At 47.3% G+C, this 1,039,993-nt stretch overlaps 55 protein-coding genes, 12 long non-coding RNA genes and 3 pseudogenes across 151 annotated transcripts; 31 read left to right on the top strand and 39 right to left on the bottom strand.

Annotated features, from left to right (window-relative positions):
* The first annotated feature begins 2,206 nt into the window (after window positions 1–2,206).
* PPP4C (protein phosphatase 4 catalytic subunit) lies at window positions 2,207–8,589 on the top strand. The gene is made up of 9 exons (XM_081168790.1): window positions 2,207–2,356; window positions 3,945–4,050; window positions 4,160–4,211; window positions 5,018–5,068; window positions 5,166–5,267; window positions 5,404–5,577; window positions 5,867–5,993; window positions 6,852–7,041; window positions 7,220–8,589. Exons 2-9 carry the CDS (start codon window positions 3,953–3,955, stop codon window positions 7,347–7,349), a joined length of 924 nt encoding a protein of 307 aa, XP_081024916.1. The 5' UTR covers window positions 2,207–2,356; window positions 3,945–3,952; the 3' UTR covers window positions 7,350–8,589.
* An 802-nt stretch (window positions 8,590–9,391) lies between these two features.
* Window positions 9,392–19,255, bottom strand: TBX6 (T-box transcription factor 6). The gene is made up of 8 exons (XM_081168426.1): window positions 18,747–19,255; window positions 17,508–17,736; window positions 16,320–16,587; window positions 15,398–15,541; window positions 12,962–13,032; window positions 12,481–12,548; window positions 11,630–11,822; window positions 9,392–9,804 (listed from the first exon to the last, which is right to left on the bottom strand). Exons 1-8 carry the CDS (start codon window positions 18,868–18,870, stop codon window positions 9,555–9,557), a joined length of 1,347 nt encoding a protein of 448 aa, XP_081024552.1. The 5' UTR covers window positions 18,871–19,255; the 3' UTR covers window positions 9,392–9,554.
* A 7,220-nt stretch (window positions 19,256–26,475) lies between these two features.
* YPEL3 (yippee like 3) lies at window positions 26,476–33,322 on the bottom strand. Its single transcript, XM_081168457.1, has 5 exons — window positions 33,108–33,322; window positions 28,722–28,947; window positions 27,406–27,449; window positions 26,662–26,770; window positions 26,476–26,567 (listed from the first exon to the last, which is right to left on the bottom strand). The coding sequence occupies exons 2-5, from the start codon at window positions 28,836–28,838 to the stop codon at window positions 26,478–26,480; spliced, it is 360 nt and encodes a 119-aa protein (XP_081024583.1). The 5' UTR covers window positions 28,839–28,947; window positions 33,108–33,322; the 3' UTR covers window positions 26,476–26,477.
* A 4,292-nt stretch (window positions 33,323–37,614) lies between these two features.
* Window positions 37,615–40,959, bottom strand: LOC308570697 (T-complex protein 1 subunit eta pseudogene; annotated as a pseudogene). Its single transcript has 2 exons — window positions 40,932–40,959; window positions 37,615–40,755 (listed from the first exon to the last, which is right to left on the bottom strand). The product of its transcript is annotated as a T-complex protein 1 subunit eta pseudogene (transcript).
* Window positions 40,960–41,362: 403 nt separating this feature from the next.
* Window positions 41,363–49,602, bottom strand: GDPD3 (glycerophosphodiester phosphodiesterase domain containing 3). The gene is made up of 10 exons (XM_081168433.1): window positions 49,023–49,602; window positions 48,664–48,706; window positions 48,428–48,563; window positions 47,165–47,210; window positions 46,923–47,041; window positions 46,117–46,206; window positions 45,416–45,549; window positions 43,554–43,613; window positions 43,137–43,188; window positions 41,363–41,624 (listed from the first exon to the last, which is right to left on the bottom strand). The coding sequence occupies exons 1-10, from the start codon at window positions 49,162–49,164 to the stop codon at window positions 41,490–41,492; spliced, it is 957 nt and encodes a 318-aa protein (XP_081024559.1). The 5' UTR covers window positions 49,165–49,602; the 3' UTR covers window positions 41,363–41,489.
* Window positions 49,603–61,473: 11,871 nt separating this feature from the next.
* MAPK3 (mitogen-activated protein kinase 3) lies at window positions 61,474–70,708 on the bottom strand. The gene is made up of 9 exons (XM_081168427.1): window positions 70,445–70,708; window positions 68,527–68,709; window positions 67,705–67,894; window positions 67,412–67,528; window positions 66,911–67,025; window positions 66,587–66,718; window positions 64,170–64,279; window positions 63,855–63,993; window positions 61,474–63,228 (listed from the first exon to the last, which is right to left on the bottom strand). Exons 1-8 carry the CDS (start codon window positions 70,606–70,608, stop codon window positions 63,874–63,876), a joined length of 1,131 nt encoding a protein of 376 aa, XP_081024553.1. The 5' UTR covers window positions 70,609–70,708; the 3' UTR covers window positions 61,474–63,228; window positions 63,855–63,873.
* A 6,082-nt stretch (window positions 70,709–76,790) lies between these two features.
* On the top strand, window positions 76,791–90,969 carry CORO1A (coronin 1A). 2 transcript variants are annotated; one of them, XM_081168424.1, is made up of 11 exons: window positions 76,791–76,943; window positions 78,124–78,326; window positions 82,846–82,968; window positions 84,712–84,841; window positions 84,966–85,150; window positions 86,417–86,536; window positions 88,088–88,192; window positions 88,510–88,655; window positions 89,206–89,263; window positions 89,791–90,006; window positions 90,167–90,969. In XM_081168424.1, the coding sequence occupies exons 2-11, from the start codon at window positions 78,129–78,131 to the stop codon at window positions 90,269–90,271; spliced, it is 1,386 nt and encodes a 461-aa protein (XP_081024550.1). In that variant the 5' UTR covers window positions 76,791–76,943; window positions 78,124–78,128; the 3' UTR covers window positions 90,272–90,969. The 2 variants fall into 2 exon arrangements, with proteins under 2 accessions (XP_081024550.1, XP_081024551.1); XM_081168425.1 differs by lacking the exons at window positions 76,791–76,943; window positions 78,124–78,326 and adding an exon at window positions 78,439–78,579.
* Window positions 90,970–92,135: 1,166 nt separating this feature from the next.
* BOLA2B (bolA family member 2B) lies at window positions 92,136–94,960 on the bottom strand. The gene is made up of 3 exons (XM_081168454.1): window positions 94,804–94,960; window positions 93,992–94,089; window positions 92,136–92,425 (listed from the first exon to the last, which is right to left on the bottom strand). The coding sequence occupies exons 1-3, from the start codon at window positions 94,876–94,878 to the stop codon at window positions 92,323–92,325; spliced, it is 276 nt and encodes a 91-aa protein (XP_081024580.1). The 5' UTR covers window positions 94,879–94,960; the 3' UTR covers window positions 92,136–92,322.
* A 739-nt stretch (window positions 94,961–95,699) lies between these two features.
* Window positions 95,700–100,876, top strand: SLX1A (SLX1 homolog A, structure-specific endonuclease subunit). The gene is made up of 7 exons (XM_081168444.1): window positions 95,700–96,150; window positions 96,227–96,435; window positions 96,892–96,943; window positions 97,070–97,390; window positions 98,507–98,640; window positions 98,784–98,871; window positions 100,573–100,876. Exons 2-7 carry the CDS (start codon window positions 96,263–96,265, stop codon window positions 100,600–100,602), a joined length of 798 nt encoding a protein of 265 aa, XP_081024570.1. The 5' UTR covers window positions 95,700–96,150; window positions 96,227–96,262; the 3' UTR covers window positions 100,603–100,876.
* A 657-nt stretch (window positions 100,877–101,533) lies between these two features.
* Window positions 101,534–110,618, bottom strand: LOC308572408 (zinc finger and SCAN domain-containing protein 12-like). Of its 3 annotated transcripts, none has more exons than XM_081168422.1 (5): window positions 110,492–110,618; window positions 107,963–108,875; window positions 106,132–106,249; window positions 105,429–105,906; window positions 101,534–103,529 (listed from the first exon to the last, which is right to left on the bottom strand). In XM_081168422.1, exons 2-5 carry the CDS (start codon window positions 108,752–108,754, stop codon window positions 103,514–103,516), a joined length of 1,404 nt encoding a protein of 467 aa, XP_081024548.1. In that variant the 5' UTR covers window positions 108,755–108,875; window positions 110,492–110,618; the 3' UTR covers window positions 101,534–103,513. The 3 variants fall into 3 exon arrangements, with proteins under 3 accessions (XP_081024548.1, XP_081024547.1, XP_081024549.1); XM_081168421.1 differs by having other exon boundaries at window positions 107,963–108,918; window positions 110,492–110,579; XM_081168423.1 differs by lacking the exon at window positions 110,492–110,618 and adding an exon at window positions 109,822–110,123 and having other exon boundaries at window positions 107,963–108,918.
* A 143-nt stretch (window positions 110,619–110,761) lies between these two features.
* Window positions 110,762–118,038, top strand: TACO1 (translational activator of cytochrome c oxidase I). Of its 3 annotated transcripts, none has more exons than XM_081168438.1 (6): window positions 110,762–110,894; window positions 113,493–113,750; window positions 114,495–114,601; window positions 114,966–115,096; window positions 116,688–116,865; window positions 116,963–118,038. In XM_081168438.1, exons 2-6 carry the CDS (start codon window positions 113,534–113,536, stop codon window positions 117,161–117,163), a joined length of 834 nt encoding a protein of 277 aa, XP_081024564.1. In that variant the 5' UTR covers window positions 110,762–110,894; window positions 113,493–113,533; the 3' UTR covers window positions 117,164–118,038. The 3 variants fall into 3 exon arrangements, with proteins under 3 accessions (XP_081024564.1, XP_081024563.1, XP_081024565.1); XM_081168437.1 differs by lacking the exon at window positions 110,762–110,894 and adding an exon at window positions 112,298–112,412; XM_081168439.1 differs by lacking the exon at window positions 110,762–110,894 and adding an exon at window positions 112,464–112,935.
* Window positions 118,039–119,275: 1,237 nt separating this feature from the next.
* On the bottom strand, window positions 119,276–125,471 carry TBRG1 (transforming growth factor beta regulator 1). 3 transcript variants are annotated; one of them, XM_081167301.1, is made up of 2 exons: window positions 124,635–125,471; window positions 119,276–121,000 (listed from the first exon to the last, which is right to left on the bottom strand). In XM_081167301.1, exon 2 carries the CDS (start codon window positions 120,948–120,950, stop codon window positions 119,928–119,930), a length of 1,023 nt encoding a protein of 340 aa, XP_081023427.1. In that variant the 5' UTR covers window positions 120,951–121,000; window positions 124,635–125,471; the 3' UTR covers window positions 119,276–119,927. The 3 variants fall into 3 exon arrangements, with proteins under 3 accessions (XP_081023427.1, XP_081023426.1, XP_081023425.1); XM_081167300.1 differs by lacking the exon at window positions 124,635–125,471 and adding an exon at window positions 122,675–122,861; XM_081167299.1 differs by lacking the exon at window positions 124,635–125,471 and adding an exon at window positions 122,495–122,622.
* On the top strand, window positions 123,770–131,093 carry LOC308571652 (uncharacterized protein). Of its 4 annotated transcripts, none has more exons than XM_081167298.1 (4): window positions 123,770–123,906; window positions 125,493–125,581; window positions 126,272–126,372; window positions 127,448–131,093. In XM_081167298.1, exons 2-4 carry the CDS (start codon window positions 125,493–125,495, stop codon window positions 129,883–129,885), a joined length of 2,628 nt encoding a protein of 875 aa, XP_081023424.1. In that variant the 5' UTR covers window positions 123,770–123,906; the 3' UTR covers window positions 129,886–131,093. The 4 variants fall into 4 exon arrangements, with proteins under 4 accessions (XP_081023424.1, XP_081023421.1, XP_081023423.1 ...); XM_081167295.1 differs by lacking the exon at window positions 123,770–123,906 and adding an exon at window positions 123,913–124,259; XM_081167297.1 differs by lacking the exon at window positions 123,770–123,906 and adding an exon at window positions 124,450–124,613.
* Window positions 131,094–141,988: 10,895 nt separating this feature from the next.
* On the bottom strand, window positions 141,989–143,041 carry LOC308571580 (urotensin-2 receptor pseudogene; annotated as a pseudogene). Its single transcript has one exon. The product of its transcript is annotated as a urotensin-2 receptor pseudogene (transcript).
* Window positions 143,042–160,400: 17,359 nt separating this feature from the next.
* Window positions 160,401–164,633, top strand: LOC308572422 (uncharacterized protein C19orf85). Its single transcript, XM_081168451.1, has 3 exons — window positions 160,401–160,588; window positions 161,951–162,244; window positions 163,750–164,633. Exons 2-3 carry the CDS (start codon window positions 162,045–162,047, stop codon window positions 164,261–164,263), a joined length of 714 nt encoding a protein of 237 aa, XP_081024577.1. The 5' UTR covers window positions 160,401–160,588; window positions 161,951–162,044; the 3' UTR covers window positions 164,264–164,633.
* Window positions 164,634–169,176: 4,543 nt separating this feature from the next.
* Window positions 169,177–170,114, top strand: LOC308571607 (histone H1.3 pseudogene; annotated as a pseudogene). Its single transcript has one exon. The product of its transcript is annotated as a histone H1.3 pseudogene (transcript).
* Window positions 170,115–188,355: 18,241 nt separating this feature from the next.
* Window positions 188,356–189,632, bottom strand: LOC308572426 (histone H3.2). The gene has a single exon (XM_081168456.1). The coding sequence runs from the start codon at window positions 188,903–188,905 to the stop codon at window positions 188,495–188,497; it is 411 nt and encodes a 136-aa protein (XP_081024582.1). The 5' UTR covers window positions 188,906–189,632; the 3' UTR covers window positions 188,356–188,494.
* Window positions 189,633–189,838: 206 nt separating this feature from the next.
* On the top strand, window positions 189,839–190,621 carry LOC308572425 (histone H4). The gene has a single exon (XM_081168455.1). It carries the CDS (start codon window positions 189,959–189,961, stop codon window positions 190,268–190,270), a length of 312 nt encoding a protein of 103 aa, XP_081024581.1. The 5' UTR covers window positions 189,839–189,958; the 3' UTR covers window positions 190,271–190,621.
* Window positions 190,622–196,485: 5,864 nt separating this feature from the next.
* LOC308571606 (histone H3.2) lies at window positions 196,486–197,818 on the top strand. Its single transcript, XM_081167246.1, has one exon. It carries the CDS (start codon window positions 197,318–197,320, stop codon window positions 197,726–197,728), a length of 411 nt encoding a protein of 136 aa, XP_081023372.1. The 5' UTR covers window positions 196,486–197,317; the 3' UTR covers window positions 197,729–197,818.
* A 686-nt stretch (window positions 197,819–198,504) lies between these two features.
* On the bottom strand, window positions 198,505–199,417 carry LOC308571602 (histone H1.2-like). Its single transcript, XM_081167244.1, has one exon. The coding sequence runs from the start codon at window positions 199,361–199,363 to the stop codon at window positions 198,665–198,667; it is 699 nt and encodes a 232-aa protein (XP_081023370.1). The 5' UTR covers window positions 199,364–199,417; the 3' UTR covers window positions 198,505–198,664.
* Window positions 199,418–204,357: 4,940 nt separating this feature from the next.
* LOC308570608 (histone H4) lies at window positions 204,358–204,853 on the bottom strand. The gene has a single exon (XM_081165526.1). The coding sequence runs from the start codon at window positions 204,763–204,765 to the stop codon at window positions 204,454–204,456; it is 312 nt and encodes a 103-aa protein (XP_081021652.1). The 5' UTR covers window positions 204,766–204,853; the 3' UTR covers window positions 204,358–204,453.
* Window positions 204,854–212,027: 7,174 nt separating this feature from the next.
* Window positions 212,028–218,745, bottom strand: FIZ1 (FLT3 interacting zinc finger 1). Its single transcript, XM_081168420.1, has 2 exons — window positions 218,537–218,745; window positions 212,028–215,763 (listed from the first exon to the last, which is right to left on the bottom strand). Exon 2 carries the CDS (start codon window positions 215,745–215,747, stop codon window positions 214,305–214,307), a length of 1,443 nt encoding a protein of 480 aa, XP_081024546.1. The 5' UTR covers window positions 215,748–215,763; window positions 218,537–218,745; the 3' UTR covers window positions 212,028–214,304.
* Window positions 218,746–218,779: 34 nt separating this feature from the next.
* On the top strand, window positions 218,780–252,209 carry LOC308572430. Of its 5 annotated transcripts, XR_014001757.1 has the most exons (8): window positions 218,890–219,334; window positions 219,432–219,499; window positions 222,446–222,656; window positions 235,258–235,352; window positions 240,723–240,845; window positions 243,842–244,266; window positions 250,487–250,556; window positions 251,712–252,209. It is a non-coding gene; the product is annotated as an uncharacterized lncRNA (long non-coding RNA). The 5 variants fall into 5 exon arrangements; XR_014001754.1 differs by lacking the exons at window positions 218,890–219,334; window positions 243,842–244,266 and adding an exon at window positions 218,780–218,876; XR_014001756.1 differs by lacking the exon at window positions 243,842–244,266.
* LOC308572398 (sacsin-like) lies at window positions 223,166–246,353 on the bottom strand. Of its 2 annotated transcripts, XM_081168384.1 has the most exons (8): window positions 245,293–246,353; window positions 241,736–241,766; window positions 239,416–239,503; window positions 238,766–238,877; window positions 237,667–237,813; window positions 235,818–237,252; window positions 235,236–235,324; window positions 223,166–234,226 (listed from the first exon to the last, which is right to left on the bottom strand). In XM_081168384.1, the coding sequence occupies exons 2-8, from the start codon at window positions 241,756–241,758 to the stop codon at window positions 223,425–223,427; spliced, it is 12,696 nt and encodes a 4,231-aa protein (XP_081024510.1). In that variant the 5' UTR covers window positions 241,759–241,766; window positions 245,293–246,353; the 3' UTR covers window positions 223,166–223,424. The 2 variants fall into 2 exon arrangements, with proteins under 2 accessions (XP_081024510.1, XP_081024509.1); XM_081168383.1 differs by lacking the exon at window positions 245,293–246,353 and having other exon boundaries at window positions 241,736–242,365.
* Window positions 252,210–252,350: 141 nt separating the features above from the next.
* On the top strand, window positions 252,351–262,841 carry LOC308572412 (uncharacterized protein). Of its 3 annotated transcripts, none has more exons than XM_081168428.1 (2): window positions 252,351–254,089; window positions 256,789–262,841. In XM_081168428.1, the coding sequence occupies exon 2, from the start codon at window positions 256,831–256,833 to the stop codon at window positions 257,953–257,955; it is 1,125 nt and encodes a 374-aa protein (XP_081024554.1). In that variant the 5' UTR covers window positions 252,351–254,089; window positions 256,789–256,830; the 3' UTR covers window positions 257,956–262,841. The 3 variants fall into 3 exon arrangements, with proteins under 3 accessions (XP_081024554.1, XP_081024555.1, XP_081024556.1); XM_081168429.1 differs by lacking the exon at window positions 252,351–254,089 and adding an exon at window positions 254,165–254,274; XM_081168430.1 differs by lacking the exon at window positions 252,351–254,089 and adding an exon at window positions 254,297–256,304.
* A 1,602-nt stretch (window positions 262,842–264,443) lies between these two features.
* Window positions 264,444–278,687, top strand: ZNF865 (zinc finger protein 865). Its single transcript, XM_081168390.1, has 2 exons — window positions 264,444–264,879; window positions 271,303–278,687. Exon 2 carries the CDS (start codon window positions 271,326–271,328, stop codon window positions 274,263–274,265), a length of 2,940 nt encoding a protein of 979 aa, XP_081024516.1. The 5' UTR covers window positions 264,444–264,879; window positions 271,303–271,325; the 3' UTR covers window positions 274,266–278,687.
* A 3,042-nt stretch (window positions 278,688–281,729) lies between these two features.
* On the bottom strand, window positions 281,730–284,250 carry ZNF784 (zinc finger protein 784). The gene has a single exon (XM_081168400.1). The coding sequence runs from the start codon at window positions 284,240–284,242 to the stop codon at window positions 282,260–282,262; it is 1,983 nt and encodes a 660-aa protein (XP_081024526.1). The 5' UTR covers window positions 284,243–284,250; the 3' UTR covers window positions 281,730–282,259.
* A 4,270-nt stretch (window positions 284,251–288,520) lies between these two features.
* On the bottom strand, window positions 288,521–290,465 carry LOC308572429. The gene is made up of 2 exons (XR_014001753.1): window positions 290,275–290,465; window positions 288,521–289,051 (listed from the first exon to the last, which is right to left on the bottom strand). It is a non-coding gene; the product is annotated as an uncharacterized lncRNA (long non-coding RNA).
* A 9-nt stretch (window positions 290,466–290,474) lies between these two features.
* On the bottom strand, window positions 290,475–295,590 carry LOC308572420 (uncharacterized protein). The gene is made up of 2 exons (XM_081168448.1): window positions 294,393–295,590; window positions 290,475–291,361 (listed from the first exon to the last, which is right to left on the bottom strand). Exon 2 carries the CDS (start codon window positions 291,316–291,318, stop codon window positions 290,560–290,562), a length of 759 nt encoding a protein of 252 aa, XP_081024574.1. The 5' UTR covers window positions 291,319–291,361; window positions 294,393–295,590; the 3' UTR covers window positions 290,475–290,559.
* A 7,627-nt stretch (window positions 295,591–303,217) lies between these two features.
* On the top strand, window positions 303,218–312,351 carry CCDC106 (coiled-coil domain containing 106). 2 transcript variants are annotated; one of them, XM_081168431.1, is made up of 7 exons: window positions 303,218–303,647; window positions 305,812–305,885; window positions 306,655–306,757; window positions 307,067–307,189; window positions 308,066–308,242; window positions 308,614–308,814; window positions 310,509–312,351. In XM_081168431.1, exons 3-7 carry the CDS (start codon window positions 306,691–306,693, stop codon window positions 310,919–310,921), a joined length of 981 nt encoding a protein of 326 aa, XP_081024557.1. In that variant the 5' UTR covers window positions 303,218–303,647; window positions 305,812–305,885; window positions 306,655–306,690; the 3' UTR covers window positions 310,922–312,351. The 2 variants fall into 2 exon arrangements, with proteins under 2 accessions (XP_081024557.1, XP_081024558.1); XM_081168432.1 differs by lacking the exon at window positions 303,218–303,647 and adding an exon at window positions 303,908–304,260.
* A 2,210-nt stretch (window positions 312,352–314,561) lies between these two features.
* On the top strand, window positions 314,562–334,055 carry U2AF2 (U2 small nuclear RNA auxiliary factor 2). The gene is made up of 12 exons (XM_081168824.1): window positions 314,562–315,082; window positions 320,506–320,641; window positions 322,300–322,329; window positions 323,745–323,848; window positions 324,781–324,932; window positions 326,291–326,407; window positions 326,910–327,048; window positions 327,218–327,297; window positions 327,493–327,615; window positions 331,153–331,239; window positions 332,183–332,431; window positions 333,507–334,055. Exons 1-12 carry the CDS (start codon window positions 315,034–315,036, stop codon window positions 333,639–333,641), a joined length of 1,401 nt encoding a protein of 466 aa, XP_081024950.1. The 5' UTR covers window positions 314,562–315,033; the 3' UTR covers window positions 333,642–334,055.
* Window positions 334,056–338,570: 4,515 nt separating this feature from the next.
* Window positions 338,571–370,885, top strand: EPN1 (epsin 1). Of its 9 annotated transcripts, none has more exons than XM_081168392.1 (13): window positions 338,571–339,339; window positions 350,101–350,565; window positions 351,401–351,650; window positions 358,222–358,349; window positions 358,780–358,887; window positions 361,572–361,673; window positions 362,621–362,692; window positions 363,965–364,051; window positions 364,734–364,992; window positions 365,819–365,986; window positions 366,221–366,322; window positions 366,804–367,046; window positions 368,088–370,885. In XM_081168392.1, the coding sequence occupies exons 2-13, from the start codon at window positions 350,338–350,340 to the stop codon at window positions 368,435–368,437; spliced, it is 2,097 nt and encodes a 698-aa protein (XP_081024518.1). In that variant the 5' UTR covers window positions 338,571–339,339; window positions 350,101–350,337; the 3' UTR covers window positions 368,438–370,885. The 9 variants fall into 9 exon arrangements, with proteins under 9 accessions (XP_081024518.1, XP_081024517.1, XP_081024519.1 ...); XM_081168391.1 differs by having other exon boundaries at window positions 358,222–358,361; XM_081168393.1 differs by lacking the exon at window positions 366,221–366,322 and having other exon boundaries at window positions 358,222–358,361.
* On the bottom strand, window positions 352,197–356,491 carry LOC308572433. The gene is made up of 2 exons (XR_014001762.1): window positions 354,576–356,491; window positions 352,197–352,766 (listed from the first exon to the last, which is right to left on the bottom strand). It is a non-coding gene; the product is annotated as an uncharacterized lncRNA (long non-coding RNA).
* Window positions 370,886–373,813: 2,928 nt separating the features above from the next.
* Window positions 373,814–381,750, bottom strand: TEX51 (testis expressed 51). 3 transcript variants are annotated; one of them, XM_081168447.1, is made up of 8 exons: window positions 381,644–381,750; window positions 380,142–380,225; window positions 377,226–377,300; window positions 376,889–376,978; window positions 376,676–376,693; window positions 375,591–375,680; window positions 374,752–374,818; window positions 373,814–374,078 (listed from the first exon to the last, which is right to left on the bottom strand). In XM_081168447.1, the coding sequence occupies exons 3-8, from the start codon at window positions 377,287–377,289 to the stop codon at window positions 373,838–373,840; spliced, it is 570 nt and encodes a 189-aa protein (XP_081024573.1). In that variant the 5' UTR covers window positions 377,290–377,300; window positions 380,142–380,225; window positions 381,644–381,750; the 3' UTR covers window positions 373,814–373,837. The 3 variants fall into 3 exon arrangements, with proteins under 3 accessions (XP_081024573.1, XP_081024571.1, XP_081024572.1); XM_081168445.1 differs by lacking the exons at window positions 380,142–380,225; window positions 381,644–381,750 and adding an exon at window positions 379,187–379,471; XM_081168446.1 differs by lacking the exons at window positions 377,226–377,300; window positions 380,142–380,225; window positions 381,644–381,750 and adding an exon at window positions 379,187–379,476.
* Window positions 379,505–388,684, top strand: IZUMO3 (IZUMO family member 3). 2 transcript variants are annotated; one of them, XM_081168450.1, is made up of 7 exons: window positions 379,505–379,863; window positions 379,958–380,035; window positions 381,668–381,757; window positions 386,446–386,463; window positions 386,594–386,674; window positions 386,922–387,012; window positions 388,418–388,545. In XM_081168450.1, exons 1-7 carry the CDS (start codon window positions 379,638–379,640, stop codon window positions 388,473–388,475), a joined length of 642 nt encoding a protein of 213 aa, XP_081024576.1. In that variant the 5' UTR covers window positions 379,505–379,637; the 3' UTR covers window positions 388,476–388,545. The 2 variants fall into 2 exon arrangements, with proteins under 2 accessions (XP_081024576.1, XP_081024575.1); XM_081168449.1 differs by lacking the exon at window positions 386,922–387,012 and having other exon boundaries at window positions 388,418–388,684.
* A 1,626-nt stretch (window positions 388,685–390,310) lies between these two features.
* IZUMO2 (IZUMO family member 2) lies at window positions 390,311–398,404 on the bottom strand. 5 transcript variants are annotated; one of them, XM_081168442.1, is made up of 7 exons: window positions 397,666–397,943; window positions 395,899–395,973; window positions 395,651–395,737; window positions 395,283–395,303; window positions 393,653–393,733; window positions 390,745–390,868; window positions 390,311–390,574 (listed from the first exon to the last, which is right to left on the bottom strand). In XM_081168442.1, the coding sequence occupies exons 1-7, from the start codon at window positions 397,901–397,903 to the stop codon at window positions 390,532–390,534; spliced, it is 669 nt and encodes a 222-aa protein (XP_081024568.1). In that variant the 5' UTR covers window positions 397,904–397,943; the 3' UTR covers window positions 390,311–390,531. The 5 variants fall into 5 exon arrangements, 4 of the variants coding, with proteins under 4 accessions (XP_081024568.1, XP_081024567.1, XP_081024569.1 ...); XM_081168441.1 differs by lacking the exon at window positions 393,653–393,733 and having other exon boundaries at window positions 395,283–395,418; window positions 397,666–397,974; XM_081168443.1 differs by lacking the exon at window positions 393,653–393,733 and having other exon boundaries at window positions 397,666–397,963.
* Window positions 398,405–398,848: 444 nt separating this feature from the next.
* LOC308572423 (mpv17-like protein) lies at window positions 398,849–407,628 on the bottom strand. Of its 2 annotated transcripts, XM_081168453.1 has the most exons (6): window positions 407,606–407,628; window positions 406,694–406,770; window positions 403,013–403,441; window positions 402,856–402,926; window positions 401,348–401,377; window positions 398,849–399,526 (listed from the first exon to the last, which is right to left on the bottom strand). In XM_081168453.1, exons 3-6 carry the CDS (start codon window positions 403,332–403,334, stop codon window positions 399,320–399,322), a joined length of 630 nt encoding a protein of 209 aa, XP_081024579.1. In that variant the 5' UTR covers window positions 403,335–403,441; window positions 406,694–406,770; window positions 407,606–407,628; the 3' UTR covers window positions 398,849–399,319. The 2 variants fall into 2 exon arrangements, with proteins under 2 accessions (XP_081024579.1, XP_081024578.1); XM_081168452.1 differs by lacking the exons at window positions 406,694–406,770; window positions 407,606–407,628 and adding an exon at window positions 405,557–405,663.
* Window positions 407,629–409,073: 1,445 nt separating this feature from the next.
* Window positions 409,074–412,978, bottom strand: LOC308570607. The gene is made up of 3 exons (XR_014001209.1): window positions 412,486–412,978; window positions 411,764–411,841; window positions 409,074–409,087 (listed from the first exon to the last, which is right to left on the bottom strand). It is a non-coding gene; the product is annotated as an uncharacterized lncRNA (long non-coding RNA).
* Window positions 412,979–413,204: 226 nt separating this feature from the next.
* LOC308571593 (uncharacterized protein) lies at window positions 413,205–477,165 on the top strand. 14 transcript variants are annotated; one of them, XM_081167225.1, is made up of 46 exons: window positions 413,221–413,276; window positions 413,826–413,939; window positions 426,498–426,856; window positions 431,948–432,104; window positions 432,622–432,649; window positions 433,527–433,629; window positions 436,169–436,198; window positions 436,744–436,764; window positions 437,121–437,213; window positions 439,426–439,489; window positions 439,909–440,007; window positions 440,342–440,485; window positions 441,309–441,404; window positions 442,102–442,220; window positions 442,368–442,520; window positions 443,624–443,797; window positions 445,455–445,628; window positions 446,769–446,883; window positions 447,579–447,647; window positions 449,099–449,292; window positions 450,174–450,295; window positions 450,506–450,575; window positions 450,714–450,874; window positions 451,997–452,105; window positions 452,299–452,430; window positions 453,028–453,234; window positions 454,179–454,316; window positions 455,390–455,513; window positions 456,494–456,665; window positions 457,600–457,812; window positions 458,221–458,365; window positions 459,115–459,321; window positions 460,105–460,209; window positions 461,522–461,674; window positions 462,376–462,624; window positions 463,136–463,348; window positions 463,900–464,112; window positions 464,610–464,771; window positions 465,791–465,919; window positions 467,121–467,209; window positions 468,059–468,182; window positions 468,308–468,516; window positions 470,160–470,268; window positions 470,801–470,973; window positions 472,451–472,474; window positions 474,169–477,165. In XM_081167225.1, the coding sequence occupies exons 3-46, from the start codon at window positions 426,500–426,502 to the stop codon at window positions 474,353–474,355; spliced, it is 6,129 nt and encodes a 2,042-aa protein (XP_081023351.1). In that variant the 5' UTR covers window positions 413,221–413,276; window positions 413,826–413,939; window positions 426,498–426,499; the 3' UTR covers window positions 474,356–477,165. The 14 variants fall into 14 exon arrangements, with proteins under 14 accessions (XP_081023345.1, XP_081023354.1, XP_081023352.1 ...); XM_081167219.1 differs by lacking the exon at window positions 413,826–413,939 and having other exon boundaries at window positions 413,205–413,276; XM_081167228.1 differs by lacking the exons at window positions 413,826–413,939; window positions 436,169–436,198 and having other exon boundaries at window positions 413,205–413,276.
* An 8,084-nt stretch (window positions 477,166–485,249) lies between these two features.
* On the top strand, window positions 485,250–494,631 carry ISOC2 (isochorismatase domain containing 2). 3 transcript variants are annotated; one of them, XM_081167235.1, is made up of 6 exons: window positions 485,250–485,383; window positions 489,424–489,562; window positions 490,377–490,589; window positions 491,607–491,677; window positions 491,776–491,893; window positions 494,347–494,631. In XM_081167235.1, exons 2-6 carry the CDS (start codon window positions 489,431–489,433, stop codon window positions 494,425–494,427), a joined length of 615 nt encoding a protein of 204 aa, XP_081023361.1. In that variant the 5' UTR covers window positions 485,250–485,383; window positions 489,424–489,430; the 3' UTR covers window positions 494,428–494,631. The 3 variants fall into 3 exon arrangements, with proteins under 3 accessions (XP_081023361.1, XP_081023360.1, XP_081023359.1); XM_081167234.1 differs by lacking the exon at window positions 485,250–485,383 and adding an exon at window positions 485,393–485,531; XM_081167233.1 differs by lacking the exon at window positions 485,250–485,383 and adding an exon at window positions 485,399–485,624.
* A 1,825-nt stretch (window positions 494,632–496,456) lies between these two features.
* On the top strand, window positions 496,457–515,279 carry DBP (D-box binding PAR bZIP transcription factor). The gene is made up of 4 exons (XM_081165750.1): window positions 496,457–497,651; window positions 504,010–504,348; window positions 510,006–510,226; window positions 513,486–515,279. The coding sequence occupies exons 1-4, from the start codon at window positions 497,489–497,491 to the stop codon at window positions 513,699–513,701; spliced, it is 939 nt and encodes a 312-aa protein (XP_081021876.1). The 5' UTR covers window positions 496,457–497,488; the 3' UTR covers window positions 513,702–515,279.
* A 9,952-nt stretch (window positions 515,280–525,231) lies between these two features.
* On the bottom strand, window positions 525,232–550,638 carry SPHK2 (sphingosine kinase 2). Of its 5 annotated transcripts, none has more exons than XM_081168786.1 (6): window positions 550,358–550,638; window positions 548,906–550,072; window positions 533,445–533,594; window positions 531,880–531,974; window positions 531,154–531,269; window positions 525,232–527,707 (listed from the first exon to the last, which is right to left on the bottom strand). In XM_081168786.1, the coding sequence occupies exons 2-6, from the start codon at window positions 549,327–549,329 to the stop codon at window positions 526,693–526,695; spliced, it is 1,800 nt and encodes a 599-aa protein (XP_081024912.1). In that variant the 5' UTR covers window positions 549,330–550,072; window positions 550,358–550,638; the 3' UTR covers window positions 525,232–526,692. The 5 variants fall into 5 exon arrangements, with proteins under 5 accessions (XP_081024912.1, XP_081024913.1, XP_081024910.1 ...); XM_081168787.1 differs by having other exon boundaries at window positions 548,906–550,055; XM_081168784.1 differs by having other exon boundaries at window positions 548,906–549,594.
* Window positions 543,216–546,304, bottom strand: LOC308572569. The gene is made up of 2 exons (XR_014001812.1): window positions 543,621–546,304; window positions 543,216–543,574 (listed from the first exon to the last, which is right to left on the bottom strand). It is a non-coding gene; the product is annotated as an uncharacterized lncRNA (long non-coding RNA).
* RPL18 (ribosomal protein L18) lies at window positions 550,309–559,517 on the top strand (the record flags this gene model as incomplete). The annotated part of the gene is made up of 8 exons (XM_081167433.1): window positions 550,309–550,422; window positions 552,930–552,954; window positions 556,114–556,220; window positions 556,555–556,662; window positions 557,771–557,869; window positions 558,304–558,427; window positions 558,542–558,611; window positions 559,370–559,517. The coding sequence occupies 8 exons, from the start codon at window positions 550,309–550,311 to the stop codon at window positions 559,443–559,445; spliced, it is 723 nt and encodes a 240-aa protein (XP_081023559.1). The 3' UTR covers window positions 559,446–559,517.
* A 525-nt stretch (window positions 559,518–560,042) lies between these two features.
* Window positions 560,043–566,655, bottom strand: LOC308572592 (uncharacterized protein). Of its 2 annotated transcripts, none has more exons than XM_081168788.1 (4): window positions 566,578–566,655; window positions 563,071–563,319; window positions 561,926–562,444; window positions 560,043–560,662 (listed from the first exon to the last, which is right to left on the bottom strand). In XM_081168788.1, exons 2-4 carry the CDS (start codon window positions 563,233–563,235, stop codon window positions 560,195–560,197), a joined length of 1,152 nt encoding a protein of 383 aa, XP_081024914.1. In that variant the 5' UTR covers window positions 563,236–563,319; window positions 566,578–566,655; the 3' UTR covers window positions 560,043–560,194. The 2 variants fall into 2 exon arrangements, with proteins under 2 accessions (XP_081024914.1, XP_081024915.1); XM_081168789.1 differs by having other exon boundaries at window positions 563,071–563,316; window positions 566,578–566,643.
* A 2,189-nt stretch (window positions 566,656–568,844) lies between these two features.
* SULT2B1 (sulfotransferase family 2B member 1) lies at window positions 568,845–599,075 on the top strand. 3 transcript variants are annotated; one of them, XM_081168435.1, is made up of 7 exons: window positions 568,845–569,090; window positions 589,649–589,899; window positions 591,180–591,388; window positions 591,477–591,603; window positions 591,753–591,847; window positions 593,966–594,146; window positions 598,549–599,075. In XM_081168435.1, exons 2-7 carry the CDS (start codon window positions 589,764–589,766, stop codon window positions 598,662–598,664), a joined length of 864 nt encoding a protein of 287 aa, XP_081024561.1. In that variant the 5' UTR covers window positions 568,845–569,090; window positions 589,649–589,763; the 3' UTR covers window positions 598,665–599,075. The 3 variants fall into 3 exon arrangements, with proteins under 3 accessions (XP_081024561.1, XP_081024562.1, XP_081024560.1); XM_081168436.1 differs by lacking the exon at window positions 568,845–569,090 and adding an exon at window positions 577,747–577,938; XM_081168434.1 differs by lacking the exon at window positions 568,845–569,090 and adding an exon at window positions 577,945–578,109.
* A 3,279-nt stretch (window positions 599,076–602,354) lies between these two features.
* CA11 (carbonic anhydrase 11) lies at window positions 602,355–616,665 on the bottom strand. The gene is made up of 9 exons (XM_081168823.1): window positions 615,490–616,665; window positions 614,415–614,489; window positions 607,517–607,659; window positions 606,245–606,430; window positions 605,273–605,368; window positions 605,058–605,130; window positions 604,437–604,591; window positions 604,094–604,259; window positions 602,355–603,394 (listed from the first exon to the last, which is right to left on the bottom strand). The coding sequence occupies exons 1-9, from the start codon at window positions 615,548–615,550 to the stop codon at window positions 603,360–603,362; spliced, it is 990 nt and encodes a 329-aa protein (XP_081024949.1). The 5' UTR covers window positions 615,551–616,665; the 3' UTR covers window positions 602,355–603,359.
* A 4,926-nt stretch (window positions 616,666–621,591) lies between these two features.
* LOC308572590 (sulfotransferase 2B1-like) lies at window positions 621,592–632,392 on the top strand. Of its 5 annotated transcripts, XM_081168781.1 has the most exons (9): window positions 621,594–621,671; window positions 624,204–624,307; window positions 626,007–626,097; window positions 627,592–627,739; window positions 628,195–628,403; window positions 629,864–629,990; window positions 631,072–631,166; window positions 631,308–631,488; window positions 631,637–632,392. In XM_081168781.1, exons 4-9 carry the CDS (start codon window positions 627,595–627,597, stop codon window positions 631,774–631,776), a joined length of 897 nt encoding a protein of 298 aa, XP_081024907.1. In that variant the 5' UTR covers window positions 621,594–621,671; window positions 624,204–624,307; window positions 626,007–626,097; window positions 627,592–627,594; the 3' UTR covers window positions 631,777–632,392. The 5 variants fall into 5 exon arrangements, with proteins under 5 accessions (XP_081024908.1, XP_081024907.1, XP_081024906.1 ...); XM_081168782.1 differs by lacking the exon at window positions 626,007–626,097 and having other exon boundaries at window positions 621,592–621,671; window positions 627,585–627,739; window positions 628,134–628,403; XM_081168780.1 differs by lacking the exon at window positions 626,007–626,097.
* A 2,513-nt stretch (window positions 632,393–634,905) lies between these two features.
* On the bottom strand, window positions 634,906–683,691 carry NTN5 (netrin 5). 3 transcript variants are annotated; one of them, XM_081168401.1, is made up of 9 exons: window positions 682,440–683,691; window positions 681,284–681,389; window positions 677,836–678,073; window positions 644,602–645,587; window positions 643,017–643,205; window positions 640,875–641,024; window positions 636,164–636,217; window positions 635,984–636,064; window positions 634,906–635,239 (listed from the first exon to the last, which is right to left on the bottom strand). In XM_081168401.1, exons 4-9 carry the CDS (start codon window positions 645,530–645,532, stop codon window positions 634,911–634,913), a joined length of 1,734 nt encoding a protein of 577 aa, XP_081024527.1. In that variant the 5' UTR covers window positions 645,533–645,587; window positions 677,836–678,073; window positions 681,284–681,389; window positions 682,440–683,691; the 3' UTR covers window positions 634,906–634,910. The 3 variants fall into 3 exon arrangements, with proteins under 3 accessions (XP_081024527.1, XP_081024528.1, XP_081024529.1); XM_081168402.1 differs by lacking the exons at window positions 677,836–678,073; window positions 682,440–683,691 and adding an exon at window positions 682,353–682,436; XM_081168403.1 differs by lacking the exons at window positions 677,836–678,073; window positions 681,284–681,389.
* Window positions 683,692–685,927: 2,236 nt separating this feature from the next.
* Window positions 685,928–707,190, top strand: IZUMO1 (izumo sperm-oocyte fusion 1). Of its 4 annotated transcripts, none has more exons than XM_081168776.1 (9): window positions 685,928–685,977; window positions 688,852–688,926; window positions 691,641–691,724; window positions 692,439–692,459; window positions 695,572–695,652; window positions 696,816–696,916; window positions 699,906–700,056; window positions 702,092–702,263; window positions 702,868–707,190. In XM_081168776.1, exons 1-9 carry the CDS (start codon window positions 685,935–685,937, stop codon window positions 702,965–702,967), a joined length of 828 nt encoding a protein of 275 aa, XP_081024902.1. In that variant the 5' UTR covers window positions 685,928–685,934; the 3' UTR covers window positions 702,968–707,190. The 4 variants fall into 4 exon arrangements, with proteins under 4 accessions (XP_081024902.1, XP_081024901.1, XP_081024900.1 ...); XM_081168774.1 differs by lacking the exon at window positions 685,928–685,977 and adding an exon at window positions 686,475–686,909; XM_081168777.1 differs by lacking the exon at window positions 685,928–685,977 and adding an exon at window positions 687,520–687,649.
* LOC308572588 (myocardin-like) lies at window positions 704,439–729,829 on the bottom strand. 2 transcript variants are annotated; one of them, XM_081168772.1, is made up of 14 exons: window positions 729,545–729,829; window positions 728,375–728,460; window positions 720,901–720,966; window positions 720,581–720,639; window positions 719,673–719,748; window positions 718,605–718,754; window positions 717,150–717,298; window positions 714,117–714,236; window positions 713,101–713,369; window positions 712,835–712,982; window positions 710,097–710,489; window positions 708,825–708,962; window positions 708,480–708,534; window positions 704,439–708,075 (listed from the first exon to the last, which is right to left on the bottom strand). In XM_081168772.1, the coding sequence occupies exons 2-14, from the start codon at window positions 728,427–728,429 to the stop codon at window positions 707,639–707,641; spliced, it is 2,115 nt and encodes a 704-aa protein (XP_081024898.1). In that variant the 5' UTR covers window positions 728,430–728,460; window positions 729,545–729,829; the 3' UTR covers window positions 704,439–707,638. The 2 variants fall into 2 exon arrangements, with proteins under 2 accessions (XP_081024898.1, XP_081024899.1); XM_081168773.1 differs by having other exon boundaries at window positions 712,835–712,979.
* Window positions 729,830–733,886: 4,057 nt separating this feature from the next.
* Window positions 733,887–751,554, bottom strand: RASIP1 (Ras interacting protein 1). Of its 3 annotated transcripts, none has more exons than XM_081168388.1 (12): window positions 751,467–751,554; window positions 746,898–747,050; window positions 744,043–744,623; window positions 742,657–743,024; window positions 741,206–741,853; window positions 740,665–740,702; window positions 739,121–739,272; window positions 738,233–738,348; window positions 737,886–738,129; window positions 736,772–736,947; window positions 735,208–735,355; window positions 733,887–734,365 (listed from the first exon to the last, which is right to left on the bottom strand). In XM_081168388.1, the coding sequence occupies exons 2-12, from the start codon at window positions 747,029–747,031 to the stop codon at window positions 734,166–734,168; spliced, it is 2,805 nt and encodes a 934-aa protein (XP_081024514.1). In that variant the 5' UTR covers window positions 747,032–747,050; window positions 751,467–751,554; the 3' UTR covers window positions 733,887–734,165. The 3 variants fall into 3 exon arrangements, with proteins under 3 accessions (XP_081024514.1, XP_081024513.1, XP_081024515.1); XM_081168387.1 differs by lacking the exon at window positions 751,467–751,554 and adding an exon at window positions 749,681–750,454; XM_081168389.1 differs by lacking the exon at window positions 751,467–751,554 and adding an exon at window positions 749,681–750,454 and having other exon boundaries at window positions 737,886–738,126.
* LOC308572431 lies at window positions 745,795–751,189 on the top strand. 3 transcript variants are annotated; one of them, XR_014001760.1, is made up of 4 exons: window positions 745,795–746,629; window positions 747,198–747,402; window positions 750,451–750,564; window positions 751,124–751,189. It is a non-coding gene; the product is annotated as an uncharacterized lncRNA (long non-coding RNA). The 3 variants fall into 3 exon arrangements; XR_014001761.1 differs by lacking the exon at window positions 750,451–750,564 and adding an exon at window positions 749,402–749,480 and having other exon boundaries at window positions 751,124–751,184; XR_014001759.1 differs by lacking the exon at window positions 750,451–750,564.
* A 133-nt stretch (window positions 751,555–751,687) lies between the features above and the next one.
* COX6B2 (cytochrome c oxidase subunit 6B2) lies at window positions 751,688–756,743 on the bottom strand. Of its 2 annotated transcripts, none has more exons than XM_081168458.1 (4): window positions 756,557–756,743; window positions 754,970–755,113; window positions 753,150–753,250; window positions 751,688–751,947 (listed from the first exon to the last, which is right to left on the bottom strand). In XM_081168458.1, the coding sequence occupies exons 2-4, from the start codon at window positions 755,109–755,111 to the stop codon at window positions 751,894–751,896; spliced, it is 297 nt and encodes a 98-aa protein (XP_081024584.1). In that variant the 5' UTR covers window positions 755,112–755,113; window positions 756,557–756,743; the 3' UTR covers window positions 751,688–751,893. The 2 variants fall into 2 exon arrangements, with proteins under 2 accessions (XP_081024584.1, XP_081024585.1); XM_081168459.1 differs by lacking the exon at window positions 756,557–756,743 and adding an exon at window positions 756,454–756,477.
* A 2,079-nt stretch (window positions 756,744–758,822) lies between these two features.
* Window positions 758,823–760,814, top strand: LOC308572434. Its single transcript, XR_014001763.1, has 2 exons — window positions 758,823–760,350; window positions 760,678–760,814. It is a non-coding gene; the product is annotated as an uncharacterized lncRNA (long non-coding RNA).
* On the bottom strand, window positions 760,433–771,714 carry LOC308572405 (uncharacterized protein). 4 transcript variants are annotated; one of them, XM_081168405.1, is made up of 11 exons: window positions 770,762–771,714; window positions 768,758–768,912; window positions 768,035–768,204; window positions 767,654–767,921; window positions 766,892–766,989; window positions 764,329–764,369; window positions 764,058–764,107; window positions 762,596–763,362; window positions 762,244–762,287; window positions 762,011–762,114; window positions 760,433–760,967 (listed from the first exon to the last, which is right to left on the bottom strand). In XM_081168405.1, exons 1-11 carry the CDS (start codon window positions 770,778–770,780, stop codon window positions 760,959–760,961), a joined length of 1,725 nt encoding a protein of 574 aa, XP_081024531.1. In that variant the 5' UTR covers window positions 770,781–771,714; the 3' UTR covers window positions 760,433–760,958. The 4 variants fall into 4 exon arrangements, with proteins under 4 accessions (XP_081024531.1, XP_081024532.1, XP_081024530.1 ...); XM_081168406.1 differs by having other exon boundaries at window positions 762,026–762,114; XM_081168404.1 differs by lacking the exon at window positions 760,433–760,967 and having other exon boundaries at window positions 761,426–762,114.
* A 136-nt stretch (window positions 771,715–771,850) lies between these two features.
* On the bottom strand, window positions 771,851–794,968 carry LOC308572399 (C-Jun-amino-terminal kinase-interacting protein 4-like). Of its 2 annotated transcripts, none has more exons than XM_081168385.1 (27): window positions 793,989–794,968; window positions 792,147–792,267; window positions 788,747–788,817; window positions 788,556–788,644; window positions 787,347–787,434; window positions 787,079–787,187; window positions 786,444–786,531; window positions 785,803–785,909; window positions 785,538–785,589; window positions 784,796–784,948; window positions 784,628–784,676; window positions 784,308–784,441; window positions 783,014–783,067; window positions 782,247–782,414; window positions 781,059–781,176; window positions 780,299–780,382; window positions 779,492–779,545; window positions 778,258–778,408; window positions 777,172–777,322; window positions 776,175–776,255; window positions 775,677–775,744; window positions 775,442–775,590; window positions 774,729–774,900; window positions 773,810–773,920; window positions 773,560–773,679; window positions 773,132–773,248; window positions 771,851–772,995 (listed from the first exon to the last, which is right to left on the bottom strand). In XM_081168385.1, exons 1-27 carry the CDS (start codon window positions 794,286–794,288, stop codon window positions 772,895–772,897), a joined length of 3,060 nt encoding a protein of 1,019 aa, XP_081024511.1. In that variant the 5' UTR covers window positions 794,289–794,968; the 3' UTR covers window positions 771,851–772,894. The 2 variants fall into 2 exon arrangements, with proteins under 2 accessions (XP_081024511.1, XP_081024512.1); XM_081168386.1 differs by having other exon boundaries at window positions 784,308–784,438.
* A 6,914-nt stretch (window positions 794,969–801,882) lies between these two features.
* TMEM238 (transmembrane protein 238) lies at window positions 801,883–807,727 on the top strand. The gene is made up of 2 exons (XM_081169143.1): window positions 801,883–802,867; window positions 807,502–807,727. The coding sequence occupies exon 1, from the start codon at window positions 802,503–802,505 to the stop codon at window positions 802,860–802,862; it is 360 nt and encodes a 119-aa protein (XP_081025269.1). The 5' UTR covers window positions 801,883–802,502; the 3' UTR covers window positions 802,863–802,867; window positions 807,502–807,727.
* A 300-nt stretch (window positions 807,728–808,027) lies between these two features.
* On the bottom strand, window positions 808,028–820,079 carry LOC308572753 (uncharacterized protein). 2 transcript variants are annotated; one of them, XM_081169125.1, is made up of 5 exons: window positions 819,925–820,079; window positions 819,664–819,696; window positions 818,123–818,248; window positions 811,938–812,022; window positions 808,028–808,641 (listed from the first exon to the last, which is right to left on the bottom strand). In XM_081169125.1, the coding sequence occupies exons 1-5, from the start codon at window positions 819,974–819,976 to the stop codon at window positions 808,083–808,085; spliced, it is 855 nt and encodes a 284-aa protein (XP_081025251.1). In that variant the 5' UTR covers window positions 819,977–820,079; the 3' UTR covers window positions 808,028–808,082. The 2 variants fall into 2 exon arrangements, with proteins under 2 accessions (XP_081025251.1, XP_081025252.1); XM_081169126.1 differs by having other exon boundaries at window positions 819,664–819,693.
* On the top strand, window positions 815,401–816,777 carry LOC308572763. Its single transcript, XR_014001859.1, has 2 exons — window positions 815,401–815,677; window positions 816,172–816,777. It is a non-coding gene; the product is annotated as an uncharacterized lncRNA (long non-coding RNA).
* Window positions 820,080–823,569: 3,490 nt separating the features above from the next.
* Window positions 823,570–897,615, top strand: IL11 (interleukin 11). 2 transcript variants are annotated; one of them, XM_081169138.1, is made up of 6 exons: window positions 823,570–824,073; window positions 850,598–850,722; window positions 893,136–893,299; window positions 893,830–893,916; window positions 895,023–895,184; window positions 895,588–897,615. In XM_081169138.1, the coding sequence occupies exons 3-6, from the start codon at window positions 893,252–893,254 to the stop codon at window positions 895,750–895,752; spliced, it is 462 nt and encodes a 153-aa protein (XP_081025264.1). In that variant the 5' UTR covers window positions 823,570–824,073; window positions 850,598–850,722; window positions 893,136–893,251; the 3' UTR covers window positions 895,753–897,615. The 2 variants fall into 2 exon arrangements, with proteins under 2 accessions (XP_081025264.1, XP_081025263.1); XM_081169137.1 differs by lacking the exons at window positions 823,570–824,073; window positions 850,598–850,722 and adding an exon at window positions 862,979–863,113.
* On the top strand, window positions 827,885–829,755 carry LOC308572603. Its single transcript, XR_014001827.1, has 2 exons — window positions 827,885–828,093; window positions 829,110–829,755. It is a non-coding gene; the product is annotated as an uncharacterized lncRNA (long non-coding RNA).
* Window positions 855,289–865,101, bottom strand: LOC308572764. The gene is made up of 3 exons (XR_014001860.1): window positions 864,875–865,101; window positions 863,728–863,947; window positions 855,289–855,385 (listed from the first exon to the last, which is right to left on the bottom strand). It is a non-coding gene; the product is annotated as an uncharacterized lncRNA (long non-coding RNA).
* A 2,240-nt stretch (window positions 897,616–899,855) lies between the features above and the next one.
* Window positions 899,856–912,905, bottom strand: LOC308570811 (germ cell-specific gene 1-like protein). 4 transcript variants are annotated; one of them, XM_081165742.1, is made up of 6 exons: window positions 912,627–912,905; window positions 908,257–911,378; window positions 907,571–907,618; window positions 905,569–905,721; window positions 903,415–903,526; window positions 899,856–902,076 (listed from the first exon to the last, which is right to left on the bottom strand). In XM_081165742.1, the coding sequence occupies exons 2-6, from the start codon at window positions 908,564–908,566 to the stop codon at window positions 901,728–901,730; spliced, it is 972 nt and encodes a 323-aa protein (XP_081021868.1). In that variant the 5' UTR covers window positions 908,567–911,378; window positions 912,627–912,905; the 3' UTR covers window positions 899,856–901,727. The 4 variants fall into 4 exon arrangements, with proteins under 4 accessions (XP_081021868.1, XP_081021869.1, XP_081021870.1 ...); XM_081165743.1 differs by having other exon boundaries at window positions 908,257–910,321; XM_081165744.1 differs by having other exon boundaries at window positions 908,257–910,321; window positions 912,757–912,897.
* Window positions 912,906–916,656: 3,751 nt separating this feature from the next.
* On the bottom strand, window positions 916,657–926,718 carry LOC308571967. The gene is made up of 2 exons (XR_014001622.1): window positions 925,750–926,718; window positions 916,657–917,072 (listed from the first exon to the last, which is right to left on the bottom strand). It is a non-coding gene; the product is annotated as an uncharacterized lncRNA (long non-coding RNA).
* Window positions 926,719–926,830: 112 nt separating this feature from the next.
* On the top strand, window positions 926,831–931,798 carry RPL28 (ribosomal protein L28). The gene is made up of 5 exons (XM_081167620.1): window positions 926,831–926,954; window positions 928,628–928,719; window positions 928,909–929,032; window positions 931,037–931,155; window positions 931,669–931,798. Exons 2-5 carry the CDS (start codon window positions 928,639–928,641, stop codon window positions 931,756–931,758), a joined length of 414 nt encoding a protein of 137 aa, XP_081023746.1. The 5' UTR covers window positions 926,831–926,954; window positions 928,628–928,638; the 3' UTR covers window positions 931,759–931,798.
* A 4,100-nt stretch (window positions 931,799–935,898) lies between these two features.
* LOC308572762 lies at window positions 935,899–941,500 on the bottom strand. Its single transcript, XR_014001858.1, has 2 exons — window positions 941,076–941,500; window positions 935,899–937,197 (listed from the first exon to the last, which is right to left on the bottom strand). It is a non-coding gene; the product is annotated as an uncharacterized lncRNA (long non-coding RNA).
* A 6,097-nt stretch (window positions 941,501–947,597) lies between these two features.
* Window positions 947,598–959,621, top strand: RCVRN (recoverin). Its single transcript, XM_081169136.1, has 3 exons — window positions 947,598–948,053; window positions 955,828–955,939; window positions 957,686–959,621. The coding sequence occupies exons 1-3, from the start codon at window positions 947,673–947,675 to the stop codon at window positions 957,772–957,774; spliced, it is 582 nt and encodes a 193-aa protein (XP_081025262.1). The 5' UTR covers window positions 947,598–947,672; the 3' UTR covers window positions 957,775–959,621.
* A 6,769-nt stretch (window positions 959,622–966,390) lies between these two features.
* On the bottom strand, window positions 966,391–979,002 carry UBE2S (ubiquitin conjugating enzyme E2 S). Its single transcript, XM_081169135.1, has 4 exons — window positions 978,575–979,002; window positions 972,591–972,738; window positions 969,067–969,257; window positions 966,391–966,912 (listed from the first exon to the last, which is right to left on the bottom strand). Exons 1-4 carry the CDS (start codon window positions 978,575–978,577, stop codon window positions 966,622–966,624), a joined length of 633 nt encoding a protein of 210 aa, XP_081025261.1. The 5' UTR covers window positions 978,578–979,002; the 3' UTR covers window positions 966,391–966,621.
* A 6,035-nt stretch (window positions 979,003–985,037) lies between these two features.
* On the bottom strand, window positions 985,038–1,023,593 carry SHISA7 (shisa family member 7). Of its 2 annotated transcripts, XM_081169122.1 has the most exons (6): window positions 1,023,268–1,023,593; window positions 1,007,623–1,008,264; window positions 1,005,687–1,005,841; window positions 1,002,507–1,002,572; window positions 996,337–996,489; window positions 985,038–995,885 (listed from the first exon to the last, which is right to left on the bottom strand). In XM_081169122.1, exons 2-6 carry the CDS (start codon window positions 1,008,168–1,008,170, stop codon window positions 995,269–995,271), a joined length of 1,539 nt encoding a protein of 512 aa, XP_081025248.1. In that variant the 5' UTR covers window positions 1,008,171–1,008,264; window positions 1,023,268–1,023,593; the 3' UTR covers window positions 985,038–995,268. The 2 variants fall into 2 exon arrangements, with proteins under 2 accessions (XP_081025248.1, XP_081025249.1); XM_081169123.1 differs by lacking the exon at window positions 1,023,268–1,023,593 and having other exon boundaries at window positions 985,038–995,882; window positions 1,007,623–1,009,092.
* Between the last annotated feature and the right edge of the window lie 16,400 nt (window positions 1,023,594–1,039,993).

The raw sequence follows: 1,039,993 nt of genomic DNA, 5'->3' as shown, positions 1-1,039,993 counted from the left end.
GAGCATTTTCTGCCTCCAACCATTGAGGCAGATTATAGTTCGTTAGTAGCCATTGATAGCCCTACCCTCCCTGACCACTGACCATGCTGGCCAGGGTTGATGAGAGTATTTGTCCAAAACGTCTGGAGAGCACCATGTTGAGTGGCAGATTGTGTCCCCCCCCCACCTTGCCCTTCTTTTTGAGAGTCTTAGAAGCCAGGGGCCTGAATCTCTTCTATATAGCTGTTCAGCTATGCTTCTTCCACTTAAATGACCTGGCTATCAAAGTGTGTGTCTCCATTTCCCCCAGAAAAGTGTTGAGCGAAATAGTGGTGAAGACTGTAGATCATGGGAAGTAGCATCAAGGACTTTGCTGGTTAGCTTTTCTTAGAAGAAGCCACATCAGTTTTTATTCACTGTACTGTACAGAAAATTGTTTCTGATCATGGATAGTTTGAGGAATTAATATGGGACGTAGAGGTGGAATTATCTGAATGCTATTTAGATTACTGCTAATAATTCCTGTAATCTTTGGGAAGTGTGGATTATAAGAAGATATTTTGCTTTGAGAAATACCAAGCATATTAACCTGGTAATTCCATTGCAGCAGATTGGCTAGAGGCCTATAGAATAGGAATATCACATGCAAAAGGAACTTGAAAATATGGGTATACAGTACTGCAATGCTTTTAGTTGTACTACATAGAACACAGCCCAATTTGCAATCAAATGGAGGGGGAAATGGTTAGGATAGTCTAAGTGAAACAGGATTGATAAGATGTCTTATCTTTTTTAGTGGCTTGACCATAAGCTCAGTTGGGTGTGCTAACAACCCCCAACCCTGTATCTCTAGGTTTTGAAAAGTGTTGGATATAGAACAAAGGGAGAGTCATCAGCTTGGACCATCCTCAGTAAATGCACAAATCAGGCTTTCGTGTGGTCTTGTAGTATATCACAGATCAAACATAGCACAATGAGGGAAGCTATCATTTCCCAAGTGTGGGAAATGGCTATTTTGGTATCATGGACTACATCCTTTGACAGGGTGGTGGTGTCTTATTTCCCATTCAGCTAGGAAAATGCTCAATTGTCTCAAATCACAAGTGCTAAGGGATGAAAGGTGCTGACAAATCTCTGGATTCAGCCAGAATAACAATTAACTTCTGCACAAGTGGATTTGATTTTCTCCAAATATATATGTTGGTCCAGTGTTTGGCTGGATTAGGACAGTACACGAGGGACACAGAAAATATAGAGCAGAAAAATAATTATGCGCATTTCGGGGGTTGTACATATATCAAAGCTCGAGGACTAAGCAGCCCCCTTAAAGCCATAGCTCCGCCCCTTCGGCTGAAACCCTCTTGATCCACGGAACGCAGCGCTGCCTGCCCTGTTTAGACTCTGCTAACTCACACCCCAGGGGCTTCAGACGGAGCTCTTTCCTGCAACATAACAGCATAGATGACCGGTAGGGTTGCAAATCATTCCGCTTTGGGGGTGGGGGCACTTTAAAATCACTTTCCCACCCGCCCCCGCATGGCTCATCACACCCTTCAACTGAGCTCCTCCAAGGCGCGCCCTCAGAAAATCAGGAGACGCATCCTCGCCTCCATTTCAGGAGGCACCCTCCCTTCCTCCCTCCAGCAGCTTCCGCCCGTGATTCTAGGCCACTTCCAGACCGACATCCTTCTGCCTCCAAGATACAGAGACACAGGGAGACCTTTTGGACTCCAACTCCCATCAGCCCCAGCCGGCAAGGCCGACGGCGACGAATGACGGGGGCTGTAGTCGAGCAGAACCTGAAGTCCCAAAAGGTGGCCTCCAGCCACGCTTTCGTTCTCGACCCCCTTAGCTACGTGCAAACACCTTGTGAAGTGCTGTCTAACTAATACAATGTTCATATTTAAAAGGGATGCGCGTCAATTAAATAGTAATTGGGGGTGTTATTGGGTTATTGTTCTTATTTTGATTTTATATATTGTGATTTTTTTTTGTGAACGCCCTGAGACCTCCGGGTATAGGGCGGTATATATTCATAAAATAAAATAAAAAGGTCCCCCCCCGATTTCCGTCACTTCCGGCGGGGTGTCAGCGGCGCCTTTTAAACCCCAGCATGGCCGGCATACTTTTTCCGCCCCGCCCCGCCCCTTTTCGTCACATCCGATGAGTCAAGGTCCCGCCCCTTCAAAGGGATAGCGGAAAGAAGCCCCGCCTCACCTGCGCCCGTTCTTGGTCCTAGAAGGAAGCGGAAGTGACGTCCAGCGCCCAGTAGTTGGTGGGAGAGCCGGAAAGAGAGAGGGGGAGGGGCCGGGCCCGGGAGCCGGAGGGAGCCGCGGAGCAGCCGCCACCGTCGCCGCCGCCGCTACCGGGACCCCAGGTAGGCGCCCGGGAGGTGGGGCGTCCGCGGGGGGACGGGGAGGCGTCCTTTCCTTTGGCTCCTGGCCGCGGGCGGGGGCGCCGGGGAAAGTTGGTTGCCATAGAGACAGCAGCCCGTGGGGTCGGGAGGGGGAAGAGGGGAGAGTTGTCACCTGGAGGGAGGCTCTGGGCGCTTTTCACAAGCGAGACGGCCAGAGCTTCCTGGGGGAGCGGGACTGGTGGGGCCCATGAGGAGGAGGAGGGAAAAAGGGGGGCTTCTCTCCCCTCAAGCACATGGAGGGGGCAGGCGTCGCCCTGTCTTGGGGGTGTCCAACTTCGTGGAGTGAGGTGTTTTATGTTTTTTCCCCGAAAGGAGGGCGTTTTGGAAAGGGATGGGCGTGGGGTGGAAGGTGGCCCTTCTGAGGGTGCGAGGGAATACAGCAAGTAGCAGCTGGCTGAGTAGGTTTTATTAACTTGCTTGATTTCTTTATATGCAAATTTCCCTTTGCCCTTTTAATGGCGAGTTCAGGGGATATGGGCTCATTTAGAAGCGTGAGGGGGGCAGAGAAGGAAAGATGGGTGCCATGATGGGAAGATCTTAGAGACCTATAGGGTGGCATTGTCATGGTAACAGGAGGTAGTTGGTCATCCTCTGCTCTCTCCTTTGATGTGACTCATCATTCCTTATCTTAAAAAGTTCTGGGTATCATTGGGCAAAGAGATCAGATAGTGAGGTGAGCTTTTTGAATGAGATGGTTGGGTGGAGGCACCTTCTCGTTACTGTTGGATAAGAAAGATGGAAAAGGTGGGAACTTTTTCCTAGGAGATAATCTGCTCACTCTGTTGGTGTTGAAAAGAAGTCCTGGGGACGCAACATAAAGATTTCACCACCCTCTCCCCTCAGATAACAGAAGTGTGTAGAACAATGATCATTGTTTTCATAACAATGCATTTTATTTTACTGCCTTCCAAATGTATACTGTATTGCCTTTTCAGTGTATGGGGCACGGTTTGCACAAATCTTTGGAGAAGCTTGAAAGAGAATGCCTCTGATACCAACAACTTCATATTATCAGAGGGTCTGAAGGCATAGTCCCTTCCAGCACTTTTTAGTAATACACATACAGTATATAAATATAATCCAGCTTGGGTTTAATTCACTTTCTTATTTGTTTTTGTTTTGTTACAGTGTGTGAAGTTTCTCCCAGTGTTTCTTTACAGGTGCTTCAGGATAGTATAAGGGGTTTACTATATAGATCAGCCTCCCCTAACCTAGTGTCCTCCAGATGTTTTGGTCTCCTATCAGCCCCAGCCAGCTTGACCAATAGAAATTATAGTCCAGCAAAATTTGGAGAGCACCAGCTTGGGGAAAGCTGATGTAGATTATAAGTCTCTCCCTTACTGATATTCCTTGTGATTCTTCCTATAATAGTAGGAAACAATATAGAGCTGAGGAGCTGTTATTTGACTTTTACTCTCATCCTTTTTGATGGAAATATTTTCTGGGTGTATGTGCTCGATTCTTTCCCCCCATTGTCATCAAAGGTGTATGCCTTGATGTTAAATGTTAATTTTTTTAAAAAAGTTGACTGCAATTCTATTCCTACAAGGGGGCAAGATGGCCGAAATCAGTGACCTTGATCGTCAGATTGAGCAGTTGCGGCGCTGTGAGCTCATCAAGGAGAGCGAGGTTAAAGCCCTCTGCGCCAAGGCCAGGTGAGTGTTGCCTGACATCTATAAGAATACCTGTTCTAAGACTGTAAAATGCAGCCAATTATGGTGTAGAGTGTCTGTGTGAGACACATTTCCTTTTCTTTCTCTGCAGAGAGATCTTGGTGGAAGAAAGCAACGTCCAGAGAGTAGATTCCCCAGTAACAGTGAGTCTTGTTTTTTAGCGAATGTTCATCAGTGTTTGGGGACTCAAATGCTGGCAGCAATAACACCTGAACTTTTTATTTTCTCCTTTAAAAAAAATTGCTGTCACAAGGCGTTTTACAAATAAGAAATTGAAGCATGCTGCTGATTTTTTTTTTTTTAAAAAAACATCCTTTGAAGCAGGTTGAGGGAGGCCAAAGGTGACTTTCCAGGACACTATCTGGCCTCAGAACTATTCCATATGACATGTTACTGTGTAATAGCCTCATGTGTTTTTGCCTCAATTGGAACATGTGCTTGAAATGTAATCATGTCTCTTTCCTGGATGGAAATTTGGTGTGTGTCTGCGTAGGTGTACAAACCTCTTGAGTTTTGCCTGACTGGAATGTAGTCTTGTATAAGAGGTACAAGTCACAGCTGTTTCTCCATCCATTTCTGCCTTTGGCCTCATTCCCTACTAGCAGGCAGAAACTGGACACAGGCCAACAGTGGAATGTGAACAAGGTTCTCCTCTCTTGCCTTAATGAATGAACAGTAACAGAAGAAAAAGAATATCAAAACACAGCACCTGGATTCTTCTGAAAGTTCCAAAGTTCTTTTGAATAAGAGGAATGACAGAGGGAACACATATTTCCCTGGGGGTGTAGTTTCAAGAATGTTTTGCTATCACCAAAATGCCATGCCCCTGCCTATCTAGCTCTTACTGGTGGGCAGAGAGAAGGGCCTTGGTCTTTCAGATACACTGGACTAGGTATGATAGTAGTAATAGCCACCTTGAGAACATTAAAGAGTTCCATATTCTTTCCAGGTTTGTGGGGATATCCATGGCCAGTTCTATGACCTTAAAGAGCTCTTCAGGGTGAGTACTGCTCAGCCATCCAATTCCAGTGCCCAGTTTCAGCTTTCAAGCTCTCCTGGGATAATATATTTACATGCCCTTTCTCTCTCTCCTGCAGGTGGGTGGTGATGTGCCTGAGACCAACTATCTCTTCATGGGTGACTTTGTCGACCGTGGCTTCTACAGTGTTGAAACATTCTTGCTACTGCTGGCGCTCAAGGTTAGGAACGACCCTTGCCCCTCATGACTCCAAGGATGCTTTCCTTGTTCTACCTGAACAGAGATGCTGGGAATTCTGGGTTATATAACATTTCCATGTCTGTGGTCTATGCCGGTTTGGTTGTTTTCTCTTACAGGTCCGGTACCCTGACAGGATCACCCTGATCCGTGGCAACCATGAGAGCAGACAGATCACCCAGGTATATGGCTTTTACGATGAGTGCCTGAGGAAATACGGCTCTGTCACCGTTTGGCGCTACTGCACTGAGATCTTTGACTACCTCAGCCTCTCTGCTATCATTGATGGCAAGGTAAGCATGCTGTGTGTGTTTATGATGGTAGGAGCATTTGAGAAAGAGTGTGTGCACCCCATCACTGTGTGCAGGGCTTTCCAGAGTACTAGAGGCCCTGTTCCTGTGGCAAGGGCCTTACAGCCTAAAAGAACATTTAGGTTTTCTGGTGTGAGAATAGAGTGCAACAGTTAGACTAAAGTGGGAAGACAACAGCATGAGTTTTAATGTGGTGGGCAGGGAGGTGCTGTTTGGCCCTAGAACTTCTACATGCAGCTTTCCAAATGCACACACTCCTTTTCTGTTGCAGATTTTCTGTGTCCATGGTGGTCTGTCCCCATCCATCCAGACACTGGACCAGATTCGAACGATAGATCGCAAACAGGAGGTTCCTCATGATGGTCCCATGTGTGATCTTCTTTGGTCTGACCCTGAAGGTATATTTGTGCATGGAGTGGGGTGGTTTTGTGTGTGTGTGTGTGTGTGTGTGTGTGCCATGCATGAAGGAGAAAGGAATCTTTGCGTGTTGCATCTGGTTAAGATGGTAATAGTATTTGTTCCAGGAAAAGTTTAATAGGTTAAACAGTATTAGGAGTAGAGCGTACCAGGAAGAGCCGTGTAGCCCAAGTAGAAGAGCGTTGAGCCTTTAATTCTGGCTTAAAATTGCACTGAAACCAAAAGAGGAGGAGTCTATTACCAAGAGGTCCCCAGCAACTTTGATCTGACCTTGTATTTCTGTACAAGCTGCTAAAGAGAGATCACAATTGATACGATGGAGTTCTGAGCACTCCGTGGAACTTATTTAATGAATCTGTCCTGTGTTTTTAGTTCTTTATGTTGTAAGGGAATGAATAGGGTCTCACTTATTGGAAGGCAGAGGATGCTATAGTCTCTGTGGGTTTAATGCCCGATAAACTGCACAGTGAGCTAAAGGAATATTTGTTTATTTGTTTTTGTTTTAAAGCTTCTATTTCTTTTACTGCTTAGTGCAGTATTCCAAAAATCTCTAAAACAAGAACCTTTGAGTCTTTGATCTAAAGAAGATCAGGTATTTTCTGCCCCCATTGTTTCATCTCACTCTGGTTCTTTTTAAAAGGGGTTGACTGGTAAAAATGGACGTGGAGCAGCCCAAGCTGGGTGGGGTGAGGGCTTTATATGAAATCCTACCTCTCGGCCAATTGCTGATCAGCTTTGTTCTATAAGTTCATCAAGAGCAGCTGCCCTTTCCCCTAGTCGATCATGCCTGGTACTTTGTTTCCTTTGTGTCCTAAGCCCAGCTTTTCTGTCCTTTGCAGATACCACAGGCTGGGGGGTGAGCCCACGAGGTGCCGGCTACTTATTCGGCAGCGATGTGGTGGCGCAATTCAATGCGGCGAATGACATTGACATGATCTGTCGAGCGCATCAGCTGGTCATGGAGGGGTACAAGTGGCACTTCAACGAAACAGTTCTTACTGTGTGGTCAGCTCCCAACTACTGCTACCGGTGAGGAGACAGAAGGGACGGGTGTGGAATAGCGGGCAGATATGGCAAGCCTAGCACTGTGTACCGTTTGAGCTGTGTGGCATATAGGAGGGATTGCAGGGTCAGTCTGTGTGGAAGGGTGGCATTGATGAAACTGGAGGCATCCCATTGTGACCCTTCTCCTCTGCTCTGCACACAGCTGTGGGAATGTGGCAGCCATCCTGGAACTGGATGAACACCTTCAGAAGGAATTTATTATCTTTGAAGCTGCCCCCCAAGAAACTCGAGGCATCCCGTCTAAGAAGCCTGTTGCGGACTACTTCCTGTGAATGCTTCTTCCATCTCCCCCCACCCTCCCCTCGTGCGGCTTCTGTTTTTCTTGTCCTGGCTGGGGTGGGCAGCCTCTTTGAAGTTTGGCAGGGTTCAGGTCTCTTCTCCCCCCCCCGCCCCACTCCATTCCCCTTCCCCAATAAATCCTCAGTTCTGGACCCCTTAGACTGAATTGGCCATCTTTTTCCACACTACTGAATTCCAGCCAGTCACTTTATAGTCTCTTCAGGGCTGCCCTAATTTTTATTCTCCGCCCGAAACACATTTTTGGGACCTCTGGTCATTGAAAAACCTAGAGCTCTGTTGATCTCGGATCACTCCAGGCGAAACGGGGGGAAAAGGTCAACCCAGAAATGGAGAGAAGCTGTAGATCTTCAGAGTTCTATGGTTTTCTAGGGGCGCAGCTGACAGCCTCCCAGCCTAGTTCTCTAGCTCATCTGCAGTGCGACTGGAAATTATTTATAGAGGATGTATCAGATGGAGAGAACTGGACTTGGAAATAAAGAGGAAACCAGTGACCAAAGAATATCTGCAACTGTTAGGAGGATGAGGTCTCTGGACTAGTTCTCTGCTTCTGCGTCACTTAGGTGCTTCCTAGTTTAACTCTTTTTTTAAACAAAAATATTTTTACTTTTTGGTCAGCTGATCTTTGAACTCCGGTTTTGGTGCCATTCCATAGCATTTAAGCAGAGAATAGGAAGTGCTTCAAACCTTGCTGTGTCTGGTTGCTGGAAGACCTAGAACGGTGGTTTCTTCGCACTTCGGTGTATAGTCTGCTTGAACTACATGGAATAGATGAACAGACTGGGAAGTGGTTCCTCTGTGTGCCGCCATATCTCATTCCCACTTTCCTCAAACATTTATTGGCCACTGGAAGGTTAAACTGTCCCCACCTTTTTGCCAGACTTTGCAAAAAATAATAATAATTAAAATAAAGTAGACTTTCTGGTCACTGGAGGATGCAAATGCTTTATGAAATCCATTTAATTTTTTTGTGGTGGATTTATTAAATGTATTATTGGCAAATCTATATCCTGTTTATCCCCCTCCCTGCCGCTCCTTCTCCTTGAGTGGGGAGACTGGGACCATATCACGCTAGTTAATTTGACCAATGGGGCGTGTTCTCTGTCTCTCTCCATCCCTCCATATCCTACCCCCTGTGGGGTTGGTGTATCCAAATCCCACCCACCACAGGGTCAAAATCTCCCACCCCCTCCCCTTTATTCCTGTGAAGGGATACTCACATTCAATCCAGATATCTACTTAGAGTTAGAAGGGGAAGGTGGAACTTCCTGCCACTTTTCTTACGTCTAGGAGTGCTTTCCCCTCCGATGATCTGTCTTTTGCTCTAATTTTATTTTGTTTTCATTTTGGGTTTTTTCCTATTTACAACTTTTAGATAAAAAAATTCTAATAAAACTAAAAAAAAAATATTGACATTTTGTACATTGCGTATTTCTGTGGCCACATGGTTTGTGAGCAGGGTGCATGTTGAATGCTGCCAGATCCTGGGCAGAAATATCTGTGTAGGTGTCCTCCTTGTCATTCCTTACCTCCCAAACCTGCTTTGCTCCTGCAAAGAGTGGAGGATGAGATGAGCTCCATACGTTCACTGTTGGGGAGTGTTTCCACTACCTTTATTGAGTTGAAGCTGACATAATATAGGGTCCAGCAATCTTCACGGCCTTCAATCATGCCACAGGGAGAATCTGTCTGCCATGGAGCTTGTTATCTAATATATGATACTACTACTTCCTACATTTTTTACAAACGAGTTTCTCACTTCATGGTGCTGCTTCTCGAGGCAGGTTGGTGCTACACACACCCATCAATACTTCCTGACCCAAAAGTGCTCTGCAACTGAGAACTGCCCCAATTTATTTAACCTGTTTTGGTGAGATGTCTTAAAAGGATCTGCTGATGCCTTCTGACGTATAACTTAAAACCAGTCAAGCTGTCTGGCAGAGCAGAAAGCTAGGCTGGAATTTCAGAATTCTAGCTTGCTTAAATATGTCATGGAAGAAAACAGATGTACACTATGTTATGACCTTAAAAATGTTTAATTATAAGACAGGCAGGATACAGACAAGTTTACCCTTCCCAACATGGACAGTAATAAAGAAACAGGGAAAGCCATGAAATCTAGCAGGGGAAACAGAATACCTAGAAGACAGGAATTCCAGGGTTTGTGGGAGGAGCAAGAGTTAGAGCATAGGTGGCTGAGAGCCAGGATAGCCAGAGGGGGGGCCATAGACGCGAGGTGGAGGCGGGTAGGGTGCGAAGCTGAATTTGAAAGGGGGAAAGGAGGAGGTATCGGGGGGTTCTGTTCCCCCAAGGAAAGGAATAATATCCAGCCCATTCCAACTCGCCGGGAGCATAGGTCTGAAATCAGATTGCTCGGGAGGTGACTTGGTAGTTGGGGATGATGGAGGAGCTGCCATTTCTTGACTTGGGCTGTGGGGGAAAGATGAGGGGTAAGTCAAACACTGATAAAAATGCAGGTGGCCCCCCTTTGAGTGGCTTGACATGACCAACCTTCCAACTGCGTGTATCTGCCCAACGACGTCTCCCCACAGACAGCTATAGTTTTTCTGTATTCTACTGGTTCTAGCTTCCCCATAGATAATGCTACAGCCCTGAATGTCTTTTCTGCATCCTCGCCTTGCATATTCTTCCTGTTAAATGTCATATTGTGCGGGACGTTGGCCACAGTAATCAGTACATGGTTAATTCTGGTTCTACCACAGAATAGCCTTGGTAAGGGCCAAACACCTTTCTCAGTTAGCGATTTCTGCACTGGGTTGGGTTCAGAGACTCCGCCATTGCATGCAGCTGGTGACAATTTGTGGCTGCTCTCTGTTACGGATCAAGCACTAGCATAAGAAGTAAAGTGGTGTTTCCTCACTAAAGGCTGCAGGTTATCTATTTGTGTAGGTTTTTAAGAGATTGCTCCAGTGGCTTTTTTCATCATGGGCATGACCCTTGCTTTGTAACTTGCTTTACAACTGTATCTTCCAGTAAGTTAAATGTTGGTTAGCAGCTACTCTGGTATGTCAGGCAGACTTCTACTTACTTTTAAAAGTTTTCAATTGGCACAAGTACATTTATTTGTTCAACACACCAAAAAAAGGGGGGGGGAATGGGGAACATCACAGCTGGTAGCCAACTGCTAACTAGAGAGGGCAACACCTATTTTCGGACTAAAAAGCAAAGTGAACTTACAAATATGCTAAAGACATTTCCCTCCCCCCAGAAGCCTCTTGGCACTTGTAATGCCCTGGAGCCAAGGTGGCCATGATAGTGCCCTGCTGATATTACTGAACTCCCATCTCCCATCAGCCCCAGTCAGCATGGCCAGTGGTCAGTGAGGAGGGAAGTTGTAGACCATAGCATATGGAGGGCACCATGTTGGCTAATGTTTAGAGTACAGTGGTACCTCAGGTTACAGACGCTTCAGGTTACAGACTCCGCTAACCCAGGAATAGTACCTTGGGTTAAGAACTTTGCTTCAGGATGAGAACAGAAATCACATGGTGGTGGCACGGCGGCAGCAGCGGGAGGCCCCATTAGCTAAAGTGGTACCTCAGGTTAAGAACAGTTTCAGGTTAAGAACGGACCTCCGGAATGAATTAAGTTCTTAACCTGAGGTACCACTGTACAGCGCAGTCTTTGCCAGGTGCAGTTGCAGCAATTCTCAAAGTAAAATTTGGACAATGGGCACATAGAATCATAGAAGTGTTGAGTTGGAAGGGACCTTGAGGGCGCTCTGCAATTCAGGAATCTTTTGTCCAACATGGGGCTCAAACCCACAACCCTGAGAATAAGAGTCTTGTTTTCAATGCCACGATGTAGCTGTACAGTAGATAATTCCAGTTACAGTGGTACCTTGGTTCTCGAACTTAATTTGTTCCAGAAGTCTGTTCATGCCATAAAAAGGAAAAAATGCCTATTGCCAAGTGGGTTTGTTTTTTGTTTTTGTTTTTGTTTTGTTCCCTCTGGCAAAGATTCTTCAACGTATTAAGCGTGGCAAGAAATCAGAGCACTTCAAATTATTGCCTGGGTATCTTAAATGCTGTGAGGGTGCTTTCAAATCAGCCCTACCCCTCTAAAAACATTTATACCTGTTTATACCCTAGGACAGGGTTTATTCAGCCACCAAAGGAAACCTGAACACCAGGGTTGATTCAGATCACCCAGGGATGCTCCACACTTATTTTACAAAGGCAGAAGTTTGGCAACACAGCTCTAGAACTCGAGGAACGTGACATGGCTGGCTCACCTGCCGTAGGGTGAGGGTGCCCCCCGCAAGCCATGGAAGGCGGCTGGGTGCTGCACATAAGCCTCTGCTCCGCTGGGATTGATCCCTGCAGTGGGGTAGAAGGAGCAAGAAGGGTGTGGAAGCGCAGGTGGTGGTTGTTGCTCCAGAGGTGTCTCCTCTGTCAAGGTGGAGTCGCAGGGGCCTTTCTTGCTCTCTAGGTGGAGGCGAAGTGCAGGTAGGGGAGGAAAAGCAGGCAGAAGGTTATATAATGGGAAAGGGGAATAATAAAACAGGATTCGTATGGATTTAGAAAGCACATAAATGTGGCATAGGAGGGAACCTCTAGGGACATATACAACTTTTTTAAAAAATATCCAAAATAACAGGTTCTCTGGAATGTTGTCTGAAATAAAGAGGCAATTCATTATAGTACCAGGGGTTGTGACCTTTTCAGGTAAGTTTGTGCTATCAGGGCAGAGCAGGGTGTGATTGTAATTGTGGGGAAAGACAATTAAGAGGAGGCAAAAATATGAAACAGCAGGTATAATTTAATGAGTTATAGGACTAGGGATGAGGGAAGTGATGGGATGTTGTGGCAGGGGTCGCAAAAGTCAAGCAGTGAAAGGAAGCAAAAGATGGCCATTGTATGTGGCATTGTAAGAAATGGATATACATAGGGCAGTGAGTAGCTACAGAGTTAAGGATGGTGAGGAGGGAGGCTCACAGAGTATCCACTTAAATGATCCTCACTTTGTTTAATGAAGTCTGGAGAGAAATGTTGTGTTTTGCTTTTAAAGTGGTGGAAGGAGACAGAGACCAGACAATGTCTTATGAAGCTAAGCAACAGAATAAGGTATGTTTGTTTCGCTTACCATTTTCCCCCATGTTGGCTTCACATTCATTTGCCTTCATTTTCCTCTTGATTCGGGCCTCACGTTCCCTAAATTTTGTAAGGGGGACCATAATAAGATGTGGAAAAGCAATGGTAGAAGCCAGGGGCAGACTGTAATAATATGGTGCCCTGAGCAAGGACAAAATCCCCCACCCCCTACTAATATTTATTATTTTCTCAATAATTCATATTGGTATGGTTGCTTTTTTAATGGATGGTCTCAGTAGGTACCTGTATAAATTTAGTAGCAGCAGTTGTTATGAGCCCATTCATCTTGGCACCCAGTGAACTACAGTATTTCTCCAGTGAGGACAAGCCCATCTCCTTATGGTCTACGCCCGCCCCCCCCCCCCCGTCAGTGGCAAACATTTTGGGAAGGGAATCACTGCTGCCAGCTAATATGAGGGCTGAAATAGCTCCTCTCTATGGCATTGACATCTTTCCTGATCGGGTCAGTTCACCTTTTGCTGTTCATCCCATTCTCCCGGAAGCCCTTTGCGAAAGGGTTGCTCTCTATCTTCATCTGAGTGATCTGGGAGGGGAGGAAACAGGAAAATGTTAGGTAGGCAATTGAAAGGGTATGATTAGATGTATACACACACATATTTTTATGTTTTCTGAGATTTGGTTTAGCGTGCGAGCACAGAATTATTATCAATCTTTCAACTTTTGTATTATGTTTACAAAAATGATAGAATACTGGCATATGCTGACAGCATATTCAAGTTTCAGAACCTAGAGCAAAACTTTTGCTTTTGTGTGGGCTTCTGTAATAGAAGAGACAGTCAACAAAGAGAGCTCTCCTAAACACCTCTCTACTCTTGCTGGTACTAGTTCTTACCTAGATGTGAGCTGATTGCCGTGTTATGGTTTTTTCCAGGTTTGGGGCTGTGTGTGTGTGTGTGTGTGTATATATATATATATATATATATAGTGCTTTTTTCTGGGGGTACGCATACTCATAAACATTTTGTGAATCTAAGTTTGGCCTCATTGAGGGGCAATATTTCAATATGAGTAGGAAAATGAGAGTACCCCTAAACATTTTTAAGATCTCTATCTCTATCTCTATCTCTATCATCTCTATCTCTATCTCTGTCTCTATCTCTATCTCTATCTCTATCTCTATCTCTATCTCTATCTCTATCTCTATCTCTATCTCTGTCTCTGTCTCTGTCTCTGTCTGAACTGTTCGAAGTGGGTATGCGTGCAAAATAGCTTTTAACCAATCTGGTGCTCTCCAGAAGTATTAGGCTACAACTCCCATCAGCCCAGGCCGGCACATAATGGGAGGAATGAGACAGAACTATTTTAAGGCCGGAGGAGGGATATCTAGTGCAATAGCTATTGTAGACCCTGTGTGAGAGTAGAGGAATTGCACTGAATAATAGTTTTTGTTAAGGGATATTAAGGTGCAAGGAAATGGTTAAATAACAGAGAAGCTGAATTTGTGTGTGTGGGGGGGGGGTATATTTTAGGGCAGAAACTTACAAAGGAATATCGCAAAACATGGAAAGACTCCCAATGAAAAGTAAAGGCGCTGACTGAGTAGAGGGAAGGATATTTTGGTTGAGAGGTATGAAGAGCTATTCAAAAGTGGAAAGAAACACAGGAATGGAGTAATAAATAAGGACACATAGGGGAGTTACAAAATGATGAGGGCTGCACGGGCCCAAGCGGCGGTGGAAGGGCACCATTCAGCATGAGGTGAAAGGTTGTGGAGTGAAGGGATATGGCCAGGAGGAGAAAGGAGCTGAGGTGATTTAGAGGTGGAAGAATCCTGAGGAGAAGCCATTGTGTTCTAGCTGTAATGGCATCAAGAGATGTGGGTGGGCAAGTGAAGAAGGGAGGCCTCAGGCCTGAGTTTTATGGAGGTGGACAAGTGGGGGAACAGAGCTTCATAGGAAGGCGGAGGGCGTCAACAATCCCAGATTTCATGGAGGTAAGTGAAATGTAAGGTTTGCCCCATGTCACAGAAATGCAAAAAAAAGTGTGGGGGGGGGGAATATATTTTTGCAGCACTATTTAAAAGGAAAAGTGTCACATGAGGGGGCGAAGGGATATGGCCAGAGAAAAGGAAAACAGGCCATTTTAGTGACGTAGAAATGCTCAGGGAAGGTCAGTGGAGTTCCAAAATGTGCAGTGTTGGAATGGTTTTTAGTTTGCTGTGATTTTTCCTGCTGTATTGATAGTGAGTCGCATGGGATTAAATTAAAAGCGAAGTCACTTAGGATCCCTTGCGCCTGCCCCTCTGGAGATGGGGTTCGGTTGCTACTTAGAAGTGAGGAGAAAATGCTGTGTGTGTGTGTGTGTGTGTGTGTGTGTGTGTGTGTGTAAAAACCCTTGTGAAAACAGAGGCATCTTCTTGCCACACTTCCACAAAATAGCGGTGGTGGTTCAGGAATATGTTGCTGATTTAATATTTGTGCCGATTCCAGAGTCAAGGAAATGAGCATTGGAAGGCTGCCGTTTATGGAGCTTGGTGAAAAGAACGGGCACAAAAAATAATATGGAGCGGGGCGTTGGTCGCACAGAAAGCCAAACTGACTTTCTGGGGAGGGTCTCCCGTGCTATTTCTCTAAAATGAAGCTCTGTCTCACATTTGTGCTTCTATTCTAAACACATTTCCTCTGAAGTCCTTTAGAATTTGACGGAGTTGATGTTCGCCTGAGAATTCTCAGGACTGCCGCCTTTTTTTAATGGCCAGTTTTTGATTTGATTATCATTTGCTGATGAAAAAAGTGCCTTTCCTTCAGGGATAAGCAATGGGGGGGCAGTGAGGGCGGGAAATGGATAAATCATTTGTCCAAGGTGACACATCCCTGCTTCCTGCCACCAATGGGGAAGGGCCTTTTAGATGCAAATATTAAATTTATAACAGCGGCCTTGTTTCTCACCTGTGGGTTCTGGTAGGCTGTGACAGTCAGAAACTGGGTCTCGGGAAAGGTGAAGGAAGCGCAGCCACTGCCTGCCCCACGGCGTCCTCCGGCTCCAACCACATGTATCCTCGGCTGGTAACGGTGCATGGAGTGAACAATCAGCTGAGAAGGGGGTGCAAGAGCCAGAGGTGAGTCATATTATCTGTTTACTTGTCCAAACAGTTTTTCCTACCATATTTCATTTTTAATGCAAACAGATATTTTAGCTCCTGTTGTAGTCAGGGCCAGTGTAAATTCTGTAAATCTGCCCGAAGCACAGGCTTTTAATGTTAAATTGCAGGATTCACTCGCTTGAGAATCTCTGTTTTATCGTACATTAAGAAGGAGAGCAAGATTCTAGTCCTTATGGCTACATAATGAGGCTTCAGTCCCTGGTGAAATCACATGGACTGAGTAGACTTCTAATGATTCAAATATGGGGCTTCAGGGAGCTGCACAGTTACTTGCCCTTTCTCATGAATGATGGGAGCAAAATAAATTATGCACAGAATCACAGATTTGTAGAGTTGGAAGGGACCCCGAGGGTCATCTAGTCCGACCCCTTCCATTCTGGAATCTCAACTACAGCATACATGAGAGAGAAAGCAACATATCTATTGTGTTTAGTTTATATAATTTGCAGACGATGTAGAATTTCAGAATGCTGGAGGAGATTTTATTTTAAGCACAAATTGTACAAAACCCTGGGTATGCCTCTTTGCTATATAACCCATAGCCATAATCCATTATTGTTAGCAATCTGAACCGCCAAATATCTGTTAGTGCCATTCTTTTAACCCATTTTTCCCTTGAGGTGCTCAGAGCATTCCCTACAGCTATATTCCTTTCCACTTAATATCCTATGCCTCATGCCCAAAGTGCCCTTTCCCCCTGGCCATACATGTCCGTGGGGATCCAGTGTGTTGTTGGTGAGCTTGACCCGGTGGAAGGATACAGGTTGGCGCATCCAGTGGGCGCCTGATGCAGGCGAGTCGGGGTGAATGTAGACCCTGTCTGGTGGGGGCAGTTCAGCCTTGCCACTGGCGTCCCACCGCTTGCCATGCCATTTGTACCGGGAGCTGCCCACTGGGACCACATCCACTAGCAGTAGGTACTTGGCTTCAGGATCCAGTCCTGTTACTGAAACTTTCAGCTGTGGAAACATCCGCCTGCAAAGTTGATTAAAAATGTGGGTTAGAATATTTTAACTGGGCAGGCAGCGGCGGGGGGGGGGTGGGTTTCATCAGTGAGACATAACAAAAGGCAGGGGGAAGAATAGGACCACCACTTACTCCTGCTGCCGCCACCAGCCTCAGCAGTAGTTGGCACAAATTATTATTATTTTTTTTCATTTTTGATGCTGACAAATTCAGAAAAATAAAAGAGCAGGGTGAGTGATCCTGTCATATTGGACATCTATGTACAGGGAAAAATGAAGAAGATTAACAGTTCCTGATGATATATATCCCATCTCAGTACTAAGTTCCATACAACACAGCAGAAACTCCCTAAAATTGTTCCAGTGTGCATATATATGCCTCTGACATGAAGGTTCCATTAGTTGCACATAGTTGTATTCAGTGTGTGTGTCTAAGTCTAAGTGTCTAATCTTTCCAAAGTCATCTCAGATCATCATCACATCATGTGGCATTGAATCCCATGGATTAATTCTGAGAAATGTGAATAAGTTATTTCGTTTTTTGTGTGCTTTGAATGTACTGTCAATCATTTCATTTTGATGACACTTCCCCCCAGGATCTAGTATGGAACTTACAGGAGGGATGAAGGAAATAGAGAGCTATGTTTATCAGCCTCTAATTAAACTCTAAACTCTAAAGGTAAAGGGTCAGGGGTCTCCTTACCTTTACCTTTAATCTTCCCTGATTCTGAGTTTCTTGAGCAGTGCTGTAATTTCTAAGGAGAAAGGGGATATGCACTGGCTCTGATTACTCAGTACTGGGGAAGATGCAGTCCACATTGGTTCAGAAGCGTTGGTTTTGCATGTGGCTGGGGAATCACTAGCACTGGGACAAGGTTATGGAGCTCAAGGTCCACTTTTTTCTCTTTTACCTCCTGCTTGGCATCTCACCTGCCTGCCTTGGTGATGATCATCTCTGTACCAATCCCACTGAAACGCTTCCAAAGTTCTCCATTCTCCAGGCTCATCCGTACTCCCGGGGGTAGGCGTGTAGTTGGTGGGGGGCCGGATGGGAGAGGCTGGCCTGACCCATAAGGGAGGCCAGGAGCAGAGGGCAGGAGGCGCCCTGGGGGTTCCAACCCAGGGAAGAAGCTATCCAGCTTAGGGGCAGCATCAAGGTCTGACGGCAGGGAAGAGAAGAGAAGGGAACAAGTCAGAAAAGAGGGCTGATGGAGCTGAAGGATATTGGTTGAGCTGGGGGGGGGGAGCGGGAAAGACAGGAGCTTGCAGGCAAGACTGAGGGGCTTCATCCCAGGAATTTGTCACCCTCCTGCTGGTTTCCGCCTGTTTGCTCCCCCCTCTCATCTCCCCCGACCAGTTGGTCTTGGGTGCTAAAAGTCCAGCTGATGTGGGGAGCAGGAAGCAAGCAATGGAATTTATGTGAATTTTGCATTTCTTCTGTCCCAGCCTGCCCTCCCACTGGCCTGTTAAACCCACAACTGCTTTCTTCTTTTCTGGGTACCGCTGAGTCCTACTCATGCCCCTCCTTTGGGTGCCTGCTGTCAGCCTTCCTCTTGTGTCCCCCTTCAGATTCTAAGTCCTACATTTCTCCCAGAGCATAAAGCAACTCTGGCCTCCAAATCCCTTTGCCCCATCCAACCATCTCTGAGAATTCAGCAGTCTTGGTTCCCACCCAGTCTCCATTCTGTTCTATCCCACTTCTCTCCTGCCAAGCACAGAAGTCCTGGATTGCAGGCTTCCCCCTCCCCTTTCTCTAAACCACTCTCCCTCCCAAAGAACCTAGAAGTCCTCCTTATTATAGTTCCATCTGCCCTAATCTCTTAACACACTGCAACTCCAGCCCACCCCCATTCTAAAGAATCCCACAAACTGTGGCTCTCATTTGTTTCTGTTCTTTTATCCCACCCTTCTTCCAAGGAGTCTAGGGAAGCACACATGGTCTTCTTCCTCAACAACCATGTAAGGGAGGTTATATTAGAATGAGAAATGGTGACTGGCCCAGCATCAGCCAGTGGCTGAAATGAGGATGCACTTCAGCTCAGTCAACATTTTTGGCATGTGATTGCTCCTCTACTCACCCTTGTTATCTAATTTTGGCTTTTCCTTTCCCTCCCCCTCCCCCTCTCCCACCACCACCACCTTCCCCACCACCATATCCCAATTTCTCACCTGGATATCTGAAGGCTTCATATTGAGGTGCCTGACCCTGGGGATACCCAGCCCCGGGAGGTGGGGGAGGTCGCAGAGGGTAGGAGCCCCCATACTGTGAGAACATCTCTGTGGGGTGATACATGGGGTGCTGCAGGAAGCCTTGGAGCCAGGACTTCTGGGTTCTCTGGGAAAGGAGTGAGGACCTCGTGGGTTAGAACAGGTGAGACTGGAAGCCAGGGCTCCTGCTTTCTCTGGGGAGGAAGGAAGGTCTAGAGGGTTAGAGGGATGGTGCAAGTCGTAAGGGGACCTCTGGGGGAGTGGGGTGCAGAGTAGGAGCCTGGAAGGACGGGAGGCTGTTCGGCTAGAGCAGGGCTGAGGGGCTGGGAGCCAGCTTTCCCCGGTTCTGTCTCTGGAGGCAAGTCTGGGATGCATCCACCCTGCAGATCCTCTCTTTCCCTGAGGAGCCCCTGGCTGGGGCTGTATTTATGATTCTGCTAAGACCCTTTGAAGTGAGACCCCAAATGGCACATTCACACCTCAAGAGGGGAGGGGTTTGGGGCTTAAGGCAGGGGAACAAGGGAGAGAAGTAGCAGGGACATATATATTCTCTGTCGCAGGGCGTCCCATCCTTACACACCTCCTAGCTATTTCTGTCAACATTGCTCTATTTTATCCCACTTCCTCTTTCCCTGCTATTTCATCTCTGGCCTGTGTGCTGTCATGCAAGATGTGTGCAGAATCCACTCCCCCCTCCCCATTCCTGTCCAATCCCCACTTCATCTCTTCTGTCCCAATTTAAGCCCCCCCCCCATGCCCAGTCCCACCTCAGACTTCATTAAGAACAGTCAGCTGAGTCCCTTTCTGAGCCCACCACTTGATTTCTCCTAATTGCCTAATTAACACCCTTGCTCCAAAGTTTCCTGATTGATCCTGACCTATGGGATCCTTGGTTTACAAGTGGGTGAGGGAGGAGGTGCCATGGTCATTTGTCATCCAGATGTTTTCACAGCTGGACAGGACAGCTGCAAAGGGACTGTCAGATCCTTGGGAGTGCAGCGTAGGTCCTTGAGTTTATATCCACAGTTGGAGAGCCAGGATACCTTGGTTCTCTGGAAGCTCATTGTGGTACAATATTTTCTAAACTGTTAATTTAATTGGTCGTGGAAACTAGTATGTGATTGCACACAATAATGGCGCAAGTGGAACAGACAGAGGAGTAATTAAGTATTGTGATGTCTCAGGATGTATTATGCCAGGCATGTCCAAAGTCCGTTTCGGGGGCCTAATCTGGCCCACCGGTCGATTTAATCCAGCCCCTGTGGCAGTTTATCTCCTGGGGTAAAATCCTAAAAAAACCTCAACAACTTTGGGGTAAAATCATAAAAAAGGTCAACAACTTTGGTCAGTCCTTTGGTTGGCCCTCACGGCCCTTCACTTCATCAAATCTGGCCCTCTTTGAAAAAAGTTTGGACACCACTGATTATGCTATTGATGGTAAGAGGTATGCACAGCCCTATTCAACAAAAGAGGAGTATCTGTAATCAACAAGAATGTTCTTTAACAAATCAAAGGTCAAAATTCTGTATCTGTTCGCTTTTATGTGTTTTTGTTCTGTCCTTCCACTAAGGAATTTAGGGCAGTGAATAGAGTTATTTCCCCATGTTTTCTTCAGAAGATCCCTGTGAGGTTGGTCAGACCGAGAGGTAATGACTGGCCAAAGGCCACCCAGTGAGCTTCATGACTGAGTTGGGGTTTGAACCTGCATCTACCCAGCTCTAATGTGACATTCTAGCCCCCACTGTGCCACACGACATCTCCAATTATGCTCCCAGAAAGGCTGAATTCTGCAATCTGACCAATTTGTGCCAGTTAAACAAATCTGCACACAGTTACTTATTTTGCAGAATTTATTCTCCTTTTCCTAGCCATGATAAAAGGGCAGGGAGCTAGCTAAGTCACAGAAATCCTTCTCCTGATCGCTGGAAGTTATTTGGCTTTGCTGCTGACTTTATAGACACTAGAAATTATCTCTGTGTCTATGTCTCTGTGGTTCTAAGGGCAGGACACTAGAATTCTTAAAATTTAAGGTGCTGAATTCTGCACCCATATATATTTTAATTTATACACCACCCTTTATTTAAAGATCCCAGGGCTGTATACATCTCTAAGAACATAATTTATGCAACATAATAATAAAAACATAATATACAGCGTGATAATAAAATAATCATAACAACAGTCGCCCCCACATTTAACAGGCCATAGGTTATTTAATGGTCGAAGGCCTGGGTAAAGAGGAATGCTTTTGCCTGGTGCCTAAAGACATGTAATGATGGCGCCAGGTGAGCCTTTCTGGAGAGAGCATTCCACAAATGGGGAGCCACCACCGAAAAGGCCCTTTCTCATGTTGCCACCCCCCAAACTTCTTGGGAAGGGAGGGTGTAAAGAAGGGGCTCAGGTGACAAGTGCAGGGTCTGGGTTGGTTTGTATGGGGAGAGGCCGCCCTAAAGGTATTGGGGTCCTGAGCTGTGCAAGGCTTTATAGGTCAGCACCAGCACTTTGTATTGGGCTTGGGAACCAATTGGCAGCCAGTGCAGTCGGGCCAGGATCAGCGTTAATGTGCTCAGATTGTCTTGTTTTTTAGAAAGGCTGACGGGGGGAAATCCGACCCCAGAGCAGCCAAGCTTTCCAGAGAGAGTGGAGTAAATTTATTCAGTATATAGACAGTTATTGTAAGCATGTAAAGACACTAGCAGGACTGAGATAAATCATGCAGTGTTTATTGGAAGAAATTTTCTATTTTGTGCATTAAGTTTAGGGTAAGTTAGGATAAATGTAGAATTGAGACGGTATGAATGTGTGAATTTAAGATATGCTTTATAAAAACCAGATGACAGAACGGAGGGAAGTCAAGTGGCTTGGTGGAGCTAAAAATGTATAAATGGAGATATGATGTTATAATATTGTTAAAAATGGATATATATATATATATATATATATATATATCAATCACAAACTGTCTTGTTCTGGTGAGCAACCTGGCTGTCACATTTTGCACCAGCTGAAGTTTCCAAGCCGTCTTCAGAGGCAGCCCCACGTATAATGCACTGCAGTAATCCAGTTTGGAGGTTACTGGAGCATAGGCCACAGAGGTTAGGCTATCCTTGTTCAGAAGGCATTCTGTGCCACCTCTGCACAGGGATGTGCCCTACATCTTCTGGACAAGACTTCCATTTTCTGAAGGAAGACCTCTTACTGCAATAGCTTCCTTGACTCTTCCCATGAACTGTTCTGGCGTCCTCTTGGCCCTTGTGGTACTTTTTGTGACCTGTGTGGTACACATTGTAGCCGAACTTCTCTTGTGGTTTTGAACAAACGTCAAGCGTTCTGGAGAGATTTAAACCCCTTAACTTCCTTCCTACCATTCCTCTAATTTCTGGAGAAGTTTCCTCTTTTGACATGAAACATGACTCCGTTGGACTTTCCTGGCAGTTCACTTAAATATAAGTCGCGTTTGATAGCATTATCCTTGCCGTTTCCAGTTACTTCATAAATAAATAGCTGGATAGCTCAGTTGGATAGAGCATGGTGCTGATAATGCCAAGGTTGCAGGTTCAAGCCCCGTAAGGCACAGCTGCATTTTCCTGCATTTGCAGGGGGTTGGATTCAGCGGTTCTCAACCTGTGGGTCCCCAGATGTTGTTGGACTACAACTCCCATCATCCCTGAGCTCTGGACTTGCTAGCTAGGGGTGATGGGAGTTGCAGTTCAACAACATCTGGGGACCCACAGGTTGAGAAAGGCTGGATTAGATGATCCTCAGGGTCGCTTCCAACTCTGCGATTCTGTAATCTTGCACTAGGACCTACACTTCATGGCCCACGTAAGATGAAGGCCAGGGTTGCTGCGTCTTTGGTCAATTCCATAACCAGCTGTTCTAGGGCATAGCCATTGTGTGCATTTGTTTTTACTGAAACACGTGTGCACTTGAAACCACATGAACGTATAAATAACACAGAGGGGCCCAAAGTGTTGTTGGTGTTGGTGTTGTTTTTAAAATTACCGTACTTTCTTAACAACCCTGCTTTAAGAATAATTTGCTTGGTCTGCCACTGTGTGAGCTTTCGAGTTCTGCCAAGAGATATTGGGGTAGATGCAAAGCACCATGCCCCAGCTTTTTCTAATGGGCAGCAACAGGGCAGTACTGTAATGATGCCAATACTGTGTGTGGGATTTGAGCGCCCTCTTCTGCTGCTTTAAGGAAATGCCCAATGAAAATAGAGAATTTGCATCCTCTACCTGCCTAAGCATAGGGGTGCGGGTGGCGCTGCGGGTTAAACCACTGAGCCTAGGACTTGCCAATCAGAAGGTCAGCGGTTCAAATCCCCACGACGGGGTGAGCTCCCGTTGCTCGGTCCCAGCTCCTGCCAACCTAGCAGTTCGAAAGCACGTCAAAGTGTAAACGGCGTTTCCGTGCGCTGCTCTGGTTCGCCAGAAGTGGCTTAGTCATGCTGGCCACATGACCCGGAAGCTGTACGCCGGCTCCCTCAGCCAATAAAACGAGATGAGCACCGCAACCCGAGTCGGTCACAACTGGACCTAATGGTCAGGGGTCCCTTTACCTTTACCTGCCTAAGCAACATTCCCTCTTGCTGAATCCCCTTGCCTTGTTGCCCGCTGCCTTTGGCATTCTTGGAGGGTGGGGGTTAAAGGCATGGAGGAATGAGATTGGCTGTGCCCCTTCTCGTGCCCCTTTATATTAAGCGAATGTGAACTAATATCAGTGTACTGGATGAAGCAAAGATCACCAGTGTTGAAGCAATGATTCTTCAACATCAACTTCGTTGGACTGGTCATGTTGTGCGGATGCCTGATGATCGTCTTCCAAAGCAATTACTCTATTCCGAACTTAAAAATGGAAAGCGTAATGCTGGTGGTCAACAAAAGAGGTTTAAAGACGGTCTCAAGGCAAATCTCAAAAAAGTAGTATAAACACTGACAACTGGGAAACACTGGCCTGCGAGCGCTCCAGTTGGAGAACATTGGAGAACAGCCTTTACCAAAGGTGTCATGGACTTTGAAGACACTCAAACTCAGAACACAAGGGAGAAACCTGCTAAGAGGAAGGCACGCTTGGCAAATCCACACCGTGATCAACTCCCGCCCGGGAACCAATGTCCCCATTGTGGAAAGACTTGTGGGTCCAGAACTGGCCTCCACAGTCACTTATGGACTCATTGTTAAAATCCATGTTTATGGAAGACAACCTTACTCGGCTACGAGTGATCGCCAAAGAAGAAGATATTAAGCGAAGGTAGAGTATGGAAGACTCTTGCTGTAGGTTGTTACTATGGGTGATGGCAACGTCAGCAGACAACCTCCCCACAATTCGTGCCAAGGCCCCTCCCTCCCTGTTAAGCATGGAGTAAGTGTTCAAGGGTTCATCTCTGCTGTCTCCGGATCAGTAAAACTCAGTTTATTTGTAGTAGCTCCTGATACTAATATGCTTTGAGGATTGCTATGAAGTGAAGCAGATTCCATTACAGCTTTCTGATTATTGGGGGTGGGGGAGGGGAAAATATATCCGTGCTTGAATCCCATCTATAATTCTATCTTTGCCTCCCAACCCTAAATGCCTGTCGTTCTAGCCATCTGTCTGGGCTGGGATAGCAATCACACCTGCCCTGTGCCAATGACAGTTGAATCCAGGAGGGTGATGACAGCAGCCTCTCTATAGATGCACAGTTGTTGGGTGTTGGGGGAAACTGGAAATCTTTTGCTCTCTAAAATGGAACTCCCAGACCTGTGGTGCCAGAAGCTAGCACCCAGGCACAACCGTGTGCATGATTCATGTATTGCAGCGGGTTGGACTAGATGACCCTTGGTGTCCCTTCCAACTCTGCAGTTCCGTGATTTTATTCAAAGGCTGTATATTGCTGATGAGAGGATGCTGGGAGCAAACCTGGTGCAGCATCATGATAGTTACTGTTGGGAGACAGGACACTGGGCTGAATAGTTTTTGTTCTGGGCCAGTGAGCTGGTTCTTAAGTTTTAAAAACACTTTCATAGATACTTAAATAAAATAGGAAAGCAATCGTTTTGTCCTCTGAGTTATTGTGGCAAGAGAAAGATATGATGTGGCAACTAATTCATATTAGGCGGTAAAAAGAACATGCCTCATAGTGTGGCGCAAGTATTTTAATCCAAATTTGCCGTTTGCAAGAACTGCTCCAATAAGAGTTGCATATTGCCAGAAACTGTATGTGGGTTAATGCAAAATTGGCGGTCTAATTCTGTCACTGGGCAGCAGAGGGAGCTATTGAGCAGTGCCGTTTAGGACAAAGGAATTGTGGTTGAAGTGGGTCAGGAGGCGTCTTTGAAGATGCAAGCGCTTATGCATATAATTTGTAGCTTGGGGGGCATGATGGGAAGGAGAAGTTGCTAAATCCTCTTGCTTCATAACCAGAGAAGAGAAGGGGAACTTCGCTAGCTGATCTCCCTCTCAGTTCCTTCCTGGTCTTCTTATTCTTCAGCTGTTGAATTGTCTGGGACTTGGAAAATCCACCTTCTTTGAAATTATGCTGTAGGTTTGGTTGTTGTCAAGAGACATGGTGCATACCATCCTAGTGCAGAAGGAAACCTGCAAAATGAATTGTCTGTGATAGGTGAGCTAGTCTCCCAGATAAAATGGGCAGGATGAGCAAACCATAGTTTGCACCCGAGTTTTCCAATTCTTCACCAAGGAGGAGACTCATTGCTCTTGGATCTTTGAAACGGATTTCTCTCTCTCTCTCTCTCTCTCTCTCTCTCTCTCTCTCTCTCTCTCTCTCTGTGTGTGTGTGTGTGGTTAGTGCAGGTACTACTGCTGTCTTAAAGGCTGTGTAAACTAAAATGAAGACTCCTCTCCCATCCCTGGGAAGGATACCTTGGAAAATATGGAAATCTGCCTCACAGTATGTTGGGTGCGTGACTGCCTGTTTTCTCAGAACCTCCCTTTGTTCAAAGCTCATTGTCTCTCTCACTGGGACCTTGTGAAGTGATGCAATTTACATGGAGGTGTGGCTAATGAAGTAGTCACTGACACTTACATGTTATGTATTTGTTGTTTTGCTGCTGCCCTTATTGGCTCTTGGCATACGGAACCTGCCAAGAATGCAGCCTTTAGAAAAAGGTGGGGTGGTTAGAAATGCCAGAAACAAATAAATAACGAGGGACAAACAAGGCCACGAACACTCAAGACTGGAGTCGTCAGTACATCCCTTTCTAGGCAGACAGTGCAGTCTACACCGCCCCCCACCATAGGGAAAAAACGGTATCACTTCAATGCTTTTATTTATATAATACATACTCGCACAAACTCACAAATACTGTACAACCCACCCCTTCCCTGCCCCACTGTACACCCCCACCCCCCGCCTGTGTGATTTAATGCAGACTCCCTCTGTACAACAAACCCCACCCCACCCCAAACCCCTTCTTGCACACTGCCCCTGGCCTAGGTGTCTCCCGGTGTGCTGCCACTTCTTGCCACACGATGGCGACATATCTGAGCCCCGGGTATGTCCTCCTGGCGGAAGCGCTGCTTCCTTCACAGCTTCCGTGCACCTGAAGGTGGTTTGGATGGCAGCCCATTGGTTAGGAAGGCAGAGGCAAGCCTTGTGGAAATTGTCATTTCTGGCGCTCCACCCCTTACATATGTAGCTGTCCAAAGGTGGCAGCGTTTGTTCCGTTCTGTTTCTGTTTGTTTCTTTCAATCCCAGCCGTTATCCTTGATCATGTGGTTGAGTTCAATGATGTACTTGCCCTCCTTGTACTTCTGGCTTGTCTCGAAGGCTTGCTCCTGCAGAACGAGAGAATGAAAGCGTGAGCTTCCTTTAAGGTAGCGTGTGAGTCTTTCGGGGAGAAGAGAGTGGGGGATGCCAAGGGAGACTCACATATTTCCATCCAAGCGTGGTCTTGCAGTTCTCGCAGTAGATGTCAGCCACGGCATGCAGACCAGTCAGCAGCACCCGCTCCTCTGCTGGGCCACATCCAACATTTACCCTGCAAGGGGGGAAAAGAGAGAGGGTGTTGGAGCCCCTGATGCTTTCCTAGTCTGAGTTTCACCTTGTCTTTAGATCAGTGACGGGCCTCAATCTAGGCAGGTATTGGCCAGGGCCCACAGTTCTGCTTGCCACGAACCACCCCCTCTGATGGTATAAACCCAGCCGCCTTCCTGACCTTAAGAGTTGGGGAAGTGAGTGTATTATCCCCACCTTGTGCCCTGTGCTTCTGATGCACTTCCAGTGATCAAGCCCACGCTATGTATGGTGAAATGAGAGAACAGTCATAAACCTGTCTCTGGGCTGCAGCTTTTCAAGCTATAAGTGGGAACTCACACAAGGAAATGCTCCCCAGACAAGGAAAATGGCACTCTTCCACTGAAAAGCATCACACCTGAGGGCACAAGCTTGTAGACCTAACATTTTAATGTAATAATAATAATAATAATAATAATAATAATAATAATAATAATAATTTATTATTTATACCCTGCCCATCTGGCTGGCTTTCCCCAGCCACTTTTAAGACCACATAAAGGTTTAGGGTTGGTTGTTGCTGGCTGCTTCAACCTTGTATGCAGCTGTCTTTTATAGTTTTATGCCTTATGTTTGCTGCTCCCCTCCTGTGATACTCACACAGAGTTGAATAAATATGCCCGACCTTGGCTTCCTTGAAAAGACTGTAATGACAAGAGACACAAAAAACAGGTTGAAAAAAGAGAACATATCCAGAGGGATAGACACGGTGTTAGTTACGGCAAACAAATGACAGCAAACACAAAAGGCGGCCCGTGGCACCTTAAAGATAAACAGACTTCTTGTGGTCTTGTGGTGTTAGCAGCCCTAACTAGCAGACTTCTGTTCCAGCTGCATACCTCTCCCCCCCCCCCCCACTGATGGTCCTTAGCCTCAGCCCTGGTTTCTCAGCTCCCTTCTGCATTTCCTTATTTGTTCTCTGGCTTGTTTTCAGGCACACCCCACCTCTCCACACTGGATTCTGTGTAATGATTAATCAGCCAGCAGCTCAAACTTGTTGACCTTGCAGTATCTCAAGCACAGGAGGGTGGAGATGGCAGCTGAATGTTAGGCTCAGGAAAGACAATACCCTCCCCACTCCCTGTAAGCTGCCCACCTAAATTCTCCCCGTTCTCTGCCTTCATTCTCCACTTCTGACCAGCGGCCCTCTCCTGAGCACTGGGGAAGTCTAAAATAGTCCCTGCTTGTGAACTGTAGCTCCCTAGGATATGATCTCGCAATTGGCAAGTGTTCTAATCCCTCCCCTTCCTTACGGAGCATTTATAAATTGCTCACCAAGGAAAAGCTTCTAGGCCTATAGCCTGGCCCACTTGGGAGGTGAGCCTTGGTGATTTCCCCAGAATAACCTGGCCCAATTCCAGGGCTCTAGGCAGTGGAAGGGATGGAGCATATAGTGCTGTGGGTTTCGACTGAGATTTCTCATGCGGGAGCTGCGGCAGTAGGTAGAATATTCACTCCAAGGGATCAGAGTTCAAATCCTGTGCCTGCCACAGTTTGCACGTGGCCTTGGGAAATCCACACTGCCCTGGACAACTGCAAAATGTGAATGCTTCCTTGTGCTAATGTGTTTTTACCCGGTTTCTTGATTTTGTTGTCAAGTGACCCCCCTCACAGTTGCTGTGAGGACAAGCAAAGATAAAAGATCGTAAAGGCACACTAAAAATGCTAGATACATGGTTGTCGTCTGATTATTGAGATGGGGCTAATATCAGCAAATCAGAGTAGGACTCCCTTTAGTTTCCTGACCCTTTCACCCCAACTTTTATGTTATCTCTTCTTCCTTCCTCCTCCTTTTGGCTAAGATCAAGTGTAGTAAACCAATTGACGGAGGAAAAACAACCCCTCTGGTGCTGAGAGCTGCCCCCCTCCCGCTATAGCAGTGTGCCAGGGACTGTCCCACCCCACCCCCTTTTCACCTTGGAGATGAGATCGTCGTGGTTGGCCAGGTGTGCCCGGCAATGCACGCAGCTGTAGCGTCGGTGGCAGTTGTCCAGATAGGCTTGGAAAGTTTTGGGTTTGGACAGCCTCACCATTGTGGTGGGGTCACGCAAGTGGGAGAAGCTTCAGGGGAGTTGTGAAGAACCAGAAGTCCCTAGAGGGGAAGCTGTGTGGGCGGTGGCGGGAGGAAGCCCCCCGAAAGCCCTAAAAGAGAGGGAGCAATGAGAAAAGGGTTACCAAGGTATGGACAGGCTCATGAGTGGAGGGGAGAAACAGCAGGGAAGTCAGGGTTCCTGGGACCTGCTTCTTCTTAGTCCTGGGAGCCAGCCAAGTTCTGCCTAACCGGTCTGGTGTCTAAACAAAAACAGTACCACGTGCTTCCCCTCCCTAGGCAGCTTCCTGGAGGCTCAGCCTGTAATTAACCCCAGGATGTAGGTCAACTCTGATCATCTCGTGATGAAGCAGCAGTACCAGGAATAGAACCCAGGTGTCCTAGCTCTTCCAAGCAGTGCCTCTCCAAAGAGCCTTCCGTTTGTGGCCTTTCTAAAATCTCTGGAACCATGGGTGCGACTGCCAGGACCCAGGAATTCCTGGCTTTCCATTCCCTTCATTCCTACCAGCCTTCACCAAGAGATCCGGGAGTTTCTGGCACATTGTCAAAGAATTTAAACAAATCGACCACCTCTCTATGTGTTCTGCTTTCCCTTTGGTCATGTGTACCTAAGTCCCTGTTTTAGAGATGTCGGGTGGCGCTGTGGGTTAAACCACAGAGCCTAGGGTTTGCCGATCAGAAGGTCGGCGGTTCGAATCCCCACGACGACGGAGTGAGCTCCCGTTTCTTGGTCCCTGCTCCTGCCAATCTAGCAGTTCAAAAGCACATCAAAGTGCAAGTAGATAAATAGGTACCGCTCCAGCGGGAAGGTAAACGGCGTTTCCGTGCGCTGCTCTGGTTCGCCAGAAGCGGCTTAGTCATGCTGGCCACATGACCCAGAAACTGTACGCCAGCTCCCTCGGCCAATAAAGCGAGATGAGCGCCACAACCCCCCGAGTCAGTCACGACTGGACCTAATGGGCAGGGGTCCCTTCACCTTTACCACCTACCGTGGTCGGTTGCTTTATGTCTCCCCAAGCAGACTGGACTTGAAATGATTAATTTTATGAAAATCTTGGGAGGTGGGTACGAAATAAGGGTAGAAGCACAAGGAGGCGAAAATGTACAAAAGGAATCCTTGTTGGGGGTGGGGTGGGGACCTGATCAAAGGATGCTAGAAAATGTGCAGATGTGAAAAGATGGTGGGAGTGAGAGGTGGGTATGATGCCCGCGGTGGATGAGTGCTTAAGGAACCTACAGGAATTGCTGTTAAGGAATGCAGACAGTGAGGAGGCAAGGCAGACGGGGCGGGGGAGAAGAGCTGCAAAAAAATGCAAACCGAAAGGATGGAAGCCACAGATAAGCATGCTTAAGTGCAGTATGGAGGGGATGGTGTAGAAGAGGCAGATGGGTGCAGAACCAGAGGGCAGAGAAAACAGAAAATTCCAGCTGGAATGTGGAAGAAGGAGATATAGAAACAAAGCAGCCTGCGGATAAGTGGGGTGGAAGGACCAGAGGGGGAGAGGGGAGGCCAGCAGAAATAACGTGCCTTAAATGAATGGTGCATTGGAGGAATGGAGTGGGGAGGAAGGCAAAGGAGGAGCCCTTTGCAAGGGAGGGAGGGATGCTTGCTTTGCAAAGGGAAGTGGGGGGGGGGGAGTGAGTCTGGAACATGGTATGGGGGAGGGAAAGAGAGGCGGTTCCTTGAAAGGAAACAAACCGGGCAAGGGAATGCTGAGCTGGGGAAAATGGAGGCTGTAGCTCCACATCTTTGCAAACAAATAATACTGGGAGTTGAATTGAGAAGGTTGGGAGGTTTTTTTGAAGGGAAGCAACATTTAGGGTCACTCTATGATGCAAAAGACACGGTGCCTCCAGATTTCCCATCCCCTCTTTGCTCTTATTGCAAATTACTGTATTGCTCTGGTCTCCACCTCCTGTATAAGTAGACATTCGGTGTTTTTCCTTGTTTAGGGGTGGGGTAAAAGAAGAGAAAAAAGTGCTACAATAGTGGCTCAGAGGAACAAGGTGTGTGCGCAGAGATCAAACAACTGGAAGAGGAAATGGTAAAGAGAGGAGAGGTGGTAGAGGCAAAACTGAAAGGAATGAAAAAAGGGAGGTAAAAGAAAGGGGTTTTATTTTACATCTGGGATACAACCTCTGTGGCCCCCTCCCCAATTCTCTGTGAAAATTTTCCCCAAACTGTAGAGAAATTCGAAACAAAAAGGTTTATCTCATTACTGGAGAGCATATGGTTGGTAAAGGGGCAGTCTGTGATTTAGTTCCTCTTCTGTGCAAAATACAGCATTGCCCCATGGGCAGTGAAAAATACTAGCTAACAGGTAGGCATTTTATTTAGCAGATAAATGTGTGGTTGACCATCTGCTAGATACAAATGATAATAAAGTAATCTAGGTTCCACTTTGATGATCAAAGGTGCTCAGGATATGAACAAGGGTTCAATTTCCATAATAATGCACTTTACACATTGACCTCATCAGACAATGGGGACTTTCTTTCACATGGCAGAAAACAATGGACCACTACATGCAAACGCAGTACAATGCGAAGGAGGAGTTTCTTAAGGTGCTTTAATATGGCAACCTTGTAAATAGGTATATTCGATCCCAGGGCCTGGCCTGTCTTGACCTTGGTCTCTTCCTTTTTAGGGCAAAGATGGCAGTTTCCACATTAAATTTGGGCTTGACCTTAAACCTTGCATTCATATTTTCTATAGTAATGAAAAGTAAGACATGAATGTGGGTAGGATACAATATTTAAGCTATCTGTTTCTTATGAAAATATGTTATACAGTGTGTGGTTCAAGAAGTAGGGAGGGAGGGGTTAACAGAATACTGGGGAGGAGCCTCTCGGGAAAGAGGGAGGGGCCATGACTGAGAGGGTAAACCAAGTTAGATATTACAATGCAGTTCTGTGCCTGTTTACTTGGAGGAAGCCCATTAAGTTCAGTGGGGCTTACTTCTGGGTAAGTGTGTATAGGGTTGCTGCCTAGGCCTCCCCACCCCCCAAAAAACTATTACAAAATATTACCAATGTACAAAATGTACATTTAATAATATCCTTATTCATTAAATACAAAACATGTAATGTGTATGCAAAAGGAGGGAAGGTGGAAAGAGTGGGGTGTCTGATAGCAGTTTATAAACATAAGGCTTGAATACTCATTAAGGGAAATTTCTAGTTGGATTCTCTGACAAATGAAAATAATGTGATTTTCATTCAGTAGGTTAGAAGTAGGCAACTGTTGCTAAGTTTGCCAGTTTTAGGTAAACTTCCCTATTAGACCCAATCAGCCAAAATGTTTTTCCATTACTTGTAATGATGGAAACATGAATACAGTATGATAAAATATGAATACAATATGATAAAATAAAAATGTGATAGGCAGAAGACTCTCTCTCTCTGTGTGTGTGTGTGAGAGAGTGTGTGTCATACCTTTATGCCCCTCAATATGAAAGATGTCAAATTTGATCTCAAGGCTAAGTAGTGATGATGAGGGATCTATTCAAATTGAAAACGTGTCAGATATCAAAATTTCAACCTGGAAAAAAGGAAATTTCCTTTATTTGGCTCTAGCTCATCATCCTGGCTCCTGGGAAATACAGAGAATTACATGTTCTCATAGACAGTTAGGATTCCATTTGGCACCATGCCTCTAATCAATATTGCGCTGGCAGTGTATTCTAGGGGCCAACAACAACACAGGATAAAAGGGTGCCATTTTATCCTGAATGAGAAGATCTTGAAAATTAAGAGCCTTTGTCTATACAGTATAGCGTTTCCTTCCCAATAGAGGCTTTTTTTTAAAAAAGTATGTAACAGCTCTTTTGAAATCCGGTACAAGCAGGGGGCATACTTTTACATTAGGAAAAATGCCCCCTTTTGTTTCTAACATATTCTAGATCATTTATGTAGTGGGTCAAAGTGCAGGCAGGCATTGCTAAAACAATGCGGGGAAACATATTACAGGTGCCTGCTGTAAGGAGGAGCAAAATAATTAATTACCCGCTGGAATGTCTTCCATCCCTTGTTATTCACCAAACCTATTTGTATCGGTCGGATTATTGCACCGCGATTAGGTGTTTACAATCTCCCACTGCAGTCACTCACCCTAAAGCCCGATTTCCCATTAGAGGTAAACACTCCCCGGCGCCCGCAAAACCGGGATTCTTGGCATTTTAAGGACTAGCAAATTTATTGTGGCATATCGCTTCCAGAGCCCACTTCGTCAGCCACCCTCCACCAATCTCACCTGGCAGAAGACAAATGCCGAAGAAGCCCGTCTTTGATGGAGCCCCTTGGCTTCCCCGAGGCCCGTCTAGGTCAGGGCGAGGGTGCTGGTGCGGATTTTGGGTGGGGGGAGACACCCCACAGAGAGACCTGTGGCCCCCCCAGAAAAAGCTCCAGCTGGAAGTCTAGACTTCCTCTTGTTTACAAACCAAAGCCGAGAAACAAAGGTGTCTCCTCCCCTTTTTTCCCTCTCCCTCCTCCTCTCTGCGGGCTTTCCCCCTATGCTCCTTCCTCTTTCTGCTCAGCCAATGAGGGGAGAGTATGCAAATGAACTGCAGAACTTTTAGAAGGGGCGGGGAAGGGAGTAGAGAAAGCACATAACCTGGCACGTATGCTGGGGGCGGGGCGGGGCTTGCGCTGCGTGGGGCTTTGGTAACAGTGAGTGCCCCTGAGCCTGTGCAGAGTGCTTTCCCCTCGTTGCGGGGAGCAGGAGCTTAGAAGGTTTCAGATCAGGAAGTGACTGTCAGGCAGCTGTGTGTTTTTGTTTTTCGGGAAGTTGCCTCTTGGCACAGATAAAACATCACAGCATATGGATATGGTATTTAATACTAGTAATAGAATTTTCGGGACGCGGGTGGTGCTGTGGGTAAAACCTCAGTGCCTAGGACTTGCTGATTGTAAGGTCGGCGGTTCGAATCCCCGCGGCAGGGTGAGCTCCCGTCTTTCGGTCCCAGCTCCTGCCCACCTAGCAGTTCGAAAGCACCCCTAAGTGCAAGTAGATAAATAGGGACCGCTTTATAGCGGGATGGTAAACGGCGTTTCCGTGTGCTGCGCTGGTGCTGGCTTGCCAGCTGCAGCTTCGTCACGCTGGCCACGTGACCCGGAAGTGTCTTCGGACGGCGCCGGCTCCCGGCCTCTTGAGCGAGATGTGCGCGCAACCCTAGAGTCGGACACGACTGGCCCGTACGGGCAGGGGTACCTTTACCTTTAATAGACTTTTCAGTGTGGATTTCTCAGGAGGAGGGGAATGGGAACTGGCCATTGTCCAGTCATAGACAGACAGCTTTGCTTCTGGAACATTCCAGGCTTAGTCCCTGGCATCTCCAGTTTAAAAAAAGGATCAGTCTGCAAGTGATGGGAAATATCTCTGCTTTCTGAGACCCCAAACAGTCATTGCCAGTCAGAGAAGACAATACCAGGCTGAATGGGTATTACACAAAGGAAGTAACCCTGTACACAAGAAGGTGAAATTAAACTGGAATAAAGTACAATTGCCCATTTGGTATAAGGTGCAGCTTTATACACTCATAACAACCCTGAACTAGTGGCTATGCTGACACAGTATAACCCAGCAGAATTTGTGGCTGAGTGGAACTTGAATCTGTTGTACTTCTAAAGTCCTCAACATGCTTTTGCAAATAGGCACAAATGTCTTCTGCCAGAGAGAGGTAGCCATGTTAAGTCTGTTGCAGCAAAAACAGCTTGTGCCTTCTCCCCTTAATAAGTTAGTAAACTTTCCTATTGTCCTTCTTCCAGTGCATACTGAGTACTTTTTCCATTGCAGCAAGCATTTTAAATGAAGTTTAACACAATGGTTTGAACTGATCTTTATTTTTTGTATTGTATCTTTGTAAACCGCTTAGAGACTATTGTAGTCAAGTTATAGATAAACTGCTTGAATACATAAATATATTTATTGTGGCATATGCTCTGATGAGGCACAGTCCTCTTTGTCAGGTGCATGAAGTAACTACTGGCATGGGAAAGTTTATATGCACCCCTGAGTGTGTGTAATTTAGGGGGGGTGGGGTGGGGGGGAGATTCCAACAAGAGGAACAATTAGTTTGTGCAATGAACTTCTCCTTCTCAGGATTTGCTGAGACCCAAATTCCGCAGTGTCAAAATTCTGATTACGTTGCTTTCCTGCTTCTCATTGATGTCGTAGTTTTGTTGTTAATCTGTGGCAGCAAAAAAGGCTTGAGACTCCTTGGGCACCTTGAAGCCTAGCTTGTTTCTTGGGGCAAAACCTTCTGTAGGCGAAGGAGAACCCACTTAGTCAGATAGTGGCAGTGGACAGAGAATGGTGGCTTTGTCATATTGCCGTCCAAGCATAAGTTTGAGCATATAGAGCTGTCCTGTACTGAGCGAGACCATTCATCTGTGCAACCCAGTTGTCTGCTCTGGTCTGGTTGTGGCTCTCCAGCGTCATTTCACGTTTTTATTTTGCCTTCTCTTGTACTGTTTAATTTGCATGGCTGAAGTTTCCTGCAGCAAGTATTTACTCTGAGGTGGTGACTAATGTTGGAGAGACCTATGTTCAAATCCTACTGAGCCATAAAGCACGCATGGGGCCCAAGCCCTATCTCTCAGCCTAATCCTACCTCACAGGGTTGTTGTGAGGTGGGAATCAAGCACCCTATCCTGAGCTCCTTGGAGGAAGGGCTAGATAAGAAACACAGCTTTACATGGGCTGTCTTATACTTTTCTTATTACTTCTTGTGGCATGTTCTAGTTAGGATTATGTGACTTGATCTATAATGGAACTGATGTGCTGAAGATACAGTGGTACCTCAGGTTAAGAACTTAATTCGCAGTGGCATAGCGTGGGGGGTGCAGGGGGGGCCGGCCGCATCGGGCGCAACATCTGGGGGTTAGGGTTAGGGGACGCAAATCCACGGGTTAGGGGATGCAAATCCACAGGTTAGGAGGCGCAAATTACTTGCCTTGCCCCGGGTGCTGACAACCCACGCTACGCCACTGTTAATTCGTTCCGGAGGTCCGTTCCTAACCTGAAACTGATCTTAACCTGAGGTACCACTTTAGCTAATGGGGCCTCCTGCTGCCGCCGTGCCACCAGAGCACGATTTCTGTTCTCATCCTGAAGCAAAGTTCTTGACCCGAGGTACTATTTCTGGGTTAGCGGAGTCTGTAACCTGAAGCATCTGTAACCTGAAGCGTCTGTAACCCAAGGTACCACTGTACTGTATCAGAGCCCAGGGATTGGAACAGATGACCATTGGATTTTCTTCAGCCCCAAGAGTCTCTCTACCATGACTCTGAAATTAGGCAACAATTCTGTGGCATCAGCACAGCCACAGAATCTTGTTTCCCACAACCATTCATAGCAGAGGGTGCCTATGTTGTTCTTTCTCTCTTTCTTGGACTGTTTATGTTTGTGTGCATTGGCCACTTCTTACTCATTAAATTCTCAGGGCAACAAAGCATCCTTGAAGAATTCAGGATGGCAAAGGAGGAGTATCTAAAGAACCAGCATTGTCCAGTGGATTAAGGGCAGGGATGTGTAAGGTAATAGCGGATAATGATAGTGCTAGATGTTGGGCAACCCAGCCTTTAGGACTGAGTTAGGGCTCAGCTAGAGAAACCTGTTTTTAAAAGGTTGGGGTTCAGCACTGGAACATGCAAGCCGGTAATGGATGCCTCTGAGCATGTGCAAACTGTATTGCCACTTTCTTGTGGTAGCTGAGCCCTGAACGTCTGGGACTAGGACTTGGGGCTTCCAGTTCAAATGGCCAAGTTGACTTCAGCCCTGGACCACTATAGAATCCGAGCACTGAGGTTGACTCAGCTCAGAGCAGGAGGCAGAAATGGTGGCTTTGGCTAGAGATGAAATTAAGGCAGTCGTATTCCTGTGTCATGTCTGGGAGAAGGCACTTCAGCATGGATTGAGTCTGCTCTGACCAGTCCTAACTCCACCTTTGCTAAGGTGATTTCAGTCCATTCTGTTTTAGCATTAGTAAGTGTTGTTAACACAGTCATTTAACTTTCCTTAATTATGAATCTTTGCGGGATTAAATGCTATATCACGCCTGTGGCGATTGGTTTTTAACATCTCTTTCTGACTTTAAAGATCATATAAGAGTGTTGGGGCATGAGAGAGCAAGGACGTGTGACATGTAGGATGGGTGGATGAACTTGCAGGAAGTAGAAGACCAGAGATGAGGTTGTAATTGGTTCCTGGTTCCAGCTGCTTATTGTTAGCAAGCTAGACACAGGTTTCTCATGCACACACTCTTAAGAGTCTTGTGAATCAGGCTCTTTGGACATTGGCAACAGAGTGTCTTGGCAGATTTATCACATGGACCTTAACCTGAGGGTGCTTATTGAAGATACATACAGTGAATCAAAATATACACCTTTAACATGGGGGATAACTCAGGAAATAATGCATATCTGTTATGGCAGATGGGGAACAAAATGTACACCTTTATTTGGTTGGAGAGAATTAGCTAATTAATTCTAACCATGATTGAACCAACACACATGGACATGGCATAGATGCAAGAAGAAGTAAGTCAATTAAAATAATTGACGGTGCCCAAAAATAACTTTGGAAGCAACAAGTGGGGACTCAGAGGACCAAGTGAAGAGAAAGCACAGCAAAATAACTGAGTCAGGCTTGGCAGTTCTGCTTGGCAGCAAGAGTGGTTTGCAGCAAGAGTGGTACCTAGCAAAAGAACAAAAAGTGGGCTGTGAAGCCCATCTTTTGTACACTTTTGGACTAAAAAGCTTCAAATCACATTTCATTGGTTACTGAAAATTTATATCTCAGATGTCAAAGGCCAGGGCAACGGTGTGTCTTCAGACGTACCTCTGTGGGGAGGGAACCCCACAACCTAGGAGCTGCCACAGATAATGGTCTCTCTCGAACCCCCACCCCTGAGCCCCTGAGTGTGGTGAAACTGCCAAGAGGGCTCCCTCTGCTGATCTTAACACCCAAGAGCATCTGTAGGAAAGGAGGCAGTTTTTCAGACATTTGGGGCCTAAGTCATTTAGGTATTTAAACCCACACTTCCATTTTCTCCTGTTGCTTTCCCAGGGAGCAAATGGCAGTCAGGTTTTCTGCGAATTGCTGTTTGTTCCAATTCATCGCTAAAGAGCAAGTTTTGCAGGGGAAGGAGGAAGGTCAAAGGCAAAACCACTTGGACCCGTGGTTTCTGAGCACAGGGCAAGAGGAAGTGTGGACAAGCCCTGATTTGATTGGGCTAGAAATAAACTTGGCAACCAATACAGCTGTTTAAAAACAGGGGTTGTATGTGATCTATATAGAACATCAGCCAGTAACCTTTTTGCTGTGGGCTGGCCCTGTTTGCCTGGTTCCAGGTAGCAATCAAGCCACTGTATTTTTGTACCAATTGCAGCTTCTGAACATTCTTCAAAGGCAGCCCCACACATCATGCATTCCCATAATTTGGGGTGTGAAAACCTCTCCAGTCATAGTGTGTAGGACTCCTCCTGATCATCTGTTTATAGGGCATTCATCTTTATTTGCTTGCAAGCATTTATACATCATCTTATAAGCCATTCATTCATGACACACTTGTCAGTGCATTTCCCTGTCACCTTAATAGCTACAGAAAGTGTTTATTTTAAAGTGGATTTGTTGCTTTACGGTGACAGAGCCCTTTAATCCACTTTAATTGCACACACCGAAATTCCCCGATATAGCAAAATACTGACTCTCTCGGCTCGCTGGTGTATTGGCACGAGGACATCATGCTTGTACACAAAAAGTAGTTTTAGCCTGGATAGCTGAATGCTCCCTGTGCTTCTGGTGGCAGATGTGTCAGTCGGGATGGTTTAAAAGCTCATTGCGTGAAACAAGGATGTGCGAACTTAAGTTCCTTACTCAAGCTGCTTATGTACATGTGTTGATTGGAAACCAACCTCAAACCTCCTTATTGTGTACATACCAGCAGTTCTGGGGAAGAGTTCAGTACCAGCAAATGCAAAGCAGAAGCCACAGCTAGAAACTTGTATTGTCACTTGCTGCTTGTTGGTAGTGCCAGGAATGTGCCCAGGGAGGGTGGGGACTGGTGGCAACAAGCAACACACCCACCTGGGAAAACATGTTGGCTTGCCTCTCAGCTACGCTCGGCCTCTGCTGACACCAAAAAGCACAGAGGAAAACGAAAGCTTGTCTTAAGAAAGAAAATAGCGTAAGCTCCCTGAGCTCTGCCAGACACATCTATTTATTGCCCAGAGCATCCAATTCCTGCCTTGTCTCTCACAACATCAGTAATAGGGGGAAATCTCATTCATTTCGCTAGCTTTTCCTAAATCTTTCTCCATACACAATATTGGAGAAGAGTTTGAAGTCCTGCATTAAAATAGTTACACATTCTTGCAGATGACTGAGTTCACTTGTGCTTCTTTGTGTGGCATATTATTCAGGGTTTTTGTGGAGTGGGTAGGTGGAATTCTAGTTTGTGTTTTGCCATGGGGAAGAAGTTTGGGAGAGTTGTTGAGAGTTTCCAGGAATGGTCCTGGAATAGTCTGGGAGGTACTTGGAGTTCTCCGTCTCTATAGCTCCAGCACCAGCAACAACAGAGTCATTATTGATTGCTCTCCTACCAATCATGATGGCATCATGGAGAGGATGCGCCGTCTCCTCCATGAACTGCTCCATCCTCCACGCAGGATTATCATGCAGGTCTTAGCCTTTGGGCAGTCTGTGAAGAAGTTGTACCTGTCTCCTCAAAGAGGTCACAATGCCTGAGGAAATAATCAGTCAGGGAATTTACACTGGTCTGGATAGATCCACCACAGGCCCTCATGGTCCTCTTGAGATCTTCTTCAGGCACTCGGCCAGCACAGAACATGTCCCGGTCAGCAAAGTACTGGGTAGCCACGCCACCAGTCGGAAGCTTGGAGAGGATGACTTTGGCCCCTGACTTGTGGAGCTTATCAAGCCCATCCTACAAGATGTTCCACTCGGCGTCCACGATGGCCTGGTAATCCTGCACAGTGTGGACTCTGACTTCAGCATTGTCCTTCTCCGCCTTGAGCTCCAGATTGATATTGGGGGACTCATACTTCTTGGGCTCATACTTCTCAAAGCCATCATAAGAGAAGGTCTTCTTGAAGGCAACTCCTGCCACCGGTTGGGAATCCACCAAGGGCTCCTCCCTGCACCTTCTTGATCCCAATCATTTTGATCTGCAGCAGCTCGTCCAGCATCATGATGGCATCCACCACCATCTTGGCAAAGAACTATTTCTGGTGGGAAATCGGCTTTGAGCTCAAGGCTGTGCTTGCACACTTCTTCAGCAGGCTCTGCAGCGCCTCTTGGTCGGTCTTCTTGATCTTAACGGCAATCTTCTTGATCTTATTCGCTGCCAGCTGGGTTGCAGTGTGGAAGGCAGCGATGATGATCTGGGGGTGCAGCCCTTCTTCCACATAGGGCTTGATTTGCTTTCGGAATTCAGCAGCTAGAAGTGCAACTGAAGTGGTGCCATCGCCAACCTCGGCATCCCATGATTTGGCAGTGTCCACAAGTGTCTGTGCAGCAGGGTGTACCACATCGAGAAACTTCAGGATAGTGGCCCCATCATTAGAAATGGTTTTAACCTTTAAAGCCCTATATGGCCTAGGACCCTCGTACCTAAGGGACCGCCTCTCCTGGCATGTCCCACGGAGGACCTTACGGTCTTCAAACAAAAACGTCTTGGAGGTCCCGGGCCACAGGGAGGTTAGGCTGGCCTCAACCAGAGCCAGGGTTTTTTTGGCTGCGGCTTCAATCTGGTGGAACGCTCTGTCACAAGAGACTAGGGCCCTGCGGGACTTGACATCTTTCCGCAGGGCCTGCAAGACAGAGCTGTTCCACCAGGCCTTTGACCAAGGCACAGCCTGACCCCCCTCCTTTGGCAATTCTCACAGAACTCTAGCCCAATGGTTGCCGTTAATCTGATTTGAACTGATTTTAGAATGAAATGATTTTAGAATGTTGTATTATTTTACTTTTGTTAGCCGCTCTGAGCCTGGCTTCAGCTGGGGAGGGCGGGATATAAATAAAATATTATTATTATTATTATCATCATCGCTTTGCCTCTGTCATCATCAATGAGCTTGTCCATGCCCCGAGGGCCGAGAGGTCTGGCTGGCCTCTGCAATGACTTGGCAGGCATTGATGTTACTCACAAGCTGAGGGATCCAATGAGAAGTTTCTGTGCCTTCCTTCAGCAGGATAACAGGCATAGGCATCATCTTTGCGGCAGCCAGGTTGCTAACGGCCCCTCCCCCATTTCTTCACACACACACACACACACACACACACACACACACACACACACACACATTTCTTCTTCTTTTGGGATCTTGTTGCTATAATCAAGAAAGACTAGAAGCGCAATATACAAATTAAGGTTTTCAGGCTTCTGCAACAGGGCTGTAGCAAATAGTGTGCTTTAGCACAACTGTGGCCAGATAAAATCCTAGACACTCTGCACATACCTTGCTCATTCAATGAAAACACCACACACTACTAGTAACAGGTTTATTTGTTTCTTATTTTACCCCCACCCCCAACAAAATGTCTTTTCTTCTCTTCTGACCTCACACACCTCTCCCCCTTTTCCATTTGGGAGCTATTCTCCCACACTGAGGATCATTCACTGCAAAGGGGCGGGTGAGCGTCTAGATACTTCCGGAGGAGGGTGGGATAATCGGTCATGACTCCGGAGACTCCATAGCTAAAGGCTTCCTCAAAATACTTATCCTCATTCAAGACCCAAAGAAGAACCTATACGGAAACAAAGAAAAAAGAGATGACGGGTTTGAGAGGGGAGCCCTTAGTTGTTCTAGCTGATCACTTATTTATGCAGCTATTAATTCAGTCAACATTTTCCCTGCAAGCAGGATGTTGGTGGTGGAGGAAAAGCCACAATAACTGCTTTGCAGTCAGCAAGATGCTCTTTCTGGAAAGAAGAAGAAAACTTCCTGGTTAGGAAAAATCATAAGGATGACTTTACTGATTGGAAAACACAAGATGGTTGCACTGATGCCACAGGCATCTGAGAACCAATATAGAGCGGGTTGTGTGAGCTCTGAGGGAGGAAATTCCTGCTTGAGATTTTGTCTCGGTTATGAACTTGTTAAAGCAGCATTCCGTCGCATGCCATAAGCACCACTAAGCTTTCAAGTACACATGACACAAATCTGGCAACATGTGTCTTAAATATGCTACTGTTTCTACATCTCGGCTCCCTACCGGAAATGTGGGAGTAATGAGCTACGGTACTTTCACAAGGCTGTAGTTGCAACTACAGAGGAGGAGGAGAGCTGAATTAATCTGTTGCAGTAAAGCACAACACACACACACACACACACACAGAGAGAGAGAGAGAGAGAGAGAGACTGCATATTTGCACCATGCATGCATTTAAAAGACATGACTTCCCTAAAAGAAGGAACTGTAGTTTATCCCCATAGAGCTATTAATGTCCTAACCAACTACAGTTCCCAGGATTCTTTGGGAGGGAGTAATGTGATTTAAATAGATGGCATGCAATGCAGCCAAAGTTCGGTCTTTAAGATACCATAGCTTGCTTAGGAGGAGGATATAATCCATTAAAAAAAACCTGATTTAGGCACCCCTTGCTGCCTAGGAAAGGGACACAACCATTTATAAGCACACTCTCAAATCCTAAAACAGTGAAAGCCATGATACAGTGGTACCTCGCAAGACGAATGCCTCGGAAGACGAAAAACTCGCAAGACGAAAGATTTTTTCGTTTTTTGAGTTGCTTCGCAAGACGAATTTCCCTATGGGCTTGCTTCGCAAGACGAAAATGTCTTGCAAGTTTGTTTCCTTTTTCTTAAAACCGCTTGAAGAGGTGCAGTTGCGACTTGACCGTGCTTCGCAAGACGAAAAATTCGCAAGATGAAAAAACTCGCAGAACGAATTAATTTCGTCTTGCGAGGCACCACTGTACTTGCGGAGGTAGGTGAAAGTGCTGGGCACACCTCTCTCAGCTATCTACCACCCAGGGTTGTTGCACATATAAACATGAACTATGCAGCTCTTTTTCCTGAACACACAAGAATACGCTATTAATATGACTCTGTGCCTCTTGGGTGAAGTGCCAGCACTATATGTAAATATAGCTAATAGTGACATTAAGAAGTCAAATATCCCTCTTCCCCTTGCCACCTATTGCAAAATACTTAAATACCGGGCTAAAGCCTTCTAGCTCAGCCTTCAGCAGTTTCTGCTAAGGAGGGACTATAATTCCTGATTCCTCCAAGTTAATACCTGTATTCCTCTGTCTTCCAGATGCTTGAAAAGCTTTCTCCGCATTGTCATCCTATAAAAGAAAGGAAAATATGATGGGGTATATCGGAGCAGCTCAAGTGGTAACGTTTGGGGGAGGGAGAGAGAACAGGAGAAACTGCCCCTTTACCTTTTGTGATGCCCCCCTTAACAAAACCATGACCCACTATGACCTAAAAAAAGAAAAAGAAAAAAGAACAGCAGCTAAAAGTGGAGAGGGGGGGAAATCAGGTGGGTAGGTCACGTGGACCTCTCTATCCTGATAGTTTTGAGCATCAGTCAGTTCTCTAGATTAGAGATACAGAAGAGGGAAGCAGCAGGTGATGAAGTGGCTCAGTTTTGGTGGTGAGCAGGCTTCTTAAGAACTGAGCAGGTAAAGTATTGCTTGCTTTCACTCACTTGTGGGCAAATTTAGCCACCAGTGCTCCAAACCAGCCCTTTTTTACTGGAAAATATGTCCTGCAATTAAAGGAAAACAAAAAGGCAGCAGAGTTAACAGATCACTGAGAAGTCCTCATTTCCTGCCATTCCTCTTCTAAGCTATCAGCTCCAACACAGTTTCGTAAAACCCAAGTCACTCACTCACTCACTCACACCCACACTTTTTCTCAATGAGCACGGCATTTAAATTAACTTAACTCACTTGTTATACTTCTTATAACACATAAATATGACATGGGGAAGGCCTAAGGGTACCAGGAAAAGCCTGTCATGTCCAGCTGAACTTGAGTCTCACTCTCAGTTGCTTGGTAAACCTGTGCCTGAACTATACAACCTCAGACTGCAAGCAGGGGCACAAATGACTGAATGCTCCTCCAGTCCAAAATAAAACTTGGAATACTAAGGAAATGGCTAGGCTATAAACATTTCCCCAATATATTAAGTTTCTTTCTATTTGTTAAAAAAAGGCTAGGTTTTTATCGATAGGTTATCCATTATATACAAAATTACAAGTAAATTATAGGATACAGAAAGCAGGAGGGATCTGGACGGCCCAGCTTGCAAACCATTGTGGAAGAATTATACATCACACGTAGTTTTCACTTCCCTTTCCTTTATCCTAATGAATATAACAGTATTAACTGTGCAACCAAAAAACAGTTATAGAGGAATAAAAAATGTTTTGATAAGAGGAGAAGTCTCATGTCTATTCTAGCTTGGGCATAGTATTATTACTCAGTGAAAGAGGCAAATAGCAGTTAGGTTTCAAGAAGTACCGGTAATATTCTCTCTTTTTTGTACCTCTGGCCACCAAAAGTCGTTTGCTTAATTTGTGCGTAATTGCAGGTTCTCAGGACATATTAAGGCCATATGAAACAGATGGGACTTTGGCAAACCTCCAGTGCAGAGCAAAATCTAGCTTGGCAGAGGCAGGAATACTTTGCCGGGGTCTTTTTAAGTTTAAGAAGGGGCATGCTAGGCTTTCGTTGTTGTTGTTGTTCAGATTCTATTGTTTTATGAAGAAGCATCCCATCATGCAAGCTCAGCTGCTTAATTAAGTGCTGAGTTTTTTTAGAATCATGTCACTTCATCACACATGCGGCTCCTAACAAGCTGTTGGTACAATGTTTTTAACTGGTCCTCAGTACCTCACCCCCCGTGTGAACTCACTTGGACCTGACTTTTCTTCCAGAGGTACCTCATTCCCTGTGTTTGGTTGGACCTTACTTCCCTTCCAGAGTCAGTAATAATCATTTCCTTTCCCACTCTTTCTGGTCCCAGATTTAGAGAGAGAAGTTATGAATGTGCATGACCACCAACATCCAAAAAACCAATGGATATCAGTGCCTGCATATCAGTTACTGAGAGTCCAGTGGATAATCCGGCTCTGTCAAATAGTCTAAATCACACCAGTTGAGTCCTAACTGGATCAGACCGAAGGTCCACCTAGTCCGGCATCTTGCTTCCCAAGAGGATCAGCAAAATTCCTCTGAGGATCCCACAAGCAGGACATGAAGGCAACAGTGAGTGGTATTCAGAGATATTCTGCCTTCCAGCGGGGGCATTCCATTTCGCCATCATTCCCTCTTTTCTTGATGTTAAGGTGTGAGTGCCGGTGCATATGCGGCCGACATAGCAACACACACACAAACACACGGAAGTATCAATGGGCTTGTGGAGCCCTGAGATTTGCAGATGGACAAAAAGTCTTGGAAAAAGACTTCCAGTTGCTGATCCTTACACCAGGAAAACTGTCCCTCTGAACCTTTACAATTCTTTTCACACAGACACACACATACACCTCTCCCAGCTTCTGTCACCTGTTCATAATGGAGGGCAATGGAAACTCAAGGAAGGTTTCTTTCAGCGGCACAAACGGCAGGATCCCTATGTAGTACAGGAGAAGCATCGTGATGCCACGTTTAATGGAGAAGATGTAGGGCATCTCTGTGTTCTGGGGGACGGGTAAAGAGGAGAAAATGAGGTGAGGGTTTTGTGGTTTCTAGGCTTGATAGCCAGGAAGAAATACGGAACATGTTGTCATCACCCCCACTGATTCCTTCAGCTCATCTGGGACATATCTGTGAGTATCATACATCTGCACTGCACACTTGAACTGGTTTGGACATTTATCTTCCCCCAAGCAAGCCTATGAGTTGTAGGGTTGTCAGAATTCCCTGTGGGAGCTCCTGATACCTTGCACAGATGTACATCCCCCAAGGTCATTGACAGAGGAACCTGGCAGCTTAACAAGTTGGAACAGTGTAGGCAAAGAAGCAAACAGAGAAAGCAGGAAGCTGTCTCCTAGCCATGCCCTGATTGATTTATTATGGCATGCCTCATTTTTATTTTTATTTTTTTGCTATATGAAAGAGTCTTGTATAGTCTGAAAACCTGCATACTGTTCTACAGTCAGAAACCTGGACCAATCAAAGGCATTGCCTCATTTAACGGTGCCAGCATATCAGTTACCGAGAGCCCAATAGCTGTGAAGGTGGATGAAAAACTGTCAATAACATACAGCTGCGCAGCATTTCTTCAGTACTTTCCCTTCAAAGGCGGCCCAGATGGTGATGTGGGAGCGATTGTATTCTCGGACAAGATCTGCTACCTGTGCGCAAGAGGAAGAAGGCAGAGCAACATGGATTCAGTTAACAGGTTTTTCTCAAAAGCACTGACTTTCTGTAGTTGCCTAAGTCCTGGAAACTGAATGGAAGATCGTTGTGGGAAGGCACAGATGGTCTCTCTAGTTACCAGTCATTGGTGTGAGCTAAGTATCTGGACCAGGGCAGTCTATTCCACACAGTCCAGCCCTTCAGAGGTTTGAATTAATTTCAACTTGGTAGTTGACTACAAAGATCAGCTTCCTTACAAATGTGGCTGAGTTATATGACTGGGAGGGAAATCCCAGGGAGGGTAGTATCCATGTTAGAGCAAAAACAAAAAATGAGCCTTGCGTAGCACCTTAATTGCTAGCAATTTATTGTAGTGTGAGTTTTTGTGGACTAGAGCCCACTTCATCCAAGGATGTGTCTGAAGAAGCTTAGTGCCTAGTCCCCAGAGGTTTGTGCTACAATAAATTTATATTTGTCCTTAAGGTGCAACGAGACTCCTTTTTATGAGTGGGAGAGTGAAAATGTGGAGATAGGAGAGCAGCACTGATGTTGCCTAGGTTAGGATAACCCACTATAAGGTGTGATGAGCTGTGTGTCTGAATATTGGGTGTGGTCTGAATATTGAAAGGGGAGATTAGCAAAAATCTGGATCGTGACCTAGAATGAAGATGTTGGAAAGTAAAGAAGCGATAGTAGCTTGTTGCCCCCATACCTTTCGTATGAGTTCGTCGCTATCCTCTTTGATTTCTAGATTGACCGGTACTCCAGGGAATTTCTGGAAAACCTCCTCCAAGCGTGGAATCCGGTGGTCTTTGCCATGGGAGTAGCGTCCTGTTGGAAAGGGTGGCTTATGCAGCAGGTGGAGCATACTTTGCTGGTGCACAACCCCACCACACATGAGCTCCCCAAACACAGCACTCCTCAAACCAAAGCAGCTCTGCTCCTCCTACTCACCTGGGGAAAAGGTCACCTCCAGAGAATCCTTATAGGGTGGCAGATCCTATGGGACACAATTAGGGTAAGGACTAAGGAGCCAGGAGGACACCCAGGTTTTCTTGGGGAGATGTGGGATTGGGGGGCTTAGAACATAGCTTGGGGCAAGGACCCCTGGGGTCTTTGGGATGGGGGCAGGTCCTAGGTTTAGAGCCATTGTCCTCCAGCAAATGGCCTCTAGGCACATGATTCAGTCACCTGCAGGGGACTTGTAAAAGGGTAAAAGAGTATTGGGAAATGACCCATAATGAATTGCGGGGGGATGTTTAAAAGTACTTTCCTCAAAAAACCGGAATCTTCTCTGTTGGGGGTAATTCAGACTAAAATTCCCAGGTGTCCCAAAAGGTTATTTATGTATGCCACTACTGCAGCCTGTGTTTTGTTAGCCAAAAAAAAGGGAAAGCGAGCGAGGTCCCAACCAAAGAAGAATGACAACTTAAGTTGACAGAATATGCTCAGCTTGCAAACTTAACTTATAGAGTAAGAGAACAAGAAGATTGGAAAACATTTATTGAATATATGGGAAATAACTGTGTACAGCTGAAAGCGCTGGCAGCATTAAGATAACTTCAATAAGTTTTAATGGATGTAATAATGAAATACTGAATGGTTTAGTTTTTGTAAAATATGGTTGATGATATGTAAAATGAACCATGGGAAGAGAAGAAGGGAAGTCACTGATATCTTAAGGATGTATGAAGGAAGACTTTAAATTTACAGAAAATTTAATTAAAAAATTAAATATATATATAAATTATTCAGCCACCTTGCCAGAGGGTCTGGTCAGTGGCTGGAGGGGAGACCACCTGGGAACTCCACATTCACTACCTCATCGTCCTTCCTTCCTTCGTTTAGAATTATGTACAAACTGCTTAATCAAAGAGCTCTCTGTGGGGCACATAATAAAATTGTAGATAAACCATAGCTAAAATCCACGATATTAATAAGCAAATACACATAAAATAATTATAAAAACACAGACACGATCAGATTTTTTAGAAAAATGAATATGGGTCAGGTGAAGTTCTCTGGATGGATAGGCTTGATGAAATAAAGTTTTCGGTGGGCATCCAAAACAATATAGTATGGGCCCCTTCTAGTTCTCAAGAGGCAGGGAGTTCCAAAGACAGGTGCTGCCTTGTGTTCTACTGCAGACAGAAAGAGGGACGCAACTCTAATAAATATCACAAATAGTAATGAATAGGGGCAGGGTACGTCGCAAACCTTATAGTCCGTCTCGCTGATCTTGATGTTATGCCCTGTCTGGCGTTCCAGGTTGTCATCATGGGACACAACCACAACCCCATCTCTTGTCATGTGGCAGTCAATCTCCAAGAGGTTTGTCCTCTGGGTCAGTGCGCTGGAAGGGCGGAGAGAAAGATCAGCATGGGAGGCTGGATGGCTGTAGCAGCAACATCAGTGCAAGGCAGGATGGGGTTTAAGGGGGGGGCAACACTCACTGGCTAAAGGCTCCTAAAGTGTTCTCAATCTCTTCTCCAGCACCTGGGAAGAAAACGGAGATGTTGACAGAAGGCAGGCACTCAGCTTCCTAAGGGCCGGCATGGCATTACCCCAGTCCCCTTCCAGGGACACCAAGGGCCTGTTCTTTTTGTGATCTAGGAATGCGGCATTGCAGGTCTAGAGAACTGGAGCAGAAACAAAGACATCTGCACCTGTCAGAACGGGGAGAGTGGGAGGGCTAGCTGCTAGGAATTACGGCTTCTCTCTCTCAGCCCTGGCTTGCTGCAGCACGCCACCCCTCCCCTCCCAGACCTCTGTCAATGCCTCCCCCCCAAGCGAACATCCTTGCAGAACTCACCGCCCCGGTGGGAGACGTGCCGGCATCGAACAGGAAATCTGTGTGGCTTGTGGAGCAGATGCGGCTTCTTTCTCAGGCAGTGGGATGTCAGGGCATAGATCCCAAGGGCAGGCAGCCCAAAGAGGAGTAGATGGAATCCCATGGCAGTGGTGGAAAGAAGCTAAAAGTCCTTGGCTTGGTGGGTGAAGGCGGGAGAGAGACGTCAGGCTCAGCCGGGGCCCGCTGAAGTCTCTGGAAAGGGAATGATGCTCATGGATTAGGAGCAGAGCGGAGGGAGGAGGGAGTCCTTCAGGTCCTCTGGAAATGGAGTGAAATCAGGTGGGTTGGGATCCCTGAACTCAAGAAGATCCCAGATCAAATGCAATGTGTGACAAGTGTTGAGAGCAGGACTATCCTGGCCGGGAGTGGCTGGATAAGCAGGTTGATGTGATTTTTTGAGGCACTGGAGGAGGAAGAAGAAAAAATGAGGTGTGGAAAAGACAGAAACTTACTCCTCCTCTTTGCCTGTCAGGACCTCACTAATCTTGCACCTGTTCACCCGCTTGAATGACTGTACATATGCATATATAGCGGCACGCACACACACACATCATGCTCCTGTCCCCTCCCCTCTTAATGCCAACCTGCACATTTTAAAGACTGCCACTCCCTTGGGGCAAAGAGCAATTTTCTTGGCAGCCGAAAGTCAGGAAGGTGCTCTGGTCCTTCCTGCTTTGAGCCACTTGACCTCATTCCTTTCTCCTTTACTTCAAGAAGAGATTGCTAGAGCCCTTCCCTCCCACCATGGCAGCAGATCTCATTCCTAAAATTAAATAAATAAGGGCCTTTCTTAGATGTGGAATGAAATGCTTTTTTTTTTTTTCTTTTTACAGGTTGGCAGTCAGTTAGGAATTCCTCTCAGTGCAAAAACTAACTCCCAAAAGGGGATTTCCCTCAGGATAGCAGCAAAGAGGATTAAGGGGTTAATTTCCTCCTTCGTGTCTACACTGATCTATCAGCGCTCTCCCTCTCTCCTTCCCCCAATGCAACTTACATTTAAAAAACAACCCTGCCCTTTAAATGCAAAGACACAGGCAACATTTTATATCGGCTGCAGTTTTTGGAAAGAGACGGATCTCCCTTCCGGTCTGTATCTTGTGCCACCTTTCTGGCAGGAGAAGCCTAATAAATATTTAACTATGGTTGAGATAAGATTAATTTCGCCGCCAGCTTATTTCATGGAGAAAAGGGAGAGTGTTCAAGTTGTGAGAGAACTGATGGGCCAGGCTTTCTGGGGGGCTCAGGAATAATCTATATTTCCTTGTCCCTTTTCGCTGCCCCCCCCCTTTCAGGGTTTCTACTTTCAAGTCGTTGAACTAGTTATATTGGGGTTCAGACCTTTCCACTTAAGCTTATGTCACCTCAGGCTGCTTGAAATTAATTTCATCTTCCTCCTCTAAACAGCAGCTCAGTGTCATTCTTGGAGAAAACATTTATTTCACTCTGTTGCTGTTGTCACTGACAGTTTGCTTTATCATTGTGTAGAATAAGAAACCAGCCTGGAAGGGGCCACATTGACTGTAAAGTCCTGCAGTGAGGAATCCCTTGACCTCTTGCTACTGGCTGCATTTCAGTTAACTTCACCTGAGGATGCCGTTAAAACTCTTGGTGAAGTCCGCCCCAAAATGTTCTCACTTGACTCTTCCTGACCCGGAACGGGTCGCCTAGGAGGACTGTCTGGTTTGGTCAGTCCAGTGACTGATGCATCACTGCCAGAGGAACATGTTCCTACTTCCTTAAAGGAAGTGGTGTTTTGACACCTCTGAAATAAATCACCATTACAACTTTCCTGCCTATATAGGCTGGTCTCTAATTTAGAATTGGGCCAGTTTGGGGTAAGTGTGTGTGTGTGAGAGGAAGATGCTTGAAGGGCTAGCAGCAGCAGGACAACTCTTGGGGTGAAACTAATTACGGTGGTACCTCTGGTTACAGACGCTTCAGGTTACAGACTCTGCTAACCCAGAAATAGTACCTCGGGTTAATAACTTTACCTCAGGATGAGAACAGAAATTGTGCAGCGGTGGCTGGGCAGCGGCAGCAGGAGGCCCTATTAGCTAAAGTGGTACCTCAGGTAGAATTCAGGGGACCAGAGGGCTGGGGCAATGCCTGTTTTCAGATGGGATTGCACGGTCCCTGAAGGAGCAGGTCTGCAGTCAGGAGGTACTCTCAGACACACAGCTTTGCTTCTGGAATCCCAAAGGCTCTAGAATGCCTTTTTAAAATCCTCATCTGATTATCCAGCTGTGCCCACTACTGAAATACAGACATTTATGCTGGGTATACACAGTGCCTTTAAAGCACACACACTGCCCCAAGGAATCCTGGGAACTGTAGTTTACACCCTTACAGAGCTACCATTCTCAGCACCCTTAACAAACTACAGTTCCCAGGATCCTTTGGGAGTGTGCTTCAAAGGTATGGCTTGTATGCAGTCTTAGCTTAGTTCGCCTTAGTTACTTCCAGGTTAGACTGTTACAATGTGCTCTGTGTTGAGCTACCCATTGAGACTGTTTAGCACAACAAAGTTGCTTAGGATCTTTTGTGAATGAAAGGTTAGCACCCACAAGAAGCTGGACCTTGTCAAGTTTCTGCCCCTATCCTCCTCCAAGATGTCTGTTTCTGCCCCGAACGCTTGCTTCTTTTCAGAGATATGTAAAAATATATTTTGTTCTATTGAAGCTTTGAAAATACGCCTCCCTCTTGAGGGGTAAGGGACGCAGGTGGCGCCGTGGGTTAAACCACAGAACCTAGGACTTGCCGATCAGAAGGTTGGCGGTTCAAATCCCCGTGATGGGGTGAGCTCTTGTTGCTCGCTCCCTGGTCCTGCCAACCTAGCAGTTCGAAAGCATATCAAAGTGCAAGTAGATAAATAGGTACCGCTCCGGCGGGAAGGTAAACGGCGTTTCCGTGTGCTGCTCTGGTTCGCCAGAAGCAGCTTAGTCATGCTGGCCACATGACCCAGAAGCTGTGTGCCGGCTCCCTCAGCCAATAAAGCGAGATGAGCGCCGCAACCCCAGAGTCGGCCACGACTGGACCTAATGGTCAGGGGTCCCTTTACATTTACCTTGAGGGGTAGGCATCACTCTGTTGGTTAGTGAATTGCTTTAGGTTTCATTGCTTATAACAAATGGTACTTCGTTTTTAATGCCTACTTTGTAAAGTAGATAACTGAAACATAGGAAGGAAAGAAACTCTTCCTCAAACTCATATTCCAGGCTGTGCCCAGCTAAGTGGTACCCCTTGTAATGAAAATCTCAGCTCTGCCTCCATGTGCAGGCTCGTCTGGTTTTTTGCTACCTCCTGATCTCCTTTGTACCGTCCCCCAAACATGTTCAACCTTTGCACCTGCATCACTATCTCTCACGCGGCTTCTTCCCAGCCCGACTGGCTGAATGAGCAAGCCTATGGGGGATGACGGCAAAGGCTTTGGTTGCCAGGGGAACCCAGCAGATGCAGTCCCCAATTGCAGTTGCCTAGCAACTGCGGGGCACCCTGTCCTCATCTCCCCAACCTGACAGAATAGCTGGCTGGGCCCAGAGTGCCAGCGGTGTTTGGTGCTGTTGGGGAAGACGTCAGCAACAGAGGCACGGAGAACAAATTGCCCATCTGCCCAATAAGACAGTCTAACGTGTGTTTGTGTTAGAGAGAGAGAGAGAGAGAGAGAGAGAGAGAGAGAGAGAGAGAGGTGCTGCTTCTTTGTTGCTTGTTTTGTCAAGCAACCTATAAGAGACTGAATAAATGAACTGTGAAGGTTAAGAGTCGCTGGATACCTTGTTGCTGTGATTTTCCCATGTGTTACTTGGCTACAGTCTTAAGAGAGGTTCTTGTCTCAGTTCTTGTCTTAAGAGAGAGCTTTTGTAACCTTGAAGTGTCAGTGTGGTTTCGTGTGTTTGATTCCGAAGACCCGTTTCAGATTCGTGAGATCGGAAAATAATATTTTGGAACTCATGAGCATTGCTTTGATCACACCAAAGGCCCTTTAAGTCCAGCGCCCTTGTTTCCCAACAGCCAGATGGCCCTGGGAAACTCCTTGCCACACCTGTGTTGTTTTGTTCTAGCCTCTAGTAATCGATGGTAGACTGCCTTTGAACGTGGATGCTACATTCTTACCTGGTGAAACGAGTTACCGTCACTAATAAGACTCCCTGTTCCTCTGTTAGTGGTGATCATCGCATCTTGTGATCACAACCACAAAATAATATTTTGAATATTTTGAAACTCAGCCTCCAAAGTGCTTTATATGCATTATGTTGTTGTAATTCTCACAAACAAGTTGTAAAGCAGATCAATTTTTTATCATCCCCATAATGTAGATGACTAGACTAGGCTGAGTAGGACTGAGAGAATATAACACCTTCTTGACTGTGCTGAGGCAAAGAGAAGATTTTGAGCTGAGAACTGCATGACTCACAAGTCAGTCTCTAAGACACTAACGCCAAATTTCCAGTGCAGCAATTAAGTTCCACAGGGAAGAGAGATGTAGGGACACAGTACCCCACACTTCTGTTTGTCCACATGCCTATAAAATTTTCTACTTGCCCTATGCTTCCTAGGCATGGGTCCAAGTGGTTTTCCATTTGCCCCACTGCTTTCCCTGGGAAAACCCACTCTTTACCTATGAATTGGAGCAAACACCAGTGTGCGGAAAACCTGACTGAAGCTTACTCCAATTCATCAGTAAAAATTGAGTTTTCCCATGGGAAAACAGCAGGACAGGCAGAAGTCTGGATGAGCCCTGAGTTGCGGTTGTCTGGTAGCGTTGGTCAGATTTTGCACTTAATATTAATTTCAACTGACAGCTGCCAATCAAACAACTACCCCCATTTTGCACCAATGGTATGTCTAGCTGACCACATCTAGCTGGGCTCGATGTAGCTTTGGTCTGACCCTGTTTATATTATTGGATATGGACACTTAAGAGACTTCCTCGTTCCATGTTGTGTTTTCGAAAGGTATTCAAGATAACTCGCCCCAAAATAGTTACCCCCTGCTATACTTCCAGGGCGGCAAAATGGTGGTTTATCTCTCCTCTCCCTCCTTTAATGCACTTCTGCAGATGCTGATTATATTATGAGCTTTGCTTATTGAGCTGGAGCATAGAAGTGGCGTCTCTTGCCTGTTCATCCTGTACACAGAGCATGGAGGCGGAGAGAGGCATTATTGGTGGGGGACCCACAGGCCTCCATCTGGCAGCTGCTCCAGCCAGCACAGCTGGCAATCAGGGATGATGGGTGTCCATCAGTAAATGGAAGGGACACAGCTTCCCCACTCCTTCTGGTCTAGAGGCACATAACTTGCCAAATCTCCAAGCCCATGTGAGTCTGGCTAGTGCCTGGAATAGGAGACCCACTGGGAACCCCTCTCTGTTCAATCCTTGTGAAGAGAGCAGGATATAAATATTGGTATATAACTCTTTAGAGCACCCCATACACATTGAGAATGAAGAATATTTTCTGGAAGGGCCAGAAGACACTTCAGGAAAGGTCCTTGCAGGTTCAGGCATCTCCAACTAGCCTGCCCCTCCATGGATTTGCCCAAGTCTGCCTGCCCTGGGCTGCCGCTCAGAAGAGACATTCCTGGATAAGAGGCTTTCAAAAACAGATCTATAAATGTAAACAATCAGTCAGAGGTGAAATAATTTAAAGGGGGGGGAGTTTCCTTTCTCAAAAAGTGTGGGTTTTGCTTTCAGTAAAATAAAATAAAATAAACACGCAGTGTGGGAGGTTTCCCCCCAAATTGCTTTTCCCTGCATCAATTTCAGCCTGCTTTGACAGACATTGTTGCCTAACCAAGACCTTTGCATGAGTCTAGATTAAAATCTCCAAACATAAAACATTTTATTGATGTGCATCCAGCTGCTTGTTAACTTTTTTAAAAAAACAACAACAACATACTTCCTCTCCACTCTGCTGCTTTCATGTGAGTCAGTCCCTGCTCACTTTTCCTTATTCACTGGTGACTTTTAGATATTTTGGATAATGTCAGCTGTACACATGCTAGAGGAAGACATCTGACGCACCCCATTCCCATTTCCTCTGAGGGAGATGCAAGTCTCTAAGCATGCTTTAGAATTGTCCTTAATTTGGTTATCATCACCTTGTTCACTGCTGCCGGAACAGTGTGCTTTAGGAGTGTTCAGAGCACTTTACATACCGTACATACATACATACAATTATCGATGCCATGATCCTGTAAGGTTGGTCATAGGAAAGCACCTTATTGGACCATTGGCTCATCTCAGTCAGGAGTGAGGGACCTTTGATATTCCAGATGTTCCTGAACTACAACTTCCAGCATCCATGGCCATTGCCCATGTTTGCTGGGGCTCATGAGAGTTGTAGTTCAGCAACACTTTCAAGAGGCTTGTCTTACAAAGTACCTTAAAGATTATGAGATTCCTTATGCTCTGCCTTGATTACTGAGATTCTCAGGGGGCACTTCTGGTGCTTTTCCCCAAACCCCTGAGGTTCAGGTGGCCTTTGCTTGGGTCTGAGGCTTTCGTATGACAGGCCTTGCCCTGTGGAACTCCTTGCCAGTAGGGGTTTGGGAGGAACCACCCTTCTTTCAGACGTCTACTAGAAATGTTTAGGCAGGCCTTTGCAAGATGCATTCCCTCTTTTTTAATCAATCAGTATTTATTTATTTTTAATGGATACTGTTATGGGAAAATTTAGGTGCGAGGCTGCTTAGTCACCCAGCTCATTGGGCAGAGCCTGCGGGTCCCTGCGGAGTAAAGGAAGGAGTCCACCCACCAACCGGAGCAAATAGCTGTAGACCAAAGTTTATTGCGCAACAGGTTCTAAGAGGAATTTTGAACCCCGAGGATGGGGTGACAAGGACTTTTTAAAGTTTCTATCTTATCCCAGCATACAGTTCATTAAGCATCATTACTACATCATTGCTACATCCGAAAAGGGGAGGGTTATACATGATAAACATAGGAGGAATGTGTTGGGGCAACAGGCAGATACAGGATATGTATTGGGAAGTACATTCTAAGCACCTACTACAAAGGGACGATAAAACTTTGATTTGCATAATCTGCCACCTGGGCAAGTCCAGAGGAGTACCTTTGCCCAGCGATTGACACCTATGAGTACCTTCCTGTGAGAATGTGACCTCCCACTTGAGGGATTATGGCAGGGACCAAGTGGTTTCCAAGTCCTTGGCCAATGAAGCAAATTGGCAGTGGAATGAAGGGAACTGGCAAAGGAGTCGATTTTATATGATTTTTAAAGCTAGGTAACTTCCCTGAGCTGTCAAGTCGAAAGAATACATTTATGCATAATATTTGTAACATTTAACAACTTTAAAGATGTGCCCCCCCCTGTAATTTCTGTAACAGATACCTTTTGCTGATATTTATTATTATAATTGTATACTTATAATTGTATTATTGTATTATTGTATTATAATTGTATTATTATAAATGCCTTGATACATTTTTTATGAAACTGCAGGTTATAAATGCTTAAATCCTGAGCTCAGCATTGACTACCCTTCCCTGGCACCTGCTCTTTAGGTAAAGGTAAAGGGCCCCCTGACCATTAGGTCCAGTCCTGGCTGACTCTGGGGTTGGCGCTCATCTCGCTTTATTGGCCGAGGGAGGGCCGGTGTACAGCTTCCGGGTCATGTGGCCAGCATGACAAAGCTGCTTCTGGTGAACCAGAGCAGCACACGGAAACGCCGTTTACCTTCCCGCCGGAGCGGTACCTATTTATCTACTTGCACTTTGACATGCTTTCGAACTGCTAGGTTGGCAGGAGTAGGGACCGAGCAACGGGAGCTCACCCTGTTGCAGGGATTTGAACCGCCGACCTTCTGATTGGCAAGTCCTAGGCTCTGTGGTTTAACCTACAGCACCACCTGCGTCTTTTTTTAGGAGGGGGTTTCAGAACTGGGCTTTGCCTAGCTCTGCCGGGAGCCACCAGAGCTCCTTTTGCATTCGAAATATCTGCTCTTCCACTGAGCTCTTCCAGCCCTTCTCCAGAGTTACCACCCTCATACTGGAACTGTAGGGGCTGAGAGAAGAGTGAGTCACTTGCCTAAGGCTACCGCACTGGTTCATAGCTGTGGGGTTTCTTGAAGCAGTTACATCCCAGCAGTCGCTATGCAGCACCCTCTACCAACCCTCAGCAACAGAAAGCAACAGAAAGCGGCAGCTCCCTAAATATTTCTCAAAAACCAAGAAAGCAGAGAGACCCTTGAGTAGGCTTGCTTCTAGCTGGAAGCCGCAAGAGGCACAATCACTCCTGCTGCCAAGCATGTGCAATATACAAACCTATACTGGTGAACGTGTGCAGAGACACAGGCACAGCCTTTTTCTTTTATTTCCTCCCCCCCCTTCCTAAAGTGAGTCATGCAACTTCAAGCTGCCATTTCAGATGCCTTAAAAAAAACTTCTGTCTTGATTTCCTCTGATTGTAATGCTTTCTTGCCATAATGGACCATGTGCATAATAGGATGCCTATTTATATTTCTAGCCCCCCCCCCCCCATCTTGAAGACTTGAGGCAAGTGCCAATAAAATATTTGTGCACATAAAACAAGCAATTAAAAATTAATAGTGGTAGGTGGGGGATTTTAACCTCAGTTGCTGAAAGCCAGGCCCAAATGGAAAGCTTCCCTAAGAGGCTCAGGCTTTGGTGAAGTTATGGAAGAAGGCCTGGCTCTATAACCACAGAAGTGGTCTTTTGGCCTGCTCTTCTAAATAATTTTATTCTAGTCACCAGACTCCCCAACCAAGACTTAGAAGTGCTCTCCAACTGAACACAGAGGACTGCTCTCAATACACAGCTGAATGAAGCATAAGAGGTGATAGAATATGCTACATTACTCCAGACTGCTGGTGGGGTAATGCCAAGCTCAGGTTTAGTAAACCTTTGGCCCTCCAGATGTTTGCTTATGTATTTATAACCTGCAGTTTCATAAAACACCCCCTGTCTGTAAAAACACCTTCCTGCAAGTAGAAAACAAGCTGATCAGGCTGAGCTACAACCTCTCTCCCCAATATGCTAGCTTTTTACTTGCAGTGACTCCTTTCTAAATAACAAGCAGATTTAAAATATGGTAACCCCTACCACCACCAGTCTAAATTGAACTACTGTATTTTGTTCTCCTACATGTGTACACAAAAGCCTCAGGGAAAAAACCCACCTCGCCTAGCAATAAGGAATTTGAATATATTTCAGTTACGTGCCACTTCCTGGTTCAAACTTTCAAACACTCGCTGTCAGTTTCAGTCACCAATTGCCCAATGCAGTCTCTTTTGCCTACCCCCAGGAGAACATCCCCCCCCACAGAGACCTCTGTGGTACAGTCACACTGAGAGAGGAGGTTTGTCAGCTCAGCTGGAAGCCCATGTCCCAATGGTTAGTTTTCCTGGTGTCAACACACTGGGTTAAGTAAGAAACAGGTGGAGAAATTTCTATTTTGGTTATGCAAGGACAAACTCCTGGAGTTTGGCAATGAATATGAGATAGGTATGACGGTGAGAGGTGGGTGGGAGAAAGAGTATGACTCAAATGCAGACGCCTGTATCGCTGATTAACTAACACCCCCCAAGGCTGAAGGGATTGATGGTGTATTTATATTACCCATTTTGTGATATACGTACTGGATACCTCTTGGAGGGTAATTGCACAATAGCAGGCAGACAGGTCAAGAGTGTTTCAGAAGGCATCTGAGGTGCGCTAATGATTAAATTGCAGGCAAAGCCCTGAAAGGGATCACCACAAAACATTTCCTGCATTCACAATCTGGTAAACAATCTTCCATAATCAAAATATCTTCCTTCGTGGGTGCTTTAGCGGCAGTGGAAGAACTCTGCCAAGTTGAGAGCTTGAGAGCAGTACATGTGAAAAGGATCTAGGAGTCTTGGTTGACCACAAACTTGACATGAGCCAACAGTGTGACGCGGCAGCTACAAAAGCCAATGCAATTCTGGGCTGCATCAATAGGAGTATAGCATCTAGATCAAGGGAAGTAATAGTGCCACTGTATTCTGCTCTGGTCAGACCTCACCTGGAGTACTGTGTCCAGTTCTGGGCACCACAGTTCAAGAAGGACACTGACAAACTGGAACGTGTCCAGAGGAGGGCAACCAAAATGGTCAAAGGCCTGGAAACGATGCCTTATGAGGAACGGCTAAGGGAGCTGGGCATGTTTAGCCTGGAGAAAAGGAGGTTAAGGGGTGATATGATAGCCATGTTCAAATATATAAAAGGATGTCACATAGAGGAGGGAGAAAGGTTGTTTTCTGCTGCTCCAGAGAAGCGGACACGGAGCAATGGATCCAAACTACAAGAAAGAAGATTCCACCTAAACATTAGGAAGAACTTCCTGACAGTAAGAGCTGTTCGACAGTGGAATTTGCTGCCAAGGAGTGTGGTGGAGTCTCCTTCTTTGGAGGTCTTTAAGCAGAGGCTTGACAACCATGTCAGGAGTGCTCTGATGGTGTTTCCTGCTTGGCAGGGGGTTGGACTCGATGGCCCTTGTGGTCTCTTCCAACTCTATGATTCTATGATTCTTAGTGCCAAGATGATGTGGTGTAAGCCTCTGCTTTTTCCAGCTCAAGCCTGTCATGCAGATTGCAAGGGAATGTATTTCCCTCACCAACTCACAGACAAAAAACTTTGCTTGGTTTTGGGGCCACTGGTATCTTGGGAGACCCAGCCATGCAAGGTTCAGTCGTGTATCAACAAGCACGCACGTTACAGATCTCACAAGGAGGCAGCCTCTTGTGTAGGACACCAACTCTCAGTCAACCCTCAGATTGAACAGGGCCTTCTGACATGGCACCCACACTATGGAACATCTTGCCTCAATAAATTTGGGTAGCCCATCATCTGCTTTTGGAAACCCATTCAAAACTTTGTTCAGGCCATAGCTTAGTAATGCTTTGCACTCAAGAGGGTCCTAGTTCAGACCCTGAAATTTCCAGGTGGGGTCTGAAACGCTATCAAATCACTTCCTATGCTCCACGAATGTGTGTTCCATTGGCCATGATAACCCCCTGCTGCTTTGAATAGTTACTGGGGTGACTTATTGCCACTATGCTTTAAAATGTGTATTTGTTAGTTAGTCTCCACCGAAGGGCCAACAAGGCAAGCTCTCTCGCCCCCCCCCAAGCCCTGAGAATAGTACTTCAGCTGTGTTTGAATAGCTTATTGCAAGGGCCTTGTACACATTAATATTTTATTCCATGGAAGAGGCCATGTGCTCAGTTTAACATTCTCAAGTTTTTAAATGATCCTATTTTTTAAAATACCTTAATGGAGGCTGCTACTATTCAACAAATATGAGGGACAGGAAATAAAATTTAGATTGAAAGAGCTGGCTGTCAAAAATGTAAATTTTGGCAATATTCAATAACTTCTGAATGGGACAGGGATCGTCTCATTCCTGAACTCCCCCCCTCCTGCCACAAGCCTGCTTGTCCATTACACCTCAGCTGACAGCAACTTTGGGGCAGACAAGATGGTGCCACTTGCCAACTCCAATATGTGCAAGCTTGATGTGCTGCCATCTCCACTTGGGACAACAGCAACCCATCACAGCGAACAGACAAAAGGCCCAGCTCCAGCTGCCTCCTTCCTACTTCCCCCTTGTGGCTTGGAACAATGCTAACTACCCATTATCCCATGACAAAAATCGAGTGAGTTGCAATCTAAGTCAGGTAAGGAGGATACCTCATGCCAGCATAGAATCATAGCACTGTAGACTTAGAAGGTACACCAAGAGTTGTCCTGCAATGCAGGCTGCAAGGCAGCGACTTCCAGGGCGGCACTTGGAATGGGAGGCTGTAAGCAGCTTCTTTTAGCTTTGAATTCTGACTATCAAATAATGGAATTGCTTTCCAGTGTGTTTTCGTAATCCTGGAAATACCTAGGGGTTTTTTTTTATGGTCACGTTTACGATGCCCCTTGGTCACCGTTGTAAAACTCAAGAAACAGAGATTTGTTTACGGCCTGCAAGATCCAAGACTGGAAGCAGCGAAGGCAAAGGTGAGGATTTTGCAGTCGTGCAGCCGTCCCCGCTGTCAGCATATCCTGTCCTAACACTCCTTTTGCACCCTCTCACCACAGGCCACTTCCTTCCTGTTACAGTCATGTCTATTAAGATACTGAACTCAAGGCAGCGCTGCTACCCCTTGTACAATGGAGATGCAAGCGCTCCTGTTGAATCTTCATTGCGCTTTTGTGCGGACTAAACTTTTAAGTGAAAAACTAGTCCTGCAGCCAAGTCTTCCTTCTGGGCCTGTCTTCATTCTTGATGTTTAGTAGGGGCAGATGTCTGCCCGAAGCTTCTCTTTTTTTCTCGACACCCCAAACCCTCCTGGGGAAAAAACAACTTAAGTTCTCAGACAGTTAAAAATACACGTTTCCCCCTCCAAAATAAGACAAAATGAGGCATTGAAGGAATAAAGGAATGATTTATTTCAGGGTCTTTTTATACAATTCAAAGCAGGAGGGGATGGGGAGGCATTATTTCCCTTCAATCCAAGTTCCCTCATAGTATTACACGCCCCAGGAGGAAGCCCATTTAGCATGCCATCGTGGATGGACAAACAGGCAACACTGTCCGAACAGAGACTTCCTCCTCACTCAACTAGATAAGCTAAGGAAACAAGACAGACAAAATCCACATTCCCGTTTTTCTGCTTGCAACATTTCTGTCTTTGGGAACCCGAAGGTTCTGGCAGTTCTTGCTCATCCAAACTGGTACCCCCCTCCCCAAAATGGCACACACAGAGATGGGAGGGCTTAAAATCCAGAAGTTAGTCCATCTAAGAAGTAGTGCTCCCTTCCCAAAAGCTTTGCCTTCAACCAAGGCTGCTTCATTCCCAATACTTTCAGCAGACAACAGTCTAGCCGCTTGTTCCTGGTTTAGTGCTCGCATATCCAAAATACCTCCTCCCCTCAAGAGTTTGGTTGTTACGGGGCAACTGGGTTGTCCCCTCAGGACACACAAGATGTGATCGTCCGTCATCTTCCCAGCCTTTCCCCTCCCTTGTAAAATTCATGTTTGCTGATAGCTGCAGGCCCCTGATCATTTTTGGACTTTGATCTGACCAAGGCAAATGGGGGGGGGGAGGGTAAAATTCTGCACACATTGTTTAAGAACATCATTGATGAAAGTGGAGGGAGGGGGAATTAAGAGGGCAGCCATGTTAGTTTGTAGCAGCAAGAAGACAAAAGTGCAGTGCCGTTGCAGAGGCCAATTGGTTTCTTGAGGGACGTCAAAGGGTTCACGTACCCCGACTGCCCAATTTATCAAGATGCGAAATGGAAAGGGGGAGGAGGGAGGGAGAGGCAGACAACAACAAACCTTGCCTTAAAAGAGGAAGCAAATGAAGTTGAAAGCCTTCCTTTTCATCTGCACAGCCACAGAAGCAGAAGGGGGAGACATTCCCCCCCTCTTCCGAACAGGCACACCTTTCTAGCTTTGTAAAGATCTTCATCTTGCGCTGCACAACAGCTGCTGCCCACAGTGACGAGTTAAGGTTAGAGATGTGCATGAAAGGTGTTTGAAAAATGGCACTAACCAGCAGACAAAAAACCAGCACATACATGCCCTCCATTTGCGCAGGGAGGAACCAGGACTCCTGTGAGTTCTCAAGGAGTGTAGTGGGGGGGGGGCGGGGGGAGAGAGTCAGAACCCTTGGGCTCTGTTCCCAGTTGTGGAACAGTCATGTGGTTCTGTGGATTACAAGAGCGAGAGTCCAGGAGCCAGGATTTAGGTTCAACTCCCTTTGTTAATAATGCCCAAGGGATCAGAAAATGGCCCTGCTAAAAAATCTGCATTAGTTTATTAACTCGTTAACAAAGACAATAAAATGCCAAAAAAAGGAGATGACACTCCGCTCCCTTCAATTTCTTTGAGGGAGGGGTTAAAGGACAGGGGAAACCGATTTCCTTTCCCTCCTGTAGGGGAGGGTACTCCCCTCCCCTTCCCCAACCTGGGCACCAGGGTCTCACCCTGACACATCACATTAAGGGGGTCCAGAGATGGGTTACCAGGGTTCACAGCCACGTAGCAAAGCGCAGTTGTACAGCAAGTCGACAGGGGCACCCCCAAATTGGTACCCCCTGAATCCTGTGCTCCCCTCTAAAATCCAGTAGGGGAGCTGGGTACAGTCCCAAATCATCTCCTGGTGAAGCAGAGACCTGGAACAAAAAGAAATCCTATGAGAATTACAGACGTAAATACTCAGGAGTCCTGTCTACAAATCACACGATGCAGCAACATTTAAATCGCTTAGCTGCTGGGGAAACCAAAAAAACCCAAAATCATCCACATAGCAAACACACACATTTCTGAAATTTGTAATAGCAAAAAGTGTCTACCTAACAAGTCTTGATAATGCCTCACAACTGGATGATGTATATGTGTGTATATGTGTAAGCATTTGCAGGCAATGATCAGGCAACATAAAACTTCTCTGGCTACATACACATGCAAAGTTCAGATAAAACTCTCTCTCCAGGTTCCTTCACATGTGTGTTTCATAACTTAAGCAGCTTGCAGCAATGATCTGCTCCACCCCGTTGGACATCCCCAGTCCATTCACGGAACTGTAGGTACCGGGAAGTGGAATCTCCACCAAGGGGATGTCCCAAGTTCATCGTCGCAAAGTAACTGGTAGTGGGAACAAGCCACTTCAGAATCACCGCGTTCAACACCGATCATGTGAGTAACTTGGGCCAACGTATTTCTGCCCCACAGCTGGCCTTCTGAAGGTCAGGCAGATTTACTAAAACAATCTCTTGACCCGCAGTGCTGTTTGACTTACCAGTGGTCCGAACAGCCCCTCAGGGCCCCTGGTAGCCAGGCTGGAATCGTGCAGTCTCCTCAAATATCAGCTCTTTCAGCTTCTCTTTGGGCAGGTCATCCAGCTCCATGTCAAAGGTGAAAGGCTCCTCAGCCACCGGCTAAGCGTGGAGCAAAGGGAGAGATGTAAATATCTAGGAAACCTGGTCCCCAAACTCCTTCGTTTCCCAAGTCCGCCCATCCTAGCCCACTGTACTCCCGCCTTCTCGTTCCTCGCCCTGCGCTCCCAAATCCCCTCGAACGGTAGTCAAACCCCAAGAACCAAAGCGTCCAGCACCTCATCTGAGGGGTCGTAGTACTGCTCTAGGTAAGGGTGGGCAAGGGACTCCTCCACCGTGATGCGCTTATTAGGGTTAAAGGTCAACATTTTGTCCAACAGGTCCAGAGCTGAAAAAGGGAAAGGAGGGTGGGGGAAATAGGATGCAGTATCAGCAGCCAGACAGCAGATGGCAACAGGAAGAAAACGCGCACACAAACACACACAAAATTGTGCCAGCAAATAGTTGCAGGGCTGGAATCTGGCCACAGGTGGCAGCGGAGAGCAATGAAGGGTGGCTGGCATCACTGACAGCATCCCATAGCAAGATTCCTCCTGGATCAGGACCAGGGTTCAGCTAGCCCAGCATCCCGTTTCCAATGACGGCCAGGTAGATGCTTCCATGCCCTGCTTGTGCAGCAACAGCTCTCTCCATTTTGTGCCTATTCACAGGTGTATTTGTTTTCGAAGTGGACGTTCCTTTTCTCCGTTGTGAATATGGGCGGCTGCCGACATCACAATCGCGCCATGCAAATGCGTCTACTCCCTTTGAATGCGATCTATGCTGGCGGCCACCAGCCCCACAGGCTTTGCTCTTTCCTCCTAGGGAAGATGCTTCACCGCACTTGACCACCTTGGCTGTTCACTTCTGTACCTTCTCCCGGTTTGCACTACCCTGCATGGCCTGGGCGTGGTCCAGAACGACATTCCTCTAGCTCAGGCATTGCTACAGGTTTAAGGAGAGGCACCAGAGTGTTATTCTCAACACCTTTCCAATTAATTCAACATTTGAGTGCCTGGGAAATCCGAGTGCCTTTTTTCGCAGCAATGATACACTGAGTTGGCTGACACAAATAAAGATTCATTCATTCATACACTGAGTTGATGTTTTCAGTGAGCTGCTCACCATAACCCCAGAATCTCTCTTATGCACTTAATAACTGGCTTTCATAATGCTTTTACCAATTGACCTGTAACAGTAAGACTTACAGGTGTGGCATTTGCAATTCACCCCCGAATCCTTTCTTTAAAATTGGCCTTACACTGACAAGTTGCACATACTTGTGAAGTTGCTGGGCTTTTAACATCTAAGGTCTTTAAGGACTCTAAGGTAAATGCAATCTGTCCCCAATTGCAATTTGAAACTTATCAATTAGCTCCTAGAAATCTTCACTGTGTATCATCTTGATTTAACGTAGCTCCTTAGTGCTCTGTATTCCAAACACTGTAATAGAGGAGAGCTCTCACACACCGTACATGTCCTCAACAAGGACAATTCATTTAGCTTCTCAGCCATCACCCGTCCTCCTTCCAATGGTCTTTTCACACTTTTGTATTCTAAGAACATCCAAATGCCACTCTGGCTGGTTTCTTGCTCTTTAGAAGAAATTGTTTGCTGCCTGTTTTAAGTCTCGAGTTATTTGCTTTTCAACTTAAAGGAAGTAAATCTCACTGAACTTAGTGGGAGTTGCTTCCAAGTGAAACATGCGCTGGATTGGGCTACAACAGTTTGACAGATCGTGGCAAGGGAACTTCTCTGAGTTGCAACATTTACCATCAGCCAGCCCCCAACTGCCAAAGAGCAGAAGGAACCACCATAAACAGCTCCAAATACCTTTAATGTTTTATCTTTTTGTGGATGAATTATAATTTGTTTGGGGAACTGTAAGCTGCACAGAGCATAACCATAGTGCAACAATCTCAGTTGTCTTGGCTTCAAGGGGTCTAACATTAGCATCAACACTATGTTTTGTCCACCTTTATTGGTAGCTGACAATTTGATTGGCATTACCTCTGAATGCTAATTAAGAACTTTTATCCTATCCTCAGTTTTGAGGGCACAGAATGTTATGAACATCCCCTATCAGGGAATGAGTTATTTCAAATCAGATGCTTCTCAGTTGGCCTGCTTTCCTCTAGAAATCTGCATAAAGCTCCTCTGTGGTGTTTTTTATTTGAAGTCCACAATCCACTTTCCTTTGGGATTCAAGTATAGCCTGTCCCATTGCTTTGTCTAGGGTGTGGCTGTGTGTTTATGTTATTAGTTAGAAACAAGACCACAGCTCTTATATTGTTAATAGCTGCATCAAGAGGAAATTTCAGGACATGCTAATTTTCATACCCCTTCATGGCAAGAGTGGTGAGAGACACAAAAGTCCTGGTCCCACTGGGTGGAAATGCAGGTGGCTGAGCAACATTTATATTTGAACAGTGAGGGGGAAACTGCAACCTGCACAGGCTAATAGGAACCTTCTCTTTCAGCAGTCACTGGTGAGCATGAAACAAAAGAGTTTAAAGACTTCTGGCTTAGGTTATATTGGGAAGTATAATTAGGCATATAGTTGGGAAAACACTGGAATGTGAGAATGGACAACAATGAGCAATGCATGCTGGGACACAGAAGTGGCTGAACACCCTTTGCCTTCTTCCTCCCTTACCTTTGAGATCAGCCTTAGGGAACAGTTTGGCCCAGGGAACCTTGGGCTTTTGGGGCAGCGACTGGAGATAGTTGCGAGCCTTCATGTTGATGATGCAGTTCAAGTCGTCTTGAGATGGGGAACCCAGAATACCTGTAGAGATGGCAGATAGAACTGTGTTGGGTATATTGGACAGGGAAAATAGTTTTCAAGTTCTGTAACAAGCAAGGCCTCGGGCACTGAAAAGAGACCAAGAAGGAGGCAGAGTTGGCCATTCAATGGCGAGTGCCAAAAACCTCTCCCCTCCAATACCAAATGCTTTACTCCCTGATATTTTCCCCTTACCCAGGATGTGGTTCAGCTGGTCCAGGTAGTGCTTGCCAGGAAAGATGGGTCGGTTTGACAGCATCTCAGCCAGGATACAGCCCACAGACCATATGTCAATAGACTTGGTGTAGCCCTGAGAAGGGGGTAAAAGACATGGAAAGAGAACCAGGTTCTGGGCTTCCCTGCCGTGCATAACCAGCCCACAGTTCATAAAGAGGCTGCTTTCTCCTTGCACAGTGACTATCTGGCAGGAGGAAAACTAAGGTTCCTTTATGAGGCATTGAAAGCCTGAAACTATGGCCCCAGCAAAAGTACAGGGTTCAGGAAGACATCTCTCTTTCCCCAGATTTTCTGAAAAAATAAAGACCCATATGGTGGGTGTGAGCGAAGTGTTATTAAATTAAGAAAATGTCTTCATGTTGCTTTCATGGCTATGTTAACCCCCCCCCCCCCCGAAGTCGAGACACCTCACTTCCAACTGAACTTTGCATCGCTAGTCTTCACTCCCGACTATCTTACCTTGGAATTAAGCATGATTTCAGGGGCTCGATACCAGCGAGTAGCGACGTACTCCGTCAAGAAACCTGTGTGGTCATGGTCTGGGTCTGCGATCCGAGCCAGGCCAAAGTCACAGATCTGTAAGGAGAGAGAGAGAGAGAGAGGGGAAAAACCCCAAAGGGGATGGGCATGAGTAGCAAACCCAGGGTGAGCAGAAATCTAAGGTTGCAAAATGCAGAGGGGGCGGGGGGGGGGGAAGCTGGTGTCAGCTGGAGAGGGAAGGAAAGAGTCTAGCAAAAGTTGCTGAATGCCACCTTCAGGTCACACGTGGTGTTGATGAGAAGGTTGCTGGGCTTCAGGTCCCGATGAAGCACATTGGCAGAATGGATGTATTTCAGCCCTCGGAGAATCTGGTAGAGAAAGTAGCAGATGTGGTCATTGCTGAGCTGCTGGGTCTTCAGCAGCTTATACAGATCGGTTTCCATCAAATCCTGAACTATATATCTGCAGAGGGAGAAATGGTGCCCCCTCCAGGAAAGAGGGAGCAAGAGCAACAGTCAAGAAAAACAACTTTAATAGTAGTACTGTACGTAAAGGAGCATCTAGGGAGGGGAAGGGGGAACCATAAAGTGCACACAAAGTGCTGAGCCACCCATGATGCCACCCACAATTTGTCCCTCAGGCTGAGTTAGATTTTCATAGGTGTAGTCCAGCCAGATACTGAGTGTTGCTAACACTTCCAATGACTGCCAAGCAGAATGTATCGCTGATAATGATGCAGCCAATAACACCGCCTCTTCACATGCTTGTGATGTAAACCTATTCAGAGGCATGGTACTAAAAGAACATTCTTGATCCAAGTGATCATTTTAGCCCTAACCCATTAAAAGCACAACGCCCAGAGCCATGCTCAGAAGACAACAGGAAGCCAATGCAGATGCTGGCGCAATCTTTTCCCAGCAATTCCACAGCACATCATTATGCTGCGTGCCAGCCAAAGCCTCAGAGCCACGCATTTGATTCAAGGACTCTATGCAGATCACAGTGTGACTCCCACAGCCTCTGGGCATCAAAACATATTTTCACGTAGGTGCCCTTCCAGGCTTGGAAGGGACAACAGTGGCCTTCAAGGATACACATCACGCATCTGGTCAATGGTAGGTGCACGCAGGATGTCATTGATGCCGATGACATTCTCATGCTTGAAGCGCAAAAGGATCTTGATCTCTCGCAGTGTGCGCTGGCAGTACGTCTGGTGCTCAAAGGGACTGATCTTCTTTATGGCAGCCCGGATCTTGTTGACATGATCGTAGGCAGAGCTGTGGGGGAAAGGAAGACAAAAGACACATGCAGATGGTAACCTCTGGGTCCGTGCACATACATAGACTGTCTCCTCAGTATAAAAGCTTGCATACATTCTTTCTCCAAATTGCCAAATGCCTTTTTCCCCCTCCTCTCCCCCATTGGAAGAAAACAGTCTGGTGATCCACAAGAGCAACTGACAAGGGGAACTGCTTCCATGCAAGGCAGTCAGAAAGCCCCAAATGTACACCAAGGTTTTGGATCTTAAGTCAATAGGATCAATACAAGGACAGAAAGATAAGGGAGAGAGGAGGAAATAGCAGGCACAGCAATACAAATTGCATGATACAATTATTTAGAAAACCCAACTGTTTGGCTCCATTATCACCACTTGGCAAAAGTCCTGGCAGCTGGCAAGAGCTGACAGAATGAGACCTAAAGAGTCAACACTAGGTGGCATGGTACAGGGAAGCTCTGGCCCTGCAGGTGTTGCTGAACTACAACTGCTACGATCCTGGCCACTGACTATGCTCGCTGGGGCTGATGGGAATTGTAGTTCAGCAACATCTGCAGCACCAAATGTTTCCTATACCTACTGTAAAGCTCTCAAGACATGGAGTGTAAGCACAGAAGCCTAGAAGATCAGATGCTTAGCGAGGAGGTAATAAATACTTCAGAATAAAAGGTGTTACACAGTTTGACTGCTACAGGTACTGGCAGCTTATGTACCAGACCCAAGCTGTTGGGTGTAATATGGTGGCTAGGTTTCATACAATAGGATATTGCAAATACCCTAGCCTGGGTTAACTTTTGAAGGCACAAATGAGGCATATACAGCAGTTTTGAAAGTTCAGTTATTGGAATAGCCTACCATTAATATAAAAACTATAGGCCTAGTGTCAATCCAAGTCTAGAAAAGAACACACACTATGTCTCAATATGGTATTTAACAAGGCTGGCAAAACTATGGAGCCTAAAGGAATAGTGGTGTAAAAAGTGCTAGCACTGAGTGGGGCTGACATCATATTAAGCATTCCCGCATTACTTAACTACATGGCAATGAGAGGTTTGGCAAGAAGGCAGGTTAGCCAGCCTCCGACTTGCAAGACGTGTCCCTGGTGCCAACAGCCGTGCAACAAGAAGTTTGTCAGATGCAACTTCTCCACCAAAGTGCTGCAGTGACAAGGGGGCACCAGGGCTGCGACCACCAAGCTGCTTGCCACCTTGGTATTAAAATGCACAGAAGCGCCCTTCGAAAGCAGCAGGAAGGCACCAGCCAGCCTCCGAACAATGGAGGCATGAGCAAGGAAGCTGGCAAATATTGGCACAAGGAGATAGCGGGCCGGCAAGGGGCAGTCCCTGGGAGGGGCTCGGAGCACAACAATGACTTGGCAGGGCTAGGGCGTGCTGCTTCTGCTCGTTCCTAGTTCACAGGGCAGTTTGGGAGAAGAGCATCTGCAGAAAAAGGCTGCAGCCGAGAGGAGAGCCCTGCGCGTGCAACGGGGAGCCTTGGAGCGGAGAAGCAACGGGAGCCGACGCGGAAAGGGTCGGGGCGGGGAGAGCAGCGTCGAGAGCGCGGCAGGCGCCTTCTGTCGGGGTTCAGTAACTAAGAAGCAACATGGCGGAAGCCTGTCGGAAAGGCTACGGCGGCCGGGACGGCCGCTTTCGGCGGGTCAGCCAGCCAAGCCTCGGGCTCCTTGCGCGGGTACGGCGCCCGGACAGGGCCATTCCGCGCGGTTCGCGCTCACTCACCAGACCATGCCGTAAGCCCCCTCGCCGATGTACTGCAGGTCCGTGTAGCGCGGCCCCACGTCGAACACTTGCCCTTTCACCGTCTCCACTCCCAGCTTCGGCGCTCCCGGTCCCGGCACAACCCCCGCCCCGCCTGGGGCTGCTGTCGCCGCTGCTGCCGCCATGGCCGACCTGATCGAGAATCTCCTGCAGCCGCTCCTATCGCTGCTTTACCCGGAACCGACACCGCCCGACAGCACCGCGCATGCGCTCGCCGAGGAAACGGAGAGACCGCCACTGCCCATGCGCTCGGCAGAAGCTGCGGCTTGAGGTTCCTCTCAGAGCGCATGCGCCAAGCCTGCCTCATAGCGTTTTGCGGGCCACAACGCGCCTGGCTCGGATTGGGACGTCAAGAACTCGACCCGGAAGCGCCGCACCCATAACATTCCACTCAAAGCGATGCTCCACCCTCTCGCGCGCGCAAGCTTCAGTCCCGTTGGGCCACGCCCTTTGGCTCTGATTGGGCCACGCCTCTTGGCTCAGCTCGCCTCCAATCCAGTTCCCGACGCCACGCGCTTGCTCTTGTTTCAAGGCCCGCCCTTTTCCGTGTAGTCGCGTGTTCGAATCCCCAGTGAGGCTATATACTGCATACACTTGCGGGCTTCTTTGTATTCATTTGGCGTTCGATTTATAGTCCACTCCATTCTGAATGGAGAGATGCAAAACTACACCGGTTGGATTTATGCAGCTGTGCAGTGGCAGGAGCTCTGCCTTCCTTCCTTTATTTCCTACCTATGGCGTAAGGGCTCCAAAGAAACTTTACAATCAAAACAAAGCAACTTGGGTTTAAGAATGACTCTAGATACCTATGGGCAAAAAGGGGTTCCCAAGCTATAGTCAGAGCAGGACTTTGTTATTGGAGGTTATAGAATCTGAGAATTATAGTTGGAAGGGACCATGAGGGTCATCTAGTCCAACCCCTTGCAGTGCAGGAATCTTATGCCCAACGTGGAGCTCAAACCAACGACCCTGAGATTTAGAGTCTCATGCTCTACCGACGGACCACTTGACCTCGCACAGGGCACCGTATTAACAAAAGATTATCAAAGGCTGCCCCTGATTTTTGTATTTTTGTTTTTCTTAAAAAAAACACCATGATTTTCAGCCAAAAGAGCAATCCCCAGAGTGAGTTGAAGCAATCGGTAGTAAATGTGTTCCGGCATGTAAACCTGAAAGACATGGTATAAATGGCAAAATATTTGGAAGGAAAAGGTAAAAAAGCAAACTCCTGGAGAATGCCTGGATAAGTCACTTGGTTAAAGGGTGGTGGCACTGATAACGCCAAGGTTGCAGGTTTGATCCCCTTATGGGACAGCTGCATATTCCTGCATTGCAGGGGGTCGGTCTAGATGATACTCAGGATCCCTTCCGATTCTATGATTCTATGGTCTCCAGATCTTTGGGGGAGCTTTGGTCTCTTGTGAGGAAGAAACATAAATGTGACATTTTGAAGCTCCTGGGAAATTCTGGCCATGGATAAAATGGCCACTTGATTGTCTTGCTTTATCTCCCTTATGACATTCTAAAGCTCTCTGTTGTGAACATGGCAGGGGTTTTTTATTGCTTCTAATTACTGCCTCCTGCGTTTTAGATCAGGAGATACTATGATGCTGGAAAATTTAGCCATCCTTTTCTTAATGTAAAGGTAAAGGGACCCCTGACCATTCGGTCCAGTCATGGCCGACTCTGGGGTTGTGGCGCTCATCTCGCTTTACTGGCTGAGGGAGCCGGCGTACAGCTTCCGGGTCATGTGGCCAGCATGACTAAGCCGCTTCTGGCGAACCAGAGCAGCGCATGGAAACACCGTTTACCTTCCCGCCGGAGCGGTACCTATTTATCTACTTGCACTTTGACGTGCTTTTGAACTGCTAGGTTGGCAGGAGCAGAGACTGAGCAACAGGAGTTCACCCCATCACGGGGATTCGAACCGCTGACCCTCTGATCGGCAAGTCCTAGGCTCTGTGGTTTAACCCACAGCGCCACCTGTTTAAGGACATGTTTGTTAAGAGAAAAAAGTTGACGCAAAAAGTATTGTCAGTCTAAAGTGGAGGCCTATCAATCTGGGCTTGGGATTCTCTCAGACATAGGAGCCAACTCCTAGGGGCGATGGGGGCTTCAGCCCCCACAATGAAATATTTGAAGGGGGTGGGCTCCCGCAAAGTTGATGAGCATTCCCATTCAGATGGTGTGTGTGCACTGCATCATGTGATCAGTGATGTGGGGCGGGGCTTTCCTGGGCCCCTGCAATATTTTATTCAAGTTGGCACCCCTGCCCTCAGATGCCATATCCCCTCCTCAGCCACACCCCTCACCAGCCCAACTACACTCCTCCGACATTTTTGTCTGGCTGCAATGCATCTTTGCACTTTGATCCTGCCGCTTGGTTTCCTGGGTGGAGAAAGGGGTGTGTAGAAACAAACCTGCCACACAGAAGTACATTTTGCATTCACTACTGTGACCACTTTTGCCTTCTCACCACTGCCATGTGGCCCTCAGTCTGGGAAAGATTCTCCATACCGGCTTGAAAGGCTAGGAGTTGTGTCCAGTGGTAGTCCTACTCAGAGCTAACCCATTGAAATGAATGGCCGTGGTTCATTAATTTCAGTAAGTCTGCTCCAAGTAAAATGTATGCAATCCTATGTGTCTACTCAGAAGTCAGTCCCGTTGAGTTCAGTGGCATTTACTAAGATTTCAGCTTTATTGTAGTAGTATACACTTTCCTAGACTAGGCGGGGTAGTGTTGAGAATGCTAGGCAGGGCGGGTTAAAGATCCTGCTAACCACAAAGTATATTGGGTGAATTTTAAAAAAGCACTGTAGGATCAAGTCAATGGCTCATCTAATCCAGTTTCTGGTTCTCACAGTGGCCCACTAGATGCCTGTGGGAGAATTTCAAACTCGATGTGAAACAAGGGCCTCCCTTCCTGTGATTTGCAGCAACTGGTACTCATAAACTTTAAGGCAGTCACACTCACACACCTGCTTGTTGCAGAAATCAGAGGGAAAGGCATCCATTCTTCCCTGAGCTTCTTGAAGGAACGGAATAAAAATATATATAATAAAGATGTGGCGTTATCCTGGCAGATTATTTACATACGAGAAATTATAGAAGGTTGGGTGAAAAGGCCATACGATGTGCAGAGCTACACGTGTCTACTCAGAAATAAGCCCCATTGAGTTCAGTGGGGCTTACTCCCATGTAAAGTGCATATAGGACTGCAGCCTAAGCGCTAGTTGTAGTCAGTGAGATTTCTACATAAAATTCAAATGTATGAAAAAGAATTAGCACACCATCTACCCACAACAGCATCTGTAGGGAACAACACTACTTTCCTGTGCTTTGATTTGCTAACTTACAGCAAAAACCTACAGCAGTAGAGAAATCTGTGCTCTCAGTTGATCACAAACAGAAATGCTTCTCCTTCTTAATTTATATAGTTTAATGACAAAACAGACGTTTCAGGATTTGTCTGAAACAAGCAGCTGGAATGGATGAGTAGAGAGAGCTTCACTAGATTTAAAAGGGCTGCTTAGTTTCTTTCTCTGTTCCCTGATCCACCATCACCCACACAATCCTCTAGCCGTCCCCTCCCCGCAAAACAAAACCCCAAACAAAAAGAGGCCTTGGCATCTTAAGCAAATGTATCCTAGCATCAGATGTCCAGTATGCAAGAGCCCTCTTTTGTCTGATGTCATCTGCTGAAGAGGACTCTACAGTACTCTTAGCTAGGATGCAAGATCACATCACAATAAATGCATTAGTCTCTGAGGTGCCACAGAGCTCCTGGCTTTCTTGAAGCAACAGACTTGACCTGGTGACTCATCGGGAATGAACGCCTAAAAAACATTTCTCTGCCTCTCAGTGAGGCCGTGCTTGAATAAATAAAACCTGGCCTCCAGGCAATTACAATTCTGTGCCAAAAAGAAAAGAAAAAAGTGAAATGGGTTGGATTTGCATGAGTTTAGTTTTATGCAGTAATTGTCAACATTTTGCATGCTTTATCCAATGTCTTGTAGTTAGAGTGGGCATGGAGCTATGTTGAGGATTGGAATACCTCTAACCATTGGGAATATTGTCCAGGAATTCCTCTGGCTTCCAAATTCTCAAGCTGCCCCCAGAGGTTGCCCACCCAAAATCAATGCTGTTGTTACACGGCACCCTCTTCCTCCAGCAGTGTTACCAAGCGGAGTTTCCTTTGAAGGAAAGAGCCCTGAAGAGGGAAGACTTGCAGTGTCTATGATAATTTGGTTCATATACAGTGGTACCTTGGGTTAAGAACTTAATTCGTTCTGGAGGTCCATTCTTAACCTGAAACTGTTCTTAACCTGAGGTACCACTTTAACTGGGATGCAGGTGGCGCCGTCGCAGGTTAAACCACAGAGCCTAGGACTTGCCGATCAGAAGGTTGGCGGTTCGAATCCCTGCGATGGGGTGAGCTCCCGTTGCTCTGTCCCAGCTCCTGCCAACCTAGCAGTTCGAAAGCACGTCAAAGTGCAAGTAGATAAATAGGTACCGCTCCGGCGGGAAGGTAAACGGCGTTTCCGTGCACTGCTCTGGTTCACCAGAAGCAGCTTAGTCATGCTGGCCACATGACCCGGAAGCTGTACACCGGCTCCCTCGGCCAATAAAGCGAGATGAGCGCCGCAACCCCAGAGTCGGTCACGACCGGACCTAATGGTCAGGGGTCCCTTTACCTTACCACTTTAGGTAATGGGGCCTCCCGCTGCTGCTGCTGCTGCTGCTGCACCGCCGCACAATTTCTGTTCTCATCCTGAAGCAAAGTTCTTAACCCGAGGTACTATTTCTAGGTTAGCAGAGTCTGTAACCTGAAGTGTCTGTAATCCGAGGTACCACTGTATATGTGGCTGATGGGTCCATACTACAACTCCCATCAGCCCCAGCCAGCAAAGCATTTTGGGAAAGTACCGTAGCTGTAGTAAGGCATCTGTGGAAGCAAACATCAGGCCGTTCTACAAGGCAGCAGATTCATCCAGGAAGCAACTCGGGTAGCCACCGCCCTGTGAGAAAACCATGCACCCCTAATTTTCCCTCTGTCTGCTCATTCCAGCTGCAAAAATGGATGTTTCTCTCTCAGGCTGTGTACACACTGCTGTTTACTCCATCTCCAGTGTGCTCCCGCCACGAGTGTTTGAAGCTGAGTACATGTGACGTTAGCTAGAACTCATGTGCATCCTGTAGTTTATTAAGAAAAACTCTGGTTTGGTGCGTTTTCTCTCAAACCAGCTGCCATCTGATTTGAAAACATAAGCCACATTCACTTCGCAGTTAAGCTGAGGTGTGTACATTTGAGGGAACTGTTGCACATGCACACAAGCTGACAGCCTTGTGAAGAGGATATGGGGTTGCACGCACGGGGGAAACCAAAGAGGTCATGTCTGTTGGGTTAAGATACCCCCTTCCCCTTTCTTGGAAGTGTGTAAGTATGTGTGTGTGGTCTCGCTGCATTTTAAGCCCCTGATGTGTACATAGCCTCACACACATAACAGGTAACAGCTAACATTTACTCAGAAATAAGCCCCACTGTGTAAAATAGCGCTTACCGCAGGTTAAGCGTGTGTAGGATTTGCAGCTACAGTCTTCCAAGAATTTAGGTGAATTGCCCATTCAGGGGACCACCCCCAGCCATAAAAGAACATTAGTATTTTATTTTTTTGCAAAACCGTGGGCTCTCAGCGGGTGACACTTGGGGACAATGTTGTAGTGATATAGATCTGTTTGCTGGAATTGGCCAACAAACTCACAGTACATACCTTCAGAGCCACAAGGCTTAGAAATTTGGGGATTTATTTCAAAATGAAAGCATTGTTTTTTAAGGAGCTGAATTCTGCTCCTGTACCACCTTCTACATTTTGGGCTACTGTGGAATCTAAGGCTTGGATGCAGCCTTGCTTATTACTAAAGGATGGGTGTGAGCAAGGAAGCAAAGTATACAAAGGCATGTGCACAAATTTTTAGAAAGATAAAGCAGGTAACAGCTAACATGCTATCCGATTATAATTTTACCAAAAAGCCGCTGGGCTGTGGCGAACTGTTCCTTCATGCAGGAGCGAAGAGACCTGTGCAGCCTGCAACCTTTCCAAATAGTTGGTTTAACGAGGCATCCCTTCCAAACCGTTTGCGTGTCTCTGTTTAGCACAAACGTATCAGCAATTCTCTGTAACGTTCAGGATGAAGAATATGTACGGAGAGGAAATGAGATGGGGGAGAAAGAGAGAGAGACCTGAAGATGGATGCTCTGTGTATGTGTGTCTGTTTGTGTGTAGGGCGAGATATGACAAGCAGAGCCTCTGAGCTCCCTGCTTGACGCACGCTGAGCGCTGGCCCTTTAAGAGACCAGCCCTCCTCGCTCTGACAGTTCCAGGGCGATGGCTCTGTTAAAAAGCTCAGAGCAGCTTCATCTCCAATTCATTGTGTGGTGCATCTGCAAAAGAGGCTGCAGGTGAGAGTTTGGGGCTGGGGGGCGAAAGGACCTTCCGGTTGGGAGGGGGAGATGGCAGTGAATTGGGGAGGGGGCTTTTGCTCGCAGAACACTGGGGGGGGGGCTCTTCTATTGATTATTTTATGCCTGAAGCACTTTTCAACGTGCAAAACGCTGCATGTTGCATGTTCCTCCTGTAATACCTAATTCACAGGACCCTGTGAGGCAGGTCACAAAATTTACTATTCCCATTTTAAAGCATGCGAAGCCAACCATTTTTTTTAAAAGAAAAATCTCTTGTGGCTTAATCTGTGCTCAGGATTTTGCTGTATTTAGAATTTTCTTTCCAGGTCACATTGGCTAGCAACCCTTGGCGTGTGATGTGTCTGTTGTCCCCTGCGCCCAGGCATGGTGTCATAGATGGAGTGTTTGGTTTTAGGTCAGATAGTCCTGGTTTCAAATGCTCCCACCCCCGGTGAAGTGAACTCGGTGACTGTGGGCACATTTTTATCCTCAGCCAAACCCACCTCGCAGGATTGTTGTGAGGATAAAATATAAGCCCATATATATCATCCTTGGAAGAAGAATGGCATGCAGATCTGACAAAGGCATTGGGTACAAAAAAATTTGCCTTCCCTTTCCCACATGCAACTTGGCTTTGTTGCTTGGGTAATCTAAAGAGTTTGGCACCGTTCAAACCAAATCGTGCTCATTGGGGGAGCAAATATGGACTTATCAGGAGCTTATTTCTTACAGGCATGGGATCGGGCTGCTTATACCTCTCATTTGAAACGTGCAGGCATCTCCCGAAAGGGCTGCCTGCACGGTGCTTGTGGAACTGCCTGCCACTCCTGATCTTTCCCAGAATCTGAATGCTGTTTTGGTTGAGGTGTTTGTGGGGCTTCAAGTGTGGTTTTGCTGGTTGGGGGAGCTTGCCAGGGCAAGGAGCTAGGATGCACAACCCTCAATTATCTTGCAGACTGTGTGACTTTGAAATGGTGGCATGATTGAGACCATTGGGGCCACAGCTAAGATCAGACTTCCTAGCTGCCAGGCTGCTATATGGTCTGAGATATAAATACTGGGTTGAGGCGTCTGGCGACACCAGTGCTTACGGGACTAGGAATTTGACCCTGGGACCATTGTGATTTGATGCCCCCCAACAATGTGCAAGTGAAACTCTTTGTTTTTGTTTTTGCAGGAACCATGAGCCGTAAAGTTGTGAGATCCAGTAAGTTCCGCCATGTCTATGGACAACCGGTCAAGGCTGACCAGTGTTACGATGACATCCGTGTGTCCCAGATGACCTGGGATGGGAATTTTTGCTCCGTCAACCCCAAATTCCTGGCCATAGTTGTGGAAGCTAGTGGCGGAGGAGCCTTCCTGGTCTTGCCATTGTCCAAGGTATGTGAGCCACTCTCTGGAAAGATGGCCTTTCTAGAATCTCCTGACCCCCACGGACCTCAGCCCTCAACTCCCACCAAAATTCAACCCCTTTCAGCCCAGCCACCGCCAGCCGACAGCTACATGCATGAATCTTAACTCTGAGGTCTCCCCCCCCCCCCCCGTCTTTCCGGGGTGGCGCTCTGAAGATCGCACAGAGGAGGAGGGACAGGGAACTTGTGAAACTGCCGAAACGACAGATCTCTTTCGACAGGTTTTTTGTTTTGCCTTAAATGGCCTGAAGTTTGAACCTGCTGCGGAAATGGGGCCTTGAGAAAGAGGAAGTGGGTTTGGGGCAGGCAGAGAGGGGAAGGAAATCGGGAGAGCGCTTGGTAACTAATGAAGCTCTCTCGGCCTGCTCCATCTCTGCCTGTGCTCCAGTTCCATGCGCCCCCTAACTCGCTCCCCTTTACTGCCACCCCAAAAACCCCTCTGCACCATTCCCCAGAAATGGAAGCCAACAAGTGATGGATTCAGCCTTTCTCTAGGCCTCACGTCCTTTCCAGTTCTTCCAGTGAAACCAATTGCCATTGTTAGATGTCTGGCTTTTGCCTGATCCCCAAACCTCATGTTTTACAAGTGACTCTCTTCCCCTCCTGTTTGGTTGGGGCATTTTCTATCTTTTTGTCACATTTGAGGTCTTGGTAGGTTAATGCTTCTGACAATGCCCCTGTACTTCTCAACGTGTGTGGGTTTGTGTGGTTCAGTCTAGTCACTACACACTCAAGGACCCCTCCCCCCCAAAAAAATGCTTCTTCATTTTTTATTTGGCCACTAAGTTGAGGCTCAAAGCTGAGGCTGGGCCTCCTTGCCCCTCCACATTTTCCTCTGAGACGATCTTGTGTTTGCCCCTAGGATACAAGTGTCTCATGACTCCAGCGTGATATGGGAACGAGGAGCGGATTCACACTCCTGAGAGCGACAAAATGGGGGAGAGGGGAGGAGGGGAAGTGCGAGAGGGAAGCCATGTGAGCGTTGCTGATCCCAGTGAGGCTGATCCCCTTTCCAGCAGGGCAAGTGGCCCTTGACGTTGGCCCATTGTTCCTTACTTGGTTGCTGGACTCCCACCCAGGTTGCGGTTCCAGCCCATTTATTGGGTGGACGGGACAAGCAAATCTCTTGGTGGTCACAAGCAGAAGAAACTCGGTCCCAGAAGAAGCAATAGGGAGGGAGACAGATTGCAGAGCTGGCATTTGCAATGTGCAGAAGGCTGGAGTGGCGATCTAGAACAGCCATTGGGATATGTGGCATGAGTCCAAGTGTGGGTGGCTAGCTTAAGCCCAATAAGGCTGATCATCCATTAGAGCGAATGGGGCTCACCAAATTCTCAGTTTGCCCTCAGCCAATCACCACTTGTCTGCCTTCTTATTGACAGCCAAGCTGGGGGCAGAACTGCATGCCATTGGCTCTGGCGCCACCTACTGTCAGCTCCCCTGCTGTCTGCCCTGCTAAGCCCAATGGGCACCAAGCAGCACTGCGGTCAAATCTGTGGGTCACATACCTTTGAAAGGGTAGCCCAGGGTTGCAAGATCCTTTTTAAAAAATAAATTTTATGAAGGTTTATAGAGAGAAATACAAAACTTAATACCCCCCTTTTAAAAACCAAACTAAAACTTTTATCTAAAAACATAAAGGGGGGGAGAGAAGAAATAGAGATAGAAATAATGAAAAAAGAGAGTAGAAAATAGGTTAAAAGAGAAAGATTGGGGGGAGGGGGACCACCTAAAGGCAGCCAGGCCTGTTGTTGTGCATTTCATAGCAGGCTGATGCCAGGAAGCGGAGGTTTTCACAGCATGGAGATAAACGTGATCACTTGCTGCTGTGATTCAGCTTGCTAAGAAGCGGTGCCTAAATGAATAGATAAAAATAGCCGACAGTGGCAGTGATATCTGCAGATCAACCTTTCACTCAAGGCACAGGAGCAGAGGCTGGTTGAAACGTTGACAACTCTGCAGTTCTTTCAGGCTGGAAGTGGAGCTGTGTGGTTTTGGGGGGAGGAGAATTGGTGGCAAATGCCTCTCTGTTTTTGCACAAAGGAGCTGAAGAAGGAAGGGAAGTATCAAAGCGGGGTGGGTGGCAAAGAAGTAGAAAGGAGAACTTGGCAAGGAGGGTTGCAAAAATCCAGCCACCCAGTTAGCCACTGGCACTTCGGACAGGGCCTGACAACTGGCACTTGGCCTGCTGCCTTCGCCTCTTCTCTTAGCTGGCTCCTGGGGCAAAAAGCTTATTTCTTCAGAAGATTTATAAAGTGCTTGATCAAAGAGCTCTCCAAGCAGTGTTCAGATGAAATTGTACATGAAATGCAGCTAAAACCCACAAACCATTTAAAAGCAAACATGCAGCAAACTATCACCATTAAAAAACAAACCCCGAAGATAAAAGCCTTAAAACTTTAAATGAAGATAGGTTTTAAGAGAAGCAGTCTTGTCAGCCCCTAAGCTTTTTGAAAAGGGATTGCACTCCTGCAAATAATATTTCAGGGTGGGGCCAGTGTCCGGGGTCGCCACTGCTGTGGACCCCCAGACCCCCCTGGTCCTCATCTGTCCCGCTCCAAGAGTGAGGAGATCCAACTGCATCTTCCACTTGCCTTGCCTGTTTGTTCCACAGCTGGGACTGATGGGAATTATGGTCCAAAATGTCTGGAAGGCGCCAGCTTGTGGAAGCCTGTTCTGAGGAACAGGTGTGCCTTTTGGCCTGCAAGGAGAGGGCAAGTGATTGGGCAGCGGCCAAATCTCACCCCTCAGAATTCGGGAGCAAGCACTGCATCATGGCAGGAAAGTAATATGCTTAATCTTCATAATGTAATACGCTTCATCTCTACAAGCAGGGGATGGGGAACCTAGGTCCTGCCCCAGGTGTTATTGAACTCCAACTCCCATCAGTCCTAGTCAGCATGGCAAGTTGCCAGGGATGATGGGAATTGTAGTCCAGAGTTGTCAAGAGGGCCACCGGGTTCCACATCTCGGCTCTAAAGTCTGAGAAACCCTGATCTGGACTGGAGAGCCACCACTGGAATGAGTTACATCAGAGTTGGGGCCTTACCTGGAATGCCTCCCCAACTCTGCTTGAAACTTGAACCTGTGCCATCTGCCAACACTGGAAAGCAGTTGAGAACAATTTCTGCCTGCTGTTAAGTCAGGGGAGGCAGCCAAGAACTGCCAGGAAGAAGGGGAAACTATGCTGGCAAATCAGCACTGGGGGAACTTGGGAGTCTAGGGCTCCTACTTCTTCCTTGCCGTTATAGATACTTGTGTTGGGGCGAGCTGCTTCTGGATTTCCAAACCTTTGCATGTTTTGTGGAATCTCCTACATGTCTATAACAGGGATGGAGTTGGGTGTGTGTGTGGAGAAGGCTGGTACCTGCCAGGTAGTTTGTGTAAGGTGGTTTATTGCAGGCCCATAACCAGAGGGGGAGACAGTGCTTTAGTTTCATTGAGAGGCACTGGAAATAAACACCGTTCATTTGTGGGATTTTAACTGTCTTGTGAATTAATTGGTTCTCCAACTTTTTTTCTCTGGGCCACACTGTCAGTGTCGCAACGAAATTTTTATTAGTGAGAAATACAACTCCTAGCTGTTCTTGGCACCTGTCTTTCTCGAGAAACAATGGAGTGTGCCTCTCAGGGTGAAGTCAAACGGCTGTATTAGCAGCACCAAAGTTGATACTGTTTCTGGTTGTATATTCCAAAAAAAATCATTTTGATGCTATAATCAGTGCCGGATTTACGTATAAGCTAAACAAGCTATAGCTTAGGAGCCCACTCTCTTGGGGCCCCCCAAAAAAATTAAAGGGGGGGGAAACTGGATGTACATTTCCAAAATATAAGATAAAAAAACCAAATAAAACAATACCTACATACAGCAAATGGCATTAGATACCTATTAGGTCCATAAATTACCATATAGCATATATTCAACACAAAAACAGCGACAATTTGTTGACAAAGGACAGCTGGACAGATAAAGGGCCCCATTACCTTCAGTAGCTGAGGGCCTCATCAAACCTAAATCTGGCCCTGGCTATACTATACTATATTACTGAATATACTATATCACCGAATTGTTTAAAAGTTTCTTTGATAGTCCTTGAATCTTCCTGCCACATTTGCCATCCTCTCCTGCCACACCCTTTGAGAACTACTGACCTGGGACACCCCCCCCCCCGAAAATCTGGATGTCTGCAAAAGTTCAGGGTTGTTTTTATTATTTCTGTAATCAGAAGAACAGGGCCCTTCCGTTGTAAATGAGTCTTTTATGTCTCAATCTCTTTGTCGGCCACTTTCTCTACTGGGGCCAGCTGCCAAACTCTATTAAGTCAATTAGATATGGGTGCCCCTTTCAAGTTTGCCCCCAAAGCCAGGCTTATCACAAGTCTAGCTGCTAGCAAATAAGTAAGAGATTTAAATGAAGTATTGGCTTTTTGACCCTGAAGTAGATCCAGTCAAACTCACTTGGCCCTCTCTCCCCTCCTCTTTTGCAGACTGGCCGCCTGGATAAGGCGGCCCCGGTGGTCTCGGGTCACACAGCCCCCGTGCTGGATGTAGAGTGGTGCCCCCACAACGACCACATCATCGCCAGCGGATCTGAGGATTGCAGCGTTATGGTGAGTGGGAGCAACTGGATGGGGAAAAGGGATGGGGGTGGGGGAAGGTAGGAGCAGGGCTCATTTGCCAAGAGCAGGGTGGACGGAGACAAGTGGGTGGGGCTTAGAGGGAGATGTTGGGGGAGGAGCTTAGGGTGCTTCCAGACGGGCGCTGGTGGGCAGTGTTTGACAGAATCTGTGCAGGTTGAGGGGTTTTTTTTACCCTCCCCTTTGTCACTCCAGGGAGGCAGGTGGCACTGTGGTCTAAACCACTGAGCCTTAGGCTTGCTGATCAAAAGGTCGGCGGTTTGAATCCCGCGACGGGGTGAGCTCCCGTTGCTCGGTCCCAGCTCCTGCCAACCTAGCAGTTCGAAAGCACGCCAGTGCAAGTAGATAAATAGGTACCGCTCCGGCGGGAAGGTAAATGGCATTTCCGTGCCCTGATCTGGTTTTGCCAGAAGTGGCTTAGTCATGCTGGCCACATGACCCGGAAAAAATGGCTGCAAAGCAGACAAACGCCGGCTCCTTCGGCCTGTAAAGCGAGATGAGCGCCGCAACCCCAGAGTCGTTCGCAACTGGACTTAACTGTCAGGGGTCCCATTACCCTTTATCTTTTGTCACTCCACGCCTTACCTCCTCTCAGGAAGCTGGGGAGAAAAGGCATGGGATGGGCAGGCAGATACAAAGGGAATAGGGTGGAGCACATAGAATGATAAAATCACAAAAGGGACCTTGAGGATCATATTGTCTGCCCCCTGAAACGCAGGAAGTTGTAGCTGTACCTTACAGGGATTTAGCCTGCAACCTTGGCATTACCAGCGCCACACTATAGCTGACTATATGGACACAGGTGCCGCTGTGGTCTAAACCAGTGAGCCTCTTGGGCTGGCCGATCAGAAGGCTGGCAGTTCAAATCCCCGCAACGGGGTGAGTTCCCGTTGCTCGGTCCCTGCTCCTGCCCACCTAGCAGTTCAAAAGCACACCAGTACAAGTAGATAAATAGGTACCGCTCCGGTGGGAAGGTAAACAGCGTTTCCGTCATGGTGTTCCATTGCACCAGAAGCAGTTTAGTCATGCTGTCCACATGACCTGGAAAACTGTCTGTGGACAAACACTCCCTCGGCCTGAAGTGAGATCAACGCCACAACCCCATAATCGTCTTTGACTGGATTTAACCATCCAGGGGTCCTTTACCTTATAGCCAACTATCCATGAAAGGGTTCCAAAAGTCAAGGGGGCGGATCTTCAAGGGGGAGATAAAAGGTTGTCTTCAGCTAACTTTTACTCATAGTAGACCCATTGAAATGAATGGATCTGTTAATGGCCATCACCAAGTTAGATCCATTGATTTCAGTGGCTGTTCCCCGAGTGAAAGTTGAAAACAGCCCAAACGTAACCCAAAGGTCACCTAGAAAAGAATTCATCTGGTAGGTGAGAAGGACTGTCCCCCTTATTAGGATTTATTCCCATCCCCCGCAAGCCCAAATAAATAGCGATCTGAGTAGCGCCCTGCAGAACCTCACAGGGAATGGCGCAGTGCAATAATTCAAGGAGTGCGCCTTAACAGCATCTCTGACACCCCAGGGGGCGTTTCTCACCCAGAACACACACACTGGCAAACATATAGCCCTCAATAGGCCATTTCCTGGTTTGCTTATGGGTCTGGCTGCCCCTGCAGGTATGGGCTAGGCATGGCTGGGAGCGAGGAAGGGGGTTGCCTCTTGCTCCCGATGTCCTCCATTCTCTTTGGTGCCTTGCTTTCAGGTCTGGGCAGTGCCTGAAGCCGGCCTCGTGAGGTCCTTGAGCGATCCTCTGGTGACCCTCGAAGGCCACTCCAAGCGGGTGGGGATTGTCACGTGGCACCCGACGGCGCAGAACCTCCTGCTGAGCGCAGGTAATGAGTGGCAGGTGCATGGAGGTCTCACGGAGGCGCCGCATTCGCAATCTGGCTGGCGCGCAATCCTCTCTCCCTTCCATTGCTGGTCCTTTGTTATCGATGGCCTTGCTCTCTTTTGCAGGCTGTGACAATGCAGTGACGGTCTGGGACGTGGGGGTCGGGCAGGCGGCCCTCTCCATGGACGAGATGCACCCAGATGCCATCTACAGCGCGGCCTGGAACCAGGACGGGTCGCTGTTGTGCACGGCCTGCCGGGACAAACGCGTTCGGGTGTTTGACCCACGAGCGGGAGGCGCCGTTGCCAATGTAAGTATGAACTGCAAACTGCGGAAGTCTGTGTCCTGTGGCAGCAGGAGGGGCAAATCTAGATCAGTATACAAGACCAAGTGAATAATTCCCTAAGCCAAGCTAAAGGGTCCCTCCATCCCAGAATTTGATCTGCCAACAGCAGAATCCCACAAGGCAGGGCCAGGTGAAGTTAGCTCCCCCCTGTTGCTTGATCTGGGAACCAGAGGTCCCACAGCTTATATCAGGCTTCCTCACACTTGGCCCTCCAGATGTTTTTGGCCTCCCATGATCCCTAGCTAGAAGGACCAGTGGTCAGGGATGATGGGAATTGTAGTCTCAAAACATCTGGAGGGACGAGTTTGAGGAAGCCTGGCTTATATGCAGGCTTCATTCTTAACTCCCACACAGAATACATTTTTTCTTGTTAACAGCTTTTTATTGAATTTTCCAAAAAGAAGTGATAACAAATACAGTCGATACAAGCTAAATAATAATACCATATTGCCCCAAATATAAGCCGCTCCCTTAAAATTCCGCAGGCACTCATACCCGTTCCGTTTTACCGTATGTCTGTTTCAGCAGCAATATCGTAAAAGGTCGTGAATTTAAGCTGCACTTTAACTTTTCATGGTTAGAATTTGGGGGGAAAGTGAGGCTTATATTCAGGCCAATACGGTAAATCAATACTAGTCTAGCCCCCTGCAATATCATATATAATACTTACAGTGATCTTGATTTTCCAATGCCACTCCAACAGCACCACCCATGCATAAGAGGGAGCTTGCAGTAGTGGGGGGGGGGGTGGATGTTTGCAGAAGTACAAAAAAAAAAACACCTTTACGGAAATACATCCGAAAGACTCCCCTGTCCCAGGTAGTGTAATTAGGACTGAGCATGCTCAGTGGGCATGGAATGCTCCACTTTGTCAAAGCTTATTGGCCACCTATAGAAACATCACCCACGACTCTGCCTCGTGCTTTAAGGGGGGGGGGGGGGAAACAACAATCTTGGATTGCAGCTGTTGCAACATCTTCCATGACCATAAATTGATTAAACTGGATGAGATGCTTCATTGGGTATCTGGTGCCAACCCATTTAACTGGAGAGTCCTAAATCTGTAAAGCTGTGAGCTAGGGACACCCATCAGGCATGGTGGGGAGGAAATGGAGCCTGTCTCCCTAGCGAGTGGCACTTTATAGGTGTGGGCGGAGCCTACCTGGAATAGCTGTGGCTAAAGTCTTGGCTGTCTCTGATGCTTCCTCCTGCCTCTTCTTCCCACCACAGGAGCTGCCCCGCCCCCACGAGGGCTCACGTCCTGTCCGGGCGATTACTGTGAACGATGGAAAGCTCTTCACAACGGGCTTCAGCCGCATGAGTGAGCGTCAAGTGGCGCTGTGGGACCTGGTGAGAAGAAAGGAGGGTTGTCCTCTCCGATTGTCAGGATATGTACCTTTCGTTGCCGTAATGGAGAAGGGGAAACCCACCCCTACTTCAAGGGAGGCTTGCTAATAAAAGGATATATATTGTTGGGGCACCTGTGCCCTCCTCCTCTACATAATTAAACAAAGAAAACCTTTTGAAAGACAAGTAGTACACATTTCAGATTCCAAAAGAGTAGTAGGCATGTTGGTTTGTTGCAGTGAAAACGACGAGGTGTCTTGTGGCACCTTAAGGCCACTAACAGTCTTTAAGCTTTCGTTGACGTCAGTCCCTACAGATGCAGTGACAAATTAGCACTCAGGTACACACATACACATACACACACACACGATTGGGGGAATTGCGTGTGTTATCACAGGTACTCTAGTTATTGCTCATTAACTTTCTTTTGAACAAGATTTTTGAATAACGTAGCATTTATTTTCCACTTTTGTTTGCTCATGAAGCATGTAGTTCCCCTTAATTTTGTCAGCGGTTCTGACAAAAATCTCTGTAAAACAGACCAGCTGTTATGCCCACATTACAGACTGAGTGTTGTTCCTGAGGCTGCTCACCTAAAACTGCCTTCCTCTGCTGGAGATGTGGTCTCCTAATTCAGAGTTCAGTCTCTTCAGTGCTATTTTTCTGGAAAAAGAGGTGCCGGAACTCACCATGAATGCTTATCCTCTTTTCTTTCTTTCTTTCAATTTTTTTATTGATTTTCCAAATTTATAACAAACATAAACAACAACAAAAGAAAAAAACATTACAATATAAAAAACATACAAACATTAATCCTAACTATTATAATCCCATTTTTGTTACCATTGTTAGATGACTTCCTCAAATCCCTCTAGCTGAGTTTCCACATGACTCATTGTAGCAGTTGTCCAATACTAATTTCCAATGAAATTAACTTAGTCAATTAACATCTTTCTTTCTTATCATATTCATTTCTATCCATAGTATTATGCAATTTAAAACATTTAACTCCTAAGCCAATTTGGTATTCACAAATAGTGCTACTTATATTATCTTAGAATATTTTACTCAATAATCCTTAAATTTCTTCCATTCTTCTTGGTACTCCTCCTCTTTCTGTTCGTGGATCCTTCCGGTCAGGTCCAAAAAGTCCATCATGAATGCTTATTCTCTTATAATGGCAATGGCACCCACCTGAGAGGTGCTGGAACTGAGTTCTGGCTGGGAAAAAGCCCGGAGTCTCTTGGCTACTGTGCTATGAGCCTGCAACCATCTCCAATCTAGTCCTCCTCAGTGTAGGCCTACCGAAGTCAATACAGGTGGCTAACCTATGTCCCTTAATCTCAGTGAGTAGAGCCTTGCTGGATAAAACCCCATGTTTTGTGGTTCAAGAACCCCTTCTTCCTGCGATGGGGATACCTACCACATGAAAATATATGCTTCTCCTGCATAAGCAGAATTGCCTTCAACTTGGGATTTCTAGTCTCTCTTCCTCATTGGACTCTCAGTCCCACCCACTTAAATTTAACTTGCTATATCACTTTTACTCTGCAGAGAAAACCTGAGGAGCCTTTAACCCTCCAGGAGCTAGACACAAGCAGCGGAGTCCTTCTGCCTTACTATGATCCAGACACCAACGTGGTTTACCTGACCGGCAAGGTGAGTCCTGGATGGATGGGGCTGACGGTTTTTAGAAGCAGAACTCCGGAGGAGCTGTTCACGATTTCTGTGATGCTAATCGAGGGGGTTGTGGTGATCTGAGGGAAGAGAGCAGGGGGGAGCTTGAAACTGACATTTCAAGAGAGGACGAGGGGAACAGAAACTTCTTCTGAAGAGAGAGCAGAATTTCGCATCCTTCACTGGAATTGTTAGAAGTGCGTCTCAGCTCACAGTGAGGAAAAGGGGTTTTTACACTTGGGAAAGCTCTGGAATGACGAGGATGAATCAAACCCTTGTATTTACCTGCATTGTTGCAGGGAGACAGCAGCATCCGTTACTTTGAGCTCACGGGAGAGGCGCCCTTTGTGCACTACTTATCCATGTTCACCTCCAAGGAGTCGCAGCGAGGAGGAGGCTGGATGCCCAAGCGAGGCTTGGATGTCAGCAAGTGTGAGATTGCCAGGTATTTTGTGAACGCTTTCATGTTTCTTCCCCTTCCCACCCTGCACCCAAAGGAGGGCATGCCCGGTCCCTTTCCTCCTGCCTCATTTTATCCTCCCAACACCCCTGCCAGGTAAACTTAGCTGCCCCGTTGGCTTCTATTTGTTGATGGACTGCCACTCCCATCACCCCTGCCCATCGGCCATGCTGGCTTGGGGCTGATGGGAGCTGGAGTCCAGTAACATCCACAGGGACACAGGTTATCCATTCCTGGACTAAGAAATAGTAACGGGCCCGGTGAGCTTCATAGTTGGGTGGCGATTTGAACCCCCATTTTGCTAGTCCTGGTCTGAAACACCAATCCGCCCGCCCTCCAGATGTTTAGGACTACAACTCCCATCAGCCCAGCCAGTACCATGTTGGGTCAATGCTTTTCTAACCACTGCACCGCCCTGCCTCCCTGATCAAGGCAAAAACAAAACATCTCGGATTCTTTGGCTTTAGTTTAGGGGCATTTGCCTCCCTCCCCTCCAAGGCTTATCCTTACTAGAAGTGTTTCTTGCCTCTCCCAGGTTTTACAAGCTCCACGAGAGGAAATGTGAACCCATTGCAATGACTGTGCCTCGGAAGGTAAGCTGAGATTCCCGGGTTCTGTAAATCGTGGAGGATGGGGAGATCCACAGTGTGTCTTTGCAGAAACTCAACTTCTGTTTAAAGGCAAAATTTGCATTTATTGCTCCACCCACTTTTGTCTCTGACCCCTCCCCCCTCTAACATGTGGCTCTTCAAAGGCTTCCCAGAAGGGAATGTGGCCCCTAAATAATTCTCTAGCCTTGTTCTATGTAATTGAGGCATCCATTTTACCCTCTTGCCATTTGAGTTTGGATTTGTTGTTCTCAACTTTTCATAAACCACTTTGGGGTTTTTTTTTCCTTTTCTTTCAAGCGGTATGTAAATGCCATGAAATAAATAAAAATAAATGAAGTTTGAAGGGACCTTTTCAGGAAATCCTTGACAGAAGGGTGGACCGAGGCCCAGGAGTCGTCCCCCTGAGGGAGAGGAACTGCTGCTCTTTCCCCATTAACAGAGTGGGAGGTCCCTTTTAGATCTATCGGCCCCTTCTGTTCAGCCTGTGTCTTTGTGTGCCTTCTCTGCAGTCAGACTTGTTCCAAGAGGACCTGTATCCTGACACGGCTGGCCCAGATGCTGCCCTGACCTCCCAAGAGTGGCTGTCGGGGAAGAACGCCAGCCCCATTCTCATCTCCCTCAAGGACGGCTACACGCCCCAGAAGACCAGAGAGTTCAAGGTCAACCAAACCCTCCTTCAAGGGCCCAAAAGAAGCCAACATTCCCACGAAGGGACAGCGCCAGGGGTAAGAAGGGGAGAGAGCCCAGGATCTAGATTATGGGCCGCCACCAGAACTGGGCCAGTGGGTCTGGGCCCGAGGGTCATCAGAATAAGGGGCAGAGTCAGAGCTGGAAGAACCGGTTGCTGTGGGTCAGAACTGAAGCTTGCCTTGTGTTTTCCCACAGAGTCCAGCTCTGGAGCAGCTCTCGGAGGACCTGAAGCGGCTTCAAGCCACTGTCTCAGAACAGGAACGGCGCATCTCAGAGCTGGAGCAGATTGTGAAGAAATAGCACCCGCCCTTCCACTGCCACCCAACCAATAGCTGTTCTCCATCGGTCATACTGGACTTTGTTTCATTGGTCTTTTTTAAACCCTTCAGTTTTTTAAATGGGTGGATCCTCAGGGCATTATTAAGCACCACCCACCCCCAAACTCAGGGCAGAAAGTCAGCCTGCCAGCTCCAAATGGGCTTTGCTTTTGACTAGCCAGGTTCCACCTGCTGCCTTGATTCTGCCTGGGCAGCACTAAGCTCACCCTCTTGCCAAGTTCTTGCACGCCAGTCGCCTCTGCCCCACGACCTGCTGGCGTCCTCCTCCACATTGCCTCCCAGCTCCCAGATTAGATGCATGGCACCGCCTCCATGTTGCTGCCTCCCCTGAGAAAACTTTACCCACCTTCAGGATTTTTGTAGAAGTGCTGTAGGACCATCTTCCTGCAGGGGTTTTGTCTCACGTTTTAACCAGGGCTGCAATGTTTCACTGACAATCAGTTGAACATTTTGGTTAACTAGGCCGGGGTACGTTTCTCTTGGCCAGCAACTTGCAGGGGACGGGGTGAGTAAGTACTTCTTTTTAAAAAGCAGGTAGCAAGGGCTCTCTTAGAAGACACATTCCCTCCTATGTGTGAGAAGGGAAATATCTTTTTAAGATGTATGCTGCAACAACCGCAAGTGTGCATTACCTAATAAAGTACGCTTGTTTCTTTAGAAGTATTGTCATATGCAAGTTTATATGAATATTAGTCAAAACTCACGACGATCAATCAAGTTTTCTTGTATTGTGCGGCAGTACTAGTGGGGTTTGCCTAGTACTTATCTTTAACCTCTTCTTAAACATCACAGAGACCTCCTCCAGAAAGGTAGGCTAGAAATTAATAATACCAAGCGGCCTGACCTCCCCGTCCCCTCAGTCCAGAATGCAATCAGATAATACAAGCTCATCTTTTAAGCACCCAGAGGACAGCAAACACAATCAAAACCCTACTATTCCCATTTTTTGTCATAGGAGTACATACAGTAGCCAGTCACACCAAGCCGTATTTCTACAGCTGTTTTGTTTAACCACTAGAGGGCAGCATAAGAGGGGTTCCCAAACTGCAGTCCCTAGCACAACACATTACAATTGCTACAACAGGTGGAGATTTCATTAAGTGGTCCGCCAAGAGCCTCAGCAATTTTCAAGTGGTTGGGAAAGTTTGGGAACCACTGTTTTACACCCAGCTGCCCTCCTCTCTCTGTCTCCCTAGCTCAGTCAGTAGAGCATGAGACTCTTCATCTCAGGGTTGTGAGGTTGAGCAAAAGATCCCTGCATTGCAGGGGGTTGGACTAGATGACCCTTGAGGTCCCTTCTATCTCCTGGGACTTTAAAATCTTCCTCTATATTTGCAAGAACAATCCCACCTCATTTACCGCTTCTTTAAGGGCCAAGACTTCTTTTAACAATCAATGGCAGGTGGGTGGGAGAGAAAGAGAAGAGATCAAGCAATGATCTCCTACCAACAAAAACAAAGTGTTAGTTTGCACACTTACTAAAAAAAATGTAGCTGGAACCTTTTCACCTATAGGTAAAGGGAAAAAATTACTTGGTGCCCCATTCCCTTTGCCCCCCCTTCTTCCCCCCTCCCAAAAATCTGAAACCCGCAGGATGGGAAGGTATTGTCAAAGCAGGAGTGGAAAACCTATGAGCCTCCATGTTGCTGAACTCCAACTCCCATCAGCTCCTGCCAGAATGTCCAATGGTCAGGGATGATGGGATTTGTAATCCAGCAACACCTGGAGGGTCACAGGTTCCCTATCCTTGTTTGGATAATTTGGCTTCAGCGATGCTCAGAGCAGAGTCCAACAGGTAGGAATGATTAATATAACACACAAGGAAACTGGTTTTACATTTTATTTTCTGCTACATGCTCTTCCAAGTCCTCCTAGTATTCCCACTGGGGAGAGCTGGGTGGGTCCCACGCCTGCATATGTTTGCTCCACAGCTGCCTCTCCCATTCCCTTGGGGGTTTGTTTTGGTCTCTGGGCTGCCGCCGCCTTCTTTCCCAGGGCAGAGGAGCTCCTCTCTCACTTAGCTTCTTGTTCTTTCGCCCACTGCTCTGGCGTTAGCGTTCTCTGCTCAAAGGCATGAATGTGCTTCAACTCCTCCACTAAGACTTCATTGACCAGCCTAGGGAAGGTGGGGAGAGGAGATGGAAATAGGCAAAAATCCAAGGGCATTCTTGCTTCTAGACTGCATCTTAGTAATGTAATTTTTTAAAATACCACTCTGGCCATTTTTAGCTACCAGCAACAACTTCCAACGCACACAATCAAACCGATTAATTCAAGAAGTCAATGGTGTGGTGCGGAAACTGTTTCTCCACTCTTCTCTGTGAAAATTTTTGACATTTCCAAAAATGAATGGCTGCAGATGTGATTAGTAATGTGGGGAATCCGTACAATACCAGTCAAATTGGTTGGCTTCAAAGTCGTAATTAACTTTTTCATACCACTATACAATGAAACATCTGTATCTAATATGCAGCACTTTGGGCTGTTAGTATGTTAGTTTTCAGTGCCTTCATTTCCCCCACCCCTAAAAATTAAACAATGTAAGGGAAGTCTATGCTATTGAATTGTTATGTCTGAACATTTACACGTACTCCAATAAATAAAATTTACACGTAAAGCTTTCAGTCTGTTTGAATAAAACATTCAAGCAACACTGGGGGGGGGGATCAATAATACACACAATCATTTAAGTGCTTTTGAAAGAGACAATTATACCACATGTAAGCCTAACATGACATGCATATTTAGTTTTGTTTATTAAATACAACTCAAATGGCTAACTCCGGATAAGAGCCCGCTCTACTTAAGGCATTTTATTGATTCCAAGTTTTCCAGAAAATAATCACTGACCATGTTTTTATGGACAAAGTTTGTAAAACATTTCCTGAGTCTTGCATATTTATAAAGTGCTATTTGGTTTAACATAATTAAACTATAGGCAGCATTGATTTAGACACTTTGATCACATTAATGAAAAATCAGAACATCAATTTAATAAATTCCAAGGATACAGAAAATGTCAGTGAGTGTGTTTTTGAGATATACATAATTAATTGTGAACGCAATGGAATTTTGTAAAAGTGCAGTGTGTTAAGTAATTTAGACAGGGGTCTAATGAGCCTGGTGTAAGAGCTAACAGTGTTGGACTAGTCCAGTGATGGCCAAACTTGGTCCTCCAGTTGTTTTGGAACTACAATTCCCATCATCCCTGACCACTAGTTCTGTTAGCTAGGGGTGATGGGAGTTGTAGTCCAAAAACAGCTGGAGGACCAAGTTTGGCCATCACTGGACTAGGAGAAGACCCAGATTCAAACATCTGCTGTGCCATGAAGCTCACGGAATGACCTTGGGCCAGTCACTCTCAGCCTAACCCTCCTTCACATGGCTGTTGTGAAGGTAAAATCAGGCAGGGGGCATGTGATCCACCTTGAGGTCCCTGTAGCAATGGTGGGATAGAAATGTAAGTAAATGCAAGAATGAAACAATCATGGAAGGGAGAAGTTGCTGGGTAAGGAACAGCACATGAAGCTGAAGCACTGACAAGAGCGGGTGAGAGATACAAAGAATACTTTATTTCGGAGTCTTTTGACTCAAGAATCTGAGTCTTTAAAGAGACACTGCCAACCAGTGAGAGGAGAAGAGAGTCCCCCTAGCTATTCTAATTCATTCTCTCTCTACTTACCGATGCCGCTGCAACAGGGCTTTTCCTCGGAATCGTGGGGAAACTACCAGGACTTTGAAGCTTGTGGCACAGCGTCCAGGGGTTGTGTCTTCCACCTCCTTGTGTAATGGGATGAGGAAAAGGTTGATTATACAGAGTTTAGAAGAGGAGTCAACGCAGGCCACCCCCCACCCCTCCGCAAATTCATTTCACGACCTGTGTGTCGTGAAAATACAAAGCAAGCCAAGCCAAGTACCAAGGTGTGTGCATAATGCGTACCAAGCCGCACAACAGAAACAGTGACGGTCGACTCCCTACTAAGAAGGGTACACCCACTTCTATTAATCTTACTACAGAACCACCCTGGTCAAGGGTGCAATCCTAGGTACAATTATAGAAAGTAAATCCCAGCAAGCTCAGTGGAAAACACTTAGGAATAGCAGACACGCTTATGACAATGCTAAAAGGCGTCCCACGGGTCCTAGAATATAGGTGATAGTCAAAATTTAATATCTATCAGATGCATTACTTATCTCTTTCCTTGCACTCCTCAGTTGAGCTCCCAATATTTTAATTGCCAAGATTTGCAGCTGACACCTAACTAGTGTGAGGCTATATTTCTGTGCACACTTTCCTCGGAGTAAGCTCACTAAACACAGCAGCCCTTCCTTCCGAGCAAACCCGGACCAGGCTGGCGCTGTGAGAGAATAAAGAGCGTCCAGGAGCCACGCAGGGAACGGAGACAGACTGGCTCTTCCAACAAAGGAAGCGGCGGCTTCTTTTTCAGAGAAAGAGGGGCGGGTCAAAGGTCCCTGGGGGGCTGCCCCGCTTACCACATGCTCGGCCTCGAGCCCCTGGAGCAGCCGCTCCCGCAAGGCCTCCACGCTGAGAGCGCCAGACGCCTCCATCCTGCCCAGGGAAGCGCCCGAGATGAAAGAGAACCCCCAAACGCCCCACTTCCGCCTATGGCACACGTCACATCCGCCCCTGGTCTCCTCTAACCAATCACATCGACCTAAAGTCGTGCGTGCCTGCATCACTTCCGCGTAATTTATTTTACCGTAGAGAAAGAATAAAGTAGAGCTGCCCCACCGCCGCAGTCTTTTGAGGGGGGGAATTGAATTAACTTTCTCTTCTAAATTTGAATGCAAAGTATATATCGATATTATTATCATTATCATTATTATTACTTTACCAAAGAGAAGAAATAAGGACTAGAGTGACATCACCTTGAGCCTATCGCAGGCTTAGGCTGCAATCCTATGCCTGTGACTAAGACGCATTGAACTAATCGGGGCTTACTTCTGTGTAGATGTGCAGAGGAATGAACTAGAGACATATAAAACCGCCTCCATGTTTGACACCGCTTCGTTAAAATATTCAGAAACGTTTATCTGAGTGTTTATTATTTTTTTTGTAATTGTTGCAAGCCATATTCTCAAATGTAAACAAAGATATATCTTAGTACAACCCTGTTAAACAGCTTAAAGATGAAAATGAAGAAAAAGCGCCTTTAGGTAGAATTATAGACTTTAAAAAAATGTTTTCGGCTACTCTTTGACACTAGTTCCGATTAGATCTCTTAAAGATTTTCTTAATAAGTCTATCTCCCTGCACACCCCGTGACGTCACCCGCTCCTCTCGCGGGAGGTTGCCCACGTGGGCGGGGCATGTCTTCGCCGCAGCCAATAGAATGCAAACGAGGCCGAAGTCAAAAGAAACGGTTAGCCGGAGCTAAGGTTGAAGGTTGACGGGTAGCAAGCGGACCGAGATGGGGACAGAAAAGTGGTGTGCGGGGCATGATGGGAAACTGCGGATAGGCTCAGGCGGAGCATGATGGGAAAGGGAGGGGCCTCTGTTTGAAAGGCGCAGGGCATGATGGGAAATGCGAAAGCAAGAGCTATATTCCGGTAGCGCTGCATGGCAGGCAGAGGTTCAATAGGTGCAGCTCTCCCCTCTATGGCAATAAAGAACCCTCGCCGGGCCGCTCTTCCTCCAAGAACTGTGTTGACAAGCAGCAGCCCAACATGTCCAAGTCTCCCCTCCATGGAGAGGCAGTGATGCTGGATTTCTGCCCTGCACGTATCTCTTGAAAAGGAGCCCTGCCAGGAGAAGAGGCGGCAGCCCTATGCTGAGCGGCGTGGAAAACGGGAAGGCGTCGGAGCAAAGGAAGGGCTGAGGTGAGAGAGGAACAACAGATACCGGAAGAAGAGAGCGGGACTCTTCGCCTAGTGCTTGCTTTCTCCTTCCTTGTAGGTCTCCTTGGACGTGCCTGAGCCCTCGGCGGCCGCCATGGTGGTGGAAGTGTGCAACTTCTTTGGGGTCTACCTTCTGTACTGCACCAACCCTCGTTACCATGGCCGAGTCTACGTCGGCTTCACTGTCAATCCCGAGCGACGCATCAATCAGCACAACGGCGGGAAGCGACGCGGTGGAGCTTGGAAGACGAGTGGCCGTGGTCCTTGGTAATGCATAGCAGCCGTGTTATTCCCATAGCTGTCAACTTTTCCCTTTTCTTGCGATGAATCCTATTCGGAATAAGGGAATGTCCCTTAAAAACAGGGAAAAGTTGACAGCTATGGTTATTCCAAGTCAGACCTTTGGCCTATTCAGCTCAGTAGTTGTCGACCACTGACTGGCCGCACCTCTCCAGGGTTTATACTTAGTGAATGGAGGGGGGCTTTCCCTGGCCAGCCTTAACTCGACATATCAGAAACTGAACTTGGGATTTTCTGCCTGTAAAGCACATATTCTACTACTGAGCTATGACTTTCAAATTTCCCTTTTCTGTCTATGTCTTCCATCTAAGTATGCCCAATTTCTAGGTCAACCATTCTGAGGAGACTTCAGTGCATACTGGGAACTAGACTTCTAGGCTGTGCATGCTGGGAAATCAAATTTTCCTTCCTTTCTCCTTGCAGGGACATGGTGCTGATCATCCACGGTTTCCCTTCTGATGTGGCTGCTCTGCGGGTAAGGCTCTTCTCAATTTATGCTCATCTTCCTTTTCCTTTTTAGCAGTGGGGTTCATTTCCCCACAACTGCTAGTCCCACACACACCTAAGCAATCTCCTTTGATTTCCTCTCTCCCCCACGCAGTTTGAGTGGGCTTGGCAGCATCCGCACTCCTCCCGCCGCCTCACTCACGTGACCCGCCGCACTTCGCGGGAGCGCCAGTTTGACTTCCACCTGCGTGTCTTAGCCCACATGCTCCAAACTGCTCCTTGGTGCCGTCTGCCCCTCACCATCCGCTGGCTCAAGCAGGAATATTGCAGGGACTTCCCTGCAGGCCTGGAACCTCCGCTACACATGCCGGTGGCTTTTGGGCAGGTCCGAGCTGTCAAGACCAAGGGGGTGAAGGCTCCAGAGGTGAATGTGGCTACTCCAAAACGCTGCAGCATCTGTCTGAAAAAATTCCAGGTAATGCTGGGTCTAGGGTATTTGGTATCCTACCCACCTGTCTTCATGGACTGGCTGGATGCAGAGGAGTGGCATTAGTTGGGGAAGGGAAGAAGGCTCAGAGCCCGGGGAGTGGTGGTGCGATGACTGTGAGTGGTCAGAGGGAGAAGAGGGAGCAGACTGGGAGATGTCGGAAGCTGAAGAGGGAACAAGGCTTGGTGAGCAGGAAGAGGCTGTGGCAGAGAGCAGTCCAGACACAGAAACAGAGGGGAGTGGGGGGAGGCTGCTGAAGAAGCCAGGGAGTCTCCCACTTTCTTCTGGTCTCCCAGAACATGGAGAGGAATGAAGAGGGTGGAGCAAAGAGAGACGACCAAGGAGCCTCAGGTTCCTGGGGAAGGCCCTGCGGTCAAAGCCTTAGAGAGTGGTGGGGAGGCAGGGACCTTCAGTCCTCGCAATTGCCTCCTTGAGGCAAGACCTACTGGGAAGAGTTGCTGTGATCACTAGGCCTGCATTGTTTGGGGTTTTTTTGAATAAAGAGTTAACTTCATTGACACCAGATGTTCTATTGCTGGCACGCCCCTGACTCCAGCTCCTGACACCTGTCAAAGTTGGGCCGCAGGGGTAGGGGGACAGAGAAAGATCAGGGCCGAAAAGGTTCCCCGCCTCTCCTTTAGCAGGAGAATGGATTGGAGTGAGTGGGGCAGGGAATGAGGGCTGGAAGCCGGCATTCCTGGATGGTTTGAGAGGTGAGATCTATGGAATGAGTGTCCCTTGCCAGATTTTTGAAATAATCTGGGGGAGATTTGAATTTGGGGCAATAGGAACTTGGAAGTCTGTCGGAGAATGCAAAAGCCCTACTAGATTAAGCCAAAGGTCCAGTCCTGTTCTCACAACCAGATGCCTCTGGGAAGCCGAAAAGCAGGGCCTGAGTGCAGCATCACTACTCTCCTCCCTGGTGATTCCCTGCAGGTGATACCCAGAGGACCCTGCCTCTGACAGTAGGGGGGAAAACAGCCATTGCTGTATGCCTTTATGGGACAGAAATTGGTGCTGTTTCCTCCTGTGTCTCTTATTGGAGTAGGGATTAAGCTAGAAGGAGTTGAAGACTGTGTTTTGGATTTCTTTTTCCCCCTGCAGGACGGTGACAATGACATCCCCTTGCACTGCTTCCACCCTGGCTGCACCATGGCTGCTCATATGACTTGTTTGTCTCGGGCTTTCCTAGCGAAAGAGCCACTTCACTTCCTGCCAATCGAAGGGCAGTGCCCGGGGTAAGCAACTCCTCTTGCGCACCGGCAGAATTAAAAAGAGGTTGGAGCAAGCTGACAGAATTTGAAATGCTGGCCCTGAGCCTGCCCTATCCTGCTCCAGCTACCACACTGAGAAAATCCTGCTTTCTCCCCCTTTCCCCCAGCTGCAAGAATCTTGTGCTCTGGGGGGACCTGGTTCGTCACCATAAAGGCTGTTACGGCAACCTAGAAGCTGATCCCACCTCCTCCCAGGTAAAGGCCTCTAGGTGCTATTTCTATATTTGACTAGTTTGTGCTGGAAACTATATTGTGTTCAAGCAGATAGATTAGGGTTGCCATATTTCAAACAGTTAAAAATCTGGACATTTTAAAGGGTCCGCTATTTTTAAGGAAAATCTCCAAGAACGACACTGCTGTGGGTCGCCATATGTCCAGATTTTACCAGGCATTTTAGCGATTCCCCCCCAGACACTGCTTCCGACTGCAGTATTCCAGTTATGTCCGGGAAATTCCGGCTATATGGAAACCCTAAGATAGATGTACAAGCCCATCCCTTTCCCGTATAAGCCTTTTTCCTCCAACCAGCTCCCTTTCCTTCCAATCAAGTTACCGTATTTTTCGCTCTATAACACGCACCAGACCATAACACGCATGTAGTTTTTAAAGGAGGAAAACAAGAAAAAAATATTCTAAACAAAACAGTGGATGTATGATTTTTGTGGTTCATGCTGTGGCCACAGACATGTGATCTGACGGTGAGTTTGGGGTAGCCCAATGCAAAAATCCTGAGGATCCATGTGGATCCATGCTAAAGTCGCCCTAAAGTCGCAGGGGCGCTGGGGGAGTGAACAGGAAGCAGGAGGAGGAGAACAATCCCTCTCACACACACAGACACACGGAGTATCAATCCTAAAGTCACAGGAGAGGCAGGGGCGCTGGGAGTGGGAAGCAAGAGAAGGAGAACGATCCCCCCCCTCTCTCTCACACACACACAAACACACAGTATCAATCCTATAGTCGCAGGAGAGCGTAGGGGCTGGGAGTGGGAAGCAAGAGAAGGAGAACGATCACACACACACACACACAGTATCAACCCTAAAGTCGCAGGAGAGCGCTGGGGCGCTGTGAGAGAGAACAGGAAGCAGGAGGAGGAGAACGATAGCTCAAGCACACACTCACACACACACAGCCCCTACAGTGGCTGATCCAAAATCGGACAGCAAAAAACTGCAGGCAGGGACAGAGAGCACGGGGTTGTTTTTAAGCAGCCAGCGCCGCTCTGCTTTTTTCCCTCCTCGGCTAGGCTGGCTGAAACGTTTTGCTGCTACGTAGTAGCTCAGTGAGGAGAGAGGGACAGAGAGCACGGGTTGTTTTAAAACAGCCAGCGTCGCTCTGCTTTTTTCCCTCCTCGGCTAGGCTGGCTGAAACGTTTTGCTGCTACGTAGCAGCTCAGTGAGGAGAGAGGGACAGAGAGCACGGGTTGTTTTAAAACAGCCAGCGTCGCTCTGCTTTTTTCCCTCCTCGGCTAGGCTGGCTGAAACGTTTTGCTGCTACTTAGCAGCTCAGTGGGGAGAGAGGGACAGAGAGCACGGGTTGTTTTAAAACAGCCAGCGCCGCTCTGCTTTTTTCCCTCCTCCCCGGCTCCGCTCGCTGACAGGAGCCGCTTACACCCGCTTTGCAGTTTCAAAGAGAGCCACGGACTGCTCACAACTGCAGCGGATTCCCCTGCCATCCGTAGGCATTCGCTCCATAACACGCACAGACATTTCCCCTTACTTTCTAGGAGGAAAAAACTGCGTGTTATAGAGCGAAAAATACGGTAATCTCCTGCCTATGCTACTTAAATTCTCCCTCCTTTATTTGGTCACATCACCTCTGGCATAAGCCCCACCTGTTCCACTCTGCCATGTTGTTCCTTGCACGTTAATCCATTTCCTTCCTTTTATGCCGCAGGAGCACTGGACTAATGAGCTGCAGCTGTGAAGGAGGAGGCCTGTGCTTTTGCAAAAGCTGTCCATGGCTGACCTTTCGTCCTTTAGGGCAGCGGAAGAGTGCCCAGGAATCCCGACACTTTGTGTGACCCTTCTGAAAATCCCAGCATGCCCTATTCCTCTGCCCCGAATCAGCTCCTGTGTTTGCTTCTTCCCCGGCTGGATCGGGGCTCTTTTAAGCTTCCAGCCCCAGAATCATGCAACTGACAAGTGAAATAATGAATTCTCCTAAGTGAAATGATTAAATAAAAGTACTGAAGGATTCAGCAGGATGTCTATGAAATAAGAAAAGAAGGGGTGGGAGAAATCAAGACTTGCAAGATGAATGGAAAGCTCCCATCCTCCAGGATTTTCTGGCTGGGAACCACGGAGAGTGGATGTTCCAGTGCTCTGGGACAATGGTGGGAATTCTGCCACTGGCATTCAAAACATTGAAAGGGCAGAGCAGAGCAGAGCAAATTGGGGCCAGAAGAGCAAGAAAAAAGCACCCGAAGAACCGTAGTGGAGCGGAACCTGTGGCCTTTCGCGTGTTGCTGGAATACAGCTCCCACCATCTCTGCTCTTTGGCCATGATGGCTGGGGCTGATGGCCAACGGAGCCCAACAACAGGCTCACAACTACTGCCCTGGAATGTGGTCAAAATTAGGACAATTTTATATCATGCCTATTGCACTGGCTGCTCATACAGAACAAGGAAATGGCATGTTTCTTGACCATTCATAAAATACAGTAGGTTCTTAAGGCAATAGTTGTACTTCATATTTGCATGAGTTTTTTCCTCTCTTTAAAGCACTTACAATTCCTCCCCTTAGGCTAGTATTATCCCTATACTGCAAAGGAGAGGACTCAGTGAATAGTGGCACGCCTAAAGCCACTAAGTGAATGAAATGAAAGTTCAGCCAGAGACTTCTCACTGTTAAAGTATGTCGAGGGTATATTTACTAATTCTTGAAAGCTGCTTTATAGAGGCCCAATTCACATGTTAAGGCTAAGCCAAACCAGGGCTTAGCCCCAGCAGTTGGCATGACCAGGGAGGAGAGCTGTGGCTTTGGTCTGGACATCTATGTCTTTGCATGTCTGCGCTAAGTCATGGGCTTTGTGTTTTCAGAACAAGTAGGTCTTCCATTAAAATGTGATCTTCTCCCAGCATAATCAGAGTTCTCGATCTTAAAGAGACTAAAATAAAGCCCATATGGGGAACCAAGAGCATATACAAATGAGCCCCCCAACAAACTTAAAAACCCTTAATTACCCATAATGACCATGTGAACAGATCTGCAAATGCTTAAGCCTGCATCTATTTTGTGCTTTTTTAAACAAAAGATCCAAGATTGCACTTAGGAAAGCTCAGTTTCTCCCCCGCCGTAAACAACATATTAAAAAATAATAATCTGTGTGCTTCTGCTCTGCTCTTTTAGGAATCGCAACCATTGATAGAACACGACTATGAGAGCCTTGAATAGCAAGAGGCATCCTGCTTAGGGAACAACAGCAACTGTTGCCAGGTTTTATTAGAACCGACGTCTTGGTCTTTTAATGTTTGAATTTTTTTTGTAAGTGGTTTTTGTACCACATTTTGGGAAACTGGGGAATAAATTATTAAATAAATAGAAGCGCTGGAAATGGAAAATCATTTCTAGAGAGTTAAAATATACCACCGACAGCCAAGTCAGTTACACCGTGCGTTACTCAACCTGTAGGGGCACAATCACTATCCTGCAATAAGTAGTAAGCTGTGCCAAGGAATCACAGCAGGGCCCTGTAAAGCGTTCAGCAACAAGAGCCATTGCCCAGAATGGGAGGCTGGGACGTTTCCTATTTCCCCACCCAGCCCTCCCTTTCCAACCTGGGCTGCCAAATTTTCAACCAGCTGCTGCACTTATAAGCCTTTAACAGCAGCATGATGTGTAGATATTCACAACTGGTAGTGTTATCCCCATGCTGAGAAACTGGTTGATTTTATGCACGTAGAGCCACTAATAAAGGCAGAAGAGCACATTTGGCTAGTGCTTTTCTTGGTCAGTTGGCAATCCTATTTCCAGCTCAAGGCCTGGAGTTCATACACGAGTTAGGCTGTACCCTATTCCCCCCCCCCCCGGGCTCCATTGCAGGCATCATTTTTGTGAGTCCAGCGTGCTCCTCTGCTCCTGGAGCATATTTTGCCTTTTAAATGCTTAAGAACAAAACAAGCGCCTACTAAATCAGGCCAACGGCCAATCTCTCATCCTGTTCTCACAGTGGCCACCCAGATGCACGTGGGAAACTTGCAAAAGCACTCTTCCCTTCTGTGCCTTCCAGCTTTGGGCTGTTGCCACGATGCAAACGGTCAGTTTCAGGCATGGGTACAGCAAAGTGCTGAAAGTGTACTTCTGACTTGGCAAAGCTTGCCTGCATACAAAAACGTTGAGTGAGACGCTCAAATTTTGCAGTCCTCCCAGTGGCACCTGCTGGCTTGCGCTCAGAATCCTGCCCGTGTCCTGATACATATTCTACCTCCAGCTCCAGCAAGTGATCCCATGATAACGTTAAATAAATAGATGAAACCTGACCCAGGGCTGCCTTTCTGGATCCGAATGACAATGGATAGTTTCCCTTTCTCTTAAGATGCTCCCCCAGTTTCACGACTTCGCCAAATGACAGAACAGATAGTACAGACCCTTCTCCCCCACCCCTCCCCACCCCCTGGAAGGTGCTTGCCCTCAGACATCCTTTGATCATCAGATTCGAGATGCACACAAGCAACAAAAGCTCTAGAAGCCACCCCTCTGCCAACAGCATAGCCTGCCTTCTGAGCCTCCCAGCGCAAACACCCGGCTGCAGCCTCTTTGCCTCGGGATACAGGAGTAAATTCCTTTGCTCTCTGCTCAAATCTGTCGCACCAACAGGAGACAGCAGGAACTTCGTCAAGACCTTCCTTGGCTGCAACAAAAGGAGAAGGTGAGATTGTAAGAAACCAGAAATTCAGCCCTTGTTTTCTTGTCAATTTGGTTCATAATGACAGCCAATGCAGTGTGGCGGTTGGTGTCAGACTAGGACCTGAGAGACCAGGATTCAAATCCCCACTCAGCCATGAAGCTCCCTGGGTGACCTTGGGCCAGTCACTTACTCAGCCCATATAACAACAACAACAATTTATTTATACCCCGCCCATCTGGCTGGGTCTCCCCAGCCACTTCCAACAAAGTATTAAAATACAGTGGTCTGTTAAACATTAAAAGCTTCCCTAAACAGGGCTGCCTTCAGATGTCTTCTAAAAGTCTAGTAGTTGTTCTTCTCTTTGACATCTGGGGGGGAGGGCGTTCCACAGGGCGGGTGCCACTACCGAGAAGGCCCTCTGCCTGGTTCCCTGTAACTTGGCTTCTTGCAGCGAGGGAACCACCAGATGGCCCTCGGCGCTGGACCTCAGTGTCCGGGCAGAACGATGTGGGTGGAGACGCTCCTTCAGGTATACTGGACCAAGGCCGTTTAGGGCCTAACCTACCTCGCAGGGTTGTTGTGAGGAAAAAATGGAGATGGGGAGGGCTATGTACTTCCCATTGAGCTCCTTGGAGGAAAGGTGGGATAAATACATAGAAGCATAGAATTGAAAGGGACCACAAGGGTCAAACCTGCAATGCAGGAATCTTTTGCCCAACGTGGGACCCGAACCCACAAACCTGAGATAAAGAGCCTCATGCTCTACCGACTGAGCTATCCCTAATTCAGGCTGAGTTTGAACGCAGAAAGTGTGGAACCAATGCTCCTGGGTTGCACCACTTCAGAATACAAAGGGAGGGGTGGCTTGCTTGAATGTTGGCCCACATGTAAACAAGCACATCCACACAGCTGAACATAGGCCCCATCTGCACTATCAATTGATAGCAGTATCATGCCAGTAAAGTAACATGGCTTGTCCAAATGAAACCTGGGAACTGTAGTTTTTAAAAGGGTTTTCTTAGAGTTGTTAGATGAGGCCTGCTCCTCTCACGGGACTACAATTCCCAACACTCCCTGGGAAGAGGAAGCAACTGTTATGCCACTCTGGGAATTGCAGCTCTGTGAGGGGAACAGGGGTCGCCTAACAACCAACAGTCAAAACAGGTTTCTCAGTCCACCCTCTTCATGCGGCTCAGGACCACAATGCCTCAAGGACTGCCTCTCTCCATATGATCCTCCCAGGACCCTGAAATCATCTTCTGAGGCCCTTTTTCATGTGTCTCCTCCATAAAAGTCTGGAGGGTGGCAACATGAGAACCGGTCTTTTCTGCAGTGGCCCCACATTTGTGCGATGCTCTCACCAGGGAGGTTCGGCTGGTGCCTTCATTATACAGTGGTACCTCGGGTTAAGAACTTAATTCGTTCTGGAGGTCCGTTCTTAACCTGAAACTGTTCTTAACCTGAAGCACCACTTTAGCTAATGGGGCCTCCCACTGCCGCCGCACCACCGCTGCACGATTTCTGTTCTCATCCTGAGGCAAAGTTCTTAACTTGAGGTACTATGTCTGGGTTAGCGGAGTCTGTAACGTGAAGCATCTGTAACCCGAGGTACCACTGGACACCTTTAGGTGCCAGGCAAAAACATTCCTCTTCCACCAGGTCTTTGGCTGATTGACATCCATGCCTTCGGCATTGTGGGTGGGGGGGTTATTGGGCTGCTGTATTTTGTGTTTTTTATATTGCACTTTTATGTTGTGAACTGCCCTGTGATCTACAGATAAAGGGTGGTATAAAAACAACAACAAATGCTTCCTTTCTACTGGCACACCCCCCACCCTCACAAGATGCAGCTAACGGGCAAGCCAGAGTCGGCAGAGGAGAGGAACAGAAGGCAGCTCCTACCATGAATGGCGCCTCTGGTGGTTCACGACGTGCGACCTCCGCGTGAATCTCTTCCCGCAGTAAGCGCACTGGTGGGGTTTCTCCCCCGAGTGGACGAGGAGGTGCTTCGTGAGGGTCGTGTTCCTGTTGAAGCTGTTCCCGCATTCCGGGCACTGGTAGGGCTTCTCGCCCGTGTGGATCCTCTCGTGCCGAATGAGGTCCCACCTCTTGCGGAACCTCTTCCCGCACTCCTTGCACAGGTGGCGCTTTGTTTCCGGGTCGGCGAGGATTCCTCTGAGCCCCCTGTCCTTGATGACCCGGACCGAGAGGCAGCCCCCCTTCTGCTGCAGCCCCACGCCGCGCTCGCTCCCGTGCGGCCTTCGAGGGTCTCCTCTGGGGAAAACAGCCTCCCCGAATCCTCCTGGAGCTCTCCTTCCCGGCTCCTCCACTGCAGGCTGGTGTAGCTCCTTGGCCACAGTTCTGCTTGCAAAGTAGCTTTCTGTTGGGAGAAAAGAGAGATGGGCGTTTGGGGTGGAGGCACCAACATGCCATGCTCTGCATGCCAGTGATCTTGGGCTCAGTCCTGGGCATCTCCGGTAACAAGAAAGGAGGGCAAGCAGAGCTCCTGGGAACTGCGGTTTGTTAAAGGGCGCTGTATCTCAGAAACCTAACCCTACGAAAATGGAAAAGCCATCCTTCCGAGGCACTACCCTGTTGCAATTACCTTGCAAGCTGTTATCCTCGTCAGCTGGTTTGGTTTCCCTGCGAAGATGTCTCTGTGTCGAGTCCGACAGGTCTACAATGGGGGAGTTTACAATAACCATCTCAATCGGCACCGTTATCTGAAAGGAACAGAACGGGAAACGGTTGAATTTAGGTTGCGCAGAACAAGAAGCCCCAACAATAACGGACTGGCATTACAAGCTACAAGAATTTGCTGAAATGCCACAGTTAACAAATACCCTAAGAGGCAATTCAAAACAGAAATTTATGGAAAAGTGGGATAGGTATAAAACATATGTTCAAAAATACAGTAAAGGTTCACTATCTATGCTGGCATTTGATTGACGTTGGAGTGAGACTGAGTTGAGAAATAAGACTAAGAGCACATATTGACATAGGAATGTATTAGATAATATGTAAAGAAATATATAATAATAAGAGTACATTCATTTGTAAAAAAGGAATATACAAAGGGAAAGACAGGAAGTCTAGTGTGTTGGTATGTATATGATTTTTGGAAAAAATTGTTTGTTTGTTTTTTGTTCTTTCTTTTTTTGTTTGTTTCATTTTCTTTTTAGGTATATAACATCTGTATATAATTTTTGTATACATGTTGGAAATTATATTATAGTAAGTCCTGTAATGTAATATGACAATGTTTACCGATGAAATATAAGAATGTTAATAAATAAATAAAATGGGGGGGGGGGTTAGATTGTGCAGAAACTGATGCCGTGTGGCACCCATAGAAGCTCAGTTTCTGTATTCAACAAGTCAGGTTTCTAGCCATTATGGGTGCACAAAGATAAGTTTCAATTGTGTGGGGGTTTGAAATGAAATGTTTTGCCAGAAGAAAAATGAAAGTGTGGTCAAGACTCCCCGTGGCCAAGTGACGAGATTCCCCATACAAATGTTGACAGTGACCGCAATGTACGGTCCTGGGAGAAAGGAAGGATATATAATAACAATAACAATAATATAATACCATCTGAAGGATGTGAATAGATAAGTGCTAGCAGCCAGGGTGCATACAGATTACACAGAGCTTTCTCAGTCAGAGCAGAAACACAGCCTTGTAGGGAATGAAACCAGAAAAGAACTGCCGTCTCTGTGCCTCAAGAGGCTGGCAGCGTGTGATGCAATCACCACAGCTAGTATATGAACAGTTTGTTGACAGGCTCCCCCCCCCCAATTCTGTGGTGAGGAATAACCTTCCCACTTTCAGACGAAACCACAGCCCACTTTGTGTTGGCCACATGGGGCTACAACGGATTTTTAATTGGTCTCCTGTGCATCCAACACACACAATCTACGCTGCTTTTAGAGGCAAAATTTTCAATATCTGCTGTTACTCGATAGTTTGTAGGTACTTTTCCCCCAGTACATATACAGTGGAACCTCAGTTGTTGAATGCTTTGGAAGTCTAATGTTTCAGCTTTCGAACGCCGACAACCCGAAAGTGAATGCTTTTGTTTTTGAATGCGCCTCAGAAGTCAAACGGCTTTCAAGGGGCGTTTTTCCATTTTTTCCAATGGATTTTGCTGACAGCCCATTGCGCCTCAGTTGTCGAACGCTTCGGAAGTCAAACAGTCTTCCAGAATGGATTATGGACAACTGAGGTTCCACTGTATTCAGGGAAAGATGGAATCTGCCAGGACAGTTCTCAAGATGACTTGCACCCTCGCGTCAATTTTTCACACTGTTCTTGCTGATTATACCCCTAGCGATATGTCCCCACCCTTTCTGCTAGACAGAATTCAATTTCCTGTTTGCAAACCCATGAAACCCTGTCAGCACCCCCAGAAAAGACCAGGGCCAATTATGTCCCATACCTGTTGGGCCCATCTCTCAGTCTCCTGTTGCTCCTGCAAAAACTCCTCAGCCAGAGCCACGGCCCGGTCGCAGGTCTCAGGCCCACGTTCCCTGATCCAGTCTTGCATTTCCTGCGGCAGGATGACAAGGAACTGCTCCAAGATCAGCAGGTCCAAGATCTGCTCCTTGGTCTGGCTCTCGGGCCTCAGCCAACGGTGGCAAAGCTCCTGGAGCTGCTGGCACGTTCCTCGTGGCCCCTCGGCGTCCTGGTAACAGAAGTGCCGAAAGCCTTGGCGATGGGCCTCTGTGGCCATGTAGCTGTCCAGCCTCAAAATGGCCACCTTCACCTTCCCATAGTCGCCTTTGTCTTTCGCATCCAAACCAAAATAGGCCTGCTGGGCTTGGCCACTGAGGACGGGCACAAGCCGAGTTACCCACTCCTCTCTAGGCCACTGAGAAGCATCGGCCACTCGCTCAAAGGTGGCCAGGTAGGCCTCGGTGTTGCCCCCCTGGGACAGAGGAGGCAACTGTGGGTTGTCCCGCACTGAGGCCGCCACTGGAGTGGGCACCACCTCCAACACCCGCTGCCATTGGCAATCCCAGCTCTGAGGCGGCTCCTCTGCCAGCTCCTTCTTCACCTTGGGCACAGACGCTCCTCTCGCTAGCTCCTCGGCAGCGCCACAAGGGCTTACGCTGGGGAATTTACCATTTCCTTCTAGTGAAGCGCTCGCTGCTTGGCTCTGAGCCTCCATTTTGACTCGAACCGGCAATGGGAGTCCCAGGTCTGCCATTTCTCCTTGGGGAGCCGCCATTTTGGGAGTGGGCGTTGAAGTCTGGCCTCTTTGCTTCTCAAGGGACTGATGCAGCCACCGCTTTCTCTCGGTTTCAGTTTCTCACGCTGAGGAGAAAGGCCTCTCAATCTCTTGACTTGGCCTGTGGTTAGAATAATCTGTGGTAAGGCAGTGAAGGCATTGTCCTGTCATGAAAAATGGAACACTCTTAGCCCAGGACTGCTCATCTGATAATAACACAAGATCCCTCAGAGAAAGTAAAATACAAGTTGATAACCCTGTTTGCCCTTCCAACAACACTTGCTAGTTAATATATATGGTGGTCAGCCATCTTGGCCTCTGGTGCAGACACAATCACTGTCCATGTACTGTCACTTGATAAGAGCATTTAAATGAGATGGAAGCCATATAGAAGAATGCTTTATGCTTTTATGTGCTTAGTCCAGTGTGGTGTAGTGGCTGGAGTGTCTGACTAGGACTTCGGAGGCCAGAGTTCAAATCCTCTCACTCAGTCATGAAGCTCACTGGGTGGGGGTGACATTGAGCCAGTCAGTGCCTCTCAGCCTAACCCGCCTCACAGGGGAGACTGAGGAAGGGAAGAACCATGTATGCCACCATGTACAGATCCTTGGAGAAAAGGGCAGGATATAAATACAATAAATAAAATAAATAATAGCTACTACCAAGTTGCACTTAGTCACAGACTCAAGACTGATGAAGTGGGCCTAACTATTTTATCTTTTGCTTTCAATGCAGCCAGGTGGAAGGGCTGTTTGTTGACTGATTGATTTTGATTATCTATAAACCGATAAACATGCAAAATTCTATAGTGGTAGGGAACAAGAAAATGAAAAAAGAAGTGAAAATGGACAAACACTTCTACAGAAAAGAAAGAAAAGTCAGATCCGACATAATGTATACAATGTTGGGACGCTGTTCTGAGAGGAGCTGGAATTGGATAAGAACACAAGAAGGGCCTTGCTGGATCAGGCCAATGTCCCATCTAGTTCTGCATGCTGCTCCCACAGTGGCCAACCTGGTGATAGGTCCACCTCCCACCCCCGTGGGTCATGGCACTGCTGCCTCACCTTTTTCTCTAAGGCAGTCAGGGCCTGACCCGCATATGCAGGAGGACTGTACCACTTCAATCTTTGGTACCGGAGTGGGGACTCACACGTTCCGCTGTCCCGTTATGTCAGAAACTTCCTACAGTAAAAAAAAACCTAGTACAACCGAGACAGAGTGAGCTAGGCTAAAAACAAACAAACGAAGATGCTTCGATTTCTTGATCTGCAGGGAGCAGGTGCCCTTGACTCAACGTGCAAGTTTAAAAAAAGGGCACGCTCCATCGACAGTCCTTCGTAGTACAGCGAAATCTCGACGGACCGTGCCAGGAAACGATCCCACCTCATTCTGCTGTGTGCGTGTGTGCGTGCATACTGTCTATATATATGTATATCTCTGTGTGTGTGTCCGCGCGCGCCTATGAGAATATATATCTATAGGTATACACTCCAAGCTGGATCTACGAAAAGGGAGTGTACAAACGCGTGTCGGGTCATCTTTCAAGACAGCAAGGAAGAGAGTGTATGCGTGCATTTGCAAGGGCAAGCAGGCAGCCCTAGTCCAGGTATGACCCCATCCCCCCAACCCCCACCGTCCGCTCCCCGCCCCCCACCCCGATCCAGGGAGCAGAAAACTCTGGAGCAGAAGGGGGACCACGTGGCCCTCGGAGAGAGGAAATGATTCTCTTCCTACCTTTTGCGTCCCTCCTGGCAGCTTCTCTCCACCCACATCTGGAGACTCGCACTGCGCAGCCTCTCTGGCTTTGCTACTGCTGCTGCTGCTACTCTGACAGGGGCGGGGGGCGGGGGCGGCGCGTGAGGGGGACCCAAAGCCACTTTCAGTTCCTTCCCCACTTCGGGCGGAACGGGAAAGTGCCGTAGCATTTGGCACCCCCTTCTTCGGGTGTCTCGGAGCCTCTCTAGGCTCAGGGCTTTTGTATTTGATTTTTTAACCCTTCGAGTATTTCCGCATACGGCTAATAAGCTTCTGTGCTGAAGTTGACTTGGCTAAGGATGGGCGAATCGTGTCCGTTTTGGGTACTCTCAGTTTCTCGCTTTCCGTCCTGAAGTTCAGCTCTCCACATTTCCACATGCAGGTTTGTTTGTTTAAAGTCTTTATGAAAATTCATCAGCATTCTTCGGGTGAAATCTTCCTAATAACGCAATCATTCCTATGTGCAATTTTGCCTCACCTGCACGTTTTGGTAAAGCAATATTCCCAAATGGAATCGTGGAGTTGGAAGGGACCCCGAGGGTCATCTAGTCCAACCCCCTGCAATGCAGGGATCTCAGCTAAAGCATCCATGACATGTGGCCATCCAACCTCTGCTTAAAAACCTCCAAGGAAGGAGAGTCCACCATCTCTCGTGGGAGTCTGTTCCACTGTCAAACAGCTCTTACTGTCAGAAAGCTTTTCTGAATGTCTTGTCCAGGCTTCCTCAACCTTGGCCCTCCAGAAGTTTTTGGCCTACAACTCCCATGATCCCTAGCTAGCAGGACCAGTGGTCAGGGATGCTGGGAATTGTAGTCTCAAAAACATCTGGAGGGTCGAGGTTGAGGAAGCCTGGTTTAGTTGGAATCTCCTTTCTTGCAACTGAAAGCCATTGGTCCAGAGGAGGAGAAAACAAGCATGCTCCCTCCTCCATGTGACAGCCCTTAGGATATCTGAAGATGACTATCATGTATGCTCTCAATCGCCTCTTTTCCAGGCTAAACATACCCAACTCTTTCAAGCGCTCCTCATAAGGCTTAGTTTCCAGACCCTTGACCATCTTGGTTGCCCTCCTCTGCACACGTTCCAGCTTGTCAATATCCTTCTTAAATTGTGGTGCCCAGAATTGGACACAGTATTCCAGATGCAGTCTGACCAAGTCAGAATAGAGTTGTACTACTACTTCGCTTGATCTGGACACCACACTTCTGTATAGTGTATACTCCTGGAATGCATTTTTGTACAGTACGTCATTTTCACAGTTAAATGCATTTTTACTCACAGTTTACCCTAGTTTTTGCATTTCCGTACAGACGCTTGGCTGGATAAATGCACTGCAGAGAAGTCCAAATTTTGAAGAATGGCTGTGTTTTGGTTCATGTATTATTTTTGAAAGTGCAAATTAGCTTGGTTCGTCTTTAAATGTCAACTGAATATCATTTCTCCCTCCTGGGCTTCTTGTCACCCAAACCCATAACAATGTGTACTGGTTGTCCCAAACAACTTTCACATTCCACCAGCCCATTTAAGAAATGATACTTGCCAGTAATGGGGACACACACACACACACACACACACACACACACACACACACACACTTCAGTTTTTTCCAGACTCCCAAGTGCCTTGAGGCCAAACTAGACATGAGATTATTATCCACACCTTTAGACTTTGCATGACTAATTTAAAAATAAATATCTGATAAAGGCACGCCTGAGGGAGGATAGAATCCTAGAGAATCGTAGAGTGTGAAGGCACCATGAGGGTCATCTAGTACAGGAATCCTTTACCCACCATGGGGCTTGGGAGGAAAGAGTTAATTTCAGGTACCGCCTCTCTGTGGGCGGAGCTATTGCAGGAAGAATGCCGGGGAGTTCCATGACGCTGCTGCAGCTATTCCTCTGTAAGTTGGGACCCTCGCGTGGAAGAGGAAATAGTGGGGGGCTTTCTTGGGTTAAATATACAGTACTGTAGTACATGATGGAAGCCAGAACTCCTGGGTTCACCAGCAGTAAATCGCAGATTAGTTCTTATGACACACTAGACTACTAGTCACAATCAAGCGTAGATCCCACTCCTCCTTCTGTCTTTCGGTGCAAATGCTTATGAATTGAATTAATTGCAATCCGCATTTTGTGCCTGCGAGTGTAGAACCAGAGATCGTCGATTATTCCCGATAAAAGATGGATGCGTGTGATTTTTGTTTCTGCCCTTTTCAAGAGGCTCGTAACCTTAACACGTTTAACCTTCGGCACTGGCCACTTTTCGCTGCGGAATTCTGTGAATGTTTACTCCAGTACCCTGTGCTGAGCAATCTGGAGGAAAATAAAGTGTGAATAGTGGGGAAAGGAAAGCTAAGAACACTCAATAGGAGAAAGTTATAAACCAGCACACTTTTGATGGCTTTCCCACATTTTGGACACAAGGTGTGTTTGCTGAGTTCTCGGGAGCCAGTGAACTCTGCATTCGTCTCCTTGTCGTGTAAAACCGCTTCTCCTTTTCCATATTACGGAGGTTCTTGCCCCCATCCATAAGGCTGATCTTTGTGTTTTTATTCTCCTTTGAGTAGCTTCTTGTCTCATTAAATCACAGGTGGGGAACCTTTTCCAGATTGAAGGCCACATTTCCTTGCGGGCAGTCTTCTCAGGACCAGAGACAAAAGTGTGTGGAGCAATGAAAATAAATGGTTCCTTTATACAACAGGCTTAACAACTTGGCACACACTCTCACACCCCTCTCTATCCTGGCCCTGCTCTAGATCCTTAGGGACCAGTTCCCATTTATTTCATGGTTTTCGAGTGGGTTCCAGAATTTACCGTAGCAATTCAGCAATGTTCCAGTAGATTATATTGATGGATTGTGGGGTTTTTTGGATAGGATTCTTATTTACCAGCCTCAAAATGAGCCATTTTCAAAACTGCAATTCCAGTGCTCTGCATTTCCATATCACAACAGTCATTCCCCCCTCCCATTTGTTTCCAAGATTGAACATCAAGAAGGAACCTCTTCCGTCCCATCCAAGCCATGTCTGTAGGCTGCAGTCTTGTGAGGATGAGTGTCCTCTTCCGGCCACGCCTTCTGATGTTACTGAACCACCCTCATCGCGCTGTCCACACCTCCTGTGCTGCCTTTGCCGGACACAACAAATGGTCCAAGGTCAAAAACATTAAGGGTCCGAAGGATGAAGCTCGGGCCCGTGTCTTCCAGAAGCTTAGCATGTTGATCCGATTGGCTATAAGAGGTACAGTGGCAGGATTTCTGTTGCTATTCTGTAATGGAAGCGGAGATTCCTAGCACACAGCTAGGCTCCCATGTTTCCACTTGCTGCGTGGCAAGTATGCCACTGGTCTCTGGCAAGCTTTGCCCACATACTTGGAGCAGCAAATCTGGTCAGTGGCCGTCCCCGCAGTTCCTGTTCCCCAGCTCCCAAGATTTATACAGAATGCACTAGACTACAGTCCCCTGCATTATGCTGCATTTTTTTATTTTCTTTTTTTGATAATTCTTTTTATTAATTTTCAGTTACAGTCCAATAATAGCCTCATTATAACAATACCAAATTATAATATCATTACTAATACCAATCATTCAAATACCGAATTATATAATTTAAGTGGCCACTAGATTTGATGGTTTGATGATTTTCTTCATTTCTGCATTCCAAAATATTATTTATTTCAATTACATTCCAGTCAAAATAATAATCCCTTATACAACAGCTGCAATATTAATAACTTCTATTCATGTTGGCACATTAAATGATTTATAGAACTACAAGCGAGGCACTCAAACTATATCCTTGTTCTTCCTGTGTGTGGCAATTATTCTGTCCCTGGTGTTTCTTCCTTACGCTGAATTTTCAATTGTAAACACTTTAGGGCAAAGACCCTCTTGCGTTCCCATCATTCTGCGAAGCGATACAACGCTTTATGATAAACCATTTGTTTAAGGGTAATCTTCTGTCTTCCTGAATTGTCTTTGCCAGAAGGCGGACCCAACCCGGAACTGAACACGAATCTTGCCAATATTATTGAGCAGTGCCGCAGCAAGAGCATGCCCAAGGCCTCCATCGAAGCAGCACTCACCCGCGGGGTACGTTTCTGAGCTGTTTGGAGCCAGGGCGCAGATGCGGATGCTGCCACCTCTTTTGTGTGAGAGGAGAAAGTTGTCTCTCTCTCTCTCTCTCTCTCTCTGTGTGTGTGTGTGTGTGTGTGTGTGTCTGGTGGGGTAACAAGGAAATGGTAGTGATTGGAAAGGGGTTGATTGGTCTGTGTCACTCACCGTCCTTTGTGTCCTCAAGCCACCCTTGCCCAAAACTTAAATTGGTAGTAGTAGTGGTAGTAGTGGAAAATCTTTTGATTCTCCACATGGCACTGAACTACTACTCCCATCATCTAGGTGTGTCTGTTCCTCAAGATACAACTTACTGTTCTTTTCAACTTTTCTCTTTTGGTAGGAAAAAATCAGATCGTCCTACCTTCTGTATGGGGTGCGAGGCCCTGGCGGCTGCACCCTACTAATTGAGATGCTGACGGACAATACGAAAAGGTCCTTCAATGAAATCCGGCATCTTCTGAACAAACACGGGTTAGTGTGGGGGTGAAGTGGTCGGCTGGGGGTGGGGACCACATCTGGCTTGCAGTGGTTGAGAGGGTCTTACTGGGTTGGAGGAGAGGGTTCTGGGTTATTTGCTTCCTGATGGTCACAGTGCGGCTTTTCTGGATTCCCTTTGGACTGGAGAAGTTCAAGCATTCCCCATCATACGGCGATGGCGGACAGCAGATGTTGGCTGGTCCTTCTCCTCCATGTTCCTCACCGTCCCAACCTCTCATTTGTTGGTGCTGAGCCTCCAACGACTCTTTGACTCAGGCAGATTCCCCATGCATTTCAGTGTTGCAGCTGCAAACATTCAACTCCAATGCTTAGAGGGCTGTGGGGCTGGGATATCAGGGGCAGGACAGAGGCGGTGGAGACAACACATCCTTGCTCTCCCCACCTCATCTCTACATGATGGGGAACATGTGAGGAAGATTCTGTGTCCAGGGCAGCTGTCTACCAGCTCCATCTGGTACGCAGGCTGAGACTCTACCTGCCTGCAGACTGTCTCGCCAAAGTGTTGCATGCTCTGGTTATCTCCCGCTTGGACTACTGCAATGCGTTCTATATGGGGCTACCTTTGAAGGTGACCCGGAAACTGCAACTAATTCAGAATGCGGCAGCTAGACTGGTGACTGGGAGTGGCCGTTGAACTACATTGGCTCCCAGTACATTTCCGAGCACAATTCATAGTGTTGGTGCTCACCTTTAAAGCCCTGAACAGCCTCAACCCAGAATACCTGAAGGAGCATCTCCACCCCCATCGTTCAGCCCGGACACTGAGGTCCAGCTTCGAGGGCCTTCTGGCAGTTCCCTCACTGCAAGATGTGAAGCTGCAGGGAACCAGGCAGAGGCCTTCTTGGTAGTGGCACCCACCCTGTGGAACACCCTCCCACCAGATGTCAAGAAAATAAACAACTACAGAAGACATCTGAAGGCAGCCCTGTTTAGGGAAATTTTTAATGTTTGATGTTTTATTGTGCTTTTAATATTCTGTTGGAAGCCGCCCAGAGTGGCTGGGGAAACCATGGGTCTCCTACTGTTGTTGGACCACAACTTCCATCTGTGACCTTTGGCTCTGCTGGCTGGGGCTTATAGGAGCTGGCATTCAGAGTGTGTCAAAATGCCAGCCTTGCCCAACCTGATGCCCTTGAGACATTTTGAACTCCAGTTACCATCTACTGCCAGCCAGCATGACTGCTTTGGCTGGGGCTTATGGGAGTTGTACTCCAAAGTACTTGGAAGCCTCTGGGTTGGGGAAGCCTGCAATAAGGGGTGTTTTGGTTGGGGTTTTTTAGTTTCTCTCTGGGAGGAGAGGAATGTACTCTAGTAAGTTGGAGGTGGGACCATAGGAACCTGATTTCTCTGGGAAGAACATGGTTAAATAATGTGTGTATGATACAGGACTAAGGCCTGCACGTCAGGCATGAGTTCTATATGCAGCCTCTGAGCAAACCGTATTCCCACACTGCTTCTAGTTTAGAACATCTTCTTATATTTTTAGATCTTGTGGTTCACTATCACTTAATGTCTGTGCTGGGGGGCGGGCGGATTGCTGCCCCCCACTTTGTGTTCCCTGCAGGGGACAACTTGTCGACGGGGCCCAGCATAACTTTGAGAAGAAGGGCGTTGTCACGGTGAGCAGCGAGAACCGGTCCGGCAGCGCCGTCACCTTGGACCAGGCCCTGGAGCTGGCTATCGAGGCTGGAGCAGAAGATGTCCAAGAGGAGGAAGATGAGAACGAGAAGATGCTTCTGAAGGTGAGAGGCAGGTTTCTCATGCAGCTGCACTACCGTGTTCGAGTCTGAGAAGCGTTTGCGACTGAATGCCTTTCTTCTTTTGCCCCCTTCTGCCCAGTTCGTTTGTGCTGTGCCAACATTGCGCCAGGTCCGTGAAAAGCTCGACTCGCTGGGCCTCTGTTCTGTCTCTGCCGGCCTTGAGTTCATCCCGACCGTCAGCACCCAGTTATCGGACGAGGAGATGGATCAGGCGTCGCGGCTGCTGGAGGCTCTGCGGGACAACCTGGATGTCGTCCGTGTGTACGACAACATCGCATAGATTGATGAGAGCCTCCCTGGAGAACCTCTCTCGGCATCAGTGGGAGCGGCAGAAGACTGCTATAAGCTGTGGCCTGATGTGCACCATGTCAGAAGCCTTGCTGCAAGGTCAAATTTGAGGTGCCTTTTCTGAGCAGTTAAGTTTGGCAGCCAGGAATGAGGGTTACTGTGCTGCTGAGGCTTCCACTTGTCTCCCCTGCTGGACTTTTCTCTCATAGTTAATGGTACCTTACCTGGAGGCAGGCCAACACTGTGAACAAAATCTAAGGGGCCCTCGAGCAGCTGTGGATGTCAAGTGAGCACTCTGGCAAGGCTGGATTCTGGCCCTGCTTTGCACACTTCTTCTGCTGGAAAATCCAAGGAGTGTTCACTACAAAGGCCTCCTCCTTGAAGCCGCAACGTTCTCTGGAGTTCCAGCACTGAAGCAAGGTCCATGGACTTTTAGTCTTATTGATGACCCAGGAACAGCCAATGAATTGAGGTTATTCATGAGCCAGCAATGGCATAGTTACTGATTGCCTCACTACCTCACCGCCTGACTCGATGCCCAAATGATCCAAATGGGATTTTTATGTTTTCTCTGGCATTGTTTGGAGGTGGGTGTGATTGCTCAATAACCCTGCAAGGGCAAAAACCTTTGATAACATTGCCCACTTTGTAAGAGTGTAAGGCTGCAAAGCAACATGAGTCCGAAAGCAGGTGTCATGATTTTAAGTGTGGTGGAAGCAGTCTGAAAGCGCACATGTATTTTGCCTTGGAAGACATTTGTTGTCAAGAGGCAGAAGATGGTGTGTTCAACAAGCCACAATTCATGTCTTTATCCTGAGTGTTGCCTGACGTTTGGAGAGAGCTAATTAAAGTTTTGTGTTTGCTGTAGCCTTCTGGTTCTGTTGCATAGAGCAGAAGTGGGAATAAGGAGTTTTGACTGAAAATGAGTAAGAGGATTGGCCATTACCCCCCTACTGGAGGCTCCCATAAATACTGGGTCATGCTTGTTTTTTTATTATGTGTCCAGAGGAAGGATCCTCATAAGAGATAAGGAGAACTAGCCAAGGGAAATTTCTGCCTTGTGCCTGAATGCACTATCTCTACACTTCCTTCAGTGAATGCTAGAGAGCGAGTGTTTGGGAGTATGTTGGCAGCTAGTACACGTCTTCAAAACTATTTGTGTATGTTGCCGACTGTTCCCTTATTAATGTGTGTAAATGTACTCTCTGCACTTGAGGCTGCCGCCCTTTTGGTATTTGTTTGGTGGCTGCGCATACGAATGTGTGATATTAACAGGTGGATACCTGCATGCCTGCATTTTAAGCATCTCCCTGTGCCTGCATTGGGTGCATGTGAGAGTGTGGATTTCACTGGACGTCTACCAGTGCCTCACTATGTGAAAATTAACTCCTTCGTCTCTTTCCAAGTACCTCTCCTTTCAGTCTCTCCGTGTTTATGTACTGTGGCTTTTACACGATAGCTCTATGCTATACACCGTCATTTCGTGAAGAACCTACAGAATTCCCAGTACACCTGCAAAACTACAAAAAAATAATCTACTACAAAGAGTGGGAACATATTTCTGCATCAATGTGCTCTGGTTCAGGATGGCAGTGTGTGTTTTTTGGCAGAAGCTGTGTCAGCCATTTTAGTCTGAAACTGGTTTTTGTTATACATTTTAGTCTGAAACTGGCTTTTGTTATACAGTGGCACCTTGGGTTAAGTACTTAATTCGTTCTGGAGGTCCGTTCTTAACCTGAAACTGTTCTTAACCTGAGGTACCACTTTAGCTAATGGGGCCACCCGCTGCCACCACGCGATTTCTGTTCTCATCCTGAGGTACTATTTCTGGGTTAGCGGAGTCTGTAACCTGAAGCGTATGTAACCCGAGGTACCACTGTGTGTATATATAGATAGATAGATAGATAGATAGATAGATAGATAGATAGTACCATTAAAACAAAGCCCACTGCTTCCTACCCTGAAAAGAGCCAGCCCTCCCAACTATTACCAAAATCTGACCAAAACTGGGAGATTGTGGAGGCCAAGAAGTCCACAAGAGAGAATCCTTTAACGGAACTGTGTTCTTACATACCTGATCTCAAAGAGTCCTGCAGGCAGGGGCAAAATTTCAAACAGCTTTATTACAAACAGATTTCACTGATGAGTCCTGTACACAAGCCTCTTATCATACAGGCCCAAGAAAGTAGAAGAACCTGTCACAATGCTTTGTTCTGTCGCCATCAGCTCCTCCTCCGATGTCTCTTTGTAGAGAGTTAAGCATGCCCACATGATCCTGCCAATACTGGCCTAATTCTGCTCCTGCTCAACCCAAGGAAAGCTTCAACCATTAGTGACAGTGATTTTCATTAAAGTAGAAACACCGAAAGAAGAAAATTGACAAGCAATCACTTGAAGTACTTATTTCAATAGTGTGTGTGAATGTAAATACATGGCTACTCCAGGGGAGAAATAGCCAACACAGTGCCCTCCAGGTGCTGTTAAGACTGCAGTTCCCATCATGCCTGATCATTGGCCATACTAGCTCAGACTGATGGGAGCTGTAGTCCAACTGCATCTGCAGGGCACCACATTGGCTACCCCTGTTAGGGTGTCTCCATGCAAACTGATGCCCATGAATAATAAAAAAGACAGCACCAGCTTCAAAGCAGACCCTTCAAAGCAGAACTAGCAGTTTATGACATCTGTGCAGTTGCAGCTACTAGAAAACTCAGGTGGAATAATGGACAGCTCCAGCCTGTGGCCTCCGGCCCAATTCAGTCAGTGTCACTCTCTGGGCTTTGGGGGAGGGGGGACCCTCCTGAGGGAGCGCAGGGCAGAAAAAGTTCTGCATATCCGTTGCCGCTCGGTGGGGAAGGGGTGGCGGTGGGGAAGTCCAGGCCCACAGGCCCAGCCAGGCCTTGGCTTTGGAAAGCATCATAGTCAGTCCCAGGGTTTCCTGAGGGCAACCCCTCAGGAGGGGGGCCATCCGCTTGGCGGCACACCTCAAAGCGCAGCCAGCGGTACCCGGTGCACTTGCGAGCTCCTGGGCAGCTCTGGATGAGGTGCTGAATGGCCGGGTGGGAGAGGCCAAAGAACTCGGCCCCTGCTGGCTCCAGCTGCGCTGCTCCCACAGCCTCAAGAAGCTGAGCATGGCAGGCGTCGGGAGTGGAGCCAGCGACCACGCAGCCCGGCTCGTCCTCAGGGGCAATCTCAAAGTGCGGCCCGCCACCGCCGTCCTTGATCTGGCAGGTGTAGAGGCAGCGGTGGACTGGTCTGCGGGTGCTGGCGAAGATCCTGGTGCTGCAGTAACCGACGGGATAGATGGCCGTCTCCGTGTGGAAGCCTGGGCGGTCGGGAACAATTTCCCCCAAGCTGTAGACGGTCAGTGGGCCCAACACAATGGGTAAAACCGGCCGGCCGGAAGGATCCAAGGGAAGCGGCGGAACCAGCCGTCGGACGCTGAGATCGGGGGCCGCCCTGCGCTTGGAGGCCCGGCCGTTCTCTTTGCCTTTGCGTTCTCGGCGGGGCTTGCGGGCAGCCGGCTCATCCGGCGAGGGCTGCGAAGCAGAAGCGACTGCCGGCAGAGGAGGCTCGTCTTCCGCCAGGGCTTGCGCTTGCAACAGGCGAGCGAGCAGGAACCGGCGCTCTTCCCGGACACGCAGGTATTTCGCCTCGAGCCTGGCAATCTCGTCGCACAGAGCTGCGTTCTCGTAAACCAGCACTTTGGCTGCACGGCGCAGGCGCCGGAATTTCAGGCGGTAACGCTCGCCTTGGTTTTTGCGTAGGGTTTTCTTCATGGCGAGGGGGGTGGGCAGGATGGAATGGGGCTCGCTTGAGCAGAGAAAAGCTGGGGAGGAGAAAAGATTCAAGAGGCAATTCAAACATTAACACACACACGCACAAAAAAATCATACAAACATTTCCAGCTCAATATTATCCCCAGGATCAGAGTGAATAATCATCTTTCATAATGCTGAAAAGGTTCAGATACACATTCAGATGAACAGTATACACCTTGGGTGTACTGCTATCCCTAAATCCAGGCACTAGAATGTTTTTGTACCTTCAGGGGTGCCTGAAATTATGCTCAAAAGTACATAGGATCTTTTTTTCTCTCTAACTGGATCTTCACTTGCACATGATGCTGAAGGCTCACTGTGGGTTCTTAGCAGCATCTGCTCAAAGAATCTCCTACAAGGAAATTGCATGAGTTTTCCATTCCGACATTTCCATCCCATTTTGCTACCATTTCCCTCCGGTAGCAGTAAAATATTATGGGATTTTAAGAGGCATGACTTCCTGGCCAGTTTCTTATTTTAGATATTAAAAGCATCAAACAAAGGGCAAGCAGTTCTGTAGCAGTGGGGTAACTGGAGTAATAGAAAATATTAAACACAACCTCCATAAAACTAGGAGTACTTAGCAAAGCTCCTCTCCTGAATGGAAACGGAATGAGGAAGCCGTAGCCAAAGAATTTAGAGAGCTTTGATAGCAATTTATAAAATTATGTATAGCAAGGATGGGGAACCTCCAGAGGCTGCTGAACTGTAACCATAATCTCTGGCCATTGATCACATTGGCTGAGGGCTGAAGGGAACTGGAGTGCAATATCCGGAGAGCCACAGGTTTCCCAATCCTGATATATAGTGTGGATATGTGTTTTCCCACATCCCTGTTCCATATTGGACCATACCGCCCTGTGATCCTCCGATGAAGGGTGGTAAAAACAAGAACTCAGGGTGACTCAGTGAAATGTACTGGCAGTAGGATCATGACAGATCAGGCGAATGGCCCATCTAGTCTAGCATCATGGAAGGTATTTGTCCTATACACACACGTCATACATGTAAAGCACATGCAACACACGTTTACAGCTCATGGCTCCCACCCCTAAGAATCCCCGGAGTTAAGGGTGCTGGGAACTGCAGCTTTGCAAGGGTAAAACTACAACTCCCGGGTTTGTTTTTTTGAGATGCCGCGTGCTTTAAACGTATGGTGTGGCTCTTTCGTCTAAGTTTTACTTAAGGCAGACCCAGTGAAATTAATGGGCATGACGAAGCTAGGGCGCGTTCATTTCAACAGGCCTACTCCTGAGCAAAACTTAGTTGCCTACCATCCCTGCTCTCACAGCGGCCAGCCAGATGCAAGCCTAAAGCACGACCCGAGTTGCAATTTATGCTTGCAACTTATGCTGAATTTGGGGGTCGGTGCGACACATGCAGCGCTTTTGCCAAGGAAGCGGCTTCAAATGATGCAACTGCCTGCAAACAATCGATGCTCAGCCACGGGATCCCCCCCATTCCCCTCTTTCATTTGCAGCCCCCCCCCCCCAGCTTCTCACCCAAACGTTTCTGCTGCTGCTGCTGCTCCCTATGCTCTCCCGGAAGCTCTGGCGGGGACCGGAAGCTTCCCTGCGCCGCGCGCCCGCGCCCCGCCTGCGTAACCCTTTCCTCCCTGGGACAAAAGGACAGCCTGTTTTCCAATCAGGAAGGGCGGGGGGGATCGAGGAGGGGTCGCCAACCTTTTGCTTCGGGCGGGGCATCAGCGGGGTAACAATGTTAGAATGTGGTCTGAAAGGTCCTGAGCGATGCTGGTCACAGTGCGAAAAGCCCTCCTCGTTGCGCCTGGCGCACCTCGTGCTCCCTCTGCGGAGTGGGAGCCAGCCCTGCACTGCTGCTGCACCGCTGTCTCTCTAGACCGGAGAAAAGTCATATCCCTACGCCTGTTGAATAGCACAGGAGCTCCATCAGGAGACAAAATCTGCAACTGGATTCTCGGAAGGGGTTCGGGAGGGAAGCCAGAATTCCGGCTGAGAAGGAAGTGGGGAGTCTTATTTACCAAGGGGGGTGGTACCAGGTTCAAGTCCTGGCATCTCAGGTACTCCTGAGAGAGCCCCCTGCCTGAAACCCTGGAGAGCTCCCCGCAATCCGTGTTGACAGTATTGAGCGAGACGGACCAATGGCCTGATTCACTTTTCCATTTTTTCCCTATGAGGTGTGCAACATGCTAACAAATACTGCCTTGTTTCATGTTAAATGTCACCAGAGCTAGGGAGAAATGGCCGTACAAATCCACCTCAAAATCCTCTCCTGCAAAATTTCGTGCCAAATATGTTACTATTTTTTTCCGACATCCTAACACTGACTTTCAGCGACATCTGAAATGGTATCTGATATTTGACATCCAATATTAGATAGGTAAAGTGGACCGTGAGACTTCTGAGTGCGTGTAAACCCTCCAGTTTATGCCCTCCAGATAACAAACTAAATATCGATGGATGTAATTTTTATTTCTTAATTATATTTAGTGGTAGTATGGCTGTATTGTTTTTTGTAACATAAAACCATTCAATAAAAATTATTAAAAAAAAAAAAGCTAATGCCCTCCGGAACATGGTGTGGCAGTAAATTCCGGAATAAAATTTTTAAAAGGTTGTTTAGGGTCTCTGCACGTGTTCAAAGACAATTTCGCCTTGACTTGACATGCTCTGGGGACACTATGTCCTTCCTGTCACTGAAAGCATATTTGGGGTGGCGCCTATTAAGCAATTGACACTCCTTTCCTAATACACAATGTCTTTGGGGTAATGTATTTTCTAACCCTTTCCCCACTGGGGAATGCCAAGTAGGTCTTCCCCCGTTGTCCTCTATTCTCGTGGGACAAATGAAACAATATTTCTGCCCTACAGACATAATCTGATCCAGCCAGGCTGGCTGGCTGACAACGCGTGGGTGAAGAAATGAATTACCCAAGGTCATTTTACTACAACGCGCGCCACGACTCATCCACGGAGCCCTTCGGCTTCTACCATGGGGTTTGGGACGGGGAGTGTGATTCCACCCCTGACAACCGCGCCCCCCCCATCAGCTCTCGTCCCTGCCTGGGGGGAGATGTGGGGGGAGGTCAGAAGGCGGCACGCGCACGAGATCTGCGGTCTCTACTGGCTGCTAGTGCTCCTGGCGCGCCGGAGAAGGGAAGGGGGGAGCGGAGCCAAGCGGGAGGGCCAGGCGGGCTGGAGGAGGCGGAGCTGGGCCTGGCGGTGGTGCATTGTCTGCCGGGCTTAACCCCTCGCGTGCTGCGAGCCGTGCAGGGGGGCTATGGAGACGGTAAGGGGTGGCAGCGCAGCGCGGGTGAGGGGTTGGGGAGGAAAGGGGGAGCCTTCGCCGGAAGGCACCCGGCTGCGCACAATACCAAGGGACCTTGGAGAAGGCCAGGCCGTACGCTGCCCCGGGGGCGGGAGAAGGGACAAAGATCCTGGCAAAGGAGGGGGGCTGGCAACGAGGCTCAGGTCTCCAGGCCCGGGGATCGGGAAAGGGGGCCCTCGAGGAAGGCGCGCCCCGAAGCTGCTGCGCTTGTGCGCTCTGGCCGGGGCTGCGTGATGTTGGGTTTATGGAGAGCGCGCTCCCTCTGCCCTGGCATGCGGAGATGAGGGAGCCCAGCTAAAAGCAAGAATTTGGGAGGTACAAGGAGGCTACGGAGACCTCGAGATTTCTGTAGGGAAGGACCTGCGGTTCCGAGATGCGAAGAGGAAGGTGTAAGGATATGGCCCCGATCCTTCCCAAGCGCGATCCTTTGCAGAGAGGGGGCCGCTCCCTTTAGGCCCCGAGCGGACCTGCGGGATGTGCGTGTCCCTGGGGCATGCGCGTGGCACCGTAAACCTAAGCGAGCTCAGTTTTCCTTCCCAGCTTCGGTTCCGCCACAAGATTCCCCCCGGGGTCACGCCATACATTCAGAACACGCCAATGCCACCTTAACAGTCCTGGAGAATCCTGGGAACTGTAGTTTGTCCAGGGTGCTGGGACATGTAGTTCTGCGAGGCCAGCAGCCTTGACAAACTACAGTTCCCATGATTCTTTTTTTTTGGGGGGGGGTGGGAGCCCAAAAAAGAGTGACACAAGAGTCGTTTAAAGGTATGGTCCAGGAGTGGCCTTGGTATGACAAAGAGTCTGACTTGGAGACTTGTTTTTTGTAGGTGTGATTTACATTGTTTTATCTTACCCTCTGCATACATGCATCATTCTCATAACAAGCCTGAAGGGCGAGCTCTGATTCGCCTTTATGCCAAGCTACAATTCCCAGGATTTTTTGTGGGAGAAGCCGTGACTCTTAACAGTTATGGTGTGGGTGTGAAATGCCTGCCTGCTGGCTTGCCCTTCCCTCTCTCATCCCTGTGTCTGTAGGGGTCAGAGAGGGATGCTGCTTCTGCAGCCTCAGACCTCTACAGGAGGACCCCTTTACTACCTTATCTGGCAAAATCTTTATCCAGGCCAGAGCTAGCAGTGTGGGATCCTCACCCCGCTTTGTCCCCATCTACTGACACTCTCTTCTCTCCCATGCAGATGGAATCGGTACCCTACCCAGACTTCCAAGGGGATGCTGAAAACAACGGACCCTTTCCTCTGGAGGAGGACGATCCCAGCGTCCCAAAGTACCATCCGCTTTCTTTCTCCTTTTCCTTTCCTTACCTTTATAAACCCAATGAGGGCTGCTCAATTCTTTGCCCATTTACCTGGGAGTGAGTGAACTCAGCTGGGTCTTTCTTCTGGGGAAACATGTGCAAGACCAGGCTGTGTGGCACTTAACAGTCCTGGGGTTGCATATGCTCTGATGTCCATGTGGTGCTTGAGACTTCGATGTGACCCTTTTGCAATAACTCTGGTCTTGGCAGGTGGTGGTGGTTGTAGAACTGCGTGCCCAAGGAAGATTGGCCTCTCCCAATTCCCTGGGCACCTCCCCTCATTCCACAAACATGGGGCCACCACCGAAAAGGCTCCGTCATGGGCCACCATCAACCAGGCAGGGCCCTGTGAAGACACCACCACTAAGGCCTCGCCTGCCCATTGCAGTGTTTGGGGTGGTTGATCTAGGCATCATTTGTGCAATACAGAAAGGAGAGTCACTTAGGAGAAAATGACCAGTGTTCTTCTGGTCAATGTAGGTATTTGATTCACAGGCTCAGGGAACCCATATTTCAGTGTGAACATCCAGTTTGTAAAAAAACCTAAAGGACTTTTGGGCCACCCCAACCCTTGGATTTTTATTTATTTTTAATGGGCATGTGAGATTTGTGTGAGGAAGGTTCTGTAAGGTTGCCCCGTCTAAATGGCTTGTCCTTTAGGTTCGCAGTCGTCAAACCACATTTCCCCTGGATGGAGCATGGGGAGGAGATGCAGCTGCCAGAGCCGGGAGAGAGGCAGGAGCTGACAGTGGTCAACGCAGGTAAGGAGCAATGGCTTGCTTGCACGGAGGGGACAATGCGGTCTAGCGGTTAGAACTTTGGACTTTGGGGAAACCAAGCTCTACATCCCCACATGGCTAGGACGCTCACAGGGGTGACTTTGGGCTGGTTGGTCTTAGGCCTGCGATGATTTTGTTATATGCTTGATTTTCTTAGCATCATAAAGCTGTAGAGTTGGAAGGAACCCTGAGGATTGCCTAGTTCAAAAACCCCTGCAGTGCAGGAATATGCAGCTGTCCGCTGGTCTCCCAGAACCAGACGAGGCATGAAAAGGGCGGAGGAGAGGTTGGCTGCATGCAGGCACAGTTTCTGATTGCTAGAAAAAAGACCTGGTGAGGAGGGGACCTAGGAAGCTACGGGGAGGCAGGGATCTTCAGTCTCAGCAACTGCTCCATGGAGACAAAACCCCACCCATAGGGTGGGAGATGAGTTGCTGTCCCCGGTGGCAAAGATTCATGCTCCAGCACCGGGGGGGGGGGGGCAGAGAGCAGGCGGGTGCAGGGCTGGCACACATTCTAGGGGCGTGGCATGCTGCCTGCGGGGGCGTGGCACCCAGCGTGGGCAGGGGGGCAGCTGCGATGGCACCCCACCGGGATTGCACTGCTGGGGGTGGTGCGCTCCCCCCCGCACTCCTCTTCCTCCGCCACTGGTTGTCCCCATTAGACCTGACACTCAGCCAAGTCTGTGAGGGTCGTGTTTTTGCTAATAAAGAATTAACTCCAACTTTGAACTGTGTAACAACAACAACAATTTATTTATACCCCGTCCATCTGACTGGGTTTCCCCAGCCACTCTGGGTGGCTCCCAACAGAGTATTAAAAACACAATAAAACAGCATACATTAAAAACTTCCCTAAACAGGGCTGCCTTCAGGTGTCTTCTAAAAATCAGATTTATTTCCTTGACACCTGAAGGGAGGGCGTTCCACAGGGAGGGCGCCACTACTGAGAAGCCCCCTTTGCCTGGTTCCCTGTATCCTCACTTGCCTACACACTCCTGTGACAATAGGCCTGATCCAGCACAGCACTTCTTCACGATCTTCCTTTCTCCCACCAGGCTCTGACACACCAAGTGAGGAAGAGGAGGAAATGGTGGAGGGTGCTGAGGAGCAAGGGGCCTCGACTTGCCAGGAGAGCTGGGACTGGGGCCAAGCAGCGTCAGGAGAGAAGGACGCGGAGGCCTCCATCTCCACAGACCCTCGGCCGTTCCGCTGCTCAGAGTGTGGCAAGGGCTTTGCCCAGAGCTCAAACCTGGTGAAGCACCAGAGGATCCACACCGGGGAGCGCCCGTTCCGGTGCCCCGAATGCGGCCGCGGCTTCAGCTGGAGCTCCTCGCTGGCGGAGCACCTCAAGGCGCACGGCGGGCGCCGCCCCCACGCCTGCGGCGAGTGCGGGAAGTGCTTTGCCCGGGGCTCTACGCTCGCGGAGCACCAGCGGGTACACACGGGGGAGAAGCCTTTCCGGTGCCACCAGTGCGGGGCCCGTTTCTCGCAGAGCTCCACCCTGGCGCACCACTTGCGTACGCACTCAGGCGAGCGCCCCCACGCCTGCCCCGACTGCGGGAAGCGGTTTGGGCGCAAGTCCACCCTCGTCACTCACCGGCGGACCCACACCGGCGAAAAGCCCTACCTGTGCAGGGAGTGCGGCCGCTGCTTCGGCGTCAGCTCAGACCTGGTCAAGCACATGCGCAACCATCGCGCCAACGGCAGTGGCTGGGGGAATGCCGCTGCGGAAGTGCCCTGCCCTACTCCGCTGCCAGCCGCAGATCGGGGCAGGCAGCAAAATGAATATGCTTCGCTTGAGGGCTCAGATGCAGGTGGGCAGCAAAATGACCGTGCAGAGGAGGAGGAGGAAGAGAAAACCTTTATGTGCTCTGAGTGTGGGGAAGGCTTCAGGCAGAGTTCTGAGCTGACTCAGCATCAAAAGATCCATCTGAGTGAAGTTGCGCACTGCTGCCATCAGTGTGGGGAAACCTTCCCTGACAAGTCAGAATTGGACGCCCACGAGGCAAGTCACACTGTGGAAGAGAAGCCACACAAATGCTCTGACTGTTACTCTTGCTTCTCTGAAAACTCTGCCCTCCAGATACATCAGAGACTACACCTTGGAGAGTTATCCCACTTCTGCCACCAAGGAGGAGAGAACTTCCCTGATAGCTCTGACTTGGAGGAGCCCCACAGCACCCGCAATGGGAAGCAGAATCCCTTTGAGTGTCCAGAGTGTGGGGCCCACTTTGCCGAGGCCACTGCTTTGGCCACACACCAGACAACCCACCTGGATGTGGAATCGTTTCCCTGCCCCCAGTGTGGGAAAACCTTCCTTGATCGTGATGAGTTGGCCCTTCACCAAGTAAGTCATGCTGGCAAAGGAGATGAGGAGGCAGAAGAGAAGCCTTATAAATGTACCATCTGCAGCACTTGCTTCCCGGACAGCAGTGATCTCCTGGTGCATAAAGTGAGCCATGGGGCGGATGGAAGATCCCACTCCTGCCACCAGTGTGGCGAAACGTTTCCTAGTGACTCGGAGCTTGCGATTCACCAGCTGAGCCACACGACAGAGGCCGCCTTAGACAAGCTGTACTCCTGCGCCGTGTGCGGCAAGTCCTTTGCGCTATTTGCCACGCTGGCGGCGCACGAGCGCACCCATATGTCAGACGACGATGCCTACCGCTGCCCGACGTGCGGTGAACGTTTTCCAGACAGCGGCAAGCTGGGGAGGCACCAGCGGCGCCACTTGGGCGAGGAGAGGCCATTCCGGTGCCCAGCGTGCGGCAAGGGCTTTGTGTTGCTTTCGGGGCTGCGGCAGCACCAACGCGACCCTCCGGCCCGGTGTCCTCAGTGCGGCGAGACCTTCGTGTGGCGCTGCCAACTCACTGAGCACTGCCGCAGCTGCCACCCGGCGGAGCGTCCCTACAAATGCCCCGATTGTGGCAAGGGCTTTGCCCAGAGCTCAAAGCTCCTGCGCCACCAGGTGACACACACCGGTGAGAAGCCGTTCAAGTGCCCCGACTGCGGCAAAATCTTTAGCCAAAGCTCCAACTTGGCGGAGCACCGTCGCACGCACGCCCCAGGCAAGGCGCACTGCTGCACGATCTGCGGCAAGGCTTTCGCCCTGGGCTCCTACCTAGCCAAGCACCAGGCCACGCACACGGGCGCCCGCCCTTTCCGGTGCACCGAGTGCGGCAAAGGCTTCCGGCAGAGCTCCAACCTCATCCAGCACCAGCGGACGCACACCGGCGAGAGGCCCTACGCCTGCGCCTCCTGCGGCAAATCCTTCACCCAAAACTCGCACCTGGTCAAGCACCGCCGAGTTCATACAGCTGAGAGGCCATACCGCTGCCCCGTCTGCAGCAAGAGCTTCCGGCAGCGCGGCAACCTGGCTGAGCACCAACACCAGCATGCCGGCACCCGCCCGTACGTCTGCGGCGCCTGCGGGAAGTCGTTCCGGTGGAGTTCCGCTTTCTCCAAACACCAGCGTACTCACCTTGCTCCCTGACCCTGTGAGGAAGGGGAGAGGGGGGGAAGCAGGAAGTCCTTCCCCCATATCTGGCCTTCTCCGAGCACCAACGGACCTTCCTTCCTTGGTCTCTGTTTCCTACATCTAAACAGGAGATCCCTTTCTAAGAATACAGACCAGTGGACTTGGGCTGACCTGATCCTGACCTTTCGTCTTAAACTTTGCCCCTTCAATCTGACCCTAAGTATAGCCTTCTGCATCCTGACTCTGAGGCCTGGCCTTCATGCAAACAGAAAACGGATTTTGAACCTCTAATGGTGCTGACAGAATCACCCTTTTCAAACTGATGGCCCCGCAGCTTCAATTTCCGTCCCCTTCTCTAAAATCTAAAATGGTCTTCATGCTGTTTCTGGGATTTTTCCCAAGGGAGCAAACCTCGTAGATTCTTGTCTCGTTCTCTGAGCATCACTAATCTTTGTCGTCATGCCCTGGTTAATTTTATAATTTCTAATTTCAGACTTCTGATTCTTATCTTTAAATTTCAGCGATCTGAATTCAGTCCCTGACTGAATTATGTAACACCTGAAACTTTATATTTAGCCTGTGTGAGACTCCCATTTCAAAGCCTGAGATTCTAACCAGCAAGTCCTCAACTTCATCCTTGAGCCAGTTTTGTTTCCCGGATGTTGAGGAGAACCCAACAGAGAAGTGACAGACATTGAAGCTGGCCGTTGTCCTCTGAACTTGAACTCAGGGCTTCAGGCCTTACTTTGTTCCCAGTAGGAGCCTGTCAAATGTACCATGGTCTTCTGTTCTTGGACAACATGAGCTTGTTGAGGGGGGCGGGGGCAGTGATAGTCAAAACTATCTTTTGTAAAATTGGGAAACGTTTGAGAAAGTTTGTTTATTTTTCTGTTACGTTTATTCTGCTGTCCCTCCAAGAAACTCAGGGCAGGTCTTTTGGGTGTTAGTTACTGCCCTTTTATCTTCCCTATTGTCCTATGAGATGGTTTGGGCTGTTTTCCCCCTCAGAGTTACTAAAAACAGCTTTGTGGCCCAGAACTCTGGGCGAGTGGGAGCATTTCTGCCCTCATTGAAGCTTTTTTGGAAGAGGACTGCCTGGCATTTCTGTCCTCGCATCATTGTCCTCTCTATTCTGAGGTCACATTCACACCATACATTTAAAATACTCTCATACCACTTTAAACAGTCATGGCTCCCCCCAAAGGATTCTGGGAGCTGCAGTTTGTGAAAAATTCCCTGTGAAGAGGGATCAGTCGTTAAATGACATCTGGCGGCCATTTTGTGTGAGCGGCCGGTCCAACTGAGGAAGCAAGATTCATGCCAGCAATGGGGAACCTGTGGCCTTCCAGATGTTGCTGGAGTCCAGCTCCCCACAGCCCCAGGGGAACATAGCTGTCAGGGGTGATGGCAGTTGTAGTCCAGCAACATACTGAGGGCCACAAGTTCCCCATTCCCGGTCTAAACCATTAAGGGCAACAAGTGAAAGGAAGGAAGGAAAGTGTAAATATAGCTAGTTTGCATGATGTTTAAACAAACAGGAAAAGCAAATCTCTTCCCACAAAGGGGCAAAACGTCACCTCCTCTTAGTTTCTTTACTTTCTGTTCCTCTCAGGCTGAATGGAACTATTGCATTCGGCTCACATGACGAAAATTCTGCAACGGCAAAAAGGTGGATTCTGCAACCTGAATAAAATTATGCAAATGTGCATGGTTTATCTTGGTTTTGCTTCATTTGTTTTGCTGGTGGTGCTTGGAACGGGGCAGGGCAAGGAGGAGCACTGAACTCCCCACTGTCCCTGGCTGCTATAAATCTTATGCAGCAACTGTTTGCGCTGCTGAGATTCACCACCCACAGGATTAAATGTATCTTTAAAAACACAAGAAACTTGGTTGTTTGGTGGGTGGGTAGAATGAAAAGGAAGGGAGCTGAATGCCATGGCCGATCTCATTCTGCACCTTTTTTCTGCTGTTGTGTAATTGCAACATATACACCACCTGATTATAAGGGTATGGTTTTTTTTAGTGAAAACAGATTGGGTTGTAAGCAGGTTTGAACCACAGACCTAACAACAGCTTGCCAGGGATGTAACAGTTAAGATTCTGCTCTACACTGTCAGACATCATCGGATTTCAGCTGGTGGGCCAGGAGGAAGAAGAGGCTATTTCCCCCTTTAGCTCCTCCCAAACTGGAGAAATGCAGTCCAGCCACAGGAGAGGTGGGCATCAATCAAATATGGAGTACTGCAGCAGAGCAAGCAGTAGTCATGTCTGGGATTGTTACGTCTTCAACAGGTACATGAATGCATATTCAGTAAAGTGAGCAAGCACTTGACTCAAAATTTGTTTGGTTTGTTTTTTTTAAAAAAACACACGTTTAAAATGCAACAAATAGTGTGGATATGGCGCTGTCCAATAATTAATGCAGCAGCTGTTCTGGGGGGCGCAAGCAGCAAAGGAAGGCCCCCTCTGTTGCTGCTATAACTCACCTTGCCCACCAGAGGGCAACTGTTCTCAATGTCAGAACTGATTCTCCATCTAATCACTGTTTCTCCAGCAGGGCATCTGTACCTGTTGGATTTATGGCTGCTTTAAAGGTGTTTAAGGCAGAGTACCTCTGTCTATGGGAAAATGATGGACAAGGATAGTGTTTTTTGGGGGAACTGCAGACTGGGGTATGTGGGAAGTGTACCTGAAGGTGGGCCCATGGATCCAGTCTTGTGTGACAGGCAGATGTTAGCGTGTGTGGGCCTGTTTAGTTGTCATGTGAAACTTTCATGTATGTACATATCATGATGATAAGCAATTCAGGTGATTGGGTTACTACAATGCACTCTGTGTGGGGCTTCCCTTGCACTCGATCCTGTTTTTAAGCAGAGTTTGGATGGCCATCTGTCACGGACCCTTTAGTCGAGATTCCAGCATTTCAGGGGGTTGGACTAGATGACCCTCGGAGGTCCCTTCCAATTCTATGATTCTAAGCTGCACTTAGTGGAGAATGCTGTAGCACCATCACCGGCAGGTAGTGAGATTGCACATGCCAGCATAGAACGCCTCTGCTCAGAGATCTGCACTGGTTGTATATAAAGCCCTTAACAGCTTGGGACCACTTTACTTGCAGGATCACCTAACCCCATATATGCCCATTCAATTGCTTCAACCTGCACAACTGGCATTGTTACACATGCTGCATAATGCTCGTTCCACTCTTTCCAGTGCCTGCTTAAATATTTCAAAAACCAGGACACCCCAAAAGTTGTTTACAAAAAATGTGACTTGCCTAAGATTCTGCCTTTCAGAATTTCCCCCCAGACATCCAATTCCTTCTTTGAAATCCTGTTAATGTCTGGGGAAATCCGGACGTATGGCAGCCCTAGCCTTAAAACATTTTGGTTTAGGCAAGCCTATTCAGACATGTAGAAGTTCCATGTTGCTTTTGATCAATACATGTTTTAAACTTCTTTTATCAATACTTTTTATGTTTTATTATATGTTTTTGGTAAACTACAGTTTTGATGAATACAAAGAAAGGAAGGTCATTTGACCTCCATCCCCCACAATCTATCTAAAATGAAATTGACTTTTAAATAGGGTTTGGGGAATGGGAAAATGGCCTGCAGTTTTAGGGCTCCACATTTCATTGACCCTTTAAAATTCAAACCCGAAAACCTGACTCTGAGTCATAATTCTCCTACTTGCTGTAACGTACATCTCTTTCCTGCAGCTGTTATAGATGGGTGGGTGGAAATTCCACAGCTTCAAAGGTTTTGGGGGGGAAACAACTTTGACTTGGAAATCATCCCATGGCAGGGAAATGTTGTGGTTTCTGCTAGGTAAAAGCAAACGAAGTCTCCAAGTATTTTATTTTATGCTGACGGGAAATGAAAGTCAAAACACCCATCTGTACTATGGAAAATGCCAAGATGTTGATGAAGATTATTTTAATGAGAGCTTGTTCCAAAAGGATTCCCAACCAACCCTAGGAGCAAAGAAGATGAAAGAGTCTGGTGGAACCTTATAGACTGACAGCTTTTGTTGCAACCCAGAAATTGTGTCCGCAGAAGATGAACGCCAGTCTGCAAAGTGGGGGGGAGTTCAAAACCAGGAAGCTGCAACATGAAATCATAGGAAGCGATCTGGCCGGCCATCTACAGACTGTCCAATTCTTCTCTAGCCCTGTTTTCTCTCTCCCCCCCCCCCCGCCACTTTTAGTATTGCATCAGTGTCAGCACCATTTTCTGTTTCACCTCCTTTTCCTTGTGGGAAAATGGCACCAAAACATTAACATCTGGCGTGGCGGAATGTGGATCTGTTGTGCAGGCAGGGAAAAGCAAAACAGTCACATAAGAGCAGCTTGTGAGCAAGACCTTAGGGATGCAGCAACATCCAGTGTGGTGTGTGTGTGTGTGTGAGAGAGAGAGAGAGAGAGAGAGACAGAGAGAGAGAGAGAGAGAGAGAGAGAGAGAGAGAGAGAGAGAGAGAGTATGTGGTGTTTTTTTATTTAAATGGACTGAAAATGTGACTGTTTCGGATGCTTTGTTAGTGATGAAGCAGAACGCAAGCTTTTCCCTGAATAACAGGTGGAATGAAGGGAGCTTAAATATGCCATGCCTTCTAGCAGTAAAATGAAGTGGCGCAGCAAATTTGTTGGAGGTCCACAAACGGAAACCAGAGATCCTGGGCCCTTGCCCATAACCCAGCAGGCCCTGCTGGTCCCCAAAATTATAGGGCAGCTTGCCCCCTCTTCTGCCCTCCTCCTTGCTGTATCCTGACTCCATAAAGCATGCCTAAAGATGTTAATGTACTGTGAATTTGCCATCTCCTCCATCTTACCACGGAACAACCCACAGGGACAGATTCCATCTCTTCTGCCCTCCTTCCTTCACTTCCTCTAGTTCACAGATGCTGTTTTCAAACATTTGTTCTTAGGGTCTTTTTTGTGGACTGTACTGTCAGCACAATTTATTTATTTTTATGAAGTTGCATGATTGTATGTTTAAATGTAAAAGCATCACAGCCTGGGATAGTTCAGTCAGTAAAGCACGAGACTGAATCTCAAGGTCATGGGTTCGAGCCCCATGTTGGGTAAAAGATCCCTGCATTGCAGGGGGTTGGACTAGATGACCCTCAGGGTCCCTTCCAACTCCACAATGATTCTGTGCTATTATTCCCCCTGTTCACAAGCAGACAAATGAGGCACTGTGAGGTGCAAGTCAGAGGAGGAATGAAACTGGACCCATTTTCAGAATACTGGAGCAGAGCACAGCTGCTAACTGCAAAGAATAACCAAGGAATATAGAGGGGCATATACAAATAAATGTACACATTGGATGATTCTGTGCATAAATATACAGGCAGGTTTTTTATAATAAAAAATCTGAAAACAAAATGGGAAAGAACAGCAAGAAACACTTATCTTCGTTCGTTATGTGATAGGAATTTTGAGGTCTTAGATATATGGTAATGTTCATAAGTGTACCAACCAAGCACGTACATAGATCAGCACAGGAAGACTGAGCTGAAGCCATTTTGATTCCCAAACTGACCAAATGTTTTCCCTGCAAGTAGGGGGCGGCGGGTCAGGGAGCCTTCCCATTGTCTCAGGAATTGAGTAATCAGCATTTTAATGGGTGACAGACTATCAGGAAAGGCAATTAGATAACCTGGCAAACAGGAAAAACATTCAAATTTCTGTTTTAGACCACCTTTTCTGTGATGTATGTATGATGTATCTGGGGGTGGTCTTGATCTACAGGGTGGCAATTCCAAAAGTCTTTATAAGGCCTTGCGCACCATTGTTCTGGGTTCCTCCTCCTTTCCTGCGTGTGAGGGGAGCACCCTGTTGCAACAGATCAATAAAGATCAAGCTTACTAGCTGCTTTGCTTCTCAATATTCTCTGATTGGCCTCTGTTATTTTCTCCTGCCAATAGGGAACGTACGTAAGGACTCTATATGGGCTCTTGGATACCCCATAAGGGAAAAGGGCAATTTTTGTTTGCAACAGTTATTCATTTGTTCTTTAGGGAAACATGCCTCTGATCATGTTAAAAGTTTGTCTCAGTGTGAATAGAGGCAGAAGACACAAATGTGCCTTTGCAACAGATAGGAAGAACTTGCGCAGCTGAGGCCTTGCAAGGGCAGGGAAATCACACTTCTCAAGAAACGTACACCTGTTGCTTTTCCACCTGCCGTACAGCAAACAGAGACCCAATGCATAAACAGCAACAACCCGGCAACCCTCGCTTGTGACTCTTGAGATGCAGCCCTGGGATTGTGAAGGGTTTTCCTATGTGCAGTTTCTCTTCCAAAGTCCACACTGTTTCTGCAATGGATTAACAGTCTGGAGACCTGTGGGCGAAAGAACAAGAAAGCAGAAGAAGGCCAGGAAGCCTTTGATGTCCCTGTAATCTTTAAGTCAGGGATGGAGAACCTGTGGTCCGGCTGGCTGAGCTGTAAACAGAAATGGAACTCCTGCTGCCTGTTTTTTTCCAGAGGGAGGGTGGACACTTAGCACATCTCCCCCCCCCCCAAAAAAAAAAACACCCCAGGCAATGCATCACACATACAAAGAGAGAGAAGAGGGCAATGATTTACATGAAATTTGCATATGCTAATAATCACTGTAATTGAAATTGAAATAGGCAACACCATAATGGAGAAGACTGCCTAGGTGACCTGTATGCCTGCCTGTCCAGCAGCTAACTGGGGGCTAGCCAAGAATCCATTCGCTTTGGACTACAACTACCATGATGCTCAGGTGTTGGGCCTGCTGGCTGGAGCTGATGGGAGTTGTAGTTCAAAACAGCTGCAAGGCACCACTTTCAAAGTCCCTTTAAATCAGGGGTAGGCAACCTAAGGCCTGGGGGCCGGATGTGGCCCTATCACCTTCTACATCCGGCCCACGGAAGTCTGGGAATCAGCGTTTCTTTACATGAGTAGAATGTGTGCTTTTATTTAAAATGCTTCTCTGGGTTATTTGTGGGGCATAGAAATTCGTTCACCCCCTCCCAAATATAGTCCAGCCCTCCACATGGTCTGAGGGACGGTGGACTGGCCCACGACTGAAAAAGGCTGCTGACCCCTGCTTTAAATAGAGGACTTCATCAAATAGAGGACTGCTTCCTATAAAAGCAGGTCATCTGGTCAACCTAGGTAGAACATGTGCTTTTGCATGCATAAGGTCCCTGGTTCAGTCCCCACATCTCAAATTAAATGAACTTAGGGATTTAGAGGTTTTGGGAAACAGGTACCAGTACATTATTTGAGAAGCTCACGCTTACAATAAATCTGCACGACTTCAGTTTTAACTTCAGAGCAAATGCTGGATGTGTTCCTCATTTTAAAGTCAGAGTGGAACATAGCTGAATTTGGAGTAGTGTGAAAACTCAATTCGGAGATTGCTTTTTTGCGGTTTCTGCAATAGGACATTTCTATAGACGAGTGGGAAGGAGCCCCAGGATCCTTTGCAAGGGAGGGTGGATTTAATCCATCAATATAAAGGCCCAGAAAGATTACTGGTAAATGTTTGCTCTCCTTGTATTCCTATTTATCTGGTTGAAAAAAGGACTGGTTTTTCAATAATTCCAGGGAAGTCTAAGACTGAAGCAACAGGAAAATAATTTAATTTCTTGAAGTCCTTTTCCTTCCCCGTAATTTTGTTGCACCCAAAGGGAAATGCATAGATATATATAATATAAACAGCATTAAAAACAGTTTAAAACAAATTAAATTCACTACTAAACTGTTTTTACTGGTGTATTTTATATTGCTATAATTTGCCTTGACAACGTCTGGCACAGGGCAGGTGGTAACAACAACAGCAGCAACAACTGCAACAACTGCAACTTCTTGGGACAACAAATGATATTAAGCTGACTCTGGAAGTGAGGTTATTTTATTCAGCACATGATTTGTGATAGAGAAGAAGACCGGCTGGGTTCTAAGAACTGTTCCAGTCCTGTCTGTTGCAATGACCAATACTTTTTAAAAAGTAAAAGTTGAAAAAGGGCAATTCACCTCCTCTATTCCAAGTCAGGGTGGGTAAATACTGTGTGTCAATTTCTCTCTCTCTCTCTCTCTCTCTCTCTCTCTCTCTCTCTCTCTCTCTCTGTTTCTCGTTTTTCCATATGAGAAGTTCAGTTCACGTTTCTACATCAGATTGCAAATTTCTTTTTTAATCCTCATGAAAGTTCTAGTGTGCATTTCTTTTAGTGTACACATTTTGGTGTGCAATTTGACCTAATATGCAAATTTTTGCAAAGCATATTTCACTTATATATGCATTTTATGCATACTTTAGTATATGCATTTTGGTACACATTACTTGGCTGGAGAACTGCATCGCATCATTCAGAGAATGCGAATTTTGAAGGATGGCTGTGTTTTGTTTTGCTTATTGTTTTGAAAAATGCAAATTAGCTAGATTCACCTTTAAATTTGAACTCTGCTCCCTAATTCTTTTTTTTCTTCTTTTTCTTTTTTTTTAGTTTTTCCTTTATTACTTTATTATTATTATTTATTTCCTTTATTACTTATATACTCAGAAGTATATCTTTACATCATAACTTTACATCTTACATATTCCTGTTTTCAGAGTATGTTTGTAATTATTATTATTATCATAGATCGACAAGTATTACTGTACACAAAAAAAGAAAAAAATGTAATCTTAAAACCATAATATTCCTCATAAATGAATGACTTCCCGTTTCTTCCATTTTGTACTAATAAACTTATTGCCTATATTTGTCCATTGTCTTTTTATTTATAATATTTTCTTATCAGTTTTCCTTTTAAATTTGTTATCCACAGAAACTACTTAAAGGCCGTTACCATTTTCAGATTGCAGCAATTATTCTTCAAGTATTCCTTAAAACAATTCCAGTTTGAGACAAACTCCTGTTTAGATTTATCTTTGATTCTTTCTGATAAGTAGTCTAACTCCGCATACTCTGTTAGTTTTTGTATCCAGTCAGATCTGGTGGGTACGTATCCTCTTTTCCAATGTGTAGCTGTTATAACCCTCACAGCTGAGGTGGCATACAGAAAGATTTTCCTTGTTTTTTGGGGGTGATATGCAAACCGGTAATACCTAATAAGAATGATTCAGGTTGATTTTTTTTTGAATATTCACTTTTGAAATTCTTTTTAGTTCCAGATAAATATCACTCCAAAATGGTTTACTCCCCCTGCATGTCCACCATGTATGTAATGTATTCCCTCCAGATTCTCCACATCTCCAACAGTTATTATTCATCTTAGCAAGTTTACAAGGTGTCAAGTGCCAAAGGTAGAAACTGCTGCCATGAGATGCAAACAGGAGCCTCCTGCGGATTAATGTAGAGTAAAATAGTGTGATGCTTAAAATACATTAAACTAAATATATGAAAATTATATCCCGGTCAACGGTTAATAATTATTTCCCTGGGAGTTATCTCCATTAAATACAGAAGGACTTAAAGAAAAATCGTAGGTTTTCACTGTTAATGTCCAAGGGTTACAATAGTAATATATCCATTTAATTAAAAAAAATACTAAAGAGCAAAAAGCTAGTGTCAGTTAAATTAGATTCTTTAAAAATAATAACCATATCAAACTGAACCAAAATACTGAAAAAATGTTTTAAGACATGGAATCCAATATATTTAAAATTCATATATAGCTGACCAAAATATAACCTCTTTCCAATGGTGTAAGTTCAGAAAAAACCTGTCTGTTAATATTGCCTAATTCTAAATATCTTTATACTTTTAAGTTCAAAGGAGATCTATCCCTTAAGCTTTCAGTCAAGCATATTCTGTGGAAAAAATATCACCCTCTCACCCATTCCTGTGCACTGCGTTTTAAAAACTGTAATAGAAGGTGTTTGAGGACTTCATATAATCGTTATGGATTTAGATTTTCATTCAGTAGATTTTGCTACTGAAGAAAGGTTAGCAATTTACAGAACTGTCCTGTCTGCATTTTCTTAGAAACAAGTCCCACTTCTATCAGTGGGATTTACTCCCAGGTAAACTGTACCAGTTTACAGGGAGAAGCTTTTGCCCCAAAAATCTTTTAAGGTTGTGTTTTGCTTTTTAATTAATAGCTGCCCCTCTTTTCTCTGCTGTCTTTTCTCATTAATCTGCCCAGAGGCCTGAGGATAAAGTAGAGCAGGATGGCTAAGCATCATGTGCTTATCAGTTGTTGCTCTGCTGTGAAACTTGCATGAGATGTAAAAGCCACCTTCGCCTGCAATTTGCCACCTCTTCCAGATTCGGGAGGAGGTGGGGGAAGAATCCTTGCTAGGTAATTCACATTTCTGCAAATTACTAAATGACTCAGTGAGTTGTCCAATGATGAGGGCTAGAAGCTTGGTTCATTTTAAACAGAACCTGCAGTTCTCAAGGTGCAGCTAAATGTGAAGGCAGCCCAACCTCTTCCAACCTCTTCACCTTGATGGCCAGCCAAACTTTGTGGACGACAAAGTTCCAGAGTGAGGAATGATGCCAACGGGGTCTTCTGAAATCACGCTGATCTGGATGCCCAGCACAAATGAACCCTCTACTGCTCATGGATCACGCTTTGTCTCCGTTGCCCTCAACTTCATATGCTCTGAAAGTAGCAAGAAGCCTCACAGCTTTACAAATACAGTGGTACCTCGGGTTACATACGCTTCAGGTTACAGACTCCGCTAACCCAGAAACAGTGCTTCAGGTTAAGAACTTTGCTTCAGGATGAGAACAGAAATTGTGCTCAGACGGCACGGCAGCAGCAGGAGGCCCCATTAGCTAAAGTGGTGCTTCAGGTTAAGAACAGTTTCAGGTTAAGTACAGACCTCCGGAACGAATTAAGTACGTAACCAGAGGTACCACTGTAGCTCCAAGGTTCGGGGAAACGTATGGCTGAACCCCCCATAACTGCAAAATTCCTTCTCTCCTGTCGTTTTTGCTTCTGGAAGAGGGGCAGGGGACTCTTCTGATGGCCACCAGGAGAAAAATGACTGAGGAGGTGATTTAGGGGGTGAGATGTGAGCAGAGCAAGAATTCGGTACACCCTCCCAACTGCCCACGTTGCAGTTAACATCAACCCCCCCATTCCATCCACTTAGTAAGGAAGTTGTTCTGTGAGTGACCCAACTCTTAACACATGCTGGGGATCAAAGTTTCTGTTGAAAAGAAAACAAGGCCCTATAATGACTCTCAATAAGCCGCGCGGCAGTCTGAGTTTCCAAAGCTTTGCACCCTGCAGCGTGGCTTCAGACATAAAGGCAATGCTCAACATTCATCTGGGCCTTCCTCGTAGCTGAGTGGTTGGGCATCTGCTTTGCATGCCAGAAGGTCCCCGGTTCAATTCCTGGCATCTCCAGGTAGGGCTGGGAATTCCTGCTGCCTAAAATCCAAAAGAGCTTCTCCCAGCCATTGTAGACAATAAGAGATATTGGTCTATGTCAGTTCTTCATTTTTCCCATTTGTAAATTTGGTTATTCACATTTCTTCGGCAATTTGTGTATATTTTCTTTAAAAAAAGAAATCATGAAAATTCTTCAGCATTTTAAAGTGAATTTCTCCTAATAATCACACTTTTATGCTGTTTTGACTAATGGATATGTTGTTGCTAGGAATTTATCCTAATACAATGAATCACTGCATGCTGTTTTGACTAATATATTAATTCTAATGCACACTTTCCCATAACATATGCTTTTTTGTTGTTGTTGCAAACATTAGTTGAGAAACCCCATTGCAAAATTCAGATAAGTGTGGCATTTGAAGGATGGCTGAGTTTCGGTTCTCATATTGTTTCGGAGAGTGCAAATTTAATTGAACCATATTTAAATGTCTTTTACTTTTCTTTGTTTATTGCATTTCTATCCCACTTTTTCTCTCCAAGGTTCAACCCCTCCCCATCTTATCTACACAACAACCCTGGGAGGTCGGCCGAGTGGGGATTTGAACCCTGGTCTGTCTCCCAGGTCCTAGTCCTACACTCCAACCACTGCACCACGCTGGTGCAAATGGAATAAAAATCCTCTCCCATCCCTAGGAGACAGCCCTGAGCTTGATGGACCAACATTCTGACTCAGCAATAAGGAAGCTCCCTGTGTTTTTCAGGTGCCTTTCATTCCTTACCTGCCTTGGCTCAGATGACCTCCTGGCCTTCTCCTTGAGGCCTCTCTCTGTTCTGGAAGCATCGCAGGGAAGTGCGTGATGACCCCCTTTGGCGGGCGCGCAGGTAATCACGGTAGTTGCGCGTCAGCAAGGTGTAGAGGAAGGGGTTGATGCAGCTGTTGCCGTAAGTCAAGCAAGTCACCAGGTGGTTGATGGAGATCTCTGTGCGGACGGGGAGGTGGGCAGCCTGCTGGCAGTAAAGAGGCAGGAGCTGCCAGACCCAGAAGGGCAAATAGCAAGCCCAAAAGGCCAGCACAATGACGAGGATGAGGAGGAAGACCCGGTTCTTTGGAGAGCGGCCCAACCCGCCGCGCGTCTGCGACACCCAATAAGTCCTGGCCAAGCGCCAGTAGAGGGACCCGATGATGATGCCGGGAGCCACGATGCTGGTGCTGAACAGAACGCTCAGGTAGACCCTGTACTGCTCCTCACTCCAGGTTGGGGAGCAGAGACGCCGGACGGGCACGCCGTCCCCCACCGCCCGCTCCTCCTGGTGGATCATCACCATCATGGGCAAGGCCAGGGCAAAGGACAGGAGCCAGATGGCCAGGGCCAGAGGTCGTCGGCAGCGCCGCGCACGCCTTGCGGCCTGGAAGGGGTGGGCCACGGCAGCGTAGCGCTCACAGCTCATCAGGGTGAGCAGGAAGATGCTGGCATGCATGGTGAGGAGGTCCAGGCTGAGGAGGACCCGGCAGCCGGCCTCGCCGAAAAGCCAGTCCTTCACCAGCCCGTTGTGGACAATGAAGGGGGCCGTCGACAGGTACAGCAGGTCGGCCAAGGCCAGGTTGACCAAGTGGACACGGAGCGAGGAAGCTGAGGGTGATGCCCGCACCACGGCCAAGGCGTAGAGGTTTCCCGCCACACCGGTGGCACACATGAGGCTCAGCACAGCTCCCAGGGCTGCGGCTGACTCACCTCCCTCCGACACAGTCCCGTTGCCCAGGGGCACCCACAACGAAAGGTTGGTTGTTGGTGGCTCCATGGAGAGATGGCCGAGGGTAGGGTGTCCAGGAGAACTTCTTAACGTCCCCCCGGGCCTTCAGAGAAAGCGAGACAGCAGAACCTTGCTCTTTTCTGACCTACCTACTTATTGTTTTAGCTGCACACCTATCTTTCTTCCAGGCTATCTCTGTGTCCATTTGTCTACCTATTTTTCTTCCACTTACTTCTGATCCTCCGAGAAAGAGAGAGAATTTGATCTGCGTGTGCAAAGGTTTTTCTGTGGGGGTTCAACTCCCCAAAGACCTTTCTTCTGTGTGGTGCACACGGTCTCTGCTCCACATCCAGACATGAAGGGCTTTTTGTTCCTCGCCTTGTTCCTCCGCTCAGTGTGTCCAAAGCTCAGCGGTGGCAAGAGGTCTCCAGAGTGCGCGAGGAGTATCTCTGAGTGTCTGTCTGGGGCTGCGAAGAATTCTCTTCTCCTGCATTCCTCGCACCCTGCTAGTGTCGGTATGTTGGGGTCGAACCTTGACCCGGCCCCACACGGGGAGCACAGCTCTCGGCTCCTGTCTGAACTGAAGAACCTGTTTATTTCATCCTTGGGGTGGAATTCTGACAGCGTGTCAGCAGAAGGGACTGCGGGGCGGGCGATGGGACAACGTACGGGGGTCCGATTGGTCCGGAGTTTGCAACAGTAAGAATCGCCACCTCCTTTTTCTCCCCCACACCAAACAGGCAGACACCCAGGGTCCAACTCCCTGCTGGCATAGTCATGCAGCTTTCCATGGAATGATGCCAACCAAGAGAGAGAGAGCGGAAAAAAATAACCAAGAGATAGAAAGACAGAAGGAGACTGTATGGATCAATGGACAAAAGAAACTCATAAATGCAAAAGCAGAGAGAGAGAGAGAGAGAGAGAGAGAGAGAGAGAGATGGGAAGAAAATGAGCAGGCAAGACAGGGACCACCAGACCCACCTCTTGTTCATCATCAGTTTATTTATATAGACCACTTTTCCAGAAAAATTGTGTTCACAACATACCAACTGAACAATAATAAATGCAATTAATATGTATCTACAAAAACATATGAATCATGGGTATTCATAGGACTATAAATACAGAAATCCATGCAACATGATATAAAACATTACATAAAACAATACAAAAAGGTGTAGCCTAACTTATCAGTTCAGGAGAAAGAATGTCCATCACAAAAATAAACTTGATTAGCACAGTGGATACCTCAGTTTTCGAACGTAATCCGTTCCGGAAGACCGCCCGAGTTCCAAAACGTTCGAAAATTGAAAACTCAGTACGGAAGCCATGTGGCATGTTCAACTTCCGAGGCAAGTTCAAAAACCAAAGCATTTACTTCTGGGTTTATGGCTTTCGAAAACCAAGGTATCACTGTATACAAAATGGAGGGTTGGGTGCAGATCACTCTCCCCAAAGGATATTAGATCTGTTCCTGCATCAAGGTAAGTGGTTGGGAACAGATGGCCTTTCTGTATTATTAACAATGGATTTTCATATCTACCTCTAATTCATAGTCCCACCCATAAAATAAATATTTGTGACCTTTTTTTTGCCTGCCTAGTTTAAGAGAATTTAGGGATTAGCGATTCAGCCAGGGTCTACTTTGTCATAGATGTCATACTTTCTTGTCCTTTCCTCCCCAAAACGCTTTGTTTTGATTTATGGAATAAGGATGTTTAGTTCACCATCATGAAATAGGGAGAACTTCAACAACAAGTCCTCAACATAGTAGAATGCCTTATTATTGATTTGCTACTTAAACATATTTCAGACTTCTCTTTCAGCTTATCAGGAGCCCCACTCTTCACCATGCAAAAAGTCTGTCAAAGTTAGAAGATGAGCTGTGGGTTTTAGATCCCTGAATATCCACCAAGTGAGCTTTCACCAACCTGGTGAAGGTCATGCAACCCCTACGAACAGGTAGTGGGGCCCATGGGGCTGCAGGAGAGAGGAGAGGAAGGAAAAGTCCTGTTGCATGAGATGCCTGTTCCATCGGTGGATAGACACTGTTGGATGTCACCTACAGTCTGAATTTTCTGGCTGCTAATGTAACTTATGATTTATGATAGTGTAAGTCACCTGGTATGTGTTATGCCCTAAAAGGAAGGCTGCAGTAAGTACTGCGGTTATTAAAATTGTGCATATGGAAGCAATAGGATGACTAAAACCCTATTCTTCTTGGAATAAAAATTGTCCAGACCAAAAATATGGTTCCAAAGCTTTACTAACAGAACTTGTTCCAAAACAGACTTACAACAATTAGGATACATCCAAATAGTTGCCTAAAATCATGTGTTTGTCCAAGCATAGGCAGAACATCATAAAAATATAAAATTACTTCAAACAGAACTGAAAGCAAAGTTCTTTCTCTCCACACAGACTCCATTACAATCTGACTGTATTCTCTCCAGAAGAAACACCATTAGCACATCCTTCGTCTTTGGTGGCTTGAGAACAAAGACTTGGCTCACACAAAATGGCGATTTGCAACTGAATACCCCTCTCATGTGATTTAAGTTAAACACCACAGTGAGAGAGTAGCAGAGATACATTCTCAGTTAATTATCCCTTTAAGAACTCAGAGAGTCTCACTTAGCTTCAGTGGAGTTTTCTATGGTCCCTTTAGCCATACACATACAGAGTTATTTCCCTTTTCAATGTACAATTAAACAGTTATACTTAATAAGTGTGTGTGTGTGTGTGTGTGTGTGTGTGTCACTGAACATTTATGCAATTTGACCTTTAATGAGGCTGCATATATTCTTTAACTGAAACAGGGACACGTGTCTATTAGCCCTATTCTTATGCCCAGAATCACTGCCTGATTCTGCTTCTCTTACTTTCACATTGTTGCAGATTGTTAAAGACTATACCACTTAATATAGGCATAGGGAACCTTTGACCCAATAGATGGTGTTGACTTACAACACTCAACCACACTGAGTGTTGGCCCAAGCGGCCAGGCTGGTTGGGGTTGATGGGAGGTGTAGTTTAGCAACATCTGATCTAACATATGCTATATCCATTTACTCTGCAATAAGCTGTGCTCAACTAAAAGGGTGTGGGTTCCCTTTGTTTAATGATATACTGGGGAAATGTTACTGGTCTGCAATATAGCTAATATGTCAATTTCTGTTTCTCTCCGTTTCTCATTTTTCCAATCGTAAATTTGATTTTCCACATTTCCACATCATTTTGTGGGGTTTTTTTTGTTTTTTTAAGTCCTCATGAAATTTCATAAGCAAATATGCATTTTTGCATTCAATCTTGCTTAATATGCACATTCCCCCCTCCCAAGCTATTTCCCTAATATAATAGACATACCTCAACAGTTGCAATATGTGAAAAGGTTTTCTGTATGTTGCATGATGCTTTAGTGCTCATGTGCAGGCATACACATGCTTTTGCATGACAGGCAAGACACACGCACAAGCACACGCCAAACAGATTCAGAGATTTAACTTCCAGAGATTCTGCAGAGGCAGCTGAACCCTGAAGAATGGCATCTGTATTGTCTCCAGTGTACAAAAGCCCTACACTGTGATATTCTTCTTGATTTATATTCTTCTTGATTTTATGGGAAATCATCTTAAAGGGTTTTACCTTAACCAAAAGGTGAACAATAACTGGTTTTTAACAACCGCATGTGACCTTTTTTGCCCAAAACCAATCTGATTAAAAATCCATTTGTGGGGACAACCAGTTGCAGTTATTTATCAACAAGGATGCAAGCAGAAGATTCGATTGAATGCTATAGCAAAGTCTTTAACTTTGGTTAAAATCACAGTTTGTACTATGTTTTCATCTTCAGGTACAAACAGTGCATGAATGTGTGGATTTACTACACTGGAGACAATACAGATAGTAATTTTGCCATGGAAGGCAATGACTAACAGCCTAGTACTAAACAGATTTTTCATGGAATTTTCAGTCTGTTTTGCTGCCCTTTCTCTGCATTTGGGCACCCCCACTGGCAGAGTCAGTAGTCAAGTCTTCTGTGTTTACTGGTGTTGGGGAGAGAAGAGAGGCTGAACTCGGATGTCTTCCAGGACTTCTGCTCTGGAAGAACGCTCTGAGTAATTTTTGGGAAAAATCCCACTGAGATGAAAGGAAAGGCAACAGCAAAAGAAAGTCCCAGCTCCCATGCACAAGCACATATTTGCTGATTCCCCACCTCCTGACTCATCCAGATTGCCCCCCATGCAATTGCCATCCACCGTCCAGAAAATGTCATGGTACAGAAGGCTTCACCTGTTGAATTTGCGCCTGCTACATCAAGAAGTCTCCATTAGAAAATAATAATAGGGGAGGAGTTATGCTTCTAATAACAAAGCACTTTGGACACACTCACGGTAATGCCCCTCAATGTTATTACACGCTATATATATGGTATATCACACACACACATATATATTCACATGTCCTAGGTGTGGGAATTATAAAATATAGCAGCAAAGGATTCTGGGAGTTTTGTTCAGTGTAGAGCTAAGAACCTCAAGGACCGCCTCTTTCCATATAAACCTACCCGGACCCTGAGATAATCTTCTGAAGCCTTTCTTCGTGTGCCTCCTCCTCGAGAGGTCCAAATGGTGGCAACATGAGAATGGGCCTTCTCTGCAGTGGCTCCCTCTGTGGAATGCCCTCCCCAGGGAAGTTCACCTGGTGCCTTCATTATACACCTTTAGTCTTTTTAACCAGGCCTTTGACTGATTCGATTGACATCTGATGCCCTTTTAAAGTGTGGTTCTTTTGGGGGGGTGTTATTAAGTTGTTTTTATTTTGATTATATATACTGTGGTTTTATATTTTGATTTTGTTCTGTGAACTGCCCTGAGACCTCCAGGTGTATAAATTCTAACAACAACAACTACTGGTGTGCCATGGCATTCTGGTCTAATCTGTCAAAAGACTTCATTTCTCCTGTGAAGACGCTGTGTATATTTAACAAGGCAATGTCCGTGAGCAATGCATATGTCTCTAGCTTGTGAACGTGCTATTATACACATGTGAAATGCTTGTGCAACCTGAGTGAATCCACAGGCGGTCTTTGCCGAGTTGCCTTTCTGAGCTGTATTTGGACACCATTCTGTCAGGCATTTGTGGCTGTGTGGCTTGAATGCGTGTGTGCTTTATCTGCCGAATCTACTGTTCAGAAATGTGTTGTTGCTGCTATTATTATTATTATTATTAGGGAACGAACATGACTCAATAGACTGCTATCATGTCATGTGCCCCTCTTTCATATAATATCTGTACCATTTATGAGGTGCCCTCTCCTCCATTCGTCCTGATGGCAGAGCCTCGCCCCATCCTTCTTCCCCTGCCCTCAGATGTCCCCCATCCACCTTGCTGTCAGTCTCTGCCTTCTCCTACCCTCAACCCCGTCTTAGGCTGGTCACCAGCTTGGCTTGAAAGGAGGTTATTCCTGGCTTGAGTTGTGTGGATTATACTGAGGGAGGGGGGAAGCATATGGAGGGGGATTCCTCGCCAGCAAGCCACAGCCTCAGCCAAAGCAAACTAGGTTGGCGCTGCTGGGTTTGTCTAACCTTGTGACCCTCCGGCGCGCAGTGTTCCCTGGGAGGGAAATGGGGAATCTAACAGATTCAAGCAAGAAGCCAGGCAGAACCTATCAAGAAAGGTAGTTTGGGCCCTGGGCAGGGCCTGAGTCACAGCTCAAAAACCTATCAAGCAGTAATAGAGAGCCTGAGCTTGTGCAGAGTGCATTTTGCCCATTCACCATCCGTCTGGTCTAGCAGGTGGTGCATCAGGACCAGTGGGCTGCAGCCCTATCCTGCCCTCCATCAAAGGTGGATCGCAAGAGGAGCCCTATCCTACCCTCAAAGTGTCCCGATTTCCCAGGGACAGACCCAGAATTACAGAAGTCATTCCCGTTTGGGGTTTGATCCTGGAATGTCCTGGTTTTCCCTTTTCCTCCCCTCCACATCTCAGAGAACAATTAAAAGTGGTGGGGAGATCTGCCCCTGCCCCACTCCTGTCCTTTTTGGAATAGGTGCCTCTGTGTGTGTGTGTAGGTGCCAAAACAGGGTCCTGTTTATACTGAAAATAAAATACCTGCACCACATGAAGGAAATTGTGACGCTGGCATACAAAGCCCTTCCTATAATTTTGAAGGAAAATGTAACCCATCTCCACTTTAAGTACTTTAATTACAGTGCCTCAGCAGTCAGCAATTTTTAAGGAAACCTGTGGAGTGTTTATTCCTGAGCCTTACACTGCAAGCCTTTACAGAAGTAAGTCCCACTGTGTTCAAATTTGCATCCATACATGTAAATTATCATATGCAAGGTTTACTGGTGGTCAGCTCCCAATTCTAGCTCCACCTCTGAGTCACTGAGTTTTAAAAACACAAGAAGGGTCTAGCTGGATCAGGCCTAAGGCCCATCTAGTCTAGAATTTTGTTCTTGTAGTGGCCAGTCAGATGCCCTTATGGGAGGGCCAAAAGCAGAACACGAGCTCTTCACCTCTGTGCCCCGAGGGATCCATATTCTTAAAATGAAAACGTGGCATGATGCTAAACCTGTTGGCCTGTTTAAGGGACCTGCTAGACGTTAAGTCTCTCAGGTTTCATTTTTTGAACCCCACACCCCATTTTGGAGTGTTTAAGCAGCTGGCTCCTGAAGACTGCTTGCATGATTCAACCTCCTCAGATGTTTTTCATGCTTACAGCTCTCTCTTTTTGGCCCTTCCAGGAGGAAACCATCAAAGGCTGCTCAATTCATAGCGCCAAGTAGACACCTCCCTAAGCATGGTCAGCTACACTTTGGAGCACAAGAAGAGCTCTGTTTGGCCAGGCAAAAGGTATTTCTTGTTCAGAAGTCACAGTGGCCAGCCAAATGCCTCCAGGATGCCCTCTCCAAACCCTGGTTGCTCCTCAGCAACGGGCATTCAGTGGCCCTGCACCTGAACATGGATGCACCATGTAGCTTCCAATAGCCACGGAAAGATCTATCCTCCATTAATTTGTATAATCCCTCCCCCCTAACAGTGAACCCAGCTGGCCAGTGCCAGCAGGACTATAGCCAGAGTGGACCCACTGAGAAACAAGAAGGTGCGTTTGGAGAAAACCCAAAATTTGCAAAACTACAAAAAAATAATAATCTGGGAGAAAAAAAACCCCAAGAGGCCACCCAAAAGAGCCATATAAGGAGCAAGCATGCTCAGTGGCCATAGAATATTGAATGTCTTCTTTGGACAAGTTATGGGAAGAGAGGAAGGCTTGAGCAATTTGCAATGGAACATTTTAGCTCCTTTTAGGCGTCACCTGAAGGAGCATCTCCACCCCCATCGTTCAACTGAGGTCTAGCTCCGAGGGCCTTCTGGTGGTTCCCTCACTGCGAGAAGCAAAGTTACAGGGAACCAGGCAGAGGCCTTCTCAGTAGTGGCACCCACCCTGTGGAACGCCCTCCCATCAGATGTCAAACAGATAAACAACTATTTAGAAGACATCTGAAGGCAGCCCTGTTTAGGGAAGTTTTTTATGACTGATGTTTTAATGTATTTTTAATACATTTTGTTGGAAGCTGCCCAGAGTGGCTGGGGAAACCCAGCCAGATGGGTGGGGTAGAAATAATAAATTATTATTATTATTATTATTATTATTATTATTATTATTATTATTATTATTATTATTACTACTACTACTACTACTACTACTACTACAGCTCCCATGTAACTCTACACAGGAGCTGGGAGTGGAGACACACCAAACAGCCCTTCCCCTGGCATCTGCACAAAGAGCATGGAAAATTGTGGGGGTGGAGCCTTTCCGTGTCCTGCATCTGCCTCTCTCTAGCCAACGGTAGGGCTGGCCCCAAGAGATCTGAGTATCACATAGCTCCCCTGGTCAGGACATCAACCTTGTCCAGAGTGCAGACAGACAATAAAAAAATTGGTCTTGAATTGAAATCACTGTGTGGCTCCCTAGTTTACCTACCTAGGATCCTGGGGTTGCACCTAACTTTGGCTGTGTACACACTATACCTTTAAAGCGTATTTGAAGCACGTTTATGCCCCTCAAAGAATTCTGGGAACTTTAGTTTAGGTAAAGGCCTCTGGGAATTACAGTGGTACCTCGAGTTAAGTACTTAATTCGTTCCGGAGGTCCGTTCTTAACCTGAAACTGTTCTTAACCTGAAGCACCACTTTAGCTAATGAGGCCTCCTGCTGCCGCCACGCTACCAGAGCATGATTTCTGTTCTCATCCTGAAGCAAAGTTCTTAACCCGAGGTACTATTTCTGGGTTAGCGGAGTGTGTAACCTGAAGCGTATGTAACCTGAAGCGTATGTAACCCGAGGTACCACTGTATAACTCTGTGAGGGTAAACTACAGGGCCCAGAATTCTTCGAGGGAAAGGAGGCACTTCAAAGGTGTAGTGTGCACACAGCCTTTCTACTCAGAGTAAACCCATTGAAATTAATGGACCCACATTAGTAATGCCCAGTAGTTGCAGTGGGCCTACTCTGGGGGTGACTAACACTGGACACGCAGCCTCCTGATTCCCAGTTATCCCCTTCCTTGTTCTTGTGAGTTATTTTCCAATATCAGGCCTGCGGTGCCTGGCACCTCGCAGAAGGTGTACTTGAGCTACAGGAAAGAAGGAGACATGAATAACTTTCCTGCTTTCTTCCCTTGCCCATTCTCTCTCCACCTGGAAGCCAGACACAGTTTTGGTTTTTGGTTTTTTTGAGGGGAGACAGGGGTAGTTGCAGACGGGGGTGGGGAGCAGAGAGAGGGATGCCTAGGGAACAGCTCATGTCATCCCTTGGCCGCCATTTCCCAAACCGGAGCCTGAGGACAGCGGGGGGCTCCCAGCCACCATGCCTGAATTCTGCACCAGCGCCAACAACTCACAGGAAAAATAAACCGAGAGGGAACAGCAGCACCGGCACCAGATGTGGGGCAAGAAGCCCCAAACCTCCGCTAACAAATACTCAGCTTTAGAAAGACCAGGAATTCTGGATTTCAAACTGGTCCAGCCTTGGGATGAGCAGGGGGCGGGTGGACGGGGGACGGGACGATGACGGTAGTAAGCCGCCTGCCTGGTATCATCGCGTTGTAATTTTTTTTATAACACCAACTCAGACCATTGGTCCAACTGGCCAAGTATTGCCGGCAGCTTGCTCCACAGAATTTCAGGCAGGGATTTTCTCCCAGCCCTCCATGAAAATGCTAGAGCAGGGGTAGGGAAACTAAGGCCCGGGGGCTGGATGAGTAGAATGTGTCCTTTTATTTAAAATGCATCTCTGGGTTATTTGTGGGGCATGGGAATTCATTCATTTCCCCCCACCCCAAAATATAGTCCAGCCCCCCACAAGGCCTGAGGGACGGTGGACTTCCCCATGGCTGAAAAATGTTGCTGACGCCTGTGCTAGAGGTTGCATGTACAGTGGTGCCTCGCAAGACCAAAAGAATCCGTTCTGTGAGTCTCTTCGTCTAGCGGTTTTTTCGTCTTGCGAAGCAAGCCCATTGATGGATTAGCGCATTAGTGCTATTAGCGCTATTAGCGGCTTATCTGCTGATCGGATCAGCTGATAAGCAGCTTAGCGGCTTAGAAAAAGGGGGGGGGAGGAAAAAAAAAACCAGCAGGAACTCGCAAGACATTTTCGTCTTGCTAAGCAAGCCCATAGGAAATTCGTTTTGCGAAGCACCTCCAAAACGGAAAACTCTTTCGTCTGGCGGGTTTTCCATCTTGCGAGGCATTCATCTTGCGGGGCACCACTGTATGTGGTCATGTAGTACAAGTATGGCCCATCTTTCCTCCAAGGGTAGTGGTAAAAGGTTCTCCACTCCCCCTTTTATCCTCACAACCAGTGGCGTCGCAAGGGGGGCAGGGGGGGCGGTCCGCCCCGGGTTCCATGTTTGGGAGGGTGACAAGAAGGCACCCCAAGGGGTGCTTTCACTGCCGCCCTGGCCCGGGCAAGCCGGCAGGAGCAATCATCGTGCCGCTGAAGCCACATGTGGAGGATCCTCCGTTTGTGGCTGCAGCCGCGAGCAGAGGATCCTGCCACTGTCCATATGGCGTTTGAGCGGCGCCGGCGGCAAACCGCTATGTACAACGCATGTGCGGTGTCGTGTGCATGTGTTGTATGTAGCGATGCTGCACATGCACTGTACATAGCGGTTTGACACCGCCGCCCGAGCGCCATACAGATCATGGTGGGATGCCTCCGTCGCCAGCAGGAACCGCTTATGGCGAGCTGGGGGCCCCCTCCCAGCCTCCCTCCCTCCCCGGCTCGCCGTAAGCGGCTCCCGCTTTGTTGCTTTACAGCAAGCTGGGAAGGGAGGGAGGGAGGGGGACGGATGGGAGCTGTGGCTCCTGAGGGGATGCAGCTTTGCCAGTGGCATAGCTCCCCACCTTGCCCGACAGCTCAGGGTACTTGGGAGTCATGGGGGTGGGGGCGTAGGAAGGGGGGCAGACATTCGGTACCCACCCGCGACTCCCAAGCCTACCACAAGCTCTCGATGGGGGGGGGGACAAAAAAAATTTGCATCAGGTACCACCTGGACTTGACACACCTCTGCTCACAACAACCCTGTGAGGTGGGTTAAGCCAAGGAATGTTGACCGGCCCAAGGTCACCTGGTGAGCTTCATGGGGATGTGTGGGGATTTGAACCCGGGTCTCTTAGGTGCTAATCCAAAACACTCTAATTGCTACACTACACCTGCACAGAGGAGACTTGCTGAACCTAAGTTAGCCATGTGGATTAACTTCAGCAGGTCTGCTCTGAGTAGGACTAGCATGGAATTTGGTGACTAATTCCACCCCAGTAATTGATCCTAAGACCTTTTCCATGCAACCACTGAGCACGATCCTGGATTTGTGGCCCTCTCACTCTCACCTTTACAGGATATTTAATATGCAAGGTGTTACACAACAGCCCTGTGCAGGGATGGATTGATTTAGGTATGATGAGGCCTTAAGCTACTGAAGGTAATGGGACCCTTTATATGTCCAGCTGTCCTTTGTCAACAACAAATTGTCGCTGTTTTTGTGTGTTGAATATATGCTATATGGTAATTTATGGACCTAATAGGCATCTAGAGCCATTTGCACATAACAAAATATGTATTTTATCAAAGTAACTTTTGAACTGAAATACAATTAAGAAGAAGTATATGGGGGGGTAGGAGAGTGGGGTCCTAAGCTATAGCTTGTTTAGCTTTTACGTACGTAAACCCGGCACTGGCCCTGTGCAGACCTGGATGACAAAGCAAGGACTTGACCAAGGTCTGTCTTGCAAATACAGGCATGGTTTTGAACTCAGGACTCTCAAATGTACAGCTGATCAGAGTCCACACTGTACCAGCTTGGCATTCAGACTGGCAGTGGACGAATTTAAATTTATATATGTCAATGAGGTATTTACATCAGCACATACAAATATTAAACTGCAAGCCCTGTCCCTCCAGAAGAGGCAAGCCCTTAAGAAACCCTTTACAGCAGCATGAATCAGACGCCTTGGCCAGACCCAGGCCAGCGAACCGGTTTTGGATTAAATGTGCTCTGGCTGGCCTCACCCGCTGTGAAAAGGCCTTGGCCTCTCTCGCCAGCCTGTGAACATGAGAGGGACCTTTGTTCATGGGCAGAGTTTGTTTTGCCACCTGTGTGTGACAAGCGCTTTGAGGTGAGGCAAGGGGAGTCTGGAAGGCGGCTTTGATTTCACCTTGGTGGGGGCAGAAGGGGAAGCAGTATTTGCTGACAGGCCGAGGTGGGATGGGGGGGGGGAGGCAGATGCTGGCACCCAGATGTGTATTCAGAGGAATGGTGTGAGTGTCTGTGAGGGGCTGGGGAGGGAGGCAGACAAACTGCTGAAGCTGCACTCCTTCTTGTGGGGCAAGTGGGGAGGGTTTTACTTCCTCGCAAGACAAACTGTAAGAGCTCCTTGTCAGCAATATTATATCATGTTGAAGAGTCATGGCTTTCTCCAAAGAATCAGTTTGTTAAGGGCGCTGATATTTGTTAAGAGACCCCCTGTTCCCCTCATAGAGCTACTATTTAGCTCTATGAGGTTTAACAGTTGATCCATCGTCCCAGGGAATTCTGGGAACTGTAGCTCTGTGAAGGGAGCAAGGGTTTCCTAACAATTCTCACATACCCTCTGTTACGGAAGGGGGGGGCATGTCTTCTTCACTACAATATATTTGCTCAATTTCTCTAGGACTCCATCACCCCTCCCCTGTCCTCCATAATCTCTCAAGTAATCCTGTCAAAATCACTCTGCCAAACCTTTCCTCTGGGCAATGCCAGGTGACAGACTATGTGTACATGGACCATTGTCTTCTCAGGATGTGCTTATCTGCGCATATCTCCAGCTCTGCATATCCCCCCTCCCTCCTCCATATCTCCAGCCCTCTGCATATCCCCCCTCCCTCCTCCATCCAGCTCTCTGCATATTCACCCCTCCCTCCTCCATATGTTAATCCTGTGTAACCCAGCCTCTTCTTAATGTATTCATGATGTAACTGGGATGTATTTTGCACTGTATTCTGGGATATGGAGGGAAATTTCAAAAGTTCATGTCACCCCTTTCTGGCTGTTCAATCTCGCCTTGAACCTGTTGCGCAATAAACTTGGATCTTCTGCAGTTTGCTCCTGCGTCCGGCTGAGCTCATTTTCTTCCGCAGGGACCCACGGACTTAGTCCGATGAGCTGGGTGGCAGAGTAACCCCGCACCCAGATTTTAGCCGTAACACCTCCAACATTTCTCCAATGAAAATAGGGACGTCCCATTCCATAATGATAATGTCACTATTTTATACCCCACACATATCTTACTGGTTTGCCCCAGCCACTTTGGGTGGCTTTCAACATATAAAAATAATAATAAAACATTAAACATTTAAAAAACTTCCCTACACAGTCATACCTCAGGTTACAGATGCTTCGGGTTGCATGATTTCGGGTTGCGCACCACGCCGAACCCGGAAGTACCGGAACGGGTTACTTCCGGGTTTCGGTGCTTGCACATGCACAAAAGCGCTAAATCGTGTTTTGTGTATGCGCAGAAGTGCCGAATCGTGACTCACACGTGTGCCGACGTGGCGCTGTGGGTTGTGAATGCTGCAGGTTGTGAACGTGCTTCCCGCACGGATCACATTCGCAACCCGAGCGTCCACTGTACAGGATTTCCTTCAGACAGCTCAGGGGTTGGAGAGGACAATTCTCAACTACAGTTCCCTGCATTCCTTGGGGAAAACCATGACTGCATCTGACCTTGAAGAGTTTGTGAGTAAATCATTTTTAACTTAGCAAATGTGTGGTCTTTTTCTATGCTAGGGGACATAGGAAACTGTGGAAATAAACTTTTTAAGGAACCTTTTGCAACTCACTTGAAAGGGCACTTTTTAAGATTCTACAGCTGTTGTAAACAAAAATTGCCCTTTTTCCCTTATGGGGTATCCAAGAGCCCGTATAGAGTCCTTACATAGGTTCCCTATTGGTAGGAGAAAATAACAGAGGCCAACCAGAGAATATTGAGAAGCAAAGCAGCTAGTACGCCTGATCTTTAATAAAGCTGTTGCAACAGGGTGCTCCCCTCACATGCAGGAGGATGTGCCTGCCCTTATATAAACATTTTAAATTCCCTGCCCTGGAGCTCAAGACCACCCCTCCATACATCATACATACATCACAGAAGGGGTGTAACCCAAGACCACCCCCCAGATACATCATACCCACATCACAGAAAAGGCAGTCTAAAACAGAAATTTGAATGTTGTTTTTCTTCTGTTGTTGTTTATCTCCTGTCTGGCAGGTTACTTGATTGGATTGCCTGGAGAGCCTGGCCAGTCTTTTGTAGTGATAAATACTTAGTTCCTGGGCCAGCTCACAGGCTCAAACCCTATTCATATCTTAAATGTGCCCTTAAGACAGGATTTGTGAGGAAAGAGACAATGGGGAGGTCTCCCACTTTGACCTTGCAGAGAAAACATTTGCTCAGTTTAGGAATCAAAATGGTTCCAGGTCGGTCTTCCTGTGCTGATCTATGTATGTGCTTGGTTGGTACACTTATGAACATTACCATATACCGTATTTTTTGCCCTATAGGGCGCACCGGCCCATAGGACGCACCTAGTTTTTTTGGGGGAAAATTTAAAAAAAAAATTTATTTCCTCCCCACCATCCGCAGGGCTGGGGTGGGGGAAGCCCAAGCTTCCCCCGACCCCAGCCCCCAGAACAGGCTGCTGCGCACAAGGCTTGCGGAGCTCTGCCCGAAGCACGGGGCGTGCTCTGGAGCGCGCCCCGTGCTTCGGGCTGCAGGCTGCTGCTCCCAAGGCTTGCTGATAACCCTCCTGAAGCCTGGAGAACGAGAGGGGTCAGTGCGCACCGACGCCTCTCGCTCTCCAAGCTTCAGCGAAAGCCTGCATTCGCCCCATAGGACGCACACACATTTCCCCTTCATTTTCGGAGGGGAAAAAGTGCGGCCTATAGGGCGAAAAATACGATACCTAAGACCTCAAAATTCCCATCACACTACCCACTTTCTTCATGCCATGCATAATTTTATAAACTTCTATCTTGTCACTTTTTGCTGACCTTTTCTCTAAACTAAAAACTCCCAAAGACTGCATCCTTTGCTCACATCCCCGCTATCTTATCCTCCCATTTTCATTTTTTTTGCAAGCCTCAGGCCTGCATTTTGCCATCATTATGAGTAATTGCTTTATAATTGCTTGTATTATCATGGCAACTCCAGCTCAGAGGGTTAAGATGAAGGGGAGGGAAAGCGGTTGCATTCTTCTGTGCCCGGAAACTCAAAACTCCCCGCCATGGATGGCATCTCCACGGTGCCTCAAGTGCCCAGAGACCATTGAAGCCTGTGACATCTGTAATTGGTGAAGACAGCAATAACAGCCACATCCCAGTAGCAAGTATTTGCTAATTGGAAGCCTGCTGCTGATGGACTCAAGAGTTGGATCTTACAAAGGAAGTGGGCAGAACAAACAGGACGAGGAGAAAAGGGAGGCAAAAAATCATGTGATGAGTGTGACAGAAAAGAATTGGATATAGATTTAATATATCTCAGAACAGAGGCTGTGCGAGGAGGATTTTACGTGGAAGAAAGCCAAAAAGATAGTTCAGATGAGTAGATAATTTTATGATGATGATGATGAGTTATTAAATTTATATACTGCCCTTCATCCAACAATCACAGGTCGGTTTACAGGAGAAGTAATTTAAGGTTGTTCATAACTTGAAAGCTTTAAAAGGTAGCATGTCTGGCTCTGTACAGATTAGGGTTGCCAACATTTCCCCCTAGTCTTTGGCCTGTGTCCTTAAGAACAGCCCAACATGAGGAAATTAGCAGGCCATATCCAGGGCATGATCTGGAGGCGCACGAGGCGGCAACATTACTGATGCTAAGCAGGTCTGGGTCTGGTCAGTCCAGGGGAACTGACCAGCTGTGAACCCCTAATACATGCTTTTGGAAATCGTAGAAAAGGGCAGCAACACACACACATGTAACAAATAAACACATGGGAAAGTTGTGGTAAAATGGTTGTTGGGATTGAGAAGGAGTGAGACTGGGATAGGAGAGAGGCAAAGCTGCAGGTAGTGAGTTACTTAAGTCAGCAGTCATGCCCCAGTGACATCAAGTAGGTGCCTTCACTGCTCTCTTTTCAATGCCTGCTATAAGCATTGTTGTTCAGGCAAGCCTATCCAGACCTGTTGACATGTAAATTAAACTGGTTTTTAGCTTATCACGAACTTAAATTATGTTTGGATAGTTGTTTTGTTTGGTTGGTCCCCCCCCCCTTTATTTATTTCGTTCTTCTTGTAAACCAGTTTCAAATACTTTCTTTTTTTAACAATCAAGCCGTATATAATTGTATTTTTTGCTCTATAAGACTCACTTTTTCCCTCCTAAAAAGTAAGGGGAAATGTGTGTGCGTCTTATGGAGCGAATGCAGGCTGCGCAGCTATCCCAGAAGCCAGAACAGCAAGAGGGATTGCTGCTTTCACTGCGCAGCTATCCCTCTTGCTGTTCTGGCTTCTGAGATTCAAAATATTTTTTTTCTTGTTTTCCTCCTCCAAAAACTAGGTGCGTCTTGTGGTCTGGTGCGTCTTATAGAGCGAAACATACGGTAATTAGCAAACAAATGGTAGCTTACCCCAAACAGAGCTGCAGTTCCCAGCACCCTTAACAAACTACAGTTCCAAGGATTCTTGGGGTGGGGGTGTAAGAATGCACTTTACGCATATGATTTGTACGCAGCCTCAGAAGAGATTTGGGGTCTTCAAGGTTGCAGACATCGCTCAGCCTTGAATCTGGAAGGATGTGTATATGCTGAGATGACGGTTTCCAACCTTCCCATTTCCTCTGACAGATTTCTTAACTACGTTCTTCAGCAGCCCTCATGATCTACCTTGAGTTGTGATGCCCTCAACAGCACAATGCCATGCATGTCAGTTGAGAGGTAAATCCCATTGTTTTTGATGGGGATTACTCCTTAGGTAAGTGTGTACAGTATAGGACTGCAGTCTCACTGTACAATTCTACAATGCATGTTAAAGGCATTGTAATGCAAGGTATAGGCAAATATAATCCAATACAGTGGTACCTTGGTTCTCAGATGCCTTGTACTCAAACGCCTTGGTTCCCAAACGCCGAAAACCTGGAAGTAAGTGTTCCAGTTTTCAAACGTTTTTTCGGAAGCCGAGCGTCCGATGCAGCTGTTGGCTATTGTTTCCTGGGCGCCTGCACCAATCAGAAGCTGTGTCTTGGTTTTTGATCTTTCGGAAGTCAAATGGACTTCCGGAACAGATTAGGCTTGGTGCTTTTGTTTTTGCTATTTATTTTGGAGGCTTTTGCAGTTAATTTGTTTTTGTGACTATCATCAGTGCAGGTAAAAAAAAAAATATTTTTATTTTTATCATCTACAATACTATCTTATTTATTTTATAGTACAGTACATTGATTATTGCTTTCATTTTATGGATCAACAGTCTCGTTAGATAGTAAAATTCACGTTAAATTGCTGTTTTAAGGGTTTTTTAAAGTCTGGAACGGATGAATCCGTTTTGCATTACTTTCTATGGAAAAGCACGCCTTGGTTTTAGATCTCCTTGGTTTTGGAACGGACTTCCGGAACGGATTAAGCTTGAGAACCAAGGTACCACTATATCTGAGTAAACCTTGTTCCCTGCAGTCTCGCCTGAGCTGGCATCCCCACCTCACCCCATCTAGAGAAAGAAAAACAAAATATGTATTTCTTTACTAACAACCAATAAATTCCTTACAGGGATTAATTTCAACCTGGTGCCTGGAAGTGACTATGATTTTCCTTAAGGTGGGGGGGGGGAGAGGGGGAGAGGGAAAGGGGTGGAGTTCTTAAGCATCTTTATCAGTCTCTGTTCTGGGTACCAATCTCAAAGCAGGCAGTCCTCGGACAAGAGGGAGAAGAAATAGATGCAGTTGGGAACAAAGGGAGTTTGTTGGGAGCAGTCTTGGGGTAGTGGATGGAAGGACAGATAAACAGACAGGCATTCAGGGAGTCAGAGAGAAGATTGCCAAGCGCTGATGTCTTTACGTGGAACTCAGCTTCTCAGTTCTCTTCATCTAAGGACAGGTATGTGGAATTAGGAGCAGATCTGGAAGGTACTTCATTTAAATTGGGGCAACTGCTACTTATTCCGTTCATATGTGTACATATGTTGTCGAAAACTGTTTGAAGACTCGATCTGCCAAGAAGGGGGGGGGTTGATGGGGGAGGGGGGAAAGAGGGTGCCAAATCTACCCCAAGCCCAAAAAAAAAAAAAAAAAAAAAAAAAAAAAAAACCACTACCCAGGACTTGAAGTCAGGACTGAAATCCCTTGAGGACTATTTTGTATCATTCCTTCTATTTCTAATATTCAGGATGTGAGGACGAATCCTTATGCAGCCCAAATGGCACAAGAGAGAGGTACCAACGGGCTTAGGGGGACCCAACATTTAAAAACATGCAATTGTTTTTCATGAAAAATGTCTATTGGGGTGAACCCACCCAAATTGCCCAGTGAGGACTGTGTGTGTTCAGAGGCAAGGAATGCTGGCAGGCTGTTAGGTGAGGCTCAGAGGGAAAGTGAACAAAGCAGTTGGCATCCTGAACGCTGCACTCCATCGCCACTTTTTGTTGCAGGTCCCATTTGTGTTTTGCTAATCTAGAAATTAACGGTCACTTTTAAGCCCTCAGCCAAAATAGGTTCCTAGTCCTTTCCTGGTTCCTTAAGGTGCCGATACAGCCTGAATAAGGACCTGGGGTCTGAACAGCTCTGAACCTGGGATAAATTCTGCACCATCTGAAATCACATGTCCAGCGGTACATTTGCAGACTACTTGCAAGTAAGGAAGCAATGCTATACACAAGAAGCTGATGTAAGTCAAGGCAGTGTCAGTTTAGCCAGGGTGGAGCCAAACCCTGTTCAATTGCATCTTTGTTTTGCCGTTCATGTGAGAAAGATAGAAGAGATGAATATACCTTTAAGGCTTTTCTTATAGCTTTGTTAACTATGAACCCCGAAATTTGGGACCTAACAATGTTGCATTTTTGAGCATTAACTATGAATCCCAGTTTGATGTATCTGTTTGGGACGTTCTGGAAAAAACAGGTCACAGCTTTGCAAAGCTTTGGCACAGGTTTGGAGGGGATCCCAAATTTTGGGGTTCGTAGTTCATGAAACTCTTCTAGCTTAGTGATTGGAAGGAAATGGGGAGAGAAAGGAGTGACATTTTAGGTGATCCTGTCTTGACTTAATGCTTCCAGAAGAGGTCTCTCTTGTTTCTATTTCAAATTTCACTAGGGATAAGGAAGGACAACAGAGATTTGCAGTGAAGGAGACAGCGATGGATGGGTTTAGCAAGAGGTGTTGCAACTCAGCTTACTTGGGGAGGGGGGGAAACATGCCATGACTATGCTCCTCTAATGGGGGCTCTCTTCTCCCACCTCTCCAGGCCCAATCAGAGCTTCCTTCGCAGGTGCAGGCTACCATAGCAAAAGCAGGACTTTGCAGGAGGTGCTTCGTATCAACTCCTAACAAAACTGAGAATGCCACATGGCAGCCACATCTCTCAGCCTTCCATGGCGCCTCCACGGCCCCTGACTTCATACGAGCGTGGGAGGGATCTGTGCACCTTTGTGTCAACAGCAGCATCCCACGTCATGCGCACCTTGCAGAGACCCTGCAGGAGCCGGCCCGGCAAGAGGAAAGTGAACCACCGGAGGTTCCTACAGAACCAGATTTGCAGGTAGGACATTTGAAGGACATAAGACGAGCCCTGATTGAGCAGGCCAGTGGTCCACGCTGTTGTCACCATGCATGGCCAACCAGAGGCCTGTGGGAAGCCTGTGAGCAGCACCGGAGCACAAAAACAATCTCCCCTCCCATAGTTTCCAGCCACAGATATTCAGAAGCATTGCTGCTTCTGAACTCAAAACAGCTACCATCCCTGTTCTCCCCATCCCCACCTCACCCCCATGCTTCTGACTCTAGAGTTTATTTGGGAGAAGGGAAGAGAAGTCTTGGGCAAGATGCCCTGAGTGGTCCATCTCCTCCTTGCTAATGTTCCTTCTGCCCGTTGACTTGCCCTCCCCCTCAGGGCTCAATACATATAACCACCCAGAGGGCAAGTGAAGGATTCCACTCTGTCGTCTCACTCTGTCACTTCCCGCATGCTCAGAGAGGGCAGGGGAACAGGCAGTGATAGCACAGCAAAGGAGGGAGGGAGGGAGGGAGAGGAGCAGAGCCTGGAGGTTTGGGGAAAGGAAGGGCAACAGCGATGGGGGCCTTGGCAAATGCCTGGCGTTGCCTATCTGTCTCTGACAATGGCTCTGCTCTCCCCCCACAAAATGCCAAACTGGGGCCTATAAGCAGATTCAGAGGGCTGTTGTGGGAAAATATCAGATCTTTTGGGTGATAAGCACTGGATTGCTCAGTTGGTTAAAGCATGGTGCTGATAACACCAAGGTTGCAGGCTTGATCCCCGTGAGGGACAGCTACATATTCCTGCATTGCAAAGGGTTGGTTTTTTTAGGAAGGAAAGCCCCTTCCAACTCCATGATCTAGGAATAGGTAATAATAATAATAATAATAATAATAATAATAATAATAATAATAATAAATGCACCCCTGAGATGGAGGCATGCTTACAAACTGCGCTGTAAGGCATGGTGAGAAACTCTGATGTATCCAGTGCTTTTTTTCCTGGGGGCGCACAGGGGTACGCATACCCCTAAACATAACCACTGTGCCTTGGGCTTGCCGATCAGAAGGTCGGTGGTTTGAATCCCCGTGACGGGGTGAGCTCCCATTGCTGTCCCAGCTCATCCCAACCTAGCAGTTCGAAAGCACGTCAAAGTGCAAGTAGATAAATACCGGTAGGTACCGCTCCGGCGGGAAGGTAAACGGCGTTTCCGTGCGCTGCTCTGGTTTCGCCAGAAGCAGATTAGTTATGTTGGCCACATGACCTGGAAAAACTGTCTGCGGACAAACGTCGGCTCCCTCGGCCAGTAAAGCTAGATGAGCGCCACAACCCCAGAGTCGTTTGCAACTGGACTTAACTGTCAAGGGTCCTTTACCTTTAAGTTTGGCCTCATTGAGGGGCAGTATTTCAATATGAGTGGGAAAATGAGAGTACCCCTAAACATTTTTTTAAAGAAAAAAAGGCGCTGGGTGTATCCCATAGTGCACTGCTTCAGGTAAACCCATTGCAGCCTGCAAGAAAACTCACAGCCTTTTCTTTTCTCCCCCCAGGAGTTTCTCAGACATTGAGGCTGCTACTCGCCGCTTGGCCTCCTCCATCCTTTCCCAGGAGGCTCAGACACCCCGTGCAGCATCTCAGCAAATGAATCCCCCCAAGCCCAACAACCCACCCCCCGCCCGGGCTCCTCCTGGCTCCTTTTTGGGCACAGCAGAAGCGTTTCTGGCTCCCGACCCAAGCCCCAGCTGGGCTCTCTCCCTTGATGCCCTGATGTCAGGACCAGATGAACTTTTCGAGCCCATCACCGAGGAGATGGAACCGGCAAGCAACACCTTGTCTCTGTGTGGTCCCGATCCCTTAGTGTCGTGCCTGCTGGGATGTAATAATGCGCCATCCGGCCTGCCGTCCAACAGAGAAGTTTCTGCAGCCTGTGGAGCTTGCCTAGTAGCTGCAGACCAGTGCTTTCCGGGGGCATCTGAATGCTCCATTCCTGCCTCCAACCCAGGGGCTCTGGTGGCTTCTGACTATGACAACTGCGTGCCCTTCTGGGAGCTGGAAACATGGTGACTTGACCTCCAGCTTTAACATCCATCTCAATGTCCTGTTTGGTCCAAGGTGGAGGGTTCATACACACGTTTGTGTTCATTTATCCTCATCTGTGCATTCGTTTTGCCTAATGGACACCTGTTTGCAAGCCAGTTCCCCCAGTGCCATGTATCCTTGTACATCATATTCCTTAATATTTGCATTTTTGTACGCACCTTTTCCAAAGAAGTCTTCAACATCTCTGTGCTGTGCTGTCCATTTAATGTTCCATAGAGTGAGTTGGGAAACTGGAAAAGTCTAGAGGAAACATTTCTTCCTTTCTCTTCTCTCAGCCATTCTTTCCCTTTTGAACCCTCTCCTTTCCTTCCTCTCAGGTAATCTACTGTACTCAATAGTTCTGAAAGAGGAATGAAACAACTTAATTAAATCATTTGTTGGCTTTATATATTCATCTCCAAGTATTTTCTTCTTATGCTCATGGTATGTAAATGTAAACTATGCTTGGCTGTTTAACTGATTCAACTGAAGAGCAGAAAGTTAATTATTGCTCTGCCTAAAATTGCTAATAATGTCCCTCTCTGAATTTTGTACACCTGATTCAATGATGTGACTATTAAATGTTTGTTTCTTACTGCCACCTAGTGGACTGTTCTATTATTATCCATATCTTGCGCATCATGTATTCCCCGCATTTAATCCCTTTAAGTGAGGACCGGGGCCATGTGGCATGTCATTGTGCCACGAGAGAGACAGCCACATCATGGCATCTGCTGCTGGGGCCTCCTAATGATGTTGGACTACAGCTCCCATCATCCCTGAGTGTTGACTGCTGGCTGTGGCTAATGGGAATTGTACTCCAACATCATCTGGTGAGCTACAGGTTCCCCACTGCTGTATTTCAAGTAACACCCCAGGCCCTAGGCTTTCATGGCTTCTAGAGCAAGTTAGTGGCTTTGCAAGGAAAGTTGTGTGTGAGCGTGTGGTGTGGTTTTGATAGAAATATAGATAGATAGATGAAAGATAGATAGATAGATAGATAGATAGATAGATAGATAGATAGATAGATAGATAGATGATAGATAGATAGATAGATAGATAGATAGATAGATAGATAGATAGATGGATGGATAGATAGATAGATAGATGATAGATAGATAGATAGATAGATAGATAGATAGATGGATGGATAGATAGATAGATAGATAGATAGATAGATAGATAGATAGATATTTAAAAAAGAGATAGCTTCGGTAAGATTTCTGTGTCCCTGCGTAGCACAGATGCTAAAAATGCAAAGCATTCATGTTTATCTACAACAACTCTGCAAAGGTACATGAGGCTGAGAGGGAGAAATTCCCTCACTGCCACCATTTCAAAAGAGTTGTTGTTGTTTAGTCGTTTAGTCGTGTCCGACTCTTCGTGACCCCATGGACCAGAGCACGCCAGGCACTTCTGTCTTCCACTGCCTCCCGCAGTTTCAAAAGAGTAGAACCCAGGAATTTCATAAATCACACCGTGGTTTCAGTATACCAGCTGCTGCTATGTTTATTATAAAAAGGTAAAGGAATCCCTGACCGTTAGGTCCAGTCGCGAACGACTCTGGGGTTGCTGCGCTCATCTCGCTTTATTGGCCAAGGGAGCCGGCATACAGCTTCCGGGTCATGTGGCCAGCATGACAATGCCGCTTCTGGCGAACCAGAGCAGCGCACGGAAATGCCGTTTTCCTTCCTGCCAGAGAGGTACCTGTTTATCTACTTGCACTGCCGTGCTTTCGAACTGCTAGGTTGGCAGGAGCTGGGACAGGGCTACAGGAGCTCACCCTGACCCCGTCACAGGGATTCAAACCACTGACCTTCTGATCAGCAAGCCCTAGGCTCTGTGGTTTAGACCACAGCACCACCCTATGTTTATTATACAAGTGGGCAATTTAAAAATCTGGGAGAATGGAAATAAAACTAAGCTGAACTCCCATTTCCTCAAAGCACACAAGTTTTCTCCCATAAATAAATTTTCTTGTGACTTAAGCTGTAACTCTCCAAGAAGACCCCTTGATGTGAGTTATGTACATTTGTTGCATGCACAGGTTAAACAAGGTGTGATCCTGTGTAGTTTTGTAACGCTATCTTTTGCTTGTTTTTTATGGTTGCTATGGCTTTTTAAAAAAGCATTCCTTCAGAGGAGGCAAAGGACTGCTTTTTTTAATTTAAAAAATCCATATTATTTGAAATGGAATGCAAATGCATTAATTTCACTCATTAGAAAAGTATATGAGGACCATGAAGGGGGATTAAGGTATTACCACAAGTAACAAAACATAGAAATGTCACTAGGCTGCATTGTATCCATCCTATGTCTATAGTCTAAACCAGTGTTTCCCAAACGTTTTTGGGCAACGGCACACCTGTTAGCCGGAAAAAAATCTCGCGGCACACCACCATTAAAGCCCCGCCCCGTGACGTCAGCGCGCAGCGTCACGCCGGGAGGGACGCACAAAAGTGAAAGTTTTTTCCCTCCCCCTTGCCGGGGTGGGAGGAGGCAGCAGAGCGAGGGCAGCTGAGGCGGCGGCGGCTGTTGTGGTGGTGGCGGCGATAGCGGGCGGAGGAGGGGGCGGCGGCGGGAGTTGCTGCTGCTGTTGTTGCTGCTGCTGCCCGGACATGCCGGCCTCCTCCTCCTCCGCTGTCTCGCGCTCCTCCCTTTTGCGCGCGCTGCCCCGCCGCTCGGCACCACCACCGCGGAGCCGCCCCCGGCTCGACGCGGATCCTCGCCGCCGCCGCCGCCTCTCACCGCCCGACTCGCCCGCCTTCCTCCCACGGCACACCAGCCGATGTCTCACGGCACACTAGTGTGCCGCGGAACACCGGTTGGGAAACACTGGTCTAAACAACATAGAGTCTTCCAATATGCTGCTGGACTACAACTCCCACCCTCCTTGGTTGGCCATTGACCATGCTGGCTGTGGCTGATGGCAACGGGAACCCAAAAACATCTGGCAAGAACTGTGCCCTAAAGTGTACTTTATGAGACTGTAAGGGCAAGAGATGTTCCGTATTTTTCGCCCTATAGGATGCACTTTTTCCCCTCCAAAAATGAAGGGGAAATGTGTGTGCGTCCTATGGGGTGAATGCAGGCTTTCGCTGAAGCCTGGAGAGTGAGGGGGGTCTGTGCGCACCGACCCCTCTCGCTCTCCAGGCTTCAGGAAGCTATCCGCTAGCCGTGGGAGACGCAGCTCTCCCACGGCTAGCGGAGAGCTTGCCAGCACCCAGAAGCTTGGGGCTCGCTGGGCTCAGCACGCCCCAAGCTTTGGGCTTCGCGCAGCCCTCCGCTAGCCGTGGGAGAGCTGCGCGAAGTCGCGCGGCTCTCCCACGGCTTGCGGATAGCAGCCTGTTCTGGGGGCTGGGGTCGGGGGAAGCTTGGGCTTCCCCCGCCCCAGCCCCGTGCCTGTGGGGGAAATAATTTTTCCCCCTTAATTCCCCCCCCCCAAAAAAACTAGGTGCGTCCTATGGGCCGGTGTGTCCTATGGGGCGAAAAATACGGTATTGCAAAGAGATGTATGGAGCATGCCAAAATTGCCAATTTGCAGAAGGATTTAATGATATTAGAGGCTAACTTAAAATTGGCTTAATAACAGAGGTTTCAGGTACAGTGGTATCTCAGGTTAAGTACTTAATTTGTTCCGGAGGTCCGTACTTAACCAGAAACTGTTCTTAACCTGAGGTACCACTTTAGCTAATGGGGCCTCCTGCTGCTGCTGCGCCGCTGGAGCACAATTTCTGTTCTCATCCTGAAGCAAAGTTCTTAACCTCAAACACTATTTCTGGGTTAGCAGAGTCTGTAACCTGAAGCGTAAGTAACCAGAGGTACCACTATATTGCTTATCTGTATTCTGATTTCTGGTTGTTGTTGTTTTTTGTTTTTTTTAATGCAGCATCATAATCCTGCAGTTCTGAATAAATATTCTGCTCTTCGTTCATTTACCATTCATCCATGGGCAGAGGCACTGGCCTCTATAGCCATTTAGTGCCCTCTGTGTTCCATATACTTCAGCATATTATATATGCTATCCCCTTTCAAGTATAAAATAAATAGCAAACAATGCGATGATGTGGGAAGGGGGGAAGTTGGAAGAGAAAATAACTTTTAATAAAAACATTTCTCATGTTCCAGTGCTAGACAATAGAAACCAATCAAATCAATAGTGTCTTATGGGGAACTAATGGGTCACCTTTAAAATGTTGTGGGTTCCTTAGGGGTCCAGGTCTTAAGTATCACAATAAAGAAAAGAAAAAGGGAAAGGACAATTATGTTTTAGAAATTTTCTATGTCCTAAAACTGAGGGCCTTTCTGTGCGAGGCAACTTCTCTCTGGGCCCAAAGTGAATGAATGAATGTGTTACTTGGCCCAACTCGAAGCGCTTTTGCGCAACAACGGCCGCTCCGGAGACGCCGGGTCCCCCACCAGCGGGGCGCAGACCCCCCCGAGATTGGCCCGGCGCGTTTCTCGGGCCCCCGATCGCCGCGAGAAGTTTTTAATTTAGCCGAAAAAGGCCCAGATTTCCCGGCGCCAGGCGCGCCGAGCGGGACTCGGCCGCGCTTCTGCCTGGTTTCCCCCGGCGCGCCGCCTCCCCGGCCCGCGAGGCGGCCGGGCTCGGAGAGAGAGGCTCCCGCGGGTCCCTTTCGCCCGGGGCCCGGCGCGCGGCGAGGCGGCGACGCGGCGATTTGGGCCGTTTTGTGGCACTCAAGAAACACAAAGTTGCAGCGGGGACAGGAGCCATGTCTGGCTGCGGAGGAGAGCGCGGGGTCTGCGAGCGCACCAATCAGCGCGCAGCTCCGCCCCTATAAATAGCAGGCAGCTCCGGGGCCGCACTTCAGACTTTACTTTTCGGTTCCGAGAGGTTCTAGCCCGCAGCCCGCAGCCTCCTCCTCCTCCATTCAGCATCAGCCCCAGCGGAAAGCCGTCGCGAGCAGAGGCGACCATGTCGGAGACTGCTCCCGAAGCGCCCGTGGCCGCGGCGCCGGCCGCCAAGGCGCCGGCCAAGAAAGCCAAGAAGCCGGCGGGAGCCGCCAAGGGGCCGCGCAAGGCGTCGGGTCCCAGCGTGACGGAGTTGCTGACCAAGGCGGTGGCCGCGTCCAAGGAGCGCAACGGGGTGTCCCTGGCGGCGCTCAAGAAGGCGCTGGCGGCCGCCGGCTACGACGTGGACAAGAACAACAGCCGCATCAAGCTGGGCCTCAAGAGCCTCGTCAGCAAAGGCACCTTGGTGCAGACCAAAGGCACGGGCGCCTCGGGCTCCTTCAAGCTCAACAAGAAGCAGCTGCACGACACGGCCAGGGACAAGGCGGCGGCGGCGGCGGCGGCGGCCGGGGCCAAGAAGAAGCCGACCGCCGGGCGCACCAAGAAGGCGACGCCCAAGAAGCCCGCCTCCGGCTCGGCCAAGAAGCCCAAGAAGCCGGTCGCCAAGAAGAGCCCCAAGAAGGCGGCGGCGGCGGCCAAGAAGCCGGCGGCGGGCGCCAAGAAAGCGGCGGCCAAGAGCCCCAAGAAGGCCAAGGCCGCCAAGCCCAAGAAGGCGGCGCCCAAGAGCCCCGCTAAGGCCAAGGCCGTCAAGGCGAAGGCCAAAGCCAAGCCCAAGACGCCCAAGGCCCGAGTGGCCAAGCCCAAGAAGGCGGCGCCCAAGAAGAAGTGAAGAGGCCACGCCACGCCCGCCCGCCAGCAGCCCTCGCCATCCCAAAGGCTCTTTTAAGAGCCACCCACTTTCTCACCCGGAAAGAGCTGACTTGCGCTGCACCAGTGGTTTTCCCTTCCTGCAAGTTTGGAAAGTCAAATCAGACCCCCACCCGCCCGCTTTTTAATAAAAATAAAGGGACGCACTTGCACCCTAGTTTGCGCCTGCACTTCGGAGTAGCTATGCACAGGGTTAGAGGTTCGTTTAGCCTCTTTAGCGGTATGGCTTGGGGTACTTGGTTTTACAGGGCTGTACCAGGCATCATAAGCATCACGAGAGGTTTCCCGTACTTGAGGGTTTGGAAAGTCACACCTCGCCCGCACGCCTGCTTTTTAATAATCAAAAATAAAAGGGACTCTGCAATCCCTGCCTGCACTTAACACAGCATAGTGGACGCTAGCAGCTCGCGCACGTTAAGCCATGGGGCTTCAGGGGTACCAACTTTCCCCGCGACCTTGGGTGCATGGCGTGCATGGCCCTAGCACCAAGATTGGTGGGTGCCCATTCATGGGGAATTGTGTGGGTGCTCGGGAACCCAGGGAGTTGCCACCTATGTCTGGCACCCTAACAAGGGGCGCCGACATGGGTTCCGGGACTGGCCTTTGGACAGTGCCCGCACCCCGCCCGCTGTTAATAGGAACGCAGTCACTGACACTACAATAGACAGCGCTGGCACTTCTGACAACTACGCACAGCTTCGTGGCTGTGGTTACTTGAGTGTGAAAGGCAGTGGCTTGTTTGCGCGGGATTACTGCAGCGACATCAACGAAGCATGCATTTTTTAAAAGTATTAGAATTATCGATTCTTAAGACGCGGAGAACCTGTCTTGTTCCGACCAAATATCCATTTAAGCCAGCATCTTCTTTTAAGCGTGGCCAAGAGTTCTTTCTGCGAGGGGGACATGAGTGCAACAAAGCTTGGTGTACGAGTTCCAGGGGTGTAGACACACAATTTCCCGCTCAGTGTGTTTCCACTCCTTTCAAAAAAACGATTGTGGAAGGGGGGGCGGGGCGGCGTGTGTCCGTGATAGATGTTGGGACCAACGTATGCAGTTGTGCGGGTCTGCATAAAAGGCGGATCTACACGGATCCTCATGGATCCTCCACTTTTTAAAAAATAATTCCAACAAATGCAGTGTCAAATCACACCTAGAAGGCACGCCTACAAACTGGACTATAAAAATCGTGGATCCAACACTTTGCCGCGCTGCAGTACCATAAAAACATGGATCCGAGGCACGGATCCTCATGAATTCATATGATTTTTATATTGAAACAAAATAAAAACACCATGCTACTGTAGACCACATATTAGTCTGTAGGAGGAACCAAAAAAATCACGCATCCACTGTTTCGTGGTGCCGCAATGGCGCAAAAACATGGTTAAAAAACACGGATCCTCATGAATCTTCATGATTTTTGCACTAGATCAGTCCAAATTCACTTTCAAATTACACATCATGTCCAGGGGCACAACATCCACCACAGAAATCACGGATCCATGGCTTCCTGGCCATACCATGGCCCAAAAAAGTGGTTTTCAAGAACAGATCCTCATGGATCCTCACACTTTCTGCATTGGACCAACCCAAACTCACTGTCAAATCACACATCATAGCCAGGGGAACAACCTACACCACAAAAAACTCAGATCCACGCCTGCCTGACCATGCCCTGGCCCAAAAACGTGGTTCCGAAGCATGGATCCTCATGAATCCTTATGATTTTTGCACTAGATCAACCCAAAGTCACCATCAGATCAAACATCATGGCCATGGGCACAGCATCCACCACAAAAATCACGGATCCACGGCTTCCTGGCGAAACCGTGGCCCAAAAACGTGGTTTTCAAGAACGGATCTTCATGGATCCTCATGCTTTTTGCATCGGGCCACCCCAAACTCACCATCAAATCACACATCATGTCCAGGGGCACAGCCTGCACCACAAGAAACTCGGATCCACGGCTTCCTGGCCACTCCATGCCCAAAAACGTGGTTCCGAAGCACGGATCCTCATGGATCCTCACTCGTTTTGCATTGGGCCAACCCAAACTCACTGTCAAATCACACATCATTCCCAGGGTCACAGCCTGCACCACAGAAAACTCGGATCCACGGCTCCCTGGTCACTCCATGGCCCCAAAACGTGGTTTTGAAGCACGGATCCTCATGGATCCTCACGCTTTTTGCATTGGGCCACCCCAAACTCACCGTCAAATCACACATCATTCCCAGGGGCACAGCCTACACCACAAAAAACTCGGATCCACGGCTTCCTGGCCACTCCATGGCCCAAAAACGTGGTTCCGAAGCACGGATCCTCATGGATCCTCACGCTTTTTGCATTGGGCCACCCCAAACTCACCGTCAAATCACACATCATTCCCAGGGGCACAGCTAACACCACAAAAAACTCGGATCCACGGCTTCCTGGCCACTCCATGGCCCAAAAACGTGGTTTTGAAGCACGGATCCTCATGGATCCTGGCTCCTTTTGCATTGGGCCAACCCAAACTCACTGTCAAATCACACATCATGTCCAGGGGCACTGCCTGCACCACAAAAAACTCGGATCCACGGCTTCCTGGCCACTCCATGGCCCAAAAACGTGGTTCCGAAGCACGGATCCTCATGGATCCTCACGCTTTTTGCATTGGGCCACCCCAAACTCACCGTCAAATCACACATCATGTCCAGGGGCACAGCCTGCACCACAAGAAACTCGGATCCACGGCTTCCTGGCCACTCCAAGGCCCAAAAACGTGGTTTTGAAGCACGGATCCTCATGGATCCTCACTCTTTTTGCATTGGGCCAACCCAAACTCACTGTCAAATCACACATCATGTCCAGGGGCAGCGCCTGCACCACAGAAAACTCGGATCCACGGCTTCCTGGCCACTCCATGGCCCAAAAATGTGGTTTTGAAGCACGGATCCTCATGCATCCTCACGCTTTTTGCATTGGGCCACCCCAAACTCACCGTCAAATCACACATCATTCCCAGGGGCACAGCTAACACCACAAAAAACTCGGATCCACGGCTTCCTGGCCACTCCATGGCCCAAAAACGTGGTTTTGAAGCACGGATCCTCATGGATCCTGGCTCCTTTTGCATTGGGCCAACCCAAACTCACCGTCAAATCACACATCATGTCCAGGGGCACTGCCTGCACCACAAAAAACTCGGATCCACGGCTTCCTGGCCACTCCATGGCCCAAAAACGTGGTTCCGAAGCACGGATCCTCATGGATCCTCACGCTTTTTGCATTGGGCCACCCCAAATTCACCGTCAAATCACACATCATTCCCAGGGGCACAGCCTACACCACAAAAAACTCGGATCCACGGCTTCCTGGCCACTCCATGGCCCAAAAACGTGGTTTCGAAGCACGGATCCTCATGGATCCTCACTCGTTTTGCATTGGGCCAACCCAAACTCACTGTCAAATCACACATCATTCCCAGGGTCACAGCCTGCACCACAGAAAACTCGGATCCACGGCTTCCTGGTCACTCCATGGCCCCAAAACGTGGTTTTGAAGCACGGATCCTCATGGATCCTCACGCTTTTTGCATTGGGCCACCCCAAACTCACCGTCAAATCACACATCATTCCCAGGGGCACAGCCTGCACCACAAAAAACTTGGATCCACTGCTTCCTGGCCACTCCATGGCCTAAAAATGTGGTTTTGAAGCACGGATCCTCATGGATCCTCACGCTTTTTGCATTGGGCCAACCCAAACTCACTGTCAAATCACACGTCATAGCCAGGAGCAGAGCCTGCACCATAAAAATTATGGCTCCACGGCTTCCTGGCAGCGCCATGGCCCAAAAAGGTAGTTTTGAAGCACGGATCCTCAAGGATCCTCACTCTTTTCGCATTGGGGCTCCCCAAACTCACCATCAAATCACACATCATAGCCACGGGCACAACTCACAAATCATGAGTTGCACTACAAAAATCACAAAAATCCCCTTACCTGCACTGTTAATGTCACCACTGCAATATTATTATTAGAGCCGATAGGAGAATATATGACTACCGTATTTTTCGCTCTATAGGACAACTTTTTACCCTCCAAAAATTAAGGGGAAATGTGTGTGCGTCCTATGGTGTGAATGCAGGCTCCTTGGCTTCAGCGATAGCAACACGAAGCCTCCGAAGCGCAGAGGGAGCGCTCCCTCCACGCTCCAGAGGCTACGCGTTGCTTTCGCTGAAGCCTGGAGAGCGAGAGGGGTCGTTGCGCACCGACCCTTCTCGCTGTCCAGGCTTCAGGGATAGCCGCCTGAAGCCTTTGGAGCACAGCGCAAGTTCCTGCTGATCTCCGAAGGCTTGTGGTAAGCCGCCTGAAGCCTGGAGAACGAGAGGGGTCGGTGCACACCGATCCCTCTTGCTCTCCAGGCTTTGCTTCTCTGGAGAGGCACTGCACAATGTTTCCTCTCTGCGCAGCGCCCCTTCAGTGAAGCTGGAGGAGAAATGGAAGGGGCTCCGTTTCTCATCCCGCTTCGCTGAAGGGGCGCTGAGCGGAGAGGGGGAGATTTTTTTTTTCCTTGTTCTCCCCCTCCTATGGTTCGGTGCGTCCTATAGAGTGAAAAATACGGTATATATTGTACCAAGATATGGTTCATCTTCAACAACAGATCAAATACATGCCAAAGTATTAAAGAGGAGAAAAAATATGAAACTGCTTACATACTGTCAACTAATATCCAGATTCAAGAAAGACTGTATGGCAAACATACAGTGAAAATCAGTGAAAAGATAGAATCTGAGTCCATCATAACAGAGTTCTACCTTCTGGGTAAAATTTATAAACTATTACTCAAATATGACACCAAGCCCGAACAAGCAAAACCTTATATGACAAAATGGATGCAAAAATTTTAAGAGCAGTTCACAGTAGAACAGTGAGAACAATTATGAATAAAGGAATAAAATTTACTGCAAATTAAGCCCTAAAACAAAATTGGTACAGTGGAACCTCGGGTTGCAGACATAACCCATGACTGAAGCACGTCCGCAACCCACAGCATTCGCATCCTGAAGCGCCACGTCTGCACAGGCACTGGTGCAATTTGGCGCTTCTGCGCATATGAAAGACCCAGTTCTCTGAGTGCATGTTCTGGAAGCTGGGCAATAGGGGCAGTACAGGATTCCTTTTGGTGTACTGACCTCCCCGCTGCACCAAGGATTCCCTGCCCGAGCTGCTTCAGGTCATCGCGGATGTTCTCCTGGAGATACCTAGTTTGGTTGTCCTAGGGGATTTTAACATCCATGCCAACATGACCTTACAAGGGGCTGCTTGGGACTTCGTGGAAAGCATGGCCTCCATGGGGCTGTCCCTGAATAAGTTTGGCCCAACTCATAGTCACGGACATGCCTTAGACCTAGTGTTCACCAATAGTGACATGGGTGATATGACACTAGGTAAAAGTGAAACAAAAGAAGTGCCATGGTCAGATCACTTCCTGGTGCAACTGGACTTCTCCGTGACCCTTCTCCTCTGCAGGGAGGTGGGACCAATGCGGATGGTCTGCCCCCGCCACTTAATGAATCCAAATGGTTTCCAGAGAGTGGTAGGGCATGCTTTATCCCATGTTGATGGCCTTTCAGCTGATTCCCTGATGGCCCGCTGGAATGTGGAGTTAACCAGGGCTATTGACTGTCTGGCTCCGAAGCGCCCTCTCCGATTGCATGGAGCCCGGACAGCCCCGTGGTTTTCTTTGGAGCTGCGGGTGAGGAAACAATCGCTGAGACGGCTCGAGTGCCAGTGGCAGAAAACTCATTCTGAATCAGACCGGACACAGGTTAGAGCTCAATGTCGAGCCTACCAAGTGGCGATAGCAATGGCGAAGAAGACTTTCTTCACCGCCTCTATAGCATCTACAGAAAATAGTAGCAGGAGACTCTTTCAGGTGGTTTGCAATTTAATGGAACCACCTTTACCACCGGGGCCTTGTAAAGACCCCAAGACCTCCTGCAACGATTTTTCAAATTTTTATGCAGATAAAGTTGCTCATATTCGGAAGGAGGTAGACACCACCATGGGAGCAGGGTCGGGGCGAGAGAGTGCTAGAGCCCTGTCTGGTCAAGTTGCATGGAATCAATTTCAATCCGTTACCCCCGAGAATGTGGACAGGCTGCTTGGATGCGTGAAACCAACCACCTGTCTCCTTGATCCTTGCCCATCCTGGCTAATAAAAGCAAGCCGGGAAGGGCTGGGCAATGGGCTCTGCGGGGTGGTGAATGCTTCCCTCTGTGAGGGGGCATTCCCAGACCAGCTGAAAGAGGCGGTCATTAAACCACTTCTTAAAAAAACATCTTCAGACCCGGCCAGTATGGCCAACTATCGCCCAGCCTCAAATCTTCCATTCTTGGGCAAGGTGGTGGGTGGGTGGTTGCTGAACAACTCCAGGCACGCCTGGAGGATGCAGACCATTTGGATCCCTTCCAGTCGGGATTCAGGTCTCCTCATGGGACTGAAACTGCCTTGGTCGCGACAATCGATCATAACATCCTTCTGGACCGTCTAGAGGAGCTGGGAGCTGAGGGCACTGTTATACAGTGGTTCTGCTCCTTCCTCCTGGGCTGTGTCCAGAAAGTTGTGGTGGGGGATGAGTGTTCAGACTTACTTGTGGGGTGCCTCGGGGTTCCGTCCTCCCCTCCATGCTTTTTAACATCTACAGGAAGCTGCTGGGAGAGATCATCAGGGGGTTTGGGCTTGGTGTCCATCAATATGCGGATGATACCCAACTCTACCTCTCTTTCAACTCAGAACCAGTGAAGGTGGTGAAGGTCCTGTGTGAGTGCTTGGAGGCGGTTGGAGGATGGATGGCAGCTAGTGGATTGAGGTTGAATCCTGACAATAATGAAGTTCTGTTCTTGGGGGACAGGGGGTGGGCTGGTGTGAAGGACTCCCTGGTCCAGAATGGGGTAACTGTGCCCCTGAAGGGCCAGGTGCACAGCCTGGGAGTCATTTGGGACTCACAGCTGTCCATGGACGCACAGGTCAATTCTGTATCCAGGGCAGCTGTCTACCAGCTCCATCTGGTACGCAGGCTGAGACCCTACCTGCCCGGAGACTGCCTCACTAGAGTGGTGCATGCTCTTGTTATCTTCCGCTTGGACTACTGCAATGTCCTCTACGTGGGGCTACCTTTGAAGGTGACCCAGAAACTACAACTAATCCAGAACGCAGCAGCTAGTCTGGTGACTGGGAGTGGCCACCAAGACCATATAACACATGTCCTGAAAGACTTACATTGGCTCCCAGTACATTTCTGAGCACAATTCAAAGTGTTGGTGCTGACCTTTAAAGCCCTAAACGGCCTTGATGCAGTATACCTGAAGGAGCATCTCCACGTCCATCATTCTGCCCAGACACTGATGTCCAGCACCAAGGGCCTTCTGGTGGTTCCCTCACTGTGAGAAGCAAAGTGACAAGGAACCAGGCAGAGGGCCTTCTTGGTTGTGGCGCCCACCCTGTGGAATGTCCTCCCATTAGATGTCAAAGAGATAAACAACTACCTGACATTTAGAAGACATCTGACGACAGCCCTGTTTAGGGACGTTTTTAATGTGTGACTTTTTAATGTATTTTTATTTCATTTTTTGGGAAGCCACCCAGAGTGGCTGGGGAAACCCAGCCAGATGGGCAGGGTACAAATATATTTGTAGTAGTAGTAGTAGTAGTATTAGTACTTTGTAGGATTTGATAATCTTTATAGGTCTTTTAAATTTCTAATCTATCTATCTATCTATCTATCTATCTATCTATCTATCCCCTCCCCCGTTTCCCTTTCTGTACTTCCTTATCCTTATAAAATTGAATATATATATATTTTTAAAATTTACGGCTCCACAGTTTTCTGGGTCGCCCCATATTCATTACCCAACCACCTATGCTGCTCATGGCCAGATCACTTTGGGGCACTGCCATGCTGTAAAAAGATTCTCATGAAGCACAGATCCCCATGGATCCTTAGGTTTTTTTATGTTTGGTCAGCCTGAAATACACTATCAAACCACACATGATGTATATGACCACAGAACGAACCACAAAAACCACAGAGCACAGCCAAGGAACAAACACTATATTAAATACTTTAATCCTCATGGATCGGCATGATTGTTAAATGGACTCCACCAAATTATATTGTAATGACCGAAATACAAACGCTATCTGAAATGGTTCTGCATTAGCAAGAACATTGAAATAAAATGACATTCATATTCATAGCTTCCACTGTGAAGAACTGCACCTGGAAATTTTTGACACTGCTAAACCTCAAGAATGTCCAAGGCAGAGATTGTGATGATCTTACCTGTGAATGTAAATTATCAAACCAACTAGATGGAGACCACCAAAGTAACCATGAAAAACAATCACCTGTCTTGCGTCAATTCAGCTACAAATGGTTTTGGGACAAAAGTTGGTTGCTTTGCAGGGGTAGTAATTATAAATGGAGGTTTAACTGCAAGTTTTTTTGAGAACAGATTTTGTCAGTGCAAACTTTGAAATAGGGGGTTTCCAACGTGGTGCCCATGGGAATCATGTTGCCTGCTGACAGCTTTCCTGGAGTCCACCACGTGTTTTTAGAAAAAGAACAGGATTAGTGGTGAATTGTGCCCAGCATGACTTCAGATTGTTCATAGTACATTTGATTGACTACAGGGGCATATGAAGGGGCAGCGGGGTGATGGTGCCCCAGGGTGCCATGCTGGGGGGAGAGTGACAGTAAGGTCGCTGTACTGGCTGCCGCTCTTGCGGCAACTGTACAGGCAGCCCCTCTCGCAGCGACCGTATGGGCCATACGGGCAGCTGCTCTCGCGGCGACTGTACAGGCTGCTGCTCGCGTAGCGTCCGTACAGGCAGCTCCTCTCACGGTGGCCGTACAGGCTGTATGGGCAGCCGCTCTCCTGGCGACCATACGGGCAGCCATGCATGCACAGTCCAAACAGGACATCATCCAGGACTTGTTACCATATTATAGCTGCCACAAAATCTATCGGCATGCCACCAGAACCAGGGAAGCCTTGCCAGTCGCAGCTCACACAGTTGAAGTGAAATAAAAGACAGAAGAGTAGATCGGGAAGAAAGTTCCCCAGACTGCAGGAAAAGATAACAGTAGCTCCAGCAGCTGATTCAGTGCAGGCTGCTGAGGGGTTTGACTCCTTAAGATCACCAACTGACTATGAGACACCTGGAAAGCACTCAGCCTCAGATGACCTCCACTCCAAAAGGTGGGAAAGAGGATTTGACAGTGACCGATATTGATTATTTTGATAGCAGCCCCATATTCTCAACACAAAGTGAGAAGTGTTTGTACAAATCACTGATTTGTACATCAGTTCCCCCATGGCACAACTGTACCTTCCCCACACTCAGTCTACAAACCATGGGACTTTGGTTCAGTTGGCAACATCTGTGTGTATGACTATGACATAAACACACTGAAAGGATCAAACTGGATAAATGATCGCATAATAGATGCCTTTCTTGCCTCCAGGGTGATCATGGCCAAAGAGCTAGGTCACAATGGAACAATTTTCCCACTTACCGTACTTGCCACTTCATGCAGATATGTCAAAGATTGCCAGTGCAAGCTCTGAAGAACTGTTTGAGATTTGGAGTGCTAAAGAAAGATGTTTTGATTATTCCAGTAAATGACAGAGAAGTCCACTGGAAACTGATAGTAATCATTTTTAAAAGGAAGACCATGCTCTATCTAGATTCCAAACATGGATTGAACCACTCTGTGACTGATGCAATAACATCCTTCTTAGCATGTCTGTATGAGATGGATTCAAAATATCCCTATAGTTTTGCGGCTGATCATTTTTTGCACCAACTGATATACCCAGGCAAGGTACCGTAATTCCAGTGACTACAGTCCTTTCACATGTACCATTGCCCATCTGATTGCTTCTGCTGCCCAATTACAGTTCATACAAAAGGATATGGCTGCCATTAGACCCTGGATTGCAAAAGAAATAATACAGTACTGTGGGAAAACCTATTTTGAAGGACAAGACAAATATTTCCAAGTGGAAATTGATGCTGTTCCTCCCAAGAAGAGACAAATCTTGAACGAGAGTTACATTACTGTGTCTCGATCATGCCCAGAGGGATGGAAGGATACACTAACCTATTGCTCAGATATCCTTGTTTGAAGGCTGCTGGTCACTATGTTTCTTGAAGGAAGGGTGCAGGAGGCCCAGTGGTGACCTAACTATGGCTTCCTGTGAAGGAAACTGCAAGGACTGGTACCACTGCTTTCGCATAGGCATTGATTCAAAAGATCTTCCAGAGGTTTTTGTGTGTCCAGACTGTCAATCCACTGTGGCCAAATAGATTTTGAAACTGCGAACTGTCATATTCCACAGGTTGGTATAATACAGCAAAATCCAAACATATAGTTTTCATCATCATGGCAGGGATGGTCCTTTTCCATAGAATTCTTATTTACGGAGTTAGTTTTTATATCCTGCTTTTCTCTACTTGAAGGAGTCTCAAAGTGGCTAAAAATCTCCTTTCCCTTCCACCCCCACAACAGACACCTTGTGAGGTAGGTGGGGCTGAGAGAGTTCAGAGAGAAGTGTGACTAGCCCAAGGTTACCCAGCGAACCCAGCTCACCAGATTAGAGTCCACCGCTCTTAACCACTACACCACAGAAACTTCTCTCTTAAAACTCTGGAGCAAGCTGTTCAGTTCAGCCTCATAGTGATACTGATTTGTGGAGGGAAGGTTGGTGATGAGCAAGATCTGTTCCCATTTCCCAACACAGAGACCATAGAGCAGTTTCTTTTGGGGGCTGAACCTGCAGAGTGTTTCTGTTCAGAATTTCCGTGGCAGAAATTGGCTAAGTGCCTTTATAAACATTCAGCTTCTCAAATTGGAGGTGGAGGGCAGAGAAGGTGCTAGTCCTTACCTCCCTCCTCCCAGCCTATCATTGCCCAATGGGCTGAATTTCAGGGCTTTTGCATGCAAAGGGCAAGCTTGTTCTTTACTTGTTTAGATCTTTAAACTTGGAAACAGATATTTGGCTCCATGACCACAATGACCAAAAGGGTCAGCTTCTAGAGGACTGGAAAGATCATGATTGTACTTCCCCTACCCTCAGCCCTAAACCCGTTGAGTATTTTTTGTTATGAGACTGAGTGTTTGGGGCTGATGCTGTAGCATTCTTGTCTGGGGGCTTGATGGAAAAACAGAAAAGTGACCCTCACCTAACTCTCCAATGCCCTTCAACAAGAATGCTGTAGGAAATATTGCTAAGCCCAAAGGGAGGCAAGAATTTGCTTCAGCTCACCTTGTTAATGGCAGAGCAAAAGCTATGCGTGTGTCATTCTCAACCAGTCTACTTTCAGGACTGATTTTAGAACCCTCTTATATCAGGCCACATGGTCACTGGAGGTGGCCCCATCATGCAAACATGACTATCCACACAGGGACCATCTATTTTTGTTTTTTTCCCTGATACTGGATTTTAAGTTACAGTTACCGGTACATCTTTTAAAACAGCTGTCAGTATATCACACTGTATTCCACTTGCCTTCCAAAGGAACACGTGGCTCTCCCCACATAGCGGGTTAGGTTGAGACTGCTGATCCAAAGTAATCAGTAATTTTTACGGTAATTACAATCCTGCTTTCCCTTGTACCAGCTTACCTTGACTTCAGTAAGGCCTTTGAAAAGGTCCCCCATGATATTATTGCAAAACAACTAGTAATATGTGGGCTAGACAAAGCTACTGTTAGGTGGATTTGTAATTGGTTGATGGGCTGAACCCAAAGAGTGCTCATCAGTGGCTCACCTTCATCCTGGAAAAAAATGACTACTGGGGTTCCACAAGGTTCTGTCCTGGGCCTGGTGCTATTCAATATTTTTATAAATGATTTGGATGATGGAATAGAGGGTGTGCTAATCAAATTTGCAAATGACTGCAAACTGGGAGGGGTTGCTAATACACCAGAGGACAGGGTCAGAATTCAAAATGACCTGAATAGCCTAGAGAGCTGGGCCAAAACCAACAATATGGAGTTCAATAGGGAGAAATGTAAGGTACTGCACCTGGATAGAAAAAATGAAATGCACAGGTGGGGGACACTTGGCTTGACAACAGTACCTGTGAAAGGGATCTGGGAGTCTTAGTCGACCACAAGCTGAATATGAGTCAACAGTGTGATGTGGCAGCTAAGAATGCCAATGCAATTCTGGGCTGCATCAATAGGAGTATAGTGTCTAGATCAAGTGAAGGAATGCTACCACACTATTCTGGTTGGTTGGTCAGACCACACCTGAAATACTGTGTCCAGTTGAAGAAGGATATTGTCAAGTTGGAGCATGTCCAGAGGAGGGTGACCAAAATGTAAAAGGTCTGGAATTCAAGCCCTATGAGGAGAGACTTAGGGAGCTGGATTTGTTTAATCTAGAGAAGAGAAGATTAAGGAGTGATATGATAGCCATGTTTAAATATTTGATGGGATGTCATGTTGAAGAGGGAGCAAGCTTGTTTTCTGCTGTTCTAGTGACTAGGATGCAGAATAATGGATTCAAACTATAGGAAAAGAGATTCCACCTGGGCGTGGTAATCCAGTCAGGGGAAAAGGGAGGCATACTATGTTTAGGGCACCGTTTCCAGCCCCTTCCCCTTTTCGGGGTGAGCATAGTGGATCCTAAAAAGGGCTGCTCAGTCATGGATACAGCTGCTGAGCTGCTCAACGGCCTCATTCCTTAAGTCAGAACGACTGACCGCCCATGTGTCGGTTTATGACTAGGGGCTTCACATTCCTACCACAGTAGACATTTAGTGATGGCCATGGGGGGAGGGTTTGGGGGGTTGGATTTGGTTTTTGGAAGACGCCTGTGCGTGAATTTGTTTTATGTGTGTAGATTAGTGCACGCTGACCAACACACAGTAGGGCTCTGTTCTGATGGCATGAGTAGTCACGACGAACTGGTGGATCCTATCTGCTGCAGCCTTCATCCGCCTTCAGAGCCGTTGTAACACACTGCTTGTTATCACCCGCCTGTTCTGCCGTTGAGGACTTCTTGGATCATTCTTTGTCTAACTCCTTCCCTGTTATGTACTAAGCTTGGATCCTAGAACAATAGGCAAGTAGGATCCTAGAATGCATAACTGATTGGCTTGCAGGAAAAGACCATTCAGGCTCCAGGAGGGAAGCAGAATCAGCTAGTCAGACGGGACTCATTGTGTAAATAATGTATATAAAAGCCTGAGGTTTTGGGGGGAATTCAATCACTGTTTTACAAGCTGCAATAAAGAGCATGAAATCACTACAGGACTCTGAGCATATTTAATTTTCTTTGACCTTACCACCTTGGGTGACCCTGCTGGGAGTACGAGATTCCCAATGGCTTCACTCACAAGGGTCATAGGAATGTGCAAGCCCACTCACCATGACAAGTGAGAGAACTGAGATAGATTGCACTGAGCCCTGGTTCTCATTAGACAAAGCGTTCCACCAAAAAGGCTCTGGCTCTGGTTGAGGACAGCTGGATATGTTTTGGGCCAGGGACCACCAGTAGGTTGCTGTTAGATGAGCGTCACACTCATGGGGGGTGTATTGGAAGATAATTCCCACAGATAAGAAAGGTCACAGACTGTTTAGGGCTTTAAAGATTAGCACCAAAACATTGAACCTGATTCGATACTCCACCTGGAGCCAATTCAGCTGATGAACAACCAACTGAATGTGGGCTCTCCACAAAGTCCAAGTAAGAACTCATGCATCTGCATTTTAGACCATTTGGAGTTTCTGGAGCAGTCTCAAGGGTAGCCCTGCATATCTATCTCTCTCACTCACTCTCTCTCTATCACATTTATACCCTGCACTCCCGGCTCAGGTGTACAGCAAGTTAAAGTAGTCTAGTCTGCAGGTGACTACTGCATGGATCACCATGGCTAGGTTGGAAAAGGACAGGTACGGTACCAATCTCCTAACCTGACATAGATTCAAAAATTCCAGTTTGGCTACATTTGTGACCAATGCCTCCATAGAGACAGAAGCATCCAGGATCACACCGGGACTCCTGATAGCGGCTACAGGTGACTATTCCGCCCCATTAAGAGCTGGGAGCTGGCAAACCAAACTGAAATTATTCTGGCCCAGCCATTGGACGCCCATCTTTAATGGACAGAGATTCAGCCGACTCCGTTTCCTCCATCCCTGCACACCCACCTAAAAATTGGCCAATATATCCAGGGTAGCATCTGGCAGTAGATCCATGATGTTTGTGGTCAGATCTGTGGTTATGTACAAGATATTTGAATAAAGGGTGAATTTGGGGTTCCCCAATGCAAAAAGTGTGATGATCCATGAGGATCCGTGCTTCAAAACCACGTTTTTGAGCCATGGAGTGGCCAGGAAGCTGTGGATCCGTGTTTTTTGTGGTGCAGGCTGTGCCCCTGGACATGATGTGTGATTTAACGGTGTGTTTGGGTTGGCCCAATGCGAAAAGCGTGAGGATCCATGAGGATCCGTGCTTCAAAACCACGTTTTTGGGCCTTGGAGTGGCCAGGAAGCTGTGGATCCGTGTTTTTTGTGGTGCAGGCTGTGCCCATGGCCATGATGTGTGATTTGACGGTGAGTTTGGGTTGGCCAATGGAAAATGCGTGAGGATCCATAAGGATCCATGCTTTGAAATCACGTTTTTGGGCCACGGTATGGCCAGGAACCCGCGGATCCGAGTTTTTTGTGGTGCAAGCTGTGTCCCATGGCATGAAGTGTGATTTGACAGTAATTTAGGGGTGGCCCAGTGCAAAAAGTGTGAGGATCCACGAGGATCCGTGCTTCAAAACTACATTTTTTGGCTACGGTGTCGCCAGGAAGCCATGGATCCGTGACTTTTGTGGTGCAGGTTGTGCCCCTGGCCATGATGTGTGATTTGATGGTGAGTTTGGGCTGATCTAGTGCAAAAAGCGTGAGAATCAATGAGGATCCGTGCTTCAAAACCATGTTTTTGGTCCACGGTGTTGCCAGGAAGCCGTGGATCCGAGTTTTTTGTTGTGCAGGCTGTGCCCCTTGGTATGATATGTGATTTGACAGTGAGTTTGGGTTGGCCCAATGCAAAAAGCATGAGGATCCATGAGGATCCGTGCTTCAAAACCACGTTTTTGGGCCATGGTGTTGCCAGGAAGCCGTGGATCTCGGTTTTTGTGGTGCAGGCTGTGCCCCTTGGTATGATATGTGATTTGACAGTGGGTTTGGTTTGGCCCAATGCAAAAAGCGTGAGGATCCATGAGGATCCGTGCTTCAAAACCACGTTTTTGGGCCACGGTATGGCCAGGAAGCCGTGGATCCTATTTTTTTGTGGTGCAAGTTGTATCCCTGGCCATGATGTGTGATTTGACGGTGAATTTGGGCTGATCTAGTGCAAAAAGCGTGAGGATCCATGAGGATCCGTGCTTCAAAACCACATTTTTGGGCCACAGTATGACCAGGAAGCCATGGATCCATGATTTTTGTGGTGCAGGCTGTGCCCCTGGACATGATGTGTGATTTAACGGTGTGTTTGGGTTGGCCCAATGCGAAAAGTGTGAGGATCCATGAGGATCCGTGCTTCAAAACCACGTTTTTGGGCAGTGGTATGAACAGGAAGCTGTAGATCCTAGATTTCTTTGGTGCAAGTTGTATCCCTGGACATGATGTGTGATTTGACAGTGAGTTTGGGCTGGCCCAATGCAAAAAGTGTGAGGATCCATGAGGATCCGTGGTTCGGAACCACGTTTTTGGGCATGGAGTGGCCAGGAAGCCGTGGATCCATGATTTTTGTGGTGGATGCTGTGCCCCTGGCCATGAAGTTTGATCTGATGATGACTTTGGGCTGATCTTGTGCAAAAATCATGAAGATCCATGGGAATCCATGCTTCAAAACCACGTTTTTGGGCCACGGTATGGCCAGGCAGGCATGCATCCGAGTTTTTTGTGGTGGATGTTGTGCCCCTGGCCATGATATGTGATTTGACAGGGAGTTTGGGTTGGCCCAATGCAAAAAGCATGAGGATCCATGAGGATCCGTGCTTCAAAACCACGTTTTTGGGCCACGGTATGGTCAGGAAGCCGTGGATCCGAGTTTTCTGTGGTGCAGGCTGTGCCCCTGGGAATGATGTGTGATTTGACGGTGAGTTTGGGGTGGCCCAATGCAAAAAGCGTGAGGATCCATGAGGATCCGTGCTTCGGAACCACGTTTTTGGGCCATGGAGTGGCCAGGAAGCCGTGGATCCGAGTTTTCTGTGGTGCAGGCGCTGCCCCTGGACATGATGTGTGATTTGACAGTGAGTTTGGGTTGGCCCAATGCAAAAAGCGTGAGGATCCATGAGGATCCGTGCTTCAAAACCACGTTTTTGGGCCACGGTATGGCCAGGAAGCCGTGGATCCGTGATTTTTGTGGTGCAGGCTGTGCCCCTGGACATGATGTGTGATTTGATGGTGAGTTTGGGGTGGCCCAATGCAAAAAGCGTGAGGATCCATGAGGATCCGTGCTTCGGAACCACGTTTTTGGGACTTGGAGTGGCCAGGAAGCCGTGGATCCGAGTTTTCTGTGGTGCAGGCTCTGCCCCAGGACATGATGTGTGATTTGACGTTGAGTTTGGGTTGGCCCAATGCAAAAAGCGTGAGGATCCATGAGGATCCGTGCTTCAAAACCACGTTTTTGGGCCACGGTATGGTCAGGAAGCCGTGGATCCTAGATTTCTTTGGTGCAAGTTGTATCCCTGGACATGATGTGTGATTTGACGGTGAGTTTGGGGTGGCCCGATGCAAAAAGCGTGAGGATCCATGAGGATCCGTGCTTCAAAACCACGTTTTTGGGCCTTGGAGTGGCCAGGAAGAGGTGGATCCGTGATTTTTGTGGTGCAGGCTGTGCCCCTGGACATGATGTGTGATTTGATGGTGAGTTTGGGGTGGCCCAATGCAAAAAGAGTGAGGATCCATGAGGATCCGTGCTTCAAAACCACGTTTTTGGGCCACGGTATGGTCAGGAAGCCGTGGATCCGTGACTTTTGTGGTGCAGGCTGTGCCCCTGGACATGATGTGTGATTTGATGGTGAGTTTCGGGTGGCCCAATGCAAAAAGCGTGCGGATCCATGAGGATCCGTGCTTCGGAACCACGTTTTTTGGCCTTGGAGTGGCCAGGAAGCCGTGGATCCGAGTTTTCTGTGGTGCAGGCTCTGCCCCAGGACATGATGTGTGATTTGATGTTGAGTTTGGGTTGGCCCAATGCAAAAAGCGTGAGGATCCATGAGGATCCGTGCTTCAAAACCACGTTTTTGGGCCACGGTATGGTCAGTAAGCCGTGGATCCATGATTTCTGTGGTGCAGGCTCTGCCCCTGGGAATGATGTGTGATTTGACGGTGAGTTTGGGGTGGCCCAATGCAAAAAGCGTGAGGATCCATGAGGATCCGTGCTTCGGAACCACGTTTTTGGGCCATGGAGTGGCCAGGAAGCCGTGGATCCGAGTTTTTTGTGGTGTAGGCTGTGCCCCTGGGAATGATGTGTGATTTGACGGTGAGTTTGGGGTGGCCCGATGCAAAAAGCATGAGGATCCATGAGGATCCGTGCTTCAAAACCACGTTTTTGGGCCACGGTATGGTCAGGAAGCCGTGGATCCGTGATTTTTGTGGTGCAGGCTGTGCCCCTGGACATGATGTGTGATTTGATGGTGAGTTTGGGGTGGCCCGATGCAAAAAGCGTGAGGATCCATGAAGATCCGTTCTTGAAAACCACGTTTTTGGGCCACGGTTTCGCCAGGAAGTCGTGGATCTGTGATTTTTGTGTTGCATGCTGTGCCCATGGCCATGATGTTTGATTTGATGGTGACTTTGGGCTGATCTAGTGCAAAAATCATGAGGATTCATGAGGATCCGTGCTTCGGAACCACGTTTTTGGGCCAGGGCGTGGCCAGGCAGGTGTGGATCCGAGTTTTTTGTGGTGTAGGCTGTGCCCCTTACTATGATATGTGATTTGACGGTGAGTTTGGGTTGGCCCGATGCAGAAAGCGTGTGGATCCATGAAGATCCGTTCTTGAAAACCACGTTTTTGGGCCACGGTTTCGCCAGGAAGCCGTGGATCTGTGATTTTTGTGGTGGATGCTGTGCCCATGGCCATGATCTTTGATCTGATGGTGACTTTGGGCTGATCTAGTGGAAAAATCATGAGGATCCATGAGGATCCGTGTTTTTTAACCATGTTTTTGCGCCCCTGCGCCCCCCCGAAACAGTGGATGCGTGATTTTTTTGATGCTTTCTACAGAGTAAGACATGGTCTACAATATCATGGTGGTTTTATTTAATTTGAATGAAAAAATCATATGAATTCATGAGGATCCGTGTAGATCCGCCTTTTACCTTTTTCCCAGTTGTGCTAAACATTAGCAACTTTACTTGGGTTCATAGAAACGGAAGCGAGTCCCAGCTCTTCCGGAGGAGAATGTGGTGGCTCTCAAAAGAGCCTTTGGGGTAATGAGGGGGTGCAAGGGTGGCTACGAGGTAGCAGGTGCTGCCTCACGCTCTTTCTCCACGGATGCGCCTGGCGAGCTGGATGTCTTTGGGCATGATGGTCACCCGCTTGGCGTGGATGGCGCACAGGTTCGTGTCTTCGAACAGACCCACCAGGTAAGCCTCGCTCGCCTCCTGCAGAGCCATCACCGCAGAGCTCTGGAAACGAAGGTCCGTCTTGAAGTCCTGCGCGATCTCGCGCACCAGACGCTGGAAGGGCAGCTTGCGGATCAGAAGCTCCGTAGACTTCTGGTAGCGACGGATCTCGCGCAGCGCCACCGTGCCCGGCCGGTAGCGGTGAGGCTTCTTCACGCCCCCCGTGGCCGGAGCGCTTTTACGCGCAGCCTTCGTGGCCAGCTGCTTGCGCGGCGCTTTGCCACCGGTGGATTTGCGGGCGGTCTGCTTGGTCCGAGCCATTCTCTCGCCAGCAGCAAATAAGGAGGACGAAGCAATACAGGTCTAAGACTGAAATGAATGAGCAAGCAGATCCGAATCCCGGATATTTATAGCAACCTCCTCTTGACCTGATTGGCTGAAACAGCCATGATACATATTTTTCAAGTTGCCGGGCTATACCATGATTGGACAAAAGCTGCTCCTCTTCCATTCGTCAGAGCTTTCTCGTCATTCCTTCTCATTGGAGCCAATGATACTTGGTTTCCATGATCTCGTTTCTGTAGCGAAAAAGCATCAGAAGATTGAGCGGCTCTGAGCTTTCTGTAACTTGTAACACTTAGGGAACAGGTCGTGAGATCCACATTATGTATCTTTTTAAGCGAGGCTTCCTCGGACTGCTGTGGTGGTGAATATTAATTAAAGAGGGGCTTTGTGGCTTCTCCTAGTTAGGAAAGAACGATTAAGGAACATTCGAGCATTTTGGCATCCGTGTGTCTGGATAGAGGAGCGCGCCTCCGGGGGTGTCGGCGTCGGATGTCACACTGAAGTGAGCGCTGGGAAAAGAAAGCAGTTAATACTAGAACGGCATTTTAATAAATCATTTCCTCGACTCGGCTAGTATTTAAAGCGGGCGATTAAAGTGGCACCAACCGATTTCTTGCCTCGCCACTTCAGCCTCGGTATTACTCCTGGGGCTGATACCCACTTACCGGGTGGTACGTAAAAAAATGCCCCTCTTAAAAGCAAAATGCAGAAGAACAATTTTCCTGTATGAATTGCATATAATTTCGCCTGCTAAGCATCTTTTACTGAGGCTCCAAGCATACCCAAATAACGTGAAGTAAGAAAAAAATCTGATTGGTCAGATTCAAACCCTCGCGGCTTGATTGGTGAAGAAGCCGAGCTACTATGACGAGAGCGCTGACGGAAGTGGGGCGTGGTGAAATCAGAACACGCCCCCTTTGTGCGGGTTTCACTCAGGTCGGGCTCAGTGCTATATATACCCGTGCCGTTGTTCCCGCAGCTTCATTCCTTTTTTCTTCGTCTGAGAGGCAGAGACTTTGCTCAGCAGAGATGTCTGGTCGCGGAAAGGGTGGCAAAGGCCTTGGAAAGGGCGGCGCCAAGCGGCACCGCAAAGTGCTTCGTGATAACATCCAGGGCATCACCAAGCCTGCTATCCGCCGCTTGGCTCGCCGCGGAGGCGTGAAGCGTATTTCTGGCTTGATCTACGAAGAGACCCGAGGCGTCCTCAAAGTCTTTCTGGAGAACGTGATTCGCGATGCTGTGACCTACACCGAGCACGCCAAGAGGAAGACCGTGACTGCCATGGACGTCGTCTACGCTCTGAAGCGCCAGGGTCGTACTTTGTACGGTTTTGGTGGCTAAGCTTTTCAAAACCCTTCATAGACTCAAGAACCCAAAAGGCCCTTATAAGGGCCACCCACGCTTTCATAAAAAGAGCTGCGCTCGCTTGTATCTTAAAAAAGCAACGTTGTGATAAAATGAATGTGTTGCGATTTTTCGGTAGCAATGTAGCCTTGTCCTTATAGAGTGAGGTTGCCAAAGGAAACATGATTACGGTTTAGGAACTTGGGCTGGTTTCCAGCTTTTGATATTTTCTTGTCACATTTGCGCTACTTTTGTAGCAACCGACTGAGGTTTCCTCTTTAAAACTAAATACGTAGTGGGAGTTTGTGAGCTTGCTATTTTCTGGGTTAATTAAATAAAATCCCCACCCCCCGGTTTCCCGCCTTGCTTTGTTTAATTTTAAGCCCCATGTAGAACGTTAATAAAGGAGTAATGCTGGTCGCCATTTCCTTTCTCAAGGCTTTTTTGTGGCAGATCTCGCAGCTTCAAATAGGTTTTCCGTTTTCATCTAAAAAAGCTCTGTATCCTGCCTCGTGTGTTTCTTAACATAACACCCCTTTTAACGCGTGATTTAATCGTCGGTCTAGCTATACTGCAAATTGGGGAGTGGGAGGCGCGTTTATCCATGAACAAAGAAACCAGAAATGGCATAGAAAAAACGCGGGATTTCTAGTAGCTATCCAATTGCAAAGTAACGCGGGGGTTTTAGATTGGTTCCACCCAAACGCGTCACAAATCACGAGACTTCATTCTTATCTCCTTTTGCCCCGCCTTCCGTGCTGACTACGCATGTGCAAAGCGTCGCTTTGTATGCTGAATGGAGCATATAAGAAAGTACGGTAATTGAGCTGGCCCCTTAACTCTGAAAAAAAAATTAAAAATGTTGGGGGGAAATGATGTACCGGTGGCTTGTTGGTGTCTTAGGACAGGCAAGCGGTTGCTGAGCAATACCTTTTCAGGAGTACCAGTTACTGAAACAGACAGACAAAGCTGTTGAGTTCATCAGAACTCTTATCAAGAACCAGCAGTTAACACAGTTTCGTCATGCACACACATAGAACCTATTAAAGTTAGAGAGCAAAAGTAAAGAGAAATACAAGTAAAGTGTATATTGATTTTAGCTGGTTACACCAGGTATATAAATATATTCCAGTTTGTGTAGTGCTAATTAGCGGTTAGGCTTGAGCAGCAATTAAAAATAGTATCAGAACCTTGCCTGTTTACTTTCACCTCAGATTCTTAGAGATAGGAGAAACAAAATGGACAAAGTACATATTAGGGCACTTTTTTGGTGATGCTAAAAATTGTCATGATTCCAAAATACATCTTGTTATGTACTGAGTTGAATAGGATCCAAAATGCAGCAGTCTGATTGGTCCTAGAACAATAGGATTCAGAATGCAGCAGTCTGATTGGTCCACAGGAGCCACCCAATACAGCTCCAGGTGGAAGTGAATCCGCAACCTGATTGGCCTACAGGAGACTCCCAGAATTAGCCAATCATGTGGGGCCCATTGTGGAAATAATGTATATAAAACAGACATTCTGGGGGCACTTCCATTCCTCCTCACCACTATGAGCTAAATAAAAAGCATGAAATCTACTCTTGACTCTGAGTATATTTCACTGGCAACAAGGATGGGATCCCACCGAGCTGACCGCCACACACAGCACTGCAGCCCCACCACCTGCTGCACTGCTGCCTCGCACCTTGTATCCAGGCTGTCACACCATTGCCTTGCACCATGTATCCAGGCTTCAGCTCCAGGCCCCAAGGAACTCAGAATGGCAATCGACAGCAGCTTCTCGCCATTCAACCCGGCATCAGGAGACTGGGAAGCATACACCTCCCGTTTCACCTTCCTCCTAGAAGCCAAAGGGGTCACCAACGAAGAAGACACCAAGAAGAGGGCGATATTCTTCAGTGTCTGTGGAGAGGAGACGTTTGAAATTGCCCGGGCTCTCCTTGCGCCTGAAGACGTCGCTACTGTTCCTTACAAAACAATAATGGAACGGCTGAAGGGGCACTTCTCACCGCAGCCCTCGGTAGTGGCTTGTCGAAATGCCTTCTACGCAAAGCGGCAAGCCCCTGGGGAAACCATAACTGAGTTTGTGACCTCCCTCCGCCAAGCTGCCCGGTTCTGCAACTTCTCAGAGTTGGAGAACATGCTTCGTGACCGCCTTGTCGGTGGCCTGAAGGATGAGAAGCTGCAACGACGCCTCTACGCCAAGAAGGACCTAACGTTCCAGGTTGCTCTGGAGGAGGCCCTGGCAACGGAAGCTGCCAAGAGGTCCATGCAAGAGGCACGGCTGAGCCTGCCGCCCCAACCGAGGGTCCACCACAAAAACCTCACCAATGACTCAGGATCTGTCAGGGAGGAGGTGCACCAAGTACAGTGGTACACTCAAGCAGCACACAGACCACAGCTGCCTTAAGGAGAATGCACTGATTCACCGCCCTGGGAAGGCGATGGGCCACGCGAACGCCCTCAGCAGGCTACCACTACCAGAAACAGGCCCCGACCCAGCGCTCGCGCAAGAGGTTATTAGCCTGGAGTTGCTTCCCAACCACCCCATTCAGGCACAAGAAGTTATATTGTTTAAAACCTTTAATAAATATTTTATGGGGGGGGGGAGTTGCGCACCATTCCAAGAAAGATAAGATCATCTCCTGGGTCCAGGACTGGGTGTGGAGGCAGCCCCAGGTCTGAATTCGTGGGCTACACAACCCATAAACATGAACTGTCAGCCCACAAGGGGTGCCTGTTATGGGAAGCAGGGTCGTTGTTCCCCATCCGCTCCGCAAAAGGGTCCTGACAGCCCTATATGGGACACACCCAGGGGTTGTGAGAATGAAGGCCCTCTTCCGGAGTTATGTGTGGTGGCCAGGGATTGACAGAGTGATAGAGGCCTGGGTCAAACACTGCCAGGCCTGCCAAGAATCCCACCCAGATCCCCCAAGGGCCCAAGTCCAGTCCTGGGAGTCCGCCCGAGCACCATGGTCATGCCTGCACGTGGACTTCACTGGCCCCTTTCAGAGGAAAACATTCTTCATAGTGGTGGACTCCTACTCCAAATGGCTGGAAGTCGCACTGGTACCGTCCACTTCGACGTTCACAGCCATCCGGGTACTACGCAGGCTGTTTGCAACCCACGGGCTCCCTGACACTCATCTCGGACAACGGAACTGCATTTACGTCAGGAGAATTCGAGACCTTCACAGCACTGAACGCCATCCGCTACATCCGCTTGGCGCCATTCCACCCTGCCACCAATGGCCAAGCAGAGCGCATGGTGCGGGCCACCAAGGACACCCTCCGCCGCATGACGTAAGGGGATTGGTAGTACCGCCTGGCCACATTCCTTCTAGCACAGCACAGGACCCCCACCTCAACAACAGGCCAGAGCCCCACTGAACTATTAATGGGCTAGCGCCTCACAACCAGACTGGACCGCCTTCACCCCGATAGAGCTCAGGATGAGGTAGTGGTGGGGGAAGGCAGGAACCCCCGGACCTTTGTGGCCCAGGACCCAGTGTACACAAAGAATTTTGGGGCAGGCCCAGCATGGGTACCCGCCACAGTTACCAGGGTCACTGGCCCTGTGTCTTCCGAGGTCCTAATGGAGGGGGGGGCAATGCTGGCACCGCCACTGCGACCAGATACGGTGACGATTCCAGGGAGAAAACCAGGAGGAGGACAGGTCAGAGGAGTCCCAAGGGAACAGTGGGGCAGTGAGGCCCGTAGAGCAGGAGGGGCCAACAGGGGAGGCAGAATCAGTAAATACAGAAAGGACCCATGAGGCCGAAAGGACACTGGAACCAGAGCCACGACTGAGCGAGCCGGTTGTGCCAGACCAAACAGCCCCATTGCAGCCAGCATCCTTGGAACACAGCCAAAACCCGAACCACTGACCAGGGAACACCCCAGGCCGCAACGCACACGTAGGTGGCTGGCATACCTTGAGGGCTATGAATGCAACTTCCCAGGCAGGACTGGAACTTAGAGGGGAGGGGTGTTATGTACTGAGTACTGAGTTGAATAGGATCCAAAAGGCAGCAGTCTGATTGGTCCTAGAACAATAGGATCCAGAATGCAGCAGTCTAATCGGTCCACAGGGACCACCCAATCCAGCTCCAGGTGGAAGTGAATCCGCAACCTGATTGGCCTACAGGAGAATCCTAGAATTAGCCAATCACATGGGGCCCATTGTGTAAATAATCTATATAAAGCAGACATTCTGGAGGAACTTACATTCCTCCTCCTCACCTCTATGAGGTGAATAAAGAACATGAAATCCACTCTTGACTCTGAGTATATTTCACATCTAATGGATGTTGGTGGGGGCAAATGGAAGTTGATTAGATGTGTTTGTTGTTATTACATCAACAAGCTCTGTTCATGCACCCACAATAATGTCAGTGAGCATCAAGTGTGTAGAGCAGTGTTTCCCAACCGGTGTTCCGCGGCACACGAGTGTGCCGTGAGACGTTGCCTCGTGTGCCGCGAGATGCCTGGAGGGAGGCGGGCGAGTCGGGCGGCGAGAGGCGGGGCGGCGGCGGCGAGGAGAGGCCGCGCCTCCTGCTGCTGCCTGGCGCTCCTCCTCGCAGCCGGCAGCGCTGCCTGGGCGCCTCCGCGCGACTCTGCCTCGCTGGGTTTGGTCTCCCAGCAGAGACGGGTCACACGCGCACCTCCCTCCCTCCCTCAGCCTGCGCGGAGGGAGAGCCAGAGAGAGGCATCGCTCCTGCGCGGCGGGAGAGGGAGCAGCCGGAGCGATGCCCCAAACGAACGCATGGGACCGGAGGGGAAATCCTCTCCGAGGCGGATTGAGCGCAGCTGAGAGAAGCCTTTCGAGGAGCTGCCGTGTCCCCTGGAAACCCCCTTCCCAGCTCTGCCTGCCTGCCTGCCGTGGGGCTCGTATCGCCCTTTAAAGGGCGCGGGAAACTAGAAATGTGGGGACTTGGGGTTTTCCTCAGGCTGAATTCCGAGCTGAATTCCGAGCGAGGGACTGAGGGGGGAGGGAAAAAACTTTCACTTTCGTGCGTCCCTCCCGGCGTGACGCTGCGCGCTGACGTCACGGGGCGGGGCTTTAATGGTGGTGTGCCGCGAGATTTTTTTTCAGTAAACAGGTGTGCCGTTGCCCAAAAAAGTTTGGGAAACACTGGTGTAGAGGAAGCTCCTGCTGCATCCCACCAGTAAGCGCCCCCCCTCCCGCTTCCTGAGGATAAAATGGGAGAGCAATCCATGCTTGCCACTTTCAGTTCCTGGTAGGAAAGGTGGGGTAGACAAGGGAATAAAAATAATCTGTGGTGACAGGGGCTGATGGAACACAACCATTTATTTCTGGTGGGGGTCGGGGGTGGGGAACGGGTTCCTCATCCCTGCCCTACACAGTTTATATGCCTGTGAAAATCTTATTGAATACATGAGGAGGGCAGTTCACAAAATATAAAAGGGCAATTCTGCCCCTCACACTGCAGCAATTGGAGAGCATGTCCCAGCTGTGGTTCCTAGCCCATCAGCCCCAGCTGATGAAGTGACTCAACTGCAGCGGCAAAATGTTGGCTTAAACAGCTAAGCGCACAGCAGAGTTGTAAATGACTTGTGCCACTGAGATGGTGAGGGAGGAGTGTGCATTTGGTTAATGTATTACTCATGCTCTAAAGCAGTGAGCAGCACATTTTGCTGTCAGAGGACCGCACTCATTTGTGCGCAGCCCACTGGGGGCCACATGCAAGGGATGGGGTGGGGCAGGATTAAAAAGTGGGTGGAGCAATAGGTGTGGCTGACCTTCTAGGCTACCTTCTAGCCATGCAAATGTGAGAAGTTCCTACACATGCACACACACTTACATGCCTCTCCCTCCATGCAAGCAAGTTGTATCCATTCCAAATTTGCAATCTATTCCATTTGCAAAAGCACAAAGGGGGGGGGGGCGACATGCCTAGTGACCAATGTGACCTGGGAGAGTCCCTAGGATTGGTTGGAAACCTGAAGGCTTGCATTTGACCCCATGCCAGAGTAGGGGATTACGTATTAACTACACATTTTAATGAAGAATTTCATGGATTTTAATACATTATGTATTGCCTTATCGAATAATAGAGTTGGAAGGAATGCATTAGTCCAACCCCCTGCAATGCAGGGATATGCAGCTGTCTCTTATGGGGATTGAATCTGCAACCTTGACATTATCAGCACCACACTCTCAGCATTGAGATGGTACTGACTGCACCCCCCACGTATGTTGGCTGTGCTGAAATACTAGGAACTTTAGACTCCTCTCCAAATTTTTCAATTCCTCCTCTTTACTACAAAATTTTGTTACTACAGTGCATGATCTTGTTCCCCCCTCTTCCATCTCCATCTTTGGTGTTCCTTCTCTTAAAACATGGGCCACTTTTTTCTGCTGAAAGGTGAGATAAAAATCCTTTTTGGGGGGGATATACTTTTGTCAGTTTGATATGAATTACTTCGACGATATAATAGGAATTAAATGTGACACTGACAACTCCTATAATTAGGGAGCAATCCTAGCTCCACTTAACAAGGGAGTAATTTCCATGGAGCTATTTCGGGGTCCCCACCCCCCTTCTGAGTGTGCTTAGGTTATGCAGCTCTAATAAAACGAATGTTAAGGTTATGCGTGTTGAATAACGAGGGAGAATCCGCACCGGAGGGAATTCCTCCTTGTGCTATGATTCTTCAAGCACAACACAGGAGCCGCGCGCATTCTTTCCGCGTGGGAATCTGTGAATCGTTGCGGGATGTGACTGGGCATGGCATGTTTACTGCTAGAAAGCAAGAGGCGGCCCGGAGGGTCCTCACTCCGGAGAACAAAGACTGGGCGTGCGAGAAGGAGGATCAACCAATCAGAAAGCCTTGCCATCACTGGTCCAACCAGGGCAGAGCCCGCGATATTCAAACTTTTTCAACGGCTGCGTTGCGGACCTCAGCCAATAGGACCACGAGGATTCGGCTATAAATATCCGCCAGCCCAGCCGCTGCCTTCATTGTTTCGAAGTACTGCAGAGAGGTTAACTTTGTTGCTGACTTTCTTGGAGAGATGGCCCGCACCAAGCAGACCGCCCGCAAATCCACCGGTGGCAAAGCGCCGCGCAAGCAGCTGGCCACGAAGGCTGCGCGTAAAAGCGCTCCGGCCACGGGGGGCGTGAAGAAGCCTCACCGCTACCGGCCGGGCACGGTGGCGCTGCGCGAGATCCGTCGCTACCAGAAGTCTACGGAGCTTCTGATCCGCAAGCTGCCCTTCCAGCGGCTGGTGCGCGAGATCGCGCAGGACTTCAAGACGGACCTTCGTTTCCAGAGCTCTGCGGTGATGGCTCTACAGGAGGCGAGCGAGGCTTACCTGGTGGGTCTGTTCGAAGACACGAACCTGTGCGCCATCCACGCCAAGCGGGTGACCATCATGCCCAAAGACATCCAGCTCGCCAGGCGCATCCGCGGGGAAAGGGCTTAAAAAACTACAGTATTACAATTCATTTCGGCAAACTCGTAACAACCCAAAGGCTCTTTTAAGAGCCACCCACTCCTTCACTTAAAGAGCTGGTTGCTGCTGCAGCGATCTGTCTGTTTATACTGTCCAAAATACGTAACGGGCTATCCCTGGTATGGCTTCAACTGCATTTGTATCTTGAAAAGTCTAAAGATTGGGGGGGGCGGGCAGTGGTGGGGGGGGTGCATGGCGGATAGGGTTTAGCAGAGTATAGGAGACCTCGCTACCCTATTATCGTGAGTTTATACGGAGTCAAGCACTGAATTATTGACAAGGGTGGCAGCAGCTCCTTCAGGCTGGAGATATGGGGGATTTTAAGGATCTGGGAAAATGATGACTAGTGATGACTGGCGCAAGCGCGTACTGGAATTTCAGCGTTCATTCTTGTGGGCGAAGTGGAGTAAGGGATATACCTAGCGGGAAATTGTGTGTCTACACCCCTGGAACTCGTATACGAAACTTTGTTGCACTCGAGACCCCCTCGCGAAACTGTTGCCCACTCTTAAGTCTGAACCAGCGAAGACTTACTAAAATGCCTTCAATTCACTCTTAGCTGACAACACAGGAGTAGGCACACGAGTAATTGCGCTCAAGCAAACTACGGTACACTACTGCCCCGTAAAACCAAGTACCCCAAACCACTGCTAAGGAGGCGAACCACTCAACACTGTGCGTAGCTGCACCGAAGTGCAGGCGCAGACTAGGGTGCAAGTGCGCACAGGGATTGCAGCGTCCCTTGATTTGTTAAGAAGCGGGCGAGAGGGGTGTGTGAGTTTCAAAGTACGGGGAGAACCTCTGGTGCAGCGCAAGTCAGCTCTTTCCGGGTGAGAAAGTGGGTGGCTCTTAAAAGAGCCTTTGGGATGGCGAGGGCTGCTGGCGGGCGGGCGTGGCGTGGCCTCTTCACTTCTTCTTGGGCGCCGCCTTCTTGGGCTTGGCCACTCGGGCCTTGGGCGTCTTGGGCTTGGCTTTGGCCTTCGCCTTGACGGCCTTGGCCTTAGCGGGGCTCTTGGGCGCCGCCTTCTTGGGCTTGGCGGCCTTGGCCTTCTTGGGGCTCTTGGCCGCCGCTTTCTTGGCGCCCGCCGCCGGCTTCTTGGCCGCCGCCGCCGCCTTCTTGGGGCTCTTCTTGGCGACCGGCTTCTTGGGCTTCTTGGCCGAGCCGGAGGCGGGCTTCTTGGGCGTCGCCTTCTTGGTGCGCCCGGCGGTCGGCTTCTTCTTGGCCCCGGCCGCCGCCGCCGCCGCCTTGTCCCTGGCCGTGTCGTGCAGCTGCTTCTTGTTGAGCTTGAAGGAGCCCGAGGCGCCCGTGCCTTTGGTCTGCACCAAGGTGCCTTTGCTGACGAGGCTCTTGAGGCCCAGCTTGATGCGGCTGTTGTTCTTGTCCACGTCGTAGCCGGCGGCCGCCAGCGCCTTCTTGAGCGCCGCCAGGGACACCCCGTTGCGCTCCTTGGACGCGGCCACCGCCTTGGTCAGCAGCTCCGTCACGCTGGGACCCGACGCCTTGCGCGGCCCCTTGGTGGCACCCGCCGGCTTCTTGGCTTTCTTGGCCGGCGCCTTGGCGGCCGGCGCCGCGGCCACGGGCGCTTCGGGAGCAGTTTCCGACATGGTCGCCTCTGCTCGCGACGGCTTTCCGCTGGGGCTGATGCTGAAGGAGGAGGAGGAGGCTGCGGGCTGCGGGCTAGAACCTCTCGGAACCGAAAAGTAAAGTCTGAAGTGCGGCCCCGGAGCTGCCTGCTATTTATAGGGGCGGAGCTGCGCGCTGATTGGTGCGCTCGCAGACCCCGCGCTCTCCTCCGCAGCCAGACATGGCTCCTGTCCCCGCTGCAACTTTGTGTTTCTTGAGTGCCACAAAACGGCCCAAATCGCCGCGTCGCCGCCTCGCAGCGCGCCGGGCCCCGGGCGAAAGGGACCTGCGGGAGCCTCTCTCTCCGAGCCCGGCCGCCTCGCGGGCCGGGGAGGCGGCGCGCCGGGGGAAACCAGGCAGAAGCGCGGCCGAGTCCCGCTCGGCGCGCCTGGCGCCGGGAAATCTGGGCCTTTTTCGGCTAAATTAAAAACTTCTCGCGGCGATCGGGGGCCCGAGAAACGCGCCGGGCCAATCTCGGGGGGGTCTGCGCCCCGCTGGTGGGGGACCCGGCGTCTCCGGAGCGGCCGTTGTTGCGCAAAAGCGCTTCGAGTTGGGCCAAGTAACACATTCATTCATTCACTTTGGGCCCAGAGAGAAGTTGCCTCGCACAGAAAGGCCCTCAGTTTTAGGGCGTATAAAAAATAATTCTTTATTTATTTTAAATTATCTCACTCCTTTTCATGGCCTGACAATATATATTGATCCTAACATATAGTTCTGAAAGCACCCATGGCATTTTATGGCGCTAGCATTCTCCTTGCCACACTAATGGGTGCTGGAGGTTTTTAAGTGTCTAATGACTGGCTCGCCGTCTGGAAAGTATCCTATGCCGCCTTTTCACTCCATTCTGCAGAGTTTTATTTGTGCAATGAGACAGCCTGATTTCTGACCCAGGTACCTAATTGGGAAATTGCAATAGCAATTTATTAAATGCAAATAGAGCATATCTTGATCAAAGGGACTGGAGGAGGAAGGGAGTGTGGATTTCGCAAAACTCGGTTGCTAGAGTACAAACAATCCTCTTAAAATCAGAGTATAACAATGGCAGAACAATCTGAAATGGCTGGAAGGAGTCAGTTTCAGTTCTCCCCTTATTGCTTTATGAATTTATAAAGTTGCCATCATATTTTAAGTAGCCCACTGGGCACGACCTGACTTGATGCTGAGTAAATGCATATAGGACTGCACTGGTGATCGATGCTCCTACATTTTCTCCATCTCAAAGTTCTCCTCTGTGGTACCAGCTTTCAAATTCATATAAAGCAAAGGGTGTGATGCCCCAGCAGACTACTGGTCAGTTTTCACTGGACCAATAGGTATCAGCTGCTGTTTGCTGTGATTTCTGCCAATGAGTGGACCAGGGCTTGGTTTTGCAAGGAGTGTCTACATATAAATCAGCCCAGGGACTTTTCATTGATATGACTCAAGACTGTTAGGTCACACTTTCTGTCTGGACGTGACACATTCTGATGCCAGATGCAAGTATCCTGAGCTGCTCAGTTTGTGGGGGTTTTTTAGGCTGCACACACACAGAACATTTAATGCACATGGCTCCCTGCAAAGAATCTGGGAAGTGTAGTTTGTTTAGGGTGTTTGGAGCTGTAGCCCTGTGAGGGTGAACCACAGTTCCCACAATTCTTTGGGTGAATCCATGAGTGCCAGATGAAGCGATTCCACCACATATGAAGTAGTGTTCCAGCAGAACCACAGCCTCTCCTTTTCTGATTTTAGACAGAGTGGAGTCCAATACCATCTCAATAGCCTTTTTAGAGTGGCTTCTTATATACTGTATTTGCAGATATGGTTTTTAATGGGGCTCTGGACAGCAACATTTCCCAAATCCTCTATCCAAATACCTCAGTTGCTCTCCCAAAGTAGTCTCAGTCCATGGGATGAGCCACATTCTACGTATATTGAGTAGAAATTTGTATATATTTGAAGCTTGGCCACTTCAACTGGAGACTGCATGTGAACAAAAGGTGTTTTTTTTAAAAAAAAGTCGAGGAACGGAGCCCTTCTCCTTTATGGAGTAGGACTTGGATAAATGAATATACTTGAGTCTGTTATAGGGAGACATGTTTTATTTTATCCTTAAGCAAATTTTCTGCAATGGGTCAACCTTTGGGCAAAATCTCTTTTCATTTTATGTATTCCTCTTTTTCTGCACAATAGGAACTGGTGATACTTATCATCAAAGCAAAGGCCAGCTAATCCAAAATAGGAGTAAAAGGGTGATGGCAAATGAGCTAAGTGCAAACTGCCATTCACACTGCATTCAGAAGTTCTGCTGTTACTTATTTTGCTAATGTGAGCCCATGATGTTTTCAGGAAAGATAGGGCATTAAAATTGGGTTGTGAGGATTCCAAGTTCCGTTTTGACTGATAGATTTAAAGCTGAGTTATTAATCACATGTGCCAACAATTTTAATTGCAAGACCTCATAATGCAGCTTAAGATTTGGGGCACCAAGAGCTCCCTCAGTTCTCAGTCGATACAGGGTTAGACCGTTCATCCTGCTCCTTTTGCCTCCTGAAGTAAAAATACTAATAATCAAATGTTGCCACCCATCCAGTTGAGGACAAGGGATATGTATGGGCAGTTTCAGAAAGAAAAATAGAAATTTAGGAAGCATTCACATCTTCAGTGCTGCAATTTGGTCTAACCAACTTAAAGTTAAATGCTTCCAAGAGCAGAGCTCTTCTGTGGTCTTTTTATGGAGATTCCCTAAATTTCTTTGGCAGAGTACCTTCCTTTGGTATAATGATACCAAGATACCTAATTATTCCATATAACAATTTGGAATGGTATCTTTGAGTCCCCTCCAAGCAGGCAGTTTTGTATTTGTGGGGTGGGATTCTGTGGCAGAAGGCATTCAGGCTAGTCCTTTAAAGCCTTTTAAGCACCCCTTTTTTACACATCTAAAGATTTAGTCAAGTACAGTGGTACCTTGGTTCTCAAACGCCTTGGTTCTCAAACGCCTTGGTTCTCAAACGCCTTGGTTCCCAAATGCTGAAAACCCAGAAGTGTTTCGGTTTTCGAAGATGCAGTTGTCAGCTATTGTTTCCGAGGTGCTTGCACCAATCAGAAGCTGTGCCTTGGTTTTTGAACATTTTGGAAGTCAAACGGACTTCCAGAATGGATCAGGTTTGACGCTTTTGTTTTTGCTATTTATTTTGAGTTTTTGTTTTTGAGGCTTTTTCCATTAATTTGTCTTTGTGACTGTGTGGAACCCATTTCAACTCCTGATTGATTGTGTGGCTGTGGAAATAGATAAAAGACCCAAACAATGGCTATCTTCAGTTCAGGTAAGATTTTTCTGTAAAATAATTATCATCTACAATACTGTCATTCATTTTATAGTACAGTGCATTGATTATTGCTTTCATTTTATGGATCAGTGGTCTCATTAGATAGTAAAATTCATGTTAAATTGCTGTTTTGGGAGTTGTTTTTAAAAGTCTGGAATGGATTGAGCTGTTTTGCATTACTTTCTATGGGAAAGTGCGGTTTGGTTTTGGAACACTTTGGTTTTGGAACGGACTGCTGGAACGGATTAAGTTTGAGAACCAACGTACCACTGTACAACTATGTTGCCATAGAAACAACTAGCAAGTGATACCTCCAGAAAGAGAGGATAGCAGGGCTTCCCCACCATGTCATTCTAGGGATAGGAGAGTCGGAGAGCAATAGGTCATGTTTAAAGTCTTTAAGATAATGCAAGGCTATCTTTGAAAAAACAACCAAAAAACCATTTTCTTGGCTGTGCACTGGAGCTTGTTTATCTCATTAGGCTCTTGTAAGGAAAGAGAAATTAATATGTAGCTGATGATTTATATCCACCTGGGCAAGTGGAAGCACTTCTTGGTCAAGCATGGCAGGGCACCCAATTTTTGTTGACTTCCTCCACCCCTCTGCGGTCCCTCTTTGCCATATCCCAAATTACTCTGGAATATTCTCCAACTCTCAGGATCAGCTCTTCTGGGTCAGCATGGCTCTACAGTGGACACCACACACACAACACAAATACATACCTGAAATGTTAAGAACCTTTATAACAAAGGTACCATGACATAAGACATTCAACGAACTACAGCTTTCAAAAGAACACACAATACCTAGTTTGTTTGTTTTTTAAAAAGGGGTGTTTCATGAAATTGGGATCACCAACACACAGCCCAGCAAGAATATATTGATGCTAGTTAGTTAATCAAAACACACATCAAGCAGTCTGTGTTCCAGTTTTAAGAACATAAGATCATAGCTGTCAACGTTTCCCTTTTTTAAAGGGAAATTCCCTTATTCCGAATAGGATTCCTCGCAAGATCAGACCAATGGGTTTCCTATTTCAGCAAGACCTGAGCACAACAGAACTCCCCTCTCCCTGCAGTTTCCAGCAACTGATGCGAGTTTTAACTCATGCGAGATTTTGAATTTCCCGCGCCGCCGAGTCGTTGTGGCGGGGAATTAAACCACGCCTCCATCTGCTTCTCTTTGTTCTCGGGTCAGCATGGCGGAAGCCAGTGCAGCATTCAGATCTCGTTTTTTATCGTTTAAGAGTTTTTATCGTTTTTAAGAGTAGGTTTAAGCACAGCTGAAGATGGAAGAGTGCGCTTAGGAAGAACCAGAAAAAACCACTTGAGAGGGGGAGGCTATATTCCCCAAGCGCAGAAGCACCAATTATTTTCCTGAAAGAAAATGGCGACCGCTTTCTCCCAGAAGGCGCTCGAGGGTGGAATTGCAAGTTAAATATCATAAATCACTCGCGGGTAGCAAACAAAGCGGTAGGGTTAAACCTAGGAACTTTTATAGAAGCGGTTTAGCGTTACTCTTAATAAAGGAAGCCAATCCTAGGTCGGCTGCAACACTCGACTCACTTTTACGAGAAATCCTTTTCATTTCCTGTGAAACGATAATGAAGGTAACAAAGTACCGTAACTCATAATTATTTCCGCATAAAATGTATCAGTATCATAGATTAGGTGGTTCAGCACTTTTTAAGAAAAAGTGGGTGGCCCTGAAAAGGGCCTTTGGGTTTTTTGTTTTAAGTAGTTTCAAGAACGAAGAAATCCCCTTAGCCACCAAAACCGTACAGAGTACGACCCTGGCGCTTCAGAGCGTAGACGACGTCCATGGCAGTCACGGTCTTCCTCTTGGCGTGCTCGGTGTAGGTCACAGCATCACGAATCACGTTCTCCAGAAAGACTTTGAGGACGCCTCGGGTCTCTTCGTAGATCAAGCCAGAAATACGCTTCACGCCTCCACGGCGAGCCAAGCGGCGGATAGCAGGCTTGGTGATGCCCTGGATGTTATCGCGAAGCACTTTGCGGTGCCGCTTGGCGCCTCCCTTTCCAAGGCCTTTTCCTCCCTTTCCACGTCCAGACATCTTCTCAGCAGAACAGAAACCAAACTGTACCGCGAAACAGAGGCTGCCACAACTTTTATAGTCTGAAGTCGGACCAGAGTGGAAACCTGCACGAGAAATATATAGGCTCCGCCTCCCACTTTTCCCCGCGTGTTGGAAACGCCCATGAATTCTCAGTAACCAATCAGCAGAACCATGGAAGCTGTCCAATCAGACCTCGTGGAGAAGTATCCAATCAGAGCTCGAGCCCGGGGAAAGACTTATTCGAGCTTGGTTATTGCGGGCTTAGATTCCAAAAGCGTCGCTCAGCTCAATGAATGAGGCGAATGCAGCCTCCAGTGTGCTTCTTAACAGCTCAGTTGCACGGCATGTGCTCAGTGGGGTTTACAGTCAGGTAAGGATTGCAACCTAGAGATAGAGGAGCCTGCCTTCTCGTCTTCGGCCTGGAAACTCCAAGAAACTACGTGGCTTAATTCTCCCACGCGTCTGACATACATACCTGCTAACGCGGCAACGAAGCGATCCTGAAGCAGCAGCTTTCCATTCGAAATGAGTCTCTTGCAGGAGTTCTAGCTTGGCCCGCGGCCGCAACGTGCATTGCCCTGGCCTTGAAATTTGTGTCTGGGCCCCTTCATGGGGAATTTTGTGGATGCTAGGACACACAGGGATCCGGCACCTATGGTCTACTGCGTGTTTCTAAAACTAGCGATTCGTTTTGCTTAAGGGGAGGAGTGAATAAAGTGGGGTTTTAAAAATAACCTTATCTCACAAAAGAAGCGACTGGGGAAAACACATACGGGAGAGTGTTAGCGGACGGTGGCTGGCTCACAGCAGTGCCTCCCATTTTACGTGAAGATTAATTGAATGTTAAACTCCCCGCGCTGTGATCATTCGGAGGAGAAGCCGAGAGATCCTGATGGCCAATCACATCAGGACGCGGGATTTTATTTTTTAAGGACCCGTTTCTTTGGCATGATTCATTTTGTCTGTGCCCTTCCTTCCAGGCGGACTAGTATAACCGCCCTCCCTCAACAAAGGGGAGCCGTTCTCCAGTCGCCATTTTAGCCTGCGTTTCATCAGCTGTTCCCAATCCTATTCGCTCACACCAGCCTCCGTTACTCGGTTTGGCGTGTTGTTGCACAATCCTGATTGCTGAAGATGGTTTAATATATTACTGGGTGCAAATTTGTTACCCTCTACATACATGCAAGTTATTTTTCTCACCCGTAGGGCTTTCACCGCTTTTTTTGGTCAGCCTAGTTTGCTATTCCAGATATTTTGGATCACAACTCCTGGCATTGCCTACCACTGGCCATGCTGGCTGCTTGGGACAGAACATTCTAGAGCAGCCTTCCTCCATCTGGTAGTGGCTAAGACGCTTCGGTACAAGAACTTGTGTTTGGAATAATTTTCAGAGAAGTATCTGTATTAGTCAGCTGCAGCAAAATGAGTTTTGTGGAACTTTAAAGACTAGTACAGTGGTACCTCGGGTTACATACGCTTCAGGTTACACACTCTGCTAACCCAGAAATAGTGCTTCAGGTTAAGACCTTTGCTTCAGGATAAGAACAGAAATCGTGCTCTGGCGGAGCGGCGGCAGCAAGAGGCCCCATTAGCTAAAGTGGTGCTTCAGGTTAAGAACAGACCTCCGGAACGAATTAAGTACTTAAGCCGAGGTACTGAGGCAAGGAAGAAGGGCTACCCCTATGCTAGCCATATAATTAGTTATCAGTAATCAATATATTCATATATGCTCACACATAATCAGGGCTTACAGTATTTTATAATCCATTTTGAATCAAAGGGAAGCTGTGCCTTAGCTAACTGCAAACTGCTTGAAACAGCAAAGTTAGGAGCCGACCTTTCCCCTACAAACATCCGTGTACCCTGGACAAGCGGAAGACGTGAATCAGAGATACTGGTACAAAATCCCCTCAGATACAGGCTAAATTAATCCACAGAACAGGAAGAGCAAAACCACAAAATCTCCAAACTCCCTGTCCTGTCATAACTAGGGGAGAGGTTAGACACTGCAAGCAACGGAAAGCAGAACTAGAACTCCGTGCCTGACCAGGAGCTGGTAGCGTGGCAAGAAGCTTGCTAATTGGCTAATTTTCGCTGACAATATCGTGAGTCCCTCATGGTTGTCTCATGATCTATGATTTGCTGTGATCTGCTCAGGTATAAAGACCTCTGGATTTCTGTCAATCAGGGTCCCAGTTCCTTTTGGAAGAGATTCCAAACTGGGTCCTTATTGCCTGGCAATAAACCTCACCTTCTTATTCTCCATTGCTGAGTCTGCCTGATCCTTATTTGGCACCAAGCGAGTACCTGCTTACGTTCACGTGCTTCAGTACCACTGTAAATGTATTGCCATAATAGTTGTGTTAGTCTTTAAGGTGCCACAAGACTGTGTGTGTGTGTGTGTGTGTGTGTGTTTGTGTGTTGCACAAATAAAAAAGCACTGCCATTGATACTTACTTTTCTTTTTTAATTACATTGCTGTGAATTTCTTCTTTACTTGTACAGACACAAATGTCTCTATCTGTGGCCAAATCATGCAGCCCTTTCTTCAATGTAGCCTTTCACATCCTGCTCCCTGGCATGTTTCAGATGTCTGTTCCAAAATGGCGCATTCTTTTTCCTCACCAGAGAGTTCTGAGCCTTGGTCCTAAATATACTGTATCAGAGAGTCCTTAATTCATGTCAGCACCCTCTAAAAAAGAAACATTGTGTGTTACATTCCTATTTCTGGATATCTGTAGCACAGTGGTTTTCAACCAGTGTGCCGTGGCATCCTGGGGTGCCTTGAATGATGGTCAGGGGTGCCCTAGGCAGTGCTGGCCTCTGTCCCTCTTTCCTCCCTTCCTCTGAAGCCCTCTTGCATCTCAGCCTCCCAAAGGCTTGCACAGCTATAGCAGCAGCCCTGGCTACAAGCTTCCCAGGCAAATGGTGCCTCTGGGGCTGGCCAGGAGGTGCATACTATGCCCTTGTGGGGCAGTGTGAGGAGGCACCTCCCTTTGGGGCAGGGGGGCAACTCAGAGACCAGGGGTGGCAATAGCAGCTGCCTGGAGGACTCATAAGGTGAGGGAGAGGAGAGGAAGCTGAGGGAACACACAACAAGGGAGTATGTTTGAAATGGGGTGAGGGGCTGCCGGCTCTGCAGGCAAAGGCTGACATAACTCGGCTCCTGGGGTGCTGCAGAAACAATGTACAGTTGTACCTTGGATCTCGAACGCCTTGGTACTTGGACGTTTTGGCTCCTAAACACCGCAAACCGGAAGTGAGTGTTCTGTTTTGCAAATGTTCTTTGGAACCCGAACAAGGGGCTTCTGATTGGCTGCAGGAGCTTCCTGCAACCACTCAGAAGCCGCACTTTGGTTTCTGAACGTTTTGGAAGTCGAACGGACTTCCAGAACGGATTCTATCAACTTCCAAGGTATGACTGTAGTTAGTCAAGGGAGATGTGAACTCAAAAAGGTTGAAAACCTATGTTGTAGCAACAGACCCCATAATTCACTCTGTGCTGCTTGCCAGAGAAAGAGTAGGTCCTGTTGTAGAACTGGCAATAAGGGGGGGAATCAAGAGAGGGAAAGAGGACCTTTTGCCATTGACCTGGTAGCAATGAGGTTCCTTTCTCAGCAGCATTCCTCAAAGCAGAATCCAATGTGATAAAGAAGGGCAGCCTTTGCTAACAAAGAGATAGGATCTCTCTTGGATGCCTGCAAGGCATGTTGTGGCTGGTTCTGCAAGGATTCCTCTTTCAGCTGTGCTTTCAACTGTCACACAACAGGGCAGGACAAAATGTCCTGAGCCATACAAAATCATAATACACAGATGAAAAATTACCAACAAAAAAATATGAAGCGTATCACAATATAAAATCCCAATATGGTTTGTAGAGTTACATTCATTAATTCTGCTCCATGTCTAAAGATGATGTGGTTTATCTCATCTGGGGGTAGATTGGGAATGTACACTGAAGTGTACATTACAACCTGACTTACTGAAGTGGGGTGGGTGTGTGGGTGTGTATATATATATATATATATATATATATATATATATATATATATATATTTCCATACTATGTAGGAGACTGAATCCGGGACCTTTTGCATGCAAAGCAGGTGCTGAACCACTGATCCCTTTGCTATGGGCCAGTTACTCCTCCCCATGGCTACATACCGTTACGGAGGTGGTTTGTTTGTTTGTTTAGCAAAAACCAAAGAGGACAGGGCTATTGCGCCCTCACTTCGTCTTTAATGTGCCACAAGAGTCTATGTTGCTTTTGCCACCTTACAGGGTTGTTGTAAGGGTAAGAAGTATCAGGATGTAAGTAAATAAAAGGGAGGGAAGGAGTTGGGTGCTACTACGAAGGGATTCGTTGTTAAGTACGGGGAATCGCAAGCTGAAGAGGTGTGAGGCAGAGCACGACACTTGGGGGCTCGGATAAAAGAGTAGAATCTAGAAGATTTGGAGAGGTGCTTCAGGATTCCTTGTCGCCCCCCCTTTCTTTTAACTCTCCTCCCGCCGCCCAAAGAGTGGGAAAACTGGAGAGGGCGAGGGAAAGGAGAGTTTAATTCCTGCTTTGCAAAGCTGAGCAATCAGATCATAAAGGCGGCTGGTGATTAGTGTACTAGTGTATCCGGATACGAGCGCTTGGGGGCGCATCTCCATCCGGAGTGAGTACTGCATGTGATCCCCTCTCCGCCCCTCCCCAATTATCCATCATGCTTTGTTTCCAGCACGTTTCCTCCTGTGGAGAGCAGGAGAGATCCCTTTCCCTTGATCTGTCTCCTCTCCTGCAATGGAAAAGCTCCAGCCGTTACCCTATCTCGCTTGCTGGCCGGGATCCCCCTTCCTTGCCTGTACCGCTGCTGCCCTGAGGGGAGGCGCCGGGGCTGCAGGCGGGAGCGGCGGGGAGTGGGTTGGGTTGACGCCTCCACGTAGCCCCCGCGGTGAAACTCTCCCACTTCCCTCCCTCTGCCGTCTTCCCAGGGGGCGGCGGGGGGGTGGGTGGGTCCTGCAAATAGTAGGAATGATCATCTTCGGATACACTTGCACTCCCCGCTTGTGCGCAAAAGCTTCCGCCACGCCCCCTCTTGAAGATCAACAGTGCCCACCCCTGCGTGTCCCTCCACGCGCCTTCAGCGTTTGCTGGCGTCCACACCGGAGAGCAGAACCGCGATGGTCGCTGACCAAGCACGCTTCCTCCCCCATGTAACAATGCGCACGCCGACATATACAGTGGTACCCAGTACTTAATTCGTTTCGGAGGTCCGTTCTTAACCTGAAACTGTTCTTAACCTGAAGCACCACTTTAGCTAATGGGGCCTCCTGCTGCTGCTGCACCGCTGGAGCACGATTTCTGTTCTCATCCTGAAGCAAAGTTCTTATCCTGAAGCACTATTTCTGGGTTAGCGGAGTCTGTAACGTGAAGCGTATGTAACCTGAGGTACCACTGTACATACAGCAGGTGTCTGCCTGCAACTCCGGTGCTGCAATCAAGTTGCAGGCCAGCAGTGCAAACGCACAAGCAAAGTTTTGGTTTTTCCCGACTATAAAAATATAGGATAGATCTATAGGGGAGCAATGGTGGGGTAGCGAGGCAGCTTCACGTGCTCAGAAGAGGAGAGTGAAGTTCAGCCAGGGGTTTGGAGCAAGGGGGGCTTCCTCTGAGGGAAGTCATAGAATTGTAAGGCTGGAAGGGATCCCAAGGGGAATCTAGTGCAACTCCTGGCTCCAACTAGGTGTAGGTTTTAGATCTGCTTTGCAGACCAATTCAATCCAAAAATTTGAACATGCCTAAAATTCAATCCCTCCTGCCAACCTAGTGAGGCAAGGAAGAAGGGCTACCCCTATGCTATCCATATAATCAGTTATCAGTACAGTAATCAATATATTCATATATGCTTACACATAATCAAGGCTTACAGTATTTTATAATCCATTTTGAATCAAAGGGAAGCTGTGCCTTAGCTATCTGCAAACTACTTGAAACAGCAAAGTTAGGAGCCGACCTTTCCCCTACAAACATCCGTGTACCCTGGACAAGCGGAAGACGTGAATCAGAGATACTGGTACAAAATCCCCTCAGATACAGGCTAAATTAATCCACAGAACAGGAAGAGCAAAACCACAAAATCTCCAAACTCCCTGTCCTGTCATAACTAGGGGAGAGGTTAGACTGAGCGTCACTGCAAGCATCGGAAAGCAGAACTAGAACTCCGTGCTTGACCAGTGCTTGACCAGGAGCTGCAAGCATGGCAAGAAGCTTGCTAATTGGCTAATTTTCGCTGACAATATCGTGAGTCCCTCATGGTTGTCTCATGATCTATGATTTGCTGTGATCTGCTCAGGTATAAAGACCTCTGGATTTCTGTAAATCGGGGTCCCAGTTCCTTTTCGAAGAGATTCCAAACTGGGTCCTTATTGCCTGGCAATAAACTTCACCTTCTTATTCTCCTTTGCTGAGTCTGCCTGATCCTTATTTAACACCAAGCGAGTACCTGCTTACGTTCACGTGCTTCACTAGCAGTTCGAAAGCACATCAAAGTGCAAGTAGATAAATAGGCGGGAAGGTAAACGGCGTTTCCGTGCGCTGCTCTGGTTCGCCAGAAGCGGCTTAGTCAGGCTGGCCACATGACCCGGAAGCTGTACGCCGGCTCCCTCAGCCAATAAAGCGAGATGAGTGCCGCAACCCCAGAGTCGGCCATGACCGGACCTAATGGTCAGGGGTCTCTTTACCTTTTAAAATTCAATCCAAAAATTTGAACATGCCTAAAAACGGCCAGATTCTTGCCACCTGTCCCTGGTGTTCAATCCAGGTTCTGGATGAAAGACCCTTGGGCAGAGCACCTTTGATGGGGTCCCCTCCTCTTTCCAAGGCATTGCTGCCCACTCACTTGCCTCTGGGCCCAATCCACCCAACTCTTTGATGGGGGTGGCAGGGAGAGAAGGTCAATGTTCCTAGAGAAAGCTGCTCCGTCTCCTTGCTCTTGTCACTGCTTGTGTGCTTGGAGAGGACAGGTGAACAGGTCAGGTGGCAATTGCAAGCAGGAAGAGCAAAAGGGCCAGGAGGCACATGGGTGACACTGGGCCTCCTGGGGCAGGTAGCCATTGGCAGGTGCCTGACTCTGCCTGCCCGACACCCATGAAGCTTATACCTTAGGATAACCTTGCTCTCCGTAACACACAGGCATGGAAAGATAGACAGACACGCACACCAAACAAATGCCCGGCTAGAAGGCTTACATTCCACAGAAGATAAGGAACTGGAATTTGGTCAGGAGCAGGCTTTTATTAGGTTATTTTCAAGGACCTACCAAGGGCTTGGAGAGAGAGAGAGAGAGAGAGAGAGAGAGAGAGAGAGAGAGAGAGAGAATAAGACTCAACTACTTGCCAGTAAATAATTCCACAGGGGAGAGGGCAGATACTGCTCTCGGTTCTGGAATCTGACTTAACAGGGCACATAGGAACTAATCTGTCCTGCCAGGAGGGCACTAGGATGGGCACAAGCAGGCAAAGAAGAATGGAGCGAGGGCAACAGGACTTTGGCTTAAAAAATAAAATAGGAAAACTGACAACCCTAGCTCTCATCATACTTTTTCGGCTTATGAAAGAGGGTTTTTCCTCTTCAGTGTGTTCTCCAGTAGCTTATTTGACTATGGGCAAAGTCTATGCGGGTTCTGGTCTATGCAGGATCTATCAAGTGGATCATTCTTGGAGACTACATTTAAACATAAAGACACACAAGCCTAGGCAACTCCTGAGCCTCCTCCCTCCAGTCCCTGGACAAGCCAAACATAAGGATACGTTTCTCCAGCTCCCCAATATATTTTTTATGAAATCCAAATCATGTTTGCTGAAATATTTCGTGAAATGTTGCCTTCTCCTGAAGATCAAACTCTTTCTGAGGGCTGAACCTTTCCATGAAAGCAGATGCATCCCTTTTAAGCCTTCAACCAATTTTCAGAAAAGAACATTTGCTAGAAATAAACCACACTTACGGCTGGCAAATTAAAACCAGGGGAAATGGTATAGCATCATGAGGGCAGAAGAAAGGGGAGGTCAAACAGTGAGCAGGTCTAAGAAGAAACCTGCTGGCTCCACTATAAGAAAGAATGCTTGGTTTGATGGTCTGAGCCTACAGATAAAATCATGCAGGCACGCAAGCCTTCAGTTCATCTCACAGGTGGCTACTGCTCTACAACCTGCAGGCAGAACCTTGCCTTCAAAGTAATTTTGCTCTAGCCAATGCTGAGCCAAACATGATAATATGGACATCTTTTTAAAAATTAAATTTATAGTCCTCATGATTGCAAAGAAAAATTCTGGAAATAAAAGTAGCAGTTTTTGAACCAAAGCTAAGAAAACACAAGGGCAAGTAGAAGAACCTCAGTTTTGTTGTGAATCTGCAATTTTTAAGTAGGGTATTTAAGGACATGATTCCTGTTTGGGTTGGGTTGTTTTTAGCAAATGCAGTCAGAAATAGGGATACTAATATTAATAATAAGCTCTCCTAAATTAACTAAAACCTTTCTGGGCATCCCTATAAAATACAACAGGTTCAGTTCTGCTTCAAGCGTAAATTGATTTTTAATGGTTTGATTATACTTTCCCCACACTTCCCTCCAAGGAAGACTTAGAAACCATAGTTTTATCAGGTTGCTGAGAACTCTCTGGTCTTAATCCACCATCACCTCTAGGCCATATAGAAATACAATGCCTAAAATTCTTTGGTGAGCTGCAGTTCTGGAACTCGAGCCCATTGGCTTTGGCAAGGACAACATGCCTTTCAAGTTGGAAGGGAAAGGCAGAAACGTCCCCTAACCGTGGCCACTCTTGTCGAGGGGCAGAGAGATCAGAGGGAAAGGGAACCAACCAAGTCACACAACCGGATGATGCAAGGTTCCTGCACACTAGTATTTCTATTGCCCAACAATGCTGTCTGCTTTTCCAAAAGGGAAGACGTCCTGCACTGCAGCAAGTCAATAAATCTGCATCCTGGTAGAATGTCTGAGCGCACCTCTCCCATGACAACTAGGCAGTCCCTCCTTTACATTCCTGGGAACCACAGAGCACTACAGCTATTGAGGCAACATCATCTCAGCTTGGTCAAGCTCACTTGGACATAAGTATCTCTAGGGGGGGGGGGCGAGCCTTGGCCCAAGAGTTGCATTTCCTGTCACGTCTTCATTATGCCTGGGAATATTAAGGGTCTGAATCCCAAAATGTTCAGTTACCTGTCTAGGCACAACCAGCCAGGTATCCTACCCCCAACCCACCGAAGACGTTATAACGGTCAAGCAAGTGCAATGTACTCTACCAACAGTAGTGGAACATTAGTAAAATAATAATAATAATAACAACAATAATACTTTTCTATCAGCTCACAATTGTAAATTCCTGCCCTACAAGGAGGGCGGGGAAATCAAAGTTCTAGCCGCATCGGGCAGAGTGACACCTCCGAAACCAGATCGCCTCTGGCAGGGTGGAGGTAGAGGAAAGCAGCGTTGGGAGGGGAGGGTGTTTATTCTGAGAAGGGGGCTCCCTGCCTAGTCAATTCCGCGGTGCAGCTTGAGATGGCGGGAGAGGTTGCTCAAGGTGATGAACCCTTTGTGGCAGACGGTGCACTTGAAAGGGCGCTCGCCACTGTGCAGCAGCCGGTGCCGTTTCAGGTAGCACTCGTGCCGGAAGAACTTGCCGCACTCGGTGCACTGGTAGGGCTTCTCGCCGGTGTGCACCAAGACGTGGCGGTCCAGGTCCCGCGGGCTGCGGAAGTACTTTTCGCACTCGCTGCATTTGTAGAGTTTCTTGCTGGGCCGGGCGGGGAACGCGCGGAGGTCCAGCTGCGGCAATAGGTGGCGTTCCAGCTCGCTGCCAGGGCCTGACATCGGGGAAGCAGCCACGGCGTGGCTCAACTGGTGCTCCTCCAGGGTCTGCAAGTTCACAAAGGGCTGGCCGCATATCCCGCAGCTGAAGGAGGGCTCGCCGCCGTGAGCAGTCAAGTGAGCCGCCAGGGTGTTGCCATTGGCGAAAAAGGTCCCGCATTCACACTGGTACAGCGTTTCGGGGGGCCGCATGTCCGGAGGGTGGCAGGTGGGGCAGCCCCTGCTGTGCTGCTGGGCCTCTGTCCCCCCATCTCGCGGCTCTTCTTCCAGGCCCCGCAATTCCAGCATCCCATCGCTTGGCGGAACCTTCCCAGAGCACACTGGGCAGGGCGGGGGCCTGTCCTTGGCATGCGTGAGCTTGTGGCGCTCCAGCAGCGCCGCAGCGTTGAAGTCCCGCTCACAGTCGGGGCACTTGAAGGGCTTGATGTCGGTGTGGGCAAGCCAATGGCGCCGCAGTTCGGATGCCAACTGGAAATGGCGCCCGCAGGCCCCGCAGCCAAAGGGCGCGGCCCGGCCTCGCCCGGCGCTGCAGAGGTGCCCCAGGGGACTTTGCTCTTTCCCGCAGGCCAGGCAGCGGGGGGCGGGCGTCTGAGGGGCTGCGGCAGCGGGGGAGGCGCGGTGCTGCCGCTTGAGGTGGCGCCCCAGGCTGCTGCGGGAGGAGAAGCGGAGCTCGCAGACGTGGCAGCAGTAGGGCTTCTCCCCCGTGTGCACCACCTGGTGGTGGAGGAGCCCCGTGGAGTCTCGGAAGCCTTTGGGGCACATGGTGCAGCGGTAGGGGCGCTCCCCGGTGTGGCTCCGGATGTGGTTCACCAGGTTGAAGGAATGCTTGAAGCTCTTGACGCAGTGAGGGCACTGGAAAGGCTTGAGCTCGGTGTGCCGGGCAAAATGGCGGCGCAGGTCCGAGCGGTAACGGAAGCTCTTGTCGCACTCGGAGCAGTGGAAAGGGGCCCGGGCACCCGGCCCATGGTCTGTTAGGAGCGACGGGTCGTCCTCCGCGTCCGAGTAGAGAACGGCACACTCTTCCACGGTTCCGGTGGCAGTCCGGACCCCACCTGGGGCCTGAAGGGAGTGCTGGCCCTCTGGCCACTCTTCATCGCAGTTCTCCATCTACCCAACAGTGCTTCTACGGGACAGAGAAAGGACAGTGAAATAATCAGAGTGAGACTCCATGGCCGCCGAGCCCTCCCAGTATAAAAGCATTCCCTCCCCCTGATTAAACCCCGCTATCCGGAACAGGGAGCCAGTGTGGAGTAGTGGTTAGAGTGTTGGACCAGGAACTGTGAGAGACCAGGGTTCAAATCCCCACTCAGCTATGAAACTCACTAGGTTACCTTGATCCACTTGCTGTTTCTCAGCTGAACCTACCTCAAAGGGTTGCTGTGTGGATAAAATGGGGAGTAAGTGAACCATGCATGCCGCCTTGAGCACATTGGAGGAGAGGTGGCATATACACGCAATCAATCAATCAATCAAGCCTAGCACAGAAGGTGCCTGCGGAGCACACACCTCTCCAAGGTGCCAAGGCAGGAATCTTAGGAATCTGCATGTATGTGAAAATGGCTCTTCGTGTAGTCAGTGGGCTTGGGTCAAATAAGGTTCAGTTTATAGCTTTTGCTTCCAAAAACAGGAAGTGAGTCAAAGGATTTGGGGAATTCTCAAAACTTTTCAATTGCACAAGATGACAGAGGGTGGCAGACAGTACAGTCAACCTTGGTTGTCAAACGTCTCGGCTGCTGAATGTTTCGGAAGCCAAACGCCGACAACCCGGAAGTAGCTGCTTCCATTTTTGAGCGTGTCTCCAAAGTTGAACAGCTTCCGAGGCGTTTGTCAATTTCCCCCATTGAACTTGCCCTTTGATCCTCGGTTTTGGAAGTCAAATGGACTTCCAGAACGGATTACTTTCGAAAACAGAAGTCCCACTGTACTAGGTTTGGATGTGGGAAATATTCCAGATCTGGATCTGTGCCCAGCTAGTGGTGACAATGGCTAGGCTGACCTGGGGGGGGGGGGCGGGATCACGGTCTGGACTCTCAACCTAATTGGTCTCACCGAGCTGATATGTGCATAAATGAGATGAGGATAAAGGGCACAACTGTAAAGATCACTCTGCAGATGGAAGTCCCATTAAGTCCAATAAATCTTACTCCCAGGAAAGCATGTATAGGATTGCAGCTAAAGATACTGGACAGGGATAATAAAAAGCCCACTCACTATTTTCTGCAGCAGAGAAATGTAGCACACTCAGAAACATGCATCCCTTGAATTTATTTGAATGAAATGGGGGGGGGGGTGTTCCTAGTTTTGGGCGGTAGTCAGGGAGACCTAGGATTGTGTTTAAAAGGTTAGAGACTAGAAGTGAAGCCATCCCTTTCCAAAGTACCTGGAAGTCCCCCAAATCTGTGTGAAGCCATTCTGTCCTAAACTCCTAGCTCCCCCCCCCCCGACCCCAACCCTAAAGTCCTGACTTTCAGCCACACTTGGCACAAAAGATGTTCATATGCATGGCCAGCAACCCAACAGCCGACTCCGGGTCTCTTCCACATTACAGTTCTATGATTCTATAAACATGTAACACAGAAATTTGTCCCAAAATTGTAGGTGGATTTAAATTTGCACTTAAAGTAATATTTAGGTGAAAGCTTAATTGCTACTGCGATGCTGCCAGTTGTGAAGTGATCTTGCTTGAGGTAGCAGAAAAGGCAGAAGGAAGTTAAGCCATGTATTCCCTCTTGGAAGCAAGAGTCCCCTGCCAGAAAACCCAAAAGACCAAGCATCACGGATTCCACTTTCCCACCTTGGCTGCATAACAAGACCACATGCTTATGCATTCTGTTAATTAATTCAGAATAACTACTACTGCTCAGGTTCCAGAAATCCAAGTTGTTAATGAGTGTACTCCCACATCAGTTGTACATTGTGGAAGACATTAACCCATTTATCCTGACTGACTATAACTAGAGGAAAAAAGATGCTAAGGATAACTTGTTTTATTTCCTTCTTATAATTATTTCTATAAATACATAATCCATATAAAAGACACTTGATAGGTAGAAAAACATAAACCATGACAGCCATGTATCACACTAATAATACACAGTTGTACATGAAAAAGTCTACACCTAAACATCCAGCTTTATCTTTTAAATATGTACTGCAATCAACACTAATGCTTGTTCATATCTTAAAACAAGCCCCCATACTACTTATTACTATTACTTTATCGTAACATTCTATATAGCACATACTGCTTCCTAATGTTCATAACTTCCTACTGATGTATCAGGTTACTGAATCCTATTTAATTAAATCCTTCCTTTTAATTTAAAATCACTGGCAATTTTATATTGTTGACTTGTTCTCTAATTGGGTTCAGTTTATGAGGTTTAATCATCCACCCTCCCTCCCCAGCTCGGGCACATAACATTCCAGTAGTTGACAGAAATGTAAAGAATTTGGGTCCGGATATGATGTTACAATGCTCTCCTTTGCATAGTTTAATGAACAATAAAAAAAGCTGATCCCCGGGGATTTGTACTTGAAATAAGGTGTTACGGAGAACTAACCTGCCTTAAGTGATCTTGAATAGGCACCCTTACAGAACCCATGAGTTCTGGCTCCCAGCATTTCCCAGCAATGACCCCCCACCCTAACTCTGTCTGCCCCCTCCCTAAAGAACCCAGGCGCCCCCCCCCCTCGTCTCTCCTTCTTGGCCTCTTTATCCCACCTGCATGACCCACTTGGCTCAGGCACAGAGGCGGCCAGTGCCAAGGTGTCAATCACGGGGTGGGTGAAGGGTGGGTCTGTTTCTCCCCTGTGTTTCCAACCCCCCCCCCCAAAGTCTAAGGGGAATCCCTCCCCCTCCCCTTCTGCTCCCCACCCACCTCCCCGGTACTCACAACTTCTTATAGGTGCCGACATTTTACGGGGCGGTGGGGGGCCACTTCTTCGGAGGAAGGGGACAGAGCCTCTCCCCCGCCCCCAACCTCCCATAGCAGCAAGCAGCCAGGCTGGTGGTGGGGTGTTGACCTCTTGCGATAGCCTGTCCTCTCCACCCTCAAATCCAACCCCTATGGAAGTTCACAGGACACCCCACCCCCCACTCCGCCCCCATCTTTTCTGTGGGCAAGGAGGGAGGAGTAACAACGGTCGCATCTTCGCCATCTTTACTGTGGGCACGCAATGAGGGACTGGAGGCTCGGTGAAGCGACATTTTTTGTGTGGGCAGCCGGCTCAAAGGTGTGATATTTACTGATATTCACAGCACCGTTCTGCACAATCTCAGAGCCATACTAACAAGAGTCTTGTATTTTTAGTGTAGGAAATAGGTTTATTATTATTGGTTAGAAGGGAGGGGGAGCGCGAAAACGATGGAAAGCACCCATCTTTCTTACTGGCAAAGGGAAGTGCAGCGAGGCCGCCATGTTTGCGCCGGGCAGTAAGCGAAGAGCTGAACGAAGGGACATGTCTTTGTTGTTACTACGGCAACTTCCCCTCACCATCCCATGGAGCCGCCATATTTGATGTGGGCAAAGAAGATTAAAGGTCATTTTTGACACTCAGGGAGGCGCCAAATTTTCGTTTTGAAATGCATAAACTAAAACAAAACCAAAACAGGTTTATCGTTCGCGTGGTCAGAGAAGCACCATTATTTATTGTGAGGGAAAAAGTAAGAACAGGAATCCATCAGTGATGAGGTAAGGAAGGAGGGGGGGCTGAGGGGATCCCATATTTTAGTCTCTTCTTGAAAAACTCAAATGGTAATTAATTGCAGTGTTTCTGCATCACTCACAGATTTATGAGGCTTCAACAGCGGAAAGAGCCGTAATTTGTCACCCCCTACGCTGACAGAAACTCCACAAGTGAGGCTCCTTGTGCCATTATAATTCTGTGAGGCAATTTCTGCCTGTCATAGTGGGGCAGGGAAATTAAGTTAATTCACCTTAGCTAGGCGAATATGGGAGAAGGAAATTATTGCAATAAGGGTCAGGCTTTCCCAGTCAGCATCCATTTATACATAATTTTCACTTTACTAATAAGGTTCTCAAATGGAGAGCCAGTGTGGTTAGTGTCAGCAACTAGGACCTGGGAGACCAGGGTTCAAATCCTCATTCAGCCATGAAGCTGCCCTTAGGCCAGTCACTGCCTCTCAGCCCAGTCTACCTAGCAAGGTTGTTGTGGGGATTGATTAAGGTGGAAGGGAGAACAGATTGCATGGCTACTGCCAGAAACATCAATCCTGGGTCTCCACCTTGAGCTCCTTGGAGAAAAAGGTGGAATATAAATACAATCAATCAATCAATGAATGCTCTGCTGAAGCAGCTTGTATGCCAGAACAATGCAAATATGTTTAAAACAGGGGGAAAGCTCTGTTCTAATCTATTCATATTTTAATTAAATTAAATTTACAGCACAATTTATCCTGACAACTTAGAATGGCTGACAGTGAAAAAGCCTCATTAAAAAAAAATCAATCACTGCCCAGTCAGTGTTGATTTTTAAATCGTATAATGTAATTTTTACATGTTTTCATTTTGTTATTAATATATACTTTTGTATTGATCTGTTTTGTATATCACTTTGTGTTTCTTTTGCATATAAAGCAATTAAGAAAATTCCTAAACACTGTTAAGTAAAATTTAGACAGTGGTACCTTGGTTCTCAAACTTCATCCATTCTGGGAGTCTGTTTTGACTCCAAAACCATTCAAAAACTAAGGTGCAGCTTCTGATTGGCTGCAGGAGCTCCCTGCACTCAAGAGGAAGCTGCGTTGGACGTTCAGCTTCTGAAAAACATTTGCAAACCGGAACACTTCCGGGTTTGCGGCGTTCTGGAGCCGATTTGTTTGGCAATTAAGCCGTTTGGGAACCAAGGTACCACTGTACTCCCTTGCTTGCTTTATTGTGTCTCCAACTCCCTCACAGCTTCTATTTATGTTGCTTTTTAAAACATACAAACATGCTTTGTCAGGTGAGTCTCGAAGGCAGTGCAGTTCCATGGATTCCATGGATGAGTGCACTCTCAGTTGATCTTAAGGTATCTTGGTGGGACAGGGTGCAAGAAGGGAAGGGCTATAGTAGCTCAGTGGTACTGTATTTTTCGCCCTATAGGACACACTTTTCCCCCTCCAAAAATGAAGGGGAAATGTGTGCGCGTCCTATGGGGCGAATGCAGGCTTTTGCTGAAGCCTGGAGAGCGAGAGGGGTCGGTGTGCACCGACCCCTCTCCCTCTCCAGGCTTCAGGAAGCTATCCACAAGCCGTGGGAGCCCGCAGGAGTTCCCCCCGGGCTCCCCCGGCTTGCGCAGAGCTGCCTGCATCCTGAAGCCCCGGCGTGCTGAGCGGTTGTGCCGGGGCTTCGAGTAGCTCTGCGCAAGCCGCGGGAGGGCTCCCAAGGCTTGCGGAGAGCAGCCTGTTCTGGGGGCTGGGGTCGGGGGAAGCTCGGGCCTCCCCCGCCCCAGCCTTGCGCCTTGGGAGGGGGAAATATTTTTTTTTCTTTATTTCCCCCCCAAAAAACTAGGTGCGCCTTATGGGGCGAAAAATACGGTAATTTGCATGCAGAAGGTCCCATTTCAGTCCTCATGCAGGGATGAAAATGTCCCATGTGAAACCTTGCATAGCTGCTGTTAATCAGTGTGGACAATGCATGGTAGTCTGACTCAGCATAAAACAGTTTCCTAAATCCTTAGGTGTTCTCTAAACTCTATTGGACCTAAGCTATTTAGCATCTTGAATTGTGGCTGGAGGCCTTTTGCAGAATTTGGAAATTGGTGCATTTTTTTTCTGGTAACTTCCTCCTTTTAGTTCAACAGTCTTCATGGTCAAGCCAACATGTGATTTGTAGCCACATCACAAAGAAATGAATGATAGCTGTTAGATCTGTACATCTTTGTGAGATAACCAGCCTCATACAACCAAGTCTAATTAATACACAAAAGGATTGAGATCATAAAGCAAGCTGTCCTTAACCTTGGGAGGGACTGCGTGATCAATCATATGGTTCAACCTCCAGTCTACCTGATGAACTCAGCATGTGAGGTCTGAGTTGGTTGCTGTAGCTCAGACCCTATTGCTCTTACAAGCTACTCTTGAGTTCCTATACTAATAATTTAGGATTTTCACCATTTTAAGTGAGTCAAGTTTTACTGACTGTGCAACTTTTTCTGAATGCTGTATGGAAAAGTACATTAATCTGACCTTTGGCGAGTTTGTAAGTAAACCATTTTTTTAAACTTATCAAACATGTGGTCTTTTTCTACGCTAGGAAAAGAGTGCAACTTTGGGGGGGAAAACATCTTGAGGAGACATTTTGGAACTCACTTTAAATTAAGGGCATGTTTTAAAGGTTTAACAACCTCTATTTCCACATTTTACTTTGCTGCATGTTTTGTGATTTCAAACCTCCTGATCATGGCATCCAGGAATTCTCCTTTTTATATACCTATATTTCCTTACCACCAACAACCATTTCATCAGGAGAAACAATAGTTTTGTGACTGAATCCAGGAGTAATCAGAGACTGAATGTCCTTTGAAGGTGAACTCTCATCATTTTGTTCTCTAACTACATTCTCAAAACCAGAGGCAATTGGCACTTTTGCTACACAAAACAACATGTATTTACTCCAGGTTAATTGAGCAAGGATAGCTAATGCCCTTTGATTCTATACTGCTGCTCAGTAGCATTAAAAAAACCTGTTTCTCCCAGGTGACATCCTCCCCTTTAAGCATTCCTTAATGTACTCCTACTCAGCATTTTATTGTGTGATCTGCCTGAAAACTTTATTTTTTAACTGCTGTTGGTTGTACAGTGGAACCTTGGGTTATGGCAGGGATCTGTTCCGGAGGCCCCGCAGCAACCTGAAAATGACACACACATTGAAGCGCTGCATCTGCACATGCACAGTGCAATTTAGAACTTCTGCGCGAGCCGCAAACCCAGAAGTAACCTGTTCCGGTACTTCCAGGCTTGCCGCGGACGTTCGCCAAAGCGGACGCAAGCGGAGGCAGACACAGAACGAGGTTTGACTGTATTGTTATTTTTACTTTTTAAGGTTGAATTTTCATTGTATTTTGTACTATGTTGGTTTTGAGTAGTGTAGCCTTGTGTACTTAGGGTTTTGTTTTTACAAAGTGGGGTAGGAATTCATTAATAAAAGTAAATAGTGGTTGTGTTAAGTGATGATTCCATATTGATATTTAAATTGAGCCCTGAAAAGGTACTGCATTTTACAAATGCAGTTTCTGACCCCTGCAGAACCTTGGCTCCTGCAGCTAATTGGAAGCTGCGGAAGTCGCATCAGACGTTCGGGTTCCAAATAATGTTTGCAAACCGGAACACTCACTACTGGGTTTGTGGCGTTCAGGAGCTGAAACGTTAGACTTGCAAGGTGTTTGGGATCCAAGGTATGACTGTCCTGAGCTGCACTGACCAACGGTCTGACTCTGTATACAGCAGCTTCCTACTGGGGGGGGTGTCATTGGTTCCCCATCTCTGCCACAGCTTGTACAATGTAAGCATATAACTTAGCTTCTTTATTTCTTAACAAAGCAACTTTATTTTTTCTGTATATCAGAAGACAGGTAACACTGTTCAAGAATGGTTATCTAGTCCTGTTTTCTCACATGATACAGTGTTAGTGAGTTAGGAATTGTTTGAAGAGACATCAATTTTCTAAGCAGGCCCCGCTCCCATTTTATAATATTTGATCCCCAAATGTTTCAGCTACAAGAATGCCCATGTTTATATATTGTCAGTCAAGACTTTAAACAATAAAATCCTCACAACTCTCATTCTAGGCCAATCCACTTCTTCACCACGCTTAGGATATCTCCAGCTAAAAGCAGCACCTCCTTCTCCTTGCATCTAAGGAAAGCTTCATTGGGAATGGTGGGTGAATTGTGGTAGCTGGGATACTGCGTTCTCTTGTCATCCACGCCATGCTGCCGGAGTTCCTCAATCTGATCAGGCAGCTTTTCCAACTCCTGTCCATAAGAAGCTACTTTACTAGCCAGCATTGGAAGAGTCAGATTCCTGTCAAAGCGACCTCCCTGGTAGTATTCAGCTGCTGTCAGGGCTTTCTCCACTGCCCGGTAAGTCTTGTAAAGCAGCCATTCAGTGCTACCCTGACCAGCACTACTGGCTGCCGCCTTCAGATCACACTTGGCTTGCCTTAGCCAGCGCCTGGCCTCCTCCAAGCAGTGAAGTTTTGATTGATCCTTTGAATACTTTGGCCGTCTCTGATGGAAGGACCAGAAGTTGTAGTTGCAGTGGCCTCCTCCTCCACCACCACCACCCCATCCTCCTCCACCCCCACCCCATCTTTGCCTGGTGAATTCTGTACGCCTCTCTTGATGCTGATGAGCTTGCTGGTCCCATTCACCCCAAAATTCAGAGCTCCTCTTGTAGGAACCTCTACTTTTGGGTCCCCCTCTGGAGCCACTGGGCGTTCTATTGTTCTCCATCTCCTTGATCTTGTCTTTAAGGTATTTGAAAATTTCATTGGCAGAATCCTCTTGACCTATGTTTTTATCTGGGTGGTAGCACAGATAGAGTCTTCTTAAAGCCTTCCTCCTCTCATCCTCTGACAAGCTCCAAATTTCAGCCAAGCAGGCATCCACTTCTTTCTTTATCTCACTCAGTGGCCTCTCGTACCAATTGCCGCTTGTAAGTGGTCTTGCAGTACTGCTAGCACCAGGGGAGCCTTCTGCCAAGACCACAGCTTTACTCAGGTCAGATGCAGAGTTATTCCTCCGGAAATGGTAAAGGTCATAGGCACTGACTTCTGCATGCTGCCCTCCTCCCAAGTCAACAAGGTATGTGTGTACTTGGCCAGTACCGCTCTGCCGTGGCCCAAGGGCTTCAAGGACCACAGCGTAGAGATAATGCTCTCTGGGCTTGGAAGAATCCAGGTAACCCACGTAATCTTCTGGCAGAAAGGTGTGGAGGATGCTCATGTCCAGGCTGTCATACCATTCCTCAGGGATGTCCTCTCCAGGAGGAGGCAGGATATAGGCATTTAGGTTTGCTGGCAGCTGCAAGGGCACTTTGTTTTTCTCTAGCACCTCAGCAATTCCCTTAGGCCTTTGGCAAATCAGAATCTGCCCAAGGACCATCAGGGCCCACGGGCTAAATCTTTGTCCTAAAAGCCTATTCAGTTCTGTGGCTAAATTGCCAGAGAACTCCACAGCCCACTGTGCACCTTTGCTCTCCTGGTGTGCAAGGTAAAGCTGCAGTTTGCCATCTGGCATTGTTGCAGCATACACTGTCTTGGCACACTGGGTTCCTTCCACACTCTGCGAATTGTGCACCATGGTTGTGTACACTTTTTCACAACAAACCACTTCTAGCCGCTCTGGTGAGAAGCATCCTTCAAACATGCATTCCACTTCCTCTACTTTTGTCCCACCCTGCCATTTAAGCAGTGCAACCAGAGCATGCTGGAACTCGCAAGACATGAGTAGTTCTTGTAGCCAGTTTTGGAACTCACAGTGTTCCCCATAGGTACAGAGTTTCAGAGAGGACTCTTCCAGCTGCTCTTCAGTGATATCTAACAAGTTCTTGGGGCGCAAGGCTTCAGGCAGCTGATGCAGAAGCCTCTGCTGCTTATACTTGTCGTAAGGTAGCTCACATATTGAGAGATCTATCAGAAAGCGAAATTTGCACTGCAAGCCCTGGGGTTCCTGGCCAGACTTGTAAAAACTAAAGATGAGGCTGTTTGATGGATATAGCTTCCCATCAGCACAAGGCAGATGCAGTTCTTTCAGCTCTGAGAAATCCATTTGATCCTTTGCTTCATCTAAGAGCTGGAAGAGGAACTGAGTGGCCCTGAGCACTGTTTTGGTGAGGTTGGCATGCAGTTTAGCCTGCCTTACAGTCTCTGCATGAATTCTGGCCAGAACACTGGCATAGTGATGGATGCTTGCCTCATCTTCCACTCCCAATTTCTCCAGGACATCCATATAGACAGCTAGCTTTGGTGGTAGCTTGTAAAGATACGGCCGGAAGTCCTTTGGGTATTTTAATGAGACCACCACATTCTGGGCCTCTGCTACCTCACCGTCATCCACTAGTATCACAGGGAATCCCTTTAAGCAGGCAGTCTCTAACTTTTGCTGTTGCGACAAATAGCCATAAGCTGACTTTAGGACATCCTCTCGAGTTTTCCTAGCTTTTGGAGTGTCACATGGTGCCTGGCATACGTTTCTTAGATTCTCCAAGACTAAATGGGCTGGCAAGGTGCGCAGCACTCCCAGTTGTTTTAGGATGGTTTCTTTATTTTCCCCAACATATTCAACAGAAGGCAGAATGACCGCTGAAGTCCACACCAGGTCTGCTTTCACAGTTAACAAGGAACCTTGGGGTGCCACAGGAGTATTACACGGCACGTATGGCGAGTGAAGGCAGCACAGATCTTCAGAGATCTTCTTTGGCAATAGGAAACGGATCTTGGACACTGTTTCCAGGAAGGCCTCTGAGAAGTTTTCACTGGAAAGTAAGTAGCTCCAGAGTGCTCTCCTTTTATCAAGATCATGGGCACCATCCTTCTGTTCTCCAGCCCTCAATGCTTCTTTTGCAATTTGGGTAGCCAACACTAGAAAGTATTCCTCAGAGATCTCTTGCTGCAAGCCCACATCAAGTAAGAACTCTTTCAACTCCCATATATTCTCTGGCCACACTGCGTCATAGAATTTGCGTGGCACGAACAGAGAATCCATTCTCAACTCCTTGAAACACATTTTCTCCTCATAAAAGTAGGACACAGGACGCATCACACCTTGCTTGTCCCGGATGAAGGCAAAAGACTGGAATGTTGTCACCACTGTCTTTTTCTCGGCCTGATATTCCTCAGGATAATGCCTCTTGATAAGGAGGAGTAATCTCACAGCCTCCAGTACACGAGCTTCAGGGAGATGGGGCAGCCGAGGCAAAAGCTGCTTTACAAACTGCTGCAAATCGTTCATTACACCAATATTCAAGCTCTTACTGAGATGTCGGTTCAGCAAGCTATCACTCAGCAGGACAGTCTTCTCATCTACCTCATAAAGCTCCTGGAATTTCTTGGTTTCCTTTGGAATCTTTGATTCCAAGATGTAGATATTCCCGTACAAAGCCAACGAAACGTGCTTCCCTTGGTGTGTTTTAAACACAGGCAAGGATTTCAACTTGCTTAGCAATCCATGGTCATTCTTCAGCGTCTCCAGTTGGCTGCTTAGGAACCGCAACAGTGCTTCAAAGTCCCACCCTTTGAGTGCATCCCAACACAGGTCATGATGAGCTGCCAGTTGTTCGAGCACTACTGTAGGATTCTCAATCTGCAACACACATGGCAGAATGCAATGTGCAGCGAGCTTTGGAGGCAAAAGAGAGGAGTCCAACTTGGAAAAGCCCAGTTTGCGGAGAATTTCAGTAACAGGGCCTGCTTGACCAGGCATTATCGTGTTGAGGGACTCAAGGGGAACCAAGAACTTAGTGCAGCCACAACACACAGGGAGCATGGCACAACCTTTGAAGAGGGAAACTAGCTCCGCAAACATCTTTTTCATCGTGTCTGAATTCGCAGTCATGCAGATCTGTTTCTCAAAGAAAGCCCACAATTCACGGAGCCATTCCTGGCCTTTATCAGTACTGACCCTGTTGTCCAAAGACAGCATCTCCTTAACGAAGGCCACAGAATCAGAGAGTGTAAAATCCTTTAGGAACCCCATCTTTACTAACAGCTGCCTGGCCTTTCTATCAATTTGGCAGGCAAAGAAACAGTCCTGATGGTGTGGGAAAAGATAGTGCACACTGCTATGGTATGGAGGACACTGCTGAGTGAAGCACCTCAGCATGTTATCTTGGGTCACCAGCAAAGGGAGACCTTCCAGGCAGCTTTTGTCATCAGGAAGAAGCTTACTGAGGCAGAACTCGAGGAGAGCAGAACAGTGACAGCTATTCTTCACAGGTGTCAGATGAAGTGGGCAGGGCAGGAGAAAGTTGGGCAGGTTCTTGAGGAAGCAGCAGAGGGAAGGAGAATCGAGGGTTAGGATATCAACTCCTGCCTTGACAAAATGGTTGCGTACCAATTGCAAATGTTGGAAGGCAGGGACAAAATTCATGCCCAGACTCTGAAGAGTAAGCTCAAGAACCTCACTTATCTCAGACAGCAGGAAATAGGGATCACTGGTTGGGTGGCCCAGTCTGGGTGCACTCCAGTGCACACTCACTTCTTCCATCTTAAATCCATACTTGAAATTAATCTCCTTCTGGTACACAGGGACCAAGGGAAGCTGCTCCATGTATGCCAGTTCATACACACGGGTCACAAGCTGTTGCCATGCTGGGGGGACATCCTTTGTCACAAATGGGAAATACTGCAAATAGTTTGATTCCAGCCACTTCTCACATGCAGTCAGGGAGTGGAACTGCAGTGGTGTATCATTCAGCGCCTGGCGCAGCTCATAAAGCAAGTGGCAGTACAATGGGGCAATGAGACACTGCAGCAGCAAGTTATTCCAGGACGTATTGGCACCACCTTCACCATCATCCTTCCGTAAGCCACGGCGAGCAGAGTCCACAGCAAAGTTCCCATTGATGTGGATGGGAAGGCCTGTTTCTTCCAGAAGCGGCAGTGTGCAGAAGGCCCTACCAGGTGGCCGTCCGTCAAAACAAGCTGCCACACCCCCACACGCCAAGTCCATGTTTTGCACGGTATTGTCACTCTCAAGCCCAATCTGCCTACCTACCAGCCAGTTGCTGGAAACTTTGGAGATACTACTCTTCACCTTCATTCTGTAGAAGACTCTCATTGGCTCGCCATCATCCATTCCACCTGCTGCAGCAGCCTGTTGGAGATGCTTCTGGTATTCCAGTCTTTCAGACTCACCACCTTCAGCCTCTACCCGCAGCACCTCCTTCGGTGTCCCTCCCCTCTCACTTATTATAGAGAAGACCACGCAGCGAACGTGGTTGAGGAACATCACAAGGCTGTCGGCTTCTTCAATAAGAGCCACCACAATTTTCTTCATGTCTTGCTCGGACACAGAGCTCTGGCAGATACGGGATGAGGCTGCACCATCAGGAGTACGTAAGGGTAACCGGAAAACTGTGCCTTGTTCCAAGTTAAACACATCAGGTAAAAAGGTATTATAAACATCACGGATGGTGTCTTTGACTTCTTTAGCAAGGTTGTACATTGCACCAGGTGAGATCTCATCAGAACCAGGGACATAGCGCAACAGGGGGTCAAAGACACACAGAGCACTGTCTCCCGTCACAAAGGCAGGGCAGTCAGTCAGGTGATAAACTGTATTGAAACCTAGTCCATATTTGCCAGTAGCATCTCTCCTCCCACCTTTGCCACCAGAGCCCAAGCGCTGGATCCCTTCTATGTCACACATCTGGAAGGTGCGGTCATTGTAGATGCAAAGTGCCGGGCCTTGAAGTTCATTCCACTCCTTGCTGAAGACGCGATCAGTCGGGTGCTGTCGCCGATCCCAGACAAAGTGGACAAGATTTGCACCAGCATCGTCTGCATTCTGCAACAGCTCCTTGAGCACATCCTTTGAAGAGGAGTAGTCACCGAGGATGTTGGCCAGCCGGGTGCAGATTTCTTCCTTGGCTCCAAAATCTGTGGCCCAGGAAGAGAGACCCTGAATCTGCTGGCGTGACAAGACACGTCCTTTTGTGGTCTGAATTCCACAGCGCATAGCAATTTCTCGTGGGATCATGGCATGGCAGAGCAGGGTCCCTTTCTCATGCGGAAGCCATGGCGTGTCATCAAAGAGGAGCTTGGGCAATGGATGAAGAACTTTGTGTTTGTCTGGGAAAAATACACTCTGGGCTTCATAAGGACTCAACTGTTGACCCTCTGGCAGGGCCTCGGCCAGCCCTACAGTGATCAACCTGACAACTAGGTCCAGATGCCCTTTGGAAAGAGACTGTCCAGCTCTCTTCTTGGCCAAAGTCTGCAACACAGTGGCATAGTCCTTCACTTTGAAAGTCTTGGGCAACCCAACACACTCCCACAGCATCTTTTGCTTCTGGTACTCCTGAGGCAGCTGGAAGAGGTATGGAGCAGCATCAAACAACAGGCAATGGGCCACACTGCACACTGACACAAAGCCAGTGTCCATGAAAACAAAGGGGAATGTCCTTGCCCTTTGGGACACCTCCACCTTGGACAGAGGGTTCATCTGCACTATTTCATTCAGGAAAGCATAGCAGATTTGTGCTATGCTTCCCAGCTCCATTCTGGACAGGGCATTGGAACTACGTGATGCTTCCTCCAGTTGCATCAGCACTGTAGATATTGGTGGCTGACGATCCAGTCCTAGGAATTCCTTTAGCTCCATGGAGAGCTTCAAGCCTTTACCAAGGGCTGTCTTGTCCAGGACAGGCTCAGTCAAGCCTACCAGGGGGCGCAGCTTATGGTAGTAAACCTCTTTGGGGCAGCAGAGTTTGCGTTGGTTAGCAGGTAGTACTGCTGGCAAGAAGGGAATGTCTCTGAAAGTAACCTGGGTAGTGTTGCTGTAGCTTTCCTGCAGGTGGTCCTCAAGGAGCTCTAGGATGCAGCGGGCACGCTGGCAGGCCTTGACTGGGTCATGACTCCACAAGGCTGCCACAGTTCTGGCTCGGGCTATCAGTTCCTCCATTTCTACACAATCTTTGGCCATGCCAAGATGCTCCAAGCGCAACAGCCTCTCTGGTTCCAGAAACCCTGTGCCCGTGGGGAAACGGCCATCTTCAGGAGCGTAGAGAGGTGCAGCGCAGCCCCTTGGGTGTACAAGTTCTTTAATGTTTCTCAGCAAACTATTGGGGACAGTTGGAATGCAAGGCCAGGATGTCAAGATCTTATTCACGCCAGCATCATTCATATCCAGAGCACGAAGAATGAGGACATCGCGATCAGGCACTGCCAGCTGAGCAAGATTGGGCAAAACAAGCTCACAGAGGAATCGCGCCCAATTGTAGGTGTTTGGCAACAGGACGTCCTCCTGGATGCAATCTCTGAAGTTCATCTTCACCCAATCTGGAACTGACACCGCCATCTTTGGCTCTGGCAAAAGTAAGGAGAAGACCCTGAAAGCTATAGGTTCCAGATGCTCCTGACAGGTACTGTCAGAATTGAGGATACAGGCATCCCGGGCTGGGCACCATCGCTGTCCATCAGAAAAGAGAACTGGCTGTTCCCCATCAACACCATTGACTAAGGCTTGGTAGAAGGCCTTGACTGTTTCACTGAATGGGTGCTTGGCACTGCGCACGTCAGGCCAGAAAGCATGGTACTCATAGTCCTCCAGCAATCCTTCCTCGTACATGTCCCGGAGCAGGGACAGTGCTCCAAGCCAGGCACCCAGCACGGAATCCCGTAAGAGCGCCTTGTTCCATTTCCCCTTCTCAGTAGCTTCCCAGAGTCCTTTGCGATTACTCTGCACAGCAAAGACTGCCGTGAGATGCAACGGGAGTCCAGTTTCAATAGGAAGAGGTAGAAAGCAGAAGGCACGGCCCTTAAAACCATCTACATCTGGAACCCATTTTCCAGCAGCAGTGGCGGGGCGGAGGGGCAAAGCAACGCTAGCAACAGGAGGCGAGAAATGGACGTCCTTCTCTTTTCCCTGTTCGAAGACCTGAAGGGCTTCTCCTTGAGCAGAGCAGGAGTGCAGCAGGTAATGGCTGGTGACCACACTCAACTTCCATGTTGCTGTCAACTGCACAATAGTGGACGTACCCATCCTGACAAGTGCTTTCCTGTTCACTGTGGCTAATGGCTGGGTGGTTTCTGGGGAACTGGAACCATGAGGAAGGTGGGTCAGTGACACCTCCTGCACTTTTCTCAGGAAGATCAGCAGGTACTTGTACATCTCCCGGAAACCAATTTGCAAGGATTTGATTCGACTGGGTCCAAACGGATCACAGCAGATCTGAGAGTCCTCTGCCTCCACCTCAGTGCGGAAGGGCAGGCGGAGGAGCGTGCCTTGGTAATCATCTCCAGGTTGACAGCCAAAGATTCCTCTGAACGGTCGAAATTGTTCAGGAAATCCAGCGGCGACTTTTCGGTTCAATGTGAGACGCATGCCTGGTTGGCCTGAATTACGGATATGCTTCCGAAGGTGGGTGATGTTTGGGTCAAAGATGAGCATGGTGTGGCCACTGAGAAGAGAGGGCACATCAGTGATGTGGTAGACAGTGCAGAAGCCCAGCCCAAAGCGACCAATCTTGTCATCCTGCCGTTCCTTGGTAGCTGCACCTAGACGGATGATGTTGGAGAAATCTGTCTCGGTGAAGAACGCATCATTCTGGGCCCAAAGTGCGGGGCCCTGGCAGGCAGCCATGCCCGGGTCCAGGAGTCCTTCAGTGGTACCGTTATGCTCACGGAGATCGACTAGGAAGTGGCAAGTTTGGGCGCCAGCATCCTCAGCATTTTGCAGCAGTTCCAGGAACACATCTGCATCCTGGCTGTATTCACGAAGGATGTTACGGATCCGGAGGGTGATTGGCTCCGAAGGACCCCACGCCTGAGCCTCCAACACTTCCAAGCCTGAAAACCGTGTGCTTAGCATTTCCACACCATGGAAGGTAGCAGTGGCAGAGGAAACAGATTCATGCACCAAAGTAGGTGGGTCGCCATCCAGCTCAGCAAGGTGCGCCCGATCCATGTCACAGTACAGCACAGAACTGGCCGGGGGTAGAACAAAACCGGACAGTCCTTGAATCCGCACAGGCACTGGCATTTCCCTTTCTCCATGGTAGCCACGAGCGCACAGCCAGTCCAGGACAGCTATCACGAGGAGCAGTTCAGCATGCATGCCGCCTTGTGGTCGGGCATTGATTTGATCTGCCAACTTCTGCATTGCTTGGCACACTTCCTCCTCTTTTGGTAACTTATGGACCCCCCATGCTGCAAACAGCTGGCTGTAACCTTGGAAGTCCAGAGGCACTCGTGACATCAGGGCTGTAAGGTCTAAGCCATCAGGGTAGGCCAGCACCACATCTGCAGCCAATGAGAAGCCAGTCCCATTCCACACCACAGGTCCCACAGGTGGCTTCTGGAAGTCCCTCAGGTGCTGTTGCATGTGCCGATAGATGCTGTGCAGCTTTGTAGTTAACACAAAGGCCTCCTCAGGGTGACATCCCTGTGCCAAGGCAGCTAGATTCTCCATCACTTTCTCTGGTGGAGGAGAGTTCTCCAGACCCAGTTCTTTTGCAGCTTCTGGCCGAAAAGCATTAGTCAGTCCCATGACCAGCCCGACAAGAGCAGCGTACCTCTCCGAGCAAAGCAATTCAGGTGCCAAGAAATCTCCAGCTGCCGCCAATGTGGAAGCGTTGGTGGCAGGCACCCAAGGCAGGGACCGCAGCCGCTTCAGCTCCTGTGAGGAGAAGCGTGAGAGTAGAGGAGTCTCATTGCAGACCCGGATGAGTGCCTGTGATTTGGCACTGGCATCTGCAGCCTCTTGCAGTTGACCAACTTCCTCTGCAGCCATCAGTGCATCTGCTGGACAGACAGCACTGAGATCAGATTTCAGGCCCAGAACACGAAGGGTTCGCAGTGCTGCTGGCTCTCGGAAGGGCCCTGTAGGGAAGTGGCAAGGTCTCAATAAATCCTGCAAAGTGCGATTCTCTGGATCATAGAGGTCACTGGGCCTGCCCAACCTTCCTGATCCGCAATCCAGGAATGGCAGCTCACGACACAAAGTTTGCAGCTCTCGGCTCTGGCTGAAGAGGGAGTCCCCATTGTGCAGCACCCACAGCATGAGCCGCTTGGCTTCCTGTGCCCAACTGGCATATGCCCCCTTCGTCATCGCCTTGATGCACAGCAGGCACAGATCCGGCGTCCCCAGGAGCTTCTGCCCGATTAGCAAGAGCAGGTGGCGTTCAGCTTCATTCTGACACAACAGCACAGGCTCTGGAGTTAGCAGATCCGAGGGCACTGGTGGAACCAGGTTCTTCTCTAAAGCCAGGTGGTGCTGGGCTGGCACCAAGCCAGACCTGGTGGGTGGAAGGAGGGAGGGCATTTTGAAGAAGAGCGGCAACTCAGTTAGGACTTCGGCTTCTTTGGGGGAAAGCGACGCAGCTGTGGAGAAAAAAGCACTCAGGCTCTTGATCTGGCAGGTGGGCAGAGATGCAACGCGACCAGCTACAGATACCACCCCTAAATGGGCAAAGACCTGCAAGACACTCCCAGGCGTGGGTTCTAGGACGTACTCTCTCAGCTGGCGGTGGCACCATTCTGGCTGCCAGCTCCGGACCACAGTGCATCCCAGTCTCTCCAGAATGCCAGCCACTTCGTCCGGCAGACAACACCCCTCATGGCTCTGGAACAGCAGAGTAGGCTGAGGCAGCAGCCGTGCCAATTGGATTCCACTGTGGGAGTTCTGTAGAGGAGTCAGTGGTATCAGGGGGCATCCCTTGAAGGGTGCCAGGGAGGGAGCATGGCGACTCAGGAAACTCCAGAAAGCAGAAAGCCACTCAAGCGGGGGCTGTTTTGGGTACTCCTTTGGGCACCAAGATACAGGAGCAGGGTTGCTGCTGACCCAGTCCTTAGGGAGAGATCCACGAAGGTTCTGCTCAATGACATTTTGATCCATGGAAACAAAGTTCCTGAATAACCCTGAATATGAGAGAGAGAGAGAGAGAGAGAGAGAGAGAGAGAGAGAAATCAGCAACCACCATTTGTGTGCACTTGCATTTCCTGTTGGGAGCAAAGTGGTTATGTATACACGACTTCTATGCCCAGCACTGAAAACTACTTTGGATGCAACTGAACTCCAATATGTATAGGTCTGTGAATGATTTGGTATCACAATGATGCTAGAGCACTGCTGAAGCAAAGTGAGCCTGAAACTGATCAGCGTACCAAAAACCAGCGTGTTGTAGTGATTACAGCAGGCAGATGCAAACTGTGGCCCATCAGATATTGCTGAACTACAACTCCCATCATCCCAGGCCATTGGCCATGATTAAGGGAGCTGGTGAAAGTTGTAGTTCGTCAACATCGAGAGGGCCAAATGTTGCCTGCCCCTGGATTAGAAAATAAGACTAAGGCAAAGGGGGACAACCTTCAGCCCTTGCTCTAATTTAATGCAGGTGGTGGAGGATGACGACCCAACAGAGAATGATGGAAGGGTGGCAGAATCCACTGCAAGCGATCAGATCAGACCTTTGACAAGAGTGATCCATCTCTACTGGTGGCTGGGGGGAAATGTTCCCCAACCCTGTGCTTAAGGGTTCAAATGCCCAAACTAGCTGTGAAGTTAGTTTACTTGGAGACAGCCACTCTACTGCTATTTGGTGTCACGCTCACTATCTTTCCACCTAATCTATTTTACAGTGTTGCTGGGAGGAGAAAATGGCGCCTGTGTGTAAAAAGCATGTGTTTGTACATGGTAGAACATTTACACTGGTGGCAGCCAGCCTGGTGCCCTGTGGATGCTGTGGATTACCATCCCCATAAACTCTGACCATTGGGCCATGCTGGCTGAGGCTGAAGGAAGTTGAAGTCAAGCATGGCCAGTGAAAATAGGAGTTGTAGTCTAACAGCATCTTAAGAACACCAGGGTGGGGAACCCATAAAACACCAGAAGCTGATCATGGTGCACCCAGGAAACTGAAAGTCTCACCCTTTTCTGCAATTGTTTGCAGATGCTTCAGCAGCTCAGGGTTTAGATCCTTGGGCAAGAACCGGTGAGCCAGGCCAGGCAACAGGATCCTGCAAAATTGGCAGAAAGAAACCACAGGTCAGTTAGGAAGGACAAAGGCAGGGTGACAAAGAAAAGGGATGTACTATGGAACAAGCACCCAGTTAATGCCACTGGTTTATTTATGGGGCTAACCATTTTAGGGAATCAAAGAAATGCAGCATGGGCCTCTTTCCTGTAGGGCAGTATTTCTCAGAGTGAAAACTGGGTCTCAAAGAAGTGCAGGCTGGCGCTAGGGGAGACACTGAGCCGAACTATGCATATGAAAAAAGTGCATAAAGGCCTCTGTCTCTTGGTTTGGTGCAATGTCTGAAATGAGCCATAGTGAAGACATTTGTGAACCGCCTTGCAAGGTGTGTATGTGTGCATGTGCACATGCGTGCATTAACCATTATGCAAGTCCATTAATTGGAACATCTAATAGGGAGAGGACATTTAACTGTGTTAGGGCGAAAAGGACAATGTCGGTTTACCCTGGGGATCATATGTGGTAAGACTGCTCACCTGGGGAAGTTGTGGTTCTCGAGGAAGACCGTCTCTCCAGAATCTCCAAAGCAGGTAAAGTTTCCATTGGCTGTCGGCAGCAGCGGCAGATTCTTCAGCTCCTGGTAACACCCATCTCCAACCAAGTACTCCAACAGCAACTGTTTCTCTGTCAAGGATATCCCATGCCACACACTGGTAGTCCGTCGCAGGGTCTCCCTGACAAACTTCGGTGTGGCCTCTTGCACCGCTGCCCTGCCTTTGGCACCCCACACCAAAGCTCGGCGCACATGGAGAGGAGCAGCAGCAAGTGGTGATCCTGTCAAAATGAGGGCCTTCTCCAGGGCCTTCTCTACTGGTTTACCACTCACTACCTCTGGCAAGATCACGGCTTTGCAGGGGTGGAGCAAACGAGGTTCCCCATCCCCGACTCGTACCAAGAGTTTCATGTCCATCAGTGTCTGGCATATCTGAACCACTAAAGGCTTGTATCGGAGTTGTTGGCTTTGGTCTGGGTCTGGCCACGCCCCATATGGGTTGTCCGGACAGGTAGATGCTAGCAGTACCATTTGGCAATAAGCAACAGGCAACATCTCCTCCATAAGCAAGTGGTTCCAACGACCATCGGCTCCCCTCGCCTGGGACCCCTCTTCAGACCACTGCACGTGTCTTCGGTCATCTGTCAGCTGGAAAGGGGCACTGATGTGCAGTGGCAATCCAGTGGTGTTTTCCTCTGTGGCCGGGAGTGGCAGGACGCAGCTGAGGCGTCCCATGCACTTGTCTTGCAAACAGTAAGCCAAGGACAACACAGGCTTAGAGCAGACCTTCACTGCGAGATCCCACAGTTCTGGGAAGGCATCCTTTTTCGCTTCAGCAGACAACACAAGCCAGTTGCACTTGCTGGCCTGTCCAGTCCCAGTGCCACATAGAGTAAGTGTTTTGATGTCGACACCCATGTCCAGTTTAGTGCCCATAGCATCATCAACAAGGTTTGCCTTTCCACTACTGCATTCTGCAACTTCCAGCACACCTTGGCTCATGCCCAACCCATTAAATGGGCGAGTGGTGGCCTCAGCTTTCAGCAGCTCAGAGATGGCACCATCGGACTCAATGAGACCCAACGTCAGTTTCTTGATGTTCCTGAGGAACAGCAAACTAATGGGGGCATCATTCACAAACGAGAGCAGCAGTTTCTGCACCCGTTCTGGACTGTAGAGATTTTCTGAGATCTTCGATGGACTCTGTCGTAGCGGGAAGCGAAACAGGGTGCCTGGAAAGCGGCCCTCCGCAGTTGGGCAAGGCTGGCCCAGAGACTTCAGTGCTGCCCAGAATGGTTGGAACTGGTCGGATGCCTCTTCCCATTCACTCACCTCCCAGAGCTGACCCCCGTCATGTAATGCCATCTGCTGTGGGTCCAGCACCCCCAAACATTCATCAGAAAGTATAGATGGGAAATCTAAACAGAGTGAAGGGAAGGAATTCAGCCATTAAAATGTGGTTGCCCCAGACTTGGTTCCTTTCCCCCCTTCATGCTATTTCAATTAATCTTTATCTCTCTCAATTTCCCCCATCTCAATGATGGCATTAGGCATATTTCGCTGGGGAGAGCATTCTACAAATGGGGAGCCACTGTTGAGAAAGCCCATTCTCCCATTCCCTCCCCCTCAGAAGAAGTACACAGACAAAGGTCTCTGAGGATGATTGCAGGTTCCAGGTATGGCGATGTGAGGAGAGAGAGGTGGTCCCTGAGGTCTTGGGGTCCTGAGCTGTCTTCTAGGCCTTTTCCCTATAATTCTTATGCCTTCCTCCCAAAGACATCTTGTTTTGAAGACTGACTATCTCCCAAATTGAGCCAGGCAGAACTTCTCACCTGTGATATGGTAAACTGAATTGAAGCCCAAGCCAAAGCGTCCAACTGTAGAAGGGTCATCCTCCTTGTGACTGATGCCTGGACTCTGGATCCCTTCCCAGTCAGCCTCAGAGAATAGACCGTTGTTATAGGCAAGAAGCGCAGGGCCTGAAAAAGAGAAATGTGGTCATGCAATTTTTACTTAAGTGCCTTGATGATGGTTTGATTCACAGTGTCACTCCCAAGCCAAATTTGACATGGCACAATGTCTGAATTGCAAACTAGGGTTTGTGATCGGCCAGCAAACAAAAACAGAAATCATGATTGAATGTTTTGTGGCACGAGATCCTGTCTAATGTAGCAAACCGTGGTAACAGCCACCTCCAGAGGCTGTGGCACCAGAGAAATGGGAGCAGGCTAATAAACCTGATTGCTATCAGAAGCAGACCAGGTCCTATAAACAAGGGCTGGAGAGCCCTGCCACCATCCCTGACCATTGGCTATAATCACTGGGACTGATGGGAGTTGGAGTTGACCTATAATTGGAGAGCCACAGCCCCCCCCCATCTCTTTTCTAGACTAAGATTTCTGCAAACCATGATGTGATACTGGAATAGAGCCAATATATTGAACATACTGGAGGCGAACTCTCAGGTACCCACATCATTTGTTTAAAGCACATTTATACGACTTTAACAGTCATTGTGAGAGCATATAAGGCCAGTGTTTTCCATCTATCCCAAAATGGATATTGTAGCACAGAAATGAGAATGTGGGGAACTACTGTACAGTGGCCAGCCATATTTCCCTCCCACAAGGCACCTGGAAGGACACTACATCATGGCAACTTTCCTTGGATGCATTGTGGGACGAAACGGCCCCAAAGTAGAGGAAGTTCACTGCTGCCTTCCCAGGCACAAAGAATCATTCTGGTCAAAATAAGAAGAACTTAGAGAAGCCTTGGCTACTGACTGCTAAGAAGGAAGCCTTTGACCCTTGAAAGCATCCCTGAAAAATTATTATGAATTTCATCCAGCCAACTTCCTCCCTATAGGAGACATTGTGATTTCTCTGCTGGGCCCCCCAGAGCACCCACCATTGGGAGGTGTCTAATCCATACCTTGGGTGCTTGCCAGCCCCTCTGAGAAAAGGCTCTGGGTTCCAAAACTCCGTGCATCATAGAGCAAGATCACCTCTTCAGCCCCCGCATCATCTGCATTTTGGATCAGCTCCTTCAAGAAGAAGAAGAGAATGAGAGTAGGAACAAAGGCCAGGGGTCAACAGAAACAGACTGTGGAAATTGCTACATGGATGCCAGTCCCACATTCCATAAACTGCTAGACATATACAGGGGTTGTCAATATCACCCCTTTCAAACTTTACCTATTTAGAAAAGTGAGGACAAGCCATCTCCTTGCTGCTGTGTCTGTCCCGCATCTGTAAAGGCTGGGAGACCTGGCAGGCTTCTTTGCTGCAAATCTGCACCTTCTTTAATATTGCACTAGAACTGGCCATTCTGATGTTTTTGGCATCCTTCTTTGGTACCCCTGCACCCAGCCACTCCCACAAGCTTTGGGCCTGCGCTTCAGAACAGCTTCCTGCTCTAAACTTGCAGTCTTCTCTTCCCAAAAAATCCGGGTGTTTGGCTGCCTCCTCTCTGTGAACACGCAAGTTGTTCGAGCCCTACTTAAAATGCAATCCATGTGAAATGCCTTTGCTCTCAAAAACGGCAACTGCGAAAAGCCCAGACCCAGTGCTTAAAAAACTTACTTTTAAGATCTGACCCCCATCTGGGTACTTGCGGAGGATACCCTGCAAGTATTTGAGGACAGGAGGTGATTTTTGTCGAAAGCCCTTCCTGAAAGAAAGGCAGACGGTTACAGTAGTTAGAGTCTATGAATAGAAACAGAGAGACTTCAGTCTAAACAGGACCAGGCTGTGGGGTGGGGTGGTGCACGTGGGCAACCTTGACCTCACTGCCGACCTGCCCAACCCTTGCACTGCCCAAGTAAACTGTAGCAATGGTGTAGCTACAGTAACCGGGGTGGAGGAAGGGGGGCCGGTGGGGGCGGTCCACCCCGGGTGTCATCACTGAGGGGGTTGATGTTCGGCACACTGCCCGCCCACGACTCCCAAGCATATCCCAAGCCATCAGGGGAAGGGGCAGAGCTGCGCCGCCTTGCCAGCGGCCTTCCCCCCTTCGTTTTGACAGCTCGAAGGAGGCTTGGGAGTTGCGGGTGAGCAGCTCGCTATTGCCCCCCCGCCTCCTTTGGGGGGGAGCCTCTCCTGAGCTGTCAAAAGGAAGAGCGAAGGGAGGAAGGCTGCTGGCAAAGCGGTGTGGCTCCCTCCCTGCCCCCACCCTGCCCAGGAAGCAACCTGCTATGGGTGGCTTGCTTTGCCCCCCTAGGTGTCTCGCCCCCTGGGACACTCGCCCTGCCCCCTGGGTGCACAACATGTGCGCAGCTCCTGGTGCCGCAGCAGCTAGCTCCACCTCTGTGAGAGCCACATTCCCAGTCGTGTGTGTAGCCACCAAATAATACTAGCATACACAGGTGCACATGCATATACAGAGAGAGACAGAGAGATGTATTAACATGCACAGCAACTGGGGTTGAAAAAAGCCTTCTAACTTTTAGCAAACCTAATTGCCAGGAGAGAGAGAGAGAGAGAGAGAGAGAGAGAGAGAGAGAGATATTCCTGGAAATCTCAGCTGAGAAGAGAGATGGGTTAACCCTTCCCTCTCCAACTGCACTCTTCCCGAAGACCATCCCTCTCATACAACCATTACGGCAAAAGAAGACTTCTTTGAAAATACATTGTGGAGGGTTTATAAGTGGGGAGAGAAAAGGATTAATCACGCTTCTGGACCCAGCTGCAAACCCACCACCCTAAAAACAACACAACCCAATTGAGCTTGGGGAAAAGCTTACTATTGGCTACAATAGAAGGCCTTTGCAACCTTAAGTTTAGCAGGGGTGAGAAACACTATAAACAGAATAAGGAGGCAACTGGTCCATGGTCCAAAGGTTCCTAACTCCTAGTTTAGATCCTCCCTCTGCTGTTGGGTCTGTGTGCAGGTTTCCCTCCTGAGTGACACTGCATTGTTGTGGCATCTGCCTGGACAATTTAGTATTCAAAGGACCCTGGGCTGCCACTACTGACCCAGCTTGGCTATTGGATCCTACTGGCCAGCAAAAACTGTAAGTGAACTTCTTGTTCCAGGTAAGCCTTGTTCAAGGCTTGTCTCCCTGACATCTCAAGTATTATTATTATTATTATACAGTGGTACCTCGGGTTAAGTACTTAATTCGTTCCAGAGGTCCATTCTTAACCTGAAACTGTTCTTAACCTGAAGCACCACTTTAGCTAATGGGGCCTCCTGCTGGTGCTGCGCTGCCAGAGCACAATTTCTGTTCTCATCCTGAAGCAAAGTTCTTAACCCGAGGTACTATTTCTGGGTTAGCAGAGTCTGTAACCTGAAGTGTATGTAACCTGAAGCATATGTAACCCGAGGTACCACTGTCAAAGTGTATGTAACCTGAAGCATATGTAACCCGAGGTACCCAGAGGTCTGTAGCCTTTTGTTCCTAACTTGCTTCTTCATCCTGCCTCATTTAACTTTTGGTTCTCACGACAAGCTCTCACCACAGTCTCCTGCCCACAGCCTAACCCTCAGAGCCACAGAGCTCACTGGGTGACCTTGGGCCAGTTCTTCACACACTCGGTCTAGCTCTGAGCTCCTTGGAGGAAGAGTCAGCAATGTTTTAAGCAAGGTGTTATCAGATCCCAGATAGTTTTGGTTCTAACTAAACATCAGAAAGAACTCTGGTGGTAAGAGCTGTTTGACATTGGAACAGTCTCCCTCGGGAGATGGTGGACTCTCCTTCCTTGGAGGTTTTTAATCAGAGTTGGATGGCCACCTGTCATGGATGCCTTAGCTGAGATCCCTGCATGGCAGGGGGTTGGACTAGATGACCCTTTAGGTCCCTTTCAACTCTACAGTTCTATGATCAGCACATCCAGCACAGTCTCACTAGCATTTTTTTGTCCATGAGAAATCCCATGGATACACACGCACTGCATTTCTCACCTCTTCTTCTGCCCCTGAGACATGGTGATACCTGCAAAAGTGAGGAGAAAAATGCAGAATGAGGAAAAAACTGAGTGTATAATCTCACCAATCCAATTTGCACATTGGTCCCCACTGAACAAAAAAAGAGCTCATAAACTATTGTTCCTTCTGTAAATGGACATTTTTTAACAAAACAGACAAGAGGAATCACTTACCATGATGTTACAAACACTCCCCCCCCCAACTCATCTCTCATCAAAGGGATTTTGGAACAATAGAAAACCCTGCCAGGCTGCAGTTTGTTATGTGTGCTGGAAACTGTAGCTTATGTGAGGAAGAAACTACAGTTCCCAGGATTCTTTGGGGAAAACCAGGTGCTTTAAATGTATGGTAAGGATGTGACTTCTGTTACCAAAGGCAAAAGCAAACAGTCCAAGCCTGCCACAAGCAGTGTGGCATCTTTCTCTGTCATCTGCTTCCAATCTAAAACACGTTTACTAAATTATTATTACTGTAACTTATAAAATTTGTAGGCCGCTCTGTACCTGCAGGTCTCAGGGCAGTTCACAGGATAAAATCACAATATAAAAACACAAAGTACATAATCAAAATCAAAACAAAACCCAATAACCCCTCACAACACAATTTAAAATTAAGTCCTTTTAAGCCATTGGGACCAACTCCCTTTAGAGTAAGCTTACTTAAGATTGACTGTGATCTGTAATGTGCTTTTGTTTTCAACAGACTGTGCAACAATTTCATGAGGTGGACAGGAAAGGTTGCTGATATTTATTTAAACCACTATTTTGCCAGATATACATTTAAGCCACTATTATACCATTTTAACAGTCGTGGCTTCCCCCAAAGATTCCTGGAAACTGTAGTTGGTTAAGGGTGCTGAGGGTTGTTAGGAACCTCTAATTCCCTTCACAGGAGGACAATTGCCAGAGTTCTCTGGGAAGAGGGGTTTATTGTTAAATTTGAGATTTGTAGCTCTGTGAAGGGAACAGGGGTCTCCTAACAACTCTCAGCACCTTATCAAGTTCCTTGAACTCTTGCCAACTCCCAGTTCTTGTCCTGTGTCAGTTCATCTTTTATTCATTTTCTTATGCAGGCATACAACCTTTTTACTATTTATTATAGTTATTGTTTATTAAATTAAAACCTTTGACACCAAAAGCATTCCAAAGATTACAAAATAAAATGAACCTACAAATAAACTAGACAGTGTATACAAAGAATCAAGCCTGCACTGTTCTTTTCCTGAGAGTATGTTGCCTTTGAACAAATAAAAGTTACATAATCCAGATATTTCTAAAGACCAGTGGCATAGGTTTCACACCACCTTTCTTGTGTACATAATAAAAGGCCACCAAAAATGTCTCTCTTTTTTACCCTAGGTTAAATGTACCCTTATCAATACGTCAATTAACATGATTTCCCATGCTCTGTTGTTGTACTATTTTGCTGTGTTTCAACTCTTGTAAGTCCCCCCCCCTCCAAATCTCGTCACTGAGATTCTTGGAGCCCCACCAAGAACTTGTTTATGTAAGCTTTTCTGATTTCCCCCTGTAATAACAGATCCAGTTCAGGTGCTTTGGGGATCCCTTCCCTGCCCCCCCCCCCGACAATTACTGCTGAGGTTTCATTAAAAATCTTTCCCCAAAATTTGGTAACATACTTACAATCCCACCACATATAAGATCCAACTCCCCAACATACCCTCCAACAAAACTTTCTAATTTTTTTTTAATTGTTACAACCTAAAAGGTGTTAAAAATCACTTCTGCATATTTTAAAGTGATGTTTCCCTAAATTATACTGAAGTATTATTGTATGGGAACTTTCCTCCCAAGGCTTTCCACTGTTCACCTCCTAATATTCCTGTCTTTTCTCATGTTTCTCAGTCCAGCTGCATTTTGCTTAACCTAGTAGCGTGGACCCTACTAATAATTTATCAAATATCCCTGCATCATTTCAAACTACAGACCCAACTGTAAACTTGTTCAGCACCTAATTTTAAGGGGAGCACTTTGGAAGAATGGATCACAAACACGTAAGGGGGAGAGACACATCCCCTGGTCATCACAGGCCACTGAGGTTATTTGGTTCACTCCTTTTCAGCCATCAAGACAGCCAAACACACAATAAACAACACATTTACAGAGCCAGAACACAATGGAAGCACATGATCCGTTACAACTATTGCAGAAGCATCATTTCCGGAGAAATTTTTGTGTTTCCTACCAAGGGTTGATAAGAGAGGATGTGCTCTGACTGAAACCTTTTTTTCAGCCCAAAGTCCACATTCTGGGCATCACATGCCTGTGGTGGGCATGGCAAGAAGCAAAAAGTGGACAGAGAAATGGGTGTGCCTCTTACCCTCATCAAGAAGGAAACATCCCAGCAAACTCAACGCTAGAGTTTTCTAGATGGACACAAACTTGTATATCTATGCAAACAAAAGGCATTATCAAAAATGTTCAAGGACACCTTCCAAGCCGTCCAAAAACAATGGAGGAGGATGGAGAGCCCAGATGGTGTCTGGGGTGAGTGTCAAGAAAGCAAAGGGGAGGGGTTTACATTTGTAGATTCCCAACTACAGTTTTATAGGAATTGCTTGGGTACCAGAACAGTGGTGCTGCTCACTTGCCACCTCACATTCTTCAGCCTTTCTTTTAATTGCTATATGCAGGGAAACAAAATTCATTCAAGTGACAAGGCCTTCCCTGATTATCACTGCATCCAGACAGTAGGGAAAGTTTCGCCTTTTGAATGCCTGCCAGCCAGGCCAACTAGACGCAGGAGTCAAAATAAAAAAATTCCTTCCAGTAGCACCTTAAAGACCAACTAAGTTAGTTCTTGGTATGAGCTTTCGTGTGCATGCACACTTCTTCAGGAGAACACGGCTACCTATCTGTAACTAGACACAGGAGGTTCCCCAGAATGCAAAACGGTGGTAATTTCACGCAGTACCATTTAGAATACAGCCATATTTGTATTTCTACTGCATAGTCACACTATAAGCCAAGTCTACACTAGGAGAATGAGGTCTAAGAGCCCAGCACTGCACCATTTTAGTCGACAAGGCTAAACGTCAAGGCAAGTCGACGTTTTAACTTTCCCTCCCAAGTTTTATAAAAAGAAAAGGCAAGTTCCCTGCAAGTAGAAATTAGAGCGATAGGAACAAGGCCGAGCTATATATTTTTCTCCCCCGCCTGAAGTATTAGCTTTTTGCTTCTGCGGGGAATTTGCTAGGTGAGGAAAACCTCAAAAGCGATGGCTCGCAGAGGCCAATCTCTCAGCCTAGCCTACTTCCCAGGGCTGCTGGGAGGATAAAATGCGAACGAGGCACTGAAATAAGTATTATGACAGGCACCTTGCGCTCTTTGGAGGAAAGGTGGGCTAGAAGTGTCTGTTATTAACTAAGCAAATATGTTTAGGATCAGAGCATTTCGCTGTTTCCAGAGACGCTCGTACTTCTTCTAAGCCTGTTTAAACCCCGTTACTCCTCCCAAGGAGCCCAGGAATCCTGTTGAATCGGTCCCCATCACCTGCGGTCTGTTATTACTCACCGCGTCTCTTGGAAGATGCAGGTGCGAAGATCCCCGCGCAGCTTCCCGGCCGACGATGACTAAAGAGCAAAATAGGTCCGCCGCCCTACCTCGCCTCAAGGCGGAGGGCGGGGGAAGCAGCGACTGCTGCGCTTTAAAGATACCAGTCGCTTTCGATTCCGGCGAAATGGAAACCGAAAGCGATTTCGCTCCGTTTGGGAAAGAGGCGCGGAATGTCTCGGAGCTGAGGAGTGGGGCGGGCACTTTTAGAGGGGGATGTGGGGCAAAGACGGTGGGCATTCAGTCCCAAAGGCGGAGAGGTGGAAGAGTCGGTATCTGATACACTATAGAAGGGAGTGGCCAAGATCGAGCCCATCCAGAGACAGCTGTAGTTGGCAGGATTCCTGTCTTGCAAGGGGGTTGGGCTAGATGACCCTTTGGGGTCCCTTCCGACTTTTCGATTCTAGGATCCAGTTACGGCTGGCTCCAGAGAGACAGATATGGAAATGCCTCCCCTGCTGCCTCAGCGAAAGTGCGTAGTAACTATAGCGGCAGCTCTCACAAGGAAGTCCCACTGAATTCAACAGAGCTTACTGCCAGACAAGCTGGTGTTAGGATTGTAGCCCGAGTCTTTGGGTTACTTTGGCACATATGGTGCATTGAAATCGTATGCCGCCTTCTACAAAGAATCCTGGGAACCATAGTTTGTAAGAGGTGCTGGAAATTGTAGCTCAGGAGGAGGAAAAATACAGTTCCCAGGATTAGGGGACGCAATAACTATTAAAAGTGGTGTAAAGCTGTCTGCAGTAGGGTGGATTTTGAGGTCCCTACCAACTCTTAATACTGATTCTCACGTACCCCTGTTCTCTTCCAAAGAAGCACAACCAACCCATTGGGTTTGATACTCGCTATCATAGCAGATAATATGAGGCGTACTGATGCCTTTTCTGTTTGGATCTGTATTTCACTTGTTTATTTCTGTTGTGCCATTTGAGTTGGTCGATAGATGTTTGGATGCATGTCTGAAAATCAATGGAGATGATTGGGTGTACATCTGAAAATCAATAAAGATGATTTGAAAATAGTACAACCAAAGATAATGTGAGGCATACCATTAACATTACTGAATATCTGGAGTGTAAAAACGAAATACCCGCGGCGCTAATTTTTATAGATGCCGAAAAGGCATTTGATAACGTTTCTTGGAAGTTCCTATTGAAGAGCATGGAGAAAGCAGGGCTAGAAGGCGAGTTCATGGATGGAATAAAAGCAATATATTCGAATCAATCTGCAAAATTGATTATAAATAATAACCTAACAAACTCCTTTAAAATTGAAAAAGGAACAAGACAGGGATGCCCTCTATCCCCGCTTTTATTTATTATGGCATTAGAGATAATCACAAATAAAATAAGAGTAACACCAGAGATCCGAGGGATCAAAATAGGAACAAAAGAATTCAAATTAAAAGCGTATGCGGATGACTTAATGTTATCTCTGGAAAACCCGCAAAAAAGTGTTGGTAAAGCTTTGGAGATGCTAGAAGAATTCGGCAAGCTATCTGGTTTCAAATTAAATAAATCAAAGACAAAAATGTTGACCAAGAATGTGGGAAAGGAGGAAAGCGAAAAACTGGAAATGCAGTATGGAATTAAGGTGGCAAAAAAATAAGATATTTGGGAATCTGGTTAACCACAAAAAACATAAATTTAATCCAGGATAACTACTTTACAACATGGAAGGAGATTAAGAAAGATCTAGAAACGTGGAATAGAGTGAAGCTCTCGTGGAGGGGAAGAATGGCGGCGATAAAAATGAATTTACTTCCAAGAATGTTATTTTTGTTTCAAAACATACCCGTGATTAGAGGTTCCAAAATATTTATGGATTGGCAAAGAACCCTTTCGAAATTTATATGGCAGGGTAAAAGACCAAGAATTAGCTTTAAAATTCTCACAGACAGGAAAGAGATAGGGGGTTTCTCGGTACCCAGTTTGAAACTATATTATGAGGCTGCTAGCCTCTGCTGGATCAAAGATTGGATTATTTTGGAAAATACCGATTTGTTGGACCTAGAGGGGTTCGACAATAGGTTCGGCTGGCATGCCTATTTATGGCAAAATAAAGAAAAGGTACATAAAGGATTTTCAAATCATATTATAAGAGGGCCCCTATATGAAGTGTGGGAGAGGAACAAAAAACTCTTAGAATGGAAAACACCTTGGTGGTTATCGCCACCAATTATCAATTGTAAAGCATCAATTATTCGGCGATCAGCCTTCTTTATGGTCCAGCTCTCACTTCCATACATCACTAGTGGAAAAACCATAGCTTTTACTATACGGACCTTTGTTGCCAAGGTGATGTCTTTGCTTTTTAAGATGCTGTCTAGGTTTGTCATTGCTTTTCTCCCAATAAGCAGGCGTCTTTTAATTTCGTGGCTGCTGTCACCATCTGCCGTGATCATGGAGCCCAAGAAAGTAAAATCTCTCACTGCCTCCATTTCTTTCCCTTCTATTTGCCAGGAGGTGATGACCAGTGGCCATGATCTTTGTTTTTTTGATGTTGAGCTTCAGACCATATTTTGCGCTCTCTTCTTTCACCCTCATTAAAAGGTTCTTTAATTCCTCCTCACTTTCTGCCAAGGTTGTGTCATCTGCACACCTGAGGTTGTTCGTATTTCTTCTGGCAATCTTAATTCCGGTTTGGGGTTTATCCAGTCCAGCCTTTTGCATGGTGAATTCTGCATATAAGTTAAATAAGCAGGGAGACAATATACAGCTTTGTTGTACTCCTCTCCCAATTTAGAACCAATCAATTATCCCATATCCAGTTACACCTTATGAACTACAATTCCCAGCACTCTTAACAAACCCCAAGGGTCATTGAGTCCAACCCCTGGCAATGCAGGAATCTCAGCTAAAGCATCCATGACAGAGGGCCACCCAACTTCTGCTTAAAAATCTCCAAGGAAGGAGAGTCCACAACCTCTCGAGGGAGACTGTTCCACTGTTGAACAGCTCTTACTGTCAGAAGGTTCTTTCTGGTGTTTAGCTGAAATCTCCTTTCTTGTAACTTGAAGCCATTGGTTCGAGTTCTGCCCTCCAGAGCAGGAGAAAACAAGCTTGCTCCACGTGACAGCCCTTAAGGTACCGGTAGTTCAAGACGGCTATCATATGAGAAGCAACTTTGATATTTCCTTTAGTCTCTGCCTTCTAATCTGTTGGTTCTGTTATGGCTATTAAGTATGGACAGGTGCAGATTGCTGTGCCTGCAACTTGGTGTTTTGTTTTGTTTTTAACGACGCCTCCCCACCAAGAAGTATGCAAAAGCACACAGTTTGACAATTGTGAATTCGCAGTTCCCTGGTTTTGAGCAAATCAGGAGAGATAAAAAGTGAGGGATATTCCTCCCTTCCCGAGCACATCAGAAATATTTAGAAGCACAGCCAAAACAGAAATGAAAGCTTTGAGGAGTGTGCAGGCATGGAAAAGAGAAAAGCAGAAAATGACAATTGGTTCACATACCCCGAGTGGAGTGTTTAGGAGCCTGATGTTCCCCCAAAATATCAGATTATCATCATATCAGGCATGGGCATAGGCGGGGGGGGGGCAGCTGTCCCCCCCAATGAATAAAAATAAATAAAAATACATAGGTAACTGAGATTCTGTCCCCACAACAAGAGACCTGCTTTCCCCCCCCCAACAAAAGGCCTTGCTACACCCATGATATCAGGTAATCCCAAATTTGGGGGGGGGGCATCAGGATTGGTGTTTTTTGAGGACTATGGATGTGGGCTATGCAAATTAAATGGGACAAGCCCAAGACCCTCACAGAACTTAGTTTCTCATCTTTCTAGTGTTAAAGGAAACTTCTGCATTTTTTTTCTGCAGAAGTGAAAGTTTCATTTCTCAGCTTGCAAGTCGAAGAACAGAAACCAATAGTGCTGCAGTCTTGCTTCATCGGTGGAAATAGGCTGGACATAAGACTGGAGGCGAACCAGCTGGGCTACTGGCCCAGGCAGGATGTGTAAGATAGGGCCCTTTGCCCTCCTTCTTAAACAGAGGGTCTTTCTTTCATCTCTAGCTGGAGAAGCCAGGGATTGAACTTGGGACCTTCTACAAGTACTTGTAAAGCAGTTGCCTTACCACTGAGCCATGTCTTTATGTTCCCACCTGAGTGTTGTAAAAAATGGGTTGACTCTGGTGCAGGCACTGTAATACAGGTTGGCATCTGGCTGTCTCAACAGACAATGGAGTGTGCCTCCGAGGGTGAAGTCAATCTGCGGTGTTAGCAGCACTGAAGTGCTGGGTTTCCTGCATCGGCAGGGGGGTTGACTAGAGACCTTTGAGGCCCTTTCCAATTTTATTATCTGTGTGCCGACACATAATAGAGAAGAAAATGACCTGTCCCTGACCCCAAGAAGTTTGCATCCTATGAAGCAGCATGGGGGGAAAGAAGGGAAGGACACTGAGACTAAGGATGTGGAGGAAGCTGTCAGGAAGTTGCTGCAACCTGGCCTGGATTTTAAGCAAGTACATGCCCTCCAACATTTCTCTGATGAAAATAGGGACGTCCCATTCCATAATGATAATTTGACTATTTATACCCCACACATCTTATTGGGTTGCCCCAGCACTCTGGGCAGCTTCCAACATATACTGTATAAAAACATAACAAAACATTAAACATTACAAAACTTCCCTATACTGGATTGCCTTCAGATAGCTTGGGAGTCAGATAACTCCACATCATCCAACATTTCTCCAATAAAAATAGGGACATCCTGAGGAAAAGCAGGACATTTCAGAATCAAATTAGAAACTGGGATGGCTTCTCAAAATTAGGAATGCCCCTGGAAAATAGGGGCACTTGGAGCGTCTGCAGGTGGGCAGGCAGGTGGGGGCTGCTTGAGGACAGAATCGGGTTGGTGGAGCTGTGCCCCATTTGCACTAATGAGCTAGGTTGCACTAGGCATCTTGGGGGAAAGGCCTGGAAACACTGCTTGTCCAATATGGTATTTTTATTGGAATAAAATGTCTGGAATGGGATGTGTGTGTTTTGCGCACACAACACCCACCCACAGCATGAGTCCATGACTCTGCTGTACTGCTACCACAAGAGAAGAGAGAGGAGGAGGAGGCGGCAAGTGGCAGGTGTTTGCAGGTGACTTAACATTCCCACCCCTATTTTTCCTCTTTCCCTTTTGTAACAGGCAGCAAAAAGGGCAACAGAGTGTTGAGGATCACAGCACAAGCCTCAAGGGGAGAGAAAGTGCTGAAGGGGTAAGCAGCTGCACTACTCCAGACATTTTTCGATTTGGCTGATTATCTAGATCATAATATTTTCTTTTTTTAAGAGGGCACATAGGGGGACTTGGCGACCACAAAAACATTTTCACATACTGGTAACAATTGTATCAAGGGGAATGCAGGAGTAGTCAGTTTTAAAATAGACATATAAAAATAAATTAAAAGCATTTTTTTAAATGGACAAATTAGGGGGTCTCAGAAAATGTTTGGCATCTCAGTGAAGCAGTAAGGTGGAAGAAACATTATTAAGTTTTTAAAATTAATAGACAAATGGGGGTGCTTGGTGCACCAGAAAAAATGTTTGGTGTCACAGTATCAAAGCAAGGAAGCAGGCAGCAATATATATTTTTGAAAATGTGGGGAGGGAACTAAAATAAAATATTTAGGTAGGTTGTGGGTTTGCTGCCCTGATCTAGATCCATTTTAATCCATGCTAAAAAAACACCTTGATCACCCTGCTGAATGACCAGCACTGGGAGAAAACATGCAGACAAGTGTGATCCAGTCAGTTTTCTTAAGCCTCTCTGCAGATTTCAGGATCACAACCACAGTAGCTTTCTCTAGCCTGGCTGTTCAGGATGGGAGCTGAAGCAACTTCGCTACAGTCGTTCTCATCCTACCTGCTGAAAGACTGTTTCCCAGAAGCTGGTGCTGGAGGAACCTTCTGCTGAGGCCCACAATGCATGTTTTGTGAGGTTCTGTAAGGCTGTGTCTTCTTCCTCACTTTGTTTCAGCATTGCATGAGTCCACTGAGTGAAGTCATAGAATTGTAGAATTGTTTAATTCCCTTTAATCCCACTGCTTATAACTCTTTCTCTCCCCACTCCCACTTGTGTGTGTGTGTGTGTGTGTGTGTGTGTGTGTGTGTGAAGTTTAAGTGAGGCTTACATGTCATACATCTGGTGAAGTTGGTCCTAGTCCATGAAAGCTTATGCCACAATAAATGTGTTGGTCTTCCAGGTACCACAAGACTCTGCTGTTTTGCAGCAACATATTCTGCTGCCCCACTGGGAAGTGTTGATATTTCAGTACTGAATAATTTGAATAGCTATTTTAATTCCTCCCACCAAATGTTTTCTGTAGCAAACAGCAGGCTAAGGTGCCACTTTTTTCTTTCTTTTTTAACAGAAGCATGTCTTTGTTCCTGTAACAACTGCCCAACAGACAGAATGAAGAAGAAGCCCTGCTGGATCAGACCAAATGGCCATTTAATACAGCCTCCTCACAGCAGCCAACCAGATGCCTATAGAACAAAAGCACAAAAGCCCTCTCCCCATTTCTGCTCCCTGGCAACTGATATTTCGAGAGACCATAAAGAGCCCTGCTTATGGATTGAGCCAAAGGGTCTTTGGGTTGCCATACTTTGAAGAGAAAAAAAGAGGACATATTTGCCAACATCTACTTTTAACTATTTGAGGGACGCGGGTGGTGCTGTGGGTTAAACCACAGAGCCTAGGACTTGCCGATCAGAAGGTTGGCGGTTCGAATCCCTGTGACGGGGTGAGCTCCTGTTGCTTGGTCCTTGCTCCTTGGTCCTTGCTCCTGCCCACCTAGCAGTTCGAAAGCACGTCAAAGTGCAAGTAGATAAGTAGGTACCGCTCTGGCGGGAAGGTAAACGGTGTTTCCATGCACAGAAGCAGCTTAGTCATGCTGGCCACATGACCCGGAAGCTGTATGCCAGCTCCCTTGGCGAATAAAGCGAGATGATTGCCGCAACCCTCAGTCACGACTGGACCTAATGGTCAGGGGTCCCTTTACCCTTTACTTTTAACTATGGATCTCTATGGCGACTCTCATAATGAAAAAGAGGACCTGTCCTGGGAAAAGAGTATATGGCAACGCAGCATCCTGTAATCACAGTGCCCAACCAGATGCCTGTGGGAAGCAGAGCCTGATTGTAGAACATTAGCCACTAATTGCATGCTCCTCCATGGATTTGTCCGACTCACTTTTAAATGTTGGCTTTTTGCAGTTTAGTAGCACTGCAGAGAGCTTGCTGGGGAGACCATGCATTAAAAAGGGACTCAAAAATAACTTAAACAAGGTTTTAATAACAAAAACAAAAACTCCTTATACACTAAATACATCAACAACAAACCAGACCCAACCACCAACCCATCCCCCAGGGTAATGGGAGAGCTAGGCGCTGCTCCTTATATACTACACCCAATTGCCGACACAGATTGATTAACACAACTCAGCAGCACCTGCTATGTTTCACAGCTGTAAGACTGGGTCTCGTTATTTGCCCTGGCCCTGGCCCTTAAAGACCTACACAACTTGTGAAGCAATAATGAACCTTCACATTTTCAAGTGACCATTCAACATTAAAGCCATCCAGTTTGGTGTTCTCCTGTGGGAGTGAATGCCAAAGTTTAACTATGGTATGCTTTGTTCAAGAAGTATAATAGAATCCTAGAGTTGCAAGGGACCGCGAGGGTCATCTCCTGTGATGCAGGAGTCTCTTCCCCAATGCGGGGCTGGAACCCACAACCCTGAGATTAAGAGCCTCAGGCTCTGCTGACTGAGCTAGCCTTTGGTTTGCCCCGAATCTTCCAACATCCAGCTTCACATGGACCTACTGTTATGAGATCGGGAGACAAACTTATCCTGTCCAGGTTCGCAAGATGCATATATTTATATATTTCTACCATGCTCTCCGCACCAAATGCCCTTTCCTCCTAAACTAAGAAGCTCAAAGCACTCAATTTTGTGTGTGTGTGTGGGGGGGGGGACTTTTCAAGCTCTACAGGATCTTGTCTGAGTTGTGGAGACCAGAACTCTACACAATGTTCCAAGCGAAGCTTTTCCCAGCATGGAAAAAGGGGGGGAGGGCTGCCCTTAACATCATCAGCGCAGGCGGCCAAGCGACGAGGAGAAACAGAAAGTCTTGGATTTCCACGACAAAGAGTCCTTTGGCACCAGAAAGACCAGCTGATTAAGTGTGGCGCTATCTGTCATGGAAGAAGACCACAGCTCCTCCGATGCGTGAATCCTCCTCCCAAAGAGGCGTCGAACTGGAATTGGCACACTCGCATCCCCTGTCCCTTTAAAAGAGTTGCATAGAAGGGAGCATTCTGTCAGACGCTGTTTCTCCCAGCACTGCAGCGCTGTGGTGGGAAAAGCCACGTCGAGGGGGGGGGGAAATCTCCGTTCTCTGCAACTCTTAAAGGAACAGGATGACGACGACGACTCAAGACCCCCCCTGCACTGAGCAGGCAACCCTGGTTTGGGCTCTCCCGAGTCTTTCCAACCTTCCCCGGGAGGTTCTAGGCACTGGCGGGTCGGCGCTGGGACCCAGGAGGCGCTTCCGACTAGCGCGCTCGCCTTCTCCGCCGGGTCCATCTGCTGGGTCCGTGCGCCTCCCGGATGCCCGGCTCCGACCAGCCCGGCTCTTTTGTTCTGCAGCGGCCGGGCGGCGAGAGGTTTCCCACCGGACGCTCATCTCCCCACCCACCGCCGGCCCATTGAAACCTTCAGTTGCCGCAGATCACAATGCAAAACAGGTAATAGCCGCTGCCTATGCCTCCTGGTTTGGGTGGGTAGCTCTCTCCCTCGCCCCCCGCTCCCCTTTCCTGCCCAGCCTAGATCACAAATGGGGCGGGCGGGGAAAGCTTTGCAGCTCCGGGCGCTTCTCTGCAGGCTGGGGGCGCAAGGAGGAAGGGAGGGAGCAGGACCCTCGATATGCGAGGTGGGCGAGAGATGGTTTGCATTGCAACGGGTCTGCTCCCTTTAAGCGAGACTTGTTTGCGTTTAAGGGATCGGGGTCGAGCCGGGGATTGTTGTGATGAAGATGATTTTAACGCAAATGGTTCTTGTAACGCATTCCTCCCCCTCTTACCGTTCCCTATCCAAGGGGAATCCAGCTCCCTTAGAAGCCCCTTCTGTTTATTTATTATTATTATTTTTTAAATAATCCCAAATGCCTTCGGGCTGGCTCGTGATGGGAGTGAGGGAAGGGCACTCAGCACATGCCCAGAGGTGCCCTCTTCCCTATACTCGAGGAAAATCAGCCCAAAAACAAAACACAAAAGAGGGGGGCACTCAGGATCGTTCTAGAATCTGTCGCTAGATTCTGGAAGATTCATTGGCCCAAGGCTGCCAAAGTCTCAGTTCAGATTAAGCAACGAAGCTGGTTCTTATGTTATGGCTGTGACAGGGACTTGGTCACAGGAATTTAGCTGAAAGGTTGTGCATGACTCCCTTTTATCCAGTGTTAACAATCTGTAGGATTGGTGGATTGTGGAAATGAAATGAATTGGATGTTGCTGATGGGGGAATCTCTTTTCCTAATTCAAATTGACAGCAACATGGTGAATTTATACTCTCCCTATTCATCTTTTCTTTTCCCCCTTAACATTTCCAGTAGTGGATGCTGTTGGACTTTAGCATTTGTTTGTTTGTTTAGAAAAGTGCAAAAGAGCTGGATTTGGCAACTTGATGCATAGCATGATAGCTTTAAAATGAATCAACCAGGGTTGTTTTTTAAAAGTATTTCTCAAAAGTTAAATTTTGAAAGTAGGGTTAGAAATTGGTCAGAATTCAAACGCAATCCACTGAAACATTGCCAAGCTTCAGATCTGTGCAAAATGTAATTGCCGTTCTAGTCGGTTCTATTTTGTATTTCAACATATTTCTGTAGAACTGGACGAGCAGCATCTGGAGAAAGTATTTGCAGAGAGGCTGGGAGACTGCTCTTTATCAGCAGATACCAGTTAAAAATGTATTAATATTCTGCTTAGGCTGTTTTCTAGGGCTGTTTGGAAATGGGTTCCAGAGCAGAACAGACTCAGCTCTGAGTCTTGCATTATAGCTGTGCCAAGAGATACCTGCTAGGTTTGTCTCCTGGTAATACAGATCTACATCTAAGTAATGGCAAGAGGTAATTCCCAGCAGATAAGCAAGTGAGTTTCTGCAGCTGACATCTGCTGTATCTTGGGGATAGATGGCAACCCCCAAGGAGCCCTGGGAATTACATAGTTTGTGCAAACTATGTTTAGGGTACATATTCTAATGTCCTAAGCGTTCCTCCTTAACGTCTGTAAACAAGTCTGCTCTACTTGCAAAAGTGTGATGCACATTGCAATAAGGGATATAAGGCAAGGGTCACACATAGAATTTCAATCTCCTTCTTTCTATCCTTGCCTCAGAGTCAAAGCCCCCACCTCCTATGCATGATCAAACTTGGTTTCTTCTCAGTTATCTGGAATAGCTACCCAATCTGCATCCTTGGAATGGCTAATTCAGTTTAGAATTCCCACTTCACTCATGAGTGCATATTGAAAGCTGGAGGAAAACTGCACGCTTGATCTGCCCTGGGTTCTGGGTATGGCAGGATGGTTAAAATTAGATTATTGGTGTTAACAGATCTTAAGTATGAGTAGTGCAGACCCTCTTGCTGATGCAGTGCATGTTCAAGTTAGGGTACACTCGCATGCAAATGTCATTAATGTACAGTGAATAACTATACACACAGTTATTCACAGATGTAAAATGCATGTCTTTGTGTATATGTTTTTGCTCACAGATACCTTGTAGACATATGCATGTTTGCATTCCCATCCACAAGAGAAGATATTATCTGCAAGACTGTCTTAAGACCAATTTAGACTGTGCACATGTGCAGACACTGTACACCATTATATCCATGCTCGAGTGCGTAGTCACACCCACAATTCAGTGTATATTTTAAAAGAACTGCACATACGGTTAGAGATTCAGGTAAGTGTGCACAGAGTGCACATATACAGTTAGGGTTTCTTTTAAATGTTTTAGATTTCAGCCCACTTTGGAGGAGGCATTAACTGGTGAGGAGGCTGGGGAATTGGAATCTCATTCATAGTTTATGTAACTTGAGGGTTAACCCTGCTGAGTTCAAAAGGAATCACTTCCGTAAATGTTGCACTCTTGATCTCTAAGGTGCCCCAGTGCTTTTTGCCTCTGTAATTTAAGGCGCCTAGGGTACTAGCCAACGAAGCCATACTCTGAGTAGACCCACAGAAATCAGTGGGCCTACGCTGAGGGTGGCTCAGGTGGCTATCGCCCCATGTCTTTTGGAATGAATACTTGGATGTATTCTTGGGGTCTGAAATGCAAAGATGGTAGTGGCGCTTATACTTTTGCAGAAGACCAAATGCATTGCTGGGGTGGCGGGGTCTTCCTGATGGGCTTCTCTGTGGTTCTCACTGTTCTCCCGTCTCCGCAGCGATGTCCCTGTAGCTGAACGCGCTCTTGTTCCTGGTGCCCAATGGAGCCATCTCACAGGTGGCATGTCGACAGGGGTGATGGGCATCCAGCGGAGCTGCAGGCAAAGGCTCGGGTGCTGGTGCCAGGCGGGAGTAGTTGGCCAAGAGCGGAAAACCATGGCAGCGTCGGGCTTGAAAACCAGGTGATAGAAACCTGCCCCCCAGTTCCTTGGGCTCACTATATGCAGACCCCACTCAGCAATGACAGCCCCCAGAACCACACGGCCTTAGAGGACAGGCCCTCTCATCCCGAGATCTACAGCATTGCCCTGTGGGGGCCCAAACTGCATTCGGCGCTGACCAGGCACAGAGGGGGGCGGTCCAGTGCACAGGCCTCCCCTCCGGTCTCCAAGCATCTGGATCCGCCAGGAGAGGGAGACGCCGCAGACGAAGGGTCCATGGTGTTGATTGATGCTGAAGGGGTCCCCCACACTGTGTCACGCCAAGAGGTCGAGCAGGCTGGGCAGATGCAATCCTCTGAGCCCGAGCTGTTGGCATCAGCCCCGCCGCCCCGGCAGCTGTACTTCTGCCCCATTTGCCTACGGACGTTCCTGTACCAGTCGGACCTGGAGCGCCACAGCATCACCCATTCGGAGAGCAAGCCCTACGTGTGCCGCGAGTGCGGCAAGGCTTTCAAGCGCTCCTCGCACCTTCAGAGGCACAAGCACATCCACACCGGCGAACGGCCCTTCAGTTGCCCGGTCTGCCGCAAGGGCTTCCGGGAATCTGGGGAGCTCCTGCGCCACCAGCGAGTCCACACCGGGGAGAAGCCGTACCAGTGCCAGATCTGCCGGTTGCGCTTCACGGAGCGCAACACCCTCCGCCGACACGCCAAGCGCAAGCACGCCCGTGAGACCTACTACCAGCGCTCCGTCGAGGAGGGAGGCGGCAGCTGGACGACGGCAGGAGACTGGGAATCGGAAGTGGTGGCGGGAAGCAGTGACTGGGGGCCGGAGGAACTTGGGAGTGGCTGGACCAATGAATCGGTGGAGGACTGGGTCGGGGATGGGAGCCACTGGGGAGAAGCTGCAGAAGGCGGGGCAGGAAGCACTCCAGTAGCTATGTCACAGATACCAGAGACAGAACACAGCAAGGACAAAGACAAGCCTGGGATCCAGCCCTCATAAATATGCAAAAACTAGGTTGGGCGGGGGGGCACCAGGGACTGGGACATGAACTCTGCCCTGCAACTGTCTAAAAGGACTTAAACATCTGTAACTGCATTGAGACTTTTCCTGCCCCCTCAAGTGAGGGCATGAGACTGAGGATAGGACCGTTTCCTAGAGCTGCTCTAGAATATTATGGCCTTTGAAGTATCAATCGGTGGGCATCACCAAAGACTGGAGAATGCTACTGGTGGACAGGGAAACATAACTGTCCCCTCCTTCCAACAATTATATCATGACATCCAGAGCTGTTGAGGGATTGGAGAAACAGTGTTATGTGTTAAACTCTGTAGCAGAGTATAGCAAATGAAACTGGGGAATTTGCTGTTTCTTGTGGTTTCCCAGAGGAATGGGCACTGGGTGATGTGTGCTCCTCTCCCGGTTTGTACCAAACAAAATGCCGATACACGTTGGTCCTCTGTAAGATTATTTGCCCCATTCTGAGTTGCTTTCTTGGCTCCTCCATGCAGTGGGGCATTTTCAAGTTTGCAAACTTTTCAATGAATTAACATATGCAAAAGAGCAGTTGTCTCCCTTTTCCTCCTTCCCCTTTCTTCCCCTGCCCCCACCTTTCCAAAAAGTGTGGCCTAAGGTTTGGAGATCTCTCCCTCAGCCCATAATGTGCGTGCTTGAGTCTAGAGTTTGAGGGAATTGAAATATCTGGGTACATGTGGAGTTCTATGTCTTTGTGTATATGTGTGTGTGCACTTCTCAATAGGTGTGAGGCAAAATCCTAATGTGTAGGCAGAGATCCAATTTGAATATGTGTCTGGAAGTGAAGGACTGAAAGGAAGGACAAGGGGACGGACAACAAGCCCCAATCCCTCCCTTCTGCACACTGCAGCTTTCTCTCCTGTTTCCCTCTCAACATCCAGAGATGATGTGCGCTTAATACCTCAGTCCTAAACACATACACTTACAAGTAAATTGCATTCAAATCAGCCAGAATTACTTTTAAATAAATGTGTTTAGGGCTGAGGTGTTAGGCCATCATCTGGTCTAGAGTGCCACATGAAGCAAGATCCTGACAAAGAATGAGCAGGGCAGATGTGCCGGTGCCACCACTGCACCACAAAGGATAACTCGTGCTTTCTCTGGATCAAGTCTTGAAACATCAATGTTTTGTGAAAAGTGCTGAAAATGCTGTGAGGAATCTCAAGCCCCTTCACAGAACTTACATTTCCCACTACTGTACTTGTAGACTATTCAATCCATAAACTTTTGGGCTTCTCATCTACAATTCCCCCCCTAGCAAATTAAAAGAAGTGGGAGGCAGCAAGTTTACATAAACTCACAGTGTTCTCTTTGGGAAAGAACATGGCTGCTTTCAGTGGAGGCCCCCATTAGGGCAAATAGGGCAATGCCCCACCAACCTTAGTCTGCTTCCAGCCAGCTGCCAGCCGCCTGCCTTCTTTCATACAAGCAGCCTGGGGTGGCTGTGCCTGTAGCAGCTTCCTCCTCCTTAGTCTCTGTGTTGCCCCTTGTAGAACTCACCAGGGGAAAGGAATAGGGACTAAACTAGAATTATTTGGCTCTGTATCTCGTTGGCTCTGGCTCCATCTACTTTTGGGCTCTCTGCTTTCTGCTGTACCAGTTCCAGTGTGTGACAGTCACCACTGGCTGTTTTAAATGGTCCCAAACAGAGCTAGCCCTACCATTAGGCAGAGTGGAGTAGCAGATTATGGGGAGATGGAGTGGCATCGAAGTGTTGGAGGTCACATCTGTGTGTGGCATACAACCTGCTCTGCACCTTCTAAACTAGTCTGCTGACCTCAAGCATGGTGGAGGCTGATGTCCCGTTAGTTGCCAGTCCTCTTAGTTTCTGCGCATTGAATGAGAGGAGGCGCCATCTTGTCCTTCACCTCTGGTAGCAAATTGCCTTGTGTTGGACAGTGTCCCAATCAGGATATATTTGGAGGGAAGCAAAGGGGGAATTTGAGCTTTGGCAATGTCTGTCTTACATTTTGAAGGCAACTTCCCATACCAAACACAAGGCATCTCTTACAGGGCAGAACACATGGGAGGAAGTGTGTGAGAGAGCATGCTGCAGATGGAGAGAAATCAGCATGGTGATTCTCCATTATTTCTGTTTAAAAAGTGTAGGCTTTTGATACAGGAAATGGTTAGAATCCCAAAAGGGGCAATGTCTGCAGAACTGAGACCACACTGTAATATTACCGTGACCCCAAGTTTTATAATTATTTTACATATATTTGGCATGTGATGTACATGAGGGTTGGATGTTTTCTCCTGTCTTTATGCTGTTGCACTTGATCTGAACTGAGATTTGCCCAGGTGCGTGATTGCACAAGCATTCAATGACCTGCTTACAAGGTCACATCCTTGTACTCTGTGTTACATCAGTATGAAAATAGCTAACATTCCCTTCCTTCCTTCCTCACAACCATAACTGCGGGTTGAGTCTCCCATTTCATTTATGGCTGCTTCCTTGCAATTCCTTTCCTAAACAAAGTTCTTATTACACAAGTAACAAGCAGTGTAGAAGCAGCTTGAGAAATTGTTGGCTGCTCAGTCACAACTTATGAATGCACAGTGGCTCCCCATATGGATCTGCCACTATCAAGTGGTTTTCTTCATGGCACTGCAAAACACTCCTACCAGTGGTTTACAACAGCTCAGAGAGAAAACAAGAGTGGAGGTCCAGTCTGCAAAGTGAGCCACTGCTCACTGTTAATGACATAGAGCAATTCCCTTACTGATTCAGTTTCAAGTGGTGTGTCTGACAAGGTGTCTGTCCAAGCTGATGCTATATGAGAACTTTATGAACATCCTTGTGGCAGTTGGAGAAAGCAGGGTTGGTTGTAGTCACTCCATGCTACTGAAAATGATGTGGACCCCCACCTTTCTAAACTGCAGATGATAAGAGGTGACATGGGTTGAACAATCTGCATAAGGAGATATGAGAGCACTCAAAAATTCATTTTTGTAGATACCACTGCTTGCACCTCCAGAATTTCTCTTGAAGCCTAATTTCCTGTATCAAAAGCCTAACAGGGAGCAGAGAAGACTTCATTACAAGTGTGCCATGTGTATGTGTGTGTCAGAGAGAGGGAGGACAGAAGCTGGGATAACTCAGTCAGTAGATAATCTCAGGGTCATGGGTTTGAGCTCCGTGTTGGGCAAAAGATTCTTGCATTGCAGGGGGTTGGACTAGATGGCCCTTGTGGTCCCTTCCAACTCTACAATTCTATGAAATGAGTGGACAAGAGGGTGCATGTATGTGTGTGAGTGCCTGTTTTCAGCAGAATGGCAAATTAAAACTAGCAATGTGGCGCGCGCACACACACACAGTCTCCCATCCCTACTCTATTAGTCACGCCTTTTTAAGCTTTAAAAAGGGAAGCCAATATTTAAAATCTTGCTCATGCTAGCTGTACTGTTATCAAGGTCATTTCTATTCTCCATAGACAACACTACAAGAGGCAGGGGAAGAATGTGTAAACACCCGCTCTGAAAATAATAATCATCTCGTCCTCCCTTCCACTGATGTTGCTGGCACTGGAAGGCCACTCAAAATTGCAGCTGGTGGATAAGCAAGCAAACTTTGTTTTCCATTTTGCCCTCTGAAACATGTGAGAGAACCTACCCACTTAAAGCCCTTTCCCCCGGCTAATTTCCTCCCCCTAGTGCCACCAGAGATGAAGACAGTGTGTTCCAGGTCTGAAACCTGACTAGCATTGTAAAATATGGCGCCCTGTTTCGTGGAGGCCTTGCTGCCCATCCAACAAGATTGCCTATCTTCCCATCAAAGGCTCTCCCTCTCTCTCTCTCTCTCCCTCCGCAAACTGCATGTGAGCTGGAGGACTGGAGCCAAGCTTTTGCCTTGAACTACCTCCAGGGCTGTCTTGTATGCCCAGGCCTCCAAGTTATCTTTGTTGCCATGGAGACCACCTTGAGCGCACAGTTGGGTTGTTACAAGCAGAATCTTTGTTAAGAAGGGCCTCAAGGCCTTGGCTGTCATGAAGGCTGCAGAAGGATTAAATGGAAACACACTATCGCATCACTGTTTTCCTTTTTAGCCACGGGGATATGAAGCTCTTAAAAAAGAGAAACAAAATTATGGAAGCTGGGGTTTGGGATTCTCTCAGTGTAATACGCCATGCCAGTATTGTTTATGCCAGCTGGGTTTTTCCTCCCCTATGGGAGGTAGCCCAAGACATCTGTTAAACCACTGTCCAGTCCACGCCACATGGTGGCTGCTGGTTTGGATTATTTGGGGGGGGGGTTGTTTTGGGAAGCTAATGCCACATTTAAAGACAGACAAATGGCCCTGTCGTGTTCCCTGTGATGATGGAACTGACACCACGAGGACCTTTATCCACACAATATTGTCACTCAAAATGGCAGGCTGGCGGGGCTGCTTGGGAGGAGATTTGCTCAAAAACACCCAGACCGACTATCTGTTATTTAATGGCACTGTGTTTGAGGAGAAGTGATATGGAAGTTCTGCCTGTGGTTGTTTGGCTCACTGATTCACACATGCAGAGTTGATGCTCCAGTCCTCAGATGATAAATAGGCATGTGTCAACCACACCTTAAAGAGACAAGAGTCTTAAGAGCTGGAGGTGAGGTTATCTGTACCTTTAGTACTCTCTTTCCCCCCCCCGCTTCCTCCAGCCACACGCACAACAAAATCCAAAGAGAACCATTCAAATTAGAGCTATTTAAAACCTAAAGGTTCTGGTCTGTCCCTTTAATATACATTTATTGTATTTATAATTGTATTTTTATTTAAGAAATTATGTAATCTGCCTTGAGGGCCCAGTTTGGGGACTGAACGGTGGGATAAAAAAACAACAACCCTTAAATAAACAGACTAAATAAAATTCCCCTCAGGTTTCCTGTGTTTCTGGATATGGAAGACTGAGTGTTGGTAATACACATATTTAATCTAAAAATAGCGGGGTCAGGGCTCCTTGCTAGATGCCATGCCTGCAGATGGTTTACAAGCAGTTGGAATTTCACTGGGCCAAAATTACATAACAGTAGGCTATATAACTATAATTTTTCTTCAGTGTTTTATCTCCCTGCTACTTTTTAGATAGTTATCTTTCAGAGAAGGGATGCTTCCCCTCACAAACATCAACACATTTTTTAAAAAGTACCTCCTTACAGTTTCTACATGCTCAAAGTGCTATCAGTAGTGCCAGTATTTTTGAGCAGAAAATTGGGCATCTCTCCTAACCTGAGATAATGGTCACAATTCAGGGAACAGTTCTGAGGATACAGTGACAGTGATTACCCAGCTTGAGGCTAACTGATAAGGTGGGCTATATCTATATCATACATAAATGTGAAGTGTAAGTTCCTGGAACTTACCAAACCTTTGTGGAGTCTCCAATGGAAATCTATTTAACAACTTTAAGGGCCAAAACTTCAAAATGTTTAGCATTGTGAGCCCTTCCATTCTAGCACACAGTGGCACCTCTTAAGGTGAGGAGAGTAAAGTAGACTGAAATTTGCTGTTCTGTGTGATTAAGTCTGCTTTTCTGAGGATGGGGAAATGGTCTTCTCCTCCTTGGTCCTGCTCTGTGCACATTTGCAGCCCACACTTGGCAGTACTCATCAAACTGAAGTGGAGTTGATGTTGCAGAATGAAAAGTCTGTTGGGTGAAGAATTTGACTCTCCAATTCACTTGCTTGAATGCTGATTGGTCATTGAGGGCATTAGATTTTTTTTTAAAAAAAGAAGTAACTGAAGATTACATTCTTGATATACCTGTATTAAGCAGGCAGGATGTATCACACTGGTTCATTGTGTGCCTGTTGAAATGTTATTTTGCGTCAACTGTTGTGGCAAAAGCTCTTAAGGTGCCACAGGTCCTTTTGCTGTTGTTTTCCGTGAAGTGCTCTTAGTAATTTGCAACACCATCCTAACCACGTGTTCTCAGAAGTCGGTCATATTGAATCCAATGGGGCTTACCGCCTGACAAGTTTGTTTAGAAAGTACGCAGACATTTACTTTAGAGCCAGTCATGCCCCACAATATTCATTTACTTAAAACATTTGTAGCTAAATCAAAAAATCCCAGGATAGTGTCCAGCAGTGTGAATAAAACCAATTCACAGGCAACATACAATTAAAAAAACTCCAAGAAATAAACATAATAATATAACTCAGCAAGACAACAACAATTTAAAACTGCAACCCCATTATCCATCCTTCCTATCGCTCACCCCAATTCCTGTGCCATTTGCCGGTTGCCTGGCAGGCAGATATATGGCAAATAACGCGGCTTCTCAGCGCTTCGCCTCCATGTCAGGAAAAGCTTTTTCCTGCTGATGTTTTCTGCCTGTCAAGCAACCTGCTAAAGGCGGCGAGGCTGTGCCAGAAAACACGCACACCAACACCGGGCAAGCTGGCAACCCCAACCGGGCTGAAAGCAGCCGCTGCGGGGTCGCGCCGCGCGCTGAGGAGCGCCCGACGAGGCACTATTTCTGCATGGCATTGAATTGCAGCAGCAAAGGGACACGGGGAGCGGGGAGGCGGCAGGATACGACGCTGCCCCAGCAGCAAGGAAGGAGGGAGCCGAAGCCAGCACGCGCGCTCGCTCGCGCGCAAAGGCCTGTGGGCCACGGAACGGAGGGAGGGGAGGTCAGAATGCGGAGAGGATTGTGGGTAGGAGGGGAGGGCAGGAAACAGTCTTCTTCCTTGGGGAGGGAGGTTTCCGGTTCCGGCCGGGCCTGTGTGAGTTGCAGCCTGGCAGTGCCCCCTCCACCCCCACCCCAGTGGGACCAGAAACGCCCCCCGCGTCCGCTGGGGGCAAGGCGAGGGCCAGGGGGCTTCCCCCCAGCACCAATCCTGCCGCACAAGGAGCAGCCCCTGCCGGGGGCGCGGAGGAGGCTGGGGCAGCGCCACACACCGGTGAGTGCGCCGTCCTGGAGCCAGCCCTGCTCGCCCCCCCCCCCGCTCGGCCGCATAGGTTGGGCCCCAGGGCCTCCCCGCCAGCCCGGCCCCGCTCCCTCGCTTGGGTTAACTTCCGTCCGGTCCTATGATTCGCCGCCCCCCGCCCGCTCGCCCGGCCACTGCGAACTCGGTTCGCCCCTTCCCGCCCGGTTCGCCTGCGCGACCCGCTCCCTCCGCCCCTCCCTCTTTTCCTTCTGCATCCAGTAGCCTCACAGCTGGCCCCCAACCAGAAACCTGCGTTATGTCACTTTTCTCCCTTCGCTCCCCTCCCCGCCAACTCATATGCACATCCAACCTCAAGCTGGAATTGTCATCCCATATATTGACTTTTATCTTTAACCTTATAACCTAGCACGGATGACTGTTTCCTTCAAGCCTCTCGTGTATCCGCTGCTTTCCCCGTAGATGTAGTCACATTCCCACCCCACCCTGCATTTTACCTTCGTGGTCAACTCCACATTACTAATTCTAGATCGACCCCAATATAGATGGGGGCTCTTCTACTTACTGCAGGCTTGCAACCCTGCTGCCTGTTGCAAGCACCTTCCCTCACACTGTTTTCTCGTCCTGGTTCTCCCCCCATGCTATTTTATTAATGTCTAGGAAACTGCCTGACACCATTTCAGACTCTTAGTCCATTTAGTAGTGGTTTGCAGCAACTGCCCAGGGATTCAGATGAATCTTTCCCAGACCTCCCTCAATATGGAATAGGTTGATCCTGGGACTTTTTCATAGAATTGTAGAGTTGGAAGGGACCTCAAGGGTCATCTTGTCCAACCCTTGCAATGCAAAGTATGTTTTCTGTGTCTGAGCCATAACCCTTCTCTTCGGATGCTTTTAAAAAAAATGGATGAAGAAAGTGTTACTCAAACCTGAGTGATAGCCACCTTCCCAAACAGATTTATTTCTGACTGCATCTACAGATTGCAGAGGTATAACCCTCACAGTGCTACTCTTGAACCTCAACACACTATTCTTACCCACCACTGACTGGTAAATGTGTTATATAATACTCCCGCCCCACTGCAGGCCCCAGGGGCATCTTATACCCTTCATCATCAGTGTGAGGAATGACTGGACTTATACAGTTTCAGTTAGAGCCCTCTCTGCTGCCTCCCACCCATTTCATGCCCAGGGTTATGCAGTACTTTGCTGCCCTAAATTGTAAACTGGCAGAAGCTCTTCAGGTTATGAAGAAAAGGTCATTCTCAGGTCTGCTTAACCAGATCCTTCTGTAATGGGAGATGATGTAATTTTGCACACACACACCCCCAAATTGCTGCACAAAGAGTTTTATCTTGTGCCCCATAGGGATTAAGCAAAATTCCTTATCTGTGCATCTTTTTATGACTTATTCTGTTCTGCTAGTGATGAAAAGGGATAAGGATCTATACAAAATATTGCAGGCTTGATGCTGAAATTTTTGTTGGTCCTCTATTTCTCTCTCTCTGGCTATGTCACTGGGTGTAGCCCAAACATCTTAACTACATCTGCCTCCTCCCTGATTTGTATGTTTTTCATACAGGGTGCAATTATCATCTGGGAATGTAGCCAATTGAAATATTCTTCATTCATTCTTTTCCCTGTGCCACCACTCGAAAAACTTTCAGGTGTCTTTGTCCCTGCAGCACAACTGCTTTGCCTCAGTTATTGTGTGTTTGAATTGACCCTTTGTGGAGAATTAACAGGCAATTCCTGACTTGGAAAGTGTTCAGGGGAGGGGGATAAAAATGGGGGGGGGGCTTTATTGGAGTTATGGTGTTTCTTAAAAATGCCTTCTACATGTGGGGTTTAATGGGAATCCCCCCTCAAAAGAGAGAGGTAGATCCATGACATTTCCAGATGTATAGGGTTAAACCAACAATGCAACTTGGCTGCCAAGTATCTTAGCAAGCTTAGTTACATAACCCAGGAGTTCTGCCTCCTAGTGCTACGGGTTTAAATTGATGCACAAGACTCCCATTTCCTCTCTCAAGGGCAGAGGAACCCTAGTTCGTAGCCTTCCACCCTCAATCTCCTTGGTTTCTTGTCCTGCTGCTATATTCCTCCATTGCTGTCATTCTTTCAGCCCAGTCCACACCCCTGAAATCCACTAAGGCCCTCGCAGCCTTCTCCTAGATGATCCTGGTCTCACTTTATCCATGCCTCCATTGCTACCTCCTTTTCTTTACCTCATTCTTGGTACAGTGGTACCTCGGGTGAAATACGCTTCAGGTTACAGACTCCACTAGCCCAGAAATAGTACCTCAGGTTAAGAACTTTACTTCAGAAATGGCACGGCAGCGCAGCAGCAGCACGAGGCCCCATTAGCTAAAGTGGTGCTTCCGGTTAAGAACAGTTTCAGGTTAAGAACAGACCTCCGGAACGAATTAAGTACGTAACCAGAGGTACCACTGTATTCCATTGTTCCCAGACCTCTGCTTCATTGCCCCATTTAAGGTAGATGCAAATAAGGCAGACACTGCACTGTTAATAAAATCTGTATTTTTTAATATAACTCCAGCGATAGGCATTGGGATATGTCTGTATTCAGTACAGCTCCCAGCCCTTGGCTTCCATTGTTTCCTGTTGCAGTGCATTCCACTCCTCATGTATGAGAAATGTGGAGAACTTAGGTTGGAGCCAAACAAGGTTAGCTGAACTTAAGTTCCATTGTTTTCAGAGGGAATTAAGCATGTCTGACTATCTTCTCCCATTGATTTCAGTGAGACCTAAGTAGGTTCAGCTAACATAGTCTGCCTCCAACCCCTGGCTTCTAAATCTTACATCTGCTGCATTATAACCCACCACATTGCCATTTGCTGAATTAGACCAGTTTTCTTTTAAATCTAAGGCAGTTTGTTAATGGAGGGGGTTGGGCTGGAAATGGGTGGTGATAGCAGTGCTGTGTACTACACAACTTCTTATCTTTGTCTTGCATGGAAAGAAGGGAGGTGGAGAAAGGGTGGGTATTTGGGATTCTTATCTAAGTATTTCCTGATACTTTAAAACTCTGAAAGTTTTCTCTCTGTGTGTAAGTATATATGCAGAAAGTTGGTAAATGCAAGAAGCATTGTAAGTAACTACAAAAATGAGCCAAATTTAAGAACCCACAAGAAGGTTTTTATTTTTTTACTTTCTGAAGTGGCTGACTCCCCACCCCTCCCCCTTTTTCTTGCAGGGGTCTCACATTTGACTATTCCTTTGTGGAAAGTGCATATTTGGAAGAGAGACTGTGAAGCTTGTGTGCATATAATCAGATGTGGTGATCTTGCATATCACATTAATTGTTGGTTGTACATACACTCAAAGGCCATAGCATTCCAGGGTGTGCACATGGAGATGAATATATGTGTGATCATTATACTGGAGGCTATGGTTTCCTGCTGTGTCTGTACGAAACAAAACACATGCGTATGTGATCATCATATGTGATGATTTACATCGGGTTTCCTGCTTCCTAAACAGAAGTGCCTTCCAGCCTAATGTGCAAGGCAGTCCTTGAGATGCCCTCCCCCCAAGAGTAAGTCAGCCAGTGCAGTGGGACCACTCTAAAGCCCTACGTGGCTTGGCCCCTACATCCTCCAGAGGCTACCTGCTTTTCTGTATCCCATTGTATCCCAACATTGGAAGTGGATGGTAACATCCATGCCAGACTTTTAAAGCACATGGCTTCCCCCAAAGAGTCCTGGGAACTGTAGTTTGGTAATTGTAGCTCTATGGTGTTGAACTACAGTTACCAGGATTCTTTGGAGGAAGCTATGTGCTTTAAATGTATGGTGTGGATGTGACCGATGGTGACAATGATTTACCAAATGGTAACCTACTGCAGTGGGCCTGGGTACATCTGTCGTGTCCACCTACATGGTGGTGAGACTCTTAGGACACATTTGAAATTGAAGGGAGGTGGTGAAAAGCTCTTCTGTTCATGGCTAGATGCTGCAGAAGACCATGTGTTCCCCCTCACTGTGGTAAGTTTCTGCTGGGTAAAATGGTGGCCCATGCTCCCCATCAGTGCCCTCTATTGATGATCATCAAATTGAACCTTTATGGAACTCCCTTCCTTTGTAAAGTCACCAGAGACCTAACTGGAGCAAATATTGACAACAGTGCAAGGCTTTTCTGTTTGGAGAGACACGTAATAGCCAGAGATAGACAAATAAGATGTTATATATGGATATTGAAATGGACCTTTTACAGTAGTACCTCGGTTTTTGAACGTAATCCACTCTGGAAGACCGTTCAAGTTCCAAAACGTTCCAAAACTGAAAACCCTGTATGGAAAACTCACTACAGAAGCCACGAAAACTGAGGTACCACTGTATTTAAATTTACTTACCTTCCCCTTGTCTTATCAGAAACAGATTGCCATTATGAAATATAAAATATTCACAACTGGATGAATTTCCATAAGTCATACAGGTTGCAGAATTCTGCATTTATGGGTGCAGAATACGGGAGGATCTTGAATGCAGAATAGTTTATATTTTATTATTAGGCACACACTGTTCTAGATAAGATGGGCAAGTAGAAAAGCATTCAGCCAGAAGGGATGAGAAGCCCACTTCCTTGAGGTAGAATCTTTGACGCATCAATCCTATACACATTTTAGTTTGTATCCCATCACGACCCCTCAGCCTACCTTATCTTACTGGGTTGCCATAAAACAGGTGGGGGAACCCTCTTCAGCTCAACAGTCATTCTCAAGGAGTGGGGCAGGTAAAAGTGCCATAGGTGTGCCTCATCTTCAAACAGTTGGCTATATACCAGCCATGCAAAAGCACATCCACCCATCTCTGCATCTAGGCAATTGAAACATTACCACAGTGGCAGAACACCTTTCAGCCAAGCAAAAAACCCTTGAGGAGGATGCAAATAAGGGCTGGTGAAAGGGGCGTGGCCCCAGGGAAAGGGGTGTGGCTTGGGTAGAATTCCAAGGGCTGGGTGGAGAGGGCAGTGCTTGGCCTCTGAGCCTGAGTTCCCCCCATGCCTGTTATAAAATGTGGCAGCCCCATGTATGTATTCATACCTAGAGGGGCATGTTTGGGACTATGCCATTCTATAACAATCCTGTGAGGTAGGTTAGGCAGAATAAGAGTGGCTGGTTTCAGGTGGCATGAGAAACCTTTTTAGCTGAGTGGGAAGATGGGAGTTTTCCATGTTCAAACTTTCCACACTGGCTTTCAGCCCTGGTAACCTACATTGGCAGAGCCCAGCATATTCGAGCAAGGAATGCCACTTTGCAGAGGAGTTTGTTTTAAATACGCAAACCCCAAACTACAGGGACAAGCACGGTCTTCTGAACTCCCCAACGCGAGCCTGGCCCTGGAATGCTTTGTACCTGTGACCTCCGAGAGTCTCGTTTTTTAACCTCTGCTTAATACCAGGACTCCATAAATATTCAAAGAACTAATGCTTTAGCTGCATTGGAGCCAACTAGTACTGAATGGGTATAAACCCTGCTTGCCACTCAAAAACTGGAGGATTGTGAAGCTCAGGCGAGTGAGTCACATGTGCTCTCATTGAGAGCAGGAACTAAAGCTTAGAGGCAGCACAGATGGTTTGAGACATATCCCGGTTTATTTTAAGAATGTTAGAACAGGTAAATGCCATCCATAAAAGGTTTGTGGGGCTAGAGAAACACCCCATGAAAAAAAGTTACAATATTTCGGCCTTTTTAAAAGCAATTAAGGACACAATTGAGGTGTATAAAATGATGCCAGCATAATACTATAACCCAGGATCTTCCAATGAAATAGAAGGGTAGGAGATTTAGGACAGACAAAAGGAAGTTCTCCTTTACCCCACGTGTTTTCTGGGGGATTTACTTGGTGATGAGCACCGATTTAGGTGACTTTAAAATTAGATTAAGACAAATTCACAGAGAATAAAGCTCTCCGTGGGTAGCTATCCTAATGACGATATACTATTATACAACTTCTGGGATCAGAGACAGCATGCCTCTGTATGCCAGTCCCTGATGGACAACAGCAGAGGAGACAGGTATTGCCTTCAGGTTCTGCTTGTGAGCTCTGCAGATGTTTCTGAGCAGCCACTACAGAGGCTATATGCTGGACTATTTGGCCTTTAATCTGATGCAGCGAGGTTCTTGTTCTTATACCTGAGACCCTGGAGAGACACAGCCAGTCAGAAGTAGACAATATTGGGTTTGTAGACAAGTCTGACTGAATATAAGGCAGCACCATGGTTCTTTGCAATTAATTTTAACAACTGGCAACTTTTTGTTTTTTTAAAATCGGAAAATTCTTGACCCATCCCATTGTAAATGGAACATATCAGATTTTTTTTTTTTTAATGGGGCCACAACAGCAAACAGTGCTGGTGTCTTGGATATGTCTGGTGTGTGTCTACATTGGTATCCCGTTTCTCTCCTTTGTCTAGGCAGTGCCCCCTCCCGGGCGGAGATGGAAGCCAATGCAGCAAGCGACGAGGGTGTGCATTTCCAGAGCTACCCCTTCGACTTCTTGGAGTTCCTGAACCACCAACGCTTTGAACCTATGGAGGCCTACAACCACGAGCACGCCAAAGCAGTTGCCGCCCTCCCCTGCCCACAGCCACAGTACGACTACACCCAGCCGCCCGCTGCCGCCCCACCTGCCCACTTTGACCGTGTCCCCACTGCCGTTGGCACCTCCAAGCCCAAAGCTGAAGGCCCATCCTCCTCCTCTTCCTCAGCAGCCGCTTCTGCCAACGTTCAAGTCAAGAAAGCCGAACCGGGGGCTCCTGCACCACCACAGCAGCAACAACAGCAGCAGCAACAACAACAACAGCAGCAACCACCCTATACTGGTCCAGCAGTGGTGCCAGCGACAGGCCAGCCTCTCTTCGATAGTACAGCTGCAGCTGCAGCCGCTGCTGCTGCCTACAACACTCCTCAGTGGGGCATTGTGGACCTTTCTGGCCACCAGCACCTCTTCAGCAGCCTGAAACGTGGGCAAGCCCCGCCCCCAGCTACAGCCACTGTTGCCACTGACAGCCAGGCGGGCAAAGACGACAAGAACTACTTCCGGCGCTTGAAATATTTCATCGACCGCCGTTTCCCGTGCGGCGTGTGCCAGAAATCCTTCAAGCAGTCGTCCCACCTTGTGCAACACATGTTGGTACATACAGGCGAGCGGCCCTACGAGTGCACCACCTGCGGCCGCACCTACAACCACATTTCCAGCCTCATCCGGCACCGCCGCTGCCACAAGGACACCGAGGATGCCACGGCGGCTGCCAATGCGGCCGCTGCTAACGCAGCCGCGGCAGCAGCTGCTGCTGCAGCAGCCGCCGCAGCTGTTGCCACCAACGCAACTGCTGCTTCTGGTGCCGAGGGAGCAGCTCAGCCTCCTACTCAGAGCGGCAACCCTCAGGTGGTTCCCGCATCCGCTGGGACGGCAGCCGCGTCCGCCCTCAGTGCTGCCATAGCTCAGGCGGAAGGCCCGTTCACCTGCTCTCTCTGCTGGAAGGTCTTCAAGAAGCCAAGCCACCTGCACCAGCACCAGATCATCCACACGGGCGAGAAGCCGTTCTCATGCTCTGTCTGCCAGAAGAGCTTCAACCGACGCGAGAGCCTGAAGCGGCACGTGCGGACCCACTCGGATCTCCTGCGAGTGCAGTGCGGGGTTTGCGGCAAGGAGTTCCGGGACGCTTCCTACCTTCTGAAGCACCAGGCTACCCACGCGCCACCCGGAACCTTGCCGCCACGCCCCGAGTACAAGTGCGACATCTGTGGCAAGGGCTACGTGGCTCCCCAGAACCTCCTGCGCCATCGGCAGCTGCAGCACGAGGGAGCCCAGCTGCCCAAGGACGGCACCAATGCCCTGTCCTACCTGCCGCCGGGAGCTTATCTCCTCCCACAAGACCCACAGGCTACCGGTTCTGACGGCGACACCAAGCCCACATCCTATGGGCTGTTAGGTCACCCGCTGCTGGTGGGGACGGCAGCGGGCAAGAACTTCTGCTGCGGGATCTGCGGCCGCGGCTTTGGGCGCCGGGAGACGCTGAAGCGCCACGAGAGGATCCACACCGGCGAGAAGCCTCACCAGTGTGCCGTGTGCGGGAAGCGCTTCCGCGAGTCGTTCCACCTCAGCAAACACCACGTGGTGCACACGCGGGAGAGGCCCTACAAGTGTGAGATCTGCGGGAAGGTGTTTGGCTACCCGCAGAGCTTGACCCGCCACAAGCAGATCCACCGGCTGCAGCTGCCTTGCTCTTTGCCACCCATGGGGCCCTCGCTGGCACCCATGGGTCCTTCGCTGCCGCCGCCTCCCGAAGGGCTGACCTATGGCTGCTCCGACTGTGGAGAGCGCTTCCCCGATCTCTTCCACGTCATGAGCCACAAGGAAGTTCACGTGGCCGAGAAGCCGTACCCGTGCGACGTCTGCGGCAAGTGCTTTGGCTTCATTGAGAATCTCATGTGGCACAAACTGGTCCACCAGGCTGCCCCTGAACGGCTCCTGCCACCGGACGAGACGGCCGCAGCGGTGGCGCCTCTGGAGAACGGGCTGGCCAGTGGCGACAACATGACGTCTTTTGAAGACCACCACCCCACCTTGCCCAGCGGGGAGCGCTTCTCCTGCTCCATCTGCGGCCAGACCTTCAAGCATTTCCTGGGCCTTGTGACCCACAAGTACGTTCACCTGGTGCGGCGCACGCTGGCCTGTTCAGTCTGCGGGCAGAGCTTCGCGGGGGCCTATGACCTGCTGCTGCACCGCCGCACCCACCTGCAGAAGCGGCACTTCTCCTGCCCGGTGTGCGGCAAGCGGTTCTGGGAGGCCGCCCTCCTGATGCGCCACCAGCGCTGCCACACCGAGGAGCGCCCTTACCGCTGCGCGGTCTGCGGGCGCGGCTTCCTGCGCTCGTGGTACCTGCGCCAGCACAAAGTGGTGCACACCGGCGAGCGGGCCTACAAGTGCGCCCTCTGCAACAAGCGCTTTGCCCAGTCGTCCAGCCTGGCCGAGCACCAGCGCCTCCATGTGGTGGCTCGGCCCCAGCGCTGCCCCACCTGCGGCAAGACCTTCCGCTACCGCAGCAACCTTCTGGAGCACCAGCGGGTGCACCTGGGTGAGAAAGTCTACCGCTGCGACCGCTGCTCCAAGAGCTTCTTCTACCTGTCCTCCATCCTGCGCCACCAGCGCTCCCACGATGCCAAGCGCGAGCTGCGATGCGGGGCCTGCCTCAAGCTCTTCAAAGACCCCAAGTACTTCAGCAAACACGTCCAGGCCCACCAGGGAGGGCGGCCGTTCAAGTGCAGCACCTGTGGAGAAGCCTTCTCCAACACCTATGGCCTCAAGAAACACCGCCACATCCACAAGATGGAGCGCTTTGCCGCCATGGGAGGCCACAAGGAGCAAGCCTAGCGCTGGGGGCAGGGGAAGAAAATGTGGGCGGTCCTTTATCCTGGTACTTGAGGGTGGGAAGAGGAGGCTAGTTCCTGTCTGTTGCAAGCCACAAGGGCAGGCGTTTCCCTGTAGTAAAATGGCAGTAAGATGCTATTTTTGGGGAAGGATATGGGAGAGTCCTCAAGTCACAATTGCATGGGGCAATCCATGGAGAACCAGGGATGCAACACAGGATTGGTTTATGTAGGTATCCTCCCTGGACCTTGGTTTTCCCCAAACAAATAGCTGTTGCCCTGTCCATCCTGGATTCCCTAGTCTAAACATGATAGGAGAGGATGGCTGTCATAGAAATTACCCTTTCTTACCAAGAATGGATGGACATTTATTACCTTTTCCAGGAAGTGGGAGCAGAGGAATGATGTTCTTGTGGAATAATAAGCCTAGATACTGAAAGAGAGAAGAAGCCATCTAGGTTCCCATTTGCAGGAAGAGGTGGATCTTCCTTTCCTCCATTTAAGTGTTAGAGCCAATTCATAAATTTCAGTAGAGGGCAGGACATGGTACAGTCCTTCAGGAGCGCTTGCCAAATTTTACTGTGAACCCAGCCACCTGATTTATGCCATGTAGGTCTTGATTCCTTCCTGGAGGAAAGACATTGATTTGGGTGCTTCCTTTACCTCTGACAATGGGCTGCTTGTTTCCCCCCCCCCCCCAATTTACCTGTGTAGGAAATTAGAGGAGCTTGCTTGAACTTTGCATATCTTACAATATGATCTAGATGCTGCCACACCATAAAATATCTACCTGTCTTCCCACCTCCAGGACAGTTACCACTTCATGATGCAGCTGGAGGATCATAAACCTGAATGCTCCCTCACTTTAAAAACAGAACACTCATAGGAAACAAGCGAGTCTGGAGGAAGGGTTCTAGCCTAGCCTTCTTCCTGATACCTAGCTTTCCACATGCAGGGAATACAGTATTGAATATGAAAGAGCATTCAGATAGGTCATTTCCCCCCTATGTATCTTGAAGTGGTGTAGGCCCAGATAGACTGTACCATGTGGTATTTTTCAGAATTTTCAAATTGACACAACAGTTAGCTAGTGTGTGTTGCCTTCTTCCTCCTGCCAGAACCTCATATGATTGTGGTTGCGTATGAAGCTGAGAGAGAGGAAAGCAAACGTACCTGGTGGCTCTGCATCCCAGGCCACAGTGAAATATGTTGCCTTGGTTTGCACAGCACATCCAGTGCTTCACCCACAGTTCTTCCACTTCCACAAGCCCACCCTGTTCTTGGCAATTCTTTTGGCGCCCTCACATCAGATAAATGGCAGACTTAACTAGTTTGTGGCTGGAGTACCCCACGGGGACTTTTTCATCCTCATTCTTAAATCATGGACCTTCTCCCCCCCACCCAAACAGGAATATTGGTCAGGTATGGTCAAAAAGGTTCTTCCAAACTCTCAAGCTCCCTGGCGTGGCTCCCCAGCTCCCTCTCTGGGCGCCACTCATCACCCTCTGGTTCTGAACAGGCAGAAGAGGAAGCTGACTTACTACATGCAACCAAAGAGTTCTAAGAGCACGCCCCCTTGTGGACGGTGGACACCAGGTGGTTCGCCTCTCCCTCTCCCTCGTGATCCAAGTTGACCTTCCGCATCTAATAAGACAGTTGTGATGGGGAAACGTTACTACTTTTCCATGCTGGAGCGTTCAGAGCGTGAAGACTTACTTTCAGGTGGCAATACCAAAGGTGCCTCCTTGCCATTTCTGGTCTACATCCCTGCATCTGCATCCATAGTTCCTACTTTGGTGAGATGGACAGTCCAAGGATAGGAGGACCCAAAGATGCTTTTTATTATTCCAGTGTGGTTGCCCAGTGCCTGGAAGAAGAGGGAAAGGGGGATGTTGCCAAAGTTGCAGAGTTGCCTGGGGATAGAGAATTGTGATAGAAATGGACTCGGCTGGGGGGTGCAGGCGTTCCTTAAAGGAAACCTCGCGGAATTTGGTGACCCAGTGTCCTATTTGACGAAGAGTGTGAAGAACAGAAAGGAGATGGGAAGAGGGTTCAGCCTGTTATTTTCCAGCCTCGGTTCCACATTTCCTATGTTGGGTCAACTCCAGGGGGAAACTCTTTGTCCATGTTGAGTCAGGCCCAGTTATCTTAACGTCTCTGACAGACTGAAATACTACTGACTAATGTCCTGCCTCCATAAGTGGCTGATACTGGATGTTCTCTTTCTTGTTTTATCTTTATACTAAAGTTTTAAGGCCTGAACTTGTAGCTGAAATTCAGTGGATTCTCCCTATGGTGGTGGATATAACTCTCCCTGCCTTACATGGAAACTTTCCATATAGAATTTTCCCTCCCTGACTTTGTAATTTGCCAATAGAGCTGAGTTTAATATTAGATTCTCCTCCCTCCTTATGAATACAAGTGTATCTTGTTTATACCATACCTGCTTCGTAGGAAGAGCTGCTTCTGCGTTGAGTTGAGCATGGTTTCCACGGAAACCCCACGGAAAGACGTGGTAACCCCAAAACTGATGACCTGTTCTCACACTAAAGGCTGTTGTTTATACCATCCATTTTATTACCCAGGAATAGCAAGTGAGTTCACAACAACTAATCTAGCAGATGATTTGTCTGTCAAATTGTTTTAAGTGTAGGTTCCCAAATGGACGATGGAACATGACAGGGAGAAACAAGTCTTACGCATTCCCAGGTGACCTAAGACAAAAATACTGTGTTTCGAAACCACAACATAACATTGTCTCACACATAACAGGATTTCCAATGGATTTCCCCCCCTCCAGAATAATTTACAGGCCTAAAATAAAGAAGACAAATATCCATACAACTATGGAATTCCTGTTTCAGTCACAAAATTTATGCTAATATATTCAGCCAGGCCTTGCCTATGAGAATGGTGTTCTGTTTCCTACAGTTGACAAAATGTAGTCTTGACTTTCAAGTTTTTAAAAATTTTCTTTTAAAAAAAAAAGGTTTTAACGTTTTCTGACCTTAGAAGAGCAATTACTCCATCTTAACACCCCTTAATCACCTCCTGTATTCACAATGGTTAGAAAGTAGCAAGAGAGAGTTGCCTCCCCACTCACCCATTTAATTTTTTTATTTACAGGTGAAAAGAGGGAGCTGAGGGCAAAATGGCTATCTTTGTTTCCAGCCAAAATTCTAATGCCAGAGAGCAGGCACTCTGCTCATCTGCCTGCTGTCACTTGTAAGATCAGGTTTGCTTAAGAAATGAAACTTGTGCCCATTCTTCATTGTAGGAGTGGTTTGAGTTTTCCAAGTATGTTTCCCTGTTCTCCGTTGTAGTTTGGTTTGGATAGTTGGTGCAATGTGAAATTGCCATGCCTCACTCTCATGTGAAAGATGCTATTTAAAAAAGAGCTGAACGGCACTTCTAATTTTCCTCTATAAGAGAAGTAGAGGGGTCATGGGATTAGAGAGTAAGAGGCCTGGGAGGTGGCATTCTTTGGCTTGAATTCTGTGGGAAAGTTCTGTAGGGACTAAGGTCAAAGACAGGTGTTCCAGGTTTTAATTCTGGTTGGGCAATGGGATACTTTTGAAGACCCAGTTGGAGTATGCGATCAAGACTTGCCAACTAACCTTCCTGCTTCACTGCTCTGCCTTTTATATAAATATACCTGGATGGAGTCTTAGCTCTGAAGTGTGTGCATCACTAGGATGCTGGCTGTCCTACAGATTCTCATCACCCCTGATGCCTTGCCTGCTGTGAACGGGAATTGTGAAGATCCTCCTGTCTTTTCCTAGCATCAGACCTGACGTTTTAAGATGCCGCAAGACACACAATCATCTGAACTTCCATCAGCCCTCCAGTTCATTGGGGAACATGGATTCTCTGGTTCTGACAGCGGGCGATGTTTTCCCATGCTCCCCACTCATCCCAAACTGGGAGATGGACATTTTTGAGACAGGACTCAAACATTCCCAGACCAGTGACTGTTGCGATCTCTGAAAGAGTCCTGCCGCAGATAGGATCCAACCCATTGCAATCATGTTAGCAAGATGACATTACTTTTTATATTAATACAGATCTATAAATACATACGTTTATATATAAATACTTCTTTTTCTAACTACCCCTTTCTCCCATTGGCCATAGGAAGTGCAGTACTTTTGGTGCCAAGATTCAAGTCCCTTATGATAACGTGTACTAAAATATAATATGTATAGGACCCCCTCATTGTCCATGCAGCTGATGGGCCTGGACCGATATAACCTGTCCCGTCCTCCTTGGTGGTGCCCCTTTGGGAACTGTACAGCGTGTGTTTTTCTCAGTTGGGGTTAGGGGAATGGGAGCGTGTGTTTGTGTTTTAAACCAAGCTATTGTTTTAAAAGTGTCTGATTCACGATGTACAGACTAAACAAACATTAAAAAAAATAAGAATTGGAAAGCGTATGTCCCATGCATTGAGAGGGCTCGAGATTTGCTTGTTTTGCTAACTGTGGGTGTGGAGGGAGCTTCACTCTAAGAATCCCAAGTAACTAGACCACTGGACAGGGCTTCCTGAAGTGTTGGGACCATGTGAAGGGCACAAGAACATGAGGGCCTGTAGATCCCCAAGAACAGCAGCAAAAAAGGAGATGGATACCCACAGTGGCTAGAATCAGGTTATCAGAGCTTGAAACTTTAATACGAGCTGGGCTGTGTGAAGAGCAGAATCCTATACCCAGCCACAGGAGAAAGATCAAGGTGGGTTTGCCAGAAATCTTGCACTGTCTTCTACTAGAAGGGGTTTTCTGCCATCCTGGGGTCCCACCTTCCTCCTTTAGCCAATCAGGTCAGTGGCTAGGGCTTTCTTATTCTAAGTGAGGTGCCTCTGCTACATGAGCCACAGCTCTCCAACAAGTTGATATGAAGAAGTGGGCAAGGTAGAGGAGGTTTGGTGGAATCTCACTGACATTTAAAAATGTTGAGGTCATCCCTAGAAATTGAACATTCGGAAGCAAACAGTTGAGTACCCGTACTTCCAACTCTCTTCTCTGCCAGTTTCATATAGGCTACTGGAGATGGAGAAGGCTCGGATGATCCTTGGAAGCAAACTTGCTGGCATTCAAAAAATGCAGGAAAATTTCAACATTGCAGTTTTACACACTTTCAAATGTTGCTGTTGAAATTGAAATTTTTGTTAAGTCCAAAGCATTAACAAGACAAGTATCTGCATACCAAGTAGGATGCTTTTCTTTCTCAATTTGGACTTCAGGAACAGAGCGTTCCAATGGTATCTAGAAGCTGGCTGAATTTAAACTTTGCAAGCAAATAAAGCTAGGAAGAATTGTTTTTGAGAAACCTTTCCTCCTTCTTAACTTTACAGGCTTAATGCCAGATCAAGGTGTTTGTTCATGTAGCCCAGGGCGGCCCAACTTTACAAACCAAGTAGGCCGCAAACGTACTTTGACAGGGAACCCATGGGCCACAAACTTTGAGAAGGCAACGCAAGACCTGGTGGGGAGGGGCATCATATGTTGCCGAGGGCCACCAAAAACGGTATTGAGGGTTGTGCATTGGACCACCCTGATGTAGCCTGTGTTGTCTCCTGCGTTTTCCAGAACCCTCAGGCGAAAAGACTTTCCTCACTTGCTATCCAATCCTTTCACATTAAGATGTCAGTAACTGAACCTGGGACTTCTGTGCAAAGTCTCTGCTCTACGACTTGAGCTAGGTTCAATTTTGGCTCATCCCTAAGAGGATGGGCAAGTTGGAGAAGCTGGAGAGCATCTGGCCCAGAAGACTGCGTTTGGCTCTTGCTTCCTTTTTTCTTTTGCTATTATGTATGTGGGAGGGGCCTGGATTAACACCAGGTAAATCTACATGATCATGTGTGACAAGGCATTTCTGTGATGCTCCATTTTCAAGGAGATACTAAATATTTTATCTGCTATCACAAATGGAGCACTATGAAAAACATTGACAATTTAAACTGTAATACTTACAACATGAAATTGTTTTCTCTTGTGAGATTGGTACAATGCACCCAGCTCAGACAATGAAGCAAAAGTGCTGCATATAGGAAATGGCTGTCAAAACCTGGGAGGAGACCACGTAAACTTCAAATGTTTACACTGCAAGATCTGCAATGAGAAACGCAGAACTAAGAATGCCTAGTCTCGGGGAAAAGCTAGAAAACTAAAGAGTTTTCATAAAGTGATGTGTGACTGAAAGGTCTAAACTGATAATATTTGGAGTGGATATTTAAGGTAACTGTTCAGTGGAACTATCTTTGGTAACAGTATGTAGCCTGAGAGGTTGGTTCAACAATTTTTTCTACCCAAATTTTTCCATTGGGGTTATATGCAAATTCAACTATGTTTAACAAAATATTTTTTAACTGGCTAGTGCTTGCAAAGCAAAATGTCAAGAATAATTTGGTTTTAAACGTGGCTACAACAACTTTTCAGAAGATTTTATTTCTACCTTTGGATTTCTGCTTACAACTTTTACAAGACTGGGAGACCTTTCTTCTAAAGACCTTTTCCCCAACTTCGTGTAACATGAACAAATCTTGATTTTCATCTTCTTTATTTACTTATAGCTCTTTTCAAATGCATTTTAAAAAATCATTTCAGATTTGCCCTCCTGAGGGTAAAAACACACATTAGAAATTGTGGGTTCGCTATGATCGCTATGAGCAGGACCATGCATCTGCTTTTTTAAAAAAGCAACAACAACCCAATACTGCATCAGTATACCTAGTGTTGGTATCTAATAGTACAATCCTATGTCTACTCAGAAGTAAGTCTAATGAGTTCATTGGGCTTTCTTCCAAGAAAACTGATATAGGATTACAGCCCAAACCATCTGCACTCTAGCAATTGTGTACAGTTACACAAATGAAGTAAATGATAACTTGCTTATTTCATATAATACCATTTTTCTTCTGCTAGGAGTGGGAAGGGGCAGACACCTGTACAAGGCACTGGTTTCTAGAAGTGCTCAGCTATTCCTTGCCCCAATTTCAGAAATGTTACCGACCGTTAGCCATGCACTTTAGGCCTCTCTCTTCATTAGTTTGGTTCAGATGTAATGCCCAAACCAAGAAAAGTACTACGATTTGGTTCACAGGTAATTGCAAACAAACAAACAAAAAGAGCTGCAAGATCCTAGCCCTCAAGCCTATGGCTACATTTAGATGGAATGCCAAACCACACTTTACATAATCAAGCCTTTAGACTTATTAATACATCATTGTTGTACCTCACTCTTCCAATAGGAGCACAGGGTGGCCTAAAGCTACAAATAAAACGAATATTGTTGGCGGCGGCAGCAGCAACAGCAGCATACTACCTAGAGAATTGCAAAACTCAAGTTTGACCCCAAAGCCTGGGTAAATAAAAGTGTTTTCAATTCATGTTAAAAGATTTCTCCTGTAGGGACCAAACAAATATCCCATGGGGGAGAGTTCCACATAGAGTGTTGCTGCATAAAATACCCTGACTGCTCTCTCCCTGCCCCCTTGCTCCAATTTCCTCCTGTACTTTGTTAACTTTGATTAAATCACCCATATTTTACTTGCAAGCCAGAATTAGAAACCATGGTTTGATTATAATCTCTAGGTCTAGTTTGCAGAAAATCTGCAAGAACCAGAAAGATCAAGAAGAGGGGGCAAGTAACTCACACCCAAGGCTTGCTCATGAAACATAACCATCGCTTGGCATTCTATCCAAAACACACCTGTGGGTCCAGAACAGGCTTCCTCAACCTCAGCCGTCCAGATGTTTTGAGACTACAATTCCCATCATCCCTGACCACTGGGCCTGCTAGCTAAGGATCATGGGAGTTGTAAGCCAAAAACATCTGAAGGGCTGAGGCTGAGGCTGAGGAAGCGTGGGCTAGAAGCTTGCTGTTTCCTACAAAGTTAAAAGATGCTGAAATCAGCATCTACTGTTGCAACGGTGCAGAAGTACGCGCAGCTCTGCCAACAGCTACAGTGTGCCATCTCCCCATGGAGAACTTCCTCCTCAAGAGTCACTGTGACTTGGCACTCCATTGGTCTTTCGCCACCCCTTTACCACCAGGCCCAGCACCCTCCTGCCCATGAAGCCGGCGATGCTTGGCAAAGTTGGAAGAGTTATTGAAGCGCCGGCAGCACACAGCACATTCAAAGGGCTTCTCCCCAGTGTGCAGTCTCCGGTGAGTGGCCAGGGCTGAGCTCTGCGTGAACCTCTTGCCACAGACAGCACACCCAAAGGGCCGTTCGCCCGTGTGCACCCGCAGGTGCTCCTTCAGATCTGTGGCACGACGGAACTGCTTGGGGCATGCAAAGCAGAGGAAAGGCTTGGAATCGAATGCTGACTGGGAGGGCTGATCGTAAGGCTCGGGATCTTGGAAAGGAAAGCAAGGTGCAGAGCCCCCCTCTTCCCAGTGCTGGGCGGTGCTTCTAAACTCCTCTTGTAAGGAGCCATGACCAGGAGATGTGGAAATATCGTAAGGCAGAGAACATGGCTCAGGGCTCTCCAGTTCCCAGGGAGATACACCAGCAGGCATGTCCAAGGGAGAGCATCCTTCAAATTCCCCCCTTTCGCTTCTTGTCTCCAAATTGGTCTCTTCCCAATCAGGACAGGACCAGACAGACACTTTTGCTGTGAGAGCATTAATCTTCCCCGGGGCACACGCTTGAAATGCCACCTCTTTCTGCTTGTTGCTGCTGCCATCTTGCCTCAGCAATCTGAAGTGGCCAGCACCATTTTGTCTGAGGTCATGGGCAGCGATTCCATGGTGGCCATTTTGTCTTGGCGCTGAGGTGCTGAGGCGCCTGCTTGGATTCAGTGCGCTGACAGGGCATTCCCCTCTGCCATTCTGCTTTATGTGGTCACCAATGCTCTCCCCACTACTATGCTTTGGGCCCTTGAGGTAGTCTTCATTTGTTCTCCTTACTAAACAGCCCACAACTCCACTCTCTTGACTCAGCTTGTGGCTACCAGCTTCCAAAAGGCCTTTCCCACAACTGCTGTCATCTAACAGTAGCTTGCCATTGTGGCTGCCGACATGATGCTTCTGTTCTCCCTGAGTGTGGCTTCCCTCTGCTCTATTTCGCCTCAGGCCTATAGTGGGATTTTCACCACCAACGTACTTTTGGCGTCTGAAACTGTGGCCATTTTGCATCGGTCCCTGGCCGGTGCCACCATTTCCCCCCAGTCCACCTTTGCTATCACTTGCCTGCCTTAGACCCTTAGAATGGCCACTTTGCCTCAGTTCACGGTTAGGGCCACAACTAGCATTATCTCCCCTTAGTCTAATTTGCCTGAAATGGTCCACATCATCGCCAGGTTGCCTCAGGCCACTATCCTGGCTAAAGCCGTTCACATAAGGGCTGTTGGGGTCATGGCCTCTCTTGTTCTCGCCTTCCCTCAGTTCTTTGACGACCTGGCAGCCATTTTGTCTGGGCAGCAGGCCAGGGCTTATACTGTAGCCACCTTGTCTTTCTGCCAGCTGGCTCAACTTCTTCTCAGGTAGGAAGGCGCAGTCCTTCCCGTCGCCTGCCTTGTTGCCGTAGCCAAACGGTTGCCCGTGGATGCGCTGGTGCTTGCGGAAGTTGGAGCCGTTGTTGAACGACTTAAAGCAGACGCCGCAGCGGAAGGGCCGCTCGCCAGTATGAATGCGCATGTGGCCAGAGAGCACTGAGCTCTGAGTAAAACGCTTGCCACAGATGCCACAGCCATACGGCCTTTCGCCTGTATGTACCCGCTCATGGTCGCGTCGGTCTGAGGCCCTCTTGAAGCGCTTGGGGCAGAAGGAGCAGCTGTAAGGCCTCTCGGCAAGGAAGGACAGGGCCTCTTGGTTGCCAGGCAACCATCCCCGGGGCTCGACCAAGAGGCTTTTGCAGCCCTGGCATTGTGGAGCCTGCCCTTTGGGCCCAGCAAGACTCGGCAGCTCCTCCTGGCACAGCGGGCAGACGGGGGGCAATCCTGGAGTTGCCTCTTCTTTCACTCTAACCAGCTGGATTTCCATCGGCGAGTCCACACCAGCAGAATGCCTGCTTCACAGCATCTTCCCCTGGAAATAGTAGGAAAGGCAGAGATGTAAACAGAGCGGGTACGGTGGGCAGATCAAATAGCCAGAGCTTGAATTACACAGGGAGCAGTAGAGGCCTGGTTTCCTTACCTATTGCTTTTAGAAGGCTGAAGAGGAAGGAGATGATTCGGCTAAATCCTGAAGGAATCAGGGAATGGGGGGCTATGAATGTAATTCACCTCCCTTCCCTAACCCAAGACACATGCTGGTTTCATTTAAGTAAGTTTGTACTCAATCTTTCTATCTAAGAATGCCCAACGAGGCTAAAAGCAAAATATAAAAGCAACATCAATGTAACCAAGTTAAGCTGGTCAGTTGAGAACAATATGAAAACAAGACAGCAGCAGTTAAAATATTGAAGGAAATAAAAATCCTCCAATTAAACAAATGTCAACTGGAATTGATCTGTCTTAAAGCAATGGCAAAAAATTATCAGAGGAAACACCAGAAGGGTCTCCTTGGGCAGACAATTCCCCAGACTCATGTGTGATCCCATTGAATCTTTCTTTCTTTCTCTTTCTTTATGCATTTTTACAACTTATATATACACCATAAAATATTCATCATTATTTCTTATCCTTGGACTTCCCAGTCTAACTCTCCATGGTGTTCTAGGTAGTCTTTTGTCGGCTGCATAATCTATTATTCCATCCATTTTTGTCACAAATCTTCCTTTATTTAATGTTATCTGCTGCTCTTATGTTCATTCCTACTTGTAGGTTAAACTATTATACCCTCTGAGATACTTTTCAAAACACTTCCACTCATCTCTTATCCATGACTCATCCTTATTTCTTAGTTTAGCGGTCATAGTTACTAATTCTGTGTATTCTATCAATTTATTCTGCCATATTTCTTTCGTGGGAATCTTTTTTTCTTTCCATTTCTTCACATATACCACTTTAGCTGCGGTGGTTGCTTTTAAAAAGAGATCGAGTGCCTTTTTCAGGATATCCTAATAGAAAGGCCTCAGGTCTTTTGGGAAATGTGATCTTAAGGATCTATTTTAATTCTGTATTAATCATCTCCCAGAATTTTCTAGCATAGTTCCCACTGAATTTCAGCTAAAAGCAGAACTTACTACGAAGCCTTTACAATGTGTTTTCATGTGCCTGAGTTGGGTACAAATACTTTGAATGAACAAACAAGCATGTCTGGTATCTCCAGCTTAAATCAGACCTCACCAGGTGTCAGCAACCTTTTTCAGCCCCTACGGTCCCTCAGACCATGTGGTGGGCTGGACTATATTTTTTGGGGGAAACCGAACGAATTCCTATGCTCCACAAATAACCCAGAGATGCATTTTTAATAAAAGGGCACATTCTACCCATGCAAAAACACGCTGATTCCCGGACCATCTGTGGGCCGGACTGAGAAGGCGATTGGGCCGCATCCAGCCCATGGCCCTTAGGTTGCCTGCCCCTGCTCTACACCCAAGGATGCAGAAGTTTCCCCCACAGCGAGTGTGTCCTGAACTTCCCAGATAACTTGTTCAGCTCTTAGCTCTAACCCAAATCTTTCCCTGGTTTAAATCCTCGCCCAAGGAACCCAGGCATCCTGACCACCAAGCTGACTGGCTGGACTTCACTGTTTTCAATGCTCATCCGAAGCATCCCAACTCCAAGTCTGCTGCTCCCTTCCCAGATCACTGCAGGGAAACTCCATGTGAAAAGGCTGTTTACCTCTGAATCAGAGGTGCGGGTGGGGGGTAAACAAGAAACGGGAGGACCACCATCATCTTTATCCAGCCCCTCCGGATGGATGAGCTTTCGGCCTGGCCCAGAAAATGCCATCCTTGACCCTAGCAGCCCCCCCCCCACCTGCCCCAAATCTTGCTTTCTTACCTCCTAGGCCCCTTTCGATGGAGCCTCTGAACCAATCAAAGAGTGGTCCCGGCTCCCGAGTTCTCCTCCGGGGCTCTTAACCCGCCCCACACCCTCCAAGCCTGGCAGCCAAGCCGCCTGCCCTCCAAATTTCACCGGCCCCCTCCCTCCCGGGCATCCTGGCTGCCAGCCAAAAGCGTCCCAACCCCGTTTAGATCTCTCTCTCCCTCCCCCCCCCCGCCCCCAAACAGATCCCGCTCGTCCTCCTCCCTGAACGAGTCCGGCTTCTTGGCGGAGAGAACAATGGCCCGGAGCTGGGCGAGCATGGCCAAAGGTGGAGGGCAGGGGACCCGCCGCTGGCCAGGCTGCCGGGGGCCGCGCCATCGACGGTGCTCGTGCTGCAAGCCCACCGCCCCGCGCCTCTGGGTTGACTTCGGGGTCCCTTTGTCCCTCCCTCTCCCCCCCCCGCCTGCCCCCCCATTGGCACGCGAGTCCCCTACTCATCCTCGGGCACTGCACCCGGCAGCCGCCCCTGGCCGCTGGCATCCCCTCCTCCTGCTCCACAAAGGAATCCCTCACCTGTACCTGCTCCATCCAGGCTGGTACCGGGGAGATTCTGCAGCGCCGCCGCCGTCCCTGTGCAACTTTCCGCCTCCTTCAGGGGGAAGAAACAGTTGGGAAAACTCCCCTCCCCCTTTTCCCTCCTGCCCATACCGAATGCGCACCTCCCCTTTAAGTGCAACCAAAAAGGAAATTAAAGGGAACTGGGAGATGGCCCTGGCTTTTTGTCTGCAGTCAGAAATACAAGCAATACATGACCACTCTTTCCCCCCCCCGCCCCACCTCCTTCCCCTCGTTTAAAGACACAGCCGCCCCGCTTGCAAAGTAGGGAGAATCAGAGGCTGGTTCTGTGATTTAGCTTAGTTCAAATACGCTTTATCCGCGGTGTAATAAACCAGGATGAATTAGAATAGGGTCTGTACTGCAAAGCACTTTTTGAGGTTCCAAATGCTCGCGTTTGCATCTTTATTCTACTCACGAGAGCATAAGACACCCCCCCAGTCCATATCCTGTTCTTTCAGTGGTGAACCAGATGCCAATGGGAAGACCACAAGCAAGGCATTAACGAAACAGCCCTCTCCCCTTTTGTGACTGGTATTCAGAGGCACACTGCCTCCAACACTGGGTTGTAGAACACAGCCATTGTGATTAGTAGCTATCTGTAGTTTCATCCTCCACGAATTTGTCTGTCTGGGTTGGTGGCTAGCACTTCATACTGTGGGAGCAGATCCCACAGTTTAACCAGGCACGTGCGCCTTTCTGGAATCTTCTAACGTTCTCAGGATGGCCCTGGGAGAGAGGTTTTTCCTCTCTGTCCACTTCCCCCACATCACAGACAATTTCATACAACGTCCTCATGAAAAAGCAGGTTTAAAAATCTATTTTTAACATATACTATCATACCAGCATCTCAGCTGTAACAACTTTTATCTTTTCTCTCTAGACTGGGGAGCAGGATGTCATCGAATCAGTATGTACACCCTAAAACATATTCTGAACTGATGTCAGTTTGCTTTGAACAATTCTGTATGCAGTTTTTCAAAGGAGAATTTACATTTCCAAGCATGCCTGCTTTCATTCCACATCCCTTCCCCTAAAGCAAGGTTCTGGACTGCTTGGCCAATGTATGGGTCAAGCTGGGAAAACAAGCATTTACTCTATGACCTCTGTGCTCATGTTCCTGTACCGCTTTATCCTGGTAGGCTAACATACCCAGCTTTTAAAACTAAAATAATAAGCATTCCAAATTCTCTGGAAATGCAAATGTTGGGTTCATAATAAAGCATGTAGCTGAGAAAGCTTATGCAAAACAAGTGATATACTTACATTTTATTGATTTACATATTTTGAGTACTCAGCTGGCAGATTCTTGACGCATATTTGGTTTTTGTAAAAAAAAAATCATAAAAGGATGCTACGTTCAGTGTGCATCCCACACTTCCTCCTTCAACAAAACCTCTTTAGAGAAAGCCGAGACAGACCACTGAGCCGTCTGTTTTGTCCGCTCCACAATGCCAGGCAGCGGCAATCCATGGTTTCAGAGTGGAGTTTCTCTAAGACCTACCTGGAGGTCAGGGATTGAACCTAGGACCATCTGCAATGGAGAGCAGCTGCTCTACCCACCCCCCTTTCTATGTTCAAGGAAATCAAGTGATTCTCCACATCTTGAGAAAAGACCTTTTGCAAATGTCTAGAAGTTACACAGCTGAAAGGCACTCTTCTCAAATCCAGCAAAGGGCTAAATTCTTGCCAACGGATCTACATCCTCTCAACGAAATGGAAGTAACACAGCAGAACTTTATTCGTTTAGCACACAAAGATGAACCAAAACCCCAGAGGATTGTTTTTAATTAAAAAAAAAATGGAAGACACACACAGTTTAAAAATTCCACACTAAATATGAAGCAGAGGAAACATGATCCAGGAATCTCCCTGGCAAGCTTTGGAGGTACCAGGCTAGCCGATACCTTGGAACACATGCCTGTATATCGATGTCTCCTGATTGTTTCTCCCTGTCGAGGAAACAGAGATTCTATGTTTGTTAATTATTGTAGGAAACCACAGCAGTCTTATCACATACATCCCACAGGCAGTAAGCCTGGGATGAAGACCAACATTTTCTGTTGCTGCATATCTGGGGTTGAAACCCACCCACCCCGTAAGTATATAGACCGTGGCCTGCAACTCTTTGGGAAGCTGGTTGAAATGGTTCTAATTAGGGAGCAGAAGAAAACAAGGCCTGACCAGAGTTGATGGGTCCACACATGGATCTGATCTGGAGGCTGGACTACCAGTAGCAGCAGCAGCAGCAGCAGCCGCTGGAAGGAATGTAGAATCACCAACTCTGTTTCCCTGGAAAAATCTGGAGGGTTTGGAAATAAGAGACTGTTAAGGCTGGTAAGTTGGGGAATATCCCATATTCCATCCTTCAACACCCATACTCCCCATCTAGATTTTTAAAATAATAGTAATAATGCAGAGCCAGAATTCATTAAAGCAGTGCTTTATAGATGGAAGGGCAGGTTAGGAGGAGCCTTAAGGAAATGCAAAAAAAAAAAAAACCCCAACCCCGGACTCCTTCTAATTTTAGCCAAATTGTGGTCCCCTGTAGCCTTCAAAAAGTAGTAGCCAAGGGAACTGCTGCAACAGGTAAAGGGTGCCAGGCCCTCTCTGGCTCCCCTGTAATTTGGGCACTGCCTTAAAGAAAAGTGACTTTCTTCCTGCACATGGAATTCAGCTGATGTTTCACCCAGCCTTCTCTAGCCTCTTGCTTATACTCCTTCAATAGGCTCTTTATTGTAAGGGAAGGAGGGGGAGAAATTTGGGCCCAGGCGTTCTTGAGGTGGAATGTCAGGATTCAAGGCCACAGCCTCCATCGTACACCAAGTAGCCATGCAGCTGTAGGAGACCCTTGCAGGGGACTCAAAATAAAGAACCAAAATTTGCCAGATTCGATTTGAACCTCTCGCTAAATTCAACTAGAAGCCCTGCATGGCTATTGTAGAGTAAGGAGAGTTCTCTTCATGGCTGCCCACCACCTGCTCTTAATCTGGAACCAAATTCTGCATGAAAGCAAAGCAGATCTTCCTAAAATAGGCATGCACTAGTTTTCCTGACAGGCTGAGGTCTCCGTACTGTGTCTGTGGGTCACAATGCATACATGAGAGGGCTAGCCCCTAGTAGATTCGAAAGCCAAGTCTGCAGATGAGGAGGTTTTTAACAGGCATGCATTGCCATTCTGCATGATAGCATACACTCCAGGCATACACAGAGGGGACAGTGTCTGCGCCATAATGCAGGTTCTAGGCAGGGTCTGCTGGATTCCTCCCTCCACATATCCCCAATATGCCGCAAGAACTTCTCCCTACGACACCGTGGCAGAAACAGATGCTAGAAGGCAATGCTCTGTGTTGCAGAGCTTGGCCCGTGAATCATGCTGGATGTGAGTGACCTACGGGGGTAGTGGAAACTCGGGTGGGGACAAAGCAGGAGGCAAAGAATCCCCCTGCCAGGTTGCGAGGAGCACAGACAGATGGGATAGACAAGGTTCTACAAAAGGCGGAAGGTAGGCCAGTGTGTCCATACCAAGTCCTTGCGGCCTGAGAAGGCAGGAGGGACCTAAGCTGGGATTTTGCAAGCTGGCTATCGCATGCCGGATAGTTTGTGGCATAGGTGGGCGAGGTTCTCCATTCCCATTTTCCCCATGCAACAGCTAGTCATTGGGCCAGCAAATGGAGAAGTATCAGGTCCATAAAGACATGGCATTTGCAGGCTAGGGTTGCGCCCAGGTGGTAGATGTCTAAGGCCTGGGTGGGCAGCGAGGTTCTCATGCCTCTCGTGGCACAACTTCAGTCTCGAAAAGGCTGGCCTTTACGGCGTCGGGAGGAGCTGCAGGCGGTGCTTCCGGCGGATGTGCCTCTGGAGGGTGTTGCGCTCCCCAAAGCGCATGTGGCAGGCCTCGCACTGGTAGGGCCGCTCCCCCGTGTGCACCCGCTGGTGGTGCGAGAGCTCCCCCGAGTCACGGAAGCTGCGCTGGCAGATGGGGCACTGGTGGGGCTTCCGGCCCGAGTGGGTGTACTTGTGGCGCTCCAAGTGGGACGTGCGCTTGAAGGCCTTGCCGCACGCCCGGCAGACGTGGGGCTTGCTCTCCGAGTGGGTGATACTGTGGCGCTGCAGGTAAGACAGGTACTCAAATGTCCGTGAGCACACGGGACAGCTGTACACCTTGCGCAAGGACCCTCCGCTCCCGCCCCCTTCTGGGTCCCCTGCCGCTCCCACCCCCTCTTCCACCAGCACTGTGTATGGCAGCCCCTGGCTGTCAATCAGCAAGTAGCGCCCCAGTCGAGAGGGTTCCCCTTGTTCTGTGCCTCCTGTCCCTCCAGGAACAAGTGCCCGCCTCCCTGCTCCTGGCAGCCCATTCAATCCCTGAAGGAGGGCGCTACCAGGAGAAGGCAATGGCGGGCGAGAGAGTTTAGGAGGCGATGTTTGGACACCCCCTCCCTCACCCCCCAGCTCCAGCTTGATGGGTTGTCCCACACGGCTTGCAGGCTCTTGTGGACTGAGGGGTTCCAAGGTTTCTGGTGGTCTTTGGGGGTCTCCTATAGACTTGGAATGTCTTTGCAGCTCCATAAGTATCTCCTTATGTGTATTCCCTTGGGTTGGAATGCCAAGTCTGCAATAAGAAAGAAAGCACATTAATTGGGAAAAGTGGGAGGGGGGAGTCATATGGGTCACACAACTTTTAGAGCTGCAATTATGTAGGGCTGCCAGTTGGGCTGGGCAATATCTAGTTTTCAACATTGTGATATATCACCAGCTAAACATAGCAAAACATATTGATATATCACAATGTCTGAAATAAGGATGGAGCTATGTAGAGGTATTAGCTGGCATCACAGTTTTTCCCACATCGTGATTTTTGCATAATGCTCACACACAGAGGATTTGTGATATACTGCCAGATCAAAAATTACGAAACGGTTATCATTATATGGACTTCAGCCCTAGCTGCCAGCCAATTAAAAGAGCTGTACTGCAACTGATTTGTCACCCACTTGTCTTTTTTAAAAAGAAACAATTCCATTAATAAATAGCCTATAACCAACCCTCAATATAGATGCTTTTTAGAGAGACTAATATAGCCCTTTAGAGAAACCAAATATAGCTAGCAGCGTAATAAAGAACAGCTACCACTCATTGTTTAGAATAGGAGGTATTTTGAATGTTTTCTTATTCACGCTTGGTACACCAATATCAGAACCACAATATCTACACATAATAAGTCATTGCGTCCTTACTGTACAACACTACCCAACAACTTTGGTGTCTACTGATTACTCAATCGACAGCCCAAAGTCACACATGCTTACATGGAAACAAGACTTTGTTTGATGGGACTTACTCCCGGGCAGGTCTAAGGCTGCAATCCTAAGCACACTTACTTGGCAGTAAATCTACTTGAATTTGGCAAACAAGCACAGGACTGGACTGCAAAATTTTAGCTGGTTCGTTTATGAAGCTTACAGCCCCAGCAAATAAAGCTACTAACCCTGCAATCCTATACACATTTAATTAAGTATTGTTCCTATTGGACATTGCGGGACTGACTTCACACTTGCCTGGGCTGCTCCTTCCCTAGATTTGGAGATTTCACACATGTTGAGTTCCAAGGAAGCTTCCTAGCAAAACCCTTAAAGACACATACTGTACAAAGTAGAATGTGAATGCAACCTTTGTTTTTTACCATCTGTGGAAAGAACCAGATCTTATTGAGCTGTAGGCTACAGGTGAGTGATCTAAAGCCCCCAACATTGTTTTATGGGGCTTCCAGCTTCCTCTGAACTCTGGACTCTCATACTTCCATCCCCCCCCCACCCTGAGTTCCTCCTTCCTGTTGGCTTCTTCCTTATTTTTTCCATCTTTTGCCTCTCCCTCTCTCTCTTCCTCCTCCCCTTAAAGGAGTGCCTGGCGTGCTCTGGTCCATGGGGTCAGGAAGAGTCAGACACAACTAAACGACTAAACAACAACAACAGAAGGGGAAAGATTTTGAATGATACATATAAACTGGTTTTAATTTTTTTCTGGCTGTATCATCATAATCATTATCACTTCCTGAATTTATATCCCACCCTTCCTCCCGAATGAGCCCAGGACGGCAAACAGATCTACAATTCAAAAATAAAAACAAAGTAGAAACAGATTAAAACATTCAAAAAATAATTGCAATTAAAAGCATACTTCTATCCAATGTTCTAGTATACCAGTATTCAGTGTTCAGTTTGAGGAAATGCATTCCAGAACATTAACTGTATTGGTTTGTTATACTGTACAGTACTTTAAAAAAAGTATTTGTACACTTATTTGAGAATAACCCTATCAAACCCAGTGATGCTTATTTCTGAGTAGACCTGTATAGAGGTGGTAGTTTAATTTGAAGTAAAAGTGGTGAAAATAGAAGAAGAGTGATGTTTATTCCAGATTAGTTAAGCCAGAACAAATATGTCTGTGGCTCTTCCCATCAATTCTGGCTCCATCTACTGCTAGCATTTGGCCACCCTGAAAGATGACCCCTGAAGGAATGTGGCCCTCAACAGAAAAAAACCCTGCCTAGCCCATCTATAGCAGGTATATATAATACCATCAACCATTACAGCAGAGTTAGATGGCAGGGGGTCTATCTAAATAAATGCTGTCTAAAAGGCCACAGTAGGAAGATGTGATAAGATTTCATCCTCTACTCAGGCAAGGAGGGAGGAGAGGTTACAACATGGAGAAGGAACCACTAAAAATGGAAAGAACTTAGAAAACATGGAAATGTAGTGCCAGAATCTAGGTCTATAGTATCTATATACCTCTTCACTAACACCTAGAAGTTTGTGAGAATCCCTGACCTGAGGCTGTTGGGGGGAAAGTCCTGATATTATTACACCTCAGCTATACCAAAGTATTGCAAGCAGTTTGTGTTGCAGTGTGAATGTGTGGTCAAAGGTGGGGTTGGGGTTCACACGTCTCCTCTGCCTGTCCTCCATTTCTGGTTTCGTCCAACATTCTGCCAAATGCTTCTGGGAAGCTTACAAAGCAGGGTGTTTAGAGGCATACTGATACAGTGGTACCTCGGGTTACATACGCTTCAGGTTACATACGCTTCAGGTTACAGACTCTGCTAACCCAGAAATAGTGTTTCAGGTTAAGAACTTTGCTTCAGGATGAGAACAGAAATCGGGCTCCAGCGTTGTGGCGGCAGCAGGAGGCCCCATTAGCTAAAGTGGTGCTTCAGGTTAAGAACAGTTTCAGGTTAAGAACGGACCTCCGGAACAAATTAAGTACTTACCCCAAGGTACCACTGGTCATTCATATGGTCAAAGCTGGGGTGGAATAAATGGGAATGGCTCTGGTGGGTGGAGCTGAGGGAAGATATGGTGGGAGAGCTTTGGTGGGGTGGGTGGGACTTGGAGCACTTCCACTTTCTGTAGGCATCAACTGCCTCCATCCGGGGGCTCTGGGGCTCTTCCATCAACATGCTAATATAGGCCACCTGTCATTAGGTTATGCAACAGCTTTCCTAAACTCCTAGTCTTGCAGACTTACACACAGCCTAAGGACTGGCATCAAAATTCCAAAAGATCTTTCTTGGCAGACACCCAGGTTACCTTCTCTCTCAGTTAGCCCCCTTCCTCCATATGAAGAACTGGATCCAAACTTACCCTGCTTGGGTGGCGTTCCAAAGTCTCAATCTCAACTCTCATTTCTGCACCAAAAGCTCATGCCAAGGTGAGGCAGGCACCAGAACATGCCCTTTGCTTCCATCCTGGCGTGAAGTAAGCTGTAATGTCCAGGTGGAGAACAGAGGGGTCTTCCAGTCTATGATCCAAGGCGGCAGTATTAGCTGGCAGTGGATGGCACGGATCCGAGCGAAACAGTTAGCGGCACCAATCCGGGGCGCATGTTGGATCGTAGCCGGCAACAGAACGTGGCCCAGGTCCAAAGTTACCATGAAGAAAGAGGAAGGGATTGAGCAATGCCACCTTGGCACCCGAGGCACGGCAGGCGGATCTAGAAGTAGCAACCCAAGAAGCAGCAAAGTTGCCCGGCAGCAATGATCCAGAGGAAGCGATATATGGCACCTATCCAGCAGGCACGCACGTTCTGGCAAAGGTAAAAGGATCCAAGCCTTTAGGTTTCGGGGAGTTGGCATCCGGCTCCAAACGTCAGTTTAGCAACAGCAGCAACAGCAGCCTCCACCCACCAACCCGCCGCCCCGCTTGATAGCAGAGAGGGATATTAGGATAAGAGGGAGGTAAGCCTCCCCAGGTGCCCCTCCGCTCCCCCCAGAAAGCAAAGCCGTGGGCATCCAGAGCCAGGTGCCCTCTTGCCCCGCTGCCTCCCCCTGCAGCTGCCCACCAGCAGCCCAGGCTCCTCAGGGGAGAGAAGGGGAAACTAAGGACGGGGGGGGGGAGACCCCAGGGTGCCCTGAGGAGGGGGGGAGGGTCTCTGTCAGGGTGGGGCTAAGCGAGGGGGGCTTCTACCTCGCTCTTCCTGGGGGGAAGGTTGGAGGTGGTGGGGAAGGAGGAGGAGGAGGAGGAGGTGGGTGTCGCAGCGAAAAGTGTCCTGACGGAAACGCGGCGGCTTCTCCCACCGGCTCACGCCGAAGAGGTTCCCAGATTAACGTTCGTCCTCTCGCGCACAGAGGGAGCGGGTCGCGGAGGTGGCTTCTAGCGCACCTTCTGTAGAGCCAAGGGGGATCCTGCCCCCCCCCCCGGGCGAGGGCGCTCGCCTCCGCGACCCACGGAGACCCTGCCTCGCCTCCCTTCCCTCCACCGCCTCCTCTCCAGAACTTGGCGCAGCCCCTGAATCTGCGCTCAGCATTTGGGAAGCATTGCAGGAAGCGATGCAATTAATGCATGCATATGTAAATACACGTATGATTTATGTATCTTGTATGCAGGACCCCCCCGGCTGCACACGAGCCTTTAGAGCAGCCTTTCTCAACCTGTGGGTCCCCAGATGTTGTTGGACTACAACTCCCATCATCCCTAAGCTCTGCGGGGCGCGAAGAGAGAAGATTGTGGCTCCCCTCTCCTCCCCGAGTACGTGAAACCCTTCGCGTACTTTTGCTGGGACGAAGTTACGTCCACGGACTTCAGCGAGGCTCAGCTTCCATGAAAACAGACGCGAGTAAAGAGCTGCAAGAAGTTAAGCCAGTCCTGTCCAGCGAACTCAGGACCAGGAACCCCGTTTGTTTTCCTGCGCTCCTCCAAGTCCTTCACCACCCGGGCTTAGCCCCAGCTCTGCCTTCTCCCACCACACAGTGCACCCAGGAGTGATGGGTTCAGCTTCTGCCCACTCGATCCCCTAAGCCTCTGCTACCTGTACACTTGCTTCGTGTTATCTAGGTCCTCTCCACAAACACACTCTCCACTTTCTCCAGTGGTGTTTTCTGCCCTGGTGAAATGTCAAGCCCAGTGGCTGAGGAACAGTGATTTTACATAGATGCAACAGGTGAAGCTTTTCGCAGAATGGTGAAGGTGTGATGGGGAATGATGACATTCCTCAGAGAAAGCCATTCCCATCACTGCCTCCTTATTCATGGTGCATATGAAGAAGGCCTCTTCATGTCGTAGCTGTCAACTTTTCCCATTTCTTGCAAGGAATCCTATTCGGAATAAGGGAATTTCCCTTTAAAAAAGGGAAACGTTGACAGCTATGCTTCATGTGTCCTTAAGAGGTACATCTTCACTGTCCTCTTAAATGAGTACTGTATAACATTAAGGCAAGATGTAGCTCAGTTGGTAGATCATTCCACAGTTTTGGAGTGGCCACTGAGAAAGGAACATGACACTGCCAATCTCATCCCCTTCAGGGACAGGGAGCAGATCACAATTGTGATGAAACTGCGAGATCCACAGCTGGGCAGTAAGTTTATTAAAGCTGACCAAAATGTCATGAAATACTAGCAAGCACTGTTCCTGAGTTCTTCATTAGGCAAACTATTTCATAAAGCAGAGGTGAGATTGGGGTGGTCTAGGAAAAGGAAAAGTACAGAAATTAAGTTGGATGTTGTAGAAATCAGATTACTGGTAGTTTGTAGACTAAATTTCAAGGTGGAGATTGCACACCAAACTCCAAAATCCACATTTAGCGATACTTGAAAGCTTGCTGCTTTTTGCTATATTTTGGTCAATAAAGATTGAGACTAACCAACTTGTCACAAAGTTCTCCAGAACTCTTCATCAGCTATGTAGAGTGTCGGACTAGGAGATCACAGTTCAAATCCCCACTCTGCCATGAAGCTCACTGGGTGACTTTAGGCCAATCACTACCTCTCAACCTAGCCTACCTCACAGGGCTGTTGTAGGGATTAACTGGGGGGGGGGGGAGGAGAGTATCATATATGCCACCCTGAGCTTCTTGAGCAAATAAAAGTGGGATATAGATGCAATAAGTAAATTTAAAAAACAACAACAACCCAAAGTACAAAATAAAAAAATTCCTTCCAGTAGCACCTTAAAGACCAACTAAGTTAGTTCTTGGTATGAGCTTTCGTGTGCATGCACACTTCTTCAGATACACTGAAACAGAAGTTGCCAGAACCTTCTATACAGTGAGAAGGTGGGGAGGGGTGTTACTCAGAAGGGTGGTGGGAATGGGGGATAGGCAGATAGCTGAGAGAGCCTGTTGACGACTCTTAACGACTGTAATAGGTCTTACAGGAAGAGGCAAGGGGTGAGAAGGTGAGAAATGGTTTAGTCATGTATAGTGAGATAAGAATCCAATGTCTTTGTTCAGCCCAGGTCTTTCCATGGTTTTAAGTTTGGTAATGAGTTGTAATTCAGCAGCTTCTCTTTCCAGTCTATTTCTGAAATTCCTTTGTAGTAAAACAGCTACTTTGAGATCTTGTATAGAATGTCCTGGGAGATTGAAGTGTTCTCCTACTGGTTTCTCTGTTTTGTGATTCTTGATGTCTTGCAGCAAGTTCTCTCTGGATGTGGAATCTCTGTATACCAACATCCCACACAACGATGGTTTACAAGCTATAAGGAACACCATTTCAGATAAAACTATAGCGGACCTTGCCACCAAACTCTGCCAATTTGTCCTTACCCACAACAACTTCAAATTCGGTGATGACCTGTTCCTTCAGATCAGCGGCACAGCAATGGGCACCCGCATGGCCCCACAGTATGCCAACATCTTCATGGCAGATTTAGAACAACGTTTCCTGAACTCCTACCCACTCAAACCTCTCTTGTACCTGCGATACATTGACGATATTTTTATCATCTGGACACATGGTCAACAGACCCTGGACACCTTTCACCAGAAATTTAATGATTTTCACCCCACAATCAACCTTACAATGAATCAATCTATGCAAGAAATACATTTTTTGGACACTACTATAAAAATACAGGATGGGCGCATAGACACCACCTTATACCGCAAACCAACTGACCGACAAACATATCTACATGCCTCTAGCTACCATCCCAAACATACCAAACAGGCCATTGTATATAGCCAGGCACTACGTTACAGCCGCATCTGTTCCAATTCTACAGACAGAGACTCTCACCCAAGAGATCTACAGCAAACCTTCTCAGAACTAAAATACCCAGCAGATGAAGTTAGACAACAGATCAACAGAGCCAGACTGATACCCAGAGAGAACTTGCTGCAAGACAGACCCAAAAAAGAAAATAACAGAACACCTCTAGTCATCACATACAGCTCCCAAGTTAAAACAGTACAACGCATCATCAGAGATCTACAACCTCTCCTGGACAATGACAGTTCTCTTTCTCAAGCTCTGGGAGGAAGACCTTTCATTGCCTACAGACAGCCACCCAATCTTAAACAACTCCTAACCCACAATAATACTACAACCAGACTTAACACAGACACTGGCACCAGAGCCTGCAATAAACCCAGATGCCAACTTTGCTGCCACATACACCCGGACAACACTATTACTGGCCCCAACAACATCACACATACCATCTCGGGACTATTTAATTGCTCATCGTCTAACATTGTGTATGCCATCAAATGCCAACAGTGTCCTTCAGCTCTCTATATTGGACAAACAGGCCAAACCTTACGCCAAAGAATAAATGGACATAAATCTGACATCAAGAATCACAAAACAGAGAAACCAGTAGGAGAACACTTCAATCTCCCAGGACATTCTATACAAGATCTCAAAGTAGCTGTTTTACTACAAAGGAATTTCAGAAATAGACTGGAAAGAGAAGCTGCTGAATTACAACTCATTACCAAACTTAAAACCATGGAAAGACCTGGGCTGAACAAAGACATTGGATTCTTATCTCACTATACATGACTAAACCATTTCTCACCTTCTCACCCCTTGCCTCTTCCTGTAAGACCTATTACAGTCGTTAAGAGTCGTCAACAGGCTCTCTCAGCTATCTGCCTATCCCCCATTCCCACCACCCTTCTGAGTAACACCCCTCCCCACCTTCTCACTATATAGAAGGTTCTGGCAACTTCTGTTTCAGTGTATCTGAAGAAGTGTGCATGCACACGAAAGCTCATACCAAGAACTAACTTAGTTGGTCTTTAAGGTGCTACTGGAAGGAATTTTTTTATTTTGACTATGGCAGACCAACATGGCTACCTATCTACTACTGGAACCAAAGTACAAAAATTTTCTGCTGACCTCATGGCTACATGATCAGCTTAACTTTTGTATTTTTGGGGTTTTTGTCTCATCTTACTCACCCCCTGCTTTGTATAACAACTTGTCTGTTTAAGAGTTCTAGAGAACTCAAAATCTTGCCACACTTTGTGACATGTTGGCTGATTCCATCCTTCTTATAGATGACCAACATTAAGAAAAAATATGGCAGCAAACAGCTTAGAATCAACAATAAAATTATATTCATAAAATAAGTGCATCACAAATTGGTAGATCAGGTTAGGACATCAACAGATCTGGATCACCACTCATGGGAAAGTTGGCTGGTACTAACTGTTCCACTGCAGAAATTTAATGTGAATTCTACACACAAACATCCCTTCTGATCACCCTGACAAAAATGCACAGATGCAGAGGGAAACACAATGGTGTGAAACAAATACACAGCTACTCTCCCCCAACACACTTCCACACAAAGACAAGACAGTAGGTGGATGATAAAGTGGTATGTTTAGGGTGAGGCTTCTCTCTGCCACATGACTTCTCCCACCCACTAGGATAATGACCAGGCATTGGGATCCTATTTTTAATCTTAATTACGGGTTTTAGTGTTAAAATCATGCCTGTTCCTGCACATTCTAGGCTCTGTTCTGGCATGTTGCAGCATTCTCCCCCACTCCAGACTCCCCAACATCCTTCCACAGCCATCTTTATGACATGTCTCCTCTTCCCCCGCTGACTTGCGGGATATCTCTGGGAGAAGAAAAGCCGAAGGAGTAAACCCTACACAAATCCGGAGTGGAGCCCCTAAGACAATTAGATGGCACCTTGTATGGCTCCTTCCAGCAACTCCTGCAGCCAAGCGTCTTGCCTTTGGACCACGTCAGCGAGGCTGAGATGATCTTGTCATCTGGGCAGCCCAGGAGCTCCATACACGCTGCCCAGCTTGTTCTCCAGGGAGCTCACTTTTGACCTCACCCCTTGATGTGCACTCCATTGTCTCTTGAGACAGACAGGTGCCAACCATCCAACCTCTTCATCCTCCCTCTCACAAATTTCTCTTTATTGGGCTGGGCCAGCTTAGAAGCCCCCTTTTATGGGGTAAATTACTCAACCCACCCAACTACCTAGATGTTGAGAGGTACAATTGTGGCTTGAATTGTTTCTTTTGTGGGGGAGAGTGGATGAATTATAGTTATGCTCAAAGTCTAACTGCTGGTCTTTATTTTGGTGACAATTAGCTTGTGACAGTGGAGACACTGGCCCACATTTCATGATCAGTTAAGAAATATGTTCTTCTATACAAATCCTTTTAACTGTGTTTGGGGTGTGTGTGTCATTTAAAAAAAAATGTTCTTGTTTTTATTGCGTATTCTATATTTTTATGCTATGAACCACCCCGAGACCTTTGGATGAAGGGCGGTATACAAATTTAATAAATAATAAATAAGTGATAGTTCCATCTGGGGGTGGCAACATGAAGCCCACAAAGCCTTTGTGCCTCCTTCTCACCGGCCCCTTTGTACTGGGGTGGTTTCCTTCCCTGCCCCCCCCCATTTTAAAAGCACATTGAGGTGAAGGAGGAAATTGGAAGAGGGATGCTGTTTCCTTGTTCCACCTCCATGTGTTTTTCAAGGACTCACATTGGCAGCTGAGCAGAAAAATGGAGCATCACAGAAGGCGGGAGAAGAGAGGGGGTGACAGCGGAAGGATAGAAAATGTGAATGGAAACTTAGTCACTTCATTTTCCTGGAGAGAGAGAGAGAGAGAGAGAGAGAGAGAGAGAGAGAGAGAGGAAAGATGGATCCAACAAAACAATTCCTACTGAAACTGCATTTCTTCCCTCACAGATCCCTGCCACCCTCCCACAACTCACCATCAAATCAAAGTTCATATCTCTCCTCGGTGACTGAACCATAACCACTATAGATTCATTGCCTTCCAGGACTGCTATGGACCTTCATCTTAATTTTTTTTACAAGGGATCCCCTCAAAAGCACAATCAAATCACAGGTCACCTCTGTATCCACATATGTGTTCTGTTATTTGTAGTCACGTGGAAAAATCATGAGGAATTGTGCCTTGGCTGAATGTTTTTGTGGTACTAGCAAGCACTGGATCTATATTTTATTGATGGATCAGAGGGAAGGAGGTGCTAGACACAGGTTATGGGTATTATTTAGTCCTTTTATATCTTGAAAGAACATAAGAAGGGCACTGATGGATCACGCCAATGGCCCATCTAGTCTAGCACCCTGTTCTCACAGTGGCCAGTCAGATGCCTGGGGGAAGCTCAGAGCAGGACCTGAACCCAAGAGCAGCTCTTTCCACCTGTGGTTTCTTTCCTCCAGCAGCTGGTATTCGGAGCAGGGGCGCCGACTTATAAAAAATATTGGGGGAGCCCGCGAAAGCTCATGAATAATAAATAAGCTCATGAATATGCAGATAAAGTGGCGCCGCCTCCTCGTGAGCGAATAGGGGAGAGCGTGCTGCGCCTATTAATCAGCTCCGAAGGAAACTGGGTGGAGCTTTTGCTCGGGAGGGAGGGCAGGAGGCATGCAGCCCGACCCTGTGCATTTTGGGCTGGGGGAGGGGCGGCGGCGGCGCTCTGCTGGAGGGGCGCCCGAGATTATTGGGGGGGCGGAGCCCCCCCAAACGAATTTTTGAGGGGGCTCGGGCCCCCTCAGGCCCCATGGAGTCGGCGCCTATGATTCGGAGGCATTAGTGCCCCTGACAGCAGACGTTTCTTCTATAGTGGACCTCAAGGTGGCCTCTGACCTCCTTCAATTCAGGAAGAGACAGGTGGCAAACAGGTCACTATAGAAGGACAGGGAAGGAGGGAATGCTCAAGGAAATCTGAATGGGTATCACCTACAGCAGAGATGGTGATCTCATGACCCAGAGCTCGCTGAAAAACTTTTAATTAAGTGCATAGTAAAACATGGGCCCATAATTCCACTCATAAAAAGAGTTGTAGTTGTAAAAATGTAGTCCACACACTTTAATGTTACATCACTCTAGCAATTTCATGGCTCACCATGTTCATCAGCTGGCTCTGCCCTGGCAGCCTTAGATGCCACCTTATGCCCCTCCCAAGTACCATTAGGTACTTTCCCACCAGCCCCCTGATTTGCCAGGCATCACTCCTTAGATCCCAGGCTCCTCTTGCTGTCACAGGACCTGAATTTTAGACCAAGCTGCAATAACCGTAAGTCACATCTTTCTTTCCTGAAAATCAGGCTCAATTTTTTTGGTTATTAATGTGAGATAAAACAGGGTAACAGCAAGGGCGCAGCTGGTGGGGGCAATTGCCCTCCTAAATCAAGTAAATAAATAAAAATCCTTAAGTAACTGAGGTTCTGCGCCCCCCCCCCCACATAAAACCTGTCCCGCTAACATAAATCCTGGCTACACCCATGTGTAACAGCGACTGTGGTGTGGGGAAGGCTCTTGGCACATGCTTAGAGGTCCTGTCATCCTTGGTACTTAACATGTTCCAAGGCTGGACCATGGCAGCATGGTAGACTGAGCAACCTCTAAGGCTTACACGTGGTAGAAAAAAATACTGGATTTGTAAGCAAGGCCAATTGTGATTTGCGTGTTTGATTGCTGGTTAGAGGGCCAGAAGAGTTGGGAGGGCCTTGTGGAGACAATTCCCTCTACAGTGGTACCTCAGGTTAAGTACTTAATTCGTTCTGGAGGTCCGTACTTAACCTGAAACTGTTCTTAACCTGAAGCACCACTTTAGCTAATGGGGCCTCCTGCTGCCGCCACGCCGCCGGAGCACGATTTCTGTTCTCATCCTGAAGCAAAATTCTTAACCTGAAGCACTATTTCTGGGTTAGCGGAGTCTTTAACCTGAAGCGTATGTAACCTGAAGTGTATGTAACCTGAGGTACCACTGTACTAAGCCTCAACATTTTCTCCCGGAGGCTGTTTCACAGGTGCACGTGCTTCACTTGGTTTCTGGCAAGCTAGGCAGCTCGAACAGGTTCCCGTGCAAAGCATTGCGCTTGTTAGGAGACATCGGCTGCGTGCATCTGTGCTGCTAGATCCGTGATGGCTCATTTAGACGTTCAAACCTGCCCTCCGGGAACGAAGGGATTGCTGTGAATTATTAGATTATTTTTTTGCCTCCAGCCGGCGACGTGCGCCCCCCTTCCCACTACAAAGCTCGCTCCTCCTACTCCCTTTTCCTCGCCACCTCCTCTTGCTGCACTTTACAGACGCTCCCCTGCTCAGCTGCAGCCCGGAGCTGTTGTTTGGGACGCTCCGGCGTGGATGCGGTTGCAAGAGTAAGGTAAGAACTGCGTGCCCTGGCAGGAGCGAGGGGTTATGAGAGATAGTCTCGGTCCCCTGCACACACCTTGACTTGATCCTTGCCCATCGCTAACCCCGCTGCTGGTTCTCGGGAGATCGGACCCCCAGGCATCCCGTGCGTAATGCTTTCCAAGTCTCGGGGCGCAGCGCCGAGGGCGCACGGGGGTCCTTTGGCGTCTCCAAAGTCTTGGCGCGGGCGTCGCCACCACCGTCATTTGGGGACGGGAAGGGAGGAATCCTTCATCACAGGGCAGCAGCCGGGGCCATTTTGGAGTGGTGGTGGTGGGCTCTGGTTTTTTTTGCCAAAGGCCCGATTTGATGGGGGATAGCGGGTGGGGCGGAGAGGGAGGGTTACAGACCCCCCCTCCATCCCAGGCAATTCCTTGACGTCGTCTCGAGCCGGCCTGCTGTAGGGAGTTTGCGTGGGAGAAGCTTGTATCTGGTTACTAGCGAGATTCTAGTAGGATGCAGGGAAACGGGAGGAGGAGGCGAGAGAGAGAGGCCTTGCTGTGGCCAGTTGGTTTGGAGTCGGAGAGAAGGCAGGCAAGTCTGGACATCATTGAAGGACCCAAGTAATGGCAATGAGGAAACGGGTAGGTGGGCAAAGGTCAATGACTGGCGGGGAAGGAAGGCAAATGACATGCTGATGTTAACTGTGGGGCCTAGATAGGCGGTGATAGTCACCTGTAGGACTCCAAGAGGTGGCTCAGACCAAGATATTTTGCGGCCGGAGACAACTGCACCTCAGGATCTCAAGAGGTGTGCCCCCAAATGCATTGCAATGTCCCAGAGGAGGCTAGGAGGGACACATCACCCTGGTTGCTTCCCTGGCACCCCTAAGAATATTGTGACTTCCCTTCTCTCCACTGGTTGAGTTACTTGTCAGTTGGCTTTTGCTTCAAATTTTGGTTTCCATTAGGTAAGCATGTTAGAGTCTGTGTGACAAGGAGGGAGTGGCCAAGCCAAGGAATAGAGAACTGGAGCCTGCAAGTAGCAACTAGGCTTTATCCACCTGGATTGATGACCTACTTTGGCAAACCCCCATGTGCATGTGCGTACACACACACACACACACACACAGAGGCTGGGAGCCTCAATGGAGCTCCTCTGGAGGCTTCACCCGGGGCAAAAAAAACCCCAGTTAGCCACCTCTCTGCCGCCCACTGCCCCTGTAGCTATGGATCTGAGCAATGCATTTATTTTATTTATTAAAACATATACTGTAACTCAGTTGGTAGAACATGAGACTTTAAATCTCAGGGTTGTGGGTCCAAGCCCCACTTTGGGCAAAAGGATTCCAGCATTGCAGGGGGTTGGACCAGATGACTCTTGCTGTCCCTGCCAAGTCTACAGTTCTATGATTCTATTCTATATTTATGCCACTTCTTTCCATGGAAATATGAAACTCAAGGCAGCTTGCAATGGATTCATCTTTCTATCTATTGATAACTGTTTGTATTGCCAGTTGCACATTTTAATCCATTTGGGAAAATGCTGTAGCAAATGCAATAATATATCAACATACAGAAAGGATTGTAACATCCAGTGTTTTTTTTAATTAGTAATTGGCTATTCTACTGCATTAAAAATAATAATTGTAAGCTGCATCAGTGCAGTACATAGAGAATGCATTCTGCAGTGTTGGGAGCCGGTTAAGAGTCTAGCTGCTGAAATATTGAGGGCTGGATCTGATAAGAGATTGGATCCCATCCCTATATAATGGTCTGTTATTAACAGATGTGCATTGTATTGTTGACTGAGGTTGCACAAGAGAGGTGTGCATTTGTGCAAGTTAGTGGCAGAATGGGAACTGAACTGAAAGGAAGCGGGGTTCTATCTCTCCCCCATCCCCCAAACTGCCACCCACATACAATCCCTTAACTCTGCAGGCATAGCTAAGCTACAGGAAAATGTGGTTTCCAGCCCTAAACAATTTCTGTACTTGTGTCCAAGTCTAATTTGTGTGTGGGTCCCTCTTAAAGACACATCCCCACCACCCCTTAAGGATTGTTGCACATAACACTTCCGGGGATCACCTCCTATTTCATAGTGGGCATCGCTCCACTGCAGTGCCCCTGCCTGCTTTTGTTGCTGTGGGATCTCCTGGCCTAACCTATTAATTTCCCTGTCTTGCCTCTGTCCAGGTGTTTGGAGCTATTTCCTAAGTGGGCAGGTAGCTGTGTGGAAGATCTTGGATCCCCAAGTCACCCTGGCTCAGGTAGCTATCCTCTTGGAAACAGTGCGAGATAGCGGGTACCTGGGAACTTTTTTGACCTGGTGAGTCAGATCTTTATATCCCTGCAGCCTATAGGCCAACTTTGAAAGGTGGGCAGGGCCACCCATCTGTCAGTCATCTGATGTCATTACCGTGCCAGGTAACCTATCAAAATGGATTGTTGGGGTGGGGTGGGACGGCTTCTGGAGGGATTTGGTAAGGCAGCACCCAGCAGGATGGGAACCTCCACCTGCCCATCATGACATGGACCCTAGTTTGTTGTCAGGTATTCTCAGTGCTTTTTTCTGGGGTAATGCAGGGGTACACATACCCCTAAACATTTTGTGAATCTTTGTACTTTTGTCCATTCACTGTATTTACAGTATTTCCCCCGATTTGAACTATAAAATGGTGATTTTCTTGAGTCATAATGAGAGTACCCCTAAACATTTTTTTTAAAGCACTGGGTATTCAAATATGCAATTCCCAGCTATTTTTAGGAAGAGCTACACCTTATCCCCGCCCCCCCATCCTGCTGCTAATGTGCATTATTGGTATTATACATTTATAGAATGGGAGGACATACCTGAAAGACTGTAATTCAATGTTCTCTGAAAAGAGCAAAAATTTTCAAAAAAGAGGGGCTCCTTGGCTGGGGATTCTTGTCAGGGTACAAGGGAAGGCTGCTTTGGAGTTCACTCATTAGGAAAATATAGGGGAGACAGAATATCAGGCAGATCTGCCCAGTTAGATCACCTCTCCTGCTCTCTAGGTTAGCAGCATCCGTCCCACCTGGGGAGGGAGGACAATGACCGAAAGTAACCACCATCACCAACGGGCAACTAGGGGACGTCGTGGATCGGGAGCAAAGCAAGGTCAGTGTATGTCTGATGGGAGAGGGGTGGGTTTCAAAGGCCCTGAGGGTGGCAGAGGGGTGAAACTGCTCCCCTCCTAGTAGTGGGCCAAATTGATTGGGTTTAGGTTGCAGACTGGATAGCTCAGTTGATGAGAACATGTGTGCCATTGATTTCAATGGGAATTTAGCTCAAAGTCACGTCCGGTAATATTTTTGTCTGCCTTGAGACTGTTGATCTTACAAAAGGGGGGAGGGGGTGAGTATTCTTAGGCTCTTACATTTGTTTCCCTTCCTCCCCCCGCAATTCCCCTACTCTTGATATTTACAGTGAAGGAAGACAATGAAGCTTATAAAATAGCCATACCTTTGGACGAGCCGCACCAAATGGAATCGCAGACTCAGACTCAGCAACAGTTGTATTATGGTCTGAGCCCTCCTCAGAATTTTGATGGTGAGAAACAATACCCCCGCTTCCTGTCAGTAATATATGAACGAATACCCTTTAACTATGTGCTAGATCTCATTGGGTGACTCGGCGCCTGAAGAAACCCGGTTTTTTGCCATTCCTCAAGTAAATATGCACCTGCTGTCACTTCCACAATTACGGCACTTCTAGAAAGTGGCGCCGCCATTTCAGAAATCACAGCAGAAAAAGTGGTGTTTGTGGAGTGTAGGTGTGTGCAGGTTCCACACTGCAACATTTTGTTGTAGGCACTGCTTGCTTGCTTTCCAGTTCCCATTGCAGAGCTCAGCAGCGGTTGTCTTCTACAATCAAACATTTAAAGTTTCTTAAAGAAGGTGAAACTCAAATGGGACTAGAGGAGAATGGTTGGGGGTGGGGAGAGAAATCAATTACTGTATGTGTTAATTTACTCCTGCTGAAAATCAAAGTACAGTGGTACCTCAGGTTAAGAACTTAATTCGTTCTGCAGATCCATTCTTAGCCTGAAACTGTTCTTAACCTGAAGCACCACTTTAGCTAATGGGGCCTGCTGCTGCTGCCGCGCCGCCACTGCACGATTTCTGTTCTCATCCTGAAGCAAAGTTCTTAACCCGAGGTACTATTTCTGGGTTAGCGGAGTCTGTAACCTGAAGCATCTGTAACCCAAGGTACCACTGTATTAGATGCAAAGAAGGCTATGGCTTCAATAAGGCAGGTGCAAATCTCCCTTGCCCCGTTTGCTTCTCACAGGAAGGGCGAGAAGGGTTTGGAAAGGTTTTTGGGCAGAGTTGGGTGCGGGACCTTTGGGTGTTTGAAGAGAAGTGGGGAAGCAAGTAATTGTGAGCAAGTCGAACTTCCGCCGTGACATAACTGTGCTGCCCTCAGAGACACCGGAGATGCCAGCTCCCTCGCTGACCCTGGTGACCAGCCTGAGGACTCAGCTGCACATGGCCCTGGAGAGGAACTCCTGGCTGCAGAAGCGAATCGAGGACCTGGAGGAAGAACGGGACTTCCTGCGCTGCCAGCTAGACAAGTTCATCTCCTGCGCCCGTCTGGATGCTGGTAACTCGAGAACTCTCGAGTTTTCCGGAGGCTGAGTGGGTGGGTGGGCAGTGCTTTGCTGGGAGGGGGCCTTTCGGATTCTCTTGGGAGGAAGGGCCGGGGGAAGGTCAGCCAAGGCACCTTGGTAGGACGCAGCGCTATTTTTCTAGAAAAAGAACTCACCATGAACCCCTCCCTGGTTCTTAGAATGGCAATGGCATCCACCTGAAAGGGGCCTGAACTGAGTTCCAGTTGGAGGTCCCTGTGTTAGAGAGTCAAGGGCTGTGTTTTTGGGGGGTTCTCTGATTTGAGGAGCTTGACTCTAGCTGTGCTATGGCGGGCCTCTGTCTCCCGCTTGTCTGATGCGTCCTGCCCTTTCCCCTCCGCCCTAGATGAGCACTGCCGCAGCAAGCAGCTCCCACGGCGGTCCGAGGTGTCTGACAGCCGGAACGGGGATGTGACCGACGACGACAGTATGGGCTCCTGGATGAGTGCCGGCCCTGAGGAAGGAGGCTCCGTGGAGCACAAGAAGCAAAAAGGAGGGGTCAACAGGCGGCGCTTTGCCAAGCCCAAAGTCCGCGAGAGGCAGAGAGGTGAGTGGCAATGGGGTGTGTGTATGTGTTCAAGTAAGGGACCACCGTTTCAGCCTACAGAGCTGAAGGCAGAGGGTCCCTGCCCCCTTCTGTGGCACACAACCTATTACACATTAAAATAATAGATCACCATACAGAAAAGAGATGTTCTTCCAGGTGACAGATATGAACAGATTTCCAGCATAAAATCACCATTCCTTCTCTATAAGAATTCATTACCATTTCCTCCACCAACACACAAAATTATGCCACTACTGTGTCCCCATTTAGCAGTCCCACTGGCTCAGAGACAGCGATGACCAGGCTATTGCTGGACCCTAGGCATCCCCTGTAGGCATGGATTCAGCCCCGCCCCCATGCTCAACAACTGGCTCAGAATGTGGTGCTCAAAAGGGGAGGAAGGAAAGCTCACAAAGTTCACAGCCCATCTGGGACGAAGGTTCAAGACCCACCTGAGGAGTGGAAGACACTTTTGCTGAGGAAAGGGGCCAGGACAGAAACAGTGGTAGCCATAGCCATATATTGGCGGTGGCCGTAACCTCCAGTGGTTCACTCCATAGTGACAGGGTTGGGAAGAAGATGATGGAGGCGGAAGCATCACCAGAGGGAAGTAGGGGAGGGAAATGCCCCTGGGATACCTCCCCTCCCTGCAAAGGAGTTACGTTAGGAACAAGAGAAAGGAAACTTCTGGGACTCCAGCCCACTGAGTCACAGCAGCAAGACAAATTATGGGGAATTTTGTTTCCTCAGCTCACAAATCTCGTCATAGACACCAGGGCTGCAGGAGGAGCCCTGGCCGGGTGCAGCATCTCAGGCAGCATCCCTTGAGATGGGGATTCTGTGTCAAATCGAGGAAACGGCACCGTGCATTAGCTCCCCACTCCCAGGCCCAGCTGATCCTCCTGGGAGCAGTTCTGCATGGACTAGTCGCCTGGCCGGGCCTGCCATGCCTTCTGACCCCTCCTTTCCCTCTGGCAGCCCAAGGGAGGTGAGGAGAGGAATCCTGACCCTTGGAGAAACAGGAATGCCTCTTGAAACGCTGGCCTGTGACTCACCCACCCCTCTAGGTTTTCCCTCACAAAAGCATCAAGTCTTGATAAATTGCTGCGATAATATGTTCTCTCCTTCTTTTTCTTCATTTCTTGTTCAATTCTCACATTTCTCCACCCTCCTCTCCCATTGTCCTAATCCTCCACCACTCTTTCCCCCCCTTCCTGTTGCAAATCAACCGGCTGGCCTGCCGCACACGATCACTTGCTTCCATTTTTCTCCTCCACCTCTTCTTTCTCTCACCTTCCATCCTTTCTCTCTGCATATCCTCCTTTTCTTATCTTTGGATGCTGCTCCTCAATGTTCAACACCTGCATTGCCTGCTTGTTTTACTTACTGGTTTTTTGTTGTTGTTTTTTTGCTTGGTCCCTGGGCTGTTCCCTTCCCTTCCCCCTTCCCTGGTGCTGGTATATTTGACTCTGCTTCCCAAATTTTGGCTTCCATCGGGTCACTGCCTCCTTCTGTCGGTCCTTCCCATTTCCTGTGATTTCTGCCTCTCGCAACTCTCGGGTGTTTTCACGAGTGGCCATGCTTCCCCATTTCTCCTCCTCAACCCTTTCTCTTGTTCTTTCCCCCCACGCTCCTGTCTATGGGTCGCTGCTGGGGCCCTCTCCTCTGAACCCAACCCCCCGCCCCCGCTGCAGTCAAGGATGTGGATGGGGTGCTGTGCCGCTACAAGAAGATCCTGTACACTTTCCAGAAGCTGCAAAGCATGAGCCGGGCCTTTGAGCACCACCGTGTGGACCGTAACACTGTGGCCTTGACCACGCCCATCGCTGAGCTCCTCATCGTAGCCCCTGAAAAGGTGGCGGAGGTGGGCGAATTTGACTCGTCCAAGGAGCGCCTGCTGGAGTATTCCCGCCGATGCTTCATGGCTCTGGACGATGAGACTCTCAAGAAGGTCCAGGCGCTGAAGAAAAGCAAACTCCTCCTGCCCATCACCTACCGCTTCAAGCGGAAAACGGACGCCCCCGGCCCGGTGGCCAGCAATTCCTTACCCTCGCCCACTACTCCAACCAAACCCCCTCCACCCATTGCTGACTGCTTTAAGCGATGATTCCCCCTCCTGGCTTTGCCTGAACCCACTTTGACAGCCCTCCAGTCTCTTATTTCTGTCTAGTTATTGAGGAAGCTCCTGCTGTGCTCCCCTGGGGCTCTTCCTTGTCAGCCCCTTTCACCCTTTCCCACAGTTTCTAGTGCTAAAGGCAAGCTCCGCCTTTGTAAGGCAAGTGGGATGCTTTTATCCTGGCACAATCATCTCTTTGGGAAGCATCATCTGACCAGGCGCTCCCGTTTATATGTCAGCTGGTTAAAGGCTACTGAGAGATGAACAGGATTAAATTCACTCCATTTGCTTCCATCTTAAGAACTGGCAAAATGACTGCCCAGTGGGAGTAGCGGGGGAGCAGGTTAGTGGGACAGAGTACATCCCATTCATAGGTAAAGTGCTGTGGTGGAGAGGTTGCTTCAGACTGGCTGTGCATGTACAGTAACACCTATAGGACCGCCAAGGCATTCGTCAGAGACGGTGTCTGCTGCCTTGCAAATAAGCTACGAGGTGACACACTTTTCTTACACAACACTCCCCTGCATACTGCTTATTTGTGGCATGTCAGCAGCCCCAAAGGGCTGAATAAACATTGGCAAAAATTTCCCTGCCTTGTTGCTCGGAGGCCAGTTGTGTTTGCCATAGGTAAGTGTGTGTGTTTGCGAGCTTGTTTTAACAGCTCCAGAACTTGGGGCAGGGATGCTCAAGATGGCTTGGCCTTCCCCTGAAGGCAATGCCTGTCTCCTTAAGAAGTTAGCGTAGACAATGGATTTACCCACCTCACATGCCATCTCACTGCTCCCCTCCCCTTTCCAGCCTGCTGTGAAGCAAGACTAGAACTGGAGGGCGATTGCTGAACAGGCTGCAGTGGTCTTGCCTCTTGGCCACTTCCTTTCTCCTTTCTTTTACATCCAATGCTACTGGCACCTTCTTAAGCTTTTCTCTTCCTGTTGCCTTTTTGCTATAACAGTCCTTAGCCTGGAGGAATGAACTGCAGCATTTGGCTGCCTCTAAATAATTCCCTATAGTCTCCCAAAGAAATTCCCACATCCCAAGGCTTCCTTGCATCTCTTTAACGCCATGGACACCACCTGCCCTCTTTCATGTTTTCCTGTTCCAGGTTCTGAAGCTGGGCTGTGTTTGGTGGCAATCCATTTGCACTTCCTTTTTGCTTCCTGAGACAGAGACTGTGTGTACACTCCAACACCTCTGTGGCTTCAAGCTGCCACCTTATGTGTGAGCAAGGGTTTTGTTTGTTCTCTGCTCCTTTGGGATGTCTCCCCTTTATTCAGTGTAATGAATGGACTGTTTCCACTGTGCCTGTAATTTATCACCCAGTTTTTTCCTCTGTGTTAAAAAAACAATAATTTAAAAGGAAAATGTAAAAAACCAACAATTTACTAAGAGGATTTAAATTAAAGCGTTTTGAATAAAACTCAGCAATGTGTGGTTTTAATTTTTCATGTTTGTGTAATTGCTGCAAAAATGTGTGAATTTGTGGCTAGTTAGGATATTCCTGGCTTGGAACTAGGGGATGAAGAGCTGGATGTTGGCAACCGATTCAAATCCTCAGCTGTATATTATCTGGGAGTCAGAGTTAAGTTGGGTGTTACTCAGTTTGTTACCGATTTGTAAAATTAATGGCATGCCCTCAGTTTTGGTGTGAGGATGAGAGATTTATTGTGAAATGTACACTAAATGGCACAGTAGAATTTGGCATAGAAACATCTGTCCCAGGGTGTGGCCTAAAAAATGCAGGAAGGCACTACTTTACTGAAGCTAAGCAGGTCTGGGTCTGGTCTGTGCCTGGATGGCTGACTGCCTGAGAACCACATATACTTTGCCTTGGGCTCCATGATGGAATAAATGTATGTCAGTGACGTGGAGAAGTTGTCCGATGAAATACCCTTGCCACAGCATTGGATAAAGTTATCTTGAAGCTGTGGTGCTACTCTCTGGAAAGTGGGAAAAAATGTGCAATAGAAAGCAAAGGAAGTGGGAGAGAAACACAGGTGCCTGATTCAGAAAAGGGATTTCCTTCATATTTGGTGAACTTAGCATTTTGTTAGTGTGGAGTTCTCCTATGAAAGCCCCACTGGAGGAACAGGAGGGAAAATGTGCTGTTAAAGAACCTCAGTGGGGTGTGTGGAGAGCTTCACAGTGGCTCCCAAATGGTGGTACGCAGACCCCTCAGGGGGTCCATCTAACCCACTCTGGGGTCCAGGGCATATACCCATCAACTGTCCGAAAATGCGTGAGTATGCAGCGCCCAAAGCCACGTGTTTTTGGGTGCTTTGACTCACGGAGAAGCGCAGCCCAGAATATGCACATCCTGGTTCTGGTAACCACTGATCTAGATCATGAAAGGCATGGGTGTACCTATACTTTGGCAAATGTTGCAGCCAACTTAAAAAAAAAAGTGGTTGTATTCCAGCCATTGTAGGGGGAAACCAGTCATATCTGTAGCCATGAGTGTTGCAGTCATTGAAATTGTGAAACGCATAAAGTAAAACAAAAAAACCTGAGAGCCTATCTCTCCTACAGGAATAAGAAAGCAGTATGAATGGAAGCGAATATTAACCTCTGCCTTGTGGGTGAATTATGACTCATGGCATAGAATTTGAAAACAATGTCCTGCCCCCTTTTACAGTGCATCCACTATGCAGCTGATGGCTACTCCCTTTGGGAGTCCACATTTAGGTGGGAGAATGTTGCTGCTGTTGCTGTGTTCGTGTCCTGTTTTTAAGAGTTCCCCGTAGGCATTATTAGAAGAACTTTAAGGTCTCATATATAGAATATTCATAAATGCACACATATCTAAATATATGAACTAAGTGTCGGAAATAGTATGGGAGAGCAATCCTGAAGCCATTTTGACTCTCCCAATGACCTCAAATATTCCTCTGCAGGAAGGGAGGCAAATGGGAAAAGACTTCCCATTGTCTTTTTGCTTGCAAATCCTGTCTTAAGGTCATATTTGTGTATGAATAGGGTGAGTCTGTGAGATGGATTCAAGAACTAAAGTATTAACTATCACAAAAGAATGTCCAGACTGCCCAGGGAATGCAATCAGTGACCATTACTGTATTAGGTATCCTGGCGGACAGGATTTCTGCTGCAGACCGCCTCCTCCTGTAATGTATGTATGATGTTTTGAGGGGTGGTCTTGGGCTAGAGTGGGCAATTTCAAAAGTCTATATACAGTAAAGGCTTGCACACCATTGTTCAGGGTTCTCCTCCCTCCTGCGTGTGGTAAGTGGGGACCCTGTTGCAACAGTTTACTAAAGATCAGGCTTACTAGCCTTTTTGCTTCTCAATATACTCTGGTTGGCCTCTGTTATTTTCTCCTACTGATAGGGAACCCACTTAAGGACTCTATACGGGTTCCGGAATACCCCATAAGGGAAAGGGAGCAGTTTTTTCTTATAACAGCGTTTTGTCGGCCCCTGAGAGGAGAGGATGCTGATCTATAGTTGGGCTTTTGTTCCGATCCCAGCAGGGCCCTTCTCACGCTGATCCTCATCAAAGGCTTTATTTCTTATAAAGAGCGGTCACCACGTGGTCAAAGTGCAAGAGCTGTGCCGGAAGCGACTGGCTAACGTCCGACGGAAATACTCGCCAGCCCCGGAAACAGTTGTGGAAGACTCGGGAGAAGCCGCGCTCTCTTTATTCTCCCCTCCCTCCTTTTAAGCGGGAGCCCGAACGGAAGAGCCAAACATGCGGCGCTAAGAAACAGACGCTAGCGGAAGTACCCGAGGCTCTCCGGAAAATTCCGAAGGCGCGGGGTTCTGCCTTCCCCGAGGCTCTCCGGAAAAACTCGAAGGCTCGGGAGGAGGGGGCGGCCTCTCCCGAGCGTTCCTGGGAAGGCTCTCTGAATAAAGAAAAGCGAGCGAGGCTTTGTCCTAGAGAGGTTAAGGAGGCCGCCGAGCGTATTTCGAAAGCGTCTTCCGGAGATAGCCGAGCGTTTCCGTTAACACCCGAAGCTGCCGCCGGAAGTTGCCGAACTCAAGGGAAGGAGCCCCTGCGGCCTAGTGCGTGAGGAGGAGCTGGAGAGCGAGAGCTACTAGAGCAGCTGCGAGGCCGCGTTCAGGCCGCCCTCCTCCGTCCCGTCTCCGTTAACCATGTCCGACTTCGACGAGTTCGAGCGGCAGCTCAACGAAAACAAACAAGGTGAGCGGACAAAGGGGCGGGCGGGCCGAGAGGGGGTGGGGGAGAGAGAGAAAGCGAGCGAGGGAGGCGGCCCTCTTCGACATTGATGGCTCTCTTGCGCCCGCCACACGCTCTTCACGACGGGCCCTGAGCTGCCCTGGAGCGGGTGGGGTGGGCGGCGGCTAAATGGCCCTCTCATCAACGGTGGAGACCCGAGTTAGGCCGAAGAGCGCGTGTGTTTGTGCGCGGCGACGGGGGGAGGGGCGGCCGGCCGGCTCTCGCGTGTCCGGCCACTTCCTTTTCCCTCTCGCTTTATTTGGCGGGAGTTTGATCGTGGGGGTAACGGCAGCTGGGGAAGCGGGGGAGGGAAGAGAGGCGAGGAGAACCGTTGGTGGCCCTGCGCGCGCGCCCTTAACGGAGTGGCGCGTGGCGGGGCTACGGAATGCGGGGAGGGCTCTTTCCCTCTCGGGCCACTTTCTGCCCCATGAGGCGGACTCTGAGAGGAAAGGGACCTGGAGTCCGTTTTGTTCACTCTCTTGGGGAAAGAGGGAGGCTGCCTAGTTGTTATTACACCGCCCCCCAAAACAACAACTTTCCTCGCTTAGTTGCCTCCTGCAAAGAAAGCACACGATGCAGCCTTTACGCCGCGGGGAGCAAAGGATGATGGAAGAAAGGAGGGCCAAGTAAATAAGTAACTGGTTCTCCCGCCCACTCCCAGTGCAGGATTTGCGTTAGGGAAGGTGGGTTGTAAACTTGAGAAATGGGAGGGGAATGTTTGTTCATCTCGGTAAGTATTCCTCCGTGCTGAGAGGCAGAGGTTGCACAGGAATTCGGAAAGGAGGCTTTCCCGACCCTACTTGGGACCTATTTGCATGTATAGCGTGCTATGTACCACTGAGCAACACCCTTCTTTCCTTCCTCTCAAAACTCTCACGTTTGTGGGTTTTCTTACTATTTTTATCTCATCCTTTAGGGAGATGAAAGTAACATATGGCGATACCCACACACCCCTTTTTCCCTCACAACAATCCAGGGATGGGTAGATGAGGCTGAGATGGTGACTGGCCCAAGATTATGCTGTGAGCTTCTTCACTGAGTGGGGATTTGAAGCCGGATCTCACCATTCTGATGTTAGCAACTATGCAACTTTGGCTCTCACATCTCTTGTCTCTCTTCCCACCTCCCACTTATTTATCCTGGCCTTCCATAAATCTCATGAACTTTCCTCACAACCATGAGGTAGTCTGTGCTTAGAGTGAATGACTTGCCCAAGGATCCAATCTCCAGTAGTCCACATCCAGAGCTGCCAACTACACCACAGGGGCTGAACCACATTTCTTCTTTTCCCTACATCATAGAATCATAGTTGGAAGGGACCCTGAGGATCATCTAGTCCAACCGCCTGGATATGAAGCTGTCCCTTATGGGGAATATGCAGCTGTCCCTTACTGGGATTAAACCTGCAACCATGATGTTACCAGCACCACACTCTAAGCCAGCTGGGCTATCCAGCCTTTCCTCAGTCCACTAAGTTTTGGGGGGAACGTCCAGATTTGCATACAACTCAACCAACACACATTAATTAGATTTCCCCCCATCAGTACTTATACTAAATTCACTTGGCCTGAGGCACTACTTTGCACGCACACACACATACACACACTTTCAACTGGTTGCCAGCATAATGGAAAACTACTGTGTCAGAGGAGCTTGCTGGTATTCTCTTTGGAGTGGATCTCTTTTAAAACAAGCTGCTTAGCATGGACACTGAGTAAAGTATTGTCTTTCCTTCTTGGGCTTGGTTTTCAACCACCTGCAAAATACATTACCCCATTTCTCTTCATTCGGCTCTTTTCTCCACCTTTTTACAAATCTTAGCTAATTAGAAAGGCCACATCACTCTCACTTACCTGAGGGTATGAGCACCTATGAATCAGTATCTTAGGCACAAGTCCACTACAGCGGTACCTCTGAAGCGAACGCAACCCGCGTGTGTGCAGGTTGCGATTCACCGCTTCTTCACATGTGCGTGACGTCATTTTGAGTGTCTGTGCATGCGCAAGCGGTGAAACCCAGAAGTAATGTGCTCTGTTACTTCTGGGTTGCTGCAGAGCGCAACCTGAAAAGGCTTAACCTCAAGCGACTTCAATCCGAGGTATGACTGTACTCCATATTGGATCCCCAATAGAGATACACGTTGGCTCCTTTCTCGATAGCATGACTTTACTCTTGCATATTTTTGGTGGTGCTTCCTGCGATGCACTGGGACAAATACAACACAAAATGATTCCCTTAGTGCAGGCATGGCCAAACTTGGCCCTCCAGAAGTTTTGGGACTACAACTCCCTGGTCAACTCCCTCCTCCCTGGTCAACTACAACATCCCTGGTCAGGGATGATGGGAATTGTAGTCCCAAATATCTGGAGGGCCGAGTTTGGCCATGCCTGCCTTAGGGCAAGGCACTCCCAGTGGTCCCAGACTGCTTAGCCCAGAGGTCAGGGAAGATGGGAGTAGCAGTCCAGCAACATCTGAAGGACCACAGGCTGCTCCTTGCTTTAGGCAGCAATCCCACAGTATTTATTTCATAGCCAAGTGTTCACATGAATACAGACAGAATGCAACCTTGAAATGCAACTGCAAAAATTGCCTGTCCGCATGGAAAAAGAAAATGCAAGCTACCAACATTTGTAAGGCATCTCTGCCTAATTAATTGAGGGCTGTTTTGTTTGCCCCAGGTGATCAGACTAGTTGCTATTTGCAGGCATGGCATAAGGTGGACCTTTTTAATAGGGCATGCCTTACTATCATACTAATCACAGAGTTTTTAGTAGAGACGTGTGCACTCTGGAAATTTCCTAGGATCTGATTTGTCCAGACTCTTCTAATGGGCTGTATGTGATAATGTCATTCTGATTCTGAAAAAGGGCAGGTAGCGCAAACTCACCCTGTCTAGTATAATAGGCAGTTGGATGTAAGTAGTAGCTGATCACTGCTATCTATGGCAAACTGTATAAGCAACTGTTGTATGTACAAATACCAGTTATGCATACCAGTTATGTCCACAAATTCTCTTGTGGCAAGTGTTCCGCCTGCCCTCTGACATACCCCAAGCAGCTGTAGAGTGGGGGTGGGGGTTTTCCTGACAGTTGCTCTTCTGCTGGGGCAATTCCTGCTCAGCCCCAAGGTGGGGCTGCACTTCTTTACTACTTCAAAATAACAAGCTCCAGTCATCTTTTCCAACTTCAGCCTTGAAACAGACAGTTGTCATTTACTTCACAAGGGTCAAAGACCAAGCTCTTGACCCTTGAGGGAGGGACAGGTTCCTAGTAACCACAAACTTTAGTTGCCTATCAATGTCAGTCAATATGGGCCTCTGATAGTGGTTCCCAGTGGTGAGATGGACCTCCCCTGGGTGCATAAATTTCCAGCAAAGGAATTGACCCCTGAGGTAGGTAGTTTCTACACTAGCTGGCAAGACCTGGGTAGGTTGAATGCCATCTGATAGCGTCCTTACTACCCAGTTATCTCAGTTGGATTTGTGAAGTAGGAATTCAGAATTGCTGCTCGTGTATGACTTCAGGAAGTGATCAGAGATTCTGTTCTATTCCTTTTCTAAGGCTAGTGCAGGGTTACCATTCAAATCTGCAGACACACACAATAATAGGCTATTTGCCTTTGACAATGTGAAAGGATCTTCACTGTTTCATTTAACAATATATTTTTGATGCTGGACTGGGACCCCAGAAGATTGCGTTCATTTAGCAGGCATGAGGGGAAGCATTCAAAAAGTTTTTAAAAAGTATGAAATGGTCTTGTATTTTGCCTTGGATCTAGAATCCCTAGCAAAGACTGTGTGGGGCAGAATGTAGGAGTGACAGGGCCTCAAAGGAATGTCATAAACGCCTTTTGAAGAAAGCCATTTAGCACTACATTTTGCACTAAAACTGCCCAAGGCAGGAATGGATTCCTTTGTAAAACAAAGATGAGTGATTTGGATTGATAGCCTGTGGTAATAGGAGAAAACAGGGTCTTCTCCTTGGAACTCCAAAAATAAGTGTTGGTACCACAGCACTGTTTTGTTTGTTTTGCTTCCTTGCACTGAAAATAAACCAAAAGCATTGCAGATTTCACCTATATGGACCTCTGCTTTGCTTTGGTTCTCCCAAGGCAGAAACCCAAACATTCCTGTTACCAGAGAGCCTTAACACGCCCAAGCCTTGCATGATACAGCAACAGATGTGCCATTACAAATACTGCTTTGTGCTGGTCATTGTACAACATTGCTCTGTATTGTTCCTTTCCAGCACAGCTGCATGAGTTGTCGCTAGTTTTGTTTTTCAGTTTTTAGCTAAATGATAGATGATAGCTGCAGCTTCTTTAGCTGCTGTTTTTAAAAAATGGAAAGCAGAGATAGTTGGAATATAAACAGCAAAAACAGCACCTTACAGCATTTTCTTCCTAGTGTATCCTTTTCAATCATCCAGTTCTTCCTTAGAAGAGTTTGCAGCCTCTGATTTCATGCATTTCCTTTAAGAGACCCATCAATAACTGTTTTAACTTCCCAAAGATTGAGCCATGTTAATTCCTTGGAGCATCAGGACTTTTCTTTCCTCAAAAAGAGCCCCAGCTTGCTAGATTTGGTAAAAGCTGATCTTGAGATAATCACACCTTGCTAAAATTTATCTCATGAATGTTAGCAATGAGAAACTAGAAAGAACCTCCTATCCTGCCTCTTTATAGCTTCTCGCTGACCCCTTTTTCCAAGGGCAGTTATTGCCCATTGTCTTCTACAAGTGTGGCCAATTTAATTATGGCCTTTTATAGAGAATGGTAGGTGCTGAACTTGATTTAGGGCAGACATGACCCTCTAGATGTTAAATTCCAACTCACATCTGCCCTAATCATCATGAGCAATGGCCAGAGATGATGGACTTGTAGTCTGGCAGCATCTGAAGGACCACAGCTTATCAACTCTTGATTGAGGAGATGTACGGGCACAAAATATCATATCCCAAATCCTTGTTAAGCATAGGCGCAACCTATCTACAAAAACACACAGCCTAACCAGCCTGTCAAGTTTATTCTTGGCACATGAGGGCTTTCTGACCCTTCTTCTCATTAGCAGCCGCCACTGTTGTACTGGATAAATACCTGTTCATGAGATGATCCGTTGCCATACAGCATTTGTGAGTTTGGTAATTTGCAACCAGACAAGACTCATAAGAAATGGGTCTATCAAGTTGCATCACTCTTGAAGCAGTGGCTGTTGAGAGTAACCTGGGGAAATGCACCCTTCGTTTCTACATACCACACATTTCCAATTTTATGAGTATATTTGAGTTGATTTTCCTAGGGGGAGTGGTAAGAGTTTGTGATAACCAGAAGTGTGACCTCCATTCCTATGTTGCAACCATTAGCATATCAAGCTCTTCTCTCATCTTTAGAACGCGACAAAGAGAATCGTCACCGGAAACGCAGCCACAGTCGCTCACGGAGTCGTGACAGGAAACGCCGCAGTCGCAGCCGTGACAGGCGCAACAGGGATCAGCGCAGTGTTTCACGGGATCGCAGGAGACGCAGGTATGGGTTGCAGAATGAAGAGCTTGGGTTTTCCTTGGGTTTCTACTTTTTTGGGTCCAGCAATATGCTCAAGCCCTGGACAAAACCTTAGATGCATAAGATTCATTGGGACAAACTTAGTCCTGCCTCATTCATTTTCTGTTATCCATGAAGAAGTTGTTCTTAACTGAGCAGACCTGTCTTAGGAGGCTCTCTCATCCTTACGCTGACTTTTTGCTGAAAGCTCTTTGCAAACATCAAGGAGCTTTTTAACCCTTGTATTCAAAGCTTCCAAGTACCATCTCTGTTTTTTTGAGATGCTAATTATTTATAAAGTGCCTGATTAGGATCTGTACATAAAAATAAACTTCCTCTGCATGGAGACCTACAATTTAATTTCTGTTGTATGCATGTCAAAATCATGATTTGAAACATGTTAGTAGAAGAACAAGATGGTGGGTATTCATATGGGAAAGAACGCTTAAGGGCTCTTTCTGGTATAGAACCACTTGGGATTGATTGATTTTTAGAAAGAAAGGCAGTGTGAATTAGCAAATGGCAGAAACTTAGATGATTATAATGTATGGCCAGCAAGGGTGAAATTGAAATTCAGTTCAAGGGAAATGGCAATTCTGCTCAAAGTAAATTGGTTGATTGTATGTACCATTTCCTAGGAAAGCCTTATGCTTAAGTGCCACTGAAATGAAAAGAAGCTGTGCCATAGCTACATAGGAGCACACAAGACTAGTAGAGGCAATGTACCCAATTAATCATTCTTAGTGTGCATTGTAGTTTTCACATCTGTTCTGCTTTGGGGGTTGGGGCAGGATTACAGAATTTGGCAAACTGTTGGGGAGCAAGAAAGAAGGGAAGGTTCCACTCTTGACTGCATATGAGAGTGGTAGTGAAGCACTTTGGGGCACAAAACCAGATTCATACTGTGTCAACTTCTGAAATAGTCTCTGTATGTGCGTGCACATGCACACAGAGTTCCTCTCTTAGTGACCGAGATTGGAAAGCACCATAACTGCTCTACAGATAAAATTACTGTCTTGGTTCTGTTGCTTATTTGATGCTGAAATTTGTTAATCAGGTTGAATACAACTTAAATACATATACTCTGATTTTTTAAAAAAGGGGGTTGTTGTAACTGTTTTAGGTTTTTTGTTATTGTTTGCCAGTAGCTTTGATTCTCCTTGGAGCAATGGACAGGATAGAAATCTTTAAATTAAATAATAATCTCATCTCCTGCTAGTCAGCACACTTCCATTTTCTTGGCTCAGATGTGTGTTGCAGCCCTATCACCACTGTCTGCCTTTGCTCTATGTGCATGTAATGCAACTATGACAGTCAGAGAACGGTTTGATTAACGTCTTTGAAAAGCTCACCATCTTGTTCACGGATGCTAATAAAGCACTGGTTTATTTCTGCTGTCTAACATCCTCTCTAGACAGATGCACTGTCTAGCGTAAGTTTGACTATTCTCTCTCCCTTTTAACGAAGTTACAAAATTATCTGTTGCTGCATTAATAGATCAGTGGTGGTCTCTACGCTATTGTTTCTTGGACCACAGTCTCTGTCAGGGCACATGGGGCCCTGCTGCTGTTACTGAGTTGGCTACCTGGGCCTGTTGTATCCACCAGGAATGGTTACAAACCCATTTTGTTTCTCAATTTCAGATCACCCCTAAGCCTAGCGGGTCCCCTGAGGTGAGTATTGCTACTTCTTCCTTGTGCTGACAGGGTTGTCACTTCCACAGTTAACAAAGGCAGCCATGCAATCAGATCTTGGGTGCAGATACAATTATCACATTCAGTGCTGGGATTCATCCTGGGGGTTACTATTAAAAGGGATCTGCCCTGGAGTCTTTATGTCAGGGTGGATTTGATTTAAATCACTAGTCAGTAAGACTTGATTTAAATCTCTCTTTTTTTTTAACAGAAAGACTTATTCTTCCTGGCATAATCTTAATATTTACAACCAGATCAAGGTTTCATTTTTATAATAATAAATTTTCAGAGTAGTTTTTACAGTTAAATCAAAAATTCCTGATTTGGTTATACTATTAGAAATACATAGGCAGATAATTATGAAATTATTGTGAGGTTTAATAAATTAACTGTTTATATTTGGACAACTTTTCTGCTGCACTTTATTGGAAGGAGAAAAATTGTCATTTCCTTAATAACAATTTAAACAATTTATTTAACTAAAGCAATAACATTATAGCATACATATCCATGTTTGTTAACTGATGTGGTTAAACTTTAAAAAAACAACAACTTAGACTGAGTTTTAGCACACGTGAAAAACTTAACAAATCCTTATTTCCTGATGAGTAGCCTCAAAGAAATCCATATATATATATATATATATATATATATATATATGCAGGTTTTGGTGTCTTCGGGTATCTTCCCGTGTAAGAGTTGGGGTGTCTAGGCGACGTTTCGACGAGGTCTCACTCGTCATCTTCAGGCTGGTGCTTTCGGCTTCTTGTTACTAGAACAGAGCTCTGTTCTAGTAACAAGAAGCCGAAAGCACCAGCCTGAAGATGACGAGTGAGACCTCGTCGAAACGTCGCCTAGACACCCCAACTCTTACACGGGAAGATACCCGAAGACACCAAAACCTGCATTCCTGTACCCGTGAAAATCTACGAAAGCATCTGTTCCAGTAACAAGAAGCCGAAAGCACCAGCCTGAAGATGACGAGTGAGACCTCGTCGAAACGTCGCCTAGACACCCCAACTCTTACACGGGAAGACACCCGAAGACACCAAAACCTGCATATATATATATATATATATATATATTCTCATTGATTTTTATCCACCCTGGTCTATGTAGATCAGGCTTCCTCAACCTCGGCCCTCCAGATGTTTTGGGACTACAATTCCCATCATCCCTGACCACTGGTCCTGCTAGCTAGGGATCATGGGAGCTGTAGGCCAAAAACATTTGGAGGGCTGAGGTTGAGGAAGCCTGATGTAGATGGTGTCCCAAACTGAAACAAGTGTAGAGTGGACATGACTGGTACATTAATCTTCATATTACATTCAACAGAAGCCCAAGTGCTCTTTCCATTTCCAGCTGACCTATTCCTCCCTGTCTTCCTTCCACAGCCGTTCTCCCAGGCATGAGAAGAAGAAGAAGGTTCGCAAGTACTGGGATGTCCCGCCCCCAGGCTTTGAACACATCACTCCCATGCAGTATAAAGCCATGCAAGGTGGGCCTGCTTCCGCTTCAGTCACCTTGCCTTAATGTATTGTAAAACAGTGTTATATGTTGCAACTACTTGAGCATGTTCCTCTACCATGCAAATTAATGCAAATACAAACTTGTGTTGACCTTTGGAGGTTCTTATTTTCCTTCTGAAATGTTCTCCCAATTTCAAGCATGCATCTCCATTCCTGAAGAAATCAAATTGAAGTCAGATGTTTTCCCTTGGTGGAGGAAGAACTCTGGATCAATTTTTCTCACTACACAGCTAGGCAAATAAGTGGGCTTCACTTGGTTCTCTTTTTGATTTTACATTTAAAATATGTCTGCTTTAACTGGGAAAAAGTCTCTTAACATTGCCATATGAATGTTAAAAACTGCCAACTCATTTATCTACTATCTGAATCTAGATCTCTTTTTCTCTCCTTGATTCTGGTACTTGAGGTTGGTGTTCTGCTATTACACTTAAACAGACATATTCCTACAACTGTGAGTGCTAAAATCCTTAAATTAGGATTATCGGCCAATTATAAGAAAAAATTCATTTGTGCTTGGAAGCTGCTTAAAGATTGGATATTGACTTACCTGTTTTTTTGAAAATGATATTTTGTCCTTCCAGAAATAGAGAAGTAACTTGTTAGACTTTTTGTGATTTAAGAAAATTGTTTACTTGCTAGGTCTCATCTCCACCCTCACCCTTCCTACCCCACTTAATGGCATGTCATTTGTTTATTATCATATAAACCAACTGGAAATCACTTGGAATAAAATGTGGTATATAAGCAATAATCATAATTTACTTGTGTCAGTTCCTTTAAAAAGTGAATGCTGTGTAGTTTTGTTATCAGTCTCTCCAAATGAGGAGTGATATGCCTTGTGATATTTCCAGATTAGAATCTTCAATTTTTAATAGCTAGTCTTGTTTTTCCCCTTACCTAGCTGCTGGGCAAATTCCAGCTACAGCCCTCCTGCCAACGATGACCCCTGATGGACTGGCAGTGACTCCCACTCCTGTGCCAGTAGTAGGCAGCCAGATGACACGGCAAGCCCGGCGTCTCTATGTGGGAAATATCCCCTTTGGAATCACTGAGGTACTTGCTTGTTTCCTCAGATGTGCCTCTCAACCCATTGGTGTATTTTCTCTCTTGGGTTAGGGGTGTTGAAAGGAAGATGCTTTGCTGAAAATTTGGGGGAATAAGTTCACAGTGAAAACACAAGCCAGGTGAGGCTGAATTCAGCATTCAGATCTCTTCATCCTGCTAACAGGACTCCAAAATAGTGTCAGGACAATGCAGCAGGTGCCAGAATTATGTTGGATTGTGACAGCCATGTGCTGCTGGCTTCATCTTTCTTTAATCACCTAGTTCTTAAATATTCCTTTCTGAGATATCATGTTTTAGACCAGGTCTTTTGATATGCAAGAGTTAACTGCAATGCTCTTCTCTTTTGGAATTGAGTAAATTACAAATTCTTCAGTCCTTAACAATGGGGGGGGGCGTGCCGTAGGAAAGAAGTTTCATGTTTTCTCTCATGTTCAAAATGGTAGGGAGTTGAGGTTGGTAATCTGGCTGCAGAGGCTTATAATTGCTGTTCTATTTTGGCCACTTTCTCTTCCCCCAAGTACATTAGTTTCTTCTTTCACGTTTCTTTCAGGGTTTACCAAGTGTTCAGGTGGGAACGAATTGTTCCAATATTAGAATGGCAAATTACTGTGGATTGGGATATTTGCTTTCTGTAGTACCAAGCAAGGTGACTCGCTTGAGCTTTTGCAGTGTTTTTACTAAGCTGGAACTTAAGAGTTAGAACTATGCAGTATTCCAGCATTGATTCCAGTCCTCCTTTTTCACTGTCCAAATCTGTCAAGGGACATTACTGTGTGACACAGATGAAGGGATTTTATTTCCAAAAGGGCTATACATAATCTGCCATACCTTTTGAGGTGAACCAACTGTAATCCCTTTCCAGAACTCTTAATTCATATCCTCCTTCTGCACACATGGTATGCCTCTGGCAGAGATGACCAAATATCTGGAACAGAGGTGGATTCAGAGTAAAGAAAAACAGCTATTTGGGTGGAAATTGGAAATAATAATATTTGGGCTGTAATCCTATACATACTTGGAATAAGTCCCACTGAATTTAGTGTTGCCTCTGTCTGGGTAGACTTGTATAGAAGTGCACTGTTAGTGCCTAAATGACCAGGGAATTAAATATGGGTGGTCATTATTTGAATATCTCTACCAAAAAAAAAAAGACCAAAGAGTTGTTTCCATTTCTTTTTAAAGTGAATAATGTGTGGGACTGCAATCCCCCCATAGCCCCAAAGTTTGCTACCATCGCAGCAGGCAAGTAGGCAGTTTTGCTTTGTAATCCATTTGTGATCCTGAAGGCCTTTCTAGTGTGTGACATAAAACCTCCCCTTTTCCATTCTCTCCGTGACCCCCAACAGGAGGCTATGATGGATTTCTTCAATGCTCAGATGCGCCTTGGTGGCCTTACCCAGGCTCCTGGGAACCCTGTCTTGGCAGTGCAGATAAACCAGGACAAGAACTTTGCATTTTTGGAGGTAAGTTGAGGCATGTACATGCATTGAGGCAAGTGTAAGAGGGCACTTCAGATGGGTGTGATTCCAACATGCAGAATATGACAAGTTTAGAATATCACATAATCTGTTGGTGGGAGAGGTCAGGAGAGAGTTTGGCTAGGCTTTTCTGGATGCAGGGGATTCTGAGCAATGCCTTGCTTATTTATATAGATAACATGATTTTTGTTGTGGAATTTGCTCTAGAATGTGGGACACACTTGGTGGAAATTCCATTCATTGTATACATGCAGAGTATATGACTTAGGTAACAACTTGATTCTATCACTTCCACAGTTTGTGTACTGACTGTTTAACCTCTTTCATCGCAAGGGTGGAATTCTTCCCTTAAGAACCCCTGAGCCAGCAATTTTCATTATCTGGCCCTTCAGTGCAGGCATCTAATCACCCCCCCCCCATAGGCCATACCACACATCCTTAACCTTTCACCTTCTCAGTTTCTGTTTGTTTGTTTTTGCTGCTGCAGTTTCGCTCTGTGGATGAAACTACCCAGGCTATGGCTTTTGATGGGATCATTTTCCAGGGACAGTCGCTGAAGATCAGACGCCCACATGATTACCAACCGCTCCCTGGCATGTCTGAAAACCCTTCAGTCTATGTGCCAGGTGAGTATACTAGATGCACCCTGTTAACTAAGGAAGACCAAAGCGGATGGGCAGAGTTTTATGTGATATACTGGATGAGACCCCACATAGTCTTCCCATATGCATTTGATCTGAAAATGTGACTGACACAAAACCCTTTCAACAGACCATGTTAACCCTTTCCCCACAGGAGTGGTGTCCACAGTGGTTCCAGACTCTGCTCATAAGCTGTTCATTGGGGGTCTGCCAAACTATCTTAACGATGATCAGGTGAGAAGCGGTTTCTTTCCTTCTTGCCCCCTTCCTCCTTTCTATTTAAGTGTCTTCATTTTATGGAGAGCCACTCTCCTTAGTTCAGCACAGTGCTTAAAACGCCTGTGTGGGTGGCATGCAAGCATGATTACGCACACCCAAATGAAGCCCTTGTAGCTCACCTTTGTTTTTCCCTTGTCCTCTGCCTCTCAGGTCAAGGAGTTGCTCACTTCTTTTGGACCCCTGAAGGCTTTCAATTTGGTGAAGGACAGTGCCACTGGCCTGTCGAAAGGTTATGCCTTCTGTGAATATGTGGACATCAACGTCACAGACCAGGTAGGGCCAGCCTCTCTTCATGGTGCTCTCTTTTTATTTTTGTTCCGCAGCAGCTCGCCGACCTGCCCGTGGGGGGGTTCTTTATCCTTTGAGCAGGTGGGGTGTTTTTTTCTCTCCTCCCCTCTAGGGGGTGCCAGCTTTTCTCTCCTTACAGCACAGCTGCTGACTTAGCGGCAGACACCATCGAGTTAGTGTTCTGATCACTTCTGCTTTTTGTTCCCCCCAAAAAAACAACAACTCTCCCCGAATGTTAGTCGGAGAAGGCTTCGGCCTTTTTGCGAAGACCCCGGCCGCCGTGCCCGACCGAGAGCCGGTAAGAAGCCCTCCCCTCACCAGCCAGGGAAGAGCCGGGTCCGTAGCACATTTCACCTGTCCCACCCCCCAACCCCAACCCCAAGTGAATTCTCCATCCTGCACTCTTAAGAATAACTTGAGTTTCCTTTCTCTCGCTGTGCTTAATGTTACAGCGGGAGGGGGTGGAACAGGCCCTTAACCTGCAGACATGCTCTGCTTGCTAACTCCAGCAGGAGTTGTTAAATGCAAGTTTTGGCATGTGCAATTATAAACCAAAGGAAAAGCACCCCGGTTTTCCCCTTGCCCCTGTTGGAGAGGGGGGGACCTGTGGTGGAGAGGAAACACCCCACAAATCCCTATAGGGTTCGGAGAGTGTCGGTGGTAACTTTGCATGCTGAGCGTAAGCTCTCATTTCTGGGTTGATCTCATAAGGGTTATGCATGTGGTTTTCTTTCATAATTGAGTGCCTCTGTTAGTGTGTATGGATATGTGTGTCTATATATACTTCCCACGCCTGCTTCCCGTCCCGTGCATTCTTTCTTCCCATATGTTACTTGGGAAATGTGTGTTTTCCCCATGCTCTTCTGGTCTCTCTGCATTCAGGAGAAAGCTGTGAGTTTTTAGCAAGAGCTAAAATCTTGGTTCAGACATTCAGAATTAGATGGTGCTCCTTTGAAAAAAAGAATTCTCAGATACTTAGAAAGGCATCAGAAGCAGAGGAGAATTTGCTGTGTTTGCTGAGAGTAGGGTGACTAGCAGCTTATTTAAACTGTAGGAAGGTAGATCTTTGTTAGATGCTATTGGGATAAATGTCTTGTGAATGAGACTCAGCAAGGAATCTGGGGTGATTGCTTTCAGGCTCCTTTTATGACTTTGGGATGTTGTCTGGGGTCTGGGTACACTAATTTAATCCCCCTTTCCTCTTACTGTACTCTCGGTGTCATCCCTTCCCCATTGTGTACTGTCTGTCAATGTGGTCTCTCCATGTGTGAGGCCCAGGGCAATTGCCTCATCAATTAATTAATTAAATTTCTATACTGCCCTACATCTGAGGATCACAGGCAGTTTATAGAGCCTGGCCTCAGGACAATGTGTTTGATTAAATGGTTTCCTCAAAGTACAATTCTGTTTTCGGGATTCTGTGTACTTGGACTCTCAAATACCAAATTCAGTTTTTAGCCTAGAACAAAGCATTCTAAATAAGCTTGGCTTTAAAAAAAAGCCAAGTTCTTTTGCAGTTATGAAGAGAAGCTTGAAATGGTTAGCAGGCGAGAGAGTAGCTGAGTATAGCCTGCTGTGGTCAAGAATGGAGATTTCAAGGTGGCTTAGAAAACACTTCTAAGTTTCTGTTCTTTTCTAAGGTTTCTATGAGATGTATGAATTAGCTTTAAGTGATGCTGACAGCACAGTCCAGTGATTGTTAACGTAGCTCTGTTGAAGAGAGTGAGATTTCTTACTCCCCAATCGTGCTTGAAGATTGCATCCTGAAAGTGCTGATCTAGGAGTAACTGCTACCATGCCATTCTCTGAGGCAAGGGAAAGTTAATACCCAATGCTCTTGGGAGTTAAAAGTACACCCATTCCCTGGCAAGAAGAAGTGATTCATGATGAATGGCAGTCAGCAGCAAGGTGACATGTTATCAGTCCATAATGTTGTATACAAAAGTGAGGGTTTGGCAAGAAATAGCATTACTGAAGACTATCCTGAAGTTAACTTTTAATTGGTTCACATAAAGGTTCCCTCCCCTCATTTATTAAAAATCAGTGTTTTGGGGTGCAAGAAGAAATATTACATAGAATCTGGCAAACAAAATATATAGAGTAACAGGATCTGGAGTGTGATAGAGAACCCATGAATCCAGTGCTACACTTAAGTATCTCCGTAATTCAAAAAGATCTCAGCTCTCTTACAGTGCTTAATGATTCAGTTCACAGTGCACTCAATATGACCTTGCTTTAGTTGCACAACTATTCTGAGAGGTGGTGGCCTACTCTCACTCCCCTGGGATGGGACTTGAACTCTGCTGTTCTGCATCCAAACTAAGAATGTCAGCTGTGTCAGTTTGTCTCTTGGTGCCATTTGCTCAGGCTTGTAATTTAGAAACGTTTTACAGATGGGATGCTGACAAAACTGGATGTTCTGAGCCCCAGCAGGTCCAAAATTTCCAACTTCACAGAAATTTAATGTATTTGTTGAGAGCTGTGAAAGTCAAGGTCTTGGGTGGCATACTGCATTGTCGGGGAAGGCAATTTAGGTTTAGGCCATCTGAGTGAGGAAGTTGAAGAACAGGGGTGGGTGGATGCCAGTAAGTTACTGTGCAGGACACTGGTGTCCTGCTATTTTTGGTACTGGATACTGTGTCTAGTTGCTGCTCTGGCTGCTCATAACTTCCCACACACTCTAGAAGAGAGTTAATTGTGCCCCTTTAAAACGAAACTTGAGATTCTGCAGATGTTTGACCCTTACGTATGTTTGAAAGTTGCACAGTGCTTAGTAATAAGTCTCTGATCATGACTTGCCAGGCAAACTCATGAGTCACAACAAAGATGGGATTTGATTTGAATCCTATTTACAAAGACAAGACCACTGCTTCATCCACTGGATTGTACCAAGCGGAAGCGTGTGGGAGTGTGCCTTAAAGCCTGGACTCCTCCATTAGCATGCCATGTTTTGCTGTATGCCTGAGGCAGATGGCTCTCTGTGGCCCCCATGAATGGAAAAGGGGTTGCTCAAGCTTGTACATTCGCATATGAGACTAGACTGGAAAGTAAACATTTCCTTGGTGTGAACCCTGGTAGTTAGGCCCCTGTTGGAGCTGGCTTAGTGAGGGGATGTGCAATTTAGAAGTATGTCAGCGACTACAGGGCAATGGAATTCACATTCTGGAAAAAGAACAGTTTGTCTATGCTAATGACATTTAGCTGAAGCTGAAACCTCACCTCTGCACTTTCTCCTTCATGCAGACAGTCCCTTAACCCCTTCCAACATTATGGTCTTTTTTTAAACCTTGGTTCTATGCCCATTTTGGGTCCCGGCAGGTAACTGAGCTAAATACGGTATTAATGCCATGGCAGTGCAGTTCAGGTAGGAGTCTGGTTGGGGGGCAAGGAAGAAGCCACCTTTGTGTGTGTGACTGTGTTGATGTTTTAGAGGTGGGGCCAGAGGGTGGATGGGTATGTGGCTGGTGGCCTTGGAGGCACAAGATTTGAAGTGTCTGGATTCACTTTTTTCTGCCCTCACAGGCCATCGCGGGCTTGAATGGCATGCAGCTGGGCGACAAGAAACTGTTGGTGCAGAGAGCCAGTGTCGGAGCCAAGAATGCTACTCTGGTGAGGAAGGAACGGAACTGCTGGGTGGTGGGAAGAGGGGGAGGATAGGACTGGTGCTGTGAAAGAGTAAGGTTTCTTGCACATATTTGTGTGGGGAGGGAGTTCAGGAAGGTGCCAAGTGGTTCAAGAAGAGTAGGTTTTATCAGTGGCTAGAGTATGAGAAGACTGTTGCCTTTTTGTTCTGCTTGTGAGCTTCCCAGAAGCATCTGATTGGCCACTGAGAAGCAGGATGCTCCTTTGGTCAGATGATCAAGGCTCTGTCTTTCTTTCACTGTCTTTTTTGTAAGGGTCAGTCTCTCTAGAACAGAGACATGATTTCTCAATTTGGAATGCAGGGAGCTTCCCTATGTCACTAAAACATATGTTCAGATCTCCCTCTGTGTATGTAACCAGGGCAAAATAATCTGTCAGGGCCCAATTCTGTCCTCATTGTGGTATTCAACAGATCTGGATCTGTGGTGTGTGGCAGCAGTACATGTGAAGCACCCCTGGTAAAATGTAAAAATGTCATTAAAAAAAGAGGGTTGGTGACTTTCTGCATTGATAATGACAAACAACCACCTGCATTAGTTTGATTAAGAGAATGTGGGATGGCACTCCTGTCAACTGATGTACTTGAGTTATATATCGGAGGAAGAGTTTGTTTGCCCTGAGAGGCAGGGCTTTTGAACCAGAGAGAAAGTTCCCAAGAACCACATGCCAAAATCTTCATATAGCTGATAATACAAAGGATGACTTCAGTTGCCACCCCTTCCTTTTATGCCAATCATTAGAAACTAAGCTGTCCCCTGTGCTCTAAGAGGCAGAATTTCTGGGTTTAGTGGAAGGGAAACAATGCCAGGGCTCCGAGGCTAGGTCTTTGTGTAGAATTGTTTCATGGGAGGATGGGGTTTTGGCAGCAGTGGCATGGTACTCATGTCTGTTTCTTTCCTCTTCCCCACAGAGCACAATAAACCAGACCCCAGTGACCCTGCAGGTACCGGGCCTGATGAGCTCACAGGTGCAGATGGGAGGTCACCCCACGGAGGTGCTGTGCCTGATGAATATGGTGCTGCCCGAGGAGCTGCTGGATGACGAGGAATATGAGGAGATCGTCGAGGATGTGCGCGATGAGTGTAGCAAGTATGGTGTTGTCAAGTCCATTGAGATTCCGCGGCCTGTTGATGGCGTTGAGGTGCCTGGCTGTGGCAAGGTACTTGGCAGTTGCTCATATTCATTCTCTCTCTCTCTCTCTCTCTCTCTCTCTCTCTCTCTCTCGGTGGGTGGGTGGGTGGGTGTGATGGGTTTAGAACAGCAAAGTGGATAGGAACAAAGGAAGCAGCAAGCAGAAGTCATGTCAGATCAAATGCTGCTGTTGCTAAACATTGACTTAGCACTAGGTAGAAAGGGGAGGGCAAAGTACTGGATGGATTGCTGAAGTAACATGATTTGCCACTAGAAAGCTCAAACTCTAGCAGAAAGACATACTTTTACAAAGGCATATCAGGATTGGATCACAGCAATGCCACTTGGCAGTTAACAAAAAAGGGGGTTTTGGGTACCAAGTACTGCAACCCTGACTCTGCCACTTATGATCCTTCTGGTATTCCCTCTCCAAAGCAGGATTTAAGAGGCGGTGGGTTGCAAAGTACTTTTGTTGGACTTAGGAGCCAGAACTCTTGGAGAGGTGGAAAAGCTTGAAATCTAGTTTGATGCCTTAAGTCCCTGTTAAAATCTTATTGCCACATCAGAGTTCTATGGTACTAGACTGATGTAAAACCAATCAGTGCAAATATCTTATTATGTTGAGAACTATAAAGCTATGGTCAATTTGTCAGAGAATGGGTTGAGTTGTTTCAGCATAATTAGTCAAGAAAATAGGCTAGTCACAGATGAGAAGCATTCCTTGAAGGTTAGGTGTGTTGTGACAGCAGAGCTGGTGGCTCAGATACCTTCTTCATGCATGCCCACTCTTGTGTATATTATTATTATTATTATTATTATTATTATTATTATTATTATTATTATTATTATTATTATTATTATATTGATTATTAATATAATAATAATAATAATAATAATAATAATAATAATAATAATTAATAATAATTAATAATTAATAAAATTTATTATTTATACCCCGCCCATCTGGCTGGATTTGCAGCAGGGCTCTGGATCCAGATCTTACTCCTCCAGTTGCCCATCCACACAGCTGCCTATGGATGCAGTTTTAAATGGGGTAGGCATACTATTAATTCTTCTCCCTTCCCCCCCAATCCTTCTTGTAGATCTTCGTGGAGTTCACATCTGTCTTCGACTGTCAGAAGGCCATGCAAGGCCTGACTGGGCGCAAGTTTGCGAATCGGGTCGTGGTGACCAAGTATTGCGACCCTGACTCCTATCATCGCCGAGACTTCTGGTAGCCCAACCATGAGCCAGGCATGGGGGTGTGGGGTGTTTTAAGGAGGCAGGGGCAGCTCGCTGGCCGGAGAGGCTCCTTTAGCAACATAGCCTGTTTATATTTTATGGCCAAAATCTCCTGTATTTTTTTTCTCTTCCAATTGTCCCAATCCCTTCCTTTTCTATCCCTGCCACCAGTTCCCTCGGCCCACCCCACCCCCCTCGGTTTCCCAGTGATGGTTACTCTGTAGTAGAAACGTTGTCTATTTTCCCCCATATCCCCATCCCTCTGTGATGTTTCTGATTTTTTCCTAAGAGGAGTTTTGCTCTAAAACAAGATGGGCCCGTTCTGTTGTATTTTCCTTTCCTCTGCGCTGTGTGTATGGACGACTATTTCTCTAGCATTGTCTCTCATAATTAAACATTTTTTCCAATTCCCTGGTGTCATTTGGACATCTGTTCTTTATGTTTCTAATCCACAGTTGCAAGTTAACAAGGGTGTGAGAATACCCAGCCCTTGGCCATAGGAAATTGCCTGGTTTATGTATAGATTTAATGCTGGGTAGTCCCAGGAACAAAAGACAGAGCAAAATGATAAATCTAAACTTTAGATAATTCCTTCTAAGGAAGCCAACTGTATTGTAGATTAGTATCTGTGTCTACCTGAAAAATTAAAGCAGCATTTTGTAATTAAGAAACTGGCCTAATCTACGATTACTTAAAAGTAAAATATTGACTGTCTCAGATGGCATCTTTGTCTTTAGGCCTGCCTACTGATGAATAACCTATACAATCTCACCTTTGTCTAATGGAAGAAGTAGCTTATGTTAACTGTTTCACTGCTCTGCTGCTTTAAGTGCAGGTGTTCAGTCATTAGGGGTCCTTGACTAGCTGGAATACCAGTATACAGGGCTGTGTATGTAGTCAATTTCACAGTAGTACATAATTCCCCCAAAACTCAACTTCTCTCTCTCTCTCTCTCTCTCGTACACACACACACACACACTTTTTCTAGTCCTTATGATCACCGCTTCCTCTTGCCAGAAAACTGCAATGATCTCTTATCACACATAATTTATACAGGTTACAGAGCACAGCTTCTCTTGCTGCAGAATTTGGAGTTCTATCACTGCTGAATTTTGATTCCTTTAGCAAAGCGCCTGCAGCCCTGCCCGTATATATTATCAAGAAGGCTATGATTACAAAACCACCTCGGTTAAAAGAACATCGAGTTTAAGTGATGTAAGCCACCTTGTTAAAAAATTGTATTAGAAAGGGATGTGCATCTTTATATAAAGAAACATAAAGCTAATGAGCTTAGAGAGATTTTACAAAATTAAATTGTATTTTGATCAGTGGGGCTTGGTGTCAGGTGGGTGCAGAACTGCAGCTAAAGTCTTGAAACTTAGTCAAATAGGAAGTAGCCTGGTAGCTGTTATCTATCCTGTCACAAGAAAATCCAAAGGGAAAGTGGTTAATGGAAAATATATTGCTGTTGCTGTTTAGTTGTGTCTGACTCTTCGTGACCCCATGGACCAGAGCATGCCAGGCACTCCTGTCTTCCACTGCTTCCCGCAGTTTGGTCAGACTCATGTTTGTGGCTTCGAGAACACTGTCTTCTCTTCTCATGAGGTGGCCAAAGTATTGGAGCCTCAGCTTCATGATCTGTCCTTCCAGTGACCACTCAGGGCTGATTTCCTTAAGAATGGATGCGTTTGATTTAAAAAATTGCTTTTGAGAGATGCTGAGATGTTGGACACTTTCTCAACATGTACATATTTTTTTTAAAAAAAACCAAACAAACCAAAAAGTTCAACACTAGCAGTCTGAAGAAATACAGGTGTGTGTCTTCCCCACCCCACCCCTTAGGCAAGAGTTATATTCTGGGCTCCCACACCCATTTCTGAAATCCTATAAAGTGAGGAAAACCCTTTAAACACCTCTGATACACTCTCTTCAATCCATACAAAAAATACTGTATCCAAAAACACCCACAGCTAGAACTAAAGCCAGCAGCAGGCTGAAGTGTTACCCTGCACATCAGTTGTTAGGCGGGAAGGTTGAGCAGCATAAACAGCTCCGCTGCACCTCCAGTCTATCTGGGGCTTCCTCCATCCTCACTGATGTCCCCTTCAGGCTCCTTGTGAGTCACAGTACTCTCCAGCTCTCTCATTTCTAGGTTTGAATCGATTTATTTCCTGGCATCTAGCGTATATGCAGTTGCACGCCGATGCCATGTTAGTGGGAGGATGCCTGTATATATTAGTACCAATAAACACAAGCTTTAAGTTCAGGTGTTTCAGGGCTGCTCTGATTCTTGTTTCAGAGTGCTCAGAGTGTCGAACGTGTACAACTTTTGGGATGAAACTGAGGCAACTCATATCACATTGGTAACCAAGCATGGGCCGGGTGGTTTGTGGTCTTGTCTATGCAAAAGCATGAGGGGCTGTGAGCCTGCCATTTAAAGGTGGGGCCTTGTCTAGTGCACCACCTAACATTATTTCTTTGTATGTTTGCCTTCTGCTGCAAGGACCTGGGTGTCCTGGTTAGGGAGTAGTAACTACTTCTACTGGAGTTTACACTTTCAATTATTAATTCATTCATTCTATAAACTGGTGATTGCAGGATTCACACATGCTTTATAGGTCAAAAAAGCAATCTGTTTTGCCTGTAGTGAGACTAATGTCATTGTTTCTACATAACTCCTTCATTTCAAAGACTTGTTATTAATGACAGGTTCTTATTTATTTGCAAGACAAATTACAACACCAACATCAAGAGAAAAAGTAATGTTTAAAAACACAAAATCAACAATAAACAGATGTAAAATTTATTACAAATCAGTAGATCTGGTTCATCAGCACAGCTGAATCTACCTTTAGGCAGGGCCTGTGCAAACAGGTGAGTGGCAGGTTGCTAAATGCCAGTATTATCTGTGCCTGCCTGATATTAATTGGAAGCACATTCTAAAGGACAGGTAGCTGCTGTGCTAAAGCCTCTGGTCTTAGTAGACATAAGACCAATCCAGGAGCATCCAGCACTGTTTCTTCTGGCGATCAAAGTCACCAGGTGGGAGTATACAAGGTAAGGTGCTCATAGCTTGTATAACTTGGCTGTAAGCTTTGTATGTCAACAGCAAGACCTTAAATTTGGCTGGCAGCTTTTTCAATACAGGTGTTTGCTGATGGCAGGGCACCTCTTTAACAGCTTTGTGGCAGTTTCCAAACCAAACCAATTGCAACAATCCACTTCTGACTTTTCTGACATTTTGGTTGGCCCTATTGCTATGTTGTGTTGATTTGTTGGGGGGACGGGACGACAGTTGCTGTGCGGATTTAAGATGCTGTAGCTTTCATTCTATTTTTCTAGAGAAACACAGAAACTGAACTTATGTTGAGAATTTCAGAAAGAACGAGGACCATTGTCCCTGATTTCTCTAGCTAACAGCAACTCATTGAACTCCAGTTCCCACAATTCTGGGAGGAGAGGGCTATTAAATAAAAGAAAGTGTGTCTGGCTGTTAACCAGAAGGTTGGTGGTTCAAGACCACCCAGGGATGGCCGTGGGCAGGATTCCTGCATCGCAGGGAGTTGGACTAGATGACTCACGGTCCTTTCCAACTCTTAATATTCTATTACATGTTTGGAGCGGTGGGGTGGCGGCGTCCTATGCAGAAAGCAAACCGTAAATACTGCCTATACTCCCAAAAAAGCATCTGCAGAACACAGGAAGCATTCTGATTTCATTGTATTTTACACGTTGCTAAAGGTAGCATCTAGAACTTTTAAGCGCCAATTATTTCAGTGTAAAGTATGCAAGCGACGGGTGTAACTCTAAGGGGGGTCCGCTGTTCAGCCTCTGTGGCCGCGTAAACCTGTGCAAAAGAAACGGGACTGCGATCCCCGTTGGCACTGTTATTTCTCTGCACATCTATGCCAGCTCCGATTGGTCGACTCCCGAGGGTGCGCCCGCGAAGGGATGTCGGCGTTATAGAACTAGACAAAGTGAAAAGCCACCAACGCCGCCGCTGTTCGTGACATTCCCTAACAGCGCAATCAATGTTATTGAGTTTTCCCCTTTGCTCTCCAATGCAAGGCATAGGGACCAATCCTATACACACCTGGGAGTTAAATCCGTCGAATTCAGCAAGTCTCGCTTCGGCGGAGGCGCCCCTTCGCCAACCTGGTGCCCTGCCATCAGCTCATTGATTTAATTTCCGTTATTCACTCCTGGGACGAAACTGAGAGCTGCCCGTACAAAGTAATGCAGATATTCTAGATTTTAGAGTTCATACTGGGCAGAAGTGAGGCAGCGGTCAAGACGGGAGTTCTTGCTCGTTCTAACTGGGATCTTATTTCATGTGTTAAATAATGTTTGTGCGTATTTATTATATATATATATTCATGAAAACCTGCTGCGACAATAAACATAAGGAAATAAATAGGGTGTTGCAGGACTCTTTTACGTCTAAACTTCTGGGCTGGTCTTGTGGTTCCGCATAGGCAGCACATAGCAATTTCCAATTCCCGATTCTCAAAATATCTACGGTCGATCTCTGACTGACATGCCGGCACAAGCTCTATCCCATTTTAAAGATCACTTCAGGGGAGCTAGTGAACGTGCGAGACGAAAAGCAACGCTAGGATGAAGGAGCGCCGGAGAGACCCGCGTACTTTCCTATGATACACCCCGCTTCTGCCAAGCCGCCAGCGAAAAAAACCGGAAGTCAAGGCTGCGTGAAACGCACACTTTCCCTATCTCGGCGGCCTCCGTGCGTCTCGACACCCCTCCCATAGACCACCCTTGGTCTCACATCAGTTCCATCTCAATTATCTCTATGATGCCGGAAGTAGCGGTCATAGAAGCGGTAGCAGAAGAAGGGTGCGGGCGGAAGTGGGCGAGCGCTGGAGGCGGAAGTTGCGGGAGGTGAGCTTCCGCTTCCGTTTTGCGGAGAGTCCTCCCGGCGCCGCCGCCGCCGCCGCCGCCACTGCCACTGCTGCCGCTTCTACCCTGTCCGCCGGGAGAGGCCCGGAGCCCCCGCGAGGGCCATAGAGAGGGGCTGGGGTAGAGCGGTCCCCCTTGATCTCTGGGCATTGCCAGGGAGACGAGGGAGCCCGGGGCGGAGTCCTCCCTCAGGCTGGGCCAGGCCGAGGTTTCTCCGAAGGGACGGAGCCGTCGCCTCTCCCCGCTCCCTCCGTCCCCGCTGCCCGCCTGACCCGGAATCCAGCGTGACGCCTCACCCCAGGTAGCCTTTGCCCAAGGAAGCTGCTCTGAACTCTGACCCGCCGGCCTCGGAGTGATCTCTGACCTTCCTGCCTGTGTGACCTTTGAACCCAGCCCCCTACCCGATCCAAGTGGCCCCCGCCTCACGATCGCTGTTGGAAACCCCTCTTGGCCTCGTTCCCCGGGAAAGCCCCACTCCTGAATCACACCCCCCCCCCGGTGTTCTGGCAAGCTCCTTCCACCGGCGGCCCTTGCAACCCCCCAACTTGTCAAGATCCCCCCGTTTTCCAAAGGAGACCCCTGGCGATGCCCCCTGGCTGGGGGAAGTGGGGAGGCGGAAGCACCTTCTCTGGACCCTGAGGCTCTTGGTGGTTATATTGCTGCTGACTCCTTCGCCCGCCTAGAGCCTCCACTCACCTGGGGCTCATAAAAGTGTGACCAAGAGAAAGTTGCCCGGAAGATCTGCGGAAGAAGGGACACCGAGATCGTTGTGCCCAGGTGAGTGGCTGCTTGTCTGTAGGCGAACATGGCTGGGAGGTGGTGGAGGCCAGCCAGGAGGCTGTGTGGCAGCAACCCATGTGCCCTTTCCTCTTTCCGGGCTGTTAGATTTTGTTACTGCCCTTTCATTTCAAACCACCCAAGATCAGCTCACGGGACAGGCGTGTCCTGCAAGAGTGAGTGGGAGAGGGAGTGCTCTCTGGCATCTCTGGAGTGAGGCTGGCCCTGTGAATGCAAGATGAGTTATGTCGCTGCCAAGTTGTTGGGAAGGAATTGATTCAGTGGTTCTTGGTTAAAATAGAAGGATTAGCACCTGCCGACTTCCAGCAAATTGGTAGTGGGGCTTTATTATTTTTATCTTTGTTTGTTGAATTTATATACTGCCCGATACTCAGAGTTCTCAGGGCGGTTCACAGAACAAAATCAAAATATAAAACCACAAAATATATAAATAAAATAAAATATATAAATAAAATAAAAACAACAACCCAATGACACCCCCCAGCACATTTTAAAAAGAATACAGAATATTAATGAATTCCAGGATTGCTGGGGGGGGGGAGCACCTGTTAGAGGTTAGAAAATTATGAATGGTGTTGAGGGAGAAGAAAGATAAATTATACTCTTTTCTCTGAAATACTAGAAAAGTAATTGACAGAAATTGATTGGGAGTTGGTTGAGAGCAACAAAGAAATACTGTTTTCTGCTATATGTTCATTACAAAATGTGCTGGCGGTCTGCTTTTTGGTGGCTTTAGCATAGTGTTCAAAATTTCCCAGGCACGTTTTGCTACTGGGATGTATCCAATTGCGACTACGTGGAGATTTCTGGGGGCCAGGTTGGCGACCACAGTTTAAAACCTCTGCCTTGGTCCATGGTTAATACCAGTTCCATTTCCACTTTGTGTGTTTCTCTTTCTTGTATACTGGGCCAAGTGAATTGTTGTAAGAGCAAGCTACAGTCAAGCAAGGTAGTTGAGGTCATAGAAGTGTAGCATTGGAAGGGAGCCTGAGGGTCATCTAGTCCAACCCCCGGCAAATAGACAGTCCGACTATGCGAGGTTTAAGGTGCCATTTGGTACCAAACTTATACATTTGAGTTTCCAACGCTGCTTTTGCACAATGCAAACAACAGAATTTGTTTCCAGAAGATGTGGCCAATGAGCCAGGCAGCTTGAAGAAAGGATAAAGCTGTCAAAGGGTGGCTGCACTGGCTTCAGGATCAGGATTTGTGTGCCTCTGAATGCCAGGTGCTGGGGAACGCAAGCAGGAGAGTGAAAAGATACCTGTGTCCTGCTTTGGGCTTCCCATAAGCCTGCGAGTGGCCATGGTGAGAGAGAGAGAGAGGATGCTGAGCTAGGTAGGCCTGTGGTTTGATCTTTTAGAGCAGGCTTCCTCAACCTCGGTCCTCCAGATGTTTTGAGACTACAATTCCCATCATCCCTGACCACTGGTCCTGCTAGCTAGGGATCATGGGAGTTGTAGGTCAAAAACATCTGGAGGGCTGAGGTTGAGGAAGCCTGCTTTAAAGTTCTTCGTACATTCACTGAAAAACCGGTCAGCGATTGCTGGCCAATAATGATGATGGAACCTCCCTTGGCAGAGATAACAAACCTTTTGTTAATTAGATGCTGTGGATGAGCAACAGGGGACACTTGTCCTGGGACACATGGCTGACTATTGTTGGAGATGGAATGGTAGGCTCCAGCAAAGGGAATATTGTGTGATTTTTCAGCTTTTCAGAGCTACAGGAAGCTTAAGCTTGTTCCTTGTGAAATCTTTGCTTCTGAAGCAATTTTGGGTGGGGCGGGGGAGGCTATACTTTGGCCACTTGCTCTTTCATCCAAGCAAGCTCCTCTGCCTGTATAAACACCTGGATTTTCTTTCTTTTTTTTACTTCTTTACTTTCTAGCTTGGTTCTCATCCTGGATGCAGGAGTGGGACCCTTTGCCTATCAGCTCTGGCTTTGCCACGAAGCCTGTTGTTCTGGTGCTTGAGTTTTCAAGGTGAGGAGTAGGAGGAAGAGAAATTGGAGTGTGGCCTGTTCCTGCTTTCTGCCTCACTCCTCCAGGCCTAATGCGTAGAAGCCACCCCTGTGGTTTTGTTGTGGATACTTGTAGCAAAGCAAAGGTGCTCTGTGCATATGCCAAGTTCCTCTTTTTATTATTATATCTTGCAGTGGTAAGGCCTTGTTTAAAATTAGAGGAGGCATGAAAGTAGGGCTGGCCCCTTGGGATTGGACAGGTGAGACAGAAGAGATTTGATGGTCATTGGGAAATATGCATGTCTTGGGGCAGGCAAAGGTACAGAACTGTAAGACCAGAATTGATCTTCCAGCTGTCTGACTTTGAACTATTTTAGGGTCACTCCTAACTGTTTTGCTTTTATGTATTTTGTGTTCTCTTTTTGTTTTTTTATGTTGTGAACCACCCTGTGATCTTTGGATGAAGGGCAGTGTACAAATTTAATAAATAATAATAATGTTTCGCTCCTGCTGTGAGTACTAGAAATTTGTGTTGCTTTCTCAAGGCAAATTCTTGGGAGTGCATTCCACCATCTGGCTGCTCCTGTTTGCTTTCGTAGACCCACAATTCTGCCTTGGTTCTTTTGCCAGCTTTCATTGGGGCCTGTGAGATTTTGGCTATGTATGCTTACTAGCTGATTAGACACAAAATGGGAAGGTGATCTTACAAGGTGAATTAACAACCCACAATTTAAAAAAAAACTAACATATTTTTAAAATAACATTACAGTGGGACCTCAGGTTACATATGCTTCAGGTTACATACGCTTCAGGTTACAGACTCCGCTAACCCAGAAATAGTGCTTCAGGTTAAGAACTTTGCTTCAGGATGAGAACAGAAATTGTGCTCCGGCGGCACGGCGGCAGCAGGAGGCCCCATTAGCTAAAGTGGTGCTTCAGGTTAAGAACAGTTTCAGGTTAAGAACGGACCTCCGGAATGAATTAAGTACTTAACCCGAGGTACCACTGTATTGTTTATTTTTTAAAAAAAATTACTGGTTTTTAAATTGTTGTCTTTTCTATGTTTTAGTGGGTCTCATTTTTATCTGTAAGCTGCCTTGAGTCTTGTCAAAGAGAAAAGGAGGAAACAAACACACACACACACACACACACACACACACACACGTTAAATTTGGCATGTTAAGCCAACATGAATAATCTTTGTGACCCACTGTCAGATAGTGGCTAGATTCAGGATAGGAACAGAGGACGTTGCCTTGTACTGAGTCAGACTATCGGTTCATTTAGCTCAGCATTATTGGCAGAGTGACAGCAGCTTTCTAGGGTTTCAGACAGGAGAATAGTTTGGAGGATTGTCTGAATACAGCTATTGAGTCTGAGGAGAAACGAATAAATACTTTCCTGAGTTCCAGTATTATAAATTGTGACATCATGGGTCATATGGTTGTGAGTGATGGGACAGATTCCTCTAAAAGACTTGGATACCAGATTCCTCCCCTACCCCACAATAATTTCTGCAGTTAGTAAATGTAGATAACTAAATCCTTGAAGTCTTCACCTGGGTGCGAGACAGCTTATCAGTGTAATACTGCAGGCTGACTCAGTTTCCTGGCCAGGAACCACCTGGGAGAAGAACCACCATGTAGTACAAAGGAAGGTAATGGGCAATTGGCACAGTTACCCTGTGCCAGGCAGCAGAGGAGTGTGAGCTCCTCCTCCCATGAGGGGGTGGTGAGCAGAAACAAACGCCAGGTTCAGAATTTCGGTATTTGATGATGTAAGCTGGGAGGGGGAGTTCCTAGTGGGCAGTGGGTGGAGTCATAGGCTAGAGGGGGGGAAATGTGGCATTTTTAAAACAAGGTTTGAAAAGGCGAGAGGGCAGGAGGAGAACTCCATGTGAGGCTGGCCGGGAGAGGCTGTCTGCTTTTGACCCAAGCTTGTTGAAGTTATGAGGGGAGCATCTACAACAACAATTTATTACTTGTACCCGGCCCACCTGACTGGGTTGGCCCAGCCGCTGTGGGTGACTTCCAACAGAATATAAAAGAACACACGACACATCAGACATTGAAAGCTTCCCGAAACAGGGCTGCCTTCAGATGTCTATGGAAGGTTGTATAATTATTTCTTTGACATCTGACAGGAGGGCATTCCACAGGGCAGGCGCCACTACCGAGAAGGCCCTCTCCCTGGTTCCCAATAAACGAGAGACACTCTTGGGGTGTAATGTTCTGCACTTCCTCCATCAAAACCCAAGTGTAAATATGTGTAAATAAACCATATTTCTGAACGACGCTACAATCTCTGCCGTGCCTCACTCCAAAGGAACAAAAACCCTGGTTAACACCAAGACCCCTGGCATCTCATGGATCACTTGGCAGAGATTGGAGTGGCCAGTAACAATATATTATGATGTTGCTATGACTGGATGTCAGAGGCCGGTAAGTTATTGCTCCAGGAACACCATCGGGGGTTTTGCTGAGAGACCACCCACTTGTGCCCCCCTGGTTGATTGTGTGTACTGTTTTCACACTTTTTAAACCTGCAGTTCACTCACTTTATGAATATTTACTCTAAACAAATAAGAAGCAAATACAAACTGCTCTGCCTAGTAATTTGGTACCAGCACTTGGTTCTGGGCACCTTGTTATCTCTAAACAGGCAGAGAGGTGCATGGCCTGCAAGCAGCTTGCAGACCACTTCTGGATTGTTAACTACATTTACATTTCTAGGGCACGGGTAGCAGTGTGGTCAGGCAGGCGAGTTGAGCAATGTAGGCGAAGGAGAAGTGAAACAGAAAAAAGCAACTCCGGAAAGAATTCTACCCTGCCAGACAGTGTAAATGCACTCTTTAGTTGTAAATTAGTTGCTTTACTGGTTAGGTTATTGTAACTTAAGAAGATCCCTGTGGGATCAGGCCCAAGTGACTAAGATGCTTCCAAGAAGCCCACAGGCAGGTCATGGAGGCAATGGCGTTCGCCCACATGTCATGCCAATGACGGCTCAGTTAAATGAAGCTCCCCTCCTTCTGCCTGTCCTCACACCCTTTTAAAGGCAAGTTGTGGCACTGAACTCTGTGACTTGGGTGTGCATTGTATGCAGAGAGAGGTATTTCCTTTGTCTGCCCTGGATAATCCAAGAGTTTGATAAGTGGTACCTCCGGTTACGAACTTAATTCATAACTTAATCTGTTCTTAACCCGAAACTGTTCTTAAAATGAGGCACGCTTTCGCTAATGGGGCCTCCCACTGCTGCCGTGCTGCTGGCATGTGATTTCCGCGCGCATCCTGGGGCAAAGTTTGTAACCAGGATCATCTACTTCCGGGTTAGCAGAGCTCGTTACCTGAAGCATTCATAAGGAGGGCGGTACGTAACCCGAGGTTCCAGTGTACACCTTAGAGATATTTTTATATTTTGAGCAGTATGTAAAAGGTATTATTATTATTATTATTATTTTATTACTATTAGTCAAGCGGCTCTTACCATTTCCGCTAATGCTTGAGTGAAATTGCCATCCTGTAACTCAAACCCACCAGATCTAGTCTGGACCTCTAAAGCAGCAGAGAAACAAGTGTTTGCCTCCATCCATACTTGAAGAGTGATATCAAGACGAAATATGCCCACTTTCACCTTTCCTCATAGGATTTGTTTTCCATCCCATTCCCCATCTTCCTTCCCCTTCCCTGGACCTGTTCCGATCTGTCTCCTCCTTTCTTACTGAAGAACACAGGTATATCAGCCACCAGAACTAGAGAGAGGATGTAAGCTTCTCTAAGGAGCAAATTTTGGTAGGTCTCAAGAGAATTATTGTGGGTTTTTTGCTTGCGTATGCTTCTCTGTGACATTATTTGTATCCTGCACTTCCTCTGAGATGCACAGAGAGGTGGGGTAGGGTTGAAGCTTCTTCATGGCCAAACTAGGGCATAACTTGCATTTCTCACATACAGACCCAACAGTTTAGTGATTGTGCTGGTTTTGTATCATTCTGTTTCTGATAATGGCCAGATTGAGAACAAGGCAGGAAATCCATCCACGTGCACCGGTCGTCTTTTATTAGGCACTGTCCACATATCTTCGTCTCTCCCTTAGGGACTAGAAACTTTAAAGAAAATTATGAGGACATGGGGTTCTACATCCAGTACAAATTTCTCCCCTCGCAGTTACAGAATGCAGACATCTGTGCCTGGTTAGTGCACTTCAAAGCGCAAGGGAAATAAGTTCTGCCAGAAAGAAAATCAAATTCTGTGTGTAGAACAAACTACCCCAGCTTCCATGTGGAAAAGTCCTTGCTCTGTGTAAAGCTGTTCAGAAGGTACTTCATTCACAGCACAGCTCTCACAAAGCTTGGTGGACTTTTATCTTCTTGCTGTTGGGATGAGTGGCACGACACTAGGGGAAGAGCAATTATGTGGGTCAGTGATGTGCAGCTGAAGAGCCTGGAGAGACAAATAATAGCAGAGACTAAAGCAGTACAAAGCGCAGAAACTTCTCTTTTTTTAAAAAAAACACAAAAAAACTTTTTATTGGTTTTTCCTTTAATACCAACAAACAAATTACAATAATGTTCAACAGTCATTTACCCACATTCTTTCCCAACACTCTGCTGAACATTGACTTCCCTCCCTCCCTTCAACAGGTTTTCTTGCTTCAGTCACCTTACCCCCAGTTTCTTCTTATACCCAGGCAGTCTATGTCATAAGATTTATTTCAGTCCTGCCAGAGTCTTCAGATTTCTACAGTTATTATTTATATAGTCCATAAATTTACTCCAATCTCTTTGGAATTTTGTTTCCTCCTGATTTCGGATCTTGCAGGTCAGTTTTGCTAGTTCCACATAATCCACCATCTTCGTCTGCCACTCCTCTATTGTTGGTAAATCTTGTACTTTCCATTTTTGGGCTAACAAAGTTCTGGCAGCAGTCATAGCATACATAAAGAACCTTTGATCTGCTTTTTCTATTTCCTCTCCCATCAAGCCTAGCAAAAAAGCTTCTGGCTTTTTTGGAAAAGTGTATTTGAATATCTTTTTCAATTCGTTATAAATCAGTTCCCAAAACTGTTTCGTTTTCTCACATGTCCACTAGATGTGGTAAAAATCTCCATCTATATCTTTACATATCCAACATGTCTTACTACTCATCCTATACATTCTCGCCAATTTAACAGGTGTCAAATACCAACGATACATCATTTTCATTATATTCTTTCTTAAGGTGGTTCATGCTGTAAATTTTATACTCTCATTCCACAGTTTTACCCAAGCGTCATACTCAATGTTGTACCCAAAATCCATTGCAAGGCACAGAAACTTCTCTCAGACATTGCATGCGTTCAGATATATAGGCACATCCATTATTTTACCATCATGTATTCCCCTTTCAAGTCTAGATTGGCTTGCAAGGCAGATCACAATTAAAAGGGTTATGTTGAGGTGTGGCAGAGGCCGCCGGTAATACTGTCAGGGTTCGCCTCCAGAGAGAAAGAAGGCAAAAAGAATTTCAGATGGGCTAAGAAGCTGACTGATAATAAACTCGTAGAAGCAGCCTTTCTCTTAATTCATGAGGTCTAGCAACTTGCTAATTTAAAAAACCCTGACATTCTTTCTAGGACCTCCATGGGTCACCGCATTCTGTGTTGGATGCAAGATTCTACACATGCTTTCCTATGAAGTTAGACCTCTGGTCCATCTAACCCAGATGGCAGTAGCGGTTTTCCATGGTGTCCGGATGGAGTGAAAACAGACAGGAGGCAGGGCTCAGACAGATGCCTTTGTCAGAGCGGGAAGCATCATTGCAGTCAGTTTGCTAGTTAACTTGAAAAATCTGGAGTCTAATTGGATTGTAATCCCTGCTGTCTACAGTAAGGATACAGCGATTTAGTGGTACTGTTTCATCTAAACTCCCACAATGAATTCATAAGTACCACCCCCCCACACACACATCCAACCAGTTATTTTCCTCGTTTCGTCAAGGAAAACTATTTTATCTCTCTCCAGTTATCTGCAAATGTCACTTGGATTCGCAATACCATGTTTTTCATTGTTTAAGAGTTTTCATCAAATGCGAGACACTGGCAGGGGTGGAATCTCTTATCCCAGAGGCTTTGTTAGTAGTCCAAGTAACCATTCCGTTCTCTTGCCAGACACTGGGATGCAGGAGGAGGAAGGGAGGGCAGAAGGGAGATTTTAAAAAATGATGGCGGGGAAACAAGTGCCCGTAACAGAGGCTTTCGGCCCATTTCCCTTAGCAAAAGTAGCTGTCCTTGGAAACTGTTCGGTAGGGAGTGTGAAGGAGGGAGGGCCTTTGTTCTTTGAGAGGGTTTTTGGAGTTGGGGTTCTGGCCAAGTTCAGAGACATTGGGATGAACGCAGGTGGGGGGGCAGTGGATCGGGTTTGTTCAGGGAAGCTTTAACCCACCTTTCCACACAGTTGAAGCAACAGAACAGAACTGAATAAAAGAGGAGACAATGTGGAGTAGTGGTTAGAGCAGGGGTTGCCAACAGGGCACTCACCAGACATTGTTGGGCTCCCAGCTTCAGGGATAATGGAAATTCTAGTCCAGAAACGTGGAGGGCATCATGTAGGCTGTGCCTGGGTTGAACCCTTGAGTTGGGGGAGTCTTGAGTTCAAATCCTCACTCACCATAGGTGAGCTGGGACCAGTCACTACCTGTCAGCCTGAGCTACCTCACAGGGTTGTTGTGAGAGGGCAGAGAGCCCACTGCCCTGGGTTCCTTGGCGAAAAGGGTTAAGCATAATAAATGTTTGAACCACTACACCATACTTTCTCAGTGGATTTCCTTCTAACCGTTAAGAAATCAGTGCTTGGCTAAAGTTGATGTTGAATAAATCTTTCTACATCGGGGATGGGGAATATGTGGCTCTCTGGATGTTGTCATTTTGGTGGCTTATTATATAACGGGTTATTCCATCTCCCCGTACAGGTTGATGAATAAAATAATTATGATGGCCTTTCTTTCCAACTTTAAAAACTTTTCTTTACAAAATTGTAAGCTATCTTTAACAAAGGCCACCTTGGGATCCTTGAAAAGTCCCCTTTTACTGAGATCTTAGAGACTATAGTCTGATCCAACTAGCACGAGTAGGTGGTGGGTGGGGAGCCACATTGGTGCAGTGATTTATAGCCGCTGGTTCCTAAGCCAGGAGCACCACTAAGCTAAGCTCCATTCAGCTGAGTGTTGCACACATGCCACGATGTGGTGGTCTCAGATGCCTGTCCTCTTAGGGTCAGGGTGTGAGACCCCTCCCTCTCCCAATGGATCTTCTTCAGCCGCCTCCAGTGTGCCTGTTTCGGAATTCTACGGCTTGGAGGCAGCGTAGAGAAAAACCGGAAAGGGGTGGAAGGTGGAAGTTTCCAGAATCTGGCCACAGTGACTCATTCCTCAGCAATGTGGACTTCCTTCCTTTTGACGTTTAAGAATGTTTGGGGGTCAGGCAGGGCCAGGGGCTCCAGGAAGCAGCGGATGGGTTTGGGACAAATGCGGCGAGTTGCACATCTTCCAGCCCCAGCTCCTCTCGGCTCCCAGCAGCTTGTCACTTCCTAGAGACCCCGAGAGCTTTGCCTAGTCCACAGGTGCGGAGAGAGATTGTTGAATCCCGTACGTGATGATAGGAAGCTTGAGGGAAGTGTATATTGTGTATGTGTGCATGTATGTGTAGTTGCTGGAGTGCTAGGCTTAAGACTAGGGCAATCACACAAACATCTACCATCTATCACCCAGTGGACTGAATACCGCGCTGCCCTTTCTATGTTTGAAAGCATGGCTTATCATCACCAATTTCATTTGGCCTGCCTGTGTTACTTTATATGTTTAAATCGAGACTGGTGGAATATTCTTATTGCTAACGTCATCTGGCAATGCGTGTGGTGGTTTATTAGTTATTTGGGTGTTTTTTCCTGTTACGTTATGAAATAATTGGGGAGGGGAGGAGGACTGAGGTTCAACTCCTTGCTGGCTTATATAGCTTTCCGGAGTGGCCTAGGGCTGGTTGCTGTATGTTGGCCTGACCTATTCTACAAGGCAGTTGTGAGGATAAAAGGAGGGAACTATTTAAGTCACCCTCAGCTTTTTGGAGGAAGCATGGAATAAAAATGTAAAATAAATTTTCTGAACAGTGGATCTTGATCCTGGAGCCTGATGCTCCTTTGATCAGAGGGAGGGTATGGCATGCATCATTCATCTTTCCCCATCTTCTCCCCACCCCGTCCCTAAACAGGGCTGGGTGTGACACTCTCTGGGCCAGCCTCCCACATCCCAACAGGTTGGATCTCCAAAAATTGTTAGACTGCAAATCCCATCATCCCTGACATTGCTGCTTGGGAACGATGGGGGTTGTAGTCCACCAAACTCTGGAGAGCCAAGGCTGGGGAAGGCTGCCCGGGGAGGCGGGCGTTGTTCGCCGCTGTTTGAAGTGCTGGACTGGAGACTTTTTGCTTCCAATCCAGAACAGGAAACTCTTACCCGGCTATTGAACAGCAGAAGTTCTGAATCCCCCCTCTCCTGGTTTTGTTTACTTCTAAAGTGTCTAGCCCTCAAGAATGTGTGGAGAAGCTTGATATAATGTGGAAAGATAGGGAGAGTTCTTAGAAAAGAGGAAGGGGCGGAAGAGGACTTCCTTTGGTCTGAGGGAGAGGGTGGCTTCTTCTGGATCCTTTACGAGTTATCAGAATGAGAGATACAGATTGAAGCAGCAAAGCCTTGGAGAAGGGGACCGTTTCTCTTACCACAGACTAAAAAGTTGCTCTCCTTCTCTTGCCAGGCGCGTCTTGGAATGGCTGCCATGCCTGGATGGCTTCGGAGGGTGCCCGCGGCACACTAGGGACCCTCAGCCAAGCAGCACCAGGGCGGCTGCGGTGGCCTCGCCCCTCGGGAAGCCAGCCGGGACCCGGGAGGCCTCCTCTCCTGGCGTAAGCCGGGCCCGTCTCAAAGCCGTCAACGGGAAGCTTGGGGAAAGGGGAGGCCGCCCTCCCCGTTGCCCACTCTGACAGCCGCCGCCATGTCGACCTCCTCGCTGCGCCGCCAGATGAAGAACATCGTGCACAACTACTCTGAGGCGGAGATCAAGGTGCGGGAGGCCACGTCCAACGACCCTTGGGGCCCGTCCAGCTCCCTCATGTCTGAAATCGCAGACCTCACTTACAACGTGGTGGCCTTCTCCGAAATCATGAGCATGATCTGGAAGCGTCTCAACGACCACGGCAAAAACTGGCGTCATGTCTATAAGGTAACGAGCTCGGGCGGTGGTGGATTCAGTTTCCCTTGGTCATGAAAGGCAGCTCTGCCAAATCGAGGGAGGTTACTTAGCTCAGTTGTAGCACATGCCCTTTGCCTGTTTGAGGCCTCAATTTCAGGCCCAGGCAACTTGGGGTGAAGCAGCGATAGGCAGCCTTTTCCCAGACAAGGGCAGGGTTTGGGTTTTGGTGACCTGTAGGGGACCACATGTTTGGGGGGGGGGGTTTACTGCCAGATGGGGCAGCAAGGCCAGATCAGAAAGGCACAGAGACGTTTTCTCAGCTGCAGGGAAACAGCCATGAGTTTTCCATTGCACCAGGAAATATAAAACCTTGAGCTCCCCCAGCGCCTTGCCTGTGCTTGCTTCTCCATGGTGTGAGCTTTCCTATATCTGGTGGAACTGACGACGTTGCTACTTTCCAGTGGTTCTCCAAATTGAAGCCTCATGGTTGCAGAGTGACAAGTGAAAGTTTTGAAGAGAAGTGCTGAAGGATCTTGGCTGGCACAAGGCTGAGAAGGCCAGGGTCCTTGGACTAGAGTCTCTGCCAGTTGGGGAGTTATCTGTTCTGGCCTTATTGGAACATTTGTTCTGATTTGGTATCGGACAAATGTTAGATCTCATTTTTAGAAGCCCCTCTGGCTAGTGCTTTGGGCCTCTTCCACCACTCTACTTCTGTGAAGAATTACGCACAATCTTTTCTCCCTCTCCTGTAATACTTGAATGACCTTTCTCATCCTGGCACCTTCTGTATGTTTGTTGCCATTCAGCCAGCAATGCCAGGGATCAGGTGAGCTGGAAGCCTGTTTTTTTCTCCCTCTTCTTCCAGGCTATGACTCTGATGGAATACCTGATCAAGACGGGCTCGGAGCGGGTGGCGCAGCAATGCAAGGAGAACATCTACGCCATCCAGACGCTAAAAGACTTCCAGTACGTTGACCGCGATGGCAAGGACCAGGGAGTCAACGTGCGGGAGAAGGCCAAGCAGCTAGTGGCTCTCCTCAAAGACGACGAGCGTCTCAAGGAGGAGCGGGCCCATGCCCTCAAAACCAAGGAGAAGCTGGCCCAGACTGCGACCGGTGAGTGCTCATTCCCAGCCGGGTGGCCTCAGTCAGGCTGGCAAGTGTTGCCCAAGCTGTTAAGATGGGTTGTGGAGCCTGTATGGCTGTTAAGAGCAGCCATTGCCAACCTGCTGCCCTCCAGATGTTTGAGACTTCAGACCCCAGCCAGCCCGTGTGGGGGACTGATGGGAGTTGTGGTCCAAAACATCTGGAGGGTACCACATTGGCTGGGATGGAGTATAAGCAGGTTCAAATCACTACATAGCTGTGAAATTCACTGTGCAACTTCAGGGCAGTTGCTGTTTCTCTAAGCTCAGGAATGGCCAGTGTGGTAGGCTCCAGACGCTGATGGACGACAGCTCCCATCATTCCTAACCCTTAGCCATGCTGGCTGGGGCTGATGGGAGTTGGAGTCAGACACCATCTGAAGGGCAACACATCTGCTACCCTGGCCTAAGTTATTGTGCAGGGTTGTTGTGTGAATCATATGGTTAGGATACGCTCAACTCCCCCATGCACAACCAAACTGCAAGGCACACTCCATAAAACCCAACTCAAGGGGGATGGGATAAACATTTTTATATAGAAATGATTTTTCAAATGTCATTTGTAGCGAGCACAAGCAGTTAGAAGGGGAGGTGTGAGCTCTCCCTTGACCGCCTCCCAATTGAGTTAAGAGTGGACTGTTTGGGGTCTAAGGCAGGGGTAGGCAGAAGGTGAATTGGAACCTGTTAATATATCACCACTGAATTGAGATAGATAACAAAGATTTCTGACTCCCAATTGTTTAACAGTGGCAACAACAAAACGATCCCCTTCCAAATTATACCACTGGCACAAAGAATGCTTGGGGGCAGTGGCTATAACCAGGAGTGAATGTTTGTTAGGAAGGAGAAGGAGCTCACTTTTCTTCTGCTTTTCAGAACTAATCCCAGTGCTCAGCATGGGTTTAATGCCCAATGTCCATCTTTTGCACTAGGCTCCAGTTAGTGGATCTTGGGGGTTCTAGTGAAAAACAACCCCAAACACTCAATGTAGATCCTTCAGGCTTGAAAGGCCTGTTCCTAGGTGGTGCTCCTATACAGGTCTCCTATAGCAGGAATGGCTCAACGGCAGTCCGTGGGCCAGATCCACCTGGAAAACAAACTGAGGTGAGGAGCGTTAAACAAGGTTCAGTTAGGCAGAAGTGTGCATCATTCTGTTTGTAAGGAAAATCAGCAATGGAATGTGTGGGTTTGTGCTTGCGCTGTTCTCCTGCCACCACCTGCTCAGGCTGGGAAGACCAAAGGTCCACTGCTAGTTAGCACCTTGAGGTGAGTCCTTGAGGAAGGTACTGATATGCCTCTGAATACCAGTTGCAGGAAACTGCAGGCAGAGCGAGTTGCCGTTATGCTCAGGTCCTGCTTGCATGCTTCCCACAGGCATCTGAATTGGTCACTGTGAGAATAGGATGCTGGACTAGATGGGCCATTGGTCTGATCCAGCAGAGCATTTCTTATGTTCTAATGAAGAATGATAGTTCCCCAGGCCTTCTTCCTCTGTACTGAAATAGCTTCTCACCTTCTGTGTAGGTCAGGCACCCCAAAACTCAGCTCTCCAGATGTTTTGGGACTACAACTCCCATCATCCCTAGCTAAAAGGACCAGTGGTCAGGGATGATGGGAACTGTAGTCCCAAAACATCTGGGGGGCCAAGTTTGGGGATGTCTGGTGTTGGCGCTTTCTGTAGCTGGAAAACTCTTTAGTGCTAGGTCATACCAGACCAGGGCATCATCTGAGCCAGATGACACAGCTGTAAAGCAGGTTCAGGCCTGGTCAGTAATTGTCTGGGAGTTTTAGGCATGCCACTGGACTTTCCTCATGGGAGGAAAGTGTGATGTGGATATAATATTTTTATTGCACAGCTTGACAGTCTGGACAGGAACAGGAAGCTGGGTTCTTCTGGCCACCAGACCACTCATGGTGGAAAATATATCCTCCCTTGGCAAAATAGTGGGTTGTTCCCATGGAGTAGCCTTCCGCAACCTGGTGCTCACAGCTTTGCTGGCTAGGACTGACGGCAGCCTCAGTCCAAAACCGCCTGGAGAGCAGCAGCTTGGGAAAGGAGGCTGGAGAGATTAGAAGATGGTGCACAGAAGACTCTTCTGTGAGGATACTGGATAGAAGAAAAACCACATGTTCCTCTCTTGGGTTGTTCCTTGACGTTGTCCTGGGAAGGTATTTGGGGCCCATCCCTATGTTGCTCCCTGTTGGTTCTCCTGAAATGTTACCTGCTGATATGTCAGAGACAGCCGCTCATCCCTGATAAAAGGTGGCTCTGGCTCTGCAGAACCACTTTCCCCTCCCTCTTGAACTTGGCGGGTCGCCAGGCTCAGAGGCTGAGTTACAGGCCTCCGTGATCTGTCAGTGCCCCCTTTCCATTTTGATAACCCCCAGATCAAATTCCAACTCTGTTGTTTGCAAAGTGCCTGGCAGGGCAGAATGAGATAAGGAAATGGGAGTAGCTTTTGCTTCCTATTCTAAACTGCTCAGCAGAATTATGAGGAATTGGTTAAACATTAGAGGTATGTAATAAGCAAGAGGCAGGGGGAATTTCTGTCTTCCAGTCTGCTAAAAGGGCTACAGCCCATACTGAATGAGCTTATCATTTACCCCTTATCCGTATTCCCACTTAGAAACACCCCCACCCTCGACGTGCAGAAAGCCAGTCTGCTGCTATTTATTCTTCTGGTGAACACCCAAAGTCCAATGCTTCAATCACACAGACCACCTGATCTCATTCCTAAGCCCATTGATTGAAATACAATACAATAAATTCCTGAATGCAGTCGCTTCTAAAGTGGACTATAGACTTTAAAACTATAAAATCACAACCGCAGATAAATAAAAAGCAGCAGAAGCAGTTCCACTCAGCCTACGATAGTCCTGAACATTAGCCTCTCACTCTTGGATGTATCAGGATCCCTGCGGTGATTTTGGGCTGGGATAGGACAGGAGGACCCAGAACAAGGCAGGTTATCCTGAAGAGAAAAGCAGAGAGTGGGCAGAGAGAGTAGAGAGCACTTTTTATTTTAAAATAGCTGCCACCATCACGTCAGTCAGGTATATTGGGTGACCCCAAGTTCTGATTTTGCAGTAAGAGAGGAGGCCATATCTCAGTGGTCGAGCGTGTGCTTTGTCTTGGGTTCAACTCCTGGCATATCTCACTTAAACGAGTTGTATATCAGGTGCTGAGAGAGACCTCGTTCCGCCTGAGATGCTGGGGAGCTACTGCCAGGCAGAGTAAAATAGGTGTGGGGGAACTTTTGGCCCTCCAGTTGTGGCTAAACGATAAATCCCATCAGCCCCAGCAAGCCTGGCCAATGGCCAAGGCTGAAGGGAGTCAGCGTTCAGCCACAGCTGGAAGGCCATGGGTTCCCAACAGCTGAAGTAGACAATACTGTGGGCTAGATGGACAAATAGCCTGATCTGTTCTAAAGCGGCTTCTTGATTCCTTGATCTGGCTTGTTCTGAATTCTGCTGCTGTTGCAGATTAGAAGTTCCATTTTTCTCTTCCTCTTCTTCCCACCCCAGCCTGTCCCTAGTACTCGCAGCATTGGTGGTTTAGGCCTGAGGCTTCCTCATTAGCTCTTCGGAGGACAAAGTGTGTGGACTGAAGCTTGGATGGAGCCAGAAACTGTTTCTCAAAAGGGTAGTTGCTGGAGCCTTCCACGTGGCTTGGAAGACATTAAGAAACAACTGCAAATGAATTGAGCTCTTTGCCTTTGATTTTAGTCATCCTAACTCTTGATTCAGAACCTGCTTTCATGCTGGGTGTGTCATATCAGTTGAGCTTTAAGCCCAGCCCTACAAGAAGTGTTCTCCTTTGGTCTTGCAGAGAACTGACTCTCTAGCCTACCATCTCTTTCTTTGGGCTTATATAATAAAGCCACAGTGATTCCACCCCCTTAAGTTGTTAATTGGAATAGCCAGACAGGTTCCAAAAGGGCACGTAAGCACTCTGGATAGTTCCAGGTTGAGGGAATCCCTAAAAGTCCACACCTTGACAGCCCAACTTCTGCTCTTTTATCACCCTTTTCCGTTTCCCAAATTCACACATTGTTTCCCATCCCTTTATATACTATTCTTCCCCCCTCAATTGCACCCTCATCCCCAGTCTGCCATTTTGATGAGCCCAGCATAGATGATGAACATTCTGTGGTTGCTAGGCAACTGCAGGGCCTATATGAGTCTGCTTAGAGGCCTAGGAAGCCACACATTTGGTGTTTACTAAGCCCTTCCCCAGGCCCACAAAACGGCTCAGTGTGGCTCTAGAAAGCCATTAAGTGGCAGCTCAGTCAGGTTTGGGAATAAGTATCTCATTTCTCCACTGAACAGACGGGACTTGTTCCCGAGCAAGGCTAAAATATGCCAATGACTCCCCTTAGTTCATCGGAGATAATTACATTTTTGCTCCTTTCCATTCCAATCTACCTCTTTCTTTCTTTCTTTCTTTCTTTCTTTCTTTCTTTCTTTCTTTCTTTCTTTCTTTCTTTCTTGTCAAGGATGAGATGTGGGAGAGACCGAGCTCTCCAAATATGCCCTGTACATTTTGACAGATTTGCGCCTGTTATCTGAAGAGCACACAAGCGTCGGTTACACAAAACCTTTTCCCAGTGGGCAAAATAACTTTCCCGTTAGCTGACACAGAGCTCAAAAGCTTGCAGCCTCCCGTTTGTGAGAGGAATTTGGTCTAGTCCTGTTGAATGTTTTTCGGCCGGGCGTGTGTGTGAGAGAGACACACACTCAACAGTTCCCTGCCGGGTTTCCCTCTGACAGGGAAAACATGCCCACAGAGCAAGATTAGTGAATCATCTGGCAGGCAAGTTCCTCTTTTGAGGGTAGATCCATGTACCAGGCTGGCAGAACTTGTTCCCTTGAGGAGAAAGTGGTGGTGGCAGCGGCGATAATGGAGGAAAACTGTAATGACCTTGACTATAGCAGGGAAAGCCACTGCTCTCCCTTTCCTCCCTCGGCCACCTCCGTCTCAGCCATGGCCGGAATCCCACCTCCATGACACTGCTTTGTGCGGTCGCCTGCATCCCTGCACTAATGAGGGATGGCAGTTGGTGCCAGGCTGTCTAGGGGGTGGGGAAGACTTCTATTCAGGTCATGGCACAGCGGCTGGGCCATTCTCCTCTCTCCTCTCTGTCACCACCCCCAGCCATCTCTGCCAAGGTTCGGCCAGAGACTAGGGCTGGATCTTCCACGGTGTGACGGCTGTTCCATCCATGTGCTGTTAGCGGAACCAGGGTCCTTATTTCCCCACCCCTCTCCTGCGCATGCTAATTGCTGACATGTATCAAATGTGAACCTCATGCTGCAGTCAGGTGTGCCTCCTACTAGTGGTTAGGGGAAATGTCCACCTGCTTTTCCACAATTTCTGCAAATTTCTAAAACTGATCGCGGTTTATCCCGTTGGCTCAGAGCAGATGATAAGGTTAAAAAGGATTTCTTTTTTATTATTACACTCCGCACGGTGTTTGACAAAGTTGCAAGGGACAGCTCCCAGCCTGGAAAAACTCGAAAAATAAAATATGTTCATACTCTCAGGAGGCCAAAGTCAGTGCTAGCTGCTCAGGAATCCACTGAGCTCACAGAACCATCAGAGCCCAGAATACAAGGGGCCTGGAGAGATTGTGGGGCAGAGAAACGTAACCTGCCGCCAGTTAACTGCATGCCCACATTTTCTGTAGTGGGTCCCTTTTTGCCGTGGAGAATTAGTAAAATTTCAGGCCCCTGAGCAGCTAAGGATTTCGTATAGTCAGTCCTATGGTGTGGCAGCTTCCTGAGGTTTGGAAATGCTTCAGCCGTGACTCCAAGGCTTCCCTGGTGTTAGAGCTGAACTGTTTGCAAACCCTTCTCGCTGTTTTAATTGGGTGCCCTTCTCCAAGCTATGGCTTGTCCATTTGTACATTCCCTGGCTGAGCAGAGATTGGCAGCTGGGTCTAGTCAGGGCAAACTTGTGGGATTCATTATGTGCTTAGCAGCTGGAGCCAAATTCAAAGTGGTGGGTTGGGAGGGGATGGAGTCAGTTACCCACTAAACCCCCTGATGAGGCATACAACGGGGTAACCTGTGTGTGTACAAATACAGATCTACACCTGAGTTACCATAGAGCAGGACCACAAAACTTTGACACTGATTTGCAGAAAAGCATAGTCTTGATAGTTCTGTTTTACACTGAGGCTGAAAGAGAAGCATTTAGCACAAGGGCAGCCGTGGGAAAAGATATTCAGTTGTGGTATTTTTTTTTACATTGCTATTGTTTAACTTTTGAAATTCTGAACCCCATGCTGATCTACTGCAAATAACCCAGAGATCTATAAGGTAGATTCCCGTTTGCCTGCCCTTCTGCTGTTTTTATTTTTTTTACAGGTATTTAACAAAAGTTATATATTGCTTTATTCTAAATAAAACCTCTGAAAACCACTACACCATGGTTTGCTTTTTGCTGTCTCCAGTGACGCTGCCTCCCCATAGTACTTTCTCTTTCTCCTGCCTGCTATCCACCTTGGTGGTATTAACCCACCCTCTTTCTTGTTTCTCAGCTTCTTCAGCTTCCTCATCTTTGGCAAATGCCCCAGTGGAAGCGGAGCAGGCTTGGCCCCAGAGCAGCGGGGAAGAGGAGCTGCAGTTACAGCTGGCGCTGGCCATGAGCAAAGAGGAAGCGGAGCAGGTAAGCGCCAAGGTAAATCTGTCACTGGCGACTCTTTGGATGGGCGGGGAGGGAAGGGATGGTGGGGGTTGTGGACGTTTGGAGAGAGATGTGGGTACGCCCTGCTCCCCCAGATGAGGGGATCGACTGTTGTGTTCTCAAGGCTTCTCCTGCAGGCAAATAATAAAAGCTGACTAGGAAAGCAGAGCTACAAGCTCTTTTAATTTGGCACTTTCCTAGAGGAAAAGCCTTTCCCTCAGATCCATCTGGTTCTGGCTCAGAAGCAGGCAGTCCATGGAGGTGCTGGCCTGCTAATCTGCTTCCTGAGCATGTCCCTTGTATTCAGAAATGGAGCCTTATTCAGCTCCCCCCTCCCACCATGATTACCAATGGGGATAACAGGGGCAAGCCTGCTGACCTCTCTCACACTTACCCATTGATATTTCTGCAGCCCCCCTCACCGCCCTGCAATTTGGGGAACAAACATGGTAATCATGTTGAAGGGAGGGAAGAGCCAATCTGTGGTGCTCGTGAGAGGAAAGGAAGTGGATCATCTCAGGTTTTTATCCCCCCCCCCCCTTTGACACACTTAGTGGTGATACCAACTATATTTGCACAGGATAATGATAAGGAGGCAGGAGGTGGATTTGACCTCCACACCAGATAGCATGATCCCAAAGGCTCCCCTCCACACTATTCTGCACCTTGTATGCTTTCTCCCAAGCTGAGACAGAAGCAAAGGATTCTTTCGCCGCCTCTTTCTCAGCCTCATTGGCAACTGAGGCCAACTGGAGGCCCTTCAGATATTCCCATTGTTCCTGATTACTGACCTTACTGGGAGGAGCTTGTAAGACAGTCCAGAAAGCCAGAGGCCTAGGAGCCTGAATGTTCCCCAGTCCATCTACCAAGATCACCTTTGGAGATCCTCTCCTGGGGTCTGCCATGATTTAAAGTGAGACGGGGCCTTTTCAGGGATGGCCTCATTTATAGACAGTGTTGACACCAGGGGTGCTTACCCACCAAGTGCCTCATAGTAGTGCTTTTATTGGCCATTAAAAAGGAAGCCTCATTGTTTTGTTATCTATTCTGCTTGGTATTAATGTTTGTCTTTTCTATGTATACTGGCCTGAAAATATTTTTATTGAGCAGCAGCCTTAAAAAAAAAAATCTTCAGATAAAATGATGCACTCAGTGAGAGGGCTAAAGAAGATTTTGCCTTTGCCTTGGCTTATGAGAGAGTGAACAAAGTCCAAAAGGAGGATCCTGGTAACTTAAAACACACACGTTGCAAGATTCACCATGGCTTACCACCCTGCACCAAAAAAGGTTCACTAATTAGAAAGCGGCAGGGAGATTTGGAGCACCATGTAAAATGTATAGAATTCATAGAAATACATCCCATTAGTCCTGGGGCAAAGATCCATTTCAGCCCAGCAGGCCCAGACCCTCCTGACCAGCCAGCCCAATAGTTAAAAGATGGTTACTTTTGTAGTAGTTGCATAAATTGGTTTTACCAAATCAGACTGCTGAAACTGTGCAATCCCCCCCCCCCCCGCAATCAAATACTTAAAATTTCGGCCCAGGAGGGCATGAAGTTCATGCCTCCTCCGTAAATGAATATTTTTTGGTGGAGTTGTAAATTGGTGGGCAGAGCTGATTCAGCTATTGGCCAATGTCAGCCCTTCTGGACCTTCCAGCTCTTGCTCAATTTAAAAAATATGCCCCCTGTTCGTTTGGTTTTTTTTTTAAAAAAAAACAATAACTGCTGACCAGGAAGGTGGGGGAAGGGAGGACATGAGATTTATGCTGACTCCATGAACAGATTGACTTGTCCAGCTTTGTTTCTAGTGTGTGACCCCCTCTGGGCAGACGCTGCTAGCAGAGCCTTGTGGGCGGCTGAGCTTTTCCGTAAGCATTTTGGTAATGAAGTCTGTCCCCGTTGGGGGAACGGAACCCTAGAGTTGCTGGCCACGTGCTCCACTGGCCCACGTTGGGAGCAGAGGCTGATGGGTAGCGGGCCGGTCTGCTAGCTGCCATCTTTCGCCGCAGTGCATCCTGGGTAGAAATGTTAAAAGGTTTCAGGGTAGCTGTGGGTCTGTTTATTCATTTGTTTGTTTTCCTCAGTACTACTTGTGGTTTGAGAGGAATGGGGGGAAGAGACAAAAGCGAGGCACAGATGTGTTTGAACCGACGTTCCCCGGCAGGAAATGGCTTTTTGATTGAGATTTTTCATCCAGATTTTCGCACAGAGCCCCCCCTGCGGTGACGAGCTCTCCCTCCTGGCTGGGGGAGATCGGGAATGCTTCCGTTCTCTGTCGCACAGGGTCCACACGAATTGATCCTGCCCCCTCAAAGACACCAGGTTTTGCCTACCTTTTTTCTGTTGTATGTTAACCTCTCCCGCAGCACCAGTCTCCTTAGCAGCGCTGCCCCCCCCCCCACCTCCAGCCACCCAGGATCGCGTGGGCTGCCGCCTTGTTCAGGTTTGCCTGCCAGTCTTTCTCAGCGGAACAGCACAAATTGCTCTTGAGCCGTCAGTCTTGGCGCTTGAGGTTCTTTCTTTAGCCCCACACTCTATCCAGTATAATAATTATTATTAATGCTACTTGGGCCTGCTCTTCCTTTGAGTGAGAGGATGGAGGAGGGAGCTGTCTCCCATCCAGACACCCACCAGTTCCCTGCCCACAGAACTTCTGTGATACTGGCAGCCCTTTGTCCCAACCTGTCGCCCTCCAGGGGCTGGTGGGAACTGTAGTCCAGAGCCTCTGGAGGGGGGCCACCAGGTTGGACATAAGGCGTGCAGCTCCCATTGGCTGTGCCCAGACCTGCCACTCAACACACGCCACGGCCAATCAGACCCTAAGTCCTACTTTTTTTTGTCGCCTCCTTTCCTTTTCTGTGGCTCCTCCCAAGTGGGGTGATTGTGTTTTCTTCCCCCATCCCAACCCTTGTCCGTTTCATTTTGGCTCCTTATTTTTGCCACCTTATTTCCACTTCCCTCCTCCTGCTTCATGCCGCATTTCCTTCCACTTTACCCTTGTTGTTTGCAAAACAGAAGGCCGAAAGGGAGGGGGGGAGAGACAGAAAGACCCACAACAATTTAACTTTACTATCCAGGGAACTGAGCTAGAAATACTTATTTATTTTGAGGGGTGGGGGGAGGTGCCTGTTTCTACACCAGAGATGTCCAGCCTTGGCACAAACGACTCTTCCTTTCCTCCCCCCCCTTTCTGTCTGAAATAGTTTGGGGAGTCGCATGTCCTTCAGCATGAAGGGCTGAAGCTCAGTGGCAGAGCACCTGCTTTGCATGCAGAAGGTTCCAGGTTCAATCCCTGGCATCTCCAGGTAGGACGAGGCAAAACTCCTGCCTGAAGCCCCGGAGAGATGCTGCCAGTCAGTGTAGAAAATGCACAGCTAGGTAGACCAGTGGTCTGACTCTGTAGGAGGCAGCTTCCTGTGTGACAGGGGCACTGAACCTGCGACCCTCTATATGTGTTGCTGGACTCCAGTTCCCATCAGCTCCCAGGCTGCATGGCTGCTGGTCAGGGCTGATGGGAGTTGTAGTCCAACATCTGGAGTCACAGGTTATCCACTTGTAAATCCAGAAGGAAGTGCCTTTCTTCCTGCCATAGAGGATGTCTGCTTCTCTAGAAGGCAGTCTCTCCTAGCGCGCGGGAAGAGCGGGGCTCATCGTTACCTCTGTATCCTGCTCTTCCAGGGATCCCCGGTGCCACCTTTACCCTGACTGGCTTCTGTGGGATTTGAACCCAGATTCTCACGTTGAAGCTTCGCCCTGTAGCTGCTAAACCATATTAGCTCTCTGTGATTTCTATGTCTTGCCGGGGATTTATTAAAGTGCGATCAGGAGAGAAAGATTCTGGGATTGGCCTCTTTACTTGCTCCTCCTTGAATCGCTCCTAGATCACACCCCTCAAGCAGCTTGCATAGACAACTCGGGGGAATTGGAGTGCATAAGGGGCTGTGGTTCAAGGGCTTCCCCGAATAGCACAAGTGCCCCTGGGAGGGAAGGTAGTTCCCCCATTCACACTGAAGAATACTTTAGCTGAGCAGAGGGGAAGCACAATGGATGGAGAAAGCTGAGAATCCGGGTGGTAAGGAGACCGCTCATCGAATGGGCGTTTGCCGCAGAATGTGGCAATATCGGGTTGTGTGAAATGGAGGTGCCTGCAGTCTGCCCACCTTCTCCTTCCTTCCTTCCGCCCCTCCCTCCCTCCCTCCGCTATGTCGAGCTCCATTCCATGCCTCTTACGTTGTGTTTCTTCCCCCCCCAGCCCCCTGCAGTGGCCGACGAGGACCTACAGCTCCAGCTAGCCCTTAGCTTGAGCAAAGAGGAACACGACAAGGTTAGACGCACACCTCCTGCCCCCCACCCGCAGCAGCTCCTCCTCTCGAAATAATCAACTAAACCACTTTCCGCCCCCGGCCCCAGAGCAGGCCCCAGCCTCACACTTTCCCCACTAACTCAGCGTTCTCTCTCTCTCTCCACGTCCCGAAGCAGAGCGATGGCAACAGGGGTGCCGTGTCTCCATTTTTCACTTTTAGACCTCTTTAATTGTCCCGCTGTGTAGAGTCAAGATTTCCCGAGGTGCCTTTCCCCTTCCGAGGGAGGCCCGGAAGGGAGGACAGGTCAGTCCGCGTGTCCTGCTGCTTCGAGAGGCGATGGGTCGCTGGCGCCTGCTGAGGCGGGTGTTGCGTGCGTCTTCTGTGGAACGGAGGCAATGGACAGGAGGAGGAGGAGGCGGAGCTTCCTGAGCCATGAGGAAATGGGGGCCAGGAGTGCTGGCTGGAAAGGGGAGGCCATCCCTTGGAGTAAGGGAGTTTTGGGGTGGGTGGATATTTAGCGGAGGATGAGGAAGGTGGTAGTTAACAGATTGGAGCAGCTTTGCCAAGCTGGCCCCCTGAGATGTTTCAGACTACAACTCCCATCAGCCCCAACCGGGCCGGCCAGGGCAGATGGGAGTTCTAGTTCAAAACACCAGGTTGGCAAAGGCCTGGTTAGAGCTTGAGGGTAAGGAGAGAGGAAGACTTCCGCTTTCTCCCTTTGCGAGTGGAGCTTACTAGCTTCAACCAGCAGCGTGGAGGAAGGGAGAAGTTAAGGGGAAACGCCAGAACAGAAAGGCTGGCCAAGCCACTTCAGCATTGGGGGCGGGTGGTCTTGGAGCCAGAATGCCTAGAAGGGAGGCAAATGTAGACGAGGTGCTGTTCACTTGGGCACCTGCATTTTCAAGGGGGGTTGCGGGGGGGGGGCGAATCAGGGCTCCCATGAAGAGGTGGGGGTGGGAGGAGCTGGGCAGCCCTTGGCTCCTTCCTTGGCTCTCCGGATTGCCCACCTGAGTTGGACAGAATCGTAGTGGCGGCTGCTTGAAGCATCATCTGGCACACGGCCTACAGCAGGCCCTCGCCCAGCCTGTTGCCCTGCACCAAAACCACCAGCCCCAGCCAGCACAATCCTTCCTAGCTGGGGAGGGTGGCTTTGGCCCTAAGTGTCAGGCGGGCGCCAGGCTGGGCCATGAAACCTCCGCACTGCCTGTCTCTCCTGAAGGTGAGTGAATGCTTTGCCCCTGACCCGCGATCGCTATTGATGCCCTCTTGTCCCTCCCACAATCCCCTTGCAGGAAGAGCGGATCCGGCGTGGGGATGACCTACGACTCCAGATGGCCATTGAGGAGAGCAAAAAGGAGACGGTGCCTGCCAAGGAGGAGGTGAGGGTGGAGCAGGCAGGGTCCGGGCAGGTGGCTCTGGATGGGTACCTGGGGCAGGGAGGGGAGGGGAGAATAGTAAGGGGGGTCATTGTTGGAGGCAGAATTGCCAGGTGCTCAGGCCTTGGTCCGATCCTGCAAGGTAGCACTTTAATTTCCATCTGAAACTGTTATTTTTATTTTTTCCTGCCAAGGAGGTGCTCTGGGTACTAACCATATGACAGTTGTCCATTTTCTCCTCCCATGTACGTAGATTTCCCTACCCCTTTTTGCCTCTTGTGAGCCCTGTAAATTCAGCTAGGCTGAGAGAGAGAGAGAGAGACTAGTCCAGGACCACCCAGGGACTGAGTGGAGATTTGAACCTTGACCTCCCCGGGCCTAATCTGGCACTCTTAACCACTGGCCTGCACTATTTATTCTTTTGAGATAGAGATATACCCCACCTTTCCTTTCAAGGAGCTCAAAATGGGGGTACAGTGTTTACCCACCCATAGTAATCTATGAGGTAGACGAGGCTGATACTCTAACCACTATGCCATTCTTGCTCTTGGGGTGTTATAAAGCGGAGGGCGTGGCGGTGTTGGGGGGGGGGTTGTCGCTGTTTTCCAAATGGGACAATAGAGACGTGATTAATTCCCCACTCTGCCTGTCTCCCACATTCCTTCCCCACCTGCCCCACATGCAGTCATCCCTCATGGATCTTGCGGAGGTCTTCACCGCCCCTCCCACTGCGGACCCCTGGGGCGGCCCTCCTGCTCCCGCTGACCCCTGGGGTGGCTCTGCCCCAGTTGTATCCGCAGCTCCCACTGACCCATGGGGACCATCTGCTACCGGAGCAGCCCCTACAGGAGACCCGTGGGGGGCCTCTGCGGCGCCTCCTGCAGCCCCCCCAGACCCATGGGGAGGTGCCCCGGCTGCAAGCAGTGACCCATGGAAACCTGAAGGTAAGAGCGAGAAGTGACGGAACGGATCAGGATATGATAAACATGATTCAGCATTTAAGCCTTTTGCTTAAAATCAGGTTAACTGAAAGGGTTTAGGCGACCTTCCTCACTTACTCATTTCTCTCCTGCCCCCTACCAGGAAAAAAGATACATTTTATGGGGCATTTATGGCTTTCTCTGCCTTCCAAGGTGGAAATCACCACTTCAGCTAGCTCTCTGTCTACCCCCTTCTGCTGTGTGGTGGAAGACAGGCAGGATATACATTTAAATAATAACTCTTGTGCTTCGGCTCTGCAGCAATTTTCCTTTCTAGACTCTCCCTTCCCTTCCTTCTTTTTACTAGTAGGCAATTCATCATTTGACCCTGTTTGATGGGTGGTGTTATTTTATTTGCCAGAGAGGAGCTGTGGCTCCATGGTAAGAACATTTGCTTTGTGCTTAGAAGGTCCCGGGTTCCTTCCTTGGGCCACCCACCCCCCACCCCACCCCAGCTAAAACTATCAGTTGATGGGAACACAACTCCCACCTGAGGCCTGCTGCCAGACATCATTGGCCTAGAAAGACCAGCGGTTTGATTCGGTATAAGGCAGCAGCTCCCTGTGAGTGTTCAAACCTCGCAAAGATGCAGGGATCTCTCGTCGCAGAGCTTTCTTACCATCTCAGGCACGACGCCCACTGGCCACAGAGAACTAAATTACCGTTCTGTCTGCGTCAACCTGGGACTCCTAGGTGTAACACAAACGCATACACGTCCGTCCTGATGCACAGCGGACAGGCTGTTTCCCCAGACATTGATGAAGTCTGACCCGCTTGATGTTTCCCCCAGGTGGAGGTTCCTCTGGGACCACGGCAGCACCACCCACAGATCCATGGTCATCTGGACCAGCTCCCACGTCCCAAGGGAAACCAGCGCCCGATCCTTGGGCTCCGGCATCCACGTTTTCTGATCCCTGGGGTGGCTCCCCTTCCAAGCCCAGCACGAACGGCACAGCAGGTGAGGGACAGCGAGGGCTCCTGAGCCCCCTTGGCTTGGCGGAGGGAGGCTTGGGTCAGGCCAGCTGGGAACTGGGGCTCCTGGGTGCCTTATCCCCACGAACGAGATGCAGGGAACGGACCCCCAGCGCAGGATTGTGTGAGTCTGCGGGGAATGGGTCCCTTCCGCCCTTGCTCTCCTGTTAACCCTGCTGGCCCACCCCCTTCCCCCTTCTGCCTTGTCCCTCCCCTCCAGCTGGCGGAGGCTTTGAGCAGTTTGGCAGCCCCGGGGATGGGGACGAGTTCTCTGATTTCGACAGCCTGCGCCCGGCACTGCCCAAATCCGGGAGCAGCACAGGTGAGCCCTGCTCCCTGCATGGCTCCGCCTTCTCACCTCTGCACCTCCACTTCGCCCTGCATGTCCCTGTCTCTTGCCTGCCACTTTCCTTACTCTCGACCCCCGGGACTGGGTGGCAGCGGTTCCTGGCATTGCCCTCTGCCCTTTCTTGGGTCAGCCAAACTCAGCTCAGAAGTGACACCCCACGGACCAGTTTTTTTCCTGCATGTACTTTGAAGAGGGGTCTCTTTCTTTCATTCTTTCTCCCCTTCTCCCCCCCCCCTCTTTCCGGCTTCTTTATCCTGGAGCTTGTCTGACCCTTGCATGATTCGAATTGGGAGCGTGTGCCTATGACTGTTGCAAAAACCGAAGGGTGTATCTCTGTTGGCCTTTGTCTTTTCCCTCCATGTTTGATCTGTGCTCTTCTGCATCTTCCATTCCCTTCTCTCACCACTCTTTCCTGTCTGCCCCCACCAATCTCTCTCTCTCCCTCCCTCTTTAGGTGAGCTGTCCCTCTTAGCCGGGGAGGTGCCCATTTGCCGACCCGGCAGTGGCACTGACAGCCCCAACACTTTTGACATGGCCTCCATGGGCGGGTCGCTGCCCGAGATCTCCAAGCCAACGCGGAAAACCCCAGAGTCATTTCTGGGCCCCAACGCTGCCCTCGTCGACCTGGACTCCCTGGTCAGCAAGCCTTCTACTGCCTCTAGCATTGCAAAGGCCTCCAACCCCTTCTTAGCCCCTGGTAAGTGCTCTGGGGCCAGGGCACTCTGGGGGTTCAAGCAGGGCAGAGAGAAGGATATCTCCTTAGTTCTGTTTGGCTGAGTCATACAAGTCAGAACGGGGAGGGAAAGAACCACGTCTTCTTATATCTGCATGAATCTAGTTGGGCAGGAAGCTCTTGCCAGGACTCTCTTGTCTGGCCCCCTATTTATGGGGCTTGCTGTTTTGAAGCAGGATTAAAAGCAAACCTCTTGATTGGCTTAAAAATCTCTTCCAGGGTAAACCAGGGAGAAATTTGCAGGTGAAGTTGGTTTGTGCGGCTTATTTTGTGTAATGTCGCCACATTGAGTCTCATTGTTGCGATGAGGGTTTATGCAAGGCAGAGACCCCACCTTACCCACCAGAAATCTTCTGCCCAGCACCTTCATGCATAACATCACAGCCATGAGGCCTAGAAACTTGCTTCACAAACATGCGCAAACCTCCTCTACTACTCCATACTGCCCTGTCCTGCTCCCAGCCTGATGTTTGAGCTTGGAGCGGGGAGGTTGGGAAGCACAACTTCTGGCTCCTTGGAGGCTCATGCAGTAGATTTGGATGTAGGAGCCACAGGTCAGTTCAGTATTACTGACCTTGTTTATAAGGTGCAAATGAGACAAGTCCTCTTTGCTTTAAGCCAGGCCTTCCTTGAGCTGGAAGGACATACTTCTCCGTGCTTCAGTGCGTAGTTAAACACTGTCACTTGCTCCCACAGAAGGCAGTGATGGTCGTCAACTGGCATGGTTTTAAAAGAGGATTGGATAAATTCATGGAAGACAAGGCTATCAATGGCTGCTAGCCACAATTGCTTCTGGGAATCTCAGGCCACTGTGAGAACAGGATGCTGGACTAGATGGGCTACTGGCCTGATCCTGCAGAGCTTGATAATGTTTTATGGGGCTGCAGAGGAAACCAAGGCTCCTGAGAGTTGAGGGTGGGAGACATTGGCCCAGGACTTCAGGGTTCCTTTTAACTTGTTTTTCTTCCTCCTCCTCCTTTCTCTCTCCTCTATCATCCGCTGCAGGTTCAGCCCCAGCCCCAGCCGCGTCTGCCTCAACTACAAACCCCTTCCAGGCGACGGCTGCTGCCCCGCTTTCGCTCAACCAGCTCCGCGTCAGTCCGGTCCTCCCTTTGTCTCAGCCGGCGCCCCCTGCCTTCCCTGCCACAGCTCCTATGGTCTCTGTCTCCCCCATGGCCCCCGGGATGCCCCTGGCCTCCGTTTCCCCCATGGTGGGGGTGCAGCCTTTGGGCGCTGTCCCGACTATGGGGCTCCCTGCCATGGGCCTGCCCCCCCAGAGCCTGCCGCCCACTGGCGTCGTCCCCAGCAGCACCTCAGCCGCCTCCATGGGCAGCACCAACCCCTTCTTGCTATAATCAGGGGGATCTTTTAGCCCTGTGGGGATGACACCCCCTTGTCACCCCCCCCCCACATTCCCAGTTTGCAAAGGGGGGGCCCTTAGTTTCCTCCCACAAAACGGGGCAGCCGGGAAGGCGGGGGCAGAGAGAAGGAAGGGAAGAGACTTAAGTCCTTACTGCGAGCTCCTCCACCCCCATGTTGGGGGTAGGGTGGACTTAATTTTTTCTCTTTTGGGTTTTGGTTTGGGGGTTTAATTGAAGAGCTCCTCCTTCCCCCTCCCCCGCTGCTCTTCAGGGCAGCTGGGAGACCCCATTTCTGCTGTCCTCTGTCGGCAGCAGGGGCAGCTCCCTTCTCTAACTCAAGTTGAGGTTTCAGCGTCACATTTGAGGGGAGGGAACTACGAACCAACAACAGATCTAGAGTTGTGGGGGGCATTGAGGGGTGTGTGCGTGGGTCTTCTCCAAAGGCAGGTGGTTGTTGTTGCTGTTCTTTGTGCCCTCTCCCGTACTGGCCACAGAAACCCTTCCCATGTTGAAAGGCGAGGGGGGATTATCCTATTTTGGTCAACCCCTCCCACACCTTCCTTCATAAGTCTCTCTCTCTTTCTCTCTCTCTTCCCTTTTGCAGAAGGGATGGAGGAAGAGAAGTGGCCATGTGCCTCTACCTGCCTCCCAGGCCCTTCCAAACAAAGTTTCCTTGTGGGTAGTGGGGGGGGGGGAGAGACAGATGGACACTGTCCTTTTAAATTATGATTTTATTTTGGTAGGCACTCCCCCACTTCCCTTCCAGATGTTTGGTTACATCTCCATCCCCTCCTGCCCCACCCCTGTGCTGGGACCAGCCCTTCTCTGCCTCTTCTTCTTTTTCCACTAAGGGGGCGACGTCAGTGAACCCCCTTCACTACACCTGGGAACGGTTGAGACACTGGGAATACTTGTCTCTTCCGTCTCTGGGGCCAGGCGGGATACCACTAATCTGCGGTCAGAGACCAAAAGCTGGATCTGGAAAGGGGGGCTGGACCATCATTCCTCACAGGGCGACGAGGCCACCACTACACTTTGCCGCCTGCCCTCTGCAGACTCCCGGGCCGAAGGGAGCCACCATTTTTGTTTCGTTTTGCAAGGATCGTGGAGCCCTATCGGCGCATCACACCTCTGGGGGTGGGGACTTGGAACAGCCAACACAGCCTGCTGTGAAGAAGGAACCTGGAAGCCATCGGAGGATCGATACTCTTGAGAACCTTAAAAAAAGAAAACGTTTTCCAACAGCAACGTGTCCGGGGAGGGAGGGGGGGACTATTGCAGAATTTGAGTCTCTCTCTCTCTCTTGGCCTGCTTTGTGGAAGCCCAGAAACAGCCAAAGGCCCCCTGCCAGATGTGGAACGGCAGGGGATCTGTAAAGCCCAGCCGCCCTTCTCCATTTCTGGACTGCAGCAGGCAAGGGTGAGGACTCGGACGATGAGTGTGGACAAAGCAACAACGTCCCTGCGGAGGAGGAAATTCTCCCTCTCCCTCTCTTTCTCTTATGCCAACAGTGCGCATTGCTTGAAAAGGGAGCCGGGGGGTGGGGAGAGGAGAGGACACGCAGCCACACCCACAACCCGTGGACCCCACTTTGCAGCACTCTTCGCACAGGGGGTGATCAAATGCAGTCTGAGCCGTCCACTCTCCACACGTGACCTACTTTTCTCCCCTTCCTGCTGCAACCTCCCCCTTTGTGTGCATGTGTAGGGTTTTTTGCGGGGTTGGGGGTGTTGCTCCCACTGCTGACCCACTTGAGACCCCAGAGAGGACGTGCCATCTTTGACTTGTAAAACAGCGGAGTCCTCCATCCGTTCCGACAGCGCAGCACAGCGAAGAATCCCCCACCGTTCTTCAAGACTTGTTGAAGGAGGGAGGGCGGGGGGAGATGGGGAGGTGGGCTGATTCTGGCCCTTTGGGGGCCAACAGCTTGTGGGGAAAGGGAGGGTCCGAGGCTGCGTGTGCGTGTTTGTGTGCGTGCGTGCGTGTATGTGTATATGTGTTGCTGCTGTAAGTGATTGTCGATTCTTATTTTATGCTACAGGGGGTGGGGGCGCTTACTCATTAGCACCCAGGACAATCTGCTAAATCCCTCATTCTTCCCCCACCCTCTGCCACCCCAAATCTCTTGCAATTGTGTTTCTAAAGTGGGTGGGACATCCTACATCTCCCTGCTGCTGCCGCCACCCCCCCCCCAAAAAAAACCCCAATCATGCCAGGGGATAATTTCCTCCCGACACCAGTCAGTATATTTGCAGAATCATTGTGTCATTGGTCAAGGGGTTGGGGTGGGGAAGAGTGGCTGTATGTGACCCTCCCCCTCTTGGCTCTACCCCATCCCTTCCGTTATCTTCCCCACCCCGACCCCCAAGCCTACCCTGGTATGCATCAGAAAAATGCTATTAATGAAATGAAATAAATGGAAATTCTTCTATGGCACCCAAAGGCTTTGGCCCCTGGGTTTGCTTTTGAGGGAGAAGGGCAGAGATGGGCTCGGGCGGGAGGAAGATGAGGGCGATGTTCATCATTTCAACCTTGAATGTGGAGCCTGTGTGCTGCCCTGCCCCGCGATTGTTGCTGGGCTACAACTCTTGACATCTCTCACTACTGGCCGTGCTGGCTCAGAGCGACTGGAAATGGCACCTTAGAAAATCTGGAGGGCGGCAGGGTCTCCATCCCTGACTTAGGCCATCATTTTCCTATGCAGTGAATCCTACGAGACTGAGCCTCTCCTGAGATGACACACCCCTTTGTTTTGAGCTCCCCTTGTACAAAATCAGAGGCCGGAGGGCTTTGATGGTGGAAATGTCGAGGTAAGTTAGGATTAGAACCACAGAAATATGAGAACATGAAGTCACCCTCCTCCTGCACCCACACCAGTAAGTCATCCCTAGGCAGAAGAACAAGTGACTTCCACCAATAACTCTTAGGACTGGCTAAGATGGGGGTAACAAATGTGGGGCTCCCCAGGTGTCGGAGATCTGAGTGGGCAAGCTCCTTCCAGACTCCAACCCCACTCTACACACACACACACACACACACACACACACACACACCAGAAAAATCTGATTTAATTTTGTCCAGTGTGCATTGGAAGTGTATACAGACAAAAGACTTGAGATTGGATGTGCTTGCTCGCAGTCTTACAAGGGTTTGCTATTTCCTCCCAGTATCTCTTGGGACCTTGAGAGGGTGCTTTGGGTTCAAATAGCACTGGTTGTTGTAGGCAAAATGGGCCACTGGATTGCCTCGTGAGTGATTTATGGCCCTGTCTGTGCTGCAGGCTGGTTCTGTTAGCAGATTAGGTTCCTCTGCATACGATAAGGCGCAAGGTGGGCTTGGGGGCTGAATGATTATGCTCCCTGTGATGTGGGAGCAATTCATACTGGCACCTTAAAGGGGCAGTGGCTTGAAATAACCTGCAAGCATGTATTATGTAACCATTCAGGGAAGGGATGATGCCTTGGGTGTGGGCAGCAAGTCCCTTTGGACCCAATTAGAGGAAAGGCTATTCCCTTTCCACACCTTTTCTCCTCTCCATAATTGAGAGCCTGGCTAGCATTCTCAACCCGGGAGTGTTGCAGGATGCCTTCCTCAGCCGCCATATAGATGCTTCAGCCATGCTCATTTGCTGTCTGTTAGGAGAAGAGCCTTGGCCTACCTATGAAACCAAGCTGAAGTGGTAGCCTGGGCTTAACCAACGCATACGCTACGTCAGGTGGGTGGTATTTTTATATCTTCCCCCGCTTGTTTAAAATCCATAAAGGTCCCTGCAAATCAAGCTAGCTGGAGAGCATGTGGCCATTCCTACTTGCTAGTGCTGTATTCTGTTTACACGTGGGAATATATATTTTTTTTCTAACAACCTCTGTTCCGCATACGTGTAATTCAAAGTGGTACAACCCATTCCGCTACCTCATTCTGTTGCCTATGTAAATAAGGCCTCAAGATCAAGGGCACCAAGCTGCTGGTTCCTCTCTCAAGTTTGTTCTTTCTCATATCCTGAATTTGCCCTAGCCACTCCTTTGCAATACAGAGAGGATACAATACAGTGACACTTGACCCAAACTCATGCCTTCCAGATATTGTTGGACTACAGCTCCCATTCCTGAAACGTGGCCTTGCTAGCTTGGGGCTCATGGGAACTGGAGTCCGGTAACACTTTGAAGGGCCCCAGGTTACCCACTCCTACCCTAAGTATTTGCAGCAACCTAATAAGGTCAGGTTACAAGGGATGCAGGTGGTGCTGTGGGTTAAGCCACAGAGCCCAGGGCTTGCAGATCAGAAGGTTGGCAGTTTGAATCCCCGTGATGGGGTGAGCTCCTATTGCTCGGTCCCTACTCCTGCCAACCTAGCAGTTGAAAGGCACAAAGTGCAAGTAGATAAAGAGGTACTGCTCCAGTGGGAAGGTAAACGGCATTTCCGTGTGCTGCTCTGGTTCACCAGAAGCAGCTTAGTCATGCTGGCCACGACTCAGAAGCTGTATGCTGGCTCCCTCGACCTGTAAAGCAAGATGAGTGCTGCAACCCCAGAGTCGTCTGTGACTGGACCAAATGGTCAGGGGTCCCTTTACCTTTAATAAGGCCAGACCACATATTATTAGCCTATCTGAGTCGCAGAGGGGCTGGTGGATTTTGAGGTATGAACTTGCAACCTTATGGTTCACAAATCCTTTACAGCTACTTTACAGCAGTTCTCCGATATAAACTTGCCTTGCCGGCTGCAGGAAGAGGAAGTCCACTTCACTCAAGCTACTCCCAGTGCTTGGAACCCTGAATCATTCACAGGTCATTGTGTAGCTTGTATCTATAACCATGGCTTCCACCCACCAGAGAGCAACTCTGCCATTAACTCTGCACACCCCTCCATCCACTCATTGTGCCATAACTTGCCTGTTTCCACTCCTGCCTTTTGACTTAACCCAGTGAATATATAAGCAAGCTAAGTTTGCAATCAGTTTCGGGTTGGGTTGGTTTAGGGAAAAATGGGCTATATCAGTACTGCCCCAAAGATGGTTGGTTGATAGCCTTGAATAATCAACCTTAGGTATCCAACCAGCCCCCACTTCATGATGGAAAGACCTTGGAGGTGAGGCCTCAAGACTAGACAGGATACATGGGGTTTGCTTTGGGCCAAGTGTACACATGCGATTTAACGTTTGGTTCGCACATTCATGTACCTTGCTGGATTGCTCCTCGGTAGCTGGATGACTGACTATGTGAGCTGTCCCCATTGAAATGTGGGGTGGACATTGGAAGATCTGTCTTGACTGGTGGTTCTGTTTATTCCTCATTTGCACATGCCTGCTGTCTTTGGTTCTGTGCTCATCGCTTCACGCCCAAAGAGGAAGTGATGTTGCGAGCACAGACCTGATGGAAAATCACCATTGGAAACTATTTAATCAAAGGGTGGAGGGCTTGGGATGGTGAATTCTGGAGGGTTTGGAACATTAGCATATGTTGGGACATCAGCATGTGCTGGGACATTAGCATATATGGGGGTGCTTGGAACTTCTGCATATATTGGATTGGCATCCGCCTTCTCTGAACTATCAGAGCTCCACTCAGAACTCTCTGAGCTGTCCTCATCTCCTGAAGACTTGTCTTTTCCTTGCTCCTTCTGTTTGCGACGGCGATACCTGCGGATAAAGAGAGGAACTCCCTTAAGAGCATGGCAAGACATCTGTTTTAGTTTTGCTGCTCATTCCCAGGCAGCCAGCGAAAGCTGATGGAATAATAATAATATTAATTTTAATTAATTAATTAATAAGTGCTTCCAACGTTCAAAGGGTTTTGCATACATTGTCTCCCGCAGAAAGAGGATTGAGGCTCAAGCTGTCTTGCCAGGTGACTTCAGCTTGATCCATCCCATACATTTCAAGCACATGGCTTCCCCCAGAGAATCCTGGCAACGAGCTGTGTGAGGGGTAAACCAAAGTTCCCAGAACCCTTTGGGGGAAGCCATGTGCTTGAAAGGAACAGCATGGATGTGACCTTCATGGTATGGAATAGGTTTGAACGAGGGCTATTTTGAGTCCTTGGCTCGTTCCCCTAAGCCAGGGGTGGAGAATCCGTGGACAACAATTCCCAACATTCCTCTGGGCTCTCAGTGATGCTGGATGCAGCTGATGGGAGTAACAAACATCCGAAATATTTGGAGGACCACATTTACCCATCCATACTTTTGATGCTATTCTAAGACTCTGCTGTGTAGCCCAGTTCTCCCTGCCCTGGAGTTGAGCTACGGTTTTGCAAAAATAAAAAATGAATAAATTACACATATCCACAAAGACTAAATATTCATGAACTTACCACCATGCTGCTCCTATACCAAGCAAGAGCAGAAGTGGCACCAGCACTGCTGCAATAACATTGGGCCCTGTGCAAAAGGAACAGGATAACATTTTTGAGAAGGCAGAAGTTTTGAGAGACCAAGGTGGGACCATGGTGAAGACCTGCATCAACAGCATCCTAAGGGCACTTGTAGCCAAAAACAGGTTCACTGTGCTTGGACAAAGAAAACCACCAGAAAACCGCCAAGTACCGTTTTTGCATGAAGGTAAGGATTCTTAAAAGGGATGTGGGTGGCGCTGTGGGTTAAACCACAGAGCCTAGGACTTGCCGATCAGACGGTTGGCGGTTCAAATCCCCGAGATGGGGTGAGCTCCCGTTGCTCAGTCCCTGCTCCTGCCAACCTAGCAGTTCGAAAGCACATCAAAGTGCAAGTAGATAAATAGGTACCACTCCAGCGGGAAGGTAAACGGTGTTTCCATGTTCTGCTCTGGTTCGCCAGAAGCAGCTTAGTCATGCTGGCCACATGACCCAGAAGCTGTACGCCGGCTCCCTCGGCCAATAAAGTGAGATGAGCGCCGCAACTCCAGAGTCGGCCACGACTGGACCTAATGGTCAGGGGTCCCTTTACCCTTTAAGGATTATTAATATTGATACATACCCCAATGTCTACATGATAGCTACAGAGCAAATTAGGCAAAAGTAAAGGAGATGGGCCCCAATTAGGGTATTCAAGGCTCCAGCTGAAGTGCCCCAGGCCACGTTGGCTCTCAGTTTGTACTGACATGTACAGAGAGTAGTGAGAGATGCTGTGACTGGAGGGAGACGTTGAGGGATAGAGGTATAGAAAGACAAGTTACCTGCACATACAAAGGGGTCAAGGCAGGAAACTTTGATAAGCTGGCAGTTTGAACACTGTGCCACTTCGTAGGGTCGGAACCGGGACTTGGCTGTGGAAATGTCAGGGAAAAGGGGATTTCATTAGACAATGGCATCTTTTGAACATTCTGCCAATCTCTTGTTGATTCAGATGTCATGCCAAGCTATGGTTTGTCATGATGTCTGGACCAAATCAAGTCGGCAGATTATGATTTGAGAACGACCATCAAACCAGGAGCTGAAACGTGGTATGAAACCTAAGGTTTGGTGTCACCTATGAACCAACAAACCATGGTTTGGAATGCTGATCCCGTCCTGGAAGCTGCTGCTTCAGATAGCAGCTAGATATTCTTCAGGGGACAGCGAGAAACTACCCAAAGAATGGTTTCCATTATTTGGAATTATTCCAGGCAGAGGGCCTTCTGCACCTGCCCTGTGGAACACCCTCCCACCAGATGTCAAAGAGAACAACTACTACCAGACTTTTGGACGCCATCTGAAGGCAGCCCTGTTTAGGGAAGCTTTTAATGTTTGAGGCATTACTGTATTTTAATATTGTGTTGGAAGCTGCCCAGAGTGGCTGGGGAAACCCAGCCAGATGGGCGGGGTATAAATAATAATAATGTTGTTGTTGTTGTTGTTTGTTGTTGTTGTTGTTGTTTATTTCCCTGCACGTGTGGACATGGTAGTTTCAAATCTGAGTGTGTACTTAGTGAAAATCATGGTTTGGTGGTATACCTGAACCACCTCAAGGGCACAAAACTGGCAATGAATTTAGATAACCAGTAAAGTCTCCTCTTTGACTTCACAAGCACTAACACGGATAACAGTGCCAACCTGCATTTGCACACACAATCCCTGGATGAGATCGTTTTCTTTTATTCCTGAACTGGTTACTACCTTCTTTTTCCTGGGGCTGCAAGGAATGGATATCCACCATTTATAACTGGCATCACACACACACACACACACAAACAAACACACAAAACGGACACTTAAAAAAAAAAAAGCAGCAGACACCATATGGCCAGACAGATGCCCCTCTAGTTTGGACAGACGGACTCACCACAGGAAAGGCTGCAGACTGTGGATATAAAAGAGAAAAACAAAGGCATGAGCACTAAAGAAAGGCGATCGCTTCCCACTCACAGGACTCCATGGCCCTATCTTGCCCTACCCAACAGGTCACCTCCAAAACCCTGTCACCTCCATGATGTGTGGGCCACGTTCTCCCTCAGCTGTATGCCTCTGACCAGAGGTTCTGCCCTCAAGCACTTACCTTCTTTCACAAAGGCCTTAGATGCCTCTTCCAATCGCTTGACAAAATTCTTCTTTTCCTCCTCTGCCTCCCTCATAAGGCTGCCATGATCTGTAGGGAAAGAGAAATGGGTCGATGGAAGCCAAGGCTTTTGAGTTCAGCAGAAGGGTTAGTGCCTGATCAATTGCCTGGTTAATTGGGGCCACCAAGGGGTGGAATGAGAGAAGGAGGGTTTGGGGGTATTTTGTGTTTGCGTGTGTGGGTTAGGAGCTACTGCAATGGCAATCAATGGCTCCCTGGCATAGTTGTGCTGCAGGCAAGTCTGGAAGGAAGAGGAGGACAGGCTAACAACAACTACCTTTCCCACTCTTCTTGATAATCTGTTCAAGGTGGAGAAAGAGAGTCCCAGCCTCACGCTCCATATGTTCCCGTTCTGCAGAGGAAACAAACCAAAACAATGATACCGGAATCTTTCCTAATTCTCCGTTTTGCACACCCTCCCACACGGTGGAACCTAAGTTGGTGTTCTTTGAATGCCTCAGCAATCCTGGCCTTTAGGACCGAGAAAGGGTGAGGGTAACCGTGCATGCAGGTGAGGCAGTTGAGGAAGAAACTCACCCCTAACTGCAGGAATCCTTTCTACATGCCTGCTGTCTGCTAAGGACCTGTGGGTGTGCCTGGGATCCCTGAGCATCCCTGAATATTTTGGGGCTACTTCTGCGGCACTCCCAGTCTAATCAGGGAAGCCACCAGGCCAGGTAGATGTTGGCTTTGCCTCCTGCTGAGACGGCACCCTGGAATATGTTAAAATATTTCCCCGAGGGTGCAGGTTCCAATGGGAAATCAGCAATGGTAGCTCATCTGCCGTTCCCAATCTTGTTGAGGAGCCCTGGGGAGGCCGCTGAGCAACCCTGACAGTTCTTAAGGACACTGTTTTCATGTGCTCTAAATGACGCCACATAGAGTCGCATGTAGGAGGCCCATGCGCATTCTCACAGCTTGTGGGAGGGAAAGTGGGTGCCAAGTTTGCTATGGTGTATGGGTTCCATATGGAAGTTTGCATCCCTGAAACTCCAACCACAAAAGTGCTTCCAATAAGAAAATCCTGTTCGACTGTGCTGTTTTAAAATACGGGCTTTAATAATGGCTCTGACTGTATTTTGATTTGTAGCATCTGATGGCATTTCGTAAGCCACTTCTAGGTGTTGTCAAAAATGTTAAGCCTTGTATAAATTACCCAAATGAAAATAATGAAATAGATTGCTGCACACAGGGTGTTGTATAGGGACGCTATACAAAATGGAGCAGATGGCTTCAACTTGTCTTCATCATCCATTCCGCCCACTGCTATAACTTCAGCCTCCTCTCCCCTCGCCAGATGATATTCTGCTGCCCAACTCTTCCTGCTCACTGCAGCCAGTGACAACCGAGAAATCTATGTGGGTGAATTTAATCAGAGCAGAGTTGCATATTATCATTGTGCTCAACAAGACCATGGGCTCTTTGGTTCCTTGGACCAGGGAGGGGGAAACCTGTGACCCCTCCCCCACAACACTGGTGGGCTACAACTCCCAGCAATCATAACCACTGGCAACACAGGCTGGGGGTGATGATGCGAGTTGGTTGGAGCCCAATAACATCTGGAGGGCCACAGATTCCCCATGGCAAGCAGGGGCGACACCTGTTCTCTTCAGCCATTTGAGTCATTAGCAAAATCAGCAACAGCTTTGTACTTTTCAGGGTATTATCCCACTGCAGCTGTGCTTCTTCAGACCCAGAATGGCCTCTGTCTTGGATTTCTGACTGGTCAGAAGCCTAGCCTACTTCGCTGGGGGAGTTGTAGGGGGTTAAATACGGAGCGAGAGAACCATGTACTCCACCTTGAGCTCCTTGGAGAAAATAAATGCAGTACAGTGGTACCTCTGGTTACGTACTTAATTCGTTCCGGAGGTCCGTTCTTAACCTGAAACTGTTCTTAACCTGAAGCACCACTTTAGCTAATGGGGCCTCCTGCTGCCGCCGCACCGCTGGAGCCCGATTTCTGTTCTCCTCCTGAAGCAAAGTTATTAACCTGAGGTACTATTTCTGGGCTAGCAGAATCTGTAACCTGAAGCGTATGTAACCTGAGGTACCACTGTACTGTAATTAAATAAGTAAGTTCCATGCTTTCGACCCACTCAGATTGTAAAATAAAATAAAATGGGGAGCTGGATAATGTGCCATTTGGAGGTTCAGAAACGGGGACCTTTTGCATCCCCGTGGAGAAGCTCCTCCCTAGTATCCGATGGACATTGCTTGCGCCTTCTTTTAATTCTGTACCCAAATAGTGTCTGCCATAGGCGGCGAGGTCTTCAGCGCTGCCTATGAAAAGCTTCCCCAGGTTTTTGGTGGCCTCTGAGTCCTGGCCAAGCAGCAAATAGGAGTCATAGCCGAAGTAGACAATGGCATCTGGCCAGCAACGGAGGCATGTGGCTGCCAGCTGCACAGGCAGGGACCAGGCCAGCCAGCCGAGCAGCGATATCCTGGCCATAGGAGCCAGGACAAAGGAGCCGCTTCCTGCTTAGGGTAGTGCTTGTTCCGAGCCAAGCTCCTCACCTGCTTCTTACATCACTTCCTGTTGTAGCATCACAGAGACTAGCGCCAAACGCACCGTCTATTTACTCTCTCTCTCCTTGGCAACGTTTCCATGTGTCATGGAGGTAGTTGCCTTTCCAGTGGTACCTGACTTCACGGAAGAGTTTTCACCGACTGCAGTGTAGGGGAAGAGGCAATGGCACCCCAGTTCCTGCTGGTGTTCCCCCTTTGGCTCTTCTCCCTCCAAGCGGTGGCTGGTTGCCTTCAGTGTGACCGCCGCTTCTTGGATTCTGTGGCCACCTTGCTGCTGGAAATGCTCCCAGCAGACCTTCCCGACCGAGACGCCCTCATACAACGGCACATCCAGGCCTTTGCTGACTTGCACGGCACCTTCCTCCGAAAGATGCACGAGCGAGTGCTGGGTGCGAACTGAGCAGAGAAGCGTCAGCAGGGCTGTAACATCTGGGGCGGGGTGGAGAAGGGTTGAGGTTACAGCCACAAATGTCTCTTTTGCAGATGTCCGAGGAGTGATGTCTATCAAATCAGATGTTATTAGTCAGTTGAGGGACATCAAGAGCAGCAAAACCTGGAAAGGTGAGCTGGGGGGAAGGAGAGAAGGAGCTGGGGGTATGGGATTGCAATTGGGATTGGGTTGTAGGTTAGAAATTTGATGCAGTTTCTGCCGAAATGTGTACTTAACCTATTTTACGCCTACGAAAACACAGCCGTCTCCCCAAATTCGCACTTCTCCAAATCTTGAAAAGCAGCTCGCCAGCCAAATAATCTGTGGGAAGACACATAGGCTAGGGTTAATTTTGCCTGTTAATAATAATAATAATAAAAATATACCCCACCCATCTGTCTGGGTTTCCCCAGCCACTCTGGGCGGCTCCCAACAGAATATTAAAAGCACAATAAAACATCAAACATTAAAAACTTCCCTAAACAGGGATGCCTTCAGTTTTCTTCTAAAAGTCAGATAGTTGTTTATTTCCTTGACATCTGATGGGAGGGCGTTCCACATGAATGCATATATTAGTGAAAACAGCATACCGAAATGCATTCTATATGGGGAAATTGCTTTGCCAAAATGTTTATGTGAGGCAAAATAGCACAAAAATGGGTGTATGCTGGGGGATGGGGGTGGGAATCACACTAAAATGCTGAGAAATTTTCTGGAGGACTTAAAAAAAAAAGCAAAAGCAAACTGATATGGAAATGTGGAAAAATGAGAAAAAGAGAAACTAAAATGGACAAATTTCCCCAGTCCTACTTAAACGCTGAATCTCATAAAGCTATTAAATCAGCATAGGGAGTGGGGTGGGGAGACCACCCAAATATTTAGGTGGTTCTCCTAAGCTTTGAAGTTCCGATCTCCTGCGCTCACGACCTAACCCAAGTCCCCAGCTATGGGGACTATAGGGCCTCGTAAATCTCCTCTTTGTGTTTGCTAAGGCCCCTGCCCCCTAATTTTATTTCTTTATTGCTGTTTAGGGCGTATGTGTTTTACTTTGGGGGGGGGGATTCTGAACATTGCCAGTTCTTGTGTGTGAAATGGGTATTTTTGGTGCCCCAACCGTTCCTTCCATTTCCAAAGGAAACGGGTCCAAAAAGGTTGGGGACCCCTGATTTGATCCCAGATCTGTAGCTCAATGGCAGAGATCCATTTTTGCAGGTGAAAGATCCTGGGCTCAGTCCCCTGCTTCTCCAGAAAGGGCTTGGGAGAGACTCTTGCCTGAAACCCAGATAAGCCAATGGTGGAAGTCCACAAAGCCAGGATTGATATTTTAGTGACAGAATTAATTCCAAGTATATTCCTAACTGAAATATACTCATGCTCTTTATTCAGCTCATAGTGGTGAGGAGGGAATGAAAGTCCCCTCAAAGTATCTGCTTTATATACATTATTTACACAATGGGCTGCACGTGATTGGCTAATTCTGGAATTCTCCTGGAGGCCAATCAGGTTGTGGATTCACTTCTATCTGGAGCTGGATTGGGTGGCTCCTGCCGACCATTCATACTGCTGCATTGTTCTAGGACCAATCAGACTGCTACAGTTTGGATCCTATTCAACTCAGTACATAACACTAACCCTAATCCTAAATATAACTTGAGAGGTCAGGTTTTTTATGTGCTGTGCAGCTTTGCCAAACTAAAATTCTAACCCAGCATCTTAGGAATTATCTCCCTCTAACAAACCTTAAGCTCTGTTTCCTTCCTCAGGCGTCTTCCTGTGGCAACTCTCTCTGTATCAGCTCCGGGTATCTCTGCGAAGGCGCCTGCAGCAGTCGCTGGAGAAATTCGCCGACCTCGGTACCAGTCGGGAAGGGAAACCAGGGCAGTTAAAGGCCCCAGCACCTCTTATTCTAACCCACTGCCCTGACCTTCACTTCCCCCTTTATCCGGGAATCCTGGGGTCAGGGTTGGGGCTCCGGGTGGGCCAGGGGTGCCCTCTCCCTATGTATAAAATACCGCTACTGGCAGTCTTGTAGCCAGCATTGCTCAGGAACAATGAGAAACAAAATCAGCGTGCTTTCAAAATCAGCGGTCAAAATCGGTGCACTTTCGAAATCAGTGGTTAAATTCGATGCAGTTTTCAAAGATTCAGTCCGCAATCCTGATTAAGGATGGCATGCAATTATATCCAAACTTAGACACAAAACCTGCTCCTGCTTTGATCTCAGGACCCATCATGCAAAATTTGGTTACATTATCTTGAGAGGTGCCCAAATGGATATAGCAAACAGAAAAACAATATATGGTAGAGGATAGGGACTGTCAATCCTTTCAGTACCACAGGCACATTTGCAGAATGGTGTAACGTTTGTTCACACACACACACACACACACACACACACAAAATCACTACCATAAAGTGCACACTGCAGCCTGTGCTATTGACTACAACAGAAAACTTCTTTCAAGGCCAAATTCATTTGAAGGAATTCAGCTGACCGATGGGGCCTTGCAGGCACCATGCAAAGTGCCTGGGAGAGGGTGGGCCCTGACCCTGGAGATATGGCCAGGAATAAAACCTACGAATAAAAATATACGGCTAAATACAGAACGATAACAAACGCAAGAATAATGACCGTGTAACAACTTCCTGCATTAAACATCATCAGTTCAGTGAGGTCTGCAGATGGGGGAGCAAGAAAAGAGCAGGTGACTTGCTGCGCCAGATGTAGATTTAAAATATACATATTTGTTTTTTGGGCAGAACGTGCTCACTTGGAGGAAGAGCTTCGTTATAAAAGGGGGAACTGAATTGCTGTGGCACTGGTAGGCAGAGGTGGGTTATGATGTGCCAAACTTTGAGTTGATTCCTTGCACATTGAAATAAAAAAATTAAGGTCATATATACAGTATATATATATATGCTTTCGTAGATTTTCACGGGTACAGGAATGCAGGTTTTGGTGTTTTCGGGTATCTTCCCGTGTAAGAGTTGGGGTGTCTAGGCGACGTTTCGACGAGGTCTCACTCGTCATCTTCAGGCTGGTGCTTTCGGCTTCTTGTTACTAGAACAGAGCAGGATCTCAGTGTTTGAGTTCCTATAAATACTGTGGAGGGGGTGTGGTGTATAGCCTCCAACGTTCTGGGCAGAGAGGAAGTTCCCAGGTTATTGTGCCTTTTCTTCTTTTGTTCATTAATTACTTGAGGGATATCTTGAGTGATTTCTTGAGTGATATTCTGAGTACCACTTAGGAGGGTCATTAGGTGTGGATTAGTTGCTAAAGCTTTCGTGTCTTGACCTCTTGAGCTTGTGAAGAGTTTTTCTGAGTTTTTCTGAGAAGAGTTTTTCTGAGAAGATGGCTGTACTGCACTTAGTTGTGCTCTGGCTTGGCTTCGTGTATAGGGGCGAGCTGTGGTTTTGTGCCCTGTGCCAGCCAGATCTGTGTAGGGATTGCAGGGGGGTGCAGCATCCGGAGGTGCCACTATGGTTTGGCTACTGGATGGTATCTGTAATTTATCTGTGGAGAGGGTCTGGGTTTGGGTCTGGTGTGGTTGATTGGAGATGGCGTTCTGTGTGCCTCTGGTTCTGGTGTCGGTTTTTGTGGGGAGGGCTATTTTCCAGATGTCTGGCAGGCGGGACGTGTCGTCACGCTTGTTCATGTTGTGAGGGTGTTTCTCTATCTCGATGGCTTCCATGATTATTCTCTTGTGGTGATGTTCCATGTTAAAGAGCAATTTGGAATCTGCAAAATTAATTTCGTGTCCTGTTTCTTTCATGTGTTGGTAAAGAGAGGAAGTTTTTTCTTCTTTTTTGACGGCATTCTTGTGTTCTGCGATACGTGCATTTATTCGTCTGTTTGTTTGTCCAATGTACGTGGCTGGGCAGACTTTGCAGGGTATTTCATAGACCCCTTGGTTTTCTAACTGGATTTTATCTTTTGGGTTTCTGAGGATATTGGCTATTTTTTGGTTGGTGCAAAAGGCTGTTTTGATATTGTGTTTATGGAGGATTTTGCTAATTTTATCTGTGGTGCCCTTGATATAAGGAAGGAGGGCCATGCCATTGTTTTCTTCTGTGTCTTGGTTTTTGGGGGGTGTTTCTTTTTGGATTAGCTTCGTAACCCTGTTTTGCTGGTATCCGTTGGCGATTAACACATTTGAGAGATTCTGTAACTCAGTTGTCAAGTGGTCTTCGTCAGCCAGGCGTTTGGTTCTGGAGATGAGAGTCTTGGCTACGGAGTTTATTTGTGCAGGGTGGTGGTGTGATTGTGCATGTAAGTAGCGGTTGGTGTGTGTTTTTTTCCGGTAGATAGTGTGTCCTAGGGAGCCATCAGGTTTTTTGTAGATTAGGACGTCAAGGAAGGGAAGTTGGTTGTTGGCTTCTATTTCCATAGTGAATTGTATTTTGGGGTGTAGGCTGTTGAGATGTGTGAGGAAGCTATCTAGTTTTTCCTTCCCGTGTTGCCAAATTACAAAGGTGTCGTCAACATATCTGAGCCAAAGTTTGGGTTTGTGTTCTGACTTGTCTAAAGCATTGGTTTCAAAGTGTTCCATGTACAGATTTGCGATGACCGGTGAGAGGGGTGATCCCATAGGTGCTCCTTCTATCTGTTTGTATCTTTGTCCATTGTGGATGAAGTACGTGTTGGTTAGGCAGTGGTTGGTCAGGTCCAGGATGTATTCGGGGGGATTGTATTTGTTTTGAATGGCTGTCAAGGCTTCATTAATGGGCACTTGTGTGAAGAGAGATACAACATCGAAGCTCACAAGTAGGTCATCGGGATGTAGGTTTTGCTTATATATATATATATATATATATGCAGGTTTTGGTGTCTTCGGGTATCTTCCCGTGTAAGAGTTGGGGTGTCTAGGCGACGTTTCGACGAGGTCTCACTCGTCATCTTCAGGCTGGTGCTTTCGGCTTCTTGTTACTAGAACAGAGCAGGATCTCAGTGTTTGAGTTCCTATAAATACTGTTGAGGGGTGTGGTGTATAGCCTCCAACGTTCTGGGCAGAGAGGAAGTTCCCAGGTTATTGTGCCTTTTCTTCTTTTGTTCATTAATTACTTGAGGGATATCTTGAGTGATTACTTGAGTGATATTCTGAGTACCACTTAGGAGGGTCATTAGGTGTGGATTAGTTGCTAAAGCTTTCGTGTCTTGACCTCTTGAGCTAGTGAAGAGTTTTTCTGAGAAGATGGCTGTACTGCACTTAGTTGTGCTCTGGCTTGGCTTCGTGTATAGGGGCGAGCTGTGGTTTTGTGCCCTGTGCCAGCCAGATCTGTGTAGGGATTGCAGGGGGGTGCAATCTGGCTGGCACAGGGCACAAAACCACAGCTCGCCCCTATACACGAAGCCAAGCCAGAGCACAACTAAGTGCAGTACAGCCATCTTCTCAGAAAAACTCTTCACTAGCTCAAGAGGTCAAGACACGAAAGCTTTAGCAACTAATCCACACCTAATGACCCTCCTAAGTGGTACTCAGAATATCACTCAAGTAATCACTCAAGATATCCCTCAAGTAATTAATGAACAAAAGAAGAAAAGGCACACTAATCTGGGAACTCCCTCTCTGCCCAGAACGTTGGAGGCCATACACCACACCCCCTCAACAGTATTTATAGGAACTCAAACACTGAGATCCTGCTCTGTTCTAGTAACAAGAAGCCGAAAGCACCAGCCTGAAGATGACGAGTGAGACCTCGTCGAAACGTCGCCTAGACACCCCAACTCTTACACGGGAAGACACCCGAAGACACCAAAACCTGCATATATATATATATGTATATATATATAAAATAAATGTACCAAGCAAACATGTACATAAATATATAAACCACATGTCTGAAGCAGCACAAGAAAACAGCCCTGAAACCATTCTGACTCCCAAACTGACCAAATGATTTCTCTGCAAGGTCAAGGAAAATGGAAAAGCCTCCCCATTGTCTTTTCCTTCACAAATCCTGTCTTAAGGGGTATGTCTGTGTATGAATAGGGTGAGCCTGTGACTTGGCTCAGGAACTAAGTATTTATCATTACAAAAGACTGGACAGGCTCCCCAGGGTATCCAATCAAGTAAGCATTAACAGGTAACCTGCCAGACAGGAGGTAAACAACGCACTCAGATTTCTGTTGTAGACCACCCTTTCTGTGATGTAGGTATGATGTATCTGGGGGTGGTCTGGGACTCCAGGGCTGGCAATTTAAAATGTCTATATAAGGGTGGGCACACCTTTGTTTGGCGTCCTCCTCCTTCCCCTGCGTGTGAAGTGGGGCACCCTGTTGCAACAGTTCAGTAAAGATCAGGCTCACTAGCTGCTTTGCTTCTCAATATTCTCTGGTTGGCCTCTGTTATTTTCTCCGACCGATGGAGAACCTGCAAAGAACTCTATAAGGGCTCTTGTCTCCCCCATAAGGGAATAACGACAGATTTCTGTTTATTACAACATAATTGTAAATTGCATGCCAGCTCAGTGAGTCTCCCTCTGTCTGGGTTTTATGTCTCTAAACCAGGCCTCTCTCTTTTCTTCCACCCTCACCCTTCAGCTTGTTCTGAGGATTGCAGTAAGTATCAGACTCCCTCCCCCATCAGAGCCCTTCCTCCGCCCCCCAAGTTGCCCACACAGCCTCCTGGACTGGAACTGGATGCACCAGCGAGGCCCCCCAGATCCCTGCCTTGTTCCTCCCTCTGCAGCGGTGACTGAGGGCCCTGTCCTGGACTGCTGGACCTGCTTACGCATCGCCACCCAATGCTTTGATGGAGAGCTCTGTGGAGGTAAGACCGAGGTGGGTGGGGGGCTTCCAGCTTCTGCCTTCTGTTCCCAAACTTGTGCACAAAGTAGCCACTGGTGCCTCCACTCTTGGCTGTTAAGAATTGGCTCCCAACACGTGTTGTAACTCTTGCTTCCTGTTGCCATTTGAAAGCCTCCATTTGGGTGGCTGGACCAGGGAGCAAGATAAGAGAGGGTTGCTCATCCCGGCCAAACGCAAAAGGCTAAAAGGATGTTTCTGTTGCCCCCTAGTGGAAGACAGACGCCTTGCAGAATATAATGAAGTTGTTCTTTACCTCTTCTTTGTTTGCGAGTCTGTGTTGGTGACCTCAATTGTTCTTGTGTGAGTAAATGGCTCTGCAGAGTTCCCTCCCTTTCCCGTAGAATCCGAGAGTCCAAACTTTCAGGTTTCCTGACCGGCATTTGCCTTCCTTCCCAAAGAAGCCACTGGGCACCAACCCTATTGTGGTACACAAGACCATCATTCTCCCATCCTAAGGAACCCAGGAGCTCTTGCTACCAGCTGCTCCCATTCACTTGACCCACATCTGTCGACTCTGTCAACTGACCTGGGACTGCCTGCAACCCATAGAGCTTACTGAAGCTACTACCGAACTGTGGCCTTTCAAAGGAGTACAAGCATAGAATGTGGTGTGGAATTTAGATTTCTGAGAACATTGGCTGCCTTTTTTTCAGAAATCTAGTTTCTGGACCTCAAGCTTCCAGAGTAAATCTCCTACTCATTTCTATTACTGTCATACCTCAGGTTAAATACGCTTTGAGTTGAGCGTGTTCGAGTTGCGCTCTGTGGCAACCTGGAACTAACGGAGCGCGTTACTTCTGGGTTTTGCCACATGCGCAGACGCTCAAAATGATGTCATGTGCATGCGGAGAAGCGGCGAAAAGTGATGCACGCGTGCGCAGACGTGCCATCGCTAGATACGTTTACCTCTAGATGCGAACGGCGCTCCGGAACGGATCCCGTTCGTATCTAGAGGTACCACTGTACTTCTCCTTTCTTGCCACCAGATTTCCAAAAGATTTTGAAAACTTGATTGATGGACACAGGATATTCAAATCCAAGCAGAGTTAGTACATGCTTAATTTCTGCTTTCTGTTAATTTCAGAAAGTTAGTTGACTGGGGTCCCCCCCCCGTGTGCAGGTATTTGCATATACAGAGGATTCCAGAAAGCAGACCTGGGTTTAAATTCAAGTCCGGAGATGGAGGAGGGGGCAGTTCTCAAAATGTTTGAGAAATGCTGGCCAGTCGCTCCATATGCAGCCATGTGAGATTGGAGAATGTTGAGATTGTAGCAAGAAGCAGCAAAAAAAGGGGGGGCAAGTCTTGAGCCTTTCTCTCTGATTTGTGTTGCAGGGAGTTCAAATGCAGAGGAGCATTTAAGGATGTGAACACACCATGCATTTAAAGCACTTGACTCCCCCCCCCAAAAAAAATATATTGAGAAGTGCAGTTTACCCTGCGCAGAACTACAATTCCCAGCATTCTTAACCTACTCTTTGTTGGATTTTTTTTGGGGGGGGGGGAGAAGTCACGAGCTTTAAATGTGCACAGCCTCAAAAAGAGAAATGGCATCTCCCACCTGCAGTCTGAAGTGATATAGTTTGCTCCGCCATCTCAGCATTCTGCCACCTCATTCTGCCTCCATGTGTAGACCAGGCCCCATTCTGGACCCAGAAGACCCAGGAGTTTCTCCGCCTCCACTAACCACACTTCCCACGCTTCCAGGTACTGGGTGTGCGTCAAGCACAAGAAGCAGATGCTGCGAAAAGCACTGCGCCTTTAGGGCGTTAGAGGCCGCTGGACCCTTCCAGGACTCCCTTATCTGTAAGCTTCTGCTGGCTAGACCAAATACAAATTTTACACTTGGAAGAAAAGAACATCTTTGCTTCTTATTTCATAGAGTTGGAAGGGACCCCGAGGGTCATCTAGTCAAAGCCCCTGCAATGCAGGATTTTCTCAGCTAAAGCATCCATGACAGATGGCCGTCCAACCTCTGCTTAAAAACCTCCAAGCACCACCTTTTGTGAGAGTTTGTTCCAGCTCTTACGGTCAGGAAGTTCTTCCTGATGTTTAGTCGAAATTTCCTTTCTTGTAACTTGAACCCACTGGTTTGGGCCCTAGCTTCCAGTGCAGGAAAAATCAACCTTGCTCCATCTTCCATGTGAGTGACAGCTCTTTAGATATTTGAAGATGGCTACAATATCTCCTCTCAGTCTCCTCTTTTTCAGGCTAAAGATACCCAGCTCCCTCAACTGTTTCTCATAAGGCTTGGTTTCTGATCATCTCAGTCACCTTCCTCTGCACAGGGAACAGAGAAGAGAGAGTTGCAAGCCCCCGTGGTGGATTTTAGGAAGATCTGGGAGGGCAGGCAGACTGTCTAGACCAGAGCTTTCCAAACTTTTCATGTTGCTGACACACTTTTTAGACATGCATCATTTTGCAACACAATACCGTATTTTTCAGTGTATAAGACTGTATGAGATGTACAGTCCACATGTATAAGATGACCCCTATTTTTTTAACCCAAATTTAATAAATTAAGTTGTTTAGCTTTTTGGGGTGGCGGGTGGGAGAGGTCACTTCCATCAGTTGCTCACCTGCCTGCCTGCCACTGCCGATCACTTGCCACAGCCACTGCCGATCGCACACCTCGCTGCAGCCGCCAGTTGTTTGCCCGCTCGTTGCCACCACCAAACCACCCGCCCACTTGCCGCAGCCACCAATCACCTGCCCAGCTCGCCACAACTGCCAATTGCCTGCCCATTTGCCGCAGCCACAACCAATCACCAGCAGGCCTTCCAGCAGCCACCAATCACCCGCCCAATTGCCGCTGCCAATCTCCTGCTTGCCGCTGCCATTAATCCCACGTCCCCTCTCTGCATTCACTATCCATGTATAAGACAACACCCAATTTTTGCCTTTTTTAAAGCAAAAAGTAGCATCTTATACATGAAAAAATACGGCAATTTGGTTTTACTAGGAAAGTGGAGGTTAAACTAACCCCCTTCCAGCCCCATGAAGAGCATGGGTAGCATTTGCACGGCACACCTACACACAGCAGCCGACACACCAATGTGTCACAACACAGTTGGGAAAGATCTGGTCTAGACAGTAAGAATGGATCAATCAAGCTTCTCACTTCTCCAGTCTTAAATTCAGTTCTCCATATTTCCACGGCAATTTGCAACTTAACAAAAAAAAAAACCCAAAACTCTTGAAAATTCATCAGCATCTTAGTTTAAATTTCCCCTGGTAAAAGCTTTCTTGTATGCAGTTTTGACTAATGCACATATTTTTGTAAGCATCAAAAGCATATGATGCATTTGTGTTTGTTTGTTTGTTTCCACTAACATTTCCCCTTAATATAATGTATTTTTTTTACATATCGTTTGGCTGCAAATTCGGCGAAGTTCAAATTTCAAAGGGCAGGTGTCTGTCCCAGTTCACGTATTGGTTCAGGAAGTATTAACTGGGTAGCTTCTCATTAAAATGCAAACAAATTGAATTCCACCTTCATGCCTACAAAACACCTTGGTCTGTGGGCTGGAGGGAATGAGGAAGACTTTATTAAAGCCAGATCTTTGCAGTCCAAAAAGAGAGGACAGAAACAGACAACTATCAGGGTGTCTTTGTGCGTATTTATTTTGTGACTATGAGGGATAAGAAGAGGATAGGAGGGCAAGAGGTGTAGGCCGGAAGAAGAAACACTAGTTTTGGAGGCAAAAAAAGGATTTCTGGAGGTTGCTACAATGAAGATATGCAGACCACATTTCAGACTTCACAACTGGGAAGCTCAATAGGACCTTTTCCTTACAGGTGAGAAAAGGGGCGGATCTCTGCTAAATGTACAAGAAGAGCCGGTTTTTCCAGTACCTGATAATCCTGGGGGGAAAAGAGAGTTAGAGCCCCCCCAAAACCCTCCCTAACCCTTTGAGGAGTGCTGAGTGAGTTGCCTCTGGGGCTCCCCCAACCCACCTCAAGGTCCCTTTCTGGGAGAGGGAGAGCAGTGCAGCTGACTCTGAGCTACACGAAGGTCTATTGCTTATACTCACACGCCTATCATCACCACGAAGAGCAGTCCACCCATACACAGGACAACGGCGACTCCATTTTTGGCGATATCGGGGTCCTTTATGGGCTTTCCAAAGCGAAGGGAGAGGCGTTCCTGGGCATCCACTGCATGCAGAGACCCCAGATTCAGTGTTTTAGGCTGAGCACACGTCATACATTCGAAGCATACTGAAAAAAGCACATCACATACACGTACACCAAGAAACCTGGGAACTGTAGAAGGTTTAGGAGGCAGGAATGGTAGGGGTTTTTTTTGGGGGGGGGGGTAAACTGCAGTTCCCAGGATTTGGGGTCTGTGTGGGTTTTTTTGATATGTTTTAAATGTATCCCTTTCTTCCCATACACAGTCATGAGTCTCGAAACAGGAGACCTCCATAGAAGAATGCAGTTCGTGCTTAGTCCCAACACAGAAAAATATATATCATGATATATAAGAGACTGGGTTGTAGATAAGGAGGCGTATAATTAAAAAAAAAAATCTGCCATGAATTTGTTAGGCAGCCTTAATGTAATCCATTGTGGGGGGTGGGGGGGTTTAAATGATTTTAATTAAATTTCTGTTTTACATTTTAGAATATTCACTTAGACAACCTTAAAATATCAATGACTTCCCTTCCTCTCTTTCCATGGTTCATTTTGCACAAGATAAATACTTGCATGTTTTAAATAAACTAAAGCATTCAGTATTCCATTATTACATCCATCAAAACTGATTTACACTGTTGAATTTATCTTTATGCTGCCAACATTTTCAAGTGGACACAATTTTCCTCCATGTATTCAATAAACATTTTCCAGTCTTCTTTAAACGTATGTTCTTCTTGTTCTCTTAGTCTACATGTTAGGTCCACAAGCTGCGCATATTCCATCAGTTTAAGTTGCCATTCTTCTTTAGCTGGGACTTCGCTTGTTTTTCACTTTGGGGCTAATGAAACACGAGCTGCAGTAGTGGCATACATAAATAACCTTTTTTGATACCTGGGAATTCGTAATCTATTGTTTATAGGCCTCTCGGGCCACCACTTGCAACATGGGCTAAGAACAGCGGCCTACCTTATAAGACTGTGGTAAAGCTTTCTGAGACAATATATTGTGGAGCGCTTATAAGTCAGGAATGGGAAAGTTTTGGCCCTCCTGGCGTCATTGGACTCCAATTCCCATCAGCTCTGGTCAGCAGTTATAGGGGGAGCACCCAGAAGCCCACATGTGTCCTATCTAAATACTGATTTCATCATCTTTCCATGTCAAATTCAGATTAGGCCCTTTGTCTTTCAGTTCTGACATTTCTTCAGTCAGGCCTGCAAAAACTCCCTGCTTAATGTTTGTTCAGGAATGCCCATGGGCCACCCAGTAAGTGCTGCCCTCTTCTGGACATGGTATCACATGGCATCACCCAGAGTAACACCTTTCCGATTAATTCTCCCGGAAGCGAAACCTGTATCCTAATCTGGGCTCCTGTCAGCATTTGGGCCTAGAGTCGGGATTTGTGCTTCCACCACTTCACTTTGGCCAAGGAAGGGAAGCAGAGCAAAACAAACTGGACCATCAAGGCAGCTTCTTACAACTTCCGTGTCAGGCCATCTGAACCGAATTGGGCTGAACAGGAAGAGTTCGTTGCTGCTGTTCCTACATGACGGGACAAATTCATCTTATGTCTCACCTTCTCCTCCTTGCGGGATGGAGATAATGGCCAGAAACGGGTGTCATGCCTTGCTAGAGGATTCCTCCTCAGATCAGGATCTGGAGCCCCCCCCCAGTGCCATCTAGAAGCCTGGACCTCTTAGGGGAGCCTGTAGGGGGTCCCGCCCCACAGGAGGGGAGCTCTGCCTCAGAGGCAGTGTGACTCCCCAGCCCTCAGGACCGCTGGCCACCAGAAGAGGAAGGTCAGCATCCTCATGTTCAGAAGCAGTGAACTGCGCCCCCCACACGAGCAGACGCACCAACTCGGGTTGCGTTCGCTTCAGGATGCGAACGAGGCTCCAGAACAGATCCTGTTCGCATCCAGAGGTACCACTGTAAAACATCAAACATTAAAAACTTCCCTAAACAGGGCTGCCTTCAGATGTCTTCTAAAAGTCAGATACCGTATTTTTCGCTCTATAACACGCACCAGACCATAACACGCACGTAGTTTTTAGAGGAGGAAAACAATAAAAAAAATATTCTAAACGAAATAGTGGATGATTTTTGTGGTTCATGCTGTGGCCACAGACATGTGATCTGACAATGAGTTTGGAGCAGCCCAATGCAAAAATCCTGAGGATCCATGTGGATCCATGCTTTGTAACCACGGAGGAGGGAAGGAAGGGGAACCATGGATCCTCTGCTCACGACTGCAGCAGATCCCCCCCGCCACCCACAGGCATTCGCTCCATAACACGCACAGACATTTCCCCTTACTTTCTAGGAGGAAAAAAGTGAGTGTTGTGGTGCAAAAAATACGGTAGTTGTTTATTACCTTGACATCTGATGGGAAGGCATTCCACAGGGCAGACGCCACTACCAAGAATGCCCTCTGCTTGGTTCTACGCATCTACAGCTATGTTGTGGGTGGGATTCTGGCCCCTCCTGCTTAGCTCCAGGCTGAGAGGGCTGCTGGAATGATGTCTTCATATCAGTGCTGGGCCGTGTCTACCTTATATTTGGATTTCCTCTGCTGGATCCCCTGGTAACCTTTGGGGTTCTTGCTTTTACTTGGGCTGTCGCGATCTGCTTGTGCAGACTGCCTTGGGACCCTGCTGTCGGGGGGACCTAACCCTGGCCACGCCCGAAACACGTCAGTGGGTCTGACACACACGCAAACCCAGACCCCACTTTCTCTGCCACGTCACGCAAACTCCTTCGTGGACACACTGCCCAGGCCAACGAATCGTTCCTCTTTCTACCTACCAAAGCACTGGCTTAGCGACAAGCAAACGGCGCTGGTCTCTTGGCATCCTTTGCAATTGAGCACTTTATAGCTCAGCCAGCCTGAGGTATCAGGAGTCCGGGAAATGGAGGAAGAGAAAGAGAAAGGGTGAAGAAGCACCAGCCAGAGAGTAATATGGATGGTATCAACGTAATCCTACAAAACCCAGGATGTTAATCTTTCAGCAAAGCCCACTACATCCAGTCCCAACACTCTGCAGTCCAGGGATTTGCAAAATTCCCAAGACTGGGGGCAGGATCTTTCTATGTGTCTTGGTCAGTGCATGGCTGCATAGAGTTGCTATGTGTCCTCATTTTCCAGGACACTTCCCTCTTTTTCAGGGGTAAAAATTGAGACATATGGCCTTTATTTGCTTTGAATGGCCGTCATATTGTCCTCTCTTTTTTGCTCTTCAAAATATGGCAACCCTACATATGGAGCCAAGACAGTCTAGGCCCAGGCCGCTTTGAAACCATACGTTTAAAGCACAAGGATAGGATTTTAAACAGTCATGGCCTCCCTCCCCAAGGAATTCTGGGAGCGGCAGTTTGTTCCCCTCACACAGCCACAGTTCCTAGAGCTCCTTAGGAAGGGAGACTGGTTTTTTGAAAACCACTTTGAGAACTGAAGCTCTGGAAGGGGGCTTTCAACAAACTGCAGCTCCCAGAATTGTTTGAGGGAAGCCATGTAGGGTGTGAATGTGAAGAGAATCTTGGGCATCTCTTTCTCCAGTCATGGCACTGATTAGGTTATTCTTCCGTCAAATTAAAAACACCCACAAAAATTAATGCAAAACTAGCAAAGCTTGGGTCTGTTTTACAGATGAAGATGAACTGCTGGCAGTAATTTTTTTTAGCTGCTGGGTAGGTAGTTGAATCAATTGCCTCTGATAGATTCCCACACACCCTGAGTCAGATGCCCCCTAATCCTTCCCTGTAAGACAGTCCTTTTGGTTGTCTTTCTCCTAAATCCAGCCCTGACAACATATCCATTGCTTTCATAAATGTCTTTACAGCAGGGGTTGGCAGCGTCAGTCCCAGGGGGCAAATGCAGCCCTCTATCCACGCCTCTGTCTAACCCTTAGAAATCTCCCAAGGCCAAACCCGTCACTGGACTGCTCCATACCCTCCTCTAACATTTCCAGGGATTTTTATTTTTACTTTGCTCGAATGTGTCCTTAAACTGCAGTAACGCCTCTTGCTTCCCTGAATGTGGAGAGGTACATGTGGAGACCTCTGGTTTGTGCGCGGCTGAGCAAAGTTGAGAATCACATTGTGTGTGGCCCCCGGAAGGTCGCCCACTTTGGAATGCGGCCCCTGGGACCACAAAGTTTCCCTGTTCCTGCTGTATTGATGGCCTCCTAGCAATCCTCCCTCTATTCTCTCCATCCTTTACTCTTCTCCTGAGGCCCAAACACGGCTAACAGCAGAACTGGAGAGAGTCTCCTCAACCTCCCTGGCCCATGTGCGTGCGAGAGACTCTGGCTTCCTTGAGCTGCTCCCACGCCGCATGCTATGTGTCCCCGCCACAGAACCACAACAGTTCTCATTTGCTTTCAATTGCCGGGTTCCCCTCCTCTTAATACCCAGCTAGGCAACAAGATGAACTCACCACAGGCAGATTTGTCGCAAGCTGTGAGGGGAAGAAAAGCAGAGTCCGAGAATGAGTGCACATGCCCCAAATATTCTATTATCCCCAGATTTCTTTCTTTCCACATCCAAAGCGTTACCGCAGGGCAGAAATATTCCTGTCGATACAATCAACAGAACCCTGCAATAAAGCAGTGAGTTTTTCCTGGCACAACGTTCAAATCTATATTATTATTATTATTATTATTATTATTATTATTATTATTATTATTATTATTATTTGCATACCGCCATATACCCTCAGGTCTCAGGGCATCTCACAGGATAAAATCACAACATAAAAACACAGAATACATAAAATAATACATGGAATTGGGGGAGACTTGCTACCTTTCATTTGGTGTTCCTTTAAAGCTTCCTTGAGCTTCATAGTCGTTTTCCTCCGGAATTCAACCAATTCATCCAACAGAGCCTGGTCTTGGGGGTAGATCAAGATACATAGGATGTGTGTAACATTGGGAGCCCCCTACAAATTCCTTCTGTAAATGATCAAGAGGCCTTTTTCTGGCAAATGAGGCCCTGGGAGCTTCAACCCCAGCAAAAGGGCACCTGAGGGAGAGAGGAGTCGGGATCCTCACCTGTCAGGTGGGTTTGAAGCAGACTCTCTGTGCTGAACCTCGCCTCGTGGATCAGGGCGTCAACTTTGCTCTTAACTGGGGGGAAAGGGGAGTAAAAGGGTGGCTGTAGACCAGGGGTCAGCAAACTTTTTCAGCAGGGGGCCGGTCCACTGTCCCTCAAACCTTGTGGGGGGGCTGGACTATATTTTGAAGGAAAAAAGAAAATGAACAAATTCCTATGCCCCACAAATAATCCAGAGATGCATTTTAAACAGAAGCACACATTCTACTCATGTAAAAACACGCTGATTCCCGGGCCGTCTGAGGGCTAGATTTAGAAGGCGACTGGGCCGGATCCGTCCCCCGGGCCTTAGTTTGTCTACCCATGCTATGTAGACTGTAGGAGCCTGAATATGCAGAGAGCAACAATTGGGAGGGGGAAAGGGCGGAGGGATTTCAAGAATACCAGGCAGCTGTTAAGAGTCTGGAAGGGCAGGCAGGGCTGCATTGTGCATCTTTCCAGATAACAACTCGGGTTTAAACACCCATACAGGCTGTGTACACATTACCGGATTAAGACACAGCCAAGTCATTCTTTTTCTCAAATTCGGATTAAAGCTGGCTGGTGGAAAAACACTTTGAACAACAGGATAGATATGGGTTGTGGCTATGCATACACCGCTTCCCAAACCAGCGCTGGGAGCACTTTGGGCGTAGAGGGAAACAGGAGTGTGTGCACAGCCAGAGTGTTACACCGCAGGTTGAAGAAGCAGATCCTGTTCTCAAGCACAAAACCCAGCTCTGTCGCTCTCAGGTCTCCTGCTCCCTCTAATTTCTGTGTCCTTTTCCTTTTCTGCCCAAGGGTATGTGGTGAAGCAAAGGGGCAGCAAAGATGGGTGCTGGGAGCCAGGGCACTGGGGGAATTCTTGGTTGACACCAGACCTGCAGGAGCTCCTTTGACCTTGCCACCAACCTAGCAGGGCTGGGGGAACAGCTGCCAATCCAAAACTCCCTCCCCCCCCCAAAGCTTGCCACCACCTCACCCATCTTGTCCTGGTGAATGCCAGCAGGAGGACCCCACTACTGCTCCACATTCCTTGTACACCAAGGAGAGGGAGAGTTCTCAGGTGATGCAGGTGAACAAAAATGCACAAAAAAGTCTTTTTTTGAAAAGTTCATTAAGTGGTGTGGATAGAGTGAGGGAGGGAAGACGTTGCTCATTATCAGAGATGTGATGGGCGGTAGCCAATCTGTCACCCTTGCACAGCTACATTTCACACTGCAGTCCACCAACGGCTATAGCTGGTAGGGATGCACCGCTGCGACCATTTTGGATTCTTATTTTTGCAACGTTTCTGTGTCAGTTTGTAATTTTTATTTAAGTCCCCGTTAAGATTATTCTTGCTAACATAATGCATTTTTTAAAAGGTTACTTTTAGGATTATATGCACTTTTATGCTGTTTGCCCACATTTGTGCAGTTGTTGTTTTTTAACTGCATCACAACATTTGGAGAAGTGTGAATTTTGATGGAAAGCTGCACTTTGGTTCACGCATTGTTTCGGGAAGGGGAAATTGGGTCAGCTGGCATTAGATGCAAATGGAAGCTGCTCTCTCCTCCATCCCTACTAGATAAAGAAATCACATTTTCACATAGCCTTGGATGACTCATGCTGCCCGGGTAAGAACCATGCAGTCACCACCCAGTCAGATGATCAGCATGAAATTCAGGCCCCCTGATTGTCTAGTGTGGACCCTGAGCCTTTAAGCAGAGCTGGAACTTGTATACCTGCCAAGCCAGAAAACTGGCTGGTGGCATAGTGCAGGAAGAAATTCCCCTCCAGACCGCTGAGGAGCACTTCGGCCCGCTCCTTGAGGCGGCTGTCCTGGATCTTGCTCGGGACAACCTCTGTCCGGAGCTTGGCCACATTCTCCTTGAACTTTTGGTCACACTGCAGGCAGCCCCGGAGGCTTATGGGAAACCAGACCAGAAGCAGAAGCCGCAAAAGCGGTCCTAGGGGAGGCATGCTGGAGCCAAGCGGAATGAGAATGCCTCAAGGTTCCGCAGGAAGTGACATCACAATGGGGGCGAGTTATGGAAGGGGCATCTGACAAGGGTTAGGTTTGCATAGGGAGAGGACAGATGGGGACATCTCAGTCTGGGGGTGGGGGGCGGTTCTTCCTCCCCAAGGTTAGAGCCCTCTCATATCCTGTGGTTTCCATCAATGATATTCAGAAGCCTACTGACTCCAACCGTGGAGGCCATCGTGCATTTAAAGCACACACGCCACATCTAGACTCTTGATCACAGTAGTTTACCCTCACAGAGCTACATTTTCCAGCACCCTTGACAAACTACTGAAGGAGGTGAGGAATGAATAGGCTCTGTCATTGCCAAGAACTGACTTTTATCTCATTCAGTTGCAACATCTTGGACATGCTGAACCACCAGGGTTCCTCGACCCCTTGGCTTCTCACTCCCCTTTCCCAAAGACAGGAGCTTTCTGTTCATGCTCAGGGGAACTCGAGGCAGGACTCTGGAGGAGGAGGAAGAGAAAGGGGAGGGAACTGGAAGGGGAATATATACTCTGTGCATATGACTGTGAAGTGTGCTTATTTGTGAACTATCACACTTGCTCCTTCTACCAGTTCATGGATGGTAGAAATAAAGCTTTTTCTCCGAAACTATTCCTTGAGTGTCTGTTGACTCCCATCTCCCTTTCCCGGGCGCAATATTTTTCCCACCCGAGGGCAAAGCCTCATAAGGCTACACTACAGTTCCCGGGATTTTCCGGAGGAAAAAATGTTCTTTAAATATGTGGCGTGCATGCAGCCAGCATTTATTTATTCAGTTGTTTTAAATTTGTTCTTATTGAAGATTTCCTTGTGTAACAAAACAAGGAAGAAAATACATACAGCATCTCCACTTTCAGTTCATAGATTCTTTTTCAGAGTTTGTTTGGTATGAGATACTGTTGACATTTGGTATGAGACATTATGTGGTTGGGGGAAAAGAACAGGGAGAGATAGGGGAATAATAATCTTTTGTTCAACTGCCCAGTGTTTGTCCAGGGTGCAGCCAGAATGTATAAAGCGCTTTAGAGTGTTCAAAGCATTCCTCTTCCTCTTAATCTTGCTGCAATCTTTACAGCATCCCTAAAAGATGGCTCATGGTAGGTCTTTCAGAAGGCATGCGGGCCTCAAGGAGAAGAGCATTCCCTTAGCCTTGGGGCCATTGTTATAAAGGCCCTGCTTCTCACATCTGCAGTTGTATGTTCCTATACCTGTGCGGCATGAGGAGCAAGCCGTGTTTTGAAGAAGGTGGGTGTGAGGGGGTTAATATAAGGAGGCGAATCTCCCTCCATTCCCTGGGCAAAGTTTGCAGAGACCAAGAGCTAGAAATGGAGACGGGGTGCCAAAAAAACCACAGCACGGCCCTTTGGTCACTTCTCAGACGGCATCTTTACTTGATTCTCTCCTGCCTTGGATGGAAACAGCCCAGCCAAGCCTGGCAGCGCCTGGAAGAGCTGGGAGGTGGTGTCGTGGGCATCAGTTTGATGCAGGTAGCAGAGAAATGCTGTCCACAGGAAGGAGCAGGCCCCCACGTAGGCTGTGCGCAGCAGGGGTGGCACAAGAGCAAAATTCACTGCCTGGTGGAGGGAGAGAGAGAGAGATGAGGAGGGAGGAACATAAACCGCCAGTGGTTCTTGGACAGCAACACATGCTCTGATTGTTCCTGGTATTATTTTATTGACTGGTTGATTATACAATTCCCAAGGAGCTCAAGGTGCTGTACCAGGGTTGTGGTTGTTCCCATCATCCCTGACCACTGGTCCTGTTAGCTAGGGATGATGGGAATTGTAGTCTCAAACATCTGGAGGGCCAGAGTTTGCCTGTGCCTGGTCTTGGGGAAGGTAGCTCTGTGTGTGCCTCTTAGACTAGCGGTGATACCTCTTGTGCTTATCGCATACTTATTTGTTGTTCTTTCAAATATCTTATAAACTGCTCTTTATGGCCAAACCCTCACAAAAAGAAGTACATAAAAAGAGTGCTCCTGTATGCGGTAGGCACACAAAGTAGGCGTATGATTATTTCGGGGAAACTGTTCTGAGTCACACAAGTCATTAACAGTCTAAAGAAAAGGCAGCGATGAAGAGAGAGAGATGTTCAAGGCCCTCTTAAAAGCCTGTGCTGAAGCAGCCAAGCATAAGCCAATCACAAGGAAGTTCCATAACTGTGGGGCCACCACAGAAAAGTCCCTGTTTCGCACATATGCTAGCCTAACTGGATTTACCAATGGGCATGTGAGCAGGACCTCCAGATACAGTGGTGCCTCGCAAGACGAAAATAATTCGTTCCACGAGTCTTTTCGTCTTGCGATGTTTTTCGTCTTGCGAAGCACGGTCCGTCGCAACTGCGCCTCTTCAAGCGGCTTTTTAAAAAAAGCGCAAGACGTTTTCGTCTTGCAAAGCAAGCCCATAGGGAAATTCGTCTAGCGAAGCAACGCAAAAACAGAAAACCCTTTCGTCTAGCACGTTTTTCATCTTGCGAGGCATTCGTCTTGCGGGGCACCACTGTATTAGCATATATGAAGGTCATAGGGTGAAGGCCATCCTTGAGGTCACCCGGATCTCCAGTCAGTCTCTTTTAGGGCAATCCTTCTCAAAGTCCATGGGCTCAGTGGTAGAGCACCTGCTTTGCGTTCAGAAGGTCCCAGGGCTGGGAGAGATCCTTGCCTGAAACCCTGGACAGCTCCTGCCAATCAGCATAGACTATACAGAGCTAGTTGTAGATAGGTAGCCGTGTTGGTCTGCCATAGTCAAAATAAAAAAATTCCTTCCAGTAGCACCTTAAAGACCAACTAAGTTAGTTCTTGGTATGAGCTTTCGTGTGCATGCACACTTCTTCAGGTGGACCAATGATATGACTGGGTACAAGGCTGCTTTCCTGATGGCTATTTGGGGCAGGTCCCAAAATATCAACCACTCTGTTGAACTTCTGGCACTTTCTGAAGCCTAAAACAAAACAACCCAACCTCCCAAACCCAAACCCAAACCACCCTCCAGCAGGCTTTCTAACTGAATTCTGTTTTTATAGTTTTAATTCATTTGTAATCTTATTGTTTTGGGTCTCCTGAGAGACAGCTATGATTAAGCGGTGTACAGATTGTTGAAATAAATAAACAATTTCAATACACTCCCGGCAGGCTTTCAAAAATCCAGTGCATTCCTAGGGCAACTGGGAAAGAAGTGATGCATTTCAAATATTTTAGGTTTGCTTTTCAGCAGCTCCCTGACTAGCAAAAACGAAGCAGGGGAATGTTTTTCCTAATGCTTTATCCCTTTATGACAGGAAAAACCTGCCTGTCTCTCTTGCAGTTGTCTATTGGCACAGGAGCTCTGTTGGGGGGGGGGGAGCTGGCAAGGTTTCCAGCTCATTCAGGGAAGGAAAGCATGGACCACAATACATACCTGGAACAAGGTCCAGCACAGCACACCAGCCTAAATTGGGGGGAAATAAATAAATAGCAAATTTAACATAAGGATTAAAGTTCCTCAACAGTGCTTGGATTTCACACTAAGGAGTTGCAGGACTTTGCTGCGGAGTCCACAGCAGCTACTCCTGAGGCACCAAGAGTCAGAAGCTACCTTAACAAAATGGCTGACAGACTGTGCACCAAAGTATTATTCTTGTTATTTATTAATCGGCTTCCACATCTGTCCCAAGGCGAGGCACAAAATATAACGGAAAAGTCACAAAAATAACCGAAGATTAGTTTAAGAACAATATAAAATGAACACACACACACACCCCAGCAGAGTCCTGTCCAACCAGCTGGGAAATCTTGACAGGAGGAAAAAAATATCTTCAGTTGTTTCTGGGAAATTCAGATAGTGGGCCCCTGCTACTATTGAAAAAATCTGGGAAAGAGAAGATATTCCAGCAGACTTTAGGGATGCCAAAATTATCAATCTCTTTTTTAAAAGTGACAGAACTGATTGTGGAAACTATTGAGGCATCTCTCTATTAGCTGCGGCCGGCAACGTTGTTGCAAGGATCTTAGCAAACCATCTCTTAACAATATCCGAGGTGACTCTTCCTGAATCCCAAAATGGTTTCCGGCTTTCTTGGGGGACAGTGGACATGATTTTCACCGCTCGATAGTTTCAAGAAAAATGCAGAGAGCAAAACCAACTCCTGTATATGGCGTTTATTGACCTGACTAAGGCTTTCGACAGGGACGCAGGTGGCGCTGTGAGTTAAACCACAGAGCCTAGGCTTGCCGATCAGAAGGCCAGCGATTCGAATCCCCGCGACGGGGTGAGCTCCCATTGCCCAGTCCCTGCTCCTGCCAACCTAGCAGTTCGAAAGCGCGTCAAAGTGCAAGTAGATAAACACCTTTCGGTGGGAAGGTAAGCGGCGTTTCCGTGTGTTGCTCTGGTTTGCCAGAAGCAGCTTAGTCATGCTGGCCACATGACCCGGAAGCTGTACGCCGGCTCCTTCGGCCAATAAAGCGAGATGAGCAACGCAACCCCAGAGTCATCCGCGACTGGACCTTATGGTCAGGGGTCCCTTTACCTTTTAAGGCTTTTGACACTGTAAATTGTAATGCCCTGTGGATTGTCCTTCTGAAAATTGGCTGCCCAGATAAATTTGTAAACATCATTCGGCTCCTCCATGATAATATGACAGCAACGATTGCAAATAACAATGGCTCTCAAAGTGAACCATTCTCAGTGGGATCAGGTGTTAAACTGGGTTTCCCCAACTCTATTTATTATTTTCATTGCCATGATCCTACACTTTGTCGAAGGGAAACTCCCCACCAGAGTAGAAATCAGTGACCCTCCAGGTCCCAACCCTGCCCGGGATACTGAAAAACTAGTCTTTATGGTGCCACAATGCTCTCTTTTTTTCTGTTTGCGTGTTTCTTTGCTGTAACAGCCTAGCACAGAATCTACAGAGCTGTTATTATTACCTTGTAGGTTGGCCAAAACTTCTCCTGCAGCTTCCCAAATATGTTGCTTTCACCATCCAGGAGAGAGAGACCTGAGAAAGGGAGGGAAGCAAACTCATCACCTTCAAAGAGCTCTCCAGACCCCTCCAGCCCCCTCTTCACCCCTGTTGTCTCTCACCGTTGTAAAAAGCCCCAATGGTGATTGGCGCAGCGATGACCTGGTCGCAAGTGACCTTTGCTATCACCGTGGTCACCTTCACTCCTGGAAGAAGGCGCTCCAGGCTCCGGAACCAGGCGTAATTGAAGTTGGCGTGGAATGTGAACCCGACCAGCGCCACTTTTGCCGTCTGCTTCAGATCCAAACCGTCGTGTCTGCGGGGATCCTGGCACGGCTTAGCCAACTTCTGCTGGGCTGCATCTGCCGCTGAAAACAGTGTGCCGTAGGCAACAACATTTGCCAGCCAAGGGTGGCGATGCACCAGACCAAGCAAGGGGTGCATTTGAATACAGATCTGGTGTGTCGGAAGTGCAGTTCCCCGATATGTCCCCTAGGTGGCGGAGTCTTCTGCTCAGGTGGGTTGCAATGTCGCCTCCTGCTGGTATATATCTGCAAATGCACATGGAAAGGCATGTGGCTATTATCTTCCAAGGCCAGAAGGCTGCGGTTGTGTTGGTCAATTGTGTGAAAAACTTGGGATGTGGCTTAATCCTTAAAGAGCTTAGGATCTGGGGATCTTAAGGATCACCTTCTTCCATATCCTTTTTATTGCATTTATTTATTCCTCCACAGTTACTCAGAGCAGGGCTTCCAGTGGGGCTGCCCCTGTTCTGTGGAATAGCATTCCTGTCAAGATACGACAAGCGCCCACTCTCTGAACTTTCTGGAAACAATTGAAGACATTCTTGCTCCAACAGGCTTTTCCAGCTAGATGAAAAGATCTCTGCCGCTGGTGTTTATTTTGTATTGTTTTTAAAAACACATCTACCATTTTCTGTGTTGTTTTTAAGTGTTTTTAGCTGTTTCAGTTGTCCCCTGTACGTTGCCTTGAGATGGGTGCATTCGGAAGGCAACCAACAACTTCTCTCACAGACAACATCCCCTCCCATAAAGTCTGCAGCAAGTGACAAGTGTTTTCTGAAGACATGCCTAGACAAGATGCTCTAAAGTGTCCTGAATTTCCCTTTTAAATAATAACCCTGGTAGTTATAAATCTATAAGGATGAAAGGGGAGGAAATGCTCAGTGCCCTCACCAAATAACTGATCTTTCTAGTTAAATCAGTTTGAAACTAGTTTATGTTTACAAAAGAAACAGGAATAAACTCTGTCGTGAAGCTGTTTATATAAACACAAATCTGTGTATCCTTACCCAGATTCCTGTTGGACCACAGTATAAATACTTACCTACACAGGGGTATTTCTGCACCTGCTTAATGCTGCCACAAACAGGATCGTGTCATCTCCACATTTTAATAGCCGGCTGTTCATACCCCTGTGTCACTTTTGTGCACCATCTTTGCACCACTGGATTATGCACTTTCACCCACATGCAGTGAGAAGGCCTCGACACTCACCACACGCCTCAAACACAGGCAGCAGGCGCACACACCACATTTAAAGCACATGGCTCCCCGCCAAAGAATCCTGGGAACTGTAGTTTGCCCCTCACAGAGCTACAACCCCCAGCCTCCTTAATAAACTACAGTTCCCAGGATTCTTTTTGGGGGTGTGTGCTCTGTACGCACTGCAGCCCCCAATTTTATGTGCTGCCCAACTACAACATGCCAACATCCTCTTCAGGCCTCTCTTTAATAACACACTTCTCCTATGGTAAGACAATCTTCTATATTCCACATGCACGGCAATGCACAGTTCTGCAGACTGCAGCCGCCTTTGCTCTCTCTGGGGCCGTGTGACGAAGAAGCGCTATCCTTTATGGGCATGATGTGTGCACACACCTCCCACAGAGCCTCTTTTGCCACAGCCTTTAATGCAGGACAAAGGATAATGTTAAAAATCCCCCCTGCCATCATAAATACAGGTGGGAAAGATTGGATTTGAATGAAACAGGAATCCACATCGTTTTTGTTGAAAGGTTAGGGAGAGACATCTGTGAGCGAGATCAAATAGGAATTTAGCAGCTTGTTTGTCGGCGCCAAATGTTTGAGTGTTTGTTTAATTATGACATTTCTATTCTGTCTTCTCTTCTCCCACCCTTTTCTCTTCACAACAATCCCGTGAGGTAGCTTACGCTGAAAGAAGGTGATGGGCCCAAGGCAAGACTGTGAGCTTTGTGGTGGCAGACTGAAGATTTGAACCTGTCCTCATCGGTCACTCTAACCATTACTCAGTTTTAACCAAAGTTCTGTCCTCTTGCAGAAAATCTGACATATAGAACAAATTAATCAAGACACAGCCTGCACTTGTTTTTAGCAGAGACACCCAGTTCTGGGACATATGAAATAACCAGAAAGCAAAGTGTGCCTTGGAGCATGTACAAAGTGCATTTCTCGCACAGCAGAGCAGGGCCACAAACCACAGCATAGGTGGGTAAATAAATTCATCTCAGTCAATATTCTCTCTCTCTCTCTCTCTCTCTCTCTCTCTCTCTCTCTCTCTCTCTCTCTCTCTCCCCCCTCTCTCCCACCCACCCACCCACCCTTCTCTTTGTCTCTCTCAAGCCCACCCGCTTTTCTCCCTCATTGCGTTGCAGCCATTATTACCCCGAATGCTCTGTCTTCTTTTCTTCTAGGGCTAGAAGAAGCAATAAGGGACGGGTCAGCCACGCTTGTCTGCTCCACAGAACTATAAATATCCGGACACATGGTAAGAGTGCAGACAGGGCAGGGAAGGGGGTGGGGTGGGAGAGAGCCATTGAATAGCCAATCCTTGCTGCATACTAAGAAAGTACAGTTGTGGGGAGAAAGCAAAGCAGCTGTGGAGGGAGGAAGTTGGCAGCCCATTTGAGAACCAAATAGAATACCAGACCCCAGTGGCATAGCGTGGGGGGTGCCAGGGGTGCTGGCCGCACCGGGCGCAACATTTGGGGGGGCGCGTTTGGCCGGCCCTCCTCGAGGAAGCAGGAACCCCACTGTCCTCGGACCTCCTCCGAAGGCTGGCGGTGGGGCGGAGAGACCTTCTCCCCGCGCCAGCCTTCGGATGGCTGCTCCGAAGCCTGGCGGTGGGGCGGAGAGACCTTCTCCCCGCGCCAGCCTTCGGAAAGCTGCTCCGAAGCCTGGCGGTGGGGCGGAGAGACCTTCTCCCCGTGCCAGCCTTCGGAAGGCTGCTCCGAAGCCTGGCGGTGGGTCGGAGAGACCTTCTCCCCGCGCCAGCCTTCGGATGGCTGCTCCGAAGCCTGGCGGTGGGGCGGAGAGACCTTCTCCCCGCGCCAGCCTTCGGAAGGCTGCTCCGAAGCCTGGCGGTGGGGCGGAGAGACCTTCTCCCCGCGCCAGCCTTCGGAAGGATGCTCTGAAGCCTGGCGGTGGGGCGGAGAGACCTTCTCCCCGCGCCAGCCTTCGGATGGCTGTCCTGAAGACTTGTGGTGGGAGCAGTGGCGTAGCGTGGGGGGTGCAGGGGGGCCTGTTGCACCTGGCGCAACATCTGGGGGGGCGCAGAAGAGACTTGAGTGCTAAAATCCACGGGTTAGGGGGCGCAAATTACTTGCCTTGCCCCGGGTGCTGAGAACCCACGCTACGCCACTGCCAGACCCAGTCCCAAATTGCAAGCAGGCATGTCTGGGGAAGACAGAGTTAATTGGGAGAGAGACCTGGGAAAGGGCTGGCTGAATCAATAGATCACACAAACACACAAACCTTATTTACCTAAGCTCTCCCCCTTTCCTCTTTAATATTAATACTTACAATTTTGATATGCTTCTGTGTCATACCATTTCCTAATTGCTTACGTAGGGTGATATCTCAGCTCTGTAAAAAAATACCTGTAAAAGCGTATTCAAATCACTTTCTTTCCCTCAAAGAATTATGGACCTTGTAGTTTACCCCTCACAGAGTTACAATTCCCAGCAGCCCTTAACAAACTACAGAGCCCAGAATTATTTGAGGGAAAGAATGGGCTGTATATGCAGCCTAAGTCCTACTCAGAATAGTACACCCACTGAAACCAATAGACAAATCAGATAAAAGTGTAGTTGTTCACCACAAGGAGTTATGGGTGATATTCAATTACAGTCATCTCAGAAATCAGCAGACTGAAATCAATGGACTCTACTCTCTGAACAAGACTAAGATTGAATATCACCCATAATTCTTTGGGTGCATTATTATCTTTTTTAAAGGATTATAGTTAGTTAAAGTTAGTTAGTTATACACCAGTTGTCCCCCTCACAGGACTCAATGTAGTTTACAGCTAAAAATAGGAACTGCTAAAAATATAGAAGAAACAATCATTTAAAAACAATTAAACACTGATAGAATTATATATATATATTCTATTAAAACCACACCAGTAATTTCAATAAAAACACTGGAGTCAGATGGGCAGAATATCTGCCCATCTGAATGGGCAGTTGTTGTTGTTGTTAATATTTATTACTATATTTGTTGTTGTTGTCACTGCTTTTTTCTGGGGGCACGCAGGGGTGTGCATACCCCTAAACATTTTGTGAATCTAAGTTTGGCCTGATTGTGGGGCAGTATTTCAATATGAGTGGGAAAATGAGAGTACCCCTAAAACACTGGTGGTTGTTATTTTAAGGTACCCATCTCCTGGGGCTCAGTCTGAAACAGGTTCAACATATCTTAACCTCTCACAACCTGTCTTTGGTGCCTTTCTTTCCTCCGAAGTGGTATTTGCTACCACACCAGCCTCTGGGAGTTATAGTACACTACTGTACTGTGTACATACTGGGAAAAGAAAACCATGAGCCTCTTTGTTCCGGCACCAGGGGGCGCTGTTTTATCACATGTGCAGGGAACAGGTTTTCTCTTGCGCAATCCCCATAGAAATGAATGAGCCGGTGCTCCAGAATGCAGAGTCGATGCAATCTCCTGTTCCTTTCAGAAGGGCTTGCGCAAAAATAGGCCCAGTGGTAGATTGTGCTAATTCTTTCTCGTTCTTATCTGTTCAGCCTCATCTCTGCTGCTGGGCACCTCTTGGGTACTTGGTGACTCTCTTGAATGGTTTGGGTGGGAGGGTGGGGTCTTCTACTTTTATAGCTATTTATATATTTCTTTATTTAAACATTTATATCCTGCCTTTCTAAAACAAGCACACACAACAGACACAATGGTTCTTATCTAGCTGGTAATCTTTCCAAAACCAGAGGCGATTCAAAGAGACGCATTCAAAGCTGCTGTGGTAGCTTCCTATGTGTTATCAGCGCTGCAGAAGAGATTTTAGCCGGTTTGACTGTTCAGTGGTACCTTGGGTTACATACGCTTCAGGTTACATATGCTTCAGGTTACAGACTCCGCTAACCCAGAAATAGTGCTTCAGGTTAAGAACAGTTTCAGGTTAAGAACGGACCTCCAGAACGAATTAAGTACTTAACCTGAGGTACCACTGTATGCTGATACATAGTCAACCCGCATGACGTTTGGGACTATGGTTCATATGTGCACATGCCGTATTTCACTTTGTAACTGAACTGCAAGTTCCAGGTGGCTGTGATTACACTACGTGGTCAAATCCAAAGGCCCTTTGCAGTTTGTCCACCTGATTTAACTGCTAGATGATGATGATGATGATAATAATAATAATAATAATAATAATAATATTTATACCCCGCCCATCTGGCTGGGTTTCCCCAGCCACTCTGGGCACCTTCCAACAAAAGATTAAAAATACATTAAAGCATCAGTCATTAAAAAATTCCCTAAACAGATGTCTTCTAAACGTCAGATAGTTGTTTATTTCTTTGGCATCTGATGGGAGGGCGTTCCACAGGGTGGGCGCCACTACCAAGAAGGCCCTCTGCCTGGTTGCCTGTAACCTCACTTCTCACAGGGAGGGAACCGCCAGAAGGCCCTCAGAACTAGACTTCAGTGTCCGGGCTGAACGATGGGGGTGGAGGCTCTCCTTCAGGTATACTGGGCTGAGGCCGTTTAGGGCTTTAAAAGTCAGACCAAGTCTTTGAATTGTGCTCGGAAATGTACTGGGAGCCAATGTAGGTCTTTCAAGATCGGTGTTACGTGGTCTTGGCGGCCACTCCCAGTCACCAGTCTAGCTGCCACATTCTGGATGAAGAATTCTTTGTAACTTCCAGCTGACAGCAAACTGCTCCACAAACAATTTTTCTTTTTAAGAACAATTTTATTGTAAGTTTTAAAACTACATTAACCAGTAAAATTCAAACTCATTTATAAGAAAAGACAAACCACAACTGCACAGAAAAGAAAAAGAGAAAGAAATAATAGCGAAAGGATAACTAAGAAGATCCCTTATCACATTTATATCGTGCATAACGTATCATTTATCCACACACAGAAAGCCAGACTCCACCAGCTCCACCAATAATTCTATGTGACATAAAAAAAGTGGCATCCTTCTATCTAGAGTAGCAGGTCTTGGGCATTTTTTAAAGCTGTGTCTCACCATCTTTCTTAAGCCATGCTGAGCACATGCACCTATTTGGGTTCCGATGAAGTTTCCGCTTTCCATTTTTTGCTCATGAGCTATGCAGGTGGCAAGAATCTGCCTTGAGCTTCACACAGATTAATATAGCGTCGCACACATTTAAGTGCATCATCGCTGTGGATGGAGGACTTTGTTGAGTCACTTCTACCTCTAAAAGTAGTCCGGGGAACCTTTCCTTTAGGCCCTGCCCCAGATAACCTCATTTACTGCGATTCCCTTCGCTGCCTCCCGTGGAGTTTTTGCTGTGTCACACTGGCAACCTGACCCAGGCCTAGAAATCAGGAGTGGAGCCACACACCTTTACCCCACAAGGGGGCAGAGTAGCTTTGGCAAGAGCTGTGGGCTTTGATAATCACAGCGCTGTGTAGAAAGCTGAAAGTTGAACTCCTTTATGGCTCCGTCTAGCTCAGTATTGTCTACAGTGATGGACAGCAGCTCTCCAAAGTTTCATAGTCTTATGTGGAGATGCCTGCTATTGATTGTGGGACCTCCTGAATGCAAATGAGGTGCTCTACCCCTGAGCTACAACATACCCTCCAACATCTCTCCAATGAAAGTAGGTAAAGGTACCTCTGACCGTTAGGTCCAGTCATGAACGACTCTGGGGTTGTGGCGCTCATCTCGCTTTACTGGCTGAGGGAGCTGGCGTTTGTCCGCAGACAGCTTCTGGGTCATGTGGCCAGCATGACTAAGCCGCTTCTGGCAAACCAGAGCAGTGTATGGAAATGCCGTTCACCTTCCCGCCGGAGTGGTACCTATTTATCTACTTGCACTTTGACACGCTTTCAAACTGCGAGGTGGGCAGGAGCAGGGACCGAGCAATGGGAGCTCACCCCATCACAGGGATTCGAACCGCCGATCAGCAAGCCCAAGGCTCTGTGGTTTAGACCACAGCGCCACCCGCGTCCCCGATGAAAATAGGGATATCTTATTTCATGGGTATGCAAACTAAGGCCTGGGGGCCGGATCCGGCCCAATCACCTTCTAAATCCGGCCCGTGGACGATCCGGGAATAGCGTGTTTTTACATGAGTAGAATGTGTCATTTTATTTAAAGTGCATTTCTGGGTTGTTTGTGGGGCCTATCTGGTGTTTTTACATGAGCAGAACGTGTGCTTTTATTTAAAATGCATCTCTGGGTTATTTGTGGGGCATAGGAATTTGTTCATTATTTCCCCCCCAAAATATGTCCAGCCCCCCACAAGGTCTGAGGGACAGTGGACCGGCCCCCTGCTGAAAAAGTTTGCTGACACCTGTGACCTATTCCATAACAAATTGTTATTATATTTATACCCTGCCCACCTGACTGGGTTGCCCAGTCAGCCACTCTGAGCGGCTTCCAGTATATAAAAACGTAATAAAACATTTAAGAACTTCCCTATACTGGGCTGCCTTCAGATGTCTTCTAAAGTTTGTATGGTTACTTATCTCCTTGGCTCATAACTATACACCCTCTGACGTTTCTCTGACGAAAACAGGGACATCCGAAGGAGAAGTGGGACATTCCAGGATCAAATCAGAAACTGGGAAGGCTTCTGTAAATCCAGGACTGGAAAATAGGGACACTTGGAGGGTCTGCTACAACGGCCTTTCCCTGCAAACTGGATTAGGTGTGAGGAGGCCTGTCCACACTGCCATTTTTGCAGTGCATGATGTCCTCAGCAAATTTATCTCAAATGGATGCGCACTGTAGTGTGCTGAAAATGGGATCCTACATGTGCTGGCAGATGTGGCTGCTATGCGCTCCCCTGGTTGTTTGAATTAAGCTCTGAGCAAGGGGTTAATGCAGCGAAATGTCATGGATCAGAGTTGCTGAGGATATATTTCAGTGCCGGATTGAAATGGTTCCAGCTTTGTCCAGACTTCGTTACACTTCAGAGTGCACCACCGCACCAGTGCCCAGAAGTAATGTGCACTGGCTTGAATGGGACTTACTCCCAGCAACCTGTGTATAGGATTGTTGCTGGGGAACAGAGCAATCCCAAGCCCTGACTGGGAACGGAAACACAACAACCACTGCCATCAAAAGTCTTGCTAGTGCAGGATGACCAGGACAAAAAAGAGGGTGTTGTGTTTTTCTAATTTTCTGCTGTGCCAGCTCCAAGCTAGAAGAAGCTGAGAGGTCTGAGATGGGACCCTCTCCAGGGATGAAGCACCTGAGGATCCAGCGGATACATGGCTGGCTATGCTCCACCCCATAACATCTAGTTTCACAGCCTTCCACTGGCCAACACCAGTGGGAATGTCGGTGGAGGGGCTCCCTGACCCTAGCTGTCAACTTTCAGATTTGAAAATAAGGGATCAGCAGCGTCGAAAATAAGGGATCAGCAGCCTCACCTGTCCCGGGGACCGTTTACGGGATATCTAACAATCCAGGATAGCAGCGGGAAACGGCGCTGGAATTAAGGGAATTTCCTGCCAAAAAAGGGAAGGTTGACAGCTATGTCCCTAACCCTGGCCCAGAGGCTGATACAACCCAGAGCATGGGCGTATCTGTTACATCCTAAATCCACCCAACAGCAAGGATCAGGGTGTTAAGTTTGCATCTTAAACTCTACTTATTACTGGAATTTGGTTTTGAAAAAGTTTCCAAACCGCCCTTCGCCCAGTGGATTCCAGGGCAGTATACGAAAAGCTTAAAAAAAGGGGATTCATATAAAATACAATTAAAGAACATTTTTCAGAACTAAGAGGCAGCAAATGCTATAAATATGTTTATTATATATTTATTATTTAGCACAGTAATTATGAGGACCAAAAAGAAAAACAACACCAGCCTACTTTAATCATCATCAGCTAAGATAATTGTGCTAAGCGCAGAAACAAGTTAGTTCACTGTTAACTGTCAGACAGCGAAATTAACTTTAATCCTTTAAACGTTTCAGCAATGTCAGGGAAAGTTTCTGTAAACGCAAACTACTGTATTCGTGGAACTACTGTTCTTTGTCACATTTATACTGAAACACCAGGATCAGCCTATAATTTTGTAAAGCGTGAAATTGTAACCGAAATCAAGCAAGGTAAGAAGCAAGCAACTATGAAAAAAGGCAGTTGCACACCATTCTTTAAGTATCATCACTTCATGGGATACTGGGCTGTGGTAATTTCCAGACGGCCGGCTTTTCCACGTTCATATTAATTTGGACAATTTGCAGAGATTTTATTCCCTTAAACGTTGATAGAATTAAAACGACATACATACATAAGCACGCACACAATATTAAATCCCTCCAGACATGCATCGGGCACCCCTTCTGCAGAGAGACACTTACAGGAAGCCCTTAAGCATTATCACTAATTTATTATTTGGCAGCGCAAGTTTTCTGAGTACAGAGTTTGGGAGTCCCTAGTTTTGCGGGTGAAGGAGAGGAACTGCAGAGGAGAAAATGCGTGACCCTGGGGGGGAGACAGAGGTTTTGGGGAAAGGCTGGGGGGGTCCTAGTTTCTGACGTAATCCCAATCCCCCTCCCAGCAGACAATAGACCCCATTCATCCTTCTTCCTCGCCCCCCGCCCCTCTCACGATCTGTTCACACACAAAGAAACCCATTCAGCGCCCAAGAGGGCCCAGCCGCTCTCCTGCCTCTGGTTGGTGGATTCCCCCGTCACTCATTGCATTCCCCCACCCGAAAGGGGGTGTGTCACTGCCCCCTTTCAGCCTATCTTTGTCTCGCTGTCAGATTTTGCCCCCCTCCCCGCCACCAGCGGCGCCGCTGCCACTCCCTCTTTTTTGCGATTGGCCGCGGTGGGCGTGGCCACGGCACCGGGACTCCGCCCCCCCGCCCGTGGCTGCTCAGTTGCGGTTGGGCCTTGGAGGTGTCAACATCTCTCTCTCGCTCCTATCTGCTAAGGTACAGTGCAGTCTTGTCCAGGGCCCTCTTCTTCCCTCTGCGCTGCCCTTCTCTCCTTGGTCGAGTCTCTCTGTCTCATTGACGGCGGCTGGCAAGGGGCTCTGCCAAGGTCTGGGGAGTGGGAGGGGCAAGGGGTCCGCGTGCCTGTGCGTTTTTTGCCTTAATCATAGTAGCGTGCTCCAAATTGTTGATCGGGTTCTTTAGAGGGGTTGATCCTTTGTGGGGTGATCTTGCTTAAATGACATTGCATGATGGGGAGGGGGGGGGATTTGTTTAGATTTGTCTTCTGCTCATCCCCAGATGATAAATCAAGTTTCCCCCGCCCCCGCCCACCCCCCGATCTTTCTGCCTCGGCTTCTGCTGCTTCTGATCATGTTTTCTCTGCGGATCTGTGCACCGGTGTTGCTTCCTGCCCCTCTATATGTGTCCAGCGCGAGAGCGATGCGTGGCTTTCCATCCCTCAATCTGTTCTCTTCATTGCCTTCCCTATGTCTCTCTTATACATGACTCCATCTGCCTGCCTGCCCGTCCCTCCATCCATCCATCTAGCCCTTCATTGGTGGCCAGCCAGAGAATGTCAGCTGCTGAATTTCTGCAGGGTTCCTTCTGATGCTCTCCTCCCTCCTCCATTCCCGCCTACACCCTATTCTGGGCTTTGCTCAGGTATGAATATGCAGTCCTTTCTTGCCTTTGAGCCTGGGGCCCGCTAGCATTAAAAAAAAAAAAAAAAAAACTCACCCCAAACCTACTGAGGATGTAAATGGGATGGAGGCAACTATTCTTGCAGAGCAGAAATACCTACAGCACTGTACTGCAAAGGCCTCTCTCTGGTAAGGTGTTTTTGCCGAGGCTTGGTGGGTGGAAACAGAACCATTAATGTAAAGAGAAATGGGGGGTTGTAAAGGGGACTTAATCCGAAGAGGTTTGGAATTACAATGGAAGATGGCACTGCAGAAGGATGTGGAATATGGGTGCAGGTTGTAACCCTCGTACACCTGGATTTACTGGCAAGAATAGGCCTGTCTTCCGTCTCCCAAGGTGGCTTGGCAGTGCAGGCTTCCCACTGCAAAGAGTTCTCTGCAAGAAGTGGAATTCTCAAGGATAATGTGATTCTGTGTGGCCTCTACATTTCTATATATCTGCCATGCTTTAGTAGTGGGGAGACCGTTGGGTGGTTTCAGCGGCTGAATGTGTCACCCAGTGAACCGAAAGCATGATTGGATGCCTGCATTCATTGCACATTGGGATAAAGGTGCTGGAATTTCTAAGTATTATGCCCAAAATAATATAAAGCATTTCAGGAATGCAGCGGAGTGTTTTCATGCTGAAAAAGTGAGGTATTTGTAGTTTGGGGTTTTGTTTTGTGGTGGTTTTTTTTGGGTGATTTTCTTTTGCATGTGTCTAACCTCTAATTCAAGACAGCTGAAAGAGCCATCTGAATTTAATCAAGCCAATTACAGAGTTTTATCTAAAAGTCCACTAAAATGCTCAGATTTGATCTGCAAATCTGAGGAATGCTTAGCATTTGGAACTTGCTGTGTCAACAGAATGGTGAATTCCAGAGGGGTGTGTGTGTGGCTGTGTTAGCTTGTTGTAATGAAAACAGCAAAGAGTCATGTGGCTAATGATTTTTTTTTTTTTGTGGCATAAGCTTTTGTGGACTAGAACCTAATTCATTAAATGAATTGGCAAAATATTGCAACCCTTCCATTGGCCCAGTTTGCATGTAACACTAAGCTAAACTATAGCTTAGTGTAAATAAAAAAATTCCTTCCAGTAGCACCTTAAAGACCAACTAAGTTAACTTAGTTGGTCTTTAAGGTGCTACTGGAAGGAATTTTTTTATTTTGACTATGGCAGACCAACACGGCTACCTATCTACTACTATAGCTTAGTGTGTGTGATCAAATCTTGCAAGAGCCTGGAGAGGAGAGACTTGCCCACGTTGTTCCTCTTCTGTGGTTTCGTTGCTGTGCTAAGCCAAGGCATGATTTAGCTCAGTGTGTCATTCAGGTCCAGGCTCATGGTTTAGCTGTTCCAGGCAAACCATAAGCAATAACCAAGGTTTGTCCTAAAGTCTACAGCCAATGGTTTGCCTAGGAGAGTTAAACCAGGAGCCTGGACTTAGGCAACACAATAAACCATAGCTTAGCTCAAGTGGGTACAACCTCATCTTTCAAGATCCTGTACACTTGATCATGATTTGGCTTAGTGTAGTGTGTGAATGAGGGCATTGTGTGCTGTGTGTGTTCTAGTGTCCCTCACCCCCTTTAAATGTCTGAAGGGTTTCTTTTGACAGATGATTTGGTTTCTGGATTATGTGACCCTCAACACCCACCCATCAGGCCTTTCATAAAGTTACATTCATCTGTTCTTAAAACTGAGACATGCAAGTGGGAAAGGCAGACTTACTGAACTAATGAAAAGTTGAGGGTGCCTGTTAGGTTGTGGTTTAGTACAGAAAGTTAATATATTTGAGTCTTAAGAACCATCTTTCTTTTATCATGCCTGCCACTCAACAAAGTGTGGGATGCGTCGCTCAAAAGGCATTTGCTGGCCATTAGTTAGCAGCCAGGAAGTGCTTTGTGTCCAAAGAGGCTGTCTGTCTGATTTCATAACCCTGGAGAGGTGAATATTTTCAGCTGAAGTGGGCCAGTGGAAATGGTGGTGGCGGTGGGTTTATTTCCTGATCCTTGATGTCACATGTGTTTTTCATATTTCTGTGAACTGTGGCCAGAGATTTAAGGCAGACTTTTTTTATGGGGAAGGTGGTAGAAGAGGAGTACTGTAGTTTGAGGAGACACATGGTAATTGATGTTGGGATGTTCAGTAGTGAGCCGGACGGTGAGCATTTCATTCCAAATTCTTGAAGGAGAGAGGCCTGCAGGGGTGGTTGCAGTGCTGTACGTAATGCTAGACATTACACAAATCAGAGAGGTGTTTTTCCTTTAAAAAAGAAAGAAAGAAGAAGTTAATTCCAAGTAATCCTGGTTTCATGTTGAGCTGGGGCTAGAACTGAGAGAGATCTGGTTAATTTCCTTTGCCCTCCCGACACAGCCCTGTCTCCTCTGGACTTGAGCACCAAACAGTTATGTTGTCGGCAACCCGGTATTTATAGCTGCAACGGGCGCCTTTACACCATGGAGGCAGCCTGCTCCCTGCTCCCTGCCCCCCACCTCCCAACCCTCCCAGCTCAGTCCTAAACTTGGAACAGGGATTTTGGCAGAAAGGTCTGGATACGTTGGGAGTCATATGAGCCGGCCGGCAAAACAATTAGCAGGCGTGTCGTGAGCTCTGCAGAAAGGGGTGGAGGGGGGAGGTTATGTGGGAAGACGCAAAAGTGGCACACACGCCACACATATGTGGGGAGTGACACACATTCAAGTCGGGTTTGTTATTTCACTCTGTGACTGTGATAGTTATAAAGATAGTGGCCGTCACCCCAGAGAGGCCCAGGGTTCTTGGGAGTCCTGGCTCCCAGCCACTTGGCTAGAACCCACATAGCTCCCCATCCTGTTTCCAGATGAATCCAGGAGAGTCCTTTCTCCCTGTCCTCTTGCTCTGATGCAGGCTTCCCCAACCTTGTGCCCTCCAGATAGATTGGACGCATCAGCAAGGCTGGCAGCTCTGATGCATCTGGTGCCATCGTTCCTGTCACATAGCTCAGGACTGATTTCTACAAACTCTTCTGTGTTCCTTCCTTCCTTGCCTCTTAGACAGGTATGGAGACCCTGCAGCCTTTCAGTTGCTACTGAACTACAACTCCCATCATCCCTAGCTACTGGTGACACTTGCAGGGCTGATGGGAGTTGTAAGTTAGCCACATCTCAGAGGGGCAAAGGCTCCCCACGCCTCCTCTTGGGGAATCCAGGGTGCTGGTCTCCTGACATCTCTTATAGCCTTCCCTCAAGAAAGTCAACTATCCCGACTCCCAGATTCCTCCTGCCTTTAAATCTTGGCTAGCCAAATAATGAATTGAGGTTCATTTTGGAAATGGGTGGGGGAAGAAGGTGGAGAAGGCGTTGCTGCTGTGCCCCATAAGGAAAAGGGCACAGAATTCCCCAGGGGCCCATATGGTGGAGACCTAGAAGAGGAACTGGTGACCCATTTGCACTACACATTTAAGGCGGTATTCTACCACTTTAAGCAGTCATGCTCCCCTAAAGAATCCTGGGTAATTTGTCAAAGCTGCTGAGAGTTGTTAGGAGACCCCATTCCACTCGTAGAGCTACAGTTCTCAGAGTCTTTTAACGCTCAATCCCTCTTTCCAGGGAACTCTGGGAATTGTAGCTCCCTGGAGGGGATGGGAATCTCCTAACAACTCTCAGCGCCTCTTAACAAGCTACAGTTCTCAGGATTCTTTTAGGGAATTGGTGACTGTTTAAAGTGGTATAATACCGTTTAAAATGAATAGATCAGATGGGAACGCGGGTGGCGCAGTGGTCTAAACCACTGAGCCGCTTCTAGGGCTTGCTGATCGGAAGGTCAGTGGTTCGAATCCGCCCGATGCGGTGAGCTCCCGTTGCTCTTTCCCAGCTTCTGCCAACCTGGCAGTTCGGAAGCACACCAGCGCAAGTACATAAATAGGTACCACTGCGGCGGGTAGGTAAACAGTGTTTACATGCGCTCTGGCTTCTGTCACAGTGTCCCGTTGCTCCAGAAGCGGTTTAGTCATGCTGCCTGTGGTCAAACGCCAGCTCGCTCTGCCTGAAGCGAGATGAGTGCCACACCCCAAAGTCGCCTTTGACTGGACTTAACTGTCCAGAGGTCATTTACCTTTTTTATTTTTTTAAACTTTATACACTTGAAATGTCATGAGGCCTACCTGGATGTGAAGTGAAATGGCATTTATATAGTGTTCATTGACATTGCAGTGGGGAGATGGGGGTCCTTTGGCCCTTCAGATGTTGGAGTCTTAAACTCCCTGACCATTAGCCATGCTGGCCAGGCCTGATGGGAGATGGGAGTCCAACAACAGCGGGAGGCCTGCAGATTCCCCACCCCTGGTTTAAGTTTTATGTAAACCACCCTGCAATCTCAATATATTCAGTTAAACAGAGCAAAAAAAGATAATGTAGAGATGTTCTCTCTGAAGGGTGTAGGTAAATGTATGTATCTGAACCAAGTATGTCGGTTTTACAGATAATTATTGAATGGATGGCCCCCACTTCCTGTTCTGACCAGCTGTTCCTCTTCCCCTCCCTGCAGAGGCAGCTGCCATAGTATTTTACCTCAGAAACAGAGCACTGGGGGTAACATGGCTGCTTTCAAGGCCTACTCTCCCTCCCTCCGTGCCCATAATCCCTAAAGCAGTCATGGAGCTTTGGGGTGCAGCCACCATTGCGCCGCCTGAAAGTGCCATGCTATGTTGATATCTCTGCTCTTGGTCTTCTAAATTAAAAAGCAGAGAGAGGAGGGATCAGCTTGCAGGTTCAACAGAAGCTACAGTGAGGAATTGGTCCCTGTGTTCCTCTCCCTTCCACACCAAGAGATACCGTGGCAGGAATATCTGCTAGGACTCAGCCAAGTAGAAGAAGGATTTGCTTTGTTTGCTGTCACTGTTTCCCTTGGGCCCCGAGAGCAGTTGCGGTGACTACGGCTGTGCTGCTGAGATTGTGTTGCCTCAAAGAGCCTGAGATCCTTGTGGCAGAGGGCAGATGGAGAGGAAGCGTTAGCAGTGCTGAGACAGCTCTCCATAGATGCATCTTCCCTCCTCCTCTTGGTAGCCTTGAAAAGCTAAAACCACTGAGATAGGTGTGGCATACTTTTGTCCATGGCTCTTGCTTGCCTAGGAGAGTCAGTGTGGCATACCGGTTAGAGTTTTGGACTAAGACTTGAGAGATCGGGGTTCAAATCCCCCTACCCACACACCCCAGCCATCAATCTCACTAGGTGACCTCAGGCTGGTCACAGAGAGGCGGAGAATCATGTATGCCACCTTCAGCTCCTTGGAGAATAGGAGGGCTACAAATGTAGTGAACAAATAAAAACAATTTATTTTTTTGTGGCTTGGTTTGTTGGTCGGTTATTCCGCTGCATTATGTGGACGGTGTTAGAAATTAGCCAGGTGCGTTTTACGACTGACGCAGGTCCAATTGTGACCATGTGGGCATCTCTCGGTGCCATGTTCGTGACTGGGGAAAGCAAAATGTCACTTAGAGAAGGATCTGAAATGTTTTCCTTGAAGCTTGAATTTGTTTTATTCTCGGTTGTTTTATACAATATTTTAATGTGTTGTAAACCACTTGGAGATTTAAAAATATAAAGTGGGTACCTGAGGTACCACTTTAGCTAATGGGGCCTCCCGCTGCCGCCGCGCCACTGGAACACAATTTCTGTTCTCATCCTGAAGCAAAGTTCTTAACCCAAGGTACTATTTCTGGGTTAGCGGAGTCCGTAACCTGAAGCGTCTGTAACCTGAAGTGTCTGTAACCCGAGGTACCACTATTATTATTATTAATTGCAAAAAATGGCACCTAGACATTCCATTGCAGCAACTGTAACCTAAGTTTAAGGTGCCATTTGGAGATAAGATTATATATCTGAGTTTCTAACACTGCATGTCGAATGGAAATCGTTCGCTTGGCTTGCTTTCGGCCAAACGCTGGTCAACTTTGTTTGCTGAACATAAAACAAATAAGGCCTGTGAGTGTGTGTTTGAAGTGTCTTGGAATTGTAGAGGGTTCCTCACTAGTCAACGCTGGTAACGGGAAACAGGCCTCCTTGGTTTCTTGGGAGGTGGGGGGGGGGCTATGATGTTATGCTAGGAGGAGGTGGGCAGCTAGTTCCCATCACTTCTGCCTTTGCTTTGGGTTGTTGCCACAACAAGAAAGTTTGACAGGTGAGAAGCAGAAGGTGATGACTCCCAACACAAATAGGTTCGAGCAGGTGGCTGAGAATCAAGCAGAGCGTGCAAGTCAGGCACCGCCTTCTGGCGGTTTAAGGAGCCTCCGAAATTGGGGAGGCAGCCACACCAAAAATATTCCGGGCATCCCAAGCAAAACAAACTCCTGTGGCTATCTTAACTAACAATTATAGGACGATTTCATCCCACGGGATGCTGCTTCCCGCTCTTAACCCACTCGAGCCCGTTTCCCTGTCTCTGCCCAGGGTTCCTCCCCATGCCCTCCATCTCTGTCTCAGGAGGAGCCCTTCCGGCCTTGAGTGCCCAGGAATCCTGGCTCCCAGCCTCTCCCTCCTGGAGCAGTAGGCATCAACCACTCCCTTCTCACTTCTCATCTTCAACCAGCTTTGAAGATGAGATACTTCAACTGGCACCTCTGCACAGATCTGCGTTTTCTGCCTCTTTAGCCATGCCGCGCCCCAGAGGGAGACGCATTTGGAACCAATTACCTCTGGGCATGGTGCCACTCAGTGCGGCTTCCTTTTGGAATATCCGGGCCAGATCAAAAACCCACAGGGCCTAAAAGCCCTGCATGTCCCCCTCCGCCCTGAGATTTTTCAGTATGGTGCAAATGTTTAACCCAAATGTCTCTTTATATTTCTTCCATGCATCTCCCTCCCCCCCCCTCTCTCTGCCTCTCCTAACCCACAGTGCCCGCCCATCAACATTTCTCTCATTGTCCGTTTGGTGCCGGAAAGGCGAGGGCTCGAAGTTGTCCCTGCTCTTCAGGTTGCCGTGCTTGCCAATACCAGCTGGGCTGTGGGTTTTCAAGGGCATTCTTGCGATTCCATTGCGGGTGCTGCCAATCTCAAACCAACAGGCAAGCGCCAGGGGGCATTGGCAGGGCAACCTCCATAAAGCAGAGGGGAGGGAGGAACTTTACCTCCTTTGACCAACTCCCCCCCCCCCCAAAAAAAAAACACAACACAAATTTTGGATCATATTGTCCTTTCCTTGTTTCAGCCCACTGTGTTCCCCGTTTCCCCATCTCTGTGGAGGCTTCTTTACTGTCCCATTCTTTCTGGCACAACCCTGGGACACAGGACGCAGAAACACCCTTTGATCGTTGCGACTCCTTTCCTCTACACCTCCCTTCACCAAAGATTGCGTCCCTTTCCTGGGAACGATGTTGTATTAGCTCACTTGCAAATGTGTTCCCTCGCATGGGTTTTAAATAAATAATCTGCTTGCTGCAATCCATGAGGTGTAGCATGAAATAAATAAATGATTCACCTACTATTTAAAATGAGTCTTGTGACGATCATAGCTACATTTGGCTCTCTGGAGAATCCAGGCATGTAGGGGTCACAGCAAGACCTCCTGAGCCTTCTCTGCCAGATCTCGCTTCCTTCCCAGAAAACCTCGTGTGTTCACGTTCCCAGATCTCACTTGCCAACTCCAGAACGGGGTCTCTGCAGTTGTCCTTTTACCATCAGGATAATGTGAAGGCAGCAAAGTTCAGCTCTTTGCCTTGAAAAGTTTCACCTGTTGATTTGTGCATTGCACACCTCTGTTAAGGAACTGGCTGGGTGTGTGCTTTGTTTCTTCAGGGCCTTTGGGCAACCCTAACATCCCCTATGACTCCCTAGTTTTGAGTTCTGTGCCACAATAAGGCTCCAACCTTTTTTCTTCTTCCCTGGTCTTCAAATTCATCAAACGACACTTTCCCCCAGGATTGCATCCCCATGTTGGGGAAAACCTGGTTAATTTCTGTCTGTCTCAGGCAACTCCTAAAAAGCCCAAGAGCTCCACTAAGGGGGGGGGGGGCGGGGAGGGACAATTATAGCCTGTGTGTTGGAGCTTGAATGAAAAATGCCTCAGTAAGTTCCAAACTTCTCTCTCCCTCTGGTCTTTGACCGGCCTCTTCTTTTGGGGGGGTTTGGAGCCTGTGGGAGATTTTAGGACCTGAGACCGTCATAGGAATCTTTTTGCTCTGTCAAGGCCCCGAGGGGCCTGAGGCAATTGTTTGCCACCACCCTAATGGCCTCACCCTGGGATTGCTCAGCAAATTAATTAGCTAACGAGGGCGCAGCTGGCTCGTTAGTGCCACTTGGCTGGGCACTGTTTGGCAGGACTTGATGTTGCTTGACGCTGCTCTTGCCTCAGACGTGCCTGGTTCGGGTGTTGTCCAATCCCCTCCGGTGGGGTGGGAGTGCGGCCTGGTGGGAGACAGACAGCACGGGGTGTGCTGGAAAGCCGGGGCGATGTTCTGCCAGAAATGAAGAGAAAAGAAAAAGTTGCCCGGGGCAGGCGAGGGCTGGAGCCAGGACTCCTGGGTTCCTTTTAGGCAAGGACTGCAGCTTAGTGGTTCAGAGCAGTGGAACAGCGAGCCCGGACTCCTGGGTTCTTTGGGCATAGAGTCGGGCCTAGTGCCGCGGTTGCCTTTCCCTCTGTAGACAGTAGGTGTGGTAGTTCGAGGGCTGGGCCTGTGCAGATAATTGTTTTCACGCCTTATTGGTAAACGGTCCTATAAAACAGCCAAAGCTCTGGGGTTCGCAAAGTGTATGTTTCAGTAAAGGGGTCAGTAGAGCAAGATGTCCTCTGGTTATTTTGCAAAGGGGCAGGGGGCTGGTTACCTTAGTCTGGAGAGTACATGTTTAAGGAGAAATGGCAGTGTAAGAGAGAGAGAAAGATCTGGTTAGCTTAGGAGAAGAGTGATCACCCAGGGTGTTTTAATTTATGTCAGTGTTTAGAATATGGCACCACTGTTGGTTCGAAATTAATTCAAAGTAAACAGGAGTGAGCTTGTTTATGCGTTGTAGAATGTACCAAACATGGAGAAATAAGGTATAAGGACTTCAGGGTTCTCTAGAAGGAGCAGAGAGGCAGCATCAGCGTTAAAAGGGAAAGGGAAAAAGGAGCAACCTGGCATGTATGCTTTTTCTCTGGTGCCAGCGCATTAGTGCTCCTGGGTTCTTGGGCAGGGGTGCGGCAGCTTCAGCAGGTGGTTGCCAGGCACAGGTACACTCAGCAGGCTGCACCTGCCTTGGTTGGCAGCCAAAGGGCGTCACCTACCACCCTTTGCTCTTTGTGGGAATATGTGGAGCCGCTTTGCCTCCCCCACCGTAGCACCACACAGACTTTTCTCTCTTTTTCTTTCTCTCTCTTCTGTCCCCCCTCACTTCCTGCATATCTCTACATCGGAGAGCAAGGTGCCCAACCGACAACCCTTGCCCACCGTTCCTGTTGCACCGAGCCTCTCTCAGTTGCACCCACCCTTCCTGAAATAATTGAATTCCTAGCAACTGACAGATCAGCGCGGAGGCAGATCAAAGACCAGGTTGCTTTGTGTGTTTATATCCTGCTTTTCTTCTGCCTTGGAAGGCCAAGGCTGGGGCTGGTTCCAGGTCTGAGGGGGCTGTCAGGAGTGCCTCTCCCAGTGGGTTATTCTCTCCTACGTTACTAGGTCTCCCTTGGGCATAAGTGGCAGTGGGCACTCTCATTGGCTCCCTGTGACTCTTGATGGAGGTCCTGGAAGCTGCCATTTTGATTTCCCACAATGCTCAGTGGGCTACACCTGCTTTTGGGGGCATTCAGAGACCACCCTCTGCTCTGCATGTGAATGGCACCATGTGGGAGGGATGCTATATCAGGAGCATTGTGGGTAATTTCAATGGCAGCTTATAGACCCAGCCACCCAGGGTACAAGGGTCATTAGTCGTCTTTGCCAGGGCACTAGGGCTTTGGTTATTACCCAAGGGTGCCGCATATTTGTCCCAGGCCTGCTCAAGACATCATACTTAGGGTCTCTCAGCCAGGCACTGACCAGAACCTGAACTGGGGTACAGTGGTACCTCGGGTTAAGTACTTAATTCGTTATGGAGGTCTGTTCTTAACCTGAAACTCTTCTTAACCTGAAGCACTACTTTAGCTAATGGGGCCTCCTGCTGCTGCCGCACTGCCGGAGCACAAATTCTGTTCTCATCCTGAAGCAAAGTTCTTAACCCGAGGTACTATTTCTGGGTTAGCGGAGTCTGTAACCTGAAGCGTATGTAACCTGAAGCGTATGTTACCCGAGGTGCCACTGTACTTAAATTGTGCTGCGCCTCATTAGAACTAAGTACTGTGATGTTGACATCCTGAGTGTTTGTTCTGACCTAACGTGAGAGGAAAACGCCGAAGAGCGGAGTTGCTTTGAACATACGCAGAGTGCTTCTCCATTTTTTATTATTTTTTATTTGCAGAGTCAGCACAGACAGCTCCCACATGCCTGGGGTTTGGGCTCTGGGTGTGCCGGTCTGAGCACGTGACACCAGACAAGTTTTGGCTCCTTGGATGCTCTGTTTCCATGTACCCAAATCAGGGTTCAGGGAAACCACTGGAGGCCGAGATGAGCAGGGGAAAGGTGTTGTAGAGAGTGCCAGACACCAGGACAAGCTCCTTTGAAAGAATAGCAGCGACAGAGCGCAGTCTCATTCATGCAAAGCAACCGGCAAAGCCTCTTGTCGGAGAGGAGACCCCGGCGGCCGGCTGTGCGCCTGGAACAAGGACGCGAGTGTCTGGCTCCAGCAGCCCAAGCAAGCGAGGCTGCAGCTTATGCCAGCGAGCCCAGCAGGGGGCTGGTGGGGGTGGGTGGGAGAGAGCTGGAAAATCTAGCTCATCAGCCAGGCGGCTGACTGGGGTCGCTAGGCTGGGAATGAGGGAAGAGAGGCTGGGGGCCTGGATTTTCCAGGAGGAGAAGTTAAACTAGCAGGGTGCTTGATGATAGCGGGTTGTAGGCAGCCAGCGTTCCTGAGGGGGTTTCCCCCACCTTTGTGACACAGTTGAGTTGTTCAGCCACATTTTTGGCCCTGTTTTTCTAGCGTTTTCTCCCCTTGTCTGTTCCTGGCTTCCTTGTTAAGTCCCTTGACTGAGAGCAGCTCTGCTTATTGTGTCTAGAAGGTAACATCTGTGAGTCCACCGCCATCCAGTTTTTGTAAGTTCATACTAGAAAAGTGTGTGTGTGTGTGTGTGTGTGAGAGAGAGAGAGAGAGAGAGAGAGAGAGAGAGAGAGAGAGAGAGAGAGAAAGAGAGAAGAGACAGACAGACAGATGGAGAGAATTGCATACAAAGACAGGTTCTGGCAAACCCTGAGTTTTAAAATATTTTCATCCTGATTCATAATATATTTCATTAATTCATCTGCCAATAATTATAGTTTTATTGTGTATGGGTAAATAGGAATCTATTAGACTCTTCCACACCAACTTCGGAGTACAGGCCTATTTGACGTCATATGGTTGTGGGTTTTTTTTGTTTTGGTTTTTTTGGAGGGGGTTTCCCTAGATTTTGCTACATTTTGTGCATGTATCGAAATGGTGGTTCGGGTTGTATATTGCTTCCCAATCCCATTTTTTCTCTTTCACATGCCAATCAGATACCTCGAATCTTGCAAACTGTGCACAGAGTCTTTCTTCTGTAAGATTTTATACAAGAGTAATGAAATACGTTAAGTATCTTAGAGAATTCCAACTTTGTATTTTGTGGAAAGGGAGGTGGGCGTGAATGTGTTTGGGTGTGTCAGGCCAGTGATGATGATGGGACCTTACAAAAACCTTTTTTTAAAACGGCTATGTCCTCTCGGTCTTAAGGAAAAATCTGAACACATGGTGGGAGGTGGAAAATACATATGAATAAGAATATACTAGAAGGACAGCCTTTAAGTAGCAACTGCAGACAGTCCCCAACCCAACTCAACGGTTCTCTTTTTCTCTCGGCTCATTAAAACCACAGTATTCTGGCTGGGGACCCCAAAGTCCTGGTTCCAGTTACTTTTTGCTTTCCCACAATTGACTCCACCCTTGCCAAAACCCAGGCCTTATTTCCCAGTGATTACTTTGTAAACATGAACTGCTCTTTTATTGGCATGATAATGTTTGTTTAAGACGTTCCAGAGTTCAACGGATTTGGTCAGGTTTTGTATTTGATAGTCAAGTCAGTGCTTCAAATATTTCCTTTCCCTGCTCATCCCGCTCCTCAAAGATTCATGTTTGTTGTTTTTTTCCCATTCAGAGAAGTGGGGAATTTCACACTGCTTTGCCTATGTGTCCTGAAATTTGCCGCATCGCTGGTTTGTGGGGTGGAGGGAGGAGATATGAGAGGCAAATGTGTGCAGAAGTTCACAGGAGCAGTGAAAAACGTTTAATACCCCACTGGTCTTATCTGAGCATCTTCCAGTCATATGGTACAAAAAGACATAGTCACTTGGAAGAACTGGGGGGGGGGGCATAAGGGGCAATTATGATTTCCTGGGAAATGGAATTCTGTGCACCCACGGCTCAGGATTGGGGTGTCCCCTGTCTGATCTTTTCTGGTTTTTCTTCTCTCCCCGCCCGCAGCCATGGCTGTCCGAGCCCCTGCTCCGCGGGGCGACGCCAGCGCCGAGAGATACCTGTTTGTGGATCGGAACCAGGTGGGCAACCCAGCCTCCCAGGCTGACTGGACGGCCAAGCGGCTGGTGTGGGTCCCATCGGAGCGCCATGGCTTTGAGGCGGCCGGTCTGCGCGAAGAGCGGGGGGACGAGGTGCTGGTGGAGCTTGCAGAGAACGGGCGTCAGGTGCTGGTCGCCAAGGACGACATCCAGAAGATGAACCCCCCCAAGTTCACCAAGGTGGAGGACATGGCGGAGCTGACCTGCCTCAACGAAGCCTCTGTGCTGCACAACCTCAAGGACCGCTATTACTCAGGCCTCATCTATGTGAGTTAGCTTGCCGGGGGGAGAGGGGGCGTTGGGAGTCTTGCCTCTCGGTTTCTCCTTTCCCTACCCATTTCAACTTTCCCCAGAGGCCTGCTTGCCACCCTCCTGCCCACCCTCCACCTGGTCCCACGTGGAGAGCCAAGGTCCCATTTCCTGGCACTCCTTGCTGTGAGTAGCCCCTTCCCCTCCACGAGACCCCAGGCACTCTGGGCTTCCAGGCCCGCCTTTCTCGAACCCAGTGCTTCTCAAACTTGGGTCTCCAGCTGTTCTGGATTACAACTCCTATCATCTCTGACCACTGGTCCTGCTGGCTAGGGATGATGGGAGTTGTAGTCCCAAAACAGCCGAAGACCCAAGTTTGGGCCTCTAGACTTGCCACCGTCTTGACTGAACCCAAGAGTTCTGGCTTCCACCACCCCATTCTCTCATCCACCCAAAATACACCTGGGCTGGGAAATCCGAATGATGCAGCTCATACCGTTATTGCCACCATAAAGAGAAAATGTGTAGAGTGGCACATAGCTGAATTGGGGGGGGGGGCGGTGGCGGAAAAATGTCATTGGGTGCAATTCTTACTGGTGCAGAGAACTGCCACTCTAGGCCTTGTCTTCTCTTTGGAGAAAGCACCAGAAACTTGGTATTGGAAATCAGAATGGAAAACAGGCACTTTCTGGATTTTAAACTGGAAGCACACGGCTCTCAGGTTGAGGAGCTTGCGGCTCTCCAACTGGACTACAACTCCCATCATCCTTGACCACTGGTCACGCTGGGTGGGGCTGATGGGAGTTTGAGGCCAACAACATCAGGAGGGCCACGTGGTTGGGGAACTGGGGGGCCAGCCACATTTGGAGGGGCACAACCCCTGTCTGGAAGATCCAGGCCCGCTATAAGTATTTTTTCATTTCAATGGTGGCAGCTAGGCCCCATTGGGTGACCTAAGCCAAACTGGAGCCCATGTGCCCCCTACTGGGCAACAGTTCCCGGAGTTTGTGCTCTTGGACCACAGATCTGTTCTCCCTTCTGAGTGGAGGTGCGGTTTTGTTCAGACGCTGAGCTGTTCAGTCGTAGCAGGCGCTGGTGCCAGGGAGGAGGAAGAGCTGGTTCTGGGGCTTAAAAGTTGGGCTTTTGTTGTTCCCAGTTTGTGGAGCCCGGGTGCGTGGGTGATGACGCCAGAAGGGGGGAGCTGAGTCTCCTCCACCCCAGTAACACACGCAGCTTAGCTACGAAAGGAAGCGGGGAGAGATGCCCCCTTCTCTTCTGCCCTGACTGGCATTGTCAGCTTTGGTTTCCGTGCCACCCAAGCGGGCACAAAAGGCTGCCCTGAGAGGCAGCGTGCCAAGGCATTCTCTCAGCCGCACGTCATTGCTGACTCGCGGACAGCCCAGCAACCCTCCCTTCCCCCGTTCCAGTCCCCACCCCTGCAGCTGGGTATCGGGGCGGGGAACGGACTAGACCTGTTTAGCTAGAACGGGAGCCCGCGACGAGGTGTGAAACAAATTCTCCCGAGGGCGCAGTTGCAAACACACACACTTCATCTTGAGAGTGGAAGGCTCTAGATTGTGGGTTGCCTAGCTCTGCCACCTCCTTTGGGGCAGAGGGCCTCTTCTATGGGAGATCCCAGCAGGGGGCACCTTTTGAGAAAGTGCCACATGGAAGGGAGCTTCTGCAGCTTCCCTGGGCGGCATCTTTTGCTCAGGTGTCCTTCCCTCTCTCTGCTGTTTACCCTACACCTGCCTCCCTGCAGTCCCAGCCTATTGCTTTGTGTTCTGTTCACATTCATCCAGTTTTATGCAGGCTTCCAGCCTCACTGGCCCTGCAGTAAAACTGTACAAGCATAGTCAGGGTAGGCCTTTGGGGTTGGAGCAGAAGCCCAGGGCTCCACTCAGCAGAGCGATTCGCAGGGTCCCCAAATACTGTCGCAGCTCTGGTTTATCTCATTTTGAAGTTGGGTGCAGCAATAGACTGTGCCCTTCCCGTAAGACCGTGAAGTCCAGAGTCTAAAATTATGTAAGCTCACCACTGGATTGCTTTGCCGTGCGTGGAACTCGGCTCTGAGTGTGGTACCATAAACCACCCCAAAATCGGGCCGGTGGTGGTGTGACAAAGACCAATCAACATTCAGCTTATTATTAGATGACCTTTATTATTATTATTATTTATTATTATTATTATTATTAGACTCATTAGATGACCTTGTTGAGGACTGGAATAACCGGCTCTTGGCAGCCATTGATGAGATCGCGCCTAAGCGCCCTCTGCGACCCCGTCGAAACCGGGCCCCTTGGTTTACTGAGGAGCTCCGGAAAATGAAGCGGGATCTCAGACGGCTAGAGCGAGTATGGCGACGGACTCGTGACGGAGCCTCAAGAACATCTTATAGGACGCTTATGAAAGCCTATGAGATGGCTATGAAAGCTGCTAAGAAATCTTACTTTGCAGCTTCCATTGCATCCGCTAGCTCTCGCCCGGCACAACTTTTTAGAATAATTAGGTCAATAACGTCCTTAGGAGGACAACCAAATTTAAGCACAAATTCGACCCACAGCTGTGAGGCATTCGCGAGCTTTTTTGCGGAGAAAGTCCTGTTGCTCCGCCGTGACCTCCCTGCCAATTTAGATACAGTGACTGAACTGGAGGCCCCTCGACTGACTTCAGGTCCAGTGTTGGACCATTTCGATCGGATACTCCCTACTGATGTGGATAGATTCCTCCAAGTTGGTAGGCCCACCACCTGCCTCCTTGATCCGTGCCCGTCTTGGCTGATTAGGGAGTGTCCAGATGTTGCGCGGACCCCCCTGGTTGAAATTATCAATTTGTCCCTTGACATGGGGACATTCCCAGGGGAACTGAAGGAAGCAGTGGTGCGTCCACTCCTAAAGAAAACTTCATTAGATCCCTTAGACCTATCCAATTACCGCCCAGTTTCAAATCTTCCATACCTGGGTAAGGTAATTGAGAGAGCGGTTGCTGAACAGCTTGGTAGGTTTCTGGAGGAAACATCGGCATTAGATCCATTTCAGTCCGGTTTCCGTCCTGGTTTTGGGACGGAGACGGCTCTGGTTGCCCTAACAGATGATATCCGTAGACAACTGGATCGAGGCGGGTCAGGACTGCTGATCCTTTTAGATTTGTCAGCAGCTTTTGACATGGTCGATCATGATCTTCTGGACCATCGCCTTGCAGACGTGGGGATACAGGGCATAGCCCGTAACTGGTTGTGCTCTTTTATCTCTGGTCGGGGACAGAGGGTGGCACTAGGGAGGGAAATGTCACGCCACTCCTTGGTGTGTGGAGTGCCGCAGGGCGCAATTCTCTCCCCAATGCTTTTTAACATCTTTATGCGCCCCCTTGCTCAGATTATCCGGAGCTTTGGGCTGGGCTGTCATCAATATGCTGATGACACTCAGCTCTATCTACTGATGGATGGCCACACCAACTCGGCCCCTTACACACTGACCAGATGCTTGGAAGCTGTGGCTGGATGGTTTCGTGGGAGCCGATTGAAACTAAATCCTTCAAAGACAGAGGTCCTATGGCTAGGTCGGGATAGCATGGGGATGAGGGACCAACTCCCTTCTCTTGCGGGGGCCCAATTAGTGCCATTACCTTCCGTTAAGAGTTTGGGTGTAATCCTTGACGCCTCCCTTTCCATGGAGGCGCAAGTCACAGCAACAGCCAAGGCGACATTTTTCCACCTTCGCCGCATCAAGCAGTTGGTCCCTTACCTTTCCCGCCCCGACCTGGCCACAGTGATCCATGCGACAGTCATCTCCAGGCTTGACTACTGTAACTCGCTCTACGCGGGGCTGCCCTTGAAGCTGTCCCAGAAACTCCAGCGGGTACAGAATGCTGCAGCGAGGCTCCTCACAGGGTCTCTGCCATGGGAGCATATTCATCCAGTGCTTTTCAAGCTGCACTGGCTCCCGGTGGAGTACAGGGTCAGATTTAAGGTGCTGCTTTTGACCTTTAAAGCCCTTCACGGCCTAGGACCCTCGTACCTACGGGACCGCCTCGCCTGGTATGCCCCACGGAGAGCCTCAAGGTCCATAAATAACAACACCCTAGTGGTCCCAGGCCCTAAGGAAGTTAGATTGGCTTCAACCAGAGCCAGGGCCTTTTCAGCACTGGCCCCAACTTGGTGGAACGCTCTGTCTCATGAGACCAGGGCCCTGCAGGATCTGATCTCTTTCCGCAGGGCCTGTAAGACAGAGTTGTTCCGCCTGGCCTTTGGATTGGAGCCAATTTGATTCCCTCCGCCCCCTTTTTCTTTTTTCTTTTCCTTCTCCTGCAATGAGGCTCCATTTTAATATTTTAATGTTCCATTATTTTAATGTTGTATTTTATTTTTGTTTTTAAGTTGTAATCACTCATCTTGTTTTTATTATTGCTTGTAAGCCGCTCTGAGCCCGGCCTTGGCTGGGGAGGGCGGGGTATAAATAAAAAATTATTATTATTATTATTATTATTAGCTTAATTACCAGCTTTAAAGAAAACCACGGCCACGGTAGCGTTAAGAATCGGCCCCCGTTGGGTTATGCGTGAACAGTCTGTTTTCCTTCTTAAGCTAGCCCACTGTATTTCCTTCTATTAAAAAACCCTGGCAGTATGTACCCAGGAGTGCCCTTGCAATGAAGCCACACGAGGCAATTGTTTTGGGGCAGGGGATTTTCTTGTGTCCATCAATCCACATCATTTTTCAAAAAGAGAGTTCCAGACCAAAACCCAGAGACTTTTCAGAGCTGAAAAAGCTGGGATCGCCTCTTTCTGCCGCATATATATTCTGCCCCCCAATTGCTGTTCATGTAAACCAGGTGGTTGGTTCCTGCTCAGCCTTAAGATACGCTTGATTGATAAATTGGAAGTGGATTAACTTAGCCTGCATCTCTTTTTCTTCCTTTTTGCTTCCGCCCGAAGCAGAAGCAATTTTCGAATTTTCAGATGTTGGTTTTGGAAGGAAGCATGGCAACTTGAGAGTGCTTGTGCGCAGGCATATTTTACCTTGCGGTTATGTGTGTGTTTTGGGAATGGGGCTTGCGGAGAACTGTTCTGACGTGCTGCTCCCCCTCCCCCTTCCTTCTCCTGCAACGACAGACGTATTCGGGGCTTTTCTGCGTGGTCATCAACCCTTACAAGAACTTGCCCATCTACACGGAGCAGATCGTGGAAATGTACCGGGGCAAGAAGCGCCACGAGATGCCACCCCACATCTATGCCATCTCTGAGGCTGCCTATCGGAGCATGCTGCAGGGTACGAGTTGGAAAGCAAAGGGGGCACACAGAGGTGCCACACATTTCAGGCACTATGATGCAGCTTTAAACAGTCATGGCTTCCATCCCAAAGAATTCTGGGAGCTGTAGTTTGTTAAGGGTGCTGAGAGTTGTTAGGAGACCCCTATTCTCCTCATTCTTTGGGGGAAGCCATGAGTGTTTAAAGAGGCATCTCATGGGGCCATAGAAGTTCAGTGTGAATGTGGCCCGAGTCTAGGGCAGGGAGGGACCTTGCAGCAGCTTGCTGTGGGAGGCGGGGAGGGGTGGAGAAGTTCCAGCCATTCCCCGTTCCAAACTGAATTGGAGGAGGGAAGAAGTGTGTGGCTTTGGGGTGAGTGCGCAGTGTGGTATGTGTCAGAGAGGTCCTAAAAATCTTGTGGTCGGCGAGCTTTGGGTGGGTGGGTGGTTGCATGTCTGCCTCTGGTGCCCTCTGGCGGAGGAGACGCCTCCTGCCTCTTGTCTCTGAACGGTCTCTCTTCTTCCTTTCCCCCCTCCAGACCGAGAGGATCAGTCGATCTTGTGCACGTGAGTGTCAGCAGGAACGGTTTACCTGCTGGGGAGGGGCTTTCAGCAGCAGGTATGTGGGTGAGCCAAAGGTCATTACACACCCATTGCTTCACATGCCTGTTTGCCTGCGGCTGTGGAAATCTCTGCGGGCCAAAAGGGCACCGAGCACCAAAACACACCAGTATCTGTCACAAGGCATGCTAGTTTAAGCAAGAGGATCCCTGCAGGCCTGTCAGCTGTCCACAATGTGGGCTGCTGTGCTCACACAACCTTACAAACACCCATCTTGAACCCCCGGCTTCGTTTGCCCAGCTTCCTCCTGTTCTGTTCAAATGCCAGACAAAAATGACTGATCTGGGGCCAGAACCACGAGGCTTGCCTCCCTATTAAGAGGGAAGTGAATAATGACACTTAACCATTTAGATGTTGCTTTAGAGAAGCCTTGGCACTGGGGACTACAACTCCCACCAGCCCCAAGCCAGCGCAACCCCCTATTCCCCTCTCTGAGCTACAGTTCCCAGAATTCCCTGGGAAGAGGGATGGCTTGTCAACACCACTTTTAGAATCGTGGCTCTCTGCGGGGAACAGGGGGCCTCCAAACGACTCTCAGGACTTTAAGCAAAATTCCCAGGATTCTTTGGGAGAAGCCATGACCATTCGAAGTGGTCCCATGCCGCTTTAAATGTTCAGTGTGGATGGAACCTCTCTGTCAGTATTCTGCGCCAGCTGAACTGATGTGCGATGCAGACCCAGGAAGCGGGAAGAGAGGATGCTGCGTTTATTTACCTCTTTAGGAGACCATTTAGAAGAAGTGGGGAGGGAGAGGGGGGTGAGCGCCACCCAGGATCGAGCACCCTCTTTTTCTCACCCCCCCGGTGTCTGGTCTTCTTGGCAGGGGCGAGTCAGGTGCTGGGAAGACGGAGAACACGAAGAAAGTGATCCAGTATTTGGCCCACGTGGCTTCATCGCACAAAGCCCGGAAGGACCACAATGTGCCGGTGAGTGACCTCTGGCCAATGCGTGGTGTTTTAGCTTTTGCTCTGCTCTGCCCCCCCCTTGAAAATGCCCCCCCCCTTGAAAATGCCCCCCTCCGACAGCCTCCCAGCATCCAGGGCTCAGCTTTGAGCCAAGGCCAGCCCGGAAGCTTTCCCCAACTGCTGGTGCTCAGACTCCGGAATGCGTGAAGTAGCGGGAAAGTGGAAGCACCCTTCCCCTGAGTGCCTTCCCCTGCCACACCCAGTCTGTGCCCGCTTGGAATGTCTGTGGCATCTGGGCAGAGGCATCCGGGCAGAAGCCAGCACCAAAATGGCCTGCCCGTCCCTCTTGTGTTGTTGTTGAAGGAAACGAGTCGCTGCCTGTACCTGTCGTCATTCCTTTCAACCTGCGTTGCCACGACTGCTCACTCTGTCCTTGCCACCTGCCCTGTGTGCCTCTCGCTCACCGTGTCCTCCCGCCCCCCGTCTGCCTCCCTCCATCCCTCCCAGTCACTGCCGTTCCCTCTCGACGCCCTCGCAGATCTGCAGGTGCAGGGCTTGTCCTCCCAAGCGCTCCTGCGTCTTGGCGGAAGTAACACAAGACGAGGCAGTTGGTGCCCGCCCTGTTCTATAAGTGGCTGAATGCGGGCCTACTGGAGTCAGGATCCCTTCCCTTTCTCTCTCTTGTCCGCAAATATGATAGAGATTTCACCTCCACTTCCTCCTCCCGCTTTGGAAGTCCTGGGCACTTAATAAACTGGAGAACGAAACTAGGCCCGTAGCCAAACATTTTGCGGTGAGGAGGTCTACGTGGGGGCAAGGAGCCACTGCAGAACTGCCAGAACATAAGTACAGGCCACCTGATATGTCAGAGTCAATTGTTCCCTGCGGTAATAAAATAAAAATGAATTAACATTTTAGGAATAAGGGTCTGGTGCTCATGCGTTAGTTATCCCAACACTCACTGGCCAGAATGTTGGAAGTGGGGAGGAAGTTTACACCTAAGTTAAGCAGTTGAGCAGACTAGAACCTGCAGGCCTCCCCCCTATATAGCCACAAATAAAAGCGTGAAGAAAGTTGACAAAAGAGAAGCTTTGCCCTGCTCTCCTAATATTATGACTCAGGGGTCACCCAGTGCAGTGAAGTTGACAGGAGAGCAGATTCAGGACAGGCAAAAGGGAAGTACTTCTTCACATAGTAAAATATTGGTGCCTGGTAGAAACATTCTTGCTTAGGCAAGCCTATCCAGGTGCTTAGAAAGTTGCAGGTAATTTCAATCTCTTTTGGTATTTCAACTTTTGTATGTTTTAAAGTATGGTTGTGAATTGTTCTTGGGTTTTCTAGTTTTATCTTTTTGCAAACCGCTTTGAGGCTTTCCCCCCTTTACATTCAAGCAGTGTATACATTTTATGAAATAAATAAAATATATAATGAGTGTGGAGGGTTCCCTGCCATAGGGACCTGGTGATTAGGCCAGTTTACGTGGAGGAAGATATGCCCTAACCCAGGCATGTCCAAAGTCCATTTTGGGGGCCTAATTTGGTCCCTCAGCCGGTTTTATCCTGCCCCGTGGCAGTTTATTTACTGGGGTCAAATCCTTAAAAAAGCTCAACTACTTTGGTCGACCCTCACGCATGTTCACTTCATCAAATCTGGTCCTCTTTGAAAACAGTTTGGGCACCCCTGCCCTAACCAATGTCCGCTGGCCATGACAGCTAAATGGAGCTTTCCGCATTGAGAGGCTGCCGTCCTCTGTGGGGGCAGCAGCAGCAGGGGGCCATTGGATCAGGCCCTTCTTGGGTTTTGTTTGTTTTTATTCTTCAGTTAAATGAGTTTTACCTAGAAGTGTCTGATTGGCCAGTGAAAGGAAGCAGGAAGTTTGACTAGATGGACCTTTGGGCTTGCCCTTCACTCTGAGATCCCTTTAAGGAGGAAATTGCAAAGAGTGAATCTGGACTGGTTGCAGGACTTGGGGGCAGGAGGGGGAAGCTTAGAAGGCTCCCATTTTCTGTCCCTGCTAAATGATATTTAATAGCAGTGGTAGTGATTAATATTATTGCAGAAGCCATTCTGTTATCTACAATGTCATCAGCGTACAGGGCATCCTACAGAGTCGCAGTAACCAGAGCAAATGCTCCCTGCCCTCTATCTCGACATGGGGGGCATTTTCTCAGGCGTCTTCTTATCTTTCTTGGGAGCTTACTGAAAAACCTACAGAAAAGTGGCACCGTCTGTGCAGAGGGGCATTGGCAAGCCTGGCTTCCCTGGCCCCAGCACCCAACTGGATCTGGCCCTGGAGCCCAGTGCCTGCATAAGTGTGTGTTCAGCTCTGGGCCTTCCTATTGTGCTTCTGTTCACTTCTCGCAGTCTGGATCACATGGGGAGGCAGCGCTGGGCAGGGGGGAGGGAGCTGGTCTTACCTTACCAGATGGGCATTTGGGCCCTCTCGGCCCCTGGTTTTGTAATGGGGGCAGCGTGTGTGCGTGTTTGGGAGGAGGGGTGTTCTTGTGGGCCGTTGAGGGGAGCCTGCATTAACCCCCCCTCTATTGTCTTGCTGCCCCAGCCGGAGTACCCGAACGAAGCCAAACAACAGGCAAGAGAGCGCAATGCATGCCGCTGAAATGCCAACTCCCTGCCCCCCCTGCCAACCCCCACCACTGCTCCCTCCTCACTTGCCTGCCCTCCAACGCTGATCTCTGGTCACTTACTGGCTGCCGCTCCTGACAATGCCGACTCCTTGGGCTGCGATTCTGGCTTCAAACGCTTTTCTCGTTGGTTTTTTAAACTTTTGTGTTCTGTGTTGAAAGCGGTCCAGTGGGCTCTCTTCCCTCATCAGAGCCAGGGCGCTGGGCTCTCTTGAGAAAGGAACAGGATTCAAGGGGTGCTGGGAAAGGGAAGAGGGGCCCCTGGGTGCCCTCCCTGCCCCCCACCGACCCTTGCATTGGTTCCCGGCTCATGTTACTGCATCGTCACTGTTGGGTCTTTACTTTTTTTCTCCGTTGTCTGACTTAATCCTTTGGTTGTTGTTCATTTTTGTTTTGTCTTTTGTTTTGTTTTCCCCACCCCACCTCGTCTTGCTCCCTGCTCTCTCCCTCCCCGTCCCCATTTCATGTTTCGTGACGTCATCCCCACCCATAGACCTCCAACCCTGCTTCCTACGTGAGTAGTTTTCCTGTTGTGCTTTGGGGGGGGGGGTTCGGGTGGGTATTGCTCCCTGGTGCACGTGCTTGTGGGGTTCACCCCCTCACACACACCCTGTGGTCAGAAAAATGGAAGATGGAAGTCGCTTTGGAGTGATTCCCTTCCAAGAAGGCAGCCAGCTTTCCTCCTGCCAGGATCTAAATTTCGCAGAGCACTGCATCTGCCCACCCACCGGAAAAAAAAACACATTTCTAGGGCTAGAGCCTTGAGTGCTCTTTCTACACAGCTTCAGCTTTTGCTGCTTCTGGGTCTGGGCAACCACCCCACCCCACCCCACCCCACCCCCCACCTGACCTCTTTCTCTTTCTTTCCAGGGTGAGCTGGAACGTCAGCTGCTACAAGCCAACCCTATCCTGGAGGCCTTTGGCAACGCAAAAACAGTCAAAAATGACAACTCCTCACGATTCGTAAGTCGGCCTCCCCCCCCCCCCAGTTGGTGCTTGCATGTAGAAGGTCCCATATGCAATCCTCGGAGTCTCCAGGCAGAGGGGTACGTAGGGGCTGGTGAAACCGACCCCCGCCAGGGAGCAAAAATCACCTATCGGACTATGAAGTGTATGATGTGTGTGGCGACATGCCGCCTCTGTCATGGAGAACTCAGACATGGAAGAAGCTCCCCTTCCTTCTCGCAGCGTGGCACAAAGGTGTGAGGATTTTTCTGTCCTTCTGCCTTGCCTCAACCTCACTACGGATGCGTCCAAGTACTAGAGATGCGTAAAATGTGGTAATTTCTAATGCGGCTGCTGTGGCAAAGTGAGTTTTTTCGGGGTGGGGTTGCCTATACAGGTCCCTGCCAAAGGACTCTCAATGTGCCTCTGTCTCCAGGCAGGGCTGGCAGAGACCCTTGCCAGGCGAGCTGCTGCCAGTCAGTGCTGAGCTAGGTTGACCAAGGCAACTTCCTGCATTTCTATTGTTACGGCATGACACCATTGGGTCTACCGGTCTGCCTTGCCTCTATCCAGCAGCTGGCGCGGGGGTCCCCTTCCCTGCAAATCCCCAAGCGCCTGGTTTGCAGGAGATTGGCACTGTGATTTCAGAGCTCCAGTCAGTGTATTGAAGTGCCCATATCAAATCAAAATAACTGGCCACAGAAAATCCTGGAGTGCTGGCTGAGTAGAGTCTGAAGGTGGGAACATTTGACCTCTTTAGAGCACCTTGGCTGTGTTTTAGCTGCTTCCTTGAAAGGAGTAAGTTGCCCTTCCGTCTGCTTGAATGGTGGCAATGTTAAGGCCCAGCCACCTTCTGGGGGAGAACTGAAGGGCAAGAACTTGCAGCGCAAGGTAGCATTCATTATGTGGCCTGTTGGAAAAATAAAAAGGAACCAAAAGCCAGCTCAGCATCCTGAAAGAGCCGATCTCCCTCCCCAGCAACTGATATTCAGAGGCTCCACCATTACTGCCATCCAGCAACCCCCCATTTACCTTTCCTCTACTGGTGTTCCCTGCGGACCCATCTCCCCATCGTGCAGGATGCAAACCCGTTCAAGAACAGAGTTGTAGAGTTGGAAGCGTCATCAGTGTCCAACATGGGGCTGAAGGCCATGCCCCTGAGATTCAGAGTCTCATCGTGCATCTTCCCTGAGCCATCCTAAAATGCACCTTAACCCACTCTTCAGAAAGGGCCAGTTGTGTACACAACTGTGTTTTTCACATCCCCACCTGCTTTGTTGAGCTATGCCAACAAAGCCTCTCCTCCTCGGGAAGAAAAACCAGTTTCTTCCCGTCCTTGCCGAAGATCTGCTTTCAAATCCCCTTTGTTGTTGTTGGGAAATGTCACTTTTCGGTCCCTCCTTAAGAAGCTGAAATAAAGTGTTTTATCTTCCTCCTTGTTGAAACGAGAGAAGTCGGCTTTGCATCACCCAGTAATGCTAAGTTTCTTCCAGTTGGTGCAGAAGCGAGTTTCTACTCCTTCCTGCTGAAGAACGATTGATTAACTCTGACCTCATCTGCAGTTGACTGGGAGAGGGAAGTCTGCTCTTAGCCTCTGTTAGCCTGGTGCCCTCCAGAGGGTTTGGACTAGAACTCCCATCAGCCCCAGCCAGCAAGGGAATTCTAGTCCAATAGCACCAAGTGGCCCAAGGCTACTCTGTAGTTTGTCAGAATGTTTAAAAGGGCAGGGGGAGGAGGAAGAATCTAATAATTTCAGAGCGTTCTTATTTTAAAATCGTGGTGCATTGAGTGACGTCCAATATTAGTCATACTTAAACTGATAGAAGTCAATGGACTTACATTAACTTTCTTCCATATATTTCAGTGGGTCTGCTCTGAGCATCACTTAGCTGGATATCACCCTTCTATCACTATTATGTTTAAGGCTAGAGAAAGCATTCTACTCTGGGTGTGATGCGCACACATCCCCTGATTTGCATGGGGGTTGCATTCCTAGCCCCTGTGCATGTCAGCGGAACACATGTAAACCCACCCCTTTTCTGGGTTGTGTCGGTGATGTGCGCGCGCGCACGATTGCACGTGCATTGAACAAGCATAAAATGGTTGTTGCCTATATATTGTGTTTGCCAGGGACCTGGGCATGTAAATGAAACAATTGTCCTTTACAAAGCCGCTGAGCCCTTCTGATCTCTGTCTCATTTCTCTCTCCTCTCCCGCTGTGTTCCTCCAGGGTAAATTTATACGGATTAATTTCGATGTAGCTGGCTACATTGTCGGAGCAAACATAGAAACATGTATCCTTGCTTGTGGAGTTCTATGGATTTGGTTCAAAAACTAGGACTCTCCTGAGTTCTGTAGGCGAGAGAGCAAAGCCAGAATTAGAATAAATATGGGATCCTGGATCCGGGGATCCCTGACAGGTTAGAGGCACCTGTGGATCCTAGACCCAGGGATTCCTGATGGTGTTCTTCAGCTTTGGGTCCCCAAATGTCATCGGACTACAACTCCCATCTGACTAATCTGGCTGGGGATGATGGGTTTTGTAGTCAAACGACATATTGGCGAGCCAAGGTTGAACTGGTAAGCTAGGAAGTCTCAGAGCTGGGACTTCTGCTTCTTGGGGGAGTGAGGCAAGCTGGCTTTGTGGAGGGGGGGGGGGGAATACGTGTTTCCAAATGCAATTGTTCTTCCTCCTTAACCCTGAGCCGCCCAGACCTGCTGGAGAAATCGCGAGCCATTCGCCAGGCCAAGGACGAGAGGACTTTCCACATCTTCTACCAGCTCCTGGTGGGCGCCGGGGAGCACGTGAAAGGTAAACGGATGCTGTGCCCTCCCAGAGCAACATGTAAAAGGGGGTCCAGTCCTCCTCCTCCCACGCTTTTGGACCTCGGCTTCCTAAAGCAGCAAGCAACAAACTCGAGGGAGAAAGAGAAGGGCAACGCTTTAGCCTTCTTGCCTCTCTGCATAAATCTGGAAGTGGAACTGGCAGGGAAGGCAAGGACGGCAGCAGTAGAAAAGCAAAGGTGGTCATTGATGACAGAGCAGCGTGTCTTACAGCACGGGAAGCTCCTGGGTGTGGGAACTGGCTGGCGGAAGTGTGGCACCCTTGCCTCAGAGATGCCTCTTTTTCCTCAATGGCGCTACAGGGGAGCTGCTGTTGGAGCCCTTCAATCAGTATCGCTTTGTCTCCAACGGATACCTGCCCATCCCAGGACAGCAGGACAAGGAGATCTTCCACGAGACCATGGAGTCAATGCGAATCATGGGCTTCTCGCACGAGGAGATACATTGTGAGTCGTGTGTGTGTGTGTGTGTGTGTGTGTGTGTGTGTGTGTGTAGGGGGTCAAGAGAACAGCTGTGATCTGTCTAGCTTGGCCTTGGCCACTTTGGTTGCCCTCCAGAGGTTCTGGACTCCAACTCTCATCAGTCCCCAGCCAGCACATCCAGTGGCTGATGGGAACTGTAGTCCAGAACCTCTGGAGAGCCCCAGCCTGGCCAAGGCTGAGATAGCTGATCACTATTTGCTGACTGCGTCACACCACATTCCTCTGAGGATGTTCCCAGGCAGGGCGTGATGGCGACACCCGTGACCTCCTTAAGTCGCCTTCAGCATCCGGTGGGCAAAAACTTGCTGCTTTTGAACATGAAACCTGTCATTCTGGCCCATGTGGCTGGTAGTCTCCTCAGTCGCCCTCTCCTCCCATGTATGTCTCCTAATCAGAAATTAGTTTAGGTGTTTGTTTGTTTTTTAAAAAAGATGACAAAGTGACTTAAGAACCTGGACTAGGAATCAGGAAGTCTTTGCTTCAGACTGAGACTCTGCTGTGAACTTGCAATTCTAAACTCAGCCCTCCCATGCCGTGCAGAGATATAGAAAATAAACAGTGCAGGGGTGTCGCGTTATCTTGTTGCATTTGGAGGGCTTCGGATGCCCTCAAGGTGTTGCATGTGCTTCTTTAGCGGCTGCTGCCACATCCCACTGCCACATCCCACAGGTCCTTGCATTTCCCTTAGCCTCTTTTGGTGGATGACCTTGGGTGTTTGCATCTGCGCAGAGGGGTGGAGGCGGAAGCGTGCTCACACTAAAGGCCTTTCTTGCCCCCCCCCCCCCAGGTATGCTGCGGATGGTCTCAGCTGTGCTGCAGTTTGGGAACATTGTCTTCCGTAAGGAGAGGAACACAGACCAGGCCTCCATGCCTGACAACACAGGTAGTAGCGGGGGCTCACCAGCCCTGATAGGCAGCCAGCTGGATTTGCGGGGATGGGCTCTAGCGGGAGAATGCCTATTTTGCAGTCAGCGCTCAGCCTACCTTCCGGAATATATAAACAGTGATGGCTAACCCATGGCCTTTCGGGCAGCTGAGACCCCCAAGCAAATTTTTCTGCCCCACACAAGACCCCACTCATTTTGATGGCAGCAGAAAAGGGGGGGGTTAAAGTAGACGCAGCCGTAGGGTGGGTAGAGAGGGCCATCAACATCCGGAAGGGCCACACATTTCCCCATAAGGATTGTGTGGGGAGAAGCTAAAATTATTCAGAATTGAAATTCTGCACAATAGATCCTAACTATCCAGGGGCGCATTGAACTATCGGCTCAAGAGGTTAGGACGAATGAGTCTTGGGTGCTCTCAGGTCTTCTTCTGTGGCTGATATGGTGCTGTGGCAGGGAGGAGGTAGTTGCTGTCCTTCTTTGGACTGGGCAGCAGGACTCATCCTGTTATTTCCCAGCCTGCCACTCAGTTCCGCTTCTGCCATTTAGCTGGGCTAGCAGCAACCAGGTCATTGGGTGCATAGGCAGAGGAGTTGGGTCAGCAAAGCCTTGGGCTGACCAGGTCGAGGGTGGCCAGTGTCGAGCCAGCAGGGGACTGAACTAACAATGAGGTTGTTACCGGCTTGTTCTCTGCAGCTGCCCAGAAGCTTTGCCACCTCCTGGGCATGAACGTCACCGAGTTCACCCGCGCCATCCTTACCCCGCGGATCAAAGTTGGCCGGGACTATGTGCAGAAGGCGCAGACAAAAGAGCAGGTTGGTGGCAACAGCTGGGGTTCTGGGGGCGCCAGGAGGTGGGATGGGGTTGCCTGAAACATCATTGTGGAGGTGGGCGGGAGGAGGTTTGAAGTGGTGAAATGAGCCAAGCCTGGAGGCATACCTCCCTCTGCCCCCCTTTTCCAGGCTGACTTTGCGGTGGAAGCCTTGGCAAAAGCAACGTACGAACGCCTCTTCCGTTGGCTGGTGCATCGGATCAACCGGGCTCTGGACCGCACCAAACGCCAGGGCGCCTCCTTCATCGGTATTCTGGACATTGCGGGCTTTGAAATATTCCAGGTGAGGACCTGCAGCTGCTGAGCAACCATCTTCGTTTTGGTCTGCATGTAAATCCATCCTTCTTACCCATTCCATTATCCTTTCCTCAAGCCCTTTCTGCTCTCACCTGTCCATTGTGTTTGCCTTTGACCTTCGTCCCTGGAAGAAAAAGGGAGGATGCTGCTCCTTGCTTCTCTTCTTTCTGACACGGGCTCTGTGCTGCTTGTGGGGGGGGGGGAGAGAAAGGAAGGGTTAAAGTTCAACAGGTGTACCTGCACCAACTCCACTGGATGCCCATGTGGCACTAGCTAGATTGCTGCCTCTCGCAGCAATCTGAAGGCATAGCGTTTATGCCGGGAATGAGGCCTTTTGATGGTAGTTTCATAACTGGGGTGTGTGGGGAGGAGCACATCCGGTTTGTGCGTAGGGCAGGTATAGACATGCTTGGGCCAAAAGCACCTCTAATGGTCTGGTTCCCAGCTGATTGTCTGGGCTTGCATAGCTCACACATGTGGTATTTGATTCCCTGTGTGGTTAATTGATTCCCTGCGTGAGCGAAAAGTCACCTGACAGTGAGGTTAGGTGATCTACAGGTGAGTGTTTGGTGATATACAGGAGACAATTTGGAGTCTCATGTAGAAGCAGAATTCACACACACACACACACACACACACACACACACACACACGTGCGTGTGTATATGTGTGTATACATATACACACACTTAGATAAACATCTATATCTACACACACACACACACACACACACACTAAAAATCAAGCAAATGTACTCACATAAAACCAGCACAAGAATAATGAATCAGCAACAATAAGTCAAAATCCAAAGTTTTTATTGCATTCCAGAGGGAGAGGGAGCATGGAGGGCCCCTGCAGGAGAGGGCTTCCTCAGTTGTGATGCACCTACCAGTTTTAATGTCCTTGAGCAGAAAAGGCACCAGGAGCAGGGCCCTGTCTGGTTGTGACACGTGGGGAATTTCACGGGGAAGAAGGTATTGTGGGGCACCTGAAGTCAGAGGTGTTTGTTCTTCTTGCCAGGAGCTGATCTCCACCTGAATGCTTTCCTCTCTCTTTCTTTCCTTCCCTCTCACTGCCCCCGCCCTGCAGCTGAATTCCTTTGAACAGCTCTGCATCAACTACACCAACGAAAAGCTCCAGCAGCTCTTCAACCACACCATGTTTGTGCTGGAGCAGGAAGAGTATCAGCGAGAGGGTATTGAATGGAACTTCATTGACTTTGGCCTGGACCTCCAGCCCTGCATAGACCTCATCGAGAGGCCGGTGAGCAGCCTGGGGATGGGAGAAAGGAGATAAGAGACACACCGTGCTTATTTGGGGAAAGTATATTCCATTTATAGGGAAGAGGCTTTCTTCTACAAGGTATTGGCCGGGGTGGGAGATTTTGATCGGCACCTCAATAATCTGACATTTATGCCCCAGTCTGTGAGGAGGTGCAATGGAATCTGTGCAAAGGAGCATCACACATGCTTCCTTTTTGCTCTTTGTTTGTTTTGGCATGCACAAAAAGAAAGAAATGTAGTAGCTGCAAGCTTCTCCCAGCAGGCAGATGCAACGATGGAGAAGGTTGCATTCTGCAAAAAACAAAAGAAAAGAGAAAAACAACTCCATGCATGCAGAAAACTAGCACAACAGAGAGCAGTCTGGGCTAGAACATCCTCTCCCTAGGATTGGCTAGTTGTTGTGTTTTACTTGCAGGGAGGTTTTTGTCCTTTAAAAAAAGCAAGCATGCAGGAACATCCACAAACACTATTTTTCCCCTCCTCCCTGACCCAGTGTGCGTTTGGCTGAGTCACCTGGGACTGTTGGCACCCCTTGGCAGTGTACTTGCACCCCACTAATGACACGGTGTGACCTGGAGTATGTGGATTGATTTTCCTGTGAAAGCTGGTAGGCGGTTAGGAATCTCTGCTCCAGACCTTTTTATCTAGGCTGATCCTACAACTAGTCATTTAGGGTGTAATCACCGCACCTCTTTCACTCGCATTTTATATTCCTCCCATGTTTTCCTACGGAGTCTTCTTGGAGCTGGTGGGGTTCCCTTACCTTGGGAAAGCTAGCTTAAGGAGGGGGGAACCCACAGCAGTAGCGCTGTGGGTGATCCTTAGTGCTGTTTTCCTGTCCTTTGGGAGGTGCATGGCTTTGACATGTTCATTGACATTCTTGGAGAGGAGGCATGTTGTTCTAACACCTCCTCCCTTCAGGCAGAGCTGTGTCTTGAGCACACCTTTCTGGTCAACACCATTGCCGGGTGGGTTCTCTCACTCCCTGCAAATACCACATTTTGACAATTGTTTTGCTTTAATAAATGGCTCAAAATCATGGTGCAGGGAATGGCAGTGGAAGTGTAGGTGATCCTGGTTTTGTTTAAAGGGGTCCAGTATATCTGAAGGAGCGTCTCCACCCCATCGTTCTACCCGGACACTGAGGTCCAGCGCCGAGGGCCTTCTGGCGGTTCCCTCACTGTGAGAAGCCAAGTTACAGGGAACCAGGCAGAAGGCCTTCTCAGTAGTGGCACCCGCCCTGTGGAACGCCCTCCCATCAGATGTCAAAGAGAACAACAACTACCAAACTTTTAGAAGACATCTGAAGGCAACCCTGTTTTGGGAAGCTTTTAATGTTTGATGTATTACTGTATTTTAATATTTGGTTGGAAGCCGCCCAGAGTGGCTAGGGAAGCCCAGCCAGATGGGCGGGGTATAAATAATAAATTATTATTATTATATTATAATATAGCATTCCAGTTCCCAGCCCCCTGTCACTTGCCTAGAACCTTATACACTTTTCCAGGCACTCAGTACAATTGACTCTTTTCCAGTCTGTTTATCCACACCCACAAACATAACTCTCCCCAGCGAGGCAACTTCGATTTCCTCCTTGGGTTCCCTTGCTTAATGGTTTTGGTTTTCCTCTGTCCCAGGCAAACCCCCCAGGGGTGCTGGCTCTGCTAGACGAAGAGTGCTGGTTCCCCAAAGCCACTGACAAGAGCTTCGTGGAAAAGGTTAGCCAGGAGCAAGGAACCCACCCCAAGTTCCAGAAGCCCCGGCAGCTGCGGGACAAAGCTGACTTCTGCATCATCCATTACGCTGGCAAGGCAAGTTACTTCCACCCCACCCCCATGCTGGGTTTCCCCCTATTTACTGGCACTCCTGGGCTCACTTTCATCTTGTGGTTCTTACTGCTAGGAGGCAAAAGCCCAGCTGCTACGTTCTAGGTCTGCAGGTGTTGCTGGACTACAACTCCCATCATCCCTGACCATTGACTGGAGTTGATGGGAGTTGTAGTCAGGCATCACCTGTAGGGTACCAGATTTACAAAGGCCAGTCTCATGACCTAACTGCAGTGTCTAAAGGAGGGGGCTCAGAGCTCCGTAGTGGAGCTGAGGTCCCAGGTTGCATCTCAGTTAACAGGGCTGGGAAAGGCCTATTGCCTGAGGGCCCGGATAGCCACTGGCAGTCAGACTTCAGCCCCACCTGTTTCTTTCAGTTTCATTTCATAAAATTTATATACCGTTTGATTCTAAGAAAACTTCTAAGTGGTTTACAGTGATATAATATTAAAAGTATCAATAAAAAGCATGCATTTAAAAGATTGGTAAAATCAGTGCTTTTTTTCTGGGGGGAGGCCGCAGGGGTACGCACACTCCTAAACATTTTGTGAATCTTCGTGCTTTTGTCCATTTACTGCATTTATTTTTCCCGATTTGAACTTTAAAATGGTGATTTTCTTGAGTCAAAATAAGAGTACCCCTAAACATTTTTATTTTTTTTAAGAAAAAAAGCACTGGGTAAAACCATGAGTAGCTAAAACAAAAACACATGTAACTTCTTCATGGCTGGATAGGCTTGCCTAAGCAAAAATGCCTTAAACAGATGCTGAAAAGAGTACAGCGAAGGCTCCTGTCTGACGTCAACAGGCAAGGAGTAGGTGCTGCCGCACCAAAAGGTTGATTTCTTACAAGCACCAAATGAGTATTATGTGGCACATATGATCAGTATGAGGCCCCTGACCACTTGCATCCAAAGGAATGTGGCCCTTGACCCCCCTCCCTCCCCAAAAGGTTGTCCACTTCTGGAGTAGACACTATTGGGCTTAGAAATGGACTGAATGGTCCAACTTTGGGATAATGCCGTTTTATCCCTGCACATGGCTGGGTTGTGGCGCACCCATAGCTCTGATATTTCTGCCTTTTCTCCTCTTTTTTCTTTCGCTCTCCCCCCTTTTCCTTTGAAAGGTTGACTACAAAGCAGACGAGTGGCTCATGAAGAACATGGACCCCTTGAACGACAACGTGGCTACGCTTCTCCACCAGAGCGCAGACAAGTTCACGGCAGAGCTGTGGAAAGATGGTAGGGGGCCTGGGAAGATCTAAGTTGATCCGTTCATAGGCCATCTTCTGTCACCAGTGTCCTCCGGGCGGCTTGCAGGGATTAAAACAAAAAAAGCAATACAGTTGTACCTTTGATCCTGAATGCTTTGGTACTCAGACGTTTTGGTTCCCGAACGCCGCAAACCCAGAAGTGAGTGTTTCGGTTTGCAAACATTATTTGGAACCCGAATGTCTGACGGGGCTTCCGATTGGCTGCAGGAGCTTCCAGAAGCCACACTTTGGTTTCCGAACATTTTGGAAGTCAAATGGACTTCCGGAACAGATTCTGTTCGACTCCAAGGTACAACTGTATTGCAATAGAACAATGAAGATAGTGGGTAGCTTTAAAACAGAGAGTTAATTCAATGATTAATGAGTCACCGGGGGGGGGGGGAGCGGTTGCCTGCGTTGAATCTGAGCCTCCATACTTACACATATTATTAACCTGTTTACATATTTAATTAACCTAGTGGCCTGTAGATCTCAGTAACTGCCAATATAACTTCTCAAAGCTGCTTGAAGCTCTCTCTTGTTGCTGCTGGTACTAACCACTTTGCTCTTTGCTCTTTCTGTTTCCTTCTATCCTTGACCCACCTCTCTCTTTCCCCCCTGTTATGGATTGCTTTGTGAAACCTCACCTGCCCCTTTCCCTGCCTGGCCCTGTCCTTTCTCCAGAGATCCAGAACATACAGAAGGTCTATTTCTTTGACAGCTATGCCGTGGCATCTCAGGGTCCAGCAGAAAGTATGTCCCTCCTTCCCACACATGAGCCACCAGCATGTAGGAAGGGAGGGCTATAGGCAGGCTTATGAGGGGGAAGACATGCACCGTCTTCCTCTTAATATCTGGGGTGGGGAACAAGGGGGCCCTCTAGGTGTCGCCCAACTCCCATCAGCCTCAAGCCAGCTTGGCCAATGGTCAGGGATGATGGGAGTTGTAGTTCAGTAATGTTTGGAGGGCCACAGGTTCCCCACCTCTGTTTAATATTTTCTAGATCAGCCTTTTCCCCAAACTTGGGGAACTACAAACAGATGGGACTACATTTCCCATCACCCCCAACCACAGATGCTGCTAGATAGGAGTGATGGGGATTGTAGTACAACAGCATCTGGGGTCCCAAGGTTGAGAAAGGCTGGTCTAGACCATGGGCGGGGAACCTCTGTTGTCAGTCTGCAACACCCACCATCCCTGACCATTGGCTAAGAGAGATGAGGGTGCTGGGAGTTATAGTACAATAATGTCTGGGCACCCAAGGTTGTAGAACATTGGTCTAGACCAGCCTTTCTCAACCTTCGGTCCCCAAAATGGGACTACAGTTCCCATCATCCCTGACCACTGGTCCTGCTAGCTGGGGGTGATGGGAGTTGTAGTCCGAAAACAGCTGGAGAACCCCTGGTCTAGACCATGGATGAGGAACCTTTGGCCCTCCCAGTATTGTCGGTATCACAACTCCCACCATCCCTGGCCATTGGCGGAAGCTGGAGTCCATGAATCTGGAGGGCCAGAGGCTTCCTATCTGGGGTCTGGATAATTCAGATGTGACTTCCTTTACTAACGTTGCACTCCTGCGCATTGTTTTAATAAGTCCCATTGTCTTAAATAGGGCTTAGTCCCTGGCAAGCGTGCTGTGTTTTCAGGAGCGCAGCCTCAAAGCCGCTCGTGGGCTTCAGAATTAAATTGCCGTGGTTTCTTTTCACTCTCTCCGCTCTGCCCCACGTGTCCTCCGGGTGCTACCTGGGCATGACGCTCCCTTTCCTCTCTGCAGTATCTAAACCAACAGCAGCCCAAGAGCACCTGAGGCTTCTCCCTTCAAAGGCCCACTGAGGCAGATGGGAGCAAACAGGCCCTCAGGACTGCTGGGTAACACTCGCCTTGTTTTCTTCTGCTCTCCAACGGCAGTCTAACTAAATTGTGTGGATTAAGAAAGCGGAAGTGTGAGGAGGGGCTCATTGAAACTTGTTTCAATGTCCCTTGAGGGCTGGGCTTCCATTGTCCTTCGTCACATCCGCTCTGAAGGTTTTATGTATAACTTAAGTGGGTTGGGAAATGCCAGGTGGCTTCCGTTCCCTCAGAGAGGGCTCAGAGGGGTTTGGGGCAGCTGCAATGGATGTTATGTGGGGTTGGGAGGGAGGGAGGAAACCCACAGATTCCTGCATTTCCCCTGAGCTGAGAAGCCCCTTCCCCCTGTTCCACAGTGGACCGAATCGTGGGCCTGGACCAAGTGAGCGGGATGGGAGACCTTGCCTTCGGCTCCTCATACAAGACGAAGAAGGGGATGTTCCGGACGGTGGGGCAGCTGTATAAGGAGTCTCTCTCCAAGCTCATGTCAACTCTGCGCAACACCAACCCCAACTTTGTGCGCTGCATCATCCCCAACCATGAGAAAAGAGTGAGTTGCTCACGCGACGGAGGCCTGTAGTGCGTATGGGGAGCAGGATGAGTGTCCTGGTGTTGAAGGGAGCCTGGTGTCAAAAGCAGGCCCAAGCCTTCCTCTGGGTGAAAGGGGAGACTGGTCCTCAAAGGGAGTTTCTTGGCCAAAGGGCTGAATCCCGACAAGACAGATGTACTGTTTCTGGGGGAGTCAAGGGCGGGTAGGTGTGGGGGACTCCCTGGTCCTGAATGGGATAACTGTGCCCCTAAAGAACCACATGCGCAGCCTGGGGGTCATTTTGGACTCACAGCTGTCCATGGAGGCGCAGGTCAATCCAGGGCAGCTGTCTGCCAGCTTCATTTGGTATGCCAGCTAAGGCCCTACTTGCCCCCATTCTCGCCAGAGTGGTGCATGCCCTGGTTTTGTCTGACTTTAGAAGACAACTAAAATAGGGAAGTTTTTAATGTTTGATGTTTTACTGTGGTTTTATAATTTGTTGGAAGCCGCCTGGCAGTGGCTGGGGCAACCCAGTCCAATGGGCGACATATAAATAAATTAGTAGTAGTAGTAGGACACATCTCCCATGAGGGATGATGGGGATTACACTCTCGGTAACTTGAGTCGCACCACAGGTCCTCCATCTCTGGCGTGCAGTGGCTAGAATGTTAGACAGGCCAGGGAAACCTGATTCAAATCCTCCTCTGCCATGGTAGCCTTGGAAAACTGGTCCAGTCCCACCTCACAGGGTTGTTGGGAAGATTAATGAGGGATAGCTCACCCACATACCACCCTGGGCTTCTTGGAGGGTGGGCAAGGTATAACTAAGAGAACAAGCAGTATTACTCTGCTTCCTGAAGTGCCCTCTGACAGCTCCTGCTTCTTCCCGGCTCCTATTACAGGCTGGAAAACTGGAGCCACACCTCGTGTTGGACCAGCTACGCTGCAACGGAGTCCTGGAGGGAATTCGCATTTGTCGCCAGGGCTTTCCCAACCGCATCATCTTCCAGGAATTCCGGCAGAGGTACCCTGAGGACTTGAGGGAGGCCTGGCCTTAGTTGGAGGGCAATGGGCGTGCGCCCAGAGGGGTCTGCCCCTGTTCTCAGCCCCTGAGGATCAGATCCACCATGGGCTTAACTCATCCCTGGTATCTGAGGGTGTTAACGTCAAGCTCAAGCGTGCGTGGTGTCCGTGTGATTTCTAACCTCTCTGCTTTCTCCTTATCCTCTGGCAGGTATGAGATCCTGACTCCAAATGCCATTCCTAAAGGCTTCATGGATGGGAAACAGGCCTGCGAACGCATGGTACGTGGGGCTCTCCCGCCAGGGTGATGGGCCAATGTGGGCTAGAACTGGCCCAGATGCAGAAAACCAGAACGTCCTACCGACTAATCCCTCCCACCCCCCAAAAAACCCACCTTCTGTTTCTTTTCATCCTCACAGATCAAGGCCTTGGAGCTGGACCCCAACCTCTTCCGCATTGGCCAGAGTAAGATCTTTTTCCGCGCTGGCGTCCTTGCTCACCTGGAGGAGGAGCGGGACCTGAAAATCACAGATATCATAGTCTCCTTCCAGGCAGCTGCCCGCGGATACTTGGCCCGCAAGTGAGCACTGAGCCGCTATACTGGGGCGAATTGCCAATGGGCTACTTTAAAGCAGGATGTCATCATATTCTGGGGCAGGGAACCCAGAGCTGTGCAGGAGGTGGCGATGGACTCACAACTCCCGTTTGCCCCAGCCAGCGTGACCCATTGGTCAAGGATGATGGGAGTTGTAGTCCAAAAACACCTGAGGGGGTCCGATTTCCTCCCATCCCTGACATTAGAGAAGTAGAGAGTCACAGAATTGTAGTGTTGGAAGGGACCCCGAGGGACATCTCGCTCAACCCCCTAGAGAGATCTCCGAACGAGTGTTTGGCCTCTGTGCGCCTCTGGTGAAGCTGTCATGGCTGCCACTACACACACTCACTGCAACCAGGCAGAGGCCGTAACCTGTTCTGTCAGCTGTAGAGCAGCCAGTTAGGCTTCTTTCAAGCCTGATTGTACCAGAGGGGAGAAGTGGGGGAAAGGGAAGCGAATGTGTGGGCACCAGGGAAGCAGATGCGCGTGTCATCCCAGGGTCGTGGGTTCAAGCCCCGCGTTGGATGAATGATTCCTGCATTGCCAGGGGGGGGGGTGGACAAGATGACCCTCGTGGCCCCTTCCAACTCGACAAGTCTATGATTCTGTGATTCTGTGATGGGGTCCATGTTGGCAGCCTCTGGCTTACTCCGCTTGGGAAGCCAGAACTTCTGGTATTCTCTGGAGAGGGGGCTTCATCCGCCGCCAGTGATTGGGTGGAAGCTCTGTGACTGGCCATGCCCCCTTCTCGGGAATCTTTTGTGACGCTTCCTCAGAACTCCCCACTGGGCACACACAGCCCCTGGGCTAGGAGATTGCTCTCCACCTGGCTCCCTGTCCGCCCTCGGTAGGCCCTCCTTTTGTCTCCTCTGGAGTCAGAAACCTGTATGAACCAAGCCAGCTGCAAACACAGCTTCCCTGGTGGGCTTTGCATGGAGGGTGGAGGGGAGGGTAAGGAATTATACAGCCACAGAAGGCTCCAGCATTGCAGGGGGTGGACTGGATGGGGGTCCCAGCTCTATGTTTCTATGATACTACATGCACAGAGCCCTGGCTAAGGTACCTAACCGTGCTTTTCTGACTGTGTACGCTTCCCTCTCCTCCCAGAGCCTTCATGAAAAAGCAGCAGCAGATGAGCGCTCTCAAGGTCATGCAGCGTAACTGCGCCGCCTACCTCAAGTTGCGCCACTGGCAGTGGTGGCGCCTTTTCACCAAGGTGGGTCAGGCGGCGATGCTAAGGATGGGGGTGTCTCATAGGACATCAGGCACGGTTTGGGGAAGAGCAGCCTCATGGGCCAACTTCTGTGGAGGGCGGAGGTTCTTCCTTCTCAACCCCCCCCACCCCCACCTCCCACTTTGGCTCTCTCAACACCTTCCCCTCCTTTTCTTCCTCCTCCCCTTTTCCCCAGGTGAAGCCCCTGTTACAGGTGACCCGTCAGGACGAGGTGATGCAGGCAAAGGCAGTGGAGCTGCAAAAGGTGCAGGAGAAACACGTGAAAACCCAAATGGACCTGAAGGAACTGGAGAACAAATACCAGCAGGTGAGCAGGGAGAGTGGGAGGAGCCAGGAGTCCTCAGCCATTAAGCCACACCTCCTCTCCTGACATCTGCAGCGGAAGCCCCACCCCCTTCTCTTTCAACCATTCACTTGGACTCTCCTTGCATTGCCTTCCATATTGGCCTTCCTGCCTGCCTACTCCGTGTCCTGAAACAGATTTTATAATAGGTCCGCCTGAACTCTTTTTTCTCTTGGGTCGCATCCGCACCATAAGCACTCTTATAACAGTCATGGCTCCCCCCACCCAAAAAAAGAATCATGGGAACTGTAGTTTGGCCCTCCCAGCAACCTTAGCAAACTACAGTTCCCGGGATTCCACACCTGTGGTGTAAGAGTGCATTAGTTGTATGGCGCAGGTGTGACCTTTCATTTGTGAGGACTGCATCCTCCTCCTCCTCCTCCTCTATAATTCACACTGCTTGTACGTTCCACGTCAAGCTTCTAGTCCCCACTGCTTAAATGCCGGGATTGGGATAAAACCTTCCTTAATTAATGGTTTGCTGTACCCTAACGTCCTGAGCTAGGCTCCAGGGGGATCTGATGCCTGTCCCTCCCTCCTTGATCCCGTTTCCGTGGCTAGCTCTCGGAGGAGAAGGCCATCCTGGCCGAACAGCTGCAGGCGGAGACGGAGCTGTTTGCCGAAGCCGAGGAGATGCGGGCGCGGCTGGCGGCCCGGAAGCAGGAGCTGGAGGACATCCTGCACGAGCTGGAGTCGCGGGTGGAAGAGGAGGAGGAGCGTTGCCAGCAGCTGCAGGGGGACAAGAAGAAGATGCAGCAGCACATCCAGGTGAGTTGGGAAGAGAGGACCGTCCTCCATCGCCAGGAGGAGCAAAGGAGGAGGGCAGCTGCCGCCCACTCCCTTGCGGGAAGGCGGCTAAATTGATCCGTGCAGCTATACGTTAGGTGTGGTGGGTGGAACGAAGCAAGAGTTTTGCTTCATCTGCTAACGTTTGTGCAGAAATCGGCTTTTCTCGGACCAAGCTTCTAAGGGCATGCACAGAGAGAGAAGGTTGGTTGTTACCAGGTTAGTTGTGACGCTGAACGGGGCCTTCTCAGTGGCGGTGCCTCAGTTGTGGAATTCCACTCCTATAAAGGCCTACCCCCCCAAATCCCTTTAAAAATATAAATTTCTTCAGCTCATCTTTAAAAATAGGTCCTGGTTTTGTTGTGAAATACAGTCAAACCTTGGTTCTCAAACATAATCAGTTTCGGGAGACTGTTCAACTTCCTAAACGTTCGACAATCGAGGTGCGGCTTCTGATTGGTTGCAAGAGCTTGCACTCAAGTGGAAGCCATGTCAGATGTTCGGGTTCCCAAAAACGTTCGAAAACTGGAGCATTTACTTCTGGGTTTTCGGTGTGTAGGAGCCGAAACGTATGATAACGGAAGTGTTCGAGAACTGAGGTTTGACTGTAAACGCTTTTGTTTATGGCATCTGCAGAGCCCTTAGGGTGACTTGCACGGTCATGCTTGCATCAGTCCTGTGCTGCAGGGCAGATTTGGGGGTGAGCGACTGCCCTGAGGTCGCCCCGTGAACTTTGTAGTTGAGCAGGGATTTGAACCTGGGTCTCCCTGGTCCCAGTCCAGCCACTACACTGCGCTTGAATATTCTGCTAACCCTGCTGCTTTGGTGAGGCAGTTCCAGGGCTTGAAATAACCGCTCCGCTTCTTTTATATGGCCCGCTTCTTTACGTATGCCCATTGTCCCCTGCTCTCCCTCCTCCCTCGTAGGACATCGAAGAGCAGCTGGAGGAGGAGGAGGCCGCCCGGCAGAAGCTGCAGCTGGAGAAAGTGAGCACGGAAGCCAAGATGAAGAAGATGGAGGAAGACCTGCTGGTGCTGGAAGACCAAAACTCAAAACTGCACAAAGTGAGTTGGGGGCCCTTCCTGCTGCAGCCTCCCCACCTCTGGCACAAAGCAGAAAAGGCGGGGCTGAGGGGGGGGCGTTATTTGTGGTGTTTTTTGCCTGCCTGCCTGCCTTGTGTTTTGTGGCCCATCCTTGCTCTGGTGGGAAACCCTTTGGTTGCGTCTCTTCTCTTTATATATCTAACATTTTATTAGTGTTTTAACATATCATTTTCAACAGTAATTAAACATACTTTTACATCTTATTCGATTTTTTTGACTTCCACCAGTCCTGTCTGAAAATTTTCCAATCTAATCTCTTAGTATGCATTTCTTATTTTCCCTATTACATTGCAATCTCATAATCAATATCTCTATCTTTTTTTCTACTTTGTAACACTTTGTATCTTTCTCCTTACAAAACTTCCTGTAGTCCTACTAGCGTGGTTTCTTCTCTTCTCAAGCGCTTCAGCAAGTTACGTTTCACTGTGTTTGTTTAGAGTTGAAAACTGATAATATATATATATATTTTTAAAAAGCAGAGGAGGAACCTCAGCCTGCTGCTGCTTTGTGAGGTGCAGACTGCCCTTGGTGGTGGTGGGGGATTTAAACTATTAACCTCCACAGTTGCAAAGATAGAGGTGAGGGGGGGCTATTTGGGGGCCCTAGAGACACTTCCAAGCTGCTGCTGGTTTTGGGAGGTGCTTCACTCACATACCAGCCAGTTCAGGCAGCGCAACTACAAACTGGATTGGAGCTCTTGCTCAACAAGCCTTGTCCCCCCCCCCCCCGCAAAAAAAAAGATCAGACGTTTTGCAGTAAGGAAAGTTAACAGGGAAATGCAGGGTCACCTCTGCTTTGGCATCACGTTGTCTGACCTTTCTGCAAATGAATCAAGGTGGGTGCTCAATAAAGCAGCTTGTCTGGAAGTGAGATCTAGGAGGAGGCAGATGGGTAATGGCAAAGCTGGTTAAGTCAGGAGTCTAGGAGCCTGGACTCCTGGGTTTCCTGGAAGTGTTAGGCATGTTTGGGTCCTAACCCCACCCACCCTGTGTCTTTTTACACCCGCTTCCCTTTCTGGCCGCTGCCTTCGCCAGGAGAGGAAGCTGATGGAGGAGCGTCTCTCCGAGTTCACCTCCCATATGGCAGAGGAGGAGGAGAAGGTGAAGAGCCTCTCCAAACTGCGCAACAAATACGAAGCCGTCATTGCCGACATGGAAGGTGCGTCTGGGAACAGGGGAGTACACAGAGGTTGGGGGGGGCCTAGATTTCTTCCCTGGGCACTTCAGACCCCAGGAATCGCATTCCTTTGGTGTGGCAATTGAAACCTGGTATAAAACTGGCCTCTTTGGGGAAGTGCTTCTTTGGGGAGGTGTCTCCCCTCCCCACCGACTGGCAGCCTCTTGGCTAAAGTCCGTGCACAGAGAATGAGCTGCGCAGGGTGTTGGTGGGGCCACAGCTTGGTAGGAGAGCACATCCTTCTCCTGCAGAGAGTCCCAGGTTCGCTCCTTGGCATCTCAAAAGGAAGACAACTGGGGAAAGGGATTCCTGCCTGAAGTCCTGGAGATCCTGTTGGTGCAGGCCAGGGTTTCCCAAACTTGGGTCTCCAGCTGTTTTTGGACTACAACTCCCATCATCCTTAGCTAGCAGGACCAGTGGTCAGGGATGATGGGAGTTGTAGTCCAAAAACAGCTGGAGACCCAAACTTGGGAAACCCTGGTGTAGACCAAGACCGGGCTTAGCCGATAACATAACAAGAGCCCTCCTGGATCAGGCCAATGGCCCATTTAGTCCAGCATCCTGTTCCCCCAGTGGCCAGGCAGGTGTCCCAACTGGAAGCTCCAAAGCAGATTCTGAACACTGCTCCCACGCTCTCCACTTGCGTTTCCCAGTAACTGGCATCCAGAGGCTATATTATACTGCCTCTGACAGCGGAGGTGGAACATTAGGGACCAATTCTGGGCTCTGGTTAGGGATGGGGAACATGTGGCCTTCCCAGGCAATGCTGGACTACAACTCCCAGCATCCCTGGCCATCGGCCACGCAGGCTGTGGCTGATGGGAGCTGGAGTCCAGCTGCATTTGGAGGGCCGCACGTTCCCCACCAGTGACGAGCAGCCTGCTCCGTGTGCTTCTGCGATGGGGGCGTCCCGTTTCCTTGCTTGACCTTTTCCCCATTCTCCCCTCCCTTCGCCCTTCTAGATCGGCTAAAGAAGGAAGAAAAGGGGCGCCAGGAGCTGGAGAAGCTGAAGCGCAAGCTGGACGGGGAGGCAGGGGACCTGCAGGAGCAGGTGGTGGAGCTGCAGCAGCAGCTGGAGGAGCTCCGGCAAGCGCTGGCAAGGAAGGAAGCCGAGCTACAGGCAGCGCTGGCCAGGTAAGTGTGCCGGGGCTGGAGGCTCCTGCCAGCTTGGCAGTGGAGGCTTATTCAACAGGGCACTGCCCAGCCAGCCTCACTCTCCCTTCTGCTGATAAGCTAGGCTGGCTGCAAGTAGCCTCAAGGTGGAACGCCTCCTTCCCATTCGTTGGGGTTCTTTTTTGAGGGTATCCAAGAATCAACAAGGGAAGCAGAAGTGTGCAAGAGGGACGTGTTGGCTGAAGCGCCCTGCCCTGCAGCCCTAGACAGGTGGTTGCTATGGCTTCCTCATAGGGAATCCCTTAGAGCAGGGAATAGGCAGATATGGGGATCTGCTGGAAGATCTCAGGGTGGTTTTGCAGCGGATCTCATCAAGGATGCCTGGCTCTTGGTCATTCAACGAGTAGCAACGACTTTTCCTTCCCAATTAGGCTTCTGAAACGAAGGAAAGCATTGGTGGAAACTATGAATGGACTTTTTTGTGTGTGGAAGGACTTTGATCTCCACTCTGGTACTTGGGACACATTCCTGGGCAGCTGAGATGCACTCAGAGGGGCACTTGTCTTTTAATTCTAAGCATATGCCTGCCCCTTTAAAAACCCACTGTTTTGCGCTTTGCTCCAGCTAGTGGACCTCGAGGGCTCTAGGGTGAAACAAAGCAGATCCCCTGACTTAGAGCAACCTAACCAACCACAGTCATTAACCTATGACTCCCAAGCATGGCTTAGAAAGAAACTTCCTTAAATTTCTGAAGTATAGGTACAACCTTGGGTTAGATTCAGGGGAACACAATTGCTCCTCTGTGCCTCTTTGGCATCCTGCAAAGATCTTCCTCTCTTCCCCTTTTGGGTGCCTGCTGCCTGCCACTAGCTTTCCTCCGCCTCGCCCTCCTCCCCGCTGCCCCCCTTTCCCTCTGGCCCTCTCGCCCCTCTGACCTTTCCCGCCCGCCTTGCAGGGTGGAGGAGGAGTCTGCGCAGAAGAACGCCGTCCTGAAGTCCCTTCGTGAGCTGCAGGCGCAGCTGGCCGAGCTGCAGGAGGACATGGAGTCCGAGAAGGCGGCCCGCGCCAAAGCCGAGAAGCAGCGGCGGGACCTGGGCGAAGAGCTGGAGGCCCTGAAGACGGAGCTCGAAGACACCTTGGACTCGACGGCCGCGCAGCAGGAGCTACGGTAAGGGCCTAGTGGCAGCTGGCAGACCTGGTGGATAAGTAAGCCGACAAGAGGCAGAGATGGCCATCGACTTGGACGGTTTTGAAGGAGAGGGTTGGACAGACCCATGGAGGACAAGGCTATCCAGTGATTGCTAGCCCTAAGGACTGGGTTCTGCTCCACAGCCAGAGGCAGTAATGTGCCTGAAGGCCAGTTCCTGGAAACCACAGGAGGAGAGAGTTGTGCTCAGGTCTTGCTTGTAGGATCTGGCCAGCCACTGTGAGAAAAGGATGCTCAACTTGATGAGCTTCTGACCTTGATCCAGCAAGGCTCTTAAATTCTCCCCTACTCCCTAGTGGTCTCTCCAGGACAAGCCCGCCTCACCCTGCTAGCCTCACCCTGATCCCCTCCTTTCCCTTCCCCTGGCAGGTCGAAGAGGGAGCAAGAAGTAACTGAGCTGAAGAAGACCATTGAGGACGAGGTCAAAGTGCATGAAGCCCAGGTGCTGGAGATGCGCCAGCGGCACACGTCTGCCCTGGAGGAGCTGTCGGAGCAGCTGGAGCAGTCGCGCCGGGTACGGGGCTGGGGGTGGGGGTTGCCGGGATGTTTCTGGGGGAATTACAGATAGGCGAGAGGGAGCTGGTAAGAGTGGAGATGTGGAGAACCTGTGGGGCCTTCTTGGACTGCAGCAGCTCCCATCATCCATTGGCCATGTCGGCTGGTGATGGAGTTGGAGCCCGACAAGATGTAGAGGCTGGAAGGCTCTGAGAGCCGGAGATTGGGAAGACCTAACACCAAGGGTGGCTTGCTTTTCGGAGGCAGGGGTGGGTTAGGAGAGGCCAATGGCCCAGAAACAAGGGAGGGTCTGCCCCTAGTTATTTATCATTTATTTATATATTGCATTTATGTCCCACCTTTCCTCTAAGGAGGTCTATACATGGTTCTCTTCCTCCCCATTTTATCTCCACAAAAAACCCTGTGCGGAGGCTGTGACTGGCCCAAGGTTCACCCAAGGACCTTCCTGCCTGAGCAGGGATTTGCACCCTGCTCTCCCCAAGGTCCAAACACTCCAACCGCCACACCACATTGGCTCTTGGAGAACACTCAAGCAGAGAGATTTTTTAAGAAGTCATTTGTCCCCCTGAAATAGGTGTGTTCAGTCCTGCAGCCCAGTTTTAAGCACATCCATTCGGTGAGCCCAGGAGGATTCAACTCGCCTTAGTAAGCCTGCTTAAGGATCATGGAGGGGAGAGAGAGTGAGCAGTGCCCCAGAGCCAGGCCCTCAGCGGGTTCTGATGTCTTTTCTCTCCCCCCCCCCCCCAGTTCAAAGTTACCCTGGAGAAGACCAAGCAAGCCCTGGAAGGGGAGAACGTGGAGCTGCAGAAGGAGGTGAAGGTCCTGCAGGCAGCCAAGCTGGAGTCGGAGCAGCGGCGCAAGAAGCTGGAAAGCCAAGTCCAGGAGCTGCAGCTGCGGGCCACTGACGGTGAAAGAGTCAAAGCAGAGCTTATGGAGAGGCTGGGGAAGCTGCAGGTGTGTGTGTGTGTGTGTGTGTGTGTGTGTGTGTGTGTGTGTGTGTGTTCTCTGAAGACAACCATCCTTCAAATTGCCTTCTCCTTCCACCCACTCCCAGTCCTCATTTTCCAAATCTTTTTACCCATGTAGCCTCCCAGGCTTATTAAGGCTCTCGCGTCTCTATAGCTGTCCTCTGTACCTTGCAGGATTTGTGCCGAGTCAGCCCACAAATTCTATGTTTAGAATTAATTGCACAAGAAATTAAGTGCCCCTATAAGTGCCTGTGTAATTCTGCTGCAGATATTGAGATGTTTAGGGGGGAGGGAAGTTGAGTAGCTGCTGGGGGTGGGAGATGGCACCAAGATGGTAAGATGGCAAGTAAAAATGGAGGGGAAGAGTAGGTAACAGCAAGGGGGGGCGAGGGAGGCTTCCCATCACCGAAACAGCCCTGGCAGCCCAAAATTACACAATGCTATGCCCAGTCGCCAATCTGTTTCCTGAGCCCAAAACGGCTTTCATGGTTTATAAAGCCTTTCTGTGCATTCACAAGGACTGGAAATAGGCATTTTTAAAATACGTAAAAGAAAGCTGAACTTCTCAGAATTGTGCACCAAATACCAGAGTGGGTTACTTTCTTGTTTGGTGGATGCATAGAATACACAACCCGAGTCTTATTTTTAACTTTTGACTTGTGATAGATGGATGTTTTGATTTCCCTTGATGCATTTAGACTTTTATCTTTGGTATGTGTTTGTGTCTGTCTCTCCCCGTCTGTCTGCTGCCTTCGTCTCCCGGAAACAGAATGAACTCGACGGCGTCTCTGGTACCCTTGGAAGTGCAGAGTCCAGGGCGATAAAGCTTGCCAAAGATCTGGCCAGTGTAGAATCCCACCTGCAAGATTCCCAGGTACATGGCAGAACCTGGGAATGCGAGACAGAGAGAGGCTGGACCCTGGATGATAGAGGGTGGTGGTTTGTGCCGGAAGGTGGGGGCAGTACTCACGAGGGCAACAACAGTGAATCCCTTGAGCTTTAGGGACAAGGGGAAAGAATGTGTAAAGGGTAAGAAGCGCAGTTTCAGCTTGTAAAATGTTGCTTTATGTCCCAAGCATAGCTGTGAGTTCACAAAGCAATATTGGACAAGTAGGTCACTGTTTCATTTGGCCTCTGTTTTTCTGTTTCTGTAAAAGGGAATGAATGTGTCCTGTCTCATGGGGTGCAGCAAGATGAAAATTTGTAAAGTACCTGCATATTCCACATGCGAAAAGAAAATGTATTCTCCCTGCTTACAAATACATTTTATCATTAAATATTAGTGGGCTGTGACAAAAATAGGCTGTGAACAGCTAGGAACCCAACGTATCTACTTGTAAAACAACCTCAAAAAGAAGATCTGCCCGGAACTCTCTTAATGTTAAGAGGGGCAGGCACTAATGAGCATTGCTAGATAGCATGTAATGTCATTTGGGGGCCACAAATAAGAAGGCCATGCTCCATACTTCCAGGCTTCTGCCACCTGCCATAGAGGCAGGTCTTAGAATCATAGAATCATAGAGTTGGAATAGACCACAAGGGCCATCGAGTCCAACCCCCTGCCAAGCAGAAAACACCATCAGAGCACTCCTGACATATGGTTGTCAAGCCTCTGCTTAAAGACCTCCAAAGAAGGAGACTCCACCACACTCCTTGGCAGCAAATTCCACTGTCGAACAGCTCTTACTGTCAGGAAGTTCTTCCTAATGTTTAGGTGGAATCTTCTTTCTTGTAGTTTGGATCCATTGCTCCGTGTCTGCTTCTCTGGAGCAGCAGAAAACAACCTTTCTCCCTCCTCTATATGACATCCTTTTATATATTTGAACATGGCTATCATATCACCCCTTAACCTCCTCTTCTCCAGGCTAAACATGCCCAGCTCCCTTAGCCGTTCCTCATAAGGCATCGTTTCCAGGCCTTTGACCATTTTGGTTGCCCTCCTCTGGACACGTTCCAGTTTGTCAGTGTCCTTCTTGAACTGTGGTGCCCACAGGTCTTGTATTGCGTTAGGGCTTAATTGCACCTAGTCGCTCTCTTAAGTTCCCCAAGAGAGCTCTAGTAGGTGCAGAGAGAACAGTGGGCTGAGAGCTGGGGCACCTGATTTCCTGAGAGGGGAAGAAGAGGTGTAGATCTGGAAAGGTTTGGTCTCTTAGCACATGTCCTTTTACCCCACATCTCAATCGCAGGAACTGCTCCAGGAAGAGACGCGGCAGAAACTGAATCTGAGTTCTCGAGTCCGGCAGCTGGAAGAGGAAAAAGCAGGTCTGCTGGAGCAGCTAGAGGAGGAGGAGGCTGCCAAGGGGAACTTCACCCGCCAGATCCAGAGCTTACAGCAGCAGGTGGGAAACAGAAGTGGTTGACAGGCAGTCCTTCACCACCATACACACAGTGTGAGCCAAAAGGAAAAATCAGGTGTCATTGGCTCTTGTGGGTCCACCAGAGAAGGCACGCCGGACAAGCTTTTATCTGAAGTCAATGGCTTTCTCTAAGGAGAAATGGAAAGATCAAGGCTTCCTTGCCCCCTTTCTCCCCTGTGGATTGAACTGGGGAAATGTATATCCTGGCCCAGTTCTTTGGACCTGCACACAAAAGGGAAGAGGGACTTGGTTTCTCTGCCACCTCTTTCCTGGCACCAGGGCTTGGAAAAGTGCCCCTGCAAACGTAACTAGTTGGTGCTCCAGCCGAGGTGTGAAGTGGAAAGCGAGTTGCTGCTTTGCTCTCCGTGGGGAGAGGCAGCTCAGCTTGCCTTCCCCTTTCAGCCAGAGATTTGCTGGGAAATACGTTAAAAAATTATAACGGAACATGATATCTGGGTAAACACATGCTAGTAGAGTTCCTTTTTAAAAGAAAGAAAGAAGCGTCATTTTGCATCATCAGCATTTGGAGAAAGGAAGAGAGAGGGCTGATAAGGTCTGGGTGGAACTGGGGCTTTTGCTGCAGAAGCCTCTCATAAACTTGACTTCCAAAGTTCCCAACACCCCTTTGGTTAGCCTGGCGCTGTGTGGACAGTGTGTGACTTCCCCTGTGGCCATTCCGCCAGGTGATGGAGACCAAGAAAAAGCTGGAGGACGATGCTGGGGTAGCCGAAGCAATAGAGGAGGCTCGGCGCCGGGCAGCCAAGGACCTGGAGGCTCTCTCCTTGCGCTATGAGGAGCGGGTCCAGGCCTGCGACAAGCTGGAGAAAGGACGGACCCGTCTGCAGCAGGAGCTGGATGATGTCACTGTCGCCCTGGACCAGCAGCGCCAGGTGGTCTCCGCCCTCGAGAAGAAGCAGAAGAAATTCGACCAGGTGAGGCCTATGTTTCCCCCATCAGGTCTTTCTGCCAATTAGTTGTTCTGCCCCTGACCCAAACTGCAGTTTCCCCCTCAGTCACTTCAGTTGACTATGTACTGCTTCCCGCCCCCCCCCCCCGAGAAAAAGATGTCACCTTCCCTGCACACAAACACCCCCTGCTCTAATTCAATTCCTAAAAGGCTAAAGATGAAAAGCGTTGCCTCAAAAGCTACGCCCACTACAAGCCTTTCTTTGGCTCAGAAAAACCGTGAACTTAAATGGGTTTTTCACCTGTGATTTGGAGTTATTCCCTTCACAATGGGATCTCTTTATTCCTGTCATTTTGGATACTATTTCCCCCCACCTTCCCGTCTTTATCTTAAAGGTAACCTGCATTCCTGCATTTCTCTCTCTCTCTCTGCTGCGTCTGGCATCCCCAAAAACCCTGTTGAACCCAATTCTCTGCTGCCCAGTCAAGGACAGCTTGGTCACTGTTTACATTGAGGCCTTTTTGTATCATTGACAGATGCTGGCTGAGGAAAAGCTGATCTCTGCCCGCTACGCTGAGGAAAGGGACCGAGCGGAAGCAGACTCCCGGGAGAAGGAGACCAAGGTGCTCTCGCTGAGCCGTGCCCTGGAGGAGGCTCTGGAGACACGGGAGGAGCTGGAGAGGCAGAACAAGCAGCTGCGGGCAGAAATGGATGACCTGGTCAGCTCCAAGGACGACGTCGGCAAGAACGTAAGGGAGCCCGGACACCTGGGTCCACTGGAAGGGAAGAGGGGGTGACAGTAGGGCAGAAATGTGCCAAGAGGTCTGGCTCTCATTATCTGAAGAAGGAGGCAGGAAGTAAAGTTTTTTTTTCAGGCTGCCACTTCCTTTAAAACAAATTCTTCCCTCCCCACCCCTCCCTTGCAACAGCAAGACCCACAATTTGTTTATTTTTTAAAAAATGGAACCTTCAGATTTCTAAGACTCCAGCACAGTCACGAGTTTGGGAAACTCCGCAGCATATGGGATGTCATGCAAACTTAGGAATACCTTGGCAGGAAGCCAGCCTTTCCACTACAATCCCCTCGGTGTGATGACGACACTCCACCCCTTACATCAGGGGTGTGGGACATGTGGCCCTCCACATGTGGGAGAACTCAAACTCTCTTCAGCCCCAGCAAGCATGGTCGATAACCAGGGTTGTTGGAAACTGTAGCCCAGTAATGTTTGTAGGGCCACCGGCCTCCTCGCTCCTCCTGCTTTTCTCCCCTAACACCCCCACCCCCGCTTCTTCCCATCAGGTGCACGAGTTGGAGCGTTCGAAGCGGGCCCTGGAGCAACAGGTGCAGGAAATGCGAGCCCACCTGGAGGAGCTGGAAGACGAGCTTCAGGCCACGGAGGACGGGAAGCTCCGCCTGGAGGTCAACATGCAAGCCCTGAAGGCCCAGCACGAGAGGGAGCTGCAGAACCGCGACGATGCCAACGACGACAAGAAGAAGCTGCTTGGGAAACAGGTGGGGAGGGAGGCTGGGGAGGCTCAGTCACCATCAGCCTTTGCCCAAGCGTGTGCGTGCGTGTGCCTAGAACATAAAGTGTCAAGAATAGTGGTGAAAGGGCCCATATTTGCATAAGAGGCCCAGTGCGGTGCCCCAGTTAGAGGGTGGCAGACTTCGACGGATGGGTGCAAGTCGTAACCCGAATGATCTCTCACAAGGCGGTCGTGAGGCTTCATGGGAGGTGGGTGGGCAAGGTTGGATTAACCATGAAGCAGAAGAAGCATGGGCTTGGGGAAAAGAAGCATGGGCTTGGGGGGGGCACCACAGAATTTTTTCCGTTGCCAGATTTTTAACATTCAAGGTCACAAATCTCTCAGCTGAGCGTTCATTTTATCAATTGAAGTATGTTAAAAATCCCAACAGAACAGCGATGCAACAATATGGATGCCTTATCTGTGCTAAGCAGAGAGGCAGATGTTTCTTCTCTTGAGGTTTTCTTGCTGCTGTATCCCCAGGTGCGGGAGTTGGAGGCTGAACTGGACGCAGAGAGGAAGCAACGGGCCCAAGCGCTTGCAGCCCGGAAGAAGCTGGAGCTTGATCTTCAGGAGGCGCTGGCACAGCTGGATGCGGCCAACAAGGGACGGGACGAAGCAGGGAAGCAGCTGCGAAAATTGCAGGTGTGGGGGGAGAGAGAGAAGGGTGGAAGGGTTGTAGGGAAACACTGTGTCATTTTTATTTTGTAAAAAAATATCCTTACTATATTTTGAAAACTTAAGACGAGCAACAAAAGCAGCTAACAAATGTTTCTCCGCAACCAATGCAGCCAAAACAATGCACATATATAAGAAGGTGCATGAAAACTGGTCTGATAAATCTCTCCACGGATAGCTATTACAAAAATGCAACACCACTATGGCATTGTCTCCCGTATTAGGGGTTTTTGATTATTCCAATCAATATTTATATCGTAAGGGAGATGTAAAACTTTTTAAATAGTAGCTGCTTGTTTAGAGATAGCTGGATGGTGGCGTTTCGCAATAAGCGTATCTCTTGATTCTTGATACACTTGATTCTGGACGGTCACTCTGGAAGAAAAACTGAAATGCCCAGTCTGAGTGGCCAGGGGTAAAACAAACGCATTATCTTTTTATGTCACTTTTATATATGCGGCGTGAGGGCCATATGAGATACTCCCTGATTGTATTATTTAGACAGTGCCCTCGATGTGCAATCTACACGGACATACAAAGACAGGATCCTGCTCCAAGGATCTCTCAGTCTAAAAATTCAGCACACAGGAGATGACTGAGAAAGCAGTGGAGGGTGGGATAAAGGGGGGGAAGGCTGTGTGACTTATTTCAACAACCCCTCCTTAGGTTTGCCCTACAGGTAGGGTAAGGGTAGCCAACATGGGAGTCCTCTGGATGTTGTTGGACTTGCAACTCCCATCAACCCCGGCCAGCATGGCCAGTGGGCCCAGGGCATTGTGGGCATTGTAGTCCAGCTACAACAAGAAGGGTCATAGCTTCCCCTACAGTAGGGTATGGGGACTAGGGCATTGCCATACAGTCACTTGCCTCGGAGGGCAGGTGTAGGTTTGTGTGTGTGTGTGTAATTCCTCAGCCACCCTTATGTTCTTGGCATAAGGAGTCAAGCTTCTGCTGTTTTTAAAGCATCTTTTCCCTCCCAATTTCAGGCCCAGATGAAGGAGCTCTGGCGGGAAGTGGAGGAGGCCCGTGCAGCCCGCGAAGAGATCTTCATTCAGTCCCGCGAGAGCGAGAAGAAGCTGAAGAATCTGGAGGCAGAGTTGCTGCAGCTGCAGGAGGTGAGGGGTGAAGCTCCATGGAGCCTCCTGGAGAGGCAGCGGTGGTTGGTGGCGGGCAGATCAATTGCAGACACCCTTCCATTTTGCTGCCAGCTTGAGCCCATCTTGAGCCAGCGGAGTGGAGTTCTCAAGGCAGTTGGATCGTGCCTTGCAATCCTCCTTCTGGCAACTCCACAGCCAACCTGGTGCCAAACATACTGCTTTCCTTTCCCTTGGACCACATCAGTGGGGCCGGGGTGGGGCTTGTCGACCTCCATATACAATGCCTAGGCTTGCCGCCCTGCAAATGTGGCAAAAACAATGTGGGAGGCAGCAGTTAGGAGTTGGAAACTCAACATGATGGGCATAAGGAGAGATCATCGTGTCTCACTGGTCAGCTACTGCCCGCTTTAAGCCAGGCAAACTCCGGTAAATAAAGTGCTGACCCACCACTGTCCGCCTGCTTCAATGGGGTTTGGACAAGCACTCGGCAAGCAGGCCAAACTTCTTTCCAGGCTGATAGGTCTCTACAGCCACAGCTGTAGTTTGACTTCAGCCAACAGGTTGACCCCCCCCAAAGGTGCACTCCTCCATTGTTCCCGAGACAGATGGATGCTAACCAAACCAATGTAGTAGACAGGCGGTTGAAAGTAGGACACCTGAGACCTGGATTCAAATCCTCCCCAGCCATGAAGCTCACTGAATGACATTGGGCAAGTCATCTCTTTATAGTGGGGTCGCAAGGGCTCTTAAATTGATAAAAGTGCCAGGAGTGTCGGCACAGAATGGCTGCCATTCCTCTGCACCAGTGAGAATGTGTGTGTCTATATCAATCTATTTTCAAAACACACACACACACACACACACACACACACAGAGCTTGAGCCTATTCCAGGAGAATGGGTATAATAATAATAATAATAATAATAATAATAATAATAATAATAATAATAATAATTTATTATTTATACCCCGCCCATCTGGCTGGGCTTCCCCAGCCACTCTGGGTGGCTTCCAACAAAATATTAAAATACAACAGTGCGTCAAACATTAAGAGCTTCCCTAAACAGGGCTGCCTTCAGATGTCTTCTAAAAGTATGAAATGCTGCTGCTGTTTTTTAATCAGTGGGTAATGGGAAGGATACCCTCTTTCCTGTTTTGACCTGTTCCTCCCTATCCCCATCCAGCCTGCCTTCTGCTGACCTTTTCCCATCACTTGCAGGAACTGGCAGCGTCAGAGCGAGCCAAGAGGCAGGCGCAACAGGAGCGGGACGACCTGGCGGATGAGCTGGCCAATGGGAACAGCGGCAAGTGAGTGGGGAAGCCCATTTTCCATGTTCCTTTGATTCCACTGAGCATGCACAACGGACGACGGTGTTTTGTGTGAATGGGAGCAGTATGGAGGTTTTTTGCCCAAGGGACTGCTTAGTTAAGGCACTTAATCTGCTCAGCAAGCAGCCAGTATGAACGCAAAATGGTTAGCTTTCAAACATTGCTGTAGGGGGTAATTAATCTGGATCAGGGTTGCCTCTTCTAGGCTTGCCTTTTAATCTGGAATTGGCATCGTTTGTTCACTCACTTTGTACAGAGAATCCAGATGACATGGGTTTTTTTTTGGGGGGGGGTGTTCTGTGTTGTATTCATGTCCTTTATTTTCAGACGTGACCTGCTGTGGGTTTTTTAAATGTTAAAACGCAGTGGTAGCGCCATGTCCAGTGTGGATAAGCAAAATATTACTGAGGTTTTCCAGGGCTAGAGTGCCAAAGCTGCCTTTCAAGAAGGGACCTCAATAAGCAAGTTCCCCTTTTTTTCAGTTTTCAAGTAAAACAGCACTGTTTTTTATAAAATGGAAGCAGGGAGCAAGGAACGGACATTAGTTATTGAAGACTTCCCCCCTGCCCAGAGGAAGGAACTGACTAAGAATCAATTAAGGGGTTGTTCATCAGGTAACGCTGCTACCGCCATATTGAACAGGAAGTGATTAGAGGCTGAAGCCCATTTTGATTTTGCTTCCACCTGATTGCAGAAAAGCAGTGTCTCAGTGGCGCTAAAGGCTCTAGCCTAAATGGTGGGATGTTCCTTGGGTGGGCTTCCTCCAGAGATTTTTCTCTGATTAACTGCTGTGTCACGGCCCTCACCCCCAAAATTACGCCCCCTCAGGTCTGCTCTCATGGATGAAAAGCGCCACCTCGAGGCCAGGATCGGTCAGCTGGAGGAAGAGCTGGATGAGGAGCAGAGTAACATGGAGCTCATGAACGACCGATACCGCAAGCTCAGCATGCAGGTGAGTTCCCCCATCCCTTTTTTGGAGCAGGCCCTCTTATGGCATGCGCTCCCTGGCCCTGCAGCTCTGAAACCACCTCCTGACACACACATACACACACCCCATCTCCCGTGTCCTCTCTGCAGGTGGAAACGCTCACCACAGAGCTGGCAGCGGAGCGCAGCTTCTCGCAGAAGGCCGAGAACGCCCGGCAGCAGCTGGAGCGCCAGAACAAAGACCTGAGGGCCAAGCTGGGAGAGATGGACTCCTCTGTCAAGTCCAAATACAAGATGGCCATTGCAACCCTGGAGTCCAAGGTGGCCCAGTTGGAGGAGCAGTTGGAGCAGGAGTCCAGGTAGAGCCCTGGGATCCAAGGTGGCAAATACACCCGCACAAACACCCCCACACCCAGTGCTTTGAGCTGGTGTGGTACTGAGTGGTTAGAGCACTGGACATAGTGCAAAATGAGACAAGGAGACTGTATGCTCCCTGCCCCTTAGGACAAACAGCTTTAGATTGGACATATTTATTGTTCATTTATTTATTACATTTATATACCACCTTTATATACTCTCCAGGGACGCGGGTGGCGCTGTGGGTTAAACCACAGAACCTAGGGCTTGCTGATCAGAAGGTCAGCGGTTCGAATCCCTGTGACGGGGTGAGCTCCTGTTGCTTGGTCCCTGTTCTTGCCAACCTAGCAGTTCGAAAGCACGTCAAAGTGCAAGTAGATAAATAGGGACTGCTCCGGCGGGAAGCTAAACGGCGTTTCCGTGCGCTGCTCTGGTTCACCAGAAGCGGCTTAGTCATGCTGGCCACATGGCCCAGAAGCTGTACGCCGGCTCCCTCGGCCAGTAAAGCGAGATGAGCGCCGCAACCCCAGAGTCGGCCACAACTGGACCTAATGGTCAGGGGTCCCTTTACCTTTTTATATACTCTCCAGGTGGTGTACATGGTTCTCCCCTCCTCATTTCATCCCCACAACCACCCTGGGGGGTGGGTTAGCCTAAGAGTTAGTGGGCTTCATGGGGGATTCGAACCCTGGTCTCCCAGGTCCTAGTCCGGTACTCTTTTAACTGTTACACCAGACTGACACTAAATAGATTTAGGCTGGATAAACAGCACAAAAGGGGGTGTTTTAAACTCCCCCTTTGTTCAGCACCACTCTCCTGCGGTCCCACTGAATGACAAACAAGATAAAAAAAACGAGTGGGAGATCTCCTGGTGTCTCTTCTAACGTGGCCTGCATTGATGTGTCCCGGGTTCAAATCTCCACCCCACTGCAAAGCTTGCTAACTCAGCTAACGCGATTCGGCTTAATCTCCCTCAAGGGTTGCTGTAAGGATAGGGTTGGGGGAACACCATATATAACACCACCTTGACCTCTTTGGAAGAAGAATGGAATAAAAGTGTAGTGTTAATACACACACAAAATGTATCGTGTATATATACTGCTCTAACATGGGCTTCCAGTATTCTCCCACCTAGTTTACTGATTAAATTTCACCTTGCTTATTTCTAGGGATGGGGCAACATCAAAGGTTCCCAGGCCATTAATTAGGGCTCTCCTCCACATTTTCCACTTTTTAAAAAATTAATTTTTCTGATTTGCACAAACTGCCTATCTTTCTCTGTCTTGCTAGCTATGTTGCAGGGAGAGCTATGGGGAAAACTCTTATAGTGAAGACTAGGACCATGAGTGAATTTGCAGTGGGAATGAACATTAAGTATTAATTTCTTCAAAGTAGAGGTGGCCACTTTAAGCATGTTTATCAAAAAGTATGAGCAGACGTTGACATGTAGAACAGCCCTAAAGAACGTGTCGTCATATCTAATCTCCTGAGGAATGGATACAGTTGGAAAAATAGCCTAACCTAGATAAAGTCACCCCAGCTTCCCCCTAAGCAATGCTGGGTCCAGGAACATCCCCAGACTAAAAAATAACTCTTTCCCACCCACACCCACCCTGATTCCTCCCTATATTTTCTGTTTTTTTAGGGAGAGGATTCTATCAGGGAAACTTGTGAGGAGGGCAGAAAAGAAACTCAAGGAGGTGATTCTGCAAGTGGATGAAGAGAGGAGGAACGCAGACCAGTACAAAGATCAGGTATGGCCAAGACCCACCCCTCATTTTGAGCCCTGGAACATATTTTCAGTGCTTGGGACTCATCTATTGGAAATGTTGAAGAAATAGTCAACAAAACCTCTGAGCATGTGCAAAACACCTGCCCTCACCATTTATAAGTTTCCCAGGGCAAGGCTTGCAACTTCAGGGCACGCTTGAACCCTGTCATCTTTTTCCTTGATGCTAGATTTTCAGGCTGTTCTGCATGGACCTATTTTTCAGATGCATACTGTTTTATTTATCTTTTTAGCCTTTGTTTTTCTTTGTTTTTCCCTAAAAATAAACAAATATTTAGAAATTAAGCAGCCACACAGTATTTAAAACACCCCACCCGTTCTGCATCTTGACCTCAGTGACTTTGTTTCCTTAAGTCATAAAAACAGGCAGGTGAGATGGTGGCTCAGTAGCCATATTGAACTTAACGCATGTCAAGCTGCCTGGAAGATTTGCATGCCTTGAGGATCCAGTCTTCTGCTCACCTTAGACCTCTCTCTCCCTCTCTGTTTTCTGGTAGGTTGAAAAGAGCCACCTGCGGCTAAAACAACTCAAGCGGCAGCTCGAAGAAGCGGAAGAGGAGGCCTCGCGGGCCAACGCCAGCCGCCGCCGCATGCAGCGTGAACTCGAGGACGTCACTGAGTCAGCCGAGTCCATGAATCGCGAGGTGACCAGCCTGCGGAATCGTCTCAGGTGAGCAGGGTTATTATGGATGAGCGGGGGCTTGGCCTGGGTGGGATCCGGGTGCAGGACGCTTCTTCAAGATTCAAACCCTCCGCCATATGCCTTGTGACTAGTTCCTAGCCTTAAGAACGGAGGAGGCCTTAGACCAATGGCCCATCTTGCTCATCATTGCCTTCACTGTTGGCTGTGCCTCTCCAGGTTTTCAGGCCATCAGGGGATGCCCGCGATTGAATTTGAGACGTTCTGCCTGCAAGGCAGATGCTCTGATCCCTTGACACAGCTAGTTGAGAGTAGATTGCCCCTGCCTTGTATGTCCCCCATGTCTTCCTGTCCCCACATGCCCTTAGATGCTCCCCTTTTTGTCTCTTTTTCTTTTGCTGTTCTCATATCTCCATAATCCCTAGACCTGGATTAAACATGATGATCAATATGCTGCAGAATATAGCTTCAGATAGGGTTGCCAAATTTCAGAAAGTGAAATTTGCCCAGAAAGCTAACTACCAACACAGGCTACCATATGTCCGGATTTTTCCCAGACATTTCCGCCCAGATGCTGTTTGCAAGGGCTGAATACCGGCTATGCCCGGGAAATTCTGGACGTATGGCAGCCCTGGCTTCCGGTAAATGTTTATCACAGTCATGACCACAGAGAGACAAAATGGCTAGAGTGGCACTCACACAGCCTGGGAAAATGAGAAGCTGCTGTTGGCCACGGTTGTCTCTGTGGGGTTGCCCAGTGCATCGTTCCATCCCTTGGCATCTCAGCATAGGTTGCCTTGGAAATTAGAGGAGAAAGCTGGTGCAGAAAGTCTCCCCTACACGCCCACACAAAACGGATCCACACTGGATAACTAGAACCTTTAGAATATGCCTGCACTAGAAAAACATGCAGTTATTTTAAACGGTTCTGGCCCAACTCGCTCCACGCTGCAGGCAGGCTCCTGCTGCTGCTCCCTGGCACAAGAGGTGGGGAACTGGAGCCAGACAGTGGCCTGGATCTTTGATTTCCTGTAGGCCAGATTTTATACTTGTTTTCAATAATGTTAAATCAATTGGTTGAAATCCTTTTTCTGCTTTGCAGAGACAGCCCAGGTTTTAGTACCACCTCTCTTCCACGGGGGCGGGCGGGCGGGGGTGGGGACTCAGAACCCTATTTCAAGGCAGCGGTAGATAGAGAACCTGGAAGCTACAGCTTTGAAGCCTTCGCTCCCTAATATTTCTGAGCATTTTCAGCCCCCTCGTAACAGTTCTGTTTCCAAGCACAAATCCCAATTAGCCCCTGGTTCTTCAGCCCAGGAACCTAGGGAACCCAACTCGCTTCCCTATCCTGTTTATACTTTTTCCTGACTTTCCCTGTCTCTTTCCATGTGGAGTTCTTTCCAGATCATCCGTTCATGCTTGCACCTCTCTCTCTCTCTCTCTCTCTCTCTCTCTCTCTCTTTTTCTTTGTCTCTGTTTACATCCCATCTTTTTCTCGGCCCAACAGCAAGTTAGAACGCCGTCAGCGGAAGTACGTTCTCACTCCCCTGTTGTTCTGCATGTGTGTGCTGTGCAGTTTCGGAGTGTGTGTGTGTGTGCCCACGCACGTGCAGTTGCCGCACAGAAGCTCCTGGCTTCCCCCCTCCTGGTTAAGGGCTGGAACAGATTTGTCATGGGAGATCCGCATTCTGATTTCCTCCCTTCCGCTGTGCACACACCACGTGACTCCCCCCCTCCGAAGAATCCTGGGAACTGTAGGGTTTTTTTAAAAAAGGACTGCTGGGAATTGTAGCTCGTCTGAGAGCAAACTAGAGTTCCCAGGATTCATTGTGGGGGAGCAATGTGCTTTAAATGTGCAGTGTGCGTCCTACTCTTGACATTCTGACCACTACACTGTGATTTTTGTGTGTGATGTGGCCGTAATTGCCTTTTTGCCCATCCCTCCAGCAATACTTAATAGCATGTTGTGAGCAGGAAGCGGGGGGGGGGGAGAGCTGAGCACCAGCTCTTTCATTGTTTGGAGATCTGACCCTGGATTTCGCCCTGCCATGCCTGTTTCTGCCCTGATGGCTGCTATAGAGAGGAGAGCAGGAGTGCTTGCTGACATCCCTGGCAACTTTTGACTCTCAGTTAAGGGAGCGCTTCTAGCTGGAGGGGGTGTGGGCAGGGTAGTGCTTCTACTGTGAAGGCGCTTGCTATGGACGTGAGCTTCCAGCTGCCCCCGTCCCAGGAAGAGGGGACAGGAAAAAGCCCCCAGTAAGGCTTCTCTCTTCTCTGTAGGCAAGGTGTGCTTGTTGTAACCTTGGTAGGCTCACTTTTTCTATCCAAAGAACTTCCAGCTACCCAGAGTGATGTAGGTGAGCGAGAGAGCGCGAACAGACCCTGCGGGCACTTTCTCCCCTGCGGGCACTTTCTCCCCAAGCAATAGCTGCTCCTCTCTTGGCAATCGTACCATCATCCACATGATTTCCAAATCGAAAGAGGCAAAACGAAAGGGGAGGGGGAGAATCCAGAATTAGATGGTCCATTTAGAAATGCCACAGATGGTTTGCAGAAGGCGGGAACTTAGGGTTGCCCTTGCAGTGATGTCCTGGGCGGCATTTAGCAGGTGAGGCTGATGCCAGTAGATAATTCAGAAAGCCTCTTGGCAGAATGCAAGCACAGTTGCGCTTGCCCAAAAGGGAAGTACCACTGTTTCTTAGCAAGGATGCTCTGGGGATGCGGGCGGTGGTGAAATGGATCCCCTGTATCTCTGCGGTGCAAGCTCAGCATGGACCGTTCTGAGTGGCAGCTTTGGCACAGATTTCAGCGGGGCAGTCGGGGCAGCATTGGGAGTGAGTGCACTAGGCAAGGAGCTTGCCACTTCTGCAGGCTCCATAAAAAAAAACAGGGGTCAGAAGAGGCTTCCGGTTGCTGGAAGGCCACTGTGCAGTGTGGCCGTAAAAATGTTTGCTGGAGGAAGACGCTTGAGTTGCGCCAGAACAGGAATAGGGGGCAGTGGCCCTCCTGATATTGTTTGGGCTGCAGCTCCCATCATCCCATTGGCCATGCCAGCTGGGCTGGTGGTGCTTGGCAGCCCAATAACACCTCCCAATGCCTGCGCTAGGGGCATTTGCCAATCCCAGCTTAGTACCTGGGAGCATGGCTAGCTTTTGTGGGGTGGGGTTGATACTCAAATGCCCGCTGCGGTGCCAATACAGATTCCGTTTTCCCTTTTCATCGCAGACGCACCCCTCTGAGCTTCACCACCCGAACCGTGCGGCAGGTGTTCCGCCTGGACGGCGTCTCAGACGAGGAGACCGAAGACCCGGAGAGCGACTCTCCGTCTGCAAACCACCAGCCTCCTCCGCCCCTGACGCCCTCTCAGGGGCAGCAGCCGGCCCCCCCTGCGGAGCCAGCCCAGACTGAATGAGGCAGGGATGTCAGACCCCAGGAGGTGGGGGGGGGTGGATCTCAAGACCAGGGGCAGGGAGTAGGAACCCCAACCTTGCTACACTGTCTGACATGTATACAAAAAAAGGAACCCCCTCCCTACACTTGCCCCCACCCTCCGGCTTCTCTTTCAAGGGTCTCCCGGGTCCCCTGTCAGGCTGCACTTTAATATCAACCACGCCTGAGGGGTGGGAAATCTGGGAGGAGGGAGGTTCAGGGGTCAGGATTTTAACTATATCCCTTTAAAAAGAAAAAGGAAAATCCAACTCTCAAATAGCCATTGCTTCTCCAGCACCTTCTCTCCCTCCCCCATCCAAAACCCTTCTTTCTCTTCTCTCCTCCCAGCTCTAGTACGGATATATAGATATAGAGAACTCCTTGCCCACCACTAAGGAAAAATATACATATCAAAGGTCGGGCATCGAAGTGGCAAATGTACACAGACTGGGGTGTGGAAGGGATGGCTCTATGCAGCCCTGCTTCTTGGGGTTCATGCAGCGATCGATCCCCTTGCCTGGCACCCAAATGCACCCAAGCCCCGGATGGAGACAGCTGCTTTCTCGCAGGGAGACCCTTTGCTCTCAGCGCTGAGGGGCAGCTGTGTCGGGTGTGGGGGCCTTCTGCTCCCTTTGGTCCCAGCCATCCATCTCGTCTCCTTGCCTTCCTGTTCCCCTTCTTCCCAGGGGGTGATGGGGGAGCTGGAGGAGTGAGTCCTTGGGATGCCTTCACATGAAGGATACATGTGGAGATTTTTTTATCACCTCTGGAAGGCGGCTTCTCTCCAGCACACCTTAGCCTGCTGGAGTTACTCTCTGGACCTCCCACCTGCCTTTCACACCTGCCCAGACTGTGGGCAGAGGAAGATGCGGAATGAACTGGAAACCATTCATCTCAGCCTGCCTTCTCTCGTTTTTTTGGACTGGGATTTGGATCTCGCCCTCTCTGCATATCGTTGTCAGCAGCCAAGAGCACTTTGATCTCCTCCTTCTTCTCTTCTCTTGCCACCATCCCTAAACCTGCTGTGGTGGTGGGTTGCATGAGGAAGCCAGGATTTGCAAACCCTGTAAATTCAATAGCAACGACAGGCCACAAGCTTGCCTGCCTTTGCTTTTGCACCTGATCATTCTTCCTATTCCTGTATGGCTCCTTACCAGAATTCAAGTTTTGCTAAAAAAAAAAAGACCCCAGAAGCTTGAGGCAGGCAGTTGAGTTAACAATGCAAAATATGCCTACAATGCAGAAATCATATTGATTTACTGATGGGATTTGAACTCTGGTGCAGAAGCACAATGAATGAAGAAAGTGCTAACAGTAATAAGCAGCTGCTTCCAAACTGTCCTCGTTTCCTCTTTTGCTGAAACACCAGGATATGCTTTTGGTATTTGGGGGGAGGGGGGTGATCTTCCCCCAAATCCTACTGGGTGCGTCTGTGAGGCTGGGTTCACGAGCAGCTTCATTGCTTGCAATGAATTCTGACCCTCGCTCACCTTCACCTGTTTTAGGAGCAACAACTTTGCTTTTCTCTCTCAAAGTCTTGGCACTGCTTATCACCACTATGCAGGGCCAGTTCATACACAGCCATGCTTGAAAACTGCACGAGTGTTGGTTGCCACAGTTGCAAATCTGGGAGTTTCAACTGCTTCCACGTATGAACATACAGATAGCGTGTGAAGCAGTCCTTATCTCAAGGTGCAACAGGCAAGCTAAGAGTCCCTAATTATCCAGGGGCTCTTTTCTTTTTTTCCTCACTTTGGTTTCTGATTTTAATTCCTTAACAAGGGTGCACAAAGGAGCTCCTCCCCTTATTCAGTTGGGCAAGGCTCTGACAATGAGCTGTCTTTTGCCCCAAACGTGAGAACGTGCAACCCAATTCTATGCATGTCTACTCAGAAGCAAGGCCCACTGTGTTCAAGGGGGCTTCCTCCCAGGTAAGTGCCCGTAGGGTTTCAAGCTTGGTAATATAAAGCACTTTTAAGTATATGCAAAGGGTTTTACATTTGGGCGCTATAACCTTGCAGCAGATTGACTTCACCCCCAAAGGTGTTCTTCTCCACTGTCCCCTGAGGCAGACGGATGCCAACAATTTACATCCATTACTTTGGAATAGATCCATTGTGCACCTTATATAAGCTAACAGCAGGTGGGCAGAGTGAGACCAAAAAATAATCATCCAGCTTGTTCCTGCACCTAAGACGTGTGGAGAACCTTTAGTACCCTCCAGATGTTGATATACTACGTTTCCCATCATTCCTGGAAGTTGTACTTGAGCAACATCTGGAGGGGAGGGCAAAGGTTCCCCATGCCTGCCTTGTTAAGGAGTACAAAATGAAGGGTTTGCAAATCCTAGCTTGGACTCAAAATATAAACATCCACTTGTGCCTGGTCCTAAGGCTCCAGGAACTGGCACTGGGGGTGGGGTGGGGTCTGTCTTTCTAAATATATATATATTTGAATAATTATTTTTTTTGCATGGTGGTTTCTTGTCTTAATTTGTTCTAATTCTGTATTATTATTATTTGTTTCTAACAAAAGCATTTTATTCCAAGCGACTTGATTTTGTTTTTTCTCAAACCCAGGGGGTTTGCATTTTTTTTAAAAAAAATCTTTTTGTTCCCCCTTCTCCCCACCCTACCATTGCTGACTTGGATCTGTTTGGAGTTTCTTATCCTGATGTAAAGGGCCATAGCAATTATCCTGCTCCTTTTTTGTTAAAAAAAAAAGAAAGAGGAAAAAAAGAATACTTTTTAAGAAAAAGTATGTCTTCTATTAAAAACTCATCTCGAATTGCCAGTCTTCTGCGTGAAATGTTATTTGTTTTTGTTAATGAATTGTTGGTTTGGGGGGGGGCATTGATGCCATGCTGATACATATTGTCAAAGATCTTGCCTGCAAGGCTGGAATTCTGGAGCTGTGTATTTCTGGGGGTAACTTTCAACTGTGCAAATACAGTCAGCTGCCCATTGCTGCAAAGTCTGGGTTGCCAGACAGCCAAGCCACCCAGGGGTGGGGAAGTGGTAATTGTGGTGTGTTTTTGTACAGCAGGTCAGATTATCTAGTCTTTTGGCATCTCTCCAGGGAACTTGGGTTGAGAAAGTATTTCACATCACTGGATCCTTTTAACTATGTGTGTCAAAAACTGAGCCTCAGAGACCACGGGCCAAGGGTCATCCAGTCCAACTCCCTTTTGTGCTGGTCTCTGTCCCCCTGGCCATTTCAAAAACATGCCAGGCTGCAACAGTGGGCCTGCTCTGGACTCCACCCCTGGTGGCTCCATCTCCATCCTTCCCAGCGACCAGAATTACTTCACAAACGAGCCCACTCCCTACCATTGCAGGGTATATCCTCAACCAGCAGCTATTCGCTGTTTGTATTAATTTTGGGAGATCTAATGGTTGCTCCCTGCTCCCTTTCAGCTAGGGTTGATTTTGGCTCTCTTTTTAAATGGAGAATTAGTGGAACAAGCCAGAAAATAAATGCCCTGCTCTCTCTGACCAAACATCAAAGGAACCTGACTCAGTATAAGTCAGACCCATCTAGCTCATTATTGTTTACAGCGGTGTCCCGTGTCAGTCGTAATCCCGCAGTAACCCAGATGAGAGATCTGTGCATGGGCGTAGCTCTTAAGAGGGGGGGGGGCAGCTGCCCCGCTAGATCAAGTAAAACAATAGAAATACTTAACTAACTGACCAACCACGTCGGTTCTGCCCTCCCCAACAAAAGCCTTGCCCCTCAACCAAGTCTTTAACCCCCCCCCCCAAAAAAAAATCCTGGCTACGCTCATGGATCTCTGGCCCGCCAAATGTTGGACCATAACTCACGATCCGTAACCATTTGGCTGTGCTGCCTGCTGCTGATGGGAGTTCCGCAACATCCGGGAGCATATGCAGAATGTTACGGAAAAATCTGGGTGCGGGGTTACTCTGCCACCCAGCTCATCGGACTAAGTCCGTGGGTCCCTGCGGAAGAAAATGAGCTCAGCCGGACGCAGGAGCAAACTGCAGAAGATCCAAGTTTATTGCGCAACAGGTTCAAGGCGAGATTGAACCCAGAGAAAGGGGTGACATGAACTTTTGAAATTTCCCTCCATATCCCAGAATACAGTGCATGAAACGTCACGAATACATTATGGGAAGGTTGGGTTTCACAAGTTACATCATGAATATACTTTACACGTCATGAATACATTATGAAAAGGTGGGATTACATTAATTAGCATTTTCGGATGAGGGAGGGGGGGATATGCAGAGCGGGAAATATACATAGATACACATTTATTGAGTACCGGTGGTGGCAAGACAATGGGTCAGAGATATGCATCGTCTGCCACCTAATATTGCCTAGAGGGAAGGTTTGGCAAATTAAGAAGTTCCTGCGTACGTGACCTGCCGCTTCGGGGATTATGGAAGTAGGGATAGCATCATGGAGTCCACGGGGAACTGAGTTGAATGACACTGAGAGCGAAGAAATCGGAGTTACGGTTGATTTTATATCAATTTCTAAAGATTTCAATGATTTCAAACCCATTCTGTACTATAGGGCAAAAGCAGAAACAGAATGGATACATTGTAACAGGAGGTCCTTGGCTAAAGCGGGGCCATAGGAATAAGCGGGGCCTCGGATGTTCTTAGAAGGAAGGGGGAAAGAAGCCCCCCCCCCTTCCATTCCGTATCAGTCCCCCATTCGGAGATAGATTTGCATTAAAGTTCTGTAAGAACTTGCAAATCTTTTCTCCGCACCCTAAATCTCGGTGAATGGGATGTGTGGCTTTATGCAAACCTGAAAGGGACTTGCAAGCCATGCCTCTTACGGTCATTTGCAAGTATAGCAGTGCAGGTAGCTGCATATAGGGTATTATATAAAGAACACCTCTTGTATTTTGTTGCTAAATTACTTGTGGCATTCTCAATAGTGTTTTATGCTTTACACCTAGCAGGAAGGTCTAATTGACTGAAAAATGCAGTTGGTGTTTTGTCCTCCGCCATTTTTGTGTATTTCTCAGGTGTCAAGCTAGCTCTTCTGTGGTCTCACACTGACATAGTGCTACAGCAACACATCCTGTCTGTTGAATCCCCTCGGGGCTTTCATTTAACCATGTTGCCTGGCATTCACCATAGCTGGCACAGGTTGGGCATCTCGTGAGGGAGATGCCTTGGCCTTGGCCTTCCTATGGGATTCTATTATAGGCTGTGGTTTTGCACGCATGGGGGTTGCTCACTTGCACTTAAAGGACCAAAAGGCTAATTGCAGCCTGGATACACGTGCCCAATTCAAACTGAGTCCAATTCGAATTTATCTTGCCCCATGGTTCTCAACTCTTCAAACCAATCTGTTAAAAGAAAACCATACTTAACAAGGGCAGTTGTCCAAATAAGTCAATTTAACTGTATAAGGGATCATTCCTGCTAAACCAAAGCATATGCACCTTTCATGTACCTGGTGTTTTATGGATCCAGAAGCTTGTCCTTGGCAAAACGAGGTTTAACACATTTTAAAATGGATAGGGAAAGTTGGCAGGGTGCCAGGTGGAACAATTAAATGTGGTTATAAGTTGATCTAAACATTGGACTACACCATAGTGTGAGCTATTAGAAAGTATAAAATGCATGAGAATTCTCCATTGGTGTGTAAGCAATGAGACATTAAACATAAAAACAATTACACACAAAAATTGCCCCCCTTTGTGGAAATCACACTGTCAGACACATTTCAACATTCTTACATAATAACACATAATACAAAACAAACTAATTAAATATCAGTTACATATCTTGACACAATTGTGATCTTTTATGCATGTATCTTTTGAATCCTGGAGCACAGTCTTAAGGTCCAAAAGTGAGAAAATGTCCTTGCAATTCAACTCCTCCCCTTAGCCATGAGGGGTTGTTGCTGCTTTTCCTCATTGCAAATCTGTAGAAGTGATATCCTGTAAGGGGCAGGGTTTGGGGCTTAAAGACAGTTAGAAAAGGGAGGGGGCAAAAGGCGAAAAGGATATCATTCGGTTTCTGTTGGAAGTTGCAAATAATAAAATCTTAGCGAATTAAGCGTTTCATCCATTCCAATATTATTATCACATTTTCCTATAACTACTGTTATTATCTGCCAAGTTTGTTTGCTTTCCTTCACTTTGGAGGGAAAGAGAACTGTAAAAAAAAATACAAGGTTGAAATAATAATGAAACACACACAATGACTTATGAGGAACGAAAAATAAATAAATGCTAAGACACACAATTTTAAGAAATCTGAAGTAACAATGAAAATAAAGAGTGTTTCTTGATGTGACAACATCGGCTAGAATGTTAATAGGACAATACTGGAAAATGACTTAATACCAAGGAAAAAATGAATGGCAATTTAAAGTTGTGCAAGTACCTTGCACTAGCCAAAATGACAGAATTAATAAGAGATGCTCAGGCCAAAGGTAAACAAGTACCATTCCACAAACAATGCTTGATTGTGCTTTGATTAACTTCATAGACATCATGGAGAGACAGATTAAATAAATGAAAACAGATTATTTGTAACTTTAAAAAAGGGTCAAAGCCACAAAGAGATGGAAGTCAAACTGTAGCAGGGATTCAGACTTGTTTCACAGAACAGAAAGAAAGTTGCTGTGGGAGGAAAAGGGGACAAACACTTTGTTATCGGGGTTCACATATCCTGTTAAAAGGGAAAATTATTTCATGTGAGAAGCCTGTCAGGAAATGCTGTTCCTAAAATTCCCATGGAGGGGGGAATGCTCTGATATTTACCTGTGAAAAGAATTTGGCATGTTAAGATTTGGAACCTGGAAAGCTCTTGACTTTTGATGGGCTAGTTTTTGTTTTTGTTTGTTTTTTTGTTTTGTTTTTTTTTGTTTTTTTTGTTTTTTGTTTTTTTGCCTTTTGTCTTAAATAGCCCCTGGAGCAAAGACAGATTAAGGGTGATTTCCCTCAATGGTTTCTCAATGGTTCCGAGTTTTCTTTTACATTTGGAAGAAACCTCCTCTCCCCCCTTACAGTTCCCCCCTTCCTCTCTCTCTCTTCTTTAGCTGATCTAGCCTCTGTGCATGTGCAGAGTTCATGTCTCAGCAAACCTTTTATACTATTGAAAATGTTGCATCCTTTGGCTAAATTACCATTTGAATAAGGGAAGGGAAGGGTAAGGAGTAGATTTTGAAAACAGGGTTTGATTTTAAACCAAAAAGAGAAACTCAGCAATTTAAGTATTCACCAAAGCTAGCAATTTCAGCCCAAGCAAACTGAGACTGCTTCCTTTATGTACAGGAAAGGGCTAATATCCCTCTGGCCATTCGCGGAACAATCAACCGCTCTCTTATTTATGAGTAAAAATGGCCAGTCAGAATTCATAGGATTTTTTTTTTAACATTCTCAGTCAATTCAGCCTTACCATTTGCAGACAAATTATCCTGCCCTTTATCTACAGGATTGGTCAAGGCGCATACTTGACTATATGAATTTTTATGTGCTTAAACTTTTAGTAGACTTTTAAGTTTGATTTTTAAATAGACAAAATGATAAACACTGTAATCACTCAAATGCTTGATATTACCAGTTGGGCTTCACCTCTCACCTTTTAAAACTAAAGAGCAAAGCTAGGCTGAATTTCAACTCCATTACCACACCAGAATTTAAGAATTACCCTCCAATGCTTGCAGACACATGGTCTTCCACACAGCCACAAATTGGGAGAGTTGAAAGGGACCCTGGGGTCATCTAGTCCAACCCTCCAAAATATAGGGTTCACAGCAAGATTTCGCAGCAAGATTTGTACTACCAAAGAGGCATACACATTTAAGTACAGATTTACAGCTGGGAAAGGAAACATCTATACTCCTGAGAGGATCTCTTATAAAGCACAGTTAAAGCAGCCCTAGATTTGATATTTTTTTTTTTTTTTAAAGGGAATACACAAGTGTTGCCCCCTCCCCTCTTTGCAGTTTCCTTTAAGGGAAGCTTACTCGGGAGTAAATTTACCTAGCACAGAAGTAAGAAGGGAGAAAACAACTGAAAGAGGCAGAGTGAAACAAGGGGGAGGGGCGGGCATTTTCTAACAAAAGAGGCCATGAAGTCTTATAGAGACTGATATCAGGAGCCTTACAATAACTCTTCTGTCCAACCAAATCAAAGTTAAAACTGGACTCAAATATATTTTCTTAGAATGAACACCATACTTTTATAGGCATACGCTTAATGAAATACATACGCTGCATTTTAGCTTGAGAGAGCAGTTGTGCTCAACTAGGCTTTTGCAGCAGAAACATTAGGTTAAAAGCACCTTCCAAAATAAGACTGTAGACTCACAATCTCAAAAGTTGGGGCAAAGCAAGAGGTGGGGTAAACATTTGCACACTTCATTCTCATCTTCTCTTATTTAGGACTGCTAAGATCCAGCATGGCTTCCTTAGATTTAAATTTTGAAGCAAGCTTGCAGTTTAAACTATGCACACTTAAGAAAGGCAGTCTGCCAGAGACAGAAGGAACAGACAACACACATAACAGACAACATGTAAACATACATATTCTCATATATGTATTAACAGACAACACACATAACAGACAACATGTAAACATGTAAACATATATATTCTCATCCTTTAGTTGGTTATTGCAAGGAGTTGGGCCACTACCTTTGGCTTCATTAAGTGAAATTAGTAGGAAGGTCCCACATGGTTTTATGAGCCTCCTTGCCTCTTCAAACACACCACCAGGTAATCAGACTGGTAGGGCTCACAACGCTTGGTTGACTGGGTACCCCTTTATAGATGCATGCGTTGCTGTTGTTGCTTTTTGCTTTTTTTTTTTTTTTTTTGGGGGGGGGGTGTCTGGGATAGAGAAGGGGAAAAAGAGGGGTTGATTAGGATTGGTATGTCTAGGGGTTTGGTATGCTTAGTACAGGGACGTATAGTAAAGAGGAGAAGGGGCTTCTAGTTGCCTGGCAACTTCCTTAGTGGGTTTTAGAGAGCTCTAGCTATCCGGTTCCTTGCGTTCCATTTCCTATTTCCTTATTTCCTATTTCCTTATTTCCTTATTTCCTATAACCTGGGGTCTCTTTCCACTCTGCCGGTCCTGCCCAATTCCTCATGGGCTATCCCTCCTGGCAACCTCCTACCTATCGTCACATCTCAGGAAAAGGGGCCCTACTGGACGCCCGCGCCATGCGGTGCCAGATCGGGTGGTCCCTGGATAGAATTTCGAACTGAAAATCCCCCTTGCTTTTGGAAGCGGGCTCACGCACGGTTACGTGGCACCGACCAGTGCGGCTGGGATTGGGATAGAAAGCAAGACCACTTCCCGCCCCCTTGCCGGGCGCTAGAGAAGTTCGGAAAGAGAGCTCCAACCCCTTGCTTTCAACTGGGATGCCCGTTGCGGAAAGTCGGCTGTCTTTCCAAGCCGGGTCTCACCGTCTTACTTTCGGACTCCCAATTGGTGCGGCTGGCTGGAGATTTTAAGGAAAAGAGATAGAGCTCAGAACCCCCCTTTCGGGTTGAGCAGCGGTCCACGGTCTCTCTCACTAACCGGACCAAGAGAAAGGCAAGAAGGAGCGATAGAGAGGAGGGCAGAGAATTCAGTTGCCAGGAGATTCCACCCCCTTCCCACCAGTGCACTGGATTTTCCTTTTTCCTTATACTCACGCGTCTTCTATGATGATCCCGGGATCGATGAATAATAAGCCGGCTGGATCCCTCTTTTGCTCCCCGGCTGAACTCCTAGGGCTTTCGATTACCGCCCGGAAGATGGCTGGGGGTCCAAAAGGATCTTCCCAGGCAAAATGGCCCGGAGCCGGCTGAAGATTTCGGGGCCCCCAGTCAGCAGCTCGGGAGAACCACAAGCCCCACGTTGCGGCGCCAACTGTTACGGAAAAATCTGGGTGCGGGGTTACTCTGCCACCCAGCTCATCGGACTAAGTCCGTGGGTCCCTGCGGAAGAAAATGAGCTCAGCCGGACGCAGGAGCAAACTGCAGAAGATCCAAGTTTATTGCGCAACAGGTTCAAGGCGAGATTGAACCCAGAGAAAGGGGTGACATGAACTTTTGAAATTTCCCTCCATATCCCAGAATACAGTGCATGAAACGTCACGAATACATTATGGGAAGGTTGGGTTTCACAAGTTACATCATGAATATACTTTACACGTCATGAATACATTATGAAAAGGTGGGATTACATTAATTAGCATTTTCGGATGAGGGAGGGGGGGATATGCAGAGCGGGAAATATACATAGATACACATTTATTGAGTACCGGTGGTGGCAAGACAATGGGTCAGAGATATGCATCGTCTGCCACCTAATATTGCCTAGAGGGAAGGTTTGGCAAATTAAGAAGTTCCTGCGTACGTGACCTGCCGCTTCGGGGATTATGGAAGTAGGGATAGCATCATGGAGTCCACGGGGAACTGAGTTGAATGACACTGAGAGCGAAGAAATCGGAGTTACGGTTGATTTTATATCAATTTCTAAAGATTTCAATGATTTCAAACCCATTCTGTACTATAGGGCAAAAGCAGAAACAGAATGGATACATTGTAACAGGAGGTCCTTGGCTAAAGCGGGGCCATAGGAATAAGCGGGGCCTCGGATGTTCTTAGAAGGAAGGGGGAAAGAAGCCCCCCCCCCTTCCATTCCGTATCACAGAATAACTTGCAGTCGGTCCCAGGAAGGGGGTGGATTGCTGAGCTTCTACCGGCGCACGAGCCCCAGCACCTTTTAAAAAACAAAACACACCATCGCCAATTCCCAGAGGAGGAGACGCACGTGCTCTTAATGCAGCTCTGAATACGGGACTTTGGAACGCCGGGTTGCATTTTGGCCGCGCGTGGAACGCGAGAGGGAGCGACGCCATTGGCTGGAAGGGAAAGAAAGGCTTCGGGGACGCCGAAACTTCCCTTCAGCCCGCGCCAGGCTATTGGCTCGCAGCTGTTCTATAGGCGGGGCTCCGAGGGTTACAGATCCCGCTTCTGATTGGCTGGCACCTCGAAGTGTCGCAATTGGAGATCAGAGGAGGTGAGTCTTGGGGGGAAGCGTTTTGTGGGCGCCTGGGAAAGGGGAGCTAATGGATGCGGGACACGGGACGGGCCTGACCCGTGTTCGCAGCCGCCATGTTTCTGCGTTGTAAACGTTCGTGTGAAACGGTGGCTGGAGACTGAGGAGGGTCTGTATCTCTCACCCCTTGCACGGGATTGTGTGAACGGCCTGAGCTGTGAGCTGCCTTGTCGCTTTCCAACCCTTATAGCTGAAATTCCAGGTACATTTATCTGGGAGTAAGTCCCACTGAAGTCAGCAAGGAGTAAACTTGTGTAAGGGCAGATTTGGATACCTTGCTCTCCAAGCCTCATTTTTTGACTCCTCCCGACCCACTTTCTGTGGTGAAAGAAGGATGCGTGTTTAAAAACAAATTAGGAATAGCTACTCCTCCACTCAAGAACACGTGTTGCTACTATTCACTGTGTAACGAGATTCTAATTTTGTTTTATTTAGAACATTTCTATGTTGCCCTCCAATTAAAAAAAAAAGGCCCCGGTTTACAACATATCAGCAAACAATAATCCAAACCACAATGAAAGTTGAAGGCTGAACAGCCTCAGCTAAGATCCTTCATAGTGTTGAGAGAAAAGCATAACAGCCTTGAATTAATGCCTAAAAGATTAATACTGGCAACAGGTGAGCCTCCCTGGAAGTAATGCAAATGCAAAAGTCTTATCCCAAGACGTCAAGCATGCTTCCTCAAGATGGCAGGGGTTCCTGGAAGTAAAATGGCAAAAAGGGGGTCTTATTTTTTTGGGAAGCTGATACAAGAGGAAAACTTGGTGGGCAGCTATAGCTCATTGGTAGAACAGCTGCCTTGCATGTAGAAGGTGTGCCGAAAATAAGTTCCAGGGAGTATCTGATCACAGACAAACCCACCCACAGGCAAGATGCATCCTGGTCGCTAGGAAAAAAGGAAGGGCAAACTACAGAGATTCCAAGGACTAGAAAATGAGAGAGAAGCAGGAAAAGTTCACTAGCGGGAAGGTGGGAAACAGCAGCTCTCCAGGACCTCAGGAAATTCCTATTGCCTGGTGTCCAAACAACTCATCAGTCACAGCTCTGACTTGTTTTGTTGGCTAAATATCCAGAAATGCAGGAGCGACCAGGCTGGCTTACCTCATAGAAATCACTTCAATGAGAACCTGCATCTTTTGCTTCGGAACTTACTGTTATGAAGGCTAGAGACTTTCCTAAAACAGGTCACCACCACCTGGAGTTAGGGAAGCGGGTTCTTTTGTCTTTTTCCTCTGCTTGTATCTTTTTCTCTTAAGAGAAGTCAAAGGAAGTGATTCACTTGTAGGAGGGGAAAATAAATAAAGCCTGGCATCCCATAGGGTCTGTTTTTCTACTTCTAGAGATGATTTAAAAAGAGAAAAGGAAAAAAAGCTGAGCTATTACACCTAACCCCCAAAGTTATGCTATAAATTACTTTTTGCACTAGCCTAAGATGATTGTGTTTATTTGAAATGGTCTATTATTATTATTATTATTATTATTATGCCACCCTATACCCCGGGGTCTCAGGGCGGTTCACAGAATAAAATCAGGATACAAAACCACATAATAAAAATAAAAACAATAACCCAATAGCATTTCTTTAAATGCTGTTTTCCTGAAGTTTGAAGCAGCTTATGAAATAAAAGCAATACATTATGTTCCCCGGCCCTCCCCCAAAAAAATCCCAAAACCAATACCTTAAAACAGCCAGCCCGATTTATACAATGCTAGATAACTAGCAAATTGGCTGTTACTCCGTATTCTCAGTTTCCCATAAGCAAATGTTATTTGCATGATGAGGTCTTTTGGAGCCCTCTATGCAGCCTTTTGAGTTTTTGTTACTGATTCAAGGAGCAAGTCAAGGGGCTGAAGAGAGTTCGCAGTGGGCAACCGCTAGCCAAGATCGGGGGCCCTGGAATCATAAAAAAACAGCAACGGGAAGCCTGTAGCTTTGCAGGTGTTGCTGGACTACAACTCCCATCACTCTTGGCTGTTGGCCATGCCGGCTGGGGCTGATGGGAGCTGAAGTCCGGCAATCTCTGGAGCTGAGTCCCAGGCTCCGCATTTGTGGCGTAGAACAAGCATGAGGTGGTTCTTGCTGGGGAGCGTTCACATTAATGAACATGCATTGGCCTACTTAGGTGGCAGGTGGCAGTTAGCTAGGGCTTGAGGCAGAAATAATAGGATCAAGGATTGTTACTCAAGGTTTATCTTCAGTCTATGGGGACCCCAAGGGCTGCTCCTGTGCTCAGTGTCTTCTTCGCAACCTAAGGCAAGGTTTGATGTTGCAAAGGATTCTGGGACACAGTCTCTGTTTTGTGCAAGGAGTGAGCCATGCCGCAAGCAGCTGGAGCAGAGCTTTTCTTTCCTCCTTTTGATTTCTGGTCCTTGACAGCTTCCTGTGTGTGTGAGCAAGAGGCGAAGCATGTGCAGTATGGGTTATCCTTTCTTGACCAGCAGAGGGCACCCACCTCCCTCCTTCTGCGTATTGGGGGGGGGGGGCGGAAATCATAAATTGCAGTGCTTGGACATGGCTAATTTATGAGGTGATTTGGCTGGCCTTCAGTGACCCACTTTCTCTCAGGCTTTAAGCTACGTCACCAGGTTGTTGTGAAGATGCCATGAAAGGTGGATAAACGGAGACCTTAACTGAGCATTTAAAAAATACCGTATGCGATAATTTTGAAGAACGGGGACGTTTTTCAAAACTGCCAAAGGAGCACATTTTTTCTCTCAGATTCGTCATTCCTCCTTTCTTCCTCTCTCTCTCTCTGAAGCAGGAACATCTGCTAACGTTCCCTCTTCCACACAACTGCTAAAAACGGGGCGGGGTAGAGCCTTTGCATCCAATTACCCTACTTGGAAGGGTAGGAATTTTGTCTTTCCATTCAGCCAGCTGCCACAATGGGAAACCCACCAGAAAGACCCTGGCACAGCAATTCTCCCTGCTTTCGATTCCCAGCAATGGGTGTTCAGATGATAGTGGAGGTAGAATATAATTATTGATTTGATTTGTGTGTGTGTGTATGTGTAGATTAGGGATGGAATGCCCATTGCTTTGTGTACTTCCAGTACTGAAATTGGATTGTTTTGTGACAAGGAAAGCAATGGAGAAATGTACTGGAAAATGTAGGATAACATACCTTCCAACATTTCTCCACTGAAAATAGGGACATCTTACTCCATCATCATCATGTTATTATTTATACCCTGCCCGTCTGACTGGGTTGCCCCAGCCACTCTGGGCAGCTTCCAACATATATAAAAACATAATCAAACATTAAAAAACTTGCCTACACAGGGCTGCCTTCAGATGTCTTCTAAAGGTTGTATCTCTTTGGCTGGGGGGGGGGGGTGTCACATAACTCCCTACTCTCCGACATTTCTCCGATGAAAATAAGGACTTCCTAAGAGAAAGCGGGACATCCCGGGATCAAATCAGAAACTGGGAAGGTTTCTATACATCCAGGACTGTCCCTGGAAAATAGGGACACTTGGAGGGTCTGAGTGGGATAACAGTTGCTTGATGTAGCATTGTGTAACCTCACTGCAAGCACATTGGACGAAATGCTGAATAAATAGCCAATATCATATAACCTCCCTGCAAAGAAACCTGGATGAATGCTCCATAAACAAATTGTCTGGAAGCAGCTTCCATCTGCTCTATTTTGTACACGTTGGCCCTTCAGATATTTGGAGACGGCTGTTGTGTTTCCCCCTTCTCTGCTCCAGTCTAAAATTAGCCATTTTCCATTCTACTCTGCAGGATCTCTCAAAATTCAGTATATTAGTTTGCTTGGGATTAAGGCAACAAACATTTCCCAGTGGCATGCAAATTCAAAACACATTTTCTGATCTTATTAGACCCATAGCCTACTTTCGAAAAGGAAAGGGGGGTGAGGAGACCATCTTCTCTAAAAGGTATCAGAGTAAAATGTAAACTCCTAAAACATGAGCAAATATTTATATCAAAACATCCAGAAGTAACTTCCAGGCTCTTCCCCTTTACTGTCTCTCAGCTCGAAAATGTCAGTGATACGTCTCGGAAAAGTGGCCCCCAAAACCAGCATCCTCTTCCTGTGTGACATGCAAGAGAAATTTCGGCCGAATATCAGCTACTTCCCTCAGATTGTATCTGTGGCAGCTCGGATGCTAAAGGTAAAAGTTGTATAGTGGAGAGGCTTGCTGGGCTGTGAGAAACAGGTGAGGGATGGGGAGGGGGAGGGGAGGGAAGGCAAGGCGAGGGAGGTTAATTCTATTAATTGGCAGGGTTGGCTAACATCGATTAAAAGGAAGAATGTTTTTGGCCTCTTAAGACTAGTTCTGAAATGGCTCTCCATGCTGGAAGGAGGAGTGTTCTTCTTGTAACTGGCACTCTCCAATAGGTGCCTACAGGAATTGCTCCACAGTCAAAGAACTGTAGAGTTTGAAGGGACCCTGAGAGTCATCTAGTTCAATCCTACTAAAATGTAGGAATATACAGATGGCCCATACGGGGATCGAACTCGCAACCTTGGTGTTAGCAGCAGCATGCTAAGATTCCTGCATTGCAAGGGGTTTGATCAGATGACCCTTGGGATCCCTTACAACTCTATGATACTATGCTATAAACAACTGAGCTAACCTATTATGTACTGGTTGCAGCAGTGTTGATAACTTGGTTAGGAGCTGGTTTGGGTGCTTAGCATGTACCTTTAGCATTTCCTGCAGTTTGATTAGAGACCACGGTGAGGCAGAAGAAAAATAAATGTTTGCACCATTGCTGTTGACATATTTACTATATATATGGCCTCCAAAGCTGCAGCCTTTGCCACCCATAAAAGCACTATTAAGCTGCCCAGTTGCAGTTACACAGATGGGCACATGGGGGCAGCCTAATATCGACTAACACTGTCTCATGGGAAGGTCCACTTCCCAGAGAACCCAGGAGTCCTGCTTTAACCCTGCATTGGCCTCTCCCCTCTCCCTGCAGGTTGCCAGAGCTCTCGAAATCCATACGGTGGTGACCGAACAATACCCCAAAGGCCTGGGCCCTACAGTGCCAGAGCTGGGTGCTGAAGACTTGCCGAAATATGCCAAGACCTGTTTCAGCATGGTGACCCCAGAGGTGGAGAAGGAGATGGCCGCTGTGCCCAACCTGAAATCTGTGCTTTTGTGTGGGATCGAGACACAGGCCTGCATCATGGTATGAGGCTAAAGGTCTTCTTCTTCTCAGGGATACAGATGTTACTGATTGACAGGGCACAAGATCTGACCTCGGTATAGATGGGCCTGTGTGTTTGAGCGGTGCCAGGACCCCAATAGTGAAGAGAGGCCTGGCAGTCCATTTATCAGCAGGTTTGATTCTGTTTGTTTAGGGATCGATGGAGACCAGGCTTCTCTTCTCCCTGTACAGATAGTGCCACCATTTCCCTCCTCCCTTTCAGTCCTTAATAAATATTTTCAAATCCTTAGGAGTTCAGGGGGAAAGCGCTTGGTATCCCCCCCCCTTCCAGTTGAAAGGGAAGGAAGGAATTAAGGCACTTGCATTTCCCTTACTCCTAACTGGAGGGGAAACATCCTTCTCGACTAGGATGCCAAGCAGTGTAGAAGCCAGGGGTGTCCACAGAGACACAATCCAGAACAACAGGGACAACTGTGGTGCTGGGACACAGCCCCCTTCTTTCCTGACCATTGGCCATGCTGACTGGGGCTGGTGTGAGTTGGAGCCTTAAAAAAAACTTCGGGAGGGCACTGCATTGACTATCCCTGGTCTAAGGAGGAGCCTCAGAGCTGGGTGACACATGAATAAGGTCACTACCAATAATGGATGAGGGACACAAATCTAGAATCTTTTAAGGAAGACTGGAAACTTTTTCTGGTCTATTAAAAAAAAATTACTATTTTTCATATGCCGGAGTGGGGTTTGAAATTTTAAGAAACAAATAGCAGAATATATTAAGAAACCTGTTAAAGGGGATGAAAGCGGATATGGTGGAATTTTAAGATGCGATTGTATGCAGTCGTGATCATAAACATCGAGGGTGGGGGTGAGCAGGAAGTCGTTTAGTATGAGAGAATAAGGATTTTAACTGTTGAGTGATGAAACGTGACTTTGAACCTTGATATAAAACAAATCTGAGAATCGGATGGGTGACAGCATAGTTGAAATGAGGCATGCGTTTGACCCGAGTTTGACGGTGTCTTTTCTCTTCGGGTGGAGAGCACAGCATTGGACATCATGGAACGAGGCCTGGATGTTCACGTAGTGGTGGATGCCTGCTCTTCCCGCAGGTGACTGGTGGGATGGTCCCAGTGGGTGGCAGGAAAGGGCTCTTTTCCTCCCCCCTTGTATACCTTATATGGTCTTCTTTTTCCCCTCTGGATTCCAGTCAGCTGGACAGGATTGTGGCTTTGTCCAGGTTACGCCAGAGCGGTGCCTTCCTCACCACCAGCGAAGGGCTCATTCTGCAACTGGTCAGAGATGCTGCACATCCCTATTTCCAAGAGGTAATTTCCCAGCCTCCTTTGCACCCCTCAGCCTGCCACCCTCCTCTACTACATGAGCTTGTTTGGATTATTATACTTATGCTCAGTAAGCTGAAATAGGAACAAGACTTGTATGTTTGCAGACATACTTCTTCGTGCCTCCCTTTGTTGTGGGAGCGAACAAATCGGGAACTTTTCCAGTCAGCTATAGTTTCCTGTGATGTCTGAATCAGGAAACTCTGGTTTAACAGTTTCTGAGCCAGCTAGGATACTAAGTGAGCCTCAAGGCATGGTTTAATATCCTGGTTTGTGCCAAAGGTATTAACCATAGTTTCCCCCACTTTGGACAAAATGGGAAGTTGTAGTTAATGAAGGAGTTCCAACAGGAGAAGTGAAGGGGCTGCGTGTGCAGGCAAAAGACTCTTTCATATCTCTGCTTACAAAGCCTTTCAGCCCTTGCCAGATGAATTTGCAGTTAGAGAGTGTGTTTATCTCCACCAAAGAGGTCTCCCACAAACTCCCAGTGATGTATAACTGACTCCCAATGGTTACCTGTGCAGTTTGGCCGAAGCCTTGAATTCCTTCCCTATGGAGGAGATGGGTTGAAAATACTCTCCCCTAATCCAAAGAGGGCAATCACTTTGAATAATCCCTCACATCTCCTGCCAAACTCTGATTGGTTAACTTATTCAGAAACTGCAGAGTGTTTGGAAAAAAACATGGGGCCCCTGACAAGATATGGGGCTCTTGACTCATCCTTTCCTACATCTGCTCCTTTATCCCTTTCCTAAATAAGTGATTCCCAAGAGCAGAACTAGGAACAATTCCTGCTCCAGAATTAGCAGCAAGTTTGACTTGATACATTTAAGGCTTAGTCGAGATCAGGGTTCTCTTTCCCCAGCGCAGGTGGTGAAATCAGCACATCAAAGCTAGGAATATTATTGCCGGTTACTGCTGTTGCAAGTGATTTCTGTGCTTTTGCATAGAAATGTCACTGATGGTATCTTCTGCAGCTGTGGCCTTTTGGCCCATTTGCTTACCGTTCCTCCCTGCCCCCCCCCCCAACCTCAATATTCACACTCGCATGAGAAATATAAATGAAACAGCAATCAAAAGAAGATAACACTTCATGCATCTGATGATGGCTTGGCCCCAGACCATGAAAGCTTATGTCACAATAAATCACAAGGCTTCTTTTCGAAAGAGCAAGCCTTGCTTCCTTAGGGGAGGCAGAGTTCACAGTCCCAGAGAGGTGGCCTATGGATGACCCAAGATATTCTGCAAGGCTTTTCTCATGCATATAGGAAGGGGTTATTTCAGGATAGTAACAATAAATAATGTTTATTATTTATTCCTTTCGACAATCAAGGTACAACTGTAATAAGTAATTTCAATAGTAATGAATTGCCGTCGTCATCGTTTGCAAGGGGAAAAGGGACAGTTCCCTGACTTGGGAGCTTACCATTACAATTTCAACCATGCAGGGAGGAAATAATGGATAGACAAAGTAAGCAGGCAGGCAGGCAGGCAGAGAGGAGCCTGTCGCCTTCCAGATATTGCCAGGATACAGCGTCCCATCATCTCCAGCCAACATGAACATTTAGTTTATTGCATTTATATCCTACTTTTTATCCAAGGGGGTGCACATGATTCTCCCCCCCCCCCATCTCATTTAATCCCCACCAAGAAACCTGCGAGGAGCGTGAGAAGCTGCCTTAGTATAAGTCAGTATGAGTCACACCATTGGTCCATCTAACTCCGTATCGTCCACACTGGCTGGCAGCAGCTCTCCAGGGTTTCAGGCAGGAGTCACTGCCAGCCCTACCTGGAGACGCCTTTTGGGATTGAACCTGTGACCTTCTGCTTGCGAGGCAGAGATTGCCCAAGGTCACCCAGTGAGCTACATGGCAGAGGGAGGATTTGAACCCTGGTCTTCCAGGTCATCATCAGACATTCTAACCACTACACCAGCCTGGCTCCCATCAATCAAGGACGATAGGAGCTGGAACCCAACAAGATTTGGAGGACCACGGGACCGCATTAGTGTGCCACCCCAGTGCTTGTGCCAACAAGCTGTGAAACAAACTCAGGCAAGCTCTGATTTTGTGAGTGAGACCCAGTCCTGGGGCAGCAGCTTGCCAGGCCATGAGGGCATGGAGAAGATAGGCAGCCAAGGCCTGCCTTATTTAGGAGTGGTGAGCATGTATTGCTTCTACTGTATTTCCTTGTTTTCTTTCTTCTTAGGGCCTTCTCTAATCTGGAGCTTGCCGGATATTGTTGGACTACAACTCCCATCATCCCTGACCAATGTCCACACCAACTGGGGTTTATAGGAGTTGGAGTCACAGCTTCTGGAGGGCAGCCAGATTTGTGGGGCCAGGGTGTGGGGCTGCCTCGGGAGAAGGTTCTGAAAGAAAGCATAGTTGGTAGCCCCTGGAAGATTTCACATCTGCATCATCTCCTTCTCTTTTCAGATCCAGAAGTTGATTAAGGACCCTGCCCCAGACAGCGGCCTTCTCCCCCTCCTGAAAGAACCAGGCCCCCTTTTCAGCTAGGCCAGCTGCTCCATTGATCCTCCTCCTTGCTTTAAAGCATCTCCAACTGCTTAGGTCTGCCATTGCCACACACTGGGTAGGAGAAGTGGAATCAAGATGTGCAAATATAATTTTTATACAGGAAATTAGGGGGTTGTAGCCTATGCTGGAAAACTGATACCCTAATTCCCAATTTACAGCTTTCTCGTGATTATCCAGTGGGATGGAGTTTGGGGGCATGGGCCCAGGTTCAAATTTAGGACCCATCTGCACTATACATTTAAAGCAGTATCATACCACATTAGACAACCATGGCTTCCCCGAAGGAATCCTGTGCTGAGCATTGTTAGGAGACACCCCCCATGTCCCCTCACAGAGCTACAATTCTGAAGAGACTGCACCAAAAGATTTGTGGCATCTTCTCACTGATAAGCACATTTTGTGTCGCATTCAAGGTACATGAGGAGGATTTTGAATTCTGCACTTGTAAAAATGCCAGATCCCCCCTCCCCCAACCATAATCTGCAGTTAGAATAAATGATGTTCATATTTATTTTTGCACATATTAATTTGATTTGCGCATTTCCTTATTGGTCATGTTCTTGAAGGTGCGTCTGCATATGCAGAATTTGAAATGGTTTTTCATTCTATGCATTTTGTTGCAGCTTTGGGAAATTTATTTAAGAATGTTGAGAGGCTGGGGAGAGGGACAAGGGAGATATTAAAAGCAGAAAGATGAGGAGCTGGGTTTGGGGAAGCGGAAGCACCTTGATCTGAAGATATCCCCCCCCACACACACACACATAACACACCTACTGCTACTTACATAATTTCTTGTTCTGCCCACAATTATGAGGGGTAGATATTTGGTTATGTTCAAGGACAGCTCCTGATGATTCAATAATGCTTGTCAAGTTCTGACTTTTTAGAGTCCCCTTCTACATACTCTCTGGTACGTGTGTATTCCTTGGCCTCAAGAGGGTTGCCAACTTTTAAATCAGTCTCTGTAGCTGTGCCTTTTGATGGTTGCTTTATATGCAGCTATGCACCAATGAGAGCAGCCTCTCTGCAGTAAAGAGAAGGCTCCTAGGCTTTGAAGCATTGCATCGGATAGAGTCAGTTCCACAAAATGTAGCTTCCTCTCTCTCCCACCCCCTCCACACTCTGCGGCACCAATGTAGGCACCACATGTGCATTATTGGGAGGTGTGTTTGTGGAAATGCTTGCTATGAAACCTGGCAGCTCCACATGGGGCATTTTTGGAGCAGAAAGGCTGAGCTCACCATTTGTGTGTGAAGCGAGCTCTGTGTCCTTCCAGAATGCCAGCTCCGGCGAGAGCCTGCTTTAGTTCTGCACATCTCACTGCTGTTAGGCTGCCAGTGAAAGAGCAGGCCCGCTGGAAACCAGTGCATGCATGCCCATCAGTTTACGTGGATCAACTCTGAGTAGAGTAACGCACTGCACGCGACAACTATACTTTTATATAGAGATTTGTAGCGTGTTGGCATTAAGGATTTAATCCTTTGGATTCCTATGCTCTGCAAAGGGTAAGCTGCTTTGGTGAGACGTTTCACTCGCCTCCTCCCCGCCCCAATTGTGTTTCTGAGCAGCAGAGGAGTCTGCAAGGAGGAAAGAGCAGAGGTCCCCGGCTCCTGGTTGAGCCTGTGATCGCTTTAGGCAGGGATCACCCACCTTCCCGTGTCCTCCTCGCTGCCCCTTTAAGACCCAACTTTCTCTCTGCTCCGCTCCCTCATCACAACACCAGCAACACGTGCCTGCTCACGTGTTCCCAATCCCGAGCAGTCTCCTGCTCCCCCTCCCGCCCCCTCGCCATTGGCCAAAACTGGGTCAGGCTCCTCCCATCGGCTGCTCTGCTATTGGCCAAATCTAGGTCAGAGCCCCACCTGCCCCATGGCAGGCGCACATGACAGAACGGGAAGGGCGCGGGACGGGGGAGCTGTGTTTGCAAATCTCGGGCTGTTGGGCTGCCGATTGGAAGAGAAGGGCGCCCTTAGCTCCGCCCATTGGGCCCTCGCGGCTCCTCCCACTTCGAATGTTGCAAAAGGAGGGGGGAAAGACCCGAAGACAGTTGCAAAGTGCTTAGAGGAAAGTAACTGGAGCAATTTTTATTTATATGTAATTTTTTTTATAAAAAAAAAAAATTGGTTGTAGATTCGCATTTGGGGGAAAGCCGGAGCGAAGGATTCTGGAAAGCGGCAGGATCTGCTTTCGGTTTCCCTTTATTTTTATTATTATAATATAATAATACTGATTAATAAAAGGAAGGTGCGAAGAGGTTCCCCCACACTCGGATTCCCTCACTGCCTGCGGAGAAGACGGGGTCTCCCCTCCCCATTTATAGATCACGGACATCCCTCTTCCAGCCTATTTAGGATCTGACTGGAAGAAAAAGCAGTGGAGATCACCCGTCGCTGCCGCTGCTGCAACTGCGAGATCCTTAGCGAAGGGATCGCCTGGGCATTTTGGATTTGCTGACTTTTCCGTTTTCCTTTGGCGCCTTAAATCTGCTTAAGCTCGCCGAAAGCTGGTGACTTTTAATTCTAGGGGAAATAATTTTGTTCTAGCAAGATTGGAAATACAACCCTCCCGTTCCCTAGGGAAATCTCGTTGGATCTTAGGAACTCTTTACTCCACCCCGTTCCACATTTTCCAATAACTTCATCGCAAATATATATATATTTCTTTTCTTTACCCATCTTTTGGGGAGATCTTCCTCAGAGCCGGTTGGCTGCTAAATTTGGATCGGAGTGAGGCAAGGTGGGGGCCATCGCCTGCCCCTCCGGAGGCTTGTTTCCAGGCTGGTAGCAGGAGAGAGAGAGAGAAGACAGCCTCCTCCTTTAAAATAAAATAGAAAATCCCACCCCAAAACCTACACCTCAACTTCCTTTTCCCGTCGAGCATCGAATCGGTGAATCTCCCTCGGGGGTCTCTGCTGCTGTTTTCCACAAGGACCTTCTGTTTTTATTCGCTGTCCCCTGCTCGACACCATAGAAGAAGGGCGAAAAAAGCAATTTTCAGCGGTGGGCACCTCCTGGATCTTCCTGCTGCTGCCGCTTTCGCTATGGCCCGCCCAGCCACCCAAAGTAGCCCGGCTCCTAGCCCCATGCTCGCCTCTCCTCCTTTGGGACTAGCCACCCCGAGCTCCGCGATGGTCAGTCTCAAGAGCCTCCTTCAGGGACCGGTCAAAAGTCCCGACCGCCGAGGGGCCAAGGACCTGGGCTCATGTGAGTGATACTCCTTCGATCCTCCTTTGCAATCATTCCTCCACCTGGTTCCTCCTTTGCCTGCCTGTCCATCTCTCCCTAAGTGTAGATATTCATGTACTTAGCTCCGTATTTCCTCTATACATGCATCCATTTTCTTGCTGCTGCTGGTGTTTTTTGTATTAATCTTCAGGGCACTGCAGAATCTTCCCCCAGAGTTTGCCCTTGAAATGGCTGGGTCACTCTTATTCCCATTTCACAGATAGGGAAGCTACTGAGGCAGGGCTGTCATCCTTGGCAGAGGCAGGATTTGCATATTTGCTAGGAGTCTGCCTAGCCAATCATGTCTCCCCTGGGCTACCATAGAGGCCATCCTTCTACTCCATACATCTCCCAGGCATCCCATAATATTAGTCCGGGCCTCTCTGTCATTTCTGTGCCATTTCATTTCATAAATGTCTGCCTTTAGTGGAAAAAAGAGAGTTTTGAGGCAGTCTAAAGACCAGCAGAATTATTGGCCCATAAGCTTTGGTCTGCTCAGTCCTTAAATACATCCTATAAATGTCCCTCTACCTGCCACCCCATCGATCTCCCCACCCCATAGTTTATCTCTCAACCTGTATTCACCCCCTTTATAGCTGCCTCCTTGTCCACCTGGCTTTTCACGCCACCCACCTGCCTTATATCTGTCTATAGGTCCCAACCTGCACACACTTGTCCAATGCTCATATATAAAAAAAATTGAGCCATTTGTTCCCTCTATTTTAAAAAACAAAAAACCATAACAAAATATGTGAGTTGCAAAGAACTGCTGAGACTCAGGGCCCCTGGAAAGGGAAGTCCTTCCTATGAATGATATGCAGTGATATTTATATACTCTTGTCCTCCCTCCCCTTCTATCCAGATGGCCTTCAGAGCCTGAACATCCAACTTGCTTTCATTTTGGGCTTTTCCATCTCGATTGGCGGGGGGGGGGTTGAACTGTGTTTGCTTTCAATGCGGCATTGTTAATTCTTTCCATCCGTGAAATGTTCCTCTCCTGGGTTGTGAGTTCCAATCAAAATGCATTCATTCTAAATTGGGAAGGCCCCGTGCAGTGGGTTCATGTAGGCCCCACATATGCATAGGGACAGACCCATGTTTACTTCTGGATGGGATGCCACCAAAGATCTGGAAGGAGGTCGAAATCTAGTTATTGCAGGAAGGGCCTGGGACCTAGGCGCTCTGGAGAAAGAAGGCAAATGCCTTTGGTGGCGCAAGATTTAGGAGGAGCCACGGAGCCTGAACTCCTGGCATGTCTGGGAGAGGAGGAGGGGCATTAGGGGCAAGACAAGTTTGGGGCCCAGGACTCCTAGATATATGAGGCAGGGGACTTCTATAGGTGGGATAGCTCAGTGGGTAGAGCATGAGACTCATGATCCCAGGGTCGTGGGTTCAAGCCTCATTGTCGGGCAAAAGAATATTGCGTTGCAGGGGGTTGGGCTAGATGACCCTTGGGACCCATTCCAACTTTACAATTCTATTATAATTCAATTGCCCCTACCGTTGCGGTGCGTGTGCATTCCAATCCCCGATCGCTTTTCTGCCCCTTGGGTGTTTGGCAAGATGGGCAGCCGGTTTTAATAGATCTAAGCAAAACAATGACAGAGAGCGGGCTGGGGAGGGGACGGATAAGGCCCGTCAGGTTTTCTGGGAGGGGAAGCGGTTGGAAGGGGGGAGGACAGAGAGGCGAGCTGCCCAGGACTCCTGGGTTCTGTCGGGCAATGCGGTGCTGAGTGCGAAGGCTGCGTGCGTCCCGGATTCCGAGGATCGGGAGGGGAGGGGGAGCTTTGGGGAGCCCGGACGCCTGGGTTCGCTCGCTGCTGCTGCTGGACAGGTGCCAACTCGCTAGGGTTTTCCAGGGTGATCCACCAAGCGGTGTCTCTGGACATGCGCACAACCTCCCGTGCGCGTACACACACTCACCCAAACACACACACACTCTCGCATCTGCTGGCTGGCAGCAGTAAATCCCTTAAAGCTGCACACAGCCTGGCCACGGGACGCAGCAGGAGGGAGCGAAACGTGCGCGCGGGCGCTGCTGTGGCGCTTCGCCCCGGGAAACACTCTCACAAGACTTTTTCGCACGAGCGAGCGAGCGGGCAGCGAAGGGCAAGGCGGAAGGAGGAGGCGGCGGCTAGGACATCGCAGGGGCACCCAGGGTGCCACCCGGGGTCAACGCCCCACGGAGGGAGAGGGGAAGGTGCACCAGGGTGGCGAGGAAGCTGCCAGCCACAAGCTGGCATTTGGGTTCTGGCCGGCGGACAAGATGGGAGGCGGACACACCGACACGGACGGTGGGTATCTTTGCGGGCACTTTTTGCGCGCGCTGAGGCGGGGGGTGTGATTGGCACCCTGCGGCCGGGGGGGGGGGTTTCCTGTGAATTCAGGCAGAGCAAATGAGCATCTCGGACTGTTTCAGGTTTTTTATTTCAGTTTGATTCTATTGACAGGAAGGTGCCCGGCATTAAGATGGGCAGAGTGTATATATCTTGGGGGGGGGGTCTTGCATCTTGGGCATCCTGCCACCCGTCGTGCAAGCGTGCCATTCGCACACACACATAAACAAACGTGTTTGTGCACGGGCACTCTAACAGATTTGTTTGGGTGCTGACTAGTCTTGGCCACCCCAGTGTTATTGTTGTAGGTTTGCCCCCCACCCACCCAAAAGAAGGACCGAGTTTTGCTTCTCCGCCTAGAGCTGAATGTCAATCATTCCTCTTCGGAACAGAAAGTAAACTGATGTCCTGCTTGAATAGGCTCCTGCTGGCTCCAGCCATTGAGAAACTCGCCTGACCCTGGTTACTTTGAGGTTGTTGATGTTGTTGTTAATGACCACGTTCCAATGCTTTGGGCGGCTCGATCCTGAGCACGTTTTACTTGGAAGCAATTCATTTCCAGAAGGGTTAGTAGTCTGTGGCACCTTTTAAAAAGTTTATTGTGGGTATCAGTTTCATCGGATACACAGAAATGGACTCTGCTCCGCAAAAGCTTATGGGCACAATAAATGTCTTATCTTTTCAGGTGTCAGGGGACCCTTGGTTGTTTATACATGGAAGTAAGCTTTATGAATGCCTGTTGGCTTTACATCTGAGTAAACATGCCACTGGCCACAGACTGATAGAGATGCAATTTCATTATATTATTCCTGGTGTGTTCTGCAACTTGCAGGTGGCTTTCCTTTTCACAACAGCCTCCACAGAGCTGAGTGTTGTTCCCATTTCACAGTTGAGGAAAACTGAGGCTTGAGCTTTGGTAGCCTCTTTGATTGGTTCCTAAAATGATTTTATATGTTTTTGATTGTAATCATATTTTGGAATGCTTTTATCTGTTTTGGATTTTTAAAAAATTTTTTATCTTGTTTTGCCACCTGGACTCCTTGGAGAGGAAGGGTGGGGTATAAATTCAATAAATAAATGAAGAACCCAGGCTTTGAATATTTGACTCATAACTCCAAATATAGCTTTATATCATTTGGATAATATTGACTGTGGCAGGAGGAGGGCATTCAAAGATTACTGGGGGGGGGGGCGCAGGGCAATACTAGGAAGTGGTGAGGAGTACTTTGGACCAAGTTTGTGAAGCTAATACAACTGAGGGGCAAAGTTAAGAGTGGTGACAAAATGCATTCAGTTCAATTCATTTACTACATTGTTCTGCATATTTTATTGTATAATTTCAACAATTGTATTTCTGCCTGTGTCATGTTCATCACAACTCATAATTCTCGTGAATAATATCTCCCCCTCCTCCAGTACTTCTTTTACCTTTGCAATAGACCTGACAAGGTAGTTAATAATATTCCCATTTTACAGATGAGGATAACTGAGGATTAAGAACTTGCCCAAGGCCGCCCCGGTGACTCCAATGGCTGAGCCAGGATTTGAACCTGAATCTCGGATAGCCTATCGTCTGAGTCGCTCCGACTCTTTGGTGATAGTTGTTTGGGGGGTGGGGTTCATTGGAAGAAAAGTGGAAGAGGGTTGTCTGGGGTGGATTTGGAGTGGATCATCTGCCCAGGGTTGGGGAGCTGCGCAGTAGGCAGCCACGCACAGGCTTCGCTTGATCTGTGGGGCGTTGCGGGTGACTCGCCCAGTTTCGGGGTGCCAGGCTGGTGTCACCGCAGGAGGTGTCAGCTGGGCCCGGACTTCTCTCCCACGTGTCCAGGCAGAGTCAGGGCTCAGGTATGGCGTGCCACTCCCAAGCCTGCCTGAGCCTCGTGCAGGGGGGTGGGGCGTCTCCAGGAAAATCCTGGCCTGTAAACCACAAGAGCCCTCAAGCCTTCAGAGACCGAGTGAGGGGTGGAGGGGGCGAAGGTGGCAGGGGGTTCTTCCCAAGTGCATGGGAAAGAGTGTGGCCTTGGTTAAAGAATGGAGGCAACCCGCTGGAACAAATAGTTCCCGGCTGAAGACCTCTGGAATTGTGGGACAAAAGGAAATGTGCAAGTCTGTCCCCTGATTCCTGCCCGCTCACTCCCAACCTTAGCTAAATCTCCTTCTACCCTGATCTTCTGTAAGATTTTATGCTTTATTATGCTTTTATATTTGTTGGAAGGCACCCAAAGTGGCTCAGGCAACCCAGTCAGATGGGCAGGGTACAAATATTATTATTATTATTATTATTATTATTATTATTATTATTATTATTATTATTATTATTATTATTGTTATTATATTTAATAATAATAGTTAATAATAATAACAAATAATAATAATAATAATAATAATAATAATAATAATAATAATAATAATAATAATTATTAATATATTGCAAAAGAGGCTGGACTCCTTCTGTAATCTGAGCACTATGGGGGAGCAAATCTAATGATATGACCCCGAACTCCTGGGTCCTTTGGTATGGGAACACAACCTAGTGAGCTTAGAATGAGGGGAGCTCTAGCAACCAGGGTCCTTGCGGCATCCCCTGCGTGGTGGTGATGGGCACCCTCTCAACACCAGCGCAGAAGATGCCAGTCAGATCTGCCCCCCCCCCCAGAGAGCACCAAATGCTCCCTCCCCACACTGATGCCCACACCAGGGTCACCCGGCGGCTGCTGCTGCCGCCCCACCTAGACCAAAGAGGAGGGAGCTGGAGGGATTCAGGCAGGCAGATGGGCTGAGCGAGCTCCGAGGGCGCAGGAGAGCGAGAGCCCAATCAAGCATGGCTGAGCATGGGGTCATCTGGGGTGAGGCAAGCGCTCACGTTTTTTTTGCTGGTGAACGGCATGCAGGCCTCTAGGGCTGGAGAGATAGGGATGGGGCCCAGGCAGGTTTCGGCAGCCTCCGCGGCTCAGAGATGCCGGCTGCCGCATGCTGCAGCCACCCATCCCCACAACACGCATCTCTCCCAGCCATCTGGCCCTCTCATTGGCAGCCTGTCCTTTTTCTTTGCCCACCCACCTGCACAGCCTGCCTGCGCCCGTAGAGGAGGACCGTGCAGAGTTTATATTGGAGCAGAACTGTTTTGTCTGCTTTGGGCCCTCGGGCTGTGAGAGTGTAAGGAAGTGATCAACGCACCTGGGAGCCCTTTGCAGGAACACCCACCCACCACACATGTAAGGCATACGACCTCACCCAAAGAATCCTGGGAACCGTGATTGAAGGGTGCTGGGAATTGCAGCTCTGCGAGAGATAAGCTAGAATTCCCAGGGTTAATGGGGGGGGGAAGTGGTGTGCTTTAAATGTGTGTTGTCTACGCAGCCACCCCCACACTCAAGTGCCAAATGCAATGCGAAGCCATGTGCAGTTAGATAGATGTTTGGATACCCGATTGCTTGGGAGAGGCAGATGGCAAGGACCCCCTTACTCTGTCCTGGGTTGCCTGGATTCAGAAGGTGGCCAAGCCCAGAGACTAGAAGCAACTGCCTCGACACTGTGGCCTTTTGCACTTTGCTCCCGTGCGCGTGCCCAGGGATGCCTGAAGCTCCCCATGCCAGCAGTGCTGGGTGTTGTATTCCAAGTGCACACAGCTATGTACATAAACATTAAGTCTTGCTGATCTTTCACCCTCCCTTGTGCGGTGGAATCTATTGCTGTTCACCTTGCAAAACCCTTTGAATTGCAAAGTTACGGCAATTACAGACTTCAGAATGTTGATTTTCCTCCTTTTGTCCATCTTCCCAATCCATCTCCCCAGTCCACTTCCATGTCAACAGGGTAACATTGATCGGTTTCCTTTATTTCGCTGGCCCTTTGCTGTGGAAAACCAGCAGACACACACAGAAGACTCGTAGATTTCCGCTTTCTTGGCTTCCGGCCTCTAGGTTTCTGCCCCTAGATGCTTCTCATCCCATAACCTTCTTCCTTAACCCGAGCTTCTCCTCCTGCCCCCTTTTCTGCAGGTGTCATCAAAGACAAGGAACGCAAAATGGAGGACGACCTGAGCATTTCGAGGCCTGGGCAGTGCGCCTACCTGGGCTCCCTTTTGTGGGAACGCACGCTGCCCTACAACGAGATTGAGTATGTTGACTTGGACGAGTTTTTGCTGGAAAACGGGCTGCCCCCGAGCCCAGCTCACCAGCCCTTCTCGCCGGGGAGCCAGCCCACTGCCTCACCGTCCAGCGGGGTGGTGGTGGACCTTAGCCGCCCGGCCTCTTGTGCGTCATCATCTTCCATCTGCTCCTCATCTGGCGAAGGCCTAGTGGGTAGTGATTACGACCACCACGGCAGCAGCCAGACAGGTAAACCGTGCTGTACTTTGGGTTCGAGGGTGGTGGTGGGGAAATGGGAGTCGAAGTGATTGCTGGCATTTGTCGCCCCTCCCCTTGGAAGGAGCTGTGAAAATATCAACTCACCCTCCCCTTGTTTCATATAACCGCATTTCTGAGCTGCACACCCATTAAGTTTCAGCTGTATGTTTGCAAAGAGAGTCGTGATGGGAACTGCAGCTCCCATTCTGGAGACACTCAGTTGACTCTGTGATATAGCTCTTGGGTTTCAGGGCTAAAAGGTGTTTTTACAGTCTAATACAGTGGTGCCCCGCAAGACAAATGCCTCGCAAGACGAAAAACTCGCTAGACGAAAGGGTTTTGCGGTTTTTGAGCTGCTTCGCAAGACGAATTTCCCTATGGGCTTGCTTCGCAAGACGAAAACGTCTTGCGTTTTTTGCAAGTTTGTTTCCTTTTTCTTAACACCGTTAATACAGTTGCGACTTGACTTCGAGGAGCAACTCATAGAATGCGGTGTGGTAGCCTTTTTTGAGTTTTTTTTGTGATTTTTGAAGCTTTTCCAAAACTTTTCCGACACCGTGCTTCGCAAGACAAAAAATTCGCTAGACGAAAAAACTCGCGGAACGAATTAATTTCGTCTTGCGAGGCACGACTGTAGTGGCTGCAGTGGAACAAGGGTTATATTGCAGTACCCCATTCACTTCAAGGGCAAGGGCAAACTACATGTTACATAGAAGTGCATGGAACAAAATGAAAAGCAGACTTGGGAGGGTGAGATTTTGAGTGGAGAAGCAGGCGAGAAATGAGTGTTTGATTCTCTCCCTTCCGGCCTTTTTCCTGTCCTTCCCACCCCCTCTGCTTTCTGCTTCCAGGCTACGTGCACCAGTCTCTCTTTCTATTTGTCTGACATAATTAGTTATTGTGTTATGCCTTGGAATAAATTATGCAAAGCGTGCAGTGTTTACTCCAAGTGCAAAATTTAGCCTACCTATTTGGATATATATATTTTTTGGGGGGATACCTCTGAGCACACACCACTTTGGATAGGAGGAGTGAGCAGTTTCTAGAGCCCTCCCTGTTTGGGAGGGCAGTTTCATGTTCCCTCCCTGGTTGCAGAGAAAATTGAGTTTCTAATCTCCTCCCTGATTGCAAATAGTTTTTCAATCCCAGCCTCTCTGGGTTGCAGTGGCAATACCAGTGGCCCCCTTCAGGCTGCTGCAAGAATTGCGCTTCCCTTCTCCTTCCTAGTCCCCTGTTGTCTGATGCCCCCATTAAATATTGGTTAAATAATTATGTTTGCAGCAGATGTTTAATACACAAACACACCATTGCAGAAAATAAAAGCAAATTTTGCTCTGTTTGGATTTAGTCCTTTCCTAGTTTGCAGAAGCAGATCAGATGGTTTCTACCCAGTTTAGATCATAAGTATTAAGAATTTCAATAGGGTCCATGCATTTTTTGTTGCAGAGAGTGCAAAAGGAAGGTTGCAGCAGTTCTGAAGCTATACAGGTGTGGACCTAGTTGTTTGCCTTGGATGAGAGCTTCATGGGTACGCTAGGATATTAAAGAGAAAACTTTGGGGTGCAATCTTATACTATTTATAAGAGTTATAGGGACGCGGGTGGCACTGTGGTGTAAACCACTGAGCCTTGGGCTTGCCAATCAGGTCGGCGGTTCGAATCCCTGCGAAGGGGTGAGTTCCCATTGCTCGGTCCCTGTTCCTGCCAACCTAGCAGTTCGAAAGCACGTCAAAGCGCAAGTAGATAAATAGGTACCGCTCCGGCGGGAAGGTAAATGGCGTTTCCATGCGCTGCTCTGGGTTCACCAGAAGCTGCTTAGTCATGCTGGCCACATGACCTGGAAAAACTGTCTGTGGACAAACGTCGGCTCCCTTGGCCAGTAAAGCAAGATGAGTGCCGCAACCCCAGAGTCATTCGCTACTTGACTTAACTGTCAGGGGTCCTTTACCTTTACAAGTGTTATAAAGATTTGCAATTTAATGCTTGTGTTTAAATAAGGTGTGGGGAGTCTTTGGCCCTGCAGACATTGCTGAACTACAACTCCCACCAGGCCCAGCTAGTGCAGCCAGTCATGATGGGAGTTGTAGTTCAGCAATATCTGCAGGGCCAAAGGGTCCTGCACCTGGTTACTTTCATTATTTCATGTGTTAACTTTAACATCTCATGTGTTTTTGAAAGTTGGACTTTGTGAGATGGTTGGGTGGGAAGGGAATTGTGTTTTCGTTTTGGGAGGGGGCTCTCCACCTTCTAAAGTTGCCAAGCGCTCCTAAAACTAACTTTTCCACATCTTGAAAATACTGGATGCTTTCCCTGAAGCTGAAACACTATATTTTCAAACTGTCCCTTTGAGTTGCAGTAATTACTGATACTGTTCGGAGTACCGCCTCCAATGTGTGCACTGGATTTCGGTGGGGAGGGCAGGTTAATGTGGGTTTAAGCTTGAGAATAACATAGACAGTGCTCTGAAAGTTACCTGCTACCATTTAATACTTACTGTCCCTTTTCTGCTTTCATTTACAGTTGTGGTTTTTGGTGCGATTTAGGAAATCGCAAGAGAGGAGGGTGGAGATCATGAGATGTTTGGGTTTTGTTTGAAACGCAGAGTTGGGAGACTAGCGCTTGTGGTTTGTGGAGAGAAATATCGGGAAAACAAGGTAGTGGGACGACTTTGACGCCATCCTTAGTGAAGTACAGTGGGACGCTTGGGATCCGTGCCCTCGTGGCCCCAGTGAGCACTCCAGAGAAGGTATTCTTACCAGCGGTCTTCCTTCGCAATGGTACCTCCTCAGGCTAGCAGTGGGCAGCGTAGACTTTGCTGGTGGCAAAAGGTGACGTCAAATGCAAAGGAATTATGTTTTTCACAGATGTAAGTTGGGTAAATTTGGGTGCCCCTCCTTGAACCATAAAGCTTTACAGGGTATTACCAGAGGGCCACCCACCTATGTCCCCTTATTTCCCCCCAACTTTTTCCTCCCACCCTACTCTACTCCACCCAAGTACAGTGTTTTCCACTGATCTAATCCAGACATCTGGACACTCAGTACTTTCTCTGTTCCAGAGAACCCAGGAATCCTAAATACCCATGGGCCCCCCTCCTCATATCTCTTCACAGGAGGTCACCAAACCCATCCAAGTTCACTAGACGCCCCCCTTTCCCTTCGGGATAACCCAGGTGTCCCGGGCACTCCCCTGTACATCCCCTTCCCCCACATACGGATCCTGGATGTCAGCGCCTCGAAGCTCCCCCAGGAGAACCCAGGAGTCCTGGACAGTATCTTCTGCCCACGTACACCGATCCCCTCCCCCCACTGGATCGCTCCTCCTCCTCGTTCCTAGCAATCCTGAATACCAACAGCCTCAGGTTCCCTCCTCCTCCTTAGACACGCAGAAGAATTCCAAATACCAACAGCTTTCTCCACCCCCCCCCTTGCATTAAAAAAACAACTCAGGAATTCTGGATTCCGTCCTCCCCCTTTCCAACAATTCCGGGGGGGGCGTTTCTGGATGCACCCCCCCCGCGGCGGGGTGGGGGAGGCGCGCTCTCGTGTGCCTGTGCGCGTGCACACGCGCGCTCCTTGCCCGCCCGGCGCGGCGGCAGGCTGCGGGGAATCCCGTGTCTGCTGCTGGGCGCGGAAATCCTGCGCTGCTGGCTCCCGCCTGGGAAGCCCGGTCTCGTGTCTGCTGCACGGAGCCTCCTGCTCCCGCTCACGTGCCTCGCCCTGCTTCTGCGAACACATGTCGCGGCTCGGCTCCTCTGGCTGCCAGCTGGCAGGCGGCCCCCTTCCTCGGCGCAGGGCGGGGCCAGCGGGCACGTGGGGATGCGGTGTGAGAGGCGGCGCTGCTGCAGCCCGAGAGGAGGAGGAGGAAGCGGGTGCTGCTGCTTCTTCGGGGCCTCTCGCGGGACGGGGGCGGCAGGGGGCGTGGGCCTGTGGGTGGCCGGGTGGCCGCCTATCCCGGCTGGGCAGGTTGGGCCGGAGGGAGGCGCGGCCACGCAGGACGCCTGGGTTCTGCGGAGAGGCGGGAGTAGGACTCCTGGGTTCCCCCTGGAGGGGTGGGGGTCCAGCGAAGGGGATCAGATTCTGGCTTCCTTCAAGGAGAGGTGGGAGTGGAGATCAGGATTCCCGGGTTTTTCCACATAAAGAAGGGATTCCTGGCGGCGGGGCGTGTAGGACCCCGGGTGGGGTTCTCTCTGGGGAGTTGTGGGGTACCCCAAGGACGGGGTGTGTGTGTGGACTCCAGGGTGTTTCAGGGAAGTAGAAACCCCTGTTTTTTTCCGGGGTGCGTGTGTGGCGCCTAGTGAGTGGAGCGTTGGGCTCTGGAGTTTCTTGGTTTTCCAAGGAAAGAAATATTGGGGGGCCGCAGGACTCTTGGGTTCTTCAAGAGGAGAAAGGGCAAAGGGGGGCAGAGGGAACCAGGATTGTGGGTTTCCTCAAAAGGAGAGGAGTATAGTAATGGGAACAGGAGTACGAGGTTATCCAAGGAAAGAGGGGTTTTAGTGTTTCCTAAACGGAGTGGGGATTCCGGGGTCCCCTGCGGGTGTTTTTTTGGTGGCGGGGGGGGGGATAGGTGGTAGGTGTATAGGAGTTTAGAGAGATCTAGTTGAGGGTGGGACGTGGGACTCCTGGCTTTTCTGAGGGGGCAGGTGGGGGTGGATGACCTTGGGAGAAGGTGCTCGATATCCCAAGTTTTCTGAGGGTCGGGGCATGAGAGCCAAGGGATCCGGAGGGTGGAGCTTAGTGATGGGGGGGGGGGAGAATGATGGGAAGCCAGACACCTGAGTTGAGGGGAGATGTGGGGACCCTGGTCTCTGAGGAGAGTTGCAAAGTTTCTTTTATTGGTCTAGAACAGGGTTTCCCCAGCTTGGATCGCCGGCTGTTTTTAGACTAAGTAGTGGGTCAGGGATGATGGGAATTGTTGTCCCAAAACAGCTGGAGACCCAAGTTGGGGAAACCCTGGGCTAGAGTTTCCTGGGCTCACTGTTGTGTACTTGTCTGCTTTGCCCCTAGCAACCCCAAGCGGCTTAGCGGGACGGCCATTTGCCTCCTCAATCCACCAGAGTTGCCTTGCCTCCCAGTTCCAAGTGGCGGCACATGATGAGCTTTCTCAAAGCGGTTGTCACTTGCGAAATGGTTGTCTGGATCCACTCTCTCATATGCCTCGTTCCCCCATCTGTTAGGCATTTAAACAGATCGGCGGGGCCCACGTGGCTAGCTGGACACCGCATACTGCATAGTGCTGTTCCCAAAACGGTCTTGCAGTGCCGTTTAATCCTCAGAAATTTGCCAGCCCCTCTGCGTGTCTCTAATCCCCATCATGTGTGCAGCTGCAGCTGCCTGAGCAGCAGCGAAGCCCTGTGTCCCCAATTCACCGTTCCACTTCTCAGGAAGACACACAACCCTACAGCCCTCCTCCTGAAACACTCTGCAGAGAAAATAAAAACAATGGGGAGGTGGATATGTACATAATGCAATGTCTATAACATATGGGTGTGCATGTGTGTTTGTGTACAAAGGACTCCGTAGAGGTTACAGTGGAAGTGTGGGGCGGACCAGCCTGCAGATAGCCTGTTGTGGGTGCTGCTGCCCTCTTGCGGGTTCTCTTTATTCGTGAAGCTCACCTGGGTTTCTCCTTCCTCCACATCCGTTCCAGGTCCCGTAACACCTGTGTCCCGAAGCACGCCCAGCCCTGTGGACCCCGAGGGCGTGGAGGTCCTCATGAACTTTGACCCTGACCCTGCCGACTTGGCGCTGTCGAGCATCCCGGGGCACGAGACCTTCGACCCCCGCAAGCATCGGTTCTCCGAGGAAGAGCTCAAGCCACAGCCCATCATGAAAAAGGCACGGAAAATACAGGTCCCGGATGATCAGAAGGTGAGAGAGGCGCAAAACGCACTGATCTTAGAACAGTATTTTAAGAGATTTTCCTTGGATAATATCAAATGCACAGGGGAGCCTGTGTTGCGTCAAATGCTTTTGGACTACAGCTCCCATCGTCCCTGACCCTGACCATTGGTCCTGCTGGCTGGTGGGAGTTGGGAGGCCAGGAACATCTGGAGGGCCACAGGTTCCTGAGCCTTGATCTCTCCTCCTCCCTGCATCCCCCAATGTAGCTGAAAAAAGCTTGGGTGCAGGTGGTGGTTTTTAATTTGGCCGTTTATATCCAAATTCAGCAAACAGCAAGTTTTAAAAAATCACGGCAAAAAATAACAATAAACTTAGCAATGAAAACAAAACAGTGTCATAATCGCAGCTCGTTAAATTAATACCCCGCCTTTCTTTCAAGGTGCTTGAGGCAGCACTCCTGGTTCTTTCCCCCTTCCACTCAACTCTTTTATTCTCACAGCAACCCTGTGAGGTAGGAGTTCCTTGCCCAGTGTTGTAGCCCAGGGACAGCCAGTGTGCTTTCACTCCAGGGCTTGTTGAACTACTCCTCCCATAATATCTCACCACTGGCAGCACGTTAGCTTCACAACAGGAGACAGGTTGCTTTTTTAGTTTTCTTTTGAAAAGGTTGGGCCATTTTAAGTAAGATCGAAAAGTTTGGGGAATTGACATTTGTTATTATATTACTTGTTTAAACTACTTAGCATTATTATTTAACATTTTCTAAGCTCTTTCCTGTCGACTGATACCTGATAGCCAAGGTTACGGTGTACCAGATGTGACCCTGCCCACTGTGGCATGTGTCGCTCGACAAGATTTGGGTGGAATCCGTTGGCGTGAGTGGGCAGAGCTAGGCTTGCTGCCCAAACCCTCCCATTTTCGACTGCATGCTCTACACAGAGCTGCAATCTCCAGAGATTGTTAAACCAATCAGTCCCTGTTCACAGGGGACTCTGGGAATAAGAGTCTTCTAATAGCTCTCTGCACCCTCAACAAACTACAGCTCCCAGAATTCATTTTTTGGGGGGTGGGGTGAACCATGACTGTTTAAAGTGGTATCACAACATTTTTTTATTTTCTGAAATAAAGTAGCATTTTAAACACATAACGTGAATGTGGCTTGAGAAAACAGGCTAGGCAAAACATCCCTGTTCCCCCAGCACCTGTTGGCCATCTGCGCCAACCGAGTGTGCGCAGTGACTGGGGTGATGGAATAAAAGCTTGCTCGCAATATCTTTGCTCATCTTTGTTTTTAAAGAATAATCAAACAGCTGCAAAACACCCCTTCTCACCACCTTTCCTCAATAGTACTCAACAGCATTCCCTAACATTATTCTATAACTGTACACACTTGATCAACTTAAATACAGTTTTCAAATAATCAGTTTACCCTACTGCATTGCACTGCATTCGGTGCAATAGGTAAACTCTCCCTGCTAATTAGTTAAATTGTTAAGATACCTCAGGTGTGCTGAATTGTCGAAAGCTCACAGATGTGCTGCCATGCAGGTTATAATTACACACACCTCTGAGTAGCACCATTGACCACATTAATATCAAGAAAACCCAACAACACCATGGTCCCAGCCGCTGCTTTTTAGGAGACAGACAGACAGATGTGACACCCCAGTGTAATGCCTTTGACCCAAAATGCCTGCCTGAAGGTTGGTTTCCACCACCAGGGGTTTTGGTGGCAGGGCTAGGACAGTGAATTTCTCTCTGGGGTTTAGCGTTTTTTCATGTGCCAGCTGCAGGGTGACAATGTTATGGGCGGGAGAGAGGCTGTCTGGGAAATGCGCTGCTGGGTACAAACCTGTTTTCTGAGCTGGCGGGTATGGATGATTGTCTGGCATTGTGTGTCTCAAAGGCAAGTAGCGTGTCCATGCATATTTTGTCAAGCGGTGACAGGAAAGGGTGTGTTTGCGCATTCATGACCGTGCACATGCTCTTTCAAGAAGTATGTGTGTTCTTTTGGGGAACGTCAATCTCTGTCCGAGATTCCAGAACGATGTGTTGCCACCAATATACAAAGATAGATAGAAAGAGGCACAGAAATGCACTTTGCCAAGAGACAGAAGCTGGCCTAAAGTCACTAACTGAGTGTTGTGGCTGTGGGTGGATTCGAACTCAGTCCTCTGCGTGCTACATCACCACACCGGGAGAAGTAGTCATACTTACTGGGATTGGGGAGGGGGAGAGTTGTAGTTCAGCTGCATCTGATGGGGCAGAGGTTCCCAACACCTGACCTATAGCATTTGCACCTCTCTCTTTAGCCAATAAGCCTCCCCAAGTGCCTTATTGAACTTTTTTTTAGTATTAAAAAAAGAGAAGACATTTCCTGTCCTCAGTTTAACATCTAAAAAATAAGTCACAAAAGGAAAAATGGAAGGGGAGGGGAAAGAAAGCATATTCAGGCACCAAATCTCAAAGAGTTCTTACTAAGACTAGTTGGGATGCAAACAGTTCCAAGATGCTGGGGTAGAATGGGCGCTGGTAGGTGACAGATTATTATTATTTATTAAACTTGTATACAAGGTTCATATGGAGAAATGCAGGAGAAAGAGCAAGAAGCAGCTTGAAATACCTCTGCTGCTCTTTTCTTTTGATTTTAGCATAGGAACATGCAAGGCCTGCAAGCATGTCATCAAAGTTAGCAGCTTTCCTGCCCCTTCTTGCTTATATTATAAGTCCAGAACACCGTATGAAGGCAAGTAGTACAGCCGCCCTGCTGGAACTAAGCAGGCCTGCCCCTGTTCAGTGCCCAGGTGGACTATCGCCTGGGAATCATGCAATAATAATAATAATACTATTACTTACACCCTGCCCATCTGGCCGGGCCTCCCCAGCCACTCTGGGTGGCTTCCAACAGAATATTTAAAACACGATAAAACATAAAACATTAAAAACTTCCCCTAAGCAGAGCTGCCTTCGTATGTCATCTAAAAGTCAGATAGTTGTTTATTTCCTTGACACCCGATGGGAGGGCGTTCCACAGGGTGGGCGCCACTACCGAGAAGGCCCTCTGCCTGGTTCCCTGTAGCTTCACTTCTCACAGTGAGGGAACCTCCAGAAGGCCCTCAGAGATGGACCTCTGTGTCCTGGCCGAACAACAGGGGTGGAGAGCTTTGAGCTCCCTGGACAAAACGTAGATTTATTAAAATAATAAACAGCAATTTGTGGCCTCCAAAAGAGAGCCGACTCTTCACAAGCCCACATTGACCTGTTTCGTTTTGTTTCTCCTACCTAGGACGAGAAATACTGGAACAGGCGGTACAAGAACAACGAAGCAGCCAAACGCTCGCGGGACGCCCGCCGCCTGAAGGAGAACCAGATCACGGTCCGGGCAGCCTTCCTGGAGAAGGAGAACGCCGTCCTGCGCCAGGAAGTGGCCAACATCCGCCAGGAACTGACCCGTTACCGCAGCATCCTCTCCAAGTACGAATCGCAGCACGGCACCTTGTAAGGCCCGCGGCAGCAGACGGCTGCGCTCTTCTCCACCGCTCCACCGCTCTGACGCGGTGGGGCCACCCTGGTTTTTCAACCCTGACCCCCGTCTTCCCGAACCGGGCAAACAAATAATCAAACAACAGATGTTTGGAATAAGGGGAAAGGTCCCGAGACGGACGATTCCCCACGTGCGGGGACTGCCGTGCTCCAGGTACTCGACAGAAGGGATAAGACTTCCTGGGTTTGGCCTGAGCTGACCCTCGCCAAGAAAAAGGGCAGTGACTTGGGAGACGTTGAACTGGGCATCGTAGGCACACGAGACACACTGCGAACACACAAGGGCTCTGTAGCACACTGGAAGATGTATTACACACACACACACACACACACACACACACACACACACACGTGCACACAGTACCCATTCTCTCTCTCCACGTACATGCTAGAGTTTGGTTCGTTGGCAGACTTTTCTCTCCAAACGGCAGAATTCAGCCCCAGATTGCTGCAGCTACTCACCTCTGCTTGCCCTGTTGTGGCATTTGGCTCAGTGGCACAGTTGGCCCAAGGAGGCATCAGGCTGCCTGTGCTTGCTTGCTTTTTTCTTCCAACAGCATCGCTTTTCAGTGGACATTTCTTCTTCTCCTTCTTTTGCACACAATTTCTTCGACTCCTTTCTCCCGTCGACTCTTTTGTCAGGGTTGGTAGGGAAGGACACGAGAAGGCTGCAAAAGTGGACCCCCACCCCCGAGCCGTTCTGGGCTCCCATCTCGCAGCGGGTATCGAACCACTAAGCCCTCCTCCCGCTGCACCCTTTGCAAAGAGAACTTAGAGGAGGCCTGGCACCCTGAGAAAAAAGAGGACACAGGAGCGTTGTTTTTCTCTCTCTTCCTTTTGATACCAGTAAACGTCAAGACTTCTGCCTGCGAAATGCCAAATTAGAAAAACGAAAAGAAAAAACGGGTTGTGCACTCAATATTTTTTTCCCACAATTGGACAAAAGGGGCTTTGTGTCAGAGGGCAGGTGTATGGGCTGTTAGCTGAATGATTACGATTATCTTATTATTACTATTATACCTGTTTTTAGTTAAAAGGCAAGTGATGGTTTCTGTTATTTTCCCCCCTTCCACCACACCACACTTTTCCTCATGTTTTGTGTCCAACACTGTCTGATGTACGTCATATGTATAGAAACTAAAAGAAAAACGAAAAACACAGAACCTCATTGGTGACCCTCCATAAATATGAACATATATATAAATATATATATAATTTTCTCTTTTTTTGTAAAGCAAAAAGTATATATAGAGGCTCCAGGAGAGACTTGAGAGATTATGTTCTTCTTAATTGGGGAAAGGATGGTTCTTTCGTACAGAAAGTGAATGGGGGGTAAGGGGGAGGGGGGAATACGGTATTTTTATCTCCTTTGGGGAGGTTCCTAGTCTTTTTAATTTTCCATGTAACAGTGTGTTGCTGAAGACTTTGGGGGATGAAACCACCAGACTTGACGGAAGGCTTTTATTTCGAAAGGATGTTTACACAGTTGTATACCATGAGCAAACTAGGAATAAAGAAAGACAGGATTTTAAAAAAAAGAACGAACGAAACCTGAGATCTTTTGTGTCGTTTGTATTAACCTTTCCGTGCACGGCTCAGATTGTACCAACCTGGTGCCTTCCTCTTGCTGTACTACAAGTCCCATCAGCCTCAGCCATTTCTGGGGTTCTTTGGTCCACTCATTTACAGAAAGGTGTCATTTCCCTATCATTTGCTAATGTCCTGCTGTAACAGGTAAAAGGAGACTTAAAGGAAAACAGCTACGTTAATTGGTGGGAGAGGAGAAGGAGGAACCCACCAGCATTCTGTGCAAAGACAACTAAATTCTGCAAATTGTACCGATTTGCCCATTCTTGCCCATTTTGCAGCAGAGATTTGGCTTCAGGCGTTCAGAGCAGGGGACAAAGAGACAGAAACACAGGGAAGTGCATCATACCAAGTGAGACCATTGGTCCATCCAGCTCCGTCCTGTCTCCAGCAGGGGTTCCCCAAAGACAGGTCATTGGACCACCAGTGGCCTGCAAGCTTCATTCAGGTGGCCTGTGGTGTGTGTGGCTCTGCGGTTGAAGATGGGAGAGGGTACATCCCTGTGTTCAATATTCCTCTCTGCTTCTAATCATAATTCTGTTGCTTAGAGCAACAGAAACACAATTAAAAATCGTGCATCAATCTGGTACAGGGCATTGCAGTCGCTGCAACAAGCAGATAAAACCATTAAGCAGCCCTCTGCTATTCTCAAGAGATCCATGGGGGAGAAAGTGGTGGGAACCACTTGCCTACACTGACAACATCTCTCCAGGATTTCGGACCGGACATTCCCAGCCTTACCTAGAGTTGCTGGGCACATGCTGCATGCAGGCCAAGTAGATGCCCTGCCACTAAGCTGTAGCCCATCAGCATCCTCTAAAAAGCCCAGCTTGCCCCGTCACCAGCTTCTGATGTTTCATTACGACAAGGGCGAGGAACCTGTGGTCCTCACGTTGGACTCCCAGCTCGCATCACCCTTAGCCAGCTTGGTCAGTGATGATGGGCATTGTAGTCCATCTGGAGGGCCAAAGTTTCCGCACACCTGCCTTACAAGATGGAGCAAGGCTGCGTAGGAGTCGTTGGGCCTTCAGTTCCCAAACTGATTCTGCAAACAACCTTTGTGTGTGTACAAATTGAGAGAGACTGGTTTTCTTTTTTACGTGTTATTTTATTATTACATTTATATCATGCACAGAGGTGGGTGGGGAGTGTCTAGAGCAGGGTTTCCCAGCTGTTTTTGAACTACAGTTCCCATCATCCCTGACCACTGGTCCTGCTAGCTAAGGATGATGGGAGTTGTAGTCCCCAAACAGTTGCAAACCTAAGTTTGGAAAATAGAGCTTATTTCTTGCATTTATATCCCACCTTTTTCTCCAAGGAGCTCAAGGTGGTGTATGTGGCTCTACCCTTCACCTTAGTTAACCCCCCCCCCCTTGTGAGGTATGTTAAGCGGAGAAGCAGTGACTGGCCCAAGGTCAGCCAGTGAGCATCATGACTGAGTGAACTTTTGAACCCTGGTCCCCAATGTCCTAGCCCAACATACTAACCACACTGACAAGAAAGTGCAAATTGCATGAAGGTGTCATCACTGGGTGCTTCTAGATGGGGACCTTGTTTTGCAACTGTGTCACAAAGATCTGATTTTATTCCCCCCCCCCCCCCCAATTTCTTCTGTGGCACACAAGCTTCTTCACTTTCTCATGCCTGCCTCAGTCGCGTGGTATTCATTGCTGCTCTGACACTTGCTGTCCACATGAGTGACCAGAACAGGCTTCCTCAGCCTCGGCCCTCCAGGTGTTTTTGGCCTACAACTCCCATGATCCCTAGCTAGCAGGACCAGTGGTCAGGTATGATGGGAATTGTAGTCTCAAAACATCTGGAGGGCCGAGGTTGAGGAAGCCTGGACTAGGTATGTATATTGGCTGTATTTCTGTTCCTTGGGCTTCGGCCATTCTTTCTGCTACTTTTTTCCATTCTGAGCATGCGTACCGCTGTTTCTGCACATGTGGGCACACACATTTTTTTAAATCCCAGGAAGTGTGCAAGAACAAAGACTACCAGCCTTGGTTATGATGCTTCACACAAAAGAGTGGGCAAAATACAGACTTGGAGGGAGGCGGGTGGAGATGTCCATTTCCATTTGCTGTGTTCTTTTTCATAGTAAATACTTGCACAACAGCTTTTGTTTGTTTAGCCTGACCATTCAAAAGTGATGAAAGGCTTAGCAAAATATTTTGTTCCCCCCCCCCCAAAAAAAAGCCTGATAGATGTGTACTGTGATTACATTCTCCATGAGAACCTCTCACATTTTACTGGGTGCTCTGAAACAGCCATATACCTTTGGCATGAAGCAACACCTCAGTTTGGGGCTTGAGATGGCTGGAAGCAAAACTGCTAAACTGTGCTCAGGTGAGGAGCAGGTGGGATTAAGGGTGTAGAGATTGAGACTACCCACTCAAACATCAGGACATTTGTCCTGCACCAGTGAGCTTTTGCATAACAGCGACTGCTGCTGTATCATGGGAATTCAAGGGCAGGAATTCCCACAAGATGCGCTCGGCTCGTTTGCAGCATGTCCACATGAAACATTTGTATTGGTTTTTATTGCTTCTTTTATTTCTTGTATTGTATTGTATTTGAATTTTAAGGAATGGAAACTGCAATACAAGATCAGAAATAAAAGAAGCAATAAAAAGACAGTTCAGAACCATGCAACATCTTGCACAGGACGTTGCAACTGCTGCAACAGGCAGAAAAACCATTCAGTGGTTCTGTCAAGACTCTGAGCAATTCTTGGTGGAGGGTGCGGGGAGGGGAGTTTGGAAACCACTGACTTTGAGGATTTACCATTGGGCTTAAAATGTTAGAAACAGAGGAAGTACAGGCTGGCATTTTGATATAGATGCTGCCCAGGGGCTGGGTGCATGAGCAGTGCTGATTCCAAAGTAAGCACACTTCTGGATGTGCACTGGGTGGGTGGAGGGTGGATATAATTCAGGACAGACCAGCCACTGATGGCAGTGAGAATATAACATAATAAATAATAGAATCCGATCAGGAAAGGCTGGGTGTTAATGCAGCCAGAAATCGGGAGAGAATATTTACAAATAAAATGCACCAAACCTTCCATAATTGCAAGTGAGGAGCACTTCATGGCAAATGAGAGTGTGCTGAAGTGAGGCCTATAGAATTTCAAGATTACAGAACAGGGACTCTGGCTGAGTTTCTACCAGGTCAAACTTCATCACTATGGTCACATCTGCTCCTACCATTTTCTTTTATCTACTTAGCAAAATAAATAAATATTTATTTAAGCACTGAGAAATACGTAGGATTTCTGTTTTGGCTTAGTTGCATATGCAGGTGCATAATTGGCACACATTCCTTTTGAAAGCAGAGTTTGTCAATTCCTGCGAAAGATTTCTTCATCCAATTCCCAGTTACCGTGTGTGTGTGTGTGTGTGTGTGTGTGTGTGTGTGTGTTTAATGCACCAATTGCCACAGCACTGCTGCCACCTGGTGCCCAAAGTGAGACACTGGGAATTTCAGTCTTTCAATGCAGACTTCATTTTGAAAGAAATGGCCACACGATTTGAAGAAGCCCAGTAGTTGTTTGGAGCACCCCCCTCTCTCGAGACAATGGAGTGCACCTCCAGGGGTGAAGCCAAGCTGCTGCGTTAACAGCAACAAAGTGACCTTCCCAGGGTGCAGTCCTGGGCAGCAGGTGTGGAGGACCTGGGCTGCCCAGATGACAAGACCCTCATCTCAGCCTCACTGATGAGGTCCGAAGGAAAGCAGAGCAGCACGTTTGTCACCAGCTTGGCTGCAGGAGTCAGCGGAAGGAAGCACACAAGGCACCATCCACTCCAGATTTGTGTAGGGTCTACTTCTTAGCCTCTTAATCTCCCAAAGATATTCCACAAGGCAGCAGAGGCGTGTTCCTTCTAGATGGGCTACCTTCCCAGGTTGACGGGCCCCACCTGCCCCTCACTTCCCTCTACCGCACATGCGAAAACCGCCATCTTGGACTCACTATTGGTCTCATCCCCTCATCTGCCAGAGCCTGTCTTCGCATGCAGGAGAAGCCCCTAACTCACACAGGGTTTGAGGCCCATTGGCTACCCTCACCTGGTTTATCCAGCCAGTGGAAGCCATTTCCCAGCTTTGAGGAGCCAAAGGTGAGAGCCAACCGCAGGGTGGGGACCAAAGATGGACAAGCTACCCCAGAAGTAGCAGGTACCACCACCAGAAGTCCTACCCCCTCACTCTAAAACCCCATTCACCCCAAGCGGCGGAGGAAGCCGTTTGGGCAGCTGTGGTGGTGAACCAGGGGCAACGCGAGCCACCCATACGGGTGGGGCGCACCACGGAGCCTCCGGAGTCTGCCTGCCTCCTCCCACTCAGCCGCCCTACAACTGGGGGGGAGGCAGCGGGCGGACCGTTTGGGCAGCTCGGAGCCTGCGCGTGCCCGAGCCATCGCGTCTCTCCCAGGAGAGACGTGTGGCTCAGGCCTGCTGCAGGCCCCACGGTGAGTGCTGCCCGGCATTTTGTCACCCCCCCTCAGTGGCAACACCCGGGGCGGCCAGCACCCCACCCCTTCCTCTGCCCCTGTGCCCAGTAGAGGCTGTTCTAAAGCATTCCAACTAAGTGATGAGCTATAAACTACCTGCAAGACTTGTCTAAAGTCTTGCAAACAAAGGTTGTGCAAGATCTATCTCCCTATCTGAAGAACAAAGCAGGGTAGTAGTATCTGCCAGACATCAGGCTAATTTAAAGCCACTGTCTTCTACCCACCCAGACCCATGACGAAACTGGTGATTAGCGTAAGAGAAGCTATGGATGGGTCTCCTTCCACCTGGCCCAGCACAGCTGAATCCCCTGCGGCACTCAGGAAAAAACAAAGAGATGGATATCCATGCTATTGCTTTTATTGCATAGTTTTTTGGAGTTTTATTTTTATTTATTTCATTTTAAACATTTATCTCGTTGACAGGCAACACACAGGAGGCAGTTGCAGACATAAAGGTTAACCAGTACAGCACTTCAGACAGACATATAAACAACCCAAACCAAGGCTGCATTTCTCCCCTCAAAGATGCTATGGGCTGCAGCACCCACAGGACATGGGACCGTGGAGGGAGGAAGATGAGGAAAAGTGCAATGAGCTTGGAATGGACACAGTCACAGATCTGATGCACACAAAAAAAACAAGGTTGATGGGGCTCACAGGCAAGGCTGAACATCGTTCCCAGGCCAGATCACTACCCCAATTTCTACACTGCAGCCTAAATGATATTAAAATACGCTTACATTTATGCAGCAGTGTTTAGATTTGTGGAGAGGAGGCCAGGAGGGAGGGCAGCTGCAGGGTCAATAAGACAGGGCAATGCATCACCCCTATCCTATTAAACTGCCTACACATCTTTTTTTGTAGCAGCTTGAAGATGTAGACAGCAAATAGTCAAAGGACAGGCCTGTATCTCGAGCCAAAAAAATCTGTTGAGAACAAACAAGCTTTGCTGGTCAACACAGAGCTCTCGCACTGAGCTCAAGCATTAACATTTGCAACTTGGTTTATGCGGAAACCATTGGCTATTTTGGATCAAAATGAGGCGTTTTTAAAAGAAGAGAGATAATTTCGGCAGCAGCTTATAAACTTTGTGCCCCGACAGTCTATTATAGGCAAGTCAGTCCATTTCCCATGCCACAGGGGGATGGAGTCCCCAAAACTACAGTTCCCATCATGCTTTGTGCTCGCAAAGATGAGGACTCCAGCAGCAGCTTGGGCACCACCTGCTCGTTCCATTGTTGCTGCCATGATCTTCTGTTCCCCTCAAAGATTGCCAAGTGTGTTGTTATCCGGCAAGTGCATTTGGCCACATTTATAACACACTCTTAGACATGCTTACACAGAAGTAAGCCCCATTTAACCCCAACGGGCCTTGCTTCTGGGTAAGTGGATCTAGGCCTGCAGTCGTCCCCCCCCCTTTCATTTAGATCCTGCCTTCATCCAAAGAATCATAGAACTGTAGAGTTAGAAGGGACCCTGAGGATCATCTAGTCCAACCCCCTGCAGTGCAGGAATATGCAACTGTCCCATATGGGAATCAAACCTGCAACCTTGGCATTATCAGCACCATGGAGTCAAATGTGGGAGTCTCCAGCTGATCTCCCTTCCAAGTAGTGACCCCAAGGCTGGCTGCTGCATCACATTCCTTCAGAACATGCAGTGGGCCCCTCCCCTAATTAGTTAATCCCACCTTTCCTCTAATTATTTTCGGATAGTGTATATATTATGGTCCCTCCCTACTTTTTTATTCTCACAACCACCCTCTAAAGTAGCTAAGGCTGAGAGCAGGCTACCAGGCAAAGATCACAGAACTTGAGTGGGGATTTCAGAGTGATTCTCCCCAAGACAAATCTGACCCACTAACTCCTACATCATACTGGTCCCTTTTATCAGGAACCTTTCAATAGGTTAGAATTAGCTGTGTTAACATTTTGCGCAGCAAAGAGTTCTGTGTTGCAAAGGGCACGGCTATCCATCAGAACTCGCTTTCTACAACTTCTTTTAAATGAGTTACGTAAGCTTCCACCCCACAAATGAAACTGACTCAAGCCACAGTGTGAGGAGGTGGCTGAATATTGTTTGTTAAGATGCACACCTCCTTCACAGAACCCCAGTCCCTGAGTTTCCTGGCCAGGAGCCATGACAGCTTGACTGGTTACAAACTGATTTAGGAGAATACGTCTTCAGACATGCTTCTACCCCTTCACCAACTTCAGGCCTTGCACTCCGCTATCACAAGGGACTAGAACCTTGGTTGTTTAACAACAGCAGTGCTAGAAATCTCAACCAGTTAAACATGCAGCAGGTCCCAGATTAAAAGACACAGTCTTGCCTGCCAGTTTATTTTCTCTGAGCTAAGCATTCTTGTGCAGACATGAAGATGAGGACGATGAGGTTGAGATGCGACAGGGGATGGGAAGAGCTGTAAGGCAACCTTGTAAACCTCTACCAAACACATGAGTAGTTCAGGGCGAGTTATTAACACCCCAGCACAGATCTATGCATTAAAATTAAGAGCAGCGATTATACAGGCTCCAGATTAAATTAAGAGCAATAAGCAGCTGAATAATTTCTTCCTTGGCATAATTTGCATTCTATTCCCCAACATATATAAATACCAAGCTTGTATGCATTACTACTTTGAAGGAGGGGGGTGGTATCCTGTGTTCTTCCAGTGGATATATCTGATGGTTGCTAAGCGAGTAAGGGCAAACCTTGAGGGTTGTATGCCACTAAATTTTGCTGACTCGCTGAAATTTATGTCCATAATGGGTGTGAAACATTGGACACAACCCTGAATAGTGCTCCTCCAAGAATTCTGCACGCAAGCCCCGATCCTGAAAAAACCCCAACTTATTTCCGCATTGCTGAACTTCCCTCCCACCAGTACAAAAAGTGTTTCTGAGGGGACAACAGAGTGTGGTGCCGAGTGCTGGAATTGACAGTCACCGGCTGAGGCCCATATCCCAGGAGGGAGATCCAGGGCTCTGCTCCGCCTCGGTGTTGCTGCTGTTCTCCTGACCCTCTCCAAGAGCACAACCGGTGACAGGAGCAAGAATAAGTGCCACCCTCCAGCTACATTGTCCTCCCCATTTTGGACAGTGGGGTTTGCGACAAGAAGAACCCCCCCCCCCTTGCGGGATCTGGAGCAGGCGCTGCGAGAGTGAACCGGATCTCCTCAGGGCGATTCTAAAGCTACTCTTCTTGATGCTGGAACAAGTATTTAAAGCTACGGTAATCGAAGTTAAGACTGTGCAACGTTATAGGAAATATCTGTTTCTTTTTAAAGTGCAACAAGCAGCAAACAGAGAAGCGATGCTTCCTAAGACACTGCCTATGAGGTAAGCCACAAATAGAGTTATATAATATACATTTAAAAGGGGTGTGGGGAGAGAGGTGGCTCAGGCCCACGGAAGAAAGTGTTCCGCCTTGTAACCTGGCAGGCTGGGTGAAGGTTGTGGCCCGCTGCGTGCCTGAAGACATCTCCCGCTGCCTGTTTTTGCAGTCCCAGGCAAGAAGCAAAGTTTGGTGAGGGCCCTGGAAGTCTGGCGAGATGCAGGAGCTTGGTGGCTCTGGACAATTGTTATCTGGACAGTAGAAAACCCTCTCAAGAGACAATTGTTCCTTGCTTCGTGGCCCCGCTTAATACGGCTGTGAGCCTACGCTTTCATACACTGACACACACAGTTCTGTCGTCCTTTCCTCATCCCCCCCCCAAGCCAGATCTGTGGAAATATCTACATAATTTAAAGCACATTAAATGCTCACGACTTTCCCAAAAGAATCATGGGAACTGTAGTCCGTCCCCCCAGAGCGCTACCGTTCCCGGCACCTTTAACAAACTGCAGTTCCATGGATTCTTGGGGGGTGGGGGGTGGGAAGGCCATGTGCTGTGAATGTGTGTTGACGGTGCTTTAAAAGTATGGATCTGCCCTTTTCTGATCAACACTTCTTAGTGATGGATTCACCAGCTCCCACTAGCAACTTGTGGGAAATAGGGAGAGAGTGGGAAATAGGGCATGCTAAAGTATTACTAATAAAATGCCTAGCAACGTTCACATGAACAAAGAAAATAAAAAATCTTGGTCCCTTCGATCGGCTTTCCTTTTCAAACAGCAGTCATTTAAGCCCACGCTAATGTCAGAGGATCCCGAATTCCCCCCGTTTCCTCCTGAGTCGGCCTTACATGCCACCTAAACACCACATAGCAACTGCCACAGAGGGTCTTTTTCCCAGAGAGGAAGCTGTGGCAGGCAGAGGTCTCTGTGTTGCCTCCCAACAGTGTCATTCATATGCTCCGATTACAGGGATCAAAATGACAGCCTGGCTCTCAGGAGGTTTCTGTGAGATGGAAACTTTGCAGGATGGCCTTTCCTTTGTAAATAAAACCTGCTCTCTCTCACACGCACTTCTCCGGCTACATTCAGAGTGAAGACAAAAACCAGTAGCTAAAGAACGTAAAAACTGCTTGTTAACCTAATGGGACCGTGAGCAGTCGTGTTAACAAAGAGCAGCCAATGGCCTAAGTCCAGGCCTACCTAGGCCACATTCACACCTTACATTTAAAGCACCACCACACCGCTTTAAACAACCGTGGCTTGCCCCAAAGAATTCTGGGAGCTGTAGTGTGTGAAGGGAGCTGAGCACTGCTAGGCCGTCCCTATTCCCCTCACAGAGTTTAAAATTCCCAGAATGGTTTAAGGATCAGTCCCCCTTTCCCACCCCCTTCCAACACCTCTTGGCACCCTTAACAAACTACATGTCCCAGAAGTCTTTGGAAGCAAGCCGCAACTGTTTAAATTGGTTTCATGGTGCTTTCAATGCATGGTGTTGATGTGTCCACTGCAGGGAAGAATCTCATTTCCACCTTTCATTGCAAAGTTGTTTTTTTCAGATGCAAATGGTGGGGCAAATGGTGTCCCACAGTGGCTAAAGAGATGCCTATGGAAAGCCCACAGACAGGACATGAACCCAACCGCACTCTCTCACTCATGCTCCCCAGCAGCCAGGATTCAGAGGCTTGGATACTGGAGGCATCGTGAGGAGGAGCCAATGATGGCCTTATCCTCTGCGAATCTTTCTAACCGCCTTTTAAAATAGTCACGCTTAACAATGTACTTTGCGAAGAGAAAAGACAGAACAAAGGAAGTAGTGTGGAACTTTCAGCAAATTAGGAACCCTATTATGTTTTGCTCCATTGCTGGCCTAGATGTCAACCCACTAGGTCGACCTTTGATATACAGGCTTTCTCCCATGAGGAAGTGGGGAAAAGTTTTGCCGGTGGAATTTGCCAACTTAAATCTCCTGATTCGACATCTCTTAAGAGACACAGACAAATACATGTATGGTGAACATCATTTCATATATGCACACACACACACACACATTTCCATTACAGTATTGGATCATTTTAATTGCTTGTTAACCCCCACATAGTGGGGAGAAAAGAATAATAACAAACCGCCCTACCAAAGTTAAGCCCCCACCCGTGAGAAGAAGAAAAAATTCCAGTTACATTCATCAAGTTTATTCCTAGAGAGAACCAGATTCGGAGGTCATCAGTGCAGGGGTTGGGGGTCAGTTCCATCCCCTTTCACTACACCTCCGGCTGGCTAGAAAGGAGCCATAGAAGGCTGTCGAGAAAGTGGTCCCTTCCTTGCCCTAAATGCCCTTGGTCGCCCTCTGCAGGAGAGGTGGCCGAAGAACCAAACACAACTCCGAAGAAAGATGGCAGATCTCCCTTCCCAGGGTAGACAAAGAGAGGAGGGGAAACGGCTGCCTTCGGTTCTGTTAAGGGTTTAAAAGGAGAGGTGGTGGTGTCAAATAGAAATTAGTGTTTTGTGGGCTGCCTCTTACATTCAACTCCCTGCTACAGTGGTCTTACTGCTTTCACATACACCCCCACCCTGGCTGAGTGGACCGTAGAAAGACGAAGAGCAGCAAGCAAGGCTTAGTGTTCTCTAAGTGGCTTCTTGTGAACCACAGGCAAAAAGGGGCTGCAAGTTCGGGAAGAGAGGGTGGCCTCAAAGGGGTCAGGAGGCTCCAATTTAGCAGGAGAGAGGTGTGTGGTTCAGCAGAAGCCACAAAAAGAGTGGAGAGAACAACACTAGAAATTGGGACGTGACTCTTGGTCCCACGGCTTGAAGGAAAGTTGGTGTGGAATGTGCATTTCCCCAGCCCACTCAGTGCCCCACTCATTTCTCCAACCCACACCAGCATCTCTCTCCCCGTCACTTCAGACATGGTCCTGAACCATGAGCTGCAAAGGGATGGGAGTCTACAGTGTTGCTGCCCCAGACTGGCAAGCAGGGTAGCGCAGAGGTGTCCCCCGTCTCTGAGACAAGTGGTTGGAAAAGTGGACTAGAAGGGCCTCCCCAAAAAGGAACAAGGTGGAGAGGATGGTGGGTCCTTGTAGGGGAGGAAAGGCTACATCACTTCTCGACCCAAACCACACCAAGGGTCCTGTAGCCAAGCTGCTCCTTCTTGATGGGAGATGCAAAACAGGCTGGCAAAACCAGGCCTATGCAGGTGGGTGAGGAAGGAAGGAGGAGGTCAACACTCAAAAGGTTGCATGGACAGCAGCAGAGGATCATGGGGAGTGGGCAAGACTTGCCACCCAAAGGCTCATTAAAGGAATATATGGTATGTGTGTGCCAAGGCCTAGAAGAGCAGAGGGAGGTTTTAAGCAGCTTGCCATCTGGGTGGCTGGAGGGGGCACTGCAAGTCAGAATGCCCACCCGCTACCCACACAGACAGTACCCCCGATCCCAAGCCTCAGGGTCCTTCTTTGCAGCAAAGGGGCAGAAGAGAACGAAAGTTACGTCAGATCTGCGAAGTGCTCCCGCATCCTGGGTCAGAACGCTGTGATCTTCACCTGGTTCACGCCGGTGATTAGATTGGCCACCGAGTGGTGGATCTGCCCCTGGATGGGGCCGTATTCCACCCTCTCTCCGTCAATGGTGAGGATGCCCTTGCGAGTGAGGGGCTCGATGCGGAAGGCACGGACGGGAATGTGGATGAAGTGGGGGCACTCCATGTCAAAGTGAGTGCCCTTCTCCGTGGCCAAGAACAAGCGGATCAGGGCTGCCCGGGAGATGCCCGCCTTGATGTAGAAAAGGTGGATGAGGCCGTCGTTGAAGCAGGCAAAGGGCGCCATGAACAGGTCGGCTCCCAGGTGAGACTGGTAGATGGCCAGCACAGAGACAAAGTCCTCCTCCACTGTCACCCATGACTTGGGCACCGGCTGGTCCAGAGGCGTCAGGAACTCGTCTGGGGGGCCGTGCACCTGCCGGGGAGACAGTGAGACGGCAGGCGTGGTCATGGGCAGCCCGGCCTCCCTGCGGTCAGCCACGAGCTCCTCCGACAGGTTCTCGAAGCTGAAGCTGGAAGAGTGGAAGCTGGAGGAAGAGGGTGGGGAGCTGGGCGAGGGGGTGGGCTCGTTGGCAGGCTCCACCTCCTGGAAGCAGAGGGCGTGACGTTCCTTGCACAGGCCCAGGTCAGAGACGGTGCGGTGGAGCGGCCCGTGCTGGAAGGGGAGGCTCCCATTGGCCGCCATGGTGATGCTGCGCAAGATGGGGCGGTGGGCCGTGCCCTCCAGGGCGGGCAGGTAGGAGAGACGCCCCCGGTAAGTGTTCAAGGAGGCCAGGCGGACCATCGTCCCCAAGGTGAAGCGAGCCGGGCCGATGTGCCGGAACTTCTCGCTCTCAATGTCCACGTCGGAGATGAAGCCCCAGGCCACGCTTAGGAAGGAGAAGGAACGGGAGCCCGACGCGGTTGTGACCGACACCAGGTCCAAGGGGGTCACCGCCCCGTGGCAAAGCAGGAGGGTGCAGTTTGTGAGCAGCTCCTGGCCCAAGGTCTGCTCAAACCTGCCCGACAGAGTGAGAAATGTGTCAGGGTTGGAGAAGCTCACTTGCACATGCAATCAAATGGCGAGAGGCTCCCAAGGGGGGGGGGGGACAAACACTGCCGCAATGTGGGGTGCAGAGGCTGCATTTGTCACGGGGCAACAGTAGCACTTACATTTCTGTTTAGCCGGCGAACAATAGCCACATGTGCAAAACGAGGAAGAAAGATATAAATAGCTCAGGGCCGTAATACCTCAAGAACCGCCTCTCTCCATATGAACCTACCTGGACCCTGCGAACACCCTCTGAGTTGGAGACAAACTTTTTAGACATGCCTCATTTTGTGACACAGTAATTCAGTTTTTCTAGCAAACTGGAGGTTAAATTAACCCCTTTCCAGCCCGGGAGGAGCGTGGGGAGGGTTTGTGCAACTCACCTACACACTGCAGCTGACACGCTAGCATATTGCAACACAAAGTTTGGGAAGCTCTGTTCTACACCTTTAGACGTCAGGCGAAAACGTTCCTCTTCAACCAGGCCTTTGGCTGATTGACATCTGATGCCGTTTTAAATGTGTTGTGGAAGGGGGGGCGGGATATTGATTTGTTGTTCTTATTTTTACTATGCATTTGTGGTTTTTATATTGCAGCTTTATGCTGTGAACCAGCCCGAGGTCTATGGATGAAGAGTGGTGTACAGGTGTACCTTGGAAGTCGATCTTGCAGCCAATCGGTAGCCACGGAATGTTCAGACATTCGGCTTACAAAAGAATGTTCGAAAACTGGAACACCCACTTCCGGTTTCCAATTGTTCGGGAGTTGGAATGTTCGATTTCCAAGGCGTTCGGGAGCCGAGGTACGACCGGACTAATATAAAGTGTCCCAGACACAAGTGTAGCTTGAATGCTGGACTACACCTGGGCAGACCCAGGTTCAAATCCATATCCCTCCGAGAATCTCACTGGCTAACCTTAAACCAGTCCCTCTCCTTCTGCCTCAGCCTACACCTCACAGGGTTTGTTTGTTTGTTTGTTTATTATTAAATTTTTATTAAACTTTCATAACTCACAGGGTTTGTTTCGAGACTAAAAGGGAAAAATTTGTATCCTGCTTTAAACCTCTTGGAGGAACGGCAGGATGAAAGCAGAATAAATAATGACCATGATTACGGTAATTAGTTCTCAGCATTGGCCAAGCTGCTGATGCAACTTGCTCCCTACCCTTGAAAATGCAAAATTACTTGCTCAAAATTACTGCAGCAAGTAGAACAGCCAGCTCTGAAACTGCAATCTGGCCTGGAAGCCCAGGTAAGTGGGAGCCTAATTAGCTAAAGAAGCAGCACTCTGTGTATGTTTGCAGGGATTCTTAAATGCATCACCTTCACATATCCAAAAGTAGAGATCAGGTCCGGCTGAAGATGGAGCCCCAAGTACAGTGGTGCCTCGCAAGACGAAATTAATTCGTTCCGCAAATCTCTTCGTCTTGCGGTTTTTTCGTCTTGCGATGCACGGTTTCACATAGGAATGCATTGAAAATCAATTAATGCGTTCCTAGGAAAACAGCCTTCAGACCAGGTCCGGGGACAGTCTGTCCCCGGACCTCTTCTGAAGGCTGGTGGGGGGACAAGGGCTTTTCTTCCCACCCCCAGCATTTTAAAAAACCCCGGGACAGCGGAGGACTTCTCCGCTGTCCGGGCGATCTTAAAATGCTGGCGGGCGGCATTTTAAAATCGCCCCGGACAGCGGAGGACTTCTCCGCTGTCCGGGGCGATTTAAAAGCCCCTGGGAAGGCAGGCAGGGGGAGCAAAGACTTTCGCCCCCCGCCAGCCTTCAGAAGAGGTCCTGGACCTCTTCTGAAGGCGGGCGGGGGGCGAAAGTCTTTGCTCCCCCCCCCGCCTGCCTTCAAAAGGTGTCCCCGCGGCGGCAGGAGGTGTCCCCTGCCCCCCGCCCGGCTTCGGAGCACCGGGAGAAGCGATCTCCCCGCAGCCCCTTGCTGCAAAAGACGTCCGGGGGAAGCGGGGAAGAAGCGCTTCGCTTCCCGCTGCCCCCGGACGTCTTTTGCAGTAAGGGGCTGCAGGGAGATCGCTATCTCCCTGCAGCCCCTTGCTTCAGAAGAGGTTCGGGGGCAGCGGGAAGCGAAGCGCTTCGCTTCCCGCTTCCCCCGGAAGTCTTTTGCAGCAAGGGGCTGCAGGGAGATCGCTATCTCCCCCCAGCCCCTTGCTTCAGAAGAGGTTCGGGGGCAGCGGGAAGCGAAGCGCTTCGCTTCCCGCTTCCCCCGGACGTCTTTTGCAGCAAGGGGCTGCAGGGAGATCGCTATCTCCCCCCAGCCCCTTGCTTCAGAAGAGGTTCGGGGGCAGCGGGAAGCGAAGCGCTTCGCTTCCCCGCTTCCCCCGGATGTCTTTTGCAGCAAGGGGCTGCAGGGAGATCGCTATCTCCCCCCAGCCCCTTGCTTCAGAAGAGGTTCGGGGGCAGCGGGAAGCGAAGCGCTTCGCTTCCCCGCTTCCCCCGGACGTCTTTTGCAGCAAGGGGCTGCAGGGAGATCGCTATCTCCCCCCAGCCCCTTGCTTCAGAAGAGGTTCGGGGGCAGCGGGAAGCGAAGCGCTTCGCTTCCCGCTTCCCCCGGACGTCTTTTGCAGCAAGGGGCTGCAGGGAGATCGCTATCTCCCCCCAGCCCCTTGCTTCAGAAGAGGTTCGGGGGCAGCAGGAAGCGAAGCGCTTCGCTTCCCCGCTTCCCCCGGACGTCTTTTGCAGCAAGGGGCTGCAGGGAGATCGCTATCTCCCCCCAGCCCCTTGCTTCAGAAGAGGTTCGGGGGCAGCGGAAAGCGAAGCGCTTCGCTTCCCCGCTTCCCCCGGACGTCTTTTGCAGCAAGGGGCTGCAGGGAGATCGCTATCTCCCCCCAGCCCCTTGCTTCAAAAGAGAAGACCCGCTGTCCCCGGGGCAAGCTTCGTTTTGCGAAGCAAGCCCATAGGGAAATTCGTCTTGCGAGGCAACTAGAAAACGAAAAAACCTTTCGTTTTGCGAGTTTTTCGTCTCGCGAGGCGTTCGTCTTGCGGGGTACCACTGTATAGCCTACCCCCTGCTTCCCAGAAGTGGTGTGGTGCAGAGCCCGTGTGGTGCAGCGGTTAGTGTACTGAACCTGGGAGACCCGGGTTCAAATCCCCGCTCAGCCATAAAGCTCACTTGTATGACCTTGGGCCAGTGACTGCCTCTCAGCTTAAGCTGTGAGGGTGAGAATTGTGTGCATGTCACCTTGAGCTCCTTGGAGGAAAAGGTGGGATAAAAATTGTACTAAATAATACAATCACTGCTGCGGTTTCTTTGTAGGAAAGCTTTCGTAGTGCAAACACAACCCAAAAACAGCAATATGAAGCAACTTTGGTACCAACAAATACAAATTTAAATATATATGTTTTTTTTTTTAAAAGCAAGAAGGTGGACTAAGCAGATCCATTAAGCTTTCCCACTTACCCAGCTCTGAAGTTTATGGCTGCAGCTACTGCATTTCCAGACCCACAAGGGAGAATACCAAGGGGCATTTTTATGGCTTCTTCCCAGTCCGGCCGTTCCATCAAGCCATTAATCACCTGGAAGGAAGGAAGGAAGGAAGGAAGGAGGAGATAGGAAAGTATTCATAACCTACAATCCTAATAATGCAGGAAATGGGATGTGTGTTGGGGGGGGGGCAGGAACAGCAGTCTGCAAATTCATGATCCAAGAAACCCAAAATTCTCTCACTGAAGGAACTGGGAGAGCAAAGAAGCTTCTGTAAAGACAGCTCGACCTTCCGCTTTCGATCCATTCCAGCAACGTGCCTTGTAAAGGGAGGGCTGGGGGGGGGGGAATTCTAGGCCTGGTTCTAGTCGCAGGTTCTGGGCCCTGGAAAGTCCCTGAAGATAACAAGTTCAAAACCCAAACAGGGGCACCAAAGCCTATCATGCATTTTCTTCACTGCTCTAATTTGCAAAAATCTGAGTCAGGCTTTTTTGATGCAGTATTCAAAAGAAGAAGTACACCAGGACATTCACACACATGCCCCAAAGCAATGAATTGGGTCTTATGTGCCACAGTTCTAAGGGAGCACAAAAGGGCGACTCAGGAGACAAGTAACAGGAATAAACCCTAGTGAGTAGCCTAAGGGGAAGGTTCCAGGAGGCTGGAAGGCCAGTGCCTTGGCTCGCACTTTGTGAACAATACCTCATATAGAAGCCCATCTCCTGAAATGGATACAATGCCATCCCACTCAGCCAAGTTGATGTTCTGTACCAGCTCCCGAGCATGGTTCTGTCTCTCTGGGCCAGAAAAGGAATAAATAGCATGCAGATTAGTAGCAATTCAAAGCCACACTCCCACCCGAAGAAACTGATTCAGTGGCTGACCACCAAGATACGATTTTGACCTGTTCTCTATGTCTTGTCCTAAGCGGCTGTCTACAAGTGAATGGAAACAGCAAACTGTTTGGGAGAAATTAGTATTGCTGCCGCTGAAATTATATTTGCATGCATGTGTGTGTGTGTGTGTGTGTGTGTGTATGCATACACACATGTACATATACATTATACAAATATAAACGAATGGACATCACAATTTATTGCTGCTGTGATCGAAAGCTTTGAGGCTATACATTTAGAAGATGAATATACATTTAACTTTCTAGCATTTAATGCTAATGATTACTTAGGAGTTAAGAGCTATTTAAGTGCTCAAGAAGCTTGGCATACATTCTTTCCGTAATCTAGGATTATTACCCCCTTGTCACAGGTTGCTGTACAGAAGGACTGAGGCTGCTGTTTGCCTAGCAAGTTGGTTGCTGAGGCAACATTTCAACCAGGAACTTATGGCTCACAGGTTCTATGGCTCTTGCCTAGCTGCCACCACCATCACTACTACTACTGCTGCTATTTTTTGTTTAAACAAAAGTAAGGTAAAGGGTAAAGGGACCCCTGACCATTAGGTCCAGTCGTGACCGACTCTGGGGTTGCGGCGCTCATCTCGCTTTATTGGCCGAGGGAGCCAGCGTACAGCTTCCGGGTCATGTGGCCAGCATGACTAAGCCGCTTCTGGCGAACACAGAAACGCCATTTACCTTCCCGCCGGAGCGGTACCTATTTATCTACTTGCACTTTGACGTGCTTTCGAACTGCTAGGTGGGCAGGAGTAAACAAAAGTATCTGTTCCCAAATATTGCTGTGTTCCCATTTTTAACTGAGTTTCACTAAAGTACTTAAGAGTAGCCCAGCTAGTTCGGTAAAAAAAGAGCCCCACAACAAATGCATGACGATGACAGCAGCCCTCCTTTTCTGTAGATCCCTCGTTGTCTTATATTCAAAGATAGACTGCCCCTAAACACGCTGGCTCCATTGAGCTAGTATGGCTCAGAGTCACCAATAAGAACCAGCCTCCTCCAATTTGTCTACCCCCCCAACTCCACTTTTGAATCCATCTACAGGCTGTGTTTCCTCTCCCCACATCCACAGGAAGCGCTGATGGTCACCAAGCTAGATGACTTTGAAACAGGATTAGACAAATTCACGCCCACGCTCTGTGTCCACAGTGGGAAGCAGCGATACTTCTGAATACCATTTGCTGGAAACCACAGCTCTGAGGGTTCCACACTAGCATCCGGCTGGCAGCTGTGAGGACAGGACGCTGGGCCAGACGGGTCTCTGTCCTGGTCCAGCTGGCTCTCCTTATGTTCTTACCCCCCACAGCATCCATTCCCCTTCCCCTTGAAGGCCACCTTCCTTCTGCTGCCACCTCACCTGTCTGGATCAAGTTGAAGCCGATGTCAGCCTCTGTGATCATGGGGAGGATGTGATTCTGGCACCACTGCAGGGCATTGCCCTTGCCTCCAAAGGGGTTCAGCAGCAGGAGCAGGCGACGGGGACGGGGCAGGAGGCTGCGGCTGATCTCTGGTTTGAAGGGAGAGAAGAGGGTGAGCAAATCAGGTGTTGCATTTCCCCTGTTGGAGCTGCATCTGCAAGCTGGTGCAAAACGAGAAGCTGCCCGTGCGGTAAAGCTTTGCTGCTGATTATTATTATTATCAAGGCATCAAGGACCAGCTTCACACATCACTACAGATCTGGGGAACTTCTGACCCTCCTGATAATGTTCAACTCCACTTCCCACCAGCTCTGACCACTGGCTGCACTGTCTGGGGCCAATAGGAGTCCAGTCCCATGGGAGGGGGCTGGCTCCTCAAGGACCGCCTCTCTCCATATGAACCTGCCTGGCCCTTGCAAACATCCTGTGAGGCCTTCTTCATGTGCCTCCTCCACGAGGTATGGAGGGGGCCAACATGAGAATGGGGCCTTTTCTGCAGTGGCTCCCCGTCTGTGGAATGCTCTCCCCAGAGAGGCTCACCTGGTGCCTTCATCATACAACTTTAGGCACTGGATGAAAACTTTTCCCTTCAACCCTTCCCTTTGGCTGATTGACATCTAAGGCCCTTTTAAGTGTGTTGTGGAAGGGGGGATTATTGAGTTGTCTTTGTCTATATGTTTTTTGTGTTTTTTATATTGTAGTTTTAGGTTGCGAGATCTACAGGTATAGGGCGGTATACAAATTTAATAAATAAAAATAAGTAAATATCTGCATGACACATTTGACAGATACGTGACACTGCAAGACATTCACACAGCAAGTGTGCATTCCCACGAGACATGGGTAGCTGGGAGTTCATGCCCTAACAATGTCCAGTCGTACCTTGGAAGTCAAACGGAATCTGTTCCGGAAGTCCATTTGACTTCCAAAACGTTTGGAAACCAAAGCGCGGCTTCTAATTGGCTGCAGGAAGCTCCTGCAGGCAATCGGAAGCCGTGGAAGCCCCATCATACGTTCGGATTCCAAAGAATGTTCGCAAACCGGAACACTCACTTCCGGGTTTGCGGTGTTCAGGAACCAAAACATCCAAGTACCAAGACGTTCGGGATCCAAGGTACGATTGTACATCAGAGGCAAATGCCCAAACTGTGGTTGTTGCTAGCTTTCACCTGTGGGGGCTTGCTGATCCCAGATGCCTGCTGTGAATGCCTGGAAAACTAAAGTGGAAATCTGATCAAAGAAATCTAGTCAATAAATTATACCAAGTCTGAACTGATTCTGTCTACCTGGATGAATAAAACAATAGTTCTGAAGATGCCTTCTTTGTTTTGATAGTTGATCTATGTAATTGTCTGAGTAGAAGCAAGCCTTCCTTGGTGCAAGAGAAGAGGGAAATGCTTCTCTTGCAATGGCACAGCCTCCACCCATGATTTTTCCATAAGCACTTGTAGTAAAAAATGGTTTTCTCAAGCCAGTGTCACAGAGGTGTTTAGCGTGCTGGAAAGACCCAGGTTCAAATCCTCACTCGGCCATGAAATTGACCATGTAACGTTGAGCAAGTCACTCCCACTCCATCTCACCTTACTTCACAGGGTTGGTGTGAACATTAAATGGAGGTGGAAGAAGTACAAGGCCCTTGGAAGAAGGGCAAGATGAAAATGCCATCAAAGTAAGCACATAAAAAAATAACCTTTTCATAAGGCATTCTCCACCCTGCTGAGTCAAACCAGCCATCTTGTGTGTCTAAAGGACCTTAGGTCTGTTCTTTCCCTCTGTTTATTCAAAGTGATGTATTTTTAACTTTATTTTTATTCAAGTTCTTACAAAGGAATAAAGAATTCTTTAAAAACCATGTTTTTAAAAGGCTGGCTGACCTTGTTTCCAAACCTGCTGACACTTGAGCCTTATTTATTTTTAATATCTACTAATGTAGAACATTTAATCTGCTAAACAGTGTAGCCCCAGTGAGCACCACAAGAGAAACAAGGGTGGATGCTGACATTCACACAAATACCATTTCCAGTTTTCATGGGTGGGGCTGAAAGCGCTCATGTATCCTTAGACATTAACCGGCAATCCCAGACACATTTTCTGTTCATCACTGGGATGTACAACGTTCACTGTGACACCCCCCCCCCCGGAAAGCTCATATTTGCAGTGGCCTCTAGTTTAAAGTCACTTGTTTCTACAGTGACTTCTTATGGTGCTGCAATATGCAGACAAACAGATTTTCAGGAGAGTTAAAGGTAATACTGAGAGCCATAATTTCCTGTGGTTTTTATTCATGTATGTGCTTTTTTCAAAAACCGTGGTCTCACCTTTGCTAGCCTTTACAGGGCATCGAAAACCCAGAAATAATGTTTAACCACAAATAGTGTAATTGAGACAGAAATTAAAACTGTGTTTGCTCACCATGACTAATGATAGCTGCCATGCCACCTTTAGCTTTCAGGGCGGGGGAAGTATCACTCCTCCTCATCCTTATATAGGTGCCTTATATAGGTTGCTTGTCTTTTTAAAGCCATTCCTTACAAGAGTATCAACCCTCGCTAACCTGCACACCCAGCGCCTTCCTCTCAGCCGAGCCACACCATACATTTAAAGCAAAGAAACTGTAGCTCAGCCCTCAGAGAACTAGAATTCCCAGAACCCTTTTAACTAAACGACAAAGTCTGGCTGAGAAGAAGGTAGCAGGCTGGCTTTGGCTCCAGGGCTGCAATGCTGTGGCAGGGGAAAAAACAACCCCGCAAGTCCCAGGATTCTCTGGGGGAAACCATGTGTTTTTAAAAGCATGGTGTAGCTCTATAGTCTCCGCTGGAATCATCTCGAAATGCTGACTGTTCCTGGCATGAGGCTGTGACCTAGAAATGGGAATCCCCACCACTAGACTTCCCGCTAGTTTTCCAAGGGCAAAAACACATGAGATAAAAAAGCACCCAGGCAGGCAGGAAGCCTTAATAACTAAGGAAGGAAGCTCTGAAGCCTGAGGCTCCAAAATAACTAATCCATCTCGGAAGGCAGATACTAATTTGGAAATACCCACAGAGCATAACTGGTTATGCCGAGCGGGAGACCAAACACTCTCTGGGCTGTACCTAAAATGAAGGTAGCACTTCGCTGTGCTGCCAAGGTCGCGGCCAGTTGCATTCAGTGCCGCAAGGCTTTCGTAAGACTTTCAGGTACCTTTCATAATTCTGGAGGGAACACCCAACGAGCAGAACTTGTGCCCATTTCAATACAAAGAGGAACAAGATGAACTCTAATGAGATGTAGAGATAGAGCATTCATCCTCAGGGTATTCCTCTGAGCCAAACTTCAAAATTTTGGGATACTTTGGGGAGGGGAAGGCATTAGGGGTGCAAAACAGCGAGAGGCAATATACCGTATTTTTCGCCCCAGAGGACGCACTTTTTCCCCTCCAAAAATGAAGGGGAAATGTGTGTGCGTCCTATGGGGCGAATGCAGGCTTTCGCTGAAGCCTGGAGAGCGAGAGGGGTCGGTGCGCACCGAAGTCTGGCTGAGGAAGCTATCCGCAAGCCTTGCAAGCCCGGCGGGAGTTCCCGCAGGCTCACAAGGCTTGCGGGCAGCAGCCTACAGCCCCCGCGAGTGTCCGCAAGCCTTGCGCGCCCAGCAGGAGGTCCCGCCGAGCGTGCGAGGTTTGGGGCGGCAGCCTGTCGCCCGAAGCACGGGGAGCCCTCCGGAGCGCTCCCCGTGCTTCAGGCGAGTGTCCGCAAGCCTTGCGCGCCCAGCAGGAGGTCCGCCGAGCGCGCGAGGCTTGGGGCGGCAGCGAGTGTCTGCAAGCCTCGAGGTCCCGCCGGGCGGCGAGGCTTGGGGCGGCAGCCTGCAGCCCGAAGCACGCGGAGCCCTCCGGAGGGTACCCCGTGCTTCGGGCAGGTGTGCGCAAGGCTTGGGGCGGCAGCCGCGGCGGGGGAGGGGGATATTTTTTTTATTCATTTCCCCCCCACAAAAAACGAGGTGCGTCCTATGGGCCGGTGCGCCCTATAGGACGAAAAATACGGTAAACATTGCAGGGGTTGGGCTGGATGACCTCGGGGTCCCCTCCAAGTCTACAATTCTATGATTCTCTACAATTTCTTCCCTGTTGTAATAGTTTTGTTGCTGACAGGGGGAGCAGAGAAGAGAGTTAAATCCTCCCTCAGTGTCTTCTCTGATTCCATTTAATATCCACCCTCCCCCACCCAACCAGGAATTTGCATTTTTAAAAACTGTCATCTTACATATAAAGAATATAAGGGGCTGGAGCTCCCCCCCCTTTTTTTTAAGCCTCTGGGTCCAGGGAGGACATCTTACTCACTCCTGAAGCGAGGCATCGCCCACTTCACTGACCCTTTTCACTAGTCACAATGGGCAGGTAAATCAAGAATATGTAAAATATGTGGACTGCAGATGAAGGGTTTTGTGCGTGGCCAACCTTTGTGACAAATAAAAACATGTTTAATGGAAAACAATAGTCAGGGATATGGAAAACAAGTCCTGCAAGGAAAGGCTGAAGAGCATGTTTAACCTGAAGATAAGAAGGCTAAGGGGACTCATAATAAGACAGAAAAATTTGCTCTCTGAGGGCCCAAAGGTCAGGACTAGCTCTCATGAGGTAAAGCAGCATTCCTGAATCTGGCGTCATTAGACTCCAACTCCCATCAGCCCCAGCCAGCGCAGCCTGTGGTAAAGGATTATGGGAGCTGTAGTCCAACAACACCCGAGGCCTATATGCCCCCAAGTGAGACAGGCCACAGGGAGAAAAATGCTTCACAAGAAATGATAGCAGCAACTTTGTTTCCCTTCCTTCTTGTGTTGAGGGCAGAGTATGCATGCAGGTATCCAGTTTTATGAGAAAACAGTGGGAAAGGCACGTGCAGGAGATACCCATGGGAATGTTTTGCCCCGAGCATGAATGCAATCTGCGAGGAGCCTTTGCTGATGAAGAGGCAGGGCTGTGCAAACAGAAACTTGGCTCTGTCCTCAGTGGCTCCCACGGGGTTCTGGGGAATGAAACGAAAAGCCGCCTGCACGGCAATCTGGGACATGGATGAAAGAGCGCATAATTTGCATGGCACATGAGGGAGATCAGGACTGCTTAGGGTAATGAGAACCAAGGTTGCACAGATAGACGTGCCATCTCCGAGTGCCTTCTGGCGGTTCCCTCACTGCAAGAAGTGAAGTTGTAGGGAACAAGGTAGAGGGCCTTCTCGGTAGTGGCGCCCTCCCGGTGGAGCACCCTCCCATCAGATGTCAAGGAGATAAACAACTACTATACAACTTCCTGTATTGGGAAGTTTTTTAATGTGCGGTGCTTTGCTGTGTTTTTATTACATTGTAAGCCGCCCAAGAGTGGCTGGTGCAACCTAGTCAGATGGGCAGGCTATAAGTAATATATTATTATTAATGCATTATTATTATGATTAAGGCCAGGAAAGTTACCATCTCTACAATCCAGGCTGAGGAAGGATGGAGAGTTCGGCCACCCCTGCCACTACATTACCATGCTTGGGGTGTTGCAGGAAGGGACTGTTCTCCTTTAAGGGCAGACTCGCTTTCTACACTGGGCACAGAGGAGTGCTCTGGCTATCCTTTGCCGGCCCACCTGCTGCGCCACCAGGGCAGGGCTTGGGGGTTCAAGACCCAGGGGACATCGCTCCATTGGGTGGGCAGTAGCGCACGCACCCACAAACCTGCTAAAGGAAGCAAGGCTGTGTCACCTTGTTCTGAAGGGAGTGAAGGACTCCACAAGGCCATCTACAGGCTCTGTTCAGTCCAGAGACAAAAATTAGCTGTACACTTCTGCATGAACGGAATTGGAGTCTGCTGAATCAGGCCAATGGCCCATCTTGTCCAACATCCTGCTTTCACCGCAGCTGAGCCTGTAAGGTGGACATGAGAGCAACAGCAACTCGTGCCATTTGTGATTCCCAGCGCCTGGTATTGAGAGGAATGGTGCCTCTGACAGTGGAGGTAAAAAATGAAACCACTGTGGCAAACAGACACTGATAGTTCAAAATATAAGGTGGCTGGTTGTTGTTGCTGTTTTTCTGCAAAGCTGCCATTTATTCTGGGGGCACCGTGGGGGAAGAAAAATAAAAAGTGCCACAGTTTGGGGTGGGGAAAACAGCTTTAAGTTTGTAATGTCACACAACCTAATCTGTCAGGGCTTCCCTGCAAGAGACTCTGAGTAAAGGGAGACATTAGGCAAAATCGGCAATGGGGCACTGGCATCCAGTGTGGCACAGCGGTTAGGGTGCCAGACTAGGATCTGGGAGACCAGAGTTCAAATCCTACTCAGCCACAAAACTTCCTGGGTGAACTCTGGGCCAGTCACCGTCTTTCAGCCTAAACCTACCTCACAGGTTTGTTGTGAAGATAAAATGGAGGGAGAGAACCCCCCCCCCCACTGGGAGCACCTTGGATGAAAGGTGTGATTTATACACATAATAACAAACAGAATTGCTTCCTGCAGTTTCTTTGAAGGGAAGCTTACTCAGCAGAAACACAGCCCCAAAACATTGGTGAGAAACTACTTATTCATTTCCCTGGCTCCCTAATACATCTTGTCCAGGTTTAAGGAGGCCCTTGGCTGTGTGTGTTGTCACTGTCACCACCGCAACTTGGCTGCTGCGACCTTACTGGGTGGCAGAGGTGGTTACCCAAAGAAGCCCGAAACAAACTATATCAAGTGCTCTGAGCCATTGCTGGAAAGTTAGCATGGGTGCCCTCCTTCCCAGTGCAGGGATCAGCAATTGTGGGGGTGGGGTGGGGGATGGAGCCAGGTAACTGCAGGAGAATGCCAGGTGCTGACATCAGGGCCTGGGGCTTGTCTTCATCCCTGGACTATGGAAGCCTGCAGGAAGGATCAGCGCCTTTTCTTAAAATCACTTCAGTGCCCCCCAAAAATCGGCTTCTGAGAGGTTTGCAATGTAGAAAAACCAGCTAGGCAAAGAGTAACCTAAGGAAAACAATCCCAATCAAACACTGAAGTATAAACACTCAGAATTAAAGTATGCAAAACCATCATTAGCAACCCATGATTAAAATATACAATAAAATGAGTCCTTTCAAACATTACAGTAACAAAGACAGGAGATTATGTGTGCTTAGCCAGGGCACGGCTATGGTTGGTGGAGGGGGAGGCCCTGCTGTACAACCATGATCTGTACAGCAGGCAAGAGGGAACTGCTGCTCCATCTGCTCACTCTTAGGATCTGGCCGTTGGCCGTGCTTGCTGGGGCTGATGGGAGTTGTAGTTCAGCAACATCCAGAGGGCCAAAGGTTCCCTCCACCGGCTATGGGTAGTTGCTCGGAGCAGAGAAAGCAGGAGCTGCTGCAGAACCAGGGCACCCCAGGGACCCACAAGGGTGGGGGTCTTGGCAGCTACCCAGCAATGCCCACCCCTGATGCCAGTCCCGATTCCCAGAGGAGAGGAAAAACAACAACATGCAGCCAGAAAATGCAGATAGGGTCTACAGAGTAATAACGCAAGAGACGTCCTCCAGCGTTCCTGGAAATATTGCCAGTGGGAATTACGTAAGGACTGTGTTGTGCCCATGGGCCAACCTTGTGCCCATGAACAACAGAGAGAGTGAAAGCACTCACAATGATGGTGAAATAGTCCCAGGAGTTTCAACACACAGGACGATAATGATCCCCGAGTCCATGTGGATCAAGGCAACCCTTCAGGCAGGTCTTATGCCATTCTCAACCCACTGTTTTGGAACACACCATACACAGAAAAGGAATGTGGCTCCCTAAGCCAAGCATAGGCAAACTCGGCCCTCCAGATGTTTTGGGACTACAATTCCCATCATCCCTGACCACTGGTTCTGCTAGTTAGGGATGATGGGAGTTGTAGGCCAAAACACCTGGAGGGCCGAGTTTGCCTATGCCTGCCCTGAGCAAGCTATTGCCCACCCCTGTCCTATAGGCCTCAGCTGGTGTAATTCAAGGGTACGATTGCACCCTTAAGCACTTCATAAGTAACAATTTACATCCTGCCTCTCTTGCAAAATGATCAGAGCAGCCTACACTCCCACAACCCCCAGAGAACACAGTCAAGGGGCAGGGATGTTGAGAGCTGTTGTTCTGCAAGATCTGGTGAGCCAAAGGTCCCCCCCACAGCCGTGCATGTAGAAGAGGCCTGTTCAACAGGTCGATCTCCTGACCCTGAATGATCTCCCCCCCCCAAAAAAAACCCCTCAACTTTGGCTTTCCAAAGTTGATCACTGCCAAATTTTTTTATAGTGGGAGTAGATCGCAGTCTCTTGGGAGTTGGACATGCCTGATGTAGAAGTTCCCAATCATACCAACTAATTCTGCCAGGCCCCCTCAAGTGAGCTGTGAAGTTGTTTTGGCAAAGCCAAGGCCAGTCTTCAGCTCATGGCTGACACTGGACAGAGAGAGCCAGAACACTGACCAGACCCAACATAAGTCTTTCCCGTTTCTAAAAGTTGGCCGGTGCCCCTGCAGAACTTGTTAAGATGGTTTTGGTGTTTCTCCAGGAAGTGGTTAGCTTTTTCCTATTTGCTTTTGGCACACTTGTGGAAAAAAGACAGACAGATACCTCTCACTCTCACAGTAATAAAGAAAGATATGCAGCCTGGATTCTATCACATCCTTTGATAAAACCGCCCCACACAAGTCACGTGAATGTTAATTTGTTCCCAACCAGGTGCAATTCTGAACAGTGATAAGACATCAGAATCCACGCTGGAACATCCTGGCCTCCCACAATCCATAGTCTTTCTCACAGTTCATTTGCTACCGAAATCACATCTTCCCTTCTAGATCTCTTGCTCAGTCCCATTCATTCCCAGGCCGCCTATCCACATTGCTGCCTGACGTTCCTCTCTGGTCTGCTGAGGGCAGCTACTTCTCAGCCTCCATTAACCTAGCAGCACTCATGGGTGCTACCAATGAGTCTTCCAGACACGGTTGGACTACAGCTCCCATCAGCCAGATTGACCAGTGGTCAAGGATGACGGCAGTTGCAGTCCAACAACACCTGCAAGGGAACTGTGGAGACGGGCATATTATTGCCATGTTAAGTGGGATGAAAGGCAACCATTTTGTTACTCTTTAAAAATCAACTTAATGTTTAGATTTAAAGACTTTTAATACCTCTAATCATCATGAGGGCATCATGAAGCCTGTTCCACACACAAACAAAAGCAGAAATCCCTTAAGAATGCAAGCTTGCATCTTAGTAACGCTTTTCAGCACAAGAGGCCACACAAAGAGGGAGATACACACACACACACACACACACACACACACACACAGCAACAAGGAACTGGAAAAGAGATGCCGTCTTATTTAAGTCCAAAGTGCTTTTCACACACACTGAGTTTCCAAGCACCAGGTTAGGCCTAGAGGCTCTATTAAATGGTGGGGGCAATGAAGATGTGTCCTTCTCCACTTGCGTGTTTAGAGTCCCCTCCTACCAAAATATCAACTTCAGGCGATCAAGCCACTAAATGTTTTATTTCCATTCTGGTTCAGCTGCAGCCGAGGTGGTTCCAGCTTCAGGCCAATCAATGCTCAGTAACCAGTTTTGCACAGGTTCACGTGAGAAATATTAAAATAGAAAGGTGCAATTGTTATAATCACAGTGCGGTGAAGAAAACTAATACAGTATGTTAAGTGTTGCAATTAAGTGTCAGCAGCAGAAAGTACTACGCAAGCAAGAAAGAAAAACAATGGAGTACTTAAAACTTGTGCACTCTTTAATTTAAAATGACACAGAGACTTTCATAATAGGTAAAGGGGGGGGGAGCACAGGTTGCCCATCTAGGTATACAACTGGAAGTATCTGCTTTGACTCTGAGGCAGTAATGCTTCTGAACACCAGTTGCTGGAAACCATGGGGGCAGGGGGAGTGCGCTTGTGCTACTTGTGGGTTTCTCACGGGCCATTGTGAGAAAAGTGTACTTGACTAGACAGACCACTGGCCTGACCCAACAGGCCTCTTCTTCTGCTCTTATCACTCCGGAAACATATTTTTCATGCTATCATGTAATTTCCTTGGAAATGGTGTTGTGCCTTTCCCCAGCTGACACTTTGCCTGCTGTCCCACAGAAATCTCTTGTGGCAAACTGTTTAGAGACTGCAGTAATTTTTCAGTTGCCCCTTTTGCAGAGCAGCTCCCAGCTCTTGAATTGGTCCCCACAACCATTGCTAGTGATGCAAAGGAAAGGCTTCTGCAGTTCAAAGCTATGCCAGACTGAACGCCATTTTGTAGGGCCGTTCGCAGTGGGGTTTAAAATCGCAGAATTGTGGACTCGGAAGGAAAATCGCAGAATTCTGGGCTCATCTAGTCTAGCTGCCTTCCGTGCAGGAACCAAGAGTGAAACGATCTCCAGCAGCTGGCTATCCAACCTGTTAAAAAGCCTTCAGTGAAGGAGATCCCACCTTCTGAGGTAGTCCATTCCACTGCCAAACTGCTCCTACTGTCATACAGTTCTTCCTAAAGTTTGTCTGGAATCTCCTTTCTTGTCATTTGAATCTGCTGGTTCGTGTCACAGAAAAACAAGCTATGGAACCATCTTCCATGAAACGAACAACCCTTCATATACTTGAAGATGACTGACATATTTACTTCTCAGTCTTCTCTTCTCCAGGCTAAACATACCCAAGTCTCTCAACCGTTCCTCACACTAACTGTAACCCTTCCGGCAGCGACATTATTGTTTGGTTTCCTAGGTGCTTGGCTATACAGTCAACAGGTCAAGCAACCTAGTATTCTTTTTTTTTTTTAACAGTGCCATCAACAACAGCAACCAGGAGTGTGTGTGGAGGACAGTCAACAGCCTTGAAGTGGTGAGCCTCTTTTCAATGTCTTCCAGACTTCATTGTGTATCCACCTTCTTCAGCCTACCCAGCTTCTCTCAAACAGATGAACTACGCTCATTTGAGAACTCTTCTCCTGGAACTTCTGTGGCAAACTTCACCTCTTTTCAACCAAATCTGGCCAACTGTCCGCAATGGCAGAGCATAGGCCTTAGCAGCACCCAGGACCAAAGTGTTTGGTTACTCAGGAGGGAACGCTGCCCTTTAATATCCCTCATTGCAACCGTTATTGGAACAAGTAGTCCACCAACAAGAAGGTGTATACCTAAATTACCAAGAACAGTGCCATATGAAGTCTGGTTGCACAATCCAACATCGCACATTGGAGCCTGTTTGATCAATTTCACCCCCAGTCGTATTGTTTGTATAGGCTGACGGTCCAGATGTGCTGCACCTCGGGCAGGAACAGATTGCCAACTCTGCACAATCAAAATACCCACCCTCCCACACACACATTTAATCCTGTTTATAGATCTCCAATCTTCTATTATGATGCCTTTCATAACAGAAGGTCTAACCAGCACACGAAGAGGGTGCATGGCGGCATGGGGGAGGGGCTCTGCAGTGGGCAGCAATGGTGCCCTCCCCCTTTCCCTTCCTGCAAATGCTTAGGTTGGTCCCCACTCCCCTGTCAAGGTTTGAGTTCACACCTGCTTGAATGGACTCCATAAGGTCCTTATTCCATTTCCCATTTCCCTATGCCCCCAATCTGAGGTTAATCTGGGGCTTTGTCTTACACTAGCAGCCTTGCGTCTGCCATTGCTCAGGAATTCTAAGAAACCAAAAAAATAATAAAGTAAACTACCAGCGAAGTTTTAAAATAGGTGGTTAAAAACAGTGGTTTTCAAAGGTTCCATCCCTCATCTTGCTTCAAAATGGCAACCCATTATATCCATACATAAGATAAAAACCTGCTCCTTGACCTCAGGAATCATCATGCCAAAGTTGGTTACAATATCTTAAGTGAAATCCAAATGCTTTCCAAAATACATAGTAGATCCCCATGCCTGTTCTCAATGTATATGTAAAGTCCATGGGATAGACACGAAATATGTCCTAAAGCACCCATCTTGTATTGTGGGGTCCTCTTCACACAGATGCCTCAGGTTCAGCTCTCCTGATCACACCCCTGTAAAAGAGGAAGGAGGCCTACTCTACAAAAGCACCAGCATGTGGTCGGAACGAAATGCTTAAGAGATTGCAAGGTGGGCAGGATGAACTGTGTACCACTTCAGACCAGCCTTGTATTTAAGCACTAGCCTGGGTAGCCAAAGGCGAAAAGGAGCTGCATTGCAGGCGAGTGAGAAGACTAGTGGATGGAGGACAAAGGAGTCTCCCTCTCCCCTGTGCCCAGCAGAGAAAGCAAACGCACTGCAAAGGAGGAAAGCTGCCCTGGAGATAGGCAAATATTATGCTGTTAATCCCTTTTAATAGATTGGCCAACGCAAATGAAACCAAGCAAGTATTCACATTGAAGACAAGGCCACAAACACACAAGCATACGAGAGTTGCCAAACCTGCAGTGTAAGTAAAGGAGGCACAGCCCTGACAAATGGCTAAGATCTGTAAAGTTTTGACAGGTTGAGGAGAAAAGCAATGTTTCAGCCACTCCCTTGGCCCCACTTGCTTTTTTCCCCTAACTTCCAGGCAGGGTTAGAAACTCAGACATATAAGCTAGGCACCAAATGGCTCCTTCAACCAAGGTTACAGTAGCCAAAACGGAATGTCTAGTTGTCATTTGGGGGCAAGATGGTGCTAAAGTCTTATTTTTCAAATGATGGACTGACTGTGATTGATTATCAGTTAAACATCTGGCTAGTTCAGATGACAACCTTGAGCTAGGCTAAAAGCTTCAAGAAATTAAAAGAAGAAAAGTCACTTTGTCCAGGGATAGCCCACATATATATTGGCCTATTCCGACCTCTTTTTCTTAATGGTCCATTCATAACATGTGAGCAGGACAGTGGGTTGCGGCAGGTGAAGACAAGTAACAACAAGTAACTATAATGTCATTTATTGCTCCTGCTCAGGCTGCACAGAAAAAGCATTTCGGTTCCTGAAATTTATGCTGACTGTGCAGATAAAATATAACTGATAGAATTCTACAGGATGTGGTATTAGTTTGTGAAAACAGTCAAGATCCCCAAGCATGCACCTCCAGATAGTGGAGATGTCGGGCACTATCCTGGCACCCAAGCATAGTGACTTGGTTTCAAGTGGCTGCTAGCCAAGGGCAAAACACTGCTTCCAGGCCCACCTACCCCCACTGCAGCATTTTGTTTCCTCCCCCCATTGGAAATGGAGAGCAAGCCTTCCCTTCTACTAGAGAAACAATGCTTAGGGACATGGCCAGGGTGGGACTGCATTTACCACCTCACAGTGTCCAGAGCAAAAAATAGGTCTGGGAGGCTCTCAAGGATGTCCCAGGTGACCACCTGCCGGCTCAAATTCACACTCCCACCAAACTCAAGGGAAACTACTAAGATCTGAGATCTACACAGTCCTGCCCTGGGTTCTCTTTATGGGCCACATTAATGCAGAGGTGCTAATTTTTTTTTTCCAGGCAGAAGAGCCCAGATGGGAAGAGCCCATTTGGAATCAGCATGTCAGTGGTGTGTGCAGCCAGAAAATGAGTGTGGCAACACATGCATACATACACCCAGCCCAGCACATGGCAGAATGGTGGTAACTGGTGTTTATCCATCTAGATGGCTGGAAGGTATGACTTATCCTGCATTCACTTCATGCATTTTAGCTGAGCATTGGAATATGACCAGTTGAAGGAAATGTTAGCAAAATGCATTTGCGCTTCCTTAATCGGGGAAGTGAAAGCAAACACCAAGGATTTCGGGTACGGAAGATTCCAGAGCTCTATTTCTAACAGCACAGGGCTGGGCTCCCGACACTCCAGCCAGCCTTGGCCAAAGGTCAGGGATAATGGGAGCTGAGGAGTTCAGCAATATAGAAAGAAGCAGATATGTCCCATCCCTGCCTCACAGGAAAAGCCAGTCCCACAACCAGCCTGCCACTATCCCAGGTGTATGCAGACATAGCCTGTGTAAGTGAAGTCCTATACACTACCCAGAAATAAGCACATTTGAAGTTCAAAGGGACTTATCCCAGGTAAGCATTCACGGAACTGCAGTCTTTATTTTTATTTTTTAAAGGAGTCATGGGAGATTTTTCTCCACATGGTTCCCATCCACTTTTACATCATAAGTATGTGTAAATCAAATGCTGGTTCAGTTATCAGTCTTGTCTTCCTCTTCCTGCTCTTCAGATAGAAAGATTTGGCGGGGGGGGGGGTGTGATAAATGATAATTTGACAGCACCACTTTTATTGTTTTAAAAACTCATTCTATCATCTCATTATTCTTGTTTTTTTTAAAAGGCACCACCCACTTTAGATGTTACACTGGTGTAGATGAGGTTGATGGCAGGCGAGTTTGTGACATCACAGATATTGGGCAATCTGCACTGTGCACTGCCAGCTTCTGCTGCAAATGTACAGATCTTATTCTGCCCATGAGCTTACCCCTCAAATGTTGTTTGACTCCCAACTCCCACCATCCTCAGCCAGTATGGCCAATGGTCAGCGAGAGTGGGAGCAGTAGCCCAGGAACATTGGAGGGCACCATGTTGGCTACCCCTGCTCTGAGACAGAGGGAAAAAGAGGGGGAACTTCATGTGAACAGAATGCAGCAAGAGCACTTTCAGAGCATCTCCGCCTTTCAACTAATGTTATGAACTCCCTACACACCCCAGTCTATAAAGCCAAAAACTACAGTGGTGCCAGAGGCAAGCATCTTACGAAACTCTGAGTATTACAATTATTCTCTTGTTATGTACAAGTTTAGTACTGTAATCCTCTGCCCTGCAAGATAAGCTGGGTCATTTAGTAAGTATCTCATTTAATAAGTTAATAAAATACTGCAGAAGCTAAGGGTTCCAAGAATCATAGGGAGGGTCTGGCAGCATTACTGGTTTAGGAGGATGGACTCCAGGATATCTCCACCTAGGCCAGCCTTTGCTAGCCAGGCATCCTCCAGATCTTTCAGACCACAAACCTCACCAGCCACAATCAGTCCAACAGCTCTCTAAATCAAGAGAGAGATTGTGGGGACAGACAAAACATTATAAAACTAAGAGATTTTGGTATCTAGGTCTCCTGAGTTCTTGAAGACAATATTAGGACCAGAGACACGGTAGTAAACCTATTTGATTTTGTGGAGGAGAGTGTTAGTTAAACTCTACATATTTGGCAAAATCACGTGGCAGGGGCTTTTTTAAAAACACTTCCCTATTTTGGAGGGGGTGGGGAGGTGCATATCAGGGGAAGGACTAGCATTGAACACCTCCCTAATGGGTTATTTTTCTACAAGCAAGAAGGATTTTATAGGTGAAGCATTAAAAAAAAATTGGTGATAACCCACCTACAATCTGAAGCATCAGAGTCTAGGAAAGGCTACCACTTGTAAGTAGCGAGGACTCATGATTTCTCTAGGCAAGAAGCAACACTCAAAGGATTATGCAGGGCATCCCTTACCTGTTTCGCTCGAGATGGGGATCCCCAAGACCAGGCACTTGATGGCAGCTGCCCACCTCTCAGCCACTTTTAGGTTATCCTCGTAGCACTCTGCGCTGTCCACCTGAAAGGTCCTTGCAGTCCGCTGCCGCACCCGCCCAGAGCTCACCGCCACCTTCCTCTTCTTCAGCGGGTAAGCGTAGACACTGAAGAAAGCTGACTGGTTCGCAATTGTGTGGCTGCGCATCGTGTGGCAACCCACCACATCAATCAGCTGCAACACCGTCCGGTGATCTGTATCTGGCTTGGGCACCAGGCGCTGGATATGCAACTCTGTCCGCGTGAGGCTGAGGGCATAGCGGGTCCCCTTCGGGGGGTGGGCACCAAATTCTCCATGTAGGAGAGTCTCAGAGCCTTCCCCACATGCCCCCAAAAACATGTTCATCTCGCTACGGAGCCCCAGCTTTGCAGTTTTGTTTTTCACCTTTTGCTAAGCCTGTCAACAGCTGGTTGCAACTCACTGCAACCGAACCCTTTCCCTTTAACCTCTCCCCCAGAAGCAGCAGATTTAAAGAAGAGGATTTGAAAATCTTTTCATTTCCTTAGTAGATTAAGTGGCTCATGCAGCCCTTTAAACCAAGAAACTTCCTCCACAGCTCAAGCTGCCCAACCGTTTCCCAGGGTTTTCTCTTTCTTCATTGAGCAAGATCCTGTGTGTCAGTAAACAAACAAACAAAAAGTTTTAAAGGGGGGAAGTGTATACACACACACTTTTCTCCTCTTGCTTCTTCACAAAAAGAATGCTATGAGGCAGGGCCACATCAAAAGCCTACAGGACCAAAAACCAACCTGTCTGAGCTACTACAGATTTAGGACAAGAAAGAAAAAAAGGAAGCCCTGCTATCTGCATAAAGACCAGGGGAGAGAAATGAGATAAAAGCTAACAAAGGTTTTTAAAAAATGTTTGCATTCCCTAGCAAATAGGTACTTTTCAGGTGTTTTCAAATAATATGATTTTCACCTTCAGGCAAGGAGCTGAAGAATGTAGTCCGGAAGGTGTCCCAGCTATGAGACTCTCATGAATCCAAATGAGTCACTGAGGATATGCAGCCCTCACTGGGAAGAGATCCCAAGTCCAACAACTTAACAAAGGATGCCAGAGAAGTTTTAGCTGTTCAGGTGATGGTGCTGAGGAGGAAAAAGAAGGAAATTAAAGAAATGTGGAAATACTATTTGGAAAAGGCTGGCTTTAGGACTTGAGCTAGAGGCCAGGTTTGGAGGCTGTCGGTTTTTTAAAAGAACGACTTGCCTAGCATTTCATACCAGCATACTTTGGCAGCTCAGCTTTTAAAATCGAAAGGACGGGAAAGAAAGGCTTTTTTTTCTAAAGTGCTATAAAAACGTAGTGCAAATGCAGCGGGACTATGAAGTATCCCTACCACCACACACCAAAAAACGAGGCGCCCAACTCACCCCCACTTGGCGCCTTTGTCCAAAGCATACAAGACTACACTGAGGAGAATCAGTGCCTGCTTGGAGTCGGTGGAGCAGCGTCTTGGAAGAGCGAGCGGCGGGGATGGGGGCAATAAAGGAAAACCAGCAGCTCCGTGCACTTTCGAGCGCCTCCCTCCGACACCTGACAGGCGACGGTCCCCGACGCCGCTCAGCAGTTCCTTTTCCCTGCCATCCTCTTCCTGTTCGCTCTCCTCTTCGCCCGCCCGCCACCCCCTCTCGCTCCCTCCCTCCTGCTTCTCCCAGCTCCACGCTCCTTCTCGTGCTCAACTAGGAAGTGCTCTGTTTTCTACCTTGGGGGAGGGATGAGTCGGGTGGAAAGGGGGCGGGGAGAGTTCGCCCTTAGCCTATGAGAGAGAGACAAGGCCTTTCGCCGGCCCATTCAGGAATGCCGCCCCTGCCCGCCGCCGAGTCAGATGCGGCGGCATTGGTGGCAATGGGTGGAGGCTGCCATATTTGTTCAGGGCAAAGGTGTGGAGAGGCAGCGGAGGGGGCCATCTTCACTAAGGGAAGGGAGCCGTAATATTAGAAGGAGGCCGGGTTTTGAAGAAAGGAGAGGTCGCAGGGTTTTGTAGTGGGGGCAAGGTCACAGCGAGAAAGAGACTTGATTCTATTTCCATAATAAATGGCGGCCATCTTTAGTAAGTGAAAAGGATGGCGTTTCAGTCCGGGCCAGGGGGAAAGGAAGGCGTAGCGGCCATTTTGGACGCGGGCGAAGTTTCAAGGCTTCGCTCGACGTGCAGCAAATAATCTTAAGTGAGGGACAGGGTACGCCTCACGGTAGTTCACGTATTCGCACCATCTTTGAAGTGGTGAAGGCGCGAGAATTTAACACCCCACCCCCCGGACGATAGCAGCCATCTTTGTTACTGGAATGCAGGCTTTGCTTTGTTGCTTCTCTTCGCGTGAGCACCAAATAAGTCGAACAAGTCGCTTTCCATAGGGGCACCCTCGTATTGCATCCTTCTTTCAAGCAGCTTTTCAAGGGATTTTCGTATTGGCTTCCCCAACTTCACCCAGACATTGCTGGTGAAACAAAGTTCAACTGAAAGATCTAGTCTAGATACCCTATTAATGTTGTTATGAATTGGAGGGGTGGGGGCGGTTTAGGCTGAATGCCTGGGTCCCCTTCTAACTTCTGGATCCAGCACAGATTCAGTTGTTGGAATAGCCAGGCCAGCCTGGTAATGGCTTGCTAAAGAGGAGTTCTTTATGAAGGACGAAGGGTGTGGATCTTTGCCAGAGGGCAAAGAGTGCCCCCCCCCCTTAGAAAGACCAAAGGGCAGAGTGGAGAGCTGAGTTATGTGAGCTAGAAGCTGGAGGCAAACGCTGCAGCCTGGAAAGGCAGAGGGAGAGGCTGTGGCTATGGGAGAAGCAAGACTTTTTAGGGTTGGTAATGCCATGAGCCCCTCCATCATAGGCTCAGGTTGGATATATGTGTAAATAAACTATACATACTAAAGAAACCACAGTCTCCACTGAGCCACATTCTAAAGGAAACTGGAACCCTGAGTAAGTGCCAGGAACCCCTGGAATCTCACAGCACTCAGAGATTGGAATGACATAAAAATATAATTATTATGTTCAACTTACTGATTGCATGTTGATAACACCACATGCTTACTGTATAGTTTCCTGTTGTAATTGCTGTGTTGTTTTAATGGGATTGTTTTATTGGAAAATTTAATTATGAATGTTTATATTTTAATGTTTATGTTACGTATGCTCCCACTTGTAAACCACTGGAAGCCTATTTTGGCATTAAGTGGTCTGTAAAATTATAATTATGATGCAGTCACTAAAGAATGGGTGATTGAGGAACTGTGGACAGCATCATACACAGTGGTTCTGAGACACCCAACCGTAATATGGGAATAACAACAGCCGGATTACATTGCAGAGCTGTTTGTGACTCACTGAGCTCAGGCACAAAACGGCAATATGGAAATAATAACTCTGAATATATCTGCAACCTGTAGAGCATTTCTTTCTTTTCTTTTTAAAAGCATCCCTGTTTACGTTTTCCTTGCACAATCAGCCCTTAGCTTGAAAAAGCATTGAAATCCTGGCTTTGCTTCTACTTTTTCGGGTGGGCTGGCGATATTAACTACATTTTGCTGCCCAGCATCAGCTTTGAGATTTCTCTTTCGTTTCCTATAGGAGAAGGGGTGTAGTGGAAATGATATACAGTACTATACAGTAAATAAAATAAACTAGGAAGCTCCGTCTTCGACCCAAGGAATTGTCAGTCTATAGTTGTCGTACGTCTATGGTGCACATCCTAGAATTACTATAGAACAGAAGCCACGCCCCTTCCTCCCGTCTCGCCCCTTCCTTCCCCACAATTCTTTGCGCTCCTACAGCCTCTTCCTTTCCCTTTTTTTCCGGGCGCCGCTGATGCTGCCATGGTGAGTCCTGATATCGGAGGGAGCTGGGAGTTGAATCCGTTGCAATCCTTCCCGGGGAGGCGGCGTGAACAGTGGGTGGTGCCGCGCCGGTGTGGAGAAGGGCCTGGAGTTCCCGGGGAGACTAGTATTGGCGGGCGCAGCCGGTGCCCGGTGGGTCTTTAGGAGCAGGATGGATTTGGGGCCTAGGAGCGTTGCTGGAGCCGCTTAAGATTGGACAGAGGAAGGGGGAGTCTACACGCGTGTGTGCACGTCCTGACATTACACAGGGGTGAAATAAAAAAACACGTCTTATCTAAAACACGATTACGGGCTCGTTATATGGTAAAAAAGAAGGCAGACGAGAAGCTGCGGCATGCTTTCTCAGAAAAGTTTGTTCTAAATACCCAGCTGAAACGTAGCCGTTCTCCGTCTCTGCGTCTTTGGTATTTATAGTTCTTGCTGTAACAGCCATTATCGATCTCGACATTTTGGGAAGGGTCGTAGTTCAGTGGCGGGGCATCTGTCTGGTGTGTGGAAAGTACCAAGTTAAGTCCCTGGCATTTCCAGGTAGGGCTGGGAGAGATTCTTGCCTGCAACCTGGGAGAGGTGCTGCCTATCCATCTGGACAGTTCTGAGCTAGATGGACGAATGATCATTTTTCCTGCTTGGCAGGGGGTTGGACTCGATGACCCTTGTGGTCTCTTCCAACTCTATGATTCTATGATCTGACTCTGTATAAGGCAGCTTCCTGGTTTCTAGAAATACTGCACTTTTTAGCCTTTGCACGAGGAGCATACTAGCTTTAGAACGGAGATGGGGTTTTAATTCATTGTTACCAATAAACAAATAACCTGTGACTCTTCTGGATGTTGTTGGACTCCAGCTCTCATCAATGCCAACAAAAAAGGTTAAGTGATTAGGTTAGCATCATCTTGAAGGGCTGCAGGTTGCCCATTCCTGGTGCCAACCAGTGAGGTTTACATCATAGCAGCAGCAGCAGTAGGTGTGGCCATAGTGAGAAAGGAGTATGGAAGATGCTGTTTACTTTTGTGTAATAGAACTTTATCCATGCAGGTGTGAATGGGAAGGGGGGGCATCTTAGAAGCAGAGAATGGGGCAGTTGCATTGAGAATGGATTTTGCAGCTAGGCATAACCCTTGATTATTCATGATAGAGAAAGAGAGGGGCTTAGTGTGGTGGGTCCTTTGGGCATGTGGGAGGTGAGCATGCAGGCGATTAACAGGTTCTGGTGTGAAAGAATGGCTTGGATGAATGGAGCTTGTGTGTGCAGAAGATGAACATGTACTTGGGGTGCCTGTTGTCATGAAACAATAAAAAGGGAACCCCCTTATTAAACTACATGCAGTAACAAGCAACTTAGACCACAAACAATTTTGCTTTGAATATCAACTTCCCTTGGTTGTATTATTATTATTATTACTATTACTATTAATTGAATTTGTATACCACCTTTCATCCACAGATCTCAGGGCAGTTCACAATATAAACACAATAAGAATACAGTGGTGCCTCGCAAGACGAAAAGAATCCGTTCTGTGATTCTCTTCGTCTAGCGGTTTTTTCGTCTTGCGAAGCAAGCCCATTGACGGATTAGCGCTATTAGCGTCTTTTAGCGGCTTATCTGCTGATCGGATCAGCTGATAAGCGGCTTAGCATCTTAGAAAAGGGAGGGGGAAGGGAAAAAAACAGCAGGAACTCACAAGACATTGTCGTCTTGCGAAGCAAGCCCATAGGAAATTCGTTTTGCGAAGCACCTCCAAAACGGAAAACTCTTTCGTCTAGCGAGTTTTCCGTCTTGCGAGGCATTCGTCTTGCGGGGCACCACTGTAAAATCAAACCAATAATCCCTCTCTCTCAAACACATTTAAAGAAAAGGCCCGTTCTTATGGTGCCACCCTCCAGACTTTCATAGAGGCCTCAGGATGATCTCAGCCTCCTAGTAGGTTCATATGGGGAGAAGCGCTCCTTGAGATATTGCAGTCCTGAACCATTTAAGACTTTTTAGGTCAAAACCAGCACTTTGAATTGGGCCCATAAACTAATTCACAGCCAGTGCAGTTGGGCCAGGATCAGTGTAATATGCTTAAACCATCTTGCGCTGCTGAGCAACCTGTCCACTGAATTCTGCACTAGTTGAAGTTTCTGCACCATCATCGGAGGCAACTCTACCTTGAACATGTTGCAGTAATCCAGCCTAGAGGTTGCCAGCGCTTAGTGAACAGTGGTTGGGCTGTCCCCGACCAGATAGGGGTGCAGCTGGGCCACCAGCCCAGTATTCAGTTATTGCAGAAACATTCTTGTGCGTTTGGCATTGTACTTGCAGAATGGTTTGCATCCACAGTGGTACCTCTGGATACGAATTTAATTCGTTCCGGGGGTCTGTTCTTACCCCGAAAAATTCGCATCCGGGGGCGCCTGTTCTGCGCATGCGTATGGGGCGGAAACCTTTCTGTTACTTCCGGGTTTGCCACATGTGTAGCCCAAAGGATACGTATCCAGAGGTGTTTGCAACTAGAGGTGCCACTGTAGTTGCTTGTAATTATATTAGTGTAATCCCTGTACTTCTTTCCTCTTGCACGTTGCTCATTTTGGGGGGGGGTATTTGGGGAGGGGTTGCAGCTAACAGGGTACAGCACATGCCTTGCATATGGAAGGTCCCAGGTTTAATCACTGGCCTCTGCAGTCAAGGCTGGGAGAGACCCTGGAGAGCTGCTATCCATCATTGTTGACACTGCTGAACCAAATGGACTTCTGTTTTACCTAACCTTCTGATCAAATAGAGAAGGTGGAAAACTAGTTGGCAACACTTTATAGCATACAAAATGTCCCAAAGTCTGTGAACGCTGATTGTCTTCACAAGCCCTTCTATGTGAGAGATTGTTTATTTGGCACCATTCTAGAGAAGAAAAATGAGGCTGAGGGGGAAATTGCCACCAAAATTAACTTTGTAGTTTTGTGCACATTTACTAAGCAGTAAGTCCCACTATTTTCAGTGAAACTTAACCGCCATCTGTACAATACCTTTAAAGCGCTATGATACCACTTTAAATGGTCTTGGCTTCCCCCAAATAATGTTGGGAACTGTAGTTACTTAAGGGTGATGAGAGTTGTAGGGAGATTTTATTTCCCTCAGAGAGCTACAATTCCCAGAGTTCCCTGGGAAGAAAGCATCAGGTTGGTGAAGGCTGGCACAGTATCTGCTGCCCAGTCATAAAGAAACCCAACATTTCTATATCTCAGAAAAGAAGGAGGTATGGTTGTATATAGGCACGTCTGGCAGATTCTCCCACAAACCCACTTACGTGACAGCTTCTCTTTCTTGGTCCCAGGGAGTCGACATACGCCACAACAAGGACCGGAAGGTTCGACGCAAAGAGCCTAAGAGTCAGGATATCTACCTTCGCCTCCTGGTCAAGGTGAGAACCAGCACGATTGAAAATCTTTGGTTTCGGAGATGGCTAAGAGCCAGAATTCCCGCAGGTCATGTTCTCCCTCTCTCCCCTTCACCCATGCTTATTTGTGTGGTGGTGGCATACTGGAATGTGTGAGTCTTTTTACAGAAGGAAGGCTCTAAGGAATTTGGGATGCTGGGGCGGGGGACTGACCTGCTGTGGAAAAACAGAATTAGTGGATTATATTTGGAGCTGGGCTGGAAGCTGAATTGTGGACATAATATGGAAAGGGAGGGCAAAGGGACAGGCCAACGAGACTCCCCCAAGTATCCTGTCAACCCCTTTCTTGCCTCTTCAGCTCTACAGATTTCTTGCTCGACGGACCAATGCAAAATTCAACAAGGTGATTCTGAAACGGCTCTTTATGAGCCGCACCAACAGGCCTCCGCTGTCCGTTTCCCGCATGGTAAGTGCAGGTTCCCCTCCCAGTCTATTTATCTTTTTTTATACACTTCCACAGGATGCCCTACATAGGAATTCTCAGTTGCTATCTTTCGCTTTATCATAACACACCACCCCTCCAGGTCCAAGTTCAGGAATGAACAGCCACCTCTGGTGTGGCTTTGCCAGCATTTTTCAAGCAGTGGAGCAAGGCAGGAAGAAAGGAAAGGAGCAGGACTCTGGCCCATGGTGTGGCTTTTCCCTATTTAAGGGTATCAGAAGAGCCTGGCTAGATCTGTCAAAATGTTCCATTTGCACAGCATTCTGTTCCTACTGTGGCCAACCAGATGCCTATGAGAAACTCACAGGCAGAACTTGAGGGCAACAACAGCACTCTCCCTGCTTGTGATTCCCAGCAACTGTTAAGAGGCATACTGCCTCCGACAGGGGAGATGGAATATCTCCATTGTGTCTAGTAGCTGTTGATATCCTCCACAAACTTGTCCCCTTTTAAGCCCATCCAGATGGGTGACGTATAAATAATAGAGTAATAATAATGCTTCTTCTTCTTCTTCTTCTTCTTCTTCTTCTTCTTCTTATTATTATTATTATTATTATTATTATTATTATCCTCATCGTCCAAGTTGGTGGCAGTTAGTTGCATCTTGTGTGAACAAATACCATAGTTTAAGTATGCATATTGTGAAGGCTTTCTTTTCCCTGTCCTGGATCTTCCAACTTTCAGCTGCTTAGGTTCTAGTATTATGAGAGAGAGAGAATAACTTTTCCCTCCCCACGTCTTTATCATGTCGCGCGCCTTGCCCCCCACCTCACTTTTTTTTTCTAAACTGAAAAGGGCAATGCACTCCTTCCCCAACCCCAAAGCAGTGGGTTGCTGTGCAGGTTGATGGCCCAGTAAATCTAGTGAGATATGCAGCTGATCATGCTAATGCAAGTTATAGGAGGAAATGGAGAGGCAGATCCATTCTCTTGCTGTCCCAGTTAAAGTAACCTGGGTGCGCATTCATATATAAAAAAGGAGCCCACTCCTTGTCATAGGGTTAAACCACTGCCTGCTGTTCAGACAGCTAATACGTGGACATTCACTGTGATCACTCTTTCTCCCTCTCCAGATCCGTAAGATGAAGCTCCCAGGCCGGGAGAACAAAACTGCTGTCGTGGTGGGTACAGTGACTGATGATGTTCGCATCCAGGAAATCCCCAAACTGAAGGTAGCTTGGCTGGTTGTTGTTGGTGGAGGAGCTGTTCAAAGGGCAGGAACTCAAGAGGCTTGAGGCAGCAGGAGGGATGTTGCTTTGACAGCCTTGAAAACTGGAGGTGTATAGGAATGCCTAATAGGCATGTGATGGCATGGAAGTGGTTGGCGCATGCAATTTATAATTGTACATGCAGTTGATGACTGGCCATCGCTTGGACTGTGAGCTGTTTATGAGTTTTAGTTCATTAACTAAGCATTCCAGGTCTGCTGCCTTGTTAATCAGGAGAGCATCCTTTTATCCAATCAGAATGTTCTGATTCAATCAATTAATTGCACCCCTAGTTATAATAATTAGCTTGGGGTATAGATGAAGGTGCAAAGTTTATTTGGAGCAAACAAATGACATACTTCATCTCACGTTGCAACCCGTTTCCCTTTTCCTCCAAGGTTTGTGCCCTGAGAGTGACCCGAGGAGCCCGTACCCGCATTCTGAAAGCTGGTGGCCAGATCATGACTTTTGACCAGTTGGCCATGGCTGCCCCCAAGGGCCAAGGAACTGTGCTGCTTTCTGGTGAGTCAGGAGGATGGTACCAAGCTCTCGAGGCTTGCAAAGTTCTTGCAGACGCTAGTTTGCTGCTGATGCCTCAGTATGACTAAAGCATCTTTTCTGACTTTCCTCCTGCAGGACCCAGGAAGGCTCGCGAAGTTTACAGGCATTTCGGCAAGGCCCCTGGAACCCCACACAGCCACACTAAGTGAGTACCTCAGGCTCCAGGTCTCCTGCTAGCCTCTTCCCATTTTCCTGTATTTGCCTAAAGCTATGCTGCACTTCAAGATAACTGTAGGTTTTTAAGGGAAAAAATAGGACTTTTCTCCTGTTTACACAATCACTTTATTACTTCCTGTTCTTCTGTGGTATAGCTTCAGTATTATACTTACGAAGGGCCTTAAAAGGCCTTTTCTGACTTTTGAATCCCATTCTTCCAAGGAATCAAGTCTTGGAAGTCTCACTATAGCGTTCTGAACCTCATAGCTGCCTAAGAGAGTTAATTAGGCTATCCTGTGAGCATTAAAACAGGCTTCCCACACCCAATCCCAAGTATTTCAACTAGTTGGCAACACTTTATAGCATACAAGACACATTCTCTTGCATGGTTTGCCATACAGCCATGACCCCCCCATTTGCCTCTTTTTCTCTGTATTCAAGTTGGAGAGGGGTTTGGATTCAGATTACAGCTCTTGGATTTCAGAAGCTCTGGGAATTTTGGGAAAGGAAGCAGAGTAAATTCCATTGACGCCTTCTCACTTTTTCAGGCAGCTAGGACAGTCTGTGGGAGGGGGGAGCCTTTTGGGGGTTAGGGAGGTGAAGGATAAAAGGTGGGAGCAAGAGAGCCCCACGATTCTGCAGCACCTCTGAATTCAGAGGCTACTCCTTCCTGAAGCAGTGTATCCACTAAGCAAGAGCAGGCTCCTATTTGTGCTACTAACTCCTCTTATATTTTCCACTTTGCAGGCCATACATTAGATCCAAGGGCCGCAAGTTTGAGCGGGCTCGAGGTCGCCGTGCCAGTCGAGGCTACAAAAACTAGAGTGGGTCTTCAAATATTTGAAAGCTGTGGTGCGCTGGATTAAATTTGCTATTCTGAATATAAATTAAAAAACCCCATGTCGTGTCATTTGTTAAGACAGTCAAGCGCTAGGAAGATTGTAAAGGCAGGTTGAAGACCCAACAACGTCTGGTTTGCCTGAACATCAGTCTTTCTCAGGATGTCTCTCCCCTCCCAACCTGCTTTGAGTCTTCCCACAATCTTTACTGAACATGAGTGGATGAGATGACCCAATAATTATACTATACAATTATACTTATAATTATACTATACAATAATTATGTGAAGTGTTTTGGAAATGTCAGACATAAAAGAAAAGTGTCAGGGAGGGAGGGAGAGAAGACTTCTTAAAGAGAAGTATTTGCAGGAGCTGGAGGGTGGGAGACATGTTGTTTGGAAAAAGCACCCCTGCTGGTGCCTATCAGTTACTGAAAATACAGTTTAGGGAAGCCTTTTTTTTAAAGATAAAAGTATTGCTAAATGTTGAGTCTGGGGGTGCTCAACCAAGATATCAAATGAATTTTGGATTAGTTTCCTGGTTACTATCTCTGGTGGTCAAGGAAAGCAGAAACACAGGTGTCCTAAAAGGTGCATTCATTCTGCAGCACGGATTCTGACACACCAAGTAGGGCCCAGCAATAAAATTACAATGCAGGTGTGGGAGTAGGAGCAGCGTTCAGTGAAGGTGACACAGAAGTGTGAGACTGTTGGGGGAGCAGGACTCCTTTGCCCTAGCCTAGCCCCATGGGGTCGTGCAGCAGGCAAGCCAGGTAGCAGGAAATGGTCCACGCCCTGCCCACTTGGCCCTCCATGTTCTGCGGGTGAACAACACGCAGGAAGCGGTAGCCGAAAGCCTTGTCCGTCAGGCTCCGCAAGCTCAGCACTTGCCTCTTGGCCGCCTCCTGCTGGGCTGTCAACTCCACAGGCCCTGCCTGCAGGAACGGCGGCAACGCAGGCAGTTCTTTGCCAGTCCCGGCACTGAACGTCAGGAAGCCGCTGGGAGCAGCCAGAGCATAGCCGTGCACCGAGTACCGAGCCCTGGGAACCTGAGGGGCATCTCCTCCTCTGCCTCTTGACCGCCCCTGGGCTTCGAACAACAGTTCTGCGCAGTCCAGAGCCACCAGTGGCACGTCATGGTGCCTGAGTGGCTGCTGTGGCTTGAAAGCATCTATGTAGCGCTGGCTGCAGGCGACTGGGATCTAGAGGGAGGAAAACACACCTGTAAGAATGGCCTGCATCAGGGCAGTGGCCCATCTTGTCCAGCATCCTGTTCTCAGTGGACCACCAGGAGCCTGTGGGAAGCCTGCAAGCAGGATCTGAGCATAACTGTATCCTCCCTGCTACCTGACTTCCAGGCACTGGTATTCAGAAGCATGACTGCCTCTGACAAAGGCATTTCTAGGTTAAAAACAGGAATGAGGAACCTCAGACTCTGGGACGAATCTGGCCCTCCAAGCTACTCTTTCCTGGCCCTTGGGACTCTCACCAGGCCACACCCCTTCCCTAAGCCATACTCCTCACTGGCCCTGCTTTGCTCCTTAACTGCTTTTGCCTACCTGAATTCTTGATCTTTGATGAGACCTCTTGCTTGCCTGGACGGGAGACAGGGGGTATGCAGAAAAACTAGCCTGCTGTACAAAGGTAAACTATATTTGTTCCCCTGCCCACCCTTAGCACATGGCCCCCAGAAAGAAATGAGGCCCTCATGCTGCAAAACATAGGCCAGATTGCTCGACGGCTGGGGGCTCTCATCTCTGGATTGTGAGTTTCAAGGAATGAGGGGAGGGTCAACAGGAAAGGGTGCAGTAGTTCTGCCTTCCATTTTGATTTGAGAACTGATGGCGGCAAAAGAAATTGGAAAGCAAGGACTCACATGCCACGGTCCAAATCCACAGAAAAGTTGTGAAGTCCTCCCTTTGAAACCAATAGGACCAGTTTGTTGTGGCTAACATACACCACTTAATTTTTATGGGGACTTCACAGCGGGGTTAATTTTCATTGGGATTTGTGCTCTTGAATACCATTTTTACTACTGAATTCAAGAAAGTTCTCCGTTGGGAGGGGCAACAGCCTAAAAATTAAGCCGGGGGGTGGGGTGGGAACCAAACCATAGACAATAGAATGTGCTTCTACAGTACACTTTTCTTCCCTTTCTACACATGGGGCTGGGAGAACAATGTGAACTGGACTTCTAGACTTCATCCACCAGGGGCACTGCAGGACTGTGGCAGAAGAGGCCCTTTTCAACCAGCCTTGTGTCCTCCAACTCATTACACCTCAAAAGCCTCAGAAGAGAAAGGCTGTGACCATGCGCCATTTGAAAGCTCCTTACCACCCACCCTTTAGTCCCCACCCAATTATTCTATGCTCCTTTCACAAACACCATTGCACATCCCATTAACTCTGGTGTTGTTTTTTCCGGGGTGTGTAGAAAGGAGGAGCTCTTGCCCCGCTTTACTCACTTGTCTCAACCTCCGCTCCATGAGCTCCGTCCAGCTGGCCCAGTAGCGGGAGGCCGTGGATTCGGAGATGTGGAACCGGAAGGCCAAGTCCTGAAGCAGCAGGCCCAGGCGCAGGCGGACGAGCACCAGGAAGAGCTGGTTGTCGGGGCTGAGGGCGCTGTGGGGGCTGCCTTCCGGGCTCCCCACCTCCCCATGCTTGCCCTCGAGGAGGAAGTCCAGGAAGGCCACCAGGCGGGGGTACCTGTCGAAGCCCGTGTAGAACCTCAGCCGCTTGCTGTCGCCCTTGACGCTCTCGAGGGAGAAGGCCCCGTGGTGCGACTGGGCCTCGCGCTGCCCCCTCAGCTGCCTGCTCAGCGAGAGGACGGTGGCGCCGCTGGCATCCAGCTCCTTGCGCATGCGATGCCCTGCAGACTCCAGCTGCTCCCGCTCCCAGCGCAGGTTCCAGTTCTCTTCCTCCAGCTGCGAGACGCGCTCTCCGAGATGGGAAAGGAGAGCCCAGTTCTCGCCGTCCGCGCTCTCCTGTGTGCGGCAAAGGACAAAATGGCGGCGTTGGCATGGCTTTCCACAAAGTTGCTCCCACCCAACTCTGCTCCCTGCCCGCCTAGTCAGCCCGGACACTGAGGTCCAGCTCCGAGGGCCTTCTGCCGCTTCTCTCATGACAAGAAGTGAAGTTACAGGGAACCAGGCAGAGGGCCTTCTGGGCAGTGGCGCCCGCCCTGTGGAACACCCTCCTGTCAGATGCCAAGGAAATAAACAACTACAGTGGTACCTTGGGTTACAGACGCTTCAGGTTACAGACTCTGCTAACCCAGAAATAATACCTCGGGTTAAGAACTTTGCTTCAGGATGAGAACAGAAATCGTGTGGCTGCAGCACAGCAGCAGCAGCGGGAGGCCCCATAAGCTAAAGTGGTACCTCAGGTTAAGAACGGACCTCCAGAATGAATTAAGTTCTTAACCCGAGGTACCACTGTATCCGAGTTTTAGGAGACATCTGAAGGCAGCCCTGCATAAGGACGTTTTTATGTTTTATTGTGTTTTTATATTTTGCTGGAAGACTCCCAGGGTGGCTGGGACAACCCGGTCAAGATGGGCAGCATATATATAATAAAATTATTATTATTATTAGTCCCTGGTCACCCTCACCTTCAGCTCTTGGTGTTCCTTCTGGTTGGCTTCCACCGCTCCCTGCAGGCTAAGAAGGCGCTCGCTCTGGCGGTGGGCTGTGTCCTGCAACTCCCTCACCAGCCTCTTCAGGGCATGTCCTCCTTCTGGTATGCAGTATGCGCCGTGGTCATGCAATGCAGCCATGCCCTCGCAACAGGGTGACGGTGCTGGTGTTTTTCACATGCTCAGCTGCCACAACCAGGTCACCAGGACCAGAGGGAAGGCCTACTGAACAAAGATCGGCTTATTGGTATTTCAACAGCGTGGTTGACAGGCTGCGTTTGCTTCAAGGGTCATCCTTATTCCTGGCCCTTGGTGCCACTTCGCCCCCTTCCCAAGAAACTCTGAAAATGTAGTGCCCCAAAAGGCTAAGGGCTCAGTAATTTGCTCACCTGGTGTCATCTCTGTCCTCCACCCTCCCCATGCCCAATTGTTTTATCCTGAAAGGCCTACACTGGCTCCCAGTACGTTTCCAAGCACAATTCAAAGTGTTGGTGCCGATTTTTAAAGCCCTCAACGGCCTCGGCCCAGTAGACCTGAAGGAGCGTCTGTACCCCCATCGTTCAGCCCGGACACTGAAGTCCAGCTCCGAGGGCCTTCTGGCGGTTCCCTCACTGCGAGAAGCAAAGCTACAGGGAACCAGGCAGAGGGCCTTCTCGGTAGTGGCGCCCACCCTGTTGAACGCCTGCCCATCATATGTCAAGGAAATATACAACTATGTGACTTTTAGAAGACATCTGAAGGCAGCCCTGTTTCGGGAGGTTTTTAATGTTTGATGTTTTATCATGTTTTTAATATTCTGTTGGGAGCCGTCCAAAGTGGGTGGGGTATATATTTACTTACTTACTTACTTACTTACTTACTTACTTACTTACCTGAATCTTTTAGCTTCAACACTGGGATTTTTATTGACTGAACTGCTCCACTGTGTGGCTGTATTACATTATTATTGCTGGATTTATTTGTGGGGTGTGGGTTTTTTAACTGTGTATGTGGCTTCAGGAACCTATCGAAGAACTGGGGGCTGAAGAAGAAGTTTAATTACTTGGGCAGATATATCTTTGGTATCTGGTATCATGAAGTAGGAGTGATTCAATTTATTAAATATATTTTTTATCCCATTCTTCAGGCAACCCTCAACCCAACCCCACAACAATCCAAACCAATAAAGAATTAAGTACAGGGATAGTGGCAGGCACTGTGTGTCTAAAGCTGGGACAGAGAGCCTCGGGCTCAAGGACCAAATGCCCTCTGTACTTGGCCCTTGAGACTCTCCCCCAAGCCAGACCCACTCCTTGGCTCTGCCTCTGCCTGTGAATGGCTGCTTTGAGTCTGCACTTAATGATTTTTTGTGGCATGCAAGTTACTCTGCTGCAGTCGTGGAAAACTGGAACCCCAACCTCTGGCTGTTGACTGGAGCTGGTTATCTGCACTGAAGAATCTGCACCGGCTGCTAATGTGCTACTGGGCCAGATTGAAGGTGCTGAGTGTATAAAAGTAAATAGCTGGTCCCTTGTGCCACATGGAATTGAGCACAGCGGACTCTATACTGTGGAATTTATTCAATTTGTTGATTCGCTTGGCTGATCACCGAAGAATTGATGCTTTTGAATTATGGTGCTGGAGGAGACTCTTGAGAGTCCCATGGACTGCAAGAAGATCAAACATGTCCATTCTTAAGGAAATCAGCCCTGAGTGCTCACTGGAAGGACAGATTGTGAAGCTAAGGCTCCAATACTTTGGCCACCTCATGAGAAGAGAAGACTCCCTGGAAAAGACCCTGACGTTGGGAAAGATGGAGGGCACAAGGAGAAGGGGACGACAGAAGACGAGATGGTTGGACAATGTTCTCGAAGCTACCAGCATGAGTTTGACCAAACTGCGGGAGGCAGTGGAAGACAGGAGTGCCTGGCGTGCTCTGGTCCATGGGGTCATGAAGAGTTGGACACAACTAAACGACTAAATAACAACAACCCTGCCATGTGAGCAGTTTTACATTCTTCTGATCTTTGCTTTTACCTTTAATTTAATGTACACCACTCTGAGAAGATCTCCCCCTTTTCATTTAGTGGTATAGAAATTTATGTACGTATAAATAGATAAGCCTTGAAAAGTCCAAGCTCGCCTCTTTGCCATCCCAAAGAAACAAGAGATTTTGTGTTTCCAAGAAGCCCACACACCTCCCCCTGCCAGCAAACCAGTGAGGCTCCTCTCTTGATTTTACACTGCACAAGCTCCCTGTGCTCTCCCAGAAATCTCTGCTTCTCATGTCCAAGAAGGAGATACATTGCTGCTGTGTCAGCTGCAAGCTAGGTCTGTGCTCCTTCTTCATGCCTCCATCTCTGGCCCACAGGGGGCAGCACACTCCCACACTGGCTCACGGCATTCCTGTTAGGAGGAGGATTACATTTTGTGGGCCTCTCCAGACTGATGTTCTATTGCAAGTTTCATCAGCAACATGTTCTTTGACACAAAAATAGTGGTGGACTTATTCTGCTTTAGCTTGCGATGCTTCCCTGATACTACCACACAATTGTTTTGTAGAGCAACAAAAGTGGGACAAAATTAAACTGGAACATGTGTGGCATAAAAATTACAGAATATCAGCAGGAAGCTGTAGGATATGTGAATCTGATTGGAAATGGAGGAATGTGACTATGGGATTGAAAGTGGGATCCTGTCTGACCACCGTGACAGCATCATGAACATAGATCATCATAAATGTGCAGTAAGAAGAACATCTGGAGGAGTCCCTGTTTAGTAGTACCATGTCTTTAATGTACACAAGAATCACCACAACCCCTCTCCTGATTTGGGGTTAACTTGGAGATTCACCATGACTTCAACCTGACTTTGTGATTATCTTTTATAAGCAAGCAAGACAGACTACACAAATATTTAAAACCTGCATACATCACTGTGACTAAAATAACAGACATTAAATTTTCACAGCAAATTGTTTCTGCTGCTGCCTCGGTTGCTCTTATGTGACACACAAGATATTAGAGCAATACAGAAACCATTTGCTATGTGAATTTAAGATGGTCTCTGTTTTGCTAGCCGCTGTTACAATATATAGTTTTAGTCAAAAGTGACGAACTGCATCCTTCCAGGATCCAGTCTATTTTTCATATATGGGTCATAGCTGTCAACTTTTCCCTTTTCTTGTGAGGAATCTTATTCGGAATAAGGGAATTTCCCTTAAAAAAGGGAAACGTTGACAGCTGTGATATGGGTACTTATAAAGAAAATATTGCTACAAAAATACTTGGATCCTATTAAAATGTACAAGGAAAAAAGATACAGACGTAATACTCTCTCTCCCAGAAGCTATGAAGCAATAAAGTGCAGATGCATATATGAAGCATAACAGGGAGGGATTGCTGTCCAAATTTGTGGAGCATCAATGCTGAGGAGAAGGGGAGCCCTGAGATAGGCTGAAAGCGGCAGGTTTGGGGATGGCGATACACCCCTGTTGATCAGTACCTGGGAGGGACCGCAGCTCAACTCCATCGCGCTCGCTCTCCCAGCCTCGTTTCCGATCCAAAATGGCCGCCGCAGTGAATCAGCCCTATCTGTCTCTACTACCGCGAAAGGCCCTGTCTGGTTTTCCCTCAACCAAGATGGCAGCATCAGACTCGAAAGGAATGAATGAAGCGCGCCAGGAGTTGGGTCCTAGTTGCTGCGTAAATAGTGGGTTCCCTCATTAACTTTTTTTTTCCTCTGAGGGAAGAGAATCACAAAAAGTAAACACACACACACACACACACACACACACACACACACGCACAGAGTTTCGTGGCGCCTTAAAAACTAAACACTTTGATTATGGCATAAACTCCCGTAGATTATAGTCCATTTCAATCAGATGCATACTATTAAGTGTCACCCATCCTTCCAGATTTATATGGACACATGGATGTAAGGAACGGGGGATCTGTAATCATTGGGGTCAGAGGCAAAAGGAAATAAGGAATATGAGGAAGAGTAGAGCATCCACCGCTTTGCATGCAGAAGGTGCCAGCTTCAATCCATGGCATCACCTGGCAAGGCTGGAAGAGACACTGTCTGGCTACTGACAGACAGTGGAGAGAATACTGAGCCAGATGGACCAATGGCCTTATGTTCCTGTAATTACAGATAGTGACAGTTCAATTATAGCTAGACAGTCTGCAAAATAATCCAGCAACTGGAGGATTAGAATTGTAGAGTTGGAAGGGTCCTCAGGGGTCATCTGGTCCAACCCTCTGCAGTGCAGGAATCTTTTTGCTCAACATGGGGCTCGAACCCACAATCCTGAGATTAAGTGTCTTAAGCTCTACCGATTGAGCTATCCCACACAAGATTACATGTCATGCGTCTAACGAAATGGAGTCATGTAGTTCCTAAAAGCTTAAAAAAGGTAAAGGACCCCTGACAGTTAAGTCCAGTTGCAGACGACTCTGGGGTTGCGGCGCTCATCTCGCTTTACTGGCCAAGGGAGCCGACGTTTGTCCGCAGACAGTTTTTCCAGGTCATGTGGCCATCATGACTAAGCCGTTTCTGGCACAACGGAACACCGAAACCGGAGAAGCTCACGGAAACGCTGTTTACCTTCCTGCCGGAGTGGTACCTATTTATCTGCTTGCACTGGTGTGCTTTCGAACTGCTAGGTTGGCAGGAGCTGGGACAGAGCAATGGGAGCTCACCCCATTGCAGGGATTCGAACCACTGATCTTCTGATCAGCAAGCCCAAGAGGCTCAGTGGTTTAGACCACAGCGCCACCCGCGTCCCTCCTAAAAGCTTAGGCCACAATAAAATCGATTAGCCTTTAAGTGCCACAAGACTTGGTTCTTTTTGATACGACTAGCATGGCTGCTTCTCTGGAAAAAGCACAAACAGGTACAGTATTTCCTTAATCAGTGGCATTATTTTCCCTTATGTTGTGGCAGCAACGGGAGCAGGAGCTGCTTGATCATGGGGGCAGTGGATGAACCCCCTAACACAGCCTTTGCTAACCTTTTGAGATATTTTGGACTACATCTGCATGCGCACCAAGCATGTAACGCACAGGAGGAAGCCCTAGGGTGGTGGGGCAAAGGTGTCCATTTGAAATGCACAGTTTGTTGAGGTGCGCACACGACTTTTTGATGAACTCCTCTCCTCAGATAAGGATAGTTGCCTGACTGCATTTTTCAGAGAAGGAGCAGCTGCAGGGCCTTTTCTTCACCATTCTGGAAAGAGCATCTAGCTCCAGCTGCTTCTAGCCCAGAGCTGAAAGGAGGCAAACTCTTCCCTCTGCCACGGGCTGAGAGCCTGGGGTACCCTGCAAGAGTTACACTCCGTGACACTCAAGAGGAACATCATGCCAAGAGAAATAAACTGTGCCCAGGAGTGATGCAGTCAGTGCTATTTATGCATAAAGTTCAGATGCAGACGTAGCAAAACTCTGTTATTAATTCACAGCAGTGCTAATTGATGGCAACAAAACCTTTCTAACTTTGCTATGCTAATTTAACACCTGGAAAGGGAGGGCGGAAAAAACAAACGTGGTCTCAGCTGAGTCCTAAATGAATAGGAATCCAAAGACATTATAAATTCTTGTTCAACAATTTCACTCTCTTGACATCTTTTAAAGTTCCTTTGTTGAAGAATGGCAACATTCTAGTCTGCAGCAGAATGCCCTTGGAGAGCGAAATGTTCTCCCACTGGTTTCTGAAATGTTGCCATTTTTGTATGTTGAATTTGTGTCCATCTATTATTCTTTTGCCTGGAGACAGACTTGCTAGTCCTCTGCAGAGAGGCTGGAATAAATGAAAATTCAGGTCCTGTGAGGAGGCTAGGAATTTCGGGGTGCTGATCCTTTTGACTTTTTTCACCATCTGGCATACAGTTTTATTTCCATTTGAAGAGAGGGCTCAAGACTTGATGCCCCAGATATACCTTTCGAGAACTGAGGAGCAGTGAAATAGTGACGCTAAAAGGGCAGGCGCAGTAGGATCTGCTTGCTGAATTAAAGGTGAGTCTTAGAATAAGGCACTCTTAACCCCCCCCCCAAAAAAAACACAGAGCACTATTCAACACCTTGTGCCAGTTCCAGATTCAACCATCTATATTATACCTCATAGAATCATAGAACTGTAGCGTTGGAATGGAATGAATGTTATTGGCGATCTGAGGGTGGCATTGAAACCAGAAGGTGGTTTGTGTTTGGCCAGGTGTAATCCAGAGTGTGTCACATAGCAATGGAGAGTCATCAAAGATGGATTTGAGAATTGAATCTGGTGTTGGCTTCTCAAAAAAAAACCCACACACCTTATTTGGTCTGAGGCTGCCACTCAGTACAAGTCAGTACAGTGGTACCTCGGGTTAAGAACTTAATTCGTTCTGGAGGTCCGTTCGTAACCTGAAACTGTTCTTAACCTGAGGTACCACTTTAGCTAATGGGGCCTCCCACTGCCACCGCGCGATTTCTGTTCTCATCCTGAAGCAAAGTTCTTAACTCGAGGTACTATTTCTGGGTTAGGGGAGTCTGTATCCTGAAGCATCTGTAACCTGAGGTACCACTGTACTCCAGAATCCTAGGTCTTCTGCTTGCTAGTTCCCCATCTGAAAAGATAGATTTTAAAAAAACTTGTATTGAACGGCATTTGTGCAGCCACTTCTTTTTCTTGTTCTTCCTCTGCTCTGGCAATACAGATTTTGCCTGCGAGCTCAGCAGGCCATGTCTCCTTCCCTTTCTGACTTTTGTTGTTGTTGTTGTTGTGTGCATTTTATCTCTATTACACATTTCCTCCAAAGAGCATCTTCGGACCAGACTAGACAATGCACTTGTTGCTATGCCCTTTTAAAAAAAAATAATAATAAAAACAACAACAACAACAGAATAATTGTAAGTATGGGGAACTTGATTTTCATTGGGACTGTCGTGGAGTTAAACCACCCCTCAGTATGTGCCCCAGTGCCCTATCTATCCCCAGCAGCAGAAAGCAAGCCGCACATTTAGTGCCACATCTAGTCATCATAACATGCCATACATTTAAAGCACATGACTTCCCCCAAGGAATCCTGGGAACTGTAGTTTGTTAAAGGGCTGGGATTTGTAGCTCTGTGCTTTAAATGTATGGTGTGTACACATTTAGTAGAGCAGCCTTTGCCAACCTGGTGCTGTTCAGAAAGAATCATAGAATTGTAGAAATGGAAGGGTCCTCTAGGGATCATCTAGTCCAGGGGTCTGCAACCCGCGGCTCTGGAGCCGCATGTGGCTCTTTTACACCTTTGCCGCGGCTGCGGGGCGGATACTAGCAAGGGGAGGAGGCGCATTGTGCACCCCCACACTCCCCACTGTGGCGGGCGCTGTACTGGCTGTGACGTCGCATGGGGGCGATGCGTGCGTTAGTCACGCACCGTCCCAACGTCACCTTCCCACCCGCTGTCAGATCGCAGCTCTGGAGATATATTTGTTTTAAATGTCGCAATGGTTTCGCGGCTCCCAGGTTTTTTTTTCCTTCGGAAATGGGTCCAAGTGGCTCTTTTTGTCTTAAAGGTTGCAGACCCCTGATCTAGTCCCACCCCCTGCAATGCAATGTTGTACTACAGCTCCCATCAGCTGAGACTGATGGGAGTTGTGGTCCAATGACTTCCAGAGGGCGCCAGGTTGGTGAAGGCGAGTAAACCCCACTGAGCCCTGTGAGGCCTAGTTCTGAGTAAAGACGCAGAGGGTTGCATTAAAAGCCTCACAGCTTCCCTGCAATGGGCTCCATTATTTTCCTTCTCCCATCTGGTTTTCCCGTCTCCATCTCAAGGGTCAGTCGGCGCTCAGTGGTCACTCAGCATGCTCAGTCCTCCTTGGACTATTTTGAGGTTTCCCGCCTACCACTTCCGCTTTAGGGCCATCGCACACCCCTCCCCCCAAAACGCCTGCTTGATCCCTTTTTATAACGCAGGTGTGAGGGAACATGTGGCTCTCCAGATGTGGCTGAGCTACAACTCCCATCATCCCTTGCCTTCATGGAAGCTTGAGTTCAGCCCAAAGATTCACCATTTCTGCTTTAGAGAGCGGATAGGGCCATTTTGGCAACGTAAAAATCCACACGTTGGCCTCTGAACTTAGAAATGGAGGGAATAATTTTGTAGGGGGACACCATGAGATTTTCCTAAGAGAGAGATAATAGGGCAGATAGAAACCTTTCACACAGGGTCTGGGTATTTGTAGGGTACATCTTCCTTGTTCCAGTTATCATCCCTTTCAAATGTTAGATTGAGGTCCACAAGGATTTTTTGTGTGTGGCGCCCCCTGAGCTGTGGAATTCTCTTCCCTCTCTTTTCCAGCACAATGTGATTATTCCTCTGAGCTTTCGGACACTGTTTTGATTGTCACCAGCTTTTAAATGTTAAATATATATTCCTTTCAATACTGTTTTTTAAATACTTTTCGCCGCACTGTGGTTTTAAACTTTTATATTATTTTTTAAAACGAGGTCATCCTGCTAAAAGGCAGTATGTGGACATTGTTCATATATTATCATTATTTGGAGCTTGCCAAGGAACAGACAGAGTGTTACTTTGCACAAGAGACAAACAGCATGTGGTAGATGTTGGTCAGATAATGTCTGTCAGTATCCTCTTCTGCAGGCCTCCTAAATAGAGGGGGCTGGGGGGGGGAGAGCTTGATTTGTAATGCAGATGCAGCCTTTGAGCATTACAGATCAAAACTAGCTGGGAGCTCTCCTCAGAGGAATCCTGAAGAGATCTGCTATCAGAGAGAGAGTGTCAAGTTTGCCTGTTGAAGCAAAAACAACAACAAAGCATCTCGTTGAGACACCTAAAAAGATGAACACATTTATTATGGTACAAGCTTTCATGGACAGCAGCTGGGCTTCCCAGACTGATCCGTGCTTTGTTTAGGTGGTTTGCGGTGTGTCTGTGGATTCTTGGTCAAAGATGGGAGATGGCACATCCGTCACATTAAATATTCATATTTATTTTTAATTGCATTTTAACGGCTTCTTTTATTTCATGGATTTTATTGCATTACAATTTAAAGTCTTTGGAATGTAATAAAATACAGCGCATATGAACCAAAAAGGCTTTAGAAGTCACACAGCATCTAGCACAGCACATTGCAATTGCTACAACAGGCAGAAAAATCATGGTTCGCTAAGATCCCCAGCAATTTTCAAGTGGTCCATAGCAGAAGAAATTTAGGGGACCTAGAGAGCCCACTTCATTGTGGAGAAAAAGTCTCCATGTAGATACTTTAAAGCACATTATTTCCCCCCAAATAATTCTGGGCATTGTAGTTTCTTAAGGGATGCTAGGAATTGTAACTCTCTGACGGGGGTTAAACTACAGTGCCCAGAATTCTTTGAAAGGAAGGCATCTTCTTCAAATGCGCTTTAAAGGTATAGGATGTACACAGCCTTAGGCATAAAGCAGGTTTCAGGTTGCACTGAGGATCCCAGAGGAAAGATTCCAGCATGGCTGTTATGCCATGAGAAATGACCATGTTTTCCTTCGTGCCTGCTTTGTGTCTCACAATAGGAATGTTACTTCATTTAATTTAATATTGTCTACACTGGGTGGCAGCAGCTGTTCAGTGCAAGATCAGGCCTGGTATTTGAGAAGTAAGGGAGGCAAAGGCGGTCAAAAGAGATTAACTGCAACCATGGTTCAAAGGCTCATGCCTGAGACAAATTCAAGATTGATTCATTGTTGTTGTTTATTTTTTTAAAAGCAAGCGATGTATTCTAGAGGCATGTAAGATGTGGGTCCTAAGACCCTTAATCCCGCTCCTTAAAATTCAATCTGAACAAAATTGGTGAAGCAGCAAAGAGTTTATTGAATACAATACGTTCTTGCAAGAGTGGGTGTCCAAAGTAGGCAAACCCCAGCTTTGTCAAAGCATAAGCTTATATTCCCTATATAGTACAGTGGTACCTTGGGTTACAGACGCTTCAGGTTACAGACTCCGCTAACCCAGAAATAGTACCTCGGGTTAAGAACTTTGCTTCAGGATGAGAACAGAAATTGCATGGCAGCAGCGGGAGGCCCCATTAGCTAAAGTGGTGCTTCAGGTTAAGAACAGTTTCAGGTTAAGAACGGACCTCCAGAACAAATTAAGTTCTTAACCCGAGGTACCACTGTACCAGAAGCGCAGGTTCCTTCCCCTGTCTCCCCATTGGCTGGCTACTACAAAGTTTACAGCCTATCACGACCACCTAATTATCCTACCAACATTCCCACCTCTGTTCACTCTGATTCACCTTCTACATTTCTTTATTATTCCCCTTATTTGGTCTATGTTCCTATGCAATTACTTGCTAAGCCAAGCAAAAATACCGCCTTCTGATCACAAGCTCTAACATCTCCAGTTAACAAGTGGGAGTCGATCTGGACTGCTGACACTTGTCTACTTATTACAACCACATCCTGACCACAAGCTCTAAATATCTCTTAAGCTTTCTGGACTGCATACATTTGTTTGTTTACCTGTTACATTTGTATGTGAAAAAGCAACATCCTCATTTCTCACAGGACATTTGTTGTAGTTATTTATTTATACCTCATAATAACCAGCAACATTAACAACGCAGGTCAAACAGCCACACTTTCATTTCTGAGGGGAAATGATGTGAGCATTGGAGAGACTGGGTTGGCATCAGATTTCATGGGCCTCTCAGCATGTTGCCACCCCGTGTCCCCACCAACACACACAACCTATTTCCCCATTTGGTCACAGAGCATTCCCCCCCCCCTTTCGCCACAGCCACCAAGGCCTCAGTAGCGGCAGCAACACCACTCACTGGTGCCCTGCAGTGCTTTCGTGGTGCTGCTTTTGAATGAGAGCTGTGATAGGAGTTTTATGGTTTTAGATATATGGTAATGTTCATAACCGCACATACATAGGTCAGCACAGGAAGACCAACCTGGAACCATTTTGATTCCTAAACTGACCAAATGTTTTCTCTCCAAGATCAAACTGGAAAAGTCTCCCCGTTGTCTCTTTCCTCACAAATCCTGTCTTAAGGACACATTTAAGATATGAATAGGGTGTGAGCCTGTGACCTGGCCCAGGAAATAAGTATTTTACCACTACAAAAGAATGGCCAGGCTCCCCAGGAAATCCAATCAAGTAACTTGCCGGACAGGAGATAAAGTGTGACAGGAGAAAAACAACATGCAAATGTTCTGTTTTAGACCGCCTTTTCTGGGATGTATCTGAGGGGTGGTCTTAGGTTACACCCCTTCTGGGATGTATGCATAATGTTTCTGGGGGTGGTCTTGATCTAGAGGATGGGAATTTCAAAAGTCTTTATAAGCCCTTGCACAGCATTTTGTGGGTTCTCCTCTTTTCCTGCATGTAAGGGGAGCACCCTGTTGCAACAGATCAATAAAGATCAAGCTTACTAGCTGCTTTGCTTCTCAATATTCTCTGGTTGGCCTCTGTTATTCTCTCCTACCAATAGGGAACCTATGTAAGGACTCTATATGGGCTCTTGGATACCCCATAAGGGAAAAGGGCTTATTTTTATTTACAACAGAGCCGAAGTTCGATTCCCAGTTGCTCGCCATCTTAATTTAACCTAATCCAGTGCCCCAACTGTTAAGTTGTGGGTGAACATATCAGACGACACAGCGATTCTTCAAACAGCTCTTGTTTATCCACAGGCCCAGAACAGAACTGGGCTGAAGGGTTCAGCCAACCTGCTTATATAGAGCTCAACTACAAAGCAACAGTAACAACTTTCTGTAACTATCCAATCACTGAATGTCACTTTCAATTCCTTATTTGCATATGTGGACTTGAGTGAAAACTATCTACAGTATCCCCCTGCTGGCCCAGGGTGAGAACTTCAGTACATAACACCAACCTATAGACCTAATGGAAGCGATAGTTTTCTATAGCTGCACAGCACACATCTTTATAAATGTCAGTCGGGGCATTGCATTCTGGGTGAATTAAATGGGTGGATGGATTCTGTGAATGAAACCAAGCTTGGCTCCCACCCCAAAGTGGCACCGCCACCCACCTACTGCTCAAACAGCTGTCTGGGAGCCTGGCAAGAGGGCAGTGAGCCACACTGGGGCAGTGAGGAGCCCTTCTGAGTCCCTGGGACTCTCAGCCAGAACCTGACCTGGGTGACCATTGGCACCAAGCCTGGACATGAATATACAGCCCTGATATACAGTAAGTGTTTGTTTATACCTGCAGCAAACATCCACCAACACCAGTTCTCGGTTGTTTCCCCCCAGAGGAGTGGGAAATAGCTAGTCAACCCCTTCCCAATGCCACTACTACCCCTTCCCAGTGCCAATACTACCATCAAAATGTCTTCCCCCAACTGCATTTCCCTTAAAAACACAACACAACACAAACACTGTGTATCACAGCATTGGACTACACTACAGGGTTTTTATGAGCCCAAATGGCTACCCAGAATTGCCAATAAATTATTGCTCATAAATTTTGCACCCCTGGCAGCTCCACTTTTGACCGTCTTTCATTACAGAATGACAGCCTTGAGGTTTGCAGCAGAATGTCTTTGGAAATAGAAAGTTTATCCCGCTGGCTTCTGAATGTTACATTTTTTAATTTCCCACAGAGATTTGACCAGTTTATGCAATGTAGAGCATAGTTCCATGATAGGGGCTAGGAATTTTTGGGTGCCTTTCAGCACATACACGGACTTCCTTAGTCAGCTGGGCCACTATGTTTCCTGTGTGCTGGAGGCACCCAAATCCTGGAGTCCCAGGTACACATTCCTTCAAGGAACCAAAGGGTGGCCTTGAACAACCAACCTTCTGATTAACAGCCAGATGCGCTGACCCATTGCCCCACCTGAGGAAATGATGCCAAAAGGATGTGAGTATTATATGAGCTATGATCTAAACCTGAGGTAGAAACTGGATCAGGCCAGGCGGCCAGATTATTATCTCCCTCACCTGCTGTGGGTCAAAATTGTCAGGAGGGTGGTGTCACCCGCTTATCAACCAGCAAATTTCACCATCCGGTTTGAAATCAAACTATGTGAGATACATGGGTGGAGGGGGTGATGCCAAAATCAGAATGGAGTTTGGCTGTGTACATCTTAACAGCTTAAAATGCAGCTAGCCTGCTCTTTTTCTGAATTCGGATCAAAGCTGGTTCAGATCAAACCTTGTGTATACCACTTCCAAAATCAGTGGTGGGAGTGTATTGGATGCAGAATAAATGGGAGTGTGGACACAGCTTTGAACTATCAGTAGATCGCCATAGTTTCTCTTACACACCTCTGACGATAAACATTTACCATTTGATATCCTTTGTTGCAATTAGTTAAATTCTGTGTGGCTCATATGTTGGCCTCTGGGATGAAGCAAAGGACTTGATGTGTTTGGATCAATATATGAGATATTCCTCTTAAGTTTTTTTAAAAAACAAATCTTTTACAAGCGTGGTATTTCCATATGATCCAAAAATTATGTTAAAACCAATTGTTTCCCATTGTTTAAATTGTCAACAGTTGTCCTGGTTATAAAAAATGGGGATGATATAAGAAAGGAATTAGCAGGGAAATGGGTTTGTGTGCATGTAATTTTTTATACCATCTTTTCCATATTTTTTCAATTGCCAATAGGCAAGGGTTATCTAATTTTTCATTTGTCTTTGGATTACGCACCAGAAATGTGATACTTTCCCATTTTATGGCTCCACACTGGCAAGTGTTCAATTTTTATCCATATCTAAGCTTTATTGCCTTGAGCAATGGCAATTAGATTCTTAGTGTGTACTACATCATGGCAATATGTAATATTTGGGATACTCAGAGCCCTTTATGAAGTTTCACTTAATGTGGAAAGCCTGATTCTGGCTTTCTCCCCACCTCAATGGATAAATGTGATCATTAACTTTTGCTAGGTTTGCTAGGCTGATATCATGGCTGGAATGACTTCAAAATTTTGTAGTCGTTTTGGGGGAATTAGGATTCTTGTTGTGGCATTTTTTTCCTGGGCCATGGAAGTTTCAATTTGTCCCAGATTCTCAGTGGTTGTTTTACAGTTTTGATAAGGGGTTAATACTTTATTGTGATAAGCCAATTCAAGATTTGGGGGGAATTAATTTTCCTAAATATTTTAAAGATGTTGGACGAACTTTTATGCTTGTAGCTGGTGAGTGTGAGACATTTATACATAACATTTCTAATTTTTGATAGCTGATTTGCAGTCCAGCAAATGCACCAAAAGTGTAAGGTATCAATTCCTCTGGGTTCGTGATCATAATGGCAGTTCGAACACTTCAATTCACGGTTATATACCCTTGATGTCACTAAAAAAAGGATATGGCAGTGAACCCATTTGCAATCAGGATTTATTACAATTTATTTCCTTCTGTGAAAAGAAGAAACTGATATTGCAACACATTGCAATCAAGTGTGGCTTCAGATTAATCCCAGTGGAAGGGACCAGGAGCCAAAATCCATTCCCCTCTCTAATATATTTATTCAAAGAAAGGAAGAGAATTTGGCACAGGCCCAGCATAATTAGGAGCTCTGCACAATTAATCCCGGAAGAAAGAGCTGAGCCTCTTCTTATTTCACAAACGGGAGCTTCGCTTCTCTGCCTTACAAATAAATAAATAAAAATGACTCCTATTCAGTCTCCCCACGGCTGGATTCTGGAGTGTGGAAAAACAGCGAGATCTCTCATGTGCAGTCTCTGGCGTGGGTAGTTTTCTGATCTCTCAACAAGATGCTACGATGCCCAACCCTGCCTCACATTTTGCAACACCCTTTGAAGTGAGTCAGCCGACCACAACCCCTTAGGGACAACCCTGGAACCGTGACAACCCTGGGGATCAACTGCAGGAACAGTTGTCCGCAGTCCAGGTGAGTGGAGGGAAGAGGTGACACAGAAAGGTGCGCAACCATGAGGGAGGGAAGGTTTGCCAGTGCTTGAGGAGGAGAATAAAAGCAAAAGGTGAGGCCCTGCTGCTTAACCCTGCGGCTCCTGGGAAGAAGCAGAGAAGCGAAGAAGCAGAGAAAGGAGAGATTGGGAAGGTGCGTAATCTTAAGGAAGCGGGATAAGGTCGGATAAAACAAGGATGGGGAGTGGATGTGCAGAGATTTCTGCAGAAATCAGGATATACACGAGAGAGGGAAGGGCGGGTGTAAGCAAGCAGCAGGAACCTGCCCCGGGGTCGCCCTTTGTGGTATGCCTGCCCTGTCTTGCTCCTGTTCATCTCTTGCTGGTTAGTATAGATACAGTATAGGTAAGAAGTTTGCAAGGTAATTTGCAAGACTGGAGGAGTGTCAAGCAGGAGGGGAAAGGAAGCAAGATGGGGGAGGCATGAAAGGGGGAAGAAGACAAGAATGTGTGAAGGAACGATGAGAGACAATGGGGTGCAGTGGCTAGAGTGTTGGACTGCGTCTTCTTCTTTGGTGATCGCTCGTAGCTGAGTGAACATGAACATGGTTTTAACAGTGAGTCCGTAAGTGACTGTGGAGGCCAATTCTGGATCCACACGCCCTTCCACAGTAGGGAGATAGGTTTCCGGGCGGGAGTTGATCATGGTGAGGGTTTGCTAAGCGTGCCTTCCTCTTAGCGCACCTTTGGTAAACTAGGAGCTGGGTGACCAGGGTTCACCTCCCTATTCTGTCATGAAGTTTGCTGGGTGACCTTGGACCAGTCGCTGCCTCACAGCCTAACCCACCTCACAAGAGGGTTGTTGTGGGGATTAAATAAGAAGGGGGAGAACCAGGTATGCCAACTTGAGCTCCTTAGAGAAAAAGGTAGGATTTAAAGGGGGGGCAGATAGCACTGAAAAAAAACTAAAAGGGGGAACAAGGAACATGGGGAAAGGAGGGAGAGAGAAAAGCAAGGGTGGGTAGAGAAGAAATAGAAGAAGAAAATACAGTAGTACATCAGGTTAAGAACTTAATTCGTTCTGGAGGTCCATTCTTAACCTGAGGTACCACTTTAGCTAATGGGGCCTCCCGCTGCCGCCGCGCAATATCTGTTCTCATCCTGAAGCAAAGTTCTTAACCTGAAGCACTATTTCTGGGTTAGTGGAGTCTGTAACCTGAAGCGTCTGTAACCTAAAGCGTCTGTAACCTGAGGTACCACTGTGTACAAGAAGATGGAGGAAAGAAAAACAAGTGTGGGGGGGTGGGATGAGATGGAAAGGCAGGTGAGAAAAGGGCAGAAATTTCAAATACAAATCTGTGGCATGACCACATTTGGAATGCAGTTCTGGTTGCCTCCCCTCAGAGAGGGTATTGTAGAGTTGGAAAAGCTTCAGAAAAACGCCAACCAAAATGAATGAGAGGGTGGAGCGGCTCCCCTGTGAAGAAAGGTTTGCAGTGTTTGACTGAGAAAAGGAGAGTAAGAGGTGCCACCACAGAAGGTTGTGAAATTATGCATGGCATGGAGGAAACGGGTAGAGAAAAGTTTTCCTCCCTCTCTCATACAACTGAGCTTGTGAACATCCAAGGAGTGATAAAAGGAAGCGCTTCACATGGCACATTGTTAAACTATGGAACTTGCTCCCACAGAAGGAAGTGATAGCTTTAAAAGAAGATTAGGCAATGGAGGAGTGCTTCAGGATACAGACTCCCCTAACCCAGAAATAGTACCTCGAGTTAAGAACTTTGCTTCAGGATGAGAACAGAAATCGTGCGGTGGCAGTGGGAGGCCCCATTAGCTAAAGTGGTACCTCAGGTTAAGAACAGTTTCAGGTTAAGAACGGACCTCCGAAACAAATTAAGTTCTTAACCTAAGGTACAACTGTACAATGTTACAAATATCATGCCTGAATGTGTCCTTTCGACTTGAGAGCTCAGGGAAGATGCCTATCATTACAAATTCATAGAAAATCCATACTTTAACTGACTCTCCTCATTCCCCCCTCGAAGAATTTGGGCTCCACCTCCCTCCATGAACCCAGAAGCAGGAAGTCAAGTAGGCAGCAGGAACAGGGCATCCCGCCATAATTCCCCAAGCGTGGGAGCACATACAGGGCACCCCACCCAGGGAGTGACCAAGGGGGCAACAACAGACACCCCCCCCAGGCAGTTTAGCAAGTCAGGTGTTCTGAAAACCCATCTCCAGAAATGTCCTGAGGGAAAGGGTATGTAAAGAGTTTTATTGTTCTTTCCGTGATGGGTACTTAAGAGGTGTTGGGAAAGGTTTCTCATAAAGTGACCTAATCGAAACAAAATAAAAAAAGATCCTTCCATTAGCACCTTAGAGACCAACTATGTTTGTTATTGGTATGAGCTTTTGTGGGCATGCACCCTTCTTCAGAAAGTGACCTAATGTTGAACTTGTGTAACCCTTGAATACCCCTCCCCATTTGTGACATGCTAGTGATGTAGTGATGATGCATCACTGATGCTGCTCAAAGTATACAGTGGTGCCCCGCAAGACGAATGCCTCGCAAGACGGAAAACTCACTAGACAAAAGTGTAAGAGCTGTTCGACAGTTTTCCGTTTTGGAGGTGCTTCGCAAAACGAATTTCCTATGGGCTTGCTTCGCAAGACGACAATGTCTTGTGAGTTCCTGCTGGTCCCCCCCCTTTTTCTAAGCCGCTTATCAGCTGATCTGATCAGCAGATAAGCCGCTAAAAGCCACTAATAGCGCTAATAGCGCTAATAGCGTTAATCCGCTAATCCTTCAATGGGCTTGCTTCACAAGACGAAAAAACCGCTAGACGAAGAGAATCACAGAACGGATTCTTTTCGTCTTGTGAGGCACCACTGTATTCTGGGGGAAAGAGGGAAGTTCTAAAAGAGGTTGTCACCCCACGCTCGGGGCTCTTACTCTTGTGGGGACCTGTTGCACAACAATATACCGACCACTGTTTTGCTCCTATATTTGGCTGGAACTTCCTTCCTTTCTGACCGTATAGACCCATGGGCTTTGCCCCGATGAGCTGGGCTGTTGGGTAGTCTCTCACCCCAGAATTTTCCTTAACAGGAGCTTCCTCCATTCCTATCTGTGACCTTCCAGATGGGGCAGGACTGCAGCTTTCACTCTTCCTGGCTACAGTGGTACCTCAGGTTAAGTACTTAATTCATTCCGGAGGTCCGTTCTTAACCTGAAACTGTTCTTAACCTGAAGCACCACTTTAGCTAATGGGGCCTCCTGCTGCTGCCGCGCCGCCAGAGCACGATTTCTGTTCTCACCCTGAGGCAAAGTTCTTAACCCGAGGTACTATTTCTGGGTTAGCGGAGTGTGTAACCTGAAGCGTCTGTAACCTGAAGCGTATGTAACCCGAGGTACCACTGTATTGGCAACATTGGCTGGGGTGCTGGAAGTCCATCAACATCTGGAAGGCCACCTGTGGCTTAGTGCACACCTGCTGGGTTGATGAAGAGGGATGTCAATAAGGACAACTGAACAATTAGTTCAGGAAATTGACACACTGTCCTCTCAATTGTAAGCAAATGAGGCGTCCCTTCCACACACAGCGACCCATACAGATTAACTGGGACCCTGTCATCACATTGGGTGGAGCTTTCACCTACTTTCTTCCAAAACATTGCCTGTGATATTTATTTGGTACGCTGCCTTGGACACCTCAGTGTGGCATCTGTGCAATGGGCACCTGGTCTGCTTTGAGCAAGGGCTGTTTGTGTACCACTGGGTTCAGACTCCGGACTATTGAAAAGGGCCAACCGTTACCTGTGTAACTGCCCAGTCCCTGGGGTTAGGAGAAGAAGCTAGCATATCTAGGCATCTTGCAGTCTCCTTGAGTTTAATTATCTTTTTTCCTCAAGCAAGTTTGAGAGCTGTGCTCTGGAGCCGGCAAAGACAAAAATAGAGCTCGTGTGTTTATTTTGACTACTGTAGGTTAGCTCCTAATTTCTCCAGGGAGCAGCGTTCAGGGAGACCAAGTTACCTGGTTGCTTTAGATGTGCAGTGGTTTATAATTGGAGAAGTACATGGCTTTGTGTGGAAAATTCTCCCTTCCCCTCTCTACCCTGCAGACCTAGAACTTTCTGCAAATCCCCAAATCTGTAGCAAAAGAAACCTGCTCCTCACCCAAATGTGCAGATGTGCCTTTAAATCATCATCATAATCACCACCACTACCACTATGTGGGAAACAAGTGTTTCCCAAACATCATTTAGCGAAGAATACTTTTGAATTAAAATTAAGGGCACATGTCCCCCTTACATCCATCGAAGGCAAAAGAATACAAATTACCTGTCCTGAGAGGAGCTCTGTGTTTCTATGTGAATTACCGTCCTGGGTGTGGAAGAAGGCAAGATCAGAACAGTGACTCATACAGAGACACCATAGCAACCTCCCTGTCTGGGCAAGTGGCTTTTGTTGGGAATCAATGAATGATCCAATCGCATCTGGTGCAACAACCCAACACAATTACTTCAACTAGAGACTGATTGGAAGAAGGCAATGCTGGAGCAGGGAATGGTGTCAACTGGGTTGTCTATTGGTCCTTAGCTAGCGAGCTACTACTGTGGTGTAACGCTCAGTGTGTCAGACTAGGATTGGGACCACTCTAGTTCCAATTCCCCGCTCAACCACGAAACTCACTAGGTCACTTCCAAGGCTTCCTGTGGGGACAACAAGATTTCTAAGTGTGGAAACAGGGCATGGCTAATGCTTCATGCGCAGCCTGCAAACTCCTCAAGGCTCATCACATACAGCTAGATGGACCTAGACTGGTCATATCCACACCATGTATTGAAAGCACTCTTACACCACATGGAGAATTCTGGGAACTGTTTATTAAACATGCTGGAAGTTGTAGGTCAGCACCTACGACTACAGTTCTAAGGGTTCTTTGGAGGAAGCCATGACTATTAAAGTGGTATAAATGGGCTTTAAATGTATGGATGTGGGTGTGCCTCTTGAATAACCCCCCCCCTCCGACCTTCTGTATGAGGTTAAACAAATGTAGCAAATGCATTTATTTAATTTCCACAAGTTTTGTTTACTTTAAATAACGAAATGCCCTTTGTCTGGTGTGTATTATTCATTTTGAATATAATAATAATAATAATAATAATAATAATAATAATAATAATAATAATAATAATAGACTTGTTTATGCAGACAAATGTTATCCTGAGATAAGAGTCAACCAATAACTTGGTTGTTGCGTCTCTCAGCCTAACCTGCCCTTCAGGGTTGTTCTGAAGGTAACACTAGAGGCAGAGAGAGAAAGCACTTTGGATGCTACCTTGAGCTCCTTTGGAGGAAGAGTGGGGTTGACATATAATGAATAGTATTAGGTAGTCTTTTACACAAAATTAGATATTTATTCAACTCACTTTCAATATAATAATTTCTTACATTTTGACTTCCCATCCTTACACTCATAATGTTCCTGTTTGCATTCCTTTTTCTGCTGCCATAACTTCAGCAGATAAACTGCCATTTATTTTCTAATGTATTATAACTTATATTACAATCATTGCTTCCCTTGCCTATTATTCAAATCCTGCTCGCGATTTCAATTGAAGCGGGGGTGGGGGGTGGGGGTGGCGCCAAAGGGGAATGCACTCCTCAGCGAAGTTCTCCTCTTTTTTATCTTTTATTGTTACCGTCAACTTCGCCATCTCTGCATAGTCCAATAACTTTAAAATCTATTCTTCTTTTGCTGGGACTTCTTCTTCTATCCACACCTGCACATACAGTATACAAAAAGGACCATCTCTTTTAGAACCTCTGTCCCTGTGAATTATTGTTCTTAACACACACACACACACACACACACACACACACACACGTAGCAAACCATTGCAGCCAGTTTTTGAAGACATTAAGCAACAGAAGAGATACATGCACGCACACAAGCAGCAGAGGTGCATTGGAAGCAACCAAGCCCTGCTGGCTGGCCTGATGCAACAAAGGGAAGAGTTCCTGCACCTTTAGGGATTGCATCATTTCAAGCCACACCTGAAACCCTTTCTTTTTCGCACAGCTATTAACGGTGCCGGAGCCTTGTTCTCTTCTGAATTATGGCAAAGCTAAATCAGTAAATCACACAGCGAGACCTGTGGGCAGGTGTTTGGGACTCCTGGATGGATTACTTCAATTGTCACAAGTACGCATGAGTCATTTTCGTTTGGCACATGATGTGCCTCAGAACCCAGTTCTACAAACAATGAGGAGCCTTTCACTCCTGGGGTGTTGCTTATTGTGTCAAGTGTGGGAGGAGGCCTCTGGTCAGGTCCAACTGGCATGGCTTGTTTCTCTGAGCCCTGTGGTATTATTAACTCCTGATGTTGCCAATATGCCCATACACTTCTGATGCCTGAGAGGGGTGGAGAGCTGCCCTTGACTTGAGGAGAACTTGCAGTGGAAAGGGAGATGTGCAATGTGGTTGCAAATGTCTTTCGAAGACACAGTAAAACTTAACCGTAAAGGAGATATCTTCCTATACACATAAAAATATAAGGCTGTCATCATGCAGTCTCCACTGGAGCATTTGTAGCGCTGTGTTACAATCCCGAATTGTCATAAAGTCAGGAAAGGGGAGGGAAGCGAAAGAGAAGGCAGGTTTTAAGACGACGGCGTTAAACAACAGCAGAGGTTTGAATAAAGCAGGGATGGAGAGACACAAAGGAGCATTGAAGAAGTTATGAGGGAACAGGGAGAGTGGGGGCCTGGGTGAGGTGGAATGGGAAGAAGTTGAGGGTAGGCAGGATTAGTGAGCAGCACAAGGCGGGGCAGCCAGTGTGTGTGTGTGATCTTGTGATCACATCCACAGCAAGGGCGATACAGTGGTACCTCGGGTTACATACGCTTCAGGTTACAGACTCTGCTAACCCAGAAATAGTACCTCGGGTACTTTGCTTCTGGATGAGAACAGAAATTGCACAGCAGCAGCAGGAGACCCCATTAGCTAAAGTGGTGCTTCAGGTTAAGAACAGTTTCAGGTTAAGAACATACCTCCAGAATGAATTAAGTACTTAATCTGAGGTACCACTGTATTCAACAGGGTTTTACTCAGAGTAGACCTATTGAAAACAATGGCCCTAGCTTAGGCTGCATAAATACTATACATTTAAAGCACATTTGAAGCTCATTCTTTCCCTTGAAGAATTCTGGGCACTGTTGTCGACCCCTCGCAAATTCCATCAACCCTTAACAAACTACTGTGTCCAGAATTATTTGAGGGTGGGGGAGAATGTGATTCGAATGTGCTTTAAAGCTGTAGCATCTATGCAGTCGTAGTCATGCTTATTAATTTCAGCGGTTCTGCATTTAAAGCAGGATCACTCCTGACTGCTCAGGGTGATGAGTATTGTTACGAGACCCTCATTCCCCTCACAGAGCTCCAGTTCCCACAATTCCCTGGGAAGAGGGATTGATCATTAAACCAGTCTGAGAGCTGTAGCCCAGTGAGGGGAATAGGAGTCTCCTAACAACACTTGGAATGCTTAACAAACTAGAGTTCCCCCTTCCCCACCCCAATCTCTGAGCAGTGTGAGATTCCTGGGGTGCCAGGAATTCCTTCAGAATAAGGCACAGCAGAGACCGTGGTGTCTTTAGGACATATGGTTTATTTACACATATATTCAACCTGAGCCTATGATGGAGAGGTTGACAGCATTAACACCCCAAGAGGGCCTTGCCACAGCTTTGGATTCAAACATCTCTCCCCCCTTTCTTTTCCCAGCTTGCTGCTTTGCTTCTAGCTCACCTCCCTGCACTCTCCACTCTGCCCTTTTGTCTTCCTAACTAACCATGAGTTGAGGAAGCCCCCTCCCCATTTGCTATCTCACACAGAGCCCCTTCCTTTGTTCCCTTAATGGCCCATCACCCAGGCTATCACCTAAACAGGAAGCTAGCCTGACTTTTCCAAGAGTTTCCAAGGTGACCCAGGCATTTGGCCTAAATCTTTCCCCAAACTCATAACAGTATGTTAATCCTAATAGATATGAATAGAGCAGAGGGTTTAAGGCAGATGTGGGAAGCTGATTGGCAGATTGCTATCAGCGAAGAGGTGTGGACCTCATGGGAAGAAATTTCCATTTAAATTCGTCTCTGCCTCTGCAAGAGAGATAGCAAAAGAGTGCAAGAATGGCACCTCACGCCTATAAGGTTAACCTCATGCCTATTTAGTTATACATATGTTGTTGTTGTTGTTTAGTCGTTTAGTCGTCTCCAGCTCTTTGTGACCCCATGGACCAGAGCACGCCAGGCACTCCTGTCTTCCACTGCCTCCCACAGTTTGGTCAAACTCACGCTGGTAGCTTCAAGAACACTGTCCAACCATCTCATCCTCTGTCATCCCCTTCTCCTTGTGCCCTCCATCTTTCCCAACATCAGGGTCTTTTCCAGGGTCTTTTCTCTTCTCATGAGGTGGCCAAAGTATTGGAGCCTCAGCTTCACGATTTGTCCTTCCAGTGAGCACTCAGGGCTGATTTCCTTCAGAATGGAGAGGTTTGATCTTCTTGCAGTCCATGGGACTCTCAAGAGTCTCCTCCAACACCATAATTCAAAAGCATCAATTCTTTGGCGATTAGCCTTCTTTATGGTCCAGTTCTCACTTCTACATATAGCTAACCTGGCTAGCTGATATTAGTCCCTAGTACAGTGGTACCTCGGGTTAAGAACTTAATTCGTTCCGGAGGTCCATTCTCAACCTGAAACTGTTCTTAACCTGAAGCACCACTTTAGCTAATGGAGCCTCCTGCTGCCGCTGCGCCACCGCCACATGATTTCTGTTCTCATCCTGAAGCAAAGTTCTTCATTCTTACATAGGAGGTAATATTAACTTCATAGCTCAAACCTCTAATACGTTCTCGACTGCTAGCAGCCATGCTTACGATAAAGAGATACTTTTCCCCACCGCCAGCCTCAAAACCGCCTTCCCGCTGCCCCCCGAGCTTGTGGGGCTGTCGGTGGGGGGAAGTGCTGCTTTCCCCTACTGCCAGCCTCAAAGACTAGACTCTCCTGGCTTCAGCGAAAGCAACGCGAAGCCTCCGGAGCGCAGGCTTCGGCGGCTTCGCGTTGCTATCGCTGAAGCCAAGGAGCCTGCATTCGCTCCATAGGGTGCACACACATTTCCCCTTAATTTTTGGAGGAGGAAAAGTGCGTCCTATAGAGCGAAAAATACAGTACTTAGAGGGCGTCTCTCTGACAAATTGGTACAACAAAGTATAGCTAATAGTACCTGTGGAAATAAATACATAATAGGATCAAACTGGCACAATGTTTAAAACACAAATACTCTTTTGTATTGGATTGGCACAGTTTTGTTATGTACAGGGCTAAAAAAACGAAAATCAATCACTCACGTTATAAAACATTTTGGTTAACATAAACTGTTTACTGCCATCTTTAAAAATAGTAGTGTGGGATAAGAACCTATTACATTATTTGGTTGTTGTTGTGCATGTGTTATTTAAGCACGAGCTTCTGTGTTAGACTGGTATATTTAATCACTTACTGGTGTGATGCTGCTGCATGTTGAAATGATTTAATAACAAAATAGAAAATAAATTTAAGAATTAAAAACAAAGCAAGCTACAGTTCCCAGGATTCTTTGAAGTGAGCTGTTGACTGTTTAAAGTGGTATGATACTGCTTTAAATGTGCAGATAGGGCCCTACGTTTAACTCAGATTTTTTTTATATGATATTTATTAAGTTTTCAAAGGGAAAAAAATTACATAAGTAAAAAGAATAGAAAAAAGACAAAAAGAAAAAAGAAAAATACAAAATACAGAAAAAAGATAAAAAACATTTAAAAAGAACACATCAATCTTTCCATATCATATATTCATATCCTTGCTTCCCTGACCTCCTCACACCTCCCTTTTTTGTATTCTAATTTAGTTAGTTGATTCAGCAATTTCTTTCCCTCTTTGTTTTTATCTTAATCCTTTAACTTAATATAATATAACTTTAAGTTCTCACCTGTTAATAATCCATTTTTCATGCACCTTTAAAACATTACTGCTTAAACCACTTAACTTCATTCTGACATCATTCTAACATTCATTACGTTTAACTCAGATTTAGAGCACATGGCTTGGCCAAAGAATCCTAGAACCTGAAGCTTACCCCTCACAGAGCTACATTTTCCAGGACTCCTAATAAATGACAACTCCCAGGATCCTTCGGGTGAATTCATATGCAGTGAATGTGCTTTAAATGTATAGTGTGGAGGTGACCTTTCTGTCACAACCCTAGAAAGCAAGTGAGTGGGGTGTCACCTCATGAAACTTCTTCACAAATGGATAATTATCTTGTGGAATTCACTAAGACAGCTTTTTTTTAAAAAAGGAGAGAATTAGGATGCTTCCAGACGGTCACCTCATTCTGACTGCGATTCAGTCATATCCTGGCAAGTTCAGGATGTGAAATTAGAATTGATTGGGTGGTCTTGCGATGATGCAAACCCACTTCCCCCAAATCATCTGTCTTTTTGCGGTCTTTAAGGAAAGGGGTGGGGGGGTGGGGAATGCAGCGCAATGTCATCTAATTCCCCTCATGAACAAATGTGGCTCATGAAACAGGTTGCTTCCCAACCTGAGGCAAATTCGTGGAGGTCGCTCAGCAACTGTCGGCCACAGTGGAATGATCTCCATGTTCAGAGGCCGTGTCCTTTGCAGCACCAGATGCTGCTGACAAACAAGGAGTGCCATCCGTTGCCTTTCTGCTTCTTGCCTGTGTGCTTCTCAGAAGCAGCCGCTGGAGCAGAATGCCAGATGGGACCTTTGATACGAAGCAACAGGCTCCTCTGCTGCTCTTGCAAACCTCCAAGGCACTTCAATTGATTGTAGGGGAGCTGAAATCTAAGTGCGCTATAATTTATTTCCCCCCCCCACTCCTCCTCTATACCAGAAAGAGGGAATAAATTATGCCAGGGCATTGTGGGATCTGGGGGTGCTTGCAGGTGACCTGTTTTATTGAGCATTCATCCTGATTTGTCTGCCGGGAGATTAGATGATGTTGGCTGTTTAATGAGCATGTTTTACTCTGCTTTCTTTGGTGAGGCGGTTCAATATCAGTTGCATCAAATTAAGTCCTATTTCACACCTGCCTCTGCATTCCCTGTCACTTACCTTATTGCAAAAGTCTAATCTTTTGGGGAAGCAGATTTGTTGTGCAAGAGCTCCCAACCAGCTTTAACGGTGCAGCTGGAGTTTGCCAGTAAGCGATTGAATTCCACCTGGAAATAACATGAATCTGGAAGCACCCTGGGCTCTAAACTCTAAGGGCCTGTCCACACTATGGCTTAATGTAACCCCTTGTGACCCCTTTAAAACAGGAGTCCCTCTCATCCATTTGGCATTCTTCCCCCAGCTACTGGTGTCTCACATTTTCTCCTTTCTAAATCTGGGAGTTCCCTATGCTTTGAATATCTGAACTGCATCAGTTGCATAGGGAACCTCCAGATTAAGGGAGGATTAAGTGTGGGAGAGCCATATTTGGAGAACACTAGTCACAGTGAGGGTGGATTAAAGGAGGCACAAAGGATTCACAAGGGATTCACAAACGGAGTTACGGATAGGCCCTAACTCTTTTTCACCTGGTCCAATTCACTGCTCCACACTATTGTATTCTCTCACCACCACACCTGATATTTCATAAATCTTCCCCTCTCTTTTAGAAGCTCCATCACCATCCATCTCCCAGCCACAGAATTTCTTCACTTGGGAATCATCCTTTTTCAGCCAACTTCTGCCTCCAGTCAACACCCTTCCTGTTATCTGCGGAGTCCCAGGATGTTCAAGGAATATTTCCAGTACAAGGGGATCAGTTTTCCTCAAATTATCTACTCAGGACAGGTGCTGCAGATGGTGGAAAACAACTTCCAAGTTCGGGATGACGATATTTTCAATGTCACCTACCAAAAATCAGGTACAGGGGAAATGTCTTTGAAACGCTCCCAGCAGGTTGTGCTCAGTTTCCCTAGTAAGAGTTGAGCTCCAAGGGATCTTTATTAATGTTGCAGAAACTCAGACAAGCCGGTTGTAAGGTAATGACACACTTTTATTCTAATCTCATCCAACAAGCTTGGCATGTGGTTAGTTTAGCTACGCTTTGTACACACACAAAAGGTGTCACGTGACAGCTGAGATTAAACTTCTTAACAAGCCATTATTTCTGAGACCTCTCTAATAAAAAAAGGCCGCTTTGCAGAGGTGAGTATTTCCCACCATGTATCCTGGCACAATGCCTCACCCAAAGCACACACAATACCTAACATGTGAGGTGCAGGGCATTGTGGAGGGTGTATTCCGTTTACTTATTTGTCCAGACCTGCAAATCCAAAACAACCTCACCCAGTCCTTAGCTTCTCTTCTTCCAAGCACAGGCTGGTTATAAGAAGTCACAGAAGGGAATATTGACTACCTGCCCCTTCTTCAAGGTCAGTGAGTTCAGATAGCTGAATTCATTGTTTCTGGGATCAAGGGATGCAGGTAAATGTTGTTAAGCACAGCTTCTTCTTTTTTTCATAATGTTTTGATTGAATTTTACATATACTGCAAACTTGGGGGCTGTCTTATTCAGCATTCATCCTGACTTGCTTGCAGAGAGATTAGATGACATGCGTGGCTTGATAAGCATCCACTCTGATTTGTTGTGGAGAGGCTAGATGACCTTGGGCAGTGGCGCCAACTTGAATAAAATATTGGGGGAGCCCCACCACTCACCAGAAGGAGGAGGGAAAGAGGCTGGAGACAAGGGAGTGCAGCCCAGGCTGAGCCCAACGGAGGCTGCGTTCTGAGGGAAAGAGGCTGGAGACCCCGGCCCAACAGAGGCTGCGTTCTGAGGCCCAGGCAGCTGGGCTCTGGGCATGGGAGGTGGTGCTGTCCAAGTTGGGGCTGACACTGAGATGTTGAACTATGGAGTTCACTGGCAGACGACAGCAAGCCTCGCCTGCCCACTGCCGCCTCCTCTCACTGCCCCAGGGGTGCCATCTTGGGGTGGGCAGGCCCTTCAATATTTTCAAGGCCTCCCAAATTCTGCGACGATCCTCAAAAGCACATGCCAGGGCGAAGCACCCCTTTGACGATCGCCTTCCAGGAAAGCATTGTATTGGTAGGGCACAGCCCAGGTGGGAATCGTTGCCCGTGGGCAGGCTGGAGCTAGGCACTTCCGAACTAACCTGTGCTTCTTTGGGGGCTCCTTCTTAGGGACCGTGTGGATGCTGGAGATTTTAAGCCTCATCCGTAGCAATGGTGACCCCAACTGGTGCCGGACAGTTCCCAACTGGGACCGAGGGCCTTGGTACGAGACCGTGATAGGATACAGAATAGCTTTGACCAACAAGTCACCACGCATTATCAGCTCCCACCTGCCGGCACAGCTCTTCGCAAAGTCCTTCTTCAAATCCAAAGCCAAGGTAAGACAGAAGAATACCTTACTGAGAGACACTCCCAATGATTTTCATAGCCCCCCCCCAATGATATCCCCACCTTTTCTGCCAACAGGTCATCTACACAGTCAGGAATCCCAAAGATGTATTGGTATCCCTCTACCATTTTGCTTCCATGTTTCGTCCCTATAAAGACCCCGGCACCTTGGACCAATTTCTGGAGGGCTTCCTAAAGGGAGACGGTGGGTGAACTGAGGGGGTGGGAGGCAGGAGGAATGTTCTCCCCCCTTTAGTTTAGAGGGTCATGCCTTCTCCTAGCCCCCTACCACCCACCCTTGATATTCCTCATGCCCCACACGGTTCCTGCCTAACACCGATTGTGTGGTTGCAGTGCCTTTCGGATCCTGGTTTGACCACGTTAAAGGCTGGCTGAACTTGAAGGACAAGGAAAACTTCTTCTTCATCACATACGAGGAGCTGCAAGAGGTTGTTATTATGTTATTTTGCTAGTAAAATACAGCTTTGCGTTTTTGCAAGCACGGATACATCCTGCCGAGGCACCGGGAGCAGAATGTATCCAGGCTTGTTAAGATAGCTCGAACCTGAAGGTCGTGAAAAGTGTGAGAATTCCCACACACTCACTCTCTCCATGCTGTGGCAGGCCGGATTGTGTGGGTATGTGGATTTCTTGGCTTCAGATCTGATTGGCACATCTTCTCCCCCTGTCCACAGCCCCTCCACATTCAAATGTGTGGGGCACAATGCATTTAAAGCACCCCCATGCAGATCCTGGGAAGTGCAGATTATCCTTCTCAGAGCTACGATTCCCAGCACCCTTAACAAAATGCAGTCCCTGGGATTCTTTGGAGGAAGGCTTGTGCCTTAAATATGCAGTGTGGATGTGGTTGCTGCCCTTCTGTTCTCTGCAGGGCCAGCACTACCATGAGGTGGAGCGAAGCAACTGCCTTGAGCGGCAGCAGCAACAATCCATTCCACTCCCCTGAGTCCCCAAAGCTAGCCTGCTCTGTGCTCCCTAAGGCAGCCTGCTGTCCTCAGATACAGTGAGGGGTGTTGTCCCATTGCCAGCACTGGAGTGTGGCTTCGTACAAACTATACATTTAAAGCACATTCAAAGTACGTTCTCTCCCTCAAAGAATTCTGGTCACTGTAGCTGACCCCTCACAGAGTTACAATTGCCAGCGATCCTTAACAAACTACAGTGCCCAGAATTCTTTGTTAAACCACTCTGGAAAGTGTACCTCTGTAAGGGGAAAACTGCAGTTTCCAGGATTATTTGGGGAAAGTCATGTGCTTTAAATATCTGTCAGCTGTGCTTTAAATGCATTGTGTGGATCTGCCGTAAGATTCAGCTGGCAGTCTGGTTGGATTCTGTACAGGTAGTTGGGGTGAGCATGAGGGATGCTAGTTAGATCACTGGAGAAATTATGAGGTAGAAGATAACCTCCTATGTTTCCAGAAAAGGACATAAAAACGTCCATGTTAAAGACCTTTCCAGCAATTTGGGTGCCTTTGACTGTGCATTAAAAATGAAACAAAAAAACCCACAAAGACCAACTTTCTACCTGTTTAATTACTTTGATCCAGCCCTGTCCATAAATGAGTGAGTTGAGAGCATAGTGGGAAACCCAGATCTTCTCTCTCTCTACCAGGGTTTCTCAAATTTCTGAGTTCATTGACCTCTTGATGGACTCCCAAATTCTTAGGAATGCAAATTCCTTAAAGTGTAAAGACATGCTGGAGCTCTGGTATTCCTGGTGAGCCCGTTCCCCTTTCAAGCTGAGGGTTCTTCTTGTCACCCTTAGCTTCCTTCCTTTATACTCCTGACATTTTCCTGCCACCCCAGACTTAGCAAACCTCCTTCCTCTCTTCATCTCCTCCATCCTTCCAAGGCAACGTTTGCCATCCCTTTTTATTCAGCTGCCAGCGCCCTTCTCTTAATGATGCCCTTTGCCCTTATCCCTGCTTCAGTCAGACTATTGCTCTGGCTATCTTCACTTATTTGTCTGTTTTCTATTTGACTTTCTGCTTGGTCCCTTTCTGTTTCACATATTCATTCTCTCTTCCAGTCTCACTCTCGCCTTCCTGCCAGGCCCTTGTCCTACCTTCACTCCTGCACTCCTTTAGTGTAGGACAATTCTTCCATTCACCCACAGTCTCTCTGCTGCTACACCTTTTGGTCCTGCTTCCATTACTGTACGCAGGTTCCTCATCTCCTGTTTCCCCTTTCTCAGCGGCTTAGACCCCACACCTGAGGTGTCTCTCCTCTCCCTTTGTCCTCTGTCAGGCTGGGCAGCGCTGTATCATCACCCCTGCAAACGTCACTTCCAATTGAAACTTCTGGTTTAACTGCCAACACTTCAGTGCACCAGAGATGCAGCCCCCCTGCATGTTCCTCACAGTAATTTTGGCCCCCTTCCTCAAACTGCGATTGCCGAATCACCATCTGTTTGTTGCTTTGGAATTGGCACAACAGCCCGGTTAGCTTTGAAACTCTTTCCATGTGTGGTGTCAATGTGCTTAAGTGTGTTTATCTCAAGTGTGCATCCTCTGCAGCTGCTTACAATTTCCGCCGTCATTCTCCAGGACCTGCGAGGAAGCGTAGTCCGAATTTGCCAGTTCCTGGGCAAGGACTTAGACGATGCAGCCATAGACTCAGTGGTGGCGAATGCCTCCTTCGAGGCCATGAAAAGCAACAAGATGTCGAATTTCTCCCTCTCGCCCCGCTTCCTCATGAACCAGAAGAAAAGTGCTTTCCTCCGCAAAGGTGACAGTAGGGTGGGCTGGGAGTGATCTGTCCGCAGTGTGTGCCTCAATTAGGGGTGGCAGCCATTGGGAATCCCCAACAAATAGTCTGGTGGCAAATTTATTATGCCATAAGTTTCCGTGGACTTCATAAGATGCATGGAGTGTGATCCTTCAATTCCAGGTGCATATAATAACGAACATGGGTGTAAAGCTCAGGGGAATGTTAAAGCTGAAGTCCAATAGCAATTAAATGCAAAAGGTGCAGTGAGCTCCTTAAATGTATGGGATTACCGGTGATCTTATGAAGTGGACTTTCAAACGCAAAGGCTTGTGCTATAACAAATTAGCTAGGTTTCAAAGTGCCACAAGGTGCTTAATTTTTTTATTTATTATTTTTTGCCATGACAGACTGCCCTCTAGGTGTGTGTACTAGCCTCAGCTCCGCAGCAGTACCAGACAGAACCTCCCCTCAGTACTACTTGTTGGTTCTGTGTTAGGCTCCTAGGGGGTTATCCTCTGTCTTCCCAATTCCTACAGTTCCCTCATGGGGTCCCCAGCTCACCCCAGTTAATTTGTGTGTGCATGTGCTCATGCGCGCGAGCACACACACATACACTTATGCTTATGTGTGCCTTGATAAAACACTGCAACAAAACAATCTTAGCGTGATCTTATTTATGGCGAGGGCTGGGCAAACGTATCAATTTCGGTTCCCCCCAGTTCTTCGTTTTCCCAGTCTTCATTTCAGTTCTCCACATTTCAGTTTGCAATGAAAAACAAAAATTTCTTGAAGATTCATCAAAATTTCAGTGCAAGCTTCTCAAAGTATAAACATGGCTATTTTGCAACTTGTATAGAATTTTGCCTAATATGCACATGTTTTTGCAAAGCAGTTTCTCCCAAAATAATGCATTTTTGCATGTTGCATGTTACTTTCATGAATATATGCATTTCTATCAATGCTTTACCCCCAATATATGCATTATTGTACATATTAGTTGGCTTGCAAACTGCATTGAAAAAGTTGTAGAAGTGCAAACTGGAGAAGAGCGAATTTCTGACGATGGCTGTGTTTTGTTTCTTGCATTGTTTTCGAAAGAGATAATTAAGGTAGATTCATCTTTAAATGTGAACTGAATCAAATTTCTCCCCCATCTCTACTTATGACTTCATCAAGTTTTACTGTGATCTTTTACTGCACATGTAACCCCATGCACTGGTGAAACACTGCACCCAAAGGATATTGATGCAACCATACGTTCTGTCCCACCAAGGTTGCTTTTTTTGCAGTGTTTTATCAAGACACATGTCTGGATCCACAATGCAGAGTGAAGAAAAAGGCAGAATATGCAGCAAAGGAACTAAAATCTATGGCAAACACCACAGGCACAACACTACACAAACTCTGGGGCAGGGAACAAATTCCTAATGCATTGGTTTGATTTGGAAAGGGGGGAAAAGGGTAATTTACAATCTAGGAAATGAGAATTTTGGAAGCATCCTTACTTCTTACTCAGTAACTTGCAGCTGTCAGGTATGATGTAAATCAGCTCTGCTCAAAAACATTTTTAATTAAGGTGAGGCGGTTGCAAAGGCTCACTTTCCAGTGGTGCCCTGATCTCTGGGTGAATGCAGGAAGCACCAGTGAGTTCATCCGGGATGGGAGGAGGAAGATGCTATTCCCCTGTATTGTTATGCAATTCCCCAATCTCTCAGCAGTGAGAGGATTCAAGGGTGCAGCACCTTTGGCTTCCTTTGGAATGAGGTCACTGGAAACTTACTGGCGTTTTGTAATATTTGTGCTTGTTTGCAAATGCACAGGTTGAACATAGGGGGAGGCATGACATTAGGCACCCCAACAGACCCCTGAGAAGTTCACTGGCATCCATGCCTAGGAGAACCGACAGTGCCTTCAGGGCTCCAAAAATGCTCGCTCTGTGTCTTTCTTTAGCCTCCCAGCAACTCTTCCAAGTCTATTTTTGTCTCCTGCCTGCCTGTATACACCCAGCTGGGAGTGGAGAGAGACAGGCGCTTCCCATTCGGATCTTTGCCTCCCATTAAAAAGGGCAGCCTTCAAGAGACATTAGCCTACAATTTCCCCAACAATGGGGAAGCTGACAGGCCTAAACTTGCCCAACTGGTTTGATCTACTCCAGTAGTCCCTTTTTACAATCATAGAATCATGGGATAGGAGGGGATCCTCAGCTCAGCCGCCAATCCCATCCTAACGATAGTTAGCTAAAGAATTTAGGACACAGGGCAAAATGTACAGGCATCGTTCTCACATTTTTTGTGGGGGAAATTTGCTTGCCTCCCACTTTCGGTGTTTTCCTTTATCCCCCCTCCTCACAAACCCTCACACAAAAAAAACCCAAACCCTGCAGACACCTGCAGTTCTTCCCTCCGTCCCCAAACCCCCAGATACCAATCAGAGAATGTTCCTGCTGTCCTTGCACCCCCAGAGTCATGTGGCTGGTCCCTGTGAGAGCAGGAAACTGGACCAGATGCGCCATTGGCCTGATCCAGCAAGGCTCTTGTGTGTAGCCATCATTTGTTGTTGTTGTTTAGTCGTCTAGTCGTGTCCGACTCTTCGTGACCCCATGGACCAGAGCACGCCAGGCACTCCTGTCTTCCACTGCCTCCCGCAGTTTGGTCAAACTCATGCTGGTAGCTTTGAGAACACTGTCCAACCATCTCATCCTCTGTCGTCTCCTTCTTCTTGTGCCCTCCATCTTCCCCAACATCAGGGTCTTTTCCAGGGAGTCTTCTCTTCTCATGAGGTGGCCAAAGTATTGGAGCCTCAGCTTCAGGACCTGTCCTTCCAGTGAGCACTCAGGACTGATTTCCTTCAGAATGGATAGGTTTGATCTTCTTGCAGTCCATGGGACTCTCCAGAGTCTCCTCCAGCACCATAATTCAAAAGCATAATAGGAATTGCCTAAGAATCTGGCAGGGTTGTCCTCTCCCCCCATTATTGTTTATTTTAGTATTAGAAGTTTTGATGTGAAGTATCAGAGCAGATGAGAACATTTGAGGAATAAAGGTAGGAAGTAAGGAATTTAAATCGAAAGCATTCACAGATGATTTAGTAGTCACTGCAGAAGATCCAACAATCTCACTTGAACAGGTTATTTATAAGATACAAGAGTTTGGACAAGTTGCTGGTTTCAAACCTAATAAAATGAAATTATTAGTTAAAAATATCCCAAAACAGGATTAAGAACAAAATTCAACAAGAAATAGGTATAAATATTCACAACAAAGTGAAATACTTAGGGATATGGCTAACACCAAGGAATATTAATATAGATAGATAATTATGAAAAAGTTTGGAAAGAAATAAAAAGGAAATTAGAAATCTGGAACAGAATGAATTTATTAAGGAGAATTTCAGTAATCAATATGAATGTCTTGAAAAAAATGTTTTTATTCCAATCAGTTCCAGTGATAAGTAATATGGCATTTTTAAAGATTGGCAAAAGGATATTTCAAAATTTATATGGCAGGGCAAGAGGCCGAGAAAAAAATATAAATTATTAACAGATACTAAAGAAAGAGAAGGCTTCTCACTGCCAACATGAAATTATACTATGAAGCTTTATGCATTTGTTGGATCCGAGAATGGATCAAATTAAAAAAATACAGATCTATTGGATTTGGAAGGGCATGATAATAGATTTGGCTGACACGTCTACCTATAGTATGAAAAAGCTAGAATACATCAAAGTTTCCAAAATCATATAATTAAGAAAGTGATATTTAAAGTTGGGGAAAGTATAAAGATTTATTGGAACAAAAAACACCATGGTGGAAAGAATCTGACCAGTGGTCCCTCCATTCCAGCACTGGGCCCAACCAACGAGATTGGTGTGGTGTAATGGTTAGAAGGCTGGAATCAAACCTGACAGACCAGGGTTCAAATCCCAACAGGGTCACGAAGCTCACTGTATGACCTTGGATCAGTAATAGTCTCCAGCCTAACCCTACCTTATAGAGTTGTTGAAAGGATGAAATGGAGGGGGGGGAGAACCATCTACATCCTGGTGAGCTCCCTGAAAGAAAGGGGGCATGGACATGTCATGAACAAAGCAGCAAACTGTGCTTGATGGAGAAAGCCATCCTTAGCTGTTGCCTCTAATTTCAGTAACCACTGTTCCTTACTTTGTTAACACAACAAAGCAAGGCTATTCTCATGTTCTTATACTACCTCTGAATGCACCTCTATTTTTAGCTGTTACCAATAAGAATCACTGATAGGAAGACACACTCTCCCTGACTCTGCCTGCTCCTCATCAGACAAGGGGCAACATCACAGCTCTTGGCATATCCACACAGTGGTCATCACGTGCTTGTAGAAATATTTCTTCCTCCATGTCTATCCTGAGAATAACTGGCAATTACTTTCTGTTACTGGTTTCCAGGGATATCTGGCGACTGGAAGAACCATTTGACCACCACGCAGAGCGAATGTTTTGACCAGGTCTACCAGGAACGCCTACGAGACTTAAACGTCACATTTCCGTGGGACAAAGAATGAATCTGGCCTTCCCCGCTGACTCTCTCCAACACCGGACTGATTTAATATCTCAATGGGATACCAATGGTGTCTCAGCACAACACGCTGTAGATTAGTGGGGACATCTGGGGTGGGCCAGAACTCCTGGAACCGTGGGAGGAGAATGGGGTGTAGTGAGAACTGGAGTCAGGGCTCCAGGAAGGGAGTGAGCTGTGGCGGATTAGATTCCAGAGGTCACCCAACTATGGCTCTTAAGCCCTGAGCAATCAGGGCACATGGCCAGGAAGGCGCATGATGCAGCAACCTTGCTGAAGCTAAGCAGGTCTGGGTGTGGTCAGCAGAAGACCACCTGAATAGCCCTTTGTGCGATGTCTTGAGTTCCATGATGGGAGAAAGGATGTATTGTAATAAAATAAACCAATATCCAATGGTTTCAAAGTCCAGTGGTTTCAAGAAGGTGACACGCATTAACAAGAGAGTTCCTGACAGTCTTTTTCTAGAGGGGGCTTCCATGTTGGCCTGTTGTAGCGAGACAGCCAGGAGTCTGGTGGCACCTGAACAGTTAGCACATGCTTTGTGGCATGAGCTTTTGTGGACTACAGGCAAACACAGTATATACACACACGTGTGGGGTGGGCTGCACTGCAGACAGCGTGGTTCGAAGGAAATGGAACACAGGAAAGGCAGGTGATGGTGATTTCTCTGTCGGACTGCTCACAGCTGGTTACGAGGAGCCAATTGCCCAGCGCCACAAATCAAGCGTGCCAATCACTTGCTTGGAGCACCAGGCCCCTGCTAGAAGGTTTGCCTTCCCATGTAAAGCCAGAGGAAGCAGGTAACAACATACCATAGCTTTGTCAAAGCAGGTGCTTTTCCTGGCTCTTCCCCAATAAGAAACCACAAGGGAGGCAGGACAGAAAGTAGGAAGATGCAAGGCTTGCCTGCAAGTATTTAAAGGCTTGTAAGAGGCAACTGAAGAGGATTCCTGCAGGTGGCTTCTGGTGTGCTTAAAGTGGTGGAGCACAGAGAGAGGAGGAGGGACTGGAAAAGTTATGTACCCTCTTCCACACCATCCTCAGCAGAAACCTTGCACACCACAGTAGCCCTTTTTGGCTTACTGCCTCTTCCCTCCTCCTTTTTTCGCCTTGTGCCCCTTTCTATGCCACCGTTTTTGCCTCAGTTCCCAGCCAAGGATCAGAATAATCCGGAATTCCCACCCCTCCAGAATCAAGGGGACGCGGGTGGCGCTGTGGGTTAAACCACAGAGCCTAGGACTTGCCGATCAGAAGTTCAGCGGTGCAAATCCCTGCGATGGGGTGAGCTCCCGTTGCTTGGTCCCTGCTCCTGCCAACCTAGCAGTTCGAAAGCACGTCAAAGTGCAAGTAGATCAATAGGTACCGCTCCAGCAGGAAGGTAAAGTGTTTCCATGTGTTGCTCTGGTTCGCCAGAAGCGGCTTAGTCATGCTGGCCACATGACCCAGAAGCTGTACGCCGGCTCCCTTGGCCAAGCGAGGTGAGCACCGCAACCCCAGAGTCGGCCACGACTGGACCTAATGGTCAGGGGTCCCTTTTGCCGGAATCAATAATTTGGGGAAGATTTCCACCAGGGGGCAGTAGAATATCTATCATCTATCAACACCCAGTGCAAGGCCCATTCACACTTAATTCTGCCTGCTTTCCTCCCCCCACCCCACTTTAACTCAAGTAATTGTGTTTACATGGTTACAACTTTGCACATAGTAATTATTTCTGGTGCCCCAGTTTCTCTGCTCACCGGCTTTTGTGTTGGGAATGGCTGTCCCCAAGGGAGCTGTATTTGATAAGGTCACTCTCTAGCCATCTATTTCTGTCTCCAAAGAACTGAAATCTTAAAGGTATCCGTGCTGCGTCTTTGCTGTGTTGGCTCACTAGCAGCTACTGCTGGATCTTCCAGTGGTAATTAAAAGACTGAAATGCCGCTGGGAGAGAATGGCGAACTCTACAAGGGCTGGGGGGGGGGGGTGCATATGAAACAATCATGGCACCATTTTCCATCTTGTCCTGTTATCCGGCCTCCTCTTTACCTTGCGTGTAAATTGTTCACAATTGAGCCCTGAAAACCTAAGAAGCTGTTTTCTTATATGGAAGAGGCTAATTAGCAATTGAGAACCGCTGTTTCTTGTGGCCCATTTGGGCAATCTCACAGACAAAGCTGCTTTTTACTAGGTCAGGCTTTTGACCCATCTAGCCCAATATCCAGCAGTCACGAAATTAAAAGACACCTGCTTTTTCGGAGAAAAGCAATGACAAACCTAGACAGCATCTTAAAAAGCAGAGACATCACCTTGCCAACAAAAGTCTGTATAATTAAAGCTATGGTTTCCCCAGTAGTGATGTATGGACGTGAGAGATGGACCATAAAGAAGGCTGATCGCCAAAGAATTGATGCTTTTGAATTATGGTGCTGGAGGAGACTCTAGAGAGTCCCATGGACTGCAAGAAGATCAAACCTATCCATTCTTAAGGAAATCAGCCCTGAGTGCTCACTGGAAGGACAAATCGTGAAGCTGAGGCTCCAATACTTTGCCTACCTCATGAGAAGAGAAGACTCCCTGGAAAAGACCCTGATGTTGGGAAAGATGGAGGGCACAAGGAGAAGGGGACGACAGAGGATGAGATGGTTGGACAGTGTTCTCGAAGCTACCAGCATGAGTTTGACCAAGCTGCGGGAGGCAGTGGAAGACAGGAGTGCCTGGCGTGCTCTGGTCCATGGGGTCACGAAGAGTCGGACATGACTAAACAACAACGTGTGTGTGTGTGTGTGTGTGTGTGTGTGTGTGTGTGTGTGTGTGTCTCCTTGTGCTCTCCATCTTTCCCAACATCAGGGTCTTTTCCAGGGAGTCTTCTCTTCTCATGAGGTGGCCAAAGTATTGGAGCCTCAGCTTCAGGATCTGTCCTTCCAGTGAGCACTCAGGGCTGATTTCCTTAAGAATGGAGAGGTTTGATCTTCTTGCAGTCCATGGGACTCTCAAGAGTCTCCTCCAGCACCATAATTCAAAAGCATCAATTCTTCAGTGATCAGCCTTCTTTATGGTCCAGCTCTGACTTCCACACACAAACACAAAATGAGAATAGTGTCTGTACATTTTGTCTTGTATCTCAGGTTCTACAAATGCTAAAAATTTAGTCTCTTTGTAAAATAAATAATTAAATAGAAGTTTGGAATCTGGAGGTGATAGTCCATCCTGGGGAAGGAACTCTCCTCTCCACCCCCACCCCTACTGTGCAGCTATGACGGTCTCTCTTCTTCATCTAGCCTGGTAAACAAGTGGAATGTGAGTTGCGGGAAACCCCAGTTATCCACATGCTGCACTGAAATGTTGCAGGTAACTCTACAGGAGTGGCAGGGCTCTCTATCCCTTTCTGCCAGCCCACAGCAGGCTGGTAAAAATAATAATTGCAGGCTAGTAACTTTGGTGGGCTTATTTGCAAGGCTGCTTTAAAGCAATCCTCACAGGGAAGTAAAACAGCTGGGGATGATTTGGTTTGGAGAGGAAAGTGCCGGTATACATGTGTGTCTGAAAGATTCAGCTCCTCATCCCACCTCCCACCTCAAATTTTCTTTCTCCCCCTCCCCCCAATATCACTTTACATGACCTGAGTTGGGTCACGATGACCTGCTGTTTGTCCCCGATCTAGCTGAAAAAAAGATCACTGCAAAGAAATCAAAGCTTGTTTTGAAAATTGTTCTTTAATTAATAATATTAATCTGTATTCAAAAGGTGGATTCTTTTGGCAACAAAATTCTCCCCTCTCCCTGCTCCCCAGCTAAGGTTATTGAAGGCCATTCAGAAACGATGGTCACGTTGGTGTGTGTTTTCTGTTCTCTTAAACATCCCAAGATATACTGAGGATTTGGGAGGGGGCTCTCGTTTGTATTTTCCACCCCAAATTTCCTCACATTGGCACAGAAAGTGGGGTGGAGTTTCATGTGTGTGTCTCTGCCCCAAATATTGAAAGAATCTCAGGATTTGTGAGGTTGTCCCTGTGTATCGTTTGTGTTATCCTGTCCCACCCCCCGACTTCCTGAGGTTCAGAACATTAATATAGAAGGAAACCACCCTGTTTGAGTTTTTGTGGCCGGTGGCTCCTGAAGCTCACAGAATGTCCCTCAGATATCTTGGGAGTGTCCTCATACATTATGGGGGATAGTCTCCAACATTTATATGCCCAACCAGACATTCTGAGCTGTTTGCAGCATCAGGGGAACAGCTGTCTGCCCAATGCAGTTTGGCTGTGCTGCCCCAAATTTGGGTTACATTCTCTCTCCCTCGTGTTTTGGATTCACGGAGATTTTGAGTGTGTTTGAACAAAAAGCCAATTGCTTTTGGGAATAAGCAGGGAGGCAATGTCAGAGGACAAGATTCTAGTCCTCAGGCATCTGGGAAAGGCCCAATCCCTTTTAAGATATGGCTGTTCAATTGAGTACGCCACGTTCTGTTAATAAATAGCAGTGGCCTCATTTTTAGAAACCTCTGGAAGCCGCATTGTGTGGGTGTGCCTGTGTGTCCCAAACACCCCTGAGGCATACATTCCGTTGTTGTTCACAGGCATCCTGTTATTCCCCTTTCGCATGGTGGAAGGCAGTCTGGTCACCCAGACTTCCTCAGTTAGACATCCAATTCTGAAGGAGCCACAGCCACCCTCAAACATTCAACTGACTGCAGCGCATCTCAGCTACATGACAGTTTTCGGAGGACGTGTACCATCCACTGAAAGAGAGAAGGGGGGAAATGCAGGTTATTGAAAGGGATTTGTTTTTAAACAGATCCTGCCTGTGTGTCAAATGCTCCAACTGACCCTGTTTGCCAGGGATGGTCCCTGTTTTCTAGTAACTCACTGTCTTGCTTTTGGTCTTTTGAGGAACCAGGCCTATCCTTTAATCCCCCCCCCCCCCACTTTATCTTAGTTAAGAATCCAAGGCAACTAAATCCAAGGCAGTAGTAGACAGGAATCCTATACTGCCTAACCTGGTAGTAAGCCCTGCTAAAGTCCATAAGACTTGCTTCTGAGTAGATGCATATAGGATTGCACTGATTAACAAACAGACAGACTACAGTTCCCATAATCTCTGCTTGTTGGCCATGCTGGGGCTGATGGAATTTGGAGTTCAACAACATCTGGAGGGAAAGCAAGGTTCTTAATCTCCTTTTCCAGTCATTTTTAAAGATTGTCATTAGTCTATTTTTTAAAAAATCAACATGCATTGCTTTATTTTGATTGCAAGTCACCTTGAATGTCTGATACAAAGGCAGGCTGCACATGCTGTAAGTAAACAGATGAAGGAAGGAAGGAAGGAAGGAAGGAAGGAAGGAAGGAAGGAAGGAAGGAAGGAAGGAAGGAAGGAAGGAGAGTAAAACCTAGCAGGTCTGAGCATGAAAGAACAGAGCTCAGATTCCTGGCCTGCATACCATGGAGCCTGTAGTTGCCCCCCTTGCAACGTCGAGTGGGGCGCCGTGGGTCCCGGTTGCCCCGAAGGCTTCGATGGAGGAGGGGCTGGAGGGGTCTCGAATTGTCACTCATGCTCCGGAAAATTTGGGAAGGGAGGTTCTGGCTGAGAAGACGAAGGGAGTGTATCTGCAGAAGAGAGAGAAGTGGGGAAAGGAGGTCAAGAAGGAAGTTTAGGATCAGGACTCCTAGGTTTTCGAGAAGGGCTGGGTGTGGGGCAGGTGAATCTAATGGGGAGAGTGAGTTAAGGAGCTTCTCTTGATGCTGGGAAATCCAGAGACTCCACTGCCCCAGGGAGGAACCTACTTGTACAGAGGTCATGTTGATGGGTCGGTCAATAAGGATCCAAGTGGCTGTTTCGTAGCACGGAGGGGTTGACATGGATCCTTGGTAAGTAATGAAGCCAAAAGTCTCTGGGTAGAGATCTTCCAGACTCAGGTCATGTAGAAGATAAGCATCATCTGTCGTGAGAGAGAGAGAGAGAGAGAGAGAGAGAGAGAGAGAGAGAGAGAGAGAGAGAGAGAGAGATGCACGCATAGGCGAGTATCAGAAGAAGGGCCCTATGGGATTGGATCAAAGGTTCATCTAGTCCAGAACTTTGTCCCCCAAAGTGGCTCTGGCGGGTCCTTCTGGGAAACTTAAGGTAACACCCCTCCCCTGTTGTTTGTGTGCAGCACACAGGATTGAAGACATCTGCACAGGTGAGACTGCACAGGTGAGACATAGCCGACTCACAGAGCTGCTGTTCCTGAACGTTGGTTAAAACCATCTAGGCTAGTGGCCATTCCATTGTTATGAAACAATGCCATTCTCCATTTTAAAAACTCCTGTCATGTCCTCTCCCGCAACCACCCCCTCCCTGGTTAGCTTTCCCAGTCCTGACCATCTTTGCCAAGGGACCTCTAACATAGTCCTCTTCCCACTTACTCTTATACGAGATGCGGGTGATGGTCTCTCTGTTTAACAGCCTGGTTAGGAATGGGTTGGGGCTTGGTCCAATCTGCAAAGAGAAATGAAAGAAAGGCCTTGCATTTTGTCCTCTGATCTCCTGCCCAACCTTGAGCTGGCCAGGGACCCATCTGGCACGCCCTAGATTTTTATTTTATTTTTTGTGGGGTTGGAAGGGAGAGGGAGAGACTCACATCAGCAAAGATCGAAATGACAGCCAAACCATTGGGATTGCGCGACGCCTCTGAGATATTGGGGTAGAGCTCTTGGTTGTAGTGGATCAGCTGCACCTAGAGGTGGGAACGAAAGAGAAAAAGGCATATGCAGACGTAAATAAAGCTTGCATTTTGCAGATGTGGAATGACCGATATACGTATTACATTTACATCCTGCCTTTCCTCTCAGGATCCTAAAGCAGTATACATAGATCTCCTCCCCCCTTTTTTTGCCCTCCTCCCTCTTTTATCCTCCCAACAGCCCTGTGAGGTGGGCTAAGCTGAGAGATGATCACCCAGTGGCACAGTGGGGATTTGAACCTGGGTGTCCTCAATCCTAATGCAACAACTCTGGGCTTTTAAGAACATTAAAGGTAAAGGTAAAGGGACCCCTGACCATTAGGTCCAGTCATGACTGACTCTGGGGTTGTGGCGCTCATCTCGCTTTATTGGCCGAGGGAGTTGACGTACAGCTTCTGGGTCATGTGGCCAGCATGACTAAGCCGCTTCTGGCGAACCAGAGCAGCACACGGAAACGCCGTTTACCTTCCCGCTGGAGCGGTACCTATTTATCTACTTGCACTTTGACGTGCTTTCAAACTGCTAGGTTGGCAGGAGCAGGGACTGAGCAACAGGAGCTCACCCCTTCGCAGGGATTCGAACCCCCGACCATCTGTTCGGCAAGTCCTAGGCTCTGTGGTTTAACCCACAGCGCCACCCGTATAGTAAGAACATTACTATTTACTTAAAGCCTTCGTGTGCTGTGCGTTTTATTGGTATTGGTTTTTTAGGGCTGCAGTCTAACACAGCTGGTGTAGAAACCCTTTAAACGAATGTGAGGTTGATTTGAGGAAAAGTTTTAATGGCACTCAATTTTTCTGCCTGTATAGATCGGCGTCTGAGCTAAGAGTATCCACAAAATGCACCAGTCTGAGCAAGGCCTGAGATCACCTCGGCGGAGAAGCTCTCGCCGTCTATCCGATGCTCGGAGCCAAACCCATCTTCGCTGCCAAAGTGCAGGCGCAGCTCCTGGAGGCGGTGACTGTACAGCAGAGGCCCTCCAGAAACGTTAACCAGCTGCAGTGGGTCTGGGCGGAAGGAGACATGCCGTCCCGTGTTGTACATGGTGCCACTGATCTGCGGGGTGAGATGATGTAACAGGGAAAGGAGATGGGGGACAGGGAAAAATCCAGTGGCACGAGTATTATTTACACCCTTTGTTCACCCCAGCCATAATGAGGGACATTTCCTTCTTGGTGGTGGCACTTAAACCATGGAACACTCTGCCCCAGTTGGCACTTTTCCTTGTTTCTCCAGGTAAAATGCCTACACTGTTACAGTGAGCTTGTAGCATGATTGATGACTGAGCTACTGTTTTCCCTTTGGTTACGCTAAGGAGATTTTATCTGCTGTGCTTCTTTAAAATTCATGTTTATAATATTTTATTACTCTGGTTTTAAGCTTCGTTTGGTCACGGCCTTCAGGGTCCTGGTGATGGGACAGAAAAGTGGAGTTAAAATATGTCAATATACAAGGCTGGATTATGGCAAAGCAACTTTCCTATTGAAATCAATGTGAAAAGATTTGGTGTGACTACTTCATGCTGTGCACACACTCCTGTTTACTCTGCATACAATATGTTCCCACCACTGGTTTGGAAAGCAATGTATGCACGGCTTTACCCACAATCCATAACTATCCTGTTGTTTCTTATGAAATGCTACATTTTGGTATGTTTTCTTAAAACTTGCTTTGATCCAAGTTGGAAGGGAGAAGAAGCAGTGTTTTAATAATAAACATGCAGCCTTAGTCTGGATCCATTCTGATGCTGATTATTACTGCAAGCCTAGGCACAGTTAAAGGTAAAGGGACCCCTGACTGTTAGGTCCAGTCGCCGACGACTCTGGGGTTGCGGCACTCATCTCGCTTCTGGGTCATGTGGCCAGCATGACTAAGCCGCTTTTGGCGAATCAGAGCAGCGCACGGAAATGCCGTTTACCTTCCCGCTGGAGTGGTACCTATTTATCTACTTGTACTTTGACGTGCTTTCGAACTGCTAGGTGGGCAGGAGCAGGGACCAAGCAACGGGAGCTCTCCCCGTCGTGGGGATTCGAACCGCCAGCCTTCTGATCAGCAAGCCCTAGGCTCTGCTGTTACCGGGAAGTAAATTCAATGAACCTTACAAACACCTTTGTGCATGGCTTTCCATGCACAAGCACACACCTTTTTCCCGCCCGTGCTTAGTCGAAGTGGAGGGAGGAAAGGATCAAACACCATTTGGCTTGTGTTGACATCCACGGGCGACTGGCGCTTGCCAATGGCGCAGAGGCTCCAAGCCGAATTCACAAGACCCCAGAATGGAGGACCTGCAAGAGGAAAAACAAGGAGCCCTGTGGAATCCTTGCGCAAGAGCCAAGGAAATGATTCACTTTCATCTGCCTGCCCATGGGGTGCAGATGGAAGGTTGGAAAGAGATGGTACCTGGGGAGTGTTTCAGCGAGACCATGTAGGGAGGATGGGGGGGGGAGGGGAGGCAGAGCACGCAATGGAGTTTGTGTTCCACAGCTTCCAGTGTTAATTTTTAAAATGCATAGATACAGGGTGCCTCCAGATGTCCTTTTTATTGTGCATACATCATGATTGCACTCTTGATGGCTTCAGGGTGGTTAGTTTCAATACTGTTGGTGCCTGCAAAAGTTGCTGGTGGGGGGGAGGGACACATACTGCTTTGTTTCCACCAGTGTTCCAGGGGGTACCTTTGTTTTATTTTGTTTTGTGCCATTATGTTTTTGTTCCACTGCTATGCAGGGCTGCCCCACCAGACAGCAATTATGCAGTAACACTGGGGGAGCGTCGCAGATGTGTGAGCAGCCCAGTATAACTCTAACAGTAATGCACAATTTATTGTGTCAAGGGCACGTTGTGAGGAACATCCACATGCGAAAACCCACCCCACCAATCTGGATGGAACAATAGATGTTGAGGACCATTTTCACACAAAAGGCTTGAAAGCCCTTACTTTGCTGCTAGCTGCTAAGGGCTACTGGGTTGCATGGATTTTGTGTGAAGGCATATATGCATGTTACTAGTTATTTATTGAATCTATACCTCACCCTTTCTCCCAAAGGAGTGGCAAACAGAGAAGATTCACAATTTAGAAACAAAAGCAAAGCAAAAAACATTCTAAAACAGCCTCAACATTCCAAAAACAACTACAGTGGTACCTCGGGTTAAGTACAGTGGTACCCCGCAAGATGAATGCCTCGGAAGACGAAAAACTCACTAGACGAAGGAGTTTTTCATTTTCTTAGCCGCTTCGCAAGACGCATTTCCCTATGGGCTTGCTTCGCAAAACGAAGCTTGCCCCGCAAGCTCCGGGGATAGCGGGGAAGTGCAGCGCGTCTTCCCCTCTGTCCCCGGACCCCTTTTGAACCAAGGGGCGGCAACGGGGAGAAGCGATTCTCCCCGCTGCCCCTTCCCTTGCTTTAAAACAGGTCCGGGGAAAGAGGGGAAGGCGCGCGGCGCTTCCCCTCTGTCCCCGGACGGTCTCCATAGGAACGCATTGATTGATTTTCAATGCATTCCTATGGGAAACCGTGCTTTGCAAGACGAAAAACTCACAAGAAGAAAAAACTTGCGGAACGAATTAATTTCGTCTTGCGAGGCACCACTGTACTTAATTTGTTCCAGAGGTCCGTTCTTAACCTGAAACTGTTCTTAACCTGAAGCATCACTTTAGCTAATGGGGCCTCCTGCTGCCGCCGTGCCTCCGGAGCATGATTTCTGTTCTCATCCTGAAGCAAAGTTCTTAACCTGAAGCACTATTTCTGGATTAGCGGAGTCTGTACCTGAAGCGTCTGTAACCTGAAGCGCATGTAACCTGAGGTACCACTGTACAATTAAAAACACTTTCAGTTACAAAGTATTCTAAAAGCAATTCTGGTAAGAACAGACTTCCATTCAAAGATCACAAGAGTTGCCAGGAACAGCCACGAAACGCCTGAAGAAACCAGCATGTTTCATATTCTTCCTACAAGTTAATAATGATGGAGGGCATTACACAACAGGGGAATCACCACTGAAAAGGCCCTGCTATGGATCAGTGGAAGCAGGCGAATGAGGCTCCACCCAGAGGAACCTTCATCTGCCACCAGCCACTACCCCCCCCCCCCGGTCTACCTGCCTTCTTATTTACAGCCAATCCAGGAAGTAGCCCTGCCTGTCACCTTCCTCCTCCTTAGGAGAAGGAATTAGTGTTGCCCTTTTCTGCGGTTGCTCTGGTTCCCCCTGTTGTTGGTCTCCCTACCTTCTTCCCTGTCACTCCCAGCAGGCAACAAACAGCCAGCCCTGAACATTACCATCGACAGTAAGCCAACTTGAAGGTCTTTGCTCAAAACGTGGTGTGTAAAACTTCTACATGAATAAATTGATGGTAGATATGTGTGTGTGTATGCACACAGATGTGTTAACTAAGCATGTAATGTATTTTCACAAGAGCTAAGAGTACAAGCAAGAGAAAAGAGAGGGGCAGGTGAGAGTTACTCTGTCTGCATGTATATTTTTAACCAGGAACGGATGTGGCTGTGCAATATATTTCAGGATAAAAGGAATCAGGTGGTGTGTCTGTTATTACCCGGGTGTTATGTTACATTACTGCTTAATTTATATGCCCCCAAGGCAAAGCCATACACACATACACCATAGAATCATAGAATTGTATGGCTGGAAATGACCCCAATGCAGAAATCTCAACTAAAGCATCCATGACAGATGGCCATCCAACCTCTGCTTAAAAATCTCCAAGGAAGGAGAGTCCACAACCTCTCGAGGGAGACCGTTCCACTGTCAGAAAGTTCTTCCTGATATTTAGTTGGAATCTGATTTCTTGTATATTGAAGCCATTGGTTCGGGTCCTATCCTCTGGAGCAGGAGAAAACAAGCACACTCCATCTTCCATGTGACAGCCCTTTAGATATCTGAAGTTCGCTACCGTACCTCCTCTCTGTCTCCTCTTTCCTAGACTAAACATACCCAGCTCCTTCAACCATTCCTCATAAGGCTTGCTTTCCAGACCCTTGATCATCTTGGTCCCCCTCCTCTGCACACATTCCAGCTCATCAAGATACATCTACAAGTGTGTAGATATATCTGTCTTGTGCAGCCACTGCCAACTTGATGCCCTCCAGGTGGTGTTGGACTACAGTTCCCATCAGCTGGTGCAACTGATGGGAATCGTAGCGTGCCAACATCTGGAGGGCACCAGCTTGGTGAAGACTGCGTGTGACTATGTACACTGGGCATTTGAATATGGGAAATTGTTGTGCACATGAATTTCAGCAAAGCAATGCATCTGGTTCCGTTCTCTCTGTGGCTATCCCTTCATCTCTCTGTGTGTGTGTGCCCAAGCTTGCTTCATTCCTGATTCCTTCTGTGGTTCCTGTATGCTGGTGCTTTTTTTGGTGCATTCTAATGTCTATGTGTATATACTTAATTGTTTTTCTCCTCTCAGCAAGGCGGACACATTCTTTGCCCTTTCCCTTTTCACACTCCTGGGGAGTAGGGTGGTGATGATGGTAATATTATGGCGTGTCCCCCTCAATCCTATCATGCCACCGGCGTGCCCCCTTGATCCCCCGCTTGCCTGCCTGCCTACCCGCCTGCCCCCCAACGCTGTGGTCCCATTTCTCTTTGCCTGCTGCTCGCTGCATCACTGGAGCGGGCGAGGGAGATATTAAATATTAATGCAGCCTCTTGCAGTTGCTGAGCCCAGCCCCCCACCCCGGCTTTCGGCACTGCGCACAGGCACGGCGCAGCAGCAGCAGCCGCCACCTCCAGCGTTGGAACTCCTCCTCTCGCAGCAAGGCGATGGAGGAGACACCGTCCCCTTGGGACACCACGAGTCATCCCCAACCTTCGACGCAGGGGGTCACGGGCAAGGCATATGTCTCTCTCTCTGTGTGTGTGTGTGTGTTCATTCCCCATCTGGCATCCAAGACCTAATTGGCTGTCTGGCATCGGTGCCAACATTCCGCGCCGAAGAAACCCAGATCCTGAGCTCAGAATTAATCATGCAAATTAAGCCCGCTGACAAGGCATCTGCTTCACCGGCCGATCTTCTCATTCCGAGGGCAAAGCTGGGAATCAGGGGAGCCCCACCTACCCCCCACAACAGGCACAGGGAAACACACGTCCACGGCGTTTCGGAAGTTTCGAAGGAGCCACAGTCAGGGGGAAAGGGAGAAATGGGAAGATGAAATACTGTACGGGGGGGGGGTTGTGGTGGGAGGGGGAGGAGAAGCAGAGAGGAGAGAGGGAAGTGAGACAGGGAAGCAGGTTCTTCCTAACGGGTTCATTGGAATCTCCTTCCTTGTAACGGATTCGAATGACGAGGAAAGAGATTCCAACTAAGCGTCAGGAATGTTTGAAGGGGGAACGGGATACCGCGGAAGGTGGTGGACTCTCCTTCATTGAAGGTCTTTAAGCAGAGGTTGGGTGGCCATCTGTCAGGGTTTTTTGAGTTGTGAATCCTGCGTCTGCAGGGGGCTGGACTAGATGACCCTCAGGGTCCCTTATAACTCTACAGTTCTATGATTCTAGGTGGGCAAAGCTCCAAGGGCTCAGATGAACCACCTTCTGAAGTCCCCCCAAAAAGATTTCATGGCACAGATGCTCCACCTTCTGAGAAGGGAACTAAACTGTACACCTTTTATGCTTTCTCAGCTTTTATGAGATGCTGCCTGAGCATGGTCAACCTTATTGCCCCCAGTACGATGAGGACTAGACCCATGCCTTACCTTTAAATGAAGGATGTGTGTATTTTTATTTTTATTTTAAATGGTGACAAAGATATCCGGACTCTACTTGTACCAATCAACATGTGGAAAGCAGGAAGACAGATTTTTTTTAATTCTTTAAAAAGATGAGATGTCTTCCCTTACAAGGATGTTTCCAAACTTTGGGCTATAGCTAACCCTGCAGCTGTGAAGGCACAATGGACTTCCAGGCATGACACAGAGCAACTTCTCTCTCTCCCCCCGTCTCCTCTGGCCCATGAACACCCCCCAAATCAGGGTTGGGAGAATCTCCAGAGCAGATTTGAGGTAGGGAAGCAAATGGAAGGAGAACTAGTGGTTCTGTTGGAGCATCATTGGATACAAGCCTTTCCCTCCAAGTGGCCAAAGGGAATAACTTACACGATAGGAGCAGACAAACATTTTTATCGCCCGCTATCCTGCCTCCAGGATGACTCGTCCACCATGTCCCCTTATTTTTCTCCCACCTTGTTCTCAAGATAGCCCACCGTTCACCCCTTCACTTCACATATTCCTCTACTCTTTCTTTCCCCAAAATATGGCCATGGGGCGCCAATCACTCCTCTAGCCACCTCTCCATTTGCCCTTTTGCATTCACCATCTACCCCAATGAAGAACTGACTTTCTAGGAAAACCAGAAGTGCTACTGCCTCAGACCAATGGCCTGGCTACACCAACATCCTCTTCCCTACAACCAGTTGCCCATGGGGAGTCCACAGGTGGGGTAGAAGGACACTGGCCCTCTCCCTCTGCCCTCCCTCGAGACCAGAGCTATATTGCCTCTGGGATACTTGAGGTCCTATATAAGCCACCATGAGTAACAGACATCGATGGGCAGTAGCTCTCCAAGGTTTCATACAGGGCAAATTCCCAGCCACTATCCTATCTTTGATGGATTGGAGGAAAAATCATGGACGTTAAGGCCATGACCCATGATGGCTATTGCTCCGTCTCCTGAAACCACAGGAGGCTCTTGTGTTCGGATCCCGCTTGCTGGTTTCCCACAGGTATCTGGATGGCCACAGAGAGAACAGGATGCTGCCCTCGATGGGTGGACCATTGGCCCAATCCACCAGGCTCTTCTTATGTTCTTACTTGGAGAAGCTGGGGATCAAACCTGGGACCTTGTGCATGCAAAACTGATGTCCTACCACTGTGCTACAGGCCTTCCCTATCTTCTGGCATCGTTTAATGGTTCACTGCATGAAGCAGCCTGGCTAGCTCAGTTGGCTAGAGGGTGGTGTTGATAATGCCAAGGTCGCTGGTTTGATCCCCGTATGGGACAGTTGCACATTCCTACATTGTAGGGAGTTGGGCTGGATGACCCTGAGGGTCCCTTCCAACTCTACAATTCCATGATTCTAAGACCTTCCTCTTGTCTGTCTTGATGTTTCTATCACTCAGTTTCATTGGATGAGCACAGGTTCTGGTATTATGAGGGAGAAAAACTGTGTTTTGTCCACTGCCTTGACACCATACATAATTTTTACATACTTTGACCATGTCCCCCTCTTAGCCACCTTCTACCTAAGCCAAAAAGACCCTCGAGCATTTTAATCTTTCATCATAGGGAAGTTGCCCAGCCTTTGATAATTTTGGTTGCCCTTTTCTAGCAGCACAATATCCTTTTGGTGATGCTTGCTAGATCAGGCTAAGCTCACACCCATATTTCTGAAACCCTCTTACACTATTTTAAGAGTAATGGCTTCCCCTCCCCTCCCCCCCACACCAAAAATAAATAAATCCCAGGAACTGTAGTTTGTGGAAGGGTGCTGACCTCACAGAGCTATAATTGCGAGCCACTTTCACAAACTACAGTTCCCAGGATTCTCTGTGAGTGCTTGAGTGGTGTGGAAGTGCCTTTGCCCATCTAACCCAGTATTGTTTGCTATGACTGCCCAGACAATCTCCACTTGCTTCCTGATTCTATTAAACTGGTTGGGCTGGGGAATTGAACCTGGGCTTGTCTGCCTGAAAAGCGTGTGCTCTTCCACTGAGCTACGGCCCCTGCAAGATCCCTCAATCCTGAGCGAGAAGGCTGACCGGGACCCAGCTGGTCTAGTGATTTCCGTAACATCATGTGGCTGAGAGTTCCACAGGGCACCAGCCAACTGAATGGTTGTGCTGCAGCTCATCATAGGATCTGCTCACAAGAACAGTCAACGCTAGAGGGATTTCTAGCACACGTACGCCACTTGTGGCCACAGGCCACCTGACCTAGAAGAGTTGTCTGAGTTGGGCATGTTAAGAAGGCAAGTGAGAAAGGAAGGAGCATACCCCCCACCCCCACCCCAGTGGTCATTTTGTACCTGGAACGAAGCTGCCGTGAAGTGTCTCCTTGTATGCCCACCAGTCCTCGTAGGTCTTTGCAGGAACAAACTGCACTGCAGGGATAAAAGGGGGGGAAGGGTTAATTAGTGGGGCAATTGAAGGGGGAGACAAAAGCACGGAAGCTTAATCGCAACACTGACTTATACTGAATCACACCATTGAGCCATTTATATTGTCTATATACAGATAGACCGCAGTTCTATGAGATTTCAGGCAGGGGTCCCTCGCAGCCCTAAGAGGAGATGGCGGGGATTGAACCTCAGACCTTCTGCATGCAAAGCAGATACTACCACTGAGCTATATGCTACCTACACCTCTGCTTCTCTCCCCCCCCCCCCATCAATGGATGGCAGGCATGTCAATGAATTGCACAGGAAACACATGAATGAACAAGGGAGTGCTGCTGAGGTTCTTCAGGGAGAGGGAGATACTGGAGCTCAAGGAAAAGTAGCTGCACTCCCTGCCTTGGGCAGCCTCCGCAAGGAGAGTGCTCTGCACATGCTCAGAGACACCTTTGGTCCTCTACTTCTTTTAAAAATTACTTTGTGGAATGTTTTTGATGGAAAGGAATATTACGGGTGGGGTGGGGGGGTTGGTAAAAAATTAAGAAAGCGCAGGGAGAGAAAATACAAATGGAGATATGGAGGGGGAGAGACTGAGGAAAGAGGTGAGAATGGATAGATCAAGAAAGGAAAGGCTACAAAGGAGACCTGATAGGAGGGTGGATCTGATATAGATAAGCTAGTGAACATAAATTAGGAGGGTGATCTGTCTGTGTTTATAAATAGCATATATTGGGGGGGAGGAAATGGAAAGAGGGGGAGAGATAGATGATAGATAGATAGATAATAGACAGACAGACGAATGATAAGATAAGACAAGATAAGATAGATAGTCAGACTGGCCGCTAGCCCTTATCTTTTTCAGGGAATTCCCGTTCTCTTTGCATCCACCAACTTAACCCCCCACCCCACCCCCAGATCCCAAGATAATCTTTTCTCTCTGACTCACCCCGCGCCCCACTTTCCCCATTCATCTCTCTCTCTCTCTTACCAGCCATACAAGTTGCCGTCAGGACTCCCAACAGGCAAAGCCCCCCCAGGCTGGTGCCCATCGTGGTTTGGGAGTAGCAGGAGGAGGTTGCTGTGGGGCGGGGGAGGGGGTATCTCAGACCTGGAGGAGGCGCCCCCTCCTCGGCATCCCGCGTGGAGGTGCCCCCCTCCGGGTGCGCAGCCTCTGGAGGTGGCCCCCGCCACCCCCCGCGATCCACGTGCGGTCCGGTGAGTCCTGGGGGTGGGGTGGGGGGCGCGCGTCAGACAACACCTCTCACCCCCGAAAGCCCTCTGCCCTCCCCATGCCCCTCTCTCTTTCTAATCTCCTCGCCTCCCCCCCTTCCCTAGCTCTCTTTCCTCCCCCGTCCCTCCATCTTCCTCCCGCCCCTTCTCCAGGGGATGCCCCCCCGCCCCTCCTCTCGCAATGTTGATGAGATGGGGAAGATGGAGACGGCGTGGACGGGGAAGCGGAGGGAGGGAGCGCTTGGCCACTCGGGGTCGGTTCACTCCGTGGGGCTGGACGGGCAGCACGAGAAACCCCGCTCGCTCCCCGGCTCCCTTCCAAAAGGGGGTTGTGCGGAGCTGTGGGACTCCCCGCGACGTGGGGTTGTGACGGCGGCGGCTGGGAATAGAGAATCACTGGGGAATAAGGCGAAGGTGGCTGGGGGAGGTGGAATGGCGGGAGAAGGAGAGCTTGGAAGTCCCTAACTTAACTTCTCCCTCTCTCCTCACCCCCCTTTCCCTGACTCTCTCTCTTTCTTCCCTGGCCCCCACTCCCCTTGCTTGCTGTGGGGTGCCCCCCCCGCTTCTCCTTGTTTTCCCACCTTCTCTTATTCACCTGCCTCCCCCCCCACACACCTACCCCAGGCTTTCTTCCTCCCTCCCGCCTCTCTTGCGCCCCACTCCTTCTGGGGTTCCCCCTCTGGTCCGCCGACCACCTTCCACCTATCCTGTTTTCTTCCCCTTTTTTGTATGTGACCCCCTCCCTCTTTTTTGGGGGGGGGCTTCCCTGGTCCTGAACTCTCCCTGCTCCCCTCTGTCCTCCCCCCTCCCTACACCTCTCTCTCTCTCTCCTTTCCCTGCTTTCCCCCTTCCCTTCTTCCCTGCCTCTTACAGCCTCGGCTTCCCTCCCCTCCTCCCCCCCTTCTCAAATGCACAGATCTTCTCTCTCACTTTCCCTTCCCCTCTCCCAAGGGACCCAAAGAGATGCAATTGAGGGAGAGGGAGAGGAGCGGGAGGAGGGAGAGATGTTTTAAGGTGGATCCGGAGGAAACCAGGGGATCCTCGGAAAGGTCTGGCGCTCACACGCCTGGATGCGGCGGCTCAGGCAGCATCTGCTTTCCCCTCGAGATTATGTCATGTGGAGCCTGGTCGGGTTCACACGTTCAGTTCCACGTGTTAGCATCGGGCAAGCACACTGCTGCCAAGCACAGGAGCGAGGCTTCATGCGCTGTGGATGCTGGTGCCCCTTGAACTGATGGGGCAGAAGGCAAAGGAGGCCAACAGAAAGCAAAAACCCAGGACAGAGAAAAAGAAAGGACTTCTTGGAATCATAGAACTGTAGAGTTGGAAGGGACCAGTCCCCTGAAATGCAGGAATCTTTTTGCCCAGTATGGGGCTTGAACCCATGACCACCCTGAGATTAAGAGTCTCATGCTCTACTGAGCTGTCCTTTTTCAAGCAGTGCATAGTTAAACTGTGGAACTCACTGCTGCAGGAGGCAAGGGTGGCCACCAACTTGGATTGCTTTAGGAGTGGGCCAATTCATGGGCTATCATGGCTAAATGCTTCTGAATACCATTTGCTGGAAACTGCAGGCGGGGAGCGTGTTCTTTTGCTCAGGTCTTCCTTGAAGGTTTCCCATTGTGGCCTCTGATTGGCCACTTGTGAGAACAGGATGCTGGTCTAGATGGGTCATTGGCCTGATCCAACCAGGGTCTTCTTGTGTCCTTAAGACAGAACCAATCACCAACAGAGTAAGCTGATTCCAGTTTTGTCCCCATCCTTCTGAGTTCTAGAAGGGCTACCCTGAGACTAAGGAGGAGGAAGGGGACAGGCAGAGCCACCGTGTGTGGGTAGAGGAAAGAAGGCAGGCAGGAGGCGGCTGACTGAGGCCAGACCAAGTCTGGTGGGGGAGCCTCCCAGTTGCCCCAATAGACCAGCTTCCAGTGCACTTGCTTGCCTTCAGACTATCAGTCAGCAGCTGGCAAACCCTGGGCCAAATCTGGCCTTGCTAGTTTCCCCATCCACTAGTTGACAACGTGGGACACCTTCCCTAACCTGGTGCCCTCCAGGTATTTTGGAGAGCAACTCCCACCAGCCCCAGCTGGCCCAGAGATGATGGGCTCCATGGGGGACCCAGAGATGGACCTAGAACAATCCAAAAGGATATTGTAGAAAGGGGCATCTGTAGGGAAAGGGGCAACCGCAGCAACAGAAGTTGCTGGCAGACCCACATTTGCTGGCAGAGGGTGAACAGCCAGCTGCCTGTTTCCCCTGCTCTTCTCAAAATGGTCTGCCAGGAAATTGGCTGCTAATCAAGATACAGTGGTACCTCAGGTTAAGTACTTAATTCATTCCGGATGTCCGTTCTTAACCTGAAACTGGTCTTAACCTGAAGCACCACGTTAGCTAATGGGGCCTCCTGTTGCCGCCGCGCCGCCGAAGCCCGATTTCTGTACTTATCCTGAAGCAAAGTTCTTAACCTGAAGCACTATTTCTGGGTTAGCGGAGTCTGTAACTAGAAGCGTATGTAACCTGAAGCGTATGTAACCTGAGGTACCACTGTATTATATTCCCATAACACCATCAGCCTGGTCTGGAGATGTCTAGGATTGAACCATCAATTGAATCAGGCTAGCCGTTGGAAAACATCAGGATTCTCCACGAAGTTCGGCATAATAGTATCGGCATGATAGTATCACGTAAGAAGTTCGGCATAATAGTATCACGTAAGTACCAAGGCGAACTGCTAAAAAAAGGCAAAATCGAAATTGCCGGTATATGGTGGCCTTTTCTGTCGTAAGGAGGGATGGCATTCTGATACGTCTGCCGTTGACTCAGATTGTTTTATGGAGATTGTTTTATGAAGCTGATATATGCAGGTTCCACCCTTTTAATTTTCCCTAGTAAAATGTGCTCTTAAATACTGTGAGGACACAAATGACACAACACATTTTGATGTAAATCTCCTTATTGTAGGAGGCTGATATGTCCGCCTTACGTACCTCAAGGACTCTTGTTAACACGCCACTGTTTACTGTATGTGTTTGTATTCTTTCCAAATTATTTTTATTAAGATCTCAAATTATAAAGAAGATGGATAAGATATAAAGAGGGGGGAAGAAGAAACATAAATAACATGCAGCATCATTGCAGAGAGGAAAAGAATATTATTACAAGACTTCCTTGTGTAAACAATTAAACTGTCAAACTTAAATATATATATGCTTGTGCAGGCTTGACAGTGAAATAAAAATAAAGATAAAAGTATTGCTTCCTGTGCCCTCTCTTCTCAGTTTGTCATAATAAATGTGAAGATATATTCAGCCAGCTGTATGCTTTTTAAAAAAATTATATAAATATTTTAAAAAACTCATACACCTGACTGCATGGGCGTAGGCAAGGGGGGCAGGGGGGCAGTTGCCTCCCTTAAATCAGTAAAAAATAATATAAATTTGAAGTCCCCCCCCCAACAAAAATTCTGGCTACACCCATGCCTGGCTGAGTATATTTTCATAGAATCCAGACTGTGGAACTGCCCAACCATTTCATTTGTAAATGAAATAAAACTATACCATGTTGCAAAAAAACCCCAATCATGTCTTGTTTACTATGTTCCCAGGGTACTTTTAATCTGTAAATGTTTGTATTGACATTTTAAAAAAACCCAAACCCAATAAAAATATTCAATAAGAGAAGGAAGAACCATCTGTGAATCATTAATAAAAAAAAAGATTGGGGGAGAGACAAAATAGATGCCTGTTTGATAGGAAGATGGCAGCTTGGAATCATAGAATCATAGAGTAGGAAGGGTCCCTGAGGATCATCTAGTCCAACCCCCTGAAATGCAGGAATATGCACTTGTCCCATTTGGGGATCGAACCTGCAGCCTTGGCTTTATCAGCACCACACTCCAGCCAACCGAGCTTGCAGTGGACAAATCAGGTACAAGCAACTTTCCAGGGACAAAGGACACGGGTGGCGCTGTGGGTTAAACCACAGAGCCTAGGACTTGCTGATCAGAAGGTCAGCGGTTCGAATCCCCGCGATGGGGTGAGCTCCCGTTGCTCGGTCCCAGCTCCTGCCAGCCTAGCAGTTCAAAAGCACGTCAAAGTGCAAGTAGATAAATAGGTACCACTCCAGTGGGAAGGTAAACGGCGTTTCCGTGCACTACTCTGGTTTGCCAGAAGCGGCTTAGTCATGCTGGCCACATGACCCGGAAGCTGTACACCGGCTCCCTTGGCCATTAAAACGAGATGAGCGCCGCAACCCCAGAGTCGGTCATGACTGGACCTAATGGTCAGGGGTCCCTTTACCTTTAACTTTCCAGAGACAGGGCATTTGATTTGCCCATGTTTGCCCCCCTCTCTGTACGTGGAAGCTTAAATTAGACCCAATGGAGTTTCCTGATCAGGGATCATTCAAGCCTCCAGTTCTGGGCCTGGAAGAAGGGAGGATCTGAACTCTGCCAGGATCCTAGCAACTATTTGCAACTATCAAGGAGGTTCATAAGCTGTCCTTTAACTGCCCCAGGCAATGAAGAGTCTGACACCAACTGGCTGAAGTCCTGTGACTCAGCAGCAGCTCAGGCAGGCATGGCCAAACTTGGCCCTACAGCTGTTTTGGGACTACGACTCCCCTCATCCCTAGCTAACAGGATCAGTGGTCAAGGACAGTGGGAATTGTAGTCCCAAAACAGCTGGAGGGCCAAGTTTGGCCATGCCTGAAGGGAAGGCTGCGGTTCAGCTACAGGACATGCACAGCCAATCTCTGAGAAGATAAAGGAAAGCCCAGGGCTGTGCAGAAGGCCAGAAAAACCGCAGGTGGGCTGAAGAAAGGGGAGGGAGTAGTAGGCCAGGCAGTGACCAGTGGTTGGAGGAAAGGAAGGACACCAGTTAAGAAGGGCAAAGCTTTTCCCACCACATAGTTCCATGCCAGGAAGAACGTCACCTCTGATTCACAGATTTGCAGAGCTGGAAGGGACCGTGAGGGCCGTATCTAGACTAACCTCCTGCAATACAGGAATCTTTCACCCAACACAGGGCTCAAACCCACAACACTGAGATTAAGAGTCTGCTGCTCTGACTGAGCTATCCCTCAACTCTGAAAAGTGGCAAGTCTCAAAAGTGTTGGGGTCTGAATTTCACATACAGTGGTACCTCGGGTTAAGAACTTAATTCGTTCTGGAGGTCTGTTCTTAACCTGAAACTGTTCTTAACCTGAAGCACCACTTTAGCTAATAGGGCCTCCTGCTGCCACCGCACTGCCGTCGCGCGATTTCTGTTCTCATCCTGAAGCAAAGTTCTTAACCCGAGGTACTATTTCTGGGTTAGCGAAGTCTGTAATCTGAAGCGTCTGTAACCCGAGGTACCACTGTACTGCTTTAGACCAGAACAGTTTATGTTTGTTTTTGCTGCAGGCTTCTAATGATTCTTTTAGGGCAGCCTTTGCCCACTGTGTGCCTTCCAGCTGTTTAGGACTACAACTCCCACGATCCCCTGCCAGCACCTCCTGGTAGGGGATGATGGGAGTTGTAGTCCGAAAACAGCTGGAGTGCACCCAGGGGTAAAGCCTGGCCCACCAACTATCCTCCTGGATTAGATTTACGCCCTGCATAAATTTCCTGAAAAGGAGCCCCCTGGACACCTTCAGGGTGAGGTGTGACTTTGGATGGCTCGGAAGGAGACTTCCCTCCACTCATTCCCTGGCTTCGCATCCTCTCATTCTGGCAACCGGCCAAATGTGCAGAACTCCGGCCAAGCTGGGCACCTCCTCTGGCTGGGAAATGACGAGATCCGAGGGGCATCTCCGCGGTGCCACCTTAACGGCGAAGGCTCCCCTGGCAAAGGAGGCAACGCTTGCAAGTTTATTCAAAGGGAAGTCCCGCCCAGCGCTGCCCTCCTTGGATTGGTTATCGCAAAATCAGGACTCCTGGGTCCACTGGGGATGAAGTGAAATTTAGTAGGTTATGGGAAGGGGAGGGCAGAGAGAACTCACGGAGTTTGAGATGCTCTGGGAAGGGAGCTGGAGTTTGTTACAGAGAGAGGAGAGAAAACACTGCCTAGGTGGCTCTTTCTGGAGGAAATCATTATGTGCAGTGGGCCAAAATGGGGCGCGGGGGGGGGGGAGACCCTCAGAGAGAGGGGGTCAGTTTACAGTAAAGATGAAAGCTGGGAGAACTCCTGGGTTTTCTGAAAGCCAGGCAGGTTGAGTGCTCTAATAGCCCGTTAAATGAAAAGTGGACAAGGGTTGCCAACTGTTTATTCCTGGCAGAGTGCCTGTAGTTTTAGCTGCTGCACAACAAGCAAAAATGCAGCCAGTTTATTCAAATGCATCGCCACAAAAAAGTGGGGTGGGGAGAGCAGTAGCAGCAGCAGTAGCACCTGTTGAATTGCTCCATATTCTGCAGCTATTAAAGGTAAGGGAGTCCAGTAAAGAGGAACGGGGAATGGCTGCAGGGAATAAGTTTTCTTTTAGGGGAATGGATATAGGAAGTAGCCTCAGAGGAGCAGAGATGTGAACTAGATGTGAACTTTGTTGTTGTTTAGTCGTGTCCGACTCTTCGTGACCCCATGGACCAGAGCACGCCAGGTACACCTGTCTTCCACTGCCTCCTGCAGTTTGGTCAAACTCATGTTAGTAGCTTCGAGAATCTCGTCCTCTGTTGTTCCCTTCTCCTTGCACCCTCCATCTTTCCCAACATCAGGGTCTTTTCCAGGGAGTCTTCTCTTCTCATGAGGTGGCCAAAGTATTGGAGCCTCAGCTTCAGGATCTGTCCTTCCAGTGAGCACTCAGGGCTAATTTCCTTAAGAATGGATAGGTTTGATCTTCTTGCAGTCCATGGGACTCTCAAGAGTCTCCTCCAGCACCACAATTCAAAAGCATCAATTCTTCGGCGATCAGCCTTCTTCATGGTCCAGCTCTCACTTCCATACATCACTACTGGGAAAAGCATAGTTTTAACTATACGGACCTTTGTTGGCAAGGTGATGTCTCTGCTTTTTAATATGCTGTCTAGGTTTGTCATCGCTTTTCTCCCAAGAAGCAGGTGTCTTTTAATTTCGTGACTGCTGTCACCAGCTGCAGTGATCATGGAGCCCAAGAAAGTAAAATCTCTCACTGCCTTCACATTCGGGGGGGGGGGTTACCCTTGATTTAGTCTTTGTTTGGTTACTTAGCACCTGAGGGCTCTCTGCTGAATGCGTGAACGCTCTCCATGGTTTAGCATTAGGGACATGAGCCCAGCCTCCTTGCCCCACTTTGTCACATTCCCCTGTTCCTCCGGTGTGGAGATCAGAAGCTTCCCCCTTCCGCTTTACTGTAACCATAGTGCAGTGTGCCATTTGAACTGTAAACTATGGTTCAGGGGAAACACGATCACCGTCTTCAACTAAGGGTTGTCATGCAGAAGATAGAGCAGACTTGCTTTTTGTTTCTCTGAAGAGCAGAACTTAAATCCAATGAGGAGAATTTGTAGGGAAGTGGATTTCAGATAAAAGTAGAATTGTTGTTTTTTAGTTTAGATAAAAGACCAGTAAGAGGCAACATGATAGAAGTGTATAAAATTATGTGTGGCATGGGGAATGAATGAACGAATGATAAACAAATTAAAACATGACCCAGATGGGAACGAGCCCTAAGGCAGTAAAAAGGATTCTCACTCACCCGGACTTAGGTGAAGTCAGGATTCCTGGTTTCACCAGTAACGTTTTCCAGATAAGGAGTGGAAATTCAGAACTTCTTAGTTCTTTGGAAGGGGAGAGCACTATAGGAGGTTTGGGGGCTAAGCTGCAGGTGGGGGTCGGGGCACCAAGCCTTCTTTACTTTTTTTTTTTAAATGATATTTATTGGGAATTTAAAGTTACATAAAGAAAAAAGAAAAAGGAAGAACAAGAAAAAAAAGATTAAACAATACAAATCAATAAAAGGAGAATAAAAAGTATAAAACATACAATACACTAAAATAAAAAACAAGAGCAAAAGAATAAATTTAAAAACAAATGCAATATTCCCATATCCTTATCTTCATTAACTTGTTTCATCGACCTCCTCACACCTCCCTTTTTTGTATTCTAATTATTAATTATCTCAGCAAATCCTTTCCATCTTTCACTGTATTCTGTCCTTTAGTTGTCTTAATTTATTTTAGCCTTATCTTACCATGAAAAAAACCCTAGAACTACCAAGCCTTCTTTACAAGACAGATGCATTGTACATGCATTGCCTTTCACGGCCAAGAAGAACAACTGAGAACACACACACACACACACACACACACACACACACACAATTATTTTTCAATGATTAAGAAGGAAGCAGTGTGAGGATAGGAGCTGGCTGTGGTGAAGACATATGGTCACATATGTCTGTGTTAATCTTTTATTTCTATGAGGCAAAGGAGAGCTGCCTATCAAAATATGTGGCCTTGGTTTTGCTCTGCTGCCTCCCTCTAGCCTTCACAAAGAACAAAGTCTCCTTTTGTGTGTCTTTCAGTGAGTGGCCTGGATTTCTGCCCCTCTGCAGAGATCATGCTACCAGGAGCCAGTAAAGCAGGTTCTGCTGCTGGGGATCTGGGCCTGTGAAAGGAGAAACAACAGGTGAGTGTTTTCTCCTCCTATTGAAACTGCAAAGGGTTGATCAAATAGAGAAGCCTTCGCAAACAGCTGTGTCCCCTTCCCCTCCTTTGACCATCATCCCAGACCCTCCAAGTGTCCCTATTTTCCAGGGACGCTCCCGGATTTACAAAGCCATCCCAGTTTCTGATTTGATCCTGGAATGTCCTAAGCTTTTCCTTAGGACATCCCTATTTTTATCAGACAAATGTTGGAGATATGGTTATGCAATCCCTGAGCCAAGGAGATAAGTAACTATACAACATTTAGGAGACATCTGAAGGTAGCTCTGCAGGAATTTTTAAAATGTTTAATGTTTTGTTTTGTTTTTTATATATGTTGGAAACCACCCAGAGTGGCTGGGGAAACCCAGTCAGATAGGCAGGGTATAAATACTATATCATAATCATCACCAGCACCATTATGGAATAGGACGTCCCTATTTTCATTGGAGAAATGTTGGAGGGTATGTGATCCCAACTGTTGAAAGCTCAGAGTTGATCTTCCTTGCTGCTCCCACTCCCTGCTCCTGAGTCAGTTTAAAATGGACTTAGCTTTTGGGTCAAGCTCAGTTTAGGTTATTAAACGCAACATATAAATGGGAATGTTAAGCCCAAGCCTCAGTCCAAGTTAAAAAGTTCAGCTTTTAGCTCAGTTAGTTCAGTGGGGGCACTGTCAGACTAATGCTGTTTTCCGGCAGGATTCAGTGGCATCCTGGCAAATTCAGCTTGCAATTCACCACCAGAGTTGCTTTGGAGCCCTTGGGCAACAACCCTCTCCCAACCCAGTAATTTTGCAGTAAGGAAAGTGATGGGGAAACGTGGGAGAACATTTGCTTGGCACACTGCGCATGTCCAAAGAACTGTTCCCACAGAAAGTGTCCTTGCATAGACAAAATAATCTCAGCCTTCTGCTGCTTCTTGAAACTTCTTCTCTGTTCTTCTCTGTTTCTGGAACAAATGATTCTCTCACACAGAGAGAATATCCAACACTTCCTTCTACCACAGGGAAATATTTGGGGTCATTTAGGAGAGTCAAAATTGCTTCAGGATTTCTTACCTGCACCATTTCAGAATATAGTCTATGTACCTGTGCATTTGCACCCACCCTGTGTATTTATGAACATTTGTTTTTGATACCTTAAACCAGGCATAGGCAAACATGGCCCTCCAGCTGTTTTGGGACTACAACTCCCATCATCCCTAGCTAACAGGACCAGTGGTCAAGGATGATGGGAATTGTAGTCCCAAAACAGATGGAGGGCCGAGTTTGCCTATGCCTGGGTTAGAGCTTCGACTTTTGCAGGATTGTTAGGCCTCTGGCACAGGTCAGCGGACCCCGAGGCCTGCGTGCTCCTTTTGGCCCCTGCTTTCCTCCTCCTCAGCAAGTGTGGCAACTCTGCGCCAGCCAGGAGCCCTCCCCCTGCCAGTAAACAAGTGGGAACCCCAGCCGATGAAGCTGCAAGGTGTTAGAGCATCCGCTTTTCATGCAGGAAGTCCCAGGTTCTCCCCAGCATCTCCATGTGGTGGGTTTAAGGACTCCTGCCTGAAACCCTGGAGAGCCACTGCCAGCCAGTGTAGACAGACCATGGTCTGGTTTGGTGCAAGGCTGCTCCATGTGTTCCTAACCAGCACTGTCCAGTTCTGTGGGCATTTGAGGCTCACAAGGTGTCTTTTGCCTGCAGGACCTTGGCCAGCTCCCTATACAGTGGTACCTTGGTTCTCAAACGCCTTGGTACTCAAACAACTTGGAACCCAAACACTGCAAACTCGGAAGTAAGTGTTCCAGTTTGTGAACATTTTTCGGAAGCTGAATGTGCTCCGTTTTGAGTGTTACACTTCTGATTTGAGTGCCACACTTTTGTTTTGAGTGTTCCGCTGAGGTCTGTCTGTTTTTGCTATTTATTTTGCGTTTCTGTTTTTGTGGCTCTTTTTTGTGACTGTGTGGAACCCAGTTCAGCTACTGATTGATTGATTGATTGATTGATTGATTGATTGATGTGTGACTGCAGTGCATTGTTTATTGCTTTCATTTTATGGATCAATGGGCTTGTTAGATAGTAAAATTCATGCTAAATTGCTGTTTTAGGGGTTGTTTTTAAAAGTCTGGAACGGATTAATCCATTTTGCATTACTTTCTATGGGACAGTGTGCCTTGGTTTTAGAACGTTTTGGTTTTGGAATGGACTTCCGGAACGGGTTAAGTTTGAGAACCAAGGTACCACTGTAAAATGAACCAACAGAGATGTTGCCCCTGCAGATAGCTGGAGGCAACTGAAGCCCCCTATAGGCTGACCAGACCTGGGCAATGGTAGCTTCCACCTCCCTGGCTGGTTAAAGGGCCCTCGTCTCATTTCTGTGGTTTCTTTGAAGATGGGGAGGTAGCGGACCCTCCCTGAGCCAGGGGATGCTGGCAGGGGATACTGACAGTCCCCTCTCCTGCTCCCTGGAATAATCTGACCCTCACCCACCATCAGTATCCTCTGCTGTACCCGAGTTGTGGGTCACAATACCCACTTTGTTGACTTTATGAATCACAATTTTCCCAACTAAAACAACTCAATAAACAATAAAGGGCTAGTAGGGACTTACAGGCTCTGACCTTTAGGCCAGATTCATACAGAAAGGCAGTATGGTGTAATGATTAAGAGTGTGAAACTAGGACCTGGGAGACCAGGGTTCGAATCTTCACTTGGCCATGAAGCTCACTTGGAAGAGTCGCTGCCTTGCAGCTTCTTGACCTACCTCAAAGGATTGTTGTGAGGAGAAAATGGAGAGGGGGTGGACCATGTAAGCCACCAGCTTGGAGAAGAAGTCAGGATATAGAATCATAGAGTAGTAGAGTTGGAAGGGACCGCAAGGGTCATCTAGTCCAACCCCTGCAATGCAGGGATCTTCTGCCCAACCCATGACCTTGCGATTAAGAGCCTCATGCTCCACCAACTGAGCTATCCAGAGGGGTAAATGTGGGGGCATAGAACCAGCGTTTGACTCTGCCCGGATGAATTGCTTTGTGTTTTCCACTCACTGTTTCCCTGAGCACAGGAAGACCAGAAGAAAACAAAACCTCAAAGCGGTTTGCAAAAAGGACATAACAGTCAGATCAACAGTAAAAAACAGTAGGGGAAATATTAAAATGAGCGAGGAACTGAAATCAGATTAAAGCATGCAGTCATGAAATAAATAAATGCGACAATTAAATAAATGCAACAATTAAATAAGTGCACGTTTGTGTCTTCTTCTTTTCAACTTCTTCCCCGCAGTCCCAAGACCATGGCCAGGCGGGTTGCACACTCCATAGAGTACGGTGGAATAACCCTTCCCGCTCTGGTGCACAGTGAAGACAGCGTTCAGTATGCCCATCAGAGCTTCCAGGTGCAAGACAGCGACGTCTTCAACATCACATATCCAAAATCTGGTGAGCCATTTGAAAGCAAACACAACACAACACAACACAACACAACACAACACAACACAACACAACACAACAACACCCCTGGCCTCTCACCTCCCCAGAGTTTCTGGACTGACAAACTCTATCCACTCATTTTTGTCTACCCCACTCTTTCTATTTGAATCGAGAAGATACTCAGATCCCAGCTGATGCTCTTCCACAGGAAAACACCCCTCCCCCTTTGTTAAGGCTGTTTCTTACTCTGAACAGCTGCGAGACAGGCAGAAATTCAACAGGTGCAGCTTTTCAAAAAGCAGACCTGTTGAACTGTGCTGCATCTCAAGCTATTACAGGGACAGGAGAGGTGATGCTAACTAACCTGGATAGCTCCTTTTTTATTTCAAAATCCCGTCTGCAGATGCCCTCTGTGACTCCCTTGGGGGAGGCCAAGAGGGTGCTCATCTCTCGTCCTTTCCCAGGAACAACTTGGATGAAGGAAATCCTCACCCTGATCCACAGCAATGGGGACCCTACTCGCTCACGGTCATTACCCTGCTGGGAACGGGTGCCTTGGATTGAACAGGTCACAGCGGTGAAATACCTGGAGAACCAAACGTGCCCCCGCCTCATAACCTCTCACTTACCCGCAGCAATCTTTCCAGAATCATTCTTCACCTCACAGGCTAAGGTGAGTCTAGGACCTTCCTGGGTGCTAAGGTACAGAGGAGGGGGCTCTGTTGGTCACCCCAGTTTCCTCAGAAACTCAAGAGGGTCGGGTTGGGTGGCAATGCTTCTATTCTTCCACTTAGTGTGTATGTGGGGTTTTGTGTCAGCGTCACATGTGTGGGTTCTCTTACTATTCGCTTGTTGTATTTACTTGGTGGTGAGAGGGGTTGGGGTGGCCTAAGGGTGTGGTTGGTTGTCTTTGGGTGGCTGTAGTGAGATTTGTTTTTGTGTGTGAGTGGTGTGTGTGTGTGTGTGTGTGTGTGTGTGTGTGTGTGTGTGTGTGTGTGTGTTTGGATCAGCTTAGCCAGATTGATACGTATGCTGTTGGCGGATTCTTGTCGTTGTCTTGTTGCGCTGTGTATGTGACAAAAGAGGAGCCATACCGGGTTGAAGGTGTCTTCTTCTACTTGTCCCCACGTCAGTTTCAGTTTATTGGTTAGTTTTTCTAATAAGGCTGTTATCATTCCTCCCTCCCCTTCTTTCCCCCTCTTTTCTTCCTAACCCAACACTGTATGTAACACTAATGTCTCACAACAAATGAAACTGATCTGTAGAAAACACAACTTGAAAAACGAGACAATGCACGTAATTTTTGTAAACTAAATCTTTAATAAAAATATATTTTTTAAAATAAGCAGCTCAGAGGGTGGCGGCCTGGGAGACTTCCTAAGTTGTGCTTTACCCTGCCCTTTGACACCTGAGATGTATGCTTTAGTACTCACCTTATTTCCATTATTGTAAGTTGTTCATTTTTAATATGGTGTTTTCATTGTTGTAACCTGCCCTGGAACATTAGGGTAAAGAATGGATTACAGTGGTACCTCTGGTTGCGAACGGGATCCGTTCCAGAGCCCCATTTGCAACCTGAAAGGAACGCAACCCACGTCTGTGCATCTGCGCACGCGCAGGTTGCATTCGCCGCTTCTGCGCATTCTTGTGACATCATTTTGCACTCCTGCACATGCGCGAGTGGCAAAACCCAGAAGTAACACTTTCCGGTACTTCTGGGTCACTGCAGGGTGCAACCTGAAAAATCATATCATGAAGCAAACGTAATAAGAGGTATGACCGTATTATTATTATTATTATTATTATTATTATTATTATTATTATTATTATTGGAAGGGGCATGGTACCATTGTCAATTCTAGGGAACCAATCAGTGCATGGGGTGGAACAGAGATTTTTTGATGAAGGGCAGAATATAAATCTAATCATCATCATCATCACAGAGACTATTGAGTTGCTCTAATCGACAGAAGAGCGCCATAGAGGTAGTTTCTTTGTGACCCCCTGGGAAGGGAGGTATTTTCTTCGCTGCTGGTGACCCTTCTGGCCTCCCTAGGAGAGAGCCTGCCTTGTGGCATGAGAAAGAACCATTGGCACAGTTAGTCCAACACCTGACAAAACTTTCTTTTCCAGGCCATTTACACCGTCCGCGACCCCAAGGACGTCTGTGTCTCGCTCTTTTATTACACCAAGATGGCTTCATTTCTGGAGCACGAGGAGGATTTTGGGGAATTCATCAGGAAGTTTGTTTCAGGGGAAGGTACATGAGCGTGTAGGTTTTCTGAGAATAGCAGTAGGACCTGACATTTGGTAGGAGGTGTCAGGGGTCACAAGCGGTGTAGTCTGGGTCCCCGCTGGGGCTGCTTGGTCGAAAGGCTGGGAGGCTGACAGCAGGTGGCGCTAGCAGCAAAAGCAGGCAGAGCCAGAGCCAACAATAGCTAGATCAAGTTCATTCTGGTTTTGTCCCCACCCTCCTCTCCGTTGAAATCAACAAAGGCAGCACTGAGACTAAGGAAGAGGTTGTTAGCCAGTGTCACCTCCTGGACTGGTTGTTAATAAGGAGGCAGGTGGAAGGGGGCTGGCTGAGGGCAGGCTGGACCCACACATTGTCCCTATGCTGTGGCCTTTGGCTCTGTTCAATCTCACATGGCAATCCTGCCAATAGTCTTGATTTCCTAGTAATTTGCATTGCTCACCTACAAAGGAAGTGAAAGATGCAATCCGTACGTCTGATTGGTCTGTTGTCAGTTCCAACCTGTCAAACCCGCTTAACCTGGAACCAATTAAACGAAGGGTGGCAATGGTGGGTGTGGCCACAAGTGGGTGTGGTGTGACCATACACCCGCAGATCCCTCCCCCCAAAAGGCACATAACTCCCCTCTGCAACTGAGCCATGCAGGTTCTTAACAATCTGCTGTTGGTTAAAAATAGATTCACTTAAATCACCTTCCCCCAACCTGGAGTCTTCCAGATGTTTTGGACTACAACTCCCATTAGCCTCAGCCAGCATGGCCAACGCTCAGGGATGATGGGTGTTGTAGTTCAAAACAACCAGATGGAGAAGGATGAATTAGCAGCTTTCAATCTCTCTCATTCCCTTATTTCCATATATGCCTGAATCTTCGTTTGAAACTGTGGCTCCTGGTAGACAATATTGTAGACAGCAAACGAACAATCCTATGAAAGTTTCCTCATAAGTCTCACCGAAATTGATAGTGCTTGCTTCCAAGTGACTGTGTGTAGGGTTGCATCTTTTTAAATTTAACCTTCATTTTTTTCATGCTGCTGCTGCTGCTGCTCTTTAAAACCACAAAACAAATCCCCTCCCTGTTTCTCTTTAGTTCTCTTTGGCTCCTGGTTTGATCATGTCAAGAGCTGGCTGGCCTACAAAGACCAGGCAAACTTTCTCCTTCTGACCTATGATGAATTGCTGAAGGTGAGTTGTTAAGAAAAAAAAAAGGTTTCTTTGGACTTCAACCCCTGGTCCTCTCTCAGGTCAGACCCATAAGCCATTGTAGGCTACTTTGAGGCCCTGGCAGTCTAGCTCCTTCCAACCCTTGCTATCTCCCCTTCTCAGGACTTACGGGGCAGCGTTCTCCGCATCTGCCAGTTCCTGGGCAAGGACTTAGATGTGCCTGCTGTTGACTCCGTGGTGGAGAATGCCTCTTTTGAAGCCATGAAGGGAAACAAGATGGTGAACTATAGCCTCGTCCCTGAGGATATTATGAACCAAAAGATTAGCCCCTTCCTCAGGAAAGGTAAAAAACCCCTGAAAGCCGGGGAGGGGAAATCCTTTGGCAGGACTACTTGCAAGTCAATATTTGAGGAGGTGGTACATCTAGAGTAAAAGATCCCTCCAGCTCTCTCATATTCCCCTACAAACCTTTTTTTTTTTTTTTTTGGCAGGGATTTCTGGAGATTGGAAAAATCATTTCACTTCAGAGCAGAGTGCTGCATTCCATCATCTCTACCAGGAGAAGATGAAAGACGCAGGGATCAGATTTCCTTGGGATGAAATCCAAACTGAAATCCACCAGGAACCTTAAGGTTTCAGAGAGGGAAACGTTAGGCGCAGAATTTCCCCTGTTCTAACATCCTTATACACCAGCCTTTGGTATGAGAACCAGCTTACTCTTTTTAACACAACAGCTACCATTCACTTCTCACATAATATAGGAGTCCCAACTATCAGCACTACTGAGGATTCCAGTGCAGGTTTATGCTTTGAGCAATGAACAGTAGGAGCTCTTCACTCTGATAGAAAGCAGAGGGCTAGCTTGTACAACTGGAAGAATTAAAGTTTTCTTGGATTGTTTTCTTGGATTGCAGTGGTGGTGGTGACGTTGTGTGTCTGAGTCATCCCCCACAAAATAAAATGCTTCCTGCATTTAGAAAGCTAGCCTTTCAGGGACAAAGGGTCAGACCTTTCCTTTTCCCCTTCACATGCTAGATTTTGTTCCCCAGGCAAGGAGTTCTCTTGTGTTCTTTTGCTGCTGTGTCACAATAATCCTGTGCCTCTCTTTACTACAAAAGAACATTTGTTTTTGCCAGTTTTGTCTGCCTTTCCTCTTGCAGGTGTCTTTTGCTTTATTTGCAGTCGTGACCGGTTATAAAATTTTGCCTCCCCAAACTAATAAAGCAGCAATAGGTGTCCCGACTGTCCACTAGATGGTGTAGTTGTTTTAGACAAGGACAATGTGGCACTATGAGCTCATCTGCACTGCCTCAAAGCTCTCCTTGTACCATGGGTTGCTCTCTCCTACATTTTTTGACAGGAAGCGCATGTTTCTACTGCAGTGTTTCCCAACCGGTGTTCCGCGGCACACGAGTGTGCCGTGAGACATCGGCTGGTGTGCCGCGAGATGCCTGGAGGGAGGCGGGCGAGTCGGGCGGCGAGAGGCGGGGCGGCGGCGGCGAGGAGAGGCCGTGCCTCCTGCTGCTGCCTGGCGCTCCTCCTCGCAGCCGGCAGCGCTGCCTGGGCACCTCCGCGCGACTCTGCCTCGCTGGGTTTGGTCTCCCAGCAGAGACGGGTCACACGCGCACCTCCCTCCCTCCCTCAGCCTGCGCGGAGGGAGAGCCAGAGAGAGGCATCGCTCCTGCGCGGCGGGAGAGGGAGCAGCCGGAGCGATGCCCCAAACGAGCTGAATTCCGAGCGAGGGACTGAGGGGGGAGGGAAAAAACTTTCACTTTCGTGCGTCCCTCCCGGTGTGACGCTGCGCGCTGACGTCACGGGGCGGGGCTTTAATGGTGGTGTGCCGCGAGATTTTTTTTCAGTAAACAGGTGTGCCGTTGCCCAAAAAAGTTTGGGAAACACTGTTCTACTGCCCAGGTGACACATCTGCTGACCTGAAGCAAGAAACTACTTTTCCACTAACCAACAGCAATGCAAAAAGGCTTCCTAAATCAAGTACAGTGGTACCTCGGGTTAAGTACTTAATTCGTTCCGGAGGTCCGTACTTAACCTGAAACTATTCTTAACCTGAAGCACCACTTTAGCTAATGGGGCCTCCTGCTGCTGCCACACCGCCGGAGCACGATTTCTGTTCTCATCCTGAAGCAAAGTTCTTAACCTGAAGCACTATTTCTGGGTTAGCGGAGTCTGTAACCTGAAGCGTATATAACCTGAAGCGTATGTAACCCAAGGTACCGCTGTACATGCCGCTGTGCTGTGTTTGCCCTATCATGGTTTTTAGGTCATCCCATTCTCCTCCTCTGCCGCTGCCACCAAACCTCAACACTCTTTGCCTCGTATATCTTTAATTGCTGCTGCTTCAAATTTCCAGGTGAGTATCTCTCTCCTTTCTGGCAGGCCTGACCTGGGAGGAAGTCCTTTTACACTCATTGGGGCCTTCTTCTTGAGACCGGGTTGTTAGCTGTGTTAGTCAGTAAGCAAAGCGCCATCCTCTTTCCGCACTCCTTCAACTCGCAGAAAGCTCTGCTTATTCTTTTTAGTCCTATTGCTTCTCGGGCAGCAGCTCGGAGCAGGCACTCAAGCTGCTTTGCTAGCTAAGAGTCTGAGCCCGTGTGCTGCCATTGCTGCAATGTGAGTGGGGTGGCTTGTGCCTTCCCCAGCATCCTGTGTACCTGCCTGCAAGAGACAAGGTGGACACAAGGGAGAGGCACAGGCAGGGAGGAGCAGATTTGCCTGGGAGGAAGTCCCTTTGCCCTCCGAGGGGCTTGCTTCTGAAGAGGAGCGCCCGAGACTGAGTTCTTAGTTAAGTCCACGAGGAACGTAGGCTGCATTTTCCTTTCTTCATTTGTAATATTACAAGTAGCTCCCAAGAGCACAAAGTTTAGCATTTGCTTGCTTGTGCATCACCAAGGGGGGCTGTTGCGAGGGAGAAACAGATGCACGCTCCTACCCTGCCACAAACACATGATATGCCTTTCCCCTGCCTGTGAGCAAGTTTCGCAATCTGGCAGAAAGCAGTAAGTAGATCCACTGCTACAGCGCATCAACAACACCCAACCCAAAACATATCTCCCTCCTCCTTTAGAGCAGCCGCCGACTCAGAGCAAACCACCTGGTAGACATGACAGCATGATAGGGATGCTGATCTCCGAAACACATTGTGAAAATGAAGTTCCTCAGCCCCTCCCCCCTCAAAGGGGTGGTATTTTCCCCTCTGCTGATGGACAGACACGCATGTCCAATTAACGTGTTCATTTGCAAGTCTGTTCCATCCTCATTACCACATTAACCTGCAACTGAAATAAATAAACCAACCCCACACAAAATACGTATTTAAATACACTGTTTATCTCCATGTACATTATTTCTAAAAGCATCTTTATCTTGAAATATGCATGTTGGCATTTATTTATTTATTCTTTGAGCGGAGAACTGCGTCGTAAATTTCAGACACGTGCGGAGGGATAATTACGCTCCAGTCTGCACATTTTCAGTTCGACAGGCGCAGATCAGGTCAGGTTGCCTTGGGATTCACAGGCATTGACTTCTTTTCAAGCGTTCCTTACTTGCCACACAGGAGAGGATGGAGGAGGTAAGAGAGGCCTATACATCCTCAAAACTAACACTTAAGAATCCAAATGTTTCCCTTATGTTCTCTAATAGCAAGGAAAGAGGAGGGGTATCACCAAATGTACCCATTTGTCCCCCCCATTCCCTCACTCTGTTTTCCTTCTGCCCACCTCCCTGCTCCCCCCCCCCCGTGCTGATTCAACTGAGTCTGCATTTCCCACGCCTGCTTTGCTGCTGGAAACTGCGCAGTTTGTGTGCCCAGGCGTCCCTCCAAGGCAGGGCCAGGCTGTTTTTGTCGAGGATTAACCGGGCAGGGTCGGGCGACTCCTCATCGTTGCCGATCACCAGGTAAGATTTGCCGACTTGGAGGTGGAGGCAGCGGCATGCCAGGTCCTGCTCAGGCACCCAGAGCGGCTGCTCGCCCCGCCGAATGGGCACCCGGCGCTGGCGGTAGACGGTGAGGACCGAGGCCGTGAACTGCCACCACGTGCCCGACTTCTCCATGGACAACAGCTGCGCACGGAGAACTGGCAGGGGCAGAAAAAGGAAGAAATGACCCTTGGGAAGTCGCAACATGATGTTGCCCTGCAGCTATGGCGTCACACACACAAGGCTTATACTGAGTGAGATGGTTGGTTCACCTCCATCAGTATGGTCTACACTGATTGGCTGTCGCTCTCCAGGGATTCAGGCAGAGGACCATTCCTGGCCCTACCTGGAGATGCCTGGGGTTGAACATGGGACCTTTCACCCCCTTTGTAAGTTGTTCTGTTCTTCCCTCCCCAGAGGCTGGAGCATCTCCTGGCCCCCATTTTCAAGCCTGTGATGTCATTGCTGGGCATGTCATCCCTTGCAAAACAAATACCCAATACTTTCCAGAAGGCTTGTGCTTCCAGCAATGATGTGCAGATAGTGGGAACTATGTCATGAACAAGCCTGCACATCTCACCTTACATTTTCCTTTAAAGGTGGGGTTTCCCAGGGTTTCCCATTTCAAAACTATAATCTTTCCAACAGTTAGGATAGTTCATGGCCATAGGGCTCCCTGGCTGGTTTTTTTTTTTTTTGCCCAACATGGGGTTCGAACCCACGAACCTGAGATTGAGAGTCTGATGCTCTACCCAATGAGCTATGTCAGAGGTCTCTGGCATCGCTTCTGGGTTCAACCTCCTTTTCGCTCATTTGTAAAGAACAACTTCACACAGAGAGGTTGGTGGCAGAGAGCTGAAAGGGTGTGGGGAGCTGCGGTTTCAGACATGAGTGTGAATTACCATAATCCTTTTTGCAGTAGTTCCTCAGGTTCATCTGGACACGTCCTCGCGGTGGCTTACAGTGGGTCTGACATTCAGTACCTATTGAATGGATCAGGTTAGGCTGGTGTAAAACCACCTCCCAAATAAACCCTCCAGCAAAATAACATTTCCCTCCCCTGCCCACTCCTTCCTTCTCACCTGCATTCCACTCCTGTGGCGGGGCGACTGTCGTTGTCATCACTTCCTGGATCCCTGTGGGAGGGAAGATATAGAAGAAGCCATTCGATTTTCATTTTTTAAAGAAAAGAACATTCCTCGCCCAGAAGACAGAAAAACTTGGTGAGACAAGAATTCTGGGAACTGTAGTTTGTTAAGTGTTCTGTGAACTGCAGCTCTGTGAGGGGTAAACTACAGTTCTTGGGATTACCGTATTTTTTGCTCTATAAGACGCACCAGACCACAAGCCACACCTAGTTTTTGGAGGAGGAAAACAAGAAAAAAATATATTCTGAATTTCAGAAGCCAGAACAGCAAGACGGATCACTGTGCAATGAAAGCAGCAATCCCTCTTGCTGTTCTGGCTTCTGGGATAGCTGCGCAGCCTGCATTCGCTCCATAAGATGCACACACATTTCCCCTTATTTTTTAGGAGGGAAAAAGTGAGTCTTACAGAGCAAAAAATACAGTATTTGGGGGCAGCCATGTGCTTTAAATGCACGGCATGTCTGCAGCTAAGTCTAGCTGCACCAACTTGTTTTTAGATCAGTTATTCTGCCATTGATTACAGAATGATGAAGAACTTGTCACTCACAGTATTCCTCAGCTCTACGCTGGATTCCATGATTTGACCGGGTGTCACCCACACCCTCCCCACCCAAACTGAAGCTGACCACCCTCAGTATTGCACATGAGACCTCAAGAGAATATTATTATTTTTAGTAATGAATCACCCACACCCGAACTGAATGACGCTGCTGGAAGGCCAGAGCCTGGCTATCTCACATGCTTCAGCATCAGTTCCATTACAGATGGGATCTTTACACTACCTATGAAGTTATTTCCTGATATAGCATCGCCTGCAGAAAGATAAAAGATCAAAGGTTTTCTGGAACACATGTGCTTCCACAGCTATGACCTCATTTCCTGTTTTAGCAACTACTTGGAGGCAGAGCCTCTCAAAGCGCCTTCTCATTCCAGAACAGTGACGGAAAGGTTATTGGAGGGGCTTTCCGTTCACCACCATTGGCAGGATATTCTTCTTCTTCTGCATTATACATTTAAAGCTGCACCATACCCCTTTAAACAGTCAGAACTTGCCCCAAAGGATCCTGGGAACTGTAGTTTGCTAATGATGCTGAGGGTTGTTAAGGAACCTCTATTCCAGACCCTCCAAGTGTCTCTATTTTCCAAGAACACTCCCTGATTTAGAGAAGCTGTCCTGGTTTAATTTGATCCCAGAATGTCCCACTTTTCCTTAGGACGTCCCTATTTTCATTGGAGAAATGTTGAGGGTACAGAGTAGGGTTGCCATATTTCAAAAAGTGAAAATCCAGACACAAAAGTTGTCGAGCCTTTTTTTTTTTGCTGACATAGGTGTTGCCATACGCTCGCATTTCCCCAGACATTTCAGCGGTTTCCGCCCGGACACTGTTTCCGACGCCAATTTGCCAGCTATGTCAGAGAAATTACGGCCATATGGTAACCGTAGTACAGAGTTTTCCAACCCCTGAGCCATTTGAAGGCAGCCTGTATATGGAAGTTGTTTGTTTGTTTGTTTTTTAAAAATGTTAATGTTTTATACCCCACCCAGTCAGATGGGTGGGGTATGAATAGTAAAATTATTATTATGGAATGAGACGTCCCTATTTTCATCAGAGAAATGTTGGCGGGTATGTTATTCCCCTCAGAGAGCTACAATTCCCAGAGTTCACAGGGAAGAAGGCTTCACTGTTAAACCACCCTGGGTCTTGTTGCTTTGTGAGGGGAATAAAGGTAAAGGTAAAGGGACCACTGACCATTAGGTCCAGTCGTGACCGACTCTGAGGTTGCGGCACTCATCTTGCTTTATTGGCCGAGGGAGCTGGCGTACAGCTTCCGGGTCATGTGGACAGCCTGACTAAACCTGCTTCTGGCAAACCAAAAGCAGCACACGGAAATGCTGTTTACCTTCCCGCCGGAATGGTACCTATTTATCTAATTGCACTTTGACGTGCTTTTGAACTGCTAGGTTGGCAGGAGCTGGGACCGAGCAACGGGAGCTCACCCCGTAGCGGGGATTCAAACCGCCAACCTTCTGATCGGCAAGTCCTAGGCTCTGTGAGGGGAATAGAGGTCTCTTTAAAACTCAGCATCCTTAACAAACTACACTTTCCAAGATTGTTTGGGGGAAGCCATGACTGTTTAAAATGGTATGATACTGAGATAGATGATAGATGATAGATAGGTGATAGATAGATAGATGATAGATAGATAGATAGATAGATAGATAGATAGATAGACAGATGATATAGATGATAGATGATAGATAGATAATTGATAGATAGATAGATAGATGATATAGATGATAGATGATAGATGATAGATAGATGATAGATAGATAGATAGATAGATAGATAGATGATAGATAGATAGATAGATAGATAGATAGATAGATAGATGATAGATAGATAGATGATTGATTGATAGATAGGTAGATAGATAGATAGATGATAGATAGATGATAGATAGATAGATAGATGATAGATAGATAGATGATAGATAGATAGATAGATAGATAGATAGATAGATAGATATAGATAGATAGTGCTGATGAGGCCTTATTGCATTAGGCTCTTTATTCAACAACAACAACAAAATATATCAAAGCAACATTACAGCAACATAAAATACAAACAGAGAAAATCAATTAAAAGTCAAATTGAAGAAAATAACACATGGCACAAAATTCCTAAAATACTCACCCAGCAATGCTATAAGGAAGACAAGTCCTACCTCACCCCACGAAAAGATGAGCCGTGCAATAGAGGCTAATTTAACCACCCAAAGCTTGGGTAAATAAAAATGTCTTACTCTGGATCCTAAAAATTGACAATGACAGTGCGAGTCATGGTTCCCTGGAGACAGCATCCCACAAATGGGCAACCACTGACAAATATAGTCGCTGATATATTACTACACTGGGATCAGGGGAAAGATAGGGCTAGCTTATGAAACTTTTAATATAGAAAAGGATATTGCCTTGGTACCATATTGAACAGAATACAGCAGTGAGGTGGCGGCAGCAACTTTATTGAGTTTTCAAAACTTCAAAAAGACCCAGTTAAGGTAAAACATTCTCAGTTGTAGGTTATGCTAACATAAAAACAAATTCTTAATATTCCATAAGGTGAAATATATACAGCAGACAAATATTAAGGATGCACCCCTTATAGCGTGCATACTTTATTTTAATTCCAAGAATTTATATTTTCATTTCCTGTGCAGGATTTAAATACCTTGCACTGGAGAAGTTTCATATATACTCCAGTTCTGAAGTCTTTATGATAAGAGAATGTCTTGGGATGTGTCCATGTGTTTAAGCCTTCCCCCACCCTCCACCGCAGCCGAGGTACAGCACTAACCACTATTCTTTATAGATATTATTGTGCTAGATTACAAATGTCTGGTCACTGAAGAGGATTTTATGTTGAATGTGCCTGGATGATTCCTTTAAGGAGCACTTACATTTAACAGGCATTTGGCCCATAAGCAGATTATAGGACTGCATTCTTAATATTTGCCTGTAGTGTATATTTTACTTTATGGAATATTTAAAGTTTATCTTTATGTTTGTACAACCTACAAACTGAGTATATAACGTACAATTGAGTGCTTTGCTTTAACTCAATCTTTTGGAAGTTGTATTTTGTTACCGAGAGTGGAACATTTTTTTTGTTTTTGAGGGTGTTTTGTTTTTAAGACTTTCTGTTTTTATTGTACTGAAAACCATATGCAGGTGCCCACAACCAGACACTGGGTAGAAAATAAAGGGCCCCAAGAGATAGTCTATGCTACAGAAGTGTCAAGTGCTCCTATTCCGTTTTCCAGCCAGTCTGCCATCCCCCCCATAGGATACTCCATTCTACTTTTTTCCTCCCAGCAGGATTTATTGTCATTTCCCCCCAATCATCAGGCTATGTCCACATTAGCAGCTTGAAATGCACACAACGCCAAGCCCCTCTCACTGCGTTTCAAGACTTTCTTTTAAAAATTTGCTGTACACACCAGCGAGGGGGAGAGGATGTCTTCATCTGATGCTTGTTCCCTGCTTTGTTTCCCCATGCCTGCAACAGCCCCCACCGCAACTCCAACGAAGATGTCATCTGCACATGTGCAATAGCTATCTTTGACGTACACACCTCAGCTCAACTGTGGCTTACGTTTTCAAACCAGATGGCAGCTGGTTTGAGGAAAATGCATCAACAGTGATGTTTCTTAAGAAGCTACAAGGCACATATGCATTGTGGCTAACGTTATGTGTACTTGGCTTCAGACGCTAGCTGTGGGTGTGCACTGGAGCTGGAGTAAACTCTAATATTGTACGTACACAGCCTCAGTCAGCATTCTGTGGCTACTGAGCGTGCCCAGTCCCCATTGGGGTGTTTTGTGGGGGTGTGTGTCTCTGTTAGCCTCCCCCCTTCCCGCGCTTCATATTGCACTTCTGCAAAAGGCTGCTGAAAGCACTCTGTTCAGCACGGGTGATACCATTTTGGGTACGCAAGCATCAGTACTCAGTTCTTAACATCCAGAAATGGAGGTTTCTGACCTCCAGGAATTAAGTAGCGGCTCAGATGGGTGTCATAGCCTTTTTGTCTGAACTGTCATGAACCGCTGGTTCTAAGCAGGATTCAAGAAAAATGGCCGCACTTACGCATGCAGGGGGCATGGGCGCTTCGGCTTTGCTGGAAACCTGGAGCACAGCGGTTGCAGGTCAGGCCGGTGACTCCATTCTTGCACTGGCACTGCCCTGTGGTCTGGTTGCAAATGGTGCCAACCGCGCCAATGGGATGACACTGGCAGGCTGGAGGGGAAACAAAAGGGGGAGATGGTGTTAGTGGCTTAGAATGCTGCGAGCTTCTCTGAAACTGGTCTGCCCCTCCCTCTCCCAGCACAGTCTTCTGAGAAGGTGCCATTTTTAGTTACTCCAATGCTGTGTAGACTTTCTCACTGCTGTGCCCCATGCGGAGGGTCTGTTAAGACTCTCTCGTCTCTCCACCACCCCTCCTGCCACAAACAACTTAGGTAAAGGTTATAAGTCTCAAGTTGTAGACTCCAAAATCGAAAGGATTCAGACACGCCTATGCTACCACTGTAAATATCACAACATTCTCCAGCCAAGAATGAGAAAGCTGCAAGGATCTCTGAGAAGTCTGAGGACTCTCATAAAACTACATTTCCCAAGAAGCCATGAAGGTCACATCAACTTACATAGAAGCTAGCTGAAGGACTTTTCCCTCAGTAGAAGGGGGAAGGTGGCTGACTTGACTTGTCATATTCATGTTTTGCAGATATAACATTGACAGAGGTAGCACAGTTTTTTAAAAATCAATTTTCTTTATATCCTACCTTTTCTCCAAAGAGAACAAGGTGGTGTACATGGTTCTCCCCTTCATATAATTCCCCACAACAGACCTGTGAGGTAGGTTAGGTGCTGACAGCCTCCAAGATAGTTCCTCCCGAGTGCTGAGATCCTGAGAGAATACCCCCTACAACAGGAGTCAGCAAACTTTTCCAGCAGGGAGCCAGTCCACTGTCCCTCAGACCTTGTGGGGGGCCGGACTATATGGGGGGGGGATGAACGAATTCCTATGCCCCACAAATAACCCAGAGACGCATTTTAAATAAAAGCACACATTCTACTCATGTAAAAACACCAGGCAGGCCCCACAAATAACCCAGAGATGCATTTTAAATAAAAGGGCACATTCTACTCATGTAAAAACACGCTGATTCCTGGACTGATTATACATGACTAAGCCATTTCTCCCCTTCTCACCCCTTGCCTTTTCCTGTAAGACCTATTGCAGTCATTAAGAGTCGTCAACAGGCTCATCTCAGCTATCTGCCAATCTCCCATTCCCACCACCCTTCTGAGTAATACCCCTCCCCACCTTCTCACTATATAGAAGGGTCTGGCAACTTCTGTTTCAGTGTATCTGAAGAAGTGTGCATGCACACGAAAGCTCATACCAAGAACTAACTTAGTTGGTCCTTAAGGTGCTACTGGAAGGAATTTTTTTATTTTGACTATGGCAGACCAACACGGCTACCTATCTGTAACTGATTCCCGGACTGTCCGTGGGCTGGATTTAGAAGGCGATTGGGCCAGATTCGGCCCCTGGGCCTTAGTTTGCCTACCCATGCCCTATAACGTGGATTGTTCAATTCTGACAAGCCTTCAGAATGTGGCAAACAGTGGAAACAGCCTAGCTCGTATCATGTGAGATGTCACAAACAAAGGGACAAAGCTGTGCTCAGTTGAGGAGCACATGGAAGAAGGGGTGCATGGCCCCAGGGACTACTCACTGAACTGCCCCCCCCCCAAATGCACTAACCAGCTTCCACGCCAGTGGTGACTGCAGAAATACAGTGGGTTGCTCTTACTTAATGGATTTCCGATGGTGAAATCCAGATTAAATATGGAAAATAATGTGGGCTGGTGCTTTGATGATGTCAACATTAAAAAAAAAAGTATGTGCACGCACAGCATTTATTCCACCATAAACACCCATCTAGTAGCAGCCTAACTCTCAGTGCTTCTCCCTAATTCGAAGTGTGGCCATTTTAGGGGAGCAGGAGATCAAAATTCCCTGAAACCTTACACAGATACAATTTTTTTCCAGAATTCCGGGCAGCGTGAGAGGGACAAATAAATCCAGGCTGTCAGGAGGCTGTCCCCTCACTTTCTTTTATTTCCCTTGTGGCTTTTTGGACATTGACAGGGCTAAGCCCACCCAGGTACGTCCCCTTCTTTGGCTTCCACTGGTGTGTTGCCCCTATAAACCCCACTCACCTTTACAGGCCTTGCTGCTCACCATGGGCCTGCTGAGGTCACGCTTGAAGCCTGGCAGGCAGTACTGGCAGTGGCGCCCTGCTGTGTGGTGGCGGCAGTTCAAGCAGATCCCACCGCTTCGGCGCCCCGAGAGTTCGAAGAGCTCCATGCTGAACCGGCAACGGTGGGAGTGGAGGTGGCAGTCGCAAGCTGAGGATGCAGGAAGGGGGTCTGTCAGCTCTGCCAGCTGCGCCCTCCCAACCCTGTGGAAATCTTGTCCCCACCCAAGAACCCCCATCACCCCCTGCACCCCTGGAGCCCCTCACCTCTGTAGATGCATGCCCCAGTCCCCAATTTCTCCTTGAACAAAGGCCGGCCCTGCCAGTAGTCAGGGTACACCTTTGTCCGAGACCCTGGATTACATTAGTGTTTGCCTGTACCAGTGATAATGGTCCAATACTCAAAACCATGGGTGGAGAAACTTGTTCATCTTTGTTCATTCTCTTCTAGGCAACCACCCAGGGGCCACAAATCAGTGGTGGGCAGGGTTAGAAGCAAAAGTGGGTGGAGCAAGAAATTTTTCTTTTGTACAGTGGCTTGTTTCTTCACACGCTCGCATACCTCTGCCTTCCTTTCATCCAGGAAAGCAAGAAGCAAGGACACATTCTAGCCAGGCAAAAACACCCTAGGAGGGGTGGAAAGCAGGGCAAGTGGGATATGTGCTTAGGGAGGACGTGTGGCCTGGAGAAAGCCCCAAGGGCCAGACAGAGAGGCCTGGAGGGCCACATTTGGTTCTCCTAGCCTGAGATTCCCAACCTCTGCCCAGCTGGTAGAGCATGAGACTCGGGGTCATGGCTTGCAGCCCCACATTGGGCAAAAGGATCCTTTCATTGCTGGGGATTGGACTAGAAATCAGTGGTTCCCAAATTTTTTTTGGCCATGCCCCACCTAAGCATCTCTAAAATCCTGATGCCCCCCTCCCTGTGACATATAATTGTTATTATTCAAAAAGTAAACTCCTATTCATGTGGAGGAAGCCTAAAAGGCCATTAACTGTTAATAACTCATTCTTGAACTGCTCCCCTTAAAAATTAAATTGTCCCTCTCTGGGGTGATTCCTTGTAGTCTCTTCCAACTCTACAGTTCTGTGATACGTGGAATTGTGCTGCAAAAGCCCTCGAGGCTGTTAAACGTGGTTGTAAGAATGTGAGCAGGGCTACGATCTAATACACAAAGCTAAATCTTGGAAGAGGGGGCCCAAGGAAACTTGGGCCACAATCACACCATAAATTTAAAATGCTGTGATGCCACAGCCATGGCTACCCCCATGGAATTATGGGAGCAGTAGCTGCTTAAGGGCTGTTCAGAGACCCCTATTGCCCTCACAGGACTACAATTCCCAGAGTTCCCTGTGAAGAGGGATTGATTGTTAAGCCACAGCTCTGGAGAGGAAACCCAGTCAGACACGGACCAGGAAAACCCGGACTTGTGCCTAGAAATGTGTCACGAAAGGAAATGTGGATGTGCTCTAAATGAGCAGCCCAGCCCAGCTGTGGACACGCAGTAACTCTCGGCCTTGCACGCTCAGCCTCTCCCTCTGCCTCACCCACACACTCATGCGCGTCTTTGGGGGTTGCCCGCTGCCAGGGCCTGTCCCAGTAGAAGGCTTTGCAGGTGTCGCACTCCAGCCCGGCTGTGTTGTGGCGGCACTCGCACTGGGGCGCCCCTCCGTCCCGGCCGGCTGCGCACCGTGAGGCGTGTCCGTTGCATTTGCACCGGGCCCCAACCTGCAGCTCGGCCACTCCGTAGGACGCCTCCTTCCTCCGCAACCCCAGCGTCCGTGTCGGGTGCATGCGGTCGAACGACACGCGGAGGTCGGTGGCTGTGACCCAGTCCTGGAGCACGGGGCTGTACTCAAACATCCTGGCAGAGGGACGGCCTGCCAGGGGCATAAAGGCCACCAGCCCCCCGGTCAGAGGCTTGGGGGCCGTTTGGGCTTCGACACAAGCCGCCTCGTGCTCCATGGCCTTCGGGATGGCGGTGGTTGGCGGCAAATGGTAACGCCGCCGGCAGTGGGTGGAGAAGAACTGGAAGGGCACCCAGGTCCGCCCGTAGTCCATCGACTTGTAAATTGCGAGGGATTCTGGCCGCGGGGAGCAGAACCGCAGAGCCACGTAGAGAACTTCCACCCGGCGCCCTAGAGCCAAAGTCAGTGTGGCGTTAGCCGCCGGCTGGGACCACCAGCAAGTGGCGCTGCCCTCGGCGTCGGTGAGGAACTCTGGCAAGTGGGCGCTTTCTTTGCAGCGCTGGCAGAATTTCGAGGCTGGGTCAGCGGAGTCCCGGAAGGCGCACAGTCGTCCGGGAGGGTTCCCGCACGTGCTGGATGCTTCCACCAGGCGCCCCGAGGCCACTTCGGAGAGTTCAGGGAGGCAGTAGTGCGGGTGATGGTTGGCATCGTAGCAGGGATCGCGAGGGTCCGACGCCAGGCCCAGGAGGAATGGGAGGAAAACTGCAAAGCCCCATGGGAAGTGAAGCATCTCTAGGGGGGCAGGAGGGGAATGAGCCAAGTGTCGAAAGCTAACTATACATCACCTGGAAAAGAAGGAGGGAGATAATGGTTGTAGTTGAACTGCTGTTGACAATCAGGGAAGAAGAAAAGGTCACAATTGTTATGTTGGAGGGGGCAGAACCTCAGTTTGCTATGTATTTTATTGATTTGGGGGGGGCGTATCTGCCCCCCGGGCTAAGCCCATGCACAATAGCACAACAAAAGCAAGAGGCAGTGTTGTAAATAAAAATATGCCCTTTTCCCTTATGGGGTATCCAAGAGCCCATATAGAGTCCTTACATAGGTTCCCTATTGGTAGGAGAAAATAACAGAGGCCAACCAGAGAATATTGAGAAGCAAAGCAGCTAGTAAGCTTGATCTTTATTGATCTGTTGCAACAGGGTACCCCCCTCACACGCAGGAGAGGAAGAGGACCCAGAACAATGGCCTGCAAGGCCTTATAAAGACTTTTGAAATTCCCCTTCTCTAGATCAGGACCACCCCCAGAAACATTATGCATACATCACAGAAGGGGTGTAACCTAAGACCACCCCTCAGATACATCCCACCTACATCACAGAAATTTAAATGTTGTTTTTCTCTTCTCCTTGTTTATCTCCTGTCTAGCAGGTTCCTTGATTGGATTTTCTGGGGAGCCTGGCCATTCTTTTGTAATGCTAAAATACTTATTTCCTGGGCCAGGTCACAGGCTCACACCTTATTCAAACACAGATTAAAGGAAGAGACAATGGGGAGGCTTTTCCATTTTTAACCTTGCAGAGAAAGGATTTGGTCAGTTTAGGAATCAAAATGGTTCCACGTTGGCCTTCCTGTACTGATCTATGTATGTGCAGTTATGAACATTACTATATATCTAAAACCATAAAATTCCTATCACAATTTCCCCCCTCTGGGGCTAGAATTTTTCTTAAAAATTTTTGCCCCACAAATAATAACATCGTATGTTGTAAATGGATGTCTTTGTATGAATATATCATAACACATGTTGCGTTTTGCTACTAAATTACCTGTGGCATTCTAACACTTTGGGAGAGACCATTTACTCAATAGTGTTCTATGCTTTACACCTAGCAGGAAGGTAAGGTCCACTAATGACTGAAAAGTGCAGTTTGCTTCCCCCCCGCCATTTTTGTGTTCTCAGGTGTCAAGGTAGCTCTTCTGTGGTCTCACACTGACATAGTGCTACAGCAACACATCTTGTCTGTTGAATCCCCTCAGGGCTTTCATTTAACCATGTCGCCTGGCATTCACCATAGCTGGCACAGGTTTTGGGCATCTCGTGAGGGAGAGGTCTTCGCCTTGGCCTTTAGCTATGGGATTTTATTATAGGCTGTGGTCTTGGGCTCATGAGAAGTTGCTCACTTGCACTTAAAGGACCAAAAAGCTAATTGCAGCCTGGATACACTTGCCCAATTCAAACTGAGTCCAATTTGAATTTATCTTGCCCCATGGTTCTCAAGTCTTCAAACCAATCTGTTAAAAGAAAACCATTCTTAACAAGGGCAGTTGTCCAAATAAGTCAATTTAAGTCTATAAGGAATCATTCCTGCTAAACCAAAGCATATCCACCTTCATGTACCTGGTGTTTTATGGGTCCAGAAGTTTGTCATTGGCAAAAAGAGGTTTAACACATATTAAAATGGATAGGGAAAGTTGGCAGAGTGCCAGGTGGAACAATGTGGTTATAAATTGATGTAAACATTGGACTACACAATAGTGTGAGCTATTAGAAAGTATAAAATGCATGAGAATTCTCCATTGGTGTGTAAGCAATAAGACATTAAACATAAAAACAGTTACACACAGAAAAAAAAATTGCCCCCCTTTGTGGAAATCACACTGTCAGACACATTTCAACATTCTTACATAATAACACATAATACAAAACAAAATAATTAAATATCTGTTGCATATCTTGACACAATTGTGATCTTTTACGTATGTATCTTTTGAATCCTGGAGCAGAGGCTTGAGGTTCAAGTGAAAAAATGTCCTTGCAATTCAACTCCTCCCCCCTTTGTCAGTTCAACCCCTCCCCCCTCAGTCTATAGCCTTTGAAAGAGATAACTGTGGGCACTTTGAAAACTCTGGTGTTGCAGGTCTTGTGAGTTGAGGGGTTGTTGCTGCTTTTCATCATTGCACATCTGTAGAAGTGATATCCTGTAAGGGGGCAGGGTTTTGGGGAGACTTAAAAACACAGTTAGACAAGAAGGATGTCCTCCAGTTTCCATGGGAAGCTGCAAATAATAAAAAATCTTAGCACATTAAGCATTTTATTTATTTCAATATTATTATCACATTTCCACATAATTACTGTTATTATTGTTGTTGTTCTTTTCATATTATAAAATAAAAAATTACTCCACATGTAGAGAAAGAGAACTGTAAAAATACAAGAAAGGTTAAAAAATAAAAGGAAAGCAAAAAATTAGATTACCAGTTAGATGAAAACAAACTTGACACAAAAACATCAGATTCAGAAAAGAACTATTATTAAATATATTATCAAAACCACGCAGATTACTACTAGACTGAAAAAAATACAAAGGTTAAAAAATACAAAAGAAAGCAAAAAAATTAGATTACCAGTTAGATGAAAACAGACTTGACACAAAGACATCAGATTTAGAAAAGAACTATTATTAAATATATTATCAAAACCACACAGATTACTACTGGACTGGGGGGGGAAAGGGAAAACAATGGGGAAAACTTAAAATTCACCATGTGCTATCCAATAAAAGAACTTCATGAAACTGACTTTCAACATGTGATGAACATGTCCCCAAAGTAAAACACACACACACAAATGACCTATGAGGAACCAAAAATAAATAAATGCTAAGACACACAATTAATAAGTAACCTGAAGTAATCTGTTTTGGCATTCTAACATCCCAAATGAAAATAAAAGAGTGTTTCTTGATGTGACAACATCAGCTGTAATGTTAATACTGGGAAATGAGTTAATACCAATAAAAAATGAATGGCAATTTTAAAGTTGTGCAAGTAACTTGCACTAGCCAAAATGACAGAATTAATAAGAAATGCTCAGGCCAAAGGTAAACAAGTACCATTCCACAAACAATGTTTGGTTGTGCTTCGATTAACTTCATAGACATCATGGAGAAACTGATTAAATAAATGAAAACAGATTATTTGTAACTTAAAAAAAATGTCAAAGGCACAAAGAGATAGAGGTCACTAATACAGAAGGGATTCAGACTTGTTTCACAGAACAGAAAGAAAGTTGCTGTTTGGCTTTTAGGGAAGAAAGACAAAAGAGAAACAAATGCAATTACTTTTTATATACACACACACACACCAAAAAAAAAAACAAAAACAAAAACAAAAACTTATAAAATTTAAATTCCATTGGGAGGCGAACCTTTTGTTAGCCCCTGGGGCAAGACATTAAGGGTGATTTCCCTCAATGGTTCAAAGTTTTACATAAAGAAATTTGTATAGGTTTCAGGCTCTCCAAACCTTCTCTCTCCCCCCCCTCCTTTCTCTCTCTCTCTCTCTCTTTTGTAAGCTGATCTAGCCTCTGTGCATGTGCAGAGTTCATGTCTCAGCAAACCTTTTATACCATTGAAAATGTTGCATCTTTTGGCTCAATTAGAATAAGGAAGGGAAAGGTAAGGAGTAGATTTTAAAAATAGGGTTAGATTTTAAAACAAAAAAGAGAAACTCAGCAATTCAAGTATTCACCATTCAGCCCAAGCTTCCTTTATGTACAGGAAAGGGCTAATATCCCTCTGGCCATTCGCGGAACAATCAACCGCTCTCTTATTTATGAGTAAAAATGGCCAGGTAAGGAGTGGTTTTTTTTAAAATAGGGTTAGATTTTAAAACAAAAAAGAGAAAATTCAGCCCAAGCTTCCTTTATGTACAGGAAAGGGCTAATATCCCTCTGGCCATTCACGGAACAATCAACCGCTCTCTTATTTATGAGTAAAAATGGCCAGAGCGTTAGAATTCATAGGATTTTTTAACATTCTCAGTCATTTCAGCCTTACCATTTGCAGACAAATTTTACTGCCCCTTTATTTACAGGATTGGTCAAGGCGCATTCTACTTGACTATATGAATTTTTATGTGCTTAAACTTTGAATAGACTTTTAAGTTTGATTTTTTTTTTTTAATAGTAGACAAAATGATAAATACTGTAATCACTCAACTGCCTGATATCACCAGTTCTGCTTCAAACATCATGGCTTCACCTCACACCTTTTAAAAAAACAAAGAGCAAATCTGGGCTGAATTTCAACTCATCAGCCACAAATTGGGAAAGTTGAAAGGGACCTGGGGTCATCTAGTCCAACCCTAAAATACAGGTTTCATAGCAAGATTTGTACTACCAGAAACACACACATTCACCTCTCACCTTTAAAAACAAGGAGCAAATCTGGGCTGGATTTCAACTCATCAGCTACAAATTGGGAAAGTTGAAAGGGACCTGGGGTCATCTAGTCCAACCCTAAAATACAGGGTTCATAGCAAGATTTGTACTACCAGAGAGACACACACATACTTATGTACACAGACACAACTGGGGAAGAGACCACACGCCATGCGCCTATCATGTACTAAGGAAGAGGAAAATAAAAGTACCCAATTCTTTTAGCAGATCTTGAAGCTAGTTTGAGTGAGAGTTTACTTCCTTAGACTAAAGAGTGAAAGTTCCTAGATAAATTATCTTTAAAGACTGAAGTGAACATTTTTCCTAAGATAGGGAGAGGATCTCTTATAAAGCATAGTTAAAACAGCCATAGATTTGATTTAAAAGGAATACAAAAGTGACAATTTTTCCTGAACTTGCAGAGGAATAGTAAGCCTGCCTAATCTATGCCCCCCCCCTTGCAGTTTCCTTTAAAGGAAGCTTACTCGGAAGTAAATTTACCTGGCACAGAATAAGAAGGAGAAGGGAAAAAAAAAACCCTGAAAGAGACAGAGTGAAACAAGGGGGGGCATGTTCTAAGAAAAGAGGCCAGGACGTCTTATAGAGACTGATATCAGGAGCCTTACAATAACTTTTCTGTCCAACCAGATCAAAGTTAAAACTGGACTCAGATATTTTTCTTAGAAGGAACACCATACTTTCATAGGCATATGCTTAATGAAATACATACACTGCATTTTAGCTTGAGAGAGCAGTTGTGCTCAACTAGGCTTTTGCAGCAGAAACATTAGGTTAACTTCTCCTTCTCACAAACTCAAAAGTTACAACAAACATCATTTGCCATTAGACTTAGAATCACCCTCCTCACTTAAAACTAGAAGAAAGAGGTGGGGTAATCCCCCTTTCAGAACACAAGTAGCACGTATACAGGATTTCACCACTTGGGAGGGAAACTCTCTTTTAGAGCCTCTCTCAAATAACAAACATTTGCACACTCCATTCTCCATTTTGTTTTGTTTTAAGATTGATAAGGTTCAACATGGCTTCCTTAGATTTAGAATTTGGAGCAAGCTTGCATTTTTATTTTAGATGGCATATTTAAGATAAGCAGCTGCTGGATGTTGCCTAAGTACAATTTAAACACTGGAAAAACGTTTCTTAAACACAAATTGAAGGGGACTGTCAGAGTCCAGGCGGGAAGTAAGCACCAACTGGGCTTCTTTCACGCCAGGGGTCTGGGGACTATTTTTCTTTTGACTGAGGTGCACCCATTTTCAATTAAAAGGGTTTTGGACCTGGGCAAAACTCCGAAGGGTCCGGAAAAGGGGAAACCTGGACAAAAAAAAACTTGGGGATACCTGGACAAATCTCCGATGGGAAAACTTGGGGATCCAAGGGAAAAAACCTGGGGATACCTGGACAAATCTCCGAGGGGAAAACCTGGGGATCCGAGGGGAAAACTTGGGGAAACCTGGACAAATCTCCGATGGGAAAACTTGGGGATCCAAGGGAAAACTTGGGGATACCTGGACAAATCTCCGAGGGGAAAACTTGGGGATCCAAGGGAAAAAACCTGGGGATACCTGGACAAATCTCCGAGGGGAAAAACCTGGGGATACCTCACTTAATCTCTATTCTACAACTCACAGCAACCTCCCTGCCTTTTACAATCTAACTCAGAGTCCCTACTGAACGCTTGCACACTTGCAATGCCAGATTGAGACTCAGAAATGACAAAGAAGGAAAGGAATCAGGTGCCCTTGCTTTCTCCGCTCACAGGTCATCTCTAACAAAGATCGCCATGGCAGAGGTGCGGCTACACCTGGGAGTTATAGTTTTGGGAATTATAGTTTTCAGTGCAGAAGAAATTGCACAACCTTTCTGGGCAAAACTCCGAAGGAATAGGTTGGCATACAGAGTTAAGTGGAAGAAATCACACACAACCTTTGCCTGGGCATACTCCGAAGGGCTAAGGCTGGTGTTGAGATCGAGGGGACAGAAAGGAGTCAAGAGTTAAAGTGAGGAAAGAAGTAAGGATTTGAGAAGTATAGGTTTGCTGTGGTTTGCAGAATCCCACCCCACTACCCATTTTTCCTACTCATACTCACTTCGCAAGCGCTGTCCTGGTGATCCCGGGATCTCTTGACTGGTTGTTTAAGGCCGGCCTGATCAAGCTTTGCTTCCCCTGGTTAGCCTCGCTGAACTCCAAGTTATTGCCAGACCCTGGGACCGATGGAAGACTGGTTATTCCTCCTGGCAAACTGCCTGGTGCGCGCTGGATAACCAGTCCTTCCTCGTTTCCAGAATCCGGGTAACCAAAAGTCCCTTCGTGCGTGGTCGCCATCTGTTGTAAATAAAAATATGCCCTTTTCCCTTATGGGGTATCCAAGAGCCCATATAGAGTCCTTACATAGGTTCCCTATTGGTAGGAGAAAATAACAGAGGCCAACCAGAGAATATTGAGAAGCAAAGCAGCTAGTAAGCTTGATCTTTATTGATCTGTTGCAACAGGGTACCCCCCTCACACGCAGGAGAGGAAGAGGACCCAGAACAATGGCCTGCAAGGCCTTATAAAGACTTTTGAAATTCCCCTTCTCTAGATCAGGACCACCCCCAGAAACATTATGCATACATCACAGAAGGGGTGTAACCTAAGACCACCCCTCAGATACATCCCACCTACATCACAGAAATTTAAATGTTGTTTTTCTCTTCTCCTTGTTTATCTCCTGTCTAGCAGGTTCCTTGATTGGATTTTCTGGGGAGCCTGGCCATTCTTTTGTAATGCTAAAATACTTATTTCCTGGGCCAGGTCACAGGCTCACACCTTATTCAAACACAGATTAAAGGAAGAGACAATGGGGAGGCTTTTCCATTTTTAACCTTGCAGAGAAAGGATTTGGTCAGTTTAGGAATCAAAATGGTTCCACGTTGGCCTTCCTGTACTGATCTATGTATGTGCAGTTATGAACATTACTATATATCTAAAACCATAAAATTCCTATCACAGCAGGAATGACTGGAACATTTCTGGTATGATTAGCTGCAGGATTTCAGCAGGAAGCTATGGGAGATGCATGGATTGGAAATAGAGCAGTATGTCTGCCCCAAAACGTATGCAGGTGCAAACAGTTTTGAAAGTGGTATTGTGTATGACCACTCAATACCATCATGAGTGCTAATTCACCCACTTTCCCCACTTTTTCTCCCTCGTCCTCTTAAGGACTACTACTGTACATGTAAAATGCAATAAATGTGAGGCTGTTGTTCTGCTGCATGCAATCTAAAGGTTTCCCCCTCAAGATCTCACTCCTCTTGCAAAATGCCACATTCTCCTAGTGTTCAAAGTACAGTGGTACCTCAGGTTAAGTACTTAATTCATTCCGGAGGTCCGTATTTAACCTGAAACTGTACTTAACCTGAAGCACCACTTTAGCTAATGGGGCCTCCTGCTGCTGCGACACCGCCGGAGCACGATTTCTGTTCTCATCCTGAAGCAAAGTTCTTAACCTGAAGCACTATTTCTGGGTTAGCGGAGTCTGTAACCTGAAGCGTATGTAACCTGAAGCGTATGTAACCTGAGTTACCACTGTACAATATTTTGCCACTGGGAAAATGTGACCCATGGAGCTACGGTTCCCAGAATTCCCTGCGAAGAGGACTGTTAAACTACTCTGTCAATTGTAGCTCTGTGAGGGGGATCTGTGGTCTCCTGAGAACTCTTCAGCCCCCTTAACAAACTTCCCACAATTCTTTGGGGGAAGCCAGGACTGCTTAAAGCGCTATGATACTGCTAAATAAACAGGGTATTTGTAGAAGCCCCAAAATAGGATGCCCCTGCGGGTGGCCACTCCTTGGTAATCACTAGTAGGGAGGTGAATTTGTGTGCGCACACACACACCCTGCAAGTTGTCGTTGCACCTGTTCTTTGCTCTGTGATCATTCATGGAACAATAATTCACACACACATATATCTCAACAACCCGCTTCAATCTAGAAACTAGGCCCAAAGAGCCAAATAGATGAGAATTTAATGAGCATGAGAAACTAGCTTTAAACCCCCTTTTCACAGTAGAGGCACGAATGGGAATTAACCCGGTCCCAAGGGCTGGGGGTGGGGGAGAGAAATAAAGGGAGGAGGTAATAAGCAATGAGGGGTTGCATCTGGTTATTAGTGTGTGGGTGTGGGTGTAGAGAGAGAGGAGGGCATAACTTGAGAGCGGTGTGCGTCCAAAAATAAATGACTGCTCAAGGAGTGCTAATTTGTGGGATTATGATAAGCCAAAATTCTCAATTTTCCCTGCGTGCCAGCACAGCTGGGGGTTGAGTAAACATGTTAGTTCCCCAAGGAGGCCACAGCTATTGCACTTCAGGGCAGAAAAAAAGTATGGAGGGTGAGAGGAAATGGAGAAAAGTTTGTCCCCGCTCTATGGGGCAGCAGCAGGCTTCTCTTAGCAACAATCAAACCTAGGGATCGAGGAGTCCTCATCTGTGGGTTAGGATAGGTGAGATATTCATTTTTCTCTGTGTTCCTTATTGATCCTTAGGGTTGCCAAATAACCAGAAGGAAATGCTGCCTGGCTTATTCTTATGGCATCCTAAAAGCAACACGACAGGCTAATAATTTGATTACAACACTTTATATAGCTACTAAATTGTATCTTCAATTTAGTGGCATACAATATATACAAGGTAACACCAACTAATGTGACTTCAGAAAATTTCCCAAAGTAGGGGATTTTTTCGGTGGTGTATCAAACAGAGAATGATTCAAGCTTGAGGCAACAAGTATAAAGTCCAAACCACAGCATGGATGTGCCTGGTTATATTCAAGACTTATTCATATATTTAGCAGTGAACAAGCTGAAAGAAGTCGGTGCTCCAGAGGCAGTAGCAGGGTAGCGACGCTCAGATAGGCGTAACCCCAGATTTTTGTGTTTGCAACACAGGGGGTCTTGGCTGGCTTATTCTTTATGCTTTATCTCAAGAAATCAACATAGAGAAACATTATGCCCTGTAATGCCTGTGAATCCATCAGGTGTTAAAAGGCAGAGCTATGGCCACTGGTTGAAAAGTTGGCAATCCTATAACTTGCTGTTGAAATGGAATACTCAAGATGAAACGGTGAAATCTGCTATGATTAAATGGGCACAAGATGTTGGACATAATATTATGATGGCGGACTGGGAACAGTTATGGACCACTGGTATGAAGTTTACGGCATGTAGTGCCTTAAAAGAGAATTTAATGAAAATGATTTACAGGTGGTACATAACACCAGTCAAGCTTGCAAAAATTTACCATTTGCCCGATAATAAATGTTGGAAATGTAATGAAACTGAAGGTACATTCTTTCATCTTTGGTGGACATGCCCAAAGATTAAGGCATTCTGGGAGATGATCTATAATGAAATGAAAAAGGTATTTAAATATACCTTTCTGAAGAAACCAGAGGCCTTTCTCCTGGGCATGGTCGGCCAATTGGTGCCAAAGAAGGATAGAACTTTTTTCATGTATGCCACAACAGCAGCAAGAATAATTATCGCAAAGCACTGGAAGGCACAAGATCTACCCACCAGGGAAGAATGGCAGATGAAGCTGATGGACTGCATGGAACTGGCGGAAATGACTGGTAGAATCCGAGACCAGGGAGAAGAGTCGGTGGAAGAAGATTGGAAAAAAATTAAAGTATATTTACAAAAATATTGTAAAATTAATGAATGTTAGAAGGATGCTGGAATGAAGTTATATGGCTTTAGCAGAAATGTTATAAAGAATTAAGTAAAAATAGATTGTTAATGGACCAAAGTGGAAAATTTAAGGTTAGGGTGTTTTAAGTTAAATTTTAGAACAAAAATTGAGAAAGATGGAAAGGACTTGCTGAAATAGTTAATTGAACTAGAATACAAAAAAGGGAGGTGTGAAGAGATCGATGAAACAAGTATATGAAAGGTAAAGACATGGAAAGGTTGGATGTGTTTTTAAATGTTTTTGTTTTGTTTCTTTGTGGTTTTATTGTATTTTTTTCTTTTTTGTTTTTTATGTATTGTATTGCTTTGCTTTGTTTAACTCTTTTTCTTCTTTTTGTAATTTTTGTAATTTTTAAACTTTTAATAAACATTACTTTAAAAAAAGAAAAGTTGGCAATCCTATTGTTGATTTAATGTGAACCAGATTCTGTCTGGCTGTCATTGTTCATTATTTGTCATCGTGTGTGTGTGTGTGTATTTAAAAAATAAATAAAGGCAAGCAACACACAAAACACATTCATTCTACAAGTTTTGACATGCACCATCCACATATCGCTGCCAATACTTAAATCTCCAGCTGTGACATTATAACTTGTACCCAAAGACCCAGTGAAGATATATCTTAGGGGTTCCAGATCCACCCACACCTAACTCACAGATGATATCATTGTAACTCTATCTAGTGCTTCCTAACTTGCTCAGTACGGCCCTCCAGATGTTGTTGGACTACATCTTCCACCATTCCTGACCATTAACCATGCTGGCTGGGCCTGATGATGGGTGCTGGAGTCCAAACAACATCTTGGAGGGCCACAGGTTCCCCATTCCTGGCAATCCAGGCCAAGGAAAGACTAATAATGCTTTCCAGGCAGAGAACATCTGCTCCTATGGGAAAACGAGCCAAGGTTTCACTCATATGATTTGTAAAGGAGATCTCTTCTTTATATGTGTCCATACCGCATTTTGGGGACGCAGGTGGCGCTGTGGGTAAAACCTCAGTGCCTAGGACTTGCCGATCGTATGGTCGTCGGTTCGAATCCCCACGGCGGGGTGAGCTCCCGTCTTTCGGTCCCAGCTCCTGCCCACCTAGCAGTTCGAAAGCACCCCTAAGTGCAAGTAGCTAAATAGGTACCGCTTTATAGCGGGAAGGTAAACGGCGTTTCCGTGTGCTGCGCTGGTGCTGGCTCACCAGAGCAGCTTCGTCACGCTGGCCACGTAACCCGGAAGTGTCTCTGGACAGCGCTGCCCCCCCCGGCCTCTTAAGTGAGATGGGCGCACAACCCTAGAGTCGGACACGACTAGCCCGTATGGGCAGGGGTACCTTTACCTTATACCGCATTTTGCAGCCATTCGTACATGCAAAAAGAAGCTGCCAACTTTTTAATTTAGAGATGCTGACCATATAACCATGCCAGCTGGAAACAACCTGCAGGAGAGGTCGGAGGAAGAATCAGGGCAACAGCTGGCTGGTCAGAGGGCAGGGCTTGTAGGAAGCTGGCAGGGTTACCATTGAATGCATAGCCAAAAAATGAGAAAATGTACCCACCCCAAGAGTTGACAGGTTTGCACAAAATTTGCATGGGCACAGATGCAAAGTTAGAAATAACAGGCATCATTTAAATAGAAATAAAAAAAAGCATAGTGAGAGAGATTGTGACCTAGTGACCTCTGTGCCTTCTCAGTTTGCTGCCCTGGTGCTGCTAACCGTTAATGGGAAACTTCAAGACCCCTCCTGCTCGCCTTTCTGGGGGTTCTTCAACCTTTCAAACAGGAGGCCAAATAGTAGGACACATGTCCCCCCCTTCCCCCTCCGGAACAAAGGCAGGAGCTGATTGGTTAGGGAGTGGAGCCAGCAGGAGCCAGGGCAAAACTTGGCAGGTCAGGATGATGGTCTGGAGGGCTGGAACAGAGCTAGGATGGAATCTGGAAAGAGCAAGACTGTAAGGCAAAAATCCCAAATCCTAAACTAGAGCAATATCTAACAGGTCATTTGATGGGCAATACCTGGCCAAAATCCAGAGTTAATGAACTTTCCAGATTCCCAAACTGGACCCCTGGAAGAACACGGTTATCCTCATCTAACCAAACGCCTTTAGGAGATACTAAATGCACTTTTAGTGTGTCATTTTTGTAAAAACACGCAGTGTGGGGGGATTAGAGAAGACACTATAAGCCACAAACTGTGAAATCTGTGATTGACTGCTTTGGGGTGTGTTTTTATTTTATTTTATGACAGTCCTGAATAAGGTTTGAGACTCAAGTGAGACAGTCAATTATGGGATGGGCTGAGGCGCTGATGGAGGTCTGGCGACCCTAGAAGCCTGATCTCCTGTTTCTTCTCCCTTGATAGGGGATAATCCTTGGAAGAGAGGAAAGTGATGCCTCTGTCTTGTCTCTGATTTCTCCCCCCTCACACACACTAATCACTAATTGCCTGGGGGGCTTTGATTGCGGAGCATTCCTCAGCCACCAGGGAGGTCTCTCCTGTCTCCTGCAGTGTGTGTGGCTCCTTCTCACTGACCGGCAGGCAGTTCCTTGTTCCCAGGCACGGTTGGACCCCCATCCCCATAATCTTCCCCTCTTCTGCAAGGATTGCTTTTGTAATTTCTCCCATGGAGGTCTAGGGGTCTGACATGTGTTGGAACTAGACATCCACGTGGATTTTTTTTAAAAAAAACAAAACCCCAAGAGAGTAATGAGTAGGAGTCTGTTCTGCAATAACTTTCCTGAAATTGGATGACCAGGCTCTAACCAGAAATGGGGTGACAAGGGGACCCTAAAGTACACCAGTGTGTGTGTTTGTCTCTGTGTGTGAGAAAGACACAGAGAGAGAGATATTCAGAACAGCCAGAACATAAATAACACCTAATCCGTCTGCAGTGATTTAATTGGATTAAATACGAATATAATCAAACCGTATTTAGTCACATTTAAAAGCAAGCACTCGGCAGTCATCCAACCGAATTTTATTTATTTATTTATTTGGCATATCTCCAGCTCAACTTTCATCACGGCTGTGGCTCAGTGTGGTTGCATTTGTACTTTGTATGCAAATAGTCACAGGTTCAATCCCAGCTAAAGCATCCACGACAGAGTAACAATGTAACTTCATCTAACTTCCTTACAAAGAAATCAGGATGAATGCTCATTAAATAGCCAATGCCATCTAATCTCCTTGCAAAAAAATAAAATAAAAATCAGGATAAATGCTTGATAAACGGGTTGTCTGGAAGCAGCCTGATTCAGTACAAGGCAGATTTCTTGGTCCCTAATAGATTCCAGTAGCATACAACACATAGGTGACAATACACAAGGATACAAAGTCAGCTAAAAGCAATCAAAACTATTAACCCACATCACAATTAGAACAGCGGCAAGAAACACAAGATTACAAAAGCTGCCATACTCTCAGTCAGTAAATGCTCTTGATGCTCCGCAAATGCCTGAGCAAATGGACAAGTCTTTACATGCTAAAAAAAACCGACAGAAGCATCTCAATCAAAAATACTTTCACAAGCGGAGAGCCACCACCAAGAAGCCCCAAAGTGTAAATGTAATATGTGAGGTCTGAGTTGAAAAATAATCGCAGTTCCAATTGGCATCGCTAGTTGGTGCTTGTGATAATAGAGCTGTATAAGATACACCAAAGAAAGTAGAAGTGTGCTGTTTAGCTTGTTTTTTTAGTTGCTCCGTTAATAGTTTCTTTTTTATATAAATTTTAATTGCTTTACTGATGATTTGTTCATTATTGAACACAATTTGTGTTGTGATGTTCTATTCTGTCATTGTTATTTATTGTTTACGAACCGCTTTGCGAGTCATAGAATCATAGAATCATAGAGTTGGAAGAGACCACAAGGGCCATCAAGTCCAACCCCCTGCCAAGCAGGAAACACCATCAGAGCACTCCTGACATATGGTTGTCAAGCCTCTGCTTAAAGACCTCCAAAGTAGGAGACTCCACCACACTCCTTGGCAGCAAATTCCACTGTCAAACAGCTCTTACTGTCAGGAAGTTCTTCCTAATGTTTAGGTGGGATCTTCTTTCTTGTAGTTTGGATCCATTGCTCCGTGTCCGCTTCTCTGGAGCAGCAGAAAACAACCTTTCTCCCTCCTCTATGTGACATCCTTTTATATATTTGAACATGGCTATCATATCACCCCTTAACCTCCTCTTCTCCAGGCTAAACATGCCCAGCTCCCTTAGCCGTTCCTCATAAGGCATCGTTTCCAGGCCTTTGACCATTTTGGTTGCCCTCCTCTGGACACGTTCCAGTTTGTCAGTGTCCTTCTTGAACTGTGGTGCCCAGAACTGGACACAGTACTCCAGGTGAGGTCTGACCAGAGCAGAATACAGTGGCACTATTACTTCCCTTGATCTAGATGCTATACTCCTGTTGATGCAGCCCAGAATTGCATTGGCTTTTTTAGCTGCCCACGTCACACTGTTGGCTCATGTCAAGTTTGTGGTCAACCAAGACTCTTAGATCCTTTTCACATGTACTGCTCTCAAGCCAGGAGTCGTGTGAATGAAAAGCAGCACAGGAATATAGTAAATCGAATCAATCAGTTATTTGCTTCTCATCAGCCCCAAGTATGGCTCGCCCTCCTTCCTGCACAGCACATACAACAAGACCTTACAGTGCACGTCTCCCAGCAAAGGGACACAGAGATGATCTTCCTCTAATGGCCATGAAACACTGGCCGGCAGGAGCTGATTTACTTTGTATTGAACAATTTCTCATTTGTTCCTTTTCTGCCTTACTCTTCTTCCATGAGGGAACTTAAGATGGCGTTTCCCAGACAGGCACTGACTAGCCCCAGAGACCCACTCAGCTTCGGCAGTTTTGTAGCATCATGCAGGCCTTGCCTTGAGCTCAAGGTGGTCACCTGGTTCTGCTCCCTATTTCATCCTCACAACCACTCTGCGAGGTATGTTAGGCCGAGAGACACCAACTGGCCCAAAGTCCCCCTTTGTGCTTCATGACTGAATGGGGATTTTTACATTCTGGTGTCCTGGGTCCCAACCCAACACTCCAACCAGCAAACGACATGAAAAAGCAATCACTGCCCCCCCCCCCCGGTGCTCGCAAGCTAAATGGAAGCAGGAGGAGAAAGAAAGAAAGAAAGAAAGAAAGAAAGAAAGAAAGAAAGAAAGAAAGAAAGAAAGAAAGAAAGAAAGAAAGAAAACCAGAGGTGAAATACTCTGAGCATGTGCCTGGCAGGAAACACAACCTGCTTCCACTCTTTGGCTGGGGTGTGTGTGTCAGGGAGTGTGGTTTTCAAGCTGTGTTGTGTGCTGCTGCTGCTGCTGCTACTGGAATGATTCCCCCTCTTTTTAAAGGAATGAATCACAGGTATTCCCCATTAGTCTCGACCAGTACAACTGCTGTTCTGTTCTTTTTTGCATGCTTCAAATGCTCCGCATAAAAGCCTCCCCTCTCCCTTTCCACTGCAAAGGGCGAAACGTCCCAAATTCGATTTTACGCCCCTCTCTGAAACTCTAAACATCCCCACTGACAACCGTTCTGTCTTCACACCTGCCATGGAGGGGCAGGGAAGGGGGAAAAAACACTTAAAAGCCGAGTCTGGGGTGTGGGCGGATGCTGGCGGCTCTACCATTATGGATGGAAAACTGACACAGTAACTAAAGAGAGGGGAGGAACCAATTTATTATTTCTATTATTATTATTATTATTATTATTATTATTATTATTATTATTATTAACAGCTCCTTCTCCTGCACCCCGCTCCTTCCGGTAGCAAAGGTTATTTTGACAAATTGGAAAAAAGGGGTTTTGAAAACATCTGGAACGTCAATAAATCATTTGTCAAACACAAAAGAAAAGCTGTTGTTTTAGGGAGGGGTGTGAGGATGCAGCGTTGCCAACTAACCCCCCAAGTTTCTGAAAAACAAGGGAACTCAAATTTCTGTGGGATGAGGGAACGGGAAGCATTAGGTACTATCTGATATCTGCTGAAGCCCAATTCACACAACTCAATTCACACAACCAAACGGGTGCAGCCTGTCTGGGCTCGATACAAATGCAACCAGCAACCAAAGGAGCATTTCTGGCATCTCCTGGAAACCACCCAGATAAAAGCTGATCTGCGCACATATATTTTTGAAAGCCTTGCTTGTTTGGTTTTAACTCAAGAGGCTGGAGCACTGCTCCAGGGCAGTCATTCAAGCAACCGCTCCCAAGAATTTAGCCCCCAAAGCTGTTTTCAAAGGTAGTGTTCCAAACATGAAACTCTTTTGCAAAGGCTCAGTCTGGAGACACGATGCAATAATAAGGATGAAAGGGACACTGAGCATGTACAGAGCGCTATTTGCACACCACTCTGTAACCATGAAAGTTCATGCAAACCTGAAACAACAGGTAAGGGAGAGGGCACCACTTTTAGAAGGCTCCAACCTCATAGTTCAACTTTCCTTCAAGGAGGCATATATACCGCATTTTTCACTCTATAAGACGCACCAGACCACAAGATGCACCTAGTTTTGGAGGAGGAAAACAAGAAAAAAAAATATTCTGAATCTCAGAAGCCAGAATAGCAAGAGGGATCACTACGCAATGAAAGCAGCAGTCCCTCTTGCTGTTCTGGCTTCTGGGATAGCTGCACATCCTGCATTCGCTCCATAAGACGCGCACACATTTCCCCTTACTTTTTAGGAGGGAAAAAGTGAGTCTTATAGAGCAAAAAATACAGTGTGTGTGTGTGTGTGTGTGTGTGTGTGTGTGTGTATATATATATATATATGCGTGCACACTCCTCAATTTTATAATCACAGCAAGCCTGTGAGGTGGATTCATCTGCAACAGAGAGTGAGAGTGACTGCCCTAAGGTCAACTTGTAATTTTCATGGCAGATCCTCGTTTGACACGAACCCCTATAATTTCTCTCTCTTAGAAAATAACTCATTTAAAAGATCTCCATCCCACCACCAGCAAGCAGATACCTATTTCTGTTAGTAGTGTTGATTCAAGGGACGTTGGCATTTGAAGCTGCTTTATCTCCTGCTCCCTTACACTATAGCTCTCTTTTTTCCTCCTTGGGAATGAATTAATTTCCTTTCAAGTTCTGGCTGTGAAAGAGATCTTAGTCCCTGCGTGGGGCACTTCTGCCCACAGACTGGGAGAAACAGGCCCTTCCCAAAGGGTTTGGGGGAAGATTCTTACATCTTCCCCCAAACCCTTTGGGAAGGGCCTGTTTCTCAAACTCTATCACCGTGCAAGATAAAAATTACTTTCGATGCTGCTGCCCTCACCCCATATCTTCTTGTATGTGGGGAGAAAGGGAATTATCTATCTCCTTTCCCTAAGTCACACAACTTTAGCCACAATCCACATCTATCCAATAATTTCTTATGAAGTACTGCATTCTGAGGTGTTCCCCACACTAAACCAGGCAGAGGGCCTTCTCGGTAGTGGCACCTTCCCTGTGGAATGCCCACCCTTCAGATGTCAAGGAGATAAAGAATTACACGACTTTTAGAAGACATCTAAAGGCAGCCCTCTATCAGGAAGTTTTTAATGCTTGATGTTTTCAGATATGGTATAAGCCTCCCAGAGTAGATGGGGAAACCCAGACAAATGGGCATGGTATAAATGATAAAAAATATTATTAAAATAATTAACCAGCTCCAGTTCGAACTGAGAAAAAAACCACAACCTTGCTATGTTTTAAGCCAGTGCAGTTATGTAAACGCAGCCAAAAAATTAATCGGGGCGTTTTTGGGACCCATCCTGCTTTAGAGATTGACACATCAACAGCACAGCCCTTAAAGCAAACTTAGATAAAGCTGGGGTGGGGGGGTTATACTGAAATAAGAAATTCAATTCTCCTAGCCCTACGATGTGCAAGTTGGAGGGGCTGATCCGCCCCTCACATGTTTATTAGATTTTACACTTTGACACTTCTTTCGCATCCCAGAGGCCAGGTGGTTGGAGACATTGCCACCCCAGGAGGGGGTACGGGAAGCATAAATCATGGCTAAAAGCGGCTCCCCCCCCCAACTATCCACATGACTGCCACCCCCCTCCTCCACCCGTTCTTGTACACAGGCCTGGCTCTGTACTAATTCGTTACACATATGTTGCATCACCTTCTCCAAGCATGCAGGGTGTGATGGCTGACGGCTTCAGCTCACAAATAGATCCAGGGTAGCAGAGGTGCCATTTAGAAAAGTCTGTGGGAAGGGAAGCACCCTCAAAACTTTCCCGGCCTTTTAAACTGCATGGGAAGGGCTGAGGGGGCATACCCAGGGCCGGATTTAGGTTTGATGAGGCCCTCAGCTACTGAAGGTAATGGGGCCCTTTATATGTCCAGCTATCCTTTGTTAACGACAAATTGTCGCTGTTCTTTTGTGTTGAATATATGCTGTATGGTAATTTATGGACCTAATAGGTATCTAAAGCCATTTGCACATGTTGCCATGCAACCAGGCCATGCAGAATGTAGGCACCCTATATATAGAAATGAGTAAAGCAGTGATATTTTGGGGAGCAGGCTAGCAGGCGGGGCCCATTATTTACATCATAGGAGCCTGCACAACACAAAACACTGTTGCTGTATGTGGGTTTTATTTTATCTGGTTTTTTATCTTATATTTTTGAAAATGTACATCCAGCTTTTCCCCCTTTAATTTTTTGAGGGGTGCCCAAGAGAGTAGGGCCCTAAGCTATAGCTTGTTTAGCTTATATGTAAATCTGGATACCACATACCTTGCCTGCAGAAGGTCTCTGGAAGTTAAATCCTCTCCATCTCTAGCTAGGCCTGGGGAAGACCCCCTGTCTGATTTTGCCCTTGCTGCTATCGTGGTGCCTTCCAATGTTCATTGACTACAGCTTCCAACACTCCTGACCATTGGCCATTTTGGCTGGGGCTGATGGGAGTTGTAGTTCTACATCTCTGAAGAGGCACCAAATTTAGAGCAGTGTGGGTGGTTCACCCGCACAGGGCAGCAAGCCGAGGTGGCACAAAATTGAGAGGATCCATAACTGAGAAGATCCATTTGGGGGAGCCAAATCTGGCCTCACCCAAGGCGCCATATTACTAAAGATTACCAAAGTCCACCCCTGCACACCGGCTGCCCCAAACCAAGCTAAATGCACCAGCAGTCTGACTCCATATGAGCCTCCTGCTGCCTCTCTCTTTGGCGACATAAGCAACGGTAACTCATACTTCAAACACTTGAAACGGGAAGTGATTTTTTAAAAGTCACCACAATAATCACATCCATATATTTTAAAGCACTTGGCTGCCCTCAAAGAATCCTGGGAACTGTAGATTACCCTTCACAGAGCTACAATTCCCAGCACCCTTAACCAACTACAGCATTCAGGATTTTTCTTGGGGGGGGGGGAGACATGTATGGTGTGGAAGTTGTTTTAACATAATTCCTTTCTCCCCAGGTTAATCTTCAGGGTATCCAAGTACTCTGATGAAATTTGCTATGGAACCTCCTGTCTCCCCACCTTGATATCTTGCCTCCCGCTAAACCCGAAGAGGGGAGAAAGAACCTTTAAAGCTGCTGCTATGATATACAAATAACCTGGCATGCCTCCTTCGGAGAGAAGAATTTCAATGTATTTCCTGGGCAATCTCCTTGTAGATTTCTATTCAGCGGTACTGAAAACCTCACAGTGGGCATTGGTGTGTGTTTTTTGGTGCAACTCTATTAAAGCCAATCTATTCATCACCACCACCTTTACAATAGCACTCTATGTTGCATATTTGTAATGCAAAGAAACACAGCTTCTGCAGGTTCCCTGTGAAGCACTTTTCAGATTTTGTGCTCAGATTCCTATTATCATTCTAAAGAACTTTCTTTAACCTCTGTTGGGTCAATCAGCCTGAAAGCATCTATGTGAGCTAGGAGATTGCTATTTCCACAGGGCAACTGGAGTTGCTTCCATGTGCTTCTGAGGTCCTCTAGCGCTGCTAAGGCCCTGCATTTCTGCAATTATCTGGAAGCCGAAGCTGAACAGAAGTTCCACACATAATATATATTATCCAGAAATGGCCTTCCCCATGACCAAGATCCTCCGATGATGTTCCCATTCAGCAAAGCTCCTTGGAATTGTTAATTAAATGTTTCCTTCTTGTAGGTCCAGACTATTTTATTGTTTCCTGATGACGCAATGGCTCCTTCCAGGCTACCAATATTTTCATGTAGGCTTCATTCACATACCAACTAATTCAAGTTAGGCAGTTAAAGTTGATTGGGAGTTGTCGTGCAAACAATTCTGCTTCCCCCTAAACCGGGTTCTTGGCAACAAATAAAGTGATGAGGAAATTTTACCGCAAACTGTTGAGTAACAATTACTTGATGCAATGAAATATAACTTTCCCACAAACAAATATAAATAACTGATGCCATCTATCCAGTGGCGTAGCGTGGGTTGTCAGCACCCGGGGCAAGGCAAGTAATTTGCACCCCCTAACCCGTGGATTTGTGCCCCCTAACCCTAACCCCCAGATGTTGCGCCCGGTGCGGCCGCCCCCCTGCACCCCCCACGCTACGCCACTGCATCTATCCCACCCCCAATATTTTGTGTAAATAATCAGAAAGGAATGCACAATAAACAGGTTGTCTGGAAACGACTATTATGAGTGACAAGATTATATCTGCAAACAGGAACTGTCTAATTAAAGGTGAAGGCATTTTTATTAACCTCAATGTTAGGGGAGGGGGTGAGATGTTGATGTATTCATTTGTCTTGCATGCCTTTGCAAAAACCAATCAAATATGTTAATTTAAAAATAATAATAATAATAAATTCAATGACACTTGCTTTGTTCAGACAAGACGGGGCTGGTTGTGGAATTGCCACGTTGAGCAAACATAGGAGGACAACACAGAAAACTCCAGAATTCATTTGGGCTGATAATGAGCTTGCCTGGATGCAGTGTGAAAAAGTAGTCAGCCTGGAATTGCAGTTTTGGAGAACAAGGCAGCTGGAGAGTGAGAGCCACTTGCTCAAAGCTGTCTAGTAAGTCTCTGGAGGTCAAGCCCAACACACTGTCCATCAAATGACACCAGCTCTCAATAACCATTCACAGCCCCTTGCCTTCTTTGGATGTTTTTCCAGTGGGGAGATATGGAGAATCCCCAATTTTGGCCACCCTCCCTTGCTCTTTCTGAGGCTTCCATGCTACCAGTTCACCCCGCCCCTCCCAGAAGAGCAAAATAAAAGCGTTTGTGGTTTTTTCAGGATTAGGTGGATACATTATTTTGTCATGTGTCTTTACTTAAACAAACGGCAAGCAGCAGGGCTTCCTGTTGGCCAGAAGGCCAGCTTCTTCCCCTCTCCTGCTTTCTCCCAAGGCTTCGTCTCTCGTGTGACATCCTTTTCCATGATGTCAGCATTTTTGGCGTGAACTCCCCTCGTTTGAGGATATATGGTTCTTGGCTCCCACTGGCGTATCTCCGTTTCATCTCCTTCTGCTGCTACGCCAAATTAAACCCAGGAGGGGCCAAGTGTTGCAGGAAACAAGCCCCCGCTCTCGACAGGGTCAAGTAATACCTCAATGGGGAGAATGGCAATTTTCCAGGCACTGGATATCCAGCCCCTAACCTGGAACTAACTGACCACAGGCTGGGCCGCCCCCCCCCCATATTAAAAGCATCACCTCTCCGCCCCCCCCCCAGTTCCCCACCATGCTGGTATAAATACTTTCATTGCCTTCTAGTCATTTTAGGAGCTACCGTGCAGCGGTCTTCCCCCCACCCACCAGATTTGGGAATCTAGGGTGCTTCCAAGACTGTCACTATTTTCAGGCAGGAATCACACGATACGATACGATACGATACTGTACGATACGATACGCTAATCTTTATTGTCATTGTCCCATACAAAACAACGAAATTGAAAAAATCTACATCAGACATTCAGAAACCAACAAGCCTGCTATCCCAGCTATCCCAGCCTGGTTGACCTCCTAAAAACTCTTATACCCCAATAATTAAATACAATATACTCCCATAAAAACTACCTTACACGGCATTTAAAATCAAAATCGTATTTGGATAGAAACTGTTTCTCAGGCAGCTAGTCCTAGTCTTTCTAATCCTGTACCTTCTTCCAGAAGGCAGACACACCACACAGGTCGTGCGGTTTAAGTTGCCTTGGTCTCTTGGGCAACAAACCTGCTCCCCCCCCCCCGGTGAAACAGATCAGTTGTGATAAGTGATGGAGAGATGTGGAAGAACAATTGCTTGACGCAATGTCTGCTAACCTCTCTGCAAATAAATCATAAAGAATGCTTAATAAAACAGTTGATGCAAAACAAATCAGGCTGCACACTCGGGTCATCCTAAAGCAGCCCCACTCTGGCCTTGGTCACAGCCACCCTTCATAGGCCCACTTATTCTGTGGAACTTGCTCTGTTACAGGTGTATTCATTCAGCATTTGTAAGAAGTTGGTCTTTCAGTGTGGAGGCACCCACCCTGAGGATCTCCCTGTTTGCTGATACCAGGCAGACACCTTCACTGAACTCTTTTCAGCACCGGCTAAAAACACTGTTGTTTAGGCAGGCCTGTATAATGTTTGTATAGCTGTACCTTGGAAGTCGAACAGATTCTGTTCTGGAAGCCCATTTGACTTCCAAAGCATTTGGAAACCAAAGAGTGGCTTCCGATTGGCTGCAGAAGCCCCGTCGGACATTTGGCTTCCAAAAGAATGTTCAAAAACTGGAACACTCACTTCTGGGTTTTGATTGTTCAGGAGCTGACTTGTTTGGGATCCAAGGCATGACTGTAGGTGTATATACACTATACAGTGGTACCTCTGGATATGAACGGGATCCGTTCCGGAGCCCACTTCTGCGCATGCACGTGACATCATTTTGACCGTCTGCGCATGTGCAAGCAGCGAAACCTGGAAGTAACGCATTCCGTTACTTCCAGGTCGCCACGGAGTGTAACCCGAAAGCGCTCAACCTGAAGCAGCTTTTAACCAATAATGTGATTATTTTATACTTTTCGTAAACCGCCTTGAGGTTTTATTACAACCAAGCGGCATGTAAATCTTTTGAAACTGTTAAAAGTAAAATAAATGTAAAGCACCTTTAAAGCATACGCCTCTCCTTCAAAGAATCCTGGGAACTGTAGTTTGTTGAGGGTACTTGAAATAGCAGTTCTGTAAGCTACAGCTCCCAGAATTCTTTGGGAGGGTGTTTTAAATGTATGGCGTGGATACTTGCCAGAATCATAGTTGGAAGGTTCATTGGAGGCCATCAAGTTGAAATGCCCCCCCCCAACTGCTCAGAGCAGGATCTGAAATGCAGGATACAGTTGCAGCATTCTTGAATCCACCCCGCCCTGAGTCAAAATAGCTTGTTTCTTTAACAAAATAACCAGTTCCAGTCCTGAGATTTTTATTTTTTATTTTAAAAACCTAATAGGTTGGTAAATTACTTGATTCTTGCAACCCTGGAGAGGTGGGGAATGTGATAAAATGGCACCAGTAGGAATGGGAAAGAAATTCGATTCAGTTTGCGTTTATAGGTAAACTTACCTAATTCTCACTTTCCAAACCAGTTTGAGAACTGAAAGACAGCCATTCTTTCAAATTCACCCGTTTCTGAATGTTGCAATGGGGTTCTCCAGCCAAGTAACATGGACAGAAATGCATATACAGTGGTACCTTGGGTTACATATGCTTCAGGTTACATACGCTTCAGGTTACAGACTCCGCTAACCCAGAAATAGTGCTTCAGGTTAAGAACTTTGCTTCAGGATGGGAACAGAAATCGCGCGGCGGCAGCAGGAGGCCCCATTAGCTAAAGTTGCGCTTCAGGTTAAGAACAGCTTCAGGTTAAGTACGGACCTCCGGAATGAATTAAGTATTTAACCCGAGGTACCACTGTACAGTCATACCTTGGAAGTCAAACAGAATGCGTTCCGGAAGTCCATTTGACTTCCAAAACGTTCGGCAACCAAAGCGCGGCTTCTGGTTGGCTGCGGGAAGCTCCTGCAGTCAATCAAAAGCTGCAGAAGCCCCATCAGATGTTCGGCTTCCAAAAATAGTTCGCAAACCAGAACAGTCACTTCTGGGTTTGCGGTATTTGGGAGCCAAAACATATGAGAACTGAGCTGTTCGAAAACCAAAGTATGACTGTATTAGGGGAAGTTGCTTTGGAAAATGTATACAATAGGCAAAACTGCATACAAACATGTGTATGCTAGGAGAAATTTGCACTTGGGTGCTGATGAATTTTCTTGAGGGATTTGTAAAAAATATATAAATCACAAACTGATGTGGAAATGTAGAGAACTGAATTAAAGATGTGGGAAATGAGGAACAGGGAGAACCCAAAACTGACAGATTCTATGCCCCTACCTTAGTTATGTAGCCGCCAGATGTTTGATTCATTTACAGAATTTATTTGCCCAGTTCTAATTAGAACCACCACCGGCCTCAGACTGGAACAAGTAACTCCCTTAGACACTGATTAAATGATCAACTTAATCAGAGTCTCTTCCAAGCACGTCTGATTCTTTAAACAGTGTGGACCGCAGACAAGAGTCTGCAGCTATCCCATGGAGTTTCTGAATTGCAACATGCTTTAGATTGGAATATCTGCACTTTACTTGAATTTCCTGAATTACAAAACGTTTCTCCGTCATTCCCAGAGCATGAGTCTCCCTGCAGAGTGCATCTCTCAATAAAGGCTTGCATTTGCATTATATTCAGATCATACTGCAGCTGCTACTCTAAATGAACAAAGTATTTTATTAAAAAGAGGATTGCGGCTAGTCCAGTGTGAACCTCCCCCAAAACAATAAAATTGTTTTCTGGAAGAGTAGCCACGTTCAGTCTGTTAAAACAACAAAGAGTCTTGTGGTGAACAGATTTATTATGGCAAAAGTTTTCATGAACCGGAATCCACTTCCTCAGATAACGCTGAAATATAATCCTCAACACTTCAGACGTTAGCATAAAGGCACAGTTAGATGATCTTGTGTCAAAGCAAGGGTCACCCCATGCTTCCCCTATTACTTTCCTCATTGCAAAAAGTCTGAACTTTGGGGGAAATAGAAGCATTCTAAATCAAGTGTCTCCTGCCAGAAATGAGGGAATGTTTGTTTGGTTGTTTGATGTATTTATATTCCACATTTCCCCCAAGTTGGGATTCAATTCTACACGTGTAAACTCCCTTTTGGACTAAACATGTCATAACCATGGGAATTCAGTGCATGTATGGGGCTGGAATGGGACTCCTTATTGGCATAATTAAAAATGGAAAGTGTAATGCTAGTGGTCAACAAAAAGGGTTTAATGACTCCCCCAAGGCAAACCTTTAAAAATGTAGTATAAACGCAGACAACTGAGAAACACTGGCCTGCGAGCGCTCCATCTGGAGAACAGCCTTTACCAAAGATGTCATGGACTTTGAAGATGCTCAAACTCAGGACGAAAGGGAGAAACGTGTGAAGACGAAGGCACACTTGGCAAACCCTCATCATGATCAACTCCCATCCGGAAACCTATGTCCCCATTGTGGAAGGACATGTGGGTCCAAAATTGGCCTCCACAGTCACTTACGGACTCACTGTTAAGACTCTGTTCATGGAAGACCATCTTACTCGTGGCAGTGGCATAGCGTGGGGGGTGCAGGGGGGGGCGGGTGCACCGGGCGCAACATCTGGGGGTTAGGATTAGGGGGTGCAAATCCACGGGTTAGGGGGCACAAATTACTTGCCTTGCCCCGGGTGCTGACAACCCACGCTACGCCACTGACTCGTGGTGGTTGCCAAGGAAGAAGAAATTGTTTCATGAGCAGAGAAGCACCGGGGCAGCTACAATTTTAGGTTAATTCATCCAAGGCAAAAAAGAGAGATTTGGAGGAGGCGCGGGGGCATCTGTTCTCATTCTGTTCTTTTTCTTTTTATCTTTGAACCTTTGACTCAGCAGATTTGTGGAAAACCACAGCTTGGTTTGAGAACATGTTCAAGATTTAGAAATGCCAACTGCCAGACATTGTGGCAGATGTATTTCAGGAAAGGGACAGTGTGAAAACCTTTCATGTGTGTAACATCTCAAAAATAAATCACTGTGCCCTTTTCTTGCTGTTTGGGGTCCAGGTTGAAGGGGGGGGGGAGTTTTTTTTACTAACCAAGAAATGAAGATGTTACTCTGTCAATAATGATTTCAAAGGTAACCTAGGCTGCAATATAATGCCTATCTACTCCTATCTACTTGAGAGTAAGCCCTATTGAACTCATAGGAACATACATCTATCTGTACAGTGGTACCTCGGGTTAAGTACTTAATTCGTTCCGGAGGTCCGTATATAACCTGAAATTGTTGTTAACCTGAAGCACCACTTTATCTAATGGGGCCTCCTGCTGCTGCTGTGCCGCCGGAACACAATTTCTGTTCTCACCCTGAAGCAAAGTTCTTAACCTGAAGCACTATTTCTGGGTTAGCAGAGTCTGTAACCTGAAGCGTATGTAACCTGAAGCGTATGTAAGCCGTGGTACCACTGTATAGGGTTGCACTGTAAAATATGGATTCCGTATTAGAGCCAGAGGAAGTGATAATGAAGTCCTGTGAACTGAAGACTAGGAAAACGAGAAGCTCAGAGAAACTGAAACTGACAGATTCCCCCCTCATCACTACACAACTAACTTCACCGGGCACAAAAGAATTTACTTTCAGTAAAGCATAAGTAAGATTTTTCCATTAATCAATTTCCAAATGAAAAACAAAAGGTCTGAAAATGGGGGAGGAAGCAATGCTAAAACGACACATTAAAAAACCCCACCAAGGGCTCACCTTTTGCAGCACTTTCTAGGCAGAGATCCATGCCTTAAAGTGCCATGTCTGAGCACCTTTTTTGCCTCAGAGTTTTGCCTGCGAATTCCTGCTCTTTGACATTCAATTGGAACAAACATCAATTTGGGTTTTCAGTGGTAAAGAGCAGGTTTTCACGGGGAAAGCACCAGGGCAAAAAGAAAATCGCTTTAAAGCATAAACCTGTGCCAAGAAATGCAACACAAAACAAAGTCTGTATGAGCCCTAAAGGTAAACAGAACCCACTGCACCATTTAAAAAACATAAAAACGCTGTACTCCAACTATGTTTGTTTTTTTCCTAAAAAGATGGCTCCACTACTGTTCGTCTTTAAATGTGAACTGAGTTGGATTTCTCCCTCTGCTCTGAGTAAAACTTTGTTGGAAGCAACACACAATGTTGCGTAGATGGGAGGCTGCACAAAAATTGCATGCATAAGCAGCAACAATCCCACACCAGTGGACACGCACCTTCTTATTCCAGACTATCTTTATTTTGGGGTAGAGACTTCAATTGCATAACTGGCAAATTCAGGATGCGCAATCCAAGCTGATTTCTGCTGCTTGTTGGGGGAAAAGAATAAACACTTCTCCAAAAGACTGGACTTTCGGATGGGAAAAATGGGTTGGAAAGTGTGGGATGACACTTGCTTTAATGCAAAGGCCGTTGAGCTGCCTGCCAAGGAGATAAGAGTGGGTGCTCATTAAATAGCCAACGCCGTCTAATTTCCCTGCAAACACATCAGGACAAACGCTCTACAAAACAGGTAATCTGGAAGCACCCTAACTCTCTGCTCTAGTAAGAGCGTGTAGGATTGCAGCCGCCTTAGACTCCTTCAGTGCAGCAAGATACAGAACCTCTCTCTCCACTGAACAATAAATATTGTGATTGAGAGAGTTCTGTATTGTTGTTATAATGCAATTATTTTCAGTGTTACATTTCCGCGGTAATAGAAATGATTGATGATCGAAAGATCCCGGTAGCACAGAGAACAATCGGAATGTTTCAAATGGGTTTCCCCCCCACCCCCTCTTCCCAGACTCTCTGGCTACGTTTCGGGTTTTGTAGCTCTTCAATCTCTGCCTTTGGCTGGCAATCTCTGCTGCTATTGCATGCTGATTTGTTCCTCTAAATAATGGAAGGCCCGTTCTAGTGAAGTGTTGCACCTGTGACTAATTCTGAGAAAGTGCCTGTACGTAAGTACTGTCAAGGCCTTGGACCACGTTCAAGGAGAGCACCTCATTTCCCAAGGGTTTGCCAGTTGTATAAAATACTTCTATATTTTATACAAATTTCTAGTTGTATAAAATATTATTGGCAGTAATATTTCAAAATTCACTAACTGAGCAACGGGTCAAATTATTAGTGATTATAATGTTAATATAGGCCAGTATTCAATCAGGTTTCACTGAAGGGAGACCCACTGAAATGGATAGACCTAACTTGGCCATGTTTATTAATTTCAGTGGGTCTACTCTGAGCGATACTTAGTTGAATGCCATCCAAAATTGGCAACAATTGTTAAAAACGAAGCGACAGCAGTGGCAAATGTTTTCTCTTCCTTCTGTCCTGGGATTGAGTTCCAGCTTTTATCCTGAAACCAGAGAGCCAGAACCCATCAAAAGCGGAGCCCTCTGCTGAAATCCTATGCACAATTAACTTGGGAGCAAGCCCAGCTGAATATGGTGGGACATACATCTGAGTAAGCTTGCATACGCTTGCCCTGTAAATCTCCCTTCTCTCTGATATCCATCAGTCTTTTAAAAAAAAATTCACTTTGTCTGGACTGTGCCCAGAATTTGTGAGTTTTCATCAGTGGTTTGCTTTGGATAATCTTTAAAGTATAATAATGTGTTTTTGTAGGGCAGGATAACATTTGTGGTCCCTCCACCTTACAATTTTTTAGAAAGATTCATGAGGTTGAGGATGCTATAAAATATACAAAACAGGATCAGAAATATACTCTGGAAGATTAGTCATTTAGTTAAAAAACAGCAACCCTTCTTCCCCATCTGAAATGGATGGGTTTTAAATCCATGACAGATTATCCACTCACTAAGCCTTTTAGGGGGAAGGGTTTTAAAAGAAAAACATACAAAATAAATCTTGAATCTACTGTCTACTGCTTTGCAATGCTGAGAAACTGAGAAAACACAGTTCCTTTTATTGTCGGGTGGTTAGGTAAAACTTGGCAGGAGACAGGAATAGCTGAAGACGGCAATCTGAAATATACCTTCTAAGAAACAAATCTCATGGAAATTCATGTGACATTTACAGGTAAATATGTTTAGAGCTGGGGTGGAAATAACAACCTTTCCTGAATATGTATGTAAATAAGGAAGTCAGGCGGCAGACCAATATGTCTGAAGGCTTGATTTCCTTTTATTAACTTTTGAAGGGAGGAGAAAACCCAAGCCTAGCATGAACAACACAAACCCTCACCACTGCTTTTTCGGCACTTGAGAGCATGATTTTGGTATCAACTGCACCTCTTACTGTCTAAAAGGGAAACAAAAATAAACACTGAAAATTGATTGCCCTTCTCACACCTCAACTTTAAGTGTGATAACACACACAAACAAGCAGACACAATGATTGACGATACAAGTTTCCTGTGCTGTGGAGCAACAGATTTTCCATTGTTTATCTTCTGCATACGTTGAATGGAATACATACAGTACAGTATAGAAGTTTACAGTTCTTGGGGCCCAAAGAACATACATAATTCCACCTGCCACAGATTTACCAGGACCATCTCTGTTCTCTCATACTTGTCCTTGGTCCTCGCAGCTCGAGGAGGATGTGGTTTATTCAATCAATTCCCCTTTGTAATCCGTTCTGTTTAGAGCATTGTTTTCTCCTGCTGTACCAGTTTAAGAGGCACAGTTATTACCCTGGGATTGCTAAGCAGGCAAGAACACGCTGTTCCCATCCATAGGCCAAAAGAGCCACCAGCTACCATTCAAGCAAGAACAGCAGCAAGGGAAGAGGAGCATGGCTAGATCTGGGTCTAAATGCTCACCAAGGCACTTTCATTGGCCTTGGTTAAACTGGTCTCTCCCTTCTACCTTTCCCCTCCTCTCCGCTCCTCTTGTGTGACTGCCTTGTCTTTTTAGTTCGTAAGTCGGATGGCAAGACCAGGCTCTCATTTCCCCCTTTTCTTTTCAATTGATGTAAGCTGCTTCGGAAGATGACAATTGCCTGACAAGCAGGTTAAAAGAAAAATACAGTAAATAAATTAAACTGCCTGCTTTCTCAGCCAGTCTAGTGGTTGGAGGGAATGCGCTGAATTTGTACCTAATACTCCAGCAGATCCTTCAAATACCCTCTCTAAGAACTTTGCCTGCATTTGCTAAACCTTGAAACGCTGCAGATAACGGTAGCGCTGGGAAGGGAAGCTATATTTACGATCCAAAGAAAAAGAACACAAATCTCACATGAGCAGGACATGAGCATTTCTAAGCTGTAGGAAAATGCATGATTTGAAGGTTTCCAAAACAGTTTACTAGGGAATGCTGGCTGCCAGGCACCATGGAAATATTATCATTTTGCCTTTCATTTTCAGCTCCACTAGGATATTCCACGTAATATAATAAAAGTATATTTAATATTGGATGGGAATGTTGAAGTAAATCTTCAAGTTCACCCCAAGAGCCCCTGAATTGTGTATACATCTCCTTAACTCTTGCTTCATGATATTATTATTATTAGCAACAGAAAGGTCATTTCTAGAATTGTTCCTAGAATTGGAAGAATTTCTTAACTGCGGCATTTAGGCTGAAATCTTGTAAACACTTGCTTGGGAATAAGTGCCACTGAACTTGGTAGGACTTACTGTAAGCATATATATATACAGTATAGGATTGCATTGGTAGTCTATCTGTCCTCTGTACAATTAAAAAAAAAACAAGCCCACCTGATATCATACACACTATGTAAGTTGCTAAAGTGGAGTAGGAAATTTTACCCAAAATCGAATTGTACAAGTTATGAAGAAGAACCATTTCACAGCAATTCAGTATCTGGTCAGCAAAGCAGTAATGTGGTGGTGTTTTAAACCCATTTTAATTTAAATGAGGTGAAACTTTACAGTTTTTTAACGTATTTTTTCCTCAGTGCATTTTCAACAAACACCATGTTAGTGAGGATCCAATGTCAGCAACAAGAAAACTTGCCTGCTCCAAGTTTGAATATGTTATGGCTGTGTAATGGATTTTCACCAAATTGTTAATGTAATCAAACTGAGTACAGATAGGTTAGATGAGATTCTCCTCCTCACCCTCAAAAACCGCAATGATTTCAAAACAAATTCTCTCCAAAGGCGCACAAAATGTATAGCGGAAGCTACTGCATATATAAGTTGCAACCCCTGCATAACATGTAACGGCAAATATTTTTGTGTGTATTGAAGCAATATAGAATCCATTACACCGAAATTGGCTAGCTAACATCAACATAAAGCTGCCATAGCCAGAGCAATCGCTCACGCTAGCAGACTACTCAGCCCAGCTCCTGTTCATTTTGTGAGCTGCGGTGAATGTAATAAACTAACAAAACATTAAACGGAAGGTCATAATAATTTCAACATGTCACTTGGGACAACTCAAGATTTCCCCGGGATTTCAGGAAGACGGAGGGACAAGAGATGGAATATTTGCAAGTTTTGAGATTCAAACACTTGGGGGAACTCCCCCCCCAAAAAAATACATTTCAGGAAACCTTAAAAAGCTCTCCTGGTTCTCCACAAAACTGTCACTGAGCCCAGGCATATAAACAACTAATGAGCCGCTAGCTACAACACCAGTCACATCTCCCGGCATCTATTACACATTTTATTACCAAAGGTCTGCTGTAACTATGGATATATTTAGCGATTTGAGCTCCGGCACATTAGCTGTCTCGATCGCTTGGCTAATCTCTGTCTAATTTTCCTTGCCTGCGTCAGCTGAGATATTACGGCTTCATTTGGATAATGCTGCAATATAAACACTGCAGGCTTCTGGTGCCACACATCTCGATCTCCAATAACCGTGTCCGCATTCTGTTGCATTTGCTAGCTGGGGTATTATCTACCTCCCATTATTCCACAAAACATCGGTAAGGCCGATATAATGCAGATAACATATCCACGCGAATGCTGCAGACTTTGCTGCCTTAAATATTTCTCTGATCGCATTTTTCGGGTTTGGCTGCGCATGCTGCTTGCGCTAGGATTTATCATGCATTAGGGAAAAGAATGCAGGGGGGGGGGAACCCCTCAATGTGATACAATAACATAGTGACACAATACAGCGATGATAGCAAACCAACCTTTTTACCCCCCCCGATTGCTTGTGTCTGGAGACCGCGTCCACCACTCTTCTCCACCGAGGTTCCTGGAATCTGATATCAGCTGGGCTGGAGTTTCTTAAAAATGAAACCTTCTTTGCTGGGAGTTTATGAGGAAGTTTGGCGAGTTTTACGAGCCCTTGGGTAAATGGCAGACGGTCGCCCCATGGAGTCAGATCGGATCCACTGATGGGGAAGGGGAAATAGAGCCTCCAATGATCTGTTGAAGCATTAATGAGCTATGCAAGCCTGGATGTTCAGGTTTCTCACCCAGGCCTCGAACCATGAGCCACTGGTGGTGAAAGAGCTTTCCAGAACTCTGGGGCTTTGACCTGTGGTTGCTACATTCCCTGATGGAACTGGACTGAGCGAGTGGGCTTCTGACAGTGATAAACAGTGTGTCAAGGAGGGGGGGGGGAACACCCCGAGAAGACAGATCCCCAAACACATGCGGACAGGTGGGCAGATGGCATAGGAGAGCGAGAAAGAGAGAGCGAGAGAGAATGAGAAAGGGGAGCACAAGGCAAATGGATCCATGCATTGCCACGAACCGTGAAATAAACCCAGGTTGGAGGCATGTGAAAAAGTTGAGAGACAAAGAGAGTTATGCTCTCTTTCTCAGACAAACACATGACGGGATATGCACTGGTTGGAAATGAAGCCGCGTGGACACCCCAAAGCTTTGGCAGGCACAAACAGTATCGAAAGCAGGATCGTATACGACCATCCCGATAGATCATGAGCGCAAACACCACAAATGTAATTAAAAAGGTCATCTGGGAGGGGCCTGATGGCCATGAGATGATGGCTATGGGAAGGGGGCATGGTGTAGCAACTCATCGAGCTTTTGCCGAAGAACGCGACTTTCCGCTCCCATCCCACAGGTCAGGAAAGAGGAATTACATAAAATGGGGGTTGCGGGGAGGAAGAGAGGTGGCAATACTGTGCCAGCTTACCTGGGACAACGGGAACGAGGCCCGTTGAATACCATGGGACTTACTGCTAAAGAAACATGCACAGGTTTGTGCTGTCGCATAGTTGCTAAGGATGTAAGAAGGAACCTTTTTCGTTCCACCCTGTTTTTGCCACATTCAGCACTGTTGCACAGCCATTTGCCTTCTACCCAAAATTACATTGCCTCACTGTCCACTGCAGTGGAATTATTTGAAGTCCGGTTTTTATTAATTTGAGGTGTGTATGTCCAAATGACCATGTGCCATTTCAGGGGATGAGTGTACAGAGTAATGGGGTGGAGCTTCAAATTAGAAAAGGCACCGCCTTCAATCTGAAACTCCACCCCATCTTACATTTCCCTTCCCTGGAAAGGTACCTACCAACAGCCTCCAGGGTCATCTGGACTTACCTATATAAAATCGTTTTTTAAAAAATCAAATTTACTATTTAAATGTACCCAGTGTTGCATAATCATAGTAGGGTAAATCAGTATTTGGAACCCAGTGGTGGCAACCAAATAATTGCCTGTGGAATTAATGAATTGCCAAATATAAAAGCCAATTTTTTAATGGGGACATTTAGTTTCTAAGTAAGAAATGAGAGCAATCTCTTAAATATTTTTCACACCGTTCAAGGGTACCATTGGTCTGAAATCTCTAAATAAATAAATAAAATGCAGTAGCGTCCAATATGAAGCTACATGAAAGCAAACCCAAAATATAGCACAAGCGAGAAAGACACACTTGCAAGCTTCAGTCAGCAGAGTAATTGAAGTCTGAACCACAGTTTCAATCCCCCACTGCGCCAGCATGATTAATAAACAGGACTGTCATAAATAGCTGTCGCAGCAGTCCATACAGAGACACACCAGTTCCATCCACCTATGCCCAATATGCTGAAAAAAGAAACCTGAAGCCCTGATCCCATGCATGTCCCTCTATAACAGCCTTTGCTGATCTGCTCTCCTGATGTCTTGGACTACAACTTCCATCAGCCCCAAGCAGCATGGCTGTGCTGGCTGACGCTGATTAGAGCTGTAGTCCAAAACACATAGAGGGCACAGGCTGGTGCATCCCGTTTTGCTGCTTAAAGTGGAACCGGAAGGTACCGTCACTCTGCTGATGCCACTGCTGCGTTGTGTGGTCTTGTCCTTGAAGCGGCAGTGGCAGTTTCTGGAGAAATCTCGTGGAAATTGCTACCATTGCTGATTCTCTGGCAGTGGTGGTGGCAGGGCAGGTGGAGCCTCACCCCGCCTCATGAACAGGCCAGCCCTGGCTTGGCGAATGGTGCTCTAAAATAATTATCACTGACTTCAGTGGGATTTACTCAAATTAGGGTGCATAGGATTACATTCATACCTGAGATTCTACCTGACTTTTAGAAGACATCTGAAGGCAGCCCTGTTTAGGGAAGTTTTTAATGTTTGAAGCTTAATTCTGTTTAATATTCTGTTGGGAGCTGCCCAGAGTTCCTGGGGAAACCCAGCCAGATGGGCGGGCTATAAATAATAAATTATTATTATTATTATTATTATTATTATTATTATTATTAGAGGTTTTCCTTCCATTTTGTATGCAAAGCAGATAGTTGTCATCAGGGATGCCTGAGGATTTCTTGTACTGCACCTCCCAAGCTTTAATGAGTGGATCAGAAAATAGATATCCTTTGGAATTCCCACTTTCCCAAAGTTTACATTTGATTAAATATATGCGGAGTTTGCGAGAAAATCTATTTTGCAACATACATTTTCTGAGAAAACCTATTCAAGGATACAAATTTAGATTCATATTTAAATTGGGGTTTTCATGCATCTTTTTAAAAAATTCCAGATTAATGTGGAAATAACATGAAACGGATTTGTGAATGAACAGAGACACAGGTAGCACAGAATAAATATATTCAGAGATTTCAATCCCTAGTTGTCATATCCGAGAGAAATTGGTCCAGCTTTCCCTCTAGCAGCCAGCTTTCCTTCTAGCAACCACAGCAACAGGCAAGTGGAGTGGATAATTTCTGGCCGAGGTCAGTGCTGGAATGCCTTGCTCTTCCATATAGCAAGAATGTAGAAACCCGTCACCATCCAGATCCTGTTGGACTCCAACTCCCAGCAGCCCCAGCCAGCATGGACAGTGGTCAGGGATGAAGGGAGTTGTAGTCCAGTATCTGGAGGGCCACATCCAATGCCTGTTCCAAAACATGACTTTATAATTGTTCTTTTTTTGTTAAAAAGACTTGTATGAATTTCCTGTCAGCCTCCCTGACTACAGTATTTTTCAGCTGAAAGACAGGGTGTAAGTTATCTTAAATAAACAATACTTGCGGGGGTTTAACTTGTTCGTTTTAAATCCAGTTTGCCTTTTTTTATCTGACAATAATAGGGAAGATTAATCTTAAAGACTCCCAAAGCGAAATTTCCTTCCATCAAGTGGGAATGAGGGAGAAATGTTATTCAATTAGCGTTTAAAGGTGAACTTACCTAATTCTCATGTTCCAAAACAATTCATGAACTGAAACAGCATCCTTCAACATTTAAACGCCTCCGGATTTTGCAACGTGGTTCTCCAGCCAAGTAATTGCATACCCTAGGGCAAAGTGTGAAAATAAATACATAAAAGTGAAAATAACATAGAAAAATGGAGTACATGATAGAAAATTGCTTTGCAATAATGTGCATATTACGAGAAAAGCTTACGAATTTTCACAAAGTGTGTGTGTGTGTGTGTGTGTGTGTGTGTGTGTGTGTGTGTCTGTGTGTGTGTGTGTGTGTGTGTGATATGAGAATGTGGAGAACTAAATTTATTGTTGGAAAAATGAGAACCTGAAACTGACATTTTCCCACATTCCTAATACCAAGTGTCACTTTTGCTTATTAAATTGCTTACTAAAGTTATTAAACCCATCTTTTCAAATCCTTAAAAAAGAAACTATATTGAGATGTTGGTAATGCCCGTTTAATTATTTGGTTTCATTCAGTAAATTTAAAATTAAATAATCGGTTAAACATGTCTAAGCAGCTGATAGCACAAGATAATACTTTATAGAGGAGAAAGTGAATTTGCAACCAGAAAAAGGCAGGAATTAAAAAAAACACCACCTGAATAACAATGCAATATTAATCCTAAATGCACAAGAGAAGAAGTCCCATAGTGGGGAGGGGCTTATTTCAAAGTAAACATGTATAGGATTGTGCTGAAACATACTATCAATTAAATAGCTGTCAGATCAATTAAAACTAAACTAGAAAGGGAGAGGGAAATGGCACAGAGGCATTTGCAAATATCAGAAAAACTCACAAATAAGATGCTAATGATTAATCAGTAATCAGTACGCATACCCCTAAACATTTTGTGAATCTAAGTTTGGCCTTATTGAGGGGCAGTATTTCAAAATGAGTAGGAAAATGAGAGTACCCCCTAAACATTTTTAAGAAAAAAAGCACTGCAATTAATAATTAGGTTTGGGCCCAAGAAGCTATGTATGTTGTGCTTCTAATATTAATGCATAATTTGAGTTAATGGATTCAGTGGAAATAAATCCCAACATACAATGATCTTCAGATGTTTTCATGCCTGCAATGTACAATTTAAGATCAAATTCTAAAACTAGAGCCAAGTACAGTAATCTGGACTCACTGCATCAGGGTCGCCAACTTTCCAGCTGGCCTCTGCAGCTGTGCTTTTCACACAGTTGGTAAAGTTTATCCTGATGCTGAGAAAAAAGCTTCCTCTTCTGATTTCTGCAAATCAAACTGGCGTCAAGAGCGCAGGAGCAGGCCAGGCTGCTTCCCCCTCCATCAGTTGGCAACCCTGCTCACAGGGTTTCTTTTTGCTATTGCAGCCTGATAGGTTTCTCCGGTTCCCAGATTGCTGCACAAGCCCCCTTTCCACCCGCCCTCACTACCCGTCCGATGGGCTCCTTTCGCCGCCCCCCTCAGCTGTCCAAAAGTCTTGAAAGTGAAATTGCTCGCTTGCCATTAATCTCCCTGTTGTTTTTACGAGGCTCTCCCGCCTCTCCTCCCCCGGGGTGCCCGTTAAGGATCAAAGGTTAATTAATGCAGAGCAGACCGTGACCGCAGTTATTCTGACCCCACAAGGCCAGGTGGTCCCAGAGCCCCGATATACAAGATGCGATGAAAGGGTGACACGGCCCAGGAATTTACAAGATGATGAGGCGTGGCGGGTCGGGTTGGGCAAAGTGAAGAGAGAGGAGGCCTTTGGGGAACTGACCTCCTCAGGTCAGCTGGGAATGGGGGGGGGGTGAGGGAGAAGTATTATAATAAGGGGGCAGTCCGACACACATCTTGAACCAGGCCCATTTTAAATGCTAAACTATGGATTGGCGCTATGGGGATGAGCCTCAGGCTGCGTACACACAATCTCTTCGAAGCACGTTTGAAGCACATTCCCCACCCCTTCAAAGAATTCTGGGCCCTGTAGGTTATTAAAGGTTTCTGGGAATTGTAACTCTGTGAAGAGTAAACTACAAGTTCCAGAATTCCTTGATAAAAACACTTCGGAGGCCCCAAGCCTCAAGCAGGTCAGATTGGTTTCAACTAGGGCCAGGGCCTTTTCAGCACTGGCCCCGACGTGGTGGAACGCTCTGTCACAAGAGACTAGGGCCCTGCGGGACTTGACATCTTTCCGCAGGCCTGCAAGACAGAGCTGTTCTGCCTGGCCTTTGGTTTGGACTCGGTCTGACCCTTATGTTTCCCTCCCCTTATGGTTTTGATTTATCAGCTACTTTAAAATGAGGCTGCATTTTAAATTGCATTTTAACCTGTATTTTAAATTGGGTTTTTTCCCTTTCCTTTTCTCCCCTCCCCTTTCCCCCCATTATGTTTTTACTGTGATTTTATTGGTGTTAGCCGCCCTGAGCCCGGCTCTGGCCGGGGAGGGCGGGGTATAAATAAATTTATTATTATTATTATTATTATTATTATTATTATTATTATTATTATTATTGGAAAGAATGTGCTCCAAAGGTTCTTTAAAGGTATAAGTGTGTACACAGCCTCAGGCAAGCTCCTTCCTCTCCTCCCCTTACGGGTTATGATTCCTTCCCTACTCCCCCAGTTTAAATAATCATTTACCATCACCCATCATCACTATGACATCTGAAAGGGAAAACTGGTGTTGGCACTTGCCCTGTAAGCCAGGACTGCAAGCCGGGATACAAACTTAGCTTACAATTCAGACTTTTTAGCAGCCTTGGCAAGGGTTTCGAAGAGCGTTTGCAGCTCATAATGCCTCTTGCTCTGAGGAAGAAGGGCAAGGTGGCTCCCAGAATGATGGGAGTGGTTGCATTTGCTACAGAGGCATTGGCAAAAACTATTTTAAATGGTAAACTGGCAGGTCTTATGAAGAGAATGGGGAAGAGTGGACAAGGTGTGATGGGGAGCAGGAAGGCAGTGGTCGCAGACAGACCAATGAAAGCAGTTTCCCATGACCCACTGTAGCCTTATGAGGCTTTGCCCTTGGGCGGGGAAAAATATTGCGCCCGGGAAAGGGAAAATGGGAGTCAACAGACACTCAAGGAATAGTTTCGGAGAAAAAGCTTTATTTCTACCATCCATGAACTGGTAGAAGGAGCAAGTGTGATAGTTCACAAACAAGCACGAGTTCACAGTCATTTGCACAGAGCATACATTCCCCTTCCAGTTCCCTCCCCTTTCTCCTCCTCCTCCAAAGTCCTGCCTCGAGTTCCCCTGAGCATGAACAGAAAGCTGCTGTGTTAGGACTCTTTTGGACTCTTCCCAGGAAAGGGGAATGAGAGCGGTTCAGCATGTCCAAAGTTGTTGCTACTGAATGAGATAAAAGTCCGTTCTCAGGCCTGCCCTGAACAGAGCCTATTCATTAGCCTTTTTGAAGCTCTCACCTACTGATAAAAGTAACGATTTGCCCTTGCACAGCATCTTAGCAGAGGAAAACTTTAGCTGTGGATTTTTAGAAGACAAAAGGAATTTTGGACAGTTTTGAGGCCTGGGGTGATTATTGGGGGGGGTGACTTCGGGCCTAGGTGGGGTCACCTGTCCTCACCTCCTTCACCACGAGAGGAGATGGGGCTTAATATACAGGAGGTGACCATTGTGGGCGCATTCAATTGACGTACAACCACCAACACGTGGCCCTTTTGGACCCAGAAGAGGGCAGAATGGGGGTGTAACAGGGGCAGAACGTAACAGGGCTGGGTGGGCTGGGCTTATGCACACTCCACCAAGGTGCGCAGGGCCCAGGAATGGAACCTGCGGCAAAATGGTTGTCGTCTGTATTAAAACTGCAGTGTGTGCACATGCCAAATATTTTTGCAACAAAAAGGTGCAAAGACACCTCTATCAGATGGTGAAATAAGTGGACAAAAAAAGAAAAAAGCACAACAAATTTTATATCCTGCCTTTCTTCCAGGGAGGAGTTCACGAATCTCTTCCTCCCTTATTTTATCTTCACAACAGCCCTGTGAAGTTGGTTAGGCCAAGACACTGCAACCTGCCCAGAGCCACCCAGTGAGTCTCATGGCTGAGCAGGGATTTGAATCCTGGTCTCTCCCAGGTCCTAGTCCAACACTAACCGCTATTTCACACTAGCACCCAATATGCCTGGGAGTCATCTGTAGGATTATCTAAAAGTGATTTTGTAGATTCTGCATTTTATTTTATTTTAATCTTCCTGTTATTGTTTTTAAAAAATTGTTTTTATTTTTATTGCATTATGAAAAAATGTTATTGGGGGCAGAGGAAGTGATTGTGGCAAACCCACTGGCCATGGTACCCCTGAATGCATAAGTTGAATGAACTCCTTCATGAAAGACAAGGAACAGGCAGACAATCACAATTGGCTTTGTTTTCAATTAATTTTATTTTTTAAAAAACCTGCATAATATTATGCTGAATCCAACAGAAACTGCTCATCCAAATTTATTGAATTCCTCTTTGCCCCCTCAGAAAAGAGATGCTGGTTGCATCTGCATCAGCTGTTTATTGGCAGTAACAGCATAGATCAAGCGAGTTTAATATACATTATTTACATGTGCTCCACAATTGCTTCTTTTTCTGGGCAGAGGTTACGGACCATATTAATTTGGTATCAAGTACTCACTTTAAGGTTTAATTGTACCCATTTGGCCTGTATTTGATGGTGCAGCATATCAAAGACAGCCGCCACCAAAACAATACAAGTATGTGTGGCCTACATTGAGATATATGACTACCCTGGCATTCTGTGCTAGTCGTTGTACCATTGTGAATATCTGCATCTCAGGAGCTGCATATGCACTATATGTTTAAAGCATATTTAAAGTACCTCTACTCCCATAGAATCCTGGGGACTGCAGTTTTTTGCAAGTGTTGGGGAGGGTGGCTCTGTGAGGGATAAACCACAGCTTCCAGAATTATTTTGTGGTGTGTGTGCTTTAGGTGTGTTTTCAATGTACGGTTTGTATGCTACCTGTGTTTGAAGTATCACTGGTAACTGGGAAATGGATATAAAGCCCCATTTCTCTCCCCCCCCCCGGGGGGCATTCTCCCCTCTCCTTTCCCTGGGTCCTATTTGGCCAAAGAGGGGGGGGGGAATGAGGAAAAGTATTCACAGCAGAGAGAACTGGTGGCTGAGTTTGTTTTTCCTCCTCCTTCCTAATCCCTTTTTCCTTTTGTGTCATGTCTTTCATATTTTAAGTCCGTAGGAAAGGGCTGGCTTATAACTGATCTTTGTAAGATGCTTTCTCAGCTGAAGAGCAGGGTAGGAATGCTTCGAATAAATAAAACTCAACCGTGATTATTATTGCATTGGTTGAGAACATGTGGGCTTTGTGATGTCATAGCTATGACGTCACCTCAACGCAGGCCAAGGCTCCTTTCTGGCAACCACAGCAAAGGGCGATGCCTTGGCTAGTGTTTTGGCTAATAGCCCAGGACATTGCAGGATCCCATGGATGCCTGAAATGCAATGCAGATGCCATGGCAGTTGTGAAGGAATTCAAAGATATCTACCTGGACAAGCATCTCTTCTGGAACCAACAGCTCAAAACAAAACTGAAGGCAGACTTGGATAATTTCTTAGAAGAGCTCCCTCATCAGAAAATCGATCAAAAAAAATACATGGCTGTTATTGGTATGGCTGCACCCATCCCAGTGCTCCTGCCAGGGAACCCATGATTTTGGGGGGTGAATATTAAGAATTCCAGGGTCCAAAGGCACCACTCTGACCTCTGCATCCCTTAATAGGATCTGCATGCATATTTATTTATTTATTTATTTGCATTGGAACTTTAATTGTACAAGTTGTGGGCTGGATAGCATATTATCTTATAAACTGCATTAATTGCCCTGCCCTTAGTATTAAAATGTTAGAGGCCCAGTCAACAAAACCTAGTAGCTTATGGCATATCCTAGATGCGACAAAATAAAAACAGAGTGCAGAAGGCAGCTTGGTCTGGGGACCCAGCCAAGAATCAGCCTCAAAATCTAGAACTCTGAGGTAAATTATTTCCTGCCAGGTAAGGCCTGAAAAAAGGCCTCCCTGACAGGTAACCTCACCCCCCTCACAGACACTCACTTCCCTAGGAAAGAAGGATGAGACTTAAGCAATATATTTTGTGTGTGTGTGTGTGTGTGTGTGTGTAACAGGACAGTGGAGATTTAATTTAAGGAGATACTGTGCCTACCCACCACCTGAAGTTTGGCAGGTAGATAGGAGATAGCAGAAAATTTGTCATCAAAAAATCCTCCCTAGACAGGCCCACCTGGCTTTTTCGTCCTTGAGCTCTTATCGTTTGGCTAAAGAGGGCTAATCCCACAGTTAAGCAGAGGGTGACTGAGGGATGGAGTCCAGGTTGTGGAGAACAGAGACAGGTGCTTGTGGCCTGGCCTGCCATGTGCCCCCTAAGCTAGTCTGTGGTAAAAAAAAAAACTTCGTGTGTGGAACTGAGGAGAGCAGCCGCCATACTGGGGCCGCCATACTGGCCTTCACCTCTGGTGAGAAAGTGTCCTGACTGAGGCCTTTGGTTTAGTAAATTGACAATTTGATGACTGGTGGCTGTCACTACTGAATTTTTATTTGACGGTGCTTTTGTGTGTGGCGTGCTTTCAGTTTGGGTTTAAATCTTATTGTTCTTCTCTTAATGCTGTGCTCTAATCTAATTCGGAGGATTTCTATTCTTGAAAGAAAGATGGGGCACCAATCTTCTCTGGCATATTCCTACGCCTTTTATTTGAGTCAGAAGAAGTTAGCTGAGTTATCGTTGAGTTCTTACGCTCCTATAAGAGGCCACATGATAGCAGTTTCAACAATCGTGCTTGGCATGGAAAAAGTGGAGGGACTTTCTTCTCCCTCTCTCCTAACATTGGAACTCATGGACATCCAGTCAAGCTGAATGACGGACTAGGTGATCCACTGGATCCCTTCCAACTCCACAATTCAAGGATTCTAAGTACTTCTTCACACAGTGCGTAGCTAAACTGTAGAACTTGCTCCCGCAGAAAGCAGTGACAGCCACCGACTTGGATGGTTTTAAAAGAGGATTAGAGAAATTAATGGAAGATAAAGGCTATCAATGGCTGCTAGCCAGAACGGCTATGTTCTGGTCAGCCACTGTGAGAAGAGCCACTGGCCTGAACCTGCAGGCATATGTTATGCTCTTATGTCTGTATAGTTTTGTGTGAGCTGCCCTGAGGTTTATTTTGAAGGATTGCATAGAGATTTGACTGAATAAATATTGACTCCGGTGGGATTTAACTCCCAGGTTTACATGGGATTTATGCATAATAAATACATATTAACATGCAGACATACAATAATAGGGAGAAAAACAATGGAAGGAAGAGGAAAACAAGCTGCAGTTGCTCTGAACAAAAACTCCATGTTCAAAGGCATTATACACCTCTTATCTGTGGAGGTGCCTGGCTTCTTTCTACATCAGGCCCTGCAAGAAAGCTTTATGGGGAAGGAGGCAGACAGCGCTCAGTGATTCGCAAGGCAATTCAGAATAAAAAAAGATGGAATGAAGCTGGCTATTTTTTCCCTAACTGTATCCCCCCCCCTCCATTCTCTTCAGATGACTTTTCGCTGGCAGACTTAGGTGCCCACTTCAAACGCTGTTTGAAACACATCATGGAAAATGAAGTTAAAGGTAGAGATATGCTAAAATGAATGGTATCACATGGCCATCAGGAATATATGACTGTTATCTTCCAAATGGCTGTAATATGTTGCATGTATGTATATTGGAATGTATTCAGCAAAGTGTCTGGTGCGGCCTCTGAAGGCATGCTCCTCAAATGTAGGTCAAGATAATTTTACTTTGGCTGCCCAGCTCATTCATATATCTGGCTGGTTGTTGCCCAGTCTTTTACACTGTAAATCTTTCAGTGCCTTTTGCCTCACAACCAACTAGGCGTTGCCATCTGGTGGTTTCTTCAATATAGTGCATCGCTATCTACTGGGTAGGTACTGTGTTGACAAATCAGTCTGAGTGTTTCCAGATGGGACTTTGAACTTCCAAGTGGGTTGTTCATAACATTAAACACAAATACACAGAGGATTTCCCACCAACAGGGAAAATCTGATTTAAACAGGGGAGAAATGCAGGCTGGCATCATGGGCGTAGCACTGAAAGTACTAAATCAATTTAGGTTTTCCCCCACCCAAGCAGATGCCCCCCCCCTGAAAGCTAGCTCCCTGCAATGGGGGTATTTTTACCTGTGATTTCCCAAAAGAAGCTCATCAACTTTGGCTGCCCACCTAACAAAACTCCTGGCTTCTTCTGAAGCTCAGAACATTGTATGGACACAGTAAACAATGTGCATCCACTAAGAGCTCCACTCTCACAATAAACACATTCATCAAAACTCTGTTTATAGCCCATTCCCACAAGAATGGAGTGGGGTGTTAGCCTGCATGTATACAGAAACCTCCTTGGATTAATTTTTGTGCTATTCAGTTGCCCATTTAAATTGGTCTCACTTGCCCTCATTGACACCATCATCCAGCCAAATATGATTCATTATATGGCCTCATGACATTACATGTATATTCACTTTAGGATTCTTGATTGGGTGGGCTCACCCATGTAACTACTCTGAAGGAAGGAGAAAGAAGCAGCACCTTGGGAGGGAGAGTGGCACCAGAGCAGTTGCCAAGGGAAACAGTGGATCCATAAAATGACAAATAGGCACACTGTCTTAAAAAAACAAACAACACTTTTAGAATAAATTTCCACTCCACAAGCTCTTGGCTCAAAAATAAATGAAATAATGATCCCAGTCCTATTTCCCATAAAATAAAGGGGGGAATGTAAAATGTGGCTCAAGAGGTCATGCTCAGATACATGCATGTTTCTGATCACAGTGGTTGACAGCAGGTTTGTTCATATTTATGTAGCTCTGCTGCCTCCTAACTGAATTATAATCCTGAATTATATAGGCAATATAGTTGTTGGGCGCCCCTGCTGGAAACCCTGCTATTTCTGTTGTTATCTAGGTCTTTGGGGAGGAATTTGGAACTGGAAGAAGCGTTTCCTTCGACTCTGCTCCTCCTGCATGCTGTTAAACTTTGTTTTAGAGGATAGATCGGATGAAAAACATGGGGTGGGGAAAAGCACAAAATGGTGGTGTGTGTCATGTAAACCACCCTGTGATCTTCAGGGTGGCATATACATTTAATAAATCAGAAGACTAAATAAACAATTAAAAAAAAGAAAAACCCAACAAAAATCTACATTTTAAAATGCGCATTTCTAAACATTCCGGCTTATATTGCACTCCCACTGTTGGCCCTTCCTCCTTTTGAACATCACAATTCATCATGCAAAGGGACGGCGCCAGGGGTCCACACGGCATGTGGGGGTCCCTGGGCCTGCTCCTCCTCTTCGTCAACTGCTTTCTTGTTTGCCCACATCTCTCTATGACATAGAAGTGCTGGAAAGAGGAAGGAGGTGCCACTGCCTGCCTGCCTTCTCCCTGGCTCTCTGCTAGCAGGCAAGCAAGTGGTAGCAATTCAGTGGTGGCCGGTGCCGTGTGGGACTGGTGGGCCAGAAGGCAAAGAGCCCAAACAGTATGTGGAGGCAGAGCCAACTAGTCCTAGTTTTGTCCCCATCGCCCTCCCAGCTGAGTTCCACAGGGACAGCGCTTGCACCAAGGGATTAGGAAGCTGATAGGCAGTGCCACCCACTGGATTGGTTATATGTAATGAAGGAATGGGTTTCTGTGTAGTAAGTTTAAAAACTGACTCAACCCCCCCTTTTTGTTCTTTCAAAAGAGAGCACTTGAACTGTTGAGCAAAACCATAATAAGGACACAACTGCATAAACAGTTCTGTCCTTTATCAGGACAGGCAAGGGATGGCCTTGGCTCTCCAGGGGAACAAAGAAAACACGTCAGAACATAGGCCGACGTGGTTGGGCTCCTAGGGGAGGAGTGAGAGGGTGCCTGGAGGATATATAAACTGCATGAAACCTGTCATTTCTTTGGACTTGCTGGGGACTAATCACGCAAGTGCCTTCTGCTATCCGGAGAGCAGAATAAACTCTTTCTTTGAACCAACCTCGGTGTCATTTTGACTTCCTTCCTCCTGTCCCGGAGCAACGCAGACCCAATCGGTGAACTCCAATAAGGCTACAGTAAGAAGACGGGAAGGCCTGGCAGATTGAGGTTGGTAGGGCAGTGCCCCATTAGCCTGAATGGGCCAGCCTCCGTTGGCAGCAACCATGGGGAAGAGGAAGAGGAGCTGGTGAACATGACCGTGAGGAGGTCAGCTTCCTGACGGAGGGGTGTCTTGTCCAAGGGCCCTGTGAAACATGGAGCCCACCTAGACCTCCTGCTCTTACCGTTTGCTTTTCCTTTGCAGAGGCTCAGCTTCATAAAGAGATGGATTCGTGTTTTCAGAAGCTACTGACTTATTTTCACGAGCTATTGCCCAGAGTTGCAACATGTAAGCTGTGCATAGCTTGGCTGAGCCATATGGGGCGGGTGGGTGAAGGGGTTGGCAGGTGAGGCAGGCAAGGGTAGCAGTCCCTAGTTAGTAATAGAAAAATAAAATGAATAGTTATAGATAGGAGTTATATGGGACATGGGTGGCGCTGTGGTCTAAACCACTGAGCCTTGGGCTTGCCAATCGGAAGGTCGACGGTTTGAATCCCCGTGACGGGGTGAGCTGCCGTTGCTCGGTCCCTGCTTCTGCCCACCTAGCAGTTCAAAAGCACGTCAAAGTGCAAGTAGATAAATAGGTACCGCTCCGGCGGGATGGTAAACGGCATTTCCATGTGCTGCTCTGGTTTCGCCAGAAGCGGCTTAGTCATGCTGGCCACATGACCCGGAAAAAACTGTCTGTGGACAAACATTGGCTCCCTCGGCCAGTAAAGTAAGATGAGCGCCACAACCCCAGAGTCGTTCACAACTGGACTTAACTGTCAGGGGTCCTTTACCTTTAGATAGGGGTTATAGGTCCTTCTTTCTCCCTTTGCACCATACAAACACCTGCTCATCCTCTGAAGTTAAATAGATGCTAACCAGATCAGCTGTAAGGGATCCAGGGGCCAGTTCAAAAGTTGGCAATCCTAACTGGGTTACTGACAATGGTGTGTGGGCGGAGGGGGGTGTACAGACACACGCAACTGCCAACTTCCTTCCTTCTTTCTCTTTGCAGATTATTGCAGCAATGAATGCGGTGAGTAAAATGAACTTAGAGAGTTCATTTTTAAAAGGAATTAGTTCGACCTGTCCCCAAAGGAACTAATTCTAGTTCACGTTCAGCCCTTTGAGAAATGAACTAGTTTGGTTCACATACAGTTCACAGTTCAATTCATGTCCATCCACATGATTCTCTGTCATTTTCTAACCCCTCAACATTTAGATTTTGTGTGTGTGTGTGCATAGCCAAAGGCCTTACAGTGTACCGCAAAGAGCAAGGCAAGGCTTTCCTTTAAAATCACACAACATACCCTATAAAAAGTTTACAGCATAAAAAATTAAAATTAGAGAGCATTAACATATCCAGAACGGAGCTTCTTAGCTGCCAGAGCAAATTTGGCTACCAGGTGTGTAATCTGTAGGTCTTTATCAGTTAGGAGCACTATAGTCTGCCCTTCACAGAGTTACAATTCCCACAAGCCCTTAAACTGTAGCACTCATACTTATTTTAGGGAAAATATGTGCTTTCAAAGTATTGTGTCTCTGCAGCCATACAACTTCAAGCCCGTCACAATCTTTTTAGCGGTTTGGTCAAAAGCGGTTTTGACTGCTAAAGTTGTCATGTCCTGGATTTCTGGTTCTCGACCATACCTGGACAGGTATGGCACCTCCTTTATAAGGAAGAGATCCTGTTGTAAGTGGAGCAGGGGAAAAGCCATTCTCTGGCTTTCAAGACTTCCTTATCAGAGAGGGGCTATTGCAGAAGTGTTCCGACTTTCTCCTGCCAGATGTTGGAGAGGGAGGTAACACCTGCCAGATGTCTGGGGTAAATGGATCAATTCCTCCTACCCGAGAACAAAATGGCTGCAAATCAGTGCTTACATGCATAGGCTTCCCCGGTCAGAGGAAGCCTTACCTGAGGTACTGTTGTTTACATTCCCTGGCAGCAGCTCTCCAGGGTCTCAGACAGAGAAAAGTCATTCATTTCACATGCGATCTGATTGTTCTAGCTAGGCATGCCAGGACCAGATCTGGGGACATCTACATTCAAAGCATGTACTCTGCGATTGAACTATGGCTCCTTCCCTCAGGAGTCTCTTGAGGCCTTTTGCTGCCAGAGGCAGAAACCCCAAATGATCAGCCAAACCCTCCCACCTAGTTAATACACGAAACAAGCCCCAGGAGAGTTCTGCACTATTAGAGCTGATAGCTTATCAGCCGGCTCCTGTGGATCTGCCATTAACAGCAATATGATGTTACAGCACAACCATGTCTACATATGTAAAGGGATGCCCTTGTCCACCTGTATCCAACTGATATGCTCAGAGTCAATACACACAATGGGGCAAATTAAGCTGCTGCTATGGTCAATTAAAACCAAGCAACAAACCAAAGCATAAAGAAGAATAAAGAAGGCAGAAGCCAAAATGTTTTGCTATAAGAATTTAAAATTTCTGTTTTGTTAGTCTCTCTCTCTCTCTCTCTCTCTCTCTCTCTCTCTCTCTCTCTCTCACACACACACACACACACACACACACTCCAGTTGGACTGGTGGCTTTGGAGTTAAATCTAAAAGTCTATAGGGATAAGAGGAAGGTGTTGAGTACCAGATAGACATGAATACAGCTAGCTAGTTTAGAGTGGGAAGTTAGAACGGAACAGAAGCATTGCTGGCTAGAAGCAGCATAGCTATCCTGGTTGAGAAATTAGAGAAGCAGAAAGGCAGAAACAGAGGTGGCAGTGGAAGAAATAGGCACTGAAGGAACAAAGCACAGACTTTGTTCTCTGTACCTGAACCAAGCTCAGCATCCTTTCACCCGAAACTCCATTCCATGTCATCTTCCAAGCTTTCTTAGTCTTAGCAGCCTAATTTAAAGGGGGCGGAAACCCTATTGCTGTTGTTAAACAATTGCCGATCTACTGCAAATCAGCCAGAGGAATGCTAAGAAATCTGCTCACTCTTACCTTAAGTAATGCCAGTGAGTACTAAAGTGACTACACTTGGTGTCAGTGCCTCAGGTGTGGAGCTTTTTCTGTTAGGGCCTTTGAGGAAATCAAATCTAGATGTGCCAAGGATGACTTGGGTGGAATCTACGCACATATGAGAACTGTTCTGAAAAGCCTTCTTCTTTTTTTAAAGCGTTTTTTTTTAAAAAAACACAAAAACACCATTGAATTTTCCATGAGGCTCACCACCGCCATCTAGTGTCACATTGTATATTGCACTTAAAACACACTTAAAAAGTTTTATTTGCAGCTGTATAGCTGACTCCTTGATTAGGTTTGAGTTTGGTGGGTAGTAGAGAGAGTGAATTGACTGCTTTACACTCCACACCCGGTACCACGAGTGCTCTCACTCTGATATGCTGAACTGGTAAGAGTCTCCCTTATTGATCAGTAGCAAATAAAAACTATTACCTTTCTTGTCCTGAATGCTTTCACTCCCCTTCACTATGCTTTGCTTTCAGGTGGCAGTAATGCCCCTGAGTACCAGTGGCTGGAAACAGCAGAAGGGGAAAGTGCTCTTGTGATCACATCCTGCTTTCCGCAGGCTTCCCATAGGCATCTGGTTGGCCACAGTGAGAACAGGATGCTGGCCATTGGCCTGACCCAGCAGCTCATTATGAAATTTCAGTGTCAGGGTGTTTGAGTTATATTTAAAATGACGGGCAAGCTGGGTTGTTGTTGTTGTTTTTTGCTAACACCAATGTGCTAAACCCAGGATGGCAATGCTTATCTTCACACATGCACTACTTTCTGTTGTTATAGGTGTAGGAGTGGGGCAGACCAGAGGGGTGGAGGCATAGAATCAGTTGGTGACCCCTATTTTCCAGCCTCAAAGCAGCAATGAACAGGAGCTGCACAAGGCCACTGCCATCATTTGAACTGAATTTATTACGGTCCCAGACCAGACTCTAATGATAAAGCGGGATATCAAATCCAAACTCCTCCTCCTCTTCTTCTTCTTCTTCTTCTTCTTCTTGTAGTGCCATCATTTATTCCCAAGAGATTTGTTCCCAGGGGAGTTTGTGTTTGGTGAGCCAGATTGCTGTGCCTGTCCCACTATCTGTCACCTTCTCTCCAGTTCACCCTCCTTCTGCCCTTCTGCCCGAACCCAGAACCCTCCTTCTGGTCCTCTCGTTCTGCAGGTGTGATGAGCTACGTGCTTACTAATTGCTTCACGTGCCTGGTACGGACTTACACATGCAACAAGAAATACCGGTGTGGAGGTAAGAGCTGAGAAAAGGGAGCAGGCTCAGTTTGGGGCCTACAAATCTGTGGCAGAAGACAGGGCCTGGCAGGATTGAGATTCAAGAGAAAGACGCCCGAGGCCAGTCTAAACGGACCCACTGGGACTACTTGTAAGTAAGAAGGCAAGCAGGAAGGGGAACATTGGCTGAGGGGAGGAGACTGAAGTTGGCAGAGTAGTGCCCCATTCACCCTAGGGGACAAGTTTCCACTGGGCTTGACAGTGGAATACGGCCATGTTGCCCTTCTCCCCAGTTGAGCTACAATTTTGGGGGGTGGGAATTCAGAACTTTTGGGACCAAATGGGAGAGCTCCCCTTCTCCAATCCAAACCTTGCTATGGCTTCTGACAGCCAGTGGAGGGAAGTTGTATGCAGCTAGTGTCCTTAGAATCATAGAATCAAAGAGTTGGAAGGGACCCCTCGGGTCATCTAGTCTAACCCCCTGCGATGCAGGAATCTTCTGCCCAAGGGATGTCTGTTTTAAAAAACCATAAGACCAGAGAGCAACCATAGGTTGTCTATCCATCCTTAGCAATACCTGGGCAACAGGCTGAGCAGGCACGCAAGTCACCTACTCAGTTTCCCCCACTATGGTGGACCAGGTTGTTTTTCTAATTTGCATCTATTATATAAATGAGCACATGCACATTTTATGTGAATATGTGACACTCTCTCTCTCTCTCTCTCTCTCTCTCTCTGGTGATGCCCAGGTGACCACCCAACTCATCCTGCCCTGAGAATAAAATCCCAGCTCCCAGATTTCTCCACCAAGCCCTTCACCAATCCCCTTCCTCCACCTTGAACACAATAATCCCCAGCAGGCTCCTTCCTTCCCTGCCAGTCCCATTAGTACTTAGGTGATGGCTTTGCTGGGCTCTATATCATAGGGACTGTCTTGTTTTGACTATATGTAAGCCACTCTCTTTTAGGCTGAAGAGCAGGGTACAAACACTTTAAATAATAGCAACAACTAACAACGTGTCCCTGTATAAGTAAAAAAAGGTGCCTTCTTAGAGTGCTGTTTGTATGTTCTAACGGTTTTACTTGTGGGCAATCAATGATAATGTTTCATATGTGGCGGGCAGTAGTGGATTAAATGTTAAGTACCTAGAAGAACAGATTTTGGATACTTGGATTTTGCAGAAAGGAGGATACAAGTGGAAATGGATGAAGATCTGGTTCTGGATTGTGCTCTGCAGTGGCACAAGCTTAGTCAAAGTGTGAAGAAATACATCTTCTACCGGGTAGGCAGTGCCTCTGAGAAGTGGCCTTCCCCTTTGCCAGCCCACTTGCCTCCCCAAAAATCTACTGCTACTGATTTTTGACCTGTAACTCCCCACCCATGCCAAGAGTTAGCTTATGTGTCAATCACATTTTCATGCTGCAGGGTTCAGGGCGACATGCATGTGCCCCCTTTTTTATGCTCATGACAACCTTGTTAAGTGCAGAAAGTGTGACAGGTGGCCACAACCTCTGTGAGCTTCATGTCTCAGTAGAGAATTGGGTCTCCTTACAGTGTTTCTGAACCTGTGGGTCCCCAGATGTTGTTGGACTACAACTCCCATCATTCCTAGCCAGCATGACCAGTGGTCAGGGATGATGGGAGTTGTAGTCCAACAACATCTGGGGACCCTAGTCCAACACTTTGAACCACTACACCACTCTGGACCTCACTTTAACAAGGAAATAAGTTGGAGTTCAAACCAGTGTGGAAAATATATTATCTGATGCTGATAATGACTAATATTTATAACTCACCCTTTGTCTGTGCAGCAGGCACCCAAAATAAACAAAACCATAAAATACACAACAATAACAGCCACAGAGCACACTAAACCAACAACCAGCTAAGTAAAATGTCTGGGCAAACAAGTAAGTCTTAGCCTTGTGCCAGTTGGGCTTCTAAGGGAAGGGCTCTCTCCCACATAACGGCAGCACACATCTCGCCCAGCAATGGAAGATGGGAAAGAGCTTCCTTTGAGAATCTTACAATATGGGAAGGGGGAGGTGCTCCTTCTGGTATTCGGGTCCCAATCCATTTAGGGCCTTAATCAGAATTTGGCCCAGAAACAAAATCCCCCATTACTATTATGGGTGGTTGTACAACCACAGAATCTAGTTATTGATGGAGGTTTGGGGTCAAAGGCTGCAGTATCCTCAGCTATGCAGTCAGACCAGGTTCAGGGCTCCAAATCTGATGCTGAAGAGCAGGAGATCACAGAACCTGGGGCTGACAGATGGGACCCCACTGAACAAGCACCCAGATCGCCAGGGTCTGTAGGGCTAGAGCCAAGGATCCTTTCACACACCGGAGCCATAGGAATCCAATGTCTCCTGCTGCATCTCACCAGTCTAGTGCTCCAGGGAGCACCCTGGGAAGGAGGCTATAGAACAGAGAAGGTGTGCCCATCTTTTAAGTTATCCACAAGGGGGCAGAGCCTGGAAAAGGTAGTCTAGACCAGTGTTTCCCAACCGGTGTTCCGCGGCACACTAGTGTGCCGCGAGACGTTGCCTGGTGTGCCGTGGGAGGGAGGCGGGTGAGTCGGGTGGCGAGAGGCGGGGCGGCGGCGGCGAGGAGAGGCCGCCCAGCGCGGGGCTCTCGCCATCTGCCTGCCTGGCTGCCTGCGTGGCGCTGACGTCACGGGGCTGTAACGTGCCCCACGTAGGCACATGCAGGGCGGCGAGCTCCCTCCCTCCCACATCCCATCGCCGCTCGCTTCGGCCGGCCTACTGGGCTGTCGCAGGCGGAAGGCCTGCGCATGCGCGAGGTTTTCGCGCCTTTGGGATTCCCTTCACGCCTTCCTCCTCCCGGGTCCTTGAGAGCGCGGGAAGCGGCAGCGCGAGACCGGCATTGAGCCTGGTAGGTATTGCGCTTGCCAAGGCAGTCATTTGGGAAATGAAAACTTGCAAAGCAAGCAACCAGTTCAATCTGAAGTACGTGTATGCTTAATATCCTGTATCTGAAACCTGTTCTGCCCCCTCCCGCACACTTGGTGCCATTTTCATCTACACATGCAGCAGAGTAAGTTGACCCAGAATAGTACCAATTCAGATGGCAGATGGGAGAATGACAGTGCTGAATGCTTTCCCATGTAGAACAGTCCCTGCAAATAAAAACCTAGCATATTTGGAAGAGGGATGCTAGCCTAACCATTACCTTCTATGCTGTTACTATTTTTTTATTTTTTTTTACATAAGTAAAAAGTGACCTTTCCCCATCTGGCATGATACAAGCCCATTCTTACAACTCAGAATTTTTCGACTATTTCAGCTACATATGTAGAATATGCCTTCATTGATTCCTATTAAAGAGAGTTACTTTATATATAGTCAATATAGGCACAGAGTTAATTTTTTAAACATTTTCTAATGGTGGTGTGCCTCGAGATTTTTTTCATGAAACAAGTGTGCCTTTGCCCAAAAAAGGTTGGGAAACACTGGTCTAGACAGTGGTGGAGGAAAGGGGGTGCAGTGGGTGCAGGTTGCCTCAGGTGTCATCACTGAGGGGGGCGGGTGACAAAATGACAAAAATATGAGTTTTTTAAAAAGGGCTCACAAAACTTTTTAGTTCAGTCAACAAATGCAACAAAACCTGGCTGGCACTTGGCGTCACACCGCAGAGGCTGGCACTTATTGCCTGAGCCACGCGTCTCTCCTGGGAGTGACGTGGGGCCTTGAGCGCCCGCAGGCTCAGCACAGCCTGAAACGGAAGCATGGAACTTGCATCTGCCCACCGCCTCTCCCTCAGCTGCCCTACAGCTGAGGGGGAGGCTGCAGAGAGGCACTGGGCACCCGAGCGGCTAACTACGCCGCTGAGTCGAGAGGCAGATCCTTAGAAGGGCTCGTTCTGCTTTCAACTTTTGTTGAAGCGAGTTGTTCAGCTGGGGCTCTCTGTGGTGCTCCAACTCCCTGTGGGGGCCTAGCATTGGATTTGAACATGGACAGTGGTGGGCTGGAGTCAAAGAGAGCTTTGCAGAGGTTCCTGTCAGCAGGAAAACACATACAGTGGTACCTCTAGATGCAAACGGGATCCGTTCTGGAGCCCTGTTTGCATCTAGAAGCAAACGTAACCCGTGTCTGTGCGTCATTTTGAGCGTCTGTGCATGCGCAAGCGACAAAACCCGGAAGTAACGCGCTCATCCCGAAGCACATTCAACCCGAGGTATGACTGTACATGCACGAAAAGCCACTTCTTTCTCAATGCTAGTGTCCAAATGCAACCCTTCTTCTTAGGTAGTGAAAGGCAAGCTGCAACCGATGAGCAGCAGTATGGAATCCTTTCTGGTAAAGAAGGAGGTGAACGTAAATGACTCGGGCAGATACCGGTGCGATATGGCAGATTTGCAGGGAACTGTTTCTAGCTACCTTGACTTCCTAGTACAAGGTAAGTGAATATGGGGAAGAGTCGACTATGTTAAAGGGCTCAGATAACATACCCCCAACACACACACACACCACGTCCAAAGTACACATATGACTACATAGGTTAGCCCCCACCACCACGCCACTTGCATGTGAGAAGGGGGTCTGCACACGTACTGAGTCTCATGCATGAAGGCTCCTCTATGCAAGGGGCAATCGTCAGCCCGTCATGAGCAGCGCAACTGTGCATGTGCAGAGAACCCCTCCTCACATGTGCCTAAATGAGTAGATGGCAGTGCGTGTTTGGGCGCCAGGGGCATTGGAGTTTAAGGTTATCCCACATAGTTCGCAAGGCCTCCTCATGCATTCTCGGGAGGATGTTGACCTGTTGATCCACCTAGTCCCAAACTATCTACTCCGACTGGCAGTAGCTTTCCAAGGTCCCATAGACTTTCACAGGCCTGCTGCCTGATGTTGTTTAAGTGGAAATGGATAGGGAATTTTCACCTTGTATGTACATTTTTTAAAAATAAAATTGAAGCATTTTTTAAAAATTCTCTTTTTTTTAACCAAAAAGTCTCCCAGAGAGGCTTGCACTCTAAAGGACATGACACAAAAGGAAAAGGGATAGGAAGGCAGGCAGGCAGGCAAAAACCCCTCAGGCACTATTTCTCAGGTACAGAATTCTTGTCTCATCTGTCTCTGTCTCCAATTGCCTGATGAACTGGCTGCTGGTGAAAGTTGAGGAAAGAGCCTGATGGAGCTGACTTTTCAACAGAGCAGATGGAGAACATGCATTTCACCTCAGAACCATGTTGCCTGCTGTAGTTATATGGCCAAAGGGATCTATCTAGTAGCTTCTGTTAAGATGAACTAGCTTTCCTTTTTACTTTGCAGAGCTGTAGTACTGGCAAATAGCCAGCAGGGGGCAGTTGAAACTCAAGGCAAGGTATAGTAAAGCATCCCAGATAGCCATACATGCTTATGCAGAAGTACGTCCCATTCAGTTCAGTGAAACTTATTCCTTGGTGTGTTTAGGGATGTAGCCTTATTGGACAAATAAAAAATAGATTTAACTAATTATGTCTGCATGCTTGCATTTGGCTAAATAATAGTTTTGAATATAAAATGTATTTTATATTTGCCATTCGATGTTGCACATACAGGCAGCGACCATATTGCACACATCTAGTTGATGCGCGACTGAGCAGAACGGGGCGGAGTGGGCTTTTGCACACTCCACCGACATGCAGGGGGAGGTGGCCAGGAATGGAACCCCTGTGCAAAATGGTCGCTGCCTGTATGTAACAGAAGACTCCATCCTAGGTCTCCCTACAAACTGCTGTTTCTGTGTGGGTGAATTCTGCAGCATTTTCTTGACACAGTGATAGTGCACTACTAGTAGATTCATCCTGCTTTATTATTGGTGGTATAAAAAGTTACAGGATTTCAGCAGGAAGTGACAGGTTGTGCACTGATTGGAAATGAAGCAGTGCGAGCGCCCTGAAACTTTTCCCAGGCACAAACATAGGATTAAGTGTGACTCCCCCTCCCCCAACAGCATCATGATCACATGGCATCATGAACACACAATAAAAAGGAGGCCCGGAGGAAGAAGAGACGTTCTTACCAGTGTGAGAGGGAAAGAGGATCGCCTCATCTATATATTTTAATCTTGTTTTTAAGTTGTATTTTAATCAATTGTTTTTATGCCTGGTGTTAGCTGCCTTGAGCCCGGTCTTGGCTGGGGGAGGCAGGGTATAAATAAAATTATTATTATTATTATTATTATTATTATTATTATTATTATTATTATCATCATCATCATCATGTAAGATGGCACCCATCAGTCTTTATAAGAACCTATATTAAAAAATCACTCTCTCTCTCTCTCTCTGTGTGTGTGTGTGTGTGTGTGTGTGTGTGTGTGTGTGTAAAAAGCATTGTCCACTTAATCAGGGATGCCTTTTAAAAGGTTATTTTAAGGAGTTTTTAACTAATTCATCTAGCTGATATATTGATTGAAGGACCTTCTCTTTCTAATCTCTTTTCTTCAGTGGTGCCTGCAGTTGGGAAGACCACGTGGTTCCCCCGGCCGTCACACACAACGATGACAGTCCCCCTTGCCTTGGGGATCTCATCCAGGGCTCCACCCCCTCAAGCCGACTTCTCCGTTTGGATAGTGATTGGGGGCACAGGCGGCTTGTTTGTCTTCATCGTTCTTGCATTGTGAGTCCTGGGGAGCTGGGATGGCACCCCGAGGGTGACTGGTAATAGGTTAACACTAGGGTACGCCAGGTCCACCCCTCCATCTTGAGAGCCTCTGTTCCCAAATGCCCCCTTTAAGCTTGGAAATAACACAACGCCCTACTCAGCAGGTCAGCTGGCACCCTTGAGGTTGCACCACCATCCCAGAGGGCTAAAAGACGGACATATGGATATAGACTACCCTCAGGTGTTTGTGCATGTGTGTGTGTGGATGGAGAGGTACACATAGCAGTGTATAAGGCGAGACTGGGGAATGCCTGGTAAACTCTCTGTAAGAGGATCAGTAACAGCAGAAAAGCTCCCTCAGATCCTATCAAAAGGGCAACAAAAAATGTTTGGTTACATTCCCGGCGGGAGCCACCTCAGATTCAAGCCTTGTGTCAGGTCTGTTCATGCTAAGCAGCTTCCCAGAATCCTTTGCAAGATATTTGGGCTCCATGACACATACATAGTTTCGTGAGTGATCAAGGCCCTGAGGAAAGCATTCTCTGAAGCTAGAAAGTTTGAAATCTGCTGACTGAGTCTCTAATTCTTTCTTTCTCCATAACCCCATTTAACTTTATAGCCTGTTTGCTTACTTTCGTCGTAAGAAGGGGGAAGAAGATGAGGAAGATGATGACGATGATGAAAGTGAGAGTGGATCATCAGAGCTAGTGGCAATGTGAAGTCTCAGTCACACACACCCCTTTTCAAGTTCTTCAGACACAGATTCCTGCCGACAGGCGCTCTTATATTGTACTACTAGCTGGTCTACTTTATTTATTTAACTACTATTGATAAAGATAGTGGATATCTTTTAATAGATAAAAGCCTCTATTGGGTTCTGTGTGGGAGAGTATGAAGATGGCATCAGGAAGACATAACTGTCAGGGCTCCGAGATGGCTTGCAAACAGCTTCCACACAACCTGCCTGGTGAACGTTCAGCCTGAATTATTTGCAAATAAGCTAGTCAGGGTTGAGTTTGCTATTTAACAACATTCATCCCAATTTCTTTATGGGGAGACGGATGCAACGTTGCCTAATCAATCCCACATTATTTGACCTCATTCCTTTATTGCGAGGTCCATTATTTTGAGGAAGGAGATTTGTTGCACAAGAGCTCCAAATCAGGTTTAATTCCTTAGCCTGAATTTGCTGGAATGTGATTGAATCCCAGTCCACGATTGTTGACAGTCTGCAAGTGCCCTTGCTGTACTTACTGGGGAGGACTAAAAGTTTGGAAAGGGGGAAACCATTGACCCAGATGGAGCAATGCAGGAAGCATGTAATGTTGCTTTTTTTCTGAGGAACAGTAGCTTTAAGGAGAAACGGTGGGTGGGGAAGAAGTGCCCAACCCTTTCCCCACTGTTTTTCCATTCTAAATTCCTCCTCATATATATAATGCTTGAGGCGGGGGCAGAGAGCAACTGGGTCTGTGTGATATTTACTTATTTAATGTTTTATGGGAAAGGAGAGCAAACCATGGTGAGTTCCATTAAGACAGATGTGGGGCACCTGTGGCCCTCCAGATGTTCCTTAATTACAACTTCCATCAGCATTCAGAGGCCAAAGGTCCTCCATGCCTGTGTTATTAAGGGGACTGAAAGTCAGAATTTGAGTTCTTTGAAAGCAGGCAGGAAAGATCTACAGAGGTACAAGGAGCCTGGAAATTAGGGCTATCAAAAGACCCGGGTGCACAGGGAGTCCAAGTCCCAGCAGGATTAAGACTGGCCCTGGATGGAGCTGAAAAATCTATCCAAAGTAGGACTGGAACAAGGATTCAGGCAGGCACCAGAGATTGGGGCTTGTGGAGCAGCAAGACAGAAGAGGAAGCACTTATAACAAAGACACGTTCAGAGGAACCAGCAGGCTCTCTGAGGAGTGGAACCATAATTGGACCTGGGAAGACTACATGGAGCCTTCTTTTTCCACTCTCCTGCCCCATGTACTCACCCATAAGACGTGGCATTGCAACAGACCAGGGGGCTGCTGCCTTTTCCTGGCTGATCCCAACACTTAAACTTCTTGGGTGTTGTGCATGATTTCTCCAGGCTTACTGAGTTTCTCCTCCACACAAGCCCTGTACAGCGCCTTGAACCAACCTAAGCCAATTTCACGAGGGTATTATAAAATACAACAACAACAATCCACCTGTATTTGAGGCAGCGAGAAATGGTGTTTATTTGGAGACAGCAGGCGATGGAAGGTGATGATGATTACAATGCTGAAGGTCTCTGTGTTGGAAGAACAGGATACACACATTGCTGTCTTCCTTGCCAGGCTTAACTTGGTGGCTTTTTCCATGGCAGCTTTTCTGCTTGTGGAGAACAATCGGCTGGATGATTTTTAAATAAGCAGAACCCCACAAGTCTGCATGCTGAATGCCAAGGACCCTGCCCCCCCGCATCTTACGACTGGTTTACCCTAGCCGATGAGTTGCCATGTCACACCCATGCCACACATTCCATCCCGAGAAAAAGAATCCTGGGAATGGCAGCTACAATTCCCAGTACCCTTAAACTATAGTTCTCAAGATTCTTTGGGAGGAAACCATGTGTGTTAAATGTATGATGTTACCAGGAAGGCAAAGTCACAGGCCTTGTGTGCACTGTTGGCTCTTGGGCAACAGGAGTACAATGAAACCTTGGTTCTCGAACTGCTCCATTCCTGAACGTTTCGGCTTCCAAACATCAAAAACCCGGAAGTAAGTGTTCCATTATCAAACATTCCTCGGAATCCAAACGTCTGACACGGCTTCCGATCTGCAAAAAGCCTAGCTGTCAGCCAGCCGGAAGCCACGCCTCGGAATTCGAACCTTTCAGAAGTCGAACGTCCTTCCGGAATGGATTACATTTGACTTCCGAGGATCCACTGTATGTGCTTTGAAGTGGGTGTTTCTTTAATGCCTACACTCTCAAACTGCCTTCACTTTCATACAATCCAACTTGGCAAGTCAACAGTGTGGACAGTACAGAAGTGAAAGTGTTTTACAGCTGAAATGACTGATGCAACAAACTGTTCTGAGGTTACAGAGAGAGGTACATAAAAAAGAGGACCCATGACCCATGCGGGGGGAGAGCTCAGCTTCCTTCTGCCTTTGCTCTTCAAATTATGGGGAATGCAAGTTTTCTTGCCAGTTTTGGCCCTCTCCTGCATGCTTCTGGTATACAGTGCCTTTTTTTTCTTACTACAGATATACAATTATACAGTATCTGTATGTATGTATATGTGTGCATGCACGCATGCATTAAAACCTGAGGCTGAAAGGCTGCTCTGGGGAGGGGAAGCTATACTTATGATGTCACAGGTGCCCAGCCAGTCAACGGTCTGACAGCCCCTTCTACTTCAAAGCAGTAAAAGTACTTTCCCCTGCACTTGGTCCTCAAGAGAATATTGTTTGTGTGAGACAAGACCGGGGTGAGTCCACTTTCTGCAACAGAGTGGGTCCTGTTTTTATGTAGGTGTAGAGACTGTAGTTTGAGAGTGTAGCTGCAGCAGGCACACCCTAATAAACTATATGCTTTGAAACGTTTGGCAATATTATCTGAGTTTAACTTGTCGTACCTTCTTCCAAAAACTCCGGAGAAACACAGGGCTCATCCACACTGAACAGGGTATTCTAACAGAGAATTTCCTCCGCTATCACCAAACTAGGGACTTATGGGGCAAACAGAAGTATGAATAATGATTTATAGGCAAGAGTCTGGGAGGTTTTTTCTTTAGTCTTGCCAGTCTCCCCAGGAAAACCTGCTGTTCACTGCTGAATCAGAACAAACGCCAATTGGGTTTTCAGCAGATTGACTTTGTTCAGATTGGGCAGTAAACAGGGCGCTTTGCTGGGGAAACCCACAAGACAAAAGAAAAACCTCTCAGACCCGTGCCTAGAAATCATGGGGCAAACAGAGAAGTGCTTAGCTTGGTGAGAGCGGTGGAAATTCTCTGTTAGAATACCCTGGGCCAGTCTCACAGAACCACAATTTTCAGGGATTCCAGTAAAGATGGAATGGCTATAAATTAAAGCAGAATTAAGCCTTTGCTTAGATGTTTCCACATGAGCAGTTTCCATAGCTGTGCCTGGATCCTGCCACAAGCCCATTGGCCTAAATGTCCCAGCAACCTTTGGCTACCAGGATATGACCCACCACTACCATCATCTCCCTTGTGAAAACAGATCCCTCCATATCCAGCTCCCTTTGGGAGCTTTCCCACCCCCGCACCCCCAGATCAAAAATAAGTGGTCCTGAGTCCTGTGTCTGCATATGCACCCTCTTCTTCGCAACACCAAGAAAAAATGACAGGGTTAGAATGGCATGAGCGGTTGAAGCTGCATTTCGCCTTTCCAATCCCATCTCTCTTTGAGCGGCCACAAAAGATGGTTCGGTCCCCAACACAGATGTTTTCATCCCTCCTGCTCGCCCCTTGCTTTCAGTAAAACATGAGGCTGCCACTGCTGGTGTGGCCCATTCAGGGCAGCCCCAGGAAATCTTAGCTTCTCCCCCGTTGTGCGTTGGGCTTGAGATGGCACAATCCAAATTCTTTCGGAGCTGGCACTTCCTCTGTAACTCAATAAAACGAAGGTATCTCCCCACACCAAGGTAGAACCTGCATTTCTCATCCTAAGCCAGCGTGCATCTAGATCTATGGGGCCACGCAGATGTGTGCAGAGCTGGTGGTGTTCTCACGGTTCAACCGAGCCAACATGACCTCTTGAAGATGCTTTGAGGGTAGACCACGACACTTCCTGTTCTATTAATGACTTCTGGAGTTGAAACGATGCAGGCCTCCAAGGTTCAGTGTAGTGTGACCCATATGCCAAAGCTTTCATTCAAGATGGCTTCCAAAGTTGTTAAGAACCCAGGTTCCAGGGAAGGTGGTGTTGAAAACTGGTGCCCTTCCAAACCATTTTTTTTTTTAGAACTGCTTCACAGTGGCATGGCAGAAAGGCACACATTTTAATTCATCTCCAACGTTTGTAAATGTCCTCGATGTCTTGAACCATCCTGATGCAGCAGGCTGGCTGGACCACTGTCCTTGCAAATATTGGTTCCATCCATCTCAAGCTAGAGACATCACTGAGGACAGCAAAGGGTTTCTGGGGCTGTTGGGCCATTGAAGATGAGATGCCTGGTGCTGACACAACCCAAACACCAGGGTGCTTAATTCTTCTAAGAGAGCAACTGGACTTGGCATGAACCGAAACAAAACACCCGTGACAATGCTTGACGTTAAACTGCTCTCTCGTTCTCACCCATTCAAGGTGGTACCCAGTGCCGGCAAGGCCTTACAGGGCATGCAGAGGATTCTCCCCCTTTCCCTCCAGGCCTTGGGGTCTCCGAATGGGCTGCTAGCACCCTGCCTACCACTGCTCCACCATTAAGTCTATCATGTGGTTGACGCCAAGGTCGGTTGAATCAAAGAAGTCCGTGCAGAAGATGCTGCCCCCAACAGGACTGGTGGAGCCGAGGCCTGATGCTGAGCCCGAGGTCAAGGCCTCTAGCCAATCGACTGGGTCAAATCCAGCACGGGCACCGTTTCCTTGCCAGGCATCTGGGGGAGATGGGGGCATCTCCAGAGAGTCAGGGGAGAAAACAGAGGACAGTGAGTCCAGCGACGCAGAGGAAGAGGAGGCCGTTGAGAGGAAGTCGTAGGGACCAGGAAAATCAAAGATGGCGGAGGTCACCAAAGGAGGTTCGCTGCTGGGCCGCGGTTTCTTTGGTGGTGACGCTTCTTGAGGGGATGGGGCAACTCGATCAGGGACTTCTGGGTTCAAGGCAGGTGCTTGAAGAAGGTCACCTGGAGCAGATGAGGAGAAACAGGAGATGAGGAGAAACAGATGAGGAGAAACAGGATATAACTCCTAACCCTGAGCTCGTTCAGATCTAAGCCGCGCAACCTGCTTCTGTGTCAGGACTTTGCACTGGAAGGCATGGCTAACAGTGGCTTTGGGCATGTGCAGAATACCTGCCGCTCACCATTGAGTAACCAACAATCCTGCCCCACCTGTCTGGGGTTCGGGGGTTATATTTCCAGGGCAGAGAATATGATTCTGAAGCAGGGCTTGAGCCCCAGATTCCTAGTCTTCTGAAAAAAATGTATCATTGCTCCATAGGCTCCATTCTTGGAGCTTCTCCCATAGCAAATTGTGGTTTACAGCTGCCCCCTGCCGGTAAGCTGGGTTACGGGGGCCACTTCCTCACCTGAACACATCAGCGGTTCCTCTAAGATATCTTCGATCGATTGGCTTGGCACCAGCTGCAGACAGGGAAGGAAAAAGAAGAGCAGTTACAAAGGGATCCCTCACCAAGCCCAGTCATTCAGCCAGCTCTGGGGCAGGGTCCTTTTTTGTACAGGGGTCTTCTATGCAGTGATGAGTTTCAAGCAGGGGGTAAGCTCAATATGGTCTACGAGCTCATCCTATAAATTTGTTTTCAAGACTTCAGACTTGGAACATGTGGGATAATTATAATTAAAAAGGGGAAGAGTTCCTCAGTGCATGTGCAGAGGTTGGAGAAGCCCAGCTGGGCCTCCTCACCCCACAGTACCTGAGCTTTCTGGATGGCTTCTTGGAGCTCCTCCTCCAGGGACCGGGATCCTGGCGCTGGGTCCGGGGGGCTGGCTGTTATTTCAAGGGGCAGCTCCATATCAGAATTAATCGGCTCACAGGAGGCAGGGCACAAAACCTAGCAGGAAAATGGAGGAAATACAAAGTCTAGCGTTTTCTGCCCCAGACAAAAGCCCTCCCTGCTACCAGCCCCACTGATGCTACCCAACCAGGGCTAAAGTGGACTTCTTTTAAAATGTCCAATGCTCATTGGTTAGCAGCTCATTGGGTGATACGCCCCACAAGCCCCCAAACGAAGCCCTGCCACATGCAAGGTGCATGGAAACACGTGCCTCTGTGGCAAGGGTTTTTGGGCCCAAGCCTTAGGGCTGCCAGCTGCTGACCTTTAATGTCTAAGTTATCTGAGGCAACAGGGAGACAATTTGGTTTTTGTCCCCCCCCCCCTTGCTAGGAGACACCATTAGCAAAAGGGCCACCCCTACTTATTTGAGCAACAGATTAAGGTGGGGAAACAAGCAAACCAGTACTCCCCTAGCAGATAAAGAAAAGCCCGGTTTGTTCATCTTAATCCTGGAAAAAACAAACATGCAGTTCATAGCACAGAGCTCTGTATCAGCTTCTCTAGCCATAATGTTCTCTAGAACACTTGGGGGGGGGGGTTGAATTTAGAGAACAGATGACAGCGGTGGGGGTGAGGCCATGGCATGTGGTGTGTATTATGCATGTTATGGAGAGAAGGTGTTTTTCTCTCTACCATAATACTAGAACTCAGGGTCACGCACTGAGACTGACTGGCGGTAGATTCAGGATGAAATAAAGGAAGTCCTTCTTCACACTCACACAAAAGCACAATCAACTTGTGGAACTCCCTGCCACAGGATGTGGTCATGGCCTTAAAGACTTTAAAAGTAGATGAGATAAATCCATGGCTTGTTCCGCGGCTATTAACCATGCTGAAGCCTAAGGTTGCAGCCTAAAAGGATGGAGTCTCCATGTTCAAATGCACCTGAATCCAGTGGGGAGAGGGGCTGTTGGACTCATTTCCTGCTTCCCAGAGCAGCTGGTTTGCTACCATGGGGAGCAGAATGCTGTGGACGTTCGTATGGCCCAGCAGCCCTCTAGAACTGCAAATCTCAGGTGGCCTCTCTCCTAGCGCTTTGCTCTAATCGATTGGGATAATCTCCTTCACACAGGCAACCCAGGAGGCCCCTCACTCTCTTTTGGATCAGCTGGAGAATGCTTGTTTGCTCACCATGAAGCCATCTTCCATGCCGTCTCCTTCCTTGGCACATTCTCTCTTGGGGATGTAGGGCGGAGGTGCCCCCTGCTGGCCGTGGGGCAGTAGTGCTCCCTTGCGGCGGTTCTTGATCCGTTTGTGCATCTCCAGCTCCACTCGGAGGTCGTCGTCGTGGTGTTTCTGCTCCCGGTGGAGTTTCAGCGCCAGGTTCTCAGCTACCCGCTGCTTCTCCCGCAGGGCCTGGGCCTCCTCCTCTAGGTCGGAGGGTGACAAGCGGGCGCTGGAGAGTGGGACAGGTGGGGGCTTGGCCCGGGCCACCTGGTAAGGCTTGAGGCGCTCCAGCAGGGCTGGCTTGGTGCCAGAAACAGGGAGGCCTCGCTTCCGGAGCTGCTGGCGGAGTTCGGAGACCTGGGAATCAAAGCAGCGGCCAACGGAAATTAAGGCTGGATCTACACTGATTGTAAAAATGCCATAAAAAACAAGCAATAATAGCTCTTAAGGCAATTTCCAATTGACGACGGATCGCTGCTCTACAGCACCCTCTGGTGTCACATTTTTATAATGCATTTTTAACATTATAACTGGCCTGTGTACGTTTGCCCTACAAAAGGTACTATAGAATATTACACAAGACACCAGGAATGGTCAAGTGTCAGGCATGTGGGATCTACTTTGCTTTTTATAGGACTCTTCCTCACCCCGCAAAGATCCGCCAACAGGAGCATGGTGCAAAAGACTGCCACTCAGCATTAAAGGATTCTGAGCCCGGGAATTTGCTTTGAATGCCAGAATAGAACGGAGCTCACAGTCCTTCCATGCAGGCAACCCATTCCTGGTTTTCTTCCTCGCTTTCGCTATTCATCAGTATAATTTAGAGTGCAGGCCTAGGGGTCAATTTGTTGCAGCTATTGTTAAACAACTGACAAGTCAGGAAACCTTGCCGATCTATTGCAAATCACACAGCCTACTGCCCACCCCTAAAATACACACGTGTGTGTGTGTGTGTGTAGCATTGTTTTATTGTTACATGTTCCCTTCCCTGAGCAATAAAAAGATCCATGACAGCACACTACCTAGGCTCCGCTTGCTCTAGATAATATTAATATTAACATGTGTTTATCAAGTAGGGGGATAAGTGAAGGCATGTGTAGCATGCAGACTTTTGCCAGGTGGCAGATCTACAAGTCCCACCACATTAGATCCCTGGAGAGAAGCACCCAAAGAAATACCTAGAGATGCTTCAAGCCCTCAGTTAACTTAGATCTCTCTTCTCTCTTTCTGCCTCATTTTGTCTTCCTTTTGTTTGGAAGCAGGGAAGTCCAGCCCTCTAGGGAAAACGGGGCACTGCCCCACTGACCTTAGCCTGCAGAACTCAGCAAAGAGGAGCAGGAGGATGGGGGGCAAAACTTAGTTATCTCTGCCTGTCCTTGGCTCTAAGCTCCACCTGCTCCTGGCCTCTCTGACTGTGAGCACCAGATGCCAATAGTTGGGAGAGAATGTGTCTCCCCTTCCAAGCTTGGATAGTTCCTGGGCCACTCACCAAGAATCTGCCAGATGAAAGGAATGGCTGGTCAGCAGCCTTCAAGGGGTGGTTATGACAGGCAGGTGAAGTTGCACATACCCTGCAGTCTCATCTTAGAAGATCAGGAATTACCAAGGGGTATAATTCAAGGATGGAAGCTTCCCCAGAGTTCCCTGCCTTCATTTCACAACTCCAGGTGTCCATCTTTCTTTCTTTCTTCATATCTTTCCCCCGCTACCATTTTATTTCTTGCCTTTTGCTTGCTTTTGTTTTTTAAAGTCCTAAAGTCTAAAGTGGCTTCCTAACAAAAAAATGAATAAAGCAACCACCACCAAATAAAACAGAATCGGCAGTAAGCCGTGGAAAAATACCATTGGAACAACAGCTCTGAAATCAAAGGCGGCTTGGGGTTAAAAAGAAAAATAAAGTCTTAGTCTGGTGCTTTATTCTAATCACTAGTGCAGGGACCAGTCCATAATCGGGGCACCAGCACTTCGGGTGAGGAGTTTTTAATGTCTGGCATTTTATTATGTTTTTATATGTTTTGGAAGACGCCCAGAATAGGCAGGGTATGAATAACAAAGTTGTTGTTGTTGTTATCTCGGATGGCAGAGGGCAATCAGAGACAGGGTTTTGGATGCAGATCTTAACTCATGGGCAGGTGGTTCATGGGAAAGGAGGAGGCCTGTCCTCCTTCTAGGTGGAGAGCCTCTGGCGCGGGTGCAAATAAAGCCCTCCTGTCTTCTCCATCTGGCCCATGGTAGTTCCCTCTAGGCCACTCTCTTTGGCCCTGCTCTACCCCTTCCCAACAAGAGCTTTTGCCTGGCTGGACTGTGTCCTTGCACCCTGACAGTGCCTCTAGCTCACCTGGATGGAGGGGGGTCAGGGGTGAGATTATGTGAAGAGACCTCTGGCTTTTGTGTGAAGAAAGGAGCAACATCCATTGCTCTGCCCGCTTCCTGCCTCTGCCCCCCCACCTTTTGTCCCTGCCCCCCCCACCTTGCCCATGTGGCCCTCAGAAAGTTGCCCCCTTGTGCTGACGATTACGTGCCCCTCCTCTAGATCTTCCCATCTAACCCGGTTCTTTGGAAGCCTGGCTCTCACCGCAACAGAACGGCTGAAGCGGTTATTTGCAACTGGACTTGATTTGCAGAAACCATCTCCGAGAGCGGAATTCCGCCCACGCAGAATCCGATGTGTGATGGCCGGGAGTCCTCCTGCCCCAACTCACCGTTAGCTCCTCCAAGTTGGCAGGCAGCAGTTCCGGTTTGGGCGGCGAAGGGGAGGTTGGCGCGGCTGGAGAGGGGAGAGGGAGCGGGTGAGGCCCACTTGGTGGCGCAGGCGTCCCAGCGAAGCTCAGGACCTGCTCTGGAGCACTGCTGGGCAAAGGGAGAAAAGAGAGGCGTTGACGCTGGGTTTCCCCATCCTAATCTTCTCTCCGGCCTCGCTAGTGTGCTTTTGTCTCGGAAGAGCATTCCCGGAAGCAAAACGGCTTACCTGGCTGGGACAGCGTGCACGGCACGGACGCAGAAGGTGGCTGGCGACGTGGGCGTGGGCTGCTGCTGGCTCATGATCTGGAGCTGCAAGAAGACCTGCTGCTGCTGGAGGACGCGGGCGTAGGCCGCATCCATGGGAACCGGCGCCTGCTCCCCCTTCTGGTCGGGCGGCATGTACTGGTGGTACTTGAGCTTCTTCACTTTGGGGCGCGGTTCCTTGGCCTTCTTGGGGCGCGGGGGCTTCCTGGCCTCAGGGACCTTGGATGGGGCCTGTGGGAGGCATCAAAGCGTGTGAAAGAGAGCAGGAACGGGACTCTCAAAAGACAGTGGTGCATAGTGGTTAAAGCAGGGGGGCTTTCTAGAGCTAGGTAATACTGCTACCTTGGGCACCTAAATTCTTGGGCCTTCAGAACATGGGTTAGCAGCAGAAGGAGAGGTCAGGGGGCAGCCTCCAACTGTCCTCCCTGCCACAAAAGAACATCTGACTCTGTCCTTATGCAGGAGCAAAGGTAGGGGGTGAAAATCAGCCACCCGTTTGTTTGTTTTTTGCATAGGGCTATATAGATTCACTTCTTTATTAGCCTCCCAACTAAAGTAGGGATGTATAAAAGGCAGAAATATTCAAGAACCTTCAGAACAGGTTTTGTACGGCGGCAGCACAAATGCCAATAAAACCATTTCAGTCGGCGAAAAGCAATAAGGCAGACTTAGCTGGGCACCTGAATGGCAATGAAGACAGCAGCGGACATGTTTTCCCCTGAGGGTAGCTGTGGGATGTAGTTGCTGCCTTGCGCTCCCCCAGAAACCTTTGCTCACTTTTTCCTACGTGAAAATCGGCAGGGTGAGGAGAGGAAGTTTCCCTACAGCCCTGTTCAAAATAGGCAGCTATCTGGATTTGGCCTGCAATTCATCCTGCACCAATTCATACTTTTCTCTGATAAAAGACAGAGCAGTGGACTTCTGCTTCCTCCCCAACCTCCCCCCACCGCCCCCGTTCCTGCTCCTGATTGTCTCTACCTTGAGGAGTGAAACAGAGGGCTTGGCAAGGGGGCTCCCCCCTTGGGGAGGGAACTCAGCCTCAGAGGTGGATGAGGACACAGGAGGCAGCTGTTGATCCAGGATCGGAGGGAGGTCCAGCTGCAGGGAGAAGAGGGAGAAAATGGAGCCCAAGTACCCTCCTAGCTCCCAACTCCTGCACCTCCTTCTCAAAACTGGCAGCCCCCAAACTTTCCTTTCCTATAAAGCCAAGCCTCCTTCCCTTCTGAGAATTAAGCTTTCATCTTTCCCATCAGCTGGCATGCCCCAGTTTTCCCTCTTGTGTATAATTTCAGCTGAGAAGGAGAAGACCTGCAGCAGTGGGAACAGCAAGAGGCATTGCTTCTGGGCAGAAAGTGGGACAGGGCTATAAAGCATCAAAATCGAGATGTGGAAAATATGGAAACAACGAGGAGAGGCAGGACTGAGATGTGGAGATATGCTTCAGAGATCCAGATCGTGGGGTGGTCCGAAAAATTAATGATTATAATTTGGACTATAATTTGGTGTTTTTTATTTTAATTTAATAAAAACGATTAAAAAAAGAAAGAAAGTGGGACAGGGCTTTGAAGGAGGTGGTAAGGAGCTGGGGGGGGGCGACAGGGGCTGGTTTGCTATACCTGCCCACCACGTCTAGCCTTAAAGCCCTACATTCTGTCCTGAAGCCTAGAATGGGAATTCTTTGGCATGTGCACAAAGACGCACGGAATCTAACAGCAGTTGAGGGCAGGGTGCTGGACTAGGTGGGTCTGTGGCCTGACCCAATAAGCTCGTCTTGTGCTGAATGCACTCTTGGGGCGGTGTGGAGGTAGGGGGAGAGCACAGCACACAGGCAGTGCTGGCTTCAAGATTTGGGCAGTGTGGAGGATGGAGGGGCTGAGTGCCCAAGTAGCACCTCAGAATAACCTCTTCAGATAAGACAGGCAGCATTATTTGTTAATACTGGGAGTAGTAACAGTCACGTTACAACCTAAGGTCAGTGCCATCATTCCCAGAATTGCTGCCCTGGAACAATCTCTCTCTCTCTCTCAGCCTCCAAAGGCTTCTGACCTCCTCAGTGCCCCCAACCCTCTCTAGAACCAGGAATAATTTGGGAGTGTGTGTTTCCGGTGTGAAGCTGGGGGAAGCCAATGGTGGTGCCAAAGGTTTTGGCTTCTAAGTGAAGCAGAAATGACTCTTGGGGTGCAGGATTCTGTCCTTCCATCCCTGCCAGTTCAGGCCTCGGTGGGTCGCACATGTAAGGGTTTGTTGGAGTGGCAATCGAGGTACTGAAAGTGGCAACTCTAACCTGAAACTCCCCACCACCACAAGAGCAGCAGACTGGCAGCAGGCCTGGTTATGTTAACTACTGGTTAGTTCTGCTGTGTATAATTTTGAGAGGGGCGGGTATTATTGTGTCCTGCAAAAGGGAAAAAGAGGCCAACCCCTCACAATTCACTCATCATTGTGATTCTTATGTCCTGCAATATTCAATCATGCCCTGTAGAGGGCAGCACAACCACATCATATACAGTGGTACCTCGGTTTAAGAACAGTCCAATTTAAGAACTATTTGGTTTACAAACTCCACAAAACCGGAAATAGTATCTTGGTTTGCGAACTTTACCTCGGTCTAAGAACGGAATCCGAACGGTGGAAGGGCACCGGTGGTGGGAGGCCTCATTAGGGAAAGCACGCCTCAGTTTAAGAATGGTTTTGGTTTAAGAACAGACTTCTGGAACGGATTAAGTTCGTAAACCGAGGTACCACTATATATTTATTTTACTTACTTGGAAAGAAATATTATAGATTATTTTGATTGATTGGTTGATTTTACGACTTTGCTTTTCCAATATTTACAACCTTTCATATTTTGGAGTGTATGTACAGTGGTACCTCTACTTACGAACACAATCCGTTTCGGGGTGCCGTTCACAACCCCAAAAAGTCTGTAAGTAGAGCACCACTACTGCGTGTGTACAAAGTGCGACAGAGCGCTTCTGCACATGCATGAAGCACGCAGATCACTTCTACGTGTGTGCACGTGGCGAACCTGGAAGTAAACACTTCCGGGTTTGCTGCGTTCGTAACCTGAAAAGCCGCAATGTGAAACAAAGGTGACACGAGGTATGACTGTACTTGGAAGTAAACGCATAAATGAAACTTGGACTTTAAGATTACTCCAGTTCTTTTGCAAATTCACTAGGCCTTTTTGACAACCCAGTTTGTCCGATGTATTTCTGTGTGGCCCTGGGCCATAAGCCAAGGGAGGTGTGGGTATCAAGGGGTGTTCTTAACAAAAGTGTGGAGACCGCTCAATAAGGAGGCAAACCTTACGCCTCAGGAGCCATTTCTGGCCAATCTGTTGTACAAGCCATGCTACCACCTCACTTCACATGAAACTCCCAAAAGGGTGAGAGGCAGTGGTGGCTGGTAACTATTGGAGCTGGCGAGGTGGTGATGAACAACGAATGGCCCCATTTGCCCTGGACATTTAAAGCAGTACCTTGCCACTTTAACAGTCATGGCTTCCCCCAAAGAATAACGGGAAATGCAGTCTGCTAAGGGTGCTGTGTGGAGGCCCCCTATTCCTCCTCACAGAGCTGCAATTCTCAGAGTGGTTTAACAACCGATTCTTCTTCCCGGGGAAATCCAGGAATTGCAGCTCCATGAGGGGAATTGGGGATTTCTAACAGCTCTCAGCACACTTAACCAACTACAGTTCCCAGAATTCTTTGGGGGGAGCCGTGACTCTTTGCAGTAGCATGATATTGCTTTAAAAGTATACTGCAGATGGGGCTGGAGTCAACTTATTCTGGTCTTCCCCCCTTCCTCCTCCCTTTCAAAGATGCAGTGCTCACTTAAACAATTCTCAGACACGAGAATCAGATATTTAATACTGAGAGGAAAAGCTGGACACTTACAAAATGTTACATTTCCAGGAGTATGCACCAAGCGCCCTGTTCTTATCCTCTGTTCCCCCTTTCATCTCATGTCTCTTCAGCATGTACAGGTGACTTCTACGCAGTTGCTTACCTGAAAGGCCGCCGTTGCGGTGGAAGGGTTCCCATGGGCACTTCCAGGAGACAGTGCAAAGCACGGGGAGGAAGAGGAGGAGGAGGAAGAAGAAGAACTACTGAGATCTTCCTCAAAGGTGAAGGAATCAGGAGCAGCAAGAGTTGCATCTGCAGACATTTTGAGTGAGAGAAAGGAGGGGCGGCATTATTATAGCAGGGTAGAAGAAACAACTGTTGTTGTTTCTCACATAATTTTCACACCGTTGTTAGTTTTTCACATCGTGAAATCCAGGGATGACTTAGGGGCCTGTTCCATGTCATTTGCCCAAGTGCAAGGATACCTAGTTCTGGCCCTAAAACATGTGACTGGAGAACGGGGGCGGGGAGGGGGAAAAGCAAACACACACAAACACACCATTGTCTTTGTCACCTTCAAACTTGTGGAAGGTGGCTATCTGCAGCAGGGAGCCTGTTGACAGAGTCTCCTCATACATTTTAGAACTCTGGAAAATCAAGAGTTCTAGAAGGTGAGTCCCTGTGTATACAAAAGGCTCCTTGCTGTGGAAGCTCACCATCCAGGAGCTGGAAGGCAATTGAGAACTGTGACTGGATAGAGCTTGTTTGCTTATACTTGCAGCCTGGCCCTCGCCCCCAGCCACACATGTTTAGCTGGTGCATTGCCTGAGGGAAGGAGGGTGATTTGATGGGTGCTAACAGAGCAGCCTATCCATTCTGAAGGAAATCAGCCCTGAGTGCTCACTGGAAGGACAGGTCCTGAAGCTGAGGCTCCAATACTTTGGCCACCTCATGAGGAGAGAAGACTCCCTGGAAAGGACCCTGATGTTGGGAAAGTTGGAGGGCACAAGGAGAAGGGGATGACAGAGGACGAGATGGTTGGACAGTGTTCTCAAAGCTACCAGCATGAGTTTGACCAAACTGTGGGAGGCAGTGGAAGACAGGAGTGCCTGGTGTGCTCTGGTCCATGGGGTCACAAAGTCGGACATGACTAAACGTCTAAACAACAACAACAACAAACAGAGCAGCAATTGGAACCCTGCTCTGCGCACATTCCATCCAAGGAGCCGAGGAGTCCCAATTAGGCAGCCCTTTTGCAAACCTTTTGCAAACTGCTCCCCCAATTTCCACCATGTTTCTTCTCATAACAACCTCGCGCTGTCAATATTCCCATTTTGCAGATGAGAATGAGGCGAAAGGCTGCATGCCAAGCCTGGGACAGAAGCAGGATCCAAACCCACTTTTCCAAATTCAGCTCCCTAGCCCTCCCTGGAATTTGCTCTATCCTGTTACAATCCTTCCTGCTGGGATTGCGCCAGAGTCCAAGCGCTTTCCATTAGGACCTGCCCCTCCATAAACAATCACTGGATCCCTCCTCTCTCCCAGGCAGGATTCCCCGTTCCCACTCCATGAGACAGGAGGATTCCCCAGTAAGGAGAATGCCAAGTCAAGTCCTTACCTGCCATAGCATCCTTGATACCTGGATCCAAGGAGAGGATGTTTTTCTTCACCAGCTCAAGTGGTCCAGGGCGGTGTAGGATCTTCTCACTCAGGTCTTCGGCCAGGCGAGCCTTCTTGTCCTGCAGCTCAGAAGGGTCCCCCGGAGACACTGCAGTGAGAAGAGCAACTATCAGAAGAGCAGGCTTGTGGGATCAGGCAAGAGGACCCTGAAGTCCAGAATCCTACCTCCCAACAGGAGCCAGCCAGATATTCCTGGGACAAACTCCGCAAACAACGTTTGAGGGATGTAGTCATCCCCTGGGGTGACCTGGAAATCCAGTTGGAAATCCAAGGTCCATTTGCCTTATTTCCACATCAATTTGTGATTTATTTTTAAAAGAAGTCCACAGAAAAATAATATGCATATTTCTCCTAATGTGTGCATTTTTAAATGCTATTATGCATAATATTTTGCACACAATTTCCCCTAATGTAATTTCTGCACATTCTTTTCGCTAATTTGTGTGTTTTTGCACACACTTTCCTCCTAATGACATGCATTTTATCTGTTCCTTTTGGTTTGCAATCTGCACCGCAAAATTCAGAGAAGCACTGTGAGTCCTGGAAGGCCTGCTTCTTGCCCTGCTTCTTGCCCTTTCCCACCAGGCCTGGGAGGGCAGGGCCAGGACGGACTCCAGCTACGAAAGTTGAGGCTGCAGAACAGATTCTTGAGCTGCAGTACTGCTTAGGGGTTGTTCTTGCTGTTACTGATACTATTTTTTTGTATCTTTATTTTAGACCTGATTATAATTTATGTGGAAATTGTTCAGTATGGTTGTGTATTCTTTGATGTCTTACTTATTGTTTATGACTATTTTTGTTGTAATTATGTGTTTTTTTCATGTTGTGAGCTGCCTTGAGCATGGTTTGATTTGTGGGAAGGTGGCATACAAATGAAATGATATGTGTTTGTATGTATGTATGTATGAATGAATTTCAAACAATAGCTGCATTTTGGTGAATTAGGCAGGCTCACATTAAAACATAAGCCAAACCAAATGCCTCCTAGGCAGAAGTTGCTCCTTACCTTCTGACAGCTGGCCCTTAGAAGTGCTGGTCTTGTGGGGCCGGGGCGAGACTTTCAGCTTGGCAATCTCATTGGCCTGAGGAGAAAGAAGCAGAGGAAATTTTAGCATCCTTAGCCAGGTGCTCAGGTAGAAGAGCTAGGAGGCATCTTTTGCTCACTTAGGCTCTGGAGAACCACCGCCAGTCAGAGTTATGCCTTCCAACTTTTTTCATACCCAGGAAGACCCTACTTCAATTGCAACCCTGCAACGTGGAATCCACGTTTAATTTTTCAGCTATGCACGCCCATGGCCAACGCATAGAAGAGGGAATTTTGGTAGCTGTAGCTTGTGGGACTAAAATAAAAAAAATCTGCACACACCCACCCTACAAAATGTCATATTTTTTATAAAAGTCCAAAATGCCTGCCTTCCATTGCTTCTGCTCTCTGTCACATACACACCTCTCTACTTTTGGGCTGGGCTGCCTCCAGGCCTGAGCAAAACAACCACTAGCAATGGCTCTCTTCCTCCAGTGGTGGGATAGAAATGCAGTAAATAAATAAATTAAATTAAAAAGCACCTGCCATTTTAGATACGCCTCTGCTGCCGTGCATAAATTAATCATACACCACACTGTGCTTAATATATTTTTGTCTTTTTATTTTACAATAAATGATGGTGGTTTTTTTGTTTGTTTGTTTTTGTTTTTTTTGCATTTGAAAGTTTGGTCTGGACCACGTTCCTGCTTGCACACCACACTCAGGTGCACCCAGAGCAGTGGCCTCTTGCGTCCTGCAAAGTCACTCCTTGCTGGGAGATGGGTGCTTAATAGAGTCCGTGAGCAGTGGACTCTCACAGAGTCCCATCAGACACTCGTAGCGCTGCTTCCCACACATTGTTCAAAGCCTTGAGCCCAGCTGGTACTCACCCTGTTCTGGCCCTGGGTCCCATTGGGCTGCGAGAAACTTGCAAGGGGTTTGTTGAGTGCTGGAGGGTTGATAAAAGGGAGCATGTTAGCAAACTCTAGAAGAAACTGCCCTCCCTACCTGCTGATTTTGGCCTGCCGCTCTGTTGTTGCTAGTCCATAAAGAAACAGGAAAGAAAAGTGGCAACCTTATCTCAAGGTTAGAAGACCAGCTCTTCTTTCCCTAGCACCCACCCACTGCTTCATCCATGCAGAAATCCCCTTTGCAATGTGACTCCCTTCACTTTGCACATTTTTGCAAAGGGGTGCGAGGGAGGGCTCACCTGGGAGTAAGTGGCGTTTGGACAGCTGCTCTTGGGACCGCCGGTGTTCCATGCGCAGCTGCAGAACTGCAAGGGAGGTGACAATATATGAATAATGGTGATTACTTTATTCATCTCGGCCAACAAGCAATAAAAAAGCAGTGAAAAATTCAACTCTTAAATCATTTGGCGCTACCCAACCTCCCACCACAAAGCTAAAATGAAGCCAATAATTGATATATAACTCCAGATTTCTGATGTTGACGAAGTTTGTAATCACTTGGGCTGAGAGTTGTTAGGAGATTCACTGCCCAGAGCTAACAACTCTCACTACTCTTAACAAACTATAACACTCAGAATTTGTTTTTTTTTGGGGGGGGGGGATCCGTGGCTGTTTAAAGTAGGATCACAGCGCTTTAAATGTATGGTGCAAATGTGAACAGGCCTATTTGCCCAGCTCCTACTACTCAGCTGCATTATGAATCTAGCACTGTTTCCCCCAAAAGTTCTTCTCTGGCTCAGAATGCGTAATTAGAATCTTCAGGGGTTTGTAAATCCCAAGATCAGTATTCAAAGAGCTGCTGTTGCAATCACTATACAGTCATACCTCGGGTTACAGGTGCTTCAGGTTGCGTTTTTTCGGGTTACAGACGCGCCGAAACCCGGAAGTACTGGAATGGGTTACTTCTGGGTTTCGGCGGTCACACATGTGCGGAAGCACTAAATTGCTCTTTGCGCATGCGCAGAAGCTCTGAATCGCAACCCGTGCATGCACAGACACAGCGCTGTGGGTTGTGAACGCTGCGGGTTGCGAACGTGCCTCCCGCACGGATCATGTTCGCTGTGGTTGTGCTTTGATACGCTCCCCCTGCTCTCATCTGGTTGTGAGCTGCTTTGGCAAGCCCGTGTGGAAGGGCAGCCTACAAATTAAAGTAAATAGCTACTACTACTACTGCTGCCACCACTGCCACCAACTAAAGCCTGCAGCTTTGTAGATGCATGCAGAACATTTCTTTGCTGTCAACCTACTTCCTCTCAGTTAAACCCTTAACTACTTACTGTGATTACCAGCAGCTCTCCTCCACAGCTGATGCTGAGAACTATAGCTCCCAGGGGGGCACCTCTTCCAGCTTAGGGGCCACCAGTGAGGGCGCCATGCCCAAAGCCCCCCAAATCCTGTTGCTAACACAGTCAGTATTTATGTATACTGCATCACAGTACACATGATGTTGCACAGGTAAAAACAGACAGATTGCTGGCCCCAAGAAACTTACAATGGGAGATATGAGGGCAGGGATGAAAAAATATGGGTGCTGTAGTTGGGACTAAGGAGAAAAGTTAAAGGTCTATGGACAGGTACTTTTTGAGGGAGGGTCTGAAGGAAGGCAGGGAGGCAGCATAACATTTGATTCTGGGGAACTCAAGACTGTCCACAGTGAATTGAATGAGATTGGAATGGAGTGGGCAAGATGTCTGTTGACTTGAAATCGAGGGAAACAGGATTGGAGAGATCACCCTATTCAACAACCCAGGGTGCATCCAGGTTTGCAAAGGAGTGAGGCAAGGTAAGGCAACATAATTTTCTCTGGAATTGCTTTTCAATAAAACAAACTGGGAACAAAATGAATCAAGCTTTTACTGCCTGCTGTATGATACTGGGTAATTCTACTGTGGAATTGGAAAGGGAAATTAAACTGGGGGTGGGGAGAGAATCACACAAAACTGGCCTGGAAATGAATATATAAAAATGAAATGGATGCAAATTAAGTACTGCCCAGAAGCCTCTATTTAAACAAAGAATGAAAAAATTGAAAAACTGGGAATTACATCTTGTTTGACCAACAAACGACTAAATGCAGCCCTTTTGGAGGCAAATCCAAGCATCAGAAGAAAGGTCTGCCTTAACGGAATAAATTCATAATTACTTGCCAATGAACAGCAAAATGAAAGCTAAAGGAGAAATTTACAACTCAACACTGAAACCTCCTGCGGATCTATGCCATATAGTGTGGTGTAGAAGTCTGTTATACCTATGGCTGGTTGACAACATTAGCTGATGTAGTATGACAACGTTAACTCGTACATAAAGAGCTGTGGAACGATGTATGCACATAATGTTTCTTTGTTCCCATATGCCATGGGAGAGACATGACAGGGGACTGGTGTAAAAGAGCTGCAATACGAGGCCATCTATGATATCAAGTGTAGAAGGGCCAGCTATTTGGTCTGCCAAGCAAGACAACAGGTGGACTTTCCCACAGTACAGAATAGATTCCCAGGGATCAAGTGCATCCCCTTGGCAGAAATAAAATGTGATGAGGTGATCCAATGACGAACCCGTTTGGTTCCCAGTGGAAACAACATGCTCAAGATGGAACAGAATGGCGAGGCGATTCTGTACATTCATGGAGGAGGAACGAACAAGGAAGAGCCAGATAGAATTAACTTAGGAGGTTCTGATTTGGACAAGGACAAGAGCAAATCTGCAACCTCCTTGGTTTACTCTGCCTCTTTTACTACCAACAGTGGATATGTGCCCCTTAGCATAACCGAGTTATGCTAAGGGGCAAAAGTAGGTGGAGAAAGAAATGCAAATTTTGCCTCTGTACAGTAGGCTGGTTTCAGCACGCACTCATACACCCCTCTCCATACAGCCAAGCAAAAGGCATTGTTCAAGGACACATTCCAGCCAGGGGAAAACATTTGAGAAGGGTGCAAAGTGAAGGCAGTGAGGGGTGCGGCCTAGGGGAAGGGGTGTGGCCTGGAGACAGCCCTGAGGGCCAGGTGAGAGGCCCAGAGGGCCACATTTGGCCCCTAGACCTGAGCTTCCCCACCCCTGCTTTAGTGCTATGTCCTATGCATTAATTTAACTGGTAATAAGGAGCCAGTGTGGTGTAGTGGTTATGAGCGGTGAACTCGTAATCTGGTGAACCGGGTTCGCGTCTCCTCTCCTCCACATGCAGCTGCTGGGTGACCTTGGGCTAGTGACACTTCTCTGAAGTCTCTCAGCCCCACTCACCTCACAGAGTGTTTGTTGTGGGGGAGGAGGGGAAAGGAGAATCTTAGCCACTTTGAGACTCCTTCGGGTAGTGATAAATCCAAACTCTTCTTCTAATAATTCTGCCCCTTTCTCCACCCAGAATCCTTAGCATTTCCATTCTCTAAAGAGGCCAGGAAGTTGGGACAGAATTCTCACCATACTTAGAAAACTGCAGCTCCCACTGTTCCCTGGGAAGGGAGCCATGGCAATTTGAAATGGAAAGTGAATCAAGTAAGCCGGACCTGGATTACAGTCACACCACACATATCATATCACCTTAAACAATCATGGTCCCCCCCCCAAGAATTCTGGGAGCTGTAGTTTGTTATGGGTGCTGATAAGTTATTGGGAAGCCCCCATTCCCCTCACAGATCTACAGTTCCCAAAACTCCCTTTGAAGAGGGATTGACTGTTAAACCACTCTGATAATTGTAGCTCTGTATGGGGATTGTCGGGGTCACCAGCACAGAGGCACAACTATAAAATAAGTCCAAATGCACCGGAAACTTAAATTAGTCTTGCCATTCCCGACCTTGGAACAGAAGCAGTTTTCGGGGCCCTTTAAAAACATACAAAAACCATGTATATAAGCCCACAGAAATTCAAATGCTGCTGCACTGGGGACATCGCTGGGAAGGATAACCTTGTCCAAGCAAGCGCACCAAAGGGATATGGCTGAGCGGGTGAGCCCTCCCCTTGCTCTGCCGTCAAACAGCAGGCACGTCATACCTTTGGAGGGTGGGACTGCTGCAAGCGTTTCTATTCCTGTGCCCGCTTCTCTCCTGCCTGGGCATTTGTCCCGTTGTCAGCAGCAGCTGGGGTGACGCCACTCGCTATTTATTTAAAAGGCTGGAAACACAAGATGCCCCAGACTCCCAGGCCAGAGGCTGGCTGCAAGGACTGCTTGCGGGGAACCCACCACCAAACTGCAGACCCTCCAAGTGTCCCTATTTTCCAGGGACACCCCAAATTTACAGAAGCCGTCCCAGTTTTTTATTTGATTGCAGGCCCCGCTTTTCCTTAGGATGTTCCTATTTTCATGGGAGAAATGTTGGAAGGTATGGAGTTATGTGACCTCAGAGCCAAGGAGATGATACAACTTTTAGAAGACGTCTGAAGGCAGCCCTATATAGTTTTATTATGTTTTTATACGTGTCGCCGCACGGAGTATTGTTATTATTATCAATATTATGGAATAGGATGTCCCTATTTTCTTTGGAGAAATGTTGGAGGGTATGCAAATACTCAACATGAGGGGCAAGACATGGGGGTGTTGAGTGTTTCACCGCTTTGGGAATTGTAGCCAGTTCCAGGCCTCGGTACCTGCGTACACTCCACATACTGTACTTAAAGCATCCTGGGGGTTGTTTTAAGGCCAGTTTCCCCCCTTTTCTAGTCACGTCCGGGTTCAGTGTGATGTTTGCGTTGCAGTCATGCACATATTGAACGCGCATAAAACGGTTGTTGCCTGTAATCAATACACTGATTGAATGTAAAACACATTTTTGCATCAGTGCTTCACTGTAGGAGCCTTTTTGAGAAACCGGAGGAAGCAGGATAATTTACAAGTTAAGAAACAAAAGCTGCCACTGCACAATAGCTATGTAAAAGAATTAAAGTTTACTACCCCAGCCTTCTTTCTCCTTATTCCCCAATCTTATACTGTCTATATTATCAAATATAACTCATCTGCACAAAAGATTCTATGAATGGAAAACTGAGGCACGGTGTGTACTTCCGTACTTCAAGAAAATCTTTGATAAAAACAATTTTTTAAAAAAGTTGTCACACATTATTCCTGTGACTGTACTCTGTTTTTATCTGTTTCTAATTCTAAATTGTTGCAACCTACCCTAGGACCTGCTGGTGAGGGGCCAGTAGTAGTAGTAGTAGTAGTAGTAGTAGTAGTAGTAAGTATTATTTAGGGGCAGGAGAGATCATATTTTTCATTATTGTTATTATTCCTAGCACCAGAACCAACACAGCCACTAATACACAAGGAAACAAGTGTCCCTGAATGCTCAGTGGGCCCTCCTTGATTAAAAATGGTCCCTGCAAAAGCTTTAGCAAACCTACCATTTAAAAGCAATGCTGATTTTCATATGTCCTTAAGTATCGCACAAGCGGGAGCTATATGTGTGGAGAAATTACGAAGGGTGGTTTGTCACAGGAAAGAAACACGTGAGGCTCAGAAAAACACCATAGTTGCCACCAAGGAATGCCTATGATGCCACAGGCACGTTGACTGATTATTTGGACTGGCTGGGCCTGAACAAAATGGCTGCTGGACGCCAGGGTTAGGTTATGAGGTACCAATGGAATCGAAAAGTGACAAGTAGTCGTGAGGAAAAGCATGACCCTGGTCCTTACAACTGACTCATATGGCTGTCACACACCATACATTTAAAGCAAATGATTTTCCTCAAACAATCCTGGGAAATGTAGTTTGTTATGGGTACTGGGAATTATAGCTTTGTGAGGGGTTGCTCTGTGCTGCTCTGTGCTTCTCATTGCCCAGTCTGGTCAAGCGAGTGGTAAAGTGACACATTTATTGGCTGGGCAGGGGGAAACCTTAAACGCATTCCTTAAAAAAAAACAAAACCCTTTAGATTTGAAGATAATCCAGAAATATTCAGAATCAGGGCTGGTCCTCTCTCTGTTCTGCCTTAGATACCTCCACTTACATAAATAGGCAATGTCAAGTTGCCAGAATTAAACTCTGCACATGTTCAGAGGCACTCAGTCAAAGCTGATGCGGTTTTTGAAAATTGAATATGCCAGAACTTCCCTTCCTTCACTCAGCCAGTGCACAAATCTACATGAAAAATTGAAAGCCTGAAGATGTATTCACAAATAAGTATCTGGTGCAAACAGTAACTGAGCAGGAAGAGCAAACAGTCTCTCATGGGCTATGAATTTCTGAGGGAACATTTACTGGGACCTTTCGTAGGTGCCACAGGAGAGACACTGGCATACGAAGGTGGCATGCTGGCAACTTCTAGTATAAGACCCACATTGTGCACCTGTGTGGTGACGTTGAGAATATCATCAACCACATTGACTTCAGAGTTTGTTTCAGCCTTGCAGAAACGTGGCTGAGATGTGTTCCATTAAAATCCCCACTGATAGGGCCCTGAAGGGCTTATTTCGGAGGGAAGTGACACTCTGTGCCCTTAATTCAGTCCCCGAACTAGTGGAGTGCTGAACTGTTGTTACAAAGGGGCAATGGGAAAGCACTCTGTACATGCCTATAGACAACTCCTCTTTACTTGCTCCTAGAGCAAGACCTGAACACAAAAACCTGGCTCGTTAAGATTTGGGGGAACTGGGCCTATGTTGTGGCTTCACACGATGCAGTGTGGTGAGCCAGTGCAGTGGTTAAAGTGTTGGACTAGGATCTGAGATACTAGCATTTGTATCCCCACTCAGCCACGAAGCTCCCTAGATGACCTTGGGCCACTCTCTGTCAGCCTAACCTACCTCACAGGGTTGTTGTGGGGATTAAATGAGGAGGAAAAAAGGCGGGATATAAATGCAATCAGTCATAGGAGCCAACTCATAGTGGCCAAGATCCCTTTGTGTCCCCCCACAATAAAATATTTGAGGGGGCTGAGCCTCCCCAAAGTTGATGGGCATTGCCATTCAAATGGTGCTGACACAAATCTGTCCCTTGGGCCACAATTCACCACCAGCAAGGTCTCCTGTGCAGATCAGAGACTTTGCTTAGCTTATTGACCTTTCCTGCAACTAGCAGAAGCTGGGAAAACCATTCAGAATAAGCAAATCTGTTACCAATTCTATCCATCTGCATTGTTTATTTTCTTATGTGTATATCTTATGTTGATTTCTCCCCCCCCCCCAGCAGCAAACAGGATAAGGAAAACATAAAATGATATTTAAACTGTCTTGAAAACTGCAGCAGAAACTGTAGAAGCAGCAGTAAAACTACACAGAGCACCTATGATTTACGCACGCATGGGAACTGACATGACCTTGCTTGTAGAATGTGTCTTGCCTTGATTTATTTTTTTATAACTCCAAGCAACAAAATGCAGCGTGGGCTGTTCTCTTAAGAGGACAGGAAGGTGCCTTCTGCTTAGTCAGAACTTTGGTCCACCTAGCTCAGCACTGCCAGCTCTGACTGGCAAGAGCTCTGCAGGGTTTCAAGGCAGGGTCTTCTCTCACAGCTGCACCTGGAGGGGCTGGGAATTGAACCTGCGACCTTCTGCATGCAAGGCAGATGATATACTCCATGAGCCACAGCCTTTCCCTTACACAGCAGGATAACTCAGGAGGGTTCTGAGGAGAACGATTTATTTATTTTTAATGGAAGGTGAAACAGTAGGCATTGAGGTCCCCCTGTCTTAGCCTGCCATAATTACCACCCTGCAAAAAGTCTATTTTAAAAATTTAATAGCACCAAGGTGCCTAAAGCCCCACTCAGATCCTACTTACCGGAGCGGAATTTGCTTCGGATCAGCATGGATCGTTCAGAAGCCAGGAGTGTCATCTTTGGAGTCCTTGCAGGTATAATCCCAAATCTGAGGTAGGCCCCATGGATATTCAGAAGAGGGGGAAACAGGAAAAGAGGGGAAATGATGAAGAAGTCTCCAACTAGGAGCTAGAGAAGCCAGCAACAGACCTTTTGAACCGAGTGCCTGGGCCTAGGGACGCAGAGTTGGATATCAGCAAGAGTGGAGACCAGGGACACCTGGGTTCAAATCCCAACACAGCCATGACTCTCATTGTGACCTTGGGGCGGTAACTTTCAGCCTCACCTGTCACCTACCTCACAGGGTTGTTTTGTAGATAAAATGCGGGGGGGGGGTCATGGATGCCCACCCTGAGATCCTCAGAAAAAAGGTAGGCTTATAAATGCAACGCTTAATAAACTAATCTACCGCACTGGGTTGTCCTTGTAAGGCCAATGCTGTGTAAGGGTTAGCGACTACTGGACTAAGATTTGGGAAGTCACGATTGTTCAAATGTCTGCTCAGCCATGAGCTTCACTGGGTGACCTTGGCCCAGTCACTGTCTCTCATCCTAGCCCACCTCACAGGGTTGTTGGGAGAGATAAGTGTGATATATTGAGCCCCTCGGGGGTGGGGTGGGGGAGTGGGCAGGTGGGATATAAATCTAAACAAATAAATAAAATAAAATTTCGAGGGAGGGGCAATGGAGGGAGGAGCATTCCAGTCCTCCGGAGTTCCTTGCCGGGGGCGGGTGGAACAAAATAGCAAAATTTTAGGAGCAGGCAACTAGCAGAAACGCAGCAGCAGGTGGAGCAGTTCCGTCGCTAAAGATGCAGTTGGAGACGGGGCTTGACCTGTTGAGTTTTTGCCCTGTTTAAAGGGACAGGAGCCCAGCTGGCGGCGTGTGTGCAAGAAAGAAGAACGAGAGAAATGGTTTTGTTTGCTTTTTTAATCACCTGCTGTCCGCCTGCGCCCGCGATGCCCTCCTCGGGGAGAAAGCCCAGGAGGAGAGTGCCCTGCCTGTGCCATCGCCCTAAAGCCTCTCTCGAGGAACCCAGGAGTCCGGGCTGTTCCCTTCCGCTTCCCCGCTACAGCCCTTTTCAATGCCAGCCCCTTCCCCAAAGCCCAGGGGGACCCAGGCGCCCCGACTCACCGGAATGGACGGTGCAACCCTTTCCCTCCTCTTCCTCCTTCTGCTTGGCTCGGGGGGCGCTGGGAACCGTCCGCCCCCGACGGCTTCTCCGGGAGGGTCTGCCGGCGGCCTTTCCGGGGGGAGGGGGTGGCGTCCTTCTTTTCCTCGCTGCCTAGGTGAGGATGGCAGCGGCGAGGGACGGCCAGGCGCACGGACCTCCGGAGGAGAGGGTTGGGCCGACGGCTCTGCCCCTCGCCTGGGGGTCGGACGCCACCGCGCCCCCCTCCCCGGGCAGCTGGGATGTCCCCGTGCCTCTGCCATGCGCCCCCTCCCCTCCCCGAGGGTGCCACCTGCCGCGACACCCGACACCGGGAACGCGCTGCTGGCTCAGCAAGGACCACCCCCCTCCGACATCCTCCCCGTCTTCGTCCTCCGCCCCCTTCTCCCCACAGATCGCCACCGTCCCGCCTCCTTATGCTGGCCAGGAGAGCCTCCAGGCTGCCCAGCAGATCTTGCTATTGGGGACATCCAGGAGTCCTGGCAGCATCCCTTGCGAGCACCGAGGGTTGGTACTTGGTAGTGGACCCCCCCCCCACTTCTTCAAGGAACCCAGGTGTCCTAGCGCCCCCGTCCCGCCGCACGCTCCCCTTTTATTTATTTATTAATTAATGCATACAATTTAGATTTCGCCTTTTATTCCAAGGAGCTCAAGGTAGAATACAGCCCCCCTCATTTGATCCCCACACATACAACCCTGTGAGGCAGGTTTAGGTTGAGAGGCAGTGACTGGCCCAAGGTCACCCCACCTGGTGAACTTCATGGCCGAGTGGGGATTTGAGCCGGTGGTCTCCCAGGTCCTAGTCTGACACTCTGACCACTACACCTCACTGGCTCTCATCCCTAAGCACCATCGCCCGCCCACCATTTTTTCTCTTTCTCAAGGAACTCAGGAGACCTTTCCACACAACACCCCTGGGTGTCATCTCACAGTCACTACGTCTTTTCCAAGAAAGTCAGGAGTTCCCAGGAAACACATCTGCTGCTGAGGTTGGACTCCTCAGGCGCTGGGTGGGGGTGCATAGCTCTTTGGGCCTCTGCCTGGTCCATGGGACTTTCCCTAGACCATCCCCACTCCCTTGGTCTCAATCCCTCACTGCCCCTCCAATGCATCCTCCATAGCTGCTTTCGCCTGGCTGCAATGTATCCTGGAACATTTCACCCTGCAAAAAAAATAAATGCTGGGCATTGTAGTTTTATCCCTTGCAGAGTTAATTCCCAGCAACCCTTAACACACTACAGTGCCCAGAATTCTTTGTGGGAGGGGATGTGCGTTGAATGTGCTTTCAAGGTAATAGTGTGCACAGAGCCATAAGGCATGTTGCTTGCCCAGATGAAGGAGCAGTATGTGGGCGGGTGCATAGAAACCTCTGACTTTCTAAGGGGGAATCGTCCCTGTTATAGAAAGCTTGCTTTATCCCATCTTTGTCTTTGGCTCCACCTGGAATGAGAAGGTGGCTTGCTCATGATTTTCCTAGGGAACCCAGGAATCCTGACTTCTCCACATATCCCTTAGCACAAACATAGGGATTTTAGAAAAAGGTTTGCTTGAGATACCAAGTCAGATTAATCTGAAAGATTAGAAGTTTGGATGGCTTCCATACACACCATAAATGACTTCTCCCAAAAGAATAATGGCCACTGTGGTTCGTTCACAGTATTGGGAATTGTAGCTCGGGGGGGAGAGAACTATGGTTCCCAGGATTTTTTCAGGGTGGGGAGCCATTTGCTTTAAATGTGCTTTAGATGTATGGATGACCTTTTTGCTGACAGATAATCTGGCAGTGTACGGCCTAACCTTTTAATTATAGCAGTTGTGTGCTCAACACCGGAAAGGCATCTGGAGGCATCTGCATAAGCCATCTGCACTGCAGTGAGGGGTGTATACTTTGCACATGCACAGAGGCCGTCACTCCCTCCAACAGCAAACTCAGTGTTCCCAGGCAAAGTTAAATGGAGCTGAAACAGGGACACAGAGAAATAAGAGTGACAGTTGGAAAAGAGAAGCTGAAAACCAAGCAAGGAGGAAGGTGGGTGAATTGTCTTGCTTGAGACCCTAGCAGCTTCTGCAGGAAGGCATGGCTGGACAGAAACTCTTGGTGCATGTGTGGATACAGTGAAATTTTTTTGTGGGAGGTCCCACTTTTCTCTTTTTAAAGTTTCTCCAGAGGGTTCCAGACCTAAGCCCTCCTGGCTCTGAAAATAACCCCCTGGTTCTGTTTACAGGACAGGGAGCTGCCTTGCTGGAAACAGAATTGACCATCCTGTGCAATTCCTCCAGGTAGCCCTAAATGCAAACTGAGCAGACCTCTGTGTCGCTGCGCAGAGACTGGCGATCGAAACAGGGGTCCTCTCATCACTGAGCCTGGCACTGCAAAAGACCCAGAGTGACTGAGGTGGGCGCTCGCTGGGTCCCCTTTGCCCTTTCCCTGCGGCTGCTGTCGGGCCACAGAGACCATTTCTTCACACAACAGGTGTCACCTGTTGCCAGCCATCAGGGGCCCGCGCTGGATTTCACTGACGCGGCGGATCAGGTTCTGACCAGGGTATTTAAAGTCAGACATGCTCCCTGTCCTGCCCCCCTGCTTTGAGCCCTGCCCCTTGGCACCACCCTTGGGCCCACCTTCCTCTGGAGCCCAACCAGCTCTGGAGTTGGAGCGAAAGGTCATGCGTGTGTGCATGTGCGCGCACACACACGCCAAGGGGAAAATGTGCAGATGTGTGCCCAAACTTCACTGTGGTTGGTATGTACAGGATGGGACGAGCATATGGGGGGGTGAATGGATGATCAACACTGACCCCTCCTGGTTTTATGTGGAAAAGGACACCCTCATGGGGAATGCAAAATCACAGAGCTGGGAAAGTGAGTGAAGCAGACAGAGGGGACAACGGGGTATTGTGGCATACATGCACCCGTGTGCAAAAGGGAGAAATAAAAAAGTGTGTTTGCTATAATAGATTTCTACAGGACGCATAGCCATATGTCTCAGAAAACATTTTGTATGAGCGTACGTTCAAATATCCAAGTGAAAAGGCATGAAGATAACGAAGAGCACAAGCCGTCGCCCAGTTCTTTCTTCCTCCCTGTGCATTTTAATGAGAAACCTGGTGATTTACAGCCTTAGGTGCCCTTCAGGGCAACATAGGTGTATTCTTCCCCTTCTGGTGTCTGTAGGGCCATATGAATGACTCCTGCAAGCTGGAAATAGCAAGGAAGCAGATTTTGGCTGGATATTGGAGGCGCCTGGGAAGAGCTGTTTATCAGTGGTGCTGGCTGCCTCAGATGGCGGTGGGCTCTTCTTCAGCTGAGGTATTGAAACAGAGACTGGGTGGCTGTTCCTGTGAAGGCTTCCTTGGTTACATCATTCCCGGTGGATTGTGCATTAAGCAAAGATGATCTCTAAGAACCCTTGCAGCCCTTTCAGGATTTTATGCGTATCACATTCTGAGCGATACCCTCCAGCCTCCCCAAGGACCGGGCTGAATGTATGCGCCAGTCTCCCAGTATTGCTGCATTTGGCAGTCGGACAGTACAGGGAAAGGGGCCTCATGATTCAGAGCTGAAACACCCTATGTATGTCTGCTGAATTGGCTGCTCTTTCCCTTGCCCTTCTCTCCACGCCGGCCACTGCCGCGTCTCAGGTGAATGGCTCTGGATTCTTACACCTTGGCTGTGATATCCTCGGATCACTCCAAAACCAGACCCTGGTACGATTCCTTTGCTGGGAGCTGCATATGGTGTGGGTGGCTGGCTGGGTGGATGGGGTGAGCTCATAGGTCTTTCCCAGGCTCAGATTTCAGAGATTAATTCCAGGAGCAGCCGTGGACCTGACGCCACCGACAAAGATAGCACTTGTGGCCTGGGACAATGGGAAAGAGGCACGTCCCAAAGACAGCGAGGCCTGTGTGGAGAAGACACCAAAGAACATCTCTTCTCCCACTCCCTACAACCTAGTGTTTCACATGCAGACACACACACACACACACACACAATTAAAACCAAACAAATATATGCCTACAAGGAGTCCTGTAACCAAGACACTCTCCTCCTTGCACTCCTAATATCCTCCCGTCCTGCAACACTGTGCAACTCCCCATTTATGCGTGTTCAAGGCACATGTGACTGTGCATATGTCCATTGTCTCCCGAGACAGATGGATGTCAACTGGATTTTTTTTATGGGAGCTTCCCATCACATCAAAATATCTGTCCAATGTTTTTGTCACAAGTTAATAATTTTATTGCATTGGAGGAAAAAGCACTACATAGCTTTTGCTATAAACAAAATATGCTTTTCACGGGGTCAGGGAGAAGCTTTGATCTCTCAGAGAAGTTTCCGGGCTTCTGGTCCTTGAGATCAGTGTCTGCCGCCAGGTTCCAGCAGTGGGTACGAGGCTGCAACTGAAAGCCTGAGATGTCACAATGACTTTTGACCTTCAGGACAATCCTGTATTCAGACAAGCAATAACTGGTTCGGATGATTCCACCCTTCCGAAATCAGTTTGGGGTTTCCGTCTGTCCACTGGCAAGGGTTTCCAGGGGTTCAGGAGCCATTTGATCATTGTGGTGGTGTGTGCCCTGCTTCTCATTGGCTGGGATCCAGCCCGTACACTGCCCTTTGGTTGGCTGGAAGAGATTCGCGCTCCAGCTCCCAGAGGAAACGTCGCAGGCGTGTGAGTTGGCGATGGAGGGTGTCGTCTGACACAGGCTCTGAGAGACGCAAGCGGAAACCGTCACATGGAAGGATCAGGGGCGGGTGGTCTGTGAAACTCTCAAATATGTCACCTGTGGGAAGACAAGGCATTTCTAAAACAACAGGTGTGCTCAAGCTGCTCTCAAGGCTGCTGCAACCAGAGGATTAGTTGGAAATTTCAGTGCCCTGCGTAGATTTAAAAATGTGAGGCCCACCCTGTCTGTCTCACACCCGTCTCCCCGCTCCCAGCTGCTCCCTGGGCAACTGCACCAGTAGCTTTACTCTAAATGACGCATGGATCACACCCTCTGGATAAGAGGTAGGGACAGAAATTGCTGCAGTTTGTGTGACCGTTTGTGGCCAGGTGTGGAAATCAGGCAAGCAAATGCAAGAAGCATTTGTTGTTCTTGTCTTTTTAGTCCGCAGATGATACGTAATTAATGACGTGCCCTCTTCCCCCGTGGCTTTCTGGTGTTTCCTTTGCACTGAAATGGTGTGGAATTGTATATTAATTATGTCATTAAAATTAAGGACATTAATTTGGCCATAGCAGACAGAGATGAAAAACACATTTTTTTGGCAGAAGCTGAACTGCAGCAAAAACAAAACAGTGCTGATTGTCACAGATACCAGTCCAAACAAAAATAGCACTGCCTTCATACATTCCTGGTAAGAGACTATAGGAGAAACTGCTAATAACATGAGATGTGAAATGCTTTCACATTCCAATTTCCACATTTTGAGGGCAGAGAGAGGGATAGCAGGGGATGGGCATTTGGTGTAGGATGTGGCAGGTCCCCAACATGGAGTTAATGCAATGATGAGGAAAGCTTCACTTGCTGAATTTCTGCCTGATGAGGGCACAGAAATCCTGCCAGAGGTGGTGAGAGCTGAGCCCTGTGTGGGTCAAAAACAAAGCATCTCCTTGACTTACTGTGTGCAATCTCATCTCTTTCCTTTTCAGGTGGGCTCCAGCATTCAGGAGACACTCGCCCAGGTCCCAACTGGTAATTTGTGAGCACGTGATGGAGCTGAGCCGGGGTCAGTGCCGGATAGTCATTTCTCAGGCGAGACCAGGATGTCTGTGTGCAGCAGGGAAAAGAGAGGTTAGCAATAAACCCTGGAAGAAAAAGACCCATGAAACACCCGTTCTTCCTTAGTGGCTGCCATGACTGGCTAGCTCTTTCTCAATGCCAACCACAGCATTTGCCTTAATAGGGGCAGAAACTAGACTTGATAAATCATGTGATAATTGACATATTAAAAGAATAACATTTCCTTATGAATGAAAAAATAGCCCTGAAAGAAGAAACAAACTTCCTTTGTATAGCCTTGCTGCATAGCAAACACCATCTTAGGAGAGGCATGCCTTCTTATTGGGGGGGGGGGGAGCAGGGGGTTTTTTCAGCCGGAACTTCCCAGAACTCAGTTCTGCACCTCTCAGGTGGGCACCATAGCCATTCTAAGAGAAAGAGGGAGGTGTTCATGGTGAGTTCTGGCACCTTTTTTTTTCTAGAAAAACAGCACCGGGCAGGAGGATGCCTCTTCTAAGATGGCAGCTGCCACCTGCAGTTTTGACAAGCAAACACATTTTTTAGAAAAATTAAGATGCTGACTGCTTAATGAGAAAAGCCTTCCCTTTCTCAGTCAAGAGATTTTAATTAAATTGATCTGAGCAGTTTATTGGCAAAATGCTTTCCAAGTGTTAGGAAGATAAAGAAAGGCCACTTCATTAACACTATGCCTAGCTATAAGGCACAGCCTTTCACCCTATAGCTTTTACCCCTGTGTCAGTGGTAAACCAACTCAATCCCAGACCGGAGTTTGCCCCAAGCAGATACAGGGTAGGAAGGCGCTAACAGAACCAATGAATCCAGATCGGCTCATACAAACATGAATACTATTCTGCAACAAGATATGTGGGATTCTGCAACTTGCATATTTTATGCAAATTAGTATATTTGCATGTTGTTAAGGGTGGGTTTTTAACATGAAGTATTTGACCTCTGTCAGATATAAGGAGGCATCAGCAGCTGGGCTGGCAACATAGCCAACACATTTGTACATATGTCATGCTTCTGAGATGACTGCATCTATTTCCATAGGGACTAGAATTTTTTTTTAAAGGGGAACTGAGAACCTCAAGGTACTGTTTTCTGAGCCCAACAGGAAAACCTGCACTGGTGTGGACTTGCAGAAACCTGCACCTGTGTCCATTAAATCAGGCCTCCTTATTCCTACACAAAGCAAGGAGGGTGGGTGCTTCAATATGTTGTTCATTTTTAATAGTCTCTCCAGCACTCTTATCTTAAAGAAACAGAACATAAAAGAGGAAAGGGGGAGAAATGAAGCTTCCCTCCTCTGCGCCTTCAACCACCTGTTCCCAGATAAAAACGGTGACACCTAGTATTTGTGGTATGTGTGTGTGTGATTCTGATGCCCAAGAGTTGAGCCACTGCCACCCTAACCCTCAAGCCCCAAGAAGGGGGAACAATCACCTGAAGCAAGCTGGTTTTGGGCACACACAGTAAGTTGGCTGTGGTGCTGAGCTTGCGGAAGAATTCAGTTGCAATGTCCCCCAGGCCCACCCCTTGTAGCCAGTCCAGCACCAGGTCCAGGTTGGTTCGGATCTGCACCGCCTTGGCCCACTGGAATAAGGACTGGTGGGAACTGCCTGGAAAAAGGGGAAAGCATGTTAAGAACATAGAGCCTGGGTGATCTTCCACCTTCCTCGGCAAACCGTCTTGGGATCCCCCCTGCCCATCCCCCTCTGTTCTGCAAATGCTGAATGAGGGAGCCACCGCCCCAAGCCAGCCTGCTTGTTTCCTGTCCTGCTTGGGGGCAGCCCTGAACTCTGGGACAGGCAGGAAACAGCCTGTTTCCACCAGAGACCAGGACAGAAAATAGGAGGAAACAGGAGAGGGAGGGGGGAGGGTTGTGAGGGGATTTGTTCTTCTCACTAGTCAGGGGCAATGAAGAGAGGCTTCAGGCATTCTCCCTGGGCATTTTTGCAATATGAATAGTGAAACCTCTCCTGTTTGGAATGCTCACTCAAAAAAAGAAAAAGAAGTAAGAGAGCTGTCTCTCCTACTTCTTTTGCTTTCTCAAAATGCAACTTACAAGTGATTTATGCCTCACTGTGAAAACATTCTCAGATCTAGCATGTATTATAACTCACTGCCTTGAACCCCACACACCCTGTGTCTCACTGGATTGCTCTTGCTTCTCAGAAGAACCAGGAGTCCTAGTCTGTCTCACACTATCACTATTATTCCATCTGGCTCCTCCACACACTCAAGAATCGCTTTCATACAACCTGTTTCACAGTGCATTCATCCTGATCTATGTGCAGGGAAGCTGTGAGACAACGTGAGGCTAGGCGGCATTAAGGCACAAGATGAGCCTGCTGGATCAGACCAGCAGACCTGTCTAGTCCAGCATCCTTTTCTGACAGTGGCCACCCAGATGCCCGTAGTAAACCCACAAGCATGACTGGTGCAAATGGGAGCGATGGGAGGGCATCCTCTAGCGCCCTGCTCATTCACAAAATGGGCTATTGAGCCTTTCTTCTAGTTCCCACCCTGAGAAGCAAGGAGCTCATTCTAGGCTCACCTCTCTCCATGAGAGTGTTAAACAGCGAGGCGTTGGAGAAGAAAAAGAGATATCCAAAGGTCTGCGAGACAAGGTCAGGGTGCAGGTCACAGTCACGGGTCAGCTCAAGCGTGGCCTGGTAGATGGCAAGGGTCCCCTGGATTCCTTCTGGCATGCTGCTGAGCTCCGGCACGTGGGACAGGTCAGCTGTGGCCATGAAGGGGTTACTGTCTAGCAAGGCAGGAAGAGCCGAGTAGAGAGTCTGCTGGGTGAGGAAAGGGATGAGAAACACAGGCTACTACAAAGGGTGGGTGGGAAGAGAAGAGAAGGGGAGGGGGGGCTTTATCGTCAAGAGTTTGCTCACCCACCTTAGTGAGGTAGTACACAGACTGCTGAAATGTGGACATGATGACTTCGTCCAAGACCGCCATTGCCTCATCACAGGTCTCCAGGTCACTGGAGAGCAATGCATTGTGGGAAGCTCCTGCAGAGATGGGGGAAGAGAGCGAGTCTCAGGGTATAGTTACATCACAGGAAAGCAAACTGGTTGCCCACTCATTTGCTCTCCAATGGGAACTGTAGCGCTGTAGTGCATATTTACTGCAGCTTTCTCAGCATCCTCCTCAAACTGTAATTCCCAGGATTCTCTGGGGGAGGCCTTGGTAAACTGGCATAATGCCTTATTCATCTGGTAACAGTTGTGTGCAGAGTGTCTTGAGAGTTCTGTGATATGTCCCTCACATAAGGCTCCACCACAAAGCTTATGGAGAGGTTGGGTTATGTCCTGTCTTTATTGAGCATTTGTTTTGATTGGTTTGTGGGGAGATTTTGTGACAATGAGCATCCATCCTGATTTGTTTGTGGGGTGTTTCCATGTGTTCCCAGTGATTATTTGTTCCTCCTGATACTTTTTAATGCATTTCCCTGTCACTTTAATAACTGTGAAAAATTTGTTCAATGTGCATTCCTTATGCTAGCACGACAAGAGTGCTTCAGTCCATCTGAACTGGATTTTCTGTTATGTGCTTGAATCTCTCCTGTAAAATACTGACCGTCTGGAGGCACCCACAGAAACCATAAGTTCCCTTGCTATTTGAACCCTTCCCCTTTCTGGAAAACCCAAACAGCTCTCAGCCATCAAGTTCTGACCCTCAGGGTCTTCCTTTATCTGTCTCTTCTTGGCCCTCTGTTCTGAACCAACAGCTCCCCTTCCACTCTCCTCTGACCCCAGGGAATGTTCAGGATTCTTGGCTCACCCTCCAAGTCCAGGTCCTTCTCAATGTCCAGGACTCTTTTCTGCACGAGGCTGAGCAGCTCCATCGCGTTGGCCATCCAGAGCATCAGGGGGCGCAAGTCAGCAGCCACTTCCTCGATGCTGAGATTTCCCAATTCTCCTTTGTCCTGCTGGCTGCAGGGATCAGACAGCGCAAGGGGGATTAGCGCACTGCCGAATGACAGGAGGGTGCTCTCACCTGCTGCCCAGAGGCAGCTGACTCTTGGCTGGGGCATTAAAACAACAGCTGGGCTGACTACTTGGAATTCAATCCATTCCACAAATTTTCAGAGTTCACACTGAGTTCAGGATTTCTTGACATATGTGAACTTTGCTTCCAAGGGACTTAAGTCTTCATTACTTGTAGATTTGCCTTCCACATTTGCAATGTCGCTATTGTGCTGGCTATATTATCAAGGAGGACTTATCTATGGACCTTTCTGGATGCATTACAGTTGTTACTCATTTCTGCAATGAGTACAAATTGCCTTCCCACAACTGAACTACCGCAATGGAGATGTTGCATTTTCACAGTACCCTTGACTGAACTATCTTTTTTGCATCACAGAAAATGCAGTTTGTCCCCAATTATAGTGTGCTTCTTCCTCTCCAGAAGTGGAGCATATATGTGCCGTTTGTTTGTTTTAATGGTGAAAATAGTAGTCATATTCTCCTTCAGAAAATCTGCCTCTTCCTGCCACCCCATATCAGTTATGCCCCCTCCTCCATCAAGTTATCATGCTATTGATTTTGAAATGGTATTTGCAGAAAGATCTATCACACAAAGGCCAAAATTAAAGTCTTTGCATAGAAGTGGATGGAAGGAGCTGACACATGCAAATATATTGGGAGGAATAATTATTGTTGTTGTTGTTGTTGTTGTTGTTGTTGTTGTTGTTGTTGTTATTATTTATTTATTTATTTATACCCCACCCATCTGGCTGAGTTTCCCCAGCCACTCTGGGTGGCTTCCAATCAAGTGTTAAAAAGAATACAGCATTAAATATTAAAAACTTCCCTAAACAGGGAAGTAACAGGTAGTAACTTATACAAGAGTGGGAAGTGTTAAAGCTGCAGAAGGCTGGAAGGAACTTCAGTTGCTAGTCACCTAACTGATATTTGTCTCTTTATGTCAAAAGTACGGTAACTTATTTGCTAGACCACTACATCAAATAAAGCGGAGCAAATTGAAGCTTAGAAAAGTCTGTAGCTCCCTCGGGGACAGACTTTGAAAATGCCCATTGTGCTGTTTGCTGTAGAGGCATAACTCTACCCCTGCACCTTTATGGTGAAAGCCTCAAGTTCCTGGCATCAACCCCAACCCCATTTAATACCAGAATGTGTCCATGAGGACTGCATTCAGACGTGGCAACTTCAAGAATTCATCCTAGGAAACAATTTAACAGTTTGATAAAAACTAGGATAAACTGCTCGGATGCTAAGTATAGCACCTCCCAAACATCTTGCGAGATGCGGAACAGCACCTTCCGGAAGCCAAATATGAGACATACTTTAGCTCTTACTTACTTTTCCGGCTGTCTATCTCCAATCTCTTTTATCTTCTCCTGAGAAGAAGGATATGAAAAAATAAAATGAATTATGGAGATTTGGAACCCAACACAGAGTAGCCTCGAGCCCTTTCCATGCCTGAAAGCCAAAGGGAAAGAAATCCATGGAAAACAGGTACTGAAGGAACTGATGGGGAAAATCTATTTCCTTTCATTACATTTACAACTTCCTCTTAGGAACTCAGTGTTTCCTACATGCTCTCTTATACCAGCTACAATTCTGCTTAGCTAGAACTACTTTAGTTGCCTTCATGGAGAGCTTAAGGGCCAGAAGGATCCATGTTTTTACCTATAACCATAAGAACCAGCTTCTCGTTGCCACTGAAATGCTCCAAATGCTGGATTCCTTCCATGCCATGCCTGAATATCAACTCCATCTTAATAGCTACATACACAGACCTACATAAAGGGCTTCAGAACTGGATATGGAGATGGAGGGAATACAAGGGAAGGACATCAAAGTGACGCAAAGGTCATGAACCGAACTGCGAGTCACTTACCCAAACAGCCTCCTTGACCAGCTGAGCGATTCTGGCTATCAACCTGGGGAGGTGTCCTGGTTCCAGCTCCCGGGCGGCGTGTTCCAGGCAGAGCCCAAAGAGGAAGGCAGGACCTAACCTGCAGTTTGGCGCCTCCTGCAGCCTCACAATCTCAGCCAAGAGGGCCTCCTGTTCCTGGGGCCGGTAGCGCAGCTGAGGTTCTCGGCTCTTGAGGTAGGCCCGGAAAGCTTCCTGCCGCTCCTGCAGGGAACGGCCGCAGGCCTGGCACGCCAAGGCCCCCACCAACCCTGGGGACACCCAGGCCTTGGGCAGCCAGGCTGGAGGTGCAGCTGCAGCTCGCGGGTCCTTGTACATGAAGAGGAAGTGCTGCCCCATTCCCAGCAAGTCTCCGGGAGCCAGCTCCACCTGGCGATGGAGTGGGGCACCGTTGTGGGTTATCAACGCTCCCCGGAAGGGCCGCACCATGGCCGAGCCCCGGGGCTGGCTGGGGTCTGCGGGGGGCACCGAAGACACAACACAGCAGTGGCGCGGGAGGATGTCTGGGGCGCTCAGGAACGTGTCCACATAGTTGGATTGGTCCGGAGCCGGGCAGCGCTCAGGGCGGCCAAAAATGTGTCGGCGGCGTGTCATCACGTGGATTACAAATTCCTGTTGGTGAAAGAGAGAGAAGGGAATAGAGCAACACAGGAAGAAAAGATCAGCCGCAGCGGTTGCCATTCCTGCTAGTGGTGCTGAGCTACCCTGAGCGCATGTGTTGGGCCAGTGGAGCACTTGGTCGAAACATTGGCCTTTTAGGCCAGGGGTGGGAAACCTTTTCAGTCCCTTCCTTAAAGGTGGGCCCACACCAGTGGTGAGTGGAGCCAGAGGCAAAAGGGATGGAGCAACAGATGCAACAGAAACAAATAAAGATGAGATCCTCTGGGTGCTCAAATAGTCACAGGTCAGCTGTAGTGTGGCTGATGCAACAACTAAAAGTTCCACTGTGGGCTCACTCACACTTCTTTTTAAACACAGGTCTGGGATTTCCAGGTCTGTGCCTAAGCAGGTTTTATTTTACCGCACGGCTTTCCCCAGAATAACCTGCGTTTTACCACTGAATCTGCAGAAATCCCAGTTCTGTGCCTAGAAACTCAGCACAAAAGGAAGTGTGGATGAGCCCTAAGTCACCACAACAGAGGTTTTTATACTGGCGGCTCAACTGTGGATCACTAGGAAGAAGAAGGCTCTCTTTTCCTGACAACATGGGATAACAGAGAGGGCAAGAGTGGCTGACAGGGGTGGGGGTGAGGGCAACCAACCTTCCTTCAGCAGAAGTTTCTAGTATTTTCCAACTCCATGTTGACATGGACCCCGAAGGACCCTGAACCCCACAGTCACTCAGCTTCATCAAAACCATAGAGTTGGAAAAGACTAGAACTGCCCCAATCTTCCAAGCAGGAAAATGGACCTACCTGCTTTTCATTGTAGCCCAACAACTGTAGGAAATAGGGGTGCTCTGTTGGTGGTTGTATGAGGCACTGGGAGAGCTGCTCCAAGTTGGCCACATCCATGGCCTCTGCTTCAGATGCTGGAGGAGTCGATGTGCCCTCGCCCCCCTCTGCTGCCTTCAGTCGTGACTCCTCAGCCAGACCCGCTTCCTGTGGTTCCCCAACTGCCATGCTCAGCACTCCTTTGCGGTCCCTGCGGCGTTTTGTGCTGAGATTCATCTCGCTGATGCTGCGACGGAGGGAAAGGTTGTCCGCCCTCTCTTTGGGGGCCACATGGCCTCCTGAGGCGGCCCGAGAACGGCGAGATTGCTGCCGACGGGCCTGGGAGATACCTAGAAGAGGCAGGGAGAGAAGGCAGACAGACAAATCTATTCTATGTGAACAGTCATGCAAAATAAAAGCAATACCCTTACCTATGTTGGTTTCTGTTTCCCTCACTGAGCAGCTGCTGGTAGTCACAGGACTATGTTTTCATTCCACAGTCCAGATAACAACCTAACCGATATATTTTGAAAATTCTCCCAAGTTGGGGGCCCATGGAAGGGAAGGAGTACTGGGAAATATCCAAGCAGTTTGGGGAGGAAATAATTTTGTCACACTTCCCCTTTGATATCTTTGTATACAACGGGTTGGAATTCTGTCTCCCATTCAATTAGTTAAGGACTTTTGCTCCATTTACATGTATGGAATGTGTGAAAGGGGACCACATTAGTCTGTAGCCTCTGGAATTCGGTTTCCCCTTGCAGCTGCCTGTGTGCCCGCATTCCAATATAAAGAAAATTGTTCTTGTAAAAAATGTAATGTGTGAGTACTTAGGAATCCAATGTATGTTTGTTTATTGGAAAATCATAAATAAAACTTAAAGAGAGAGAGAGAGAGAGAGAGAGAGAGAGAGAGAGAGAGAGAGAGAGAGAGAGAGCACTGTTACTTAGCCCCCAGTATCTGGTACTCAGAGAGGTATACTGCCCTTGAATATACTTTCAGCTCTCAGCACCAATGGCCATTAATCAATCTGTCCTCCATGCACTGGCCTCAGCCTTTTTAGAAGCCAATTAAACTAAAGACCATCACCACATCATATTGTGGCAAAACAAATTCCACATGCTAATTAAGCACTTGACAATGAAGTTGATTAGCCTCTTTGCAGCAGCAAAGCTTTTTGATCTCTTCCTGACAAATCATAAGTTCTAGAAACCTAACTGGATGTTAAATGAAATGAATGAAAGCCAAGCTTCTAAAGAACTTGAAAACACCATGAAACCCTAGAGCAGAATTGAGACCTAGGACCCAGAGAGCATCTATTGACAGTTCCCTGGAAGCCTCACCCACTACCAACAACCCCGCACATACCAGACCCATCGCCATCTTCGCCTTCTGCCATCCTCTCCACATCACATCGTCGGCGGATCTCAAAACGGCGTGTGCAGCCGGCCTTGGGTTTCCACACATCCTGCAGCACGAGCGGGCGTTCAGAATCGCCTACTGCACGGAGATACTGGGCCTGCCAGGAGCCATCTGTGCCATGGACATTGCCAACCACGTCGCATAAGACATACGCATCTTCGGCATTAGCCTGCGCCACGCCATAGCGCTCAAGCGCTTCCTGCACCAGCTGCCGGGCAGTGGAGCGCACTGTGGCCAGCACACTCTTGTAGTTGGCACCTGTGGAGATGTCGCCTCCATAGATTTTCAGGATCCCTGGCACTTCTCCCTGCGAGGGGGGCTCAACTCGATCTTCGGGCAGTGGATCAATGAGATCAGCCAGTTTCTTCTCACTGGCCCAGCGACCTCTTCCTCCGCTGGTGGGCACGCCAGTCCCACCCCGCTGGAAGAGTGCTGAAATCCTCTTGTGTCGACTGGCCTTATTCTTGTTGGCCGGGCGCATCTCCACAGGCTCACTTCCACGGCTGGCTGTATCCGAGGATGTCGATCTGTGAGGAGGGTAGTAAAGGTAAAGGGACCCCTGACCATTAGGTCCAGTCGTGATCAACTCTGGGGTTGTGGTGCTCATCTCGCTTTATTGGCCGAGGGAGCCGGCGTACAGCTTCCGGGTCATGTGGCCAGCATGACTAAGCCACTTCTGTCGAACCAGAGCAGCGCACGAAAATGCCGTTTACCTTCCCGTCGGAGTGGTACCTATTTATCTACTTGCACTTTGACGTGCTTTCGAACTGCTAGGTTGGCAGGAGCAGGGACTGAGCAACGGGAGCTCACCCCGTCGCAGGGATTCGAACCGCCGACCTTCTGATCGGCAAGTCCTAGGCTCTGTGGTTTAACCCACAGCGCCACCCAGATCCCTTTGTGAGGAGGATAGACAGACTCAAAGAGACAGCAAGGATGGCACCACAATGACAGGATGATGCAGCGGCCAAGCTGCTGGGTTCAGAGGTAAAAGATCTACCGTAACAAACTTGCTCTGCCTCAAAGCTTGTTGGGCAAGTCATAAGAATATAAGAGGAGCCTGCTGGATCAAGCCAATGGGCCAAAGTCCAGCATCCTGTTCTCACAGTAGCCACCCAGACACCTATGAGAAACCCCAAAGCAGGCCCCAAGTACAAGAGCATCCTCCCCTCCACCCCCTTGGTTTCCAGCAAAGCCATATCTCCCCTTAAACAAGTCACCATCTCTCTGGCACATAGTCAGAAATTTTATGGACAAGCAGCCTTGGAGGACGGCAGGAAAGTTTCACAGGGATAAGGTGAGTTAAATTATGATGTAACCTGCTCAAGTAGAATCATAAATAGTGATGGGCCCAAATGCCTTCCCCAACTGTGTCACTGCAAGGCTAGGAGGGAACATTTCAGTAATTTGGCAAAAAGGAGCCAAGTATAGGCCAAACGTACTAGAGGCTTACTACTCCAGGTTGCTGGTACATGCCTCTCCCCCCCCCCCACACATTTATTCACCAGCTTCATGATGACATCATGTATTAGTTGTCATCATGCAGCCAAATAAGAATAAGGGCAATTCTTCCTGCCCTCACTCTGGAGTTTGGTGGCTTAAAGAAAAATGGTGCCCACCAGCAGCTGAAATTCCTGGAAGTGTGATGACTGCTGCTGCCAGGATCAGGAAATGACTGGTGCCAAAACAAAGGTGAAGGGGGACAGTTTAGCAATACTTACGGTTGCCATATTTTAAAAAGTTAAATTCCTGACACCTGCAAACTTGTTGAGCTTTTTTTTAAGAAACCCACCAAAATTGATTTTAAGCTTTTTGAGCTATTTCCACTCCTGCCATACATACGATTCGGCAAAATTCCCCCGACGGTACTTTTACACCTGAAAACCAGGACGTGTCAGGAATTTTCCTGACGTAAGGCAAGCCTAGCAATACTTTTCTTCGCTTCTAAGTAAAAAAGTTATGAGAAGTTCTTGTTCAATTCTGATTGCAAATTAGTTTTTGTCTGTTTTGCTCATTTTACCCCAAGCCCCGGAGAATGTTCATTCATTGCAGTCCCCATTTCATTAGCACAGATCACACATTTGTGTTCTGCTGTGTGCTTTGCCTCCTAAAATATTCCATACGATTTCTGAATGGATTAACTTTGAATTAATTCCCCACCCCCCTGTAACGTAGCCCTGGCACCCCACCCCATAGTGGTGGTTCAGAGCACATGATGCTTCCCTGAATGCTGCATAACCAGGCAAAGGCTACAGTGCATGTACACAGCTTAGTCTGAGGTGAGAGCCAGTGGTAGCATGGAATGCACAGCTGCTCATTGCCAATTACTGCTAGGGATTGCAATTATGCAAACAGATGTGAGAACCGGAATGGTGTGATGTCAGAAATGCACGGAAGTCCACATACACAGACCACCCTGCTATAGTTTTCTTCTCTGTAATTCCTGAGAGGTGATTTGTCATGGATGGACCAGTCCCAGGGCTGTGAATCTTCTTAACAGTTGCACTATTTCATGGTGCCTCTTTTGCCTGAATGAGTAAGTGTTTTAGGCAGACCGACAAGCAACAGAACGGCCTATGTACTAACAGTGAACTCATTCTCCGAGTACCTATTCATATGTAGCCAAAATGGCACCATCCATGTTGGAGGAGGAGGCATCAGCAGGCTTGTGGAATCTTTAAGGTTTGCAAAAATACAAAGAAATCTTAACTGAATAAACCCTAAAGAGAGGGGGACAGGGACAGGGGAGCAAAACAACATGGTCCGTTATCAGTTTAGCTGGGCCCCACAAGGCAGTCACTTACTTGACAGACCCCACACTAGGCCACCTGCGTCCCAGCTTGGCAAAATGTTTCTTTGGGGAGTTGATCCAAAGGCCAACAGGAAAGTGAAGCTTCCCAAAGCGGGGGCTCCCGTCTTTCCGCTCATCCGAGAACATGGTCACAGAGACCTAGAGTCTTTGACAGGTGAATATGCGGGGGGGGGGGTGGGAGAGAAAGGCATAAGATAAACAGACCTGTGCATCCTGTCCATCTACAACATTTGTCACAAGAAACATCTGAATATTTCAGCTTTAATTGATTGTATTTACTTTAAAAACACAGAGACAACCCCAAACAGCATGCTTCTTCTAGGCTTTATTTCCAAGTGCCCTGAATCTGGGGAGAGGAAAACAAAATTTCTATGTACCACCACTGAGCCAAAGAAGGAGATGACAGCATGGCCCACCAGAGATCTGCAATATGGAATTTCAACTGGCCAGAGCAGATCACGTAATAAGGTCCAACACCTATAAAAGTTTCCAGTCAGGTTGGTTCTTTGGTTTGAGCAACAAGCTTGGTGGTGTCCTGTGCCACAGACTTCCTCTTTCTCTACCTTTCTCTTACCTGGCCACACCAAGCCTTGTTTTGACTTGCTCCCTGGATATCATTAAGGCATGCCAGGCCATATTGTAGAATCCTAGAATTGTAGAGTTGGAAGGGACCACAAGGGTCATCTAGTCCAACCCCCTGCAATGCAGGAATGTTTTGCCCAATGTTGGGTGCAAACCCAAAACCCTGGGATTAAAAGTCTCATGCTCTACCAGCTGAACTATTTTTGAGGAGACAGAGCCTAAGGAAACAGGGAAAAGTTTCGTGCAGCCAAAATTTAAACACGGTTAGCCTAAAATTATGTAAGTGTGGAATCTGACCCCTGGCCAATGGAACCTTGGGGCCAGGGGTTTGGAAGGGGGGGCGGGGGGGCAGACTGCCCTGGGTGCCCTCACTGAGGAGGGTGACATTCGGGTGACACCTGCCCACAATTCCCAAGCCTACCCCAAGCCATCAGGGTAAGGAGGGAGCTGTGCCGCTTTGCCGGCGGCATTCCCCCATTCCCCCTTCGTTTTGACAGCTTGGGATGGCTTGGGAGTCGCGGGCGGACGGTGTGCCGAATGTCTGCCATGGGCAGATCGCTTCACCCTGGCTGCAGGGCACCTGAGCGGCTATCCCGCGCCTGGGAAAGCACCCTCCGTGCCACGCCCCCCTCGGGAGCGCGCCCACCCTGGGCAGCACGGGCATATACTCCGTCCTGCTTGGGGCCACTACCACATTAACAGCCCTGTAGTTCATGTCAGCTGAGGCAGAAGGTGGGGAGCAGGCAAGCAGAGAGGACCTTGCTTCCCAAGGAAGGGGAGAGCTTTAAAAGCTATTTTGGCACTGAGTTTTCCCAGTGTAAGAAGAAGTTTTAAGATTTCCACCTTGCTTGCATTTAATTTGTGGGATTTCAGCTAGTGGCCTTCAACTGTATATGCTTGAAATCGTGCAAGTTAAATGCACTTAAGATGCAATCATACTGTATAATTTTCTTTTCTTTTAACGTTATGCTTTTGATTGGCTGTTGTCTCATGGCACTGTAAGATGCTGTGAATATAACAGACAGAAGAAGCAAACTAATGAATAAAATCCATATACTGTATTTAAGTATGTGTATATTTGCACAGACAACACCCAGCTTAGCCCTGATGTCTGAGAAACCTTTCCCCTCCCTGTGGCTTAATTTTTTTTGTCCTTGCACTCCTCTTTCACGCCAGGCACTCTCCTTGCCTAAACCCTATAGAGAGAGCTAGATTAATTTCCCAGAGAACACACACTGCTCACTTTGCTTCATGGGGAGAGCTGCCTGGTGGAGTTCAAACCCAGATCAAAGTGGCAGCAGAGGCACCAGGCCTGTACTTCCACCCTGACCATGAGGGGTGAGTCAGAGGCCCTGAATCAAACAGTTACGTCAACAGGAAAAGCAGAAAAAATGAGTTGAGGGGTTAGGATAGCTTGAAGCCACACCTCACAAAGGTACCCCCTGAGCTACTGGGTTGTTAGGAGATGGGGCACAATGAAGGAAAGCAATAAACACATCAACCCATAGCCCATTCCCACCCTACCTCCTGCTTCTCCATCATAATCAGTAGGTTCCTCTCCAAAATACTGAGTACTAATTCTTTAACTCTTTAGAATTCTGACTTCTTTTCGTCTCCCCAGAAGAAAACCCATGAGTTCTGGCTCTCATCACCTCTAACTATAACCAAGGACAACACAAACCCTTCTTTGGTGCCTGAGGGAGAAAACCAAAATGGTGCTCCTCCTCCACTCCCACCCCATCTATCCAACAAACAATCCAACATCTGCTGCTTTATAAAGATACATCTCAATCTGCCCCTCCAGTCAGAATGCTTCACCCTGCCTAAGGTTAGGGCTGGAGCAGACTGTAAACTTGCACATCTTGCAGAGAACTGAAGCATCTTAAGTTCTGTGTCCTTTCTCCACACTATCAGGAGCTTTCTAGAGGCAGAAAGAAAGAGAAGGCAGGAAGGCCTGAACACTTTATATTCTGAAATAGAATCTATCAAGCAGGTAGATCAGAAGCAAGGAGCCAGGAGTCCTGGGTTCCCTGAGAGGAAGTTTTGGGCATAAGAAGGCCAAAGACAGATCTCTTTGGGTTCTCTTTGCATGAGATTCAATGGGCAGAGGAGGAAATGGGTTCAGCACACATTTTCCCACCTGTTTAATGTCCCTCCCCAGTTTTGAATTCTGTATCTTTGCCGCATGTTTACCTGTTCCACAGAGTGTCCCCAGGTGCTGCAGTCTCCCACTGTCACCCACTCTCACGCATCCAGCAGGCCAGGCTGCATCTTCCACTGGGGTATGGTGGCCACTCTCAGCTCTGGCGTTCCTGAGTGTGCTGTGTGTGACTTAAGTCCAGCGATGACTGCGCACGGATTTCCCGTGCCTCTGGTCATTCACACACAGGAGGTGGGGCAGGAAAGAGAGGTGGGGGGGCAGGAAACTGACTGGGAAGCAGGGCCTCTCCCAAGAACCGGGGAGGGCGCAGGAGCAGGGAGTGGGGCAGACAGGCTAATAAGACATCTGAACTAGCAGGAGCAGGAAGCCCCAGGCAGTTAAACAGAGGTGGGGAGGGGATAGATTTAGAAAATCAGAAGTTGGGGTGTGTGGTTTTTGACATTTGATGGCTTTGCTGTCATCCAACAATGAGGCCTACAGGCAGAATCATTTGGCCTTGAGGGAAGCTATGTGAAAAGCCTGCATAGTCTGGCTCCTAAGAGCTGGTTGTATTCCTCCACTACCATGTGCAGGATTCAGTTTTGTGGCATGATGCTAAGGTTGCCAACATTTTAACCAGCCACTGTAGTTGTGCCTATGCTATGAAGATATGTGCAGATTGGCAAGATTCTCGAAGCGATTTACAAAAACTGTAAAACTGAATGCAATAAATGCAATAGTAAAGATCAAAATAGGGTAGATACCTTGGGGAACAGCCTTAGGGACAGCCTAGTGAAGACTTCCCTAACCTGTTGCCTTCCAGATGTTTTGAACTACTACTACCATGATGACTAGTGTGTATAGGAGTTGGGAAGGCCCTCCCTACGTTGTTGGACTTAGATTTCCATCAGGCCCAGCCAACATGGCCAAAGAACAGGTATTATAGGAGTCATAGAAATCAGGAGCCTTATGCTCCACTTAGATCTCCACCATTCAGGAACAGCAAAAGCAATTGCAATTGCAAGCTAAGGAAAAACAGTGTGTTGTCTGCACTCAGTCTGTATGCATGCTATCATAGGCGTGTGAATGTTGTGGGCAGTATTCTTGGCTCAGATATGGCATATGGGTGGGAGAATTTGGCACAGTATTTGGCAGGGGCCGGGGCATGAGTGCTGCCAACCCTCTGGACGCTGCACGTGCATAAATATATTTCCCACACCTGTTTCCTTAGTCATTATTCTGGGCGGAGATTTGCTTCCCCTTTGCCACACTCCCCTTCATATGCACTTTCGCCCACCCGCTTCGGCTGTTTTACAGGGTGTGTGTAGCTTTCCCCCGACCCCGATCATTTTTTTCAGCTGGGACTTGGGGTGTGTGCTTGCACAGTACATGAGCCTACATTTCCCCTACACCCTTTTCCCTGGCCCTGTAGGCTTGGGTGTGGGCAAGGGAGTGGGTGTTTATGACCTGACTTCACACCTTCCATTTGTTTCCAGTGTATGTTGGGTGTGCCTTTCGTATGTGCTCGCAGGACCTTGGCTTTGGGCAAATTGCTGATCTAGGTAATCTTTGAGTCACTCTGAGCTCCATGATATTGCGATTCTTCAAGCCTCTTGCATCCCACATGGTCAGATGACAAGAAGTACTGACCAGTTTTCTCATATTCTTCTTCTTTAAAAGACACAGCAGTGGGTGGGTGGGTGGAATTCAGACCATGACCATGTCACTGGAGGGGGATTTAATCCTAATACTTTCTTACTAGATCTGCTCCCCACCCACCAAATTAAAAGCACCTCCATCTCCCTGAAGCTGTTGTTTGACCTGTTAGGGAAAACTTACCTGTACATATTTAAATGAAAAGTAAATGTACCAATTTTCTGTGGCTTTTATGTTCAGAGTTCACAGAGGGAGATGATTGCAGAAACGCTCAACAGTTTCAAAAGCCCCTCAGGATAATGGAAAAGATCTAAACAATATTGGATGGAGATAAATCAAACATTCATGCATAGGAATGAGGGAGGGGGTGAAATAAAGGAAAGAAAATGACCTGAACACTGTCATTTATAGGAACAAATTTATTGAGAATGATTATTCCCTCAGCTTGTTTTGAATGAACATTTTATGTTGTTTTCCCCTTCTTTAAACCTACCAAAATAACCTTAACTCAGTGTCACATCTGCTGAGGTAACTAACAGCTTGACCAAGTTATTTCAGATGGTCTGGAAGAACATCTGCTGTGGTCCATAAGGCAAGGGGAGGCTGAAGTTTATATCCTACCAGCAAAGGTTCCCTGTGCACGTTCACCATCCCAGCGTTGTATCTGAAGGGAGGGAAATAGAAAGGAGGTTGCGGAAGCTTAGTCAACAGCCCCAGACATTGTGGTACTTAGGGCAAAATAAATCAAGTTATATCTTCCCACAGTAATGAATAATATCATTAACGTTATCATCTATGTAATTCACAATTTTCAGTTCTCAAACAGTATTCCAAAATCTCCCACCTAAGGGAGAAATATTGTGATCAAGAACCTGTGTACTTTGCTGTATTTTTTAAGTTTTAATTTTAGAATAATCTGATTAGGCCAGGAATGGGAAACTCCAGGTGTTGTTAGGGTGACAACTCCCATTATACCATCCTGACCATTGGCCATGTTGGAGCTAGCAGGAGCTGTGGTCCAGCAAAAGCTGGAGAGCCACAGGTGGCAGATCTGTGGCTAAGCAATCCAAATTCTATGCTGAGAAAACTGGATTTTGTGACCCGTATAAATTATGCAAATTTAGAAAATGTTTTGCATAGCTTATTCTGCACTTGATACTGTATTTTTCAAAATTCTGGTTTTGCTAGTCCTGAAGAGCCTAGTGGCCTGGAATCTTGGGCCTGGTCTATGCAGCAGACTAAGATAGCAAAATGATCCTGAGGCAGAACAACAACACTTCAGACACTAGGTGTGGGATACCATTCTTGTGTGAAAGTCCTCATAAGAAAATAAAATAAAACATTCAAGGCATATAAAAAGCTACCAGATCAGCTATCTGCTGTGTTATTTTTCTTCTTACTGGAAGTTGTTGTTTTTTAATGCAGACTAGCAGTCTGAAGTGACTTTAAATATAGTGTACATACATATATTTCTGCTGTTCAGCCAGTATATCTTGCTACGTATCTGATTTTGCTCCAAGGATCCTCTGTGATAAAGGATTTTGCATAAAGATACTAAAAATTGACCAAAATGCAGGCCATGACTTGAGTCTTGGCAAAAAAATTATCATTTGCTACGTTTGCATCAAGCTGCCCCTTTTTAAAGGGGTGGAATTTTTAATCAGGCAAGTTGTCATCCCTCTCCCCAAGGCCAAAATTTGGTTCAAGGTACAAAATAAGCCCCATTTCATTCCCAAAACCTTAAAGAGCATTTTTAAGCAAAAACAAAAGGAAACCATATCTGTTGTTTCAACTCCATGTTGGTTACAACTTCATTGACATTGTCGAAAAGAAAGAGTGCAGCTGACTTGATGCTTTTTTACTTACCCAGGAAACAGGACACAGGGATTTAAAGACCCTGTGGTACCATTCACACACCTTGATGTCCTTGCCGTTGGCTTTTACAGTCTTCACACAGCGGTAATAATCTGCAAGGAAGGAAAAAGAAGCAACATGTCAACTTCTAAAGTGTCACCACTCCTGTTTCTGCACTGGTGAACATTTAATGTCTGCTTAACTTCCATATCATCTGTAGCTTTGTACCAGCAAGCAGGAGTCACCCTCTCTGTAATGATAAAAAGTTCCTCTAGCCAATAAGATATCTCAGTCTGAACCTACCAACAGGACACACTGAAGCAGAAGAGCACATGGCTCCTCTTGGCTTTGGCTCCAGGGACATTAACAGTACAACCCTATGCATGTCTAGTCAGAAAAAGTAAGCCCTATTGAGCTCAATGGGAGTGTGAAAGATCTAGTGGAGGGGGCTTTTGCTTACTCGCAAACACACCCATCCTTTCACTAGGGTGAAATCCCAAACTCTCCAGGAGGTGCTGGTGAGCTACAGCGGAATATAGAGTTTCATTTAAAAGACAGAGTGTTACTTCCAGATGGGGAGAATTTTGACTTTTTGGTTTATGTATCAGAATGTATTTAAAGCAGCATTAGGTTGAAAAAAAAGGATCCTCCTGATACCCAAGACAGTTTCTTTTTTTGCCATTTTCACAGGCATTTCCCCCAGCTGCCTTGTTATCTGAGCAACAGAGTCAAAACTTTCTTAGCAATGAGTCTTTATTACTTCTGTGTATAGTACACCACACTACTAAAGATATACTACAGTGGTGCCTCGCAAGACGAAATTAATCCGTTCCGCGAGTCTCGTCTAGCGGTTTTTTCGTCTTGCGAAGCAACCCTATTAGCGGCTTAGCGGATTAGCGCTATTAGCGGTTTAGCGGCTATTAAAGGCTTAGCGGCTATTAAAGGCTTAGCGGATTAGCGGCTAAAAGGCTATTAGCGGCTTAGCGGCTTAGAAAAAGGGGGGGGGAAGCGGGGGCAAATCGGAACACTTGCAAGACGTTTTCGTCTTGCAAAGCAAGCCCATAGGGAAAATCGTCTTGCGAAGCAGCTCAAAAACGGAAAACCCTTTCGTCTAGCGGGTTTTCCGTCTTGCGAGGCATTCGTCTTGCAGGGCACCACTGTATATGAATAATAACAACAATACATAAAGCTGTAGAGCAGGGGTCAGCAAACCTTTTCAGCAAGGGCCCAGTCCACTGTCCCTCAGACCTTGGGGGGGGGATCAGACTATATTTGGGGGGGGGGAAATGAACGAATTTATATGCCCCACAAATAACCCAGAGATGCATTTTAAATAAAAGCACACATTCTACTTATGTAAAAACACCAGGCAGGCCCCACAAATAACCCAGAGATGCATTTTAAATAAAAGGGCACATTCTACTTATGTAAAAACACCAGGCAGGCCCCACAAATAACCCAGAGATGCATTTTAAATAAAAGGGCACATTCTACTTATGTAAAAACACCAGGCAGGCCCCACAAATAACCCAGAGAGGCATTTTAAATAAAAGGGCACATTCTACTCATGTAAAAACACGCTGATTCCTGGACCGTCCGCGGGTTGGATTAAGAAGGCGATTGGGCCGGATGGGCCGGATCCGGACCCTGGGCCTTAGGTTGCCTACCCATGCTGTAGAGGTTAGGAAGGGCATCTAAACATATATACGATGAAAAGCCTGACAAATAAAATATATCTTATCAGCCTGCTCCTCCCGAATATCTCAAAAGTGGTTCAATACCATGCATGAAAAATCTTGTCCAGTGCAGCCATATCCCTCTCTTTTACCCACCCAGGTAGTTCTGGTAGCAGTTCTTGGTCTGGTTGGTGTTTGGAAAGCGTGGGTCAAATGGGGCCGTGAGATAGTCACCCTGTTTTTTCTTCAGTTGGTTGATCTCTTCTGCTGATGGTGCAGCAGCTGAAAAGGTCTGCATTTCTGAGAGGGGGGAAGATGAGAGACTCAAGTAACCTGCAACACTGCCCATTGTCAGAGCAGACAGCCACCCCAGCTCTCAGCTACATCCTAGAGAACTTAAGAGTTCTGGTCAGAAATAGCTTTTAATTCCCAGCTCCTTTGCTCTAACAGCAGGGTTGCCATATTTCAAAAAGTAAAAACCAGGACACCCCAAAGTTGTTGAGCATACTTTTTTTTTTACAAAATCGCGGTTTTTCAATTGATCCTGGACATCAATTCTGGCTTTGAAATCCCAGTAATGCCTGGGAAAATTCCGACATATGGCAGTCCTATCTAACAGTCCCAAGGCGCTGCAAGATTAATACACCTCTGTTTTTTTCTTGGCCTAGTGTTCAACTCAATCCAGCCCATGCTTTAGGCTAGCAGTTCTCATATTCCTTCCAAACTCTTATTCCCCTCCTTGCCACATCTACTCCTATTCTCTGCTTTAGTCCTTCCTTTCCACAGATGTCATATTACAATGAATCGTCATGGGCCTCTTAACTCCTAGCTGTTGCCACCAGAGGTGTACCTAGGCTCCCTTGGCAAGGAGCTGTATCAGTGCCCCCCCCCCCCCGGACCCTTGCACTCCTCTGCCGAGGTGCCTAGAGTAACCTGTGCACCTCGCCCCACAGCCCAGAGCAGAATTACGGACTTGTAGTGTTGAAAGGGACCATGAAGTCCAACCCCCTGCAATCCAGGAATCTTTCACCTGGCGTGGGGTGAAAGACACACTCTGGGACTGGCAGAATCCGAGACCAGGGAGAAGAGTTGGTGGAAGAAGATTGGAAAAAGTTCAAAGATTATTTACAGAAACATTGTAAAATTAATGAATGTTAGAATGATGTTGGATAGAAACTAAGCGGTCCTTTGCTGAAATGCTATAAGGGAATATGAGAAGATGGTTATTAACAGGTAAAAAAAAAAATTAATGTTATAATATTTAAAAATTGAAGATTAAGATGAATGAAGAGGGGAGGGATTTGCTGAATTAACAATTGGAACTGGAATACAGAAAAGGAAGGCGTGAGGAGGTTCGGGAAATAAGCAAATGAAAAATATGTGATAGAAAGATTGAACTGTTTTTTTAAACTATTTTTATTTTGTATTTTGTATTTTTCTTTTTTCTTTTTCCTTTTATTCTGTAACTTTTTTGAAAATCTTAATAAATATCTTATAAAAAAAAAGAAAGACACACTCTGGAATCAGGCCAAAGGCCCTTTAGTCCAGCATCCTGTTGTCACAGTGGCCAACTGGATGTGTCCTGAATACAATAGTACTCTTTCATTCACGATCCCCTCACAATCCTACTCCATCCTCACTGGTGATTCCTAGAGCCTGGTATTCATAGCCATCCTGCCCCCCAACAGCCTGGACAGGGCCCTAAAGCCTCTCTGCCAACCAAAGCGCTGAAGGAAAACCAACCCTGGGATTATGGGTTGTATGGCAGCTGCAAACTGGCAAGGTTTTCTAGAGGTAGCAGTTTCGTTCTGACTTTTCACTCCCCCAACCCCCCACATGGAGTAGCAGCCCAAGAAATTTCCAGAAGGTGCTGAAGGGAAAGCCCTTCAGCCAATCAAATGGCAGATACCTTCCTCCTGGCACAACTGACGGTGGGTTGGGAATAACTGCCACGGAATCTTCTGGAAGGGGTGCAAAGGGAAGAACGAACAGTGGTGTGTCTTAGCAGCCAGATAGGGCAAAATGTTCTCACCTCTGCCACACAAAAGAGGCCACTGTTCAATCTTGTATTTTCACACACACTCACACACAATCTGAAGAAAAAAAATGATGTGGAATCTTCCTGCTTCAAATTAGGGAATAGAAGTCTGTCCATCCCGCCTCCTCACACCCCCTTTTTATGACTCCCAATGATGAATATTGCTAAATTTGGAGAGGGTTTTTTTTTAAGGGGGAGGGGGATGTAACTGTAGTGAGTTTGGTGTTTGCATAAATCTATGCCATGTCCTTTCCCTGGAGGGTGCAAATGTCCCCAAAAGAAAGCAAAGCACACGCAAGAGTTAGGCACAAAGCAAATATGTTTATTGTTCAGCTGAACAGATCTAACGTGCGGCTCACACCAGAAAGGCAGGGTAAACAACTTGCATCCGCCAGGACTGTTCCCTAAACAGATATTCCTACAGCCTTTGCTCTTCTGTTGTCAGCTATAAGTGGAATTGCAAATGGCTTTCCTCACTCTCAGTAATCCAGCATTTTTGCCTTGGCCAGAAGGCCCCACTGTCAACAACAACAACAACAACATTTATACCCTGCCCATCTGCCTGGGTTTCCCCAGCCACTCTGGCCAGCTTCCAACAGAATATTAAAAACACAATAAACCATCAAACATTAAAAACTTCCCTAAACAGGGCTGCCTTCAGATGTCTTCTAAAAGTCAGATAGTTGTTTATTTCCTTGACATCTGATGGGAGGGCATTCCACAGGGTGGGCGCCACTACCAAGAAGACCCTCTGCCTGGCTCCTTGTAACCTCACTTCTCACAGGGAGGGAACCGCCAGAAGGTCCTCAGAGCTGGACTTCAGTGTCCGGGCTGAACGATGGGGGTGGAGACTCTCCTTCAGGTATGCTGGGTTGACGCTGTTTAGGGCTTTAAAGGTCAGCACCAACACTATGAATTGTGCTCAGAAACGTACTGGGAGCCAATGTAGTTCGCTGGCCACTCCCAGTCACCAGTCTAGCTACCGCATTCTGGATTAGTTGCAGTTTCCGGGTCACCTTAAAAGGTAGCCCCACATAGAGTACAATGCAGTAGTCCAAGCGGGAGATTACTAGAGCATGCACCACTCTGGCGAGACAGGTAGGGTCTCAGCCAGCGTACCAGATGCAGCTGGTAGACAGCTGCCCTGGACACAGAATTGACCCGCACCTCCATGGACAGCTGTGAGTCCAAAATGATACCCAGGCTGCGCACCTGGTCCTTCAGGGGCACAGTTACCCCATTCAGGACCAGGGAGTCCTTCATACCCACCTGCCCCCTGTCCCCCCCAAACAGTACTTCTGTCTTGTCTTGTCAGGATTCAACCTCAATCTGTTAGCTGCCATCCACCCTCCAACCGTGGTGCCATTGTCCTGCGGAGTTGTAGAGCAGTCTGTGTAAGGGGCTGCTACGATCCCGACTCCCTAGCATAGGAGCAGCCAAAGTGGCCAGTTTCTCAGAGGTTATATCAGCTGGCTGGCTGACTGACTAGCCTGGATGGACTAGGTGCTGTTGCCTTAGCACACTCCCCTCCAAAAGGTCCAGCAGCTCCTGCGGTCAGTGAGCCCAGCCCTTGACTCTCCTGAGCCTGAGTAACTAAATAACAGTGGAACAGACTTTGTCAGAAGGTGGTGGGCTCTCCTTTAAAAACGGGAGGTTTTTAAATAAGAGATTGGATGGCCATCTGCTTTAGTTGAGATTGCCTGCATTGCAGGGGGTCCCTTCCAACTCTACAATTCTTTGATATGATTCTAGGATCCAGGTACTCTGATTTTGGATGTTCCTGCCTCTTTAATGTAAAAACTCCTCCATAATGTTCTCCCTCCTCACTCTCCAAGGCCAAATAGTCTTAGTTTAGCCAGAACATCGCAGCACTTGGTGCTTTGGAGAAGCAGCTGAGAGTTGGCACCTCTGGCAGCACCATCATTTCCCTGCCTTTCATCTCAGGGTGTGTGTGTCTGTGTGTGTGTGTGTGTGTGTGTGTGTGTGTGTGTGTGTGTGTGTCACTCACTTCAGCTGGAAGAGTATAGCCTGGTGGCTATTTCTGGAGTGCACCTTCCTCAGAAGACCCACTCCAGAGCTCAGAGAGGATCTCTTCAGGCTGGGAGGGGGTCTCCTTCCAAGCCAGAGGCTTGTTGAGGCTGCTCAGCTGAGACAAGGGGAGCCTTCTGTGCCTCAGCTGAGCAGCTTAATGAGGGTTTCCCTGCCTCTCTGGGAGGCTGAAGAGCCTCAGCAAAGCCCCTTTGCGCCTCCGGCTCACAAGTAGACCCTCCCTGGAGCCTGAAGAGAAAATCATCTAAGGTCTCCAGAGACTATCTCCTTGCGAGCCAAAGGGGCTTTGTGGAAGCTGGTCAGGTCTATCCCCTCACTTCGGGGCCCAGCTGAGAAGTGCCAGAACACTGTTACAGCACTTTCAAGCTGAAAAAAAAGCCTGCTTTTACCACCCATACACTCTGTTTAGGTAGTTCCTTCTGGAGTTCCCCACAATCTCTTTTTGTTTTACTTACCATGGAACAATTTAGTATCATCAGCAAAATTGGTCACTTCACTGACCACTCCTAATTTTAGATCATTTATGAACAAGTTTGACCAAACTGCAGGAGGCAGTGGAAGACAGGAGTGCCTGGAGTCGGACAAGACTAAACGACTAAACAACAACAATGAACAAGTTAAAAAGCACAGGTTCCAATACTGATCCTTACGGCACTTCACTTTCTACATCTCATCATTCAGAGAACTGGCCATTCATACCTACTCCTTGCTTTTTGCAGCTTAACCAATTCCTGATCTACAAGAGGACCTCTCCTCTTCTTCCTTGACTGCAAAGCTTACTTTGGAGTCTTGGATGAGACACTTTGTCAAAAGCTGTGGACTCATCCACATTTACCTTTTGCCCCGAGCTTTCTAGGCACAGGTCTGCACTTTAAAGCACTGTGTCTCAGCACTTTTTTTTTTGGCACCAGCACTTTCCCTGCAAAAACTTGGTGTTTAACACTAAGTTGGAACAAACAGCAATTTGGATTTTTCCAAGCTAGCTTTTTCCTCTGAGGGGAAAAATTTAAACGGTGCTCCAACCCTCCACTTCACCCACCCACCTATCCAACAAATTATCCACAAGTGGAGTGATAACATTTCTTCATTTGGCAGGTCACATTTGAGCAAGGGTAGGCAAACTAAGGCCCGGAGGCCGGATCCGGCCCAGTTGCCTTCTGGATCCGGCCCACAGACGGTCTGGGAATCACCGCATGGATCGGCATGGATCTGATTGTTAAGGCAGCGCCAGCACACCTGTTCAGCAGCACCTCCTCCTGACTTCTTCCCGCCCTGCCTAGAGCTGAGAGGAAGGGGACTGGGCTTTGTTGGTGCCAGCAGCAGCAGCGTTAGCGCTCGAGTGGCCACCATTGTAAGCAGGCTCAATTTGGGCTTTGTTGTTGCCAGCCCTGCTCCGGAGCCCTTTCGCACCGTCTTGCCACCGCCAGCCCCTGCCGCTCGCAAGACACAGGTAAGCAGCCACTGGGGCTCGTCCAGTACTGTGGAGAAGGGAGGGGAGAGTTGTGGGGCGGGGAATGGCTTGCCTGAGTAGAATGTGTCCTTTTATTTAAAATGCATCTCTGGGTTATTTGTGGAGCCTGCCTGGTGCTCTTGCATAGAATGTTGTGTCCTTTTATTTAAAATGCACCTCTGGGTTATTTGTGGGAATTCGTTCATATTTTCCCCAAAAAATATAGTCCGGCACCCCACAAGGTCTGAGGGACAGTGGACCGGCCCCCCGCTGAAAAAGTTTGCCGACCCCTGCACTTGAGGGTAACCATCTGGCTTACAGTCACAGGCATCAAGTCCTCGTGTCAACAATCTGCGAGTTCTGGTTGGGTTTGGCTCTAACCAGAAAAGGAAAGAAAACAAGACCTCCTCCTCTTCCTTCTTCTATGTTAAAAAATAGTCTGATACATGGCATATCTATAGCAACGAGTTGTTCCAATTTCCTTTTATATATATAAGTAACCTTTATTGAGTAGTATCCTGGTTCACTCATCACTTCAACACGGGCTGTGACAGGAACCAAATGTGCCGTGGACTCCATCAAGACAAGATCCTTTCAAAGTGGTTCTGTTACAACTTCTGAAAGCAAGAGCAGGGGAGCACAATGTGTTACAACACACCATCTATCTAAGGTGGTCCTATCCTGTTTTGCATTTTGAAGCCCTCAAGGCAGCTTACCTAACAAATGCAAACTATGTAAAACATAACTATCAAAGAGCAGTTGTCCTCTTTGACATTGCTTCCCCTACATCCAGGATTTCAGATACCATTAAAAGCTTGGGAAACTAGAAGGGACCTAAAGGATAGTAATGATGGTGCCAGGCAAGCATGACTAGGCAGAGAAACCCTCTCCCTGTTAGCTGTCTACTAGGACTGTTCCTAAGCAGGTTAACCTAGGAAAATACAGCCTTTGCTCTTCTCTTGTAAGCTATAAGTGGAACTGCAATTGACTTTCCATACTATCAGTAGTCCAGCATTTTTGCTCAGGGCTAATGTTCTGTCCACCCTGGTCTTCTTTTTCTTCTTCATTATCATCATCATCATCATCATCATGGCCTGGTGGCCATGATGGAGCTGCAATGGGTGGGGCAGCACACCTTTCCCACAACCCTTGTGATTTGTGTCATTTTATGACCCCCATTATATCTAAAATCATTATTGTATTTATTCTTAAAGTGGAGTGTGTTTGGGGGAGGGGCCGTAAAATTAACACTTATGGACAAATTTCCATTGGAGCTTCAGTGGTTTAGAAATGCAGAAAGAAGCCCCTGGAAGAAAGAAGAAAGCATGGGAGAACTTTTACACTATGGGCTGGTTCATATATGACTGCAACCTCAAGTGAAGGGTGGCACATGGAAAGGGGCTATCACAGATCATCACCTCAAATGCACATTTTGCCGTCTCACCAGTACAACCATTTAATACCGCTCTTATATCATGGTCTCATGGATAACCCTGGCAACTGTAGTTTGTTCAGGGTGCTGGGAATTGTAGGTCTGTGAGTTCCACGTCCTAAGCATACTACAGTTCCCAGGAATCTTTGGTGGAAGCCAAAATCTTTAAAGTTGCATTAGAATACTTCAAATGTATGGTGTGTGTGTGGGTTAGGTTTAGCATCTTACATTAGGGTCCGGTACCTTGTAATCACCCTTGCCTTTCAGTCTCTCCAGCGATGAGGACAAGACACTATAGATGGTTATGAAAGTAGGGCTGCTTCTTTGTCTCGCTGCAAAGCAAATGGAGCCATTAGTAGGTGCTTGGCTCTCAGTGATACTAGCACCAGGCAGGAGCATGATGGTGGGGGATATGGGAGCTAAGCATTGCTGTAGATCATTTAATTGGCATTTCGTCTTACCTGAACTCAGAGCCTTTCCCAATTTGTTTATGGACTTATTGCTCCTAGTAAAAAAGAAGTTTAATTAGTTCACTTTGTACAAGGAGTTAAACATAAAGATACAGTTATTGATTCCTTAGTATTATTATTCTAAGGTTTATAATGGCCTGAGACCATTTCCTGGCCTTGCTTGGAATCCCAGGAGTGTTCCATTGAGTGTTATACAGAATAGAAATGAATGAAAATGGGGGATGTTAGGGTGGTAGGCTGCTCCCATGTGCATTCCTTGGAACATACAGAGAGCCCTGTATGTGCAAGATTTCTGATCATAGAAAGAAAGGGCTCTCAATGCCAGTTGGTTCTCCCAGCTTACCTGGGTGGTTTCCCTGTGGCGCTTCTGGACTGGATCTGCTTAGCTAGATCTTTACTTTGTTTTTCTGTTTCCAGTGCTTTGCTCTGAGGTCTTGACGTTTGGCCACCCACTTTGGAGGGCCTCACACCCGCATTATCCCAGCCTTGATCAGAAGGTCCCACTGCCAGCGATGCCTTTGTCCTGCGGAGTTGTAGAGAAGGCTCCTTTTCCTTCGGGGATGGACTCTGAGAAGGGGGGTGCTCCTGCTCTGGGGAGGGGCTTAAAGGAGTCTGTGGCCTGCTTGGCATTGGGGATTTCACGTCTGTGCCGAGTTGTAAAGAAGGCTCCTTTTCCTTCGGGGATGGACTCGGAGATGGGGGGTGCCCCTGCTCTGGGGAGGGGTTTAAAGGAGTCTGTGGCCTGCTTGGCGTTGGGGATTTCACGTCTGTGTGGAGTTGTAGAGAAGGCTCCTTTCCCTTCGGGGATGAACTCTTAGAAGGGGGGCGTCTCTGCTCTGGGGAGGGGCTTGAAGGAGTCTGTGGCCTACTAGTCTTTGGGGATTTCACGCCTGCTGTCTGTGAACGTGAGGGGCTGCTCCGATTCCGACTCCCCAACTTAGAAGGAGCAGCCAAAGTGGCCAGTTCCCCAGAAGTCATTTGATCATGCCAGCTGAGTAGCCTGGATGGGTTAGACGCGGCTGCCTTAGCACCCACTCCACGAGGTCCAGCGGCCACTGAAGTGGGAGATCTTCGGGCAGAAGTGGCTGCTGTTGGTCTGGACGTGTGCCCCTGGAAAGGAAGAAGGAGATGCTATCCTCCTGGCCTAGGTGGGTAATGGAGTCCCCAAAGGCAGGGAAAGAGAAAGGCAATTATCATACCTTTGCTTCCAAGGAAAGCTTGGCCCACCCACTTCTCGATGAGCTAGAGCTCCTGCTTTCTGAATCCATTCAGGAAGGTGGTCCCCTGAGCACTGCCAGCTGAGTGCTTTCCAGCTCTCGGGCGGGAGACTCCACTAGACTACATGGGCAGGGGACCATGTAAAAACATTTTGCCTACTACAATACAAAACATGGAGCATCCCCCATCCCGATCTTTTGCTTTCAAACATCTTGTCTGAACTCAGAAGCTTGCACACTATTTTGTTATATCTTGGCTGGTCATAAGAACATAAGAAGAGCTTGCTGGATCAGGCCAATGGCCCATCTAGCCCAGCATCCTGTTCTCACAACTGCCTACCAGATGCCTACAGGAAACCTGCAAGCAGGTCCAATAAGGGAATTGTCTGAATCTGGATTGTAGAACATGGACAGCATTTGATTTCTTGTGAAGAACTGAAACTCTGCTCTCCTCCCAGGTTCTGGCTTCCCACATTGGTGCCATTTTTTTGTCATAAAGCACCCCGAGTCTGACAGCCAGTGGGTCATCTGTAACGGCATCTACAGAGTCGAAGAAGGAAACGTTAAGACTCTTTTAACTGTCCTTACCTCCCTGGCAGGGATTCCACGTGTTTCTTGAGCAGAGCGGCCAGCAACACCTTTAGAGGGGGGAAAGGAGAGGAGGCAGGAAGCAAGAGACTGAATTCTGTGGAAGCTCCAAAGAGACCTGTGGTTGAAGAGGGGTCTGTAGAAAATAGGGAAGGGGCACAGGTTCTAGGGAAATACACCCCTGCTCCCCCAGCTGCTTCAGGCACTCAGCTGCATTAAAGCTGATGTTTAACCTGAGTGGGGCCCTTGACTTCAATCCTTCCATCCTTACCTGATTTCCGGATGATACGTTTTGCAACAGGGGCACTTTCCCTGCAATGGAAAGGCTGGAATGAAAACTGCACCAAAAACCCCCCAAAACTACCACAGTTTGACAAGAGCTGAATCATTGACTCCAGCCTTCCGCAACTTGGTGCCTTCCTGATGTTTTGGACTCTAACCAGGGCTGGGCCCAAGACACCTTGCTACTTGAAGCATCCCACCTCGACTCCCTGCTACTCTGCCTGTGCGGCAGTGGAGTGTGTCACGCAGATGCAGCTGTGGTGTGTGGGAAGGACATGGTTGTAGACGAGGTGGCAGATGAGGCAGTGCAGCCACAGAGACAGTGGCGAGAACAGTGTGCTCCTTGGTCCTGATCTGCTAGCTGAGGCAACTGCTTCACTGTGCCTCATCCCCATTGTGTCTCATCTCCCATCACCCCTAGCCAGCATGGTCAATTGTCAGGGATGGTGAGAGTTGTAATCCAAAACATCTGGAAGGCAGCACATTGGGGAATGCAGATTTACTCACTTCACAGAGATGGGAACAGGGAAACACTTGTGCTACCTGTATTCTCATTGTAAAGTTTGCTAGTAAGGCCTCTCTTCTGCTACTACCCTTCACTACCCCATTGCATATTATTGAAGACTCAGTCTTCCCCCCACCCCATAGGAGTGGCCTGACCACCAACTTAAAAGCAACAATTGTGTTTGTCCTTTTGGTTAAAGAGAAAAACACAGGTGCCTGACAGTGTGTTCTCTCTACAAAATATACTTCCAGATACCCCTTGATTGTCAACTCATTGCATTTCCAGAGTTGGGTCGTTAATCCATGTTCACATGACATTATCCAAAATGCCTGTGTCTCCTGGGTTTTGTTATAAGATAACTGTTGGGTGAAATGTTTCTCAAGCCAACTTCACACTGATTGGAGTGCTTAAACCATTCCTAATTTCTAGCCAAGATAAGAACACCTTTGCATAGGATAAAGCACGGGTGTCAAACACAAGGCCTGTGGGCCGAATCCGGCCCGCCAGACCTCATCATGTGGCCCGTGAGGCGCATGCGCAGACACTATGACCATTTCTCTCTCAAAAAAAGAGCATGCGCAAACGGGAGCATTATGTAATCCCGAATTAGAGATTTAGTTGAATCGTTTGGGGAAGCTGGCGCTAGTCAGAGAGAGAGAGAGATTTATGGACTAGCAGCGGAGTTCTTGCGCCGTCATGGTGTTGCCTGCGCAGGTGACTTAATTTTTTAAAGTTGCATCGTAGACTGTTGATGCACGTGGAGGCCTCTTGAAGGATTTGACAGTTCTCCCCTCCCACCCTGCTCAACAACAACAACAACATATCTGGTTTGGGCTCCGTGGCAGTTGTGGCCGTTAACCGTGAGAAATGGGCTCACGCGAGACAGTTCACGTGACCGAGACACGTCAAGGCATCACCTCACGTGCGTCCATTCAGAAACAAGCCCCCCTGAGGGGGATGGCTCACCCCCAGATTGTTGTGGGACTCCAGCTGCCATCAGCCCTCAGCATAGGAGCAAACTCCTAGGGGCCGAAGTCCTACAGATAGTCCTACAGATACAACCGGCCCTTTGAGGGTGACCAAACTGCTGGTGCGGCCCCCGCTGAATTTGAGTTTGACACCCCTGGGGTAAAGACATCGCCACCCCATCAGTGCCCCCTGCTGTGTTCACAAGCAGAAGCTAATCTGACAGTAATGAAGCTGGGCTGATGTGAACAGCTAGTGTAGCTGGCCATGTACAATGCCATGGTGCAAAGTATAATGAATAAATGAAATGCAACTCCTTCTACACTCCAGGGCAGCTGCATTGGGCACACAGGCTGAAGGGGGGAAAGTACTGCCTCAATGGACTAATGCAGAGCTTTCCAAACATTTCATGTTGGTGACACACTTTTTAGACATGCATCATTTTGCGACACAGTAATTCAGTTTTACCAGCAAACTGAAGGTTAAAACTAACCCCTTTCCAGCCTGGGGAGGAGCACAGGGAGGGTTCATGCGACACACCTACACACTGCAGCCAACACACTAACATGTCACAACACACAAGTTTAGAAAGCTCTGGACTAACGTATCAGGGCCTGTCCAGCTTAAATGTTCTCATCAGCATTGCAAAGACAATGAGCTAGGCTGCAATAAGTGACAGTGCTTTCCAGGAAGGGAGGTGGGCATTTCCCTCCACTCCCTGGAGGCCACCTTGTCTTGGGCAAGGGGAGGGCTCTGTGTGTAAGAGGTGTGTTTGTGACTTGGGCTGATGCTGGAAGCCGGAGGCACAGAAACATGTCTGCTCCATGTTGGACTTGGGGCTCCCCTGGAAACCAAGTAGGGAAGCAGGACCTGTTAGGATGCTAATACTGTAAGTCCCTCCATCCTATGCTCAGGTTGTATATCCTAAAGACAACAGTCTCTCCGCTGGCCGTCATTTCGAGGCAATGAACTCTGGGTAAGCACAGGCAACCCTGGAGTCTCTTGCCACTTGGGGACTAGGATTGTGTGCAATGATATCATGTTACGGGGTTGTTAATCCCAAAACAGATGAAATACATACAGGGATCTTGACGTGCTCTTGACCAGGTTGGCTTCACGCAGCTGCTCCTTCACTATTTCATTAGAGTCTTCTTCAGCCATGACAATTGCAAGCCAGTGCTGATGGAGAAAGACAGCGAGTCTTACACATGTATAAGGATACAGTAAGGCTGGACCATAAAGAAGGCTGATCGCCGAAGAATTGATGCTTTTGAATTATGGTGCTGGAGGAGACTCTTGAGAGTCCCATGGACTGCAAGAAGATCAAACCTATCCATTCTGAAGGAAATCAGCCCTGAGTGCTCACTGGAAGGACAGATCCTGAAGCTGAGGCTCCAATACTTTGGCCACCTCATGAGGAGAAGACTCCCTGGAAAAAAACCCTGATGTTAGGAAAGATGGAGGGCACAAGGAGAAGGGGACGACAGAGGACGAGATGGTTGGATAGTGTTCTCGAAGCTACCAGCATGAGTTTGACCAAACTGCGGGAGGCAGTGGAAGACAGGAGTGCCTGGCGTGCTCTGGTCCATGGGGTCACGAAGAGTCGGACACGACTAAACAACAACAACAACAACAACAAGGATGGCAGCCAGGGACTGGGATGTGGGGGGAGGGGGAGGGTTAGGCACCCATAACAAACTACACTTCCCAGGATTCTTTGGGGGAAAGGCAGGTTTTAAATGTATGGTGCATGTACGCATCCAAAACAGAGAGACCGATGGGTTGGCCAATGTGACGGGCAAAGGTGGTAGACTTTAAGAGGGCTTTGTTTCATGAGACTGACCTTCTCGGGCGTAGCACGAAAGCTAGCACTCTTCCATATTGTGTGGAGCCCGGATTGCTTTGACGTAAAGCTGATTGGATCACTGATCCTACCACTGGCCACGTTCAAGACGTAAATGAGACGCAGCCAGCGCTGAAAGATGATCTCCTCTTGCCCTGCAGGGGCACAGAGTTGCAGATAATATTTCCGGCCATTTGCCATCTTCACTCTCAGCTGCCGTTCATTCATGCTATGTACTTGAAACGCCACCAGGTTTAAAGAGATCAACCTGCGGGCAGAGGAAAGACTCAGCCTAGGAACTTCTGAGGTGGTGGTGGTACTTTCTCTGGGAAGGTTTTGGGGCGATGGAGAGCAGGAGCTGGGTGGCTGTGCTAGTCTCACCTAGTGACTTCCAGGTCTTTAGCCTTTGCCTCTATATCTCTGATGCCTTTTCTCACCCGGGCAATGACCATCATGTCTGGAAGTAGCAAACCTGGACTGCTGGACAAAATGCCAACCATAACTAAATTGGGTTGGTTGTGGATCACGGCATATTCACCCGTCTTGGTTAACTGCATGGAGAGAGGAGGGTAAGGAGTCTGCTAAGAACGGAACAAATGCACGGGTGTTGGGCACCTCAAACAAGCTAGAGCACCTGGAACGGACCAGGCACTGCAGGGAGTAACTAACAGGACATTTCCCCAGCTGTTCCTCAAAGGATGGCCTTCTGCAGGCCTGGAGTCTCTTCAACTCGCTATCAAAATCGGGTGGAAGGAGGTACAAAATGGTCGTTGCCTCTGGCTCCTCCTCCTGTTTGGGCTCCCTGACTCTCTGCCCTATCAGTTCCAATGGGCACCAGCAGTGGCAGATCTTGGGGTCTCACACTTCAGCGGTGGCCAAAATTTGGCGCACCCCACCTCTCATACTCCATTTCTAAATCGTAGTTGTGGCATTCCTTGGGTGGACTCAGCCCCATCAACTGCATTTTGGGTGGGTGGGTGGGCTGAAGTCACCTCATCCCTTAGGAGTTGGCACCCCTCCTCCGACAGGGAGCCATGCAAGAGAAATCTCTCCCTTTTGTATGAAAAAACCCCCACTGCCCGCCCATGACCAACGGTCCATCACCTGTAGAAAGGTCCCCTCAAAGATCTCCCCTTCTCCTAATGGAGAATACTCCGGCCTCCGCAGCAGCTGCTTGAGTCTTCCTGTTGCTGAGGACCGGCGCTGCGCAACCCGTCTGCCTCTGTGGGTTTTACGTGGAGCCCTCCTCCACTGACGTTCTAGGAGACAGACGGGGAATTGTTTAGCCTGGAGAAGAGGAGGTTAAGGGGTGATATGATAGCAATGTTCAAATATATAAAAGGATGTCACACAGAGGAGAGAGAAAGGTTGTTTTCTGCTGCTCCAAAGAAGCGGACACGGAGCAATGGATTCAAACTACAAGAAAGAAGATTCCACCTAAACATTAGGAAGAACTTCCTGACAGTAAGAGCTGTTCGACAGTGGAATTTGCTGCCAAGGAGTGTGGTGGAGTCTCCTACTTTGGAGGTCTTTAAGCAGAGGCTTGACAACCATATGTCAGGAGTGCTCTGATGGTGTTTCCTGCTTGGCAGGGGGTTGGACTCGATGGCCCTTGTGGTCTCTTCCAACTCTATGATTCTATGATTCTATGAATTAAAACGAACAAAAATGAAAAAGATAAATCCCATCATAACCCCTCCCCCAGACTAGAGGCCTCTCCCTTAAAATCACAGACTACATGCACACACCGTATATTCAAATTGAATTCCTCCAAAGAATCCCGGGTACTGCAGTTTGTTAAGGGGCTGGAAACTACAGTGGTACCTTGGGTTACATATGCTTCAGGTTACATACGCTTCAGGTTACAGACTCCGCTAACCCAGAAATAGTGCTTCAGGTTAAGAACTTTGCTTCAGGATGAGAACAGAAATCGTGCATCAGGTTAAGAACAGTTTCAGGTTAAAAACACACCTCCAGAACGAATTAAGTACTTAACCCAAGGTACCACTGTATAGGGGGTAAATACAGCTTCCAGGATTTTTCAGGAGGGTGTGTTGCTTTAACTGTGGGGGTAATTCTGCGGTGACATCATCTTTTGTGTTTTAGGTAACATTATTTGAACTCCAATTGTTTGTTAACTGGCTGGATCTTCCCTACAAAAATAATCAAGAAGTATGCCTCAGGAAGTTTGAATGCTTAATTCTTCTTGTGATTTAAAAGATGTGGCCGGGGTAACAGTTCTGCAACCTTGATAATTCATCTGGAACCATGATGTTCTCTCTAAAAGTATGAATTTGGGGGTGGGTGGGGAACAACCACCTGCGGCAATATATGTAAAGAGCAAACCTTTCATGGGTGTCAAAATGATGGTAATGTTCATTAAAACAGTTTTTAAAGGCTTGTTTTCCCTCTGCCCGCTCTGTTGCTGAATGGAGCTGGTACTTTTACTCCAGGTTAAGAGACACTAGCTTTCTTTACACCAGTTTCTTGTACTGTACATAGGATTGTTCCCCTAATAATTATTAAATTCTCAGGGGAGAAATCTGACAGTCCTCAAAAGAGATTTAAATGACAAACATGACAACACTCATATGCTCTTTAAGTTGCACCATTGTGGCATGACTTTGGTCACAAGAAGAGCTGCATGTAAAACACTTTTCAGTTATTATCACATTTTCTTAATGCTACCTAGCTCAAAGAAAGGAATAAAGTTTAAACATATAGATATTTCTGCTATTGGGGGGCGGGGCGGGGGGAGTATGTGTTTTTGTGACCAATGTAGCAAACTCAGTCAACATATATGTTTCATTGTTTTAAGCTCATCAGATTTCATTCCTAACGTAACATTTCTTGTCAGTTCACCAAAACCTTTCAATATAACAAAGGGCCATGAAATGAACTTCTGAGCAAAATTAGAGAAATTCTGAGTCGCCTTGCATGCCACAATTCTGGTTGCTTTGCATGTGTGTAAAACGCCTTTTTGGAAAACTGGGAAATTTTCTCTAGAATGCTATAGAACCTGTTAACTATATGTGAAAATCAAAAATGGAGTCTGTAGGTTGACACACCCCACCCAGCTCAACAACTCAGCATCTTAGCTCCTCCTACCTTGAGGGTGTTTGTTCATAGCTGAGTTCCTAGGATCACAAAATGCTGTCTTTTGTGACTTAAAGGGTCAGTGTTCACAAACACCTCGTCTCTGCAACTGGTTCACCGGAAACTGATATGCACCCCTCTCCCAATGTAATACAATGTTGGCTTGCAAGCCTCCACATTGTGACATCAGCTGTCCAACAGGGGCCAGGCTGCTCAGTTGTTGTCAGGCAGCTGAATGAATAGTAAAAGGGGACAGGGTCAAACATGGGCATAGCCAGGATTTATGGTGGGGGGCAGGATTTATGGTGGGGGGCAGAAGCAAGCTTATTGCAACACGGTTGGTCAGTTAGTTTTTTTATTTATTTACTTGATTTAGGGGGGAAGGCGCTCCCTGCCTCCCCCCTTGGCTACGCCCATGGGATCAAAATGTAGCAGAGCGAGACCAGAAAGTGTGATAGTTGTGCGTCCTGCTTTCTCCCTTTAGCAGCTTGACAGAAGGCAGCACCATAGAAGTGTATAAAATTATGTGCAGAAACTGGACAGGGAAAAGTTCCGCTCTCTCTCTAGTATGAGATCCACACCACACATTTAAAGCACACCCAGTGCACATTTAAAGCCCACGACGGCTCCCCCAAAGAATCATGGGAACTGTAGCTGAAAACCCATTTGCTGCGACTAAGCGTGAAAGAATGGTTTTCCCCAGTGGGAAAGAGCAGCAGTGAGCACATCCAGTTCTCGAAAACTCCTCCAGTCGGTGATGCCTTGCTTAATGGCGGTAGTTGCGATTATCGCAACGCTCCCGTTTCTCTGTAGGACTCGCCTGCTAAAAGGCGTGCTGGTTTTATCAGTGTCAATGTTCATGCCCTTTGCCGGTTCTACTATGTGAGTTGTGTTTCTGGTCATCCCGTAGGAAGGACAGCCCTCATTTTAGTAATGTCTGAGCATCTATTGAGAAAGGAGCAGATACACACACAAAAAGGTGTGTGAGAGAGTAGGACATCTTTTACAACAGTTGGGGAACTTGTGGTGGGAGAAGCCAACAATAAATCCAGTTCATGTGCAAACAAGAGGATGACCTGATGACAATGACGATGATGATAGTAATAATAATAATTAAAGCTTTATTAGAAACCAACCCACAGAAATAGACCCTGAGGCCGCCGGAGACCCTCACCCTTGGGTGAGACAGACAAACAAGGAACAGCAACCCTGAGAAGCTTAACAGTGAGCTGTGTGCCCCCGGCCGGCCCTAGCATCACTCCAAAACTGCAGCCAGGATCTGATCAGCTCAATAGCACCAGAAAACAATCCAATCAATATTCCGTTTCCAGATCAAAGGCAGCACAGCAGGGAGAGGGCTCCCCCTTCAGGCCTCTCTGACTAGTGCTGCCTCACAGCCTTCAACAAATCCATGCCTGTAGTTCAAGATTTCCCATGTCTTCTCCTCATGTCTCAACCCGTAGAATCAAAAGTGCATCAAAGAATCACACGTGAAAGGAGGACGGGATGGTGGTGGTGGTTGTAGCTCCAATGCGCTTGGATGCTGCTCCTTTTCCAGATAAACCCAGGAGTCCTGGTTCTTGGCCTTGTGCGCTCTAACTCACCAGATCTGCTTCGTTTATTCCCAACTGGTAACAGAGGCCTCTTCCCTTCTACATGACCCAGGTAGCTGCATTCTGGCTCCCAACCATCTGGCCACTAAGAGGGAAGTTGCTGGTGCCGTATAACCCAGGGAGGCATGAACATAGCAGGATTCGACAGGGGCGTAGTCCATATCAGAGCAGGTTGACTTACTGCAAAGCAGCACAGTGCTCCATTTCCTTAGCAGTAGAAGTGCTTATTTAGAAAGGGGTTGGGGGCAAGGAACCACCCGTTGCAGATCCCCTCAATGTGCAGATTCACAAAAAAACCCAGATCCTGGCATCCAGATGGCTTCTGCTATAATCCTTGGCCTGAGAACATTGCAAAAAGTCATTGCCCTAACCCTCAGACACCAGAGGGTTAAACACGTGGGGAAAGAGGGCAGGAGAGTGAGATGGGAAGCCCACAACCACCAGCGTCTTATCTGTCCATGGTGCAATTCCCTCCTAGGCTAGAGCTGTGCCACACCACCCTGAAGTAGTGACTGTGCCCATCACCAGAGCCTCAGGCCTGCACCTGCCAGACAATGAGGTGGCTTCGCTCAGCTCGGCGTAAGCGTGGGTTCGAGAGGAGCAGGTCGCCGTAGCGGTCGTCAGTGTCATCGCCTGGGTAAGGAGGAAAAAAAACAGAGGGCCAAAAGGAATCAGAGAAGACATTGTACCTGGTGCTGGGATAATGGGGCTGGATGCCCGTATCCTGTTCCCATGTCATTCCCTCCCACCTGTAAAGTGAGATGCTTACCTATCCGGAAGTTGATATACCCCTCCCCTCCACTTAGCACCAAGCTGCATGGTTTGCTTGGTGCCTCTTGGCCATGCAATTCCTTGGTGCTCTCAGAAGAGGATGGGTTCATACACCCTAAAGTAAGAAAAAAGAGACAGAGCTGAAGTTTGCATTTATACATCCACCATTCTCCTCTTGTGGACAGCGATAGTCTGGCTACAGTGATCCTTGCTCCAGTAACATCCCATTTGGACTACTGTAAGTTCCTTGGGGCGAGGACTTGTCCTCTAGTACTCTACTAACTGCACATCATCGGCATTATCTAAAGAATAGTGGTAGCAGCAGCAGCAGCTTTGGATTCCATGCTCTTAAGTTCTTTTAAGCCACTGAATTCTATTTCCCCCCAAAAAACAAGGAATGGGCATCGATTCCTCCGTGCTGGTTACCTGGGACTGAGACAAAGAAGCGAACAGCATCGCGGTGCGCGTGGTAGCTGATCTGGGCTTGCTCCAGAGCACAGTAAGGGATGCCAGTGGGAGAAGACATTTCCGAGCTCCCAGCAAATTCTATGAGAAACCAAGAGAGAAAATTCACAGAAATAGCCACCAGGGAGCTCTGCTATGTATACACTTGCAGCTGAACTTGCTCTCCCTCTCCCTCTCTCCCCCTCTCTCTCTCTCACACACAGGTGCTCACCTGAGATGAAGGGCAGGGAAATGATGGTGCCGCCAGAGGTGCCAACCCACAGCCGTTTCCCAAAAGCGCCAAGTGCTGAGATGTTCATGGCTAAACTAAGACTGTTCGGCCCTGGAGAGTGAGGAGGGAAAAAAGGAGGAATTTTCTATTAAACGGGCTGGAGATTCCAAAACTAGGGTACCCGGATCCTAGAATCATATCAGAGAATCACAGAGTTGGAAGGGGCCCCAAGGGTCATCTAGTCCAACCCCCTGCACTGCAGGCATCCCAACTAAAGCAGATGGCCACCCGATCTCCCATGAAGGAGATCCCAGCTGCCCCATTTAGTGAGCCATTGAACTGCAAGTGGCAGCTTCACAGTGAGGCTCCCCCAAAGCCCAGGGCTGGCTATTGGCTCCTCCCAGGCAGGAAGAAGCATGTGAGGCCTTCCTGTTCCAACATCTGCCTGCACTCTGGCCTGCTTCTGTATCCTTGGTGATTCTTTGGCACTGACTTCTGGCTTGCTTTTGTCACTTGCACACGACTACTGTGGTGGGAGTGCACTGGAACCGGAGTAAATGGTAAAATAGACACAGCCTTCCTCTTTGGTCCCCCTTGGGACTAATGGCTGGTTCCCAGCTCCTGACTCACCTCGGACTACTGCCCACGACCCAGCCCAGATACTGATGCACAGGAGGAAGCAGCAGGATGCCCCTCTCAGGCCTGAGAGCCTTCTATTAAAAGCTTCCTGCCCTCAGAAAACCCTCCTGTCCTGGACGTTCTTCCTGTAGCCTGCTTCTTTGCTCCTCTGTGCCAAGGCTTGTTTGTTGCTAATCCAACTGCTTTGCCTTGCCAACTCCTTCCTGGATCCTGCACTGTCCCCCATTCTGCTCAGAGTCCCACCCAAAGCCCCCAAGTCATGGCGGCCATTGACACTCACCAAGCATGCGGCTGACGTAGGGCCCCAGCTCCACTTCCTGCAGCGGCTGGCCAGTCTCGGCATGGAGGAGGCGCAGGGTGGACTCCAGTCGAACCGAGACCCAGATGCCGTTGCCGGCGGCTGCCATGTGCCGCACTTGGCTTTCAGGGTGCGAAGTCACCTCAAAGTACCTCTGGGGGGAGGAGGAGGAGGAGAAAGTGGGTTGCAACAGGTAGCCTGGATTCAAGACCCTGTCCCCAGACCCACATCCACAACATTAAATCTAGATCTGGATCTCAACACTTCTCCAAGTTGTGCCAGCTAGCAGTTGTTCCTCAGGATCTACCTATTTCAATAGGAATGGCCAAAATTCCAGACATTTGTAATGCGTTGGTACTTTTGCCTGACAGGCTTGTTTTTACACCCCAATTAATTTCATAGTTTTATCTGTCTTATGTTTCAATTCTTTGTTCAGTTTCTTTTTTCCCACTCTGTAGAGTTTATATGTTTTTCCTTCTTGCATTTGTCCTAAAACCCAATAAAAACATTAAAAAAAGAGAGAGAGAACAGCCAAAATGAATTCACCGGCTAGTTCTTGTAGTGATACTGTTCTAACACCGCTACACAGAATGATCCTGGCTATCTCAAACTCCCATTTTTACACCATAAAACCAGCCATGTAAGTCTCCATGGGTTTCAGCCACTGCCTCAAGTTGCCTGAGGGGCACACTCACCTGGATGCGAGCAGTGCGAGGATCCAGCACATAGACTCTGTTCCCATATCCACACCACAGCCGGTCAAGTACAGGGATGGCACAACGAATGGAGCGCCGTGGCCGCCCCAAGTCAAGCAGGCGTGGGGAGCGCAGGTCCCAGTTCCGGACTGAGGAAGACAGGGATTAGGTGAAACCGAGGACCTGAGCTGTGGGGAAGGCAGAGCAGGGAGGAATTTAAAGGAGCAGGACGTACCTGTGTCTCGGTGGAAAATGGCCAGAGATCCGTCCCCTAGAGCAGCTGCTACACGGCCCTGGGTGTGGCTGAGACAAAAACAGCAGAGTAAGGCCCCATCTGCACTGCACTGCGTCATACCGCTTTAAACAGACATGGCTTCCCCCAAAGAATCTTGGGAAGTGTAGTTTGTTGAGGATGCTGAGAGTTGTTAGGAGACGGCCTATTCCCCTCACAGACCTTCACAGTTCCCAGAGTGGTTGAACAGTCAGTCCCTCTTCCCAGGGAACCCTGGGAACTATAGCTTCCTCTCAGCACCCTTAAGCTTAGGGGTTTTTTTTGGGGGGGGGGGAACCATGGCTGCTTACAGCGATGTGACATTGCTTTAGCATAGACGGGGGCCTAAAACAGTAGGAAAGTTGCAACAGCACCAGCATGGGAAGGCAGGCGACATGCAAGAGGGGTAGGCAGTGGGGCTCTGCAGCTTTCAGAGAGAGTGATGGAAATCCGCATACTCACACAATACAGTGGACGGCATCCTTCAGCTGCACTTTGCCCTGGCAGCGGCGCCAGTCAGTCTCAGCAGAGTGAATATAGATGCTGCCGGGGGGGGGGGGAGAGATGCAGTCAGCCTCCAAAGGTGACACCACCTGAGCCCTCCTGATGACCAGCCCAACCCCCAGCACAGCTCCAGGCCTGCTCCCCCATCCCTCCCTTGAAAGACCTACAGTGGCTCCCAGTACGTTTCCGAGCACAATTCAAAGTGTTTGAATTGTTGGCGTTGACCTTTAAAGCCCTAAACGGCCTTGGTCCAGTATACCTGAAGGAGCGTCTCCACCCCCATCATTCTGCCCAGACGCTGAGGTCCAGTGCCAAGGGCCTTCTGGCGGTTCCCTCACTGCGAGAAGCAAAACTACAGGGAACCAGGTAGAGGGCCTTCTCGGTAGTGGCGCCTGCCCTGTGGAACGCCCTCCCATCAGATGTCAAAGAGATAAAACAACTACCTGACATTTAGAAAACATCTGAAGGCAGCCCTGTTCAGGGAAGTTTTTAATGTGTGGCATTTTGATGTATTTTTAATCTTTGTTGGAAGCCGCCCAGAGTGGCTGGGGAAACCCAGCCAGATGGGCAGGGTACAAATAAATAATAATAATAATAATTTATTATTATTATTATTATTATTATTATTATTATTATTATTATTATTAACTGTTCTCATCAGCCACCAGTATTCCGGTTCCGGCTGTCGCATGTCCTGAGGATGCTGGGCATGCTCAGTGTAAATAAACCTGGCAGAAGCCCATGGGATTGTCAAATATGGCAGCCAAAGCAATGGTGGCAGCAGCAGCAGCAGCAACAAAAGGATGCTGGTCCTGGTAGCTGGAGTTGGTGGGAGCAGGAAGAGGCAGAGGTTGGCCAGAGAAGCTCGACGAATCTGTTGGCAATCCATTCAGGAACGGGGGTTTACCCCCACCTCCCATTTCTTCCCCGTTCAACCCTGCTGGGTGTCAATTACCAGCCCTCCTGGGTGCCAAACCACACGGTGGGCTCTGTGCCAACTGCCTCCATCTCCAGCACTTCATCCTCGCTGTCAGATCCAGGCGCCAGGGGGTCTTCGAGGATCTCTGGCTCTCGCTCGGGACTCTCGCCACCAGGCACAGCGAGGCCTATGGAGGAAGAACGGAGAAGGCAAAGCGGCCTTCCTCAGGGAACACAGAAACAGCTGGAGTCCCTGCTTAGGAATCCTACAAGGCAGGGCCGGGGAGAACCTTTTCGGCACAGCAGGTGAAATCTTTATCTAGCTGCACATAGGCTTATCAACTTGCCAATCATCTGGAGTGATAATGAGGAGTCCTGCCCAGCTTTCAAAGTTGGCCTGTAGGATTGTAGGGAGATACTAACCAATGAAGCTGAACCAAGCAGGTCTGAAGTCTCCACTCATCAGGTATTGAGTGAGAGGTTGCTTAAACCCTGGTATCCCTGGTCCCTTTGGGGAACTGTTGGGTGCAGACAATACAGGATTGAGCCCTGCCCACACCCGTCAGCTGATGTCACCCACCCATCGTAGTGATATCAGTTGATTGAGAGATGGATGTGGTTTTGGAAAAATGGCATTGTGAGCCAAATGGGATCTCCTGGAAGGGCAAGTTTTGCCTTCCACCAGCCCAAAGTTTTCCCACCCATGCTATAAAATCTCAATGGACACACAACTTCAGTCCAAAATCTATGGTGCTTGCAGTCTAAAATATGTATAGTTGGGAAAGTTTTGTGTACTTGGAAGCTTGGCTACAGCTAGGAATAATAGGATGAAGTCAAGGGCCAAGTGGAAAAGGTGTGTTTTAAGATGCGGTAGAAGGAAGAAAGACAGGTGGCACCAGGTGCAAATCTCAAGGAGGTTGGAGCAGCAGGAGAGACAGAGAGTCAATGCCAGGACTGGGTTGCGAGTGTATCAGGAGCCATGAAACAAGACAGCAATGAGGACCAAAAGGCAGAACCAAAGCACAGGACTAAAGAACAAGCCAATCGGCCTAAGAGCCTAAGTGTGCATGTGTGTGTATTAAGAGACAGTATAAAATGATAGATTCTCCTTCCTTGCACTGACCAGGTACGCATGCGATGGAGAGGACATGAACTCCAGGCAGCACAAAATGTTCCAGGAGCTGGTTTGGGTTCTGGGCATCAAACAGAGTCACTTCGCTTGCAGAGTGGGTCCCTGAGGCCACCCACAGCCGAGAGCAGTGATGAGAGGTGCCCTGGAAGAGAAAGAAGCAGAGGGATCAGCAAGACATTGTGGGCCTCGATCAGCCTCCCTCCCTTTTATGCTGCCGTGTGTGCGCACGCGCACACACATGCCCTTGACAATCCCTAAACTTCAGCCTTTGTACCCATTTTGTCCCTTCAGCTGACAAATGCACACATGCCTAGGCTTTCCAGCCAGCCAGGCAAGGACATTTACACAACCTGGGGAAGTGTTTTCTCCTTCCACCCCACTCCCCTCCCATCCTGTGTTCAAGTTCTCCATGCACGGCAGCAGGTTAAGCATGTCAGTGGGCAAGGAATGTTTCTGGACTTAAATCTGAAGGGACATCTTAGAACGGATGAGTTAAGAACCCCAAACTGCAACCACGGCTTTTTTGCCAATATATAAATTACAAAAACAGAACAAAACATGCCGCTGAAGTGTCTTACAATGTTATGTGTGTGTGATTATAACAACAATGAAAACGTGAAATAAATTGAAAACAGCATCAGAACAAGAACAAAATGCTGAGAAAAGTCATAGGAAAAACCACTAACTTATTGAAGGGGATACACATCATTTCTCATTGTTACCAGTGCTGGATATCTATTCTAGTCACTACTTCTTTCTTGCTAATGGTTCCCTGCCCCTCTAAATGCATTAATGCAATAATCCCAGCCCATTATCATCAACTTGCTGCTATAAAAATGGGCCTATTTAGTATATATTTAAGCTCCAATGATCACTGATTGTAATTCTTGAATGGCAATCTATATACTTGCCACTTAACACATCTGATGAAGTGGCCTCGAGTCCACAAAAGCTCATGTCATAATATATTTGTTAGTCTTTAACGTGCTGAAAGACTCTTGCTGCAGCCCAAGAGGCTCAGTGGTTTAGACCACAGCACCACCCGCGCCCCGCTCTCTGAACTGAAGGTCAGCCTAAATGAGCAGTTTTCACTTCACACACACCAAAACAACACACCAAAAAAAGAAACACCCCCCCCCCCTGAAAAGGGAAGCTTAACTGAGAATTCTTAAGCAAGAGTAAAACCAATAATGATGATGGTGATGATGATGATGGAGATACTTACGGTTTCTACTTCTTCTTGAGTCTCAGCACCAACTGATGCTGCAGCACACCAGAGCTACAATGAGAGAGAGGCAGGCACGACATTGAGATCTGCTGGCCCCCTGGTAAAAGGAGTCGCTTTCCATACAAGAACGACACCCCACCCTTCCCAATTGCAGCCAGAAACCTTTGCCACAGGAACTGCAAATGTGCCACTTTAATAAGCCTTAAGCTTTTTCTGAGCCTGCCACTGTACTTGCCCACACAGGAACTGCCCAGAGTCTCTGCAGGGTTTGGTCTCCTTCCACTCACCCTTCAGAGGGCCTGATAACTCAGCTGAAGCCAACGCCAATGGATCACGTGAATCACTCCCAAAGCAGACATGCAGCTGAGTGGCCTGTCCTCAGAGGAGGCTGCTTGCTACCTCTCTGGATGAGTCCCTGCTCTGAACTCAGCCAACACCTACTCAAACTAACCCCTTCTTAGCACTTTACAGCAGGAAAACCGCACCATTTTCCTAGAGTGGCCGCAGATTTCAATTCAGTGGTGCAGTGGTTAGAGTGCCACTGGGAGACCAGGGCTCAAATCCCCACTCAACCACATGAAATCCACTGGGTGACCTTGGGCCAGTCACGATCCCTCAGCCATAAGCTACCTCACAGGGTTGTTGTAAGGATAAAATAGGGGCAGGTGGAGAAGCATGTATGTCACCTTGAGCTTCTTGGAAGAAAGATGGGATAGAAATGCAATAATAGTAATAATAATAACTCAGGGGGAGGGGGGAAACATCCCTAGCTATTCAGCATTTGGAAGCGCACTGCTTTGTTACCTTTGTATTGGGGTCCTTCTGGTCTAGCATCCGTAATTGTGCGAGCACAGGTACGTCGGCGGCCCCTGAAAGGGGATCAGAGCCCTGCAGAGAAAAGGTGGCTGGATTTTAATGTGTGGAGACTCGCTGCGAGAGTGGCCAGTTCAAAACTAAGGTCAGATCCCATGACTGGGATGGGACAAGGCAAATGTATAGTCTAAAGCACCACGCTGTTGGGTGACTCAATAGGGCCGAATTCAGTGGACCCCACTTCCTAGGTGGAATTTGTTTATTTGCTATATACCAAAAACGGTTTCTAAGCAGTTCACAACTATGAAAATCAGTGAGCGAATTGAAATACCCAACAACAGATCCACTGGGGGCAGTAAAACATCCTTAATAAAAAATATACAATAAAAACAAATGAACAATCGAAAGCCTAACAATGAAAAAACAGTTCAAGCAATAACATCAGGAGTTCAGTTCTGGGAAATGCTTGCCCAAACAGGTGTGTCCTCAGGAGCCGGCAGGTTGCCAATGCTGATGGCAATTGTTATTTTTTAATTTTAGACCATCATTCCATTGTCAAATGCGGGGAAATTGTTGCACACTGTCTGGTATGATAAAACAAACACACACACACACACACAAAATGCTGCATCTACATTTTTCCTGCCCTGGTTTAAAAAGACAGTAGTTGAGGACCTAGCCCTTGGCATGGGATTTCCATAGGGTCAGGTACCTGGATATGAGACCTTGCTGCCCCTGCTAGAATGCTCACCTGGAGCGCAGGCGGTTGGCTCCACCCATGGATCTGTGCCCGACCATGCTCCTGCCAGATGTGGGAGCGGATCTCACGGTACAGCTCTCTCCGCTTCTGCTGAGGGGAGGCGTCGGCTCTGCAGATATAAAAGCCAGATATAGTAGGGGGCAGCAGAGAGCTTCCAGTGACAATCCTGCGTCCAGTTGCAACCAGGGGAAATGCTTTGGTTTCAGCTGGATTTACCCAGATGGGCCTGCATGCAATTGTTGCCCAAAGTGGACTTTTGCCAGAGACCCAGAAGAGCTGCTGTTGGCCTCTGCTGGGCTGGATGGATCCAATTAGCAGCCCGACTCCGTATAAAGCCTCTTCATTTTATGTAGAGTGAGTCCACAAGGCACACTCTGAAAGCAGAAGGCTCCAGGGTTCAAAGCCAGGGAGTGTCCAGTTAATAAAAGGGATCTAAGGTATTGGGGTTGGGCAACAACTCTGCCCAAGACACTGGAGGGTTGTTGCCAGTCAGAGTAGACCGGGCATGGGAACCTGGTGGTCCTCCAGATGCTGCTGAACTACAACTCCCATCAGGCCCTGTATGTATGGCCAATGGCCAGGGGTGATGTTTGCTGTAGTTTGGCAACATCTGGAGGGCCAAAGGGTTCCCCATGTGTTGTGTACTAAGCTTGGATCCCAGAACAATAGGCAAGTAGGATCCTAGAATGCAACAACAGATTGGCTTGCAGGTAAAGACCCATCAGGCTCCAGGAGGAAGTTAATCAGCCTATCAGGCTGGTAGGATCGTAGAATGCAACAACTGATTGGCCTGCAGGAAAAGACCAATCAGGCTCCAGGAGGGAAGCAGAATCAGCCAATCAGACGGGACTCATTGTATAAATAATGTACCGGTATATAAAAGCCTGAGGTTTGGCGGTTTTACAACCTGCAATAAAGAGCATGAAATCACTACAGGACTCCAAGTATATTTCACAATGCCTGGAGGAGACAATACTGAGCTGGACAAACCAATGGTCTAACCTGGCATCAGGGAGCTGCTGTCAGCCTGTGCTGGACTAGATGGATCCACTAGCAGCCCAACTCCATATAAAGGGAGCAGCAGGTCCCCAAGAGGTGCCGATGATGGGATTGCAAAATCAGCTTATGCACGCTCTGGCTCCTACCTCCCCCCTGCCAAGCAATTGCCACACAACTTACTCGTTCGGTGAGGTAGCGCGTGGGATGTATCTCAAGGCTGGAGACAGCTGTCCTCCATTCCTTCCCAATTCATTGCGGCCGCTGGGGCTGGACCGGGCCCTCCCGGGTGGCAGCGGGGATGCAGGAGCCCTCTCTGGGGAGTCCGAGGGGCTAAATAAGCGATCGAAACTGCAGGAGGAAAATACAATGTGTTCAGGGGAAATGAGGAGGGAATGGCAGGGGGCACAAATCAAAATTCGACAGAAAAAGGGGGGTTTGCACCAAGAATGATGGAACTGTGATCTGTCGGAACCAGACTAAAAGGAGCCCACAAATTGTTTGCCTGCTGAGTTCTGTTTGACTTTGGTCCAAGGCAGAGCCATTGCTATGAATGGCAAGGAAGGTTCTCTCACAAGGACATAAGGAGAGCTCTGATGGATCAGGTCAGTGGCGCATCTAGTTCAGCACCCTATTCTCACAATGGCCGATTGGATGTCTATGGGAAGCCTGCAAGCAGGAGTTAAGTGCAACAGCCACTCTCCCCACTAGTGATTCACAGCAACTGCCTCTGACAGTGGAGACAGAACACAGCCATTATGCCCACCATCTCCACTAGACTCCACTAGGCATTGCTCCCTTGCACGCTTTCAAACTAATCCATGCAGCCATAACGTCTTGCTAAGAGAGAAAGAAATTTCTCAGGATGCTAAGTTGTATGCCCTATATCAAATGTCAAGGCAGAGTATGCACAGCTGCAGCTTCAGGGGCAGATCTTAGATGGCACCTACATTTTCCAGAAAGAGGATTTTTTCATCTGAACAGCTTGTTCCTCCCGTGAAGCCCTGAGAAGAGAGAAACAATTGCTTTAAGACTGCCACCATGGAGTGACTCCCTCCATTAGCCATTAGTTCAAGGCTGGAACAAGGGGAAACAGGCAACCCAAACCATTTGCACAACTGGCTCCCTGGTCCTCTGTTAATACTCAGGGCAGCACTTCATTTGCTACACCTAAGAGCCATTTGCCTCCTCTTGTCTGAGTGACAAACTTGTGTTTTGAGTCTATAATCCTCTGTTTAAATTTCACCTCTCCAGAGTGTATTTCTATAAGCCAATTCTCTCCCGGCCTTCATTCTGACCCACTTCCCTCCCGCCCAGTTTGTACTATGGGAAAATAATTATTGGCTGGGCAGCCACAGAGTGATTGATTGCCCTGAGCAGCTTGAAGGATTGGGATAAGGAACCTCTGGCCCTCTGAACACAGGTGGATCACAGCTCCCATCAACTCTGAGCTAGGGGCTGATGGGAGCTAGAGTTCAACAACATATGGAGGAACACAGATTCCCCATTCCTGATTCCTAGGGAATGGAATGAGCAGGTTGACTGCAGTTGCTGGTTTCTCCCGAGAGGGAAAAGATTCTACTAGCAGTAGTGGGATGGGACTTAATGGATAATATGGTGTCATTCATGATGCTGCTGAGTCTCCTAATTCCCTGCCTCACAACACAAGCCTCCGTGACTCGTCCTTCTCACCTCCAGGGCTTTTTTTTTAAAGCTGGAACTCACAGGAACTGAGTTCTGGCACCTCTCAGGTGGGTGCCATTGCCATTCTAAGAGAACAAGGCAGGCGTTCATGGTGAGTTCCGGCACCTCTTTTTCTAGAAAAATAGCCACTGCTCACCTCCAACATTAAGGGGACCCCTCAGAAGTACTAATTCCCTTCCTTACTGCTTCTTCTCCAGTCCTAACTCTCTGGCACTTGGGGTGCTGTTTGGGAAGGATCACCAGAAAGGAAGAGAAGCCTCTTGCTGCTCTGCTGCTAGAGCGAAGCAAGGAGGGTTGGGGGAGGGATTTCGACTTCCCATCATGCCCCTGGTACCACATGGCAAGCTCCAACAAGGCTCACAGTCACTGAGCTGCTTTCAGACAATTCAAAAAGAAAATGGCTCAGCAGGGCAAATCCAACCTCATGTCAAACTGAGGGAGAGGGCGGCCTGCCACACAAAGTCTTAAGTTAGGTTATGGGGTCACAGACCCATCTGCCTCCCCCCCCAGCCCCAAGGCATAAACCTCGGCGCCACTGACCTTAGCAGCTCTGTGCGCCGAACAGCTTCCTGCAGCTCCATCAGCCTCTCCTTATAGAGGTTGCGCTCCATCACCACACGAGCCATCTCGGCCCGGGTGAACCGCTGAGGCCGGGACAGGCCTCCTTCAGCCTGCTGAGGAAAAGGGCAGATCCTGCCTCAAACGCACACAAATGCCACTCCCAGAATCCTGAGGGCCCCCCCCCCGTCTCGTTACAGCTCTGTAGAAGACCCTTTCCACACCCCCATCCCTCAGCCTTCAAGGGAAAGCTGGCCCCCTCCGGCCTGTCACAACATCCTTGCAGAAGATGCTCTGGTTACCTCCCCATCCTCACTAGAACGTCTTGATTCCTGAAACTCCTGCCGTATCCTGGAAAGAGAACGATGAATGACTGAAATTTGGGCTCACTCGTTTATTTTTTTTTGCAGGCAGTTCGTGGAATCAAGATGGCTGCCAAACACCAGGGAAGGCAGTTTACAAGCCCTTACCTGATCAGTTCCAGCTCAGCCTCCTTCAGCTGGGCTTGGCAGCGGCTCAGGGCCCCCAGTGTTCCTTCACGCTCCGCCCGTAGCGACTCGCGCTCTTCGGTGAGCTCCTCTACGCGGGCGATAAGATGGCGACGGGCTGTATCCAGAGCAGTTCTAGAGGTGGGACCATGAGGAACAGCAAGACTTCAGCCCAGGACTGGCTGCGATGGCCCAGGAGGAGGTGGAGGGCCAGATCCAAGAGGGAAAGCAGGCAGGCCAGCGGAGAGAAGCAGACCAGGCCTTGGCCCATTTCTCTGCCTGCCAAGCACCCTTGACAAGGACCTTCCTTTCTAAGAAGCTCCAGCTCCCATCAAGATATAAAGACCCATAAACAGTTCAGGACCAGGTAAATTGAGAGGTGGCTTTATCCCTTATACACCCCAAGCAGGGTCACTACATTCTGTAGGACAGTTTCTCCCTCAACTTCCGAAGAGATCAGAAGCTGCCCCTATCTGTACTTTCTGGAACCAAATGAATGCATTTCTTTCATTTTCTTTTGGCAAGCTTTTCTAGTTGGATGCCTTAGGTTTCAGAAACAATACAAAACCAACACCTACCTTGAGTTGTTGGGAGCATTTTTGTACTGTTTTTATAACTATTTTCAGCTGGTTTGTAAGGCGCCTTGGCACACACGTAAAAGGAGATTCATAAATCAAAATAAATAAACAAACAAATGTTATCGCTTTAGGCTGGTCGCTCTTACCGTGCCTCCTGTAGCTGAGTGTTTTCTGCCACCAGGGTTTCCAAGGCATCCCCTGAAAAGATGGTCAAGCATGGACACTGCTGAGCCACTAGGACACAGATAGAAACCTTAACTCCCCACAGGCTGGGGAACTATGGGAGGCAGGTCTTCTGGATTAAAATTGGGGTGGGGTGGGGAACTAGGACTCCTGGGTTCTCTAGGAAAGGAATAAGGTCCCGGCAGGACAAGGAGGCAGAGGGAGGGGGAAGGTGGGAGTTTTACCTACCCTGCAAATCGGCACCGCCGTCCATATCGCTGAGGAGTTCAGGACTGAGGCCCGAGACCTCGGCGAAAAGGGACACCGTGTTGCGCTCGAGGGTGTTACTCAGGGGGCTGAGAGACAGACAGACAGACAAATAGACAGACAGGAGTACCCACCCGCTCCTAACCTGGCAACAACACACACCCACATCTGACGTCACAGTAGACAGAAACCAGGGGCAGGACTTTTTTTTTTCTAAGGAGACAATGAACACAGAGAAGTCCTCCTCAGCCTCGTTTGTCATCCTACGGCTGCGGTGCTTTTGAAACGGCAGTTTCAAAGGCGGGTGTGAGGAGAAAAAGAAGTTGGCTATCTGGCTGGGAAACTCAGGGATGTGTGGCCCTTCAAAGCAGTGAGCAGGATAACCAGAAGAGCTAACTCTCCCGAAATTAAAACACCTGTGGGGAAGCAGGGAGGGAATAGATGGGACAATGGAGGATTAGAGGACAGTGTGGGCATGCTGTGGTCGGAGGACACAGGAAGGAAGAGCCTAGCTGTTTCTTCACTCCAGTGAAGGAGCATCCATGTTCAAGCACAAACCACTCAGGCTCTGCGCACCTGCGCTTTCTGCTCAGAGGCTTAATAAGAAGACACATCCCTCTTACCTGCTTGGCTGCTTTTGGTCCAGTCCCAGTTCTGGAGTGGAGCTCAGGAGATCGTCCAAGTCCAAGCGCCGCTGCAGAATAGGAGAGGCTGACAAGAGAAGAAGGTTGTGGGGACGCAAACGCAAAGCACATTATTTTTTCTAGATTATTATCCTGTGTTTGTTAACCTCTACACAGTCCTTTCCATACTGAAAATAATCTAGAAAAGCATTGCTCCTTTGGGCAAGGACCTATCTGGCATTTTGTTGTCTGCATGTGGAGAAAATTCCTATTGTTATAAGAAGAAAGAGGGTCAGGCAGGTCCCTGCCCCATAAGAGCTTAAAATCTAAATGTTGGCAGTGGTAGAAACGACTCTGGCAGGGGTGTGGAAGAGGCACAGCTTACAAGGAACAGAAGCCCAGTAAAAATGCAAAATATATAGCACAACTCAAGAACCGGCACACTACTAACTCATTAGGCTGCAGCAGAGAACCTGAGGCCCAGAGGCCAAATATGGCCCACCAGTCCTCTTCACTTGGCCCTCAGGGCTTTCCTTTGGCCACGCTCACACCCCCTCACTGCCCCCCATACCCTCCTCAAGTTATTTTCCCTGGCTTAGCCACACCAAGACGAAACAGAGGCTCCCCCTTCATACCATCCTGTTCCGGCTGCCCCATTTCTTGCGCCAAGGGGAAATTGTTTCTTTCTGTGTCCCTCTGCAGAGCCTTCTCCGTGCTGGGAAGCTCCTGAAACTCTGCAGTCTTCTGAAGAGACGGGTGGGGAGAACATAAAAGGCCATTCATTCCTGGCTCCTCTTAATGCCTCTGCTTCCCCCTCCAGCCTCCCCGTCCACCACTGCTGCCGTTCGCCAAGGGCCAAGGAACAGTTCAGGGGCTCGAGCCCCACAACACCAAGCCACTTACCCCTGGGGAATGAGGCAGTTCAGGAGACCCAGGGTCCGAGGTGCTTGGGAGGAACTTTCGGGGTGCCTGGATTGGTGGGGGCTTCAACCTGAGCAGGGGGAGGAGGGAGAGAAAAAATATATATTTTTATTTCCTTGTTACTGTACATGGCTGGCTGATCGGCTGCCCTGGAAAAGGCATGCCTGTAACCTCCTGCATCTTGCCTTCGACCCCTTCAACGTCTCCTTCTCTCAAAAGGATTCTTACTCACCTTTCTTCCCTGCCTCAACAGGCAATAAAGCCCTCAACGTGGCTGCCAAAGCCAATCACCAACATTACACAGAAATTAAAAAGAAATCACTACAAAAAATGTCGGAAGATAGCCAGTAGAGTTCCATTGTTGTCAAAAGCTTGAAACGTGGCAATCTCAGAAGCTGCCTTGCAGAACCGGAGCAGTCCATTGGTCCTTGCTCAGAAGTGCCTGCACTGACTGGCAGCAGCTCTCAGACAGGACTCTTCTTCCCTGGCATACCTAAAAATGCCGGGAACGGAACCCGCTACCTCCTGAATCAAAAACGTGTGTTTCACCAAGGCTTATGGCCAACATTCAAAAAGTATCATGTGGTACTATATTTGAGCCACGCATTTCTGAGGAGTGAAGGAATTCTGTAACAGGGGCACCACCACTAAAAAGGCCCTCTTCTTCCAAGAAACCCATCAAACCCCTGAAGACAATTCGAGAAAGGGTTCATGTTTCCTTGTCCATGTCCCCACCCCCCACCCCATTTCCACCAGGTTTGCCTTGGAGCAGCTTGTCCTTGTCAACCTTTCTTCGCCTTGGGGCAGGGGGAGATTAGATTTGAACCCAGTGCCACCCCAACTAACTATTCTGTCACACGCAGCCCTTGGTAGATTGCCAGTCGGAGTCCCATCCATTCCTGCCTTAATCCAGATGTGGTACTTGCAGTAGGCCTGGCTGTTGCTAGGTAACCATAGATGACTTCTACCTTTCCCCATGAAATGAGTGAAAACAGTTTGTGGTTTGACAGCTGCTCACTGTGGTAAGGAACAGAATAAGCTGGAGTACAAAGCAAACTAGCCATACAGCACACTCCGCAACCTCAGCAGCTTGGGCAAAAATATCATTATTGGTAGCACAGTGCCCCTAGGTGAACCCCTGACACACACAAACCCCGCTGCCACCCCACAGGCCCGCTTCTTCTTCCAAACCTTTTCGTTTCTGTAGTCAGAGATCCAGCTTGACTTGTAGCAGCCAATGCCACCCTTTGCGATTTCAATTCCTTGTAGTTTTGCACAATCTGTAAAAGGCAGAAGACAAAATGAGATTGTGACCCAGCTTGGCTTAAGAGTGGAGAAAAGAAAAGAGCAAACGAGGGGTGGCAGCTGCAGGCTGACGGTACCTTTGTGTGGCTCTGGCTGAGAGTTGAAAGCTCCTTTAGGAGTGAAGATTTCTGTTCTTCCAGACCCGCCACTGTGAAGAGAGAGCAGGGGGGCAGGGAGGCATGGCGGTGTGATTTTGATGTACAGACAAGAAACCTAAACCAGCTTTACATTAGTCTTAAGGGCATTTTCAAAATGGTGCTAAAAATGCATCTTGAGGGACGCAGGTGGCGCTGTGGGTAAAAGCCTCAGCGCCTAGGGCTTGCCGATCGAAAGGTCGGTGGTTCGAATCCCTGCGGCGGGGTGCGCTCCCATCGTTCGGTCCCAGCGCCTGCCAACCTAGCAGTTCGAAAGCACCCCCGGGTGCAAGTAGATAAATAGGGACCGCTTACAAGCGGGAAGGTAAACGGCGTTTCCGTGTGCGGCTCTGGTTCGCCAGAGCAGCAATGTCACGCTGGCCACGTGACCCGGAAGTGTCTTCGGACAGCGCTGGCCCCCGGCCTCTTGAGTGAGATGGGCGCACAACCCTAGAGTCTGGCAAGACTGGCCCGTACGGGCAGGGGTACCTTTACCTTTTAAGGGCATTTTCAAAATGGTGCTAAAAATGCATCTTGTGCGCTATTTGTATTGTGTACAGCGAAAGCAGGAAAGAGAGCAGGCAGGGCCGGCTCAAGACATTTTGCTGCCTGAGGCGAAGGACAAGATGGCGTCCCCCTCCCAAATCCATGTACTGCAGCCAACTGGACTGGCAGTAGAATCAATAACAGACTAGGGGGCCCAGGAAACTCCATGAGGCAACAGAAGGGAATGGCTGGAGGCTCAAGAGGAATAACCACAGGCTGCTCCTGAGCATCTATAGCCCAAGGCAGTTTCTTCACTCTGCCTAATGAAAGGGCCAGAAAAATCCATCTTTAAATAAAGACAAATTTGCATTGAGCAGATTCTACTCAATGCAAGCTTTGCAGTGGCAAAATAGGCCAAATGAATAATAATAAGAAAAGATTCAAGCCTCATGGGTAAGAATATCCTAATGTCTTAGATTCACACAAAGAACACTGAAGCTGCAATCTGATACTTACCAGAAAATAAGACCCGATAAATGCAATGTTACCCACATTTTCATTTTGTGAGGGTATGGAGAATTTTGTTAGAGATACACTTTGATGGGGTATACAGTGGTACCTCGCAAGACGAATGCCTCGCAAGACGAAAAACTCGCAAGACGAAAGAGTTTTCCGTTTTTTGAGTCGTTCCGCAAGACGAATTTCCCTACGGGCTTGCTTCGCAAGACGAAACGTCTTGCGAGTTCTTGCGAGTTTGTTTCCTTTTTCTTAAAGCCGCTAAGCCGTTAATAGCCACTAAGCCGCTAAGCCGCTAATAGCCGTGCTTCACAAGACGAAAAAAACACAAGACGAAGAGACTCGCGGAACGGATTAATTTCGTCTTGCGAGGCACCACTGTACAATTCTTTTTTTTTCTTTTTTAAAAGGATGAGGGGGAAATACAGTGGTGCCTCGCAAGACGAAATTAATCCGTTCCGCGAGTCTCTTTGTCTTGCGGTTTTTTCGTCTTGTGAAGCACGGCTATTAGCGGCTTAGCGGCTATTAACGGCTTAGCGGCTTTAAGAAAAAGGAAACAAACTTGCAAGAACTCGCAAGACGTTTCGTCTTGCGAAGCAAGCCCATAGGGAAATTCGTCTTGCGGAACAACTCAAAAAACGGAAAACTCTTTCGTCTTGTGCGTTTTTCGTCTTGCGAGGTACCACTGTAATCCTGTCTGGATGCAAAAAATGCCATTGTGTGTGTGTGTGTGTTTTGGGACCTTATTAACAAGCACTGAGCATAACTTTTGTGTGATGACTTGTGAATAGGTGGGCATAATTAAGCTAAAAGAGAAGCAGCCCTGATAAGGGTGATGCTGGTGGTTGTGGAATAGATCACTGGCAAGGGATATAAAATTAGCTCTTCAGTCAGCCCTGGTCAGGGTCTAAGAGCATCATTAAATATAACCCAGTCTAGATAATAGCAGGTCACAGAATTAGGCTGCAGACTCTGCAAAGCAACTGAGAGCTGCTGGTTGGAGGGCAAAATCCAACATGAGGTAATTATAATTAAGACCCTTTGAAAGAAATAGAACAGTGCAACCTTATGGGTGTTAGCATGGCAATATGCCCTGTGATGCTGAGTAGAGAAGATGTGGAGAAGGAATTTAACCTTTTCCTCGCCTGCTGCAGTGCTGAGAAAAATCTCTCTTTTGAAGCTGGTATTTGCAAGGGGAGGAAGTCCTCTGTTTGTGTCAATGAGAAATTCCCCTGCCTCCCACCACCAGCAAATCTCAGCTTCAGAACAGGAAATTCCCTTCCCTTCAGTGGTTCTAAAGAAAGGGATACATTCGCTCTCCAAATCTTATCAGACTCCAAGAATTAAGAGATTATTGAAACTGACATAATTTGCCAGTTTATAAAACCTGCACATTAGAGTCAAAGATGCACCTAAAGTCACATATAGTTTTGTCTCAGCTTTTACTAAAGCACCTACAAGCCCTGATCCCATATGTGTTTACTTGGAAGCAAGCCCCACTGACCTCAATGGGATTTATTCCCAAGTAACTGTGTGCAGGGCTGCAGCCTAAGACACTCAGATATTGACAGGTACTATCCCTACCTGTGAATTTGTCTAATTCCTTTTTTTAAAAAAAACCACCTAGGCTGGTGGCTACAGCCTCATTTGGTGGCAGGGAGTTCCATGATTTAATTATGCATTGTGTGAAATAGTATTTCCTTCTGTCTACCCTACATCTGCTGCCCAGCGGTTTATGAGGAGCATTGCCAATCCTAATGTTATGGGTGTGGAAAAATTATAACACCTCCCTCTCTTTTCTCTGCTTCTTGCATAATTTTATAATCCTCCATCATGTCCCACATTGTATTCTCCCCCCCACATGAAACTAAAGAGAGCCAGACATATATGCGTGTGCGCACACATAAACATATACTGGAAATAATTGCAATTGTGACCAACAGTTGCCCCATTTTGCAATGAGCCCAAAAGATATACGATGAGGTTGTTCTGCTCCCCGCTGCCTTACACCCCAATCTCAGCAAACTCGATAGACCAGCTTAGCCAGAACTTCCAAAAAGGAGAGTGGGAAAAAGATGGGAGGGTGCAGGATAGGGCATGCCTGTCAGTGGGAGGGGCATGGGTGGGCGGGGAAGCCATCCCGTCTGCGGGAAGATGGGGAAACAGAATTCATCCAAGGCCACACTTTGTCTGGCCTGGCGAACTGGCTTCCTCCTAGGCAAAGAGATAATTTCTTAGAGTGTCCGTATCAAACGCAGGTTCTTCAACCAATCTGCAGAGGAGAACATTCAGCACTTTTGATTTTAAAGGCATAGGATGTGAAGGAACCCGCCCCTCTCACCCTGGTCTGCGTAGCTGCGTGCTTTTCCTTCCAGGGCACGGCTCTGGCCCTCCAGCCGGCTCACAGCCGCTGCATGCGCCTTGCGCTCCTGCTCCATCGCGTCCTCCAGCTCCATAAACCTCTGCAGGAAGAGAACCCCGAGAGTCCAGGAGATCCCAACATCCTCTCCCACCCAGTCCGAGTCCCGGCACTTTCTCCCAAACCCATGGAGGGCTGTGTAAAAGAATCCTAGGAACTGTAGTTTACCCCTTACAGAGCTACAATTCCCAGCACCCTTAAGAAAGCAGAGTTCCCATTATTCTTTATTGCGGGGTTTGCTTTGAATGTGTGGTGTGTATATACAGCCTTGGGTCTCTCATCGCTCCTCGGCAACTTCATTGGCCCTGTGGTACCCACTCCAAGTCTCAACAAGCTAAAATGGGCAGTCGAGATCATAGAATCGTAGAATTGGAGAGTGGGGAGGGACTCTGAGAATCATCAGACCCCTGCAATGCACCCATTCCTCACACTCAGAATAAAATAGACGGAAGGCACAAGGATCATTTTCCTTATCAAGAAAGCTTGCAAACTGGTAATACTTCGACGCAGAGGCTAAATGGAAAGGTGGTGGTAATGTAAAGAAATCTCTTTACAATCTTAACTGATGCACAAAGGAGGAATAATTTCCTCCTGTTCCTTCTCTATTAGAGCATGAAAGCTGAGGGGCATCCCCTGAAACTGACAGGCCACAGGCTTAAGAAGAAGCAAAATAAGTACTTCCTGATAGCAACTATAACCAGCCCATGGAATGCCTTGCCGCAAGATACTGCAATGGCAGCTCACATAAACAATGGTAAAAATATATAGAGTTTAGATGACTACATGAAGGATGGGGCCCATTGGTACCTACTGCCCATGATACACAGAAGAACACTTTCAGTTTCATAATACAATTGCCCTTCCATTAGCGGATGCCGGGGATTAGCAACCAGGGACAGAAACTGCCATCCTCCCCTGCTTGCAACTTGAGCCTAGATTATTTCTTTCTATTTCTGTTAGCTGGATGTTTCTTGGTTCCATATAACACCAAGACCTCTGGAGAAAAGTACATTCACAAGAGTAGCACCACACAGAGAGAAAATACCTCTCCGTTGCTGCTAGTTCTGTAGCAAAAGTGCTGTCCGCTAAAAAGCACCAGCCTGGTCAAGCACAATACTGGAGAAACTAAGACCAGATTTGCTAAGCATGAGAAGGGAGGGAATATGACCCCCGCCTTCACTCACCGTGTTTTGGCTCAGATTGGTGTGCCAGCCAAATCTGGTAGTTGCCAACCAGTGTTGTAAAACCTTTGGCCTGAGACTGTCACCTATTACTGACCTGCGCAACACACAGCCGAGACTAAGGCTGCATATACACCATATATTTAAAGCATCTCCCTCCGCCCCCCCAAGACACTTGGGAACTGTAGTTTACCTGCCACAGAGCTACAGTTCCCAGCATTCTTAACAAACTACAGTTCCCAGTGTTTTTTGGGGGGCCTGGAATGCGCATTAAATGTACAGTGGTACCTCGGGTTTCATACGCTTCAGGTTACAGACTCCGCTAACCCAGAAATAGTACCTCAGGTGAAGAACTTTGCTTCAGGATGAGAACAGAAATCGTGCTCTGGCAGCGCAGCGGCAGCAGGAGGCCCCATTAGCTAAAGTGGTGCTTCAGTTTAAGAACGGTTTCAGATTAAGTACGGACCTCTGGAACGAATTAAGTATTTAACCTGAGGTACCACTGTATGAGGTGTACACAGCCTAAACAAACATTTAAAAATAGCAGTCGTAGCAAAACAAGTAGAAGGAAAGCGATACCAACCTCCTCTGCCCGCTTGCGCCCAGATCGCTCCCGCTCATACTGCTCCAGAAGCCGCAGCCGGTCATCCCGCAAGCGTTCCAGCGCCTGGTCCCGCTCTCGCACTTGCCCACAAGCCCCTTGCAGCGACTCCAGGACAGAAACCAGTTGCGGCAGGAGTCCTGAAACCGCACCAGGCCCATGGGCCCCTACAAGCCGCTCCAGTTCCCCATACAATCCGCCGGCCATCGCAGACACCAGCTCCTCATAAGGAGCAGGGTTGGGGTCTCCATCTCCTCCAAATATCTCCTCAGGGTCATCCATCGTAACCTGCTCTAACCACTGCCCTCTCCAGCCTCCTACTTCAGACACCCCAGGGGTTTCCTGGCTCCTTGATCCTCCTCCTCTAACCCACCAGATCCCACCTTATTAAGCACAAAATCTCTTGCCCCACTTCGGCTCCCTGATCCCAGAACCCAGGAGTCCAGCCACTGTTCTAAGCTACAACTGGTACTACTCAGCGCTCTCTCTGAGCAACCAGGACCCCTGATTCTTCCTGTCCCTGAATTTTCTCCAGAGTACACAGGATTATCTACCCCCCCCCAAATCAATCCACCCAGTTACACCCTAACTCCCTTCTCAGTCCCTTCCAGCACCAGGCACATGCACGCATATACAACCCCCTTGCTATAGCCACTAGGCAGCACTCCCCTTACACCCTGTCTCAATATGCCCATTTCCCTCTGCCAGGACTTTGACTTCCAGGCTCTGAGCTCTAACCACTAGGATCCACACTGCCTAGAAACCCAGGAGTCCTGCCTCTCCCTCCCACCCCCGTACCGAGGGATCGCGGGGGGATCTCTCGATTCCTGCCTCGAGTTTTGGGCAACCCTTCCTTACGCTTCCCCACCCCGCGCACAGGGAACCTCGAATCCTCCGCCCGGCGCCGTCGACAGCTGCGATCCTAACTTCATGTCACTTTCCAAGAGGGAAGATAGGCGGAGCCAGAAGCCCGTAAGGCGACCAATGGGAACGCGGCTTTCGTGAGGGAAGCCCCGCGGGCGGCCAATAGCGCGACGAGACAGGCTCCGATGGCCAATGGCGCGCGGGGGGTGGGAGTCTTCCTGCAAAAGGGCTGGCAGGAGACGCGGGGCGGGGGGGGCAATGAAGAAGCAACAGCAGCCGAGGGAGAAGAAGTATTAACTTTCTGCACTCACGTGACACCGGGTCATATGACATGTTAAAGCTGGTTGGGCGTTCCTGCCTGTAGATAGATAGATGCACGTTTCGCGTCGGAGGTTGATGGTTCTTCTCCCCGCACTTTCGATTATTTGATTTCAGTTCAGCTTCCCTTCAGAGTCACTTGTTGCTGAAGCTGCAGATCAACCCCAAGGATGGCAGGATCCACAAGATCTTGGTGTAGATCTTTATTTTCCCCCTTGTTCTTGATGGAGATCTTCTCATCCCCTCTTCCCTGGCCGGTGGGGGGGGCGTTTTGTCGTTTGCTTCAGGGGCCAAAATGCCTACCTTGAAAGGTTTGACCCTCCTGCCACAGAAGCCAGCTCCTAGGGGCCGAGGGATCTTCACCTCCCCCCATAAAATATTGTGAGGGGCTGCTGCCCCCCCCCAAGTTGCCATTCAAATGGTGTGTGTGCACTGTATCATGTGATGCCGGGCCTCCCCAATATTCAAGTTGGAATCCCTGCCTCCTACTCTGCCTCCTGCTACTCTCCCCCCCCCACTCCACCCCATCCACTGTACCAGCCTGCCTGAAGACAGTTTTTAATGTACTTGTTGCTGTGTTGTTTCCTGAAAGGAAGTGGTTTTGTTTGTGTATCAACAGATTTATCTTTCTAATACTGACTCAGACCTTTGGAACTTGGTTTCACAGAGATACCTGGTTTGCCTTTATGGAAAACAGAATGCTAGGCTAAATGAATATTCTGGCTGTTCCTGTCCTGCTCCTATATGAACCTGCCTGACCTTAAAAATGGGCTATGGAAGCCCTGCTCTCTGTCCCATCAGGACCGCCTTTGTGGAGGTGCTGGGTTCCAAAGGGGCTTCCTCCCAGGGTTACAGCTTCACCCACTGCATATGCTGTTAGTTGCTGGGTGTTTTAGAACTCTTGTCTTTGATGTTTTTAAAGTGCTAATACAATTATTCATGTTACTCATTTCAGCACCTGCTGAAAACATTTTTGTTTAGGCAAGCCTATCCAGCAATACAGAATGTAAACACATGTTTTAATCTGGTTTTTAGCTTATTGTTGATTTTAATTATTTTTAAATGTTTTAAATATTTTCAACTGTTTTTTACTGATAATTTCATTGTTTCTCTGTTTTTGTAAACCACCTTCAGGTTTTAAAAACAAGCAGCAATTATTGTTTTTAATAAACAAATAATAATCATTTTAATTTTGCTTTTTATCTTGTGTAATTTATATTTTTATTGGGATTTTAACTGATTTTATATCTACTGCTCTTTGTACTTTTAATGTTGCTATGATCATTGCTTTTGTTTCTGATGCGTTTTTTGATCTGTTTTATATTTGTTTCATGGTTCTCTCTTGAAGGCTGTCTTGAAAATCTAGATTAATAAAATTTAATTAATTTTTTGTTTTAGTGTAAATCCGTGTTTGTACATTTTGTGTTTTCACAGAAAAGCGGGATATAAATAATGAATTGGAAGTAACTAAGCTACTGGCTACTAATCAAACAGGCAGCTGTTCTTTAAAGGTTTTTCCCAGCCCTTAAAAAAAAACCAACTGTAGATGCCAAGGATTGATGCTGGGACTCGTCTGTAGGCAAATCATGTCCTCTGCCACTGAGCTAATATTACTAATGACTTAACTGTGAAAGTACTGTACAGCACAGCTCAATTGCCTCTGCTGGCAGTGCGCTTGCTTCTCTCTCTCATTCTAGAACGGGACTAGAGGTTTGCACATGTTTTTGGAAATTCTGACACAATATGGGAAAAACACCCCCCCCAAAAAACCCTTCAAGTTGAACTTTTTAGGAAACAGAAATATGTGTAGTCATTTTTTTTATTGTCGGTTCTAAACCTATGCATTGTCTAACTTAGCACATCAAATTGAACTGTTCAGCTCTGCTTAAAAATGTGAGTGCCTTAATTCAACCGAACATTTCAAAATTGGGACAGATGTAGCACCTTGCGGCTCCATCACTAATGTACCAAACACACCTCGGTTTTTGCCAGTTGGGGGGAAAGGGGAAAGAAAGATAGTTTAAAACAGACTCAATCAGCATTGCAATAAACAAGAGGGTGTTCTTAGTATTTGAGCTTAGAGGATGGTCTTGAAAAGGAATACAAGAACTGCTGTGTGTCCTTACTCTCTCATTTACAACAGTCTCCACAGTTAGCATTATCAGAAAATGTGGGAAGAAAACTTAACCCCTTCCTGTGAAGTCATGATGACACTACACACTGGCTCCATGTGTCTCAGGTTAAGCCGTAATGTATAGATTAGGGATGGTAGTGCATGCTGCTGAATTGCTCCTGCTGCACTCCTCCCTTTTGTCAAGCAGGGAGCAATTGACCATAAGCCTTGGCTTAGCGTAAAGGTAAAAATGTAAAGAATCTTGAAAGGGGGTCTTCCAGCTCAGCCCTCTGTCTTCTCTGGAGTGTCACAATGAGTTGTACAGGACATACTCCAAAGCCAGCGTTTATGAATTCTTGGCCATAGATTTTACTGATTCCCACATTTTTCACTGGGGATTGCCATTTAATCTGCATTCCTGTACATGCTTAGGTAAAGGTAAAGGGACCCCTGACCATTCGGTCCAGTCGTGACCAGCTCTGGGGTTGCTGCGCTCATCTCGCTTTATTGGCCGAGGGAGCCGGCGTACAGCTTCCGGGTCATGTGGCCAGCAGGACTAAGCCGCTTCTGGCGAACCAGAGCAGCGCACGGAAACGCCGTTTACCTTCCCACCTGAGCGGTACCTATTTATCTACCTGCACTTTGACATGCTTTCGAACTGCTAGGTTGGCAGGAGCTGGGACCAAGCAACGGGAGCTCACCCCATCGCGGGGATTCAAACCGCCGACCTTGGCAAGTCCTTGGCTCTGTGGTTTAACCCACAAACTCCATTAAACTCATTAGCTATGTTTGCATACCATGGAAAACTATTGTTAATGGTTTGAATATGAATATGCAGATGGCTCTACCTTTGCAGCTCCTGCTTGTCCTGTGGGAGGGACAGTCTCTAGTTTAGTGTTACGTCCAAACCAGGAACACTGTTTTGCTTCGTTCCAAACAAAACCATAATGTGAATACGTTACTCCCAACTCTGGCTTGTTTGACTGAAGCAAACCAAAATCCCTAGTTCAAGTGTAACCATATAAATTATTATTTGTTATTTCTGCTCACACCAGGAGTGCAGTAATGTAAGGAGCCACCTGGACCTTCAAAGTAAACCATTAACGGCAGTTTACAGTGCTCTACATACAATCTAGGCCACTGGGACGTAATTGAATAAATGTGCACAGGCTCAGGCAGTTAGCTGAATAATACTGCCTGGGTTGTGTCTCGTTTTGCTAAGTGATTGTGATGTTCTTATTTTTGCGACTGCTGTGGAGAGAGCTGCCTTGGGCTTCGTTGCAAAGGAAAACTGGGCTATAAATCATTCTTTCTAAATCCTTATGTAGGTGGGAAGTTCAGGCAGGCTTGCAGTAAAAGCAGAGTCACTGAGAAACAAGAGGGATGGTTTTAGCATGGTTGGGGAAACCCCAAGTTTTGCAGATGTACAAAAAGAATATATATATATTTTAAAAAGAATTAGAGGCAATACTGCCCCCAAAAGGACAGCCCAATGAGGGGACTTATCAAGCTCAGTAGCCTTGGAATGTTGAGTGTCACTTGAAAAAGAAAAATGAAAATGGAGTTGCAGAAGAGGAAATGTTTTAGATAACAGTATTCTGGAAGAGGATGTGGCCAGCTTGCTAGAACCCTGAACCGGAGCACTCCTGGTAAAAGGTGAAAATACACTCTAACATTTTGTTGTTGTTCCTACTTGCTCGGGATAAATAGTGCTCTCATAAACTACCTGGTGATAACATCCCCATTTTAAAGATAGGGTTACTGAGGCCAAAACCACCTCCTGTTGTGTCTCTGGCTGAGGCGGGGCTTGAATCCCACCACCCAAGTGACCAAACCCATTGTACAAGACACTCCAATACACTTCCCCCCACCCACCCAAAAAAAGAACTAGGTTTTTTATTTGTTTTAAGGTTTGCCTGGGAGAGAAGCTTGCAAGCTTTTGAGTTACACAGATACTTTAATCAGGCAGAATGGAAAAACAGCTAATTCCAGCCAGAGAGAGAGGTAGAGTGGAGAACAAAGCTTGTTAAAAATGCAAATCGTTTTATTGCCTGGGGGTGGGGCTTGCCATGAAGCTTTTCCTACATCAAACAGTTGCAAAGATCAAAGCGTGTTCAGAAATGGCAGTGCACTGTCTTAGAACAGTGCAAATTTATTATGTTCCGTGGAAAAGGGGGGGATCTTGGCCATTTGGAGATAGTCACAGGGTCCTTAGCCGTCTTATCCGATGTGCCAGAGATCTGATTCACATGTCACCGGCATGGTATCGAGGTTGCTTTCCCCATGCAGCTCTGGCGATGCAGGAATAAATGAAAGAATCCCATGAGACAGGAAGATCATGTGAAGAATTCCCACACCAGCGCCAAGCCAGCACTTCGCATGTGACCTGTTGGTCTCGCATGACTCTGCTGTTCAAACAAAGTGTGTTCGATCCTCCCACCAGGAAGCAACTGTCCTGCTAAGCAGGAAACACGAACCAAGCTTTTGTAGCATAGCCAAACACATAGTTCCACTTCCTTGAATTCCCAAGAAGCTGCTGAGAGGCAGCAAACCTGGGTTTCACCACATGGTCAGGGGCTATATGTGGCCACCATTTAGAGGCAACGTACAGAAAGCATTTAAGGGGCTCTATGTAGCTTCTGGCACAATGGCCTTACATCTCAGGGAATAATAAAACTGTAGAGTTGAGAGGGGCCCGGAAGGTCATCTAGTCCAACCGCCTGCAATGCAGGAATTCTGTCTACCGCTGTCCCTGGGTGGATTCAAACCATCAACCTTCTACTGACCCATTGCACCACCACCTGAGATCAGTCTGAGATCTCTCGTGTTAGAAGAAGAAGAGTTTGGATTTGATATCCCGCTTTATCACTCCCCTTCAGGAGTCTCAAAGCAGCTAACATTCTCCTTTCCCTTCCTCTCCCACAACAAACACTCTGGGAGGTGAGTGGGGCTGAGAGACTTCAGAGAAGTGTGACTGGCCCAAGGTCACCCAGCAGCTGCATGTGGAGGAGCGGAGAGGTGAACCCGGTTCCCCAGATTACGTGACTACCGCTCTTAACCACTACACCACACTGGCTCTCAGATGCTAACCAGGGGGCAGAAATGGATAATGTTGAAGCCAGCTACATGTTCCCAGCTTCTTATTTGCATGAGAGTTTAAAACATCACTCAATGCCTTTTAAGAAAAGACAGTCTCCTGGAGCTGCAGGTGTATCATTTGGGGTGACCCAAAGCTTATGGTGGTATGCACACCCATAATGCTTTATCTGTTAATGTCACCTGCAGTCATCATCACGCATGGATCAGGCCAAGGGCCAATCCAGTCCAGCATCTCGTTGCCGCAGGATGCAAGCACAAAAGCCCTCTCCCCTCCTGTAGTTTCCAGCAACTGATATTCAGAAGCTTCAGAAGTAATGCTTTTCTGCCTCTGAGCATGGAAGCAGAGCATTGCCACAGTGGCTTGTAGACATTGATAGCCTTATATGCGCCATGAATTTGTCCGGTCTTTTTTTTATAATTGTAGATTATTGTTCCTCTCATTTCAATGCTCTTTACTTCCCTGATTTCAAATACAATATAATGGTTACCTTAGTCTAAAGTATTGGTTGTGCTTAGAATAGATTTATGGAAGATTTAGAAAACTTATTGATTAGAATATTTGTGTGAGATTGTATGGGAAAAATACAGAATAACAGATACAATCTTGCTTAAAAGATACAGGATATAGGAAGTGCAGTGTAAGCGATGGAAGTCAATCAATGAAATTTTATTAATATTTTCATATTGAGATATTTGTAGAATAAATTTGGAATAAATTCTTCCAACTTTTCTTCTTCTTTTCTCTATTTCTTCTTTCTTCTTTTCTACTTTTTTCTCTTTTGTTCTTTTTTAATATATGTGTGCTTATCTGAAATATATATGTATGTATGTATTTGCAATATTTTGCTTATATTTTGTAATAATTATGTTAAATTAATAAATAAAAAACAAAGAGGAAAAAAATGGTTACCTTAATCCTTCCAGAATTCTTTTTATTGTGCACTCGTGATGATTTGTGCTCATGGCGCTATTGGGGCAGTTACATGTCATCCTGCCTTCAATACTATTGTTTGTGCCGGCAAAGTTACGGAAGGGACATACTGATTCGTTTCCAATCCTCCCATGTCCCATAACTTCCTGCTGAAACCACGTAACTTTTCACGACAGGTGTGTGTAGTCAAGAGAGGACACCTGCACCCACGACGGCAAGTGTGAAATGCCTACTTTAGGGAGGCGAAAGGTGGCGGGGCTGTTTCCTATATGTTACCTAAGCAAGTCCCATTGAGTTCAGTGGGCGTTAGGCCCTTGCTGGTGCGCTTAGGAATGCAGCCTTGACTGCAGTTATTCCTGCAGGGCTGCATCATTGACAAAAGGCGGCTTAAGAAACACAATGCATTCCTGCACATCCAGGGCTGTAAATAGCATCGCCACCCGCCACACCCCTTCCAACTTGGTTGGCTGTCCGCACAAAAGGGAGCAGGAAGCTTCTCTTGCGCCTTTATGATTGGGCCCATTGCAGTGCGTGCCTGAGTTGATGACTAATTCTGTACATGGTGAAAAGGGAACGGGGTTGAGAGGACAAGACGGGGACTCCTGGGTCCCCTCCAAGCCAAGTGAGAGACAGATTCTTGGGGAGGAGGTGGGGCAGTGAGAGAAAACGAGCAAGCATCGTGGACTCCCAAATTAGGCTGGGAGACAGGGTAGCTCAAGGTCGGCAGGGGGCTTGGAGAGCCTGGATTCCAGGATCGTGAGAGCACAGCCAAGCCGATACATCTACTACCTGTTTGCCGGTCCCTCCCCTTATGAAACTGGTCGGGCCGCTTTCCCGGGTCTCTCTCACCTGGGCCCCTCCTCCTTCCTGCCCGGGCCGCCTTCCCCGCTGTCCTTCCTCGCCCTCTTCCTCCCTCCATTTCCCCGGACGGGGTTTTGCCTGGAAGGGCACCGTCCCGCTCCCCTTCCTCTTCCTGCCCTCTCGGGTTGCCTCACTGTGACTTGGGAGCTTTTGCGCCGTCCAAAATCTCCCACCCACCACCCCACACTTTTGCTTTTTTGCAGCGCCCTTCCCGATCCTGAAGCTCGCCCCGCTTCTCCCTCTTGGGAAGCAGCCCCGACGTGCCGCGCGGCCCCCCCCGGACGACGGGCGCCGCCGATCCCCGGCCATCATGGGCTCCCCCTCGGGGCTGGGCCGCTGCCGGCTGGCCTTGGCCTTCGCGGTGCTCATGGACGCCGCGGGCACCGGGGCGCTGCTGACGGGCATCTTCGCGCGGCTGCGCCTTCGGGGCCGCGACTTCGGCGACCTGCTGATCTACTCGGGCGCCGTGCTGGTCTTCCTGAGCCTGCTGGGCTGGATCATGTGGTACACGGGCAACATCGAGATCGCCCCCGAAGAGCTGGCCAGGGACTACGGCGCCAAGGGCGGCACGCTGGCCCGCCTGGCCAGGAAGATCTCGAGGACGTGGTCCCGGCGCCAGGACACTCGGCTGGCCATGAGGACGATGCAGAGCGGCCGGGAAGCCGCCTAGACGAGGTAATGCCCAGCCCTGCCCGCCCACCGCGTCTCCCGATGGACGGCTGCTGCCAGTCCGGGTCGGCAGTATTGGACTAGATAGACCGGTCCCGTGGTCCTGCTCGGGGTGTGTTGACGTTACTAGGCTCAGGGCGCAGTGGAGTTGTCGCCGTCGTTTTCAACGCCTTGCGTGGCTCTTTCCCGCCGTCCAACTGTTCACATCAGCGCTGCTTCATTAGTGTCAGATTCGCTTCTGTTTGTGTTCACACCAGGAGGCGTTGGCGGGGCGGGATGCTTTTGCACGATGCAAAGGGGTTGACAAATTGTCTAGAGAACCAGCTGGTGTGAAGGTGGCTTGAGAAGCGATCCATCAAAGAATACATGTGTAAACAGTTTGACAGCGGAACAGAGTCCCTTTGGAGGTAGTGGACTCTCCTTTCTTGGAGGTCTTAAGGCAGAGTTTGAATGGCCATCTGTCATGGATGCTTTAGTTGAAATCTCTGCATTGCAAGGGGTTGGACTAGATTACTCTCAGGCTCCCGTCCAACTCTACAATTCTATTATTTTCATATTCTATTACAGTGGTACCTCGGGTTACAGACACTTCAGGTTACAGACTTCGCTAACCCAGAAATAGTACCTCGGGTTAAGAACTTTGCTTCAGGATGAGAACAGAAATCGCGTTGCGTCAGCGGGAGGCCCCATTAGCTAAAGTGATGCTTCAGGTTAAGAACAGTTTTAGGTTAAGAACGGACCTCTGGAACGAATTAAGTACTTAACCCGAGGTACCACTGTATTCTGTTTAAAAAACCAGCACTGGAAACCTAGTAAGTGTGAACCCAGCCTTGGTATAAATTACCTGCCTGTGTCCTGCTCTGATTTCCTTGGGCAAGTCTCTACAGCCACAAGAGCTGTAGACTTTCTAACTTGCTGCCTTTAATAGCTTGCTTAACATCAGGTGGGCGATTATGTTTCGCTTTCATGCCGTGAAAATTTTCCCCTGCTGATTTCTGCACACCAGCTTGCTAATAAAAGGCGTTAGGAATTATGTGTTTTTGAAGTTTTATTTTCCTGGCCATCTGGATGATTTGGTTGAGGCAATGTCTGTCCCAATCTGTCATAATCCTTTAATATTGTGGGATGTGCATGCTTTAACCTGGACCAGTTGCTCCCTTGGCATCCTTTTGATCTACAATTAGCACGAAAGAGGTGGAGTTAAACCCGACTTTCCCCCAAGGCATTTGTGACTGTGTGAGAATCGAACCAGCAGCTATTCTGGGACAGATTGGATTTGTAGGGTGAGCAGCCACACTTTCCCTCAATGGGCTGCTTCTGCCAACCCCAGCACCCCTCTGCTGCAGATCATTTAAAGCAAGGGTTCCCAAACCAACACAGATCCCTGGTGGTCCACAAGCTTCATTCAGGTGGGCTGTGATGTGTCTCTGAATTTGAAAACAGAAGATGGCACATCCATTGAGTTAAATATATTGATTTTTGATAATATCTTTATTACTCCTTTTACTTTTTATTTCATTACCACTTGGATTCTATAGAATTCAAATTGCAGTACAATAGAATACATTATGTAAGAAATAAAAGATGCAATAAAACTACGATTAAAAAAATCATCCGGCCTCTAGCAACAGCAAGTTGCAAATGCTACAGTCAGAAACTCTTTTAGTGGTCCGCCAAGACTCTCAGCAAATTTCAAGTGGTCCGTGGCAGGGAAGTTTGGGAACCACAGCCTTAATGGAAGGGGAGCCTTGTTGACCCAGAGCATCTTGTGAATGGGCTGTAGCTCAATGGCAGAGCAGATGCTTAGCATTATTACCTGTTCCCTTACGTTTCCCTGGAGAGCTGAGAAAGAGGCCCAGTCACCCTTATCGACCAGGTGCAGGTGCGTGCGTGTGTGTGTGTGTGTGTGTGTGTGTGTGTTCTTTCACGTTGAGCAGCAAACAAAAATTCAGCTAGCAAAACTTTGTTCATCATCACTATCTCTCTGCCAGAAGAAGTTGCACCTGATAGATTTCTGCCAGCTGTGTGGATTTTTTGGGATGTGACAACAGCTAAGATGACTTTTAAGAAGGATTGGACACATTCGTGGAAAACAGGTCTATTGGCCATGTTTGCTAAATGAATCACCCATGTTCAGAGGCAATATATACCAGAATCTGGAAAACACAGTGGGGGGAGGGGAGAGGCCATATGCCTTGCTGGGATCTTCCCCAAGGCAGCCTTGGAAACAGGCACTTAGTCTAGACCAGGCACCCCCAAACTCTGTCCTCCCGATGTTTTGGGACTACAACTCCTATCATCCCTAGCTAACAAGACCAGCGGTCAGGGATGATGGGAATTGTAGTCCCAAAAACATCTGGAGTTTGGGGATGCCTGGTCTAGACTCTAGAATCTTAAGAACTTGAATAAAGTTTGTGTGCTTTATTGTGTGCGATAGTCAGTGCTTCAGCCTCCTTGCAGAGGGCTTTACAGGCGCTGTCCATCGTCTGTGCCTGGAAAACCCCTTTTGACCCTTCTGCTATGCCAATCTATCCCACACCTGACACCATAGACATGATACCAGGTGCAAGGCAGTTGGGGGTGACCTGGCCAAAATGGCCCAGGAGACCTAAATCAAGGATGGTCCAGGTGGAGCCTTGGTCTAATCCGGCAGAGGCCAGCTTCTGCCCTTCTGCATCCTTTGCAGACCACAGCCCTGCTCTCTCTTCTGCCTTTTAGCTTCCCTTTTCACTTTTGTTCCTCTTTCAGTATCATCATTAAACTTTTAACACAACATGGCCTGAAACCAGAGACAGCAGGTGTTGTTGGGTGTTGGTTTTTTTAATCTGGATGAAACAAGAGACAATCCTCACATTCCCACACGCACACACACCCATCCTGGCATCTCTGGCAGACTGCGAGGGTGACCACCTTCGATGCTGAACACGGCATCATTCCTGCTATATATGTGACAAGCTCAGTTTTGTTTTCCATCTGTTTGAGAGGTGGATAGGGTGGGGGCATATAAAAGTCTGCTTGCTGGGTTGCATTCAGCTTGTCTTCAAGTTCTTCACAGCCCTGTTTCTTGAGCTTTCTAAACCTGCATCTCCCCACCCTCCGCTTTCCAAAACCTGCTAATGTGGCTCAGTCAGTAGAGCAGAAGACTCTTAATCTCAGGCTTGTGGGTTCGAGCCCCACATTAGGCAAGAGATTCCTGCGTTGCAGAGGGTTGGACTACCATTCTATGATTCTACTTCTATTTATTTAGTTTATTGCTATTGCACCCTTCCTTCAAGGGGCTCACAGTGGCATACGCAGCCTCCTCCCTGCCCCCTCTGCCCAGCAAGCCATTGCTCGCTTTTTTCTTTGCCTACCAAGTGCCTGAATCCCTGCTGCCATTAAGATGGCCATATGTCCTGCTTTGCAGAAGCCTCTGCTTGAAAAGGAAGAGCTCATAGCACAGTGGTAGAGCATCTGTCATGTGCACAGAAGGTTCCAGGTTCAGTCTCTGGCGTATCTGCAAGTATGGCTGGGAATGTCTCCTCTCCAAAACTCTAGAAAGCCATTGGTCAGGATAGGCCAGTGGGCGGCATCCACACCAGCACTGTTATACCACTTTGACAGTCACGGCTTCCCCCAGAGGATCCTGGGAACTGTAGTTTGTTAAGGTGGCCGAGAGCTATTAAGAGACCCCTCTCCCTCTCACACAGCGACAATTCCCAGAGTGCGCTTGGAAGAAGAGGGTTTGACTGTTAAACCACTCTGGAAATTGTATCTCTGCAAGGGGAACCCTAACGACTGTTAGCCCCTCTTTAACAAACTACACTTCCCAGGATTCTTTGGGGGAAGATTGGCTTGGGGATCAGCAGCACTACTGCCACATAAACATCCTCGCTGAGCATGGGAGGCATGAAGCCTTGCCACCAAATTGTCCACCAGCAAGCCACACATCCTCTCTAGGGGTTCAGACCGGAGGCAGCCTTACCCTAGGGGTGCTGGGGGTTGGGCTTTGTCTGCACATTTCCTACCACTAAGCTGTGGGCTTTGCTTCCTGTGGCAGCCTCGCAATGTCTGGGCTTGCCACCTGTTTTCCATTTTTTAGCAGGGCTTTAAAAAATCGTACTAAATTGTGAGCCTGCAGAGGTGCTAAAAGCCTCAGATGCCTCCCTGCCTGTCCCACCAACATCTGGAGCACATTGGGCAGCAATTTCAGGGAGCAGCCTTCTTGGCTCTGGAAGCCTCTGATGCCCTTATTTTGGCAGGAAACAGCATTTTTATTTAGACAGGCCTTTGGCCCACTAGCTGACTTGCAAATATGTTGAAAAACCGTTGTACCTGGTTGTTTTTAGTTGTTTTACTGGCCTTGTGGTGTTTCCTTTTAACTTTTGTGTTCTATTGCATCTTACTGTGTTTGCATTTTTGTCATTGGCTGCCTTGAGCACCATTTGGTGGAAAGGCAGGATACAAATTTAACAGCTACAAAACCTCGTACGAGTGCCAGGCACTTCTCATCCTTGCCCGGGGCAGGGGACTCCAACATGCCACCGCCCGAATTTAATTTCCACCCTCTTAAGTGTCTTCCCCCTTCCCCCTATTTGACTTGGGAGCTGTTGCCACTATTTCCATTCCTGCTCCAACCCCCAGTTCTTCTTTTCTTGCAGGTCTCTTGCTTGCCATTAACTGGAGGATCTTCTGGCCCACTTGCGGAATGAATGAATGGACTCGCCAGGTTGGATGATGTTCTCCTGGGACTGGAGACCTTTGACCGTATCCCAGGAAAGGGATATTAGACTCATCTCTTCGCCAGCTGCGCCCACCTTCATCCAGTAGTTTCGGTGTGGATTTTGCTTTACATACATTTCAACAATGCATTCCTCCCCCCAACCCCATCCCTAAGGTCTCCGTTCTTTTCTTTTTGCTGCAATGTGAGTGGGCACCCCTTCTGAACCAGGGCCCATAACAAAGGCACAACAGACAGAAATTCTGGCTTTCTACTCAGTGGCCTCCTTTCTTCTTGTCTCAGAGCTTTTGAAGGCGCAAAGGCAGAAAAATGGGATCAAAAAGTATAGCTGGGATGGAAGGGAGGATTGTCAAAGGTGGCCAGGAACTGGGACTCCTGATTTCTCTCCCAGGGGACCAAGGATTCTAGGGGGGTTGGATCTAGATACCACAGCAATAAGCAGAGGCTGGGGAAACTAAACTCTTTTATTGATAATAAATATATATGTGCTATATGGGGTGGTTATGCTGGTGGAGGCGCTGGGGGTGGTTCCCCAGGTGGCGGAGGTGGTGGCGGAGGTGGAGGTGCTGGGGGTGGTTCCCCAGATGGCGCCGGGGCTGGTTCCCCAGGTGGCGGAGGTGGAGGTGGAGGTGGTGGAGGCGCTGGGGGTGGTTCCCCAGATGCTGCTGGGGTTGGTGCCCCAGGTGGCGGAGGTGGTGGAGGGGCCGGGGGTGGAGGTTCCCCGGCTGGCGCTGGCGGAGGGGCTGGAGGCGGTGCTGGTGGGGGTTCTGGGGGCGCCGCCGGGGGCAGCGCCAGAGTTTCCGCTAGCTGCATTGGCCCTGGGCTTGGTTCCGGGGTGATTTCTGCACTCCACGGCGGCTCCTCCATACTTCCCATCCTCGCTTCTGTGCTCCAGCGCGGCTGTTCCACATAATTTCCTTGCATCCAGGGGTTCCTGTGATCTAGGGCGTCTTCCACTTCGCTTTCTTCGTCCAGGAGCTTGACCAGATAATCGGCCATTTCTCCCTCGCTCCGCGGCCTCTCCAGCTCTCTTTCCTTTACTTGGAACTCCTTAAACTTCCTGTGTGGGAGAGAAGCACATAAGAACGTGGGGAGGGAGGAAGGGAGAGGCGGATTTCCTATGGCATGCAGGAGTGGGTGCATGCATGTAGGGTTTTCTATGGGGTGAGCTCTGCTTCCCCTACCCCCCTGCCACAACATTCCCTCCTCTACTGATAAATACACCTGGCTTCTATTATTCAAGTTGGCTGCTTCCCCCCTTATCTGGAGCATGAGATTCTTGATCTCAGGGAGAGGAGTGTTTGGGGACTGCTTCATTATCTATCGGTTCTTCTCACAGTGTTTTTACCCTTTGAAAACAGCTCTAATGGAATGAGGGAGGTGGCTTTTGACTTGGCAATCAGCACAGGCCTGCTCCACAAAGGGGTGAATGAGAGATGATGATGCTTCACGACTGAGATACGGACCTGCACTTCCACAGCAGGCTGCTCTCTGAAATCACATTCTTCTGCATTTTCTGACAGTGAGCCTTTCTAATAACTTTGGCTAAAATATGAGGCCACTGGTGGTATGTTTCTGTCATGTTTCTGACAGCTCCGCTAACTCCACTGCCACACTGGGTCATGGACAAGGCGCAGGACCTTTCCCAGGAAAAAAAGGAGCTACTTTAACAACAGTTGTGTTCCTAAGCATGCCAGGAACCTGTGTGGAGTAGCGTTACTGGTGAGTCAAGAGGGTCTCGGCCTAACCTGAGGAAGGTTGCACTGGTAGAGTTAATGGATCTGCTTTTCTAGAGAGAATTACAAAAGATGGTGAAGAGGAGGAGGAAAAGGGGTGCGTCCGCACTACAAATCTCCACTCATTTCTGGTTTGCTGGTTCTTTACTAGTTTAGAACAAATTATCATCAGTTGTATACAGCTAAGCCCAAATGGGGAGGGGGCAACAGGCCTTTAAAAGCCTGGAGGCCACATTCCATTATGGGGCAGCCTTCTGGTGACTGCAGGCCGGGGGGGGGGCAGTGGCAAAATTTTGCAGAGAAACAGGTGAGATTATCACCTTTGTACAATAGGCACAGGGACTGAGGCACAACTTGGAAGCTGGCCCCTGAAGGGATCAGCCCAGAGCCTGAATGGGTCACATGGGGGAGGGGGCTTCACTACCATGACTTGGGGGGGGGTGACACGTACTTTTCTCCTTTACACTGAGGGGGGCTTTTTCTGGCAGGAGAGGGAGAGAAAAGAATAGAAGGAGAAAAGGAAAGAGGGAGGGAGGAAGAGAAGAGATGTTGCCCTTTTGGTGAGCAAGACGGTGGGGCGTGGGGAGGTGTGTCGTTCACGTGGTGGGAAGCTGCAATATCGCGGGAGATCTTGCTGCCTTTTTGTGGGTTCGGAAGCTGAGGAAGAGACAACAAATGGTGGTCTTGAGGAGGAAACAGGCATGGCGAGGGGAGACGTGGAAAGGGAAACACTATGGGATGGAAACTGAGGAAAGGCAAGGGGTGATGGCAAACAGAGCAAGCAGGAAGGGGCATCCCCTGTTATGTTAAAAATAAATAAATTGGGTACTTTGTTACAGGTGAGTATTGGAGGTGGGCCCCAAGAATGAAAAGGTGAAGTCAGTGGTGATTGGGAAGGTGAGATGAGGTTTGGCAGATCCAGGTTTCTGGGTTCCTTTCTCTTAAAGAGAGCTGGACCTCCTATGGGCTTAGACTAGAAGTACTATGGAACTCCCATATTATTGTGGAAAAGGACAGGTTTTTTAATATAATTTTTATTAGTTTTTTTTAACATCATTTTCAACAGTAATTAAACATACTTTTACATCTCATTCAAATTTTTGACTTCCATCAATCCTGTCTGAAAAATTTCCAATCTAATCTCTCAGTATGCATTTCTTATCTTCCCTATTACATTTCAAACTCATAACCAATATCAGGAAGAGGGCAGTTTTTAGTATGGAGGTGGGGACTAGTGGCGGCTGGCGGACTCTGGACCTTTTAGGGCAACTAGGTGGGGCCTTCTGAAGGGTGGGGAAGGCAGCGTTTGAAACAATGCAAAACCAAGCAAACTTGAAATAAAAAGAATATGGGACACAACCAGGTCCTTCTGGCCTATAAACATTAGACTTTACATGCATGTGCTCAGCAAATCCAGTGTGCAGGTGTCTGCTAGGGCCGTGCAGGGAGAGAGTAATCAATGCTCTTTTACGATACACAGGCTGCGCCCACTGCATTCTCATCTGAACCACCTCTGCAGTTTCCAACTTTTTGTAATAGCATTTTAAATTTGCGGAAGTGCTTTACAATTTTTCACCCTCGCCTTGCAAAGCAGGCCACAGTACAATTCTAGCAAAACACAAAGAACGATATTTTCACTTTTAACAAAACCACAGGCTTGGGTGGGTGGGAGCCTGAGATCTTACCCAAATAAAAATAGTAAGTGAAAACAAGATATCAGGAGCGGTTGGAGCAGACCCCCCCACAGCCACCCTGTAATATCACTGCCATGAGAAAAGCATTTTTAAAAAACTGTTCTCAATCAAGCATTAACCCTTGAGAACTTTCACTCTCGTAAAAAAGGCAGAAGCATGATATTTCAAAAGGAGCCATAGGCACTCCAACCCCCCAATGCCTCATTCCCCAAATACAATGGTAATAAAGCTAAAGACTCACACTTTGCACACCAATGCTTTGCTATCTTGATCCCACATACAAGCACCAAAGTTCCCTCGCTGATCAAATCAATCATAACAAAATAAAGCAGCTAAAGCTGGCTGGGCTTTTAGCAAAACATCTAAAGGCTTGTCACATGGAGGACAGAGCAAGCTTGTTTTTTCCTGCTCCAGAGGGTAGGGACAGAACCAATGGATTCAAATCACAAGGCGATTCCTGCTAAACATCAGGAAGTACTTTCTGACAGTAAGAGCTGTTTGACAGTGGAACAGGCTCAAAAGAGAGGTGGTGGACTCTCCTTCCTTGGAGGTTTTTAAGCAGAGGTTGGGTGGCCATCTGTCATGGATGCTTAAGCTGAGCTTCCTGAACTTCAGGGGGCTGGACTAAATGGTACCATTGGGGTCCATTAAAAAAAATCCACCCTGAGAATTCACAAATGGCTGTCATAACGCACTGTGAGCAAATGCAATGGCCAGGTTCTGCAGGCACAAAGTATAACATTTTCTACAAAAGGGACGCAGAACATTTGATTCCTGAGTATGCTAAAGGTGGGCTGGGTAAAGCAGTGGCATTTTTTAAAACCACAGGTTTTTATGTGCATTTCCCTTTCTGCACGTTGTTTCCATCCTTCTTCAATCCCCACCTGCTGGAAGGTACACAAAGAAGCCAAAATGGAGCCACCTACCAGCTGAAATAAAGGCACATGCTGAGGATGGCCACAATGACAGAGGTCCCGCCAAGGATCCCTGCGTTCCGGCGTTGTCTGGCAGCTGTCAGGGGGGAAAAGGCAGATGTTAGTGATTCCCTCACCCAGAGGCTGAGATGTAATGGGTGATGGCATGGCTTGATCCAGGCCGAGTTAGAGGGCGCCCTAGGGCACAGACCCACCTAGTCCAGCACCCTGTTCTCACAGTGGCCAACCAAATGCCCACAGGAAGCCCACGAGAAGGACATCAGCACAACAGCCACTCTTTTCATTTGCAATTCCCAGCAAACGGTATCACGGACATACCGCCTGCAATACTTGTAGCAAATCGCCATCATGGCTAGTGGTCACTGATATCCTCCCAGATGCGCTTCTGAGGAAGGATATGTTCTGAAACATGCAGAGTGAGGCTGGGCAACCTCGGACAGGGGGGAGAGCAAATGTGGCCCTTAGGTTCTCCCCCCCCCCACTCATTCACCCTCCTTTGCACCCCCTCGGGTGGTTTTGCTTGTCTGGGAGGTGCCCTTGAACTCTAATGAAGCTTCTCACTTGCCTAAATGGAGGACACAGAGTGTTGAAACTAGCAGTTAGGGCCTGATTATTATTATTATTATTATTGTTATTATTATTATTTCTGTTTATATACTGCCCTTTATCAGAAGATCCCAGGGCGGTGTACAACATGTGGGCGGGGAGGGGGGGTTGCAGTGATTTTTAGGAAGTCATTAGTTTGCATCAGGCGTCCTACTGGGAAGACCCAGTTTTCTGAGTGCATGTTCTGGAAGTTGGGCAATAGGGGCAGTACAGGATTCCTTTTGGTGTATCGACCTCCCCGCTGCACCAAGGATTCCCTGTCCGAGCTGCTTCAGGTCGTGGCGGATGTTCTCCTGGAGACACCTAGTTTGGTTGTCCTAGGGGATTTTAACATCCACGCCGACACGACCTTACAAGGGGCCGCTCGGGACTTCGTGGAAAGCATGGCCTCCATGGGGCTGTCCCTGAATAAGTTGGGCCCAACTCATAGTCATGGACATGCCTTAGACCTGGTATTCACCTCTAGCGACGTGGGTGATCTGACACTAAGTAAAAATGAAACCAAAGAAGTGCCATGGTCAGATCACTTCCTGGTGCAACTGGACTTCTCCGCGACCCTTCCCCTCTGCAGGGAGGTGGGACCAATTCGGATGGTCCGCCCCCGCCACTTAATGGATCCAAATGGTTTCCAGAGAGTGGTAGGGGATGCTTTATCCCATGTTGATGGCCTTTCAGCTGATTCCCTGGTGGCCCGCTGGAATGCGGAGTTAACCAGGGCTATCGACTGTCTGGCTCCGAAGCGCCCTCTCCGATTGCATGGAGCCCGGACAGCCCCGTGGTTTTCTTCAGAGCTGAGGGCAATGAAACAATCGCTGAGACGGCTAGAGCGTCGGTGGCAGAAAACTCACTCCGAATCTGACCGGACACAGGTTAGAGCTCAACGTCGAGCCTACCAAGTTGCGATAGCGACGGCGAAGAAGACTTTCTTCACCGCCTCTATTGCATCTGCAGAAAATAGTAGCAGGAGACTCTTTCAGGTGGTCCGCAATTTAACGGAACCACCTTTACCACCGGGGCCTTGTAAAGACCCCAAGATCTCCTGCAACGATTTTGCAAAGTTTTTTGCAGATAAAATCACTCATATTCGGAAGGAGCTAGACACCACCGTGGGAGCAGGGCTGGGGCGGGAGAGTGCTAGAGCCCTGTCTGGTCAAGTTGCATGGAATCAATTTCAATCCGTTACCCCCGAGGATGTGGACAGGCTGCTTGGACGAGTGAAACCAACCACCTGTCTCCTTGATCCTTGCCCATCCTGGCTTATAAAAGCTAGCCGGGAAGGGCTGGGCGATGGGCTCTGCGGGGTGGTGAATGCTTCCCTCTGTGAGGGAACATTCCCAGATCCGCTGAAAGAGGCGGTCATTAAACCGCTTCTTAAAAAACCATCTTTAGACCCGGCCAGTATGGCCAACTATCGCCCAGTCTCAAATCTTCCATTCTTGGGCAAGGTGATTGAGCGAGTGGTTGCTGAACAACTCCAGGCACGCCTGGAGGATGCGGACCATTTGGATCCCTTCCAATCAGGGTTCAGGCCTCATCATGGGACTGAAACTGCCTTGGTCGCACTGGTTGATGATCTCCGGCGAGCTAGGGACAAAGGTGAGAGTTGTTTCCTAGTTCTGCTGGCTCTCTCAGCAGCCTTTGATACAATCGACCATAACATCCTTCTGGACCGTCTAGAGGGGTTGGGAGCTGGGGGCACTGTTATACAGTGGTTTCGCTCCTTCCTCCTGGGCCGTGTTCAGAAAGTGGTGGTGGGGGATGAGTGTTCAGACCCTTGGGCCCTCACTTGTGGGGTGCCTCAGGGTTCTGTCCTCTCCCCCATGCTTTTTAACATCTATATGAAGCCGCTGGGAGAGATCATCAGGGGGTTTGGACTGGGTGTCCATCAATATGCAGATGATACCCAGCTCTACCTTTCTTTCAAATCAGAACCAGTGAAGGCGGTGAAGGTCCTGTGTGAGTGCCTGGAGGCGGTTGGAGGATGGATGGCGGCTAATGGATTGAAGTTGAATCCTGACAAGACAGAAGTACTGTTTTTGGGGGACAGGGGGCGGGCTGGTGTGGAGGACTCCCTGGTCCTGAATAGGGTAACTGTGCCCCTGAAGGACCAGGTGCGTAGCCTGGGAGTCATTTTGGACTCACAGCTGTCCATGGAGGCGCAGGTCAATTCTGTATCCAGGGCAGCTGTCTACCAACTCCACCTGGTACGCAGGCTGAGACCCTACCTGCCCGCAGACTGTCTGGCCAGAGTGGTGCATGCTCTAGTTATCTCCCGCTTGGACTACTGCAATGCGCTCTACGTGGGGCTACCTTTGAAGGTGACTCGGAAACTACAGCTAATCCAGAATGCGGCAGCTAGACTGGTGACTGGGGGCGGCCGCCGAGACCACATAACACCGGTCTTGAAAGACCTACATTGGCTCCCAGTACGTTTCCGAGCACAATTCAAAGTGCTGGTGTTGACCTTTAAAGCCCTAAACGGCTTCGGCCCAGTATACCTGAAGGAGCGTCTCCACCCCCATCGTTCTGCCCAGACGCTGAGGTCCAGCGCCGAGGGCCTTCTGGCGGTTCCCTCATTGCGAGAAGCGAAGCTACAGGGAACCAGGCAGAGGGCCTTTTCGGTGGTGGCGCCCGCCCTGTGGAATGCCCTCCCATCGGATGTCAAGGTGATGGACAACTACCTGACATTCAGAAGACATCTTAAGGCGGCCCTATTCAGGGAAGCTTTTAATGTATGGTATTTTAGTGTTTTTTGGTTTTTGTGGAAGCCGCCCAGAGTGGCTGGGGAAACCCAGCCAGATGGGCGGGGTACAAATAATAAATTATTATTATTATTATTATTAACATTAAAAGCACATTACAGAACATCAGTGATCAAAACATAACACAAAACATAATGGCAGACGGTCTAATAGTAAAATAATCATAATAATAAATAAATCCTATTCCAAGCATCTGGAGTTCCCCCTTCTTTTCTCCAGGTGGGTGGGGCTTTCCCAGTTTTGTGGTTAGTTTTTTGCACAATACCCCACAGGCTACTTATCAAAATCTATATAATGCTTACTCAAGCAAAAAGACCTCTAAGTGGTTTACCTATACACGATGTTAGAACATCTTCTAGAGCAGTGTTTCCCAACCTTTTTTGGGCAAAGGCACACTTGTTTGATGAAAAAAATCTCGAGGCACACCACCATTACAGCCCCGTGACGTCAGCGCGCAGCGTCACGCCGGGAGGGATGCACGAAAGTGTAAGTTTCAATTTTTTCCCCTCCCCCTTGCCGGGGAACCTCCAAGCTTTGGGGGTGGGGGAGGAGGAGGCAGCAAAGCGAGGCAGGAAGGAGAGCGCGGCTTGGCTGGGTGAGCTTTGGCAGGGGCAGGGAATGAGAGCCGCGAGGCGGGCGCTGCGGACGGAGGTGCTGCCCGCCGAGCTCGCAGGCAGCCAGGCAGGCAGACGGCGAGAGCCCCGCGCTGGGCGGCCTCTCCTCGCCGCCGCCGCCCCGCCTCTCGCCGCCCGACTCGCCCGCCTCCCTCCAGGCAACATCTCGCGGCACACCAGGCAACATCTCGCGGCACACTAGTGTGCCGCGGAACAGTGGTTGGGAAACACTGTTCTAGAGAGCTGGTTCCCAAGCTTCCCTGCCTCACGGACTGGACCACTTGAAATTTTTCCAGCATCTTGGTGGAACACTTAATGGTTTTCTTTTCCACCTGCCTGTCGCAGCCATTGTGATGTGCTGTGTTAAATGCTGTATGGTTTTCACTTGTATTTTTACAGACAGGCTGCAGACCTCCTGAACAAAGGCCATGGAAAGACAGGTGGTCCAGGCGCCACAGTTTGGGAATCCGTGTTCCAGGAAGATGCTCCCATCCCAAAATGATTGCAGCTGCTGTTATCGGCAGATGTTAAAACAAATGGGCACAGCCAGATATTCCCTCAGACATTCATTGTATCCACTTAGAACGAGGCTGTGTGCTCTGCAGTCAGTCCACTCCCGCCATTGGTATGTGAAGCTGTGTACATACAGCGTTGTAAGCCAGTAAAATGTACTCAGCCTGAATGAAAAGAGCTTTGCTGGCAGCAGTCCTAAGCAAACTGGACACCATGAGTCTTATTTTGAGTAAACATGGATAGGATTGTGCTGTTAGTTTTAGCTCGCCTGTGTGTCTCCCCAGAAAAATTAATAATAATTACAATTATAATAAAATATTTGTTAGTCGCTTGTTACCCAAAGGTCTCCAAATGACATTATTATTATTATATGTATTTATATCCCACCTTTCTTCCAAGATGGGATTCAAGGTGGCTTCAGACATTTAAAAACATCATGATGTAAAGAAAGTAATGACAAACTAGTAAAAAACAATAAACACATTTACATAGAAGCAGCCATTAAAATGCAATTTGCCCTGACAGTTGTCAGCATAATCTTCACTCTAGTTTTCAAAGGACTTATGACACTGTTAGAAACAAATAGATATATTGCACCATAAAACAGAACAAAAAGCAACAACCTCTGTAACAGCCACTGTGGCTTTGGCAGCATACTAATAACAAACAATATAGTCTTAGACTATCAAGAGCCTTGGGAGGGGGCAAGATAAGTCTTTACCTCACATGCCAATGTAAAGATGTCAGTGAAGGCATCAGGTGGACCTTGCTAGGGAGCTCATTCCTCAGATAGGGAGCCACAGCTGAAAAGGCCCTCTCCCTTGTCACCACCCCCTGAGCCTCCCTCAGAGGGGGGACCTGGAGAGGCACCTGAGATGTAGTTTTAAGGAGTGTTGCAGAAGGCATTGGGATCCTGAGCCAGAAAGGGCTTTAAAGCTCAAAATCCCTTTCCAGATAAAAGTTGTAAATGGGCCACTGGCCCAAGCTGACAGAAGGCATTCTGTCCCACTGAGGCCACCTGTTACCTCAAGTGAAAGCAGTGAGCCCAGGAGAACCCCCAAACCACAAATTGGCTCCTTCAGAAGGAGTGTGACCCCATCTAGAGCAATCTGCACACACTCAACTGGTCACCACCAACAGCATCTCAGTCTTGTCTGGATTAAGCTTCAGTGTATTGGCCCTCATCCAGTCCATTATTGCAACCAAGCACGGATACAGCAGACTGAGCGCTCATATCAGGCACAACGTGGCACAGACATGTGTGAGGAAAGACATTTGTTTTTGTCATCTGTGATGTCTCAGGCGCTGTCCAACAGGTGCCTGCGACAAGAAGTCTCTGCTTGCCAAGGGAAGGAGAATATTATTTATGCCACAGACTCACAATGGCTCGACAGTCATTCTCTCTCCCCAGGACACCCTGGTTCTGCAAGAGGGGCTAATGCAAGAGCATTGCCAGCACCTCCATCAAATTCCAGTTCCCAAAGTCCTTTTGGGGCGGGGGCAGAGGGGAACCATGACAATTATACAGGAATGGTTTGTAGTACAGATGCTGCCCTTGTGATACAGGCCCTCCCTGAAAAAAGACATGTTCACTTTGAAGAAAAACGTGCAACCAGTGAGTGGGAGTTGCCTTCACTTATGCTATATAAGCTAATTGCCATGAAACTGTGCTCATCCTTACCATCAACAGCATGGTAGTAGCAGGTGTGGTTATTATAACAGCATTTCTTCTGCTGGCACTGGTGAGGGTAGAAACTTTCTGCTTCGCCACCACATTTTTTTTGAAAGGAAGAGTCCTGTTGGCATGCTAGAAAAGAGACAGAGATTCGTTCAAGCAACCAGTTTTAAGGTTGCTTCTGTCCTGCCACCTCTCACAAATAAATGACCTACAGCTCCACCACACTGGTAAACTGGGACTCCCCCATAATTCCCATGACAATAAATAAACAATAAATCTCCTTCACTGGAGGTTTTTAAGCAGAGGTTGGGTGGCCATCTGTCATGGATGATTCTTGCATTGCAGCGAGTTAGTCCTTTCCAACTCTACAATTCTATGATTCTATGAATGCCATGTGTGCAGCACACCAAAAATGCACCCAAGTTCAGCATTCAATACACATGTTCACACAGTGTGGGCAAATCAGGATGAACGTTCAATAAATGAATCACCCGGAGGATCCCACAATAATAATATGTTAAATAACTTGCCAATTCCTTTCCTGACACCCAGCGTCAGCTGCCTGAGGTGATTGCCTCATTCTGTCTATTGAGAGGGCCAACCCTGCTGGATAGGCAGAAAGAAGGCATTCAGCTTCCTCAGTCAGGAGTAGGGAATCTTTGGCCCTCCCATTGGCCCCAGTAAGTACAGCCAGTGGGTAGGGATGATGAGAGTTGGAGTCCTCATATTTCATCACAGAAACACGAAGCTGCCAAGCAGGGCTTTTACAATCACACCACACAAAATTGGTTCTGAATGTGAAATTTGAGTATCCTGAAAGCATCAGGCTTGGCTACAACTGGAACAAATTGAATCGGTGCCAAGCCTTTCGTTCAGGGGTCAGCAACCTTTTCTAGCTGTGGGCCGGTCCACCGTCCCTCAGACCATGTGGTGGGCCGGACTATATTTTGAAGGGGAAAAATTGAACGAATTCCTATGCCCCGCAGATAACCTAGAGATGCATTTTAAATAAAAGCACACATTCTACTCCTGTAAAAACACCAGGTAGGCCCCACAAATAAGCCAGAGAGGCATTTTAAATAGAAGGACACATTCTACTCATGTAAAAACACGCTGATTCCCGGACTGTCCGTGGGCCGGATTGAGAAGGTGACTGAGCTGCATCCGGCCCCCGGGCCTTAGGTTGCCAGTCCCTGCTTTAGTTCTTAAGGCTGTGAAGGGAAGCTTGGGAAAGTGCAGGCAAGACAAAAGGGGGGGGGACATTGTAAGCCGGGGGGGGCTGTGGCTTTCCTGCTGCTGTTGGACTCCAACTCCCATCAGCCCCTGCCAGCCTGGTCAATTGTCCAGGGGATGATGGGACACATTTGGAGGGACACAAATTCTTCAACTTGCTTTTAAGTGTTGGACTTCTTGAGGCTGTGGTTCTTGTTGTTGCCTCAGGAGGGAGCCCCTTGATCTCTCTCTTTTTTGAGAGCAGCACTTCAGGGTTAGAAGAAAGGAAGGGAGATACAGGAGGAAGCGAAAGAAGAAGCACTTTTACTCACTGAGAGGCTTGAGGAAATTCCCACTAGTACCTGCTGGAAGGAAAAGGGCAAAATCAGAGTTTGAATGGAAGGCAACGGCAGACACAACCACCACCAATGATCCCACCACCACCACCTGCCAGATCCTCTTGCAACCTCCCACTTAGAAGCCGAAAACTTTGGCATGAAGCGGTACAGAAATTAACAAACGATTGGCAAAAGAAACTAGCATTGATCCCAGCCTGGGGGACTGAGGGAGGCGGGTTCCTCTACATACGGTACCTTCTAGGACCAGCACTAGACAAAGAAGAAAAGCCAGACCAGGCTGGCTCATATCTCATATCTCTCTCCTTTTGGGGACGCCAGTTCCATGTGGCAGGGGGTGGGCCTGAGCCATGAGGCTGCCTGCGACATGAACGGTGTCAGAATTGCAGAGAAGTGTCATAGAACCTGGGAGTTCTAGAGTATTCATACACCTAGCAACCAGGAAGCTGGGGGTCTGGGGTAGGAGGAGGCTCAGGATCCTGTCCGTTCGTTTTTCTTAAAACACCTGGTTGGCCACCGGGAGAACAAGATGCCAGGCTAGATGCTCCACTGGCCTGATCCTGCAGGCTCTTTTTGTGTTCCTATCCAGCCCTCCCAATAATAGAATCCTGAGGAAGAGCACGCGAGAGCTCCCCTGAAATTGGGGAGATCTCGCCCACAATGGGCGCCATTGCTAGCGCCGCTTCTCTGCCAGTGGTGGAGGCAATAGGGTGGGCGAGGCAGGCAGCAGTGGCGAGGCAGGAAGGCACTTCCCATTTCAAAATGGAATGTGCCACCCCTCCTCACAGAGCTACAATTCCCAGCACCCTAAACAAGCTACGGTTCCCAGTATCCCTTGGGAGAAGTCAGGTGCTTTAAATGTACGGTGTGTGCACAGCCTTAGTGTAGCAGGTAATGCTGGGGCAGATGAGCCAAAGTTTTGATTCACTTTAGGGTGCCCTATGTTCATAAAAGGAGCAAGAGGATAAAGCAAAGACATGAGGGCAAGGTGGGTTTTGAGGAGGGATTGAAAGAGAAAGGAGAGAAGCAGAACCGCATACAGTGGTACCTTGGGTTAAAAACTTAATTTGTTCCGGAGGTCCATTCTTAACCTGAAACTGTTCTTAACCTGAAACACCACTTTAGCTAATGGGGCCTCCTGCTGCCGCCGCACAATTTCTGCTCTCATCCTGAAGCAAAGTTCGTAACCCGAGGTACTAATTCTGGGTTAGCGGAGTCTGTAACCTGAAGAGTCTGTAACCCAAGGTACCACTTATATGCTCAGGGAGTGAGTTCAATACACAAGGAAACAACAGTGGAGAATGGGTGAGCTGTTTAAGGAAGCAGGAGACGTTTGCCCAGCAGAGGGCAGCAGAATTCAAGGAGCACAGCTCTGCCACTGAGCTGCAGCCATCCTCACTGCAAGCTCATCCAAAGGAAACAACCTTCTAGTACTTCACCAAAACATGCCACCACTCTGGAAAGTGGGAAGCGTTTTAGGGGACATCTGTTTGTGTTGAGCAGTGGGATGCAGTCAAGTACCTAGCGAGACAGCACCGATTCTGGAATGTGGCAATATCCTCCCCCCTGCCTCCCAAATAGTAAATTAGACCCTCCATCTAGTCAGCTGCAAAACCTAGATTTTTGTCTCCTTTCCTGGACATTATTCAAGTCTGTTCTTCTTTTACCTGGGCATGCAGTGTGTCCTTGCCCACTGGTCCATGTAGCTCAGTATTGTTGATTCTGACTGGCAACTGCTCTCCAGGGTGTCAGGCAGGAGTTTTTCTCTGGAGGAGATGGGAGATGGATGTTGGGATCTTTTGCATGTGAAATGACCAGGTTTTATTGTTTCAGGGGCAAGGTCACTGTTAACTCTGGATCGACTCAAACTATGCCAGCCTCTGTTAGCTGCCTGGATGCGGATTTGCCAATAAGTGGTCCTCTGGAAGGGGCGGGTGGGAGAGCCTCCATTTTGAATCACCTTGATTGCCGCTGTAAATAAAAACGATTAAATCTGATTGCAAATAAAAAATGATTGTGCTGGCTACATACACCTTGACTTTTGCTGGCAAAAGGACCAGTTAAACTGCACTCATAAGTGGTTTGAAAACCAGCATTTTAAAACTTGATTAGCAGTTTGGCTTGTGTGTCGTCCCCCCGCAACCCGGTCTTTCTTGAAAGGTGTCCTTTGATGCTTTCATTACTTTGTCCTGCTATCTTCAGTTACACACACACACACACACACACACACACACACACCCTCTTGCTCGTGGCTTTTCATCAACAGAAAAGCCAATTCTTGCATTCATGGGCTGGGACTGAGGGGGAACCGTCCTTGCTCCCCACCCTAGCGGGAAGCCATCTTACAAATTCCCGGCCACTCGTGGCTCCGCTGTTCCTGGCGCCCAGCAGCGTGGAAGGACAATCTAATCAAGGGTTATTAAATGCAGATACAACCCCCCCCCCACCCGGGCTCAGGCTATAAAATCTGGAGCCTTCACGTTTATTGGGAACTGAGGTCATGGCTGCGCTGCCCCAGGGGAAATGATGGGAAACAGCGATTTCCTACCCTGCTGTTCTTTGCAGATGCTCTCCCACATCCTATCCTGAAATGCTCCAGTATCCCTTGCAACTCCCGGTGCCCCACATTTAAAAGCACGTGATTTCCCCCAAAGAATCCTAGGAAATGTAGTTTGTTAAGGGTGCTGTGGGTTGTAGCTCTGCGAGTGGGAAACTACAGTTCCCAGGATTCTTTGGGCAGGGGTCGTGTGCTTTAAATGTATGGTGTGGATCTACCCATGGTCCTGGAATTAGAATAGATGGAGTGGAGGTGGCATCAAGACTTGGGGCTCAGCCACACGTTTCTGCTTGTCCTGCGCCCAGAAATCAAGGAGGATCCAAGCGGTTTTGCATTTGCCCCACAGCTTTCCCTTGGAAAACTGCTGGTTTTCCCACCTAGGGGAAAGCTGCAGGGCAAATGGAGGTACAGATGAGCCCCACTCACGGTGGGATTAGAGGTTACTTCAACCTCAGTACATTCTTCTGCAACATGGAATTGCAGATACTTGTTGAGCAACTGAATGAGATTTAAGAAACTAAAAATGCTGCATCATTATAATGCTAACAGTTTAGCAAAAATGTTTTGTTTGGGGGGGAATAGTTAAGGAGGGGGGTTATATAATTAAGCATGGTGTGGAAAAAATGAATTGAGCCTTTGTCCTCTCCTAAAATACTAAGAATTGAGGTCACTCAATGAAATTGAGGAACAGTAGACTCAGGAAGAGCAAAAACCAGTGCTTCTTCACACAGTACATAATTAAATTAAGGAATCTGCAGTGGTGCCCCCTACTTTAGAAGACTCAGAAGGGGGATAGACAAATACCTTGAGAATACACGGGTATGTCAGTGGTAATTCACCACGATAAATAAATGGAACTTCGATGTTCAACAATAGTATACCTGAAAATGCAAGTTGCTGGAGGGAGGCAATAGCCGGGAAGGAATATTGCCCTTATGCCTTGCTTGTTGGCTTCCTGGAAGCATCTGATTGGCTACTGTGGGAAACAGAACTGTGGGTTTAGTCAGGGCTGGGGAACCTGTGGCCCTCCAGATGTTTTTGGACTCCACCTTCCATCATCCCCGACCACAGGCCATGCTGCCTGGGGTTACTGACTGCTGGAGACCAACTTGTGCTGACCATTGCTTTGGCAAACGGCAACTGTATATTTACTTATTTATTTGCTTTTGCACTCAATTTATGTATTTATTAGCTTTTGCCCTCTTTTAAACTGGCGCAGTCACAGGTTTTGGGCACTAGAGGTCGCCAACCCCTTTTTGGAGGAAAAAGATGAGCAGTTATTTCTAAAATTGAGATCCCTCAGTTTACCTGATGTTACCAGGCACCTCTCCCAGCCCCACATCTTTCTTAGATGCATAGAAATTTGGCAACTGCAGCGTCTCTCATTGGTAGGAGATAAACAGCGACTTTAGGTTACTCTTGTGAAAGACAGAAGGGACCCTCCAGCCTGGCTGGGTGTTGCTGTTTGTGGGCATAGCCTTCAACATATAATTAAGGCCGCATTGACACAATACATTTCGATGCTGCTTCTTTAAACAGTCATGGCGTCCCCCAAAGGATTCTGGGAGCTGCAGTTCTTCAAAGGGCTCTGAGAGTTAGGAGGCCCCCATTCATTCCCTTTGCAGAGCTACAATCCTTAAAGTGGAAGGATAATGGCCTACTCACTGTGGGAACCAAAGTGTTTGGCTGGTTGTTGCCTAGAGGGAAGGATCTCTGCAGAACACTCAGCAAAGAAGCAACATAAAGAGCTCCAGCCTTTCCCATTGAGTTATGTAAGGGTTGCTCCACGTTGCCCTGAAAACCTCAAGCACCCTCCTCTGTTTTTCAGGGTAAGTAGTAGCTCCGTTTCCTAAAAAACTCTGAAAAAGCAATGTGTTTTAAAAGACTACCTCATGATCATTTCTTTGGGTAAGGCTTAAAAGAGAGAGAGAAAGGGCTCTCAGCAACAGGAAGGTCCACTTCTGCCTCAGTGGGGTTATACTGGTAATAAACTCAACTTTTCCCACTTTCTGTCTGTCAGTGCAAAATATAGACAATTGGAATCAGACTTCCAGTACACACTTCTACTCAGAAGTAAGACTCATTCAGTTTAATGGGGCTGCCTCCTAGACAAATCCAAAGAGTATTGGATCATAACCTCAGGCTGCATTCCTTAACCCACTTACCTTGGAGTAAAGTAGGATTTACTTCTGAGTAGACATGATGACTTGCTCTGTGAGTTGCCCATGCTTTAGCCCCATTTGTTTCAATGGGACAAAAGTGTGACTGACTTAGAGTCCTGTATGCATTTACCTGCAAGCTCCTACCCACCTAGCAGTTCAAAAGCACATCAAAGTGCAAGTAGATAAATAGGTACCGCTCCGGCGGGAAGGTGAATGGTGTTTTTGTGTGCTGCTCTGGTTCGCCAGAAGCGGCTTAGTCATGTTGGCCACATGACCCGTAAAGCTGTCTGTGGACAAACGCCGGCTCCCTCGGCCAGTAAAGCGAGATGAGCGCCACAACCCCAGAGTTGTCCAAAACTGGACTTAACAGTCAGGGGTCCCTTTACCTTTAAGTCTGGCTGAATTAAGTGGCACTTACTCATGAGTAGACATTTATGAGTGTGTTATTAGTCTGCATCGAAGTCACAGGACTTTTACCATTGAGATGCCAGCAACATCTGACACTGCTCTGCAGTGCACCCTTACACACTGCATTGCAGTGCAGAATTACAGATCTAATTACAGACCATGGGGGGGGGGGAGGAATCAAAATCAACACAATCTCACTGCAAATCGAAATCTAGCGCATCAGGGAGAAAGTATCTATTGCAGTCCTTTGTCAGCCTGTGGTCATTTTCTAATTGGCAGATAGTTTTTAACATAGGGGAACGTTCAGAAATGTGACTGCCTTCGTGAGGTCTGGAGTGGTGCAGTTCATTCTGCTACATCAGCACTGTGCCAACTCATTCACTTGCAGGAATAAGTCAGTCCTAGGAATAGGGTTTCCAAAGCGAAGGTGGTTCTTTTTCCAAATACTTCATGTAGTAGTTGTTGTTTGTTTGTTTGTTAGTTGCACTTATTAGTTGGGTTGCTTTACAAAAAGTAACCAGAGCAACTTTTAAAAATGGTGCACACATTAAAACCAACAAAAAGCTAAAAACATGTTCATATTTATAAAAAGGCAGGACTAACACATCCCACCTACCCACTAAAAGAGACCTCAGATAATTAAAGGCCAAAGAAAGGTCTGGTGGAAGACACATGCTTTTGTTTGGCACTTAAAAATAAACAGTGAAGGTGCCAGGTATGCTTCCCTGGAGAGAGTGTTCTGCACGTGGGGAGCCACCACTGAGAAGGCCCGTTCTTGTGTCAGCACCCTCTACAGCTTCCTTGGAGGGGGCGCACAGAGAAGGGCCTTGGATAATGAATGCAGTGTCTGAGTTGGTTCATGTGGAGAGAGGTGGTCCTTGAAGTATTGGAGTCCTGAGCCCGATAAGGTTTTATAGGTCGAAACCAGCACCTTATGAAATCTGTGGCTATAGATCTGTATGCCTGGAACTGAAGCTCGGGGGTAGAGCACATCCTTTGCACATAGAAAATCCCCGGCATCTCCAGATGAAAAACAAAATTCATTGAGCAGGTGTTGGGGAAGACCTCTTTGCTTGAGAAGGTCGCCGAGCTGCTCGCCGTCATAGTAGACAATAATGGCTACGAAGCAGCATCCTATAACCACACCAACACTTTATGTAACTAGTGTGCATGGGAAGTCCTAGTCCTCCCTAGCAGGTGGGGAGCTATGTCTTTCAGCCCACACTTAGCCACTGCTGATGCCACCCATGCTTAAGGCTTAAAAGGGGGCATCTTCCCTGTGCCTGGGTCCTCCAGGCCTCGAGGGCTGAACTCCCTATCGTTCCTTGCGGCCGGGACTTGGCTTTTTGCTCCCGCCGTGATGGCCTCACACCCTCCGGTTGGGACAGACGACAAGCCGCTGTGATGAAAACAGGAGGTCGCGGCCACGATCGCCCTGTCTGAATCAACCACAAACCCACCGGGGCCCTCTAAGTAGAGTCACAGCAAAGAGGGAACACCCTGAGCACCAGGCACCGGCCCAGGAGGACGGGGAGAATGCAAACAAAACCATTGTGGATTGGGTGGTTTACAGATGCCCTTCCAACCCAAGGGGAGCGGAGCAGAACGGGAGCGGAGCGCTACTTGTTGTGAAGCAACTGTGTTGTTGTTGTTGTTGTGGGGAGTGAGATAGTCCTGCGGCTGAACCGTCAGAGTTACGTTAACCGGCATTCACGCAAATGTAAAGTTTGCCATTGTCTCGAAGCAGGCTAACATTTAAAACACACACACACATACACCCTTGGCTTGGTGGCCAAAAGCAGGAGGGGGGAAAGGGCTGGTTCAATCCCGGCCTAATGGGCCAGAATGAAGGTGGCCGGGAGCCAGGACTCCTGGGTCCTCTGGAGAGCCGGGAGTGGTGGTGGTGGTGGTTGAGAAGCTGCCGAAGGGGAGCAGGATCACGGCTCCGTCTGAGGGAGGGAGGAGAGGATGGTAGGGAGTAGGACAGGAATTGGCTCTGCTTCCCCCTCAAGTAGGCTGCCTCCCAAACCTCAGACTGGGCAAGAGTTCAGAGTGAGCGAGGAATGGAACAGCGGAGGCTTAGCTTGTCTGATGGTGCTGGAGGTCTGGCTGGCCAGCTCCAAGGGAGGGAAAAGCCTGGAGCCCTTTGTAGGGGGATGCCTCGGAGAGCTCACGGAGGCAGCTGGTTCAAAGCCGGAATGTGCTGGCTTGGGCCAAATTCTCTGAAAAGGGACCTACAGAGTGCAGAAGGGATACACCCTTTTGTTAGGAGCCGTTTGACTCTTTTACTCTCTTCCCCACTTCACTTCCTCCAGCCACCCCTCAGACCTTCCTTCAAGGCTTGCAAAGAAGGTTCTTGGGATTCTGTGGCCAAAAAGTGGGAGCAAGGGATTCTGGGAGCTGGGGTTCCTGGCTTTTCCAGGAGTAGTGAGGTTTGTAGGTTGAGCTGGGCTGGTGCTGCTGAGAAATGTTGCGTGAAACTTCGGAGCAGCGGAAGTGACGGAATTAGGCAAAGCCTACTGGCACCTGTCAGAATCTTGCACCAAATAATTTGCAGCTCCTGGCAGAAGTCAATGAGGAAGTAGGGGAAATGATCCCAGGGTTCTGCAACAGCTGATGAGCTAAATTTCAAACTTCTCTGTTTCAGAATATAATCCTTGCTGCTGCACATTTATCTGTCGTATTGCATGCACCTCTTCCTCCTTTTCAAAAATACGCTACCTTGTCTTCATTGCAGCCTCTTGAGCTATGCCACTATTATGCCTATTTTACAGATGGGGCACAATTGGCACTTTTTTGCAGCTGCTTCCATCAGAGCAGGTTTCTTACTCTGTGAGTATGCAGCAGGGAACCAGTGGTAGTTTTCCAGCACAAGTATGTGGAGCAAAAACCTTTGTGCCAGGTTGATGCATGTTTATTTCTGCAGAGAATTGTGGAGAGACCCTCCGTGGGATTTGAACCCACGACCACCATGCCCGCTCTGGCTCTCTTGTCACCCAGTAGCTTTTAGCACCCATGGCCTTAGGGAGGGCTTATCTCCTTTGTGATAGGCATTCAGGACTGGGCTTACTGTTGGGTCACATGGCTACACTGGGGGCTGATGTGATGATACCTATTGGGCGAGAGACAAGGAGGCCAACATTTGGTGAAGCCAAAGTCAATGGCAAGCAGAGCCAACTAATTCACATTTTCTCCCTGTCCTCCTGTTGGATTCTGCAAGGGCGGCACTGAGGCTGAGGAAAGGGCAGCTAGGGGCCAGTGGCAACCTCCAGGTTAGTGGTAAGTTGTGGGCTGGCTGGCCGAAGACTAGTGGGACAGTGCCTTCACTGCATGGATATCTCTCTGGGGTTCCAGGAACAGCTGGAAGAAGCCACCTCTTTGACATGAAGTGGAGGTCGGGGGTGGGGTGGGGGCTTCAGTTGCTAGGCAACAGCAAAGAACCTCTATTCCCCTAGAGCCAGAAGCCAAAAGGCAGCTCTTTGTGGGTTGCCTAGCAACCAATGGGCCTACTCCCCAACCACTTTTCGGCTGGGACCATGCTGCTTTGTGGGTGTGTGTAGTCTGACTGACGGCAGGCCCGGCCTCAGTGCTTGGCATTAGGCAAGCGTCTGCTAGGGCCCAGCACCAACTGGAACCTCCTTGGCAGCAAGGAAGGGAAGCAACAATTTGCTCACCCTCTGGGCCCATCTCCACCATGGGGCAATAGCAAGCAGGAGGAGCTGCAGCTGCCAGCCGTTCAACCTCCCTCCCTTCTGTTTCTGGGCCCAAGCCGCCAATATGGGGTGGTGGAGGCAAGCTGCGTTGAGGAGGAGGACCCACAAAAGCCTAGAACCAGCCCTGAGTGATTGACAACCCCCCTTCTTTGGAGTTAGGAGAAGGGGAGGATGGAAGAGGGAGCAGGACGAGCTTAGAGCATAAAGGGAACAAGCTCAGTGCATCAGAGAAGGGCAGGGTGCGTGGATACGTGACCTTGCGGGAGGGAATGAATGGACTGACTAGGGGCTGGCCTTGTGGGTACAGATATCCCCCTCCCCTTCCCTCCTTTGAGACAGAAATTAATTCCTTCGGAGCCTTCTGTTTGAAATCCTAAACTGACGGAATGTTTGTGGCATCCAAAAGTTTAGAGCTTGCCTTCAGCATTGCAGGACTCTGACTGGCTTTTGATGTTCACAGCCCGGGTTGTTCCTGGGGTGTGTTGGCACGTCTCTGTACCCCTGCCTCCCCCAAGAAGCTGCTCCCCACCCACCCACCCACTCCCAAGTCTGTTTTAAGACTTTTTTTTTGGCTTCGTGCAGCGCAGTGCTTATTTTCATCTGTCAAAATGCGGAAGGGTCTTTCACCAGACATCTGGCAGCATCTGCTGCTGAATACCTCGTCTTGCTGAAGAATAGGGAGAGTTGCCACACACACACACACACACACACACACGGGAGCCTCCCACCATGGCTGTTTCAGCTCCGTCACCTGCTAGCTAAGAACTTTTCCGTCTCAGCGCAAAAAATGACACGGACTCGCTGGAACGACTCATCCGCCCCATGAGCGCAGCAACCTCAAGAGTCTAACCGCCGTGCCCAAAAAGTGACCCCACCCCTGGCAACGCGTCCCGGATTCCCCTGGAATGTCTAGACGCCAGTCCGGACTAGAAGCCAGCCTTCCTTTCGCACGGGATTCCCTGTCGCGCAAGAGCCAAAACCAGGCTGGCAATGGGGACTTGGAACATGGCAGAAGGGGTTGCTATTCTGTTTTGTTTTTTTTCCTTTTTGGCCGGGGGATTCCCTGAAGGCTGCTATAAAGCAAAAGGAATGAAGTCACGTCCTTTGAGGCTGGCTCAAAGGTCATGCACACTGTCAGGCTTCCGTGCTGTGGCTTCTTCCCCTGGGCTCTAGTACACAACACAAGAGGATGCAATAGCGTCATCAATAACAATGACAACCGTAATAATTACTATTAATATAGAACCATGAAGTACTCTTTGCAGAGGGCACGGAGGAGCTTACAATCTAAAATTCAGCGCAGAGGTGGGGAAGGGAACTGTGGCAAGGGTAATTAGGGAAAGTTGTATGCACCTGAGGTTTGGTGGCAGGTTACAGTTGGTTACAGTAAAATGTGAAAAATGGGAATTGCGCCAAAGGAGATAATAGAGTTGTGCCAGGTTCAGGACACTGGGCCAGCTTCTGTTTCCAGTGCTGTGCTTAATTACGGAAATATGCTGGGAATTGATAAGAAATAGCATCAGAACATATGCAGAGCGTGCTTTCCTTGACTGCTAGGTCAATACTGGCACCCACAGGCACATCTGAAGGCCTCCAGGCTGACCATTCTTGGCTGTGAGTCCTGGAAGACCTGCTTTCTGCCTTGCAGGCCTTTTCCCACCTGGCCTGGGAGGGCGGATCCCTGACTGACTCCAACTACAAAAGCAGAAACTGCTGTACAGACTTTGGGGTTGGGATGTTGTTTAGAGGGGGTTCTGTTGGGTGGGGGGGGGGTTGTTGCTGTTATGGATATAGATATATATCTTTAGATTTTATGATTTCTGTGGAAATGGTTTAATTTGGCTGTGTACTTTTTGATGTTTTGTTTATTGTTTAGGACTAGTTTTGCTAAGTTTGTAATGGTATTTTTGTTTCATGCTGTAAGCCACCTTGAGCATGGTTTAACTATGGAAAGGAGGCATGCAAATACTGTATAATTATGGATGGATGGATGGATGGATGGATGGATGGATGGATGGATCTGAGCAACCACAGGGGGAGCCCTTGAAGCAAAGTGAGGAGGCAGCTGTACATGGCTGTACATGTTTATTTAAAGCTGCTCCCCATACAGTTCAGGTAACTTTTGAGCATTACAAACTAAGGGCTGCCCCAGACCTTCTCCCCAGGCCACATCCGTTGCCCCCTGGCCAGTTCTGCTCTGCACCATCCTTGCGTACATTTACCTGACTGGGATAACGCCTCTTTCTTGCCCATATGGAAGGTGAAAAGAGGTATGTAACCATCAGTCTTTTATGTGGCTGGAATGTAGCTTTTGTCCCTGCCTCCACCACCTACATTGGCATGTGGTCCCCTGGAAGATCACCAGGAGGACATGTGTCTCTCTGTCTGAAAAAGGTCCCCCCCCCCCTCTGGTTTAGACATTTCTGTACCCTGCACAGACTTACATATCTGTAACTCCATACCCCCACACCTTTTCAATCTTCCAGCAAAAATGACAATTTGTCCCTTACATGAACTTTAAGACACTTTGAAAATACTGTTATTTCAGGCAACATGCAGGAAGCTGCAAAAGCAAGCAGTAATTGATCCACTCCGTGGTGAAAACAAGGCACAGCCGACTTGCCCCACAGTGTCTATATTCAGATGTCATGGGCCTAAACAATAGCTTGGTGTAATGAGAATAAGCCATGGTGAGCCTTGCACACTTCCCTCTCCTATTTCCCTCTCCTCTGAAGAGTTCAGGAAGTTTTGCTGCTGATTTTGCTGCTGTGTTTGAACTCTAAACTGTGGTTAATGGTAAGTTCATAACCCAGTTCATAACCCATGGTTTGAAGTTCACTTGTGTGAAAGAAGACTAATCAGGGGGGGGGGGGGTTGTTTGGTTAGCACAAGAAGCTGTGGTTCACCTAAATCAGAGCCAAAAACTTTTACACTCCTCCTTGCTGCTTCTCACAGCTATGCTAGACTGGTATATGGGAGTGCACAAGCCCAGGGTTTGCTGTGGCTTGTTCTTGTTATGCTAAACCACGGTTTAATACTTTAGTACGATGTCTGAACTGGGCCAGACAGTCCAATGCACGAACTGAGTTTCTTCCATTCCCCTGCTTCGCACAGGCAAATGTGGGTAGACACACAAGAGAGCTGTGCTCTGGGCAGCTGCACCAGTCACACTGCCTTAATGATGGCCGGTGTTCCACTGGCCCCTAGACACAGTGGAACACACAGCTCAGTTCCCATGTGTTTCTAAACACAGGGTGCAATTCAGAATTTGCTTGTCCTCGCAGAACTTCAACATTCAGCCCATATAGATGCACTGGCTGGTGTTCATTTGTGCATAGATCTGCTGGAAGCGTTGTGTGCTTGGGCTTGAATGCGTTAACGTGTGCGGCTGCAAATGTATACGTGTGTCCTATTACTTGCATGGAGTACAAGATGCTCTCCCTCCCCTGTCCTTCTTCTCTGTCGTCCCCCCCCCCCGCCTCCCCTCTAAACCAATGCAAATCCCCAACTCCGTAGCCAAACCACACAGCAGTCCCCTTCCCTGCACCCCCTCCTTTGCCTGCATCACAAAAAGGTTTGGACAAGAGCTGGGTCTCTGAAGGGAGGGGACACCTGGCACTTTTGCATAAGGGTGTTTGTGAGGATCCTGCAGGCCTCCTGGCACAAATAGGTAGACCAAACGGGGAATGGAGGGGGGAGGGGGAGGGGGAGAGAGAGTGAGAGAGTGAGAGAGAGAGAGAGAGAGAGAGAGAGAGAGTTGTGTGTCTGCTGCACATTTTCTTTAATCCCAGATGCTGATTCAGCAGATTTTCCACACAGCCCAGGAATTCTCTCTAGCCAGGAACACTGTTTCTCTGTTGTTTGTACTTGGACCATGTTCAAGGCAAGGGCTGGGGGGGGTGAGGGGCCGTGGGGGGTGGGAGAGAGAGATGAACAGGATCCACAGGCTTTAACCTGATATGTTGAAATCTGTGTGTTGGGAATCAAGATCGAAGGATGTTGGTAGGACTGGGGAAAGCCCAGAATTCATGGCAGGATGTGTGGGTGGAGAGGTGCAAATTGGAGATTGGATGCCTTGGTGGAGATGAGAGGAGGAAGGAATTCAAGCTGGGATACAGTAGGCATCTGTAGGCTAGGACTGACATCTCAGCAGCATGCAGTTGGGCAGTGTCTAGATAGGGAAGCCACTTTGCTTGCAGAAGGTCCCAGGTTCAACCCCCAGCTGGAAGGTTTCGAAAGGATCAGGTAGCAGAAGATGGGGGGAGACCCTTCCCTGTCTCACACCTGACAGCCAGAGCGGACAATACTGGGGTAGATGGACAGGTAACCTGACCCAACACAAGGCAACTTCCTGGGTTTCTAGGGGGTGACCATACTTGGCTACCAGGAGAAGACCCCGGTGGCTCTGTGGTCTAAACCACTGAGCCTCTTGGGCTTGCTGATCAGAAGGTCGGCATTTCGAATCCCTGCGACGGGGTGAGCTCCCATTGCTCTGTCCCAGCTCCTGCCAACATAGCACTTCGAAAGCACACCAGTGCAAGTAGATAAATAGGTACCACTGTGGTGGGAAGGTAATCGGCATTTCTGTGCGCTCTGGTTTCCTTAATGGTGTTCCATTGTGCCAGAAGTGGTTTAGGCATGTTGGCCACATGACCCGGAAAGCTGTCTGTGGACAAACACCAGCTCCCTCGGCCTGAAAAGCCTTTGACTGGACCTAACCATCCAGGGGTCCTTTACCTTTTTTTACCAAGAGAGCCCAGGTGGAGGTCATGCTTGAGGTGTATTTGCGAACAATTCTACTGAGTCATCCTGCTTCCCAGACGGCGCTTATGGGACAGCACCTGCCGTTGCTTTCCCAGCGTGTGCCCTTCCTGGAGGGTGCGCTCAGCCCGGATTCCCGGAGCTGTTGACATACTGCACATTCCTGCTTTTGCATCAGCGGCTTTTCGCCCGACTGCCTTTCTTATCCCCATCCTGGAACCTGGCACTCGGCTGCCCATGCACTCAACCAAAGGCTGCGGATTCTGAGCATGAGGCAGGATGAGGTAGCGGAACACTTTGGGTTCCAGGTACAGGGTAGGGTCATGTGTTTTTTTGTTTGTAATTCACCCCCTCTCACCTACTCACCCACATAAAATGTTAGCTCAGGGAGATGGCTAGGCTAAGCCTTTCTCTCTGGTGAGTTAGGGCTCAGCCAGACTTCTGCTTCCCCCATTGCTTCCCCCCAGGAAAACTCGATCTTTGCTGCCGAACTGGAGCAAACAACAAGTGTGGACAGGGCCTGTAGTTAACATCCTGGGAGAGAAAAACAACAGCAGTGTGGTTGCATCGTTAAGTGGGACCGGATTAGAGAAATTCTCGGAGGATAAGGCTTTCAGTGGCCATGATGGTTATGTCAGAGGCAGTGTGCCTCTGAATATCACTTGCCAGGAATCTCAAGGGAAGAGTGTTGCTGTTGCCTTCAGGTGCTTCTTTCAAGCCTCCCACCTGGTTGGACACAGAGAGAACAGAGTGGTGGACTAGGTGGGCTGCTGGCCTGATCCAGCAGCAGGGCTGTTCTGGTTTCATTCTGATTGTGGAATACACACCTCCCTCCTCCTATGGCTCTCCTTTCCATTTGTCCATTTAATATGTATTTTTAAACTGAATATAGGTATTGGGAGGGGGTAATACCAATACTCAGAGTTTACCTCAGTTTACTCAGTTTCATAACTATACCCACTTTATTTATTTAACACCCCCCCTTGCAATCCCACATGTGGGTGTCAGTACATCAAAAACCACCTAACCAGATAAAGTATCTCAGCATCCACCTCTATCCTACATTTTAATGAGCCACCAAAACCTAGTTCAGGTAAAAAAGGCTTTACAGTGTGGTTTATCAAATAACCACAAATATAGTGAGAGTTTCGGCATTTCTTTTTACATCAATCGCAATCCAGTGGAAAGTTCTCCTGTGCCTTCTCCATTACAATTGTGCGCTTGCGCATGTACACACACACAAAACTGTTTTATAAATGTGTTCGTTGATGCTTCTGTGTTTGAAATGTATTGTGGGATATGACCGTAGAGGTCTACGTTAAATTCCCCATGTATTTGTGATGTGAGACAAGTCCCTCACCTATCAGCCGATCCTCCCTCACAGGATTGTCGTGAGGATGAAGGTATGCGTGTGAGCTCCTTGTAAGAAGGGCAAGGCGAACGATGTAATATTTAACTTTAATCAATTAACAGTCATTAACCTTTCTTTTGAAATAACAACCATCAAAATCTCCAAGCAGATTGTTTTTAAACCTGGTTTCTGTCTGTAGTTGAGTGTGCCGATATGTACGACTCTCAGAACTTCATTTAATGTGCTGTGTGTGGTCTTAAAAACGCTTCTCAAATGCGTTTTTTAGAATTTACTCCATGCGTGGTATAATAGATGTTGAAAAGAGTTGCCTTTCTGCACATCCATCTGCTCATATTTGTCTACCCGTCATTGACCTACCTAGCGATCAGATCGCCTAAGGTTAGGCTGCCTGTTGTCTGTGAACTGCTGCTCCCTGTGGTTATAGCTCCCCTGTCCAGCCCCCAGGAGAGTCATAACTCTGCGGTTGGACATGCCAGCTCTCTCTCCCCCCCCCCAGTAGCTCTGACGTGGCAGGAAGCGTCAAGGGGGATGTTTAGATAGGACCAAACTCTGCCGTCAGCAGCGCGCACTGTAATCCAGGCTCTTGTGTCATCGGGACGGTGAGAGAGATGGGATTCACACCAGAGTGTGCAGTCAGTGGCTGGAAAGAGGAAAGGAGATCTAGGAAAATATGCATAGACACACACACACACATGCTCCACTCACAATACATGCTCATCGCAGTGTTTGTATATAACTGCCCACTCACAAACGCTCATACCTACACACAGACACAAATGTCATGCAGGAAATGCACTATGAATACACGCAAATGTACACAAGCACACCCATACAATGCGAGCTTGGAGATAAGTAGGTGGGAGTATGCATTGTTGTGTGCTAACATGCATATTTCTGTGCCGTCCCACACAGTTATTTGTGTCATGGAATAACTGTAGCGTTTGTTGCACAGGACCCAGATGTCTTTCCTCAGAGTAGCGTTTCTGTTGCAGGTATATTCACCCATCTGAATACATCTGTTAGCGGAAGTACCGTATTTTTCGCCCCATAAGACGCACCGGCCCATAAGACGCACCTAGATTTTAGGGGGGGAAATAAAGGAAAAAAAATTTATTTCCCCCCCAGGTGTGCTGCGCTAATCCAGAAGCTTGGGGCAAGCTGAGGTCAGCGCGCCCCAAGCTTCTGCGTGCCGGCAAGCAGTCCACTGCCGCCCCAAGCCTCCCGCACCCGGCAGAAGGTCCCGCTGGGTGCGCAAGGCTTGGGGCGGCAGCGGACTGCTTGCGCGCACCTAGAAGCTTGGGGCGGGCTGAGCTCAGCTGGCCCCAAGCTTCTCGGTGCGCGCAAGCAGTCCGCTGCCGCCCCAAGCCTCGCGCACCCGGTGGGACCTCCTGCCGGGTGCGCGAGGCTTGCAGACACTCGCCCGAAGCAGGGGGAGCCCTCCAGAGGGCTCCCCGTGCTTCGGGCGACAGGCTGCCGCCCCAAGCCTCGCGCACCCGGTCGGACCTCCTGCCGGGCGCGCGAGGCTTGCAGGAATTCGCCCCATAAGACGCACCCCGATTTCCCCTTCATTTTTGGAGGGGAAAAAGTGCGTCTTATGGGGCGAAAAATACGGTACGTTTGGCTGCACAAAGGAATGTTCCCCACCCACTCACCCCCGTCCTTTCCTCACAGCCCTCATGCCCCCCCCCCCAGATCTGTTCAGGGTTTCCCCACTACCCTCCAGAACAGATTTGGGAAGGGTGTTGGTGGGGGCAGAGGGGTGCATTACAATTGGCTAAGAACACACTTCAATAAGAACACACTTCAATAAAAGGGACTATACGTGGGATCAACTATTCAGCTGTAAAACAGGACATTCAAGTCTCACCTCTACCATAAACTTACCAGGTGGTCTTATGAAAGCTCAGCTCCTCCATCTGCCATGTGAGGGGAATAATAATAATACTGACCCACCTTACAGGACTTCCATACAAGGTACTGAGATTATGTATGTGAAGCACCTTGAACACTAAAGTCGCATAAAAATGTTGCTATACAGTATATACAAACAACATAGGGGCTGAGGCCACTGCTCAATTCAGAGGGTCCAACCCTCCCAGAAAGGACAGAAAGTTGCCCTAAGCCAGGGGTCAGCAAACTTTTTCAGCAGGGGGCCGGTCCACCGTCCCTCAGACCTAGTGGGGGGGGGGCGGACTATATTCTGAAAAGGAAAAAAATGAACAAATTCCTATGCCCCACAAATTACCCAGAGATGCATTTTAAATAAAAGGATACATTCTACTCATGTAAAAACACACTGATTCCTGGACCGTCTGTGGGCCAGATTTAGAAGGCGATTGGACCGGATCCGGCCCTCAGGCCTTAGTTTGCCTCCCCATGCTAAGCCAACTTATTCTATGGATGTTCATCTTAGAAACAATCAGTTCTCTCCCCCCCCCCAACATTCCCTTCTAGTGCCTTCAAAACCTCAGTGGCTTTTTCAAGTACTCTAAAATAATTTTGAACCACAACCTTTTTTGAAATGACAGACAATATGGACTTGATTGACATTTGGAGGACAAGGAACCCCTTGGGTAAAGAAGGAACCTTCTTCTCTGAGGCCCACTTGTCATGGACACGAATTGACCAAATTTGGATATCTAGAGGGCTGGCCCCGAAAACAAGAAAAGTGGAAATCTGCCCAAAAACCTGCTCCGACCATAATGCCTTAAAAATGGAATTGAGACTTTTCCCAACTGGATCCTTCAGATGGAGAATGAATGACACCTTGTTAAGAGATCAAGAGATTGTTAAGAAGGCCCAAAAAACGCTAAAGGACTACTTTGAAATAAATTTGAACACTACGGTGGAGAAAAGAACAATCTGGGATGCAAGTAAAGCTGTAATGAGAGGGTTTCTGATACAACAGAATACAATAAAGAGAAAATTTTGGAATGGAAAAAAGGAAAAAATTTTAGAGAAAATAAGTGAAGGAGAGAAAAAGTTGAGAACCAAACCGAAGTCAAAAGAGGTGCTAAGAGAGATCAAATTCCATCAAGCACAATATTCGAAACTGATCAATCAAGAGATTGAGTGGAAAATTAAACAAATGAAGCAGAGATCGTTTGAATCAGCAAATAAATGTGGAAAATTGCTAGCTTGGCAGTTGAAAAAAAGACAAAAGTTAAATACGGTTACAAACTTGGAGATTCAAGGAAAAATAGTTCAGAAACCAGAAGAAATAAGAAAGTGCTTCCACAGATATTTCAAAGAGCTTTACGCACAGGGGCCTCAGAAAGAACTGGAAATAGATCAATTTTTGAGGATAAATGGACTACCTAAAATAAGCCAAGATAAAAGATCAATCCTTAACAGCAAAATAACCCAACAGGAAATTGAAGGTGCCATCCAGAACATGCAGTTGGGCAAATCTCCAGGCCCGGATGGACTTACCTCCAAATATTATAAGACTTTGAAGGACTTCTTGATACAACCGTTGTTGGAGGTTTGTAACCAGATCATGGAGGGGAGAAAGGCACCGGAAACGTGGAAAGAAGCATTCATCACATTGATTCCCAAGTCAGAAAGGGAAAAGACTCAGCTTAAGAACTACCGTCCCATCTCACTCCTGAATGTGGATTACAAAATATTTGCAGACATTTTAGCAAATAGACTTAAAAATGTACTAAATGAAGTAATTCACAAGGACCAAGCAGGCTTTCTCCCTGGTAGACATATGTCTGACAACACCAGGAACATTATTGATATATTGGAGTTGTTGCGAATTAGAAATACAAGGGCTGCTTTAATCTTTATTGATGCGGAGAAAGCATTTGACAACATTTCTTGGATGTTTATGAAGAAAAACTTGAAAGGGATGGGAGTGGGACGGGGGTTTGAAAATGGATTAGAAGCAATCTATTCAGAACAAAAAGCCAAACTGATAGTGAACAATGTGGTATCTGAGGAACTCCAAATTGAAAAAGGGACACGACAGGGGTGCCCTTTATCCCCTCTGTTATTTATTTCTGTTCTGGAGGTATTGCTGAATATGATCAGGGAGGACCAGTTGGTGCAGGGTATAGTGGTCGGAGCGAAACAATACAAACTGAAAGCTTTTGCAGATGACCTAGTCATTACAGTACAGGAGCCAGAATCTAGCACAAAAAGAGTTCTTGAACTTATTTTGGAGTTTGGTCGGGTGGCGGGATTTAAGCTAAACAAACAAAAAACTAAGGTTTTGGCCAAAAATTTGACGCCTACAGAGATAGAGGGGTACCAGAAAGAGACAGAGCTAAGTGTGGTTAAAAAAGTGAAATACCTGGGGGTATCTTTGTCCACCAAAAACTTAAATCTATTTAAAGATAATTATGAAAAATGTTGGTCGGAGATCAAAAAAGACTTGGATATTTGGTCAAGATTGAAACTTACCTTGTCAGGCCGAATCGCAGCTATAAAGATGTGTGTTTTGCCAAAAATGTTATTTTTATTTCAAACCCTCCAGGTCGTGGACAGAATGGAATGTTTTGGAAAATGGCAGAAGGATATCTCTAAGTTTGTCTGGCAGGGCAAAAAGCCCCGAATTAAATTCAAAATACTAACTGACTCAAAAGAAAGAGGGGGGTTTGCCCTGCCGGATTTAAGGTTGTACTATGAGGCTGCAGCCTTCTGCTGGCTGAAGGATTGGTTTCTGTTGGAAAACACCGATGTCCTAGATCTGGAAGGGTTTGACAATGTTTATGGTTGGCATGCATACTTGTGGTATGACAAGGCGAAGGTTCATAAACTGTTTAAAAACCATATTGTCAGAAAATCAATTTTTGCCGTCTGGATGAAGTATAAGGACTTATTAGAAAGCAAGACCCCGAGGTGGTTATCACCAGTGGAAGCCAAGATCTCTAAAAAAAGGCCCAATATGGAGGCCTACTGGCCAAAATATTGGGAATTGATTGAAAGAGTTGGAGATAATTGGAAGCTCCAAAGCCAGGACAAACTAAAAAACAAGGTGCGAGATTGGTTACATTATGCTCAAATTCAAGAGGTATTTAAAATGGATAAAAAAGTGGGTTTCCAGTTGGAGAAATCGAAACTGGAGACGGAGTTACTAGAACCAAAGACTAAGGTATTTTCGAGGATGTATGACTTGCTGCTTAAATGGAACACACAGGATGAGACAGTTAAATCTGCTATGATAAAATGGGCACAGGATGTAGGACACAACATTATGTCTGAGGACTGGGAAAGGTTATGGAACACCGGTATGAAATTCACGGCATGTAGTGCCTTGAAAGAGAACATTATGAAAATGGTATACCGGTGGTACATGACCCCAGTCAAGTTGGCTAAAATATATCATCTTTCTGATAATAAGTGTTGGAAATGCAAGGAGGCAGAAGGGACATTCTTTCACCTCTGGTGGACCTGCCCGAAAGTAAAGGCCTTTTGGGAAATGATACATAATGAGCTGAAAAAGGTATTTAGATATACCTTTTCTAAGAAACCAGAGGCCTTTCTTCTGGGCATGGTGGACCGGAAGGTGCCAAAGAAGGACAGAACCTTGTTTATGTATGCAACCACAGCAGCTAGGATTCTTATCGCAAAGTTCTGGAAGATACCAGATTTACCCACACTGGAGGACTGGCAGACGCAGCTGATGGACTACATGGAGTTGGCAGAAATGACTGGCAGAATTCGAGATCTGAGCGAAGAAACAACGGAGGAGGACTGGAAAAAATTTAAGGACTATTTGCAAAAACATTATAAGTTGTTTGAATGTTAAGATTGCGCACGATTAAGAAACGCTATGCTTCTGCAATTTATTTTAAGTAAATGATAAAGTAAGTATTGATGGGAAAAAACGAGACAAATTAGAAACAAAATATTATGTTTATTAAGAGTGTTAAAACTAAATTACAAATTTTCGAAATTGGTAACATAATAAATTTAAAGGTATAATAAGATGGGAAACAAGATAACAAATTGCTGAACTGGTTAGAATAATGAATGCAATGCTGAGAGGATGCGAGGAGGTCCAAAAATGAGCTGTCGAAGGACGTTATGAAAGTATCTTAACTTTTTCTTCTTTCTCTTTACCTTTCTTCATATGTTAAAAAAAATGTTTCTTGCATGTTGCTGTGTAAATAAATCTGTTAACCTATGGAAAGAAACGCAATAAAAAAATTTATAAAAAAATAAAATAATTTTGAACCACAAATGTTCTTATTTTTTGTTGCGCCGGACAGGAATAATGTGATAGCATCAGGGAAGCATAATAAATCCACAACTAGCGCACTGTTATTCTGTCAAGAACATGTTTTAAAATATGCCTGCAGTAAAACACCAGTCTGGAGGGACCCTAAGTGGTATGAAAAGTTGTGGGCCGACCAGATACCTGTGGGAAGCCTGTAAGCTAGACATGACTGCAACAGCGACTCTTCCAAACCGGTCTTCAGAGGCACAATGCCTCTGACAGTGGAGGTAAAACATAGCCACAGTGACTGGTAGCCATTGAAGGGCTGGGGAGGGGCAAAAGCCCATTTCCCTATAGGAAATAACCTGAGGAAATGGGTCTCCTGCATGGGGTTGGATCCCCGCCACCCCCGACAGCAATTGCTTCACAAACACCCTTTCAGAGCAGCCCCTGTGCAAAGTGACAGAGACATTGAGCTCAAGAGGGGCCTGTTTATTGAACACTCATTCTGATTAGCGTGCGCAAAATTTGCGTGGAGATAATTTAGCATCACTGCTTCCCAAGCATTTGTGTTCCCAACCCCCTGCCTTTTTAATAACCACAAATTTAAACAGAACCTCTGAAGAATTATGATTTGCTTGCACAGAGGTTACAGGGCATCATCCGGCATCAATATTATCCCACCCTTCCCAGGGCATTTTCTTGACACAAAAATTTCCGGGATTTCTTTGGAAGCAGGTTAGCTGCGCAAAAGCAATAAGTCTGCTTTAGTTGCTCAACCTAAATTTCACAGTATATTATTAAATCATGCCTTCTAGATTGCGACAGTCTAGAAGCAGACTGTGTTTCCCATCCCATCCCATGCTTTGATGGGCTACAGCTGGGCTGTTTGAGCTCTGGGCCTGCTTAAGGCTGCTGGTGCGGGCCTCAATTCCTCTTCCAAAATTCTGTTTCACACACGGCTCTGAATTCTTGCCCCTATGCCTGTCTGCTACGTACTGGATATTTCCTACAGAGGAGTGATTTCAACATAGGGATTTTGTAAAGTGTGAAAGAGTATTTACATGTACACAGTTAAAGCTATGGTTTTCCCAGTAGCGATGTATGGAAGTGAGAGCTGGACCATAAAGAAGGCTGATCGCCGAAGAATTGATGCTTTTGAATTATGGTGCTGGAGGAGACTCCTGAGAGTCCCATGGACTGCAAGAAGATCAAACCTATCCATTCTGAAGGAAATCAGTCCTGAGTGCTCACTGGAAGGACAGATCCTGAAGCTGAGACTTTGGCCACCTCATGAGAAGAGAAGACTCCCTGGAAAAGACCCTGATGTTGGGAAAGATGGAGGGTACAAGGAGAAGGGGACGACAGAGGACGAGATGGTTGGATAGTGTTCTCGAAGCTACCAGCATGAGTTTGACCAAAGTGCGGGAGGCAGTGGAAGACAGGAGTGCCTGGCGTGCTCTGGTCCATGGGGTCACGAAGAGTCGGACACGACTAAACGACTAAACAACAACAACAAAAACAAAAACATGAGCCGTTGAGTTCAGACGACTGCAGTGTGTTGTACATGGGGCTGCTTCTGACGAGCGGTTTGCAATCATAAACGGGTTCAAAACTACACTGGCCAGGTTACTAACCAGATTTGTATCTAGGTGCAGCTTGGAATTGGTTTTGTCCTTATGGTTTAAGCCATAAATGCTTTGAGACCGATGATATCTTGAAGAACCACTTGCTCCAGGGGCTCACACCTTGCAAATTGAGGTGCAGGCTACTGGGATATAAGCCCTTTTCTATAGTAGACCCCAGACTCTGTTATACCTTCTGCAGACACATCTGTTTTGACACCCACATTGTGTCAATTTTAAGCTTTTCTGCTCAGCTAAGCCAGAGGTGGCTGACCTCCTGTTTGGGGGCTTGATCCAGTCCCTCAAAACGTCAATAATTTTGGAAGAAAAATAATTTTTTAAACAAGTAAAGTGACCTGTAGCTTGGATATTTTTTTGGTTCTTTGACCAAAATGAATTAGCCACCTCTGGCCTAAACATTTGGTGGCATTTAATTTGTTGTTATTATTATTATTTTTATTTATTATTATTATTTATTAGGCTCAGGTAGGTAGTCGTGTTGGTCTGAGGCAGTCTAAATAAATAAAAAAATGTCCAGTCTCTAAGGTGCTACTGGACATTTTTTTAATTATTAGGCTGTTTTTGTTGTTGTTACGTTTTTATTATGCCTTGCTTTGTAATTAGTTATTGAGAGTCCCCTTTGGGGAGCGGTATTGCTGAAAAAGGTGGGAAATAAAACATTTTAAACACCCAGAGATTTGGATGGTGGCAGACTAGCTCCCGGGGACGTTTTAGAGCATGTGTTTCGATGATAGGCCTTCTCCCTCGGAAAGAACCCGCACCTAAATTTCTGCAGTAGCATAATGTGGTATTGGAGGTAAGAGCCATAAATGAAACCATGGATTTCGGAAAGCGTTCCCTTGATCTGGCAGAGCCTTCGGCAAATTTTTAAAGCGGGGAGGGGGGAGAGAGTCTGGGAGGAAAGGGGGGCTGCATGATGAATATTCCCATCCACCCCCACCTCCTGTTTAAAGCCTTGTGGTCTTTTTTCCCTTCTCTGTCTCTTGCTCAGGGGCTGTTTCTTTTCCTCGGGTTTGATATTTTCATAGTGAGTCTATTTCCCCCCAAGGTGGGGGTCAGAGCCAGGGTGGGGGCAAACGACGCCGGGACGGAGACTCATCATAGCCTTTTGCTGTGGCAGTGTCTGAGGAAAATGCAAACAATAAAAGCCGGCAGACGCTGACCACAGTGACCTTTTGGGCAACTGACGCAGAGGACGTCAGGCAGCTCAGAAGACCCACGGGGGGCTTCACCCCTCCCCTGATATATCCCAGCTCAGGGGTTCCCTCTTCACTTTTACCCTACCGCCCCCTCCCTCCCCCCCCCAGCTCCCTTAGCCATTCCAGATTCATCGGATCCCCCGCCTCGGCTTTTTGGCAGCCGCCTCCAAACGAAAGAAGATAACAATCAAAAAGTACACAAGCAAAAGGATATACCTAATGGCGTACATGGGGAGATGGATCCAATATCGCACACTCAACATTGCAAGCCCCCACACCTACGCAAGAGGAACTCCTCGTCTGCTAGCCGGTTGGGTATGCATAAGTGAAATGCATATAATATGAAACAGGCATGGACTCGGTTCTTCCTCAAGACGGTGGTTCATGGGGCTGGGGGAGGCAGCAGAAGCGACATACAGTCATGGACCCGCTTCTATAGATTTCCAGTATGGGGTGGTGTCTACAGGGTTGGACTAGGACCTGGGAGACCAGGGTGCAAATCTCCAGTCACCCATGAAGCTTGGACCAGTCATTGGCTGTGGACACACCTTACTTTAGGCACACAGTTCCCCTTCACCCAAAAAACCCTGAGAACTGTAGTTTATTACAGGTGCCGGGAATCGTAGCTCTGTGAGGGGTAAACAGCACTTCCCTGTGATTTGTGTGTGGGTGCTTTGAATGTATTGTGTGTACAAAGCCACTGTCTCTTAACCTGACCTACCTCACACACAAAATGGAGGGGGAAAGAACTATGTACATCACCTTGAGCTCCTTGGAGGAAAGGCAGGCTATACATGTTGTGATGAATAATAGAAATGTGCTTACGCAGAGTTATGGTATCCACGTCCCTCATATGGGAAAATACACAGACTTTCCATTTCCATGTACACATCCACAGAGAGTGAAGGGAAGAACCACACATATACTTCGTCGTAGAAAATGCACAGCTACACACCAGGGAATTCAGAGTTTTTCAGGCATGGCAAAGGGAGCGAGGAACCCACACAGCCATGAAAGACACACAGAATGATGCAATTGCACACTTATCTACATGCTGTGGCAGTTGGGTGCTTCTGCTACCATGCAGATGGGTGCATGCAGGCTAGCCAAAAGCACATACCTGCAAACGTTCATAATTATGCATACGCGAAGACAGAAGCAAAGTACCACACACATATGCACAGATCCACTAACTGACCCCGTTACGCCTTTATACATACATTCATGGCATGTGAAAGTTCTGCCTGAGGAGGGAAAAACCGCAACCACACACACACACACACACACAGAGGCAGCAAAGCAAAGAACCACACGCATCCCCACACAGAAGAATATACAGATTCATAAATTCCAGTTCCACGGTTACCCACTCCCATATTTCTACCAATGAAAACAAGAATGCGCAGCCAACCAAACCTCATGAAGGAAAGCATACACAAAATTACTTTAATCCACAAACCAACCCAAGTTGCATGAAACATAATCCTGTACTGCTCTTTGCATTTCAGCAGACAACTGAATGCACAGTTACGTATACAAGAACTCACACATAGCCAGGCTCAATGTTGAAGCTCATAGCTTCCCACGGGCAACAAGAAAAGATTGGATGCAGACTGAGGGTTGTAGCTGTTGTTAATCATATCCAGAGTCGATCCATTGAAGTTAATAGATGCGACTAACTTAGGTCCATTAGTTTCAGTGGGTCTGCTTTGAGTATAACTTAGTTGGCACAACTCTAATTGCACTTCTATTAAAATCAGTGGGACAAGTTAGGCATGATTTATGTCCCATTGATTTCAGGGGGAACTAGGTATTACTAACCTGCGTCTGGACCCAGCTTAGTACTGTACAGGCTAGATTTATAAACCACCTTATCCATAAGGTCTAACCTGCTAAGAGGATTGCTGAGATAAAGCACCCTGTGCTAAGTTTATGTTGTTGTTCAAAGTTTGCATCTGCATAGGAAATGTTTTGAGATGCTTTAATTGTGTCAGTGTTATAGTTTGCTGCCCTGGGCTCCTTGGGGAGGAAGGGTGGGATATAAGTTTAAATAATAATTATAATGGCCATGAAAGAAGAAGATGGAGAACATTGCTGCTTTTTAGTTTTGGCTCTCACAGAGGAGGTAAGCCTGTGTTTGGCTGTAGTATTTCATACCAGCCCCACAGCAAAAGGTGTAGGGCCCCAGCCTCCAAAAGCAGATGATTAAAAATGAAAAAGCTGGGTGGGAATAAAAATTGGAATTTACTGCTTCTAAAATATTGTAAAGAGATGGCTATACAAACTTTACTAATGCCACAATACATGAGAAATATCAAATTGAGATACAATAAAATAATGGTGGTAATTGTTTTAATACAATAATAAATGTAGTATTATAGCCAATCAAATGCCTTATCCACTAACTAGTATGATGAATATTAAGAACAAATGTGTTTCAACCCTTTAGGTGAAAGCTGACGTGACTGAATTTATTTTGTACGGAAAAGCATTCAATCTCCATGGAAATCAAACATGTCATGGAAAAAGGGTTCTGGGCTAGCCATCTCCAATATGTGAGGTTAAGATTTGTTTATTTCTTTTTAATGGAGGAGTTGTCCGTCCTATAAAGCCACCCCCACCTGCGGTTTGCAGTTGTCCTCTTCAGACCCAGGTTTTACCACCATAATGTGGACAAGACCTTAGTCAATTCTGACCGTGTAACTTTGGAAACATGAAAGGTTTTCTTTCTCCATTGCTTGTTTTATTATTCCTTTTGGTAGCTTTTAAGACTGCAGCGGTTGGAACCCCTGCTGATAGGAAAAGACTCATTATCTTTTACCTCAGAGTATAAAATTCCTTCTAGCCACCCATTCTTATAAAGTGTTGAAACCAGTAGTAACATTTGTCCTACAAGCTCTGTATCATAGACAGGAAAGGGCAAAGAATGTGAGGGGAGCCAGTTTCTGGAACAGATAGCAAATTGGCTGACAAATCAAAATAGCATCAATTATTTGCAGTTTTAATCATTATTATTTATTTCATAGTGTGCCGTGGTGATTTGCAGAGTAACACATTTTACCTCACGTGTCTGTGGTATGCTTTTATTTTAATTTTGTATCTGCATATCAGATGGTTTATGGCTTCCTAGCATTTTTTAATTGTGTATTTCTGAAGAAACAGTTCCGTTTTTTAATCCCATCGGTTTTAAGAACCTGTTAAGCATGCTAAATCCATTTTGCATTTTAGCAACTGGCTATATGTAACTGAGGAAGCCCTGGTAGCTAGTGATATATTATATCCACTTAGAATTGCTTTATGTCTCACTTAATTGTATTTCGTTTTACAGTTCTCTTTTATTTTCCTGTTATATGAAAAGGCATAGAGAGTTGTAGAATTTCTAATAAATGAAACTGAATTAATGACTGGCAGTTAAGGCAACTGATGTTTAAATATTTCTTACAAGGATTTCTGGGGGCAGACGTAGTTTATCCAGACATACCCAACAGGGACCTGCAGCTGATTCTAGCAGATTCTGACAAATATACCTGTAGGACGTCAGTGTTTGCAAGCTAGGCTGGATCTAGACACATCAAAGAAGTGTTTCATTTAAACGCATTTTAAATTTTGTATGAGAAATCGGGTTGGCAAAAATGGAACTTCACAGCACCATCTGGTGACACAGGATGCATCAACAACGCTTATAAAGCGCTTTTTCTTTGCCAGTGTAGCTGCGTCCCTAGTATCACATCAACACATTAGGGATATCCTTAGAACAGCTTAAGCATAGGCCTGAAGGTTCAATGTGTGAATGTTCTCTGGGGTTTCCATGTACCTGGCACACTGATAACCAGCCACCTGATCCCTGTCGTGATTTTGTGTGGTCTTCCACTTCTCCTTGCGCAAAGTAAGGGCACATCCGGGTTTGCGCACCCCAATTCTTGTCCCATTTACGTGCTGCAAACCAGCCCCCAAGTTCCTGCATTCTGAGCAGTATAACCATTCTGCAGGTCTGAGTACATTTTAGATGTTTGCTGAAAGTATCCTTCATTGTCTGGGCATTCCCCAGCTGTTGGTTTCTGAATTGTACTGCTTATTATTTTTAATATTCTGCAGTCTGATTGAAGAATTTATTTGCATGTTGTTCATATTGCCTGTATAGGTGTGTTGTTTTGCTGTATGTATTTGACTCTTTGTTATTTCAGAGAGTCCCTCCAGACCGGGGGGGGGGGGGGCAGGCAGGGTGGAAGTGTTTGCAGGGGTATTCTGCACCATGTTACAGAACCCATAATATTATATTAGTTGCGGATTTATACAGTACTACACATCTTTAATGGGATGCGGGTGGCACTGTGGGTTAAACCACAGAGCCTAGGACTTGCCGATCAGAAGGTCGGCGGTTTGAATCCCCGCAACGGAGTGAGCTCCCGTTGCTCAGTCCCAGGTCCTGCCAACCTAGCAGTTCGAAAGCACATCAAAGTGCAAGTAGATAAATAGGTACCGCTCCAGCAGGAAGGTAAACGGCGTTTCCGTGCGCTGCTCTGGTTCGCCAGAAGCGGCTTAGTCATGCTAGCCACATGACCCGGAAGCTGTCTGCGGACAGACGCCAGCTCCCTCAGCCTATAGAGCGAGATGAGCGCCCCAACCCCAGAGTCATCTGCGACTGGACCTAACGGCCAGGGGTACCTTTACCTTTTTACACATCTTTATGCTTTATTAATTGTTCTGTGATGCTTCTCCAGTGTTTTGCATTACTGCCCTCTTAAGGGGCACTTTTGCACTATAGCACAAGAAAAGTGAGACCAAAATAAAAGTAAACAAAAGCATTTCTTGGATGAAAGGTCACATGATTTCAGCTGGAAGTTGCGGGACATGTGCTGATTGGAAATGAAGCAGTGTGTCTGCCGCAGAAATGTTTGTACGTGTGAACGCTGCTGGAAGTGGGCTTGTGTATTACTACCCCAATACAATAATCAGCACAAATAATCATGGGTGCATAATTAAAAGGTTGGGGGGGCAGACTCTTTGATTCCTTATTTTAAACCCTTTTGAGATATATTTATAGGATTGACTAAATAAAAATAAATAAATATTTCCATTTCTAAATGTAGGGAGCAAGGTAATAGGAGGAAATGTTTTAAAGACGTTGGACAACATCTGTAGGACAAAGTGGGTTTTTAATCTCAATGAATGAAATCATTTTCATAATTCATTCTGGTTACATAATTGGGGGCTTTGCGGTTATAATGTTAGGGGTTAATAGTGATAAATCCTACATTGGCCTGGTTGCATATATCTCCACATATCTCCCCTTATGTATGGCCCACACTGCATACCAAATAGTCAACAGGAACCTTTTTGCCACAAGCAGTGCACTGTTTTTGCTAATGATTCAGGCAGATGGTACATGTGACTCTTTGCAAAGCGTCAAAGGCCTGAAAAATTTGGTTAACCTGTGTGCGGGCAAGAACATGTATATGACCTCTGCCGGGTCTCCTTCCCTCGCACAGGGGGCTGGATCCATTCCAAGTTGCTTAATCTGGGCACCCTGCTCTGACAGTCACTCCACCAAGTTGGTGTGCCATTGGAAAAGCCCCCATGGGCGTCAAGCCAAAGGCGGAGAGAAGGTTTCCCCCATCACCTCATGGCCAAATATTTGCCCATCCGGCTTGTGTTTTCCTTGGCACCAACCCTGCTCCTTGACATTCCATCCCGGGTTTTGCTGTTATATGTCTTCCATGCACAGAGTGTTCTCAACCCAACGAGCGCCTAAGAAAATTGCAAGGTGACCCGTGATGACACAAGGCATTGCCAACACAGTTTCAAGTCTAGCTTTGCCCTCAAGAGGGATAGAAACATTTTAAAAAGGGAAGCTGGGGTTCTTGGGGAGCTGAATTCTGTTTCAGTTCTGTGCCTTGCTTGCATTTGTGCATAATTAGAGAATAAGCATAACCAGTGCTCTTTTTAAAAAGGAAAAAAGGTGCTGGTATTCACCATGTTGTTACAGTCAGTGCCACACTTTTAACATGGGGGGGGGGGGAGATACTGGTACTACGTACCCTTGAGTGCCCCCAGAAAAATGCACTGAGCATAACTTTGGTTATAAGGTTGTTACGAGGGTGGAACTGAGACTCACTTTTCTCACCTCAAGTTATTTTAGAAATTATTTAAATGACAGCACACTTTTGGAATGTGAAGTGATACGGATGTTTGCCTCTGAGCATCTTGAGTATCCCTGCCCCAATGCACGCAAATGGGTAATGGTATTTGGGGCTTTCACGTGGGGAAGAGCAAATAAAGGGGAACAAAGTTTATAAAACTATGCCTGGAGAAAGCGGATAGTTGAGAGACAGGTTTTTCTCCCACTCTCGTGATGCTAGAACCCGGAGCCATCCAATTTAACCCGAGTAGGACAGACGAAAAGAAGTGCTTATGTGTATATGTAATTAAACTATAGAATTGTCCCCACAAGATGTTGCGATGGCTGCCAATTTAGCTGGCTTTAAAATGAGATTAGTCACAATGGCTGTGTATTGCTTCCAGAATCAGAGGCCATATGCTTCTGAATACCAAATGATGAATGAAAGTGTACTCTTGTGCTCATGTGCTGCTTGTGAGCTTCCCACAGGCATGTGGTTGACCAGCGTGAGAGCAGAATGTTGGGCTAGATAGGCCTTTGGTCTCACCCGGCAGGGACGTATTATGATATGAGATACATCCCTTCCCCGAATGCCAGGCATTGTGCCCACAACTTCTAGATCAAATGGCTTTCATCCAGCTTTTACTCTCCGCTGTGACACACCAAATCAAGGACACCTGCCCAAGGTACAAGGGAACTGGTGGCGGAGGGCTTACAACAGCCCTCCATACTTGCTTGCAGCAGATTCAAGGTCAAGTCTTGAACTGTGTTTGAATAACAAGACTACATTCTGATTTCTCACCAGATTCCTTTCCTCCTTTCCTCCTATCAGCCTATCATCTTCTCAACAGCAGTGCCCTGGACAGGCCCCACAGCAGAATGAACAGGAGAGCCCTTAAATGAAGCAAAGCTTGGTTACTACATTTTAAAGTAAGTAAAACCGTGATTATTACATGTTAAAGGTAAAGGTAAAGGGACCCCTGACCATTAGGTCCAGTTGTGGCCGACTCGGGGGTTGCAGCGCTCATCTCACTTTATTGGCTGAGGGAGCTGGCATACAGTTTCCGGGTCATGTAGCCAGCATGACTAAGTCACTTCTGGTGAACCAGAGCAGCACATGGAAATGCCGTTTACCTTCCCACTGGAGCGGTACCTATTTATCTACTTGCACTTTGACGTGCTTTCGAACTGCTAGGTTGGCAGGAGCAGGGACCGAGCAACGGGAGCTCACCCCATCACGGGGATTCGAATTGCTGACCTTCCGATCGGCAAGTCCTAGGCTCTGCGGTTTAACCCACAGCGCCACCCGCGTCCCCACATTTTAAAGAGCACTCCCCAAATAAGACCATTCCACCCAGAGTCTAAAATTGCCTAATTGCACCACTACTTCTCATATTAGAGCTCTGAGGGCCCCTCTAAACTGGTGGGTTGTTGTTGTTGTTTTGGTTGTTGTTTTTTGCAACATGTAATTCCCACCCACTTTTTTGCTAAATATTTTTATTGTCACTGACACTATAATAGTGCATTAATGGTGAATTGATACTGGATTGTCCGCACATCAATCTGCTTTACTCGTTCTGCAATGCTTCCCCAATGTTATTGCATTTTTGCCACTCTTGTTCTATAGCACAATGGAAGTGGGGCAGAAAGCAACAATCCACAATATTTGCAGTGTAAAAAGTCACAGGAGTTCAGCAGGAAGTTACAGGTCATTGAAAATGAAGCAGCACATCAACCCCAAAACTTTAGCAGGCCCAAACAGTATTTTGCAGGCTTGTGACCACCCTGATGCACAGATGCACGATAAAAAGGATGTCCGGAGGGACCCTGAGTTATATATACACAAATCACATTTCCCAAATACTAGCAATAAAGGACTGCTTAGATATTACATGCTGAAGTGGTGCAATTCAGCAACCCGGGTTTCTGCTAACCTCTTGCACTGGTGGCATCCTTTATTTTGAACATGATTTGGAAGTCAGACAACTTATCCAAGATGGAGAAAACCCTGATCTGTAATAGCTTTTATAAGGCATCAAGCTTGCCACTTATATGGCTGAACTGTGAGCAACCAGAACATGGGAAATCGGCAAAAGATGCTTCAGGAAGGTTAATTCTCATTAGACCTTTCAGAGTAGCCATTGAAGTATCTGGGGGTACTTCTCTGGATTCTGTTCCCCTTGGGGGATTTTTGGAGACCTTGTAAGGCCTGCATTTCCACTTTGGGAATGAAAGGACCTAGCCAGGAAGTCTGGCTCCATATATGGCCAATTCTTAAATAGAATTTATTTTACTTGTATGGGGTGGGGGAGGAAGAGATATTGTTGCAATAAAATTCCAAGGTGCCTTCTTCAGAAACATCATAAGAGACAGACAGACAGACAGACAGACCACTTGAGGGGAGTGAGACCAACTCCCCCCCCCCCAAATGCCCATTAGGACATGCAGGCTAAAATTACTACAGGCCAGAAGATGGTTCATAGTGCCTCCTCTACCCCCCAACCAAGAAAAACAGGGGAGCATATGAGACATCAGTTTAAACGTTTGTCTCTCTCTCTCTCACACACACACACATACGGAACGCGCCATTCGCTCCGTTGAGCTGATGGTAAAGTTCCGATTGCACACACACTTACACACCCCCTCACGCCACCTCACAGCGCACACACCTTGGCCTGGGGCTGTGTTTATGCCTGAGTCACACTGGGGGAAACTGTACGTCTGGGGCCCGCCCGGCTGGAGGGCTGGACAGACAAGCCTTCCAATGGACAGACAGAAACTGTCTACCTGAGAAGGCTGTCCCTCCCTCCCTCCCTCCCTCTGTGTGTGTGTGTGTTTGGCAAGACATGAGAGAGCAAGGACCTGTGTGCCTGCTTTTGTAAGACTGTATTCTTCAGTCCTCCACTTTGGCTTCCTTTTTGCCCCCCGCCCCCAAAAAGAGACTTTTTTGGTGCATTTGAGCCCAGTGCCAATACTGACTTCCTGGCCCCTAAAAGTGTGAAGAAGGAGAGTATTCAGCTCTATAACCTTCTTGCCTCCAAAATCTACCCAGAGCTGCTTGTGATTGTTCTGTGTAAACCAAAAGCTCCCACAAACCTTGAGACCAGCAGGCAAGACTTTGCATTGGTAGGTAGCAAGGAGTTAACCCCCACTGAGCTCCTCAAAGGAAAATCCATAAGAATTGTATGAGGCTCCTCAGATAACCCTCCCTGTTTGTTAGGTTTTTCTGCCCAGGCTCTTCTCTGACAGCCTCCTTGTGTCAGAGGTAGGCTCTTCACTCACAAGGGAGAGGACTTCCTCAGCAGTCGTGCCCCGGTTATGGAATGCCTTCCCTAAAGTGGCTCACCTGGTGCTGATGTTGCAATCTTTTCTCTGCCGGACGAAGAGGGGTTCCACATCAGGCTTTTTAAAAATTATTTGTGTTATTACACCTCACCTCCTCACAATACACATGACACCCCAACACTTGTGTTGATGGTGCTACTTCCGATCCTTCATGCCAGGATTTCCCAGACTAGTTTTATTCCGGCTTTTTTTTTTTTTTTACTTCCGCTATTCTTACTGGATTGCCGAAGTGGCTTTGATCCTGCAAAATAGATTTGGTCTCCCCTTTTCCACATCTTCCTACTCCTTCCCATCTTTGACCATACAATGGCTGTGTGAGAAGGATGTTTTATCCTCAGTTTTCCATGGTGACTCCCCACTTGTGGAACGCTCTCCCAAGGAAGACTCACCTGGCAGCATCGTTCCATAGCTTTAGGCGTGAGGCAAAAATATTTCATTTTCACTAGGCCTTTGGCTTTTAATTACCTGTGGCCTCCTTGGGTGGGTGGGATTTTAAAATCCTGTCTTTTAAAAATAGGATTGTCCATTATATTCTCTTTTTCCTTTATTTTATGCTGGTTTTAATGTTTGCACTTGTTTATATACTGCATTATAAATCACTTTGAGTTTCCTTCGTAAAAAAAAAGAACAATAATTTTTATTAATAAATAAACAAATAAATAAAATTTTATTCCCATTGACTGAACAGTTATGTTAATGATCGTCATATTTAATATATATGTGGATGTTACTTCCCAATGCACACCTGTGCTTCTGCACAGCTCCAAAGGTAAGTTTTCAAATAAAGTACAGTGGTACCTCAGGTTACAGACACTTCAGGTTACAGGCGCTTCAGGTTACAGATTCTGCTAACCCAGAAATAGTACCTCAGGTTGAGAACTTTGCTTCAGGATGAGAACAGAAATCGCGTGGTGGCAGCGGGAGGCCCCATTAGCTAAAGTGGTACCTCAGGTTAAGAACAGTTTCAGGTTAAGAACGGACCTCCAGAACGAATTAAGTTCTTAACCCAAGGTACCACTCTATGTTGCTATCCCTGCTGCTTCCCTGAGCAAATGCATGATGCTGCTGCCGGGTGGACACAGGAAAAGGGAATTAGACATAAGCATGAGGCAAGAAGATGGGAAGAGAGAACTAGCAAGGGGAACTCACCGGAACTCAGTTCTGGCACCTCTCAGGTGGGTGCCATTGCCATTCTTAGTAAGAAAAAGAGGGAAGCGTTCATGGTGAGTTCCAGCACCTCTTGTTCTAGAAAAATAGCACTGACTGTATACATTGGTTGTACACTGAACAGGATAGAGAGTTGTATATACAGTGGTACCACAGGTTAAGTACTTAATTCGTTCTGGAGGTCTGTTCTTAACCTGAAACTGTTCTTAACCTGAAGCACTACTTTAGCTAATGGGGCCTCCTGCTGCTGCCGCGCCGCCAGAGCATGATTTCTGTTCTCATCCTGAAGCAAAGATCTTAATCCGAGGTACTATTTCTGGGTTAGCGGAGTCTGTAACCTGAAGCGTATGTAACCTGAGGTACCACTGTAATCATTTTAAAAATAAAAATATGAAAGAATGAATCTAAGAGGCTGTCTTCGCCAAAGAAGCTTCCCGGCTGAACTTTACCCCAAAAGTTGGTCCAAAAAGACTGTTAATCTGACACTTCACCCCAGCAGGGGTGCTGGAAGGAGCAAAAGTTAGGAATGTTGACAAGGGCCAGAAATCCCAGCCTCCGTTCCCATCAGAGGGCACTTAGGGGAAGCGAGCAATGAACACTCATTAGCTCTGCACCTTGTGGTCACTGCGAACTCAGACGATACTTCCGTTTACTGTGCAGCGTTGACGTGAGCTGGGATTTTCATTCCTTGGCCAAGGTTCAGGATTTCCAAACTGTTTGTTTGTAAACTGCAGCGAAGCACTTGGTCATTCTCACTGATTCACTGACATTTCTCAGAGCCTGGTTTGGGACAGCCCCTTGAAAAGCCCAGATTGCACCAATTCCTGGTCTCGGCTTCCTTGCAGGAGGCTGTGTTTGTTATGCGATGACGAAGGAGAACAGGAGCTTCCATTCAATGCCATCTAAAAGGCACATGGAAAGAAACCTAGACTCCATTTCCCCCAAGGTTTTGTTGTTCTTTCCCTCATGAAACTTCCTCCTTCCCTGGTCTCGAAGTTGGTTGAGAAGTTGATAGCAAGGTTATATCACTCTGGCAACTCACCTTCCTCCATCCCCAGTATTGGCGAAATGGTCGGTCGGTCTGAAATGGGAGATATAGGAGCAGCTGATTGCTCAGCCCCCACTTCTCCACAAAACTGGTACCCACAGGAAGCAACTTATTATGGGTTTTGATCCTGCTGTCAGAGCCAGGTCAAGGTCAAATACCTGACAGCATACCTCCAGATTTGGAATGTGTGTCTTCCAGCTCCAGGCTTGGGAGATTTGAGCATACAGTATACAATTCCATATACCTTCCATCAGCCAGTGTTTTAAGCCTCAGGTCTCTGGACTGTGCTAGCTGTTATATGTAGCTGTGTGTAACTTTTTCTTTATGTTTTTGAAAAGCAGCCTTAGGAGGCTGTTTTCAGGAGCAGAGAAATGGTAGGTGGGAAGGGAAGCTATTAAAATCCCACACAAACACCCTCAGTTGTTTTGTTTGTTTGTTTGTTTTGCTTCCGTATAATCTCCACCCTTGGGGCAATAAAACAAAAACAAAAAACAGCTTTTGGAGGGCAATTTTTCTTAAAAATTTGTTTGCAAGCACCTCATCACCTTTTCCCACAACCCCTCCAGCCTTATTTCCAGACTCCTGAGGCTGCTTTCAGAAAAACTCAGGAAGTGGTCCTCTGATCCCCACTAGACTGTAGCAAGGCATTGAATGAAGGTAGGCTGCTAAAAATTATTTCTGTGGCTGTCCTTTAAAACAAAGTGCTTACATGTCCTTGTGTCAGCCCTTGAGACATCTCACTTAGCTCACATTTTTACTCATGGGAAAGTGATAGTGAAGCTACCCAGTGAGCTTTCTAGGCCAAGGAATTTGGATTCTGGCCACTGTAGTGAGCATGCTGCCACTGAAGACTGAAAGTCTTCATGGCTTTTCTTTGCTTGCAAAATCTGTCCTGGTTTTCTCTGGGTCTGTGGCCCCCTGTCCATTAAAATCCCTCACTTAAGAGTCATTGATCAGTGTAAGGAGCAGGGCCTACACTGTGGTGGCTCTTGTAGTCCCTCTGGAAGGTTCTAGAATAAGTGTGGCCTCACTTGAATTGAGACTCTGGCATGTTAACTAGCTACAGTATGCGACCTCCAAGCCGTTTGCGTCCAACTTCTCTTAGCAGCAGATGGATCTTAGTGTTGAATGGTTTCTTTAAATGTAAAGGTTCATCATTGTTCCACTCCATGTGTATGTCTTTAAGGGGCCGGAGCAAGGGCCAGAGCAAGATAACGAGACCCAGCTTTACAGCTGTGAAACATAGCAGGTGCTGCTGAGTTGTATTTGATTAAGGCGTGTCAGCATTTGGGTAGAGTATATAAGGAGCAGCACCTAGCTCTCCCATTACCCTGGGGGATGGGTTGGTGGTTGGGTCTGGTTTGGGTTGTTAATGGATTTAGTGTAAATGGAGTTTTTGTTTTTCTTATTAAAACCTTGTTTGAGTTATTTTTGAGTCCTTTCTTTTTAATGCATGATCTCCCCAGCAAGCTCTCTGCAGCGTCACTATACTGCAAAAAGCCAACATCTTTGGTTATGGGCCCAGCTGCTGAGTGGATGACTGCATATTTTTGGACTCTGAGAAAGGTTTGAAAACTCCTTCTCCTGTTAGCGTAGTTTTTGTGGGTCTGGAAGAGTTCCAGAATGGTTGACCGGGTTCCTGAAGCTGAGAAGGCTCTGGTCTTCCCACAGCTAACAGATGAGAACTATAGTTTATGGTCTTTTCGGGTGGAGGCGCTTTTGACCTCTAGAGAAGTATGGACCTATGTAACTGATGACCCTCCTAACCGTGTAACTAATGCTTGGTCGAAAGGAGATGCAAAAGCCAGGGCGATAATTAATTTGGCAGTCAGCGACCAGCAAGTAGTCTATATAAGAAATAAGAAAACTGCCAAAGAAATGTGGGACAGTCTTGCAGCAGTGCATGTTAGAAAAGAGTCAGCGTCTGCATTGACGTTTTTCAAGCAGTTGTACCAGACGAAGTTGCCGCCTGGTGGTGATTTGGCAGCACACTTGAGACGTCTGGAGGCAATACGCGGCGAGTTAATTCGAAGGGACATGGAGATACCTGATATTCAGTATGTTTTTATCATCCTGTGTTCCCTTAATGAGGACTTTGATGGTATAGCTAGCCAGATATCTGCCGTTCCACCAGCACATTTAACTGTGGAAGGGGTAACGGCAAGATTAATGGGCGAGTTGGATAGAAGGGAGGCTTGTGCCATAAGCACTCCTGTTTCCAGAAAGAATGAGGAACGCCATATGCAAACCTGTGGTGATACAACTGCATTTAAAGCTGCAAAGCGTTGTTGGTTCTGCAATAAGCAAGGACATTTTGCAAAGGACTGCAGATCCAAAAGAAAGCAAAGTACTCCCAAGCCTGTTTCTGTTCGTCAATCACTGTCGTCAGCCCAGCAGCCGGCATCGTATAGTAGAGACAGAAACGAGCCGCGAGCTTTTCACGCTCGGACTACAGATCATAAAAGAATTAAAGATGCCAAGTGGAAGTCTTTTGTTATCGACTCAGGAGCATCGCAGCACGTCTGCAATGATCGAAGCTTGTTTATTTCTTTCGAAGAGGAAATTGGTAATGTACATTTAGCCAATTCACAAGTCCTGCAGTCGCTTGGCAGAGGTACCGTTAAACTTGACTCTTTAAACATTACAATAGCAAACTGCATTTACTGCCCGTCAATGGACAATTTATTATCAGTAAGGTGCTTTGCTCGACAAGGCATAACTGTGCGTTTTTTAAAGTCTATGTGTGAGTTTTTCGAGGGGAACAAACGTCTATTGTATGCCCGGGAATCTGATGGTTTATATAGACTGTATTTTCGCACCTACTCCCAATCGCCTATAAATTGCACAGTAGCACAGTCAAGCCGGGGGTTGAGGAATGTAAGGCCACATTCTGGGTGTATCCACATGGCGCACAGAATTCTGGGACACCTGAATTTTGCTGATGTAATTAAGACACAGAATATTGTCAATGGCCTCAACTTAAAACCATGTAAATTCTTTATGCAGTGTCTATCCTGTTGCAAGAATAAGATTAAGGTTGCACGCAAGGGTAGGTGCTCAGATAGGAAAGTAACTGAGCCATTTGAGCGTGTACATTGTGATTTAGTTGGGCCACTCCCACCATCATTAGGAGGTTCAAAGTACTGGCTAACCCTGATAGACCAGTATAGCAGATATTGTTGGACTTATGCAATAGCTGAGAAGTCCCAAGCATTTGAGAAGTACAAGGTTTTTTGCAACTGGGTAAAAACGCACTTTAACAAACCAATTAAGAACCTGTTTTCTGACCGGGGCGGGGAATTTGTTTCTGAGGATTTTGAGAAATTCCTGGAAGTGCAGGGGACTACTCATGAGTTATCTTGCCCCCGAAGTCCCTGGCAAAATGGGCTTGTTGAAGTTGTGCAGCGTGACCTGCAGGCAGGGGTTAAAACTTATCTGCACGATGCTAATCTGCCCAAAGCGTTTTGGGCTGAAGCACTCAATGCCTTTTGTTATGTTAGAAATCGCAGTTATCATTCTGGTTTAGATGTCACCCCCTATGAGAAGTTGTTTAAAAAACGCCCTAATCTGAAATACCTACGCATTTGGGGTTCAGATGTAATTATGCATTATCCTGCTAAGCAGAAATTGGGTGAGCGTAGTGTCCAGGGGAAGTTAATGGGCTACCAGCAGGGGGCGTACAGAATTTACATACCAGCAACTGGCAAATTTCATATTACCAGAAGCATGATACAAACTGTAAATTGGAATGGGGTTGCTGTTTTCCAAGATACTGATGGTATAAATGATACTGAGGAAGAAGAGGAAGCAGCAGCAGCAGCAGGAGGAGGAAATGGTGATTCTGAATTAATAGAAAAAGACAAAAAGCCTGTTGAATCTGATAATTTGTTTGATGATTTAAAGTCACAGGCATCTGAGGGGAGGTTAGATTCTCTTGAGTTTTCTGACCGTGAGCTTAGCCTACAGGCACCTCTTCAGTCTGACAATGATAATTTACAACCTGAAACTAGTAGTTCACTGAGTCCCATTAAGTCTGAGGAGTCTGACTCTCCTTCCGGACTGAGACGTTCAGATAGAAAGAGGCAGAAGCCACAACGTTTCGCAGATGAACATTTTAATACTGTGTATGTCAATAAGGTGGTTTTTGAGCCAAAAAGCTACAATGATGTTCAGAATTTACCTAAGCACCAAGCTGTAAATTGGTATAAAGCTATGAACTCCGAGATAGCTTCTTTAAAGGAGCATAACACTTGGTCTCTTGTACCACAAACCCCAGATATGAGACTTATTGATTCAAAATGGGTTTATAGAGTTAAAATGAATGACAAAAATGAAGTTGTAAGGTACAAGGCAAGACTAGTTGCTAAGGGCTTTCAACAAATTCCAGGAGAAGATTATGATTTGTGCTATTCACCAAGTGTAAAATATGAAACAGTTAAACTTTTGTTAAAAGATGCATCACAACGTGGATATTCTGTTTATCACCTAGATATAAAAACTGCATATTTGTTTGCAGATTTAAAAGAACAAATTTTTATGCGTGTTCCTGAAGGCATAGACGCTGCTGAAGGTTTGGTATGCAAATTAAATAAATCCCTTTATGGTCTGCACCAAAGTGGAAGGAATTGGCACCAAACTTTAGCAAAAGAATTGCTAGATATTGGTTTTTCACAAGGAAAGGCAGACAATTGTGTGTTTATAAAGGAAAGGGCAAACTCTGTAACAAAAATATGTGTGTATGTAGATGACGTGTTAATTTCTACAAAAACTAAACAGGAATATGAACAGGTAGTTTCACAGTTACAGAAGAAATTTGATGTGGTGGAATTAGGCATAGCTAAAAATTACTTATCCATGCAAATTGAGAAAGGCAAAAATGGATCTTTTCTAGTTCATCAAACTGCAAAAATTGATGATCTTGTTGAAATGCTATGTTTAGAAAATGCAAATGGGAAGGAAACGCCTATGGTGTGTGGTTTCACCTTTACAGGTGAAGATAAGCCATTTCCTAACAAAACTTTGTATCGTTCTGCTATAGGCAAGCTAAATTTCATTCAAAGAATCTCAAGACCAGATATAACTTATGCTTTTCACTTTCTGGCAAAATTTGTGGAAAAGCCCACTACACAATGTTTCTCTGCTCTTAAGAGAGTGGTAATGTACCTTAAACATACCAAACATTATAGGTTGCAGTTTACATCAAATATTGATAAAGGTTTTGAAATTTTCTGCGATGCATCTCATGCAGTGGAACAAAATAATTGCAGGGGTGTGTCTGGTATGGTGTTTTGTTATAACGGTTGTCCATTTGAATGGAAGTCCCAGACACAAACCATTATTTGTCTCTCCACAACAGAGAGTGAATTATGTGCATGCGTTCAGGCCACTCGTGATGTAGAATGGTATCTGCAAGTATTTGCAGACCTACAGATGCAAGTAACACTACCAGTAAAAGTTTACCTTGATTCCCAGAGTGGACTTGCTATCCTGTGTTCAGAGACCAATACGCAGCGCACTAGAGTCTTAAGATTACGTTTAGAATTTGTAAAGAAACTAATTGCTGATGAAATGGTTGTATTTAAATATGTTCCAGGTGACAATCAAATTGCGGACATTTTTACTAAAGCTCTTCCAAAGGTTACACATGAAAAACATGTACAAAGTATGCTTTATGTTTTTGTTCCACAATGATGAACCGCAGGGGAAATGTTGAATGGTTTCTTTAAATGTAAAGGTTCATCATTGTTCCACTCCATGTGTATGTCTTTAAGGGGCCGGAGCAAGGGCCAGAGCAAGATAACGAGACCCAGCTTTACAGCTGTGAAACATAGCAGGTGCTGCTGAGTTGTATTTGATTAAGGCGTGTCAGCATTTGGGTAGAGTATATAAGGAGCAGCACCTAGCTCTCCCATTACCCTGGGGGATGGGTTGGTGGTTGGGTCTGGTTTGGGTTGTTAATGGATTTAGTGTAAATGGAGTTTTTGTTTTTCTTATTAAAACCTTGTTTGAGTTATTTTTGAGTCCTTTCTTTTTAATGCATGATCTCCCCAGCAAGCTCTCTGCAGCGTCACTATACTGCAAAAAGCCAACACTTAGTTCAGATGGATCAATAACATGTGAGTTAGATGAGGTAACTATTCAGTGGATTTGTAGCTGGTTGACTGACTGAACCCAAGGAGTACTCTCTAATGGTCCTCGTCATCCTAGAAAAAAGTGACAAGTTCTGTGCTGGGTCCATTGTTGTTCAATGTCTTTATAAACGAATTGGATGAAGGAATTGAGGGGATGCTTATCAAATTTGCAGATGGCACCAAACGGGAGGGGTGCCACTGAAGATGGAATTGGAATTCAATATGACAACAGCAGGTTGCAGAACTGGGCCAAAACTAACAAAATGAATTTCAATAGGGGAAAACATAAGGCCCTACACTTAGGCAGGAAGAACCAGCTGCACCAATAGAAGATGGGGAACACCTGGCTTGCCAGTAGTAGATATGAAAAGGATCTAGGGGTCTTGGTGGACCACAAGCTTAACATGAGTCAACAGTGTGACGTAGCAGCAAAAAAAACCTAATGCTATTCCAGGCTGCATCAGAAGAAGTATAGTGTCCCAATCAAATGAAGTAATAGTACCACTCTATTCTGTTAGACAATACCTGGGATACTGTGTCCAGTTCTAGGCACCACAATTTAAGAAGGATATTGACAAGCTGGAAGGTGTGCAGAGGAGGGCGACCAAGATGAAAAAGGTTCTGGAAAGCAGGCCTTATGAGGAATGATTGAGGAAGCTGGGCATCTTTAGAGTAAAGAGTAGACTTGAGAAGAGATGTGATAGCCATCTTCAGATATGCCAATGGCTGTCACACGGAAGATGGAGCAAACTTGTTTCTTCCTGCTCTGGAGGCTAGAGCCCAAACTAGTGGATTCAAGTTACAAGAAAGGAAATTTTGACTAAACATCAGGAAGAACTTTCTGACAGTAAGAGCTGGAACAGACTCTCACGAAAGGTGGCGGACTCTCCTTCCTTGGAGGTTTTTAAGCAGAGGTTGGATGGCCATCTGTCATGGATGCTTTAGCTGAGAAAAGCCTGCATTGCAGGGGGTTGGACTAGATGACCCTTGGGGTCCCTTCCAACTCTATGATTCTTTGATTCTATGAACGTAGAAAATTGAATCAGATTTAGCTTTAAAGAGCAGGTTTTCGCAGGGAAAACTCAGGGCAAAAATAAAAAAAACAACCCCCCCACTTGGACATGGAGTGTTATAGCGCAGGCATTTGAAGAACTGGGGCAAAAGTTAAGTGTGGATAATCCCTGCTGGCGCAGGAAAGAGGGCATCCCATATAGAGTGGCCACAATTTTTTTGCCTCCAGTGAACACCTCAGGAAAAGCTCTGAGGAATTCTGGGGAAAGCCTTGATAAGATCAAATGGGGATTTTTGTGTGTTTGATTTGGGATCCTGCACATCTTTAGATTTCTGCCAGATCTCATGCCACGTGAAATTCAAACCAGGCTCTTCAAATTTTGAAGGAACCTAAAAGGGTTGTGTTTGTTTTCAGTGCAGGCCCCACCCCTCAGTCGGCACCCCTCATTTCCTGACCATGTGTGAAAGGGGATGCATTTTCTTCCTAGGGGCCTAAGGTACCTTTGAGCTGGACTTGTAAGCAAGATTTCAAGTAGGATGGAGAACCACCTTGCCTTCAGGCACTGGGAAATCCAGCTGAAACCCGATACTTTTGCACAATGGCGTGTAACTCTGTGAGGTAAGACACTGTCCATTTTGGTACAGAAAAAAACTTCAGCATCCCTGGGGCAGGCAGGGGTAATTTGTTTTACGAAAGTGTCATGAACAGGGATGCTTTTCTAGGGATAGCAAAGATGTACCTGGCTTGGCTGAGCATTTGGAAGACCGCATAAGGCAGGGGTAGGCAACCTAAGGCCCATGGGCCAGATGCGGCCCAATCACCTTCTCAGTCTGGCCCATGGATGGTCTGGGAATCAGCGTGTTTTTACATGAGTAGAATGTGTCTTTTTATTTAAAATGCATCTCTGGGTTATTTGTGGGGCCTGCCTGGTGTTTTTACATGAGTAGACTGTGTGCTTTTAATTTAAAATGCATCTCTGGGTTATTTGTGGGGCATTGGAATTCGTTCATTTTTCCCCCCTTCAAAATATAGTCCGGCCCCCCACAAGTTCTGAGGGATGGTGGACCGGCCCACGGCTAGAAAAGGTTGCTGACCCCTGACATAGGGCAACGGGCAGAAATGTCTCCCTCCCACCCCATACAGCTTTGGGGCATGCATGTGTGGGTCTCTCCTTTCTGCCTGCCGCACACCTGCCCTTCCCCACCACCTCCCCTGCCGGAGTCGTATCTGACCTGTGTTTTCCGTTGCTTCCCTGCGTTGTTATGGAGAGCGTTTACGACGCTGTCATCTCACACAGGCCCCATTCACAGCGCCGAAGCTACTTCCAAGGACCTGGCATTTAGGCACTCTTTCCTTTGGAGACCATTGGGGAGGGGGTTTCAGGCTCCCCCGTGAAACTGCCATTTCTTCCATTTTGGGGGCACCACAGCCATGTTTTAGCAGCACCTCCTGCTGGGTATGAAGGAGAACCTGGGCTGGGAATTAAGATCCTCCAGGAATTGTCTCCCATCTACACATCCCTCCCTATAATCCCCCGAATCCCGCCTCACCCCTAGTAGGACTCCCCTGTCTTTAACATGTCAGAGATTCAGGCAGCAATTCAACCGATGCAGATTTTCCCAGTATGGAGATGCCCAGATGGGGAATGTATTTTTAGTTGCATATACCAACCCATCTCAGAGCACCAGAGCCCTTAGCAACAATTAATTTTAAAAGGGGCACCCATATTCCTAGGTAATGTTAACGTCTAGTTCAATGGCAGTTTTTGTTTCATCCCATGGAAGATCTCCAGCTGTATTGTTTTAATTTGTATAAACTGCCTTGAGTCCTGGTCTGGGGGGAAAGGCTGGATATAAAAATATATAATAAACATCATAATAATAACCTGCTTTCTCCTTGGAGTAAATGGCTCATGGGCGAGTTGCCACATGGTGGCAGTGTGGGGTTAATAGAGGTGGAAAGGGCCAGGGCAGGTGTGGCTTGAGGGCTGTGTCCCCCCCAGCCTCAAGGATCGAAGGTTGTATCTGAAGCTTGGATGCCTAGGTTCAAGGGTGCATTCAGGCCTGAAATCTCTGGACGCTCTTTAGAGAATTACTTGACTCCCAGCCTCAGTTGCCTAACCTGTTCAATGGGGATAATAGCAACCTGCTTTCACAGAATTGTTGCGAATATAAATGAATTTAAGAAGCACTTACTCTCCCTGAATCAAAGGGATAAAATGAATGGAGGCTACAAATCTGAGTGATAAGCGTTTCACAGGCAAGACGTGGTGGAAAGTGAGCTGTTAGTTCCAGAGCAACTATTGCCAAATTGCCCCAACAGCAGGAGCGGCAGTTGTGGGGACTTTATCTGTTCCTCATAGATGTTGCAAACACTTACTGTTGCACAGGTAGAATTTCATTCAGCACCCCATTTTGGGATTGAAAGGATCTGACATCATTCTGATTTGCTGAACTTTGGGCTGAGAGTGTCCCCTCTACCCACAACTCCTCCTAGCATGTTGCTTGGCTTGCTTTCTTGAGCCATCGAAATCTACCTTGCTCCGTAAGTTCAGTGCATCCTGTCTGCTTCTGCTTGCTGCAGTGGGCTGGATTTTGCGAAAGGATTCTGCTCAGTGGCGTAGCGTGGGGGGTGCAGGGGGGGCCGGCCGCACCGGGCGCAACATCTGGGGGTTAGGGAAATCCACGGGTTAGGGGGCGCAAATCGACGGGTTAGGGGGCACAAATCCATGGGTTAGGGGGCGCAAATTACTTGCCTTGCCCCAGGTGCTGATAACCCACGCTACGCCACTGATTCTGCTTGATGAGCCCGAGTGTTGAACCCTAAAGTGCTTTGATTCTCACACTCTGGTTAGGGCTGACTTATAGGTTTATTTTGAGTCTACACTGAATTCTAGCCACCTGACCGCAGTCCATGTGGAGGGTGCTCTGCCATGCACTGAGACAGATTGGATTCTGCACTGAACGTTAAGAACTTGGAAAGCTGCAGCAGTGGTTGTGTGCAAAAAGTGGCTCCACAGCAGGTTAATGAGGGCCTAAAAACAACCATGGCTGCTGCAGTCTTGTGAATGTCCTCTTTCGAACTGCTATGGGCTCATAAACTCGGCAGTAACATCTATGGGACCTTCCCATAGATTAGGTGTGGTCCTCCATATGAGGACTGAACTACAACTCCCATCATCCCTGGTCATTAACTTTGCTTGCTGGGGCTGGCCAGAATTGTAGTTGAGCAACATCTAGAGGACCAAATGTTCCCCACACCTGGGCCTCATTTGTGGACCTTATTTATGTATTACTCTTTGTGAATCCCACCCTTCCTTCCTTCAAGGAACTTAAATTGGCAAGCATGGTTTCTCCTCATCGTTTTAACAATCCTGTGAGGTAGGTTAGGCTGAGAGACAGCAGCTGGCCCAAAGTACAGTGGTACCTCAGGTTAAGTACTTAATTTGTTCCGGAGGTCCATTCTTAACCTGAAACTGTTCTTAACCTGAAGCACCACGTTAGCTAATGGGGCCTCCCGCTGCTGCTGCGCCGCCAGCGCACGATTTCTGTTCTCATCCTGAAGCAAAGTTCTTAACCAGAAGCACTATTTCTGGGTTAGCGGAGTCTGTAACCTGAAGCATATGTAACCTGAAGTGTATGTAACCCGAGATACCACTGTATGCTCTGTGTGTGAACAGTGATTTAAACCTGTGTCCAAATCCAGCACTGTACTAGGTTACCTTGCCTCTCCCATCACCCCAAAGGACCCATTCCAATCACTTGCTGAAGAGGAAGATTTGTAACGATAACCACCCACCCCCTTGCAGGTTCACAACAAGGCCCCTGGGTTGCTAGGAAACATAAAAGGGAGGGAGATCCATCAAACTCCCCCCCCCCCCAAATACCAGAGGCAAGGGAAAGAAGCTGAAGCCAGGACATTTTGGGAAGAAAAACGAAGACTAATTGTCTAAGCAGGGTCAGTGCGTGCGCACGGATGCAATTGTAAAAAGAGCTTTGAAGGAGCCAGGACTCCTGGGTTCTCTCGTGAGGGGACTACGACTCTGTGGGTTAGAGCAGAGGATTGTGGGAAGAGGCAAGATTTCCCATCCACCGTATACTGCTTTCCCAGACGGACCACACCGGGCGATGACCGCACAGTTTTTGTGTGGAGTTTGTGTCACTGTCTCTCCCAATTACGACCCTCTTCTCCCGCTCCCCTCATCCCCTCCCAGCCAGCCTGGCTGGCTCCCTCCCCACATCTTCTCATCTCTGCCAGGCACAGAGGAAGTGAAAAGGCACCTGCAACTCTCTCTCTCTGTATGTATATTAATCCTTAGCCCCAGAAAATTTCCCAGAAACCCCCAGTAAGCTGGCTCTTTTTTTCTCTGACACCCTTTTTCTCTCTTCCAAGAGAACACGGCGTCCTTCCTCATCCCATCAGCCCCCGAATGTTATGTCAGCAGTGTGACATGGTCTGCCCACCCCCCCAACCTGTGACACAATCAGTGATTTGTGGGTTCTTCTGTCAAGCTGACACATCGACTTTGCTAGGTCCGGAAGACCAGTGGTCCCCGGGCGTTGTGCGTTTGCGTGTGTTTTAAGAGGAGTCAATGATTTTTGACGAGTGGCTAGTGACTCCACTTAATGAGAGTGTTAAAAGGGCACCCTGCCTTGACTCAGAGAACTGGACACAGGAGGAGGGGGGCATTTTTCTGTGATCTTGTGCAACTGACCCAAAGAGAGTCAGAGCTGCAGATTCAGAATCTCCGATCACAAACTTTCATCTCCTAGCCTCAAAACCACAATTTAGCCATTGGGATAGGTGACTGACCCAGCTACCTCGTCTCAAATCCTCGGGCTATCCGGGACTGACTCAGGGACAGGATGGCACCTAGAGAAATCCTGGCTCCGAGACTTCCTCCCCTTTTATCCCAGTCCTTTCCCTCAAGGTATGAGGCATTCTACCTCCCTAAAATTGCTAACTTTCTCGTCAGATTCAAGACTTAATTTGAACTGTGTTTTGCCTGAGATAGAAAACCCCAGAACCTGTTTCCAGAGTCAAAGTTCATTATTTACAACATACCTGCTAACAGTGTTGGTGTCATCTGAGGCTTCCTTCCTAAAACTACTTGTCCTGTGTGGCTGAAGGAGTGCCTCTGAGCATGTGCAGAATGCAGTATTTTCATATAATGAGTAAAAAGGATATTCCCATGCATCTAGGAGAAAGGAATGGATTATTTCATGGCACAATGGTACCCAGGAAGATTTAAGAGGCGGTGCTTTTCCTTTTTAAAATTAGGTGTAGATTAGGCTCCTTTGTCCCCAAAGAATTCCAGAAACCAGGTGTCAAAGCAAACTTAAAAAGGAAGGAAAAACAAATTTACTCAAAGCTTTCAAACTATTCCCTTCTCCAGCCCTACCAGTTATCGTGCCCCTCAAATTTCCTTCCTCAATTTTGCAGTGATAGGTTCAATCAAATAGTTTCAATTCAGATTCTAATCGCTGTCAGAAATTAAAAGTGGGTCCCATGTTGGAGTTGAGAGAGAGCCAACCTTGTGCCACGAAATGTTGAACCAGATCTCCCATCAGCCCCATCAGTGACCAGGGATGATGATTGTGTTACTGGGTCCCTCCAGACTGGTGGGTGGGTGTATTCTGGACTGTCCACACATCACTGAGCTTCATTGGTTGTTCTGTGATGCTTCCCCAGTTGTTGAATTGTTGCTGTCAGGTGTGAAAAGTTGCAGAACTTCAGCAGGAAGTTATGGGACATGAATGAATTGGAAATGAAGCAGTATGTCTGCCCAGAAAAACTTTTACAGGCACAAACAATTGAAATCAGGACCACGTATAACTGCCTTGATACAATCATAAACACAAATCGTCATGAACGCACAATAAAAAGGACTTCTGGGGGGTTCAAAATAAAGGTCTGTTCTACCTGACTGTTTCTGCTCCAGACGGAAGCAGAGAGAGAGCTACATTCTGTTATTAGACCATTTGCCATTTTCTCATTTTCCTGAACATCTGCAGGGTGCAGGGTTGTCCAACTGAGAACACTAGTGTGTAAGTAGTGAGGGTAGAGGTCTGGGAAGCTTTCTTGTCACAAAGTCCTTCTTTATATGTTGGGCCATAGCCTGTGCATTTTTTTGCTGCTGACTCTGCAAGAAGAGACTGTGCTAGTACGTACCCTAAAATCTTTCCAGCGGCTCCTCCTCCCTTCATCCGACCCTTCTGGTATCATCTTCCTGTCTGCTCTTGCTTCATAGTTGCCTCCTCCCAAAACACAACTCCTTCTCTGCTCCCTAAACATTTATTTGGAAAGAGAAACATAGGTAGCTGCCTTATGCTAAATCAAGGCATTGGTCCATTGAGCTCAGTATTGCTTGCACTGACTGGCAACAGGTCTCCAGAATTTTAGACAGAAGTCTATCCCATCACTACCTGGAGATACCAACGTTTGAATAAGTCCCATTTCGTCCAGTGGGACAAGTCAATGTACATAGAATTGTTGCCTGTAACACTCATTTAAACAGCACTTTTCAAAGGGCAGCAAAGTTATCTCGTTTCTTACAACAGATGCCTTTAAAAAATGGTGACTTGGGGGCGTGTCTCTGTGGATCTTCCTTTAATTCCTGGTTCAATTATGTAACCCCAGAGAGGAAATAAACCACACACCCAGACGACCTAAAATATGACCCACTAACCTTCACCTGGGGCACCCATATTGGTCTTGATCTGCTAGGTGAGGCATCAGCAGGATCTGCTGATGATCTGCTGGGGAAGCTGTTCCCCTGACCTCTTCTGGTGCAGAGATCTCCTGTTTCCATACCAGATCTTCCAATATAGCTGCACTGAAATGTAGCCTCTGAAAGTGAATAGCTGACAGGGCTGGGGGGTGGGGTGGGCAGTGTCAAACCAGATCTCCATATCCCAGACCCAGTATTCAGTCCACTTTACCCCTTGGGTAGGTGGAGGAAGCATATGATGAGAAGGGGCCATACCTCAGTTGTAGCACACTTAACAGTGTGTGCAGAATGTCCCGTGTGCAATCTCTGGAATCTCCTGCTAGCCAACACGATCTTACAGAGGTCCACTCAGACATAAGCCCCATTAAACTCAGTGGAACTTACTCCCAGGGAAGTGGCCATAGCATTGCAGACTAAAAGATTCAGGTAGTAAGTATTGGGAAATGTCTGAGGCTCTGGACCCCTGCCAGCCAAAGTGCACAGCATTGGGCTAAATGGTCCAGTCGACTGACTCAGTATAATGCAACAACATATGAAACTGTAATCAGGATGAGAGTGCTTCTGAGCATGTGCCAAGTACATTTCTCTTACTGCTGATTACCAATAGTCAGCCCACACAGAGAGAGCTGAGATCAGGGAAGGGAGGCTTCCAACATTCAAGATGAGGCATCCAAATTGTCCCCTGCCTGAATACGTTACCTGCCTTCTCTTTTCCCTGTTTATCTTCTATCTTCTTTCCCTGTTGTTTTGCCCATGCCCTTGTTCTGAAGGTGTGTGATGTGGCAACTGCACTAAAGCTAGGCAGGCTTTTGGGTGGTCGATGAGAGACTCTCCTAGGAACTCCATATGCCAGCTTCAGTGAAGGCGGGATAGAAATATAAATAAATAAATAATGTGACAACTTTATGTTCTAAGCTATTAGTTAACACGATGCAAAAAAAAATGCCCCCCCAAGAGATCCGTGCATCACAACATGCTGGAACCAGTAGGCTGAGTTCACATGTGTTATTAACTCCTCTTTCAATGAATAGCCAAGTAAAGTAGCATCATGACCAGTATTCCAGATTAATAGTAATAAATTTGCATTTTTTTAAAATAGCACAGTAGAGCATAAGACTCTTAATCTCACGGTCGTGGGTGCAAGCCCCATGTTGGGCAGAAAGATTCCTGCATTTGCAGGGGGTTGGACTAGATGACCCTCATAGTCCCTTCCAACTCGACGATTCTGTGATTGCTAAGGTTGGAGTCACAGCTATCCTATAGGAACGCTGACCACGAGACAGATGTTTGCCAAGAAGGGAATGAGTTTCTTCAGCTGAGAAAGGTCCCTAACCTCTTGATATAATTAGAAGGACCTCTCCTCTGTTTTCTGATTGGCTCTTGGCGGTTGTGTAATTATGGAAGCAGTAATGAGGATTTCGAAGTCTGAAAACTCCATGAGAGTTCACAAAAACCTTCCAAGGATCCTTTGCTAGAAAGGAAGACGGCCTGATGACTCACCACCAGGTACCCTGAATGTGGAATTTTTGTCAATGATGGTCAGCTAGCTCAACAGCTCAATTAGCACTAATTACCGCTCTGCTGTCCTTTAATGGCTCACCCTCTGCACAGGTTCCAAGGTGGACTTTGAGCCACCCTTCTCTAGGACTCGATTCCTGCTACCGTCAAGCTCAGACAAGGGGGCTGCTGTTTAGATTGCCCCCTCCACCCCAGAGTTTGCTGCAGCTCAGGGCCCAGGCGAGGGATTCCTGTGTTAAACAGCCACCCCAGGGGCAGCTGTGTCTCCCCCAGCCCTGCCCTTTCCCTGGAAAGGAAGCCTCTCCTGGAATGTGTCTGTTTGTGGGGAGGTGCGTTGATTTTCGTTTGGAAATCAGCAGAAGGGTGCAAGTGACCCTTTGACCCTGGCACACGCCCCACATGGGGAAACTGGCAGTGGGACCTTGTCCGTCAGGTTTGGCCTTATGCGGAGAGAGGCTGGGCCCAGCTCTTGCCTAAGGCAACACAAACAAGGAAGAACCTTTCCCCCCCTATGAAATTCCTTGAAGTGGAGGCGAAAGTTTGAGGAAGGAAGAAGGGGCCGGCTGCTCAGGGCACCAAGCTTTGGAGCCTGGGATAAACAGGCTTTTCTTGGTGTCCGCTGGCACACCATACATTTTAACCGCATCTCGTGCCACCAGCACCCCGACAATCATAGGAACTGTAGTCTGCCCATCCCAGCTACAGTTCCCAGCACCCTTAACAAACTAGTTCGCAGGACTCTTGGAGGGGGGTGGGATGCTTTAAATGTTTGGTGTGTGGGCAGACTTGGCCACTGACCAGCTTAGGACAAGGGATTTGCTCCCGTTTTCGCTAAATCAAGCTTTGCACTGCCTTGCCTTCTCGACCCCGACAAGGGAATCTCCTTAATGGTGCATTTGGGACTTGGGGACCAATATTCATTAGGAAAGGTGCACTCAGTGCCCGGAGAAATAATCAAGGCCCCGCTTGAAAATCTTTTAAACGGCAACGCTGAATATTATACAGGCTTTCACCCTTTGGGTCGGGAATGAGGGGCAGTCCAATGAAAGCTGGGCATGCTCAGTGGCCACAGAATGTTAAGGAGGGGTGGGGAAAGGATGGGAAGGGAATGGAGTGTATTGGAAGGGGTCATTGATGGCTGGCTGGCAAGCAAGAAGGAAGGAAGGAAGGAACCGTGAACAAGAGCAGTCCACACCACAACATTTTATTGTAAGGTCCACTGGCCGGACGCTGAATATAAAAAAAAGTGTTTCCTAAGAGTCAACTTTGCATTAATACTTCCCTGAACCACCATTGTGGCCAAGCGCAAGGGTCTGGTTTGCTCCTGTGGGCAGGACATTTTAGATTCTCAGGAGCCTCAGCTTGGTTAATAGTATGATGTAGCCTAGTAAAGGTAAAGGGACCCCTGACCATTAGGTCCAGTCATGGCCGACTCTGGAGTTGCGGCACTCATCTCGCTTTATTGGCCGAGGGAGCCGACGTACAGCTTCCGGGTCACGTGGCCAGCATGACTAAGCCGCTTCTGGCGAACCAGAGCAACACATGGAAACGCCGTTTACCTTCCCGCCGGAGCGGTATCTATTTATCTACTTGCACTTTGATGTGCTTTCGAACTGCTAGGTTGGCAGGAACACGGACTGAGCAAAGGGAGCTCACCCCGTCACAGGGATTCGAACCGCCGACCTTCTGATCGGCAAGTCCTAGGCTCTGTGGTTTAACCCACAGCACCACCCGCGTCCCTTTTTATGATGTAGCCTATCATACCATTAATAATGCCACCACCTGTTTGCATTTGAATTCACTTTGGAAGAAGTGGTAGTGGTTTGATTTAGACCTGGGGTACACAGATTCAGACTCCTGGCCTTATCATGAAATTTACTAGGGCATAATCTACCTCACAGGCTTGTTGTAATAAAAGGATGGGACCGTGTATGCTATCGTGGGCTCTCTGAGGGATTTTAATAGCGTAATAAAGGAATACATGTGTTGTATCTGAGAATCTTCTTTGGTCTCTTCTCTGAAATTGTCTCAATTTCATTTTCTGTCTATGCTGCTTTTATAAATATGTATTTCTGTCCATCCACAATGACTCTCTGGAAAGACAAAGTTGATAAATTATGTATTTATAATACTCTTGAGTAAAAGAGGAGTTTGTGTCATGCAGAAAGGCCAAAGGGTTCTGTGAAATTCAACTCAAAGGTAAGACTTAAGGTAAACTTTAAAAAGGGAGCGATCAACAAAAAGTATTGTAATGGTGCTATAGAAATTATGGCTTGTCAATATGCAGTTTCTTTTTCTTTTTTTAAAAGCATTTACTCGTGAGTACAATCTAGACAATGTTTAAAGTCCCATTGAATTTAGGAGGAAAGATTTAAGCATGTAGTTAGCATTCCCCATTGAAATCCACAGAGGAATTTAATGTCAAGTGGGAGTTCCTTCCAAGTAAACATGCTTCACTTTTTCTGGATCTTGCCCTTCCTGTCAAAACACTAGAAATTTAGTCATAACGTGAAGCGAATTGGCTGGCAGATGAGGAGTTTCTTTGTGCAACTCATGGAAGTCTATGATAACCTATGGAACTCACTGCTACCAGATGTTGCCATTGCAGCTGGGCTGGGAAACTTTGAAAGGGGCTAGCATATTTATAGAGAAGATCCTTGGTCAGTGTCAATTAGGCAGAGATCAAGCCTCCATGTTCAGAAGCAGCCCATCTTTGACAGCCAGACGGTGGGGAGGAACAGCAGCAAATGGTTATTACTACTTCCAGTGAATTCACCTTTGTGGTGACCTGGGGCAACATGACGTGTGTTATGCTTTCAGATCTATGTGGGTCCGGGTTCAACCCCTCCTTCCACTTAGTTCTGAAAAGATCTCCAGCGTCAGACCTCCAAAAGAGCTCCCAATTTTTGCTCTCTTGGGTTTGGTAGTATGAAGAAGACACCTCTGATTGGGCTTGGTCCTTCTGTTGATAAATCTCTCAAGCACGGGAGTGTCTGCATGCAAATGGTTGTGAGGGGTCCTCAATGAGTTTACTCTTCGCATCCTTTCCTTTCTTGATCTCCAGCTTTTGCGCTCTCTACTTTCCTTATCTGTCTTTCCCTCTCAGTTAAAGTTACTGAGCGCTGTGAGGTTTTTTTGGTGGGTAAGGGGCTTCTCTTTTTAAAAAATAAAAAAGTGAGAGACCGTGTAGAACCTGTGGAGTTTTGGAGGGGGGGGATTGGAGCATGACCTCATCAAACACCCAACTCGCATCCCCCCCATCCAGTCTCTCTCTCTCTCTCTCTCTCTCTCTCTCTCTCTCTCTCTCTCTCTTTCACACACACACACCTTAAAAATCCCTCTTAAAGGGACAGCGCACAGCATTGCAGAGAATATGTGTCATCCTGGGCCGCCCACTTCAAAACGCAAGGTTAACTCAGAGAGTTTTTCCTGTGCCCTATGGGGTTTTTTTCTCTTCTTTCTCCCTTTCTTGGATTTTTTTTTTTTTTTTTTGAATGGAAAAGTGTGTGAGTCAAGATGTGTCACCATTTGAGAAAAAAAAACACGCGCCTAGACAAGAGCCGGGGTGTATATAAAGACCAATTTGTAAGTGATGTAAAACACACACATGCACATATACAAATACTGAACAGTTAAAAGCTGGTCTGGGCAACTTTTTACAAAATTAATTTTCTGTTCTCCTTTTACCCTTTTTTTTAAAAAAAAAGATTTTTTTTAAAAAGAAAAAACTGAACAAGGGGCAATCTGGGAGATTATACATTTAATATATATATATATATATATATTAGTTGTGCCTGGTTTTGTTATTATTTATTTATTTATCTATTTATTTATTTATCTTTTGGAGAGGCTTTTGCCATCTTGCACCTTTTTTGTGTGTGTACATGTGAATTCATCTACCTCAAAGGACCAAACCTCCTGCAAAAGGCAGAGAACAGGTGTGGTGTGGAAGAAATTTGCAACCCAAAGAAAACTTTTTTTTAAAAGGAAAAATCCCACAAAACAAGCAACTTCCAAATTAAACCTTACAAGAATAACACCAAAATAAAAACCAAAGGAGGACTTTTTTTTTTCCTTTCCAAGAAGAGGGAATTTTAACTCAGGGAAAAGAAACCCTCACATCGTCTCCAAAACATGAAAAGTAAGTTTCTCTCTCTCTCTCTCCCTCTCTCTCTCTCTCTCTTTCTCTCTCTCCCTCCCGCACGACAAATTAAATATATAATATGTATATTATGCTGTTTAAAACAATTTCCCACTGAGCTGTTGAAGACGTCTGTCTTAACAGCACCATCTATCTTGAAATGTACATATTGACAGATAATGTATGTTCCTCGTTCACTTCACATGATTTATGATCTCATAAATTCAAGGTTATTGCTTTTTGTGGGGTGGTCGATTTTTGTCTTAGATACGCAGATGTTTCCCTTAACCTTTGCTTATAGCCAGAACTTTCTGAGTCCTTGTTCCTTAGGATGTGCAAATATCTCTTTGTGGGGTTGGGAGGTTTGGGGGAAGAGGCATACAATTCTAAGTCTAGCTAGCTAAGTACGAATCAATCTGTGGCTTGCAGATCTACAGGCTTGTGTATCCCACGAAGCTGTGTGTCTTCTCTGCTTTCCTTCAGCCTCCTTCCACATGCTCTTCTGCTTAGCCTTTCGTAGCCTTAAGACATCCTGGAGGCAATCTAGGCAAAGTCAGTGGGTTGTGTTCCAATACTTAGAACTAAAACTACTGAACCCAAGTTATCCATTAGTTTTAATGTGTCTACTCTGAGTAAGACTTGATAGCCAAGGGGGGAGAATTCAGCACTCTCGCTGATTCATCTTAACGTTGGCTGAACTGTGTGTCCATTTGTCTTTATGCACAGATCTCACTTATCAGAGAATCATATGGTAGAAGAAACCTCAAGGGTCATCTAGTCCAACCCCTGCAATGCAGGAATCTTTGTGGGGCTCGAACCTTTGAACCTGAGAGCACAGGTCTCATGCTCTACTGTTGGAGCTACTGTGTACCCCTTTTCTTTTGAGTAGGTCTGTTACTTCTTGGGTAGATGGGTACTTCTTGGGTAGGTGGGTACTTCTTGGGTAGACTCCTCCATATTCTTTCTTTCTTTCTTTCTTTCTTTCTTTCTTTCTTTCTTTCTTTCTTTCTTTCTTTCTTTCTTTCTCTCTCTCTCTCTCTCTCTCTCTCTCTCTCTCTCTCTCTCTCTCTCTCTTTCTCTCTCTCTCTTTCTCTCCCCTCTCTCTCCCAGCCACCCAAAATACATAGTCAGCACCACGGTCTTGCAGTCCAATTCCATGGAAGTTTGATCAGAACTAAGTCCAAGGTGAGCATGCCTAGGGTTGCAGTCCTAATAAAACATTTAACCTGGAATCAATGAAGTGATTTCCAAGGAAAGGGCTTTTAAGACCAAGGTGCAAGTGCAAGAGAGAACAGAGAAACAAAAGACCGAAAAGGGAAAAGGAGGGAACCAACAAGTAATACGTTAAGGGTGCTGGGAAATGTAGTTTTGCGAGGGATGGACGAAGTTCCCAGGATTCCTATTTGTGTGTAGGTGTGTGCTTTCAGTGTGTGGTGTCTATGCAGTCCCCTGCGCCACAAACGTGGCTTCATTCTAAACCACGTTTTTTTGTATGGCTGAGCAGCCTCTCAAACCAATGGGCTCTAGCAGGATGATTTGGACTGGTGAGAGAACCAGGTTCAAAACCCTCATTAATGCTAAAGCTTTGTCCAGTCATGTGCCAGGCTAACCTAGCCTCACCTATTGTAAAGACAAAATGGGAATAATCCCATATATTGGAAGTAGGGTAAGATGATGAGATAAGGTCCTTCTACCCTCTAATTGCATTCTCTATGAACTCATCTCCCCACTAACAGGAGATTTCCCCCATGCATTTTTACCCCCTTCTCTCAGGTGACCTCTGTGCACCCCTGTGCATTACCTGAGCCAGCTGCTTAGCATCAGAGAATCATAGAGTTGAAAGGGATCCTGAGGGTCATCTAGTCCAACCCCCTGCGATGCTCTAACCACTGAGCTAACTGCCTAGTTCTCAGCAGCACTTCCTTTACTGGCTCGCCAGGACCTATTTTCACATGCCACATCCATTAAGCTTGATGATTCGGGACAAAGGGAAGTAGTTTTTCACACACAGCAGCACATAGTTAAACGATGAAATTGGCTCTCACAGGATGTGGCGATGGCCAGCAGCTTGGATGACTTTAAAGCAGGGCTGGGTTTAGACAAATGGATGGAGGGTAAGGATTTTGCTGGCTGCAACCCATGAGGGCGTTGCATCCTCTCCAGTATCAGAGGCAGGATGCTTCCGAGTGCCAGTTGCTGATGATCACAAGCGAGGGAATGCATACTATTGCTGTTATACCCTGCCTATGGGTTCCCATAAGCCACTGGTTGGCCACTCTGAGAACAGAATGCTGATTGGACGGGCCTTTGGTGTCCTCCAGCAGGGCTCTTAACCTTATTCTTTTGAGTGCTGCAGCAAGCGGAAGTGTGAATTTGAACACTGTAAAAGCAACAGCCTGCAAAGAACTTCATCATCGCAGCACCATGCATTTCCTGCATGAAGTGAACTGACCCACCCCACCCCCGCCACCAGCAAAGCAGTGGTCCAGTTGTGAAGAAAACCAGGTCTGATTTAGACATAGACAAGCTGGCATAATTGCTGCCAAATGTGCTGTTTTGTTCTTAATTCCGCCCCACTTCCCTGAATTAGGGATCCATGCAACTGCAAAAATATATGAATCGGCTTCCTAGGTGGATCAGCTAGATTTAAGGATAAGTGCTTGTGCCAATGCTGTCAGGTAGTTGTTGTGTTGACACTGGGACTTGCCGTGAGATCTGGCCAGATCAGATATTGCTGAAATGGCAGGAACTGCTTCTGAGCAGAAGCAGAATGCAGAGGCTTTTATCTTAGATGGTATGAATGTATTATTATACCATGATGATGAGGATGATGATGATTTCCTTTCTGAGTGCTTTAAACTGCTTCATGTAGATTCCCCCCTCCATAATTTGTCCAACAATCTGGTAAGGCAGGCCAATACTGTACACCACTTTCCCCAAAAACCACCTAGTAAGTTCATGCGTACAGTAGGATTTGAGCTGGCAACTAAAACTTGCTCATCCTTTAGCCACTTCCCTACACTAGAAATGAGGATGTGGTGACAAAAGGAGCTGCATTGGCCCATAAGGAAAATAATAATAACAATCCCATGGTTGGTCAATACCTTTATTAGGACCAATTCATTTTGTGACATTTTGTTTGGTCCTAAATTGAATAACGGTATTGCCCGACTGGATTTTGGAATTGTCTCTTTCCTCTTTGACCCTGATGGGTAGGGACACCTCTCATCGGAACCTAATTTTCCTGGTTGTCCCTCACTGCCTTGGTTTCCCCCTCCTTTGACCTTCTCAAGACCCTGGCAGGGCTTATTGTTTAGGCATATAGTTTCCAGCTAGAGGGCTTTTCAGATTACTTTTCTGGAGTGTTACATATCAACTGTATTGGACAAGCTGCTTCTTAGAGAATCTTAGATGTTTATATCTTTTTTAAGGGAGATTTCTAATGCAGCAACCGTAGATCTTATAAACATCTGCTTGGGATAAACACTGTAGCTCCCCGATCCTAAGCGCACTAGACTCTTTCTCACGTGCATTTATTTTGCTTGATTACTATATACTTGGTGGCTGAACTGCCTCCATTGAAAAGCATTGGTTCAGGTGGCATGAAAGTTCTATCTGCTGCTATATAACTGTGATCTGGGATGTTCCTTTTATACACACAAGGAGTCATCCATCATCTTCCTCTTGAAGAAAGGCATAAGTGCTTTCCCCATTAACCTGGAAAAAAAGCTGACTCATTCATACATACATACATGCACCTAAATCATAGCTGTCAACTTTTCCCTTTTCTTGCGAGGAATCCTATTCGGAATAAGGGAATTTCCCTTAAAAAAAAGGGAAACGTTGACAGCTATGACCTAAATGCATTGCTCAATATGTCATCACTTGTTTGTTCAACCCGGAGTGACATGCAGCTGAATTGTGTGAACAGGCTCCATGGAAAAACACTGTGCTGGGCAAACGAGCATCCCCTGTTGTGGCTGTTTGAGCCATGGTAAAGGTAAAGGGACCCCTGACCATTAGCATGGTACAGATCGTCAAATGGTGGATGTGCATGTGTGAACCAGCCAGGAACCCCAACTGTTGTGATGAAATTCTATTTCATTCAAAGCAATCTGTTTGGCTGTAGGTGGACAGGAAGCATAGCTTAGTGGTCCAGGAAGCATAGCTTAGTGCAGGCAGAATGCCCCAGCCCCAGACCCTTGGACCTCCAGTTCAAAGGACCTCAGGCAACAGGTGTCATGAAAAACCTCTCTGCCTGAGACCTTGGGGAACCACAGCCAATGAGGGCAGACAAAACTAGGCTAGGTGGTCTGCTTCAAACCACCTTTTCTTGTAGAGAACCCCCAAGCACAACTTACACCCATATCTATGGGCTGTGTTCAATTAAGACTCATTAAAATTTATGTGCCTAAGTTTGTCTTCTCCATTGATGTCAACTTTGAGCAGGACTGACATTAGATCGAATCTCATAACAGTGCTTCACTGTTCTGAAAATGACACTGTTTTTGCACGTTGGTTGTGCAGACCCGAGTACCCTTCAGTCTTCATTCCTGGTAAACAGCATTCCTGGTAACACTGGAATGTTGAAAATGCTGGACTTGCAGCAGCATAATCCTACATATGTTTACTTGGAAATAAATCTAACTGCCTTCAGTGGGGCTTACTTCCTGGTAAATGGGTTTGGACATTGCAGCTGAATGGACATTCTTGCCCTGCAACCAGTTGCAGTTGACAGTTGCCCATAGTTGTATGACAGCGCTAGGTGTCTCTTCCCAGTACCAGTGCCGTTTTGAAAAGTTACAAATGTACCCTGCTATTTCAAAAGTGGGTTTGCTATTGGCACATTATTTTTATTGGAATTAAATGTTGGATGTGCCCATATTACCATGCTTATGCTCAACCAGTGTTGCTCAGTGATCATCAGCATTCTTCACTCTTGGGTCTGCAGATGTTGTCAGACTACAGCTCCCATCACTTATGGCTATTGGCTAACATAGATGGGAGTTGTAGTCCAACAACATCTTGCGACCAATGGGTGAAGAACACGGAACTTGCTGTAGGTTACTAAGCAGTTTGAAAGAGAAAGTGGCAAATAGACCTCAGAAGAGAGTTCAGCTACTTCTGTCCTCTTGGGCAGAAATAATCAGACTAGCCCAAGCCCTCTTTTATTTTGACCTCCCCAGAATTCCTTTTCATTTTGCGTGCATGATGATTTGTGCTCATAGAAAAGTATGGATGTTTAAAAAGAGATGTGCAAATGACAACCCTTGATTTCCACCCCCACCCCCGGGGTTTCTCCCTATTCTTTCCCCACCTCCAGTACTAGCAACCTTGAACCCAGCATTTACTAGGAATAGTAAAACACCCCACCAGAAATCACTGCAGTTTCGATGCACCATTTTAATTCAAAATGGCATCTGATTGTATCTAAATATACACAGTTGTATCCTACCCCTTGATCTCAGGAACCCTCATATAAACTTTAGTTACAATATTTTAAGAGGTGTCTGAATACACAGAGAACAGACAATCAGCTTTCCAAAATACATATAGTAGATGCATGTGTGTGGTGGTATACGTATTTTATACTTGATCACCTGTGACCCAGTGTTTCCTAATAATAAACCTTAGATCTACCTTCCTACAGTCTTAAGCCCATTTTGGCTGAGGTGATGGGAGTTTTGAGTCCAACAACACCTGGAGGGCCACAAGTTCCTCATTCCTGCCATGCAGACAGAAAAACATCCAATCCTGATTATTTTTTTTAAAGTCACACTTAAGTCGTTTATTTGTTTATTTATTTTCTGGCACCAGCTGTCTGCATCTAGCCATTGTTATTGAACATTTATGGACATTTTTAGTGGGCACAGTGTTTTTACAATCCTTATCTCATTTAGCCTCACAACAACCCTGGGAGGTAGGTAAGATGATGGTTGCCTCAGAAGGTTGTTTACCAACGAATGAGCTCAGGACCGTTAAGCGATTTGTGCATTACAAGTGCTCTATAAACATCCAGCAATATTTCAAGATGAAGGGCAAACCTTACTTTATGGGGAGACAGTGTCAGCAGACATCAAATTTTGCAGAGTGAGGCAAATGAAGAACAGCCATAGCCAAGCAGACTAAGATGAGAAAAAGGACGATACTTTTTAAATTTAATAGCAGGGACGAAAATGAAGTAATTAAATGGCCGTGGAATGAGGTGGTTGCCTCAGGCAACAGGTTTGCAGGATATAAAACTGAGTATGGGGGTCAACACAACGAAGTGAATTTAACAGTGTGCTTGGTCATAATATAATATATGGATTTGTGTTTTATCATTGCTTTGTGAGATGACTGTGTGTGTGTGTGTGTGTGTGTGTGTGAGAGAGAGAGAGAGAGAGAGAGAGAGAGAGAGAGAGAGGGAGTGTTTTGGATTTTCTGCCTGAGGCACCATGGTGGCCCTGAAACAGGCTACCCAAAGAGTGGGTGTCATGGGGCAGGGCTCCCCATCAGGTCCAGAATAAAAAGGAAACTGTTAAGAGTAGATCTAGGAAAAAAGTGAAAAAAGTTTCTCATTCTGGGTGGCTAGGAAGTGTTCACACAGTGGACCATGCAGCCTCTCTAGGCTATCTAGTCAGGGCATCCTTGGGACTGCCTTTAAAATGGTTCCCCCCCTCCCCCAATACCAGTGTGTCAGCTGCTTTCTGGAAATATTATTGTCCAATAAGTGATGCAAAGTTAACATCCTTTGCTTAATAATGACTTTGCTTTCCAACTGTTACTCACCTTTTCTGGTTCTGTTTTCCAAGCCATGGGCTAAGACAGGGGTCAGCAAACTTTTTCAGCAGGGGGCCGGTCCACTGTACCTCACACCTTGTGCGGGGCCGGACTGTATTTTGAATTAATTCCTATACTCCACAAATAGCCCAGAGATGCATTTTAAATAAAAGGACACATTCTACTCATGTAAAAACACGCTGACCGTCTGCGGGCCAGATTTAGAAGGTGATTGGGCCGGATCCGGACCCCAGGCCTTAGTTTGCCTACCCATGGGCTAATTTGTATGAGTTGGGGGGATCTCAAAAGATGCATCCTTCAACAACACCCCCCAAACCCACTTACTGTAATCTGCCTTATTTAGATTTGCTTGGTTCTCTACCCACACCCACCCCTCCCACACCCTGCCCAGTGTTGTATTCCTGTCCTGGTCTACACATGGCAGCAGAATGCCATTTTTAACTGCCCCTCCATATGAAAACTCACTGCAAATGTTCAGGGGAGAGGGAGGGGGAACCCAAAACCGTATGCACGGAAGACAAACGTTCTGTCTCAGGCATCTCCCTGCTGTACCTTGTTTCCTGGTTACGAGGATACCCCACCCCCCTCACATGGGAGCATTTGGAAATGTGGCTTCCTGCCTGCAACCTGAAGTGGTCAAGTCCATTCTGCCACCTCAGCTTTCTACCACCACCTCAGCCTCGCTTGGCTCTGCTGCATGTGTAGACCAGCCCTAGAAATATGTGTGATAAGAGAACAAGAGTCTCCAAATTCCTTGGGAGTGCTTTTTCATAAATTCAGTTGTCTGCTCGGGGCTGACTTTAATGGTTCTTTTCTGGGCCTGTCTTCTTCACCTCTGCCCCCACCCCGTCGGCCTGGACTGGACACATTTTGCGTACAGGAGGTTCCAGGTTCAATCCCTGGCTTCTCTAGGGAGGGCTGGGATAAAGATCCCTCTCTGAAATTGCCAGCTATGGTTGGCCAGGAGGAGGGACTTGTTGTTCTCCAGATGTGGCTGGACTGCAACTCCCATTGTTCCTGGCCATTGACCATGCTGGGTGGGGCTGCTGGGAGTTGGAGTCCCAACAAGACTTGGAGCAGAGGCCACAGGTTCCCCGTCCCTGGCATGCAGCTAGAGGAGCCATCCATGGAGCCAGATGGGCTAGTGGTCTGACTTAGTAGAAGTCAGGTTGCATTGCATGTGCACACATTTTCCTCTCCTTCCAGCACCAGTGGGGAGCAGGGTTCCTCCTAGATGGTTCTGGGCATGTTCACCACATGCATAAACTTCCTAGAGCGATTGTGAGAGGGCAGTCACATGTGTCCAAGATGCACATGCGGTACAGTGGTACCTCGGGTTAAGAACTTAATTCGTTCTGGAGGTCCGTTCTTAACCTGAAACGGTTCTTAACCTGAAGCACCACTTTAGCTCATGGGGCCTCCCGCTGAGGTAATATTTCTGGGTTAGCGGAGTCTGTAACCTGAAGCGTATGTAACCTGAAGTGTATGTAACCTGAGGTACCACTGTATTACCATCCTGTGGGCAGATTTCTTTTTGAAAGTTCAAAAAAAGGGGGAAGAAAACCTGTACAAAATCTCCAGCCTTTTGATGGACCGTTTATCATGAATAATATCATGAGTAGGAAGGGGCGTTGACTAGATGACCGCCAAGATTCCCTTCCTATGTGATGCTATGATGTGTACCCCGAAACATCCATCTCACTCTGGCTGTTTACCCACTGTCAGCTTAAAATGCAACAAGGCCATTTCTTCCCCACTGCGTTTCGGATCATATTTGCATGTGGTCGTACAAATCGGTATGCTTAGGTGTGTTTCCAAGTCACTGTCTGTCCACACTAGTGGACGGAGAACAGGTGCAAATGTCCCCATATAGCTTTGTAGTCTACGTCCACACTCCCATTTACCCTACACCCAGTGCGCTTTCACCGCAGGTCTGAGAAGTGGTGCGCACACAATGTTAGCCACAATCCATCTCTATCCTGTCATTTCTTATGGCGTTGTACTGCATTTTGGATGCATTTTCGCCTTTAAAAGGCGCCCAAATTGAGAAAAAGAGCAACCTATGTGTGCTTTAAGTCAGTAACATGAATGCAGGTTTACATTTTCAGATTGGACAAGGGGACAGTAGTCTCAATAAAGTACAGTACAGGATGGAAGTGGATTGTGGGTGATGTCATGTATACATCACAAACCAGCAGTGGGAGCTCCCTGGATGCAGAGTGAATGGAGATGTGTACACGGCTCAAGTATCTGTCCCATGAGCAAAATCCACAATTTTAACACGTTACCCAAAAGCCTTCTGCATTTGGGTCAGATATTATGAAATTGCCTGAACCTGTACATTCAACCCCTTGAAAACATCAAAAGCCCAAGTGCATTTTATAGCAATGAGAGCCAGTCCGATAAAAGATATCACTCTCGCTCTGCCTGGCTTCCTCTCTTTCTGCCAGATAGTTTTAGGACCTGCCCTTTCCATGTGTGTTTTTGGCAAACAGTTGCAGACTTTAAAGTGCCTTTGAGCTGAGTTGACTTACCTGAATTGTGTTAACAGCAGCCCCCTGAACGGGGGAGAATGAGGAGCTTAGCTTCTGATGTTACGGACTGCATGTTTGATAGAGACACATGTCTCTGTGGCCGTGCGTTTACATATCTGATACCCATATGTAGTTTAATTTTGAAATTTTGGGTGTGCAAAACATGAGTGGGCATAACTGCTTGTGAGCAATGTTGCCATTTCTCCATGTGCTGGTTTAGTCGAGTTGTGTATACCTCAGTATTGTGGCAGCTGAGCTACAGGTAGCAGCTGTGTGTAGCTTCTTAGTGACAGTTGGATGTCTTTGTTTATTGTTGTTGTATAGCTGCTGTTATTGTATAGCTGTTTGTCTATGTGTAAGAGCTTAGACACATGTTTCTCTATGCCCCTATATGGGTGCTTCCAGATTTTATTTTTTTTGGGGGGAGGGGGTGTCTTATATCGCAAACAGGTTACTCAGATCTGCTTTTTGTGTGAGTGTTTGGCATGCTAGCCTCCCCACATTCCCATATTTTAGCCCACTGTACATGCCATACCTTGAAAGCACATGACTTCTCCAAAGAATCCTGGGAGCTGTAGTTCATTCAGGGAGCTGGGATTTTAGCTCTGTGATGAGTGAACTACAGTTCGCAGGATTCTTGGGGGGCAATAATGTGCTTTAAATGTTTGGTTGCAGAGACAACTCTGCATTTGGTTGCAGAGATAACTCTGTATACTCTGCATTCAGTGCACTCCCACTGCTGATTTGAGATGTGGTGTACACATGATGTTAGCCAAAATCCGCATCTGTCCTGTCATATCTCATTAAATGCCGTGTTTTGATGCATTTCCCCTCTGAACCAACTTCAATCAGAATTGAGGAAAGGAACGACCTGGCTGCATTTTAGACCAGTAACGTGTACACAGCATCAGTCATGAATACTTGTTGCTTTTCTGCTGTTTGCCATCCATACCAGTAGATGGCTCTTTACCAAAGGTGCCTGGAGTTGTTTCTTGTCCTGCCCATCTACCACTTCTCCCCTCCACTACTTTCCCCTCTTGCTGCCTTCTTCTGTCCTGGGCACGCAGGCCTTTCTACAGCAAAATTTTCCTAGGAAGTGATCAAGAACAAATGTTACCACCCTTAGTTATCATGTTTCTCAGTTGGCAAAATAGAGGCTTGTGCTTTGGGGCGGGAGGTACACAATACTGTATTCAATTCTGGTTTGGTTTGGTTTTTTTAACACTGAGCTTGTGCAAGAGTGACATTTACCTGGCTAAGACTTGCACAAGAGTGATGAAGAGGTCTTGCGCAAGATCTCTGTATTAAAACTTGTGTGTTTTTTTAATGATATTTATTAAGGTTTCAAAGAAAAGAATTACATGAATTAAAAAGAAGAAGAAAAAGAAAGACAAAAGTAAAAATAAAAGAAAAAATAGAAAATACAAAAAAGATAAAAAACACTTTAAAAAATACATCAGTCTTTCCATACCTTACATTCATTTCCTTGTTTCCCTGACCTCCTCACACCTCCCTTTTTTGTATTCCAATTCAGTTAGTTAATTCAGCAATTTCTTTCCCTCTTTGTTTTTATCTTGGTCCTTTAACATAATATATTATAACTTTGGATTCTCACCTGTTAACAATCCATTTTTACATACACCTTTATAACATTGCTGCTTTAACCACTTAACTTTATTATGACATCATTCTAACATTCATTAATTTTGCAATATTTTTGTAAATAGTCTTTAAATTTCTTCCAATCTTCTTCCACCGACTCTTCTCCCTGGTCTCGGATTCTGCCAGTCATTTCCGCCAATTCGATCTCTGTATTAAAACTTGAAGAAGAAGAAGAAGCCCATCTGTGTACTGCAGTTTCAGTCTCCCATGCCCTGTGTGGAGATCTTGAGAGAATAGCTCATCTTTACAGTGTTGTTGTTTTGTTGTTTAGTCGTGTCCGACTCTTTGTGACCCCATGGACCAGAGCATGCCAGGCACTCCTGTCTTCCACTGCCTCCCACAGTTTGGTCAAAGTCATGCTGGTAGCTTCGAGAAAACTGTCCAACCATCTCATCCTCTGTCATCCCCTTCTCCTTGTGCCCTCAATCTTTCCCAAATCAGGGTCTTTTCCAGGGAGACTTCTCTTCTCATGAGGTGCCAAAGTATTGGAGCCTCAGCTTCAGGACCTGTCCTTCCAGTGAGCACTCAGGGCTGATTTCCTTAAGAATGGATAGGTTTGATCTTCTTGCGGTCCATGGGACTCTCAAGAGTCTCCTCCAGCGCCATAATTCAAAGCATCAATTCTTCGGCGATCAGCCTTCTTCATGGTCCAGCTCTCACTTCCATACATCACTACTGGGAAAACCATAGCTTTAACTATATAGACCTTTGTTGGCAAGGTGATGTCTCTGCTTTTTAAGATGCTTTTTAACAGTGTTGTTAAGATTCTGCAAAAGGCGGTTGGTGCAAATAGGTACACTGGTAGTGTTTGGGCTGCAGCAAACAAAATTGCTAGGTTGTGCTCAGGTGAGGAGCAAACAGAAGCCGTAGGGGTGTGGCATTAGAGGCCCGTCCACTGAAATACCACCACACATGACAAACCAACCACCCAGCAAAAAATGCACCAATGAGCTTCAAAGGCAACAGCAAATGCACATTTATAATGGGTTGTTTTCGTTTATCAGATTTTCCACAATATGGAAAAATCCAAATTAAATGCAAAAAAAGAAAATAAATGTGCTAGATTTTTATTTTGATGCTAACAATGTCAGGTGGACGCTGCCCAAAACTTGAGTGCATGAGCACCACCAATTCTACAATAAGCTCCCATCTGGAAGCATCCCTGTCTTTATTTTTGGCTAATAGGTTTTCCCGCTCTTGTGTGTTTGTGTTTGGACATATACCCAAAATGCACAGCTGTGTCTATGCATCTGGTGCACATTTGCATGCAGCCACATGAGCATCCCTCGAGGTGAGGTGTGTGAGCAACTGCACACACGGTTGTGTGTGTGGGGTGTGTTTGTGTTGGTTCGCCTGCTGCTGCTGCAACCGCCAGTATAGCTCTCCTAACTAGCTACACCTCTCACGCCTCCCCTTCGCTCCTTCTTTGAGCCAGTTTACGAGGCTTCATCCTGCCAAGCTAGGGCTGTAAATCCCAGAGCTGTGAAACCAACCGCCACCTGGGGGACTACATGGTGCGCCACGTGACGCCGGCTTGTTCTGTCTGCTGCAGCTCAATCCTTGTCTCTGTTCTGGCTGGGAAGAATTTCAGGGCAGAATTTCCAGCAAAATCTAAGGCTTGCTTACACACCATGCATTTAAAGCACATGACTCCCCCTCTCCCCCCCCAAAAAAATATCATGGGAACTGTAGTATGTTAATGGTTCTAGGAACCATAGCTCCATGAAGCACAAGGACTGTCCAATGTCCACTTTATATCTTGTTTTCCTGGGAACTTGCTCAGAACTTCCAGGGTGGCACTTAATAGGACAATCTCCCAGGTAGATTAGCACCGGGGGTCTCTTTGCCCAAAAGGCAGCTGAGAAATAAAACTTGCAACTGCCCATCCTTTCCTTTATCCAAGTGCCTGTTTGAGTGTCGCCAGTCTTACATTTTTAACCTGAACTAGTAGCATGTTTTAGGGGCTCAGCTACAAAAGCAAAAAACATTGCAGGCAACAGAAACGTCTTTTCAACCATGCACTCCCAGGAGTGGTGGTTTGCTGCCTTTGCCACCATGTGCCACGCAAAACAGCACCGTCTGTTGATCTGCCCATCAACCCCTCCCAGCCCATGTGCAATTTGCTCAGCTGTCTAACCCTTGCATGGCATCCATTTTCATGCACACTTACCTGTCGGTCCCCTCAACCTGCTCTATAACTTCATCTCTCTGTCTCTCCCATCGTTCCCCCCCTCCTTGCGTGTGCCCTCCTGCCTATTGATCATCAGAGACATCTACCGCAATATTTATGCATGAGTCTCCGTGGCGGGCCCAGAAATGTATCACCCAGTGGGTTTAGCACCGTGTGTCACCTTCATTGATCTTTCGGCTTCGCTCAATCGCAACAAGAGGAGCTGGAGCGGGTTCAAGGGTCAGTGGTTTTAATGGCCGAGTCGGTTGAGGAAAGGCTGTTTAACAGAGTTCCAGTCTCGGTGCTTTACGAGGCAGTGGGTGGTGGGAGAAGCGGAGCCTTCTCCAGCCGCTGGCTTCTGAGTTTGCAGAGTAAACACGAAACCTGACCAGGTCCTTGGGCGAGTTTACCCAATGGCCTCTTTTCTCTCTGGTATCTTGTTTGTTTTCAAGTTCTTTCTATCTCGCCTTTCGTCGCAATAAAGCCAAATACTGCAGTCGAGCAGCTAGCAAAGCCGTAAAATATGAAGGAAAACAATTACAGCGCATGGTGTCAATATGATGACATAGGAAAACACAGTGGCATCAGGAAAGAGGAGCTGCCTTGGCTGGCAATCAGTCCAAGCCCCTCTGGTCCAAGATATATTCCTCCCTTCATGGAGGGAGGCTGCATGTGGACCCACAGACACATTCAGTACCTCTGGAACTAGATTATGTGAACCGGCCTCAGCGTATAATCAAGGATTCTACCCTTGTGATAATGACCTATGGTATCTATGTTGTTTTCGTTCCATCTTTAATGGATCCCGGTATAATTACTTCCCATTTTGCCTCTGTTTCTTCTTCTTCTTCCTTCTGCATCTTTGTGGCTGCAAAGTCTGTTGGCCATATATTGAGGCCAAGAAAGCAAGCCTTTGCAGGAGGAAATGGACATATACACACCTGGCTTGTTCACCAGGCCATCTAGTGCCCAACAGTGGCAGAGCACTTGCTTGGTGTGCAGAAGGTTCCAGGTTCAATCCCTGGCATCTCCTATTAACAAAACCCAACAGGGAACAAATAATGTGGAAGGTCTTTTTCTGCCTGAGACTCTGCCCGGAAAATGCTGCTACCAGTGAGAGCAGACGACCCTGGCCTAGAGGGACAAAAGCCTAACTTGGTACTGGGCCCCTTCCAATATTTGTTGTCTAATTCTGAGCGGCAGAAGATCTCCGCCTAGAGGAAAGTCTTCCCCTCAGCCCAGCGGCCTGAAAGCCCTTTTAGGTGGAGATGCCCCAGGACTAAGGCTGGGCTCTCGTGCATCCAGAAACTGTGCTCTACCGCTTAGCTCAGGGGTCAACAACCTTTTTCAGCTGTGGGGCGGTCCACCATCCCTCAGACCATGTGGTGGGCCGGACTATATTTTGGGCAAATATAGGCAACAAATAACCCAGAGATGCATTTTAAATAAAAGGACACATTCTACTCATATAAAAACACGCTGATTCCAGGACTGTCCATGGGCCAGATTGAGAAGGCAATTGGGCCACATCCGGCCCACGGGCCTTAGGTTGCCTACCCCGGCTTAGCTTGAAATTGAAGGGCATACAATGCAGGCTGTTAAGGGGCAGACAGGCCGGATGGATATTCGGGCAGGCAGCAGCCAGGTGTTATTTATAAAAAGAAAGGTGCTTTAAGCCTGCCTTGAACCACACCCTTCCCTAATGCCGGCTGAATGAGAGCTTGCCTCCTGTTCCTCAGTGTCAGAAGGTGTGAGGTTGCCAGCTTTCCCCCCCTGCAGGACCCTTGTGTGTTAGGAAGAGCTTCACCGGTTAAATTCTGGCCTGCCCTATCTCTTTGCCCAGGCTGGCTTTGGAAAATGGCCACCTTGTATAGCCTCTGGTACCTTTAAGGGTTAGCTTCCGGGGTGGGGTGCCTTTTTCATCAGGCTGGTTCCTCCCTAGATCCCCCCCCCCTTTCTGTCTGCCATCCAGGCAGACAGGAGACATGATTGGAATTCAGGACATACCCCAGTTAGGCAAAGGGGGTGGGTGGGTTGCAAGGCAAGGATGGGGCTGGGGCTGGGGGAGAGGCTCACAGGCCACATAGAGAGAAGCCCCCAGGCCTGAGGTCCTGCAGCCCTGTGTCAACAGAAGGGGGAATTATGCCAGGTATGACCTCTCCAATCAAACGCAATGGGGAAAGTTACATGGTGGGATTCTTGCCAACATGTTAAAAGTGAGGGTAGGCTGTTTTTTTCTCTATTACTGAAGGGATGAACTGACCAAGTATGAATAGAGGAGCACTGCAGAGCAATTCCAGTCAAGGCACCTCGCAGTGCCAAGCTGTGCACATCTACTCACAAGTAAACCCCATTGAGTTCAGTAGGGCTTATACCCAAAGAAGCAGGCCGGGGGCTTTGCTTTCAGCCCCCTTCAACTCCTTTAAGCGGGATGTGGGGCAGAATGAAATAGCTATTTTGAAATCAGATGTCCGTTCTGCCCATGTTGGTATTGTAACAATGGCATTTTAGGCTTCTGGTGTGAAGCTGGGCATAAACACTGCCAGAATGAAGTAACATTCAAAGGTTTTGCTGAAGAATGGCATGAAACCAGGGCTGCCAACTAACCAGGAAATGCCTACTTGGCCCCATCCTATTCTTTTCACATCCACTTGATACACAGCAATCAGCAGGTGAAGCTTTTTGCAGCATAGGGATAAGTGTCAGCCCCTGATCCTTGCTGCAGGTCTAGCTCTGTTAGAAACACAGTCGTAGGGGGAATAGGGCCCAGTAAAAAAGAAAAGAGTTGGCTACCAACCCTACATGTCTCCGTAAAGAGTCGGCTTCTGTGAAAAGCCAGCGAAGGATCCATGGTTTTATAGCCACGCTCCTAACAAATTGACCTACTTGGTTGCACTGGCAAACTGGTAGATGGTTTCGGTTCTGGGAGGCGAGGGGGAACCCTTTGAAATCCAGACTTGATTCCCCAGCTCCTGGCAAAGGGAAAATATGCAGTTTGCTCTCTAAGACAACACAGGATGGCTTTTCCATGAAAACACCTTGACTCACCCCCTCCTTTACCCCTCCCTCCTGCAACAGCATCACTATTTCCGAATACCGACGGCTTCTTTTTTCCTTACCTCACGGCAAAGGCGCCGGGATGACTCTGTCGCAGGGCAGGAATTCCCTAACCCAACCAACCCCTCCTTCCCCATCCTGCCTGCCAACCAGCTGTATGCTCAGAACTCTTGCCAGGAGCCTTCCAGGGCCACCTCTGGGCCATTCCTTGTTCCCCTCCAAATTCCCTCTGCAGCCAAGCCAAGGCATTTCCACACACACGACGCTGAAAAGTTGCAGCACCGTCCTCTCTCTTCCCCTGCCCCACACCACCCATGCCCACCCTGCAGGCATAAAACCTACATTGGCCAAGCTGCACATTTCGTTTTTGTTTTTATTTTATTTCGTCTGCCCTGCAGAAACTGCATCTGCACATGTGGGCAGGGGGCAGATCTACTATGAAACTAATCCCAGAGGGCCCCCAGAAGCCAATTTGGCCCACATTGCTTAAAATTTGGGGCGTCTAGTAGAACCAATTTGAGGCGCACAACTCAAATGGTTTAATTTTTTGTTGTTTATATTTCACCAGTCCCAAAATTTGAGATGTTGTAAAGGTAGAGTGTTGCAGTACAGCAGTTTGAAGCAAAATCTGAGGTGTAGTGGTTATTTATTTGTGATCTGTCATGGAACAACCCCACTGGAGAAGATAACAGTGGTTACCCTGACCTTGTTGCTGTTTGAGAAGAGAGCCCCATAACAGTCCAAACTTCAGGGCCCCCAAAATGTAGGTCCACCATTGCATGTGGATAATTAGCAATGGGGGTGGTCAGAAGTCAGACTGGCCCTACCATGAGGCAGGCTGGGGTAGCAACAAATCCTTCAATTTAACATAGCCTTCCCCAGGGGTGAACTACAGTTGCCAGGATTCTTGGGGAGAGGCTTTAAGTATATGGTGTGAATGTGACCACTTGGAACATCTAAAACACACAGGTGGGGAACCTGTTGCCGAGGTCCCATTTGCAATATCTCAATGACACTTTTGCAGTACTAAGCCCCTTAGAATCACCTTTCTTGCCCACACAGAGGCACCTCTGTGAAATGGGACTAATTTAGTACTACTACATCATAGGGCTTGTTCTGAGGATGAATGAACACAATTGAGAACAGGAAGGTTTTTGGACGGAGGGTTGTCTGTGCTCTTAGCCACAGGGATCAGACCACCCAAAGCCCTGGAGACAAAGCAGTTTAAAAAAACGGAAAAGAAAGCATTGCAAGAAAATATTATTCAAGTATTAAGCAGCACATATTTCCGGACACTTCCTCTCTCTCGCCCAGTGAAAAAAAGGGAAGAAGGAGTGGGTGGTTGAATTACAGAAGAAAGAATGTGTACAAAAATACATTTTATCCTACAGCCAGAAAGTCCGTCTGTCCAACATTCAGCTCCACGAATATTTTAAGGAAGTGGGCAAGAGGTCAAGGCTGGATAGCAGGCAGGGTAGGGCATGATTTGAACCCATAACCTTTGGAGTTGAAAGTGGCTTCTGAGGAAAAGAAGAGAGAAGGGCGTATTTGCTAACAGAATCAAGATTTCGGGGACACAGTGTTCCAAATTCTTCCAGCAAACTCACCCAATAATATCCAGACACACACCTGTTCCCCGAACCACCAGACTTCTCCTTTGCTGATAGATCTCAGATAATCTCCCACTTTAAGATACTAGGACACCTGGTCTACACATGCAACAGGATGAGGTGGTAGAGTCCTGAGGTGGGAGACTGGACTGTACCACCTCAGGCTGCAACTAGGGAGAATGTTTTTTAACCCATCATAAGTAAACACACAAAGCACTTTACTGCTTTCTGTATTATTTCTATTTTTTTTGCCCAAGCTTTGAAAATGCTGCTATATGATGATGATGATGATGATGATGATGATGAAAGGCTGTTCCTGACTGAGCTTCTTTCCACTTGCAAGTGTTGTATCTTCCTCTCTTCCCCAAGTTTCAAGGCCAGGCCTTCGTCCTCCTTCTAACCACGATCTTTCTTGCTTTCTCCCTTTCTCTGCAGCATGCTTGTGTCAGGTCTTAGTGGTGCTGCTGAGTCTGTGTGAGGCCCTGTGGGCAGCTCCGGGCCCCCGTCCAAAGCCTACAGACTTCCGAGCCGAATTCGATTCCGTTGTCCATATGGCGAGGAACCTGCTGAGTGACACCAAGAACCTCTTCAACCACTTTGTAAGTCAAGCGGCCAGCTTGAAGCTGCTTTAGGACAAATCAGACTCTTGGTCCACTTAACTCCAGCGCTGTCTGCTCTGCCCAGGAAAGGCTCGCCAAAAATCTGCCACCAGCATTTCCCGTGAGCTGGAAATGCCAGAGATTGACCTTCCACACAAAAAGCAGATGTTCTGCTGCTGAGCTATGGCCTGCCAAAGATGGGAGCTTTGGGTGGCTTCTAAATGAAGTGGCAGGACATTGACCTTTTTGCCTCCTGGCCCAAATGAAACAGATTCAGAAAATGGCTAATTGGGAACCTTCCTTCTGTTTCATTTTCCTTTTAAGAAGCACAAATTCCCACTTGGGGAAAAAGAAAATCTTCCTAAGAGATCTTAAGAAAAAATATGATATTTTGTCTTATTGTTTTGAAAATAAAATAAATAGGAGGGCATATCCGCTCCCTGCCCTCAGTTTATTATTTATTGGTTGACGTTCCTGTTTAGTTGCACTATTTTGGGGTCTGATTTCCGCCGTTCCTCTTCCCTGTACAGAAAAACCGCTACCCAGCAGAAGGAGAACACAAGCTAGAAACGCTGCCTGTGTTGTCCATGACTGCGGTGGAACTTGCCAACATCCAGGTAAAAGAGGCCTCCTCTTCCCTCTTCTCCCATCGCCCCCACCCACAGGGAAACCAGTAGGTTCTCCTTTGCCTTGTTGCCTTAAGCAAAATCTCTCATAGTGGCTGCTTTAGGGAATACAGGCTTCCCATGGCTGGTCTCACTGGCCCCTCGCAATAGCTGCAGTTTTCCCACTCTTTGTAGGTTCTAGGTTTCTGCCAGGTTTTGTGGCTCCAGCTCCCTCACACAGACAGCCTGAGATGACTCCCAGGCTGCGTACACATCATACAGCCACGATTTGTGCACGCTGTACATTTAAAGCACGTGGCCTGTCCCAAAGAACCCTAAGGGTTTGCTAAGGGTACTGGGAAGCATTGCTCTGTTGACTACAGTTCCCAGGGGAAGCCGGGTGCATTAACTGTGTGGCCTCCAACTTCTCTTGGCACGATCCCCATTTAACGGAGCTGTTTCTTGGTTCCCCTTTGCAGCTCCACTCACTCCAAAATGGCTCCCTGGCCCCAGTGGTGCACCCAGGTTTTCTATGTGGGCAGAGGAGGTAAAGAAACTTGCCTTATCAGATCTTTGGTCCATCTAGTTCAGTACTGTCTGCACTGATTGGCAGTGGCTCCCAGGGTTTCAAGATAAGAAATCTCTCCTTCCCTGCCTGGAGAGGCTGATGATTGAACCTGGGATCTTCCCCATGCTAAGTACCATATTTTTCGCTCTGTAAGACGCACCAGACTACAAGATGCACCTAGTTTTTGGAGGAGGAAACAAGAAAAAAAATATTCTGAATCTCAGAAGCCAGAACAGCAAGAGGGATCGGTGCACAGTGAAAGCAGCAATCCCTCTTGCTGTTCTGGCATCTGGGATAGCTGCACAGCCTGCATTCACTCCATAAGACGCACACACATTTCCCCTTACTTTTTAGGAGGGAAAAAGTGAATCTTATAGAGCAAAAAATACGGTAGATGCTATAACCACTGAGCCACGGGCCCTTTCCCTAATATATTTCCAGGATATATACAGACAACGCAGCCTCTGCAGGTGGCCTGCTTTCCTGCCCCACCAAAATTCTTTCTCATACAGCCCCTCTTTCATGTTCCTCTCTCCTCTTCCTCCTGCAGGTCTCTGTGGGTCTGGCTCGGCTCAGCTCTGACTTGCAGTGCTACCAACGCCACTTTGAGTGGCTGCGGAGGGCAGCCCCACTGCTGCTGCGACCCATGGAGCACGACATCACCACAGTGCACAGCCGGCTGGAACGCCTCCTCAAAAGACTGGAGCACCTGGTAAGGCTTTGAGAGGAAGGAACAAATCCTGGGGGGTGGTCCCGATTGTGTGGGGTTGACTAGATGTGCCTGCAAGGCCCCTTCTGGCTCTATGAGCGCTTCCAGGCTGTCACTGCTTTGGAGTGCGATTCGGTCCCATACCAGCAAAATCAGGTTGTGGGGCTATAATTGGTTGGGATCTTGCACAGCAAAATGGCTTCCCCGAAAGATCAGACTTTTTGCTGTAAGGAAAGTGATGGGGAAAATGCACTGGAAAGTCTGAGGTGATCCTTGCTTTGTCACCTTAGGAAGATAGGAAGTCGCCCATCATCAGAAATAGGGAGGGGTTAATATGGGCTACCTCAGAGCTTCTGTCCTTGCTCCAGAATGTCACAACTCACCCGCTTGTCTGCTTCTCCCCCAGATGACCAAGCTCAGCCTCTCACGGCCCAACGACCCTCTGCCAACCCTGCCAGCCCACGGCACCCACTGGTCTGTGGTTCAGGCAGGACACGCCATCGTCCACTCGTTTCACCTCTACCTGGATTGGGCATCTCGCGTGCTGGTTCTGATCCGGAACAAGCTGTGAACGGCAAAGAAACTGAACCACCATGGGTATTTTGGAAAGCCTTCTCACGGACCTGGAACTCTTAGATGCTGCTTCAGCAATACCGGTGGAGGAGGGTGCAAGGAAGGAAAGAAAGTCTATGAAACAGGGCGCCCCTGGATTCCTCTTCTGGGGGGTGCTGCAAGGGGGGGATGCTGAGACCTAGGGCCCACTCACACACCCTTCCTACTCCGTGGGGGGTGCATCGTGAAACAAAAAGCGACTTCCCTTGCCCTTGGAAGGACTCATTCTCCCTCAAGGCTTGGGGAAATGGTATGGGGAAAGGGGGGCTTCCCCTTCTTCCAAGGACATTTTTGCCCTCTCCTGCTCCCTGTTAATGGAACACTATAATCTGTATGATAAGCATTGATCTGTGTCAAGTATCGGAAACCCCTTATAGGTATATTCGTGGTGGATAATCTGCCCGAAAAGCACCTTGCTCACCACGATTGTTCTTCCCCTACCACTAGATTGTGTGCTGCAATCTAGGGTGCCCTCTCAGCTTGTGCCCCACAGGTCTGGGCAGTGCCCCCAGGGAACTGAGCAGTGTGCGTGAGAAGATGCCGCAGTTCTGTAGACCGCGGAGGGGAGGAGAGGATTCATTGAAGGCGGGAGGCTTGACCTCTCATTGGCAGCCACCCTGATTTCATCAATAGCCCCTGCCAGTTTCTGCCCCTTGTCCACCTGCAATCTAGTACCACCCCAAAAGTGTGGCCACAATCTAGCACAGAATCAGTGGTTTTCAGCATTCCTCCTACAGGGTGTCACTGCACCACCCACACACACAGATGGATTTATAGGGTAAGTCAGGGTGGTTGCTGTTGTCTTTTTAAAGATGCCAACTATTTTAAAGATGAGATACCATAAAGGGCGTTGGATGCAACATTTAAAGGGGGCATCATTCCCCATTCTCACACAGCGAGGCAATGCTTCTTCTACGATGCGATATCATGCGTGTCTTGTCTAAAAGCAAATGACGTTTGCTTTTTATCCCCTTTCAAAACTATTGTTACACATATACAGATTTATGCAGATTTCATCAGTTAATTATAGCTGGACGACCAATCAAAACTCAAGAGACAGAAAAGCTTTTAGACGTCTGAGGCACCTTTTTCTCAAAAGAGATGTTCTTGTAGTTGGTAGTTGCTTTAGGCAGTAATGAGTCTTACCTTTTGTTTCAACAATAGGCAAAAAAAAAATCACACATAAAACAAGCCATGTTTTTGTTAAAAAATAATTTCATTGGGAAGGAAAGGCAGAAAGTTGAGATTGTGAAATTAATTTTCATACTCCTGAAAAAGCAACAACGAATCGTCAAAAGTTCAAGGCAGATTTGTTTACCAGCAGCGCCCTCTGCTGGATCATTTTTGTCAGCCCGGCCAATACTGTTGCCGCAGTGGGATACACAAAGGACCAGTTAAAAAACCAAACAAAACCAATTTCACCTTCAAAAGAGTTTTGGAATAAAGACTATTAACCCAATATGTATCCTTCTGAATGTACCCATTTGAATTTTGGCCGGACATTTCTATAAAATGCATTGATCATAGAATTGTGGAATTGTAGAGTTGGAAGGGACAGAGGGTCATGCAACCCCCAGTCATGCAGAAATCTCAGCGAGAAAATGCATTACAGATGGCGATCCATCTGCTTAAAAACCTCCAAGAATGGAGAGTCCCATCACCTCCTGAGGAAGTCTGTTCCACAGTCAAGTACCTCTTACTGTCATGAAGTTCTTCCTGACGTTTAGTCAGAATCTGCTTTCTTGTAACTTGAATCCATTGGTTTGGGTCCTACCCTTCGGAGCAGGAGAAAACAGGCTTGCTTCATCTTCGTGGCAGCCCCTTAGATCAGTGTTTCCCAAACGTTTTTGGGCAACGGCACACCTGTTTATCGGAAAAAAATCTCGCGGCACACCACCATTAAAGCCCCGCCCCGTGACGTCAGCGCGCAGCGTCACGCCGGGAGGGACGCACAAAAGTTAAAGTTTTTTCCCTCCCCGCGAAGCAACGAAAGAGGGCGCCTCAACTCCGGGAGGTGGGCAGGGAGCGGGGGGAGCGGCCAGACGGGCTCCGCTGGGGGACTTTCGGCTGCCGGAGCCGGGGAAGGGGCGGCTGCAGCGGACCCGGAAGTGGTTGCGCCCATCGGGGGCGGTGGGAGCGCGCCGTGCGGGTTGGTGGGTGGGGGAAGGAGAGGAAGAGGAGGGGGCGGCGGCGGCGGCCGGAGGCTGGACGGATCCGCGCAGGGACGGCGCGCGAGCCGGGAGGAGGCGCGAAGAAGGAGGCAAGGCGAGAGCAGCGCGGCTCGGGATGCATTCAGACTGCCGGCTGCTGCGCCCGAGACGCGGGGTATGGTGAGCAGCCCGGAGCGCCCGCTCCCCCGGGGGACCCGGCCGGCGCTGGCCTCCCTCCTCCTCCTCCTGTTGCTGCTCAGGCGGGACGCGGCGGCGCAGAAAGGTGCGTGCGGGAGCCCCGCCGCCGCCGCCCCGCCTCTCGCCGCCCGACTCGCCCGTCTCCCTCCCACGGAACACAAGGCAATGTTCGGCGGCACACTAGTGTGCCGCGGAACACCGGTTGGGAAACACTGCCTTAGATATTTGAAAATGGCTATCATATCTCCGCTCAGTCTCCTCTTTACCAGGCTCCATATCCAACAACTCCCTCAACTGGCTCGGTTTCCAGACCCTTGATCATCTTGGTCCCCCTCCTCTGCGCACATTCCAGCTTGTCAATATCCTCCTTAAATTGTGGTGCCCAGAACTGGACTCAGAACTCCAGGTGTGGTCTGACCAAAACAGAATAGAGCAGTAATATTTTTGATGGAGAAGTTCATCCCATTCTTGATACCCCTTCACGGCTGTAGTTAACCCTCCCCACTCCTGTTTCAGGTATTTATCATGAGCCCTTCATTGCTCCACAGTATTTATAAAGCCATTAGGTTTCTTTTCTTGTAAGTTATTATTATTTTTTAATTTATTATCTGTTCCAAGTCTGGTTCATTTTATTATTATTATTAATTATTATTATTATTATTATTATTATTGTCATCATCATTGTGTTTATTATTATTTTTATTATATTTTATGGATGTTATTTTATTTTGAGCATCTTCCAAGTATTTATTGACCGGCTCCTCTCTCTTTCTTTATCTATCTCTCCCTCTCTCTTCTCCCTTTTTTGTAATAAAAAAGATTTTAAAAAAGATGGGGGGAAATAAATTTGAAATAAAAAAAATTAAATGGATAAAAACAAAAGAGCTGTGTTTTTAATATGAGAAATGATCTAAAACATATAATTCAATTGTCGCTCATATAACAACTACTGTTATTCAGACAAACAGCAAACGACGGTTTCCGAACCCGTCACTTTGGAGCTGCAATTGGGAGGGAAGCTGTGTCAAAGCAGAGCACCCAGCTACAATAGCACTTTACCTGCCGTGCCACCAGGGTTGTTTTCCTCAGCAAGCCTGGCAGTCGCAGAGCTTTGGGCTTCTAGGCTGAACTTCCAGCTGGCATCTAGTCAGCTCATCTTAAGGGCCAATTCCTGTCCCCAAAACCCCATAAAATTTGGAGCTTGCTCCTCACAGTCCACACCACACATTTCAAGTACTGTGCTATGTACCACAGGCATGGCTTCCCCCAAGGAATGCAGTGTGCTGCTGTTTGTTAAGGGAGCTGCAATTCCCAGAGAAGACCGATTATTAAACTACTCTGGGAATTGCAACTTTCTTCATTGGTGGAATAGTCCAGCAGCACAGGTTCCCCTCCCTCTGTGACACTTTATTTATTTATATTTATATTTATATTTATAATTTATATACCACCTTTAATCTTCCAAGCAGCTCGAGGTGGCGTACATGGTTCTCCGTTTCATCCTCACAACAACCCTGTGAGGTAGGCTAGGCTAAGAGGCAGTGACTGGCCCGTGAATTGAGCTTCATGGCTGAGCAGGGATTCGAACCATCGCCTCCCAAGTCTTCCTTCCCACCTTTGCCTCCGCTGGGCCTAGAAAGCTGGGCTGGATGCTTGATGAATTTACTCTCCCCTCTTCCCTCCAGCTTTATAAAACGAAGCAGACTGACACTGATTAATCCTTTAATTTATTTAATCAACCAGAAATTAACAACTCTGGATCTTCTCATTCCCCACACACGGGGAGATTATATGAAGCAAAGCCAATGAGATAAATCAGGAGAGCTGCAGACGGGTTTTGGGGGGAAAGCATGTGAGGTGCGGACAGTGTTGAGGGGCCATGGCTGCCATCAGGGGGGCCAGAGCTATGATGCTGAAGGAGCCCAGAGCCTTGAAAAGGAGCCATAACAGTTCAGTGCCTGGTTGAAATGGGCAATGTGAAAACAGGACAGGGCAAGACCTATTTTACTACTCAAACATATTGTACACGCCACATACATAAAGACACTTGGGCCTTGCTCGCTGACATCCCCTCAGGATGTTGGGGAGGCTATCAGAGTTGTTAGGGCGCTTTCACAACAGAGAAAGCTGGGGTTTAGTGTATACGTGTGCTCCACGCCTTGGTTATTGGGGAAAAGTCTGAAGTCTTTATGACACTAGCTCAAAAAGCCTCCTAACAGCAGTGAGAGAATAAGCCAGCTACATGCACCACAGAACAGGGAGCTGCAGGAGTTTCTGCTGACCCTAGGATTTGTAGATAGGAATATTTGATGGGAATGAAGGAGAGTGGGAATTTTCCCTCTCAAGAATGAAACAATAACTGAAGCAGCCCGGTATCTACCTTTGCAAAGTGCAAGCTGACTAATATACTAGTAACCTTGTTTATAGACAGGCCCTATGCAGGATTAGTGAGGAACAAGTCCAATATGCACCGCAAACAGCCTTGGATAAATAAATGGTTATATACAGCCCTTGGTGTCAACTGACAGTGGATACACACGATTCTACTGCAGCCGCAAGCAGAAGGCAATCCTATTGGTTTCTACTGACATAAGCAGGTGCCGCAGCACCTAAATAACAAGGCCGAAAGTTTGTCACAGTGGCTATTTCCTAACTAGCCACAGCCCTCACAGAACATGCCAGAAAGCATAAGAGGGCCTCGAAATTCAAGGAGTCACAGTGGGATTGGGCCAAGATCTCCTGCCAGACTCCCCACGAGCAACTGCAATGCACAATCTGAGAGGTATCCCCCATGATCTGTGGCCATATGCCAGAGGCATGTTGGCGTCTAAAGAAAAAAACCTCCGAACAGCATTAATGGAATAAAATCAGGACACACAACCCTCTGGGATTTTGTCATAGGGCAACGTGAGGCAGCCGCCTCAGGCAGCTAATTCTGAGAGGTAAAGAGCCAGGCCTCTTCGTGATCCCTGAAGTTGCCTTCCTCAGGTGCCGTGGCGGACGCTGCCCCTCAGTTTTTAAGAATGATTCAAATGCCAGTGTATTGGCGGGGACCATCTTGTCCTTTGCCTTAGAGGGAAAAATCTCATGGCCAGCTCTCTGTGTTGCCTTGCTGAACTGAAGGAGAGCTCCACAAGAATGCAATAATATCATTTCACGGCTTCCATTTATCCCTGCACAACGAATTCCTAATACATTTAGCCCTCTGGGTTTGACCTGCCCACCTCCCACTCTACCACCCCAAACTCAACACATGAGGCAGCTGCCTCCTCTTGCCTCCTGGTAGGGCTGCCAAAATAATAATAATGTCTTCCCTGCCCTACCCCCCAAAAAGTAACTGCTTGTACAGTTTGAAATGGGCCTGATCCATAGGTCTGCTCTCGCCCTTTTACCCAACCTAAAAGTCATGGCAACCTCAGAGAACCAATGTTTTCACGGGTTGTGAAATGGCCATAGGTTGCCTAAGCAGAGGGAAGGGCATATTTGTGATAGGACAAACGGTTGGACGGATGGGTGAGCAAATGGAAGAGAAGGGATGTGATGGTGGGAGGTCTTGTTCTCCACCCAACATCCTCTCTCTCTCTCTCTAGCATGGCTCCCCGTCATCCTCGTCACCAGCATCCCCACTGTGACCTCCTGCGAGCCCAGCATACCCTCCTGCGTAGGCCTTGCGCCCGCTGCAGGGAGCCATTGGGCCCGGAGGGCTAGGGGAGAAGTCTAGAGAGTCACTAACACTGAAGATATATTTATCCCAGAGGAAGCGTTCGAGGTCAGGGGCCAGAGCGGGCGAGCCGGGACCTCTGCTGCTCCCCATGGACGCCGTGTGCTTCTCAAAAATCCGCCGGCGGTACTTGAATTCCAGGATGGTCTTGGTGTAGGTATTGAGGGTCAGCACAGAGGCTGACATGCAAAGGGTGAACGAGAGCCAGGCCATGCTGTGGGAGAGAAATTGGGGGGGGGGTGCAAAGGGATGGGTCTCAAGGTCATTCTTGCACGGCCAAATCTATCCAGATCCCCCATGATAACTGACTTCTCAAAACTCCTTTTCCATGTATACACCGGTTCTGACACAATTCTTCACCCATTCATGTCATGCAGCCTTTCTCAACCTGTGGGTCCCCAGATGTTGTTGAACTACAACTCCCATCACCCCTAGCTAGCAAGGCCAGAGCTCAGGGATGATGGGAGTTGTAGTCCAACAACATCTGGGGACCCACAGGTTGAGAACCGCTGAAAGGTAAAGGCAAAAAAAGGTACCCGTTCATGTACCGCTCCTTCTGTTGGTGTCTAGATAGCTGGAAGAGGACCAGCCTAGATCAAACAATGAATGAGATGTTATGGGCTGCCGTCCCATAGTCAGTGTGTTCAGTGCTTCCGAACCCTCTCTTCTTCACCCTCACAGAAACCTTTTGACATCAACAATACAACCAACCAAATATGATGAGGTGTTGCCAAACCATGGGTTTTTGTTCCATAGGCTTCCTTTGCTTATGATGTCGGACACCAGATGGGGAAACAGAGGCTGAAAGGTTTGCTCCAAAGAGCTGAGCTAAAACAAAATTGGGGTGGGAGGAGGGAGTGTCAAACAAATGATTCGAATTCTCACATTTAGGGGTTTTAGCAGGGCAGGGGGAGGGGACAAAATGGAAATTGGGCACATTGCTACTATATAGCATGGGATGGTGTTATAAATAAGGGAGATTCAGCCTTGGATTCCATGCTGGGTGACCCCCCAAGCAGCTGCCATAAAAAATCTGAAAAATCTGAAAAATCCCAGAATGAAGAGGCAGAAGGAGCAGTATTACTACTGATTGGGGCATGTGTCATGTTGAGCCCCAAGTCCCAACCAGCAAGCCAGAAGTAGCAGAACTGCAAAATAACCCTAATATTAATGGAACCCTGAACCCAGCTTCTCAGGTCTAATGCTTTCAGTCACAATAATTTACTGTCCACTCATCCAGTAACTTCTTCCATCTTACATTTCTTCTCTTCCACCTTTGTCCATCATTCTGTCTCTCTTTCTCCCCTCTTTCCACTTCCTTATCCATATCCTCTCCTCCTTTCATCTTTGGACAGAGCAACAACTCTACTCTCAAATGCAAATGCCAGCATCCAAAGTGGCTGGATGAGAAAGGAAAGGGGGCTCCTGCACCTTTAAGCTACAGCTGCTGAAATTCCTGCTGCTATGCTTTAATTAAAGGTGTAGGAGCCCTGTCCTAGGTTGCATTTACCCTACCCACACCCCACTCCTCTCCCATGCTGGCTTTACTCACCCAAATGACCAGCCATAATACCATGTCTGAGGTCTCCAGTCTTTTGGTCCCAGGTTCACAGCCACCTGAAAGACGGTCATGTACATCATATGGGCTACCATGCCCAGGAGCCCTGTTGGGAAGGGGTGGTCAGAAAGATACTCAGAATATGCCCAGCCACAGTGCTCTTACTTCCCTTGGGTACCACTTTCTGAGGTCTGAGCAGGGGCGCCGACTTATAAAAAATATTGGGGGGGGGGCCATGCTGGTCAAGGAAGGCTCCCCTCCTCCAAAGCAGACCCGATCCAGGCGGCTCCATAAAGCTCCTGGAGAGAGGCGGGGGGGGCGCGGAGAGACAATGCCAAAACTCAGGGGGCTCCTTGAGCCAATTGCCAGAGATGAGCCCCGCAGGGGGAGGCAGGGTCCTCTATAGCCCACCCCAGCTGCCCTTCTTGTATCTACAGCCAGTTTGGCAGGGGGCGGTGGAAGGGTCTGGAAGGAGCGGGGACCACCGCGGAGCACACATACCGGGAGCTGGAGAGGCGAGGCCCAGCCGAGAAGGGGCCAGCCCGGAAGGCACAGCTTCACAGCCGAAGCTGTCCTCGGCTTGGGGAGCCGGAGAAGCTGTCGGGTCAGGGCCCTGGCGCAGGCCTAGCCGCTCCCGCGACGCCTCTTTGCTCCCGGGATCGGGGCCGCCAACTCAGCGCTGGAGCCGAGGGAGCCCCCAGGCAGGCCTGCGAGCAAAGGCAGAGCCGCCGGGCGGTGGCCGCTTCTGCAAGGCAGCCGAAGAAGCGGGGACCCCCTCCCCTCCCCGCGTCCCCCCCACTCGCTCCCCCCTCTGAAACTTTGTTAACACTTCCATGCTGAGCCTCTGACAATAGGGGCGGGCCGAGGGCACGACGCGGCTGGGCCCTCTGGACTTGCGCCCCCCCCGATGTTGCGCCCAGTGCGGCAAAGCATAATATAACTAATAATTTTCTTAAATTATTGGGGGGGCTCCGCCCCCCCCAAACGAATTTTTGAGGGGGCTCGGGCCCCCTCAGCCCCCATGGAGTTGGCGCCTATGGGTCTGAGCTAAATAGGAGCAGAGCCATGGCGGCTCAACAGAAAGCAAGTTTGACAGACTTGGGAGATTTCACTTACAAGTGTAAGGCTGTACATTTCAGAATCCTGGTGTCTGCTGCCTCGGGCAGTCACCACACTTTGCCTAATGGTAGGGCCGGCCAATCCCTGAAATGCTGTTTTCCTTTGCTTAGGAAATTGTGTCCTTGAGAATACACTCAAACTTGAGATTCCATCCCTACCTGAAAGCTTAACGTTGTACATTCTAGGGAAAGCTATACCAAGGCTTGATCCTGCTGAATGCATGAACTGACAGACATTTGTGGCCTGGCTTAGCTCATGGCTTCAGTATTTCACTGTATCGTTTGCCTCTAGCAATGGACACACACTATTGATCACATGCTGGGAAATGAGGCCAGCTACCTCGGATTACCCTTTACAAAGCTGGCAGAGTGCCCTGCTGGGCACCACACATGAATAAGAAATGTTGTGGTGGTTTTAATTTATATCCCATCCTTCCTCCCAAAAGAGCCCACGGTAGCAAACAGTCTTTCGGCCAGTGATCTCAGGGTTGCCAGGAAGCGTATCTTTCAGCTATCAAATGTTTGTATATACAGGAATGTTTTAAAATTCCTCCTGAAATTCAACAATGAGGGAGACAGACACAAACTCAACAATGGTGGTGGGCACCGCCACTGAGAAGGCCCTGTCATGGACAAGCATCAACCAGGCAGTGGCCAGTGCTTGCACCACCAAGCATGTGCAGTACCCTTTTTGGGGTGGGGTGGGGAAACGACACATGGGTATAAAGAAACTACAACAGTTTGGGGTTACAGGGTTTTGTTTTCATTTTTGGGGCCTGCCACCTGTTTCCCCACTCAAAATCACTCCCCAAATACTTTTCATTTAAAAAGAGAGACTTCCTTACACACATTTAGATATAATGTGAGCATGATACAGGAATGACTGGACTATGATTTCAAGTACTATATGGATGGGGTTAGGGTCAGTGGTGAAAGTCCATACAAAATGAGTGTTAGGTCTGAGTGCTGTGTGTGGATACCTAGTGGGAAGAGTAGCTGACTACCGGAGGCGCAGGGTAGATCGAGATACCTGAGAGAACGGTGATCACAGCCGCAAAAGCATTGATCTTGAGCCCATCAATGAAGTTGGCATAGTAGACGGCATCCAAACACATCAATAGGAACCCCACAGTCAACAGGATAATATAAAGGAATTCAGAGGCAACGGAGAGCCACAGCACCCCTGGAAAGTAACGTGGGTGGTGAGTGGGAGATTATAAACAAGCTATATGTCTCGCAGAGTCTGGGGAAGGGCCGTAGCTCAGTGGTAGAGCACCTGTTCCCCATGCAGAAGGTCCCAGGTTCAAGCCCCAGCATCTCCAGGTAGGGCGACTGCCAGTCAGGGTAGACAAAACTGGGCTAGACGGACCAGCAGCTTAACTCAGCATTAGGGCTTTCCTGCTTTTTCCAGGCACAGGCCTGGGCTTTAAAGCTCCATGTCAAAGCACTCTTGTTTTCGTCCTGGAGCTTTCCCTGTGAAAACCTGCTCAACGAACAGCAGCAGCATCCTAAATTCCTGTTTATAACACATGTTATGTTTTTAACATGTTGATAACACATGGCAAGCCTTGGGGATGGAGTTAACTCTACAATGAATCAGTTCATACATAATAAATAACTAAGGAGGAAAAAATAGTGCTCAGCCTCATTACTTGGTTCAGCAATAATGAGTATCACAGTGACCTGTTCTGTAGGCACATTTAAACTGCGGACTTCAATTGATTTCATAGTCGTTCCTTCTCCCCACTGAATCGTGGAAGCTGCAGTTTGGGGATAGAGGAAGATCTCTAACAGAACCCTCACCAACTAGATTCCCAAGATTGTTTGGTGTGGGGGACACATGGCGGTTGGTATAAAGCCAACTTTTGTAGCCGGGATGTAGAAGAGAAGAGAAACAAGAGGAACACAGAAATCTGCCTTATACGGAATCAGACTTGTTGGTCCATCCAGGCCAGTATTGTTTACAGATTGGCAGTAACTATGCAGGGCTTGCCAGCCCCACCTGGGGACACCAGGGATTGAACCTGTGGCATTCTGCTCCATGGATGCTCTACCACTGAGCTGTACTCCTTCCCTGTGAATTAAAGGGCTGTGGAACACTGCATATTAATTAGAAGTATGGTAAACGGAGAGCAGGGGTTGGGTTTCCTATTTGTCATTGAAATTAATGTAAAATATTCAACGCTGGAGTAAAACATTCATGCACAACAAATAGGTCCAATGCAAGCATTTAGCATTAAGCTCATATTCCAAAACTGCAAACTGGTTGCCAATATTGTAAGCTCTTTTAAAGATGTCATCCTTTGCTCCAGTACTGTAGGGTATGGTGAGAGTTATGCCCATGTCATTATGATGACCTAAGTGGCCCCTTGCCGTATCTGGAGTAGAGGATTGTTCAGCCTGAGTTATTAATTTCAATAACTTAATTAGCTCCCAGGCTTTAAATAACACTCCCGTGTCAAAGGTTCCATTTGTGATTTCCGAGTGTTTGTGAAACATACATCTAGCAGCGGGAAACAGATGCAATACTACATCATAATATTTTATAGGCATTATGGGATGCACATAATTTAAAATAAATAATAGGAGGTCCAGAGTGCTGACTACCAATGTGCAGAATGTTTCTGCCCTATACATTTCCACTATGGTGGTGGGGTTTTATTTGGGGGGTGTCAAATTTTATTACAAAAGCCAGTCATTTCCAGGAAGTGGGTAGCTCTGTGCTGTACATAAGTTTAGCCCTCTCCTCTTAGGGAAGGTTCAGAGCTGGCAGCCATCTCTGCTTCTTGTAGAAGCGAATTCCATAGTTTAACTATGCCCTGTGTAAAGAAACACTTCAGTTAAACTATGGCATCCGCTCCCACAAGAGGAGGCAGGAACGGCCACCATCTTGGACGTCTGGAGCAGACAGGACTCAGTCGGATGAGCCACTGGTATGTCTCAACATAAAACAGCATTATTAATTCTGCCATTTCCCGTTTCTGTTTGCACCCTTAAACAAGATGACCTGTTTTGCCCTCCCCAAAACTCACCTTTCTCTGACTCGGGGGGCAGCTCAATGAAGCTCCGGCACTTCTCCTCTAAAAGGGTTGAACAATGGAAGAAGACGCCGTCAGTTTATCCAAAGGCTGGTGCTGATTGCGACAATTATGTCATTCTTCTGTTGGTTAAGATTTCTGTCTCCCCTCGCAGCGAAAGATGGCTTCCCACAATTTACTCCCCATCCAGGCTTGGAACGCAATTGTCTTTTAAACTGCAAGTGGCTTCATTTGAGCCAGGATGCAGCCCCGGGACCCGAGGGCGGGGAGGTGAGTAGGACAAACCCAACTACATATGGGGTGGATTAGGAATCCAGATCTACACCACTATTTTAAAGCACATTTCCCCTACAAAGAATCCACAGAGCTACAGTGCCAAGTGTCATCAGCAAACTACAGTTCCCAGGATTCTTCAGGGGAAGCTGTGCGCTATAACTGCATGGTGTGCAGGCGGCCTGTTATGCATGACCACTGGCCCTAGATCACAAGAGGTGGGGACCTCATCTCATTCTGCTCCTCTGCTGCCCTTTGACAGCCACCTTCCACATCCCCACCACCAACACTCTTAACCTTTCCCTCTCTTGTCTGTCTAACAGGAGAGGGGTTTTGTAACCTAGCTGTCAAACTAATAACAGCCGTCATGGAATCTGCTCCGTCTGAGATGTCGGCTGGTTTCGTACCTCCGTGATGCTCCTCACACGAGAGCCAGAAGCCCGTGTGGAAATACCGGAAAGCGTACTTGTCTTCGCCCGTTTCCCAGATGTACTGGACGACGTGGGGGTCCATGGTCACGTTCCCATCCATCGTCTCGTTGCTGTTGATGGGCACGCAGTTCCCCTTCTTGACGGCCGAGAGGCAGGGGGGCTTAACCACCTTGTGGGTTCCCTCACACCAATAGCTGGTGCAGAAGGCCGAAACCGAAAAGCAGAGGGCCAAAGAGTTGAGGCCCAAGGAGAGCATTGAGCGGGACCTTCGGCTCAGTTTAATCATCGTCCCTGTTTTCCCAAGAGATGTGAGGATCTGTCTGTTTTGCTGCCCGAAGTCGCACCCAAATAATTCGAATTCGCTCACAATTCCCAGAAAACTATGTTCTACTGTTGGATAAATCTGCTGGTTACTTGTTTCAGTGGAGAGAAGCCAATTCTGAACAAACCTCCGTTTACAGAGAATGCCTCACTTTTGATCATGATTTTCTCCTCCTTATTCGTATGCTGTGGCCCATCCAATATGCCCACTATGAAGCAGTACACCACAAAATGGTGTAATCATAATTTGAACTCAGCCTGGGGTTCTGTTCTTATTAGGGACTAGTTACTTGAGGAGTGCTTAAGAGCCAGGCAGGTGCTGGCACCCAAGATACCTAAGGTCTCAGAAAGAAATTAGTTTGAACTAATGAACACAGAAGGAGATAGGCAGCATGATTCCTACCTAGACCTTCCAGATTTTGATTAATGATCTGTGTATAAAGTAATTATTAGCAGGTTGCCTAGTTTATGCTGAGTACTTTAAAAAGAACTTTAAAACACACACATACTTTCCCCCACTGCTAACCTTCCCCCTTTTTATAGCTATATTAATTAATTATTAACAACACCCATTCAAAGTCTTGTTAAAAAGCTGTTGTAGGCCATTGCCCTGATTAATCAATCTTCCAAATTAAAATCTTAAATCCCTTAAGGTTTGGTTTGGTTTTTTAAAGTGATGGGTTTGAAGTCAATGCAAAAAGTCTTTTAGAGTCCACAAAGAACTGCAAACCATCTCGGATTTCCCCCTCACATGTCCTTGAATAACAAAGTCTCTTCCAAACAGAGTGGAAATAGTCTAAACTTTAATCTAATTGCTGCAGTCTATATGCTGCACAGTAGCCCTTCTGAAATAGTTTTAAAGAGTGAAAACCTCCCCATTAGAGTTGGGGTGTCAAGAAATGTGGACGCCCAGCTTCCCCCTTTTCTAGCAGCTCAGAGGGGACTGTATAAACAACTCTACAGTTTGTCACGAGGCATGAAGTGATTTAAGGTTTGCCAGTTCTGCTTGTCTGCTAAGAGGGGAAAGCTCTGTGAGCTTTCAAAGGCCTCGTCCACCCCTCAAATTCAAGCCCCTGAGAAGGGGGAAAGGAGTGGAAAACCCAGCCTGCAACCCTGACTCCCCAAAATGACTTACTACTCGCAAGTTCCGTTGTCTCGAGCACCCCTCTTTTCCCTCTAGATTGGTACCCCCAGTGGTGTTTTTGGGAGTAGCCAGATTAAGGTGCAGTCTTCACAACCCACAATGGCCGTCACTTGTGGTGAAGAGGCAATGCTTAGAGTTCTAGGTTCTGCTCACTCAAAAATCCAACTAGCCCTCTGAAATGCCCCTTATTTTTCATTAAGATCACTCCTGTTAAGAGTTTCCTTCTGGCCCTCCAATTCTGTTAGAAACTGTCTTCGGATACGGCCTGTCTGTCTCTGCCCCCTATGCCCAGTCAGTCAGCTGTGTCCTTTTGGGATCAGACGGCTCCAAGGGCTTTTTGTTCGTCCTCCTTTAAGAATTATATTCTAATCCACTTTCCCTCAGGCACGAAGGAATCCAATCTCTTCCCTTCTGTCCTGACTCCATCGCAGCTTTCCTTCAAAAATATCCTCCAATTCACGCTTGCAAGTTTGCAGGGTGATTATTGTTCAAATACACACTACAATTGCAAGAAGACGCAAGTTTGCCATGCCGATTCTCTTCAGGGTCTTGAGATCTGCCTGGCCAAACAGTTGCCTGGAAAGGGATGATAAAAACCCAAAGTTTGTGCAAAGCTGAAGAATAACAGGCTGAGAAAAGAAAAGGAAGAGAGAAAAGGTTCTTTCTGGAGGTACTTTTGTCAAAGTTGTCTGGTGAATCTCAACCCCCGCGAAAGCAGCAGTGGGTTCAAATGGAACAGGGCCTTTCAGTCTGTCACTTGAGGGAGTTGAAAAAGTAGGTTCTGGGGAAAGCTCAAAATGCCATCCGGCAGCAACAGAAGGAGAGAGTGTCCACTTCAGTTCCAAATCACCCAAGTGGAAGAAAAGACCTGATGTTCAACATTTTGATCCTCTTTCTTCCCCCAGAATAGGCTGCCAAACTGATTCAAAAGAACATCGTTCATGAAGAAGGTTTCGCTGGCATAAGGTTGTTGTCCCGAGTCCTTCAGCTGACCTGGTGGCTGGAGATCAACCCCCAAACATCGGATTTGGGGCCCCACACTTGCACGGTCATTGGAGAGAAGGTCTGGAGTTCTTTCCTCAGCAAAGAGACAGCACCCAGCGCATGTCCACCCCAAAGGTTTCAAAGGAGCCAAGGACCCCTCTGCAGGCGAAGGAAAGTGCCGCTCCCAAGGGCGCAGTGTGCAGCTTGTGAGAAAATGCTCCCCAGATGCTGCTCAGGAGGGAAGAATCAGGAGGTGCTCTCCAATCCGGCTGTGCAGAGTAGAGAGGTGGCATAAGCAGTGTGATAAATGAGCAAGCGGCGGAGAGCTCCGGCACCCTCCAGCGCGGCACCGTCCCCAGGGGATAGGAATCAGGCGGAGAAGTGCGGTGGCGGCTGATTAAAAAACCTCTTCATTAGTGCCAAGGGGGCACCAGTGCCAAGTGGTGGGGATTAGCATCTAATAAAGGGGGAGGGCAGGGGGGAGGGAGGGGGAGCATCTCTGCTTTGGTCTTCCCTTTCTGCAATCGCCCGGCTGCCAGGAGGAGAGGATGAGAAATTGGATGCGGAGATGAAGGAGCAGCTGGGGTCAGAGGGGATGGAGTGGACACGGAGGCAGAGAGAGACAAAGAGGCTGGAAGGCTGACAAGGGCTTGTTGGAGGGGAGAGAGGGGAACGGACGCCAAGAGGAAGGCAAATTGTATGGAGATGGAGGGGGGATAATGGGGCAGAGATCGATCAACACTGGAAGACGTGCACGTTAATGGGTGGATTGATTGATGTCACGCACACACACACACACACACACAGAGAGAGAGAGAGAGAGAGAGAGAGAGAGAGAGAGAGAGAGAGATCATTATTTCGGAAGTGAAATATTCCACCACCACCACAAAATCTGGATCTTCAGCACTTGTATGTGTGTATTAATGTATGTAAACAAACAAAACAAATATTGTGGGCAGATGGTACCAAAGAAATGCAAAAAAAGTTCATAGTTGTAGCTTTTCATTAATTTGCTTTTCACTGTCATATTTCACTCCACAGAAAATATCTATTAGCACGGAAGGATTGTGGGCGTGGAGAGGAAGTTGTGGAAGGGTAGAGAAAGACTGGCCAGTGGACAGACAAAGAAATGCTTTATGTTACAGGTGGGTGTAGACGCCGTCTGTCTATATATGAGACAGAAAGGGGTGTGGATTAGTGAATAGACAGGCAGGAGATATGGCAATCCCGTGGAAAAGGGAAGAGAGAAAGAGAATTTCAGTCTGCCCAGCACATTCTATTTCCCCCTTTGCATGTACAATTCCTGTGCGTCTTTGTGCCCTGTGTGGCCCCATCCTGCTGTGTCACCCTGCCCCGGGTTCACAGTCTTTCTATTTGGGACCCTGTGTCTCTTGGGATTAACTCCCAGCTGGCAATAAGGAGATTTTTTGTGTGTCCCTTTCATTAAGAGCAACGCAGAGAATCAAACCACTTGCACCACAGCCGGCACGGACTTAAAACACAGCAAAGTAATTAGGACACAGAGGATCTAGCAGGATGGGCTGGGAGCCAGAACTCCAGTCTCCAGGGTTCTCAGAGAGAGGGGAGGGTACGCCTGCTGAAATAACAGCAGAAAACAAGCAAAAAACAGGGGTGTGTGGGCTGAGGGCTCCCAAGGTTGTGGTGGGAATAGAATCTAGTCCCAGGATTAGAAGAGGCAGCAATTGGATGACCAGACGGACACCTCTGTATCTTTAATGGTGCTGTGTGAAGAAGGCGTTTCTGTGCATGTAGCAAGCCTGAGAAACATCTGCAGCGTAAAAAAGCTGCCTTCTAAGAAGCCAGACCATCTACTGTCCAGATACCGCCTGCACTAACTGGCAGCCCCCTCCCCCCAGTGTTTCAGATAGGCATCTACCTGGAGACACTGCGGACTGGACCAGCGACATTCTGCCTACAAAGCATGCACTCTGTTATGGCCGCTGGAGACTGGTCCATTAGGGTAACTGGAGCACTGGTCCCCCTCCCCAAGTCAGCCACCAACTTACAACCAGTCCAGAGCGTAGCACCTGACTCTTAGCTTCCTTCTCTTTAGTGTTGCCCTGGTATGGGCCTATAGGAAGGAGGGTGGGGACAAAAATAGCTGGTTCCCCTTGTCATTGGCTCTAGCTCCCTCTACTGGTTGTCTCCTTGCCTTTCACCCTACCAGTCTCATTGGTTATGACCCTTCCCTGCATGAATTCCCTTTTTTATACAGCTATTTGAAGTTCCTTTGGATTCCTGGGTTGTTGTTGTTTTGAGAGGGAGTTTAAGAGAATAAGGAGAAGCTGGGGGCCAGGAGGACCCTCAAGTTCTCAGGCACCTTATAATTATCGCAGGAAAAGACACTTCCTAACTGTGAACACCAGTGTCTAATGACATTACTAGTTGTGATTTATGGGTCACTCTTCTTCTTCTTCTTCTTGGGCTTTTTGGGGTTCAGCAAGGAGGGAACTGTAGGCATGACCTGCAGAAGCAAACAGTTTTGGAGACAGGTGCCACATGATGGGGGAAGCCCACCGAATGCCCCACCAGCAGCTTCAGCCTCTCCCCTTTGGAAGGCACAAGTAGTAATCATCTACTATATGTATTTTGGAAAGTTGGTTGTCAGTTCTCTATGCACCTAGGCACATCTTAAGAGACCATAACCAAATCTGGCATGATGGTTGCTGAGATCAATGTCATGGACCAGGGACCCCCAAACTAAGGCCTGGGGGCCGGATAAGGCCCGAGGGACACGTTTATCTGGCCCTCGGCAACCCCCGCCGCCTGCTCTTACCGGCACTGCTCTGTGCAGCTGCCCACTTCCGGGTCGGAGGAGCACCGCAAATAGCTTGTGCGCATGCGCAAGCATTATTTCCGGTGCACATCCGGGTTGGGGGAGGCCCATGCCCATGCACACAAGCTATTTCCGGTGCTCCTCTGACCTGGAAGTGTGCCGGAAATAGCATGTGCGCATGCGTATGGGCACGCACTCCCCTGCCCTCTGGCCCGCCACACAATCAGTGCTGGAGACACCGGCCTGAGGCACGGAAAGTTTGCTGCCCCCTGTCATGGACTGACTGGATGCAGAGGAGTGGGGGGAGGCACCAGCTGAGGAACCCCCATGAGAAGAAGGCTCTGTGCCAGCGGATTGGTGGTGGGTCTCGATGCGCGGTCAGAGGGAGCAGACTGGGAGAAGGAGATGTCAGAACTCGGAAGCTGAAGAGGTAACAGGGTTTCGTGGGCAGGAAGAGGCTGTGGCAGAGAGCAGTTCAGAAACAGAGGCGGGTCAGGAGGCGGAGTGCAGGCAGGCTGCTGAAGAAGTCAGGGAATCTTCCTGCTCCTTCTGTGACCAGCTTCTCCCCACCTCTGTTCTCCCAGAACACAGAGGAATGAAGAGGGCAGGGCAAAGAGAGACAAGTCAACAGAGCCTTAGGCTGCTGGGGAAGGAATCTGGGGAGGAGGCTTAGAGAGCGGTGTCTTTTGTGGTTTTGTATCTCGATTTTATTCTGTGTACTGCCCTGAGACCCCTGAGTATATAAATTCAATAAATAATAATAATAATAAGGTGGGGACCTTCAGTTCTCACAACTACCTCATTGGGGCAACACCTACTGCGAAGAGTCGTTTCTTTGAATAAAGAGTCAGCTTCTCTGACACTGGGTGTTTTATTGCTGACTTGCTCCTGACAATCAAGGCATAGGTCTGGATACAACTGGATGCCATTTTGAATCAAGACAGCAGGCTGAACCTTTCGAAATAGCACTTATTTCAGCCACTGCTTTCACAGCGCTGATTTTTGGATTATTAGAATTCCCAAGCAACTTTGGGTATGAGGCTCCTAATCCCTAATAAATTGTTTCAAGGACAGAGGCATGTATGCTCTGGATTTAATGTTATGGAGGGGGAAGAGAGACCCTCTTCAGCTGGTGATGTGCATTACTTCAAAATGTGCTTAGCCGACCCAGTTGTACTAGGGGGCCTTTCTGCTCCCTCTGCTGCGTGAGGGTCCCGCCCTGATGGTGCTACTCATATGTGATGGAGAGGGAGATCAAGGAGCTATTCATATAGGGATTCATTTCTTTGCTGCTGTAATGCAGCTGGCTCTCGGGTACTGAGGGCCCGGCTGCTTCCAATGGGAGATTCCTCAGACTTTGAACAACTGCTTGTCAATAAAGTTCAAATAGACATCTACACCAGACATTTAAAGCACATTGCATCCCCCAAAAAGAACCCTGGGAATTGTAGTTTACCCACCACAGGACTATAATCCCCAGCACCCATAACAAACTACGGTTCTCAAGCTTATTTGAGGGAAGCTTTAAATTTGTGCTTTCTGTACGGTATGGATGTGGTTAGAGTGTCAGAGTAGGACTTTAGCACCCCAGCTTGAAATCCCCACTCAGTCATGAAGCTTTGGACATGCCACTGTCTCTCATCCTAACCTACCTTGCAAAGTTGTTGTAATGATAAAAAAGTGGGGGGGCAGAATGATTTCTGCTGTATTGAGTTCCTTGGAAAAGGGGGTAGATGATAGAGATAGATAGATAGATAGATAGATAGATAGATAGATAGATAGATAGATTAGATTAGACAGACAGACAGACAGACAGACAGACAGACACCCACCCACCCATGAATCCCCTCCACAATAAATTTAGTAATTGTGAACACCACAAATAAGCCCTCTTTAGTAAAAGGATACAGGGACGCGGGTGGCGCTGTGGGTAAAACCTCAGCGCCTAGGACTTGCCGATCGCATGGTCGGCGGTTCGAATCCCCGCGGCGGGGTGCGCTCCCGTCGTTCAGTCCCAGCGCCTGCCAACCTAGCAGTTCGAAAGCACCCCTAAGTGCAAGTAGATAAATAGGAACCGCTTACCAGCGGGAAGGCAAACGGCATTCCGTGTGCTGCGCTGGCTCGCCAGATGCAGCTTGTCACGCTGGCCACGTGACCCGGAAGTGTCTGCGGACAGCGCTGGCTCCCGGCCTCTAGAGTGAGATGAGCGCACAACCCTAGAGTCTGTCAAGACTGGCCCGTACGGGCAGGGGTACCTTTACCTTTCACCTTTAGTAAAAGGATATGCATCTTCATTTCTGTCTTGCTTTATCTCAGTCATATGGTCAAGTGCCAGAATTATCCCCAGTGCAACCTGAAGCTGCTTTCGGTGTCTGTTCTGTAAGGATGCTTCCAGACAGCTTCCATGGAGCATTCCTCTCCATCGGTTTGCATGGAAAGCTGCCTGTTTATTGAGCGTTCATTCTGAATTGTTTGTCGGCAGGTCCTACCACGTTGCATCAGGAAATCTGGCCCATTTTCACACCCAGTTGCTTATCATAAAAAATAAAATAAAAAAATCCAATGTGACAGAGAGGGAAGTATTTTCGTTCCAAATCAACTTGAACTGTGCTAACCTGAAATTGCCCAAATGTGATTGCCCTCCTCGTGAAAGAAAAAAGCAACGTCTGGTGGGGCGTCTTCTACAGAATTCCCCTTTAAATAGCAAATCCTGAGAGTTAGCCGGGATGGGGGAAATGATGCATTAAAATATAATTGCCAAGCAATCTACAATCTAAGCCCCAGGCTTAGAAACTGCAAGAAATCAAGGACTCCAACTCCTTTCTAATGACCCCCCCTCCCCGTTAGCTCCTTTTGGGCAAAAACTGAGTCGATGTATCCAAAGCATTTTGATCAAGACTCAAGCCTGCACTTATTGATAATATCCACTGAAACATCTTAAACTTACTATTCAAAGTACCCTTCATAGGCCCCCACCCCCCATCACTTAGGGCTGTTTAGCAACCACTGAGCTTTTGCGTACAGCCATTCAGTTACCTGTTCACAGACATTAAGTTGTCCATTGATGATGATGATGATGATGATGATGATGATGATAATAATAATAATAATAATAATAATAATAATAATAATAATAATAATACTTTTATTATTTATACCCTGCCCACCTGGCTGGGCTAGAAGCAATCCAGAATCAACAGGCAAGATTAGCACAAATAAAATTTGTACCCCAAACCCTCTTGTGCAGGAGCCAAAGTCCAAGAAAAGGTCAGATAGCATGATCTCCCTTCTAGAAGGTGGGAAAGGAAGCTCCGAGAAACATCAGAGCTCCCCCTGCAGAGGCAGAGGAGCATTGTGCACAGATGCGCACGCACCAATGTTGTTGTTTTCAGCTCATGACTTTTGACAACATCGCCATCAAGAGCATAGCAGCAAGGAGCCACCAGGAAGGCTCAGGAAGGCGGGGAGCAGCCGTGTTTCGCCAGTGGGCATCTGGGCGGCAAGGCAGGTGCTCACGGAGAAGGTGTTCAGCCGTTGAATGAGAACCTGAAGGAAATGACATGTTGTGAAATTAACCATTCTTCAGGCATGCACAACACACACACATACCATTAAGCTGTTTTTCTTTATTACTACTTCAAGGGCTGAGGCATCAGAAAGAGGTTATGGAGCTGACAGACCCTCCAAGTGTCCCTATTTCCCAGGGACATCCCTGATTTAGAGAAGCCGTCCCAGTTTCTGATCTGATCTCAGAATGCCCCGATTTTCCTTAGGATGTCCCTATTTTCATTGGAGAAATGTATGGAGTTATCTGCCCCCCCCCCGAGCCATCTGAAGGCAATCCTGTATAGGGAAGTTTTTTTAAAAAAATGTTTACTGTTTTATTATGTTTTTATATATGTTGGAATATATATCACTCTCCAGACTGCTGGGGCAGCCCAGTAAGATGTGTGGGGTATAAATAGTAAAATTATCATTGTGGAACAGGACGTCCCTATTTTCACCAGAGAAATGTTGGAGGGTATGAGCTGACTGAGATCAAACTATGTTTGGCCCAGGTCTTTAAGACATCACTTCAGAATATCCAGCTTCTGTGGATGAGATCTGAATGGTCTTCAGTTTGGAAAAGTGCATTTCTGGCATTGGAGTACAAAGCGTTTTGCTTGCCACATTCCCATTCTCTGTGCATCTCCTTCCTTCCTCAACAACTGGGACTCAGATCTTTTCTTTCTTTTTGATCATTTATTTTAGCATACTTTAAAAAAGAAGAGAAAAGGCAAATACCAAATAACTGGACAATTATATACAATTCCAGGCTGTAAGGATAATGGCATACCTCACAGATATTTTAAGGGAATTCTATATCCGATCTATCCTTCAAATGATATTTTATACTTTTAAATTATGCTTTTATACTTTTAAATAATGATTTCAAAGATATGAGGAACACTGCTACATTTTTAATACTACCAGCTGAGTCACGAACAGATTTGACTAAGAAGAACATAACTATTAATATTAAAGCCGCTCGCTTGTTTGATACTTAACATTTAATTTCCTTGGCGTTTCTTGTGGCTAATGGTGAACTGAACTAGATACAGTCACTCAATTGCTAATAAGGCATAACAAATAAATTATTTTTAAGCATTTTAATAGCACCCTTCCATTGTATTCCCAGGATGGTTCATAAAAAGTAAAATATAACTAAAGATGATAAGCTAAAAGGCCACAAAATAATCATAAAACAGTAAACAGGATTGAGGAAAACAGTCTCAGGAAAATAAAAAATGTATGTCTGGGGCTGAAAGGAGCAAGTGGGCTTCTGCAGGGAGTGTATTCCACAACTGGGGCACCATCACAAAGAAGCCCCTCACAGGAAGCCCTCTGTCGAACAGTTTAACGTCAAATTGGGCCTGGAAATAGACTAGGAGCAGTGTTGTGGGCATAACATTGTACTTAATATGAAAACAATGCCTAGTTAGTAAAGTTGCATCTGCATTCTGCACCAAGTGTAGATTCTGAACAACCTTCAATGGCAGCCCAATGTACAGTAGTCTAGACGGGAGATTACCAGCACATGGCCAGGCTATCTCTGTTTACATGCAGTTGCAGCTGTGGATCAATAAGAACAACACAATGAAGGCTAGCCCATGGGGGTGGATGGGGCCCCGCTCCACCAAACTCAGTCTGCTCACAGCCAGCCCCCAAGCCCTGCCTGCCAGCTCCCTCTTCCTTGGTCTCAGTCTTGCACTCACTAGTAGGACTCAGCAAGGAAGAGGATGGGGCAGGACTACAACTTGTTGATTTTGCCTGTCATTGGCTCTCTGGCGCCACCTACTGTTGGGCCTCCCACCCAACCAGTTCCATTGTGCACCAGCCCCCTGTGCTGTGAACACCACTCCCTTGGGAAGACCAATAGCGTGCCCACACACTCCTCCTCTCTGCATCTGGGTTTAGCTTCAGTTTGTTGGCCCTCGTCCAACCCATTACTAGAGCCAAGGACTGATTTACAGTACCCACACACTGCGACCTAATGTATATGGATCACTCAAACATCAACAACATGGAAAATATTTGAGAGCACAGATTTTCATATAGATTGCTCTTATTCAATAAAGAGTAAATTGCTTTCCAATCAGCCAGGAAAGGCATCGTAGCTTGGTCATTACCTAGTCTTAATCATAGCAGTTGACAGGAGCTGCATTCTGATATTTATACATTGGGTTGCCTTTATGATCACATGCAGCAACACTCTCCCCAACGGGAACATTTTGAGGATTTCAAAATCACCGTAAACACTGGAGTTATTAAAACCTGCTGTCAACAAAGGTGAGGCCCTTTGGATAGTTGCAGCAGCCAGGTGAACCCACTTCCTAGTGAGCAAAATCAGTGCTGTTAATTATGAGCACAGTTAGCAGAGCTTCCATCTCAAGGTCACCCCAGTTCTGCAACAAATCTTTTTTTTAAAAAAGCATATTAATTAGCATATATATCGCCTTACTTCGCATAGTTTATTCATCATCGGCTCAGCATGGGATCTAAACACAGCACATACAGTAGTTGTTGCTTTCTTGCCACTATTAAAATGTTCTGTTTGAAGAAGCACATTTCTGATATTCCCCCCAAATGTGGCACACTTAAGTGGACCAAATATTTCTGCTTGTCACAAGGAGCATGCACATGTCCTCTTGACCACAAGATATCGCAGTCTGCCCCCACTGTACCAGCTTCCGATCTTTCACCAGAAACTGCTCAGTGTTTTCCAAGCTCTTCCACATACCGATAAGGACTAGTAACTTGCTTTGCATGCAACTAACAGAGAGCTACTACAAATCTACCTATACTGAAAAGAATGGGATCGGATAAAAGAGGAGATGATGGCGCTGGGAACACAGGTTGGAATAGAGGAGTGTTGGTGCTGCCAGGAAAGGGAGGGGTCACGATCCAGATTTGGGGGGGTCTCACCCTGCGATCGGTTCCATACGAAGAGCCTGAGTTCACTTAGGGCTTCCGTGAGATTCTGGATCTTGCCCTGGAGCTGGGTGTTCTCGCTCTGCAGCTCCTCAATGGCCTCATGCAGTTCAAACGGGAGCCCCCCACCCCAGAGAAGGGGCGGCAGCAGCAGCAGCCAGAGCATCAAGGCCATCTGCACCCCCTCCAACAACCTCGCACTGTGCGGCCGGTGCTCAGCGCAACCTCGCTTCCTTCCCAATCGATCAGCCCGCCTGGGCAATCAATAGCTTGTTAATTACCCCGTCCTCCCTGAACCAAACTCTCTCTCCCTCTCTCTTAAAATAAAAATAAAAACGTGCGCAATCCCAGCCCTGAAGTCTCAAGAGGACCACAGATGAATTCAGATCCGATATCAAAGGGTGAAGCTGAGTGGTCCTGCCTGCTAGCCCACCAGATCCCCCAAAGTTTGATCAACTGCATTCATTTACTGGGGAAACTTCCTGTCCCCCAGTCAGGCCAATGCAACTGGGGCCACATTCACACGACGGTAGAAGCAGCTGACAGCCACATTTTTTTAAATAGAACGACAAATTGGTAGGGATTGAGGGGGTCACAAAAAAACTATTGGGGAGCTAAATGCAGCCCATAGGCATGTTACCCCTTTTTTTAAGCTGTGTGCCTCTCCACAAGTCAGGATCAATCTGTCAGGCAGGAGCCAGCAGTAAATCACACCAGGCCAGTTGGAGTTAACTCTTTATTAGCAAGAACATGATCTGCACAGACTTGGCTGAGTGACAAACCTAATGAGCACAGCAGCTCATCCCTGATAGGTCTTGCCCCATGGATCAGTTGCTGAGACTGAAGGTCCCTGCCTCCCGACATCCGTCTAAGTCCCCTCCTCTCCAGGGCTTTCCCCAAGCAATCAGAGACTGTGTCTGCATGCAGCCAACCTCTCCTCCACTCTTTTCATGCCTCTCCTGGTTCTGGGAGATGGTGGGGGGGACTTGCTCCATGACTCTTCACCAGCCTGAATCATCTCTGCCTCTTGGCCTCCCTTCTCTCCTGCTTCAGCTTCTGTCTCTGATTCTAGACCTCTCTGCCACAGACTCTCCCAGCTCGCTAAGCCCTGGTACCTCTTCAGCTTCTGACACCTCTTCCCAGTCCTCCCTCTGACTACTCATGGTTGTCCCACCACCACTCCCTGGGCTCTGAACCTTCTTCCCTTGGTGGATCCCCAGATGGTTCACCCCAGCATCCCTCTGTGACTAACCAGTCCATGAAACCACCTATGCTCAACCTATACTTTTGTAAATAAACAAGGGCCATCGAGTCCAACCCCCTGCCAAGCAGGAAACACCATCAGAGCACTCCTGACATATGGTTGTCAAGCCTCTGCTTAAAGACCTCCAAAGAAGGAGACTCCACCACACTCCTTGGCAGCAAATTCCACTGTCAAACAGCTCTTACTGTCAGGAAGTTCTTCCTAATGTTTAGGTGGAATCTTCTTTCTTGAAGTTTGGATCCATTGCTCCGTGTCCGCTTCTCTGGAGCAGCAGAAAACCACCTTTCTCCCTCCTCTATATGACATCCTTTTACAGTGGTTCCCCACAAGACGAGTGCCTCGCAAGACGAAAAACCCACTAGATGAAAGGGTTTTCCGTTTTTCAATGCGCTTCGCAAGACGAATTTCCCTATGGGCTTGCTTCGCAAGACGAAAACGTCTTGCGAGTCTTGCAATTTTTTTCACTTCCCCCCCCTTTTTTCTAAGCCTCTAAGCCGCTAATAGCCTTTTAGTCGCTAATCCGCTAAGCCTTTAATAGCCGCTAAACCGCTAATAGCGCTAATCCGCTAATAGGGTTGCTTCGCAAGACGAAAAAACTGCTAGACGAAGAGAATCGCGGAACGGATTATTTTCGTCTTGCGAGGCACCACTGTATATATTTGAACATGGCGATCATATCACCCCTTAACCTCCTCTTCTCCAGGCTAAACATGCCCAGCTCCCTTAGCCATTCCTCATAAGGCATCGTTTCCAGGCCTTTGGCCATTTTGGTTGCCCTCCTCTGGACACGTTCCAATTTGTCAGTGTCCTTCTTGAACTGTGGTGCCCAGAACTGGACACAGTACTCCAGGTGAGGTCTGACCAGAGCAGAATACAGTGGCACTATTACTTCCCTTGATCTAGATGCTATACTCCTATCGATGCAGCCCAGAATTGCATTGGCTTTTTTAGCTGACGTGTCACACTGTTGGCTCATGTCAAGTTTGTGGTCAACCAAGACTCCTAGATCCTTTTCACATGTACTGCTCTCAAGCCAGGTGTCACCCATCTTGTATTTGTGCCTCTCATTTTTTTTTGCCCAACTGCAATACTTTACATTTCTCCCTGTTAAAGTTCATCTTGTTTGTTTTGGCCCAGTTCTCTAATCTGTCAAGGTCGTTTTGAAGTGTGATCCTGTCCTCTGGGGTGTTAGCCACCCGTCCCAGTTTGGTGTCATCTGCAAATTTGATCAGGATGCCCTTGAGTCCATCATCCAAGTCATTGATAAAGATGTTGAATAAGACCGGGCCCAAGACAGAACCCTGTGGCACCCCACTAGTCACTCTTCTCCAGGATGAAGAGGAACCATTGATGAGCACCCTTTGGGTTCGGTCAGTCAGCCAATTACAAATCCACTGAGTGGTAGCATAGTCAAGTCCGCATTTTACCAGCTTCTTTACAAGAATATCATGGGGCACCTTGTCGAATGCCTTGCTGAAATCAAGGTAGGCTACATCCACTGCGTTCCCTACATCCACTGTGTTCCCTAAACGTTTTATGTTTTATCATGTTTTTAATATTCTGTTGGGAGCCGCCCAGAGTGGCTGGGGATCCCAGCCAGATGGGTAGGGTATGAATAACAAAAATAACAATAATTACAGCCACCACATCACCAGGCATACTGGAAGGGTCAAATGGTCCTCTGTCCCTGTGATGCTGTGGTGGCTTGCCAGCACAAAGGATGAATTGATTGATGGGGTAGTGGTTGGATACAGGGCTTTCAAGCATTTCGGCTGGGAGCTCTGCTGAGGTTAATTCCAAAATCATTTACTTAGTGAATTATATTCCGTCTTTCCTCCGAGTTCAAGACATGGTTCTCTTCCTCCCCATTTTATCCACAGAACAATCCTGTTCTGGTTAGGCTGAGAGATTTTGCCTGGACCAAGGTCACCCTGTGAAATTCATGGCCGAGTGGGGATTTGAACTCTGGTCTCTTAGGTGCTAGTCTAAGCTCTCTAACTTCTACATCATGCTGGCTGAGAGATGCTGAGCTGAGTGCAATGACTAGGGAATGTCTCTGCACCCTTGGATACCCTGGGCAGAGTCTTATACCTCCAGAGCCCACCACTCTGCCTGCTGCCAGTTTGGCCCATGCACACACACACACACACACACACACACACACACACAACCCTCTGCCATTCTCCTTCCCTCCAGGATCTGCTAAGCCACAGCTGGACTGGCAGGGCAGAAGGCAGAGAGGGCAGAAGTAGGTGGAGCCACTCTGGGAGGCACTGGGAATAAGGAGCAGGAAGCTGACAGATAGGACTACCACCTAGCATGGATGCAAGTCAGAAGACAGGCAGGTGGGGGCCCATCAATGGCAAGCGAGGTTGGTGAGGCAGTGCCCCATTATCCCTAACGGGCAGCCGTCTACCATGAAGTCTCCTATCTGCTTGCCTGCTTACCCATGGGCCAGCTGCAGAGCTTCCCTTGTGGCAGAGGGCACAGAGCCAGCTTCTAGGTTCCCCTTGCCAGTCTTGGTCCCTGTCAGGACCTGTCCCAAAGGTGCAGCAAATAAGCAATTTGCACAGCAAGGATTGCAGAAGAAAGTGTGAAATTAGTTTCTAGGGGGCGAGGGGGATTTATTTTGTTTTAAAATAAAAATCGCAGCATGAAGTGGTTGCATGAGAGGAGAAAATAAATAGAAAACAGAGGAGGAGGGTGTGAGACCGCAAGGAAGCACACAGAGAGTCATTGGGAGGTGTGAAAGATTACGCAGAGAGAGAGAGATAAAAGAAGTCACAAGGTGGCATAAAAGAAGCAAGGGGAGAACATCTCCATGGCAGGACAAAAGTCACAAGAGGCAGGAAAATAAATCAGAGAGTTCTGGGGGGGGAAACAAAGCGGGGGGGGGTGTTGCAAAGTGAGCTGGGGGGGGGTAACCAGTCACTTCTAAGGTGTATGGAGGGATGGAAATATCCTATTATAGGCTGTTGCTGCTGCTTCATTCTCAGAGAATAAGAGATACAGCAATGAGTTAACAGGTTGGAGCAGAACCTTAAGTCAACTAATGAAGAACATATTGCTGTTTATTTGCTTGCGCTTCAAACATTTATTTATTGCATTTCTAATCCCACCTTTTTCTCCAAGGAGCTCAATTGCCATATGTGGGGCACATGGTTTTCCCCCTCCTCATTTAATCCCCACCACAACCCTGTGGGGTAGGTTAGGCTGAGTGGCAGTGACCGGCCCAAAGTCGCCCAATGAGCTTCATGGCCAAGTAGGTATTTGAACCCTGGTCTCCCAGGTCCTAGTCTAACACTCTAACCACTACACCACATTGGCTCTCATTTCCTGTCCTGGATAGTGTGGCATTTGTTGGGCCCTGGGGCTAAGCCTTTGCTAAAAACCTGGGTGATCACACACACAAAAGTCATCAGACTGCTTGCGACTGGGGGCCACGGCAGAGAAGGCCCTCCACTGGTTGCCATCAGATCAACCAAGAGGGCTTCATCCTGAGGTTTCAGAAGCCAGAATAGTGCAGGTGTTACCTCAGGTAACCAGGTCCTAAATTGTTCAGGGCTTTATAAGTCAGCGAACAGAACCTTTAAAGTAGAGTTTGGATTTATGCTGATTTTTTGTTTGTTTGTTCTATTGTCCCAGTTTTCAGTGGATTGGGGGTTTTTTATGCACAGCTGCTTAGAAATATAACTATTTAAGTGGTATATAAATGTCTTAAATAAATAAATTGGCAGACCATGTTGCTCCATTGACAGAAGTGTTTCTTGATTACAAGGAAGCTGTTCTGTTAACAACCTAAATGGCAGAGTTTTGCACGAGTGGCTGTTACGTTTTCTTAATATTGATGTGGTCAATGGTGCTACTCAGAGGTATGTCTTTGTAATTATAACCTGCATGGCAGCACATCTGTGAGCTCTTAACAATTCAACACACCTGTAGTATCTTAACAATTTAACTAATTAGCAGGGAGGTGTTTATCTGCTGCACCGAATGCAGCAATGTGATAGGGTAATTGATTCTTTTGAAATCTGTATTTAAATTGACCAAATGCTTTGTATGGTACTGGCTGGTGTAGAGTGGTGAGTTGTAGCTGTTTGATTATTATTTAAAATAAAATAAGCAAATATATTGCAGGCAAGTTTTTATTACATCACCCCAGTCGCTGCGCAAACTCGGTTGGTGAAGGAAGTAAACAGCAGCAACTTCTGAGTCAACCTTAAGGCAGCCTTACACAGTGCACAACCCAGGAGTCAAATCTTGAGATTAACCAACACATGGGTCACTGTCATCAAGCCATCCCAGTCCAGGTGATGGCTGTATCTCACACACCAGCCTGAGCTGGAAAAGGAATGCAATGAGCCACTGCAGAAACTTCTTGAACCATTCATTGACAACAATGGCTCAATAAGCACCCCCTCCGCCCAATACTACACATCTGTCCAGAATGAGTAAACTGCCCAATTCCCCAACCTGGGAACTGCCTACCCAAAGGGCTTTCCATCTTCTGGGATTCAGCGTCAACTCATGCATTCAGCTCAGTGTGTGCACTTTCTCTTGCTGAGATGGTGGGTGCCTCAGGCTCAAGAAATATGATGCTTTTTATCAAAACACAACCTGTCTTCTTCATGCACGTTGCTTTTCAAAAGATAAAAGAGGAGAGGTCCTCCCAGCAAGGAGTCTGCAATACAAAATTCATCACAGGTAAGACAACAGAAGAAAAGGGGGCAAGCAGAAGTAGGGAATAAAAGAGGGTCCTTTGTGTTATTTCAGGTACATGTAGTTAAGCTTAGTTACGGTTACTAGGGTATGTGCAAAAATATACACACCCCAACCCATTTTGTCACTTCACATCTGATCCACGGAAAGATGATGCCGCAATACATTTGTTAATCTCCTGATGTGCCGCAAGTCTCTATTTTGTCCCAATTTGTGTTTATTAAGCTATGGTGTGTGTGTGTGTGTGTGTGTGTGTGTGTGTGTGTTTTAAATCCCCTTCCCACTCACACTTTTTACGTCACTTTGTAGTTTTGTATATCTAAAAAGTGGTACATGAATGCTTAAAACAAATGGAGCGGCACAGGCGTCCCTCAACATTCAATTCAGGGTTTTTTCTCTCTCTCTCCCTCTTTCCCCCACCACGCTAGTGTAGAATGCGCAAAAGTGAGTCAGGCTCTCGCCACCCTCCGCTAGAGGCAGCAGCCGCTGAACTGAGCCGCCCGAGCAGAGCCCCCGAAAGGCTCCGGCTTTCCAATTGGCTCCGGCTTCTCGCTCGATCGTCCACTGCCGCCTTCTCGGAACGCTCCTGACGTCATGCAGAACCGCCCGAAGGAAAACCCGAACGGTTCCGAGCTGCTGCCGAGCTCTTCCGAAGCCCTCCTCATAGGAACGTCGCCATTTCCCGAAAGCTTCGCGAAAGGCCCCCGGAAGGCTGCCGTTCAAAGCTGAAAGGCAATGATGGTGCCGCTCTATCCCTCGACATCTCTGTGGCGAAACCGCTCTTTCCCCCCCCCCTCTATAGCTTTACAGTCGGGTTGGAAAAGCTGTTCGAACGGAAGTGCCCGCAAGACTCCCTGAGCTGTAAAGCGGAAGAGGCGGGGCAGCACCGAGAGGTGGGAGGGAGCTGGTATAAAACCCCCTCGCGCCGGCTCCGGACCTCCTTTTCCGTTTCCGGCCGTCGTCGCGAGAAGAGGGTAAGGAGTGGGCCTCGTGTTTGTCCTGGACGGGGGAAGTGGAATTATCCCGGTTGGAGGGGAGGGAAGAGAATTGGGGGTAATGAGGGCAGGTTCGGGGTCCTCTCCCGCAGTGTATGGGCCTGAGGCCTACCAGAAAGTGGGGCGGGGAAGTTGGTTTGGAGGGGGCTGTCACGTGGCCAGTCCCTCCATTTCAGTCTTGTAGGTTGATTTCAATTGTCTGGGCACAAAAAGGGGTTGTGAGTCGCCTAATTCCTACCCTCATTCCCGGAGGCAGCGCGCGGGTTCATTTTACTTTTGGTATGCGCTAAGATTGGGCTAAATTTTTAACAGTTAAGGGGGTCGCTCTCTCCCTTACCGTGTTGAGGATGCTTGTCTGCTCCTGAGTCCGGTTTTTGTGTCTGTGAAATACAGCCTGTGCATTGGTGCCTCGCTAGCTTGAGGTTAGAATGAATGCGTGGCATGTTACAAAGGTATAATATGACTCTGTGTATGGTAAGGAGCATTAATGCAGGGTTCACTGACCCATTGATGAGCGTTGAAAGATGTCATTCACCCGAACCCAGATTATTAGAAATGTAAATGAAATAAAATCAAGCATGAATGATATATAATCAACATTTAGCAACCATCAATTGTCATCTCTAGGATTCCCAAAATGTAAAAATTAGATATCTTATCTACAATTAGAAATACAGAGGCTTCTCAACGGCGAGGGAGGTGCACTCTATATTCCCACACCCTTTTTATCTTGAGGCTCATGATTCCTTAAGTAATTGGAATTGTTCATTCATTTGTAATTGTTCGTTCATTTGCACTATCCCATGTAAACTTCATTTCAACCCCAAAGTCTTTCTTTACCTTCTACATAGTCCCATTGACCTCAGGGTGCTCAGTATCCACCACTTTGGGAAACCCTGGTTTAACAATTTATAAGGGTAGATTATGTCTGATGGTAAACAGCAACTCATTTGCAGGCATCTTCCTAATCACATGATCTCAATGTAATTGTCCTCCTTTTAAGTTTATATTTCCCTTTCCTTCATTGGCTGTGTCTCTACTTGCTGTGACATATCAGGGGAAAGAAGATACCACAGAATTCTACTGCTACCACTGATAGAAAATGTGGTATTTAAACAAATAGCCTATTCTTGAGGTTGATGCCTAATAATTCCCTTTTGTGTACTGTACTGTACTGTACTGTATTGTAGTGTGCTGTATTAGGAATCTGATGAGCATAGCCCCCCCTCTTTGTTACTACATTTATATCCCACTTTTTCTCCAAGGAGATCAAGGTGACATACACACTTCTCTCGTCTCCATTTCATCTTTACAAGTGAGTGAGGTTAGCCTGAGAGAGAGAGAGAATGAATGACTGACAAGGTGAGCCAGTGAGTTTCATTGCTTGAGTGGGGACTTGGGCCCTGATCTGCCAGGTCCTAGTCCACGATTCTAACCACAACAGCACATTGTCTATTTCATGTGGGGAGAGGAGCGTGACATTTAGAGGTACCAGGATGTCAAGACTGGAATAATGTGTAAAGGAGCAGAAAATTAGAGGGGAAATACCTAAAGCAGGAGAGTGTGAGGACATAGACGGATATGGACTGGGCTTCTGATAATGGCGTATTTCTTTTTCTTATATTCTCATTGCTTGGTCTTCTCATCCCTAGGATTCTGCAAGATGTCTGCCCATCTGCAATGGATGATAGTGCGCAACTGCTCGAGTTTCCTTATCAAAAGGAACAAGCAAATATATAGCACGGTAAGCTGCCCTCAATTAAAAAATAAAAACCTAGGTTTTATTTTCCAAAAATTCTATTTCCCTTTTTGTAGCAAAAAAAAGGGGGGGAATCCCTCACTTTCAAACACATTGTTCCACACCTCTTAAGCTCTCCTCTTTTCCTCTTGGAACTCAGGAGTCCTAGTAACATGTTTTCTTGTTTCTTCCAAGGAACCAAACAACCTCAAAGCCCGCAATTCTTTCCGCTACAATGGACTGATTCATCGCAAGACTGTTGGAGTGGAACCTGCAGCTGATGGGAAGGGCATTGTTGTGGTCCTCAAGAAGCGTGCAGGTGGGTTAGCCTAGTTTAGAGCAAAATAATGCTGAATGGAGTGAGGGGGCGGAGGTTGGGGGGGGGAGACGTGAGCAGGGTGTAAAATATCTGTTTAGTTCTGGTTAGTGAATAAGCACTACAATAGAGTGGTGGAAGCAGTCCCACCAGACCATAGAAAATGTGTGTGTAGATAGTGCAGCATTTGGTAGAGTGCCAGAGGGATGCAGTTTTGTGGCTGGAGGGAGAGGGACTTCTAATAACCTTACCCCTTTTGCCCACACTGCCTGGCTGTCCTGAATGCCCATATTCATTCCAGCCATTGTTTAAAAATGAAATTCTAAATGCTTGAAAATACAGATTTGGGGAACAGGAAATGTTATCAAAAATTAAGGTCTACATATTTCTCTGTGGGGTCATAAAATCACCAGTGCTCTTCAACAGCTACATGATATCACTTGGAGATAGATCATCTGGGGCCAGGGAGTGGGTTTACTTCAGTAGGCTGATGAAACTCAGCTCTATAGTTCCTTGCCACCCTATTCTGGGGAGACCAGACAGTTCTGAATCTGTGTCTGGAGCCAGTGGCAGACTGGATGAAGGTAAACAAACTGAAATTTAAATTGGGACAAGACAGCAGTGCTGTTCGGTAGGAGTTCTACTGGTTCAGGAACAGGAGGTTGTCCTGTTTTGGATGATGTTGCGCTTCCCAAGATCTCCTGGATCCGGCTTGTTGGATGTTCACAAATCTGCTGTGGCTAGGAGTACTTTTGCCAAAGTTCAGCTGCTTTGCCAGATGTGCCTTACCTGATAGTCAGTTCTGGCTATGGTCCTACATGCATATCTCAGTTTTGCTACTGCTATGTGATTTGTGTGGAGCTGCCTTTGAAAACCACAGAAAACCAATAGGTGCAGAAGGCTGTTGCAGAAATCTTGACTGGGGCAAGCTGTTGGGATCATTTGGCCACTCCCCCCCCTTTATGATGTATATAGGATTAATTCTGTCAATGTTTACTTGTATTTTAATGATCAATATTTCTGTGTTTTTAGCGCTTCTTGTTTTTATCTGTAAGCCTTGAGTCCTGTCAAGGGAAAAGGCGGAAAATAAATAACACCGGCTATACTGGCTCTCAGTCTGTTTCCCCATGCAATTCAAGGTGCTGATTATTACATATAAAACCCTATTCTGCCTGGGACCAAGCTCTCTGAAGGGCAATCTCCTCTTTTGTGAATCTTTCCATCCTCTGAGATCAGCCATTGTGCCCCCTTTGTGTATGCTGCCATCTAGAATGTGAGTTTGGACTGACAGTCTCGAGCTGAAAAATTCAGCTGAGCTTACTGACTAGGTCTTAGGCAGGCCACTGTGTCTCTCAACTTCAGCTGCAGTATGGGATGAAAATACTGGCCTACCTCTCGTGGTGACTAATGTGGGAACCTGAGAATCTCCAGATGTTGCTGGACTATATCTCCTTATTTTGAAGGGACGCAGGTGGCGCTGTGGTCTAAACCACTGTGCCTCTTGGGTTTGCTGATAGGAAAGTCGGCAGTTCTAATCTGTGCAACTTGGTGAGTTCCCGTTGCTCTGTCCCAGCTCCTGCCAACCTAGCAGTTAGAAAACACATCAGTACAAGTAGATAAATAGGTACTGCTGCGGCAGGAAGGTAAATGTTGTTTTTGTGCATTCTGGTTTCCATCATGGTGTTCTGTTGCGCCAGAAGCAGTTTAGTCATGCTGGCCACATGACCTGGAAAGCTGTCTGGACAAACGCTGGCTCCCTGGGCCTGAAAATTGAACTCAGTGCCACACCCCATAGTTGCCTTTGTCTGGACTTGACTGTCCAGGGGACATTTACCATTTTACCTTTATTCTAATTATTGACCATGCTGACGGGGCTGATGGTAAGGACTTCCAAACTATTATATTTTTCTCCTAAATGCACTGGTGTGTCATCTGCTATTGCTGCTTCCATCTTAGAGATTCTAGGTTCTTTTTCCATCCATGCGACCTAACCTTTCACTCTTGCAGGCCAGCGGAAGCCAGCCACCTCTTACGAGAAGATCACCATCAACAAAAATGCCCGTGCCACTCTTAGCAGCCTCCGCCACATCATTCGCAAGAACAACTACCGCAAAGACCTGCGCATGGTAAGATGAGGCCCTTTGGTTTCTCCCTCTGTAGATTTGCACTGGGATATATTTAGTCTCCACTACTCCAATGAGCATATGGTGGCAATTCATCAGAAACAAAATGGCATGGTGAGCTGGCATTTTAGAGTGAAAATTGAGATGTTTACAAAATCTGTCTAACATTATGAATGTTCAAAGTGTGGTGCAGTCAATGAAAAGCGCCCTTCTGGGTAATACCTGGGTTATGATAACGTGTTTTGAATTGCAAAAGACATTGAGAAATTGCCAAAAGGCTTCTGTTTCACTCCTGTTTTAGGAGTGAAGATGGTTCTGCTCATTTAAGTTGGTAGATCTGAAAAGAGGAGGGTATTACAAATTTGAGGAACAGTATAGAAATGAGGTGTTTCAGGATCTGGGTTTTGTAAGAAACCACTGGAGGTGCTTGACCTGGAAATAACTGCTGTGCTTTGCAGCCTCAGTTTTCCTTCGGAGGCTCTTGTTATCTCACTTTTCCTCTTAACTCTCTCTCAGGCTGCTCTGCGTCGTGCCAGTGCAATTCTGCGCAGCCAGAAGCCGGTGGTGGTGAAGAAGAAGCGAACTCGGGCTACAAAGGCTACATAAAACAGTTGTCAGATTATCCAATAAAGGATTAGAACCAGAACATGGCTTTGCTGATTGGTGTTAATAGATTGAAACCTGGGTTGTTTCTTCCTCAGTGAATACAAGCCCTGGTCTGCAGTTGTCATTTTGCTGAATTGCCTCCCAAAAGGCAAAAGAGGCTGTGTTGCTCCCTGTCCTGCAGAGATTCATTTGCACCAAGAGAACAACTCAAAAAATTAGTGGCCAAATGCTCTCCTACCTTGCTGATAACTGGGTTTCTCATATACATACAACTACTTTGCATTGTGGAGTCTCTTGTCCCAATTGTTCGGAAGCTTACTCTTTTATAACTCCTGCTGAGAATAGCACTCTGAGAATATAATGGAAGTAGCCTCTGTAAAAGCATATAGCACTATACATGTGGTAGGTTTTAAGGTGCTACAAGACAAATTCAGTAGTGGGGGAAAAATGGAATAGAAGAAAAGCATAGGAGGAAATGGGGTGGGGTGGGGAGAGAAAATAAAAGGAGCCGGTCTTTTAAGTCTCCATGTCCACTATTGGGGGTCATGGAGGTGATTTACAGATGCTTGTTTAATTGCCTTGACAATGACCAACAGATGGCAGTTTAGAGCTAAGAAAACTCCTTGTTCCCACCCAGTATTGTTCCCACCCAGTTGCTGAATGATAATTGCACTTTGCGCTCATTCAGAGCGTCATTGTGTGAGAGAGCAACGATGCAGGCAAAAACTGATGGGCTGCTGCCTGCAGAATCTGGTAGTTAAGCTAGGAAAGTCTTTCACTGGTGAGAGAAGGCATAGGCTGCAATTCTAGCTCCACTTACCTGAGAGTAACTGAATTCACTAGGACCTACATCTAAGTAGACACAGGGTTGCATCAGATATTTTCACAAACTTCTGTTCCCTTTCCCCTTGCATTTAGTGGTTGGAGAAGCCACAGGAAGACTTGATAAGAGGCTAGACTAGCCATATATATATATTTACAAAATTCTACTGCATTTCTTTTCTCCCAAGACGTGCTGGTGGTCCAGGGCTTCCTTTCCTTGCCATGCTTTTATCTCCACAACAATCCTGAGAGAGGAAACTAGGCTGGCAGGTTTCATTGCTGGGATTTGAACCTGGGATTCTGGAGTTCAAGCACTGCTGCTACTATTCTCATGTTTTAAAAGGGTAGGGTGGGGTGGGTAGGGAGTGGGGCAATCAGAAAGGAACATCCCAAAAGGGAGGGGACTGAACAGGAAATAGGACCTGGTGTGAAATGGATGTGCATTCGCATGCATGCTTCATGAACCTCACCTGTCCGTGCAACGTTGATTCCCTGGTGAGAAATGCGGCGAAGCTTCCAGATTTAAAACACCTCACTGTCCTGTATAGCATGTGCCTTCCGCATGAAAGCTGTGAGGTTCTGGCAGGTCCACAACTGAGGTGATTGGATCTCAGGAGATGGCTGTGGCCATAGGGCCAGGTGTGAGTGCATTTCCCTAAATCCACCTATCCTTACAGGTGGCTCTTATCTCTGTCCTCCGCCCCAAGCTATCTTTGTTAGAGCTCTGTGGTGCTTGCTGAGCCAAAGCAAGGTGATCTAATAGGCCCAGCAGGCAATTGGCAGGCCTCCCAATGACCCCAGCTAGCTATTTGAAGCCCTGGGCTGACGTATGTCCTGACCTCTTTCCTGCCCTGCCATCTCCCTTCCTGGGCACCACAATTGAGCGGGCAGCCAGAGTTGGGAGGGGTGGGTGGAGGGTTCCCCCTTCTCTCCAGAAGTCCCAATTCTGGCACAGAGTCCTCTGGGAGGGAAAAAATACCTTTTCCCAGCAGCACTGTATTAGGAATTTGTTCATATATTTTATTTCATTCAATATCCCACCATTACATCACTAAACTCATATATAGGTACTCTTCCCCCCCCCCCCCCGCTTATCCATGCAACAGCCTTGCAGCTTTACCCTTACAATCCAAAGTAAATATCTTCAGAGAGTATAAATGTTAGATGCACCTTCATACACAATATTCATTGGCATGACAATGGACATGGCATGTTTCTGTCAGACAAAAACAAACAAACCGAAGTTATAGCATGACCACTGCCCTGTGGGCTGTTTTGCACTGCATGGCCGGTGGTGAAGCAGTGAAGGGCAAAAGGCCGCAGCTATGTCCTCTAGGTCAGGGCTTCTTAAACTTTCTACCCCCAGGGCCCACTTGAGAAGGCTGAAAGTTACTGAGGCCCATCAGCCACTAAATGGTGCTGCAGGGACAGAGCCAATCACAACAGTACGTTTCCGAGCACGATTCAAAGTGTTGGTGCTGACCTTTAAAGCCCTAAACGGCCTCGGTCCTGTATACCTGAAGGAGCGTCTCCACCCCCATCGTTCAGCCCGGACACTGAGATCCAGCGCTGAGGGCCTTCTGGCGGTTCCCTCATTGCGAGAAGTGAGGCTACAGGGAACCAGACAGAGGGCCTTCTCGGTAGTGGCGCCCGCCCTGTGGAACGCCCTCCCATCAGATGTCAAAGAGATAAATAATTACCTGACATTCAGAAGACATCTTAAGGCAGCCCTGTTCAGGGAAGTTTTTAATATGTAACGCTGTGCTGTTTTTAACACTGGGAGCCGCCCAGAGTGGCTGGGGAAACTCAGCCAGATGGGCGGGGTATAAATAATAAATTATTATTATTATTATTATTATTATTATTATTATTATTATTATTATTATTATTATAACATGGCAGCAGGTGAAAGCAGAGTTTGGTCTTGTATCAGTCAACTAGCAGGAACTGACTTTGCTTTCTGCTTGATACCTAATCCATCTCTGGAAATGGCTGCGTTATTTGCCACAGCCTTTTCCCTCAACCCCTCCTCTGGCCCTTTTCCCTCACAGAAGAGAAAACCTCCTCCCCACATGAATGTCTCTGTCTCCCAGCCCCCTTTACTCAGCTTCTGTATGTGTCATATGGGGATGTGGTTGTGACAGAAATCTTGTCCTTTGCTTTCGGCTGCAAAATGTATTTGAACTGTTTCTTTCCAAGGATAATACATAAAGCTGATTGAAAATAAATGAATCACTAGATTATGGAAAAGCAATAAGGCGCATAGCTAAATATAATATAGAAGGGAATGTGGCAGGATGCATAAAGTTAACAACATGTTGTAGTAATGCCACTTAATCTCTGGAAAGTTAGCATCTGCGAATGGGGAAAGGCCAAAGGGCATCCCTTTAGGACCATCTTGCAAGTCTAGGCAAAACTCCAATGAGACTGGCCATTGGCTAAGCAATGCAGATGTTCACCTGCACATGGACTTTGGTTGAGACTGAGTGCATAATGTGGGGATGAAAATGTACTATGCTATGTTGGTAGTTGGTGAACTCTGGGATGTGTGTGTGAGACTTTCATAATGCAATTTGAAAGCGGACAGCTCCTAGACCAAACTCCCAACTATGCCTGGGGTGTGTCATTAGCAGGAAACCGGGGCTTGCTCTCAGAACAATGTCCTGACCTAGGAGTGGCACCGTGGGCCGGAATGATAAGCTTGGTCTGTTTATACATGGGCACCGAGATGGCCGAGATCAAGCCAGCCACCAAGAGTATATTGTCTGCAGTTATACTCGTAGTCAGTCCAGGGTTTGGGAACGGGGGGCCTTCCTTTCCTCTTTGAGGACTTGCCTTTGCTGGATGGGTCTGGGCCAAATTGATTGTGCGAGGTCTAAAGACGCAGTTTTCAGTAATTTGTATGCTAAACTGGACAGTACCACTTCAGACTGGGAATGAGGACTCCCGTGACTGAATGCCCTGCACATAGAAATCTATAGGGAAAGAGAAGGATCTAACCTACTTTTCTTCTTGATATGCTAATTTTCTATGTGCAGGAATTCCTTTGCTCCCTCCACTTCTAGAAGAGCATGTGAGTCACCCCTTGCAGTCTGAAGTAGTCCAGAAACACATTTACCATCTCTCCTGGTCTTCCTTGGAGCCTTGACCAGCTCCCCGGATTTGCAGTGTGGAAAATATCCTGCCAGGAGAAGCAGATGGCTCAGAAGTGGAAGCACTATTGCAGGGAATTGGTTGCTTACAGTTGTGTACTTTGCCCTGAGAAGTTGGAAACTTAGAGGGAGTCTATCCCTTCTTTTCAGACAGCACCCAACAGGGTTCAATGAAAAGAGCGAGGCATATATATTTTCTGTATTTGTCTTCAATGGCACAAGTAGGGCTGGATAAGCTTTCTACCAACTCGTTCTGCACCAGAAATAATTCTAAAATACAACATTCCGCTTCCAGTAAGTAAGAGAAGTGCAAAGAGCTAAACAAAATACTAATACACCACCCTCTCTTACCCATGGAAATCCCCCCCACCAATATTTGCAAACTTGGGAACTAGAATCGTGCTTTAAAAAGAAAGAAAGAAAAGAAAGCAGAGAGGTCCAATTTTGGGGTAGGCGTGTGGTTTCTAGGAACAAGTCATCTTACCAATGTGAACAAATTATTGGCCCTTATAATGGTGAGGAATGAGGTTTTAGTGGAGGGCAATGGATTTTCTTCACGCCTCATAAGGACTAGGAACTTCTAGAGACGTAAACTTTTGTAGACTGCATTCCACTTCGTCAGTTGCAAGGAATTAGGATTGGGAAAGGGATCCTTCTCTTCACCCAGGCCTAGGACTTTGTTGCCAAGTGCTGGCACAGCATAAAAGGTAAGACATTATTCCGAAATGTTTCCAAAACATTGTTACTTCTTGCAGTCTTACCGTGTCAGAATCAGGTAAGGATGGTTGGAGTAGCCCCAACTGTGTCCAGACTAGAAGGGAAAAATGGGTAAGAAATGGCCCAGAATGGATTTTCAATTTATATAGGTTGACAACCCCAGAATGCAGTTGCCGTTTGTTCAAAGTGGAAACCGGCTGATTATAAAACCTGGACTGGTTTGGATTGAGATTTTCCAATGGATTTTGGAACCTGTCACCAGTTCAAAATTGGGCTTTCCTTGGGAAACAGCCTTTTGGGCTGGATTCTCACTCCATGCTGAAGTGTTCTTCCGGCTGACAGGAAAAATCTGGTCTCAGGTCTTCATATGACCGCTTTCTTTGCTTCTGGCTCCATCAGTAGAGTCCAGCTGCCACACCTCTTACGGCTCCTGTACTGCTGCCACAAGCAGCTGGTGGCCACCCCCAAGACCCCGGACCCCAGCAAGACCCACCCCAGGACAGACAACACAGAGCCAGGAGGGTCACGGACACCGGCCACACCAGTGGCAGCCAGGCCGATGATGCTCATCAGCAGCCCAAAGGGAAGCAGGCAGTCTCGGCAGGAGGCCTCCACACCTCCTGTGACGGTACTTATGAGGCGGGGGTCCAGGGGCAAGGCCGAGCGCTCCAGGAAAACCTCTTCCCTCTCCATGTTGACCCTCACACGGTCATAAGGCACGGTTGGAAGGGTGGCAGCAGTATCCATCCTAGGGAGGAAAACCAGGGAAATAAGAGCATAATAAGAGTCCTGGTGGGTTAGATTTGGATTTTACTTTTTAACTATTTATTCTCAGTTTATATGTTTTGCCTTGTTGGTCACTTTGAGCACCCCCAGTCTTGAAGGTGAAAAGCAGACAGAAAATCCCCATACATACACACACACACACACACACACACACACGGGGGGGGAGGGGGGGAGAGGCTGGTGACCATTTAAGAGACAGAATGCTGGACTGAATGGATCTTGCTATAATCCAGCAATGTGCTGATATAGCTGTGAAAAACACATAGCCTGTAGAGAAGCAAGTCTGAAAACTATTGTAAGTACAGTGGTACCTCTGGATGTGAACGGGATCCGTTCCGGAGCCCCATTCGCATCCTGAGTAGAACGTAACATGCGACTGCGCATCTGCACGGGTCGTGTTTCGCCGCTTCCGCGCATGCACGTGACATCATTTTGAGCGTCTGCACATGTGCGAGCGGCGAAACCCGGAAGTAACGCGTTCCGTTACTTCCAGGTCGCTGTGGAGCGCAACCTGAAAACGCTCAAACTGAAGCGTATTTAACCCGAGGTATGACTGTACAGAAAGATTAGGGGTTGTATCTAACCAAGTTATACTCAGTCACTGAAATTAATAGACCTTCGTCATCATGTCCATTAACTTCAAGGTGTCAGCTCTCCATTTGACTAACACAGTACAGTGGTACCTCGGGTTACAGATGCTTCAGGTTACAAACTCCGCTAACCCAGAAATAGTATCTCAGGTTAAGAACTTTGCTTCAGGATGAGAACAGAAATTGTGCGGCGGCAGCAGGAGGCCCCATTAGCTAAAGTGGTACTTCAGGTTAAGAACAGTTTCAGGTTAAGAACGGACCTCCAGAGCGAATTAAATTCTTAACCCGAGGTACCACTGTACCTGTATACAACACTAGGTAGGAATGAAGAGAGAGGTAACAGTCTGAAGCCTAAAGACATTTGGTAAGGGTGAAGACAGATGTTACATCGCAAGGATGAAAACAAATGTAACATTCTAAGGTGGATTGGGTTTCCATGCACATTTGCTGTGGGTGTATTTTCCAGACCATCAAAACCATTTCTACCACATTTAGGACACGTATGCCCGTCTTCTTGGTTAGCTGACCATTGAAATGTTTTATTCCCCAAGCCATGTGGAAAAGGATGTCCTGTATGTCAGCAGTTGGTTTGGAAAAGAAGAGAGGAATTCTTATCAGGCTCTATCTGGGAGGTTGCATGTGTGGAGAGAGAGAATGAGAGGAGACAGAATTGCTTTGCACTGCCCAGAAAGGAGCTTTAGATTACATATGAAGATAATCTTTTGAGCTGAGAGAAAGAGCCCAGGACTGGAACACGTTCTCAAGGGAAAGTGTTGAGGTGCCCGTATCTTTTAAAAAAAGAGAGATATAAAGAAGGTGGACTTCAGGAGGAACTAGGAAAGGAATAGGGCATGGGTAGGCAAATTAAGGCCCGGGGGCCGGATGCGGCCCAGTCGCCTTCTCAATCCAGCCCATGGATGGTCCGGGAATCAGCGTGTTTTTACATGAGTGGAATGTGTACTTTTATTTAAAATGCACCCCTGGGTCATTTGTGGGGCATAGGAATTCCTTCATATATATTTTTTCAAAATATAGTCTGCCCCCCCCACAAGGTCTGAGGGACAGTGGACTGGCCCCCTGCTGAAAAAGTTTGCTGACCCCTGGAATAGGGGTTGCCATAGTGATCAGAAAAACAACAACCTAGCCCATGCTCCTCTCCCTTTAACATCAGTTTGAGCTATAGAAGACAAAGCTTTTTAAAATCTAAACTTGCAACAACTGCTTCAAGTCAAACTGCTGATGTAAAGCCAGCAGCTCTGGGGGTTAGCTGAAGAGTTTGCAGTCCCGGGAGAGTAAAATTCTTGGGGATTTCTAACAATGGTCAAGTGCTGAGTTGGTAGTTGCCAGCTTTTGAAGCTGCTGCTGTAACAGACTATATATATTTATTTCCATGCATCACAAAACCTCCTCTGCTAAGTTCTACACATCCCACAGCCGCTAAAAACACAAAGTAAAAGGACAGTCCCTCAATGGTCAATTGGCATCCTTAATTGTGTAAAGTGGCCAGCTTTTTAAAGCTGCCTTTAACAGCTGTCCAGCAGACTGAACCAATAGGTGGAACGTCTTTGTGTCAATGAGATGCAGAGATAGGGAATTGTGGCACCTGGGGAATGCCTGCCTTCTGGCTGAAAGAGTTCCTAGGTTTAAAAAAAATAAAAAATGAACCAGGCAGTATAACCACAATAAAACACTAATTTTAAGTCAATCAAATGGCAAAAGTACAAAGCACAGCTACATTATAAGTTTAAAGCCCAGGAGACAGCATAAAAGCAGTAAATGCCTGATGTGTTTGTATTTTTAAAGTGTTTTAGCAGAGATGTAATTTGGTGGATTTCCCTGGGGGTAGAATCCACAAGTGCCACAATCAACAAAGCCCTGAGTCCTGCTAATCAGATATTTACAAAGGGAGTCCCCTGAAAAGCTGCAAATAAAATTTAATCTAAACATTTATAAATTTGCTGAACCTGAATATAGAATGTAATACACTTCTATATATTATCTATTTGTCCCATGAACAAAAATGACACATCAGTTATTGTTCTTTTATCTCTGTGTCCACCCACCCATCCTCCATCCCTCTGCCTCACTCCAGTCTATAGAGATTTGTTTCCTTATAGTTATGACCTTACCTATCGCCAAAGAATTCAACACAGCTTTCATTTGAGGGAAATCGCCTTGAGTTCTTTGGCAAAAGGCGGAGTTACCATTACTACACCGTAAAATCCAGCCCAACAACCTGCCCTGTTCCTCTACAAATAGTATGAAACTTCGTATCAAATCACTAAATACAAACTGACAACGTAAGGAATTAAAACACAGTCAGGTTAGCAGAAATCATAAAAGATCACTGAGGCACCTTGCATAGATTAAAGCACCTTGCATATATTCCTAAAAACTCTCCGGTTTGATTACAGGTTTTCTTTGTGTTGCCCAGTTGACTAAAATAATTGCACATAGAAATGATCCCCTTTGCTTGGCCTGCTCTTGAGCCTTTTCTGATCTGTTGAAATTGGCAGGCAACCCCTGCTCAGAATGGTCAACTGATGCTGACTGAGCTGCCGTGTGATACTGGTGGTAAGTTGGCAACCAATAACCCAAGATGAACAAGCATGTTAAGAACTTGTGAAGTTTCACAGCATGGAGGTAATACGGCATCAGCGTTCTATGTTTTGCCCTCACACCAATTGACTGTTACAGAGGTACAGAGGTACAGTTCCCGGCTGAAAAGTTGGCAACCCTCCCTAGGCAGAATGGCACACACAAATGGAGCTCCAAATAAATGGATGTAGATCTCTGTCCCCACGCCCCACACAACCACACACCTCCCACCCCATAGCACCCCAACGCACAAGTCTGGCAAACAGCAACTCATTTCCAAATGTATACTTTGTAGGGTTGCCAATGAATCTGGGGAAAAACTGCTCCCATTTCTGCAGAAATGAGATGGAGGGTTTTTTCATAACGAGGAATAAACCTGATCACCTCGATGCACATCAGTAGCTGCTGAGGGAGGTTCAAAGGTTGGCAACCCTTAAAACTATTGAGGTTCTCCAAAGTAGCATCCCTTAAAAACATCCTTCCTTCCAAGGCGATCTGATCATAGCTGTCAACGTTTCCCTTTTTTAAAGGGAAATTCCCTTATTCCGAATAGGATTCCTCGCAAGAAAAGGGAAAAGTTGACAGCTATGGATCTGACTGAGCCATTCACTCTGCTCCCCTCGAGATAATTCAACCGTTACCCCTTTCTTACCTCAAAAAAGAGTTTTGGTGGTAGTATTCTTTTTTAGTATTATTTCCCCATTCCTTCAGTGTGCCAGGCCTGTTCACGATCAATTCTTTGTTTCTGTCCTCCTTCCACTGCAAAATCCCCACCCCAAGTCTGTGTTCTTGGGGTCAGTTTGTCTCCTCTGCTGCCAGCCTGGCTGCTCAGGACCTCAAATTTGGTTCCCGCCCCCACCCTAATTTATTTTAATGTCTATCAATGCAGGGACACGGATGATGGAATGATAAGGAGGCAATTAGAGAGTTCCTGTAACTTAGTAGAAACTGGAGAAACTTGGATGCAGGACACAGCACATGCACACAGCACATTGTACGCCTCAGCTACACACCCAGCCATTCAGAATGTGCTGTAAATAAATAAATGAACAGAACCCATTCAGTCACCTGTCATTTATATATGTGTGCGTGTGCGCAGGCACACATTATTAGGAAGGAACTCCTGATAAGCTTCCATGAATTCTCCAGGGGGGGAAACAGTTTGAAAACCACAGCTTTAGAAGACAGCCACATCCTCACAATACATTTAAAACACATGGCTTCACTCCCCTTGCCCAAATTCCTGGGAACTGTAGTTTACCCTTTGCAGAGAGACAGCTTCTGGCATCCTTACAAAACTACAGTTAAAAGGGTTCTGTGTACATGTGTGCGCGCGAAGCTATGTGCTTTCAGTGTGGTTTAAATGTATGAAGGAGATGTGACCTATATTCCTCGTTCCATGGAGCTCTGATGATGCAAGCCAGGCTTAATTTGAGCTGGATGGGAGAGAAATTTTAATTCAGTTCATATTTAAAGCCAAATTCATCCAATTTGCACTTTCTGAAACGAGAGGAGAACCAAAACACAGCCACCCTCCGAAATTCGCACTCATCCAAATTCTGCAATGTACCAGTAGTTCTCCAAAGCAAACAATGCTTACCAAAATGCGTGTATTAGGGGGAAATGTGCATAAAATGCATATATTCGTGAAAACAACGTACAAAAATGAATTATACTGGGAGAATATGCTTGCAAATAGTCAAAACTGCATATACAAAGATGTGCTTATCGGGATAGAGTTGCACTAAAATCTGAATGATTTTCATGAGTATTATTTTTAAAAAATTACAAATTGCTGCACTAAACTGGAGTACAGTGGTACCTCGGGTTAAGAACTTAATTCATTCTGGAGGTCCGTTCTTAACCTGAAATTGTTCTTAACCTAAGGTACCACTTTAGCTAATGGGGCCTCCTGCTGCTGCCGCACGATTTCTGTTCTCATCCTGAAGCAAAGTTCTGGATTAGCGGAGTCTGTAACCTGAAGCGTCTGTAACCCGAGGTACCACTGTACTGAATTTAAAGTTGGCGGAAAAAAGAAACTGAGACAACAAAAATTTGACAGATCCTTCCAGCCCCGCTAACCAGGACTCAGCCATAAGACTGCAGGTTAGTATGTGGAACACAGTATGTGAAAGAGCCCCAGAGCCCCCGCAAGGAAGATGATGAGGCAACAGGTGAAGGCATAATCCTATCTGCCTGAGATCTGGACCTAGAAAGTAGTTGGAGTGGACAATACTGGGCCCCTAGGTGGACAAAGAGCCTGACCACATATACAGTAGCTTCCCAAGTTCCTGTACACGGTCTCTCTCATACCTCAAGGCTAAAGACTGCCCACCTTTACTGCACAACACTGTGGAGAAGCTGATATGAGAAAGGGTCATCATCCTGGGCTCCGTCTCCATCTCTCAAGTTATAACAAGGCCAAGAGGACTTATGGGTTCCTTCTGGATTACTTGTTTTTGAACATCTGTAGGGTTGCCACATTTAAAAAAGTAAAGACCAGGACACCCCCAAAATTGTTGTTTATCCTGATTTGTTTACAGAAAGCTCATATGATGTTGGCTGTTAAATTATCATTTCTACCTGTTTGTGGGGAGATTAGCTGACAGTCGCATCAGAATAAGTGCCACCCTGCGCTTTCCTTATCTGAAAAAGTCTGATGTTTCGGGGAAGCCAGTTTGTTGCGCAAGCCCCCCCCAATCAACTATAATCACACAACCTGAATTTCCCAGGATGTGATCGAATCTGAGCCGGGGGAAAGTGATAGTCTGACGAAGTGCCTTTAACTTCCTCATAACTATACCTTTAAAGCACATTCTTCCCTTTAAAGAATTAGGGGTGTTGTAGTTTACCCCTCAAGTAATTACAACTTCCAGAAACCCTTAACAAACTACAGTACCCAGAATTCTTTGAGGGGGAATGTGCATTGAATGTGCTTTGAAGGTACACAGCCTAAGTCAGTTCCCAGGTGCTACTCTTCAGGACAATTCACTCTTTTGTTTCCTAGTGGTTCTACCTCACTTGCTCTAAAGCAGAAATAGAAATTCACTAAGGGGCCATCTTTTTTTATGCTGCAAGCCTTCTCCCCGTTCCCTCCGTGAGGGGTTAAGGTTTTGGGGTGATCTCTCTCTCTGTCTCTCCCTCCCCTCACACACAATTGAATCCTGACAAGATTAATTTTGACACTAATACTGCTTTACTGGCCGATCTGGATGGGCAAAGCGGATTGAACATATGGCTGAGGACAGCAAGGGACAGACAAATTAGCCATGGCCCATTGCAATTAGCCACCAGAGCGGGGTGGGTGGGTGTTATGAGGCGGTCAGAGGCTATGTAACACCATTGGGAAAGGAGTGCTCCCTATTGGTTAGAGAAGGGGGGGGAGGCTGGGAACTAGGAATTCCTGGGGAGGAGTTTGACCTAAAGAATGAGAGAAATTAACATGAGTCTGACTCTTCTTGAAAGAGGGAACACGAACAGCAGGTAGTGACCACAAGGAACACCAAGGTTTTCCGGGTGAGGCATTATGGGATAGGAGCCATAGGGAACCACGACTTAAGTGGAAACCAAGAATCTGAGAGCCCAGCCCTAGGTCTTTTTGTTGTCCTCTTGACAGGAAAAGGTGATTGAATCCCAAGGTATCTCCAGGCGGTTTCTACTTTCCAGTGGGATTCGGTCACATATAAGCAGATCCACATTGTGGAATTAAGATCCCACTCTTATGCAACAGAACCACTTCCCCACTTGCAATAAGGGGGGGGGAGATGCAGTGGCGAGATAACAGTTGCTCTAACATAACTTTGTCTAGCCTCCCAGCAGGCCAATAATGCTCAGTAAAACACCTCACCTGGAAGAGACACCCAGGCATCATTACCCAGTGCTGGTGGTGTGCAGCTTTTGATAAGATTAAAAATCTGATTTTCAGGACCTGAACCTGTGGGTATTATTTCTGAGCTCCTTGGAGAATAAAGGTGGGATATAAATGCCATCAATCCATCAATGAACATTCGGACCCAATAGTTCTTCATTGCACTTACTCATATAGTCTGCCAATATATTTATTCCTTTTACATCCAGCTTACCTTCAAAGAGCTCCATGCAATAACATTCCCCGCTGCCATTTTTCCCCCGCAACCCTATGAGCCAGGCTAGGTGGAGAAGTAGTGATGATTATCACCTAATATGCTTCACAAACGATAGGGGATTTGAATCCAGGTCTCTCTGAACTCTGTATTCTAAACAACACTATACCACCCTGGCTTTGTCTTATCTGTCCATCCCCTACATTGCTTTTTGTTTGCATTCACACACCCCTTTGCTCTTGTCAACCTTTCCACACCCTCCCACTACTTTAGTCTATATTTATTAGAGCTCTATTTTAAAATATACACTCCTTTTTATGCTTGCCCCCATCCTATCCAGGGGTTGCGTATGACATCTTCAGCACCAAAGTCTATCCAAACTTTCCCCATGGATATACAGCTTATGTGAAATATACCGGTAATAATGTTATATCGTATTGGATTAATGCTACGGTAGTTTGCACTTAGAAATTTTAACATAGCATTTAAAAAGCTGACAATCATAGAAGTCTAAGACCATATATCAATCAACTAAACCCAGCAATTGAAAGTAACTGCAATGTCCCTGCCAACTCTGCGAATCTATGGCTCTACGGCTTCTTCTTCTTCTTCTTTGGCGATCACTCATAGCCAAGTAAGATTGTCTTCCATAAACACGGTTTTAACAATGAGTCCGTAAGTGACTGTGGAGGCCAATTCTGGATCCACGCGTCCTTCCACAGTAGGGAGATAGGTTTCTGGGCGGGAGTTGATCACGGCGTGGATTTGCCAAGCGTGCCTTCCTCTTAGCACGTTTCTCCCTTGCGTCCTGAGTTCGCATGTCTTCAAAGCCCAAGACACCTTTGGTAAAGGCTGTTCTCCATCTGGAGTGCTTGCAGACACTAGGAAAGGGTTGCCATATGTCCAGCCATAAGCAGTGTCTGGGCAGAAATCAAAAACATGTCTGGGACCCATGTCGGCAGTGTCGTTTTTTGCAATTTGCCAAAAAAGCAAAACTAAACTAAAAATTAAAAAAAGCTCCACAACTCTTCACTTTTTGAAATAAGGCAACCCTGCACTAGGAAGGAAGGGCTGTGGCTCAAGTAGCAGCACATCTACTTTACATTCAGAAGGTCCTGGGTTCAATTTCCCAACATCTCCAGGTAGGGATGGGAATGCCGCTTAATCTGAATTCTTGAAGAGCAGGTCCCAGTTAGTGTAAACAATACTAAACTAGATGGGTCAATGTAGTTTAGAGAAAAGGCGAGCAAGAAGGCAACATGGTAGAACTTTATAAAATTAAGCATGATACATTAGAAAAAAGTTTTCCTCCCAGTTAAGATGTGGGGCTGCCTCCCACAGGAGCCACGATGGGCACCAACTTGGGTGACTTTTAGAAAGGAGGAGGCAAAGGATTTATTAACCACAGGAGGGAAGAGGGCTCTCAGGTCCTGTGTAGCTGGCCACTGTGAGACCAGGATGCTTGAATAGATGGACCACTGGCCTGATCCAGCAGGCTGTTGTCTTCTTACGACCCACTCGAGGGCAAGAATTCTATAACTCAGATGCCACAGTGGGAAAGGCAGTGATCCTAGGGGAGGGTGAGCTGAAAGATGGTACATGGATTAGGGCCTCATTAGCCTGGGGCAGGTAAAGCTTGGGGTGGGGGCAGAGGGACACTCACAAGGGAGATGTTCCCTATGATGTTCTGGACCCAGATCATGAGAAGCTTCTATCCCGCTGCCTTGCAGATAGTGCTTGGGTCTGAAATCTGGGTCTGCCTTTTTGCAGTTCAGTGTGTGCCTTTGCCTTGATGGAGAAGAGAAGAAGAAGAAGAAGAAGAAGAAGAAGAAGAAGAAGAAGAAGAAGAAGAAGAAGATACCTGTCTTTCTCCTCTCCACCTGTTTGAAAGCTATTCAACCAAGAAACTAGGGGCACTTCCAGACTGCCCCTTTTCCAGGTGGGATTTGACCACATGCCAAAAATTTCAGGCTGCTCAATTATAAATTTGATCATATGCCAGCAAATTCAGGTTGCGCAATTGATTGGGAGGTCTTGCACAACAAACCCACTTCGCCTGAAAGACTGGACTTTTTGCAGTAAGAAAAGTGAGGGGGAAAGGCACTGGAAAATGTGGGGGTGGTGTTTGCATTGATGGAACCTCAGCTAACCTCCCCACAAGCAAATCAGAACAAATGCTCATTAAATAGCTGACGTCGTCTAATCTTCCTGCAAACAAATCAGGATGAAGCACCTTGCAGAGAAACAGAGCACCTGCTCTTCTATAGAATAAATGATCAAGGTGGGAAGAGGTGGCTTAACTTGGGCTTGCAAATAGCCACTTAGTTGGTTTCCTTCCTTCCCCAATAATTACAATAGGAAAGTTAGGTACATACTTAACAGTGCAACCCTATGCACTGGCTTACTTTGCAAAGGCTTGCTTTGACTTTAGTCCCACTGTGTGTGTGGTTTTTTTTTTTTGGGGGGGGGGCTACTCCCAGCTACATTTGCATAGGATTGAAACCTAGCTCCCTCCCATTCTTTGGCCTTTGTGTCTTTCTGTCTGGTTGATGGTTTATTGATCTATGCTCTATCTGTCTGTCTATCTATCTAAAGTCTGTCCATACCATAAGTCTACATGGTGTGTTTTAGCCCCAGCAGTGGGGAATATTGCAGGAGGGTGGAAGTGTCACCAGAGCAACAGCTGTGTCTTCTGTCCATCTGTCAATCACCAGTCCGTATGCTGCTTCCGCCCATGGTTTTGTTCTTCCCAATACCCCTCTCCTCCCCAGTCACTCTCCAGGCTTGCACATGGTTGGAAACAGCACTGAGCAAGGCATTAAGAGGAGGGAGGCCAGGAGGGCAATCAAGAAGGAGGGAGCAAGAAAGGCCCATGATGCCTAAATCCGATTTGCCTTGCGTTAAAGAGCTTGGGGGCAAATGTGATCAGTGCAACCAAAATAGCCCCTCTCTTTGTGTGTATAGTGTGTGTGTGCACGCATGCACACTCACAGCCACCAGGTGTGGCAAGTGGAGGGCTCCGTGGTCCTCTCAACCCTCTTCCCCCGCCTCAGGGAGTCTATATAAGAAGGTGCCGAGGTACCAGCCATTCCACTAGCTCTGTTGAAACAGGACGAGGCGGAGGAGCTCGGAGCATTGGCGGTGCGGGGTGAGCGTACAGCCAAACCATGGGCAATAGTAAGAGTGGGGCCCTCTCCAAGGAGATCCTTGAAGACCTGAAGCTGAACACCAAGTACTCGGAGGACGAGCTGTGTAAATGGTACGAGAGCTTCCAGAAGCAGTGCCCGGACGGGCGCATCAGCAGGTCCGAGTTCGAGAAGATCTATGCCCAGTTCTTCCCCAACTCTGACCCCAAGGTGTATGCCCGGCACGTCTTCCGAAGCTTCGACACCAACGATGATGGGACCCTCGACTTCCGGGAGTACATCATTGCCCTCCACCTTACCTCCACCGGCAAGACCAACCTTAAACTAGAGTGGGCTTTCTCGCTCTTTGACGTGGACCGCAATGGAGAAATCAGCAAGAACGAGGTTCTTGAGATCGTTACGGTGAGTGAGGAGGGCGTGTGGGGCGAGACAGAGGGGGGGGGGGCTTTGGGAGGGGGCTTGCAGGCGGGGGGTGGGGACGACGACAAGGGAATACAGGGAAGATCCAGGCTGAGAGCTTCCCCACTGCAAGACCAGATGCACTGAAACTGGTTGTGGAATTACATGGGGGAAATATTCCCTTTTCACACATAATATGTTTGGAGACAAGGCCACGGAAGTCTACCTGAAGGAACCACTGCACTGAAATCCTTATTGGGGTTTTGGTTTTATTTTTCCGGTCCCCCGCTTGGATCATTTTGGTCCCATCTAGCCTTGCCTCAGGCCTACACTTGGTCAGAAAAACAGGGCCTTACCTATCCCAGCATTCTGTTTATCCCAAACCACCTGTAGTAGATGGAAATTTATAAGAATGTCTGCTCTTCTTCCACCCATTCATGGACCCATCTAGCTGAGCTCCAGGCTCTCTCTTCCCTCAATCATCTCTAGCCTCCTTCGCCCTCTCCCCCAACATGGAAACTTATCCTGTATTCCCATGGCAGGTGCCTCACATGTTGAAACTCATGGCTGCACCAGTTAAAGAGGGGAGCAGGAATGGTTGGTCATGTGACTTTCTCTTGACCCACCTTGAGGTGATGGGATGACAACGGATTACCTTAGCTGAAGGCTTTGCATTGTGTCAAAATAGAATTAGCCTTGCCCAATGGCAGGGGAAATCCTGTTACATTCCTTTAACAGGATGAGCTGGATTGGCAGCAGAGTAAACAGGTTCAAATCCTCTCCTAATTTTATCTCATGGCCTCAGCTGCCCTCGGCATGTTCATTCCTTCAAGCAAATGTTCATCTTTTAAGGAAGATAGGAAGCCATTTTCACATACAGTATATATATTTTGAGCAGGGAGGGAAATACATATATATTTCTTAAAACCCAAGAATTGCACCCTCACGTCCAGACTCAAATCTAAACACATCTGTGTTACAAAATACTGTATAAACTAGTTTGAAGCAAGTTTAACCATCATGGCTTCCCACAAAAGTGGCTGGGAATTCTAATTTTGCAGGTGCGTTAACAATATTGTATTTACCAGAGCAGGGATTACAGTTTCCTTTATTCAGTTTGTGGTGGGATCCATAACATGTTAAACAGGCCTGAAATGGATAATATTTGGAGTGTAGGCAAGTATTTGGATGCTGCTACTCCCATAGCGAGGAAATGCCTTTCTCAGGAAAACTGTTAAGCTGAGGGCCAACTGAAAAGTGGCTGCCTTGCATTAGAAAATGCCAAGGTGCCTGTACAAATTTGGCACCTCTGAGATTTCACCGAGCTGTGCGCAGTATGTAACCCATATGTAACCCATAATTCCTTGCTGCCAGCCTTCCTCCGCTGATCTAGACTCCCCCTGCAGATGTGTTTGCCACAAACCTTGGAAGAAGGGCAGAGCAATCGGAGATTAAAGTTGGATTAGGCAGGGTTAAATCCCTGACCCTCTCAGTGCAGTATTTGCCTCGCTTCAACTGTCTTGTCCGAAGGAATAGCTTCCTCCGACCTTGGAAAGGGGAGACAAGGAGCAGAAAAGTCTGTCTGGGGATAGGTTTGGAGGAGATCTCAGTAAGGGCTGAAGAATTTCATACAGTATTTGAAAGGGATGGCAACGGTGCAGATGTTTGTACAACAAATCCTACCAGCTGGCTGGGGAAGCTGGTGCAGAGATATCCCATTCCTCTCCCCAAGAACCCAAAAGTCCTGGTTCTTAAACGCTACGGGGTATTGGTGTTGGTTTTCAGAGGCTTACTTGTTTAGGGAATTCTGAATGACCTTCCCACAGGAATTATGTGCTCCAGATACATCCACATTCCAGCTCGGTTTGTGGGGAAAGTAAATAATAAATTACCAGTGAATGGATCCTTTCCTCTTCCAGAGTACCAAGAACACTGTCGTAACCCTTTCCTCTCCAGGCCGGGCTGTGGGGTTTTTGTGTGTGGAAGTATTTTTCAACATGTCATTGATGCAGCCGTAGCGCATTGGTGGTGAAGTTATACTGGATCGACTCTGCACACCACCCCACTTTATTCATTGTTCTGCAATCAGGGGTGGACTCTGGTAATACGGCATTCCGAGCAATGACAAAATTTGGCACCCTCCCCAAAATATTTCTTATTTTCACATGAATTCCTTTCAGTAACAGTAGATTTTTTATGGATCTTCTCAGTAGGTATCTGTAGAAATATAGGTATTATTATTATTATTATTATTATTATTATTATTATTATTATTATTATTATTATTATTTTGTGCCCCCTCGTCTTGGTGCCCTATGCGGAAGAACCACCCACATCACCCTAAATCCAGCACTGTTGCAATGCCCCTGCAGGGTTAGCTCATGACTGTTGTCTGGAGAAACACCCCTTTGCACTGTAGCACAATGAAAACGCCCCTCTCAACAAAAGGGCATTTGTGGTAAAATAAGTTACAGGATTTCAGCAGGACATGCAATGATTGGACACAAAGCAGTATGTCCACCATGAAACTTTTGCAGCCGCAAAGCGCATTGAAAGCAGGGCCGCATCATACCTGCCACAATACCAACATGAGCACAGAGAAACATAAATACGCAATAGAAAGGAAGTTTGTGGGGGCCCTAAATTAGTGTTGCCACATGTTTTTCCTTAGCCGGGCTCCTGTGTTATTAACAGCTGTGTGAAACACAGGGAGTTCCCTTTCCTATGTGTGCAGCATGGATGGAGAAATCTGCATTTTGTTTCCAAACAGAGTAAGAGTTCCATCCATGTACACTAACTTCATTTTCCCTCCATTTCTGTGGTACATTAATTCATTTCCCTATTTCTTTGGGTTGCCTCTCTTAGACTTCTTGGTCTTCAACGCTATCTGTCACTCTTGAGCAAAACTTCGTACTGAAATCTAGTGAGCAGATCACAGACCCCTTGTAAGCTAGCATTAGCAAACAGGTGTCCCAGAAAGAAGGGCCACCACATAAACATGTCTCCTGTCCTAAGTATGTCCATCCGTTTATAGATTGGTAAAGAAGGGCTTCCTTTGTTTGGTCATTCCTGTAAACAACCTTGTGTGAGGGAAGTCACGATTATTGGAATAGCACAGGTAGGGTAAACGGAGGCTGAGAGAAAAGGAGAAGTTGGAATATGACCTAGCGGGCTGTCGTTTCTTCAGGTGCGATTGCTTCGGGTTGTCTGATTATAGTTGATTGGGAGGTTTTACACAACAAACGGCTACCCACATGATCTGACTTTTTGCCATAAGGAAAGTGAGGGGGGAATAGTTTGATGCAATGTCATGTAACCTCCCCGCTCAATAAATGAATGAACACTCGAAAAGTGGGTTGACTGGAAGCAACCCTTAGTTACTAGCCCAAATCCTTCTTAGGGGGTTGTTATGTACTGAAGTTTTCACCCTGGGCCAGCAGGGGGATACTGTAGATAGTTCAGGTCCACATATGCAAATAAGGGATCAAAAGTGACGTTCAGTGATTGGATAGTTACAGAAAATGGTTACTGTTGCGTTCTAGTGGAGCTCTATATAAGCAGGCTGGCTGAACCCTTCAGTTCAGTTCTGTCCCGGCCTGTGAATAAGCAAGAGCTGTTTGAAGAATCGCTATGTCGTCTGATATGTTCACCCACAACTTAACAGGGGTCGTAAAAAATAAACTAGAAAGGGGAGGGACGGACGGACAGACAGACACACACACACCCTTCCTGAAGACCCAAATATACTGCAGAGTGAGATGGACTGCAGGTGTGAAAAGTCATTGAGGTACCCTTTTTGTTTGCTGTACGTCATCAAAATGACTGGAGATTGAAAGCAAAGTAGGAGGTGTACATGCAACTTAGGGCTCATTGTGTTTTATTTTCTCCCTCAATGTGAGGGATTCCCTACTGCCACCATTATACTCAATTTATCAGGCATATCAGACAGCAAACAAATCAGGGATTCAGTAGCTTGAAGGGCTGGCCCTACCATCCGGCTGACTGAAGAGGCTTATTTGGGGTATAATGAAAGCACAGTAAACTGTTAGCTATTTAAATAGTTGTTGTATTTTTACCGCCAAGGAGAGCGAGAGGCACATGTGGGATTTTCTGCCTCGAGTGCTAAAAATCGTTTGATTTGGTGGCAGGTTTGCCATTTGCTCATTTACCTCACGGCTGAGGCTGGCAGTGCACCATTTCCCTTACTTCAGGCAAGCCATACACTTAAAAAAGAAAAGTCCTAAGTAGTAGCAAAAGTACATTTATTCAATTAAATGTAGTTTGTCTTGTGTCACTTCCACAGCAAACTTTCTGCTAAAACTCTACAACTCAAAGTGCTGGATACATCTACGATTTGTTACTTGTGTGAAATTTACCATCTTCCCCTGGAATTTAGCTTCCTATGAGAAAATATGGAGAAATTTTGTTCGTAATTTTGGACAAAGTCTGCCAAATCTCCATTCTGTTACTGAAAGGGGGAGGGAGGACCTTTCCTTCCCCACAGGCAACCACTGTGGTCAGCCAATTTCTGGTTCACCCATGCAAACATTTAGCATTATGGGGAATGCCAACTCCTCGCTGCCATGTCTCGACATGTGTCAAGATGGCAGGCTTTCCAGGCATTCAGTTGAGAGATGAGGTGATGAGAGTCTAGCTCAACGTACTGTACACCAGAAACAAGGCAGCACATTCACCATGCTCAGAAATCAGCATGTAAGCAGCCTTCTTACATCAATCATTCATTTTTACTGGGCAGTCAATCCTGATTTGCTTGTGCAAAGCTAACACGGCGGTTAGATTATATCAAGTCTTTATTGAGCATTTATGCTGATTTGGTTGCAGGGCAGTTATATGCCTGTGAGCATTCATCTATGTTTGCTTGAAGGGTATTTGTCTGTCTTTCCACTGGGCACCTGTTCATGCATTTCAATGCATTTCTCGGTCGCTTTCCAGACCTCCAAAAGCTTGACTCTTTTTCTTTTTCAAGTGGATTTCTTGTGTGCAAGGGCCACAGAACCCTTTAATCCACTTTAACTGCGGAAACCAAAAGTTATGCTATGCCTGTGAATCCCTCCTGAAAGAAATAGCCCTCGGGCCAATGTCAAAATAAAGCCGAGGCAATTTGTTTATTATGCACCATCTATTCCCCACCCCCCCAGTTGATCAAAGGATGCTGGCAAAATTAGCAGGACAAATGGCTTGGGCAGGAAAGGAAAAAATGTGGTTTGGTGGTAAGGTGGCTGATGGAGAAGTTTGTAAACCAGGGATGGGAAAGCTGTGGCATGCTTTTTGAAGGCCTCAAGGAAGGCAATGGAGGGAAACAAACAAGCAACATTCAGGAACCAGGTTGTGATCTGTTCTGAGTTTTACACTTCCTCAGTATGAAAAGGCATGGATCAACAGTTCAGGGAAAGAAGGGAAACTGGACCATATTTTGCCATAATGCTGAGATGACTACCATAAAACGCTCTTTCATTCTACATGGGACTCACTGGTGATGTGGGAAATTCTACCTGTAGGGACTCTTCATGGCAGCCGCTTCAGCCCTGCCCCTTCTAGGACCATATAACAAAGATGGGCTTGCTGTTTTTTACCAGTGCGAACCTTGTGGCTTCAATGTGAAGCCAGCTTTTCCACCTCACACCTTTCCTGCTTTGCCTTGGCATCCAGTCTGACGGCCATTTCTGGAGGACTGGAGAGCTTGCTCCCTGTTTTTTGACCTTTTAGGCTTCTATTGGTTTACTTCTTGCTGCAATTGGTTTTAATGCTTATACTGTGTTGTAAATCGCTCTGAGTCACTTTAGTGAGTAAAGCGACTAATAAGTATAAAAAAATAATGTGATGTTGGCTGGGTTGAGGAAAGCTGGAGTCCTCACTGCTGTTACAAATAATAGCAGCCTTGGAATCCACAGGAGGTTGTGAAAGGCAATGAAAACTCTCTCTGACCCCTTGGAAGCAGCTCTGGCCAGTCCTCTTCTGTCTTTGGAGCATTCACTAGCCACACTGAAAGATTTCCCAACAGTTTCTTTCAGCAAGAAGACTAGAAACTTAGAAACTTGCTTTGTTTAATAAGGTATGCATGGGGAGAAAGCTTCTCACATATGTCCAATTCAGTAGATTAATTTTGTTTTTTTTAATTCACTACACACATATCCTACATTTAGCCTCCCTAGAAGCCTCCAAGAGAGTGGATTTAAAAATAAAATAGTAGCTGCTATTAACTTTTTAAAGGTGCAATATGATTTACAATCCTTGTTTGCTTTTACAAGAAACATGGGCGAAACAGGCACATGGGATACTTCCACTTTGCAGATGGGAAAATAAGGGGTGGTATTCAATGAAGTTTTACTTAGAGTAGACCCTTTGAAATTAATGGACCTAACTTAGTTGTGGCCATTCATTTCAGTGGGTCTAGTCTCAGTAAAATTTGGTTGAATACCACCCAAGGCTCCACAAAGAATGATCAGCCTTAGTGTATTCAATTTTAGCCCTGCACACTTTCCATTGCACTGCCCAGGGTTATCAATAGATTAGTTTCTGTGCAAGAGACCTGTGTCTACTACTGTGAAATTAAAGCTGGGATTCTCAGCTGTCTCTCCCAAGTGGCCTGATTTTACATTAGAAGACTTATTCTCTGCTTCCATTATGCGAGAGGGAATGTCTAGTCTCCATACGGGCTGCTGCTTATAACATTTCCTTCATGCCACCAGCAGACTCACATATTTGCCTGTAAGTCAAGGATGTAAAGTCAGTATTATTGCATGCCATCCTGTTCTCGGAGCAGGGTGAGATTCCAGGCACTCACAGAGTTCGTGTTTCCTTTTGGAAATGAAACACAGTGGAGATGGCGGTGTCTTGATGACATATGGTTCATTTACTCATATACAGAACCTGAATTTAGGATGGAGGGGTTCACAGCATTTACACCCCAAATAGGTCTTGCTTCTTCCATAGCCACAGCCCTAAATTCACAAAGACATCAAACGTTGCTCTCTAATGTTGTTCTCCTCTTCCTCTCTCTCCAGTTTGCTGCTTTCCTTCTCAGTGACATCACTCCTTCCCTCTCTACTCTAAACCCTGCCTTTATCTGTTGCATTCATTTGTCTTCTAGCACAAGCCCTTTAATCCCTTGTTCTCTTAATGGCCCAGGAGGCTAGCCTGCCTTAATTCACTTTTAGCACTTGCTGAATCCAGGGATTAGAAGTGGCTAGCACTCACAAAATCATAACAGTATGTTCCACCTCCTTTCCCACTGGTGAACTAGCCGCCAGAATGAACCACAGAAAAATGAAGTGCATCATTTAGGCTCCAGAAACTGATAACTGGAACTTTGGCTCCAAGTGGATTGTGGGAGTGGGCCTTACCTGGTTGTCCTTGACACTCTGCTCAGAACACAAGGGTGTAGACTTTGCACGAGCAGACAAGTACCTTTGCAACGGAAACTCCCTCCATCAATTATCACCATTCCATGAGGCTACCTGAACTGATGTTTATTTCAAACCCCTGAGCTTGCTTTCTCTCCTATTTCTTCCCTCATCTCTTTTACCTTGTGTGTCATGTCTTTTAGACTGTACGCCCAAGACCAGGGACTGTCTTCTGATTTTTGTTAAGCCAAGAGCTCTGAGAGCTCTGGGAACATTTTTTGGCTTGCAAGGCTAAAGATGCTTTTAATATATATCCTGTCCTGCATGAGAAGGGTTGCATCCAGCCAAGTCCTGCTCAGAGTAGACCCAATGAGTGGTTGTGTTATGATCTTTCCCCCCTTTTGTTCCAACAGGCCATATTTAAGATGATTCCTCCAGAAGAGCAGAAAACCCTGGCTGATGATGAAAACACCCCCCAGAAACGGGCCAACAAGCTGTGGGCATATTTCGGCAAGGGAGAAACAGGTAGCGACCTTCCTTCATGCTACTAAGTCTGTAACACACTTTTTCTTGCCACAAGAGGGCAGGGTGGGGGATGATTATTTTATCCCTATATGAACACATGGGGTTGGATCCAGAGCCTCTCAGTGGGCTAGAAGGATTTTAAATGGCCGTAGCTCAGCACTAGAGCACAGGCTTTCACGAAGCGCCACTGAGTATGGAGAGAGGTGGCCCAGTGGTCTTTGGCACGAGTTACACTTGGGTCCCATTGAAATCAGAGGGACAAGCTAGTCCCAACTTGTGCAATTAACTTTGCTTGGATCCAGCCCACTGTTATTGACCTCTTTCTCAGTTAGCATATATATATATATATATATATATATATATATATATATATATAGAGAGAGAGAGAGAGAGAGAGAGAGAGAGAGAGAGAGAGAGAGAGTGTCTCAGAACCTTCAGTCCTTCACTGGTGTTTGACCTTGAAGAAGCCCAAGATTTACAAGAATACCAAAAAATATTTAGGAGTAACAGCTAATGGGTGTAAACCCAAAACAGCTCAATGAGGAGTGAATGTGGCACCTTTGTTTTCATGTGTCCACACTCTATTTGTGTGCAGTGCATGAGAGCATTAGAAACAGGATGAATCTACTGCCACATGCAAACTTAGAGATTTACCGGTATGTTCTGTAGACCGGGGACGAGGCTGAAACTTTAAAGAGCAGTAAAGCTATCAACTCGCACGAAGTTTTTAACAAGGCATTCGCATGCAGGTTGGGGAAAAAATGACAAAGTAAGGAGAAATATCACAAAACAAAGATAGACTTAACTACTTCACTGGTGCTATAAATATTAGTTAAATTAGTTAACACACACACACACACACACACACACACACACACACACACACACACAAACACACAGTGTTCCACTTTAGACCTGGTCCTTCCACACAGTATAGCCCACCTTGTGGAGACAAAAGTAAATGCCATTTGCCTGATGGCCTTTGACAAAGGAGAAATAATCCTCAAGGCAACCATAAACTTATGCAGTTAAGCAGCCTTGCAAAAGAGAGAGGCGGTGGTGGGGACATACCTTCGAAAGATAGCACCTGCAATGTATTTATTATCAATTAAATATCTGGCCTGTGGCCCCTTAAAGAGAAACAGTGACAACCCAGGAGTCCAGCTCCTTGAGAGCTGAATCAGAACTATGTGTGGCGGGGCCTCATCAAGAATAAAAGTTTGATTTACTGTTAACTCAGCTTTCGGTGAGCTCCTACATAAAACACAGAAGGCATCACAGCACTCATCATTAACATATATGCAAATCATAAGGGGGTATAGTATACTCCCCCTGCAAGTTGTTGCAAGGATTACTGCACAAGATTGCCTGCAGATTACAAATGCTCTTAACAGCACAATTCGGAGGATAGGGAGACCAAGGTGCCATACAAATCCAAAGCATTATTAACAACTTTTGTGGACTACCATTTTTGCATGGATGCCCAAAATATAAACAAGTGAGTGTGTTGCTAAAGAACTTCACACACACACACACACACACACACACACACAGTACCCATCTCTTCCTCAAAAATCAGGCGCCCCAATTGGGGAAAAGCCCTAGTGGGGGGGAGGGGAGAGGTTCACAATCTCCCCCAGTTCACCCCATCCCTTGCCGCCTCAGCTCATCCGTTTGCTTCTTTTGTGTGTAATCCTACCGCTCACATTTTACATGCATGTGTTGTTTTTCCTTCTCCTTTTGCAGACAAACTTGCTGAAAAGGAGTTTATTGAAGGGGTGATGAAGAACGATGCGATAATGAAGCTCATCCAGTACGAACCAAAGAAAAAATAGGGGGTTGGGGGTTGAAAGAGGAGAAAACACAGAGATGTAAGAATAAGTGTACGCATGATGGGAAAGATGGGGACACTGAACACCCCTAACCGTGTGTGTGTGTGTGTGTGTGTGTGTGTGTGAACATGCAAAAGTACAGCTACAAAAATAAGTTTGTGCCCCTTTCAATACAATCCCTGTTACATTCTCTACTAGCCCACTGCTGTAATTTCCTGGGATTTTTCCAATGGGGGATGTAGGCTTGGCAGCCATAAGAACCACTTACCTTAGCAGGTATTTTTTTTTTTTTTTTAAAGTAGTAGTAGTAGTTAAAGAGTTGGGGAGGGACAGAAACAAAACAAGTAAGGGAAACTGGGGGAAATAAGAGAATAAGGTTGAGGACCTAGATTCGAGCAGACAGACCCAGGCTGAAATCTCCACTTAGCCATGAAGCTCAGTGACAAAATGTGCAAACCTTACAGGGGTCACGCTGTGCTCCCTGGGGGATGAGATACAAAGGTAATAAATAAAAGGATCGACAGTAGAGGCCTCTTGAGACCAGAAATAACCTGGATACCTGTTAAAAGCAATCTACGTTTTCCAACCCAAAGGCTGCATTATACCGATGGCAAAAATGGATGGAAGAAATGGGAATTTTGGGTTTGTGCAGTGAGGCAGTTTCCACACAGACTTACACCCCTCTCTATCTTCCATCTAGGCAAGAAAGAGGCATTGTCAGAGTTCAAAGACACACCTGAGTCAGGCAAACAGTCAAGGAGGGTGTGACGTGAGGCAGGTGAGGGGGTGTGACTTGGAGAAAGAGGGTGTGATCTAGGGAAAGTCCTAAGGGCTGGGGGGGGGGGCTTTGGAGGGCCACATTTGGCCCTCAGTTCCCCATCCCTCACATTTAAAAAAAATAGAAAGACCAAAACAGGTGCCCTGACTTCTATACTATGAAACCCCATTCCCCTCTCTCAAAGGATCCTGGGTAATCGCCCAGTACCACTCTGTTCTCTCTGCTACTCATCATTTAGGAGTCCTGCCTGTCAGTTGGCTCACTAGCTCCCAGTTCATAAATCTCATCCAGAACCAACTTCTAAGATTCTCTGGGGAAGCCATGACGGATGAAAAGAGTGTAAAAACAGCTAAACATGTAGCACAGGTGTCTCTTTAGCTGCCAGCTTCCCCTGGCTCACAGCTGCTTGCTAACATATCCCACTATATTTCAAGAGGACGGGGGGGGGGGTGACTTGCAGGCCCCGATGCTAAACATACTTACTTGGAAGCAAATACCACACTGAACTCTATGGGACTTGCTTCCAGGTGAGCAGGCTTAGAACTGCAGTTTCCCTGGATTGGGGTCACTGAGCCTGCATATTTTTTCATCTGAAAGGTTAGCCCAGTATGGCTACTACAGCATTTAATCAGCACATTCCCCTTGTTTCCTCTGCTCCTGTTGAAAGTTAATACTTTCTCAGTCCATATCCCGCCTTTCCCAAAAGTATATTTAAAATGTAAACCTTACAAATCCCGCCCCCCACCTCCCCCTCTGCTTGTTCTGGAGGAGAGGGCTGGGTGGGCTAACAGAGATATCTAGAGTTGGCATCATTTCTAGAAGTGGATTTTTATGCATCTCTGTTGATTTCCTTCCTCTGACACTAGAATATTTCATTTCTTCAAAAGAAGGGAGGGTAACTTTCTAGGGAGCGGGTGGCAGGTAGTTAATTTACTAACGGGGGAACGTGTTTAAATTTATGTACTGTGTCTGTTTTTCAATAAAGGACATTGTGTGAAACATACTTTGCCACAAGTAGTATGTTCAAATATATCTAGGTTGTGGGGAGCAGGGATTTACCGGGATCAATGAAAAACTGTTCCAAGCTCTCCAAAGGGCAATGGAGATCACCGTGCCTGAGAATTGTCTTACAAGATCTTTACATGGGAAGATAAGAAAATGCCTTCTGGATCAGATCAAAAGTCCATTTAGTCCACCACACAATGGCCGGCCAGAAGTTTCTGGAAGCCCACAGGCAAGCAGGCAGGAAGACATTAGCCCCCACTTTACTTAAGAGCCCATCAACTCAGAGGTCACCTACCTTTGATAACTGAAAGACAGACAGACAGACAAATAGTCATCATGACTAGTAGCCATTGAAAGCCTTATGCTGCATGAATTTATCCCATCAACTTTAAACATAAACTGGCAGTGGTGACTGCTACATCTTGTTGCAGAGACTTGCTTCTTTTTCTCGCTCCTGAATCTCCCAGCGGTTCAGCTTCCAGTGGATCACCCCAGCTTCTGGCGCTAGCAGAGAGGAAGAAAAAACCGTCCGCAACAAGCTCTTTGAACCTCACAGCCTGATGTTGCCTGTGTACATGGATTGCTGACAGGCCTCTGGCCACACACTTGAAATCATTCCTCAACACATTCTAGGGATTTTCATTATAGGGGCTTCTCCACCCCAGAACAGGGCTCCAGCGTCAACAAAGCATTAGTTGTCTCAAGCAATTCTGCAGCTGAAGCTGTTCCCCAATATTGCCAACACCAGAGGGCAGGAAAATTTCCCCCTTCTAAACTTATGCAGTGGTACCTTGGTTTACGAACTTAATCTGTTCCGGAAGTCTGTTTTTAAACCAAAGCATTCTTAAACCAAGGCGTGCTTTCCCATAGCAGCGGGGGGACTCAATTTACAAATGGAACATACTCCACAGGAAGCGGAACATGTTGTGCTTCCAAGGCAAAGTTCACAAACCAAAACACCTACTTCAGGGTTTGCAGCGATCTTAATCCAAGTTGTTCATAAGCTAAGCTGTTCTTAAACCAAGGTACCACTGTACTTGGCACATAGCAGGTAAAGGCACACCAGAAAAGTACCAAATCCCAATTCTCTAGCTCCCCTTACGCCTATTTTCAGAGAACTCAGGAGTCCTGGCATCCATCTTCTCCCCTGCCCACTTTAACCCTGCAGACACTGGCTTCCAGGATCCCTTTAGGTTGCCATTTAAAAAAGAAAAAGCCCTCCAATTCACGACACGCGAAATTTAGTACATTATGCTTTTCCTAAGCAGGAAAGTGCCAGGACAACTTTCACCTGCAAATGCCACCTTCTCTTCTGCCTTCTGTTAAATGTGCAGGAGCAGGGCCGCTAAAACAAGGCACACCCATCAAGTTGCCATTAGATTCCTCTCTCTTTTTAAGCCCTCCTAGCTGAATGCACAGGATATAGCTTTGCCTAATGGATTTCTGTCTTAAAATCACTCATTAAAAGCCTTGGGATGGTGTCTAGGAGCAATGTTGGCCTAGGAATCGCAAAAGTCCAGGTTTTCCTTGTCTTTCATTCTTGGAGAAGGCCAGGCCAAAGCACCGTCATTTACTCCAACAGGGACATTGAAAACCATCTCCTGAGAAGCTATTTCCGATGCCAGACAAATAAGCTTTTCTTGTTCCCCTCAGAGAGAAATCCACTAAATAAGGTAAGCAGAGGGAAAGGGGAGGTCACATAGCTCCCACAGCCATGTGTCCAACTACCAATTTTATTGGGGGGTGGGTGGGAATCCAAAATCCCTTCATGACGACCAACCCAAACATAACAAAATAGCGAGAAGCTTCTGCATCCACATAATTCATCAGGCTGGATGTTTAGCAAGGCAGAAGTGGGATGAGGCAAAACAGCTGGCTTGCTATTGCAGCTGTAATGCCTGCATGGGTCCCAAGTTCATTTGTGTTGTATAATCTTAAGAGGAGGGTTGTGGCCTGTGAAGAGTGCCTGCCGACAGAATTTACCACCACAACAACTGCTTCTAACTCAATTTGTTCCTTCCAGAGCTTTACTTTAGCCCAATGATTAGGAAGAGGGCTGGGGCTGGGGAGAGGAAGCGGGGTTATATAACCAGTCTCTTTCCCTGCTCTCTTGCTCCCTGGAGTTTTAACCACAAGCCAGTTAGTGCTGATCTGCACTAATCCCCATGTGGAAAGGATGCTGTAAATATGGTTGTAAGGAGCTTGTGATAATCAGCTGGACACTAGAAGCAGGTGATGTGGCTGCTGGGAAGAGCCCCTCTCCAGGTCTAAAATTTCGCTTCCTTCTCCCCCCACCCCACCCCCAGCATATCGTGCAAAACCAACCAGGTGGCAGTAAAGACCTTGCTAAAAATTACAAGGAATCAGCACAAAACCAATTACGAAAACACAGAAAGAGCTAAACCGGTACGATGAAAACAGCACTCAATCCCCCGCTTCTTGCTTTGAACATGGCAAAGTAGTGCCACCTGGTGGGCAGAATGAGAAATGGCACCAACAATCCCTGTATCTGAAGTGGCAGTTTAATTTCTAAATCAAGGCAGGCAAAGCTCAAATATAGCTTCAAGCCAGGCCAAACTATGCCTTTGCTACTAGATTTCAGATATGTGGGAGTTTTTCGTGATTCCTCATTGCTGGAAAGGATACTCTGCACATGCTCAGATACATGTTATGCCTTATCTCGTGCCAAAGGCCTGAGGCCTATCGCTGAAAATAAGCTAAATACTAGCTCAACTGAGTCGGGAAAAGAAAGAAAGAACAAGTGTTGTATCAAACTTCCAGGCAGAAGAGGATGGGTGGTGGAGCATCTGCCTTGTACACAGAAAATCCCAATTTCAATCACCAGCGTCTCCAGCTAGATTTTGGAGACTTCTGCCCAATACAATGGAAAGCTGTTGCCAGTCAGTGTAGAGATGGAACAATGGTCTGACTCTGTTTAAGGATGCTTCTCTAGAATTCCTCATTTATCCACCCAAATTTAACGAAAACACACAAGCAGTGGGGTGGGCAAGATCCAGGAATTCAAGACTTGTGGTTCTTTGCAGTCAAGTCTAAGAGGGATAAGAGGTGGAGACTAGGAATGAAGGCTGTCAGGTTCAAAGTCAGAGAACATGGATGCTTTTAAATCCCCTGCTGCAGCAGGACCCTAGGCAGCCACCGTTTCTCTTGCCCATCCCCCTCCCAAGCCATTATCCACCAGGGACCCCTACTAACTGTGTGCCATGTAGCAAGGTGGCAAGAATGGATGGATCACAGGGCCTGAGAGGGAACAGTCAGGATACATTTCTCATCATGGGGAAATTTATAACCGTGTGAATATTCTCCAGCTTTGAATTAAGACAACTCTATTAACTAGAACAGCCCTTACCCAATTAACCACCGAAGCAAGCTATTTCAGGACAGATCCAAAAATCTGCAAAGTTAAGTTTTCACCTTTATCCATCCATCCAAACAGAGCCGGTCCTACCATTAGGTCAACTGGGGTGGCCACCTCAGGCAGATTTTTTGACCATCTCAAAAGGACAGTAAATTGTCCGCTATTTATTACTGTATTTTTGCTGCCAAGTTGCGGGGAGAGGCTCATATTGGATTTTCGGCCTTAGATGCCAAAATTAACTTGACTGGCCTGGATGACCCTGTGCCTTGACTTGGGTGACAGTAAGGAGCGGGGTGGGACCATTTGTTGCTCTGTCTTCAGGCAGCAAAATGTCCTGGGCCAGCTCTGGAAAATCTGTGCATAAAGCAAAATTTATACACAGGAAACTTGCCAAGTGTGGTGAGGGAAAAGCACACTACCCCCAGGCAATTCTCCTTCATGTGTTGAGAGGCCTACACCTCTAGGGTACCAATGTTCTGTAGGGCTCATTCAAAGAAACTTGCCTAAAACACACAAAACAGGAAGATAATCAAGGACAGTGCTGCCCTCTGCTGGTTCAGTATATTCCTACATCCAAAATGCAGTAATAACGCAAGGAAAGTCCTGCCCAGAATCCTTCCCACAATGGCCAAGTATGTTTCTGAGACGCCCACAAGCAGGACAGTGGGGCAACAGTTCTCTTCCCATTACTGCTCCAAAGCAAATGGAAATTCAGAGGTTCAGACTACAAATCAGAAGGTAGAATAGCTAGTCATCTCAGTATCAGCTTTACCTACCATGAATTTTTCTAATCCACTTTAAGTCACTTAAATTAGTGGTAGTCATATCTTGTGGCCGTGAATACCAGTTATCTGTGAACTGTCTGAAATACTTCCTCTCATCCTGGATTTTCAGATTTGGTGGATTTCCCTGGAGAAAAGCATCTACCCACCTTTACTAAGATTTTGTCTCCACTGCTGTTCTTACATACGCTGTATTCTTATTTTTTGTGTTTACATCTTTTTCTATTAAAAAAGCAAGCCACCTAGAGGACTCTGGTAATGGGGGCAGCATAAAAGGTAAAGGTAAAGGGACCCCTGACCATTAGGTCCAGTTGTGACCGACTCTGGGGTTGCGGCGCTCATCTCGCTTTATTGGCCGAGGGAGCCGGCGTACAGCTTCCGGGTCATGTGGCCAGCATGACAAAGCTGCTTCTGGCGAACCAGAGCAGCACACGGAAACGCTGTTTACCTTCCCACCGGAGTGGTACCTCTTTATCTACTTGCACCTTGACGTGCTTTCGAACTGCTAGGTTGGCAGGAGCGGGGGCAGCATAGGCATGCCAAAAATAAATACCCTTCCACCAAACTGAAAAGCTCCCAATATTGCTTTTCCGCATAGGAGAGGTGCTCCAGCCAGTGATCATTTCAGTTGTTCAGCTTTCAGTGTTGCATTATAAGACTGGTTTTCAGCCTCATTTCAGGAACTTTTTATATCCATACCTCCAAATCAAGCTTACCCAAGAGTTCATCGGATTACTTAATTTGCCATATAGCTTTCTGTGCTCAGCTAATGTTTATGCAGGTTAGCAGATGAACCCAGTTTGAAGTGGCAGAATGTCTTATCTGTGACCTGCATTTGGTGACAAACCACTTAGAGAGTTCACCAAGTGCTTTGACTTTTCCCAACTAAAAGTTTAAACCCAAGTCCAAAAGGACAACATTGACTCACACTGAAACATTCCTGTCTGGTACCAAGTTGCCTTAAGGCCTATCTATGCCTATATAAACTTGCATCGCAATTCAGATCAGGTTCAAGAACCCTGTTTGCTGTCTCACCAACACATGAAGTTGAAAGGACAAGTGCCAGAAACAGGGCCTTCCCGTTGGTGGTGCCAGGCTTTATCGTTCTTGTCCTTCTCTTGAAGACTTAACAAATGCTTTTAGTGCAGTTTTAAGTCGTTTCATAGCCCCTACTTGGCAACAGGTGTTTGTCAATAGTTTTAGATTGTTGAACTGCAACTGAATTGTAACTTTATTGCTTTTCTGTTTTTAATTTTGTACACCACTCTGCACCATGTCTTTTAGAAAAGCGGTATATTCAAAAAAATATTTAAAATATTTATATACTGCTTTTCAGGTGAACCTCAAAATGTCTTTACACGAAAATATTTCAAATAAACATTATTAAAAATTATTTAATAAAATAGTAAATATAAGCTACAGAGGAAAAACTATGGAGGAAGAAAAACACTTCTAAAAAGCCAGATCTGTTTTCCCCTAGCCCTGTGGTGGCAGTTGTGGGAGGGAAGACAGTTGTTAAAGTTCTGTGTGCACAAAGAAGCACACACCATGCGGTATAGCCCATGAGAAATGTGTGTGCACGCTAGCATACAAGGAACTGTGGAGACCTGTCAAACCAAACAGCCCCTTGACTGCCGGCTACTGTGCCAGCCAGAGGGTGCACCACAAGGCCCTTAAAAAACCATGTGGGCTACCTTATGCTGCTGGCATGTTGTGTACTGCTGAGGGTGTGTGTGTGTAAACTACAAAACTGGGTAAGGACAACCGTACTAGTATTGTCCCAAGCTGCACCTGCATTTTCATGACACAAATGCATACAATTGGGACACTGATGGAGGGAAATGAAATTCACACGTTCCATTAAATCACCTAAGTACTTGCCAGCTAATGTGTGGAACAGCTCAGATGCCCCTCGTGTCATAACAAATCCCAGAATTCATCACCTCGTCCCACATCAAGGTAGCTTAACACCGGTGCCATAGGACAGTTTAAGGGGTCACGGTGGTAAGGGATGCAGAGACCAGTACTTTGAATGAGTGAATTCATTTGGACACAGAGGGAGGTCACTCTGCTCGGCTGACTTGCCTTAAGAACTCCCTTGCTGGATCAAAGGCCAAAGGCCTAAAAAGCAGCTAACCAGATGCTCCCAGGAAAGCCCATGGCCACCCCAACATACTGCCTCTAAACAGAGGTCACATTTAGCTTGCATGGCTAGCACACACATCGAAAGACCCTTCTTTGCTTAGATCTGCCTAGCTTCCTTTTGAAAACAAACAACTAAGTTAGTGGTCAAAACCACAACTCGGAGCAATGAATTCCTTAATTATGTGTTGTGCAGAGAAACATTCTCGTTATCCTCCATCAACCAATTTCAGCAAAGTAATCCTGAAGTCCAACAGTAAAAAATCCTCTTTCCCGTTACCTGCTCCTCACGGTTCACAATCTTATCTACCTCTATAAAGTCTCTTCTTTGATATCTCCCCCCTCCCCACTTAAACCGCAAAGCAGCAACCTCTTTTTAAAGCCCTCCGTCAAAAAGGAAGATGCTCCCAATTTCTGATCCTCTTATTTCGATGCTCCTCTGCGCTTCTATTAACATCCTTTTTAACAGTAAGGGCAGAGTATTCTCAACGTGGGCCGCTGGTTTTAGATGATGGCACAACCAAACATTAAGAGCCTTCTTAAGAAAAAAAAGGCATTTAATAGATTTTCCTGCTTTTATAATTTAAATAACTTAAAGACGGAAAAGAAGAAAAATCTGACAAGGGCGAGACAGACTTGGACTGCAGCCTCAACGTGAAGGTGGGAGAGGAAGAGAGAGGAGAAATGGAGAATGTACTTGTGGAACCCCAACGCCCATCACACCCACCCACCCTGTGCGCCAGACCCCACCCCGTCCCCGCTGGCCCCTAAAGCCGCCGGAGAGCTCGCTTCTTGTCGGTCTTCTTCTTGGAGGCCAGTTTCTTGTCCCTGTCGCCTGCATGTTTCTTAGCCATGGGGCCTTCCCCAGAGGCACCGGCCGAAGAAGAGCAAGGCTCGGCAGGGTCCTTGGTGCGCAGGCCGGACGAAGGCTGGGCATGGATCTCTGTCAGGAGGCGGGCCCGGGAGGCATATTCCTCATAGTTCTCCAGCAGGAGGCGCCCTGCTTCCTCGTTCAGGGCCGATTCTGGATTGGGATGGATCAGCAAACACTTGATGGTCTACGAGGGGAACAAGGAGCGAGGGCAGTCAGAACCAGGGAAAGGCAAGACATTATCAGAGTGTCAGGCAGAGGGCCTTCTTGGCAGTGGTGCCCACCCTGCGGAACAGACTCCCACCAGCTGTCAAGGAAATAAACAACTATCTGACTTTTAGAAGACATCTGAAGGCAGCCCTGTTTAGGGAAGTTTTTAATGACTGATCTTTTATTGTGCTTTTTATATCCTGTTAGAAGCTACCCAGAGTGGCTGGGGAGGCCCGGTCAGATGGGCAGGGTTTAAGTAATAAATTAATTATTATTATTATTTGAGGGAAAGAATCCAGCGAGCTCTGCCATCGGCCAACCAAGGGCATCTCAGGAACTTGTGCCTACTCCCTCCCAGGAGCAGGAGCAGGACAGGAGGAAGACCAGCATGGTCTCAGCCACTGCTTGGCTGCTGCTTCCCTCTGCCCCAGCAATAAATCTGCTTCACAAACTGGTTGTCTTTGGACTGCTAAAGTGAGGATAAAGATGCACTGACCCCTGTCAGCAGTCAGTGGGTCACAAGCTGCTAGGCACCCTTTTACACATTGCCTGGATTTATTTCTATTTATTCCATTTATATATACAGTGGTACCTCGGGTTACATACGCTTCAGCTTACACACTCTGCTAACCCAGAAATAGTGCTTCAGGTTAATAACTTTGCTTCAGGATAAGAACAGAAATCGGGCTCCGGCGGTGCATCGGCAGAAGGAGTCCCCATTAGCTAAAGTGGTCCTTCAGGTTAAGAACGGACCTCTGGAACGAATTAAGTACTTAACCTGAGGTACCACTGTACAACCTTTGTCTTCCAAGGAGGCCAATGTGGTATACAAGGTTCTCCTTCTCCCCATTTCATTCTCACAACAACCTCATGAGGTAGATTAGGCTAAGAGCTGCATGGCTGGGTGGGGATTTGAACCCTGGTCTCCCAGGTCATAGTCCAGCGTTCTAACCATTATGCCACACTGGCTGCCTTCCCCAATGTGGTGCTCTCCTGATGTTTCGTACTGCAGCTCCCTTTGGCCGCACCAGCTGACATGGCCAGCAGTTGGGGCTGTTGGCAATTGTAGACAAAAATTTCTGGAGGGCATCAAGCTGCCCATGTGTTGTAAGTTGCCCTTTGGAAATCATTCAGTTCTAGAGATGGGGCATAACTCTGAAGCAGAGTTGAGTTCTGCCTGCGGAAGCTTCTCACTCTCAGCCCGACACCAGATTCAGATTAAAAAGTGGAGCCAGGAACAAGGTACTCTATTATCACCTCGGTACAGATATGCGCTTGTGAAAAAGGAGTGTTGCTGGTTTGAAAGTGCCTGTCAAAAGCTCAAAGCTTGTGGGAAGTGAATGCGTTAGAGAAAAGGCTAAGGAAGCAGCAAGCAACCTTCCTGATGTACAAGCGTTTTACTAGCAGGGATATTATAAGTGGATGATTTCAAAGCAAGATTCTTCTCTCATACATTTTGAGGTGGAACAGACAACAGGAACTGTCCTGCATTGCGGTCTGTTTTTTGATTTAATCACCATGATGGAGAGCTGCAATTCAAATCCAGGAAAAAGCAGCTAATATTCTGAGGGCCCAGAACCACCAAAATATTGTGGCATCATCTATCCCAAGCTCCCACAGAGTCCTATCTCTGTTGCTTCAAAAGTTACCTAACTTAAAGATTGGAAAGATGGTAGAACACCTAGAAAGGAGCAAGTTTTAATGGCCGCTGACTAAGGTGTTTTTAACTTACTCGTCACCTCCCTTTTAACTGATTCGTTAACTTTGAATACTTCAACATACTGCCAAAATATTAAGAGAGTTGCCTAGACCTATCCACTTGCAGAGGAAGAACCCATAAGAAAATGGTCATATTCCCAATGACAGGGGCAAACATGGCTCAGAGGCGAGACACGTGTTTTGCATGCAGTTTAATCCCTAGTATTGCCCATTGAAAGGATCTTAGGCGTCAGGCAAAAGAAATGTATCTGCCTACTTGAAACCCTGTCACACCAATGCCAGTCAGTATAGAAAGTACTGGACGATAAGTCTGACCAGGTGAATTAACAATATTAACAATTTTGGGTTACAACCCAATTCAGGCCCCAAACATAGCATTTTGGGATGTAACCCAGTAAAAACCACCACTCACCAGCAGGACATGTCGGATGCCCAGTTCTGCTTTCCAGTCCTTCTTGAGGACGTTGACGCAGATCTCGCCATTGGCCCCCACGTTGGGGTGGAATATTTTGGTCAGGAAGTAGCCTTTGGGTGGGCTGGCTGGAAAGTCTTTGCCGAGGATGAGCTTCATGCGGAAGAGGCCACCGGAATATGGGGTACCCTCTGCAGCAGGAACAGGAGAAGGGTTGTCTCAGCAATACTGCAGGATGGCATCTCCCACTCATTGTACCCCACACATGGTTTAAACCACAAGCTCAGTTATTTCTGATGTCCAGCTAACTATTTTGCTTTTTTGGCTGCCTGATCCCAAGGAGTGCTCCCTTTTCCCGTATGACCACTTCTCCACTTTTTGAGAACGCCAATATAGCCTCCTCTAGATTCCATCTTCTACGGCAGCCCTGATGATCCACAATGATCCACAAGACCTTGGGAGCTAAAAAGATGCTGGCCAAGCTATTGGTACCTGAGTGTTGTTTTATGATGTGGTTGGTGCTCTGTAACATGTTGGGAACAAATTGTTTTGTAAAAATTTGAATACCACCCTACACCCGCAGGTCTCAGGGTGGTTCACAAGATAAAATCATGATATAAAAACATAGAATACATAATCAAAATAAAAACAAGAACAATCCAATAACTCCCCCTCTCAAACACATTATAGGTAAAGGACCCCTGGACAGTTAAGTTCAGTCAAAGGAGATTATGGGTTGTGGCACTCATCTAAACTTTCAGACCGAGGGAACCGGTGTTTGTCTACAGACAGCGTTCCAGGTCATGTGACCAGCATGACTAAACCGCTACTGGCGCACAGAGGACCGTGATGAATGCCAGAGCACATGGAAATACATTTACCTTCCCACTGCAGTGGTACCTATTTATCTACTTGAACTGGTGTGCTTTCGAACTGCTAGGTTGGCAGGATATGGGACAGAGAAACGGGAGCTCACTGCATCGGGCAGATTCGAATTGCCAACCTTATGATCAGCAAGCTCAGTGGTTTAGACCACAGCATTATAACACCCCCCAACAAATGATATGCCTTATCAAAGACTGGAATTTTCACTGAAAAGAAGGGGAAAGTAATTTGAATCCTAAATTATTATTTTCTTGGACAGTGTTCTGAAGCAACAATGGTTGATGATGTTGATAATCCTCAATTCTCTGGATTAGCAGAACTTTCTCCTATTACCGTTGAATATGTACTTTTATTCCTGATTCAGCCCTGCTTAAATTCAGAGAAAACCTCTGTTCTTCTTTTCATGTATTGTATCTGAAGTCCCAGAACTTAATACATTGATCCAGTATTTGTGACTTGGCATGTTCCGTGTTCCTTATTTATTTCTAATTAAACTGGAATGTAGTGGTTAATAGAAAAGCATAGCAAATATCAAACCATAGGATATCGGATGAAAGAGGGTTATAAAACATGAAACGGGCACTGCAGGAGTGAAGTGAATGATGCCTTTGAATGCTATTTGGTGGCTGCCTAAGTATACACAGAATAAACTGAGGGAATAGAGGTTTATCTTTTAGAACGCTCTGGTTGGACACAAGACAAAAAAAGATGACATTTTAAAAGTTAATAGTTAAAAGTTAGTTTATATAGGCCCAGATGAAATTATGAGTGTGTTATATTAAAACGCAAAATGTTTCCATTTTCCCATTTTATTTTTGGTGTGGTTTTATTGCTAGAAGACAGACATTATATGGTCTTGCTGCAGAAACTAAGAACTTGGTATTTCAAGAGAACTGAATCTTCTCTTCAGTTAAGAGAGAATGTCCCAAATGTTAGATAAAGCCCACCATACCTCTGTTACATTAGATAACTCTTCTCTCTCTGAAAAACCACGTTTAGAAATACTGTAGAAGATTCCACTTTGGGCAGTGAGGTTGAGAAATCAGATAGACAGAGTACAAAAGAGATACAAAAAAGTATCAAGGTTCCTCTTGGTCTCAACAATATTTACAACCCAACTGTGATAAGGAAGGATTCTTAGTGTACGAGGAGGAAAAAGAGAAGAAGCAATCCAGAATTTTGGGATTGTCATTATAAATTAATGAAAGGCTAATTTTTAATAAGGAGTATTATTATTCACGTGTGTGTAACTGAAGGAAACAAACTAGAGTGTACCCTAATATTGCTTCCTTTTTAGAATTATTTAGCCCAGTTTTGCTTTTTCTCCAGCAACTCTCCTGAATACTGAAGACTTCTTTTTTTAAAGGAGCTAAATAATAAGTCTGGTCCCCCCCCCCTCTTTCTCTTTTTTCTTTTAGCCTTCACCTCAAGCCCTTTTCTGGGGCAAGTTTGTCTACTTGCAAGGCAGAAATTTTTACTCCTCTCAGCACAAGCTTAATAGGGGCTATATTTTTCTTTTCCCTTTTAATTTCCAGTTCGGGGCTCAAGGATTCATTCACCAGTTGAAAACAGTGGACCCCAACTTTGGTAGATATGGACCCTCCTGAACATTTCTTAGAACCAAGGGTGGGAAAGGGGTTAATTTGGTTTTATTGCTAGAAGTCTGAAAGTATATGCTCGGGCTGTGGAAACTGAGAACTTGGTATTCCTAGAGAATTGAAACTTCTGCTAAAAGAGAGAACACTGGCCCAATGGGCTGTCTCCAATGTTAGCCCTAGACCCATTGATATTGATGGGCATAATCAGCACAGGCCAGTTAATTTCAACACATCTACTCAGAGTGTAATTTAACTGGATACACCCCAACAGTCCTGACCTCCTGTATTCTACTTCAGTGTTATGTCTGCACTGAGCCACAGCTCAAGGTTGCAGCTTTGTTCCAGAGCTTCTCTCTGCCTACAAGACCCGACCCAACTGTCTTATTTCTAACCACAAGGTTAGAATATATAAATATATATATATGTAATATATATATTATACAGTCATACAGCTTGTTACATTTGCTTCAGGTTAAATCTTTCCAGGTTGTGTCCTGCAGCAACCCAGCAGTACCGGAAAGGGTTACTTCCAGGTTTCACCACTCGCGCAGACGCTCCAAATGATGTCACGCGCATGCGCAGAAGCGGCAAATCGCGACCCGTGAACACGCGGGTTGCGTTTTGCTCATGTTGCGAACTGGGCTCCGGAACAGATCCCATTTGCAACCATAGGTACCACTGTAAATACCTGCATGCTATAAGCAGCACAAAGGTATCTGGATTCCCTCACAGGAGGCGGGGAAGAGAGCTCCTTTCCCCATCCTGGAAGCAGGTGATGGGAACAAGCTCTCCTGGACAACATAGGAATATTGATGGGAAGCTAAATTTACACTGCCTGTGGAGAAGAGCCCCACAACCCCTTAAAAGAGTCACCTTTCCATTCTTCCTTGGACAATGCCACCTGGCACTGTTGCCCTTTTCACAACGACCCATAAGCTAGAGCTCTGCTGCACTTGATGCAGGTACTGCCCTCTGCCTCCTAACCACATGCTTTTTTAAAAAAGGAGTCTCGGAAAGCAAACCCCACGTGCCCCTTCTTACCAGGTCCTTCAATGGTAACTTGCACATCTGTGATGTCCTCCTCATTAGGGAATACTTTGATGCCTTCAGGTGGGTCTGAGGTCAGAGTGGAGACTTCCCTGTAGACCAGCCGAATCACGTGGGGAGGCAAATTTTCTACATTGGAATTCTGCAGGACAGAAAGGGTGGGAGAGGGAAAAGCAAAGAAGAATATGGTTCTTAGCTGAAATACACTCCCTGTGTGGATCTGCCACCCGCTGCTCTTGAAGGGGGCAGGGCTGACCAAAATTGGGAGTGACAATGTGCTGCAGAATGCCTGAAAACTTGCACAGAGGGTGACCAACAGATCTACCCAAGAGCCTCCAGCAACACAGAACAGGAAGGCCACCTCTAGGCACTAGTAATACTCAGATTTACTTGGGGGAGGGAATAGGAAGGAAAGCATAGTGCATGTAAAAGGAGCTTACTTGGGTCAAACAAAAACATGCCTTGGAACACACATACACACACACACCTGTGGAGAAACACCACCATCCAAAATAAGCCTCCACTTCCTAGTCTTCTCCTAGCAAAGTCAGTGAATCATTAAATAGCTACTTGCTTTCCAAGGCATGTCACTGGAACACTGTCTTCTGCCAGCATGCCACTTGAAATGCTTACTCCTAAGTAATCTCCCCATAACCCACATGAACCTGCCAATTCAAGCAGCAACGCAGTCTGCTTCCTATGTTTACTCACAAGTAGGCTCCCTGAAAGCCGTTTCATGCAGCAGGATGATGACAAAACATAGGATCCATTTCAAAATGCACTTTCTTCTGATTAACTCTCACTCACCAAGAATTATGCAAGTCTTATTTTTAAAGTATTTTTTTGTTGATGAGCCCAGACTGCAAAACCCAAAGACACTCTAATTTCTCTCCACTAAAATCCATGTACCTCTAGCCTGAAAAGACACACCCACCCACAGACTCAGAGAGAGATCCAAGGCAAAACAGCACAAATTAAAATGGACTTTTGAACAGCCACTCACCTGCCTGCACATGGCAAGCAAGAACCAGGGACGCTTTATGAACTGGAAGAGCCCTTTTTAAAATTAAAATTAACACTATATATATATATATATATATATATATATATATATATATATATATGCGCACATAAGCTCATGGGCAACTACATTGTATACAGAGTCTTCGTTGCAAGGCAGAAATAAACACATATGGGAAGAGTGACATGAAGACACACCCAAACCAAATAGCAAAGGCGCATCAAATTAGACAGAGTAAAAGAAAAAGGAACAGCTTGTTTGCGCAAATTGATTTATCTTGTTTCATTTATCAATTGCTTCCAAAGGGATCAGAAGCCCAATGGTAAGTATTTTAAAGCAATATTACATCCCTCATAGCGGCAATTCTTGAAAGCACAGGCACAATTCCTCCTCAAAACTGCCTGAGTGGAACTTCCAGGGCTGAGGAAGGAAGGGATGGGAAGCAGCTACTTTGCAGCCCTGAGCTCGCAGTCCTTTGGTGGAGCACAAACTCTCATAACTGTCAAGACAACAAGGCTAGATGTGTTACGAAGAGCCAAAGTCACGTAGGCTCAAGAATCCCAGCATTCAAAAGTACTAATTGGTGGGGACAGTGTCAAATCCTACGTAAAACCCTTCCACCCCCAAGGCAAATGCTGCTACTTGAGAAAAGCCAATTTGGGTGAGTGTGGTACAGAGGACAGGGAGGGCTGTATTAGGATCAGAGAGGCAAGTTCAGTCACAAAGCCCACTGTGTGACCTTGGGCCGATCACACACTCTCAGAACAACCTACTTCACAGTTTAATTGTGAGGGTAAAACAGGGGAAAGTGAAATACAAGAATCATGGGCATAGCCCTTGAACTCATTGGAGAAGAGGCAAGAGTAAAATGTAATAATGGGTTGAGAAAATACACTAGCAAGGTAGCTTTCACAGCAAAGGTTGAATCTGACTTCTCAAAAGCCTGCTACCAATATTGCAGCACAGCTATCAAACACAGCAAATCTGGAGTGGCTGGGCTTTTTCTAACCCTCTTTTGCACACACGGGTTTGTATGTTTTTAATTTCAGGTGAGAAACGGGGGTGAAAGCAAGCAGAGACACACACAAATTAAGCAGATACCTGAATGACAGTTTTCTTTGGGGCTGTTCAGATGGTGTGTGACCCCCAACTCACATGAGGTAGCCAGAAAGAGATGGGGAGCAGGCCTCAGGCCTACAGTTTCCCAATTCACTCTCCTCACTTACTAAGCCAATCGACAAAGGCAAGGGATTCCATGATTGTTCAAAACAGACATTAAATCTGGCAAAGCAGGGGAGATTCCCCATTCAAACGAACACAGGATCTCTTTGTCTGTTAGTCACTTTTTCAGTGTGTGTGAGTGATAGTGAGTGAAATAGAGAGAAAGAAAACACACAGGAGAAGGCAAGTCTGCTCTCACCTCCCCCCCCCCAAATCCTGAGAACACCTCATCTAAACAGCCCCCCATTGCTATTTATTTATATTTTGACACCTGTCAACTGTAGATCCTCATTTGCACCCTCAGAAGGAAATAAGTGGCCTGCATTGCCAGCAAACATTGACATACAAAAGCAGGACAATTGCAAAGGAAGAAAACCTTTTGTACTTCGGTTACGCAAAGTCTTTAGGCAAGGTGTGCCTTAACTTTTCCCTCAGACACAATGTGTATTTGTGGGTGTACAATTTTTGTTACCTGGCTGTCATTTCTACAAAAGCTCCACCTCAGTTCAATATCACAGGGTTGCTATTTGCAGCCTCTGCTTCTCAGACCAATTCTGCACACACCCTAAAGGTGCCCACATACGTCTTCCAGAGTGCTAAGGGGGTTGCCCACTTGCCATTTTAAAAGGAGCAAGCTGACCTAGCTTCCAACATGCACCAGCTCTCCCTGGGGAGTTCTTTCCCATCTCTCTCTCTGACCCCAACAGAAACTAAGTTTTACTACTGTAGCGTACATGGACACAAAAGCATGTAGCCCAAAACTGAAAAATAAACCTTTTTGGTCACAGTCTCAGACTCTCTATCAATCTTGCATCCCCAGATTATGATGAACTAGCTAGCAGGACCAGTGGCCATGGATGATTCTAGTCCAACAACACTTGGGGACCTAAAGCTGTGAAAGGCTGGTCTAATTAGTTAACTACACCCACAGCCTCCTCTACCAGAAGTACAGAGGAGGCCACATTTAAACAGGACACTCCACAATACCATTTCTTATCCCTTCTGGATCAAAGCAATGTATCCCACGTTGCTGGATGTTTTTTTTCTTGGGATCCTCCAAAGCTAACAAAAATCAGATTCCATGCCAGGCTCACTCTAATGGAACTTAAAACACAAAGTCACCAACAGTGGGAATGCTGCCCCCAAAGGGAATTTCAAGAGTAAGGATGCCAAATGGCAAAAATGAATCACCCTTGGCTATAAAGGAAGACATCAGAGGAGGCATCCTAGCATCTCTTTGGAGTAACTGTAAAATAAAGTACTGTGGTGCCCCGCAAGACGAATGCCTCGCAAGACGAAAAACTCGCTAGACGAAAGGGTTTTGCGTTTTTTGAGCTGCTTCGCAAGACGAATTTCCCTATGGGCTTGCTTCGCAAGACGAAAACGTCTTGCAAGTTTGTTTCCTTTTTCTTAACACCGTTAATACAGTTGCGACTTGACTTCGAGGAGCAACTCATAGAACGCGGAGTGGTAGCCTTTTTTGAGGTTTTTGAAGACTTGGGTGATTTTTGAAGCTTTTCCAAAACTTTCCCGACACTGTGCTTCGCAAGACGAAAAATTCGCTAGACGAAAAAACTCGCAGAACAAATTAATTTTGTCTTGCGAGGCACCACTGTACCAACACTCGAGAGCTTACAGATAAAGAACACACTGACAAGGAGAAAAATATTACACACCACTATGTATGGCTTTCTACGTGGAATATTTTCATTTCATCCATAAAAGTCATCACTTCTGCTTAAGTTACAAATGCTTAACCTCCACTGACACACACATATACTATGTCTTGAGAAACGACTAATGGTTTTTGATAGATTACAAAAAAATAAAGTTATCATGGAAGCTCAGTCCTTCCCTGCACACAAAACTGCTGCCTGTGTGTAAACCATCTGCTGGGGGGTGGGGTTGGGGAAGAGGAGAGAGCACTGCTTGCCAAGGATTCGTCCCATGAGAAAGAGTTTACAATTAAACACATCTGAAAGCATGTAAGAGGTCAAAGGACTGTGCAGGTCTCAAATACAAAATGAAAATTTAAAAACATGTATGCAGCACTGCACATAGAAAAATATACCCAAGGGAACCAAAGGCCTAGACTGGAACAAATCAAGACAAAAGGTTTTTAAAAGGCTAACCAACTTTATAGACCTTAAAGCAGTACTCTACAACTCCACTGAATAGAAGAGTTTGCAAACATGGGGGGGTTTTGCTTTGAGAGAAAGAAGGAGCAGAAGAAGACAAACTGTTCAGAGTACTGCTGTATCTTCCTAAATCCTCATACTACAAAAAAATAAAACTACTCAGAAAGCAAACTCTAGATGCCTCCCAATGTAATCCTATATGTTTATTCAGGAGCAAGTCTCATGGTGTTCAATGCCCAGGATTCCAGCCTTAATAAAGAATGTCTGAGATATGTCTCCCCATATGTAAAAGAACAATCCATCTTTTCTATTATGTATTATTTTGTACAAGTGATGACTTTCTGTGTTTGCAGCAAGGAATAGGCCTTTAGTCCTGCACCTGGAAATCAAACAAAATACGAGGTATTTTGGAAGGCACTGGAAAGAAATACATTCTGTCTTTCACTTATAAATCAAACAATATAAAATATGCCTCAACAAATAAGATCCAAACAGGGAATGTAATTAAATTCTAGAAAAGCAAAGGTGGCTATTATCAAAATGCATTACTTACCCTGTAAGGAATCTACTGTCCCCCCAAAAATCTGAGGATTTTTTAAAGACCTTGATACTCTCAATAATGTGTGTTTTTCATATGGATCATGCATCAAGGATGCCACAGCTCACACATCCAAGAAAGGAAACAGAAGGAGCAAAGTTGTAACAAAGGATGGAAAATATTGTGGCAAGTGGGGAATTAAGTTTTTTTCAAGTTTGACTTCCAGTGTGGGTAACCGCCCACACCTCCTATACAAAAATTATTCCTCCCATAAACACTTATAAAACCCTAATGAAGTCGGACATTTTAAACCAGGGATGGAGAACCTGCGGTCCTCTTGCTGTTGTTGGACTCCAACTCCCATCAACCCCAGTCAACATGGCTAATGGTCAGAGATGATGGCTGTAGGAGTCCAATAACAGCTTCCCCACCCTGCTTAATTTAAACAAATACTCAGAGAAACTGGCATCACTACATCTGTTGTACTTGAACCTCCACTTTTAAATGCCTTTCCAGTGTACTCATTCCACACCAAAGAATATGGGCCTCTTTCATCATATTTTAAGATGAGTTCCTTTAGGAATTGAGAAGCTCCTTCTGAATGTTTCACTTTCTCTTCATATTTCATCAGTAGCTCCTCTATTAGGATTCCTCCTCTATCATGACACCCCTAAGCCTGGCACTAGATCAGGAAATTCCACCCTTTCTCTACACCAGGACTTCAACAGGCTTCTCACCACTCGCGCCACAAACACTGACATACCTCCAATGCTAAATCCAAGTATCTTATTACAAGCAAATCTATCCCTTCCCCAATACAAAACCATAACCTTGGAACCCAGCTGAAAACAGGCAGCCAAAGGTTTCACTCCATACTCCTGGATTTTGCCTACAGGCACACAAATATGAACAGATCCCCATGTTACCCATCCCCTGAACCTTTGATCGTTATTGTGCAGGAAAGTCACATGCCCCCAATCCCAACCAAGTTCTGCTGGGTCCCAGAACCAAGGAGAAAACTTCAAATTAGGCATGGGCAAACGAGCCAAAAGCCACTCACCATTGTGTAGGGTCTGCACAGGATTGTAGAACAGCACAACCTTTAGAGGGCTCACATACGCACCTTAGTCTACACCTAAAATATCGTGCGCCTACTCCTAACCTGGGTCAGGAGCCCCCTACCCCTATTGAAAAAACGCTAGATACTAGGGTTTAAGAAGTTCCACCTTTCCCATGCATTTACGGGGGGGAAACCAGATGTTCCCCCCACCCTCCTCCTTCTCCACGCTGTTACCAACTCGCTTATGCCACCCTCACTTTAATGAGGGTGGCCGGTGCCCAGCAAACGTTTTTATAACCCTCGGCCAAAGCCAGCCACACCCCTTTGGAACCCCAACCGCCCAATCAGGCCCGTTAGAACGGAGGGGGTCCGTTCCTCCCCCCTCCCTTCTCGGGTGCTCTCCTCGCGGAGAGCCGTTGACAACCAATGTCCGCGACGGCCGGCAGCCAATGAGGAGAGGCGTAGTGGAGAGGCGGCGCTATAGTGCCTGATTGGACGGATTTGAATACGAACGTTTGGTGAAAGCGGCGTTTAAAGGGACGATAGTTTGTTTATCTGCTAACGGTTGCGGGAAGAAACTGGGTGGGGGCGAATTTCAAATCCTTCGATTGACGCGCCGTTTCGCCAATAGAATGTGAGAGTGCGCGAGAGACGCTGCTCGGAGAAATAGTAACTTGACGTAGCGATGTAGCCAATAGGCGACGAAAAAGTGTCTGGCTGCGGGGAAAGCTCTGCCCCCGGTTCTTCCTTATTCAAACAAAGCGCGCAGGTTCCTAATTGGCCAAATGAGAAAAGTAAACCCGCCCAGCTGACGACAGGAAGCAGCTAATTAGGGCTGAATAAGTTAAATATATTTCGTCTAATAATTATGCATAATGACGGGATACACTAAGAAGCGGGTGGGGCTTAATAGGGGAAATGACTGCTCGGGCGACCAGTTCGAGATGTTCTCAACCATCCTGTCCTCAATAATGTTCATGGACACATACACTTGACAGCTGCCATTAGCACCATCTATGAAGGAACTTCCTTCTCCCTGCAGTCTTTGGACTGCAACTGCTCTCTGAAGGCGTTCATGATTAAGGCAGCAAACCTATGTTCACTTACTTGGGAGTTAAGCCTCGTTGATTGTAATGGGACTCACTTCTGAGTAGACAGAGGACTACACTGAGAGAGAAAATCGGCACAAAGGTTTACCTTGGCTTAAAAGGGAACACCACCTCAATTGCCATGTTGCCATATCAGTTGCTGAAGATAACACAAGTGGGCAGTACAGCAGCTACAACTTTTTTGCCCTGGGTGAAGCCCCCACAGGAGCTGCCAGCCTGAGTGGAAAGCATAATGCTGGTGGTCGACAAAAGAGGTTTAAAGACTCTCTCAAGGCAAATCTTTTAAAATGTAGTATAAACACCAACAGCTGGGAAACACTGGCCTGCAAGTGCTCCAGTTGGAGAACAGCCTTTACCAAAGGTGTCGTGGGCTTTGAAGCTCGAACGCAGGATGAATGGGAGAAACGTGCTAAGAGGTAGGCACACTTGGCAAACCCTCACCATGATCAACTCGCCCAGAAACCTATGTGCCCATTATGGAAGGATGTGTGGATCCAAAATTGGCCTCCACAGTCACTTATGGACTCATTGTTAAGACAATCTTACTCAGCTATTTAGTGATTGCCAAAGAGGAAGGTGTATTCAAATGCACATCGGTGGGTGTGCCAAACTGGGTCTTTGACCTGAGTAAAATAAAACCTAGTTTCACCCCTGCAAGTGGGAATAGTTGCTTTTACACTAAGTATCCTGCTTGTGGGCTTCCCAGAGGTGTATAGTTGCAGCTCTATGAGAACAGAATGGACTAGGTGCACTTTTGACCTGATTCCCACAAGGGTCTTCTTAGTGCCCATCCACACTGCTGAATGTTATGGATTGTGTACCCCTTGTGCATCCTTTAATTCCCCCTCGGGAGCTGGGCTCCCCCACCTTTTAATTATTCCACTGTTTGTGTGTTTAATAGTTATTTATTGAATGTGTTAACATAAAATACATAAAAACAAGAACAGAACAATTACCTCACCTCCCACAAACACATTTAGAAAAATATAGGATGTTAATCCACCAAAGGCATGGTTGAAGAGGAACGTTTTCCCCCGGGGGTTAAGGGTGTATAATGAAGGTGCCAGGCAAGCATCCCTGGGGACAGCATTCCACAAACAGGGAGCCACTGCAGAAAAGGCCTGTTCTTGTTTTACCACCCTCCGGACCTCTTGTGGAGGAGGCACATGAAAAAAGGCCTTAGATGATGATTGCATGGTTTTTTGTGCATAAATGTAAAGTTACCATTTTGCCTTCGCTGCATAAGGACACTTTTTACCAGTAGAATACAGGATTATCAGATTTCCAGACTCTAATCAAGGTTCTGGTTTTGATCTATAAAGCCTTGTTTACTTATTAAATTTATAGCTTGCCCTTCTTCCCGAAATAGCACAGGGGGGCCACCTCTTCCCATGCGAACACGCCTGGACTCTGGGGTCTACATCAAAACCCCTTTTCTGGGCACCCATGAAAGGTGAAGAGGTGCAGCCACATTCCCCTAAACTGCAGCCACATTGCTCATTGGGAGCTGCTATGAGTTACAGAGAAGAAAACCTGAGTTGTTATATTTCTTAGCTAGCAAATTTTGCTTTTCCATGGCTACCAGCAGATGGGGTCCATGGAGGAGGAGAAGGCATAGACCCCTTTCCTGCCATGCTATGGTCCTGCTGAAGGGGCAAGTTTGAGAGGCACATGCACCATATGCATTTTAAAAGCACATAGTAGGAGTTTGCTTCTGGGATGCATCACATTGGTCCTCCAGGTGTTGCTGGAGCCATTTTAGGAAAACCTCTCCCCCAAATAGTGATGTTAAGCTTTTTGAGCTGTTTCTGCTGCTTTTCCCACCACATTGCCATACATCCAGGTTTCACCTGACATTTTGCTGATTCAGCAAAAATTTCCCAATGCCGTTTTTACACCCAAAAACCAGGACATGTCAGGAAATATGGCAAGCCTTCGCTTGACTCTCATCAGCTAGCATGGCCAATAGTCAGGGATGATGGGAGTTGGCTCTGTGGTCTAAACCACTGAGCCTCTTGGGCTTGCTGATCGGAAGGTCGGTGGCTCGAATCCCCATGACGGGTAAGCTCCTATTGCTTTGTCTCAGCTCCTGCCAACCTAGCAGTTTGAAAGCACACCAGTGCAAGTAGATAAATAGGTACTGCTGTGGAAGGAAGGTAAATGGCATTTCTGTGCGCTCTGGCACTCATTACGGTCCTTTGTGCGCCAGTAGTGGTTTAGTCATGCTGACCACATGACCCAGAAAACTGTCTGTGGACAAACATGGGCCCCTCGGCCTGAAAGCGAGATGAGTGCCGCAACCCCATAGTCGCCTTTGACTGGACTTAACCATCCAGGGGTCCTTTACCTTTTTACTTTTTCCTTTAGTCCACCAACATCTGAAGGCACACAAGTTCCTTGCCGCTGGCCTACTTTCTTGTGAGTGATTCCTGTGAAGCCCTTTGTATGTGTGAACTAGAAATGTTTTAAAAGCAAGTAGTGTTGGGGGTGGGGCACTGGAACAAAAAGGAACAAAAATAAATGAAAGCAGGAACTAGCTTGCCGATTGTAGCAAATGTTACTCAGTGCTCTGCTCACTTCACTACTTAATAGTCATGAATGCAATTCAAGAGGGGTTGATGCCCTGGGATGCAATAGCAGCCATTGCCAAGAGTCCCTTTGCTTAGCTAGCGGAAAGAGCATCCACTTGTGGCCTTGAAAGTGATTGCATTGGGTGGAATGTGGAAGGATGCTGCAGGCTACACTGGAGACCCCATGAGGCCTAATCAATCCCTGGCCTTCTATCTGACAGCCCTGCTATAATAAAGTAAGCTTGAATGTTAATGAATTACTAGGGAGGGGGGTGATCCCCAGCACAGCATGAGCTGAGATTAGCTGCTGAAGAATACTAATGAGGTGATATATGCAAATTGCTTGCTTAGGGAGATAATCTTGAATGTGAATGAGGTGTGGAGATAGATATTAACTCAACCAGTCATATTTGAAGCAGGGGAGATAATCTCAAATATTAACGGTGCTTAATACAGGACTGACAGCAGCATGCTTTAGCTGGGGATGATGTTTCAACATACTGGCCTTTTTTCCTTCTTCAGATGGTTGACAGGGAACTTTCAAGTTCTGTAATATGTTTGAAATAAATGTTAAATAACATGTACCGGTACTTCTCAACACGTCTCTGTCGTTGATCCACACAAGGATTAAATCTGGTTGCTGCAGTATTGCTTCCCCAGGCTGGTGGTCAATTCATTTTCAAATCTTTCATTTGCTCAGCATCCTTCCCCCCACCCCTTCTTCTGCATGTTTTATAAGCGGGCGCAGCGGGGGGGGCACACACCCACAATGAAAGGCAAAGCTGTGTGTGTGTGTGTGTTTGTTTGTTTGGTGGGGTGTTTTGTTTTTGGTATGTATATCTCAATTTGAACACAATATCTTTCCTAGAGCTGGTGTAGAGCAGCTGCAATCCTAACCCTAGTTACCCAGGAGTAAACCCCATTGAATTCAACAGGACTCACTTCTGAGCAGGATCGTGCTATAAAGTATTAGGTTTGGATGTGGAAAAAAATCAGCTTCAAATCGCTGCTCAGCTGTGAATGTCTCATAATGGTTCTTATCCTGAACTTACTGCAGCAATATTGTTATGTGGCTAAAACACTGTCCTTTGGTGCTGGTAAAACAGGTCGGATATACATAAATCACTGGGAACATAGTTGACTTTTTGCTGCTGTGGAGGAGCACAATAACCTTCCAGGCAAGCCATATGCCAGAGGCAAAAGTGGGCAGAGCAAGGAATGGAAATGTTTCCTTTGTACAACTGGCTAGTTTCTACTCCTTCAGCTCTATCTCCTCCATCCAGACAAGCAAGAGACCTTATCGGGAGCTCAAGGACACATTCCAGCCAGGTAGAAATACTCAAGGAGGGTGTGAAGCGTGTGGAGATGTGTCTGGGGAGAATTCTGAGGGCCGGGTAGAGAAGCCTGGAGGGCCACATCCTCTGTCCCAGGCCTGAGGTTTCTCACTCCTGGTTTAGAACAATATTTATATCTTCCTAATAAACAGGATTAGAAAAGGATCTTGCAGCTGAGGATGGCCGAACCAGCCCAGAGATTTACGCAAAGGAAATAAAAAATAAAAAGACTGATATCTTGGAGCTAAAATAGACATCACTCCTATGATTGATAAAATAAGGCTATACTTATAATAATACTAACAACCATATATTGTTGATAAATATTACATATATAAAAATACTTGAGCCTTACCAACAGGCTCGCTCATGGGGCATGCAGTGGGAACTGTTAGGATACTTGCAGAACAGATAGAAAGCTGCATTTGGCACACATATACTTCTGCTAAGATAATACACTTGACTTCAGACTTATAATTGGGCCTTGTAATTGGTGCTGAGGTGCATATTTTGCCTGTAAGCCTCAATTCTATACACACTCATCTGGGAGTAAATCCCATTGAGCTCAATGAGGTTTACTGCTGGGTCGATGTACATAGGATTGCACTAAGACAAAAATATTTGATTTGACTGATGTTTTATTATGCTTTTTTAATGGTTTTAGCGGACTGGTTTTATAAAAATGCCACCTGCATGGCAGATAACAAAAACAAATGCATAGTTAAATAAACGTTAACATGCAGGGTTGAGGATATTTACTAATTTTATCTCTGTTTCTGTACATATGATAAATAGAAGCAGAGGAATGTATTAGACATCAAACAGTTGTATGTACAGTACTTGTTTATCTCAGTGTTGATTAGTGAGTACACTTGGTCCTGTCTGAGTGAACACATGACCAAGCCAAGGCATTGGGAGGTGGGATTCAACTGCCCTTACTTCCCACCCCATACAATGCAGACTTGTCTTCTCCCCAAACTGGTAATGCTGATAAAACATAAAGCTGTTGTGATGTTATTTATGTATGCATATATGTTTTACTACGACAAAGCACACTGTTAATGTCACTCCTTTCCCATCACTTTGGCACTCCCAAACCCAGCTTTATAACTCCAATATCACTACAGTTTACAGAACTGAGTGCAAAGACATTTAACACAAGATTTACTTTTACAAAAAAAGTTTAAAAAGCAATTCATTGAGTTTCTTGCCTGAAATCTACCACCTGGGGCAACTCCCTTATGGTGAAGCCAGATGCATATTAGAATGTAACTGAAGCTAAAGCGTGTTTAAACTGTATACAAGTGTGGTATTTAGTGCAAAATTATGATAGATCTCTACAGAAGCATCTGCCCCCAGAAAACGTGATCCCCATTTAATTAGCCATTCCAGAGCCATCTGTATTTCTGCAACATTGTCTATCAATGGAGGAGGGAAAAATCCACCAGGAGCAGCTGGAAACATTAGTTTATTGAAAAACAAAATTACAGCAATTCTAGAGAAACTTTATAACAAATGGATCTGTCCCTTAAACAACATCGACTCTTGGGCCTGGGGGAAATAAGCCCAGATACTGTGGAGTTTTGCTTATAACTCCTACCAGATGAAACCTGTTTCGGTTAAATGTTGTACTCTTTTGTAAATGGTCATGTGTGTTTTGTTGTTTTTGTTTGTTTGGTGCTTTAAATAGCATTTAATTTCACCTGATTAAGGCTGCAGTCTTATACACACTTCCCTAGGAGTAAATCCCACTGAACATAATGGAATTTACTTCTGAGCAAAGATGCACTGGATTGCATGGTAAATCTGGCACCCAGAAAGTTGTGTGCAATGTGATATTTTTTTTAACGTTGAGAGGAAGTGGGGTGGTTGAGGAGACACCTACTCTTTAAGGGACAGTGGAGGTGAGAGACAGTGGAATGGGAATGTACATATGATCGGTAGTTCTTTGATTCTTCCTCCCAACATGTTAATTTAAATGCAAAGCAGGCTTAGAAATCGTAATTAAGAGAGTGGTCACATCCACATCATCCATTCAAAGCACTCTTATACCACTTTAACAGGCGTGGCTTCCTCCAAGGAATCCTGGGAATTGTAGTTTGTTAAGGATACAGGGAATTGTAGCTTTGTGAGGTCTCCTAACTACTCTCTGCACCATTAACAAATCACAGTTCCCAGGATTTTTTGGGAGAAGCCATGATTGTTCAAGTGGTATAAGGATGCTTTAAATGTACGGTGTCTGTGACCTGGGAAGAAGGGAGGGGTTGTTGAACCTTTTTGCCTGTTCTTCTGTTCAAAACTATTTCTACAACTGCTTTCCCATTTCTGTGGAAAATGATGCAGGTGCTGCACATCATTCTTAAAAACATCTGGGGCATTCTGAATAGTCCGGGGGCAGGAAGGGAAGGGAAGGACCAGTGGGAAGCTCCTTTCCTCTCCATTTGTCCTCCACTCCCAATTTCAGTTTTCTGTGGCTGCTTTTTGTTTAAAATATCCAAAAGCAAAGCCAGGGAATTACCCATGTGTACAGTTGGCCCCACCCCACCCCCACCCCTGCAATGTGCTGTAGTCTCAATCCAGAGTTTTCCAAGAAGCAGGGTTGCAGTGGCAATGTGGTTGGCTTCAACCCACAGAGCATCAACTTTGCAATGATCTCTGTTGATCAAGCAGTGAAGTGAAATAGGTGCATTGGGGGGGAGGAGAAGTACTGGAGAATGTGGTTGGTATCTAACAGAATACTAGAATTTTCCTCTGAATTTGCTGCTTCACTTTTGATTAGTATTCACAAATAATGGTTGGTATCGAACAAAATAGATACACTATCACAGGGGCTTTTTGCTGTGCAATGGAACTTTCCCACTCTTTCTTCCCCACCACCACCCCATACTTCCACTAAATCTGTTCCCCAAAGCCTCCAGGACAGAATTCGAGGTCATGGAGGTGACACATAGGGAGATGAGAGACTGGAGAAGTTCCACTGAGCAGAACTGTTTCATTGGATACCCAGTATCTGTGAATATTAATCAAAAGTTACGCAGCTCTTTCAGAGGAAAATGCTCATATTTTACAACTCCTGAAACAGACCAAGCTGCAGCAGAGAGGAGGCTGAATGTAAATCTGCTGTAAGTGTATGAAGGAGACCTTTCAATCCTGGAGAGGACCCCTAGGCCAAGCGGTTCATGCTTCTCTCCCTTGAATACCCCATACTGTTTTGGACACTCTTTCTAAGGGTATAACTGCATATATTATGTCAATTGAATACTATGTTAATGCAGTGATTGCTGACCAATCACATAATGATTTTAACAAAATTAAATACCAGGTGCTTTGAGTACTGGTGCCAATGAAATCTCTCCCTCCCCGCCCCCCCGTACAGCATGCAAATTCCCACGTGTGTGGGGTTGCTAATCACATCATTAGTGTGGTATGTAGCTTGTTAGGACCTCCTAACCCTCAATGGCTTTGCAGAGTCTCTCAACTGGTCTTCAGGTACATGGGTGGGGTGGGGTGGGATCAGATCTCTCTCCCTCTCATTCAGAAGGGCCACTGTGGGCTGCTTCGTATATTACTATTTTCCTACTCTAAGATAACCCCTGTACCTTATTGCTAGAAGCACGCCACACATTATTTGCATACTGAATAGAGACTGTTCAAGCAGCCATGGGACACACCAGTACACTGTGGTTCACCCATTACTGTAACCCTCTACTTTCTTGTATGAACTTTTCCACAAAGAAAACTAGTTAGGTGGGGAGTGACCCTGTACCACATTTTAACGTTTGGGAGAAGCATGCTGAAGGAAGATCCAGGGCACTAACACGTATAGAATTGCACACAACTTTGTTGGGTTCGCCAACATACCTCCCAGCCCACCCATGATTGAGTCTATCTCATCCCACTGGTGAACTGGGATGAGCACCTGATGCTCTCAGGTCTGGGCTTGCTGGTATGACCGTGTGTATGGCTTATTTTAATATTTTGTCACATGGTTCATGAGCGAAAGAGACATCAGTGGCTCCCAAACAGTCTCTGTTCAATACATATACATCTATATTTATAATACACGGTTCTTCTTTTTCTCCTATTAACAAAACAAAAAGCCTAACCAAAATCACAGCTGTTGATGAGTATGCATGCCAGCAGGCAATGGAAGTTCTCCATAACTTTTTCCCCCTTTTTCACACAATAAGGGCCCCTCAGCCTGCCATTGGAAGTAGTTGGAAGAGTATGGTTGGATTCAACTCTAAAAAGGAGGAAAATTAACCCCAGAAGAAGGGCTATAACAAACCAACTTTTTAAAGTGCAAGATTCTAATCCAACACAAAAAGGAGGGGTCTGTTGGCAAATTTAGAAGTTGTCCAGTTCCATTCTAGAGGGAAGGAGTACCCACCCCTAGGATGAAGCAACTACCATCCTAATTTTATGATGAGGGAGTCATTTCTGGGAACAGAAAGAATCCTACCTAACAGTGATTTGATGAAAGAGCTGGTCCATTATACAAACAGGAATACATCAACTTTTCTCTAGAAAAAGTATGGACTCTCATAACACACCTGCTAAAGGAAGAAGTCTCCACACGGACTCTAGAGGGAGGGAGATTACAGCTCAGCTTCAAAAGGAAGGAAATTTCCAGTGAAATTTTAGAATAAGAGATTGCCCTTAAATCTTAGAAAGGAAATCGATTTTGGAAAAGGTCATCCCAAACGATACCCTACATTCTCTAGATTTCACACTACAAGAAGAGCAGTGAAAGCAGCAGCGGAAGGTGCCCAAGATGGTGGAGAGGCCCCTTTACAAGCTCATTTTGAGGAAGTCGTAATCAAGGCTAGCTAGAACCAGCCAGCAGAAAAATAAATGAAGCAATCTTTGTTGATTAGCCATTCATTCCTCAAAACCAGGAACACACAGACACACACTCCCTGCTCACCCTGTTTTCTGCAACTCTCTCCTGCGTTCCCATAACAGAAAGGACTGCCTGAACCACTTCCCATACATTCCCCATAATAAGTCACACCTATCTAACACCAGGGATGCCAACTTGAATAAAATATTGGGGGGGGAGGGGCCAGGTCACATGACACGGTGCACGCACACTATTTGAATGGCAATGCCCATCAACTGGGCGGGGGCAACCCCCTCAAATGTCATATTGGTGGGGGTGAAGACCCCTCAGCTCCTAGGAGTAGGCTGCTTTGCCTCACACACTTTGAACAGTCACTTCTCTCACACACATATTAATATGCCCATTGCTTTCTGCCAGACAACTTGCTTTTCAGTGATAAATTGGAGCAAACGTCAATCCAGAGAAAACCTGATTGCCACTTGCTCCGGTTTAGTGATAATGATCTGGTTTCTCTGAGGGCCAGCGGCACACGAAGGCCAAGCAACAAAATGAACATTTTTGTGTTGTTTAGTCGTTTAGTCGTGTCCAACTTTTAGTGACCCCATGGACCAGAGCCCGCCAGGCATTCCTGTCTTCCATTGCCTCCCGCAGTTTGGTCAAACTCATGCTGGTAGCTTTGAGAACACTGTCCAACCATCTCGTCCTCTGTCATCCCCTTCTCCTTGTGCCCTCAATCTTTCCCAACATCAGGGTCTTTTCCAGGGAGTCTTCTCTTCTCATGAGGTGCCAAAGTATTGGAGCCTCAGCTTCAGGATCTGTCCTTCCAGTGAGCACTCAGGGCTGATTTCCTTCAGAATGGATAGGTTTGATCTTCTTGCAGTCCATGGGACTCTCAAGAGTCTCCTCCAGCACCATAATTCAAAAGCATCAATTCTTCGGTGATCAGCCTTCTTTATGGTCCAGCTCTCACTTCCATACATCACTACTAGGAAAACCATAGCTTGCATTATACTGACCTTTGTTGGCAAGGTGATGTCTCTGCTTTTTAAGATGCTGTCTAGGTTTGTCATTGCTTTCCTCGCTACATTAATCCTGCCATTTCCATCGCATTCCCAGTCTTCCTAGGCCTCTAATTCAACTACCAAATAGGGCACCTCCCAGCTGCACAGTTCCACTGATCTCTCGGAGTACAATTGTACTCCTAACAATTTGTAAGAGAAACGCAGAAGTGATATATGTTGGCAGAACGAACCTCATCAAAAAAATGCTCCAAACCTCAGAAAATGGCTCGCAATGTTTTCATGGATCTTTAAATATTAATGCAGCTTCTAAAAATGCACCCCTGTGTATTTTAAGCACAATTGTGATAGCTGACCTGATAAGGTATTGGCACTTATGGGGCTAGGGGGCCCTCACCTTTCAGAGGTTTGTGTCCCCCTGCCCATTCTTGGAACCAATCCAAGAGATCGTGGGTTGGAAATTCTTCTGATATTGAAAGCCTCATTATTGTGGGAACAGTTTCCTCAGGTTCCTGCTGCCTTCACCCAGGCCTTCTGGCTGCTAAAAATCTTAAATAAAAACCCAGCATTATGTCAGTCAGGTTATACTTGAGATCTGTCTACTTTTAGGATTACTTCTGTTGCTGTTCTTTTCAGCTACCTGCAAGCTTTAAACCAAGGAAAGCAGCCTGACCTTTCTGCCTCTCTTCGGCTAGGAGCTATGATAAACTGGTTTGTGTGCTGAAGTTTTAAAACCTAGAAGTCTATAAGGAGTTCTCAGTAATATACCTCAGTGTCTGTTTGGGTTCCTAAAGGGAAAGTTGATTTAATTACTGGTTTTCTTTCATTATTATTATTTATTTTAAAAAATACATATTGCAAAATAAAGCAATTTCACTATAAAAATAGCAAGAGAAAATCAGCAATTAAAGTCTACTGGAGCAATCAAGAGAGGCTATTCAAGGTGCAATTAACAGGCTGTTATTCCGTAATTACCAAACAGGCTTCATCAGGTGGAAGAAATAAAGCAGGCTGAAGCTACAAAAGGAAACTTGTGCTTAATGTTGGTGGGCCTTTCTTATGACTAACAATAGGAGGATCTTGACTATGGATAATATATTGTGTTATATTAAATTTTACCATAATTCTACTTTCCGCTAAGGCAGGGGTAGGCAACCTAAGGCCCGGGGGCCAGATGCGGCCCAATCGCCTTCTAAATCCGGCCCGCAGATGGTCTGGGAATCAGCGTGCTTTTACATGAGTAGAATGTGTGCTTTTATTTAAAATGCATCTCTGGATTATTTGTGGGGCATAGGAATTTGTTCATTATTATTTTTTTCAAAATATGGTATAGTCTGGCCCACCACATGGTCTGAGGGACGGTGGACCAGCCCATGGCTGAAAAAGGTTGCAGACCCCTGCTCTAAGGGCTCGTCCACATTTGAACATTATTTTGCTGTTACTCCACACACACATTCAAATTATACCAAACTGGTCCACACCAGCATACATTTGAATTTGTATATGAGGAGAAACTTAGGTTTTTCCAGTTCACACCAGTAGGCGTCCTTTTTAATGTTTGTCCCTGCCTTCTAATCTGCGGATTCTGTAAAGCCAACTAAATGCCGACAGGGCATGCACACAAATTTCCCTGCCCAAGAAGTGTACAAAAGCACACAGGCAATTGTAAATTTGCTTGTGCAATTTTCTGGTTTTGTGCAAATCTGAGGAATCAAAAGAAAACATATCTATATCTAATAGATACACATAGCTAGCTAGAAATATGGCAAGTGTCATTTGCTTGGGCAGTTTTCCAGTTTTGTTAACATCTGAGGGATCCAAAGCTATAGAAATATAAACTTAAGCTCCTAGTGGTGCTTACTAGCAGGCTATAGAAAAGACATGAAAGCAGTTGTAAGCTCTCAGTACATTTTTTTTCCAGATAGCTGCTCTATACATCGGGTGTTGAATTTGTTCATGTGATTTGCTCATGCAGCTTTCTGGTTTTGTGCAAATCTGAGAGATCAAAAGAAAAATATACATCCCTCCATTCAGGAGAAAAACAAAAAAAGAAACGAAATCCTTGAGGAACTAGTGGGCATAGAAAGGGGAGCAGCAGAAAGTGACAGTTGATCCACCCACCCAGAAACACTGAAACAATTCATTTGTGATCCTGAGTGGAGTTGTTTGGAGTCTGATTTCTCCCAACTTATTTAATTATCTCTGCATCAGGTAAACCTGAGTTTACAGAGCAGAAGCATCAAGGCTGGTGTCATTTTAAGGTAACATCATGTGGACTATGCAAATTAAACAGGAATGCAAACACACAATAAACTGGTGTGGTCAAGCCCTAATTGTGTGGAAACAGTGTCTCCTTAGCACTAAAGGGCGCTAGTGTGAAAGCAGTAGGAATTCAAAACGTGCTGCGCACAATCCTTTGCCACATGCTTGGGATCTCCTACAGATTAGTCCATGTGGAAAGAATTCCCACAAGGCTGTAAGTTTGAAAACAAAATGGACTGCTCTCTGATTCAGCCCAGATCCTGCTCCAGAGTTGCAAGTCCTCAAATTAGTTACCTACCAAGAGCCCCTTTCCAACAACGCGCTCTCTCTCTCTCTCTTTTGGGAGAATATTGTACCCATCACCATTGCCTCTTTCAAGGTTTTGCATTGAGAAGTTCACAAATGAAATATATAACCCGCCAGCCCCAGAAAGAAGAACGGGGTGAAGGTGGGGGTTCATTAGCCCTTGATTAGAGTTTGGTAGGGAAGAAAAAGGGGTATGGTACTGAACAAGGAGGAAAAGAGGCAGAGATGTGCGCAAGATGGCTTTAGACTGCAAGAGGATCATTATCTGCCCCTCCAGGGGCTACTGGGGTGAATTACAGTACCCTAAACTACAGCCTGGCACTGCTATATGTACAAGTTATACAGGGGCCATCAGGGACAGCTAGAGAGAGAAATAGAGACAGGCTGTAGCTTTTTCTGAAGTGGAAAAGGACCTCTAAGAAGTTACATAAGAGCAAGAGTGAAAGCTAAAGTAATGTCAAAATGAAGAGAAAATAAAGTGATCGAAACTAAGTGCTGAAACAAAAATCCACCTGTATTTGGAAACGGATGACATTTGAAAGAGTCATACATTTCCAAAATCTTCAACATCTCACATATTTCTGATCTCGGCAGCGATGTTTTTTTGATATACTGCCCAGAATTTTATCCCTAAAACTTGATTGTCCCTCTGACTAAAAGTCCGTTGCCAAGCTTGTTAATTTTGAGGTATACAAACCTGCTGATATAAATTCAGTACTTCACTTTTTTTCCTTTCTAGTACAAATGGTGTCCCTTTCTCTGCCCCAGTCTGAATGTGCAGAGTCATTCAGAGTCAGGGGAAAAATAGAAAACAAAAATATTTCCACTATCAAGCATGTTATTTTAAAAATACTTTCTATCATTTTTTTTAAAAAAAAGAAAATTAGGTTCCCCTGCAAAACTCCACCCGTTGACAGAGGTAGGTGAAACAAAACTGATTTACATTAAATCCTATACATGTCTACTCAGAAGTAAACCCTACTGAGTTAAATTAGACTTTCTTCTGAGTAAATGTGCATAGGATTGTAGCCTAAATTGACAAAAGTAGCATCTGAAAATAAAAATTCAATCTAGGGACACTTCTTTCAGCTAAAACAGCCCAGAACGTGAAATAAATATTTAAAGAATGAAATTTAAGACTCAGGAGGGAGGATACTATTAATAAAACCAATTCCATTTAAAAATACTTTTATCTTTCATCTCCTGCTGAATGCTGGCCATACTCTTTATATCTTCTCATTTAATTAAAAAAAACAAAAAATATTCAGAAAAGTTACTAGAAAGAAGATGTAAAAGTGAATTTTTTAAGAGTCCTGAGCATAATTGGGGGCAAGGAAAGGGAGGGATAGTGGGAAATTTGTTTATTAGAATAATGTTTGAAAGAGCCGAGACTCCTTTAAAAGCTACACTCACGAGAACCAAAGAACAGGCATTGATGGATACCCCCAGTAACTGGGAAGTAAATAAAAAGCACTAGAAAAATTGACAGAGTGCTAGCGATATATAAAGATATGTACAGCAGAAGCAGGGAGAGGGTGGACCTGACCCTGCCCTAGATCCCTTACGGGCAGAGTCCTGGCAAGGTTATAAAACAAGGATGGGATGTGTGGGGTGAGAGTTGCAAAGGGTGTGTGTAAAGCTCCACTTCCTGCACCTTCAAGTAGTGACCAAACTCAATATTGGATGCAACAAGACAAGAGGGCTGCCCACCATGACCCACTTTTCTCGTCTTGGAGTGCATGTCAGGAAGGAGCAGGGAGGGGGCTTACATCTGTTTCCTTTGCCACGGCATGAACAAATGGTGTGGCCATGCCACCAGATCCTTTATGCCCTCATGTTGTGCACCAGTAGGGCCAGATGCCCCTGGCCCTCCTACAAAGGTGCTGGCGTGAACTAGGTCCAAGGTGTTGATCCCAGCCATAAAACAGATGAAGCACCAAGGAGGTGACTTCGTTCGAAGTGGGTGAGCTCAAAGCAGTCAGTGATGTCAACAAAGGTGGATGAGGCCCACAGTGATGAAGTCACTAAAAGTCAACATCATTGCAGAGCCTGGCTACTTTTGATATTGGTAGCTACTGGCTGAATCCATTGTGCTGAAATCATCAATAGGTGACAGGCACAGGAACTTTGACATCATTCTTAATCATCAAGATTGGCAGTACTATCATCAAATGGTTGACAAGGCCTTTTCAAACATTGGTACGACTGTTTTGCCCCAACATCATACAGTATTGACAATACCTACACATCTGACGTCATCAGTCCATGTGATGCCCTGATGGGTTATATCACAATCAATATACTGACAAAACGTTCTCTCCATTGACATCATCTATAACTGACAAGTCACATAATGTTGATGTCATCAAAGGTCCACAGTGTTGACACCATCAAATGTTGATGGTGTGGGCATCAGAGGTCAACAAGACCCACAGCGCTTACATCATCTGCAGCTGACAGAGTCCACAGTGTTGACACCATTGATGATGTTGATGGTGTCAGTTGGTCAATGGAGCATCCACAAGGGTTGGCAATGCTCACAGCGCTTGGAGTACCAGAGACAGAGTTTGCCAACCTCATAATAAATCCACAGCGGTTGTCTTCAGTCTTCAAAAGTCTGAGACAAAGCCCACAGAAATGATGCCATCAAATGTTGACGGACAACACTAGTGTTGTTGTTATCAAAGACTGATGGGACCTGGCAATTATAACATGACCCAAAACTATCACCAAGGCTACGTTATTGATGCTGTGAAGGATCCACAGGCCTAGTCTCTTTCAGCCTTGATGTAATCAGATCTGGACAGCAGTGATGTCAACAGACTATGGGAAGAGATAGCAGCAGAATCTAATACATGAGACCTACTAATTTTGACATCTTCAGAAACTGACCAAGATTGTGCAGTTGGTTTCCTCTAAGAAACCAAGCTGGCCTTGACACCATTGCATCTTGACCATGAGCCGTAGTGTTGATGTCATTAACTACTGACAGCCAACGTCATCATCAAAGATTGTCAAGACCTGGCAGGTCGGTTGGACACCATCAAAAGCCAGTGAAGACTGAGATGGTATCATTATCAAAGACCAGACTAGGACTTGACATCAACCAAGATGGAGGCCATAGGGCTTTAAAAAAACAAAAGGAGCCCCAAGATGGTGAGCACCAAAGAAAGGGTGGGGTGGAGCAGAAAAGGGTAGAGAAATATGGCCTTGAAAAGTCAAATCAACCTGAGTTGGGGATTAGGGGCCTCTCACACGGTGACCTCGTTCTTGCTGCCAGTAGGGAGGTGTTGGGTTGGGTGGTGCCCAGGGATGAACTGGACTTGATCAATGGTGCTTTGCCTCTTGGCTGCAAAGCCTTGGCGCCGGGTGGCAGCCTGGCTAGTACTGCCTTCCCAAGGAGCAGATGCCTTGGGGGAGTTGTTGGAGGTGGGGTGAGAGTTCTTCATCATCACGTGGTGGTGCTCAAGCATGGGAGTGCTGCTGGCGCAGACATTGGTCTGAGAGACGGCCTTCTGGTGGCCCAGATGCATCTCCTGGAAGGGACCTGTGCGCTGATGAAGACGCTCAGGAGACAGCAGGCGCTCCTGAGAATGCAAGTTTTCGCGGGAGAGGAGGTGCTCGTGAGATATGACGCGCTCTCGAGGAATAGTGTAGTCGTAGTGAGATGGGCGGTAGCTTCCCCCTCCACCACCACCATCGGAAAGGATGTGTTCCTGTGACATGACGCGCCGCGGGTTGTGGGACTTCTCAGAGTAAGCATCCGTGTCGTAGTTCATCTTCATGGCATGTAAGGGCAGAGTCCCTCGGGTCAGTTCGGCAAGATGCCTCCGTTTGGCATAGAATTCATCCAAGTCCTTCTCAGCTGCTGGGAGGTAGGGGAGATAAGTAAGATGTCACTGAATGATGAAAAGGTGGACTGGTGGATGTGACGAAAGAGGAGGGGAAAACAGACACCCTCCACTCCCAAGAAACACAAACACCTCATGATCGGTATGTGAAATGGACTGATGAAGCAATAAAATCACATCTGATTTGGCCCTCAAACAATTTATAATACATACATTGGCTAAAATTCTCATTTGCATTATAAAGGCAGTTTTTCTTCTGCACTATCAACAGCCAAGCACGTCACATAAGGAGCCCAAGAGAGGCTCAATGGCAATGTAAGCCCACGTTTGAAAATTTTCAGACTAGAGGAAACAGGGTCAGGGATGATACTGCTATATCATGAAGGAAAAAGGCTCAAGTTATTAGCCTTTGGAGAAGAGCAGCAACAATATCCTCCCAGTATTCCCTTCCTAAATGCTCCAGCTTACCCAAGCGCTTGAGTGAAGAATAGCGGTTAAGTTCTGACTTGACGGCTGTCTCATATGACGGGGGCAGATGGGAAAGATTGTGGAAAGAACGAGAGCAGCTGAGGGTGTTGTACTTCGTGGTTGAGTGGCTGGGCGTGTGGTTCACATGCCAATCTTTTAGGGGACAGAGAAAGAAGAGAAAGCATATTAGTTAAACTCAGACTGACTTCCAGGGCATTTGGAGTTTTAGTAAGACGAGTTGCTTCCATGCTAGCTATTTAGTCATTTGTCATTTTTTACTGAGCATCCAAGTGACAATGCTGACAACCTTTGGCATTCCCATATTTATTATACTGTCGTCCTACACTCTTGTGGACATGGTTAGTGATGGCTGTTAAGTTCCCCAGAGCATGTGCTTAATTCAGACAGTACCTGGTGAATCCCTAACTTTTGAGAAAGGCAAGGATCCTTCTCATCATTAGGCTTCTCCTGTTGGCTCTGTAAACAGCATTCAAGCTAATCCTCAACTCAGGGCCAGGCCACACATGAAGCAAGGTGAAGTGACTGCCTCAGGCAGCAGGATCTACCACGACAGCAGGTCCTCATTTTCATCTTTCTTCCCGCCTCCTTGTTCCTGATGTAGATCTTCCCTCACCCCTTCTTCCCTGGCGGGGAGAGGGTACCATTTTTGGGTTTGCCTCAGGGGCCAAAATGTCTTGGGCTGTCTGCCTGAACTACACACAGCTTCCCCTTCACGGTGCCTGCTGTCTGGAATCCCTCCCTTGATTCACCTTCATCTTAAGGACATAAGAACACAAGGGGTGCAGCTCGGATCTTTTCAGCCCCCAAAATGGCGGGTGAGTGAGGTCCCTAAAAAGGAGGATTGGCAATTAAAAATGATAGACTAAGCAGAGTTAGCAGGTCTAACAGGTAAAATAAGAGAGCAAGAAGACCAAGTATGTGAAGAGGAGTGGGGAAACGTTGTGGAGTATTTGGAAAATAATTGTAAGCAAGTGAAAACACTGGCAGCATTAAGGTAAATTCAGCAGCATAATATATAATAAAGGAAGAAAGGGGAGAAAAAGATCTATGCAGGAATGGTGGGAAAATTAAAAGAACCAGGGATGGGGAAGAAGGGAAGTCGCTGCATGTTTTTATTAAAAGAAAGATATTAACGGTGGAAATTTGTACTTGAATGTGATTTTGGAAATGGTAATAATGAAAATTATAAATAAAAACAAAAACACACACACAAGGGGAGCCCTGCTGGATGAGGCCAGTGGCCCATCTAACCAGGTGCCTATGGGGAGCTTAAAAGCAGAACTTGAGCACAACAGCACTCTTTCCTCCTGTGGTTTCCAGCAACCAATATTCAGAGGCATATAACCTTCAACAGGGCAGGTACAGCATATCCATGAGGATTAGTAGCCACCGATTGCCTTATCCTCCATGACAACCTCATCCACCAAGAAGACCTTGGCATTTCCTCTCCTGATTACAATCAACTCAGCTGCAAGTGGAACACCAAGACAACCAAGAGCAGCCGACCTTGCTCTTTCTTCCCTCACCCTCAGAGTGGCTTTTTCCAACTAAAACATAATTGCAGCACCAGTCTTTCCAGTGTGGGCTTGCAAAATGTGATAGATATGTGTTGGGGCTGCCAGTTGCCGGGGTCCACGTGTCCTGGCAGGGCTCTTCAGTGTTGCCATGGAGGCAAGTGGCTGGGAAGCTGCCCACCATTTTGGTTTTCCCACAGTGCCCTAGCGCAGTGGTTCCCAATTGGGGGTCCACGTGACCCACCCAAGGGGCCCATGGCACCATTCACATAACAGTAACAACCATAGGACATCAAAATTATCAAAAGTCCATGATTGGCTTTTGAAAAACAAGGAGTTTGCAGTACTTAGCTAATTGGGAACCACTGCCCTAGAGCATTGTTGGAACGTGAAAATGATATGTGATTAATTCCTTGTCTCAGTCCCTCTCTCAGGGCCAAACCACAACAAGGGGAACAAGTGGGTGGGTGAGTGAGCAGAGGGTTGGGACCACTGACATGGATGGGAGTCCACCACAGGTTGTTTTGTTAGACACCCCTCTCCTGTTAAGGAGGTATTCTGCTTTTCCATGAGTTGATTTCCCTCCTGGCTGTAGCATTATTAACTGGTCTTAATTGGCAATTTCCTGTTTCCTCACAGCAGGTTCTCTACTAACTCGTTTAGTCTTTTCTGCGTGAAGAACTGCTTGTTCTTTTGTTATTTATCCTCCATTATTGTCATAGCTAAATAATTTGTAAAACACAAAATAATGCCTCAGTAACAAAACAAAACAAAAATTACTATTAAATTGTTTTGCACTAAACATACGCCTATTATGGCCAAGCTACTTGCACTTGTCTCACTGAGACACATGACTCGGTAGAAGGCAGCTATTGGGTATGAGCAACCTTGCATCCCTCCAGTCAGTAGAGGGCAGTGTTGAGTCTAACAAATGATAGGGCAACTACACTTTGTGGTTTCCCACTGAAACCTAAGCTGCAAAAACTTTTAGAAGACATCTAAAGGCAGCCCTGTTTAGGGAAGCTTTTAATGTTTAATAGGTTATTGTATTTTAGTATTTTGTTGGAAGCCGCCCAGAGTGGCTGGGGAAACCCAGCCAGATGGGCGGGGTATAAATAATAAATTATTATTATTATTATAACCCTTCCTTCTGCATGCTTCTATCTCTCTTTGCTCTCCTTCTGCACGGGGCAGCCATGAAACTGTCTCTCATGTTGTAGACTTAGAATCAAAAGCCATCTTTGTGGATAGGAAGTAACTCTTAAGAAAAGAACCTTTTCTCTGTACCAGTCAGAGTCCTGTCTTATTTTATTTTACCCTTCTAAACCATGGCAGTGATGTACAAATAAAACAGATGATGGGTGGCAGGTTAGCTCCAGCTTCCAAGCTCCCCACCCCTCCACTCTGCTAAATACGTATAAACTTTAAGCTGACAATTTGATTTTAAAAACGTATCAGCAGCTTCATATGAACCATGCAGGGCTGGATTCTCTGTGAAAAGTCAAGCGGTGTTCTAACAAAGCCCCATCCTCAATTACTTCAAGCAGGGGCAGCAAGAGAGTGTAGCAAAGCAAAGGAGGCTTGGGAGACGGGGAGCCTGCCTGGGAAATCTCCTGCCTCCGCACTTGGCTAAGCACTGAGCAGATTCACTTCCATCTGCCAAAGCACAGTGCCTGCCAGGATCAGCAGTCCTGAGATGAAACTGACATTCTCCTCTCTCCCTTCATTCCTCCCCTCTCCTCTGTCTGCTGTGCTGGAAAGAGAGAGAGGGGCGATTCCACCTGGCCGTCCCCTCCCACTCTGTTCCCAACTCAATTCTGCCTTCTGTGTTGTATCTAGAGATGGGCAAATCCATCCATTTCATTCCCCCCGCCCCCAATTTATATTCACTTATCCACGTTTCCATGTCAGTTTGTAGTTTTGTCTTAATGAGAACCCACTAGCATTTTAGTGTGATGTTATTTACATTTTTGTAAACCACTTTCCTCTGATACACAAGATTCAAACCTCATCTTAAATTCAGCCATAGATTTTGTTATTGTTTTCCTAGGAAACTGCAAGGATGACCTACATGAAGCGGGAGGCACATTTGATAAAATCCCATTTATCCGATCTGAGTTCCGGATCAGGTGAACATGCCACAGAATCCCAGAATGGTTATGGGATGTCTGTTCTGGTTCCCCAGTAGCATTACTGGAAAAGCAATAGAATGAGTACAGGATCAACTGAGGCTTCTTCAGGTGGCCACTTTAAGTGGACAACTGTAATGTCAGCCCTCCTGATTTAAAAACAGCTGAGGGGGGGAGGCAGTGGGTGGACTATTTGGGCAGCGCAGACCCTGCATGCACCCAAGCCACCGTGTCTCTCCCAGGAGAGATGTGTGGCTTGGGCACGATGCAGGCCCCACGGTGAGTGCTGCCCGGCATTTTGTCACCTCCCTCAGTGGTGACACCTGGGGTGGCCCACACCCCCCTTCCTCCACCCCTGCTGCCAGGGGATTAAATACTGAATTAGACTTTAATTGTTCTGTTTAAGTTTCTTGTTAAGATGGCTGTTGTTTGTGTTCTCCTTGCTATATATTGGATGCTGTACCTTTAAATTCTACATAATTCTGTGTAATTCAATGCACCTGCTAGTGGCCTTCACAATGCTACTAGGTTTTAGCCAACAGTATCAGCTTGCTACACTTTTGAGTGACAGCTGACCCACAGTTATTTGGTGTACCTTTGTGGACATTTGACTTGGTAATGTATCTGTTATTGTATCACAACCCATTATAGAATGTGCAGGTATGTCATTTCAATCACTGTATTTTATTGTAATGGATTTTATTTTATATTATTGCCAGCGGATGAAGAACTTTTATTGAAACAGTCTATTATCCTGGAAGGACTGTTCTGTTGTTGTTGCTTTGTTTAGAGCACCCTGTTCCTGTGTTTGGAGAACCCCACCATCATTCTTCTGTGTTGCTGTGCTTATAGCACCATCTCGCTCCAGCTCACTCTCGGCAAAATTTTGTATAGGATATTAACTCTGGAAGGCATTTAGCCTCAATATTCAGTGATTGTTTACGGCCAAATTCTAATCTGATCATTTCTTTTCATGGAATATCTACTTGACTCTTACTAGTTTGTGACTCCATGTACATACTGTATGTTTTCTTATTGTGAATTAAGAAACAGTTATAGTGTTATATAAATATTGTTAGTATACCATTAGCCTACGTGTTGCTTTGTGTATGCCAGATTATCCGGATGGAGGAAGCAGATCAAGGAAATGCCCATTTTCTCACATATTGGATTTTCTGTGGCACGAAATTAAGCAGCTCAAAGTAGTTTAAGTAGTTGGGGAAAATCCCAAGGTAAGTGCAAATGTTGGAAAACATCATGAGGACACTCTGAGAAGTCTGAATGGACAGGACAGGGTGATGATGGACAGATCTGGAAGCACCTTAAGTAAGTCAGTTGAAATATCATCCTGCTCAATACATCTTTAGGTAGACCAGTAAGCTGTTTTATTTTATTTTATATACTCACTGCCTGTCTGCTCGTTTCCCTTTATAATCTTCTTTAATAAACTTACTCAGTTTGGAACTTGGGGCACCAATGGATTTTGTAACACCCAAAGGACAGAGGCCACTTCCAGACTGTCACAGTTTTCAGGTGGGATTGAATCACCTCCCAGTAAATTCAGGTTGCACAGTTAAAGCTGATTTGGCGCTCTTGTGAAAGAAACCCACTTCCCCAAAGGATCAGGCTTTTTGGAATAAGGAAAGTGGCAGGAAAAGGCAGAAGAAAGTACAGGATAACACTTGCTTGACGCAACCTCCCCACAAGCAAATCAGACTGAATGCTCATAAATTAACCAACATCATCTAATATTTCCGCAAACAAATCAGGCTGAATTAAACAGCTCGTTTTGAAGTGACCAGAGCGCTCTCCCTGCTGCCCTGACTGCTGGAATTACCCTATGGGCTTTAAGTTCATGGAAAGCAGGATGAAGGATGGGCCTGTCGTTTGACTGTTGCAGACTCTGCACGTGGTCTGCAGCCTCCCCCTTCCCAGATAAAGGACAGATCGTGAAGCTGAGGCTCCAATACTTTGGCCACCTCATGAGAAGAGAAGACTCCCTGGAAAAGACCCTGATGTTGGGGAAGATGGAGGGCACAAGGAGAAGGGGACGACAGAGGACGAGATGGTTGGACAGTGTTCTCGAAGCTACCAGCATGAGTTTGACCAAACTGCGGGAGGCAGTGGAAGACAGAAGTGCCTGGCGTGCTCTGGTCCATGGGGTCACAAAGAGTCGGACACGACTAAATGACTAAACAACAACAAGTAAAGACTATCCTGTTTCAATGAGCTTCCAACTAAAGTTGGTTTGCTTCCCTGATTAGCTTTGTTGATCTTATGCTGTATGCCTCCTGTCTCTCTGTTTTATGGTGCTCAAAAGTATAATGTTCAGGGTTTAAAAACAGTTGCATGCCACTTCGGGGGCAGGAGGACTTTTTATCCAAAAAGCAGTCCACCATCATTATTATTTTTAATTTAAACAAATAAATAAGTCAATAGAGAATCAGCAAGTTGCTAAGATGTCTCTCTGCCTAGTGACATCTGCCTAGCTGCTCCCAGCACTTACCCAGAGTGGCCGTGTGATGCTTGGGGCTGTTGACGTTCAGGTGGATGTAATTATGATGCATGTTATCTGCAAGGCAAAAACAAAGCGAGAGAAAGAAGTGTGTGTATGTGGTGGAGCGGACCATGTTAACAACGTTCACCTGCTAAGGCTGGAGATCATTTTTATCTGCCTCAAGCAGCCACTAGAGGTCACCCAACACAGACTAAAAATGTCCGCTCCAAACTTGCAAACAATTCTGGCAACCTTGGTCTGCAGGGCCAGTGTGGCTGCATTAACATTAGCTAGATTATTTATTTGTTCCTGGGAAATTTCACAACCGGGTTTGGGCTGGGAGAATATCAGCGCAGGCTGGGATTGTGATCAGACATGCAAATTGATCACACCATCATTTGAAAGGGATGAATGATGCATGCTTACATTGAATGTAAGAAGAGCCCTGCTTATGTTCAGGTGAAAGTCCCCTCTAGTCCAGTCTCCTGTTCTCAAAGGTGCCTATGGGAAGCCCAAAAGCTGAACCCAACTGTGACTGCCCTCTTCCCAGCCGAACCAGACCGCAGCTGCATTCTCCCCACCTGCTCTGTACGCAAGGAGGCAACTAGAGCAAGGCAGAGCAGAAGGTAGATCAGGATCTACTGGAGGTTTTGCGGGAGTTTAGCAAGGGCTCTCTGACTCCCAGTTGACAAATAATAGCAAGAAACCTTTTTTAAAAAAACAAAACCCTTCCAATTAAGCTACTAAAAAAGAATGCTTGGGGGGAAACCAAGAGTGGATTTTTCTGTGGAATGGTTGGTCTTCCTGATACCGTTAATAGATTCCTGGGACTGAGTGATGTGCTCAGAGGACCCTGTTCCTTAATCCTCAGCATGTTTCTTGTACCTGGTGGACCTTAGGTCTCTAGGGAAAGAAACAAAGGCGATCTTACAAGCCTGAAAATTGCCCACCCCTCTCATAGAACATACATGGCTACCATGCATTATTTGAGGGTTGAGAGGGAGGGAGAGGTTGAAGAGGACAGCCTGGCTTCTGTCATTGGAGCCCAATAAATTCAGGAGATGGATCTGGGGACCGCCAAACCCTTTCCCTCTCTTTCTGCAGCCATTTGAGGATCTAGGCATGAAGGTGCCATGGAAGGAGGACCCATGCCATCTGTTCCATTGTAAGCCTTACAACGTCCACCCTTGGCAATAGTTGAGGCTGGGAGAGTATGATTGACCAAAGGTGAATGAGCTTCAAGGTTGAGCTGGGATTTGAACCAGTCAAAGTCTGACACACTCTGGCTCACAATTAAGATAGTACTACACTGTTACTACGGCAAGTGGGGTCTGCAGCAAAATGTTGCAGTGTACCCTCCCTCCTAAAAGGAGTTGTGTTGTTTCAGGTTCCAGCCAGCCATACCTTCCACACAGGACATTGCACTTTTCTCACTGCCCCCTGTTGGGGGCGGTGGAAGTGCAGCCTTTGGGCTCCCCACCCCCAAAATATTTTTTGTACTTCTGCAAACCTTGGGGTCCTCCCCCCCAGCATGCTGGCACCTCACCCTTGTTTGCCAGTGGCCCTGGTTTTGCCTACAACTTCGTTGGCACTCACCGCCCCTGAGTTTGCTACTAAAACGAATAACTGAGGCCAGGTGTGTCTGGGCTCCTGGGAGAGAAGGGAGCGTTTAGCAGGGAAGAGGGAAACTGCAAAAGCGCCTCCTGAGCACTTGAAGGCTTTTCATTCTACCTGGAAAGAAAACAGTTTATGTCTCAATAAGACCCTCCCCCCACAACCCTAATATTAATCTTCAAGCCGACACAAAGACAGCCAGACAGCTAGAACCAGTTGCTATGGCAAACAGGCTGTTTCCCCACAAGCTTTTGCAGCTTAATTCCTGCTGAGAATACACACACACACACACTCCAAAGAGCAGGAGTTAACATATTCCAACAAAAATAGTAAGAGAAGGGGCTAGAAGTAGATCACAAAGAAAATAGGGGATAGATTCCAGGAAGATTCCTGGGGTCCATGGAGAGGCCAGCTCAGGCTGCTGTTGGAAAATGGGGTGTGAGGCCTTCACCTCTTTTAAAGGAGCCTTGTTCTTGATCCCAGTTTTGCTGGCTTGGGAGGACATTTTTTTGTTACATTTATATGGCATTCCTTGCTTCGGAGGGCTGAGAAGGGGAGTTCCCAAGTGATTCCTCATGGGGGTTGGTGCATACGTTAACACGAAACCATGGTTTGTGCTAACTTTAGCTGAGACTCCAAACCGTAGTTGGTGTTCCAAGATTTACCATAGTTTGTGCAATTTCCTTCCCTCCTCCACTTTCCTCAATATTTCTGGATGCTATCCCACACTGAAGCCTCTGAGAGTGGAACAATGTAACCATGGTCATTGATTCAGATGTGACACCAAATCACCAGTTTGCAAACTTGTGATTTCAGGTTCTGATCTGGCTGCCACTCACAAACCATGATTTGTTGGAAAGTGCTGGTTCACAACAGTATGACAAAGCCTTGGTTGGGGTTCTACAAACCATAGTTTCGGTGTTACATCCAAATAATCTCACTTAGATATTCAGTGCACTCACACAGTATTGATTAAGCCAGGCATAGGCAAACTTGGCCCTCTAGATGTTTTGGAACTACAATTCCCATCATCCCTGACCACTGGTCCTGTTAGGTAGGGATGATGGGAGTTGTAGTCCCAAAACATCTGGAGGGCCGAGTTTGCCTATGACTGGATTAAGCCAAGGTATTGCCTTATTATCTCTTTTAAGCCATGATGCTGCCATCATAAGGGGTTGGAGGTCAAATACCTGGTTATACAGTCCAAGATAACCATCTCTTTTACTCCCCATGGTACCCCCCATGGAGACCCTCACTTTCCTTCCTTTAGCACAGTCACCCTTCTGGCAGTTGAGCCCCATGCGCCACTTAGGTTGCCAAATGACCAGAAAGAAAGAAACGCAGATCCTGGCCTGCACTTGTGCTTTTAACAGCAACTCAATCAGGATGAAGCTTTTTCAGAGATGGGGACAGTGTTGATTAGGATGGATGATATTAAATAAATCCTTCCTCGAATTCTAATAAAAAATTCTTCAGATCAAGCTGTTGGGGAAGGTTGGTAGCTGATCCAGGATTTAGCAATCTTAAGCCATCGCTCGCCTTGTCAGGCTGCCTGCAGTTCGCTGCCTCTCTTACCATGGCTGCTTTTGGACGGTTTCACTGTGTTGTACAGGTTCTTCGGGGGACGAGCTGAACCATTGTCTTGGAAGTTTGAGTTAATGACAAGGCTGTTGTTGCGTTCAGAGCATGAGCTGCTGCCTGCTTGATGCCTGAGAATGTCAACCAGTGCCCTGGCCAGGAAAAGAAAGGAAGTGTTAGTGAAAGGGACAACAAGGCACGTGTTTGGGCTGGATTGAGGCACTTCATTCATAAAATCATAGAATTGTAGAGTTGGAAGGGACCACAAGGACCATTAAGTCCAACCCCCTGCAATGCAGGAATCTTTTTGCCCAACACGGGGCTCGAACCCACGACCCCAAGTCTCATGCTTTACCAACTGAGCTATCATCCCACCTTAGTATCTTTACAGTATAGCATGATTCAGTGAAGGTTTATCCAGCTTCACTTGCTTGTCCTTATGGCAAAAAAACTCTGCCCCAGGTGCTGGCGGAGATGCAAGAGAGCTCTCCCCGCTTGTGCAACTGGTGTTCAGAGGCATACTGCGTCTGATACTCAAGGTATTACAGAGCCATCGTGGCTAACAGCCGTTGACAGCTTTCCATAAACATGTCTAAACCCCTTTTAAAAGGTAAACGACCCCTGACAGTTAAGTCCAGTCGCGAACGACTCTTGGGTTGCGGTGCTCATCTTGCTTTACTGGCCGAGGGAGCCGATTTTCTGGGTCATGTGGCCAGCATGACTAAGCCGCTTCTGGTGAAACCAGAGCAGGGCATGGAAACGCCGTTTACCTTCCTGCCGGAGCAGTACCTATTTATCTACTTGCACTTTGACGTGCTTTTGAACTGCTAGGTTGGCAGGAGCTGGGACTGAGCAACGGGAGCTCACCCCATCGCGGGGATTCGAACTGCCGACCTTCTGATCAGCAAGCCTTAGGCTCAGTGGTTTAGACCACAGTGCCACCCGCACGCCAAAACCCCTTTTAAAGCCAACCAAATTGGGGGCCATTACTGCATCACTTAGCAAACCCCATTGTTTAATTGTGTGCTATATGAAGTACTTCCTCTTATCTGTTGTGAATCTTCTGAGCTTCATTTGATGACTCCAGGTTCTTTTATTCCTTTTTAAAAAAAATTGATTCTTTTAAAATTATTATTATTGTGTAACGAAACTCATGCCTTTTCTAGTTCTACAATGCCCTCTAAGCAGAATTTTTCAAGTGTGGCCTCACCATAGATTTGTGTAGCGGCATTCTGATACGGAGTTTTATTTGCAATCCCTTTTCAGTCCAATGCAGTGTTAGAGCACAGCGAGTTACTGGCCCAGGTCCTTCTCTAGAACAGAGGATATGTGTTTGTACAGTTAAATTAGGACTTGTAGTTCATCAGAGAGGTTTGTTCTTCCCTAGACAACATCCTCTAAAGAACTACCAGTCCAAGAGTTCTCTCTGCTTAGGCAAGAGAGAGAGACAGCTGGTGGTGAAAGGGACAGACGCCACAGGAATTGAAGACATTGATCCGAGAGAGAGAGAGAGAGAGAGAGAGAGAGAGAGAGAGAGAGAGAGATGGTGTTTCTGGTAGGATTTACAGCAGGCGTTCTACTATGGGGCAAGAGCAATTAAGGCACCCACCTATTTTGTTTGTTGAGTGTGAATTTGCAAAAGAAACTGACTTTTGGGAGGTAATTCATGATTTTGCAACAACAACGAAAAGGTCATGAACATAAAGCTTTAAAGCAAATTGCTCTATCAATAGAATGTTTCAGCTGTGTTAGTCCGTTAGAACAGCAATTGTTACAAAAATTCTGAGGACACACAGAATTCCGACCTAGAGCCATTCTGGGGACAGAATCCCAGTCCAGCTCTGAGCCCCACTGCCAGCTGAAATGCTGCCAGGTTCACGCCACGGGGCTGAGGAACAACTTTTGACCTCACCTTGCAGCCTGCATTTTTTACCTGGGCACGTTGAGCTCCCTTCCATGCGGTCTCCTTGAGGCTTTGCTGAAGAAGAATTTGAGCCCGACTGCCACGGCTAAGGTGAAGCTGATGACCCCACAGATCACGTACACGGTGCTGTTGCCCGTCTGCTTGCTTCCGTTTGGCACATCGGGCCCGTTGGTGGCTGTGCCGGCAACGGTGGTGGCAAACCACTGCGGGCTGTCGCGGCACTTCCCTTGCTCCAGCCTCCTGGACCGGTCCTCGCAGCAGAAGCGATACTGGCACGTGCCGCAGCAGAAGCGGTAGCCCCCCGTGGTGCAGTTGAACGCCGCGTCGTACTGCCCCATGACATCGTAGTAGCCTTGGCAGGTCTCCGAGGGCCGCACCCGGCTTGTGCCGGTGGTTGCGTTGCTGCTGGATGACGTCAAGCGCTTCAGGTGGGCCAGGAAGTTGGGCAGGCCCCAGCTCTGGTTTGTGTGATGTTGGGCCTGGATGACGGCCAGAGCGGTGCGTCCCCCCAGGGCTTCCAGGGCCGCGTACAGCATTACTGTCAGCAACTGGTACATGGTGGGTGGGAGAGTGCCGAGGAGCTCCAACGTTGGGGTTCAGATAGATGTTTTTTTTTAAAAAAAGCTTATAAAAGAGATCCAGGAAGAAACACTGCAAAAGATGCAAACAAGATTGTTAGAACATGTAAAGAAGCCCTGCTGCATCAGACAAGAGGTCCCATCTGTTCCTGTTTCTCACAGTAGCCAAGCAGATGCTTCCCAGGAAGAATGTGAAGGCAACACTCTCATCCCTGCTGGATAGTCATATCCCCCACAACCACCACCACAGGCACCTGAGATTCAGAAATACACTGCTTGGCCATGGAGGTTCCATCTGGCTCTCATAACTAATAGCTGCTGATAGAGCTATCCATCATGAATTTGTCTAAAAACTATCTTAGCTCGTGGCTTTTCCATGGTGAGCATTAAGCTGTGTAATGCTCTCTTCTAAGAGCTCTACAGACTGTCGGTGTTTTGAAGGATGGATTCAGGCATATTTTAAATCTATTTTTACCCAAGTGGGATTTGAGAAGCCCCTTTTATGTGTTTGTATTTTTCATGTGGCGATGCTGCAACATACCTGTTTTGACTTGTCCTTTAGTTTTTGTAGGCATAAATTGTTGTCTAGAGGACTAGGTTAATAGGCAACTAAAAATGTAAAGATGAACAGTACTATTACAGCAGTGAATTTCATAATTTAACTATGCATCATGTTTGGCTTAATTTCTTTTTTTAATTAATACAATTTTATTTTGAACTAGAGTTCAAAATTTTGGCAGCATTTTGGCACACACACACACACAGAAAGAGAGAGAGAGAGAATATAATATCAACATCACTAAAAAGACTAAAGAAACTCTCTGATAATCCAAATACAATGTCAGTGAGATAACTAGCTCACTAACGATACCTATATAAGTTATACATAATGCATATATACACTGTAGTCAGAAAAAAACATGAGTCTCGTGGCACCTTAAAGACTAACCAATTTATTATGGCATAAGGTTTTGTAGACTTGGAGCCCACTTCATAAGATGGATGAAAATATGGGCACTTTATTAAAATTTGATCAGAAGCTTTAAGGGCTTCCATATAGGAAATAAATGGAAACTATGGCACCATAATTGAACAATCAATAGATAGATAGCTGTGTATGTAATAAGGATTAACTGCCTGCTGCACTTCCTTGAGTGTGTTTGTGTTTAAGCATAATCTCCCAAATTGTATTCACCCACTGCTGTCTAGATATGCATATAAAATGAGAAATTCACACTAAGAAGCTGATGGATTTCCATGAGGACTTCTTTTTATAAAATTGCAAACTGATGCTGGAACGTAGAGAACTGAATTTAAGGTTGCAAACATGAGAGATACCAAAATTAGCAGATTAGCCCATCCCTCACCCCCCTTAGTTGTATTTTATTTATTTTTGTCACAATTGAAAAGTTCCAAAAGCCCTCTCTTTTTTGCTTCTGAGCCCCTAAAAACAGCACGTACTCCGGTTTACTGAAAGTAAAGATGAAACTGATTTGGAGAGATGAATTCTTAATAATTGTTTCCTAGCTTATGTTTGAGAGAGAGAGATAAATCAAGCATAATATTCACGTAATCCAGTGTGTGTGAGAGAGGAGTCAGGGACTGTGAGATGTGTCAGCGCCAATGATAATAGGACAGAGAGTCATGAGGTCCTGGAAGCCAAAGAAAGTGAACCCCAAAGCATCCAAGTTAGCATTCTGAGAAATGTTACTAGATTCACATAAAAAGGCAGAGATGCAGAATCTCATCACACAGATCAACACTGGGGGATGTGGCCCTCCAGACCTCTCTATCTGGCCCACAAGGCTTTTCCTAATCCACACACCACCCCCAGCTGCACCCTCATTTTTGCCTAAAACGTGTCCTTGAATTGTGAAAGTGCTTCTTGCTTGCCTGGATGGGAGGCTAGAGAACGGCGTGTTGAGTATGTGTAGAAACTAGGCTACCCAACAAAGTAAAGTTTATATGAATTGTTCCATCCACTTTTCCCTCTGGCTATACCTACCACTGGCAAGCAGTTCAGAAGGAAATGCAGCCCCTGGGCTGAAAAGGATTCACAATCCCTGCCACAGAGGGCTGTGACGTGATGAGAAAGAATGTTGGTTTCGGGATGAGCTGAGCCTGTACAAAAAGCCACTCAGGAGGGACCACAGTTTCATGGCCAAACACATTCTTTCCTGTCTCCAGGTGGCAGGTGCTGGTGAAAATCTCTGCCTGAGGAGAAGCCCTGGAGAAGGGTCTCGTGCTCACCAGATGTTTTCAGACTATGACTTGGTAAACCGTAAAAGAGGAGATCTCTCAATAACACAAACAAAATAGCCAATAAAGGACAAAAATGATAAATGGATGATAAAACATGTATACGGCAGTGGACTCAAACCTCCCTACATAATACAGTTATAGATAACCACCAATAAACAATGGAAGACCTGTGTATCAAAACTAATACAAAACTAAGTCTCAGTGAAATTGAACAACCAATATGAAGGCTATATATGACGGAAGTAATAAACAAACCATAAAAACTTCATGTAACAGAAATAATATATAGTCCAATATCAAGTAAATGAATAGCGTATGCTAGTGGGATTAACACGAGGCATCAAATAAATTTGATGTGCAAATTCCATGCAGTAGTAAAGTAAATGATCCCTGGCCGGCACAGATGTTGAGTTGTGGTACAAAACATCTGGAGAATACCAGGTTGGCAGAGGGGAGAGCATGAAATACAGAGGTAATGGAGCCAAGGCCTGACTTGTTCCAGGGCAGCTCCCTATATAGCTAAAAAGGGCTCTAGGCTCCACTTGGACCACAATAAAAACAGTTTGTTGGTACTTTAAATCAGAAGCTGAGACAGGAAGCTGGCTTTGGCATGGTGCCGTGGTTGCTTTAGGGCTACTGCCAGCTGCCACTGTGCTTGGGTCTGCCCCCCTGTAATGCCTGTTCAGTCTCTACATCTGTAAATAAACGGAATTGTTACAATGAGGGCTCCAAGTCTCCAGGTGCTCTCTCTTTTATTCAAGAGCAAATGACCCCATTAGGGCTCCTTGGAATTTGCTACCGCCTGGGGAAGGGAAAAAATGCAAAGCAGTTTGGTGCTGAATTGAGCAAAAATTTCCCTTTCCCCAACAGCTCCCCCACTAGCCGCTGCCGCCCCCCCAGTCCTTACTACATGCCATTTCACACACAAGCCCAGCGTCAGCAATGCGTCATACTTGGGTGAATGCTGGGGCTCTGGGACCCCAGCAGAGTCCATCCCCACAGGACTGCTGCCCCCACCGCTGCTGATGTGACTCAGGTGGGATGGGCAGGGTGGCTGTGAACTCACTGGAACCACCATCTTATGCTGGCATCACCCCGATGAATGTGGATTGGGAAAGAGGCTGGCAGCCATCATTAAGATGAAGATCTCTGCTAGACAACGCTGCCACAGGCATTTTGCCCACCAACTAATAAGTCCTGGGGGGACAGACCAAGGGGAGCTTGATCAGGGCCCCCAAAACCTGGAGCTTGGCCTGTCCTGTCAATGGCTATTATACTCTGCCTTCATGTGTCTGAATTAGGGTTGCCATATTTCAAACAGTGAAAAAATCCAGACAGAAAAGTTATTGAGCTTTTGTGAGCTATCTTTATGGAAAATTGGCTTATGTCTGCCGACATATGTCTGGATTTTCCCAGACATTTTTAACGATTTCCGCCCAGGCACTGCTGCTGACTGCAGTATTCCATATACGTCCAGGAATTTCCAGATGTATGGCAACCCTAGGACTCTGAATACCAGTTGATGGAAAACGCAGGAGGGGTGCCTGTTGCCCTCAGGTACTGTTTGTGGGATTCCCATGGGCATCTGGTTGGCCAGTGTGAGAACAGGATGCTGGACTAGATGGGCCACTGGCCTGATCCTGCAGCATTCTCATGTTCCAATTATCCCTCTTTATGAAGAAGCATTCCAATTTTCTGCTGTCTGTTCTTGATAAATCTGTCCCGTCCCCCCTTTTTGCATTTTAGAGATGGTGGGTTAAAGTTCTGTTTGCGTGAGTTGACCGATTTGCCGTCCTGCAGACATCAGTCTTCAAATGGATACATTTCGTCTCCAGTGCACATGCATGCGAAAATGTGCACATAAATACTAAGGCACCACGCAGCGCCCGGCCTAACATTTCGCACACGGCAGCTGCAGAGGAATAAATATACAGTAATAATAAATGAAATAGCTATAAATGTTCTCTCCTTCTGTGGTATCAAAATCAGCTGCCTCAGCCACCACCAACTAATTCCACCTAATGGCAGGTACCCCACTGAATGGCATCCCCAAACCTGTCGCCTAAGGGAAGTGGCCTCATCCCAATCATGCTCAGCCAGCAGAACCATACTAAATTACTAGGGATTTTTATTTTAGCTTCCTCTTTCCACTTTCCCTTCTATTCAGGTCTTTCCCGTGTTCAAGCTAGCCTTAACGATTCTGCTCTCCTACACAAGAATCTGTTTTCACATTTGAGCAGAGAACAAGGAGTACCACTCTCTTCAAGCAATAAGCTGGGTAGCCTTCTTTGTGGTGCTTCGAAGCAGAGGGCATCCCTCCAAGGCAACATTCTACCAAAGCTCCCTCAAGCGCTGCTTCTTCTACCCCAAATATTATAGTATTGTAGTTCAAAAGAGCCCAGCAGGCAACAGGTTATGGTTAGCACTACAGGTGGCAGAAAAAGAAGTTCTGCCCAAATGGGAAGAAGCATCAGGAAGCCGAAGAGAACTGGGCACCTGTGGGCCAAATTAGATGTGACGTCGAATACTCTTTCCTTTATTTCCTGCATTTATTATAATCGCCTTGGTTCTTTGGGCAGCCGGAAAAGCAGAAAACAAACACACAAATGTTCAATATTACATATAAAACAATAAAAGCTATAGAGAATTAATTAAAAAGCTGAAACACAAAACACAGATGAAAATCAGTTTAACATAGCTCGTTAAATGGCAGGGCCATGGCCGCATGCGCACCTCTGCAGGCTGGGTAGTGGGAATGGGGAGAGGCAAATGGCTATGGCAGCTCACTCAGGCTCAGAGATCGTCTGATGCTGTCATGTGATGGCAGAGGGATTGGCTTGGGACCTTGTGGATCCCAGGCTGACCCAGTTCCTCCCTGCCAGAGCACCCCCTTCTAAAGCCTTCCATGTGCTGCCACTGGCAGGCATTCTGCTGGTGGCACTTCCACCTGCACATTCAGCATCAACCCATGGGTGGAGACTGGAAGAGGAACACCTTGGAATGCCATGGACGTCTGTTTCAAAACCCAGCGTGCCACTACGTAAAATGCCCTCACCATAGTAATTATCCGCATCACAACATGTCTTTGCATTTAACATGCAGGTTGTTTTTTTTAAAACGTAAATAGGATGAGCTGGAGGTGATAATTACTGCGATCAGCAGAATGTGCAGAGTGGGGAATTTAACAATTTCCTCTCTGGCTCTAGTCCTGGGGAACATCCCTCCTCTGAAGCTGGTATTTAATGGGGCTGGGAAATCCCTCAATGGTCATCAGCATACATTACATTATGTGGGGGTGGAGATAAGGGACCCTCGCCCACCCCTCCACTGCACCCAGAATACCGCCAGACACTAAGACTACGAACACACTGGTGTTTTCAAACACAGCAAGGGTGTTCCCTCCCTCCCCCCCCCATTTCTAGTCGCATTTGCACGTTGCTGCACGCGCCAGAGAGAGGGCGGCAATGTCTTCCTCTGATGCACATGACCTGTTTGGTTTACCCACAAACCCCTGAACTTGCATCCCAAAAGCTGCTATGTCATCCATGCATGCGCAATGGCTATTTCACTGCACCTTTTGAAGTTTTGCCTTTTGGAGTGAAGTTTTGTTTGAGGGGGAAATGCATCAAACAGCCCTATTTCTCAAGAAACTACGAGGCAGCTCTGTAACGAGAGTAATGGTGCATGTGGTGGGAATGCTTTAACTCTATCTGAACCTGGAGGTACCAGGGATCGGACTCTCTGCATGCGAAGCTGATGCTCTGTCACAGAGCTACAGCCTTTCCTGGTAGAGAAGCTGCTCCAAATCCCTGATCATCTCGGTGGCACTTTTCTAGCACCACAATATCGTTTTTAGATGAGGCGAGCAGAAAAGTACACAGCATTCCAAACACAGCCACGCCATTGATTAGTAGCTCCAAAATCAAAAGCTGTTATAGAAAAGGTGGTTTTATTTCTAAGCAGGGATCTAAAGGCGCTTCAGTTTGGGAGGTCCTCCTGTGCCAGCCTGAGGTCACAGAAATCCTCTCAGAAAAGGGCAACCAACATGATCAAGGGGTTGGAGTAACCAAAAGGAAAAATTAAAACATTTGGGGCTTTTTACTTTGGTACAGTGGTACCTCGGGTTACAGACGCTTCAGGTTGCAGACCCTTCAGATTACAGACTCCGCTAACCTGGTAGTACCTCAGGTTAAGAACTTTGCTTCAGGATGAGAACAGAAATCATGCGGTGGCAGCGTGGTGGCAGCGGGAGGCCCTATTAGCTAAAGTGGTACCTCAGGTTAAGAACAGTTTCAGGTTAAGAACAGACCTCCAGAATGAATTAAGTTCTTAACCCGAGGTACCACTGTAAAGGCAGAAAAGGCATGATAGAGCTGTATAAACTGCAGGGTGTGGAGCAATTGGAGAGAGAGATGATTTTCTCCCTTGTAACACGAGAACTCAAGGCCAATCCAATGAAGATGAATGTTGTAAGATTCGGGACAGACGAAAGAAAGAATTCCAGTGCATAACTATGGGATTTGCTCCCACAAGATACAGCGATAACCACCAACCTCAGTAGCTGTAAAAGAGGATTAGACAAAGTCATGGCGAATGAATTTGTCGGACTTTCAGTGAGATCCACAATGTTCTCTGCATGCTGGTTGCTGGGAATCCCAAATGCAGAGAGCGCTGATGCCCTCAAGTCCTGCTTGTGGGCTTCCCATTGTGGCATCTGGTTGGCCACTGTGAGAACAGGATGCTGGACTAGGTGGGCCTTTGGCCTGATCCAGCAGGCCTCTTCCTTTTGTTCTGAGTTTGCTGAGAAGAAATCTGTGTTAAATGAAAAAGGGAGGGCGCTCACCAAGAGCATATTTTTAATCTGTAAACCGCCTTGAGCCCATCAGGGGAAGAAGCAGGGTAAAAATACATACATGCATACATACATACATACATACATACATACATACATACATACATACTATACTAACGCTACCTTCCCACAGACCCACCCTGCTGTATATTAGCCCCTTGCCAGAGAACGGCCACCCCAGAGACTTGATGACACATCCCTGGCTACAACCATCGCAACTTCGCTCTGTGCAGTGAACATCTCCCTCTCTGTTGAACCCCGGGGCCTTTTTCATGTAACCGCCGCTTGTCTCCCTGTCCACCTCCTCGACAGAGCGTGAGGGAGCCCCCCGGGGCAGTGACACACTGCAGTGCGCTTGGAACATGTGGTCTCACTGACTTCATCAAGGTAACAGGCCTGTGAAAGGCCTGTGGCAGCAGCAAGTGCATGTGTGTTTGTGGCGAGGGGAGAACGCGGCTCTGTCTCTTGTTATCAGAAACCAAAATGATCTGACATGGTTCAAGGGGATTTGTCTGGCCTGTCAGGTACCTAGCGGGGTGAATAAAGAGGGGGCAGCATGGTGGGGGATGAAAACGGAATAAAACCTCATATTCCCCGCTGTGGCCACCTAGGGCATGTCTCCTGCACGGATTTTGCCTATTCGGTGGCTCGTCTTAGCACTCACAGGGGTAGGAGTTTTTCTGGTGTTTATTTCACTTCAGCGTGTAGCTCACCCAAGACCCATGGTACAAAACATGCCATATAACGCAAAACTAAAAATTAGCTGAGCACACACACACAACTGACTGAAACCATATATCCAGTTAAAGCCTAACATGAAACCATATATCCAGTTAAAGCCTAACGTGATACTGTACTGATTTCTTTGGGATGGTAGCAGCTTTTTACTTCAGCTGCCTGCAGTCTTTGAGGGCAGCCCCCCATATATGAGAAAATCCTGCTTAAACAGTAGGCCTGTCGCCAGCGTCTCAATAAGTCGCATTTGTTTTAGTCAACTGATCAACTTAATTCATCGATCCAACACAGCACTCAGATGTAAACCCTCTAAGTAGGACATAGATGAATGTGTACAGGACTGCAGCCTAATCTGTATAGCTTTGCATAATAAGAAAAATTATACTTATTTTTTTTCCCCTCATGATGTTAGTGGTAATTCTGACTTGGAGGCATTCAGTCCTAATCCCTCAGATGGTAGCTTCTTCCCACCGATTCCTCAGCAAAGAACATAGAGCAAATGTCCAAAAATGCGTTTAGGAAGAAAAATGCTAGTACAGTGGTACCTCAGGTTAAGTACTTAATTCGTTCAGGAGGTCCGTACTTAACCTGAAACTGTTCTTAACCTGAAGCACCACGTTAGCTAATGGTGCCTCCTGCTGCTGCCGTGCCGCTAGAGCCCGATTTTTATTCTCATCCTGAAGCAAAGTTCTTAACCTGAAGCACTATTTCTGGGTTAGCGGAGTCTGTAACCTGAAGCGTATGTAACCTGAGGTACCACTGTGTAGCAGCAACATTTCCAGGCTTTCAGACTAGAGTCTCTCTCAGCCCTATCTGGAGATGCATGAATCTGGGACTTTGTGCTCTGCTATTGACCTCCATCCCTTCTTATGGCTTTTTTCACAGCGAGCCAGATTATGGGTGCAACAACACATCATCAGTAGGGTAAAAAGAGAAAAGGCCACAGCTCAGCAGTAGAGCATCTGCTATGCACACAGAAGGAGCCCATTTCAATCCCCAGCATCTCCATGTAGGGCTGGGAGAACCCCCTTCCTGAAACCCTTGAGAGCTGCTGCCAACCAGTGTGGACAACACTGAGCTAGATTGACCAAGAAACCAACTTGGTATAAGGCAGCAGCTTCCTATAACCCTGAAACGAACCTGCTGTCTCACAACAATACTTTTAAAGAAGAAAAGATATGATGCATGCATGTGTCATTTGCAACAGGCATCGTTTTAGAAAACTTCCTGTTTCTCCCACTGCCAAATGCTGATTTGATTTTGCGTGCGACCAAAGGGCATGTCTACACAGTTGGATACTGAGAACTGAGCAGGCTGAAGAGACAGGGCAGCAAATGGTGTGAGGCGTAATGGTGCCAGATGAAAGTGCACAGAAGTACCCAGGGCAATCCAAGACTGCATGCACACCACACATTTAAAGCACGTTGCAAAGAATCCTGGGAAGTTTGTTAAGGGTGCTGGGAATTGTAGGCCTGTGAAGAGGAAAACTACAGTTCCCCCAGGATTCTCTGTGCTTTAAATGCATGGTGTGTATGCAGCCCAAGCTATTCTGATATCTGAGGCAAAACATCCCACAGGCCCCTCTCATGCTGCTTGGCAGTAAAAATACAGTAAAAAAATGCAGTAAAAATAATCAATTTTCTTGCCCTTTTCATTATATCCAAAACCAGCTGCCTGAGTTACCTGCCTCATTCTGCTTTGTTAGGGCCGGCCCTGCCTATATAGCCAAGACTGTGGCCACTATTGTGCTTAGAATAAAAATAAATAAAACCTAATACTATGTACCAGGAAAGCTGTATTTTGTTACGTGAGTAAATTTTCAAGAGTGAATTTGCATTCCTGAATGCAATATCACATGCCAAAGACTCTGGCAGCATGCAAGGATAAGGTGTGCTGACTGAAGGGTTAGAGCATTTCTCAGAAGGCTCTGGGGCACTATTAGATTATGTACCTCATCCCACATTTGCCTTACCAAGGATCTCTGGCTTAGGGTACTGCAATATCCTGCACCCAGCCGCAGTCCCATGCACAGGGTCTAACCTGCCCAACCTTGGTCTGTTGAACAGAAATGTCTTGTTATTTTGAAGATTTTCCCCCTTGACCACAATAAACTACTTAATTCTCTCCCCCAACACCCAGCTCAATTGCATTTAGTTCTCTACAGTCTGATGACAGCCATGCAGATTTCCAATCCCCCTCAGCTAGACTGTGTAGGGGTTTTTGTAGTTTGCATTTATAACAGTCTGTTCAGTGCCTGTGAGGATAGAAGTCTCTGTGTGTATGCAAGAAAGAGATGGAGGTTGTTTTGCATATCTGTGAATGATCCTAGCCATCTTATGCATATGTTAAATTTACATTGCATCGTGCACTACGACTCTGCAGGTATTCCTAGGAGTGTGTGTTATTTATTGTCTTTCAGTACGATTGCGTGGATGCGCAAGATTCTGCCCAGTTTCAAGGACTTCCTCCTATTTTTATATACCAACTTTCTGTCCGTCGCAATATGTGATCTTTCCTTAACTTCCTTCCTGCCTTTCTCTTCCTCGCCTGTGTAGCCATGTGCTGTGTGTGTCCGTGGAAACATGTGTCTGCCTTTGTGCAGTTCACTGTGTGCCTTTGCCTTCATGGAGCAGGTGCCTATCTTTTCCTCTCCATCTGGTTGTAAGTCAGAGTTATTCAAATGAGAAATTAAGAGAGAGGCAGAGAGAACATCCCTTAATTTTCTTTTATAGAAAGGAGTCAGTTCTATTAAGATGCATTATTCAGGGCAGGGGGCGGGGGGGGGAGTGGTTTAACTCAAGCTGGTAAAAAGCTGCTCAGCTGGTCGCCTGTGGCGAGTCAGAAGTGCCTTCAAGCGATCAAGGCATCTTACAAAAGCATTTTTTAAAAAAAAAATCCAGGCCAACTTAGATATATGCAGGCAGGCTAGCTAATTACTTTCGTGGCTGTACATACAAGAGCAATGATAGCCAGATGCAAGTGTGGGGGGTTGGATTGTTGAAAAATAGTAAGAGATTTACTGGCCTAGATTAGATGAGAAGATGCATACAAGATCATAATCTTGTGATCTTTGTTATCCAGAGTAACTACCAACCACTCATTCCACACTCATTGTCACTAAAGCATATTAGAATCTCCACTGTACCCACAAGTATGCTTTAAAAAGTAGGGTGGAAATCACCAAAGAGTGAGTCTAAGTTGCTAATAAATTCCCAAACAGTGTTAAGTATTTGAGTACAATATATGTTCAGTATACCACACTTCCCTAACACCAGCGTAGAGTTCTCCAACTTGTGTTATTTATTCAGCAACAACACAGAGGAAATGGAATCCTTATCCAACCAGAAACTTCAGATAATGGTCAATCTTTTTTGCACGCTGGAACTGGACTTGTAAGCAGCTGCCATATTAATGTGTGCATATGTGAATCAGGCCCAGATGATTAAAGGTGCTGAAGATCAGCTGCTAGAACAATTACTCCTAGGGTGCACTTCGTACACAGACACTACAGCAGCAAATTACTGAAACACACTCATAAAGGGGTATTGATTCAAGGCCAGCAAATGACCCAGAATGCCGGGTCATAGCTTCCCACAATCCTTTGTGGCCAACATGTCCACTATGAGTCAGGTACTATCACAGCTAAGAGTTGCTCTTTAACATTAAAAATACAAGTTAATGGATTACTCTCTAATATTCAATAATTTGAATATTAATAATCTTCCTTTTATATTCTTGATCCATTAATTTTAATACATCTCAATATACTGTAGTTGCATTTTTTTAGGTTCTGAAGGAAGATAACTAATAATTTAATAAGCAAAAGCTAAAATTCCTTATTAGAATGTAAGACACCTCAAATACCTTCTTTTTCATTCTTTATTACTGCAGAACCAATAGCTTCAAAAAAATAAACAGCAATGCTTTTAACTTGCAGCCATGATGATTAAAATGGACTTTCATTAATTAATCAACTAAAACTTTAGTTGATTAATCTAATCTACTAATTTAATCAATTAAAGTCTGCAGTTTTGCTTTCCAGCATTTTTGGTCGTTTCTCTACCGAAAGCAAGTCCACAGTAAATCCTACGAATGACTCTCAACATAGCCCTGGAAGGGAAGTCATCCGTTGTCAAAACCAGTTACCCAGGAATCTTTGCTTCCGTCATGGCTGACATTCCACACATGCTGCCAGAAAGAATACGTAATTCTTCACAAATCTAAATCTGGTCACTGAGCGACAGTGGGCAATTGCTCACAGGCCTGTGCCCCTGAGATGGTTGTAATGATATAGGAATGTGATGAAACGGGGAATTGCCTAGCATGAATTAAACTCATATATACTGAGGTACCTGGGAGGTGAGGTAGCATTTGCTGTCAGGCAGGCATTATGACTGAACTGGGGCCAATGTCTATGAGCAAACTACCCAGAATGCTGTGCATGATACTGACCATATGACCCACAAGTGTCTGCGGTCAAATTGGCTGTAATGAATGGCCGATTTTTTTCTTTCACACAACATCCACCTGCATGTTGCCAGCATCCAACTGTACTTTTACATCGTCAATACACCTAATATTGGAATGCATGGCTTAAAAAATGGAAGCAGTTACAAAGCATTGTCATGACTCCCTATCTGTTGAGTGCTCAGCTCCAGCCGAAGGGATACTCCCCACCACCCCAGGACCTCAGAGTCCAAGATCCAGAAGTTGCTCAAACCCACAAGACCCTATGATCCACTTCCCTTCCCTAGAGTGTACAGGTATTCACTTCTGAGCCTAAAGGATACATATCTTATACGAAACACCTCTCATCACACCAATGCCTGGCTACGGCAGGCAGCCCCTCATATCTAACCTTCTCCCCACTTCCTTCCCCCCCCCCCCAATGACGGGTCCTCATTCATCTGACGGGATCCAGGCAGCCTTGCTGTTTCCATGGCAACATTGCCATGGAAACTGCAGAGACCATTCTCTCCTCCCCCTTATCACCATCCTTCCTTCAAAACCACAACCCCCCCCCCTTTCCTGGGGCAATACAACCAGGAAGATTTAAAGAGCAGGGGGCTGGGAGCGAGCGCTGAAATGGTTGTTTAGCATAGCTCATCCTTTGCACCTTGTCCGTGGTGTATGTGTGTGTAATTAAAAGGCATAGCTAAACTCTGTGCATGTTACCATGCCTTCCTCAATTCCTTGGTCTCTGTTAGCAAGCTAGCTCTCTTTTCCTTTCTTTTAAAGTGCCTCATTCTATCATTTTACCGCATCATATCACCCTCTCCCTTCCTCATATACCCTCTCCTATCTAGCCTCAATCTCTCTTTCTCTCTCTCTTTACCCATCCTTCCTCACACGCACCCTACCAAGCAGACTACCTGGAGTGCCCCCATGTACCTTCTGTTACAATCCCACCCCCACCGCCGACTATGAGATTTCACCACCACCAGACACCTGTGAGTGGGCACAGGCCTATCTAGACTCATTGTCTGCTTCCCTGGAACCTGGTGGGGAAGAGGCTGCCATTTCTGTGTGGGTTTTTCACCTGTGTTCACACACACACAAACACACACCACTCTCCCTTTCATCCACACACATTAGCTACACCACATCCCTCAGTATGCAGGCTCAGAAACATATGTACATTTCCACTTAGTTGTGAAGTGCTGCACCTAACCAGCACTTCACACATAAACAAGCTCCTTTCATGTGCATTGTACTTTCATGCATGCGTTTGCAATCCAACCCATATTCACACATACATATATTTGTTCTGTCACACACACAGAGACTTATGAGCATATACGCCTGATACACACATGTCCTTACTGGATCTCATGCGTATATAAAGCTAATCCTTACACAAACCAACAAAACACCCAGAAAAACGCATATTGACGCACAAAGGCACAGTCGTTATTTGCCCCACATGTGCACATCCTTATATGCGCATCACAAACTCGCACCCGACACCTGTTTTCTGCTGGATCTGTCCTCTGTCGATCCAGGCAGAAGTGCAGTGCGGCAGCCTGGGATGGGGTGCGGGGAGAGGATTGGTAAGAAAGGGAGCGTTGTGGTTAATTTGTGCTGGCTTTGCCAGCCGGTGAAATATCAGAAGAGTCAGCTTATATCATCTTCATTCAGTGTGCATGCAAGAGAGAGAGAGAGATATGAAAGCAGGGCGAGAAAGAAGCAGGCGAGTAATTCTCGTGTATAAATGTGATAGGAATATACATAATCCCACTCAGACAGAAGCAATCAGAAGGGAAGCTGTACGCACGCACACACAGAGTAACGCACTCAGAAGCTGCCACACTCAAGAAGCAGAAGGAAGAAGTGTAATGCACAGTCTATGACTTGATACGCACATACACACAAAGGCACTGTCACATGCCCAGAGCTGCAGCAGTAAAGCGCAAGCACACACACACACACACACACACACACCCCTTACAGAAGCACACAGTTTTCAGCATACAACACAAAATCCTCCATGTCACACACATACACAGGCTCGGCTCGTAAACCAAAGAAGAGCTGCCCCAAAGAGTCCAAAGCATGTGTGCGCTCATACACAAACTCAATTAAAGGGGCAGAAAACACTGTTCTCACAAGCCAGCAGCATCACAAAACACGCATGCTGCAACAACCCATATGCACAGCTAAACTCAGTTGCAAAGTGAGTGTTTCATCACACACACACACAAACCTTTCTACCACACCACCCTGAGAGCAATGCCATTTTTCATCTGAATTCCAGCACAACCCATTCCACCTGGTACTCAAAGCAGGGTGCACTTGCCTGGGGCAGAGGGGGTGGTGAACAAACTACAGAACACAACAGCTCTTTTACAGCATGGAATGCTTAACTCTCTCCCCACTCCACCCCCCAAAAAACCCTATTGATAAATTTTAACAACATATCTATTCATATTTCACAGATGTGGTACATGCGGTAAAATTCTGAGCCCAAAATGTCTATTTTCAAAACACACACACACACACGCATAATCCTAAATCTTTTTTTTGGGGGGGGAGCCTGAAAGTCATAACTATATATAATATACATGCACATACTCTTTCAAAAGATGCTTCTTATTTTTTTATCCATCATCACTAGGCACTTGCCAGCACCACCTTCTGGAGTCTCATTAGCTTCATCTGGAACACCCAGCCCAGGTAACTAAAATATACAGCTTGCCTCATAGCAAGTTGCATAAATCCACTGCTTACCTTGATCTGTTTTTAAAAATCCCATACAAAATACTTCCCTTGTTGATGCTGATTTAAAAAAAAAAAAATTGCTGCAAGACGTCAGTGGCAAAATCTTTTTTTCTGTTTGTGAAGGGACCACCTGAAAGTCCAGATGTTCTTCTCCACCTTCAGTAAGGAAATATTTAATTTTCCTTCATAGGAAAAAACAACACCCCATCTCAAAAAGTGGGTACTTTCTATTAAAAAATAGAATTCCACTCTGGGAAAGGAAACGCAATGGATGAATTAGATATGATGCTTGAGGAATTCCATTGGCTGGCTGGCAAGCAGGGAGCTGTTTTGATTGGCGGAGGAGATGAACTCGGTGGGTGACTACAGCCCCTCACCCAAACCTGTGCCCCTCCCTCCAAACTGCTTCCAAGTCCCAGAAGAGTGAAGAGGGTGAGTGGGAAGAGCTTTCATTAACAAAAAGAGCGAGCATCCAGCGCCAAGAAGGGGCAAAGAGAGTGGGATGCAGGAGCATGGGATTGGACTGGAAAGGCTGTCAATCAAAGACACTACTTCATCCACTTCTCTCTTTCTGACTCTCTCTCTCTCTTTGCTTTAGAAAAGGAGGGGCAAAGTTTGTGCAGTGCCTCCTAGTTGCTGTCCCGTTCAATACACTAGACTCCAGGGCGCTTTGCTCAAGGAACCTAGGAGTCCTTCTGGCTGACAGACCTCACTGCCCTGCGCTTCCTAAAGTAACCCAGGAGTCGTAACTCTGCTCCAGTAGGAGGAAGAGACTAAGCTGCTCATCATATTTTTGTACATGCAGGAATTATAGAGGGAGGACAGCAGGGCTGTCTCCCTTTCCTTTTGTGATCCCCACCCCCAAAGCTCCTGTTTTTAAGCAGGTACAAGAAGAGAGAGCAGGATGCATGGGCGTAGCCAGGATTTGGGGGGCAGGACTTTGTTAGGGGGGCAGAACCGATGTGATTGGTCAGTTAGTTAAGTATTTCTATTGTTTTACTTGGGGGGGGGGGCAGCTGCCCATGGCATGATATGGGAGAGCAAGGGCTGAGTTTTATCATAATGGTGGCGCTGTGGGTTAAACCACAGAGCCTAGGACTTGCTGATCAGAAGGTCAGCGGTTCAAATCCCTGCAAAGGGGTGAGATCCTGTTGCTCAGTCCCAGCTCCTGCCCACCTACCAGTTCAAAAGCACGTCAAAGTGCAAGTAGATAAATAGGTACCGCTCCTGTGGGAAGGTAAACGGCGTTTCCGTGCGCTGCTCTGGTTCGCCAGAAGCGGCTTAGTCATGCTGGCCACATGACCCAGAAGCTGTCTGCAGACAAATGCCGGCTCCCTCGGCCCTAGAGCGAAATGAGCGCCACAACCCCAGAGTCGGTCACGACTGGACCTAATGGTCAGGGGTACCTTTACATATGCCCCACTCTGTCCTGCTGTTCCTCCCAGTAGCACCTTAAAGACCAACTAAGTTAGTTCTTGGTATGAGCTTTCGTGTGCATGCACACTTCTTCAGATGAAGAAGTGTGCATGCACACGAAAGCTCATACCAAGAACTAACTTAGTTGGTCTTTAAGGTGCTACTGGAAGGAATTTTTTTTATTTTGACTATGGCAGACCAACACGGCTACCTATCTACTACTGCTGTTCCTCGTTATCCTCAAACAGTTCTAGCTTTAAGAAGGATGCTGTGCTGGACCACACTGCTTGCCACAGGGTCTGGTATGGGCTCTTTGCACAGCTGCCTACTTGCTAATGCAAAGGTGGGCAGCCCTTTCCTCTGCAGATGTTGCAGAACCACATCCCTGAACATGCTGGCTGGGGCCCATGGAATCACACCTTGAGAGCTATAGGCATGGGTGTCCGCAGAAATGTTTCCTGGGGTGGGGAGTAAAGTACAGAAAGGGGGAGCCGGCTAATTTCCCACAAAAAAAGAGAAAAATAGTGCCTGTACATTTTGCCTTATATCTCAGGTTCTCCAAATACTAAACAAAAAATATCTCTCGTCTTTACATGAAAGTGGGGGAGCTGGAGATTATTTATTGAATATACAACCCTTCATCCAAAGATCACTGGGCGGTTCACAACATAAACATACAAAATGAAAACACTAATGAGTAACGAAACCTAAACAAAGCCCTCTACTCTCCCACAGACACATTTAAATGGCCACAGAATATTAATCAGCTAAATGCTTGGTTGAATAGGAATGTTTTCACCTGGCAGCTAAAGATATGTAATGAAGGTGCCAGGCAAGTCTCCTTAGGGAGAGCATTCCACAAATTGGGAGCCACCACAGAAAAGCCTGTTTCCTTGTTGCCACCCTCTGGATCTCTCGTGGGAGAGGCACCCAAAGAAGGGCCTCAGGTGATGATTGCAGATCTGGGGCAGTTCATATGTGGAGAAGCGGTGGTCCTGGGCTGTTTAAGGCTTTAAAGGTTTTATCCAAGGAGGGAGAGTAGACCCCTTGCCCCTCTGATATATGCCCATGGCCACAGGCTTCCCACCACTCCGTTAGTATATAACCTACTCTAGATCTCAACATATCCAAGGCGGATTATAGTTTTAAGTAATTAAATGTTTTATGTCTGCTCCATTTTCTCTGCCTTGGTTCTCAACATTTTAAAAATGTTCCAACCCTCTCCCAAGTCTAGAGTTCCACTTTAGGAAACAGGATGGTGGGGCAGACGGGCCTCTGGACTGATCCAGAAGGGCTCTTCTTATGTATTTTTGTACAAAAGGCGTCAATTTTCAGTGTTGTTCAGTTGCAATAAAACTTAACAAATTAGTACCAACAGTATGAAAACAATAATAGTATATAGACAACAATACTCTGCCATCAACGCAGCTCAGTGAACAGACTTTCTTCCAAAGACTTTCCTTAAAAAAAAAAAAAAAGGTTTTCATTTGCCTTCAGAAGCAGAGAAGAGACTACATGAACTTGGGAGGGAATGTGCAAGGTGCCAGCACAGAAAAGACACTGTCCCGCATTACCACCTGCCTCACTTTAGAAGGCAGGGGAACATGGAGCAGGACTTCCAACGATGGTCCATATACTTCATATAGGATACAAACTGTGATTCATTTCACAGACTGCTGCCTTATACTGAATCAAGACATTTGTCCATCTAGCTCAGAACTGTCTGCACTGAATGGCAGCGACTCTCCCTAGTTTGACAGGAGACTCTCCCAGCCCTCCCTGGAGATGCTGGGAATTGAAGTTGGAAACCTTCTACATGCAAAGCAGATCTCTACCACTGAGCTACCACTCTTCCATTAGTAGTAGTAGTAGTAATAGAATTTATATTCCTCCCTATACCCAGAGAACTCAGGGCGGATCACAGAATAAAATCAAAATATAAAACCACAAAATACATAACCAAAATAAAAACAACCCAATAACCCCCCCCCAAAAAAACCCCACATTTTAAAAGGGCATAGGATGTCAATCAAACCAACCAAAGGCATAGTTAGAAAGAAATGTTTTTGCTTGGCGCCTAAAGGTGTATAATGAAGGTGCCAGGGGAACTTCCCTAGGGAGGGCATTCCACAGAGGGGGAGCCACTGCAGAGAAGGCCCATTCTCGTGTTGCCACCATTTGGACCTCTCGAGGAGGAGGCACACGAAGAAGGATCTCAGAAGATGATCTGAGGGTCCAGGTAGGTTCATATGGATAGAGGCAGTCCTTGATGTATTGCAGTCCTGAGCCGTTTAAGGCCTTATAGGTCAAAACCAGCACTTTGAATTGGGCCCGGAAACTCATTGGTAGCCAGGGCAGTCGGACCAAGGTCGGTGTAATATGCTCAAACCGCCTTGCTCGGGTGAGCAACCTGGCTGCTGAATTCTGCACTAGCTGAAGTTTCCGAACCATCTTTAGAGGCAGCCCTATGTATAATGCATTGCAGTAATCTAACCCTGAGGTTACCAGAGCATAGGCAACAGTAGTTCCCCAACACACATTCAGCTTCCAAAGCAGCTAGTGTAGAGTACAGTAATGTAAAGGTAAAGGGACCCCTGACCATTAGGTCCAGTCGTGACCAACTCTGGGGTTGCGCGCTCATCTCGCTCTATAGGCCGAGGGAGCCGGCCGGCGTTTGTCCGCTGACAGCTTCCGGGTCATGTGGCCAGCATGACTAAGCCGCTCTGGTGAACCAGAGCAGCACACGGAAACGCCGTTTACCTTTCCACCAGAGCGGTCCCTATTTATCTACTTGCACTCTGACGTGCTTTCGAACTACTAGGTTGGCAGGAGCAGGGACCGAGCAACAGGAGCTCACCCCGGCACGGGGATTCAAACTACCGACCTTCTGATCAGCTCTGGGGTTTAACCCACAGCGCCACCCGTTCCCCATGTAGAGCACAGTAGTCAAGTATAATAATGATGCATGATAAAGAAATATAACTATGGATATGTATGGGAACAAACTTATACCACCACCCAGACTCCCAACCTGTAATTCCTATCTCCTATAATATTTAGTCTCTCCTTAGCCTGCTGAACTCTGCTTGTTGTCTAGAATATAGATTCCTCTGCTTCACCACAAACAACAGGGTGAATGTCCTTTCAATGTATTGCAATACGTTAGGGGGGACGGCGATAGACAAGGCCCCCCCAAACTTCTAGATTCAGTAAAGGGTTACAATTTGAGTAAACTCATAAATTTATGAATTTAGCAAGGGCAGGAAATAACACTAGCTAGCTTCCTCATTAAGCTAGACTTGTAGTGATAAGCCAGCTGCAAAAAAGTAAGACCCTCTGCTCAGCACAAAGGGGGGACGTTGCCAAGGTGACAGTGGGCAATGCTGGAAGGGGAAAGACATATTTCAGCAAGTAATTCTGGGAAGAAGGAGGAAGTAAGAAAACGCCATGCGGGGCTGAGGAGGAGCCATGACGCAGGGGCACTTGTAGCATGGCTGATTTCTCCGCTTGCTGCTCTTAGGGGAGCAACAAAGGTCTCTCTCCATCTAGACGCAGATTGTAAATATGTGTGAATAAACCATATTTCATAAAGACACTGCAGTCTCTGCTGTGCCTAGTTTCCAATTTAAACACAAACCCTGGGCGAGCACTTGGAACGCTCTGGAATCATGTCACTGCTCGGCAGAGATTAGGGGAGTTTTGTAACGGTATTTTTTGGCAGGAATGGAGAAGCTGTAGCCCTGCAGATGTTGCTGGACTGCAACTCCCACCATCCTTGACCCTTAGCCATGCTAACAGGCAGGGCCGTCTTACCCATAGGTGCTAGGGGTGTGGGGCGGCGGGCTCTCAGGGGCACCAGGCCGAGAGTCCAGGGCCCAAGAGTTGAGTCCAGGGAAGAGCCCGCCCATTGGTCAGAGCGCCGCGGTGGGCTCTTCTCTGTGCCGTGAGTTCAGGGGCGACCAAGCCAGTGAGATGCTGAGGCGGCCAGTCGGCTCCACCCTCCTGCATGCCTGGGACTGGGATGTTTTGGAGTCTAGTCTCCACCATTAAATTCCCCAACCATTGGTCATGCTGGTTGGATTGTAGTCCAAAATGTTCTGGGGAGCACCAGGTTGGAGAAAGCTGTTCTAGATCAAAGAGGAAGGATAGACAAGTAAATGAACAAGTATACCGTATTTTTCGCCCTATAGGACGCACTTTTCCCCCTCCAAAAATGAAGGGGAAATGTGTGTGTGTCATATGGGGCGAATACAGGCTTTCGCTGAAGCCTGGAGAGCGAGAGGGGTCGGTGCGCACCGACCCCTCTCTTTCTCCAGGCTTCAGGAAGCTCTGCGCAACCCTCGGGAGCCCGGCACCAAGCCGCGCCGGGCTCCGGAGGGTTGCGCAGAGCTGCCTGCGCTCCCGGGCTCCGCGCAGCTGTCCGCAAGCTTGGGGAGACCAGCGCGGCTCCCTAGGCTTGCGGATAGCAGGCTGTTCTGGGGGCTGGGGTCGGGGCCAGCCCCGTGCCTGGGGGGGAAATAATTTTTTTTTCTTTATTCCCCCCCCAAAAAAAAACTAGGTGCATCCTATAGGGCGGTGCGTCCTATGGGGCGAAAAATATGGTACATGCACACTTTATCATTTGCACACTTATAGCAGGGGAGTCATGTTAAAGCAGAGCTTTCCAAACTGTGTGTCACGACACGTTAGTGTGTCGGCTGCAGTGTTTTTGTATTTTAATATTTTGCTGGAAGCCGCCCAAAGTGGCTGGGGAAACCCAGCCAGATGGGCAGGGTGTAAATTATTATTATTATTATTATTATTATTATTATTATTATTATTATTATTAGGTGTATCATGCAAATGCTCCCCGCGCTCTTCCTGGGGCTGGAAAGGGGTTAGTTTAACCTCCGGTTTGCTAGTAAAACTGAATTACTGTGTTGCAAAATGATGCATATCTAAAAAGTGTGTCACCAGCATGAAAAGTTTGGAAAGCTCTGTGTTACAGTTTATTTGGATATTGCTTTTTCGCTCAAATGTTCCCACAGCTATGAAAAACTTGTTAATACAAAAGATTAAAAGGTACGATAAATGTACAACACATACAATCACTCCATCTATCCATCAATATAATACAATACAAAATAGCAAAATGACAAAATACCCATCAATCACACTGGATATGTGTTAGGAACACCAATTAACCTTGCAACAAGAAACAGGAAAACCTTCCATCAGGGAGGTAGACTTCACTTTCCAGTATTGAAGCGTTAGACATTTTGCCAGCCTGAGTGCTTTTAGTTAAATTGCCCCTCTGCCAGGTTCCAAAGGACTTGTAATTCAACTTCAGATATCAATTCCTAATAAAGTTACGTAACTGTTATTAAAAAATGGTTGAAATGGGGGGCTGTTCTGGGGCGGGAGGAGGTGCCAAATGGGACAATTGGTGTCCCATCCAGGCCAATAGAGGGAGCCTCTGACTCTCGCATTTCCTTCTTCAACAGTTAATGTCACCTGTGTACACACCAGACATTTAAAACACATAACTTCCTCCCAAAAAATCCTGGGAGCTGCAGCTTACCCACCCAGCACCCTTAACCAACTACAGTTCCCAGAATTCTTTGAGGAGGGGGTGCTTTAAAGGTATGGTGTCTATGCAGTTGGACCATTGGTCTGCATCTGTATAAGGCAGACTTCTGTGTGGGAAAGTGGACTCCTACCTCCTGGCCTGTAAAATGCGGGAGAGTGTTTCTGTGAAGGCTGCAGTACACTGTAGGCACCCAGCCCTGTGACATCCTTGTCGATGATGGAGACTGTTTCATAGCATCCGCAGAGATCAAGGGAACAAATAATGGCTCTTAGGAACGACCCGTGGTGTATCCCTCTTCCCTCGCTATTCCCCAGTGTCCCCATCTGCTCCTTCTACATGTGTGTTCTCTTTCTCTCTCTCACTTTCTAAGTCTTCACGCCAACTCCGTGACTGGCATAAATATCTCTTGGCTCCCTTCATTTCCCGATTGGCAACAGATCAGAATTTCTGCCAATTGATGTTGGCTTCTTTGGGTAATTAGGGAAATCTGGCAGGAGGGCACAGAAGCTCCCTGGTGCTAGAATCAAAACATTGCAGAACATTTGGGGTGGGGTGGGCTGTCAACCAGTGTCAACCAATGCTTACTTGTATGAGTCGTAATTAAACGCAGTGCTGGGGCTTAAATCTGCCTGGAAAACCCCTGCCCCAGATGCATGCAGGCTGCTGGGTGCGGAGGGAAGTGCAGACTGTGCATGCTCAGAGACTACCTTCTCTTTATTATTGCTACACAGTTAGTTCTGGGACCGAGCACTGAGGGTAGCTCCAAGTGGCCGTCGAAGCAGAAGAAACTGAAATACAGCGATGGGTAAAAAAAACCTCAGTTGAATTTCTGCAGCTATTAAAAGTACAAGTGCACTGCTTGTGGGGGAAACATGGTGGCATTCCTAATCGGGGAAAGGAACCTGTGACATAGCACTGTGCCCACATTGACACCACATATGTTGACAAAACTACCAGTATGATACTACTTTAAACAACCAGGTATTTCCCCAAAGATTTCTGGGAGATGTAGTTGGTTAAGTGTGCTGAGTTGCTAGGAGACCCCCTATTGCCCTCAAAGGACTACAATTCCCAGAGTTCTCTGGGAAGAGGCATTAGTTGATAAACCACTCTGTGAACTGCAGCTGTGTGAGGGGAACAGGGGTAACCTGACAACTTTCAACACCCTTAAGAAACTGCAACTCCCATAAGTCTTTGCTGGAAGCCATTACTATGTATGGTATCATAGGGATTTAACTGTATGGCGTGAGGGTGGCCTGTGAAAGATATCAACCTCTGCATTTTCAATTGGTGCCAAAAACCAATAACCAATTGGGCCATTGATTCCTACACACTTAATTTTCCTGTATGTATGCATCTCATATGACACATCATATGTCATTCATAAGCATGCAAGCCATTATCTGGATTTGATTAGGACTCTAGTAAGCTGGCTGGCTAGTGCTATTGAGTTAGAAATCTAATTCTGGTTGTTCCAGGTAGAGGGGATGAATTGAATTCTGAAGTCTTATGTTGAGCTGTATATTTTGAAAGCATTGCTAATAACTCTTGCCAAAAGAAAAGGATTTCTCATTAACACAGAGACAATCTCAAGTTTTAAGCACCTGTGCTCAGGCGCACGTAGACTGACTCAAGCGGAAGAATCTGGCAAAATATTTTGCCTGCGTATGCAGCAGAAGTGTCCTACAATAGCCAGACACGTGCCCCCCAAAAGGGCAAGTGACAACAAGCCTAGAGGCATGGTGACAAGCTGGGGGTCAGTAAGAGCTACAGTATTTGGTACTATTTGTACTTGTCTCCCCTCCCCATCTCAGGCTGTTTACACACGGCTTATTTATTGTGGTACAAAAAATGTAATTTTTCTACAGTGGAATTATTCGTGCTCATCCTCAACAGGCTGCTTTCAACCTAGATTCAGGTCCTACCGTCCACAAGGGTGGGTGAGGTTACTTGATACAGTACTTATTTGAAAAGCTTCCCCTTTATAAAATTATCCACTCCTTTTCCTCCCTGCACATACCCCAGGTGAATGAAGAAGGAGGTGGTGACTGATCTTGGTAGACGTCCACCCACAACATCATTGTGCAGGTGTGGACACACACACCCCTATTGTTGGGACCGCCAACATCTGTTTTCTTGGTATATCTCTAGAATGTTTGGAATGGGAAAGCCATAGAATTTGGGAGAGGTGACACATCCTATCCAGCTGTGTGTGTGTATAAGGAAGGAACAAAAGAAGCAGTTTTAGGGACAGGCAGAAAAGAGGCAGGGTGTGAGCTGAAGTCTCTTAAACCATCTTAGGGTACAAGATGCTTCTGCCTGGAGATATTATATGAGCTGGCATATCTACAAACTTGTAGGAGTGTGCATATTGCTTTTTTCTGTTTGTGCTTTGCATTGTATATAAATACATACATGTAAATATGTAAATAAAGCCAATATTTGAAAGATACATACAGTGGTACCTCGGGTTAAGTACTTATTTCGTTCTGGATGTCCGTTCTTAACCTGAAACTGTTCTTAACCTGAAGCACCACTTCAGCTAATGGGGCCTCCTGCTGCTGCTGCGCTGCCGGAGCACGATTTCTGTTCTCATCCTGAAGCAAAGTTCTTAACCCGAGGTACTATTTATGGGTTAGTGGAGTCTGTAACCTGAAGCGTATGTAACCTGAAGCGTATGTAACCCGAGGTACCACTGTATTACAAAGGCACAATGCTGGCTGGAATGGATAGGAGTTGTAGTCCAAAATATCTGGAAGACATGAGGTTGGGGAAGGTTGCAGTAAGCCATGAACCATGGTTTACTGTGAACAAGCAGAGTGCTATTGCATGTGCTGGAATGGTCTTGTTTCACTTCTCCGCTAGCAAGAGCAGGAGCAAAAAATGATGAGCCTTGGTTTGCTGTGGCCTCTGAACCAGTGCTTATGGTTTGTTTCTCTCAAACAAACCATGATCAATCAGGAAGCCAAGAACAAACTTTGGCTTCAGACTGTGTTTATTGGAAGGAGAAAAAGTACTGAGCACTGGTTTTGTACTTCCACGGCTGCTGCTCCTACTAAGTTTCTAGCTTCCTGGGTTGTCCAAATGTAGTCATTCCCTCCTCTAAAGGAAAATCCATCCGCAGGCAGCTGTGTGTTACTCCTGCAGCTTCATCCCAGTTGTGACAGTGGGAAGTAGCAGAGCGCAGAGATAGGACTTTACACGGTCACCATTCTGGTAGGTGGCTGAGACTTGGCCAATAAGATAAGTCAATTGACATCCTGGTACCAGCTTGGCAATAGGGATGGTGCCAGTCTAGAGGGCAAAATGGCATCTGATGCTCACAGATGTTGCCAGCTCCTTGCCTTGAGCTGCTGTGCGATTCCCCACCCCAACCCTGCTGCCAGACTGTGCATAAGAAGGGATGTACATATATCAGCTGAAAAGCATTGTCTCTCCTAGCTACAGATGGCCCCCAACATACAAGTGTTGTCCAGAGAACTTCCCCTAACGCTCCCCTGCTTGCAAAACTGTCTTTTGGAATGGCAGCTACAATCAGCTGCTTGCCCTGAGAGACTCTATGCTCCTGGGGGGCCTGGGTAACCTTTGAAAATGCACTGCGTTGATCTCTTCTTCATCAGCTCCAGGCTGCAGGGCAGCTGCAACATTTCAGGTCAAGGGCTCCCAGAGTGAATCCGCTGAGGTGCCAGGGTAGGAAAGGCTGCAGCCTAGTCGCCATGCCTGCCCTTCTCCCTCGGACCCTCAAATATGACATGTAAGCAATATACACTGCCCCCCCTTCCAATCTTCCAACCCGAGGCTTTCTCCCTGCTCTTCCTAGGCTGCCTCTCTGCCAACCCTGGACTGCAGCCATCTCTCTGAGACAGGAAAGGCCCCAGATCGCATTTCATGACACTCTTTTTGCATATAAACAGCCGCCCCCAGCCCAGAGGCAGCCACATGGCAATGCCAGGCGAGGGATCCCTGCTTTTTGCAAGTTCCACATTGGATTCCTCACTCCCACCCTGAGCTTATCCGGCCTGGAGGAGGGGGGCTGGGTATTGGCAATTTTGCTCAATTAGCTGATGTTTCCCAGTGTGTGCAATATCATCCAGTTTCCATGGTGATGGGAGTGCCACGGTAACCAACAGGGCCTCTTTTCTTGTTCGCCACCTACTTCTCCCCATGCCATGCTGGCATGAGGAGTTGCACAAGGACAGGAGTGGGAAGAGACCCCAGGAACAGGGCTGGGCCTAGCTCGTTTGCCTCCACAGGGGAAATCAATTCCCCCCCACCCTTTCTCCCCTTTCATCTCAAGAAATTTCAGCACACGTCTTCAGATCCTGTAGCGAGAAGTAAATTAGGCAGGTCTTAGCAGGAAGTGCCATTGAAAGGACAATTTTCTTGCCATCATGGGCACGTGGGCGTTTGACACCTAGGTAACGCCTGCCCTGGATTTAGTGCCAGTTCTTTCTCCACTTCCTCTTTCTCCACCTCCTCCTCCTTTTAGCAGCCCTCTGGAGGCCCAAGAAGCCAATCTTTTCTCTGGTTATGTTCACACAATATTTTACCCTGAGGAAACATTTTTGTGTTGCTTCAATGACAGACACTACGGGCATGCTAAAATGCTTAAGGAGACAGGCATAATCCCATCGTCAATTACGGAACCCTTTTGGTTAGGCCTGCCAACTCCCTTGGTTCTGTTTCTCAACATTTCTGTGTCAATAGCCCCATGAAAACACGCCCTAAGGTGAAAAAGAAGAGGTCTGGTTCTCAGGACTTGGTGGCTGAGCATACAGCAGCCCCCCAAACTTCTGCTGTCTGGTAGGGGATCCATCTTGCAGCAGTAGGCCATGCTACTACATGCAAATAAACAAGGCCTACTCAGTTGCCACCCCAGAACTGTGGGATGTCCTTCCATCAGCTGTGTGCTTGGCTCCTTTCCTTCTGGTGTTCCACAGGCATGGACACTTTCATGTTGCTAGTCTGGGTCTGTTGTCACTGTTGTCTTTCTGTCCCTTTTTGTGTTTTCATTGTTCTTTGCTTTATTTGGGTTGGTTTCCATAGCTTTTAATGTTGTTTTGATTTACCCTTCTGTAGATCGCCTCAAGCCCTTCGTGGTGAAAGCCAGTGTACAAATTTAGTAAAGACAGATCATCACCACCATCAATAACAACAGCAAGGTTGCTTCCACCGCCAATGCCAAATTGCACCGGTAAAACATGAACTGGGCCTAAATTGGTGCTCTCTGGGGCTTGAGCTGCAGTGTTTTCTAAAAAAATGTTTAGGGGTCCTCTCATTTTCCTACTCATATTGAAAGACTGCCCCTCAATAAGGCCAAACTTACATTTACAAAATGTTTAGGGGTATCCCTCCAGAGAAAAAGGACTCTTGAGCTGTACACCTTAATCTGGTACTTGAAGCTGACCTCACAATCTTCTTTGTGCATGGTAAGAAATAGCAGCATGTAACATCAGCCCCCATAATTGGTAGGTTTCTGGACTCGTGTGATCTTCCTCTTGCTGCTCTTTAGCTTCAGATCTAGATCTGGGTACAGCCATTTATTGTTCTGTCCTGACTCTTCCGAGCCAGCCTCTGGATGCTTCCAGACAACCTGCTTTACTGAGCATTTATTCTGATTTGTTTTCAGGGAGATGAGACAATAGTGGCTAATTAATGAGTTTTCATTCTGATTTGTTTTCGAGGTTCAATGTTATCACACACTTTCCAGTGCATTTCCCGCTCACATTCCTTATTGCAAAAAGACTGATCTTTTGGAGAAGTGGATTTGTTGCACAAGCCCTTCCAATCAACTATAATTGTGCAACCTGAATTTGCTGGTGTGTGACTGAATTCTACCTAGAAATAGTGACAGTCTGAAAGCTTCCTCTGTCTCGTATTCTCACTCTCCCACCCATACCTTGTTGCCTGCCCATCTCTTATATTTGCTTCAAGGATGCGGCTTTTTTTTTAAAAAAAAAAACTGCTCTAGGAAACCTGGGGGTGCTGAGCAGTAAGCATGCCCACGGTGCTGTCTTGAATGTTATGCCCCCTCCACTAGAGTTGGGAAAGTTAGGGCCCAGGAGATGCATATTTGAGATAAAATTTACTGCTGCTACAGTCTTCTACCTGCAGTGCCTTTACCCCGCCTCATAATTAGGACAGTCTTGCTGCAAACTCATGAAAATAACTCCTGCCACACCTGAACTGCTAGATCAAAGGAAGGCAGCTGGCAAGTTGGGCTCCTTTGCGAGTTAATTATACTTCGTGTGTGTGTGTGTGTGTGTGATGTGCTAAATCTGGGTGCCAGATAGCTAGACACCAAAGGTCATGCACTTTCCCCTGCCTATTAACATGGCTAAAGCCTTTAAGGGCTACTGATGCATTGCTTTTCTGCAATTTGTTGGTAGTGGTTAAGAGCGGTGGACTCGTAATCTGAAGAACCGGGTTCGCTTCCCCGCTCCTCCGCATGCAGCTGCTGGGTGACCTTGGGCTAGTCACACTTCTCTGAAGTCTCTCAGCCCCACTCACCTCACAGAGTGTTTGTTGTGGGGGAGGAAGGGAAAGGAGAATATTAGCCTCTTTGAGACTCCTTCGGGTAGTGATAAAGCAGGATATCAAATCCAAACTCCCCTTCTTCTAAATTAAAATGGTGGTTCGGTTCAAGCATTTTATACGGCATTATATTATATGGCAGTGTCCATCCCAATGGCCAATATCCATCTAAAAGGTTTACTAAGAATAATAGAATCATCGATTTGGAAGGGACTCTGAGGGTCATCTAGTCCAAACCCCTGCTGTGCAGTAATATGCAGCTGTCCAAATAAATTTAATTCAGCAAAAAAAAATCCTGCAACAAATGCGGGCCACTGGATTTGCGAGTCCTTGCAGAGAGTCCCCAAGTCCAGCAAGATGGGTGGTAAGTGGCCACGTATGTCTTGAAACCACAACACTAGAGTTCCTTGGAAGATTCAGGAAGCGGCCGTAGAAGGAAAAGATTTCACACAACAGGTTCTACCTGCCTTGGAGTTAGTTAGGTGCTGTTGTTTTTCCTTTGCTGGGGGTGCAGTTTGCTTCCTGGTGCTGGTTAAAAAAGAAAAAACTCAATAAAAATGCTTCCAGATTCCCAGATAGTTTTACATTTTTGTTTCACCACCACTAGGATTAAAGGTCAGATTTGGGTTTGGCCGTTTCTTATTTTCCTGGTTAGATTATCTCTACGGAACAGGTCATGCTGCTTTCTTTGTCCCTATAGCATTGGCAAGGAATCAGTGCTTTAGGTCTGTGAGTTTCAGACTTCATTTGGGGAAGCCTTAAGGACGCGGGTGGCGCTGTGGGTTAAACCACAGTGCCTAGGACTTGCCGATCAGAAGTTTGGCGGTTCGAATCCCCGCGACGGGGTGAGCTCCCGTTGCTCGGTCCCTGCTTCTGCCAACCTAGCAGTTCAAAAGCACATCAAAGTGCAAGTAGATAAGTAGGTACCGCTCCGGCGGGAAGGTAAACAGCGTTTTCTTGCGCTGCTCTGGTTTGCCAGAAGCGGCTTAGTCATGCTGGCCACATGACCCAGAAGCTGTACGCCGGCTCCCTTGGCCAATAAAGCAAGATGAGCGCCGCAACCCCAGAGTCGGTCATAAGCGGACCTAATGGTCAGGGGTCCCTTTACCTTTACTTAAGGACATAAGGAGAGGCTTGATGGATCAGACTAAAGATCCAGCCAGCTGGGCATCTATCTTCCCTCAGCAGTCAGTGGATGCCTATGAGAAGCCCACAAATAGGACAAATCTTCCTGTTGTTCCAGCAATCAGTATTCTCTGGCATGCTGCCTATAATCCTGGATGTTGTGTATATAACTATCATGGAGCCCATCTCCACCATCTCAGAAAAAAACAGTTATCATTGCAGCCATCCATCAACTTCATTGTGGAGGAACTTATACACCATCTGCCCTAGAGAGTTGCAAAGAATTCTGGGACATGTACAGCCACTCCATTTTATGATTCGCAAATTGCTGCTGCTAATTAGTTACTTAACAATGTCTGTACTTTTCTGCATTTCCTTTCCCTCAGTCTAACCTCACAATCCCCGCCCCTTTCCCCAGCCATGTGTATAAGTACTAGGATAAGGAAACTGTTGAAATGTAAATGTGAAATATTCTGGGACCAAGAGGGCCTGGACTGAAGTTCAGTGTCATTTATCTGTGGGGGAAGACAAAAACTAGTATAATGGCATATTATTACTTAAGGTGTGTAAACGACAACCATCCTTGCCCCTTGCTTTTTTTGCAGGCTGGTTCAAAGGAAACAAGTCAACTCTCAACTTATGCAGGGGTTGCATTCTGGGAATAGCGCATAAAACCAAAATTGCATATAGTCAAAACACTCTTTCAACCTGAACTTTCTAATGCTCTCCCAAGGGCACTGAACACTCTCCCTGCACCTGTAGGATTGCCGACAGAAAATACATCTATAAATAAAAAACCAATCTAAACCAGAGTAATGATCAGAAAACAAACAGATTGTAGGAGTGCATTTATAAATAAATAAATAAAATTAAACCTGAGCAATAATCCCAAAGTAAACAGCCTGTACAAACACCTTGTTTTAAATGGCAAAAACTGCTGTAACAAATAACTCGGACAGAAAAACAATAAATAGAAAGAATCCAGTTTTGACAGGTGGCATAATGATGCAAATAACCGCAACTAGAAAAACAAATGAAGAGTAACATAGGCAGCTGATTACTTTAGATGATTTTCTCAGCAACACAGATTTAATTTAACAAAATTGCATCTGATTTTTGCAGCTGCCACCACAAACAGACCCAATTTGAACATTATCGTTTGCCATTGAGTAAAAGCTCAGGACTGTGGTGGTTGTTTGAGCAGAAGATCTATAAGCAATTCTTTCCAAAGAGAGTAAACTGGTATGCAATGTTGACAATTATCCACCTCCTTGGAGCCACAAACAGAGAGTATCGTGTCGGGCCATTGTTTCCTCATGCCAGTGAGTAACCCCAAATGTGAAGAAGTTTTGTTTTTTTCGACACCAGGAACATTGGCAGAAAAGCCAGCTTCCCATTCAAGTTATTCACGGCTTGGGCTCAGATGGGCTCTTGCAAATTGCTGTAATTTTTCACAGTTTATTGCAGAATCCTATCTGCTGTATCCTGGGATGGGCAAACACAGCCAGAACCCAAGCAAGAAGCCTGGTGGCCTCCCTCTGAGAAAGGACCCTGTGTGTAGAAGGGATAGATGGGAGGGAGGTAGAAGAGAGATGAAGCCCAAATATATTCAAAACACAGGCGTGAGTGTGAGATAGAGAGAAATTTTAAAGGATGATCCATTTGATTAACAAATTATGTAGTAGGACATCTCCCTGGGCCTACAGAACGGTTGAGAAGGGAAATGGGGAGGCCCCATGAGAGACTAGAATGCTGGTAATGTTGCAATTGCCTTTGCAAAAGTCTCTGCAAAAGTTGTTTATACAGTGGTGCCTCGCAAGACGAAATTAATTCGTTCCGCAAGTTTTTTCTTCTTGCGAGTTTTTCGTCTTGCGAAGCACGGTTTCCCATAGGAATGCATTGAAAATCAATCAATGCGTTCCTATGGAGACCGTCCGGGGACAGAGGGGAAGCGCCGCGCGCCTTCCCCTCTGTCCCCGGACCTGTTTTAAAGCAAGGGAAGGGGCAGCGGGGAGAATCGCTTCTCCCCGTTGCCGCCCCTTGGTTCAAAAGGGGTCCAGGGAGAGAGGGGAAGGTGCGCGCGCCTTCCCC

The sequence above is a fragment of the Podarcis bocagei genome, assembly GCF_964188305.1.
Source record: "Podarcis bocagei genome assembly, chromosome: 13".
NCBI lineage: Eukaryota > Metazoa > Chordata > Lepidosauria > Squamata > Lacertidae > Podarcis > Podarcis bocagei.
This window is presented reverse-complemented; position numbering and strand designations above follow the sequence as displayed.

What these genes read in the sequence shown, in the direction of transcription:
- LOC308572398 (XM_081168384.1), bottom strand. Translation starts at nt 241,758, where the DNA reads ATGTCTCAGGGGCAGAAGAAGAG. An exon ending in ATGGGGGTCAGATCTTAAAA is followed by an intron (nt 238,878 to 239,415) that starts GTAAGTTTTTTA and finishes TTCTTCTTGAAG; the next exon opens with GAGCTGATCCAAAATGCAGA. An exon ending in GGGGCTGGCAAGCACCCAAG is followed by an intron (nt 237,814 to 238,765) that starts GTATGGATTAGA and finishes TCTCTTTTTCAG; the next exon opens with GCCCTGCGCTTCTTGCCTAT.
- IZUMO3 (XM_081168449.1), top strand. Translation starts at nt 379,638, where the DNA reads ATGGCACCCCAGTTCCTGCTGGTGTTCCCCCTTTGGCTCTTCTCCCTC. An exon ending in GATGCACGAGCGAGTGCTGG is followed by an intron (nt 379,864 to 379,957) that starts GTGCGAACTGAG and finishes TCTCTTTTGCAG; the next exon opens with ATGTCCGAGGAGTGATGTCT. An exon ending in TGATGGAGAGCTCTGTGGAG is followed by an intron (nt 386,675 to 388,417) that starts GTAAGACCGAGG and finishes CCACGCTTCCAG; the next exon opens with GTACTGGGTGTGCGTCAAGC.
- PPP4C (XM_081168790.1), top strand. Translation starts at nt 3,953, where the DNA reads ATGGCCGAAATCAGTGACCTTGATCGTCAGATTGAGCAGTTGCGGCGC. An exon ending in ACCTTAAAGAGCTCTTCAGG is followed by an intron (nt 5,069 to 5,165) that starts GTGAGTACTGCT and finishes TCTCTCCTGCAG; the next exon opens with GTGGGTGGTGATGTGCCTGA. An exon ending in GCTCCCAACTACTGCTACCG is followed by an intron (nt 7,042 to 7,219) that starts GTGAGGAGACAG and finishes CTCTGCACACAG; the next exon opens with CTGTGGGAATGTGGCAGCCA.
- RPL28 (XM_081167620.1), top strand. Translation starts at nt 928,639, where the DNA reads ATGTCTGCCCATCTGCAATGGATGATAGTGCGCAACTGCTCGAGTTTC. An exon ending in ACAAGCAAATATATAGCACG is followed by an intron (nt 928,720 to 928,908) that starts GTAAGCTGCCCT and finishes GTTTCTTCCAAG; the next exon opens with GAACCAAACAACCTCAAAGC. An exon ending in ACCGCAAAGACCTGCGCATG is followed by an intron (nt 931,156 to 931,668) that starts GTAAGATGAGGC and finishes ACTCTCTCTCAG; the next exon opens with GCTGCTCTGCGTCGTGCCAG.
- CA11 (XM_081168823.1), bottom strand. Translation starts at nt 615,550, where the DNA reads ATGGGCACCAGCCTGGGGGGGCTTTGCCTGTTGGGAGTCCTGACGGCA. An exon ending in GCGAGAGCTTCTCCGCCGAG is followed by an intron (nt 605,369 to 606,244) that starts GTGATCTCAGGC and finishes TCCCACCTCTAG; the next exon opens with GTGCAGCTGATCCACTACAA. An exon ending in CACCCGCATCTCGTATAAGA is followed by an intron (nt 604,592 to 605,057) that starts GTAAGTGGGAAG and finishes CTCTCACGACAG; the next exon opens with ATGATGCTTATCTTCTACAT.
- TBX6 (XM_081168426.1), bottom strand. Translation starts at nt 18,870, where the DNA reads ATGTATCACCCCACAGAGATGTTCTCACAGTATGGGGGCTCCTACCCT. An exon ending in TGAAGCCTTCAGATATCCAG is followed by an intron (nt 17,737 to 18,746) that starts GTGAGAAATTGG and finishes CCCTGCCGTCAG; the next exon opens with ACCTTGATGCTGCCCCTAAG. An exon ending in AATGGGATGAACAGCAAAAG is followed by an intron (nt 12,549 to 12,961) that starts GTGAACTGACCC and finishes TACAAAATTTAG; the next exon opens with GGAACGTGAGGCCCGAATCA.
- RASIP1 (XM_081168388.1), bottom strand. Translation starts at nt 747,031, where the DNA reads ATGTTCTCGGATGAGCGGAAAGACGGGAGCCCCCGCTTTGGGAAGCTT. An exon ending in TGGGCTACAATGAAAAGCAG is followed by an intron (nt 741,854 to 742,656) that starts GTAGGTCCATTT and finishes TTTCACCAACAG; the next exon opens with GAATTTGTAATCCACGTGAT. An exon ending in AAGAGATGAGATTGCACACA is followed by an intron (nt 734,366 to 735,207) that starts GTAAGTCAAGGA and finishes GTCTTCCCACAG; the next exon opens with GTGACATATTTGAGAGTTTC.
- FIZ1 (XM_081168420.1), bottom strand. Translation starts at nt 215,747, where the DNA reads ATGGAGAACTGCGATGAAGAGTGGCCAGAGGGCCAGCACTCCCTTCAG.
- SLX1A (XM_081168444.1), top strand. Translation starts at nt 96,263, where the DNA reads ATGGTGGTGGAAGTGTGCAACTTCTTTGGGGTCTACCTTCTGTACTGC. An exon ending in ATCGAAGGGCAGTGCCCGGG is followed by an intron (nt 98,641 to 98,783) that starts GTAAGCAACTCC and finishes CCTTTCCCCCAG; the next exon opens with CTGCAAGAATCTTGTGCTCT. An exon ending in CTGATCCCACCTCCTCCCAG is followed by an intron (nt 98,872 to 100,572) that starts GTAAAGGCCTCT and finishes TTTATGCCGCAG; the next exon opens with GAGCACTGGACTAATGAGCT.
- RCVRN (XM_081169136.1), top strand. Translation starts at nt 947,673, where the DNA reads ATGGGCAATAGTAAGAGTGGGGCCCTCTCCAAGGAGATCCTTGAAGAC. An exon ending in AGGTTCTTGAGATCGTTACG is followed by an intron (nt 948,054 to 955,827) that starts GTGAGTGAGGAG and finishes TTGTTCCAACAG; the next exon opens with GCCATATTTAAGATGATTCC. An exon ending in TTTCGGCAAGGGAGAAACAG is followed by an intron (nt 955,940 to 957,685) that starts GTAGCGACCTTC and finishes CTCCTTTTGCAG; the next exon opens with ACAAACTTGCTGAAAAGGAG.
- LOC308572412 (XM_081168428.1), top strand. Translation starts at nt 256,831, where the DNA reads ATGGAGCCATCTCACAGGTGGCATGTCGACAGGGGTGATGGGCATCCA.
- TEX51 (XM_081168445.1), bottom strand. Translation starts at nt 379,397, where the DNA reads ATGGCCAGGATATCGCTGCTCGGCTGGCTGGCCTGGTCCCTGCCTGTG. An exon ending in TATCAAGAAGAGTGGGAAAG is followed by an intron (nt 376,979 to 377,225) that starts GTAGTTGTTGTT and finishes CTTTCCCTACAG; the next exon opens with ATCATGGCAGCCTTATGAGG. An exon ending in TGACCCCTTTGTATGTGCAG is followed by an intron (nt 374,819 to 375,590) that starts GTAACTTGTCTT and finishes CCTTTTGCACAG; the next exon opens with GGCCCAATGTTATTGCAGCA.
- LOC308572399 (XM_081168385.1), bottom strand. Translation starts at nt 794,288, where the DNA reads ATGGATGACCCTGAGGAGATATTTGGAGGAGATGGAGACCCCAACCCT. An exon ending in CGCGCTACCTCACCGAACGA is followed by an intron (nt 781,177 to 782,246) that starts GTAAGTTGTGTG and finishes TTATATCTGCAG; the next exon opens with AGCCGACGCCTCCCCTCAGC. An exon ending in CTTCTTTGTCTCAGTCCCAG is followed by an intron (nt 773,249 to 773,559) that starts GTAACCAGCACG and finishes TTCTTACTTTAG; the next exon opens with GGTGTATGAACCCATCCTCT.
- UBE2S (XM_081169135.1), bottom strand. An exon ending in AGTTACCATTGAAGGACCTG is followed by an intron (nt 969,258 to 972,590) that starts GTAAGAAGGGGC and finishes TTCCTGCTGCAG; the next exon opens with AGGGTACCCCATATTCCGGT. An exon ending in GCATCCGACATGTCCTGCTG is followed by an intron (nt 966,913 to 969,066) that starts GTGAGTGGTGGT and finishes TTCCCCTCGTAG; the next exon opens with ACCATCAAGTGTTTGCTGAT.
- GDPD3 (XM_081168433.1), bottom strand. Translation starts at nt 49,164, where the DNA reads ATGGGATTCCATCTACTCCTCTTTGGGCTGCCTGCCCTTGGGATCTAT. An exon ending in GCGACGAACTCATACGAAAG is followed by an intron (nt 46,207 to 46,922) that starts GTATGGGGGCAA and finishes TCTTGCGCACAG; the next exon opens with GTAGCAGATCTTGTCCGAGA. An exon ending in TTGCCCTCCATTATGAACAG is followed by an intron (nt 43,614 to 45,415) that starts GTGACAGAAGCT and finishes CTTTAATTGCAG; the next exon opens with GACATATTTTCCAGTAAAAA.
- LOC308572753 (XM_081169125.1), bottom strand. Translation starts at nt 819,976, where the DNA reads ATGAGCCAGCCTGGTCTGGCTTTTCTTCTTTGTCTAGTGCTGGTCCTA. An exon ending in TCTAGTGCTGGTCCTAGAAG is followed by an intron (nt 819,697 to 819,924) that starts GTACCGTATGTA and finishes TTTTCCTTCCAG; the next exon opens with CAGGTACTAGTGGGAATTTC. An exon ending in CTACTACCATGCTGTTGATG is followed by an intron (nt 812,023 to 818,122) that starts GTAAGGATGAGC and finishes CCCCCCTGACAG; the next exon opens with CTGCCAGACAACGCCGGAAC.
- ZNF865 (XM_081168390.1), top strand. Translation starts at nt 271,326, where the DNA reads ATGGAAGCCAATGCAGCAAGCGACGAGGGTGTGCATTTCCAGAGCTAC.
- LOC308571602 (XM_081167244.1), bottom strand. Translation starts at nt 199,363, where the DNA reads ATGTCGGAAACTGCTCCCGAAGCGCCCGTGGCCGCGGCGCCGGCCGCC.
- LOC308571652 (XM_081167295.1), top strand. An exon ending in GACGATCCCAGCGTCCCAAA is followed by an intron (nt 125,582 to 126,271) that starts GTACCATCCGCT and finishes CTTGTCCTTTAG; the next exon opens with GTTCGCAGTCGTCAAACCAC. An exon ending in GCTGACAGTGGTCAACGCAG is followed by an intron (nt 126,373 to 127,447) that starts GTAAGGAGCAAT and finishes TTCTCCCACCAG; the next exon opens with GCTCTGACACACCAAGTGAG.
- LOC308572588 (XM_081168772.1), bottom strand. Translation starts at nt 728,429, where the DNA reads ATGACACTCCTGGCTTCTGAACGATCCATGCTGATCCGAAGCAAATTC. An exon ending in TATCAAGGATGCTATGGCAG is followed by an intron (nt 717,299 to 718,604) that starts GTAAGGACTTGA and finishes AAATGTCTGCAG; the next exon opens with ATGCAACTCTTGCTGCTCCT. An exon ending in AAGCCATCCAGAAAGCTCAG is followed by an intron (nt 708,535 to 708,824) that starts GTACTGTGGGGT and finishes CCCTGTCTGCAG; the next exon opens with CTGGTGCCAAGCCAATCGAT.
- YPEL3 (XM_081168457.1), bottom strand. Translation starts at nt 28,838, where the DNA reads ATGGTGAGGCTGTCCAAACCCAAAACTTTCCAAGCCTATCTGGACAAC. An exon ending in ACGACGATCTCATCTCCAAG is followed by an intron (nt 27,450 to 28,721) that starts GTGAAAAGGGGG and finishes TTGTCATTACAG; the next exon opens with TCTTTTCAAGGAAGCCAAGG. An exon ending in CCACGCTTGGATGGAAATAT is followed by an intron (nt 26,568 to 26,661) that starts GTGAGTCTCCCT and finishes CTCGTTCTGCAG; the next exon opens with GAGCAAGCCTTCGAGACAAG.
- COX6B2 (XM_081168458.1), bottom strand. Translation starts at nt 755,111, where the DNA reads ATGCAGACCTTTTCAGCTGCTGCACCATCAGCAGAAGAGATCAACCAA. An exon ending in CTGCTACCAGAACTACCTGG is followed by an intron (nt 753,251 to 754,969) that starts GTGGGTAAAAGA and finishes CCTTCCTTGCAG; the next exon opens with ATTATTACCGCTGTGTGAAG. An exon ending in CCCTGTGTCCTGTTTCCTGG is followed by an intron (nt 751,948 to 753,149) that starts GTAAGTAAAAAA and finishes CCCTCCCTTCAG; the next exon opens with ATACAACGCTGGGATGGTGA.
- EPN1 (XM_081168391.1), top strand. Translation starts at nt 350,338, where the DNA reads ATGTCGACCTCCTCGCTGCGCCGCCAGATGAAGAACATCGTGCACAAC. An exon ending in CGGAGCAGGTAAGCGCCAAG is followed by an intron (nt 358,362 to 358,779) that starts GTAAATCTGTCA and finishes ATATTTCTGCAG; the next exon opens with CCCCCCTCACCGCCCTGCAA. An exon ending in CGGTGCCTGCCAAGGAGGAG is followed by an intron (nt 364,052 to 364,733) that starts GTGAGGGTGGAG and finishes CCCCACATGCAG; the next exon opens with TCATCCCTCATGGATCTTGC.
- TBRG1 (XM_081167301.1), bottom strand. Translation starts at nt 120,950, where the DNA reads ATGAAGAAAACCCTACGCAAAAACCAAGGCGAGCGTTACCGCCTGAAA.
- TACO1 (XM_081168438.1), top strand. Translation starts at nt 113,534, where the DNA reads ATGTCTGTAGGCTGCAGTCTTGTGAGGATGAGTGTCCTCTTCCGGCCA. An exon ending in AAGCAGCACTCACCCGCGGG is followed by an intron (nt 114,602 to 114,965) that starts GTACGTTTCTGA and finishes CTCTTTTGGTAG; the next exon opens with GAAAAAATCAGATCGTCCTA. An exon ending in CATCTTCTGAACAAACACGG is followed by an intron (nt 115,097 to 116,687) that starts GTTAGTGTGGGG and finishes TGTTCCCTGCAG; the next exon opens with GGGACAACTTGTCGACGGGG.
- IL11 (XM_081169138.1), top strand. Translation starts at nt 893,252, where the DNA reads ATGGCGAGGAACCTGCTGAGTGACACCAAGAACCTCTTCAACCACTTT. An exon ending in TGGAACTTGCCAACATCCAG is followed by an intron (nt 893,917 to 895,022) that starts GTAAAAGAGGCC and finishes TTCCTCCTGCAG; the next exon opens with GTCTCTGTGGGTCTGGCTCG. An exon ending in TCAAAAGACTGGAGCACCTG is followed by an intron (nt 895,185 to 895,587) that starts GTAAGGCTTTGA and finishes CTTCTCCCCCAG; the next exon opens with ATGACCAAGCTCAGCCTCTC.
- LOC308572426 (XM_081168456.1), bottom strand. Translation starts at nt 188,905, where the DNA reads ATGGCTCGGACCAAGCAGACCGCCCGCAAATCCACCGGTGGCAAAGCG.
- LOC308570811 (XM_081165741.1), bottom strand. Translation starts at nt 908,566, where the DNA reads ATGATTAAACTGAGCCGAAGGTCCCGCTCAATGCTCTCCTTGGGCCTC. An exon ending in GCCCCCCGAGTCAGAGAAAG is followed by an intron (nt 905,722 to 907,570) that starts GTGAGTTTTGGG and finishes GTTACTTTCCAG; the next exon opens with GGGTGCTGTGGCTCTCCGTT. An exon ending in TGTGATCACCGTTCTCTCAG is followed by an intron (nt 903,527 to 905,568) that starts GTATCTCGATCT and finishes CCTTCCCAACAG; the next exon opens with GGCTCCTGGGCATGGTAGCC.
- LOC308572408 (XM_081168422.1), bottom strand. Translation starts at nt 108,754, where the DNA reads ATGGCGGCTCCCCAAGGAGAAATGGCAGACCTGGGACTCCCATTGCCG. An exon ending in CTGAGAGATGGGCCCAACAG is followed by an intron (nt 106,250 to 107,962) that starts GTATGGGACATA and finishes TGTTCCTTTCAG; the next exon opens with ATAACGGTGCCGATTGAGAT. An exon ending in CGAGGATAACAGCTTGCAAG is followed by an intron (nt 105,907 to 106,131) that starts GTAATTGCAACA and finishes TTCTCCCAACAG; the next exon opens with AAAGCTACTTTGCAAGCAGA.
- IZUMO2 (XM_081168440.1), bottom strand. Translation starts at nt 397,903, where the DNA reads ATGCCTCCCCTAGGACCGCTTTTGCGGCTTCTGCTTCTGGTCTGGTTT. An exon ending in GCTTCAAACCCACCTGACAG is followed by an intron (nt 395,738 to 395,898) that starts GTGAGGATCCCG and finishes TCTACCCCCAAG; the next exon opens with ACCAGGCTCTGTTGGATGAA. An exon ending in AAAGGAACACCAAATGAAAG is followed by an intron (nt 395,419 to 395,650) that starts GTAGCAAGTCTC and finishes TTGTATCGACAG; the next exon opens with GAATATTTCTGCCCTGCGGT.
- LOC308572422 (XM_081168451.1), top strand. Translation starts at nt 162,045, where the DNA reads ATGCCACATGGCAGCCACATCTCTCAGCCTTCCATGGCGCCTCCACGG. An exon ending in CTACAGAACCAGATTTGCAG is followed by an intron (nt 162,245 to 163,749) that starts GTAGGACATTTG and finishes TTCTCCCCCCAG; the next exon opens with GAGTTTCTCAGACATTGAGG.
- BOLA2B (XM_081168454.1), bottom strand. Translation starts at nt 94,878, where the DNA reads ATGGAGGCGTCTGGCGCTCTCAGCGTGGAGGCCTTGCGGGAGCGGCTG. An exon ending in GGCTCGAGGCCGAGCATGTG is followed by an intron (nt 94,090 to 94,803) that starts GTAAGCGGGGCA and finishes CCATTACACAAG; the next exon opens with GAGGTGGAAGACACAACCCC. An exon ending in GCCCTGTTGCAGCGGCATCG is followed by an intron (nt 92,426 to 93,991) that starts GTAAGTAGAGAG and finishes CACCTTCCCTAG; the next exon opens with GCTGGTCAATGAAGTCTTAG.
- LOC308572423 (XM_081168453.1), bottom strand. Translation starts at nt 403,334, where the DNA reads ATGCACCCCTTGCTTGGTCTGGTGCATCGCCACCCTTGGCTGGCAAAT. An exon ending in CATTGGGGCTTTTTACAACG is followed by an intron (nt 402,927 to 403,012) that starts GTGAGAGACAAC and finishes TCCCTTTCTCAG; the next exon opens with GTCTCTCTCTCCTGGATGGT. An exon ending in AGTTTTGGCCAACCTACAAG is followed by an intron (nt 401,378 to 402,855) that starts GTAATAATAACA and finishes CCCCCAATTTAG; the next exon opens with GCTGGTGTGCTGTGCTGGAC.
- ZNF784 (XM_081168400.1), bottom strand. Translation starts at nt 284,242, where the DNA reads ATGGAAATCCAGCTGGTTAGAGTGAAAGAAGAGGCAACTCCAGGATTG.
- LOC308572420 (XM_081168448.1), bottom strand. Translation starts at nt 291,318, where the DNA reads ATGGAGCTGCAAAGACATTCCAAGTCTATAGGAGACCCCCAAAGACCA.
- MAPK3 (XM_081168427.1), bottom strand. Translation starts at nt 70,608, where the DNA reads ATGGCGGCAGCAGCGGCGACAGCAGCCCCAGGCGGGGCGGGGGTTGTG. An exon ending in GGGGCTTACGGCATGGTCTG is followed by an intron (nt 68,710 to 70,444) that starts GTGAGTGAGCGC and finishes TTTCCCCCACAG; the next exon opens with CTCTGCCTACGATCATGTCA. An exon ending in ACTACGACCCCTCAGATGAG is followed by an intron (nt 63,994 to 64,169) that starts GTGCTGGACGCT and finishes CTCCACGCTTAG; the next exon opens with CCGGTGGCTGAGGAGCCTTT.
- U2AF2 (XM_081168824.1), top strand. Translation starts at nt 315,034, where the DNA reads ATGTCCGACTTCGACGAGTTCGAGCGGCAGCTCAACGAAAACAAACAA. An exon ending in CCCTTCAGTCTATGTGCCAG is followed by an intron (nt 327,049 to 327,217) that starts GTGAGTATACTA and finishes CTTTCCCCACAG; the next exon opens with GAGTGGTGTCCACAGTGGTT. An exon ending in ACTATCTTAACGATGATCAG is followed by an intron (nt 327,298 to 327,492) that starts GTGAGAAGCGGT and finishes TCTGCCTCTCAG; the next exon opens with GTCAAGGAGTTGCTCACTTC.
- SPHK2 (XM_081168786.1), bottom strand. Translation starts at nt 549,329, where the DNA reads ATGAACATGTTTTTGGGGGCATGTGGGGAAGGCTCTGAGACTCTCCTA. An exon ending in CTTCAACTTGATCCAGACAG is followed by an intron (nt 531,975 to 533,444) that starts GTGAGGTGGCAG and finishes TTTCTGGCCCAG; the next exon opens with AGAGACAGAACCATGCTCGG. An exon ending in GCCATAAACTTCAGAGCTGG is followed by an intron (nt 527,708 to 531,153) that starts GTAAGTGGGAAA and finishes TCTGTCGGGCAG; the next exon opens with GTTTGAGCAGACCTTGGGCC.
- LOC308572425 (XM_081168455.1), top strand. Translation starts at nt 189,959, where the DNA reads ATGTCTGGTCGCGGAAAGGGTGGCAAAGGCCTTGGAAAGGGCGGCGCC.
- ISOC2 (XM_081167235.1), top strand. Translation starts at nt 489,431, where the DNA reads ATGTCAGTGATACGTCTCGGAAAAGTGGCCCCCAAAACCAGCATCCTC. An exon ending in TGGCAGCTCGGATGCTAAAG is followed by an intron (nt 489,563 to 490,376) that starts GTAAAAGTTGTA and finishes CTCTCCCTGCAG; the next exon opens with GTTGCCAGAGCTCTCGAAAT. An exon ending in AGACACAGGCCTGCATCATG is followed by an intron (nt 490,590 to 491,606) that starts GTATGAGGCTAA and finishes CTTCGGGTGGAG; the next exon opens with AGCACAGCATTGGACATCAT.
- SULT2B1 (XM_081168435.1), top strand. Translation starts at nt 589,764, where the DNA reads ATGTTCAAGGAATATTTCCAGTACAAGGGGATCAGTTTTCCTCAAATT. An exon ending in TGTCACCTACCAAAAATCAG is followed by an intron (nt 589,900 to 591,179) that starts GTACAGGGGAAA and finishes GCTCCTTCTTAG; the next exon opens with GGACCGTGTGGATGCTGGAG. An exon ending in TCTTCAAATCCAAAGCCAAG is followed by an intron (nt 591,389 to 591,476) that starts GTAAGACAGAAG and finishes TTCTGCCAACAG; the next exon opens with GTCATCTACACAGTCAGGAA.
- LOC308572592 (XM_081168788.1), bottom strand. Translation starts at nt 563,235, where the DNA reads ATGGCTGCATTGCATGACCACGGCGCATACTGCATACCAGAAGGAGGA. An exon ending in AGGAACACCAAGAGCTGAAG is followed by an intron (nt 562,445 to 563,070) that starts GTGAGGGTGACC and finishes TGCCGCACACAG; the next exon opens with GAGAGCGCGGACGGCGAGAA. An exon ending in TGGAGCGGAGGTTGAGACAA is followed by an intron (nt 560,663 to 561,925) that starts GTGAGTAAAGCG and finishes TCCTCCCTCTAG; the next exon opens with ATCCCAGTCGCCTGCAGCCA.
- TMEM238 (XM_081169143.1), top strand. Translation starts at nt 802,503, where the DNA reads ATGGGCTCCCCCTCGGGGCTGGGCCGCTGCCGGCTGGCCTTGGCCTTC.
- IZUMO1 (XM_081168774.1), top strand. Translation starts at nt 686,678, where the DNA reads ATGCCTTGGCTAGTGTTTTGGCTAATAGCCCAGGACATTGCAGGATCC. An exon ending in TTATTGCAGCAATGAATGCG is followed by an intron (nt 692,460 to 695,571) that starts GTGAGTAAAATG and finishes CTCGTTCTGCAG; the next exon opens with GTGTGATGAGCTACGTGCTT. An exon ending in CCTTGACTTCCTAGTACAAG is followed by an intron (nt 700,057 to 702,091) that starts GTAAGTGAATAT and finishes TCTTTTCTTCAG; the next exon opens with TGGTGCCTGCAGTTGGGAAG.
- CORO1A (XM_081168424.1), top strand. Translation starts at nt 78,129, where the DNA reads ATGAGCCGTAAAGTTGTGAGATCCAGTAAGTTCCGCCATGTCTATGGA. An exon ending in CTGAGGATTGCAGCGTTATG is followed by an intron (nt 82,969 to 84,711) that starts GTGAGTGGGAGC and finishes CCTTGCTTTCAG; the next exon opens with GTCTGGGCAGTGCCTGAAGC. An exon ending in CGGGAGGCGCCGTTGCCAAT is followed by an intron (nt 85,151 to 86,416) that starts GTAAGTATGAAC and finishes TTCCCACCACAG; the next exon opens with GAGCTGCCCCGCCCCCACGA.
- LOC308571593 (XM_081167223.1), top strand. Translation starts at nt 414,042, where the DNA reads ATGGAGGCAACTATTCTTGCAGAGCAGAAATACCTACAGCACTGTACT. An exon ending in AGATGCAGCAGCACATCCAG is followed by an intron (nt 453,235 to 454,178) that starts GTGAGTTGGGAA and finishes CCTCCCTCGTAG; the next exon opens with GACATCGAAGAGCAGCTGGA. An exon ending in AGCCTGCGGAATCGTCTCAG is followed by an intron (nt 470,974 to 472,450) that starts GTGAGCAGGGTT and finishes TCGGCCCAACAG; the next exon opens with CAAGTTAGAACGCCGTCAGC.
- DBP (XM_081165750.1), top strand. Translation starts at nt 497,489, where the DNA reads ATGGCCCGCCCAGCCACCCAAAGTAGCCCGGCTCCTAGCCCCATGCTC. An exon ending in CCACGGCAGCAGCCAGACAG is followed by an intron (nt 504,349 to 510,005) that starts GTAAACCGTGCT and finishes CATCCGTTCCAG; the next exon opens with GTCCCGTAACACCTGTGTCC. An exon ending in AGGTCCCGGATGATCAGAAG is followed by an intron (nt 510,227 to 513,485) that starts GTGAGAGAGGCG and finishes TCTCCTACCTAG; the next exon opens with GACGAGAAATACTGGAACAG.
- LOC308572590 (XM_081168780.1), top strand. Translation starts at nt 627,595, where the DNA reads ATGGCCAGGCGGGTTGCACACTCCATAGAGTACGGTGGAATAACCCTT. An exon ending in CATCACATATCCAAAATCTG is followed by an intron (nt 627,740 to 628,194) that starts GTGAGCCATTTG and finishes GTCCTTTCCCAG; the next exon opens with GAACAACTTGGATGAAGGAA. An exon ending in TAGCCCCTTCCTCAGGAAAG is followed by an intron (nt 631,489 to 631,636) that starts GTAAAAAACCCC and finishes TTTTTTTGGCAG; the next exon opens with GGATTTCTGGAGATTGGAAA.
- LOC308570608 (XM_081165526.1), bottom strand. Translation starts at nt 204,765, where the DNA reads ATGTCTGGACGTGGAAAGGGAGGAAAAGGCCTTGGAAAGGGAGGCGCC.
- LOC308572405 (XM_081168404.1), bottom strand. An exon ending in GCCACAGGGAAACCACCCAG is followed by an intron (nt 762,288 to 762,595) that starts GTAAGCTGGGAG and finishes CTTTTTTACTAG; the next exon opens with GAGCAATAAGTCCATAAACA. An exon ending in GGGAAAGGCTCTGAGTTCAG is followed by an intron (nt 762,115 to 762,243) that starts GTAAGACGAAAT and finishes TTTGCTTTGCAG; the next exon opens with CGAGACAAAGAAGCAGCCCT.
- NTN5 (XM_081168401.1), bottom strand. Translation starts at nt 645,532, where the DNA reads ATGCTTCACTTCCCATGGGGCTTTGCAGTTTTCCTCCCATTCCTCCTG. An exon ending in GCCACAGGAGTGGAATGCAG is followed by an intron (nt 636,065 to 636,163) that starts GTGAGAAGGAAG and finishes TCCATTCAATAG; the next exon opens with GTACTGAATGTCAGACCCAC. An exon ending in CTACTGCAAAAAGGATTATG is followed by an intron (nt 635,240 to 635,983) that starts GTAATTCACACT and finishes TGCCCCTGCCAG; the next exon opens with TTCTCCGTGCGCAGCTGTTG.
- LOC308571606 (XM_081167246.1), top strand. Translation starts at nt 197,318, where the DNA reads ATGGCCCGCACCAAGCAGACCGCCCGCAAATCCACCGGTGGCAAAGCG.
- CCDC106 (XM_081168431.1), top strand. Translation starts at nt 306,691, where the DNA reads ATGACCGAAAGTAACCACCATCACCAACGGGCAACTAGGGGACGTCGT. An exon ending in TGGATCGGGAGCAAAGCAAG is followed by an intron (nt 306,758 to 307,066) that starts GTCAGTGTATGT and finishes TGATATTTACAG; the next exon opens with TGAAGGAAGACAATGAAGCT. An exon ending in AGTCCGCGAGAGGCAGAGAG is followed by an intron (nt 308,815 to 310,508) that starts GTGAGTGGCAAT and finishes CCCCCGCTGCAG; the next exon opens with TCAAGGATGTGGATGGGGTG.
- SHISA7 (XM_081169122.1), bottom strand. Translation starts at nt 1,008,170, where the DNA reads ATGTACCAGTTGCTGACAGTAATGCTGTACGCGGCCCTGGAAGCCCTG. An exon ending in ACCGTCCAAAAGCAGCCATG is followed by an intron (nt 1,002,573 to 1,005,686) that starts GTAAGAGAGGCA and finishes TTTGCCTTGCAG; the next exon opens with ATAACATGCATCATAATTAC. An exon ending in TTCTTCACTCAAGCGCTTGG is followed by an intron (nt 995,886 to 996,336) that starts GTAAGCTGGAGC and finishes CCTACCTCCCAG; the next exon opens with CAGCTGAGAAGGACTTGGAT.